Source organism: Apodemus sylvaticus, chromosome 7, assembly GCF_947179515.1.
Source record: "Apodemus sylvaticus chromosome 7, mApoSyl1.1, whole genome shotgun sequence".
Taxonomy (NCBI): Eukaryota; Metazoa; Chordata; class Mammalia; order Rodentia; family Muridae; genus Apodemus; species Apodemus sylvaticus.
The window spans coordinates 68312045-69435796 of NC_067478.1; the positions used below are offsets into that span (position 1 = coordinate 68312045).

Below are 1123752 nucleotides of genomic sequence, written 5' to 3' on the forward strand. Positions count from 1 at the left end.
TAATACCAACACTGGGGATGGAGAGGCAGGTGGATCCCCTGGGGTCACTGTCCAGCTAGCCTCACCTACTTGGTAAGCGCTGGGCTATAATACAAGGTGGATTGGTACCAGAGAAGCAACACTTGAAGTTTTCTCTAAAATACACACACACACACACACACACACACACACACACACACACACGAACATGTGTACACATATACATCAAAACAAAACAAAACAAAGAGACCTAGAGACATGCAGACCTTAGAAATGTGTAAAGAGTGGACAAGCACTGAGTCCCAGGGAGGGTGGGGATGAGGAAGAGCCAGTGGAGCTTCGCACATGCGCATGACGGAGAGGGCTGCGCCCCGAGGGAAGCCTTGATCCTTGTAGCGCTGACCTTGAGCAAGTTTTCTGTTGCAACAGTGACCCCTGTTCTCCGCTGGAGAGAACTGAGGCACAAGAAAGCAAACGTTTGGATTCTAACCCAGAAGTAACTTTCTGCGCATTGACTGCATGGCCTCATTTCCAGTCTCGGGGACGGGAAAAGGATGACATCACTTGCTGGGGTGGGTGGTCGGAAGCAGGTAGGCATGTGAAGGCAGGACGGCAGATCAAGTGGCTATTTGTACATGTGTGGAGTGTTGATGTTCTGCCAGCACCTTAGGGGGACAGGTCCAATGGACTTGGTGTTCCAGCATAGAGAGGGAGCTGGTTTTCATTAAAAAGAAAGAAACATCTGTTAAAATATGATTGGCCGAGTTTCCTGGCCAAGCTGTTCAAGAAAAGCCAGCTGTGGTAACAAACAGGAAGGCCATGACCTTGACGGGAGAGCCTCTCAGTGCTGCCTGCTCGCTTCAGTCCTTCAGGGAACCTCACTCCAGAGCGGTGTACATGGGACCATCGTAGGGATAGGCTCCACAAGTGGTGTCAACATGAACCAACATCAAAACCCTTAGAGAAAGGGTAGGCTGGGTTTGGAGATGACGGGAAAGCGAGACATGTGATAACGCCTACTTAGGGCATCTCAGGAGCACCTGTCTGATTGCCCTCCACTGACAGCATGGGGAAACGTGAACTGAATACAGAAATAACTTCTTCAGGGTTCTTTCCTGGGAGAGTCCCAGACTAGGACTCAGAGCTGCTGAGCTCACGTTCAGGACCCCAGCATAGCATCCCGCGGGGCGGTTCCTTAGATGGGAGGTTCAGTCCACCTGGATTCAGGTATAAAGATGAAGGTCTTCAAAGTAGCAGTGGTACACTGGAATTCATCTACAAATACATCCCAGTGTCTGTGTGAGAACATAATGGACTGGAGCAACACATAAGAAATCCTGAAGGGACGAGCTGGAGATGGCTGGACAGCCTGACATTCGGACAGCCCGGATGCTGTGAATACCGGGAAGGATCAGGCAGCAATGGTGGGAGTTGAGCTGGGGAAGGAGACACAGGGAGTGGCTGGAGGGGAGCTGTGAACCACACAGGGTCAGAAGGTCTTACAGGCTGCTGCAGCACCTCCTGGGGACCCCGGGAAAGTGGAGAACCTACTTCCTGCCAGTATTGTCTGTACTAATTCTGGGCCTTAAAGGCAATAGCACCTTCCTGACCAGATAATCATCTGCTAATTTGGATGTACCTGTATAATTGAAAATATACTCTTGGGGTTGGGAGCGGAGCTCAGTTGGCAGAAGGCTTGTCTAGTACACACAAAGGTCTGGGTTTGATTCCTCAGGCGCCACATAAGACTACATACAGGGGCTGTGTGTGCCGGTGATCCCAGCATCCTGAACATGGAGGCAAAAGAACCGGAAGTGGACATGGAGGCAAAAACTTGAACCGGAAGTTCAAGGTCGTCCATCCCCGGCTACATGGTGATTTTTGAGGCCCGCCTATTTCAAAACAAAAATACCCCAAACTTGTCATTTTTCATTTCTGAAAATTTTCCAGGTGAGCATCATTCTCCTGCCTCTGCAGCTCCCAGAGTAAACTAATCAGTGTAACAGTGGGGATGCTGAGGACAAGGGAAATAATTCGACGAACCGAAAGCCCAGCACCTTGGGAACTGCCGGGTTCCCAGTAGCACGTGTGCCTGCGCCTCGTGAATATGAATGGCAATCCGCAATGTCCAAACCATTTAGTGAGGCCAGCAAGATGCCTCAGAGAGTCAGCGTGCCTGCCATGGAAGCCGAGCTGAGCTGAGTTTGATCCATGCAACTCACCAGTGGAAGAGACAGCTAACTGACTGCCGCAGCTCACAGCTATAACTCTTCTGACCTCCACAAACATGCTCTATGGCTTGACCTGACTATACAAACAAACATACCACACACACACACACACACACACACACACACAATAATAATAATAATAATAATAATAATAGTAATAATTTCAAGCTAGCTTGGGGGTGATGGTGCATATGAGATCTCCATAGACTAAGGCTTGAGTATTGGGAGTTTGAGATCAGCCAATGCTACAGGGCAAGACTGTCTCAGAAAATAATACTACCATCACCACCATCACCATCACCACCATCAACATCATCACCACCACCACCACCATCATCACCACCACCACCACCACCACCACCACCATCATCATCACCACCATCACCACCACCACCACCACTATCATCACAACTATCACCACCAGCAGTAGCAACAGCAGCACCAACAACAAAACAAGCCCCAGAACCTTCACCCCAGTTACTAAACCTTGGACAGATTAGTAATCTACATGGGGTCTTTTTCTTTTTTAAATCTGGTATAAAGTCACTCCAATACCTGGGTCTTTTCTTTTTTCACACGGTGTTGGGATGATTTAATGAGAAAGCATGGAAAGTTTTTTATCAACATCCCTGGCAAACAATCACTACTCAGTTGAGCTCTAAATCCCCCAAATGGCCCAGGGATAAGCCAACACTGGGATCTAGGCCAGGGATCTTTTGCACCAAACCGGCTTTGGGTGGTAACAGAAATTAAGCCAGTGAGATGGAAATGGAGCCCATTTTAATGGAGGGCTGACTTCAGTCCACACACTACCACGCAGCAAAGCATGCCCCAAGGATGCCAGAAGACTGTGGGAGCTTGTTACCAACCCCCAAGAATAAGAACGAGGGATGTGGGGTCAGACTGGCTGGCATGGGGTCCTGCAGCCTTGGCCACCTGCAGGGTTCTCGCCTAGCATGCATCTTCTGCAGGGCTTTTCAAACTCTAGATCTTGGGACTGGGAAGATGACTCAGGGGTTAAGAGCACTTGTTGCTCTTCTAGAGGCCCCAAGTTCGGTCCCCAGTACCCACACTGAGAAGTTCACACCTGTAACTCTAACTTCATTGGATCTGATGCCCAGTCTGGCTTCCATGGGCATACACATGGCATACACTCACATGGGCATATACATATAAATTAAAAATAAGAATAAATCTTTAGAGACACACCTGGAATCTCTTCTCTGGGAGCTAGAAATGTTTATTTCTAGCAAGTTCTCAGGTGATATCAAACACTGTTGATTGGAGATGCTGTGGACACAGCAGAAACTATCTAAACTGTCTATTCAGTGAGACTCCTAGCAATGACAGACATCCCAGGCTGCCAAAAGCCTCCAGGAGAGTCCAGAACTGCCCTGTGGAACAGTGCGAGCTAGATGGAGGGAACATATGCCCGTTGGGTTCCATCATGAAAGGGTGTGGCCTGTGACCTCAGATACAGGACTTCCAGTGGGAGCACACACCCGTTGGGTTCCATCATGAAAGGGTGTGGTCTGTGACCTCAGACACAGGACTTCCAGTGGGTGTTTCATTATTTATTCACTAGACAGGGAACAGACACTCAGTCCTAGAAGACACCATGCTATTGACTGAAGGATTTACCATTGAGCAAAATGCCTTTGAGGTCTTAAGAGGAGTCCTTGCATGTCCTGCCAAGGACAGTTCAGTCATTGTAAGAAAAAACCGGTCCCAACACTGCTAGATCTTTCCAGAGAGCCTCTGTCCCGCAGCACATCAGAGCCACCACACTTAACACATGCCAAGCACTGACAAAATAGTGGCCATGCTGGGAGCAACAGCTCCCAGCTAGAAGACAATCCTAAATCCACGGCACACCAGACAGTTTGTACACCTTACAAATACATAAATTAAGAGGTCTACATGGATACAAAAGCTGTCTAAGGGAACTGGACTCCATTCTCTGTCATGCTAGCTATTTGTGAGGATCTCGAAAACAAAGATGGTTTTCAATGGAGTTGGTATTAAAAATAGAAGGTATTATATACAGGCTCTGCCTCTCTCGTGTCCACCGTGGAAGCCCCTGGTGTTGTCAGGGCCTCTGGGCAGCCTCAGCACCCCCACAGGCAACCCATCTGCGGTCTGCATCTTCCGAGACAGCAGGGGACTCGCCCCTGGGCTTTTCTCCTGAGTCCCCATCTCAGCTTGGCGACGTCTGCGAACCCAGGGGCTGCCCGAGGGGGTGATGCTGCTGTCAGAAGAATAATCCATGCACTTCCGGAAGATCTCAGGGCTGGTGCTGAAGTTCAGTCTGCCTTCTTCAGCCAGTGGGGATTTTCTGGAGACACCCTTGCGCTGCGCCAAGGGGCTGCTCCACGGGCTTGAGCATGGGGAGGCGTTTGGGCTCAGAAAAATATTCTGGTGGCCAGAAGGGCTGAGCTTGTTGCCGGCCACATGCCGTCTGCCAGCCATAGGAGAGGTGGGATTGCTCTCAGGGTCGGAGGAACTGTTGGCGGAAGACTCGTCCCCCATGTACTGAAGCTCCTCCACTCTCTTGTTTAGTGATCTGCTTAGGTGGGTACCTGCTGAGGGCTCATCGTCATGGTTCTTATCTTTGAGGGGTTTCTTTTTGGGCGGCTTCATCCCAATCAGGACGGCCTTCATGTTCTCTTTGCCCTGAGATTCCGTGATCATGAACTCGTGGGCTTTAATGGCCGCGTCCACCTCCTCGAACTCCACGATGGCACACTCTTGGGTCCCCACCTGGCTGTAGCGGCTGCTGATCCTCCGGATGTCAGGGGGCAGCTCTCTCCCGGGTTTTAGGATCCGCACCGATGAGATGACTCCAAAAGTCCCAAAGAGCTTGAGCAGATGCTCCATGACCTTCTCCTGCACCCTTCCGTTCTTCTGGGGCGTGGCCAGGGCCCACAGCTTAGGGGACAGGTGTAGATCGTACACCAGCAGCATCTTGCTGGGGAGGTTCTCAATGGGGAACAGTGGCACAGGGGTGGTCCTCCTAACCTTCCGGTGGTCCTCATTCAACTCCAGGGTGACTGAATACTTCAAAGCGTGTGCTGTGGTCCTCCAGTCCCGTGTGAGGTGTTTCACCTGAGGAATACAAAGCAGGTCTGAATGGCACCTCCTCTCCTTGTCCACAGTCGGACATGCTATATCCTCTCTCCCTCCCTCCCTCCCTCCCTCCCTCCCTCCCTCCCTCTCTCCCTCCCTCCCTCCCTCCCTCGCCTCTTCAGCACCGATGACTAAGCTCATAACTGATGTGGAGACACTCAGATACCAGACAGAGAATGAAATGAAAAATTTCTCCAACCACTTCTTCAGTGCTTTCTTTCCTTAAAGTTCTTTAAAATAAACTTTATTATAAAAATTGCAAAAAGAATTATGACCTGAAATTAGCCAGACCCCAAGTCTATGTATCTCAATGAACAGCTAGAGTAGCCATTCTGAAGCTGTGGAGCTTCACACTGGATTTTACAGCTTCAATATCAAATGCGTTTTATGCAGCTACCCATCCCCCAAACCGAAAACATCCACAACAGAGTTAGTACTGGGAAGATTTTGGATTGTCTCTCTAATGCATGACCATCACCTGCACCTCAGTCCTTCTTGTTTTCTTTTCTACACATTATCCTGCACGCACACGTTCATTTGTTTACATATATACATATGCTATTGGCTAGATTCTGCATATGAGAGAAAACTTTTTTTGCTTTCTGAGATTGTGTGACTTTACTGAATATTATGCATTCTAAGTCTATCCATTTTTCCTGCAGATTTTGTGATTACCTTTTCCTGTAGAGCTGAGTAGCAGCCATATATACATATGGTATATAGGATATATTATATATTTCACATATATCATACATATATGATCTTTCATCATCTGTTCATCTGTTGATAGACAGCCTGGGTGGATTCCAAGTCTTTACTAGAGAGACTAAACCAACGACAGGGACAATGGCCCTGGCTTCTCTTCAGATGGTAAATATCTTTTGCCTCTTTTTTTTTTTTTTGTACATCTTGACAGTACTGGATATTTATTTAGGGCATCATGCACAGAAGGCAAACACTCTACAAAGGAGCTGCAGTCCCAAACTGCCAAAGTTCACAGGTCAGATTCTGTAGTCCTAAAACAGTGGTTCTCAATCTTCCTAATGCTATATGACCCTTTAATACAGTTCCTCGTGTTGTAGTGACCCCCAACCATAAAATTATTTCATTGCTACTTCATAACTGCAATTTTGCTACAGTTATGAATTTTAGTGCTGATACGTAGGATGTCTGATAAGTGATTCCCCAAAGGGGTCATGACTCACAGGTGGAGAATCGCTGCTCTAAAACTAGGCTGTTACATACATAGACCCAAGCATCAGCTCCATCCCCAGGAAGACTTGGGGGATTATTTAGTCCCTCAGTACCCAGCCTCGTCTGAGTGCTAGAAATATTAAAAATGTCTACTTCATAGCAGTGCCACAAGATGAAGTGAGGGTTTGGGGAGGGGGCGCAGTTGGAAAGGTGCTTGTCCCACATGCACGAGGACCCCAGTTCAGCCCCCATAATCCATGTGAAAAAGCCAGGCAGGATGGCATGTGCCTGTAATCCCAGCAATGGGGAAGCAGAGAGAGACTTTCTGGCAGCCAGCCTTGCCTGCTTGCCTAGTTCCAATCCAGGGAGGGACCCTATCTCAAACAAAAAAACAAACAAACAAAAAAACAAACAAACAAAAAAACACAAGACAGTTGGCTTCTGAGAAATGCTTAAGATTGATTTCCGGCCACTACACAAGTGTGTGTGTGTATGTGTGTGTATTGCATATGCAAAAAACAGAATATTCAATAACATTGTGCTATCACACAGTGAATCTGGGGCAATCCCGAGGACAGAACATAGAATACCAGGCAAGCAGTCTTCCATGAGCAACCAACCCAGTCCCGATTTTTGTTTGTTGTTTTTGGTTGTGTTCATTTTGTTTTGAGACAGGCTTTTGCTCTATAGTCCAGCTTAACTCAAACTCATGACCCCTTCAGTCTAGGCCTCCAAATGCAGAGACTGTAGGCAGTCACCACTGAACGTGCTGCTACTAAAAAAAGGAGTTGGAGGGTCTCACATTCTCCAAAACTGTGATTCACAGTAAAGATGACCCTTCCAAAGACCCTCCGTTTCTCTGTAACTTCCCCCAAGAGTAACAGGCACAGACACCACATGAAGAGGGGTTGGAGAGATGGATCTGCGGTTAAGAGCACTGACTGTTCTTCAGAGGTCCTGAGTTCAATCCCCAACAACTCCATGGTGGCTCACAACCATCTGCAATGGGTCTGATGCCCTCTTTTGGTGTGTCTGAAGATAACAACAGTGTATCCATATGCATAAAATAAATATTTTTTTTTAAATCCCCTCCCATGATGGAAACTATGCATACCAACATTGCAGTCTACAAAAAGCTATATTTATTTCATAAAACAGCAATTTTGCGGAGGCCCACTTCCAGTGAAGGACGTGCCAGGGACATGAGTCATCCCAAGAACTACTACATGTGGTGGGGGTGGGTAACCTGAGCCTGTGAGAGGAAATCACCCAGAGTCCTCTAAGACTCGGCCTTTGAGGATGATCTGCAGAGGAGTCAGGAACTCCCAGTGTCCCGGGGCCTCAAACAGAAAAGGCACAGAAAGCAAGAGAGAAGGCTTGCTATCCGGGCAAGGTAGGCACACATCCAAACAGAGTCCTGACACATGGGTGGGAGCGTGTGCACTGTCCATTCTAGCCGTGACCTCTCATTCTTAGCATGAAGAAACCCAAGGACACCTACACAGGGTGATAGGACTGATCACTATACCACAGAGAAGCAGGTCTGCCCAGATGGATTTCTAGCAAACAGTGAGCCAATTAGGAGTCCAGAAGGGGTTGAGATGAATTTTGGTCACTGCAAGGTTATAGGAAAGCCATGGCCTGGCACGATGGAGCCATTCATGAAAACAGCTCAGAAAGGAGCACGTAGGAGATGCTGGAGTTAGAGCAGGAAGCCTGTGCTGCCTAACTGGGAAGCGTGAGGACCAGAGAAGGGCTGTAGAGGACTGGAGAACACACAGAGACAAGAGCCAGGTCCCCTGCAGGGGATCTGACATCCTCCTCTGGACTCTGAGGGAACTGCATGCGCATGGTACATATGCATACACTAACACACACCTAAACTAAAATAAATTTAAGAAAATAAACAAGGAGGTTTGGCCTTGTGCAACCTCTAGAACTTTATAAGATTGTCAGGAACTCTTTGGGGTGATTAACCATCATTGTCAACGTGACTGGATTGAGACTCCCTACAGAAACCCACATCTGGGTGTGTTTGCGAGGAGGATGTTCCCAGGAAGGCTCAGCTGTAGAGGGAAGATGAGTTCTAGTGTGAGCAGCACCATCTCATGGCTGGGGTCTCTGAGAGAACGGGAAAGGAAGAGCAAGCTGTGCAGCAGCACACACCCCTCTCAGCTTCCTGACTGCGGGCACCATCTCCCTGTGTTGGCTCCTTCCTCTGATCGGTGGCTCCTTGCTATTGGCAGGAAACCTTCAGGAAGGAAGAGAGTCTCTGCTCTGGCTTTGTGGGTGTGGATTTGGGAATGTCCACCTCAGAGCTGTTTTTGAAGAGACTGCTCCTGAATGTATCTGTAGGATACACCCAGCTAAGAAAGGAGAGAAAACCAGAGTGGTCCTTAAAACCCTTGGGGAGCACAAAAAGAGGGGTGCAAAGGGTCTCACTGGCTTTTTTATTTAAGGATTCCCCAAGCCTGGAAATGTTTTTCATGTTAGAGCTTGTTTTCTGGACATGAACTATTCTTCCCCTTGTGTACCTTGCAGGCTCCTATTTATATTCTAAGCCCATAGCCCAATGCTAACACTCTCGACTCTCTAGAAAGGTCCGTTGCTCAGGTCAGCTCGTCCCCAAATATCTTTACATCTTCCACCAGCTCATCTGTGGTGACCCTGGGGCATCTCGCGGCTCTTTTATCTTTTGTTGAGCTGCAAATGTTTCAAGGAAAGACAGACTGCCATATTCCTTTTGCGTCTCATGTATTTAACACAGCACTCATCAAATATAAAGAATAATGTGTTTGGCAAATGAGAGTCCAGGCAGAGAAAATCTCCAAGGTGCAGAAGCTTTGCTCCAATGCTTTCTGATAAAGTGCACAGACACCTTGGCATGGACCACTCCCTCCATGGGCCCTTACATAAGCTGTTACACAACAGGCTGCATGGTGCGTCTAGTAATCCTCGCCTTGCCCGGGAGATAGAGCTATGATTCCAAGTCAAATAGTCAGTCCTTTGAGGGCAAGGACTTTAGGATCCAAGTTCTGCATCTGTCTACAGCAGGGACAGGCAGTCTCCTGCTTGGCTGCCATGACCCCTTAGCATCTATCACTCCAGTACACAGAGTACTCGTTGGCATTACACAGAGCAGAGCGTGCTGGAGTCCAAGGAGAAAGCTCCTCTCAGTGAGCCCTGTATGTTCTCTTAGCAGGCAGAAAGCTTGAGCGAGCATCGTCACAGGATACTTGGGAGACCAACAGGCGTCTCCCAAGGCCTCCAGGACACCCCCCCCCCCCCAACTTGGTGTAGCACCATCGGGGCATCCATGTGCCTGGCAAGAGGGCCCAAACTTCACTGAGAACAAGTCACAGCATTTCTTAATACCACCAGTTGATACTGGTCCTAGCACTCAAGACCCTTTGCAGAGGGAACAAGTATATTCTCAAGAATGTGCTCATATCCCGTCCACACATGTGTGCATACACGATTTTCTGTGTGCATGTGTGATCATATGTATGCATATGTTTGGCATGGAACCAAGATTGCTTTTTCTTGTGGGTTCTGGGGATCAAAGTTGGTCCTCATGCTTCCTTGGGAAACACGTTAGTGACTGAGCTAGCTCTCTTGCTCCACTAAACCCCCACTCCTGATACTTTTTTTTGTGGTTTTTTTTTTTCCAGGCTTCATATTTAATTGAAAATTTGCTAGGGAGGCAACCTATGGTAGGGGGTGAGGTTACAAACCAGAAGACCACAAAAGTTTAACACCACAGGGTCCACACCCCAGAGGTGCCCCAGGCGGCCTCTGAGAAGCCAGCCTCACCTTCTTGAAGGACGTAAGCAGCTTGACGCTCACGTAGCCCAGCTTGTTCCTCCGCACGTGCTTGAGCAGGAAGGCATCCTTCTCCAGGTTCTCATCAGAAAAGTAGAACTCAATCTGATCCACCAGCTTCCTGATGAGCTCCTCATCAGGTGGCTTCCACTCGGGCTCTGGATCCTCACGATCATTCTCACCCCCACTTGTCGTAGTGCTACTGCAGCCAGAGGGAGACAACGAGTTAGTTGTGGGTTGAACTGTCACCCTGAGGCCCTCAGAGCCCAGAACATGGCCTTATCTAGTCAGTCACTATGGATGTCAATGTAAGCCCATCATAGAGTAGGATGACCCCCGATCCCATGCAGATGAGGTCCTCATCAAAGCCAGGAACACGGACACACAGAGACACAGACAAGGGAATGGCTACTCGGGACATAGGTGGAGATTAAGGTGTCACAAGAAAAACCAAGGAGACAAACTGCCAGATCCTTTCCCAGGGTCATGCTAGGGAACAGGCCCTGCCCCATCTATCTCTTCCTTCTCCTCCCATTCCTAAATGTACATATTCTCCAGGCATCTATCCTTGAGTGTACATGGGATCTTATCCAAACTGGACCCCTCATCTCAGACTTACAGGACAATACATCTCTGTTGTTATACACCATCTACTGTGCACATGGTTGTCATAGCAACCCTTGGAAATTAAACTGGTCATATCTGAATCGGCTTTCTCAAAGGTGGTTGGCCATGTGACCAATGGCTCAATTGGTAAAGTGTTTGCCACACAAATATGGGAACCTGAGTTCAGATCGTTAGTTCATGGCTAAAAAGCCAACAGGTGGCAGTTCCTGTCTAACCAGAAAAACCAAGGAGACAAGGGGTTCTCTGCTAACCCCAACGTTGGGGACGCAGAGACCAACAATGGCTGTGGTTGCTGGCCAGCAAAGCTAGCCAATCCAGTGAGTCTCAACTCCAAAGAGAGGCTCTACCTCAAGAAGTAAGGCAGAGAGTGACCGGGGAAGATGCCGGTGTTGACCTCTGACTGCCACATACATGAACCTGCACATGTATACATGCAAACACACCTGCTCAAAAGTAAACTTACAAAAAGGGAGTTAAAAATAGTTACACTAGCCGGGCAGTGATGGTGCATGCCTTTAATCGCAGCACTTGGGAGGCAGAGGCAGGAGGATATCTGAGTTAGAGACCAACCTGGTCTACAGAGGGAGTTCCAGGACAGCCAGGGCTACACAGAGAAACCCTGTCTTGGAAAAAAAAAGTTACACTACCTGCTGAGATTTTGTGTCACTCAGATGCTAGTGAGACATACTTGCTCTGAAATAACATACATGGATGACATACATGGATGACATATACGGATGGCTCCTGTCTGCCCGCCCCTCCTTCCCATCTCCAGTTGTGATTTTTAGAAGACAGTCAAGCTCTCAGGGCCTGTTCTGGTGCCCTGATCTTTCCACGGCCAGTTGTGCCAGAGATATCCCACACTTGTTAAAAAGAAAATCTTGATCTGTTTTCTGATCCAGGAAAAAGTCTTTCCCTTCGTGATTATGTAGTCACAGCCACTGCGGGGTCCAGTTGAAATGAGAGCCAATGTACTCAAGGGCAGATGCTTGGGGAGTGTGAGCATTCAGAAATGGGAGGGGAAAGAAGAGACAGACCGGGAAGATAGGTGGGGATGAACCCAGAGAGCGCGAGTCACCTGTGCGCACAGGGGAGGGGTTATGGAGAAGGTGGGTGGCAGTGTTCAAGTCTGCACTCATGTTCGTCTCTGGAGGGGCATTGCACAGGGGATGCCGTGCTGTACCCCATCTTCCGAGGCCCATGGGAGGTGGGAGATGGGGTGAGATGCAGAGAAGAGACAGACACAGCTGGCCTTAGGAAAGCCCGGGGCTTCAGGCTAGGTCCTGTGAACCAGAGGCTTTCACTGCCTTCTCTCCACTCACTTCGTTTCTGGGTTTATCTTCGATTGGTAATCAGCCACTCCAGTGTGGGAAGAGAACTTCCTGGTCTGCCCTGTCTCTGTAAGTAAGTTCTATCATTTGTCAATGTACTAGAGTCCATCGAAAACTCGCCACTGGCCCCATCACATCCGCGTCCTATCCTCTGCTAACTGGTGTCTTTGCGGGGCAGGCTCAGAATCCCTGGGCATTTGTCCTCATTTTCTGATGTAGTGTCTGTGCATCCCCTTATAAAATGAGGGCCTTAGGTTACTTCCATCCCATGGCCCCTTCTTCCAGTGTTAACACTCTTAATTTACTGTTGGTTTCTACCAGCCCTCTGTCTGTTTGGGGATTTGCAGACAAAGTCTCATGTAGTTCAGGCTAGCCTTGAGCTCACTATGTAACCGAGGAGGACCTCGAGCTCCTGATCCTTTGGCTTCCACCTCCCATGGGATGGGGGTACAAGTGTGCATCGTGCTGGGGACCAAGCCCAGGGCTTCGTGTGTTCCAGATAAGAGCTCCAGCAGGAGAGGCTCATCCCTGATCCGTTGGCTTTTCAGAGTACCCTTAAGATGTCTTTTTCCTTTGCTGGAATCGTTTCAATCACTGCTCATTACATGGGCTGTATCACCCCACCTTGCTGTCCGTCTTCTGTTGCCCAGTCCTCCATAGATGATTGGAAGAACTAGTCCATTTTGCCAAAGCTATCACCACACTCTGCTGTGAATAACATCTAGAGATATACATGAATGTGGACAGTCAATCTGTTTTATTGCCGTGGCTGTGTAGACACATTCCCTGCAGGACAAAGTTATTTGCTAAGATACTATTTGTTTAAGTGCTGGGTGGGGATCAGATCTTGGGTCTTGGGCATACCAGGCAAGCACTCTGCCACAGGGCCATGCACCCACCCCTTTTGAGGCAGTTTTGTTTCTCACTTTTGTTTTTGAAGCAAGTCATACGATATAGCACAGTCTAGCCTTGATATCACTGTGTAGTTCAGGCTGGCCTTAGACTCTCCAGATCTCAGTGTCCCTACCTTACACATGGTGTGATTACAGATATTACACGTGGTGCAATTACAGATACAGATGAACCACCATGTTCGGCTAAGACCACTTATTTTATGAATGTGTTCTAATTGTTTAGTGACCATCGAATTTGATCTGTGCATATTCTTTCTGGGTGTCCTCTTCTGTGTGACCTCTCTCTTTGTCTTTGGTTTCCATGCTGGGGGTGTCACTAAGACCATTAAACATTCAGTGGATGCTTACTGAGTACCTAAAAAATTGCTTTTGATCCTCCAAGCTTTCTTTGCATGTGCCTGTGCATGTGGTGTATGTTGATACGCATGTGAGTACGCATGCATGTGCTGGGTTGATAGGTGGGCCACCGTGTCTGTGGGTGTTGGGGGGATCTTTATGCTGTATAGCAGGTGCATTGCCCACTGAGATATCTTCCCAGCCCCAGGCTGTTCCTTTTTGAGAGCACCCTGTGCTCATTGCGTGGATGTAGTAGCTCTCAGTGTACTGACTGCAGCGCTGACTTTTAAGACACCACTGCCACCGCTGTGTCCTGTGTTGCCTGTTCTAATGCTTTTGCTTTGCTTCAAGTGACTAATAAACGGTTCATTTTTTGTTTAAAATTTTGATAAGCTTATTTTAGAATCATTTTAGAGTTACAGAAAAGTTATTAAAATAGCACAGAAAGTTCCACATGCCTTACCCCAGGCTTATTCATTATTAATGCCTCCTATTATCACAGTACACTTCTTAAGGAGATGACGATTACGCAGTATCATTAGCTGAAGCACACAGTTTGTTTAGACTCCTTTCATTTCCCCCTAAAGGATCTCACCCAGGATACCACATCCCATGCTGTGTATCTCCCAAGGCTCCTCTCGGCGGTAACTTTCTCCAGATGTCCTCAACTTTGATGACCTTGACTGTTGAAATGCACTAGTTAGGTATGCTGTGGAAAGTCCTGCCATTAAGGTTCCTCTGATGCCTCCACCATGAGTATTTTAAGGCGTGGGATCTGGGGAGGAGGACGGCAGAGGTAAACTCCCATCCTCCGTAGATCGTATCAGGATGCAGTTAGCAACTGTTGCAGTGTGCTGACCGGGGTTCTCCACTGCGGAATCACTCCTTCCCCTTAGAAGATCTCAGGATCCTTTGCCCACTCTTCAGGAGAGGAGTTAAGTTCCATACTATTCAGCTGGGAGAAGGTGGGGCTAGTACTTTGCTTAGGGGGTCACGCGGACTTCCCGGCAGCTCTCTACCCACAAAACACTGGTTTTCTTCCTCATTGGCTCTTGACACTTGATGGGGGCGGGCTCAACTCAGGGCAAACAGAACCATCCGGCTGAGCCTTCCACCCAAAGCAGAGAGGCTTTTCCCTACAGTTCCCCCTTAGCCTCCCTAGAATTCTGCGGCACTTTCAACTCCTTCAGAAAACAGCCTTGCTTCCTCTCTCCCCCTTGGAGGTTCCTATCCTGTTGCCTGAGTCTCTTTGCTGGTAGGCAGAGGCTGGAAAACGGGTCTAAAGGGGAAATGTAAATTCAGTTACCTTTCGGATATCGCATCTCTTTTGATTCCCGTGTTTTCACGTCTTTCCCACCCCGAGCCTGGCTATGCTTGTATCTTCTCACCGCCTACCTCCTCCTGTGCTGTATTTTGGGCTCCAGCCTCCTCCACACAACTGCCACATTACATATTGTGAAAAAGCCATTATAATACATAGCTGTTGTACTTTAACAATATTACTACCGATGGCAGCAGGGTTTCCAATGCCCGCCAAGCAAAACCTACAGTGCTTAGCTCCATATTCAGATGCACTTAGAATCTGGCTGCCTCCATCTTGCAAACTGGTTTCTGTTTACTTCCTCCAATACCCATTGCTCCAAGCAAAAAAGAAAGACCCCATGGACGAACGTGCCTACCTCATACCTTTGCATATGCTACTCCTGATCCCTTGAACAGCGTGTCCCCCTCTTGGCCATGTATCTCAAAAGTGATTCTCCGGAAGGAAATCACCTCTCTTCTCTAATGCTTGTCTATACTGCATCATAGCTCTTCATGTACACATCTCTTAGCTCCCTGAATCCCAAGTTGAATGTAGAATTCATACTGGCTTCTCAGATTCTAGTACTAGTTAAGAGGTTTGCACATAGTAGAGTTTTAAAAAAATGTGTATAATGTAAAGCAAATAGGTTTTGTAATGGTAAATCCAAAGAGACACTTTGCTGCTTTTTTGTCTAGGTTTTGCTTTGTTCTGAGACAGGGTCACTGTGTAGCTGAGGCTGGCCTAGACCTCCATTTATGGATCAGTCTGGCCTTGAACTCAGAAATCTACCTCCCTCTGCTTCCAGAGTGCTGAAGGAAAGGCAGCCTCACTGTAGCCAGCTGTCAGAGACTCTTCTGGAAAGGAAGGACAGTCTCTGGGATTAATAAATACATATTAATTCCTCCTGAAGAGGACCCGAGGTGTGGATGAAGCTCAGTCGGTTGGATGCTCACCCAGCACAGAGGAGACCTGAGCATGGTCTCAGCACCTCACGGTGGTGCCACGTCCCTGTAGCTCCAGCTCTTGAAAAGCGAAGTGGGGGGCAGGAATCAGGAACTTCGTCCTTAGATCCCTAGAAATTTCAGACCAGCCCAGGCTCTGCCCGTCTCAAAAACCCAACCAACCAACCAACCAAACAAACAACCCAGAAAGTTTTAAGTTTTATTCTTAAATATGGCTGCTCCCATAAAACATTGTAAACTGAGAAGGTCTTTGCTCTGCCTGTAATTTGGTAATCTGTTTGAAATTGATTCAAAGGGCAGAAATTGGATCAAAACAGATGACTGGCCTCCGGGAGCAACCCTATAATAGTTATCACTTTCATAAGGAAATTGGAGGGAAAAACATGAGTAAAATCTCCAGACATGTTTTTCTTGTAAGACCTTGAACTAATCTGGGTGTTGACTCAGCAGTTAGTCAAAAGACACTGTGAAAAAGGAAACGGCCAAACGAGCGTGGGCTCCTCCCCAGGACTTTCAGGCCAGGAGAATTTGTGTATTCATGGTGTATGGGTGGAAATGAGCTACTAGAGAGTCACAAGGCCACGAGGACAATGACACTGGTGAGCAATAACAAGGAGGGCTTTGAACATAAAGAAGAAGCATCACGTGTGAAAAACACGTCAGTTCAGGATTCTCTGTGTAGTGTCAATGAGAGAATGAATCAGAATTAATTCAACAGAGAGCAACCAACGCGATGAAAATTGTGTAAACATCAGAAGATTCTGGGCTGAGGAAGCAGCTCCGTGGTTGAGCACTTGCCTGGCATGCATAAGGCCCTGGGTTCGATCCCCAGCACTGCAAAGGGACAAAAGCAAGAGACAGTGGCTGGGGTGGAGGAGACGGCTCAGGGGTTACGGGCATCGGTGCTCATGCAGGGAGCTGAAGTTCGTTCGGTTCCCAGCAGCCACACTGGGGAGCTTCAGGTCGCACCTGCACACACACACGAGTCACACACGCATTATAAAAAAATAAATCTCTTATTTTTCAAAGATACTGGCTCCTCACTGAAATATTGCTGAAAACATCTGGATGTGCTCTCCACGTTGGAAAGGGTGGCAAAGGAGTCATCAGGTGTTAGACGTCACTGGTGAGGGTGCTGTGTGTGGCACACAGGTGGCCCGCCAGTTCTCATATATTCCTTTTTTTATTGATTATTTGGGAATCTCACATCATGTGACCCGATCGCATTCACCTTTCAGTCTTCCCATCCCCCCCATCCTATGTGACACCCCCCACCCCCAAAAGAAGAAGAAAGCAGGGAAAGTCTGTTTTGTGTTTTCCATGTACTCATTGGAGCCTGGTCAAATTCCTAGTGGCCATTGCCCCCAAGGGAGGATGAGTCTTTTCCTGTCTGAACTCACACTAGAAGCCACCAACTGAGGAGAGCTGTGCGGTGGGCAGAAGGGGCAGGGACGGCTCTCCTGCACCCACAGACATCAACAGGGCTTCAGGTCAAGGTCCAGATCATGGACATCCTCACGGGCTTTGGTGGTAACACGGGCCACGGGCATCAGCATGGTCTCAGGACCACCGACCCACTAATGGCCCCCGGCAGCGGCTGCATGCACCACAGGACTCAGCGTGGCCTCTTGTGGCATCTCAGACCGTGGGGATGCTTCGAGCTGGAGTGCGCCATCAGGGCTCATGTATTCTTGTAGACATTGTGAGGAATCAAGATTCTCGGTGTAAAAAAAAATTAAAGAAGTGAACACCAAAAATCTGTAATGTTGAGATTGAATTATTATACAGATTTATCTGAAAAAGCAGTCCTGTGCCTGGAAAGACCTAGAAAGTGATGGTGCCGGGGTAGAAACAAGTACTTTTTATTTTCGGTCTTGGTTTCTAAATGCTGTCTGACTAGTGCTTCAAAAGACCATGGATTCCTGTGGAAATGGCTAAATTCCATGACTGGAGTAGGAAAAGTACAAATTATGAAGTTTCCAAAAATGAGGTTGTGCTCAAAACCAAGTAGACATGTTCCCGAAGGGTTCGCTGACGGCAGCGTGAAGGGGCGTTCCCAGCCACGTGACAGAATCTCAAGCATCAAAAATAACTGTAACTAATTATAACAAAACTAGGTAAAAATCCACGAGGAAAAGTTCAAGTTTGAGGAAAGGCCCTCATTTCTAAGGTGAGATAATTAAATATTTCTTCTTTCTCCATTGGGAGGAACCTTTGGTTAATCCAGATGATAAGGCAAAGCTCTATTCCAAAGGAGAGTGGTTGAAGAGGTGGCCCAATGGTTAGGATCAACTAGTCCCTAACTACCTGTTAATTCCAGGTCTGTGTATCTGGCGCCCTCTTCTGGCCGTAATAGGTACTGCCTGTACGTGGTGCACAGACAAGCAAACAAAACACCACGGAAGATGTGAAACAAGATTTTAAATTAAAAACAAATATTTCTTATTAAAGGAAAAAGGCCTGTGATTTGATGTCCTTGGTGCTTAATTTCACCAATGTTTAGGGAAGAGTGTGTACCAATTCTTCTCAGACTCATCCCAGAAAGTTGGATAGAATGAAGTATTTTCAAATTCATTTCACAAGTGTTACTCCATTATTAAAACCAGATAGGAGCATTACAAAGAAGGAAGATACAGTACAATACCCCCGAAGAGCACAGATGCAAGCAGATTGCAACAACACCCTAAAAAATGATTGTCCAGCCTTTAGAGAGTCTGCCTACAGTCCCAGCTACTCGGAGGCTCAGGTGAGGGAACCGCATACAGCAAAGAGCTCATCAGCCTGAGCCACATGCTGGGACTCCATCCCCTAAAACCGAGACGATAAGCAAACCCCAAAGGACTGGGCCTGCAGACACAGCCCCGCAGCCCACAGCACGAACTGCTCCTGCAGGAGACCAGTGTTCAGTTCCCAGCACCCACGTCCGGCAGCTCACAGCCACCTGGAACTGCACCGTAACTCCATCCAGGGGCATCCGGCGCCTTCTGTTGGCATCCAAGGAAACTTGCATGCCTGTGTATATATATAAAATTAATATACATTTAAAATTTTATTTAAAGTAAACAAAAGTATCACCCAGCATAATCAAATAGGACTTATCCCTGGAGGACACAGCATATGCAAATCAAACACTGTGGTATATCAAATTAATAAATGAGGGACAGGAAGACTGCAAAGACAGGGCTGTATGATGGATAAACACCTTTAGCCAATGATGTCTCCTGAGGTGGGGTAATGTAGTGCCACGGAGCAGCCTATGGAATACTCTTGCCAAACCGTTTAATCCAAATTCAATTAACTGCTTTACCCCTAACTTCCGCATCTACAGGAAGACTTCAGCACAAAGAAATAAGTTAATGGAACTATGAGAACTGATATAAACATGAAACATTTGAAAAAATAAATTTCTAGTCTTACATTCTTAAAATAGTAAAAATGTTAGAAAGAAAGCAGTTAAGAATGTTCCAGATCTAGCCGGGCGGTGGTGGCACACACCTGTAATCCCAGCACTCTGGGAGGCAGAGGCAGGTGGATTTCTGAGTTCAAGGCCAGCCTGGTCTACAGAGTGAGTTCCAGGACAGTCAGGGCTACACAGAGAAACCCTATCTCCAAAAAACCAAAAAAAAAAAAAAAAAAAAAAAAAAAAGAATGTTCTAGATCAAGGCTTTTTAAACTTTTCCCCTAGCAACTCTTTTTACTACGAGTTTTTATATGGCCTCAGATATAAAGGTATAAAAACTAAATATTTATTGATAATGAATAATAAATTTACTTTAATATAATTTTGGCAATAATTTTTAAATTTTATTTTATGCACATGGGTATTTTGCCTGAGTGTATATCTGTGCTGCATCTTCAGGCAGAACCAGAGGATGCCCTGGAACCGGAGTTACAGATGGTTGTGAGCTCTGTGTGGGTGCTGGGAATCAAGCCCAAGGCCTGGAAGAGCAGCTGGTGCTGTTAACTGCTGAGCCGCCTCTCCAACTTCCCAATTTTATCATTTATTAAAGACAAAACACTAGGTGCCCTGACTGCTGCTGTGAGGAGTGAAGCCGGGCTGTTGTGGAGCTGCAGCATGGAGGACATCTCCTGCATTCTTCCGGGATGACTAACAGTCTGATGAAGAGTTTTTCACTGCCAATGCTGGCAACACGGCCTTGAATGAATATATAACGCAAAGTGTCAGAAAAACGTCTAGAGCCATTTCAGAACTGACTGGAAGTTCTGTGTCAGTGTCAAGCCAAAACTCATTTAACAATATTTTTGTGAAGCTCAAGTCAGGAGCCGAGAGAGTGAATTTTAAAACCATTCAATGAATCAATCGGGACCTGGAGAGATGGCTTACAGGTTAAGAGTGTTTGCTCTTCTTCCAGAGGACCCAAGTTACAGTCTCAGCACCCATTCTGGGCAGCTCATAACCACCGGCAACCCCAGTACCAGGGGACTGGACACCTATCTCTGGTCTCAGTGGGCACTGGTACTCATGTAATCCACATACATAAATAAAATTAAAAAATAAAATCTTAAAATTAAACAATAAAAAATAAATTAATTTTACATACACCAAGGAATGACTAACCAGGAAAATGTTGAGAGTCCATGTCTTCCATAATTAAACCATTATGTTTCTATGAGCGCAGAAACCTTTTCATACACAGCAAAAAACATGGAGATCAATATCATTCTACCTCGAATCTGAGTTGAGGTGTTTCGGGCCGCATTTGCTGGCACGGGGTGGGGTGGCAGTGTGCACCTGACAGAGTGTGCCCACTGTGCCCAGAGCCAAGCCTGCTGTGAAGTCACAGCCTGGGTGAGCACTGCCCGAAACCCCTCACATTCGCTATACACTTAATCTCTGTTCATTGTTTGTTCAGAAGCTTTTTATTGTTGTTAAATTGTTCTGAACATTGCCTCATTTGGGGAGCGATGCCCTCTTCTGGTCTCCATGGGCACCTGCACGCTCACCCCGCCCCCATGGGGGTCTGGCTCAGCTGCTGTCTTTACAAGGTCATCATTTAAAGATGCTGGACTCTCTATTAAAAGATTTTCCTGAAACAGCACAATAGGCAAACTCTGCCCGACCCAACCGCCTGCTGGTCTGAGGATAAGAGACAGCTGTAGAAGACGACTGTGGGACTTTGAACATGGAACTTGGCTGTTGAGACAATCTGGGAGGTACTATTAGAGAGTTAGTGCTATCTTCTGAGCTGGCAAAGGTAGTGTTAACAGTTTCCTAGGAAACATCCTTATTAAGTGTTACAAGATGAAGCATTTTGGGCATGACTGAACACAACACACCTTCACATGGTTTGGGTGAAGCCATACATATATCCATCTATTAAGTACAACAAAACAACAGTAACTGTTCACTTATTCTTGTCCCCAGGGTATAAGCCAGGGATTGGACTGGGTGCTGTGAATGTGGAAAGGGCTAACATAAAGCCCTTGCCTTCCAGGGTCTCACTGCCTCACCGGTGCAGGCGGGGCATGCTGCTTTTCACACTGTAAAGTGAGCATACTCATCCCACGCGTGTCTACACGATGCCCGTCCATTCTGGAGTTGCGCGGGAGCTGCAGGCACAGCGCTCAGGGACCTTCGAGGGAGGTGTAACTGTGGACTTAGGACTGTGAGAGTGTTAGCCCTAAGCTGCACCGGGTACCAAAGCAACACAGAGGCCAGGACAACCTAGCTCACTCAGGGAGGGGCACGGGCAATGTGGGGCAGATGAAGTTTGCAAGGCTGACCGGAAACATGGGAGGGCAGAGGGACGAAGACACCCCCCCTCCCCGCTGCCATGCTCGGCGGACAGTGCCCCGGGAGCATGAAAGGAGACAGAAGGCAGCCACGGGCTGAGGGCATGAGGTAGGTGGGTGCTAAATCTGAAACAGATTTAGGAACTGGAGTTCCTTCTTCAGGCGCTAGGAGCTGAGAACATTCATCCAGGGTAACTGCTGCCTCACCAGGCTGGGCCCAAAGAGGGGACAGCATTATCCTCTCCTCAGTCAGCTCTCCTTAGGCCCTAGGGGTCTGCCCATGAGGCTCTGGCAGCTCCGCTAACCTGAAGAGTCCCTGGGATTTTCAGGGGCCAACTCTGCTAGTGGGCACCATAAACTGCTCCAGGCTGAAGGCTGCCTGCATGATCCTTGAGCTGCTGCAGCTGAGAGGGACAAAGGGTGGCCCTGGAGTGACCTGTGAGGGACCAGGCAGAGGGCTCTGGGGAGCTGTGTCTCCCAGGACTCCGTGGAGAATCTTTCTTGGACCAAGGACTACATGGGGCCTACACCTTGGCTATTTAGGAGGGAGCCGCTTTTGGCTGTAAGTCAGGGGCAGACAAAGCCTCAAGGTAAGCACGCCGCAGGTATTTTGCATGGCCTCCGGAGTGAACCTGGCTCTGCAGCTGTCTGTAGCTGCTCATCATTTTTGTGCTTGGCAGAGAGAGAGCTGTTTGTACATACGATGGCAGAACGTCGACTGGGTCACCATTCCCTGAGCTGTGAGACTGGCCTTTTCCCCTACAACAGCTGCCTCTGCTGGTCTGGCCTAAAATGGTGGGTTCCAGACCCTTTTAACCAAGGTCTGGTCTCTTTTAACTGGGGATGGGACAGCCCCTTGGCTGTGGCCCAGTATGCGCCCATGCTGGAATTGAGCTTTCGGAGATAGAGAGGTACTTCTGCAAAATCCTCATAGTTGAGAGCCTGCGCGCAGCTTCTCAAAGGAGGGCTCTTACCAAAGGCCTCTTAGCAGCCCCTAGAATCTGCTAGTGCCATTGCCGTGTCTTTTTTCCATATGGGATCGCTTTTTTTTTTTTAACAACAATAAGGAAACTGTGGTTGTGAAGGGCCTAAACATTAGTGATGGGTGTCTGGCTGAGAGGAAAGCTCACTGCCCAGGGGCAAGGTTACACTGGTGCTATACACACTATAAAGCACCCATCCGTGAGCAGTGACAGAAGGTTCAGAAGGCAGGCAAGCAGGGTGTGTGTGTGTGTGTGTGTATGTGTGTGTGTGTGAGCCCGCGCACGCATGTGCGTGCGTGTGTGCGTGCGTGTGTGTGTGCGTGTGTGTGTGTGTGTGTGTGTGTGTGTGTGAAGCAGCAAGGCCCTAGGCCATCTAAGCTGAGGGCAGGGGAGCTCTCTCCACCAGGAAATTATCCCTTCCTGGATGCCCCCATCTGCGTGTGTCAACTGTGCCTGGCCTGTGCCCCCCAGAAGCCAAGTGAAGCCACTGGAATGATGAACAGAGCAGGTGATGATGGTGATGGAGGCTCTTTAGGATCCCTGGCATCCGGAAGAGGAGGCCCAGCCTCACCGGGGAACTCCAGGCTGGGTCAAGTGTCTGGTGGGGTGCGTCCACCAAAGGGGGCGTCTCCTTCAGAAGTAGGGATGGCAAGGATGGCTCATGCTAATCTCCCTTTTTGGATCGCAGAGCAACCCTCCGCCCCAGGTCCAGGTCCTGCAGATCCCCGCCCCCATCCTTGGAAGCCTTGTCAATCAAGAATCAAAACCTGAGGGCTGGGACACAGACTGTCCCCCAAAGCGGGTTCTGACTCAGACTGCAGCCTCCGTGGCGGGGTTGAGTCAACCCCTCTGCCCTGGTGAGTTGTCGCGCACGGGAGCCCGGGGTACCCCTCGCCAGGCCCGAGCAGCCGAGCCTACCTGTGCCCGCGGCTCGGCTCCTCCTCGCTGGCGCTACCCCAGCCGGGACTGAGGTACCGGGCTGGGTCCCCCGCTGCCCGAACCGAGGTCCCCTCGTCGTCCTCCTCCAGATCCTCCACGTCCTCGGCCTCCTGGATGGCGACACGGATCTGCACCGTGGTCTCGGGCCCGGGCAGAGTCTGTTCGCCGAGCTGGGCCATGGCTGGCAGGGTCCCCGTGCGGCGAAGCGAGGCCAGCCGGCGGCAGCCCGCGATAGCGACGATCGCGCGTGGGCGGCGCGCGGCGGAGACTCGCCCCCGGGGAGGGACGGGGGTCGCGATCCGCCCCACGCCGCACGGCGGGCACCGCCCTGAGCACTGGCGCAGGGAAGACTCCCCCGCGCTCCACAGGCCTGCCCCGGGGTAAAACCCAGACCAGCCCTCCCTGCGTCCCTGTCTAGTGGCGCCCCAGCCCCACAGCTCCCTCCTCCCCACCCCGCGCAGAGATGCCGCTCAGCTGGCTTCTGACTTTGGGCTGGACTAGCAGAGACAGGCACAAGTCAACAGCTCCCAGCCTTGTCTCCCTGACAAACCCGCCAAGGTGAGAGAAAAGACAAGCTCTACCGTTAGTTCCTCTGGCATTGCCAGCTTAAGGTTAGAGTGAGTCTTAGCAGGTCAAGAGCTTGGCTCCTGCGTGTTCTGTCTCCAAAACAACACCAAATATACTCCGCACCTGTTCTAATAGCAAATTGTCAGGCCCGGTACAAACCGCCTGAATCAGGATCTGCATCTTAAGGAGCACTCAATGATGCTAGGGCATTCTAAGCTTCAAAACCGCTGCTGTTTTGAGGTAGTGTTGAGACAGCACTCAGGTATTTATTGAGTGAATGAAGTGACTATTTAAATGCCAGGATGCTCTAAAGCCCAGCTACACTTTCACACTTAGCTTTAAGATGAGTTCCACCTCAGCTGCCTTAAAGTCCAGAGACCAGGGACACAGTAAGGCTTGAATTTGCATCCATAAAGCACTTCATCGAAGGCCTTCGACATAATATATCACATGAGCTACATCAGAGCACCAAAGGACAGACCACGTTTGTTTGCTTTGCTGTAAGAACCCAAGGTAGGAGACACTCAGGAAACCTGGTCTTTGGGAAAGTAGCAGCTGGGTAAAAGGACTCCATTCATAGTGCCCCAGTATCTGGGCTGGGGCCAGGAGAGACTTAACCCTGAAAGGACGCCCCCCCCCTTCAAGACTAGTAATGGAGCCCAGAGTATCAGGCACACGGGGCAATTGTTCTATCTTTGGACTATACCCTCAATCCCACAGACCCCCTTTTGCAGTTTTGAGTAAATCTGTGTTCCATTGTCAGATCTATTTTACTTATTTTTATTTATCATTTTGTATTATATTATATGGCATTTTAGATAGATAGATAGATAGATAGATAGATAGATAGATAGATAGATAGATATATGAGTCTCACTGCGTAGGCCTGGTTGGCCTGGGACTTGCTATGTAATCCAGGCTGGCTTCAGATTGAATTCATAGAGATCTGCCCAACTCTGTCAGGAGTAGAGATTAAAGACCTGTGACCCCCACATCCATGCCCCTTCCCAACATTACCCTCATGTTAGATTTCTTTTGATAGAAGCACTGGCTGCTTTTCCAGAGGACCTGGGTTCGCTTCCCAGCACCCACATGGTGGCTCCCAACCATCTATAACTACAGTTCCAGGGAATCTGGCGCCCCCTTCTGGCCTCCATGGGTACCAGGCACATTCATGGTGTATAGATATAACTAACATACATGCAGGCAAAACACCATACATATAAAACAACACTTAGAAGTATTTTTCCAAAGCCAGATGTACATTCTTCCAGGACAGCGGAGATTGGAGAACCCACACACACACCTGGCATGAGGTCAGGAGGGAGAGCCATTTGCAGTGACCTCTCTGATAACTGCCTTTCCTGGGTGTCACAAGGCAAGACCCATGATCTCCAAGACCACCCAGTGTGGCAAGACATGAGGGCTGATCATCCGTACACACATCAGTGGTGCACATTCCTACCAGATCCTACATTCATGAGAAGTGTATAATTATTTTATGTGCATGTTTGCAAATGCTGTAAAAGTACCCTGGAGCTGAGGATGACCCCAGAGGTAGAGAGATGCTAGGTTCAGTTCCGGGTACCGGAAGCAGAACTAAAACCAAACATCTCATGGAGACCTTTATAAAAGTGTGGCTACCGTGCGTAGACATCCTCGGTAGCATGTGAATATGGTCCACAAAACTATTTAGTTAGAATTTTTTTAGTGAAATCGAATTTAGGGGCTGGAAAGGTGGCTTGGGGGTTAAGAGCTCTTGCTCCTATTGCAAAGGATCTGAGTTCAGTTCCCAGCTCCCACTTCCGGTGCCTCACAGCTGCCTGCGACTCCAGTTCCAGGGCATCTGACCTCCTCCTGGACCCAAAAGCACTCCACACACATGCACACACCCACAAGTAGATACACATGCATGCACATAAATCAAAATAAAATATTTTTTGTTAAAAAATAATGAATTTAAATGTCCTGCAAATAGGTCTCCCTATGTTCTTCCTGGTGTTATTTATTTATGACTTCCCATAAGGAGTTTTGGATCTGGAAATGTCAGACATCATTCCGCCCTGAGCTCCTGTATTAGTTCCTTTTCTTGTTGTTGTGACAACATACAAATGCAACCCAAGACAGGAAAGGTTCACTTTGGCACACAGTTATGGGGTGTACTAGGGGGTCATCATGGAGGAGAAGACATGACAACAGGGGGTTTGAGAAGTGGGTCACATGGCACCCACAGTCAGGAAGCAGAGAGAGGTGACCACTGGTGCTTGGCCTGCTTTCTTGCTTTTTCTTCAGTCTGGTACCTCAGCAGATGAGATGGTGCTGTCTGTATTTGGGGAGGGTCCCCATCCTCAGTATAATCGCTGGAAAGGCTCCTGGGGACAGACACAAGGTGGCTCTCAGTCCTATCACATTATAACAAGTATTCACCACTCCAGCTCCTCTGGGCAGGGAGCAGGTGCACTACAGAGAATAAATCTCTGAGGCTGAGGACAGCTCTAAGAGAGCTTGATCTGCAAGCATGAGGATTTGAGCTTGCCTTCCATTACCTAAGTAAAGATCCAGGCGTGACTGCCCACTGGAGTGACAGTGTTGTAGGGTTTTTGGTTGGTTGGTTGGTCGGTTGGGGCTTTGTTTTGCTTTGCTTTGTTTTTGTTTTTGTTTTTGTTTTACACAGAAACAGTATGGGGAAGTGTTTTCGTTTTGATCTCAGGCGTGGGGTACGGGACTGCTTCAGATTGTCCACGACAGTCATGATTTGCCTCGTGCTCTAGCAGGGTGCTGTGACTTTGTCAGCTGTAGATTTCTGCAACTGTGTGACATTTGGAATTCTGGGGACTTTTCAGAGGTTATATAAACGCTAGGGCCCCAAGAGGCAGGGTGGGTTGTTGTTGGTTGGTTGGTTGATTGGTTTTGGTTGTTGTTGGTCACGGTTTGTTAAGTAGTTGTGCTCAGAATAGAAACGAGAAGAAATTATGTATCCTGGTGGCAAAGATCAAACTTGCCCCAAGGAACTTGAAGTCCCTAATCAACAGGAATCGGCCTCTTCCAGACCCCTGACTTTATTAGGGGTCTTTTTCCTGTTCCCTCTATCCTTTTTCTCTTTTACCAAGTGTTAGGTTGAAAAGGTAGAAGAAAGAATCCACAAAGGACAAAGACCAGCTACAGCCCAACTGTGACCTAGAGTGGTGCTTCTCAACCTGGGGGTCATGACCCCTTTGAAGGGGTCAAAATACCTTTTTACAAGGCTCAAATATCAGACATCCTTCATATCAGATATTTATGATTCATAACAGTAGCAAAATTACAGTTATGAGGTAACAACAAAACACTTTTTATGGTTGGGTGTCACCACAACATGAGGAACTGAATTAAAGGGCTGCAGTATTAGGAAGGTTGAGGACCACTGAGTTAGAGAATAGTGGGAAGAGAAGGGAGAATTGGAGCTGCTGACCACCACCCTAGCTCCAGATTAGTGAGGGACTCTGCCTCAGGGAACTATGGCAGAAAGTGAAACAGCAGGATACCTATGCTCACACCAGCACACACACAAACACACACACACATCACACACATATACACACATTCACACATAGGTATACACACATACACACACACAGGTACATCACACACACAGGTACATCACACACATATACACACATTTACACAAACAGGTATACACACATTCACACACAGGTACATCAAACACATACACACACAGAGGTAAATCACTCACACACATTCACACACAGGTACATCACATACATACATACACATATAGGTACATCACACACATACACACACAGGTACATCACATACATACACACACAAGTACATCACACACATACACACACATATTCACACACTGGTACATCACATACATACACACACACAGGTACAACACACACATATACCACACACACACACACACACACACACACACCACATTCAAACAGCACACACACACAAGTACATCTCTCACACACACAGGTACATTACACACAGGTACATCTCACACACACACACAGGTACACCACACCACACACACACACACACATTCACACACAGGTACATCAACACACATACACACACACATTCACACACAGGTACATCAACACACATACACTATAACCTTTCAGTCAGGTTTCAATCCAGGTGTGTTAAAGATAGGGCATCTTCTTGAGTTATCAACTTTGCTTGGATATTTGTAAGAAGAGTCATAAGTGAGCATTAAAACACCCTGAAGTGCCTTTGGAATTTTATGCAGACCTTAAGGCAACTTCACACCATGGTCTCATATTTAGTATCTGGCTCATCATGACATCTGGGGACAGGGAGACAAGAACCCTCATCTTCATGAGGGTGTCAGCTCAGTCAAATGAGGAACAGTGAGTCCCAGTGAGACTCTCAGAGGGCACCCTCTGCACCCCTGTGTGCGCTCTGGGAAGCCCTGTCTGCACCCCTGTGTGCACTCTGGGAAGCCCTGTCTGCACCCCTGTGTGCACTCTGGGAAGCCCTGTCTGCACCCCTGTGTGCGCACTGGGAAGCCCTGTCTGCACCCCTGTGTGCGCACTGGGAAGCCCTGTCTGCACCCCTGTGTGCGCTCTGGGAAGCCCTGTCTGCACCCCTGTGTGCGCACTGGGAAGCCCTGTCTGCACCCCTGTGTGCGCTCTGGGAAGCCCTGTCTGCACCCCTGTGTGCGCACTGGGAAGCCCTGTCTGCACCCCTGTGTGCGCACTGGGAAGCCCTGTCTGCACCCCTGTGTGCGCACTGGGAAGCCCTGTCTGCACCCCTGTGTGCGCACTGGGAAGCCCTGTCTGCACCCCTGTGTGCGCACTGGGAAGCCCTGTCTGCACCCCTGTGTGCGCACTGGGAAGCCCTGTCTGCACCCCTGTGTGCGCACTGGGAAGCCCTGTCTGCACCCCTGTGTGGGCACTTGGAAGCCCTGTCTGCACCCCTGTGTGCGCACTGGAAAGCCCTGTCTGCACCCCTGTGTGTGCACTGGGAAGCCCTGTCTGCACCCCTGTGTGCGCTCCGGGAAGCCCTGTCTGCACCCCTGTGTGTGCACTGGGAAGCCCTGTCTGCACCCCTGTGTGCGCACTGGAAAGCCCTGTCTGCACCCCTGTGTGTGCACTGGGAAGCCCTGTCTGCACCCCTGTGTGCGCTCCGGGAAGCCCTGTCTGCACCCCTGTGTGTGCACTGGGAAGCCCTGTCTGCACCCCTGTGTGCGCTCCGGGAAGCCCTGTCTGCACCCCTGTGTGTGCACTGGGAAGCCCTGTCTGCACCCCTGTGTGCGCTCCGGGAAGCCCTGTCTTCATCCCTGTGTGTGCACTGGGAAGCCCTGTCTGCACCCCTGTGTGTGCACTGGGAAGCCCTGTTTCTGAAATGCTTGCAGCTTCAATTTAGCAGTTCAGACCCAAACAGACCATCACTGGTAAATGAACGGGGAGGTTCAACCCTCTTCGTGCTTCCAGCTCCTTCCTCCCCAGAACAGAAGAGGTGGCCAGGCACCCCTCCCCAAGCTTGTCTTCAGTGCCCCTGCAAAGTGTGGCACACCACTGAGATATGAGCAAAGTCTCTTAAAACAGAGTTGGGACTTCAGCCTGCAGCTGCTGTCTTCCCTTTCTCCGGCATCTTAGGAGCTTGGGTTTGTTTAACTTTTGCTTTGTTTTTACTTTTTTATGCATACACACCTCATGTTTTGCTTTTTGTTTTTGTTTGTTTTTATTTTTTATTTTATTTTTTCTCTCATACATCAGAACTGCAGTTCTCCCTCTCTCCACTCTTTTCACCTCCCTTCTCCCCCAGATCCACTCCTCCTCATTTTCCCAGAGAGCAGGTCTCTCCCAAGAATATCAGCCAAACTTGGTATAACAAGTTACATTAAGATTAGGCACAGACCTTCATATCAAAGCTGGATGAGGCAACGAAGTAGGAGGAAAAGGGTCCCGAGTGCAGGCAAAAGAGTCAGAGACAGCTCCTGCTCCCACAAGAACACCAAGCTACGACCATAACATATATGCAGAGAACATAGCTCAGACTCAGAAGGTTCCAAGTTTGTCCCTTCCGTCTCTGTGAGTTCCTATGATTCCTACTTAGTTGATTCTGTTCTTGTGGTGTCCTTGACCCTTCTGGGTCCTATAATCTTCCCTTCCCCTCTTCTTCAGGGTTCCCCTGACTCCACCTACTGTTTGGCTGTGGGTCGCTGCATCTGCCCCCATCAGTTGCTGGGTGACGCCTCTCTAGTGATAACTGGCCTAGGCACTAATCTGTGAGAACGGCAGAATACTATTAGGAATATTTTGATTGATTTTTCCTCGGTGTGTTTGGTTCTATCCTGGGTCTCTGGGTCTTGGGTTCTATCCTGCCTCTGGTTCCTGGACATCCAGGTCGTGTCAGGCATGGGAATCCTCTTGTGGAGTGGGCCTCAAGTTGGACGAGTCATTGGTTGGCCACTATCCCAAGTTCTGAGCCACCATCACCCAGCACATCTTGCAGGCAGGACAGGCTGTAGGTTGAAGGTTTTGTGGAGTTAATGTTCCAGAATCGCTGCTGGAGTTTTACCTGGTTATAGAAGATGGCCGGTTCAGGCTCCATATCCCCTATTACTGGGAGACCTCACTAGAGTCACTCTCACAGATTCCAGGGAGTTTCTGCTGCACTAGGTTTCTATATTACTACCCCCCATTCCTTCAAGTACTCCCTCCATCCCTCCCCAACCTCCATGCCAGATCCCAGCTCATCCTATCCTCACACTCCCCAGTCTGCTTGCAAAATCTATTCTGTTTCCTTTTCGCAGGGAGGTTCACGTGTTCCCCCTTGAGCCCTCCTTGTTACTTAGCCTTTCTGGGTCTGTGGATTGTAGCATGATTATCCTTTACTTTACAGCTAATGTCCACACACATCTGAGTATGTACTGTTTGTCTTTCTGGGTCTGGGTTACCTCACTCAGGATGATCTTTTCTAATTTTATCCATTTGCCTGCAAATCTCATGGTGCCATTATCTTTAACAGCTGGGTAATAGTCATGGTGTAGATGTGCCATATTTTTTTTTATTTGTTCTTTGGTTGAGGGGCATTTAGGTTGTTTCCAGTTTCTAGCTATTATGAATAAAGCTACTATGAACATAGTTCAGCAAGTGTCCATGGCAGGACAGAGTGTCCTTTGGGTATATGCCCAATAGTGGTTAGCTGGGTCTTGAGGTAGATCGATTCCCAATTTTTTAAGGAACTACCATATTGATTTCCATAATATCTGTACAAGTTTGCACTTCCACCATCAATGGAGGAGTGTTTCTCTTAGGGACTTGTTTTAATAACAAACTCAGAGTGGAAAATAGCCTTTTCATTAGCTCCTTGGGTGACACAGAAGGGGCAAGGAAGGTACCATGATAGATTGAGGTTAGGTTGAAGCCAAACTAAGCCCTGCAAAGGCTTTCCCAGTACATGAAAGTCCATTGGCTTTCAATCAGAAGTACTTTAATGGTATCTGACAGTACTGTAAGCTAAGGACAAAGGAATAAGATGTGTATGCAGCAAAACTGGTACGGATAGGTGTTAAAGAGAACTCACCCAGAGGTCTGAGTGTGTTTTTATGACTTGATTTATCATTTGTTTAGGCACATGTCAGATACAAGACCCCGGACCACACTCAGTTTTGCAAAACGATCAAGGCATAATGAGTGAGTGCCAGGTGACGGGGACGGCCAGGAAGGGAAGAGTACAGTGATAAGAATGCACGACTACCGTACAGGCCATGACAGAGGGCCAGTGAAGGGTTTGCAAGAATGCCTCGAGAATTTATAGAGCCCACCTCCAGCAGGAAGACAGGGCAACAGATGACCCACAATTGTTCCTGTCTGAAAGAATTACAGGGATAGAAATGGAGAGGAGCCTGAGGAAAAGAAGGTCCCGCTACAGGTCTAAAGTGGGATCCAGCACAAGGGGACGTCCCAAGGCCTGACACTATTACTGAGGCTATGGAGTGCTAGCAAGAAGGGACCTAGCATGACAGCACTCCAGAAGACCCAACAAGCAGCTGAAAGAATCAGAAACAGATATTTGTACCCAACCAACGGACAGAAGCAGCTGACCCTTGCTGTTGAATTAGGAAAGGCTGAAAGAAGTTCAGGGTGACCCTGTAGGAGGACCAGCAGTCTCGATTAATCTGGACCCCCCAGGATCTCTCAGACACTGGACCACCAAACAGGCAGCATGCACCAGCTGACATGAGGCCCCCAACACACATACAGCAGAGGACTGACTGCTAGATCTGTGTTCATTCAGAGATGATGCACCTAACCCTCAAGAGACTGGAGGCCCCAGGGAGTTTAGAGGTCAGGTGGGGTCGGGGGTGGGGACATCCACGTGGAGACAGGGGGTGGGGAGGAGGTATGGGATGGGGAACAGTCGGAGGGTGGATGGGGGTGGGGGGCAATAAAATATGGAGTGTAAATTAATTAATTAAAAATTCCTTGAAATGCGGCTTTACTGTTATTTGTGTGCATGGGTCCATGTTCATATGGACACGTGTGCACATGTGTGTATAGAGGCTTCAGATTACCTTGGGTGTTGTTCCCCAGGAGCTGTTCATCTTGTTCTATATTTGTTTGCTATTTGTTAGTTTGTTCTGAGGCAGAAGCTCTCTCATTGGCCTAGGGCTTACCAATAGAACTGGCTAGCTAGGAGCCCCCAGGATCCCACCTGTCCCTGCCTCTGCAGTGTTCAGATTACAAGCACGAGACACCACAGCTGAGCTTCATCACACAGGGGAACTGAACACAGCTTCTCATGCCTGTGCAGTGAGCACTTTACCAGTGGAGCTCCCTGCGGGTCCCTGAAGCTTACACTCATGAACCACAGTGTATTATGACATGGCATCAAAGGGGGCTGGACTCAGGATTCCTAGAGCCATCACCTCTCTGACCAACAGTGTTCTTGCCTATGAAGTGGCCGAATAATCTTTATCCAGTGGAGTCAGCCACACAGATTAAAATTAGATCATCTGTGGAAAATGTCTAGCCTACAACCCAACCCAGGTAGATGCTTAGTATGTGGCAGTAGGTGTGGCTTTCGAAATATAGCTATACCAAGAAGATCTCCTCCGGAATGGGGCAGAGGATGGGGCACAAAACCTCCTATTGATTCATCTGCAACTCCCTCCTCCATAAATTAAGACATTACCTCTCTGCTTTGTTCTGTTTTGGGTTAAACCTCAAACTCTTATAAGCTGAGTCAACCTTTCAGAGCCAACCAAATCCCACATTCACTGGCAAAATGGATTTCTCTGGGCCAGCACCCAGCACCTTCCTGTAGTTTACTCCCAACCCCAATAAGAACTAAGATACTTATACAGAGGTGTGGGGTTTCTTTTATTTGCTTTAGAATATATTTTATTTACTCAATTTCATGTATGTATACAATGTATCTCGATCACACCCAAATCTCCTGCTCTATTCCTCCCAGTACCTCCAACATGCACCCTCCCCTCCTTTATGCTCTCTCTCTCTCTCTTTCTCTCTCTCTCTCTCTCTCTCTCTCTCTCTCACACACACACACACACACACACACACACACACACACACACACACACACACATTGAGTCCAGTTAGTGCTGCCTGCTGGAATGTTGACTGACTCTGTTGGTTTGACCTTTGTGTGGGTGTTGTGAAGGTAACCATAGCTGCCAGGGTTCATGACTGTAATGGTATGGCGTGTCCGGAAGACAGCACTCCACAGCCCTCTTCCCCAGTCTCTGGCGCTGGTATCCTTTTTACTCCCTCTAAGGTATTCCCTGAGCCCTGAGGGGGTTGATGCAGATATCTCATTAGGGCTGGGCCTTCAAAGCAGTCCTAATGTAAACTGTCAATCAGTGTCTAGACTCCTTTATTTGATTATGTCCTGCTCCAGTTTTAGATGGATACATACATAACCAACTAATTAGTAATTCTATTCCTTCAACTGCTTTGTATCTTGGTATAACCTGACTAAGTTCTGGTCAGTAAAATGTAAATTTTTTGCAACCCCTAGATAAAAATGTGGATAAGTTTCCCAAAATATTTCCCCCACCTATTGGCTAGAGCAGCCATGTCAGGCCCAGAGATGGAAGCCCCTTGAACTAAAAGGAAGCTCTGGACATGATCATGTGTCATAATCAGAACTATGATGAAATTCATACCCTGCTTAATCCGCTGTATTTTGAGGTATCTTTCTTACAACAGTTTAGATTAACCAACACCTAGCATTAATTCTAATACTAAGATATTCTATTAATACTAAAGTTGAGTGATATAGCAGGGAAGCGCACAGTTTGGACCCCAGGTTATAATAGCTGCTCGACAAATTAGATATTGGTTTTCCGATTTCTAGAATCAGAATTTAAGAAATTTTACAATGTAACTACTTATTGTATGTCCAAAGTATGGAAAGTATGTGATAAGAATAATGCATATTCCATCCAGAGACTGCCCCACCTGGGGATCCATGCTATCTACAGACACCAAATCCAGACACTATTGCTGATGCCAAGAAGTGCTTAACGACAGGAGCCTGGTATAGCTGTCCCCTGAGAGGCTCTGCCAGAGCCTGATCAATACAGATGTGGATGCTCACAGCCAAACATAGGACTGAGGATGGGGACCCCAATGGAGGAGTTAGAGAAAGGACTGAAGGAGCTGAAGGGGTTTGCAACCCCATAGGAAGAACATTATCAACCAACCAGCCCCACAAAAAGCTCCCAGGGACTAAACCATCAACCAAACTGTACAAATGGAGGGACCCATGGCTCTAGCTACATATGTAACAGAAGACTGTCTTATCTGGCATCAGCGGGAGGGGAGGCCCTTGATCCTATGGAGGCTTGATGCTCCAGCGTAAGGGAAAGGTATGGCAGTGAGGCAGGAGTGGGTGGTTGGGTGGGGGAGCACCTTCATAGAAACAGGGGGAAGGGGATATGGAATAGGGGAGTTGCAGAGAGGAAACCAGGAAGGGAGATAACATTTAAAATATAAATAAACAAGATAACCAATAAAAAATCCAAAAATAAGAATAATGCAAAATCCCAAAAGGAATAATTTGGTTCTTCTGCTGGGACAGGCAGCTGTGTGCTCATGGGGGAGTAGAGTTTTTATTTCCCCATCTAACTCTTCTATGATAATTGTATTATCAGTGCAATCAATAGACGCCCAGTCCCTGTTGCAAATGGCAGAGATAGCTAAGGCATCTGGAAGGCCTTTGGTCACTGTCAGCCATTCTTTTAAGTTTGGGGAATCTTCCCAAAAAGTAAACATTGTCCTAAGTTTGGGTCTCATCATTTAAAAAATAACACTTTGGGTCCAGTGAGATGGCTTGGTGGGTAAAGTTGTTGCTGCCAAGCCTGGTGACAACCTGGCCGGGTTTCCCAGAACCTATCAGTTGGAAGGAGAGAACTGACCCTGCAAATTGAGCTCTGACCTGCATATGTGCTATGTCACATGTATATCCTCCTCTGCTGAATGCAAAAATAAAAATACAATATTGCTACTAGAACATGGGCATCCTTGGTATATATGCTATGGTTTGCATATAAAATATCCCCTCCCAATATGATCAAGTATTTAAACACTTATCCCCAGCTGTTTGCACTGTTTGGGGAGATTGTGGGATATTTTCGAGGTGAAACCTGACTTGAGGAAGGGGGTTTCTGGAGGTGATGGCATCAAGGGTCGTAGGAAGCCCCGCTGTGTCTTGACCATCTTGTCCGTGGCTGTCCTGGCATTCACCGATTCATGTGTGCATCCTTGCCTTGTCAGCAAGACAGACTATATCTCTTCCAACCATGAACCAAAATAAGTTCTTTCTCATCGGGTGGTGCTGTTGGGTATTTGTTCCCAAAGCACCAAGAAAAGCAACAAGTGCCGCGTATAACCGTGCTGCTTTAGTACATACGTCAGAGTACACATTCAGACTTGGCCTGTGTTTTTTTGTATTGCCAAGGACTGGCCGATCAAGCCAATGGGGAGTGTGACATACTAGAAGCAAATGGAATCTGTAGGGTTAGGTGTGAACACCTAGGCAAAGGTGTTCACGTTTCCACCAGGGAAAGCCTGAAGAGGGTGTGGAACCTGGACGACAAACACCAAGAGGAACAACTGCCCATCACAGTCAGAAAGGAGATCCTGTCTCCAGTCTCTGGCCCACCAAGGCCTAGGAAAACACACAATAGCCAATGTGCCGCTTTGGTCCGGATGAGCGTGGTTAGGTCAAGGATTCTTGGCTTTGAAGGGACATTAGAATCATCTGGAGGTTAAAATACTTTGCATTTGCTCACTTAAACTCTCGGGGTGAGCTACAGGCATCAAGCATCTAGCTGATTCTACAGGCAAAGTAGGGATGTCTGAGCCAGGGCTTTTCTGCTTAATTTTTCTCCACACCAGGGTTTAGCTTTTGATCCTCCAGACTTCAAGATGCAACTATCCAGAATTAATCCAAGCACAGGGTCTTCATAAAGTTTACTGAGACACTGGGAAATTCCAGAATGGAGTTTCTCATGGATTATGTCACTTTTGAAAAAAATTACAGGAGCAAATAAAATCCAAACCCCAGGCTGATGAGATGGGTCAGCGGGTAAAGGTACTTGCTTCCGAGCCCTGGGACCCCTGTGGTAGATAAAGAGGACCAACACCCATGAGTTATACTCTGACTTCTACAGACCTGCTATTTGTATACACAGACACAGACACACAGAGAATCTTAAAAATGTATTAAATAAATAAAAACTTTTTAAAGTAATCTGGTACAGTAGAAATAACCCCAAATTTCAAGTCCCAATAGAAGTCCAAACCATGAGCTCTGCTAAGGTCTACGTGAATCTGGCATCTCCAGGAACTGGTAAGCAGATTCTGCAAACTGTACAGGAGATGCTGACTATTCATCCCAGCGCTGAGGGAGCCAGGCACTACAAGCCTGAGCCACTAACAAAGCCTCCGTTGTCAGAAAGGGTGAATGACTGGGGCTCACTCAGATCAGTGTCTGACATGGGCTTGTTTGCCTGAGGGCCCAGACCTAGCACTTGTTGTTTACAACCAGCGGTTCTAGATCTGAATCCCACTGCAACCTGAGGAGACTACATCAACATGAGAAGTGTTGGTTCTCTGTAACCTTTACAAACGTATGCAGCAGAAAGCACACGACTTTGGAACTCCAGTGACTGAGCTCACACACGGAGGTGCCCTCTCATCTCATGCACAGAGCAATGTTACACAGCTTTGGATTCTCCTGGGCGCCTCATTAGCTGTGGTACCTGTGAATACAACAATGCCCAATGAAATATCAGAGATGCTCAGTGGACAGGTTGCTTTCCAGCGGAGAGGGAGGGCCCAGTAGAGGACGTAACCAAGAGGTGATTAGTTAAACTTGAGTGTTTATAAAGGGGATGGCCTCGCATCCCTGGGCAGTGCTTAGGATCTTGGATGATATTCTAGTTTCATTCCTGATGCTGTGACAAATACCCTGACCAAAAGCAACCCAGGAGATGAAAGAGTTTATCTCAGTTAGCAATGCCAGGTTGCAGCCTATCACTGAGGGAATTCAAGGCAGGAACTCAAGGCAAAAATTGAAAGCGAGCATGCTTACTATTCCACAAGAATCACCTCTGACTAAGGAACTCACTTCACAGTCAAAGAAGTACATCGGGACTGATGGAGGATCCTTTCTTGCTGGCTGGCAGGCAGGTAGGCTTCTGTTCAAGTAGTGTGTGTGTGTGTGTGTGTGTGTGTGTGTGTGTGTCCCAGAACTTAAGACATGGTGCCTCCCACGCTGGGCTGGATTGTTCCTACATAAGTTAATGAACAAGACCCCCTCACCCCCACATAGTGTTGTCTACAGGCCAATCTGACCTAGGCAATTCTTCAATTGAAATTCTTTTTGTTGACATTTCTAGGTTGTGTCAAGTTGGTGGTCAAAGTTAATTGGAATGGATTATAACATTACCAAGTGAGAAGGGTCGGTGGGAAGGCAGGAAAACCTGTAAATGTCAGACTCAAAAGTGTAAGCACCTCCTCACTTCCCTCTGCCTCACTTGATGACTGGTCTCTGAGAGGATGAGGGGAAGTTCAGGTTGAGAAGGAGAGTGGAGTAGGTCTGAACAGGTTAACTCAAGGTCAAGTGAGACCTGCAGAAAACCTGGGCTGCTGATTTGGCAATAGACTTAAGGAAGTGTTAGTTACTTTGTTGTAAACAATTCAGCTAGTAACTGATCTAGGCTAGCATTTTGAAGAACCAAGAGCCTCCCTTTACCTCAGGGTCTTTTCTCTGTTTTCTTTTTCCTGTCTCCAGGGAAGGTCTATCCGGGATAGGACCCAGTCACGTAGGCCTGACTTTGTGAAGGGAAGGAATTCTTATTTCTGCTTTCCACGAGCAAGGCTGTGAGCATCATGAGGTATCCATGAAAGCAAGAATATGTACACAAGCACTTCTTCACTGTGGAGGGATGTCCCAAAGCATGATGGGATTTATTTGATCTTTCTGAATATTAGTGCAGTGGTTTTGTGTCCTGTCCCCACCAGGTAGGAGACTGAGGTACTGAAAGGACTCTGAAGCGTTGCAAGGGAGAGGGCAGGAATGACCATTAAATGGCCCCCTTTAATCCCTGCAGCTGTCCTAGTGAGATCCTGTCAGGAAACTGAAGCTCAGCGAATTCCAGTGCCACCTGGTGTTAGTTTTTGTCTGTGACAAAGCATCTAAACAGCACAACAGTAAGAGAGGAACATTTATTTGGGTTGTGGTTTTTAAGGATCCGGTCCATCATGGCAGGAGGGTGAGGCAGAGCTGGGCAGCCCGCCTCAGCAGCCAGGGATTGGAGTGGGAGTGAGCACTCAAACAAGTGAGAGAATGAGAATGTTTACACTATTGGGTCTTCTCCTCCCTCCTCTTCCGTCCTCCTCCTCTTCTCCTCCTTCCTTCTCCCCCTCCCCTCCTCCTCTTCCACCTCCATCCTCCTCTTCTTCCTCCTTCTTCCTCCTCTCCCTCCTTCCCCTCCTCCTCTCCCTCTTCCCCCTCTTCCCCCTCCATTCTGTTTGGCTCTCTAAACTACTGGATGGTGCCACCCTCACTCAGTCATCCAGGACACATCTTCCCTATTTTAACTCTCTCTGGAAATGTCCTCACAGACACACCCCGATGAGTGCTTTACTAATGTAAGCCAGTGGTCCTCAACCTGCCTAACACTATGACCCTTTAATACATTTCCTCATGCTGTGGTGACCCCCTGACCATAAAATTATTTCCATTGCTACTTTATAACTGTAATTCTGCTACTGATACAAATCATAATGTAAATAACTGATATGCAGGATATCTGATGTGCGACCCCTGCTAATCCAACCCCAGAGGGGTCAGGACACACAGGTTGCGAAGCACTGATCTAAACTCTTCTCCATCCAATCAGCATGACCCACCACTCTTGTAAAGTTTGTGTGGCTAGAATTGGCACAGCATAGGTTTATAATCATGTCAGCCAGCATTCAGCCATCACCTGTCCAATGACACAGTGGGCCATTCTTCTGCAGAAACCATGACACAAAGGCCTGAAAGATCTCTGGAGTGGGGACATTATCCAGTCCACCTGAAGGAGGCAATCATGCCTGCTACGCTCGTTGAAAAGGACTGGAAATAATTGTTTCCTCCCTAATTTCCTTCACTGCTGCTGTCATGTGCATTATTTTGAGACCAGCAGTGGGCGTGCCTTCTGGAGCCATTCTGAATGCAACGGTCCGAAGCAGAAGGGGCAGCACGCGCTCTCATGCTTCACACTGTCATCTGTTTTATACAGCCCAGATGTTGCAGCCGACAGTCTCAGCTGCAGACTGAGAGCGCTGTGTTCCTCCTTGTCTTTGGCTTGATTGTTCTTTGCCCTTGGCGGGAGGAAGGGAGGGAGCAGCCTGAAGAGTGGTCAGACTCCATTTTGTAAGCCCTGGCCACATTGCTAAGGAAAACTTACAGTGTGTTTTTATTCAGTAAGGAAAACATGTTGTGTTCTGCATTCTTGCATAACCATGAAACATCTGGTGTAACTTAGCTTAAAATTTCCTTCCAGTGTCACATTTGGGCTAAATGATGCAGAGACATTTTCACCCTGACCTTAAGAGGCAACAGTGTCACGAGTCATTATCACATGGGTTTGGTCACATACTGGCTAGGGAGGGGACTCACCCAGGGCAGCAATCCTCACCTCTCTATGTCACAGTACACCACCCCTTATAAATGGTCAGGGGCCAGGAAATGGAATTTAGGTATTTTAAGGCACGAGGCTAACACTTCTGAGGGCTTGGCAAGGCTCTTCTCAAAGTTGAACATGATCCAGGAGTCTTCTTTAAACCAAAATCCTGGCCCTGGAAAGATGGCTCAGTCAGCAAAGTGCTTGTCCTGCAAATATGAGGACCTGAGTTTGATCCCCAGCACTAAAATGAAGTCTGGTTGTTGAGGCAAATGCCTGTAATAGCAATATTGGGGAAACCGAGTCAGGCAAGGTCCCTGCTCAGTCAGCCTAGCTGAATCAGCAAGCTCCAGGCAAAACTGAGAGACTGTCTCACAAAACAGGAAAGATACCTGAGTTTAATGTCTGTCTGTCTGTCTGTCTGTCTCTCTCATTCTCTCCCTTCCCCCTCTCAGCTTCAGTTTCAGTAAGTCTGAGAACACCTTGATGAATCTGCTTTTCTAACAAGATCCAAGGTGATGTAACTGGTCTGGGAACCATGCTTGCAGAATCACTTTAAACTATTCAACTAAATCAAGGAATCAGACTGGCAAAACTTTCCCTCCTCATAATGCGCAGTCCCATGCTTGCTTTGTTAAATGGGTATTCCCTTTGGAAATCTGTTATCCCAAATGGGAATTACACTGACCCCACTTAATCATTGCAGATGGGGGCACATTTTGTTTGTAGGAAACAGAAGTCAGTAAGTATCAGCACCCTCTAATAAATTTCAATTGGAGGATTTGAGGTCAATCCCCAGAACCTATGAAAACAAGCCAGGTATCGGACTGGAGAGAGGGCTCTGTTTTTAAAGGTTCCAATTGTTCTACCAGGGCTCTGAGTGTTTCCCAGTAGGGAAATGGATGTGGTTTGGTTTCCACTGTCCTGTAACTCCAACTCTCAAGGGCCTGGCACCCTCTTCTGGTCTCCCTAGGCACTGCAGGCATGTGCACAATTCACCCCCACCACACATATACATAATTAAGAATAAAAGTAAGTCTTAACATGCAAGGTGTGATGATGTGTGTTTGTAGTGCCAGTGCCGTAGAGACAGGAACAGATGGACTGATTCATAGGTATCACCACCTGCCAGTCTAGTCTGCTTGGCAAGTTCCAGGCCAATGAGAGACCAGACTCAAACAGAAAAAGGTGGATGACACCTGAGAAACAACACGGGAGGTTGTTTTGTAGCCTTTATGGTAATGTGCACATATGTATATCTGTGTACATGCACACACAGGCACACACACACACACACAAAAGCCAAGGCTACAGAGTTACCTGTACAGTATATCAACTATACTTTATACCCCTTTCTGTTGCTACCATACAACATATCAGCTGACAAACACTCTGAGATTTGTACTCTAAATACTAACCATCTCTTTCACACCTATTTTCCTGAAATAATGTCTTCCACCCATAAGGCCCATCCTTCCATATTGCCTTCCCCATAGAGGCTGCATCTCAAGGGACATCATCCTTCCAGTGGGTAGAAGTACAGGCACCTGGCCCAAGATGAATTCATCTGTGGCCCTTGTAAGTTTGGAGTGATAAACCCACAGCTTTAATTAGGCAGCTATTGGGAATGTATACATGCAGCTGGAGAGCTTGTGAGCATCTGAGGGCAGCACCGGGAGAGCAGGCTACTGCAGACTGCAGACTGCAGCTTCCGGTGATTGCGATCAGTATGACACAGGCTCGGCAACAATGTAGCAAACAAATGGCTTACCACACCCACAAAGGCCTCTCAGATCTTCAGTACAAAGCAAGATAGGGAAGAGCCACAGGTATGAATCACTGTAGCTCTGCTCCGTTATTCTTCTGGTCTTGAGCTAATTAGAGTGTGTTTCTTTTCCTTGTAATTATGTCCCAGAGTAACAGGTGACCATTTATATAATGTTGTTTGTTCTTATTCCTCTGGGTGGTTTACTTCCTTTGTTAATAAGAAAAATATGACGAAAATTGCAGGAATGATCTGTAGCCAAAAAAAAAAAAAAATCAAAACAAACATTGACTGGAGAATCTCCTGGATTCCCTGCCCCTGGCACTTCTATTTCTGATACCCAGCTTCAGAAACTGGGAGGTTGGGTTTTGTTTACTTCCTTCAGTTTGGTACAAAATCCAGGAGACAGATGCTTTCAGAATTGGAAGATGTGTCAAAGCACAAGTCTTTTCCTGTGGCAGGCTAAGATGTTTCCAAGAGCAAAGACCAAGGCAGAATGAAAGACGTGGAGCATGGCTTTCCCTGTTGATTTATGAACCCGAAGCCTGGAACCGATGAGTCATGAGCAAATGGTTTTGGGAGGGGCTGCTGTGGAGCGGCCCTCACTGTCCTCAGACCCTGCTACAACACTACACAGCCCTACGGAAGTTTATCATTTGTAGTAATCCGCACGGTGCTGAACAGCTGCTTACCACCTCTTTGTGACCCTCTGGGGTCACATGGTGCTTCTTTGGTCCCAAGCTGGATTGCAGCTCATGACAGGAGTATTACGAATAAACCTGATGGGTCCTGTTTAACCTTTTCAGGGTCACCATGCCAGGACTGCAACTCTTTCTACTGGCAATTAAATTTTAATTAGAAAATGGTGAAAATTCATTTCTATACTTTCAATATGCTGGAAGATCTTTGAGGGTAAGGAGTGATTTTTTTTAAAAACCAGGTTTCTGTTTTATTCTCAGTTTATTGAATGAATGAAAAGTGTCCGTGAAGGGTTTGAGGGCATGGGCCTGCGAGATGAGTAGTTGGAAATAACTTCCTAAGACATCCAGTTCGGGGAATCTGAAATCATGATCTGGAAGCCTGGAATGGTGTTGGAGATAAAGTAGTGATGTAATTTAGGCTTTCTGAAAGTTTACATGTCCTAAAAGGAAGTTTGTCAAGAAGGAGAAAATTACTGGCATTTTTTAATAAAAGAAGAAACTTAAGCCAGAGACGCTAATCAAGCAGATCTTAGACAGCTGCTACCCACCAGGGGCAGTGACTTGGATCTAAAATTGTAGAACATGGAGAGAATCGGGAACATTTTTTTTTTCTTGAAGAGATTCCAAAACCCATGAGAGAAAACATTCAAGCTAAAAATGTCTTATCAAGTTGGATTGAAATTAGCATCTGCAATTGACTTAATTAAAATATTCTTATTTATTTTATTTGGGTGTATGGAAACACGCCTGTTTTCTGTATGTTCAGATGCTGGTGGGGGCCAGAAGTGAGAGTTTCAGGCATTTCTTTTCTTTTTTTTGGATTTTGGTTTTTTTGAGATAGGGTTTCTCTATATAGCCCTGGCTGTCCTGGAACTCACTCTGTAGACCAGGCTGGCCTCGGACTCAGAAATCTGCCTGCCTCTGCCTCCCAGAGTGCTGGGATTACGTGTGCCACCACCGCCCGGCTGTTTCAGGCATTTCTTAGCCGTTGGACTTGGGTCCAAGGAACAGAACCTGGGGCCTCTGCAAGAGCAGTAAGAGTTTTTATCTACTGAGTCATCTTTCCAAGCCCTTCCCTAATAGACCCAATTTTATAATTTTGCAATTATAATCTACTATTGCATCATTGAAGTAAAACTCCATATACACTCAAAATTATTAACCAAACCTTTCATAGTAGAAGAATAGGAAGGTGAGGGCTACTACGTGGAAAGAGGAAAGTAGTAATTGAATATGCTTGGTCTAGGGAGTGGCACTATTAAAAGGTGTTGCCTTGTTGGAGTAGGTGTGTTACTGTAGCGGTGGGCTTGGCGACTGTCTTAGTTAGGGTTTCCATTGCTGTGAAGAGGCACTATGACCAAAGCATCTCTTAAAAAGGACAACATTTAATTGGGGCTGGCTTACAGGTTCAGAGGTTCAGTCCATTATCATGAAGGTGGAAGCATGGCAGCATCCAGGCAGACTTTGGGCTAGAGGACCTGAAAGTTCTATATCCTGATCCAAAGGCAGAGAGATTCTCTTCTAGGGGGCTAGGAGGAGGGTCTCCAAGCCCACCCCCACAGTGACACACTTTTTCCAACAAGGCCACACCTCCTAACAATGCCACTCCCTGGGCCAAGCATATTCAAACCACCACATTAAGCTAGAGAACATGACCTGGAGGAAACAAGGGCATGTAGAAGATACCTGATAGTAACCTGAAGCAGTTAAATATTTTCTTAAAATTTTAGTTATTACTTTTTTGTATATATACATGCACACATATGCCATAGTGTGAGTGTGGAGTTCAGAGGACAGCTTGAGGGAGTTGGTTCTCTCCATCTTCCTTGTGGGTCCTGGGGATTGATCTCAGGTCACCAGACTTGGTGGCAAATGTCTTTAATGGCCGAGCCATCTAACTGTACATAAAATTTCTTTAAGTTGATGATCTGGGGAGGGGATTCTTATGTTGTCTGTCACTAAACAGCTGTGTAAGTGTTGGAAACCACTTCACCGCATCTTCTGAACGACAAAATGAAGCATTCGGATGGGATGGTTTTCCAAGTTCCTTCCAGTTCTAACCGGGTTCTTCCAGGGGAGCTGGGAAATGAATGGACATATACACAAAAGGAATGAGTCTGTGACTGACCGGGCTTCCTTCAGAAAGCACCAGGAAGATCTAAGATGTCTAGAGCTTTAAAGACACTGAACGCCCTATCATTAACAGGTATTAGCTGAACACCTGCTAAAACGTGTCAAGGAAACACAGTGGTCAGTGACTAGTTGCTCCTTCCCATAGGGAGCTGACAGGGTCAGTAGGGTTTGATCCAATAACTCTAGAGAAATCTACTAAACAGGACTTAGGAGTTTCCAGCGTCATTACTGAACTGTTTATGAAGAAGAGTGGCCTTGAGTTTGAGAGCAAGAGGAAGGCCAGTGTATTAGTCAGGGTTCTATAAGGAACAGACTGATACTCAATATACACTAAAAGGTGATTTATTAGCTTGGGATGTGGTCTGGGTAGTTCAACAGCGGTCATCTCACACCAGAGAGGCTGAGGCTCTGCTAGGTGCTCAGTCTGAAAGGCTAGATGCCTATGCAGTTCCAATCTGGCATGTAAGGCCAAGAGCATTCTGACCATGTTAGAAGCCCAAAGAAACTTACTCTGATACTGGATAAGAAATGTAATAAGACAGATGAATTCACCTGGAACAAAGGCAAGCAGGCAGAAAGCAATGTCTCATTTTTCCATCTCCGTTCACATGGGCTGCCATCAGAAGGTGCCACCATGTTGAGGGTGGGCTCTCATTGCTTCAAAGGATTTGATCAAGGACATTTCTCCAAGGAGTTTCTAATGGTAACCAATTTAGTTGATTACAGATCTAGTCAAACTGACAGACAGATCAGCCATCACAACTGGCTTGCTGAGAGCACTGACGTCAGAGATTATATCAGACAGATAACAAGCATGGACTACTTCCCACATTCTCATGCAGGTCCATACTGCTGACTTGGCTGTCCAGTTCTCCCCCCATGCTTCAGCTCAGCACCACATCTGTGTCCCTGTGAGCTTCCAGGTTTTTAGCATTCAAAACATCGCCTGAAAATGGGTTAGTGAAGAGAGGGCAGGATGAACACAGGCTTCAGAAGCAAAATATATGGGCCAAGGGTTGACTGTGATTACAACCAATGCTTAACATGCTAAGTACTGTGCATCAGACATTACTCCAAGTAACTAACACCCTACAGCTCTCAAAAAGGCTACGGCAGAGATGTAATGAGATCTTTACATTACAGATGAGAAGCCTGGGCACAGGAAGGTAAGGAAACTTAGTCATTGGCAGAACCTTAACGGAAGCCCCAGAGTTGGCCACCAAGTCCATTCTGGTAACCACCATGATTTCATACCTTAGCTAACACCCACACACCTACCCCAACACATAAAGATAAATCTTTTTAATAACATAATATGTAAATCAGGGATCAGGAGAAACTGTATTTGAGTTTATTGCTTTAAAAAAAGGACAGGACTTTATTGATGGTGCCAGAAATGGAAAAGGAATAACTCTGGTTACTTCCTGGAACAGGTCGACAGTCTCAAAAGAAAGGAATATAGAGGAATGAAAATCTTAGAAGGTCAACATTACATGTATGAGCTCTTCAGGTCAGTGGTATTAAACAGAATAGGTGTGGCAGGGAAAGAACAAAAATCATGCAAAGATGTGTGAGTTGTGCTCATAATTTTGATCCAAAAATTATATGTTTGCATTCCAAACGTTAATAGGATATAACTAAGAAAAGGGTCTTAGGCATTCACCCAGATGTGAGAAGCATGTCAGTATTACAGAAAGAATATTGTTCTGGTGATTGGAGCTATAATAAGAATTCCAAGCTGGGCAGTGGTGGCACACACCTTTAAGCAGAGCACTTGGGAGGCAGAGGCAGGCAGATTTCTGAGTTCGAGGCCAGCCTGGTCTACAGAGTGAGTTCCAGGACAGCCAGGGCTACACAGAGAAACTCTGTCTTGAAAAACAAAAACAAAACAAAACAAACAAAACAAAACAAAAGAATTCCAGGCCCTCGAAGAAGTTAACTTTTGGGTTTGGCCTAGTTGAGAAGGTTGCCTTCAGCCCTGTCATTCTATACATGTTTCACAATTAAAAGCCAAAATGTCATTTACAGACCACCTGATGTCTTGGCAAACTTTTCTCAGATTTAGAACTAAACATTTCTTCTGCACGGTCACGGAGCCACTGCTTAATCCACATAATGGTAATAGGGCGGAAGCTTGATTTTCCCAAAGAGGGCTTGGAAGTCTTTAAGAGAGCAAGTAGTGGTAATCGGATGCAAGGTGATCAGTGTTTATGGGGGTAGAGAGGTAAGCAGTGAGGAGAGACCGGGAAGTTTAGCTCGCCAGGAACATTAACTTGAAATCAGCTAGTGTCCGTCAAAAGAAGCTTAAGTAAGGGAAGGGATTATTAGCAATAGTACCGTCACAGCTTTCTTCCTCAGTATTTTTTTTGACAGGTGGACAGTCTCGGAGCTGTCAGTAGAGTCTCCTCCTATGCTAGGCGCACCCGGTCCCTCTGCCCGCAGGGGCCTCAGGAAAGCTGGCTTCCCCTTCACTGTCTCCAGGTCGGGCTGTATCGTTCTTTGCTTCGGCTCAGTGGAAGTGCCAAACTAAACGTGAAGGTTCTGGGCATTTTCCTTCAGCTCGTCCCTGCGATTTTTCCAGGAAAACAGGCAGCAGCAGGCAGAGGGAATTAAACTTCCCGCGGGCAGTGTTGAGGCGGGTCCTAAAGAGGAAAGGACCGGAAGTCACGGTTGCCATAGCCACCAATGTGTCCACCCTCTTCCTCCTCTTATCTTCCTCCGGATCCTCCCGCTGTTTTCAAGCGCCCTGAAAAAAAAAAAAATCCAGAACAAGGAAGTGCTGACGCACCAGGCCGCACAGATTCTCCCTAAGGCTAGCCACCCAGACAGCCCACAGATCTGGGGCGAGGACCAGACCGGAAATGGTGGTTTCTATGGTAACCCCTGAGCGGGTTGCCTGGGAGATGACCCCTTTTGGTCTCTTTGAATCTTAGCTGTAGCATTACCTCGAAGGAGGATCGAACATCCTGGACTGTCTCTTGCCATGATTCCCGGGAAATACCGCTCCGTTTCTGGCCGGGCTGCAAACAACGTGAGTTGGGCCTTCTTGATATTTCTTCCTTTCCAGTAGACTTGTCCTCTCCGACTGGCGTCTTTGTCCTAGGTGATGGGCTGCATTACTGGGACTGGGACTACTTAAGCTATTGTCTCATTGAGGCTAGGGTTTCCTGGGCTAGTCCAAAACACTCAGAGATTTTGAATATTGTATGATGGGTGTTTAAAATCTTGCCCGGGGTCTGAGCTCCCCAGAAGGTGGAGCTGGTTTGCTAGGCAAACGCTGGGATTCCTTTAGTTATCCCCCCTCCCCCCTTTCTTTTTCTCTTGAGAAAGGAACCTGTTCATAGACACTCCCACCTCTTTTATTCAAACACTGACATCCTGACTGGCGAGAGAAATGTCAGGGCTCCAAAGCCTGAGATACAAGGTGGGTGAAATCCGTGCCTCCGCCGACATTTTGAAAAACAAATCAATGAAAGCATTTGATTTTTAAACTTGATTTTACAAATTTTCAGAAAATGATCATTTACCAGAAAAGCAAAGAAAGAAGGAATATTTGACTGTGTTCCAATTTTTATAATGTCTTTATACTATGGTGTGTGTGTATGTGTGTGTGTGTGCATTAAGAATACATTTTATAATTTAACTTTTACGTTTCAGGTGAACTGTGGACTTCATCTGGTTATTCAAACGTCGTCACTTTCTGACAAAAACAAAGTAAGATTTAAGCAGATTTGCATTTAAGTTGAAAATAAATGGTCATATATTCTACACAAATAGTTGCATGTTTTATAAATAGATTCTGACATGGGGGCTGAGTGTATCTATTTTGGTCTTCAATATAAAGCTGACTTTATTTTCTGTCTACTTTCATAAAGCCAAATCATCTCTCTTGTATCAATTTAGGTCATTCCATTACAAGAGTCCCCTCCCCTTACATTTCAACATTTCTGGTGAAGGTATTTCCTAAAAGTGGTTGTATGGCATAACTTAATTGAGAAATGCTTTTATTTCTTAGACATGGGTAAAAGGATGGTGTCATTCTATTGGTGGCATCTCTGGAAGGATAAAATGGGACACTTTAGGAGGATTTCACTTTGTGACTCATTTCAAAACAAAAGAAAAACTAGCTTAGCAGTGGAAATGTTGTTACAGTGTTTTCATTACGTGTTAGAATGAGTGTTAGATTCTTATTTATTTATTTGTGTGTGTGTGTGTGTGTGTCTGTTTGTATGTGTCTCTGTCTCTGTGGAGGCCAGAGAAAGGTGTCAGATCCCCTGGAGCTGGTGTTACAGGCAGTTGTAACACCTGTCATGGGTACTAGGGACCCAATTCAGGTCCCATGGAAGAGCAGCAGTGGCCCTAACCACTGAACCCTCTTTCTACAGCCAGACCATTTACTTGTAATATCTTGGTAATGTCTGAAGTCTCTGGCTTTTTCATTTAGTTTTTGAGATACTTCTTTTTCTTTCTTTCCTGCCTTACCTCAGCATTCACACAGGCCCACTCCCCTCCCTGAGCTATCCGTACATATTATACACTTCTTCCTTTAAATAACGTGCACTTTCTTAACTGTTACAGTTCAGTTGTTCACTAAAACATTGTGAAGTGGACATCACGAGAGGGACTCTGTGGTATAAACACCAGAGTTTACAGACAGCAGCAGGAAGAGACTAAATTGGGGCCATAGGAGGTTTGAACGTAAGGGGCCACTAATTCAAAGGCTGCAGCTGATTAGTTACGTTTGGATGTGAAAATAGCCAACACTTCCTTGTGTGACTCCCTGGCCTCATCATTTGATCATCTCCAGTAGCAGCTGAATTAATGGAAAATGTATTTATTAGAATCAGGCATAATGGACTGCATGTAAAACTTTGCTACCTACCTTTGCCAGGTGGGTCCTTTTCCATCGTCAAGTGTTTTTAGGAATGCTGTGTTTTCAGCATCCTTTTTCTACACTCCTCTCTTGTGTGTAGACATGTATTCATGATGATATAGTGTAAATGCTGCTGTGATAGGGTGGGTGAGTGAGTGAGAAGCCCTGTAAGTCTTTAAAAAAGGATTTTTAAGATTTTAATGGATAATCATAAGAGGTCATTCTGGTTTGAGCTTTTCAGTTCTGCCATGAAAAATTATTAAAAAGAGTTAAAATTCTTAAATATGCAATTTGATTACTTTAGAATTTGATATGTGAAGGATTTTTAAAAATCAAGAGTTCCATGTAGCTTTTATTGTTTGCATTTCTTTTTTATTGAGCACATAATTCTTTCAGTCATTGCATTTGTGGCAATTATATTTGTGGAGAGTTTGGATGTGTTTTAATCTGATCTTGTGTAACTGACTTTAATTGTATGTTTGGAAAAATTACACCTCCCATGCAAATTCCAATATAGCCAATTTTAAAGCTTACACCTCAGTGGCATTAAGTACATTCACAGCATTGTGAGACCATCTCCTCAATTCAGATCTAGAACATTCATCATTCCACATATACTTCCATCTTCATTAAGCACTTGCTCCCTGTTCTTCACTTATCTTAAACCCTTGGAAACTGTAAATATGCTTTCTGTCTATGAATTTTTCAACTGTGGGTAGTTCATATAAATGGGATCATATATGTGGCCTTTTTTTTTAAAAAAAAAGAAAGCACAGTTTATCTGTTATTCTTATAATAAAGTTTATTTCTGACTGCTAATTTCTTCCTATCAATATATATTCTTAAATACTGTTTTTCAGGTTGAATTCAAGCTTAATAGAGAAACACCATCATTTCCTGGTAGACTGTTACAGCATGACCTGGAGAGAAACTACTCAAGTAGGCAAGGTACTGTCAATTAACAGAGAGCAGATTCAGTTTCTTTGAACAGTATCATTTAATATTGTTGTATGACTAAAACCCAAGATAACTGAACTACAAAATGAAATATTCAATTGGTTATAAACTTGGTTTGATATTGTTTAAATCAGAATTGGCAGTATAGATCGATACACATAGACAGACAGACTGACAGTCAGACACACCATGGTGGATTGCTTCCAATGCATAAACAAACAAACAACACCTCCCCCCATTTTAGTTTGAAAGTAGGTGGAGAGGAATGTTCTGATCATATATTAGAGATAAAAAATAATGGCTAATTAGTAAGATAGAGGCTATAGGAAGACAAATATTTTGAAAATAAGAAAGCAGTGGAGAGTCAGGAGTAGAAAGAATCTGTCATCTTCCCACACTGTCACATGGTCACAGAGACACAGGCATTGAATCGCATCATTGATGTGACTTATTTGTGAGTTTGTTAAAAACTCAGATTCCTAGTGTGTCCTTCTCTTCCCCATTGTGATGTTGTAGGCTTGGTGGTCTTTGTGGGCATGCATTCACAGTGCCACAGTTGCTTCTGACAGGTGTGGTGGTGATGTAATGTATGGACTGCCCTTGGGCAGTTGCTAGGTAATATGATTTAGTTGGACTTCTGAAAGATGTTTTTACAATAAAAGTGAAGTCTCCTTCAGAACATTCGACTCCTATTGAACTCGTTACTTGTGTGTGCTAGTTTGGATCAGTTCTGAGTCCTTGGATATAGCTCCACCTCCTCAACCTTCTAGGGGCACCTGCTTCCCTCTGCCCCACCCCCCCTCAACCCCCACCTCCCGAATGCTTTCTGGCCCTGTAGATTTGCTTGCTGTGTCTAGATGTCTATACAAGAAGATTGGTCAGCAGAGGTCTCTTGATTGCCCATTTCATTACTGTATGAACCAAAGGCAGTATTGAATAGTTTGAATATTGATTAGTAAGTGGGTTTGGCTTGGTTTGGTTTGGTTTTGTGGTTTTTTTGTGTAGTATCTCTGGGCCTTTCTCTTGGACCCATATAACCTTGCCTGTCTTTTCTCTTTCCTACATCCTCAACTCTAGACTGTCAATTCCTGGAATTGACATCTGCGTAACTCTAGTTCTGTGGTGCAGGAAATGCCTGTCTCCCTCTTCACTTGACTCTGAGTGCATTCCTATAGTGTGTGCTGTGCTGTCTGCACTGTCTGCAGGGAGCTGAGATTCCAGCCTGCACATTCTCAGCTAGAGGTTAGTTTGTCTTCCTTGAGAGTTACTTTTATACTTTTACATAATAGAACCTTAATTTTCCCCTCAGCTATGAATGAAACTTACTTTCTCACTGTTTTTCTAGGGAGTAAAAGGGATTGGTATTAATTTATATTTGTATGATAAGTGATAACAGCATTAGTAGATATTTGCTGATGAGGGAAAGTGTGGATGTATTGATATAGTGAACCCTAGAGGCAAAGTTTTATATATAAAATCCATGGCCCATAAAATACAAAATAAAAATAAATTTTGGCAGAAAAAACTGAATTGGCTTTTATTTAAAAGATTCCATTCAAAATTATTCTGTGTGACAAGACATTCCTTTGATATGTCTTAAGTGTGGACTTGATCTAAGTGTGGACTTGATCATTCCCAGCACTCTCCTTCCAAGGCAGTGTTTCCCAAAGAAAGCCAGACACATTGTAGCTATTAGCTTGACTTCTGCACTCAATTTTCTATAACCCAGAGCATACATACTCAGGAAAAATTTTAGGTCTACATATTTTAAATCTTGTCAGACAAAGTTTGGCCTCTGTGTGATCAACTATGCCTGCATATCTAGTCCTCCCAAGCCCGTGTCAGACCACACATAACCTACCAGCACGGGATGACCAGTGGTACTCAGTCAAAATCAAGGAACTTGATGTTTCAAGACTAGCTGCTCTGAGCCCTGATCTGTGGTTTCCTTCAGGCCTGTTAGGGGTCACTGAGCATTAGCGTGTCTCCAGGGTTTTGTAAGAGCTGGCTACTCCAGCAATGCTACCAAATCTCATTAAGTCCTTTAAGTTATCATGTAAATCTGTGCATGGCAGGAGGAGGCAATGTGCTATGCTGTCCCCGCAGCTTGTCTGTCTCTCACACTCTCACACAACCATCCACAAGCTCTCTAGCTTCAGCTGTAGACCATTTTGCCTCTGGGCACTTTGAGGTACTACTTCTACTAAAATGCAGGAGTTTCCGATTTTCTTTTCTTAATAGAAATAAAACACAAAATAGATTTTGAATTAAGCTCCCACAAACTGGAAAAGCGGTTCATCCACTGATGGCCTCCTGCATCTAAATTCTGGTGGGATGTAAAATAAGACCCAGCTCTCAGGAGCTTCCAGATCTGGTGGGGATGTTAGGGCAAGCATGATGGAAGACTGGCACCAACACGTCTGTGAAAGCCCTGCCTCCGGGCCCCCTCCATGTGAGGGATTACACCCTCCGGGCCCCCTCCATGTGAGGGCTTACACCCACAAAGACACATGGATGCTCAAACATTCCCGGGTCCCCACCACACGTTTTTATGTGTTGATTTTAAGGTCATTTTTACCTAATCATTTTTGTCTTTTGCCATTTATGGTCTAATGTATCAATGGTAAACTTATCAGCTGAAAATAGTAACAAATTTGTATGTCTGAGGAACTGAAGCATGTAAGATAGAATTCTTTTATTCACAAAGGGTAAATGAAGTTTATTCTTTGATATCTGCCTCTGCATTCCAAATCATGGACAGTTTTGATCTGTTGGTAAATCTTGGATTGACTTCAAATTTTAATAGTAATTCAAAGAACCTAATGAAATGTTCATCTGACAAAAGGAGATTCTTTATTCCCCCAAGTTTTCTTTCATCATCTTCCACTGACCTTGGGCGCTCATCTTTATGCTGGAGCTAATCCCTGGGCTGTTTTCGGCTTTGGACTCCAAATCAGCCTGCTGGTTCCTGTGGCCTGGGGAGCCTGCCTGCGAGTGTTCCTATCGTGATGTTTATTGGTGAACACTGTGTTAGTTCTAGAAGCTTACCTCCTGGGACAGCATGATTAGCTGTCTGGATATTTCACATTACCTCAGAGAGTGGGACAAGAGTGAGCACTGATTGTTTTCTGGGCAGAATGAAATGCCCTGGCCTGTGGACCCGAAGAGGCCAGCTGATACTGACACGACCGATTCACAGTTCCAAACTGTGTGTGACTTGACTCTAGGCTCTTGCTATATCCTTAGTGACCTCCTGAAGGCCTGTTAGCTCCTAGGCATGTTCTTCCTCTTGCTGGGTAGTTGAAGCAGCAGAATGCTGTGGCCTCCTCACATTTTAGCGTCCCATCTACACCCCCATCACCAACTTCTTTATCACTTGCTGCTTTCTGTGGACTCTGTATCCAAAGAAAAGTAATGGTAAATATACTCTGGGGTTCACATTTTTGGAACTTTTCATCATTGCTTCCAGACCACTCTATTCCACCATTCTAGTTCTTTAGAATGTGTTCTTTAGTATCTACCTCTTCTTAAACTCATCTGTGCTGTTCTTTATTAGCCAGTAACTAGACACACTTAAGCACAAATATACTGTTCTTTTTAAAAGAGTAGTTATAAGTATTCATAAAATTTGCATGTGAATGTTTGCCTGCATGCGTGTCTGTGCCACAGTCATGCAGAGGCCGGAAGACGGAGTTGGGTCCTCCAGAACTGGAGTCACAGGGGTGTAAGCTGCCTAGCTGGTTACTGGCGATCAAGCCTCGGCCCTCTGTTAGGAGCAGCCAGTGCTCTTAACCACTGAGCTGTCTGTGCAGCACTGACTGTCCTTTTACTCTGTGTTTCGCACATTGTTCCAGCCTATGCATTTCATATGAGTTTTTGTTTAAGATGAAAAACTTCTTATTATCAGAAGCCAACAACAGCCCATGGACTTTGTGGGGTATCACATTCTCTCTGTATCCAAACTGGTGTCCTAGCCTTATTGACACCCACTTTGGAGTCTTTGCAGCCTCCTCTAGTAATAGTAGCTGCCTACATGGACGAAAACGATGATGTGACGTTTACATCTGCTATCCCAAACTGCTTTCTGTGTATATCCTATAGCAAAGTCATGTATTATGTAGCTTTGTGATAAACTCTTTGATATTTTGAAGGAGATGGAAGAGTAATAAGTCCTTCGCCTCGTAATAAGTCATCATGCATCTCATCCACAACTAACGTGACAGAACTCTGTGGGCTGGACATGAGAACTGCCACAACCTCCTTGTCAGCATTTGGAGACTCTTCCATTCAGACACCTTCAAAGCCCAGAATCCGGCAGGGCTGTCATAGTGCTGGCCCCAATGTATCTGGTAATGAGGGACTATCATATAGCATACCATGTAGTTGGCATGTAGTGTCAGTAGTCAGAATTGTAAAGGGATAAGGACAGCGCTAGAGTACTTCTGGATCTTTCTGCTGACCTGTAAGGCAAGGGAAAGCTATTTGGCACCCACAGAGCACAGATCTTAGTGTTGAGAAGAAGACACCCACCCCACAGTAGTAATCAGCTTCCAGTACAGAAGCTGTGGAACTATCTAGAAAAGATTTTTGTAGGCTCCAAAGACCTCTAAACAGTGGCTCTAGTTTCACAGCTGCTAAGATTTGTCTTAATTAAGTGGTCTGTGTGTCCTTCTCAACAGGTGATCACATTAATCTGGTGAGCTCATCAATGCCATCGTTTCCTATTCTCCAGCGTTCTTCTGAAGAGAAAACTCTTTACTCAGACAGGCTGACCCTAGAAAGGTGAGGACGTTTTCTTTTCTCCTTTTCACAATATCCACCTCTCCTGTGTGCTTCTCTCAGATGCCATCACTCCAAGGGTGAATTTCTGTTGCTCCCTCCCCCCAGACACAGTCTCTCACCCTCACACGCCCCCTTCTCTGCTTTGTTTCCCACCTTAACATCCGTGAACATGTTAAATACTGACTTATGTTTATTGTCTGTGACCTCCTAGAATATGTTTTGTAAATGTTAATTTTTGTTCAAGTATGTATCTTAGGTACCTAGAACAGAGCCCAGAATAAAGTATGCTCTTGGTAAGGTGATGGATAAGGGGGTAAATACCTAAGTTTTAATGCCCCTCTTTATAACCAGGAAGAGATCTGTAATGGTTCATTGGGCAGAGGATCAGACAGAACATCTCTGCTGTGGACAGTTGACTATAGCAGTCAGTGTGCAGCTCATGCGGGATTGGCCCTCCTGCATGTACAGGGAAAGGCTCTGTCCTGTAGGCAGAGCTCTAGTTGAGAACAGTATCTCTCATGACAGCTTTAGAAAGTAGGTAGGTTTTGAGATTCCCATCCTAAGTACTGCCTTATGTTTTAATGTTTGAAGGATTATGTAGGAACTCCCCCTTCCTCAAATATAGGCAAGAATAGTAACCCAGCCTTGTGTTGTTTGACAATAGATGCCATAGCTGTCATGTGTTGTAGTCAAGAAAGTTGGGTGAGCAGTGAAGAACCACCTTGGGAAATACTGCTTGACAGCCAGTGGTAACAGTAGTGATTTCTGCAGTTAGTGTATGGATTTCTGGTCAGGGACTGAGTGTTCAAGAGAAGATTCTAACTCTAAGAAGAAATTCTTGGCCCTTACCTAAATGTAGGCCTGAAATACAGGAAGGAAGTCCATTGGGTCCAAGAAGGAAACAGAAGTCAATAAATCATGGTCCTGTACAGGTGTCCGTAATGGGCAGGGGCTCATGTCCCAAGGCTCTTACAGGTGGAGCAGGGCCCTCTTGGAGGTTGTTATGCCATTGCTTACTTTATTTCAAGGCATAGCAGTTTGTGGAAAGAAGGTAGGAAGTGCTTTTCCCATGTGAGTGACAACTGACTCCAGGATTGGAGTTACAGCTTTCACTGCAAGAGACAGAAAGACCAAGCAGGGAAGGCACGATTCAAGTTTTGTTAAGAGCAAAGGTACAAATTTCCACTAGCATATTTGTAATCATTTTAAGTTATAGTTTACACAACAAATGCCATCTATGAGAGTATAAAAGCATGAGGTGATTTCTGAATACGAGCCACACTATTTTTAGCTTTGTGGCTCGTATTCAGAAATCATATCATTACCCAATGGTTTTTACTTTTCTCTTAAACCAACTTCTCCAAGGCCTCTCTCTCTGCCCACCCCATCTCTCTCTGAGATAGGATTTCATTCTGTATCAATTGTTGGTTCATAACTTAGTATGCAGATTACAGTTGCCTCAATCTCAGATATGCACCAGCCTCTGCTTCCCACGTGTTGGGATTAAAACCATGTACTGCTATGCACAGCTTTAAGGGTCTGTTTTTAAAACATCATATCCGTATGCCCATTAATACTCCCTTATCTGTCCCTGCTAACCATTCTTTATTTTTTCATTGCATATAAAAATTCTGATCACTTCCATATTCTGCCTGCGTTCATAGCCTTCTGATTTATTTTCTTCAAAACTTCTACCCATGTGATTTTCACTGGTTATGTTTCTGATGACTTGTGCTAATATTGTTGGTGCACAGACAGAGCTGTATTTTCCTTGAAGAGCCTTTGGATCTACATGCAGAATCCCACAGGGCCATTGTATGGTCTGGGTAGAGCCTCCCTGGCCATGTTATTATGGGTAGAGTTCTCCATGGGCATGTGCTGATTTTCTTCACAATGGAAGCAGTCCTGCTCTCTGTATAGAAGAGGCTCACTGTTAAATACAATTAGACATACTCAGAATTGTCTCCATCCCATCTTGTAGAAGAATGAACGCTCTGTAGGGTTAAAGCTAGTTTTGGACAGTCAAACCCAGCATCCAGCTTTCTGTGGAGAGGTCTGACTGACCTTACCTCTCTTCCAGACAAAAGCTGACTGTGTGCCCCATCATCGACGGGGAGGAGCACCTGCGCTTGCTCAACTTCCAGCACAATTTTATAACTCGGATCCAAAATATTTCTAATCTACAGAGATTAATATTCTTGGACTTATATGATAACCAGATTGAAGAAATTAGTGGACTTTCCACTCTGAAATCCCTCCGTGTCCTCCTGTTAGGGAAAAACAGGTATTTGTAAAGCAGTTTCTCTGCATATATGGGTATATGCCTGTGTTGTATGTGTTGGGGGGGTATGTGTATATGGTATGTGTATATATATGTACACTGTACATGTGTATGCATGTGTTCATGTATATGTGCTTGTGTGTGTACATATATGCATGTATATGCACATGTCTGTGCTGGTGCTCACAGTGCACACAGAGGCTAGAGGAGGGCCTTTGGTGTCCTGCTCTGTCACTCTCTGCCCTGTTCTCTTGAGGCAAGTCTCTCACTGATTTATAGCTTGTGTTTTGGGTATTGGAAGGCACTAGACTGGCCATCATGTGAGCACCCAGGACATTCCTTTTCCATCTCTGCAGAGCTGGGATCTTGGTGGACATTGCTGCACCCTGCTTTTGATGTGGGTGTTGGCATTGTAGAGTCAGTTCCGTGTGCTTGTGTAGTCAGTACTCCTAGCTGCTAAGCTACGGAGCAGTTCTTGCCTGCAGCCTAATAGAATCCATCTAGTGTTCAGATGGTAAGTCACAGCAGAGTAACACCGTGGGCATTATTAGAAGAAAGTTTAGCGGAAGTCAGTGGTAGCATTGACCTGGCATGCGTGAGAGCCTGGGTTTGAGTTCTAGCACTGAAATCCCGCCATGATCTGTTCTATGGGGCTCCATCCATCTGGCAGGCCTGCTGGCACTGCTCTAGTGCTGTGTCTTAACTAAAAGGGAGTGGGAGATCCCAGGTTTGACTGTATGACTTCCCAGGGTATATTTTAAGCATGTGTGCTCACTCAAGGCTTGTATGATTCACCTGTCTTTCTTGCTAGTGTTTGCCTGAGGGAGGCAGTCATTCCTTTGTAATTGTCACATCAGCCCTTGACTCCTTTTCAGAGTATGTCACTCTCTGTGACACTGTATGTTTTTATTTAATGACTTGAGTTTCTGATTATTTGTACACGTGTATATGTTTTCTTAAGTGTATGTCTCTGCACCTCCTACATGCCTGGTGCCTGTGGAGGCCAGAAGAAGGCATTAGATCCCCTGGAGCTGGACTTGCAGGCCATTGTGAGTTGCTTTATGTGGTATTGGGAACCAAACTCAGGTCCCCTGCAAAAGCAGCAAGTGCTCTTAAAGTGGAGCCACCCCTCCAACCCTCAGAATGTTTTAGCGTCACATCTTGTCTGTGCACTGCCCTGGATCCTTGTCTAGAGCTTGGCAGACAGGAGCTACTTGATTCCTGACTCATGACCTTAAGAGTACTCAAGACTTTTCATTCAGTTTTACCAAACAGCTTTTCAGTACCTTAGAAGAAGGATTAGTAGAGTCTAATAGTTAGCAACACCATTGTCCTTTGCCCTTTGCAAGGTTTGCAGCTGACACCCTGATGAGAAGAGCAGTTCAAAAGAGAAGAGCCTAACACATTTATTTAAGTTTATGTGACTTAGTGGTCTTCAGATAAGAAGGGCCAAAGAAGTAGGTTAAAGTTCATTGGCCATCTTAGGTTTGATGGGTAGTGGGCAACTGTAGAGGGATGTGATTGGACAGAGGACTGTGGTCCATGTGGGGACCTGGACAGCCCAGCCAGGCTTGTTTGTCCATGCTCTTCCTGTGACTGTTCATTCCTGTTGTTTTCTGTTTATAGGCAGGACTCATCTGAACTGAGGTTCTTATGATATATCACAGAGGATGTAGGTCAGAGAGTCTTTTTATGGTCTTAGGGTAAAATGGTAGGAAGAGGTCAGTATGAACCTCCTGCATCTACAGTTTTCTGACTTTACTTTAGTCCAGATTATAGAATATTTGAAGTTCTGTGATTGAAGATGTTGTGTTCTTGGCTCTGCATCCTCAAGGTCATGCCCCAGAATTTTAGGATCGTATTTTTCCTGATGGTTCTCTGAAGATTCTATCAGTGTAATTTATTAGTTCAAATGCTGTGTTAGTAATTCCACAGTTAGTAAATTACAGAGTTTGAGGGATTGGAGAGACAGCTCAATGATTAAGAGCTTGTACTGTCCTGGCAGAAGACCTAACCAAGTTCATGTCCCAGTACCCACCCACATCAGGCCTGCCCTCCAGCAGCTCCAGCCCAGGGGATCTCATGCCCTCTTCTGGCCTCTGTGAGCACTGCACATACTTGCCCTTCACACACATAAACACATAATTAAATGTACAAAGGAAAAGTTTCACATAGTTGGAGAGAATTTGGGAAATTAATAAACAATGGACTATCAACATTTGAAATGACATCAGAAATAAGTCCTATCATCTTAGAGATGTGGAAATGGAGCAGTAGAATGGACCTGGCATGGTCAGCTGTGTGTAAATACAGTCACACAGCAGGAGGATATTTCTAGGCAGCTTCCTGAGCAACACGAGGAGGGAGGTCACTGGCTTCCAGCCTTAAGGCTTGCCTTTCTGGGTGCTCCCTGCTGGCTCCTCCTCCTCTTTCTGGTTCTGAGTTATTAGTGTCCAGCTCATATTTATTCTTCAGTATCACTGCCTGAAGATCTCCCTTTTCATCTGTAGATCAAAATATTTTCTAGAGACATCTGTGACCCCACCTCTTAATTTAAACACTATCTGGATGCTAGGTCTGGTCGCACTTAGTGAGAATCATCTCACTCTTTCCACCTGTTTTCACTTCTCAGCTTCTCAGAAACAATGTGTTCATCTTGACCCAGAAGACAGCATTGTTTTGGCTTTATTGAAGTTTTTTTTGGTTTCCAGCACTGAGAAACCTAGTGCCCTCTTCTGTGTCCTTATTTTGCTGCAATAGGAACAATCTAATAGAGATTCCTCCTCTTTCTTCTCTTCCTCCTCTTGGTCTTTTGCTTGCTTGTTCTGGAAAACTATACTTTAATTTTCACAGAAGGAGGTGCTATTAAACAGTTGTTGAACTGCTAGGAAATGTAAATTAAAGTGAAATGTTGTCACAAGAAAACTTGCTACACCCTCCAAATCAGGTGTCCCTCAAGGATCCACAACATATACCTCTGATTCCAAAAATAGCTGCCCGTGCTCCTGGCTGGAACCATGTTGACAGAAGTCCTATAGAGAGCTCTGGTGCACTCTGGTGAGCTCTGGAGAGCAGAAGGGACCTGACTGAGCATCTCCAGCTGTGTGTTGTGGATGACTTTCTGCCCCGTTAGTCAGAACAGATTTCTCTAGCTTCTTTTGAAAATTCCCCAGGCCATGGAACCAGAGCATAGGAGCGTCTAGGTTCAGATGACCAGTGGAGCTTCTTCAGTGCCATTGCCTTTATGTCCTTTCCCAAGAGCCTCCAGCCACACTTTGCTCTGATAACAGCACATAGGTTCCATTGAGACCCTAGATCAGAGAGCTCTGGTTAACTACCCATGGGTTCCACTGGGCCTCTATATCAGAGTGTTCTGGGTGAAGACAATTTTTTTTATCCCTGAAGATAATTTTCAAAAATGTTAAATGCATTATACTGGGGCTGGAGATGCTCGCCAACAAGCATGAGGACATGAAGTTTCCACTTTAAAATGCCAGGCACCCCAGTGATAGGGAGTGGAGACAGGCAGATTATGGGGCTTGCTGCCTAGGTGGTATACTCAAAATGGTGAACTTCAGGTTTGGAGAAACATCCTATCTCAAAAAGAAAAGCAAAACCAAACAACAATAAAAAAGAGGGAAGTGATTAGAGCAAGATATCCTCACATCCGCCTCAGACTTTCATACATAGCTCCACACACACAAGTGTCTACCTCACCCCCACACACCACATGCACATACATATCACATATACATATACACACATACACCACAATGCTCATACATATGCACACACATATACCTCCCTTCCCACCCCCCCACATACACCATATTTCTGGATAAGTAGCTTAACCAGTGTTAAATGCATAACTCAATATGAGAACCATCTGGAGGACAAAACTAGTTCAAAGGAAAATAGGAAGAGCTGATCGTTAATGTTTTAGTAAGCTCTACAGCTAAGTCTGATTCACAGAAGAGTTTGAACCACTGTTTTAGGGCAGATGACAGAATGGATTGTGAATTCTCTAACAATGAGGTCAGATCGCTTTTGGGGAGCATGGCTCTGCCTAAGCTATGTAGTTGGGCTTCTGCAACTTCCTCCAAGCGTTCTAGGTATATCAGGAGCAAAACAAATAAACAACAAACAAAACAAAAACAAAGTGAAAAGAGAAATCATCTATTAACCAGATATCTAGATGCTAGCCAGGATGGTCTGAAGTACCTGGCCTTAGGTAAAGGTGTTTGAGTCCACAAGGATGCTCATGGTTTGATGGGTAGTGTGGCATACCCTGCCTTTAGTGACGGTCGTGAGTTTACCGGGATGCACGTAGTTTGAGTGAAGGAGAACTGGTAGTTTAAATTGTTTTCCAGGAAAAAAACAGACTCTGAGGTTTTAGGCGAGACAAGGAGGGGGGTTGTGCAGAGTGTGGTATGCCTGAAGGGGGAAAGAGCTAAAGCCATGCTGCAGTGGTGCGGGGTGGGAAAGGAAGACTATTCTTATCAGTAAGTTAGATTGAGTTGGGTGGCGATGAGTTCTTCTTTTCTGGCAATGATGCCAGCTGGCTGAGGTCTGAAAAGGTTAGGCATTCATGAGGTTTAGGTGTACACTGTGCTAGCATGGTGGCTTGCCTTCTGGAAGCACTGAAGAGGTAGACACTGTTCTTTGAGACAACGAATAGTGATGACAGGAATAGGTAATGATAGACACTGGTGGTAACAGTGAAGTTTTCTGTCATTTCCTGCTCCCTGCTGAGTAGTTATGGTGTGAACCTGTAGGACCCATAGGAACCATGAGAATAAGAAGTCTTTTCATGCCAAGAGTGTGCTTGTGGGCGGCAAGGCAGGCAGAGTAGCCATAGAGGGCAGAAATGAGAAGAACATGGGTAGACCTAGCCACCAGGGGAGTTTTAATTTTAGCAATGAAATTTAAATTCTTTTATTTATTTATTTATTTTTTTATTTTAAAGCATCATCTTGCTCTGTTGCCCCAAGATCTCTCTGAATTCCCAAACTTCTGGGCTCAAGTGATCATCTTGCTTTACCTTTCAGACAGTTGGGACTGTAGGCATGTGCCACTGTGCCTGGCACTGCCCCTACTCCCCAACACACACCTTGACCTAAGGTTAGAAGTAGAATTGCTTTTCTCTAAAGTAAGACATTTATGCACCTGTTACCCCTCTATGTGTGCAGTGGGAAGAATTTAAATATTAAAATGAGTGTACCTTTCTGCCTCAGCAGGCTGTGATTTATACATATGAAGTGTCTGTGTTTCTTTTTAATTCTTCTTATTTTGATTTTCAGAATCAAGAAAATCTCAAATCTGGAGAATCTAAAAAATTTAGATGTCTTGGACCTTCATGGAAATCAGGTACTGTACAGCTTTTTTCCTCCCTCCCACTTTCTCTTCCTCTCTTTCTTCTTCTCTCCCCTTCTCCATCCTTACATTTCTCTCTCCCTCTCTTCTCCCTTAAAAGTCTCCAGCACATTCTGTGTTACAAATATTTCAAGAATCATGCTAACATTGAATTGTAAGTGTTACTTTACAGATTCATTGATTGTCTAAGGTCTTTAACCTTTTGGTGTAGGATTTCCTAGTTTCTTAGAAGTAAATCACAGATGAGACCCTGGGATCTGTTTAGTTATGACAATTTGTACTTAGGCAAAACTCAAGAGCCATTCTGATCTTACTGACCTCTTTCTGCTTCAGAGTTTTTCCTTCTTCCTGCCCCTTGCTTCTTCATCAGGGGTTACCTGTGTCCTGGATTTCATGACCATCATGCCCTTGTAGATTTGTAAAATTGGTTTCATCACACTAAGGAAGTATTATTTTTTTTATCTTGTAGCATATTTATTAGTCAGGGTTCTCTACAGGAAACTCATATAATGCATATGTGCTGGCTAGTTTTGTGTCAACTGGATACAAGCTAAAGTTATTTGAAAGGAAGGAACCCCCAATTGATAAATATCAAGCTTTAAGGCTTTTTTTTTTGTTAGTGACTGATAGGAAAGGGTGGTGCTGTCCCTGGGCTGGTGGTTCTGAGTTCTATAAGAAGGCAGGATGAACAAGCCATGAGAAGCAGGCCAGTAGGCAGCATTTTTCCATGGCTTCTGCTTCACTCCTTACCTCTAAGTTCTTGCCCTGTTTGAGTCCCTGTCCTGGCTTCCTTCAATGATGGACTACAATATGGAAATGTAAGCCAAATAAATGCTTCCCTCCCCAAGGTTGCTTTGGTCAAGGTGTTTCATCATAGCAATAGAAACCTTAAGACTGTGTGTGTGTGTGTGTGTGTGTGTGTGTGTGTGTGTGTGCATGTGTGTTATTAAATTGTTTCATTCAGTTCAACAATGACTGTCTCCTACTGGAGAGATCAAAAATCTCCTATTTGCTCAGTCCACAGTGCTGGGTGTTTCAGTAGTTCCAGTCTGGTGCAATGGCCTGGAGGATTCTGGGAGAGCTGCTAGTCTTAGGTTTACAGTGATAGCCCAGAGAAGTTGGCTATCATTGTGTGCCTTATAACTTCACTGTGCTCTGAAAGCTTGATTCTAAGACTTCACATTTGTACACAGTGGTTTCCCAAAGTTCTGAAGTCACAAGGAGGGAATTTGAAATGAGAATCTGAGTCTTCTTTCAAAATATCTGATGTCAACTAGCAGAGCTTTGGTATATTTCAGAGAGAAGAGGGACAGTCATTGTGACATTAAGGGTCCTAAAACATCAAGAGATGGACCTTTTGGTACAAACAGCAAAGTAGCACTGGGGCCCTATCTTTACCGTAAAGATAGGCACGTGCTCCCAAACCTGACAACCTGAGTTCTGTCCCTGGAACCCACATGATGGAAGGAGAGAGCCAACTCTCACAGGTCATTCTCTGCCCCACACTCATGCTGGACATGTGCGTGCCTCCCCCTAAATAAAATGAATGAATGTATTAAAAAGAAGAAAACTTAAGCATAAGTTAAGTGAAGGTTCTTAGTCTTTAGAATTCAATCTCATTAGCATAGTGGGAACCTTCCTGGAGTAAGTGCTCTGACACCAGTGGGAGTGGAAGAGTGGTGTCACCAGTGGACAGAGGCCAGGACAGCTCCCGAGAGGCTTCCATGCCAGGGCCAGTCTGTGTACTCACTTTATATCTGAAACAATGGGTGGGGGCAAGCCAGCGAGGCTCTACAGGAGCCTGTGGGGCAGCTAGCAGGTTATTAAGGGCAGCAGCCTATGGTCTAGGTGCTTCTCTAGGTTCTGTTCCAGGTAGCCAGTGGTGCCATGCTTGGCAAAGGCTGTTACAGGCAGTGTTTCAAGCAAAACACTAAATAAATCAATGTCTAACATGGGTCTCTTCCAGCTTATTTTACTGCATTAGAAATTAAAGTCAGTGAACATAATGTTAAGCACAGCTGTCCTATGGACATGAGTGTCTAGAGGAATGATGGCTCTGGTCAGGAAATGGATTGGAGAGTGGAAAGAGAAGAGGAGGTGATATCTTAGCATGCTTTCTGTTGCTGTGGTAAATACCGTGACCAAAGTCCTCTTTGGGAGGGACGGGCTTATTTCAAGTTAACGTCGTGGCCCATCATCAGTGGAAATGAGACAAGAACTTGGGGGCAGAAACTGAAGCAGAGGCTATGGAGGAGTGCTGCTTACTGGCTCCCCCTCCTGTACAGCCCAACCTGCTTTCCTATAGCAATCAGGACTGACTGCTCAGTGGTGGCACCACACACAGTGGGTGGGGCGCTCCCACACAAATCAATCAAGAACATGTCCCACAGACTTCCCTACAGGCCAGTGTGATGGACGCACTTCCTCAGTTGATATTTCCTCCTGAATAACTCTGATTTGTATCAAGGTAATAGAAAACTGACTGGCAGACAGGAAACTTTTCTCTGGAGATATTACAGTTGGCACACTAGTTGTAATCTCATGATGGGGACATGTTATTGCTAGCTATGTAAGGCGACCGATTGAATAAATATTTCAAAAGTAGAAACATCAAGCCCTAGCCTCCTGTATGAGAGTAGTGGTGAATACTCAGGAATCTGGGAGACTGGCTTTAGCTTCTAGTCCAGATTTTGAGCTGTCTCACCGGATTTTGTTTTTCTAGAGATGCTTCAAAAAGATACAAATGTGCTTCTAAAAAATCTGCTCTTTCAGTAATAGCTTTGTCAGGGAGAACACACCCTTCCTGTGGTTGTCAGACACTGCCTTTTCCTTATGCACACATGGGAAAGTTGTCTTTATCCAAACTCCAGAGCATATAGCTCTCCTGTGTGCAGCAGCCCTGTGCTCTCCTCTCAGTGTGGCTTACAGTTAGGCCGTCGTTCAGTGTGCCCACCATCACTGTCGGTCTGTGCGGTAGATTGTTCTATTTCTGCCTTTTCTCTGTATTTTGAGCCTTTAAAGTTTGCATTTTCATTACTGAGTTCCCTTTATATAGTCTTTATTGCAATTTTTGTCCATATATTTAAATTACCTCATATATTTAGTGTAAACTACTTGTTTGTACATGTCTACTTGTACAGTCCTGCCATTCATAAGTCTTTGTAACCTTGCTATTTCTTTTTAAAATTTTATATAACTTTATTTCACTTTAAATCAATTAGATGAATAAATTAGAACAAATTTTAAACATGACCACAGATTACCTTCATATATTATCAATTTATAATACATCCATACATATGCCTCTTCCTGAGTCTAGAAAGAATCCAAATGAGATTGCAGAGCCTAGCTTACATCATGGAAACTATATTATAAATCTAAAAAGAGATTCTATTAGCAAACATGCTTTAAAGTATTAGATTTAAAAAATAGCAAATTGTTAAAGCAATATAAAGGAGTAGATTAATATCCACTGATGGTAGATTCTATTCTTTTAAGAAAAGATCTGTGTGCCTTGTGCATATGTGTTTGTGTGTATGTGTTTTTGTGTATGTGTGTGCATTTGAAGAGGATATTGGATCCCTTGGAGCTGGAGTTACATTAAGCCTTCATGTAGGTGCTGGGAACGGAATGCTGGTCCTCTGCAATATCAGCAAACTCTCAACCCCAAGGGTCTCTCTTGTCCCTGAAGTATCCCTTTAATAGAAAGCATTGTGAGTGCCCCACTGTTTCCTGAGGGTGTCCTGGGAAGAGGGTGATGAGTTTCCCTCCCCCATCCTGTGTTGAAGACATTCACCCTCTGTGCCCTGTTGGCTGAGAAATCACAGTGGGGCCTACCATCCTGCTGTGCTCTCTCTGCTCCCTGCTGTGGCCCTCTGCTGCTGTGCTTGCGTGGCTTCTTCCACAAGCTAAGTTCTTTTCTTTTGCAGGCCAGTGCCCACCATTGCACCCTGGCTGAGCGGTGTCTCCTGTCCTAAGTACTCCTGTTTGTTCTGGGAGGAAAGAGTCCACCTTTCCTCCCACAGGGTCCCTGAGTTCCTTCAGTTTTTCCATTCGGACTCTTGCCTCTCTCAAGTCCTGGCAACCTCATGTCAGCCCTGTTCTTTGCTTGTGCCCTGACAAGCTTGATTTGTCTCAAAGCATTGTGGACCTGTGGCTTAGGGTCAGAGTTGTTGCTAGGACAGGAAGTGTATAGGCGTGGGACCCAACAGCCTGAAAACAGCTCCGAAGGGCCTCGTTATTGGAGGAAACTTGCTTGATATGTTTATCATGATTAAATTATCAGCTAGGAGCCTTAGCTAATAGTCACAAGTTGAATGACTTCATGAGATTTGCCGCATGAGACACTTAAATAGACTTTAAGTATCTCCATATAAATTTGCATTAAATCTGGTGACTTGAATATTTTATTTTTGGAGTTTTGAAACATATATATGCTAATCATGCTCCTTTTTTTTTCTTTTTAAAAACAGATTACCAAAATTGAAAATGTTAATCATTTGTGTGATTTGAGAGTTTTAAACCTCGCCAGGAACCTCTTGAGTCATGTTGACAATCTCAACGGTCTGGATTCACTAACAGAGCTTAACCTTCGGCACAACCAGATCACCTTTGTGGTGAGTACCCAGTGGGCTCCAGACGAGTTCTGCTGCTCTGCAGAGGAAGTGATGCAAATGCTCAGTGTCTTATGTGGTGGGAGGGTTACCTCTGTTACAGACCATAGATCTGTCACGGGATAACCAGGATTTTTTGGTCCAGGAAGACACAGGCCTGGTGGAAAATGACAAACTAACATGACCATAGAGGCGGTTTGAAATCTGAATGTATTTTCGGGTATCTCCCAAAGTCCAGTCAAGTTAACATCTCAAATTAGCATCATGTACATCTGTAAAAGGCTAGCTAGGCTTTCTCGGGTAATACAAGGTGTTTACCCAAAGTCCAGGGCCCATGTGGCTAAACTGCTTCTTCATCTTGGTCTTGATGTCGTGCTGGCCCGGGAGTTGAAGAAGGATGATTCTCGTGTCTAGCCTCTTGGCGAAAATGGCGACATTGTAGAGCTTGGGAAGCTGTCTGGCTCACACTGTCTTTTTTTTTTTTTAATATTTTTATTTTCTATATTTGTTTACATTCCAAATGATTTCCCCTTTCCTGGATCGCCCCTCCCCATATGTCCCATAAACCTTTTCTCCATCCCTTCTCCAATCACCTCCTTCCCTTTTCTCTGTCCTAGAGTACTTCTGTCTAGTCTGTCAGTTGCATTCTTCTCTGTTCCATGCCTGGGGCTATCGTAGGCCCTTTGAGGTCCCTGGTGATCAGTTCCTTAAGTCCCTAGCCTCAGCCCGGGCCTGCCCTAGGCCCTGGGCGATTAGCTGGATCCGCTCCAGCCTCTAGCCTTTAGCTTGATGAATTAACTAACTCATTCCTCCTCTGAGTCTCTAAGTAGAGAGAATCTACTGCCTCTCTGAGTAAAAACTATCTATTGCCTCTCTACTCTCTCCCTCAGACTCAATTGAGTCTTCCTGAGTATTAAGTATAAACTGTATCCTGAATCACACCTGATAAGCTAAGAAAGGTTGTTTTTCTCAAGGGCTCCCTGTGTGAGGCCTGCAACACAAAAGGCCAGTTCCTCATAAACTTACCTTGCTATTCAGGTAGGCCTGAGATAGCCTGTCTGTAAGCAAAATCAAGAGTTAAAGGCAGGGTGTGAGGGCGGTGGAGGCAGCAGCAACAGCAGTAGCGGCTCATCCAGAGGAAAGGCCATCAGCAGTGGAACCAAAGTGACAGGGTCCAGGCAGGCCCTGTGCCCACGACCACTGGCCATCGCTGGCCAACTGGGCTTCAAGCAGCGGTGGATTTACGGCGCCTTTCACCGCACAGAAGTCACTTCAGAACTCTGCCTCCCTCCAGTCAGTTACAAGAGACTCGCCTCCATCTTGGTTCTCCGACTCCAAGGAGATCAGACAGACTGAGGTACGCAAACATAACCCGAGGCCAATATCTCGGGGATCTAAGCCCGATGGGCGTTGGCCTGCACACAGGCCCTGGGCTGTTCAGGGGTGGGGGGGTGGGGAGGACATCGGTGTGCAAACCCGGCCAGGAGGTTGTTTGCCCGGCCCAGCACGCAAGCTGCCATTTTGCCTACGGGATGCCAGAGAGTTCTAGCAGGCAAAGCCAGCTAACAGGTATAGCTCGAGGCTAACATAGCAGGGGTCTAGGCCCTGACAGGCCCTGGACTGCCCCCAAGACCTGGGCTGCTCGGTGAGCCATCTGTGTGTCAACCCGGTCAGGAGGTTGTTAGCCCAGCAGACTCTCTCCCTGCACTTTCAGGGAGCTCGCGCACACCCACCATCCTGGCCACCTGACAGACCCAATTAACAGTCATAGCCCGAAGGGAACTTTCCTCAAACCTTGGCCTGCCAGGCTTTTGCCTAGACTCAGGGCCTGAGTAGTTAGGCTAGCCTTGTGTGCACCAACCCGGTTGGGAGTTCGGCTGCCCAGCAGAGTGATCATCACTCGGAAAAGGTCCCGCAGAATACACCCTCAGCACTCTCTGAAGGAGCAAACGGGCACCATCTGGTTCACAGACACAATCTGGGGCAAAGCACACTAGGGCTGCAAGGGCACCCAAGAGGAGGACAGCACATCAGCAATCTGCAACAGGGGAAACCCAGCCATCCAGTGTTGCAGAAATAGCCCTAGAGCCTCTTAGGAGGCTCAAACACTAGCCAGAGACAAGACCAGCTAACTCCAGAGAACAAGATGGCGAAGGGCAAATGCAGGAATGCTACTAACAGAAATCTAGGCAATATGGCAGCGTCTGAACCAAACTCTCCAACATCAGCAAGTCCTGGATATGCCAACACACCAGAGAAACAAGATTTGGATTTAAAATCACTGGTCATGATGCTGCTAGAAGAACACAAAAAGGACATAAATGAATCTCTTAAAGAAATACAGGGGAACATGAATAAGCTAGAAACCTGTATAATGGAAACACAAAAATCACTTAAAGAAATGCAGGAGAATAAGGCTCAAGAGATAGAAGCCAATAAAGAAGAAACGCAAAAAAATAAAAAAAAATAAAAAAAAATAAAAAAAAAACTTGAAGAAATGCAGGAGAACTTGAGTCAACAGGCAGAAGTCATGAAAGAGGAAACACAAAAATCTCTTAAAGAATTACAGGAAAACACAAACAAATAAATGATGGAACTGGATCAAAAAACAGAAGTAGAAACAACTAAGAAATCACAAAGGGAGACAACTTTGGAGATAGAAAACCTTGAGAAGAAATCAGGGGCCATAGATGCAAATATAAACAACAGAATACAAGAGATGGAAGAAAGAATCTCCATCTTCGGCAGATGCCGAAGATACCATAGAAACCATGGACTCAACAGTCAAAGAAAATGCAAAATGCAAAAAGCTTGTATCCCAGAACATCCAGGAAATCCAGGATACAATGAGAAGACCAAACCTAAGGATTATAGGTATAAATGAGAGTGAAGATTTGCAACTGAAAGGGCCAGCAAATATCTTTAACAAAATTATGGAAGAAAACTTTCCCAACTTAAAGAGAGAGATGCCTATGAATATACAAGAAGCCTACAGACTGGACAAACAGACTGGACCTGAGCAGAAATACCTCCCATCACATGATAATCAAAACCCCAAATGCACTAAACAAAGAAAGAATATTAAAGGCAGTAAGAGAAAAAGGCCAAGTAACATATAAAGGAAGACCTATCAGAATCACACCAGACTTCTCACCAGAGACCATGAAAGCTAGAAGATCCTGGGCAGATCTCATGCAGACTCTAAGAGAACACAAATGTCAGCCAAGACTGCTATACCCAGCAAAACTCTCATTCACCATAGATGGAGAAACCAAGATATTCCATGACAGAACCAAATTTACACAATATCTTTCCACAAACCCAGCTCTGCAAAGAATAATAGGAGGAAAACTGCAATACAAGGAGGGAAACTATACCCTAGAAAAAGCAAGATAGTTACCTTCCTTCATCAAACCCAAAAGAAGATAACCACTCAAATATAAAAATAACATCAAAATGACAGGAAGTAATAATCACTATTCCTTAATACCTTTTAATGTCAATGGACTCAATTTTCCAATAAAAAGACATAGACTAACAGACTGGATAAGAAAACAGGACCCTACATTTTGCTGTATACAGGAGACACACCTCAGTGTCAAAGACAAAAACTACCTTAGAGTAAAAGACTGGAAGACAATTTTACAAGCCAGTGGTCTCGGGAAATGAGCAGGAGTAGCCATTCTAATATCAGATAAAATTGCCTTTCAACCTAAAGTAATCAAAAGAGACACTGAAGGACACTTCTTGCTGGTCAAAGGAAAAAATCCACCAAGAAGAACTTTCAATTCTGAACATCTATGCACCAAATGCAAGGGCACCCTCATTCGTAAAAGAAACTTTACTAAAGCTCAAAGCACACATTGCACCTAACACAATAATTGTGGGTGACTTCAACACTCCACTCTCCTCAATGGACCGATCAGGAAAACAGAAACTAAACAGGGACACAGTAAAACTAATTGAAGCGTTGGACCAATTGGATTTGACTGATATTTATAGAACCTTTCACCCTAAAGCAAAAGAATATACCTTTTTCTCAGCACCTCATGGTACCTTCTCCAAAATCGACCATATAATTGGTCACAAGACAGACCTCAACAAATATAAGAAGATCGAACTAATCCTATGCCTCCTATCAGATCATTATGGTGTAAGAGTGGTTTTCAATAGCAACAAAAACAACAGAAAGCCCACATACACATGGAGGCTGACCAGTACTCTACTCAATGACACCTTGGCCAAAGAAGAAATAAAGAAAGAAATCAGAGACTTTTTAGAATTTGATGAAAATGAAGGCACAACATACCCAAATCTTTGGGACACAATGAAAGGAAAACTCATAGCCCTGAGTGCCTCCAAAAAGAAAATGGAGAGAGCATACACTAGCAGCTTAATGACACGCCTGAAAGCCCTGGAACAAAAAGAAGCCAATGCACCCAGGAGGAGTAGAAGACAGGAAATCATCAAACTCAGGGCTGAAATCAATCAAGTGGAAACAAAGAGAACCATAAAAGAATCAACGAGTCCAGGAACTGGTTCTTTGTGAAAATCAACAAGATAGATAAACCCTTAGCCAGACTGACCAAAGGGCACAGAGAAAGTATCCAAATTAACAAAATTAGAAATGAAAAGGGGGATATAACAACAGAAACTGAGGAAATTCAAAAAATCATCATATCCTACTACAAAAGCCTATACTCAACACATCTGGAGAATTTGGAGGAAATGGACAGATACCAAATACCAAAATTAAATCAGGACCAAATAGATCATCTAAACAGTCCCATAACCCCTAAAGAAATAGAAGGGGTTATAGAAAGTCTTCCAACCAAAAAAAGCACAGGACCAGATGGTTTCAGTGCAGAATTCTACCAGTCCTTCAAAGAAGACCTAATACCAATACTCTTCAAACTATTCCACAAAATAGAAACAGAAGGAACACTACCCAATTCCTTCTACAAAGCCACAATTACGCTGATACCAAAACCACACAAAGATCCAACAAAGAAAGAGAACTTCAGACCAATTTCCCTTATGAACATCGATGCAAAAATACTCAATAAAATTCTTGCCAACTGAATCCAAGAACACATAAAAATGATCATCCACCATGATCAAGTAGGCTTTATCCCAGGGATGCAGGGTTGGTTCAATATACAGAAATCCATCAATGCAATCCACTACATAAACAAACTCAAAGAATAAAACCACGTGGTCATTTTATTGGATGCTGAAAAAAATTTGACAAAATTCAGCACCCTTTCATGCTTAAAGTCTTGGAAAGAACAGGAATTCAAGGCCCATACCTAAACATAGTAAAAGCAATATACAGCAAACCGGTAGCCAGGATCAAACTAAATGGAGAGAAACTTGAAGCAATCCCACTAAAATCAGGGACTAGACAGGGCTGCCCCCTTTCTCCTTATCTTTTCAATATTGTACTTGAGTTACTAACTTGGGCAATTCGACAACATAAGGAGGTCAAAGGGATACAAATTGGAAAGGAAAAAGTCAAACTATCATTATTTGCAGACGACATGATCGTCTACCTAAGTGACCCAAAGAACTCCACTAGAGAGCTCCTACAGCTGATAAACAACTTCAGCAAAGTGGCAGGTTATAAAATCAACTCAAGCAAATCAGTAGCCTTCCTATACTCAAAGGATAAGCAGGCTGAGAAAGAAATTAGGGAAATGACCCCCTTCACAATAGCCACAAACAGTAAAAAGTACCTTGGGGTGACTCTTACCAAACATGTGAAAGATCTGTATGACAAGAACTTCAAGATTCTGAAGAAGGAAATGGAAGAAGACCTCAAAAAATGGGAAAACCTCTCATGCTCATGGATCGGCAGGATTAATATAGTTAAAATGGCCATTTCTGCCAAAAGCAATATACAGATTCAACACAATACGCATCAAAATCCCAACTCAATTCTTCACAGAGTTAGAAAGAGCAATTCTCAAATTCATCTGGAATAACAAAAAACCCAGGATAGCTAAAACTATTCTCAACAAAAAAAGAAATTCTGGGGGAATAAGTATCCCTGACCTCAAGCAATACTACCGAGAAATAGTGTTAAAAACTGCATGGTATTGGTACAGTAACAGGCAGGCGGATCAGTGGAACAGGATTGAAGATCCAGAAATGAACCCACACACCTATGGCCACTTGATCCTCGACAAAGGGGCTGAAAACATCCAATGGAAAAAAGATAGCCTTTTCAACAAATGGCGCTGGTTCAACTGGAGGTCAGCATGCAGAAGAATGGGAATTGATCCATCCTTGTCTACTTGTACTAAGCTCAACTCCAAATGGATCAAGGACCTACACATAAAGCCAGACACTCTGAAACTAATACAAAAGAAACTGGGGAAGACCCTTGAGGACATCGGTACAGGGGGAAAGTTTCTGAACAGATCACCAATAGTGTATGCTCTAAGATCAAGAATTGACAAATAGGACCTCATAAAATTACAAAGTTTCTGTAAGGCAAAGGACACTATCAAAAGGACAAATCGGCAACCAACAAATTGGGAAAAGATCTTCACCAACCCTACATCAGATAGAGGGCTAATATCCAATATATATAAGGAACTCAAGAAGTTAGACCCCAGAAAACCAAATAACCCTATTAAAAATGGTGTACAGAGTTAAACAAAGAACTTTCACCTGAAGAACTTCAGATGTCGGAGAAGCATCTTAAAAAATGCTCAACTTCATTAGTCATTAGGGAAATGCAAATCAAAACAACCCTGAGATTTCACCTTACACCAGTCAGAATGGCTAAGATTAAAAATTCAGGAGACAGCAGGTATTGTCGAGGATGTGGAGAAAGAGGAACACTCCTCTACTGCTGGTGGGGTTGCAAATTGGTACAACCACTCTGGAAATCAGTCTGGCGGTTCCTCCGAAAACTGGGCACCTCACTTCCAGAAGATCCTGCTATACTACTCTTGGGCATATACCCAGAGGATTCCCCAGCATGTAATAAGGATACATGCTCCGCTATGTTCATAGCAGCCCTATTTATAATAGCCAGAAGCTGGAAAGAACCCAGGTATTCCTCAACAGAAGAGTGGATGCAAAAAATGTGGTATATATACACAATGGAGTACTATTCAACCATTAGAAACAATGATTTCATGAAATCCTTAGGCAAATGGATGGAGCTGGAGAACATCATCCTAAGTGAGATAACCCAGTCTCCAAAGATGAATCATGGTATGCACTCACTAATAAGTGGATATTAGCCTGGAAAACTGGAATACCCACAACATAATCCACACATCAAATGAGGTACAAGAAGAATGGAGGAGTGGCCCCTTGTTCTGGAAAGACTCAGTGAAGCAGTATAGGGCAAAACCAGAACAGGGAAGTGGGAAGGGGTGGCTGGGAGAACAGGGGGAGGGAAGGGGTCTTATGGGACTTTCGGGAGTGGGGAAATCATTTGAAATGTAAATAAAAATATATCGAATAAAAAAAAAGCATTAGAGGCAGAACTGGATTAACTTGTGGGGGAAGGTAGTAGCTATGGGACTAGGTATCAACTCAAATGTAAATTCTTTCTACCTTGCCCAATAGTCATCTGTATGGCAGGGACCTCATAAGATTTTTCAGATGTAAATATCCTTAGTCTGGCCTATTTGGAATACACCTGCCATGAAAGGCAGTTACTAGAAAACCAAAAAAGGAACTTGTGGCTGGAATTTCTGGAATGCCTTTTCTACCATAACATAAATGGTTGGAGCAAAGCAAACCAGAATTTTTTCCTATAAGCTGGATTTTTACATATCTATATTTGTTTGGTTATACCATGTCCCGCCTATAAGGAAATAGGAGAGTTTAGGAAATTGCCAAGTGAGAATTTCAGTTTCTAAATATATAGGGAGGTCCGTTTATTCCCAGGAGACATTTTTTTCTTTCGCCTCTGTCTGTAAAATATCATGTTTATAGACTTCACTGGGCCACTGCGGCATACCTCTAAGTGAAGGAGCTGGTGTGCAGTCATTGGATCCTCATCCCTTTGTCCTGGGCACTGAATTAGAAAGGATGACAAAGGCTGTTGAAGGACAGCTGAAGGATTGCTCTTCCCATGAGAGGCCCAGAGTGTAGATGGAGAGGTCCACAGGAACGTCTTTTGGCAGTTCTAAGGAGGCCTCTTGATGTTAAGGGAAGCGTGCCCACGACTGCACAGGCCGGTTCTGGTCTCAGCTACTCCACCTTTAGCCAGTTGTGTGACCCTGGGTGAAACACTGGCACTCTCTGGATCTCAGTTCAGATTTATCTAAAATGAAGTAGCTGGACTTGTCATTTGTATCTTTTATGCTTGCTGACTCTAAAGAAGTAGGTAGAGACACATTAGTGTGTGAACAGAATGGGTAGAGATATATTGTCAGGACTTAAGCAGTATGGGCCTATGAATCTTGACCCCTTTGAAGGTCAAATGACCTTTCAACATGGGTGGCCTATGACATCAGAAAATGCAAATATTTATATTACCATTCATAAAGTAGCAAAATTGCACTTATGAAGTAACAACAAATAATTTTATATTTGGGGATCACTACAACATGAGGAACTGTACTAAAGGATCTCAGCATTAGGAAGGCTGAGAACCACTGGATTTGACTGCTGTGCTGTGTTGGCTGAGTTATAACAGTGGGTCTTGAATCATGTGACACTCTCCTTCTCACTCCATGATAGGAGCCTGGCCTCCTTTGCTATGGCTTCAGGAACTGGGTTCGGTTCCCAGTACCCACAGGTACCTTTCCCTTCTTGTACCCTGTAGAAGGACTTGATGCTTTTGCTGGAAGCAGGCAACTAAATAGTATTCTAATGCAGAAGTTTTAATATATTGATACAAAGGTAGAAGGTACTAAAATCACATCTCCAGCTTTATGCTATGATACCAGCCAAGTGGACTTGTGGCATTGTCATCATTTGAAAACTTTCCATTGTTTCAACACTGTAGAAAACTGATGTCATTCACGCACTTTTAAAGGCACATCCTACAGAAGCCCTTCCTGAGTAGACTTCAGTGTGGTCTCTGGAGTGCAGATGTGAGGAACAGATGGTGTCTCCTCCCCAGCTTCAGTATACAGATTGGTTTCACTTTCCTTTTCCCAGAAAGCCTAGACAGCTAGCACCAGTGTCTTCTGGGAGAGAGGAGACTTTCAGGATCTTTTCCCAAACATGGATCTATTGCAGTTTCTGAGTTGTATCAGGTCCTCTCCATATTGGATGAAATTTTGAAGCTGTCAAGTCCTCCCATGTTGGAGAAAATGGTGGAGTGGGGCTGTTTGGTTTTAGAGCTTTCAGACTGGACTATGTTGTTGTGCTGCTGAGTCTTTGCAAGCTGCTCAGTCAGGATGTTGTCTGTCCTCAGGATATGGGCTGGGAGCATCCAAAGAGCTTGGTCAGATGGGGGCAGAAATCTGTTGACTTCGCATGTTCCTGCTTGGGTTTTGGCTTTCCCTGGGGAAGCCATGCTGCTCCTCCAGGGACTCACCAAGTTGCCAGGTGGATGTTGTCTCTGTGGAGCCGAGACAGCAGCAGCATCTTCTAGAAAGGAGATTGTATCCATTTATGAAACTTAAAAAGACAACAGTATCATGCATATATCCTCCATAATGACAAATACAGTGCATGTAACACAGGAAACTGAATATACATTTCGGAGTGAGTTAGGGTGTAGTTCAGCTCCAAGTCAATTCTAAAGAGTCCTCTACATTTTAGGTAGGTAAAGGGCTCCCTTTACCTTATTTGTTTCTTGACAGTGGATCTTCCTGGATAATTCTGGCTGGTCTGGAGCTCACATGGATATGCCTGCCTGTGCCTGCTGAGGACTAGGATTGCACGTGTAAGCTTCCGTGCCCTGGCATGCAACCTTTGCTTTCAAAATCCAAAAGACTTTAAAAACTGAGGATACATTTTTGTTTTTTCTTCATCTTTTCTTGTCCTTAGGGTCAGTTATCCTACTTCCTCTTTCTTTGAGAGGGTGTGAGATTTGGGGTAAGTCAGGGTCTCATGGAGCCCATGCTGGCCTTAAATTCTCTCTGTAGCCAAGGATTGACCTCCTAATGTTCCAACTTCTACATCCCAGGAGCTGAGGTTACAGGTGTTTTTTTTGTTTGTTTGTTTTAATATTTGATGGCTATTGATCTTAAAGTTTTCTATTATTATTAATTTTAGGCGTGAGTATACATACTTGAGGAGGTCAGAGGCATTGCATCTCTGATGTAGGAATTATAGGTGGTTGTGAGCTGTTTGACACTGGTGCTTGGAACTGAACCATGTCCTCTGAAAGTACAGTACATGCTCTTAGCAACTCAGCCACCTCTCCAACTCTGTCTGGTAACCAAACAAATGCTCTGCCTGTGATCGACCCTCGGGCCTTCAGCTGGTAACTTTAAAATAAAAGCTCGGGTTGGGTAATGGCTTGGTGTTTGAGCCCTTCTTTAATGATAAAGTGTGTGTGTGTGTGTGTGTGTATCTGTCTGTCTCCCTCTCAGTTGGTCATTAGATTGTGTAATTTGTGTTGAATACACTGGTCATTCCTTCAGGACGAGTAGAAGGGAAACCGCTAGCTTACTAGGTAATTGTTGAAATACAGATTTTACTTCATGCTGAGCGTGATGGTACATGCCTTTAATCTCAGCACTTGGGAGGCAAAGGAAGGTAGATCTCTGTGAGTCTGAGGTCTACCTGGTCTACAAAGTAAGTCTGAGGTAGCCAGGGTTATTACACAGAGAAACAGTCTCAAAAAACTGATTTTTTCTTTTTTTTTTTTTTACTTTGTGAGGTAGAAAGACTTCGCTTTATTCTGCTGTGGCCATTACTAATCATCTTCCCATCCCAGTCTACAACAGTATACGCTGTAGAGAGCAGGTCTGGAGCTCCTGTTGAGACCCCTTCAGGCAGCTGCTCTGTATGTTTATGTGCTGATGGGCAGGAAGTGGGAGGGGCTGCGCAGGGTTAGTGTGGGTTCAGGAATTGCTGTTAAGCAGACAGATGCTGAATTACACACCCACCTGATGTGCTTCATCATGCAGCCCAGGCCTGACCTTTGCATTTCTGCATGTCCAGACTGAGTGTGACTGCCAGGCTGCTCCCCACCCCACCCCATTGGAGTGGAACTGTCTGGTGCAGCACCCACTTGTGGTTCCCACCGCAGTTCCTCTGATCAGGGCCATCCAGGGAGCTCCATCAGCTTCCTGACTTCATCCAAAATGTCCATCTGTCCGAGGCAACTCTTCTGCTTTCTCAATTTCTGAGAAATTACTCTCATTGAAACTATATTTTTATTCAGCCCTGGGAAGGAAATATTTTACCTATGAACAGAAACCTCTCGTTCTCAGTGTCAGGATTTGTTTGTTTGGCAGTCTTTTCTTGGAAAGTGGGTCAGTGTCAAACTAAGTATCTTTTTTGTTTCCATAGTGTTGTCCCCTTTTACAAATTAAAGCTTGGGTGTGGTGCCCAGGCTTGTACTCCCAACTGTCAGGAGGCTGAAGAGCAGGTTTACCATGAGGTTAAGTCCAGCCTAGGCTATATGGTAGGGTCCAGCTCAGCGTGAGACTCTGCTTCAAGAAAAAAAAATCATGAAATACCCTCATAACTGGAAATAACCTCAGCCTTGGTAGCTCTCAGGCAGCTTAACAAATGAAACCCTTTGGAGCACAGCCCAGGCCTCTGATTTCCTGCTGTGTGCTGCTCCACCTTCACAGAGGTAGCCTGTGATCTGAGTCTCTACACACACACACACACACACACGTCACAGTTCCACCACCAAGCCACCACCCAGCTCCATTTAGTACATTTTTTTTATTTGTAAAGAACACACAAGAATAGGTTTTATGCTTTTACATGCTTGCCTTCTGAATTCTGCTTTTAGTGACACCATGCCTTGAGATTCATCCACCTTAATTCCTCTAGCTCTAGTTTGCTAATTTTGAGAGCTATATAGTATTCCATCTTGTGGTTATGATTCCACCCTGGGCAATCATATTATTTATAATTTTTCATTATTTCACGTGGCACAAATAACATTCCATGCTTTGTGCATGTGAAGACAGCATTTTAGAAGGATTTGTTACAGTCTGTAATGACTAATCACTACTGAAGCATGGCTGCTCCACACGTGCCCACATAGTCCCATTACAGAGAAGGAAACCAGTGCAAGGAAGCATGCTTGCCTCTTCCAAGAACCACCACATTCTCTCCTCATCTGTTCTTTTCTGTCTCATTGAAAACATTGCTCTGAATTTATTGCTCTGAATTTATCGTGGACTCCTCAGCCATTGAATGGATTTCTTGACCAATGAGAAATTGGTTATTTGCTTCTGTTGCCTTCTTTTATATATATATAATATTATTTTCCATGGAAGAGGAGGCAGGAAGATTATCTGAGACAGGGGATCAGAGAGTTTGCTATGAGACTGTATCTTCTAGTAATGTCAGAGGTTACACCCATAAAGTCTTGTCAATATGACTGCTCAAGCATGAGCTAAACAATAGACATAACAGAGCAGACATGGAAAACACCATGAGTCCTCAACCCTAGCCAAAGAACTAGAGGCAACCAGGGAATGCTGGGATTGAGAGAAACAGTCTTCTCCAGAGACGTACATACCAATTAGCTATCTGTGGAAGGCAATACAGAAACCATCAGATGTAAAACTATTATATCAGTTGTCTTGAAATTCCACAGATAGCTGGCATGTCTTTTGTTATTAAATTTTATTAAGAAATTGATTCAATGCTGTTGGTAATATGAAAAATCATCATTGATTTTGGTTCATTGATGTGATCTATAACAACCTTGCTCTGAGCACTTATTCTATTAGTATGTCTGTAAATTATCTAAATAGGTGTTCTATTTAGACTGTCTTTTTTTTCATGGTTATTGTAAAAAACATTAATAAATCCAAGCTCAGGGTTTCTTCCCACTTTTGATCAGTTATGTTCCTGGATGAAAGGCACACACAGCCTTTATATTTTAATAAGCCTTAAGCAGCATAATAGCTGGGCAACTGCCTACCCTCCATGCTGTTAGCATCTGCTTTCCTATTGATAACTCTGAGTTACTACTTACTAATTTCTATGTTCCATCTTGCCTGATTTTGACCCAATTGGGTAGTTCTCTTGGCCACATTCTCCTGATTCAGAGACTGATGGCTCTCCTTCTCCCTCCCACTTGTTGTTGTTCTTCCATGGTGGTCTCTTCTCTCCTCTCTCTCTCCTGCATCTTCTGGGTCCCATGGCTGCTTCTTTTCCTCTTCCTTCCTCGCAGTCTCAAGCCCAGGAAATCTAAACCCCACCTATGTCTCTTCCCCCCAACTATCAGCTGCCGGCATCTTTATTTACCAATCAGAATTAACTGGGTTAATTAACTGAGGGTCCCTCAGGCTCTGTGCAGACTCCAGATTTTGGAGGCCAGTGCCTAGCATTGTGATATAAAGTAAAAGACAAAACTTCAACCAGTGGTGGCTGTTGTTTTTTTTCCTAAACGAATAATAACAGTTTCCTACTAAACATTATATATTTATTGTATGTTAGCATGCTTGTCTCCCACCAAAATTTATATTGAGACCTTGTTACCAGTGTGAAAGGTTTGCGAGGCAGGGAGTGTGTAGTGAGTAGGGAAGTGGAATTAATTCCTTCATAGGATGAGCCTACTGTCCTGTCATGTGAGGATATGTAGAAGGGGCCATCAAGTGAAGGCCCCTCACTAGACACTGAGTTTGATGGTTCTGTCTTCCACTGAGCTAGAAAAGCCTTTAGCATGAGGCTGAAGCAAAAGAGCAGGTGGATTCTTGGATCATTCCCGATTTTAAAGAGAATGTACTACATATAGTGATCATTGGAGGCTGACCTTTTATGGGGCTCTGTGCAGGAAGAATTCTGCATCAAGCAGTAGGGCTGTTTTGAAGTGTGTAATGATCTTCATGTTTGTTGGAATAGAACTCATTCCAAGGATGCACACATTCAGGCTACATTTGTTAGCTGGCATTTATCAATCCTAAGAAACTGTGTGTGGTACATGCATTCGAGTGTGTAGGTGCAGTGCCTGTCTGTGTGCACACAGGGCAGAACAGGACTTGGAGCATCTCTCACTGAGCACCCGTCAGCCTTGAAGGAGATATAAAGGGCACAACCATGCCAGCTTTTATGTGGTGGGCTCCAGAGTCAGGTCCTCATGCTCACAGCACAAGCACTCAATAGCGCTCTAGCCTAAGAAGTTGTCTTCTATTTTTAATTTTCTTTGAGTTTGTATTATGAATGATAATTGAATTTTGTTCAAATATTTCTTATATAGGTCATATTAGATGTCATCCTTTATCTATGGAGCATGCAAACTAAGATCCGTAGGCCATTCTAGCATCTTGCTCACATATAGGCTGTAGTTTGTGCACAGTTCTGAAGACTTTTGCTGATGTTGTTGGTAATAGCTATGACTACACTACATGACATGACCCACAATTTCTTTCCCTCTTATGTTTCTGGTACTGATGCTGTGATGCTCTGCCTGCTGCAGGCAGATTGTAGAGGGCCCGCACTTGCATATCCTTTGATTTCCCAGTTTGTTTCTATACTTAGAAATCTCCAGATGGTTTTCCCCAGCCATTTAGTGGAAGTTAATTGGGAAATTGGCTGGGTGGGTTTGACTTTGACTGGGCAAAGTCTTGGCCATTTTGCTAATTTTCCTATAACATAAGAACACTTGGCTTAGTAGTTTTCATTTCGGTCATTCTGTCTATATTCGTGCCACCATTGTTACTACCAATAATGTTTACTTGAGATTTCCTTTTTTCCTGTTGAATATTGTTTATCTTAATAGTACTTTCAAATAACCAGCCTTTTGGTTTTGTGGAACCTCTTTGTAGCCTTAAAAAAACATAATTTTGTTGATTTTTTCCCCTCATCTCTCTTGTTCTTTGTTATTTTCTTGTGCTAGACACTTGATATTTTGGTTTTTAGTATTTTTTTTTTTTGTAATTTCAGCATTTATAGATATAGCTTCTTTCTAAGAGCCACCTTTGTTTTCTGACTACAGATCTTGAATTTTGTAGTCTTTGTCACCATCATTGTTAGCAGGAGGAACAGGATCTTTTCAGACAGGGTCTTCCTGTCTTGCCCAGGCAGGCCTAAAACCCACAGTCTTCATGCCTGTAGGCTAAGGCCAAGGCCTACATCTATCTGTTGTTAGAGGCTGACCTTGTATGCAACTCCATGCAGGAAGAATCCTTCAAGCAATACAACTGTTTCAAAGTGTTCTATGATTTTTATGTTTGCTGGAGTAGAACTAAATTCCAAGGATGCTTGCACACATGCATGCACAGGTATACATGTATACACTATGCATGAACACACATGTTTACACTATAAATTTTTTAATTAAAAATGAAATAGATGAAATAGAGTCTTTTCTCCCCAGTGCTGGGGATGAACCCATGAAGCTCAACATGCTAAGCAAGTTCTCTACCTCCAGCCCCTTGAATCTTTCTTATCATCATCATTTAAATCAAAGTATTTTCTAAGCTCTATAGTTTGAACTGCATGTGGTTTGAGGGGAATATATATATATATATATGTATATGTATATCTATATCTATATGTATTTCATTCGAGGAGTATGGAGATAGGGGTGAGCATGCAAAGGCTAGAGAGAATACTGTGTGTCTTTCCCTGTCACTTTCCATCCTGGGTTTTGAGATAGGATCTCTCACTGAACTTGAAGCCCATGGCTTCAGCTAGGCAGACTTGAGAGAGAACTTCCAGGACCTGTTTGTCTCTACTTCGCATTGCTGGGTTACAGGTGGACATGGAATATCTAACTCCTACATGGATGCCAGAGATTGCTTTTGTAGCAAGTGGATTACCACTGCAACCTCTTCCCAAGTCCCTGGAGTGTATTTTTAGTTTTTGAAATATGTGATTACCTTATTCATTTTATCATAGCTGTCTTTTCTGATTTAAGTGCTTGTGTCCAGTGAATATGGCTCGGTTTTATGAAATTTGTTATATTGCCTAGCATGTCACTAGTATTTGTCTAATACATGGTCAATATTCTGAAGTTATGGTCTAGACAGTATAACTCTGAAACTGATATTTCTTCCTGGAAAATTGTCCCTTTCATTGTATGTGCTAGTGCTCTTGACTACTTCCAGCTTTGCTGGGCAATATTGTAGGAGCATGTACTATGTGTATTCATGGGTCTTCAAACCAAATATACACAGTAAGTAACCTACACTCTCCAACTTAAATACACATTCTCAGGCTGTATTTGTTTTTAAGGAGCTGTGCATTCTTTATGACTCCTCCCCTCTGTGCTGAGAGCTCAGCTTTCCTTCTGCGATGGCTCTTCCAAGAGCACAGGAGCTTACTGTAATGACCAGGACACTTTAGGCAAGCCCATACCGAGCAACAGTATCCAAAGGGACAGGCTAGCTTTCTGCATAAATGAAACATACCCTGTCTTCAGAAGGGACAGGGCGAGACCAGTGAGAACCTAAGCTCAGTGGGATAGATGGGCTCGCAGGAATGAGCGTATGTCCACCGACTCCAATAATGAAGCACATACTGTAGCAAAAGGAGTACAACTATGTGGTTGTGGAGCTGTGGTCTGTGCTTCCACGGAGCCAGGCTCAGAGAGGCTGCCTGTGCCCTGTCGGACAGTGTGGAGGGAAGGAGGAGAAACTGAGCAACCTCTGAAATGGATGAAAGATGTTTCAAAGTAAGAAGCTGTGCCAATAATTCATATCTTTCTTTCTTTCTTTCTTTCTTTCTTTCTTTCTTTCTTTCTTTCTTTCTTTCTTTCTTTCTTTCTTTCTTTCTTTCTTTCTTTCTTTCTTTCTTTCCTTATTTTTTTTATTTGATTCTTGTTTTGTGAGGCTGGGGAGGGGAAGTTGTGTCCCAGCATGACTGTGGAGGTCAGAGAGCAATTCGGCAAGAGTCAGATCTCTTCTGACGTCACACTGTAACCCAGCATTGTGGGCAGAGACAAGCAGATCTTGCAAGTTCTCTGTTACGTCTGTCCAGCCCCAGCATTAGGCTTTAAGTTCAGTGGGCACTCAGGCCATCAGGCTTGGAGGAGCACCCCTACCCAACTCTGCTTTATTTCTTACATACTATAGATACCCAGAAAGAGTGCTCACTGTTTGGGGGCTGTTGCTGTGGACAGGAAGGAGCTTCTAAAGCATCCTCCATCCTCCATGTTCCCACACTGCTGAGGACTTTCCTTTAGACTTGGTTGAGTTATAATCTCGGTGCGATAAAAATATATCATCTTAGCTGTATAATTCAACGTGTTTTTATTTTGTTGTACCTACCAGCCAGATCAAAGTGTCTGAAATGTTCATATTATTCTAGAAAGTTCTCCTGTACCTCTTTTTCTAGTCAGTCCTGTCTGTACCCCAGAGGTACTCTAATATCTGTCTCTGGATAATTTTGTCTACACTGGAACTTTATATAAAGAGCGTACAACCACATACCATGCCATAGCAGGCCATGCATGTCATGCATGCTTAAAAATGTAGTCTTAGGTGGTTTTGTCATTGGATTGACATCATAGACTGTATGTAAGCCTGGGTGGTGTGGCCTGAACACAGAAATTATACCTTGTGTGCAGCCATTTGTTGTAAGGCCATTGTGTAGCACATGAGTAGATAAACAGATTCTTCCTTGCATTTCTGACAGTCACCAATATGTGTTTATCATAGTTTTTTTTTAAACTTCTGTGTTGGATTTTACTGGAGAAAAGTCATCATAGCATTTGCTTGCTTGTTTTCCAATCTTCTGTTTGTTTTGTTTTTGTTTGTTTGTTTTGGCTTGCACAAAGTTGCTATGGATAGTGTTCATATTTCTATTTATCTATTTTAGTGGACCTAAAGCCCTATTTCTCCTAGGTAGAAACAAAGGAATGTGAATGTCTGAATGTATCAGAAACTGTCTGAATTTATTAGAAATGCTAAATTTATCAGAAACATTTGGCACCAAGCATCTGTGCCACTTCTGAGCAAATTCACTTCTGTAATTCTTGTTTTAGATTTGCATTTACTTGATGAGTTAGAGGCACGGAGTCTTTCAAACATCTTATCCATCATCTGTGATGGACAAATCTAGACAATTGATGTTATAAGCTATCTGACAGTCTAGATTCTTCTCTCTCTCTCTCTCTCTCTCTCTCTCTCTCTCTCTCTCTCTCTCTCTCTCTCTCTCTCCCCTCTCTCCTATCTCTCCTCTCTTTTTTCTCCCTCCTCTTTCAGTGTGTCTCCTGTGGCTATGTCTGTCTCTCTGTCTTTGTCTGTTTGTCTCTCTGTCCCAGTGTCTGTCTGGATGTTTACAGAGTGCATTTTCCATGGCTTGTTCTTTTCATTTTTTAAAAATAACTTTTGTTGTGTGGGGCCTTTGAGTTTGATAGTATTATCTGGAACTTGCCCTCTCTGCCATCCATGTCTGAGGATGCTTCTTCCCATTGCAGAGTCATGACTGTGTTACCCAGTGTTCCTTCTAGAAGGTTCACAGCTTTATCTCTTTTTCAGGACTATCAGCTACCTTTAATTAACTTTTTTGTGTGCTATAAGATAGTAGGCGAGAGTTCGTTTTATCCACATATGGCTGTCTGTTTTCTTGGCTATGTTTTATTGGAAAAACCAACTCCCCCATGAAAATGAACTGTCATGTTTATCAGAATAAGTGCTAATTAACATGAGCTTCTCTGGAGTCACCCTTCTCTTCCACTCGCTGGTCTGCCACTGTGCTCAAAGCATTTTCCCATAGACTCGTGCTTTGTGATATTGTGACATTTGCAGCATATTTTCTTGTATAACTTTCCTTTTAGTACATAAGAATGTTGTATAAAGAACATGGTAAGTAATCCACAAGCACTCCTTCCGTTGCCACTAAAACTTCTCTGGGATAGACTACCCCATCACAGGTTCGCCATCTTTATTTTTTCCAGGTGCTATGCAGGTGTGAAAATAATTGTAATTTTTATTAACACACCTATGGGAACATTCTGTATCAGCATTTTCATGAAGAAATTTTCTTTCTACTAAAGTCCTCAGAATATAGTGCAGGGTCTTATCACATTGTATATATCTTCATCTCCCTCTGTAACTTCTGTCATTGCAATTCTCCCTGGTGCATCTCCGCATTCTTATTGCTTCCATAGTTATACTTTGAAATTAACTCTTTAAAAAGCAAACTCTTATTTAATCTGATTTTCAGCCCTAACTATTGAGTTCTCAGCAATTGCCCTTTTGTCTTCTAGAGCGTGTGCATCACACTTGCCATAAACTTCCTAGTTCCTTTACTCCTGGTGCAGTGTTTTCCTTCTGTCTCCTGTAAGCTTCAAGTGTAGACATCTGTTATATGTATGAAAATCAGATTAGAAAAGCAGGATACAGCTAGATTGATTGATATCAATTGCCATAAAAAGGGGAGGAAACTGGAAAAGCAGCTAAGAATATTAATGCCTCTCAGAAATAAGAGCAGATACTGGCTGGGCTCTTTGGCATTTAGATAGATATATGTTTAGAATGGTGTATAGATGGCTTAGTGGTTACAGCCCTTGGATAACATATGTGCGTCTATTGCAAAGTGAAGGCTATAGCAGGTAATTTGTAATTAATTTAGTCTTTTAATGAAAAGGAATACTGTTTTCTCCTTTTCCTGTTCTCAAGCATGCTCGATAAATCCATTTATAACTTTTAAATTGAAATAATTTCTGCTAAGTATATTGTATCCTGACCTTTTTTACATAACAGAAACACGAATAAAGATGGTTTTCTTCCAGTTCTCTTTGTCTTGTTTGCTGCCTTGCCACACCCTGTGTCTCCACCTAGCTTCCTCCTTATTCTTCTGTAGAAAAAGTAACCAAGAATAGCCTGAGTAATAGGCATTCCATACAGGCAGATTGCTGGGTCATGAGTAATGGATGTTCTACATAGGCAGATTGCTGAGTCATGAGTAATGGATGTTCTCTATAGGCAGATTGCTGAGTCATGAGTAATGAATGTTCTCTATAGGCAGATTGCTGAGTCATTCAGTTCTGTTACAAAGTTAGGGAATATGGAGAACACTGTTGAGCAGAGGAGACAGGTTCTTCATCTGCAAAGTCATTATTTTTTAGAAAAATAAGGATTTCTAATCCTCTCATTAGTCATGTAGAGTTCATAATTTCATTCACCTCCATTTTTAACAGTATTATATTTTAAAACTATGTTAAATGCCTTAAATCATACTTCAGAAGTCTGTTGAATATGATTTCCAATAGTTTTTTTTTTTTTAAACCAGCACAGTTCTGATTTTATTTCTCAAATTGTCTTAGAATTGATTGTTAAACAAGAATACATGCACTTGAAGGAAATTTCTACACAGAATCCTGGGCGAGCAGAGAGGAGAAAAATAGCATCACACTTCCTGCATGTATGTGTATTTTCCTGGGTGCTCTTGGATAAAACCACCTGGAATCCCTACTTTTTCCTACAGCTCATTTTCTCCTCTCATCTATCTTCTTTCTCCTCGAGGCTCATCCTCTTGCCTTCTTTTACAGCCCAGATCAATAACGTGACATTGTCCACATTCTTGCTAGATTGCTACCTAGGAGAAAGTGGTTTCTTCTTCTGTAATACAATTTGCAAACTTTAAGCACAGTTAGAAGAATTTTAAGAATTAGAAAGAATAAGAGCTTTAATATAATATAATATAAATATACTGCTTGTCCAAATTGTACAAATTATACAAATGTACTGTTTGGTCAAATGAAGATCTTTCATGGTCAAGGAGGGTGTTTGACATTCGGTTCCTCCTCCAGGAAGAATCAAGTGACAGGAGGAGGGTGTCTGTGTTTTGAAGTGAGTGAGCATGAAAAATCTCTGAACAAGTAAAAACACACACAGTGACTTCTCCAGAAATTCTCCATTATCTTTAAATATTCCATTGATTTTCATTAGAATCACAATTTATACATTTTAATTTCAGGCTACAGAGGAATTGAAATCAACTCATAAAATTTTATGTAGATTTGCTTTGAGAAAGTCTGATTAGGTAATTCAGGCTGGCCTTGAAATTTCCAACCTCCATCTTTCATGAGTACTTTGGTTACAGCTATGTTACCATGCCCAGAAAACGCTCTTTAAAAAAGTTTTCATTTATTATATTAGAATGTTGTACAGTATCTTTTTACCTATTTATTTCTATCTATCAGCTCCCCCCACCCCAGATTTCCCCATATTTCCTCACTACACAACTTTACAGATCCTCAAAGCAAATCAAAATAGTAACAAAAGAATAAAATAAAACAAACAAAGCAAAACAACAACACCACCATGAGGCCATATTTGTGACTACTCCTGAGTGTGGGACCTGCCTTAGATTATAGGTGCTATATGTCAGTCCATTGAAGAAAACTAACTTTCCCTCATTCAACCCAATAGGTTTTAAGTACAATAAATTTAAGGTGATGAGCAGATTAATAATATGGTCTGTAAATATTTCTGTAGGTGTCAATATTTTCTTTTCATGCTTATGCATATAATATTCTAGCTGTGCCATAATAGTTCTCCGCATGTGAAATAGTTACCTCCGGAAGGGATGTGCTAAGACTGTTGAGTCCTTGATGATAAAATTAACATGTTGTCTTTTGCTTAAAGAGAAAAGGTTTGAGCATCCCTATAGAATTTCAACCCCATTTCTCCTTCCTCTTTCATTCCAAAATGCTTAAATCTTAGCTCGGTGCCAACAGATGTATGGATGAGTCCTGCCACCAGAATAACTTACTGACAAAGCACAGTTTAACGCACACTGTCTCAATGGAGTCTTGATCTGGGTTCTGAAGGTGAAGGCAGGATATTTATTGAGAGCCACCTGGAGGAATCCAATACCAAATGTCAGCCGTGAAATCATATACATTACAAGTAACGTCATAGCAACTGAGCCAGTTGTATTTATATATCTAGGAATATACATATGTAACAGCAGGTAAAGAAAAAGAAGCTATGCGTTTGAGAAGGATCCACGAGAAGGCTTGGAGGGAGGAAAGGGAAGGAGAAATGTTGTAATAACATTTAAGTTTCAAAACTTAAAAAATTCTTTAAACAACAACAAAAGCAGCTTATAAGATCTTAAAAAGAAAATTAAGATGTTTAAAAAGAGATTTATTTAAAAGAAACTCAGGCTTTAAGGGCTGGAGAGACAGCTCTTTGGTTATGAGCACTGGCTGCTCTGCTAGAAGCTCAGGTGAGTTTTCAGCACCCAGCTGGATATACAATGCTTTTTTCTGACCTTTAGGGGCACGAGGCATGCACCTGATCTGTGGACATATAGGAAGGCAAACACTTAGACACAGAGTGAGAGACTGCAGGAACTCCCAGGAGCTGTATGGCTGCCTCCAGTCCCCAGTAGGGTGCCAGCAGTGCTTGTGCTCAGGTAGATCCTGGAGGAGTCAGAGAGTGGAGAGATAAGAAAGCAGCAGCCATTTCCTGTGGTAAACAAGGTCCTGTGAATTAAGGTCCTCCTTAATTGTGGGAAACTCAGAGAGGTGGCTTAAGAGATGATTCTAGAAGTTTGCCAACTTATACAGCCCATGGGGAGTGGAGGGGGGGTTGGTCTGCTGTCCTGTTTTCTACAATTTACTTCTAACATGGAAAGAAGTAGAAATCACTGCCACACCTTTATGGATCAGGGTTTGCAGAGAGGCGAATGACGGTTACTGCAGAAGGAAGACCTGTGCTGGACATGAAGTGGTTTCACATGGGGTGGCAGAGCATTTGAAGTCTGAGATGCCCTGCCTCAGCCTCTGTGGCTATGTGGTCATCCTGACAGCCCACCCTCCACCCTGACAGCCCTCCCTCCACCCTGACAGCCCTCCCTCCACCCTGACAGCCCTCCCTCCACCCTGACAGCCCTCCCTCCACCCTGACAGCCCTCCCTCCACCCTGACAGCCCTCCCTCCACCCTGACAGCCCTCCCTCCACCCTGACAGACCACCCTCCACCCTGACAGCCCTCCCTGCACCCTGACAGCCCTCCCTCCACCCTGACAGCCCTCCCTCCACCCTGACAGCCCACCCTCCACCCTGACAGCCCACCCTCCACCCTGACAGCCCTCCCTCCACCCTGACAGCCCTCCCTCCACCCTGACAGCCCTCTCTCCACCCTGACAGCCCACCCTCCACCCTGACAGCCCTCCCTCCACCCTGACAGCCCTCCCTCCACCCTGACAGCCCACTCTCCACCCTGACAGCCCACCCTCCACCCTGACAGCTTACCCTTCAATATGCCAGACCACCCTTGCACTGCACCTGAAGCAGTCTCATATGCTGTATTCTCTATACTAAGTCAGATTACTATACTTCCTTAGCAGAGGCTATTCCTCTACTATGTCAGGTTTTTTTGGGAAGGTTTTTGTTGTTGTTTTTGTTTTTTGGGTTTGTTGTTGTTTTGCCTAATGAAATTGAGCATATTTATTTTGTAATTTTTTTTTTTAGTCATCTGAGCCTAAATCTTTTGGTATTGGCTAAGAGCAACTTTTAAAAATACTGCAGGGATGTTTTTAGCACATGTTTAAGTATATGGTCTAAACTTTCAGTCTGTGTCTAGATTAGGAGCTGACCTTACAGTGCCCTTCACGTTATGATCTGCATTTAGTTTGGCAGTGGTTGTCCCTGTATTTTGTCTTTATAACTGAGTGATCTATTTCCAACAGTTTGAGAATAATGAGGAAAATGGCTTTGAAATTTGCACCACTGTTTGGAAAGCTTTTGAATGTGTCCTTTTGAAAAGTGACTTTGAACAAGCCCAGATCACACTGCCTGTGCTACAGTAAATGCTGAAGTAGCATCCTGGCATCCTTCCCAAAAGCACGCCGAAGGAAGCTAGCCGCAGTGATCCCTGCTTCCTCCACGGCTGGCTTTGTACCTTGCTGGTGCAGCCTGCTCTGCGGATGTGCTGACACCCTCCCACTCGCCTGCTCTGCAGCAGCAAAGAATGGATCTCCGAGTCCGGTGGAGATGAAGGGTGCAGAGAGGTTGCAGGAGGGGGAGAGGCATGAATATCTTCCAGCAGCTGAACAGGAGGCATTTTAATACGATATTTTTTTCTTTCAACTGATAAAAATTTGCTTTCTGTTGTTTTCTAGAGAGATGTGGATAATTTGCCCTGCCTCCAACGCCTCTTCCTCAGCTTCAACAATATAACTAGGTAGGTGGCAACTCCCAACTCATTAATAGATAACTTGTCTGTGTGGGTTCTAATGCTCTGAGACTGTCAGTTCTGGGGAGAGTTTTACTGCCATGAGATATTTTACATTTGAAAATGGGGGACCGCCCATGACAAAGTTCTTTGTTGGGAAAAGGAAGCTCTTGTGTTTTCTGCCTCTGTTGCTAAAGATGATACAGTTAGCAAAGTAGGCCTTTCTTTAGTTCTGCCGGTGGGCTGCATGGAGCTGTCAGTGTGGATTTGCTGTCCTTTGTCTGACAGCCACTGCCTTAGACAGTTGAATTAGTTTCTTTCATAAATTATCATGGTGATTTGTACCGCCACTGAGCAGTTTTGATAAAGCAGGCTATATTTGTCACTGAGCTGCATGGGAATTAGGCCGTGCCTGCCTTCCAAGTGAGTCTCTGCTTGGAATGAATGCTGCTGAGAAGGTCATGAGAATACACAAATGCACTCATTCTGCTTGCTGTCCTTCTATCATGATGTGTTAGTGTGGAGCCTGGAGAACTAAAGCAGAGGCAGAGGCTGGCTGGCCCTCAGTGCAGAACGAGCTCCTTCCCTACTCCCTTCCTTTCTCCTTCCTCCTGCCTCTGTTTGAACTTGACTTCCCCTCTGCTCTTTAGTCTCTCTTCAAGGCTGATCTCTGGACTTGCATTTGTGCAAGGATAACTATTAAGTTTAAAAGCACATCTCTTCCTGGATCCCAGGGCTATGCTGTAGAGGACCAGAAACCATGGGGTTCTGGGCATCTTTCTCATCACATCCTTTCTTTCTCTGGCTCATACCTGAGTTTAGCCCCATCTTTCTATTCTCTATCTCTTAAAAAAAAAACAAACAAAAAACAGTTACCTCAAGATGGTGAGCATTTTAGAGAGACGGGATTTCAGAAGAAATGCCTTTCAATCCTCCTCTTTTCTCCTCCATAGAGAAGCATGAAAGTTTCTGAAGGACTTTCTGTGTTCTCTCAGCCTGAATCGTGCTTTTCTAACTGCCCTGCTGCTACGTGTGTGCTTGTGTGTGTGTGTGTGTGTGTGTGTGTATTTCTTTTGTTAGCATTGTCTTTCTTTAGGAGATTTCTACCTAATGACTGACAAAGCTCTAGAGAGAATACTCACTGTATGAGCTGCTGCAAACCCTTTGACTTCCCTGTCCAAGGTGAACTTGCTCCTCCTTGTTTGTGTGGGCGACTGAACAGATAATATGTTTGTTTATATAGACTGTGCTACCCTCAGGCCCCGGGACACAAGCTCTATGAACTTCTAAACTTCAGCTCGTACGGAGTTTGGTTTGGTTGCTTATATACTGGAGAGCTTTCTTTCAAAGTCTGGAAGGGAGGTTCACCCAACTTGCAAAATATGATTGGTGGGATTTTTTTCCTTGAAAACAAACAAACAAAGGAAACACAATTTCCTAAGAAACTGATGAATAAGTGAGGTAACATTTCAAGGCTCTTGTCCACTCCCCTGCCTCCACCCTTAACTGCTTTGTGTCTGTGTATTTCTCCACAGACTGAGCTTTAGAGTCTTTAGTGTTTCCGCCTGATATGTTTTGGGGGCAAAATGAATCTGTTGCTCTGTATTGATATCTGTGACCCAGAAGTTTTGTATCATGAGTGCGTTGGGTTTGGGGAAGGAAAATACTCTTGAGAGCAAGCCTTGAAAACATTCATGTGGCCTTTACTCAAGACAGAAGTATGTCTACTGTGCTACTTCGGTGACAACTCGGCACCTTCTGCACTTACTCGTCTTCTGCTGAACAGAGCTGCCAGATTCTGTAGTCCTGTATTCCTGGGTAGCAGAGGTCACAGAGGGAAGCAACAAAGGGTCCTCTTTGTGGAGATGCAAACTGCATCTGGTAAATGAAGAGAGGGGAACATTTAGAGGGGAACATCTATTGACCCTTTCTCTTATAAGACTTCTTAGGTTTTTACCAAGTTGTTGGAATCTTAATGGTCCATCAGCATCAACTCTTAAATGCCTGTGGAAATATAGAAACTTCCAAAATGAGATTTCATTATGGAATTCAGAGAGCTCCAACATGGGAGAAGTAGGTCCTTATGTTTAATGGTAGGTTACTTGTGAGCATCGACTAGACCTGTATCGTGTGCTTGCCTGAAGATAGCAGAACAGCCTTGACCTATGTCAGTAAGCATTTAGGTTACTGTTAGAGAATGACCCACATATCCCCTGTCACTTCTGTCAGTAGACTGTGCTTCTGCTGAGTCCCTCAGAGCATTCGTGGTTTCACAGGGAAGGCACAGGAGAAGCTAGCACATTGTAGTGCATATGTTAGACTTAGTTATATGGGACAACAGGAGAGCACAGAGATAAATGCTCACCCGCTGCAGATCGGGAAGTGGTACTAGGCTGAGCTGTGGGTGATGAACAGGCTCAGGAAAGAGGAGGGTCTACTTGACTCACTGGACTCAGGGCTCAAGCTTCCGATCCACACTGTAGGACCCTCCCTTCCTCATCCTACACAAACTCCACCCCCTCACCTAGCCCATAAAGTGTTAGGGGCATCTGCCAAAGTACACTGCTCAGGATCACCCTGCGAGAAACAGCCTGTGATAGATCAGGAGGATTGCTGTATGTACGAACTCTCTAGCTGGGCTCATTTGGTCTCCCAGCCCTCCTAAGCTGCTGTTGCTTTTCCTTGTTGTTTCTTTTTCCTTGTTGTTCCTCATTCTCTTAGTTACTTGTCTAGGACTGTGACACAGTGCCATGATCAATATAAATGACTTCACAGTTCCAGAAGGTTGGAGTCCATGATGGCAGAGGGAAGAAACAGCTGAGAGCTCACATCTTGGGCCATGACAAACTAGACAGAGAGTGAGCACTACTTTGAATCACACAAATCTTTTGAAACCTCAAAGCCTGCTCCCAGTGCCACCCCTCCTCCAGAAATGCAGCACCCCTGATCCTTCTCACAGGATTCTACGTACTGGGGACCAGTATTCAAACATATAAGCCTTGGGGCTGGAGAGATGGCTCAGTAGTTAGAGTACAGGTTGTACTTCCAGAGGCCTCGAGCTCAGTGCCCAGTAACCACATGGTGGCTCACAAGCATCTGTAATGGGATCTGATGCCCTCCTGTCATGCAGGCACACATGCAAATTGATCACTCATATACATACACATAAATAAATTAAATATCTTTTAAAAATGAAAGGAAAAAAACAGAATTCACCTTCCACACAAGCCTTTGGAGGCCTTGTTCATTCAAACCACCAAGTACCATGTGTCTCTTTACTAGTAAGCTTTCCTTCTCTTTGGTTTGTTTGCTTTTGAGACACAGTCTGTAGCCCAGGCTAGGAAATTAAGGCTATAAGGTAGACTTATGTGGTGGTTTGAATGACAATGGATCTTATAGGCTCATGTTTGTATGCCTAGGGAGTGGCATTAGGAGGTGTGGCCTTGGAGTGTGTGTGTGTGTGTGTGGCCTTGTTGGAGGAAGTGTGTCATTTGGGGTGGGCCTTGGGGATTCAGAAGCTCAAGCCAGGCTCAGTGGCTCTCTCACTCTCTTCCTCCTGCCTACCAATCTGCCAGTGTAAAAGTCTCAGCTACCTCTCCAGTACTATGTCTGCCTGCTTTCTGCCATGCTTCCTGCATGACAATAATGGACTAAACTTCTGAGTATAAGCAACCTACATTAGGTTAAACTAAATGCTTTCTTTTATTTATAAAAGTTGCCATGGTCATTGTATTAGTCAGGGTTCTCTAGAGTCACAGAATGTATGGGTAGTCTCTATATAGTTAGACTACATAGTTAGAATTTGTTGATTTACAGTCTGTAGTCCAGCTTCCCAACAATGGTCAGCAGCAGCTGTGAATGGAAGACCAAGGATCTAGCAGTTGCTTAGTCCCACAAGGCAAGCAGGTAAGGAAGAGTGAGTGAGTCTTCTTTCTTCCAATGTCCTTATGTAGGTCTCCAGCAGAGGGTGTGGCCCAGATTAAAGGCATGTGCCACTGAGCCTTTAATCCCAGATGACCTTGAATTTGGAGATCTCCTTGTTTTAAACTTCTGGAATTCATAGCCACTATGCTTCAAGATTTCCACGCCAAGATCCAGGTCAGAAACTTGTATCTCTGAGCCTTCAGATTAGGATCATAGGTGAGACTTCCAATTCTGGATTGTAGTTCATTCCAGATATAGTCAAGCTGACAACCAGAAATAGTCACTACAGTCATGGTGTCTCTTCATAGCAAGAGAAAAATGACTAAGACAACTTATTTGCTTGACATAAGCTTATTTAAAAATGTCTGTGGGTGCAGATGGTAAGTTCAGGAGGGAGGGAGCATATCTGACTTGTAGTTGGGCTTTCTTTAGGATATACACATACAGTAATGAAACTTGCCTCCTGGGCCTGGAGGAGCCCCACTGGCTTTGGCCATCAGAACATATCGAGAACCCATCCTCCTCTCTTTCCATGTTTAACCTGAGCTCAGTTCCCAGGAATCTTCTGTGGCTAAGATGATAACTCTTACAATGGAATGCTGTTTTTAAAATGTATATATTAGTAGTGTGAATGTGGTGGTTTGAAAAGGTATGGACCAATAGACTCGAGTGTGAATGTTTAGCCCATAGGTATGGCACTAGTAGGAGGTATGGCCTTGTTGGAGTAGGTATGGATTTGTTGGAGGAAGTGTGTCACTGTAGGCGCAGACTTTGAAATTTCTATGCTCAAGCTAGGCCTAGTGTAGCATTTACTTCTGCTGCCTGCTGATCTGGATGTAGAACTCTCAGCTCCTTCTCTACCTGCTTGCCTTTTGTTGCCATGTTTCCTGCCATGACAATAATAGGCTAATCTTCTGAACTGTAAGCCAGCCCCAATTAAATAATTTCTGTTATAAGAGATGCTGTGGTCATAGCGTCTTTTCACAGGGGGAAAAAAAACCCCTAACTAAGGCAGCGGTTGATATCAAGAGTCAGGTATTGCTGTGATAGGCCTGGTCAATTTTTTTTTAATCTGAGGAATGTAGACTTTGGGATTTAGGATTAGGAAAGTAGTTGGACACTAAGTGGGGCTTAGTGGGCCATCCTAGTAGAGCATGAAAGACAGTGGTGCTGAGGGTGATTAGAACCGTGGGGGCTAAACTCTGAGACTGGTGCAAGAGGCTCAGAGGAGAAGAATATTAATATGTAGCTTAGAGATCAATCTTGTGATATTTTAGTGAAAAACGTGGCTGTTTTCTTCCCTTATTGGAAGAAAACTCTGCCTGAGGTTAAAGTAAAGAGTTTTGGATCAATTGCCTTAGCAGAGGAAATTTCAAAACAGCCTAGTATCGACTCTGTTATGTGGTTATTAGTGATCACTCTTATGCAGATCTACCATGAAATGAAGCAAACTGAGCAAGGAAAAATACAAAATGCACAGCTTGAGGAGAAAAGGAGTACTGGGAAGTGGAATGGAGCTAAGTCCTTTATTCATAGAGATAAAAAAATGAAAGAAAATCCTGATGTTATGGAATAAAAGGAGTGGTGATCTCAGGGCAATGTCCTGCCCAGCCACCATTCCCGATTTGTGAAAAGGAATGAAAGAAAAGCTTAGGCCTAGGCATGGTGGCGCATGCGTTAAAACCCAGCATTTGGAGGCAGATGCAGCTGATCTCTAAGTTCCAGGCCAGCCTGGCCTACAGAGCAAGCTCTAGGACAACCAAGCTTAGATAATGAAGGAAACCAAAGAGCTGGTGAAGATGTAGTTGAACAAGGGAGGCGTGTTCCAGCCCCAGCAAGAAGTAGAACTTGGCAGGTTCAGCCATAAGATTTTGGCTTTAAAGTCAAGGATAGAAGAAAGCAGTTATGGAATTTTTCTCCACAACTAAGAACAGCCATTGAGGCCAGGCACATGGCAAGAATATCCCTGGATGGAGGCTTAGAGCAGCCATTGCATGAAGCTGTAAGGGTGAAACCTAGATTGCCTTAGAGATCCCAAGATGTTGGAGATGCCAGAGCTGTGAGATTCCTGCTAAGAAGAGCAACTCACAGGGAGTGGAACCACCCTAAGAGACAGAGCTATGTTGCTGTCCACAAAGATGAAAGGAGTTGGAGAACTGCAGAATGCTTTGACATCACAGATAGAGATGTAGTTTGGAGTTTGTACAACTACTTTTCAGTCTTGCTTTGGTCCAGTATTTCCTTACTATGCTTCTTTCCTACCTTTTGGAACTGTAGTGTATATCTGTACCATCATATGTTGGAAGTATGTGATCTGCTTTTTCATTTTAATTTTACAGGGGGTTACAGTTAATAGATTGCATGAATCTCAGAGTAGACTTTGAATTTTGGACTTTTAAACATTGTTGAGACCTTTACAGACTATAGGGACTTTTGAAGTTGGACTAAATGCATTTTACATTATGTTATGGCTGCAAGCTTATGTTGTCCAGAGAGTGGAATGTGGTTGTTTGAATAGGAATGGTCCCCATAGACTCTTGTGTTTGAATGTTTGGCCTGTAGAGAGTGACATTATTAGGAGGTGTGGCCTTCTGGAAGAACTGTGCCACCATTAGGGTGGGCTTTGAGGTCTCATGCTCAAGCTAGGCCTACTGTGGCATTCCTGTTGCTGCCTGATGCTCTGGATGCAGAGCTCTCAGCCCCTTCTTCAGCACCATGTCTACCTGCACAATGTCATGTAGCTTGCTATGATGATAGATAATGACTAAACCTCCAAACTGTAAGCCAACCCCAATTAAGTGTTTTCCTATAAGAGTTGCTGTGGCGATGGTATCTCTTCACAGCAATGGAAACCTTAAGCCAGTGAGGCGATCCGAGTTGTTTCACAGCCAATCTCCACGGCTCTTACATCTTACAGACCTGGAGCTCGATACTTACTAAACAGTCTCTACGCACCTATCCTCTGCCACTGCAGCCTCTGTTCTACTCTGGCTCTGAGCGTGATTGCTGAGGGAGGGCCCTCAAAGGAATGAAACCCTACACTGTTTGTGCTTTTATGTGCACCCTGTTTTACTTAGCATACTCAAGGTCACCTATGCTGCTACATGTCAGAATTTCCTTCCTATGTTGAATACTCATGTTCTCTTTAGTATAGAAAAGGGAGATTTCAGAACAGGCTGGGCCTACCTTCCCATTCTAATTTTGTTCCCACAGTGCCCAACATTTTGTCCCACCAAGGCACCTTAAGACATCCTATACCTCTGCTTGGTCTTTGTGTCTATTCACATTGGCAATCAATTACCTTTCCATATCCTTTCCCTATCAGAATAACTCAGGATAATCTTGCACCCCTCAGATTAAATGACACTAAGAGTTTGCATGCTAAATGCAGCATTTGAAGTACCTTTTTGTGGATTCCAATTCCACAGGTCCCCTGCTCCCCAGCCACAATTCTGTACTTTTAAATTCAGTTCAAGAGTTTATAGGTAAAGCAAGAATTATACCTGACTTGAAAATATCACTGGTCTATATTTTGAAATCTCAGTTCAGAACATATCCAAGGATGCTACAACCAGCTTAGTTCTTCAGGACTAGGAAAATAAGACCAAAGAGAAAATACTAGAGTCCATCTTACACTGTAAGGGAAATATTGTTTCTTAAGATTTTCTGCTTTTGTTCCCTTGGAGGGCAGAAGAGGGTATCAGATCCCTCTAGAAGTGAAGTTGCAAGGAGTTGTGAGCCACCTAATATGGGTACTGGGAACTGCACTTGGGTCGTGTCCAAGAGCATTTAGAGCTCTTATCGCCTGAGCTATCTCTTTAACCCCACTTTATAAAAACAACCCTGCTGTTCTCAGCACTTTTCTAAGTACACATTTTTAATCTATCTATCTATCTATCTATCTATCTATCTATCTATCTATCTATCTATCTATCTATCTATCATTGGACTGGGGCATGTGCTACAGCAACCATGTAGAAGTCAAAGGATAACTTGCTGGGTTGGTTTTCTCCTCCCACCATGTGGTCTTGGGTATTGAATTCAGGTTACCAGGCTGAGCCATCTCCCAGACACTGAAACTTTTAGTCTAGTGTTCGATTTTGTTTTTTGAGGAAGTAGAGCTGTTAGAAAGAGTCTAATGTGGCAGGAGAGACAGCTGAACAGTTAAGAGCACTAGATGTTCTTACAGAAGACTCTAGTTCGATTCCCAGAACTCACATGGCAGTTCACAACCATCTGTAACTTCAATTCCAGGGGATCCAGCACCCTCTTCTAATATCTATAGGCCAGGCATATATGTAGTATACACACATATGTGCAGACAAAGTACCCATAAACACAAAATAAAAATACATTTTTAAAGGGGAAATATTCTAATGGCTTCTGCTAGAAATTATAACCATTAGTGATCTCTCTTGTTCCCCTATTTCTCCTTGTGGTGTGTGTGTGTGTGTGTGTGTGTGTGTGTGTGTGTGTGTGTGTGTGCTTGCATGTGTATGTGTATGTGTGTGTGTTGCTGGGGATGGATGGAGCTCAGCACCCATACATGCCAGGTAAGTACAAGATTCCTTCTGTTATGGAAACTAACATCACTGTCATTCTTCTAGAACTGGATAGTGTAACATTGTCTGGAAATGTTTCTGTAGATAAATAGGCACTAAAGCCAACTTCTTTGTGTGTCTTCTGCATCTTTTTGTATTTTGTATGATAATAAGTTGGGTGAGGTTCTCTTTGAACTATTGACAGAATGTACTCACCCTGTGTCTTCTAATTCGCTAAATTGGGTGTGGAGGTGACTGCAAAGGAAAGCATCTATATGATGGGAGCAGAGAATAGAGGTTCATTCTCTGAGTTATCGGGGAGCCCTGGAAACCAAGCTATCCCAGTTGCAGCGGTTGTGTTTGAATAGGCTCTCGAGACCTGATAGTGTGGCTTCTGTACGGCAGCTTCCTCCTGCTCTGTGAGTCTTCTTTTTCTAGTCTCAACAGCTATCAGAAATGGTTTTCTCTGAGGACAGTGTTTATAAGCCTTGCAGTTTACTGAAGGGTCAGAGTTTACAAAGCAGGTGCAGAAAGAAATGAAGGAGAAAGGAAAGAAGGACAGGTGAATGTGCAGGTCAGTGGAGAGTCTAGGGACCTCTCCCAGGCTTGCTTATTTCCTTACACGGTTGCTAAAGGAGCGAGGTACCACTAATGTACAGCATTATTCTTTTTTTCTATTATAATATGCCTTATTTTATTATCTTTTACTTCTATAGTTATTTAAAATATTAATTCTGCTGGTACAAAAGTATATAAAAACGCTGCCTGGGTTGTAGTGTGGCATTCGGATGCCAGGCGTGGCACTGAGCGTACTGTCCAGCGTCTCTGGAGAAAACTGTTGAGGTTAATCACTCCACAGCTGTGTTGTCAGTCCATCCATCGCCTTTCTTCAGTGGATATCATTAGTCAATTGGACATTTTCTGGGACTTCTCAACCAGCTTATACATAAACATATATGCTTTTGAAGTCACAGTGAATTTTCTAACTCCTTTTATTGTAGATATAAAGGTTCATTTTCACAAGTTCAAATAAATTGAGCTGCTTTCTCCAAAGACGTCTTCTTAAAACTAAAATTAAATGAAGGTCCTGATTGCTGGCTGTTTATACACCTTGCATCAGGCTGAATTCACACTTAGCCTGAGAGGCTAATAGCTATATATGGCAATGAATTAGCATAAATGTATATTGTTTACTTAGAAAGAAGGTCTTGCTATGTAGCACAGGCTAATCTTTAACTTTCTGTAGAACTGAACTGTTAAATTTTGGAATTACGGGTGTGTACCATTATGCCTGTGTGCATTAACAATTTTAATATAATATTTTATTAATTCCTTGAGAATTTCATTGATGCAAATAGGGCATTATCACAATTACCCCAACTCATCTCAGATTCACTTCCAAACCTATCTCAAATTTCCTGTCATTTTTTTTTTAATAACCCACTGAGTGCAGTCTGTGCTGCCCATATACTGACAGATTTGGGGCCATCCACTTGAGAGGGTCAACAGGACAGGGTTCTAGATACCAACCATTGGTCAATCCTAAAGAAAACTGACTCTCCTTCTCTATGGAAACCCAACTGCTCATAGCTTCTTAGTAAGGGATAGGTTAGTGGTCCACAACCTTCCTAATGCTACGACACTTTAATACAGTTCCTCATGTTGTGGTGACCCCTCCAACCATAAAATTATTTTGTTGCCTCTTCATAACTGTAATTTTGCTACTGTTATGAATTGTAATATAAATGTCTATTTTCTCATGGTCTTAAGTGACCACTGTGAAGGCGTTGTTAGACCCCCAAAGGGGTGCAGCCCACAGGTTGAGAACTGTTGGAATAGGGGAGTATAAGCCACGCCTCCCTCCAACCTAGATTACTGACTAAGCTTGCTCCTGTGCAGGTCTTGTGCTACAACATACTGCTGTGAATTTGTGAATGGTGAAGCATTGTTTGCTTGCAGTCTTCCGTGACCTCTGGTTCTGACACTCTTTCTACGTCTCCTTCTACCTCTCCTTCCATGATGATCTCTAAGCTTGGTGTGTGTGTGTGTGTGTGTGTGTGTGTCTGTCTGTCTGTGACATAGGTGTCCCATTTGTGTCTGAGCACCCATAGACACGTATCCTCTGCACTTTGACCTGTTATGAGTTCTGTGTTAACCTCTGTGTGCTGATCAGAGAGCTTAGCTGCTGAGGTCTGAGAGCTGCACCGTCTACGGGTAGAGATCTGAATTTAGAGGGCAGATTGATACAATGTTCATTTAACAACATATTAGTAGTGAGTTCACATTTAAGGCCATGAGCTCTCCAACCTTTGGTTCTTGCCAGAGTTATAGTACCAGGCATACCCCCTCCCCCATAGAATGGACCTTAAATCCATAGGGAATGTGGTTGGTCACCCTCATACCACTGGGCCCTTGCAGCCACAGGCGTGCCCTGTCGGGGTTGTCATTGTACCTCACAGGGTTCACATCTGGGTAAGACTGTTGACGGCTTTCTCCTCCACAGTCTACCCATCACATTTCCACTATGAATGCCAGCCATTAGGGAGGAAGGTTTTTGGCCAATTTTATTTTTATTTTCATTTTCATTTTTATTTTTTTTGTGTCCTTTGATCAAAGTGTATGGTGTCTTATCTAGCAATAGGGTCTTATCTAGTTATGGTGTGCAACCAAGAGAAGTTTACAATAGCTTGTATTGTTTTGGGGGGTCTCTCAGATACCCTTGACCAACAGCTTGAAGGAAGGTATCTCATACCTGGCACTGTATTTTTTTTCCTACTCCAGACATATGTTCAGCCATGTTCATAGCTGCCCTATTTACAGTAGCTAGGACATGGAAACAGCCTAGGTGTCTGTCATCTGATAAATGGCTAATAAAAATGTGGTACTTATATACAATGGAATTTTATTCAACTATAAAGACAAATAAAATAATAAAATTGACAGGTAAATGGATGGAACTGGAGAAAATTATACTAAGTGAGGTGACTCAGACCTAGAAAGACAAAGGTTGCACGTGTGGGCCCAACACTGCATCTTTAGATTTGCTTGTTTATCTTGGAGGACTCAGAGAATGTGTTAAACTAAAAAGGGACCATTGGCGGGTGTGGGGAGGATAATCTTGAGGGACCCCGTTAGGAGAGCACAGCTGATGTGAAGGTGAGGAGGGAGGGGAGGAAGAATAACTAACACCAAGGTATTTGTAAAAGAGAGCCGTATGGAAGTGTGTGTGTGTGTGTGTGTGTGTGTGTGTGTGTGTGTGTGAGAGAGAGAGAGAGAGAGAGAGAGAGAGAGAGATCTTAATTTTCTTACCTTGCTCAGGGGATAGTGTTCTTCCCAGAAGCTGTGGGTTGAATTGATATTTTAAAAAAGCAATTATGAATCAAAGACCCTCTGAGATTTAGTTAATGCAAAGGTTCTATAATTTGCATAAAAGTTTTTGTTGAGTATTCTTAAAAGGAAGGCCCTTAAGCCTTAAAATTATTTGTGATTAAGTATTGGGTAGTTTTGTCTTAGTTCAGAAACAAATGAGTATGACTAATTGAGACCAATATGTACTTATGATTTCCTTTTTAGTTTTTCTAACAAACAGAAATAAATTAGAAGTATATTCTAAAACAAATTTAAGGTATAAATCGATTGAATTCGCAATAAAATGACAAACTCAAGAAACCTGCTAGAAGCATTCCAAGCGGTCCCCTTCTCTATGGTGTTTGTGTAGATGCTTTGTGGAAACACAGCCAAAGGCAAGATGAAGTGCTTAGTCTTCAAATGAAACCCTAGCTACAGCGAGGTGGCCACCTGATACAAGCAGACAAGGGCAAAGCAGTGAAGAGACTGAACACGTTCGTCAGCTAATTTGAGCAGACATTTCTGTCTACAATCAATTATGCCCAGACCCAAATGTGTCCTTCCAATTACAGAATTTTTACCTCTGATCCACTGGAGGGAATGTGTTTTCTTTTGCAATCTAAACTCAAACCTAAATGGAAAGAATTATTTTCATTCTTTAGGGATACAACACCAAATGAAGAAATGGTTTACTCTTCCTTCTTCTCCATCCAGTTTCCTAGCATACAGGGCACCCAGTCAGTTCATGGTACTCTAGCATGCCATGCCTGAAGGGGCTTAAAAAGAGAGGATTGGGGGCTTAGAGAAATGTGGCACAGCGGTGTGGGGGAAGGGGAAGAGGGTCCTCAGGTAGGCCCTTGTCCAGGCACCTCTTCCCCCTGAGGGACCATACACACACAGGCATGGTATAGAATAGAGTTTATTCAGGGTAGAGGTTGGAAGTTAGTGGTATAGTGGAGTAGAGAAAGGCAGAGAGAGAGAGAGAGAGAGAGAGAGAGAGAGAGAGAGAGAGAGTATTGGAGGCCGGCCATGACCATGTGGAAAGAGGGGGGAGGGGAGGAGAGCCCAAGGGGCAGAGAGGTGAGAGTGGGATGGAAGAGAGTGAAGAAAGAGACAGAGAGAGGAGGGACAAGTAGCCCCTTTTATAATGGGCCAGATCTATGGGGCGGGGCATACCTGGCTATTGCCAGGTAGGTGTGGGGTGGAGCTTAGACAGAATACCAACAATGCCTGACACCAATCAGCTGATAGTTATCACTCACTTTAATGAATGAATGAATAAAGCCAAGTTTAATCTGATCTTTCTCAATATTCATAAATAACTTTTTAAAAACTGTGTTTAAGAGTTTTGCCTGCACATGCTAAGTGTTTTACATGTGTTTCTCGTGCCCATAGAAGCCAGATAAGGCTACTGGGTCTGCTGGATTCTCCTGCTTCTCATAGGTCTTTTAAAGGCCTCGTTCAGCGAATTCTGCCATGTAGCAGCCTCAGGAGTCAGTCCTTCAATGCTTCTTGTGACCACAGCCTGGGATGGAAATCTGGTCATATGTAAATAGGATGAAGAAGCTAAGTTAGGGTTGTGTTAGAGTTAGTTTACTTTGTTGTTCACAGCTGTCTCAGGATCTTCCAGCCCAAGAATCTCCTCAATGGTTTAATCTGCCAAATGCAAAGATCGAACATTTTGAACATTTGAACATTTGAAAAGATTTAAATTTCTTTCTTGGAGAAAACAGGCACCCTCCTTGTGATAGTTCCCAGGTCGTCTGTTGCAAAGGGAAGTGAACACCTCTTAGTCTAAAGGTCTGGCCTGATCTGTGCACTGTGAAGAGTTCTAGCTCCCTGCTGCCAGCGTCCAGGCTCTCTTTGGGACTGTTTTCTCCCTCGTAATATGTGTTTTATATTTTTTATTGCTGATTTTCTGCTCTGGCAATTTTTAAGAATTGTTTTTGGTCATTCCACAATGCCAAGACATTGGCGAGAGTATGGGTTATGTTGCCTTACTTAGAAGTCTTGAGCTCCTGTTTGATAACCTTCTGGAGAATCAGCATTGATTTAGCTGAGACTAAAATTTTGAATGTTTAGGGTTGTTTTTTAATGTAAGAGGGCAGGTCTAGAGTAATACTTACTCTAGAACTAGATGATGCATTTTAAAATATGTATTCGTGCTATTTTTATATTAAACACAGAGTTTTTGGATTTATGGGAGAGGCAGTTTACCTACATCATTTCCCTTGTTCTGTTTTGGCCCTGTGAGGCTATTTTGACAAAGGCATATGCCACCTACATATATAGGAGCTGTTCATATATCAGTACCTTCTCTCCAGAGAAGAAAAAGAAACAGTGGAGAGGGGAGAGGAGAGAGGAGAGAAAGGCCAACCAGCCTCATCTTCCTAACATAAATACATTCTGGGATGAACAGGCTGCAGTCTCTTCGCCTGTTAGCCTTTGGAATGTAAGCGAATGACTCCAGATCTTATTTCTGTTTGGAATGTAAACACATAGCTCTGGGAAATAAATTTCTAGATTATTCTCAAGGTCTCTGTTTAATCACCCTTTAAAGCCTCTACCATAAAGAAACTTGAAATAGTCACCATCTTTGATTACCTTGTACTTGAGGCCTGGCTTTGAGGGCTGTGGTGCCCCAGTGCACAGTCTGGATATTCAGTGAACTGTCTTCACTGTCTAGAGTGCTATTGTCTCCTAGTCCCGGTGGCCTGGAGAAACTCTTCATCCCATGGCCCCTCAATAGCCACATTCTGCTAGGGTTCATGGCACCATCTCTATGTGTATGTCCTGATGCTCAGGCAGATACTCAGAGACACTCTACACGTTTCTGGGTCTCCTCTGTATGCTGACTCTTCTTGGTTACCCACACCCCATATCCTGGGACTCCCAGCAGACTCAGAATCTGCTCTGAGTTTCATCTTGCAAGTGAGTCTTCTGTTTTCTCTTTGGATCCTCTGCCAAGTGCATCCTGTGGTCTGGAAAGTGTCTCTAAGCAGAAGCCAAGGTGAACGTGACGTTCCTGTGATTTCTCTCTCTCAAAAGGGCACAGCCTTTATATAGTGTCTTATTTAACACTTGGATTCTATATTTTTCTCCTGCTTCACAGCAGTTTATATTGTAATAAAACGTCTGATATCATTGTGGCTAAAACTGCAATTCTGTCTCACATTTTCAGACTTCTGATTGGACATCATCTCTACCATTTGCTCGTCTAAACCCTCAGGCCAACTGAAAGACTGACCTTTCTGTCTAAACCTTTCCTAGTAATTGAGATGTACGATCAGAGAAGGACTAAAACTATATATACTCTAGATTTTTAAACTCCCCCAAGTGTCGTGTAGAGTTCAGAAGGCGCCATACCTGTATCTTCATTACTTTATCTCCCTGTGTGTGTCTCTGTGTGATCTATGTGTGTGTGTGTGTGTGTGTGTGTATCGGGTATATATATAGGCTATAACAGAGCATCAGATCCTTAAGAGCGAGAATTACAGGCATTTGTGGGAAATGTGGTTTGTTACCTGGGTGCTGGGATTAGAACTTCAATCTCCATAATTATGCAGCAAACACTCCTCCCTACCATTGCATCTCTCTAATTCCCCAGCACCAGGAGATACATATTTTCAAATTTTGTTTACACCATTGCTGACAGGAGTTGGAAGGTGACAGCTATTTTTCTCGGGGGCGGGCAAAGCTAGAGCTCTGGTACCAGTGGTTCAGAAAAGCAAAGAGAGAGGAGAGTTCTTCTGTGTGCAGTGGCCTCTCCAGTACTTCCGGTCAGATATATCGATCATGTTTGCCTCTTTGGGGAGGTTTTCTTGAAAGAAGGTGTGCTGGTCATCTTCCCATTGCTATGACAGAGCAGCAGAGACATCTGAGGAGGGCAGGTTTAGTTGACTCATGGGTTCTGGAGTTCGTGATCTTTTGCCCAGTTGCTGATAGGTTGCAGTAGCTCAGTTTATCACGCCAGAAGTGCCTTGTGGAAGGATTCTCACAAGTTCCTGGCAGCTTGGAAGTAGAGGGGAAGGTACAGAGACTTGAGCTGGGCACAGAATATGCACTTGGAGGACACATTCCAAGGACTGCTTCCTCCAAGCAGACCCTACCTAAAACATCTACCACTCCTCCAGGATCCTATTGAGCTGTGAACTCAGGCTTGAGATCAGAACCCTTGTGACCCAGTCACCTCCCAAAGGCCTCTGGATGCCATTGCCTCAGGGACCAGATCTTAACACACCAACTTTCTTCATGGTGTCAAATATCTAAACTCTAAAACAGGCTCTGCTTGCAGGGAAGGGGTTGCTAGACAGGCTGGTTCTTCACTCTTTCATATTTGATTTAGTGTTAAAGATGGTTCTACTGTAGTACTGAAACCTGGCCAGTCTGGGAAGGAAAATACTTATCCAGTCTTTCAGAGCACTTGACTTGGTTAAAAGAAGGAAGAGCACCATTTTCTTCTTTAAAAACCCTTCCATGCTGGTCTGTCTTACAGGGACTCACCTTTAATTCCAGCATTGGAGAAGCAGAGGAAGGCGGATCTCATTGAGTTTGGGCTAGCTTTGTCTACATAGTGAATTCCAGGTTAGCAAGGACTGGGTAGAGAGACTGTCTCAAAACACAAAACAAACACACAATAAAAGGATCTCTCTCTTGCATGCAAATAATGAAGGCGAAGAAACTTCTGGATTCTTGCACTGAAGGAAAATATAACAGCTTTCTTTATCCTGAGTATGTGAAAAGCTGTCAGTGACCTAATTATAAACTCCAGATATCTGAACGGACAGTTCAAAACTTTCAGCTAGTCTTTGGGCACACTGTTTTGGTGTTTGAAAGATACTTTTTATTTTATAAAATTATGTGTATCAATGGTGTTGACTTGAGGTTTAAACATATGCTGTTGTAAAACTTCAGTTGTCAAACTCGCACACCTGGGAAGAGGGACTCTCAATTGAGGTGTTACCTCTGTCAGGTTGGCACAAGTGTGTGTCTGTGGGGCATTTTCTTAATTCCTAATTGATGTAAGAAGGGTGAACCCACTGAGCACTGTGCCATCCCTGGGCAGGTGATTCTGAGCTGTATAGGAAAGCCAGCTGAGTGAGCCAGTAGGCTGTGTGCCTCTGCGTCAGCCCCTTCTTCTAGGTTCCCGCCTTGAGTCCTGCTCTGACTTCTCTGGAGTGTGAGCCAAACAAACCCTTTCCTCCACCTATTGCTTTCAGTGGTGATGGAAAGGCAATTTCACAGCAATGGAAATCAAAGTGGGACATTTGCATATCTTGTGGAATGACCAGACCAATTTGCACTTTCCAAACATATGATACATTGTTATTAAACATAATCACTATGCAATACACAGATCTCTCTCTTGAACAAGATCTCTGCACTCACCACTCCAGTGACTGGTTCTGCTCCAACTCCTTTTAACTTCCTTTCTGTTCAGGGCTTCTGTAAGGTCAGCTTCCACATGTGAGTGAGATCAGATAGATTTGTCCCTCTGTCTCTGGCTTGTTTCTCTCAGTCCAGTGTCATCCAGATTTATCCCTGTTACAAAGGACAAGATCTCCTGAGGTAGACTAGAATTGTACTGCATATACATATTTCACATCTTCCTTAGTGTGTGTGTGTGTGTGCACATGCAAGCATGTAGGTGCTTATGCACATTCATGTAAAAGTGCACTTGTGTACACATACATGTGTACAGCACAGAGCACCCTCAGATGTTGCTCACCAGGCAGTGTCAGCTGTACCATATTTCTCTATTCATTCAGCTGTCAATAGATTCTGAAGTGGGCCCCATATTGAAACTGTTGTGAGAAGTGTGCCCATGAGCGTGGTGACTGTTGGTAGTAGTAGTGTGCCCATGAGTGTAGGACGCAGCATGTCTCTTCATATGCCACTTCATTTCCTTTGGATAGAGAATGGGATTTCCAGGTCATATAGTAGCTGTTTTTAATTTTTAAGGTGTTCCATATTGTTTTCCATATTGGCTACCCTGACTTAAATTCCCGCCAACAGTAGCCAACAGTAGACAAAGGTTCCCTTTCCCCCTGTACTCCTTTTCGTCATGGTGACCACAATACCTGACAGGAACAAATTAAAGAAGGAGAGAGTCATTTAGGTATGGGACTTCTGAGGGTGTGGGGCCCCTGTGGTAAAGAATGCATGTTCCCAGGCATTGATGTGTATACAGAGGTGGGGGCGGGGAGGGGACTCTTCACATCTTAGTAGAAGTCCTAGCCTTCAGAAGCCTCCTGAAATAGCACCAGTGGATGAGGAACAGGTATTCAGAACACTGTGGGCACACTTGAGATCAAACCACAACAGCCATGTCCTCCCCAACACCCACCCTGTGTGTTTTGAGAGTAGCCATTCTAACAAACAGGATGAGGTGGTGTCTCACTGGCTTCAGTTGGCTTAATTTCATTAAGATTTTTGTATGTGTCTGTTGACTAGTTACATACATGCTTTTGAGATATGTCTATTCAGGTCCTTTTTTCATAAAACTTCTCACATAACACCTTAAAAATAAATTGGCAGTGTCTGTTGTAGACCTTCACATCAGTGACTCCTTTTTGACTTTGAGCCCGATCCTGTGGGAAGTGCTGAATGAGTGTGTTAGCAGCAGTGGTTTGTGCTGTGACCTGGAGCCTACTGGGGAACTTGCTGGTTTACACATTAGGGTGCTGGCTTCTGTCTTCCTAAGTGAGCACAGGGGGCTTGAATATGCTTCCAGTTCTTCATAGAGGGCAAGTCCAGAAAACCTTAAGGACACAGAGGGAAGTTCACCTTTGCCCAGGACTATGGCTGGGTGTGTCCTCTGCCGAGTCCTTTCCCAGCTCAGTACAGTCTTTTCCCTGCCTCTTTCGTTAAAGAACCTGTTTTCATCCCAGCCAGTTGTTGATAGACATTCGTACACATTTCTTTGTGTAAACCGCCCAAGATGACATTATTGAGAGTGGCAGAATTGAACGTAGGCTTTGTCTCCTATGACTGTGTGATCAGTCACAAGAGAGCACACCAAACCCCAAGTGTCAGGCAGGAGTGCTGCAGGGTGTAGGAAATCCTGCTCCCCAGCACCATGTGGACCAGTAGGCCCCTTCTCAGCTCCGTCGGGGAGTTTCTGAGGAGCAGAATGTTCAAAGTCTGAACCATCAGCATTCCCGTGACTGGGAAGCTTGTTAGAAGTTCAGGCTACCCAGCCACATAGCAGACCTCCTGGATCCCCGCTGCTGTTCCTGGAGACCTGATGACTCCAGTGCACAGTTGAGAAGCAGAGGGTTTCCGTGAAGGGTGTCCTTGACTAGGTTAGGTACCAGTCGGAAGCAATCACCCTGGCCTAAGGGCACAAAACACTCAGTCCTAGAACTGAGCGGGTGGCATCAGCTCATGGAAGGGTTTACTGCAGGGAAGAAGTCTGTTAACAGGGAAAGGGAGCTGGGTAGAAAGATAACAGAAGATATTCTGTGAGCACATAGCTTTATTTTGTGTTCATATTAATGACAGATGGCAGAACCTTCTATTCTCTAGTACTCTGAATTCAACTCCAGTCTCTCTCTCCTTCCCTCCCTCCCTCCCGTTTCGTGTGCGTGTGCGTGTGTGTGTGTGTGTGTGTGTGTGTGTGTTGTGCACAGGCACATGCACACACATTCTGGCACACCCCATGTCCCCTCCTGTGCTCTACCTCCACCCTTTTTTACCTCATAAAGCCATCTGTCTGCATGACCTAAATAGGAAAGGCTCCTGCTTCCTCCTCAGGTGGAGAATCCTGTTCTCTAACGATGGTTAGCACGCTAAGAATGGACACCCAGATATCCCTGCTCAGGTGTCACTTCCCTTCACTGTGTTCTTGGGAGAGTGGGAGGAGCCTGTTTGCCTCACCCACTGCGTTCCATCCTGTTGCTAAGGCACTTTTACAGCTGTGAACTAGCTGTTCAAATATGTGTATGTTGACTCAAGTGAGCCAGCATTTACTCCTCAGGAGTCAGAGCTCTCTTTACAGATATATGTGCAGATACAGATTATATAATGCACATACATGCAAATATGCACATAGGCATCTAGGAACAGAACAAAGGTCACAATTGTTTAATAATAATTGTTATAAATTGATAGCCAAGTAACAGTCTGTGGATTTCTGTGGCCTGAGCTGGCTCCTGCTTTCCTGTGACAGCTTGTTTGCTATGGAAGGCTGATGACTGGACTCTGCCCTCACCAGCTTATTTTACTTTGAGTCAGATGCCCCACCTCCTTTCACCCAGCTGTCAGTCACTGACTGCCATTGTCCATCATCGTGTTCAGGATTCAAGTTAATTCTAACCTGCCCTTCCTCCTCCTTTCTCCTTCTGTTTTTAACTAATTGGTCTATAAAAAATAGAGTTTCTTGTGGCTTTTATTTCTTCAAAGACCAGTTGATACAAGAAAACAGGACATGAGCTTAGTCCCTTAATTTACTCTTTGATTATTTTATATTTTTGTTTTACTCATATTTTCAAGCCTGCTTATATTTCTTAAAATGCATTATAGACATCTTTTAAATTTTTATTTTATTTCTCCCTCTCTTTCTCTGTGCATGTGTGTACATGTGTGTGCATGTATGCATGCCTACATATATGTGTCTATAGAGTCTATAAGAGGGAATAGAATCCCCTGGAGCTGGAATTATAGACAGTTGTGAACCTTCCAGTGTAGGTGCTCGGAAGTGGGCTGCTGTCTTCTGTGAGAGCAGCAAATGTTCTAAATGCTTGAGCCAACTCTCCAGCCTATATCCCGGGGTTTAAGACTGAGAGTTTTGATTGTCCAATTATTTGAAGACTCAGGCAGTCAGACTATGCCACCTGTTTTTACAGGTCCTGGGATCACTTAATTTCTTTGCAAGATTGAGCTCTATTGTGGCTGTGGGTATTTGTAGCTGTCCCTTACTGTTTAATCTTTGGGAATTCTTTGGGGTCCTAATCCATTGCCTGAGCCCTATAGGCATAAGCAGATGTAGATGTCTTTTTTTTTTTTTAAGTCTCTTGGAATATTTTAGAGCTATTTGGTGCAGATTCACACTTCAAATTATGGTTTAAAAATACTCAGGTAAAACTTTGGCTCCCTTCTTCCTGGTTCTAAGTGTTGTGATGGGCAGTATCCCTGGGCTCCCTTCCTCCTGGTGCTAAGTGTTGTGATGGGCAGTATCCTTGGGCTCCCTTCCTCCTGGTGCTAAGTGTTGTGATGGGCAGTATCCCTGGGCTCCCTTCCTCCTGGTGCTAAGTGTTGTGATGGGCAGTATCCCTGGGGAGCAGCTGGGAATAGCCATCACTATTCCGTCCTTGTTGGAGGACCTGCCGAGCTAGATTTTCTTAGTTGATCGGTTCCAGGGATCTGTCCACTGCCCAAAGCATGGAAGATCCTGAAGAGTAAAGCTCAGGGTCTCTGGGGTCCGCAAATACTCCATGAGGGAAGGCCCTTTCCACGCATCACATCTCTGGATGTTTGCCTTTGTTTTTGTCTCCTCGGAGTTCCTACCTCTCCTCCTCTCATCTTTTGTCCTTCTTTCTTTCGTCCTTCTCCCCTCCCCTCTTCTTGTCTCCCTTCCCTATATCTCTCCTCCCCTCCCTCCCCTCCCTCCCCTCTATCCCCTCCCCATATCTCACCTCCTTCCCCTCCCCTCCTTTCCCTACATCTCCCCTCCTTTCCCTCCCTCCCTCTGTCTCCCCTCCCCCTCCCCTCCCTCCCCTCTCTTCCCTTTTTTATATCTCCCCTCCTCTCCTTCACCTCCCCCTCCCCTTTCTCTTCCCTCCCGTCCTCTCCCTTTTCTTCCCCCCCCTCTTCTCTTTCTTCTTCCCTGATTTGTTTGAGCAGAACAATTCAATTGAGATTTTTCAAATACATTTTGTTCACCTCTTAAGTTCATTAATACAAATTCCTGTAATGCTTTTTTCTTTATGTTTTACACTTTACCAATTATACATATTTTATGGGCCTTTCTAGTAATTTAATGTTTGTCATATGAATGACTGTGTGCCTCTGAGTATGAGTATGTGTGAGAATATGTGTGTGAATGTGAATGTGTGAGAGAGGGTGTAAGTGTGTATGTGAGTGTTGGGGGTATGGAGCTACTGGAACTGGCATTGAGGTATCTGCCTAAAGGTACAGCTGCTTCCCTCCTGGAGGCTTCCTTGTGTTTGATTGCAGATGTGGATCAGGCAGCTCCCCAGGCCTTGCACATCCGTGAAGTGGGGCATAGTGATCACAGTCACTGGGAACGCAGCTTCCCACTGTACACACAGGCACATTGTACACTTTGTTGAAGATAGCATTTAGTTTTGTGTGTGACATCTATTCTTTCCGCTGATAACCATTAGACCAACTCCAATGGAATAATTGAGAAGACTCATGCTAAGTGTAATTGAAATTTTTTTGTTAGCTAACATTTTATACATCCGTAGTTTTGATGATAACGTTACTTTAAAATTATACACAACAATAAGAAGCAAATTCTGGGCTCAGCAGTCTTGCTGCAGATAGTAAATAAGAGTACAAATAGGACCCACCTGGCATAAGATGAAGGCATTCCACTCTGATTCTGGGTACACTGTTTGCATTTTTTCAGTATATCTATCTGATTAGTAATATATACCAATATTCTAAGAAGAGGATAAGGAAATCCGTTTATCATTTTCATTATCAGGAAGTTCTTTGGAATACTTAGACTTTGCCCTGTCATTTCATCCAGGCCTACAACTATGTGTTTCTTATAAAATAATCTCAATTTTTCTAAATCAGTTTTTTAAGAAAAAATGTATATGCAATAAAATATAGTCATTTCAAGCATAGTCTCATAAATTTTGATGGTGTTTGTCCCCTGTAACCACAAGTGCAATGAGTCTGAGAAGAGCCTAGAAATTATTCAGTACTCTCTCTATCACATCCAAATGATCACAAGTCCCTGCCCTTTTCACGGTGCAGCCATCTGTAGACCTTCTGCTCTCTATTCCGGAAAGACTACCAGAGGTTTTAATGATCTGTTTGGACCTCACATCCTTCGCCTCCTCCTGTGAGCTAATTTACGAGGAGCTCTCTACTCTGTCCTTTTTCCTTCCTACACAAGTTTACTACATGGTGATTTTTCTGAACTACAGTTCTGCTCACATTACCACTACCACTCCCCTCCACTCCCCACTCTCCACTCTCAGCCGTCTGTCCTCCCTCAGGCATCCTCCCACACTTCATGTTTAAAATCCCCTGATGGTTCCTCTCCCGTTCCTCAGCTCAGTTGCTGGCAGAGGGGCATTGAGGCAGAGTGTTGGCTGTTTACTAAAATCTACTTATACTTCAAGCCATCATTAGATTTAAATTTGTCAACCCCCATTTTGTCCTATTTTAAATGCCTTCCTGTAATGCTTTCCCTACATGTCGCAAATGTTTTGACATACATTCAGATCCTGAAATCATCGTGTAGATCACTAGAGATCAACTCTGAGGTGACATAACATCAGGATGGTTTTATTTGAATTGTCTGACTATGGCAATAAGGGGGAGGGAGCCTATTGTACTTGTCACGTAGTTGTTTTTCATAGTGCACTTTTCTGTGTCCTATCTTCATAGAGAGGTGTGGTTTCAACATAAATCCTGAAAAAGCATTCTTCAGCATGAGGATTAGTTGAGTCTTGCTGAGCTCTGGTGTAAATGAATTCAGAGATTTTTAGGAGTATTACTGTGATTATTCCCATCTTTTTTTTTTAAAGCTCAAAATAGCAGTGTGTAGTTTTCTAGATATCAAAACATGATTTCTAATCTCACATGTAAGGGCTAATACCTAGAATCTGGTACAGTCCTGAAGGGCAAGGCTTGAAGATTCACACTAGGCTGTTAAGGACTGTGTTGTACAGTTAAGCAGAGTTGACTGTGGACCTGTGATTTCATTAACCACACAGTTTACTGTCTGTAAGAGTCCTCTGCCTTTATTCACAGTGCTTGATGAGGGAGAAAGGGATGCTCTTGACAATGGGGCATAGTGACCACACAGGAGGTTTCCATGTCACTTAGAACCTAATTATTATAATCTAGGTGCTGGAGTCGATGCAAGGAGGCCTTTGTAGATAGAAAGTCCAATTAAGCGGAGGACTGTTTTTTCGTGACATGTTCTCATGAAGGGAGGTTTGAATAGGACAGGCAGATCCCTGATGGCCCACAGGGTCCCTGCACATTCACAAGTGGAATTGGTGCTGGGAGTGAGATGTAGGAGAATAGCTTACAGCTGACAGAGGCAGCCCTACCTTAGGCTGGGGCTTCAGTGTGTCTGTGGGGAGTGTGGACTCACATAGCTGGAGTCTAGTAGTTGAAGACAGTTTTTTACATATGACCCGATTAGGTACAGTGTCACATTTCCATGGGAAGGAAGACTACATAGTCTCGTCAGAGACACGTGCCATTCACAGAGTGAACTGTGACGTGTTTAGAGGCATTACAAAGCTGCATTCCTGAAACTCACCCTGAAGTCTCAGCGTTCGAGGCAGTGGGGCAGTGGTGAAGAGTACACACATTTATCAGTGGAACTAAGTACAGATCTGGAAATATATAACCCGATGGACTTCAACAAAGAAAGCAGACAGTTCTCAGTGTGGGGAGATGTGGATTTGGGCCTTTCATTAAATGAACTCAAAATGACTTGTAAGCCTAAATGTAAAACTCTCAAAACTGTAAATTGTAGAAAAAAAATCCAGATAGCCTTCAAGAACCAAATCAGGATAAAAAAAAGAAAACCACAGAAATTACTAAGTTATGTATTGTTAAAATTAAAGCCTCCTGCTCTGTGAAGGGCACTGTGAAGAATGAGGAAGAGCCAGGGAGACGGCTCTGCAGTAAAGGCATGCAGGGCACGCCTGGGTGTCTGAGCTGATCTTGGGGACCACAGGTGGAAAGGGACAACTGGCTCCCACAGTTTTCCTCTGGCCTTCATGCATGTGCCTTAGCATGTACACACCCATATATATATACTACATAAGTTAATACATACTTTTGAAGAAACATAATAAATACTTTCAAGGCATACATCTGGTAAAGGACAGATAACCATAATATATTTGAAAAAATAAAACTTGGAAAGCTCAACAATAAGAAAAAAGAGAATCTACTTAAAATGAGCAAAGGCTCTGAAAACACCAGGAAGATACAGTAAGGGCGAATGTGCTTTCTAGAGATGCTCTAATCACTTGTCACTGGGGAACTACAGAATAAAAGATGGCATTAGCAGTTAGCATCCAGGAACACCAATGACTACCAAATGCTGCAGGGTACTGGATAAGTTTCTCACACAGCCGAATAGCCATCTGTGTGTGTGACCCAGCAGCTGCATTCTCAATAAGCATCCAGCTGAGGCTGAAACGTGCACACAGACAGCTGTGGACAAGGACTCACAACAGCTTCTCTCACCAACCTCCATAGCTGAGTGGAGAAAGTGACACACTCAGGCAGTGCAATATTGCTCAGCTGTGAAAAGAAATGCCCTGTGACGCCATGAGAAGACATGGACGGATGCGTGTTAAATGTATATTGCCAAATCAAAGAAGTCCATCCGTAAGACTATATCATAGAACATGATTCAGGCCATCCAACATTTTGGAAATTGCAGAACTCAAGAGTAAAATGATTGGAACTAGCCAGGAATTTGGGGGACGGGTAAAGCACAGGAGAGTTTCAGAAGACCATGAAATTATTCTGTATAGTACTTTAGTAGTAAACATATAACCACTATGTGTTTAATGTTAGAGGTCAGGACAGGGAACCTCAAGGTATAAAACATTTTAAAAATTATCAAGGGACGTGGAAATCTCAGGAAGGGATGCAGGTTCTGACTCTCCAAAGTTCTGACGGTACTGTAAGTATATGAGGTAATCCCAGGAACGGAGGGCCACGGAGGCCTACAGAACATTGGGAATGGGGACTAGATACCGAAGTGCAGCCATCTGATCAAGAAAATAATTTTGTGGGTGCAGTTTAAAGAATTTAGTCACGCGCGCATGCGTGCACGCGCGCGCACACACACACACACACACACACATGCTGGAAAAGAAAATTCCAATAAATGGGGAGTGGGTGGTATGCGCCAGGCCCCTCCCTGTTGGAGTGAGGTGGTGGGTATGTCATGCATACACTCAGGGCAGTGTGCACACACATTCCCTCTCTAGCTGAGGAGCCTGAAAGAAGCAGTGCCGCAAGGGTAAGAAAGTACACTTTCCTCCCAGGCCTTTGCTGGTGACCCTGTTCCTAGAATAAGAACTGCTGTGTTGAGGAAGGTATGAGTTCAGAGACTATTACAGTGCCAGAAGCTCCTCATCGTGGGAGCACTAACTGTAGATGCCCGTGTACATTCACGGGTGTATTTAACTAACTGTAGAGAGACACTGGGAGGAATGGAGTGCATGGGGTCTCTGTATAACTCACTTCTTCTGTAGCTCTAAGTTATTCTTTAAAGGGTCTATTGAACGTGCTATGCACAGAGGCACATGCCTGCAGGCCTAGCATGAGTGGCCGAGGATCATTGTCTACTGAGTCGACCTAGTAAGTAAGTTCCGTGACAGAGTTACATAGCAGGACACTGTCTCAACACAACAAACCAAAGCAAAATCTTATTCAAAACACTGGAACTATTACTTGAAAGGTCTCAGAATACTGTGGTGGCATCTCTTCTGCAGCTTTGAAAGTGTTTCCTGCCTTGCCGAGTCAACCTCCCTCTCGGACATCACCTTTGATGGCAATCCAATAGCTCAGGAGTCATGGTACAAACACACGGTCCTTCAGAATATGATGCAGCTGCGCCAGCTAGACATGAAGAGAATCACGGTGAGTGCCCTTCTGTGCATCCACCTGCTCCCCTGAGTGTGCTCCCACAGATCCTCCCTGCTCCCCTGAGTGTGCTCCCACAGACCCTCCCTGCTCCCTGAGTGTGCTCCCACAGACCCTCCCTGCTCCCTGAGTGTGCTCCCACAGACCCTCCCTGCTCCCCTGAGTGTGCTCCCACAGATCCTCCCTGCTCCCCTGAGTGTGCTCCCACAGACCCTCCCTGCTCCCCTGAGTGCCTCCCACAGACCCTCCCTGCTCCCTGAGTGTGCTCTCACAGACCCACCCTGCTCCCCTGAGTGTGCTCTCACAGACCCACCCTGCTCCCTGAGTGTGCTCCCACAGACCCTCCCTGCTCCCTGAGTGTGCTCTCACAGACCCACCCTGCTCCCTGAGTGTGCTCCCACAGACCCTCCCTGCTCCCTGAGTATGCTCCCACAGACCCTCCCTGCTCCCTGAATGTGCTTCCACAGACCCTCCCTGCTCCCTGAGTGTGCTCCCACAGACCCTGCTCCCTGAGTGTGCTCCCACAGACCCTCCCTGCTCCCTGAGTGTGCTCCCACAGACCCTCCCTGCTCCGAGTGTGCTCCCACAGACCCACCCTGCTCTCTGAGTGTGCTCCCACAGACCCTCCCTGCTCCCTGAGTGTGCTCCCACAGACCCTGCTCCCTGAGTGTGCTCCCACAGACCCTCCCTGCTCCCTGAGTGTGCTCCCACAGACCCTCCCTGCTCCCTGAGTGTGCTCCCACAGACCCTCCCTGCTCCCTGAGTGTGCCTTCCTCAGACCTTCTTGCTCCCCAGAGTGTGGCCTTGTGTACCTTGCTGCTTCCTTGTGCATGGTTCAGGAAATTGGGGGTTCCAGTTGCATGAGTACTTGTTAATTTTACCTAATTAGGAAACTATGGGTTATTGTGATTGTAAGCTTTATAATTTTAAGTACAGGGTTGTTTTTTCAAACTATCACCCACATCCAGTTTCATCAAATAAAGCTTTAAATTTTCTAGGCTTAGGTTTAAATCAAACTCCATACTTTTTTAAATCTTGTTCAGTATTTAGCTAGTAATTTATTTTGAAAGGACAAAACAGAGCTTCCCAAGTGAGAACACCCAGGTTTGCTGTGTTGTTTTGTGGTTGCTGTTATTGCTACTTATGAAGATGTGATTGCCTAATGCAGCCTTTTCTATTCGTTCTGTCTCTGGTTTGTATTTTTATAGTGAGACATGTTGATGTGGCCTCTGCTGTGAGAGAATCTGCTTATCATTCTCCAGTGCATAGAGTGTATCAGCATGGCACTGGCTCTAAGAAATTCTGTAGTAATGAGACCTGCCTGCCTCTTTCATGACATTTCACATTTATTGGAGTATTTGCTTTCTCAGAAAATATGCCAGGATGATCTCAGTGTGGTCATCTCTGTCCTTGAGAATGTTAGTAGGCCTCCGCTTGCTCCCCTCTGTGGAGAGCTGTGTGACTTCGTGTGTTTTCTGCAGCAGTTACTCGATTGCCCCATGACGTGCTCGTTGAATGTCAGCTTCCCACACAATGGAGATGTGTGTCATTTCCACTGATGTTCAGTGACACTGTGGGCATCCTGAGTAGTGACAAATAGCTAAAATGTAGGTGAATTCATGAGAACCATGGGTCCCCGTGCTCGGCTAACAGGACGGAGACAGTTCTTTGTCCTCCCTGCTTACTCAGACAGCTGCTGTCAACAGTGATTTGTATTTGAGGGGCTCCTCTTTCCCTTCTCTCCATGTTTTTTTAAATTGAGCATCCTTGATACTTCTGATTACCCTTCTTGCTGAAAATGATGCAGAAAAGATATGTTGTACATCAGACCCGTCTGTCTTAGCAATATACAGTGTTAGAGAAAGAATCATCCCCTTCCCTTTCTGATGCAAGCAGGCACTCTCCAGAGGCCCCTCCCCTTCTTTCTCTGTGGCAGAGTGCTGCAGGTGGAATTGGATTTACTAAGCTCCAATAACGAATTTTTTTTAATTTATGGAAAATTTTCTAAATTTCATATGTAATAAAAGAGAATGCATATCTTGTTACAAAAGGGAAGAATATAAACTCCTCAGATGTGACAGCTGGAGATTGCCTGAGGGAGCTGGAGCCTGGGTCACTAGGAGGCAGCGTCAGTAAACTGAGCATCGTTCCTTTCAGGCAAAATGCATTCTCTTTTTGAAACATTTTCAGTTGATATGATACCTGTCTATATTTGTGCAATATAGTTACAGTGTGTGCCTATAACACAGCAGTCAAAGCAGTCTGGTTATTAGTATCATTAGATTATTATAAATTAATAGATACTAATAGTATTATTAATATCCATCCCTCTCAGAGGTAGGTACTGACCATATCTTGGTATTTGAGCAAAGCATTTGACCAGGTTTCATTTTGAGCTAAGCTGGGTGCCTGGGTGCTCCGTTCACACATACCACAGAACACAGAGGAGCTGACTGATGCCAGCCTCTGAGAAGTCTCCACTGCTCAACCAGGGGATTTCCCCATAGCCCATTGTATTGACCATTAGTGTCTAGATAAGAGAATATTGATGCTGCCCTCATAAAGTATGTGGGGATAGAAACTGGAGAAGTTAGAGTGATGCTCTATGGGGTGATCAATCAGGATCAAGAAGAAGCTTAATTGTATGAGATGGGATTTGTAAACAGCACCCTGTAGCAAATCCACCCAAGGCTGTTTTTATATGGCTGTCAAGCTAAGCAGAGTATGTCATAGTTTTAAAATGTTATTTAAGATAAAATAAAGCAAAGAAATATTTGAGTACAAAATCATATGTGACTCACAAAGAATAAATATGGTGTGTGTGTATGTGTGTGTGTGTGTGTGTGTGTGTGTGTGTACATTTTAGCTGTTCTCTGCCCACTCTTTACTTGCCTTCCCTGTTTGTTCCTCATATGGGGTATTATGGAAATCTAGTACAGCTGAGGCTTTTTAAAAAAATTAATTACTTTATTTATTTACATTTCAAATGTCCCCCTTCCTGGTCTCCCCTCTATGAACCCCAACCCCCTCCCCCTTCCCTTTACCTCTAAGAGGGTGCTCACCCACCCACTCCCACCTCACCCTCGTAGCATCCCCCTCCTCTGGGACATCAAGCCTCCACAGGACCAAGTGCATCTCATCCTACCAGATAAGACAGTCCTCTGCTACATATGTATCAGGAGCCAGTGACTGTGTGTGTACACATGTGTGTGCAGGTAGAGGCCAGAGGTTGCTGTCAGGAGTCTTCCACAATCACTCTCTGCTTTATTTTCTGAGGCAGGGTTTCTCACTTGAACCCAGAGCTCGGTGATTTGGCTAGTCTGGATGCCCTGCCCATCATTAGATTGCAGCATGCTGGAACTGTGTGGTGGCCACCATACCTACCCAGCATTCACACAGTTGCTGCTGTTCTGACATCTCGGTCTTCACTCTTACATGCCAAGCACTGCCCACTGAGTGCTCTGCCAGCCTCTAAGCTGCAGTTGGGTTTTAGGCAGGTAGCAGCCATCTGTCGCCATTCTCGGGCCCCTGACTTGTACAGAGATGGTAGAAGGAAGACATTGGAGTGGGTGTAACAGCTCTCATCCCTGATCAAAAGAACAGAGCAGACACATTCTGAGGAGGAAGAAAAACAGACTATTACACTGAAAATTTGGGGAGGGAGGCCTTGGTTCACAGCACCCGTATCCAGAGGCAGTAACTGTAAGTGCAGTTTCAGGGGCTCCAAGGACACCCACAGGTAGAGAGGGCAGACACTCACATAAACAATACATACATACATACATACATACATACATACATACATACTAAAAGTAAAAACTTTTTTAAAAAATAGAATTTTCTTTTCTAAGGCAACACTTTGAGAAGGCAGATATAATCACAATTCTGGAAGCAAAATATATGTGTCAGACTGTTCACCTTAAGCTCACATTTAGTTTATTTAATGTAAACTTTGATCTCAAAAAAAAGACATTCCAAAGTCTGATGTTACTAATGCTGCTGAAAGTGGGGCTCCCCTTTCGTGGTGTGTAGAAGAGGCTTTCTTTAGGCTTCTGAAGTCACATGTAGTCATGTAAGTTTCTTTGGCTACTGAAATATATCATTGATGTGTGTCATCCCCAGGAAGAGACATTTAGAAGCCAAGTGTTAATGATTCTTTTTGCTGTTTCCCATGCTCTGGTCATTATGTAGACATGAACTGAACATAAGATACTCTCAAACATTTCCTCTTCTGCATGGTTAAAAATAAACATCTTTAAAACTGTTTTTATTTTGTACACATTTGTATATATACATATGCACATGTGTGTGTGTGTGTATGTGTGTGTATGTGTGTGTGTGTGAGTGCATGTACAGGCACACCAAACTAAAGTCAGAAAAAAAGTCTAAGTCTCTTAGTTCAGATAAATCCTTTCTTTGCTATATAAAGGATGGACGTGGCTTTCATCCAGAGTCTGACCTGATCTCTCGGAGAAGCCAGAAGTAGTCCCCTCTTTTCGTTTCCTTCCTGCCAACAGATTCATGGCCCATCTTCACAATTAGAGATTCAGTTTTTTTATTTGTAAAGTTAGCTATTTGGTAATTATGTATGCTAAAATATAATAATCAAATGTAAATGTATGTGTGTGTGTGTGTGTGTGTGTGTGTATGTGTGTGTGTATACCATACATGCATACATATCCTTAAAACCTTCAGTGCTTAAATGGATTTGGTGTAAATCCAGTTTTCCAGGGTTTAGAATTCCTTTTAAAGTCTTACTCCTTTAGTAGACGCCCATTCTCTCCGACAGTCAGATGAGATCATCTCTGAAGCATGTGCCCTACGTGATCCAGGCACTTCTACAGCCTTTGTGTCTAGCCCTTGCAGTAACTGAAGTTTCTAGTTTGTGTCTTCTAGATGAGGCCGCTGGGGTGTCGTGTCTTCTGCTGCCTCAGCATCTGCCCAGTCCGTGGCCATGGTCTTAGCAGTGGCCCAGTGCAGGTTGGGGGTGGGGTTTAAGGTTAACTGGAAAGGCAGGTGAGCAGCCACCTCAGCAGAGAGCTGTGAGCATCCCTTGTGCTCCATGGCTCTAAATGCTACACAATCCATAAAATCACAGGCACAATATTGTTTTACTTTCCTAGAAAGATAGGAAATAGTTTTCATTTAGACCACCTCTAACAGAGAACAGTTGTCAACACTCAGCAGTGTTAGTGAATAAACTAACAGTTGGCTAAAAATCTGGCCTAATTACTAAACCAGCTATTTTGTGAGGCTAGGAGGTAAAGTTCTGAATTTTTTGTTAATTTCTTCTTTTTACTTATACGGTTTAAAAAAAAAAAGCACTTAAAATTACCAAAAATCACATTGAATTTCCACTCCCTTTAAAACAACTTGGTCATATGACAAAAACCGCTAAGTTCTAAGCTCTTTTTGGTCTCTCTAAAATTAGAAAAGCAAACTAAAATAAGCCTTTATTTAAGCAGCAACAACATTATAAGTTACATTTCCAGGAGGCATCTCAGGCCGCTTTGTCGGTGATTGTGTGTTACACTGAGCCAGTGCCTTTCAGAGCTCTCCTTCCCCATTTCTTCAGATTTCTTTTTTCCCCTCCCTTCTCTTCCTCCCTTCCTTTCCCCTTCTCCTTTCTTTTTTTTTCTTTTTTTTATTATTATTATTCGATATAATTTATTTACATTTCAAATGATTTCCCCTTTTCTAGCCCCCCCACTCCCCGAAAGTCCCGCAAACCCCCTTCTCTTCCCCTGTCCTCCCACCCACCCCTTCCCACTTCCCCGTTCTGGTTTTGCTGAATACTGTTTCACTGAGTCTTTCCAGAACCAGGGGCCACTCCTCCTTTCTTCTTGTACCTCATTTGATGTGTGGATTATGTTTTGGGTATTCCAGTTTTCTAGGTTAATATCCACTTATTAGTGAGTGCATACCATGATTCACCTTTTGAGTCTGGGTTACCTCACTTAGTATGATATTCTCTAGCTCCATCCATTTGCCTAAGAATTTCATGAATTCATTGTTTCTAATGGCTGAATAGTACTCCATTGTGTAGATATACCACATTTTTTGCATCCACTCTTCTGTTGAGGGATACCTGGGTTCTTTCCAGCATCTGGCAATTACAAATAGGGCTGCTATGAACATAGTAGAACATGTATCCTTATTACATGGTGGGGAGTCTTCTGGGTATATGCCCAGGAGTGGTAACCCCCTTCTCCTTTCTTTCTGCTGGGAGTTCATCTGTGTCACTCTATGCTGTTTCTATTCTCTGGCTCTGTACTAAGACTTGAAGTCAGGTGTGGTGATGCCTCCTGCACTACTATTTTTGGGTTTTGTTTTGTTTTGTTTGTTTGTTTGTTGTTTGTTTTTGTACAAACTGAACTTTAAGATTTTTTTTTTATTTCTGTGAAGAATGTCCCTGGAATTTTGACTGGGATTGCGTTAGATCTGTAGATTGCTTTGGATGGGTGGCCATTCTCAGGATATTCTTTCTAATCCATGAGCATTAGCGAGGGGAGGTCTTCCTACCTCCTAGCACCTTCCTCTGTTTCTTTTGAGGGGAGTATAAATACAATTGTTTCCCTGGCTTCGTCTTCATTATTTTTGGCAATGGTATATAGACAGGCTACTCACTTTGTATATTAATTTTTTTATCCTGGTACTTTGGTAAAAGTATTTATTAGTTCCCCTCTGGAATCCTTAGAATCTCCGGAAGTATAGGACCGTACCACCTGCAAATACAGACGCTCTGGCTTCTCTCTTTCCTGTATGTATCTGTATGATTTGCCTCTCTTGTCTAACTGCTCTTGCTTAGACTTCTAGTACTATATTGACTAAGTGTGGAGAAAGTAGACACCCACGCCTTGTTCCCGGGTTCAGTAGGATGCTTGTAGGCACTTCTCCAAATTTTATAATTCTGGCTACAGGCTAGTTGTGTATGGTCTATATCATGTTGAGATGCGGTCTTTCCATTCTAACTTTCTTTAAGACTCTTATCATCAAGGAATGTTGAATTTTTCTTTAAAGGCTTTTCTGATGACTAAGGATTTTGAACATTTCTTTAGGTGCTTCTCAACCATTCCAGTTTCCTCAGTTGAGAACTCTTTGTTTAGGTCTGTACCCCATTTTTAATATGGTTATTTGATTGTCTGGAGTCTAATTTCTTAAGTTCTTTGTATATGTTGGATATTAACCCTCTGTTAGATGTAAGATTGGTAAAGATCTTTTCCCAATCTGTTGGTTGCTATTTTGTCCTATTGACAGTGTCCTTTGCCTTACAGAAGCTTTGTAATTTTATGAGGTCCCATTTGTCAATTCTTGATCTTAGAGTGTAAGCCATTAGTGTTCTGTTCAGGAACTTTTCCCCTGTGCCCATGTGTTCAAGGATCTTCCCCACTTTCTCTTCTATTAGTGTCAGTGTATCTGGTTTTATGTGGAGGTCCTTGATCCACTTGGACTTGAGCTTTGTACAAGTAGATAAGAATGTATCAATTTGTGATATGTATTTTTCTACATGCTGACTGCCAGTTGAACCAGCACCACTTGTTAAAAATGCTTTCGTTTTCCCACTGGGTCGTTTTAGCGCCTTTGTCAAAGATCAAGTGACCATAGGTGTGTGGGTTCATTTCTGGGTCTTCAATTCTATTTCATTGATCTTCCTGCCTGTCTCTGTACCAATATCATGCAGCTTTTATCATGATTGTTCTGTAGTACAGCTTGAGGTCAGGGATGGTGATTCCCCCAGAAGTTCTTTTATTGTTGAGAATAGTTTTCACTATCTTGGGGTTTGATTTTTTTTTTGTTATTCCAAATAAATTTGCAAATTGTTCTTTCTAACTCTATGAAGAATTGATTTGGAATTTTAATGGGGATTGCATTGAATCTGCATTGCTTTTGGCAAGATGGCCATTTCTACTATATTAAGCCTGACAATCCATGAGCACATGGGAGATCTTCCCATCTTCTGAGATCTTCTTTGATTTCTTTCTTCAGAGACTTTGAAGTTAGTCATCAGGGAAATGCAAAACAAAACAACCCTGAGATTCCACCTCATACCAGTCAGAATGGCTAAGATAAAAAACTCAGGTGACAGCAGATGCTGGCAAAGATGTGGAGAAAGAGGAACACTCCTCTATTGTTGGTGGGATTGCAAACTGATACAACCCCCCTAGAAATCAGCCTGGTGGTTCCTCAGAAAATTTGATACAGTATTACCTGAGGACCCAGCTATAATACTCCTGGGCATATACCCAAAAGATGCTCCAACATATAACAAGGACTCATGCTCCACTATGTTCATAGCAGCCTTATTTATAATAGCCGGAAGCTGGAAAGAACCAAGATGTCCTTCAACAGAGGAATGGATACAGAAAAAGTGGTTCATTTACACAATGGAGTACTACTCAGCTATTAAAAACAAAGACTTCATGTAATTCTTAGGTAAATGGATGGAACTAGAAGATATCATCCTGAGTGAGGTCACCCAATCACAAAAGATACACATGGTATGCACTCCCTGATAAGTGGATATTAGCCCAAACGCTCAGAATACCCAAGATATAATTCACAGATCACATGAAGCTCAAGAAGAAGGAAGACCAAAATGTGGGTGCTTTGGTCCTTCTTAGAAGGGGTAATAAAATACCCATGGGAGGAGATACTGAGACAAAGTGTGGATACTGCATTATTCTTCCAATAATACCAAACTAGCTTGTGCCACGTTGGAAAAGCCAACCTGTAACACTTTCATGGCAGGACATAGGAACTGGGCTTCATGGCCTTGGCAGACAAGGGGGATCCCTAGTAACAGAGAGCCACCCACCCTGTCTGGTTGCAATGTGCCTGAAACTTGGGATGGTCAGGACCCTAGGTTCTTGGTCCAGGCGGCCAACTGGCCCTGGAGAGAAGGAGGCATGTTCTTCCCTGTGAGCCCCAAAGAGAAGACATCATGGGCAGGGTTCTTCCAGGGGAATCTTCACCCTGGCTGCTGATTTCAATCCACCTTGGAGCATTTGAAAGCCAGAAGCTTGTTACCTGCCTTGTGACCCAGCAATGCTGTTGCTAAATGCTTACCCACAGGAGTGGGTACTTGTATTCACAAGGCCGGCACCAGAATTGTCATTGCTTTCATAACAAGCCAAACCTGGAAACTGCCCAAGCCTGTCACCAGTAAAAGGAAAGGCATAAATTATAGTATATCCATACAATGGAATTGCTAGTGAAAATGCAGTTTACATATACAACCATGTGCTAGAGCTAGAACTCATTTGGAAGAGTGCCAGCCTAACTTTTTAGCACAAGGTCTTGTGTTCAGTCCCTAACAGGGCATGAACTGGGCATGGTGGCATAGACCTGTAATCCTAGCCTGTGGGAGATGGAGGCAGGAAGATCAGAAGTTCAAGGTCATCCTCAGCTACTTAGCAATTTCCAAGCCAACATAGGCTACAGTAGATCTCAAAAAATCAAGACCCGAGGCAGAGACTGAAGGAAAGGCCATTCAGAGACTGCCCCACCTGGGGATCCATCCCATATACAGCCACCAAACGCAGACACTATTATGGATGCCAGGAAGTGCATGCTGATAGGAACCTGATATAGCTGTATCCTGAGAGACTCTACCAGAGTCTGACATATACAGAGGTGGATGCTCACAGCCAACTGTTGAACTGATCATGGGGTCCCCAGTGGAGGAGTTAGAAAATGGACTGAAGGAGATGAAAGCGTTTGCAACCACATAGGAAGAACAACAATGTCAACCAACCAGGGTCTAAACCACCAACCAAGGAGTACATATGGAGGGACCTATGGCTCCAGCTATATATGTAGCAGAGGATGGCCTTATTGGGCATCAATGGGAGAAGAGGCCCTTGGTCTTCAAGAAGCAGGAGGAGGGGGGATGGGATAGGAGGTTTCTTGGGGGGAATTGGGAAAGGGGATAATATTTGAAATGTAAATAAATAAAATATACAATAAAAATTCTGAATAAAAGCTTTTTCTGTACCTATCAAATTGAATGATCCATCTTTTTTATCTATCAGTTCATTTTTATAGTATATAGTATTTATTGATTTTTATATATCGAGCCATCCCTGCATATCTGAAATAAAGCCATCTTGACTGTTGTAAATAATCTTTATGATATGCCCTGGATTCTTTTCACAAGAACCCCTTCCCCCCACCCACACCCATCCCCACACGCGCACACACACACACACATCTTTATTAAAGTATAATTGACAAATATCTGACTCCCCTTTCTTTCTCTTACTGTTTTCTTTCTTGTATTAATTAGCTGATTTAGTTCATCTACACAATAGGTGTAGACTTAGAAATACACAATTCTTTTTAGAATTAAAAAGTGAGAAGAAAGTATAAAGAAAATATCAGCGTTCCTTCCTGGGACTCTTTCCTGTCAGTCACTGCAATGTGGTTAACTCCTCAGGATACTTTCTCTAAAAAACATTTTTTTTTTCTAGGAAGAAGAAAGACGTGTGGCATCTGTTGTGGCCAAAAAAGAGGAGGAGAAGAAGAGGGAGAGCCACAAGCAGTCCTTGCTGAAGGTATATCCTTCAGTGAGGCCTCCACTTGCACAGGAGGACACCCCGACGCTGGCCAGCACACAGGAACATGGCTTTCAAAACTCAGTTTGTGTTTTGTAAGCAAGCACTCCTGGAAACTCTCATGGGTTACTTCGGTGACTAGACCTGCACTTAGGAAGGACAGGGGTGCTCCAAAATACAAGATGTACAAGATGGGCATTGTAGAAGAAAGGGTGTGGCGGCACTATAAAGGGAAGTAGAGTGTTTCCCATGCCAGTGTGGCGTTTGTGCAGGGCCCGGCATTGGCATGCTACTTTGGATAGCTCCGTGACTGGCAGCCATCTTTACTGATATGCTTTTTTGAGCATTGCTCTGAGGTTTTAATGGCAGCTATTAAAACCTAGTGTTTCTCCATTAGCTCCTTTGATACAGAATTGGGGAGAACCTTGAGGAATTCAGAAATGAAAAATTTATTTTTAAGTGATCTAGGTGATCAATCGTACATGATATCAACTTCCCTGAGTAGTGATTTCTCATAAAATACTTCATGTTGTCATCACAGAGTTTGAAAAGGCGGGTTAGAATGGCTAGCTTTTAGCAGTGGCACACAGGGCTGTGTGAGCTGCGGTCCTGAGCAGTGCTCCCTGTCTTATGTAGGTGCTTTAAAGTGACATAAAAAACTCAGTGACCAGAAAGGACATAGTTATGTGTATGAACTTTATTTAGTTCCCCACAGGTGACGATGTTCTGTGGTAGGGATCCAGGCTACACAAGGACATGCTGTAGACTATTCTGCATTATGAAAATGATTCTTAAATTAACATCAAAACCTGTCCCCAACACCTTGCATATCAAGACAACAGATTAGAAAGTAACTAGAGTTACTGTGCCAACTGCACGTGAATCTCGTCCTTTCTGTTCTCTCTGACCCCAGCTCCTCCCCAGCTCTTGGTGGTGCTCCCTGATTCTGTTGTCAGTGTGCCTAAGCCCTCTCCTGACACGGAGGCCTCCTTACTCATTGCCTAAGAGGATTTTAACTTTCTTATGTTAAACTACTCCTAAGAGTTTATCAAAAATACATTTTAATATTTTGTTTATAAAAATATAGCTGCAGTAATAGTTCTAAACATTTATAGGAGCATGTTTTGCCCTTGCCAGGACACACTGTGAGCAAACCTTCCCAAATTGCTTGTGTTGGGGACACGGCCTTCTGCGTCACACTGCTGCTGCTGTCCAACTGCTGTGTAAATGAGTTAGTGGTCATTTGAGAGTGAAGATGAGGCCTGCTTGAACCCTCTGGTGCCCTAGACCCAGAGCATGGCAAGGAAGAATGAACCCGAAAGTCTTGTTGATGATTTACTAGACGTCTGCCAACCTGCCCATGAGAACAGAGCACACATGGGGGACAGGCACAGGATCAGCTTGACTTTCTGTGCAACTAAAACTTTATCCCAGTATTACCACCCCAATCCTCTAATTCAGCTGCTTCTTACTATCATATATACCATGGATTTTAGTGAACATTTAAAAGAGTATTTGGAAAGGTTTTAGTGGCAACTTTAGAGAACAGCAGTTTGTTTGAAGTCTTGGAATTCTGATTGATTATGAACTTTAGCTTTTTGGTTTTTTGATAAGAGAAGTGTTGGCATTAGCAGGCCCTGATTTAGCCATTGCTGAGAGCTGAAGCGACATGAGAACAGAGCTTTATCACTTCTAAGGCTGCATCCCTGCAGATGCAAGTACTAATCCTGGAGATGCCGGAAGCTGGGTGGGAGGGAGCCATGACACACAAACCTGTGTCTGCAGCCGCATCCTCACATCTTCCTGTTTCTCCTGTCTCCTTTGAGATGATCACTGTGACATACACCGATGAGGTCCTGCCTGGACAGTGACAGTAGACTCAGCCGGCAGAACATGAACTTCACTCCTCAGATATTTTCCACTTCTACATATACTCGACAACTGGCAGCCACCTAAGTGAAGATAGGCATGAATATGACAGAGCTCACTTGGGCACCCTTTGGTCTCGCAGAGGCATAATCCAGATCCTTTCTTGCTCCCTGGGCATCTTAAGCACACATATGGCTCTCTGCCCAACCAGGGATGCCCATCTGATGGCAGAATAGACTCCTGACTTAATGTACCCTTTTCTTTATCCAGACCCCGATAAAATTAACTGCTCACTTAGTCAACCTAGTGAGAGACTGCTATTAATAACCTAAGGAAAGGAAGCCCCACTTGGTGTGGGCACAAGAAAGTATGTGCATGTTCAGAGACCACCTTGTTATACCTTTGGAAACATATCCAGTGGTGGAAACATATTCTATGACTTTTTCTGTCTCTCTCTCTATCTTTCTGCTATCTCTCTCTCATTATGATTTTTTCCTGCCAGCTAGGAAGCCAAATGCATACAGCCTGTGGTCTTACCACTAGGTAGAAATAACTGCATTGTTTAGATTGGGAGTTGGGTTGGCATAGCCATCAACAAATGACTGAAATAGAATTTTATATGGTAAGCTTTTTTTTAAATTCTAGATTTGGGTAATAGTGTTGTATAGCAGGATCTCAATTGCTCTGTGCAAAAACATTATGTACAAAATGTCAGTCATTTCAGAAACACATGCATAGTGTTTGCAGTACTCTAAACTGCATAGACTGTTGAAATAACAAACTGCAAAACAATGAACTTGGGCCCCAGATATTCTAAACCTAGAAATAGAATTTTGAAAAGGTTAGTTCTATTAAACAAGCCATCACTTGCAGTTTCTATCCGGTATCACATATACTTGCTAAATTCATGGATAAACAAATGCAGAACAACTGGAAACGCTTGCTTTCCTCTATACAGGTTCAGAGGGAGTGGGAGAAGAGTCCCCTATCCCCCTTCCCCTGGCTCCAGAGCGAACTCCTGGAGAGGGGTTAGTGGCTCACTGGGTAGATGTCTTTCAATGGCAGATTTTGAATGAAAGAGAAAAAAATCTATTTTCAGCATTCTGATCTAACTGAGATGACATTTAAAAAATATTAACTTTTGAGACCAGCAAGACACCTTAGTAAGTACAGGTTTTTGCTACCAACCTGTTTTTGTACAATCTGACAACCTGAGTTCAGTCCCAAGAACTCACATGCTGGAAGGTAAGAATTGATTCCTGCAAATTGTCTTCTGACCTCTACACATGTGATTTGTGATTCACCACACACACACACACACACACACACACACGCACACGCACACGCACACGCACACGCACATGCACATGCATGGGCACACACCATAGACACATATATACACACAATCATACCACATATACACACATGTACATGCATATGCACATACACCATGTATATGCACACTACAAAATGTAAGGAAAATAAGGACTTCAGAGACGGCTCATCAGTTAATAATACTAGCTACCCCCACATAGGACACTGGTTCAATTCCTAGCATCCACATGGCAGTTCACAACTACCTGTAACACTACTTCCTGGGGATCTGACATCCTCTTCTGGCCTCCATGAACACTGCATCCATGCAGTTCAGACATGCATGCAGGCAAGACATTTATAAACATAAAATAAATAAATATTTTTTTAAAAAATAAAATGAAAATAAAGTATTACCCTTTACTAGTGGTGATAGGCCCCCTTCACCTGTCACTATAAGCTGGATAGATGTAGACTAGAGCTGTGTTAGGGGAGCACAGCTTCTTCAGCTTCAGTCTCCTTTTCTCAGCAGGGTTTCCACGAGACATTTGAGTTTCAAGACCCCAGGTCTGTGGCTCTCAGAGTGTAAGCAGTGCTGGAGCCCATTAGAGGGGCAGACTCCCGAGCCCTCCAAGTACTGGCTCAGAGTGGGGCCAGGTTCAGTGTCTGTAAAACCCTCCAGGTTAGCTCAGACACCCTGAGCTTGAGAGCCCCTACCTAAAACCTCCATTGCTTTAACTAACTCTTCTTTCCTGTTCTTCTAGAACGATAGTAGTTTTCAAGAAAAAGATTTTACTCAACAGAACTTCTTCTGGTAGCCTAGATGATATTGCTTTCACCCTGAAGTGTCATGAGGGCTGGAGAGATGGCTCAGCAGCTAGAAGCACTTGTAGCTCCTGCAGAGGACCTGAGTTTTGTCCCTAGCAACCATGTTTCATGGTTCACAGCCATTTGTAACTCCAGTCCTGGAATCTGATGCTCTCTTCTGGCCTTCCTGGGCACCTACACATGTGTGTAAATAAAAATATTTTTAAAAATTTCAAATATTTCAAATATTTTCATAAATATTTTCAAAACCAAGTTATACTATGAACTATGAAACACTAATCAGTCCCTACCCGTCCCCCCTCCTTAATTATTGAGTAAAGATGAAAGTATTTTTTCTTGCTTTGTTTAAAGGCATATGACTTTGTCAAGTCAGAGTTTCAGTTAGTGAAATAATATGTAGCCCACTGTTCAGAACAAGAAGTATTCATCGTATAGGTAATTTTCTGTGCAGGCTGACATTGTTATTAAGAAATTTGATTACAGGGTGAGCACAGGCACATAGGATTGCTTTAGAAGTTGTGTTGGTTGTTTACCTGCAAGGTACTACCCTCTCAGAAAGCACCAGAAGCTGGTGATTTTCTCTTCTAAATATGCACTATATAACCATCGTTCCATTAATTTCTCATAGGAGAAGAAAAGGTTAACAATTAACAATGTCGCTCGAAAATGGGACTTGCAGCAACGGGTAGCAAATATTGCCAGCACTCAGGACAGAAAGGACTCCGAGTCGCCTCCTCAAGATTCCTGTCAGATCGATGGAGGCAACAGCTCCGCATTTCCAGAGGAAGGAGGGTACGAGATGGCACTCTCTCACACTGCTGGTATTTCTGGAGTTGAATTTAAAATGGAGATGGGAGACTATGTCACACATAATTGATTTTGAGAAATAATTTTTAAAGACAGTCAAAGCTGGAATTAGGAAGAGAAAACTTGAAAATATACATTTGGCTGTAACATTTCTCTAATGAAAAAGCCCTCCAGTGGTTTGTTAGTTTTTAATAGGGGGGAAGTTTAGATGAATAAATGCAGCCTGTGAGCCTCTGTCGACTCACATGGGCTTCTAGATGCCCTGGGCCACGGGAGCGTCTGAGAGCTCCCAGCCTCCGTGCACCTCCCTTCCCAGCTTTTTCCGTCTTAGGCTTTTGGGTGAGTTTGTTGTCTGATGCATCTGTTATCCTGTGCCCAGAGTGGCCGCTTCTACGTGCACCTTTAAAGGCTTCTGACAGCCAGACCTGGTGCCAAAGTCCCAACTATTTGGGAGGCTGATGCCAGAGGATGGCAAGTTCAAGACAGTTCTGAGCTACAGAGTAATGTCAAGGCTATCCCGGGCAACTCACTGATTCTTCATCTCAGAATTAAAGACAAAGAAAGTGACCACTGGGATGTGGTCAGTGGGAAAGCGCCTGCCTGGCATACACAAGGCAGTTCCAGTCCAGTGCTGAAAATGCTACCTCATAGCTGCCTTAGCCCCAAGGAAGCGTCAAGGCAATATCAACAAGGGCGACCTTGGAAGAGTCAGATTCAGACACAGGAACACATTGCCACAGTTTTGGGGACTGTGTCCCTGGTTGCTGGCAGCCTGCCCCAGGAGTGTGAGTGTCAGCTTTAGGACCAGCAGCAGGTCACAGCTGGAAGAACGTAAACAGGGGAGTGAGGCTGCCAGCCCGTGCCAGTGCTGCTGAAGTTCAGCAGACCATTCCCTGTTCTTCATTGAGTACTCCTATGGTTGTGGTCATCTTCAGACATCAGAGCTTGGAGAATATGTGTGTGACTGATCTTCCCAGTGTGCATGCTGCTTTGTAGAAGGCCAGAGTTCACAATCCAGCTCCTCTTCTACATGTTCCTCTCTCTTTAGGGATCTGGTTAGTCTGTGATCTATGCTCTGCATTGAAGGATCAGTAACATTTGCATCCGTTCTGCAGGCATAAAGCTTGTTGGCAGATAGCATTTAAATCTTGAAAACTGCTTAGCGAAGCTGATGTGTCTGGGGGACATAGGTTTTTTTTTTTTTTACTTTAGAGTTAAGCTATGTAATGTGACAGCCTTCTGCTCTCCATGTCACTTAGAGGGAGGAGCCCCAGCATCCAATTTAGAAACTCTTTTCATCACACCTCAGAATCAGTTCAAACCTTGCCACATGGTGGTGGTTCATATCTGAGCCATACCTTCTTACACGAACGGTTGTAATCTGGAATTTCATATTGTACCCTATTTTAAAAGCTAAAAGAAATGCAGCTATAGTGTAGTCAAAAGTTCCCCTTCTGTCTCTTGCATAGAGCCGCACTTCCTGAAGTCTGCTGTCTCCCTGACTAATCAAGGCTTGCCATGACCTTTGCACTTCATTGTTTCATCGAGTCCTTAGTAGACAGACTTTCCTGATTCTTTATCCTGTCCTTGGATCCTCTTCTGTTTCTCACGCTTCCTTTCTGTCCTTGCAGCCTCTTAGGGAAGTATCCTTCAGCTCTCGCTCTGGGGTTTTCTTCTCCTCCATAGTCCAGCTCAAGAAACTTGTTCATGCTGGGGACTTTAAACCCCGTTAGAGACAAGGTCACCAAAATGTATAACTTTTCCTTTATGGCTTGCCCATTTAGATGTTGCATAAAAAAGATATTATAAAAAATTAACTCCCATTATAAAGGTTTAAAGTTTGGTCTTTATCAGTCTTTGTTACATCAGTTTGTTACAAACATGATTTGCATGTTTGAGATGAGGGCTAGTTTGTTATTCCCTTCTATGGGAACAACCACTTACTCTATTGTTAAATTCAAAATACTCTTTCCTTTTCCCATTGAGATCTATCTAGATGTTTTGTTTGTTTGTTTGTTTTTAACCATGGGAGGAGTGAGAGTTTCTTTCTTCCATACTCAGTGCTAGGGATCGACCCTGCTCTCAGCGAGAACTTTTCTACAGGGCTCAGCCCCAAGTTTGGTCTTCAGCACTTGAGTCAATCCCCTGTATCATCTCACTTCTGTTTCCATCCTGTTCATCCTTCGGAGGGCTCTCTCAGCAGAGGGGCCGCCATCTTTATTTTGTCCCACTGCAGTCAAGGCTGCTGTCTGCTCCTCCTTCAGCATTGGACAGTCTCCACTTTCCAGGCTCCTAGAGCTGCTGGGCTCCCTGTTGCCAACTGTCCTTCCATCTCGAGCTTGTGTGGCTTTCTATGTTTTCAGTCACTTTACATTCCTGGATGGCACCTTGGAGGGAAGAGATTTAGACACATGTACTCATTCCTGTCTGGTATTTCGCCTACGAGTACAAGGTAAATCATTTAAATGTTAGAGATTATATTCCTACATTCTTTATAAAACTTTAAAATACACTAACACTTGCCTGTGGGGAGTGATGTAAGCCATTTTTCCTAAAGGTGGAAAACAAGTAGAGAGCCATGGTCTTTTCCCTAGTGCTTCAATGTGTGTTTAAATACTACAAGTGGTTTCCCACTTAAACCATCATTGATAATTCTTAGGATTTCAAAATGCTAAAAGGAAGGTAGGTCATTCTTGTGTTCCAGTGTCCATGACCTATGGGCATCTAACTAAATGCCTAGGAACATGCCGGTTTCATGTGCATGAAAACTTTATGGGTATATAAAGAAAAGGATTTCTTTAACAATTTGCTATATCCTCTTAATAATTTTACTGTTCTCTGACATTGGGATAGCTCAGTGGTAAAGGACACACTGCAGAGGTCTTTCACCCATCAGAAATGGCAAAATACTAGGTGTGATGTTTCCTTTGCTTACATTGGATGCATGCTGTGAAGCTAGTTAGTTTTTGGTCATTTCCTGTCTATGAACACTGGCCTTTTAGCTAATGCTACTATAATAAAATATAAGGCATAAAATGAATTTCCACATTCATGAATGTTGTAATAGAAAATTCATAAAATGAGTTATTATAGGGATCAGCACCACTTACTTGGTAGGAAAAGAATCTTCAGAAAGACTTCAAGTATTCCTGTTTCTTGCCTGGTATAAGACTAAAGACAAAAAGAAAGTGTATGCAGGCCTCTGGAATAGTGTCTTTTTGGTCAGTGTGTTCATTAGAGTGTGGTCTGCAGACGGCCTGGCTCTTAAGAATTTGACGCTTTACCATATCAAGTCAACCCCCATCTTTCCTTAGGTTCCTCCAGTAATTGGAGAGACAGAGGAGGTTTCCTTGTTGTCTTCAAGTGAGCTGTTTAATAATATTTGGACTTGAAATTAACCACCAAAGAGCTTGAAGCTAATTCCCATTCTATTGCCTGCCATCCCTTATTTTGAGTTGGGGAACCTAAGTAGTGAGGTGCTTGGTTCTATGCAACATCAAGGTTGATTTCTACAGAAGAAGCCCTGCCTTTCTCAGAGTATAGGTCAGACTGAATGAGGGTAGGAGTCCGACTGGACCCAGTATCCAGTCACCTCCTAGAAGCTGAACTCATACCTAATTCTTCCTTCCCTCACTTCTTATGGTCAATTAACCAGTAAGTCCCACTTTTATCTTCTCTTAAATACCTGGTAATATGTTATTATTCGCTGATAATAATCTCCAAATGTACTGAGCTAAATACAGGCACAGTTTTATGCCTTCATTATTTCTAATCTTCACAAACCTCTGAAAACAGGTTTCTGGGATCACCATTTATAGACAAGGAAACTCAAACTCAGAAATCCTGAAGCTTCTTGGGAGAGTGGCAGGTCTGGAGGCTTAGCCAAGGGCTGTCAGTTTCTTGATGATGCCACCTCTCCTGCATGTTATCACGTCTTTCTTTCATGACCTCCAGTGAGCTGATGACATTGCACTGGTCTTCTTGTTACTCTCCCTGCATCCAGCCTCTTCCTCCCCAATCCTCCACAAAGTACATGTGCTGATAGGTCTAACGTGGGTCCTTGAAGACAGAGGGTGCATGCCCTGCTCGCTCTCTCTCTCTCTCTCTCTCTCTCTCTCTCTCTCTCTCTCTCTCTCTCTCTCTCTTCCCTCCCTCCCTCCCTCTCTCCCTCCCTCTCCCTCTCCCTCTCTCCTCTCCCTCTTCCCCCTCCCCTCCCTCTACCCCTCCCTCCTTCTCTCCCTCCTTCTCTGAATCCAGGCCCTCAGACATGACAATGTTCTAATTCTGAGCTAAATCCAAAGTTTAAAACTGTTTCTGTGACATCTTACTTCTCAGCTTTGCCCCACATCTGTCTGTCTGTGTATGGTGCAGAGTCTGGACAAACTGAAAAGAATGCTCACCATAGTTACACATGCTCAGGCTTCTGTCCTTCCCGTCTTCCTCTTGCCCCTTGCCTGCTCCTGGTTAAAAACAAAAACAAACAAACAAACAAAAACAAAAAACAAAAAAACAACTGCCCACTACTGAAGGGTCAGTTGAAAGGCTGCTGCTTTCTGAGGCCCAGCCTCTCCCTCTAAAGGAATTTGTCATTCTTCTGTTTCCATGGCATAAGCCTGGAATACTCATTCTGTGACAATAAGTACCTTATATTTAATGTATATGCTTATCTTCTTTTCCTTCCTCTATCCAGACTGGAAAATCTTTGAAGGCAGGTGTTTTTTGCTTTCTTTTTATATCTCCAATATCTAGCATAAGACCTCACACACATAATAAGCTCTCTGCAAAATCTTACTGTTTACCTGCACTTATCAGGTTGCTTGCCTGATAGGATTATAGCAGCTATATTTGCAGAACTATAGCTCTACAATTTGGCTTTACAATCAATAGTCTTGATATATCTTTATATACATATATACATATATGTATATATGCAATATATGTGTATATGTATACATATATATGTATATATCACATACATGTGTCTTGATATACATATATGTGTGTGCACTCTGCTTGTCCAGTGGCCTGTGTGCCCATATTGTACCTATGGTCAGAGCATCCTTTAAGGATTTAGTAGATACCCTTGAAAGTCTTCTCAGTTTTGAATTCAAGAATTATTTATTGAGTTGAACATTGCTAGATGTTGACTCTGCTGTGGTACAGGCAGCAGGATTGACACTCGCCAGGAGCTGTGTTGTGCCTCTGTCAGTGCTGTTACTGTAAGTGTGTACTAGCATTGTCCTGTCAGTGCTGTTACTGTGAGTGTGTACTATCACTCTCCTGTCAGTGCTGTTACTGTGAGTGTGTACTAGCACTCTCCTGTCAGTGCTGTTACTGTGAGTGTGTACTAGTACTCTCCTGTCAGTGCTGTTACTGTGAGTGTGTACTAGCACTCTCCTGTCAGTGCTGTTACTATGAGTGTGTACTAGCACTCTCCCTCCTTCCAGTGCAGCAAATGCTGAACCAGGCTGTCTTCTGCCCATCACAGCAGGAACTGTGCTGCCTCTCCCCCACCTCATTGTGTTGTCCAAAGCACAGTGGGTAGAGAGAGTTCTTTTCTTAGTCTATGCTGTTGTCAGCTTTTACCTTTTAAGACCTAAGGCTGTCCACACCTCATGGGTGTTTTGATTATTACCCATCTACTGATAATAAGGATAACATAAAATAATCATGTGTACTTTCTTAATTGCACATTCACTTTGAATACACACATGGCATTAGCTAACTTGTTAATGGATAGACAGATGGTTAGCAATTCACTGATACCTATGAAATAAATCTAATAAACAAGTGGGATAATAGTTTCTCAGACTTACTGTCCAACATCAGTATTTAAAATTGTTGAGGATCCTTTTTAATCACTTAATATGTTGTGAAAAGCCCATGAATGAACCCAAGGGTCTCCAGATGCAAAAATATATGGCCTTTAGCTTCATGAACTCACTAGGTAGAGGATGAAACAAAATTGCCAGCATATAATTGTAATTGGTCTGAGATGTGAAGCACTGGACAATGCGCAGGTCCCAGCGAGCTGTACACAGAGCAGTGAGGGCAGAGAACAAACCCCAGGGGAAGCAACCATATATTACACCAGTGTACAGAGCGAAGGTTTTGAGTTGGATCAAGGGGCTTTGCTAATTCTCTGCCGTTCAGGTTGGCTCTTACAGACAGCATGGCTCCTGCTTTGGAAATAGCAGAAGTGGCCTATCCATAGAGTATCCAGTATGGTACTGTGTGTAGCATAATTGGTTTTTATCACGCTTGTTTCAATTTAGGGGGAAGACATGGTATATTTTTATTGATTACAACTGAATAATGCACTTACAGTTTTTAAGGCATTAGACTATTCAAAAAGAGAGTCAGCATTTCACACTCAACTTGGTAACTAAGATAGAAACTAGTTTAAAGTAATATATTTTGTAAACATTTATATTGTCTTTTTTAAATAATATTTTATAACTCTTATGGAAACATTATAAAATATATTTTTCTATCTATATAGCTTTATAAATTGGGAAGCTATATTGTAATAAAAATATCTTGATAGCATATTTAAGGTATGTAAAATTATTATCTTACTAATATGATGAAAAACTTGGACTTGGAGATGGGTTTCTATGAATAGTTTTTCTATTTTCAGTTATAATCATGATTGGATGTTAACATTAATCTTTTAGATAATCCAGGAAATTAGTGTAAAAATACATGTGACATGAAGGCAACAGGGAATCTGTGGGGAGGTGGGGGAGCAGGAAGCAGCAGGGAGGGGTGAGGGGAAGAGAGTAGGAAGCAGCAGGGAGGGGTGAGGGGAAGAGAGCAGGAAGCAGCAGGGAGGGGTGAGGGGAAGTGAGCAGGAAGCAGCAGGGAGGGGTGAGGGGAGGAGAGCAGGAAGCAGCAGGGAGGGGTGAGGGGAGGTGAGCAGGAAGCAGCAGGGATGGGTGAGGGGAGGAGAGCAGGAAGCAGCAGGGAGGGGTGAGGGGAGGTGAGCAGGAAGCAGCAGGGAGGGGTGAGGGGAGGAGAGCAGGAAGCAGCAGGGAGGGGTGAGGGGAGGTGAGCAGGAAGCAGCAGGGAGGGGTGAGGGGAGGAGAGCAGGAAGCAGCAGGGAGGGGGAGGTGAGGTGAGTAGGAAGCAGCAGGGAGGGGGGAGGGGAGGAGAGCAGGAAGCAGCAGGGAGGGGTGAGGGAAGGAGAGCAGGAAGCAGCAGGGAGGGGGGAGGGGAGGAGAGCAGGAAGCAGCAGGGAGGGGGGAGGGGAGGAGAGCAGGAAGAGGCTCAACATCAGGGGAGAAGAAAACACCACAGTGAACCTGTTACTTTACAATTTGACTTTTAAAAATCTAATTAATGTAGGATGCTGTGGGTTTAACTGGAAAAGGAGAGGAACAAGTATAAACTGTAAAGCCCTTTCCGACATGCCGTTCTAGCCTATAACTTCCTTTATGTGCCTGAGATGTTACTTACAGAATGACTTTTGCAGGTCTCTAGATGCAGGGCTCAGCAGTGCGTTACAAGGCTTGTCTGTCACAGACACACACTTGGTGGAGATAGATGGAGAAACCCTTTCGCTGTACGGCTCAGGGGCGCTGGAATGCCTGGATCGTAACTGGAGTGTTCAAACAGCCGGCATGGTCACCACGGTCTCATTCACGTTCATCGAGTTTGATGAAATTGTCCAAGTTCTTCCCAAACTGAAGATGAAGTTCCCAAATTCTCTGGTAAGCACTTTCCTTTGGAAGTGTATGTGGATTGTTCTTCAGCACAGCTGTGTTCAGGCCAGGCCTGCTTCAGCTTCGCTTTCTGTAGTTTCTTTTGTGTTGATTTTCTGGCACTGGAATTTAAATTAGTTCCACAAATGGCCTTGCGGGTTTGTATTAATATTAGAAATTATATCTCTAAAGACAGTCCTTCTTTCAGTAGAAAAGACCAATGGAATTTTATGCATATTACCTATCTCAATTTTACAAAGAAAGCCACACAGCCCTATAGCATGCACTCAGCATTGACACCGGTGTGGCTGGCATGAGTGGAGTCATTGTGTGATCTGACAGCGGTCCTCCAGCAGCACGGTCTGCTTACTTCAGTCTGCTGACTCCACAGCGGCCTCCCTGACTGTGGGTGTTGCACTAGTTACCAATCAACATTGGGAAACTGCTTTTACAACTTGTTTCCTCTTGAACTTTTCCTGCAGTGTGTCTCTCTACTTACCCTTTTCCTGTAGATGGTTTTCCTTCTTTGTCATCCCTAAAGAAGATAAGTTGTATTAGAAGCAGGTGTTTAGAAAGAATATCCAAATTTGCTAATAGACCATTTGCTTTAGCGGTTCTGTTTGAGTGTTTTGATTCTTCTTGGCCAACTTAAGTAACCAGCATGGTTTTCAGAAGGATGCAGTGTTGGCAATGCTAGTTCTCAGCATCTGGGTGAGTCCTGTACTTAGAAGTTTCTGGAATGTCCCATTATGCATTAATGTTAATGTAAAATGTATAGAATCTGCAAAGTTTACAAGAGTCTGAATTATTAGATAACATTAAGGAATCCCAGTTGCTGATGGAAGAGGATGTCCTTCTCAGAAGTAATCACCTAAAACTTAAGTCTTGGGTAGATGCCATCAATGACTGATGGACTGGGTACATTGAACTTCAATGAGCCTAGAGCAGTCCATTAATTTAATGTGAATGAAAACATATTTCCTAAGCCTAAAGCTTACAGGGTTCCACAGGAAATGACCTGTGAAGTGTTAATGTTAGTATTTAAGGTGGTTAAACTCAGAGCGGAGACCTTGTCTGTGGTTTATTATTGCAGCACCTTAAATTCAGGGAGACAAACCTTGTAATGCTGCAGCAGTTCAACGCCCTCGCACAGCTTCGTCGGGTTGACCAGTTGACAATCGATCCTCAGGGAAACCCAGTGGTCAACTTTACACTCTGGAAATACTACGTGCTGTTTAGGCTCAGCCACTTCAGCATGCAGAAAATAAACGGAACAGAGGTAAGAAAATGCAAAGCAGACTACAGAATAAGCTCCCATGTGACAGAGCCCCTGACAGTCCGCATGGTGGGAATATAGCTGTGATAGAACTTTCCAGAAATACCTTTTCTTAAGAATAAAATTTCAACATTCACAGTATTAAAAAGGAAAAACACATACCCATATCCCCCAACATGAACATGCACACACACACCCCACACATATACACATCACACACACATACCACACACACACACACATACCACACACACACCGCATACACATGCCCACATGTACAGGATCTGAAGCAGTGAACATCTCTTTTCCTGGTGAATCATAGCTACTTTTCCTGTTGTTTATAAATGTTCAGAGAAGAGAAACTTTGAAAGAAAATGACACTTTAAAAAGAAAAAGGAAAAAATCTGACTTGTGCAGGTAAGGCAGCCTTTTTTGTTTCAATGTGCTCTTCAGACTGTGGCGTAGAAGAGAGGATGGGGAAGCCAAGCCAAGCGTCCACTCATAAAGATGGGGTGAAATACAGTGGAGAGAGAAAGCCTAAGCACACATCCAGTAACTGCTGATCATGGTGCCGTGGCATGATGTGGAGTCACTCAGGTCCCAGCTGAGTAACTGGAAAATTATTCATGGAAAGCCAGTTTTAGAGGGATTTTTTTCTGAATTTGTCATAAGCCTAATCTTCTAGCTACACAAAGACTGTGTTCTCTTTAAATAATGACTTGAGGAAAAAAGGAAAACTATGCTTCTATCACTGTTGAAGCTAAATAATCTTTAAACTGTTGTTAGTCTCACTTTGGTGCCTCTTGAAGTTCAGAAGACTTCGCTATGATAAAATGACTGGTAGTCAGTTTTGCTGGTATAGTATTTCTTTACAGCTAGGACACGACAGCCACTTCCAGCCTCGACCTACAAAAATCCAGCATGTTCTTGGCAGCATGGAGATCCGTGGGTCAGTGTCAGAAGCAACCATGCTACGTCTCAACCAAAGAAGGCCCAGAGCCATATTGCCAGCCTTCTATTAAGATGCCAGGGAAGTCTGGAGCCTTGAGACGACCGAAAGTTGCCCCTACATCTCCCCAGCTAGTTCTCAGGAGTCTGCATTCAGTCTCAGCTTGTAGCTCTGGTAGGACCCGGTAATTAGTGGGAGGTTTTTTACAGTTAATCTGGACTAGAAACACAAAGGTTTTGGGGCCTGCAAGTGAAGGATTCTTCCTCATTAATGGCATGACTGGTTGTGTTGGTTGGCTGTAAATAGTGGATTGCCCAGATGTGGGATTGTGTTCCTCCAGAACTGCTGAAAGAATATTGTAATTGTACAGGGAATTAATCAGAAGCAATTAGCATTTTAGTTTAACTTTTAGAAAATGCCAGCACTGGGGATATTTGACATTTTATTAAAATACCTGAAAGATATGACTTCTCACATAGTGTTGTCATTTCATACCATATATGCTACAGTGATATTTCCCTTTCTGTGGCAGAGCAGTGTTAGAGGGAGAATTGACTTGATGAGCACCACGGAGATGGAGCAGTGGCCTGCACTGGCCACTAGGTGACTGTGTTGGACCAGACAACTTAGCTGTCAGCTAAAGGGAGGCTTCACTATGAGGGTCCAGGATAAGGAACTGGTCTACACTGGTTGATGTACATATGATGTGACTGAATTATATGTGAACTATGAGGGTTTTTTCCTCAGAAGCCACTTCTGTAATGTGTTATCACAAATACACGTACCTGCTCTTCCAACACAGGAGAGGCTGAGACAGGAGGTTGACTGTGAGACCCTGTCTCTTGGTGACAAGAGCCATGGGGCAGTGCAGAGAGAGCTCAGTCTGAAACATGCCTACTGTGCAAGTCTGAGAACCTAGGTAGATCTCCCAAAGCCAGGTAAAAGCTAGGTCTACAGCACACATCTGGACCCCACAGCTGGGTGAGTCACTGAAAGATAGGTCCCAGGGGCTTGCTGGCCAGTTTGTCTACCTGCACCTATAAGATCCAAACTGAATGAAAGCCTGCCTCCTAGCCAGCAGATTGAGAGTGCCTCAGGAAACACAACATCAAACTCTTTTGACCTCTATGGGTACATGCATTGTTGAGTAGGTCTACACAAGCACACAAATACATACATGCACATAAACCTACATCACACACATACACTCTCTCCAATTAAATAGATGAATGTGAAAGCTTCTCTGTTTTTAGAAACCCAAGACCTACTTAAACAAAGGTAAGGCTGTCTCACTTTCTCTTCTGCTGATAGTGGAGCAAGTAACCAGTATAGCAGTTCTCTTGTGCATATAAAACAGTTAGCAGCATCCTTGGCTCTGTGCCTTGGATGTCAGTAGGACCCTTAACCAGTCCAGATGTTGTCAAATATTCCTGAGTGGACAATGTGGATCCTGGTTCGTGAATTGAATTATATTGAGTACATAAACTAACTGTATTGGAAATTCTGGTCACCTTATTTTTATATTACTTTAAAAAAATCAATTTCTTTAATGTCATGATAATAGAACTAAAAAAATAAAACCATACTTTTTTCAAAAGTTTATTGAGCACTTATAACTATAAAATGTACTAGAAGGGGTTATAAGTAGTGGTGCACACCTTTAATCCCAGCACTCAAGGGGCAGACCTGGGTGGATGTTTGTGAGTGCTAAGTCAGGTTGGTTTACATAGAGAGTTCCAGGCCTGCTAAGGCTACAAGTGAGACCCTGTTTCAAAAAAACCAAAACAGAAAAAGTGCCAGAAGTGATACATTATCAAATTCTAATGTTATTTTATCCCCCATTTTATATTAAACATACCCAGATATGAATCCTATGAATATATGACTATGAGTCCTGTACTTAGCTATTTGTTTGTTTGTTTGGTTGGGACAGGGTCACACTGTGTATGACAAGGCTGCACTTGAGCTAACATACTCCTAGATCAGCCTCCCAAGTACTAGGTTAACAGATATGTGTCACCACACCTGACTCTTTCAGTACTTTCCTGATTAACACAGAGATGAGTCTTCAGAGTAATACTGGGGACACATCATTCTTTATAGGGAAACAGTTGCCATGGATTTAGAAAGCACAGGAGTATCTTTGCTAGTCTACTAAGCATACCATCTCTCAAGGAAGGGGCAAAATCATCCAACAGCACCTTATAAAGATGAAATCTACTTCATTGACATTTCCTTCTAAGTCATACTAATTTAAGACTCTTTAGTATTCCTTTTAAAAAATAATCTTTACAGGAATGGGGAGATGGCTCAACTGTTTAAATGCTGGCTAAGCAAGAAATAATATTGGAATTTGGATCCCCAGAATCCACATAAATACCCACCTGTAATCTCAATCTTAGAAGGAAGAGTTGGGATCGCTGGAGTAAGATGGCCAGTGGGACTATATGTACCAGTGAACTCTGGGTTTGACCCAGACCCTGCTTCAGAATGTGATGTGGAAGGATTATTGAGGAAGGAATATTGACATCAGCTTTGGGCCTTCACAGGTGCCCCCGTGGCCCCCCCACATATCTGTAAATACATGCACATGCATGGGTACCATACACATATACACATACTTGCAAACATAAATACATGCATGCATTCATGAATACCACACACACATACACACACACAACCACAACCACACATGCATGCATGCATACCATAACACACACGAAACCATATGTACACATTCTCCTGCAATTATTCTTACACACATCTTGCATATCACACACACATGCAAACACATATGCACATGCATGCATACCACACACATGTACTTGCATCACACACACACATATTCACATGCAAACAAAAAGAAGAACCATCCTTTAAGAACTTAAGGTGCCTCAAACACAGTCCTCAGGACACGTGACTTCTAAATCAGAGCTGTCTCATCCGCCCTAGTCAGCTTCTAGGAGTCATATTTGAGCATCTCCTCTGTAATTAGGCTCAAGGGAAAATGAAGTTCCCGTGAAGACTTCCATAGCCCAGGGAAATGTACTTTCCTGTGCTAAAAGAAAATATGTAATCTAGACATTTCTTTGAAACTGTGTTTGCTGTATTGAGCGAAGAAGCAATGCCATCTTGACCCTTCTCTGTTCTTTCTTCTCAGGTGACACAAAATGACATGATAATGGCGGAAAGGCTCTTTGGAATCCTAGCACATGTAGCATCCTCCGAGCTGCCTCAGTACCGCATGATTTCAATTCTGGGTGATGCCAGGTAACCCTGAATTTTTTATAGGTTACCTTTGCACTAGAATTAGCTCTTGGGGCTGGAGAGATGGCTCAGCGGGTAAGAGCACCGACTGTTCTCCAAAGGTCATGAGTTCAGATCCCAGCATCCACATGGTGGCTCACAACCATCTGTAAAGAGATCTGACACCCTATTCTGGTGTCTGAAGACAGCTACAGTGTACTTATATATAATAAATAAATAAATATTAAAAAAAAAGAATTAGCTCTTAACTGTGCCACTTCTGTAACCTGCAGAAAACGTACTCCAGGCTAATCTTGTGGCTAGCCCTGTTCAAACTTAGAAGGAATAAATGTGTCTAAGACAAAGTCAGTGTTCTCCTTTGGTTATAGTCTAATAGCTAAAGATGCAGATAAACCACTGAATTCTTGCCTGTCATGTGCAGCAGGAGGGGGAGAGGTGGGGACTAGTTGCATTTGAAAATACTGGAAAAGACTTCCTACTTATTTATTTGGGATTGAATAGGGGGCTTTTAGGTGTAGAATATGGAGAAAGAGATTTATTTTTAAAAACAAAAACAGTGGATAGGTTCTGAATTCAAGTCTTACTCCAATGCCTTTTATTGATCAATGTAAATACTATCTACAACTCACAGAACTGTTCTGAGGTATAAACATCCTGAGGGTAAAGTGCTTGCTAAACAAACATAAGGACCTGAGTTTGGATCCCCAGCACCCATGCAGAAGCTGGGCATGGCAGTGCATGTCTAACCTCAGAGCTGAGGGACAGAAACAGGCAAATCCCAGGAGCTCAGTGGCCAACCTGACCATCTAAAATGACAACCTTCAGGTAGGGTCTGTCTCAGATAAAACAAGGTGAAGAAGCAACTGAGGAAGATATCCAGATGTCAACCTTTGGCCTACACACACATATACAGCACACACACACACACACACACACAATCACACACACACAATACCCATAATCACACACTCATGTATACACACACCTACACACACATATACACCACACATATACACACACATATACACACAGTCCAACACTTAATACACAAGCACAAAAATACTTTTGTGGAGCACATAAGATATTGAAGAGCTATTGAATTAAGAAGTGATAGCTTAGACAAATCAGTAAAAATTATGTTCTTCTGAATTGGTGTATAATATTTAGAAGATTTAATAACTTGAAAATAAAAGGCCCTCATAAATCAGAACAAATAAATTAAAATAAAGAATATGAAAGATTTTTAATAATTTATCAAACAGATATATTTCAAACTCTGTTCCCAGAATCTGACTCCCAATGTCAGATTGGGAAAATGTATCCAAGCATGTCTGGGATATTTGTAGATGTGAACACACCTTAAACTCAAAGAAAGCCTCTGTATTAAAGACCATAGTCACTCAGATTATTTTCTTCAATGAACATTCTACAGGCGCAAAATGACGAGCTGCCATGGGTAAGGATCTGGGCATGCAGCTCCACAGAAACAACAGAAGCAGGCAGTTAGCATCATGGCTGGCCAGGGAGTCACAGCGCTGGTGAGGCACTGTCACTAATGAGCTGAGATAGCCAAAAACTTATCTTGGTGCAGCTGGAAAAATAACAGAAACCCAGATAATGAAGTTGCCAGAACATAAAATATAGGAAACTTTAACTTTTAAAAAGTAAAAGAAGAGCCCATCTGTCCCCATTCAGAGCTATAGCCATACAAATAATGACCTTGCTGTGTGTGGAGAGCCACAGTGTGACAGCAAGTCACATAGCAAGTGGGTCCTACACGCTGTCACCCATGATGGCTGATGATATGGCAATGCCTAACACATTTGCTGTAGACAATGCCTTTTGACTTGGCCATTTTACTGAGTAAAATGTCTTTCTAGAAATGATTTCATATGAACATAAATGTGTTCAAGTATTTCTGTCATGGCCTGTGTTTATAAAAGCAGTGAATGCCCACTTGTGGAACAAGAGCAGCTACTTGTAGCTGTAAAGATGAATCGCAATTCCTGTATAAAACAGTGGGTGTGTCCTTTTGTTTATTGTTGATTGGATACAACACAGTCACCTGGGAAGATCAACCCTCAGTTGAAGAGTGGCCTGGATCAGATTAGCGAGAGATTATCTTGATTGATGATTAATGTGGGAGGGCCCTGCCCACTCTTAAGTGGTGCCATGTTCGGGTCAGTGGGCCTTGGCTACATAAGAAAGCTAGTTGAGCTAGAGAAAAAGCCAGGCAGCAGTGTTCTTCCATGGTTTCTGGTTCCAGGTTCCTAGCTTGAGTTTGTATGCAAACTTTCCTCAGACTGTGACCTGGATGTGTAAGCCAGTTAAACCCTTCCCTCCCTGCAGTGGCTTCCAGTGAGTTTCTGTCACAGCACAGAAATGTAACTAATGCATGTTGTGATGTTCCAGAAAGGGCCAGAACAGTTGTGTGCAGACTCCAGGTGGTGAGAACAGGGTATACAGTTCAAAAACACCCTGGAGTTTTAAATATTCATTTTTTGTTTTGGGGGGTTACCTATAAATGTTGAAAAAGAAAAAGGGCCAATACTGTGACAAAGTATATAGATCTTTTAAATTGCATACGTGCATGTACTTCTTGGATTCTCTTGTTTTTGTTCTGTATATTGTACTTTTTTTTTTAAAAAAAAAATCATTGTTAAAAAGTACTTTGAAAGTACTTCTTCCTGAGGTCTAGGTTAGAAGCTCTGAGGCTGCAGTATCTCCATGGTATGTGTTGAACTTCCAATGTGCTTCAGCTCTTTTGAATTGAGGAAGAAATTCAAGCTGAAGTCCTCACTATGGGAGTGCATTTAAGAGTGAGAGCTCTGTATGCTACAACCTCTGGGGTCTGACCAACAGCACTGAGTGGAAATGATGTGTGTGTCTTTAGTGTATTTACCAGAAGATGAGAAAGAAAGTAATGAAAAAGGCGTCCCCTCGAGAACCTGAAAAATCCCCAAGTTAAAGCAAAAGCAAGTGGAAGGACTCAGAAAGACAGCCAAACATTAAAAAGCAAACAATCAAACAAAAATGGGAAGAAGAGGCTGACAAAGCCATAACTGACTTCCCAGGGTAGGCCTGCTCAACTTCAGCATGGTGGAAGTAATGAGAATATACCATAAGGAACAGAGGTACTGCATCAGGCCAAGTAGGTCTGTAGTAGAGGCTAGACCAGGGTGTTTGTCTTCATGCTGCGCAGCCCCTCCTAAAAAACCTATTATTGTCTCTGCCCCCTGGCCATCTCATTAGTATTAAAAAACTCTTCATACCTGGAGTTCCAAAGGTGTGTGTGTCTGTCTGTGTGTGTGTGTGTGTGTGTGTGTGTGTGTGTGTGTGTCTGTGTGTATGTGTTTTCTTCAATATTATTGTTTTTTAAAAGATAGGTTTTTGTTATATGTGTATGACTGTTCTGCCTGCATGTATTTCTGTGCACCACATGTATGCAGTGTCCTCAGAGGACAGGAAAGGGTTTGGGGCCTCTGGAACTGCAGTTACAGCTAGCTGTTACAAGCCAGTAGGTGCTGAGCTTCAGACCTGAGTCCTCTGCAAAAGCAGCTAGTGTTCTTATTCACTGAGCATCACCTGTGGCACCCAGTTCCAGAGCTGTAGTAGCATTATTTTTTAATTGGAGAAGGAATGGAGACACAAAAACTGAAGAGAAAGAAAAAGAGGGGGAAAAGAAGATAGAAGAGGAGGAAGAAGGGAGGAAGTGGAGCCATTGCTAAGGTTGACCAAAGGCTGTCTACAAAGCGAATGTCAACAGACTGTAAAGAACCAAAACCACATGGCCCGTGGTTTCTCTTCAGAGTGCAATGAAGCTTTAGCCAAGTTACAAAAGGATAGCTAGAAAATGCCTATGTATTTGAAAGAAAAGAGACAGATTTCTGGATAACCCATAAAGTCAAAGGAATGTCCTAATGAAATGATCCAAGTACTTGTGCTGAAATATAATGAAAATACTACATTGGCAGACTTATCAGATAGATCAGTAACACAGTGCTAAATGGGAACATGTTAGTCTTCAACTGGACACATTAGAAAGAGTAAGGGCTGATAATTAATGATTTAAATATTTATTTCAGAAAAATAAAGAACAGCAAAATAATCTATAAGAAGTTAAATAAAAAATATTGTTTAATGTAAAATGGAGCTTTCTATTTTAAAAGTCTAATAAAACTTATAGAAGAGGCCAGAGAAACAGCTCAATGATTAAGAGTACATTCTGATCTTGCTGAGGACTGGAGGTCAATTCCGGGCACCCTGTGGGCAGGTCACAACCTTATGTGGTTCCAGCTCCAGGGGATCCAATGCTCCCTGCTGGCCTCTTCTGACCCCTGCACATTTAAAAGTTCAAAACATGATGTTAAATGTGTGTGGACATTGCTTTTTTAATTTTTAAAAATCAGTAAGAAGGGGGGCATAAAAACAAACACAAGACTACAATGAGTCACCATTTTCTTTACAAAACTGGGAAAGGGACTGGCAAGGAAAATTGTGATCTGTATCATAACTGACTTCCATTCTGTCATTGGAATTATAATTATCTTGAAATATGCTCAACCCAAGCACTAGATATTTTTATAGAATTATGAGCTGTAAGACTATCTCATTACACTTTTCAGAATTTATACTTCTCCAATTTTCTAAAAATCCTTAAAATACTTTTAAGTTAGAAAAATAAAAAAGTTTCAAAAATTTCTGCTCCCAGTTTTTAGTTCTCAATAATGTCCTGTTATGAATTTTCAGAGACACTCTGAGTAGTGAAACTAGAAAGGGGCCCTGGGTTAGACCGTGGGATTCTGAGCTTATAGGGCTGTGATGCACCAGGACCCCCAAGTGTGCCATTTGGATTGCAAGATGCCTGTAGGCTCCCCTTAGCCCTGCCAGCACCCATGTGGATTCTCACTGCTCTGTTTGCTTTTGCTAAAGGTAACACCACACCCGATTCGATGGTCTAGCTAGGAATGTAACAGGTGAATAAAAGAACTAAGAGCTATGTGTGTGGTTACTCAGGCAAACTAACAGTATTTTGTAGCTCTACAGACTGTGTAAAGGTGGCCAACAGCTCTTTGATTGCTTATGCTTCGATTCAGGTTTTTAATTATTTCACGTTAAGATAGAGTTTGTTTATCTTTGTAGAAATGCTTGAGATGTGTTAGTGTTGATGATTGGCAGTCACAGATCAAGAGAATGTAGATGGAGCTAACACTGTCAGAAGTTCTAGAGTTCTAGTTCTCAGGAGGCAGAGACCAGATGATAGAGAGTTTGAGGACAGCCTGGGCTACAACAGTGAGACTGTGTCTCAAAACAAAGAATGTGCATCAGATACCTTAATTAGTGAAAACACTGGGGTACTAAGCTGAGCTCAAATAGTAACTATTCAAACTCAGAAATCTGGATTCAACAAAGGCTTTGCTGCCTTTGAAGTCTGCAAGAGTTGCACGTGACCTTTTTATTCCTATAAATAACTCTGAGTCCTTTAATATGTTCTGCAGGAAAAAGCAATTCCGATACCTACTGGAAAGCAAAGGTAAAAAGCCTGGCATCCTCTGTGAGGAGACGAGTGACAGCAAGAGGTTCCTGGGGGAGAACACGAACCGCGCCACCCTGAACTACACCACCCGAGAATTCTACCACGAGAAGCTGGAGGTACGTGGGTCTTGGGTGTGCTGCTTCCTGCAGTCCACACGCACGGGGCTGGACGTCATGTCCTTTGTCCTCCTTACACACAGCCCCGAGAACACCAGCAGGGAACAGGAGGCCATCAAGCTGGCTCCAGTGTTTCCATCTCAGCACAAAAGCATCTTCCAAAGGAAGCGGTGCCAAAAATCCAGCCCAAAATAGGCCACACAGGCCTGATCTGTGTAAATTAAGAAAAGGGGAGAGAGGCTTCCGTGGCTGATTGTCCATCTGTACCCGAGCAGCAGAGGACTCAGCGGAGTCTCCACTCCAGAGCTCTTGGCTTGGCCTATGGGGTTTTCGCCTATGCATTTCACTCTTTGCCATGAATTTCCTCATGCTTCTGCATGGCTGCTTCGTTCTCAGCGGAGCTGCTTAGGCAGGGGACCAAGCATGCGCTTCTTCTGTGAGGTTCACTGAGGGGATACAGCATTGCCGTGCCCAGAGCCACAGGGCAAAACGTGTGCAGTGCCTGCCCTTCTGGCACTCACCAGATAGCTGAAGAAGTGCTGTGTCACCTAAACAGAGAGAGGGTACTGCTGCAGCAGACTCGTGCAGTGACAGAACACAAAGTGGCGAGAAAGAGCAGACACATTTATTGTTGCATCTAATGACATGTCCGGTGCCTGTATGAGAGCTAAATCATGGTAGCTCTTCAGACAAGTTAGATATAGTTGTAAACATAGGGAGGGAAGGGAGGGAGGAAGAGAGGGAAGAAAAGAGGGAGGGAAGGAAGGAGGGAGCGAGGGAGGGAAGGAGGGAGGGAGATTGATTCCCAGATGTATATAGCAGGTGGCTTTCCTGTGTTCGTCTGGCAGCTCCAGACTCTGTTTTAAGGAATGGCTGCAGAGCCAGTGCACCTAGCAGCAGCTGTGGCGCCATAGGAACGCAGTGGGGCGAGCTCAGCACTTCCTGCAATTGGAACGTAATTGGATTTTCTGTTTGCCTTTCCCTCCACCCTGCTCTCAATCCGAAGCATCTTTGGAATCCATAGAAGCCTGTGGGTTACAGCTTGAAAACTGTTTGACAGCTCATCTCACGATGTTTCTGCAGCATCCTAAAGGATGCTTAGCTTCTGCTTTAAGTTAGTGTGGGAGGTCTGGGGTGCTCAGTGGAGCACTTGCCGAGTGCACCGGGCTCAGGGTTCATTCCAGGTGTCACTCAGGCACAGATGCAGTCAGTTTCTATAGTTGAACAGAGTCGAAAGTAAAAATGTTCAGATGTTCAGAGCTTAGAGGAAGCTGTCAGATGAGATGAGCAGACTGAGCGGCCTGCGGGCCGAGAGCACAGAGCCACTGATGAGGGCTTCCTGGGTATGCCACAGACGGGAAAGTGAAAGCCAAGCTGGCAGGACTACGGGCCCTCTTCCTGAGGATAGTTGGTCCTGAGAGAGACAGACAGACAGACACACACACACACACACACACACACACACAGAGAGAGAGAGAGAGAGAGAGAGAGAGAGAGAGAGAGAGAGAGAGAGAGAGAGAGAGAGAGAACACATACTTAAAAAGTCTAATGTACAAATTCTCATGAAAGAGTTAGAAAATATAAAATTGCTGCATGCAAACAGGAACAATTTCACGGAGATGCTACGAAGTCAATGACCTTGAAAAATAGGTTCTTCTGAGTTTTAAGTTTTATTTTGTAAGGATTATTTAAAAAGTAAACTCTTGTTTTAAGGTAGGCAATGCAACATTGACTCTAAAAATCCACCAAATTGCTAGATAAAGAAGAGCCAGACCAGATACTTAGACATATTGATTCCATAATCCTTTAAAACAAGTTAGAGCTGGAGAAACCACACAGTAGTAAGGAGCATGTGCTGCACTTGCAGAGGGCCTGAGTCCCATTCCTAGCTAAACAAACACTTTTAGGTCCAGCTGCAGGGGATCTGGTCCCCTCCTCTGGTGTCTGTGGGCATTGCATTCACATATACAAACACACACACACACACACACACACACACACACACACACACACATACACACACACACACACACAGAGAGAGAGAGAGAGAGAGAGAGAGAGAATCAAAAATAAAAGTGAAATAAAATATCAGGCAGAATATAGAAGACCATTAAATAAATAGGATATCATTTACTGTAATGATAAACAATAAACTGATATACTATGGGAATGGATAAGAAAAAATTTCTAAGCCAGAAGTGGGAAACACCTCAGTCAGCAAAGTGCTTGCCTCACAAGCAGGAACGCTTGAGCCTGGATTACCAAACCAGTGTAGAAAGCCTGGTGTGGCGGTGCACACCTGTAACCCTAGCACTGAGGAGACAGAGACGCAGGGAGTTTCCCGGAGCTTATTGGCCAGCTGGTCTTACTGAGTCAATGAGCTCCAAATTCAGTAAGAGGAAAACACATGGCATTGACCTTTTGGTTCAGCATGCATGCAAACACTCAAATGATGCCCTTAATTGGGAATATTGAATGTTTGTTGTGGTCACTGAAGAAGAACTGAAAAAATATATATTCATAGAAAAAGCATTCTCTGCTATTTTTTTAAGTTTTATTTATTTAATGTATATCTGCATGCACACCTGCATACCAGAAGAGGACATCATATCCCATTACAGATGGTTGTCAGCCATCATGTCGTTGCTGGGAATTGAACTTAGGACCTCTGGAAAAGCAGTTAGTGCACTTAACCACTGAGCCATCTCTCCAGCCTGCATTCTCTGGTATTAAATGTTAAATCTTCATATGGCAATTCTAGCTGAAGTTTGTGCAGCGTTATTTAATCCTAAACATTATTGAATAGCACTAGCACCTTAAGTATATAAGAGTAAAGGTGCTTGGCCAGATACCAAGTAACTATGATAAGGGCATGTGTCCTCATTAGGTGTCTGTTGCTGTGCTAAAACACTGGGCCAAAAGCAACTTGGAGAGGAGAGGGTTTATTTCATCTTACAGATGTAGTTCTTCATCCAGGGACATTAGGGCAGGAACTGAACAGAAGCTGTGGAAGTGTGTGTGCTCCTTATTGGCTTGCTCCCCTACTTTCCTATGCCACTCAGGACCCCAGCCTAGGGGTGACACCATCTACCTGAGCTGGGTCCTCCCACTGCAACCATTAGTCAGGAAAATGACCTACAGACTTGCCTACAGACCAGGCTAAGTGAGTCGTCTTCTCAGTTGAGTTTCTTGTTCCCACAGGAACTAACCAGAATAATGTTGCAGTTAAGACAAGACAGGGATAGTCAGACTGTGGACAGCAGAGCAGAGCACACTGCACATACTTGGGAGACTTAGGCAGACAGCAGCCATTACAAACTGATGGGGACAGTCTGCCCCATAAGTAATGCATAGAACCCATCCATACTGTACGGCAAAAATTAACTCCAGATCAAGCATAAAAATTAAAACTCTGGAGTTCTTTTTTTTAATTAATAAAAAGAGAGAGAGACCTTTCAGCCTTAGTTAGGTAGATGTAACTTTTGAACATTCCAAGTAACCAACTATACAGGAAGATTATTTTATAAATTTGACAGTCAAGGTCATTTTTAATAAAAATACCTTCAGCAAATTCAAACAAAGTCTGGATTAACGTGGCTTAATCGATAAAAACACAATGAGGAAGTAACCCGAGGAGATGTGGGCTCCTACTCTGAGATGGCTCAAAGGCAAAGGAAGAAATCTGAAGCCACGTGACACTTTGGGACAAACACCAAGCTAGTTGTCGGGAGACTTGGCCTTGAGCCCCATCACTACTTATTACCTGGGAGACCTTGCCCAAGTCCCTTAATCACTGTCTCTTGACTAACGGCCCAGCATTCCTCCTCCTCCACCCTGAGCCCACATCTTGAAAATCACTTAGAGCCGTGCAGCCCGAGGGCTCAGCCTCTCCTGTGCACGGGAGCCTGGGGAAATTAATGGAGGCGAGCTGCTCACAAATCAGGCTAAACAGTCCCTTTCATTCCGCGTCTTGTTGCTTGAGGCTCTCCCATCCATCCATTCTCCTGCCTCATCTAAAAGAGATTTAAGGGACTTTAAAGAATCTAGGTCTCCTCTTAGACAAGGAGGGAAGCTGGAAGCTCAGGAATTGTCCAGGGCCATATAGTGAGTTTCTGACAGCCACCTGGAGAACCGGGATGCCCTGGGTACCCTGCCCAGGTTCTCCTGCTGGTCCCCATGCTTGCTGAAGATGGCACGGGGCCTGCTACAGGGACTGTCCTCTCTAGACACTGGCTGGCTGCTGACTAACGTGTCACTCAACAATGATATCAGTGTCATTAATTAATTTGATTCATCTTAGAAATGTTGTGTTTTGAGTTTGAGGTTTAAATAGATCTTTCCCTCGGTTTCTTGTCAGCATTTAACCTTCTTGCCTTGATCGACACAAGTTACCTAGGATACGGTTCTCGTCATCACATGGATTGCACTGTTTCCCTCTAATAACATAAGTAGGTGTATGTGTGTGTGTGTGTGTGTGTATGAGAGAGAGAGAGAGAGAGAAGAGAGAGAGAGAGAGAGAGAGAGAGAGAGAGAGAGAGAGAGAGAGAGAGAGAGAGAGAGAGAGAGAGAGAGTTGGGAATCAAACCAAACCCAGGGTCTTCAAGCATACTAAGCTAAAAACCTCTACCCCTGAGCTATACCCCCAACCTCAAAAGAATAGCTTTTTTAGAACCCCCGATGAACCTGGAGCTGAATACCCAACTGTCCTCTGGCTCTGAACTCACCATGCTGTGTTTAGAAGCAGCTTTCTCACCTTCAGACTGCCAGACCCAGAAGCTAAGTAACAATGCTGTTCTTTCTATGGTGGCAGCCTGGTGTGGATCCAAGACTTGTGATATTTCTTCTTCCTCTTTGGCACTTCTCTCAAACTTTGCCCAAATAGTCTACACTATAGTGTGATGTTCTGTAGTTCTCTATACAGAGAGTAAACTCAAAGTGTGAGTATAAAAGATTATGCAGATAGTAGTTAACCCCAGACTAAATAGAATGTCCAGCACCAGCAAGCACACCTACACTTTCACCTCTGGAAAGACTCGTACTCTACGGAGGCAGAGGACTGGAAAACAGTGAGGCCTATTTGCTGCCTCTCTCAGGAACTGCTGGGAAAGAATCCCCGCCCTGAAGGAACAGGACAGAGAGCACAGGAGGATGCAGAACAGATTAGCTCACACTTCTCTGGTTCTGTTAATTGTTGTTTTGGCTATTGGATTACTTATGGTTTAATGTCAATATTTCCTTTCTTAACAGGAAATAAAGGACAAGAAGAAGTTCTGCAGGTTGTATGTGGAAGACCTGGTGAAGGAAGCCACAGCCATCAACATGAAGAACGAGGCTCTGCAGAAGCTGTGGCCACAGATGTTCATCGAGCTCGTCAGGGACGCCGTCATAGAGATCCGCAGCAAGGACTCCTACATGAAGCTCTGCCTGCAGCAGATCGCGGACCAGAAATAGGGTGGCTCCTACTTCAGACTTGGGCAGTTGGAGCTTTTGTAAAGTTTGGCAAGATGCAGGTTAGACAGGATGAGACACCACCACTGCCGCAGTCTAGAAAGAGTGGCATGAAAGCCTCGCCCCCTGCGCTGTGGAGAAAGGAGGGAGGCAGGAGAGAGGCGGACGCTTTCTCGTGCATGCTGACCACACAACCTTGGGAAACCAAGCAGCGACTGGAGGCGGCCTGGCTGCTGGGTCAGAAATGCTTCTTCGGCTCCCGCTCTGACTGGTATGCCTGCCCCAGTCCCAAGCACGCTGTGTGCTGATGGGCCAGCATGAGATGCCGCTACCAACCTCCAGCTGAGACTTTTCTCTTTTTTTTGCCTTTTTATTTTATGTCATGATTTCGAAGCCAAGCATATGTTCTTTTTTTATGAGTGAAGAATAAATACATTAGTTTAAAAAAAAGTCCAGTTTGTTGTGTGGTTATGTTCTTCTCCTGTTGGTGGGATCCATGGTATGCCCATGAGGAGAGGCTTTTCAGGCACCTCAGTGTACCACAGGGAGTCACTGTGGGGTGAAAATGTGAAGACAGTTGAGCACAGCAAGAGGATGCTTGGTTTTAAGGACTCTGGAGAGAATGTCAGATGCAGGCATGTATGTAATGTGCCTCCTTGAACGGTGTTTCCCCAATTGTTGACTTCTGTAGGTTTGTTTAATAGGCACACATGTGCACTCATCCTTCAGAAATATTAAGGATGGAAGACTCTAGTTTTTAAAGTTCAATTTGAAAATCAAAGATGTAAATAAAACAATGAGGGGGTTTGGTTGGTCCATTCTGATCAGAAGTGGATGGTAACAACCTTGGGAAGCTAATCTTACAGGTAAATAAGTGAACTCTAATGTGCTCAGATTCCGCCACATGTGGGAGAATGAGAAAAGGAGATATAAGGCCACAAAGCCAGGCAGAGAGGCCCAGGAGGAAGCTGAGTGCTGCTATTGCAGTACTAAGAAAGATCCACCTCCCTGTCACCCTCTCCGACCCAGGTGCTCCACTTGGTAGGTTAATATGGTGTTTCTGAACATAGACTTTTACATCACTATGCTGGGTTAGCATCTCGGCATCTGAGTTTCTGCCTGACTAGCTTGGGACCCACCTGAACCTTAATTTCTTCATTGTGTTACAGACCCATTAAGGGAAAGTTATTTCCTTCTGGTCAAAAAAAAAATGGAATCTACTTTTGACCTGTATGGAGATGTAGGACTCCAACTGGGCTGGTCAGTAACCTGGCTAAGTGACCACCAGGCAAGACGATGGAGTCACCTTAAGACATGTTAAACAGATGGGAGGAATAATTATTCCTTTGATGGGAATTACTCAGAAAGGTGACACATTCCCTTTTCTTCCATCAAACATAGTCTCTTCCACCCCGGGCTTTCTCTCACATGTATCCTTCAGGCTCCACCCTCCAAGCTCATTGTGCTTCTTAGAGATCTGAGGTGAGAACAATTACCGCAGGATGATAGGACCTCCAGGTGACCAGAGCACTCTGTCAGGAGTGAGTGGAAATCCTTCTCTTTCCCCTTGGGATTTCCCAGGACTATCAGCCCAGTGTAGGCTCCCATGTGCCAAAGGATCACTCTTTTCTTTGTGCAATCTCAAGCAGAAACTGAGCTCATGGTTACCCCAAAGTAAGAACATCAATTCTCCATGCATTGTCTCATTTAGGGTTTTATTGGTGTGAAGAGACTCCATGACCATGGCGACTCTATAAAGACAAGCATTTAACTGGGGCTGGCTTACAGTTTCAGAAGTTCAGTCCATTGTTGTCACTGTGGGAAACATGGTACCATGGAAAGCAGACATGGTGCTGGAGAAGGAGCTGAGAGTTCTACATCTTGATCTAAAGGTAGCAGGAGGCGGTGCCACACTGGGTGTAGCTTGACCTCAAAGTCCACCCCTACAGTGACACACTTCCTCCAACAAGGCCACACCTCCTAGCAGTGCCATTCCTTACGGGTCAAGCATTCAAACACATGAGTCTATGGGGATCATTCCTATTCAGACCACTGCATGCACCCATCCGTGTTCAGCTCCAGCAGTCAGGCCCACACACTTAGTGTGATATCGAATCTAAAGTTACTTAACTGCTACTGAGTCAAGGATAGAGCTGATATCAGCTCCCCACCCATGGTGCTTCACTCCACTGAATGCCTGGTGTGTGGATCAACACAACCCTGCTAAGTTCTTGATAAAGCCAGCCACTACTCTGAAATGCGCATTCTCCTGCTGAGTGATAATGACTACAACAACCAAGATTCATTGAGCAGTGTCTTACATTGCTCAGGGCTCATTGCAGGTGGCCTCTTCTTTAGACTAACAATCTAATATATGCACTCTAGTTACACCTATCTGAGTATTGAGTAAACCCCCACTTTAGTTCTCCTATCTCTGGGACTGTTCAGTAAGACAATCTGGGGTTGGAGTTGAAGAAGAAGAGGGAAAATCAGGATGAAAAAGAGGAGAGAGAGAGGCCTGGCTAGTTAGCAAAACAAATACAAGATGAAATAGAGGGAGGACTGTTCAGGAAAATATTAATTTTAAACCTTAAAGAACAAAGGTTAGTTTTCCTAGCTTGCTTTTCTGGGTCAGATGGCAGGGTGGGTACTGTTGCCAAGAAATTCTGAGCCAAGTTGGAAACTTGATCACAACCACTGTGGTCAAGCTGTATTGATGGAATATTTGTTATCTTTGATCCCGACCTTCTGCTTATATTTATGTCTTCCTGGTTCGCGGTATGTGCCCTTTCTTGCAAACTACCTCAAATCCTTTCCAATGTGTATTAAAAGCTCTAGAGAATAAATGAGTCCCAGAGAATAAGTCTTCTCCTTGGGGAGCAGATTCATTTCTTTACGAGACAATGAAATGGAGTTCCTTATTATGGTTCCTCTAAACTTTAGCAATAAGAGAACTGACTCCTTCTTGGTGTTTATCTTGAAATATTTCACCATGCAGAAATGCGCACTGAATAGTATCTCAAATAAATACCCGGCTCACCACCAAGCATAACACATCTTAATATTTTCCACATTTGCCTCAGGTTCTTAAAATAACACATTACAAATAGAGAAGGAGCCCCTGAGCCCCCTCCTCCCCTCCCTAAAGGTAACCACTATATTGGATTTCATGCTGATTATCCATTCCCATGCCCCTACTATTTCTGTTATGCATAAATGCATAGAGAGTTTATTTAATTGAGTTTTGTATTTTCCAAATTTGTATAAATTACATGCAGTCCCTCCCCCTATATTTTCTTTTCAGTTTTTCTGGGGATCATCCTTGTTGATGATGGCAGTTGTTTCCTGTTTGATACTGTTTGTGACTTCTCTGTAGGCTGGGTACTGTGAGAGGACATTAAGAGTTTCCTGTCAAACATACCTGACATCCACACTTGAACATACATACACACAACCAGACATCCACACGTGAGCATACATATCTACAACCTGGCATACACAAACAAACTCCCAAACACACCCTGACATACATACATGAACACACATAATATACTGTATGTTAAAAATATGTTTAAGAACATATGATGCACAGCATGCATAGGACCTGCTGGCCTGAAGCATGTGTAGCCATATTCACTATTGTCACATTGGTTTAGAAAGAGATGTCTACCAGAGTTTTCCACAAGCAGACAATGTTCAGTTGTTCCACACCATCACTGACAGCATGTTGTATGTTCGGATGTGTATGCCATGTTGTGTGTGTGGTGTGTTCATGTGTATATGCCAGATTGTGTGGGTGCCAGTTTGTATGTGTAAGTGTGTTTGTGTATGTATGCCAGATTTTGTGTGTGTGTTTGTGTGTATATATATACCAGGTTAGGTGTGTATGTATTTGTGTGTGTGCCAGGTTATATGTGTTCATGTGTATATGCCAGAGTGTGTGTGTGTTTGTTTGTGTATGCCAGGTTGTATATATTTATGTTCATGTGTGTATGTGAGGTTGTGTGTGTATGTTTATGTATGTGTTCATGAGTGTTTGCCAGGTTGTGTGCCAATTGTGTGTGTGTCAGTTGTGTGTGTGCCAGTTGTATGTGTTCCAGTTGTGTGTGTATTATATACTAAGTTAGTGACTTGTGCAGAGGAAAGATTACTCAAGGAATTTGTATTAAGATGGTGTTTACATACAGCTGTGCTGGTTAGATTTTTGCTAACTTGAAGTGCATTAGAGTTTCCTGGGCAAGAGGGAATGTCAATTGAGAAATTGCTTCCTTGAGTTAGCCTGTGGGCATGTCTGTAAAGCTTTTTCTTGATTGATGTTTGATGTGTGAGGGCCTGGGCCCCTGTAGCTGTTGCCACCCTGGCCAGGTTGTCCTGGGTGGTACAAGAAGGCCGCTGAGCATGCCATGAGGAGCAAGTCAGTACACAGTGGTCTGCAATGGCTCCAGCTTGAGTTTCTGCCCTGACTTCCCTCTGTGACTGGCTCATCAGAATGTGTAAGCCAAACACCCCCACCCACACACACCCCCAAGCTACCCTCGGTCTTAGTGTTTATCACAGTGTTAGGAAGCCAACTAGTACACAGCAGAGCGGGACAAGTATACAACTTGATGCAATTTGGAAACATAGTTAACGTCCTGCTTCCTTCCGTTCTTTCCCATCAATTCCTGCGCTCCTGTGTAAGCCACTACTACTGTAATTCTCACTTGGAGTGGAACCGCACAGGAATACAGGACTCTCCCCAACGCTGCTCTTTGAGAATCAACTGTATTGTGTTATGTATTGCTAGCCCATTGATTTGTGTTAGTGCAAACAGCGCAAGTTGATCATCCATTCTGCTGGGCTGTTTCCAGACTGGTTCCCAGCAGGTAGACATCTTTCAGGAATACTTTTCTACACACACCCTCTCCTCACAAAATAGTTGCAAGTGTAATTTTAGTAGGAATGGCCATGCATTTCTCATTGTGGATAGACAATCCTACCCAGCCTCCAGCGAAATCAATGGGCAGGGGCTCCGAGAGCCATGTGCTTTAGCTCTGTTTGCTGTGAGCTTTAAAAACAATGTGGGCGGTGATTGTGTGAATGTTCCGAACAGTCCATAGCTGCTTTAGTTGCATTTTCGCGGTGTGTGGGTGTGACGTGGAGTTCTGTTGGACACATGTTTGTGTGCTTTGTGGTCATCTTTAAATCTTCTGTAAAATGTTCAGGACTGGGACGCTCCTTTTCTATAAAGCCTTGAACTGTCTTTGGTATTGTTTTACATGAGTCCTCTGTGGATTCGAGATGTAGCAACAGTGTATGCATTTCTGTGCTGCGGGATTTTTATGATCTCTCTAAAAATGTTCTTCCTATCTCACATTTGCAGAGCATACCTCCCCTTCAGTGGTTCTCAACCTGTGCATCACAACCCCTCTGGCAGGCCTCTATCTCCAAATATGCATTTTGATCTATGACAGTAGCGAAATTACAGTTGTGAAATAGCAAAGAAATAATCTTATGGTGGGGAGTCATCTCAGCATCTTGAACTGTATTAAGGGTCACAGAGTTAGGAAGGTTGGTTCTCCTTCCTGCACCATTGTGCTGGATAGTTGTGCTGGTTACATGTAGGACTATGGCTCTTCCTGGATCGATTGGGTTTTTGTTGTTTTGAGATAAAGTAATCCAGGCTGAATTCAAAGCTCAATGCTGCTGCTCAAGCTGGCCTCAAACTGGTGACACTCCTGCCTCAGCCTCCCTAGTGCTGGGGATACGAGTAAGCACCTACCACACTCATCTTGTAAATGGTGTAAGGCCCGTGTCAAGTTTCATTTTGTCTCCGCTGTGGAAGCCCTCTTGTTCCAATACAGACTGTTCTGAAGGGTTTCCTTCCCCACATTCAACTGTCTTGCCTTTTAAAAAGAAAGAGCCAAGCAAACCAGTGACCTAGATATTCTCCTATAGACTTCTTTTTTATTACTATTATGACCTTTTTTTAATTTTTTACACAAATCCTGCATCATTTGGATTACTGCATCTCTAAATAATTCTTGAAAACAAGAAGTATAATACTTTGAACTCATTTTTAATCTTTAAAAAATTGCTTTAGCTGATCTGTCTCTCATATTTCCATATAATTTTAGAAAGTCTTTGCCAATAGATTTTTTAAAAGACTTGGACTCTATCCAGTCTACCATGAACTGGAGAGGCTCTTAAACCATGACTATTATCTTGCTCTGTGATATGTTTTTTCTGCATTTAAATACTTTCCAGTTCTAAGTTTTAAGACTGCATTTTACTCTGAGGCAAATTTATTCCTTAGCATTGCTGTGGTTGGAATCTTTCATTGTCTTGCAATTGTGTTGTCTCACTCTAGAGAGTGAGTTCCAGGACAGCTAGGGCTATACAGAGAAAGCCTGCCTCAAAAAAAAGTGTCTAAAAGCAGGAGCTACAGTAAATATATCTCTAAGAGTTGATGATGTGTGATGGAGAGATGGCTCAACTGGTAAAGTGTTTGCTATGCAAGCACAAAGATCTGAGTTTGACCCTCAGCACACAAATAAAGCCATGGCTCCAGGGTGATCTCAGGTGCAGGAGGCAGAAACAGGAAGGTCCCTGGGACTCACTGGCTGCACAGTCTAGAAGAATTGATGATTTCTAGATTCAATGAGAGACTCTATCTAAAAATTACTATGTGGAGATCAATTGAGATTCCTTACATTGACCTCTGACCCCTAAACAAATGTATACACAAATACATGCACATACACATCATTTACACATGAACACACACACACAGACACAAGTTGATTAACTTAACTGAATAATAGTAAATTTTATCTATTAAAAGTCTATTATATTCCCATAGCCAAGGACATAGTTGTTTTATCTATAATTGATTCTTCTAATTCTAAACATCTATATTTGGAAATTTGTCTCCTAGATAAAATTCATAATCTTTAAATCAATACTCATGGAGTTTTCTCAAATATTGGTGGAAATGCACAAAGTGGCTTAAAAGCATGAGTCACCCGGATATACATGTTCCCATTAGAAATCAACTTGTTGTACTGCCTTCTTGTTTGAGTTTCCATGATATAAACAAGTGAATTTTTCATTTGTTATTTGATGCTATACTTACTGCATCTTATAATTTTTCCTGGTGATTCTGCTGCTTAAAATGCCCCCACAGAGTTACTATTCCTAATTCTCTAGTGTCTCTAAATTCAAGAAAGTTGTGGCGTGCATCTTAGAAAAGATGCATATATTTATTAGATAAACTTTGCTTGGATCTGAAATCACTGTGCTGTCTACATGAGCTCAGTGTTAATGAATTAGCAGCGTCCATTTGAAAAGATGTCTTTAAGCAGAAACACACTTTAAAACAAAAGAATGTAGTACTGACTCATGTTTCCTGGGTGGCTAGCAGATGCAAATATGGTTTCTTATATGGTGTCACACAATAAAATCCTTCCATTTTACACATTAAAAAAAAAAAAACCAAAGGAATGCTTTGCTTGACTGACCCAAAACAACCCCTCCCCAAAAAAACCAAACAAAAAACCACACAGGACTCTAACTTTATTTTTCTCATAAGGACAAATACTTGGTACTGACTAATTTCAAGTTTCATGTTCACAACAACTTTATAGAAAACAACTATCTTAAAATCTTAAATGATACAAGTTTGCTATTTTGAATTTGTATCCCAGAGCCATAGCCATATTATTTCTTAGGACTTTTCACACCAATATATATATATATACACACATACATACACACACACAAACACACACATACACATATATACTCACATACACAAAAATACACATACATACACACACATACACAAACACACACACATACATACACATACACACATATACAAACATACACACATGTGTGTATATATATAGTGCACAAATATGTATTTGTACAAATAGTGACACTGTTACGTACCTCTTTTCTATATAATTCTCATTTTTTCCTCCTTGTCTTATTGCATAGGCTAGAATTGCCAACTCCAAGTCTAAAGAAACTATTGTTTAATGTCAGTCATGGATACTGAAGTAGAGAGAGAAGCTCACCAAGATGCTAAGCCTTCATTTTCCAAAAGATCAGAGGGGTTCAGCCATTTTGGAAAAGACTGACACCCAGCTGGCTCACCTAGTTACTTTATTCAGACATCACACAAGGTTAATTGGGGCTGTGAAAGGTTCCAGCTACCACAGTTCTCTCCCCTTTCTGCCTGTAAGAGCAGATAACCCACAGGATTCTCAGTCCCTTCTGACCGTGGCTAGCCATAATCAAAAGTAGGAACTCCAGGTTTGCCAGGGGTGTCTTTGGACCAAGGCTGATGCAGCTCTTATGCCCTCAGTTAATCCCGATTGGTAAATAAAGATTCCAGCAGCCAATAGCTGGGGAGGAGAGACGGGCAGGATTTAGGATTCCTGGACCTGAAGGAAGGAGGAAGTAGAGATGCCATGCCTGAGGACTGTGCTGGGCATAAAGGCAGAGCAGCCATGTAAAGGGGCTGGGAGAATGCAGCCCAGAGGGCTGCTCAATTGTGTCAGAAGTGGACAAGATGGAATATAGAAATTAGTAGTAACTTGGAATTATTGGTGGGAAGTAGATTCTAGCAACATGGAGGCTTGGAAGTTGCTCATCTATTGCACTGTATAAGTCATAATAAATACAAAGACTGTGTATATGTGTATGTGTGTGTGTGTATTTGTGTGTATGTGTGCTTGAATATATGTGTATGTGTATGTATGTGTATGTGTGTATGTGTGTATGTGTGTATGCGTGTATGTGTATTTTTGTGTATGTGTGTGTATGTGTATTTTTGTGTATGTCTGTATGTATGTGTATGTGTGTATATGTGAATGTGTACGTATGTGTGTGTGTATGTGTGTGTGTGTGTGTATGTATGTGTGTGCCTTTCATTCAGGAACATAAACCATTTAGGCAGGAAGCAACCCCACCATGGGATCTATTAAATATTAATCCTACATACTTCTACTGAAATGATCACACAGCTCCTCTTTAGTCTTCTGATGAGGACTATACTCACCGACTTCAAATTTCAAGCCCACCTTGCATTCCTAGAATATGTATGGATTATTCCTTCAAGCATTGCTTGATTTTATTGGTTGATACTTATTTTCGTCTGTCTCCATGTGTATTAAAAGTATTGGTCTATAAAGCTTTTTTGTCCCTATATTCCATCCTATTCCAATTTTTAAAGAAACTTAGCAGAGCCGCATGCTTTAAAATATGTCCTTCACTTTCTAGTAATTTCTTCTTTGACCCAGAGGCTGTATAGGCATACTGTTCAGTTTCCAAGTTTTTGATCCCATCAGGTGGATACTATGCCTTCTGTTCCTACATGTTGATACATGTATGTGGTGTCATTGACGTCTAACCTGAAATTTGCCTGGGGAGATCCATCCATTTCTGAAGGAGGACCACAACATCTGCCAGTGTCAACTAGGCCAAAATTCTAAAACATCTGTTCCAATGTATCATCTTGATACTTTTACTTGTCTACATGGCTGATCAATTATTTAATACCTTGAAGCTAGAGTTGTGTTTCTACTAGAGTGTTTTCTTTGAGATGGGGTCTCACTCTGTAGTCTGGCTTCCCTAAAGCTTATGTTGCTTCTCCTGCCTCTGCCCATTGACTGATGGAATTATAGGCATATATTACCATAGCCAGCCTCTGTGTTTCTTTTTAAAGGTATATCATTTATATGTATTTGTCTATCAAATCCATTAACTAACCTTTTTAAAAGGTGAATTTAGTTCACCTATCTCTACTAATTGCCGAATTCACTTAGGTTAAATTAGCACCTAATGTATGGTTTACTCGTCCTCCCTATTGCATGTTGCATGTTCCTCTTTCGACTGCTTAGTTTATGATGACAAAATTGTTTTTGTTTGTTTGTTGTGATGCTGCCAGTCAAACACAGGACCTCACACAGACTAGCAAGTGGTCTACCTCCAGCCCCAAGAATACTCTTTAGCCACACAGTTCACCCTCTATAGATTTAGTAGCTGGACAATGTGGTTCTATTTTAGGAACAATTTCCCAGGAATTTACCACACAATCTATTGCCTTTTGATCAATTAACATTAATTTCTAGTGCCCATCGTGTTTATTCTTCTGGAATAAACTTGTCCTTTAAAAACCTTGGGACAGTTTCCCTCCATCCATCTCACCTCCTTTGGGTCTGGTGCAGTGCTTTGGGCACAGCGTGTCCCCACAACAGTTCATGTGTCGAGGGGTTGGCATTTCATCCTGGAAACTTTCAGACCCCCTTTGTATTTTCTAATCCTAGTGACCAAGCTTTCTTTCATGTATTCTGAAGCCAAGACAAATTGGAGGCCTGGAGTCCATTGAGTATACAGGAAGCCACAGTGGTTCACTTCCTTCCTTGTCAAGCTAGATTATCAAGTTAAGGGTGGGCACGGGCAAACTCCCTCCCTTCTTTGATAAGAGTCACCCTTTTCTGTCCTCACATTATTCTGTGCTAGCTACCTTGGGGTACTGGTACCAAATAAAAGATCTGTACAGGAGCATCCTCAATACCATGTCTTCTTCATCCTGACAGAACAGACAGCCTCCCCCAGTTTCCTGAGCCACCACTGGCTCCACCCGATCTGCCATTTCAGCCTCTGAATGTTAGTATCCAGAGCCCAGGTGATCTATCTTTCATACCTGAGGCACTCTGGCATAAAGCCTCATTCCTCCAAATTAATTGCGTTGGAATCACTTAGGACCTTGCTTCCTCCAGGTCCACAAAGAACAGATTAGCAATGTTTTCCCCTTTTCCTTATCCAATATCCTCCTTCCCTCCCTATCCATTCAACTCCTCCCCCTCAAAAAAAACCAATAACAAAACAAAAACAAAACAAAAATCAAAATTAAAACCAAAAAACCCCAGTAAGACTAAAGTTTCAAAAAAAAAAAAAAAAAAAAGAGCAGCACCCCCCACCACCAACAAAAAATAACACGGGGTTTGTTTTGGGTTCGCTAACTACTCCTGGGCATGGGCCTGTCTCAGAGTGGGTTAATATACCTAGTGACACTCCACTGGAGAAACTGAAGTGCAAATAGCCTTTGAAAGAGTTCGGGTTCGGCTTGAACCTGTGCAGACCCTGTGTATCCTGACACAGTCTCTGTGAGTCCATATGTGTGTCAGTCCTGTGGCATCTGGGGGACTCTGTCATCCACCACCTCCAGTTCTTACAATTTTCCTGCTGACTCTCTCACATAAATCCCTGAGCCTTGGTGCCATGTGTGTTGGTGGGTGGCGGGTGGCGGGTGGCGGGATAAAGACATCCCATTTAGGGCTTTCTCTTCTTTATGCCCAGTCAAAGCCATAGAATGTCTCCTGTCTCCAGATAGCAAACCTTACCATCCCCACATCTCCCAAGTTGTAGCCCTTTTCTTCACCTAGCATGGTAAAAAGTCAGACACCGGGTAACCTCCTTCTGGTCAATTGTTTAATCACATTATCAACACAGAGAAAATAGAGGCCGGGGAGCTAGGGAGATGCTCAGCTGATGAAGTTCTTGCTGCACAATCATGAGCACCTGAGTTCAGATCCTAGCCCAGCATCCATGGAAAGGTCAGATGTGGTAGTGGTGGATGCCTGAGATCCCAGCACTAGGACGGAGACAGGAGGCTTTTTGCCATTTCTTTTTGCCTTTTAATGTTGATTCACTCATCACTACTTTTTCATCCAGTCTATTCAAATCAGTGAGTTACAGGCTCAGTGAGAGACTGTGTCTCAAAAATTAGGATGGGGAGCATTTGAGGAAGACCCAGTCAACCTCTGGCTTCCATGTACACATGCATTTGTATGTACACACACACACACACACACACACACACACACACACACACACACACAAAGAAAATTCCAACCAGTGTTTTTGTTTCTGTAAAATAGAGTGGGAATAGAATCCATTACACATATACATATACAGTAAAACAAACAAGCAAGAAAATACAAACCAGTGGCTTTTTTCCCTGTAAAACAGAGTGGGAATAGAACCCATTCATTAACATCAACATTCTTGCTTGTAAACAGAGCTGACATTCAACCAGTCACAAGGACCTAAAGACCTCATTTTCAGTTTACATCACAAACTTGGCATCAACTAGAGAGAAAAAAAAAACAAACCAACGTTCTTCAGCCCAGTTTCTCTGGAGAAGATGGTCACTAAATTTGTCCCCCTCTACATGCCACACAGTTCTAATCTGAACTCCACATAGCCTGCCTGCCATACAACCACAAACACCTGCCCATAGGTACACGTGAGAGTGTCTGGGTCCCAGGGATGTTTTGCAATACCGAACGACAACTGATAGAGGAATTCCAACTTTTGTTTGTTTGTTTTGTTTTGTTTTGTTGAGACAGGGTTTCTCTGTGTAGCCCTGGCTGTCCTGGAACTCACTCTGTAGACCAGGCTGGCTTGGAACTCAGAAATCTGCCTGCCTCTGCCTCCCAAGTGCTGGGATTAAAGGCATGTGCTGCCATTGCCTGGCGAATTCCAACTTTCTATCCAGCAAAATATTCATCATCTCGTTTATGGCTAGCTCATACGTTGTAGATAGCAATTTGGCTTGGACTTGTCTTCTTCTGTGGAATGACATATCAGTGCTTCAGCCACGTGAGTCTCTGCCTTTAGTAGTAGAGTTTCACATGGTAGAATGGTGCCATTTGTTCTGGAAAAAGTAAATGTATTTACCAAAGTTGTTTTTTGTCTAAAAATAATGTAGCACTTAGAGGAGTTCCACAGTATGTAAGAAGTGAAGAGCTAGCAGGCCAGCCTGGTCTACAGAGTGAGTTCCAGTACAGCCAGGGCTACACAGAGAAACCCTGTCTCGAAAAAACAAAAAGAAGTGAAGAGCAGAGGTAAAATGGGCACCAACTAAGGAAAACCCAGTTTAAAAAGACCTATCTTTTAATGTGCATGAGGACTTTGCTTGCACATCTGTCTGTGCATCATCTGCACAGCTGGAGCCTGTGGAAGCCAGGAGATGGCAACAGATCCTCTGGAACCGGAGTCCTGGATGGTCGTGAGGTATGGGTGCTGAGAGCTAATCCCGGGTCCTCATACACTTAACTGCTGAGCCCTACCTCCTGCCCCTCCCTGAAGTCCAAACTTACATAGACTCACTAACCTACAATTGTGCTTGCAGATCACACAGTGGTCCCACATGGGTAAAACCATCTGTTCACAGATTCTCCCTGGAGTGTTGCTTTTTATGCTGTGTGTTCCCTGGACTCAGCTCACTAGTTTATTTCTTTTTGCCTTTTAATGTTGATTCACTCATCACTACTTTTTCAACAAGCCATCTTTTACAGATTTATTTTTATTTGTATTTATGTGTGTCTGCATGTGTGTATACAACCCTAGTGCAGTGTCCACAGAGGCCCTAAAGAGGGTGTCAGATCTCCGAGAGCTGGAGACACCTACAGGCACACAATATGGCTGCTGGGAACCACCCTTCACCACTGAGCCTTCACCACTGAGCCATCTCTCTAACCATTTTTTGCGAGTTGGAGATAATCGCAACAGAAGTAAAAGCTTTGAAAAAAGTTCACTCGGCAGAGATCTACTGGGTCTTTAATTCACGGCAGACGTGACACTGTGACTGTGCGGTTCCCAGAGTGGTGACCACTGCCAACACGGAATACACATGGTGAAGAGGAAAGTTCTACTTTCTCTGGAGACTCGGTTGTGTCATGTGATGTTTCTAGTCACCTGTTCTTGTGGCCTGAGTTTCCTTGGGATGTCTCTCTCCTTTGTTGTTCTGTCTCCTGCAGTTAGTGTAAAATGTCAGTTGACTGCTAAAGTCTTTCCTCAGTCTTTGTAGACAAACCCATTTCATAGACAGTCCCCATTCTCAGCATCTGTGTTATTTAGTTTCTGTTGCCGTAATAAAATATCATGAGCGTAAGCAACTTGGGGAGGAAAAGGCTTATTTCACTTTACAGTTTTAGCACAGCCCTTCAGTGAGGAACGCAGGGCAGGAACGTGAAGCAGGGGCATGGAGGACACTGCTCACTGGCTTTCTCCTCACAGCTTGATCAGGCTGCTTTCTTATACCCGAGGACCCCTCCCCAGGGATACCACCACCCACATGAGCTGCCCCTCACCCGACACATATGGTGGGATGTCTCCACTACATTGATCATTGACCAGGAAATGCATTCAGAGACTTACATATGGGTCAATCCGATGGGAACATCTTTCTCAAGGAGATTCCCCCTTCTCAGATGAATCTAGCTTGTGTCAAGTTGACAAAAACGAAACGAAACCAGGGCAGCAGCTTTGCATCCTGCTCTTCCAGTCCCTCTGTGCTGCTGGCCTGTGCCGCTCCCAGATGCCCAGCCCAGCCCTTTAGAAGTTAGCATCAAAGAATATTCGGAGCAATCCCATGGTGGCGCTTCCTAACAGCCGACTGTTACATCTTATCAAAGTCACCATGTGTGCACAACAAAGAGAGCAGAAAAGGAAAAATATGTACTCTTGATACTAGATAAGAAGACCTCACGGGTACTGCAGTGGCCAAACATGGAAATCATTAGGCATGATGAGCGTGCTGCAAGGCAGAAGAGTATAAAAATACAAAGCATGTGTACCAAATGTTGCTGGAAATGCCTCTCTCTCTTCCTCTCTCCCTCTTTCCCTCTCTCCTCTCAAATGGAAACGTGACCCTCCTCATACACAAAATCTCCTTGGCATTGTTGATGGGTGTTGTGTGAGGTGGTACATATGTGTGCTGTATGAATGTACGTGTATGTGCAAATGCATGTGTCTGTATGTGTTTATGCCCGTGTGTGTGTGACCAGAGGATTACACTGGTTGCCTTTCTCCATCACTCCCTTTATTTCATGAGACAGGATCTCACTGAGCCTGAGGCTCACCATTTCAGCTAGGATGGCAAGCACCTTGGGTCTGCCTGTCTCTGCTCCCCAGTGATTCGGTCACAGGCATACATGACTGGTCCTGGCTTTTTATGTAAGTACTGGGAATTTGAACTCAGGTCCTCATGTTTCTATAGTCAGTACACTTACCCACTTAGGCTTATCCAGCCTGAACTTTTGACTTCTTAACGGTCTTACAAGGACATTTTGGTTGCTCATCACAAGTCTGCATCAGCTCTGCCCATCTCGTTCAACATGACTAGGTACCTGTCCTGAGAACTTCTGTTGGTGATGGTGACGGCTTTAATGGAGCTATGCATGACACAAGCAGCACTTGGTTCAGGATTGGCAAGGTACTTTCCTAAAGGTTGGCAAAGACCAATTTGTTACCCTGGGAAACATTTCTTGAAGACTGACCCGGGAATACCTTCCTCGGAGTATTGCTCTTAGATGAGCTATGTGAAGTCTTTAAATTTTAGCTGTCTGTCTCCATACCAGCCTGGGAACAGGCTCCTGGAGGACTCTTCTGCCTATCACATTTTGAGACCAGCATTTTGACCAACTGTATCATTAGATCAAGTGCCTCTGAGTTAGTCCCTGAAATCAGACAAGGAGGCCCTGCAACACGACCCACCTACACTATCGATGTTACTTGATCAGATGCCAAATGATATAAGCCTATATTAAGATGAAGAAATGGTTTTGCAAAAAGAAGAAAAATCCAAAGAAAGCTTTTCTAAAAAGCTTTAAAGAAGTCACTTTACACATCCTCAGATGTCAAGCGTTCATACGTGTCTTCCCACACTGAAATGAGGCAGCAGACTTGGGTAGCCACTCTTCTAATGGGGTTCTTCACCTGTTTGTTGACCTGGCTGTTGGTGTAGGGTACAAAGTGTTAGTGCCAGGAGACGCTACCCACTGTATGAAAAGTGGGGATTTATGATATAGAATCTTTCTTGTGTTATTTTGATATAGGACCATGGGGCCCAGGCTGGCCTCAAACTCACTGTGGCTCACTGTGTAGCTAGCATTGAACTTGTGCTCCTCCTGCCTCCACATCCTAAGTGCTGGAATTACAGATGCTCACTGCCACACCTGGTTTTGCGCCATGCTGGGGGAACCCAGGGCTTCCTGTGTGCTAGGCAAGCACTCTCCCTGCTCAGCCCCATCCTCAGCACCGTATAGCATCAAACACAGTGAAACCATGATTTATCTGAGAAGTTGTTTTCCAAAGCAGATGGCTCTGCAGCCTTGGCAGGATTCCCCTGGGTCTCCTTTCATCTGCATCCTCCCAGGCCCACTGATTGAAGTAAAAGAAACCAGGACCCCTCAGAGACAGATGAGCCCTTGTGTTCAGAGAGTCAGAATGAGTCTGGAATAGCCTGTTGTTACCAGAAAGTAAGGATTTTATTTAAAAACTTGTTAGAGACAGTAGCCGAGGACCAAAGGACCTGACTTATAGGTCTTTTTGGGTGATGTTGGGACTGTTTGAGCACACAGCATTCATGATTTTTGAGGCAACTTGAAATAAGATAGGGCTATGAAGGAGCAACGGTTTCATAATTATATCCCTAAAGAAAAATTAAAGTTAGTCTAAAATATACAAATTTCTATAAAATTAAACCTTTTAAGCTTTACTTTTTTTCATTTCTGTGGTATGTGTATGTGGTGTGTATGAGTGTGCATGTTTATGCATGTGTGTGTGTATGTGTGTGTGTATGTGTGTGTGTGTGTGTGTGTGTGTGTGAGAGAGAGAGAGAGAGAGAGAGAGAGAGAGAGAGAGAGAGAAACATGCGTGCCCATGCTAATGGGAACTGTCTTTGAAAATCAGCAAATGCTCTTAACTGCTGAGCCATCTCTCTAGCCATGGTGGTATTTTTTTTTTAAAAAGGGTATTCAATTCTGATATATTTCTTGATATGAATTATTAAATGGGCATCAAGTTTTATACATTTTTATACAGGTATTTTGTTACTCCACTAAATTACTATTCAGTATTTAGTATTATTACTGACAACATAAATATGTGTACACATTTGTTTCTGAAGGGAAAGTAGAATGAAGGAACAAACAAGTCAATAATCCTGGAGAGCAATGAGCTTTGTCAGAGAGAGGGAGGAACGCTTTGCCTAGTCCTGGGAGTGATGAATAAAAATCCAGGCAAGCAAACATTCCAGTATTTAATCTAGATCCATGATTGCACACAATCATCAAGTAGAAGACTCCACTGACTGAAATACCAAATGCCACAAAGGAGGTGACTTAGAAACAACCCCTTATCTTCCACATCCTGAGGTCTGGAAGGCCAGAGTCAAGATGCCAACAGACTGGCTGTCAGGTGAGGGCTCATTATTCATAAAAGGCAACTTCTTGCTATACCTTCACGGGTGGAAGGGACAGACACAATCCCAGAGGTCTCTTCTACTCAAGCACTGACACCACTCATGGGGTAGTCATGGCCAGTCTCTCCACCTTCCAGCACTATGGTTTTGGAGATCAGAATTTTAGCATGTGGATCGGGGACACACAGTTGGCTCATAGTGAAGGTTTCGAAAGGAGATGAATTGACTAATACACCAGAGAGGAAGAACACAGGACCCTTTCCCACTGCTTTGTCTCACAGGAAATGAAAGCACCAACCAATCCTTTTTATTTCAGTAATAAACTATCAACTCCCAATTCTTTAGAAAGGTAGCAGACCCAGTCTGCATAGCATGCTGGTAAGACAGCAGGTTTTGTAACTTTGGCAAGGTAAGATTTTAAAGGATCATCATTTCTTAAAATGACATCAGGTTGTAAAGAACAGCAACAACAACAATAATGTTGGCAAAACCAGGGTGAAAGTGTCGCCTTAAAAATGGTACTGTGGTCATTCCCAGTGTCGGAAGCTGCCCCACGCCCTGCCCCCACACCCCTGATGCTGAATGCTGTGTCCAGACTGAAAGTGGACCAGCACAGCTGGTGGGGCTGAGTACTTGTTCTTTAGGGTCTGGTAACATTAATCCACCCCTGGGAAGATATACAAATATGCAACTGAAACCTTAGGAAGATATTAAAATACATACACCAATATCCCCTAGGAAGGCGTGAAATGAGCAGATGAATTATCAAAGAAATGAATAAGTCTATTGTTTGTGGCCTTAGGTTGGGCTTCAGTTAGGAGTAATGAGAATTGTGCATTAGTGCAGGTTTGAAGAGCTCAAAAAACAGGAAGCCATAGTGAATTTATAATTGTATGTTTAATGATTAAGAGATTTTAATCAAATCAACATCGTCTTAAACTATCAAGAGAACTTGTTCAAAGTTTTTGTTGCCTATTACATGTTTACAAAACAAATTTGTGGGGGGGGGAGATTCAGAGCAAATCTCAGATACCATATGTTCCAAGATTATATGTCTGAATGATAATGCTTTTAAAAACATAATAGCCGGGCGGTGGTGGCGCACGCCTATAATCCCAGCACTCTGGGAGGCAGAGGCAGGCGGATTTCTGAGTTCGAGGCCAGCCTGGTCTACAGAGTGAGTTCCAGGACAGCCAGGGCTACACAGAGAAACCCTGTCTCGAAAAAACCAAATCCAAAAAACAAAAGCAAAAACCAAAAAAACAAAAATAAAAACACATAATAACCAGCATGCAATGCATCATAGCATAACATGAAAATGCCATTTGATGTCATTACGCACTCATATTTTCTTGAGTCTTAAAAAACAAAAACAAGCCAGGCAGTGGTGGTGCATGCCTTGAATCCCAACACTCAGGAGACAGGAAATGACAGATCTCTGAGTTCGAGGTCAGTTTACTCTATAAATTAAGTTTCAAGATAGACAAGGCTACACGGAGAACCCCTGTCTTGGAAAGTCAAACAGAAATGGGCGTGTGCGCACACACACACACACACACACACACACACACACACACACTAGAACAAACAAACAAAACCAAAACCCTGCAATACCACAATACTTTGGTACTTTGAATCCAAAGTCAAACAGATTCTCTATTGGGGGCTTAGGGGAGAAACCATTCCCATGTATTTATGTGTTGGAGTGCTTGGCCCACTGGTGGCCTGTTTGGGAGTCTGTATAACTTTTAGGAGGCAAAGCCATGCTGGAGGCAGTGAGTCACTGGGGGTGGGCCTTGAATTCTCACAGAACACTTGCTGTTCTCTCTGTTTCCTGGAGAAATGGTTCAGCCTGTAACTCCAGCTCCAAGGGAACTCCAATGCCCACTTTGGGTTGCTTTAGGCAACTTTGCACATAAGTGTGCATACACACACACACTCACACACACACACACACACATGAAAAAAATAAATCTTAAAAAAGTAGGTTCTTAAAAAAAATAAAAAACAAATGTTTTCTGACAACACTGCAGAAATGAATTCCAAAAGCACAGGCAGGAGAGACAACAGTGCAGGAGTCTTTAGCATCCCTGGGACTCCTCTGATGAACTGGTTGGCTTTTGCTTGGAGCTCTCTTTGCAAGGATTTTATAGAAATCGCCTGTGAAAACAGGCTCCTTGTCCTTCAACTGTGACACAAGCCCACCCACAAGCAGGCTCCTCTAGTTCCACACAGGCATTACTCCCGTGGGGCTTAGGGAGGCGCCAGGACAAGCCCTGAGAAGTGGAGGTGATGAGGTCCTTAGCCTTTGAGCCAGAGGCATGAGCTACTCTGCACCTGTGGCCATTACACTGCTCTCCACAGCTCTTATGTCCTTTTAAAATCACATTTATTGATTTGTGGACGGTGCATGTTTGCCACGACATGCATGTGTGGAGGTCAGAGGCAACCTGTGTAGTGGGCTTTCTCCACCGATCATGCATACACAAGGGGATTGAACTTGGGTCATCAGGCTTGACAGCAAGTTCCTTTACCCCACTGAACCATCTCGTCAGCCTTCCTGACACTAGCTTAAAAGTATATACCCCACGGGACTGAGTGCCATAAGTTCACAATTAGATGGTTTTTAAGTTGAAAAGCGTTTTGTTAAACTATTAAAATGAATAAGCCAGAAGTACCTTAAGCCCAGCTTTATGGGTGCAGATGAACCAGTCCTTAGATGGGGAAAATTCAGACAGCTTTACCAGGAATGAAGAAAATTTGAAATATATCAAGGTGAATGTTTAACTCGAGATGAAGAGAAATAATTTAAGAAGAAATAGTAACAAGCAAAAAAAAAAAACCCGATAATGTAGCTTTGTGATAATAACAGAAATCAATATTGGAATTAGGCAAACCTAAAAAGTGTTTAGTATTTTGTATGTATATATGTATGTTTACACATATGTGCATGCTCATGTGTGTGCAGGTGAAAGTTCAACCTTGAATGTAGTTCCTGAGGTGTCAACTACCTTGATTTGTGTGTGTTTGGTGTCTGTGTGTGCAGGTACCTGCCCCCACATGGATGTATCCATGTGTACACACACGTGTTCACATGTGGAGATCAGAAGTCAAGTGTTTTCCTCTATCACTCTATATCTTATTTTGAGGGGACAGGGTCTTTCTGAACCTTTCTGAACAGCTGGCTGGCCTGTAATCCCCTGGGTCTGTCCTGCCTCTCTCTGCCCTGCCAGTGCTGGGATTACGGGCTCGTGATGCCTTGCCCGGCTTTTATGCCAGTTTGGGGGATTGAACTCGGGTCCTCAGACTTGCACAGCAAACATTCTCCTTACTGAGCCATCTTCCCAGTCTGCAGCCTCATATTTTGAATGTTTGATTCTCAGCTGATATCACCATGTTGGGAAGTTCTGAAAACTTTAGGGAGTGCTCACTGCAGGGGGCATGTCCAGGAGGGTTCTCTTTGTACACTTCCTACCTTGTTCTCAGTTTCCTGGCTTGCCACGGTGTTTGAAGTCTCCAGCACACCCTCTGGCCACTAGGAACCAAGCTGTTCTGCCAGCTCTTCTCACTGTGATGCCCTGAAACTGGGAGCCAAGACCAGTCTGTCTTTAGGTTGTCTCTGTCAGGGAGCAGGATCTCAGAGACACAAAAGTACTGAATACAGACATCATAATTCTCAGTGTTTCTGCACCAGCTCACAGCAGCTCAAACTCTACAAAGTCAAAGCTGATAGACCTGAAAAGAGAAATAAACACATGTTAGCATCTCTCAGTAATTGATAACACAAGTAGAAATTCAGTAAAAGCATAGACACTTGACCAAAACAATAAAGCCTATAAATCAAGCCATTTACAGATCCATACTTGTAGATTCCACCCAATACATGATACACATTCTCTTCAAGTGAATATGAATGTCACAAACATAATTCTAGGATATGAAACAAGCCACCAGGAATTAGAAATAATTCAGTTCTTTCAAAAGACATTCTCTAACTACAATGGAATTAAGTTTATATATTTTTTTAAGATTAAGATACTTGGAAAACAGCCAAGTATTTGGAAACTAACACACAAGAAATCAAAAAAGTATTTGAGCCAGATGAGTATAAAAACATACCATCTCAAATATGAAAATATGCTGATAAAATAATATTTGGGCCACGGAGATAACTGAACAAGTAAAGCCACTGTCACGGTGCCCGGTGCCTTTGCTCATTTCCTACAATCCACGTGTGGGAGGAGAAACTCAAGTTGTCCTCTGACCTCCATAGGTACACAGGTGCCTTCTCCACATACAAATTCACAAACTAAAGTAAATATAAAAATTTAATATTTGAAGGAAATATACAGAAGATTCTCTCCCTTAAGAAAGGAACAGCAGGAGGCATAGCCTTCTAATCCCAGCACTAGGGAGGCAGAGCAGGAGGATCCTGGGTTGGGGTTCACCCTGGACTCCAGAGTGAGAGTGAGCCCTGTCTCAAAGCAACAATAACCACACCCCCAGGAAGGAAAGCAGAGAAGGAGGGGAGAAGGAAGGAGTGCAAAATAAACTTCAATTTAATGAAATGCCAGGGCTCTGTGGTTAAGAGCACTTGTTGCTCTTCCAGAGGACCTGAGTTCAATTCCCAGCACCCACATGGTGGCTCTCAACCAGCCTTTATGTCACTTGCAAGGAATATGAGCCCCTCTTCTGTTTTCCTCAGGTACATATGTGCTGCGCACGCACACACACACACACACACACACACACACACACACACACAAAACACATAATTTTTTAATTAATGAAAATTCAAATACTCATTTTTAAAGAAATCAACAAGCCTCATAATCTGAAGTCTTATGGAAACGAGCTAACTAAGATTTAAAAAAACTTAATTAAGATTTTTAAAAAGAAGAATGGATCTGCCTCACTGGTTAAAGTGCTTACCAGAGAGTTTGGATCCCTAGCACCCACAGAAGTGCCTCATGGGTGTGATAGTCCACCTACAACTCCAGCCTGGGGAAGGCAGATGCAGGGGATCCCGAGAGTAAATGGCTCGTGAGACCAGCCATGCCAGCCAGCTCCGGGTCTAACTGAGAGATCCTGGCTCATCGACGAAAGTAAAAAGCCAGGGGCACTGATTCTCAATGTCAGCCTCCGGCTCTGGCCTTCACATACATGCCAACCCCACCTACCTATCCACACACGTGCCCACACACATGCAAACATACACATATACACATACATTCACTTATACCACACACACATGCACATGCATGCACACATGAAAACCAGAACATACAACCATGTCAAGAAATAAGAAAAGACATGAATTGAGTTTCTACAGACATTGGCAGGATCCAAAAGGAACGAGTGAGCAAGTCTACACACACAGACCTGAGAGCTTAGATGAAACAAACTAATGAGCTGAAACACACAAAGTTCAAGAGACAGAATGACGTAACAATCTGTTTAGTGAAAGAAGCAATCTTTTACTTAAAACCCTTCCCACAAAGAAAGACTCCAGGTTCAATTGGCATCCTTAGTAAGTTGTATCAAACACTTAAGGAATAAAGAATGTTAATGCCACACACATTCTTCCAGAAAATTTAAGCACACAGACAAACTTCCCAACTCCCTTTTAGTCCAACATGACCCCAATATGAAATTCAAGGCCATTATGAAAAAGAAAATTCCACAGGGCTAGAGAGATGGCTTGGTAGTTCAGACCATGTGCTGCTCAAAAAGATGATCTGAGTTTTAATCCTAGCACCTATATGGCAGCTCACAACTGCCTGTAATCCCATCTCTAGAGAATGTGACACCCTCTTCTGGCTTCTGTGGTCACCCTACACATGTCACACACACACACACACACACACACACACACACACACACACACACAAACCTTTTTTAAAGAAGAAATTTCCTTTTCCAGCCCCAGTCCCACATGAACACAGATATAAGAATTCTTAATAGTATTTTAGTGAATAGAACCTAACACAAAAAGATAAGGCAGCATGGCTACATGCCTTTCATGTATGTAATGTTGACATAACGTTCAAAAACTCAAACTAGTGCCATTCGCCATATTAAGGACAAATGGAAAAGCCAGACTCTCCTCTGATTAGATACAGAGGCATAGTCTCTGCTCCCACACAAGACATCAGGATGTCTGGAAGGGCCAATCCACACAGCCTTGGGAAGGACAAAGAGCAGGAATTATCCCCTCACTGACTTCACTGCTTCCGGGCTTGTACATCCAGGCTGGCTCCAGTGGGTGGGCATGGTGAGCAGGTATCTTAACTACTAGGTAGGACAGCCCCACCCCGCCACCAGACTCTCACCTTAGGTTACTGGTTTCACTAGAGCCAAGATAGTAGGGTGTCTGAAGGTCACAGGGGCGCCTTCATTATCAAAGCTCTCTTCCCTCATTGTCCCTACTAACCTCTCCTCACCTCCACATTCCTCAGTGATGGCTAAAAGCCTTTTTATGCAGGACTATACTCTGTCAGGTAAATTGTTACTACCTCAAGTCAATCATCAGTGTCTATGCATGGCCTCCTGGGTGGATCACAACCCAAGTCTTGGGTTTTGTTTGCTAACCAGTCTAACTTGTGCCAACAGCTCCCGCTCTTACTATCAGATCACCCATCTATTTTCACAGAATAACCTCCTTACTTTGGTATCCCTCCAGGGTTCCCTACCCAAAGCTCATTGTTAACATGGTTTCATCACCATGGAGAAGGAGCTTACTGGCAAGATGTGGAAGAGATATTACAAACTTTGGGAACGGGCCTGGCAAGAAAAGGGAAGAGCAAATTCCCGTAGGTTGTCCTCTGAACCACACATTCATGCCGCACGCGCACACACACAAGCAAGCAGGCACACACAATTTTACAGATTACAACCTTAGAAACGCTGAGTTTTTAATTTGTTGTTGTTGTTGAGATTTTCAAAGAGGAATGTGTACTTGTGCATCCGTGTGTGGGTTTGTGCCCATGAACAGTTTCTGCAGAGGCCAGAAGAGGGTAGAAGATCTCTTGAAGGGAGAGACCCAGGCAGCTCTGAGCTGCCTGAGTGGGTGCTGAGAAGCAAATTCCTGCCCAGTTCAAAAGAAGTCCAACCTCTTTACCGTCAGTCATAACTGGAGTCGTCTCTCCAGCCCCTCTGCATGTTATTTTGGGGATAATATGAATCTTAAATCAAAAAAGGGACCAAAAGGCACAGTTGACTCACTGCTTCCACAATCTCAGGCCCAAGTGGTCCTCCTGACTCCTCCTAACCTTCCTTCTGGTCTCACAGCCCCTCAGTACCGCCAACTCCAACTATCACGTGGAACCGGTTATCCATTCCAGATCTTATCCATGGGCTCTGAAAACGGGTTTTGATTTTGCTTTTTCTAGCTGTGAACTGTGTGTCTTTCCTACATTCAAGCCAGCAGCTCACTAATTCAGTGTACCTTGCCTGAGCCACAACTCTGGCCACCAAGGCCCACTGTCAAGGCTCCGCCTCCAACCTTCTAGTCCCGCCCCCATGAAGGGAGGCTGCAGACTGTCCTGTCAGAGTGAAGTGTTTAAAGATAAACCCACAGACTCCAGGAGCCGTGGGTGCCCACTGGAGCAGTCAGTGGGCAGTGGCTCAGATCAGTCCATACTTTTCTTCCTTTGAGGAAAGGTTGTGGGCAGAAGTCTCCAATTAAATCCCAAATCTGGTGAAGGATATGCGGCAGGAAGTTAAGGTGGTAGCACTGTAGCTTCCTAGCCTGCCCATCAGGAAGCAAGCTGCCGCTTTTTATGAGGGAGTCTGGGAAGCAGAGCCATCAGTCATGTCAACACAAATAGACCCCATAAAATCCAAAATGAAAGTCACTCTGACAGTTTGCATAAAAAACAGAGGAGGTAAGACCAGCTAATCTCCCAGGGTCTATCACTCTCTCATGTCTTGTGATTTTACGACTTCAGTCCACAATGTAAAACATGAGCAGAGCACAGAACACTTCCTCTGAAATTTAGCACAGGGTGCTGGAGCAGGGGCAGGCGCTTCCAAAGGAGATTTGAAAGGTAAGACGCCCAGGTGCATTCTGGTCCACAGAGCAGAGCATGCTTGTAAAATGCCTCAGTGCCTGTGTGCTTTCCAGCTGGCTGCGGGTGTATCCAGACAGGAGGAGAGCCGACCGATAAGAATCTCTCTCATAAACGTAACCACAGTTTGTCATGTTTGCAGAAGGCCTCAAGAAAATGGAGCCAGGATCCAGGAGAAGTTTCCCACACCTGCTCTCCACATCTAGGCTCTACCATACTATGGTACCATACTGCAAGGGAAGTAATTTTAACTTTATATGTGGGTCGGAGGGCCTATCATCTATATAGGTGTGTGTGTGGGGTGCACATGCATGCATGCATGCATGCATGCATGCACACACACTCATGCACATGCTCAAGTAAGCCAGAGATCCATCACAGATGTTATTACACATTGTTTTTTTGAGGCAGGGTCTCTCTTACTGACCGGGAGCTCACCAAGTAGGTAGGCTGGCTGGCTAGCAATCCCCCGGGCCAATGTCTCCACCTCCCTGCACTGGGATTATAACACAGGCCACACCCAACTATTTACAAGTGTTCTGGGGGTCTAACTCAGGTCCTCATGCATGCACAGCAAGCACTTTGTGGACTGAGATATCACCACAACCTTGACTAATTTTAACATCACTTCTCTGTTTTCTGTTGCTTTGGAATACCATGTTTCCATGGCAATGGTGGGGGGGATTCATTTTCCTCTTGCTACCAGAGAAGGAGGTTCTAAGAGTAGCCTGCAGATCCTATAGCCATACAGAAAAGTTGCTTGTTCCTGGGAGGCAGACACACCCAAGTCCAGATAGACAAGCTACGTCACGGAGAAACGACGGGCTGTAGAAAAATGGGCTGGAAAAGCCACAGGCAAGAAATGCGGTTTGGGAAAGGATTGTCTTAAATTTGGCACACAATCTGGAACCGTTGCTCTGGGAATCAGAAGTACTGGGGACAGGAAGAGCCAAGAAGATGGGCGAGACAGCTCTGAGAAAATGAGCGCATGGGGGGGAGACAGGAGAGGGCTAGCTGCAGGGAGGTGGCCCATTCCCCGCAGGCTTGCTTCTCCTGGCCTGTCTTCTCTCCCGTGAAGCTTCCCAGGGCTGACGGGCTGATGGAGGCAGCATTTGCTCAGTTTGCTACTGAGCCATCCATTCTTTTACCTACTTTGCTGTCCACTCATTCAGAGAATATTATTCCATGCCTCCTTAGCACCCAGCTCACCCAGATGACTCCTCGCTACCGGAGTCCACAGTCTAGATTGGAGATCAGGCTGATAAATAAATAGGCAGATTGTACTGGGGGAAGGGGCATTGAGAACATTCTTGAGGGGCCTCAAGGGTGCTGAGGGTTATTTGACAGTGAAGAGGGTATGGGGACCGAGGCAAGGGACACTATGTTTAGAGGCAGCTAATGTAAGATCCAGAGACCCAGACGAGCCTGTGGTGTTACAGGTTTCCAATTGGGTTTGGTAACTCAGCTAGTGACTTGCTTCATGGTCAACCTTGCTCCGGTGTTTACCAAGCAGTCCCTGTGACAGCATCACGTGCACATGTGACCACTTGAGATTTGTTTGTTTGTTTGTTTGGAGTGACTATGTCTAACTCATCTAGTTTCACCTAGATGGCTAAATCAGGGGTTAAAGCACTTGCTATGAAGCCAGATGACCTGAGTTTGGTCCCGAAGACCCACATAATGGAAGTAGAGGACCAACTTTCCAGCTTGTGCTCGGACCTCTACTCTTATGCTGTGGAATGCACATGTTCCCCTTCCCAGCTAAATACATGTAAGACATGTTTAAAAGAATGTATTCTGTAGTAATAAAACAGCAGGCAAGAGACAAGAAGCTGTGGCCTTTTAAGACTTGCATTCTGGTGGGAGGTGCATCATGAAAGGGTAAATAAGTGTTCTCCGTGGTAAGCTGGATGGTGCTAAGAGCTGAGAGAGGAACAGAGGACCTCAGGGGCAGAAGGCATGGCCAGGCGATCAGTTTTGGGTGGTGTAAACAGGAACGGGGCACATATGTAAAGGTGTGAAGGAAGTGGAGGAGTCCTGGGGGCATCTGAGGGACAACTGTTTCTGGCAGAGGGAAAAGTAGGGCAAGGGGCAGGTGACAAAGAGCAGGTCTGGAGAGGGTGAGACCTGACATGGAGCCTGTGGGTTCTCAGTGGGGTGGCACAGTGGCTCTCTGGAAAGAAAGAAGTATCCACAAGGGACCAGAACACTAGGGGCCTTGAAGGCCATCACAAGGAGTTTGGCTTCCTGCTCTGTTCTTTTATCTCCACTGATGAGGTAAAACACTCTGATCAAAGCAACATAGAGAAGACTGGATTTATTTGCCTTACAAGTCTAGGTCTACCAATGAGGAAAGTCAGGGCAGGAACTCAAGCAGGAACTGAAATGGAAAGCCTGGGGTGGGGTGTGGGTGGGGCACAGTGGGGAGCTCTGCTTGCTGCCTGGCCTGGTGCAGGCTCTTGATTGGCTAGCTTCCTTATATAGCCCATGACCACCTGTCCCAGGAATGGCACCAGTCACAGTGGACTGGGCCCTCCCACAACAATAGACATCAAGATAATCTGCCCTTAGATTTGCCTACCAGGCCCTTCTGAGGCCTTCTCAGGTGTCTCTAGGCTATGTTAAATTGATGAGTGCTGACTGAGGCACCGTGCAGAACAAGAAGTCTGAGCAGAGAAGGACAGCATCGTGCCTTTACCTTAACACCGTCAGAAGTACTGTGCCCTTGTCCACAGGGACAAGGCAAAACAAGTAGGAGCATCTGGAACAAAGTCAATGACCCAGGTGACAGATACTGGGAAACAGGGCATGGGTACAAGAGAGGCATGGAGTATAGAGAATTAGCCAGATGTCAGCATAATCAGAAAGTTAAGCCAACAGGATTCATCATAACGTAAATGTGGGGTGTCAGAAGAGTCACCCCGGGAGACTGGGTTGGAGCCTGGGGTCTTGGAGGGATGAGTAGGTTGGAGAGGAAAACCAGGCTGATTTGTTAGCTGAAGGCAGAGATAGGGGAGTGTGTAAAGAAGGGAAGTTCCACAGAGGGCAGAAATGGAAGAGTGTGCCTGGTGCCACAGGCCGGAGGAGATGTGCATACCAAGGTCCTAGGAATTTAAAATGATCAGGAACTCATAGGCATGGTCCCACCGTGTGCCAACCACACTTAGTGACCTGTGATCTCTCTCTCTCTCTCTCTCTGTGTGTGTGTGTGTGTGTGTGTATTTCAGACAGAGCTTCACTACATAGCCCAAACCAGCCTTGAAATCACAACCATCCTATTTCTGAACTCTCAATTTCTGGGATCACGGATGTGTGCCATCCTTCTCGATATGGAAAACTTTCTTCTGACCAGTTTCTTCATTGCTTTCTTTTTTCCAACTCTTTACAGACCCGTGATGACCTGTGCCCATCTCCTGTACTGGCTTCACAGCCTATTATGAATGTAACCGCCACTCCATGAGTCTCTTGGCAACTGGTGGAAGTACCTTGTCTTCTGTATGGTATGTATGTGTTCATTTCTATAGGACTTTTTTTCTCTTCCTAAAAATATCCCATTATCTCATGCCTTTCTGCAGGGTGGGATGGAATGGAAAATTATTTCAACATCTAGCTTAGAAATCTGCTCAGTGAAGCCAGAGCTTACCTACTGTAGCTGGAGCACCAGCGCCATGTGCCCACTGCTGGATACCCTTGCCAGCGTGCTCAACCCAGACACTTCCTGTTTAATAAAGCAAAGCAGGAAAGAGGGGCCTTCCACCCACTCTTCTTAGAAATTCCCTCTGCACAGCCCAGCTACTTTCCATTCCAGTAGATGGCACGGGATTGAGTTCACAGGCACAGAGAGTGAACATCTGTTTCTGTGGGTCTTCATGATGTCATCTGTTCTGAAACACCCTGGTCCCACACAGAGACAGAGTCTAAATTGGGAGAGAGGAAAAAAAGAGTCCCAGAAGGGGAATTCCCACCAGGATGGTGTTCTGGATTTAAAAGGAACTCCCAAATATGGCTTTTATGAATGGGCCAATTGATTAAAGGAGACACAATCTCCCCTCATTGATTCCCTGAGCTCTGTCCTTTGAAGAGAATGGGGCGGGGGGAAGGATGAAAGTCAAAACCAGACAAAGCCATTATCAGATGGAACAATGTTGAGAATTAGGATTTCTATAGGGCCGATATAGATGAGTCTCACTCACACACACACACACACACACACACACACACACACACACACACACACACATTCAAGATTGACATTAGGATAGTTTCATTCATACATCTGTATAATCAAAACAACTGTTCAAAGAGAAATTGACTTGGATCCAGGACCTTGGACCCCTGCCTCTTCTACTGCTGTGCACCATACGGGCTCTAATGTCACTCTATTGTCACAGTATTGTGACAGAATAGCCATCAGAAGCAGCTTAAGGGAGGAAGGCTTTCCTTAGGTTCACAGCTTGAGGGTATGGTGCATCATAGAGGAGAAGCTATGGTAGGGGTTATGGTGCTTGGAACATGCAGCAGAGTGTCGTTTGACAGATCAGGAAGCATAAAAAGGACCAAAAGCAGGGAGGGTTGCGCTATAGCCACACTCAAGGCTCAACTGCAGGGGCCAAACATTCCATAGCCTTCCAGAACAGCAGTGCCAGCTCGGAAACAAGTGTTCAAACACAAGAGCCCATGGCGAGCATTTCATATCCGACCCTATCGCAATGCAACTTGAATTTCCAACCATCACTCACACGCCACCCCTTTCTCACCTGAGCAGCACACCCTGGAGAGGATCTCACCCCTTCCCCTGGAGAACCATGTAAGTGGATCTCCTTGAAGTAGCACTCAGAGTAGAAAGACAGCCCCTCCCTCTCTGAGTCATTCAAGGGCACACTCCGCTGATTCTTCTGTGTCCTTATTTCAGTGTCCAACTCGGTCCACACTTGCGTGCTATGTGACTGGCTGGCTTTGATCTTTTAGAAGCAAGCCAAACCCTCGCTCAGGCTGGATCCGAGTCAATTTTTCTTAAAATAGTCGCTCAAATATCCAGTGATATATGTGTGGAACCAAAGCTCTAACTTAGAGCTCTAGCATCTATTTTTTTCTTTTTTACTTTAATATTTTAATATTTTGTTAATCCTTTGAGAATTTCACGTATGCATACAACATGGGGTTTTCCCATTTTTTACTTATTCACTTTATATCTCTGCTGCAGCTTCTCCTCCCTTCTCTCCACCCAGTTCCACCCTCACAAATCTTTTATTCCATTACTTCTACCCCTTCTCCTCAGAGAAGAGGAAGCCCCCTATGGGTATCAACCCACTCTGGGATATCAAGTTGAAGCAGGACACTGGGCATCCTCTCCCACTGAGTCCAGAACAGACAGTCCAGCTAGGGAAGGGGGATCCAGTGGCAGGCAACAGAGTCAGAGACAACCCCTGCTCCAGTTGTTAGGAGATCCACATGAAGACCAAGCTGTACATCTGCCACACATGTGTCGGGGGCCTAGGTCCAGCCCCTGTATTCTCTTTGGCTGGTGGTTCAGTCTCTGTGAGCCCCCGTGGGCACAGGTTTGTGACTATTTAGGTCTTTTTTTTTATGTCATTGACTCCTTTTTTATGTCATCGACTCCTCCAGCTTCTTTGATCCTATCCCCTACTCTTCCACAAGACTCCCCTGGCTCCACCTGATGTTTATCTGTGGTTCTCTGCATCTGCCTTCATCCACTGCTGGATGAAGCCTCTCAGGAGATAGTTCTGCTGGACTCCTGTATGCAAGCATAGCAGACATCATTATCATTATTAATGACACTATCATTAATAGTGTCACCGGTTGGCTCTCTCTCATGGATCTCAAGTTGGGTCAGTCAGTGGTTTACTGTTCCCTCAAACTTTGCTCCATCCTTTTCCCTGCACATCTCGTAGGCAGGACAAACTTTGGGTTGTAGGTTTTGTGGGTGGGTTGATGTACCCCTCCTAACACTGGAAGTTCCACTGGGCTACAGGAGGTGGCCATTTAAGTCTCCATAGCTCCAGCTTCTAGGAGTCTCAGCTAGGGTCACTCCCAGATACTCCCTCCCATCATCCCAGGTCTCAGAAATTCCCCCTACCGACTTTTGCTCTCTCTCCGTGCCCTCCACTGCCCCTCTCCCCACTCCTGATCCTCATCCCCACTCCCTTCCTCACCACCTCTCTTCCCAATTCTCTCCCTCCACCCACCTCGGATGTCTATTTTACTTCCCCTTCTGTATGTGATTCATGTTTCCCCCTTGGGTCCTCCTTTTTACTTAGTTTCTTTGGGTCAGTGGATTATAGCATGGTTATCCTGTACTTTATGGCTTATGTCCAATTATAAGTAAATATATAACATATGTGCCTTTCTGGGTCTGAGTTACCTCACTCAGGATGATTATTTTCTAGTTCCATCCATTTTGCGTGCATATTTCATGATGACTTTGTTTTTAATAGCTGAGTAGTATTCCATCATGTAGATGTACCACGTTATTTTTTATCCATGTTTTTGGTTGAGGAACATCTAGGTTATTATAAATAAAGCTGCTATGAACATAGTTGAGCAAAAGTCCTTGTGGCATGGTAGAACATCTTTTGGATATATGCTCAGAAGTAGAATAGTTGGGTTTTAAGGTAGACTATTTCCAATTTTCTGAGAAACCTCCAACTTAATTTCCAGAGTGGTTGGACAAGTTTGCACTCCCACCCGCGAGGGGGAGAGTTCCCCCAGCTCCACGTTCCCACTAACGCGTGCTTTGATCTTAGCCATTCTGGAAGGTGGAAGGCGGAATCTCAGCGTCATTTTGATTTGCACTGCCCTGATGACTGAGGGCGTCAACATTTGTGTGTGTGTGTGTGTGTGTGTGTGTGTGTTTCTCAGCCATTCAGGATTCCTCTGTTGAGAATTTTCTGTGCACACAGCATGCTTTGATCATATTCACCCCACTCCCATAGCTTTAATTTCTTCAAAGCCTACTTTTAATGATGGTTCTTTTTTAATTAATTAATTAATTTTAAACTCCATATTTTATTGTCCCCCACCCCCATCCACCTCCAACTGATTTACATCCTATACCTCCTCCCCAGAGCCCTGACTCCATGAGGATGTCCCCAGACCCCGCCCCACCAGACCAGGTCTAAACTCCCTGGGGTCTCCAGTCTCTTGAGGGTTAGGTTCTTGACAAAACCTAGACCTGGTAGTCCTCTGCTGTATATGTGTTGGGGGCCTCATATCAGCTGGTGTATGCTGCCTGGTTGGTGGTCCAGTATCTGAGATATCTCAGGCGTCCAGGTTAATTGAGACTGCTGGTCCTCCTACAGGGTCACCCTCCTCAGCTTCTTCCAGCTTTCCCCTAATTCAACCACAGGGGTCAGCAGCTGCTATCCATTGGTTGGGTGCAAATATCTGCATCTGACTCTTTCAGCTGCTTGTTTGGTCTTTTGGAGGGTAGTAATGACAGGTCCCTTTTTGTGAGCGCTCCAAAGTCTCAGTAATAGTGTCAAGTATTGGGACCTCCTCCTGAGCTGGATCCCACTTTGGGCCTGTCTCTGGACCTTCCTTTCCTTATGTTCCTCTCCATTCCCATTCCTGAAGTTCTTTTAGACAAAAACAATTATGGGTTAGAGTTTTGAATGTGGAAGGACAACCCCATCCCTCACTTGATGTCCTGTCTTTCTGCTGGAGGCAAGCTCTACAAGTTCCCTCTCCCCAATGTATGGCATTTCATCTAAGATCTTTCTCTTTGAGTTCTGAGAGTCTCTCACCTCCCAGGTCTCTGGTACATTCTGAAGGGTCCCCCCAACCTCCTTCCTCCCGAGGTTGCATGTTCCATTCTCCCTGCTGGCCCTCATGGATTTCAGTCCATTTCCCCCACCCAATACCCCGACCACGTTCCCCTCTCCACCCTCCCCCATCCTCTTTCCCCCCCAGATCCCCCCCTTGTGGTTGCTTTCTTTTCCCTCCCAAGTGGACTGAGGCATCCTCACTAGGGCCCTTCAGCTTGTTGACCTTTTTGAGATCTGTGGACTGTATCTTGGGTATTCGGCACCTTCCCCCCCACACACACTTTTGGCTAACATCCACTTATTAGTGAGTACATACCATGCATGTACTTTGGGGTCTGAGTTACCTCATTCAGGATGATATTTTCTAGTTCCATCCATTTGCCTGCAAAACTCAGGATGTCCTCATTCTTAATAGCTGAGTAGTATTGCAATGCAAAAGACATAGCCAATAAGACAAATCTGCAACCTACAGATTGGGAAAAAAATCTTCACTAACTCCATGTCCTATAGAAGGCTAATATCCAAAATATATAAAGAACTTAAGAAGTTAACCACCAAAAAACCAAACAACCCAATCAAAAATGGGGTATAGAACTAAACTGAGAATTCACAACAGAGGAATCTCAAAGGGCTGAGAAACACCTAAAGAAATGTTCTCAAAAGGTGAATCATGGTATGCACTCACTAATAAGTGGATATTAACCTAGAAAACTGGAATACCCAAAACATAATCCACACATCAAATGAGGTACAAGAAGAAAGGAGGAGTGGTCCCTGGTTCTGGAAAGACTCAGTGAAGCAGTATTCGGCAAAACCAGAACGGGGAAGTGGGAAGGGGTGGGTGGGAGGACAGGGGAAGAGAAGGGGGCTTTTGGACTTTCGGGGAGTGGGGGGCTAGAAAAGGGGAAATCATTTGAAATGTAAATAAATTATATCGAATAAAAAAATGAATGGTAAAAAAAAAAGAAATGTTCAAAGTCCTTAGTGATCAGAGAAATGCAAATCAAAAGGACTCTGAGATTCCACCTTACACCAATCAGAATGGCTAAGATTAAAACCTCAGGTGATAGCACATGCTGGAGAGGATGTGGAGAAAGAGAAACACTCCTCCGTTGCTGGTGGGATTGCAAACTGGTACAACAACCACTCTGGAAATCAATCTGGAGGTTCCTCAGAAAATTGGAAATAGATCTACCTGAAGACCCAGCAATCCCACCTTGGGATTATACCCAAAAGATGCCCCACCATACCACAGAGGCACATGTTCCACTATGTTCATAGCAGCCTTGTTTGTGATAGCCAGAATCTGGAAACAACCCAGATATCCCAAGACAAAATAATGGATACAGAAAATATGGTTCATTTGCACAACGGAATACTACTTAATGATGGCTCTTCAATGCTTTAACCTCCCTTGTAGCCCACCACCCACCAGAGGTAGTGGGAAAGAGTGGATATGGAGAAAGAGACCTGCTAAGGAAGGTTCTTTGGCACAAATTCCATCTGTGTTGTCAGAAAACCAGCAGTTTAGTTCACAAGTCAGGAGTGGCAATCCACTTGCAAACACTTCACTTATACACCAGTGGCCCAGGTCAATAGTGTTGGGATAGCAGCAGCAGTGGCTTGACCTAGCAGGAGCAGCCAGGCCTCAGCCAAATTGGCAGGAATCAGAAGGAGGGACTAGGACCATCAGGAACACCAGGAGCAGTTCTTGGCTGTGCCTCTCTCAACAAAGCAAAGATCAGAGAAGATTAGAGACCAAGAAACATTTAGCTGTGCAAGCAAGCCCAGCCCAGCCTCCTTCAATGTCTGTTGAGTTCTGTTTACACTCCCTCCAAACATCATGTGCCCTTCACGGGTCTTGCCTCAGCACCTGAGCCTGTCCCAGCTGGCATCACTCTGCCAACTTGAGTCCCTAGAAGCAGCAAGAAGCAGAGACGCACACCACTACAAGTATTTTTGGTGCATTTCTCTCTACAGAGTTCTGACAATTAGAGCTCCACTACACAATGTAAGGTTGACAAATACATGTGTGTCCTTAGCGCAGAATCCTTCAGAGCATGTCCTTTCATGTGCTTGCTTTAGCAAAACATCCTTTCAGGTGTGTCTGCTCAGGAAAACACTCTCTCCTTCACACGTTTGCCCCAGCAAAACATCATCCAAAAAAACTGACTTTCCAAAGAGCCCTCAAGTTTCCACTTCACACTCCTTTCCATAACTCCTCCCAGATCCACCCTGGTGATCATCACCCCCTCTGAAATTCATGTTTTCTTCTTTCTTAAAAGATAACACATTGAGTCCAATTTGTACTGCCCATATACTCCTGGGTGTGGGGTCATCCACTGGAGCAGGGTCAACCTACCAGCGGGAAAACTGACTCTCCTCTCCCAGAAGCTATCAATTGCCAGTAGCCCTTCATCTGGGCTGGGGTGGAGGTTTATAAGACCCTCCCTCTCCAAAGCCCTAATATCTCAAAGGGATCTTCAATGGGGATTCTTCCTAATACCTAATGGGATACATCTGTATCAATATTTGGAGGTAGTATTTTATCTTAAAACTTCAGAAAGCAAAGGGTTTGTTCATATTTGTACTGTAGCTTGTGAATGAGAACTGTCTAGTGTCATTGTATGCAGAGTGTACTTTTAATCCTATACATCCGAGGAAAAGAGAGCTCACACACTGCCTGAGGCTGCTGTTCTTAGGAGGGCCCCTTGCCTGGCATGTGGGAACTTGACCCATAAACTGGATCTAAACCTTTCCTTCAATAATAAAGACTTCTTCCAGCACCTACAGGGTTTTTACGTATGCAGTGGTTCACTCCGAACACCTCCTTTCCTTCTGAGAGTCTATGATCAGTGTCCACTAGGCAGAAAATGCTTCTGTGAGCAGCCCCTAGTCTAAAGCTGGCACTAAGTCTTCACTGAACTTCAAATAGACGATATTTCACATTCATAGATGGATCTTGCAAGAGGTGTTCAGGATGCCCATCCTGATTCCACAAGCAAAGGACTTTGAGGAGCTTGCCTATGGTTACCACTGATTTCTCTGTGTGGGCCCTTACCTTTTGGTGAGTTTGCTTTCTATCCTTTGACTGTTTATGTGTGTGTGTGTGTGTGTGTGTGTATTCATGTTTGTTTGGATACATATGTATTTGGGTTCTAATACACATGAGTTCATCTTCATGTAGTAGCAAGAAGTAAAAGCTTGAATTTTGTTTCTCAGGGACTGTCCACCTTGGGACACACATGCACATGCACCCACACACATGCATGCACACTTAGTACGGTAAGGTTTATTATTGGACTGGAACTTGCCAATTACCACTGGCTGGCCAGTGAGAGCAGGGATCTGCCTGTCTCACATAATTTTTTAAATGTAAAAGAAATCACATCAATCCTTTTCAAAACTTAGAGTGGAATCCTAATGTCTAAGGTGAGCTTACGTTGTCTCCCCATCATTGACCCCTTCCTGGTCCTTCATTCTCTCATTCTCCTGGCCCCTTACTGGTTTTTGGTCTGCTAACTTTATCTCACTTTATGGCTTTTCATGTTTCCTGGATCTGCTCTCCACAGAGCTGTCCTAAGACCTTCTCCACGAGATACAGATCTCTGCCCACACACTTGTTACAACCAAGTATAATGGTAGTTAGTACATTTAGGCTTTCATTATCTCTAAGATAATTGAATCAAAATGCTCCATCAAGGACGGAGTCTAGGAAGCCAACAGAGAAAGGTATTGTTACCAAGCCTGAAGCCCTGAGTTCAGCCCCCAGGACTCACACAGGAGGAGGAGAGCATCAACTCCTATATGCTTTCTTCTGACTTTCACATGTCTGGTGCTGTGGCAAGTTCATGCTACACACTTGCAAACATGATAAACAAATGCATGTAATAAAAATTTCTAAAAATTGAGTCTGCCATTGAATTGGTTACTTGTCTTGTTGCTGAGGCAGAATAGCTAATTGAAGGAAGGGCTGACTTTGATACACAGTTTGAAGGTGCAGTCCTCCATGGTGAGGAAGGCGTGGAGGCAGGAGCATGAAGAGGCTGGTTGCATGGTATGCTGGATCCAGAAGTGGATGGACGTGAATGGCTGTGCTCGGATTTCTCTCTTCTCATTCCGTCTGGGACCCCAGCCCATGCAATGGTGCCACTGACAGCTGAAGCGAGTCCTCTTTCCCTAGTTAAGCATCCCTTACAGACATGCCAAGGGATCTGTTTCCATGCTGATCCTAAATCCCATCAAGCTGACTATCATAATCTTGTTCATCAAATGTATTTCTGGTTCCTGAAAGAGGGTTCAGTATGTAGAGACTTAAGAGCTGCTTGCTGACTAAGAAACAAGAACACACTGGGTATTTATTTCATACCAGATACTGGAGAAAGAGAACTGTCTTTCTGAATCCCCACTGAATGTGGTAGTAAGTGTTTGGCTGCTGTTTAATCTCATTTTATAGATGAGGAAACTTACCATCGTAAAAGTATATACAGCCACCAAGAGAATGAATCGGACCTTGATCCCAGATGGTCTCAGTCCCAAACTCCTTTCCCGGCCACTGAATTATACAACCGCAGTAGCATCAGCCTGCCAGCTGGGGTCCACCAGAATAAGTTTAGGATACTTTGTTCAGGCATTTCTCCTGTGAAGGAGCTGGAAGAATACAATAAGTATTCTTAACTCAGTAGTTAAGAATACTTATTGTACACTTAGGAGGCAGAGGCAGGCAGATTTCTGAGTTCGAGACCAGCCTAGTCTACAGAGTGAGTTCCAGGACAGCCAGGACTACACAGAGAAACCCTGTCTCGAAAAAACCAAAAAAAAAAAAAAAAAAAAAAAAAAGATACAGAAAAAGAATACTTATTGCTCTTCCAGAGGACCCAGGTTTGATTCCTGAACCCACATGGCTGCTCATAACCACCACTTCCACAGATACAAGGCACGCATGTGGTGAACAGACTAGCCAAATCTTAAATAAAATAACTTTTTTATTTTTTATTTTTAAGAAGTTGCATGTGACTGCCATAAAAGCTTCTTACACTGTCTCTAAGTGTTGAGAAGGCCATGACTGCCCAGAGAGGAACTGTGAGCACACTCTCCTCTCCAGTGTTCCCAGATGCAGTGTTCCCTGTGAAGGGTATGACGCATAGACTTTGAAGGAGGGGCAGGAAAGAGCAGGCCTAAGATAGGAAAGGGAATGAAATGGTCACCTCTGGTAGCCTAGGTGTGTGTGTGTGTCTGTGTGTGTGTGTCTGTGTGTGTGTGTGTTCATGTATGTATGTGTGCATGTCTCTGTGTGTCTGGATGTATGTGTGTGTGTGTTCATGTATGTATGTGTACATGTATCTGTGTGTCTGCATGTATGTGTGTGTGTTCTGTGTATATGTGTGAATGTCTCCCTGTGTGTGCATGTGTATGTGCATGTGTCCATGTCTGTGTGCGTGTTTGTGCATGTATGTGTGTGCATGTTTATGTGCATGTGTGTACATGTGTGTGTTCATGTGTGTATGCCTTTGTCTGTGCCTATGTATATGTGTGCATGTATGTGTGTGCATCTATAAGGCCAGTGTCAAGTGCCTTCCACAATGACCCTCCACTTTTCCTGTTATTTTATGTGTAAGAGTGTTTTGCCTGCAGGTATGTCTGCATACTGTATACATGCAGTGCCCAAGAAGAGCAGATGAGAGCATGATGCCCTCTGGAATTGTGAGCTGCCATGTTGGATACTGGGAATTGAACCCATGTCTTCTGGAAGAACAGCATCTCTACACACACACACACACACACACACACAGAGAGAGAGAGAGAGAGAGAGAGAGAGAGAGAGAGAGAGAGAGAGAGAGAGAACTTGCTTATTTATTTATTTATTATTTTGGAGATTACTGTTATTTTTATTCAAGTTGAAATCCTGATTAATAGAAATGGTGCAAAGTAAAGTTTTTCCAGCATTGTAACTTTACTACATTATTGATAAACTTTTATACTGATTGGCTGTAGAAGTAAACCATAACATTAGATTGAAGGCAGTTACAGCATGTGTAAAACAAGCAGAGCCTGCACACAGTCCTTAGCAAAGAGCTACTCTGGTTAGGTGGGGCCTGACCATACTGCACACGGGCGCCATTGCTTGGAAGGACACATTCGGAATGGTGTCATTCATTAAAAAAAAAAAAAAAGAAGAAGAATGTTTCTCACTGGCTGACAATGGCCAGAAGGAGCTTTCTGTCATCTTCACTTGTGCTTGGGGCTTCTGATGCATCTGGTGGACACTGGGTTTTATCTGAACAAGGCAATGAAGGGGTTTGGGACAGACAAGCAGGCTATTGTGGGTGTTGTGTCCAATTGTTTCAGTGATCAGAGGCAGCAGTTTTTATGACCATGTATGGCAAGGTCTCTGTGTGACCACAGTTCTGGCCAGGGTGGAGTTGTCTGTGCTGGCGCCTCTCATGGAATAGTAGAATCACTCAGCAGAGAAGGTAGGGCAGCTGAGAGCACACCACATAGTGGTCTTTAAATCACTTCCAACAAATCCAGAAAACTCAGGGCTCACACTGCTTAAAAAGTCCCAATTGGCTGCTGTGGACTAAGCCTCCACAGCAGCTTTTAGATGAGTGTTGGGTGTCTTCCTGAGTCATTGGTAGTATCTACTCAGGTTCTCGTCATAGTTTCCCAGGTATGTGGGCATGGGTAGACACTTAAAATGCCCTGAGGTATCTGACCTGCTGTCCCTCTTAAGGTCTCATCTGAATTCTGATGGATAATATTTGACAGATTCTCAACCTTTCTGATTCGTTCCTATGCACACACTCTATCAATACAGGTCCCCAAGTTTCTGCTCTCTGCATCGCTGCCCCTAAACTTCAGGCATGAGCAGGGCGAGGACTACTCCTTCCATCGTTCCACTCAGTTGACTCGGGATCTTTCATGAACTGCTGCCTCCGACTGCTGAAACAATAGCACACAGCATCCACAACCGCCTGTGTGTCTATCCCAGCATACTTTGTTGCTTCATGGAGAATTTCTGTATCTTTCATAGCATTGGAGTTGGTGACTGGCCACATTGTCCCTTGGGTGAGCTGTGCCATTGCAGTGGGCTGTCTAGGGTAAGTAGGATAAGCAGTCCTGAGAAGGTATCTGTCCTTCAGGAAAGCCGCCTGTCCTGGGGCCTGGCCTGGTCCACAAGGCCTTGGATAGCCATAAAAGCCAGCTCTACCACCAGGTGGGGCACCAAATCCTTGTTCTCCAGGATAGGATAGAGCGCCCCCTGGCTGTGAGGTTTGCCTAGAACTAGAAAACATCCAAGTGCAGCCTAGTTTCTAGCACGGGGTAATTGCCACTGGATTGCTGGTGGGATATGGCTACTGACTGGGATGGAGAAAATGACTTCTGACCTGTAGGGGGCTATCCTGGGAAAGGTGAGTGGCCTGCTGGGGACATCGCCTGGGTATGATTCTGAACCTGAAAGTAGCATCACCTCTACCTTAATTTTTGAGACAGGGTCTTCCCCTGCACCTGGACCTTGCCTGACTTTTTATTTTTTTACAATGCTGTACAGCAAGCACTTTATCTACCTACCGATAAAGGAGATAAAACCATGCTCCAGCCCAGAAGCTGGTTCTTCTAATGTCTCCTATCTAGGCTGTGATGTTGGGTCAACTCCACATGCTTTTTCTACTGTCTTTATTCTTAAACTTTACTTCTCTCTTGCTGCCTAGAAGAGAAGGCATCCGTTAGCCTGCTCTAGAAGTCACCTGAAGACACTTCCTCAAGCTAAAGCACCAGAGAGTGAATACTACAAGAAGGCTTTCTCCCAATGGGAAACTGGAGTTAGTGGATAATCCCTCCCTCAACAGCCAATGCTGAGGTATGTCCCACAGTGTGCTAGAGGGTCCTCAGGTGCCCATGCCACTAACTCCTCCTTAACATGCCCTTTGTCAACCATCCTTCAACAGATCAGCACTTTCCTCCAGAGCCAAATTGCTACCATCTTCAAGAGTTCTGCTATGCCTACTGGCAAAAGATCACAGCTGGCACAGCTGGACTGCTAACTGTTCACCTTCCCTCACTGAAGGTGGGCAGGCAGGGGATCATGGAACCCTTACTTGAGTATTCAGCCACCCTCAGCAACCAGTTACCTGAAAATCTGCCCTGTTGCTTATGGCTTCAAGGGAGGAGTGGGAGGGACTAGATGAGTGGTTCTCAACCTTCCTAATGCTGTGTCTCTTTAATACAGTTCCTCATGTTGTGGTGCCCCCCATGCCATAAAGTTATTTTTATTGCCACTTCATAATTGTAATTTTACTATTATGAATCATAATGTAAATATCTGATATGCAGGATATCTGATATGTGATCCCAGTGAAGGGTTATTTGGCCTTCAAAGAGGTCAAGACCCACAGGTTGAGAACTACTAGACTAGAGAATACAGGTGGGGAAGGACAAGGGGACAGGGTTCCATCTATGTAGGCATAAGGAAGCTGTCATCACAGCTGGATGCCACAGACCTTCCAGCGCCATAACAGTCTCACACACTGCTCTGTAAGTCCAGTGTACTCTTGGGTTCCCCTGGGGAACTTTGGTGAACTGTAACTTAGTTTGTCATCAGGACCTTAGGAGGAGGGGCAGATGTTGTTTATGTCTCTCCCAGGGAAGGAATTTTAATAATAATTTCTGGGGCTGGAGAGATGGCTCAGCAGTTAAGAGCACTGACTGCTCTTCCAGAGGTCCTGAGTTCAATACCCAGCAACCACATAGCGCCTCACAACCATCTGTAATGGGATCCGATGTACTCTTCTGGTGTGTGTCTGAAGACAGCAACAGTGTACTCATATAAATAAAAATAAAAAATACTAATTTCCTTCTGTGTTTCACCTCCTTACTGTCTTAGGCCCTTATGAACTGAATGCTCCAAAGTAGAATGACTGATGAGAATTCCTGACTGAGGTGAGCTAGAACATAGTAGGTCTGGATGGAAATAACTATTGCTTTCCTCCTTAAATCCACAGATTGCCCACCTCTGTGTTTCCTAACATCCTTATGTCTTAGGCAAATTTTTTTCTGGGGCTGTGGCAGGGGTATACCAACAGACCTCTATCGCCCACCAACCCACAGACTATAACTCATCCAAGAGCATCTGAGATCCATTACAGACACTCCCCCTGCTTTTTTGTAACCCACCTATTTGATGTTCCCACTAATGTAGTTTTCCACGACATTTTTCATGACGTTTTTTTATGATGTTCTTTGTCCTGTTCTTGTAAATACTCCATTATTTGGCCACCACATTGGACCATGGCACTAGAATAATTTGATTTAGTTTCTCAGTCACTATCACTCATATTTGGCTTCAGAATTTACCCCACCTTGTTCCCTTTGAGGTGAGAGTTGTGTTCTATACAGACACCCACGTGAACTTTATCTACGGAAGGTCTTATCTCATGATTTGACCCAGACAGACACCCTCCTTTATCTGCCCTACCAGTTGACCTGGATATACCCAGCAGTCATAAGGGAAGAGGAAGCCAGATTCCTTCTAGACACAGCTTAGATTATATCTCAGAATACTTCAAGGTACAACCTTTTCCAGCACCTTATCTAGTGCTTTAGTCTCTCTGCTGTCAGCACGCGCATGTGTAAGATGTATGTGTGTGTGTGTGAATATGAAAATGAGGCTCATCTGGGCATGAGAAGCACCTGGCCACCAGACCATAAGGATTCCAGGTGAGTTTCTGTTCACCAGGAAGGTCTGTGCAAGGACTAGGTCAGTTCTTCCCAAAACACCTAGCAGGGAGCCTAGCTCTGAATGGAAAGAAGTTCAACCAGAATTAAGTTCCTTTTTGCTCTGTTGACATCTATCAAGTTTTAAATGATCTCAGATAATTTTTTAAGTGTAGTTGGGCTCGTTTTTCATAGTCAAATGCAGCTCGAGCCGTGCTAGGCACATGGTTCAGCCGTTTCCCAGGGATCTTTGCTTCTCTTCTCACAGGCATGGATTAGAAATAAACACCAGTAGTGACTCCAGAGGAGTTGGCCGTCTGCAGAGGCTGGAATGTCTTGACCACAACCACTGATCTGTTGCTGTACACTGCTGTTCCGCCATGATGTCAGCCCCAGGTGGTCATGCTTCTTCTCAAGTTCCTGAAGAACCCTCTGAACTCTCAGGGAAGTTCCTAGAGGCAAAATAGCCTCAAATTGGAGCTCCAGAGTCACCAGAAATATAGGTTCACTCCCCAATCCCAGAACACACCCTTTATCCTTGCAGAACACTGTTTACCCACACCCAGACCCTGGAAGTGCAGAAACATGTGAGCTACCTAATAAGGCTTCCAAGGGCAGAGGAGCACACGTTCTTTCATCCATGCCCTCTTTCCCCTAGGCTCCTTCCTTTGCAGTCCTTTAATGGTAGATCCACATAGTAAGACCTACAGCCAATGGTGGTGCACTATGTGCCCCTTCTGAGCCCCACAATACTTCCTTAAAGAAACATACACCTGGAAATGGAGTTTCACAAATGATTCCTGGATACTTTCCAGAGGAACCTTCCATGTACAAATACCTTTTTATTTTCCAACACAGCAACAAATCTTTTCTGCCTTTCTTTAGCACGGGGACCAGGTTTAATGAGCATTCAGGTGACAGTTTTCTGGGTTTGGGAGTGGGCAAACAGAAAAGATCAGCACATGTCATTTCTATGGGCACTACAAATGTACAGAAGAGATCCTGGAGTTTTCTTCCAAATGATGGAGTTTTCAGCTATGGAGGTGGGGAAAATCTTCATGGAAGAGAACAGAGAAAGAAAGAGATAGATAAAGGCATTGGGGTCTTAAAAGTGAGGTGATCACAAACAATTTGTTCCACAAATTGCAACTCGTTCAAGAGTGACAGGGAGCTATGGTTGGTAGTGAGCCTGGGAGATCATCTGTAGACCAGGATTGCATTGAATAAATAGGGCATGCGGTTGTGCTAGCATCAGAGTTAGTCTACTGAGTGGACTGCTGGTCATTTCTGCTGTTTGTGAAGCCCTGAACTGATTTGTGACAGTAGGATCTGGGGGTCAGGTGGTACCTGGACAGAACTCAGGGCACACCACCTTTGGGAGCCCCTCACTGAGAGCCCATTGTGAACTGAACCTTCTGGAACTTGTCTTTTGTGACTAGCCAAGGTCTACCTCATTTTGCTTACCTTCATCTTTCCATGGGGATGATGGAGGGATGGAGAGGGCAAACCAGAGATGTGTATATGCTAACCAAATGTCCGAGAGGACTTAGACATTTAATACAGTCATCAAAATAATAAATTGTATCAGTGGTTGAACTAAAGTTACAGTTCTGTGGTAAACATGGTGTTTTCTTATTCGTGTGATATTAAACTAACCATGATCCATATAATCTCTCCTTGTAATCTTACTTAAAAACCAAAAACCATGGGGATCCATATAGCTCAAGCTAGCCTCAAACTCTCTATATAACCGAGGACAACCTCATACTTCTGATCCTCCGGCCTCTGTGCTAGGATCACAGGTGTGCACCACCATGGCTAGCCACAGAACCCAAGACTTTGTACACAGTAAGCAAGTCAACTGAGCTGCATGCCTAGCTCCTTAACTTCCTACCCAGGCCTTTCATTCTATGTTTTCTGGGACCTACATCCATGTGTACAATAAAGCAAATAAAAACGTTATCTCTTACTCCCCAAAAGCCTTTTCAACAGATAACCAGAAGGATGAACATAGATGGGGTGCTTTTGAGATCACCCTCCCCTTTGACTCTCTAACCCTGGGTGACCTGAGTTCTCCCAGGGTTAGAGAACCCCACCCAACCCCACCCCTTCCTGGTTTAAACCAAAATGAAAAGCCAACCCTGGTTTAATCTGAGTCACGGTGGTTTATTCAGGTTTAGGTGAACAAGGCCATTCTGCTTGCCAGAGATCTCTAAGAACCAAGCCAAGTTGGTTAAAAAACAGTTTAAATTGGTTCCAAGGGAATCAAACCCAACCTCCCAAGATCCAGCTTGAGAAAACTAGCCTAAATGGGAAAAATGGTTCCAGAGGGAGACAGATCTGATTCAGTTTACACTGACTGAGACCAGATAAACCTGTATCCGTCCTGCTCTGTGTGTTAGACCAGGAGAGGGAGGACTGTAGTTCTGAAAGGAAGTTGGGCGTTGCTCCCATGGCCACCTAATGTTGAGGTAGAGGGTGTGAAGTGACTCTCAACAAAGCAAACAGACTCTAAATGAAACTAGTTTAAGATCACATATATCATAGCAGACTGCTTTAAACCCCCTCAGATCGGCTCTGATTTCAAAAGCTCTACCCTGGCTGATTAGAAGCAGCTTTGACCATTTTTAAACCAGCTTGATCTAGCAGCATTGCCAGATGGTTTCACAAATACTCCAAGTATGTATTTACTATTGAGGAACGATATGGCTAGATTACTATTGTTATTCTATGTTATACCTTTTGTGGCTCTGAAGATAGAACTTGGAACTTCAAAAAATGCTAACCACACACTCTGAGGCTTCCCTGCATCTTGTCATCTGCATTCTCCTCTCATAGATTATTAAAATACAAAGTTATCTATAGAGTTGTATTTGCAGGTATTAGTCTCTGAGCTTCCTGAGGAGACCAAACCCCATGAATGTCAATTTCCTTGTTTAAAACGATGTGATATTGGCACATTTGCATGTACATCCCTATGTAACCTCTAAGTTAGCACTAGATTCTTAATCATACCTAATTAATATCAATTATGCAGATAGCTGTTGTGATCTGTTGTTTAGTGAGGGCAGACATCCTGTACATTATCAGCATAGATATAATGTTTTAGGAAATATTTGATTTATTTTTAATTGTATGTGTTTGTGTGGGATGTGTGGGAATCTATGTGTGTGTGTGCAGGTGCCCTTGGAGGCCAGAATGGGCATCATGGGATCCCTTAGGGCTAGTGTTGCAGGTGGTTGTGAGCCCTGATGTGGGTTCTGGGAACTGAACAATGGTTCTCAGAAGCACTATGGGCTTTTAAGGGTTGAACCATTTTCCAGCCCCAGATACAACTTTCAACCTGTCGTTGGTTAAATCCATAGAGTGGAATTTGTGGATATAGAATTGTCTCTCATTGTTCCTCTCTCTAACGACCCTATATATTTTTAATTCAAAGAAGGATATTAGGACTGAGGCTGGGGAGATGGCTCAGCAGGTAGAATCACTTGCTGCCAGGATGGACACCTGAGTTTGATCCTTGAGAAACATATGAGGAAAGATGAGAAGTGACTCTTGAAATTGTCCTCTGATCTCTACAAGTGCACTATGACACCACCACCCCCAACAATCAATCAATGTAATTGAATTTTTTCACAAGTAGGTGTGGTGAAACATATCAATAATTCCAGCATCAAGAAGCTGAGGGGGAAGTGCACACATCCAGATCACTGCAGGCTACACACTGGGACCCTGTTTGATGCTTATTTGAAGGCTCCTTAGTGATTTACAGTTTGTTACATCCACCTGACTTAGAACTCCCTTTTGCCTTTAAAGCACTTATCCCTTAAATTATTTTTTATACTTTTTACTACCCCAAGTTTTAATCACACTGGGAGTGATCTGTTTGCCTAAAACCACTTTTTCCCCCTTAATTATCTAGAGAGGAACTTCCTCCAGTGGAAGAAAACTCTGTGTCCATGGGCCGGCCTTTGCATGGAGATATTTTTGGGAAAGGTTTTCTTTTCATGGGAACAGCACAGTTGAATGACTTCATCCAAAGTAATTCATGAGATGCCAAACCCTCAGGAGGGTACATTTCAGAGAAGAAATCCCTGAAGATCCAAAAGGACACTGAGTCCCTTTGCAGAGTCACTCTGTAAATAAATCGGCCACTGCTCAGCAACTCTTCCATAATCTCAGTGAGAATGAAGTTCTGATAAAAACCCTTTCTTTTTTAGAAGAGTTTCTAAACTAAATCATCCACTGCAGGGACCACCATTGTTTATATGGAGTCACAGACTCCTTGGCTGACGGATAAGGGTCAAAATGAATTCAGACTCATGCTGACCACCTAGGAACCACAATTAGTAATGATAATTATTTATCTAAGAAGCTAGAGACTAGTCAGGTTAAAGTATAACCCAACTCAGATTAACAACCAAAATGGAAAGATAATTCATATGAACCACATTTTAAACATACATCTTTCCCAGACAGAAAGAAAATATTGGACTTTGTGTTTCAAAACCGGATACCCACCAGCCCTCATACCACATCTAATCTGATCAAACTTGTTTAAACAATTCTCTGCAAATACAATTTTTCCTCAGTTGTTTAAACTAGTTGCAGTTGAATTAAAATGGGAGCTCCCCTTTAATGGTCCCACAGTGACCTTCAGGGAGGTTAGGTCTTGGCCAGACTGAATAAAATGCCTGCCTCTTATTCTGCCCACCAAAGCCCCATTTCTCTGGGGGCAGAGTTGCTTCTGACCTAGCTGGGAGAGTCCATTTTGACATATGAAGATGTGCCACATCCTCTTGGAAGAATGAGTATTCTGCTATTAGATAGGGAGGGCAGTAAATGTTAATTAAGATGTCAGGTGGTTATTGATATTCTGTATTTTTTCTGATTTCCTGTCTATTTTCACTGTTATTGAAAATACGTAATACTTATGGATTTGTTATTTATTCATTCAGTTCTATTGATTGCTGTGACAGTTTTTATCAGAAACTTAATACCATCTAAAGTCACTTGGGAAGAGGAAACCTTCAGATGAGAGTGACCTGTGGTCATATCTGTGAGAAGTTGTCTTGATAAATGATTGTTATGGGAAGGCCAGCCCACTGTGGGAGGTGCCATCCCTAGATAATTTCCCTAGGAATGAAGACAGAAGACTATTCTAGGTGGAGGGAAAGTGAGAACCTTCAGGTCACCACATCTTGCCTAAAAGAAATGCTAAAAGAGCATTTCCACAGTAAAGGGAAATGAGATGTCAATATGTAACATTAATAATAGGGAAGGAGGAACAGTTGATACGGTAAACATTTAGGCAAATCTAAGTTCTTTAAAATATATGTGACAGGGGAAAGGAAGATGGAAGTCATGGTCGTAGGCCATGTGATCAAGGAAATGATGTCCAGTGTTGGCCATTTTGTATTGTTTAGAAGCAATTCATAGCAGCAATCTATATTGAAGAAGGATTATGCAGGAGCATACATTCACTATGGGTGGGAGCTGTTTTAGAATCTGGCCACCAGCTTTGACAGTCAGAAGACAGATGTTAAAAAGCAAGATACAATTACCTACTTCTTATAAAACTCACCTTACTTAAAACACGACCAGAGAATGATATAGCCCAAGGTGGTTCATGATTATCCTGCCTTTGTACAGTGCTAGGATTATAAGCATGCTCTACCCTGGCTAAGGGATTTACTTTAAATACCATTGCGCATGAGCGTGAGCAGGTGTGTGTGCACATGTGGGTGCATGTGTGTGTGTATATGCATGTATGTGTGTGCATGTGTGTGTGTGTTTGCACATGCATGCCGTGGTGTGTGTACATGTGTAGGTTAGAGGACACTTTCAGGAGGGAGTTCTCATCTTCCACAGCATTGAGGCAGGGATTTTCTGCTGAGTATTCCTATCCTGAGAGCTCCTGACAGATGTTTTCCACGTCCGCCTTCCCTTTCCCTGCTTCCTGGGATTACAGACGCTTGCCTCAGCGTCCACCTTTTTACACAGGCTCCAGGGCTCTGACTCACCATCAGGCTTGTGTGGGCCAGCTTTGACCAACTTGAGCAACCTCCCTGAGCTTGGATATGTGATTGTTGATGGATAATATTTTTCTTCCAGCACTGGACACAGAATTCTGAATTGACAGATCTTTCTTTCAACACAGTAAAAGTGTTATTCTAATTCCTTTCTGCTTCTATGCTTTGCTGAAAAAAAATAGTCTCTCAAGTTATGGCTTCCCTGTATGAGGTGAGTCATTCTGTTATTTTCAGACATACTTTGTTTTGGCTTACTTCAGTTTGATTCCTGATGTGCCGATTCCTTTGATTGTTTTAAATTCGCTGAGCATCTTCAACTTTTTTGTTTTTGTTTTTGTTTTTTAATGAACTGTGGGAAATTACTCTACCATGGTGGCTTATATTTTTTTTCAACATTCAACACCATTCCTCCCACTTTGTCTCCAGCAGTATAATAACATAAACATTAGATCCCTTGGTTATTCCCACAGGTATCCCGGGCTCTTTTATTTTTCTCTAATTATTCAGATTAGATTATTTCTATATTTTTTATTGATACAGCTTTAATTGATATAACTTTAACTTCATTTCTACTCAATGAATTGTGCATGTTTGTGTGTGTCTGTGTTTATGTGTGTTTGTGTGTGTTCATGTGTGTGTTTTTGTGTCCTTGTGTTTGTGTGTTTGTGTGTGTTCATATGTATGTCAGTGTATGAGTGCATATACGAGCTGTGTTCATGTGTGTGTTTGTGTTTACATGTGTTCATGTGTATGTGTTTATGTATGATCATGTGTTTGTGTGTGCATGTATGCGTTATGTTCATGTGTGTGTTTGTATATTCATGTATATATGTTCATATGTGTGTGTGTTCATGTTTGTATATGACTCATGTGTGTGTCCATGTGGAGGCCAGAGGTCAATGTCAGGCATCTTTCTCCATCACTTTCTCACTTTGCTATTTGAGACTGGGTCTCTTACTGCATCCCGAGCTCACCAGTTCTGCCACACTGGCTGGACCCTGAGCCCAAGGACTTGGTGCTGAGATCACAGGCACACAGCTGCACCTAGCTGTTTGGTTGTTTATCATTTAAAATGTTTTTCATTCAATATACTTTGACCAAAGCGTCCACCCTCCCTACCCAAATTAATGCTCTCTCTCTCTCTCTCTCTCTCTCTCTCTCTCTCTCTCTCTCTCAAGTAAAACAAACTCCCAAAGTAAAAACTCAAACAAAAACAATAAGGCCAAAGATACTTAAACAAAGCAAAACAACATAAAAATCACACTCAGAAAACCTTTGGGTTGATCAAGATTCCTGAGCACGTGCCCTGCCCTAGGGTGTGGTTGATCACAAAAGGACTCTACTTCTGTCACTTCACTGGAAGAAACTGATTTCCCTCTCCTAGCAGGTGTCAAATGCAAATGGCTTCTTGGTTAGGGGTGGGACTTTATGCTACCGTTTCTCTGTGCTGGGACATCGTCCAGTTTGACCTTGAGCAGGTCTTGTGCTGACCCAGCTTCTTCTGATGTGCTGGGACCACAGAGTAAGGGTTTCATTAACTGAAGAGCCTCCACTCTCTCAAGGGAATTTTTCATCTAGTGTGACTTTTAATTGTAAGCTTTCCATTTGGTTTGTCATTAAATCTTCCATTTTGTTGTTGCCTTTAATTAAAATGTTGTTTCTGGAATATTCCACTTTACTTCATGCAACATGGCTGTTCTCACTGCCTTCAAGTGTTTTGACTGATAATCCTAACATTTATATGTGGTTTTAGGGGTTGGGCATCTCCTCGTTTTCTATTTTCTTATCAGGACTTTAATGGTTTTTATATGCTGAATAGCCTTGGATTTTATTGTGACAGTTTATTTAACTGTCACAACTGTTTATTTCATTTCTCTCTCTATGTGTACTGTATGTGTGTATGTGTTTCTGTGGGTGTGGGTGTATACATGTGTGTTGATGTGTAATGTATGTGTGTGTTTCTGTGGGTGTGGGTATATACAAGTATGTTGATGTATAATGTATGTATGTGTGTTTCTGTCAGTGTGGGTGTATACATGTGTGTTGATGTATAATGTATATGTGTGTGTTCTGTGGGTGTGGGTATATACATGTGTGTTGATGTGTAATGTAAGTGTGTGGGTGTTTCTGTGGGTATGGGTGTATACAAGTATGTTGATGTATAATGTATGTGTGTGTTTCTGTGGGTATAGGTGTATACATGTATATTGATGTATAATGTATGTGTGTGTGTTCTGTGTGTGCGGCTGTATACACATGTGTGTTGATGTGTAATGTATGTGTGTGTGTTTCTGTGAGTGTGGGTATATACAAGTATGTTGATGTATAATGTATGTGTATGTTTCTGTGGGTGTGGGTGTACACATGTATGTTGATATACAATGTATGTGTGTGTGTTTCTGTGGGTGTGAGTGTATACATGTGTGTTGATCTTCATTTATGGCAAACAAGAACTGAGAGGCAGACAAGAAGAGGCTGGGATGAGATATTTCAGGCACAGACATGCTTTCAGGGACTTATTTCCTCTAACAAAGCCCTATCTCCTAATACTCCATTCAGTATGAATTCTTCAATGGCTTAACCTGTCAGGGACTTTAGAACCCTCATGATCTAGTTACCTCTCAATAATTAGGTAAACTGACTGTGGGCTAAGCCTTTGAGAATGCTTCACACACAAGCAAAAGCGCAAAAAGAAGAAGGAGGGCAGTGCTGGTCCAGGGGAACTTTGAGTTCCAGTTAACCTGCCTGATCTGATTCATTATCATGAAGGGCCACCTATGCATTCTTCCAGGTTTTCTAATTGCATTGATTATCCTTCCTTACTCTATCTTTTCTGGATTGGGATCCCCTTTTGCTCTTTTGATTTCTGTTTTGTCTTTCAACCAGTGTCTCACTGTGTTGCCTAGGCTAACCTCCAAATCCTAGACTTGCCTCAGCTTCCTAAGTAGGCAGGACCACAGGCAAATACTGTTACACCTGCCAAGTATATATATATATGTGTGTGTGTGTGTGTGTGTGTGTGTGTGTGTGTATGTATATATACATATACATATATATATACTTAATTTACTTTCTTTTTCTTCTATAAAAACCCTTATGCGGTAGTCACAGCTGGAGCCTGGGTCCTCTGAACAGAGACTCTGGTGTGGGTTTACAGATGATATCAGTGAATTCCTGTTAAGGAGACTTGGAGAACACAGTCTCTTTCCAGGGGCTGTAGGTCTTAGAGATGGCATCAAAGGCAGACTTGGTAAAGTTGCTCAGGGTGGCAGTGCAGCCACTGGCTGATGTATAGCTGTCATCCACACCAGACATCATCAATAGCTTCTTGGGTACAGGAGCAGAGTCAGTGTCTTCAACACAGAGCCATAGTAGCCTGTCATCTTGCACAGACTTACAGGACTTTCCAGTCTTGTCCCCCTCTCCCCAGCCTCTCTGCACAAGGATGACAGAAAGCTTGGCCGAGATGACAGCCCCTGGAATGGTGTGCCTACCTCCTGGAGTGCTTACCATCAACACCAGCATGAGCATTGTAGTCTCCAGTAGTGACAAAAGCCTTAAACTCAGACCTCCAGCCAGGCCGAGCTATTTCTACTCTGGCAGGATCTTGAGAACCTTATCCTTTAGGGATTTTTCCAGAAAAAATCCAGTAGTCTCAGATTCCTTCGTGGGCCAGGAGAACAGGTAGATCTCCAGGGACTTGGTCTTCATGACCTTAACTGGGCATCTCCGCTTGCTGATGGGATCCACTCCTTGCTTTAGCTTTACCTTTACCTTTATGAGACCTGCAGCTCCTTATGCTTTTTAAGCTGTGGTGAATCAGCTCACAGCTCAGTGAGTACAGGTACTTGCTGCCGAGCCTGATGACCTGAGTTTTATCCCTGAGATGCACATGATAGAAGGAGCGAATTGACTCTGGAAAATTGTTCTCTGTCCACTTCAGACATGTCCATGAACATTCATGCAAGTATGAAATAAATAATAAAGTAAATACACATGATAAATAAATTAAGAGAAATAGTCAATCAGTATGTGGGAAATGATCTTAGTTTATCTAAAAGATATTTATTATCCTCTAGAGTTTCCCTTAAAAAATTTTAGTAACACCAATTAATAGCTCTTTCTTATAGCCTGAAATGACTGAGTACTCCATTTAGAATGGAAAAATCACATACCGATTTTCTACTCACAATGTTACTGGATGTAAGCCCTGGCTGTTCATCACTCAAAAGGCAACAGCTGGGAGCATATCAACCTCTCTGACAACCAGCATCCTGAGATGGAGAAGTCGATCTCTCTGGACTTAGTTACATAATAATATGTGTTCATATATGTGCGGTATATGTTCATGTATGGGAAGTATATGTGGGTGTATGTGTACAGGTGTGCATGCTCATGTGTGTATTCAGAAACCGAAGGAAGAGGCCAAGTATTGGCCCTACCACTCTCTGCCTTGTCTCTTTTTTGCATTGTTTCTAACTGAACCTGGACCAAGCCCCAGTGGTCCTCCTGTCTGTCTTCACAGTGTTTGTATTAGAAAAGTGCACATGGCCACATGTAGTTTAGTACATGGATGCTGGGGCTTTGAACTCCTCTTGTAGCCATCACTCTTACCCACTGAGCCATCTCCCCAATGCCTAACAGGGCTTCTATAATGAGGGAAAAGAGATACAGTAAGACTTCATGTTGAATATTTGTTTTTATTGCCCTGTGCATGCGCCTCCTTTTCATTCATTTTGTGGAAACATCTTAATCCAGCATCCTCTTGGGGCTAGTTCCTGTATATTTAGCAGCCATGATACTTTTCTTCAAGTTAAGCCCCACAGCAGTGTGTATGCTTTGTGTTAGCTAATGCATGGGATTAGCAAATAGGGAAGAGAATTGCCCTTGTTGACAATACAAGAAGGTCACCAGGTGTTCTGGGGCCTGGGAGTCAAAAGAGAGATTACCCAGCAGGTTGCCTCTTCATAATGCCATTACAGCTGCTCTTTGGCATTGAGAACTCTGAACAGGGGGAAGGGACAGACCTTGCAGGAGTGGCTCTCACAAAGGTGCTGACACTGTCACAAGGATGCTTCTACCCGAAAATATGTGAGCTTTGGGGATAAGCGGCTCTCCAGCTCTGCCTACGTAGCATCCCAGCACGCTACAGCATATTCAGTTTGGGTACCGTCTACCTGGAGTCAGCATCAGACCCCAACGGTAGGGCTTGGTTTCATGAGACTGTCTCCAGTTCAGATCCCAATCACAAGTCTGAATAGCTGTAGACCAGGCTTTCCATAAATATCCTACCAGGGTTCAGCAGTTTTCCAGGGTGGCTTACAGAACTCAGGGAAACATTGTATTTAAGCTTTTTATCTCATTAGATAGGGTATATATAACAGCCAGAGAGAGATCAAAGAGAAATAGAGGCTTCTGTCCCAGGGAAATAGGGATGTGCTATCTTCCTGGCATGCAAATTCATTTACCAGTGTAGAAGCTCATCAAATCTCATCGTTCAATGCCCTCTCTGACCTTCCTCTCCACATCTTTCCACCCATTCCTGGAAGTTTGCAGGAAGGCAAAAAGCTTCAGCCTTCAGATCACTTGTTTTGTTAGTGATCAGTCTCAACTCTAGGCTATCTAGGGCCCCTCTCTGAAATTCCGTTAGTCTAAAGAATGGCTACTAAAAAATGGGAACCATCCTACAAAGTGACCAACAGATACCCACCCTGCCTCTTGGGGCCCTAGCATTTACGAACCCTTTGAAAAGTTCCCAGAGTTCCAAACATCACACAATCACAGAAATGATCCACAGCTGGCAAAACCATGCATCTGTATGAGGCAAATCATAGCCAGCTGCTGCGGACAGTCCAAAGCCACCCTTCATCCCTGCACCTGGGGTTGAGATGAAAGAACATTTTTAGAATATTTCTGTGTTTTTTAAAGAAATCAAAATTCTAGAATTCTCAAAAATGTCACAACAGAGAGCACTTGGAGAAGTCAACCGACATCAATCACTAGGGTACACACATGAACACACACACACACATACACACACATACACACACATATGCACACACATACACACACACACACACACACACACGCACATGCGTGCGCGCGCGCGCAAACACACACACACACACACACACACACATAAATCAAAGCAGAGTTGCCTATCTGTGCTGATATTACACATGGGCAAGATGAAACCAAACTGTTCACCTGCTCTCTCAGGAACTGGAGAGATAACAACTTGGTTTCCCACATAGACTGGTTTCAATTGGCCTGTTAATAGTTTCTTTGTACCTTAATATCGCATGACGAAAGAGTAGCATGCGGTAACTTTATATTTGACAGTTAGCTATGTGTGCTGTTTATTGTTCTATCGCCCTGATGCCATGGTCTGAGGACAGTGACTTTGAAATAAGCAAGTTGTTGCTCTCTTCCTGCCCTTTCCTGGCTGTAGCCAGCTGTGCTTTTCCATTCACTAGAACATGATCTAGTGGGAGGAATAGAGTATGCCCTGATTTTAGCACTGAAGAAAACCAACGCATAAAACCCCAACTGCAATTCACCAAGTTACAGTTTTGTGCTCTGGCTTTGATCTAGAACCCGAGTCTATGAAATGATGAGTGGCTTTAGAACCGGGTGGAGAAAATAGGAACAGGACAGTGGCATGGCAGATGTGGACGAGGTCACGTGCAGAGCATGGATCCCCTGCACGTTGCCAGAGGCCCCAGGTTTGTGTTTTTAGTATTGATTCCTCCTATATATGCCTGTGCAGTTTCCCAGAAGCCTCTACTCCTCAGAGTTGGGTGAGATTCCCTAAGCTCTCCCTTTGGATCATAGTCTGTGGTGCATTCAAAGGCAGCAGTGGTATTTAGGTATCACAGCTGAGGTTGCTTTTGGAACAATCAGATTGCCAGGTTTTATTTACAAAAGTTATTGTAACAACTGCAGCAAGAGTCATAGCATTCAGTAATAAATTCCAGTCTCAGTGGTTTAATACAATAAATGATCCAACAGGGGCTTATGGTTCTGGGATAATCCCAGGCCTCTGAGACTCAGGCTAGACTAGGCACCCACCATCCTGACCCCTCTGTGAATGAAGATCATGATTTATATCTTAATCTCATTGAATATTGATCGTCTTTTTTAATTAAAAAAAAAGAGAGAGAAACCACATTCTCTTCCCAAAGCACATCACATGACCAACTCTAAGTTCAAGTAGACAGAGAGGTTAAAAACCTCCCTTGTTACCAAGATGAATGGGACCCTCAGTATGGTGACCTTACCCAAACTGCAATAGTTATTATTACCACTTGAGTGTTGGGAAAAACAAAACCAAAACCAAATAATAAGAACAACAAAAAACCCTCAGACTCTATAAAGTCACTTTTCCAAAAGGTCACAAAGTGAGTAGAGCAGGGATCACAGGTACATGCATGTTTTCTTAGCCCTTGCACACACATGCATCTTCCCTGACTTTGGGACCCCTTCTTCACAAGCTCTCCTGCAAAGACAGTTTTTATTAGCTTCAAGGGAACTTCAGATGCTGACAAGGACAAAGTTTGACCTCCCAGTTAAAGTTAATCTCGTGAAAATGCATTTCTCTCCTCCTCTTGCAACAACCTGCAGGAAGGAAGGAAGACTGGAGGGAGGCTGGGAGGGAAACAGGCCAGCACCCTTTGACCCGCCCACAATATCAGATTACAGACTATTGGGTGATGTGGTTTTTCTCCACTCTGTGGTATTTTCCATCCACAAGACAAGGTCAGGAAACATTTGTATCTTAATCCCCATACTTATTATTGCTTGAGTTTGTTCTCTGCTTGGTCTCAGACCCTTTCTTCATTCCTAAGAGATGAAGTCTTGTGACAACCATGAATGGCAACCTAACTAGCACATCAAGGATGCATTGGAGCTCCTCAGCAGGGATGTCGAAAGCATGAGAGTCTGTTCCCACATCACCCTGGAGTCAAGTTAGCAGTGAGTTAGACTTAAGCCTCTTTTCAGAAGAGAGTTCTGGGGCTCAGCGAAGTTAGGTGTCTGCTCAATGTCAGATGGTTAGAGCCCAGAATAACCCCAGCTATTATTACTCTTCCTACCCCCAATAACTATTTTTATCGATTCCACTTGGCAGCCTTGCATCTATCCTCCTTCTACCCCTAGAACTGCCAGACAACGCAGGACTCTCTATCTTGTCTAATGGCATCCACAATCCAGGAAATGTTTTATTACTTGTGGCAAGTAAGAGCACTGAGGTTATTTGCTCCCAGTGTGGGAATTTGTTGGAGAGCTTGTACATACAGGAAGGGACATGTCAGGGCAAGCGCTATCCTGAGCATGCTCAATATAAACGTGCTCATCGCTGTTCAAAGAGGGAGGCTGTTGGATAGATCCTTCAGGTTGTAAGAGCATGTGTTCAGAAAGAAGAGCTGGTAGACATACATGCTCCTGGGCAGAGAATGTAGAGTTAAGAAGCAAAATTTACACTAGGTAGTCAGTCAGAAGGAATGAGTCACAGTGATCTGGTGACCTTGGCTGCTTCCCATGCAGGTGTGTTAACAGTCTCTTAAAGGGACAGTAGCTTCCTCCCATGGAAGTCTAACAGTGTGCCAGGAAAGATGGCCACAGTGCTTGGTAGCTAACAGCTTGCTGACCAGCACAGATGGGACAGCTCTCATTCATTGTGAAGGGGGCACAGGGTGAGGTGGTACCCATGTAGCTTAGCTGCTGGGCTCCCAGTTTTTAGCATTCTGTCTAAACTCCAACCCACATTACCTCTTGCTTTCTTGCCTCTCTCTCTCTTGCCTCTTGCCTTCTTGCTTCCTCTCTCTCTCCCTTCCCTTCCCCCCTCTCTCCATGTGGTCATGGCTGTCCTCTACTTCTCTACTTTCTCTCTCTCTGCCTTTTTATGCCTCTGCTACCCTCTTAACTCCCCTCCCTGTGCCCTGAATAAACTCTATTCTAAGCTACACTGCCATGGTCATGTAGCTGGTCCCTCGGGGGAAGGGAGGCCTTAGCATGGGCCCATCGAGGCACCTCCTTCCCCTATACCTCACCACACCCCCATAGTACATATCTTATACCTCTTTTTATAAACACATCACAGGTTTAAGGAAAATTGTTTCTTGGACCTCCTAACTTGTCATGAACACCTAGAAACCTGGGGAACAAAGCTAAGTTCTGGAAAGAGACACAAGGAGAGGCAGAAACTGTGGGTACATGCTACTCAACTGGGTCTCAGGACAAACCTGTGTGTGTGTGTGTGTGTGTGGTCTAGTGGTGCTTTTATTTTACTCTCAGAGAAGAAAAGCAAATTGATTAGGTGAAATATCCCCTTTACATAGGGCTGAAATACCCAGGTTTAGCTGGGTGGTGGTACATTCTTTTAATCCCAGTACTCCGTGGCAGAGGCAGACAGATCTTTGAGTTTGAGGCCAATTTGATCTACAGAAAGATTTTCAGGAGAGCCAGGGCTGCATGGAGAAAACCTGCCTAGAAAACACACACACACACACACACACACACACACACACACACACGAAGAAAGGGAGGTTTAATGTGTATGGTATTTGAGATTTGAGAATTAGAAAGCTAAATGAGAAGCCATGAATTTGAGGCTAGCCTGGACTACACACAGAATAGGAGAGGGGAAAATCCTCCCAACACTAGGATTCCGTGAGTTTAAGGAGGAAGAGATGGACATAGCAGGATGCTGGCCCTGGATGCGATCCTGTGGTTTTGGACTGGCACAGAATTCAGGGGGAGCTGTTCAGGGTCAGGAGCTCTGTGAATCTCCCCAAATCAGTAGGCACGGGAGCTTGGCCCATGACCAAGACATAAGCTGTGGGGGGCTTTGTCCTGCAGCCCTGCTATGCCATTGTGGCTCTATGGCAATCATCCACATTGTGGTGAATGAAAGAAGTGATTTCAAATGCAGCTTGAAATGTTTTTTGAAAAAAGAGAAGCCACATACTTCTCTGTGTATGTCACGTTTCCCCAGATGAGTCCACAGTGAGCCATGTCATTTCCCTCTCACATTTTCCAAGCCAATGGTAGATCTGAGAGTTGGAAGAGGCTTCAGAGGATGCGTGAGCGGCGTCTCTTTCTTCTGACAGGTGTAGTTCTGCTTTCCCCTTTGGACCGATGAGGCAGCTACAGCTGTAGAGTACGTGATTTTCTAGAATGGACAGCCAAGACTAATGCTGACATAGGTTTTGGGACTCAGCTGCTCCTTATACACAATGGCCTCCCTATTTCATGGTCAAAGCTGTAGGCAGGAAACATTAAAGGGGAAAAAGGAGCAGAGAGGCCAGGCCTGGGGACATAGTTTGTCAACGGCCTGCATGAAGACCATTGCAACTGCCATGCAAAAAGCCAGTTGTGGTGACCCACACATCAAATCTCAGTGCTGGAGGCAGAGACAGATAGGCCCCTGAGGTTGCTAGCCAGGCATTCCAGGATGATTGGTGAGCCCCACGTCTCAATGAGACACTCTGTCTCAGAAACCAAGATGAAGAGATGGTTCAGCAGTTCAGAGCTCTGGTTGCCCTTCTAGAGGATTTGGGTTTGATCCTCAGGATTCACAGAGTGCCTCACATCTGTGTACCACTCCAACCCCAGAGGATCTAATCCTCTCTTCTAGCCTCTGTGGGTGCCGGGCACACACGTGTTGCACAGACTGACATACGTGCAGGCAAAAGACTCATAAATAAAATAAAAACATTTCAAAACCAAGATGGGTGGTTCCTGAGGAATAGCCTCAAGGTTAACCCCAGTCTCTACATGCATGATCACACATGTGCAAGGACATATATGTAAACATAAACACATACCTGCACACACAAAATTTATACCAAGGCAGTCAAGTCTGGTGAGGAGTCACCATTGGCACCCAGTAATAGGCAGTCTTTGGATGAAGGTGGGTGAGGCAGGTGAAGCAATCAGCTCAGGCTCCACGTGCCTTCCTGGGCTGTGGCACCTTGGTTTCCTACATAGGCTGTGTAGGAAAGCCTTGCTTGCTGGCTTTGCTGTGTCTCACAGGCTATACTAAATGTCACCTTCAACCAGACAGCCAGTTTGCTAAGAGGAAAAATTGCCAACGAGGCCAAGCGATAGTTATTTCCAGCGATAGAAGTTGATTAGCTTCAAACCCAGCAACTGCTTCCTGGAGGAGCTCTCAGCCACTGACAGTCTGTGGGGTTCGCAGTACTGACCGCAGCGGGTACAAGAGACATTGTGTGCAATGTGTGAAGGACAAGCCCTTATTAGGAGAGTCTCCCAGGAAGCAGAGAGGGCAAACAGCATTCCTTTATAGTGATGGATGTCTTTTAGTTTTCTTTGAATATTTTCATTACAAGAGAATTGTGAAATTATTTTTTGCATTACTGTGAATATATGTGTGTGTGTGTGTGGGTGTGTGTCTTAAAAAAAAAAAACGAAACCCCCACTGGGATTCCTTTTATTTGTGGGGAAATGACACAACTTTCAAAAATGCTCATGAACACCCCTGATGGGGAATGGGCCAGCATAGACCAACTTTCTCCATCATTTAAAACCGTATACATTTCTATTGGTTGATTGACAGCTACCACTTCAAGCTGTTCCCACTTCTTCACTGGGACACTCCCTAATTCATCATCCAGGGCAGCAGGGTCTCCCCTGCCCTAGTCTTTAGCTTCTATTGCTTTCAATACAACAAGGCCTTTGTGGTTATCTGGTGTTTATCCACCTGGCAAGTACTTCCCAGTCATCCCAGCTAACCCCCTGCCTCACATCACTCATTTTTCTCTCTTGGCACTCTGAGCCCTTCACAGGTGGCTTCCTTTCTAGGACAGACCTTTCCCTTCTCTCCTCTCTTGCTTGGGTCACTTGGCTCATCCTGTTCCATCCTGATTCCTTTCAGGGTCACTTCTCTTAGTGAGAGGCAACATCATACGGAAGGCTGCCTTCTGGCTGAAATAGCGGAAAAGAGAAATAATCCGAATGCTTGGAATTCCAAAAGTTGTGCTGTACCAGGTAAGGCCACTTCACTATCTCTGCTGACAGGATGTGGGCAAGAGAGAGGAAGAGAGAGAGATGGAAATAGAATGGGCAGAGCAAGATAACTTGAGGTGTGCCTGAAGTCTCTGGGACACTTCATGGGAATCTCCGACAGTCCCCCTGACAGTCCATCTAAATACCTTCACCCCTGTGACCTCAGAAACTGTGGCTGCAGACAAATTAGTCTCTGGACTATCATGTAGTCTTGTTACTGGCCAAGTTGCAGCCAGCCATAGGAAAGGACACAGACTCAGTGTGTAGGTGACTGGTCCAGACCCCTGGAAGAGGAAGGGAAAGGAGCAAGTTAAGGAGACAAGCAGGAATGTTTATCCCGAAATACTTAGATCCATTTTACAAGTGGTTTATTTTTAATGGCACCTTTTTATTTATATTAGGGCAGGACACATGATAACATAGAGTGCTTGTGGAAGGCAGAGGACCACCTGCTGGATGGAGTCAGTTCTCACCCCCCACTATGTGGGTATTGGGGATCAAACTCAGGTCACTGGGCTTGGTAGCACACATCTTCACCTAATGAACCATCTTGTTGGCCCCCAAGAAACAGTTTAAAATAAAACATTTACTAGCACTTGAAAAGACTTTATTGTTGTTCTTTTTATTGTTTCTGACAAGATAACAGACCAAAGTAACTTTGGAAAGGAAGGGTTTATTTTGGCTCACCGTGCCAATGTTCTGTTTCCTCTCTCCTTTGTTTTAGTCCAGAGCCCCAGCTACGGGAATGTGGCTCTATGGCCATCATCCAGGCTGGGCTTCCCTACTGAATAGAACCCCTCCCTCTCACACACATAATAGTGTGTCTCCTAGGCGACTCTAAATCCTGTCAAGTTGACAGGATCAACCTTCCTTAGCACCATCTCCCCTTGTCACTATTTGCTGACTGCAAGCCTGCTTTGACTTAACAGTGTATACAAATTTCCAAGCAAGAAGATGAAGAGAACTTTATAAGAACCATGATGGATTCTCGTGACTCAACAGAAGGTTGAAATGAGGGGTTTGGATCCATGTCTTTTGTTTCCACCTTCACATGCTAGCAGCTAACAGTATTTTCCCTCCCTGCTGGGACACAGCCCCTGAAGTACCACACGTGTGTATTCAGAGCTTGGAAGTCTGGCTTCGAGAAACTGTCAACTGGTTAAAGGACCGACAGCCAAATGACTCTGGGCTACCCTGGTCTCCCCTCTGTTCAGGGCTCCTCAGTGAGGAGAGGAGTCGGAATCCCTTACTGCTTTCCTTTCCCAGGGACACACTGAGCCCTGCCTCCTGCTCCGGATTCTGAGACCCCAGCACAGCACTCTTCACATTTTCAGGAGCCCTCTCTCACCCCAATGTGATCACTGTCCCATCAACCTGAGGGTGCATGAGCAAACACGGTGCTGTGTACTCTCTGAAGAGGGCAGGTTCAAGGAGATGGCATCCCCCACGGGGTAACTACATTCTTTTCCATCCCATCCTGAGAAACATGATTTGCATAATTACATTGGCAAATTGTTTTGGGGAAACAGGTATATTCAGGGGCTCTCCGCCATCTGCAGAGATGACACATTTCAGAAGGATCATGTTTTTTTCTGCTATTTTAGGGGTCACCTCTGGGGCCAACGGGCCAATTGGTTGTAGCCACACAGTAGAGGCTTTAATGGAACACTGAAAGGGGCCTTTAACCAGAGAGTTTCAACCAAGAGCATGGGCTGGTTTTGGAGGTGGTAAGAATCATATCTCCTCAGCTATGTGAAGGTGGTATGTTATATATACATGACACTGGCACTTCAGGCACTGGCACTATGGCTAAGTGACTGCAGCTAGCCTGTAACTATAATCAGAAGCACCTGCCCTTCTTTATCCTATCTTTGGGTGAGAGCTAGTAGCTTATTTCATACATGGGACAAATTCTTCCCTATCTGACTCATACATACATACATACATAAACATATATGTACAAATATATACATACATACATGCACATATAAACGCACACATACAAATATATGAACATACATACAAACATACATACACACATTCATGCATATATAAATATACATACAAACATATAAACATACATATGTACTATATACATGAGTTAATGACAAGATGTGTAACAGGATTGACAGTAAACAGTGGGACATGGTTCCCCTTTAGCATAAATAAAATACTCTAAGTAATTCATCTTATAATGACTCGAGTTTGTTTTAAAGATTTAGTTTTATTTATGTGTATGTGTATGCCTGTGTGAGCAATTGCCGTGTGTGTGCAGAGCTCACAGAGGCCAGAAGAGGGCGTCATATCCCCTGGAGCTGGAGTTCCAGGTGGTTGTGATCTGCCCAGTGTGGGTGCTGGGAAATGAGCTCTGGCCTCTGGAAGAGCGGCAAGGCCTCTTAACTGCTGAGCCATCTCTCCAGCAGTAGCTTTAAGTGCAGCATTCTTCAAAAGTAAAACATGAAAGAAGCCCATGTCCTTTCCTTGTGCTCTGTCCCTGCCTTGTCCTGTTACTAAATACACTTTGTCCTTTAAGGATTGTTGATTTCTGGTGGTGCTGGGGACAGAGCCAGGGCCTCATTCATGCCGGGCAGGCGCTGTGCCCTCCCCTATACTCCAAGCCCTGTTTGTACTCTTTGTTTTGAGATAGGATCTCCCTAAATTACCCAGGTTGGATTTGACCTTTCAATCCTCCTACATTTGTCTTCTGGTACCTGGGATTATAGGCCTGTACTACTAGGCTCAACTATGTTGTCTGAAACACAGTTCCTGTAGCTCAGGCTAGCTGCAAACTGGATATGAAGCTAAGGATAACCTGGACCCCCCTCCTCCTGCCTCTTCCACCGCAGGGTTGGGATTGCAGGTGTGAGATCATCACCTGGCTGTTGGTTCCAAATGGATGAAATGAGTTAGTTTGCAAGATCTCTTTGATTCACTGGATCCGAGACACTCAGGAGTCTTCTAATCTGTGTGGTCAAAAGTTGTTTGTTTGAACCAGATGGACTCAGTCAGCCCCAGATGGATCCAGGTGCCAGGTGCTCGAAATCGGCTCTCCCTCATTGGCCTCAGTCCTGTGTTTCCCAGTTCCCTTTGTTATTGTTTTAATAGCGGGACATCTTTCCTGTCCCTCTTTTTTTTTCTGCTCCCACAAAGCACACCACACCCACCCCTGATGTGGCCTGGCCCTGAAGTAGGATGCTTCCACCACCCACATTAGCAGGAGGGCACACCCGCCCTTTCCAACACCCCCTGCAGGCAGGCTTTTGGGACAGCCACAAACAGGCTCATTCACATCAAGGGAGAGCGACTCCTGTGCCTAGAGGCCTCTTCAATGGTTTAAGGTCAACCTGCCCTCTCTGGGGAAAAAAAAAGAAAGTGTGTGTGTGTGTGTGTGTGTGTGTGTGTGTAGGGGGGCATTTTTCTATTCTTTCTTGCTTCTCTCAGCTTTAGACACTTGGGTTGAATTTAAACACTTTAGCATCTTATTGGAACTCAAGAACCTGGGAGTGCGACCAGCTCTAAGGCTTGATGGCTTAGTAGGCAAATGCACTTGCTTGCCGCCACGCCCGAGAACTTTAGATCAGGCAGGCATGCTGAGCTGTCCAGGTTCTTAGGAAGTTTTTCTCTTAGGGATGCCCTCTAATCTTGGAAGCCAGAAAGGAAAGCTTCGCTGTAAACCAGCCTCAACCCCGTGGTTGCAACTGGAATGACTGTTTCTCAATATCCAAGGATGTCCTTGTCTGTCTGGTGCAGCAGTCCTTCAAAAGCTCCCACCAACTGCTGGCTAAGATGAAGGCAGCCTCTGACCTTCAGACTCTGGTCTCCACTGCTTCTCCTTTGCCCTCCCATTGGCAGTCCGGACCCCTCTAAGTTCCATGATCACCACTCTCCTGCTCTCTAGCTTCTGTCCAAATAGTCTTCCCTTCTGCCATCTCTCCTGGTGGATGTCCCTTCTCCAGGTTCCCAGGGGTCCCTCTTCCCCTGGGGTGGTGGGGTGGGCCAGGGCCCGCTCTCCCCGAGGCGGCCGCCAGGGGGCGGCAGGGGCGGCTGGAGGTGACAGCGGGAGGCCGCGCGGGAGGGCAGGGCGCGCGGACCGCGCTCTCGGCCCGCAGACTCCGCGCCTGAGCCGTGCGCTGGGCACTCGCTGGCCGCCCGCGCACCCGACACACCGGGGCGCAGCGGGAGCCCGTGCGGGGCGGGCGGCCGTCCATGCGGCGGCGCTCGGGAAGCACGCGGGGCTGAAGAGTCGGCCACTCCGGACTAGCCCAGGTGAGCAGATGGCGCAGCCCGGCCCGCCGCGGTCCGGAGCCCGGGGCAGCCCCGCAGACTGGCGCGCGTGGGTACGTCGGGGCCCGCGGCAGCTCGGGACGTCGTACTTGCTTCTTCCTTTTCTCTTTCCTCTTCTGCTTCCTCTTTCATTCACACTTGCCCTTCCCCTTCTCTTTCCCTTCCTCTTCTATTTCCACTTTCCTTTCTTCTTCCCCTTTCCTCTTCCTCTTCTCTTTCCTTTCCCCTCCCGTCTTCTTTCTTTTCTTTTCCTCTTTCCTGGAGGCATGCTCTGCCTGCATTCTCCATCCCTAACCCTCAACTCTAGGGCCTGACCACCTGGGGTTGGGGGAAGCAGCCACTGGCCTTCCTGAGATATGCTCTGCTCAGAGTTGCACCTACAGCCACTTGTACCCCTGACCCCAGCCCTGCTCCCTTTCGCTTAGCCTGGGATTGCTGGTAGAGTGTCAGCACCTCTGGAGCTCCAGCCGGGGGGCCTCCATCATTCTGGCTTCTTGAAAGCCTCTGATCCCAGGTCACCGGTAGATAATCATTGCAACCCAGTGTCAGTGCTAGCCTAACTCTACCTGTTGTTGCTTCTGTACCCCAGGAGTAGCTCATATTCCTGTAGCTGTGACTGTGATTGAACAGTTAACTTTTGATCACTTTGCTTACCTTGAAGTGGAAGAGATCTGGAAGTGAAGTTTCATTTTTCTTAGAAATAGCTTCAGCTGTGTCTTGGGAAGAGGATTTTGAGGTACCCACCACTTAGCAGGCGGAATTATGGGTCTAGTGAGATCTTAAGCAGTCCTGAAGCTTTCTGTGCTGTTAAAAGTACATCCCTTGCCAGATAGTGGCACACCCTTTTGTAGGCAGTAGGTGACTTAAAGCCTTGGATCTGGGGCCCTGAAGCCTCTTAGACGCTGGAGTAAGTGAAATAGCCAGAAGTCAAGGAATTTCCATGTCCAGTTTCCTTTGCATCCAAGACATCTAGGCATCAGCTAAGATTTCCCACCTTTCAGAGCCACTGTGTTATCTTTGACATCACTGATGTCTCTGACCTGATAGAGACTGAAGTGATCAGTTGCCGGCCCTGAGAGAATCTTAACTGGGTCTCTGTGTACAAAGGTGCAAACAGTTTTCAAATGTGATTTAGATGTAGCCCTACTCAATTCCTATAGATTTTTGTTGGCACCATAGTTGAATTCCTTTGAAAAGCACAGTTCTGCCCTGGAAATTAATGTTAGGAAGCAGATGAGAGTCCCGGGACTTTCCTATAAACCTCCGCAGGGCTGGAGCAGGGAATTCCCGAAGGTCCAGCCTGCAAAATGAGTTTGGGTGGTGAGAACGTGTGGAGCTCCTACTGACACAAGTGATTGCATCGGCCCCACGGAGGGAATGATGGGCTCATGTGATCTCCATGCCCAGCCCAGGGTGGGGTACCGGACTGGCCTGACCCACACTGTTCTGAGCTATGAAGTCTCTCCAGCCAGGTGTAAAGTAAGGAAAAACCCACACTGTTTTGGATGACAATCAGGGCTTGAAGTTTTTGTTTTTGCCTAGCGATCTTGTCTGTTACCCACAGAGTCTGAGCCTGGTCTTTCCTTCTCTATAGGAAGTCTCTCCAGGACTTCCCTTTTATCCCCATTGGCTGTTGGCGTCTGTGTTCAAGCCCCCTCCACCCAGCACCCATATCCTGTTCCCTATGTGCAGGGCACATTTATCACAATGTCCCTTCCACATTCCTTCATGATATCTCAAATGATTTTCCTGCGCCCACCTTAAACCATGTCCAAATTACAGTAACAGTCTCCCTCCTGACTCGCAGCCATGGGTGGCTCTCTTCATTTTAATCCATCTTCTTCCATGCTGACAGATTAATATTCCTGAAATTCTGACTTCACCACATCATTCCCCGCAAGAAATCACAATGGCTCTCCAGTATTCACTTCCATTTAATTTGTCTTCAGCAAATATTTCTGAGCATCTGTTGTGTGCCAGGGACTATTACTGTGTGCTGGGGGCTTATAAGGAGGAGGACTGACTGGATCGCTGCCCTCCAGGGGCTGTGAGGAGAGTAGCTAATAAATGACCACCCAGGGAGAAAGAAGAGAAGAAGCCAAACAATGGGGGGGAGGGGGAAGGAGGGAGGGAAGGGAGAGAGAGAGAGAGAGAGAGAGAGAGAGAGAGAGAGAGAGAGAGAGATCCATCCATCCATGTACAGACATGAGGGAGAAATGGATTCTTATGCACATAATAGCTTTGAAGACCTCAGCTGCATGCAGGCTGCCTTTTGAACCAGGAATTGTACTTTAATGACAGATGCAGAGTCTATTGCAAATAGCACGTTCTCATCATTCCCCCCACCCCCCATCTCTGAAGCAAGGCTTCAACAGATAGCCCAGGCTGGCCTTGAGCTGTCCATCCTCCTGCCTTGGGTACTGGAGTACTGAGATTGAGGGTGTTTATTACCATGCCTGGTTTAGTGATCTTATCTCTCTGTCTCTGTCTCTCTGTCTCTCTGTCTCTGTCCCTCTCTCTCTCTGTACACAAATGTGCATGTGCCACATGGGTACAGAGGCCATAGGCTGCCCATCTGAGACTCAGGGATATGCCTGTGTTTGCCCAAGAACTATGCCTGGCTTTTTTTTTTTCCTAGCAGAGGCCTTCACTCAGCCCTTAAGGAGCGAGTAGTGGGGAACTGTAATTGTGAGCTTAGAAGAGCCCTCTATAGCCCCCCACACTTTTTTCTTTAAGGGGCCTTTGAACGAAGTTTTTGAAAGCAAAATACTCCCTTCTCGCCCTACCTGAAAGCACCTGAACCCAGCCTTCTGCCCACAGTCTTGACAAGTGTTAAGAAGATCAGAAAACCTTGGCTTGAAAATCCCAAACTGCTGGGGGTGTGACTTGAGCTGGAAGGTTACACATAGGCCTGGCCAGGCTAGCCACAGACACCCTGTGGCTGATAGGTTCTTTAATAGCTCTCTATATTTGCCCTTCTCCCACCCCCAACTTCACAAGTAACAATGGCTGAAGGCTGGTGGGGGGGTGTTGAGGCCTCGTAGGCAAAGTCTTGGCACATAGTAGGTGCTCAGTATCGCTTCCCATCTCTCCTGTCTACTGACTGATCAGTGCTTGACAGAAGAGGTACTCACTAAACAGTCCCGAAGAAACCTGTATACCATCTCAGCCCCGTCAGGTGCTGAGCCCTGCACCCCAGCCCAGCTGCTGAACACACAGCTGCCCTATGAGATCCAGCCAGCCAGCATCCTATCTTCTTCCAGCGTTGTGTCCAGCGTCCCGGGTCCTCTAAAGAGCACAAGCTGGGGGAGGCAGTAGGTTTGCGCCCCTGGTGATTACTCCGCTAGGGAGTGGCCACTTTTAATTTCTTTCTTTCTTTCCCTAATCTTTCAGCAACGCTGATGGCGTGGTGCTAGGTCCCTGGGAGCCTTAAGGACACCTTAGGTGGAAGCCAGGCACATTTCTCCCTCTTTTTTGGGTGTGGTCCATGGAGTCCTGAGCCAGGCTTGAGCCTCTGTCTCTTGTCCCCAGAAGGGTGACACTGGACAGCTCACAAGCACCCTCCCTGGCCCCCTTGGCAGACTGCCCGAGGCCTGGCCAGCAGGGAAGACAGAGGTAATGAGTGATTAATGGGTGCCTCATCTAATCTCCTGCCAGGGGAAATGAAGGACCAGTCATGGGCCAGGAGCTGGTCTTGACCTGCTCCAGGTGGGCTTGGAATGTGCCCAGCTCAGGATGGGGATTAAGGCTTGAAAGACACGAGGAAATGAGATGTTAACCCTTTAGGCCAAGGCTCTTTGAGTCCCAGCAGGGAAATGGCAGGGGAATTATCTGCAGGCATCTGACGAAAGCTGGGCATTGCTTTTGATTTATTGCAGCAGGGATGCAGCCACACGTCTGACTACTGTGGGCATGGGCATGGCCTGGACTTTATGATCATTTTCTTTGGGGTGAAATCATGAGAGAGGTGATCAATTTCTGCTGGGGTGAAATCATGAGAGAGGTGATCAATTTCTGCTGCCTGGGGCTGCGTGGCTTGCTGGGAAGCAGCTACCTGCTAGCCACCTTGGAAAGCTGCTGATGCTATCAGCAAGTGGCAAATTTACAGTTATTGAACATGCTTTTTCTCCTGAAATAGTTCCGCCAACAGCCTGTCCTTTCCAGGAAGATAAACAAAGAAGGCATTTGCCCCCTGGGCTACAGACCGGCTCTCCCCAATGGAGTCCTGTCCACTCTGACACCAGCAGCCTGTATATGGAGAACAGAAGGTGACAGCTCTCCAGAGGCAGCTGCCTGAGTCCCAGCCTAGGTTCCAGCACGCCATAGGTTTCAAATGAGGTCCTTAACCATTGTGCTATAATTTTCCCACCTGTAAAATGATACCATAGGGGAGATCCATGACTTTGTAAAATGCTTCACACAGCCCCAAGCACACACCAGGGCTGCTTCTCTCCACACTATCTTTTTATCCTTGCCTATCCCTGTGAGTCTCAGACCATCCGGACAGAAGCCTCCCCTCCTGGGGGCTCCAAGGCTCACTTCTGTGAAGTGACTTAACTCTTTGATTGATATGGCTTGTTTGACCCCTGACCCCGCATGCTTTAAATTCTGGTTCCACCCCCTGCTGCTGGCCCCATGACCCCCTACTGCCCTTTTGATTAGACCTCCAGCCCCTTGCCCCCTGACTCCATGCTAACTGGACAGAATGCTGGTGGGCAGGACAGTGATGTCAGCCGGAACCTCTGGTGGCATAGGTCAGTTCTGCTCCTCCCTGTTCACTGTTAGGTTTGCTGTGACACAGCATTCCCGGGCCAAGTGGCTAGGAAAGACCGCAAAATCAGGAGTTCTGGAGACCATCAGGCCAGGATGCAAACCCAAGCTCCGCCCCTATCCTGGCTTCCCTGAACTCCTGTCACCTCATCCTGGATGTGGACTGATAAGTTGCAGTTACCTAATGTCTGATAGGAGGGCCAATCCCGCCAGTGGGGGGAGGACTCCTGGGAGCCATGAGGAGCTTGTTGCTAGTTACCGAGTGAGTGCCAGGTAGCGCCATGATGCACATATTTTGTTCTTACTCTTTCCCTTCCTTCTTTCTTGGTGGGACTAGGGATTGACCCTAGGGCCTGACCAGACATTCCAGGCAAACACTCTATTACTTAGCTACATCCCCAGCCCTGTAGGGCAAGGTCTGAAGTCCCATTTCTGGGGTGTACCGACAATGCAGCCTTCACCGCCGTGGAAAGTCTGGAATAGATTCCTCTATCTACCCCTGCTTCATGTACGATGCTTTCTTTAGTCAGGTCCAGGCCTTTACCCTGCTTCAAGCACAGAGGCTTTCTGGCTACCTGAGGGCGAGGGCGCTACTGTGCATAGAGCCCCACATCAGGTGCTGGATCTACCTGCGTGAATTCAGGTCCTCTAAGAACAGCCACCCTGTTCCATAGCTTAGACAGCAGAGACTCGTGTAGCAAGTGTACAGAAGGGTGACCTTTGAGTTCTACCTGACAGATACTCTGAGACTAGACAGACTGGTATAGACAACCAGAAAGTAAAACTCCATCCCTCATCTGCACATAGTATGCCAGCTACGTCTAATGGTCTGTTTGTTCCTTTCTATATGCTTATATATGTTTTATGTATGTATGTATGTATGTATGTATGTATGTATGGTATATGTGTGTGTACATGTTCATGTGTGTGCATGTGTGTGTGTGTGTGTGTGTGTGTAGGCCAGAATATGATGATAGATGTCTTCCCCATGTAGACTTCTACCTTGTTTTTTGAGGCAAAAATGCCCTTCTTTGCTTTTTGTTGCTTTGTTAAACACCATGACCCAGAGCAACTTGGGGAGGAAAGGGTTGATTCGGCCTCCACAGCCTCATGGAAAACATTCTCTCATTGAAGGAAGTCAGGGTAGGGACTCGGGGCAGGAACCTAAGGCAGGAACCAAAGTGGAAGCCATGGAGGGATGCTCCTTACTGGATCATTGCTTTCTTACCCTTGCCAGGACTACCTGCGGGGGGTTGGCACTGCTTATTGTGGGCCGAGTCCTCACACACACACAAAAATTAATAAAATGCCCTACATACTTGTCTACAGGCTGATGTGATGGAGGCAAAGTCTCAGCTGAAATCCCCTCTTCCCGGGTGACCCTTATGCCAAGCTGATGAAAAGCAAAACTAAAGTCATAAAACAAAAGACACACAAAAAGAAACTAACCAAGACACAGCGTCTCTCCCTCAGCCTGGGAGTTCACCGACTCAGTGATGCTGGCCAGCAGTTCCCGGCATCCTCTGCATCAGTGTCCCCAGCGCTGACATTACTGAGGCGGGCCATCATGCCAGGCTTTTTATGCCTGTGCTGGGGACAAGCTCAGCTCCTCCTGCTTGTTCAGCAAGCACTTCATTGACCGCGCCATCTTGCAGCCCCAGAACAAGCTCACGTGATAACTGAGTTGATGAGCATTTGTCATTTTGGCTAACATGGGTCTGTGCAAATACTTCTTTTTCTTTTCTTTTCTTTTTTTTTTTTTTTTTGAGCAATGAATTTGGTGATGACTTTAAGTATGAGATGAAAAGCAGATTTTAGGGATTTCATGAGAATATTTTTTCTATATTTTCTTTTTGACAATATCATACAATGTGTTATAATTCTATTTACTTCCAATGCCCTCTGGAATTCCCCTTTATTTTCCTTCTGAATTATTTCCCATCAATTTTCCCAGTCTGTATAACATTAGAGAAAGTGGCACTGACTTCCAGATATCATTGCATGCCAGGAGCTCCCGAGGAATGAGTTGCATCTTGTAAGTACCTACTAGATCCATGGTGGAAAGTTGCAGGGCCCAGTCCTGTACAGATATCCAGGCTTCTGTGTGTTGAGCCTTGCAGCAGCCATGTCATATATAGATGGCAGGCTTTGATGACAATTCCATATCTTCAGATTCTTAGATTTGAACTAACATGAAAAAAAGATTACCAAGTTGACTGAGAAACATTTAGAAATTGTATTGAGGCAGGATCTTTTCTTTGGAAGGTTGCTAAATAATCGCTATTCATGTCTCTCTACATTTCCTTTTCTTCTCTTTTCTGCTTACCTGTTTCAGAAGAATACATTTTTTGTACCACATCACTGCACACTCTTGTCCTTATTTTATACTTGGGATTGTCCTTTAACAAGTGTTGACTAAAGGCAAGAACATAGGTGCAAAGGTGTATTTGCATGATTATTTTCCTGACTAAGGCCTGATTATATTCTTACGTTAAAGTCTATCAACCTTTCCTGCAGTCTTGATACCCTCACTGATCTCTACACATGGGCAGGCTGGCTCTTCAGATTTTCCTAAATGTATCCTCCCTTCATTTTTCTCAAATCTAGTAGTTCTTCTATCTTTCTTGTTCTTCTGCTTTGGAATATTTCTGCAACTCTAATTTCCTCCATTATGTTTTGCCCACAGCAATTTTTGGTAACCACCACTGTAATCTTTTTGTTGTTGTTGTTTTGTTTAATATATTTATTTATTTATTCTTTTTTATTCGATATATTCTTTATTTACATTTCAAATGATTTCCCCTTTCCTGGATCACCCCTCCCCGAAAATCCCATAAGCCCTCTTCCCTCCCCCTGTTCCCCAATCAACCCCGTCCCGCTTCCCTGTCCTGGTACTCCCCTACACTGCTGCGCTGAACCTTTCCAGGACCATGAGCCTCTCCTTCCTTCTTCTTGGGCATCATTTGATATGTGAATTATTTCTTGGGTATTCGGAGCTTCTGGGCTAATATCCGCTTATCAGTGAGTGCATACCATGTGTGTTCTTTTGTGATTGGGTCACCTCACTCAGAATGACATTCTCCAGTCCCAACCACTTGCCTAAGAATTTCATGAATTCATTGTTTTTAATGGCTGAGTAGTATTCCATAGTGTAAATAAGTCTTTCCTGATCACAGAGTTTCTCTTGTGATCAGGAAAGTCTTCCCTGTTTGGGATTATATGTAGTCTTTATCTCACATGAGTGTGCTCTTTGTATCACAGGCCAGTCTTCCCTTGTCACTTTTCTAACCCATCCTAACAGCCCCTTTTAAGACTCAAGCAGTGACTTGAAGGCAGTGTATTTCTTCCCTGTCCTGGTATTCCCCTACACTACTGCACTGAACCTTTCCAGGACCAGGGGCCTCTCCTTCCTTCTTCTTGGGCATCATTTGATATGTGAATTGTTTCTTGGGTATTCCGAGCTTCTGGGCTAATATCCGCTTATCAGTGAGTGCATACCATGTGTGTTCTTTTGTGATTGGGTCACCTCACTTAGGATGACATTCTCCAGTTCCACCCACTTGCCTAAGAATTTCATGAATTCATTGTTTTTAATAGCTAAGTAGTATTCCATAGTGTAAATATACCACATTTTCTGTATCCATTCTTCCGTTGAGGGCCATCTGGGTTCATTCCAGCTTCTGGCTATTATAAGTAGGCTGCTATGAACATTTGAAACAATTATAAAGAAGAGTCATTTCTTTTTTATTTCCATGTGTGTGCTTGTGTGTGAGTGTGTGCATGTGTATGTGGTGCCAATAGAGGCCAGAGACAGGCTTAGATCCCCTGGAGCTGGAGTTACAGACAGTTGTGAGCTGCCTGATGTGTGTATTGGGAACTGAACTCAGGTCCTCTGAAAGAGCAGCAAGTACTTTTTAATGCTGAGCTACCCTTCCAGGCTCATTTTAAAACTCTCTTCTTCCCATTTCTTAAGGATGGTGACAATCTCCATTCCCTTCCCTGCTCTGTTAGGAGCTAGAATGTTTTTGGTTCTTCCTCAATCTCAAAAATTAGCACATTAGTAAAGGCATCCAATTTGCTGCTGCTCTTTCTATTTCCAATCTCATGTTCTGCTTTGGAGTCAGATGCAGGCCGCCTGGTCACCTGGTCATACTGACCCTTGGTATTCAACAACCTGTAGAGAGCGAGCTCCCAGAGGAGGCCCACGTGAGCACCAGGAGCAGAGGAGGACTCAGCAGTGACATACTCCTTTCTTTCTTAATTATTCTGTTCCTTCCTTAGGCCCAGATCAGAGGAATTCAATACCCTTGGTTTAGCAAGCCGGGAAGACCCACGGTAGGGTGGAGACTTTCTGAATTCCACAGAAAGAAATCATGCCCGTGTTCACAGAGGCTCCTTGAAGGACGGTGTTGGCAACTTCTTAGATCATGCTCACACATGTTACTGACTCCATGTGGGTCGTGCTGTGTAGCCATCCATTCATGCTTCTAACCCCCTCCCAGTCCCTACTGTGTGTGCACCAGGGACCAACACCATGCGCTGTAAAAACGTGTGGATCCAGATCAGGCTGCTGCTTGGGTGGCTTTGGACGGCATCAGTTGAGCATCAGTTTCCTTTCTTGTACAGTGGGCCAGTAATCTCTATACATAAGAAAGCATAGTAGAGTTAGCCTAGTGTTTGCTCAGACATTGCATTTGTTAACTTCCTGTTACTGTAACAAAGCACCCGAGGCAACCAGCATAAGGAATAAGGGCTTGTCTGGGCACGAGGCTTCGGAGGTCTTATGGTTGCTTGGTTACCTTGTTTTTTATTTGTGGCACCAAAGTACATCATGGCAGGAACATACAGTAGAGGAAGATGTATACCTCATGGTACCCCAAAACCAGAGAGAGATGAGGGGGAAAGATTCCAATATGCTTCCAAGGTTAGGTCCCATGTGACCTTTCTTCTTCCATTAGGTTCTAATTTGTAAATGTGCTGCTACACCCTCCCCCTATAGCATTACCAACTGGGGATTAAGACTTAAACACGGGGCTGGAGAAATGCCTGGTGTTTAAGAACATGTGCTATTTCTTCAGTAGATCCAAGTTTGCTCTCAGCACCCACATAGTGACTCCCAACTGCCCCTAACTCCAGGTCTTCTTGGGAATCCTACAACTTTGGCATCCCTAGGCACCTGTGTTTATGTACATATTGCCACACATACATAAAATAATAAAAACAAATCTTTTAAAAGAAAAAATACATGTGCCTTTGAGGGGCACATTCAAATTAAAGTAGACATGAAGGGGCTACCATGTTCTATCTTAAAGGTATATAGGTTGTAAAAAGTGTGTGTGTGTGTGTGTTTAGGTCTTATAGTCTTATAGAAAGATGTTATTTCAGCCTAACAGCATGGTGGTTCTTACAGCCATAGGCAGAGGTAGGTAATAGGAAAATCGTTATAATAACCATAGTAAACAGCCCAGCAGAGCCAGATAAAAGGCACTGGACTGAGTGGTGGGACTTTACTGAGGCAAGACACAGTAGGAAACGGAGGGGAAGAGAGAGGGTTAAAGGAAGCAGAAGCCGTTTATACTTTATGAGAATGCTACATACTTGATTAGCTTTCAGGATCCAGATTCTCAAAAGTGAGACTTCCCATGCCCTCAGAAAGAACACAGTGTACATGACACTGCTTCCACGCCCCATGCAGCTGCTTCTAGTCCACGGGATCTCTTAGCATCGCCTCCTCTCAGAGTGCCGCAATGGTTCCTTTGCTCTGTCAGAAGCCATGAGGTTATGTTGTCCTCCTTATCTTGCCGTGTTCTTAGCCTGGCTTGAACGTCTGACAGTGTGACAGATGGTGTCAGGCGGAGTTGGGCAGTGTGTTCCTTACAGGGGTTAGAGGGTTGACAACTGAACTTTGTGGGACATGGGTCTCTGGTGCACCTAATTAGTGCTGCCTTCTGAGCACGAGTGAAGCCACAGGCTCCACAAGGGAAAGGTCATAGGTGCAATCCAATAAAACTTTATTTAGGAGCTGGAGAGGTGGCTCAGTGCTGTGAGCCCTTGTGGCTCTGGTGAGGGATTGATGTTTGGTTCCCAGTGTCCGCATTGGATGCTTCACAACTGCCTGGGACTACAGTTGCAGGGGATCTGACCTCTTCTGACCTCTTTGGGGATATCTGTATATAAACTTGCACATACTCTTAAATAAAAATAAAATCTCACTAAAACCTTGTATGAATACGCTGATGATCCCAGCATCCATTTCACATCATAGCACATTCTCTGTCTCTCTCTGTCTCTCTCTCTCTGTCTTGTCTTTCTCTTACTCTGTCTCTGTCTGTCTGTCTCTCACTGACTCTCTCTGTCTCTCTGTCTCTGTTTGTTTTTGTCTCTCTCTCTCTTTGTTGTTTAACCATTTGAAAATGATTTTCCTCTCCCCCTCCCAAAATGGCAGTCAGTCAGGCTTGACCCATGACTTCTAGTCTAATTTACCACACTATTGAAAACCTTTTCAATGCCAGGAAGAATGACTGTGAACATTGTGTGAGTAATTTGTATTGTTGCTGTGACAAAATACTTGACAAGCAGTTTCAGAGAGGAATGGTTTACCCAGCTTATAGTTCAAGAGGATGATTCCAGCATGGCCAGGAAGACATGGCAGTAAGTAACGAAGAAGTGACAGCAGGGGCAGGAAGCCGGATGGTCTCTGCACCCACAGTTAGGAAGCAGAGCCAGCCTGTAAGACCCCAGGGCCCGCCCACAGTAGCCTACTTCCTCTCAAAGGTTCCACACTGTCCCCAAACAGCACTACCAGCTGGGAACCAAGTTCAGATATACAAATGTGCAGACATCCCTCAATTAAACCACAGCAGTGCCCCAGAGAGTCCACAAAAATCATAGGTGTTCTGTGCCCCTAAGAGTTTAGTTCAAGTCATAAGTTTTAGCAAAAAAAAAAAAAAAAAAAAAAAAAGAAAAGAAAAGAAAAGAAAGAAAGGTTATTTGTGATCTAGGATTGTACCGACTTAACACAGTTGCCATAATACAACTTGTTATACTTTGAATAGTTATTGTGGTGAATAAAAAAAAAATTATAGACTTTCAAAATTCTTAGCATCAATGACTTTAGTAATATACTATACCTTCTCAAGATTCAGCCAACTGCAGATTGAATGTGTGTGTGTGTGTGTGTGTGTGTGTGTATTGAAAAAAATATGTTTGCTTGTTTTTCAAGATGGTTTCTCTGGGTAGCTCTGGCTGTCCTGGAACTCACTCTGTAGATCAGACTGGCTTCAAACTCAGACGTCATCCTGCTTCTGCCTCCCACGTGCTGGAATTAAAGGCATGCTCCACCATTATCTGACTCAGATTGAAAATAGTTTTAACATTTTATATCAGTGTCGAGTGTGGTCAGACCTTCATTCTTGTCTTTATCTACTAGAGATATACGCTACACTGTCCATTTACCTAACATGTGCAGTGCATGAGGCGGCATAAGTAATCCAGGGATGGTTTCAGATGTCCAGGCAGGAGGATGGGCATAGCTCGTGCAGTACCATGCGGTTTACATAAGGTAGCCTCTTGCATAGCATTTGCAGTGTGTGAGATAGCATCAGTAACCCCAGGAGTAATTTAAGGCATATGGGAGGCGATACATAGGTTATATACAAATACCATGACATTTTGTATGAGGGACTTGAACATTCATGGATACTGTTGGTGGTGGGGATGATGATGCACCAGTCTAAGCATATTGATGGATAAATACATTATATCCTGTTTTAGTTCCTGATTAGAAAGGGTTCTTTTAGTCCTGGTGGTGGTGGCACACGCCTGTAATCCCAGCACTCTGGGAGGCAGAGGCAGGCGGATTTCTGAGTTCGAGGCCAGCCTGGTCTACAGAGTGAGTTCCAGGACAGCCAGGGCTACACAGAGAAACCCTGTCTCCAAAAACCCAAATCCAAAAAACCAAAAAAAAAAAAAAAGAAAGAAAAAAGAAAAAAAAGGGTTCTTTTTTCACATTGGTCTCTTGTTGTATTTGATCCTGGAGTCCCGTAGTTCTGACTCCTCACATCCTGATGGCCCGTGGTATGGAATTTGACTTGATTCTGGCTGAATCCACCAGAGAAGGGCACGGAAGGCACTCCCAAGCTTGTATTTGGCACATGGTGAATGCAGGATAAACTTGTTCCCTCTTCTCTCAACTCCACTCAAAAGTCCTGTGTTTTTGGTCAGCTCCAAAACCATGCTGCGCCTCTTTGAGCTTGTTTCTCTGGGTCTTTCCACACGCAATAAAGTCACTAACCTTTTTAAATGGAAACAAAAACAGAGACTGTTGGAAAGCTGAGTTCCCCGCCCGGTCACCAGCTCTCCCTTATTGGACAAAACACAGCTCTGTGCAGACTGCTGCTTGGAGCCAGAGGAGAGGCCCCAGGTCCGGGGAACAAGGCTCCAGCTGGGTGCAGACTGGACTCTCCAGTCAGGAGGGGCTGCCTGGCCTGCTGGCTGCTCCCATCTCCGCAGCTCCTGGGTGTATCTTGCTTTCAGAGACTCCTATGGGCAGAAAAGTGGGATTCTCTCCAGAGGAGAGACCACCAGCCCTGTAGGTGACTGAGGCTGTGGTTCTTGGCTCCCGAACCTGCCTTCTCTGTATGTGTTGGATGGAGACCCGACTTGAGCAAGCGTGTGTTTGTGTTGTTTAGGGGGCGATGGCACATAGCCACGTGTGCTTTCTGGCCTGGGCGCTGGGAGGATGCGAAGGGAGGCAGCTGCTGTCCTTCACCAGTGAGGGTTTTCTCATTGTTTTGTTGGGCAGGGGGCTGGTGTTCTTGGGTGGAGAGCTCTTTGGTGTATAGACAAGTGTCTTGGACTTGTGGCCCTGATGTTTGAGTCCTCTTTTGGCATTGGCTTGCTGTTTGACTGCCAGAGTCGTTGCCCATTGTTGTGTTACCAATTCTTCACTCCTGAACGAACACTGATTGACTAGATCATTTCTAAGGGACGTTTCTCAACTGAGACAGGCTCGGATATTTGGCCTTCATCCTTACCCAGCAGCGATACAATATTTCTTCCCTTCCTGGGGAGTGGTCGATCATGAGTTCCCTTACTACCCACAGAAACAGAGACACGCGTCCCCTCTTTTCTGCTGCAGCTCGTGGCCTCAGTGGGGGCCATATGAGGAACTATGCACCCGCTTTACCTCATCCTTTCCCCTCCCAGCAGAGGGATGCATGTGGGGATCTGATGGAGACCGGGAACCGTCACCATCCTGGCCAGAAGTACTGGTGATTTCCCCTTCCGCAGCAGAGACCAAATGGGGACTTAGGATTTTGTCTCTGGCTGAGCATGGTGAGGGAAAAGCCCCTCCCGGACGTAAGCATGTCAAAAGAAGACAGTTATATGGAGGCTTTAAACAAGATCTTTGTTCATAGCACAATGGCTATGATGTGCAGGGTTAGCACAGAATCAGTCACGAGAACCAGGAAGGTCTTCTGCTGAATGAAAAAGGACAATAGGTCGAGGCCAACACTAAGCTGACAAAGATGTTAGAGATACCCTGTGAAGGTTCAGAAGCTGCCGTCATGAAAGGGCCTCGATAATAATTATCTATATGCTTGAGAGAAGTGAAAAAGGTCCTAGCAAAGAGAAGAAGAAAAAGACTCTATTGTCCATCAACTATCTTTCAATCCATCTGCCTACCAAACATCTATCTACCATCTATTATCTGTCTGTCTATCATCCATTTTATTCATTACACATAAATCAACCATCTGTCCACCAATATCTATCTATCTATCTATCTATCTATCTATCTATCTATCTATCATCTATTTTATTCATCACACATAAATCAATCTATCATCCGCCCACCAATATCTATCTATCTATCTATCTATCCATCCATCCATCATCTGCCTATTTATTTATCATATATTATCTACCTTTCTAGCTGTCAATTATGTATATGTCAGTCTTCTCTCTATCTATGTAATGCTGGGATTGAATCTAGGACCTTAAACATGATAAGTAATGTTCTACCACTAAGCCCTGGAAATTTGATTTCTAAATATTAAAATTATTATAAGTTAACATGTTGTAATCATGCCTAATTCTTGGGTAGAAAAGGGAGTACTTAGATGGAGCTAATTCTCCTTCATCTCAGATGCTTGTCACTTTCTGTAGAAAGGACATCTGAAAAGTACTCGGCGAGTGTGAACTATTTACTCTGCTGTCGTTAACTGCTCACTAAACTATGCAATAGATCAAACAGGGGCACTCTGCACCCTTCCACCGTCTGTCTCTTCCTTTTGCCTCCACTCTGCTCTCTTTAACCACCATCTGCACTCCACTTCCATGGGTTGAGCGATTCTAGAATCCACAAATACACGAAAACATGGGCATTGAAAACATGGGTACGCCTTCTTGTGTCTGGCTTATTTCACTCAGCTTCTCAAGTTCTATCTACGTTGTCCCAAATGATCTGGTTCCTTTCCTTTTTAAAGGCTGAGTAGTATTCCACTTAGCATTTCTTTATCCATCCATTGACTGAGGGCATTTGCATTCATTTCCACACCATGGTTATTGGGAAGAAGGAGGCAAGTAACCGGAGGGTTCATGCATCTCTTCACTAAACAGATTAAGTACTTAAGAATAAATACAAGAAGAGGAATTGCTGCACCAAGCTTTCTTTGCAGCTTTGATTGTTGCTCTAACTCCCACTCTGACTCTCAGCAACTACTGCCACCTTGAGTCTGTTTGATAACCGCTATCCTGACATGCACAAGATGGAAACTCATTCCTGCTTTAAAGTTTTGTTTCTCGGTGATGGTGGATGTTCAGCGTCTCTCCGTGCTTCCTTGAGCGCCACCTATCAGGGTCCTTTGTTTACTTTGCCACCCTTTGTTGTTGCTATTGAGTTGAGTTGAGTCCTTTTTGTATTTTGGATATTAGTCCTATCTGAGAATCACAGTTTGTAAACATCCTCTCCCAGTTATAGGCTGTCTTTTCACACCTCTCCTTTTCCTTTTGCTTGCAAATGCTTCTGTGTTTGCTGTAATCTTATTCGTGTTTTTGTTTTGTTGCCTGTGTTTTGGGGATCACATTTTAAAAGCTCGTTACTCATATCAGCACTATGCAGTATCTTACCGATTTTTTAAAAATAGATTCTAGTCTCATGTCTAAGTTTTTAATCCTGTGTGGAATTTTTAGAAGGGAAACACATAATAACTGAAATTAGGTCTCACTGGATGGACTGCATAGGAGTGTAGAGGCAGGAGGATGGAAACAAATGGAAGCTGTAATGAGTTACCCAACCTGAGTCACAGAGTGCAGCAGGCCTGGCTGGAAGCCAGGTGTCTGTAGGACTCTAACAAAAGGTCTGATGTCTGCGCTTGTACAGTCCCAGGGGAGAAGAGAGTAGACAGGGCTGGAGGCTTCCGGATGGAATCATTCCCCCAAAAAGTTTTCAGATGTAGCATAAGATACAACCTTAATTCAAAGGAGTCTAGCATTAAGACCCATAACAGTCAATTGTTGATTTGGGGGATAATCTCTAGCCCAGGCTAGCCTCTGATTTGCTGCTTCCTAAATGCTGAGGTTACAGAGTCAGATTACAGGGTCATGGTCAAACTTCTGAAAATGATTTTGAAGAGGAATAAAAAGGAGGAGCTGGAGGGGTGGGGAAGAAATGGTGTGATTGGAGAGAGAAAGATGCATAGGTCACAGTGACGGATGTGCCTGTTCATCTGCAGTTGGTGCGTGTGTGTGCATGTGCATGTATGTGTGCATGTGTGTGTATGTTCACATGTGCCTGGTTTCAAATGTTTGCAAGTGGTTGATGTGTGTGTGTGTGTGTGTGTGTGTGCGTGTGTAGTCAGGAGTCAGTGCTGAATGCCTTCCTCTATTGTCCCACTTTCCTTGCTCAGCTGGGTTTCTCAGCATACCTGGAACACACAGATTCAGCCAGTCTAGCTAGTCAGCTTCCTCTGGGGACTCCCTGGCCTCCCATCCCAAATGATGGGATTACAGGGTATGCCTGGCCTCTGTTCATGGGGGTTTCTGGGGGCCGGATTTTCATCTGCATACTTGTGTAGCAACTGCTTTACCCCTGAGTCAGCATTGAGCTCCCACTTGGTCTCTGAGAAAGGTGTGTGGGGAAGTTGGAGAACCACTGACTGCAGTTGATTGGCTGGCGAGTTAGATGGGGCTGGGCAGAAATGGCATGGAGGAGGGGTTATGGGAGAGAGAATGCAAAGGAAAGACTGAGTTGGCAAAAGATTGAGCCCAGCACACAGGGAATGGGGCTCACAAAAAACTGGGTGAGCACTGAGCACCGTTCTCTGGAGACATGGTGATGCTCCAACTGGTGTACAGGGCTGGATGTGCAGCTGCTGACCAGCCTCTCATTGTGCGGAAGTGGCCATCAACAGGAGGAAACTGGAAGCTGATGGGTGCACAGGTTGTGAGGTGTGGGGCTCCCAGGAGCTCGGTGTGACACCCAGTTGCAGAGATCAGGACGAGAGAACACTGGTCAGAGTTTGTGGCACATGTGCTATTGCTAGCAATTTTCCAGAGTCTGCTAGAGTGAGCCAGTAAAGGGAGACAGATGTGAATGGAGTCACCCAGTGCTGATGGGGATCAAGCAAGGGGTCTGTTAACAGCCTTCTTTTTCCTAAGCTCAATTTCCCTTCATTGTTTTGCTGGAGCTCAGTTTCCTTCGAAGCCACCTTAGTTTATGTGCTGGACATCTCTTTGGTGTTGGCTTAATCTTTTAATCACCACACCTGATTTCAGCTTGACCTAATGCTCGCTTGTCACGAATCCTGTCAAGGACATAAGTCTAACGTGCTCCATTTCTGCTTCTCTCTGAAGGGCCAGTCAGAGCTCCTAGCACACAGGGTGCAGCTGTGGTTGCTACAAATCATTGACCAGATTTCTGTTGCTTAGAAAAAAAAAGATGTAACACAAACCTGGTGGCACAGGCCTCAGGAGCAGAGCAGGAAAAGGCAGATTCGTTCCCTGACACTCAGAAGTACCAAGGGCAGAAAGCGGGCCCAACTCATTTATGGCTCACGCTCACAAGCAAGCGTTCAGGGAACTGGGGAAAGAGCCTAGACTCAAGGCCAAAGCTGGCAGGTAGCGAGCTGGGCAGAGCGCAGCTGGCACCTCCCCTGCTGGAGGCCAGCTGCAGCCTGGGTGCCGTGCAGCAGAGAAGGTTGGCCATCAGGTCCTCGGGGAATGTACGGTTGATGCTGAGTGCCAGGAGGCCTCAGACATTTATTTAACATTAAATTATGAGACAGTTAGTGCTTTTCTATTTACATTTTTCTATAGGTTTTTGGCTTTTCTTAATGTGCATGTTTTTTTTTTTTTAAAATGGGCTTAGGAACTGATACCCAGGAACATGCATAATTTTATATACATACAGGTTTTTATTTTCTTAATAGAAAAACCATGTTATCCATAACTCAGCTCTGAACGAGCATGTCACTTGCTCTCTAGGAATTTGTTCTTGTACTGTTAACACATACATGAACCCTGTGTGTGTGTGTGGTGTATGTGTGTGTGTGTGTGTGTGTGTGTGTGTGTGTGTGTGTGTGTGAGGGAGAGAGAGAGAGAGAGAGAATATGAATGAGTTTGGGAATTAATGTGTATGTGTGTTGATGGACATAGACGCTCTGCAGAATGACAAAGGACCATTGTAGGTGATGGGACATAGATCCTAATGAAGAAAAGGCAGGCTAAGACCCTAAGTCAGAAGAAGGGAAAGATGGTCTGAGCTGACATTCTCCTTGTCCCGTGGCTACCTCACTTTTGGCCAGATTGTCTAAGAAGCACACATAGGTGTTAGGAGTGGTATAGTCTACTGTTGAAGGCTAAGGGCAGCCCATAAGAAAAGCTGCAGGTCCCATGCAGAGCCGGACTGGAGCTGTCTGCTCTTTTCCTTTGATAGCCACAAGCCAGGCAGGCAGAAGATTCTGGGAGAAGTTGTAACTGAGTTGGGGGAATGACTGGAGTCAGCCTCTAGGTGTCTGGATCCTAGGAAAGGACACCTAGGACCCATCAAGGACTGTTTCCTGGGCGTCCAGGGCTTTAGGTGTCCTCATCTCCAAAACACTCAGAAACAAGTAGCGGTTGGTTGTTGTGGAAGACCACCGCTATTGTTCAGATCCCCCGCTGGGCAGCCAGCCTTGAAGAGAAGACCCTCCCAGTGAGGTAGAGTGCTAGACTTGGATGTCACCCAAGGGGGTACCTGCTGTGCACACGCACTGTGCGAAGCACCAGCTCAGAAACATGGTAACAGCACCCAAATTGGAGTTCCTTATATGAGACTTAAGACTAAAAAAATGTCACTAAGCTGATGGCCTTCTGTGGTCAGTCAGACACTGAAGCCAATGGAGAAAGTCCCTCCCCTTCGAACCAATGTGTCTGAAGCTGAGAAAGGCAATGTCCCAGAGTCCGGCACACATAGCTCATGGATTTGAAACATCGTGCTTGCCTGATATTTCGACCTCTGAATATTTTCCCTAGTTACCTGGGAGACGCTTTTTCCTTTTAGGGTTGAAAACAAACATAAATCCACAGCAGTGTTAATGACCTTGAAGGTGATGCTGTTTGTGCCGTCACCAACTTTCTCCAGGTGAGGGAGGAGATGCAAGGGTGTTCTCCCTTAATGTAGAAGGCTGGTGGTGATGTGTTTGCTTACAAGTAGCCAGGGAGTTTGAATAGATCTCCACATTTTTTCCTAACTCACATTCTGTGTGTTTCCTCGTTGCTCAGGGTGAGCTAGTCAGTCTGCAGTATGGGGGTTCCATGGGAAGAAATGAGTTTTGTGGCTGAGTGACAAGAGGAAAAAAGGGCTGGGCCCTATGACGCGACCCATGGTGAGAGGAAAGACCATCAGCCAAGGACAGATTGGCCGGGGAACATTCCTCTGACTAGCCTCTGGAGAAGAAGCTGGAAATGTGACAAGGTCAGGGGTGGGGTGGGGAGAGGCAAGGTCAGCCTCAGTGGATGCCCCGTGGCCTGGGGCTGGATTTCCTGAAAGGGCTGTATGAATTCAGCCTGGAGAAGGTGGAGAGGCCAGATCCTCCACAGAGGCAGCATATGTCTGTATCTGCAGCAGTTAGTCCATCTGCCTGCTCCCAGGTCTCTCTTTGGACATTTGCTGAACATGCATGGTAGCATCTCCAGAGAAATGAGAATCCTGCTTTCTGCCACGGAAAGTTCTGGCTGGGGAGATGGCAAGAACCAAGAGTTGAGTTCAGTTCTTCAGCACTCACTTAAAACGACAGGGGAGGGATCTGTAATCCCAGCACTGGAGAGGTCTCCACAGGTGGATTCCTGGGGCTTGCTGGCCAGCCAATGTCATCAAATTGGTCAGCTTCAAAGCTCAGTGGAAGGCCTTGTCTCAAAAAATGAGGTGAAGGGCTGGACAGGTGGCTTGGCTGTTAAACACTAGACGTACAAGCGGAAGATGAGTGTTTAGGTTCATAGAAACCCGTGTGAAACGACGGGGTATCTGCTTGTGATTCCAGCCTTTGGAGGCGGAGCTGGGTTCTCCGGAGCAAGCTGGCTAGCAAGACCAGTCATATTGGAAAGCTCGAGTTCGATTGAGAGACCCTGCCCCAGCGAAAAAGGGGGACACTGATCAAGGATGATTCTACTGATCAACCTCAGGCCTTCAGTGCCCATGCACAGAGATGTGCAGAAGCAGAAGGAGGAGGAAGAAGAGGAAGAACAACAACATACACACATGAAACATGGAAAAAGGAATACAAATAAGGCCACTAAGCAATTAAGGAAGACATTTGATACAGACCTCTGGTCTCAACATGTGTGCGAACCCCACCAAGAGAAGAACATCGTATTTACCATTCAGCCACTCATCCGGTCAGCCAGCTTTTTATTGCACCTGCCCCCTCCCAGGCAGTGTGCCTGGATGCCTGATGTTTAGAAAGGTAATTCGTCTCTTTAGAGACCTTCCTATCAATCTAGGAACAGGTATGCAGATGCTGTCTGATACATATTCAAAGACAAGAGTTCCTTCTCTTAAGGTTCAAGGCCATGCCTCTCCCTCTCAGCTGGCATGTTTGCACATTATCTTATTAATTAACAGTCGATACTAACTGTTGCTAGCATGCCCAGCCTTTTGACATTGCAGTAGAACATTGTTGTCTACAAAGTTCACTGTTGAGCACCATGCAAACCTAGTTATAGTCAATCAATCAATCAATCAATCAATATTAATAAAAGAGTTCTTATAATGTTTTAAAGAAATGTATAGTTGAGAGTTAGCCTGCATTTGTAACTGTGCTTGGCTGCCTAGAAGGTTCTCTATCCCTTCCTCAGCCTGCTCAGGATAGCCTGTTTACTTTAAGAAGGGCTCCCTTGAAGAAATAAAGCCTCATTTTCTGCCTCTTGCTTTCGGCCTTTATTTCTGTCAGCTTTCTCCCTTCTCCGGTCAAAGCTTCCTCCCACCCATAGTGGTTTCCTGGTTGGGATATGGAGATACCCATGTCACCTTACTGGACAGTGGCTCTAGACCTTGGTCTTTAGTCTCTGGCTTGCCACAGGCACAGCTGGACCCTCAGTCCTCAGCTCTCTGCCATTCTCCCAATTCTCTCTACAGGACAGGGTTTATCCATTCCAAACACATTAAATCCCCTGAGGACTCTGGAAGCCTTCATCCATTATCAGCCCTTTTCCTCGGTCCTCGTCCCTTATCCAGATGTTGCTTTCCCAGTTTGTTTGTGGGTTGGATAGCATGCTGTGTCCAGTCTCAGGCTCTTAGTGAAAGATGGTTTTCAACCTTCTTCAGCTTCCCTATTTAGACACATGGTTGGCTGGGACATGGCCAGGCTCCTTCTAAAATCCTTGACCCTGGTTCTTTGCTCGTGAGTCACTTCCTGTCCCAGGGGACTAGTGCCCTTTGTTTGCTTGGGTGTTTGCTTTACATTGTGTGTGTTCCAGGCATTTGCGTGGGAGGAGGTCCGAGGGGTGGAGAACAGGGACCTGGAGTTAGGCCCTTCTGGTGTTGACCTGAGGGCTGAGCAGACCCACCTTTTTAGAACCAGAGGAGTCAAGGAGGAGCTTTGTTCATAGCATAAGGACAAAGGGCAGGAAAACTACTCAGAGTAGGGGGTAGTGTGGTTGTATCATAGCTCGGGGCACATTGGATCTTTAGGGGTCAAAGAAACTATATTCTGCTCTGGCTCGGATCTCCCAAGATGCTCTTCTTGTCCCTTCTGTCTCAAGCCCTGTGGCCTCCCAGGGTGTGGGGACTGTGACTGAACCAAATTGTGTGTCTTGCTCAGCCTTCTTAGCGTCTTACTGGATCAGTGAGAAGGTGAGATCTCCAGTCTCTCAGGAGCATCCACTCTTACAGAAACTGCATTGTTAGACATTATGCTCAATGTCCAAGCTATAAATCATGAGCAAACCTCCGAAGGAGCCTCAGTCCAGCTCCATGGAGCCCTTGTTTACTCAATGGCTCACACACGGTTGCCAGAAGTATCTTCGGGGAACCTCCTTTTCCCAGGCTCCCCTCCTCCAGAGCTAACAATAGCTCTTTCTTGTCCAGCTCATCAGAATCGGCCCCACACTGCTTTACAGGGTCTTAGATAACAGGCTTTACTGGGCTCCTCATGTTTTATTCCACACAACCATAGTTTTAATCTTCTGCTGTGTCTGGCCTTTCCACAAGGGGACTTTGAACTTGCTTGCCTTTAAGCCACAGTGAGGCATACTCTCCCTATATGTGATAGATGCTGGTATTTCTCCTCTAATTAACTCATTTTCCTGTTAATAAATGCTGGTCATGACCCACAACGTTAATTTCATGATGTCCATATGGCTCGTGGGGACACAGTTAGACAGGCAGAGCTGGTTGAATAGATGACACCTATTGGGGTTGTCTGGAAGCCAGTGTGAACCCCAAGGAAATGGCAGAGCTCGTAATTCTCCCACAGGAAGCTCCCAAACTGGATGTAGGGATGGCCAATCAAATCTGATGAAGAGCTGGGCATAGCGGATTCCAGAACTTTGAAGTCTGAGGCAGGAGGATCAGAAGTTCAAGGTCAACCTGTATCATCACTTAGTAAGACTATCTCAAAACTCAAAATCCAAATACAAAAAAAAAAAAAACTAAAAAATTAATCAAAAGACACACTGAAGTAGTGTCTTCCTTTTTTTTTTAAATTTGAAGTTAATTTTATTTTAGCATTATTCAAAATGTAATTGGGCATCCAACTCCAATGTGTTTGGCTACTTATCTATTTTTATCTATCAATGTGTTATGCGGCTACATAGAAATATTCTCCTACTACAAGTCTTGAAGGGGTGAAGCACAAATGGAAGAAGCCATGTTTTAAATGGATGCAAATGGATGCTTTCCTTCTGATGGCTAAATACCTTAGAGCATGAGTCACGTGGAGGGAGAACAGGGTGGGGCCTGGATGTTTGCGTTGCATGCATGAGACTCTGGGTTCAGTCCTAGCACTGCACAGACTGGGCATGGTGAGGGGCATTATAAAGTCATGAGTCCACTAGAGTCCTCTTTACAGGTCCTTTACATAGCACCTGCCCTCTTTTGCATGCTCCGTCCCTTATGTTTATCACGTATTATAGATGGATTGAAGGTTTCCAGTCCTTGTCCTTGTGAGTTAATCTCTATGCCTCCCCATCTTCTGCCATAACGCTGTGGAGGGGACCCAAACACATTTCTTGGTGAGTAAGTATTTATTAGTCAGTGGTTATTAGGAGCTTGGCAAAGCTTGCTCTGCTTACCAAGTTCACTGCTTTGACTTGGTGCGTACCTGTCCTGTACTCACCCGCGGAAGGTCTTGCTGGGATTTGGAGAGGTTTTTAACTGATCTGGTTTGCTGGCCTTCTTCCTGGTAGATCACAGTGTAACTTCTGGCTGAAGGTCAAGACTGGAAGGGCCTTTGATACTTTGAGTAATTGCATGAGCTGCCGATGGGTAATTAGGAGTGATTACAGTTAAGAGGCTTTCTTTCCTGAACCTCAGGAGGGGTTGGTGCTAACTTAAAATCTGGGTTCCTTCTCCCTGTGATAGGCATGCTCAATTCTAATGACTGTCTTTTTTTCTTTTTTTAAATCTTTGTAACTTATCTCCTTGCCCCTGAAGTCCTGGGAAGAACGTGGAGAGCAGTAGTCTTTGAAAACTCCATCTTGCTGTGAGAGAGGGTCCCCCTGCACCTTGTATTCTTGCTTCATGCATCTGACTTTCCTATAAAGAGCAGTGGGAAGAGCAGGGTTTGGCCATCTCTCTTCCCTCAAGTTTCATTCTGTTCAATCCGAGGCTCCCAACCTGGCCTTTCTGATGCTATTTATACTTTGTGTCCAGACTGCTGGCTTGCTTGCCAGTATTTAGAAATTCTATTTGGTTAGGACCCCAGAATAAAGTGGTGTTTGTAGGTGAGGGGTTCTACCAACTTAATTTTATGGTGATGACATACTCTAAGTGTCACTTGGCTTCTTGCCTGAACATCACCAGAGCCACCCTTTAGTCAGTCAACATCTCTCTGCATCAGCCACTGGCCAAGCATATGAAACATGTCTCCTCATTTAATCCCCATGACCACCTGTGACGACAGCCTTTGCTTCTACTCGTGTACACCAAGATCATTTCAAGCTTACTAAGTAGCTGTGGACAGTCTTGAAGCCTGCACCTTGTCTCTACCTCCCGAGTGCTAAGATTATAGGATTCTAGCCCTGCTTATCATGGTGATGGGGTGGTGCCTAGGGCTTTGTGTGTGTTCTCTTGCAGCAGATCCTACTTACATTCCCAGCCAACTGACCCCTGTGGTTAGCTGTCACAAATCCCTGTAACCCGGTAAAATCAAAACTCTAGAGGCTTGTAATTTATCAGTCAGATTCATATTAGTAAATTCTCAACTCACAAAATGCCCACACAAAGAACCCAAAAACTCAATTGATATAAACCAAGCTGTACACCTAGATGGGGCAGATGCACCCTACTTATTTAATCATCTATCTAAGAAATCCCCAATACTTATGGCTCCCAGGACTGTGTGGTTCTGGCTCCTCTTCCTCTCCTATAGGTTCCGTCTTGTCTCCTCCTCTTTGTCCCCCTCCTCTGTCTCTCCGTCTCTCCACTTCTCTGTCTCTCTGTCTCTCTGTCCTCGTCTCTAAAGCTCTCAGCCAGCCTTCCTTTGCCACTGCCCAGTCACAAGCTCTAGCCTTTATCTTGTGCCTGCCCTCACCTGAGGTGTTTCCGGCAGTTTGTGCTTGCTCATGTCTGTGCTGGGGGTTGAGTCCAGGGCCCTCTGCATGGTAAACAAGAATGCTAGATCTGGGCTAGATTCTCAGCCCTAGGCAATCTTTTAAAGCAGTTTTATCGACATATAACGTATTTCATCACCAATGTAATGGTTTTTAGTCTATTTACAGTGTTGGATAATTACTATATTAGTTTTAGTAGACCCCAGGAACGAATGGTATACTTTCCCACAAGCTCCTCCCTCCTCCCCTCCCCCAGCACCCGCAGCTCCTCATCTACTCTCTGCATCCATGTCATTTTCTATTCTGAACACAACTTATAAATGGAGTTGTGTAATGCGTGTTCTTTTGCATCTGGGTTCTCTCATTTAGTGTGCGCTTCTCCAGGTTCGTCTGTGCCACAGCCCGTGTCAGTAGTTCCATGCTTTGAACTGTTAGGCGGCACTTTTACCATACTATACAGGTAGGAAACCATCATCCAGACATGCTGAATGACTTTCTCTGGTCAGGTAGCCAGTCAGAGGCCCCTGGATTTCCAGTGGGGTTGTGACAAAATATAGAAGCAGCTTAAGGGAAAAGAGGTCTATTGTCATGGTTTGAGAGGATGTGGTTTATCATGAAAGAGGGAGGGCATGATAGTGAGAGCAAGGGGTTCTTGGTCACATGGGTGTCTTTGTTGGGGGTTCTCTTGCTGTGAAGAGACACCATGATCACAGCAACTCTAATAAAGGATAGCATTTCATTGGGGCTAGTTAACTGTTTCTGAGGTTTAGTCCATTATCATCATAGCAGGGAGAATGGCAGCGTGCAGGCAGACATGGTGCTGGAGAAGGAGCTGAGAGCTCTACATCTTGATCTACTACAAAAAGGTAGTAGGCCTAGGTTGAGCACATGAGATCTCAAAGCCCGCCCCTAGAGTGACACATTTCCTCCAACAAGCCCACACCTTCTCCAACAAGGCCACCACCCCCCCCCTCAATAGCACTACTCCTTATGGGCCCAAGCATTCAAACAGAAGTCTGTGCAGCCATACCTATTTATACCACTACACATGGTACTCACAACCAGAACATGGATATAGTTCATGGTCATTTGGCTCTCTCTGTTTCCTTTTGCCCTGAGTCTGGGATTCTAGATCTTGGGTGGTGCCACCCACATTCCCAATGGTACTTCCTTTCTCAGTTAAACCTCTCTGGAAATGATTCCACAGACACAGTCAAAAGTGTGTCTTCTAGGAGATTCTAAATACCCTCAAATTTCCAACAAAGATTAGCTGTCACAGTCAGGGACTGTACTGAGAATCCTGGAAGGCTGTCCCCTCCTGTTCATCACCTTCCAGCTGGGGAATCCTGATCACCATAACTGGGAAATGGCACTTTTTTCTTTTAATAGCGTGTGTGTGTGTGTGTGTGTGTGTGTGTGTGTATTTATGTGTGTTTGCTAAGGCATATATAATGACTTCAGGAGACATCTTGTGGGAGTTCGTTTTCTCATTCCACCAAGTGGGACCTGGGGACCAAAGACAGACTGGCATGTTTGGTGGCCGGTGGCTTTACCTGCCGAGCCATGCTTCGGCCTTCTCTTATTTGTTTAATTCCAGTTTCTTCATCTGATTGGTCTCTAGAATTTTTCTAAGCAAGTGATACTAAAAATTGACCACGTTCGTTTCTATAGGAGTTAGACACCACTTGAACCAGCAGGAAACTGGCGACACCTCTGAGGAGCCCGTGCCTTAGCCTGGACCCGCAGCATCATGGTTTCCCATCTCACAAGCTGTTTCAGGTGAGCAGACAACCTCTTAAAAACAAAAGCAGTCATGGGGCGCGGCTCTGTGGTGTGCACTTGCCTAGCGTGGCCAGACACTGGGTTCAGTCTGTACCATAGCAAACAAGCATGTCCCCTTGGCTCAAAATGGAGTTTCATGTTCATGTTTTACTATATGGCTCCTTGAAGTACTTGGCCCTTTGGCTGTGTGTGTCAGTAGTGTTCCTTACAGTCGTGCAGGCGTGCAGGTCTCTGCAGTTCAGAATGTCCTTCCTATTTACATATCGTATGTATATTACATATTTTATGTAATAGAATTACCTAAGGAACTTGAAAAGTATTGTGGTCTGCTGTGACTATAGGTAACCTTGGTTATGAGCCCATAGAGTTTGACGTAACTTATCTGGTATCATTAATATCCTGGTTTCTTCTGCTCAAAACCTCCATGTCTTTCCACTTTAATTTAAAAACCTGATTGTTAGGTTAAGTGTGTGTGTGTGTGTGTGTGTGTGTGTGTGGTGAGCTGAGTAAGTACTGCATTTTCATTTTCTACTTGATAGAATCAGTTCTCAGAGATAGTAAGCTATGGACATGGGCTTGCAGTATCTGTGGACTCAGAATAAGAGCTCCAGCCATTGAAAATGTAACCCGTGTTATTGGGACTGTTTTAAGACAAGAAGCAGATAGGGAACTGGGGCTGTAGCTCCATTGCTCAATTGGTGAGTGTTTGGCTTGGACTCTCAGCATCGAATCATCTGGGCTGCACTGCATGTGGTGATAATCCCAGCACGCAGGAAATAGCGGCAGGAGAGTCAGAATCTGATTGTATGACTAGTTCAGGGCCAGCCTGATCTAATCAACTGATGATTTTGTAAACATTATTTAATCTTTGTCACTGAGTTGGCTCAGTAGGTAAAAACATTTGCTTTGTAAACCTGATGTAAGGTTGGTCAGAGAACTGACACCTGAAAGTTGTGCTCTGAACTTCAAATCATACACACACTCACACACACACACACCACATAATAATAGTAATATATAAAGTAGACAACAGGATTTTATTTATAAAAATGAACTCTGTAGGTATAGATTTGTAACATTTATACATTATCAGATCAATAAATCTATTGTTATAAATATCGATGTTTGAAGTCTGGATTTCCGGATAATTCTTGCATGTCTTTCTTACACTGAGTTTCTTCAGTGTTTGTTTTAGCTGTGTTGTCTTAGGAGCATCCTGCACATCCCAAGTAAGGTCTTGCAGTTGATAGTTCTGTGATGAGGTCGCTCTGAGGTCTTGGGGTGCTCTTTACATAAACTGATTGCCAATCTGGATAGAGAGAAGGAAGGAGGAGCGTGCTATCCAAAAAGTCACACCCTGAGAGTGTCTTAGCCTTGCTTCCTCTCTAACCATGCATTAGCTTCAAACACTGGCAACTCGTGCTCCACATGCTAACGGTCTGTAATGTGTTATGATGTCAGCACATGCGCTCACCCAGCTAGGCTGCAGTGTTTGCCAAGCAGATGCTTCAGGGCCCATGCCCAGTATTTAATTGAGTGTAGTGTATGCATGTGCTTTAGTGTGTTGTTGCTTGTAAAATTTTACATGAGCAAGTCATGTGCAGGCTAGAAATCCAAAATCCCGCAGGAACTACAAAACTTTGCATCAATGACACGGTCACAGGTATGTCACATGCCAGCAAGAGAGGTCAGGAAAGTGTTATTCTCAACCTGCATAATATCCAGATGTCAACAGAGCAGCCTAAATTAACATAACACTTGTGGCTTTAAGGCTTATCACTTAAAAATGAAATTTGTTTTGAAACAGGGTCTTGTATATCCTAGGTTGGCCTTAAACTCTTTGTGAAACCAAGGATGACCTTTTCCTAATTCCACCTACCAAGAGCTGGAATTGTATGTGTGTACCACTAAGAAGGTTGAGTGCTGGGGGTTGAACCCATGGCTTGATGTGTGTGAGGCAAACATTCTATCAGCTGAACTATCTTCCTTAAATCATATGCTATCTCTGAACATACAGTATGCGACAGACTGATGGGAAGTCCCAAAGTTCTGCTGTAGAATCGCACATAAGTGAGAGATCAAGGCAAGTCAGTCGGTCTCGAGGCACTAGGTTAGAAAGTAGAAGATACATTCAGACCTTGACAGGATTGAGAGAACCAGTGGAGGACAAGAGGGGAGTCCCTACCCAGCGGACAGCTGTAAGTGCACTGTCATCAAAAATGCTCCCCCAAAACATGACCACCCAAGCCACATAGGCAGAGTATCTCAAGGGGAAAGCCCCGCTTGCTGTGTTTTCCTTTACATCCTGGAATCTGAATGGATGCCTCTTCTTCATTTATGGGCTGTGGTGGTCGTCGTACCCATGTGAGGGAGGCCTCACAGCAGGCTTGCCTCCTACCTCTGCACTGGGCATGGATTCTAAGAAATTGCCTACACCTCTGAACAGCCTAGTGGAGCAACTGGAAACTGCCTGGGGCCTTGCTACGTAGCTGGTGGGGCTGTGGAATCTTGGCAGGCCCTGTGTTGGGTCCTGTAGCAAAGACTGCTTTGACAGGTCTTCTTGGTAGACACTTTATCAAGGGTTCTGCTGTCAGGATGGGAGAAGAAAATGTCAGTTATGTGGGTGGGCAGGCAATTCTGCAGGAGTTTAAAACTGGGAATTCCCATCAATCCCCTGCATCGTAAGTCAGACATGAATTACCCACTGTATATCTTTAAAAGTGTGTGTGTGTGTGTGTGTGTGTGTGTGTGTGTGTGTGTGTACAGAGAGAGAGGGGGAGGGGAAGAGGAAAAGAGAGGGGGAGGGAGAGAGGAAAGGAAGGAGAGAGGGAAGGGGAGAGGAAGAGGGAGAGAGAAAGAGAGATGGGGGGAGGGAAGGGGGAGTGAGAGAGGGAGGAAAGGAGGGAGGGAGGGAGAGAGGGAGGAGAGAGGAAGAGAGAGAGGAAGGTCAGAGGACAACTTCTGAGCATCAGCTCAGACCTTGGATGTCCTCCTGCTGGGCCTTAAACCCACCAAGCCATTTCACTGGCCCAACCATTGTGTGTGTGTTTTTCTCCAGGACCATGTAAATGAATTTTATATTTTATAAATAAAACAAATAACAGCAATGCTACAGTGCTTTCTGTTGCACTTCTTTTCCAAATGCTGGGGTTGGTGTGGGGGAGGGGGTTCCGCTGAGGAGCGAGAAGCCCCTGACAGATCTGGTAGGAGAGGAACAGGCACGGTCCTGTATTTATCCAAGTGATCCACCTCATGGAGACAGACGGGGAGAGTCAAAGGAGTTTCCTACCTAGAGAGAAAGCAAGTTGCAGTTAACAAGTGCTGCACAGAGGAAAAAAAATATCAGGGGCATTCACAATTCCGACAGGCAGAGATTTCGTTTAAAAATCCTCCCCAGTCTTTGCCAAGCCACAGAACAACAGAAAGTCAACTTCATCGCCATCCACAGTGAAGGCCAGGAATGAACACAGACCCCTGCTCTGCCCAGAGCCTAGAGTAACAAAAAGAATCCTAGTCAAAGCCGGTATTGGGAGAACCGTGAAGCTTTTAACCCTGGGTGAGCTGTTTAGCGGGTTCTTAAGTCCTGGATAAGCTCAAATGCCCGTGGAAGCATCAGGACAAGTCAAATGCCTTTGGAGCAGAAGATTGGAGGAAACCAGATTAAGTGAAATTTGTCTACATCTATTCCAAGACAGAACATGTGCTAAATGACATTGGAGTGTTTGTATTTCTTAAGACTTCAACTCACATGCCCTGTGTGTGTATGTGCATTTGCATGAGCTGTGTGGTATATGTGGGTGTGCATGTCCACGGGCACCTGTTTGTATTCCCCTTTGCATTCAGGTCTACATGCATGTGTGGTGAATGTATGCAAGAACCAGAGGCCCAGTCCAGGCCTCTACTGGTCTTCCAGTCCTCCACTGAGAGACACAGCATCTCTCTGAACTTGGAGCTCACTGATTTCCTAGATTGACCTGCCAGGCAGTGAGGGATCCTCCCGTCTCCTCCCCAGTACTAGAATCACAGAGGAGATGTCTGCTGTCTCCACCCCTGGGCTTTTATGTGGGCTCTGGGAATCTGAACTCAGGTCCTCGTGCTTGCTTGGCAAGTGCTTTACCCACTGAGCCATCTTGCCAGCCCTATCTTTCTTGTAGGCACCGCCACATTAGAGCGGCAGGTGCTCTTCGCCCACTTCTCAGAGTGCCTTAGCAGAGCTGACAAACTTCACGTTTCCAATAAAAACAAAAGAGGAAACAAAACTAGGGAATGCCAAGGAGGTGGTTACATTGGCAGGAAATAGAACTGATTTGGCCATTTTTATTTTGAACGGTAGTTTTTGAAGAAATGCAGATGTAATTAGGGCCATTACAGCTAGATGGTGGATTTTATAGGTCTTACGGAGGAGAGGTCTGGATCATTTTAAGGATTTTACAGTCCATGGCCTTAGGTCAAGTGTCTGGTTTTAGTCTTTGAAAACATTAGTTTCTCCTTTCCTTGATATACACTCCAGTAAAGTATTATTACTTTAATGCCTGTCAGCCATTCCACTTAGAAATACGACCGAAAGGGATTGAGGAAACGAGAGCGGGAAGGGTGGTTGCTCTCGGAGCCTCAGAAAAGGACCCCGAGGACGGATGCGAGGGGAGGTGGCTCAGAGAACTGTTCATCTGTGTGTGAGAGTGTCCAAGATAGGGCTGGCGATCTAGGGTGCAGTCCGTCAGTGAATGCTGTGGTCTCCCGCAGGGTGAAGAACTACATGGCAATTGGAAAGGTCAGAGGTCAATCACTGTTCCTTTTGCTATAGATCAGGAAGTGAGAAAGAAGAGGAGGGGAGTAGAGAAAAAAGGAGAAATAGGAAGTGAAGGAAAATGAAGAGGAGGTACTGAGTCAAATATTTAAACTTCCTAGTGTTCCTAAGGCAGGCCAGGCTGGCCTGGAGGCGCCTGCCTATGGAGTCCAGCACTTGGGAGACAGAGGCAGGAGGATGGAGAGTTGAAACTATATAATGAGACTCTGTCTTAAAACAACTCCAAACAAACAAGACAAACCAAGAGTGAAACCAGGATTTGCATTAGCTGTCACCTATACCACTACTCAGGGGACAGTAAATACATCAGAATATGTAAGGAGTGGCCAGCCGGCCCAGCAGTGCAAAGGATAACCCACTGTAAGTGAACCTTCGAACACGGAAAGTACTGATTACCTTTTATATAAAAGAAATTAGGACAAAGTTTTATATTCCTGACCAGGATGATCAGTGACTCAATTAGGTTAAAGCAGGGAAACTGTAGGAAGGAACACACCTTCAACAGTTTACTTTAAACTTAAAACACATGTGTATCTGAGCACAGCGCACAGACTGTTTTGATGTGGGGCCAAGAGCATTTCTTTGCACATGAAGGCCTGATCGTCTTTCTTGCACAAACCACGCCCGTAAGCGTCATCTGAGGTTCCCACTTTAAAGCAGTGTGAGAGTTTAAAGACATTGAAAAGCGCTCTGAAGACAGTTATTCTAGGTTTTACAGGTTTTCTTTTCTGCCCCCAGTCATCCACAATTGTCCCATCCACACCTAATTTGCCAGCCGCTCCCTCCCCCTCGGCGGCTCGCTGTTAGTGAGTCTTTCCACAGCATCGAGCTCACTTTTGTAGAGACAACATCAAATACTCTCCGATTCATGGCTCCGTGAGCCGTTTGGGTATCCTGTGCATTTGCAGAGCTGTGCTAACCATGTAAACAGGTTTGGGAACTCGGGGCATGTGAATGCTCCTACACTGATGGGGAAAGTGTGGAGGTCTGTCCAGGAAGAGCCTACTGGAATCTCATCTGTGGGTTTCTAGTGGGAGCCATCTGAACTGCAGACACAGAGGAACTAAAATGAATTTCTGGAGGAGAGCCCTGGCAAGGCCTACCTATAAAATGACGGCAAGCGTCCAGACAGGCTTGAGTTTGCCTTATGCCTGGCACAGCCCTGTACCTGGACCCTGTCCTCATCACCCAGTGCTTGATGGTAGGATTTGCTAGAACATTCTGTACTGAGATGGAGTTGAATGGTGTCAAGGTGTGATGGCTGGGCTGCCAGCTAGCCTTTCCTTGTCTCCCCAGGTAAAGGCTTTGGCTCCTTCCTCAAGACTTAGAACCAATTGCTCTAATTTGTAGGAATCTTCTTTTCCCTGGCCTTTCTTTTACTAGCTTTGCTGTCTCTCCCTCCCACAGTGAACTATGGAATGCTTAACAAAGAACGGATGAGGAGTGTCCTATCACACAGCCTCACTTTGGCAGATTTATTGCTGCCTTTTCTCCTTTCTTTTCCCCTTCTCTATCTCTTCTTCATCTTCCTCCATTTCCTCTTCTTTGTCTTCTGTTCCTCTCCTCCACCTCCTGCCTCTTCATTCTCTCCTTATCTTTGAACACGGTGTCAAGTAGCCCAGGCTGACTTCACATATACCGTGTAGCTGAGGTGACCCTGCACTTAATGATTCTGCCTACACCATCTGAGTGCAGGTAATACAGAACTAAGCCGCTGTGCTGTACCTAGCTTAAATGGTGCTGGGGATGGCCCCAAGGCTTGGTGCCTGCTAGTCTATGTGCTACCACTGAGCCACGCCCCAGTCCCTTGTTTAGCATTTCATCTTTATTTCCTCTTTCTCTTTTTTCCCCTCCACCTCTTCATTCTGCTTCCTGTTCCTTCCCCCCCCCCCCTTAACTGCTTTGAACTGATCTTTCTGCTGACTTTAGAGAGACATCATAAGTTGGAGAGACAGAGAGGAACTCACCATAGGGCTCTGATTCTTTTTTTTTTTTTTAAGTTTTATTTATTTAGTATATGTAAGTACACCGTAGTTGTCTTCAGACACTCCAGAAGAGTGGAGTCAGATCTCCTTACGGATGGTTGTGAGCCACCATGTGGTTTCTGGGATTTGAACTCAGGACCTTCGAAAGAGCAGTCAGTGCTCTTAACCACTGAGCCATCTCTCCAGCCCAGGGCTCTGATTCTTAAGCTGTGTAGTGATAGAGCACCTTGCATTTCCAGAGAACACGAATGGCTGCAAGCACCGAGGACCTGTAAATGCTCAATAAAACCTACATGCAATTAGAAAGGTGTCTAAGTCCATGCCGTGGAATGGAAAAGGTTCCCTCCTCACAGACCACGCCGGCTTCCGCACAGTCTGTTGGCTTTGCTCTGGCTGCAGCTTGATTGCATTTCTCTGTTCCTCTCTCCCCTCCATTGTTTGGAACTGGCTTTCCCAGTTTCCCCTGCATTCGGATGGTGGAGGCAGGAAGACTGTAAACACAGGGTCATCCTCAGATTTCCCAGGCCAGGGGCACCTGATGGGAGACAAGTTCAGAGGACACAATTGTACAGTGAGCAGTCTCAACTGAGAGAAGGAAGGAGGCAGTGACAAGTCTGAGCTTCTACGTATGCTCTAGGGACTGTGTGCACCAAAGACCAGCACCCTGAGTGACACTCACATGGTGACGCTGGGTATCGAAGGGCAGAGCACTCTGCATCAGAGAGTAGGGGAAGTACACAGATGACTTTAAAAAGTTGGAATTCACATGACTGCCTACCACTGCTGCCATCATCACTGCTTTCCTCTTCCTCGTTCTCCTCTTCTTCCTCCTCCTTTTCTCCATCATTCCTATTGTCTTTTTTTTTTTTCTGACAAGGCCTCATGTAGCCCAAGATGGCCTAGAACTTTTTATGTAGGTAAGATTGGCCTTGGAAAAGAACATGGATATATTAAAACAGCAAGTGGTTAGTTTGTAGAGATGATACTGTTGTCCCCGGGCACTTACGGTGTCTGACAGTGTTGGAGCGGAGGCCGTGGCCACCCTAGGTGGGGATTGCATGTCATTGCTGAGATTTTGGCACAGGTTGATTTAATTCTAGGTCATTCCCAGTGTAGCTCTTGGGTTGAATTAACAGAAGGAGAGAAGAAATGAAGGGGGATTTCCCACCCGTTTCCCTGGTTTGGGTATTTGAGATGCTCAAATGGTGTTGAGCCCATTGAGGGGATGTGGCTTAGGCAGTGTGGAGATACAGCCCGTGCTGGGGTTGGATGGGTGGGTGTGGGGTGAGGGGATCAGAGTTGGCCAAGGCAAATACAGAAGCCTAGAGCCCTAGTTCTGTGATGTAAATCTTGTACCATTTCACAAAGCATTACTTTTTCATAGAGTGTTTGAAATCTATTCCAGCAGTGGACAAATGGCCTGCCTGCCTCTCTCTCCCCTCTCCCTTTCCCCTTCCCCCCTCGTGTGTGTGTGTGTGTGTGTGTGTGTGTGTGTGTGTGTGAAATATTAGGTAGTTTTGACTGCAAGGTGGATCACAAAGTCTTAGGAAGTATATGACTCTTCACTTCCATATTGAGGGGAGCTTCTGACTTATTTGCCAAAGGTCCTGGTAGCTTTCAATCTGTCAGAACGTTGCAAGCTGAGAGCCCTTTGCCAAAGCAAACTATCCAAGTTAAATAACCCAGGAGCCTCACACAGAAACATACATGATCCCCCATTCCCCAGCAGTCATCTGGAATGGGGTCAGGAGGAGCAGGGGTTTGCACCGGGTTGTCCTGTGTTTGGATGAAGTGTGGGCACAGAGATAGACTATCAGCTGGTGAGGTATGTGTGAGCAGGGTTGGGTAGCCCACGACAGCCTCTGCTGAGCTGGGGTGGAAGCCTTCAGCCTTTGGCAGAGCTTCCTGGCCCCTGGGGTTATATATTGCTCCGACTGCTGTTATTGCAGCCCAAAGAATAATTTCCCCTCTGGGGGAATTTATTTTATTCCATTCAGAGCAGAGCCTATTTAATAGCTAAGATTTTATCCCACAATGATTTTGTTGGGGATTCCTCTGTGTTTGAGCTTCTCCAGGGCCCAGCTAGTGAAGGGAAGAGACACCGGAGCATCTAAATGTAACTCATGCTGTATCTTTGAAATGAGACACATCAGCAAACATGTCTCTTGGAAGTCTGGTGAGATTTTGGGTGGGTGTCATATAGAAAAAAACCCTAAAAACCCTTCTTTTAAACAAAGAACATTTATAAAAGGACATTTAAGAAGTTATTTTGGATATTATAAAATTTGTTCATTCTCATGATTTTCATCTGTCTACAATTTCAGCGGTTATCTGAATGTGAGGCACCATTCATTAATTCAGTGCACTATTCATTAATTCAACACATTCATTGAGTATCAATGTATCAAGCACTTTCTGTGTCATCACTCTGCTAGGTACTGGGGATAAGACTGAGACAAAATTGTTGCCCCCCCCTCCAGTTTCATGCTACAATCTGTGTGTGTGTGTGTGTGTGTGTTTGTGTGCATGGTGTATGCATATGTGTAGAGGTTTTTACATGTATGTCAATGTATATTATGTATGTGGAGGTGTATGTGAGTGGAAGTACATGTCTGTGTATGTGAGTTGTGTCTGTGTGTCTGTGTGTCTGTGTATGTGATTTGTGTCTGTGTGTCTGTGTGTCTGTGCGTCTGTGTGTGCGTTTCTCACTGGCATGGAGCTCACTGGAGTATGCTTTGCTGGCTGGCTGGCCACTAAGTCACAGAAACCTGTGTGTCTCTGCTTCCCCAGCGCTCTGGCATTCCAAGGGAGAGCAAACTTGCCTAGCTCTCTGCTCAGGCTCTAGGGCCTGAACTCAGGGCCTGTGCTTGAGGGATAAGCACTCTTTTCTCTGTGATATCTCCCCAGCCCTGAGATACTTTCTAATGTGAGGAGAGTGATGGGTGAATGTTAACAAGAGTCATTTTGGGTGAAAAGAACTAGTCTTGGCTGGAAGATGGAGTCGTTCTGTGCAGTAACTATAAAGTCTCACAGGAGGCAAAAGAAACTCTAAGCAGAGCCCTGGGAAGCTGAGGGGACGAGGTGGAATGGACAGGCAACCTTGGAGTAAGTTCTTCTGAGACCGGAAGACATAGAATCTCTGGCTCCTGCTTGTCCCTGTGAATGCTCCAGAGCAGTCTGGAATCAGTGGTTGGGTAGAACTGCGCCCATTGGCACTGCACACACCTGGCTACTGTGTGAGCCAAGGGCTCTGAGGACTGAGCTATGGCCCTTTTATGGAGCTGCTGTTTGTCTTTGTGATGAAGCACACCAATCCAGCTTCCTTTGAAAAGAGTAAACAGTGCTGGGCTAGAATAGAAATTATGCTCACTTGCAGGCACAGGTTCAAAGTGTATGTTCCTAAACATTAGCTTCCTTGAGACAGCATGGATAGGCTTTATTATCCCCATTTTACAGACTTGGGCAACTGAGGCATGGGAAAGAATGTGATTAGCCAAGGTCCTGCAACCTGGGGACCTATGCTCCCAAGCTGAGAGGTGTGTGTTTTTTACTTCTTGGGTAAACTAAGTATAGTGGGGATAGAAGTAGAAAGTACCATCTTCTCCCAACTGTCTGGGGAGCCAATCTCCAGATGTTTCTCCTTGCACCCGAATACATGTTGGGTGGCTTTTCTGGTCCATGGCTCTGTGTGTGTGTGTGTGTGTGTGTGTGTGTGTGTATACACATACATGTATGTATATAAGTGTGTTTATATAAATGTGTGTACATATAAGGATGTCATTGCTAGGAACTGTTTGAGATAGGGATTCACACAGAGATAAAATGGCCATTTTGGCTAGGCTGGCTACCCAGAAAGTCCTTAGGCCCTCCCGCCTCTCCCTTCCTAGTACTGGAATTACAAATCCATGCCATGCAGCCTACAGAATGGAGAAATTCTGTCTTTTTTCTTTCTTTCTTTCTTTCTTTCTTTCTTTCTTTCTTTCTTTCTTCTCTTATTTATTTATTTTGCCATTTACATATCTGATGGAGAACTAATATCTAAAAATGTATAAAGAACTCAAGAAACTAGATATCAAGAAAACAGTCCAATTAAAAATGGGGTACAGATCTAAACAGTGAAATCTCAGAAGAAGTAATACAAATGGCTGAGAAACACTTAAAGACATTTTCCACATCCTTAGCCATGAGAGAAATGTAAATAAAAACTACTTTGAGGTTTCATCTTGCACCTGTTAGAATGGATAAGATCAACAGCAACAACGACAACAAAACAAAACAAATCAAAAAACCAAAAAACACAAAACCCTGACAGCTCATGCTGGCAAAGATGTGTGGAGTAAGAGGACCACTTATGCATTGCTGGTGGAAGTGTAGACTTGTATAGCCACCTTGGAAATAAGTGTGGCAGTTCTTTTGGAAACTGGGAATCAGTCTACTTCAAGATCCAACTATACCATTCTTGGGCATACACCCAAAGGACACTTTATCCTACCACAGAGACACTTGCTCACCCATGTCCATCGCTCCTCTATTCATGATAGCTAGAAACTGGACACAACTTAGATGTCTCTCAACCGAAAAATGGATAAAGAAAATGTGGTCCATTTACACGACAGAGCACTACTCAGCCATTAAAAAAAATGACATCATGAAATTTGTAGACATATGTATAGAACTAGAAAAATGCCACCCTGAGTGAGATATCCCAGACCAGAAAGACAAATTTGACATGTATTCACTTATTTGTGGAAATTAGCTGTTTGGTTAATGATAACCAAGCTGCAACCACAGAGTAGGTATACTGTAGGACTAGAGGGAACACATAGATCTCCTTAAGAAGGAGAAATAGAATAGGTAATTATGGATGGGTAGGGAGGCTGGGATGGAAGTTAGGTATGGAGTGAGAGGGAAGAGGGGGTTGATGGAGAAACAGTTAAAATTAAGGGGCATTTGAAGGGTAGTATGGAAACCTAATATAGTAGAAACTACACACACACACACACACACACACACAAGCACATGCATACATATATAAGGGTGATCTAAATGAAATCACCGAATAATCGGTACAACAGAGTCCCAACTGGCCATCTTTTCTCTTGTGAAGACATTTTGAGTACTGGAAGATATAAAGCTTCCACTACTGGGATTGTGTTAAATTTAATTGAATTGTTGGTGAAAGGGGGTTGTCTCATGAGAACCCCTCCAAACAACCCAGGCTGTTGCCAAGACTATGGGTTGCTGTCTATAGACTGACATCAAGGCCCCATTGCTGAAGACAACTCCTAACAACTCATTCATCTGGAATAGTCAGGCTGGTCCCTACCCAGAGCCTTCACCCCTACGTTCTAGCATCTTTGGTACAGGAAGGTACTCTTCATGCCTTGGCACATGAGAGCATAAGGGAGATGCAAACACCAACCTGCCCACAAACCCTTTGATCTACAGTGGTGTCCTGCCAGCAAAGTATACTAGGGCAATGGTGGCACAAAGCTTATGAGAGTAACCAACCAATATCTGATTTGACTAAAGGCCCATTTCACAAGATGGAACTCATACCTGGCACTGCTTGGGTGACCAAGAGTCTAAGACTAGGTGGCTCAAGGACCTAGGGTAAATCCAGATGCTACTGGTTTAACAAAAAAGAAGAGAAAAAACCCAGTAGTAATAAAATGACTCCCAGTGACATTCTGCTATAGTCATAAACCATTGCCTTGTTCAGCATCAGCAGAGAGGCTTCCTCCTGATGCAGAGGGGGACAAACCTAGATAGAGATACCCTCAGTCAGACAATATGCAGAGACACAGAGAGAGAGACATGGGAGGCAAGGTGGGGAGGAACTGGGAAGAGTAGATGGAGGGGAAGCTGCAATCAGGTGATCAGGATATATTATGTGAGAAAGAATATTTTAAATGCAAGGAAAAAACAGAAGACAAACCCAAGCCTGTGCCACCATGCCTCTTTTTTACTGAGGTTTTGGAGATGCAAGTGTAGTCTTCACGCTTACACCTCAAGTGCTTTCCCAGATGAGCTGACTCCAGCCGCAGGGACTGAGACCATCTCTCCTCTGACATCACTGCCTGTATTGGGTGTGTTTGCGTCTGCACCATGCTTCATGACCCTCACAGAAGTTGTGAATGTTTGTGGGTTAGAGATTTTAGCACGCCTGGGATCACCCAGATAAGACTAAGCCAAGGTAGAAGGATTTCTGAGAGTTCAAAGCTAGCCTGGACTCCCAGTGAATGCCAGCCCAGCCTGGGGTATCTAGAATAAGGCACTGTACTAGAAAACATTTCTTAAAAAAATGAAACAATCGAAATCAAAAGTTGCAATGAAGGTATGTTTGGGGTGTCCCAGTCCCACACAGTAACTTTTTTAGACAGGACAGTGTTTTGCACCCCTCAGTGATGGAGGTCTCAGAAAGGTTGGGAATTTCTGTATAATTTAGTTTAAATGCCTTTAGGGTTAAGGACTAAAAATATTCAAAAGATGCAGTGATCCAAGACTGTTTAAAATACTGGCATTGTTGATTAGAAGCCCAGACTCTGGGCACTTAACTTCTCATATATGTGTGTGTGCGCGCGCGCGCGCGCGCGCGCTGTGTGTGTGTGTGTGTGTGTGTGTGTGTGTGTGTGTCACACAAACATGTGTATGCATAGGTGAAAGCCAGAATATAGTCTTAGGTTCTATTTCTCAGGTACCGTACCCCTGTTTTTCAGACAAGGTTGTCCACAGGCTTTGGGACTCACTGGGTAGCCACGTTAGGTTGGCTACCAGAGAGCCCCGCAGGAGTCCTGTCTCTGCCTCTCCAACCCTGGGATTGTACATGCTCACCACTACACCTGGCTCTTTGTTAAAATGTGAGTTCTGGGGTGGTTATCTTTAGCTCCTTGAGCCAGCTCTCCAGCCCTGGTCCCACCCATATCTCCTCTAGTTTCCTACCTGCACATTTTCATTTTCTGTGATCTTCCCAGAAGATGAGAATATTTAATGTTTAGAGATACTAGCTTGCTCAGGATCACCCAGGTGGGACTGGCAGCATCAGGATCCATGCCTAGGTATATCATACTGCTTTTTATTGCCTCTGGGCCAGACCAAGAAAAAAAAAGCGTATCTTCCCTTTGCTTGATGACAAGTTCTAGTCAGGGGCAGTGACAGTAAGGCTTAAGGTAGTTAATCCAACCCATGAAGAGCATGTGAGATACCACCGGGCTACAGATGCTGAAGCAAGCCTGGGCCAGCACTTGAGGCCCTTCCTTCATGCTGACCACATTTCCCTGCTAACCCATACACACACTGGTTTGTGCTGTGGTCTGTGTGAAGGATTGTGACCTTCTTTCTCAGTCCTCTCCACACCCCTGAGCCAACTACTGTTGCTATTCCATTTTCACAAAGGGGGCTGGGGGTGGTGACGAAGGCTGCTAGAAGTTATCTCAGACCTACAAGCGCTGTTGAAATATACAGGTTGGGGATTTGACCTCCACACGTGCCCTCATGCCACGGCCTTCCTTGGTGTGGGACTATTTCCTTTTCCCTTTGTATTTTCTTTGAGTCTACCTCAGGACTCAGGGTGGTCTGACCTCTCCCTTCCAGCAAGGGGCTGGTGATGCCAGCTTCCCTCCAGGTACTGCCAGGACCATGCTCACGTCCATGCCTGTGGCTCTTTTTTCCCCTAGTGCCCTGGGTGCCCTCCTGCTGCTTGGTTCTCAGCTTGTCTGCCCACAGCCCTCCACTGAACACAGAAAGGTAAGTAAGTCCTGGCCACCAGAGCCAATGAGCTTCTCTGACAGAGGGGGCGGGGTCACTGTGGCCACTTCCCTTATCTCCCTTCTGCCCGGAGGCGAGAACCAGCTGATTCTGAGTGGAAGCACAGTTTCTAGAATGCTCAGCCGTCTTTGCATCTTTTCCAGGTTCCTGGATAAGAAGCCAGTGCTCTGGTCTGAGAGCAGAGCTGACCTTACAGTCTGTGTCCCTAGAGTTGAGTGGGAAGGCACCGCAAAGGCTCACAAGCAGAGGCCCTGCTCACTGTGCAAACACACCTTCAGTAGGCCCCAGGCAGGGGAAGGTTGGAGAAGCTAAAGTGGCTTGAGAGGACCCTCCCCCTTCCATATGGAGCTGTGATTCCTGATGGAAGGACTCAGTCTCTGCTGCCAGGAGGGATCTGGGAAGGAAAAAATGAAGGAAGGACCTGACTTTTTGTTATCCCAGCCTATCTTCTGTTGATGCTTCCCTGTGGCTTGGTCTTAGACCAGTGGTTCTCAACCCATGGGTTTGCAAAGCAGATATCTTACATACAAGATACCTTACATATCACATATTTACATTACAATTCATAAAAGTAGCAAAATTACAGTCATGAAGCAGCAATAAAAATAATTTTGTGTTTGGGGCTCGCCACAACATGAGCTGTATTAAAGAGTCGCAGTGTTAGGAAGATTTCGAACCACCAGTCTAGGAAGTTGACAACGGTCCTTGAATCCAGTCCCCAGAGACTGACTTTCTGGGCCCATAGGACATGAAGAACTCATTTCCCCCCCAAGCTCCGTCTGCCTCATGTACATGACACAGCTCGGAGATACCTGGTCATGGAGCAGGGCCTCTGTCAGTGCTTCTTGAGGAGTAAGACAAATGACACTCCAACAAAGGAGCTCAAGGCTCTGTCAGCTCCCTGGGTCCTGAGAGGGGAGCAGCCATTGGTGTCGATGGCTTTGAGCTGGCAGGACCTTTGCTAGGATGGGGCTTTCACAGGGGAAGTTCAGAATCAACCGTGAACTGGGAAAGGAAGGCGTGCCACAGCTTGGCCCTCCCCCCGTCAGCTGTTGGCATTCTCATCTGATTTATCTAATTTCTTTTCGATCTGGGGGTTGCGTTCTGCTTTTCTGGACCAGGTAGAAGCCTCTGTGGTGCCTTGTTCCCCACGGGCCAGTCAGCGCCATGCCAGTGCTCCTCACACACTGCTTTGACTCTAGAGTAGAGCCTGGCATGGTTAGGTGCCCAGCCCAGTACTTTGTTGAATGACTAATAAAGCGATTGCGACTTGGCCAAGGTCCAAACATCATTTTGCAAGATTGATCTGGAAATTTGCAGCTTCTCATTCTATCATCTCACCCATAGTCATAATTTCAATAGGGAGAAGGTTTGAAAAAATATTATTGTGTTTTCAATCATTAATGCTTAGTATTATAGGGCAAGCTGACTTGCCCTAAGGGTGTTCTTTTTCATTGTTTTCTTGATGTTCAGATACATAATCATAGCTAAAAATAGTTTATAAATAATTAAATTATTTTGTCATCTTCTTTTGTTTTTTAAGATACCTGAATGATAAATACATTAAATGTCAGGGTAAAAGGTTCCCAAATAAGTGTTACTGTATGTGTATGTGTATGTATGGGTCATCCGTGCCAAGGCACACATGTGGAGATCAGAGGACAGCCCATGAGTCAGCTCATCCACTGTGTGGTCCTGGGACTGAACTCAGGCCATCAGCCTTGGTACAAAGCATCATTATCTGCTGAACCATCTTGTCCCCTCCCCCCATCTATCTCAAGTATTTTCTTTTTCCTGATAACAGGAAAAGAAAGGTTTATTAGTTGCTTTAGTACATTGAATTTAAAACACAGTATCATATCTTAGTATATAGCACCTCCTCATCAAAGTATTATTAAGAACTTTGCAGTTGAAGGCTAGTTACCCCGCCTCTTGACATTTATAGATTTCTTCACTCGGGGAGAAAGACATTTCAGAGCAGTTGTTGCACATAATAAACACACGTGTCTTGGCTGCCAGGGTTCTTGCCGTCCATCCAAGAAAAGAAGGCCACGTGGGTTTCTTTGGGTGCTAGGTTGCTTTTCAATGTTTTCTTAGAGCTTTTTTTTGTGACTGTGGCTGTCATTCTGGGGATCCCCCAAAACCTGGCAGTAAAAGCAGGGCTGGCAGTAGTAGCATCCACTTAGGCAGGCAGGAGGATGACTAAGGAAATGCTCATTAACTGGACTTGCAACAGTGTGTCCATGAAGAGATGAGATCGAGGAAATGCTTATTAACTGGGCTGCAACATTGTCTACAAAGAGCTGCCCAATGCTTTAAGTCTTTCTGGGCCATGCTTTCTGTCACAATCATTTAACTGTGCATGGTGGGGGAGGCAGCCAGAGGTACTGTGTAAATGAATAGTCTAGCTGTGAGCCAGTAAAGCTTTGTTTATAAAAATAGGTGGTGAGCTGGATTTGGCTGGTGGGCCCAAGATTGCTAACCTCTGCTCTAAAGTCAGGATGGAAAGAAATTAACTGTGGGCTCAGGATGCTGTTTGTTCAGTGGGGTGCCTGAGTTGGATCCCAAGAACCCTTCCTTAAAAATCTAGGAGTGAAGGCACACCCTTGTAATCCCACCATTGGCAGACAAGGACAGGGGCATGACTGGAGCTCCCGACCAGCCACCATAGCCCACTTGGTGAACTTCAGATTAGTGAGAGACTGGGTGTCAAAAAATAAAATGGTGGATAGTAACTGAGAGCAGTGCCTGAGGTTTTTCCCTTACCTGCGCATACCACACACAGGGCACCCATGTGCACATACACAGGAACACACACACACACACACATACACATGTGCATACATACATACACACATGTATTTTAGAATTTGAAAGTGGATCTTCTTTTGAGAAGAGACAATGGAATTGGTAGAAAAATCAAAGTTTTACATTAAAATATTTACAATTGCTATTCAGTTGTTTTTATTACATAAATACATTCATAATTGAATTCTCACTGAGCTATTGTTTTGTGGTAAAATTTGCCCTTTTTGATTGTTAGCAGAGAAGAGCAGAAAGAATTATAAATCCATAAGGTCAAATTTTTAGGGACAGAGTTATTAATTTGCACATATTATAGTCAACTGTATGTATGAAAGCCAGCTACTCCAAAGCCCTCCTTTCTTGTTACTGTGCTGTGTCCAACTTTAGCATGTGGAAGCATTTCCATAGCGTAAGTTATTCCGACCAAGAGACATAATTTGTAAATGCTGTCAAGTAAACTATGCACGTCTCAGTGCTGTTCGGGTGACTGGCTACATCTCTTTAGAACTGTCCTATGTAATAATACAGGAGGGGACCTGGTGCAGAGTGTAAGTAGCTCTTTCCAGATGTTTCTATGCAGAAGGCCTCCTATTCTGGCAGAATTAACAACCCCACAAAGGACTGCTTACCCATTAATTGCTGATACTTAGCAGATGATGGTCATTTTAGAGGGAGTGTGTGTGTGTGTGTGTGTGTGTGGGTTTATTTGTCTGTATGCGCTTGTGTGTAGAGGGTGGAAGTTAATCTTGTATGTTTTTACCCTTTTTTAATTTTTTTTATTTTATTTTTTTATTTTTTATTTTTTTTGGAGACAGGGTTCTCACTGTCTGTTGCTGATTGGGCTAAGCAGTCTGGACAATGAACCCCCAGGATGCTCCTGTCTCTAACTCCCCTGCCGCAGGGTTGCAAACATGCACCACCATGCCCAGCTTTGCACAGATGCCGGCTGCATCCTCACGCTTTGTGCAGCAGGCAGTTTATAAGCTGAGCCATCTTCTCAGCCCCAGTGCGGTGTCTTTCAGCTTCTAGACGTGGAAATGCAATTCATTTTAATTGCTCAGTGATTAAGTTTATTTTTTTAATTTAAATCTCTCATTTACTGTAGAGAATGTAGAAAGTGAAGAAAGCAGGAGGAAGGAAATACAAACTCCCCGCCGCCGCCGGGGCTGCTGGCCAAAGGCAGCCGCTCTGTAGCCCGGTGTTTATAGAAACTTTCAAACAAACAGAACAGGGACACTACAGAATGGAGTGAGGGAAGTAAAATATTTGCTTTGCTAGCTGATAAGCGGGTCATGATGCAAGTAGGGACCTCAGGATAGGTCATAGGCAGCGCTGAATCCGGAGGATGTGCAGCCAAGAACTCTAAATACCCTTGCAACCATGTCCCCTGGTTGGATGCTGAGCTGAAAGCCTGTGGAAGAACAAAAAGCTTTCAGTTACAAAAGACTGCTCATATTCTCAATGCCTTGGAAAAACGAGTGTTTCTAAGAGAAAGTGTAAAAGGATATCTTTGTGATTGGAGGTAGACGAACACTTAAATAACCTAGAAATCTGAGGGGACAGCTCAGGGCAGAGCACCTGCTCAGAAGGCAGGAACTATAGAAAAAAAAAAAAAAACAACCAGAAACAGATACATAAAGTAGAAAAGGATTATACTGTGTTGAAGTTGAATACTTAAGAAAATCAAAATGCCACAAAAGGGCAAAGTATATAATTCAGGTGAAGATAGGTCATAATGTTGTGCTTAATGGGAGATTTCTGTTTGGAATATACAACGGAGCTTTGTTGATCATTAAGAAGAGTTGAACAAACCAATTTACAAATGGATAAAACAGGGAAGGCAGATGACTCAGAGGATAAAGGATTTGCTGGGCAAGCCTGATGACCCACGTGATCCTTCATCTCACAGAGGGGTTGGGCGGGGCAGAAAATAGCTGTTTGGATCTTTCAGTTGTGGAGGGGTGTCTCTGACTCTGACTCCCAAGGGGTATCCTATGACCTCCACTTGTGTGTTGTGGAGGTCACAACACACATGCACGCGTGCGCGCGCGCGTGTGCGCGCGCGCACACACACACACACACACACACACACACTAAAATATTTTTTAAATGAATGAAGTATTGAAGAGACAGCCCATATAAGAGAACACCCAAATGGTCCCTAAGTGTGTGCAAAGGTGGTTGGTGAGAATCATCTGTCCTGGATGAAGATGTATTAAGGTCTTGAGATGCCACTGCCGTGGCTGCTACAATGAACATGCTGACAGGACAAGGGTTCTGAGGACAGGACCTGTCAGAACTGCAGAACCTGAAAATGGGAACCACTTTGAAACCTTCACCATCTTTATTTTTATGTGACCTGCCTATTCACCTATTAGTTCTAGGCCCTTACCCTGGAGAAGCAAACACATGTGCACTAGAACACACAAGTAATAATGATCATAGCCATTTGGTTTATGATAACTGCAGGCTGGACACACCCTAAAAGCCCACCAGCAAAAGGATGGTCAGGAGATGTCAGTACATTAATGTGTAAGGCAAACAACCATGACAACAGAAGTGAGCTTGTTTCCCATCAGGATGAGCAGCTGGGAGTAGATGTACCCTTTCAGCAGAAACAACCCCAAATGCCTGGAAGCATTGGTGGAGTTCTTGGACTTTAGGCAATGAAAGACAGGGACACCTAACAGACTGGAAATTGACTAATCTGCCCCCAAGTCCCTATAAGAGTTCCCAGCTGACTGCCCTGGGAGAGTTTCCTGCCCTGGGTAGAGTCTAGGCAGAAGCTGTTAGACTGCGTGAGAAGACCAGAGTGGTGTGAATCTGAGGTGGAGGGTCAGAGAGGACAGGACTCCCAGAAGGAGGGCCTTAGAGCTGGGCAGGGCAACAGCCTGTGAGGAAAACATCTGAGGCTGAGGAAACAGCACCTGGAAATAATGAAAGAAAATAATGCTTAGTGTTCACTTAGAAGTAGGGATACAGGCCACTCTGGTGGCTGGGCTTTGAAAACTCAATCTAAAAGATACTGTAGAAGACCTAAAAAAAGTCTTTCTTCAGTGTTGGGGTTTAAGTCACCCAAAACTGTGCCTCAAAGGATCTAATTGGGTCTTAAAACTCAATCATATCCTAGTGTAAAGCTCAAAAGTAGAAGACTCTGTGGAACCACAGGCTAGCTCATTGGCAACTTGCTCGCCTAGCATGTCTACAGCACTGGTTAACTCCTATGCACTGAAATAAAAGAATTTAGGACTCTAAGAATGCCCAGCACTAGTTGTGGTCAAGCCCAGGCTGCCTAGCAGTGAGTTGAGCCACTACCATGCATATACAGAAGCAGATATAAGCAGAATAATCAGTCATCTGTGACCAACTTGGGGAGATGGGCATGCGCTTTAGAGTTTGACAGTAAGAATATTGGAACCCACTGCAGCGGTATTCCATATGTTCAGAAAGCTCAGCAGAGGCCTGGGAGACACAAAATACCTAAGTCAGACTTTTTGAGATGCAAACAGCAATTAGAAAGATACAGTGGGTAGGGTGACACACAGACTCAATGTTTACAGAAGAAAAATGAAGCAGATTTGAATATGGGATGAAAATTTTCTACAAAATGAAACACAGGAAAAAGAGTTTCGGACAGATGGACAGAACATCAGTAATTTCAGGCACGACCAACTTGTAGTCGGGGCACCAAAAGGAGAGAAGATGTGGGGAGACAGAAAAAAAAACGCTTGAAAGAAATAGGAAAATTTTTAAATGTATAAAGCAAAATTATGAGCCAACAATAGCATTGAATTTCAAGCGTTGGAAATGTGAAGAAATTGGTATCAATTGTAATCAAACTGCCTGTGAGGAGAATGGTAAAGAGGGAAATGTGAAGCCCCTAGAAGAGTAAGGAGGTCGTGTTATATACACAGGAGCAAGGTTAAGGGGGAGAATAGGTTCCTGTGTCTTCTCACTACACCAGCGCAGTAGCATCTTTGCAGTATTGAAAGAATAAAGCTGTGAATGCAGGATTGTATACTAAGCAAAATGAAGATGAAACAAATACACTTTAAAATATACAAATGGCACACGGTGCTCCCCTGTCAATTATTGGAGGAAGTTGGACATGGTGTACAGGTCTGTAGCTCCAGCCCTTGGGAGACTAAGAGGGAGGACTCAAGATCAGCTTGGGTTATGTTAGCAATACTCCGTCTCAAAAATAATGTTGGTAAGGAACTCCAACCATTTGGTGTGTGTGTGTGTGTGTGCAATGTGTGCCTATGAATACACGTGGCACAGTGTACATGTGAGGGTCAGAGAACAACTTTGTAATTTCTTCTTTTACGTTTACATGGGTCTGACTCAGATCACCAAGTTTGCATGGCAAACTTTACTCTGACCATCTTGCTATTCCTAAAGGAAGTTCTGTAGACAGAATGAAGATAGAAGATAAAAATTTAGGTCCACATAAAGAAATGAATAGACCAAAGATAAGAACACTTTAAATACTATAGTGCACCATGTGTGAAGCAGAATGTGTTCTGAGGAATGTGCTAGGTCATCACACCATTATGCTAATACCATAGATTGTACTTAGAAAAGCTGAGTTGGCTAGGACACCATGGGCAAGAGAGTCTCATGGGACCACTATCATATGTGTCTGTCTTTGACTAAAATATTGCTATGTATATGCATGAAGATTTTTTAAAGTGTCTCTCAAAGATTGAGTCTAAATAAGAATAACTCTTAGTTATAGGGTTTATAACATATGCTTTAAAAATGTAAAGCAACAGAATAAATCCCAGGAAAGGATACATTTAACACCATGAGGTACTTTCTGTTCTGTGTGCCAAATGGTATCGTATTTCTTGAATGTTAAATTGGGTAAGTTAAATTTGATAAGTTAGTCATAGAATTAGATACCCTAAACTTATCAAACAACAATACAGAACAGCTTATGACCCAAAAGGAAATAAAACAGAACCCTAAAAATACTTAAATCAACAGAGAAATATGCAATGTTTATGACTGAAGAAACTTCATATTGAGATAGGCAGTCTTCCCAGGTTGATCTATAACTTTGACATCATTCTAATGCAATTTTCAGCAGATGTTTTTGCTGCAGTTGACAAAATGATTTCAAAATCCCCATAGAAATGCACAGGACTTCAGATAAGCAAAACTAGTGTTTTTTTTTAATTGTAAGATTTATATATTTATCTTATCAGGTAGGGTGATCATTATAAAGATAGTATATTATTGGCATAGGGAGAGGCAAATAGATAATGGGACAGAATGGAGTATAAAAATCCATCCACATATATATGAAAAACTGAGTTTTGATTTATAGCTTTATGTAGCCAATTTAATATCATACTGGAATTATTAGATAGCCATATGCCAAAATGTGGACTTTACTCTTTTTGTATAATAGTATATGAATTAATTCAAGCTGAACAAATTAGGAGTAGAAGGAATTTCCTTTACCATAATAAAGGCCATATATTAAAAGAACAACACCACTCAATGGTGAAAGAGAGAATGGTTCTCATTTAAGAGCTAGAACAGGTAGAACCCCCCCCCCCCATTTTTGCCACTTCTCTTCAACACAGAACTGGGAGCTCTAAGAAGAGGCCTTGGGCAAGGAAAAGAAAGAGAAGGCACTCAGACTGGAAGAGAAAGAAAGTAATTTCTGAATTCACAAGTGCACCTGGCAAAACAACAAGATACCCAGTCAGCAACACGAAGATAACCTGGGTATCTACACAGTGAAAACAACTGGTCAAAACAGGACGTTGATCAAGGAGGTGAGGCCTTGAGCAGTGATGCTGCAGTGTGTGGCTGGAACTGAAGCAGACATCGATAATGCAAAGACCCATGTTCATGGACTGGAAGGCTCACTGTGCCTGTGATGTCAGGACTACCCAAAGCCATCTCTGAATCGACTGTGAATAGTATAGCTATAAAAAATGCAATGTTTTTATAGAAATAAAAATGTCACTCTAAAATTTATATGGAATTTCAAGACAATAAATATAGCCAAAGCAATCTTGAGAAAAGAACAAAGCCAGAGGTCATGTTCTTTTTTTATTTCAGACTTACATTGATCAAACCAGGACAGTACTGCATGAGCACAGACACAGCAATGGTGGACAGAACAGGAAGTCCAGAAACAGAGCTTGAGCATCTTGCACTCATGTGACTTTCCCAAGGGTGCCAAGGTCATTCAGTGGGAAATGGAGCATCTGTTTAGCAAGTGATTCTGGGAACACTGGATATCCACATACAGAAGAGTGGCGTTGAGGCAACATTCACACCATATGCAGCAACAACTCAACATGGAACAAGCACCTAAATTTAAGGCTGGAAGATACAAAAGTCTTAGAGCAACAGTTTTCAATCCTTTGAGGGTCGAAGGACCCTTTCACAGGGGTTGCATATCATATATTTACATAGCTATTCATAAGAGTGTCAAATGGACGGTTATGAAGTAGGAACAAAATAATTTTATGGCTGGGGTCACCACAAGATGAGGAACTGTGTCAAAGGGTCTTAGCATTAGGAAGGTTGAGAACCGCTGTCTTAGAAGAAAGAATAGGAGAAACTCTTCACCACAGTGGATTTGAAGTGATTTCCTAGATGTGGTATCACAGGTACAATGACAAAAGACATTTAGACAAATTGGTCAATAATGACATTAGCGAGTGTTGCAGCTGTGGGGATGGCTCATCTGTTGAGAGTGCAGGCCGTTCCAGTAGAGCCTCCAGGCTCATCGGCACACACACTGGCTCACAACTTTTCGTAACTCCAGTTCCAGGGATCTGATGCCATCCTCTGGCCTCCTTGGGCAGTGTACACATGAATACACTTCCACTTAGGCAAAATAAATATTTTTTAAAAATAAAAATTATGCCTCAAAGCCAATAGGATCTAAGGACAATCATAGATTGGGAAAATTCTTTGTGAACCATGTTTTTCTGGTAAGAGATTGATATTAAGAACACACAGGGAACTCTTACAACCCATCAACAAAACAACCAGATTCATAAATGGACCAATGACTTGAGTAGTCACCTTTTTGAAAAAATATAAAAATGGCCAATATCCTAAGGACAGGATAGTTCATGTTTGTGAGGGTTGGAAGTAAGGGAGGGAGAGATGATAGCTAAGGGGCGAGAAGATTTTTAGAATGATAGAAATTTGCATATTGTGATTGTGATGGGGGTATCATGAATAGATAGGACTGAGACAACATCAAATTGTGCAGTTTTTGGATAGTTTATTATAGGTCAATTATACCTCAATGGAACTCTTGATAAAAACTACTTATGTTGCAAGTAACAAATGAAAGAAATGACTTTAAAGGACTTTTAAAGTATTTTTTGGTGTGCATGTGTGTAGTTGTGTGTGCATGTGTGTGTAGGAGGTAGTTATGTGCATATATGTGCAGGCACCCACAGAGGCCAAAAGAAGGCTCAAGATCCCCTGGAACTGGACTTAAATTTGTGACCCCCCTGATGTGGGTGCTGGGAAGTGAACTCCCAGTGTGCTCTTAACCACTGAGCTATCTCTCTAGTTTTAACAAATGAAAGAATTTTCTAGTCTTTATATTGACTACAAGAACCTAAATACAAAGGGACCTGTAGTGTGATTCCATTTATATTTAGTTTACAAACAAATAGGTGATTGTACATGATCACAAGGTAATATAACAGGAGTCTATATGATGAGAACCTTAGGTATCAGTGGGTGTGGGAGTGGCTAGTGACTGGTAAGGGCATCGGGAACATTCCAGGGTATTAGAAATACTCTAACCCTTGGCACAGCTGGAGTCTATACAGGTTTTGGAAGGCTAAAACTCCATATATTTACAATGAACAGACCTTATGGCTTTATGCATATTAATCCTCAATTAAAAACGTCAGTGAAGGGGCCAGGGACATGTCATTGCCCCTTTGCATAAAACCTTTGTCTTGTAAGCATGAGAACTTGAGTTTGGATCTTCAGCTCCTGTTAAAAAGCTGGGCACCTGTGGCATGAGCCTGTAATTCTATCAATGATGGGATGGAAGAGGGAGATAGGTGGAGCTCTAGAAGTTTGGTCGTCCATTAGGCTAACCTAGCTGCTGAGAGAGTGTGGTGGTTAGCCTAATCATCAACTTAATACAACTGGAATCACAAAGGAAGAGTCCTTTCAGGGATTGCCTTCATCAGGTGAGCTTTGGGCATATCTGGATAGGACCGTCCTGATTGCCTTAATAGATGTGGGGAAACCCTCTGTTAAGTGTTAATAGTGGTCCAGATAAGGAGATGGGGAAGAAGGGCATCTTTGCCTCACTTGGCCTACACTCTCTTCAGTGAGTTCGTCTGTCCTCTTGGTGCCGTTGCTCATTGCTTTGATGACATTAGAACCAGCTCCGTCAGGCTCCTAACATGAACCAAAGACCAGCGGCCCTTCAGGAAGCCTCCAAGCCTCAGGCACCAGCTGAGCAGCACACTCATGGCCTCTCCATTGTAAGCCAGCACTGTTGGACTACCCCAAGGATCCCATAAACCAATCTAACAAATTCTCTTTCAGCATATACTCATTGGCTGTGTTCCTCTAGGGAACCCTGTTTAATATAGACCTGGTCTTAAAGTTAGATGATGCCTCAGAACTAGCACTCAAGGTTGCCCTTTGACTTCTGTGCACATACATACTTGTGCATGCCACCCAGTCACACACACCCCTCACGAACATGTGACTCAGTGGAGAAAAAGCAGAAAGCCAATGTGTTGAATCTAATGCCATTGATGGTATGACAATCAGCGTCTCTGGAGAGACATTGGATTGTCCTTTGGAAGTGACCAAGAAACAAGAGACACCCTTCAAAGTGCAAGGCGTGCTCTTAACAGGCAAGTATCCAGCTGCAGAGTTATACAGAGCTAGAAGTGGATCCCGAAGCAGCCACTGGGTCCTCTCCAGCTGCTCTTTGTTAAGCATTCTGTGTCTAATGTCACCAAAATGACCAGTCACTTCTGAAAAGTAAGGAAAGTCATAGTCAAGAAGGCCTCGTTAAGAGAGGGTCCAGCGCCCACTCATTCTTGTTATGCTGAACTTGTGGATTCAAGTCCGGTTGCAGGAAAAAAAAATCACGTTTGCTTCTACTAACAAAACAGCAGTGAGTGTAGAACTTGGTGTTGTGATGCTCTGTGCTGGGCAGAGGAGTCCATCTTCAGGGCTTTAGTTCAGGAATCACACGGCAGGCCTGGAAGCTGAGTCACTTCCTCACTGAGAGCAAACCGACACCTCAGGTCTCCATTTTTAATAGTTGGGATAATAACTGCTTGTTGTCCCTAGGGAGGCGGTGTAAGGTGGAGCAGAGTAGGCACAGCATTGCCTGTGTCCTGACCAGGACAGGGTCTCTGTGTTAGACACCTCTCATTGCGGTAAGATCAGAAGTCACTGACAGGCAGTGACTTCAATCCATCATGGCAAGGAAGGCACAGCAGGGCGGATGACACCAGACAGGAACCAGGACCTACCGACGCCCACCACTCTGGCCAGCTCCTAAAGGGTCCACAGCCTTTACAATAATGTCCCACACTAGAGATTCAATTTAGAACTCAATTTAGGCCTGCTGGGGGACATTTTACATTGAAATCCTAACAGCCTACCTGGCCTGCCATTGAGCCCTGTGCACTTTTCAGTCTTGTCCAAATTCATGTGAGTTAGTTTTCTATCCCTCTAATCTGTGAGCTCTTCCAGGGTCTTCCTGTGTCCCAGGAGTTCATCTTGGCCGTGCTAGTGTTAACCAAGAAGATTGGAGGGGAGACAAGTGTGCCCTGAGACTTACATTGACAATGTTTGCCCCTATCTCTGCATTATACGGGAACTGTTTTCTGTGGAAAATGTTTCAGGTCGGGAGTGCAGACATAGCAATGCCTTCTTGGTAAACTGAGGCAGGAGGACTGTTTGAGCTCAGGAGTTGGAATCCAGCCTGGGCAACATAGCTAGATCGTGTTTCAAACCAAACTAAACTAAACCAAACAGGATGGGGGGCCAGGGAGTGATTGATGTAGTCATTTTATCACTTGGCCTTGTAAGTGTGTGCTGGACAATTGGGACCCAAATTAAAATGCAGCATGTGTTAGTGAGTGCTTTTAGTTCTAGGGCTGGACAGTTCTAGAGGTAGAGCAGAGAGAGGAGGATCCCGGGAGCTTGCTGGCCAGCTAGTCTAACCTAATGAGTGAACTCCAGTTCGCAAAGAGATGCTGTCTCTAAGGAGGTGGATGGGGTCCCTGATGTGGACACCTGAGGCTGCCCCCTGGCCTCCATATCTGCACAGATACGCATGCGCTCATGCCTCCATACACACCTGGACCTCCACACATAGGAACATGCACTTAGATGTGCACATGCAGAAAAACCATGCATCATGGGAAAGCTGGAGTGGCTATAATAAAGTCAAACAAAAGTAAACTCCAAGTCAAACTGTAGGAACAGAAATAAAGAGGGACATTTATTTATTTATTGGAAGGAAAAAAATGCATGAGCCCTGCCTGCCTCCAAAGCTCAGGTCACTGATTCTGTTTGTAGAAGTGCTGAAGGCTACCAGAAAGGGGCATCGGAAAGCAAGCGGTGGCTCTTGGGTCCTCCCACGTGTATGTGGTAAAATAGTGTTCATTCCCATGATGCTCTCCGTTGGTGGTCTGTTGTGCCCAAGTTGGAAGGTAAGCACAAACTAGGCAAAGCAATTCTGGTTTGTTAGGGTAGCACACATTTTGCCTGCTTCACAGAAACACAATCCAAGAGTATAAATTCCTTCCTTTGGAAGTCTATGGTTCCACTTCTAACAGTATTTAAAAATAAATACATTATAGATGTGTTATTATTGTCTCAACAAGCTCTAATGCCCATATCTCAAATGTGATCTTGCCACGAGCAAGCCAAATGAATGTCTTGCAGAGGAGATATTTTTGTGTGTTTTGATACTAACAAAGCGATTTGGGGACCATAAATGGTTCTAAGAAAATGAGTATTTTATGGGCTTTAATTTTTTTCCTCAAAATTTCCATTCCCACCCACACTTATGCACACAAAACTCAAACCATAAAAAGGTGTTTTTTAAATAGCTTCTTAGTACTCTGCTATGTTATATTTCCAGGCCAGATTACAGTAAAAACAAAGTTTTGACTGACAGAATAACTTCTAACCTGGGTCACAAATCTCAGTCTTCAGACAGAAAAAAAAAAAAAAAAGAGTCAATACAGGCTGGGGAGCACCATTCTTGAGCGGTTTTGCTGGAGAGCACTGTCCTCGAGTTGTTTTAGTGCTCTACCTTTTTAGGCTTTGATTTTGGTGAAGGTGTAGTTTGTCAAGTGGAATCTCCACATGTCAGCTATCTTCCTCGTCTACCAAGGACGTTACTTCCCTCATCAGTGTGAAGACATAGCAAAGAGAAGCCCTGCATTATACCCGATTTTACCCCTTGTCTTTATATTATATTTAACCTACTCTTGTGTCTACCCCTCCCATTAGTTCTTTATTTGTACCAAACTGTTCTGAGAAGAACTTCGACTCCAGCAGATTGCTTGGTTGATATTCCAATTGTGCTTGGTAATTGTGGACCTTGGGCAAGGTGCCGTGCCTCAGTTTCTTCATCTGTATAGTGGGGATGGGAAGAGCATCTGTCAGATGTTTCTGAGAATTCCGTGAGTCATATAAAAGGAGGGCTCTAGAATGCCATTGGACTTGTAGTAAACGCTGTATACGTGTTAATCATTGGTTGCTCTTTTGACAAGGGTCAGCTTGATTTAGAAGCTGGGTGCCAAATGTTTTATTTACTTCCCCTCATTGTGAATACATGAACACACATGTGCAGGTACCAGGACTGGTTTTACCTGGCTTGAGACATGATCTTTTCTTCACTGCTGCATCCACCAGGCTAACTGGCCTGAAAACCACCAGGGATTCTGCTGTCTCCGCCTTCCATTCAGCCATAGGAGTGTTGTGATCACACGTGTGCCATTGCCCCTGGCTTTATGCGGGTCCTAGGAACCAAACTGGAATCTTCACACTAGCCCAGCAAGTGCTTTGGCCACTGGACCCTCTGTCTCCCCAGCAAGGCACTTCCTTCTATTGTCAGCATGGCTCCATCTGCGCATGCCTCCCAGACCTGTACTAGAGCACCTCAGCTTTGTCAGGATCTTATGCCAGACACTTGTCATGTTCTGCACTTTAGCAGCCTCCCTCCTCTCTGCCTGCTAGGTGCTGGTAAGATGCTCCTCTGTTTGTGACAACCAAGTGTCTATAGGCATTTTCCAGATGTCCCCTTGGGGAAGAAATTCATACACATATAAATTAGAATCACTAATTGAAAGCATAGTTGCTTCTGTAGACACAGTACTGTGGGATCCCAGGAAGATGCTGATGGCACCTTGTCAACTCCCTGGGATGCATGGGCTTGAAGAATCAGGTTACATGTGCCTCTTAAAGTACGTGTTTGGAAAAATGGTAATTTCTTGTTTTGTGGTGAGGTCTCCTTCATAGGAAGATGTCTTTCAAGTGTCCTCTCAGAGCCAAAAAGATGGCTCAGATGTGCTGGTCTCTAAGCCTGGTAACCTGAATTCCATCCATCCCTGAGACCTTTATGGTGGAAGGACAGAACTGACCCCCAGCAGCTTGACTTCGAAATACCCATGTTGTATAACATTTACACATGGGCACACACATGCACCCACACTTGCACACACACATACACACACACACACACACACACAGAGAGACACAGAGGAGTGATGGGAGGTAAATAAAAGGGGGTATCCTCTTTCTTGTAAAGTTTTCATCTTCTCTGAGAAAAAGAGAGAATAATAGGTGTTTCTTCCTAAGATATCGATCAGAGCTACTCTCTAAAACAAACCCCAGCATATACAGCTTGAAGAATTTACTCCTGGTCATCACTTGGGGGAGAGAATCCAGGATCCAGGGTCGCACATGTGGAGACGTGTGAGATGAGATAGCCATGAACCTTGTCCTGCCCTCTGCCCTTTGCTGAGAGTGGACCATCGGGCCTGGACTGGGGGTGTGGTGACTGTTGGATGTTGGTGTCTCTTATTCACCTTCTAGGATAGATGTTTTTCTTTCTTATTGGCAAAGAAGCATCAGTCTAAAGACATGAAGTCTTCACTGGAGTCAAAACTCTTTGCTGCTACTGTTCATGTAGAATTTCATGCGTCCATTTTCATGCAGCGTGCAGGGTACTTTGGGCATATCTCCCCATACCTCAGCACACTCCCTTGCTCACCCCACTTCTTCTCTTGGTCCCCTTTGACCTGCCGAGAGTTTGGCTTCTATTTTCACATCATCAGTACAGATAAACTTTTGTATATCACTAAGGTCTAGGACCTTCAAATTAGAGGAAACGTAGATATTTGCCTTTCTGTGACTCAATCCACCTAACATTGTATGTATTTTCCTGCAAATGACATAACTTTGTTCTTCTTTATGGCTGAAAAACTCCATAGTGTGTGTGTGTGTGTGTGTGTGTGTGCGTGTGCGTGTGCGTGTGCGTGTGTGTGTGTGTGTGTGTGTGTGTGTGTGTGTATGCATGTGCATGTGTGCATGTGCAGAGGTATGTACCACATTTTCCTCATCCATTCCTTGACTGATGGACACATAGGTTGGTTCCTTTCCTTTATTTCTATGCAATGTGTGGTCAACACACATGGGTAGTGTCTCTGTGATGTGTGGACGTTGGGTGAACACTGGGAAGTGGAGTAGCTGAGTCATATGTAGGTAGGGCCACTTTTAGCTTTGGAGTAAACCTTCTTCATCTAGAGATGTGTGCCCTCCTGTCAGCTCACCTAGCGCCCATTCCTCTGTTGCTGGAAGATGACGGTTCCCCTATGGCATGCCCCATTTTTACACTATTTAGATTTAGAGGCCATACCCCACCCTATCCCTACACCACTGTCAGTCTTCAGCCTTACAGTGACCTGCAATGTGATGGGGAGAGCCTACTCTTACCTTGTTTTCAGGACAGTAATGTCCCAGCTAAGACCTACCCATGTTCATCCTGTTTCTGCCCCATCCCCATCCAGTACCTACCATCTTCTGCCTTCCTGGTTGGGCTGACTTTGAGCTTCTGCTGCTTGACCAAGTTCTGTGAATTTTAGGGTTGCACTAAGCCTATAGGCCACAGCCAGGATTTTCTTGTTAAGTTGCTTAAAATCCAAATTTGACAAAGACTGAGTCCTTTTAATCTGGTAAATTTCTGGGGTAGTAGCACATGCCTATAATCCCAGGAGGCCAGAGGCAGGAGGCAGAAGCATGTCTAATAATGAAGCCAGGTCTGGACTACAAAGTTACACACACACACACACACACACACACACACACACACACACACAAACACACAAACACAAACACACACCATGGGGTGTGGGGGTAGGGTGGGGAGAGATGGGCATGGTTTCCTGATTGAAAAAAAAAATAGCAACCACCACCAAAAAAAAAAAATCTTCAAACTAAAAACCTATTAATTCTATAAATAGCATTATACCTTCAGTTCTATCCTACAACGCCACAAAAGCCACACATAGAGATCTTAAGACAGGGCTGGGGAGATGGCTCAGTTGAAAATGCCGGCAGTTGTAGGGACCTGAGTTGAGCCGTGCACACAGCAACAGTGAGATGCGGGGCTGAGCAGGCTCAGGAGCATACTTAGTGAAGTTAGTACACTGAGGGACTGTGTCAAAGGAAGAGAAGACAGGGTCTGAGGGACCCCACCGGAGGTGCGCACTAACTTCCACATGCATAGGTACACTAGCCCAGCACCCTGCAAAGTTTACACACATATTAATAGCTTGGGGGCAGAAAAGGGGCGACATCTAATTTAAAGGTCCTTTAATGGAATTGATTGTACTGACTGCTGTTCAGAATGCACCAGCTTTTGAGGGTCTTGTGTCTTTTTCTCTCTGACATATCAATAGTTTATGTTACAGGTTATGATTTGAACCATAAACCCACAGGTCACCTGATTCTTCCTTGACATATCTATCCTTGCTTTTCAATGGACCTACGCGGGTCCACTTTAATTTTCAACTCTGTCTTGTAACCGTTAGCTCTGGTAACCTTTGATAGCATGTAGTATAACCCTTTGTCTCTTTATGTTGTTTTATTTATATGTTTAGGTTTGTGTGTCTACTATGCATGAGTAAGGTGCCCTTGGAAGTCAGCTGAAGTTTCAGGAAGTTGTGAGCTGCCCAGCACGAATGCTGAGAACCAAACGCCAGTCCTCTGGAAGAGCCAACCACTGAGCCATCTCTGCCAGCTCTGTGTTATCATTATGGTTTTAAAAAATGAAATACCACCACCAACAATACTGAAACCTAGCATTTGTAGAAAGTGCTCAGAAAGAATGGAGGTTATAAAACACCAGAGGAAAATGAGTTGCACAGTCTCTGAGCCTGCTTCTGAGTAGCATGCAGAACACCCTGCCCTAGCCTCATTTGCCTCCTGTGCTGCTCACATGGAAGAAATATCACGTAGACACAGGGGCCCTTGGGAGCAGGGCCGGGAGCCCCTGCTGGATGTGTCGATTGGTTTGAACAATGCAAAACGCTTAGTGAGCATGCTCCGAGGGCAAGGCCTAGTGAGGGTGCTGGAACAAGGCTTTGCAGCCACTGATTGCCCTCTGGCTAGAGATTGGGATCACAGAGAAGGGTGCTGGTGGGCATGGATGTCCCTGCTTTTGTCCTCAGAGACTGCTGCTATTCTCTGTATCAGGGGAAGGAGGTAGAGGTACAAAGAAGCCTCCAAGAAGAATCTGAAAAGTCAGATAGGAATGACTCAAGGAGCTGTGTCTAAGGAATAAAAGGCACAATGAAAGGGGGCTGGCCAGATGGCTCTGACAGTCTGACAGTCTGGCTTCTGTCCTCCTGGACCCACAGAACCAGCTCCTGAAATTTGTCCCTATTCAAGTATATGCTGCAGCACCTCTGTAAATGAATAAAATAATGAATGAATAAATAAATGAATGAGTGAGTAAATGCAATAAAGAATTATGTAGAGGAAGAAAGAAATGATTCAGGGATGAGGGACCAGCAAGCACAAAGACTTGAAACAAAGAGATGGGTTTTGCGTGCCCAGGGGACAGTGGCAGCCAAGACCCTTGAGCATCATTTGCAGGATCTGGAAGTCATGTTATGTGACCTACTCTCCTGGAAGTCACCTGGGCTGCCCAGCTCTCCTTTGTCCCCAGGTGGTGGGACCACTTGATTATGGAATGCTGAGGGGGGGGGCGGGCCGGATCACCCAGTGTGGGTGTGGTTCTTAGCTTAGGAGAAATAAGAGCTGAGTCTCTCTGGGGAAGCAGGGGTTAGCAGGGATGCCGATCTCTCCAGTGTCCAAAGCTGTGTCTCACATGATGCTGGGCAAATCACTTCTGCTCCCTGGTGTTTGCTCCATATCTTGTTCACCCTGAAAGCAAGAATACAGCTGTTCCCAGAAGCAGAATCTATCATAGAACCCCCTGAAGTGGGGCACTGGTTACTGCAAAACATTGCAAGTGATACATTGAATTTCAAGGGAAAAGCGGAGGCAGGTCCAACCTGTTGCCTATAGATAACTTAGGTTGCAGCCTGACCTACAAATCCTAAGCCTACTTAAAACACTCTAAAGTTCCTAAGTAATTTCTATGATTTACTTTTGTAACTCAATTACCCTGTTCTTGAGTGTAAACTTTGTAGACAACAGTGACTTGTTGAAGTCAGATACACCTACACAGTCACACCTGTCGAGTTCCCTGAGGTTTTCACCTTTGCCTTTGAAGTTGTTGGGTGGCAGTTGTACCTGGAATCTCGTCTTAGCCTCCACTCTGGGCAACATCATTTTGCAGCACATGGGACAGACAAGACCAAACCAGGGGCGGGATGCTTTTCTCAGCAAGGAAAGCAAGTGGAGTGAGGACAAGCACCCACGCCTGGATCCCTGACTGAATCCCTTGCCGCATGCAAGGGCTGTCTGTACAGGCTGATCCCAAGCACCAACCAGGGAAGGTTGCTGGCGGTTATATTGAAATATTTGCTAATAGGCAAGGCCCTCCCTTCCTCCACCTTTTCTCTTTCACTGAAGCCTTTCTAGAAAAGAGGGCAAAAGCTGAAAGAATTAAGTGGCCTTCTCTGTGTAGCCCCAATTACCTCTTGTGTCTTTTTCACTGTGGACCTGCCTGTTAGGTGCCCCCTACCAGGGTGATCAGACCTGATTGACCTGCCCTTTGTCCTTCCCCTAGAGCTAAAGACAGCCCTGGAAAAGCAGCATGTTGGGATGGAAGGGGCCCTGGTGAACAGATGCTATAGCTTGCCAGGCACTGGACCAGTTTAGTCTCTCCAAGATGTATACATCCAACGACAGTGACTGTGGCTGTGGAATTGGAGACAGATGCTTAGCTGGCCATGGGTAGATATTAAATTGTTTTAAGCTATGCAACCTGGGTTTCTCATGCACGGCTTGCTTCAACCTTACGTCAGCTTTCACATTTGCATCTCTATAGAGAATGAAATAAAAGCAGAGTGTAGCTCGCTCATTTCTATTCATAACCTCGAGCCATGAGCTGTGGTTATTCTGGCTGTCCTTTACCCTGCACACTGCAGGCCAGATGATCCTTCCTAAACTTTCAAGGAGTTTTAGAGGGTTTTTTTCTTTTTGCCCGCTCCTTTGTCAACTCATGTTTATAAGGTCCAAGGGCTAAAAGGGTTCGATATCATTAGAGAGTTAGACTCATTGGAAGGCATCTAGACATTTGGGGCAATCATGGTTTATGCCTTTGGGCCCGATGTGATCATTAATAACACTCCCTTTCCTCTTAAAAGGAACCTAGTTTAATGGTGAATTACAGTTACCCTGTGTACGCATGTCAAGTGCTTCTGAGTTAGAAGGGGTGAGCAGACAGTTTGTCACAAGTAATTTAAAGTGAGTTAAGACCCAAGGCTGAGGGTATAGGTGTTGAGACAGGAAAGGAACTATTCAGGGCAGGGATGGACTGGAGAAGGCTAGGAGGTGTAGGGTGATGCAGAAGACGGAGATGGCTCAAACTAACGGTGAGGGCGGGAGCTTGGGGCAAGGGTGAGAGCAGGAGAGTCTTGAGCATCTCTGAAGGTTCGTCTGGGGAGCTGAGAGCCTGCTGGAGAGGTGGGAAGGGCAGACCTGAGGGATGGAAGGGCACTGGGGTACGCATACTTGATCTAGAGGCCAAAAAGGCCAATCGGGGCTACTGGCATGGAAAAGCAAAGGTTGAAAGGAAGATTCTGTGAGTGCGGGGATGACTCCGTGGTTGAATTGCCTCCTGCATGAGAACTGGAGTTCAGATCCCTCTGAGCCCAAGTGGACTCCAGGCAGGGTGGTGGCCATCTGCAATCTCAGCTTTCTAAAGACGATGGAAACTGGCTAGCTAGAGCAACTAGAATCAGTGAGCTTCAGGTCCAGTGAGATAATGTGCCTTAGTCCATACAGTGGGAAGACATTCGTGAAGACAGTATCTGTCCTCCACAGGTATATGCACCATAAGCATGTAAACCCCTCTCCTGTGTACACACACACACACACACACACACACACTTAGTCCATACAGTGGGAAGACATTTGTGAAGACAGTATCTGTCCTCCACAGGTATATGCACCATAAGCATGTAAACCCCTCTCCTGTACACACACACACACACACACACACACACACACACACCACAGCAAAGGAAAGAATAAAAGGAAGGTCACACTATCCTTGTCTTGATGGTCACTCAGCCATCTGCCAATGGGAGGCAGGATTTGGCCCATGGAGACTGCCTCTGCCTATTCTACACTCTGCGCCCACAGCCTGCCCCTCTCACATGTCCCATGCCATTAACCAGGGCAATTAAAGATTTTTACACACGACTGCACGTGACAAATGGATGTTCCGGTCTCTTGATTTCTGCTAAGCAGAAGCTTCCAGCCAAGAGTTGACATGAGCCTGCTGCTTCAGCATGGGTTGGGACGATTATTTCAACATGATTTTTGACAAGGACATAAAACTGGAAAGGACTCATTTCCAGGAGCCTGTGGTGAAGTCAGAACATGCGCAGTTCTCTGGAGGCTGTCAGGGAAAGGTTCTGTGGGGTGTTCATCTGTGCTTTGGGAGGGTGACCATCTTATATTTGGATGGGATGTTTGATCAGAACAAAAGTGCCATGAGCCCGCTTCCTGCCTCCTCCCTCCTTGCTCCCTCTCTTCCCTTCCCCTCCCTCTAGTCTCCATCTTTCTGTCCATCCTCTAGTCTCCGTCTTTCTGTCTGTCCTTTTTCTTCCTCCTCCTTCCTTTCATCTCTTTCCTGTTATCCTCCTCTCCCTCTCTTCCCCTTTCTTTCAGTTCTCTTTCCTTCTTCCCTCTTCTCCTCCCTCCCTCCTCTCTTTCTGTAGCTCTCTCTTTCCTCTGTTTTCCTTATCTTTCCCTCACCTTCTTTTCCCATGATCTTTCTCCTTTCCCTTTTTGATTCTAGGAATTTAATTTAGCTTCTGAGACAGGGCCGCACTATGCATTCCAAGCCAGCCTGGAACTCACTGAGCTGTTGCTTCTGACTGCTCAGCGCTGAGGTTACAAGTGTGCCCCAACCTGCCTAGTGCTTTATTACTTTCTAGTACGGTCAGTCCATGACAACCCTAGGGTCCCACCCTAAGCAAGATGCTGTCATTTTCTGGCTTCACAGCAGTACAGTCCTCAAGGTCAGGGCACCCTTCTTTTACAGAGAAAGAACTAAGTTTCAGAGTGGTTAAGGACAAGTTGTATGTTCTGTTGAGCCCATTTCTAGGGTGACTGCCATCAAGCAGGGGTCCCTGGGAACACTGCTGAAAGAACAGTGCAGGCTCCCTGCTCCCCAGCTCTCTGCCTCCCAGCCTGTTGGGTGTATCTGCTAAGCAGTACAGGCGCCTGCATTCTGTGCTCAGAGTTCCTGTTTGGGTGAGCTCTGGTGAAGCTTGACATCTCCAAGATTCTTGACTCTTGTTTTAAGTCTCCAACAGTAATCATTCTTAAAAGCATAGCAGGTTGAAGTTCTCCCTGGAGACAAGAGTTCCCGACACCCCCAAAATGGATCTGAAAGTTTCATTTCATGGACTGTGGTGCTGATGACTGCTGTGAATATTCAGAGCTGCTTCCCTGGGGGATGCTGGAGCTTATCCAAGCCAGCAGCTGCTGGGCGGTGGGCTCCTGGGCTTCAGTGCTCAGCAGGCTTCAGGCTGCTTAGTAGAGGCTATGATAGGATTAGAGATGCTAGTTGGAGTAGCATAATCAAACCCCAGCCACCCCTTCCTCCCAACTTGGGGTGGATACCACTCATCAGTTGATCGTGGTGTTTATTTAGCTGTGCCCTGGCTAGGGGAACCTTCCCTTTCCCTACAGCACAGCCCTCATCAACACCACCCACTAGTGTTTGGTTTTTGAGTTTGCTGAATTAGACAGACTAGGAGCACATGCCAAATCAAAGCTCTGAACTGTGTGTGGACTCATATTGCAACTTCACTGGGAAGTTCTTGGTCTTGGGTGAGGGTTAGAATCATTTAGGGGGGTGAAGCAATAGCAGCAGCAGCAGCAGCAGCAGCAGCAGTAGCAGCAGCAGCAGCAGCAGCAGTAGCAACAACAACAGGGCTACTTACCTGCAGGGCTGCTTGTAGGCACATTGGATGCCAGTGTCTGGAGGTAGAATTGTGACTAGGCAGCCTGAAGTATATCATGCATGATTCTAAGGTACAAACAGGACTGGGAACGTGGGTCAGAGACATCTACGTAGGGCACGTGCTACTAGAAGTTCAACTGCCAGCTCCTTATACTCCCCGCTGAAGATCCTGTTACTCTGCAACCTCTCCCTGCATCCTTTCCCATCAGGCGGAGCAGAAGGGAAAACAAAAGCCGTGCACTTTTGCTTCAAAGGCCTCCTGAGAGGAGGCTAGAATGGGTGGCAGCCACCAGTTTCAGAACTGTCAGAAGGAAGCCACCATCTTGGAGCAGAGCCTAAAGCACTGAATGCTAGCGGTAGCAACTGCCATTTACCCACAGCTAACCTCCTGGAGTTTTCCAAGTCTGGGAGATGAGCGGAGTCCCTTGGAGAGGAAGCATTCTTCCTGCCTGCATCCCATGCTGTTGATGTGCTGATCCACTCTCTTTCGGGGCTACTTATCATGGGAGCCACTGGTTCCCTCCCGGGCAGCGCTTAGCTTTGGACATAGCACTCAGCTCTGCCTATCTGGAATGACCTGCCATCTTTATATTTCCTCTGTTTCCCTTCCTTGTATTGTTGCTGCCTCCTGCCTGGGCAGTAGCTTTCCTCAGTAATCCTCAGTACTCCTCAGCGCACCAGCCTTCCTCGGGATGGATCCTGCCCCAGATCTGCTGTACTGGCATGATTTGCTCCATGAGTTTCAATCCCTTCATAGCAACTAAGAACAGAACATTGTTTTGTGTTCGCCAAATTGACCTTATCTCTTGACTTTTGTGTGAGTGTGTGTGTATGAGTGAGTGTATGTATGTGAGTGTGTGTGTGAATGCATATAGAATGTGTGTGTGTACATGTGAGAGTGTGTGTGTGAGTGTATATGTATGAGTGTGTGAGTACGTGTGTATGCATGTGTGTCTGAGTGTGTGTGTTTCACTGGGAACCAGACTTGGGCCTCACACACACTAGGTGAGGGTTCTATTACTGAGTTACATTCCCAGCCCACCTTCCTTATTTTTATTTCAGCATGAATATCTCTTCTAATCTCCCAGGTATTGGATCCCAGCTGTGTTGAGCCCCATTTTCTTGCCAATGGAAATGTCTGGTCCATGTCTCCTCCCACCTTCCTCTTATACCTGCTGTCTTTGTCTTGGCATTGGCCTCTGCTGCCTTCTTGTTGAGTCACCATGACAACCTTCTAGCAGCCTTTAACTCCCAGACTCATATCCCTTCTCTACATTTCTTTAAAAAATTCTGCTTATAGTATATGTTTCTACCTCTACTTGGCTACAGATATCTATTGAGTACCTCCTCTGTTCCAGACTCAATACTAAGTACAGTATGTTTATGAAGGTAGCCACATATCATCTTTATGAGTCAGTAGAACCCTTTATCCTCTTCTTTCTCCTCCTTTCATTCCTCCTCTTCCTCCACCTTATCTCTATTTTGTCTCTGAGGAAACACACTGGAGGTAGTCAGGAATATTATAAGTGGTGGTAGAATATTTCCAGTTGACTCTGAGCTCCAAGTCCTTAATTGTATACACTGTCTTCAATTGCCACATATACTTGCTTGTCCCAGTCCCGTGGCTCTAGTACACATGAAGACAAGGTCCTTGGTTAGTCCATAGGCTTTCCCAGGCCTGTCCTAGCTCACTTATACAATCTCATGTCCTTGCATCCCCCTGTGGAGGAGTCGGTTCAATGTATAGGTTCATTCTTTATCTCCTCTAACTTTTGCCTAAATCCTTGGTGACATCCAGCGGCTAGAGGCAACACAGCTCCCCACACTTAGCCTTCTTGACTCTTATATGTGGCCGGATTTCATAAGTCCTCGCAGCACAATGGCATGCGTTCTGATTCCCTTTGGTGCCCTGTAATATGAATCCACTGTCTCATTACTTTTCCAAGTATTTCAGTGTTCGTCCCTAGCTGAGCCATAAACCCTCGAGGACAGCAAGTGTGTCACCGACTTAGTTGTGTCCCACAGTTCCCAGTGTGCTTCAGATCAGAGTGGAGCATTTTGACTTCATCTCATCAGTGGCAGCTGTCTGTATGTAGGATGACGTATGTGGGGATGTGAGACCCCACCCCATCCCCCGGGGGCTGTTCTGCTAAGGTGCCCAATCCCTCAGCAGATCTCCACACAGCTGTAATCGCTCGCTAGATTAGTTTTCCATCCTTCCTGGGAATCGGTTTTTTTTTTTCATCCATTTCTGGTTTTAAAGTTTGAGAAAAATGGAGACTTGGCGGTACACCAGGGAGGTTTAGGAGAGAAATGAGCAGTGAGACCTCCCCAGCCAAACCTGGCTGCAAACCTAGCACTGACTGCACAGGAATATAAATGACTTTCCAGTGGGATGGGTGGGACCCTGGGGATGCTCAGCAGTTGCTGCCTTCACTCAGGAGCCTGGGCCAGCCCTGAGTCTCAGTCTAGTGCAGCCAGCTCGCAAATGGTCCCCTGGCCTGGGCCTGAGTCAGACTGCTTGCCATGCTGGACAATAAGAGTAGCAGTGGGCAAGAAGCCTTGCAATGATGACCTTTGAGCATGTTAGCAGGCTCGGCATTGACACTCGCTGCACTAAGACATGACACTTAGGATGTCTACATGTCTCCACTGCTTGATAGTGAACTCTAGGTCAAGGCTAGAGAATCTTGTTACTAGAAAGAAGAATTGCTGAGGTTACTGAAGCCTAGTCTGTGTGGGTTCTGGTTGGTTGTCTTTTTTTAGTAGATAATTCTAAAAAAAAATCATGCTCCCATCTCTAGTCTGCAAACCCTAGGTAGCCTTTGTCACCACATTTGGCACAGTCTGGTTGGCTACCAGAACTAAAAATTATCTGGCTATCTAAGTCATCAGTGCTGAGGTCACTGCAGAGAGCTCTAGAGTTACTTCCACATTTTGGCTCAGGGTGAATCCTTCCATAGGAGAACCTAGTGAAGTATGAGGTTCCCATGTCCCTAGTCACCTATTCTGTGCTGTGTTGGCTTGCTGGATCTGGTTCTTATTTTTTATTCCTTCTCATGGAAGCTAAGATGTGGCCCTGAGTGTGGCCATGCCTGGAGAGACCCTCACAAACTCTGCATAGGCCTGGCTTATGGTACTGTTTAAGTACCTGGCCCAGACCAGGGAACCATTTGAGGGCTGGCTGCACTGAGATTCTGACTCTTGGTGCTGGTCCAGACTCCTGAGCAAATGCATATACTTAAAGGAAGAACCGTATACCCCTCTGGGTTCTGGACCATTTCTGCAGTGTCTCCTAGGGCCTTCTGCATACAACGTTTGCTTTTTGGGATCCAATCCAGTGGCTTCTCTGGAAGCTATGGGTGATTATCATCCTGTGGAATGTTCTACTCAGAGTCTGAGTTGAAGGAACTGCCTAAGAATCAGAAACAGAGATGAGGGAATGGCCAACCAATAACCAGCTCAACTTGAGACCCATCCCTGTGGATACATGGGCAAGCACCAATTCCTGAAACTATTAATGACACTCTTTTATACCTGCAGACACCAGTCTAGCTAGCATGGCTGTCCTCTGAAAGGATCCACCCAGCAGCTGACTCAGACAGATGCAGACACCTACAGCCAAACAATGGATGGAGACTTTTATGGAAGAGTACGGGGAAGGATTGCGGCCCCTAAAGGTGATAGGAACACCACAGGAAAACCAATAGAGTCAACTAACCTGAGACCCTTGGGGCTCTTAGAGTCTGAACCACCAACCAAAGAGCATACACGGGCTGGACCTAGGCCTCCCCACACATATGTAACAGATATTCAGCTTGGTCTTCATGTGGGTCTCAAACAGCTGGACATGGACAATCCCAAAAGCTGTTGCCTGTCTGTGAGATATGTTCTTTTTACTGGGCTGCCTTGTCTGGCCTCAGTGGGAGGGGATGCACCAGCCTCGGAGAGACTTGATGTTTCAGGATGGGTGATACCCAGGAGGGGCCCCACCCTCTCAGAAGAGAAGGGAGAAGGATTGTGGGAGGGGATGAGAGGGAGCAGGAGCAGTGAGGGATGTAAAGTGAATAAATACATAAAAATAAATTAATAAAAAGAACCAGAAACAAGACACGGCCTGGAGATAAGATTCCAGGGGTGGAGCCATGCCTGTCATTTTCTATAGTATGGTCTGAGAGCCTTCCACACACTCTCTAAGAGTCCTTCCTTTAAGTCAGGAAATACTCATTAATTATATTTTTGTAGAAGGTAGAAGATTAATACTCCCTGTGGATAGACCTAACAGGACTCAGTCTAGGGAGTGCTAAGAAACAGTGGTATCTATAGTGGTGACCTGTAGATACAGCTTTTTATCACCAAAGATAAAAAGACAACTAAGCAGTACAGAATTTAGTCCAGGGCAGCCTCAGGGGTGTGGAAGAGTCCAATGGGGAAGGTAGGCAGGAAGGACATTTGCCTTGTTGATTGAGTAAACAGGTGCTGTGGTTTGGACAGGTGTTCTTCAGAGGTCCCTGTGTTAGGTCTGGGGAAATGTCTCAGGCAGTGAAAAGACTTGCTGTGCCAGCAGAAGGGTCTGAGGTCAATCTCTCAGCACCACATTTAAGGTGGGGGAGCTGTGTAAAATCTGAGTCAGCGAACCCAGTACGTTGAGAGACCCTGTCTCAAGAAATAAGGTGGAGAGTGACTGAGGAACATTTTCAACAGTCTTTGTTTTACACATGTGCACATGAGCAGTAGTGCACACGCACATGTGTGCACACACACACCAATGAAAATAGTTTTTACAAAAGGTCTATACTTTATACATTTGGTTCTGAGAGTGGCTCAGTATATTGGAAAGCAAGGAACCATTAGGAGATGAGACCCCAGCAGCCCAAAATAGTAGGCCCACCAGATCTTAGATGGACACTTCTACAACTATGAGATGAATTAAACATTTTTGTATCCAGTAAGTCAGTTACCTTGGCCATTTCATTACAGTGATGGAAATCTAATGGCAGCAGGAGTGGTAGGCAGATGGGAGTAAGTGAGGCTTTCTAACACTGCTACTTGGACCCATCCATGTAGGAGGTACAGAAGGAATTGTGCTTGTGGGTTGTAGGCAGTAGGTGGCAAGGAGGTGGAAGTAGGCTCTAGCCTAACCTTTAAAAAGTCCTAAAAAGAAAACCCCAAAAACTCACTTATTGTTTTTGTTTTTGTTTTCTTGTTTGGTTTGGTTTGGTTAAGATCAAGTGTTAAAAAGGCAGGTTGAGTCTGGACTGGGGAGACCTTTGACAGCAGGCTAGGCATGCCAGACTCTCTATCTGGATACAGGATAGCACTGAAACTCGATGTGTTGAGTGAAGGCGCTAAGGGTGGAATGTGGGGCTTGCAGAGGTGATGGGTGGAGACTGTGCCGGGGGAGCACTTCTGATGACAGAAGCAACACGGCTTGGGTCTGGAGGCGAAATCATCCTTATAATCTCGAGTGGAGGCTCAGCCTCGAATGCAGTGTCAGAAGAAGAGCTTCTGGAAGGGATCAGATCTCGAAGGCTCTGTCTTAACCCAGCCACAGATTCATATTTGAATGGCATTATTTAGAGGCGGAGGTAGGGCTCAGCAGGGGGATGGCGGCCAATGAACGAATGTCCTTCAAGGGTGTAGCTGGTTGGTGGCTTCTTGCCTTCACGCCACATTCTGGCTACCTCGCCCTTATAGCCTTAGTCTGCCATTCACTTCTGCTCAGGCCCCTCAGCAGCCACTCCTGGAGCCTCTGAAGCTGTGGGCTGAACGTTGTCTTCCTTTCAATTAATTTTCTACACATTTTGTCCCAGCAATGAAAAATGGGTGAATACAAATACTAACAATAGTCATCAATTATTGAGTACTATGAGCTGAATGCTATGTATGTATGGTATCTTTCATATTTAATAAATTCATAAGATAAACACGCATAACCAGTAACACAAGTAACAAGGCTTACTCTGCCCAATGGCCTTCATGGAGTCAGAGTCATAGGAGGCAGAAGCAGGATTTGGATCCAGGCTGTAGTAGGAGGGACTTTTCACTATGAATTCTGAGACCCAATCTAAGAGAGTTATAATCAAATTGAAGCCAAAAAGACTTGATTAGCAGGTTGTATGGTTTAAGGGGAAAGGAGACAGACAGGGATAAGCCAAGCCTCTGTGTGAGCTCTGGATATCAGATACTACCACTGGACATCAGCATTCACAAGGAGGGGCTCCTGGGGGGGTCAGGTGTGAAGACATGGAGATGAGTTCAGAAATGAGACAAGAAGGTGTCAAAAATGCTAACTAGTTGCTCTTCTTTATATTCTGAACGAGTTGTGAGTATGGACAGCAGGAATATGGGAAAGAGAAAATATGTTAATGTAGGACTGTCTGGAGGAAGTCATGAGAAGGATGGAGGAGAGGCAAGAGGAACAGTAAGGTGGCAGACACGGAGAAGTCTTGCTAGATGATCAGAATTGAGGTTAGTGTCCTGTATGAACTTGGGTGGGCTCGGTCACTCACCATGCAGTTGTGCATGAAGGTGTTTCCAGGTTTCTGCTCTGGAAAGCCTCAGAAAGGCATCTTAAAACATGCCTAGGCTGGTGTGTGTGTGTGTGTGTGTGTGTGTGTGTGAGACAGGTCAACCCACCTACCTTGTATTTCATTTTAGAGACTGGAACTCTTCTTAGCCTGGGACTTGCTAATTAAGCAAGACTGAATGGCAAGTGAGCCCCAGAGATCCGCATGGTTCCAACTCCCCAGTGCTAGGATTATCGATGAGAGCTCCCTTTTATACCCTGCTATTTTATGTGAGGGCTGAGGACTGAACTCAGATTCCTGTGCTTGTGGGGCAAGTGGATTATTGGCCCTGAGATGTGTTTTGCTGCTGATTTCCAGAAGATTCTCCACTGAGCCTGCTTCCTCCTCTGCAGAATGAATATAGTAACAACTTTCTATGCTGGGTTATTCTGGAATCAGAGCTAAAGCCTGTACAATATGCCCAGATGTCCTAACAGAGTTCCCTTTCATCTTCCTTCCCCAGATTTAGAAACCAGACCACGCTACTCCTGGCTGGGGTGTGCATTCTTTCTCTACACCATGGGAAGGCAAGGCACACGGGTGACAGATAAAAGGGTTCCTAGACTGCTCTGAAGGTTAGAGGAGAGTGGTTCTGCCAGCTGAGCTCCATATCGATGTTCTATATGCCCTGCGCCTTGTGAAGGAGGCCCACAGGAAGCAGGCTGCTTGCTGCCTCTGTGGGCTGCAGGGCTCTGTGCATCTGGAGGGTCTCACTGAGAACCTGCCTGCTCACTTCATGGGCTCCCTGGTGCTTTGGAGGTGGGACTATGCCTACAGAGTCTGTTGACTTTATATGTTCTTGGTACCCTTAAGAGGCCAGGATAAGAGTTGGGGCTGGTGCCACAAGATGGGCACCTGGAGAAGTACATATGACAAAAGACTTTGCAAGTTGTGGAGCTCATGGTGAGGCCACCCCAGGAAGGTCATCTTTCTAAAATGCCATTTTCTTCATATGGTTCTTCCCTGCTGGGCAGTTCTGTTCCTTCCTTTGGGATCAATTCATGATAAGTCTCTATGTAGGAGACATTGGAAATTCTGGCATGTCAGCTGGGGGACCCTCAGAGATCATCCACATGGCTTCCTTTCCCCTCCAGTTTGCACAGATGTTTGGGGACTATAAATAATTGCTCTCTCAGTGTTGTTTCTGATGTGGCTTTGGATGAAGAAAATAGGATGTCTCAGAAGGTTGTCCTGACCGTGTGTGTGTGTGTGTGTGTGTGTGTGTGTGTGTGTGTGTGTGTGTGTGTGTGTAAGAGGAACTTGCTAGTCTGGTACATTACATCTCTTTCTAGCTGTCCAGGTAGCCCTGGCACCCAAAGCCCAGATGAGGTTTGTTGGTTCTAGGTATAGTTCACTGAGCTTGTATCTAGTGATCCACCACCATCTCTTGGTAAGATGTCTTGTCCCTTTAAATAAAACTTCACATAAGACTCAGATATCACAGGACTCTGTCCAATATTTCATAAATCAGAACAAAGCTCTTTTGTTAAAACCTCAGTTGGCCAAAACTCTTTTGAATATCATTTCAATTCAACTTTAGTATCAAGTTTGATCCTCTAGCATAAGGATTCCCTTCCTAGAGTCACTGGGAAACCCTGTCATATGGTTGTATTAGTCACTTTGTTAAAAAGCAGCTCACAGCAACCAGCATCCACCAGGGATGCGTCAAGAAGCAAGTGGTCCACCCAAGCCCTTTGTGCTGGTGCCAAGATACATTAGCGGCAGATTCCAGGATGGAACTAGGCCTCCTTACATTTGAACTCCCACACAACAACGCTCTTACAGCCTTTTCTCTTTGGATCTTTACTGCCTGGACTTTTATGGTTTACCCTTTCCTCCTAGAGATGGTGTATTCAGTCGAGGAAGCTGCACCCGTGAAATATCAACAATGTCTGAACAATGACAGTACCAGTTGATATGGAGGGGTTGGTCAGGAGGGATTAGTGACTGCCGAGAGAGAATTAGTCTTCTGCAGGAATGGCCCCACTCCCCATTTAGCTGTCCAATACCAAGAAGACATTCCTGAAAACATACACATATAATAAATAAACGCCACAAGTTGTTCTTATATATTTATTCACATATATACATGTATAGAACAATAAAATTAATAATAATTAAGGAAAAGAGGTCATGAGTCTGAGAGGGAGCTGGGGGTTGGAAGGGGTTTGAGGGAGGAGGGGTGGGAATGTTATAAACATAGCACACATACATGATATTTTACAAATAGTAATAAAATAATAAAATAATAGAAGAACTTGCACTTGTATTACAAAGTTAAATTTTTTCCTCTAAAAATTTTAGTCAAATATTTCTAATGAACACAAGGTAGATTTTGGTAAAACATACAGGCATTGTAAAAATCCATTGTTTCATCAAAAAGTACAAAGTTGGAGCCACTGGGGGTGGGAGCAGGAAACAGAAACATTGCTACTTCACCCACCAGGACCACCACCAAAGGCCACTGTAGCTGAGATGCCCCGTGGGTGGCAAGCTCCACTGTAGCTGTGTGCAGCCCTGGAAGCAGCTGCTGCCTCCGGGCCCCACAGTGGCTTCCCACTGGAATCTCTTTATGACCAGGACCATGTGACGGTGGCTGCTTGTTTTTAATCATCCTTATTATATCCAAGTTATAGTAGGAAGTCTCATCTGGGGAATCAAATTCCAGCCAATACTTTATCTGGCATCCTGTTAAGGCTCACGAGTGCCATATAGCTTGGGCGTTAGGCCTCAACAGAGCCTTCTTTAAGCTCAAAGCTGTGACCAACATGGGGCTGAAAAGAAAGAAGAGGAAAGGAGAAGAGAAGGGGGAGACTGGGAGGAGGAACTGGAGAATGCCTTCCATGATGTGTAGAAGGCAGGACCAGTGAGTGGAGGCTTACACGATGATACCTCTACTCAGTCGGTCCTTTCAGTGTCTGTGACTCCAGCAGCTTCTCAAACAAGGGTGATGTTGAATTTGCAGGCTCAGGGCGGGATGAATACTTCGTGCTTGTTTTCTTTTTTAAAATTACTTAAGCTGTTTGAGAATTTCATACAAGAATACTGAATTTACATCATTCCACTCCTTACCCTCACCTCCTCCTTTCAAATCCATGAGCTCCTCTTTAATCACACACACACACACACACACACACACACACACACACACACACAGAGTCTACCTAGTGTGACTCAGAAGCACACGTGTTTCTGAGAGCTAACCACTTGGGGATTGGATAACCCATCAGGAAGTTCATCCCTAGAGAAAACTGATTCTCCCCCCCAACCCCCACCCTTAGTAACATTGTCTATAGTTTTCCATCTTGGGTTGGGGCCTTTTCCGCTACCCACGTCAGCATGTCAACTGGTGTTATCATTATGCAGATCGTGCTTAAGCAACTAAATTGTTGAGATTTCACGGGCCCAGCTTCCCATCATGTTTAGAAGACACTAACAGCAGGTATCTGAGTCCTCTGGATTTTACTTTCTTTGTGACTCCTCATCTGTAACTTTCCATGAGCCTTGGGTAGATGTATCAGTTCAGGTATAGGCTCCTCACAGTCAATTCTTCTCTGCATTTTACCAGTTGTAGACCTCTGTGTAGTCTCCATACTTTTTTTTAAAAAAGCTTCTTTGATAAGGAGAGCTATGTTTATCTGTGGATATGCAGATACTATATAGAGAGTAAAGTTAGAAATTGTATTGCCTTAGGAAAACAGCAGTAGTAGAGCCTCCTTTAGGGTGTTTGACTTCTAAAGCAATGTAGGAGAGTTTTTGTTAAACACACTGAACCTTAAACTCCAAGCAGCTAGAAATCCCAAGGTATCTCCTGTTTCCCCAGACTAGAGCTGCCTGGCACACAACAGAATCTGTTTGCCTGCTTACTGCCTCCAAGGGCACCTTTGGTCTCCCATGTCATTGACTCTACACTTTGGAAATAGCTGTGGTTTCTAACACAGTGATGTTTCCTCCTCGGGGACCCCAGCCCCTAGTCTAGTTTCAACAATGACTAGCTCCATCCCAAGATGTGGTTCTTGTTACTCCCTGTATAATGGACAGAGTGTTTGCATTTGTACAGGTTTTTTTTAATGGTCTGTAAGCGGTTGGCTCCGAGCAAAATTCTTGGTTCACAGCCAGGGCAACTTGAAATGTTTGAGGAAGCCTGTGTGTTCTGTAGAGTTCAGGGCTCATTTCTGCTGCACACATGGCTCATGCCAACCAGGCAGATAGAAAAGAGGTGCTTCCTTGGTGCCATCCTCCTGGCAGAGGGTGGGTTGTGCCTCAGCAAGTACTAAGGGCAGGGTTCCCTTTCCCATGGATATCTGGAGCCAACAGTCTTGGATCAAGCCAGAGACCATTAAGAGCTGTTCCTTTCCTCATTCCAGAAGCAGTGGCGGGAACTCCTAATTTGCCTGCACAGAATGCTTGAGGTGGAAATAATTTCCAGAGATTTTCTCTTTTAGGCAAGACCATACCTAAACCGTCCCAGAAAGACAACTCTGTCCTGCAGTGCACTGCTCTGAGGAGATGCGATCCTTCCAGCTAAAACTTTTTAGTGTGTGTGGTACTGGAGATCAAACCCAGGAGCTCTTGTATGCTAGGCAGGCAAGCTACTACTGAGCTAAATATTCCCAAAATGTGTTACCCTTACTAAAAAGGCCCTTCTCTTTCTGCAATGCCCCCTATATGACCTTGAGATCCTGCCTAGGGAGGTCATCTGTTTGGCTACTTCTCTGTTTGCTTACGCATTTCAATATTAGCACTTTGGGGTACTGCCCAGGGCTTTGAAGAGCTTTTCAAATGCTTCCATCTGAATGCCCATGGCATGGGCACATGTTTGCATATGTGCACACACATGGCCTGTGTGTTCTATTTAGACAGTCATCAAAAATGTGACATTCAAAATATAACATTTAAATTGTCCAAAAATCATTACTTAGATAAATATTAAAAATAATTAGCACTGGGGAAATAGTCAGCCCTTCTGTAAATATTTAGGGGGAAAACTGAGGAAATGGAGAGTTTGGGAAGCTGCACATGCTTCCTGATGGGACAGCTAGGTGCTTTGGCTCACCGACAGCACCTGAGATTGAGCGCTCCAGGCCTCGGGCAGCTCTTGGCTGCTGGAGCTGGTAAACTGGAGTCTGAATTCTGCCTGTGCTGCTCCTGGCAGCCTGGCCTTAGGGTTTTTCAGCAGCTTCTCCTCTGTAACAGGAACATCTTACCTGGCAGCGTGCAGTCATTGCACAACCACTGAGCACCAGCTTTGTGCCAGGCTTCGTTATGTCGGAGCTGGGGCCATGGTATAAAACATCCTCATGTATAGTAGGTGGGCGGAGCAGATAATAAACAGGCGAGCAAATAGCATTTCAGGCTGCGAGAAACACCGAGAGAAGAAAGAAACATGGTAGCATGATTGTGTGTGTGTGTGTGTGTGTGTGTATGTGTGACTGTTTGCAGAACTCTAGTGTGATTCTGTATGTGAGACTATGTTTATGTGTGTTATTCAGGTATGATTGTGTGTTTCCCCTTATGTATGTGTGTGTATGACTCATGTGTGTGATTTTCTCTGGTTGTGTGTTTGTGACTCTGTATGTGTGTGAGTGCATTATATTAATGTGTGTATATGAGTGCATATGTATATGAGCATGTGTATGTGACCATGTGAGGCTGTTTCATATGTGTGACTATATGTGTTTAAGTGCATAGGCTGTGTGTATGTTGCTGTATGCGTGTAGTGGGCATGTGCATGTGATTCTGTGTATGTGTGTGCCCCCTCACATGTACTCACACTGTTTTGGCTAGTTAGGCCCTCACTACTCAAGGGACCCCTATGAAGGATGATAGATTAATATCCCAGTGATAGGAAGGTCAGTTCTGAGGACTAACTGAAGTTAAGTATTTGGCACACGGTAGAAGTTTGGCATGCACTGGCTAACTCTTTCTTCAAGAATCAATGTGTGCTGTCAGCTAGATGACTGTAGGTAAAGGCACTCACCAACAAATGTCATCTAAGTTTGAGCCCTCAGACCTGTGTGGCTGAAGAAGTGAATAAACTCTCACGGGTTGTCTCTGATTTCCACACACAGACACCTGGCATGTGTGTCCACACTTCCCTACACAAAATGAATAAATAAATGTAATAAAAATGTAAATAAGTAAAAGAGCCACAGAAGTATTATTTGAACACTTGAAAAGAGATTTTTACGGATTGTTAGATGTGATCAGAAGTATCTCACAGCAATTCAACTGAATTGTGGAAATAATACAATTAGAAAAGTCTTTGACAACCCTAAGTTTATTGTGTTTCTTTCGGGGATGGCTCCACCCGGGGAGAACCACTCAGCAGTTCTATTGAATCAGGCAGGACTTTCGCTGAATATAGATTTTTAAGTTTATGATTTTTATTTCAGTGATAACTTAAAGATGCAATCCTTTGAGTGATATGAGCGAGGATTTAGTAGCTGAATATCTCCATGTGGGGGAGAAAGCACTGAAGGCATTTTAATCCCCGCAGCTGGGTCCCTGGCCCTGAAGATCTTGCCCACAGAGGTCATGGCTGCACCCTTTGCAGCTGTTTTACTCAGACACACAGTCACTCACTAGCAATATGGATGGAGTAGTATTGATGCTCCTCCACTGAGCAGCATGTAATCATTGATTAGCCTTATAGATTAGTATACAGTAATGGGCCAGTGCTTCAAAATATGTTCACTTTCTGAAAGAAAAAATAATTCAAATGATAGTCTGTCATGCAACTCAGAATAAGCTAAGAGTACCTGTGGTCATATCCACTTGTATCTTTGTAGTTTTATCATTTATCTGCTGCATTATATATTGAAACTGGGGAGATGGCTTAGTTGGTAAATACCTTCATAGCTTGCAAGCATGAAGACCTGCGTTTGGATCCTCAGAACCTATGTAAAAAGGCAAGGGTGGTGGTACAAACCTGGTGTATGAGATGGGATGAGGGGAGAGGTCGAGCTCTAGGATCTTGTGGGCCCTCTACCTGGCCTACTTGCCAAAGTTCTAGGCCAATGAGACTCTGTTTCAATGAAGATGGAATGTAAGAACTGACAGCTAAAATTAACCTCTGACCTCTACGTGCACACCATGAATTTGCATCCCACATGCAAATGCACATGTATACACAGAAATTATTCTTTATTTGAGTTTTATTTGTTTTTAGAGATGCCTTTATTTCATCTGAAACTTGTTTACAGTTGGGTCAGAGCACTAAGCTAAGAAATTGATAGCTGGTTTTGGCTAACAACTTGAGGTATGGTACACAAAAATAGAAATTATATTGGAATACAGTGATGTATGTTCAAAATACTGTGTGCACCAAAAGGAGAGACCCACTGTCCTCACATTGGGAGCTGGGTTGTTCTGCAAGGAGGGTATGAAACTTAGAATTTTGCAGATCTTAAAGAGGATCAGGCATTTGTGAGGTGAGGTAAGATTTGGGGGGGAAAGGGTTTCAAGGCAGGAGACATGGTTGTTTAAAGCTTGGTGTGGTTGAGTGATGCTTTAGGAATAGGATGTGCTGGCAGGGGAGGCTGCAGGGCTAAATGGAGGCCAATGAGTGAGGGCTTTGGGTAATTGTATTCAGTTCCAGATGCAGAGAGTGCTCAGAGAGGCCAGTCTGCATGGGGTTTGGATGCTGTGATTTGTAGGAATAATTCTTAAAGTAGAGATGGAGTTCAGATGGCTACGGGCAAATCCAAGCCAAATGGAAGTGGAACCTGACTAAGCAATAGGCTAAGAGGAATGGGAGATGCAGAATCTAGCAATATTTCTGAATAGAGCTGGCTGGGGTTTGTGTCCAGGTAGAGGAAGAGGGGAGTTTGAGACCACCCATTCACCTGGAAGACATCACCACAAAGTCCATTGCTAATGCTGCAGCATTTCCCCTGCTCAGACAAGGTGAGTAGATTACCAAGAATGGCTCTCCAACTCTTGACATAGGGAGAGAAAGGAAAGAAGTCAGCAAAGGGTAACCAGAAGTTTAGGAGAAGAACCAGGATGGTGCGTTGTCCCAAGGTCAAGGAAAGAGAAAGTTCCACACAGAGAGCATAGCTAGGGGTCAAATTCTGAGTGACCTGCTTGGGAAAACAGAACTATCACTTGGACAGTCAGTTTCCACTCTTCAGACAAATGGAACAAGAGGAATAGTAGAGGCATCATGGGTCTCCAGCCAAGTGACTGAGCAGAAGAAAGGAGGTATTTAACATTTCACAGACAGGCACACTTGGTAAAGTTGTCATCCATCCATCCATCCATCCATCTATCCATCCATACACCCATCCACTTGTCCATTTATCCTAACCGTCCATCTGTACACACACCCCTCTGTCTACCCACCCAGATATCCTCTCATCCCTCTGGCCCATCCACCCGCCCATCCATTCACTCAGTCAGCGTTTCCCTAGGGCCCACCAGATGACAGATTGTGGCTGAGATGAGAATGTGTGGAATACAAAGATAAAATAAATCATAATTTGCCCGGAGGAACTTGCGGTGTTGCTGAGAAGATAATTGCACCAGAGATAATTAGTGCCAGGCATTAAGCGCTTTGGAAAAGGATGTGCATAATGGCTCTGGAAAATGGGAGAGGACCATTTGGCATGGATGGAAAATGTCTGTTTGCAGAGAGAGGGAAGGAGAGAATGTCTTTGAGCTGAGAGGACAGTAAAGGCCAGAGAAAGAAGGAGCGTGTCTTACTTCCTGCATGTTGGTTGGAGGGAGTGATAAGAGTTGAGCTGGAAAGGAAGGCTGAGGCCAGATTGTTGTTGTTTGAGAGAGTTTTGGGTATAGCCTTGGCTGTCCTGGAACTCACTCTGTAGACCAGGCTGGCCTTGAACTCAGGGATTCATCTACTTCTGCCTCCAGAATGCTGGGATTAAAGGTATGTGCTACAACCACCTGACAAGGCAAGATTATAAAAGGAATAGACTATGAGTTAATTTGACTTTTGTCCTTTAGAACATGGGAACCCAGGGGTCACTGCTAAGCAAAAGAGTAACACAATAGGGCTGAATTTCAAGAGTAAGCTTTGGTGGCATAGCAGTTCTGAGTGTGTCGTGGGATGGATGAGGCAGGGAGTCTAGTTATGGCCCCATTTCCGTCCACTTGCCTGTCTCACTGAACAAGCATTTACTGAACACAACTCTATATTAGACGTTGACAAAGTCCAGAAAAATGCTTTCAATGACTGTGTGCACATGCACTTGCGTGTATGTGTGTGTGTGTGTGTCTGTGTACAAACGTGTGTGTGCATTTGTGTGCATGTGCATAGGGGTGGTCAGAGGTCAACATTAAGTCTTTCACCTGAGCTGGAGCCCACAGACTCCTCTAGGCAGCCTCTCTGCCTTTCTGGTGCTAGGATTTAGGCATTCACTTCTGCAACTGGTGGGATCAGGGATTCTGAACACTGACCCTCAAGCTTGCTTGGGAAGCACTTTCTGCAGCTATCTACCCAGTCACACAACATGCCATGCTTATGAGGATCTTTCTGATCTTCAGAGCCTTGTAGAAAGATATGCTGACTATTGACCCAGCTGTGGGTAACGAAATCACCCCACAGACTCTCCGGCTGAAGGCTGCCACTCCCAAACTGGCCTCTTTCCAACACTTTATTTTGTGCATTACTCGTTATTTTCACCGTCTTGGTTGGCTTAAGTTGCAAATAGGAAACTGGCACTGAGAGTATCAGGCCAAATAGGCTCTCCACCGCACCAAAGAATACGTCCAGGCCCTTTGCAGTAACATCTGCTTCTGTTTCCCAGTAAGTGCTCAGCAACATAGGGCGGGCTCGGAACCCAGGCACATGCTCTGAGTTATGATCTGGTTATAAGGGAGGACAATTTCCATGTGGCTGGCGATGAAAGCGACAGGTCAATTTCAGAAGCGAGGAGCGTTTCCTGTTATGGAGATCACATCCAAATATTTACCTCATTGCTTCGTTTGGATGGGCCCTGCCTTTGAGTTCAGCAGAAATACATGTGGGCTTCTCTTGCATTTTGAAGTGAAAGATATCTTCTTTACTGGCAGGGGAGCCCTAGGCGTATGCTGAGATCACCTCTCTTACTCTCATGATGCTTGAGGCAGATTAATAAGTGGCAAGGAATGTACGTATTCTTCCAGGAAAATCCAAAGGCTGGTGGCAGCAGAAGGCTTATCTGTCCCAGTCAAATCCAGTCAGGGCATTTGATATGTAGGGCTCTCAAAGCCACAGACATGCTAGTCACAAGTCACAAAGTGAGCAAGACAGCCTTGGGTCTACAAGACAGTATCTCCACTCATTATTCCCCTCTCTCTGTCCCTCCATCTTTCATTTTTCTAAGGTTCATTGGCTGTTCAACCTCTTTACCAAGAGTATATTTTCTAAAGTGTCCTCCCGGCATATGTTCCATGTGAGGTAGGTATGTCACACAAATGTGTCCCTGTCCTATGTCATAGACTTGGAACTGGCTTCGTGTAAAGCGGCAGGAGCAGGAATTAGGAGGCTTGGAGATGATACTGTGACGTGGCTGGAATATTTGAGGCTAAAGAAAGTACCAACAAAGGATAGCAGTTCAAAGCCTGGAGGGCGAACTCTGTTTAAAACTCCCCCTCTTTGAGTCTCGCTGGTGGCCAGTGATTCTCTCAAACCAGGGGAACTTGTTGAGGGAGCATACCCCTGGGTTCCTCCCCTAGGGGACCTCGTTTGTTAAGTCTGGTGTGAGAGTCAGGCACCTGCATTTCTCAGTGCTTTGTGAGGTGGGTTGTGCTATAAGTCATCTCAAGGAATTACCCTGGAGAGACACAGCACAGGACTAGGAGTAAAGGAACAGGGGCGTGCCGTACTACCCTCCAGTACTTGTTGGTTCAGAACATTAAGCTCAATAGCACGTATGTGGATGAGTGTGCTGCAGCTGAACTCCCTGAGGTTTTGCCTATAATGACTCTCCACTGGGAGGGCTCGGGGCTTCAGAGAGGACCAGGAGCAGGGCAGACAGAGCAGCAGTTGGCAGCACACCTAAGCTGACACCTATTGAATGGCTTGTGGATGGCTGCATGGGGTTGGAGTTCTCTTCTGTGTGGCTCGTGCGTCCCCTTTTTGCCTTCCTGTTCTTCCTCCTGGCCCCCATTCATGTCTCCTCCTTTACTTGTTTTTTTGTTGTTGTTGTTGTTTTTTTTTTGTTTTTTTTTTGTTTTTGTTTTTTTTTGTAAACACATCATTTCATCTGCTCCTGAAAGGCTTTGGTAATGTGCATTCACACAAGCAATTAACCACTCAAGAGGATTTTACTCCAAGTTGAGGAGTTTTGATATATTCTTCTATATCTTTCAATTGTTCCTCCCCTTCCCCTCCCAATTTTCCCTCCCTCCTCTCCCACCCTCTCCTTCTCCCCTCCCCTTCCCTTCTCTTTTTTTCCCTCCTCTCTCCCTCCCCTCCCCTTCCCACTCCCTTTCCTTCTGCCTCTGTCTTTGTGCATGTGTGTGTATAAGTATTGTAAATGCATGTGGAAACAGAGGTTGACGTTGGATGCCTTCCTTAATCATTTGCCATCCGGTGTGTGAGACAGGGTCTTTTACTGAACTTGATGTTCACCAATTTACTTAGGCTGCTTGACCAGTAAACTCCAGGGATCCGCCTGTCTCTGCCTTCCCAGCACTGAGATTACAGATGGGTGTTACCATACCTGGCTTTGATATGGGTGCTGGGGCTCTAACTCAGGTCCCCTTGCTTGTCTGGCAAGGGACTGATCTGTCTTCCCAACCATCCTTGAGACTTTTATATTCATTTTGTCTTCATATTAACTACATCAATATTAATGCTGACAAATATGATTTGTACCCTTTTGTTTTGTGTCGACATAGACAATTATGATGTAAAATCAAATTATCTACTTAAAAACAGACACTCAGACAGAGAGACAAAATACCATAAGTGGTGTCCTTGGTTGAAGTAATCTGACTGGAGATTCTCTACCCCTCTGAGCTGCCTTCTAGCCAAGGTCCCTGGTAAAATGGCCTAGGGGAGCTGCCAGCTAATAGGCCTTCACTCCCCTGCTCTCAGCTTTCTGAAAAACTTTTCTCTGGTTTCCAATTCCAAAGTGTCTTTTTCTAGTGTTTTCTTTAGGGCATTGTCTTGGTTATGTGGCTAAAACCAAACCTACTCTTTCTTGTCTCTTCTGAAACAAGACTTTAGAATGTAAGGGACTTTTGCTTATGACTTCTTCTCCATGAAGAACAGATGGGAGGCTTAATTTTTAGCAAGAGAATTAGAAACCAGTGAGATGGGACATGATTTCAAATCAGTGCCAAAACCAGATACACTGAAGACATTTAGCAGTGCTGAGTTAGGGCTTCCTGGTGGCGAGGAGAAATTTCCGGGCTCTTCCGTGAAGCAGGACAACCATCCATCTTGGTTTAGTCTGTGCCTCTTACTCCCCACCCCTCAATCTGCTCTGAATTTTCCCCCTTTAATCTATTTATTTTTATTTATTGAGCAAGCAATATTGTAACCATGGCTGAAATTTTTGAAATTATAAGAAAACTCCCAGACTCAGCTTTGGTAACAAGTCACATGTTTTCATTTTTCCATGTCTCCCTCCAGACTTTGTTCATAGGCAAACAGAACCTTTACATTAGTATAATCATGGTATAATTTCAAGTTTGTATTTGGCATTTTTTAACTTTATATTATATTACAAGACTGCTTATTGCATTGTATTGTTCATGATTATGGTGTTTTGTTGAATCATGAAACCCTAATTTTATTTGACCATCTTTCTATTTGGCCTTATAAGTTTATGCCTTATATAATGTGGGTATGGTAGTGTATGGTTATAATCCCAGTACCCAGCGCTCTGGAGGATCATGAGTTCATGCCCAGATGTATAGTGTTTATATAGTTCAAGGCTAGGCTATATAGTGGGACTGTCTCAAAAAAAATGGAGGAGATGGTTATGAAGCAATAAAGACTGGCTGTGATAGAACTGGTGTGTGTTTTCTTCTATTCCAGAGCTAACCTATCATCTATCCCTGCAACCTCTGATCTGTGCAGCCTCAGCATGTCTCACGTCTTGGTCCTCTGCTTACTCTGGTTTAACTATTGTTTCTACATAACTCAGCCTGGGCTTCTTCCGTGCTTATGCTTCTAACAAATAAAGACCATTCACTCTCCTTTTAGAATTTATTTATTTAATTTGCATATGTATAAGTATGTATATATATGTGTCTATATATGTGTATGTGTGTACATGTGTGTTTCTAAGCATGTGTGTATGTATGTGTATATGTGCATGTATATGTGTGTATGTGTATATGTGTTTGTATATGTATGTTTGTATACATGTGTATTTATGTGTATGTGTGTCTAGAGGACAACAGAAATTGCTTCTGTGCTTCCATTAAATGGGTTCTAGGGATTAGACTTGGGTTGTTAGGCCTGGTGGCTTGTACCTTCATCTGAGCCTCCCTTCTGGCTGTCTTTCTTGCTTCTCTGATGATGTGGTAGAATGCTAATGACTTGGGGAGAAAAGTGTTTATTTTATTATACTTCCAAATCACAGTTCATTTCTGAGGGAAGTCAAGGTCACAGCTCAAGGCCCAGAAGCAGGAACTGTGCGAAGCCTTCTTCAGAGAGAAAGGCTGCTTACTGGGTTGCCATCCCATGGCTCGCTCAGCCTGCCTTGTTGTTCATATGTGCACCACCCAGGATTACTTGGCCAGGTGTGGCGGCGTCCATAGTGGGCTAGGCCCTCCCACATCAATCATTAATCAAGAAAATATCCCACAGTTACCCCACAGTCATGCCCACAGGACCATTTGATGGAGACAGCTCCTTATTTGAGATTCCTTCTTCCCAGATATGTCCAGGTTTGTGTCAAGTTCACAGAGACAAACCAGCCCAGTGGTCCAGACCAGCCATGTCTCTTTTGGCAATCACCCAGAGCTGCTTTCTCTCCTTCACGTCTTGTGCCAGAAAGGCAGACCTGGTTCATTTCATATCTTGTTGGTTACCACATTCTGTGTATAAATCTGCCATCATTTAGATACCATTGAGAGTTCTTTACTACAAGCCACAGAAAGAGCAAATGCAAGGGACACCAGGCTGGGATGAGTCTGAGGTGTAGGTAGGATGTGGGTATCAGCTAGAACAACACAGCATAAGACGGTCTCAGAACATAGACAGATCAAGAGGCTGATACTAGAGCAGAGGACCCAAGCCCACCGGTCTCTTGGTCACTCTGCAGTAGATAGCAAATTCAGTTGATCTACCTTGGTTTCAACTAACTGTCTCCTGAGTACATTCCCATTGCCTTTTATGCAGTGTGGAGACAGATTTCTTAAAGGGCCAGAAGGAAAGGGCTGCCAGGTTACACTATGCACACATCTTCCCAAGTGTGTAGATTTATGCTCATCTCTGACTGGCATTAAGCAGCCTTCTAGATGTCTGAGCCCAAGTGATGTCAGTTACGTTATCCAGAATCATGGGGGAACTTCAGTCCCCCTCAGGATTATCACAGCTCCATTGTTGTGCATCCCAAGTTCTGTTAAACTGCTATGTGACTGACTACCAGTTTTTCCCATGTCTCCAAGCGTCACCCCTTCCTTCCACCCTTTTGCTCTTGCTCCTTAGTTACTGTTCACTAAGTCAGAGAGGTCCAGGAGTGCTGGGGACATGGCTCAGTCACTGAAGTGTTCTGCCTTGTGCATACAAGGACCTGAGTTCTAGCCCCATAATGCACAGACAAAAGCCAGGCATGATGGAGTGCATTTGTGATTCCAATGCTGTGGGGGTGGGTGGGGGTGGTGGAAATGGATTGATCCCTGGGCTAAGTAGCCATCTTAGCCAAGGCGGGATCTAGGCCAGTGAGAGATCCTGTCTCAAGAACCAAGGAAATAAGATGGATAGTATCCGAGGAACAACACTGAGGTTGACCTCTGGCCTTTACATGGATATGCATACACATGCATGCGCACACACACACACACACACACACACAGAGAGAGAGAGAGAGAGAGAGAGAGAGAGAGAGAGAGAGAGAGAGACAGATAGAGGGACAGAGACAGAGATAGACAGCTCCTATAATATAACCTCATTGTTTGTTTTTAAGGAAGAGGACCTGTGAGGGCTTGTTGTATTTTATTTAATAGATCTCTCCCTGGACTCTAGCCCTCACCCCATGTGAGACTCATATTCTCCAGAGAAGGATCTCAATGTGGTATGTGCACTTTTAACATGTCCAGTCTTTAACTCTGTTATCCTACCCAGAAACCTCCCCTATCACATCCTTGAAAACCCCCAGTGGAGTGGAGAGAGTACACTTTTGATCCTATGGTGAGATATGTTTCTTAAGTATTGTAAGACTTTGGACTTGTGCCATCCATCCTCCCAAGAAAGGGGCATCAAAGCATGCCCCCTGCCCCTGCTAGGTGGGAGCGTTCCATGTTCTGTTTAGTCACCCACCAGCCCTGATGGAGTAGCATTAAATATCTGCATTTTCAGAGCTTTACATGCTAAACCATGGGAGTGATCTGTGATGTGGGGATGGGAGCCATGGAAGGCACCCTGTGAGAGTCGGTTCTGGGCTGTGTTGAGCGGGTTCAGCACGTGAGGATGTGTTTGCCCCTCCCCTCTGTTCTTCCTGTCATGACCCTCTGGCTTTCCCCTGTCCTTCCAGAGGAGGATTGTGCCTTTTCCAGAGATGCTGACACCATTTCTGTGGGTGTCAGCACCCACGCCTGCCTTTGCACCCACATGCTGCTGTTTTCTACAATGGGAGATGGCGCCTGTTGTTTGCATATTCCTATTTCCTATTCTGATCATTTATGTCATTTTACTGAAAGTTTCCATAGGAGCCACCAGTCTCTGAGGATGGAGTCATTTAAAAGTAATCATTCCAGTTTTAGTGAGCTTCTGTTCAAATGCATATTCCATTTCTCAGATGTCTCCAGACATGGCTGGGGATTACCACAGGAACACCCTAACTATCTGTGAGCTGATAGAAATCTTGCAAACACTGTAACTTGTTTGATTTCTCCAGGGTGCTCAATTAGTTAATACAACCAAAGCAATTAGCCCTTTGGTTGGCCCAGGTTCCACACTGAATAACTGGTGGTTGTTATTCCTGTTGTTGCTAAGCACACTCTAATAGGCCTGGCTCTCCAGCTGCTTGTGATATTGATAATCCCCCGGGGCAGCTAGCTGCTGATATAAAGATGGTAGAGGTGAGCAGGTGGGTGATGGAGCCACAGTCGCTTCTGCTCTTTTCATTCCCGCCACTCTGCTTGGCACAGAAAGATTTTCCAGTTGGGCTCTTCAGGTTGGTGAAGCCAGAGAACTCTTAAGCCATATTAAGTTTAAAAAAAAAAACTGATATGAAATTGTAGCATTGTAGTGCTGATCTGGTCAAAGAGCAACTTTTTTATGCTTCAAGCTAATGCTTGAAGAGAGATAGCTGCAAACAGATTTCTTACATATCCCACTTTTCATTTTGCTTTTCAACAATTACCATGTTACGGAAACTATTTTAGCAAATGTAGATTGACCTCATTCTAAAAGGATAATTATATTCCATTATATAGAGAAGGTACCTTTCAACCACCTAGGCTTATATTTAGGATGTGTCTAGACTGGCCATAGTTAGTTCCAGTTTGTTCTTTTCATATAATGATTTGATATCAACTTTTGTATACGTGTGTGCATAATGTATATGTAATATTATGTGATAGTTTGAGTATGGCTAACATAAACTATGGAAGGTAGACTATACTATTAAAATTCAATTCAGGGGTGTGTGTCTGGACTTTCATCATGGAAACTCAAGGAATTTCAGGTTACTCCCTGTAGTAATCACACTATAAATTTGAGAATTCATGTCTGCAGAATAAGATGGAATGTAGTTTTATGTTCCCTCCCCACCATGATCTTGCCCAATTTGGCAACCGGATGCTAAATTAGGGTGGGATTAGTTGAGGGAAGTGGTCCCCTGTGTGTCTAGTGGAATGTTACAGAAAGCATATTGGTTATCTGTTAATAAGAGACTGGGAAGGGGCAGACAGCAGTATCAGAAGCATCTTCTTGTCTTTTTGTGTTTCTTCATCTCTAACCATCCTTCCACTAGAGGAACCATATACAAGGAATTACCCTGCCTTTTACTCGTTTTTCCACCAACAGTACAGGCAGGGTGGCAGTTGCATGCAGGAGGAAAACCGCCACAAGACTAGGGCATCAGAGAACTGGATTTTAGATCCATATGTGCCTCTCTCCAGCCTGAGACTATAGCATGTCACATGACCTCGGTTTCTTCCCTATGCACTGAACAGAATGACACCAACCCAGGTGGCTGGTGGGGAACTGGGGGGGGGGGGTTCTGAACACATGACCTGGATGGTGAGTGTTTGTCTCTGTCCTGCTGTGGATCTGACTTACAGGTACATCTGTCCAGCAGAGAGAACTCACGGGCAGAGTCACTGGCATACTCGGAAGTCCAGTGCTCTCTCATTACAGACTAAATGGCATAAAACCAGAGAAATGAATTCCCTCACAGTTCTTCAAACCAGATGGCACCAGATATGCGTGCTTTCCCAAAGCCCTGGGTGGAGAGCCCTCCTCTGCCTCCTCAGCATCTGGTGGCTCAGGGGTCCCTGTGGCTTTGACTACGTCTGGGTACTCTACGCTTAGGTGGTATGTTTTCTCGATGTCATGACTTCTCTGCTTCTCAGACTCCCGTCCTTGTTTCTTTGTCTTGTTCTGTTCATAAACAGGAGAAAGGCTCCTCTCTGGGTGCTCAGTGCAGTGGGCTGAGGTTGCTCATGCACTCTGGCTGAGGTCGGAACCTGGGTCCGCTTGTCAGCTGCTGTCAGTCATCACCCAGACCCGCCCCTCTCCTGTCTTGTCATTTTCTTACTTTGATCCTGTCTGTAGCTCGCTCACCCCACATCGCCAATATGCTTGCTTTGGCACTGTGAATGCAACTTCCCCAAGTCATTTGGCTGGTGCCAGCTGAGCTCTGCTAGTGACTTTAGTGTAGCAAACCCCTTACCCATATTTTGGCTGCTGCTCTTATCCCATCCTACCCTGGTTACTTCCAAAACCTTCCGGAGCCAACTTGAGCCATAAAGATCATCTCAGGCTACTGTATACTCTACTTTTGTTAAAGGAACCTCAAGTTTACAAGTCAGTAGCTTCATGGTGACTGATTGTCTGAGGTACAAACTCTGCTTAAGAGCTGAACCCTGGCTTTTAGTGGCCATGCCTATTAGGCAGGACCCCAGTCTGTTCTCACAGCCACCTCATGAGGCAGGCTTAGGGCCATCACTCATGGGTGACTTCATTTGCAATACCCTGTGGCATCCTGGGAGTCAGCTCTGTCAAGTCCGTTCCAGATAATTCTCGGATTGCCTCACCACCCAGGTTCTGAGGACGCAGAGGAAGAGCACAACCCAGTGAGAACTTTGAGCTGCCAAAGCCAAGGTCAGTAAGAGTACAAATGTCTGAAGAGGCAGGGTAAATCTGTAGGCATCTTGGCACTGCATAGAGAAGCCCCTCGCTTGTTGGACAGGGTATATATACTACAGAAAGCCATAGACTTGCTCAGCCTTTGAAAGACAGGAAGGATGTGCTAGGATGGTAGTTCTCAACCAGTGGGGGGGGGGGTCATAGGGGTCATCCAAGACCATCGGCAAACACAGGTATTTATAGTATAATTCATGACAATAACAAAATTACAATTATGAAGTAGCAATGAAATAATTTTATGTTGGGGCTCACCACTATATGAGGAACTGTGTTAAAGGGATAGAGCATTACGAAGACTGAGAACCTTCTAGGAGGATGTTCTAGGAGGATGCTTTGGAAGGGCAAAAACATCTGTCTGCTGGGAAGAGAGCAGCAAGTGGCAGGACATGTAAGTTTTGAGAACTAGTTATGTTTGAATCAAGTACGGTGACTGGGGGACTAGCCATATAATGTCTCTGAGCCTCAGTTTCTCTTTCATAAGGTGAGATTGGTAGACAGGCATAAGACTCAGATTGTGATTCGATTACATATTCAGTAGGTGCTAAGCACTCACAGTACCAGCTGGGAATCCCTGATTTCCTCTGGAGGCCTTTTCAAGCTGCCTGCTCCAGCCAGCCAGGAGTGCAGCCAGTCCCTCCTAAGAGCCTCCTCATCATGTCCTGGCCTGCTGCTGTTGGGCTTAGGCTAATTTGTATGGACTTGGGTGTTTTCCTCTTTGTCCTCAGTGCCTAGTATGGTTAGCTTGTTAGTTTGTCACAGTTTAGAACCAATGGAGAAGAAGGTCTCAGTGAGACATTGTCCGGATCAGGTTGGCCTCTGGGCATGCATGTCCAAGGATGGTTTTCTTGGTTACATTCACTGATATGGGATGAGCCAGCCCACTGTGGATGACACCATTGCCGAGTTTGGGACCCAGACTGTATAAGATTGGGGAAAGCGAGCTCACTGGTAGATGTAGGAACTCATTACTTTTTCTCCACTCTGGGGTGTGGCTGTCATGTGATTCAGTGCTTCTCCGTCCTGCTGTTTTGACTGCCCTGTAATAATGGACCTAGAATTTTATCTAAAACAAACCTTCCCTCCCCTAAGTTGCTTATCTTAGTCAGCATATTTTATCACAGAAACAGAAATGAAGCCAGAGACCACCTGACTCTGAGCCAGGTATACAGCTGGTGCTCAGATCATGTCTGTGTTGAGGCAAAAACATAGCTGTCTCCTCAATGGAAGGAAGAGATAGTTTATTCTGAAGCAAATGTAAGTGGGCATGGCCCAGGAAAACAGATCCAGGTAATCCCAAACACCATGCTCAAGCATTTGTGATGTTTTTATAGTAACTGAGAAAAAAACAAGGTAATTTTGAAAGACATTGGTGGGAACATCAGTAGATGGGTCACAACCAAGTCTCTGCTATGAGCCTACAATGTTATCTAATTTCATTCTTAGCCTCCAGGTTGGTAGAAGCGAGGAGGTCTATAGCCCCAAGGGTGTTAGAGAGGCAAGCAAGAAACTACTCGGCTACTAAGGAGACTAAAGGGGAACCCTGGCTAATTTGGAGTCTGGCACTGCAATATTCTGGCTCTCCAAAACCACAGAAGATCTGGTTGGTCACTCAGCCTTGCAGAATCTTTAACAAGTGTGCAACCTTTTTGTTTTCTTGGAACTTCAATTCCACATCTGCATAACAAAGGACTCCCTGAAGCCGCTTTTTGCACAGGGCCTAGCACAGCAGGTCTCTAGAAGGCCTAGCTCAACAAAGTGTGCTCTGCTAGAACTTGCATGCTGTGATGTTTTCCACTCCTTCTGGCATGTCTGGAAGCAGGAAAATGATCATGATTGTTTTCTAACAAGTTCTGAATGCCAAGCTTCACTGGGCACAGATAAGCTCACTTATTTCCCTATGACATAGACTTGGACTGTTCCCTTATCAAATGGCTTTGGAGGCTCAAAAGCTTCTTAGTCACTGCTTAGGAGAGGTGGTAGGGATGCAGACCCCAGCAGTGTGTCTCCCGGGCACAGCCTGCGAACTGTTCTAGCCACTGCCGACACTACAGGGAGACACAGTGCCAATTTCCCTGCAGCTAAAGGGAATCCAGGCCTTCTGGCCTAGGGGTAGGCATCAAGCCAGAAGCTGAAGAGGAGGAAGGATTCTTGAGGACATCATACCTCTTTGAGACTGCAACTGCTTCCCTCCTCGCTGGGACAGATATCTGGCTAAAGCAACTTAGTAAAGGTTTCTTTGACTCCTGATTTGAAGATGCAATCTACCATAGTGGAGAGGGTGTGAAGGAAACTGGCTACACCATATGTGTGTGTGTGTGTGTGCGCGCGCGCATGTGTGTGTGTGTGTGTGTGAAAGAGAGAGAGAGAAAGAGAGAGAGAGAGAGAGAGAGAGAGAGAGAGAGAGAGAGAGAGAGAGAGAGAGAGAGAGAGTCAGAAAGCAGAGAGGGATCAATGTTTCTATTTAGCTGGCTTTCTGTGGTTTTGTCTGTGACCCTAGGTTATGTCATAGTCTTGCCATCACTTAAGGTGGATCTTTCTATTTTATCTTAATCTAGAAAAACTCTCATAGTTAAGTCCAGATTTATTAGTCAGGGTTCTCCAGAGTCACAGAACTTATGATATGAATCTGTCTGTCTGTCTCTCTGTCTATCTATCCATCTATCAGGGATTTATTGGAATGACTTACAGCCTGTTGTTCAGCTAATCGAAGAATGGCTAGCTATAAACAGAAAGTCTAAGAATCCAGTTGCTCAGTCCCACAAGGCTGGATGTCTCAGCTGGTTTTCTGCACATGCTGGAATCCTGAAGAAGTAGGCTTTGATGCCTAGGAAGGAATGGATGTACTAGCAAGGAGAGAACAAGCAGGCCAGGAGCAAAAGCTTGCTTCTTCTATGTCCTTATATAGACTTTCAACAGAAGGTTCGGCTGTAAGGCATGGCTCATATTAGAGGTATGCCTTCTTGCCTCAAGATCAAGGCTGTATCTTCCAGCCTTATGATCTGGATCAAAGGCTTATTATGTCTTCCTGCCTCAGGATTCAGATCAAAGGTGTGAGTCTTCCACCTACAAGGTCCGGACCAGAAGTGGATCCACCCACTTCAAACCAAGCAGAAAATCTCTCACAGGTGTGTCCTCCATTTCTGGATTGTAGTTCATTCTAGATGTAGTCAAGGTGACAACCCAGATTAGCTACCACAGTGCTCAAAGCCAGGACTGCACTGTGACTCTCCTGGTCACTTAAATTTGTCTCTTATGACTGAGTCAGTATAGATTGAGACCCAGGCTGAATTATGTGTGTTCTGTTTTGATTCTTTTTGTACCCTGTGTCCACATGGGTCCCGTAGAGAAATTCGTTCTTTCTTCAGCTTCTCAGGTTCAGGGCTCTAACCAGCATTTGTCTCTATAGGTCCCACAACGGATGGCGGTGGCTGAGGGAATCCCAGAGGACAGTGGTGGTGGCTCTCCAGGTGTGTGGGGCTCCTGGGGCCCCTGGTCTGCCTGTTCGCGCAGCTGCAGTGGTGGTGTGATGGAGCAGACACGGCCCTGCCTGCCCAGCTCCTACCGCGCTCGAGGAGGCTCCCGGCCCAATGGCCCTACACTATCCATCACTGGCCACGTTGTGTCAGCCGTACGGACCTCAGTACCACTGCATCGAAGCCAGGAGGACCAACGTGCCCTGGCTGGTTCCAATGCCAGCCACCAAGGCCCCACAGTGGTGCGAGGCAGCCGACACCCACAGGCCCGAGGCCGTGATCCCTCAGAGAGAAGGTATGTGCACATCATAGTCCCTGTGTCTGTCCCTGCCTGGACAACAGCAGAGCCACTGGCTTGATTCTGCAGAGTGGGAGGAATTCTTGCCACACTCCAGCCCCTCTGTGCTTGTGTGCATATTCGTGTGTGCCTGTGGAGGCCAATGGAGACCATCAGACAGCATCTGGAGTGATTCGATTCTTCAAGCCAAAACCTACTCTTGTTTTTTCTTAAAAAAAAAAAAAAAACAAAACAAAAAAGAAAAAACCTGGTCCCTTATTGCTTGGGAATCCACTTATTTGGCTAGGCTGACCAATCAGTACTCTCCAGGATTCCATTCTTCTCCTCTTCCCTAACCACACCTAGCTTTGCTGCCCCCACTCCCACATGTGTTCTTGGAGATGGAACTTAGGACCTCCTACTTGTGAGCAATTACTTTACTGACTGAGCCTCTTCCTAGCCCCACACATGGCCTTTTAGTCATTTTGTAGCCTTTACAGAGCCAAGGCTACTCCTACCCTGCTTTTTGATTATAAAATTATTTTTCAAAATGAAGAAAATTCTCAGAAGCCATTACACTTCACACTTTAAGGAGACCCTCAAAGGAGTGGAAGGAGGAGGGCCTGGGTTAGGAAACTCAGTGTTTTGGCTAGATACGAGCTAGCACTAGCTGAAGGGAGGGAACCTCAATTGAGAAAAAAACGTTGCCTTAAAATCTGGCTATAGGGCATTTTCTTAATTAGTGATTAATTGGAAAAGGCCCTGTCCATTGTGGGTAGTGCCATTTCTGTGGTGGTGGTCCTTGGTTCTATAAGAAAGCAGGCTGAGCAAGCCATGAGGAGCAAGCCAGTAAGCAGCACTCCTCTATGGCCTCTGCATCAGCTCCTGCCTCCAGGTTCCTGCCCTGTGTGAGTTCCTGTCCTCACTGCTTTTGATGGTGAACTGTTACATGGAACTGAATGAAATAAACCATTTCCTCCCCAAGTTGCTTTGGATCAGTGTTTTAACACAGTCTTAGCAACCCTAAGACATCTGGGTTTTAAGATGACACCATTGTGCTGGGAGGACTATAAACCACTAGCCATTGACCTTGTAGATTTAAAGAGAGGACATGAAATATTTGCTTAGGAATGTGGTTTCCTAAACAGACCTAGATAATCATAATAGTCAGTGACATACCAATAAGGTGGGAATGGATGGGTTATTGGCTAATGGCTGCTGAGAGTGGGAGAATGAGTCTTTCTCAGGAGTGATCCCCATGATAGATTGTCCAATCCCAGATCAGCCCCAAGCATATGAACTATACTAAATATACCCAACAGGACACACACTCACATACATACATACATGCATACATATATACATACAAATAAATATGAACAATAATAAGGAATTGGGTGATGAATGTCACAGAGAGTTAGGAGACATAGGGCATAGGTAGAATTAGAATGGAGATGTGATGAAAATACAGTTCTCATATATGAAATCCTCAAAAAATTTAAATATAAAGGAAAGGGAGGTGTATTAAGAGCTGATTTTTGTTGCTAGTCTATGAGGCGGTTTCATGTTTAGAGTCTTAGGTGCACATCAACTGTGGTTGTAGGGCCCTGCAACAGTAAACATATTTCTAGAGAGTTTTCTGGGACTGTGGAACCTTAGGGGGTCAATGTGTCCTGCCTTTCCTCAGTACACCCCATTGCATAGTTCCCTTATCTGAGATACATATGGCCGATGTAATCTCTCTCTCTCTCTCTCTCTCTCTCTCTCTCTCTCTCTCTCTCTCTCTCTCTCTCTCTCTCTGTGTGTGTGTGTGTGTGTGTGTTATGTGTGAGCCCATGTGTGCACAGAGGCCTGAGGATGGCATCAGGTGTCTTGCTCTACAACTCTCAGCCTTGTTTCTTTGAAGCAGAGTCTCCCACTGAACCTGAGGCTAGGTTGGCACCCAGCAAGCCCCAGCAATCCTCTTGTCTCTGCTCCTCAAAAGTGCTGGGGTCACAGACATACAGAGCCATGCCCAGCATCTCATGTGAGTGTTTGAACTCAGATCCTTACCAAATGCTCTTACCCACTGAAACATCTCCCCAGCCTACCAGTGTGTTCTAGAACACAGAGTGAACTTTCCATGTTTTAGAGAGATAATTCAGGATGTATTTCATATATGGTTAACATTCCCTGCATGGTGTAGCATAGCCTCCGTGGCCAAACACAGAATTACTAATGCAAGAAGCAATGAATGCTTCTACCAAATAGGATAATAATAAAACTATAAAAATAAATAGCCGAGACTAGTGAAGATCAGGTTTCCTGCCCAGTGACCATTGTCACCAAAACCTAAAAAGACAAAAACCTGTTTTTCCAAACTCTGGATTTCAAAACCCCAGCGAGGTCATCCATAGGGTTTCTTGCACGCTCACTGCGCACCAGGTGCTGTTCTTGCTGCTTTCTGCTGACAGTGCTGAGGCCATTATGTCTTGAGACACTGAGTGCTTTTCCCAATGCTACAGAAGCCGTGGGCGGAGTCAGGATTCACATTGAGGCAGTGAGTGGTGGCTCTAAGGAGTTGAGAAAGTAGCTGATACTCTCTAGAGAACTAACAGGAGCAGGGTATTAGGTAAGCATCACTGCCCAACACAGAGAGTCACGGAGCCCCTCTGCCCTGGGACTCACTACCCAGCAACCTCCAGTTCACCTATCCCCTTCTGCCCCTTCTACCACTCCCTCCTCCCTGCACCACATCTGGCATGGAGAGGACACCACTTCCTGATACTTTCTAGAGAACTGACAGGAGCAGGGTATTAGAGAACCTACAGGAGCAGGGCATTTGAGAATTGACAGGAACAGGGCACTCAACCCTTGCCAAGTCTGCCACAGGGGAGACCCCATCGCCTGATACTTTCTGGAGAATCAGCTGTTTGCAGGGAATTGGACAGAAAGAGAATCCCAGGCGTACAGAAACACAGGCCTGCAGGATAGAGAAGATAGTGTCAGCAAGACCAGCTAACACCAGAGATAACAAGATGGCCAAAAGCAAATGCAACATCATTACCAAAAGAAACCAAGGTGACATGGCACCATCAGAACCCAGCTCTCCCACAACAGCAAATCCTGCATATTCCATCACATCAGAAAAGTAAGAATCAGACTTAAAATCACACCTCATATCGCTGATGGAGGACTTCAAGAAGGACATAAATAACTCCCTTAAAGAAATACAAGAGAACATGGGTCAACAGGTAGAAGCACAAAAATCCCTTAAAGAAAGACAAGAGAATATGGATCAAAAGGTAGAAACCCTTAAAGAGGAAATACAAAAATCTCTTAAAGAAATGTGGGAGAATATGGGTCAACAGGTTGAAGCCCTTAAAGAGGCAATACAAAAATCCCATAGGGACTTATGGGAGAGCATGGGTCAACATGCAGAAACCCTTAAAGAGGAATCACAAAAATCCCTAAAAGAAACACAGAAGAACATGGATCAACAGGTAGAAGCCCTTAAAGAGGAAACAGAAAAATCCCTTAAAGAATTTCAGGAAAAAACAAACAAACAAGTGAAGGAACTGAACAAAACTATCCAGGATCTAAACCTGGAAATAGAATCAACAAAGAAATCACAAAGTGAGACATCTCTGAAAATAGAAAACCTTGGAAAAATTCAGGAGTCATAGATGCAAGCATCAACAACAGAATACAAGAGATAGAAGAAAGAATCTTGGATGCTGAAGATTCCATAGAAATCATTGACTCAATAGTCAAAGAAAATGCAAAATCCAAAAAGCTTATAACCCAAAACATCCAGGAACTACAGGACACAATGAGAAGACCAAACATAAGGATTATAGGAATAGAAGAAAGTGAGGATTTACATCTTAAAGGCCCAATAAATATCGTCAACAAAATTATAGAAGAAAACTTCCCTAACTTAAAGAAAGAGATGTCCATGAACATACAGGGAACCTACAGAACTCCAAACAGATTGGACCAGAGCAGAAATTCCTCCCATCACACAATAATCAAAACACCAAATGCACTAAACAAAGAAAGAATATTAAAAGCAGTGAGAGAAAAAGTCAAGTAACATATAAATGCAGACCTATCATAATTATACCAGACTTCTCACCGGAGACTATGAAGGCCAGAAGAGCCTGGGCAGATATCATACAGACCCTAAGAGAACATAAATGTCAGCCCAGACTACTATACCCAGCAAAACATTCAATTACCATGGATGATGAAAACAATACATTCCATGACAAAAGCAAATTTACACAGTATCTTTCCATAACTCCAGCTCTGCAAAGGATAATGGGTGGAAAATACCAACACAAGACAGTGAACCACACTGTAGAAAAATCAATAAGGTAATCTTTCATCAAACCCAATAGAAGATAGCTACACAACCAGAATGTCACCTTTAACTAAGAAAATAACAGTAACAATTACTTTTCCTTAATATCTCTTAATATCAATGGTCTCAATTCCCCTTTAAAAAGACATAGACTAATGAACTGGATACGTAAAGAGGACCCAACGTTTTGCTGCATACAAGAAACCCACCTCAGTGACAAAGACAGGCACTATTTAAGAGTCAAAGGATGGAAAACAATTTTCCAAACAGATGGTCCCAAGAAACAAGCTGGAGTGGCCATTCTTATATCGGATAAAATTGACTTTCAACCAAAAGTTGTCAAAAGAGATAAAGAGGGACACTTCATACTGGTCAAAGGAAAAGTCTACCAAGATGAGCTCTCAATTCTGAACATCTATGCTCCAAATTCAAGGGCACCCACATTCATAAAAGAAACTTTACTAAAGCTCAAAGCACACATTGCACCCCACACAATAATAGTGGGAGACTTCAACATTTCACTGTCAAAAATGGACAAGTCATGGAACCAGAAACTAAATAGAGATACAGTGAAACTAACTGAAGTTATGGACCAACTGCATCTAACAGATATTTATAGAACATTCCACCCTAAAGCAAAATAATATACCTTCTTCTCAGCACCTCATGGTACCTTCTTCAAAATTTACCATATAATTGGTCACAAAATAGGCCTCAACAGATATAGAAATATTGAAATTATTCCATGTATCTTATCAGATTACCACAGCCTAAGGCTGGTCTTAAGCTCAAACAAAATCAAAGGAAAACACATATACACATGGACTTTGAACAATGCTCTTCTCAATGATAGCTTGGTCAAGGAAGAAATAAAGAAAGAAATTAAAGACTTTTTAGAATTCAATGAAAATGAAGACACATCATACCAAAATTTATGGGACACAATGAAAGCAGTGCTAAGAGGAAAACTCATAGATCTGTGTGCCTCCAAAAAGAGAATGGAGAGAGCTTATACTAACAGCTTGACAGTGCACTTGAAGGCTCTAAAACAAAAGGAAGCAAATACCCCCAAGAGGAGTAGACAGCAGGAAATAATCAAACTTAGAGCCAAAATCAACCAAGCAGAAACAAATAGAGCTATACAAATAATCAACAAAACAAGGAGCTGGTTTTTTGAAAAAAATCAACAAGATAGATAAACCCTTAGCCAGACTAACCAGGGGGCACAGAGACAGTATCCAAATTAATAAAATCAGAAATAAAAAGGGAGACATAACAACAGAAACTGTGGAAATTCAAAAAATCATCAGATCCTACTACAAGAGTTTATACTCAGCAAAGTTTGAAAACCTGGATGAAATGGATAACTTTCTAGATACATACCAGGTGCCAAGGTTAAAACAGGATTAGATAAACCATCTAGTCCCATAAGCCCTGAGGAAATAGAAGCAGTTGTTAATAGTCTCCCTTCAAAAAAAAGCCCAGGACCAGATGGGTTTAGCGGGGAATTCTATCAGATCTTCAAAGAAGAATTAATATTGATATGCTTCAATTTGTTCCACAAAATATAAACTCAAGGAACACTACCCAACTCATTCTATGAAGCCAGAATCATGCTTATACCTAAACCAAACAAAAACCAAACAAGGAAGGAGAACTTCAGACCAATCTCCCTCATGAACATTGATGCAAAAATACTGAACAAAATCCTGGCCAACTCTTTCCAAGAATACATCAGAACTATAATTCACCATGATCAGGTAGGCTTCATCCCAGGGATGCAGGGATGGTTCAATATACAGAAATCTGTCAGTGTAATTCACTACATAAACAAACTAAAGGAAAAAAAACTACATGGTCATTTCATTAGATGCTGAAAAGGCATTTGACAAAATTCAGCATCCCTTCATGATAAAAGTCTTGGAGAGATCGGGAATTCAAGGCCCATACCTAAACATAGTGAAAGCAATATACTGCAAACAGGTAGCCAACATCAAACTAAATGGAGAGAAACTTGAGGCAATCCCACTAAAATCGGGGACCAAACAAGGCTACCCACTCTTTCCCTATTTATTCAATATAGTACTTGAAATCCTAGCCAGAGCAATCAGGCAGCAAAAAGAGGTCAAAATTATAGAAATTGGAAAGGAAGAAGTCAAATTATCACTATTTGCAGATGATATGATAGTATACTTAAGCGACCCCAAGACTTCCACCAGAGAACTCCTAAAGCTGATAAATAACTTCAGCAAAGTGGTTGGATATAAAATTAACTCAAGCAAATCAGTAGCCTTCCTCTACTCAAAGGATAAACAAGATGAGAAAGAAATTAGGGAAATGACACCCTTTACAATCATCCCAAATAATATTTCATACCTAGGTGTGTCCCTGACGAAGCAAGTGAAAGGTCTATATGACAAGAACTTTAAGCCTCTGAAAAAAGAAATCGAAGAAAGTCTCAGAAGATGGAAAGATCTCCCATGTTCATGGATTGGCAGGATCAATATAGTAAAAATGGCCATCTTGCCAAAAGCAATCTACAGATTCAATTCAATCCCCATCAAAATTCCAAATCAATTCTTCATAGATCTAGAAAGAGCAATTCTCAAATTCATCTGGAATAACAAAAAACCCAGAATAGTAAAAACTATTCTCCACAACAAAAGATATTCTGGGAGAATCACCATCCCTGACCTCAAGCTCTACTACAGAGTGATAGTGATAAAAACTGGTATTGGTATGCAGACACACAGGAAGATCAATGGAATAGGATTGAAGACCCAGAAAAGAACCCACACACATACGGTCACTTGATATTTGACAAAGGAACTAAAAACATCCAGTGGAAAAAATACAGCATTTTTAACAAATGGTAACACCCCAAGTCATAGCTCTACAAAAGATCCATCTGACCTCATGGTCAGTTCTTTGAATACTGGGTGACACAAAGGAGTTAGCCAGACCCCAAGGTTTCCATTCAGCCATGATGGCTTGTCCTGATTGCCAACTTGACAAAATCTAGAATCTCTAAGAGACAAACTTCCAGATTAGGGTAACTGAGATGGGAAGATCCTACCTAAATGTGGGCAGCTCTGTCCCGTGGGCTGGGAGCCTGGACTTCATCAAACGGAGAACATGAGCTAAGCATCCATCTCCATCTCTCTCTGCTTCCTGACTGCAGATGCGCCATAGTCCATGGACGGCCTCAAGTCCCACGCCTTCCTCACCAGGACTGACTGTATCCTCTGGAACTGTGAGCCAAAATAAAGCCCTCCTTCCTTAAGTTGCTTTTGTCAGGAATTTTTGTCACAGTAATGAAATAAGAAATGACTACATCACTAGCCTTTCGAGTTTTCTACTGCAGTCTACCCTCTGTATCCTAGCCACTAGACCATACGTATGGAGGTAGTCATCTAAATCTATGAGGCCTGTATCCACAGACTCAAGCAACTGTTCATGTTAAATATTCCAACAGGCTGGTGAGATGCCAACTGGGTAAAGGTAATTACTGCCAAGCCCAGTGCTCTGAATTCAATCCCCAGGACCCACTTAATGGAAGGAGATTACCAACTCTTGCAAGTTGTCCTCTGAACTCCACACATGTGTTGCAGCACACATAACTGTATACATGAAGAAATAAATTCAATAATAAATAAAATAATCAGACAAAAAAAATGGTGATGGATCAACTTGAGGTCTGCATGCAGAAAAATGCAAATCGACTCATTCTTATCTCCTTGTACAAAGCTCAAGTCCAAGTGGATCAAAGATCTACACATAAAATCAGATACACTGAAGCTTATAGAGGAGCAAGTGGGGACAAACCTTGAACACATGGGCACAGGGAAAAAGTTTCTGAACAGAACACCAATGGCTTATCGCCAAATGGGACCTCATAAAACTGGAAAGCTTCTGTAAGGCAAAGGACAGAGTCAATAGGACAAAATCACAACCAACAAATTGGGAAAAGATCTTTACTAACCCTATATCTGATAATATATCCAGGGCTAATATCCAACGTATACAAAGAACTCAAGAAATTAGTCTCCAGAGAATCAAATAACCCTATTAAAAAATGGGGTACAGAGCTAAACAGGGAATTCTCAACTGAGAAAACTCAAATGGCTCTAAAGCACCTAAAGAAATGTTCAGCATCCTTAGTTATCAGGGAAATGCAAATCAAAACAACACTGAGATTCCACCTTACACCAGTCAGAATGGCTAAGATGAAAAACTCAGGGGACAGCAGATACTGGTGAGGATGTGGGAGAAAAGGAACACTTCTCCATTGTTGGTGGGATTGCAAGCTGGTAAAACCATTCTGGAAAGCAGTTTGGCGATTCCTTAGAAAATTAGACATAGTACTACCTGTGGACCAAGCTATACAGTGGTATATACCTGGGCATATACCCAGAAGATGCTCCTACATGTAATAAGGACACATGATCCACTATGTTCATAGCTGCCATATTTATAATAGCCAGAAGCTAGAAAGAACCCAGATGTCCCTCAACAGAGGAATGGATACAAAAACTGTGGTATATATACACAATGGAGTACTATTAAAAACAATGAATTCTGAAATTCTTAGGCAAATGGATGGAACTATAAAGTGTCATCCTGAGTGAGGTAACCCAGTCACAAAAGAACGCACATGGTATGCACTCACTAATAAGCAGATGCTAGTCCAAAAGCTCAAAATAAACAATTTACAATTCACCCAGCACAGGAAGCTCAAGAAGAAGGAGGTCTTAAGTGAGGGTGCTATGGTTCCTCTGAGAAAGGGAACATAATACTCACAGGGGCAATAAGGGAGGCAATGTGTGGAGCCGAGTCTAAAGTAAAGGCCACCAACAGCGACTGTTCATCTTATAAACAGTCACCAAACCCTGACACTACGACAAGAAGTGTGTACCAAAAGGAGCATGCCATGGCTGTCTCCAGAGGGGCCCTGCCAGAGCCTTACAAATACAGAGGCAGAAACTAGCAACCAACTATTGGACTGGGCTTGGGGTCCCCAATGGAGGAGCTGGAGGGTGGTCCAGAGGAGCTGAAGGGGTTTACAGCCCCATGGGAAGAACAATGACTTCAGACACCCAGACACCCCAAGACTCCCAGGGACTGAACCATCAACCAAGGGTTACACATGGCTCCAGGCAAAAATGTGGCAGAGGAAGGCTTTGTTGGGCATCAGTGGGAGGAGTGGTCTTTGGTCAGGTAAAGGCTCAATAGAGGCTCCAATGAAAGGAAACGGACGGGGGGGGGGGGCAGGGATTGGGGGAAGGTGGGAGTGTGTCAGGTAGAGGGGCATATACATGGAGGCAGGGGGTGGGAGGAGGGGTGGGAAATATTTGGGGAGGGGGCTTTTGAGAGGGGAAAATTGGGAAAGGTTTTACCATTGGCAATGTAAATGAAGAAGATACTCAATTAAAAAGAGAGACAGAGAGAGAGAGAGAGAGAGAGAGAGAGAGAGAGAGAGAGAGAGAGAGAGAGCGCAGATACACTCAGTGTCTAGGAACTGAGGCATGAGTGATAACCCAGAGATGCAGAGCTGGCCTGTAAGGCAGACTTTGAAGGTGTGTGTCAGAGTCCCAGTACAGCACCCAGGTCTTTGTAGAGTACCAGCTTTGGGGCTAGAAGGCTGGGACCAGTGACTGGGTGCCGAAAGGACTCTCTGTGTGAAATCTGCCTGGAGGTGCAGGATCTCTTATGGGCCCCAGGCCTATGCACTCATTTGAGCATTTTGAGAGCAGGATACCTTTTTCCTCCTAACTTATTGACAGAGGCCAGTTACAGCCTATTGTGAGGTTTCTACATGTTTCTATCATGCTCTTGTAATTTGACGTTTTCAGATGAAACAATCCAAATATTAGCTGGAAGGCCTGTGCTGCCGATGGATGCTGAGCTCTTCCTGGCTGATGCAATCCACATTTGCTTATATTTATCAGTCATTAGGCGCTTGCATAGTATATCTAACCCCAAGGGAAAATGTCAGTATGTTCGTCGGAGAGCTGGCTGCTCTGTTCTCTATTGTGGGTTTGAGACTTGAGGTGGAGGCTGGTGGTGTTAAGCTGCTTATAAAAACTGTTAGGTTGCTGCCCCAAGCAACTGAGAACTTAATTGGAGCCATATAATAAATAGAACTATTCAACCAAATATTTATGAAGTATCCGGTGGATCAGAAGGCTCTGGGTCAGACATAACGTGAATATAGCCTGGTCTGTGGGACTGTAAGGCTGTTACTGGTAGGCTGCAGCCATTCTTTGCAAACCTACTGGACTGTGTGTGTGTGTGTGTGTGTGTGTGGTGTGCCCACATTCATGTACATGTGTGGAGACCAGAGGTCAGTTGCTTTCTTCCTTGCTTTACTGAGAACATTTCTCTCTCTGCCCCTAGGACTTACTGGTTTGGCTAGATGCTGGCTACTGAGCCCCGGAGATCTCTTATTTCTGCCCATCCCGCCCCCTCACCCACCCTGGAGTTACAGATGCATGCTCCCTGCTGGCTCTTTTAACTCTGGGTTTTTTTAGGGAGAGTCAAATGCAGGTCCCCAAGCTTATGCTGCAACCACTTTATTCATTGAGCCATCTCCCCAGCCCAAGTCACTGTTTGTTTAGCATGAGAATCCTTTCTGCAAAATCAGTGTGAAATGGCAGCTCAGTTTGTAGCCTGGATAGAAGCTCAACAGCTCTGGAGGAGCTGCGAGGCCAGTGCTGTAGAAAACTGCATTCTAGATCCAAACAGTGCAGTGATTTTCACCCTTGCCTGGAGACTAGACTCCCGTCTCTCCTCAGCCCTCTGGAAATCCTGACATCATCTCCATATTCCAAACCTACCTTAGAATCTCTGAGACTCATCCTCAGATAGGGAGAACATTCTGGTCTAGACCAGTTTGGGAACCACTGGTCTTTGGAACATTGTATTTGTTTGGAAAAGAATATGGAAATTAAACTCATCTTGTAGAACTTTCTAGGTTTGGTGAGAACATGTCGCAATCTTAAGCAGTATGTATGTGTAGATATGTATGAGATAGATAAATAGATAGATGATAGATAGATAGATAGATAGATAGATAGATAGATAGATAGGTAGATAGATAGATAGATAGGGGGATAGCTTGTTTAAAAAGAGTTACAAGTCCCCACCCCCTTCCTTATCTATTGGGGATTCTGGTTTGTGGGTCAGTGGTATATGGATAGACCCCAGAAACTGAAAGCCACTGCTTCCAAGGGCTAGGATCATGCATGCAAATCTCATTCAGTGTAAAGCAGTATGATGATGATACAGTAGCACTCACAGTACTGGGTACCATGTTAGAGTCTGGCTCATGTACATTGCAGATTACACACCTCCAGGACTCTACAAGGCAGGTGCTGTTCCTCACATTTTACACACAGGAACATAGACACTCTGAAGGGAGTTTACTCAAAAGTACTCACATCAGAAGTAGCAGCTGTGTCTGGCACACACAGGTCTGACACAGTCTGGTGTGTGACTGATTTTCACTGCTGAGCATTTTTAAAGGGAGGCTGCTGTTACCCAGCAGGTGTTGTCAGGAGAGCTGCTTAGAGTGCAGGCAGTCTGCACCGTGTCTTGAAAAGTGGATGGAATTCCATAGTCAAGACTTCCTCTAAGTCCCTCTCCGGAGCGTTCAACTCCCTTCTTCAGGAAATCCCTTTTGGCATCTAGTCCTAGGTACCAGAGGGATTAAGAAAACCAAAAGGCACAGTCCATTTTCTGGGTCCTTACACTGTAGTGTGGAAGGTGGGTAAGCCCTCTAGATCTGGCCATGCTGGATAATGGCGGAGGCTGGGGCTGAGGGCAGGAACCGTCAGGAAGATTGCCTGCAGCAGCCAGGAGTTGGAGATACTCCTACAGTAGAAGGCAGTTGGCAGATCTGTCTGGGATCATCTTTGCTCTTCTTGTTTCCATAGCAGGACTTTCCAAAAAAATTCATAAAAACACAGGTGTCCACTCAAAGTTCCACTCTAAAGCCTCAAAGAGGCCACCCCTAATAGAGCTCTTCTACAGATGTTGGAGTTTGAAAAGTTTAAAGCCTCTGACCTTCAGTTGTCTCCATATCTCTTATGAAGGGGGCGATTGTGATGGTTAATATTGATTATCGACTTGATAGTGTCTGGAATCACACAGGGCTGGAGATGTAGCTTAGTGATGAAGTACTTGACTTCATCACACAAGCGTGTGTGTGTGTGTGTGTGTGTGTGTGTGTGTGTGGTGTAAGTTCCTTCCATTTTTTAATACACGGCATAGACTGCCTGCTCTCTAACCAGCAGTTTTGAGCACGCCTCCTGAGTACAAACATTCTCCCTTTCAAAAGACCCAGAGATGCAATAAGCCTCACAGTGAGCTCTGTCAGACCTGTGAACAGACCTTGTGAACTTGAGTCTGTGTCTGTAAGGGGTTATCTGGATTATGTTGAGTGAAATGGGAAAGCCCACCCTAATGTCATTCTCTGGGCTGAATAAAGAAACAAGGAGCTGGGTGCCAGCATTCTCCCTGTCCCTGCTTCCTGACTGTGCATGCCCTATGACCAGCCATCTCACACTCCAGCTGCCACAGTGGTCTGCCTGCAGACTGCAGACGTCACCCCCTTGCCTCCACAGTGGTGAGCATACCAGCTTACATACACATGCCTATGTCCTGCACACACACGCACATGCATGCATGTTCATGCACACACACATTTGTGTGTGATGTTAGTTAATACTTCATCACAAAGCTACATCTCTAGCCCTGTTGTATATATTTAAATGTAATTTTTTAATTGGAGGGGAAAGGGGATGGTGTTGCATAATAACAAGGTTCCTTCCAGGACCCTCCCCTCACCAGTCCATAGGTACTTATTTTCCAAAATTGTGGGGGAAGTCTGTTGTTGTGAAAGTGTATCCAGTTCGGTGGGGCGGGTCGCTGCTCTCCGGCTTGCTCTGGCAGGGTTCCGTCTCCTTCTTTCCCACCTCTGCCACCCACCCCTCCCCCTTGGCCACTGCCTTAGGAAGTGAGGAAGAACCTGGCCAAGTCCTTTATGGAATCCGCTGGCTGAGGCCGGAAGGTCAAACTGCCCCTGTCCAGTGCCTCCCCAGACGTCACTGCCCTGACTCAGCAGCCCAGGAATCTCCGCAGAAGGCATTTTTGAGCAAGCTATGGGAAGAAGGAGCATAGGGTGGGGAGCCCCGGCCCGAGGGTCTTGACTGAACCCAGTCTTGTGCTACCCAGATTCCTTCTTGGACTAGATCTCATTTCCCGTGAGTCTTCAGGTTTCCACCTGACCCACTGACCATCTCCCCATCACCTCATCTTAGTCATCTTTAAGTATATATAGCTCAGTGACATTAAATGTCTTCTTGTTGGTGTACGGCCAATCATTATCTCTGTAACTTGTTTCATCTTCCCAGGCAGACCCAACCCATTTCAAGGTAATTCCTGCTTTCTCCTTACACCAGCTGGGGCCCATGCAGGGTTACCTTTTGCCTCACCACTTGTGACTGTCTTACATAAATGGAGTCAAGACAGTATTTGTCATCTGTGATTGAATTCTTTCATTCAGCCTAACGTCTGTAAGGTTTATTCGTGCTGTCAGCATGGGTAGAGTAATACCCTGTTGCATGTATGTGCCATGTTTTGTTGATTCATTCATCCATCAATGGGCGTCTGGGTTGCTTCCAGGTTTTAATTGTTGTGAATGATGCTGCCATGAACCCGGGTCGCACAAAGGTCTCTGCAGGGCTTCGCTTTTGGTTCTCTGGGTGGATGCCCAGAAGCAAATTGGAACTAGACTGTATTTCTATTTTTCATTTTGAATTATATTTATGTATTATTACTGTGTGTCTGGATGCACAGTATCTGCCATGGTGCTTATGTGGAGGTCAAAGAACAACTCTTGGAAGTCAGTGTGCTTCCTTCCACCATGTGAGTCTTCAGGCTTGATAGCAACATCTTTAACACAATGAGCCCTCTCGGCAACCCTCCAGCTTCAGTTTTCTGAAGAACCGCCACACTGCCCTCCCCAGTGGCTGTACCAGGTTATTTCACCATAGCAGTGTGTGAGAATTTCTCTGTGTCCTGTTAGTCTGTGCATTCCTGTGGAAGGTATTCTAACAGTTGTAAAGAGGGAGGGTATGTTTCACTGTGATTGGATTTCCCCTTTTTTATTGCCCTTGCTGGCCATTTACTATCTTCTTTAGAAAATGTCTCCTCATGTCTTTGAACCTTTCATTTTATAACATCAAACCACCATGATTGATTCCCATTCTTAAAATCATTAGTGCAGGTGACATCCAGAGCCAATCCCCCATCCTCAGAGTCAAGAACACAGCCTGACAGATACATTTTAAAAAAACTTTTTATTAGTTCTTTGTGAATTTCATATTACCTAATCCGACTCATCAGCTCCTCCCCTTGTACCTGCCCTCTACCCTTGCAACCTCCCCAAAAATGGAGAAAAAAATATCCTATTGTGGAAGCTGTTGTGTGTCACAGTGTGTTCCACCGTGTACCCTTTTATCCGCACTTTTTGGCTTGTTAATATTCATTGCAGTGACTTATTAGTCTGGTTACGAGGCCTCTGACTTTTGCTTGTCTGTCAATACTGGGACCTCACTGGGACTTCTCTCAGACATTTTGCTGTTGTCCTGTTTCATGGAGATCCTGTAGTACTGGATCTGTAGGACCAGCCTCTTCATATTCTCCAGCAGTTTGCATAGATGTTGGTGTGGCCAATTCAAAGCATGGGGTCTGGGCTTGAGAGGTGTCTGAGCTAGTCATCTGGTCAGTTCTCCACCTCTCACGCTCCATGGAATACTACTCAGCTATTAAAAACAATAAATTCATGAAATTCTTAGGCAAGTGGGTGGAACTGGAGAATGAGTTAGGCGACCCAGTCACAAAAGAACACTCATGGTATACACTCACTGATAAGTGGATATTAGCCCAGAAGCTAGGAATACCCAAGAGACAATTCACATATAAAGTGATGCCCAAGAAGAAGGAAGGAGAGGTCCCTGGTCCTGGAAAGGCTCAGTGCAGCAATGTAGGGGAATACCAGGACAGGGAAACAGGAAGGGGGTGATTGGGGAATAGGGGGAGGGAAGAGGGCTTATGGGACTTTTGGGGAGGGTGATCCAGGAAAGGGGAAATCATTTGAATATAAATAAAGAATATATCAAATCAAAAAAATTATTTCCGTTTCCACAAAGATAGTGTACTGAGCATCAGCCACTTCCCTTAGGATTTGAGGTACTTTTCAAGCACTCTGGTTGCCCATGGGCCTGTTCTCACCTTGCTTTCCAGTGAGCTGCATCCCTTATGCCTGCCTCCACTGGCCAGTGGGCACCATTACACCTGTTAGCCAGCTGCAATCCGAGGAATGGGGCGCTCAGTAGTTTCTCTTCTTTCCAGCAGGCACTGCCAGGTCTCAGCTTTACCTCCTGGAGATGTGAAGAGAGGTGCTCAGACATGTACTACCATCTGTAAAAATCATAGTCTATCTCTCTCTTTCCCTCTCCTCTGTGTGTGTGTGTGTGTGTGTGTGTGTGTGTGTGTGATCCTTTGGATGGTGGGGGCATAAAGCGGATGAGGAGGATGGGTTTCCCAGAACTCCCCTGAGAAACGGAGCTCATTTCCTTTTGCAAATGCCTGCCCAGGTCAGGACGTCCTGCTCCAGGCTCTGCAGACAGACCTGAATTGCAGGGATGATTTGTGGACAGATATCAATTACTGGTACTTTATTTTTAATTTATTATTTCATAGTTTCTTGTGTGTGTGTGTGTGTGTGTGTGTGTGTCCCACTGCATGTAATTAGGATTACAGGAATGATCATGAGTAGGGGTTATTTACTTGAGCAAGGGCAACTTACCTGTGGCTACACCACTAAGGAATGTGATCCCTGCCCCCACCCCCATGTCCCCAGTGACTATTAACTATCTCCCTCTTTGGAGGAGGTGGGACCTTATGAGTCCTTTCCCATTCACAATGACATGTTGACAGGCCCAGTCTTGTGCATGTAGCCACTACTGCTGTGAGTTCATGGGTGTATTAGTCATGCCATGCAGTTATAGGCAGTTTAAAATGAGTGAAGTTCTGTGTGGAAATGGAGGCAGAGGCTGCAGCTGGCTTGAATGGGCAGCGTTGGAGTCTCTGCCTAACTCGGGCATTCGATAGCCTGTGTCCTGCCCACGTTGCCCAGATTTTCCCCGGAGAGGGTAAAAATCCAGCTTGTCATTTGGTGCTGTGCTTGAGTTGAAAATCTTATACCAATGATTTGTAGAGTTGTGGGTACCTAAAACCCTGGGAGGTTTAGGGTTCAGGCAGGATTGAAAATGACACTGAGACAGATTCCTGGGAAACAATGAGTTTGTTAAGACAGTTATTAATGTCAGGGACAGACAGAAGCCACAGCATGGCGGGCATCTCTGCAGAGAGATCTCAGGGGTATGTTTTACAGAAGGGAGTGGTTCCTAGTAAGATCCAACAGCCAGGCTCTCTGATTCCCAGAGAGGAAGCAGGGAAGGGGGTGGGGAGCAGAATGTGTCTGGCAGCAGTGCCTGCTTCCATGTTTGCTCCCTTTCCAGGTGAGAAGCCAGCAGGCACCCAGCTGGTCAGCATCTGTGAGGGGAGAGAGCCTGAAGCAGGAGCAGCAGCTGTTTTCTGACATTATGCTCTGACTGTAAGCACTGTCTTCAAGGTGGCCACGTGCCCTCCACGGCCCAGTCACATTGGCAGTGGTTTTACATACTACAGTGCCAACTGTCTCCATCACAGCAGTGCAGTAGGTCACATTGTGTGCTGTTGCCACTTATAGATGAAGAACTCAACTGTCAGAGTCAACATCTGCTTCAAGATCATGGCGGAGAGGGGTCAGGTTGAAACCCAAGTCTGCACGTGATTCCCATTCTACATTTGCCCTTCGAGAAATCCCTTGTTCAACATTAAAGGTAGCACCCATTAACTAGACAAAGGAAGCAATAGTACCGTGTCTGAGGTGAAAAGGACAATTATTTTCTAATATCTACCCTGGAGCTTTGCTCTAATAACACAGACACTGCCTTTACCAGGCACTCCAAAGCCTCCGAGGGGAGCCCAGAGAAATCCCCGGCTAACCAGCACGCGAATGTGATCCCTTAGCTATGCCAAGTCATTGCATGTTTTGATTTCACTTCTGTTGCTGTGATAAAACACCCTATCAAAAACAACTAAGGGGAGAAGGGGAGTATTTGGCTTGTGATTCCAGGTAATGCTCCATTATTTCAGGGAAGTCAAGGCAGGAACTAGAGCAGACACTCACATCATATCTATAAGTAGATAAAGAAGACGGGCAGACCATGTTTACTGTTCAGCTAGCTACCTTTTTCTTACACACTCCAGGACACAGAGATGGTGACACTCACATTGAGACAGTCCCCTACAGACATACCCACATGTTAACCTGATCTAAACAACCCTCACTGAGACACTCTTCCTAAGAGGCGAGTGTAGCTAACAGTTAAGGCTAACCACCATGGCATGTGGAGTTTCTTGCTTTCAGGTCTTTCTCTGCCTCTCAAGGCTCAGCAGAGAAGGCAGGACCGTTGCTGTTTCATGTATTTTCCTTACCTTTTATTGCATTCTTTTTCTTTGTGTACTTGCTGGGCATTGGATGCCATGCTAGACCCAGCAACAACAGACAGTGAAAGATACATGGTTCCCAAGGACCTTCATGTCTTAAGAGGGCACACCGCATGTTTGGTCGTGTGTATGAGGAGGAGGCTGTGGGGGTACACAGTGGGTCTTGTTCTTGGACAATCAAAAGTGACCACAGGAGAGGTACTATGGAATAAAGAGTTTACGTTCTTAATCGATGAGAAGAAATGGGAATGAACCAAAGAAGACTTGACATATATGGAGGATGCCAGTGGCTTGGTGATGAGGGGGACACTGACCGCTTCTGGTCCTTGAGAGGCTCACGATGGCGGAGAGAAGAGGAAGCAAAAGGACACTTGGATGACAGGGGGACCCAGGGAGGAGGAAGAGGGCAGCTCAGAATGTGGGGTGAGAGACAGGAAGATGGAGAACTGAGGAGCCAGGACGGGCTTCTGAGAGGCAGTAACTAGGAGCTGCACTTTGAAGAAGAGATTTGTCACACCCTGGACAAAGAGGACATTTCCCAAAGAGTGAACCAGAAAGACAGAGGCCCTGGGGCATGAGTGAGCACGCCACACTCCAAGGCAGTAAAGGGCGTGTAGGGACTAGAGCTCTGGCTGCAAATGAAATCCTGGCTAACCTGGGGAAGTCCTCAGCCTCCTTCTCAGAGGGGAGCTTTCTGTCCTGTGGGGACTGAACTAGGAATCCTTTGAGAAAGGCAAGCTCCTTGAATCTGGAAGGCTGACTGCTTCCCACTTTAACACAAACAGTGGACCCATGTTTGCCTTTTAAGTCACACCCTTGGGACCACAGTGACTAGCTCTTCCTCCCGCCATCTCATTCCCAGCTATCTCAGGAAAGCTCTAGTTCCTGGCGAAGAAGTCCAGGCTTGGTCGCTTAGTCCTGTAATACAGACATTTATTCCTGATGATGGTATGCCACTCACCTCAAATGTAATTGCTTAAAATAATGAAAATGCTGAATACATATGATGAAAAAGACCTGTTCAAGCCAGAAGTTCAAGATTGAGGTGCTGGCAAGACCGTGATCTCTCTACAGCTGTGGGGAGGACTTTTCCTTCCCCTTCCACCTTCCAGAGGCCGCCATAGCCCTCTGTTCAGCCCTCCGTGCAACCCTCTGTTCATAGGTCTCCTCCCTTTCATTACCCATCGGCCGGCTAGGGACCTTCTGCTCCACCCAGATAAAAAGCGTGGCTAGGCAAGGAGAAGTTCATCCGGTACTGTTCTTTGGGAGGCTGTGTTTCCCATGGAGTCAGGCAGCAGTAAGCTAAGGCAGTGGCTGGAGGAGGCAGTGTTAGGTATGTAATATGCATTATATTCAAAAATCATCGTGTTCTGTTTGAGCTCACTGAGAAGCTGGCTGTGTGGCCACCAGCCCACCAACTTCAGACCTCTTCACTGGAGGTGAGCTACCATCCCTCCCAAACTTGTGACAAGGAGGAGAGAACAAAAGACAAGGCATGTGCTCTTGGGAAGAAAGTTGTTAGAATCAGAGGATCAGGAATCTGCTGCAAGACTGTATCCTAAAAAAAACGACAGGGAAGCTTCACCCATGATACCACAGCAGTGTGGCTGCTTAAACAAGAGCTGAACAGGGCCAACACTAATTGACATCCTAACATGGATGGAGAAATCTTCTGGGACTCTAACACGCGACAAGTACAGGAGGATTAGTTTTCCCCAGGGACGAGTCCCCCAATTGGTTATCAAATACTAGTTGATCAGTCTGGAAATCATATACATATAGCAACACTAAATGAACTCAGTAGGTTGTAGTTATCTATTTATGCATATATACCTGTGTGTGTGTGTGTGTGTGTGTATGTGTGTGTGTGTGTGTATAAATACACAAAAGAAAAGCTGTGCATTTGAGATGGGTGAGGTTGGAGCCTCGTGGAAGGCATTGAAAGGAGGAGATGATGTACTTATATTTTGACTTAAAGAATTAGATTTTTTTATTTACATAGACTTTGTACTGATGTGCGTATGAACTCGCAGAGCCTGTGATAACATGCTCAGGGCCTGCATAGGCCTAAGCCAGGTGGGTCCTAGCACTGAGAGGGGAAGCCGACACAAGTCCTCCCTCCCTCATCAAGTACACAGAAGCTATCTGTACTTCATACCTACTTACAAAGGAAGGTTAGTGTTCTCCAGTAGAGGCTCCCTGGGTGTACAAACCACACCTAAACACACTTATACTTACGGGCCAACTCTATGTCCAACAGTAGATGCACATCACAAAATTAACTGAATGGTATTTTTGGAGGTTTTTTTTTTTGTCTCATAATGCTTTGTCTAGGCTTTTAATTTTTTTTAAAAAAACTTTATAGATGTCTTGCTTATATATATATAAAGTGGTGTTTTTATGGGATGTCTGTGTGTGCAATGTGTGTGTCTCTGTATTTACAAGCGTTTCTTGTACTTTTTCTTTGCCTCTATTTTTCTCCCGTATGTTTTGTCCTATTCTGGCCTGAATATTTTACCTTATTTTATTGTTAAATTATTGTTAGATACCTGTTTGTTTTCTCATGAGAGAGAGAAAGAAAGTAAGTGGATTTGGATGGGTGGGGAGGTGGAGAGGGTCTGGGAGGAGTTGGCGAAGGACAAACCATAAACAGAATATATTGTATGAAATCATATATTTCCAATAACTTTCTAAAAGAAATGAACAAAACTGTTTTGCCCTTGAAAACACCTAGAAGATAAACCACCTCCAGCACAAGTCCCCGTCATTGACCCTGTGATAGAAAAATGAGAACAGTGGGGGAGACAAGCAGCCATGTTGCTGTTTGTGTGCGGGCCAATCGCCATCTTTCCTCTTCGGCCCCAGCCCCAACAGGCCCCTTGCTAGGAGTCCAGGAAATTATCCCCCCTTAAGAAGAAACGGTTGTCGGGTCGCTAGAGTTCAGCAAGGCTCTTAATAGCAAAACATCCAGTATAAAGCATTCACTTCCAGGTGGAAGTGGCTGAGGCTGGGAGCTGGTTCAGTCAGCAACCGTCCTGTGCGGTTCTCTGGTTACATCCATGGACTGGTCAAGGAGGCTGGTGCTATCATACAGGTAGTTTAACTGGCTGTTTGACTAATGATCCTTTTCTCCAAGGTAGCCAAAGCTTCCAACCAGGAGTTGGAAAAGTCCACCAGCTTCCATCCAGGGAGTTGGGTTGCCCCTCCCCCATTGCCTTTGCCTGTTTACAGAGGAAAATGGCCATGAGAGGGTAAGAGCTTATTAGGGCTAACCGGAATAATGGTTTTAAATAGATTTTAACAGTGCTTAAGATCCACATGCTTAGTGTCCCAGAGAGGTGGCTCCCCTGTCTGTCTCCACATCATTACAGCCTCACATTCTATCCTGTTATTTCCTGGTTCTCATTGACTGTCTACCCTGTTCTTAGAAGGGTCAATGTCATTTTGTTGAGCTGTCTTGACAATCCAGAACAGTTTTGTCACAAGGTCCTTGGCTTAATCTCTATTGTTTATACTGTTTTTTAAGATTTATTTTATTTTTAAATTATGTATGTATTTGTGTGTCTATGTGTGGGAATGTGTACATGTGCACAGGTGCCTGGAGAAGCCAGAAGAGGCTATCGGATTCCTCCAGAGCTGGAGTGGAAAGTGGTTGTGAGAAGCCTGACAGGGGTACGTGCTGGGATTTGAATCTGGGTCCTCCGGAGAGGCAGGAAATGTTCCTAATGGCCAAGTCTCCTAACTGTAAAGTCTCTGCTACATAAAGTAACACTGATAGGCTGATGGACCCCTTTGAGACAGACATACTCTAATACCTCAAGATGATTAGAATTTCCAAAGTAATAGGTCAGTTTCTGTGCAAGCTGGACTATCTACCAAACTTCCGCAGCATCCCTGGGGGGATGTTTGTGGAATTAGGTGATGTTTCTCAGAAAAGCAAAGAGGGAAAGCACACATTCCCCATCCTCTCCTTAAGTGTTTTTATTACAACTTGTGGTATTAGTTAGGGATGGTTATAATAATAAAGTTAGGACAATACATGCCCAAGGCAGCTGGTGTGGCACACACAGTTCTGTATCCCAAAGTCATAGCTCAGTTCCTGGTTCTCACAAGTGCTTTGATTCTGGGTAAGTCCCCTCTCTCTGGGCCTTAATTTCCACATCGGTAAATAAAGTCCAATGGTTTTGTCATTACGGGCTTTTATGCGTTACTGTGGTAAGCTGCTGTATTTGTTTATGACAGGGTCTCATGTATCCCAGGCTGACCTCTAGCCCACTATGTAGCTGAGGATGTTCCTACACTCTGATCCTCCTGTCTTAAATTCCCACGGGCTGGGGATCAGAATCTGAGTTTATGTACGCTAGGCTGGTACTTCACTCCCAGCTGAGTTACAGGCCTAACACCAGTTAGTTTTAAATGACATTGCTTTGCTTTCCCCATCCGGTCTAATAGGAAGAGAAGGGGTCGATTCAGCTCTCCAGCCTGCAACATTAGCCTGCAGCATTTGGCAGTTTCTTTTTCTCCTCTCTAGGCACTGATGTTACAATTACTTAAAGCCACATGTTTAGACTTCTATCTCATCTCCTGGACTTTCCTTAAGTGTTGCTCCCTTCCAGTGGACTCCTGGGCGTGGGCTGGGTGGCTGGAGCCTTTTTGCATTAGAAGGACTCCCATTTCTTACCTAGTTGAAGTTCCTGGAGCTGGGAGTCATTAGGTCCCACTTCCTGTCTCAGATTCATCATTGGCTAATGGTAAGACCTAGGGGAAGTGCTTCATGTAATCTATAAAACATGGATAATTACATGTCCTCTGTCTACCACACGGGCATGTTGTGGGGGCATCAAATGAGGTAACAGCTGTAAAAGTTCCTCACAAAGTATAAGCCCTCTCAAAGCAACACAGTATAGCTATTTTAATATCATTAAGCAGAGAGTCTTTGGGAGTGGTTCTGGAACTTCTTGTATGTATGTGTTCAAGCATGCTTTATATACATAAGCCTGTACCTGTGTGTATGTGCTGTGTATTAATGTATGTGCATTTTTAAAAAAATATTATTGATGTGTATGAGAATATGTCTGAGTGTGTGTGTGTTTGGTTTTGCCAAGGCCAGAAGAGGAACCCTTGGAGTTGGAGATATAGCCACTGGACCTGGGTGCTAGGAACTGAACTTGGATCCCCTAGAAGAGCAAGTGCTCTTAACTATTGAACCACACCCCCATCTGTGTGTGTGCACTCGCATGTGCGTGCATGTGTGGTGTGTATTTGCCTTCAGAATTCATTAGCTGTCAGAAAGTGCAGACAAGCTATGCTTCCATCACAGGTTTTCTTCATTCATCCCCCCTTCCCCTCCCAGTCCTCACTGCAGTGAGCTATTATTAGTTTTTGCCTCCTCCATTGTAAGCCATTCACATTTTCTTGTTATCAGCTCTGGGCTAACATGTTGTTTTTGTCCTGGGGGCTCCTGCAGCTCAGGAATCCTTCATGTTAGGGAGGAAGATGTTCTGTTTGCTCAAACCCACGAGCAGCACTCTGGTTTCCTGGTCCTCTGTAGATACCTAGGGAGTTCTGTTACATGGTACAGGGGAGTAGGATGAGGCTGGGGGAGTATTTCCAGAAACCACATGGTAAGGAAAAGAGAAATCTAATGCCTTGTTTGTGTTTCTTTTTGGAAAAAAAAAAACTTTGGCCATGCCAGGTAGGTAAGGAGAAAGCAGGTACACATGTTTGCAAGGCCAGCTTCGTGTTTTGGTGTTGTTGTTATTGTTTTTCTTTCTCTTCCAAGTAAAGATTTGCTTCTTTCCCATCTGAGTCAGGAGTACCATGTGGTCCTTGACTTGTTTGACAAGAAGTTACCTGTGGATGCTAAGCAGATAAGCGGTTTAATGCGCTTTAGTTCTGGATGGGAAAACTTAGGCCTCACCCACAGTCTGTCGCAGGGCTGGGCTCCTCTGCATGCACATTTCTGCCTGTAGGTTAGGGAAGATTGGAGCCAGATTTTGAAGCTTGAGTTACCCTGATCTCAGCCAAACCTCCAAAGAGCGCCTCGTTCACTCCTCTTGGCATTTCGTTAAGTGTCAGAAGTATTCCATTAGTTATCAGAGCAGAGATCACATTTGCTGTGAAGAATGCTGTGTTGAACCCTGTCCAAGCCATTCAAGAAGAGAGATACAGCAGGCCGTGGAAAACGCCTGCCTGCAGTATGTATGATCCAGAGGGTGGGGATCCTGGCTTGGAATATGGAACCCTGGAGCTTCAGGGCACTCCTAATGGTAGCCTCAATTGCCTTCATTAAGGATGGAGGTGAATTTCCTATGTGAGTACCTAGTGTTTTCTTCCCTGTTACTACCTGCTGGAGCCTGTGCATGCTGTTCAATCTGTCACACTGATGAAGCTCTGGTCTCTGTGTTACTTTAGTCTCAGCCATCCACAGACACTGAGCTGAGTTAAAGATGTCCAGACTGTCTTGCTCTTGTGCAGGGCAGGGTGGGACTTGAATGCAGGAGTTCTGACCTCTGGGAAACTGCTCTTCCTGCTGCAGACTCCACAGTCATGACTGCGGGTGCCATCACCATGGGAGAAGCATGGAGAGTGGCTGCTGGACTTACCGTATTGCTCAGCCTTCTTTTGGTTCTTGGAATGAGGTGCTCACAGCCCTCTGGGAAGCTCCAGGCCTCTCAGGTCCATGCCTTCCTCGGACCCTGACAGGCTCTCCTCTGCTATTTCCATGAACAACAAGAAGCAGAACAATTCCCATAGAGGGACAATTTACTCTGCATGGGAGCCTGGATAACCCTCTTCTCCCACTGCCAGTGAGGTCAGCCCCAGCCTCTGGAGTCTCTAAATGCTTACTTACCTGGAAAAGGGTCTTCGCAGATGTGATTAAGTTAAGCCTCTTGAGATGGGGAGATGGTCCTGGATTTGCTAGGTAATCTTTGTATTTTCAATTTTAAAATTAATTTTAAGTCAGTATACAAAACAATGGGTTTCATTATGACATTTTTCATACGTATATGTCAATAGCATCTGACCATAGCAGAGCTGAGTCTATTGTAATGCAGATGTTACATTTAAGTGGTATTAGGGAACAGCAAGGGGGGGTGAGTAGGAAAGGGAAGGACAGTGGGGGAGGGGATGTAAATGCAGTCTTGAGTGTCCTTATAATGGGCAGATAGGGATATCATAAGCAAGCAGAGGACAAGGTCATGTCCTCTGTTTGCTTAAGGGCAGAATAGAACTTGAGGGTGATGCTCCTGATGGCTGAAGGGATGTGGTCACAAGCTAAGAGGACTGCTGGCAGTCACCAGGAGATAGAAGAGATTTAAAAGAAAGGATAGTTATGGGTTACAGAGTGGTAGGGATGTATTATTATAGAAAATGTATTTTTAGGATTTTGTTGCTGTGTGGACATAGTAGAGTCTATTACACAAACCAAGATGGCTATGGCAGTAGGTTATAGAATCCTACATAACTACTGTTGTGTGTCCTTTACTGAAGACACCGTGTTGCACAGGATTGCAGGCCAGAGGGGTCAAAGTCTTGGGAATACTTGGCTTTCAGTGAGCAATGCTGACTTCAAACATCATGTCCTGAGTTATGAGGGTATTCGCTGATTTTGTGGGAGTTTGCCAGAGTGACTAAGGAAGTCAACTCACCATCTGAGGTGCTGGCTTAACTTCACAGTACTCACATGTAGAACATCCCCATTGTCCTTCCTTTTCTACAGTATGAAAAGCATTCCATGCTCAGATAGACAAACGATAGTTCCTAAGTCCTAGAGTGTGAACGTGAACGTGTGTGTTTATGTTCAGGTACTTTAGTATGTCTGTAGTGGGGGCGGTACATGCAGAGGCCTGACCTCAGGTGCCATGTACTGTGTTTCACTGAGACAAGGTCTCTCATTAAGCTGGAACTTGCCAAGTGCGGCTCATCTGTCTGGCCAGCAAGCCCTTTGTCTCCACTTTCCCAACATTAGGGTTACAAACACGATGCTTTTTGGGGGTAGTGGAGGGGGTGTTATTAGTTTGCTGGTTTGTTTTTAATATGGTTCTAGGGCTCAGATCTAGGTCCATGAGCTTGTAAGACAAGCATATTACTAACTGAGCTTTATCACCAACACAGAGTCCCTGTTCTTAACTACTGAGACCCCCCCCCCCCCACTAGCAGCCTGGTCTAGGGAAAGCCCTCTGGGACCTCCTGGTTCCTCCTATGGCTTTCTTCCAACACAAATTATTTTCTCAGCGTCTTATGAGCCTTTCCTTGTAGAAGCATCTGGTCCTCATGGACCATGTGGAGGCTGTAGCAATGGGCAGACATGTCTCTTTTCTTCAATGAACATTGTAGCATGTTGTCCATCATCATCCAGTGTGACCTTGGCATTTAAAACCTGCACCAATTGCAGTTGATTTTGCTCCTTAAGAGCTTACCAATCATCCATTCAGAGGCATTCATTAATATCATAAATGATATCTGTGCACACAGCATAACCAGCTTAGCAGATTGTTTAATGTTACATAGCATCAGTTTCCTCATTTAGAAAAGTAAGACAAGCTATTTCACTATTTGTGTGATAGTTAAGTGGTGGTAACATGTATAAGACACTAGCAGCTGTTTGAAATGACAGCTATTTGAATACTGCATATATTATTTAAATTACTATGCTAAATATTTTTAGAGATCAGATAAAACTCTACGAAGAACTTGTGCATCTTTCACTTATCTCTCTTACGGTAAGAGATAGAGCCTTAAGTTTAAGGAAGCCCTTTAATGCGAAGAAACTGCTTTATTACGTGTGATTTTTTTCCATATTCCTAATGAAGAAAAAGATGGAGTGATATATGGTAATTTGACACATAGAAAGTGGTGTGAGGAGCTCAGAGGTGGCTGAGCTGGTGAAGCGCTTGCCTTGCAAGCATGGGGTTTGGGGTGCTATTGTCAGGATCTATGGAAAAACGCTAGGTGTGCTGGTGAGCACTTGTCATCAAATTGCTGGGAGGCAGAGACAGGAGGATCTCTGGGGGTTGCTGTGAGCCAGCTTAGCCTGGCAGTCCTGGGAAGAAAGAGATCCTGACTGAAAGGAACAAAGGAAGAAGAGGGGGAGGAAGAGCAGAAGGAGGAGCAGTGGGAGGAGGGGGAGGAGGGGGAGGAGGGGGAAAGGAAGAACAAGAGGAAGAGCAACAGGAGAGGGGAGGAGGAGAAAGAGGGAGAGCAAGAGGAGGAGGAAGGGGAGGGCTAAGAGGAGGAGGGGGAGGAGGAGCAAGAGGAGGAAGAGGGAGTAGGAGTATGAGGAGGAGGAACAAGAAGAGAGATAATCAAGTGATACTTGTCCTCTGACCTATACACACACACACACACACACACACACACACAGAGAGAGAGAGAGAGAGAGAGAGAGAGAGAGAGAGAGAGAGAGAGAGATACAAATCAGAAACATCCAGAAACCAAGAGAAATAGCATTACTTATGCTATGAGCCCATATCACAAAAGATGCTCAGAAATCATAATTCATGTTAGAATCATTATCACTGTTGTGTTAATGAATTCAGCAGAACTTTCAGAAAATCAATCTTAAGATTTCTTTCTCAGCCTACAGAGGGTCAGCTGCTGGGGCAAGGGGCACAGTGAGAGGCCCCAGGAGAGAGCGGTTAGGAGCCAGCATTCACTCAGCATCTGCTCTGGCCAGGCCCTTTGCCCTACAGGTAATCCCATTCAGTTCCCCTTAAACCCTTGTAGTCCCAGGAGCCGAAGGAGGCAGGGGCTCGGATTACAGCCCACATTGGCAGCAGCTTGGACTCCCAAGAGGGCTTCTCTTACTCATACTGGAGGAATGAATGCATTCTCTGTTCTTTTATGCAAAACCATTCTGCAGCTCTCAGTGCCATGTTTGGCAGTCAGCCTCTGCTGTGGTCCTCACTTGGAGGAGGTCAGAGGCTCAGTCTTCAACCTTCGGTGCAGTGCAGTATTCATGGGAGCCACCACCAGGGAGTAGCCACTGCAGCCACACCTTGAGCTCAGTACTTCCTGGGAGCGATTTCACCGAGTCTGTACAATAGCCAGATGGAGCAGGCATGCTGGATAGAAGAGCTGTGTAGGGACTTGTCCATGGCTACACAGGTGACAGAGGGCCCGGCAGGCAAAGCTGCTGATAGAACAGCTGGGCTCTTTCTACATCCCATGTAAATGCCTCTGTGCCAATCCAACCCTTACCCCCCTTACACCACCCCAGGGATGCCTTGCTTAGCACAGCATAGAAAGTGGAAACTGTCTTTGCTTGAATGTCTCTGTAGACATTTACTGGTTTATTTCTTGCTTTTGAAAATCACAAAACGTCAATCAACAGATTGGGAAAGGATCTTCACCAACCCTAAATCTGACAGAGGGATAATATCTAATATATACAGAGAACTCAAGAAGGTAGAACCTAGAGAACCAAATAACCCCATTAAAAAGTGGGGTACCGAACTAAACAAAGATTTTTCACATGAAGAACTTCGGAGGGCTGAGAAACACCTTAAGAAATGTTCGACATCATTAATCATTAGGGAAATGCAAATCAAAGCAACCCTGAGATTTTACCTCACACCAGTCAGAATGGTTAAGGTCAAAAACTCAGGAGACAGCAGGTGCTGGCGAGGATGTGGAGAAAGAGGAACACTCCTCCACTGCTGGTGGGATTGTAAGATGGTGCAACCACTTTGGAAATCAGTCTGGCGGCTCCTCAGAAAACTGGGCATGGCACTTCTGGAGGACCCTGCTATACCACTCCTGGGCATATACCCAGAGCATTCCCCAGCATGTAATAAGGACACATGCTCCACTATGTTCATAGCAGCCCTATTTGTAGTAGCCAGAAGCTGGAAACAACCCAGGTGTCCCTCAACAGAGGAATGGATACAAAAACTGTGGTATATTTACACAATGGAGTACTATTCAGCCATTAGAAACAATGAATTCATGAAATTCTTAGACAAATGGATGGAGCTGGAGAACATCATCCTAAGTGAGGTAACCCAGTCTCAAAAGATCAGTCATGGTATGCACTCACTGATAAGTGGATAATAACCTAGAAACTTGGAATACCCAAGAAATAATCCACATATTAAATGATGTCCAAAAAGAACAGAGGAGTGGCCCCTGGTTCTGGAAAGACTCAATGAGACAGTATAGGGGATACCAGAACAGGGAAGTGGGAAGGAGCTGATGGAGGAACAGGGGGAGGGAAGAGGGCTTATGGGACTTGCGGGGAATGGGGACCCAGAAAATGGGAAATCACTTGAAATGTAAATAAAGAATACATCGAATATATAAAAAAAAAGAAAAAAAAAGAAAATCACGAAGGATATCTCTTCCTGTGATCCGAGTCATTTCCCCAGGAGGAGGGCACACACCGTGCACTCTCAGGCGCCCTTGTGTAATGAGTAACATGCTTGGCTCTCAGTGCTATCTTTACTGGTGTTTGACCATCGATTGTTCTGCTGTGTGGGAACAGGTTTCCTCTAATGCTCGTTTGCTTGTCCTTGTTCCTTCTTTTTATGTCACTTTGAATAACACACCTCAGAGGGGTGTCACCCAGAGCCCAGGGTCACCTAAGTAGACAGCACCAGCAAACAGTATGTAATTTGCTCTTAGGGACATGGTTGATTTTGCATATGATTCTAAAGAAACAGAAGCTTGTAGACAATGCCTGGAGTCCAAGTCTCCTCCAGGGCTTACTCCCAGGAGGACTGGGTCTGTTCTGAAGGTTCCTGCTTCAGTTTACTTCAGAGGGTTGTAATGTGTGGGCACTACCCTATGAACTTCATCCAGGTAGCAGGCACTGGGTGGGCCAAAGATAAGGTCTTCTTAAAGCATGGCTTCCTTATGCGGGGCTGGAGAGATGCTCTGCAGTAAGGAGTGCCTGTTGCTCCTCCAGGGGACTTGAGTTCAGGTCTCAGCATCCCTCTTCAGTGGCTCACAACTGTCTGTCACTCCAGCTCCAGGGTATCCAGTGCCCTTTTCTATCCTTTACAGGCACCAACACACTTGTGCCATGCACACGTATACAGAGACAAGCCTGCATACAGGCACATAAATATAAATAAAATATTGTAATAGAGAAATAAACTGGGAGTCACTCCAAAGGCGCCTCTCATCCACCTCTGTTGCCTGGATCTTTTGGCTCCTGGCTTCTGGAAACATCCCTCGATGCATCTATAACACCTACAACAGCTTCCCTTGACCTTAAGCAACCTCAGAGCAAGCCTTTCAGTGGCCTCTCACTCTGTCTTTTATCCCTCACCTTAGCCAGTCATGGAGAGCAGAAGCAGGTCGATCAAACCTTCAGCATGGTTTTGCTACACAGTAGTCAGCCAGGAAAGCTGTGGTTTTCATCATCTGAATTTTTACTTCACTGAACGGCCGGAGTTTTGCTTCTTATCTCTTGTAGACACCAAATAATTTATTGCTGAGACCCACCCTGGCAGGCGCTGCAGTCTTCTGAACTTCTAAAAGGGCATCTGCACCCAACCCAAACCACTTGCTATGAGCCTCTTTGAACTCTGGCTGCACATGATCTCTTTCCCCCTTTGGCAGGGGATTGGAAAGAAACAGGGAGCTTCAGGGAAAATAAGGCTCTTCCAGCTCTCACCACAAACGTCTTCCTGTCCAGTTTGCTTCAGATTACAGCCTGGAATACACATGTTTTTGTTCCTTGGTTCTATTCCCTCTTACCTTTCTCCCTTTAATTCAGAGCTCTGAGAATTTTTGAGGTAGCCACTGGCTACCAGTCTAATTTTGCTAGCTCTCTTTGTTTCCCACCTGGGTACCTCGGGCTGGTTTATTGGAACTCAGAGCCTTTTGGTTTCTATGAATTAGTCTAGAGCTGTGGGCTTTACTGGCCCGTTGGTTAGAAATGCAAACATTTAAGCTCTCTGCCTCTCACGTGTGTTATTTCAGCAAATAGTTAGAGTGCTTCTGCGTCAGAATTGGGACTAGCTCGGGATTGTACACATGGATCAGCACTGGGTGAGCCTGGCCCTGCAGAAGCTAATGGTGTACAAGGAGGCAGAGTCGTGACTTAACACTGCGCAACTACAGTGCTGATGCCACAGGCAAGAAGGATGTACAGGCTGCCTAGCGAGGACGTTCATAACGGGGCAAAGCAGACCAGGAGGAGCCCATGCTAAACGCCTGCACCAGTACACAGGTGTACCAGTATTCTAAATGGAGTCAGGTTGTTGGGGACCTGGTGGATGGTACACTGCTGTTGGGGTTGAGGATACAAGAGGAACTGAAGACTGGAGAGCAGACCAAGAAGATTGAGGACTCATGGTGGATGGCGTCAGATACCTACAAACCTAGACGCTTCTGGAATTGAACTTTCTTCTCTAGCCAGAGATGAGCCACAAAAAGACTTGCTTATTTATTTATCTTATTTGCGAGTGTGTGCAACACAAGGTGTGTATGCAAATCTACCTTAGCTAAAATGTCCACGTCTTAAAAAAAATTTATGAGATAGAATCTTCAGAGTTTGGAACTCACCGGTTCAACTATACTGTCTGGCTAGCACTCTGGATTTCTGCATGGATTCTGAGGACCACACTCAGGTTACGACACTTGGAAGGCAAACATTTTATTGACTGAACCATACCCTCAGCTCCCATAAAAGTGTGGTACATAGAGGGTAATGACTATGACCAGGTCAGTCTGGGAAAAATCAAAAGTGAAAGAGGCTCCTAAACTGGGTCCACTCCAGCTTTTGGGGCTTCCAGTATGCCCATAAGTGGATATTTTACGTTCCTTCTTCTTCTTCTTTTTTTTTTTTTTTTGGTTTTTCGAGACAGGCTTTCTCTGTGTAGCCCTGGCTGTCCTGGAACTCACTCTGTAGACCAGGCTGGCCTCCAACTCAGAAATCTGCCTGCCTCTGCCTCCCAAGTGCTGGGATTAGAGGCGTGTGCCCCCACTACCCGGCCTACGTTCTTGAAGCATCTACCTGTGTAAGGACTGAGATTCTTCACTGAGTTTCTCTTTGACCTGCATCAGGACTGCTCTGCCAGGAGACATCTGCTGCTGCTCCTTAGGACACATTGATACAAATGGTTGGGTTTTATAGACTCATTGCAAAACAATTCAGAATTTTGCATATTGTGTTCATATATTGAAAGCCCGTGTGTGTGTGTGTGTGTGTGTGTGTGTGTGTGTAGGCAATGGCAGCACAAAAGAGGAGGAACTCAAGTGTGTCTGCCTGCCTCAATCCCATCCTCTTAGGCTTGGTGCCCAAAAGAAATCAATGTTCCATTTAAGATTTTTGTATTATTATTTTATATGTATGAGTGTTTTGCCTGCGTGTATGTACCATGTGCATGCAGTGCCCATGGAAGCCAGAGGGCAGCATCCGATCCCCTGGTCCTGGAGTTCCACAGGCTTGTTAGCTGCCAGGTGGCTGCTGGGACTCAAACCTGGGTCCTCAGGAAGGGCAGCCTGGGGAAGATGACTGCTCAGTCATCTCTCCAGTTGCCCAAATTCTGTTTTGGGCATGCATACATTTGCTGTGTGTGTTAGTTCATTCATTCATTCATTCACTCATTCACTCATTCATTCTCTCTCTTTCATATGAATAGGAGCTCTTTAATGTCCTGAGTTCAGTGTCTTTTGTGCCCGGTTTCCTTTCACTTTTCCATGTTTTGGAGAGCTTGTTACATTGTTACATCTATGTATGTGCACCTGGCTTGTCCTTTAATCAGCCTCCTCCAGTGTCTGAATGGGTCATGACTTAGCTGGCTCTGGATTCCTGTTGAAGGGGATATACACTATGTTTCTGGTTTACCCTCCACGGTCACAATTTGGGTAGCAACAAGACTTACTGCCATGGCCTAGCCAGCTGCCATGTTGGTAACAGACTTTCCACCGAGCTCATGTTCTCTCTGATGTACTCAGAGCTGTGGAATCAGACTGATCTCTGTTGCTTCTCAGTTCCTCTCGGCCTGACAGCTACGCAGACTCATGCTGGAAGGAAGGGCAATTCTAGGTTCTAACTCCTCTCCGTTGCCTGCAGTATAGTCGTGCTTCTGCCCTCTGCAGCCTGGAGGTTGTTTTTTCACCAACACAGCCCACACCTAAAGATTCCTTTCCCCAAGTGATAATTCTACTTTGTTTCAAGACAGGATTATACCTGGTAGCACAGGTTGTCCTGGAACTCACTATTGTAGCACAGGCTGGCCTTGAACTTCCAGTTATCCTTCTGTCACAGCCTCAAAAGTGCTGAGTTTATAGGCATATGCCACCGTGCCCAATTTGTGACAATATCTGGCTCCTTTCTGATATTGCAATCCCCAGTGCCATTCTGGAAATGAGCTCTGGGAAGGAGATGTGCTTACGGACTCCTCAGACCGCCCATCCCTTCTTCTAGAGTACCAGGGTTCTCAGGTTCTAGAGTACCAGGGTTCTCAGGTTCTAGAGTACCAGGGTTCTCAGGTTCTAGAGGACCAGGGTTCTTAGGTTCTAGAGTGCCAGGGTTCTTACGTTCTAGAGTGCCAGGGTTCTCAGGTTCTAGAGGACCAGGGTTCTCAGGTTCTAGAGGACCAGGGGTGCTGCAGGTTCAGCAGATTGCCGTGGGGTCCTTTAATTCTTATTTCTTGCACATCTCCCAGCACTGAGAAGGACAGCTGTTAGAGATAGTTCCTGCTGTCCAGTATGTGTGTGTGTGTGTGTGTGTGTGTGTTCATTCCCAAATCTTTTACTTATTTTTTGTTTGAGATATCTCTGTAGCCCAGGATGGTCTCAGATTCACTGTGTAGCTGGAGACAACTTTGAACTCCTGGCTCTTCTTCCTCCACCTCCCAAGCACTGCAATCACAGGTGTGTGCTACCACACGTAGTGTCTGCGGTACTTGGGAAAGAACCCAGGGCTTTGTGTGTGGCTAAGCTAGCTGACTGCCAACTGAGCTATGGTCCTAATCCCTAAAAACCCTCAGAATGGTTTTTGTTTTTAGATTGTATTTATCTGTTCTTTGAGGATTTCATGCACGTATATAGTGTGTTTTGATTCTCTCTACCCTCCAAGTCCTCCAGGTCCTCCAGATACCCCAGAAGTTCCCCACCCAACTTCATAGCCCGTTTGTTTTTTCTTTATAATCATTGGGTCTCATTGGAGCAGCCTGTATGAGCATGGGTGCTGGCCATTCACTAGCATAGTACCTACCAGAGGCCATGCCCCCAAAGGCTCCCTCTCAGCCTGCAGCCATCAATTGCCTTGCAGCTAGGGCTGGGGTCTCCTGAATCCCTCCTCCACCCACACTGGAGTGTTGACTGGCTTGATGTTGCACAGGTTTTGTGTAGAAAGCCCATAGCTGCTGTGAGTTCATGAGTGCTGCCATGCCCAGAAGGCACTGCTTCACCCCAGCACTGAAAGCCTTTTTAAGACATAACATTTGGTCTCACTGATGAACTAGGAATGGCTGTCTTCATTGCAAACCCCAGTTTCCTCCAGCTTCTCCTAGCTTTGAGGACCACAAGGAAGGAGGGGAGAGGAGAAAGATGCCCATGTGTCCCTCGAGCCAGGAGTAGAGGGTGACCTTCAGATGCAGCATCTCTGTGCTTGGAGGCATACAATACAATACATAGCATCACACTTCCTAAGTTGGGAATTTGGTGCCAAGACTAGGCTGCAAACCACTGGCTTGGTGAGTATGTTTGCTAGATAGAGAACCATGCAAAGTTAGAATGTGTCAGGAAAGAGGCCCTCTACCCCTGTGGGCATTATCCATTAGGGTCATGTTTTCAGCAGAATCTGGCACAGAGACTTCACCCACCCCCTTATGTCAGTCTGCTCTCTCGGGGGATATGATTCTTCTGCCCCCAAGCATCCTTTCCATATTCTCTGGGGGAAAGACTCATTTCTTTTAGCAACTTGGTATATCTATGCGCAAGGAATGTTACTTCTCTGATTGTGGAAAACCCTGGACCTCCCCCAGAAAAGCCTAGCAAGGAGACTTTGGCACATGCTCGGCAATAGGGCTCTGAGGTGACCCCTCGGTGGAGACCACACCCACCTCAGCTCTCAGGCTTCCTTTCAGAGGCTGGCAGTCACAAGGGTTGTTGCTCCCTGGGATCTTGGGTCCTTGAATGTGGTTAATGTTAGCACAGCTGAGGGGCTGGGCCTCTGGCAGGGACCTGGCCGGGCTCTAGGGGGAAAGAGAATGGAAATAAACAGGGACCGTATAAGAAACATAAACAGTCCCCCACTGCCTGTTCTACACTGCGCTGATAACAACGCGGGGGCAAGCCATCTATCTATTGCTTACAAGTGGCTGCCAGCCTTGCCTGGGTGGCTTTTATGTTTAGATGGGCGTGCACAGATTGGAATTCTAAATTCTTCATTCCTTAAAAAAAATGTATGTGTGTACATTTGCATGCTCATGTGTGTGCAGGTGTGCATGGGTGTGACCTGGGTATTATTTCTTAGTTGGCACACATCTTTCTTTCTTTTGAAGTCAGAGTTTCTCACTAGCCTGGAACTCACAAGTAGACCAGGCTAGCAGGTCAGCAAGCCCCAAGGATCTGCCTATCTCTGTCCCCACTGCTGGGGTTTCAAATTCAGCTTACCATGCCAAGGTTTTTAAATGTGGGCTCTGAGGATCCTTATGCTTGCCAAGCAAACACTTCGCTGGCCAAGCTATCTCTCCAGCCTATTTCAGCCTGTTCTCCAGCTATTCTTGTTTTGAGAACAGAGGGTGTGATTGACTCTTGTTAGACCTTCCTTTCTGTCTACCTGCTTCTTCTCTGGGTGTCTGATGCCTGGAAGTTTCTTACTCAACAAAGTACATTTTGATTCCTACTTAGAAGTAGGTGGCCTTGTCAATCAATTGATTAATTAATACTCTTTAGATAAATATAACATTTCATTTGACCTTAGAATATTTATCACTCAGCCTTTTATATCAAAGAAATGAGAGAAATGGCAATACTTAAGGAAAGGGACTTGCTTCCCTTGGGTGTCAACGACCAGAGACATTCATTTGTGCTTTACAATTTTCAGTGATTAATTATCATTTTTTAATTAAATTAATTTAATGTGTATGGGTGTTTTGCCTGCATCTATATCTCTATATAATGTGTGTACAGTATCTAGAGGTCAGATCTCCCCAGACTAGAAATACAGAAGGTTGTGAGCCACTAATGTGGATGAGGGGAATTGAACCCATGTCCTCTGCAAGAGCAGCCAGTGTGCTCTGGCCCATTAGCAGCTAGTTAGTGAAAGTGAACAGCCATTATGTGCTAGTCATTGTAGTAGACTATGGAGACACTGATAAATAAGAACTAGCCCCCAGGGAGCCTGTTATAGCCTCAGGCAGGAATATATAAGCACACATAAGAAAAGATGGCTGTACCTGGACAGCTCGTGGGGTTCACTGGGAGGCCAAAGAGGTGCATGTTTTCTGTGGAAGAGTGCTTTGGAGTTTGGATCAGGCTGAATGTTGCTGAGAACCTTGGCAGAAGCTAGGTGTGCATTTCTGGTTCTGTGCTGGAAAGGCAGCGTGAAAGGAGAAAACTATATAGACCAAGGCTGGGAAGCCTGTAGAGAAACTGTGGGCACAGCGGCACAGCTGGTCCATCCAGGGCCTCCGGGACAGAAGGTGCAGTAGGCGTCTGCTCTGGCCAAGCCAAAGAGTGCAGAGAAGAGGAGCAAGTGCAAGAGCCAGTTCACATCTGTGCCGGGGTGCTGGAGACTGACCAAGCAGTCCTCACGGAGTCGTCCCCGGACAAAGGGTAACAGCATCAACCTGGGCTTGTTGGAAATACAGAATCTCAGACCCAGGTCAGACTTAGCAGGTAGAGTGTCAGGATCTAGTGTATCAGGTGTTCCAGGTGATTTTGATGGTCACTCAGAGAGGGAAGCTGTGAAGAACTAGAAGGGCATTAGTCTATTATGCTGAGCCCAGACTGGGGTGTATTGGTTCTAGATGTGTGTGACAATGTCTAGGACTACTGCTAAAGTGTAGCCCTCCAACTGCTGCATGGGTAACACCAAAGGGCTTGTCACAATTGCAGAATCAGACCACCTTCAAACCTGACAAATCACAAGCTTACCGTGATCACACACACACACACACACACACACACACACACACACACGCTAGGAGATTTACTTGTATCCCACAGGCTAGCCTAGAGGCAGGATTGTTGATGCTCAGGACTGTGGTGTAGTCAGAATGACCAAACTGTGACATGATCTGTATAAATGGGTTTGGGTTTAGTACTGGAGCTAAAGTGAGGCAGAGATTCCCAGCATGGAGCGTGTAAATACCATCACTAATGGCTCCATCTGCCACTTGCCAGCCTGGAGGGTACTTCCAGAGAAGTCACATCCTAGTGATTCAGGAACTTAGTTCTGACCCCATTAGGAGAAACTGAGGCGCACAGATCAAGTAACTTACTCAAAGCTCCTAAGCTAGTCCTCTGGCCTCTTCTCCACCAGTGGCAGAGCTGAGGTTCAAACTCATGGTTCTTGGCTTCAGGGCTGTGTGCGTATCTTAGACCACTACTCTTGCATCTCTAAACTCTGAACTGTAGCTAACTTATTTCAGGCTTATTGCCTGTTGCATTTTCATATATTTCACCAAGGCCCTGACCAAAAGCCACACAGGAGGGGAGGGTTTATTTGGCTTACAGTTCGGGTGTCCAGGTAGGAACGATTCCTTCCAAGAACAGATAGGAAGGAGTGCATCCGTGCTGCCTGCTCGCCTGCTCTCAGCCAGTCCTTTGCACCCTTACATACTTCAGGGCCAGCATAAGGAATGGTACCACCCACAATGGGCTGGGTCTTCTTATATCAACTAACAAGGCCTGCTTACAGGTCAATTTAACCTATTTAATTCTATTCCTAGGTGACTACAGGTTACTCAAACTACCCAGCACCTTGCCCAGCTTTTAGCAATTAGCCATTATCGTGTCAAGCAGGGCTCCTAAAGTAAAGTTCCACAGCTTGGTTCTCAGAGACAAAGCTTAAGAATAAGCCAACTTATTCCTCAGGGTAGCTACTGCATGCTCTCCTGGAAGGGTTAAACGGCCACATGGGGCCCCGCAGACACATCTGTGCTTATCATCACAGCTCTGTGTAAATTCATCCCATTCTGTGGAGGCCCCCTGCAAGTGGCCAGATGGTCTCTGTCTCGGTGAGGAAGAGGCCACCATGAACCATGAGGATTGTTTGCTCTGCTGGGTCACAAGGAAAACAAATGCTGTCTCAGCCAAGTGGGGATGACTCGTGCTCGCCCAGCATCGGGAGTCAAGGACTCAGAAATCAAACGGCTCACAGTCGTGTCTGGCGTGCTTGCTCGTTCTTTGCAGTCTGTTTATCAGGATCAAATTAACATTTAATGTTTTCACATCATTGTCTTTTCAAAAGTGAGGTTGTTTCAAGAGATTTGGAGTTGTTTTAGGGTATTGGAAAGAACGACCCTTCTACCCTCCCCGCTTCTCCCACCCCACAACGAAAGGCAGGAAATACAAAGTTAGACATTTGTAAATGTGTATTACCCTTTAGGGTCTATTTTGGGGGAAGATGCTTTCCCAGCAACTTCTTTCTTTGCTGCCCACAAGTGTTGTCAAGTAGGTGTGGCTTTATCAATGTGTACTGAACAAGTGACCACAGGGCAGCCTGTCCACAGGCAAGCAGACCTTTTCATATAGTCCACAGGCTGTGGAGGGATAGTTTTGTTTGTTTCAATGCCTTTATTATCTTTTTCTTCACTAAACCCAGTCATTTCTGACCTTGAATTTTGACCTCTTTGTTGCTATTTTGTTCTATGACTGTGTTCTTCAAAGTTGTGGGTCTGTGGACCAGCAGCACTGGAATCTGCAGAGAAATTGAGGCTCTATCCCAGACCTCAGAACAAAGCGCCCTCTCTATATATACATATTTAAAGATATAGATAAAGATACAGATATGTTTGTGTGCACGTGATGTGCATGTGAGGTGTGTGTGTGTGTGTGTGTGTGTGTAGTGTTAGGAGGTAGTTTAATGAGTTTAGCCATCTCAGGAACCAGTTCCATCTTGCTGGTCGAATCAAAACTGAGTGCATGTTCACAGGGCCAGACCCCAACTCCTGTCCTGCTTCTTGGGCTGTTTCATGTCTGTCTGCTGACCACCATTAAGGGATGTGAAGAGGGAAGATGCTGCTCTCCCATTCTCTGCACTAAGGCACACAAGTCATAAATGTCTTCCTAGTTAATTGACTCTGCACAGCTCACCCAATCCTTTATTGCCTTATCATTCCAAAATTCCAGGCCAGAGTCCAGGAGGGGACTGCAAAAGAGTCAGGTCCTGAGTGCAAAAGCTGACTCAAGGTCTCTGGAACCCGGTTGCCCGGATAAGGCCCAGTCACCAATATTGACTTCCTGGCTTAACCCTTTGTGTCAAATATGATTGGTGAATGCACCAGCCCACCCCACTCCCCCTTACTTTGTGGTCCCATCCTATGAAAATGTTGGACAATCTCTCTTCAGGGATGCTGTTCAGATCCCAAACTGGCCTCCTCCCTGAGTGCTCAAAAAAGAAAGCTTTCATTTTAAGGCTTCTAGTGGTTTTGGCTTCCACCCTGATCCTACCAGAAGAGGCTAGCGCTCAGTCTCAGGCATCTTCTTTAATGATTCACTAGCTTATTTTTTCGAGATAAAAATCTCAACCGGTGCTCTCTGGGCTAGCTAGACTGGCTCGACTGGCCGGCCAGCAGGTCAGCGTTTTTCACGTGGGTTCTGGAGGGATCAACTGAGCTTCCTTATGCAGGCACAGCAAGTACTTGACCAGCTAAGCCACCTCTGCAACCCAGAACCTGCATCCCAGCAGATCTTAGGCGCCAGCCACTGTGAAACGTCCTACTCCAGTTGTCTGGGCTTCTCCAATACCTTCAACTAAAGTCTCCCTTGAGTACTACTTTAGGGCTAGATTTCATTTTTTGGTCGGCTTTCAGAACTTAAAAACATACACACTCCAAAATTCCTTCTTTTGCCTTCCTATGATGTCATTCATTTTACCTGGCCTGCCACAAGAAAGAAAAAGGCAAATTGGGTCCAACTCATATATGTATCCTAAGACGGACTTCTCAATGGCATCTGTTAAAGCCTCCACCATTAACCGAGTCCCAAGTGTTGCCAAGATTAATTGAGAAATGCCTGAAGGTAAAATAAATACTGCAGCTTAGTTTAATTCAAAACCGTATCAGCCAGGAATGGAGGTGCAATTAGTGATAAAGATGTTAATAATTAGTTGTGCTCTGTTAAGTTTTATATTCATGGTTATATAGAGTGGAGAAAGAATTTCCCCAGGAGGGAAGAAATCAATGTTTCACCTTGATTGCTATTTTAATGTGCTTATTTTAATGGGGCCATCCTGTAGAAACCCTTGGGCACATTTCCAGTTTTACATAAATGTAGAATTAATTATTATGAAAGCATATAATTTTAGAGTTGGAGCAACCTTGGCGGTCATTTAATTCAGGTTCGTCATTTCACAAATAAGTAACAACTGAATGGCTTGAGTCCTTCTACAGAGCACTAGGAGCTGGGCTTTCATACTCTCAGACCGATGACCAGGGCACCTTCTCAGGCCCCTTGTACTGTGCATTTCCTGTTGCCTCAGAATCCCCCAGACACAATTAGGTGGGTTCTTTCTCAAGTTCTTTCCCTAGCCTGCGTTCTGCTATGGCTGTTTTCGGTTGGGATCCTGGAACACATTCCTGGTTCACTGTGTTTTGTTTTTCTGTGCCATTCCTAGCTCTGTGCTTTGTCAACAGCAGTTGCATAATAAATAGACATGCCAGGGGCCCGGAGGGTGTGCGCTCTCCTTGCAGAGGACCTGAGGTTAGTTCCTAGTGCTCACACCCAGCAGCTAAAAAACCTCCTCTAACTGCGGCTCCAGAGGGTCTCATGCCCTCTTCTGCACTCTCCCACACATATAAAAATAAGCGATAATTATATAAGTAAATACTAATAATATAAATTGACAGGCTGGAGTCCTGGGCCTGTCTTTGCTTCTCCTTTGTGGCACCGGTTCTGAGGTGGAAACCAAGCCCTGTGTATATAGAGGATGTTGCAGTGAGCTACATCTCCAGCTCTGCTGCTTTTTAACCTGCTCATTAGACATGACTGTGTCTTCCCACCGGAGACATGAAGCTGACCGAGGTGAGAATATTTACATCATGAATGTGGACTATCAGACACAGCTGAGGGAGAAGAACAACACACATTATCAGGAGGAAAAGTGAATGGGACAGTAATTGTTTCTGATATTGCAACTATATCTTTATGGGTCTCAGAAACCCCTAGTCGCTTCCATGACCTGCAGAATTGCCAGGCTCCCTGGTGCAATGAGCTTGCACTGACTACAGCTTGTGATTCCAGCCTTGCTTCTAACCATCCCCATTACCTGCAGGTCATCCAGCTATTGATTTCCACCACCATTCTCCTCTGTCTCTAGGGAGCCTCCACCTTGGCTTCCATGAGGTCTCCTCTGAGCCATGGGTCCAGAGCCTTGGAGTTGGTATGTAATTCACTTGACTCTGTTGGTCTTTGTTCTGTGCTTGTCTTTAGGAGCAGGACCCGAGGTCCCATCGGCCCTGGCAAGTATGGCTATGGGAAGGCTCCCTACATCTTACCACTGCAGACGGATACCGCCCATACTCCACAGAGGCTTCGGAGACAAAGGCCTTCATCCAGGCACTCCAGGTCCCAGGAGGCATCTGCTTCTAAGCAGGGCTACAGGCCACCCACCCACCAGTTCTCCCACAGCAGACCTCTCTACCAGAGCGACAGTGGCCCTCGTTCTGGACTGACACCTTCTGAGGCCTCTATCTATCAGCTGCCCTTGACTCATGATCAAAGCTATCCTGCAACTTCAAGTCTCTTCCACAGCCCGGAACTGAGTGGCAACAATGGTGCTAGGCCCCATGGGGCAGCTCAGGCCTTTCCCCAGCATCTGCGATCTACAGCAATCTCCTGCATCGGGGCCTATCGCCAGTACAAACTGTGCAACACCAATGTGAGTACCCAGCACCTCAGATTGGACTTGGAGGCAGCTGTTTCTCTTAATTTCTGGTCAGTTGGCACCCACTACCTGGAAGATTGGGGGGCATCATGTTAACAGAGCTTTTATCTCTTTTCTTTCTTATTCCATGTATTCACCCATATGTGTGCTCTCTCTCTCTCTCTCTCTCTCTCTCTCTCTCTCTCTCTCTCTCTGTGTGTGTGTGTGTGTGTGTGTGTGTGTGTAAAGCTAATGCTTTAAAAAGAAAATATGCATAACTGCTGGAGTCGCATCAACAGTCATGTAGCAGTGATATTATCAATTAGCCATTTGGGGATAACAACTTCCAAAGTCTCAGTGGTTTATCCCAAAAGTAATTGTGTTGCTTTTGCACGTGTATACCTATTTGTATGTGTGCACAGGCATGTACAAAGCACAGGCCAAGGCCAGATGTCTTCCTCACACACTTTCTACCTTATCTGTAATTTATCTTTCTTGTTTTGTTAAATATTTATTTTTATTTTTGCATACGTGTGTGGGCCTCTGTGAGTGTATGGATATCATGTAGGATGCCGGAGCATATGGAGGCCAGAAAAGGCCATCGGATCCCTTGGAACTGGAGATTCAGGTGGTTGTGAGCTGACTGCTGTCTGTGCTGGGAGTTGAACCTGAGTCTTCTGAAGGAGCAGTCCATACTCTTAGCTGCTGGTCCATGTCTCCAGCCCCTCCTGATTTTTTTGAGGCAAGGTCTCATTGAATCTGGAGCTCACCAACTCAGCTATTCTAGCTGGCCAGCGAACTCCAAGGATCCTCCTGTTACTGTCTCCTCAGGGCTGGGATCAGGGCACACACCACCACCACACCTTTTTGTGGCAAGCACTTTACCAAATGAGGCCAAGGAAGTAGGTATTTGGGGAGGAGTCTCCTAGCAGTCTTCTTGGAGGCTCCTTGCTATGCTATAGAGCAGACACCCCAGGAGATGCACTACAGTAGGAGAACGTGGAGAGGTCAGAGAGTCCCATCTTAGGAAAGTGCCAAGACAGCTGGGACTGGTGGTGCATGTGGGGTGCTCTGGCCAGCAATTAGGTGGGAGTATTTCGGGGATTTAAGAATTTGAAAAGCAGTCATTGTGTAGATAGTCTGAATACCCACTGTAAAGATTAATTCAGAAAGTAGTTGTTGGTCCTTCCTTCTTCCCACATCTCAGTAATCTCTGCTTTCATCAGTAACTCACCTCGAGCCAGGCCTTGCATGTGCTGCTTTTCCTGCCTCCTCTGATCTTCTGCTTAACTCAGTGAATGTGTTCCCCTCTCCATTTCACAGTTGCTAAGCAAGGCTCAACAACTTAGGCAGACACCGCCGCTCCTGAGGAGTAAAGCGAGCAGTTGTTATAAACTATGACCAGGCGCTCTGCTGCTAACAGCAATGGAGGGCCGGGGAGGGTAGAAAGGAGGAGGGACTGGGAAGAGGTTAAGTTTCTAAGCTGCTACAGTTTTCATTAATAATTTAATCTGCCTTAATACTCGTCGGTGGGTAACAGGACAGCTGGTACATATTAGCTTCAATTTCCTCATTAAAAATCTATTTCCTGCTATGGAGTCCATAGAAGTGACTTAATTTGTGATCTTAATAATTCCTCCAAACGCCTGCTCTGCCTTTTAGCCTGTTCCTCCACGGTGAGATTGTAGGGATTATTCATTTCTTATAAAGCACTCATTTTTCTAAAGCCAGAACTAGCCAGCCAGCCAGCCAAATCGCAATGAATTCCGTACCGTGAAAGATGAAAGTCCCATTGTCTATTGGGCTGAGAATGAAGCTCTGTGGTAGAGCATTTGTCTAGCATGCACAGGCTCTACATTTGGTCCTCAGAAATGAAAAAGGAAAAAAGTCAAATCTACTTTATGTTGTTGTTATGAGGATCAAATGAAGTGTTGCCTAAAAATGTTTTGTGAATTGAAAAAGTCAGGAGTTACTTGCCTACGGGATCAGATGTGCCTCTTGTTTTAAATAACCACTGTTGTTCTATTAAAGTGAAATCAATTCTTTAGTAAAGTTACACATATCCTTCCACTGACAAGTACGTCCTGAAATTTTGAGATCAAAGTAAGTCATAAAGAAAATGGAAAAGACAGAGGATTCTGGGAATAAATGTGGAACCATCATCTACTTAATCTTCTTTCATCTGATTTGCATTCATGTGTATGTGTGTGTGTGTGTGTGTGAGAGAGAGAGAGAGAGAGAGAGAGAGAGAGAAAGAAAAAGAAAGAGAGAGAGAGACAGAGACAGATTGTGCTATGTGTATGAGTGCTCTCTCTCTTTCTGTATGTATGTGTGTGTATGTATGTATGTGTGTGTGTCTGTGTCTGTGTGTGAGAGAGAGGGAGGGAGAGATTGCACTATGTGTATGAGTGCTCTCTCTGTGTGTGTGTGTGTGTGTGTGTGTGTATGTGTGTGTGTGTGTGTGTGTGTGTGTGTGTGTGTGTGTACTGGAGCTGGAGTTATAGGCATTTGTGAACCATCTAAAGTAGGTACTAGAATTTGAACTTGGGTCCTCTGGAAGAACAGCAAGCAGTCTTGACATGTGAGACGTCTGTTCAGCCCCATGCGTAACGATTTATTATCTAATTACTGTTTGCAAAATAGGGATCTAGGTCTGGGTGTGGTAACCTATGTCTTTAGTCTTAGTACTTGGAAGGCAGAGGCAGGCTGATTTCCACGAGTTGGAGCCATGCCTGGTTTACATAGTGAGGGCAGCATAGAAAAAGCATGTCTCCAAAAGCCAAACTAAACCAAACCAAAATAAAACAAGACCAAGACAAACAAAACGAGATAGGAATGGTACAGAGTCATCTCTTGGGTACCTTGGCCTCTTGACTTGAATTTTTAAAGCACACACTCTATGCTGCCAATAGCAGGTAGAAGCCATAGCTTCCCTGAGAATCAGAGTAAATGCATCGAGGAGACAGAGTGCAGAGAAAATTTCGTTTGAGGTTTCTGTTTTGTTTTTGATGTGTGTTGCATAGGCCGCCCATGAGCTAGCTCACTGTGTAGGAGAGGAAGCCATTGAGCTCTGCTGAGATTTCAGGCACACACCAACACACCCAGTGCTATCGACATTAAAAGTGGGAAACAGTTAAATCTCTGTCTTAGTTTGAGTTTCATTGCTGTGAAGAGACACCATGACCAAGGCAACGCTTATACAAGGCAAACATCTAATTGAAGCTGTCTTACAGTAATCAGAAGTTCAGTCCATTATCATCATGGCAGGAAGCATGGTGGCACACAGGCAGACATGGTGCTGGCAAAGCCAGAGTTCTACATCTTCATCTGAAGGCAATTAGACGAAGACTGTCTCTTCTAGGCATCTAGGAGGAGCACCCTCACAGCGATACAGACACACTTCCTCCAACAAGGCTACACCTCCTAAGAGTGCCGCTCCCTGGGCTGAGCATATCCAGACCACCACAGTCTTCAAAACAGGACAGAATCAAATGTGCTGTGCCATAGAGGTTTCATTCTATATTTTTTCTTGTGACCTTTTACACAGTGTAGGCCACTGTCCTGGGGCACACATCCTACCTGTATTTATGGAGAATTATCATCTCCCATGGGTCCTGCTATTTTTTGCCTATCTTCTTTCTGTAAGCTCTGGGTGTTTTGTGACTTTGCACCACACTCCGTGAATACTTAAAAGCTTCTGTTTATTAGGTATCCTCCAAGGCCAGTCCTGGGTATGATGATCTCCTGGGAGGTGTCATGAGATTTAGTATATACTCATACTTTTAGCTTATTATGCTGTGAATATACAAGGAAAACCTGGAAAAGAGAAAGGCACAGGGGACCAACTCCAAAGATAGCCAAGAACCGGGTCCCAAGAGTCCTCTCCATTGGAATCTCATCATAGGTCCTCTCTTGATGAATTATTGAGAGACACATGAATTTTCTGCTAGAGACTTATTTCTCTATGCCAAGGCTTTTTCACGTGGCCATTCTGTGTCCTTACAAAATTCCAGACTCCCAAAGGAAAGCAGATGCTCTGTGGAAGCTAGGTGGTTGATGAAAACACTGGAGTCCTGGTGGCGATGCCACCATTAGACTCTCTTTGCCATTAGAGGGAGAAGAGAACTACCCTGAACCTAACTAAGTTCCTAGACTCCAGCCATGGACCAGCTCTGCAAAAAGGCTTTTCTAAGGAGAGACTCTCCACATCCTAGCCAATGATGTCATCTAGACAGCTCCATGCCCTCCCTGATCCCCAATATGAAGGGATGGAATTCAGCCCTAAATTATGCAGATCTTCCTACTCTAAGAGGAAAACACCACAAGACAGTTTATGGAAAATATTACCCAGACTAACAAGAGAATGCAGGTTAGCACTTAGATCCTCTCCAAAGATTTTTTTTTTAAAAAAGGCAGGCACTTTTTCTCTTCTGGCTGTTATCTGGGAGAAGATAAAGAAGGGGATATAATCTAGCACAAGCTGCAAACACAGGCTCCTTAACGCCATCCTTAAACTCAGGTTCAGTGTATCTTTAGCTTTGATGGATCCCCTGGTGATCTAAGATCCCTTCAGCAGTGAGTGTCTCAGTTCTGAGATGTATGCTGATGTCTCTGAGGAGGCTGGGTTAGGAACAAATGTTTTGCAGGCTTATATAAATCAGAGCCCTGTCTCATTTCTGGTCATGGCTCCTCCCTCCACGGCATAAAGCTCTAAAACAGTGACTCTCAGCCTTTCCAATGCTCTGACCTTTAATACAGTTCCTCATGTTGCCATGACCCCCAACCATAAAATTATTTTCTTTGCTACTTTATAACTGTAAATTTGCTACTGTTGTGAATGGTAGTGTAAATACTTTTGGAGATAGAGAACCACTGGCTCTAAAGAGATGCAGGGAGAGGCCTGTTTGCAGGTACCTGCCATTGTATGTGCTAGAATAAGTGGCAAAGCAGGGGGAATCCTGAGAGCACAGAGTGAGGGGCCCCTGGGTTGGAGAAGACTCTACTGAGTAGGGGGTGGTTAAGCTTGCTTATAAAAATGACCAGAAAAGACAAAGAAAGGGCTTAGCTAGGGAAGCAGGCAGGGACAGGAAAAGCAGGCAGGGACAAGGAAAAGCAGATAGGATTGTCCTAGGGAATCAGGACCCTGCTAGGTGGTTGGAATCCACCTCCCCATCCCTATCCCTACTATGAATAATTGGAAACCTTTATTCAGAATGTATCTTTTAACAGATTAGAATATAGGAACATGGTGTGCGCCTTGCTTGACCTTTTAGATGCCTGTGATTGAAACATTTTATGCAGAGTGAAAGTCAGGGCCTTGCTTCACCTTTTGGATGCATATGAATGAAAGGTTTTTATGCAGAGGGAAAGTCTCAAGGGAGCTTAAGCTACTCTGCGTGCCTATAATCCTAGCCTGACAGAGGGAGGTAGTATTGTGAGTCCAAGGCCCATTCAGGTTGCTCACTAACGATCCACAGAGATCCTGTTGTTGTTTGCTTTACTTTAAAGCAAGCAAGCTGTCTAGTTTAACTGTAGATTAGACTTGCCAGACACTGTGGGAGGGTATCCACAGAGGTGGCTTTGCAAGGGGAGCTGGACTTGGGTGTTGGGATAATTGTCCTTGACTTGGAAAGCTACTTAAGTCAGACAGCAGCATAATCTCTGCCTCTCAGGCTTAACTCTAGGTATGGAAAGGTCAAACCAGCTGCAGGCATTGCCCCTGTGCAGACAGGTGAAGAAGGTGGTCATTACTGGGCTTGGATGGAGTCAGTAAAGCTGTAGATTTTCCAAGTGCAGTGGGTTAAAGAAGCAGTGAGACCTAGAACATCTACCCTCATGCTGAGGAGCAGGTAGTCTGGGAACCTATAGGGAGAATAGGAAACCTTCCCAGAGAGCCAAGTCTTCCCCAGCAAGGAGCAAGTTCATCTTCAGAACTGAAGACAAGATACAACCCGGATGCAGAGGTATCTCTGAGTCATCAGTTGCCCTGTGCCTTGCCAGCTAGGGGAGCTCAGTCAGGTCCAAGAGCAGTGGTTCTGAATTTTCCTAATGCTGTGACTCTTTAATACAGTTCTTCATGTTGTGGTAACCCCCCCAACCATAAAATTGTTTCCTTGCTACTTCATAACTATAATTTTGCTACTGTTATTAATGATAATGTAAATGCCTGATATGCAGGAATGAAACAGACGATTGACCCCCAAAGGGGTCATGATCCACAGTTAAAAGGTAGGTTTTCTGATAGGGGAATACTATCAGAGATGGGGAAACAAACTTCTGGTGCCTCAAAAGATGAAGTTAAATAATCTTTTCTACCATCTGCTTCTAGGTCTGTATTAGTATTTGCTGGATATGTTAATCCATCAAGACGTGTAACTAAGGTGTCTGTCTTTCCCTGGTATCTTCTCTTAGGCCCACTGAACTTGCATTCTCCTTAGGGACCAGATTGATGCTGTACCCTTTGGAGGAGGTGAGCTGTAGAGTCACAGGGCTCAATGCAGGGACCATCTTATGAGTGGCAAGTGGTTTGGTTATCAAAGGGGCCTTCTCGAACTTTACATCTTGCAGGCAGTTAATTTGTTGAGGGGGAAACATGCTGGAGGCTAGAAGGTGCTTTCTGCAAGCACAGATGTCATGCATTCTGCTGCTGCAGATTTCCCGGGGTAGGGTCGGTTTTCTGGTGTGGTGTTGGTTGTTTCTGCCAGAGAGTAACTGACAGTGAAGGGAACAGCTCTTCAGGGAGGCTGAGCCTCTGCGGGCAGATGTAACTCTGCCCTGTGTCTGACTGAAAGTGAATGAGTAGAACTGAAAGGCAACCTCCTGAGTGCTGTTTGATGGAGGGATTTAGAAGTGGTCCAGGTAAGAATTTAGTGCATTTCTGAAAGTTTGACAGGCTGCAGGGAACCGTGGGGCCAATGCCTGGATGGGCTGACCACCGACCAGGCTGGTGGTCCCAGCATGTATGATTCCACTGCTGCTGCTCTCGCAGAGAAATCAGTGCTGCTGTCTGTCGGTGCTTTCAGCAACTCTCTTTCTACTCTGGAGCCTCGAAATCTCTATGGTAATTTTTCTTTTATGTACTTGCATGTATATGTGTGTATATGCATGTGCATGTACATGTGTATGTGTATATACATACACATTTATATGTATATGTCATATGTATATATGTATATGTACATACACATGCACATACACATGCATGTAAGTTATATATGAGTTGTGTGTACCTATGTGCTGTTCATTACCAACACTTTCCATCTTATACAAATATTGCACAGAGCCAAAATGAAATTGTTGAGCAGGTAAAGGTACTTACCACCAAATCTGACTATCTGAGTCTGAGCCCCAGGGTCCATGTAGACAAAAAAGGAGAACTGACTCCCTCAGGTTGGCCTCTGACCCCCACATGTCTATCCTGGCCCATGCATGTATGCGCATGTGCACACATACACACTGTGGTGGGGGGGAGATGTTTGTATGTACAGGAATGCACACACAAAATAAATAAAACATAATGTTATTTTTAAAGTGGTTCAAAACAATGGCTATTAGTTATCGCTTTAAAATCAAGTTGTACAAATACCAACACTGCGATGTTAGAAGTGAGAAGACCAAGTGATCAGGCATGTAAAAGCTCTGGTTGCCAGACTGGAGAATGTCTCAGTCTGTCAGGACCTGAGTATGATCTCCGGACAGAACCCAAACAAAAGCTTCTCTTTGTCTACTTGTATCCCCAGCCCTGGGAGGTAGATTCTTGGGGTGGGGTGGCCAACCAGGCTGCCCCAGCCCGTGGGCCACAGTAGTGTGAGACTCTCAAACAAACTTGCTGGACAGCATCTGAGAAACAAGTCCTGACCTATTGTCTGGCTCCCACACTAGTGGACCTGCACATGAACACACACCCCCAGACACACACACACACATGCACACGCACATGCACACATACAGACACAGCATGCTGATTTCTTCTTTTTTAAAAAAATCTATCATCATTAAGGATCAGTTGACTCTTCATTTCGCTAGATTAGACATTGAGTGTCTGGATAAATGCCCCACCCCCTCCCTAGATGTGTCCCCCCCACTCACCCTCTCCCCCAACCCCTACCCCTGCCCCCACTAGGAGTGTTTATGTTTCATTCTTGAGTTGGCCTGTGAGATACTGGTGTGAGTCTCCTCAGTGTAGTCAGTAGCCATGATACTCAGAGCAATGACTTCCTTTCCAGTGGGATTCTTTTATCCTTCTAGGCAGCAGCAGAGCGGGAAGAATCCACCCTTGTTAATGGAGTTCCTGATGTAGCTACTAAGAGGTTCAAGTTCCTTAGGACAGTTTGCATTGTGCATGTTTGAGTAAATGTGTGCATCATCAACTAGTTAGCAAAAAGAGTTCTTTTAAATATGTTCATATAGTTATAGACATTTATAGATAATTTAAAGAGTTGGAAGTGCAAAAATATATAAATGACCTGAGACAGGGCCTACTGGCATGTGTGTGTGTATATTGGAAGGATGTGTGGTTTTGTGGTGTGTATGTGTGTGTGAGAGAGAGAGAGAGAAAGAGGAAAAAGAGAGAGAGAGGGGGGAGAGGGAGAGGGAAAGAGAAAAAGAGAGAGAGAGGGGGGAGAGGGAGAGGGAAAGAGAGAGAGAGAGAGAGAGAGAGGTTATGGCTAGGGATGTGGCATAGTTGAAAGAGTGCTTGCCTGTCAGAAATGAGGCTGTAGGTTCAATGCCCCGGATCACAGAAAGCAGATGTGACACAGCCCGCACATCAGTGCTAGGGAAGTCAATGCAGGAAGATCAAAAGTCTAAGGTCATCCTTGGCCAAACAATGAGTTCAAATTCAGTCTGGGATACATGAGACCTTGTCTTTTTTAAAAAGAGAAAATATCCTCTGGGTGAGCGGATGGATTTAGTTACACTGACATGCTTTGGGGCTTTGACCTGTGCCCTGGAATGAGAAGAAAACTTTTCTTCTGGGAGAGCATTCTGAGCTTCTTCTCTCAGATGAAAAATGGTGCACTTGGGAATTAGGAAAAATTCAGATTAGAAATGAAGTGTAATGCCTCGACTTCAGACAAACTTTTTCAGTGACCACAGAATTATGGGAGTGGTGGAGGTGGCAGGGGATCTTTGGAAAGATGGAGCTGACCCTGTTTGGTTGGAGAAAGGAGATCATGCTTTCCCACTAGCAACTGGGAAAGCATTCTGGCCCCAGGATCTTAGCTCTTCTGACGGAGGATGAATCGTATTGCCTAGTTCTGAAGGCGCTAGAAGGAGAATGTTGGCCAAGAGTGCTAGCCTTCCTTGCAGTTGTTCACTCAGAGGCTCTGGACCTGTTGGGTTCATCTCTGCAGTGTTCAGCTAAGCAGCCATTCACTGAACAGAGCTGGAAACTGGAAACTTTGCTGTACACTGGGTTAGACCTCATCCAGGTCTCTGGAGATCAGGTGTGGGCAGCAGCAAAGGCAAAGCTCACCATTCCTTTGATAATTTACACTTTAGGCCATGAGATGCTAAGTAGACCGTGTGTGTGTGTGTGTGTGTGTGTGTGTGTGTGTGTGTGTGTGCTGACATGAAGACATATGGCGTGTGTGGAGGTCAACTTGGGACATATTTCATCAATCTTCTCCTTCACCTCCCCTCCTTTTTGAGACAAGCTCTCTCAATGACTGTTCAGCCAGTGAGCTTCACGGCTGTTCCTGTCGCTGTCCTTCTAGTGCAGGGCTCACAGGAATGTATAGTACCTTGGGTTTTCACAGGGCTCCCGGCGGCTCCCAGGGGATCTGAACTCAGGTCCCCCATTCCTCTATGGCAAGCACTTTCCTGACTGAGCCTTCTACCCAGGCTCCTAAGTAAGTCACATTGAAGTTACTGACTTGGGGGTCACAGTCTATCCCAAGTAGGCCTGCCTACCTGTCCTCATGAAGCAAACTAAGAGTCAAAATGGAGATAGAAAATAGAAAAGGGGTTGCATTCAATGTGGCCACATTGGAAAGAAGCACAGAGACCTGGCAGAACCCTTAAGCCCTTCTTCCTCTTGGGGCCCTGAAGTGAGAACAAGGTTTAAATAGACGGCTAAGGGTACTCACCTCTAAGTGGTCCAGCCAAGGTGTGGTACTGCTCCACTCTGACCTGTTGCTATCCGGGCTGCTGCTCCAACCTGTAGGGTGCTCTGATAAACTGTGGTGTCTTTCCTGGAGACTCATTCTCTGATGGGTGCCCTTTCCTTCTCCTAGCATCAGACTCCTCGAGGAAAGTCTTATTTGTTTGGGGTCCCTGTCAGATTGAGGGATGCAGTGTCTCTTTAGGATGTCTTCTGCCAGCCACCTTCTCATTAAGGCTTGAGAACATTTCTAGATTCCTCTTTTAGATCCCTTCAAGGAAGAAGTTACATGTACCCTCTGTTGCCATCTTTTGTAGCTGACCTTTTGATTGAATCCAGAGTAACTTAAAGGATTTAAAAAAAGAAGGTACATATCTGACCCAGGCAGATTCAAGGTCAACTTTCTCAGTTCTACCTTCACTGCACGTGGTGCTTCTCAGCTGGGCACAGCGTGCCTTCTCTCCTCAGGAGAGGAAAATAGTTTAATTACCAAGAGGCAAGTGTTCATCACTGATGGTGGCCTGTTGAATTAGGCACTCCAGGCTGTCAACTCCGATTAACCAGGGTGGCTAGAAATGTATCCAGAATTTCCATAATTCTCTGTGTGACTCATAGCATCCCCTAGGCACTTGTGAGACAGGGTTTTGGATAGGGCACACACTGCTTTATAAGGATTCAACTCCCAATGAAGTACATCTTCATTTCTCTGATGGAAACATCTCTCCCTCTTTTGGGTCGACTGGGCCATTTAAGGGGAGCCCGTCTCCTGGGGGGCATTCCTTGGCTGAAAACCTGCAGCCTTTGTTGATTCCATACTGAATAACCCTGTTTTCATTCCACACAACTTCCTCCCCTTCCTCCACTGCCAGTTTTCTGTCCTGAAGACTATAAGAATCTCTGCCCCCCACGGGCAAGGCTCAGTTCTTCAGGAAACCTGCCCATGGCCGACTCACCACTTAACAAAGAGATGATTACTGACAAGGTGAAGGGTGACTCAGTCTGTGACATCAGGAAACAACCAATCTAAAAATCTAACAAATGTACAGACATCTGAACCTGGAAGTATTAGCTTCGCAGGGTCTGCTAAAAATGAGGAGATTATATGCTGATAATAGGAGACAAGTGCAAACAGATGTGATCTACAAGAAAGACATAGAACAGTTCCCGGCCTGCATGCTGCTGTCCTCACTCCTTAGCTGTGGCTGCAGCGCTTCACCAGGTCTGTGAGGCTGAACTCAGACTCAGAGGTGGTCAGCACTGGTGATAGGTGTAGTGTCAGTATCTCTCTCTCTCCCCTCCCCCCTTCTCTGATGTTGGGAACTATACAGCTCCCTCTCCCTCCTTTCCTCCTCTTTCTCCTCCTCCTCCTCCTCTTCCTCCTCCTCCTCCTCCTCTTCCTCCTCTCTCTCTCTCCTTCCTTCCTTTTTTTTTTTTTTGGAAAAAATACTGTTTTTATTTTATTTGTTGAGAGCATCATACACTGTATTTCGGCCAGCATTCCCTCCCTACCCAGGATCCTCTTCAATCTCTTTTCCCCACCCACCTCCCCACTCTCAAACAACTGAGTCTGGTTTGTGGGAGCTGTCTTCTCCTGAGCCCGGGGCCTGCTGTGGAGTGTGGTTGATATACCAGGCATCCTTGGCTAGGGGCAGAGCTCCACGTACCTTCCCCTTCTCCATGCTGCAGGCTTGAACTGTGCATGTCCCAGTCGCTGTGGATTATTATGTGTATCTGCCCTTTATGTCTAGGAAGCGCTATTTTTTTCCCCTGAAGTCTTTCATCATCTCTGGCTCTTAAAATCTCTTTGACTGTCTTCCTCGCAGATCCCTGAGGCTTGATGGGAGGAATGCGATGCAGACTTCCTATTCAGGGCCGTGAAGTTCATCCTCAGGCTTATACAGCAAGCACATCCCCAGCTGCACCATCACCCCAGCCCCAAGACTCAGTGTCCAACAAATCTTTAGTGGTCCTTCCCTCTCCAAGGCAGCTCCAAGAACTGACTCAGGGATAATTTTTCTTTCTTTCTTTTCCCTTTTATGGAAAATAATTTTACATAATATATTCTAATTATGGGCTCCCTCACCTCTTCTCCATCCAGTTCCTCTCCACCTCCCTTCTCATCTGGATCCAATCTGTTTCTTTCTCTCATTAGAAGACCAATAGGCTTCTAAGGGATGATAATAGATTACAATATAGCAAAATTAATAAGATAAAACCCAAACTAATACATCCAAATTGAATAAACAAGCCAACAGAAGGAAAAGAGCCCAAGAGAAGGCACAAGAACCAGAGACCCATTTGCACTCTGTGGAATCCCATAAACCCACTGAACTGGAAGCCATCACATATCTGCAGAGGACCAGGTGCAGATCCATGCATGCCCTGTGCGTGCTGTCAGTCTCTGAGTTCACGTGAGCTTTGTTCATGTTGATTTAGAGGGCCTTGTTTTGTTCAGCCCCTCTGGCTCTTACACTCTTTCTGCCTTCTCTTCTGCAGGGTTCCTGAGCTCTGAAGGGAGGGATTTGATGAAGACATACATTTAGGGCTGAGTGTCTCAAGGTCTCTCTGCCTAATGTGTGGCTGTGGGTCTCTATATTTGTCCCCTCTGCCTTAGGAGATAGCTTCTGTGATAGTGGCTGAAGAAGGCAGTATAGTGGAGTGTAATTGTATTGCTACGTTTTTTACAAGAACTATAATATTTGGCTTTACCCTAGGTCCCTCAGCTCTCTAGTCTCAGGTTCTTGATAACCCAGTAACAAGCATGAGTTTTATCTTGCGGTGTGGGCCTTAAGTCAGTGGTTGGTTGCTCCTACAAACTATGTGCCACCATTGCCCTAGCATGTGTTTCAGGCAGGACATCAACATAGATAAAGTGTTTTGGCTGGGTTGGTGTTTACATTTCTCTTTGGTAGCATCCAGAGTACTTTCTGTATGAAAGTCACTAGAGTGTAGTGGCCCTCTATAGGCACCAGCTCAGCTCTTCCACATTCATTGAGTTGTGTGGGTGTTGTTTCAGCACCAGAGCCTTGCTGTCAGTTTGTGGAGCAGCTACAGTCTTAGTAACAGCCTGGGTTGTTTGGGGATTCCCTTTGGCCAACAACTCAATTAGATGTAACCCAATCTGTACAGTGGAAGCTTTTTTAGGTGACAAGAGATTTCCAGTCAGGGCTCTGTCTCCCTCATTATTTGGTGATTTCTGTTAAGTCTCAAAGAAGCCCTGGACAAATGGCTAACTGTGGCATCAAAGCAATCACTGGCAGCCTGACTCGCACGTAGCCAGTACCTGGTACAGGGTCTTCCTGGTGAGCACATCCCATGGCTGAGTAAGTGTCTTTGTGGTGGGATGAAGCATCCTTTGGGTAGTCACCCAAGAGTGGTAAACCTGGGTCTTGATGCAGATCCACTCTGTCGCCCCAAGGAGCCGCCCCACTGATTTCCATGGAGGCTGTACAATTTGTACTTCCCTCAGTGGCACACGTCCTCCAACAAGGCCATACTTCCTAACCCTCCCCCAAACAGTTCTGCCTACAGGAAACCAAGTATTTAAATGTATGAGCAACCCCTACACAGACCACATTGTGATCTTAGAGCAGTATGAAGCACACCGCCTTTTGGTCTGAGGTCTTCAGTTTTGACATGCGCTACCAGGTTAATGAATAGCAGCTTTTACCTAATTGTGGAGCAGCATGGCTTATGCAGGTGTGGTTATCGAAGGAGCTTTCGGCTCCTTGGTCTGGTCTGTTTCTGGGAACTACCTGCAGTGCAGTAACTGGTCTGCTGTGGTCAGTCTCAGGGCCCTGCCTCTGTGTCCTAAGGGATCTTAGGCAAGGTAAATCACTTTTCTGGCCTCCGTGTTCACATCTGTAGGTTAAAGGGCTTTAATTCAACTCCCTTCAGCTCCGTGCTTTTGGAGTAATTGATCTGGAGAGAGACAAATGGGGGTGGGTGTGAATCTTTATTGCTGCTCTAGAGTGTGGGTCTAGGATTGGTACACCAGCATCACCAGGGAGGCACTGTGACTATTATTACTAAACCCTCTTCCCACCTGCAACTAGGGCAGAATCCAAGGGTGTGTGTGTGTGTGTGTGTGTGTGTGTGTGTGTGTGTGTGTGTGTAAAAGATAGCTTAGAGGGGTTTTCTCTGTTCACATGTGGGTCCCAGGGACTGAGCTTACACTGTTGGCCTTGCTGGCACTGAGCCATCTCAGTAGCCCAAGAAGCTCATTCACTAACAAGTCCTAGTGGGTTGTTTTTTCTCCCAGATAAATTTGGGGACTTACGCATGGATGGTGACTTCTCTAATTGATCACATACTAACTGTACCTGACTCTAGAAAGGGGGCATAAAAAAGCATCTTGTCCCAAATCTCATTTGAGTGCAGTGGCCCAGGCCTGTGATTCCAGGACTTGGGAGGTGAAAGGCACAAGGATCAGGAGTTCAAGGACATCCTTGTCTACATGGTTTGAAGCTAACAGGGGCTATGTGAGACTGTCTCAAAAGTGAAACAAATCTCCTCCTTTTCCAGCTGCCATTGTTGGGAGTCCCTGTATGTCAGTCGTCAGGGTGGCCAGCAGGTGGGCTTCCAGAGCCCCAAGAGATGGGCTGACCTAGTCAGTTAGTTCCTCATAGATTGCCAGAGTTCAGCACAGCCTTCCTGTCCACCGAGTCCCCCTCCTCACCGATTTCTCCACATTCTGTTTCCGATGGAATCTTGTTCCATATGGTTTGCATCAGGCCCAGCCAGCTCCGGCTACCCTGAGGTGGGACCAGCAGCCTCCCTCCTCTCTCCCCTCCCAAGCAGGGGATGGCTTCCTTCTGCTGGGCCTCATGCCTCCCTCTCTTCTTTCATCTTCCAGAAGATCTAGTGCTTCTGATGACACACAGCAGAATTCTTTATAAACCCTTGAGGGTTTTGAACTATTAGCAGATTATTCCAGAAACTTCTATGCACAGGGCTTCGTAATGTTTAAGAGGATGGATGGACAGACAGGCAGACAGACATACACACTCACACAGAGACAGAGACAGAGGGAGAAAGAGATACATGTACATACATATAAGTACATATATACACACATATATACACACAGCAACATATACACACCACACATATATATGCATGCACACATATGTATACATGCAAACATATACACACATTCACAGACATACACATATGTACACACACCCTTTAAAAGTGTATGGCTGGATTTTGAAATGATAGATCATACTTTAGCAACAATATAATCTAGTGGTTCTGATATTTTATATTTATTTCACATCAAAAACTGCTTACAAACTAAATAGAAATAAGCCACATGGAATGTCCCCTTTTCTTTGGGTACCAGACTCCTGGATATGTACATCTCATCCTAGACCTAAGGGACAGGAATCACTTGTGAGGGCGGGGCAGAGAATGAGATCTCTGGGTGGTTTTCATGAATGGTGGAGGTTAGGAGTCCTTCTTTGGAGGGAAGACAAAATTCAGTCAAGGAAAGACTGGGAGAACAAAGGAGAGCAGAGTATTTGATAGCACCCTGCATGGATTGAAATCTGCCTGTCTGTCCATCTGTGTTAACAGTCCCCTCTTTGCCTCAGTTGTCCTGTCTGTGAAAAAAACATATCTATGGAACACATATCTATGTGATGCTTGCCCTGCTGGTGGCTGTGAGGAATGCCGTGTAGAATATATTTGAAGAGCACTCTGCCCATGCCAAGGGCGCTGGATGCGTTAGCGGTGGGCATTGTTCCATGCCAGGTGAGGCACATGCCCAAGCAGTGACTTTAAGAGGGAGGGAAGCACACTTGGATACTTAGCAGTCTGAAGCTGAAGGCTTGGCAAATAGTCTCAATAAGGTAACCCGGGACGCTATTGGTTTTTGTTTTGTGTTTTGCAAAGAAACATAAGCATTCTCACAATGGTTCTATGCTGCAGTGAGGCCTGGAGATCTGCATTAGATTATTCTTAACTTTTTCTCACACTGTGCACATATGCAGGTGTGTGTACAGGTATGCACATGTGCAGGTGTGTGTACAGGTATGCACATGTGCAGGTGTGTGTACAGGTATGCACATGGGTAGGTGGCGGCCAGAGCCAGAGTTCCATGTTTGATGTTGTCCTCCATCCCTCTCCACCTTATCTCTTTAATTTTTGAGATTATAATTTAACTGCAACATCTCTTCTCTACCTTTCCTCCCATCAAATACCTCCTCACTCTCCTCAAATCGATGACCTCTTTTTTCATTGTTATATGCATATATGCATGCATACATGTATTTGTATATGCATATATATTACTAAATATAACCCATAAAGCCCGTATAATATTACCTGTGTGTATGGTTTCAGGGCTGACTATGGCAATAGCTAACCAATTGGTGTGGATCGCCCATGGGAAGACCACCTCTCCCACGCCTGGCTTACCTCATTTGTCCTTTGTGTAGGGTTAAGACCTCAGAGGCTTTTCTCTGTCCAGCTCAGTGTGCTCTTTGGTGTCACCCTGGTTCAGCTCACAGTTGGGTGGCTATGTTGGTGAGACTTCACAGTTGTAGCTTCTGATATTGCTAGAAAACACAATCTCACAGAAGTTCCTGACCCTCTTCCGGTCTCCCTGATCCCTCTTCCACAGCATTCTCTGAGCCTTATTCATCTTACTTTAGACACACAGTCTTGCACTGAATGTGGTTCTTGCAATTTTGGCTGGCTTAACCAATCTACGAATCCCAGGAGCTTCCATTGTCTGCTTCCCCAGTGCTGGGGTTATGATGGGGATATGCTGGGATATGTATGCCATACCTACATTTTTGAATGTAGATTCCAAGGAATCAAATTTTAGATCCTCATGCTTCACCACTGAGCCATCTCCCCAGCCACTAGATTTATTTATTATTTTTATTTGCTTTAGTGTTTATTCATGCAGTACTAAGGTACCTGGGACCTCCTACAGACTAAACTAGCAACTGCCTCACTGAGCTACACCCCAGCACTAAACATTTTAATAAAGATGAACGGAAAGTTTTCAGAAACCCTGGTTCAATGGAGGAAACCTATATTTAGATGGAAATGTATACGAGGATTATGAAAACATTAACACTAACTGCATATTTCATATCTTTCTTAGGCGTGCCCAGAAAGTGGTAGAAGTATCCGGGAGGTACAGTGTGCATCCTACAACAACAAGCCATTCATGGGCCGGTTTTATGAATGGGAACCGTTTGCAGAAGGTAAGGCAGCTGGGTCCCCCTGACTCAGCTGTGTCAGTAGGAATTATTATTATTATTACTATTACTATTATTATTATCCTCCTTAGATACCTCCCACGTGCCCCCATGCCTGATTTAATGGCTGATCCGTTATAAGTAGCTCACATAGATCATGGAGAAATACTTATACTTGTATTATAGAGTAGTGTTCACTGCTGAACACACCAGTTGTTTAATCATTGTGGGAGAAACCCAAACTAAATCTATTTCATCAAAAAAGACATTTTGTTGATCATATTACTGAAAATTAAAATGTTGGGCTGCGTTCAGATTGGCTGTCTTCCTGAAAACGCGGATCCTTGCCCTTTCCCGTCTCTCCAGCCCTCGGCTCCGCTTACCTCTTGCCCAGGCAGGTGAGCAAGACCTCCATGGCTTTGCACTCAGCGTTCTCACCTGGGGCTTTGGGTCAACAGATACGTGCCTCCCACCCTGACTCCTGCAAAGACAAGTTCTCAACCTTCCTAATGCTGTGGTTCTTTAATACAGCTCCTCGTGTTGTGGTGACACCCCAAATCATAAAATTATTTTTTGTTGCTACTTCATAACTGTAATTTTGCTGTTGTTATCAATCATAATGTAAATATTTGGGGAGTAGAGGTTTACCAAGAAATACTTTGGGAGAAAGATTTGTGGCCCACGGGTTGAGAAGAGCTGCTCTAGTTTCTAATACTGATAGATATGATTGTGTTATCTAGTTTTATGTTGACTTTGCTGTTGTTTTTGTTGACAGTTATTTAAAATGAGGGAACCTCAAATAAGAAAACACTCCTACCAGACTGGCCTGTGGGCAAGCTTGTAGTGCATCTTCTTGATTGGTGATTGATGTGGGAGGGCCCAGGCCCCTGTGGATAGTGCCACCTCTGGGCAGGTGGTCTTGGTATATGTGCAAGAGCAGGCTGAGCAAGCTAAAGTAGCACTCCCCCATGGCCTCTGCACCAGTGTCTGCCTCCAGGTGCCTGCTGTGCTTGAGTTCCTGTTTTGACCTCAACACACAGTGGACCATAAGATGTCCTTTTCACCCTACTTGCTTTTGGTCATAGTGGTTTTTTTTTTTTTTTGGTTTTTGGGGACAGGGTTTCTCTGGAACTGTATAGCCCTGGCTGTCCTGGAAGCCTACTCACTCTGTAGACCAGTCTGGACTTGAACTCAGAAATCCACCTGCCTCTGCTTCCCAAGTGCTTGGATTAAAGGCATGAGCCATCACTACCTGGCTTGTTTTTCTTTTAAGAAAGGATTTCTCTGTGTAGCTATAGGTATCCTAGTATTTATTCCATAGATCACACTAGCCCCATCCTCCAAGATTCACCTGCTTCTGCCCCCTGAGTGCTGGTATGAAAGATGTGTATCACCACCATACCCAGCTAAGTCATAGTATATTGCCATAGCAATAGGAACCCCAAATAAGATAGTGACCTTGTCAGGAATCTTTCTAGTTGTAACCAGCATGTTAGTTAAGGTGAACTCAGACTAAAGAGTATGGGGTAGGTGGAGAGTGGGGTAGACCCTGTGTGCTGTGCCTGCTCTCCTCAGAAGGAGGAGATACCAGTACAAAGTCACAGCGATAGACAGGAAGTAAAGAAGTGTGGCTATAAGCCAGGAATACCAAAGGTTGCCAGGAACTGCCAGAAACCAGGAAGAAACATGGGAACACTCTTACACCACCACCCCTCCCTGACACTTTCAAGAGAGCATGACCCTGCTCACACCTGGACTGTGATTTCTGGCTACTAGATCTGTGAGTCGATGCTGTTGCCTAGAGTTTATGTGGTGTGTTACATCAGCGCTAGGAACCTCTGTCAGGAAAACTGCATAGTGATCTTTTCTGACCATATTTCCATCCCTGAACTCTGTTTTAAGGCACAGATTTCCTGGGCTAATTAAGGACATGTGTCTGACCCTGTTGTCAGGGACCCATGTCCCATGAAACAGAAGAAGTCAAGTGTGGGGTCAGCCTGACATTCAAACATTCTTCTACACAAATCAATATAGGTTTGGGGAGATAGCTTAGCCATTAACATGCTTACTATGCAAGCAAAGGGTCCTTAGTTCAATTCTCAGCACTCATGTAAAAAGTCAGGTATGGAGCATACTTCAAATTCCAGTGTTGGGAGATGAAGACAGACTCTAGGGCTCACTGGCCAGCCAGCCTAGTAAGAGATCCTGTCTCAAAAAATAAGGTGGGTGGGTGGTCCCTGAGGTTGACTCTGGTTTTATGTGTACAGCCACATATGTCTCCTATCATTAAACATACACATATATACAGGGCAAATGTGTGGGGGGTGGGGAGAGAAAGAGAGAGAGAGAGAGAGAGAGAGAGAGAGAGAGAGAGAGAGAGAGAGAGAGAGAGAAAATAGTATGTTTGTCTTCACTACAAGCCACATCCAAAATAATCTAGGATTTACCCTTACAGTGTGTTACTAAAAACTTCAGCTGTCTTTTCTAATATTTACTGACAATGGTGTTTCTCACATAGCTGCAAGGAGACAAATGATTCTGGAAGTGGCATTTATTTTGGCTTTGTCTAAATAGTTTTTCTTCTTTTCCCCCCACTAGCATTCTTTTCTTGATGTTATTCTTCTTCCTTTCAAATGACTCCCAGGCTGAGCAGTGGGAGGGAGAGGCTAGTGTTTCTGTGTGGTGTTCAGACTTCACGGCTGGATTTTGCATTGGCCTCTGGGCTGTGTTTGTATGTCTTCTGCTATTCGCTTGTGCCTGGTTAGGGAAACAGCTGCACTCATTCAGCCCAGTGCCACATGGAATAGTAAAAGCAGAATGCAGGCTCTGATAAACACATCAGTTTCACCCAATGGTTCTTCCAGGGCCTTTAATCACATTTCCTGAATATGATGACCTCGCCTCGGATCATGCCTCTAGGAATTTTTCTCACAGTCCTAGACCTTAAGCATGTAACAGGGTGGAGGGAGAACTGGGGCGCCCTGGGTCTTGTTTGGGGCTGTCAGCTCTCCTTCACTCTCATATTTGGTTTGGATAATGCATTATGTGCATATCTAGAATGGAACAGTTTAATATAAAGACTTGGATACTGGGGCAAATTATATAGTACTCCATCTAGTGTTATGTATGATAGATACACCCCAGATCCCCTATAGGTGTGGAAGCACCTGTCCTGTACACCTTGTTATCTTAGTTACTTCCCCACTGCTGTGGTAAAATACCCATATAAAAGCATCCTCCTGTGGAGAAAGGGTTTATTCTGGCTTATGGTTTCCATGGATTCCAGTCCATCATGGCGAAGAAGACTGGGAAGAAGACAGGCAAAGCATGAGAGCAGAAGCAGGAAGGTGGCTGGTCACATCGCATTTGGAAGCAGAAAGCAGAGTGAACAGGAAGTGGCACTGGGCTATAAAATATCGCAGTCTACCTCCCATCCCCCAGCCCATGACCCACTTCCTCCAGCAAGGCTCCACCTACTAAGGGCTTCACACCCTTCCAAAACAGTGCCACCAACTGGGGGCCAAGTGTTAGACAATTATATACACTTAGTGAAAGTTGTGTGAATGACACCTTATTGGTCCTGTCAATCTTAGCACCCATGACATATGAGTCAGAGTCTCTCTCTCTCTCTCTCTCTCTCTCTCTCTCTCTCTCTGTGTGTGTGTGTGTGTGTGTGTGTGTGTGTGTGTGTAAGGATGCAGGAATGGATGCATGCACCCACACACATGTATTTAGAAGTCAGAGAAGAGAACAGCAGGTGTTATCTCAGCTGCCCTCTGCCTTCATCTCCTGAAACAAAGCCTCACATTAAACTGGAAGATCACCAGCAAGCACTCAGAATCTTCCCATCTCTGCCTTGTAGCTCTGGAGGCATAGGCATATGCAGCCATTCCTGACGTTTTACATGGGTGCTAGGGATTAGAACTCAGATCCTTATGCTTGTATAGCAGGTGATGTTACCTCCGGTGTTGTCTCCCTGGTCTCAAGTCTCTATTTGTTTTAGTTTTAGGAAGTAATACACTGCTTCTCTCTGGCACATCTCATTTGTCAGCCTTCATAGCCTTGTGTTGTATGGCCGTTATTAAGTGGAGTCAGGTTAGACTCAACATTGTGATACCGTATGGCATCTGCACTGATGACCGAGGCAGCTACGAAGTGAGCAACAGGTGCATGGTATAGATTTCCATGGATCTGTTTGATGAAGAGATGAGTCATGTCCCAGGAGAATGGAGAGGGATGGTAGAAGATTTTATCATGCTGCTCAGAATGGTGTGCAAGTTACAATTCAAGAACTGCTCACTTCTAGAATTTTCCATTCAATAATCCTCCGGTTGGCCCTAGAAAGGGAAACCACACACAAGGAGAAACCACTGCACCTATTTTCATGTGAGGACACTGGGGCAGCTAACACTCAAGCGTCAAGCTTTGTTAGGTTATTGTAATAGAGATGGTAGATACCAGCGTTTATTATTCACTTATTCACTCCATGGCCCTGGGCATGAGCTCAGGGCCTCATGCACGCTAAGTACTCTATCACTGATTTATACACCCAGCCCAGAGAGCAGGGTTAAGTCATAGCCATGGTGGTGGATTTGCATTTGGGTGTCTTAGGGATTCTGTGTCCCTGAGAGCTGAGCTGAAGAGAGTAGAATTCTGAAAGGCAGAGAGAGGAGGCTGAGGCAGGAATGGAAGCCTGTCTGCTGGTAACATGAACATGTCAATGTCAACTACATTTGGTCAAGAGTGGCCAATGGATGCTGCAGTAACATCGCAGTCCTATTGACTTCACCTTAAAGTTTCTCTTGCCCAGACCACATGGTAATGAAGTATGTGTCCTACTCATTTGGAGTCCCCATCTGGTAAAAGCTGTGTCTCAGTTTAGGCTTCTGCTGAGACAGGGCAAGGGGACCCATGATTTGTGCACAGATTTTAAAGCTCCTGTCAATGGTGGTTTCCAATTTATGTGCTCACATCCCACTAGCTAAGATAAGTCACACACCAGTCTTCAAAAAGATTAGGTTGACACCTCCCCATTGTGTATGTTGAGGAAGAGAAATAGACTCTTAGTGACTAGCTCTGAGGGCCAAGACAAGCACAAAACTCCATTGAGATCCTTTCTCTTAAGTCCCAATGACTCTTATCAGGCCACTTACAAGAATGGAAGGTTTTGTCCCAGGGAGCATTACTGGTAACTCAAGTCTGTAAATGTCTACAGGGTTCCCAGGGACTCCCATCAAGTTCTTCCTATTGTCTCTGTGGTAGCAGATATCTGCTACCAGATAGCCAGGGGTGGTGATTCCCTCTCAAGCCATGCTGCTAACAATAACACATGCGGTGTTATCAAAGCATGGACCATGACAGAGGCACAGGCTAAGTGTAGCGGGTTGGCATTAAGGTTGTCCTTGATTCATAATCCTTAGGATTTATGAACCTTCAGAAATGACAGGGAGCACTTGGGGGAACAGAAGGCAATTCCTGTACCCAGCTAGGAATGTTAAAATGTCCTTATATCTGGTCTCTAAGCTTTCTCATAAGTGCTTGGGGGAATACCTAGCAAGACTGAGCCACAAGTCTGCCTTAGAGATGGGGCATCATCAAGGACGAAGCAAAGCATCATCAGAGAGCAAGAAAAAAGATGATTTGTGTTTCTTACATGTTCATTTCAAATTAGAGGCGACACCTGGCTAAGATGTTCAAGAGTAAGCTAGACAGGAGACTTTGACTTAAAGTCAAAGTCACTTAGGCCTGAAGATTCTTATTTTGAGTCATTGACCTCCAAAGATGATTAGATATGATTTCAAGAGAATTTAGAATCATGAGGTAGATTGTATATGGACCAGAAAACTAAGCTTTGTACCATAACAGGGGAGAAGAACTAACATACTGGGGCTGAGGATATAGCTTGGTAGAGGGCTTGCCCAGCACATGTGATACCCTGGGTCTGATTCTCCGCATCTCATTAACTGGGCACGGTAGTGCATACCTCCAATCAGAGCAAGTGGGACGTGGAGGTAAAAGCAACAGAAGTTTTGGGTCAGCCTTGGCCATCTCAAAAACAACTAATATAAAAATAAATTGAGAGGCCCAACCAACTTTAAGAGGCTTAAAGAAGACCAGAAAGGTGGTTCAGTAAGCGAACATAATAATGCCAGGGTATTAACAGGAGAAACACATAATTTAATATGCTAATGAAGCTTATTATTTATAATGGTCTCATTAATATACTACAATGAAAGTTATGGACTGGGTGCTTTGGCCTCTCAAAAATTCATTTATTTAAGTCCTAATCCTTATTGTGGCTCTATTTGACAATGGGACCTCTAAGGAAATAATCAAAATTAAATGATGTCCAACGGGTGGGGAAACTTGAGCAAATAGGGTTAATGTCTCCATAAGAATAGGAATATGCACCATCATTTTTCTCTTTGAAGAGATGCAAGCATGCAACACGACGGTGGGTACCTACACAGCAAGAGAAGAGGCAGGCCCAGGCAAACGAGACACACTCTGGTATTTTGATGTTAGGTTTCTGTCCTCCTGTCATTTAAGCTACCCAGTCTGTTATCTTATTCTGCAGCTTACATTGACTTAGACAATGAGGATCAAATAAAATGATTTTTTTTAAATCTGCATATATTTTGAACAGATGCTGTGTACTTGTCACAGTTTTGAGTGCTAAGTCTCCCACATAGTAACCATCTAGATAGTGTTACGATCCTCATTTTACATAGGGAAAGGAGGTTTAGAATAGGCAAAGGTTTGCCCTTGTCCAGCTAGCTAGCAAATAGTACAGTGCCCCCCCCAAACTCAAAAGCCTGCCTGTGAATCTTGATTGTGATGTGGATGGGTCAGGAGAAGTGTTCCAAAGCCCTGCGCAGTGTTGCTGGATGCGGCACGACATGGAGGAAAAATGAAAACTTCAGAAACAAAACTGGAATGGCCCAGTTGCCTTTTCTAGAATGTTCTAGAATGTTGCCCACAGTACTGTTAGTCTACAAATGGAGAAAAGTTAAGGGGCGGGGTAGCCATCTTGTAAAAGAGTCTGTGTGAGTAAGGCATGTCAGGAACATTGGCTGGTTTAAGAAGAAAGAGAGAGACTTGTGGAGAGTGGTGGTGGGCTGAGGAGATCTGTGGCCCGAGAGGATGAGAGTCACACAGAGGAGCAAGGATTCACAAGAAGCATTCCTACCAACCTGCTCGTCCTGCAGCATGTGTGCTCTAACTTCTTTGCACACCTTTAAAGAGAGCTTCCTCACCATTTATCACAGATTAATTTAGTCAAGAAAAATGAATGGAAGCAGATGTCTACCACAATGTTTGTTCAAAATGTTCTTAGTGCTTTCTTCCACAATAGATCAACTGGAGTCAAACCAAGTATCCAGCAAAGTATTCTGCAGAAACTAACTGTGCATTCACCTGGTAGAGTATGATTTAGCAATAGAAAGAATGTGCTACTGATACATATAAAAATCTGGTTGAAACCCAGAAACATGGTGAGCAGAGTCAGCCAGACACAAGAGAACACACTGTCCAATTCCATTCCTGTGATGTTATAGAAGCGGGTGGGGGACAGGTTATGATAAAAGAATGCCAGTGTTTGACCTATGCAGGTGGTGGGCTTGGCTAGAAGGGAACATGATGGAACCTTCTGGATTGATGGTGATGTTTTCTCTCATAATTGGCATGCCTATTACACAGGTGGGTGCAGCTTTCCAAACCCATCTGACAGTTCCTGTGTAACCCAAGCATTTTATTGGGTTGAGTTTTACATTGAAAAAATTATTCTTTGGCTTAACAGTAAGCTCACTGGATACTCTTCTATTGGACTGAAAGAGTGAGATTTGCATAGAGGAGTTTGTGCAATCATTTTCTAGAGGTCTATCTACAAATGCCTCCTGTCCTGGAAGTGAGGGTGCCTGCTGAGGAGGCACTGATTTCTTTCTGCAAAAGTACATTCTTATGTCTTTGTGATTCCCAGCACTCATATGGCAGCTCCTAACCATCTGTAACTCCAACAGGGGAGCCAACGCTCTTCTGGCCTGCACAGGCACAAGACACACATGTGGTGCACATGCATACATTCAAGCAAAACATCATATTCATAAAAAATTTTTAAAGAACTTAAGAGTATATTCTCTGGCTAGTGGGATGGATGGCTTTGTGAATAACAGTGCTTGCAGACAAGCCTTGTGGCATGCATTTGATCCTCAGGACCAACATGGTGGAAGGAGAGAACTGACTCCTACAGAATGTCCTTCTGACCTGAAGGATATGCATCTCAACACACACACGCACACACACACACACACACACACACACACACACACACACACATCATGTGCACATGTAAGCGCACACACTTGCACACGTACATTTACACACACTGAAATTTAGAAGTTATTCCTTTTCTTCTTCTCCCTTTGTCCTTTCACTTCTTGAAGGTTACATTATAGCCAATATAAGTGTCATAATTGTAATAACTATTCTAAGATTTCCTAGTCCTACCCTTACTTGAACTTACCTTTTTTTTTTTTATTGACCACAGAGGAACAAAAGGATTTTAGGAGGAACTGACCAAAAAATGCAGAGTGATAGTTTCAGAACAACTGTAATCATAACAAATCTGCCTTTGATTTTGCCAGGGACTTATGGTTTGCATAAGATGGCTCCATAAGCTCATATACTCGAATGCCAGCCACCAGAGAGTGGAGCTCTCTATAGAATTAGAAAGATTAGGAGGCGTGGCCTTGGAAGAAGTGTGTCACTGAGTTTTCAAAAGCCTGTCACGCCTATCTCTGACCCCTGTCTAAGGATCCAGATATAGATCTCAGCTACTACTGTAGCACCTGCCTGCCGCCATCTTCAGGATGATAATGGACTAAACATCTGCAACTGCAAACAAGATCCCACTTAAATGCTTCTATTTTAAGAGTTGCCTTGGTCACAGTGTCTCGTCACAGCCATAGAACTAGGACAGAGCTCAAAGATCACAGGTCTTTGGGATTGTAGCAAATTAAAGTGCTTTCTCTACCAACAAAGAGAAGGAAGAGGCAACTTACAGTTGGGGAAAATTATTTGCAAATTTTGCTTGAGGTCAGAGCTCATGTCGACATATATGGGGAACTCAAAGGAACCAACAACATGAAAACCATTCCTATTTAAAATAGACAGAAGCCAGCAAAGGCATTTCTCTAGGACATCCCAAAGGCCAACAGATGTAGCATAAAATGCCCAACATCACTGAATACCAGGAAATGCAGATTAGAATTTCAAGGCGACTTGCTTGCCTCACATCCATCTGGTGGCTGTTAGCTCAGAGACTGGCTACCTGCCTGACATTTACAGGACATGCTAAGGTTCTGAACTCCAGATATCAAACTTGAGTTGTGAGTGCTGTTCCCAATGAGTCATCTCCCCAGCCTCTGGGAAGGCTTTTCAATACCAATGGAAGATGATTGGAATTGTGCTCTAGCTTGGGACTGGTAGTCTTCCATCCTTCTTCCGTCTTCTCTGAGAGCCTTACTCCTTCTCAGTAGATCAGCTCTCCTTCCCCCTCCCCCACTTAGGATTATAAATGTGGAATGTTCTAGAACATGTCTGCTGCTTGCTTCCATGCTGTCCTGGCTAGCTAGAGAGGAAGGAGAGTGCAGGACGGGGCCTGTTTAGCTCAACTCTCTAAGTCTTGTTACTGGGAAGTTTAGGATAGGAAAAAGGGAAGAGGGGAAATTGTCCCTGCCCTGTGGTATTCTGGAAGGTGCAGCTGATTCTTGTAAAAGTTCTTTTTTTTTCCTGGCACCTCAACCAGTGCCATTCTGGGTAATTAGTGAAAATCAGCCTGAGGGAGTGTTTCAACATCTAATAAGCAGATTAGTTTCAATACGAATAATCCTAAGAATTTGAAATCAAGCATAGAACTTAAGCCCATTGCAAAATGTTAAACAACGAGTCCCAAACCTGTTGTTTCCTTCTCAGTGTTCTTCAAGGACTGCTGCACATAGTCCTGGGAGTGTCAGGATGGCCAGGGCTGATGTCATACTCCATAGCAGCTCCGTTCTGCAGCTGTGGAGACTCTTGAGGGTTGCAAGGTCTAGCCAAGTTGTAGAGAAAAAATGGATTCAACAAAAGGTTACAGGCATAGGGGGCGTGGCTCAATCCATAAAGTGTAAATGTGAGGACCTGAGTTCAGATTCCCAGAACCAGCATAAACCCGAGAGCTGTGGTATATGCCTCTAACCTCATCACTGCTAGATGGGAGGTAGAAACCTGAGGATCCCAGAAAGCCTGCAGGCTAACCTGGCTGCTTGGCCGTCTTACACCATTGAGAGACACTGTCTCAAACACAAGGTAGGAGGAGTCTGAGGACTGACACCCAAGCTTGTCCTCTAACCTGGACATGCCCTACCTACAGTTCTGCCTGCACGTGCACACACCAAGATAAACATTGCGTAAGCACCGCCTCCTGGGCTGAGGGTAGTCATGTGCCTCAGGGGCCACCAAGGAATCTCTCCCCTCCTTCAACTATGCTGTGACTGATTCATTTTCTTTAAAAAACAAACAAATGTGTTTGTACATGAAGGGCTGTCAAGACTTCTCCAGGAAATCCTGGGGCTCTTTCTTAATCTTTTGTGGCACCATTTTCTCACCCTCCAGAGGCCCTCAGCTTGTAGGTTGGAAGAGGGTTCTCAGAAGGAGAACCTTTTCTCGAACCTTGTGTGGATGCTGAGAAATGCCTGTCTGGCCAGCAGTAAGGGGATTTTGGAGTGAGATGGTTTACAGTGAGCATTTGACCAACAGATAGGCAGTGTGTGTTTAAATTGTAAAATCAGCTCTCCTTTACATACTTATCAAAAACATTCTCTCCCACTGACATAATCCATCCCTCAATCTGTTAAATCTCACCCATCCCCATCTCCATTTCTCAGAAATTGCTGAGAACAGTTTCATGATTCAGTGGGCCTTGCTTCCAAAGGCTTAGAGGGGGAAATCCCATGCATATCTATAGTCCAAGGCTGAAGAGTAGGAATGCTCCTTCCCCCATCTGGGTGAGGTTGGCCTCCGTGCATGCCTATCTTATCCTTATAGTTTGTCCTAGTGATTATTTACAGCCTGGCTACCCTTTGCAGCCCTTTTGAACTAAGGCCCACGTTTCCCCACTCAGATCTTTTAAAGCAGCCAACTTTTCAGCCTGGATTCTCCTTTTGTAAGGCTGTAAATATTTCTCCTTCCTTCAGCTGATTGCTGGGGTATGGTATGTGCTGTGTGTTCAGCATGCAGGCTGTTCTCTTTAGCATATAGTGCACTCTTTATAGGTGCCAGCTTTGATTGAGCATGACTGATAAGTTAGGCTCAAGGAGTATCCAGGATTGATTACAGATGTCTTGCTGAACATGGAAGGTGGGAATACTAGTACACCTGCTGCATCTTCAGTTCTGTGGCTTTTCAAGTCATGCTTACAAAGCTAAGTGTGTAGACCTCACTAAATTGAAAATTAGCTTGAAAATTTGGGATGAACCTACACTCCTTATTGGTTCCTTACTATATCCCAGAGCTGGGATTCTTTCTATTTTTGTATTTTGAGGAGACAAAGTCTTCTGTATCGCACGCAAGCTGGCCTTGAACCCTTCATGGAGCAGAGGTTCACCTTGAACTTCTGACTTCCCTGCTTCTATCTGCAGTAGTACAGTGATTGATTGTAGGTGTGCATCGGCATGCCCAGTTTGTGCAGTCCTGGGGATGGAAGCCAGAGTTTAATGTGTGCTAAGCAAGTGAGCTACATCTTCAGCTACACGGATTCGATTTTTAAGATGGTCATAATGTTAGCCACGTAGTGCCTTAGGCATCATCGTAAATGTGTATAATAAGCTTCTGATTTTTAAAATTCAGTGGAAGGGTAGCGCAAATGAATATGAACATACACCATTATACATTGCCTAATATGGGCTCACGTTTTTAAATGAAAATAAAAATTCAACAATATGGATCTGACAGCAAGAAGACTTATGAAGACTGGTCAGAGACAGGGCTCCTTTCTTAGAATTGTGTGCATGCTTGTGAGTGTGTGTTGTGTGTAAGAGAGTGTGTGTGTGTGTGTGTGTGTAAACATGCTCATTTGGGGGAGTATGCAAATGCCCGTGCATGTATATGTATGTGGAAGTCCGAGTCAAACTTACTTTTGTGAGCCTAGACCTCACATAAGTGGTCCAGGCTGGCTCTAAGCTTGGGACTGTGATCTTCCCCCAGCACTGCGATTACAAGCATGCACTACCACCATACCTGATTCTAGGGCTCACACTGAGGTCCTTATGCTTATACGACTAAATCATCTCCCTGCTCCTGCTTAGCACAATATTTCAACTTCTGAAATTTAGAGTGGGGACAGTGGATCCAAAGGAACAAAATCAAGGTAGCTGAAAATACCACACCAGCTCCAGCAAACACAATTTTTTTCTGCCCCTGGTTATACTTCCTGTCTGCATCTGCGGTTCTATCCACTGTAGCAAAATAAAATGAGCCAGCAGCCATGATTTGTATGTGGGCTTTTCTGCTTCCAAAACCAGCTGTCATCAGCCAGAGACTGGAGAGTGCTGCCATCAGATTCTGAATCATCATCATCTCTTAACTTCAAAGTCTAGACTTTGCCAACCAGCAGCTATTGGAGGTCCCTTCAACCCAAGCACTTTGTAACAGAAAATAGTCAGGTATGTGTTTCTCTGATTTTGGTAATTGTGACACACATTACCAAAAGCTACAGTTCACAACCATTCTTGTTAAATCTGAGAAACATCCTAAGATTTTCACTTTCTCCCCATTCTGTGACTGCCGCTGCTTTAGCTGGGTCACTCTTGTCCACCGGCAGTGTCCTCTGATCTCCAGTGGCCTCTCTGAAGTTGGAGTATTTTTCTGGTCCTTTGGGGACAAAGATGAGACTGAGGCTATAGTTGCCCTCCACACAAAGCAGATGTTCCACTGCATCCCGTTACCTGCATCCCGCTGCCTATGCCCCATTGCTCCGTCAGTGGGTAGGGTCTGGTTTTCAGTGTGTATTCTTTCATTTCCTCCAAGCATGGTATACCACCGCCACTGCCACCACTGTTGCTCACCATCTACCACTACTTTTGTGGACAGACATGCTTAACCATGTTTAAATGCTTCAGAAATAAAATCAGGAAGGGCTGGGATGTAGCTCAGATGTTGAGGCCTTGCCCACCACGCATAAAACCTTGGACTTTGATCCCCAGCACTGTGTATACACTGAACATAACAGCACATGCCTTTAGCCCCAAGAGTCACGGAGGTGGAGGCAGAAGCGCCTGGAAGGAGCTCCTTGTTCAATAAAGAACATAGATCCATCCCAAATTTTCAAGCTATTCCTGGGGTTAGTTGCTCATTATTACATAACCAGAATTTGAAGTTTAAGGACAAGTTCTAGGATGGAGTACAGAAGAACCTATCTCAAAAAAACAAACAAACAAACAAACAAACAACTCAAAACAACAAGAAGAACAACAACAAATGAGTTCAAATAAAATGCATATTATTTTATATTAAAGAAAACAAGAAGCCATCAAAAGCCATACTCTGAATTGTAAATTTCAAACTCAAAATGGAACAATTGTTAATGTCTCATCATTGACTAACAACCTGGAAGTCTAGAACCTGTAACTGCTGTAAGACATTAAGGAAAGTTTGGAGACTGGACGCCCCACTTTGCCCAGGGTTGGTCTGTGTCTCAGGCATCCTTCTGGTTTGCTCTTTCTTTGTGGGGACAGGCTGAGGAGAGTGTATTGTCTGGGGTGGGAGCTGACCCTGGGAAAGCATCCAGGTGCCTGTTACAGGATTAAGGAGAGCCAGGGCATGCTCGGGTAGGCAGCCCCAAGAAGGCACCCACGATTATGTCCTCATCACAATGGAAGAGCAGGAAACCAGCAGAGCCACCAGGGAGCTCACAGGTAGTCTGTGAGTTTGGTTCCTGCACGTCTTTCAGGCAGCTCATGGGCTCCTGGACCAGGCTCCTCGGGATCTTATTCTGGTGTCCATAGGCTCCTCCATTCACCCTCACACCTACACGCAGACATACACATATCCATATAAAAGTAAAATAATCCTTTAAAAATAGGTCAGATTTACACAAGACAGTGGTGCTTTGGGCTTGGGGCAAGCTGTTGATACTTTAGTAACTACTGGAAGCTATGCTTGCTCTGTTCACAGACCTGCCCATCATTTAGTGGGGGAGAGGATGGAGGAGTACATGCTTGCATTCCAGCCATCCAAATGCCCTCTCGAGGCCAAACAAGTTAGAAGGGGGAAGCAGAGGAGATGTATACGGCCCAAATTCCATCCATTGAGTTTATGCAACAGCTCATCACGTAATAGCTTTGGCCGTAGTCCAGGGCATGTGTAGGTACTGGGTTTGCGTGCTTAATAGACCTCCATCAATCAATCATGGCGCCATGTCTAACACCCCATTGCTGTTTGTTTAAGCCAGCTTTGGTGATTGTATAAATAGCTTTAGCAACCTGCTCTCCCACTCTTGGTGATAAATGGCATCTTTTAAACATTCTCCATCTGCACGTGATCCAAGGCTGTTTATGGTGTGTGTTCTCAAGGCATCGCCAAGGCAGGGGGCATCAGGCATCTCACCTGCCCTGGCTCCTGGAGCCTGTGCCCTTCTCAATCAGCTAGTGTCCTGCCTTGGGGAACCTGGCAAGGGCTACGTAGGGGGCTGCCAAGTGAAACTGTGACTCAGGGCTGGACAAGTGAATTGGAGTTCACACAGAAGGCAAAGGTACACTCTCCCCACACCCCAGAAGACAAAACACTCCTTGGCTGGTTCTTAAAGCCCTTCTTTGTTCCGAGCAAAGGCCGTGGCCTCTTGTGCTCCTGTTTCTACCTCCAGAGCTCATAGGCACGCATTACCTCTGAGGCATGCACTACCATACCTGATTTATCCCGTGCGGAGAAATGAACTGTGCTTTCGTGTATACTAGGCAAGCACTCTACTAGATCTTGGGGCAGCAGCAGGAAAAGCAGCTGGTAGAAGACCCTATCCACCCCTGGTCACATGCCCCAGCCTCCCGGAACCACAGTTTCTTACTTGGAAAATTAAGAAATGGCTTGCTCCCCTTGTGCGGTTCCGGCGAGATGCTGTGCCTAAAGATATGTAAATGTTACCCTTTCACAGTGCTGGAATACCTGTGGCATGTATGACCTCTCAGCCTCTAAGAGGGAGGCAAGCTGGCCACATGTAGACAAAGGAGAAGGGACATTCTTGACAAAGGAAATGGTATAAGTAATGTGTCCGGCAGAGAACAGGGAATACAAGGCGGGTGCGTGGGAGCAGTCCTGCCTGGGTGGTTAACATTTAGGAGGTTGAAATGGAAAGGTTAGGAGTTCAGGGCCAGCCTGGGCTACATGAGAACCCATCTTAAAAAGGAGGAGGAGAAGGAGGGGGAAGAGAAAGAAGAGAAGAAGGGAGGGGGGAGGAAAAAGGAAAGAAAAGAAAGAAAAGGAAAATGTAAAATAAAATACCTGACCTGTTCGGGAACGTCAGTGAGTATCTGGCTGGAGCAACAGTCTGAATGAGAGAAAGGCGGGTACCATTGGCCTAGATCACTGGGGCCAGGTTACAGAGAGTCTCAAATAGGAGGAAAGCTGAGGAAATTGGACTTACTTTATAGGCAGTGAGGGGCAGGAGTAAGAGGATCACAGCTGGGCTTCAGGAAAATGAATCTGGCAGTGAAATGCTGCAAAACCTTTGGGGCAGAAAGGGGCAGAGATAAGTAAAGCAATTTGGCACTTGGGCTGTAGTGCTTTCAAGTGTTCTGAAATGCGTACGCTAGGTATTCCAAATGAGCCTGTGATTCTGTTTCTCATCAGCACCAACATTCTTCTCTTTCTTTCCTGTGTTCCCTTCCTCCTTGTTACCTCTTCCCCTGCACTTCCTCCCCTCCCGTCCTTTCTTTTTCTTTTTTCTGTTTTTGCTTTTTCTGATGTTTTAAGACAGAGTCTCATGTAATCCAGGCTGGCCTCAAACTCAAGATGTAATCAAGAGCAGCCTGGAGCCAATCCTTTTGCCTCTGCTTCCCAAGTGCTAAGATGTCAGACTAGGGCAGCATGTGGTCTCACTTCCTGTCTCCTCATCCTGACCCCTTGTCCTTAAAGCTTATATACTCACTCCTGTGTGTCTTTGGGGTTTCTTTTTTTTTTTTTTTTTCTGAGACAGGGTTTCTCTGTGTAGCCCTGGCTGTCCTGGACTCACTCTGTAGACCAGGCCGGCCTTGAACTCAGAAATTCACCTGCCTCTGCCTCACAGAGTGCTGGGATTAAAGGCGTGAGCCATCACCGCCCAGCTCCTTTGGGGGTTTCTTGGTGGGTTCCTTTGTCCTTGCCTTGCCTTGCCTGGCCTGGCCTGGCCTTTCCTTTCCTTTCCTTTCCTTTCCTTTCCTTTCCTTTCCTTTCCTTTCCCCTTTTTTCCTTTCCTCCCTCTGCCCATCTCTCCTTCTTTCTTTTTTCCTTCCTTTCTTCACTCCTTCCTTTCCCTTCCCTTCCCCTTCCTTTCATCCTCCCTCCCTCTTTGTTTGTTTGTTTGTTTGTTTCTTTCTTTCTTCCTTCCTTCCTTCCTTCCTTCCTTCCTTTCTTTCTTTCTTTCTTTCTTTCTTTCTTTCTTTCTTTCTTTCTTTCTTTCTTTCTTTCTTTCTTTCTTTCTTTCTTTCTTTCTTTCTTTCTTTCTTTCTTTCAGTTGGGGGTGTGCAGCCTAACTCAGCATGGGATGAATCCCCAGAAGGTGCTTCATTAAGGTCCAACAGCTTGGGGTGTGTCCAGCGCACCAGCTGTAACTAGCTCTGTCGCTAAAGGCAGTGCAAACCTCTGAGCGTTTAGTCAACCCAGACATACAACTCAATTGACTTCCAAAACTTCCTTTATTCTATGTGGAGATGCATGTGTGTCTATGTGTACGCCAACAGTTGTTGTTCTTAGATGGCATCTTCAATCACTTTATTTTTGAAGCAGGGTCTCTTGAATCCAAAACTCACAAATTCAGCTAGACTGGCTGGCCTGCAAGGCTAGGGATCCTCCAGTTTCCAGGGATTATAGGTACCTGTCACCTTGCCTGGCTTTAACAGGAGTTCTGGGTAACCTCACTCAGTGGATCCTGGTGAAGATACTTTACTGATGGACCAGTCTCCCAGGCCCAACTTCTATAATTCTCTCTTGAATAGCAGCCCTAGTTGTAGTAGCTAGAAGCTGGAAAGAACGCAGGTGTCCCTCAATGGAGGAATGGATACAAAAAATGTGGTATATTTACACAATGGAGTACTATTCAGCCATTAGAAACAATGAATTCATGAAATTCTTAGACAAATGGATGGAGCTGGAGAACATCATACTAAGTGAGGTAACCCAGTCTCAAAAGATCAGTCATGGTATGCACTCACTGATAAGTGGATATTAACCTAGAAACTTGGAATACCCAAGAAATAATCCACATATTAAATGATGTCCAAAAAGAACGAAGGAGTGGCCCCTGGTTGTGGAAAGACTCAATGCAACAGTATAGGGGAATACCAGAACAGGGAAGTAGGAAGGAGTAGATGGAGGAACAGGGGGAGGGAAGAGGGCTTATGGGACTTGCGGGGAGCGGGGACCCAGAAAAGGGGAAATCATTTGAAATGTAAATAAAGAATACATTGAATAAAAAAAAATTAAAAAAAATAGAATGCCTATGGTTTCACAGATATGCCCCTGCTGAAGAAAATTTAAGTCTTTAGATCCTCTGTGCGTGCACGTCCCTGCAGGTTTGTCGCTGTATACTTGTTCCCTCGGGAGACTATAGCTGTAGTTTGCTGAGATAGTGATTCAGTCTCCTTCAGAGAGTAGCCCTTGGGAGCACTCAGCCTTCTTGTTCTCTGTGCAAATGCTCATTAACAACAGTGCTCGCTAACTAACTAAAAACCATTCTGTGTTGAGAAAAACTGCAGTTAAATGAGAGGTCTTTTTAAGTTGGCTTAGTTGGCGAAATTCTAAAGTATGGTTAACTTGTCACGAGTGGTACAAGGCTATGGACAGGAAACCCCTACGACTCTCCATGGAAATGTGATTCAGGAGAAAGCTGGGAGCCTCTATAAACATTTTTGTATTTGCGAATCCGGGAATTTGAGAAGGTTCCGGATGTATGCCTGAGGAATGTCAAGAGTCTGACTATAAATCCAAATTTCCAAAACAGATAAATTATTGAATGACTATACAGATTGTAAAAGCGATTTTTCATTTATTAAATATTTACTGTGTGTTCACCCTAGCGAAGTCCTTGAGTAAATATGGTTCAAATTTGATTTATAGGAAGTCAGTGCCTACAGTGGTTTGGGATATAATTTGTTGAGGGGAGTTACCTTTCCAGAACATTTAGAAAATTTTGAGATTATCTTCATGTCATTTCAAAAGTATCTGCATACATAAGTGAGGCTCATTCAGTAGTTAAAGATTGGTTTATTACCACCAGGAATTTGATTTTGAGTGATAATTCTAAAGTTGTTTGATAGCAAAGGTTCTAGTTTATCATGATTCATCATGACCACATATACTGTCCTTTTGCATGGAGCCATGTGAAATAATCATTGAAGTTTCCACTGTTTCATCTGTCGGCTTCAGGATGAAAGCCTTAGCATTCCTGCCAGTAAAATGGGGTAAATGAAACTTCCCTCTGTTGCAAGGAATTTTTCCCTGAACTGTTACTAACTTTATTTAGCTACTTGTGTTTTCTAAGACTTTAATCAGGAGCTTACTCCTGTCACCTTTCAACTGTCCAGGTGTTTACCTGTGGCTTCCTTCAACCCCTTGGATTCTTTGATTGTGTTTAAAACTGTTCTTTTAAATTCTGTGCCTAGGGTTCTCCTCCATACCTATCACTGGAGAATATTTCTATAGGACAAGTGCTCTTTGGGAGAACATATTGGTCTTCCATATATTTGTGCTCGTGATGGGTGCTGGCATGTGGATTTTGTTCATTGGTAGGGTGTCTGATATGAGGTTCTAGCCTGTCTACATTGAATGGAGGTGTGGTTTTCTTTTCCCTGTTCTCCAAACTTGGTTAATTTCAAGATCATGGAAGAAGAGGTTTTAGGTTAGTCCCTTGGAGACTCAATGTTGATTTTTGATCAGTGAGACTAGTGTGATTTAAATTTAGTGGGAGTTGACAACAGGCACAAATTTAGTTTCTGGAAAAGTCTGAAATAGGAATGATGACTCTGGGCAAGCAACTGGGCAGACTAATCAAGAAAGCATTTGAATGTAGCTGCTGGCTGGGCCTGGGCATGGAAGGGCAGCCCAGGTAAGGGACATGGCGCAGACTCACCTAGAGCTTGCATAGCTGTGACTCCTTGCTGATCCTGAGTGTGGAGAGCAAACCCTTCTTCTTTCAGTGGCTTCTTAGCAGGCATTTTGTCACAATGAGAAAAGTAATGCAACATCTAAGTGCCACTTTTCCATGTGGGCCCACATAGGCCCACAGTGAGCACTCACTTGCCTCCCACTCTCCCGAGTGGATCCACACAGGCCCACAGTGAGCACTCGCTTTCCCACTCAGCATGGATCCACACAGACCCGCAGTGTACATTCACTTGCTTTCTCACTGCCAGACTTTATAGGTGTCTTGCTCCAAGCAGGAGTATCACCAGGATACTCAGAGTTGACTGTGCAGGGTTTCTTCCAGTCCTGTTAGTCTATGTAAATCACATCCGGTTTTCAGAGCTTGTCTCAAAGCTGAACAGATCCGTGAAGGATTCTTCCTCTTCCTCCTGCTCGAGAGAGAGAGAGAGAGAGAGAGAGAGAGAGAGAGAGAGAGAGAGAGAGAGAGAGAGAGAGAGAGAGAGAGAGGGAGGCCAGGGGAAGACACCAGCTGTCCTTCTCTATCATGTTCCCTTGAAGCAGGGTTTCTCACTGAACTTAGTGCTTGCTACTTTGGCTTGACTGGCAGTTGATAAGCCCCAATGGTCCTCGTGTTTCTGCTGCACACAGCACTGAAATCACAGACATGTATATAGCCACATCCAGCTTCTGACATGGATTTTGGGGATTGAACTCATGTCCTCACACTTCTACAACAAGTGCTCTCACCCACAGAGCCATCTTCTTACTCCCAATACTTCCATTTGAAAAATGTATTTGAGTTAAAGACAAATTCATAAATATCCACTGCCTTCAAAATACAACAGGGAAAAACAGAGTATCTTCTGATAGAACGTGGACTGAGGGTGTGGTTTAGTGCCTGGGGTGCCTGCCTAGCATACATGGCATCATGAGTTTGATCCTTGGGATCTTTAAAACCAGATGTGCGGTGGCTTATGCTCATAATCCCAGCACTTGGAGAGATGAAGTGGGAGGATCAGAAGTTCAAGGTAACCCCTGGCTGCACAGAAAGTTTGAGGCTAACCTGTGAGACATGAGACTCTATCTTAGGGGAAAAAGCACAAAGCGAAAAAGGAAAGGAAAAAAGCAGGGGTGAGAAGAAAAGCAAAAGCAACGTGCAAATATAGCCTATGATGACTGAAAATACATTTACAGGAGGCGAAAGAAGAAAGTTCATTGTTTTACAGAGCACTAGGCTAGTGTTTTTAATATTTAGAAAGCAGTACTAGCATCCAAGAAAATTTGAGTATAATCTGTTTATTATCCCACAGTGTTTTTATAAAAACCTACAGATCTAGACTGTCCCTCATAGCTCTATCTGTAATAGGCATTATGGGATAATATGAATGTTCTTACATTCTTCTCTGATATGCATGAGGACATTTTTAAATTTAGATGTTTTATATCCAAAGCAGTTCCAGACAGTATCTAAAAAACAATCTGATTTCCTGTGGTAAAATAAAAAGTATATTCTTAGAAAAAGCCCTCAGGTAGAGAGCTTAACATGAGATTAAAAATGTTCAAAGTATCCTTTTATAAGACAAACATAACTTTCTGGAATATGGTCTTGTACATTTTTGAAGCAAAAATGAACCCCTGCCACCCAGGAGCTGATGACCAAATCCCTGTGGCAAATGTCAGGAGGTTGAGCATATATGTGTCAAGTGCTTATTGCTGGAATTGGGGCAGCCCTGCCCAGTGATACAAGGTGCAAGATGCTAAGTCTGAAAGGAATATGGACGCCTCCTGTGTCTTAAAAAATAATGATTTCTATGGTAGAGGCCGAACACAGTACCTGAAATCTTGTGAAAACAGTTTTTGGGAGAAATGAACTTTCTTTTTTCATATTTAGGTAAATCTGTATAATAGGTATAACATGCTCTGTAACTCCAGGTGTGCACAGCCTATGGGTGGCATTGCCACAGGGCCAAGGATAGCTTTGAATGTGACCCAAGGCAAAATCATAGGCTTACTTAAAACATGGGATTTAATGAAAACAAAAACAAAACCAACAAACAGAAAACAACAACTTTCTTTGGAACTTAGTAGTTGAAAGTTTTCCAAGTGTGAACTTGGTGGGTGTTAGCATCAAATCTCAAAGTCAGAAGTTTGGACACAACAATGTTAATAAATAAGACAATGGGGACATGCTTTTTTTTTTTTTTTTGAATGAAAATTGTTTTTTTTAATTTATTGATATATTTATTTACATTTCAAATGATTTCCCCTTTACTGGACCCCCACTCCCCGAAAGTCCCATCAGTCCCTTTCCCTCCCCGTTTTCCCACCCAACACTTCCCACTTCCCTGTTCTGATTTTGTTCTATACTGCTTCACTGAGTCTTTCCAGAACAAGGGGCCACTCCTCCGTTCTTCTTGTACCTCATTTGATGTGTGGATTATGTTTTGGGTATTCAAGTTTTCTAGGTTAATATCCACTTATTAGTGAGTGCATACCATGATTCATCTTTTGAGTCTGGGTTACCTCACTTAGTATGATGTTCTCCAGCTCCATCCATTTGCCTAAGAATTTCATGAATTCATTGTTTCTAATGGCTGAATAGTACTCCATTGTGTATATATACCACATTTTTTTGCATCCACTCTTCTGTTGAGGGATATCTGGGTTCTTTCCAACTTCTGGCAATTATAAATAGGGCTGCTATGAACATAGTAGAACATGTATCCTTATTACATGCTGTGGAATCTTTTGGGTATATGCCCAGGAGCGGTATAGCAGGATCTTCTGGAAGTGAGGTGCCCAGTTTTCGGAGGAACCGCCAGACTGATTTCCAGAGTGGTTGTACCAATTTGCAACCCCACCAGCAGTGGAGGAGTGTTCCTCTTTCTCCACATCCTCTCCAACACCTGCTGTCTCCTGAATTTTTAATCTTAGTCATTCTGACTGGTGTAAGGTGAAATCTCAGGGTTGTTTTGATTTGCATTTCCCTAATGACTAATGAAGTTGAGCATTTTTTAAGATGTTTCTCCGCCATCCGAAATTCTTCAGGTGAGAATTCTTTGTTTAACTCTGTACCCCATTTTTAATAGGGTTGTTTGGTTTTCTGGAGTCTAACTTCTTGAGTTCTTTATATATATTGGATATTAGCCCTCTATCTGATGTAGGATTGGTGAAGATCTTTTCCCAATTTGTTGGTTGCCGATCTGTCCTTTTGATGGTGTCCTTTGCCTTACAGAAACTTTGTAATTTTATGAGGTCCCATTTGTTAATTCTTGATCTTAGAGCATATGCTATTGGTGTTCTGTTCAGAAACTTTCTCCCTGTACCAATGTCCTCAAGGGTCTTCCCCAGTTTCTTTTCTATTAGCTTCAGAGTATCTGGCTTTATGTGGAGGTCCTTGATCCATTTGGATTTGAGCTTAGTACAAGGAGACAAGGATGAATCAATTCGCATTCTTCTGCATGCTGACCTCCAGTTGAACCAGCACCATTTGTTGAAAAGGCTATCTTTTTTCCATTGGATGTTTTCAGCCCCTTTGTCAAGGATCAAGTGGCCATAGGTGTGTGGGTTCATTTCTGGATCTTCAATCCTGTTCCATTGATCTGCCTGCCTGTCACTGTACCAATACCATGCAGTTTTTAACACTATTGCTCTGTAGTATTGCTTGAGGTCAGGGATACTGATTCCCCCAGAATTTCTTTTGTTGCTGAGAATAGTTTTAGCTATCCTGGGTTTTTTGTTATTCCAGATGAATTTAATAATTGCTCTTTCTAACTCTGTGAAGAATTGAGTTGGGATTTTGATGGGTATTGCATTGAATCTGTATATTGCTTTTGGCAAAATGGCCATTTTAACTATATTGATCCTGCCGATCCATGAGCATGGGAGGTTTTCCCATTTTTTGAGGTCTTCTTCCATTTCCTTCTTCAGAGTCTTGAAGTTCTTGTCATACAGATCTTTCACATGTTTGGTAAGAGTCACCCCAAGATACTTTATACTGTTTGTGGCTATTGTGAAGGGGGTCATTTCCCTAATTTCTTTCTCAGCCTGCTTATCGTTTGAGTATAGGAAGGCCACTGATTTGCTTAGAAACAGAAGGAACCCTACCCAATTCCTTTTACGAAGTCACAATTACGCTGATAGCAAAACCACACAAAGATCCAACAAAGAAAGAGAACTAAAGACCAATCTCCCTTATGAACATCGATGCAAAAATACTCAATAAAATTCTTGCCAACCGAATCCAAGAACACATCAAAACGATCATCCACCATGATCAAGTAGGCTTTATCCCAGGGATGCAGGGATGGTTCAATATAAGGAAATCCATCAATGAAATCCACTACATAAACAAACTCAAAGAAAAAAACCACATGGTCATTTCATTGGATGCTGAAAAAGCATTTGACAAAATTCAGCATCCTTTCATGCTTAAAGTCTTGGAAAGAACAGGAATTCAAGGCCCATACCTAAACATTGTTAAAGCAATATACAGCAAACCGGTAGCCAGCATCAAACTAAATGGAGAGAAACTTGAAGCAATCCCTCTAAAATCAGGGACTAGGCAGGGCTGCCCCATTTCTCCTTATCTTTTCAATATTGTACTTGAGGTACTAGCTCGGGCAATTCGACAACATAAGGAGGTCAAAGGGATACAAACTGGAAAGGAAGAAGTCAAACTATCATTATTTGCAGATGACATGATAGTCTACCTAAGTGACCCAAAAAACTCCACTAGAGAACTCCTACAGCTGATAAACAACTTCAGCAAAGTGGCAGGTTATAAAATGGGGACATTCTTATGCTGCCCTATTGGAAAGGAAGCATCCTGATCCCCAGCCTGCTTAATTCGGTAACTGTGAATCCCTGTTGTTCTGGGGATCTATGAAGAAGAAACAAATGAAAACCATTGCAGATAGGATCTTCACTGTACACAGTGGGAAACCATGATGCTTGGAAGTATCTGATGGCCTGCTGAGGTCAAAGGGCCAAGTGAAGGTATGGGTAGGGAGTCTAAACCAAGGTCCTGAATTCCTCACTATCCCACTGGCTGCCAGTCAAAAGCAACTGGAAGCCAAGGGGCAAGGGCTTCCTCAGACACAGAGCAGCGTCAGTAAGTGCACAGAGTGGATGTGGATCTGGGGCACACCCAGAGAATGATGAACACAGTAAGTGTGTAGAGAAGGTTCCCTAAGGGTACAGGGAGGCCTATTGTTCAGTGGGTTTCACCATCTTAGGGATCACAACATCATCTACACCCATGGAGAAGAATGCTTGTTTAAAGAAATCTGCTGATAACTCTGTGCTGTTTCTAGATCCAGGCTTCCCTTGTCATAATGCCAGAATCTTCCAGTGCACATGAATTGCATGAAGAAGCAACTGTAACATGCACATGCACATGCATGTATGTATATGTATGTGTGTATTATCATTCCTCTTGTGCTTGTGTTTTTTGAGACTGGGTGTCACTGGCCTAAACTCACAGATAAGGCTGGACTGGCCAGTGTGCTACCCACCAAGCTGTCTCCACCTCCTCAGCACTGGGATTATAAGCCACCCCAGTCTTCCTAGCTTTCAATGTGGGTCTAGAAGGCTCGGGTCCTCATGTTTGCTCCTGAGCCTTTTCACTGCCTGAGCCTTTTCTTCAGCTCCCAGCTCCCACTGCTGCCTTTTGAAAACAAAAGCAACTTTTCCTTTTAGGAAAATATCTAGATGTTTTCAGAAGTTTGGATTAGAGATTTAACTTTGAACTGGACCATGAGACATTTTCCAGGTGCTACCTTGCAGCTTTCTTGCTGCCACCAAGACAACAATTGTAGCTCAGTCACTACTACAGGTGTCTTCTGTGGACAAAACTCTGTCTGAAGTCACAGAGGTTATGGAAATGTGGATCTCTCTGAGACTTCCATGTTGACTCTGAGGAAAGAGATTCCAAGCATCCTTTGGGCTCTCACATATGTGCAACCTGATAGAGATGGTGGAGGCTGCATCTTTTGATTATAGAAATGATATGTAATTCAGTCATTTTCCCTTCCTCCCTCTGGGTGGATTATTCCAAGACATAGAAGTTCCTACAATTCCTAGAAATAATGGGCATGGAACACAGTTAGCTCAGAGCCAAGCTCATGCTGGAGATGGCATCAACAGTGTAGGAACTCACCTCTTCTTGTGTCTTCTTCCTCTTTCCCTACCTCACTACCCTGGTCCCTAGCACAGTAGCTCTGCTTCATGGAATTCATGACAAAAGAGATACAAGGGCCATGCCTTTAGGGGCTCTCCTTTGAGCTCCAAGATTCAAAACGACCCATTGGACAATTGTCAATTGAGTGTAGATCAATCAGAATATATCCATTTTAAGAACCTGGACCCTGCCAGGTGCATGCCTTTAATACCAGCACTTGGGATATAGAAGTCAGCAGATTTCTGAGTTTGAGGCCATCCTGGTCTACAGAGTGAGTTCCAGGATAGCCAGGGCTACACAGAGAAACCCAGTCTCAAAAAAAAAAAAAAAATGAAACAAAACAAACAAAACAAAAAACCCTGGACCCTTATTTGACAGGGAAAGCAGGTAAGTGATAAAGTGCCTAAGGATGAAGTGCTAAAGTGTGTTGTCCTCTAAAGGCCCCTTCTAGCCTTACTGGATGTCTTCTCTGCTCCAGTGTTAACACATCCACTTCTTCATTCCAGAACATTTTCCTGGCTTCTACCTGACAAGGGAGAATGATTTGATTCCTTTTTCTAGTTTTCAAGCTATATGACCCATCTCTAATGAAGAATCTATTACAAGAAAAAGATAGGAGGATGCCACTTCACCCAGCTTTCCTCGAAACAGATTTGCACCCAATCCTAGGAGACATAGTAGTTTTTTATTTCCTGTGGTAGATGGGATATGGAGTGGAGTATTAGAAGGTTTTAATGGGATTGTAGTGCCTTAGTGCCCTGTGGAGTACTGGTGATTTAGTACTCTGGGGAGGACTGGTGATTTAGTACCCTGTGGAGTAGAGTACTAGTGATTTAGTAACCTGTGGAGTACTGGTGATAGCTGGTGACAGTTCCAGGTCTACAATCCTATCCTGTTTCTAGGGTGGTATGTTTTCTCTTTCTAGCTGAGTTGCTCCTCATGAATGGCCCCATACCTTTTAAATATATTTACCTCTTTAATAGCTAGAGGGAGTTCTGTATTTGCGGCCAAGCAATAAAATATTCTGTGAGTCCCAAGAAATGCTGTCATTGGAAACATCCCAAACTTTCATGTGCATGCCGTTGGAATCCTGCCCCTCATTTGTTCTCATGAGGTCTCTCTGCAACCTCCACAGTTCTCCATAGATAGCTTGCCTTTAAAAAAAAAATGGTTAATATGCTGAAAGAGCATCTCCAGCAGTCATGTAAAGTGATGGAGGTGGGGCGGTGATGGTGAGCACTTACTCCGACACTAGGGAGGCAGAGAGAAGATAGTCCTTGGGGCTTTGGTGGCCAACCAGCCTAGTCAATTTGATGAGTTTCAAGCTAATAGTAGACCCTGCCTCAAAAGAGATGAAAAAGACACCCAAGGTCTCTAAACATGCACACATATATGTACACACACATATTAAAAATAGCCTTGTTTATAGTGATATGCAGCCCTTTGTGGCCAAGAGGAAGCCAACATTGTCATGAGGTTTATTTCCAGCTTCAGTTCCTGGAAAGGGCACAGATACACCATTCGCTACTGCTTAGTTTCAAATGTGTATAAACTACTAGTTTGGTAATGCTATATAAATTACTTAACCTTTATATTTTGCTTGTGACTCATAAACACTTAACACCATACAGAGTCACTGGTTACAGATAAATGACCTTGCAAGAGGTGATAGGTCCAAGTGTTGCTACTCCCTGCTCTACCTACACCCTTCTTAATATGTATATATTTTTATACCATCAATGGTCTGTCTCAAGAGTTCCTTTCCTAAATTTTACTTACAAACACATGCATGATAGAAAAACAAATCATGTAAAAAAGTTCCCAAGAACAATGGCATTCCTCCTCAATTCTGTCCTGTCCCCCAGAACCTTTGGGCTTTTTCTTCTTGTCATTTGTCTCAGTGTTTCTAGACAATGTGACTTCTCCATTTGCTTTCTTTGAGTGTAACTGTGGCTTTAGTACTCTCACATATACTACCCCCACCCCCAAATCCCAGCCTCCCTACCCTTTCCTTATCCTGCGTGTGCAGTGTGTATGTAGTTCCCACATAGACCAGAGGAAGACCTTGGATTTTCTTGTACCCAAGTTACAGGTGGCTGTGAGTTTCCCTATGGCTGCTGAGAATCTAACTCCAGTCCTCTGGAAGAGCAGCCTTTGGAGTACTCTTAGCCTCTGAGCCATTACTCCAACTCCAATATAGCTAAACTTTTAAAGAATCATTGTTTACATTATTATGATTATGAAAATCTCACTACAGCTTTTTTTATGTTATCACATTGCTTTTTAAATAATTTTTAAAAATTGTTTTAGTCAGGGTTCTCCAGAGAAATAGGACCAATGATGTGTGCATATGGGCAAATAGGTTTATTAGCAGGGATAGGCTCACATGATTTTGGAGACTGAGGGGGTCTCTGGATCCGCAGCATGAAAGCTGGAGACCAGGAGAGCTAATGGTGTCCTTCCAGTACATGTCGGGGAGAACCAGTGGTTCAGTCTGGAAACCTGTGGGCTGGAGAGTTGAAGAGCTGATGGGTGAACTGGAATCTGGAGGCAGGAACTCCTCCTCCAACCCAGCCATCAGCAGGCGGTCTTCATTCTGTTCCAGCCTTTAGCTGATTGGATGAGGCCTGCCAACTCTGGGTTAGGGCAGTGCAGTGGGCTCTCCTCAGCATACCCATTCTCATCTTAATGTCTTCCAGAAACAAATATTTGAGTACCCTGTGACCCTTCACATTGACCCAGAAAAATTAAACATGGTAATGCATTTTTCCAAGCGCACTCAAACATATAAAATAGCCTATCATTTGCACACTTTGTTTCTTCTTTCTGTGTATGTGCTCTGTGTGTGTGTGTGTGTGTGTGTGTGTGTGTGTGTGTGTTGTGCTTGCCAGTGTATTGTTAAGCATGAAGTCCAGAGAATAACCTTATGTTTCTCAGGCATTGTTCCTTTTTGAGGCAGGGTTTCTGGCCTGGAACTCACTGAGTAGGCTAGGCTGATTGGCTCAGGAGCTCCGGGAATTGGCCTTCCTCCATCTCCCAGGGTGAGAATTGCAAGCTTGTGCCCTTGGGACAGGCTTTTCCAGCGAGTACTGGGGTCTCCAGACTCGGCCCCTGCTTAAGCAGTCAGTAGTTTACCTATTGAGCTATCTTTCTAGCCCTCGATTTGATTTTATTTTGGTTGGATTTGATTCTGTATTTCATGTCACAGACTCTCCCCAAATGTCTGTCATCCCTTGGTGATCATCTACATTGGACAGCAAGGTAGTAGGAGCCAAATGGAAAGTGCTGCGGGCATGGGCGGAGTCCTTGGCTGGTGAGCTTCTCTTGTGGAGAACAGATTCTGAACCGTGCTGATTTGTTGGACACACACACACACACACACACACACACACACACACACATGTATGTATGTATGTATGTATGTATGTATGTATGTATGTATATGTGTATGTGTGTGTGTGTGTATGTATGTATGTATGTATGTATGTATGTCAGTAGGTAGATCCCTTTCTCCTTAGGCTGTTTACTTTCTCCAGAGGAGTAATCTCCTGCCTGGAAAGGGAAGCCAAAGGGTGGCTTCCCAAGTGCCCCTCACCCAGCTCTGTGCCTGTTTCCTGCCCTGCAGCCCCTCTTCACTTTCCCCAGACTATAAACTTATTGCATGTTAAGAGAGGGGCCTGGGGGACACACCGTGGTCTGGCTGTATAAAGTGGGCCCTGTAGCTCTGTTTTCCATTGTGAGCTTAATCCCTGTCCCTCCTGGTACCCCCTATTCTTCCAGGGGCTGAGGGGCTGGGGGCGCTGGGAGGCCAGATGCTTTGTGTGGTGTGGGCACTGAGTTTATAACTTAGACTTTATTACCGCTCTTTCACTCGCTTGTCATCAAGATTGATGATGGCGAAAACCTTTTTCTTCATAGATACCTCTTGTTTTTTTTTCTTTTTCCCCCTCCCTTTGCTTTTGTGAGCTGAAGCATCTTAACATTTCTTTAGTTGACCATTTCTTAGGGCTTTGGGGAAAGGAAGGAAACATAGTTAACCAGAAGAGGAAAACAAACTAAGCTTGCTTTGCAGGCCTAGGGAGCTGCTGCCGGGGGTCCTGGGGCCACCATGAATCCAGGGCTGGCGTATCTGGAACACATGTGCTGTCTCTGCTGTTCCTGCTTCTGGTGTTTGTTTGCCCACCATTGTGTTCCTTGGTGGACAATAACCTCTGTTTTTCTAGCCACCGTAGTTTCACCATCTGCCCTCTTCCTATAGGTATTCATCTTGTCTTTAGATCCTCTCTCTTAAGCCTAGCTTTCCTTCACGAAGCCTAAGACTGCTCAGGTTTGTGAGTTGAGCTTCTGTTTTTTCTGTCTTCTTTTCAGTTGCAAGTGACCTTTTATGGGGTCCACCTAACGGTAGTCACTCTCAAGCTCAGTATCTGTGAGTAACATGCACAGAGTCCCCACAGAAGTCAGACTTCTCTTGCATCTAACAGAGTAAGCGAGGTAAGGCCCGAGCAGGCTGGCTTGGATGGTCCCTTTTCACCGGTGCCTTCTGCTATCAGACAGCTGAGAATCCACTCAGCTTCAGTTCAGTGGGCATAGCCACCCAGGTGCCCCTCACCCACCTCTTAGTCTAAATGAGCATGAGCCTGACCCCGGCTGCTCCGTTAACTATAGAAGCCCCTGCGACTGTCCCTGTAGCATGTGTTTCTTGCCCCACCATGTCTGTATTCACACGGGGCTTTGTGATTAGTTCCTAATGTAAATGCCTGGCCTAAAATGTATAGCCTGAGTTTATCCAAGGCCCAAACAATTATCAAACATTCCTCTTAGATAGAAGACAGATTTCTTTCCCTTGGCAATGATTTCTAGCCGAGATATATTACAGGATGTTTTACATTCTCATGGTCTTGTAATAACACCACACCCAATCCAGTATTTAATGCATTGGTGGCTACTTGGAAGGTCATTATTTTCAAACATATATTCTTAGTCTGAGGCTTCTATATTTGCGACAAGTACAATCCTGCTTCCACCTTTCCAGAATTTTAAGCCACCTTGGAACTTGTATCAGGCGGAGGTGGGGACCTATTGACATGGACAAACCGGCCATCTGTGAGTCAGGGAAAATGCGAGCCTCGTAGGCAGGAAGGGATGTATGCTTTCGGGAGATAGCTTGTAGATAAACAGAACTGAGTGCTTGAGGTTTTACATTAGTCATTGAGGAAATCTTCTGGAATCATCTCTTGCCTGGATATTTAATGTCTTCCTTCCTGGTTCTGCTGTGATCCTGGGAGCCTGGTGTTATTGCTGCTTTTATAGATCAATCAACAAGATGAGACTATGATGGGTGACCAGTCAAGGGCCACATGTCTCCATGAGAATCCAAGGTTCCTAGCTCCTTTACTGTACTACAGCACTTCCTCAGCCATTTTCTGGATCAAGCAAAGCAAGACATCCGCCTTTCCCTGCTATTTCCAGGGAACGGGGAAAGAACAGGGATTCAGTCCTTGGGACTGGTGGGGAAAGAACGGGGATTCAGTCCTTGGGACTGGTGGGGAAAGAACAGGGATTCAGTCCTTGGGACTGGTGGTCAATCCTCTTTGATTTCTGCAGGCCATCCATTCCTTAGAACTGTTTCCATAGATTTAGAGCCATGGCCTCTGGCTCTGTAAATGTATTCTCTGACCCCAAGTGAATCACTTCCTTCTCTGGCTTTTTCTTCAGTGTCAGATATGCACACTGGAATTCATTCGTTCTCAGATCTGCCGGTGTAGGCAATAGTTACTTTCCTCGTGGCTGAGACCCCTGCTACCAGTCAGAGCAACTTAACAAGGGAAGGATTTATTCTGACTCAGTTCAGGGAGCTTCAGTCCATCCCAGTGGGGAGGTCACAGTGACAGGAACTTGGGGAAGCTGATCACATTAGCAGTCTTCCCTTCTCTCTTTTCTTCATACCAGGACCTAATGCTATAAGAAGGTATTGTCTACATTTAGGCATCTAGAAACTCCTTGATAGAGTGCCCTGTCTGTTTCCTAGATATCTTCTAGATCTTATCAAGTTGGAAGGATTAAAAAAAAAACATACTGACAACTCGGAGGTATAATTTAGACCTCATAAAAGTACACAGTTCAAGTATACAATTCAGTGATGCTTTTTTTAAAGTCAAGTTTGGAGTAGCCTTCACCATAGATGAGATGAGTTTTAGAACTGATATAATGATTATATTAGTCACATTTCTCATGCTCTCTTGGTTCTTTTCCTGTTCCCTACTCCAAGGTGGCAAGTAATATATATTTTCTCTTTCTCTAGAGTTACATCCTCTGGACATTTTATATAAGTACAGTCCCATAGTATATGATCTTTTGCATCTGGCTTCTTTACTTTAGTATAATGTTCATGGATGTTGTAGAGTGTGTCTACATTCATTCTTGTATTCCACTGTAGAAATATAAACATTTGTCTATACATTCATAGCTTGGATGTTGATCCATGTGATGCACTTTGCAAACAATGACAATTTGCAAACTGCTAAGACTATCCACAGGCATGTTTTTGTGACGACATGTGTTTTCATTTCTCTTAGGTAGAAACCCAAAAGTAGAATGGCTGGGTCATCTGGTAACTCTGCTTAACTTTTTGAGGAAAATTCCCAACATGTCTGTACCATTTTACATTCCCACAACAGTATATAAGGGCTTCTCTCCTCAGGGAGCTTTTAAAAATTCTCATTACTGGGCCCTACTCCCCTGGGGTCTGGAGTGGGGCCCAGGAATCTGCATCTAACAGGCCTCCAGGTGATTTAGATCCATCTGGTAGTAGACAAGTCTGAAGTCACTTGGATTGGGTCCCCTCTGAAGCCTTCTTGAAGCCAATTGTCCCTGGTCATTTGTGCCTCTAAGGCAAAACTCGGGCTTTTGTCAGGTCTGCCTCGGTATTTGCCTTGGGACCAGAAGAGCAGTTATGGCTCAAGGCTTCTCCAGGCACCGTGTGTAAATCTGTGTAGCACCTGCCCTGCATTATCCACAGAACAGGCCAGGGCTCTGCGTCCCTGGCTTCGTCCACATAAAACTTTATCGCAGGTTTTTATGTGTTATCACATTGTAAAAGTGCTGTAAAACCAAGGGGCTAGTTTTCAGTGCATCGGAAAGTATCTTGTTCCTGTAAACCATGGTCTTAGTCACTGTTACTTTGGAACAAGCTTGCCCCAAACCCTGTCATTTATTAGCTATGAGTAGGTTCTTAATAGCTCTGAGACTCTACCCCTCCCCCACATTATAGCTGATAATAGTGACATCAGGGGTCTGGTGAGGATTCAGTGAGGTGACCTATAAAATGTGATGTCAGTAGGACCTGATTCTCTCTCTTCTCACTCAGCCACTCACCATGTCCTCTTCTGCTGTCATGCGTCTTTGTCACTGGGCACGTACTGTTGGGCATGTGCCGCTGGGCACATGTCACGGCAGGTTTATACATTTTTTCTAAGGAATTGAAATTCAAATAACATTAAATTAATACATTTCTTTCGTACTTTGTCCCTCTCCCTTTCCCCCCCCTCCTTCCTTCTCTTATTTTTTCAATAGGGTCTTGCTATATGGATTGGGCTGATCTTCAACTGCTGATTTTTCTGCCTTAGAAGCTTGGAAATATAAGCATGGGCTTCTTTAAAAATATATTATAGGAGGGAGGGAGGAGAACCTGAAGTCAGGATGTCATATATGAGCAAAGAATTAAGAGGCATGTAGCCACCCTGGTGGGTATGAAGGGGAATGTCACTATCATCTGGATTGGTATTGCTTGACAGTGTGTCTTTTCATGTGTTTGTTCGTCATTGGTTTATCTTATTTGCAGAAATGTCTGTTCAAATTGTTGGCTCATTTCTAAATTGGGTCGTTGTCTTTTCATTGTTTAGTTCTAAGAGTTTTTTATGTACTTCTGTGTTGCTTACTAATAGGGATACTCTGAGGATTTTTGCCAGTGTGTGGACCTTATAATAGGTATCACTAGGCAATACTTTTTTTTTGAGACAGGGTTTCTCTGTGTAGCCCTGACTGACCTAGAACTCACTCTGTAGACTAGCTGGCCTCAAACTCACAGAGATCCATCTGCCTCTGCCTCCCAAGTACTGGAATTAAAGGATGTATGGCTACCATCTACCTGGCAATATCACCATAAGGGACTACTTTGATGGTTAATATTGTTACTTTGGCAGGATCTGGATTTATCTGGTAGACAAACTTCTGAGTATGTGTGTGTGAGGGACTTTCTAGATTGAGTTCAAGAGGAGGGAGGATGCACTTCAAATGCGATTGGTGTCAGGTTGGGCTGGAGCTCCAATCTGAATAAAAGAAAGAAGTGAGTTGAGCCCTAGCACTCATCTCTGCTTCCTAACTGCAAGTCACAATTCGAGCAGTGGTCTGATGCTCCTGCCCTCATGCCTCCCATGGCAGGATGCGCTGTACCCTCAAACTGTGAGCCAGAATAGATCCTTTCCTCTGTAAGACACTCTGGTCAGGTACGTTGTTACAGCAGCAGGAAAAGTAGTTAGCCACTTGCCATCAGGAATGCGGTCATCATTGACCTGGGATGATATTCTGAATATTTGACCCTTTCATCACTTTCAAACATCCCCTCTACTGCCTTTTCTTTTTGTTGATAATGTCCTTTGGCAATACTGATTCTCACGAGAAGCAGTCCATCTCTCTTTCGTTGTCTCTTCTTTTGAAGTCCTGGTCTCACATCTCACCGCCAAGTTCCAGGCTGTAAAGATTTAGCCCCATGTTTTCTTCCAAGAATTTTACAGTTCTAGTGCTTAAATTTATGTCTCTGATTATGTTGAGTTAGCTTTCATATGTGGCACGAGGTAAGGGCCCAAATGCACGTAGCTGTCTCAGATGTCTCAGCATCATATGTTAAGAACGTATTCTTTCCCTTTGAATATTCTTGGCACCTTTGTCCCAAAGCATTTGACCATAGACTCAATTCTGCTCTTACTGATCTATGTATAACCTTTCCATGTTCCCTCCCTGTTTCACCATTACTAACTTTTAGCTAGTTTTAACTGTGAATCTTTAGTGTTCTTTGGTCTCTGTTGACTGTTTTGCAAACCTGTTCTGCAATATTTAATAGCACAGGATTATTCCTTGACCAGGGAATCAGCTGTGAATGCGATAAAAACCACACTTGTGTGTGTTCTCTGTTCTCTCTCTGTTCTCTCTCTCTCTGTGTCTCTCTGTCTCTGTCTCTGTCTCTGTCTCTCTCTCTCTCTCTCTCTCTCTCACACACACACACACACACACACACACACTAGCTCTCTTCCTCCCTCCCTTTCTCCTTCCTTCCCCTTTCTGTTTAATATGATGAGACTTTATTTCTTCTATTGAAGGCTTTCCTGAATATTTCCTTACCAGAAATCTGGAGCTTTATGGCTGGTCAGACCCCTCAGCCTGGGCCCCTCTTAAGGAAGGTACCCAGACCTGCCTTTTCTGTATTCATTATCAACCCTGATTGTTGGTGTACCTCTTTAGGACAAGGTCTCTGAATGAGACCCCAGGAGGCTCTGCAAGTGGATTGCAGTTGAGGTCAGTTTTTTGACTGTGGTTTCTCTGCTACCCTCCATGTCATCAACAGGTAAATTGCTCAGTCCATCAGCAACCCCCTAGGGTTTCCTGTGGTAAGAAAGTGTAGAGACTCAGCCCAGAACTCTGTCCGTGCATCCAGGCAAGTGAGGATATTTCTCCTACATGGTTTTTCTCTGACTTTCTAGAAGAACATGACTATACAATCCAGAAAAGAAAACAGAGTTGACTCCAGGTCAAACTTTACCTTAGACACATATTTAGATGCCATGAACCTCCGATTCTTCCTCTGATGGTGCCTGAATGCTAACTCTGCAGGACTCAGATCAGATGAAAGGAGAGGCAAGAAAACTATGGGCCCCACATGTGGCAGAGGAACTTAGACAGGCTGAAAACCCACCTCCTTTACAGATGATGTCTCTCAATGTGCAGAACTTTTATAGTTCCAGGAATCAATGTGTTCTTTCTCCATTTCACTTGTCTTTCTGGATCCTCAAACTGAAACAAAACCTGAAATAAAGAGATTAGAGAGACAACTTTACAAGTTTTACTAGAAGCAGCGGAAGACAGACGGGCCTTATGTACTAGCAATAAGTTGAGTGGCCTGTGCCCCTGTCACATCATGTTCATGACCCCTGTTCTTTAAACCTCTCTTGACCTACAGTTTGGAAGTTCTTGCTTCTATTTTTCTCATGTGCTTTCTGTTTTTGCCCTGGACTTTCATGAGTCTCTGGTCTGAGAGAGACAGCAGGGACAAGAGGCACAGAGGAATCTAGTCAGAAGAGGAGCGATTGGAGGCATGGGGGGTTGTTTATGAGTCTGTTCTAAACATTTTGCCATGTTTTGAAGTTTTAAGCCATAGGTCATAGTCTAGTGTTTACTTTCAGAATGCTTGGTTGGGAGACACTAGCAAGCGGAAGATCTGGATGCTTTGTATTCCTGGCATATTTGTTCTGTCCTCTTCAGAGGGTGGGCGGGGAGGAAGGAAGACCTCTGGGGCCACTGCTGCCTTTGTTGTTCTGGGCAGTTCCCTTCTGCTTGGGGAAGCTTATAGGTCACGTGTAGTGCAGTAAAGGGAACGCTACTTAGAATTTCGGTGGTCATCTACAACTCCTGCTGGTTGAAGCCCCTCTTCAGGATTTCATTCATTTGCAAGGCCTTCCTTGAGAGTTCTGGAAACTAGTATTTTTCCTTTCCTTAAGCTTTCCTTACTTTTGGGGCTTTCAGAGCTGTCCAGGGATAGCAGGAATCTTAACGTAGTTGGATACCTGTTGATTCAAGTGGTCAGACTGTATTTGTTGAAGTTTTTCTCCACTTGCATACTAAACCCCTCAGCCCACAGGTAAGTGGAGTTCAGTTGTTAAATACCTACCACTTGTTTTTCTCCTCCCCCAAAAGTCTCTAAGCACACACTAGGGTTGTTCTCCCCCCACACACACACCAAGTCTCTAAGACATAGGGCAAGAGTAAAGAGTTCTGATACCATTATGCGTTCTTTTTGATTGCTTTTTCTTGTTTTAAACTCTTCATGTAATGTCTGGCAGGGAGATGGTACACAAAAGAACTCGATTAAGTACCAAATTAAGAACTTACAAGCATGATAATAAAATAAATGGATTGTGCTGGCGAGTTCTAAGTGGAGATCAAAGCACCTTTGATAAACATCTTCCCCAGGAACCAACTCCCAGCTCCTGAAATCGTGGCCCCAGGGGTCTGTTTGCTCCATCACCATCCTCCAAAGAAAGTCCATTTATTTCCCTTTTAGGACACAAGAATTTGCTGGCTGAGGTGATTCAATCCAAACAGAACATGTTTCGTGTAAAATAATCCGGGTCTTTGATTACTTGATTACTGGATGGAAAGACTCTTCTGCCCTTAGATCACTTTCCACCAACCTTAGACAATTCTTCCATTAAAGGTTGTGATTGTTTTATTTATGTATATTTGTTGTTCATCTTTAAACAGAGACAGGATGCAATATAGAGCAAAATCTCCTCTATTTGCACCAATCAGAAATAACTGATCATTCTTTCCTTCCTTGCTATTTGAAGTTATGTGCTTCTTTTTGGCACTTCTCTGCATGTTTTCCGGCCATTTGTGTCCTTTTAATAAATTGTTCCTTGTTTTTGGTTAATTAAAGGGTTGCTCTTTCCATATGCCTTTCATTTGCCTTCATCTATTGTGGCAAAAGGGAACTTTGTTCTCCCCCACATTTTACTCCCATTCTGAATTATTGAGTTTTGTAACCATGACACATCAGAATCCATTTCCTGACATCTTTCAAAATGATTGAAGTTCATCTCCTAAGTCTTCATTAATTGAGTTGGTCTAAGGGCAGAGCTGTTGCTCTAGTCTAAAACAGTCACAATTCACATGCATGTATGAGTGCTTGTACAAATGCGTGCACGTGTGTGTGTGTGTGTGTTTTGTTTATGTTTTGTTTTGAGACAGTCTTGTTTTGTAGCCCTGCCTGGCCTGAAACTCACATAGATCAGACTGGCTTCTAACTCCTGGTGATCCTCCTGTATCTGCCTCATCAGTGCTGGGATTACAGATTGAAGGCATATGTAGAGTACTCTGTCTTTATTTGGTGATGGGCAGAGCTGTTTTCTGTGTTGGTGGTGGAGGGTGGGGATGGACAGAGTAGAGCAGACATCTAAACAGAGAAGTGAAGACCCAATGATCTAAGAGGAAAGCCAGGTGTCCAACAGAATAGAGGAGCACAGGCACTAGAACAGAAGCTGAGTCAGAGGGACAGCTGGGCAACACTTTCATTGGACAATGAGGTTCTGACAGCTGTGCAGAGTGGGCCCCAGTCTGCTTGGTGCTCTTGGATGGGGTCATACCACTTGAACCATTTTCTACTCAGTCAAGATGCAGGTAGGCTGGTTTGAGAAGGGCTGGGGAAACAGGCACTGGGGATTAGAAGCCTCTGTCTCCACATCTGAGCACTGTGCATTTGCCATCCAATAGGATGGTAGCTGGACATTGAGGTGGAGTTCTCACAGACTCTAATTAGGGTGTTGAGGAAAGAAATGAGTAGTCAGCATAGGCTAAGTTTCACAAATATTTGGCAGGCAGTGTTGTCTGCTTTGGCTAAGGAGAGAATAGGAGGGAAATGATATAGTGGTCTCTAAGTTGCAAAGGGTGATGTGTAAGGTGCTAGCTTGTAAATGTGAACTGCAGATGCTGGACTGTAGGTGGATCACTATCGTTGAGACTTTTGCTTCTATGGTTTTGGATTGGAATTTGGAGAACTATGGGCTTTGTAGGAGTTGGTGTTTGGGCTTTGATGTGTTTCCCATTCTAGACTTGAATTTCTGGCTTTCCCCTCCAACCATTTACTACAGAAGTTTTCTATTTAATATTATCCATCCTAGGTACTTCCTCTTCTTTACTGATGTTCTAGGTCCTTGGGGAGGATATTTTCCTGATGTTCAATGTATGTCATAACCTGATACCATAAGTCTGGCATGATAGTTATGAGCAATGTCACCTGACCACTAAAGGCCACATATGTCCTTTAGCACTCCCAGGTCTTATGCTTCAGGTGCCACTGTGCAAGGCCCAAGAAGGCCTATACCTAAGCAGACAGATCTGATTGCTTTTCCCTGCTTCACACTTCTGTAGAGAACAGCTCATTGAGAGGGACATGTCTCCAAGGAAGAGCATTACATGCTAACATCCAAAGATGGGCATAAACCGTCCATCCTTGGCTCTTTTGTGGGTAGGGTGCCTTCTACACTATCATCTGAGCACAGACGCTGCCCTCGTGAACTTCCCTGAAACAAGCTGAAAGCCCTGTGTCATATAAAGACTAGAGCCTCTCTCCTCATGAATGGGAAGGACATTTTCTTCTTTCTGGATAAGACCTGCTGAAATGAGGGGGAAGAAGATGCCTGCCTGCTTTTCAGAGGATGAGTGTTGCCATGGCAATGATGTTCCAGAACCAAAACTGTCCTGGATAGAGGTCAAGACGTGTGTCATCAATGCTGAAGTTTGCCATCGAAAGAACAACAGCCCACTTCCAGTAGATACTGATTCCAGTGCAGCTAAAATATTTGATATTGCTTTGCGTATTTAAAAATGTTTGGCAGAACAGTGATGAGTATTATCACTAAAATTCCAGCCCCAAATCTCTGTTTTCTCATTTCTTGCCAAGCCAGAGAATCCTTTTGGGATTTTCCCTGGAATTTGAAAACATACATGTATTCCATAAAAATCTTGAAATTAGTTTTGGGGATCTAGGTGCTACTGGTTTTGGAGGTGCCTCAAGGGAGGCTCTAGCCTTATCTATGGCAGAGTGGATTCCATATAAGCGACCTTGCTCAAAAATAACCAACAGGCCCCATCTCAGGTAATTAATCTCACTAACAGACTTGGGGATTTATGCAAAGTGAGTAGAAGAGTATAAAAGCTCATTAATCATCCTGGCATCATGAGTTCACGTTGTTATGAAATAAATATGCTTACTAAGTGGATCCAGATGTTATCAGATACGTGTTTCCAATAAAGACGCTTCTCGCCTTGGCCACAGCAGTAAACACGCAGGCGTGTTTGTAACACCTCTTCAGCGCATTGTGCACGTGCCCTATCCTCTTCCCTTTAACCTCTTTCCCAGTCCTCTCAACACGGTGAGAAGCAGATGAGTGTTTTCTGATGGGAATTCTAGGGCAATCTCTAAAAAGGTGGAAGATGTTTCTCCATGTCTCAAGAGTTAAGGGGTAATGGAAAAATGGATATCACATAGTCAGTCACGTGCCAGCCTGGAACAGAACATTTTGCTCTATTCATATTTTTGCCTAACATATCAAAGTATGAATTCCAAACTAGGTCGTTACCAGTCACCAAGAAGACACGCTTGAGTCTTAGAGACTCCGTGCATTCTGTTATGTGCAGATGGACAGATGGACAGATGGAGCTGTGTGCAATTACAGCCAAAGTCCAGGTTCTTGATGTGGTTGTTACTTTCTAACAAGCACTGCCACAGGTCTCTGCTCCTCTGAGCTCACTTTCTCTGTTAATCTGAGTTTTAGGGAAGATTAGTGAGGTTGCCATGATAAACATTCAGTACCTGAGATATGCCTCAGGTGTGCTAGGTCATTCTTTGTCACTGAAAAGTCATTCTCAATTGGGAGTGAATGTTCTAGTTTTCTCTCTTTTGCTTTGAGAAAAACCATGGTCAAAGTAACTTGGGCAAAATGGGCTTATTTTATCTTAACACTTTCAAGTCACAGCTCGTAATCAAGGGAAGTCAGGGCAGAAACTCAAGGTGAGAACCTGGAAGCAGGAGATGAAGCAGAGACTGTGGAGGAATTCTGATAACTAGCTTGCTTTGTAACTGGCTTGCTCCCCATGGCCAGCTCTTGATTTCTGACTACCTGCACAGGGGTGGTTCTTCCCACAATGGGCTAGGACTTCTTCCTACATCAGTCACTAATCAACAAAATGCCCCACAGATCTGATTGAGGCAATTTCTCTTTTTTTCCACCATTTCTTATTTTATTATTCTTATTAGTATCGCTATTGTTATTATTTTATCTTTTTTATTGGTTCTTTATGAATTTAGCACCATGTAACCCCAGTTTCACTCATCTGTCCCTCCTCTCACACCTGTCCTTCACCTTACAATCTCCCCCAACAGAGAAAAAAATCTCATTGTAGAAGCTGTGGTGTGTCACAGCATGTCCCACAGTACACACTGTTGTCCACATGGCTTTGCTTGCTAATGTTCATTGTAATGATTCACTGGTCTGGTACAAGGGCTCTGGCTTCTCCTACATAATCAATATTGGAACCTCACTGGGACTTCTCTCAGATATCTTGTACTGCCCCCTGTCGTGGAGATCCTCTAGTTTTGGATCTCCAGGACTGGCCCTCATGCAGTCCAGAAGTTCATCAATGATGGAGTAGATGTTGGGGTGAGCCAATTCAAAGCCCTGGATCTGGACCTGAGAGGTAATTTGACTTGGCCAGCCCACTGGCTCCTGAGGCCAGTTCATCAACAACTGCCTCTCCTGCAACAAGGCCCAGCTCTACCCTGATACCCAGGTGAGATGCAGGATACACTTTCCCAAGTATTGTAGCTAGTGAGAGACATGGCTTGTTCTCCCATTCTCATGACCCTGGGCCCAGCTCTCCTGCTTGACATAGGGAGTGAGGGACAATGGAGGGAAGGAGGGCATCTCTCCCTCTCATCTGTGCCACTGAACAACAGACAAGAGGCAGGGCTGGCTCTCCTGCTCTTTCCCTCTCTTGGGCAGCTCACCTGCAACCCTCATGTCCAGGTCCAGCTCTACTGTTCTGCCTAGGTGAGGTGCAGGGCCTCCTGTCATGACTCCAGGGCCAACTCTCTGGCCTGCCAAAGGACAAGGATGGGAGAGGGCATCTCTCTCTTGTCCCCTCTGCCACATGAAAGACAAATTTCAGGGCCAGCTCTCCTGTGCTCAGACCCTCAGGGCTGGCTCCCCTGTGCTCCTGCCATCGGAGTCAGTTCTACTGTGCCACCTAAGTAAGGTGCAGGACCAGCTTTCCTGAGTGCTGCAGCATGAGTAGGGCGGGGACAGCTCTCCTGTTCTTAAGGCCCCATTGGAGCCAACTGTCCCATCTGACAGTGGTAATGAGGGCAAATGGGAGGTGACAAGAGGCAGGGGCAGCTCTCCTGTTCTTAAAGCCCATTGGGGACAACTCTTCCACCTGCCACTGGTAATGAGGGCAAATGGGAGGTAACAAGAGGCTGGCTTTTCCATGCCCTTGCCAACAGGGGTCAGCTCTACTGTGCTGCCCAGGCAAGGTACAGGGCCTGCTCTCCCAAGTAGGCAGCTGGTAAGGGGTTGGACCAGCTCTCCAGATCTCATGAATGGCCCTAGGATCAGCTCCAGTGCCTGCTGCAAGTTAAGTACTATCTTAAAGAAGTGGCGAGATGGCTGACTTTGTCAAGTACCTTTAAGTACTTGACTTGACTCTTTAGGTACCATGAGCACCTAAAGTTCATATCCCTAGAACCCATGTAAAAGCCAGATGCTGTGGTTTATATCTGTAACCCTGGTAAGGGGCAGAAGCAAGGAAATCCCTGGAGCTCATTGGCTAGGCAGCCTAGCTGAATTAGTGAGTTCCAGGTTCAGTGAGAGACCTTGCTTGAAAATAACATGGAAAGAAAGAGAAGAGAGCACTCAACATTGACCTCTGGCTGCCACACTTAGGCACACATATGTGCATGTGCACACACACAGAGACACACACAGACACACACACACACACAAACACGCTAACATACATGGCACCATCCAAGAATATCCCCTATTGCCCTCCCCTCAAGTGTTGCGCTGTAGTCAAAGGGCCACATTGTCTCCTTTATTCTCTGGGACTCTGTGGGGTCCTGCCTGAGAAGGTCACTCTTTGTAATTAAGAGTACATTTTTTTCTGCCTTGTGGGCTAGCTACTCAGCTTATCCTCAATGACCTGTGAGGCCATGTCATGGTCACAGCAGTGGCAGTGGTCCATTGTGTTCAGCCCCATCCAGGCCTTCAGGTGTCAGATGTAGCACTGCACTGAGCCTTTAGGGTTCTATGTGTCAGGAGTCTCAGATTCAATGATTTTTCTCAAAGGAAACACAGGATGTGGGCACCCTTTAGACCAGTGGTTCCCAACCCTCCTAATGCTGTGACCCTTTATACAGTTCCTCATGTTGTGGTGACACCACCTATAAAATTATTTCACTGCCTATTCATAACTGTAATTTTATATGTTATGAAGTGTAATGTAAAAATCTAATATGCAGGATATCTGATATGCAAGCCCCATGGTATCTCAGCCCACAGATTGAGAAGCAGGCTTTAGACGGGTAGTTATAGTCTATAAACTGCAGAGAAGAGGTACAATTGAGCAGGGGGTAGAGGTGCATGGAGGTAAAGTCAAGGGAAGCCAGACACAAGATTCCGCACATGCAGTAGAGTTGCATCGATTGCCCACCAGCGATAGGTGAGCACAAATGTGAAGCTTGCTTGGCCAGAGGAGCACCTGAACCTTGGTGTCCAGGGTTTGTCCTGAGGTCAGTTACTTGGAAATGCAGTAGTTTATATGATTGAGGTCAGATACTTGGGCTTCATTCCCTCTCAACTCCTCTGCCGAACTCCAAAGCAAAAGCAGTCCTTCACCACCGTCTTCATGGTAGGATCAGTTTATCTGGTCTACACTGGCACAGCTTATTTATAGGCTGTGAAGCAAAACCTGGCCTGAAGCAAACACCCAGAGATAGGGTGGCCCACATCCTTGAAGCACACAGAAGCCTGATCTTAGCGGGTCAGGCTGAGTGCTTGGTGCTGATCCCTCTCAAGGGTCAGTCCTTAAGACCTTGCTCTAGAACAGGGTTAGAGCACTGCAGGCCTGCTCTGTTGTCTCTTCCTTGCCACCCCCTTTTTTTATTCCTTTAAAAGAATTTATTGTTTTTCTTTTATGCAAAGGTAAGTTTTGTTCTCTCAGAATAATGCAGCCCAGTTCTCCTGCCAGTAGCCAGAAAGGTTTCCCCTTCAGTGGCCTCCTCTCAGATAAAGCCATATCCTTGATTAAACCCAAGAAAAGGACTTACAGATGAGTCACCATGAGTGAGTCTGTGATGTAGGAGCAGGTGGGTGTAAGCTCTGGTTGAGAGACACATAGGATGATGGCAGTCTGTACCCAAGTGTGACTGTGGACCTCTCAAGAGAACAAATCATGCTTAGACATTTCTTATACTGACTATCTGTGGCTTTGTGAGTTACATTGCTCAAAGGAATTAACTTAGAAAACATTTGAAGATTAAGCAAAGTTTAAATTTAGATATAATATAGAAATCTAAATAAGATCTGCACAATGACAATACCAGTTGGCATCCCAGCATGAATGGATACAACCCTATGTGGATCCATCCCTAGGAGAAGAGCCACAGGCAATTACTGCCTGCTAAGAGAGGGGGAGACAATGTTTCCGTGGATGAGCACCCTGATAGGCTATAGAACTCCAAGCAGTTATCTTTATAAGCACATACACATATTGCCAAAACTTAATGGGCTCAGAGGGGTAGATTTATACAGTGTGTGATGTGCGTGCATGTGTGTGTGTGTGTGTGTGCACACGCGCATGTGTGCGTGCATATGTGTGTGTGTATGTATGTATGTATGTATGTATGTTTGTGTATGTAAAATATAAATATACATATTTTTAAAAAGAAGAGGTCATGAATAGAGAGGAAATGGGGGCACAGAAAGTCTTGGAGGGGGCTTAGTATAGGGCGAGAATAAATACAGTACTCACATATGAAGTTCTCAAGCATGGTAACAAAATAAGTGGTTTTTTTAATTAAATAAAAATATGTGCAGTCCCAGCACTTAGGAGGTACAGGCAGGCAGATCTCTGTGAGTTGAGTTCAAGGGCAACCTGGTCTACATAGTGAATTCCAGGACAGCCAAGAGTTACACAGCAGTGAAGCCTTGTCTCAAACACACACACACACACACACACACACACACACACACACACACACACACACACATTCATAGAGAGATCTCAAAATACCAAAGTAGATGGTATATGACCTTGAAGAATGATGCCTGAGATTGTCCTCCTGTCTCTGCACATATGCATAAACACAGGCATACACACATACATATACAAGTGCACTTGAACACACACAAACATATACACACATAAGAAAAGAATTATATGACTGTTACTCTGAGATCATAAACATCCTGGCCCTAAGTAAGCAAGCTCTCTTCAGGAGCTTGTGGAGAGAACACTGTCCTGTTAGGCAATAGCCTCTAGTTGTATTGTAGTCTGACTCACATTCAGCATGAGCTGTAAACCAGAGCCTGGGGTGAACAACTTCTCTTTCTTCCCACAGTGCTGTAACTTTCCCTGTCTTTTTATCCTGCCTCAAGATAATATCCCCACCCCCTTGTTTTTTCACCATTTTACAGTGTGCAATTTGGTGATTTTCAGTGTAGTCACTGTGTTGTGTAATCATTGCCTCAAGTTAATTCTATAATTTTACAATCATGCCCAACAGAACCCTCTGTTTCCCATCCGCCTCCTCTTGCATCCTGAAGCCACTTGGCCGATTCCTTTCTCTTGAAATCTTCCTGTTGTAGGAATTTCATAGAAGTAGCATTATTCAGTACAGTGCCATTTGTGACTGACTGGCTTCCTTTATTTCACTTGTTGTCGTCTACCAACAGTCTTCCGTACCATGGCGTGCATGAGTTCTACATTTATTTTAATCGCTATATAATATTCTGTAATATACTCTATTCTGTTCGTCTGCTTATGGACAGTTGGATTCTTTCTACTTTTTAATACACACAGTGCTGCTAGGAATATTTGTGTGTGAGTTTAGCGTGGATGCATATTTCACTTTTCTTGGGCATATTCCTGGGAGTGAACTGCTGCATCCTATGTAGGTAGCTCCACATGTCTTCCCCTTTGAGGAACTGCCAAGCTGCTTCCTGTATCAGAATCCATTTCACAGGGCCCAGCCTCATGCAAAGACTCCAACTTCACCTCCTTGTTGACATTTCTTTATTCCCTTTCTTTTCTGATCTGGCAAGGCATAGCTCATTGGGATTTTGTTCTGTCTTGCACTAATGTCTCGTGATGTACAAAGTTTGTATGTTTACTATTTGCAAGTCTTTTTAGGGAAAATATTCATTTGACTCTTATGTTCATTTTAAAGGTGGGTTGTTTTTCTTTTTGTTATTGTTAAATTGTAACTATTCTTTGTTTACTCTAAATATTTATCAGATCCACTTTCTAATATTTTCTGTCAGATTTATCTGTTCTCCTTCTAGATTGTGTCCTTTGAAGCTCAAAAGTTTTAAATTTTGATTGGTGGTTTGTTATGTTTTTTTTCTTCTGTTGCCTGCATGTTTGGTTTTACACTTAAGAACCCACTGTCTTCTTCTTCAAGGTCATGATTCATACATTTTTTTCCAGTAGTTTTATAGCTAAAGCTTCTAAATCTTTTTTGGTCTCAGATCCATCTGAAATTAACACATGTATAAGCTGTGAGGTAAGGGTCCCACTTCATTCTTTTGCAGGTGACATTCAGTTGGCCTAGTACCATTTGTGGAAGAGTCTTTACCCACTACTGAATGGTCTTGAAATCATTTATATATTCTCTCTCTCTCTCTCTCTCTCTCTCTCTCTCTCTCTCTCTCTCTCTCTCTCTCTCTCTCTCTCTCTCTTTCTCTCTGTGTGTGTGTGTGTGTCTTTTGTTTCTTAACAGTTTTGTATGTGTTCAGGTCCAGGTCCTGCTGTTGTGAGAACAGGGCTAGCAAGAAGGCTCCAATGCTCCTGCCCCACTTTGCTCCCCATCCTACCACTAATATTCTGAAGTGATGCTGGTGCCCACTTGGGCAGCTCATCTTCATGTTGCAATGTTATTCATACAAGCCCTAAAAGTCTGAGTAATAACTTTAGCTCCTAGACAGGGAGCAAGCTAATGGCTACACCTCTGCCATGAAGGCGGTACTCTCTACAGGGTGCACTTTGAACCCCTGCCTCCTCTAATCCTACTACTTTGGCCTCCTACAACTCTGCCTATTTCTTTATCTATTTAGCATGATTCTATTTTATGAAACCAATACAGTCTTTATGACTCTCAGACCATGGGGTTGGGAGAGATCTGTTAGAAACTAGCTATCACTAAGTTAAAGCAAATACCGGGAACATTGTACAAGTGCCCTCACCACAATGCATCAATTATCCTTTGCCTATTGCATCAGCTCAGACTGAGTTCACTGTGAAAGCAGTGGATACTGTCCCCCCACAAAGAAAGTGGATTAAAGGAGATAAACAGATTCCTCCATGAGGGAAATATTTAGTAGGAGACAATCCAGTGCTAGAATGTCAGCTGCTTTAGACCTAGAACTTTCCAGGTCATCATGTGAGAGTGATTGACATCCTGGGGTTTGAACCCAGGGCCTGTTCATGCCCAGCTAATGTCAGCTAGTGTTCAGTCTCTAAGCTACATCCCAGGCATCACTCATCTACTCTGGGGTTTGTTCCTAGATCATGAACTCCAGATGCAGTCAGAGGCCCAGCCTTCATGTTGAACCTCCATTTCAGGAAGCAAGCTAGAGAGGAGAGGCAGTGAAGACAGCACTCAGACCTGCTGCTTCACAACAGAAATTTCCAGGGAGCCACCCCAGGACCCTTCTACCCACATTTCACTGGCCACACAGGCCTCCTCTGGCCACCACACTTAATTTCAAGGACTAAGTTATAGAAGGGGAATGCCATTGGCTCAGCCCTAAGTTCTATTTTTATGAAAGATACTGTGTTTGGGAAGACATCCAACATTCTCTGGCACACATGTATTACTGAACAGCTCCTAGAATCTGACCTATCCCAAGAAAAATTTTAAACTAATTAGAGAGGTGCTGATTTTCTTTCCAATGTAGCCCTCCATGTGACTTCTACGTCATTCTTTCACACTTGTGAACGACGACTCTAGTGTTCTGTGTTGCTGTCACACTTCCATTGTGTGCATGTGCACACTACCATTACTCTAGTAAAAGGCTTACCCACCATCCACCCAGTCACTCCAAACCAAATGCTTAGGAGCTACCTTGGCTTCTCACCTTCTTGCTTCGATCCATGGCAACCCTGACCCCTTGGCTTGGACATGTCCTGTTTCTGTCCTCTTTTCTCCTGTCTAGGATACCAGCCATTCCGTGTTCTCCACACAGCCCAGTGGGCACTTGGCATTTGCTTTAGCCCCATTCTTTCCTTCCAGATATATTTCGGAGACAACCCACAATTGTTTGCCTCCATGACTTCTGTTCAGAACTAAATTATAAACCCCTCCAGTTTATAGATTTAAGCCTGAATTTCCAGTTTCTCAAAATATAAATGTAATTGCAAGTAGGTCCTTTAAAGAAAAAGAAGGGAGATGTAAAATGAGTCTTAATATTAAGGTGGGAACTAAGCCTGGCTGGTGCTCTTATGAAGAGACTGGGGCATGCAGAGAGGATGCAGGCTCCAGGGACACATAGAGAGGAAAGATGAGCCCGAGGTGAGGTGGCCAAGGGAACAGCCGGTGCCACACCTGTGCATAGCTCCCTCCTAGAACTATAAGAAAATGAGTTTATGTTTGTAAACTACCTATGTCACCTGCTTTAGACCTGAAACTTTCCAGGTCATCACGTGAGACTAATACTACCCAACTAATAGTATTCTGTTCTGGAAGCCTTTGCAAACTAACAGTCTTCCTTGGAAGGGGTTACTTATGCCCTGTACCAACCTCTCCTGCTAGCTTTGTCTATTGGTTGATTTTCTCTCTCTGTCTCTCTATCTCTGTCTCTATCTCTGTCTCTCTCTCTCCATCCATCCCTCCCTCCCTCCCTCCCTCCATCTTCCTTCCTCTCCATCTCCCCCTCCCTCCCTCCTTCCATCCCTCTTCCTTTCCCCTTCCTCTCTTTTCCTCTTTCCCTCTCTTTCCTCTCTCTCTCCTTTCCTTCCTCTCTCCCTCTACCTCCCTCACCTTTCCCCTCCCTCCCTCCCTCTCTCTCTCCCTCCCCCACCCCCTCACAAGGCCTTTCTATGCCTGCTGTTCCTGCTTCTTGCAGTGATCTTGTGCCAGCTCCCTCGTTACCATTAAGATCCCCCACTCTCACTACCATATTTTATTTATGACCCCTACAAAAAGCAGCTTAAGGGAGAAAACGAGTTTATTTTAACTCAAAATTCCAGGTGTATAGTCCATCCCTGTGGACTTCACAGTGAAGAACTTGAAACAGACAGACATGTCACATCCACAGTCAAGAGCAGAGAGAAAGGAAGGTGCACACGCTTAGTACACACCAGCTTCCTCTACTCTCACACAGTCCAGGGCCCCAAACCCAGTAGTGGTGCCACCCATTCTCAAGCTGGGTCTTCCTACATCAGTTGAGACACTCAAGATGACAATCCTCCCACTGAGACTCTGGTTCCAGGTGGTCATATGTTGTGTCCAATTGATAGTTAAAAGGAACCACCATAATAGACTTACCTTACACTCTGTCACACTTCCAGCTTTCATACCTGGAATTATAGTTTCACTAAGGCCATTTTTTGTCTCATCCTATTCCTTATTATGTCTCCAAAGTGTTAGGACAGCACATAGCACCTGCTGGGACCTCGGAGTAGCCCTTGGAATGAAACAGTCAGTGTATGAGAATGTAAGTTGTAATATGTGGATGACTGAAGATTCTTAAAGATACCGCTTTGAGAGGAAGACCAAGGCTGCCATTGGACTTTCTTAGGGAAATTGTGGCATCTTTTACCTCCCAACTTACCATGCTTAGCTCTTCCCTAGTACAGCTAAACATCACCTCTGTGTCTCCTATAACTGATCTCTCTCCATTTCAGCAAATTGGTACAAGTTGAGTGGTTCTTATCTGCTTGTTACCATGATCCCAAATTTTTTATATTTGCTTATCTATAATGAGTTATCTTGGGAATGGGACTCAGGTCTAAACATGAAACTTGTTTGTGTTTCATTTCTACCTTCTGACAAGAGGGTATTTTTAAACCATATTTTTAATACACTTGTGTTTTGACAAGTCTGTCCCAGAGGCCAGGTACAGAATTTTCCTCTTGGATTTCAGAGTTCTGAGTTAGGGGTATCCAGGCTTTACTGACACCAACTCTGTTGGCTGTCACACTGCCACTGGTGTCATTGCTGGAATCCATGGTTTTTGTCAGGTAGGCAGAAAACAGCACAGATTGGCTGCCACCAATAAAAATAATCTTAAAATCTGTTCATTTTCTTAGCACACATGGCAAAGTATGTGGAAGCTTTCACTGGGAGTGTATGTGAGTGTGTGTGTGTGTGTGTGTGTGTATGCGTGTGTGCATACATGTGTGTATGTTATTCTGTACAAGGGCACTTTGAATGTAGATGCTCTAGAAACCCTTAGAAGTGTTTCTTGGTGACTAAGGGGTTGCTGAGCCACCACAGGTTTCTTAACACGCTGAGAATGTCTGACTGAGAAGTCAAATGGTGCTTTCTTCTTTTACACTTTTTGTTTTAGGCTGGACTGACAAGTCAGGGCTTGGGCTTGAAAAGTTTAATTTTGATCAGTTATTATAAGAAAAATTCTATGTTTAATATTTTATAAGAACAAAGTAGCTATGTTTCCAGCAAAGATAAACCACACCTATATCGTAATCTTATTTATGTTACAAGAGTTACTACCATGCGGTTACAGTGTACTACAATGTGCTATTTATTCTGAATGATAAATATACCTCCTATGAGAGTATTAAAATTTATACAATAGATTAAAATGATAGCTTTTAAGCCTATTTCCAAAAACAGATGCACCTCTTACTTTTAAAGGTGTTAGAACATAAAGGTATTTTATGCTATTTATTGAACAGGGGAGTAAGTGTACATGCTTTGGCACATGGGTGGCTGTCACAGAACAACTGTGGAATCAGTTCTCTCCCTCTGCCAAATGGGTCCCAGGGATTGAATTTAGGTCGTTGGACTTGGAAACAAATGCTTTTACCCAACAAGCCATTTACTGGTCCAATCAGCAATCCTCATATGTATATATATCCAAACCTGATCACTTAGAATTGGGCAACCTGTGAGAGCTCATTCTTAGAGACAGCTGATCTCCCTCTGTAAACCCCCATTGATCAGGCTCTTCTGACCTGTAGAATTCCTCCTATCTATACTGTCACATCAGCTGGTATTGCTTTTTTTTTTCTTGTTCAGGTATCCATATTGTTGAGAATTTGTAGGTACATTTTCCTGTCATTCTCAGGGGCTCTCCAACAGTGGGCATCCTGGGGCCTGGCTCTTAATCTCTCCACTCCCTCTTCTGGGACGGCTCCTGAGCGGAACGTTCCTGGAATGGTTCCTGGGACGGTGGTCCACTGCCCTGAAAATGTATCAATTAGGGTTGGGCACCTCATAGACAGTCTCTGCATTTTGACTGGACACTTATCTCTGTGGTAGTCTCCACCGGGCTGGGCTGGTGCACAGGATAGAAGCCAGACCTGGGAGTTAGGGATGGCACCCAAGGGTCTGGATTTCACTTTTTGATGGCATCAGGGTAAAGAAGAGATAACTACAGGAGCCAGTTAAGCCTCTAAGCTAATTCAGTTGATGCCTTGACAGGCAGAAACTGCTGTCATCACTGGACTGCCTACTTCGGATCTAGCAAGAGTGGTTCTGTAAAATTGGCCAAGAAGACTTGAGAGAAGCCTAGTACTATTGCCGCCAAATCATTTCTACCACTCTTTGTTTTGCTGTGTCAATCTCCTGTGGGTCTGTGGGTGTGACTTAGAATTGTTTTGTGTGGTTTCTCAAGCTTTACTGAGCTAAATTATCACCTCATGGACTTGTCATATTCTGTCCCAAACCAGCTACTGAGTGGGCTGAGCACTCTTTCTCACCAGTTGTCTGAATTATGCAGTAAGTATTTAGAGCTTAAACAGAGAAATGATAGCCGCGTCAAAGGATGAGGGAAGGAATGGGGACCTTTGAAATCACTTTACAGGAAGGATCAAGACTAGATGTTAGTGGTTTCTGTCATGTGAGCCCTCATTTGTGAGTAATGATCATGCCAGGAATGAGCTGGAGACTCACATTAGCTGATCTCCATATTCCTGTCCCAGATGGATAGTGTATGGGGAAGATGGGTACTTTGTGATTGCGATGCAGTTAGGGTAGCACAGTAGAGGGTGTGTGGTATGAACCAGGGCTGGCAGCACAGAGGTTCCAAATGAGCCCTTCTCATAGGCTCTGAGTTATGTGATCTTACCTCTGAAGAATTTTGATTTTCTCATTCATAAAATAGCCTAGTAGCCACTATATTTAACTGAATTACAGGGGACTATATGCCCTAATCCAAGGCTCTTATTAAACGGGTTCTTGCTCATTAAGTTTGAGTAGAGTTAGCCAAAGAGGGCTTAAATAAAGAGCTGGATGTATCTTTTGTAGCAATTGGAGTGCATGTGTCCTAGAAAATAGGTACTTCACCTGCTTGTTGAGGACACGCCCTTTCTGGGACAAGATAACCTGCTATATGGACTTTTTTTCCTATTGCTATGCAGATGACATCCTGACCTGATCTCAGCTCCTTCCCTGCTTTTTTTTTAAACAGAGGGTCTCTCTATAGCCCAGGTTAGTCTTGAACTCACGACCCTTCTTCCTGAGTCTCCCTAGTGTCAGGATTACAAGTATATACCACCTTGCCCACCAGCTAGCAAATTACTTCTCACGGGTCACATTTACTCACTTCTACTGAAATGCTTCTCTTCCTGTTTTAACCAACTTTCTGCATTTTAGGATGACTTCAGCTTATTACTGATGTCACTCATATTGTCTTGAGTATCCAAATGCCTTCTCAGAAAGGACTTTTTTATAACAAAAATCTGCAAGAACAGGGTGCACTCCTGATCACCGAATAGTCTCTCTCCACTTTGTATTAAATGCCTTTTCCTTATTTATACTTTTAGATCTTGCTTTATTCTACATTTAAATGTTCATTTACATGAAATTTGTTTTTATATGCTATTCATTGCACATATAATTGTTATGTTTTCTTTTCCTTTTTAAGGCAGGGTCTCACTGTGTATCCTTGACAGGTCTAGAATTCACTATGTAGACCAGGTCCACCTGCCTTTGCCTCCCCAGGCCTAAGCTTAAATGCTATGTTTTTCTTATGGCATTACTCTTCACTGAGTGGTTTATCTTCCCCTGCCCACTTACACTGATTTGTCATGTTGCCTTTGGCATATAGAGATCTGTTTTCAAAGAACACACTGAACACTACACTGTTCCCTGATGATTACCATCTGTGTGGAGAATCCAGCCAATTTTGAGACCCTCCTGTTGGCCCAAATTTGGATGTTCCTGAAAGAAACAGTTATAGGAGCTTAGCAGCCTTACCAGAGAAACAAGAGCAAGTCTTTGATACTTATTATGCCTTGGTTACTTAGCATGGTAGGCTCATTACTGTAACAGACAACCCTCACTTCTAAGCGAATGGAGTGATCCTTCCACCACATGGGCTTGCTGTCCCTTAGGACCTTTATGACCTCCAGTGCTTCCTATGCCCTGGGACCGTGTGTGCAGGAAGACATAAGCCTATGGAGCTTGCTTGGAGGTGTTAATGGCCAAGTCTGCAGGTGGCATATCTTGCTGTGGCCCATGTGCCATTGACTGCAGCTCAGCCAAGTCATGTGACTGCACCAATGAAGATTCTGAGAAATGCAGTCTAGCTGGGAGTTTGGGAAGGAATGGATTAGATAAGCAGCAGGTAAATGGGGCCCTTTCTTCAAATCCAGGAACCATTCATCCTCAAAGCAGAACACACTGGCTGCATTCCCACTGGCTTCTCGGCATCTAGTACACGATTACTGTGGCTAGGATAGAGACACCAAGGCAGGAAAGGGGAAGGGAAGGAAGAAGGGAAAGAGAGTGGAAATAAGAAAGGAGCACAGGAAAGAGACAAAGAGGCGGGTAGAGAAGGGAGTGAGTGAAGGAGCAGGAAGACCCAAGGAGACCATGTCAGATGTGTAGGTCAGACACGAATCTGCCTTGGTGGAATGGAATGGCAGCGTAGTCTACATGGGTGCTTTAGTGTCTCTCTAGATGCAGTGCTTCCCAACATTGGCTTGTGTTGGTAGGGAAGAGCCCATGCCAACCTTCTTGTCTTGGTTTCTGGAAGTTCTGATGGAGTCTAAAGAATTGAACACGGGGAAGGGTTTCCTCCATTCTTGTGTGGAGATAAGGCTCCTTGGAGCTGGAGGCTGCCACCACCAGTGTACAGTTGGATTTGACTGTAGTTAGGTCCAATCATCTCAGTGGAGTTCACTAAGAAGACAGTGAAATGGATCATTGGGGCTGAATCTAGACCTTTATTTTATTGTATTGTATTGTATTTTTTGTTGTTGTTTTTGCCTGCTGTAGGAGAAGGTCATATTAGAAACAGACCCAAATTATCATACTAGTCCATGTTGCAATATCAGTGTGGCCTCATAAACCATTCCCAATCCTGACATTTATATTTTTGTGCAACACAAAAGGTGTCCTGGAAATTGTCTTTCAAAGTCCCTCTGAATGTGTTGGCAGAACTCAAGATTTAAAACGCTGGTGCTGAATGATAATGTTTGGACAGATTAGATGGCCTGCGTGTTTGCTTGTACAAGAGTGGTTTGACTATAGCTGCGGATAACTTTTAGGATCGGATATTGGATTCTAAAATGGTTGAAAAGAAAGCTACCATGCCTCCACTTTCTTTTTCTCTGGAATAGACTTATGATGGAGAGATTCAAAGTGAAGGCCCCTTAAATAGTAAAGGAACATTGCTTTCTGTTCATTTCCGTGACCACTAGATAGAATAATTTTAAAGATGGTAACATGTGCCCATTGGAAAATTTGTCTCTCTTTACAAAAAGAAAGCAATGTTCCTTTACTATTTAAGGGGCCTTCACTTTGAATCTCTCCATCATAAGTCTCCAGCTGGTGGAGGTCTCACTCGCTCGCTCTCTCGCAGACCCCTCCTTGGGAGTGAGCTGGGCATTTGAACGGGAGTCAGCAACATGAGCTAGAAGTCTATGGAGCCTTCTAGGTGAATTCCCGCTCCCATAGGCTGGCCTTCGGATGAGGGTGCTGCTACCTGTCCGCATCCCAGAGCTGTCACCCAGAGCCATACCACGGCCCGGTTGAGTGAGTCAGGTTCCACTTCGTGGAACACTCCAGGATGAGATGGAGTGCGCTGATAACAGACAACCCAGATGGAAGCTCCTTGGAGGGATCGGCCATCTTCAGAGTGTTTTCTATTTTGTAGTAAGCTACGCCTGCACCCCAGACTAGTGCCCTTTCCCCTTTCACTGGAGACCCTGACAAGGAAGCTTTGTGTGACCATTTATTTCCTCCTCTAAGAGGGCCCAGCTATTCACAAGACTTTAAATAGTCTGGCTCCTACATTTGGCTTTTTGTTTATCTTTAATTTCTTGTCATATTTTTATATATGTTGTATGGATGTGTATACATGTGCATGTGTATTCCATAGTGTATTTGTATAGGGGTCAGAGGACAAGCCTTAGAGAATCAGTTCTCTCCTACCATGTGTGTCCTGGGCATCAGACAAGGGTTCACACTTGACAGCAAGCACTTTTATCTACTGGCCTGGTATTTGGCTTTTTGACACATACAGTGTACCTTAGATTAGATGCAAGATTAGGTTAATCAAGAAGCCTGTTCTGAGGGCCTTGTCCTCCTAGCCCTAGGTGTACTTGAGACCTACGCACCTCACGGAGGACACAGAATCTATATGGAGATGCCTCTTTCAGTTTTCTTTCAGTCCTCAAACCAAATACTTTGTTTCAGATGGTCTTAGGAGACCTCTGTGAAAGGGTCAGTTAACTACGCCCTCACCCCTCATCCCCACAAGGGGGTCTCGACCCACAGGTTGAGAATCGCTGTTCTAGAGTCTTCCTGCACATTCCTCTTTCAGACTTTAGTCTTGGCCTAGCCATTAAATGATAGTATAGTTTCTTTAAAATTGTTTTTCCCTCCCTGCATCATTTCAAAGCCATACCCTGAGAACAGATTTGAACTAAGTAAGTCATTAAAATATTAAAAGCAACTGTGAGCTCTAGGGCCCAGAATTGAGTAGGCATAATTGCGTTCTTGAAATTCTGGAACAGAAGACAACAGTTTTTAAGGAGGTAAGCGATTTAACCAAAACAACTTACAACCTGTGTAAACAACAAATGGGTGCATGTGAGGAACGCATAAAAGAGCTTAGGTTGTTAGTCGGTGTAATGTGGGCAGACTTCCTCTTTGAATTTTTAAAACTCCCCAAAGCAGCTTAAAACAAATAAAAGCCCCAGTCAACAACTGCAAACATTAATGGCAAAGACTATTAAAAACTAAAAGGGAAATTTAGAATGGAATGAGATGATGTGCAGGTTTTTCTTTCTGTCTTTTAATAAGGATCAGATTGATTTGGAAATGAGCTTGAAGTAGATTAAAGTGCACTCGGTAAGGCTTTCAGAGAGACAGGTAGGCCGCATTGTGTGGGTCTGGCCTGGAAGAGACTTGACAGCATTTTGGAAGAGGAGGGAAGCCCTGACCTCCTGAGACCCTTGCCTGGGACCTTCCAGCACATCTGCCTGGGAATAGGATCCCCTTGAAGAGAAGACCCACCAGGAGGGGAGGCTGAGCGACCTGCATTCAGCCTTGGCTAGAGGACTTTTGGCTATTAGGATCATCTTGAAGAAAAGGGCAAGTCAAAGGGAATTCTGTCCAGGGAACAAATGCAAATAATGTTGTAGACTAGGCCTGTTGGATCTTTGAGACCTTTTTACCTTTTTTGTTTTTATTATGTGTGTGGTGGGTTTTTGTTTGCTTGTTTTTTCGAGACAGGGTTTCTCCGTGTAGCCCTGGCTGTCCTGGGACTCACTCTCTGTGTGTGGTTTTTATGTATAGTGTTTATATTTGTACATATTCATGTATTGACAAAGTAGTGTGACTGTGTGTGTGTGAATGTGTGTGAATGTGTGTGTGAAAGAGTATGTGAATGTATGTGTTAGTGTGTATATGTGAAAGAGCATGAGTGTGTGTGTGAGTGTGTGTTTGAGTGTGTGTGTGCACGTGTATGAGTGTGTGTGAGGGTGTATGTGAAGTATGTGAGAATGTGTGTAAATGTGTAAATGTGTATGAGTGTGAGGTGTGTGTGTGTGTGTGCATATGTGTGAATGTGTATTAGTGTGTGTGTGTACACATGTGTGTGTGTGTGTGTGTGTGTGTGTGTGTGTGCCCATATAGAGGACAAAGGTTGACACTGTCTTCCTCAACCCTCTCTGCTTTATTATTTTCTTACTTTATTAATTACTAAAAAATAAAGAGCATGTATACATAACATGGGTATAAATATGTGCTGCTGTGTGTATGTGCATGCATGTGTTTTTTAATGCAGCATCACAAAGTTATATTTGGGTTCTGTGTCCAGCACTGTGTAACTCCAGGCGTGGTGGTGCATAACTAATACCAGCCTGCATAGGTAAAGGCAGGAGGGTCAAACATTCAAGACCCTTACACTGCAAGTTCCAGGCCAGCATAGGATATATAAAGCCCTGCCAAAAATGTTTATTATACATGCTTTGAAAACTACAGATAAGCAGGAAGAACATAAAAGAAATTTATAGGTCCAATCTGGACTCAAAAACTGTTATTTAAAATGAGTCTGTGTTCTTCTACTGACAGATATTAATATCTGTCTCTGTCTTTCTCTCTGTGAGTCTATGTTCTTCTAGTGATAAGAATATATTAGTATGTCTCTGTCTGCTTCTGTCTCTCTGTCTCTGACTTTCTCTGTTTCTCTGTCTGTCTCTGTCTTTTATTCTACATCTCTGTCTGCTTCTGTCTGTGTCTGTCTCCTCTTGAGTGTGTGTTGGTTATTTGTTTTTCTCTGTATGTAAAGTGGTGTCATTCCCTGCTTTTCAATCTGTCTGTCTGTCTCTTTCTGTGTGTCTCTCTCTTTCTCTCTGTCTTCTCCCCCACTGCTGTGTGTGTGTATGTGTGTGTGTGTGTGTGTGTGTGTGTGTGTGTGTGTTGGTTGGTTGGTTGTTTTCTGTGTGTGTAAAGTGGTGTCACATTCCCTGCTTTTCACTGTCTGTCTGTGTATCTCTCTCTTTCTCTGTATCTCCCCCCTGGCCCCCACTGTGTCTGTCTGTATGTGTATGTGTGTATGTGTGTGTTGGTCATTTTTCTGTGTGTGTAAAGTGGTGTCATTCCCCGCCTTGTGTCTAAGGTGTCCCCTCTTGGGAGCAACTTTACAGCAGTGCTTTTTAGCCTGATGTGCATCAGTGCCCCAACAAGGCAGCATTCTAAAACCACCATGGGATAGCAGTACCACCTATATACCATGCGTCTGTGTTTATGTTTAGATCTTTGGAGGGATGCAGCCTCCAGTGAGTGCACATTTGCCATCATTGACAGCACATGAATTCTCGCTATCTATTAAAATATCTCTAAGTTGTCTCCTTCAGCAAGTGGACAGTAACTTTGATATTCATGCCCTCATCCTGAAAATGGGGGTTTTATCCAGACCTCACATTACCTCTCCTCATGCTCCCCGCTATTCTCTTCCCTCATCCAGAAGAATGGCATTCTGGTCTCCAGCCCCCACTGGTTCATTCCTTCAGATCTGAGACCCTGGTTTTTCTTTTCACAGCTCATTCCAGCGCCACCCCACCCCCAACACCTACTGGTGTTGGCTCTGGCTTATTCCAAAGCTAAGAAATTAATTTGTTTGGAAAGAGACAAGTGTAGGGATGAGAAGGATGCAGGGGATGTGGACAACCAAAGAGTACAATAGAATACTCTTCTTTGCTGTGCAAACTTCCCAACCCATGGCAATTGGTTGACCATAGCAATAGCCACACGGGTAGGTCAACATCCTTGTAAAATTACTTAAAACATTCTGAGATTGTTCTTAGTGGTTTACTTCTGTCACTTGATTGCATAGTATGCTAACATAAATTTCGCAGATGCATGCTGTTTAAAGAGTGGACTCAACGGAAGGGGTTCCAAACAAGCCACAGGACCAGTCCTTGGAGCTCTGGCCACGTGGCTGTCTGTACAGAAGCACAGTGATCTGGACTAGTTTGTTTTCATTTTATTTTCATCTTTAGGTGTGTGTAAATGTGGGATGGGGTATGTGAACATGTGTGCAGGTGCCCACAGATTCCCTGAAGCTGAAGTTACAGGCAGTTGATAGCTTTTCAATATGGGTACTGAGAACTGAACTCAGGTCTTCTGCAAGAGCAATACACACTCTTAACCACTGAGGTTTTTCTCCATACTGAATCCTGATGAGCTTTTCAAACCTTCAGTGACTGGGGCTCAGTTGGTAAAAAGCCAAACTCAGATCGTGGTCAGAGGAAATGTTAAATAGAAATGCATTGGACTTCTGAATATGAAGGAAAAAACCCTCTAGAAATTCTAAATAGTGCCCAATGTCCAGAAGACACTATAGGTTTATGATAACATCAAAGTCAGAAATCAAGATGTTACTGGGAGTATTTCTCTCTTTCTCCTTGAGTCATGTCGGTGATTTGCATGGGAAATATTTTATGGGAAATCCTCTAACAATTTCTGCCTTAGCAATAAATGTCCTCTTCTATTAGAGCAAGAACATCTGCTTAATGAGTCTGTGTAACTGCTCTGCAGAGCTGCCAGTGGTAGGGTTTAGCCAGATAGGCATAGCCAGCAATGGATGGTGTGAGAGAAAGGTGGGGCTTGACTCCAGACTCAGTCAGTAATGTCAGCTGGGCAGAGTGATCGACTCCTCCAAGCCTCAGTTTCTCCATCCTCTTCATCCACAAAGGGAAGATAGTCATCACTATAGACCCTACAGGGTGGTTGTGGGGACTCATTAAGTGGATGCATGCTAACATCTCTGCTGCTGCTGCTGCTGCTGATGATGATGATGATGCTGCTGCTGCTGATGATGATGATGAGAGCACTGCAGGTGATGGTGGTATAGTGGTGATGATAATAGTGGCCATGGAGGTAGAGGCAATGATGGTGGAGATGGCAATAGTGGTACCCGTGGTGGTGGAGCTGATGATGGTGGTGATGTGATGGTGGTGATAGCAATGTCACTCTGGTGGTAGTGTTGCTGATGGTGGTTAATTATATTGATGGTAGTAGTAACTCTCATGATGATATTGATGATGGTAACAGTGGTAGAACAATAGTGATAATTATACTGACTGTAGTGGTGGAGATAGTGATACCTGGTAGTGGTCCTTATGCTGCTGCTGGTGATGACTCTCATAATGATACCAATGGTGAGAATGGTACCCATGGTGGTGGTGCTGACTTTGCAGACAGCAGAGGTGATTAACACTCCTAGTGATGGTGATGTCAATGATTGTGATGATGCAGTAGTGATAACTGTATTGATGATGATGATGATGATAAAGATGCTAGAGTGATTGTAAAGATGGTGACAGTGACAGTGGCGAGGATGGGGGAAAAAGCTGCAATGTGAGGAAGAAATGATTTTCTGGTTACATTGAACTTGTAGCCAAGTCACAGTGGTTGGGAAGGACTATTTAACTTTATCTGTGAAGAGCACAAACCCCACCTGGCATGGAGGCACAGTAAAAGACTAGGAGCTGTGTGGGGTTGGTAGCCATTGTGTGCAGCATTTTGTCGCCCGCTCTTACTGTGATGTCGGACCTTGATGAGCCTGAAGTGAAGCAGACCTGTGTGGGGAAAGCAGGTGCAGATCGCTTGGTCTGTTGAGGGCTGGCTTTACTTGTGAGCAGGGTGTTCAGCAAACCATTGAACTTCCTGTCAGTCCTCTCTGTGTTCCATGTCCTTCTTTTAATTGCTTATGGCAGCCTTGTCTCCTTATGACATCATCATGATCATGGAACCGCTCACTGTCCTTGCCTGGCCCTTACCGAACTCCAATGTCTTGAACTCTTCCTCCTTCTGCCGCATCCTCCAGGAAGCTGTCCCTCGCTGCCTGCCCTCCCAAGGCTAGGGTCTTGTTGATGGGGTCTCTCCGAGCCTCCCTACTTAGAGGATGGTTCACTTGTGATGCTTGGAAACTGATACTATTTATTTTATTGCACTTGCCTTATCTCTAGCAAATTTGAACTCTCTGAAGTTAAGCAGTCAGTTATGTTTATCTTTCTAAGTCCTGTCTCCTTTCTTTTATGACATCTGTTCTCTGCACACCCTCCTCAGATTCTTTACAATGTGAATATATAGGGAATATTCAGTAAATACAACTATATTTATTTTTTCTCAATAAATTCTTTCTTCTCTCTCTCTTTCTACCTCACTTCCCATATCATGTGCTGTCAAATATACAGAAATAATAAGCTGTCCTGTTTATATATTTAGTGACTGTGTTACAAAAATAAATGTGTTGTAGGATGAGGCCTGAAGTGATTCAGATTCCATCTGAGCCAAGGGACACGGTGAGGGACTCAGTCCTGTCTGTGAGTGAAAGATGACTTCTCAGCGTGAAAGATTTATTCTCATTAAATAAATGTCCCCCAGCAAGCATGGCCTCTTTACCCACAAGTTACTCTAATAAGACACTGTCCCTCCGGCCATGCTGTCTGAATGGATGCTGTCCTCCTGCCAAGCTCTGCACTGATGTAACATAATAAAACTCAGAGCCCGAGACCCTGAGACTCTGGTGGCTTCTCTGCTGTCAGCTCCGCCACTCAGCTCACCCACTTCTTCATGGCTGTTCTTCTTTTTGCTTCCATTTTCTTTTTCATTTGTTCTTCAGCTACATGATCAGGTCCTTGGTAAATGACGGGAGCTGGTGGGGCCTCCCCCTGCCTTTACCACCTGACTATACAAGCCCTTCTCATAACCCCCGAAGGACAGTGCGGCAGGGCACCTCAGTGGATGGTGCCAAGGGAGGAAGCTGCTCCGTCCTTATGAGGTCTTTGCTCTCTCCTTCCTGCCAGCGCCCATTTCAGGCCTGGTAATTCTGCTTATCAAATATGCTCATTTGTCTGCTCATTCAGTCAGCTTGCCAGTTAACAAAATACCTGTCAAGGATCCCTGTGTGCCAGATGCTATTCCAGGCCTTGGGCATCAAACTGATAGTGCCCTGTTCTCTGGGGGAGAAACACTCACCACCTTGTCTGGCTGGAACTGTTTTTAGACTTTGGGCCTTGGACCAAGTCCGCTCTCGATGGCTTGTTAAACGTGCAGAATGGCACGGTAGTCGCTGCATACCAGGATCAGGGTTCAGCAGATGAAAGCTCTATGACTTTGCAGCCCTTGCATTTTATGACTTATAAAATAGCGTTATGGCCCTCCACGGGTGTTGCATGTGATGAGCTCACCATGTTCCCTAGGGGCAATGTGGTGTCATAGATGACCAAAGCAAGGCCAAGCTTTGTGGTTCAACTTATTCAAACTTGCCTGGCCTCAGTTTCCCAAACCTGATGGCTCTGATACTCAAGGTTCAGACCCTGGGACTAGAGAGATGGCTCATACTTACTAAGTAAAGTACTTACCATGAAAATGTTAGACCCCCAACTTTGGGTCTTCAACACTCACAGAAAAAAGCTGGACATGGTAGGCATCCCTGCGATCCTAGTGCTGAAGAGGTGGAGACAGAGGATCCCTGAGCTTGCCAGCCAGCCAGTCAAGATGAATCAGTGAGCTCCAGGCTTAGTGAGAGACCCTGCCTTACAAAATAAGGCCAGGAGTCACAAAGAAAGACGGCCGGGTAACCTCTAGTCTTCAGATGCTCATGATTGCATCCATACTCACTCACACATACACATTAGGTTCTCATCTATCCATACATATACACACATGGATGTACATGTACATCCACGTATACACATGTACATAAGCCACACACATGCATGCATACAAAAAGAACCAGATTGTTTTCCTGAAGAGCTGTTGGCTTTGTGTAGTCAAAAGCTGAGCCAGGGCATCTGAGAAAATCTGAGCTCCTATTGCCACATCGCAAACGTGTCTCCATGAGAACCTTGGCCGCCAACCGGGGTACGTCCGTGGGTGCTGCGCTGAGGTCTAAAGTTAAATTTAGATAAAAATCAGTTAGGAGCTAAAAATATTCCCAGCTTTCCTGGCAGGTTGTATCCATCATCACAAGAGGACAAACAAGGGTCTGGCTGCCTGGCGACGGAGTGGGCTGCGGAGGGTGAGGTCAAGCTGTGGCTAGAATCTCACTAGCTAGAAAGCACTGAGATTTCCTGGGAGGGCTGAGGCAGACTGTGGGGGACTACAGCAAAGTGCAAGGTAGCCAGACCGCCGAGTGATGCACACTGCCTATAACTTCTAGAAGGTTCTTTCAGGGGAAGGTTCAAAATGAAACCCTAAAAATCTTCTTTGCTACTTTCTTAAGAATGCATCCTAAAGAGATGCTGTTGTCAAAAGTCACACTTTATTCAGGGTCGTGGATAGGTGAGGTATTTTTTTAATATGTTTTCATGTGTTCATGTGTTCCTGTATACAGGGAACCTATCTATGTGTCAGTGCATGCCATGGAGATGGGAAGTCAGTGTCCAGGGTTTTCCTCAGTCGTTCGTCATCTTTTCTGTTGTTGTTTCTGTAGTTGACAGAGTCTCTTGCTGAACCAGGTAGACCGACTGGTCAGTGAGCACCAGGGATCCGCCTGTCTCTGCCTCCCCAGTGCTGGGGTTTCAGGCAGGCATTGGCACGTCTGGCTTTTCACTGGCATGCTGGGGATCTGAGCTCTGTTCCTCATGCTTATGTTACAAGCATTTGACCGAACGGGCTGTTTCCCAGGCCTGAAAAGGTACACTTTAATGGAGTGGAAATGTCAAAATTGAGAAGGTGGAGCCTCCTTCTCCATGAAAGACAAAATGGTGGCCCTGGGTTTAAATCCAGTGCTGCTCAGATGACTGGTGTTTTCCTGCCCTTTTGAGCCCAGGAAGGTTCCCTGTGACACAGAGGCAAAGTTGCTTACCTGATAGGGCTATATATAATACCAGGTGTCTTTCTGCACAGGATGAATGTTCAGTGATTAACATGGCTCCTGAGGTGTTGTTAGTTCACATCCATCCTGACCGCACTACTACCCTGCTCCACCCACTCACCACTGTCTGACCAAACAAGGGGTGCTTGCAGCTGCCCTGAGCATGCCCTGTGGTCACTGAGAAGGGTTCATGGTGTGATTTCAGTCAAGCTCTCCCTATGAACCCAATGACCTTTGTGAAGTTGTCTTTTCTGAGACCCTCTTCTCAGAAACAGGTAAATCTTCAACTGTCTAAAGTCATTGTAAGAATTGCATGAAGGGACTGGGGACATGGCTCAGCAGTTAACAACTTCTGCTGTACAGAGGACCTAGGTCCCCATCCCAGCAGCCGCATGGTAGCTTACAGTCACCCATAGCTTTAGCTTGGGGAGATCTCATTCCTTTTTCTGGCTTCTGCAGGAGCCTATACTCATGTGGTACACATAAACTCATGCAGGCATAGATATGTACATAAAAATTCAATAAATATTATTTAATTACATGAGAACTGGCAGATGGCTCAGTAGGCAAAACAGAGCCAGAGATCAGAAGAGGGATCAGATCCTTTCAGATTGGGGTTCTGGTCAATTGTGAGCCATCATGTGGGTCCTGCAAGGACAAGGGATCTTAACCTCTTCAGCTCCTTAAAAAAAGTTAAAAATAATAATTACAGGAGGTAATGTAGTCAAAATACCTGGCAGCTGGTTAGTAAATCTGGGAAGTCCTACAGTGGCCTGGACAATAGAGAGAAAGACTTCAAAGTTTCTAGCAGGGAAGCTAAGCTAACCATGTGCCCTCAAGCAAAGGATGGATGAAACTACATTTTTTGCAAGAAAATGGAGATGTCCTCTTAAGTGAAGCAAGCCAATTGTAGACAGACAAATATATGTTCTCCCTCCTTTGTAGTTCCTAAATTTTGTAGATACATAAAATCATATATGTGTGTGTGTGTGTGTGTGTGTGTGTGTGTGTGTGTGTACATATTGTATATATAGAGAATGAGATAAGCTATTTCTTCCTTTGAGATATGGTCTCATGTATCCCAGGATGGCCTCGAACTCACTATGTAGCTAAAGATGACTTTGAACTTCTGATCATCCTGCGTTTACTCCTGAGTGCTGGGGCGACAGGCCCGTGCCTCCACCCTTGTTTTATGGGGTTCTAGGAATGGAACCTGGAATCTCAGTCACTTTACTCATTGAGCTATATCTGCAGATTCCTCCATAGAGTAAACGCTAATGTTGCACAGTCAAAATCCAGTTTGGGCCTGCATTTCATGGAGAGGTGTTAGGAAACATGGTTCATGACTCTGAACTTCAGTTTCTTCTGTGAAATGAGAATAATGCCAGTTTTCTAGTTTTTTAGAGGCGTACATGACATAGTTCATACATGTCAATCAGCACCCAGTGCCTGGCACACAGAAAAGGCCTCCGGCACTAAGCCATTTCCTTCCTGCTGTCTCAGGGTTTCTAATACTACCTTGAGCTGCAGTTCTATGTTGCCCTAACTTACTGTTTTATAAAACACTGTCCTTTCTCTACTGCTGCCATCACTGGCTGTTTGTTACCAAGAGTAAGAAAGTAGCTAAATTGCGCATAACTTAGACACCAATGGACAGTAGACATTGAATGACACAGACACAAGCCAATTGCTCAGGCATCCCTGGCCATGAGGAAGCCTTGGCGGCTTGTTCTCCCAAAGGGGCAGGCAGACTGAACACTTTTCCCCGTGCCTCTCTCAGTGGCCTTTGTCCAGCAAAGCTATTTGTTTCCTCTTCCAGTTTTCTGCTAAGACATTTAAACACTGCTGATTGGTTTTCCTGAAGTGGCTGTGGCTGTCTCCCCAGCCACAGGGCTACAGAAATCAGTGTGTATGGCCTGGGGTGGTGATAGAGGTCTGGCTGCATTGCCCTGGGCTTCTCCTGGCATTGGGGAACCAGTTCTGAGATCGCCAGCTGGGACAGCCAAAGAGAATTTTGATGTGGTCACATGAACACTTGATTTCCATCTGAAGACACTTGGGTCTCCTGCAGCCAAAGTCACTGGGGAGAAGTGTAGCTTTACTTTTGACTTTGCAGTTGACAAGACTGGAAATGCCTCCTCTGGCTTCAAGTTGATAGATTCATTTTTGCAAAATTATTGTCTTGAAACACACTTATTAAATGGCAAAACTTGCCAAGCGAGGCTCTACTGGCACTGGATGTGAGGAAGGCTACAGAGGCTCTCCCTCTCTGGGTGAGCACCAGGGCCTGTCTCCTCCTTAAGCGAGAAGCAGGAGAAACCTTGTAGATACTGAAGACGGATGCTCTGTTCTCTATTCAGGCTTCCTCAATCATGGCAGCCAGGATCATGGAAAGGTAGACTGGTTCGCAGGAAACACATCAGGACCCCAGTCCAGGGCTCCCTCACATTCCAATTCATACAAAGCTGGTCCTGAACTGTGACCCTTCCCTACCTTGATGCCACTGAGCTAGTTTTTGTCTCATGAGCTTTTGCTTCCCCATCTGTGCTAAGATATGACACAGTTTTATTGTCAGCATCTTCCAAGAACCTGGCGCCAATATGGAGTTAAATGTGCCAAGGTTTTATTAGGGGAAACAGATGGTTAGGAGACCAGTCAGACAGTAACACAAGCCTGTCCTCCGTCAAAGGAGGGATGGGTCAGAGGTTGGTGGGAAGTATTCTTAGTCACCAAGGAGGGTCACCAAAGTCATCTAGGAGTCTTTTAGTCAAGTAAGCTTCTAGAAGAGTCCTGGGACTCCTGGGAATAGTCTTGCTTCTGTGCCATACCGGGATCTGCCATCACCCTTGGGAACAGGCCGTGGGAAGCTCAGCTTGGTGCCAGCCCCACTGTTGTAATGGATTTGGAGCATAGCAGCTGGAGCTCTTGCCAGTTTCATGACCTATAATCTGAGGTCTGCAGAGTGTACTCATTCTCATGGGTGCCACACATAGCCACACCACAGAGTGTCTGTGAGGGCACATGATATGGTACATCATACTTTAAGGATGACACCTCTCTATGTGTGATTATGTGATTATATTTATATATGGACATTTAAGGATGTGAGGCAGAAAAGAATTAATATAGGATGGGTTCAGGAAGACCTGGATGAGGAAAGGGCCCTACTGGAGTCTTTCAAGTTTTTTCCTTAATTTAATTCTCCACAGAACCCAAGAAAGCTGACTGCTTGAGATCAGCATGTTAGAATGTAGTGTGCCTGGATATGAACCCTGGTTAAAGTCCTGTGACCTTATGATCCGAGTGCTGTCACAAAGGTAGACGTAGTTAGTGATGAGGGAAGTTTCTGTACCATGCTGAATCTTTAGTGCTTATGAAGAGGCCTGTATATAGAAGGTGTTCATGAGTTGTGCCTGTATACAGAAGGTGCTCACAAGGTATTAGCATTGCCCTTTGAGCTTGACATCCAGTCTAGCCCTTCCAGATTCCACTTGAGAATCTCCTTCATCAGGCCTCTGTAGCAGCGCTGGTTCTGTGTGGAGGGTGGAATGTTTGATTGAGAAGCACCTTCCTATGTTTTCTGCCCACAAGAACCTGGCAGAAGTAGCCACTTGGGTACGGATGCCTTCTGGACAAAGATCCAGGATGTGTTGACATAGCAGTCCAGCTTGAGTGAATGAGCTTCCTTTCTCTGTAGCTATGAGGCCTGGCTTCCAGATCAGGCATGTGTTCTGTGTGTGGGTCCAATTAGCCCAAAGTCCCCTTGTTAACTGTTCTTGCAACTGTTACTGTGTCTTGGAAGTGGAGAATGGCTTGGCGATTCCAAACAGCTGCCTCTGAGCTTCCCGCTTGTGATGTGCGGCCTCTTGGACATTAGCTTTCTCACCCTCAATGTGCACTAATTAGGCTGAGCCTTTGTGTTTCCTTGGCCAGGAGCCTTGCCATTCTGGCATTTGCAATTTTGGACAGGAAAAATGCGGATTGAAGTGGTTGGCATCTGGTACAATGCAGAAGGGCAGAGATGTCAGTGAGCATTCCCATGGCGCCGGCACGGGCATTCCTGTTTTCCCAAACGTTGGCTAGATGGGGCCGTGAGTGGTGCTGCCTGTCGCTGAGAACACAGGAAGTTTATGGCTTCCTCTTTATGTGTGCTGCTTCCCACTCAGCCAAGTCAGTATTTGTATCAAACAGCTGAATTGTGCCTCCCTGTGTGTGTGTGCTTATAATGTGTACCATGTGCACATATGTGTGTAAAGTCCAGAGTTCAAAGCTAGTGTCTTCTACTGTTCTTCTCTTCTCTTCTCTTCTCTTCTCTTCTCTTCTCTTCTCTTCTCTTCTCTTCTCTTCTCTTCTCTTCTCTTCTCTTCTCCACTCCCCTCCCCTCCCCTCCCCTCCCCTCCCCTCCCCTCCCCTCCCCTTTCCTCTTCTCTCCTCTCCTTTCCTCTCCTTTTCACCTCTTCCTTCCTTCCTTCCTTCCTTCCTTCCTTCCTTCCTTCCTTCCTTCTTTCCTTCCTTCCTTCCTTCCTTCCTTCCTTCCTTCCTTCCTTCCTCTTTCTTTGCAGGGGTGGGGTGGAATAGGAATTCTCAGTTTAGCTAAGTTGGCTGGCCAGCAAGACCCAGGTATCCTCCTCTTTCTGCCTTCGTAGCACTGGGATTACAGGTGTATTGCGGGCCTGGATATTTTGCCTGAGTTTAGAGAATGGGCCCCAGTGAGCCCAATGCCTGCTTATTAATGTCCCTGAAACAACTAGCATTTCACTTAACTCTGGGGACGGAACTCATGTCTCATGCCTCTTCAGCAAGCACTTTTCTAACTGAGCCCTCTCCCTCACCTCCTCAGACACCCAGTTTTAATGTAGCATCAAACAGATAGGAAATGTTTCTTAGCCAGTGCTTATTAGAGAAACGTTCACTTTAGTGGACAAAATGACTGAAGAAGCTTGTGGCTCTGTTTCTCTCTCCCTCACCACTGTTTCTTTTTTTATCCATAAGTAGCATGGATCCACGGAGTCTCCTATGCCAAATATGTGGATTCAGAGATGAGTAAGACTTGATCTCTGCCCTCAAGAAATACACTGCCTTCAAGTCACCGCTTGAGTCTTAAAAGGGGCTGTTAGGATGGGTTAGAAGAGTGACAAGGGAAGACTGGCCTGTGATACAAAGAGCACGCTCGTGTGGGATAAAGACTACATATAATCCCAAACAGGGAAGACTTTCCTGATCACAAGAGAAACTCTGGGATCAGGAAAGACTTATTTACACTATGGAATACTACTCAGCCATTAAAAACAATGAATTCATGAAATTCTTACGCAAGTGGTTGGGACTGGAGAATGTCATCCTGAGTGAGGCGACCCAATCACAAAAGAACACACATGGTATGCACTCACTGATAAGTGGATATTAGCCCAGAAGCTCGGAATACCCAAGAAACAATTCACATATCAAATGAAGCCCAAGAAGAAGGAAGGAGAGGCCCCTGGTCCTGGAAAGGTTCAGTGCAGCAGTGTAGGGGAATACCAGGACAGGGAAGTGGGAAGGGGTTGATTGGGGAACAGGGGGAGGGAAGAGGGCTTATGGGATTTTCGGGGAGTGGGGGTCCTGGAAAGGGGATATCATTTGAAATGTAAAAAAAGAATATATTGAATTAAAAAAAAAAAAGACTTCCTCACAGTTCCAGCCTAAACAGCAGTCCTTGGTTACTCCAGAATTCTTTCTCTAGGAAGTAAACATCTCCCTTTCCAAAAGCAAGGTCAGAGGAGAGGGCAGGGGTGAAGAGTGAGACCGCCTGTGAATCCAGCATGGCTCATTGCCCGCTACTTACTAAATATCCCTAGAAAATCAGTAACTTTCACTTTTATTGTGAGTTTTATCATCACACTTGCCATTTTTCCCATGCCCCAGTTCTTAGGGCAGCTGGTGCAGGACTGCACCTGGGATCTACAGGGAATATCCCCCAGGGACAAATGAAACCACGCTTGGTATTGCCAGGGCTACAGCCCAAGGCTGGCCCAACAGGGCAGGTGGCGCAGCATGCCACTGTCTGACAAGCACAGGACAAACAGCTGCTCCCGCACTGGCTCACGGTGTTAGGGCCTTGGCATCGTCTGAGTTTGTTATAACACAGATTGGCAGTCTTCTCTGTTCTCAGAACTGTCGCAGAAATGGGGGAGAAAAGGCACATCCTTCATGGAAGCCACCCTGACCATCTGGGACAAATTGCTAAGATGTTACGAGCTGCTTTTTGAAGCTGGGCATTCAGAAATAGAACGTGGCCGAGTGACAGGCTAGAACAGATGGGCCAGGGCTGGGCCGGATTTCAGGAAGGCCCTGCTTCCCAACCAGAATCTCTGGAGGTCAGGTCCTGGGCGGGTGAGCGCACTCTTGGCACGCAGCAGTCCTGTGTGACTTGGGCTGCACTCATCTGTGAAACACATTGGATCTGAAAAATGAGTCTTGGATCCTCGGCTGTGTTAGCATCAGAATCATCCTTTATTAATTACTTGAGACAGTACAAGTGCCATGTACTGCCTGCCTTACAGCTCACACCCCAGAGGCATGAACACACCAGCACCGGCATCTTCTTTTGGGTGGTGTCCTTTTGCTTAAACCAGAGCTGTCAGTTTGGGAAGCATTGTTTCAGAGAGGCAGGCCTGCCTACTTTGTCAAGGACTTGAACTACATTTGTACTCCTAGGAGAAATTCTGATTTTTTTTTTTTTTGGTGAAATCTTTACTTCTTAGAATCTTCACTAAAATTACGCTTTTCTGAAAGGAGAAAGTTGTACTTTCTAGGCAGAGGATATAATTCACTTGGTAAAATGTGTGCCTGACATGCACGCAGCCCTGGGTTGATCACTGCACAGAAGAAAAAGTACAAATGGCTATAACCCCAGCACATAGTCAGGATTAGAAACTAAGGGTCATCCTTGGCTACATATCAATTTTGATTATATAACTTTGAGGCTACCTTTGGATACATGAGCCTCTGTCTCATAAAGAGGGAGAGGGTCTTTCAAGACTTCCAGGATGGAGGTGGAAAAGCAGTTTAGTTGGTAAAATATGTGCACTGAGCATGTGCAATGTCCTGGGTCCCATCTCCAGTACCACATAAAGTAGGAATGATGGTACATGCCTTATGCCAGCACTCGAGTGGTGACATTAGAAGGTTCAGAAGGTCAAGGTCATCCTTAACTACATGTAGTTAGGAAGTAAGAGAGAAGATGTCTTTTTAAAAAAAAAAAAATCATAGGCATGGAGGCGAACACCTTTAGTCCCAGCACTTACCATTGGAGCCAGAGGAAGGCAGAACTCTGAGTTCAAGGCCAGCCTGGTCTACAGAGCAAGTTCCAGGAACAGTCAAGGCTACATAGAGAAACCCTGTCTCAAAACATTATCATGGGTGCGTGCGGGCACACATCCGCACATGTACACACACACACCCCTAAAAAATTCAAAGGTAACAAGCAGATTTAATATATTTTGAGGGGAATATCTGATTTAAGGCTTAGAAGAAATCATGCAGCTACTGATTGGATCGGTGATGTTTGTTGGGAGTGTGGGAAGAAGGTATGGGGGCATACTGCCCTCTACCATCTCTACCCTTACCAAGGACCTCCTAGGCCCAGAAGCCTTGATGAATGGAATATATCTCTCTTCTGGAGCCTGCCATTCTAGTGAGCAGCTGAGATCTGAGCAGCTGTGTACCATGCTGCATGTTTCTGGATCCTGGTTGGGTATCTTTTACCAAGAGGTCAGTGGTGAAGGTCCCCCACATCTGCAGGGAGCCTCCCATAGAATGCGGATGTGTAAAATACCCCCCCATCAAAGTCTGAACAGATGCTGGACAGGGTTTCCCACTTAGCCATCTTGTAGCGAAGGGGTGAGGGCCAGTTGTTGAGATAGAATGTGGGAAGTCACGTGTGAAGAGCCCAGACCTCAGAAAGCACGGTATGCAACATATCTTCATATGAAAAGGCCACTTTGATGGGTAGTTTGGGCATTGTGATCCATTGGGGGAAAACAGGAATAAAGCCATGGCTTCTGTCCCCTGCTCTTCCTCCTCTAGCCTGTGTGAAGCCTGTGCCTGCTTTCTCTCCTCTTCCAGAGACACGAGGCTTAATCAGTTAAGTTCTTTAGAACAATTGTTTTTCAACTTTCAGAGAATTAGTGTGTGCATGGGAGTAGGTATTTGTGTTCATGTGCGTGGGTGCACGTGTATGTATCTATGTGTAGAGGCCCGTGATCAACCTAACATGTTTCTCACGAGCCATCCACCTTGATCTTTGAGGCAGGGTCTCCCCATGGTATTGAGGGATGGTTGATAAGGCTAGATTAGCTGGCCAGCAAGCCTCCCCAGAACTGGGATTATAAAAGTGTTCCACCATGTTCAGCCTTCTGCATGGTGCTAGGTTCAAACACACGGGCATGCTTACACAGCAAGTGCGTACGGACTGAGCCACTGCCTCAATTCAGCTTTAAAAGCAAAGGTCAGTTTTTAATGACTTTATTCTGAGTGACAAAGGTCTTACAGAAGTGGCGTGGAAATATGTGTTAGATTACAAATGCTTTCTATTGAACGTTTATAGTATCTTGTTAGATGCAAAGATTCATTTCTATTGAAACATAAAGAAACAGCTGGGTGTTGGGGTAGACACCATTAGTTCTAGCTCTTGGGAGACAAGAGACCGGTGTATCTCTGTGAGTTTAAGGCCAGCCTGGGAATATACAATGAGACCCTGTCTCAAAACACAAAACAAGAACAAAAATTTAAATCCAAGTTATTAAGAGGCTAAAAATTCTTACTAGCAATATATAGCACATAGGATTTTCTGCTTTATCATCTTGACCTTTAAGGAAAAAAAGTAAACAATCATTATTGTGGAACTGGAGGCAAGTGATTGGCGTTGGAGCAGGTCATGAACTTTATTCCATGTTTAACACATCTGAATCTTCTTTCAAGTACCACTGGTACAAAAACAATTTATTAGACATTCTTTTAATTTTAGTGTGTGTGTGTGTGTGTGTGTGTGTGTGTGTGTGTGTGTGTGTGTGTGTGTGTAAGTGTATACAGGTACTTTGCTTTGGTGACTTGAAATAATGGGAGTAAGGGAGAGGTCTGTGGTAGTTCACTGAGGGCCTGGGCTAGGCAGAGGGAAGCTATGCAAATGGATGTGGGTAGGTGGATGCAGTGCTCAGCCACTTCCCTATTTCCAGGCCTAAGACCTCTAGCAAAGTGAAGTGGCAATTTCTCAACCAAAGAGAGTCCTGGAAGGTCGTGGAAGCTGCAGATGCCATGCAAGAGGTAGACTCAGAGGGAGTCTGCCCCAGACCGGTGGGATCAGTGGATCCCAAGTGGATTCAGAACAGAGCCAGATGATGTAACCTTGGGGGAAAGCCGCACAGGGCAGTAAGCAGGGGAGTCTAATGCAGAGGGAAGACCCTGTCTGGGGGTGAGCAGCAGTGCACCTTCCCTGGAGAAAGTGCTTGTCCAGGGAGCCAATCTTGTTTTACTGGAATCCACTGGTGATAGCTGTAAGAAGCCATTCTAAACTGAAACTGACTGCACTTGTCTAGCCTGGTGGATAGGCAGGAGGTTTCCATCAGGGCTGGGGTGAAAGAACTCTCAGCCTGCTAAGCTATTCTGCTTGGGCAGTGTTCACGGCTTGTGCCTCTACTGAGCTCTGTGTGGCTTCCAGAAGCTGGGCTCTAAGGAAAGGCCCTCAGCCAGGCTGGCAGATGAGCCTGTGTGGGTGCACACGGGGAAGGAAGGCTCTTGGCTACCCTAGAGGGTCCTGGTAGAGGGTTAAGGACCCAGGATACTTTCTGGGCTGGAGGATTAGGGAATGTTTTAGGATAGTGTGGGGCACAGGCAGAATGGCTGACTTGAAAGTCAAACAGACTCTACTCTGGACTCTCATTTCCAAATAGGTAGTTGGAACTGTAGACATTTTTCTGGATGTCTCCCTGCGCCAGCTTCTTCCCTGTATGAACTGGTACTGGTAACTTCTTTAAAGGATTATTAGAATTAAACAGGCAAAAACCCCCCTCTCTTTTAAATACCCCAGAGCAGGCATCAGAGGGTCTTCTTGACAGCACCTGCCTTCTCTATCCTGTTGTTACGCTCTCTTCTGCTCAAAAACTCCCTTTTCGTGTTTCTCCAACAACTAGATTCAAAGAATGTTTTAAATTTTTTAGTTTATTTTTATTTACTTATTTTTCTTTTATGCTTTGTGGGCATGTATATCTCTTGTGTGCCTGGTGCCTGAGGACACCAAAACCAAACCAAGCCCATGCATTAGGTCCCCAGGAGCCGGAGTAATAGATGGTTATGAGTTATGAACTGCCGTGTTGTACCAGGAACCAAACCTTGATCTTCCACTAAGAGCTGAGCCACTCTCTAGCCTGACCCCTTTTAAAAGATTTATTTTTGTTTTGAAATTTTTGTAGTTTTGTCAGCATGTAATGTATATATTGGTCAGATACAATGTGATGCTTTAGTATACACATAGTATATAGTTATCAAACCAGGATAATTAGTATATGTACCATCACAGGCATTTCCCCTATGATGACATCATTTAGTATCCTGTCTTCTGGCTAATTTAGAACACCCAATGCCTGATTGTAACTGTAGTCACCCCCTAATACTTCTATGCAGACCTTGAGCTTTGAATCTTGTAGTTTCCCTAATTAGCTTTGTGACTTAGAGCCAGATCCATAGTCTTGGCTGTTCCTGAAGTGAAGGACTCCCTCTGTGATGGTTCAGTTGCCCCTTTCTGCTGGACTCTCCTCAAGAGCACAGGAGGATTGAGAAGTGGAGTCTGCTTCTGTGTTTCATAAGAAATGCTCTCCAGCCCTGGAGTAAGCCGCCTTCAGGTACAAGGGAGTTTCAAGTCCTAGGGTACACACTTGCGTGGAGCCTAGGCACGGGCCGTGAGGTAATGCCCAGAGCATGTGGACTGTTGTAAATTAATATATGGGTCTGCTCTGTAGCAAGGTCCTTTCTGTTCTGATTTCTCCTTTTATGGTGTCTTCAGAGAAAGGCAGGGAGGCTTGGAGGCAGTGACTGGGAATGTGCAAACACAAGGGTCCAGCACTTTAGACTTTGGCTCTTGTTTCTGAGCTAGTTCTGTTGTCTCTGCTTGGCCCATCTGTGACCCAAGCTGAGGGGCTGGGAGGGAAAAGCTCCTCTAAGCAGCCCTTAGAGTGACAAAGACCTGGTGTGAGGTGATAAGGGTGAAGGGGACAAAGTGGAAAGACCTGTCCAACTCAAACCACCAGAGAGCCAGAACTGAAGGCCAGAGGTTAAGAGAAACCAGAGTCAAAGTTCCGGGGCTGAGTGAATGGTCGCATGTCAGGTGACATTGGGTTTATTTGGCTTCTGCTTCTAGGCCATAGTCTCTCACCGAGGGAAGTCAGGGTAGGAAGTCAATCAGGAACTGAGGAGGAAAACATGGAGGAATAAACGCTTAGCTGCTCACTTATTTGCTTGTTTTCTCTCAGGCTCATGCTCAGCCCAGGACTGCCTGCTTAGGGATAGGGCTGGGCCCTCCATCCATTAGCAGCCCACAGAGTCTCTTACAGACATGGCCACAGGACAGTCTCAGTCTGATCTGTGTCAAGTTGACAACAAAAACCTAAACAGCATAACCAACCAGGAAACAAAAAAAGATGGTCTGTGGGTCCTAAAGCCCTCTAGAGCAGGTCTCCCAATGGCCTGGGGATCTTGCAAAGGTCATACAGACCATGTAAAGGGCCCACAACCCCCATTTGCACCACCTCCATGGGCCTTTGAGGTAGTTTCCGATCCAAACTGAGGCAGCTTTGGTCCATGAAATGGGAACCATAGGCTGCCTCCCTCCCAGAGGTGGCATGGTGAGCATTACACGGCAAACCTCATGAGGCTTACATGTGTTCAGGCGTAAGGAGGATTGAGGTGGATCTGAATTTTTGGGCTTTGTTTCAGCCTTTGGAGCACTTTATCAACACATTTGCTTACATACTGTGTGTAGTGAGTCTATGACTGGACACCACACTTAGCTATACAGCTCCTGTGTGCCAGGTAGGTTGGATTTGCTCCTGCTGTGATGGGCCTCTTGTCCCTGCATAATAGATCAAACTGCTCAGGCTTGGAGAATGTAAATGACTTAAGGGCATGCTGAAGGCCACATGGGCAGAAGCCTGGGACTTCTGCATGGGAACTTGAGCCAGAGAGGCTAATATGCTGTCCTCCTTGTAGCTGGGAGCTTCCAGCCTGTTGGATTAAGCTCTAAGGAGTAGCTAGATAGTTACCCTTAGAGAGCCCTAGCTGTGGGGCCTCCCACTGCCCAGGCTAGCCTTAATGAGCTTCTGAAGACTTAGCATAGCTGTACCTAGGCATTCTCGTGTGATATGGGGGTAGGGATGGGGTCCTGCCTACACTGGTCTCCAGAGTACATAGGTGGGTGTGTGGGGATGGCCTCACTGGTGTGGGCTGTGTGTGTGTGTGTGTGTGTGTGTGTATGTGTGTGTGCACATAGGTGTGTATGCAGGGATGGCCTCACTGGTGTTTGATGTGTGTATATAGGTGTGTGTTGCAAGGATAGCCTCACTGGTGTATGGCATTCACTCATGTTTTGTTTCCTTCTCTCCTCCCTCCTTTTCTTTCCTTTTTTCCTGCCTTCTCCTCTGACTGTGTCCCTCTCTCCCTTCTGTCACCTGCCTTTCTTTCCCCCTCTTCCCTCTCTTCTCCTTTATCTCTTTCCCCCTCTGTCCTTCCATTTTTTTCTGTTCATTTTCACAAAGAAGAATTTTACCACATTTCTTCTAGAATGTTCTAATGTACATTCAGTATCCAGAATACAGACCGTGTAGTTAAAAACCAAGAAGCAAGTAAGAGATCACTCTGGAGTGTTACACTGATAATGCATGCATTGGTAGTAAGAAAACATGATTGCAGACATCTCACTGGTAGACGAGGGTGGGAGGGAAAGTATAAGAGCAGAAATAATTGGGGTGGGGGGTGAATTCAGGTGGAAAATGGTACATCATTTGACTTGACCAAAATGCTTTTTTAAATATATATTTGAAGGCATGCATGATCTCAGTTGTGTGAAGCATTTCCCACAAAGGCCCGAAGACCTGAATTCAGATAAAGCTGAATGAGGTATCACATGTCTGTAATCCCAATATTCCTATAGTGAGATGAGAAGCAGAGGCAGGACACACCCAGAGATGTGCAGTCCAGCTAACCCGGCCTACAGAGCTTCTAATGATAAACTGTCTCAAACAAGGTGGAAGGTGAGCTTCACACAGGAACCTATGCACACACACACACATGAACCTATACACACTATCCTTACTAGAATCTACTAAATCCTACTTTCCATTTGGATTTGAAAAATAGCATGACTGATTAGGCTTCAGATCATCCTTTGGGTAGCAGGAAGGGCTGTTGTGGGAAGCAGGAGGCCTCCTGGCACTCATGATGAGCTTTTGCTCAGCTCTGACCTGTGGTTCTCCCGATACCTGGCAACCCTGTACTGAGGAATCTGAAATGGAAGAAGCAGCAACAGAAGTCAGATTTGCTGCCTGGGGACCCTTCTCTAACCTCCCATTGGCAATAATATCTCCCCTCTGTATTTTCCCCCAAGAACCCCTGTGTGCCTCCTCCCCCAAGACAGATTGCTCTGGTGGGACCAGACTCTTCAGGGGCTGCAGAAAGGGTTCCATCTCTCATATACTCACTCCTGTTAGATGTGCTGAGAAGCTGAGCAGCCCCAGGCAGTTTCTGAAGGTACCTCCTCATTGGATAATGGTGAGCTGGCCCAGAGGAAAGCAGCTATTTGCCTCAGATGCCCCATTGTTCCTGGTGAACTCTTTGACCTACTATTTCTGTGTCTCTGTACCTCAAATATCTTCTGCTATTGTTAGTATTGAACTTCAGCAGATATTTTTAAGGCCTCCATTTCTCTGCCCTCTGCTTTCTCTGTGTGGTTCTTTATACATAAGGAGAGCCTAGATAGAGAGAAGTGACCTTTACCAAACCAGAGACCTTTGTGCCTGCTGACCTCATGGTGCCCTAACTGGGAGACCTACAACATTTCTATCTTGACAAAGCCAGTTCCCGAATGACTGCCTCACCCCATCTGCTAGTTGCCTAGTCTACCCCCACCTCAGTGGCTTAAAGCAACAGGACTGCTTTCTTCAATATTTCATGGAGCAGAAACTAATGATCAAAGTATCAGGAGGGCTGGTGACTTCTTGAAGTTCTCAGGGCAGTCTTTTCTTGCCTCCTAGTATCTGGAAGCCCCAGATATCCTCAGCTTTCTTGGGTTTCTGGATATACATTGCACCCTGTGCCTCCATCTTCTGTGGCCCCTAAGATCTTCTCTGCTTGTCTTTGTGATTGAAATCCCAACCCTTCCTTCTCTTTTAAAGATGCAAATCACTAAATACAGGGCTACCTTAAGTCCAGCGTGACATCATTTAGACCCGTAACCTCATTATGCCTACAAAGACTGAATAATGACAGTAGGCATTGTTTCTTTCATAGGCCCCAGGATTAGGATGGAGGCATATTTGAGGGTTAAGAACACCATTCAACACACCATATTGACAATCTCTTGGAAATGTTTGTGCCACCTCACCAGGCCTGCAGGCAGGGCGCTGGCTGGATTCCTGCTGCTAAGCCCTTACTTAAATTCATTTTGTGTCCTCTTTGATATCTAGTTCCTGTTATAATTCTCTCTTTAATTGTATCTTGCAATAGAGGCTAATTTAGATATAATAGCCAATTGAATGAAAGTTTCTCTGGGTTCAAGTATGGGCACTGTACTGGCTTGTTTTGTGTCAACCTGACACAAGCTGGAGTTATCATATAGAAAGGAGCCTCCCTGCAGGTAATGCCTCCATGAGATCTAGCTGTAAGGCACTTTCTCAATTAGTGATCAAGGGGGAAGGGCCCAGCCAATTATGGGTGGAGCTATCCCTGGGCTGGTAGTCCTGGGTTCTAGAAGAAAGCAAGCTGAGCAAGCCAGGGCAAGCAAGCCATGGCTTCTGCATCCATTCCAGCCTCCAAGTTCCTAGCCTGTGTGAGTTCCTATCCTGACTTCCTTTGGTGATAAACAGCAATGTGGAAGCATAAGCTGAATAAGCCCTTTCCTCCCCAATTCACTTCTTGTTCATGATGTTTTCTGCAGGAATAGAAACCCTCACTAAGATAGGCACCATGCTGAATTTCCTATAAACAAGGAAACATCCCACTATGTAGCCATAAAGTGCCCGTGCAACTCAGAAGTTAATATTGGTGCATGCCTCCAAGCTCAGCTCAAACCTCATTGGCTTTCACCCATCTTCTCAGGACTGTTCTTATAGCCAGCATGTCTGGTTTAGATGGATTCTATACCTAGCTGTGATATCCCACTCTTTTGGTCTCTTTATTGCCTTTGACCTTCATGACCTTAGAATTGAGTACAGACTATTATCCCGTGGAATGGTCTGCATATTGAACTTTCCTAAATTATCCCCATGATGGCATTCTGATTATAAATTCAGGTCAGGAACATCACAGAAGTGATGGTGGGCTCTATCTTTTAGGTTGTACAATGTTAATCTTTTTACTCTGTCTTTTGTTTATTTTAGTATAGGCAAGTGGGTTTCTTTTGTGCTCAACAGGTAATGAATGGTCAATGTCATCATTTACTTTGAGATAGCACTCAACCTGTATTTGGCCATAGAGATCCAGTTCAGCCCAGCTCCAGTGTCTTTTCTAATGTGCCTTCTTCATTCTTTCAGCCTTCTCTGAGTACTTCCTTTCTTGCTGGAGAGATCATATGTTGCGAGTTTACATTGTATTTTATCTGCCTAGAACCAGCCATTTTTCCAAAGAAACTGTCTTAGTTTGAATGTTATTGCTGTGAAGAGACACCATGACCAAGGCAACTCTTAACAAAGGAAAACATTTCATTTGTTGCTGGCTTACAGTTTCAGAGGGTTTTTTTTCGATTATCATCAATGGCAGGAAGCTTGCAGCATACAGGCTGGCATGGTGCTGAAGATCTTGATCTTAAGGCAGCCAGGAACCTGGATGTGTTTCACACTTGGCATAGCTTGAGCATTTAAGACCTCAAAGACTCTCCTCCACTGTGACACACTTCCTCTAATGAGGCCATATCTCCTCCAATAAGGTCATACTTCCTAATGGTACTACTTCCTATGACCAAACACATGAATCTATGGGGGCCAAACCTATTCAAACAACCACAGAAATCTTATTGGCTTTAGTGAAGAATGGTACTTTGAAGCCAAGTTCTGAGCAGTAGATGTGCCTATAGCTACTGGGATATTGCCGCCCCCAGGATTTGTATGATAGAGTCAATCAACACCCTCCTTTCTCTCTCCATCTCTATAATTATATCTTATCATATATATATATATATATATATATATATATATGTATATATATATATATATATATATTGACTTCTAATAGTGTAGAGCTCTTTCTAATTTTAGCTCTTTTTTTAATCTTTGTGATAGTTGTGTGCATGTGTCGACACACTGTATGCAGGCTTATATGAGCACAAATGAAGTCCTCTTGATGCCAGAATGTCTTCTTCATTTGTTTCTCCACCTTATGTTTTGAGTGAGACAGAGTCTCATTGAACATGGTGCTCACCCTTTGCACTGGATGGGTTGGCCTTTGGGTCCGTGGCATTTGCTTGTCTCTATCCTCAGCACTGTGGCTATAGACATGTGTCAGCGTGTCTGGCTTTTTACATGAGTGCTAGGCATCTCGATTCAGGGCCTCATGTTCCTGAAGCAGGCACTTTACTCGCTGAGCCATCTCCCTTGGCCCTCCTTTTATCTTTGATAAGTTCATTTATTTGCTCAGTCACCCTGAATATTCCCCACACCCTTCCCTGGATAGGAATGCTTTCTTATTGCCAGGTCTGCCTCCCATGTGAACGCAGTCTTATTCCCAATGGGCATCTGGCAGTCTCCTTGTTTGGCTCTCTAAATATAGTTAAAGGCAAAGGGCTTAACTTTCTTCAAATCTCCATTTGCAACATGCATGAATCTATCTATTCAAGGCTTTCTGAGTTATTTGACTGGCATTTTTAGTATCTCTTCATTATCCTTCCTTTAATGGGGACTGTCCTGGGTCTCCTGGACTTAAGATAGGTGCAGGGGCTACCATGGTGTTTCTAAATACCCATGTTGCCTATAGTGTAGTGGATAATCAGTAGCCATGAGCAGCTTTCAAGTTTAAACTAATTAAAATTAAACATGGACTTGGTATTTAGCTCAGTTGCTAGAGCCCTTGCCTGTATTCACAAAGCCCTGGGTTCAGTCTTTAGTGGTTTGCAGTTGTAATCCCAGCACTTGGGAGTTGGAAGTAGGCAAATCAAGACCATCTTTGGTCAACCATGAGTTAGAGGCCAGCCTGAGCTACATGAAAGCTGATCTTTAAAAGCAAATAAAATTTAGAGCTAGAAATGTAGTTCAGTAGTAGATTGCTTGCTTAGTTCATGCAAAGCCCTGGCTTCAACTCCTAATAATGGAAGTATTAATGAATTAGTTAACTTAGAGTTTATTTAGTCAGTTGTGCTAGGAGGGTCCCAGTTCTAGTCCCAGTGTCTACACACACGCACATCCACACAGTGTTGTCATAGCTTTGCACACTTACAATCTGGGGAAGTGGAGACAGGTGAATTGGCCTAGACTAATTAATAGTCCCCAGGCTAGTGTCTCAGGAAATCCCAGGGGGCAGACAATTGAGGAATGATGCCAGAAGTTGACCTCTGGTATCCATAGACATGAGTCCACCTTCCCCACATACACAAAAGGAAGTATGCTAGAGGAAGGAAAGGAAGGGTAAACTTTGTCACTCCTGCTGTACTGAGCTTTTTGCATCTTAGTTTCCTTCCTGTTGCTATGATAAAAAAAAAAAAAGCAGCCCAAAGGAGAAGGAGTGTGGTTGGCTCACAGTTCCAGGTTATGGTCATCACTAAAGAGAATCAGGGAGTCCAAAACCTGAAGCAGTGAGTCCCATTACATCCAGGTCAAGAGCACAGAGCACTGGGCTCCTGTGCCTGCTGCCACTAGGGGGTCTCTTCCTTCCATTCAGCTCAGGGCCTTGCCCATGAAATGGTGCTGCTCGAAGTCAGGGGGAGTCTTCCCACTTCTAGTCACCCAATTAAGAAAGTCCCTCCCAGACTCACCCATAGTCCAGCCTGATGTAGACACCCCCTCACTGAGGCTCTCTTCCCACATGGAAGCTGACAGCAAAAGCTAGCCACCGTTCTTGTGAAGCTCCATTTCAGGCTGTCTTTCCAGTTCCCAGGCACCCAGCTCTTGGCATATGACTTCCTCCTTGACATCTCCGTGGCCAGGTTGGACTGAAAACAGCATGGAAACCTCATGGTGCATGAAGCCTTTTTCAAACTCCACTCTATGGAAAGATCATTAAGATACATATTCTAGGGCAGCAATGTGAGAGGGCTCAGTGGTAAGAGCACTTGCTGCTTGAGCCTGCTGACTGGCATCCGATCCCTGGGTCCCACATGAGGGAAGAAGAGAACTGACTTCTTCAAGTTTCCTTTGATCATCAAATGAATGCTTCGATGTAGATACACACACACACACATACACACACACACACACACACACACACACACACACACACACCATAAATAAAATGAGGGAAAGAGGAAAGGAGGGAGGAAGGGAGGGAGGGAGGTGGGAGCACGAACATATATCCAGTATGTCTGGGTAGTTCTGAGACTCAGAGTTATGATGACTGCTGTTTCTCTGCCCCAGGACCACACCAGCAGGTCCTGGATATCTGAGCATGGGATTCCTGTGGGTTTGGGCTAGGATAGGCAGTCTTACTCTTAGAGGCCACAGGAGCTTTGTAACTATGGTGGAGAGTCAAATATTGGCCAATGTGCAGCTGATCCTGGGAAGAGGAGGTGGAGAGCAGCAGGGCCTGGAGTATGGTCCGCTTCTCCTTCTGGAGTGCAAGGTTCTGGTCCATTAATTTTAACGTAATGCAAATCGGTTTATGGAAGTGCTGACATGTTGCTCTTTTTTAAAAAAAAAAATAAGGGGGGGGAGAACCGTGGTAGCATGGTAATTAAATCTCCATCTATATTTTACTTTAGCACATTTACAGTGACTGCTTGCCCAGTGGGGTGATAGAACTCCAGCCCTATAATTATAGAAACTGCAAAGTTTAAAAGGGGTTGGGTAGTGACGCCAAAAAACAAGGCGGAGTATGGCAACTTAAGCTTCATTATTTTAAGCAAAATCCAGTTTTACCCTTGACTTTAACAAGAATGTTAAAATCACTAGGAACACCCTGGAGTCGTGCTGTCCAGTAGATGAAGTGAGGGGGTCTTGGTGTCTGCCTGTTTCTTTTTGATGCCTTTGCTTTGAAGTGCATGTTGTTGGTCTGCAGCCAGCCACCCTAGAAACTAGAGAGTCATTCCTGTTTGTCTAGAGAGATAAGCTGGGACTCCAAAGCCCTGAGTTCTGGACCTGAGGCTGCCGGGGACTGCCTGACTGTCTTCCCTTATGGGTCTCTGGCATATTGAGAGCCTAGTGTTAGAATTTCTAAAATGAATGCAAGTTTGTGTGTTTGCTTCTAAGACAGGCTTATATGTGTATCGGGCTAGCCTGAAGCTCATGGTATAGCTGAGGATGGCCTAGAACTTCTGATCTTCTTGCCTCTATCTCCCTAGTGCTGGGACATTGGGTGTGTGCTGCCGCTCCCGGTTGAAGACATCTAGGGATGAAACGCAAATCCACCAGGCACACACTCGGTCCACTGTGCCGTATCCTTGCCCCTAAAGCGACACCATCAAGTTGTTCTTTTCTGTCCTTCTGTTCTTCAAGGCAACCACTTCCAGCCCAATATAGTCACTTGAAAGAAAACTTGGAAGGTGGATTTCCTAAACTTCTGAGACACTTAGCTAGACAGAGCATCCAACAAGCCTGAAATATCCTTGGAAGTTTAGAGGCAAGGCACAGAAGAGAGCAAGGAAGCAGGAGAGATAGGGATCCAGAGTTGATGATGAGGGTGAACCACTCCCAAATATTCACATAAATGCATTGTTGTAGGCAAGGTTCGTGGCCAAGTTCCTATACTTATGCATCAAGTCTATTGCTAGTTCTTCTAAGAAACTCCGTAGTGGGGAGTGTGGTTTGATTGCCTCTAAGATGATGTGATGTGCGAAGCCACTCGGGTCCCTGTGTTCAAAGAGCACCGTCAGGCAAGCCTGTCGACACATTGTGCTTGGAATAGCTTTGCTCTGAGTGCTAGCTGGGGTACCAATGACCTCTGTTTGGAAAATGCTTTCCCAGACCAGCTGTGCTCCCAGAGGATCAGTGAGTTATTGTGGAAATGCCCTGGGGAGCAGGAGCAGTCCATTCATACTGTCAGCAGACAGCCTTGCACCCTGGTTCAGCCCTGCATGGTAAAACCATCACAGGGTGGGGGTGCTGCAGGGTTCTAGGGAGCCTCTGGCACAGCCTGACTGTTGTGGAGTAAGAGAAAGGGCCCCGAACCCTGCTAGTGAGAGGCAGGGTGCTCAGACACTAGTGTGAGCTAGCTGACTCCATTTCCCACGACAGCACACTATTTTATGGCTTTAGTATAAGCAAAGAGGAAGAAGATGGAGGAAGAGGTGAACCAGAGGAAGAAGGAGGCAGAAGAAGAGCTGGAAGAGAAGAGGAAAGAGGGAGGAGGAGTTGATAGCAGCAAAGTCCCTTCTTTGAGGAAAGTGTCTATAAGTGAAGCACATGTGTAACTGCTGCTTCTGTGGCCTGGCTTCGTCCTCTCAGCACCAACCTTGCTGTCCGCTCGTGGGTTTCACACAGTTTTCACTGTTACTGATTCTACCAGCCACCTGCTCTCATTTCCTCTCTGGACACAAAACGAAGGAATCTCTCTCTCTCTCTCTCTCTCTCTCTCTCTCTCTCTCTCTCTCTCTCTCTCTCTCTCCCTCCCTCCCTCCCTCCCTCCCTCCCTTCCTTCCTCCCTCTGTGTGTGTGTGTGTGTGCATGCATGCACACATCTGTAGTTCACACACGTGTGGAAGCCCAAGGTTAATGACAGGAGTCACCCTCTGTAGGGGTCCCTGCAGGCATGGCTGCTGTGGGAAAGCAAACCAAAGAGAACAGAATATACAAAGAACTCAAGAAGTTAGACCCCAGAAAACCAAATAACCCTATTAAAAATGGGGTACAGAGTTAAACAAAGAATTCTCACCTGAAGAACTTCGGATGGCGGAGAAAAATCTTAAAAAAATGCTCAACTTCACTAGTCATCAGGGAAATGCAAATCAAAACAACCCTGAGATTTCACCTTACACCACTCAGAATGGCTAAGATTAAAAACTCAGGAGACAGCAGATGTTGGCGAGGATGTGGAGAAAGAGGAACACTCCTCCACTGCTGGTGGGGTTGCAAATTAGTACAACCACTCTGGAAATCAGTCTGGCAGTCCCTCAGAAAACTGGGCATGTCACTTCCGAAAGATCCTGCTATACCACTCCTGGGCGTATACCCAGAGGATTCCCCAGCTTGTAATGAGGATATATGTATGTTCCACTATGTTCATAGCAGCCCTATTTATAATAGCCAGAAGCTGGAAAGAACACAGGTATCCCTCAACAGAAGAATGGATGCAAAAAAATGTGGTATATCTACACAATGGAGTACTATTCAGCCATTAGAAACAATGAATTCATGAAATTCTTAGGCAAATGGATGGAGCTGGAGAACATCATACTAAGTGAGGTAACCCAGTCTCAAAAGATGAATCATGGTATGCACTCACTAATAAGTGAATATTAGCTTGGAAAACTGGAATATGCAAAACATAATCCACACTTCAAATGAGGTATAAGAAGAATGGAGGAGTGGCCCCTTGTTCTGGAAAGACCCAGTGTAGCAGTATAAGACAAAACCAGAACAGGGAAGTGGGAAGGGATGGGTAGGAGAACAGAGGGAGGGAAGGGGGCTTATGTGACTTTCGGGGAATGGGGAACCAGAAAAGGGGAAATCATTTGAAATGTAAATAAAAAATATATCGAATAAAATTTAAAAACAAAAAAACTAAAAAAAAAAAAAAAAAAAAAAAGAAAGAAAGAAAGAAAGAAAACTGGGTGGAGCCAGACTTAGTCAGACTGGATCAAAACTTCAGAAGTCTGCTTTAATTTTCATACACATTTCAACATAGAACTTTGGTAAAAAGAAAAAGAAATAAAGAATGAAAGAAAAGAAAAGAAAAGAGAAAAAAGAAAGTCTCCCTGGGACAATTCTCATCAAAATCCCCTTATAAGGTAGTAATGGATATGTGACCTTTACAGTGAGAATGCATTCTATTGACTAACAGGCAGAGCCCAGGGCTAGGGCCTAGAGAGGAGGAATCTGTAACAATGTACTAAGCCTAGGGATGGAGTCTGTTGATCAAGGATGCAAGGCACATTTTGTTCCCTGAGAGACAAAGCCCAGGATCACAGCCTCAGGGTTCAGATGCTAATAAACAGATCACGAGGTTGTCCGACCTCGGCACTCGACTATCCTTGTCCGGGTAGTCAGGCATATTCCTTCCTCCGGGGCTTATTCTATGCTGTGCTTCCTACAATTCCGCACTGTCCTTCCATCTTCTTCAGCAAAGCAGGGTCTTTCAGTCCAACCCAGAGCCTGCCAATACGGCTAGCCTTGCTAGGCAGCTTGTTTGGAGGATGCCAGGTCTCTGCCTTCTGGGGCTGGAATTACAGCCATGCCCAGTCATCATTTACAAGGTTTCTGGGGACCCAAACTCTGTTCCTGACTCTTCTAGAACAAGACATCGAGGAAGCCTTTTCTAACCCCTGAAAACTGTTGGAACATCCCTTACCCACATGCCTCGGTGTCACCTCCCATGTGGACCTGTAGAGTGTGGGTTCTTAGGGAGACCTGCCTCAGGGACTGGAGATGGGGAGATGGCGTTAGTTCACTGACCATTTCCTGGGCAGTGCTCATTTTCTCCATGGCCTGGTTGGATTGAAAACAGCCTGAACCTTTGCCTTTGTCTCCCCCTCCCCCATCTCAGGGCCAAAGGAATGCCGAAGTCAATCACCAAATGCTGCCGACTTGTTTATTCTGATCTCCATTCAGGAGGTTCATGTCTTTCTGGCATCTGACTTTCCACCCACAGCCTGCACACCCTGGTTCTTTGGTTACACTTCTCACACTTTCGCCCCTTTTGAAGAATCATGACAAGTCTATTCTCCACACTTCATTCTTCCTCCTTTCCCCCAAGAGGCCTAGTAAATGAAGCAAGAGAAGAGGTTTCCACATGCCTTTTTGCTTGGCAGAGTTGAGGTTCGAGCAGAGTGGATGCTTTCCTGTCTTCTTCATCTGTTTAGCATCCTGTTCCAACCAGAAGCAAGTCGAATGTCCATTTGGAAAGAATGAAGCGTCCGGGCCTGCCTGCTGTCCCTCCTTCTGTTACACGCACTGCTCAGCCAGGCTGAGGTTTGATGCTTGGTCTGCAAGGTGACGTTCTGGCTGCAAACACATGGTCTCAGCTTATCCCAACACTTACTGGTTGCCAGCCATTCCTTCCGACAAAGGAGACCTGTTCTTTTTCCTTAGCAACGTGTTTATATGGAGGTGAATTACAGAATGTTTCTCACACTTACAGCCCCAAAGCTGAGTAGCAACATTACTCTGTATACTGGATCCCTTACAGTCATGGTTGAAGGGTCTGGGTCTTCAGCAGCCAGGAAAAGTGGAACATGGGGTGTGGGGCAGTGGGGACTTGCTAAGCCTTCCAGACATCCTGGGATTTGCTGGTATAGTTGAGTTCATGTCCAAGGGTGTTTATTGATATTCTATGAGGTCTGTTAGGGATCCATGGGTCTTCTCTTAAGAGCTCAGAGAGGCCAGGGAACAGACATGAACAATGATAACCCAAGGTCCTATGTGCCATGATTGATGCTTATCCGTATGAAAAATGATGACTTCCAACCAAACTTCTGAGACAGGCAACGGAAAGCTTAGCATTTAAGTTGGGCCTTTAAAAAGCTAGTTTTTATTTTATATGTACATGTACCACATGTGTGCCTGGTGCCCAAGAGGCCAGAAGAGGGCATCGGATCCCCTAGACCTAGAGTTACAAATAGTTGTAAGCTTGGGTGCTAAGAATCTAACTCAGGTCCTATGCTAGAACAGACAGTGCTTTTAAACTCTGTGCCACCTCTCCAGCCCTTAAGCTGGGTCTGAATGGAATTTTCCATTTGGACACATTTGTGGAAAGACATTTTACAAGAAAGGAACAGTGTGAGTAATGGTTCAGAAGCCCCGTAACTCTAAGTAAAGAGGCTTCTTCTGAACGGCTTATCTAGAGATTGGATAGGTAAGAAGGAGGTCCAGGAGGTGAGGTAAAATTAAGGTGGTGCCTAGGCAGCTTTCCAAGGACCTTGCATGCAATACTGCACATTTATTCAACTCCTCACAGCCCTGGGCTTCACTTAGTAATCACTGTGTCCAGTGAACCTCGTAGTGTGTGTGTATGTTTGTGTGTGTGCCTGTGTGTGTATGCATGTATATGTGTATATGCCTGTGTGTGTATGTGCACAAGTGCACAGAGCTGTATATGTGTGCTCAGAGGGCAACTTCCCATTGTTTCTTAGCTTTCACCTTGTTGAGGCTAAATCTCTCTTGGTTAATTCTGCCAATGCACTGTGTACTGTAGGCTAGCTGACCCAGGAGCTTCTGGCCGACTTTCCTGTCTCTGCCACCAGTCTCACCTTAGCGTCATTGGGAGAGCAGCTGTAAGCCATCGCGTATGGCTTCTTATGTGGGTTCCAGGGACAGAATTTAAGCCTCCAGTCTTTAGTGGAAAGTAGTTTTGCCCACTGTGCCCACTCAGCCTCTTCTCCCAGCCATCCATGTACAACACATAAGGCAGGAGCAGCGTTGCTGCACTGGAGGGGTGGCTGTTTTCATCCTGCTGGTTGAGTGAGAGGCAGAAATCAGATCCTCATGTTACTGCAGTGTCTATAGTCGGTTTAAGCTAAGGTGAAACTGATAATAAATGAGCTATGGTGACAAAAAATCAGATGTACTATTTCATTTTCTTTCCATTTCTTTTTGAGACAAGTTTTTCTGTAGTCCTTAAACTATCCATGTATAGTTTAAGTTAGGGTCCTATCATATTCCGGGCCTGCTAGAACGAATATATCCCCATTGAGTTCCTGATTCTCCTTGCCTTACCTCTTAAGTACTGGGATCACAGGACTGTAGCACCATGCTCAGTTTACTTTGTGCTGGGGATAAGACATGGGTCCTCAGGCATGCTCAACAACCACTCTACTGGTAAACGTAGCACTTTGCTTTCCAGTACTGTAGATTGTACCTAGGACCTTGTGCATGCATGGTTGGCCTAGTACTTGATCGCTTAGCGAAATTCCCAGCTCTTCATTAAAATATTTAAGCTGCGTATAAAACAGTCCATAATATAGTGTTTCTATCTCGCTTACTGGAGCAGCTCGGAGCAGATGAGAAAAAACACCCACACATCAGTTTTCGTTAAAATAGTTAAAAGGTGTTTACAGGCTAGGATCTTAAAACTGAGGCCCCTGGTGCAGAGTCACTGACAAGCTTCCTGGGGACCGGAGATTGTAGGAAGAAGGCCCGTGCAGTCATACCAGCTTAGAGGGTGTATTAGTCTCTAGAATAACAGGAACCTCTGGCTCGGTGCCAGGCTCACAAACTCTCACCTTCTTTGCGTAGAAGAAATGGGCTTGAGGAGCAAGTGAAGCTGGGTTCGGATGTTGCCTCTGCCATTTGCTGCTTGTGTGGCCTCTGACCTGTAGTTCCACACTGGGAAGTAAGGTGGGAACAGGTAAGGGGGCAGGGTCCATCATCTGTAATTAAAGAGAGGGGCTGAAATCCCCCGGTGTGGAGGAGAAAAGAAACTGAGGCCAGAAGTATCCAAGGAAATGTCTGAAAGGGGATCAAGGACACTGAGAAGCCAGGGAGCCGTAAGGGAACCCAAGGGAAAGGGTCCAGGAGCAAGGGAGGGGGACTGAGAGGGGACTGAGCTAGCTAGGTAATGGTGGAGAGTCGGCTTGGGTTTGCCATGCAGACCCTAGGGAACAGCTCTCCAAATGGTGACTCAGGAAGCATTAGGTGAACTAAGCATTCAACACAAATCTACTGGCTACTCAAAGTGTACCAGGCAAAGCTGCAGATGTCATAGAGCTTGTGTTGTGCATCTTACCACTGGCTCCTTGGGCCCTAATATCTCTTCTTCCTCTCCTGTGGTCAGATGCTTATAATCACAGAATGAATCACGTAAACAACATGTGGGCCCATGGTGTGGTCTTGAGCCTCTGCATGACTTCTCCATGTTTAAGGAATAGACTCCACAGCACCTTTACATGTCTTCAGTGCAAAATAAATCACACATCACTCCCCCAGGAAAGATGGGGGCCGTGGCTGGTGGTTGATAAGTCTTTCTATTTCCATCTCTGACTGGTTGTTCCTCCAGAGCGTTAAGCGACGTCTCCCCTTTAAGCTTCCCAGTTCTCTTGATTTGTTGTTGTTTGAGCCTGCCTTGAGCCTGTTGCCTCAGCCTACTGAGTGCTGGGATTCTGGACTTGAGACATCAAGCCAGCCTTGCATTCCTCTAGAGATTACCTGTGATCCTTTTAGGAGAGGAGGTAAAACTAAGCCCAGAAGTGATGACATTTCTCTCTTCCCCTGGATAATCCTGTTGTTTTAACATGCACACGTGTACGAAATGTTCTAAAATCAAACAAACAAACAAACAAAAAAATGTACCATTTGTTGAATGCCACCCATGAACCAGATCCTGAGTTAAATTCTCTTAGATCCATGACCTCTTTAAGGTCAGAGCCTTCTTTCTGAAGGCTTCCTTGAATTGCAGATTAAAACCTGTTCCACATAAAGTTCTGTCTGACTGCTTGTGATAGACTGATATCACAGGCTCACCGCAGGAGGTAAGTGTCAATCCCAGCCTCCTGAACTCTCCTTTGCTTGGCTTTGGTTCCCAAACCTGATCGATAACTTCATGAGAAAGTCACCAATATGTTGTAGTCTCAGACTCGGGCACCTCTTTCCTACAGCAAGATGTCATCAGCATGGTCTGCCCAGAAGCATGTTTGTTTGCACCACTGCTGGCCAGCCACCGGGTGAAAGCTGACGGCTTGCTCCTCTGTGCACAGTTCGGCATATTGACAGGTGGACCTCCCCAAAGGCCAGCTTCTCCGGAGGGCGTGGGCTGCAGCAGCCAAGAGCCATGGGGGCGGCTGCCAGGTTTAGGGAAAGTATTCAAGGCATCGGGGAGCCTGAGCAGAGCCCCCACACCCTTGCCCCTGCTCCCTCTTGCTTTCCAGCCTGCAGTTTCAATAAGGGTGGGGGCTGGATTAAGTGTCTTGGCAGACGCCAGCAACCTTTCTGGCAGAGAGAGGGGACTGCACATCAGGATCACATTCCAGATGTGGGGATGCAGATTTGGGAAGGATAAAGGAAAGAGAGTGAGAAAATTAAATGTGGCGAGAAATGGATTTTCCCTCTCTGCCGGCTGAAAATAATTGAGTTGGGTTATTTTGCAAAATAATCTGTTTTGAGGCCTGTTCCTCAACACACTACTAACTGCCTTATTGATTTGAAAAGTAAAAAAATAATTCCTGTTGGCCTGGGCTGCAATAGCTACTAAACACTTCCATCTCTGGCGAGGTTCTAAGAGGTGACTGTCTGAAGATGGTGGCTTTGGCTGACTGCGGATGTAGAAAGCACAGGCCAAGGCTCTTTGAGAAAGGGCAGCTGCGTGTCCTTCCACAGGTTTGCCCTGCCTGGACACTCTCTTTCCTACAGACTATGTATATTACACTGTCTTCCCAGCCTCCCCGTTCTGGGCTTTGAAAGGCTTAGTCAAATTCCTTGAGGCCCTTGCAGGTGCCTTGCATTATGCTGTGGAAGTCTCCCTTACCACCCTTTGCATCTGGGCCTTCATTTCCCCCTGACCTCTCTGTTCTTGGAGATTTAACAGAGTTCCTATGTCAGGGTTGCCCCTACAGTGAGACATCTTTGTTAACCAGCCATGGAATATTCAGTAATTATAACTCACTGTACTGTAAGTGGGGAGTATGGTAAGACTGGCTTTGACACCTCCTGATCAACAGAAATCCCACTAGAGGGTCGGGGAACTGGCTGAGTTGGTAAAGCACTTTTTGTGTTATATTGAGGACCTAAATATGATCTCTAGCACCCATGTGCAAAGGGAGCGCATAGTGTCAGGCACTTGTGCTAGGGGGACAGAGATGGGAAGATCCCTGGGCTCCCTGACCAGCAAGCCTATACTAATAGGTGAGCTCCATGACAGAGAAATCATACCTCAGGACAATAAAATAAAACAAACAAGCAAGGTCATTGGGCCGGAGAGATCCTCCAAAGTTAAGGTCACATACTTCTTGCTCTTCAGAGGACCAGAATTCAGTTCTCAGTACCTAATAGGGTGAGTCATAACCACCTATAACTCCAGCTTCAGGAAATCCGGCTTTCCCTTCTGGTCTCCCTGGGCACCTGTACATGTGCACATACCTTGCCACTATTAAAAAAAATACATATGTTTTTAAAAACAGTGAATGACACCTGAGGAGAGAAGTCTAAGGTGGACCTCTGGCCACTTCATGCATGTGTGCCCACAGAAGTACATCCCCTCAGTGGTAAGGCCGTCACGGCCAAAGCCAAAGGTTTCAGAGCTGGGGTTTGGGCAATGTTCTGCAGCCTCGATGTGAGCAGGGGCTACAGAGCCTCCGGAAGACAGAGGAGCCTATGGAGGGAAGTCCCCTGCCAGAGCAGGTCTTCAGCTTGACCAAACCCTCCCTGTTCTGGTAACAGCCCCCCCAAAGGACGTTTCTCCATAAGGAGGTCCAGAAGTGAGAAGGAGAGCTACAGAGTTGTCCCTAGATAGGTGATCAGAGTACACACATTGGAGGATATGTTTACTCTTTTGCACCTTTTGAGTTCTGAACTACTTTTTTTTTGGAAAATTCAAATGAGACCAATCAAAGCAAAAAATTACAATCAACAAATTGTGAAGACAGGGTTGTCAGATCTGAGAGTAAAGGTCCTTGTATTCATCTACTTTATTAAGCCCAGAGTTTCCTGTTCTCTTTTTTTCAAGACAGGGTTTCTCTGTGTAGCTCTAGCTATCCTGGAATTTACTCTGTAGACCAGGCTGGCCTCGGACTAAGAAATCCACCTGCCTCTGCCTCCCAAGTGCTAGGATTAAAGGCGTGTATCACTACTGCCTGACTCCTGGTCTTTATCTATGTATTATCTTATCCTCTTTCCTTTTTCTCCTCTTCTTGGCTCTTCCTAAAAGAAGGCTAAGGTTCACAGTGTATATGTTTGAAAATGTGTGTGTGAATGAGTATGTGCGTGAGTATGAACTTGTGGTCCCTGAGGAAGGAGAGCTGAAAAGAGAAGGTGACATCACCGTACTGTGAACCGAGCAATAGAAAGGAGTGGAGTGGGATGGAGTGGGATGGGGTGGGATGGGCTGGATAGGGTAGAGTAGGGTAGCGGTAGCATAGGGTAGGGTAGGGTAGGGTAGGGTAGAATAGAATACAATAGAATACAATAGAATACAATAGAATACAATACTGATAATGCAATAGATGGGAAAGAAAGAAAGGCAGGGAAAGGAAGGAATGACTGGAGTAGTCCCGGCTGATTGGCAGCAGTGGCACATAGTGGGTGGGTGCTATTTTAGAAAAAAGAAAAAAAAATCATAACTCAGTTTCAAAATAAAATGAGCATGTCTGAGATTTTATTTAACTAATGAGGGCCCTGAGTGGTTCAGAGAGTAGAAGCAGTAGGTGCCCTGAGGAACGGAAAGGAATTTGCTACCTCAATAAGCTGGCTCCCTGGGGAGCAGAGATGCTCAGAGTTGCCTCTCTACTGACAAAATTCATTTGCATTACTACCAGTGTCTACAGTTTATAGAGCTGTAAAAGTAGCTTAGCTAGAAACAGTGAGAGGCACAGACCTATAAACGCTGATGATCCAGAAAGGGCTTTTTAAACAATGCCTTATTATTCCCTGGGAACTATACTCATTCTCTCCACCCCCCCCCCTTTGCAGCTTTTTACAAATAGACCCCTCAGACACAGTATTCAATGCTTCCATTTTCTTCTGCACTACAGAAGATGTGAAATCTAGGCACAAGTTTATCAGACTGGTTTGATTAAACCGATGGCCAGCTTTGGCAGGTTCTCTGCATGTGGAGACCAGAGGTGAATGCCAAGCATCTTCCTCATTGCTTGCCGTCTAATATTTTGAGACAGGCTCTTACTGGGTAGCCTTACCTGGATCTCATTATGTAGCCTTGGATGGCCTGGAGATTGGTATATACCTGCCTTCCTCTGAGTGCTGGGATTAAAGGCATATGCTACCACATACAGCCTTTAGTTTCCTTTCGTTGCTGTGACAAAATACTGACCAAAAGCACTTTACAAGGGAAAAGGATTTATTGGACGTACACTCCCAGGTCATAGTCCACCACTGAGAAAAGAGAGAACAGGAGCTCCAGCTGGAGCTATGGAGGGAGGATGTTTGCTCACAGACTCACAATTACATAGCTTTTATATACATTCCAGGTCCCTTTGCCTAGGGAATGATGCCATCCATAGTGTGTTGGACCCTCTGTATCAATGCAGTCTCCCATGGACAGATTTGATGGTGGCTCATGCCTTTAAACCCAGCACTCAGGAGGCAGAGACAGGCAGATCTCTGTGAGATCTTTGTGAGTCTTTTAGTTCAGGAGCAAAGTTGCTTCCTGACTTACATCTCCTAGCTTGCTCAGCTCCCTGTTTTATACCACCTGCCCAGGGTCACTGCCCTCAGGGAGCTATGCCCTCCTCTACCAACTAGCAAGGAAGAAAATGCTCAACAGACCTGCATTCAGACAACCGGATGGAGGCATTTTCTCAATTAAGCTTCCTCTTCTGAGATAACTCTGGCTTGTGACCACTTGACAAAAAACCCAACCAGGACACCGCTAAATTTTGTGTGCATATTATTATTCAATAAGTTCTGTCATTGCGTGAGGTATGAACATGTTCATCTACATTTTAGGCACATTGCACTCACAACATGTTAAGTCCTGGGGCCCTTCCTAAGACCCACTGAGCTGTGTTCCTCTGTTGACTCTTGGCATTAGCAGTGCCCAAGTCACCTTCTTCTCCTCTCATTCCACCAGATAATCTTGTCTTTTAGATTTCCCAGACAAGAATTAGACCTAGCACCCACTGTCCCATTAACTGTAGGGAAACCCAACTAAGCCCCCTAGTGGTTTCCCCGAAGTCCCTTTCTACTTTCTTCAGGGAAAAGGACTGCTTTAGCAGAGAAATGCCCTCAAATCTCCCACCAAGAAGATTCCTTCTCAAGCTCCTCTTTGCTCCCAGCTCTCAGTGAGCTGGGGATTTAGAGCATCCAGTGGTGAGCGTTGGCTTATCACGCTTGCGAGATTCTTACCTCTTCAGAATGCAGCTCCTCCTGTCGCAGTGTCTTAACTGAACACGAACAACCTTATTTAGCATCTCACTTCACAGGCATGGTCTCCATGACGTTGCCACAGTTGCTGAACAGTAATTCTGTGCCAAACCCTCTTTTATCTTTGTGACAGCCTCCTTTTAGGGACAAGAAAAATTAAGAGATTAAAGGATTGACCTGAGAACCCCCTCTAAGTAGTGCCTAGTTTCAGTCTTGATGGCCTCTTTAATCAAAATGTTATTTTTTTTTAAAATGCCTGTAACTTACAAGCCAGTGAATTAAAACACATTCTTTATTTTTAATGCCACATGCCTAAGTTCCTGTCCTTCTGTTTTATGAGAAATGATGCGTAAGCGAGTTCTAACTTTTAGAATGTGGTAAGCTCTGTGCTGTGGCCTAATGCATGGTCAGGCTTAAAAACAAGGCATTTTAAAAGAATAGGTTTGCTTTCTTCTTTGTTGGGTGTAAAGTTCTGAGGCTTTCTCTGAACTTGGCCTTTCACAGCTTCTCATTCAGGGGGATCACAAATGGTGTTTTAGAGCCACTTATGACCCCCCCAAATAGTAAAATATCATCATAGCACATTGACATACTGAATCTGTTTCTAAAATGTGTCTGCTGGGAGCTGGAGAGATGGACTAGCAGTTAGGAGTGCTTGTTCTCTTGAAAAGAACCCAGGTTCAATTCCCAGCACCCACATGGTACCTAATAACCATCTCTAGCTCCAGCTCTATAGGATCTAAAATCCTACTTCTGACTTCTACAGGTACCATGCACATACATGCACATATATACATGTAGGCAAAACATTCATCAACCCATTAAAATAGATTTTTAAAATTTTAATGCATTAATAAAATATTTATTCATTTTGTGTGTATATATGTGTATGTTCAGTGTGTGTGTGTGTGTGTGTGTGTGTGTGTGTGTGTGTGTGTATACACATGGAGACCTCCAGATACCCATCAGGTATCATCTTCTGTCACTCTCTACTGATTCTTATGAAGGTAAGCTCTCTCCATCAACCTAGGGCTCCCATTTTCTCAATTGGGCTGGAAGTCGGCAAGCCCCACTAGTCTCTTGTCTCTGCCCCTTACTGCTGGAGTTACAGGCATGGGCAAGGTGCCTATCTTGCTCTATAGGATCTATATTATGGGCTCTAGGATCAAAATCTCGGTTTTCGTGTCTGTGCAACGAGTGCTTTTAACGACAAACCATTTCTCCATCCCCTCAATTTTATTTTTAAAAAGTGTGTGTGTATAGCCATTCGTGTTTATGTATGCTGTGTGTGTGTGTGTGTGTGTGTGTGTGTGTGTTTGTGAAGCCCGAAGTCAACCTCAAGTGCTACCCCTCATGAGTTGTTTATCTTGTTTTCTGACACAGAATCTCTAACTAGATCCTAGGGCTCACTAATTAGTTTAGGCTGGCTGGCTAGTGAACCCCAGGGATTTGTCTGTCTGCCTCCTCATAGCTGGGATTATAAATGTACAGAACTCCCTTAGCTCTCCAGAGGGCACTAGGGATCACACAGTCCTCATGCTAGCAAAGCAAACACTTCCAAGGGAGCTCTCCCCAGCCTTCTAACTACATGGTACTTCTGCAGCCCCTCTGAAGAGCAGGAGCTCTTCCTGAAACAGCTTTGGATGGTGAATCAGGACCCTTGAGTTCTTAGCCTAGGCTACGTAGGACTTAAGCCCTGGGGAAATGGCCCTTCTGTGAATACAGTCTAGGCAGATGTTCTCAAAGCCCATTCTCTTCACAAAAATCTGTGACTGTGTGGTGGGTCTCTGCCTTTTTTTTCCTGAGGGTCACAAGCAGTTCATGGAAGAGGGTGTTGCCACTGAGAGGGAGTTTTTTTTGTTTTGTTTTGTTTTGTTTTGTTTTGTTGGAGAAAGCATTATGTACACACAAATGTTACACCCTTGGTCCCTGGGAACTAAAGTCACAGTTTTACAGAATGCCGACTGCTGGTTGGCAATTAGTTGTAAAGTCACTGGAGTAACCCTTCCTTGGGATGTTTTATGAACACTGGAAGGAATTTAATTCCAAGCTAGGTCAGAGGGTAGATTGGACTATGCAGAATGCTGCCTTGTGTTTTGTCCTGAGGAACAGCTGTGCGGGAGCTAAGTGATGCATGGTCTCCCCCAGGGTGATGCAGACACATGTTTCTGTGCTTGGCGCCTCTCCCCTGATGCCCTGGCCTGTGAAGTGATTGGGCTCTCAAATGGAGGATGTAATGGGAAGTGTAATTCTCCTTGTAGAACACTAACTTTCTGTGGGTTTTGCCTTCATAGTCAGGCAATCCTATCTTAGAGGGAGGCCAGATGGATAAGAGGGAAGGGGGGGGGCTGGTGGGTACTTGTTACTTACTAAGTCTCCAAACATGAGACAGGAGCTAACCACATTTCCTGTGCCACGGAATGGATACAGTAACAGTGGGCCCTAGATACTCATCTTAATTTCCAATCCAGAAAGTGTTCTCTAGGCTAGGGAGATAGCTCAGTCTGAGGAACCTGAGTTCAATCCCTAGGTATGGTGGTACACATTTGTAGCCCTAGGACTGAGGAGGCAGAGATTGATAAACCACTGAGGTTTATTGACCAGCCAGCCTAGCCCAGCTCAGTGAGCTCCAGGTCAGTCAGAGACTGGGTCTCGAAAACAGCAAAACCAAAACCAAACAAACAAGCACCCCAACAACAAGATAGATATTCCCTAAGAAACAACAACCAAGCTGGTTCTCCATGTACGTGGATATACACGAGGACTTGTAAAGAATGTGGGCACACACACACACACAGGATAGAGGAGCAACAGAGACACAGAAAGAGGCACAGAGAGAGATACACGCACACACAAAGATGGTTCTGGGGGAAGGGTTCTTGTCTGTCACGTCAGCTGTCAGAAAAGCTTCCATTATCTCAGCAGAGCCCAGGGCGTCCCAGCAATTTCCTGGGAGTTGTGCTAGATTGCAACCTGGGAATGAGCAACGCCCAGATACACACTGAATTCTAGGAAAGAGTTCTTGTAGGAATGAGGTCAGCTTACTCACGTGAAATTAAGATGACGAGGGCAAACGCCCAATCTCTGTTTATAATGTGCAAAAACAATTCTCAGACAAGCCATTAGTCAAGCAAGAGACTACTCACAGATGGTGGTTTGGGCTGGGAATGGACGAGAAAGATGGGGCGGTGCCTCATTAGTCATCATCTGCAGATAGGCTGCAGCATCCATGAGCCACAGGCTGAGGTCAGGTGTGCTGTCGGGGCTTAATGTTGAATTGCATGTCTTGCAATACCTAGGGAAAGTCACAGAAGTGTCTGAAAGTGACAGAGAGGATCTCACCGGAACCCATATCTCTTCACACTTCCCTCCTCTCCACCCCTGGCCCCTGAAGCCAAAGCAACTCTGGACTGTTGCAACTGTGTGCCCTCCATCAGGGGATAAACATTAGCTACCGGGGCCAGCAAGATGGCTCGGTGGGTTATGGTGCTTTGCCATCCAAACCTAGCCACCTGAATCTGATCCCTGGAATCCACATATAGGTATGATAAGAAAGATGACTTCACAGACTTGACTCTGGCTACCACATGTCCACCATGCATGCATCATGGACACATACACAAAGGTGAGAAATTTAAGATGAAGGCTGTCTGCCAGGGCCCAAGCATCCCACAGAGCGTGTGTGGAGGTTAGAGGTAGTCTTTTCATCTGGGTAGGTTCGTCAGGCTTCAGATGGGGAGGAGAGAGAGCAGTGCAGGCGGGCACAAACACAAACGGCAAGGAGCACAAGGCAGGAAGTATGTTCCTCCATCTCCCTGTGTCCCTTCTCCTGGGTCTTCCGGTGCCAGCCAATGTGCCGTCCTCTGGGCAGCCTTCTCAGAGTGCCCCAGACTTGACTAGCTGTTTCTGACTCTGTGCCCTAGCAGCTTGTGCTTACCTTACTGCCTGCTTTCCACACTAAACTGTGTCTGCCGGTTCCAGTGTTGCATTTCTCTTACCCTCAGCCTTGTACAGTGTCCTCTTGCGGGGGCAGAGCTTTTGCCTGTCAGTGCCATTCCTGGTGAGAAGCATGTTTTGAGACAAATTATGTGAGTAGTAAGGATGCTGATGTGTGAGAGTAGAGAGAGAGAGAGATTGTGGTAAACCCAGGAGGAGGGATTGCATCCGGCCTGGAGAGCTTCCTTAATGAGGGGTGGAGATAATGTACTCGTTTACTAGGATGGCAGTTATGGAAATGTGTCCCCTGAACCAGCAGGGGCCCTACGACTGTGTTAGAAATGCACATTGAGGAGTGCCACACTTAAAATCTGAGACTCAGTGAAGCCCTGGCAGCAGGGGTTTAGCAGATCCTCTGGGTGACTACAATGTGCATAAATGTTTGAGAACTATTAGCCTAGTTCTGGCAAGGATGGAGTCACATCCCCACAGGGTCACACAAGGCAACCCCAGGAGTTCCCTTAATCTTTACAGGATCTTGACTTAGGTAAAGCCAGATCTTTATCCTCACTGCAGAAAAGAATTTCAGGATAAGCCAGTATGAAGTAGAATTGACATTTATTAGAAGACATTTTTAAAAGTTTTAATTTTTTATTGTCTCTCTCTCTCTCTCTCTCTCTCTCTCTCTCTGTGTGTGTGTGTGTGTGTGTGTGTGTGTGTGTTCTGTTCTGACCTTCATGCTTTTATTTTACAAGACCTAGGTTTCTTCCTATGCCCCAGTTTATGTTTACATCCAAATCCTAGCTATCTCCTCCGGCTTCTCCATATATCCAAGAAAGGAATCTGAGCCTGAGCTGATGGGACCAGTAGAAACAAACTCGTTGAAGCGGTAATACAAAAAGTATGGTCAGGCTTCATGAGTAGACAGATGTAACAGGTCAAGAGCATGTTGGCTTGAAACACTAGCAAATAACTAGTCAGGCCAGATTGTGGAGGTGCTCAGTCTTTATGCAGCTTGAGGGACCGGTGAGGGCTGTGGGGTAGAGAAGACCCCCAATTCCACAGGAAGATGCCTGACATAAGCACCACTATAGGCAAAGGAACAAGGCATTGAGCAGAAGTACACAGTGTCTGTATCGCTCTGCTTGTGGAGGACAAGGACACTAACATCAGACAGAGATGCTGGTGACACTCTGGAGGAGGAATCACTTGGGTGGGACAGCTGGAAAAGACACTGGAATGGTGGTATCCCTCACACAATGAGGGAAGAACAGAGGAGGGAGGAAACTTCAGAACTCAAGTCCAGTGCTCAGTGGGTTTGAGAAGAAACCAGGGTATCCCAAGGTGGATATAGAATAGGCATGTTGGTATCTGGGACTCATGGCAGTGTGAGCAGAATGTGGGGCTCCCTGTTGTACAGTTTCTCCTTTCTTTCTTTCTTTCTTTCTTTCTTTCTTTCTTTCTTTCTTTCTTTCTTTCTTTTCTTTTCTTTTATTTTATTTTATTTTATTTATTTTTTATTTGGTTTTTTCCAGACGGGGGTTTCTTTGTATAACCCTGGCTGTCCTGAAACTCACTCTGTAGACCAGGCTGGCCTTGAACTCAGAAATCCACCTGCCTCTGCCTCCCAGAGTGCTGGGATTACAGGCGTGCGCTACCACCGCCTGGCTATTGTACAGTTTAATTTCTGTTGCTGTGGTAAAATACCATAGCCAAGGCAACTTATAAAAGGAAGCATTTATTATGGCTTATGGTTCTGAAGAGCTGAGAGTCCTTCACGGTAGAGCAGTATGGCAGCAGGCAGGCAGGCACGGCAGCTGGAGTGGGAATCGGAGAGTTCCAGTCCTCAATTGCAAGCTCAAAGCAGAGAGAGCAAACTAAAAGTAGAGTGATGCTAAATAGTCTAAAAGCCCACCTCCAGCAACAACACGCTTCCTTCAACAAAGCTGTGCCTCTTAAACCTCCCAAAACAGCGCCACCAGCTGGAACCAAGCGTTCCAATCCTGGAGCCATGGGGGATCATTTCTCACTGCCCCAACCATCCCAGGAGATGGCAGGAGAGGGGACAGTGAAGGCTGGAGCTATGGATGACCCTCAGGGAATGTCTGCATTGGGTGAAAACATGGGAAATCAGGTGATAGCCAGGAAGCAGGAGGCCATGGTCACTGAGAGGGATGGGAGAAGGAGAGGGGACTTGATGAGGTTGTGGTACATGTGCGTGGACAACAGTGGAGGGCTGTGGCTTCAGGACAGGTGTGTATTGCCAACACTAACAGTGTATCTGTAGGAAGAGCCTTTGCTGAGAGGTTGGCAGGCTCTCCGGCCATGGGCTCAATGCAAGAGCCCACATCCTGCAGCAAGTGTGTGTGGAAATTGCTAGAGGCGGGACACAGATGTGTGCAGTCACTATTCTAGTTCATTATTTGTTCTCCCGTCAATGGGATCATCTTAAATATTAGTCATTATAAAAGCATACTTTAAAAAATGGATCTCCTATTGTGACTCACTACTTAAAAGCCCAAATTCTTTCTTTTGGGGCTAAGAAGGTAAAGTGTTTGGAGCTGGCTATTGAGATCAAAAGCTTTGGAAGGCATCTCTGCTCCGGGTTAGGTAGCTGAGGTCTGGGAAAAGGGAGGGTGGGGTGCTTACTTAGTCTCTCTCTTTGTTTTCCTTCCATTTTGGCTGATGTTTCTGGAAGGGGAGGGGAGGTAGTCTTGGTCCCCCCGAGAAGTGGGGGAGGGGATCCCAGCTGTCTTGTGGTTTATGTCTATGGCTCTCGGTGTCAGGTGTTGTCATGTCTAGCTTGGCTCTTCACCGGCCCTGCAGTGAAGAGGACAGTGTTCTTCCCACCAGATTTGTTGTATAGAAGAAGGCTCTGTTGTACTGGCTTTATTCCACATGCATGCCTTTCCCTTAGACCTTCATAAATAGAAGCAGATCATCCCAACCCATACAAAAATAGAGAGGCCCAGGAAGCCATTCAGATTTATACTGTGACTTTAACTTGGGGAAGTAATGATTTGTCAATGGGATTATGTATCATTTTGCTTTTGAGAAGTGAATGGGGCCTGGGAGAGAACTCAGCACATAAAGGCACCTGCCGCCAAAGCTGAGGCCCTGGGCGGGATCCCTGGGACCTGCGTGGTAGCAGGAGAGAACTGACTCCTGAGAGTTGTCCTTCCACATATATGGCTTAGACACATACACACACAGAGACAGACAGACAGACAGACAGACACACACACACACACACACAGTACTGAATAAAAGACTGTCAGAGGGGCAGTGGTGGCTCATGCCTTTAATCCCAGCACTTGGGAGGCAGAAGCAGGTGGATTTCTGAATTCGAGACCAGCCTGGTCTACAGAGTACCATGACATCCAGGGCTGCACAGAGAAACCCTGTCTCAGAAAAAGAATAAGAATAAGAATAAGAATAAGAATAAGAATAAGAATAAGAAGAGGAGGAGGAGGAGGAGGAGGAGGAGGAGGAGGGAGGGAGGGGAGGAGGAGGAAGAGGAGGAGGGAGGGGAGAGGGAGGAGGAGGAGGAGAAGAAGGAGGAGGAGGAGGAGGAAGAGGAGAAATGAGTAGTCCTATAATCTGTTTCAAAGGTGCCTTCAATAGCCTGAAGACCTCCCACCAGCCCGCCTTAGGAACAAAGCCATTGATATGGCTTAGGAAGACTTTATGATCTAAAGTGTAGCAGGCTGTTTCTGAGGCACTCCATCAAGGTTGAAGAACTCCAACATTCATATAAAGAAAGCTAGCATTCAAGGGTAGAACTTGCATCAGATATACCAGAACTGCAAACACAGCCCTGTTCTCCTCACCCACATGTTTGTAAATTTGTGTCGTTTTGGAGTCAAAGATGAAATGGTTATTATTGAACAGCTTGCCTTGAGAAAGGCACTCAGGCAGTGTAAGAAGCTAAGACCATAGTTCAAAGGAGTGCCAGCCCCATCAAGTGCAGGAACCTCTGGCCTTCAGGCAGACAGTCTCCTGACTCAGGAGGGTTTGTAGAGGTTTTTAGAACTGACCTATAGATGTCCTGTAGTCAGGGAAGACAAGTGGGAAGAACCTGTCTAACCCTGGGCTGTCTGTGGCTGTGGCTGTGGCTGTGGCTGTGGCTGTGGCTGTGGCTGTGGCTGAGGCTGTGGCTGTGGCTGTGGCTGTGGCTGTGGCTGGAGTTGGGGTTGTGGCTGTGGCCGTGGCCGTGGCCGTGGCCGTGACTGGGGCTGGGGCTGTGGCTGTGGCTGTGGCTGTGGCTGTGGCTGTGGCTGTGGCTGAGGCTGTGGCCGAGGCCGTGGCCGTGGCCGTGGCCGTGGCCGTGGCCGTGGCCGTGGCCTGGGCTGGGGCTGGGGCTGGGGCTGGGGCTGGGGCTGGGGCTGGGGCTGGGGCAGTCCTGTAAATACCACAGAGATAAACATTGCCACCTTAGAAAACGGAAGAGGGACAGCTGCTTTCAATCAGATAGTGACAGGTACTTGAGAGAAAATAGAAATGGATATTTGATAGATTTACAAGGAAAACAAAACTTAACTTTGTGCCTTTAATGCAGACATCTGAGTTTCCAGCAGATGGAGATGTTCCCACATGAAAGAGAAGGTTTACAGGTATCCCAGCCCCAGACTTCCTCCTCCTTAGGACTGTTCCTTAGCAGAGGCAAAGAGGACTTTGTAAAATGTCTGCTATCAGTCAGGTTTTCAATGGAGAACTTTAGGGAGACCAGGGCTTCTCAGAGAGTTGGCCTCTGAAAGGATAAAAACCTTAGCCCATTCTTTCCCTGTTTGAGGTGGATTTGGCCCCTTGTCATTTGTGTGGAGGCTGCAGACAGCAAAGCCTTCTGGCCGCCTTCTCATCTGCATGTATTTGCATCACAGTACTAGATGCTTTAGGAGTCAAGATTGCAAGCTTTCTTTTTCTTCTTAGTTTTTTACTCTACTGTCTGCAGGCCTAGGGTCAAGTTGTTTCCAGAGCCAGCCTGTATTCTGTCTGGGGGCCTTTGAAGACTTAGGCAGGGCACTTTTGCCTCAAGTTGGAGGAGCTGAAGAGCAGAGCTGGGAGAGAGCAGCTTGGGCCTACTCATTAACATTTAAAACAGCAACAACATGGCCGACCAACTGCAGAAGAAAGGGGATCTTGGGACTTTGTTGTCTGGGTGACCATAGGGTTAGGGAAACATTCACAGATCTGCTGTAGACTCCCTGGTTTGATGCTTTTTCTCTTGCTACAAAATCAAATAGCCCAACCAAGGGCTTCCATGAGCCTGGCTGCAAGCTTAAAAGGGGTCACATTTTTGTAGCTTGTTTTTTCTTCCCTGGTCTTTTTCCTAATGGTTCAATATAAAAGATCTCAGATTTTATTTTGCTTCCTTTTTCAGATGACAGAGGTAAACTCTCTCAGATTTTAGGGTAAAGATAAATTCCAGGAGGAGGATGAATGGGTGTGTATTATGCCACCTAGTGTCTGCTTCATTTTCCCAAAGCACAGAATCAGTTATACAAAGATACCACTTTTATGCTAAGCTCAATACATTGATATAATTTTGAAAAAGATGTAGGGACTGGGTAGATAGTCTTGTGTTTTATAAAACCATGGAATAATGTGATGGTGTGGGGGGAGGGAGGATCTGGGTGGGCACGTGCCTAGGTGTCTCCCTAAACAATCAGCCAGATGACGGGCCTAGTATTAAACAAAGTTTACTGGGGAAAGGGAAGGTGACATGGAAAGAGGGATAGAGGCAGAGAAAGGAGAGGAACAGAGGATAGAAAAAGAAAAGGGAAGGGGAGGGGGAGAATGTGCTAACTAGTGGTCTTATATACCTGACTTTGGCTCTGTTGCTAGGTTGCTGTTGGGTGGAATCAGAGGAATTGCCAACAGATAGCACAGTCACTAAGTATTCAACTTGTAAACATGAAGATCTGAGTTTGATTCCTGGAACCATATTTTTTTAAAAGGGAGGAGAAGGAGGAGAGAAGAAGAGAAGGAGGAGGAAGGAGAAGTAGCAGAAGCTAGGTTTGGTGACTGTGTACTTACAATCCCAGTGCTAGGGTGTGAAGACAGATGTATCTCTGGGCTCACTGATCAGCTGTCCAGCCTCCTCATCAACCCCCAGGCCAGTGAAAGACCTTGCCTGAAAAACAAAAGTGGACAATGTTAGTATTCTGTCTAAGCTCCACCCCACACTTACCTGGCAACAGCCAGGTATGCCCCACCCCATAGACCTAGCCCACTATAAAAGGGGCTACTTGCCCCTCCTCTCTCTCTCATCTGCTCTCTTTCTTAGCTCTTGCCTCTTGGCACTCTCACCTCTCTGCCCCTCTTGGGTTCTCCTCCCCTTCCCCCTTTCTCCACATGGTCATGGCCGGCCTCCACTTCTCTACTCTCTTCTCTCTTCTCTCTTCTCTCTTCTCTCTTCTCTCTTCTCTCTCCTCTCTCCTCTCTCCTCTCTCCTCTCTCCTCTCTCCTCTCTCCTCTCTCCTCTCTCCTCTCTCCTCTCTCCTCTCTCCTCTCTCCTCTCTCCTCTCTCCTCTCTCCTCTCTTCTCTTCTCTCTCTCTCTCTCTCTCTCTCTCTCTCTCTCTCTCTCTCTCTCTCTCCCCCCTTTCTCTACCTCCACTATACCATTAACTCCCATCCTCTGCCCTGAATAAACTCTATTCTATACCATGTCTGTGTGCATGTGGTCCCTCACGGGGAAGAGGTGCCTGGGCACCGGCCCACCTAGGCACCCCCTTCCCCTCATACTGCCGTGCCACACTCCCTAACCCCCCCCCCATGCCCCCTTCATTGGTGCCGAAACCCAGGAACAAAACCCATCAGACAAGACTTGTCTTAGTTAGGGTTTCTGTTGTTGTGATGAAACACCAGGAACAAAATGTAAATTGGGGAGGAAAGGGCTTATTTGGTTTACACTTCCACAGCACTGTTCATCATTGAAGGAAGTCAGGACAGGAACTAAACAGGACAGGATCCTGGAGACAGGAGCTATCCAGGCACCTTGGAGTGCACTGCTTACTGGCTTGCTCCCCAGGCTTGCTCAGCTTGCTTTCTTATAGAACTCAGGACACCAACCCAGGGATGGCACCACCTACAATGAGCTGGACCCTCCCTCTGTCAATCACTAATTAAGAAAATGCCTTACAGCTGGATCTCATGGAGGCATTTTCTCGAGTGAGGTTCCCACCTCTCTGATGATTCCAACTTGTGCCAAGTTGACACACAAAACCGTCTAGTATAGCGCCTGAGGAATGCTATCTAGTATGTGCTCTGGCCTCCACAGACATTTACCCACATATACACACACAGGTAAAGGAATCTGTCTGCTACTATAGAAGATTGCCAGCCAACTGAGAGTTCCCTGGGTAGTTCAAGGTTGGCTTCTCTGCCTCCTGCGTACAAATGAGTGGTGTCTTCAGCAATAGGATCCTGCTATCTGTTTTTGGTTGATAACCAAGAACAATAACAGTGGCTTACTGTTATCTGCACAAGACCTGCAAAGAATCAAGCTAGACACAATTCCAGCAGTGGAATAGATGCACAACGCTCCAGACATGGCTGAGGAGCTATTGGGATTTGATAGATACTAAGAGAGGGAGCAAGTCACTGTTCTGTGCTGATGTGGGCATGGGTAGGCTCCCCATGGGCACCACTAATTAGACTAAAAAGGGGGTGGGGAATAAAATCAATCGTGATGAGGACACTGGGTTGAGTTGGAGGGAGGTAATGGTGGAGGGATGTGCTCAAATGCACTTACAAATGTATACAGTTTTAAATAGTAAATAAACTATTTAAAACCGAATCTATTTTGTTAATTTTTAGTATATGCAGCAAAGACTTGGGGGTAATGCTGAGAGTCCAGGACTCTCAAGCATGTAGCTCAGATTCCCAATGAGCACACTTCATTAGAAGCATCTCTCTTGCCATCCAAGACCCCTCTTCCACATTCCTCCTGGTTCAAGCAGAGGTCACCTCTCCTCAGGCCAGGAACCCTCTAGCTACAGTCCAGCCAGGAATATCTGGACTTTCCTTTGATCTATGTTTTTTTCCTCCACTATTTAATCTCTCCAGGGAGAGGCAGACACATTTGTTTCTTGGCCATCAACTGTTAAGGGCTTTTTCAGTTTCCATGTGTGCACAGAAGACAAATCAAAACAGCACTCTGGGTGTTTCACATCCTCTGTGGAACCCAAGACTTCACATGCACTCTACCTTGCTATGCATAAACCACTCCTTGGCTTTGTCCGGCAAGAGGCAATCAATTTGAGTTTTGAATCCTCTAAGGACTTCTTAGATTTCTTCAGGCAAGTTGTTGGAGTCTATCCCCTTACCTTCCCATGATTCATTGGTTTGGCCAGCAAGCTGCAGAGACCCACCATGTACCAGCACACTGTAACAGAGTACACTCGGGTGGAGTCATGATGCGCACCTCAGGAATGGTGCCCACAGCCAGCTTCACGCTTGCCTCATTGATTTTGGGTCAGTAACGTCACCTTGATTTCCAAAGGCTGGCTGGTATTTCCATCTACCAGAACACATTCCTTTCTGGAAGGTTTTTGGCTTTAAGATCCTTATTGTATTCACCAAGCTTCAGATGGGAGAGGGGAGAGCTCTGTAGAATGGAATAGTCTGCAAGGAAATCACCTTCAATTCTTAGATCTGGCCAGTGGTATTATTTACTCCGGTGAGTATTAGATACTTTTAGTGTGCGTCTTCCTACCCCAGTTAACCTAATAGACATAATCCCTCACAGGCCTGGCCAGAGGCTAGATATTCCCTCACAGGTGTGTCTGGAGGTTTCCTGTGTGTTTCCATATCCTGTTGCTTTGGCAGTTAACACTAAGCATTGCAATGGGGCTTTCTTTTTGAAGAATTTGCCCCAGGGGTCTAACTGAAAGAGGGAACCCAGACTAGATTAGAGAGAATATGAAGATTTGGTCTGTTGGAAGGTAGGTGGACTGCATTGATAAGCTACCAATGTTTGCCTTTCACAACTCCACAGAGTTCAAATCTGGTTTTGGTTGGTCCTCAGTTCTATAGCCTCCCTCTCAGCCCCGGGCTTCTCACATGTGAAAGGTGTGGGCTTGCCATTTGTCAGAGCCTTGTCTGAGGAGCAATTTGTAATATTAAGTTACCCAATAATTTTTCTTGGATCCTGAGCCATGTGGTACAGTGGGAAGGGGAATGGTTAACCGTTGAGATTACTGCATTAAGAACTACCACACCCTTTCATCATAAACATGTTGGATACCCAGATGGAGCTCTCTTCCCTTTTCAGGGCCCTCTGAGTGTTCGATAATGATAATTATCTACATCTGTCCAAAACAAAAGCAGAACATAAATCTATGGCTGCAGAGTCAAGATAGTATGTAACTGAACTCCAGAAAAACATGATTATAAAGGTTTCCTGGTGGCTGCATACTGTATGCATGTATGTACTTGTACATGTGCATGCACATATGTGTCTGTATGTACATGTATGTGTGTGTATGTAGTGTATGTATGTTTGTGTATATATGTGTGTGGTGTATGTGTGTGTATGTATATGTGTATGTGGTGTATGTATGTGGTATATGTATGTGTATATATATGTATGTGTGTGGTGTATGTGTGTATGTATGTACATATGTGTGTGTGTGTGTGTGCACATTTCCAGCCTCACAGTTTATTTACATTTTTCATTAACATTGAGAATATATGTTGGTGGGAACATTTGCTGAAGTAAAAGATTAGTAAATAAATCCCTTGTAGTTGCTACTCTTCTGTTACTGTAATAAAATACCATGACCAAGATAACTTACAGAAGAAAGAGCTTTTTGGGCTCATGTTTCCAGAGGAAAAGTCTGTAATACTGGACAAGACATAGCAGCAGGCAGCCAGAGCAAAAGCTGAGAGATCAAGTGCATCTTTAACCACACAAAGCAGAGAGGGGGCTAGAAGTGAGTCAAGGCTATCAACTCCCAAAGCCCACCCTAGTGACGACATACTTCCTCCATCAAGGCCATACTTCCTAACCCCCCCCCCAATAGTGACCAGGTAGGGACCAGGTATTCCTTTGGGGGATATTTCTCTTTTGAATCACCACATCCTTCATTAAGATTCTATTTGCCAACTAGGCATGGTGGACCACAACTGTGATCCTGTCACTCAGCACTGGACAGATAGTGAGACTGGGGTCAGATGGGGCTACACAGGGAGATCCTGTCTCATCAAATAAATATAGGGATGACAGGATGGTTCCATGGGAAAGGGCTATTGTCAAGTCTGATGACCAGAGAGTTCAACCCCCAAATGACCTGAGCTCAATCCCCAGAAGCCACAGAGTATAGAGAGAGAACTGACTTCCGAAAGTATGCTTCTGATCTCTGCACATATGTATCCGTGTATCTCTGGCACCCAGACAAACAAATATAAATAAATAAATAAATAAATAAATAAATAAATCTAATTTAAAAGTAAACAGGTTGTATCTGTTAGTAGGTAATGGTTGAACTGCTGGAGACCCTTCAGACCACAGCAGACTCTCATAAGCAGAGAGATTGAAGTGATGTCTCTGTTCAGGTCCATTGATAAAATAAAAATTGCAGGTGGTTGTTTGCAAGACCATGAAGGGAAAGGAAGTTGAGTCATGAGCCCCTGAGCAGGGTTCCTAAGGTACCAAGCCATTGGAGTCCTGACGTACACCACAGAACTGACCTGTCTGCTCTGCCTCCCGGCATATTTCAACTCAGCCAGACTTCCATGATAATTATCAAAGAAAATAAATAAAGCAGACAACCCAGAACTGGCAGCAGCCTAACATCCTACTACCTTCTGGCTAGGGGAAACTTCATAAGAGTTAAAAGCCTGCTACTGGCTTTTGATCAGGACCCACAGTTCCATCACATGCATCTGTTTAAAACTCCTACAGGCGGGCAGCCTTTCCATCACTTTCGGGAGCATTTGGTTTCAAGACAAAAGACAGAAGTTTGTTTGTGTCCAGTGCCTGTGTTTTGACAAGCACAGTTAATACGTCCCTTAGTCAGGTCTTTGAGATAATCAGTACTCATTCTGACAGATAAGAAGGGTGCTGTTCACAGCCAGAACTTGTCTAGTGGCACAAGCTCAATTAGTGGAAGAACTCAGACTCAGACCGGAGTAAGAGCCAGGTAGAAATCACCGCACTATCCCGCCCCTGCCGGCATGGATGGATTTATGTTTGAAGCCAGAGGTTGCTGTTAGATGTCCCACTTCATCTGCTCTCTGTCTTATATTCTTGCATGTGTACCTGGCTTTCACAGGGATGCAGAAGACCACCCAGAGGTCCTTGTGTTCATTTAACAGTTTTAGTAACTGAACCCATTCTGAAGCCCCCTCCTTCCTTTCTGCCTCTCTTCTGCAGGTCTCTGGCTGGTTGTTCTTCCCGATCTAACCAGCACCTTCTAGTATCTTCTTCCATGCTTTACGTCTTTGAAGACAATGGCAGTTTGAAGAGCCTCTTGGGGCCCCAAAGGCCTTGGCTGTGGAATCAGAGTGCTGGCAGCAGCTTGTTTTGCAAAGTGGCGACAGGTCTCAGTTAGCTTGGGAGGGAGGCTACACCTCGGTTAACTCGGTGGCCACCATCCAAATTGTCCCACGGTCAAGAGCAGGCTGCTTCTCATGCCTCTTCTGCACACAGCTTTTGTTCCCCCTCTTTGTCTGTGCCTGTCTTTTCTTCTCAACTGCTGCAAAATACTGTTTCAGCCTGAGGTTTCAATTAGGTTCTGGCATGATGTGTTCATGCCACGCTTTGTGTGGCCCAAAGAGAACATCCTTCCCGGGGCTTCCTCTGAGAGGGCCTGCAGAATTTCCTTTTCATGCTGCCACAGGGACACCTCCTTTCTCATTTATCCAAAGCCTTGTTTGTCTTTGGGAAAGAGATGCTGGCCTGTGATTGTGACTGGGGGGTTGGGAGGGGTGAAGATTGACATCTTTTAAAGAAAGCCAGGCTCACTGGGGGGATTATTTCTCCCCAGCATTCATCCCAGTGAATGTGCAAACTTGAATGTTGGAAGCTGCATTTGTTTGGTAGGTAGTGGTGAAGGAAGCTTCCCCAGCCATTGTTTTTTACGCCTCCTTTTGGTTGTGCAGATTTAGATGGAACGTGTTCTGCCTATAGAGAAGGCCTCAAAACAAAACCCAAAACCCCAAAACAAGTAACTGAGGCCTGAAGTGGTCTGTGTTTCCAATCCCACTGTGGAAAGGACTGTCGTTCATGTTTGCCCTGTAGGAACAAAGGGCCAAGCCTGCAGACACAAGCCTTCATTCCCAGGCTCCCGAGATGTTTGTGGAAGACCAGCAAAGTCGTGGAAGGGCTGCTTTCAGGCATCCTTTGTGTCTGGCCCTGTGTGTGTATGAGCTGTCTGGCTTGCTGCGTATCATTTTGAAAGTCCCTGGACAACTGGGATTGTGTCTCAGTATAGAGACATGTAAATGAGTTTGTTAATTCAACTGAGCAACTGATTAAGCTGTTTGTTTGCTTGTTTTGTTTTTAACTTGTTGCTTGCCAAGGCACAACAAGGAGGCATGAAAGAAGCCCCAGAGATCTCCGTCTATGCCTTTGAAAGCCCTCCACACCTTTCTGAGCCTTTCCTGGCATACAGGACAATGGCCAGACTGGCTGAGATTTCTTTGCTTGTTTTAGACAAGGTCTCACCATGTATACCAGGCTGGCTTTAAATTCACAGTCTGCCGGCCTCTGACCCTTGCATGCTAGGATTAGAGTTCTATGCCACCACCCCAACCTAAGTATGTACATGTCTGTGGCTGTGTGTGTGAATATGTATATCTGAGTACATATCTCCTTGGAAACCAACATGTCAGATCCCTCTGGAGCTGGAGTTCTAGGTAGCTGTCGACTGCTTGACATGGGTGCTGGGAACTAAATGTTGGTCTTCTGCAAGACCAGCTTATGTTCTTAATTGTTGAGCCAACCTTCTAACCTCCCAGCTACATTCTTAAGGACTCCTCTTGCTCCGAGTCAGGGATGGTGATCAGTGAGATGGAAAGATACCAAGCTAGCTAAAAGGTAAGACATTTATAATTAGAATACCGTTCAGCTGGGGAGGCGTCTTTGTCATTAAAGCAATTGCTCTGCAGGCCTGGGGACTAGGGTTTAGAGTCCCGAGAACCATGTAGATGGCAAGTAGGTGTGGCAGCCTGCCTGTAATTCCAGCCTCTGGCATCAAAGACAGGGCATCACCAAAACAAGTTAGCTAGTAAGACTAGTCATGGTAGGAAGCTCTTGACACCTATAGTTTGTTCATAGTACTGTTGATGGCTTTGGCTTAATACCACCACACCCTAGAAGAGACAGATCTATGAATACACATGAATGCACACATGTATATATTGTATATATAAGCACCAAATACACATATAAGCACACAACTCATAAACCCATTCATCTACACTGTATATATATAAAGTGTGTAACATGCATGCACACATGTATGTACATGTATGCATATGGATTTTACTAAGTTGATCGATATCTGGAAGTGGCTTATTCCCACGGGCCTTATTTGCAGTGCTACCATTTCCTCTGCCTGAGGTTCTCTGGCTTCTGAGGCTTTTTCACAGAACATTTTGTACCAGAGTTCACTTCCTTCTTACAGCTTCTGACAGCCTTAGTCAGGCCTCCTAACGAGAACCCTCTGCCACATGGCCTTTCTGGGGTGTGTGCCTGCCATATTTTTCATATATTATCCACTCAGATGGACGTGTGTTTTCCCAAGCCATAAGAAACTCGTTAGGAGCTCCTGCTTCTGCTGAAGCTGTCAGGCTGCCTTCCTGACAGTGAGCCAAGCGGGCTTTCTACTGACAGACCCCTTCAGAGTTTTAGCTTTTATTAAATAGAACATTTTAAGATGTAACACCCCACGTCACCGAGCTTGAAGAGTTTGAACAGCATGTTTTCTTTCGCCCATAATGACATTTGTTTTTAGTCTTTTTTTTCCCTCAGCATTGGATTTTCTGTGACATGAGAGGGAAGAACACATTTCACAAGGTTGGCTGACTTGGCCAACGTTGGCTTAGCTGATTCCCATTGGACTATGTGTCCAGGAACTTGCTACAAACAAGAAGCCGTTGCTGTTTCCAGGTCTCTCTGGAACAATGTGTGGAAGGCAAGCCTTGGTACCCCCAAGACTCCAGAGAACCTTCTCCACTCTTTCTATATACACACTGATCATGCGTGGCCTGGGCTGCTGGCCTACTTCTACAGCCTGCTGGCTGCCAGCCAGGCTCCACTGGCCCTCTGCAGACATGGAGAATGTTTCTCAGGCACTGCAGTGGGTCAGGTCCCTAGCCTCTGGGCACATCTCTGTAGCATAGGCATAATCTTAGAGTTATCTGAAAGGCCACATGCCAAGGGCTTGGTCTGCTGGTGGAAGTATTGAAATGTGGTACGGACTTTAGGAAGTGGGGCCTCGTGAGAGGTCCTTTGATGGAGGGAATCATAGAGCCCCACCCTTCTCCCTCTCCCATCCTCTCCCATCCTCTCTCCTTCTCTTCCCTTCTCTCTCCCCTTTTCTGTCTCTAACCTTCTCCCTCATTCCCCCTTCCCTCTACCTTTTCCCTTTGTCTTCCCCATTCTCCCCCACCTTCTCTCCTAAACCCTCTCTCCCTACTGCTTCTCTCCATGTCCCCTTTCCCCTCGCCCACTTCTCTCCCCTCCCCCTTTTCTCCCTAGCCCCTTCTCCCCTGACCCCATTCTGTGAGTTTATTTCCAACTTGATACAAGCCAGAGTCATCTGAGAAGGAGTTATAATTGAGAAAACCCCTCCATGAGACTGGCTTGTGGGAAAGGTTGTAGTATATTTTCTTGACTAATGATTCATTTTGGAGGGCCCAGCCCACCCAGAGCAGAGCCTCCCTTGGGCTAGTGACCGTTGGTGCTGTAAGAGAGCGGGCTCTGCAACCCATGAGCAACAAGCTAGTAAGCCGGTCTTCCGTGGCTTCTGCTTGACTTCTTGCTTCCACATTCCTGCCTTGAGTTCCTTCCCTGATTTTCCTCAGTGATGGACTATTGGCCAATGTCTAAGCTAAAATCAACCCTTTCCTCCCCAAGATCTTTTGCTCGTGGTCTTTCATCACAGCGGAAGAAACCTAAGAGGATTCCTCTTCCCCTCCCTCCTCTCTCCCTCCTTGGATTTAGATGTAACCCTTTTTTCTGGTTCTTCCCTGCTATCCATCACCCTCCATTGTCCTCCATAGACCTGAGCCAGAGCAAGTTCCTTGCCTTTGAACTTTTAAAGCCATAGTCTAAATAAACCTTTGCTCCCTTGATTCTTTAATTACAGGAACACAAAGCTGACAGATGCGTTCTGCCCTGAATACTCTTCTCTCTTCTGTTTCCCTTCTCAGTAAACCCCCACCATTATAATCTCACATTTTCATGTGATTATTGGGTTGATGTCAGCGTGCTCCATGGGATTAGAGTTGCACTGGGACCTGGTGTCCTTTCCTTTTGTCCTTAGCACATACTGAAATCCTTCTGTCCTTCTGTAATTACTGGAAGGCAGGCTCTCAAAGTGAGAACTCACAAGTGCATGGGTATTGATTGTCCCACAAGGGCAGAGATTCTGAGACATACTCCAGCATGGTGTCTGTCACATAAAAGTAACCAATAAATCACAGGTGATCAAGTACCACTACTTAACATGATGCAAGGCCCGGTGTGCTTGAAGAGATGAACTTCCACTTAGAAGGATGATATGTACTAAAAGGAAGGACTACAGTAACAAAGAGCAGGCGTCTGGATTTGTGTTTGTGGGTGCACAGATTTGTCACTGTATGCATGTGGTGGTCAAAATACCACCTGGGGTGTCAACCCTAGCATTCTACCTGTTTTGAGACAGGGTCTCATTTGTAGTTTGCTGCTATGTACTTTGGGGTAGCTGACCTGAGCTTCTAGGAGTAGATTCTTGCTCTGCCTTCCATGTCAGCATAGGAACACTGAGAGTACTGGCTTGTGCTGTCATGCCCAGCCGTATGTGGGTTCTCAGGACTCAAGTCCTCATGATGGGTGGCATGTGTTTTATATTAAATTCACCTCTCAGACTCAGGCTTCTTATCTATAAAATAGGATGAGTTGTTAGGGTAATGTGGAGTTGTCCACACACAGTGCCTCCCAAGCACAAAGCACGATCCATGCTCCCTCACCCTAGGCAGCATTTTGAGTGACTCAGCAAATCTCTGCGCATTCAAGTGTAGAGGTCATTGGCCACAGTGGCTCTAGGTGACACCTCGCCTCTCGTCTTCCTAAGCTTTATTTTCCTGCTGTGCAGAATGAGGGGGTTGGGGAGTGGCTGGGTTCTTTCCAAGTGTGACTGGACATGGGTGTGCAGTAAGGAGACAGCAACATCAGAGGAGTGACTGTGGCAGAGCAAGGTTCCAGGAAGTGGTGGCTGAGCCACATCTGGAAGGTCAGTAGAAGTTGTTTTAGGCAGAAGGTAGGATGCAGGATGCCAGCCAGATAAAAGAAAGCTGTGCAAAGCCCCCAAAGCAGAGGAGGCACTTGCCACATTTAGGCCAGGATGGTTTGGGGGATGTGGCTCCCTAGGAGTGAAGGGGAAACACCCAAGCTGGAACTGCTTGCTTGAGAAGAAAGACTTAGGGATCGTACAGCTTGAACCTGATAGATGGGGAGAAGGCAGGAGCTTGGAGTGAGGGACACTGGCTAGGAGCTCATGTGTCTTCTGAGAGGGCTGACAGAGGCCTGAGCTCAGATTCCTAGGAGAAGTGAATGGTGAATGGTCTGGAGAGAATCTACAACATGTGAATGTTGCACCTGATGTCAGAGCCAAGACAAGAGGTAAAAGAGGCTTCCCGTCGACACCCACAGAAGCACATTCCATCCTTGAGAAAATCAGATTGTTCCCAAGAAATGGGCGTCAGTGATTGGCAGCCCAGCATGGCCTCCAGCTGAATGCAGGATTGAGTACAGGCAGCCAGGGGGCTAGGATGGAAGGATCAAAGAATGAGTGAGAGACACCTCGAGTGCTTGGCATGCAGGTTACCCATCCGCCTCTGAAGTTGGCCTGAAATGGATGAGGGAATGCTGGGAAACTGGGGAAAGAATAAGCATGCAGCTTTAGAAATCCAGAACAGAACCAGGCTACTCCACCACCTTTAGATCAAGGCAGGAAACAGGCTTTCTTTACCAGCTGCCCTGGCAGGCACAGAAAATCCCGTTATCCAGGTTACCCAGTGGACATGGAATAGGTATGTAACCTAACATCTGGTAGGTCTGGGGTTTCCGGCATGGCATAGTCCAGGTGGACTAGTGTGCTAACAAGGGTTAGCCTGCTGATGGATGGCTCCTTCACCTTCCTGCTGTGGGTTGTGTGTGAACCATTCAACTTGTTCAGACTTCAGTGTTCTCATTCTCCCAAGCTGGGACAACTGACACAGAATCTGACATGTACTAGTATAGGTATTAAAGTGTAAGTATTAAAAACTCCAGGGCGGGGGGAGGCAGCCCACCTGATAGAAGGCTTGCCTGGCATGTGAGCTCCAGATTTGATCTCAGTACCACATAAAACCAGACATGGTAATATATACCAATCCCAGTATTCAGAGCTAGAATCAGGAGGATCAGCAATCCAAGGTCATGATCACCTATATCTTAGCCAGACTTCTGTTCCTCTGATAGAACACAGTGGCCTAAAAACAAACCAGGGATGAAAGGACTTATTCCAGCTTACAGTTCTCAAGTCATAGGTCATTGTCTAAGGAAGTCAGAGCAGAAGCTCAGTGCAGGAACCTGGAGGCAGGAGTCGAAGCCGAGGGCACAGAGAAGCAATGCTTATTGGCTTGTTCCTCATTACTTGCTCATCCCGATTTTTTACAGCACCCAGGGCCATCAGCTAAGAGGTGGCACTGACCACAGTGGTGACCGCCTTCCAACCTTAGTCGTGAACAAAGAAAATAATCCACAGACTTGCCTACAGGCCAATCTTAGGGAGATATGTTCTCAGTTAAGATTTCCTCTTTCCAAGTATTTTTAAGTTTGTGTCAAGCTGGAACAACAAAAAAAAAAAATCACGAGTACAAGTGAGTTCTAGGACAGCCTGGGCTACATTAAATCCCATCTCAAAATGAGCAAAACAATAAAGGTGGGCTTAGGTCAGTCAGGGGATATGCACATGCTAGGGTACTCAGAATTTCCTTTTATCAGGTTCCTGTAAGGTATGGGCCATCCCTGAGAGCTCAACCAGGAATGTCCTCCTTCCAAGGCCTCTACATGACTGTAGTACTCGCTAGCTTGAGAGCCCTTTGTCTAGGATAATGCCAGCTGTGCATTCCCAGGTGTCAGCCAGTGGCCTGGGGGACCTGACAGGGCTCCTTCTTCTGCCCAGTCTCACTGGCATAGGTCTAAGGACTGGCAATGGAGCAGTATTACTGACATCTCCCAAGTCTTGTTGGAAATGTTGATTCTCGGGCCCTGGGAGAGACCTACAGAATCAGAGTCTAGGATCCAGAAGTCTGTTTGCTCACAAGATCTCCAGATGATTCTGAGGGGAGTGACAGTTTGAGACCCCCTAAGTCATCACCACCAACAGGGAGTAAATGTTTGAGGAGGAGTGGTACAGAGTGGGACCTGATGGGAATGGGGCACTGGGCCAGGGGCTCAGTTTTTAAGGTTTTTAGGGTTTTTAAGACATTTTGCCATTGAAGAGAACTCTGGAGAATTGTCATAGGGATGCTGAAGTGTAGCTCTCCACAGCTGATGGCTTCTGGTGGGTCAGGTGGGAAAGGACTCGGCTTTCTTTAAGGGGCTGGCCACTAGGAGTTTGACCGCGCTCCAGTGAGTGTATGTGTGGCAACACAAAATGCACTTCTTTCTTCTTCTTTCCTCTTCTTCTTCTTCTTCTTCTTCTTCTTCTTCTTCTTCTTCTTCTTCTTCTTCTTCTTCTTCTTCTTCTTCTTCTTCTTCTTCTTCTTCTTCTTCTTCTTCTTCTTTCCTCCTCCTCCTCCTCTTCTTCTTCTTCTTCTTTTCTTCTTCTCCTCCTCCTCCTCCTCTTCTTCTTTCTCCTCCTTCTTCTTCTTTTCCTTCTCCTCCTTCTCCTCCTCCTCCTTCTTCTCCATCTCCCTCTTCTCCTCTTCCTTCTTCTCTTCCTCCTCCTTATTCCTCTTTTTCTCTTTTTGTTCTTTTTCTTCTTTGCCCCTCTTCTTCTTCCTTAATCTCTCTTCCTCCTCTCCTTTCCTCCTCTTTCTCCCCATCCTCCTTCTTTTGGGAGGGAAGTTTGCAAGGGTTGGGGAACAGACTTGGGAGAACTGGGAAGTGAGTGTGATCAGAGTGCATAATGTGAAATTCCCAAATAATAAATAAAATATTATACAATAAAAGAAAAAGACATTCTTTGGAGGCTGAGGACATGCTTAGGCAATAAAGTGAGGGTTTGAGTTTCATCCCCAGAAGCAAGCTGGCACAGTGGCCCATGCAGTTCTCCCCAAGCTGGGGCAGCCACGACAGGCAGATCTCTAGACCTCATTGGCCTCAACCTGGCTGAATCAGTGAGCTTTGGTTTCTATAAAAGATCTATCTCAAAAATAAATAAATAAATAAATAAATAAATAAATAAATAAGGTGGAGAAGCTGAACACACATAAGAAGATAATTGATTCCCTCACATCATCCTCTGACCCATATCCCATAACACAGTATACACAGGCACACATGTACACACACACAAATAAATGAATACATGTAATAAAAAATAAAGTGGAGAGAAATTGAGGAAGACCCTGATGTTAATCCACATGTACTTGCACACATATATCTGTGCACCCTCAAGCACATGCACACATGCCTACATGCATGAACACACACACACACACACACACACACACACACACTCTTTTTTCTTGTCTGTCTGTAATCCTAAACCTATTAAGACTGTCAGTAAAACCAGACTGATTGGGGCTCCACAGGCAAATGTCTGGTGCCCAGGGTTTGTGAGTGGACACTAGGCAGTGGGTAAGTGTGATGTTTTTGCATTTAAGCTTTCATAGTGGAATGTTTTCCAAGCCGTTTCCCTCTTCTGAATAGGAGACGTTCAGAATCAGACAGTCTCGCCGCTTCGCTCTTCTGCCTTGCTCAGAATAGTTTTACAATTCCAGAGCAGAGTCGGGGCCTTAGAAGCGTTCTGCTCATCTGATTTTCCATAGCTTTGTCCTGGAAAATGCAGACTTGGCAGCAGGGGAAGCTGTTTAAAGAGTCATCATCCTAGGCAGAACTCAGAGTCCAAGGGCAAGCAGATCCTCTGTCATAAACAGGAATCGCACACAGATCCGCAGCCACTGCTGCTTCTGGGACTGACTCCAGAAACCTGCGTCCGTCACTCTGCTTCAGGCAACACGTTTTTATTTTATCTAAGCCCCACGCTCATTCATGACCCACATTACATGTGCCTAACTCATCTACATTTCTCTCCTCAGCATCAGTTGGGTCAGCATCCTGCCATGTCCAGATGTTATGGGCTGCGTTTCTAAGGCTGCTCACCCTGAACAGGGCTACCATATACTTCTCTCCCTGAGATAGCACTTGAGCCTGAGAAATGAAGGCTCAGTGCTAAATTTGGTGTGAATTTGAAAGTCTGAATGGATGCAACACTAAGCCCAGATGTTACCCATTGTCCAAGAGTAGACCCGTGTCCTTGTGTGTAGGAGTTTTCCTTCACATTCACTTGAAATTCTCTGCCCATGAGAGACACGTTGGGCTGGAAGAACAGCTTAAGCCTGCCTCCCGCTGCCTTGCTATCCTTCCCCCAGAGGTTCCTTTCTCACTGTGAAGCTCCCAGGAATCTAGAGCACCGCCCCATGGCAGGCACATCAGGCCTTCCTAAAAATTATGCTTTTACTTCCCACTTAACCCAAAATCCCTAGAAAGACTGCAGAGAACAGAGAGGAGAGGGCCTGCCATTGGTGGCCCTGACAGACAGGGATTCCTTTTTTTTTTTATTTTTTTGATTGGATATTACCTTTATTTACATTTCAAATGTTTTCCCCTTTCCAGATCTCCCCTTTGGGAATCCCTATCCCATACCCCTCCCCCTCCCTCTATAAGGGTACTCCCCCCCCATCCACTCCTGTCCTCCCGCCCTGGCATTCCCCTACTCTGGGGCATCAAACACCCTCAGACCCAAGGGCCTCTCCTCCCACTGATATCCAACAAGGCCATCCTCTGCCACATATGTGGCCAGCGACATGGGTCCCTCCATGTGTACTCTTTGGTTGGTGGTCCAGTCCCTGGGAGCTCCTGGGGGTCTGGCCTGTTGACACTGTTGCTTCCTCCATGGGGCTGCAAACCCCCTCAGCTCCTTTAGTCCCTTCTCCAACTCCTCCATTGGGGACCCCCAAGCTTAGTCCAATGGTTGGCTGCCAGCTTCCGCCTCTGTATTTGTCAGGCTCTGGCAAGGCCTCTCAGGAGACAGCCATATAAGGCTTCCATCACAAGCACTTCCCAGCATTCACAATAACGTCCAGGTTTGGTGGCTGTATAAGGGATGGATCCCAGGTGGGGCAGTCTCTGCATGACCTTTCCTTCAGTCTCTGCTCCACACTTTGTCTCCATATGTCTTCCTGTGAGTATTTTGTTCACCCTTCTAAACAGCACTGAAGAATCTGCACTTAGGTCTTCCTTCTTCTTAGGCTTCATATGGCCTGTGAATTGAATCTTGGGTATTCTGAACTTTTGGGCTAATGTCCACTTATCAGTGAGTACATACTGTGTTTGTTCCTCTATCAGATGTAGGATTGGTAAAGATCTTTTCCCAATCTGTTGGTTGTTGTTTTGTCCTGTTGACCGTGTCCTTTGCCTTACAGAAGCTTTGCAATTTTATGAGGTCTCATTTGTCAATTCTTGATCTTAGAGCATAAGCCATTGGTGTTCTGTTCAGGAAAATTTCCCCTGTGCCTAGGTATTTGAGATTTCCCCCCACTTTCTCTTCTATTAGATTCAGTGTATCTGGTTTTATGTGGAGATCCTTGATCCCGTTGGACTTGAGCTTTGTACAAGGATATAAGAATGGATTAATTTGCATTCTTCTACATGTTGACCACAGTTGAACCAGCACCATTTGGTGTAAGTGCTGTCTTTTTTTTCTACTAGATGGTTTTGGTGCCTTTGTTAAAGATCAAGTGACTGTAGGTGTGTGGATTCATTTCTGGATCTTCAATTCTATTCCATTGATCTACCTGCCTGGCACTGTACCCATACCATGCAGTTTTTATCATATTGCTCTGTAGTACAGCTTGAGGTCAGGGATGGTGATTCCCCCCAAAGTTCTTTTATTGTTGAGAATAGTTTTTGCTATACTGGTTTTTTTGTTATTCCAAATGAATTTGAAAATTGCTCTTTCTAATTCTATGAGGAATTGATTTGGAATTTTGATGAGGATTGCATTGAATATGTGGATTGTTTTCAGCAGGATGGACACTTTTACTATATTAATACTGCCAATCCACAAGTATGGGAGATCTTTCCATCTTTTGAGGTCTTCTTTGATTTTTTCCTTCAGTGACTTGAAGTTCTTGTTGTACAGCTCTTTCACTTGTTTGGTTAGAGTCACACCAAGATACTTTATATTGTTTGCATCTATTGTGAAGGATGTCTCCCTAATTTCTTTCTCAGTCTGTTTATCCTTCGAGTAGAAAAAGGCTAATGAATTATTTGAGTTGATTTTATATCAGGCCACTTTGCTAAAGTTGTTTATCAGCTGTAGGACTTCTCTAGTGGAGTTTTGGGGATCACTTAAATATACTATCATATCATCTGCAGATAGTGATATTTTGACTTCTTCCTTTCCAGTTTGTCCTCTTTTTGTTGTCTAATTGCTGTAGCTAGAACTTCAAATGTTCTATTTAATATATAGGGAGAGAGAGGGTAGCCTTGTCTAGTCCCTGATTTTAGTAGGATTGCTTCAAGTTTTTCTTCATTTAGTTTGATGTTTGTTACTGTTTTGCTGCTTATTGCTTTTACTATGTTTAGGTATGGGCCTTGAATTCCTCATCTTTCCAAGACTTTTAACATGAAGGGATGATGAATTTTGTCAAATGCTTTTTCAACATCTAATGAAATGATCATGTGTTTTTTATTCTTTGAGTTTGTTTACATAGTGGATTACATTGATGGATTTCCGTATATTGAACCACATCCCTGCATCCCTGAGATGAAGCCTACTTGATCACAGTGAATGATCATAGTGAATGATGTGTTCTTGGGTTCAATTGGCAAGAATTTTATTGAGTGTTTTTGCACCAATGTTTATAAGGGAAATTGGTCTAAAGTTCTCTTTGTTTGGTCTTTGTGTGGTTTAGATATAAGTGTAATTGTGGCTTCATAGAACGAATTGGGTTGTGTTCCTTCTGTTTCTATTGTGTGGAATAGTTTGAAGAGTATTGGTATTAGGTCTTCTTTAAAGGTCTGATAGAATTCTGCACTAAACCCATCTCATCCTTGGCTTTTTTTTTCGGGGGGGGGAGAGGGTTGGGAGATTGCTTCTATTGATTGTTGGTTGCAATTATTGATTGATGACTGCTTCTATTTCTTTAGGGGTTATGCTACTGTTTAGATGGTTTATCTGATCCTGTTTTAACTTCAGTATCTGGAATCTATCTAGAAAATTGTCCATTTCATCCAGATTTTCCAGTTGTGTTTAGTATAGGCTTTTGTAGTAGAATCTGATGATTTTTTGAATTTCCTCAGTTTCTGTTTTGATATCTCCCTTTTGATTTCTGATTTTGTAAATTTGGATACTGTTTATCTATCTTGTTGATTTTCTCAAAGAATCAACTTCTGGTTTTGTTGATTCTTTGTATAATTCTTTTTGTTTTTATTTGGTTGATTTCAGCTTTGAGTTTGATGATTTCCTGCCATCTACTCCTCTTGGGTGTATTTGCTTCTTTCTGTTCTAGAGCTTTCAGGTGTGCTGTTAAGCTGCTAGTGTATGCTCTCTCCAGTTTCTTTTTGAAGGCACTCAGAGCTATGAGTTTTCCTTTTAGCACTGTGTCCCATACATACTCTTTCATTGTGTCCCATAAGTTTTAGTATGATGTATCTTCATTTTCAATAATTCTAAAAAATCTTTAATTTCTTTCTTTATTTCTTCCTTGACCAAGTTATCATTGAGCAGAGTGTTGTTCAGCTTCCATGTGTATGTGGGCTTTCTGTTGTTTTTGTTGCTATTGAAGACCAGTCTTAATCTGTAGTGATCTGATAGGAGACACAGGATTATGTCAATCTTCTTGAATCTGTTGAGGCCTGTTTTGTAACCAGTTATATGCTCAATTTTGGAGACAGTACCATGGGGTACTGAGAAGAAGGTATATTCTTTTGATTTAGGATGAAATTTTCTATAGATATCTGTTAAATCTACTTGGCCCATAACTTCTGTTGGTTTCACTGTATCTCTGTTTAATTTGTGTTTCCACAATCTGTCAATTGATGCAAGTGGGGTGTTGAAATCTCCCATTATTATTGTGTGAGGTGCAATGTGTTCTTTGAGCTTTAGTAGAGTTTCTTTTATGAATGTGGGTTCCCTTGCATTTGGAGCATAGATATTCAGAATTGAGAGTTCTTCTTGGTAGATTTTCCTTTGATGAGTATGAAGTGTTCTTTTCTTTTTTGATGACTTTTGGTTGAAAGTTGATTTTATCCAATATTAAAATTTCTACTCCAGTTTATTTCTTGGGACCATCTACTTGGAAAATTGTTTTCCAGCCCTTTACTCTGAGGTAGTGTTTGTCTTTGACACTGAGGTAAGTGACCTGTAATGCAGCAAAATGTTGGGTCCTGTTTATGTATCCAGTCTATTAGTCTAAGTCTTTTTATTAGGGAATTGAGTCCAATAATGTTAAGAGATATTAAGGAATCGTGATAGTTGCTTCCTGATATTTTTTATTTTATTTTTATGTTTTTGTGGCTATCTTCTTTTGGGTTTGTTGAAAGAAGATTACTTTCTTGCTTTTTCTAGGGTCTAGTTTCCCTCCTTGTGTTGGTGTTTTCCATCTATTAGCCTTTGTAGGGCTGGATTTGTGGAAAAATACTGTGTAAATTTGGTCTTTTCATGGAATATCTTGATTTTCCCATCTATGATAATTGAAAGTTTTGCTGGGTATAGTAGTCTAGACTGGCATTTGTCTTCTGTTAGGGTCTATATGAGATCTGCCCAGGATCTTCTAGCTTTCATCATCTCTGGTGAGAAGTCTGGTATAATTCTGGTAGGTCTGCCTTTATATGTTACTTGACCTTTTTCCTTTACTGTTTTTAATATTCTTTTCTTGTTTAGTGTATTTGGTGTTTTGATTATTATGTGACAAGAGGAACTTCTTTTCTGATCCAGTCTATTTGGAGTTCTGTAGGCTTCTTGTATGTTCATGGGCATCTCTTTCTTTAGGTTAGAGACATTTTCTTCTATAATTTTGTTGAAGATATTTACTGGCCCTTTAAGTTGGGAATCTTCACTCTCTTCTATACCTATTATCCTTAGGTTTTGTCTTTTCATTATGTCCTAGAGTTCCTGGATGTTTTGGGTTTGGAGCTTTTTGCATTTTGCATTTTGCATTTTCCTTGACTGTTGTGTCAATGTTTTCTATGGTATCTTCTGTATCTGAGATTCTTTCTTCTTTCTCTTGTATTCCGTTGATGATGTTTACATATATGTCTCCTGATATCTTTCTTGGTTTTCTATCTCCAGGGTTGTCTCCCTTTGTGATCTCTTTGTTGTTTCTATTTCCATTTTTAGATCCTGAATGGTTTTGTTCAGTTCCTTTACCTGTTTGATTGTGTTTTTCTGTAGTTCTTTGAGGGATTTTTGTGTTTCTTCTTTAAGGGCTTCTACCTGTTTACCTGTGTTCTCTTGTATTCTTTAAGGGAGTTGTTTATGTCCTTCTTAAAGTCCTCTATCATCATCATGATGTGGGATTTTAAATCAGAGTCTTGATTTTCTGGTGTGTTGGGGTAACCAGGGCTCACTGTGGTGGGAGAACTGGGTTCTGATGATCTTGATTTCTGTTGCTTACGTTTTTATCCTTGCCTTTCGCCATCTGGTTATCTGTGGTATTTGCTGGTCTTGCTCTCTTTGAGTGTGGCTTGTTTCTGTATCTCCTGCATTTTTAAAATTCGCATAAGTGATGGACCACCCAGTATTCAAGTTCCTCATTCCTTTGCACTGGTAAATGATGCTCCATGGTATAGAAATATCAGTTTCTCTTTGTCATTTGTTAGGTGGAGCATATTTTGGTCATTTTAGCATTTATCTCTGATCAATGATGTTTCTACTGTAATCTGAATGTCCACCTCCAAAATTCATATGTTGGAATCTTATATCCACCATGATGGAAATGAGGAAATGAAACCATTCAAAAGAACTGTCATCTTGATGTGGGTTGTCACAAATAAAGCTCACGCTGAGGTGTGTCAGGGTAGTAGTGTATAGAGAGGGCTCACACTGGGGTGTGTCGGTGCAGTGGTATGGCTAAGGAGTGGTTGCACTGGGGTGTGTTGGTGTAGGGGTGTTGGGAGGGAGTGCCTTTAAAGAAGAATGCTTAATCCTTAAGAGACAGGATTAGCTTGTGCAGGAATGGAGTCCTTCTCTCAAGAGTGGCTTGTTCTAGTTTTGTTTCTGTTGCTATGATAAAGAACATAGACAAAAGCAACAAAGGAAAGGAAAGGGTTGATTTGTAATTCCATGTTACAGCACATCAGTGAGGGAAAGTTAAGTGGGGATTTAAGCAGCTGGTCACAGCCCACCTGAGGTCAAGAGTAGAGAGAAAATAAATACTTGTTCACTTGCTGTGGACTCAGCTGGCTTCCTCTATACTGTATAGTTCAGAGCTTGGCTGAGGAGCTAGTGATATTCATATTTAGGGTGAGTCTTTCTACCTGAAGTGTAACCAAGACAAACCACATATACATGCCCATAGGCCAACCTAGTCTGCATAATTCTTTATTAAAAATCTCTTCCTAGATGGTTCCAAGTTATGTCAAGTGTACAGTTGGAACTAACCTGCTTGGGGTGATCTAAGGCCTTGTGAAGTGGTGCACCTTGCTTTTCCATTTGGTTCTATCCCCTTTTCCTTCATGTATTTTGGGGTTCATTTTATTGTCTTTCTGATAAATTAACCCTTCGTACTTATAAAATGTTTCAATTTGACTAGTAGCAGTTTTCAAATCCATTTCATTTGGAATTAAGATAGACATTAAGATAGCTACTCCAAAGCTGAGTGTGGTGGTGCACACTTTCAATCCTAATACTTGGGAGGCAGAGGCATGTAGGTTTAAGGCTAGCCTAGTCTACAGAGGGAGTACAGCCAGGACTACACAGAGAAACCCTGTCTCAACAACTCCCACTCTACTGAAAAAGAGAGATGCTCACTCCAGATGTCTTTGCCAACATCCGCATTGTGTTACATGCAGGTTGATTTTTCAGGGCTCTGCAGGGCCATTCTGAAAAGTGTGGCCTCATCTCCTTAGCCCCAGGATAGAGTGTTTGTTTGCAGGTCTCCACTGTCCCCTCTTTCTGAAGCTTCCTTTGGAGGTTCTGAACTGCCAAGCTTCAATTCCCACTTAAGACTGGTGTTCTTGGGTACTTCTGTGTCTTAGATTCTGAAACTGTAACTGTTAACTCTTTTTTGAATATAACAATATAACATATAATATATATGTTTGATTTGGTGTGTGTGTGTGTGTGTGTGTTTGTGCATGTGTGTGTGTGAGAGAGAGAGAGAGACAGAGACAGAGACAGACACACACACACACACACACAGAGAGAAGAGAGAGAGAGAGAGAGAGAGAGAGAGAGAGAGAGAGAGAGAGAGAGAGAGAGAGAGCTGCAGTAGATAGTATCCCAAAGGATAGAAGTCACTGGGAAGAGGCCACAAAAAGTAAAACTCCCAAGCCCTCACCCATGTCCCCTGCCTGTCACAAACACATTTCCTATGTAACGTGTGTGCACCTGGACAGCACTGCTAGCTCATGACAGAGTTGGGAGGTAGGAGAAAGGGATGAAATAAGAAGCAAGTCATGAGACTGAGAGACAGCTCAGTGCTTAAGGGAGCTTTCTGTCCTGCAGAGGACCCAAGTGTGGTCCCCAGCACACACTCACAACTGCCTGGAGCTCCATCTCCAAAGCATCCTCTTTGCACTCTGTGGTCCCAGCACTTAGGTGAGGCGTCCACGTGATGAGTGTTGCTCAGGCTTGCCTTTCCCTACCTCTACCACTACCCCCCTTTTCCAGTGTTGGCTCTAGAACACGGTGCCCCGTGCCAGCCAGGCAAGCACTCAACCATAGTGCTGTCCCTTCAGTCCCTGGATTTCTTAAGCCAATAAAATAATTTGGTCCAGGGAACTCCCCCAAAGATGCTTCCATCTTGGTGTTCAGTATTCTGTCAGGATAGTTTTCTGCACTCACCCTTGTGTAGCCAAGCAGGAAAGCAGTCTCTGGGCTTGCATGCTACAAGGACTTGACCTTCCCTGAACCCTGTGGTCCTGGAGCCCCCCCAGTCCTTTCCTGTTAGTGGGATCCAGTGGCTCTGGAACAAAATAAAGAAATTTATTGCTATGACAGGCAGGCAGCCCCTCTATGGAAAACATGATGCATTGTGTTGTGTAGGGAAAAGCCAGTATTACGAGATCCAATAATCTGGTTTTTAGACAGAGGCATGACCCCAACTGTGCTGTCTGTGACCAAGCACAGAATTTATGTCGTCTTCAAAAGCAGGTTTTAAAATCAGTATGTGCTTGGCTTGTCTGTTTGAGATATGAAATATATTTTGCCCAATCATCTTTTTTCTTTTACAAACAACTAGATTGTTTCTTGTTATAATAGATAGCACACATTGAGCTCCTACTGTATACCAGGCTCTATGTGAAGTGATCAAAAATCTCAAGAGTCAGAGGTGGGGACATACAGTTTGCAGGTGAGTGGGTGAGGAGAAGACAAAATGTGTGTTAGTCACTTTCCTTGTAGCTGGCACAAAAATATGTGACAAAAGCAACTTAGGAAGGGAAGATTTTCTTCTTGCCTATTGCTTGCAGGTGTAGCTAATCATGTGGGAAAGAGAGTTTGGGAGCTGGTGCCATGGTGCCTCAGTCAGGAAACAGAGAGAGAGAGAGAGAGAGAGAGAGAGAGAGAGAGAGAGAGAGGCATGCTGGTGCACAGCTCTCTTTCTCCTCCCAGGGCCTCAGCCCAGGACATGACACCATCTAGGCTAGGTCTCCCTGCCTCCTTTATGTCTAGAGAAGTGTGTGCATGCATAGTCACTCATGCACAATAAATAATTAAACAAATAAATACATAGATAAACAAGTAAACAAAATTTGAGAACGTAAATATGATGCAAGCATGCAGGTCTTTTTGTTTGTTTGTATGTTGGCTTAGGAGACAGGACTTCACATGACCCAGGAAGCAAGCCTTCAAACTCACTATGTGTTCTGCTTGCTTCCTATTGCTGTAATAAAGACGATTATGCAAAGCAACTTGGGGAGGAAGAAGTTCGTAGCATCTTTCAGCTTGCACTCCATTTTGAAGGCTAATTAGGACAGGAACTTACGGCAGGACCCTGTAGGCAGGAACTGAAACAGAGACCGTGGAGAAGCACTGCTCATGGCTTGCTCTCTAGGCTCAGTCAGCTACCTTCTCTGGAGTCCCTGCTGCGGGGTGGCACTGCCCGCACTGTGCTGGGTCCTCCCTCCTCAGTCATCAGTCAGTGAAAAGCAGAGCCCCACTTTGACTTGCCACCAGGACAGTCTGATGAAGGCATCTTCTCAATTGAGGTCGCCTCCTCCCAGATGATTCTAACCATCACCATCTTTATGTAACCATAAAGATGACCTTGGCCTGTACCACTGTGCCCTGTGTATGCCATACTAGGGATCAAAGCTAGGGCTTCATGCTTTCTAGGCAAAAATTCTATCAAATGGTCACATTCCCAGCCACATCTGTAACAACAAAAAACATGGGGTGTGTAAAAGTAAACTCTTATTTGCAATGGTGAGACCCTTTAAAACTCCTTTACAGTGTTCTGTTAGTGTCAGATCTCTACCATACACCAGTAGATGAAGATACAAAGCCTTCTCTAGACTGTCCTTGTGGGAAGTCTGATAGTTTTCTTACGACTATCAGAAGTATGTGAGAACATATCTACAGAAAATAAATTAGTTAGCTGCCAGACTCTGGAGGAAGGACGAACTGAAGAGGCAGCTCACAGGCATAAGGCACCTTTTGGGCATGATGAAAATGTTTGAAAATTTGATCATGGCAATTGATAACATAACCTTATGTTATGTATACTAACCCCACTTTGATCAAAACTGTCAATTCATAACAATATGAAGTTTATCTCCATGAATAATATAGGTGAGGTCATTCAAATTTTGTCTTTGTTCTCTCTCTCTCTCTCTCTCTCTCTCTCTCTCTGTAGTAAAGGGCAATCGGAAGTGTGAACTGAACTGCCAAGCAACAGGCTACCGCTTCTACGTACGGCAAGCTGAGAGGGTCATTGATGGCACACCCTGTGATCAGAATGGCACAGCGATCTGTGTGTCAGGGCAGTGCAAGGTAAGTTCCGCTGGACTTGGGGGTCTGCAGGGTATTTAACCTATGATTGATGGTTTTCCAGAGAAGGAATGGATAGCCTGGATCTAGGAGCTCTGGGGCAGCGGGCTGAAATGGACCCGCTTGTCAGCTCCCTGCTTTTGATCTTTGAGTCACCTTGTGTCATGCTAGCTTTTCAATTGTCTATTGATTTATGTTCACATTGTGTGCTTCACAGTGGCCTTGGCACTTGACAGTCTTTTCTGTTGAGGTGTGGTGCTGCTTCCCAATCTGTGGAGTGGGGTTTGTAGAGCTGGCATAGCAGTCTCTGTTGGAAATGGGTGGCACCAGTGTACAGGTGGCATTTTAAGAAAAAGGTGTACTTTATCCTGCCTCCCCTGTGAGGCAGGCTTCCAAAGGAAAGTTATTGAGTGCCTTTTGTAGTAGGTGATGGACTTCAAACAAGAAGTTTCACATCTCTTCGGGCTTCTCGAAATCTACTCTGCAAGAACTAAGTGGCAAGTCCCAAACAAATCACAGCATGCAGCAGGTCTCACGAGGGAGGTTTATTGGGAGAGGAAATAGAGGCAGTTTCTGGGAGAGAAGAGAAGAGGTGCAGGGAGAACAAGGCTTTTATTGGGCCCATGGTGTATGTGCAAAGTGACATGTGACAGGGGTCATGGGGCATGTGCAAAGGGACAGACACAGGAGCAACACTGTCACCTCTTGGGTCACCAGAGATGTTGTGTGTTGTCACTGGGTCTCTGGAGAGCAGGCTATAAAGATATCTTATTGTTATGAAGTCACTTCTAGCTGTCCATGGATGTGCCTGATTGCCAGTATATTCCACAATTCCCCACCCACATTCAGTGGGGGATGTTCCATGGTAACAAAACCCCACTTTGTTGGTAACAAAAATGTGCCATTTAGTTAACAACGTAAATATGAGAACACCGGCCTCATAACCATGTGTGTCTCTACCTGGCCCTCTACCCTCCTTTCGTCTATAAACACTTCTCTAGAGCTAAGGTCTAATTGTAGCCACCCAAAACAGGCTTCAATGCTATCTCAGCTAATAAGTCATACGAGGCAGAGATGACTTTCATAAGAGGACCTTTAGCTATAATGTTTTTGAATGTAAATTTCTATATGTTTAATATCAGAGGTAATAAAGTATGATTTATATACCTCTAAGTACAATCTCCTCCCTCATCACCTTAAAAAATAACCCCCAAAGCAATAACAACAAACCACCCTGCGTATGTGTTTATGTGTATGGATGCAGACACGTGCCTCTGCCATAGCATGTGTGTGGAGGTCAGAGGTCAACCTCGCTGTCAGTCAGTCCTTGCCTTCTGCCTTGTTTTGAGACAGGTCTCTTATTGGTCCTGCTGCTCTTCCAGCCCTGCTGGTCCAAGCTTCCTAAGATTCTCCCATCTTACCATAGGATGCTGGAGTTACAAGCATGTCCTTCACATCTGGCTTTGTGTGGATGCTGAGGCTCCAGATTCGGGCCTTCCTGCATGCACAGCAGGTGTTTCATCTGCTGAACCATCTCTTCAGTGCCCCATCCCAAAAGGCTTAGAAACTCTTTTTTTTTAAAGAGAAACCCTTGCTGGTAGGAATTTGCTTTTCTGTAGAATTTAGTCCCAGCACCCCACTGTTACATAAATTCTTATAGTCTCAGTTTCCAGAGTTATATTAACATTAATGTGCAGAGCACACGCATCTTCCAGTGCTGTTTTGATGAGAAAATTTAAAATGAGATGCAAAAGAATATACCAAATGTATTATTGTTCATCTTAGACAGAGAATGAAAAGAAACTGAGAAAGATGGGCGCTCTCCTTAACACCAGGTGTGAATGAAATGTCTTTGGAGGAGCCAAGCCATGAAAGAATTAGGCTATGTCCCCCAAAGAGGCAGGAAGACACCCCAGTGATGGTCTCTGATCTCCATGAGCAAACATACACCACATAACATGTGCCACAGATATAACTGAGATACAGCCTCTGGAGCCAGTCTCCTTGAGTTCAAATCTTGTCTTTTTGGTTTATCATAAAGTTTTAATCATGTTCCTTAAGCTCCCTGTGCCCTTTTGTGTCCTGGGCAGGATTAGGAGGGAGGTTGTCTTGGGTAGGATTTCTAGTGTATGAGAAAACTCTAGGACCAAAGGCAGCTTGGGGAGGAAAGTGTTTATTTCAGTTTTCAGTTTGAAGTCTGTCATCCAAGGAAGCCAGGGCAGGAGTTGAAGCAGGAACTAACTCTGAGGCCATGGGCGAATGCTGCTCACTGGCTTGACTGTCAATAACGTTCTCAGCCTGCTTCTTATCCACCTCAGGGCCACCTGTCCAGGAGTGGCACTGCCTACACTGGCCCTCCCACATCACTCACTAATTAAGAAAATGGCCCACAAGCTTGTCTACAGGCCAACCTGGTGGCAGCATTTCTCAGTTACAGTAGTGTCTTCCAGAAGGGCCGTGGCTTGTGTTACGTGGATATAAAAACCAGACAGCACCGGGGGTGAGGGGCATACTTAGCCCCTAGGATGAGATGAAACGTGGCTTTGTGATACTGCCTGGCGCTCGGTGAGCATGCTGACATTTTAAGTATTATTATCATGGTTTAACACGTATATCCCTTTTCTCCACGCGAGCTTGCCATGTGCTGATAGTATACCATTTTATGGTGTGTGTGTGGCAGATTATGGATTGGTGAGATTCATATTGTCTTCCAAGGGAGTGTTTACACTATAGTGTGCAAGCCCAGAGTGAGGCCATACTGGTTCAGTAATTCTGCAGAAGGGTGGGACAGTCTGCTTCACCCGTGGACCCCATGTGATGCAGATGCAGCTGGGTTCTGGATCATATACTAGATATCAAGGTTTAAAGGGATACCACTAGCAAAGGGCCAGCCATGTAAATAGGGGCAGTGAGAGGACCTGGGGGAGGGGTGCAGTGCTCTCTTCACTGGGGAAACAGTGTCACCACTGCTGGCTCTGAGTTCAATCAGATTAGGAGAAAACTGACTCCCATAACTTGCCTTTTAACCTCCACATGAGCACCATACATGTATCCTCTCCACCTCTCACATACATGCATGCATGCATGCATAAAAAAGCTGCTGCACAGCAATGTGAAGACAATAAAATAATAACCTGGATTATTTTAGGCTGTACCTTTTTGTCTGAATAGATATTCACATACACGCACACATACACATATGTAGCCATGCATGTATGTGATATGCTTTAAGCATATTCCCCTGGTCCTTCCCCCTCTCATCCCTCCCTTACCCTTTTTACACACACACACACACACACACACACACACACACACATACACAGTCATGCATGTATATGAAGTGCTTTAAATGTTCCCCCTAAACATTATGGCTTCTGTTCATATGCCATGAGTACACCTGATATTATGTATCTATAATGTTTAGGATGCATAAATGAGAGAAGACACTAGCAATGTGGTGTTTTTCCAGAACAGACTTAATTAGCTTAATGTGATTATCTCCAGTTGTGCACGTTTTCCGGCAAGCAATCTACCTTCATTCTTCTTTACGGTTGGAAAAGATCCCATCATGCATCTAGGACGTGAGTATCTTAGCAGGAAGCAGATGCTGCTGGGACCACTTTCCTAGGCTTCCTGTTCCTCCTGGTCTGTTACTTGAAATTCTCTCACTGACGTTGCCAAAGGCACTGACTGATGACGTCATCCCTTGGAACATCAGTTTAAACAACCAGAAGTGAATTTGCTTGCCATTCTCATAATGTGTAGGTTCCTTCTGAATATTGAGTTCCAAGCCTGGAATCCTCATGACATCTCTGCCGCCATGACACACAGCTGAAAAGCTGTCCCCTGCGGACAGCACTCCCTGGGACACACTTGTCTACCTCTTCGGCCATTATCTTATGGAGCCCCTCCTGGTTATGTGAAGTAAAAAGGAAAGGCCAGGTCCCCAACCAAAGTTAGTGGGAAATGGAGTGTGATGGTATACAGCTGGAATCCCAGAGCCTCTGAGCATGAGGCAGGAAGATGGTGAGTTTGGAACTAGTCTGATCGACATAGATATACCCTCTAATGAGTGAGTCAAGCCTTACTCAAGTAGAAACCTAATGTAAGCATGCAGGATAGCAAGGGGAGACATACTCTTTCCCACCCCAAGGCCCACTGGTTCACATTTAGTGCCTAACCCAGCTCTTGATAAAGCTCATGCTTACAAGGTTGCATGAGTTCCTGAGACTAGCAGGACTGGCTGCCTACAAACTGGGCGTGAGGGACAATGGGAGTCTGTTTCTAGTCTCTCAGTGCTAGATGATACTTCCAGTTTGACAAGGAACAAAGGATCTCAGATGTTGTTTTCAAACCAGTGATTACACATAGACAGGCCTTAAAGTCAGAGCAAGGGCCACCCTGTCTTTTAAAGGTCAGAGAAGGAAAAGGTAGTCACATAGAGCCAAGCCCCCTCCCTGTCTATATCAATGGGACTAACTGGTCAGTCTTCAGAGAGATCTTGGAGATGGTTCCAGCCCTGTCCGGTCGTATCCGCCATGTGTATGCCATCACACTTGGGAAATGACCAGGGAGCCCAAACAGGAACAGCATCTACTGGCTCATCAAGTGGGTTGGACATAAACTTCGCTTTCCTTAGCTTTAAACTTTATCTTTAAAAACAGCGTTTTCAGTGTGATGTATAGATATTATTTTTGACCATACCTTAAGAAAATGAGATGAAACTTGGTCTCGAAGGTCAAGCTGGCCTTCAAAGGAACCTAGTCACACTGTAGAAAGGATTGGCAGCAAGTTGATGACTGACTATTCAGAAAGCTTCCAGGCCGGAGATTCACAAGGCCCACAAGGCCCCCCACCTTCTCTGTCAGGGATCACTGTCACCATCGTCATTGTCCTTTATAAAGTCTTTGGTCACAAAGAGCCCAGGAGTAGACTCTGCAAGGAACAGGCTACTTCAACATCCCAACAGGGCAAGCTCTGGCAAAGATCCCTCTGAAGATGGCTGTGTGCTGGGCCTTATGCTATATGCTCTGGGGTTTTTATTTTAGTGTGTGTGTGTGTGTGTGTGTGTGTGTGTGTGTGTGTGTGTGTGTGTGTGTGTATACATGCATGTAGAGTCTGAAGTTGACAAACTTATCTTCCTCAGTTGCCCTCTGTCTTAGTTTTCGAGACAGGGTCTCTTCTTTAGCCTGGAGCTCACCGATTGATAGGGTTAAACTGACTGGCTAGGAGGCTCCACCTATCCACGCATCTCTCTGCCTTCCCAGTCCTGAGACTATTAGTGCACACCTATGTCTGCCCATTCACTCCAAATTGCCTCTCTTCTCTTTTACTTACCAGCTTTAGTTCATGGATTCTGCTTACACACACACACACACACACACACACACACACACACACACACACACTTTCAGTATGCATATTGGCATTCAATTTGAGGTCAGAGGACAACTTGGAAGAATCCATTCCCTCCTCCCATGTGGGTTCTGGAGGATCGAACTTGGGTCAAAACGTTGGGCAGCAGGCACTTCTTCCCATCAAGCCATCCTACCAGCTTCACGGAGAATCTGCTTAGAATTACGCGGTCACTTGACTGAGTTGTGTAATTTGTTAGAGATGGTTGCATGACTCAGTCTTGAACTAGGATGGAAGACTTCTCATTTATTTGGATTCCAGGCTTATGAGGCCCACTGGGGACTCCCTCTGCTTGATACTCCAAGAAAATCATTCTAATGCTGCCTTGTGGTGACTGTTAAAGCTCATCATGCTTTGTTAACAGTGCCTAAGCCTAAACCAGGAGACTGTTTTACATGGTGTGTGTGTGTGTGTGTGTGTGTATGAGAGAGAGAGAGCAAGAGAGAGAGGTACATGATCATACATCTTTTGTCTTCAGTGCTTAAATTCAGTAATATATGCTCTTGAATATATGAATAAATGGACAAACTGAGAGGCTTGTGGTGATTCTCCTCTTCCGAATAGAATCAAGAACGAGATTACAGAGAGCTGTGATTTTACAGCCTTTGCTCTGTTTTGGGGACCTTTAAAAAACATGAAAGATGCGAGTGGGTCTGGACACAGCATCACATCATTAGTGCCGACTCTGCTGATCCAGTGGCCAGGCAGGTGCCTCCCCCACCCCCACTGCACCGTAGCATGCACCCCTCTTTTCTTTTTTGAGATAGGGTTTCTCTGTGTAGCCCTGGCTGTCCTGGAACTCAGAAATCCACCTGCCTCTGTACCCCGAGTGCTGGGATTAAAGGTATGCGTCACCACCGCCAGGTTGCATGCACCCCTCTTAAAACTTCATATATGTTCTGAGAAGAGAAAGAACTTTTTTTGGTCAAGAGTACAAGAGTAGCTTTCAGGGCCTGTGTGTGTGAAGTGTAGGGAGCTCTCAGGGTTCCAGCAAGTGAGGCGTTGCCTGTGGCAATCTGCCTTAAAAATGTTTAAAGCTGAAACGAAACATAAACCTGACACTTCCCTAGTTATATATTTCTTTTCTATTAGGTATTCTTTCTCCCGTTTTTAACCACTTGGACAAGTACCTAACATATTAGAATCTGTCTTGATTTCTTGATTAATATATGTTTGATTTTACTTATGCATACACAGAAAGAGAGAAAGAGAGACATTACTGGGGTCTCTTGGGTCTTATCTTCTTGAAGGAAAGAATTCAGTCTAGAGACACAGACAGTCAAAGCAGAAGCTAGTTCACTTAGCAAAGCAAACACTCTAAAGAGAATCTGGGAAACAGCCCAGTGGGTTCTGTGCTGTGAATGATAAAGGATATTTTATGAATATTTATTTGGCAGGTTGCATATTTATGACATAAGGTGACCCATTGCCCTTTTAAATCTTGGTGCTTAAGATATCCATTTTAGGGCATTTCTTCTCATGATCTTATAGAAAATTCGCTAAAGGTAAAGGAGGTGTTAGGATGGCAGTGCAAATGATATTAAGTTGAAGTCTAGTTCTTTTGAGGATACAGACCCTTCCTCAGTCCATGTGTTTGGGAGAATGCCCTGATAGCTTAGTCATTGATACTACAGGAGAAATGAGCCTGTGACTTACATGCTCTTTAGCCATTTTGAACAGGAGACCCAGGTACTGAGACACAGCTGCAGTCTTCCTCAGTTACCTCCTATGTAACTCTTGCCTGCCTAATATCACGTATTCCTAATTATCCTCAATAATTATCCATTCAACAGTTAGCAGATTGCTGCCATACACTGGGGCTAGACTCTGGCCCTAAAGCAATGGGAAAGACCAACATGGCTCTTACCACACTGAGCTTGAAGGCTAGCAGAAAAAATAGTAAAAGGCCAGTTGAGTGGCAAAAGAATATAAAGTTGGATATGTTCTTGGCAGTTACCAGGATCCTGAAAGCACGAATGACTGTGGAAAGCCACATTAAGTGGTGTGTCACAGGGAGGTGTCTGAGGAAGATGGGTCCAGGTAACGAGTGGAGACAGTACTGCTGACCTCCGGCTGTGGGATGGGAAGACCTGGCTCTCTCGAGGTACTCAGGAGCTGGCAGATGTAGAGGTATCTGGTTTGTGATTGCCCTTCTCTCTGCCCATAGTTATTCTGGTCTCTTGATGGGGCCATCCTTAGTTAAAGAAGCCTCTCCGTCTTCCTGGACATGTGCTGGCTTTAGCAATGGAAACCTCCACTAAGTCATTCCCAGTAGCTATGCAACGCTCATTTGATGCCGTTATACCTATAGGTTCTGTCCCCCAGGGGCATGACATAAAACATCAGGGGTTCAGAGACCTATGCAGGGTTGGACTAAGGGGCTAAGGGGCACTGTGAGAAACACCATGACCAAAAGCATCATAAAGGGAAATCAGGGCAGGAATCTGGAACAGCAGTGGAACAGGGGCTGTAGAGGAATACACTTACTGGCTTGCTCCTCACACTTTGCTCAGTTTGCCTCCTTATACACACACCAGGACCATCCACCCAGGGGTAGCACTGTTCAGAGTGTGCTGCGCTCTCCTACAGTAATTATTAATCAAGAAAATGCCCAACAAGTTTGCCAACAGGTCAACAGAATGGAAGCAATTTCTCAATTGAGGCTGTTCTCTTTGGAGAGGACTCTAGCTTGGGTGAGGCTGACAAACATTAGCAGCCCAGGAGAAGCAGCCTGCTTCCTTCTGGTCCCTGAACATGTTCCTGCAGAAGCAACTCACGTCATGGTAACTTGTGGGATCATACTCTTATTTTTGTGGATATAGTGTACCTAGCACAATGGTAGATGGGTGGTGGGGCCTGGCTTAGATGTCTTAGTGAAGATGTGAGCGAAACATCTGTCATCTCAACACCATCTTTAGACATTTGTTGTGGAACCTCTGGAAACACATTTAACTGTGATAACAGGACTTATTTAACTGTGATGCTCAGATATGTCATATGAACTCTTTGGCTGTTAGCAGCAACACCATAACAAATACATGTGTGTGGGGGTTCTTTTACCCATTTCCAAGCACCTGATAAAATCTCAGAAGCAACATAAGAGTGTGTGCATGTATCGGACAGGAGGGATGGCTCAGCAGTTAAGAGCATGCATTTTTCCTTCCTTCCTTCCTTCCTTCCTTCCTTCCTTCCTTCCTTCCTTCCTTCCTTCCTTCCTTCCTTCCTTCCTTCCTTCCAGAGTTCAGTGCCCAGTATACATATTGTATGAGTTATCACTGCCTGTAACTCCAGATCCAGGATCTAACCCCTTCTTCTAGTCTCTGTGTATACTTACACTCATGTCACATGTGTATATATACTACACACACACACACACACACACACACACTAGACACACACAGACACACACATACAAATACTCACATAAAATGGATCTTTTTAAAAAAGAATATGTACATGCGGATTTGCAATCAATAGCTGTTGCATTGCTCCCGAGAGTGATTGACACAGATTCCACTTCCACCACCAACAAATGAGGCCATTTTTCATATCTAATTAGATTTTAGTCTGATAAATTAGAAATGGTACCTTGAGTCAACCTTGTTTCTGTCTCACCTTGACTGATATAGTTTCTCTTCACACATGCAATACCACTCAGAGCCTGAACTTGTATAAGGTGAGTGGGCACCTGGAGTGTAAGGCATGAGGGGCATTTGCTGATTGGCAGGTCTCCTTAAGTGTGTGCCCCAAACCCCTGCCCTGCCTTGCCTTGGTCCAGCCGTCACGGACGCTCCTGATCAGGCCCCAGCGGTTTATCTTCCTCTACATGATCTGTCTCCTCGAAACCTCTGCATGGTCCTCTGTCAGCCGTTGATCATTTTTTTTCAGTAGTAGGATATTTCATACATTTGGACTTTTTTTTTTTTTTTTTTTGCACAAGTTTGAAATGTGGTCAATTCATCAGGTAGTTTTTTTTTTTAATGATTAAGGATTTTATGTCATAGGGCTTCTACATTTCGAGGTTATACAGAATTCTCAAGCTGGGCATGCTTCTGTGAGTTTCTAATTCTAGCACCGAGGAGGCTGAGGCAGGGGGATTGGGGTGAAGCCAGCAGGGGTTTGTACTGAACAGTTGGAATTCGTCCTGCATGCCTTGAGAGGTGTGGATTTTAGCTACTGTTTGAGTGTGGTCTCTCGGTTACACTTTCACTGTTGATGATCTTTGGGGCTTTGTTACTGTAGGTGCACACACGTTTTGGACTTCCTGTGCTGTTCTGTAAGAGTTTGTCTTTAATCACACACCAATATTGAACTATGTGTTTTGAAAGAGAAGTAGAACACATAGGCATTTTAAGGTTAGGAAAGACAGGCTGCCCTTTCCTGTTAGCAAGTGTGCTCTCACAGACGTCTAAGGGAATCTCTCTGTCTCTCTGTCTCTCGTCTCTGTGTCTGTTTCTGCTTCTGACTCTTTGTCTCGGTTTTTGTATTTTCATCTCTCTGTCTCTTTCTCTCTGTGTGTTTGCCTGTGTCTGTTTCTCTCCCTCTCACACCCCTGGCCTCCACCCCTCCCTCCCTCTCTATTTCTCTAACCCAGGCTGGTGTCAAATTTGTAATTCTCCTGCCTCAGCCTCCTGAGTGCCTAGAATGCAGGCAGGAGCATCAGTCTGACTGTAAGCTTTTTAAAATTTATGTTGCATTTGTACTTGATTTTGAAAAATGAATTTCCCAAGGCTTTTGGGGTAGCAATGGCAAGGATTACAACTCCAGATGGCAAAATGAGGATAGGCTAAGTCAAAGGTCAGTGGACAGTTGCGGCTAAACATACATAAATAATCCCGTGTCTACCTGGTTTTAGAACAAGCTAGATTTGGGGGATGGGTGGGAGAAACCACTGCGCCCCTGGACAGCGTGGCTCTTCGGAGTTGTTTACTGTCTTCCAGTAAGCAGACAGTATCGTCTTATGTCTTATATTATCTCATATGCGTTGCATTATTACAAAGACTTATTTGTTTTTATTTTATGTGTATGGGTGTTTTGCCTACGTATTTGTCTGTACCATGTACATGCCTGATAGCTTGGGAACCAGAAGGGAGCATCGGATCCCTGGGACCCCTTGTGAGATGCCCTGTGGGTGCTGGACACCAAACGTGGTCCCTCTGGAAGAATGACAGACACACTCGTAACTGCTGAGTCCCCTTCCCAGCCTTAGGATCATTACAGGTTTCCGCTGTATCTACCTGTCTTCTGATGATTCAGAAGTTGCTTTCTCCCCCTTACTTTCCTCATGCTTCCTGGAGAAATGTGTGCCATGGCTGTGCCAGGGCATCTCCCTTATCTCCTCACATCCTAAGAGGATGTCTGAGGAAAGGATGGTTGGCACAATGCCACAGCGAGGAAAGGAGATCAACGATGGCCGAGGGTGGTGTTCAAAATCTGAAGATGGCATGGTTTCCAGTTACAGCCTTGTTTTCTCATAGCAAGTGCACACATGCACATGCAAGCACACACAGGTACACACACACAGTTGCACACATGCACACACATACATACTCAAACACATCTCCTGTGAGAGCTGTGTTTAAACTGTACATGTGTGAAGCAGCTCGTGTGCGTGTATGCATGCATGTGTGTGCCTGTGTACATAGAGACATCTACACATGCATGTGAAGGCCAGAGGACATAGGAATTGTTCTATCCTTGGGAGTTAGTCCTCAGATGCTGTCTACCTTGGGTCTGAGACAGGATCTCTCTTAATGGCCTGCTATTCACTAAGTATCCAAGACTAGCCAAGTCACATGGATTCAGCCACCCGCCCCCACCTTACTAGAACTGGAGTCACATGCACTTGCCACCGTACCTGGCTCTTTTGAAAAGCCTGGTTTCTGAAGGCCAGACTTGGGTCTTCATGCTTACAAAGTAAGGACCTTACAAACTGAGCTCAGCCCCCAGCCCAAAGCATGCCCACCCTCAAGTGCTCCAAGTCAATTTCTAGAAGTCTAATTTAAATACTTCATGTGCTTACGATGTGTACTTTCCAAATACATTATAAAATATCACACAATGCCTACGGGGTTAGCGGTGCTTCCTGCGTTCTCATTTGTGGGGAAGTGTTTTATAAAAATAGACATTTGATTCCCCCAGCTCCAGACTGCACCTGGGATCCTGTTATGTTTTAGCAGTAGCCTGAGTCTTGCTGTGTGTTTCAGTCATTATAGATAGAACATGTCACATAACAGCTGAGACTTCTGGTGCTTAAAGACTTGCTTTACATGGTTCATGTATGATGTTGTCTAGAATTAGTTGGTACTGACATCTAGTGGTCAGAGGTGAAATTGCATGTCCTTTAGAGCAGCCCAGAAGAAAACTATCATAAATTACTGTTTTCATCAAGAAATGGCAATAGACTAAATAGAGCAAAATGAAATAAATGGAACTAGATTTCTGTGGCTAAGAACTGGCAAAACTTCTAACTGGAAGAGTGAATTCTCCTTATGAAAACACCAAGAGCCACAAACAGCACTGTGGCATGATTGTTTGTCAGGACAAGAGCTGGGACCAGCATGGTGTGGGTAGTAAATACTGAATGACTATACCAGGCAGGGGTGATGGTGGTGGTGATAGCTGCAGTCATAGTGACAGAAGTCAAGCAATGGTGTATGACTATGCCCAGGGTCATCTGTGGGGGTAGCAGTTACTGGTGGCTAGGTATGGATGTTGTCCTGGGCACCATGACTGGATTCTGGGATCAGAGAGCCTCAGGGACCACCTTATAATATAAGGAGAAATAGAGATTGTGTGAGGCTTGGACAAAGGGAACCAGTTGATGCTATGGCCCTAGAGTAGGGGAGGCTGCCAGTTGCCAAGGGGGAGGGGCAGGAGAGGGGTGGGGGAGTTGCACTTGAGCAGCCCGGGGGAGAGTGGACCACTTGTCCTGAGCAGGCACAGCTGACTTTAGTAGGGATAACTCACACTGCCCTTCCCAGGTTTAACTTCTCTGAGCCTCATTCCTCACTTCTGTAAGAAGGTTAGTAACAGTACTGTCCTAAGAAGTACAGGAAGTACCCTCTCCCGTGTGGGATGCCTTCCCTTTCCATAGCAGTATTAATACACTGTAAATGCATGGAGAATAGCCCAGGACAGAGTGGTGGGCACCAATGGCTCAAGGCTGTGGACAAATTAGATAGGCTGGTGCAGAGGTGGAGATGTCTAAATTAAGCACAGGCTTGGACAGGATCACCCCTGTGTTGTGCCCTTGGTCTAATGATGCTTGTGTTGTATTAATTTGGTCCCCAAAATTGCCTGGGAATCTTAATGTCTGGCCTCTGTCTCCACATAGAGGTTGGGATCAGCCATTGAGCTATTTAAGTCATATTGAAATATAAAGTCTGTGTGTGTGTGTGTGTGTGTGTGTGTGTGTCCTTCATTCTGCAACCTAGAACATTGGGGCAGGGATTGGGATCTGCAAAACCCAATACCCCTCTGTTCCTAAGATATTGTAAGTAAGACGTTCTGAAGAATTCAAAAGAAATATTGAAGATGCAGACCAGGAAGGTAGCAGGAGAATCCATGTGTCCTCCACAATCTGGACTTCTCTCCCGGGCTCAAGATCTACAGTACTCCTCTGCACACTGGCTCAGAGCTCCTCGGCCCCGCCATCCATCCTCAGTTCCTTACATTTATTTCCCACCTTGAAGCTGCTCTTCAGCTTCTGATCTTGACAAAGAGCCTCCTTTCCCCCTTCTCTTTTTTTCTTGAAACAAGATCTCATTATGTAGCCCAGGCTGGCCTAGAACTCCTGACCCTCTTGCTTCTGCTTCTGGAGTGTTGGATTGTAAGTGTGCACCACCATGCCTCCTTACACCTGCCATTCTCTATTGCCCCTTTACATTCACATGTCTGCCTCGCCATGGATGCCCAGAAACACCTTAGCCTTAGAAGCAAGCTTGTCCTATTCATCTTCGCTCCTCTGCTGTTCCCAGTGAGTCAGCACACAGCCTTTATATAGTAGACAGATTTTAATGACACAAGACTGCCTTGGGAAGCAGCAGGACTCACCCAGCCTCATACAACCTATTTATTTCTTACCAGGTGTACCCTGATATCCCCACAACCACCTAGCATAGGTGTGTCACCCCTGCATGTGACACATTTTGACACCATCAACTCCATTGGCAGGAGATTTTCTGTGTTTTTAGATTATCCTCCTGGTTAGTCCCAAGTGACAGGTGCAAGTGAACATCAGGGTGCCCAGGTCTATAGGCCAAAGGTTACCCAAGTCTGTAGGCCAAAGCGTGGGTCAAGGACATTGTTTTAGCTGAAGGCTCTTGAAGGATGATGTAGGAGTCAAAGCTTACCTATGAGGGCCCTGGACTCCCAGTATTTTTTATGTACATGAAACCATTAAGCACCTGATATATTTTTCCCTGCTTCATAACATGCCCACATCTTACCCTCTTAGCAATAGCATACAAAATAGCTCCACCCAGATGTCCTATGGGAACCTGAAGCCTTGGGGTGGTTAAAACAAACTTATTTCTTTCATTACCCACCATACTCCCCCAGAAGAAAATAAGCTTGCCATCAGCAATGCTTCTCTCTCCCTCGCCCTTGCCCTCGCCCTCTCCCTCTCCCTCCCCTCCCTTCCGCCCCCTTCACTGTCTGTCTTCATGAACAGCACTAGTCATTCAGGCCAGATATATGACCATCAGCCTAGATTCTTCCTTCCATCATCCCCTGGAGCACAGTGATGAGGCCCCAAGGGAACGTGTTCCCTAGCAGCTTTGTGTCCCCTCCCACTTCTTTAAGTCTTCATCACTACTGGGTAGAGAATCAAGTGGCTTTCCTGGGCCTTCCTGTCTCTGCTGTTGCTCTTTCTTATACACACTTGCCTTTGCTGTCTTCTGAAATACAAATCTAAACATGTATCTAGAAATTTCTCCATGGCCTTCAGGTGTCCTTCTTTGGGCTGGGTCATTCTGTCCCAATGAGCTTTCATCCCATTCACAGCATTGGGCTCCTAGATTTTAAGACAGGCCACCTTCCTCTGCATATCTCAGATCTTCCACGTCTGTTCCTGCTTCCCTCTAGAACAGCTGTTCTCAACCTGTGGACTGTGACCCCTTTGGGGAGTCAAACGATCCTTTCACAGATCACCTAAGACCAACAGAAAACACAGATGTTTATCAGGCGATCACAACAATAGCAAATTTACAGTTACAAGGTAGCAATGAAAATATCTTTCTAGTTGGAGGTCACCACACATGAGGAATTGTGTAAGGGTCAGAGTTAGGAGGGCTAAGAACCACTGTGCTGGAGTGCCTTGATAGGTCTAGCTGCAGGTACAGAAAATCCCACCAAGAAGACTCGAACACCAAGATTTGTGAAGCTTCAGCAGTACTGGCATCTGCTGGTCCCAGAATAGAGAAATGCAAGTTACAGTATCACAGCGATCAAGCTTGCCTTGACCTTTCCATTCCTCTGATGTTAGTGTAGGCTTCTCAAACCCACTTCCAGCAAGTTCCCAGGATGTCTGCTGTGGGTCTGGAGCATCTTGGGAAGACATATGGTCTATCTAAAGGAAGAGCTTCTTCTACCTGGAGCATTTTCTGATCAAATGGAGAAATCCTTTCTGGAACCCGACTGTCACAGAACATTCATCTTGTGCCTGTCTGTAAACCAACCACCAGCGAGGACATCTATGGCAGCCAGGACTTAGGAGATAAGGACCAAGGAACCTGTCAGCAAAGAAGAAGATCCTCACTGAGTTGCCAACAGTGGTGTCTCCTGAAGCCTTCCCTTGCCCTTGATAAGCAAACTCCCAATGCTCACTGTGATGGTTCTTATGCTTGGGCCAGGGAGTAGCACTATTAGGAGGTGTGGTCTTGTTGGAGTAAGCGTGTCACTGTGGGCATGGGCTTTAATACTCTGCTCCTAGCTTCCTGGAAGTCAGTCTTCTCTTAGAGGCCTACGGATGAAGATGTAGACCATGCCTGCCTGGACATTGCCGTGCTCCCACCTTGATGATTCTGGACTGAATTTCTGAACCTGTAAGCAAGCCCCAACTAAATGTTGTCCTTCTAAGAGTCGCCTTGGTCATGGTGTCTGCTCACAATAGTAAAACCCTAACTAAGATACTCATTAAGGAGCCCGTTTGAAAAGACTTCTTTGACCACCCTATTCTTCCCAAGAGTCATCGATACCCTGGAGCTGGTCCCATCAGGCCACCAAGGCTTTGAGATAGAGTTATCTTGAACAGCACTGTTCCTAGGACACTACCACAAGCCCACACTGCAATACTGGTTGAATAAAAAGCCACACATGGCAAACTCTGAATTGAACTATTGGAAAAGACTTCCTCCAGGCACAGAAAAGCACTGGAGTATTTTTACCAATAGGGAGTCACATTTTGCATGTGAAAGGCAGTGCTAGGGGAAGAGCCCTGAGCTCACAGTTACCCTTGGAACTCATCATGGGCTCAGGGTACTTCAATGGTCTTATTCTGCTATTTCCAGTGTATGACCACATAGTCTCATGAGCACAGGCTGACTATTCTATTCCACTGAGCCCAGTTCCAGGCAGGAAGAAGGGTTTACCGCAGTGGTTCTCAACCCGTGGGTTATATTCTCTTGGTAGGGGTGACCTTTTCACAGGGTCACCTAAGACTATCTGAAAACACAGATATTTGCATTATAATTCATAACAGTAGCAAAATTACAGTTAGGTGGTAGCAATGAAAATATTCTTATGATGAGGTCACCGCAACATGCAACATAAGGAACTGTAGTCATAGCATCAGGAAGGTTGAGAACCTCTGGTATAAACCCTGTCCCTGGTCTGTCTTTCCAAGGATCAACAACAGCTGTCTTGATCCCTCCACCCATCAGACCTGCAGCTGCATTCTGTAAGCCAGACATGGGTTTGTTTAGTTAGAACCCACAAGGCGTTGTCATGGTTCTGTTAGGGACCAAGAGAAGTTGGATGTTGTTTATATACTTAGGAACTGTCACTTCTAAAGAGTCTTTAAAGAATGATTTATTAGTTTTATTTATGTGCATGAATATTTACTAGCATATATGTCTATGTATCCCATAAATGTCTGATGCCACAATGACAGAAGAGTTTCAGATCCCCTGAAACTTGAATTATATATGGTTGTAAGCCCTCATGTGGGTGCTGGGAATTAGATTCAGGTGTTCTGGAAGAAGAATCATCTCTCAAGCCCTGTTCCAAAGAGTCTTAGGATGGTTCAACTTTGTTATTTCTTCTACTTGCTTGACACCAAATAACAGCCATTTATAAAAATGTCAAAGTCAAAGATTAGACATGGTCTTTATAAGAATGGCTTGTGTCATATGACCCACTCTTGACTCTTGCTTTGACAAACACCATGCCACAAGCAATTTAGGAGAGGAAAGGATTTACTGGGTTTTTACTTCCAAGTCACAGCCCGTCACTGAGGGAAGTCATGGCAGGAACTTGAACAAAACCATTTTAAAAAAAGCTCACTTATAGGTTAGCTCTCTTATTTAGACCTGCCTAGGGAATGGTGCCACCCACAGTGGGAATGTCCCCCCACCCCCACCTTCACCCCCATGTCAATCAAGGCATCTTTGCTTCAGATAAATCCAGAAGTTAATCCAATATAGGAAATATCTCAATTGAGACACCATTCTCAGATGATTCTAGGTTGTATCAAGCTGGCAGTTTAAGCTAAGAAGGATTTATGCCACTCTAAGAATGTAGACGACACATCTGAAAAGACTGGGGTCCATAGAGATGTCATTCACCCAAGACAAAATCAGATATTTTGGTGACACATATCATTTAGGAAGCAACCTATCCTTAACTTACAGTAGAAATTTTGCACCATTTGGGGGAGGAATGATTTTAGTGCATATTAAAAAAAATGACATCATAACAATTTATTAACTTATTTTATTTATTAACTTGGATTTATTAACTTATTTTTACAACATTACATGACAGAGTCTTCAAAAGCAGAAAACCACAGTGAACCTTGCATGCTAGATACAGTCAAATCATGGGGTGGGGGGTGTCAGTGGTGGTCCTTCTTTCTTTCTCTGGGTGAATAGTTCTAGAAACCTGAAGGAAGATTTTGCCCACCAGAGAGTCTTGCAGGGACCCTCACTCACACCTAGATGGCGCTCACACACCAAGTGGAGCTCATTCAGGGACACCTTTTAACTGCCTAAGAATCACAAATTGTCGAATAAAGGTGGTGAAAAGTTCAGTATTGGTGGCTCTCAAGTGTGGCTGGGTGAACAACGGGGATTTGGTCAAAGGAGAAGTGAAAACTGAGGACTGTCTGTAAACACATGCAGTGCCTGTGTAGACTCCATCCTTCTGCCTCCCTGCAGCCCTGCGGGCAAAGCAGGACACAGACCGGCTGATTCTCCCTGGGGGGGGGGGAGCGGGGGGGGGCCTCAGCACTAGCAAGGCACTGAGAACTCTTCCATTTGTCACACGCTTTGTCATGGTCCTCACAGAGGAGACCTGCTTGCCATATCAGGACTTCCCTATCCAGATGGTGAGGCCATAGGTACTGCTCAAAGTTCAAATTTAAATTTTCCTGTCAACGCAAATACACATCATTACCCTATAATACTATGGATATAGTTTAATGTCTGGGGTTTATTGTACATGGTTTCTATGTGACCGTTCAGTAAAGAGTGGAACAAGAGGGATCTAGGTATCAGCCTAGATCTTGTCCATACAACTTTGCAGTCTTACACAGGGTGATTAGCATCTCCGTGTTTAGAAAAACAATATGATCTACCTTATAGAGTCACAATGAAGACTGAGATAGTCTTATTGACTGCCACACTGAAACTAGTAAAGATAAATAGACCAATATTTTCAGCGTGTTCTGACATGAAAGACTCAGCAGTTAGTGCCATTAATTAATTTATTCCTTTAGAATCACTATAACTAGATTACAAAAAAAAATGCATTGGGAACACAGCAAAACACAAAATTTGACCAGAGGACCTAGGCTCAAGCTGAGACAGCACATCTGAAATAAGGTTTCATTGGGAAGATTTGGTTTGCACCCCCAAGCACAAAACTACTAGAACGTGATAAGCAGCTCTTTGGAACACCGCCCTGCCTCTGTAAGATCCACGGGGCAGCTGGTGATGTAGCCCTGTTGATAGCATGGTTCCTAACAGGCATGAAGCCCTGGATTCAATCTCAGGTGCCCCAAGAGCAGGCGATGGTTCCAGCACTTGGTAACTGGCTACAAAGACGGTCTGGAGTTTGCAATCATTCTCAGCTATATAAGGAGTTCAGGGCACTCCTGGGATACCTGAGAACCTGTCTCTTAAAATAAATAGATAGATAGATAGATAGATAGATAGATAGATAGATAGATATATCAGTAGCCAATCTTTACCTTATTCTGTGGTCGGCTTGCAACACATTTCATAAAAGCCTTTAAAGACTGAGGGAAAAAAATTACTTAAGGTCAAAAGTAGAAAGAAGCTACAGTGGGGAGAGTGGATGGGGCTCTGACAGGGACTGTTCCCCATCATGACAGTGAGAAGCCTAAGAGGAATGTGGGTATTATACTCAGATGAAATTAAATGCAGGGATGCAGGAAGGAGGGTTTGGACTCAAGACAGATAAATCCAGCAGCATGTCTGAAAACTCAGGGGGATAGTGTTCCTGTCACCACTGCAGGCCTCAAGTGCCACCAAACAGCTGGAGTGGAAGACAAGCAGAGCGGACTTGCCCTGCCAGGGCTCCGCGGGAGGCAGGGGACACTCATTCTTGTTCTCATTTCCACCCGGCAGAGCTGTGCCTGCACAGTGAAAACCAGGGCTAGCAGAACAGGCGACCTTCAGGAAGCACACTGAGCTCAGAACATTCCAGTTCACATCCAACTCCCGTGTAGAGGAGCGATTCCTTGTCCCAGAGCATCCGAGATGCAATTAGTCATTCCTGCACCAAACGTGGTGGAAGAAGTAGGAGTTAGCCCCACGTTGGAGTCTGTGAGGTAGCACATGTTCATAAGTGAGCTAAGTCGCTCATAGCCTCTATCTCTGCCTGACAGATGTAGAGATGTAATGTAGGCACGGGCGTGAGGCAGGGATGCCATTTCTTCTCTAAGTCAGTTGTGAGTCCTCACTTCCGGATATCTTCCATGCTGACTTGTGCTCTTGGACCCACACCCACCCCCCAACCCAGCCTGCTCAGTGGTCTTCCTTCCTGCTCAAAAGTCCCTTCCCTTCCACTCTCTGTTTCCATGGGTGGAATCAGAGTATGAGTCAGTGTGTCCTGTGAAACCTTACAGCACTAGGATCCCAGAGAGAAGGTGTTGGTCCGGACTCTTTTCTGCAGGTTCTTGCTGGCCAGTTGGGTCACAGCGTTTCGGAATATGCCCGTGGCTTTGGGCATCCCCTCTGTCCTTACCCCATTTCTCCCAGCCACAGTCTCTGTAACTCTAGGTATATTCACAGTGGATGGCTGGTAGTCTCCAGTCTTCCCTCCTGCCTCTCCTTCACAGACATCTCTGTTTCTGCTTTTCCATCCCTGTATCCCTGTGCCTCCACCTCTTCCACTTTCAAAAAGATGCCTTTTATACATCAAAGATGCTTTCCAATTGGATAGCATTTTGAGAGGAAGCCCTGAGCAAGATATTTAGGTTAAATTCCCTTTTAAGAAAAAATACTGGGGTGGGAGGAGGGCTGGAAAGATGACTTTGAGGTTAAGAGCACTGATAGATCTTCTAGTGAACCCAGAATCAATTACCAGCACCCACATGGCAGTCCAGGTCTAGGGGCATCTGATGCCTCATCTCCTGGCCTCTTTGTAGTACATACACATGCATGCAGGTAAAACATCCACACATAGAAAACAGTAAGATAAATTTTAAAAAGAAAGAAAGAAAAGGCACCAGAGCTTTCTCTTTCTGTCTCCCCATTCACACCCACCGAACATCCTCGCTACTCCTACTCGGTGACTGTTTTCTACAGTTTGAACTAAGTGACAGCTATGAGCTTAAAAACAGCTAAGCTGCTTTCCCATAATTGTCTGTATGTGGGTGATAGTTTTCCTTGATCCAGAGAGAGGGAAATGTGTGCAACTGAGTCAGTTGCTCTCATCAGACTCTTAATGGATACACACCTTTTAATAATTAACACTAGAGTTAGGACAGGGGCTGAGCAAGTCAGAACACTTGCTGTTCTGTGCAAGTACAAAGGCCTGAGTTCAGACCTGTAGCACTCATGGGGAAAAGCCAGGAGTGGCCAAGAATATACCAGGAATCCTCCTGTTGGGCGTGGAGGCAGGAGGATTGCTGGGCTTCTTGGCCCACTAGTATAGCTCAAGGTCTGGCGTGAAGCCCTGACTCAAGGGACTAAAGAAAACCCTAACATACCAAGGCATCCAGTGTTCTCTGTCCTCCCACATGTGCATGGGTGTGTGTCCTGAACACATGTGAACATAACACACACACACACACAAACACACACACCATGAAGGATATAGGGTGAAGAAGGTTCATTTGAACAAAGGCATCAAGTGGAAAATAGCTCAGCAGAAGTGTGTGTTTAAAACTCTTCCTTCTCCTCTAGGACAGGAGTTTGATGGGAAAAAAAAAGAAAGAGGAATATGGTTTAACGCTCAATTCGAACAAGGCAGTTAGTATGCTGATGTAACTGGATAGCTTTGAAAGCGAGGGTGGGATCATCCCTGGCCTGGGTCTGGGAGCCTGGCTGCCAAAGAGAGAGGCAACCTGGCCTCCCTCCCAGCCATGAGGCTCCAGGGCCCGAGGAGCCCAGGCCCCACGAGTGACACCTTGCTCTTCAGACACTCTAATTTATAGTTAACGCCTTTTAAGCAAATAAGAGGGAGGGAAAAAAATCTGGTTCATATTACAGCAATGGCAGTAAAGGGAAGTCTGGGAGTTCAAAGGAAAAATGTCCCAGGAAAAGCTTGGCTGTTAAAATTCATTTGGAGTGGCCAGGAAGGTGATTGGAAATTAAAATGAAAGCTTTCTCCACATAACACTCTCTCTCTCTCTCTCTCTCTCTCTCTCTCTCTCTCTCTCTCTCGCTCCCGCTCTCGCTCTCGCTCTCGCTCTCTCTCTCTTTTCTCTCTCCCCCTCCTTCCCTTCCTCCCTCCCTCTCCCTCTCCCTCCTCCTCCCACTCTCTCTGTCTCTCTCTCTCTGTCTCTGTCTCTGTCTCTCTCTCTCTCTCTCACTCTCTCTCTCATCAGCAATCAGCAGTCTCCTTCACTCAATTCATGCCAGAGAGCAACCAAAGGAATTCAAATCCATTGTTAAGACTTAGTCCATTGGAATAACTAAGTTCCCCAAAACTCACTTAAAGGGACAGAGAAGAGAGCTGTGTGTTCTCTTTCAAGCCAGACTCCTTTGGACACTTTGTGGCAAGGTGTCTTCTCTTTACCCACACAAACCTTTTCCACTCCTGTTCCCTGGGTGAGCTTGCCAGGGGAGGCTGTGTATTGGGAGGGGAGAAAGATCTGACTCCTTTTGAAGGTGTCCTTTGCTTTACAGAAACTGTAATTTTATGAGATCCCATTTGTTAATTCTTGATCTTATCGCATAAGATATTGGTGCTCTGTTCAGGAACTTTTCCCCTGTGCCTATGTCCTCAAGGATTTTCCCCAGTTTCTTTTCTATTAGTTTCAGTGTGCTTGATTTTATGTGGAGGTCCTTGATCCACTTGGAGTCGAGCTTAGTACAAGAAAATAAGAATGGATCAATTCGCATTCTCCTGCATGCTGACCTCCAGTTGAACCAGCACCATTTGTTGAAAAGGCTATCTTTTTTTCACTGGATGTTTTCAGCTCCTTTGTCGAAGATCAAGTGACAATAGGTGTGTGGATTCATTTCTGGGTCTTCGATTCTATTCCATTTGTCCACTTGCCTGTCCCTGTGCCAATACCATGCAGTTTTTAACACTATTGCTCTGTAGTATTGCTTGAGGTCTGGGATACTAATTCCCCCAGAAGTTCTTTTACTGTGGAGAATAGTTTTAGTTATCCTGGGTTTTTTGTTATTCCAGATAAATTTGAGAACTGCTTTTTTTTAACTCTGTGAAGAACTGAGTTGGGATTTTGATGGGGATTGCACTGAATCTGTAGATTGCTTTTGGCAAGATGGCCATTTTAACTATATTAATCCTGCCAATCCACGAGCATGGAAGATTTTTCCATTTTCTGAGGTCTTCTTCAATTTCCTTCTTCAGTGACCTGAAGTTCTTGTCATATAGATCTTTCATTTATTTGGTCAGAGTCACACCAAGATACTTCATATTGTTTGTGGCTATTATGAAGGGTGTCATTTCCCTAACTTCTTTCTCAGCCTGCTTATCCTTTAAGTATAGGAAGGCAACTGATTTGCTTGAGTTGATTTTATAACCTGCCACTTTGCTGAAGTTGTTTATCAGCTGTAGGAGTTCTCTGGTGGAGTTTTTTGGGTCACTTAAGTATACTATCATGTCATCTGCAAATAGTGATAATTTTACTTCTTCCTTTCCAATTTGTATCCCTTTGACCTCCTTATGTTGTCTAATTGCTCTAGCTAGAACTTCAAGTACTATATTGAAAAGATATGGAGAGAGAGGGCATCCTTGTCTAGTCCCTGATTTTAGTGGGATTGCTTCAAGTTTCTCTCCATTTAGTTTGATATTGGCTACCAGATTGCTGTATATTGCTTTAACTATGTTTAGGTAGGGGCCTTGAATTCCTGTTTTTTCCAAGACTTTTAGCCTGAAAGGATGCTGGCAACCAACAAATTGGGAAAGGATCTTCACCAACCCTACATCCGATAGAGGGCTAATAGCCAATATATACAAAGAACTCAAGAAGTTAGACCTCAGGGAAGCAAATAACCCTATTAAAAAATGGGGTACAGACCTAAACAAAGAATTTTCACCTGAAGAAATTCGGATGGCCAAGAAGCACCTTAAGAAATGCTCAACATTATTAGCCATTAGAGAAATGCAAATCAAAACAACCCTGACATTTCACCTCACACCAGTCAGAATGGCTAAGGTTAAAAACTCAGGAGACAGCAGGTGTTGGTGAGGATGTGGAGAAAGAGGAACACTCCTTCACTGCTGGTGGGATTGTAAGATGGTACAACCACTGTGGAAATCAGTCTGGCGGTTCCTAAGAAAACTGGACATGGCACTTCCGGAGGACCCTGCTATATCTCTCCTGGGCATATACCCAGAGGATTCCCCCTAGCAGCCTTATTTATAATAGCCAGAAGCTAAAAAGGACCCAGATATCCCTCAATGCAGGAATGGATACAGAAAATGTGGTATATATACACAATGGAGTACTATTCAGCAATTAAACAATGAATTCATGAATTTTTTAGGCAAATGGATGGAACTAGAAAATATCATCCTAAGCGAGGTAACGCAATCACAAAAGAATACACATGGAATGCAATCATTGATAAGTGGATATTAATTAGCCCTGAAGCTCTGAATACTGAAGATACAATTAGCATATCAAATGATTCCCATGAAGAAGGAAGAAGAGGGCCCTAATCCTGAAAAGGCTTGATCCAGTATTGTAGGGGAGTACCAGGACAGAGAAAAGGGAGGCGGGGAAAGATAGGAGAATGGATGGAGAGAAGAGAACTTATGGGACATATGGGGAGGGGGGGAACTGGGAAAGGGAAAAGCTTTTGGATTGTAAACAAAGAATATATATATATATATGTGTGTGTGTGTGTGTGTGTGTGTGTGTGTGTGTGTGTGTGTGTGTATATGAAAGAAACATCTGACTCCTGTTCCCTGGGTGAGCTTGCCAGGGGAGGCTGTGTATTGGGAGAGGAGAAAGATCTGACTCTTGTTCCCTGGGTGAGCTTGCCAGGGGAGGCTGTGTATTGGGAGAGGAGAGAAAGATCTGACTCCTGTTCCCTGGGTGAGCTTGCCAGGGGAGGCTGTGTATTGGGAGAGGAGAAAGATCTGACTCTTGTTCCCTGGGTGAGCTTGCCAGGGGAGGCTGTGTATTGGGAGAGGAGAGAAAGATCTGACTCTTGTTCCCTGGGTGAGCTTGCCAGGGGAGGCTGTGTATTGGGAGAGGAGAGAAAGATCTGACTCCTGTTCCCTGGGTGAGCTTGCCAGGGGAGTCTGTGTATTGGGAGAGGAGAAAGATCTGACTCCTGTTCCCTGGGTGAGCTTGCCAGGGGAGGCTGTGTATTGGGAGAGGAGAGAAAGATCTGACTCTTGTTCCCTGGGTGAGCTTGCCAGGGGAGGCTGTGTATTGGGAGAGGAGAAAGATCTGACTGAAGCTTGTGCTGCTGAAGAAAGGAAGGTGTTCACCAGCACCACACTGAAGCAAAGGTGCAAGTTGTATGTACTTCTGTGGGAGATAGGATTTCTAATGCTGTGACTAAACTCTGTGGATTGGAGGAAGTCAGGACAGGAACTCAAACAAGACAGGAACCTGCAGGCAGGAACAGAAGCAGAGGCCACGGAGGAGTGCTGCTTACTGACTTCCTCCCCATGACTTTCTCAGTTTGCTTTCTTATAGAACCCAAGACCACCATCCCACTGATGACACCTTGACAGTAGACATGGGCTCCCCCATCAATCACTAATGAAGAAAATACCTTACAGCTGGATCTTAGGAGACATTCAACTGAGGTTCCTTCCTTTCGGTTAACTCTAGCTGGTGTCAAGTTGACATAAGCCAGCACAGTGTCGCATTAAGGGGCTTATCATTTAGACCTAGGGGCCATGTCTTGTGTTTCAGTCATGTGTTACTTTGGAGGAGAGAACAAGGAAGTAGCACCCAGCTTTCCTTTAGGTCACTTGCTTCCTAGATGGGAGGAGCCTGTGTCTCAATGACTTCCCACCATGGCAGCTCACCTCTTCAGCTGGATCCATTTTATTAGCATTTTTTCCTTTTGTTGTGACAAAATACTGTCAAATCAACTTAAGGAAGGACAGATCTATTTCAGCTCACGGTTACAGTGGCAGGGAAAACCTGGCATGGAGAGCTTGAGACAGCTAGTCACTTGGTATCCCTTTGAGTTCTAGCCTAGGGGATAGAGCTGCCCACATTAAGTCTAGAAACTCCATCACAGACATGCCCAGAGCTTGTTTTCTGTGTTGATTCTAAATCACATTGTAGCCATTGAGCTTCAAGTCTCATCCCTAGCCCTAGGAGTTTTCCTTCAACTTCAGAAATCAAGCCGTAAGACGTTGCTATTGGCCTTGGCTGCCTTCCCCCTTCCCTGGTGTAAACATGAATTGGGGGTGTAACTCATATGGACTGTAATTTGGACAAGAGGTAAAGAACAGAAATTTGGCTGGTATAGGCCTTGAAAGAGAAGCTGGAAGTGTCAAAGGCACAGTTGGTGTCTTCACCGCACATGGCTCTAGACTGAGGCAAGCAGGCTCACAAGGCCTTGTGATTCTCCTGACAGTTGCTTCTCTCTCTTTTTTTTTAAATATATATTTTTATTTTCTATATTCTTTGTTTACAATCCAAAAGCTTTCCCCTCTCCCAGTTCCCCCCTCCCCATATGTCCCATAAGTCCTCTTCTCTTCATCCATTCTCCTATCTTTCCCCCTCCCTTTTCTCTGTCCTGGTACTCCCCTACAATGCTGGATCAAGCCTTTCCAGGATTAGGGCCCTCTTCTTCCTTCTTCATGGGAATCATTTGATATGCTAATTGTATCTTCAATATTCAGAGCTTCAAGGCTAATTAATATCCACTTATCAATGATTGCATTCCATTTGTATTCTTTTGTGATTGTGTTACCTCACTTAGGATGATATTTTCCAGTTCCATCCGTTTGCCTAAAAAATTCATGAATTCGTTGTTTTTAATTGCTGAATAGTACTCCATTGTATATATATACTACATTTTCTGTATCCATTCCTCCATTGAGGGATATCTAGGTTCTTTCCAGCTTCTGGCTATTATAAATAACTCCTCCCACACTCAGTGAGCTTGGCCCACCAGTCAGACTGCCCACCAGTCAGTCCAGTTGGACCCACCCACTGGCCTTTTAGCCTGCTCTACCTTTTGCAGACTAAGGCCTGCTGAGCTCCTTACTTAGGATCCCTGGGAGGGTGGCAATACTATTGTCTTAGGATTTCTATTCCTGCACAAACATCATGACCAAGAAGCAAGTTGGGGAGGAAAGGGTTTATTGAGCTTACACTTCCACGTTGCAGCTCATCACTAAAGGAAGTCAGGACTGGAACTCAAGCAGGTCAGGAAGCAGGAGCTGATACAGAGGCCATGGAGGGATGTTTCTTACTGGCTTGCTTCCCCTGGCTTGCTCAGCCTGCTCTCTTATAGAACCCAAGAGCACCAGCCCAAAGGTGGAACCACCCACAAGAGGCCCTCCCCACTTGATCACTAATTGAGAAAATGCCCCACAGCTGGATCTCATGGAGGCACTTCCCCAACTGAAGCTCCTTTCTCTGTGATAACTCCAGCCTGTGTCAAGTTGATGCACAAAACTAGCCAGTACAACTATTTTGTAGTTTCCTGTGGATAAGGGGAAGGCATGCTTTTATCCTCTCTGACCTCTGTTGTTTCCTTTTGGGTTACTTAAATAAATAGATTGGAAGCATCCCTATCGGCCACCCTAGGAGCCCAATGGCTGCAGCACTGTCGGCTCCTGTAATTTCCCACGGTGTGTATTCTCCACCCTCACACTGTGGCTCTCCTAGGCCTGTGAAATTTAGTCTACTTCCAGAGAGAATTTTTGCCCACAGCAAAAGGCTCCACTTGAATATATTGGTGAAATAGGCAGGCATGGTGACATAGACTTTTAATCCAGGCATGCGCTTCGGAGGCAGAGGCAGAGGGATCTCTGTGAGGTGTTAAGGCTGCAGGTCACCACCCTTGGTAAGAGAGTAAAGAAGCTAAAGGGGCAAGGTTCCCTGCAGGAAAATAAAACAAAGCAAACAAATAAACCCTTTCTTCATCACAGGCATGGAGGTGACTGAGTGGCTCAGTTGACAGTTTCATACTGTGAGCACCGCACACGCCGCTCACCCAACCCCAGAACAAGCTTATAAGGACACTGTATCACGGTCCTAATTCCTTTCACAGGTGGGAATGCCCAGTGCACAGCAACTTATCTGAGCTCTCGAACTCAGTAGAAATGTCTGGCAGAGAGGCTTCCAGGTCTGGGAGCACGACCCCAACACACCACAGCTTTGGAACAAGGATTTTGTGACATTAATACAGAAGGAGATATAGTTTGTTCATCATGTTACATAGAGGGAAATCCCTGGGATTTGGAACTCAAAAGGGTTATTTAGTTTTATTATTCTTTATTTTCATATGTTTGTAGTAATATTAGCATAGGCAGCGTGCTTCCCTTTCTAGACATCAGGGCTCTTATGCATTTGAAAAGGACTGCCTTAGGTCAGTCTGCGGCACTGAATGTAAAGGACTGCTTTAGGTCAGTCTGCAGCATTGAATGTGGAACGCCCCACACAGACCAGCAGCCCCGCTAGACACTTAATAAGTGTTCACTGACTTCTGGACATGCACTTCCTCCCCCGTAAAAGCACAGTACCCACCTCTGGGAGCTGTTATTAAACTCAAATAATGCAAGGTGCCAGAAGAACTCTGTGAGCGGCAGGAAGAACACAATGTCACTATGGCGTGACCATGCAGTCGTCCTCTCAAAACACCAGACACCCTGAAACTCTCCACGAGAGAAATAAAGATAGACGCTTATTTTGTCCACCCTTAGACGCTATTAGGGAAAAAAAACCTATGACATTTATGGTACTGAGAGGGGCTCATTCTTTGTCATTTGTGGTCATTATGACTTTGTGTTTTAAGCTTACATATGGAATCGTCTTAAACTTTTTATTATATTTATTTATTTTGGGTGTGAGCAATACATTTGTGCATGTGTGTGGGCATGTACTTAGCATTGCATGTACATGCATGGTGCATACATGTAGTGGTTAACAAACAACTTGCAGGAATTGCGTTTTCTCCTTTTTCTATGAGGGCCCCAAGGAATTGAACTTAGGCCACCAGGCCTGGTGATAAGCATATTTTACCCACCAGACCACCTTGTCAGCCCAGACTTTTCTTTTAAATAAGAATATTCTTTAAGAATATTGTTTCTCTTATTCACTTGCAAAGGAGCTTTGTATAAATAGCCAGTCAGGACTTCTTTCTGAAAACAGGAATTACATTTGAGGAAAGAGGACACACTTTACAGCAGCTTCGTGGTAAATTCCTGGCCTTGATTTTGTTAGTTTCCTTTCATCTTCCCTGGATATGGGCTGTCCACTCCCCCCTGACTGGCTGGCTGGCCACCTCCTGAACTGGTGACCGGAGGAGTCCCAGGAATGGCTCTGTCTGTCTTTTTGCTTCAAGGTATGCTGAAACCTTTGTATGGTAACCTTGCTTCACAACGGCTCTTCTCTTGCATGAAAATAGAACATTGGGACCAAGGCTTATTCTTGTTCTTTAATCTTTTTTAAGACTTTATTTTTTTTTTATTAAGTGTATGTGTTGTGGTATCAGGGAGGTGTACTGCTCATGGAGGCCAGAGGAGGGCGTCAGGTTCTCTGGAGCTGCAGTTCCAGTAGTTGTGAGCTGCTTGACCAGGGTACTGAGAATAGAACTCAGGTCCTCTGCAAAAGCAGTGTGTGGTCTAACTGCTGAGAAACCCCACCAGTCTGCTCTTTAATCTTTTAAAAATATTTTTAAATTGGAAAATTTTAAAAAGGAGCATGTATATACCCACAAAAATTTACTTGGAATCCTCATAGTTAAACTATAAACGTTGAGGTAATTACATATTCACAGACATACATGTCTATGTATATATGACAGAGTTAAGCATAATAATATGATTATTCCAGAATGATGTTTTATCTTTAAAAGCACTGGACTTTGTACATATATGATTTTAAGCTAGAGACAAGGTTAGATGATATATTATATAGAAGCATTATTAGGGAAATAAGTTTATACTTAAAGCATTTTCAAGTCTACTCATTGTTTTCCAGCCGAGTCCCCTTTGTGCCCCTGGAGTGACCAGCACTCCTTATTTAGAAGCAGGTGTCTGATTTTTCACATGTGGCCACATTTGTGCCTCTTCTATAACAAGATCCATGACCCCTTTCTTGTTGAGAGCTGTTCCTCCTTACTCTTGAACTCCGTGGCTCATAATTTTGGTGGTAATTTCCCTTTCCAAGCACATTCTGAAGGGATCCCTCGGAGTACAGCTAAGAGACTGAAATGTTAGACCAGTGGATTGAGCCTCTTCTTCTAAGAGAAGAAATAAGTCACTAACACTAACCAAGACATGTAAGAGAAACAAGGAGAGGAGAAATGTATGTTACCTGACATTTCAATCAAGTATTCTACTGGCCCTGCACAAGCCCAGAGGTAGATCAAATGGATATGTGATGAGGTACCTAAGTGTTACACCTGTCCAGTAAAGTCAGTGGTTGGTGCACAGTCTACATTCTGCAGAAGTGGATGGCGTGTGGACACATTTGCACATTCTAGAAACACTAAGGCTTATGACAACTTATAGGTCCATAAGCTGTAAGACCTGACTTCATGCCAGATGTTTGCCATCAAGCACATAGCTCTGAGGGGGCTGACTGACCCAGGACCCCAGTCCACAGAAGCTGTGCTGTCTGAGCTTTAAACATTTTTCTGGAGGTGCCAGTAGCTGTCTCTTTATCTGTCTGGTGAAAACAGTAAGTAAAACCTGTTTAAGGATAGCTCAGCACGTCTGAGGTCTAGTGCCAAGGTCAGAAGTAATCTCGCTAGTGCCTGATCAGTGTCATCCCTCAAGGTAGGACTAGACAGTGGAGATGCTCACCCAATCAGTTGAAAATATTTCTTTCATTCATTTTGGGTGCTGGAGATTGAAGCCCAGACTTTGCAAACACTCAATACATGGGGTACCCTGGTACTGGGCTATTATACTTCTAACCTTGTCCCTTACCAATGATAACTCTGTATTAATGTCCCAACACATTTTCTGTTGCATAATGAATTGCTTCAAAACCTAGCAACCTAGCAGCTAGAGAGATGGCTCAATGGGTAAAGGCACTTGCTGGGCAAGTATGAGGACCTGAGTTCAGACCCCAGAAAAATGTCTAAAATACTGAGTGTGGCCTTACATGTACCTATAACTTGAGTACTGTGAGGAAGAGGGTGGAGACAATCAGATGTCTGGGAGCCTGGTGGCCTTCAGTTTAGGACAAAGTTCAGTGTGTGTATGCGTGTGTGTGTGTGTGTGTGTGTGTGTGTGTGCACGCACATGCAACACACATAACTTAGCAACCTAAAGCAATAGTAAACATTAGCTCACAGACTCTGTGGTTCTGGAGGTGAGAGGTAGCCTAACTAAGGGCTTCTGACTGAGGGACTTTCAGGGAGTCAAGTCCATCACGTCAGCTGAATCTGAGAGAGCTCCTTCCAAGAGGGGTCCTGGCTGGTAGAGACCCTAGCCCCTCACCACTTCCTGCCTCTTTGGGGCTCTTTAGAGTGTCTTCGCTGTATGGCTTCTCCAAACAACTCATGAAAACCAACACAGCAAGCCCAGTGCATTTTATGATCTAGCCTGAGACATCATAGCTTATTATTTCCTCAACTCTGCTCAAGGTATGAGGGAGGCATAAATGGGCCCATGTTAACTTTCTGTTATATGACAAATATATACAACGATTAACCTTTAAAGAATAAAGGTTATCTGAGCTTACAGTTGAAGGAGCTCACGGTCACTTGGCCCCATTGCTTTTGTGCCTACAGTAAAGCAGCATTTCATGGTGTGTGTGTGTGTGTGTGTGTTTGTGTGTGTGTGTGTGTGTGTGTGTGTGTATAAGGGTGGGGGAGTGATGTGTCACAAACCAAAGTTGTTCCACACATGATTTAGGATGCAAAAGAGATGGGGAATAGAAGAGGCTGGGATCCAGATAACTCCTTCACGGCCATGCCCTAGTGACCACAGGACTGCCTGGTACACCTCACCTCCCAAAGGCTCTATCACTTTCCAGTAGCACCAGACTGAGGACCAAGCCTGCAGCACATGGATGTTTGAGGACACTGACCTCTCTGTATTACAATGGTGTGAATGCTCGTGGGCTCCGGGAGGCCACTCAAGAGAGGGACTGTGGCACTACCCGTGGCCCTTCAGGACTTTGAGGCCTTTAGTAGAAAGTTTTCACATCTTGCTGTGATACATGGGGGCCCTTGAGTATTTGATATGACTATCCGTCAGTGTTATTCTGTTAAAAATGCTTTCTTCTCAAGAGACGCACATAGAAAAGTCAAGGTTTGGCTGCTTTAATCACAACTTCTAGGTATGATTTTCCTTCACTGTGGTGGAGCCATAAGCACGCTGTGCGCTCTCTCCCTTCCACTGGTGTCTGCGTGGAGGAAAGCTAAACAAACAAATCAGAGCTCAGCCTCACGCAGAACTCAAGTTACCACTCTGTGTTCGCAGCCTGGCACGGGAGCCTGTTTCCTTTGTTAGCAGCTGAAGTCCACGGCCAAGACTGCCTGGCACGGACTTCTCCAGTGATCTGGGAGCTTATTTGGAACTGAAGGAACAAACTGACAGAACATCGTAAGATCACTTCTCTTTGTGTGTACACATATCTATGGTGTGTGTTTGTGTGTGTGTGTTACACTTGCACACATGCATGCACACATACTAGTGCAATGGATTACATACATGTGCAGGCCAGAGTATGGCTCAAGTGTTATTCTTCAGGTGCCATCCACATTGCTTGTTGAGACAAGATCTCTCACTGGCCTGGTGCTCACTGAGCAGGCTACGCTAGTTGTCAAGCAAACCCCAGGGATTTACCTACCTCTGCTACCTCACACTAGGATTGCAAACTCACAATACCGCTTGTTAAATATAGGTTCTAGGGATCAAACTAAGGTCCTTAAGGGCTTTACTGTCTTATCAATCTCTAAAGCCCCTAAAATCATATCTTTTGTAGAGACCTTCCAAGCTGAATTCCAGTGTACATATTCAGAAACTCTAAAGACATGATCATGGCTAGCCAACTTCTGTTTTAGTATCTTCAATAAGAAGACACATTACTTCCACCTCTTTATATTTTTCTTTCTTTTATAGGGGGTCAATGGATATTTTCAGACAGCATCTTTCTATGTAGTACAGACTGGCTTCCAGCTCAGTACATAACCCAGGCTGGACTTGAACTTGTAACCTTTATTCTCATCTCCCTTCTCAGCCACCAGCTGCTGGGTTTATAGACATGTGTTACCCCACCCAGCTACAAACAATTTCCCCTATTCAGTGGAGCCAACCTTTAGCTTTGCATAACTTCTGACCATTGATGCTTGAGATTTTCCCCCTTGGAACAAAACCAAATTTGATATTCCTTCAAGTATTTGAAACCTCCTCTCATGGGGGTCTCCTTGGCTTGCTCCAGGCTGTGCATTCCATGTTTGTTCAGGCTTCTCTTCTTAGGACACTCTCCAAATCCATTTCACATTGAGATCCATCTGAAAGTGTGTTATCCATTCATTTGCCAGGCAAGTATTTGCTGAATGCTGTCTATTGGCAAGGTGCCATGCCAGGCCAGATGTCTGCAAAGGACTGCGTGGAGCAAGCGAAACTGTCCTTCCAAACCCATTTATTTCTGTTATTACATTTCTATTGTTAAAACCAGAGATTCCATTGGCTTCCTTTCATAGCCATATCAGACTGCTGGATTATCTTTGGCTGTGATGAACTAGTATCTGTTTGTAGAAGGGAACTGTTGGCAGATCAGGGCTTCCCGAGTCGATTTGCGTGTAATTGCTTTCTTTGAACCTAAATTAAAGACTTCACATTTATCCCTATCCAAACCTTTCTTTGGTCCAGCTTGTTCCAGTCTGTTGAGCTCATCTGATATTTGCTAACTCTTCGATCTTGATTTCATCGTGTGAGTTAGCTCTCCCAGCTTCGTGTTCTCTGCACTCTTGATCAGTTTTGACTCTTTCAGTGTTTGCTCTCCGTGATGAGGAGGAGACCAACACAGGGACAGCACCTTTTGGCAGTCCCCACCCCATCTCCCCGGCTGCCTTCCTTTCCCCTTCCTTCAGCACTCTTGGAGAACAGGTTTTCTGCCAACTTCGAGTCGCCCAAATTATACTGTCATCTGGTCTGCATTTCTCCATCTTGTCCACAAGAATTTCCTGAGAGCCTTTGCCAAATGCCTTGATTAATCAATACATTCTGGGTCTCTGACATTCACAGTTGTCAATTGTCATGACCTGCTTCTTGCTCCGGAGGAAGAAAAAGGTTAGCGCTAGCTGGGAATTGTCTCCTCTGTCGGAGTCCCCTAGCCCCAAATGAGGAGATAAATAGATAAATAGATCCATTGGATGGATGGCTCATCCTCAAACTCTAGTACTTACCTCATTGTTTGTAAGTATCAAAATCAGGTATGACACCCAGTCTGCTACCTCCCGGTCAGTTTTTCCTTCTGGCTACACTGCCTCACCTTTTCACTTCATTCTCAATACCATGGATGCAACCTCAAGGTCAAGGACTTTTCTCAGAAATCTTCACCCAACAGTTTATTATACATGCAAGGTCCTGTGGGAGTTTTGTCCAGTCTATAGCAGTGCTTTTGAGTACACCCTGCCCAGCTCCCCACACAGTCCAAATGTGAGTCTGGGGTGAGCTATCTTGGAGCTTGAATCCATCTTCAACAAAAATCCTGTCAACTTGGGCTCCTCCCACAATCCTAGCTATCTGGCCATATATATTGGTACCTCTCTGACTCTGCCCTCCATTTTGGTTTGAACTTGATTGCACAACTCCACCTAGGTTCTCTCTCCTCTAGCTCAGACCTTGTTTTTCTTCATGCATATCTTCCAGTGAGTCAATCATTATAGATAAAGAGAGCAATCATGGTCCATCCTGACATCTTTATCTGTCAGAAAGATCCAGAAAGGTAGTGGTGGATGAGGAGAGAGACTTCTGGTTAGAAGGTCTGCCTTCTGGCACTGCACTGACCCTTCAGTCTACAGGGGTTACATCTCATCAGCCTGCCCAGTTTCTTCACAGGGGATACAGAGTTGGGTGGTTCCCTCTGGGACACCCACTGACTTCAGATTATACTGTCACCATTTACCACATGACATTTTCCTTCTGAAGCATAAGCTTTAATCCTCCAGATCAGAAACCACAATGCTACAATTGCCCCACTTTTGAGAGCCACACACTGTCTCTGCCCTGAGTGTTGACAAGCATTCTTAAGAAGTGCCCTCTGGGTAATGAGCTACCAACCTCCCTGCTTTTTCCAGATCTTTGGAAACTTTGACTTCAGGTAGCATAAGAGATGAAAATATCCCTTCCTTTAAACTCTCAGTCCCTACTGAGAAAAAATGAATAATCTTGTTTGTTTGTCTCTTTGAGATAGCATTTTACTCTATAGCCTAGGTGGGACTTGAACTCATCATTTTCTTGCCTTTGACTACCAAGTGCTGGGATTATAGGTGTGCTCCCTCCATACCTACCTCTGCATTTCTAATACTAGTTCATATTCCCTAATAACAAGGCAAGTACATCTAAAACAGTAAAATTTCTATTTGTGTATGACACTTAACTGACTAGTTTCTTTTCCTTGACAGGTAAATGACTGGAGATAAAAATCAGATCCCTCATTCTTGTTAGGATTTAACTGAGGAAATCTTAGCTGTTAGCCACTGAAATTTCGTTATTAGACCAGCCTGTTTCTGCTCATTTTCAAACATAACCAATCTCTTCTTGTATTCCGTTTTGAAGCAAACAAGGCCTGTATTAACTGCAGCGAGGCCTCCCACTGGAGCGTGCTGTGGTTGACGCCTCCGTGCATAATAGTGATAAACAAAGGTGCCCCTTTGAGGTCTGCTGCACAGACTGCTACTGCATCTTGGCCTGGACTCGCAGCTTGATGCTTGTGCTACAGTTAATTAGGGTGCCTGTGAGAGGCAGGCTGGGACAGACAAAAGGCAGGGTTGAAAGGCTCTTCCTGATACCTTTTGGGGGATTCAAGTCCTTTCTGCATTAGAGAGCTAGCTGAGAGATTTACGTCTTATTTTCCCCCAGCTCCTCCTGTTGGCTTCATAGTTAATGAGTCCAGATGAAAGAGAACTCATTATTTCAAATCTGGGTGACACACATTTCAATTCAAGACCTGTATTTGCTCAGGCTGTGACCCAAGTCATCCACACAGAAGTGCAACCTCCACCGTGGTTTTGTCTGCTCTCTGCCCTGTGAGGGAGGGTCAGCCTTAGGTTGTTTGGCTGAGCTCGATTTGTTGTTTTGTATTTCAAACCTTCCTGGCATCAGTTAGAGAGAAAAGAGGCCTGAACTGGCCTAGGTCAATTCATATGAGTTTTAAAGAGAACTTTTTATTATGTGTATTTGTATTTTGCCTGCATATCTGTCTGTCTACTGTGTTTTTCTGGTGTCAGCTCTCCTGGAACTGGATCCTAGGAACTGAAGTTCAGTCCTCTGCAAGACCAGCCAGTACTCTTTATTATTATATGTAAACACACTGTAGCTGCCTTTAGACATACCAGAAGAGGATGTCAGATCTCATTACGGATAGTTGTGAGCTACCATGTAGTTGCTGAGATTTGAACTCAGGACCTTCAGAAGAGCAGTCAGTGCTCTTAACCACTGAGTCATCCCTCCAATTCCCTTACTTGGGTTTTTAAATAAGAGCAAAGAGTGGGATGGGAAGACACCTCAGTGCATAAAGATTCTTGCTGTACAAGCATGAAGACCCAAATCCAATCCGAGAACCCATGTTTAAAAAGCTCAAGCTGCCGGGCAGTGGTGGCGCACGCCTGTCCCAGCACTTGGGAGGCAGAGCCAGGTGGATTTCTGAGTTCGAGGCCAGCCTGGTCTACAGAGAGAGTTCCAGGCCAGCCAGGGCTACACAGAGAAACTCTGTCTCAAAAAACAAAAAACCAAAACAAACAAAAAACCCAAAAAACAAAAACAAAAAACAAAAACAAAAAAAACTCAAGTTGTAATGGCATGTTTGTAGAGACAGGTGGATGCCTGGGGCATCCTTGCCTGCCAGGCCAACGATCCCTGAGAGGTAAAAATGAGAGGCTCTGTCACACAAAATAAGATTGAGGGGGCTTGAGAGATGGCTTGACCTGTGAAGTGCCTGCTGAACAAGCACTAAGTTCTGTTCTTTAGCAGTCATGTAGAAAGCCAGGCGCGGTGGCACTTGCCGGTGCTGGGAGGCAGAGGCAAGGAGCTCCCTAGAGTTCATTGGCCATCTCGCTTTACCCAGCTGGTGAGTTCCCGGCTCTGTGAGAGACTCTGTCTTAGAGACTGAAGTGGAAAGCAGTATTGGAAGACACCTGACGCTGACCCATGGTCTCCACATGTATGTGCACATATATGGGCATGTGAGCACACACACATGCACACTTGTGACTTGTCTGCCTCCTGTTTAGGATGGTGTGATGGTCAGGGTTCCTTTGGCTGGACCAGGTACCTGGGATGCAGGGAAGAACGCTTGCCTTATTTCCTTCAAAGGCTGAAGCATATGGCTTCTTCCTTGTCTCCGTTTCCACCTAATCAGATGTGGAAAAGAAAAGAAGGACAGAGGCTTGAGAGGCAGGCACTGACCCAGGGAAACAGGGATAGAGCTGAATATGGCCTGCCCTGTCCCTGGAAGGATGCATGCCACAGAGCCAGCTCTCAGGGGCATTCTCCCACCTTTCCTTCTGTTCCCCAGGAGGCTCCTTCTTCTTCTAGATCCTTCTCTAGTGCCTGCTGCTTCCCACCCATGGAGTCTCCGCTGCCAGCTGGCCTCTGGCCTGTGCTCTGTGCTCCAATTCGGAAGCTCTCACTTCCCACAGACCCTACAGGAAAGTCCCTGCCTCTTGACAAGGTGTGAAACCACTCAGGACAAGGCCTCTGCTTATCTCCCAGGCATCTAGCACCTCGCCAGCACCTAAACCAAGCCAAGGAGTTGATACCTCCAGGAGCCTCTGCTCTCTGCCCAGAGGCTGCCTCCACCAAAGAGATGTCTATGACCCAACCTTTATCCCCATGTACCCCTTGAGGGACTGCCCTCCCCTCTAACCCAGATCCCCCAAAGGGGGATATCCTCTCACTTGCAAGGATCTCAGATAGAAAAGTCTAGAATGCCCCAAGTATCCCGAGGCTCCCAGGGATTTCTAGGAGCTTGCTTTGTCTGACTTTGCCAGTCTGCAGCCCTGGGTATCGCCCTGGCCTCTGTCCTCATCTATAAAGCCTCCAGATTCACTGTACATAAAAGTCTGCATGGCACTGACTCAATGTTTTGAAGTTTGGGGTGATCATGAGGCATGAAAGGTGGTGGAAATATCTTTTCCTTAGCCAGTCTGTGTTCTAGATCACAGCTGAAGTCACTGTAACAGAACACAGGTTGACGGGATATACATATTTATTTACTAAACATGCTTTGATGTGCCTCAGTCTTCCTTGCACATGCTATCTTTTGGGTTTCTTCAGCTTAAAGCGCTCAGAATGCCGCCACGGTGTTATATTTTGAAGTGGCACATCCAAGAATGCCACCAGAAGTAACTTTAATAAGTATCCTTTACTGGCACATCCCCTCCTTCTTTCTAGTCCTTTCTCCTCATTGATATACCTAGCACTTAAATTTTAAAAAAGGTTATGGTCATCAGAGTATCACACTGAACAGATCTGGGAGTGAGAAGTCCAGGGTAGTGGTAGCATCTGCAGGACCCAGCCTTCTGCTGTCTTCTTCCTGTATGCATGGCTTCTGGAAGAACAACAATATCAACCAACCAGAGCTCCCAGGTCTAAACCACCAACCAAGGAGTGCACATGGAAGGACCCATGGCTCCAGCTGCATATGTAGCAGTGGATGGCCTTGTCAGGCATCAGTGGGAGAAGAGGCCCTTGGTCCTGTGAAGACTCAATGCCCCAGTTTAGGGGAATGAGAGGGTGGGGAGGCGGGAGTGGGGGGCATACCGTCATAGAAGCAGGAGGAGGGGATATGGGATAGGGATTTCTGGGGGGGGATCTTGAAAGTGATAACATTTGAAAAGTAAATAAATAAAATATCCAATAAAAAAAAAAGACCACACCATCCAAAGGAATTGCCGCAGCTCCTACCTCCATACATATTACAGTCAGTGAAATGGGTATACATTCTCATGACTCTGTGGTTAAGTGCTCTTGCAGGGAACAAAGATTTGATTCCCAGCATTCAGTTGGACAATCCACAACCTCCTGCAACTCCAACTCCAGGGATCCGACATCCTCTTCTAGCCTCCACAGGGCCCCTGCACTCAGATAAACATGCACATACAATTTAAACCTTTTAGATATTCAAAATCCAAGGGGCTGCAGGTGTGGCTCAGAGTGGAGGTGCTTGCCTACATGCACAAAGCCATGGCCTCTACCTCATCTCTATCAACACCTGAATAGGTACCCGAATTTGACACATTACTTTGCCTCTGTCCTACTTGCCAGAACTTGGCAACATCTAATGACATGAACATCTGGGAAATGTACTCTTTATTCTATTCAGGTGTGTGCCTCACCAAAACCCGTTAGTCCTATTATTATGGAGGTACAGAGAATCAATATGGGGGTGGGGTGCAGCCTGCTGACTTTATCATGATTGTAGCAATAAACACCCATCTCTCTTTTTGCCCTGCTTCATTTGACATATGATTACCCTCCTTCCAGGCCATGTGTCTAAGGACAGAGCATGAGTGTTTCTCCCATATTCCTACAGCCCACTGCCAAAGAGGAAGCAGCAAGTCAATCTTGTGAGCCACAGTAATCCACCATGACCTGTGCTGCCCAGGCCATCAAGATGTTGGAGGTCTGAGCAGTAGGCATCCTTGGGTGCCTCACACCACAAACACCACTTGGGGTTTCATTGTGTATCTCTTATATCTCAGGCTGGCCTCAAGCTCTTTGTTGGAGGATGACCTTCACCTTGAGCTTCTGACCTTCCTGCCTCTACCTCCCAAGTGCTGGGCTATGGACTTGTGCTACCAAACTGGGCTTAGGTGGTACTGGGAATTGAACCTAGGGCTCTGCGTAGGCTAAGCAAGCACTCTACCAACTGAGCCTCATCCCCAGCCCCACACATAGCTCTTCTCGTGCATACACAGTTGCTCGTTAGGTCACACCACAGATATCCCAGTTCTCAGTTGGAATTGCAAGTCACAAATGCATGGACCAGCAAGCACAGTGAAAGTGTCGTGGACGCTCCATCCTCAGTCCCCTGGACATGTGCCAGGGCTGGCAGCGATGCTGTTAGCCCATGACTTCTGACCGCCCCTTCTGACGGTGAGATGAGATTCAGCTGGGATCTATCTACTGAGTACATGAGGACATTTAGCCAGATGTGTGTTCACCTTATGCTTAGCACATCTGCATCAAATATACCTTTGGAAGACTGCCTTTGTATGGAGAGGAAGGCAGGAAACCCAGTCTCTTTATCTCCCTCTGTTTGAGCTAAATGGTGCCTGTCTTGCTCTCTGTTGTGTCGATCTTTAAGGTACAGAGTGAGACTTGACATATGGTAGACTTCCAGTCAGTGTTTGTTCAACGAAGACGTGAATCAACATTGTGTGACAAATATAATATACAAAAATACAATATACAAAAGTAATTGAAAATTGAAATGGAGAGCCACACGTATGTTAAAGCAAAGAGAAAATGTATGCTATATGTATGTTACATGTGTGCACGTGTGTTTGTAATGTATGTGGCTGTCAGGTCTAGAACCTTGTTCAAGGTCACAACCCCAATAAGAACCTGAGGCAGGACTTTGCACTCAAATGTAGAGTTCTAAAACTTTAGCTTGTAATTGAAGTTAGCAGACTGTATCTTTTTCATCTCTTTAAAACTTTGTTTAATTATTTGTGTGTGTGTGTGTGTGTGTGTGTGTGTCTAGCCTAGAACTCCTGCCACAGCCTCTCTAGCACTGATATCACTAGCTTGAGATGACACACCCAGCTAATGTTACCACTATGATTTTGAGTCATTAGACCCATCTCTACCACTCTGAGGAGTTGATTTCCCCTCTGGAGAAAGCTTGCTGAGTGTCTGTAAAAGGCTCATCAGGACAGGGGCAGGGACCCTTCCCAGCAAGGCTCAGACATGCCTGGGGACTTTCCACTTGAGGGCCTGCTTGAGGTTCCTGGTGAGAATTCCCCCAGTTGGACGGAAAAGATTCTGCAGTTCACAGTGAACAGAGCTTGACTTCTGTAATGGGCAGAGCTCCTCAGCAGACAATCGAGGATTGGGCTCCCTAAGGACTCTCCCCTCTATACCTAGATGAATGTTCCAGAAATAAACCCCTCTCTGGATGCATTTTGGACCCAGGTTCACCGACCTACGTGGAATTGCGATTCAGGTTTTTAAGAGCGGTCAGCTGTTGCAGGTGTTTCACGGCATGCTATTCTCATAAAGCTCATCTTAATTGAAGCTGTGACTGGCGACTGTATCTAAATTTAGCAAACCTCTCCTGAGGAGGAAATGAAATCTTTGCAGCAGGGGCCATGAGAGCTTTCTCATGTAACCCAGGCAGGTACCTGGGTTATGTATGCAGTTGTACGCTGGTGTAGATGCTGGAATGGGGGAGTTCTATTTAAGCAATGCATGTTCAGGATTTTTTTGTTGTTGCTTTTGTTAGAAAAATGAGCCCATGGGAGCCCAGCTGCTCTGGACAGATAGGCCTCTGGTCTTTCTTTTCCTGTAGGATACATCCTTGAGGACCTAATGGCATCTTCCCAGTGGAAAACAGGGACCACATGACTTACAAAAGTCCTCCAGGCTATCTTTTCCTCAGATTCCCTTTCTATGTGGCAGGGATGATAAAGCCTTCCTGACAGAGCAGTGGGTGAGGACTCATGTAGATGCACCCACAGGGCTCCAACCATGCAAGTACTGAGAACAGAAGTGATACCCTCCCACATCACTGGAAATCCAAACCAGTCTCTAAATCTCAGCTTATCTCCACGGTCAGCGTGGTTGTTTGCAAATGTCAGAGTGTACTAATAAAAACCTAGACAGTCTTCAACAGTGACTCAGTATGACTTATGTTAAAACACTTCATTACTTTTTACATTGTGTGTGTGTGTGTGTGTGTCCCAGGATTGCAGGATGTAACACTTGTATGTGGAGGTTGTAGGACAAACTTTCAGAGTCATTCCACTATGGGGGTCCTGTGGACTCAACTCAATCATCAGGCCTAGTGGCACCTTTATTCACTGGCCCACCTCACTGCTTCCCAGCGTGACTTAGAGTAGTCAAGGGACACAGTGACACATCGGATGCAGGAGAGTGCTGCCTGTGCAGTGCCAACCAGCACACTCACGGGCTGGAACACTTGCTCCTAAGAGTAGGAGTGCAAATGCATTGTAAACTGTAGCATGGTAAATGCATCATGGGACAGCATCAAGCATCATGGGATAGCATCAAGCATCATGGGACAGCATCAAGCATCATGGGATAGCATCAAGCATCATGGGATAGCATCAAGCATCATGGGACAGCATCAAGCATCATGGGATAGCATCTAGCATCAAGTTCTGCTCATATTCATGTGTGTTGTACTCTCCCACATCTTAGTGCAAAACACAAAGGTGTGTTTGAACCAGCAGCACAAACACTGAGTCTGTAGTATCTTGACATCACTAGATGAAAGGGACTTTTCAGCTGTGTCATAGTTATGGGGACCATTCTTCCATATTTTATTCATTGTTCAAAACATCATTATACAATGTGCACACAGAGCTTCATGGAGAAACATGCCCATGCTCATTCTTATACACACACACACACACACACACACGTGTACTTGTGGAAATACATATGCGATTTAAGTTCCCCAAGTAGCACCGTTCTCCAAGGTAAACACACAAGCAGTTTGTAGTAAAGATCCAGCCTCACAGACATCTCAGACCCCAGAGCTTTGCATGAAGGCGCAGAAAGGAAGCCAGCACTCTACCCGTGCCCCCCCTCTGGCCATGCAGACGTCTGTAAAGGTGTCACACAAGCAGCCCCATCAGACACCAGCTTCTTCTTCTTCTGTTTGGTGTAGCCTTGAAGGAGAACATAAACGGACAGCAAGTGCAGCTGTGCACATGTGTGGAAAATGGCATTGAGGCCATGTGGAAGCTGCACAGAGGAAGTGATGTGTCATGCCACAAGACACGGGGATTGAACTCATTTCCCCAAGCAAAAGGCAACTTGGGTGCCAAGAGATGAAAGCGTGGGTGAACAGGAGTTGTCTTGGGGATGTCAGCCACATTGGAGGCTGCTGCTCAGGAATGGAAAAAAGTAATTAAAGCCTCTGCTTCCTGTGCACCATGAGTGCCTTGCTATCCCCGAGCCCCTGGCTCATCCTGCATTCCCCCCTTTCTAGCCTCATTGTGTCACCTTCTCCTGGAGGTGGAGAGTCTCCTGGCTTCCCTACCATGTAGCCTAGGTCTCCTCCCAGCCTCCTCCTTGCACCTTTGGCTGAAAGCATTGCACAGCTAACTTTATAAACAAGCCTAGCTCAGACTTCATCACTGTCTGTAGAGTCCTATTTACCCTCAACAGCAGGTATCCTCTGTGGCTTTTGCCTCAGCATATGTCTTGCCACAGCTGACATCACTCTTCCAATCAGCCTGAGTCTGTGGAAGTGGCAACAAACTGCAGTACACCACCAGAAGTTTCTTTTGTACATTTCTCTCTATGGAGACCTGACAAATGGAGCTCAACTATGCAATGTAAGGTGGACCAACACATGTGTGTCGTTAGCAAAGAATCCTTCATCACATGTCCTTTCACATGCTTGCTTTAGCAAAACATCCTCTCTCCTGTGTCTGCTTCAGCGAAACGTTCCTTCATGTGTTTGCCCCCACAAAACACCATCCAATCGACTTTCCAAAGAATCCTTAAGTTCCACTTCAAAGGGCTGACAAGATGGCTCAGTCATAAATGCTTAGGACCTGTGTTCAATCTTCAGAACCTCTGTGAAATAAAGCCGGGAATGGTAGTACATGCTTGTGATCCCAGCACTAGGAAGCTAGAGCTAGGCAGATCTCTGGGGCTCCCTGGCTAGCCAGTCCAGCATACTTAGCAAATTTTAGACCAATGAGAGACCTTATCTCAAAATCACTTGAAGGCACACATGCAGCTACAGTCATACACATGCACACACACACACACACACACACACACACACACACACACACGTACACGTACACACACACACACACTTTACTGCATGATCCAGAATCTGGTCTGCCCTAGGCACTGTGCAGCAGAGCTGGCTGCTCTCAGATGATTCTAGGAACTTTAAAGTTAGGGCTGCGTAAGAAGCAGCTGCCATGATTGCTTGCTTGCTTGCTTGCTTGCTTGCTTGCTTGCTTGGTGTCTTTGCACTATTTTTCTCTTGAAGATGCTCCTCACCACTTTCCACAGCAGCCTATGATGGGATAAACTTTCTATATGAGTGGCTGAGTGGGAATAGCAGTTGCTGTCCTGCTTTGATGACACTCACGCTACAAAGCCCAGAGCCTATACCACCATGAAATCTTACTTACATCTTAGTTTCTTTCCCTGTTGTTGTGATAAAATAACCTTGCAAAAGCAGTTTAAGAAGGGGATAATTTTAGCTCACAGATTAAGGTATAATCCACTCTGGTGGGGTAATCAAGGCAGCAGGGGCTTGAAGCAGCTGGTCACATTATGTCTTCGCTTATGACAGCAACGAATGCATGCAACATGCTCAATTCGCCTTCTCCTTTTTGTACAGCCCGGGGTCCCTTGCCCAGAAAATAGTGCTGCCCACAGTTGAGATGTGACCTCCCATAGCATGAATGTTGTCAAGATAATCTCCCTCAGACATGCCCTGACATACATCTTCTAGGTGATTCTAGGTCCTGTCCAGTTGACAGTCCACACCAACCAGCATATTAGCAGCAGTTTTCTAGCTCCCAAATAATCCAGACTGGACTAGTATATTTATTTAACGAGCTTTAAGGGCACAATGACTGAGCTGCATTATGCTATTTTAATGCTCTAAGATAATCTGGCTACCCTCCCCCACCCCCAATGATACTTGCATTTTAGTACTGATATGGCTCTCTGGGCTCTAGGGGTGTGTGTGTGTGTGTGTGTGTGTGTGTGTGTGTGTGTGTGTGTGTGTTTATGGTGTCTCCTGAATTCTCTCCCATGGCAAATCCCCACTTCTTCTCTCTCCTTCCTTCCCTCCCCTGGCTTGGAGGAGGAAATCCAGTCCTATTCTCTCTCCTGCTCAGTCATTGGCTGATCAGCTTCTTTACTGACCAATCGAGGAATAATTGAGGAGCATTATACACAATAGTGAGACAGGGGATTCTCAGAATAAGGACTGCAACCACACACGGGTGGATGGGGGGGCACAAAAATCAGCATTTGAATAATATACAGATGCTATATGGTGCACAGTGGCCTTACGCCTACTGCCCCACCTCACCCTCACTCTACACTTGGGTTTGTGCTCTCATGTACTTCCTCTAATATACATTATCTAGAATCTTGCCATATATTTATGTGGGTCTCCTTTAAAGAAGGGTACAACACAGACAGAATTCTATCCCTCATATTTATTTTATAAGTGGATATGCATACACAGTATCTGTAGTGATGTATCTTCTAAATGGAAACTTGCCATTTTTCTAGACATCACAGTTTGATGGAGTCTACCCAAAGGATGAGTCCAAGTCATAGTACTTTGCCAATAGTATCACAAGTAGTGCCACATTATAAAGAGATTTAGACCTAGGGTTGCCACAGGAGAGGATTTTCAGATTTAGGCATGTCAGAAGGAACTTCAGTTGTAGGTAACGATCAAAAACGAAGTCACTGTCGCTTCAACTCATCTACTCCTGGGATAATTATGCAACCTATAACCAAAATAAGGACTGAATTTCTGATCATGGGAGGTCCTTAGCAACCCACTGAGTGACTGTGAGAGACAAGAGCCATGCAGGCCTGCGTAGGCGCTGGGCAAGGTGTTCTGAGAGCCCGTCTCTCCTGGTCTTCCCCAATGGGCCATTAGAGGAGAGGACTGTTTACCAGTTAACTGAGATGAAAGTTTCTGCTGTTGTTCTACAAGTGAACAGGGTTTTAATATTTCCTGAAACCACAGGTCTGCTTCTTGTCCAGTAACTGAAACAGCTTATAATCCTCAGTGCCAGCACGCAATGGGCCCCAGCAGTGACTAGCAGTCCTGGGGGAACAGAAACACGTGTGGGGAAATTAGGCCATGTATGTGTGCAAGATCTGGTCTGGCTCTGTAAATAACAGCTGGATCTGGATGCCTTTCCCCCCCACTTCTCTTCCTTCTCTTTTATAATTGAGCTGTTTTCATTCTCCCTGTACCTTAGAGAGATACTAGGTATTCTGTTCAGATACCTAGAAGGGGTAGATACTAGCCACCATCTATTTATCGGTGTTACTTAGCATAGCCACAGCTTGATTTTTCGTGACAAGATTCAGCCCTCCTTAATTGGCTTTTCTCTGTCCCTGACACTCATGAAATCGCTTTTATTGGAGGCTGTGGTCTCCTAATCATGGCTTCTGGATTGGGGGTTTTATGGGTAGATCAAGGGCAAGTCATTGAGAGCTAGTCATGGGAAAGAGGAGAGTTTGACCTCTGGAAACACTGGGGCATGTGTGGACACCCTGTTCAGAGGCTGAAGCAGGCAGTGAGTTTTCATTAGTTGATGCAATAAACAGACAGATCTGTGGAGGAAACAGGCCGAGCTCTTTTCTTGCATGCTGAAGGGGCTTCAGTTTCATGTTTGAAGCATACTTCAGTCTTTAGTTGACAGATTAAAAACAAAGCCAAACAGACCTGTAACTTTTTAGAAAGTTTGTGTAAAGCTTTCTCGGTCAAGACAGTGACACCTTCTCAACTCACAGTCAAAATTATCTGTAAGTTTTAAGTATTTTTTATATATAAATAAAATCAGTTATTTTCATTCTAAGTAAAATTGCTATGTTTATTTGTAATAGAAATAAGGATGTAAAATATTTATATTCTTTATGCTCAGAGAAAAATGCTGTTATCATGTTAAATGCTACATCTGTATTTTATGTTAAAATACTCACTCTGTTTTTTTTTCTTAAGATTTACTTTTATGAATGTATATGTGTGTGTGAATGCATGTACAAGCAGGTACCCATGGAGGACAGAGGAAGGCACTTGATTCCCCAGCTGGAATTATAGTGGAAAGCCACCTGATGTGTGTACTGGAAACCAAACTACAGTCCTTTGGAAGAGCAGTACCCATCCTGAGCCTGAGACATCTCCCTAGCCCGGATTCATACTATTATAGCTATGTTTATTCCCTGGCTTTTTCTTAAAGTGTCTCATTTTCTGTATCACTAACATTAATGATACAGGCTATTTAATACATCATTGTCCTGTTTTTCCATTGCCATGAAAAAACATCGTGATCAAGGAAGCTTATAAAAGAAAGTATTTAATGGCAGCTTGTGGTTTCAGAGGACGAATCCATGACCATCGTGGTGCAGAGCACAGCAGCAGGCACAGGGGGTAGGCACGCAGGCCTGGTGCTGGAGCAGTAGCTCAGAGCTTGTTTCCATCTGATCCACAAGCAGATGGCAAAGAGGGAGAGAAGGGGATATAGAGAGGGAGAGAGAGAGAAAGGGAGAGGGAGAAATAAAGGGAGAGTGAGAGGGAGGGAGGAAGGAGAGAGAGAGAGAGAGAGAGAGAGAGAGAGAGAGAGAGAGAGAGAGAGAGAGAGAACGGGCCCTTGAAATCTCAAAATCCACCCACAGTGATACACCTCCTCTGAGGTCATACCCTCTAATCCTTCCCAAACAGTTCTATCAACAGGGGACCAAACATTCAAATAAGAGTCTATGGGGGCCCAAACTACCATAATCATATATATCACAACTTGCTAAATTGTCTAATCTTTAAACTTAGGTTGTGTATCAATCATAAGATAGTGTGTAACCACGCCAGAATCTCTGTTCTATGCAGAACACATGCTCTCATGCTCCTGAGTTTTCACAAAGGCTCGTACGACCTTGATTGATAGGGAAGCAGACAGGTGGCTGTTTCTGCCTTGTGCCTTCTGGGGTCATCTCCTCGTCCTAGTGACACCAACTAGTGCTGTATGTTCTCAGGGTAGCAATGGAAGTACAGGAATACATGTCCACCATTGGTGGTGTTCACACCTAAGAAGGCATCCTTGGGAATGAATGCTTCATTGGTCAAAGTAAGATACATGATTAGCTTCAGGTCAAGAAGAAAGTATCCTGGGTTCATGAAAAGAGACCAATAGACCATAAACATCTCCAAATACTATGCTACCACAGGTTGTCTCCAATACCACTCCCCTGCCCCCTGAGTGAGGCAGGGGGTTCTTGGTGCATTTCCAACCATTGATTGGAAACTCTTAGCTACTTTTTAAGTTATTAATTGGTTGAGAGTTGACTGTTAGAGAAAGAAATGTGGGGCCTTAGTATCTCTTGCTAAGCAAGCATGCTATCACAATTCACTCACACATACACACACATAAACACACACACACACACTTGCATACACACACACACACACACACACACACACACACTCATACATGCACACAGGCATACTGCCAGCCCCTGTCCAGCTGAGTTCATTTTACATCTCATTAACCATTCCCTTTACTAGTAATGACAGAGGCTTGGAAAATGAGCATTTATCTTAAATTTTTATCTATTATTGCATGTATATTATATGCATATGAACATGGGCATGTGTATGCCATGTTACATGTGAGGAGATCATAGGACAACTTTGTAAAGTTTTCTTTCTACCTAATGAACCACCACCTTACCAGCCCATAAAATGGGATTTATTTTTAATGAAGATGTCAAAAATGGATAAGTACTGAGAAGATTGTTGGTCTTATATTACCTGTAATATAAGAAGTGAAGAACAATAAGGAATACAGAATATCTGAGTGTTGTCTTTAATAGAAGGAAAAAACCAACCCTGGTATCCAGACATACAAATGGAGGATTCAGTTCTCTGATCTGGTTATATCTCATCAAATACCTTAGTGTGTATGTGCCTGAGGATGTGTGGGTGTGTGTGGAGGCCAAGGGATAATCCCAGCTCTTGTTCTTTGGGCACTATCCACCTTGTTTTTTGAAACAAGGTCTCTCACTGGCTGGGACTTGCGGAGGAAGGTAGGCTAGCCAGGCGTCTGCCATCTGTACCTCCTCAGCACTGGTTTACAGTGTCTGTCACTGTGTGTGTTAGGAGAGGGCTTTTTTTTTTTTTTTTTTTTTTTTTTTGCTTATTTATTTAGTTGTTTTACATGGGCTCTGAGAATGGAGCTTGGGGTTATTATGAACTATTTTCTGTGCCTGCATATATTCTTAGAACTAATGTGTTTGTCCTGGAGGTCCCAGGCTAAAGGGTTTGGTACTTGGAGTGATGCTGTTGGGAGATGCTTTGCTGGAGGAGGAGGAGGTCTTAGGGCTTCAGTCCTTTCTTTCTCTCTTTGCCCCTGGCTGTAGGTGATCATCGTGTTCTCCCCTCACTCTTTACCATTACTCTTCTCACCTGAAGCCCAAATCAGTGAATCCACCCAGCCTTGGACCAGAGCCTTGAAATCAGTGAGCCCCAGTGACCGGAATTCATGATAAATTATTTATCTCAGGGATTTTGTTATAGTAACCTGAATCTGACTAACACAAGTACCATCTTCTGAAACTGCTCCCAAACTCCAAGTGGGTCAATATATATGTGAACTGTGGCTTGTACCTCATTTCAACTTTAATGTACATATGTTGGTTGGCTTCATAATGGGTAAGGGATTATTAATTGCTCATATCTGAGGCATGTTTGGATTGTGATTGGGCAGGCTGTATTCCTACAGAGTGATGTCATAGGCCTCGGCCAAGTGGATGGAGAAGTGCCGTGAGAAGTGTTTAGCCAGCTGGCACTTTGCTTAGGAAAGCAACTCGGTGTTAAGATGCTCAAAGCCTGGCCTTTAAACACAATCTGTTTTACCCTGAAGTGGAGCTATTTTGTATTAGTACATGCATTTCATATATTAAACATTTTTGTATATTATATAATGTATTTTAATCATTCTGCTTCCTGTCACTCTCCCTTATGTCTTTCCTACTCCTTCGGATCCTACTCTTCCCATCTAGCGGTGCTAACGTTTTCTCCTCTCTCTATCTCTGTCTCTCTGTCTCTGTCTGTCTCTCCCCAGTATCCACTAACTATACATACCCTCAAGGAAGAGATGGCCACAAGAGCTCTTCCTTGCTCATGATAGTATCTTGATGGCCCAACAATGTGAAGATCTTGCTTAGTGAATCATATGTTCAGGAATGCAGTGGCTATGTCATTGTTAAAGCCAACATTCCATAGTAACCTCCACCTCATCAGCTTGTACATTCCTTCAGTTATTTCTTCTTCCTGAGCCTTGGAGAGTGATATAAATGCCCTGCTTCTGGCTTAGCATTCAAACATCACTCAGTTTAATCACACTGACCGATGATGAGACTCTGCGCTTACTTACCCCTGCCCATTGAAAAAAAGAAGCTTCTCTGATTAAAGCTGACAGAAGCACTAGCCTAAGGGTGTAAATATATTTATTTAGAAGGCAATTTGATGGGCATGGCATGTCCATTTAATAAAATAGAAGCAGTAACGTCTCCATTAGTCTATGACATTGCCCAGCCATGTGCTTGTGGTCAGGGTTACAGTACCACAGGAGGATTCTTTTCTCTGGAGTGGGCCTCACATAAAATCACAAAGTGCTTGGTTGCCCCATAACAGACTTGGCCGTTACTAGGCCATAGATCCTGCTAGGGCATTATTTTTAACCTCACCTTCAACCAAGAGTCAAAGGTAACACTAACACAAAACACTGCCTCCTCTTCTTCATTCTCCTTTAAGGACATCTTATGTAACCTCTTGTTCACCCTGTGAGGGTGATGGTACTGAGTTTGAAGCCTCATTTTGCATATGAGGAAACTGAGTTTCAGAGACATGACCATTTACAATGCCTGTCAACTTGCAATGGAGTAGAACCTCATTGTAAGGTAAGACCTAGAGCTAAGATTTCTTTTGACTCATATGGATACATTAGGGTTCCTAAATGTTCTAGGTTCGTGACCACTGAAGATACCCCATGTTCTCTGAAGTGAACCTCTGCTCCAGCCTGCAGCTATGCAGAGCACTGCTCAGTAACATTTCAGGATGTCTGCATCAGTCCGTCTTCAAGCAAGCCAATTCTTACTATTTTCCCTTCAACTGTTCTCCCCAGCCAGAGCTTCCAGATGTGGAGGCTAAGGGGCCAGCCAAGGGAAGACGTGGTGTGAATAAGGATCACTATCCCCTCTGCTGTGCTCACCAGTGCTGGTGGCCTTTTCTAGATCTTATTGGCTCAACATCTGTGTGTATATTTTCTAGCCTGGTTTTATTAAGTGGCCTGATTCTCATTTGCACAGGTTGTTTACCAAGCACCCTAGGTAAAGAACTAGAAGAAACTGACTCCAGGCCAGGGTTAGCCCCAGTAGTGATCTTCCTCTCCATCCTTATGTCTCCCATTGCCACCCTTTAACTGAGACAGTTGATCAAGAAATTTTCCCAGATTTTCTTTTTTTGTAGTAGAGTTATGATTCACCATTATTGACTAATTTTGGCTCAAAATTATTGTGGTGGAGTGGTAGGAGAGGAGGTTAATGTAAATTCATCTATAAAATGCTTTAAGATCATTTTGAGAAAACTGAGCTAAGTCATGGCCTCAGCACTGTTGGGCATTGCCAGTCTTGCTGGAGAGAAGACCTAAGCGGAGTAGAATTTGGAAGCAAAGTTGTAGTCCTGAGACTTACCTCCTACCTCACCTGTGGAAGAGGAGACCACACCCAAACAACTTACCCAAGGTTCTGAGCTCTATACAAGGAGCAGAATGAGGACTTGGATTGTACTTGGTGATACAAGCAAGAGGATCTGGTTTAATTCCCACCCCAGGACCTATAGAAACAGCTCATTCTAGTTGTACATTCTTGTCATCCCAGCACTGGGATGGCAGAACCCAGGAGCTTGCTGGCCACTCAGCCTAGCCCATGTGGCAAGTTCTAGGTCAGTGAGAGCTCCTGCCTTAAAAACTTGAGTAGATTGAATCCCAAGGTTGATCTCTGACCACCACACAGTGATCCCATGCATCTTTGCATCTGTGCACATGCATGTGCATGCAGACACACACACACACACACACACACACACACACACACACACACCCACAGAGTTTCCTACATTGCTTGTCACAGAATTGTACATCGGTATTAATATGGATTTTATGTTATTCCTCAGTAGGTGGCTGTAGGTATTAGGAGCATAGACCATTCTCTCTGCTCACGCTCTGTGAACTCTTTAGCCCACTGATGGGTTTCCTTTTCAGACTATGGGAATAATTACATTGTCAAATACCATTTCATGATTTAAAATGTTCTATCGAAGCATAGCTCCCCTTTCACAGTAATTACTTGTGGCAAATATCCTTTTTTATTCAGAAAATAAATGCTGAACAAATTGAAGTCAGATCATTTTCCTTCTTTCCCACAAAAATAGTTGTGCTAGCGATGACTAGGTATAGGCACATGAGATATTTTATATGCATTATATATTTAGTCTCCAGTACCCTTAATACCTCTTCCTGAATGTTCTCTGCTTTGTTTCTGTTACCATGATAAAATACTCTGACCAAAACAAATGAAAGGAGGAAGGATTTATTTTATCTTATAATTCAAGGCTACAGTTCATCACTTCAAAGAAACAAAGACAAAAAGCTTCAAGAACCTGGTCATATCACACCCACAGTCAAGAGCAGAAAGGAAAACAAAGGTACTCATGCTACTGCGTACTCAGTGAGCCCCCTTTACTCTTACACAGTCCAAGATGCCTGTCCACCCTCCTACCTGCCTAGGGAATGGTGCCACCCACAGTGGGCTGGGTCAGTTCTGAAGACAGTCCCCCACAGGCCAATCTGATGTGCACAATCCCTCAACTGAGACTCCTTTCTCAGATGATTCTAGATTTTTCCAGTTGACCGAGCTAACCAGCATACCACATCCTAAAATCTTTTGTAGTCAGAGCTGAACTAGTGTCTATCTTCCTTTCCAATCAGCATTTTTTCATTCTGTTCTACCTCCTGGGGAGATTTTGAAGCCCTTAATTCTTTCATTAGCAAACATGACTCCCTCCCCCCCCCCTGTTGGCTAGCTTGGAAGTTCTTATTTTCCTGATGTGACTCTGGGAAAGTTAATTTGTCTAAAGTCCAGTTAAAAATAATGGGAAGAATGCCTTTACCCCACAAGGTCCTTATTGTGTGGCTGAAATTAGAAAGATACTTTCTAGAACAAGGCCTGGAAGCAAGTGTCCATTCTCCCTTGTGGTACTGCCCTGACTGTAGCTTGCGGGCATGCTCACATCTTAGTGAAACCTTTATGGTAACTTGCTGCCCATATGCCTCAATCTGTTTCTCCTTAAGTGTTGATTTTTTTCATCTCTCCCTCCCCTTCCCCCCCCCCCCATTAAGGTGAGCAGACATACTGTGGTGCATGTGTGAAAGTCAGAACTTGTGAGAATCACTTGTCTCTTCCCACCACATGGGTTCCAAGAATTAAACTCAGGTCCTTAAGTTTGGCATCAATCACCTTTATCCAGTAATCCATCTTATAGATCATGTACACACACACACACACACACACACACATACATACATGTCTTTGTTTTGTTTGTTTGTTTGTTTGTTTGTTTGTTTTTTCAAGACAGGGTTTCTCTGTGTAGCACTGGCTGTCCTGGAACTCACTCTGTAGACCAGGCTGGCCTCAAACTCAGAAATCCGCCTGCCTCTGCCTCCCAAGTGCTGGGATTAAAGGTGTGCGCCACCACAGCCTGGCTTCATACATACATGATGAAGCTTTTAAATGTCTTTTTTAGATTGACCCCTCCCTGCAATCTTTACCTGTGAATGCCTCTGTTGAGATAACTGATGTTTGATGGCAGCAGCGAGATTCTACAGTGTGAACCAATTCATTAGGAGTCCTTGTATTAAAGACCCCCCCTTGTATGAGTTAGATCGGCTATCAATGGTGTGTGAGGGTGCCATGGAACAGTGTTGATTTAAACTCTACATTTCTGAAAGCACTATTGCTATCTTCCCACCAGTTCATAGAGCTTCCAGGTCTATCTGAGAACTCTCCTCATATCTAGTTCTCTCTAGGTGTGGAAGTGACTGGCTATAGTCACACTCATGAAGTACATGGCAGCTACTTCAAAACTATATCCAGGTCCAGGGATGTACGCAGCTCAGTGGCAAGGCATTAGTCTACCACGTTTGACCCCTTTAGTGCAACTCTTAGTTCTTTGGTAAATGAATAATTAAATAAAATCTGACTGTATTTCTTCTATTTATTTTGTAATACCTTCAGGTTTCTCTTTCTTATTCTGAATTTTTATATGGTGTGTGTGTGTGTGTGTGTGTGTGTGTGTGTGTGTATGTCTGTGTGTGTGTGTCTGTGTGTGTATATGTGTATCTATGAATGTGTCTGAACAAACCTATACATGTCCCTAGCAGAGGAAGACAGGCCATTCGTGTCAGTTCACATCTTACTATGGAACTAGAAAGTCTGTTGTTTTTCCTTTACCTCTACACTCAGTGGCTTTTGCTAACAACAGCAGATAAGTGTCCAGCCCCCCAGCTCAGTGGAACCTGCACTGCGGAAGGCCAGTGCTGATCTGTTCTTGTTGACTGTATCCACAGCTTCTGGGTCTCATATGTGACTAGATTTGGTAAGTGCGTTGAGAGCTACAACATTCAAGAAATTGTCAACAGAATATCAGCGTGGTTTAGAGTAGCTCATACTTGACTGTGTCTGCAGTTGCCATAATAGCTACATAGCTAGAGTTATTGTTATATTAACAATATTAACTCTATAATATAATATTGTTATATTATAAGGTACCATTCTTATTTTGAAATAGTAAAACTGATGTGGCAGTGGTACACATCACCTGGTACTTGGGAATTAGGACTAAGAAAATTGCCTCGAATTTGAGATCAGCCTGGTCTAGATAATGAATTCCAAGACAGTCAAGGCTACATAGTGAGATCTGACTAAATTCCTCACCCCAAGAGAGAGAGGAGAGAGAGAGAGAGAGAGAGAGAGAGAGAGAGAGAGAGAGAGAGAACACAAAACAAAGCAAAAAGGAAAGTATAACAAATTAATGTATCTATGTCCTGGAGTGTTTGTTAATATTTGCCTCATGATTTTTATACCAATATGTACACAAAGTGGTTGGTAATTCTACTTTGAGGGGTTTCTTTTTTTTATTTTTTTATTTTTTTAGTGCTCACTTTGGTCTGTGTGGGAGATGTGTCTCACATCTAAGTTCTAGAGTAGCTTTAATGGTGTTGGCCTTTCCTGCCTGTGAAGCTGCATCTTCTAATTAGCTGGGTCTGGCATATTTTTAGCAGAAGAGGCTCCTTACCAACGATCTTTTATTTTTTTATAGAATCAGTCTGTTTACATTTGCTCTTCTGGACTCAGTTTAGGAATATTCTACTTATTTTGAAAACTGTCCCATCCATCTAGGTTTTCACAAGTGTTGGTCTTGATTTTAGTGAAGTAGTCTTTTATGATCCCTGCTTAGATCTTGTAGTTATTTCTTCAGAACGTGCCTTCCTTGCAGTGTTTATTCCTGCCCCCTTCCCTGATTAAGCTAGTTAGCAGATGGCTATCGCCACTCTAAAAGCTTTTAGTTCTGTTATTCTACTATTAGTGGGTTATTCCACCCCTCTAATACCTGCTGTTATTTTTATTAATTCCTTCCTGCTGTTCCTCAGTTTGTTTTTCCTAGTCTGACTTCCAAAGCCCACAGTTTTTGCCGTCTTGCTTTTACTGTTAGTATATCTAGAGTGTCCCAGTTTCTACCCTGTTACTTCTCAGTTGGCCAGGGGTTATCTTATAGGAATTCTTCCAGAAGGCTCAGGGGAGCAGTATTCTCTGAGTTCCTGAATGTTAAAGTGTATTGTCCTGGAATGTGATTAGAACTGTGTACACAAAAAAATATGGAAAGCTGTAGTGGGGAGGTAAGGCATTGTGGGAGTAGGGTTTGACAGAGACAGATCTCCAGATGAGCATTATTTTTATAGTTTTATAAAATTTTCTTCTTTATGCTTACCTACATACACCTCTGGGCAAAATTTATTTTATATATTAATATATTAATATATTAATAATTAATATTTAATACATTTAATATATATGTATATTAAAATCTTGGTGTTTATTAGGGGTTGGAGAGATGGTTCACTGATTAAGAGCACATCCTACTCTTCCAGAGGACCCAAGCTCTGTTCTTGGCACCAATATTGGGTCATAATCACCTACAACTCCAGCCTCGAGGACACAGTGCCCTCCTCTGGCCTCCATAGATACATGTGCATGTGTACATACATACACACACACACACACACACACACACACACACACACAAATTTTTTAATATTTTAAAATGTTGCTGTTAGTCTCCCGATTCTACCAGAAATGGGAAATGGGGAGCTTTTCCTCTTAGTTTTCCAGTTTGGATCAATTCCACATGAACCTGGGGTATGACGGATTTATGCAACAGTGTTTGCAGCAGAAGTCCATTTGTGTCATTTCAAACTTTGTTTTTTCAATTTAAAAAAATTAAACACACACACACATTATAGGGAATTTCGAGCATGAGAAGTATAAAAAGAAAATTAAAACCACCATTGCTGTTAAAATCCTGTCCGTTTCTTTCTAATCCTTTTTCCGTGTTTACATAGCTTCTGCCCCTTAGGGAATTAGGATTACTCTAAGCCTACAGCCTGTGTCCAGTTTTTTTCCCCATGCAAGCTCATCCTAATACCCCTAAGAAAAGGTTGTATGGACCATATGAAGTATTCTGCCATTTCCAGATTGGTGGAAATGTAGATGGCTCCATTTTTTAAATTATAATTTGTTCTATTCAGGCTGGCAGATTATAGTTTATAGACCAAACCTATTCACTGGTACTTGTTTTATCCATGGGGTTTGTACTGGGATGCAGCCATGCCCCTTTATTTCTGTATTGTTAATGGCAGGCTTACTGATACAATGACAGAGTTGAATTCTCTTACAGAATCCTGCCAAGCCTAAAATATAAACTGCTGATCTTTCAAATAAAAGTTCTCTTATAGTTATACTCTCAGCCAAAAAACAAACAAACAAACAAAAAAAAAAAAAACCCAACAACTTTCTAGATTGTTTCTGTGAACATATGTATATTTTTGTGAATATATGTATATTTTCTTGGTATTGATGCTTTAAGTACTGGCAGCTTGGCTTTTCTCACAACAATGGTGCTATCAGTGTCGGTTCCCACAGTTGATGGGACCCTGTTCTCTCTCTCTCTCTCTCTCTCTCTCTCTCTCTCTCTCTCTCTCTCTCTCTCTTCTGTGTGTGTGTGTGTGTGTGTGTGTATGTATGTATGTGTGCAGACACACTGTGTGCACATATGTATGTGGAGTCCCAGAACAACCCTGGCAGTCCTTTCTGGAATGCTACCAGTCTGATTATTTTTCAGACCCAGTCTCCAACTATCGTTGAATGCTAGGCTGGCTGACACGTGAGCCTCCAGGAACCACCTGTTCTTCCTCCCAGCATTGGGACTGGGAGTGTGTGTCAACACACCTACATGTGGTGTAGCTTTGAAGGAACACCCTGAAGTGTGCTCAGGAGGGAAGCTAATGGTGAGGCCCTGCAGCCCTCATTGGAAACCTATCGCCCTCCTCAGTCTCCGACTTCTTTTTGTCTCTTAACCTGAGAAAAGGAGGCTTACAGGAAAATGGCTGCCGTTAAGAGGAAGCAACTTCTTTTTTTTTTCTGTTCCTTTTTTTAGGCCTAGAATTAACACAGCATTTCTTCAAGACAGAAAAGCACCCCCACTTTCCCAAAGAAGCCCCTAAATCAATTCCATGCGCGAAGAGCCCAGTAACTGGCGTCATTTTGCTTATGGCGTGCATTATCCTGAATACACCGTATTTGCGTCTTTTTTATGTGTTTTCAGACACTGTGTAACGAGCTGTTAAAAAGGGTTAATCTCCGTAATGAGTAAAATTGCCCCTTGAAAAAACTGCTTCAGGCCTCAGACTTTCCAAATAAAAAGTGTGACTTGAGTTAGGTGTCTTGGCCGCAAAGTGTCCACAGAAAGGCACTTCTGAGACACGTGGGTGCTGCTGGTGTGTTGAAAGAAACAAGCTGCCAGGGTTGCTATGCAACACTTGTCTGGGAAGCTATCAGTGGGGTCTGAAGACAAGCGTGAGCACTAGGCCAGCCTGCCCTTCTCCAGACTCCCTATTCTCTGGCCAGTGTGACAGTAGCGGAAGTTTTGTGTCAGGGCCAGAGGTTTTTGACTTTGAGCTATGCCACCATCGTGGCCTCTGCTCTGAGTTTTGTACATGTCTATACATGTGTGTGTATGTATGTGTGTGTTTGTGTGTGGGGGTGCATGTGTGTGATGGATACCAGCATATGTGTACAGGAGTGTTGAGGTCAGAGGGCAGTCTCCATTGTTCCACACACCTTGTTTCTGAGACAGGGTCCCTCACTACCTGGAACTCATCAAATAGGAGATTGGCTTGCTAGGGAGCCCAAGGCATCTGCCCATCTCCACATCCCCATCGCTAGGATAGCAAGCACACAACACCTGCCCCGGCTTGTTTTTAAGTGGCTTCTGGAAGTCAAACTGAGGTCTTCATGCTTAGAAGACAAAGCACTTTGCTACTAAATTTTCACCTAGTCTACAACTTTGACACATTTATATCTTTTCCTTTGAGTTTGGACTATAATAACCTATGTTTGTACAATGCCCACCATAGTTCTTGCATGAATCCTTTATCACATGTGAGGAAACAACCAATGTCTCTATTTATGGTGGAATAGAGGCCCCACAACCTTCATGTGCTGTTGTGGGTCACACGGTGAGTGTAAATCTGCATCTGAATATGAACCCAGACTGAGTTTACTCTGGGACTCCACATTTCTTATGAATGACGACCTTTCACTTGAGATGTCCCATAGTTGCCAGCTGAGATCAGCTTCTGCCAACCGAAAGGTGGTGTCTACTTCTCACAGTGATCTGGACATTCATCTGGGTGCCTTTCACAGAGCCTATGGTGTTAGTCTAGATGCCTGTGAGAGAGGCTGTAGGTACAACACAGCCCTGAGAGGGATGCCCCAGGCAGCATCCTCACAGGGCCATAGCACTACTGCTTGGAAACTCAGCAGGATGAGAAGTCTGTGCTGTGTAGCTCTGATCCCAGGGGTCTGACAGCTAGCAGCTTTGGCCCCAATCTACTTCTGCTTTGAAAGTTGTGAAAATCATTTTTCCCCGACAAGTGCTGAGAGACACGAGGACCATGGCAGCTCTTATAAAGGAAAGCATTTAATTGGGGCTGGCTTACAGTTCAGAGGTTTAGTCCATTGTTGTCATAGCAGGAAGCATGGTGGCACACAGGCAGACATGGTGCTGGAGAGTAAGCTGAGAGTTCTACATCTGAATCCACAGGCATCTGGAAGAAAAGGAGACACGCTAGGCCTGGTTTGAGCTTCTGAGACCTCAGAGTGACACAGTTCTTCCAACAAGGCCACACCTACTCCAACAAGGCCGCACCTCCCAATAGTATCAGTCTCTATGAGCCTATGGGGCCATTTTTATTTAAGCCACCACACTGAGGGCACTTTTCTGAGGAAATTATATATACTGATAGTAGGCTTAAAAACAGACACCCAAAGCTTTGAAAATGCAGACTTTCCAGGTTAGCTCTTCTTGCCTGTGTTTGGAAACTGAGCTTGCTCAGGGTTGGCGTTATATAAACACCAATAACATGGAAAGTGGAGGCCTGGGCTCATCTCTGTCCTCATCTTTACCTCTCTGATTCACTGTCTGGGAACCTGTGCTCTGGATGCATCAAAGGTCACAAGTTGCTATTACATTCCATAGATTAAACATAACATAACAGCCCCTAGACCAGCATGGTTCTCAACCCTTTGGGGGCCACATATCATATATCCTGAATGTCAGATATTTACATTACAATTCATAACAGTAGCAAAATTACAGTTATGAAGTAGCAATGAAGTAATTTTATGGTTGGGGTCACCATAACGTGAAGAACTGCACTAAAGAATGATAGCATTAGGATGGTTGAGAAATGCTCGGGACTTTTTTATGGAGACAGGGTCTCAGGTGGCTAGGCTGGCCTCAAATTTGGTGTGTAACCTAAGATGATCCCCTTGTTTCCACCTGCCAGTGCTCAGATGCCAGTTCACCATCATGCCCAGCTCATCTGTTGCTGGGGATGGGACCTGGGTTTCATGCATGCAGGGCAAGCACTCTACCAGCATCCCTAGCCCAGGGCACTGGCTTTCAATTAAATGCTTCTAAAAGCTTTCAAGAAACCTAAGGCTGTATTATATAGTGTTTCCTCCACATGATTCCAGCTCTCTCCTTCCACCACCTCATGATGGCCCCCCAAAGAAATACCCTCTGGCTGGGTGCCATCGAGAGCTGTGGATATTTCTCTGAAGCTCTACCTCTGTCCAGGAAGAAGCATGGCCACCATAAGCTATTAGCAAATCAAAGCCTGACTAAAGACAGAGGGCTCATACATCGGGATGGGCTATTTCCGGCCCTTGACTTTGCACCAGTGCTAGTGAAATTTCACAGCTGGTTATTAGAAAAACCCAGCGTCCCGCTTAGATGCTATTTCTGTCACACGAAGCTGGAAGAATAGAATACTCTAAAGATTGGAAAACATCTTATAAACTGGCAGCTTTGGGGGGTGTATTTTTCTGTTCCAGGGCCTAGGAAGTGATTTATGGGACCTGATGAGGTGCTGGGAGACAGGACCCCTCTGGCTCCCCGACTTAATGGGCCAAGCACCTTCCCAAGTATTGATACAGCTGACTGGACTGTGGCTCTTGGCAGGGTGAGGGGAGGGAGCCCGAGGAAACATGAATGATTTATGGATTTTTCAGAAAGTAGGGAGACATGGAGTGAGAGACTGGAGGAGGTTTCCTCGAAAGGTAGAAATGGCTACTACTTCCAGTAGCAACCCAGCTTTTACTTTTCTTGCTGGAAATTTGAGGCATCTGGGTGATTTTTTAAAATGCCAAAGTGAATGTTCTCCTCCTATGACTTGTAGCGGTGGTGCCAGCCCTACCCTCAAGTACAGGGCCCTGGATCCAGGCACCCAGGTTCCTTTTTCAGGGACACCCAGGAGCCCAGAGCCCACAGCCAAAGCATGCCAGCACAGCAGTGGACTCTGAGCATGGGCTATCCCGAAATATCCTTCTCTACTCCTGCGCCACCCGCAACACTGTAAGCAGAAATAGAATCCTAACCATGTCATTTCTCTCTGTTGGAAAATGTCAAGAGGAAGAACAGAGCATTAACGTCTATGCTCAAGGCTTCTGATACCCACACATCAAAATGGTATGGATTATATAATGTCCAGGGTTAAGATGAGGGCCAGTGTCATTGTCCTTGCAGTGGATAGGAGTCTGGGAGTGGGGGCTTTGGAGGTACCTTGTCCAGTGAAGCATTAGTTGGTCATGCCAGGACTGACTTAGTGAAGAACCACAGAAGGAGGCAGAGATGGCCAGATCCCTGGGGCTCACTGGCTGGTCACTCCAAAAACAAACAAAAAATAACATACAAAAATAAAAATAAAAAATCAGTCTAGTGAGAGTTCCTGTCTCAAATAACCAAGATGGATGGCTCTGGAGGTTGGGGTCCTCTGGCTTCCATGTGCACATGCCTGCTGGTATGCACACATCTGGAATGTGAACCCTCTTGTGTGCCATAGAGGCCTGAGCCTAACGATCCCCCCCCCAGAAGTGTTTCGCTCACATGCTCCTTGTTCCCAGGATCTTACCCTGCGCCATCCTTGCAGTCTTAGTTGCTTTCTGGAGTGCCCCTCCTTAGGAGATGGATGCACACCTTACAAGCTTAAGGCGTTCTTTGGAGGAACCAAGTCAAAGTCCAGATTCTGGAGGCATTATTCCGAAGGGACAGAGTTTCTCTGCCTGGCAGCAACAGCTGCACATGAGCAGGAAGAGGTGGATTGTGGGTAATCCCCCACTTCTGCTGCTTAAGTTACAGATGCCCTGGTTCTGTGTGAAATTTAAGATATTCTTGGGTTAAGCTGAGGTAAGCCAGTTTAGGTGTGTGCAACCATACCTGGAACTAACCTGAGCTACAGCTTTTGATCCTGATGCCACTTCATGGCACAACAAAATAAGCTCTGTGTATAAAAGTTCACTTAGAGTACAACACAGCATTATTGGAATCAAATATTGTATTAATTAGAATTAGAATCAAATGCACAGACTGGAGACTCAAAGGTAACCATCAGTTCCATAGTCAAGTAGTTTTCCTTGAAGGAATCTGAATGTGGGCAGTCACCATGCTGAATTCCTTTGTATTTCTTCTGACACCCCCAGCATGTCCTTCTCAGCCAGCTGGTTTCAAGCCATATGGTGGCTGCCAGAGTTCCTGTCAGCAGAACTGCAATCCAGTTGCCAGACTAATGGGAGAGGAGAAAAGCCAAGAGTATATTCCTCAGTGTTCTTGATTAAGGCCTTTCCCAGGAGAAGGGGACAGAAACTTCACTCATCCATGCGGGCATATTGATTATAAAATAAGACTGGTTTTCTGTCCTCAGGAAGAGGGGAGAATGGAGCGGGGCTGTGACTCAAAGCATTTGCCACAGCAGTATTAACAAAAGGAGCCTGGTGTTCCCTCTCCCACTCGGCCTGGGTGTGGCTGACAGAAGCCACTCTGGGAGCATTTTCTTAAACCTTTTAGTCCTGAATGGAGTAATGACACTATGACAAGAAGAGAATACGAGAGCCTGTAATCCTTGTCAGACCATCCCAGACGAGGATTGCAAACAGCTTCTAACTCCAGACAGGGGTCTTCAGAAAGGAAAGCCGTGCTTAGGGTCTAAAGCTATCACCCACAGAGTGGACGCTTCCACAAGGAGAAGACAGTTGCACCTGTTAGAAGGTTTCACAAAATGTCTCCTTAGTAAGGAGGAGAGAAAGGGTGTTTGATTGTGTATCTGAATGTGTGTGTGTTCTTGAAAGACTATGCAGAGATAAAACATAAACACTAGGTGTGGCAACACATGCCCGTAGTGTCTGCATTGGGTCTCTGAAGACAGGATTGGAAGTTCAAGATAACCCTCAGCTCCATAACAGTGGAGCGGGCCAGCTTAGGATATTTGAGACTGTACCCCAAAACAAACAAACAGAAAGAATGTAAATGCATATTCAGATAAACTTGTATTCTAGGGCTTAAACAACCTGCTTCTTATACCAGGGAGCTTATATACAGATATCAGGCTAAATCTTGTATCACTGCCAAAATGACCTCATGGGTTACATGGGTGCTCAGTTCATGAAGCCTCTGATAAGGTTTTTAAAAATTACTCTTATGTTGACTCCCTCTGATCCTCTTCCTTCTGCTGGTCTCTTTTTCTTCCTGCTCAGTCATATGTGTGTGCATGTGCATGCGTGTGTTCCCAATAGACAAATTATGGGATCAGCCCAGATGTCTATAAGCAAATGACTATGCAAAGAGAATGAGAGACATCTACACAATGGGGGGCTTTTCAACTATAAATATAAAACATATATCACTAGGGAGATATGGAGACAGGTGGCTCAGCAGTTAACACATGTTGCTTTACGGAAGGATTTAGGATTCAGTTCCCAGCACCCACTGGATGACACAAAAACATCTATGACTAGAGCCCTGGGGACCTGGCACCCTCTTGTGACCTCCTCAGGCACTGCATGCACATAATGCACAGATGTATGTGCAGACAAAACACCTATACACTTAAAAATAAAATTTAAAAATCTCTTAAAAAATACACACCATTTGCAGAAAAATGATCCGAACTGGAGCTCATCCTATTGAGTGGAATAAGCGAGACTCAGAAGGATAAATATCATATGCTATCCTCCTGTGTGGGACCTGGGGTGGTTTTCTTTCCATTTATTGGCATGAGGTTGTCAGCCTCTGCTTGTAACCCTGGGGGTGACAGATTTCTCATAATGAGTTTTTTAATGCCACATTTAGCAAGATAAATGCTCCTGATGCTCTGTGGATCAGGGTGTCGCTCTGGGACCATCTACTTAATGGATTATAGCTGAGATTAAACGTCTGAGACATTGCTACTGGGTTTCTCAGACTGAGGAATTCCACATTGTTTTTCGTTGGGAGTTAAAATCATATTCAAAGGAATCTGAGTTCTTTGTGAAGGGAGGCCAGGTGTGAGTGAGCCGTTGATTAGGGTGTTTAACCCACCAGGGCAGCAAGAAAGTAGCTGCTGGGAATCTAATACTCAGAGCACTTGAACTGTTAAGTACTGCTTAACAAATAGAGACCCTGCTGCCGGATTAGACTACCCCGATGATGCTAAGCTTTGTAACACTTTACAAATAGAAAGAATCTAGGCACATAATCATTTATCATGCTTTCTAGGGAATGACTTGTTCTTGAGAAAGCTGATTACTTCTCCCCTCATTAAAAATGCTAATATCTTAGAGTTTGTGGCAAGCTGAGACCCACAGAACCTTCCTGCTGTGTGTTCAAGTGCCAGCGATGGATGCTGGAATATTTCTTCTTCATTTTTTTTCCTAGGTGTACTTGCAAATTAATGATGTCTGGCTAATAGTCACTGGGAAACTTTCATTGTTTTAATTTTTTAATGTCTTGACTTCTCCCTCTGTGGGGGTCTTCCCTAGATGCTCTTCTGTAAGCCACCCCCCTTCTCATGCTCCAATTCCACACTCCCCCAGTGGCTCCCAGACGCTGCAGGAGCCACTGGTCCTGTTCTCTGCGCCTCAATTCTGTTTTTCCTATAAAATCTCAGCGTTGTCACAAGGTTAGTCTTCATGTGACAAGGTCATGGTCACTGGGCCGGCCAGCTGCAGAGGATTAGTGTTGACCTGATGGTAGACTGAGTTCTTAGTGCTTAGTGATGTCCCTCCTGGGGTCCAGCCTTTCACACTCCATCTCCTGTAACCTCCAAGCACAGACTTTCAATGTCTACTCCTTGCAGTCTGTACAATACACTCCTCGTCACCAGCACCACCCTCCTCATGCTCCAGTTTCTCAGAGACCCTGAGAAAAAGCTTTTCTCCACTTGCTGTGGCCACCCAAGGAATAGCAGACTTCATGTCTGAATGCCACGTTGTTGTCCCAGCATGTTCTCACTATGTCACATAGGAAACCATGTGCTATATTGTCTAGATGTATATAGGTGTACATGTAAGTGCATGTGGGTGCACATGTGTATGCATGTGTGTCAAGACCAGAGGCTTAATTACTTTGGGTGTTGTTCTCAAAGTGTTCATCTTTCATTATGTTTTGGTTTTGTAGGCAGATTCTCTTTCTGACTTGGAGATAACCAGTTTTAGTCTAGATTGGCAGGCCAGCAAGCTCCAGGGACCTGCTTTTTCCACCTCGCCAATACTGCTACTGTGAGAACATCCCACCAGAATTGGTTTTTCATATGGTTCTAGGGATCAAATTCAGGTCCTCATTCTTGCAGGGAAAGTGCTTCACTGGCTAAGCATCACTTCAACCCTTCCAAACAGCTCAGTTGCTCTGGTGATTGGCACATTGTTTTGTAATGCTGAGGATCAAACCCAGGACCTCTCATACTAGCTACGTACTATACCACTGAGTTACACCAGCCCTTAGTGTTCCTTCTGATTGTAGTAGTAACACACACACATACACGTGTGTGCACAGATATACACACACATGTGAACATACACATACACACATATACATGCATCAAACACATATAAATGCACACACAGGTACACATACATGCACACATGCAAACGCATATATATGCACTCATGCACATGCACAGGCACACTCACAAACACACCACACACACACACACAACTTTGCTCTACCTGGAGATTTACTTGGCCCATTTGTGTGTGCATGCATGTGTGTCTGTGTGTGTGTGTGTGTGTGTGAGAGAGAGAGAGAGAGAGAGAGAGAGAGAAGAGAGAGAAGAAGGGACATAACTTGTAGGCATTGGTTCTCTCTTTCTACCATGTGGTGTGGGTATGTCTCAGGGATCAAATTCAGACTGTCAGGCTGGGCAACAAGCCCTTTACCCACTGAGCTATCTCTCTAGCCCCAGTAGTGAGTCTTATAATCCATAATTATGGGGCATTTTATTTAGTATAGATTTTGATATATAACAATGATCCACTTAATGATAGTGTAGTGTTTAGAAAGCCACTAAAGCTCGCTCGTGCCCCACCCCCACTTTCTTTCTAGAGAAGATAGAAGGCAGAAGCTGATACATAAAGCACAATCACCGCCTCACACACTGTATGTGTGGGTATTCTCACTGTACAACTCTGCAATGTGTGGTTGTGTTCCTTACAAAGGAAACAGCCAAGACACACATTTAACAACCTGTCTGTGCAAGAGCCATCTGGCTTCTGCGCGGTGGCAGCACAGGGTTGTCCAGCTCAGGTCTGTCTGCCTTTCCAGCATGGCTCCAGGTCCTTCTTACTTCTGATCTCTCCTTTCCAGTTCCCACCCCACCCCCTTCCATGCTGCTGCTTTCCAGGTCAGTCACTGTGATCTCTTGACTGTCCTCATACCCATGCCAGATAATGCCAAGGCCACTGGGAGCAAGCCCGTCAACAGGGTGAGGCTGCGTGGCTAGAACAGCCTGGTGGCCAGGCTTAACCCACACTTGACTGTTGTCTTTAGAATGGCTGGGATCAAATAACCCTGATCACCCCCGCCCCCGCCCCGTGACCCCTCAGGGCTACCTCCTGGCTCCTCTTTCTTATCTCTCCATCCTTGATTTAGTCCACATACATAATTTCTAGCACCAAAGAAGGAATGTGTCATGCAGAGAAACACACTGACCACTCTCTGTTTCAGATCTGCCAAGGAATGTAGAGCTCGTGTAAATATGAGGCTGTGAATGAGGACTTGGACAGTGATGGATGTCAAGAATAAAGTGGAGCTAATCCACAGTACTGCTCTCATAGAGCCGCACATAAAATCGTAGACCATTTGTGGGAACTGGGCCTTCATGAGAGCCCCATTGTACAGGGATCAGTGGTAAGGTCTCTGGAGTTGATAGAGTTACTGAAAGGAATGGTCAGAGCTGGGCCAGGTCTGCTTAGAGAGGCCTGACTTCTGGCAGAGCAATATTTCAGAATGCCCCTCAGCACTTTCTATGTGTCCCCGAAATTATTAGGAATAGTAACAGTACTTACAGTACTAGGGTGAAGAAATGAATGAAAATAATGCATACTCGTCCAGGTGAACTTTATGGGAGAAAACAGTTCGAAGGGCTCTGGAAGCAAGTTCAGTGAGGAAAAGAGCTGGCTTTGCCTGGGTTCAAATCAGGTATAGCCATGTACAGCCGTGTGTCCAGTGCTGTGAGGTAGAGGCAGGGCTGATGGGCCTTCCTGGCTGCCAGGCTCGTTCTAGGTTCAGCGAGAGACCAGCCTGAAGGGACTACAGCAGAGGGTAACAGCAGGACACCCAGTATCCTCTAGCACGAACATGTGTGACTGCACACCTGTGCAAACACGAGAGAGAGAGAGAGAGAGAGAGAGAGAGAGAGAGAGAGAGAGAGAGAGAGAGAGAGAGAGACAGACACACAGAGAGAATATATATCTAGAAGTCTTTATAGACCATAAGTAAAAAGGACCCTATGTGGCATGAGAAGCCAGAAAGAAGGGGCTGGTGAGATGGCTCTGCAGGTAAAAGTGTTTGCCTTCAAACTTGGCCACCTGAGTTCAATATCTAGGTCACATGTGGTGGGAGGGGGAAAACAGACTCCTGTAAGTTGTCCCCTGACATTTATATACACGCACTGTGTCACATACTGCCCAAATAAATAAATGTAATTGGAAGCTTTCTTTTTTTAAAAAAGAAGAGGGATTTTTGTTTTGTTTTATTATTATATTTATTTATTCATTCACTTTACAATATGAGCCCTTCCTCTCCTACCAGTACCCCCTCATGCACGTCCTCTCTCTATTCCCCTTAAAAGGGGGAGCTCCCCTCTGGGTGTCATGCCCTACACACACACACGTCATGGTAGGACTAGGCACATCCTCTCCCACTAAGGCTACACAGCTGTCCATTTAGGGGTTCAGGATCCACAGGCAACAGGCTTAGGGACAACCTTTGCTCCAGCTATTTGGGGGGACCCTCATGAAGACCAAGCTGCTCATCTGCTAAATATGTGCAGGGGGCAGCTCTTTGGTTGGTGGTTCAGTCTCTGGAAGCCCCCCAAGGGTCCAGGTTAGTTAGCTGACGCTGTTGGTCTTCCTGGGGAGTCACTGTCCTCTTCAGGTCCCTCAGTCTTTCTCCCAGTGTTTCTGTAAGACTCCCCAAGATCCATTTATCATTTGGTTGTGAGTCTCTGCATCTCTTTCCATTGACTGCTGAGTGGAGCCTTTCAGAGGACAGTTATGCTAGGCTCCTGTCTGCAAGCATAACAATATCATTAATAGTATCAGGGAGCCCATGGAATGGTTCTCAATTTGGGGACAGGCATTGGTTGGCCATTCCCTCCGTCTCTGGTCTATCTTTGCCCCTGCACATCTTGTAGGCAGGACACATTGGTTGGAAGTCTTTGTGGGTGGGTTGCTGTCCTTATCCTTCCACTGGGAGTCCTGCCTGCCACAGGAAGTGGCCTCTTCAGGATCCATATCCCCCACTGCTAGGACTCTCAGCTAGAGAAAACACGGCCTAGAGAAAACGGTTGTTGTAGCAATGGTACAACCTATTCCCGTTGTCTAACCTGAGCTAAGTGCAGTCCTGATGACATGTGTGTCTACTGCTTCACACCTTAGATAGGAGCAGGGACCTTGAAGGCTGGTGAGGGGAAGACAAAGATATTGAGACACTGGACACTAAAGCATCAGAAGAATCCAAGGAACCGGCATGACATTCTGAATCATCATATATGCTATTCCATGGATTTAATGCTATATAACATTATGTATGTATGTATGTATGTACGTACCTACACACACACACACACACACACACATACATACAAATCAAGACACCCTCTATGTCTGCAATGTGTAGGAAGCCAGCAGAACTGCACTAGCCTTCTTAGGACCCTGTTCAAGGACTTCTGTGCTGTGTGCTGGGGGCTGCCCCGGGGCATCTTTAGTAAGGAAGAGGGCTCAGTTTCACCTCTCTTTTCATGCTGGAGATTAAACCCAGGCCTTAATAGGCAAGTGCTCTGCTCCTGAACACTATGTTACACCCCCAGGCAAGGGTACCACCCCCTTAAAGAAATCTAGACATGTTGGCCTCAACATCTACGTTTGATTCGACATTAACTGAGGCAAATACATTGCTCACAGAGCCACCCTTCCTGTCGCTCTCAAGGGAGGAAAGCCATACTCCAAGCACACAACAGGGTTCTGTGCTGTTGTCTGTGAAGAGTGGATCCAGCCAGTGCTCATGCCAGTTCAGCAGGGACCCTGAGTAAGCCCTTGGCTAGTTATAAGCAAACTCTACAAAGCTCTACATCCTTTACCACGATGATCTGAGGGCTTGCAATCCAAAAGCAGGTCCTATCAAGGGTATAGTGCAGGGTGGACCTAGCCTGTGGTAAATCCCAAGTCTGTGTATGGTGCATGAATACATGAGGAAATGCATACACTTGTGTGTGCAGGTTAAAGACCATGAGACCATTAGTGGTAAAGATAGTCACCATTGTTGATTTTAAAAAGCACTATGGAACTTTTTTGCATGTGTGTATATGTGTATTCATGCAGATGTGTGTGTTCATGCTTGGACACGTGTGTTTATACATGGCACAAAGTGTGCATGTATGTGTGTTCGTACATATGCACATGCATGGAGGCCAGAGAACACCTTTGGCTCACACTCTTAGGGACCATCTCCACTGAGGCAAGGTCTCACATTAGCCTGACGGTTGCTTGAAGCTCATTGGCCAACAAGCCCAGGATCCTCCCATCCCTGCCTCTGCAGTGCTAGGTTACAAGCACAGACCACACACCATTCCTGGCTTTTTCACATGCATCCTGGGGACTTACCTCAGACCCTCTTGTTGACAAAGAAAGCACTTTGACAGCTAGGCCATCCCCTTAGACCAACTATGAAAGTTAAAAAGAGTCTGGACTGAGACAGGAGATCTTAAGAAATTGCAGACGAATGAAAAAACCCGTGCATTGATCTCACCAACAGCTTATGTGAATCCTCACAGGAGGAATAGAAGAGGGATAGTAGAGAACAGAACCTGCGGCTAATGCCACACATTCAAGTAGTTGATGATCTCCTTATAATGCTCGGATCACCTCTTCTGGATAGGTATTTTATTTTTGAATAGCTCAGCTGGTATTGGTGCCAACATGTTAAACTCCTTAAGCTACCACAGTATGTCTGGCAAGACCAAAAGCCACCCTTGGTACTTTCCTATTAACTATATTCTAGACTTCCTCTGGATTTCTCAGTCTCTCAAGTTTATGTGTGTCCCAGGATCAACTTTCCTGAATCATTGTGTCTCCATAGTCTGCTCAGGTCTGTAGCAGTTTTCAGATTCTTCTTTTATGGTCATGTTTTTTGAAGAATGTGGGCAGGTGTGTTGTAGACTGTCCATCAAGATGTTTTCCAGAAGTCATACTGGGATGAGAGGACCACAGAAGTAAAATACCTTCATCGTGGTTTTAGAGGTTGCATGGTACACACTAACGCTGCTGGGGATACTGACATTGATTTGTTTTAGCTATGGTCTCATCTACCCAGCACTATCTTCAAGGGTTTCAGAGGCAATAAAAGGATGCTCAGGGATGTCTTTCTGGATCTCACTGAGACTCAATGCCTATAAGGATTATGTTTGGCTTTCTCACCAAGAAAGTAAAAAAGGTTTTAGAAGGAGGGCCTCTGAGGACCTGGAAGAAGGAAAGAAAACAAGCTGAAATGCTAAATTAGATAGAGAAAAGGAACAAGATGGCGGCCAAAAGCAGGCCGCCAAATCAAACAGGGCCAAAGTTAGCGACTAAAATAGCAAATGTCAAAATGGAAAAGCCATGGTCAAGAGCTGAAGTTTAAAAATAAAAAAAAAAAAAAAGAGGGAGAGAAGTTTCCAACTTTAAAATTTTGCAAAAGTAGAGGAAATTTAAGTGGTTCAAGTTTGCATAGGAATAGAAACAGGGATGGAAAACTACATTTCCAATAGGTAAAGTGATTTTTAATGAAATGTCAAATAATACAGTTATCTGATCGTGCTGAAGGAAAGTGCTATAATTTAGAAAGCATAAACAGCCTTTTGGCAGCTGTAGGTGATTAATAGCTATTAGCTCAGGCTGGAGTAGGAGGCTAAAGGACCATCCAGAGGACCAGCACTCGGGCCTGTTTTCTTTGTATAATCAGGAGGTCCAGATGTTTGTATGGTTTTGAGAAACAAACAGCAAAAGTATTCAAAAAAAAAAAGCTTAAGAAATCTTTTACAAATACCAGGTCAGCAAAATGGCATTTTGCTTGTTTATTCTGGGGGAGAAAGTGCAAGAAAAGTGTTTGCTGAGCATGGCCTGTGCCCACAGTGTCATAATTAATGTTTTCTTTCTTCTAGGAGAAGTTGCTGTGACCTTGTCTGTTCAGGCATGGTGTCAAGGGTTGTTTTCTGCCCACAAGAAGTCATGATACAATTACTGTGAACCTATTTCTTACTTAACTCCCATTTTCAGCTCTGTGGATTTATGTCTTGGGAACCAGATCTCTGGTGTCAAATTTAATTGTTGTTGTATGTTTGCTTTCTGAGACAGGGGCTCATGTATCTCAGACTGAGCTGGAGCACCCAATGTAGCTGGGGATGGTCTTTAACATCTGATCTTCTTGCTTGCATCTTCCAGGTGCTAACGTTATAGATGTGAGCCACCAGGTCTGCATGGTGCTGAGAATTGAACTCAGGCCTTTGTGGATGCTGGGTTAGTACTGTCTCTCCTGAACTACACCATCAGCCCTGCAGACAAGTTCTTATTTCTAGTTCTCAGTGTCCCCTCTGCATGGTGACCACGTATTCTGAAATAGCATCTCTGTTGCAGTGAAATATGATTTGCTTGCTCTTTCTGAAGCTTTCAGGGGTGTCCAAAAGAGTCACCTCCCATCACCGGCTTCTGCTATGACAGGGCCTCCTGCCACCCCCTCTAGACAGTGCAGCCTGTGCTGTTCCATCTCATATTATGATGCTGGTTAACAAACCATGGGGAAAGGGTGTGTCTATATTTATATCTGTAGCTATATATCTATACCTATACCTATATATTTGTATCTAGACTTTATTTCATAAACTATGAGAGAGTAGTGAACATTGAATTATTCTCTTCAACAGAAACACATGCGAGCACACACACAGTGGGGAGAGGGGGAGAGAGAAACTCGAGGAGGCTAAGTACACAGGAACTTTTTGATATCTGTTTTAAGCAAATTCAGGGGGGAAAGAGGCCTTGGGCTCCCTCTAACTTGCTGGAGCTCCAGATCTGCAGCCATCTGGGCTTCCCATCTGGAATTTTTCTGTGGCTGCCATAGCAGACCAGAATTCCATATCCTCAGCTTTCCTGGTAGCCATAGGCCAGTAGTCATCCTTCTCTCTCTGAGTTTTAACAACCCCTGAGGCCGACTTCAGACTGCTACCCTTTCTACTTAGGGTATAAGCCATCACCCTTGGTTTTCTCTTACAGGCACTATCTCAGACCACTTCTTTTACAATACAGGGCTTTTTGGGGAATGTGCCCAAAGACTTGCACTTGGCCACATAGTTCCCTGCCAACCACAAAGCAGACAGTCTGGGCCAGAGACACTGTCTTCTCCATCTTCCTAACTGTAAAAGAAAAGCAGCGAGCAGTTGTAACTCAGCGTTAATGGTTATTCTTAGCTGCTTTATTTATTCTCACCTTGAGCTTCCTCTGCCTCACTGTGCACCTCGACTTCCACAAAGGCAAAGACTAAATCTTCAGACCCCATGCCCCTCAGACCTGGCTCCGAGTTAGCTTGGATCCTTGAGTTTGGTCTGTGCAGATGTGGTTCCCATGGAAACAGGACCAGAATCACACTTTTAAGGCCTAATTCTACAAAGCTCCGGAGTGTGGACTATAACTAGCTGAACCATTAGCCAGTTCCCCAGTTGGATATAATGATGTGTGGCACCACCGTCCCTCTGACACCTCTGCAAGTGAGGAGTAGCCAGGGCATTGCTACCAAAACCTTAACCTTAATTAACAAGTTTGTTGTTTCACAATGGCTCAGTAGGGTTACGGGGAATGATGGGGATGGAGGGAGAAGAGGGAGGCCAGTGTGTGATGGAAAGTGTTTCCTGTGAGTTAGAGGAAGAGGAAGTCACAAGGAAGAAAGAGGATTTCATGGTCCAGGGAGTGGGGAACAGATAGTCAGGTAGCAGAGGCCGCAGATAGCCTCTCGGTGTCTCCACCAGGGCTCATCTCCAGCCCTGCCTACCAGACTCTCCAAGCTGTTTTTGCTCTGAATAAAACTATACCTGTCAGCTGCCACCTGTTAACCATGAAGCCTTACCATCAGCTGTTCAGACCTGAGGGAATGTATCGCCCCCTCACATTCAGGGCAGCAGGGAGCTTCTGCCAGCTGCCAGCAGTCATAGGCCAAGAATTCTTCCCCCAGGTGCAGATAGTCACAATGACTGTGGCCGGACCCTTCCTTCCCAGCTCTGCCCTACTGCCTCTCTCAAATCTCTAGAGGACAGGGACAAGCCACATCTCTGGGGAAGGAGGTTAGGTTCACAGAGCACTGGCTCTGTGAATGGGGCTGCTGGGAACCTAAAGCAGGTCATTTAAAAGTTTGCTGGCTGCACCTTGCTGATGAAGTAAAGGGGCTAAACCAGAGCTTTTCCTTTGCTCTTCTGAGTAGAAGAATGGATGACAAATCATTAGTGTCAAATCTGTAAAACACACGTACACACACACATACACACATACACACATGTGCATACACACACACATCATGCATGTAATGGGTTTGTAAATATTGTGAATACAATTCAAGATCCTGCAATTTGTATTTGTGTGAATGAATCAGTCTATGAACAAAACTCAAAACTGTCTGTATAGGTTACTTTTCTGTTGCTGCAACAAAACACTGTAGCAAAATGCAGCTAAAATGCAGCTTAGAGGAGAAGGGTCTATTTTGGCTGACAGCCCCAGAGGGGACACAATCCATCAAGGCAGCAGGAGTGTGATCTAGCCTGGAAGTCAGGAAACACACACACACACACACATACAGAGACACACACACACACACACACACAGAGAGAGAGAGAGAGAGAGAGAGAGAGAGAGAGAGAGAGAGAGAAAGAAAACAGGAAGTAAGATGAGGTTATAAAGCTTCAAAGCCCCCCCCCCAAGCAAGTCCTCTAGCAAGTTCTATTTCCTAAATGATCTATAACCTTCCCAAACAGCACCAAATGGGGACTTATACATGAGCCTACATGGGACATTTCTAAGTCAAACTGATAAAAAGATGTCACCTTAAACAAACTTTTACATGAGTATGTATGTGTGGAATATGACCTGTGTATATAGAGTTTTGCATGTATGTGGGTGTGTGGGTGTGTTGCCCATCTCCTCAGACCTAATATAATTTTTAAATAAAAAATATGTATATAGTCATATTTGTTTTTCCTACATGCACGTCTGCTTACCACATGCATGCCTGGCACCTATGAAGGCCAGCAATGGGTGTCAGATCGCCTGAACTGGAGTTACAGATGGTTGTGAGACACTGTGAGTGCTGGCAATCAAACCCAAGTCTCCTGGAAGAGTAACCACTTCTCTCTCTCAACTAGCAAGCCATCTCTCAGCCTCCCTATAAAATTGTAAAGCTTTATTTTATGTTTTTAATTGTATGTATGTAGGAGAAGAGGATGCCAGATTCCCTGGAGCTGCGGTTCCAGGCAGTTGGGAACTGCTCAGCATGGGTCATTTTCAAGAGCAGTACACAGTCTTGAACGCTGAGCCATCTCACCAATACACACAACCACCCTGCCTATATCACATTTAAAGTTCCTAAAACTTTAAGCTCTTTGGAAAATGGTCTTCTAGAAGAAACATTTAGAGATCTTTGAGGAGTGATACGGGAGGCTATGAGGCGTTCTTTTATAGAGGGCAGCCTTCACAAGAATGAGAGATCACATCTTTAGAACGTGATAGCATCACATTGTTTCTGTATTGGGAGATAGTTCCCCATGGGTGGCTCAGACTCGTGCCCATGACTTACTGGTATGCTGGTATTATGAGCCATAGCAGCTTTTTACCTCAGCTACTCTCCAAGATTGTGTTCAGAGTGAGGCATCTTCTAGAGTGAAGAACAGGCTGGCTTATGTTTTGAGATTCACTACTTATTTGCATCTGTGTCTGTGAGTATATAGACAAGTACTTGAGAGCACAGACTCCAGAAAACTAGTGTTGAGTCCCCACCTCTATTCCTTTGAGGCAGGGTCTCTCTCTAGTGCTGAGTCCCCGCCTCTATCAGTCTCTGCCTATTCCTTTGAGGCAGGGTCTCTCTCTGAACGCAAGGCTCACATTTTCTCAGCTAGGCCAAAAGTGAACTGGGTAACCCTCCCATCTCCATCTCCACCTCTGAGCTGGGGTTGCAGGTATGCACAGGGCTCCCTGGCTTGTCACATGAATGTGGAGATCTGAACTGTAGTCCTCATGGCGACACAATAAGAACTCTTAACTCCTGCTTGACTTTCTTGTCCCAAGTCTTGGTTGCTATAAAAGCCTCACATCTCCGAGTTGTGTTCTGCTGCTGCAGGGCCAAAATGCTGCACACACAGCCTGTGCCAGGAGTGTCCAGCCCAAAACCTGTGGGCCACATGTGTCTCAAGATAGCTATAAATGCCACCCAACACAAATCACAACCTTACAGTACTATGAAAAAAAATTGTAAGCTGATTGTGTGTTTCTCACATGTGAAGTTTGTAGATGACAACATAGCATAATGGTGTCCAAAGGCCAGAAAGATGGCTCCGCCTGTAAAGTGCTTGCTATGTCAACATGAGACTCTGAGTCTGATCCCCAGGACCAACTTTAACAAGCTGGTAGCAGGTTCTTACCATCCCAGAACAGGGGAAGGAAAGGCAGTAGTATCTCTTGGCCTTGCTGGCCAGCGGTCTAGCAGACCCCTAAACTCCAGGTTCAGTGACAGACTCTGCCTCAAATATTAAAGGTGGAAGGTGATTGAGGAATACAACCAGTGTTGACCTCTGACCTCCATATGAACATGTATACACACACACACACACACACACACACACACATATACCACAAGAGGAAGTTGGGACAAAAATGATGAGAGCAACTGGGAATGCCCATGCTGCCTGTTGAGCCACATGGAGAGAAGTCCTTCGTCTCCTTTGTCTCCTTGTCTGGCCATCTCAGATCTGTCATATCTGTGAGATACTTGCCAAGTTGTCCCAGCCGGTATGCAGGATAGATTCAACCCTGGACTAAGTAATTAGTGCATGCTTGTTATACAAGGACATCTGGGCAGCAAATCCTTCAAGATTTCAAGAGAAAAAGCACCCTTGACTTTATGCAGTGCATACTGGGACTAGAACCAAACCTGGGCCTTTAGGACCCCAAAGCCTACAAGTTTTATCGGTTGCTTTTCCATGTTAGAGTGGTCGCAGCCTTTAAACATTCAGTGTGAATGAACTGAGCCCTTGAGATGGGCTGTCAATAAGGAAAGCCGTTGACCTTAGCGAGGTGTCAGGGCCGAGGCTGCTTCCCCGGGGAACATTGACCATCTGTGACTTATTTGGAGGACTCGTTTACCAAGCCACCCAACTGGCTCATTCAGATTCAGTGAAAACATTTAAATCTGGTTATTGTGGTGTTTTATTAGCTTTAAAAAGAATTTTTTCTCCAGTAATATTCTTAAAAATGAAACTAATGCAGTAGGAATCAATCTAATACACATTGGCAGAAAGTATAAGCTCTCCGGACTGGGGTGAAGGAGGGGTAATAAACAGCCCTAGGGACATGGGATGCTGTTGTGCTAGGGTAAGAGGCTTTGTATTGATTAAAAGTAAGAGGCTTTGTATTGATTAAAAGCAGAGCATTGCCCATTGATATAAAAATCACTTTGCTGGAACACCCAAAGAGGCACTTGCTAAAGGGACTCGGCATAGTGTCTAATACACTCAGCAGCCAGTAGTCATAATTAGGACTTAGGATTGGCAACCGTTTCTCCCAGTGAATGAGAGTTGCCTATGGATCCTCTCATCTCAAAGGCCTTACTGAGTGTCTATTAAAAGGATATTCACAATACTAGGCACAGAAGATACAGCAGTGGCGAGGCTGAAGTCGCTGCCCTTACTAAGGGAAGCAGAGAGTAGGCAAGTATACAACACCAAATATTGGTGAGCTCAGCAGGATGTCTAAGGAGCTGGATAGACAGACAGCTCAGTGAGTAAAAGCTAGGCAAGCCCGACTGCCTGAGTTCAACCCCTGTCTGTAATTTCAGCACTCTGACCGGGAGGTGGGAGGGGGACACAGGAGAATTTGCTGGAAGCTAGCAGGGTCAGTATACAGTACAGCAGCAGAAAACCAGACAGACCTGCCTCAGAATAAGAAAGAGAGAACTGAAAAGTTGTCCTCCCAAAACACGTGCCATGGTGCATACATGCCCCTCCCAAAATTATTTTTTTAAAAATGCATGAAGAACATCTAATAGGGTCTGGGAAGATTGCTTGGTGGGCAAAAGCAGATGTGTAAATATGAGGACCTTGGTTCAGATCCACAGCTTCCATGTAAAGTGTCAGGTGTGGCCACATAGGAACCAGTAACCCCAGTGCTGGGGGCAGGAGTCGGGGGAGTGGAGACAGGAGTATTGTGGCTTGCTGACTGCCAGGCTAGCTCCAGGTTCTATGAAAAATTGTGTTATTAAGGATATAAGTAAAAAATGATAGAGGATACCCAAGGTCTTGCTTTGCCCTCCAAATGTGTGCATCTGTGCAAGAAAGCACACTTGCATTCATACTTGTACATATACCACACCTATACACACACAGGAACACACACGTGCATGCACACACACAGGTACACACAAGTGCACGCACAATAAAAAGAAACTGAAGGATCTGTTTTAGTATGGTCAGGGTGGCCCATGCTGAGAATATGACTAAAGGGAGGGATGGAGAAAGGAGACCCAGAAACACGCTCCCCAGATCTAGGACAGCATGAAACTGAACTGAACTGAGACGGGTTTGCCTGCAGACCACCCTTTTCTCTCTTTTGGATCCGGATCTCCCTTAAACCTCAGTCCTTGCTATCCAGGACCCACAGCCAGAGGCAGAGGAGCCTCCACAGAAGGACAGCTGCTCAGAGGTCTTCTTGTGCACGTCAGGTGCTGTGAGGGCAGAAAATAGGTTCTTGTTTGAATTTAACAAGTCTTGTACATCTAGGCCCATGCACAATGGATGATGGCGGGCATGTCTTAAGCGATCTGGGGGAGAGGTTTGACCCAGGATAAAGACGGATGCATTCTGGCCCCTGATTTGGAAGGAGTCAAATGGACAAAGGTCGTTGGGAGCAGGAAAGGGCTGTGTTGTCTGTGGCCTGGTCACACATTGACCATAAGTGTGTTCTTCACGTGCATTTGGAATAGAGTGAAGGTAGGGGCTGGGGATTCTTTTTTACACACTAAGGAGATGTGGCAGTTCTCCATACCAAGGTGAGAGTTGGCAGTGAAGGTAACAGGATGAGGAGTTTTTATACCTGAATATTTTCACTGAGTTGAATACCATAAAAGATGTTTTTTTTCTCCAGAGAAGACAATTTAAACATACTTTTATAGGCTAAGGATGTTGCTCAATTAGTAGATTACATCCCTATCGTGCCTGAAGCCCTGGGTTCCATTCTCCAGTACCACATAAACCCAGAATGGTGACACATGCCAGCAATCCCAGCACTTGGGAGGGAGAAGCAGGTGGATCAGAAGTCCAAGGTCATCCTGAGCTTCACAGCAAATTCAAGGCTAGCCTGGCCTACAAGAGACCCTGTCTTTACAAAAGTTTCATTACAAATGTTTGAGCATTTGTGTGGTTCAAATTCATCAGTGGTCTCTGTGGGGAAACCAGATCCCCCAAACCTCACCCCTTGCCCCCCATTTGGCTTTGGCTTTCTGCTTTGTCTTCAGCATTGATTCTTTGAGCCTTTCAACCATATATCATTTAAGCTACTTTGATTAAATCGCTGCTCAACCTCCAGAGTGCTCTGTCTCATGACAGTTTCTTGTCAGGTTCTGTGTGATTGCAATGAAGTTCAACAAACATGTTCAGATGTCAGAGCACCTGGGCCACCTGCTGGGACCGCTGGGACTTATAGCCAGGCCTCTCACCACTGGGCCATTGTTAAGGAAGGCCGGGGATTTAATGCACACATCCACAGAGCTGGCATTGTGGGTGGGGTGTATTCCTTCAGTGTTTGTTAGGATCTTTATTGCAGGCCCTGGACAGTGACATCTGTGAATATTTCAATGTGCAATTTGCTGATTGGCACTTTCCCAGGGGTTCTAGAATGGCATCTTGTTTGATTCCAGAGTCTCCACAGAAAACCTCTGAGCCTTTAGAGGTAAAGACTAGATTTTTTTTAAAAAATTTTTTTAGTTTGGAGGTTTTAGAATTATTTTATATATCTGTCTGCCTGCCTGCCTGTCTATCTACATATCTATCCATCTATGCATCTATCTATCTATCTATCTATCTATCTATCTATCTATCTATCTATCTATGCATCTATCTATCTATGCATCTATCTATCTATGCATCTATCTATCTATCTATCTATCTATCTATGCATCTATCTATCTATGCATCTATCTATCCATCTATGCATCTATCTATCTATGCATCTATCTATCTATCTATCTATCTATGCATCTATCTATCTATGCATCTATATATCTATGCATCTATCCATCTATGCATCTATTTATCTATGCATCTATCTATCTATGCATCTATCTATCCATCTATGCATCTATCTATCCATCTATGCATCTCTCTTCATCCATCCATCTATGCATCTAACTATCTAACTATCAATCATCTGTTTTCTGTGTTTGTTAGTGCAATCATATTATTGTGTTCATAAAAGTCAGAAGACAACTTAAATGGAAATCAGTTCTCTCCTTCTACTATGTAGAAGGGACCCATTCCTGAGATAACTCAGGTCATCAGGCCTGACAGCAAGCAACTTGACCTGTTGCCAGTCCAAAGAATGGTGGTAAGGTTTTGTCACTGGCACCAAGGATGAATAAAGGGCCAGTTCTCTACCTTTCTTCATGTGTTCCTCTTTGGTGTGAAGGTTCCATCCAGTTCAGTGGATTTCTGATTCTCTCAGCAATCACGGTTTTCTCAGTCATGCCAGCGAGTTACTTTTTTTTCCTTTCGTATTCTCTGTGTGTACACGTATGTGTGCTTGTGTGCCCTGTGGACCCATCCCTGCTCTGATGCATGTGTAAAGGTCAGAGGACAACCTCAAGAGTGGGTCCTTGTCTTCCATCTTGCTTGTAGCCAGGTCTCGGTGCTGTGTCTGTGCCCATTGTGGGAAATATTAAAAATGAACCTGCCAGCTGGACAGTCATAGCACACGCCTTTAATCCCAGCACTTGGGAGGTAGAGGCAGGCGGATTTCTGAGTTCGAGGCCAGCCTGGGCCTACCAAGTGAGTTCCAAGACAGCCAGGGCTACACAGAGAAATCCTGTCTCGAAAAACAAAAACAAAAACAAAAACAAAAAAAGAAAGAAAACAAAAGAAAAAATGACAATAGTAGCCAACTCTCCACACTCCTGCTTCTCTCAACCCACGAACTCCCGCAATCCAGCTGCCAACAGCTCTCTGCGGCTAGCCCCCACAGCGTCGGGCTCTCTTGTCCCTGGTGGCTCAGTAGTCCCACATTCCAGTAACCAAGTAAAGCAAAACTCTTGAACCTTATAATTAACCAATCAGATTTATGTAGCAATAAAAATCACAATTTACAAGATGCCAATACAATAATTTTAGAGCCAATTGATAATTATAAAAGCTTTATCCCAATTATTCTAACCTTGTGATATCATAACTACCTGTGGCTAGTTCAAGCCACGCTGGTTCACATCTGCCTCCATTCTCCCTTCCTCTCTCTCTGAGAGGATCTCTGTCTACCAACTCTTCACTCTGCCTCCCTTTTCCTTATCCAATCACAGGCTTCCTCTGCACTAATGTAATTGGACAGGGAAATTCCCGAGACAGTGTCTGTCAGGTTGCCCAGCCTGTAAGCCTGTGGATGATCTCTTGACTCTCCCCCGTTCCATCACAGGATGACAGGCGGGTGCTACTGTGCCTGGCTCTCTCCCAGTGCTAGGAATTAAACTCAGTCCCTCAGAGTTGCAGGACGAGTATTGAGTCACTGGGCCTTCCAGCCTTCCCCTCAGCCCACAAATCACCTTTTTACTTTGCTTCTCCTCCAGCACATCAGCTGTGCCCACAGCTCCTCTGAGGTTTGCATGTCACAGAGGTTGAACCACTTCAGGGGCGCAGTATTTCTCTGAGACCCCTGTATTTACAGAAACAATCACTGACGGCGGTAAAACATCTAGAATGGCCGTAGTTCAAACTGTTTCCACTGCTTCTGCAGTGATTGCTTCTCTACCGCTTCAGTGTGAGCTAAAGGAAAGGTGGCAACCAAAGCCTGGGTTTTAAGTTTAAGCTAATATTTAATGTGGGATAAGGGCTGCTGGTAAATATTGATCTCTCTTCCCTCATGCTCTCCTGTGGGCTCAGTCTCTCCACTCAGAACATTAAACAGTTGTTTATTATTCCGCCAGCATTGTAAAAACAGAACCAGGATCCTTTGCCGCCTTTTTTCCTGTGTTTCTTTTAAAGAAATGAAAGAAAGCATTTAGTACTGCCACAGGACAGGGCAACTGTGAATGTGTCAAGTGACACCCGTGCAGAGAAGGCCCTGTTGGGCCCCCACGCTTTACAGGGACCTGCTTCTTTGTGTGGTGCAAATGTACAACGTTAGCTATCACATGCTGGAGAGAGCACCACTGCTGCCTAGGGTAGATGGCCAAAGTCATCACAAGAGGCATCTAGAGCAGCCCTGTTTGATCAGAACCTTCTGCCAGGCTGGCAGTCTTTGGTGTGTGCTGAATTGCTCCTGGCCACCAAGTGTTAGAATAGGAACTGAGTTCTGAATCATTTTCATCTTTAAGAACTTAAATGTAAATAGTGTGCATGGGTTTGTTCCAGCTTCATTTCCGTGGCTGTGATAAGATACCCCGCCCAGAAGCAACCGAGGCTTACAGTGCTAAGCTAAAGTCTGACTTATGGTATTTTAGGGATTTTGGTTAGAGTACTTTACCACAGCAACAGGAACTGATGGAGAAGTCGTGTGGGGCCGAAGAATCGCAACAGTTGCATAGTAGATCTCTGTCTGGGCAGTGCTGCTAGTGACCTCCCAAGATGGAAAGAGCTGTTGGCATCCATTGTCTTGCACATAGAGGTTATTTCATTCTTGTGTTGTTCCCAGCCCCAGTGCTGCTGTGCTTATAAATAGCAGGATAAAGTTTCATAAGTGTCATAGCATCATCTCAGGTGTCCCGACTTTAAGGTTAATCTAAAGTATCCTTAGAACCATTTTAAATGATGAAGGACTTGTAGGCAGAATATATAAAGAACCCAAAATCTGAATCATAAGACTAACAACTTAAATTTTTAAGGGCAAAAGGCTCAATGTGCAGCATGAAAAGAGATATGAATGGCCAATTATTGTATAAAGATGTTCAGCATCCTAAACCATCTGGAATGCTAGTAGTGCCGTAAGATGACATCCCTGGAGATATTAAGTGTTGAAAGAGATGGGAGACTAAAGAGCATCCATTGCTAGCAGCCCATGAAATTGCACAACCCATCGGAGAAATGCCCTGGCAATTCCCATTCTATGTATTTACTGAAAAGAAATCAAACCGTGCCTGTGCACACACATTGATAAAGAGAGAAAAGGGGGAATGTGGACATGGATATTAATACCAGATGTATTCTTAACTCAAAAATGGAAAGAACGCAGACAGCATTCAGTAGGTGGATGAGTAAATGAGTTGTGGCTGATTAGTAGGAAAGCTACTCTCAGCAGATACAACAGTAGGTATCATGGATCTCAAAACCATCATGTTGATTAAAAGAGGGCAGTGTAGGGCTAGGCAGATGGATCAGCAGTTGAGGGCCTGCTACTCTTTCAGAGGTCCTGGGTTTTGTTCCCAGTATTCATGTCATGTCATGTGCTCATAGCCACCTGTTCCCTAAGCTCCAAGGGTTCTATGTCCTCTTCTGGATTCCTTAGGGCACCCACACACACGGTACACACACCTACACCTACACCTACACCTACACCTATACCTACAACTACACCTACACATACACCTACACCTACATCTACACCTACACATACACATACACATACATATACACAAAAATACCATACTTATAAGCAGAAGGGGGGCAAGAGGAGGAGAAAATGGAGAAGGAGGAGGAAGAAAAGAAGGAGGAAGAGAAGGAGGAGAAAGAAGAAGCTGCCATCAAAATGCTAAAGTTGATCTGTAGGATTCAACTTGCCTGCACCTCTAAGACACATTGGTTTAGGGAACAGACTTGAAATAGATAGGAGTGGTTTTTCTGGGATGATAGCAATATCCTATATTTTGATTATGGTTGTAGAATCAAATGTATAAACATATCACATTTGTAAATGTTTGTCAAAAACTCAGCAAGCTATGCACTTAGGGGCTTGTGTCCTGTGGTGTATAAATTATCCATTTTCAAAATAAATAGGTTCAAAAAGGTCTCAAGTCCAGCAGAAAATGAACAAAGGAGCCAGTGCTTGGCCATGGGCCATCTAACATTGGAGTCAGGGACTCACACTGTGGTGTAGGAAGTAGGTGAGAGATACCAGGCTTAGCAGCCAGGGGGGGGGAAGGGAGCCAGGTATCAGGGAAAGGAATGTTAATAACTCCCAAGGCCATATTCTTGTCCTGGGCATGGCACTTGATATGAGAAATGTCAGTTTTATCATGGCCGCCTTGAAGCATAGAGAGGGTTTGACAGATGTCAGAGCAGAGATCTGTATAGAAGAATAGGCATTAAAGTGATTCTTCTGTAGGAATCCACTCGGATAATCAATAATAAACCCATGAGGATCATTTCCACTTGATCAGTAGAGGTCAACTCCATATTCCTGACCCACCTCTTAAGACCTTTGCAAACATCCTCTCTATGGGCTGGAGTCATCTTTCAGCAGGAAGAGTGCTTGCCTAGCTTACTGAAGCCCTGAGTTTGATTCCTAGCTCTGCATAAACTGGGTGTGGTAGTGCATCTCTCCAAGCAGGATATTGTCTCAGCAGGAAAGAGTGCTTGCTGTACAAACAAGAGGCCCCACGACTGAATCCTCAGCACCCATGTAAAAAGTCATGCAGAGCTGTACACATCTATAATCCCAGTGCTGCTGAGGATACAGATAGAAAGATAGCTGGAGCTTGTGGGTCACCAGACCAGCTTCAGTTCAGTGAGAGACCCTGTTTTGAGGGGATACAGAAAAAAGTGGTAGGACAAGCCACCTGATACCCTCCCCCAGCTTCTGCATGCACAGCACCCCCATGTAATGCATATATAACACACACATATACTACATATGCACTACATTTACATATAGACATAGAAAAGCTTGGTGATGCAATCAATGTATTCTATTGCAAAAAATAGAAATAACCAAAAGATAATATCCTATAACAATAATAATAAATGATTTTTATCAGTTCCAGCAAATAATGATACTTTAATTTTTAACAAGAATGGGCTCATAGCTTATATACTAGTTTTATTAAGCATCTTTTGATCATGTGGGACATGTCTACACACTAAATTAAATAAATTGCTGTTAGGTGTATAACTTCATAGATAACTATATCCAAATTTGTTTAAAAAAATCTCTGCTATTATATATTTAAACTTTTGGTGAGGTTTTATTTGTTTTTGTTTGTTTTTTTCCAGCATGTTGCTGCTATCTACTGCCCTTATGCGAGAGAATATCTGGTTTGCTCAATTTTTCAGAATTTATTTAAGGAAAGTTTTAGAAGTTCAAGTCTGGGTTAAAGGCTGTGCTATCTTTAAGGTAGCTGATGATGTTATCAGAATCTCCTTTAAATGATTTTTATCAATTTGGATACTCTGCAACCATGAGTGGATTCATCCATCCATCCGTGTCCCCTGAACTCCTAGGCACCTCAGTGTCTGTATCAAGTACTCTACAGAAACATCATCTCTTGGGGTTAGAAATCCATTTTGATACTGTCCAGCTCCAACTCCCTGGTGATCCCCTTCATGCTCTGCTACTTTGGGATAAAACATAGTTCTTTTAAAATGTTGATTTGGACACATGGAGGGGTTGACTTCTGTAGAAAACTTGGAGGAGCTAAAACAGAGTGATTCTGTGGTCCTGGCACTTTGGTTTGGAAGCTGGCTGCAACAGTGTGTTACTGTGGGATTGTGGGCAAGTGCCTGACCAAACCCTCTGGCCTGCTGAGTTCCCATCCCTAGGGTGAGGGACTGAGGGGGACACAGACTTTATGTGTATTTCAGTTATGGCATCCTGTAAGTCGCCTGCTGTTTTCTCAAAGGCCGGGCCTGTTAACTAAGTGTCAGGCCTTTGAAATACAGCTGGGTGGGAAAGGAAAAATCCCAGCAGCTAGCTTGCCGCTGGACCACAATTCTGTTCTTTGTGAAGTAATAAATCGTGTGTTGGCTCCCAGATTATGCCAGGTTGCCTCCGGTGCTGCAAGTGGCTTTTTCAGGAACAGTTCCCGTTGCCGGAAAGTGGGTGTTAATTTGTGCCTTGGCTATCTTTCAAGGCACACTCTGGCAAAACCCTGGCATGTTTTTCAAAGGCTCAGCAGATGTAATGGCTGTGAGATGTTCTCCTTGCAAGAGGACACACTCTCGACATTCAGAAAGCAGTCAGAGGTCAGGCTTTTCCAGGGTACCCACCCTGGGCCTGTGTAGGGGTTGGGACCAAGTGGGAACACTCTGGCCATCCTAGTATAGGCAACAGAGCCCAAAGCTTACACGGGTTGTATTCCATACAAAAGCATTCATGGGCCACTGACACAGTCTGTGCGGCATCCTGAAATGTTAGCAAGTGAAGGAAGGAGAGAATCGGGCAGAATGACATGTGAGCTTGGCACTTGGCGGTCTGCGGGCTCTGTGGGCACACTTCAGCAGCTCCACACCAACACTGTCATGACCGCCTGCCCGGTATTGGCAGTGAGTAGAACGATGAGCTCTCCAATAACCTCCTCAGAGCTCGGTTTAACCGTCTCCACTTTCTCAGGAGGTCACCCGGTCACTGTCCCCTTCCCTGCCCGTGCTCACTTGAAAGTGACAAAGGCTTAAAATGTCGCTCTACTTACTCTCTGGGCTCAAGAGTCTTTTGAGAGCTTCAGTGGAGTGTGTGTGTGTGTGTGTGTGTGTGTGTGTGTAGTCAGCCTCAGGTGTCATTTCTCTGGAGCTACCTACCTCACTTTTGCAGTGTTCCGACTAAGCTGGCTGACTGTGGAGCCCAGGGACCTTCCTCTCTCCCCTCCCCCAGTGCTGGGCTCATGGGTGCGCTCCATCATGCCTTCCTGTGCGCATGTGTGCTGGAGATTGAACTCGGGTCCTCGAGCTCATACAACAAGCACCTTTACCAGCTGTGCTATCTCCCCAGACCCAGACTTCAACCACTTATATTTATAAAAAGAATTCCTGCCAGAGCTATGAAGCTGTTGAAGGTCCCTAGAGGAAGACAAACATCATGTAGACAGAGGATTCTTCTGGTGGCTGTGAATGTTGGCAAATGGGAGGGTCCAGACCTTCTCTTTACTTAATTATCCAGAGACCCCAGGCAGGGAAGAACAGGAGAGGCTGCCCTGGGAAGCCTCAGAGATGCAGGAGGCTCTCGGAACGTGCGTGCATTGTTTGATTGCACAAAATAAGTCATTCCCTGGGAGCAGAAGCTGAAAGGTTTCTGTATTCTTTCCCCCATTCTTAAAACATTCAATTAGGCGATGGAAAATTTAGTTCCTCTGGCTAATTTATACAAGATGTTAGGATACCTGGGGATCCTGCATCTGTCAGCCTTAAGCCCTAAAATATGGGCTTGATTTTCATCAGGAAAGGCCGCATGATGAGCTGATACCTTTCTTGGACAAAGGAAGGCAATTTTCCAAAAGTGAAGTCTGTACCTGGGTGGGATGATCCAGATATCCTATAGCTAGTTAACCGTATTTAAGGTTTTCGTCTTCCCATGGATCATAGCTACTCTAATAGCTGTTCCTTGAAGCCGTGTGGTAGCTATGGTGGACACACCCTCATGGATCCTCACTATAGCCTAGTGATGTGATTCTCCTTCCTCCTTGTTTTAGTCAGAATTTGAGCTGTGGAAAATTAAGTTGTCGAAAACCACACATTAAATAGGTCCAAAGCCAAATGTGTCAAATGTCAGAGCTCTGTGGTATTTGAATTGCACCGTCCTGTCTTTTTTCATCCAGCAGTATTCACTGAGGTTTACTGTGGGCCAAGCACTAGTCTGGGCTCAAGAGGTTCCGTAGTGAGCAATGAAGATGCAATCCAAACGGGGGATCAGTTGGTAAAGTGCTTGCCCTGCAAGCCAAGAGTGGACTTGGAGGAACAGAACTCTCTCTCTCTCTCTCTCTCTCACTCTCTGTCTGTCTGTCTGTCTGTTGGCATGTCTGTCTAACTGTCTGTCTCCTCCCTCTTTCTCTCTGTCTGTCTGTGTGTGTGTCTGTCTGTCTGTCTGTCTCCCCCACCTCTCTCTCTCTCTCTCTCTCTCTCTCTCTCTCTCTCTCTCTCTCTCTCTCTCTCACACACACACACACACACACACACACACACTTTTAAAGCACATTTTTGTAATCCTAATACTAGAAGGAAGAGTTAATTATCTTTCCTAGGTTTGTTGGCCAGGCAAAGTGACTGACTTTCAAAAGCTAGGTAGGGCTGGAGAGGTAGCTCAGAGGTTAAGAGGTTCCGGGTTCTATTCTCAACACCCACACGGTGGCTGAGAACTATCAGTAACTCCAGTTCCAGGGTACCTAATGCCCTTCTCTGACCTCTGAGCACCAGGCGTGTACATAGTACACGTACACACATGCAGACAAAACATTCAAACACATAAAATAATTAAATAGATATTTAAGAGGTAGACAGTACCTGAGGAATGACACTTGGGTTGTTCCTTGACTTCTGCATGGACTTACACACATACTCAAATGCACACATACGTGCACACACAAATAAAAACTAAATAAATTACAAAATAAAATAATATACAAGGGTTGTACCAGACGTATGTGAAAGGGGTGTAGTAAAGAAATTGCTGACATGATCTTTCGATGGTATGGTTACAGGGAAAGTTCTTATGGGAGAGAGAGAGAGAGAGAGAGAGAGAGAGAGAGAGAGAGAGAGAGAGAGAGAAACATCCAAACACATATGGAAGAGTCCAGGGCAGAGAGGAAAAAGTAGTAGACTGACCATAGCAAACAGTGTGGCCTTGTTAAAGGAACTGTGTCACTGGGGGGGGGGGGGGGGAGGTTAGGCTTTAGGGATTCAAATGCCCCATGGTGGCTCACTCTCTACCTGCTGATCGGTCCACATGCACATCTCTCAGCTCCATCTCCAGCAGCATGCCCACCTGTGTGCCTCCATACTTCCAACCAGGATTAGAATGAACTAAACCTCTGAAATGTAAGCCATGCACAGTTAAATGCTTTCCTTTATAAGAGTTGCTGTGGTCATGGTGCATCTTCACAGCAGTAGAAACCCTAACTAAGACAGCAAGAGCTGAGAGAACAACGAGGTGAGAATAGCAGGCTTATAAGGAGGGTGAGTCGCTGGGGGAGGCAAGGGCCAAGAGACTGTTGTGGGGGCCTTGAGCACTTGTGGGGGGTAGGGGGGTATGGGGGAGCCTGGAAGTTAGCATGGACCTTGATATGCTTGATGGTTGCCATAGCAATATGCTAATTGGAATGAGTCCTTTTACTAGATGGGAATCAGCTTTACCAGTTCCTATGAGGTGCTGGATTTTACCTAACCACCAGAAATTCTCCTATAGTTCAGTTCACGCTCACTTCTGGATATTTGGACTGCTTTCTAGAGCTGGAGAAATGGAGTTTCATTTGGACCTAACAAATTGTTTCAAAAGCTACAACCTTTGATCTTTCGGAATTCATATCATGGAAATGAGAGGCAGAGAATTGGGAAGTTTAAAATAAATACTATATATTAGATGTTGGTAGAGCCCTGAGAACACTATCTTGAGATCACAGAGGATGCAGGGCCCTTTGTGCTGGGCTGCCTTGGGGATCTATCTCCTAAGTCAATGAAAATCATGATTGCAAAGGCTCTGGGTATAGAGCAGTGCCTGTCATTTAGTAACAGCAGCAAGGTTAACTTTGCCATGTAACAAGCCGGGTCAAGTCATGCAACGTAGGTAGGATTTGGAGTTTGTTCCCATATCACTGGATGCCACAGAAGGATCTTGTCTCAGTCAAATCTTCTATTGCTGTGATGAGACATTATGACCACAGCAGCTCTTATAAAGGGAAGCATGTAATTGGGGCTCGCTTCTAGATTCAGAAATTCAGTCTGTTATCTTTATAACAGGAAGCATGACAGCGAGCAGGCAGACACGGTGCTGAGGTAGCTGGAGAGTTCTACTTCTGAATCTGCAGGCAGCAGAGACAGACAGATGGACAGACAGACAGACAAACAGGCTGAGCCTGGCTCGGGCATTTGAAACCCCAAAGCCCACCTCCAGTGACACACTTCCTCCAACAAGGCTACATCCACTCCTGCACGGCCATACTTCTTAGTAGTGCGAGTTCCTGGTGACCAAGAATTCAGGTCTATGAGCCCATGGGGAGCCATTTTTATTCAAACCACCACAGCTCCTAAAGCACAACAAAATAATAATAATTCTGAACTGACAACTGGAACAGTCACTCTGGCTTCCGTGTGGGGTGCAGAGCAGCTATGAGCAAGACAGCAAAAGAAATGTCTGGAAGAACATGAACTTGAGAGAAACTCAAGGCTTTGGGGTTAATTCTTTGCAGCCAGGGAGGGTTTTTTTTTTTTTTTTAAAGTCTGTTTATTTCCCCTCTAAGTCTGAAATCCGAGCAGGGCCTCTGTAAGAGGTCAGGCACTGTAAGTGGGTGAAAGAGAGTGGAGCGGTGAGAAGAGCGCAGCGCTACAGAGGACTCATTGCCGCGGTGCTGGTGCCAAACCCGAGTGACGGGGGCCATGCTCTCCTGTGCCGCTGTGTCTGCAGCATAAGCCTTTCGTGCAGTGGCTTACGCCTCACAGTCACACTGTTTGTTGTGGTTTAGATAAGACGCTGTCCTCCCAATGGCTTCCTGTGCTGAAGGCTTGGTGCCCAGGCGATGGTCCTATTGAGAGATGATTGGATCGGAAGAACACTAACTTTATCTATTGATGAAATTGATGAGCCATTCGAGGGTGGGTGGTATCTGATTAGCAGTGTCACTGAGGGGGTCTCTCTAAAGGTTTATCTTGCCCTGGCTCCTTCCTGTCTGTGTGTTTATCTGTCTGTCTCTGTCTATTTCTCTTCCTCCCTCTTCCCTCCCACCTTTCTCCCTTCTCCCCACCCTCTTTTCCCCCTCTGGCACAGTCTCCTGCTGACATTGTGTTCTGCCTATAGTCCTGGAGTTGACCAGCCCTGGCCTGAAACTATGAGCCAAGACAGTCTTCCTCCTTTCGGTAGTTTCTCTCGGGCTCTTGGCCACAGGCACGAGAAGCTGACCTGCGCAGCGTTAATAGGCCTACTTGACATGGGGAAATGAGGCATGAAGTTAAACTTGAAGCTGGCTAAGCAGTAGGCTGGAACAACCAAGAACCAGAGTAGGAATGAGAGTTCATCAGAGCCATCTCACCAAGAGGGCAGGGCGCTGTGGAGTTTAGAGTGACAGCAATACAGTGGGGTTTGGTGGACATAAGAAAGCTTGCCCCATGATCCCAATTACTGTGATTGACAGGGGAAAGTTTAAACTTGGAGTTTGCCACCCACCAGCTGCTGTGTCCGGCAGTTCCCACAGGGTGGCGCCAGGACCTCCTTCGAAGGATGGTCTTAAGTGACTCATGGGGCACTCACACCCCTCCCCACTTTCCTTTCAGCAATAGAGTATCTCACTCCTTCCTATGCACTATCCCTGGCTTGCAAGAAAACACAGGTTTGCACAAACTTGAGGTGTTTTGCTGCCATTCTCCAGAACAGGAACAGTTTCAATGGCTAAGCCTTCCACCAGATTCAGTGCTGGGCACTGGGCATGCGCGATCGCACCAGTAAACAGGATCCTCTGTGTCATAGGGCTATCCTTTGCTTTTCTAATGGATTCCCCGAAGCTGTGGACCTGTGTACTGGAGGCTTTCCATGGAGATGTCTGGCCCCGCCTGGTGCGAGGGTTCAGGCAAAGGGGAGAGAGTATGAGCAGGGAGGGGAATTGCCTCTGCTGCCTCTGCTGCTGCGGCAGCTGCCTCCACCTCTGTCTCTGCCATTGCCGCCTCAGTTGCTCCAGGAAGCTGAGCCAGCCCCAGGCTGAGCCAACAAGAGGACAAGTAACCAGTGAGGAGCTCGGGGAGCTTCTGGTGGCATTTCAAGAGAGCAGACTTCTTCCCAAGTGGCAGCGATACAGCTCTTATGACAGAAGTTCTCAGATGACAGAGTAGTTCTCACACACCTCTATTCCTTCTAAATAGGATTCTTATATACAGTGTGAGAGTGGGTCAGGGTCTGACAGCAGGTCCTTCCCATTGGCTTGTTCTGAGAGCTTGGAGACACCTTATCTGCATGTGGGAGGGCTTCAGTGCTGCTCCTACTTGGCTGATGGCCACAGACCTATCAATGGGGGGGAGCTATCTGACAGGAGTCAGGGGCTCAGGAGCATCCCTGCACGGTCACCAGGGTTTCAAGCCTGTGTTCAATCAGGGACCAGTCTGCCTTTCACAGCCCACTGCCCAGCACCATGCACAGTGATGATGCAACTGTCCTGGCAGAAAAGAAGATGCGCTAAAGAGAAGCCTGCCCCTCCCCACTTCCTTCAACCACAAGACTAGCAAAACAATGAGAATAAGATTCTGTATGCATTATATTTAATTGAATCTATTTCATTACTTTAAAAAAATACATTTTCTTTGGCATGTATCTATTCCTATTTCAAAGTGTGGGTGAATGGTTAGACTTCAGATGTCATGGCTCTGTAATCATGGCCATGGTTTGATCATGTACCTGTTCCTCTGACTTGATAGTCCCTAGCCACATGGGCCACTGGACTGCTGAGAGGACTTGCCTATCATACTATGTGACAGAAAAGGTGATGATGCCCTGGGATGTTCTCTGTCCCTTGTCCTATTCTGAATTCATTTGCTAACTTGCCAGTCAGTTGTCTTTGGCGTCAGTGGCGGATGAGGTTTTGCACTAACCGACTGTTTCCTTGAGGTTCTTGGTAGAAATTCTTACAAATAAGGGGCATTTGTTCAGCATTCACAAATGTTTGTAGAGTGCCTACTTGTCCCAGACTTAACAAGGTGAGTGAGTCAGCTGAGATTCCTCTCTGTTGCCTGAAGGACTGATTACAGAGGTCAGCTCCAGATACCTACCTGTGCAGTCACTCAGTCTGTGGTCCTTTTCCATTTGTGGGATCACACCACCACAATCTCAGTTTGTTTGGTTGGTTTTAGTTTGCTTTGTTTTCTGAGACAAGGTCTTACCAAATAGTCCAGGCTAACCCTGAACAGTCAGTTCTCCTGCCCTCTCAAATGTTGCATTTAGTCATGCACTGTCATACCTAGCTCAGCTGGGCCTACTTGAACACTTCACATAATTTCCCCATAGCTGTGCCTGCTACAGGTCATGGCTTTATAGATCCTGAAACCCTCCTGCCTTTTAAGGAATGATGGAACCTAGAGAGAGATCCAGCTAGAATCGGATCATCAGATCTCAGACTTACTCCTTGATACTCTGTTAGGACCCTTTCCTCTATCTGAACTAGAATCCTGTGTGATCGTTGTATACTTTATGTGTGTCTCCAAACCTTTCCAATTTGTTTATTATCATTGCCTGGATTTATTTAGCCAGTCTCTCTCACAACAATATGTCTGTTGAAATAAATTCAAAACTGTCTTCTGAGGCTGAAGGGATAGCTCAGTGATTTGTAAAACATTCACTGTGCAAGCCTAGGGGCCTAAGTTTGAATCCTGCAAATCCATGTAAAATACAGACACAGTAGCATGCATCTTGTAGCATGTAATCCTGGTGCACTAAGGTGAAATAAAAGGCAGACCCAGGAGGGTTCCTAGAAGCTCAAAGGCCAGCTTGCGTGATGCAACAAATAACACAAAAGTCCCCATTTCAACCCAGGCAAGGACCAACATCAGAGGTTTTCTCTGACCTCCACAAATTCATGGGATATGCATGCCCCCCACACACATGCAAACATGACACATACCTGTCCTCTGGTTGCTTCTCAGTCGCTGTATGTGTAGAGGCTGGAACTTGAGGTTAGATACTCAGTACCCAAGTAAAAAGCCAGATATGGTTGCAAATGTCTGTAGTCCCTTCACTAAAGAGATGTCTACAGGGGACTCATTGTCTGGCCAGTCTATACAAATCAGTGCACGCTAGAGTCAGTGAGAGTTCCTGTCTCAAAAAACCAAGGTGAAAAGTGATTGAGGAAAACACCCATTATCAGCCTCTGCTCTTCACACTTATGTATGAAAACACAAACACACCCAGATGTGACATTTGTCACTGGTGTTAGGGCCCAGCCCTATAATCCAAAATTATCTCATTACCTTCATCCACAAAGACCCTTCTTACCAAATAAGGTCCCTTTCGTAGGTTCCAAGGGTTAGGGAATGGGTACATCTTAGTGACACTGAGGTGTTAGAAAGTTGTTTCAGTGGAGACGTAGGATGGCAAGGGTGATGAGAGAAGACAGGTGGAAACCCCAGCTCATGGGATGCTCCAACCAATGGAGAGCTATCTCAAGTAGAAGCCATGGGAACACAAAGGATACAGAACCAGGAGAAATTCTGTGGTTGACTTTGCTTGGTGATTGATGGGTGTGGTTCATATATAAAAGACTGCATTTTAATTAGACATGTCACTGGAAGCTGTGTGCTCTGGAACACTGAGTCTTGAGATGTGATAGCCACATGTGAGGGGCCAGTGGGTCTCCTGTACTGGGCAGGCCTGTGACCTTTAGGATTTCTGGCCTTTAGTGTGGTGTTTATTGTTCTGGCCTTAGGAAGGTTTCTGGGGACAGTCTTTTGACCTGTTGATCCCAGACCTGTTTTGTCAGGTTATCTGGGGGGAAAATGGTTCTCACACCTCTGGAAGGTACTGCTGTGCTGTGTGGCTCCCTGCCATCCCTCTGAGGAAAGATGGTATAAGGCCCCAGAAAGATGGAGAAGAGAAAACAATTGAACCAGGTGGCAGCTGAAGGCTAGATTTTCTTCTTTAACTCTCTGTCGGCCTTGAGGAGAGCCACAGGGACACACACCAGCAGGTGGCAGTTCCTGGAAGCCATGTGGAGACTGGCACAGAGACTCTGTTTCCGTTTTTTCAGAGTCTATACAGCTGTCGGGTGGTTTACTTTTTGTCTTTCTCTAGAATCTTCTCCATGGCAGAAGCTGCTGCTTTGCAACCCATGTGTGATTCCCATACCTTGGGTGGCTGACTTTCAAGGCACTGTAGGGGAAGCTAAGCTGCTGATGTAGAGAGGCTGGTGGGAGAAAGCGCAGGCTGCAGGTGACCAGCAGTGTCTGCCATGATACAGGAGAAAAGCAAGACTCTAAGACCTTGTCTCATTCACATCCCTGTAGTGACAGTTTTGTAGTTTTGAATTATTTATTGAAAAACACAGACATAAGAATATGTTTTTGTTGTAATCCCAGGTGTGGGGTATGGAGCTGCTTCAGACTGTCCACAGCTGCTGATTGTGATTTGTCTCATGCTCTAGCAGAGGTGTAAGGTTTTGACAGCTGCAGACAGTTTTTGCCATTGTGTGACTTGTGGAATTCTTGGACCTTTGCAGACAGTATATAAATGCTAGGGCCCATAGAGGCATGGTAGGTTATTGGTTGTTGTTGATGGGTTGTTGATTGTTATTGATTGATGTTGGTCAAGGTTTATTAAGTAGTTGTTGGCAAAGATATCCTGATGATGAAGATCAAACTTGCCCAAAGAAACTCAATGCCTCTAGTCATCAGGAAGTAGTCTATCAATAATGTCACCTCCTTTCCAACCCCTGACTTTCTTCAGGGATCTCTTGACTTCCTCTCTATCCTTTTATCTATCTTATCTAGTGTTACAGTGTTGAGCAGGGAAAAGAAAGAAAAACCCACAAAGTAGCAAAAGATAACCACACCCCCCTCCCTTTCGTTATATTTATTGAAGGGCTCAGCTAAGGCCAGCAGTAGCCACATTAAGCTCAGACTCTCTAATATCCAGCATACTTTCCTCATTTTGAAGGAAAACCATGGCTCCTCTGAATAGAAACATACTCATCAGTTTTATAACACAGAGTAAGAAAGGCCAACAGCTAGTTTGATGATACAAGCCTCGAATGTCAGCAACTCAAGAGTCTGAACTGGAAAGATTGTAAGTTCAGGGGTTGCCTGGGCTACAGAATGAAATCAAGGTTGGCCCATGCAACTGAGTGAAACTACATTAAAGTAAAAATTCAAAAGAGGTTTGGGAATGTAGCCAATGATAGACCACTTGCCTAGTATGAGCAAGACCCCAGGCTCAATCTCTACTGCTGTCCCCCAACAACCTAGTTATTAGTCACTTAACTTGCATTAGGTATCATTCTTTTCTTTTTCCTTTCCTTTGTGGGTTTTTGTTTTTGTTTTTGTTCTTTTTGAAAAAGTATTTCTCCATGTCTCCCTGGCTGTCCTAGAACTAACTCTGGAGACAAGGCTGGCTTTGAACTCAGATCTAGCCTGCCTCTACTTTCTGAGTGCTGGAATTAAATGTGTGCACCACCATACCCAGCTTCATTTAATTCTTATGACATCATTGAAGGATATGTGCTGTTGTTCATCTAGTTGTATAGATGGGGAACATAGGTACAGAGATGAAGTAACTCTATCAAGGACACACAGCAAGGAAATGATATTACCTACGTTTGACTCAAGACTATTGAGTGGGACAACTAACACTCCACTCGTTAGCATGCATTTTGTGTAGCAGTGGGGTGCTTTTCCTAGTAATGAGTTTCAAAGAATTGATTACTACTATTCTATTCCATGGACAGAAAGAACATTCTTACTGTTCTACTTCACAGGACCCAGGCACAGAAGTCAACAGGGGAAACCCCACTAAGTGTGGGGATCTAGTCAAGCTTTTGAGAAGTAGAGAAATTTCCCTTGACTCCTGTACAGGAGAAAACCAAGGTGCTGGACTGGGGAGATAAAGTATTTGTCTCGAAAACAGGAGGACCTGATTTGAATTCCCAGCACCTGTATAGAAAGCTGGGCATGATAGTACACCTTTGTAATCCCATTGTTCGGACGCAGAGACAAAGAGATTCACTCTGCTCACTGTCTAGACAGTTGGGAGAGGCTGGAGTGTGGCTCGGCAGTTAAGAGCACATACTGCACTTGCAAAGGACCCATTTCAGTTCCTGGTCAGGTGGCTCACAGCTGCCTGTAACGTGAGTCAATCTTTAACGCCCTCTTCTGGCTTCCTTGGGTACTGCACTTGTGTGTATAAAACCATGCACAGGCACATACATACACACAGTGTTTTTTAATCTTTTAAAGAAAAAAGGTAGATGGCACCCGGGGAATGACACCTGAGGCTGTCAGATGTACATAAAGAAAACCACGGTGTTTGGTAATACTGCTGAAAGGCTCTGACCCCTGTAGCTTCCTGTAGCATCCTTAACTCTTGAAACACTGTCCAAGTCCTTGTAGCTGTTGTACTCCATAGGGCAGGGGCAGTGTAGCTCATCCAGGGGCTTTAGCCACTGGCACCCTCCCGGAGCTGCAGAGGCAGAGTCCCGCCCATTCAGCTGCTTCTGCCCTTGGATACTTTATCCAGGGTTAAAGCTTTTGGGTGACCTGCTACTATTTCACTGTAAAAGTCTAGCTTTTCTCCCTGAAGCCTGTGACAGCACCACAATATATTGCTATCTACTCAAACAGAGTTTCAATGGTTCTGATTCATTGCCTGCTTTCCAGTGCTTCTAAAATCTCAGTTTATGGACTCAACTTCCTGGTGGCTCCCAGAGAGAAAGGAACCCAGATTCAGAGGGACGTGAGTGTCTTCAAACTCACAGGCAGCATCCAGGATCCCTGCAAAGGCCTCCTAAGCCCCTAAGTATTTCCTCTCTTAAATCACACAACACAGGCACAGACAGGGCATTCTCGAGTTCCTCCTCCTTGTTTGGAGAAGATATTAGCTCTACCCGTTAGCTGGGCAGGCATTCTTGGCGCTTAGTTGCATTGTGCTTTTTCTTCTGTTTGAGGATGTGTGGGGTGGAGGTTGTTCCTGGAAGAAATGATTTCTTCAGTGTGTGTTGGATACACGAGTTTGAATCTCTTTTGGCGTGTTTATGGGCTGGACAACAGGCCAGACACGTGAAAGGAAGCTTTATTCATCACTGTGCCAATGCCAGGGATCTTATTTGACATATTTCTAGTTAGGTGATGCAGATCCTTAACACCAGCCCGGTGATGGATCACCACTTAGCACACAATAGCTCTTCTGCCAAGCTTTGGGCTCTGTGTAAAATTAATTTTTACTTCAACCTAGAATAGGCCTCTTAGTGCCTGAGTGGGTTATGGGCATGGCACCCAGTGAGGCACAATATGCCAGGCCGTGATACCACATCAAGTAACCACATGTAAGAAATGGCTACTACTAGGAACCAAATGACCCTCAAAATGTGTTAAACTCCATCCCCAATGTGTTAGTGTGAAGATGTGCAGGATGTTTCCAAGGTTATAAAGCCTCGAGGTCTTTCCTCTTCTGCCTTCTACCTCTGTGGAAACGCAGCAACAAGATCCCAGTTCCCTAGGAGACACAGTCCCCTACCAATGCCAGGCCTGACAGCAGCCTAATCTTGGCTTTGGAAACTGTAAGAAATGAATTTTTAAGTTTGGTCATTTAGTCAGTTTCAACGTTTTTATAGAAGTATACACGGACAGAACTGTTTATTGAAATATGCAAACACTTCCTCCTATGACTATAAGAAAGAATGTTGTGGGAAGGACAGTAAAACAATACTTTTCAAATGGCAGGGGCCACAGGATGGAGATTGTGGCAATGGTGGCAAGTTTTTGTACATTCATGAAAATGATTTTTATAATCAGTGTCATACTACTTAATGCCCTTACATGTACAGCTTTTGAGTATTTGAAAGTGCCGTATAGATAGGCTCACATAAAAAGCTTGCAAACCTAATAAAATCAATCATCAACTTTTCTCTCTCTCCCTCCCTTCCCCCATCTCTCTCCTTTTCCCTTTTCCTGTTTTTCTCTCTCTCCCTCCCTAGAATCCCCCTCCAGTAACTCACATGTTTTGGACTTTCTTCAAATTTTGTAGGATTTCTTTTGAGACGGGCTAGCTTCAAACTCACTATAGCCAAGGACAGCTTTGAACGTCCGCCCCTCCTGACTCTACCTGCAGGGCACTGTCGCAGGCTGCACCACTCCACTCAGTTTATGAAATACTGGGTTGGGATCAACCCAGGCTTTGCTCATGCTAGACAAACACCCTGCCAACTGAGCTATGGTCCCAGCCCCAAGTGACTTTTTCCACTGATAAAACCATGGTTTTGTTGATTTATGCTACTGATTTTGGTGTTATAATGTAGCTTAGGGAGCTTGGGGAAAAGCAGAGAGTCATATTCTCCTGGTGTCCTAGTTATTTTTCAAATGCTGTAATAAAACACTGTGGTCAAGTATTACGTACAGAAGAAAGAGTGTATTGACTTTTGAAACCACAAAGCTTTCCCACCCCTGCCAGGGATGTGCCTTTTCCAACAAGGCCACACCTTCTAATCCTTCCCAAACAATTCCACTGAGGACCAAGTATTCAAACATATGAGAACCCTTTAAGTTTCAAAATGCTCCTTAATGGAAATTACAAAAATTGAGTATGAGAGACAGGGGATTTGGATGTTCACGGCCATCTTTCCACCTCTGTCATTGTTAGAGGCCACGAACCAGCCAGAGACGAGTGCTCTCGTTTGTGCATTGTAGTATCCTTATGATGGATGAAGCTCTGGAACTCTTCAGAGTTGTCATAAGAATATCAGGAGTTGCCTCTAGAGGGCTTTGTCAGTGACTTCCCATTCTAGACCCTAGCACAGGGATTCAATAGTTAGCAGCACATCATGGAAAGCACACAGACCTACCTAGGTCCACTACTATGATGCTGGCAGAGTCCTCCCATCTAGAGACTTCACCCTTCTCGTTTGGAAAAGAGGCATAAAATATCTTCTCTTAATGCTATTAAATACAATGATGTCCCCTGATATCTGTAAAGCAAGTCTTCCATGAGCGTTTCGTCCTTGTTCCTGATGATGTAAGCTGAGACTCCCTCAGAGGCTATCACTTCTATTTCTGGGTGTGAGATAGCCACACAGTAGCTGCTGGGATGGTGAGACATACTTCTTAAAGGAAATCATCCCATTTTTTGGCTGGATGTGGCTGAATGAGGAGCAGAGGAAAATCTTAGTACTGAATGTATCTGCTATTTATTCCTCATAGAAGGTAAGGAAGAGTCTGGACTGTGTGGCACAAACATACTTCATCCTTTAAAATATATATAATACAAGGGTTGAGATGTCTGCTTCAGGACATCCTGATTACTATGGTGGAGGCTAGAGGCTTTGCCGGACCTATGCCTGTGTCTCTTTCTTATTGGTCCTCCAACCCTCTTGCATCTGTGAAAGGTTAACCTGTCTTGAGGATCCTCTGCCATCTCCCCTCCCCACTTTCCAGGTGGGTAGCAAGTCTAGGATGACGTTGGAAATGTTACGCTCAACTTCCAGTGAATCAGGAGACCTGGGTCCCTCAGAAGCCCTGAGGAATGTCGTGCTCCTGCTCCAACTCCCAGGCTTGAGCTAAGTTGGAGTGAGCTCTGCCTTGCTGCTGAGATTCAAAGGAGCGCCTGTGAACATGCTAGCTTTCTCTTCACCGATGAACCTGCTGAGACAAGGGATACGGTCTGGAAAACATCCCCCTCTTAGGATAATACTTGACAATCCTCCGAACAGGATAGCACATTTTATGTTTGGTCACCAAGGAAGAAAAAATTTCACAGTTGCCTAAAAATTAACTCTACCATTTATTTAAAATATTCTCTGTCTATTGATCCTAAGACATATGGAATGTGGTTCTCTGTCAGCTAGAGGTGTGTTTGGTTTCTTTTTCTTTTATCCAACAGTTTTCAGCCGAAAGCTGGAGTTAGTGATTAACTTATAAGAATTGTGCTTTAAATTAGATTAAACACTCCTGATGCCAGGTGCAGAGCTGAGCTGGGCACCTTAGGAAGAACAGGAAAAACAACTCTATTATTTTTCTCAGTCTTAAACTCAGAAATTAGAAAATTACTCAATTTTGCTCTAAATACTTGTTTCAATTGGTTTCTTATATTTATAGTGACCTAAATGAAGCACACTGAAAGAAACTTTATCTTCCCGGACTTGAGCTTCTGCAAGTCTTAAAAAAAAAAACGAAGGCTATCATGCTGTAGAATTGAGAGCAGTTGGGGGCTAGAGAGATGGTTCAGCCATTAAAGACTAAGTTCACAACCAGAAATATAAGAGAAGCAACTGGGGGCGGGGATCACATCTCCTTCCCAGCCTAATGTATGACACGATGCATATAAATAATACACACAGTACATATAAAGGCCTTGACCTTTCCTTAGTGGCTTTGTTCATTGAAATTTGGTTTGGAATTATGAAGCTGGATTGTCATCTCTGGCTGCTTCCCTGAACTAAGCAGTGCTGGCCACTCTATCATCACACTGACTTTTGGTTGGTTTCTTCTGGTCACTCTTGGCTGTTCACTGTGGCTTTTCTTTTCTTCAAACACCTTCTTCGAGGGGGAAGAATAGGAAATACCCGTGGAAGATATTATTGTTAAAGGTTGGAACAGAAAAACAGCTGCTGTTGCTTTACTTAGAGCCAAGACCGGCTGGTTCCCCCCGTGGAGGTTAACAGAACTCAGGGCTGTGTCCGCTCGCTGATCTTGCTGGGCACGCTGCCAGCTCGTCATCCATGGCTAGGAGAAATAGAGAGAGGAAGTAGGTAAGGGAAAAAAGATGTCCAGGGTTTGAAATAACTTTGAAGCTAAAAAGGATGTGACCAGGCATTAAAACAACAACAGAAGCACCATCTGTTTACCCAGCAGAATTGTGCCAATATACTGATGCTTTTAAGGTAGAGTCAGTTGACATTCCAGTGACTTAAGGGACTTCATGGAAACTTCTCCTTCAAATAATCTTTTTATCCAGTGTGCCTTGGCCAGAGAAGTCTCACCTAACTTCTTTGGATCTGGGTAATGTTTCTCTTCTTTCACTAGGGTGTCCGACCTCCACTGTGTGCCACACCCCTTGCCTCCAAAGAAATTCCATGTGGGGCTCTGTCATCAAAACCTCATAGTCTAGTTAATTAATCTTAAATACATGAGAAATCTGTGCTGTAGATGGGGAAAGGGGCCCAGAGGGAAAAGTACAGGCAAAGAAAATAATTATCATGCTGGGGTCAGTGGGGTGGGCAAGCAGGGCATCCACTCAGATTTGAGGTGAGAATCAGAACCAAGAGGAAGTTGCCCTTGCCAAAGAGGGAAAGGGGCGGAGACAGGGTGGAGTTTCCAGCCACAGGCAAAGCGAGCAGGGAGGAGCTACAACCTGAGAGTAGCAATGGTGGTTGAGTGTGGTAGGAGGGGCCAGATTCCTCTGCACTACCTGTTCTGCTAAGAACATCTCTTAAAATACTTTTATAGTTCTGTGTGAATTTCATACGACTTATTTTGATCATACTCACTCTTAACTTCTCCCAGATCCTCCATGACCTTCCTACTACCCCAACTTTGTGGGTTTTTATGTAAATATTTTAATTAATTCTTGGAGAATTTCATATGATATATTCTGATCAGACCTGCCTTCAACTCCTCCCCATTACACAGTCTAGATCCATCCCCTCAGACTTCATGCTTTTTAAAACCTAATAGCCTATCAAGTTCCACTGCTGCTGCCCATGGGGTCAAATATACAGTATCAGTCACAGGGTATGGGGCCAGTTGCTGGAGCATGTTCAACCTACCAGAGACACACCTAAAGAACACTGACCTTCCCTCCCTCAGATGCCATCAACTCTCCATAGCACCCCAGAGGTAGGGGTTTTCCAATCCCCTTCCCATGCCACACTAGATTTTTGACTGCTCATGTGCAGGTCTTGTGTGGGCAGCCACAGCTATTGTAAGTGCATGAGTTCAGCTTCCTGTCATGTCTAGAAACATGGTTTGACTCTGGTTCTCCCTGACCTCTGGATCTTAGTTTTTCTGTCCCCTCTTCCACTATAGTCCCTGAGACTTAGGAGAGGGGCTCATAGATGCCCCATTTGTGACAGAGCACTCCCCTGACACTCTCTGCCATTTGACCAGTTATGAGTTTATACATTAACCACCGTCCACTGCACATAGAACCTTCTCTGGTGAGGTATGAGAATGGTGCTATGCTCTAGGTATAAAGACGGGAATTTAGAGGGCAGATTAATACTTAATCCATCGAGCAAAATTACAGTGGTAGGTTTACCCTGGAGCTGAGTGCTTCCCACTACTGGTTCTTGGCCAGATTACAGTATTAGGCATGTGCTTACTCCTGCAGTGCTATGGACCTATTAATTCGAGTCTAAAGGCTTCTTTCTTATTTATCTCAAAGTCAATAGGAAACTTTAAGGTAATAGGGGACAACCAGTTTCCACTCTTGGTTTACAGTGCCAGTCAGGGCAGAATCTCAGAGACCAGTTAAGAGTCAGTTAGAACTATCTGGGGACTTAGATGCTTGTACAGTGAAGGCAGTAGAGTTGTTTAGAAGTAGGCTTCTAACTTAATCACAGTTGATTGTGATTAAGCACTCACTGTGGAGACAGAGGCCTGGGGTTTGAATTTCTCCTTTTCCCATTAATGGCCAGCCTGTCGACCACCAGTTGAACTTCCCTGAACCTTGGTTCCTTCATCTACAAAAAAAACCTGAAAGATTAATTTGATATGTGATATAATTGGTACAGGGCAATCATGTTCCCTTAACAGTGTTTAGTGGGTTAAATTAAACCTTCAGTAAATATTATTTGTCTTTTGTCGAAAGGCAGGGAAGGGTAACTTCTCAATGAAGCTATTACTTATGACTTGCTCTGAATTACTACGTCAGATCTGTTAGTGTTCTGTGGCTGTGATAAAATGCTCAAGAGAAGCAAGTTATAAGGAGGAGATACTAGGTTTAGAGATGGTTCATTCAATAAAGTATTTACTCAACAAGAATGAAGACCTGTGTTCCTTCCCAAGAACTCACATAAAAATTCTGGAACACATAATCCCAGTGCTGGGAGGGCAGAACCCAGTGGACCCCTGGAGCTTCCTTGGCCAGCCAGCATGAATTGTAAAGTCCCAGGTAAAAGAGACACACCCTGTCCTTAAAAAAATAAGAAACAACAACAACACAGTGGAGGATGCCTGAAGAAGGCTCCTTGAGATGACCTCAGGATAGGTTGACCTCTGACCTCCAAGTATAAGTGCTTTCACCGAGCCCTTATATAGACTTTTGGGGTAGCAAACCACCACATGAATTTTTCAGTTGACTAATAAAACAGGAAAAAAACAGGGAAACAGGCTCCTAAATTCTGGTGAGCATTGTTGGTAACAGCAAGCCCTGGGCTGCATCCTTCAGCCATAGTAGTGTTGGGACTTGGTGACTGTTCGTGGAATGAATCCCCAGGTAGGGCAGTCTCTGGGTGGCCTTTCCCTCAGTCTCTGCTCCACACTTCTTCTCCTTTATTGCTCCTGTGAGTATTTTGTTCCCTTTCTCAACCAAAGCACCCTCACTTAACTCCTCCTTCTTGAGCTTCCTGTGCTGGGTGAATTGTAACTTGTTTATTTTGAGCTTTTGGGCTAACATCTGAGACAAGAAGTGCATACCAAAAGGAGCATGCCATGGTTGTCTCAGGAGGGGCCCTGCCAGAGCCTTACAGATACAGAGGCAGATGCTAGCATCCAACCATTGGTCTGGGCATGGGCTCCCCAGTGAAGGAGCTGAAGGGGTTTACAACTCCACGGGAAGAACAACGATGTCGGCCACCCATATACCCCAGGACTCCCAGGGACTAAACCATCAACCAAGGGGTACACATGGTTCCAGCCAAAAATGTAGCAGAGGAATGCCTTGTTGGGCATCAGTGGGAGGAGTGGTCCTTGGCCAGGTGAAGGCTCAATAGATGCCCCTACAAAGTGAAATCGAGGGGAGGGAGGTGGGTCAGGTGGAGGGGCATATATGTGGAGGCAGGGGGTTGGAGGAAGGGTTGGGGGTCTTTGGGGAGGGGGGAAATCAGGAAAGATTTTACCACTGGAAATGTAAATGAAGATGTTATTCAATAAATAAAATAGAAAAATGGACTCGGTACACATCCGTGCACTCCAATTTCTGTCCACTTTTCTAGCCCACTAGTAGGAACAGCGTGAAGATCTGATTCCTAGGGCATTTCTACAGTGTGTACGACATTTTTACCCCCCCAGAAAGTTTTGTAAGCTTTGTAGCCTGAAACAAGGACCCACACAATGTTAAGAAGTGAGCACACTTGTGCCATGGAGGTTTTCACCCACAACTGGAAATACAATGCCTTGTGGAACCTTTAGCACTTATCCCACAGCCTTTGCCTAGAAGAAGTGAGGCAGGAAGGCAGAAAGGCGTGATGGATGGTCCCAAGACTAGACTCTTGGCCTGAACCAGAGCTCTTGTACTGGTTAGCTTTTCCATGTCACAACCTAGAATCTTCTGGGAAGAAAATCTCAGTTGACCTATCTAAAGTTGGCCCATGGGCATATCTGGTGGGTTGTCTTGATTGATAACTGGCCCAGCCCACTGTGGGCGGTACCATTCCCTAGGCTGAGTGCTGACCTGTATCACACTGACCTCTATTTCAGCAAAAGCAGCAGAGAGCAAGCTGGCAACATGAGTGTGTCTATTTCTCTCTGCTTTTGACTGAGGATGTGATGTAACTAGCTGTTTACACTTCTACCTTAGCTTCCCCTCAGTTGTAGGCTATAAAGTGGAATTGGTTTTGCTCAGGATGTTTTGTTATGCTAGCATCAATGAAGTCAGAACAACTTTGAATGTAGTACTGTTTCATTTAGAACTTTCTCTTACAGGTTTAAGCCATTCTAACAACATAGGTGTGGGGCTATTACTTTACTCTCAAAGAAGTTTGACAGGTCTGTGAATACAAAGCTGGAAAAAAATAATCACCTCTGTTCTTTACAAATGAGAAATTTACCCATATTTAATTAAGTCAAATTAACGTTAGAAGAGGGTGATAATTGGGATCTTTGGGAGAAAAACAAGCAATCAATTAGCACACTGCTGTGAATCCACTGGAAATATTGTCTCAGCCCTGCTGGTAAGGGGTTTAAAGCCCCCACTTACAGAGAAAACTAACAGCACTGGCATAAAACAGCCTTAGTGCTTCTGAGATACCTGCCTTTCTGTAAAGAGAGATGTTTGGACTGAACGATGGTCCTCACTGGGTTTCCGAACTAGGTGTCTGCAGTTTGTATGAATGAACCCTAGATGGCGCGATTGCGCATTTTGCTGAGCTGAACAAGGAGCTAAGCTGAATTCAAATAAAATTCACTACTTAAGATTATTAAAATTTCATGAGTTTGTGGTGTGAACATTGGAAGACTCACAAGTAGGTTCACAAGTAGGAAAAAAATCAAAATTACCACTCAGAGGTTAACTAGCAATATCATGCCCGAGAGTCACCTGAGATATAACTAGCAATAATGTGCCGGGGAGTCGCCTTCTCAGTACCTTTTCCTGTATGTTCATGATGAAATGGTTCCATCCTCGAAACTGCATTGTTACTTTTCTTCGCTTGACAGCCAATAGAGTAAACCCCAGTGTCAATAAATATCGCCACATTTTGTTTATTATTCTTCTCTCAAACATTACATCCCGTTACATCCCCTCCTTCCACTCTTCCCAGTTCCCACCACCATACTTCCCCTCAGCCCCAGATCCACTCCCCTCCGTTTCCATCAGAAAAGAGCAAGCCTCACAAGGATGTCACCCAAACACTGCATAACAAGTTACAATAAGGCACAACCCCTCATCAAGACAGGAGGAGGCAACCCAGGAGGAGGAAATGGTCCGAGAGCAGCCCCGACTCCCGCTGCTCATGAGTCCACGGGAACACCGAGCTCTAAAACAGAGCATATATGCAGAGGGCCTGGCTCAAACCCATACAGGCTTTCTGGTTGTCACTCCAGTCTTTCTGAGCTCCTATGAACCCAGTTTAGTTGATTCTGTGGGCCGGTAACACATTGTTTATATAAGTAAGTGGTAGTGGAAATTAAACAGAAAGGTCAGTCAGACCGTGTGGTGTTAAATGTTTGCATTCCTTAGGTTTTTCCCTCACCCAAACGATACTGAAAACTATCCTTAGATAATTTGGACTCCTGTCATTCATAGATACAGAATTGGTATCATTTCAAAACGTGTGAATTAGTAAGTCTTCTGATATCGCCTGCTAAAGGCATTAGGACTCAAAGTGTGGACACTGGCCTCCAAGAAATGACTGCCAGCATCAATCGCTAGGGGCTGTCACCCACCTCAGTCTATTGATGTAACGATTCCAGGGACCTGTGTACACAGTGCATTTGAGAAGCCCACACTGGAAGCGCCTGTACTGCCTCTGGCCGGGCCAGGTGCTTCTCACCGCCTGCTTCCCCGGGTAAATCATTTTCTGTGCGGGTGGATGAGGTGAGCGTGGCAGCTCACGGTTTTCTGTCTCCCTGCGTACTTCTAATGTCATCTGCATGTTTCAGTCTCCATTTACTGATTGTCCATTCATAGCCTTCCCTACTTTTATTTCATATTTTTCCAAATGAATAACTTTATCTGTTGGTTGAACTGACTTGTTTATTTTGGCCCGGCATGAAAGAAAAAGAAAATAACTAAAATTTGAAAAACAAGAATGGGGTTAATATTTTTGGTACTTACCCAAAAGAGAATTTTAAGGACATTGCATTTTGGCTGCTACAAAAATCAGTTTATTTGAGATCTACCTCATGTATCATACAGTTTTCTAACTAAAGTATGTACACACACACACACACACAGAGAGAGAGAGAGAGAGAGAAGGAATGTGGAGGCAGAGACTAGGAAGGAACACTGCTTACTGGTTCACCCAGTTTGCTTCCTTATTCACCCCAGGACCATGGATAGCATGACCTCAGATGGGCTAGGCCCTTCCACACCAAGCATTAACCAAGAAAATACCTCCCACAGGCTTGCCTACAGACCAACTTCATGGGGACAAACCTCATGGGGACACTTTCTCATTTGAGATTCCCTAGTCTCTGATGACTGCAGCTGTGTCAAATTGACAAAATGCTGGCCAGCAAACATAGCATGTTCCAAGACTCCAGGGATTAGGATGTAGACATGGTGGGGGCTTTCCTCCGTCTGGGATTTTTCTGTCTTCTTTTTGATTGATAGGTAAAAATCATCTATATGTATGCTGTGCTACATTCTGCTTTGATGTATGTCATGGAGCGACTAAATCAAACTGTTGACATACTTGTTGTCTCTTTCTGGTTTTATGGTTTGCACTGGAAAATTGCTGAGAGTAGCTCTTAAGAATATAACCTAATATAGTATGCTACTGTACACTATGCAATATTATATATGGGTTCGACATATGCTGTATTACTATTTGACATAGGCTCTTATATACTACGATCACATGGATGGACAATCTGATTCACTTTGAGATCATCTTGTGTGCAGTAGAAGGTAGAGTGTCCATCTTCCATCTTTCCAATGTTGTTTTCCATCTATCCTGACTCCACTGATTGAGAGATTTCTTTACTGTGTGGGCTCATTTTGCCTTGATACATAGCATAAAAATGTGCCAATATCAATAATGATGTGCTCCCTCTAAGTGATGGGGTGGGATTTTACTTTTGGGGCATACTAAGCATTATTCAAGCACTCCCCTGTGTCTGAGTGTCAAATCTGACATTTCACTGTTGAAATTGCCTTTATGTGATCATACACTTTAAAAAAGATATATTACTGGTATGGCCCCTTTACCATGATATATATATACGCTCTTAATTTTGCATGGAAATCATTCACCCCTTTCAACCATCCTGGTTTTGGCTCTTATCCCTTTTAATCCAGATCATGGCTATAATCTTCCGAGACTTCTCCTGGCTTCCTTTCTTCATGCCTTCTGATCCCTCTCTGTATAGCAGAGTAGTCTCTGCGAAATGCAAATTTTGTCCTAGTAACTGCTGCCCCTGCCCTTTCATCTGATGCTTACTGGAAGAACGACAGAACTCTTTCATGGTGTGCCTCTTTGTCTTCCACCCAAGCTGATGCTGGTCTCTTTCTTGCTCACTTTCTATTCATCCACACCTGCTCCCTCTCTGGTCGTCATAAAAGCCATTATTGCTCCCAGGGCCAGGCAATCCCCTAATGAGGACAAGCCTCTCAGACCACCACATAGCTTCCCTTTGCAGCCCCCTTAGCATTGCGGTATCAGGCATGTTTCTTGTATTTCATTAGCATTGTCTCCTAAGCCAGTCAGCTCCACAAAGACTGGAACTGTGTCTGGTTTTCTGATCACCGTATTCCCAGGCCCCATAAAAAGAACGGACATCTTAAGAAAATGAACAAGTGAAGTATGTATCTTACTCTGTATTCTACTTTTAATTCTGTTTATGGTATATTTGATGGGTGGAAATTTAAAAAACATATATGAATACATAATTTTTAAACCTTTTTAAAAATTATGACCTTATTAGAGCCATGCATACAAGTCTTTTCCCATCTCAAGAATATAGAAATACTCACCCATCTTCTTAAGCAGTTTTCAGACTTGTTTTGTCTGAGCTTCTTAATCCATCAGAAATTTATTTTGGCATATGATGGAAATTAGATAAGAAGTTCATCTGCTTCCCAATGGTAGGCCATGTCCCCAACCTTTCCATCCTTCCCGTGCTGGTCTGAATCGGCTTGGTGATCACGGGCCAATGCTCAGACATGTTTAGTTGGGGAAAGAGCTTGTCTCTTCTTTCACTGTTGAGTTTTATTTATTGTAGATTGACACTATGCTATCATATCTGGCAGGCTCATCTTAAAAGAAAATACGTTTTTGTAAAATAATACCATGCTCTGAAATCTGAAAAAGGTTGACTAGACAAAACTATCACTTAGTAGTGATATATGATAATGCATATGAGCAGAAAATTCCTGTAGAGGGCACCTGGATGAACATCTACTTGTGTTATAACCTGCTGATGGGACCTGCTCTTTGAATTCCTGGTTCAGTAAATAAAAGGTGGGAGGCAGGTATTTGTATCTCTGCAAAGTTCCCTGAAGATTCTAATCCAGAGAACATGTTTTCTGTTTTATGGATTTTGTTTCTTAAATTCTTTTACTTATTTTATGTATACGAGTGCTCCATCTGCATGTACACCTGCGTGCCAGAAGAGGGTATCAGGTCCTATTATAAATAGTTACGAGCCACCATGTGGTTTCTGGGGGTTTGAACTCAGGACCTCTGGAAGAGCAGACAGTGCTCTTGACCACTGAGCCATCTCTCCCATAGAATACATTTTGAGACTGTACTTTCAAGCAAATTCTTGAGATAACAAATGTGGCAAATTTTGTGAATGGCTTTGCTGCCTTTTCTAAGGCATTTCTTTGGTGTGTCTCCAGAGTTAGGATGAACCGCAGCACATGAACATTGTCCTGCTGAGGTCTCTGCTCTGACTCTGTCTAATTCCTGAACCCAGCTGAGCTGAGCCACACAGTCACCCTGCCTTCTGTAAGCCCACATAGCTAGCTGTCCTGCTAACTGAAGGTGTTCATACAGCTGGGCTTCAGCCAAAACCAGAGAGACAGGGCAGGGTGGTTCCCTTTGTTACAGGTACTGAGCACTTCCCTTACAGTTAATGGAGAGAAGTTGCTAGAAATGCAACAGAACTGAGCTCTCCACTTCCCAACCCTGGGGCCAGTTAATGGCTCTTCAGTTCACACAAAGGGAGAGTTAATGACTAACACCTGCTTCTCCTCCTGCACTCCCAGTGCTTGGGGCCAGCTTCCCTGACCGATGGCACCACCCTTGTCTTTGGTGTATTTACACCAATGCAATACAATATATATGCAGTGTGTGCCTCTGTGGAGAAGGCTGTACCTTCCTTCTTCCTTCAAGTGACATTCTTTGCAATAAATAAAATAAGAGGGGAAAATATACTGTGAATTTATTCTTAGTAAGACAGAAGTACACAAACTATAATGATATGGTTGTAGGTCTATGGACTCCCTCCTCTCTTTTCTCTCATCTCCCTTCTCTTCTCTTTTCCCTCTCTCCCTCCCCCCTCTCTTTCTAACACACACACACACAACACACACACACACACACACTTCTCCTTGTCACTTAGGTGCTCCCTGACAGCGTTCTGGATGCTCTCCTGTCCCCTTCACCTTTCCTGCTTTCGAAATCTTAGCCCTGTGTACCTATCCTAATGAAACAGGATCCCTTCCTAAGCCTCCATTCCCTTCCTCAGTCCACCCTGAACAGGGATGGCAGCCCCTGCAGAGTGGGCACAAAGACACATCAGCTGTCACAGAGGGCCCACTGTGTGTTCTGTGAAGGCAAGGTGCATTCATTAGCAGTTAGCACAAAGGATGGTATAAATGTTACACCAAGAGTGAGCAGGAGGTGATGCAGGGCCAGGGTCACCGGCCTCAACTGGGCAGGAGCCTGATGCAGGGTAACTCCTGGGAAAGGGGCCACCTAGGCTTGTGAAAATGAGTGTGCATAGTAACTCATTTGACTGCTAACTCTTGCCGGTACCATCACTCCATTTTTATTTAACTTTGAATAGCAATGTATTCATGCCTGAACATTCAGCATGAAGAGAATATAGAAATGCTTGCCAATAGAAACATGAGGTGGTTTAAAATTCCACTAATGGCCACAGTGAAAAAAATGAAGTAAAGTTATATAATATCATCCTCTATGTAGCCCAACATTTACAACACACTGCAGGTTGGACTCTCCACACTTCAAGTGCTTAAGTCTCCACAGGTGACTAATAGCTATCACATAAGAAAAGCATAGATATGCTGTAATGCATCTGTTCCTCTCTTCTCTGAAGCTCTTCAGTCCCTCTCCCTCCAGTTAGTCACTGACATCTCCATGTGTGTGACCACAGATGGTTAATGCATATAGGAGCACTTAGAGGTGTATCCATGTGAGTTGGTGGGTGCTCGGTGGCACGCCTTGTCTTCATCCCTTTATAGTCAGTTTTAATGTTTCTTATCACTACATAGGAAACAACATGGCGAGGTGATGATGGTTGTTGTTGTTGTTGTTGTTTTAATTGCTGCAGAGCAGACTGTGATGTTGAACTCTCAGAAACCTGGAGGCTAAGATAGAAAGATTGAAAACTCAAGACCAGACTAGGCTGCAGAACAAAACCCTGTCTTGAAAAAAATAAATAACCAAAGAGCAGTGTTGCAAGTGTCTCATTTTGTGGATGTCACCAGTTGTCCCATGTGTCCCTCCCAGTGGACATTTAAATGGCTGCTAACACTTAGTGCATCCAAACTCTCTGACCCGAGTCGTCAGCGGCACTGAGCAGAGGAGGCTCAGGCAGTGAAGGTTGGAAAATGGCATCCTAGAAGGCTCTAACATGGAAGAAAGCTTGGGACCCAGGGGCACATGGTAATGAGGATGGCTCCTTGTGTGTAAAGATGGCTGGAGAGTGGCTATGGACCGAAGACAGAGGGAAGGAGCTGGAAGACCAGAAGAGACTGGATCACAGTTGTCATTTAAGGAGTTTAGGTACCAGCCCTACAGGAGAGTCATTAAGGAAGCAGGGGGGTGTAAATGATGGAATTATGGTGCAGATGGAAGAAGACAGCCAACCTTCCATACTGGCCAATTCTATTTCATCTATGTAGGAAGTATGAGGGAAACAGAAAAATTATCCCAGAATGCCACAATAGCAATTTACTGCAGACAGGATATACAGATAGATGTTAAAATCGGTAGAACTCTTAAGAAGAAATGGAATACTTGCTTGCCCTCAAAACATCTCCTCTACATATTTATTAATTATACTGATGCTTTTAACACATATCCAAATATCTTTTGAAATTTCCTTCCTAGGAAGTGGAGCTTTATTCCACTAGACTTAGAGACTCATTTATAATGAGTAGAATTTGGAAAAGGAAAAGAAAAATAACAGTAACTTTTACCCATGAGGTACCTGGCTGATACCACATTAGCCAAGTTAGTCAAGGTCAGCACTGTTGGCAGTGTGTCATGGCAATATTTGCACACCTGGTGGATGTAGTCAGGTGGACATGTCACTTCTGAGGTATTGTTTCCTCAAAATGGTGATTCTGATTGGGTTCTAAAACAGAAAGTGGAGACTTCTATAGGAAAAATCAGAAGCAAGTGCACAGTTAACAGTATTATTGCACAGTGTTAACATCTCAGTTTTCATAACTGCATCCCAGCTATTTAAGATCCTAACAATGGAGAGAACTAATATTGTCTCCCTGCACAACTGTTCTTCTGTCCCAGATTGAATTATGTCAGAAATATTTTTTTCGGGCCTAAAGAGGTTTTAAAAATTCAGAAGACCAGCCTGATAAGACTTGTGTCTTCCTGGCATTTTTGCTGGAGAAGAAGCTGGAAGATGACAAAGGGGTGACTTTTCACACTGAGATGGTGGAGGGATGGAAGGAAGCAGGACAGTGGGGTTCCAGAGTGGCAGCTAAACAAAATCCCTGTATGACCCAGCATTGGTTTAAATAAAGAAGGGAGAGGTTGGGGAGACTCATGCCACTGTCAGCCTCTGGAATCACACAGGTAACACCGCCATACATAGTGATGTCGTTCTTGGAGAGATGACAAGAAACAGGAGGAGGACTGGGCTTCAAGGATGCTGCTGTTCTGTTTTAGAGCTGTTGAATTCGGGTCACACCAGGGAAATAAACCTATCCACTAGACAACCCTGGGCCTGCAGGTCAGGGGGAAGTCTTGGTTGTGACTGGTTAGGGCCAGCCATGGGTGTGTAAAGCTTGCTTGAGGACCACTCTTGTGAAATGGTGAGCTGACCCAAAGAGAGCAGACTTAGAAGGGAAATGTCTAGAACACAGTTGTGTAGACACTCGGCCCAGGAGGTGTCATGGAGACCAGAGGACTTTCAGAAAAGTGGTGGCTGTGCCATTCTGGCATTCAGAAATGAGCCCTAGGAGTGCACTGTGGGTGTTAGGACCAGAACACCAGTCCTACCATCTACCCGTTGTACATGTCATATGGCCTGGGACAAGTTATTTAGCACAGTAAGGCTGTTGTCAGCGACAGATGAGTCACAGCCTGAATGTGGCTGTGATTACAGGTGCTCAGAGAATGTTGGATGATGAAAAAATAAATAAACAAGCGGGGTTCTCCAGGGAGCTGTGGAAGAGAGTGATTCAAAGAGGACACACATGTCACCCCACTGTGAAGGCTGGAATCAGAAGGTGGGGAATGACAAGCACTGGCCAGGGTTGAAGACAACCTGAACCTTTGCTCATTGCATGTAGAAAAGTCAGTGGTACAGCCACCATGCAAAACAGTGTGCCTGGTCCTCCACAACTTAAACATTGCGTGATGGTGTCTGTGGTAGCCTGGGCCAGTATGATACACCACAGGTAGCATCAGGAGGACCACAAGTCACCATCAGGTCCAGCAACTCCACTCTCAGATTAGGTCCAGACAAACTGAAAGCAAGGGTCCTGGAACATACTCATAGCCCGTAGTGTTACCATTGTCAAGAGGGCATAAGATGCCATGTATCTATACAACTGAATATTATCCAGGCTTTTAAAAATGAATTTTTGATATATGCCAAAGTATAAGTAAGTTCTGAAAACAGTATGTGAACTAAGTCAGACAGAAGGGGACAACGTGTGTCATTCCACTTCTGGGAATGGGCAGAGACATAGAGATGGGAAATAGAGTGGGGGTCACCAAGGACAATGGAGAGGAATAGGGAGTTATGCATCAGCACACAGAATTCCTGTTGAGGATGATGAGGAAGTTCTGGAAACAAACAGCCATGAGGGCTGTGCAGCATTGAGTGCTTTCAATGCTGCTCAACTGCATAGTGAATGGTGGTCAAATCTTGAGGTGGGTATCTCTCACCATGCATTCCCTTAAAAGCGCATCATGGTTAGCACTGTCAAGAAGTCACAGAATGGCTAAAACACTGCCTCCTGCACTTTGAGGCAGTGAGGCCACTGGTGACACTTCTAGGGGGGGTAGAAGTCAGAAAGCACCTTGCAGAATTGGGGAAACAACCTCATTTGGGGAAACCACTTGCCTTGAAGGCCCGGGACCTGACTTGGGACCCCCAGAACACACATCTAAAGCTGAGCGCGGTGATATAAGCTTACAGTCTCACTGGAGTGGGATGGGAGGCAGAGGTGGGCAGATACCTAGAAGCTTGAGGGCCAGCCAGCCTGGCCTGCTAGGCAGAGTTCCAGGCTAACAAGAGACTATTTGTACAAGTAAAGTTTTACTGTGACATGGCCACCTCTATCGTGTGCCATGTCACCTCACCCATATCGCCTGAGACTGCTCATTCATTATGATGGTTGTTAAGTTGTCGCCACAGCCGGGACCATATGGTCTGCAAAACTGAAACTATTTACTACCAGAGCCTCTGAAGGGAATTTCCCAACCCTTGGCTAGGAAACATCCCTGGTTGTTTAAGGAGCTGGGCTTTCTAAAATAATACCTGCACTTCTGGCAGGCTACCGAGTCAGTAATACTGCCTCTTACAAACAGGAAGCAGAGGCGACCCAGCGCAGGCACATGACAATGCATAGGAAGGAAGAGGGTGCAAAGACAAGGAATAAAATACAGCAAGCCCTGCTCATCTCTTTCTCCTTGCCACATTCCTTGGTCACTGTGGGCAAGCCTACAACCTGAAGAATGGTTGTTGAGGATGTTAGGGCAGGACCAAGGGAACCCCAGGAGTTCTTGCCAGCAGAATGTATGGGAAACAGAATGGTTTATAAGACCTGACGCTCGGGCTCAGAGTGACCACCGAAGTAGAGTTTGTGGATATGGGAACCACAGCATCCTCCTTTCTCTCGATTCTCTGAAAGAGGAATTCTGAGTGCTTTCCACCCAGGCCTCCCAGAAGTCTCACTGGTAAAATGCTGCCATGTGGCCAGTGCTAATCAGAGGCTGCAAACTGTGGTTAGGGTCATTGCTTCCTCTTTTGTGCAGCATAATGCCCATAAGCCAGAGCTTTTAAGTGTTTATTTTACTTTCTGGGGCTGAGTTCTGAGCTTACGTCAGACCAAAGACAAAGCCTAGCACTTGCAGAACTTCCGTGGCACACCTTGTGCCACGTCATGTGCCTATGTGACCTCTGAAGTATCTTCCTGACCACTCGATGACATTTTCCATTTCACAGGAGGGACCATCAAGGCTCCAGGGTGTTAACTGTAGAAGTGGGTTTTGAACCAATACTTGCCTGATCCCAGGACTGGAGCTGTTTCTACTGGGCCAGATGCCTCACTACTCTCCCTGGCCGCCAATACCCAGAATGCTTCCTGTGCCTTCACGGGCAGAATCCAATACTTGGTCGATTGCAACCCACTTTGGACCTTGTTACATGTTAATAGAGAACGACACTGATTTCTGGAGTTTTGCAGGCTTCTACAGGTCTGTGTAAGCCTCTCTACTCCCTGTGTCCCCCAGTTCCACTCTGATGGTCACTCTGAGTTTGCTAAGAGTCACCCTACTCCTTCTCGACAAATTACCACCCAAAGTTCACTTGTTCCCACTTTACAATTTATTTTCACACCCTCTACAACAATTCCTCACTAGAGTGGTTTAAGTACAACGACCCAGGAACACAGCAAGAGGGAGATATAGTGACTTCCCATTCACATCCATTCCTAAGCAGGTGACAAGCAGGTGGCACACTGGTGATTACTTCCCATGCTGCCTTTGGTGGTGGCCTCTTTGCCTATCAAATCAATGGAAAGGGAAATGCAGAAGCCATCCACCCACTTCTTGACTCGGGGCCAGTGGGAAAAATAAACTATATCCCAGGGCCGCCAACTTGTATAGGTCACCCAGCCTTTCAGACCCAAACCCAGAGGTAAGAAGGCCCCAGGTCTCCTGGCTCTCCAGTCAGCCTGCCTGCAGCTCCTGCTGCTGTGGCTCACTGCCTCCTGCCTGCCTCGGTGAAGGAGGCAGAGCCGTCCCCCTGCGTTCCAAGTGCTTACCTTGGAGCCCTTTTCATGAATGAGGCCAGATGCACACTCCACATTGATCATCTCTGCCCCTCCCCTTTTCTGCTTTCTGTTAAAGGCAGCCCCCCAGCTCCCAGCTGGCTCCTGTCCCCTCCCCCAGCCAGGAGAAGTTATTACATGAAGAGATCAGCTTACCAGTTTTCTTCAGAGCAGAGGCTGAGCTCAGAGCACGGGGTAGTACAGTGGGGGAAAGCCAGGGAACCAGCGCGGTGCCTGCGGAACTCCAGGCTGGAATCCCTGAGACACAAGTGCATCTGCTAGCGTTAGCACTTGGCAGACGGATTCTCCTCCAGGGTAGCTTTGACTCTGGGTAATAATGTTTGTCAGCTACCTGTTATTAACATTGTTCCACACTGAGACAGCAATGTTAGCAAGACCTGGGGGAGAGGTAAGCCAAATAAAATATCTTGTCAGAAGTTATATTTTTGTCAGCATTAAATTTCCCCTTCTATCTATGAAGAGGGATCGGGGAATAGGTTTTGTGGTGTAAAGAATAATGCTTTATATGACTTTATTTTAGGCTTTTCTTACAGGGAAACTTGTATTCCTCTTGAAGGAGCCTGTACTTTCTAAAATCTCGTTGCTGCGCCTGACCATGCAGTTGCCACCCTGGGGACCTGCCATGGCCTGGGTGACAGATGTCTAAGGCATGCATACTTCTGCTACTGCTTGCAGGGATCCGGGGGAATGCATGTCAGACTGCAGTCCGGTCTGGTGCTGATGCAGGACGGACACTGCCTTTGAGGCATTTCTCCTCTTGCACACAGAGAGAATCTGCATGCATGAGAGATTACCTTTCTGCCCTGGCTTCACACCCTGCTTCCCCCCCCCCCTCGCTTTGATGTGCGTGGCTCATGGGTAAACCTGCAGTTCACGAGTGTGCAGGGGGAGAGCGGTAGCCGGCGACCCGTATGCCCAGACCTGACAGGCATGTTTCAGTGTCTGTGAGGACAACTTCTTGTTGATCTGGCTCGTGTGTTTCCTGGGCATATTTCTGGACATCCCCGATACCTCCGGGAGACAGTTTTGACGCAGGCAGAGTCTGGAAGTGTTGGTCACTGAGCAGGGAGAAAGGCGCATTTAGTGTCTCCACCCTGTCCTGCAAATGAGCTGGCACCAACTTTGAATCTTCCTCCACTCCCTCACGGCTAACTGATGGAGATTTTCAGAGACAAGAATAACCCAGATGCAGCCGTTCTCCTGAACCCAGCTTCCTCCATGAAAAGCCTAGTGACTTTTAAATCTATATATCTTTTAATGGGGCCACTTCCCAGCTTTGCCTTTTGTTTGCCTTGTCAGGAGCCAAGAGAGCTCTGAAAGCTAATGTAATTGCTTTTTTCCCTAAGCATGCTTTCGTGCTTACGGGTGTGCCCCCCAGCCCACGCCCATGCTGCAAGGCTGAGATGGTCATTTGTCCTAAGCTTCTCGCCTGTTAGTTACCCAAGCCCTCTGCACTGTGGATAGTCTCTGGGGGGGAACTGAGCTCTCGAGAGGGAAGTGGAGATGCCTAATAGATTAGAAATGCTGAACGCCTGAAAGCAGACCACTGGTCTCTTCTTGAAGTTGAAGTTTGAGACTTCCCTGTTGATTTTTTTTTTTTAACTATGTGGAGTAAATGACAAATGGGCCCACCTCACTCAGCCCGGAGCACTTAAGCAGGCAAGAGGCAAGCTCATATGGAAAATATTTCTATCACCGCTGCCGACACATCTGGTCAGGGGAGACCTCCGTACTGAGAAAATCACAGCACTGTAGCAGCCCCTCCGCGGTGTGCCAATTACTCTTATTAACAGCAAGGCAGAAGGCAGCTTCGGTTACCTGCCCACAACTGGCTCCTGGGGGGGGACACTCTGGAATGCATGTCCAGGAGCCTCTCACACAGTGAAAGGGCTCTGCTTCACCCCACAGCAAAGCAGACGGGGAAGGGGAAGCGGAGCACACAGGCACACCCTTACCTTGATGGTGTAGAGATAACACTGGGCGCTCACTCAGGAAAGTGGGACCAGGCTGGCTTTGGAGGTCAAGTATGTATGCTTAATACAGCCAGTCAGAATACCCAAATAGGGGCAGTAAGATGTCTGCCCTGCCACCCCTGGCACTGGCACTACATTGCTGCACCATATAAAGATCTCCCTCCCCATGCCTTCTTTTCTTTATCCCTCCAGCATGTGTGCATGTGTGTGCCTGTATGCATACATGTAAGTATGTGGGTTTCTGTGCACTTGGCTCTGTACATGCCTTCATTACTAGGAGATGCTATAATTAGGATTCCTTTCACTTGTTGGAAGCAAAATGATGAGGAAAGACTGAGTACCCCCACTCCTTAAAAGAGAATGCTGTTTATAAAGAGCTTTGAAGAATGTGGCATTTTACAGGGGCCTCTTTTTTTTACTGCCATGTTGCTTACAAAAACAATCCCATAAACTTGCGGTGGCGTCCCTAAGTCACCACAATTTTCTTTCCTCCTGCCCACCAATGGGTTTTCTTGCAGGTTCTAATTATCTTCTCTTTAGATGTCTGGTAAAACATACAGGAGGAAAGGGGGGCAGGCGTTGTCCAACCAGGCTGCTGAGCTGGCCCTGTTCTCAGCCTGGGTCTGGGAGCCAAGCAGCAGAGCTGGGACCAGTTTACAGAGCCCAGTTGTTGTCTTGGGTGTGAAGTCTTTGCTGATAATTGGGGGCTTGAGTCGGGGAGGTACTTGTCTACTTGTCGTTGAAGGACAGAGCAACCTGGTATTAGGTCAGTGTGTTAACTGGAGTGGGGGGGGGGGTGCTGTTGTAGCCTTTGTTTCCTGGTTGCCATGGCATTGAACTTAGAGCCTTGGGGTCACTAGAAAGCCTTTAACTTTGACAAGGTCAGAACAGAAGCCATGTACACTTGCAGACATCGGTGCATCCTCTGAAAGACTACAGAATACTTGTTGAAGTCAGGCTAGTGCATTTTTAAACAGTGTTTTTATTTGTAATTCTGTGGGATGGGGTTGGCATCTGCACATGAGTGTGGTGCCCACAGCAGCCAAGAGAGGCACCAAAGCTCCTGAAGTCAGAGTTACAGATGGTTGTGTGTCACCTGACATGGTACGAGGACCTAAACTTTGGAAGGGCGGGCATCCTCTTAACTGCTGGACAACCTATCCAGCCCTGATGCAATTTTTTTAAAACATGCTTTGTTGCCATCTAGTCCCCTATTTCCAATATTGCAGATGGAACCGGGCCCGGAAAGTCTACGCCGTACCCCACTCCCAGCTGCTTTGGTGCTTTTGTGGAAAGCATGCCAAGATGCAGTCAGAGACTTTGTGGAGATAGGAGTGAGGGACAGCATTTCCTGCTCTTATCCCAGGAGACCAGTTAGACATTAGGGTTAGGGTTAGGGTTAGGGTTAGGGTTAGGGTTAGGGTTAGGGTTAGGACTATTATATGCAGAGAGGAACAGGAAGAAAGGATAACCTGAAACCCTTAAGACTCTGTACTGAGGTGAGACAGTGTCCGAGAGTGCTATTGTAACTTTGGTAAGGCAATGCAGCTGTCTAACTTAAAAAAAAATCTGCTAATGTTTGCAGACTTTCCTTTTGTGGTGATGAAGATGTTTTGGAATTAGGTGGTGGTAGGGTGGTTGCACCATTCTGTGACTACACTAAAAGTCACTTGTGATATCTCTTTCCTCCTTTCCTTCCTTCCCTCCTTCCTTCCTTCCCATTTTTCGTGCTGGAAAATAAACCTAGAACATCATGTATGGTAGGTATACTTTCACACTTTCACTCCCAAATTACATGTTTTAAAGTGTGTATGTGTGTGCATGTATGGGCATGTATGTGTATGTGTTTGATCACATGTATGTATGTGTTTGCACATGTGTGTGTGCATGCATGCAGGTAGGCATGCCTATGTGTGTATGGGCATTTGTGTATGTATGTGTGTGCATGTGTGTTTGTGTATGTGTGTATGTGTGTGCAGGTAGGTATGCTTATGTGTATATGGACACGTGTATATGTATGTGTGTGCATATGTGTGTGTGTATGCAGGTAGGCATGTCTCTGTGTGTATGAACGTTTGTGTGTGTGTGTGTGTGTGTGTGTGTGTGTGTGTAGGTCAGAGAACAATGTCACACATCTCTCTCTACTGTACTTTTGTTATTGCTTTAATTTTGATATTACATTTAATTACATGTCTCCTTCCCTTTCCTCCCTCCAAGTTCTCCGGTATACTCCTCCCCGCTCTCCTTCAAATTCATGCTCTCTTTTTTCACTAATTGTTATCAAATGCATATATGTATACATGCATATATATGTGTATAGTTTCACGATTATACAGTACATATTAACTGTATTCATCCACCTCTATCTCCCCCCAATTCCCCCTAGTGCCCTCCATCCCATCTTCTTCCAATTTGATGTCTTTTTATTTTTGGTTTTGTTACTAATAGCCCTGAGTCCAGTTAATGCTACCTGAATCCACATGGGCATGTAGCCAGCCTCTGGAGCAAGGACTACCTACGAGCAGCCATATCCCCAAAGGAGAGTGAGTCTCCCTTCCTCAGAAGCCATCAGTTTCCAGAAACCTAACAGGGATAGTGCAGGATCTCTCAGTGGACCTGGAGCCCTCTGAGGCAGCTTGCTAGGCCTTTGGGATCCTGCTGTCTCTGCCTCCCCAGTGCTGAGATTGCAGACAGGACCATACCAAGCTTTTAGCAGAGGTGCTGGGGATGTGAACCCAGGTCTTATTCTCTGCAAGGAATGCATTTTGCAGCTGAAACATCTCAATTTTAGTGTTCATCTTTACCCTTGGTTTCTCTTTTTTCCCTCCTTAGACAAAACTGTGGTTCACAGTTGGGTATCCTCCATCCAGAATTATCTATATGTGTTGTAAATGAAAGTCTGTATGCATGTGCATGCATGTCTGAGTGTATGCATGTACAGGCATGTATGAGTGCATGCCTGCCTTCAATTTGTACACAATGATAGGGTATATATATATGTGTGTGGGGGGGTGTGGATGTGTGGGTTGTGTGCACGTGCGCACACACACCCCCCCACACACACACACACCCACACCCATTGGCCTATTTCAATTTCAAAGACCTCCAAGAATACTCTGAATCTGAGCAGTAGAAGCAAACAGCCTCAATTCCTTCCAACCTTAACTCATTGCAGTAGTGAAATACTTCTGAGCTTGTGACCTGCCGAATATGTCCAGTAGATAATGTTATCCGGTTATAGTTCCTATCCATGTTTTTATCAGGAATGATTGTTGAACGTTATCAAAATTTGTTCACCTTCATTAAAATAATCATTTGCCTTTTTCCTCTGCTACCTTTACATTAGTGATTCTATATGATCAATGGATGCCCATGTTTTTATGATTGCCTGTCTACTGATGCACTTGTTAGAGGTATCAGTTTATCTAATTATTTAAGTAGCAAACCTTTGCTACTTGATATGATTTATGAATATTGCATTGTTCTCTTTTGCAAATCGGTGCCATCGGGTCCTGCCAGCCTTTAATTGTGCTAGCCCAAAGTTTTATACATTCAAAAGTCTCTCATCTTCTCACGTGCTTTGAAACAGTTTAAACACCAGAGGAATCATCACTTCACTTAAAGGATTTTTAAAGTGAGTCATAAAACCACCAAACTGTTTTGTAAAGGAATGGTCTGTTGAGAATTTAAGTGTTTAACACATGACTCTTGTTCCCATAGAAGGACTTATATGGATAGGAGAAACTTGTACTGTGGAAGCAAATTGTAAAGCAGGGGAACAGGACAGACAGCTATGGACATGGCCCAGCTAACATCACCAGGTGTCCCTAGCCGAGCATACCACTCCCAGGGGATCCAGCCACCCTGCTTTCTCTCCCTTAGAGAAAACATCGCTCAGAATTTTATGTTATCCCAGCATTAACCTTTAAAAACAATAATGGCAGCTAATAGGGGGTGGGTCGCATACACCTGTAATCCTAGCACTGGGGAGGCAGAAGCAGGAGATCTCTTTAGATTCAAGGCCTGCCTGATCTACATAGCAAGTTCCAGGACAGCTCATACTACATAATGAGACACCGTCTTAAAATAATATAATTTTTAATGGTGGTGGTGGTGGTGGTGGTGGTGGTGGTGGTGGTGGTGGTGGTAGAAGTAGAAGTAGAAGTAGAAGTAGAAGTAGAAGTAGAAGTAGAAGTAGTAGTAGTAGTAACAATATATGTATATATCTATAAAGATTATATTATTTAGTATTGTTTTGTTTTAAATTGTATTAGCATGGTCTTTTGACATTGTATTTAGCTTGATTTCTCATTTGACTTGAATGGTACACAGAACCATGGTTCCTTCATTTTAGTGCAACACAGCTTGAGTATGTAAAACTTACTGTATGTAAATATAGCATCATTCTTAGGATAAATACTTGTCTTTTTTTTTAAAAAGAAATGTTTTTTCCAATGTGCTACTGTTTAGTCTGCATGTATGTATGTGCACTGCATGTGTGCCTGGTACCTTCAAAGGACAGGAGAGGGCATCATATCCCCTGGAACTGGAATTACAGACAATTATGAGCCACCATGTGGGTGCTGAGAATCAAATCCAGGTCTAGTGTAAGTGGAACATGTGTCCTCATAAGCACCAGTGGGGATTCCTGTAGGGTGTGTCTATGGGTTGCATTGCTAGGTCACGGAGCATGCGCTTGATGAACACACGATGCACCAAGGTGGCCCGTGCAGCTGTTATGTACACACTCATGCCTACTAGAAGTGTAGGCAAGTTCTCAAGGGTGCATTGTCTTTCCAATACTTGGTATTAGGGAATGTATTAATTTTACTGATATATTAGGCATAAATAGTATCAGTGTATAATTGACATTTCTCCAGCCATCACTGTGTAATATGTCCATACATCTTCTGTAAAATGTCTTATATTTTCTGGTTTTAAATTTGATTTTTGCTATTTCAACACCAAGTCAGAGATTCATTACATAGTTTGGATATGAATGTTTTGCTCATTATCTCCTGTAATATTTTTTCCAGTAACTCATATTAAATTTTATAGTGTTTTTGGCTCAACAGAGGCCCTTAGATTTAATAAATTTAAATACGTGTTTTATGTCATTATATTGAGTCTTTCTATTTCTTAGGAAATTATTCCCAAGGATATAAAGCTAATCTCTTGCATTTCTTTCTAAAATTATTAAAGTCTTGCAGCTTTAATTAAAAAGCATTGTAATTTTATTTATTTTCAAGCTTGTATATGTTGAGCTCATTCTCTGCCCATGCTTCTGTGCTCTCCTTCTCTTTTCCTCTCTCCTGATGGTCTCCTTTGTCACCCAGACTGCTTTACACACACACACACACACACACACATGCACTCACACACACATACATACACATATATACACACATATACACAAACATACATATACACATACATATACACAAGCATATACACAAACATATACACAAATACACACATACATATATACACATACTCATACACCTACCCAAGAACTACAAATGAGAGAAAACATGCAATATTACAATATTTAATAGATTAATTCACTTAATATGGTGATCCTCAGAACTGATTTTCCTGTGTATTGTGAGTAGGATCTGTTTCCATTTGGTTCCTCAATGATAGGACTGTTTATGGCATAGTCTCCCCCCTCACCAGACTTACAACAGCGCTGGCTCTGTCCAATATCAAGTTCCCACACATATTTTCTTCTGTATCTGTCCTCTGTTGACCATCTCTCAGCCTTTACATCTATAATTAAGTTCTTAATTACTAACACCTATAGCCAAGCTCAATCTGTAGAGCCTGCCTGTCCATCTTGTCATAACTTTATATGAATATTTGCTCTTCCTAATGAAATTTAAAGTTCTATTTTTTTTCAATTTTCCTAGAAAATCCTTTGGAAGCTTTTCAGCACACTTATTTTGAGTCTGTAGATCTACATAGGAGCACTGACATCGCTGTTATGTCAAGACATTCTATCTCTGAACATAGTATAGCCTTCACATTTACTTATGTCTTTGAAGATTTTCAGGAAAATGTAACTTTTTGTTTCTAAGTACATAATTTTATTTGTAATAGCAACCATTTTGCCTTTTGTCGATACTTATATGTTGCTACTGAAAACAGCTTACCATAAAATTTTGCTTATACACTTTACTAGTTTAATAGATTTGTACTCTGTCAAGATAATGAACTTCTTTTAAGAATAGCCATTGCTATTCATACTAGGTCCCAATATGTAACCCTGGCTGGACTAGCATGTTCTACATAAAACAGCTGACCTTGAACTCATAGATACTTGCCTGCCCTTGCCTCCCAAGTGCTAGGACTAAAGGCATACTATACCACACTTGGCTTTAGGTAATGGATTTTATTTGTTATTTTGTGTCTACTGGGATAATTTTGTCTTCTGCAAATCTGCTGGTGTGAGAAACTGCTATTTAGGTTACATCTTGTAAGATCTGATGCAAGTGCTTATTTTTCAGTCTCATGTTTATAAAAATTGATGTGACCTGTGCATTATGTAATTGAAAGAATAAGTATGGAGAGCTGGCTCTTTTTTCCTAATCCCAATGTAACCTCTAACTTGATTATACTGTGGTCAGAAAATATGGTGTCTGTGATTCTGAGGTTTCGAGAGCTGTTACTTTCAGCCTTACAGGCTTTCTGTGAACATTGTGAGAGTTATTTGAGGAAAATGTCCATTTTGATGCATATTTTTATAATTGAGTACTGGAACTTTAAGAGTGTACTTTTACAGTTTTATATAGGGGTGAGTGGGCAGGAGATATGTACTTGTTTACAACAAGGTATTAAGCTGCATGTGTGTGTGAATGTGTGGGTACCAGTGCCTGTGTATGGCGAGCAGAGGCCAGCACTGGCTCTCCTTCCTCAGGGGCTATCCAGCTTGTTGTATAGGATCGGAGGCTTCCCAGTTTAGGGATGTCCTGGCCTTGCCTCTCTAGCAACGAGGGCCGCTAAACTGTCCCAGTGACAGTACACCATGAAGCTCAGCTTCTGACATGGAGCCCAAACTCAAGCTCTCCTGCCTGTGCAACAAGCATTTTATCACTTGAGCTGCCTCTCTGCTAGTCTGACAAATTGTTCATTGATTCAATAGATGCACGTATTTATGGAAACCATGGGAACATTACAATACATACAATTTGAAATGATCAGATCAAGATACCGGGTATATGCATCACCTCAAATATCTTTCCTTTATTTGTATTAGGAGTTTTCAAACCCCCTTTATTAGCTATTTGGAGCTATACAATTACTATCAAGCATAGCTATCCACCTGTGTTGCAGAACCTTTAAACTGTTCCTCCTATCCAACTGCATTCCTGTCTCCACCAACCAACCTTCCTCCGCCCCTTCCTTTCACCCTTGATAACTTGTCATAACCAGTATTCTGTCTACTTTCATGAGAACTGTTTTAAAGCTCCCACAGATAAGTGAGGGCAAGAAGCCCCTGTCTCTTCATGCCTAGCTTGTTTCCCTCAGTACAATATTCTCCAGTCCCATCCAAATTGCTGTAAAGAACAACTTAATTCCCTTTAGCTAAATAACACTGCACTGTGTAGATGTATATCCTGTATTTTCTCTGTCCATTCATCCATGTATGGATACCTAGGTTGGTGAGATCTCCCACCAGCAGCTTTACTGGCCTGGGAGGGGTGGGCCATGACTGCTGTCACTCATCCTGGGAGGGGTGGGCCATGGCTGCTGTCACTCATCCTGGGAGGGGTGGGCCATGGCTGCTGTCACTCATCCTGGGAGGGGTGGGCCATGACTGCTGTCACTCATCCTGGGAGGGGTGGGCCATGGCTGCTGTCACTCATCCTGGGAGGAGTGAGCCATGGCTGCTGTCACTCATCCTGGGAGGGGTAGGCCATGGCTGTTGTCACTCATCTTAGGAGGGGTAAGCCATGCTGCTGTCACTCATCCTGGGAGGGGTGGGCCATGGCTGTTGTCACTCATCCTAGGAGGGGTAAGCCATGCTGCTGTCACTCATCCTGGGAGGGGTGGGCCATGGCTGTTGTCACTCATCCTAGGAGGGTGGGCCATGGCTGCTGTCACTCATCCTGGGAGGGGTGGGCCATGGCTGTTGTCACTCATCCTGGGAGGGGTGGGCCATGGCTGTTGTCACTCATCCTGGGAGGGGTGGGCCATGGCTGCTGTCACTCATCCTGGGAGGGGTGGGCCATGGCTGCTGTCACTCATCCTGGGAGGGTTGGGCCATGGCTGCTGTCACTCATCCTGGGAGGGGTGGGCCATGGCTGCTGCCACTCATCAAGCCACCCTGTCCTTATGAGTGCTTATGGCCACTCATGTTCAGCAGCCTCCTGCCTCTCACTGTTCCAGTCACATCTGACTTTAGAATTTCTGCATCTCCACAGTGTTCTGTCTGGGTAGCCCTTCCACTTTGAAGCTTCTCGCCAACATAAACTCTCACATCCAGAAATGAGAACGTTTATCTGCTGACCACATCCTTTCTTGTTTTGTAGTTGTTGTTACATGTGTATCTTTTCCGCCTTTACCAGGGAATTTGGGGAAGGGAAGAGGAAGACAAACACCTTTGCTAAGTCAGCCATCTGACCCTGTAAGACGTATTTGGGTCCTTCCCTGCCCCCACCCCCACTGGATAGATCATTTTTCTGGATGTCCATTGTCTCATATAAGGTGATGATGGCAATCCTGATCTCAGTATAGGCAGGCATCAATGAGATGGTGCTGACAAAGTCTGGTAAACTACAAATGTCCATGAAACAAATGAAATGCAAAGGGTGGCCTTCAGCATCTTCCTCCAACTTTTCCTTTTGTGTAGTTGCACCAGAGAAAAGTGGCCAACAGTGGTTAAGATACCATGAAAGGCTCAGTTAAAATTTAGGATGCACTTTTCGAGAGTATCTCTTGCGAACAAACTACTGAAAGCCCTATGCTTTGAGGCTAACTGGATGCTCAGTCCATAAAGTGCCTGAGTTCAGTCCCCAAGCCCACATAAAAATGCCAGGCACGATGGCATAGGCTTGCAATCCCTGCTCTAGGAAGGTGGAGACTGACCAGAGACTCTCTGGAGACCCCTAGCCAGCTAGCCCAGGCAGCTCCAGGCCAATGAGACCCTGTGTCAAGGTGGGCGGCATTCTTGAAAACCAGGAAACCAGGGCAAGAACTCAGGGCATGAGCCTGTAGGCAAGAACTGAAGCAGAGACCACGGAGGACAACTGACTACTGACTTACCCAGCCTGCTTTCTTATACACCCAGGACTACTTGTCAGGTATGGCACTGCATACAGTGAACTGAGCCCTCCCATACCAACCATTACTCAAGGAAAGGCCCCCCAGACATGCCTACAGGCCCATCTGATGGAGACATGTTCTCCATTGAAGCTGCCTCTTCCCAGATGACCCTGGCTTGAATCAAGTTGACAGAAAGCTAACCTGCATACCCCTGCATATACATGTACATGTCTAGAATGCATATGCACACACACACACACACACACACACACACACACACACACACGCTTTTTTAAAAGTCTTATGTTAGATCCTATCATGGGCAGCTTTTCTTCTTTTCTGTTTCTTTACATTAACTATTGACACTCATACTCCATTAGCCATTTCTCCTTTTAAAAGATGTTTTGACTTAATCCTATTTGCTGATTCAGCCTATTACTTAAACTTATTTACTTTAGCTTAGAAAGTTAATGCAAATAATAGAAAGAATGCTGCAGTTTCAACACAGGCATATTTAAAAGGCAAAATGAGTATTTAATGTAAAACAGAGTGGTTTCTATTAGAATATATTGAAATCAGTACAGCCGTGCGTGCGCACACACACACACACACACACACACCATTCCTGCAATGCAAGCAACCCTGAATTATACCCAGTGATTATGTGACTATGTCTAGAGTACTGTTGTGCAAGGAAGGTTTCATACTGTGTGTTAGAAACTCCTAAGACTGGACCCCAGTTCACCCCAAAGGTTAACACTAAGATGTATGGTAGTGAGGGCAGACATGTGAGTTGGTCTAAATGTGAGGGTCAGGACCAGCCTTCGAAGAACGCAGTGTTCGAGGTGGGATTGAGGAATGCATAGGAGTTCCACAGAAAGATGCTTGGGGGAGAGATTCTGAGCCACGGGAACAATATGGACAAAGAAAGCATTGAGTTGGGGAAGGCAGGGCGTATTTAGACAATGGCAATTCTGTTCCTCTTGGCTAGAACATTAAGTCCCCACAGGAGAAGATAATGCATGTAGGCTGGAGGACACGTTGTTCACAATACAACCCCAGCATTTTAAATGAAAAGGATTGAGGGGAGCTTTTCCTGGCCAAATATATACCAATTTTTGAGAGTGTTCCATGGCAGCTTGTAAAGAGAGACTTTACATTTGTAGTACAAATATAGACATGTGTAATGTGTGGGCATCCGTCCATATAATTATGCCATTCCCTTATTCTGTTTAGATGTGTTCTTAAATCTTCTAGGTTCTCTGAGAACTCACTAAGATTAAATGATTTCCTAAATGCATTTCAACTTTAAAATTGTCTGAGCTACAAATGTAGGTTGTAAACCCTGACTGGCATTAGTGCCTAGCACAGAAGGCACTCACGGCCCGCTGGTTTGCAGGCGTCCAACCTCAGCTTGAATCACTGGTCTTCTGTGCTTCGTGCCTAGCTGAGCTGGGTAACTCCTGTAAGCATCACTTAGCATTGTTCATTATTGCATTAGCATCTGAGTTAGGGAGACTGAGGACAGTGCGCCCACGGAGTGTTGTGCAGAGCAAGTGCTCAATGGGTGGCAGCCCTCAGTGACGGGGAAAGTAATGCCTATGTCTGTTATGATCTGAATATGAAATGCCCCCTAGACACATTAAATTCCTCCTGCTGATAGTACTGTCTTGGGTTGTTCTGGAAACTTTAACACATGAAGCTAACCTGAGGGAACTAGGTCACTGGGGCAGGCCTTGGGGAGGGGGGCATATTTTGTCCCAGGCTCCTCCCAGTCTCTTTCTCCTTCATGCCTACAGTGAAGTGAAGAAACTCCTCTAATATGCTCCTACCAACATAGTGGACAGAACCTCTGAAATCATGAGATTAGGTCCTTAATCTTTTAGCATGTTTTTCACCCAACTTGGCCATAGCTGCAGGAAAATAACTAATGAATCTCAAAAGCCTAGCGTAAGGTTAGTAGGGAGGTTAGGATGTTCTATGTGTTTGGGGTGGGGAGGGATATGTCAAGCTAAATCATGGTGTAGGGCTGGGAAGATGGTGCAGTTGCTAAAGCACATACTACCCAAGTCTGAAGACCTGAGTTTGAGCCCCAGGACCCACATTTCTAAAAAGCCAGGCATGGTGGTGTGTGCTTGTAATGCCAGCACTAAGGAGGTGAAAACAAATAGGACCCTGGAGCTCTCTGGCCAGCCAACCTAGATTACTTGGTGAGAGATCCTGTCTCTAAAAACAGGTGGGAAGTACTTAAGGCAAACACGCTGACATGCACACAGAATATAAAGTCAGCCAAATGAGAGATGCTTCCAGCATTGGGAAGGGACAAACATCCCTGAGAATAAAAATAGAAACAAAGGATCCTGGAGAGGAGAATTTTATCAACAAGAACCTAGAATGTGCCTCCAAATTCTTTTGGCAAATTTGATGGACATCAGAGGATCAGAAAAAAAGACAAGGGAAAAGAAAAATGTCTTGGGTACTTTAAGAATGGGGATGTGTGGGGATAGTGTTGTTAAGGGAGAAAGAATGAAAGTGGGTTTCCTAAGGCTACAGGTTGGTCCTATCATCCCAGTGTTGAAGCACAAGCTAAGGCGCCTATATGATCTTCATAGCAAAGAGCCTCAGCTGCTACTTTGACTAAAATGCTCTCTTTGCTAGAACCAAAAGAGATATGTTGAATGCAATTCCCCTTGAGTAGATGAAGGGAAGGATTCATCGATCATCCAGTCCTGTGCTCTCAGTTTACACAGGAGGCACAGAAACCATTGAGAAGTTTTCATGGTGTGCCCAAGGCTGCTGCATGGCTTAGCCAAAGCTGAACGGGTGAGCGGTTCAAGAGCAACTGGGTCTTCGGGAGCCAACTGTACCATCAAAGACCACTGAGTGGGCAAAAGTTTAGGGGTCCTTGAGAATATGGTTTTAAATTCATGTTACTTAAGCTCATGAAGCCGGTGAGTGTGTTGAGCGTTATTTATATGGGGACCTCAGTTGCATACAGCTTGTTCCCCCAAGCATGCTTACCCTGCAGTCGTGATTAGAGCTGAACACCTGAGATAGGAAGGCAGGAGAGGGGGAGGGGAAGGTGGAACCACACCTCCTTTACACAACAAATTATTAATAAAAGCTGGGAAGCATGCTAAGCAGCTAGCGGCCTGTGCCAGCAGGACAGAGAAAGTCCTGACATCAGCCCAGCATTGCCCTGAGAGTTTAACAGAAGTAGGGACCTGAGAATTGCCTTGGCCTGGATGTAATTTGGGGTCCACCTCTAGCACTCTGCCCATTCAAAATCCAATCCAGGAGAGGACACCCGAGCACCCAGTCCCTGGTTTTCATTGGCCTTGGCATTCCTTCTTTGGCAATTCTGTACAAATCCTTGGATCTGGTTTGTCCTTAGTTGCTGCCTGGGCAGTTCCTCCTTTGACCTTCCAGTCTCCCACTGAGCCAGGAAGCACCTGGAGCTGGGAATCCATCCTTTCCCGCCCCTAGCCCCATTTCGGTCACACGGATATATGCATGTAGCACACAATTGGTCAGCTTTTATCTCCATCATTCTGGGATGCAAGCTGTGTTGTGTGACTTGGGAGTGGATACAAGCCAGAGACAGGCACAGGAGAGCTTTGCTGGCAGTCCACCGCACAAGCACAGTCTCCCCAAAAACCTTTGGTGTAATCTCCAGGGTGAAGCAGCTCATATGCAACTGTATTTCCTCAGTGCTCCATAGAACCCATTCAAAGGCAATCTGAAGTCCCGAACGCCACTGAAAACATACACACTCTGTAGAAGCACATCAGTGTTGCCAGGGGCGGGGAGTCCTCTAATTATGAAGCATTTCCATGATCGGAAGGGTTCTAAGCCGATACCTATAGCTAGGTACATGTCACAATGGCTAAGATTCATGACAGTCATTTTGGTACTTACTTATCCTGAAAAGGAAAGCACACAGAAGTAGAAAGTCCACACATGTTAATTAGTTAGTTCTAAACGACTGGGTCGTGAGTACACCCACAGCTTCTGATTCCCTAGGTTTGGAGTATGTTTGTCAGTGTCCTTAACAGATGAGGCCTTGTCCAGTCTCAAAGGGGCTACTCTGCAGCTGGGACTCCCTTCTTCCTGGTCACCGCTCTCATTGCAAATAAATTACCCAGTGGGTAGGAAGTCTTTCATTCCATTTGGCAAATACACACTGAGTTCTCAGCATGCACAGGCCCCAGAGGGGTCTTGTGACAGAGCTAAGGTTTGAGGCAGCCTTAGCTCACTGGGATTAGGAGGTGTCTATCTATCATTGGTCTCAGATGATGTGCCTGTTAGCCAATTCTTGAGTGCATTTCATTTCTCATTCTTTTTCTATATTGATGAAAATACAGTGGTTTGCATTTTTACAAAATAGGCTGTGCAGACACGCATGCTTTCAACTTAAAGAACTAGATGTATGTGCTTTTAGTGGCTCTGTGACATTTCCCCCATGAAATGTCTTCCCTCAGTGAGAGGCACTGCATGTAAGATACTCTACTGCTACCATACCCTCACTGCACATAGACTCCAAGACAAGTCCCTGTTCCCAGCATACAAGGAAGGTGATGTGGCTCACAAGATGATTAAGCATGGTATAAAAATCACTGGAATGTTTATGTTCAATATTTGGTTTTTCTGGGTTTGGGGGACTTTTTCTTTCTCTTAATGATACTGAGACTTGAACCCAGGGCTTTGCACATTCTTGGCAAATGCTCCACCCCATGCTATGCCATTGGCCCCTTATATTGGTACCTGAAGAAGCAAAGCAGTAACGTGACTTACTCTGCTGAGTACGTCAGGGTATATGTTTCCCTACAGAGAAGAGATTTCATTTAGAGCATGTGAAATAAGCAGGACTTTTTTAAGTTGAGGAGGATGGGTGTGGGGTAGGTGAACTTTCCAGACGGGAAATAGTATGTACAAATGCAAAATGTCTGCTCAAGTTCATATTTCTTATCCAAAACACAGATGTTTCAGAATATGTCAGTATGGTATAAGACTTGGCCCGGGTTTTACTCAAACCCTTGACTGTGTCTGAACAGTCACAGAAGTGTGATTTGTCAAGACTTGTATTAATGGTGTGCCATCAGTGAAGCCATGTTTCACAGCCAAATGAGTAGAAAACCAAACTTGCCATAAATAAATAACTGATCATCAGTCACTAAAAATCCACCTCAAATTGTTAAGCCTTTTGGCTTTAGAGATTTTGAATAAAAGACTGTATCTGTAGTCCCAACTGATTCCCAGCAGATTCCTGACACAGAGCTGACTTAGGCAATACACTCAGCCCAGAGGCCATGAGGGAAAATACTAGTTGACTAGCTTAAGTCTTGGCACAGCCCTGGAAATAGGTAGTAGGTTCAGCCAGCTTGAATCACAAAGTGATTTGGGGGTTGTATTTCCAGAAAAAGTGAAGGTTCGTAAGCAAAAAATACAAGTGTCTGTGTCTGGAGAGATAGCCCAGAGATTTAGAGGAGGAACTCTCAAAGAGGACCTGAATCTTCTTCTCAGCTGCCCATCTTGGGCAGCTCACAGCCATCTATAACTCCAGTCCCAGGGACTCTGACATTGTCCTGAACTTTGAGGACACCTTTACTCATATGCATAAGCACAGGCATATATGCATATACATGTAATTAAAAAATAATACCAAGAAATCTCTTAAAAAGTCACAGATACCCGCTACATTGGAGCAACAATGTAACTGCACAATATGCCTTATTGCCATGCAATCTTAGGCGCAGAACAAGTCCTAGATGCCAACTCTCCGATTCTAGAGCCCACTGTTGACCAGGCTGCTAGAATACAGCAGGGCATGGTCTACCTCACATCAGCTGGTGTTCAGTCACATGATGCTCATGATCAGAACATTGCAACATCCCTAACAAGGTGCTAATAGCACAGCAAAAAGATAAGATGTCTTAGAAACATACGAGAGTGCTGCAGGCTGAGCTCTATGGAGCTGGGGCTGAGCCTGGGAAAACTTTGGTTTCTGCTTAGGGACTAGGCTGTAAGTTTAGTTACAAACAAACATTGCAATGAATCTTCAAAGAAAAGCAGAATTTCCTGGGCCTTGAACGAACCCCTGAGACTGCAGGACATAAATTACAGGAGAATAATGTCAAGGGGGGAAACATTCTCTAATTTATTGACGAGTAAAGAAAAGAAAAGGACCCATTAGGGGTACACAGGCTAAGCAGCTCCAGAGATGCTCAGCGCACAAGTGCAGCAGTGGCAGACAGAAGTGGCTCTCTCTGACCACACAAAGGACTCGTTTCACTGCTTTTCTCGTGTGTGTGTGTGTGTGTGTGTGTGTGTGTGTGTGTGTGTGTGTGTGTGTATCCTAGAACTGGATGAGACCGAAAGACCCAAAAGAATAGCACTTTAGATGCATCTGGCCCACCGCCACCTCGATTTTTGTTTCAAGAAATCTGGGGTTAAAGAAGGAGAATCCTTCAGTATAACAGCTAACTCTTACAGAAAAGTAGCAGGCAAACCATTTCATTTGGTTTAATTTTAGAGTTCTTTCTGTCTTTCTTCTTCTTCTTTTTTTTTTTTATTTCTCTTCAAATCCAAATCATGAATTCAAGTACCCTAAGGCATGGTTATTCTGTAAGAGAGCATAATCTGGATGTGTTTTCTCTTTATGGGGATTTAATCAAATAAAAATGCAAAGTAGGTCTGAAAGAGCTGTGAGTAACAATGCTTACTTTTAGAGTATTGGCACATCTGTGTGCCCTTGTATTTCCTGAGCACGGGATTAGCCAACAAACTGCAACCCCAGTGTTCACAGGACATCCACTCTGTGGTCAGGCTAGACAGTCTCATGTGTGCTCCCCATAGTCCTCCGTGATAGAGATGAATATCACACTTTGGGGTTAGTTGGAGAAGTATAGTGTGATGGATATAGCGTGCCAAAGGGCAGGGTTAGGATTCTTCCTTGTTCCCCAGACACGCTTCTGGCTCCCAGAGCTTCTGGAATAGCTGCTGCTCTCAGATGTTCTGCCCCATCCTGGTATCTACTACTATAAGCAGATAGTGCCTCCAAAGGCCCTGACATTTTCTGTCCATTTACAAATTGTCCTCATACCCCTGGAGTATACCACAGTGACTGCTCTGTCCCTCCCAAAGCCACTCCATTTAGGTATTGCGTTGAGAGATGTGACAGCCACTCCAGACCCTGGTTTTTCTCTCTTCTGTGGCCACCACATAGCTTTCCACTCTTCAGGCGTGAATGGAATGGACTGGAATTCCAAAAGACACACCAGGAAAAAATGTTGTGCTTTTTCTTTCCCTTCCTCAAACACTGGAACGCCTTAGATATGGCATGCTGTACATTAAGAGATTTCAGAGCCTATGGTACCAGTGACCAGTTGGTCCTCTCTTGTTAGAGAGGGTAAAGTGGGCTGGGCTGTAGCTTAGTTGGTGGTATTTACCTAGTATCCGCAGAGCACTGGGTTCAATCCTGGCCTCATATACAGCCAGGTGTGGTGGCATACACCTATGATCAGCACTTGAAGAGGTAGAGACAGGAAGATGAAGAGTTCAAAGTCAATCTCAACTATAGCATTTAAGGCTAGTCTGAGATATATAGAGACTCTGAAGGGCAGGGCAGGTGCCGAGGAAGAGAGGCACACAGAGAACTGAGAGGGCTATGGGGGCAGAGATACAGGCAGATTAGGAAACTTCAAGGTAAATAAAGCTAGTCATTCAGTTTCACACAGCGATGCTACACGTTCACTCTAGGAAATGGTTCCCCACAGAGTGGCGTTGGATACATACAACCTTGGCATTGTTCATGCCGATCTTCCCTTGGCTGGGAAAGAGAACCTCTCTAGGAGGTAGTGTGTACTGACCACCACTGTGTGCTGAGCCATGCTGAAACCACCATTGACTAGAACCCGGAGTCTGTCTATTTCTGGTTCCCCCGGGATGCAGTATGGAGAGAAAGGGCCAAGCCAGAGGTGTCATCACTCAGTGGCCACCCTGGGTACCCAGGCTATTTTCTTCTGGAGACTTCTGAGAGTTAGTGTAGCTCAGAGCTAAGAGTTGTCCCATGCAGGAGCAAGAGGGATGACATACTTATCCATCCACACCTTTTCCAGCTTCAAGAAGACTCAGTTACCTCCCCACTCCACCACCTCCAACTTACTCCAAGACAGAGCCACAGATTGTCCCCGAAAACTCTTCTCAGAAAAGCCAAAATCATCTCTCTCTCTCTCTCTCTCTCTCTCTCTCTCTCTCTCTCTCTGTGTGTGTGTGTGTGTGTGTGTGTGTGTGTAATTGTGTAGTCGTATGTGTATGCTCACACACAAGTATGCAAAGAAGGCTTTTGGCTTATCTACAAATGCTGATTTGTTGACTCATTGTCTGCTTCTTCATTTTTGGCATTTAGAAGCTCAGGACCAATTTGTTGCCCCCCTGTGGTTACTAATTCACCAGGAAAGAAATCTTCGTACCCTTTTCACCGTTACTTCTCTTTCTGGCTTTCCTTGTGCCTCATTTTTCTTGCATATTTATCCTTATCCTATTTGTCTTTGAAATCCTGCAGATCCTTTGAAAACCCTTCAGATCCTTCTATTGGTATCGTATGGGTACAAATAATTACAAAAAATCCAGTTACTCAGCAAAAACAGAGGGAAGGTTGTGCCTCTGTGGAAGGGCTGGTCAGAGCGCCCATCTCACTCCTGGCTCTGCTGCTGTTTTTTTTATAAATATACGTTTAAACATCAGAGTCCCTGCTCTCTACAGTCAGGATCCTGACTGCATGAAAGGCAACAGCAGCAGCAACGACAACACAAACCCCACCAGGCTCTCGCCCAGGCAGCAGTGTGAACTGACTCACAAGGGAACTGTAAATTAAGTCACATGTGTGTGTTCTTCAGAGCGACTACAGATGCAGATTGCCTCTCTTGCCCATGATGTTATAAAATGGGAGACTCTGCATCACATGACTGATGCTATGCCAGGACCCCCAGGGCCAAAAGCTAAACAAACAAACACACAAAAATAAGGACCCACAGAAGTGGCCTCCAGAAATTTCCACAGCTGTAATCTCACATGCCCCTCCAAGCTAATGTTTAAAATATTTCCTTCCGTTCATGATTTTTATCAATTATTTTTTCACTACTTATCTTACAGTATGTGGTCATTTTCTCTAATGAAAATGCATTGTTTCACATGGGAAGGAAACGGGAACAATTTCTCTCCCTCTGAATATTTTTTATCACTGTTCCTCCCCGTCCTCGACCTCTGTCCTAAACGGTTTCCTTTCTAAACCTAGCTGCGTGGCTAGAAGCATGCAGGATAAAATGTGACCTGACACTGAAAAATTCAAGGTTTTGGTTGTTTTCTTCACTGGTCCAAAGCTCTGAAGGAATGTAGATTCCGCCCTGCGATGCTCACAGATGTGTGGCAGACCTGAACTATGGTTTTCTTTGCCATTTGGTTTTGTATTTCAGGGACAATATTACACCTGTAAGAGTTTAAAGGAGGAAAGAATTAGGAAGGGATTATTAAAAGGTAAATTCTACTCTTGTTTGTTTGTTTATTTTTATATGTGTTTATTTTGTATGTTTGTGACTGCACATGTGTGTGCCATGGCACATGTGTGCAGGTCAGAGGACAAATTACAGGGGTCAGTTCTCTCCTTCTATCTTGTGGGATTCAGGGATCAAAGTCAGGTCATCACGCTTTGAAGTGAGTGTCTTTAACCTACTGAACCGCCATCTTGCCGCCCTGTTTGTCTTTCTTCTCCATTATCCACTGTGTTGGCTGATCATCTCTTAAGTTATTTTTTATGGACGTCCTTACCAAAAATCAATTTGAGGCAACCTTATTTAATTAAGTGATACAATATGTAAGGCAGGAATCAGGTAGTAAAGAAATGGAGTAAAGAAGAAACTGTGGGTAGAACAAAAGAAAGAAGCAGATAGTGCTCGTGTAAAAATCCTGACGTTTCAGTAACTGCAGGAGATAGATGGGAGATTTTGCTCCGAGTCTCCTGGCAGTAAAAACAAAGGAACCAGTCTACTCCATTATGCCACTTGTAGCGCAGAAAATAAAGCTCGTTCATTTGAGGAGAGCTTCTGAACCATGTGGCTGCAGGAGTGGAATAGAGGGAGGGCTTGAGGCAAGATTAATTCCCTAACAATCGGTCAGTTTGCCAAATAACCTAACATCAGCCCAGTACTTGTCATGTGTCAACCACGACCCTGACCAACACAGTCACAGCACAGACACACCATGCGGCTGCTGCTTATGTCTTGAAAACAGAAGTGATGTTCTATAGAAGATGCCTGTCCTTACACTGTTGCTCTCTGGCACTGGGAACTTGACATAGTGAGGATCCACCTGGCAACAGACCAGGAAGCAGAAAGCCCAGGACTGGAACCAGGGGCTGGGTATAATAATGTTGAAAATTTCACCCCAGTAACCTCCTCTGCCCACTGGACCCAGCCTCTGAAGGGTTACACATCCTCCCAAATAGCACCACCAGCTAGGGAACAGGCATTCAAAATACAAACCTGTGGGGAATGATTCAAATTCAGCTCATAACTTCTGAGGCAAGTAAGATCATGTGACTTATCGATCCACGGCGACTTGGACTGTGAATCCAGAACTATCCAATAACCTTTTCCACCACTTCATTATTTAAGGGATATAGTTATGACTTTTCTTGTGGATGTGACAAAGTAGCTGAGGAAGGCAGTTGTGGGTGGAAGGGTTTAGTTGGCTTACAGTTTGAGGGGATACTGTCCATCATAGCTGGGAAGTCATGGTGGCTGAAATGTGAGACATCTAGTCAGGAAGTAGAGAGACAAGTGCTGCAACTCAATTTCCCTTTTTATTCAGCCTAGAACCCAACCAATGCCCACCCACAATTTGTGTGGATCTTCGTGTCTTGTCTCAATTAACCCAGTCTAGAATATCCCTCACAGAGGTTCATCTCCTTGTCGATTCTAGACCTAGTCAAGATAACACTCAAAAGTAACCATGACAGGGAGCCAGCCCCTGATGATGGAAATTGGAGCATTGGGCTTTGGGAGTCTGGGCCTAGGCCTGCCATTAAGAGGCTGTGTAGGGCTGGATACGTCCCTTCTCTTCTCAGAGCTGCACCCTTTTCAGCTGGAGAATGAGAGGGTTGATGACTTATCTTGAAGATTCATTCCAGCTGCAACAGCCTAGAGTCTCTGTGGCTCCGGGCGCTTTCCCAGACTGCACTCCAGGGTGTTCCGAGTTATTTTCGAATTAGCAGTTGTTCTGCGGTAGGACTGTGTTTCTGCATTACTTACCCTTCTCCATTGCCTCAGCCTGCTTGGGGCTAGGGAGGCCAAGCCTTAGAGGCTGAGAGAAGCCAGAACTCCCTGTGAGCCCAGGTGCTACACAGGGTGTTTCCAAGTTGCCCACAGGACGTATTTCATTGCCACTTGATGGATGTTTTATCGTCCATGGATTACCTGAGCTAGAGCCAAAGAGTAGAGAACTCCAGACGCTGGACTCAGACATGGTGCAGAATTAAAAAAAAAAAAAAAAAAAAAAAAAAAAACTCCAAGTCCAGGGACCCACGTACACTTGCGCTCCTTGCTGTGCCTCTGTGGAAGGGCTTCCCTCGGGGGAGCAGGGGTGCAGAACGCTGTGTGCTGGTTTCCTGTGCCCAAATAAACAAACCCCATCCTAGGCTTAAGGTTCCAGGTTTGTTTTTGGCACCCCTCTTGCCTTAAAGTTTCTGTATTGAATAAAACAGAAATGTTTAGCAAATCCCAAGAAATTCCTTATTTAATGGAAAAAAGAGATCCCCAGGCTTATATTTCAAAATGTGATTTCCATGTTCCCATTACAGTGAGGCAAGGTCACATCACCAAGTCCTCAGCTGTCTGGCATGGTTTGGTTTGGTTTTCTTTTTAAGCCTGTATTTATCCCCTGGAACACATTTTGAGTACTTATGGTGAACATGACTCTCCTGTAGCCCTGCAGGAGAGATGGAGATGAATATTCTTATAAAGGTTGCTGAAGAAACTGTAGACATTTCTTCCATGGTCCACAGGCACTCCTGTCTTCCATGTGTGCCAGCCTTTCTATATCACATACTATTGCACTTGTGTGCTTATGTGTGTGCCCTTATATACTACACAATATTGCACTTGTGTATGTTCATATGTGTGTGTGTGTGTGTGTGTGTGTGCATGTTCACTTATCTGCATGTGAGTGCACATGTATGTAGGGTGAGCACACATGGATAATAGTCAAGAGTCAATATTGTATCTTCCTTTATCATTCTCCACTGTATTCTTGAGACTTCCTCTGAACTCACTGGTTCAGCTGAAGTGGCTGACCAGGGAGCCCAGAATCCTCCTGGTTCTGCCCCAGCTCAGGGATTACAGATGTGTGCTGCTGAGCCTGGCTTTTTTATAATGGGTATGCTCCAGATGTGAACTCAGGTCCCCATGCTTGTTCAGCAAGCACTTTAGCAACTGAGCCATTTCCCTAGGCCCCTAATATTGCACTTTTCTGTGGTTGTCTGTCCAACTTGATGATGGTAGGACAGCCAGCTGCTGGGGTGACAACAGACGGCTTAGCTCTTTAACAAGCGTGACATCCAGGAACAACCTGGATGGTGTCTCACAGTTTCTTTCTCCAGAAACTTAGCAGAGTAGTTTTTTGTTGATTGTTAGTTTTGTTTTGTTTTCCACCCACCTCATATCTCTGCCACTCTGCCCTACTCTTCTTTTCGAGAATTTGTCTTTTATTATAGCTGTAACTTATAGTGATTGTGGAGAAAAGAGACAGAGACAAAAAGTCACTGTGGGGAGGAATTTAGACGAGTACATTGAGAACAAAAGAGCAGTCAGTACTCACAAGTGCTGGGTTAGCTCTCCAGTGCCTGCTATTAGTGTTTTAGATTGGCAAAAGGATGTTGTCAGGGCCAGAAAGATGGTTAAGCTAATAAAGGCACTTGCCAAGCCTGATGACCCAAGTTTCTTCCATGAAACTCACATGGCAGGAGGAGAGAGTGAAGTGTCCTTTGATACCCACACACACTCTCTGGCACATATGTCATCCCCCATTCAAACAAACAAACATATGAATGAATGAATGAATGAATGAATGAATGAAAACATTTGTTAAAGCCAGCATGGCTATTTGTGCACCTCTAATCTGTCCTCTGGGAGTCTTGGAGAGAGACAGTATCACTGGGACATGTTGGCTTCTAGCCTACTTCCAGGTTCAATGAGAGACCCTGTCTTAGGGGAACAAGGGAGGTCCTAATGGGACAGGACACCCAGCAGTTTCCACTGGAACTCCTTGCATGCAGAGGCACAAACCCCTTCCACACGCACACAAAAGTAATAACCTAAAAATGTATGCTCCTGCACAGGTATTTATCCTCAATCCTTGTCAGTGATGTGAATTTGCATTTGGAAGGTAAAAGCTGTTCAGCACTGTAAACAATGATCAAACCTCACTGACCTGTCAAGAGCCGTGCAGCAGTCAGAGGTATGAGGGAGGCCTTTCCCTCAGATTCTATTCTAACCACTTTCTATGCTCTCAGCTTCACATAGCTCTCACTTTTTACTTCAGACTCACCTTCAAGTCAGCCACTGTCACATGCTGACCATGCACAGACTATACAGTGAGTGCTTGGCACGAGGCTGCTTCTAGGGAAATTAAGATGCTGGCTTACCTTTGGGAAGAGGGGTAGAGGACCCTGGTAGTAAGTGTGTGCCGTGCCTGCTAACATAATTCTGGAATCCAGAGGAAACCTCAGTGTGACAGAGTAACCTGAGGGGTACTGTTTGGAGGTGCTATCAAAGGGTGGGGTAAGATGGGTATCCCCAAGAAAAACTGATGTTCAGTTTCGTTCATTCATCTGTGTGAGTGTATGTGCAGAGACATGTGTATGAAGGGTGCATGTGTATGTAAGTATTCATCACACATATGTAAGTATGTAGAGACCAAAGGGCAATTTCAGTTACTGTTCTTCAGATGTTATCCACCCTTGTTTGTAAGACAGGGTCTTTTGCCTGCCTGGAACTCACTACGTAGACTAGGTTAGATGGTTAGTGAGCCCCAGGGATCCTCCTGTTCCTATCTCCCAGCTCTGGGATTACAAGTGCACCCAGCTTTTATCATGAGGGTGTTAGGAAATTAAACCAAGGTACCCATGCTTACAAGATACACATTTCACCAACTGAGTCCTCCCCCACGCACCCACCCCCAACCTTTAGCTATGTAAAGATAAAATGAGGTGGGTGGAGAAGGGAACAGTTGCTGAAGAAAAGTCCAACAGAGAAAAAGGGAACCTGGCTGGACTGGGTTGTGCCAGGTCTGTGATGTGGCCCAGCTTAAGGTATCTCTGAAGATACAACTGGGTTACACTGGGAATTCTGCCACAGACAGATGCTAAGAGGCCTTTGATGCCACATAGAGGAAGAGGATTTCATCTCAAGGGCATGGTGCAGGTGTAACAAGTTGCATGTGGAAACGGGAAATGGAAGCAGAACTTTAAGTTCATGGTGGCATCTGTGCAAAGCATTGGGCATCAGAATTGAGTGACTCCTGAGTTCCTGGGGGTGATTGGCAGAAGGAGACTCTGAGCCTTGCAGGCAGAGGAACTGTGACTTCTATTGCTTATGAACCCACAGCCTTGCCCAGTGTCTGATACACACCGGGTGCTTGCTGTTTGCCCCACATGAAGGAGGCTGTTATGAGAATCCAGGACATTGACAATGAGAACAGAAGACAGATCCCATGAAAAAGGACATTTAGGAAGGGATACCAATAAGATTAATTGATTTTTAAAGCCAAGCTCTAGCGCCTTTTGAAGAAAAAAAAAAGCCAAGAACAAAAACCAGAGTGTGACTATTGAGAAGGCTTTCAGCCATAGGAGCGGACTGGCCAGTGGAATGTTTCTAGACCCTTCTAAACTTTAATCTCTGCTTTGTGAATTGCATAGTTTGGTTCTAGTCAATGGGTCCCTTCTTCCCCAAATGCCACCTGTGAAATAGGTTAAACACTGTACAGTTTTAATGTAAAAATATTTCCTGAAACCCACTGTATAAATTAATGACTCTCTAGGGAATTGGATAATCTAATTTCCCCTCTACAATGTGTTCATTCACGTGCGCACCACCACCATGGGGGCTGGTTATGAATCAACTGTTTCTGAAGGATTATGGCCCATAATAAATGTCAGTATGAGACCTGATTGATCTCTTGCGGCCTCATGAGTCGTGACTTCATTTAGAAATTTAATACTGATTGTGCAGCTTTGATTACCTTTGATTTTCACTGTATCCCCACCTCCTACTAGATGCCTGGAACAAGTAAGGTGCCTACTAAGCGCCCACTCTATGAAGGACTGTCCATGATTTTAAAAACACTCCTCCAAAGAATCTTAGGACCCAGAGGGAATCCCTGTGGTTCAGGGAAGCGCACACTTAACTGTAAACTTGCAAAGCTTGCGTTGGCTCCCATGTGTGCTCCAGGACCATGGCACATGGTAGACCTTCACGACACACCCATCTGCAGAGCAGCCCCGTGTGTGTCCTGGCTCGTGGTGAAGTGCAGCTCTTAGTTCAAGCCTGTGCCAGGGGAGTGGTGCATCCTTTGTGAGAAGAGGCCCCTTTCCACCCCACTGCTGTGCTCCTTTCAGGATATTTGCTAGGAAGCATCAAGGTCTAGTCCACATCAGTAAGTCGGAAGATGTGGGCTGCATGCCTTGCTGCTTTAGCCTCTTGTTGACTTCAATGAATCGCATGTTTGCTTACTGTAAATCTTCTTTTATCATACTGTACATTTTTGTAAATTGCCTTAAATACATTTTTAAATATTCTTTTTAATTCTTGGAGAATTTGGTTTTGATTATATTAATAAATCTCCCAATACCACCTTCACTGACCACCTACCCAAATTTATGCCTCTCTCTCTCTTCTCCCCTTTCTCTCTCTCCTTTCTCTCTTCTCCTCTCTCTCCTCTCTCCCTCCTCTCTCTCTCTCTCTCTCTCTCTCTCTCTCCCTCCCTCCCTCCCTCCTTCTTTCCTTCCCTCCCTCCCCCTTTTCTCTCTCTGCCTATTCAGTTCAATGTGTGTTTCCCAAATATTCTTGGGTGTGGACTTGTCTTTGGAGTTTGGTCACACCCTTAAAGAAAACAGCCGTGTCCTCTAAGCTATCAAACCTCAATAGCTGCCTGGGTGGAGGCTGGACTTGGTGCCACCTCCCCTCTCCCTGCTGAGATTTTGTCTGGCTTAGGCTTGCCCAGGTCTTCTGTGAGTTCCTGTGTGTAACTGCTCTGTTCTCTCCCCTGTACACAGCAGCAACCCTGCTCTTTCCGTCTTGTCTCCCCATCTTTCACAAGAGTCCCGAGCCTTGGAAGCAGGAGTGTGACACAGATACCCCACTCAAGACTGAACACTGCAGTCTCTTATTTTATGAGTCTTTGTGTTAGCCATTTTAGAAAATAATAATCATGGAATAAATGGACAAGGGAAATGATAACCTTCATATATCTAGAACTGTACTGAAAACCAGGCCAGGTTGTTTTTAGGCCTATTTTGTTTAATAGGCTATACTGGAAGTTCTGTAATGAGTCAAAAATGCACGCCTAAATTGCCTGTGTTCTAGAAAGAATTGTATTCTGTAATTATGTATCAAAGGCCAGAATTGACTTTGTGGCCACTTGGTGACGCTGTCTTGCTTTCATGTTTAAAATGGAACTGATTACATGGGTTCTTCCCAGAGGACTGTGGGAAATTTTTTAAAAATATTTTATTTATTTATTTTAAAATTACATGTATGAGTGTTTTGCCTGTGTGTATGTTTGCATACCACCTGTGTGCCTGGTGCTCTCAGAGGCCAGAGGTGGGTGCTAGGTCCCTGGATTTGGAGTTATTAAAGGTTGTGAGCTACTCTGGGTGTTAGGAACCAAATCCTGTTTCTGTAAACAGCAACAAGTATTCTTAGCCACCATGTAATGTCTCCAGCCCCCTGTGGAAATTGATGCATGACCCCTATCTAACTTTTACATGAGATTGCATATACAAACATTTAACAAGGTCATGAAAAAAATCAGGAAGGAGTCACTGTATGGGACTAGCCTTGGGTACAAGGCATTACAGTAGAAAGCAGAGGCTTCTGAACCCCTCAGTACACTGAGCCCTGACTCTGAGCAAGTGCCGTAATGAAAACGATTTTGCGGTCTTTCAGGAAGCTAGGCTTGTTCATTTGTATATACAGTTGCCTCTTACTCTGGGTCTGTGTCCTTTCAGTTATTTTCGTGGTGTTTGGATGTTTTGTATGAAATGATAGTAAAAGTTAGATGGTAATTATTTCTCTTTTAAAAATTTCTCAGTGCAGGACATGGTGGCACAGGAGGCAGAGGCAGTCGGATCTCTGTGAGCTCAAGCTAGACTGGTCTAGCCTGGTCTACATAGCATGTTCCAGGCAGACCAAGGCTATAGAAAGAGACCTGACTTTTTAAAAACACCCATCTTACTTAGTAACAAAGGGTAGGCAAATTCAGAGACATCTGCCTGCCTCGTTCTGAGCTGCTTCTATGCTGAACAAGACAGCTTGCCTCTGCAGCGTTTGTGGGAGGCGGGGAATGGCCATTCCCCTCATGATGGTGGAATTAAATGTGTCGTGGGAAGTTTTCAAAATGGAAAAAGGGTTTGTAAACTCTGGCACGTGAGTCATTACACCTCTTTGGTGTTATGCCATTGACTAAACTCTCTCCCTCTCCTCTTCCCCCTCCTTCCTCTTTCCCCTCCTTCCAGGGTCCCTATACTACCTATATTGATTAACTCGAGGCTTTAAGTTCTTTAGGCTGTCTTCACTCTTGGTCATTCTTGGCTTTGAAGCTTTTGTTTCTCTCAGTGATGCTTATAAATGGCCAGTTTTGGAGTTCCTTGTTTTATCTGCTCTATTGTCTGTTGTTGAAACCTCTTATTATTTGTTCTCAGTTTGATAATTGAATTGTTGAGCTCCAGCCTCTGTTTCTTTGTTGAGTGTACCACTGTTCATATATTACTTTCCTGATGTCATCTAGTTGTCAATCCATGCTCTTTCAGTGAGCTTCATTAAGTCGATTGTTTTAAACCGTCAGGCAGTTCACTAGTTGGGTGTGTCTCAGTTAGACTTACCTTTGCCATGACAAAACTCCAGGACCAAAAAGCAGCTTGGGGAAGAAAGGATTTATTTCATCCTAAAGTTTATAATCCATAATCCAGGGAAGCCAGGACAGGAACTCAAGGTGGCAGTAACCTGGAGGCAGGAGGTGATGCTGAGACTGTGGAGGAGCGCTGCTTTTGGGTCTGCCCCCTACAGCTTGCTCTTCCTGCTTTCCTAAGTGCGCGCGCACACACACACACACACACACACACACAGGACTGCCTGACAGGGGTGCTGCCAACCACAATGAGTTGGGGCCACCAACATCAATCACTAAGAAAATGCACCCAGGCTTGCCTAGGGTTCAGTCTGGTGGTGGGCATCTTGGTTGAGGTTCTGTCTTCCCAAATGATTCTAGCTTATGTCAAGTAGACATAAAAGTTGCAGAGCAGGTGCCAAAGCAGTTGCTGGTGCCTCATTGGTTCCTTTAGATGGTGTCATGGAAAGGGCTGAAGCTCAGTCCATAGGATGCCTATGCTGTTCCTAGTCCACAGCTGGGATCAGGGACCGCGGATGGACACCATGTATTTATGTCTATGGAGGAAGAATGGGTCATGGACCACATCTTCTGCCATCCTGTTACCACCCCCTTCACCAGAAATGCATTGCGGACCATTGTTCCATTCAAGGCCCTAAGTGGCTAGGTTTCTTGTTCAGGGTCTCTCTAAGCTAAAATGAAGGTGTCCACCAGGGGAGCCATCATCATTTGGAGCTTTGGGTCTCTTTGGAAGCTCACTGGTCCCTGGCAAGATTCATTTCCTTGAAGCACTATGGATTGCATTTTTTTGGGGGTGGCTAATAGCTAAGGGGTGCTCTAAGAATCCTAAATGTCACCTACCTTCCTCATCACCCAGCACCTTCTATCTTCAAACCAGAAACTGTGACAAACCCTTCTCCTGCTCAAACGTGAGAAAAGCAGGAGAAAATTCCCCCGGGGTATATGTGTGTGTATGAGTGTGTGTGTGTGTGTGTGTGTGTGTGTGTGTGTGTGTGTGTGTGTTTGCACATGCATACATGTGAGCAGGATCACATTTTGGGGATACACTGTGTGTGAAGTGTAGAGGCCAGAAAGAACCCCAGGTGGAGTTCTATCGATCTGTGTTAATTTTTAAGATAGAGTCTCTCACTGGCCTGGAATTCATCACGTGGGCTGGGGTGGCTGGAAGGCCAGAAAGCTTGAAGAATCTGCCCATCCTCACCGAGCAGCAGTAAGATTCTAAGTGGGCTGCACATACCCAGATCTTCCAATGTGGGTTTTGAGGATCAAACTCAGGTTCTTGTACTTACAAGGCAAATATTTTACTATCTGAGCTATCTGCCTCCTTCTCTGAGTTTGAAGGGTCCATGTGAGGCTCAGGTCACCAAAATAGACTATATAATGAGAACTCTACTGTACCATTCCTCATAGCCTAGTCGCAAATTAAACTCCATCTTGACCACAGCTGCTGATTACACAGGCTGTGTCTAACACCACACAGGGACTCTGAGGACCATCTTAGATGTCTGCCTTCTACAGTATTCCAGATTTCTTTCATGGAGTTGTTTATATAGCTGAAGGCCAGCTTACCAGAACCCACAAGCTCTAAACTGCACCCTTTGAACACAGGGCCTCTGGGAGATCAGAGATGAACCTTGCCTTGTTCTGCTCTCCCCCCCTTGGAGAGCTGTTAGAGCACACCTGCAGTTGGGTCCTTGTTTCTCATTTTAAAGGGATTTTTTTCCTTCCACACATTTTCAGGGCTGGCAAGATGGATCAGCAGGTAAGGATGTGTACCAGCAAGCCTAACAATCTGAGTTCGACTCCCCAGTACACACGTGGTGGTAGGAGAGAGAGCCAACTCCTGAAAGTTGTCTACTGATATACATATGCCATGATACATACACAACACCAAAAAAAGTAAACTGTATGCTTTAAAACTTTTACATGACACCACATTTCCTTTTCTCGAATGAGAAAACTGGAGCTGAGTGGTTAAGATGAGCAGAGAACAAATGCAAACGGGTGTGGAACTTTCAACTCGAGTGAAACCTCACGGCTCGAGGTGGGAACTTTCTCTAGAGTGGGTCTCCACTATCAAGAATCTTACCATTTGGGAGCTGGGCATTGTGGTGCACACCTTTGATCCCAGAACTCAGGAGGCAGGCAGATCTCTGTGAGTTCAAGGCCAGCCTGGGATACAGCCAGGGAGGGATGTAGAGAGAAACCCTGTCTCTAATACCCTCCCTTCCCCCAAAAATAATCATGCACACTGGAGCTAGAGAGGTGACTCAGTGGTTAAGAGCATTTGCTGCTCTTGCAGAGAAATAATTAAGTTCCTAGGACCCACTTGGTTCATAACCATTAGTTCCCCCAGGTCCTAGGGATCTGGTGCCCTCTTCTAAATTCTAATGTGGCCATATACATGCATGTAAACACACACACACACACACACACACACACACACACATACACACACACACACACATAATATAGTTCATTATATAATTAATAATATATATGAATTATATATGAATATAATTTTATATATTGACAACAACCAAAAACATATATATTTATATTTACACACATATATATATAATTATATATAAATTCATGCTATAAATAAGTAAAATTTTAAGAGTCATAGTCAAGTTTTTAAAAGACTCTTGTCACTGGGAAAAGCAAAACAGCATTTAGAGAGAGAAGTAGCGTCGGGTGCCTTTATCTAGGGCTGACGCTGAAGGGCAGCATGGGCTGTGGAAGGATGGATGCACGCTAGGAAATGGTATCAGGTGTCCAGAAAGGGAGAGAAAAGAGCACGAGGTAGGAAACACTGTTTGGGGAACTGGAAGAACAAACAAAGGCTTTTGTGGGGTAGGAGGGTGAATGGCAAGGTAGCTAACTGAGTGTTAACAGTGCGTTTCGGGAGGCAGCTGGGTCATGGGGAGCCTGGCAGAGAATCCAGGACTTTGCTGGAGGACTATGCGTTGGAGACGTGGGTGGTGTGGTTACCTTTGTTAGTTACAGAGTGATTGCAAGCCACACTTTGTTACGGACAGGCCGATCCTTACCTAGCATAGGCCTCTAGCCATTCTGTAGCTTGTTACTGCCTCACAGAAGTAAGTTCAGTGGGTTTTTTTTTTTTACTAATATTTAAAATATAGACTAAAAGGTGAATAGAAGGACACAGGACACAGTAAGAGCAATATCTTATTTCTTAAAACAGCTCCAGGTTGTGCATGTGTGCACACATACTTTGTTTTGTGTGGCGTAGACCATGGGAGTTTAGGAAATACGCACTGTCCAAAGGAAGTTAGCATATTTGTATAGAGGGACAAGTTCAGTAATGTGGCAAGCAGTGCTGTTGATAATCACTGGTAACTAGAAACACACTGCTCAGTGTCTGTCCTCAGGAGAGTAGATAAATAAGTTGTAAGTTATGCGTGTAATGAAGTTCAGAGTCACACTGAAAAACACAGACAAAACTAGGGCCATATGTAGAAGCATGAAGCAAAAAGAAAGAAAGAAAAACCCCAAAAGATCCATTTTAAAAATTGTTTCTGACTTATACATGTACTTTTGTATGATTTGTAGATACTTTTAAAAGTTGAAACATTACTAAATGATTTATAAATCTGTAGGGACATAGCTATGCTTGAAAATGATACTGTCACATTGAAGACAGTGGTCCTGACTGATGAGAGGGGAGGACTTAGGAGCAAGGACTTCCAGTCACAGCTATTGGGTCCTCCCAGGTCTGGGGTTGAGAACACAGATGACTGTACTATCACTCCCTACCTTTGCCTACAGACTGGACATAGTACATAAGAGTTGGGTAGAACAGTGTCATAGGGTTGCTTATGAGTCAATGTGGCCCTGATGTGGAGACTTAGAGCAGTATGGCTTTGAGGGGAATGGCAAGAGGCCATTTCCATCCACAAGCATGCATGAGATTAGGAAGGGACAATGCTGGTCAGTATGGGAGGATTTCTCAAGATAAAAAAAAATCCTTGCTACACAGGTCTCACTTTACCATTGCTTATGATTACACCCCGAAAGCCAGTCATCGATCATACATCTGGCACATACAGCTGTGGACCAGCACACCTTTAGTCTCAGTGTTGGAGAGGTACAGTTAGGTAGCCTCCTGGGCCTTCCTGACTAGATACTCTATCTGACTTGAGTTCCAGGCCAGGGAGAGACTGTTTAAAGACAAACAACTAAAACCATGTGGACAGCATCTAGGGAAAGCTACCTGAAGTCCTTTGGCACTACCCACACCTGGTGGAGGTGGATTCATGTGAACAGAGTTTCAGGAGATGTTTGGTGGCTGCTGTTTGGGAGCCTGAAACCCAGGACAACCAAGCAAGAGAACATTTGCAACTGGTCCACAAGTAAGATCTCAGACTGGGGTCAGATGTTTTCCTGAGTGGGGAGAAATAAGTGAACCCAGATATTTTTTCTAGCTAACCAATGAAAAAGTAGGTGTTTGACAGGGAGTCAAGTGAATGATGTTCTAAAGCAGTTTGCCATATAAAACACGAAAGACAAACAGTGGGCCTAATGTCTGACAGGAACAGTAAGTTATAAGGAACATTGTCTTGGGCTGGATTGTTTGTTTTGCCTCTGCACAAGGCAGGTGTCAGTGAAGGAAAGGAGCTAAGGCATTGCTTGTCACCTTGTCACCAGTCCCCCCTGCTGCTGTGTGTAGTGGCCAGGATTTGAACTGGGGTTTTGCTCCACAACTCCCAGTGTTTAATTTGTATCACTCATGTGGTGTTCTTGAGGGAGGAAGAGTGTGTTTTAGAAACTGGCATGTGGCTGTCACAGGGAGAAGCAGGCTCTCAGGGGACCCCAGATTCTAGAAAATAACATTCAGTTTCTTTTGAAAACAAAACCACTTAAAGTTCTTGAGCTGATGATTGTTGAGAGGAATGCTCTGCCCTTGAAGATCCCACACAATGGTGAGGTACCAGACAGACAGACAGACAGACAAGTGACTCGTGAAAGAATTCCAAAATGTCTTCCATTTGCTTCCTGACACCCTTGGTACTATCCAGGCATGATCTGGGGTCACACAGGCTGCTAGCCCAAGCCTCAGTGGTCACCTCCCCATGGAGGGGGTGAGGGGAGTGCCTGACAGCAAAGGTTGTAATTCATAACAGTTGTTTCCATGGAAACCATATCATCCTTTCAGAACAATGACAGAGTCAACTGTGGGCCAGAGTGGCTTTCCTGGGCAGCTCTAGTATCCAAACACAGGAACATATCTGTAGTTCAGCTTCCAGCTAAACACCTAGAATATCAAGCATTGAGGTATTAGGAGTACTCACTGATTGAGAAGGAAAAAATGACACTTAGTAGCCACACAAACCAGGAGTCAAGCTGAGTAGTATATAATCCTTCTCTGGATTCCAGCATAGCTCTAGAAGACCATTGGGAGTATCCTTATTTTAGTATTATGGGTCTTCAGCTTCATGTGATATGTTACAGCCTAAAGCAAAACAGTATGCTGTGTTAGTCTGAAGGAGTTCATACTTAAAAGTGAGAGAATGATGGACACAGAATTTGTTTCATGCACTAAGTAGCTACAGAGAGCTACTTAGTGAAGAGAAGCTTAGGAAGGAGAGAACTAGTGATGCCTTCTTAGAAGGTGACATCTCAGCTGGGTATGGAAGGAAGAGAAGGATTTACAGCTGTGTCAGGGATCAGGCAATCCCAGTGGTAGCAGCTGAGTGTACTGTGACCCAAAGAAGTTGAATTTAGAAGAAAATGATAAACTTAAGTTTGACAATCAGGGGGTATTTTTACTAAACTAAATGTATGGGCTTCCCTCTTTAACCAGGTTGAGATTAGATTACATAAAGGTGGAGGAATTATGGGAAAGACATTTTGGGCAGAAAGACCCACATAGGAGTCTATGAATTCTAATGATATTTAAATAAGCAACAGAGCTAGACCTTTGGCAGCTCTAACACACACACACACACACACACACACAATTGCACGTGTAGGTATGTGAGGAAGAAGATGCACCTTTGCCTAGGTTTATATTTTATCATTAACTGCAAATGCCTTTCAATGCAGAAGTGTCTTCATTAATTTGCTAAAAGTCTACATTGCTCTAGATTCTGCAAGTTCAATGCTCTCTGGTTAAAAATGGTTTTATCCTTTTATACCATTCTTTGGATGAGGAAACCAGGAGCCAAAGAATCTACAAAACTTGGCCATAAATTACCAAGAAGGATCTGAGTCGTTTTCATGCAAGACACGTGGGTATGGCTGAGACAGTTGCCACCACTTTTCCCCAGGACCTGATAGCATTTCCTCACCTATATTTCCATTCCACCAAAGCCTCTGGTTGTCTTGTGTTTTTTGAAATCACAACCAGAATGTCTTTGAAGTTTCTCTCCTTTCCAAGCTCGTGTCTCTTGTGACTATTCGTCCCCACCTTTATGTATTAAAGCCACATCTGTGGCACATCACTGTGTCTGTGGCGACGGGTGGAATGGGTGCTACTTCTGTTTTGCTGACTAGTTCGAGGGGAGAGTGGCCTTCCACAAACAACAGGCTGTGCCACTCTGCTGGGGGCGGCTATGTCCTCGACGCTGTGACATCATTGAGGTTTTTCCTCTCTGTGTTCTCTGAGGACAAGCATATGATCATTATCCAAAAGCTCATTTCTTACAAACATCTTACCCCGCATTCCAGAAATGGCCATCTGTTTCTCCGACACAGTAAATCCAAGTGTCTATCTTCTAGACGGTATGGTGAAAGCATTGGCTAAGAGTTCTGTACTAAATAAAGGGTGAGTAGTTGAGATTGTCTGTCGTGTCAAACTACGGCTGGCTCCATGGGGACCACTAAGATATTTAGCTATGTCTGGTTCCTGCAGATTGCTCCACTTTGGGCAATTCTTTGAATACTAAGGTCCCTCTGGTGTTAAGTTCTAGGCTGATAGTTGGATGAAGCACTTCAGATTCAATTTGGCCAAGCTGTCAGCGATCAAACTATTTACTGTTTGTTTCCCCCTCTGCTTGACGGGGTTAGAATTATGCAGGTTTCCTATGGGGGGGTGCATTGCCATGTTGAGAGGCAAGCAGAACCCCCAAATAGTAGAAAAAGTTACTGGTGCCTTGTTGGACCCTGGGGTGACCCTGGCCCTCCAGCTTTGGAATGCTATTATTTAGAAGCTGCAGCCAGGAGGTGGGGGTGGGGACTAAGGAAAGAAGCCAAGGAATATTGAAGCCACAAGCTTTAGGGAACAGGGCTGGGTGAGGCAAAGAACTCTTGCTAAACCAAAATATTTAACTAGATTTCACTTTTTGCTTTCAGCTCGAATTCTTTGCTTGAAAGTTGAGCTTTGAAGTTGTTTCTTTTCTTATTGTTCCAACAATATTGTGCTTTTAATCTTGTGTCTCTGGGTAGACCCAAAGACTATTTAGATTATTTTGAAATTGTAGCATCAAATTTCTCAGATTCCTGAGTATGCTTCCTGTCAGAGGCTGTCCTTGATGCCACCCGGACTCTTCTTTCTCTGGTAGACAGGAATGTGTAAAAACAGCCTGGCTAAAACTGATCGTGTTTGCAAGCTTCTCAAGAATTGCTAAATAGAATATACATGTTAACATGGGCACATGAGGATGTGTGTGTGTGTGTGTGTGTGTGTGTGTGTGTGTGTGTGTGAGAGAGAGAGAGAGAGAGAGAGAGAGAGAGAGACAGCTCTTTCTGTTTAATACCGAATACTTATGTTGTATCTTTTCCTGAGCAATACATGCTTCAGAGAGTTGGAGAGATGGCTCAGTATTTAAGAACACTAATTGCTTTTCCAGAGGACCTGCCTGGTTTGATTCCCAGCACCCACATGGTAGCTCACAAATATCTGTAACTCCAGTTCTGGAGATCTGATGTTCTTTTCTGGTCTCTGTGGGCACTGCATGCATGTGGTGCATAGACATGCATGCAGGTGAGACATCCCATGCACATTAAAAAGAAATGCTCTTTGAGGCAGGAGCCAATAGGACTTGTGGGTGTGTTTGAGAAAAGCCGTCATGCCCTGTGAAGAGTCTCGCTTTGCCTCGTTGGCCTTACTCATCACTGCTTGTTGGGTTTCTGATATTCTTAGAGATGGCAGATTCTTCAAGTCAATGCCAAGAACAGTATTCTCTTAATCACTTTCTCAAGTGGGAAGCATAGCTGCACTGTGGATCCTTAATGTAGTGTGCCCTGGACAGCAGATCAGGTCTGTCAAACACTGTTCATTCTCTGTCCCTTCAAGCTATGTAAATGCAGGATCCAGGAAAGCCATATTAATTTTAAAGTGCTTCAGAAAGAACCATATTATTTTATAATTCCTGGGGTGAGACTAGTGCTTGGGAGAGTGGGATTATATTGGGTAAGGTTCAAGGACAGCTTTAGGGTCAAATCCTGTCTTACCTCTGATTAAACCAACCCAACTCACAAACCACCACCTCACAAGATTTCTAAGTAAGAACAATAGAGCCTATCTTCCTCTTAGAAACTTTTTTAGAGGGGCTGGATTGATAGTTCAAGCAGTAGAGTGGATCTTGCTCTGTAGGCATGATATCAGTTCAGTCCTCAGAACTCATATTAAAAAAACAAAAACAAAAACAAATAAAAAGCCAGGTGTGGTGCATGCTTGCAATTCCAGTGCCCTGGGAAGGTAGAGTTAGGCAGATCCCTGGGGCTCACCAGTCAACTACTTGGTGACCTTTAGACCAGGGAAAGGCCCTGTGACAAAAGAAAGAAGGGTGGTCTCCAGGGAATAACACCCCAGGTTGTCCTCTGGCCTCACACATACACAAACAAATACATTCACTCATAAAATAGTATTTGTTTAGATATTGATGGAGATACCTGCCATCTACCTTAGGAATGATGTGGCTTTAAGTGCTAAGCCCATCACTACACCTTTCAGCTACTCAGAATTGTTTCATTTCTTTCCTCTCTGAATTCCTCTTATGCTGATCAATATTCACAATGAGGTCAACCTGAACACCTCAGTCAACCCTAATGATACTGGGTATGAGTGTGTCACGGGACTTCATTTTGCCTTCTTAACCATAAGTCCTTGTGACTAGTAACAGCCTTTTCGATGTCTTAAGTATCTAGCAGGGTACAAAGCTGATTGTAGTTTGTCTAGTACAAGTGTTGGTTGGTTAGTTTGTTGATGTTCAAGTAGAAACGCAGATACCTGTCCCTCGCCAAGAGTATCAGTCCTGTGAGTAGAGGGCTCCGTGCCACTGTCACCTACTGACAAGACACGGGTTGGGTTTCCATTGAGCTCTTGGGCTTTCCATGAGTTCCCAAAGCTGAGGCTCTGAATCCTGCAGATGCCTCACTGCCCTGACTTGGCCTGCACCACCTGCAAGGTCGCAGAAATGCACTACAGTGTCTCTGAGAGCGGAGAGGCCCCACTAGAGCCCAGATCCTCGCCCAGATCATGATGCAGCCTCAGTGCACTCTGTCAGGCCAGTGGTGTGTGCTCCCTCAGGGCACCTCCTTTCTGACTCCCAGTTCTCCCGTGGATTCTGCCTGACAGCCCAGAGGAATACACGTGTGTACATCCAAGGGCAAATGGTGCCTCTCCCATAGTGTGGAGAAGCCAGCTTTGTGCCTAAAGACCCAAGGGTAGCACAAAGCCCCCGTGGCTCCCCATGATGGGACACTCATTTTTATATCTGAGCCCTAGATCTGCACGCCGGGAGGCCCTGGGGCCCTCTGTCTGCCGGTAAACTCCTGTCTCCATTTCTGAAGCATCCAGGCTGAGAGTCATCCGTTCTGTTGCGTCTCCATCCGATGAAAGCCTATTAATTTCTCTCCCAAAGTGACTGATTCAAGCAACAAAACATCTTCTTAAAGACTGACATAGCAATTAAGATGTTACAGCAGTGTGGCCTTACGGAAATACCACTAATTAGTTCCAGCCCATAGTGTGGGCTGGAGAGGATTCCATGCAAGGTTGTCAGTCACACAGAGCTCCGTCCCTGAGTTGGATGTTTGCCTTCTTTCTGGAGTACCACTGGTCTCACAAGGTCCAGGAGTTTGAGGACACCTCCTCCAGGAAGCCTTCTCTGATAGTCATTCCTCGATGTACTTGCCTTCTCATTTCCATAGGGTTTTGCTTGCTCATCCCTCAGGATGTACAGGCAGTTTATGGGCAAACAGAAGGCCACGGTGCCTCTTTCCACCATCTCCTCTGCTTTATTTAGGGGGTGCACAGTGGGTGTGCAGGTGCCTGTGTGTGAGCAACACAGAGGCCAGAAGTGCACCTCAGCAGTTGTTCACTGGGAGATATCCACCTTGATTTTGTGACAGGGTCTCTTGCTTTGGTTTTAGACAGATCATCAGCCCCGGAGTCCATGAGACTGGTAAACACTGACATGGTAGAAGTGAGGTTTGAAGCCAGACCCACTGACGACAAAGCAAGAGCCATGAATCATTCTGTTCTATCAAAGGCTGTCTGTGAATTGTCTCTATTCCCTCAAGGGTTGGGGCAGAGGTAATGGAGGAGTTATGCATTTACAACCTCAGGTCATGATGAAAACATCTGGATCCTGGGAAGAGCACTGCAGGCTGCCTGCTCTTACAGCCTAGGGTCCTCTGGGGATCTTCATGCTTCTATTATAGCCTAGAGTCCTCTAGGGAGCTGTGTGTGTGTGTGTGTGTGTGTGTGTGTGTGTGTGTGTGTGTGTGCATATTTATATATGCGTGTGCATGTGTTTATGTGAGTATGCATTTGAGTGCATGTTTGTATATGTAAGTATGTGTATGCATGCATGCATTTATATGTGTATGCATGTGTATGCTTCTCTTAGAGCCTAGGATCCTTAGGGATCTTTATGCTTCCAAAACTAGGGAATGGCAAACCAAGGACCACTCCCAGGCTGCTGGCCTGGACCAGGCATGGCCATTGTGGGCCTCTTCTCATGTTAGGTACTTTATAAGTGACTGTAATTGCACCAGGCTTTGGTCTATAACTCTGAGCCTAATAAAAATACCAAACTCATTTTTAAAAGTTTCCAAGACCAAATAAATTCTGAAAAGGTTATAATCTTTGATGGTTCTGAACTTGCGAATCATAGGAATGTAGGAGAATCTAGCTCCTGTGTAGGGAGCCACAGAAATGCCACTGGTTATGGTGTTTGCATTGTCTTGTCGTGGAAGTTTGGTTACAAGATTGTAAACCTCTCCAGACAATTCCCTGACATTCTTTTTCTTTATTGTAACAAAGCAGTCATGTATGTGTGTGTAGGTGTATATATGTTTAAGTGTATATGTGAATGCATGCTTGTATATGTATGTGTGTGTACATGTGTATATGTGGTTATTCATGTATGTATATGTATACATGTGTATATATGTGAGTGCATGTATATATGTGCATGCATATGTGTATGTATGTGTTTGCATGTATATATATGCTTATGTGTACATGTGTGTATATGTATGCATGTGTATATGTGTGTATGTGTGTATGCATGTAAATATTATGTGTGAGTGTGTGTGTATATATATGTGTGTGTGAGAGAGAGAGTATGTGCATATGTGCTTATATGAGTATGTGTGCATGTGTGTATGTGTGTTTGCATATTTGTGAGTATATATCTGTGTATGTGCATAGTCTTGTATATGTACCAAACAAAGTCTAAAATAAACACTAGTTAAATTATCCCAGAGTTGTAGCCAGAATCTTATTATAGGAGATATTTAAAGTTAAGATCAAATGACATTTCCTTCCTCTCCAGGCAGCTTAAGAAAACCATGTGCAAGGTGGTTGCACTGGAGAAGCTTCCTATGGAGGAGATGGATCTCAGCCGGGGTACAAGAGCCATCCATCCACAGAGCAGAGGGGTAGAACCACAGAGGCGGGGTAGTGTAAAGTGCATGGGTCATCTGGAATAAAGGGTATCATCCGGGCATCCTCTTAGATACCAAATTCCTAACTGCAAGCATTGGAAATGGCGACCATCCCTGAAGCCATCCTGGACATGCCTGTGAAGACAGAAAGCAGATTGCTTCCCAGGGCCTGAGAGGAGGAGGAATGGGAGCGACTGCTAATGGGCTGGGGTGTCCTGGAACAGGGTAGGGATGGTAGTTATGTGTCTCTATGAATGCACTGCTGAATTACACACTTCAAAGGGTAACGTGTCCGGGTGTGGATTGTATCAAAGAGTAATCAGTAGGAAACTGTGACTCAAAGACAAGCTCTCATAAGCATGAAGCTGGTGGGTAAATAGGCAGGCTGGGATTCGAACCTAGGCTTTCCCCTATACTGTATTGCTTTTTGTCCTTTTGACACCTATGAAGGCTTAATTAACAAAAAGGTTGTCTATAAACTACTGGACAGAGAGTGCAGCTGTGCTGACTGTCTCGTGGTGAAGCAATGACACACAGGATACTGTCTCTGAGGTGCAGAGACATGGTCAGAGCCTAGCTGAGCCAGCCCTGCAGCAGGTAGACTGTGATCAGTAGAGTCAGTGGGAGAGAGGCAAATTATGAGGGGCTCAAAATACCTTACCCCAGGGGCACCGAGAGGTAGCCTGGCAGGGAGCTTCAGGGAAAGGTTCTGGGGATGTGGGAAGAGTGGGTCGGCGAGAGAACAGAGCAAAGAGAATGACCACGGCCAGTAGGCGAGTGGAGAAGAGCTGGTTTATAAGTTTGTCAACGGGATGGGAGAGAAGGGCTCAGTACAGATAAGAATTAGATGAAGGAGATACAGTCTGTGTGGACAGCTCTCATCCTCAGGAATAGGCTCTGTCCCCAGTGTCAACCTCTAGATATACTGTGCTTTCTTTCTGATACATGTAGACCTAGGATAAGGTTAACTAGTGAACTAGGTACCATAGTAAACAATAGAAATGAGTAATAAAATAGGGTTATTTTGATAATACTTGATGAAATGTTATTTAGAACTTAGGAGCTGTTCAGTTTTACAAATTTTCCACTTTAATATTTGGGATTTGGTTTGACTGGGTGTACCTAAAATTACAGATAATGGAATGCAGATGAGAGACTCTGTTAGTCCAGCCCAGGGCCACGGAAGACAGAAAGGAGGAGTTATGGGACACACAGGTTCCTCTCCTTTTAAATCAGGGTTTCCAGGCTGGAAGACAAGAAGCAGAAACCTAAGGGTGGCTGTAAGGTAGTCATGGCAGGAACTATTTGAAAAGATGACTGTGTAAGTTCAGGACTTAATGACTTTGGAGTGGTGACCCTGGAGGATGGTCAGATCCTTACCCCAGACAAGTGTAGCCTTTCCCTGTGTCTACTCAAAATCTACTGCGTTGCCAAGAATCCTCCTTGGCGTAGTCACACGGGCCACCAAGTGTATGCTTGCTGCTCTTGCTACTTAGCAGGTTTCTTTGACATCTTTCAGTTGCTCATTGCTTTATGAGCCCATGTTGTTGGACTTACTAGAGCATTCCTTTGGCCATTTGAGAATCTCAGGTCAAATGTACTTCATGCTAAGGATGACCTCAAGTGAATGGCACAGGGAACTCACAGAAGTCAGAAAGGCCATGAGTATTTGGATACCAGATACAGCATTCCACCGGCACCTGACAAACTGAGTATTGTCTGATAAATCAACCAATGAGCCGCCAGTGTGTGACTATGGCAGGACCGAACAACGTAAGGAGGCAGCCTGGTATTGATCAGGCCAGGTTCTAAGGACATTATAGGAAGGACAGAAACCTTGTTGGCCCTGAGTGCTTCAAATTTATGCTTGCCGCCTAGATATTATTTCATTCTCAGAAGGACGTCAGAGTTGAGATTAGGAGATTTAGAGTCACCCATAGTATACACAATCTAAAGACTAGGGTCTTTATGCATACCACAATGGGAGCCCCTTGGGGCTTCCACCAGATCATTCCGACAGATGCAGGGAAACTACTGGACAGCTGTCTACTGAGCAAATCCAAGAGATATAGGAAAGGTGGTTGGGCCACACTGGTGTATGATGATGTTCTTGGCTCTCAGCCAGCCAGCAAAATGGTGAAGCCTAGTGGGGAGAGATTCAGAAGGGAAAGTAGGGAATTAGACTTTGACAGTGAGGTTTGCAGGCTCTGTTGCATCCCTCAGCAGAGATACTGTAGAGCCAGTGAATACAAAAATACACGGTTCAGGGTGAGGTTAGGCCTGGAGATAGGAATGTGATATTTAATGTTGAAACACTGGATAAGATTGCCAGGTGTGGACAGAGGAGAGGAGGCCAAAGGACTGAACCCTGGGGTTCTCCAGTATTTAAAGTCCAGGAAATGGGAGAAGGAAGAAAGAAGAAAGCTAAGAAGGGAGGGAGGGGAGGAAAGGAATGCCCCAAAGGAACAAGGCAGAGAGTGAGACCCAGTGCCCTCCTTCCAAAAAGTCCTTAGAGTCTGTGTTGCTGTTGACAATATAGCACCAAGTGGCTCTCCCACAGTGACAGTTACAGTTTAAAGTTCAACAGCACTTAATCCTCCTGTATCCGCACGCAATGAGTCGTCTCCTACATGAGTAGTCATAGCCCAAGTTTACAGGGAGAGCAAGTTAGGCCAATACATGTTTCCACCTATCCCCAGCTGCATACTTGCTCTGTACAGAGACAACACAGCCTGGTTTGACCGACTCAGCAGACACGTCTCTGTCTGGTCAGAGGAGGCCAGAACCCCTGACATGCTTGCCTCAGAGCTGACTTATCTGATGTGGGTGGAGACTTCAAAGACTCTTAGCTGTCAGCTGACACCCAGGAAGTCTTGAGTAGCAGGTCATTCTTCAGAGCCTTCATGAGCTGCTGGCTGGCTCTGTGGAGAGAAGGAAACAACAAAACAGAAAAACAAGTGTGAGTTATTAATAATAATTAGCTTTATTCCATGAATCTGCACAAACCTGTCAACAACTTCCCGCAGCCCTGTCTAAACAGCGGAGTGGCTCCTCTCTGCAGATGGGGTCATTCATGGGGATGGCCTTGGCTTCATAGGGATGAGGCTGTGCTCCACCTCATTCAGCCAAGTCTCCTAGTCCTCTCACATTTCTGTGTTTGGACCTGAAGGTCAGAGGTGATGCTGTCCAGGGCCCAGGGGTCACCGAGATTAGCTACAGGCGGATTAGTTAGTTGCATGGATTTGTTTTTCTCTCTTAAGAGACCAGGAAAGGTCAGTCACTTCACATGGTCACACACAGGAGAGCGTGTAAGAATAATGACAACCAGAGCGACTGTTATTGAGTGCTTACTATATGTCAGGCAATTAGGGAGAGTAATTCCCTCTGGCACGTTTTGGGGCCCAGTAAGCAAAGCAAATTAAACACAGGCTCCCTGGCAAAACCTCCAAGACCATCATCTACAATCAAGAGGTGAGAACTGCTTGCTAACAGATTGGAATAATCCATTCCAAACACACCCAGCTGCGTCCATTTCTTTCCCGACTTACAGCACACGAGGGTATTAAAGAGGATAGAGCATTGATTGGGGTTTGCAGCGATGGCAACTCCTTTCTGGTCTCAATGGAAATGCATGGCGCAGGATAGCAGAGATCCCAGTGGAGGAGCTGTCCCTCTTTACACAGGGCATCTTCTGAGCTCCCCACCTCCCCCCCATGAGTTTTGCACTCCTTGTTCCTGTCAGTAAGGGAGAACATGTCACTTGGTAAGTTAAGTGACCTGCAGCAGGCCCACATTCTCCAGTGGAAGAGCCTGGGGCCTGCTCAGATCGATGGGAATACTTGTTTGTGATATCAGGGCTCCTGTGAGCAAGTGAACTCTCAGGCTTGAGAGTGTCCTATAGCCAAGGGGAGACCCCAGAGGTGGTTCCATCCAATGGTGTCAGATATGCAGGGCACTCCTGAAGCCAGTGGCTCACTACCCCTCGAGGGTAAACATAACTAATGTGCATGTATGTGTGCGTATGCCATAGTATGCTCATGCATTTAGTAGATTCCCAGCGCTGTATAAAATGTTCGTTACTTACATACTGAAAGGCAGTGCTCTGACACTCATTCCTGAAGGGCAGAGTGGAGAAAACACAGGCAGTGTTACACCATGAAAATCGGGTATCGAGAGAGATACCTCCAGGTGATTTGGTATGTGAGTCATCCTCCCCACAGAACTACATACATACATACATACATATGAATACATATATGTTTATACTCATAAATATGTTTGTATGTGTGTAGACAAGGAGAAAGATTGGGGTATGGAGAAGACCACATAAATAAACACTGTCCTAACCCTGTCTTAGCATGCAACTATGTGTAGACATTCTTTTAATATTTATTCATTATTTCATATGTATGAGTGTTTTGTCCACATGTATGTTTGTGTGCCATGTGTGAACCTATGTGTGGAGGCCATAAGGCAGCATGTGGATTCTATGTATCAGGAATTACAAACAGTTAGGAACCATTATGTGGATACTGAAAACTGAACCAGGGACCTCTGCAAAAGCAGCAAGTGCTCTTAACTGCTGGGCCATCTCCCAGATTTGGCATGTGGACAGTTTTAAAACCCCTTTTTTGTGTGTGTGACAGGGTCTCTCTCCATAGCTCTGGGTATCCTGGAAATCTCTATATAGACCAGGCTGGTCTCAAACTCATCGAGATATACCTGCCTGTGCCTCCCAAGAGCTGGGATTAAAGGTGTGTGCTACTTTAAAATCACTTGTAAATGTTGTAAAAAGACAGAAAGTGGGCTTACGATAGGAGCACTGGGCTTGCCTTCGGTTACGTCACGTGACTGGATGATAAGCGTCAGCTTGGGTGGATCGGGAGCCGACCTCTGCCGTGCACAGCCCTTCCAGGTTCTGACGATCACTGTGTTCATCTCTTTTCTGCAACGGGCTTGTTGAGGGTCCCACACATTTCACTGGACACGAAAACTATCATGGAAATGACATTTTGTATAAGAGATAATGCAACCTTGATCCAGATGAGCCTGCAGTTTGCACTCATCAGCCCCAGTGTGAACGATGCCAGGATCCGGCCTTGCCCTAGTGTGCTGGGGAGTCCGGTAAAGGAGGAGTTATGAATATGTGTATTTCGTGGTGATAGAGGACCTGGCATTCCCATCAAAGACATGCCAGAGGAGGCCAGAATGATGTTCCAGGTTCTGTGTGATTGCTCAGACTGTTCATATGTGTGTGACCTGGGACTTCAGAGTCTGTGTTTTTTGTTTTTTGTTTTGTTTTGTTTTGTTTTGTTTTTTGGACAGACACCCATAAAAAGGACCAGGTTCTGTACCTGTAGCTATTGTCAGAGGCATAAAGATGTGAAGCTGTTTAAACTCAGTGGTGAGCGATGGGGCTGGAATGAGAGGCCATTCAACTTGTGACTGTTATACCTTGTAAATGTGACAATTGAAAGTGTCACGTGAAAAAAAAAAAAAAGACCCACCTATGACTTATTTTCCAAGAGAAAGTCAATGCTTTCAGGTGTTTCAAAGGCTCAATCCAGGATACTCTGGAGCAAAGAGTGCTGTTGGCCTACTGTGCCTGGAGGTTGCCAAATGCTGCTGAAGGCAGAAAGGTTTGCTGTGATTCTCAGGCACATTGTGCTTCAGATAAGCATCGTATCTTGAGAGATTGTTTGGTGTACAAAGGTCCATCTCAATGGCCACATGTATAGTCAGAGTAAAGAATTTGTGGAGTGTGGCATCCAAAGCTGTCCTCTGGCTTCTACATGCACGCACCTGCACATATATGAACACACACACACACACACACACAGGAAAGGTATGAAAACATAACTGATGCTCAGTTGACTCCACTTCTTTAAGTGTCTTAATTCTCTAAATCAGCATTTCCTAAAGTCATTCTAAATCAAAAACAGAATTCTGAAACAGGAATGACAAATGCTGATTCAAGAACTGTTTTGGAAATGGCAAATTATAAACCAGCTAAGTCTCCTTGATAGCCCAGTTTTTAGTGTGCAGCTAACCTCAGGAAACTTCCTGAGAGGGGCACACAAAGCACAGCATTTCTTGAATTCATTTGCATATAATACTCTTCCTGTGCAGGACTCTCCTGGGACTTGAGGCCCTGGGAAGCTTGAAGACTGATCAGCCTTTCCTGTTACAACAGTGGTGAGCCAGATACCATTAGCTAAAGGATACATGGAGCTACTTATATAAAATGAGTCACAATTTCTCTGTTCAAATCTCTCTGCCACCTGCACTCCCCACACCTGCCCAAATAAAACCAATCTAACCACATTTTTATGTTTTCCCCTCAGCCTGCCTTGTGGACCCAGACCCCTCCACACATGAGTTCTAATGGGCTGCTCCTGCCTGTACCCAGAAACACATCTCTCCTAAACCAGTAAATCCATATGTTATAGTAGTCTTGATTGGCAGGAAGTGTATCACATTCCGGCCAAACTCCCAGATGATCCATGTGACTTCTAAACATAATTCTGAACAGAATTTTCAGACCATAGACTAGATTGTGACCACATGACCAAATAGACCATTTCTCTGTCCCCTCAATCCAGGGGTTGTCAATTCCACCTTTAACCTTAGACACCACCACCAGGTACCGGTGTTCTGTGGTTGACATGGGACATCTGTTACTCCCTGGAACGCCCTATTTCATCCTTTCCCAGATCAAGCAGCTTAACTATTTTAACTAAGTATTTCTCTCCTCTCCAAATAAGAGCTTCCCAAAAGTGTTTGAGAAAAATGACACATCTGCCTCCTTCACTGCCACTTATTTCTTCCTGTTTGCCATCCCAGAGTTCCCAAGGACACTGCACATGCCCAGTAGCCTCTGTTTGCCATCCCAGAGTTCCCAAGGACACTGCACATGCCCAGTAGCCTCTGTTTGCCATCCCAGAGTTCCCAAGAACACTGCACATGCCCAGTAGCCTCTGTTTGCCATCCCAGAGTTCCCAAGAACACTGCACATGCCCAGTGGCCACTTTTTACTATCCCAGCGTTCCCAAGGACACTGCACATGCCCAAGTGGCCTCTGTTTCCAATCCCAGAGTTCCCAAAGATGCTGCATATGTCCAGTAGCCAGTTACCGCTCTTGGAAAACCTTGGCCTTTTCTACCCCTTTATGACCTTCTTGAGAAGAAAACAGATGAATACTGAATTAGAATAATTATAGAAGATTCCCATAGCCCAGTTTGTGGGGAGATGAATATAGTACATGCATATTTTCATACTCTAAGGACAAGGAACCAGTGGGACCATTTCTTTCTCCTTATAAGGAAAGCAGAGATGAGCTAGGCTCAGGGGCAAAGGGAGAGGGACTCACAAGAATGTGGGCAAGCCCCCATCATCTCACTCCAGGTACAAGTCTAAAGCTGAGTGCTGTACTGGGCATTGTCCCCCTTCCAAGCTAGGAAAACCAGCAGAGAAGGCCTATGCCTGAAGTGGCCTGCTGATAGGAAGATGTCTCTCTACCAAAGGAGGGCCAGAGAACATGCAGAAATAGCATCTAAGGGAGGGCCAGCACTCAGGACATTTCTCAGATCATAAGGCCATACAACTACCACCTTCTATGTAAATTACACACATGGATTTGCCTTTGTAACATATGATTGGCCAGTGCTCCATAGCTTTCCACAGTCTGCCCTCTGGCCTTGTTCACTTTCTCTTTTAAATGCAAGTGTTAAAGATGGCAATGAGATTTCTGTGGTGCACCGTCTGCAGGGTTTGGTTTGGTTTGCTTTGTTTTTAATAGAAACAGGGTCAAGTGGTCAAACACCCCAAATAGACACGGTTGTATGGGAATGAAGGAATAAACACAAAATGTAGGTGGGTAGTGCGTAAATTAAGACAAAAAGGCCAAGCAAGGCCCCTCAATTCAGGTCACTTCTGTGATAGAGAACACTGTTGAGAACAGGAGAAGGGGGAAACCATGAGACCTCGAACTTGGGTTCCCAACGGTGATTATGATCTGTGGAAGGGGCCTGTGTGCCCTGGATGAGCACGGCAGTGGAACCTGGGAAAATAGAGCTAGGGAGGCCCTGACAGTCCATTAGGACTCTTGTGGAAAAGGATTCTAAATAGTTTATGTCTTGTGTGTATGTGTGTGTGCCTGTTGGTGTGTGTGAGAGTGTGCGTGTGCCTGTGAATATGTGTGTATGTCTATGTCTATATCTGTGTCTCTGTGTGTGTGTCTGTGTGTCTGTCTGTTGGTGTGTATGTGTGTGTGTGTGTGTGTGAGAGAGAGAGAGAGAGAGAGAGAGTATATGTGTGTGCCTGTGGGTATGTCTATCTGTCTGTATCTGTGTGTTATGGCTGTGTGCCTGTTGGTATATGTGTGTGTCTGTAGCTATGGCTGTGTGCCTGGGGACATGTCTGTGTCTGTCTATCTGTGTCTGTCTGTATGCCTGTTGGTGTGTGTCTGTGTATGTGTTTGTCTGTGTCTGTATGTGAATGTCTGTGTGCCTATTGATATGTGTGTCCATCTGTGTCTGTATGTTTGCCTATGTGTATATGTCTGTGTGTGTGCATGTGTGTGTGCCTGTGTACCTGTCAGTGTGTGTCTGCACATGGAGGACAGAGGTTGATATTGTCTTTCCCTAATCATTCTCTACCTATCTTTTTGAACCAAGATTCTCAGTGACCGTCAGCTCTAGGATTTGGCTAGGTTAGCTGGCTAGGCTGGCTGGCCACCGAGCTCCAGAGCTCTACCTGAATCTGTATTACACACATGCAGTGCTAAACCCGTATTTTTCACCAGTGTGGAGGATACAAAGTTAAGTTCTGCTTATGCAGCAAATACTCAGCTGGCTGGGCCACCTCCCCAGCTCTGATGCCTTGTTGGCCCCACAGATAATCAGGGAAGCAGGACAGAGGGTCAGAGTAAAAGGTGTGTTTGTAGTGTGGGAAATCCTGGGCTTAAGGTCCAAGTGCCTATAACAGGATGAACACTGGGCCTTCACAGAGCCAGTGAGCCTCTCTGAGGATCAAATGGATTACAAAGGATTAATTCTTACCCTGAATAGATGTACAGTGTAAATATAGTAGCTTCTTGAGGGACTAGAAGAAGAGAACAGGACAGGTGTCAACAGCTTCAGAAAGGAAGATGGTTCCAAGTCGAGAGCTCCAGAGAGCTTAACTTCACAGGACTTTCTTTTTAGGTCTAGAACTCTGAGGCTCATCTCAAACTGGCCTGGAGATCTGAGCTTTCCTTTGGTGAGAGGCCAGTAGCACCAGAGTAATGTTTAAAGGGAATTGTAGCTTTGTATTACATTAACAGAGATGGGTGTCCTGAGCAGTCGCTCTCCCTTGTTTGTCTGGTCAACCCATATTGTATTCTGTTCTTGGAAACGTATTTTAAGGTGGTCTGTGCTAAATTTGAACAAAACTACAGGATGGTGGCCAGGACCATTGGTTTAGGGTCCCTATCCGCTGAAATGGGTCTTTATTATTTTTCTCTGAGTGGCTTTCATTTTATTAATCCTCATGCTTAAATCTATGTTAAGAATCCTTTAAGCCGGGTGGTGGTGGTGCACGCCTGTAATCCTAGCACTTGGGAGGCAGAGGCAGGCAGATTTCTGAGTTCGAGGCCAGCCTGGTCTGCAGAGTGAGTTCCAGGACAGCCAGGGCCATACAGAGAAACCCTGTCTCAAAATAAATAAATAAATAAATAAATAAATAAATAAATAAATAAATAAATAAATAAACAAACAAATAATACATAAATAAATAAATAAATTAAAAAAAGATGGTCCTTGACTATGATCAAGGTCCGTGACATTAAAAAAAAAAAAAAAGAAAGAAACCTTTAAAAATAAAGTCTAACTCCACTTTTGGAAAAATAGAGTTCAGGAGGGAGAAAGACTGCTTACTCTGCAGCAGGTTGGGGGAGATTGGCAGAGCAGGCAACATTGTATCTGTGGTGCTTTAGAAAACAAGTGTCTACCTGCTTTGTATGACTTTCAGGGAGAGAACTTGCCTAATGGGTTGAAGTAATGAAAGGTATTTCATCCACCTGAAGGAAATTTTTCTAGAAAATAGAATTGCTTCCAGATGCAAAATGCTCACTTTGCCAGGAATGTTCTAGAAGCAGCTGCTGATCCTCACTAGGAAATACAGGTGGGATTCCTGCAGTCGGTGAGGAGTATGGACTGGGTGGTCTTAGATGCCAAGCACCCATGACTGTCCCACTTTATTCTCTACAAGGAACCTTTTCAAACTTAGAGCCATTGTGGCCAGAGCCCTTTAGTGCCTTGTCTATTTTATTTTACTCTGCCTACTGTTCATAGCAACCCAGGTTATGTCAAGGACTTGGAAAACTAGAAAGGAGTTAGCCATTAGTTTATAGTAACTGTCCATCACCTGTTATTGGCCAATCTGTAATGGCTTCTGATTATTAGACTGATTTGTTACTTAGTCACACCATGCCGTGTGCTACTGTGGCAAACGGTAGTAGCTAACGCTTTCTGTTGCCAGATCTGCCATCATGAGCTAATTTCACAGCCTTCTCTCCGTCCATTGTTTCTTGAACATTTAATAGCAATCTTCTATCTTCTAAGTGAAATCAGATGCCATCCAGAAGTAAAGTGCGGCAAGCCCATGAGACGGAAATGTGCTCATTTCTCTGAGCTCCTTTGTTTGAAGTGTCTCCACCGTCACTTAGCTTCAGCTTCTGTTTTGGGCACAATTTCTTACTGCCTGCTCCTTTCTTCTTTTCTTGCTTCCTTTCATTTCCTTTCATCTCCCTTCTCTCTAAGAATTCCACATTTTAAACCTTCCCAGAACTCAATTAACATCACTTAAAATGGGGTGGGGAGCAGCAGAGTGTCCATGCTTGTCCTCAGTGCCCAGTGGGGCCCCGGAACCAGATGTGCAGCCAAAAGGGAGGAGTGATACACAGGTGTGGTGCAAAGCTGGTCTTTAAAAATACAGATGTTATTCCCCCAGGACCCTAGGGTCCTGGAACGCAGTGCAAGGAGCCACCCTCGAGGTGAGACAGTGGTCATAAAACGGTTTGTCTGTGCCTGAGTTCCACTGAGCTGTCTCTGCAACATTTGGTGACTATTTAATCACACCAACAGCTCACGGGGCTAAATTACTAACATTTGGGGAACAAGGTTATGTAAAACAGAATTGAATTATGGCAACGGTTTCCCGGTTAGCACTGGAATTTCTTTATTTCTGTTTGTCTTTTTCCTCAAAGGAGCCATTTACCAACTCCCACCCAGCTGGCACCAGTCAATGTCCAGAGACCCCAAGCAGTCAGCACACACCTCCAAACAACAAGGGTCTCTATTGTCCATCCAGAGGTCTAGCCCAAAGCCTGGAAGCAAGCTCAATCCTGGAGGATCTAAACGCCACACATCCAGTGTAGCCCTCTGAAGAAATCTATGGTGCTTGGCTATCCCAGCTATCTATCCTATCCTAGGGCAGTCGAAAGGAGAGTTATTTAGATATAGAAACTGTGTGAACTGGTAGGCAAAGCTTAAAGACAGAGAACTGTACTGGTAAAATGAGAATATGCACACACTATTAGCAAGCAATCCTGCTTTTAGCTATACCTTTCAGGACACCCATCTGTGATCACGACACACATACACACACTTTTCCTCATGGATCTTACTTAGGAAGAAAGCAGATGCGCATGTGTGGGCATGGATAGATCTCAGAGCAACGCAAAGGGAAGAAAGCTACAAGAGATACATCAAATTCTCTCTCTCTCTCTCTCTCTCTCTCTCTCTCTCTCTCTCTCTCTCTCTCTCTCTCTCTCTCTCTCTCTCTCTCTCTCTGCAATTACATCATCTCCATTATGTAAGTGTTCAGTAAAATACAAAACATACACTTGAGAGCATAGATATATACCTCAACTTCCCAAGCTACCTCTGGGGAGCAGGCAGCACTAGAGAAGGATACTAAGGTGCAGCAATAGTGCTGAAATGTTTCCTTGAGAAGGAAAATACCTTGGGGCTGGTGAGATGGCCCAGAGGGTAACAGTACTTGCTGCCGGGGCTAATGACCTGAGTTCAGTCCTCAAGACCCACATCATAGAAGGAGAAAACCAGTTCCCAAAAGTTGTCCTCTGACCTCCACATGAACATAATGGCATTCATATGTATATGTACACACACATAAACATGGATACATAAATGTATAATAAGTAAATCATTTAGGCTAATCAAATGTAAGCATTATCTAATTAGTGGTCACTTTAATATAACTTTTTAATACTTTTTTATATCATTACATATTTTCCAAATTCAGCCAGACTAGTGTTCACATCCTGAAAACATGAAAGCAGGATTCAGCACGCAGAGCTAGCTGGTGTCCAGGGAGACAAGCTGAGTCCCCAACCTCAGAGAAGACAGAGGGGACAGAAGAATTATGTCTGAAGTGACTCGTGATTCCCCTCCAGCAGCCTGCTTTAAAGCTGCACGTGCTTCCTGTTGAATGACTGAAGTCCTGGTCACTCTGACGGCCGCACACTTTTGATCCTGCCTGATAATTAAAATAACTTAGCATTTCCACGGCCTCCAGCTCGGTACTTTAGGGGTTCCCATGTGTGCTCCCAGACAGGGTGTACATACTAGCAACACAGACACTCTCCCACTCAGGGGAGAACTTTCATAAATAATCCAGACAGAAATGGCCAAACCCAAATGTTCAAAACCCTAAATGCTCTGAACTGTGAACATTTGAAGCATCAATAGATCATAAGTAAAAATACTGTAGAAATCACTTAACTGGTAAATAGAATATAAAATAGAATATATTTTTGCTCAGATCAGAAGAGCTATGGCATGCAAACTTTATTTTAGGTCCTAGGGGTTTGTTTGTTTGATTGATTGATTGTTTGCAAAGCATTTGGAGGTACAAAACCAGAAAATTACAATAGCCCAGTAATTTTATGCACATGCATTTTCAGTGCACTATTAAACTGACATTCTGATTAGTTCAGTGCTATTCAAGCTGTGATACAGGGATTGTCTTTAAATAGATGCACTTATATACTATGACTATTATAAAAAGAATTGTGCATCTGTTGATGGCTTAGAAGGTCCTTTAGGACCGAGGAGATGGCTCCATAGATAAAGTGCTAGGTATAGAAGCATGAGGACAAGAATTCAGACTCCCAGAAGCTGTACAAAGCTGGATGTGGTGCAATGACCCAGCATACCTACGGTGAGATAGGAGGCAGAGGCTGGAGAGTCCCCCAAAGCTCACAGGCCAGCTAGCCTAGTATATTCAGCTGTAAACAAATGATCTTGCCTCCAACAAGGTAGAAAGCAAAGACCAACATCCAAGGTTATCCTCTGAGTAGCAGTGATGAGCCATGGCGTATGTGTTTTCATGCACACACCTGAGCATTCACACATGCACCAAATACACATTAAAAGATCCTTTCGATTCTGAGGGAAGCTCATGGGGCATTTGCTATGAACAAAGTACCATATAGCAAGCATATGTGTACGTGTGCTCTCTGTGGCTCACACTTCCATGTTAACTCCTGCCTCATTGTAACTGCTGATACTTTTTCTCTGTGGTTGCGCATTCAGGCAGGACAATAAGTTGTGCCACCTTCGGACACCAAGTTGCTAGATTTCTCAAACCTCCATTGTCAGATTCTCACTTGGCTATTAGCATGGCTGGAAATTAAAGTGATTTCAAACTGACCATCTCAAGAGTAAGATTCGGAAGTGTGATGTGGTTGATCTTGGAGAGGCTGCTTCAAAATCATTCCCACTTCCAAAATCTGGTATCGGTTATTCCGAAGGCTGGGTTTGATTTCTGAGTCTTCCTAATTGATGGTAGAAATCTCGCTTTATCACATGTCCCACAGATTTTAGTCTGAAGGAATTCATCAAAAGGCTATTTCTATAAACACTTTTATTGATTCATCATTTCTGAAATCATGCAGTTTATGAGTCATTCCTATTTTGAGCAAAAGCAATTACTTATAAAAGCTGCTAGATAGTTTCTGTCAGGCTTAATTAAACCTTTTTCTACTGGAGACTGTTTCAAGAGTTTGTGAGCCATTGACTGCTGATACTGGCTCACATGTTACTCACAAACTGGAGTTGCTACCAGTAAAAATAACTCAGAGGCATCAGTTCCTTGAGTCTGGAAGCCAGTTGACGCCTTTGGACAGATTCCATATGTCTCTTTACCTCATACCCGCGTGGCATTGGCCTTATGGGTTATTTATGGGTGAAAGTTGCTTTTTCTTCCTAACATCATATTTTATTTTTTTTTTGTCTTTTTTTTTTATTTGATATAATTTATTTACATTTCAAATGATTTCCCCTTTTCTAGCCCCCCCCCACTCCCCGAAAGTCCCGTAAGCCCCCTTCTCTTCCCCTGTCCTCCCTCCCACCCCTTCCCAGTTCCCCGTTCTGGTTTTGCCAAATACTGTTTCACTGAGTCTTTCCAGAACCAGGGACCACTCCTGCTTTCTTCTTGTATCTCATTTGATGTGTGGATTATGTTTTGGGTATTCCAGTTTTCTAGGTTAATAACCACTTATTAGTGAGTGCATACCATGATTCACCTTTTGAGTCTGGGTTACCTCACTTAGTATGATGTTCTCTAGCTCCATCCATTTGCCTAAGAATTTCATGAATTCATTGTTTCTAATGGCTGAATAGTACTCCATTGTGTAGATATACCACATTTTTTGTATCCACTCTTCTGTTGAGGGATACCTGGGTTCTTTCCAGCATCTGGCAATTATAAATAGGGCTGCTATGAACATAGTAGAGCATGTATCCTTATTACATGGTGGGGAATCCTCTGGGTATATGCCCAGGAGTGGTATAGCAGGATCTTCTGGAAGTGAGGTGCCCAGTTTTCGGAGGAACCGCCAGACTGCTTTCCAGAGTGGTTGTACCAATTTGCAACCCCACCAGCAGTGGAGGAGTGTTCCTCTTTCTCCGCACCCTCTCCAACACCTGCTGTCTCCTGAATTTTTAATCTTAGCCATTCTGACTGGTGTAAGATGAAATCTTAGGGTTGTTTTGATTTGCATTTCCCTAATGACTAATGAAGTGGAGCATTTTTTAAGATGCTTCTCCGCCATCCGAAGTTCTTCAGGTGAGAATTCTTTGTTTAACTCTGTACCCCATTTTTTAATAGGGTTGTTCGGTTTTCTGGAGTCTAACTTCTTGAGTTCTTTATATATATTGGATATTAGCCCTCTATCTGATGTAGGATTGGTGAAGATCTTTTCCCAATTTGTTGGTTGCCGATCTGTCCTCTTGACGGTGTCCTTTGCCTTACAGAAACTCTGTAACCTTATGAGGTCCCATTTGTCAATTCTTGCTCTTAGAGCATACGCTATTGGTGTTCTGTTCAGAAACTTTCTCCCTGTACCGATGTCCTCAAGGGTCTTCCCCAGTTTCTTTTCTATTAGCTTCAGAGTGTCTGGCTTTATGTGGAGGTCCTTGATCCATTTGGATTTGAGCTTAGTACAAGGAGACAAGGATGGATCAATTCGCATTCTTCTGCATGCTGACCTCCAGTTGAACCAGCACCATTTGTTGAAAAGGCTATCTTTTTTCCATTGGATGTTTTCAGCCTCTTTGTCGAGGATCAAGTGGCCATAGGTGTGTGGGTTCATTTCTGGATCTTCAATCCTGTTCCATTGATCCTCCTGCCTGTCACTGTACCAATACCATGCAGTTTTTAACACTATTGCTCTGTAGTATTGCTTGAGGTCAGGGATACTGATTCCCCCAGATTTTCTTTTGTTGCTGAGAATAGTTTTAGCTATCCTGGGTTTTTTGTTGTTCCAGATGAATTTGATAATTGCTCTTTCTAACTCTGTGAAGAATTGAGTTGGGATTTTGATGGGTATTGCATTGAATCTGTATAGTGCTTTAGGCAAAATGGCCATTTTAACTATATTGATTCTACCGATCCATGAGCATGGGAGGTTTTCCCATTTTTTGAGGTCTTCTTCCATTTCCTTCTTCAGAGTCTTGAAGTTCTTGCCATACAGATCTTTCGCATGTTTGGTAAGAGTCACCCCAAGATACTTTATACTGTTTGTGGCTATTGTGAAGGGGGTCATTTCCCTAATTTCTTTCTCAGCCTGCTTATCCTTTGAGTATAGGAAGGCCACTGATTTGCTTGAGTTGATTTTGTAACCTGCCACTTTGCTGAAGTTGTTTATCAGCTGTAGGAGCTCTCTAGTGGAGTTCTTTGGGTCACTTAGGTAGACGATCATGTCGTCTGCAAATAATGATAGTTTGACTTCCTCCTTTCCAATTTGTATCCCTTTGACCTCCTTATGTTGTCGAATTGCCCGAGCTAGTACCTCAAGTACAATATTGAAAAGATAAGGAGAAAGGGGGCAGCCTTGTCTGGTCCCTGATTTCAGTGGGATTGCTTCAAGTTTCTCTCCATTTAGTTTGATGCTGGCTACCGGTTTGCTGTATATTGCTTTTACTATGTTTAGGTATGGGCCTTGAATTCCTGTTCTCTCCAAGACTTTAAGCATGAAAGGATGCTGAATTTTGTCAAATGCTTTTTCAGCATCCAATGAAATGACCATATGATTTTGTTCTTTGAGTTTGTTTATGTAGTGGATTGTATTGATGGATTTCCGTATATTGAACCAACCCTGCATTCCCGGGATAAAGCCTACTTGATCATGGTGGATGATCGTTTTGATGTGTTCTTGGATTCGGTTGGCAAGAATTTTGTTGAGTATTTTTGCATCGATGTTCATAAGGGAAATTGGTCTGAAGTTCTCTTTCTTTGTTGGATCTTTGTGTGGCTTTGGTATCAGCGTAATTGTGGCTTCGTAGAAGGAATTGGGTAGTGTTCCTTCTGTTTCTATTTTGTGGAATAGTTTGAAGAGTATTGGTGTTAACTCTTCTTTGAAGGTCTGGTAGAATTCTGCACTGAAACCATCTGGTCCTGTGCTTTTTTTGGTTGGAAGACTTTCTATGACTCCTTCTATTTCTTTAGGCTTTATGGGACTGTTTAGATGGTCTAGTTGGTCCTGATTTAATTTTGGTATTTGGTATCTGTCAAGGAAATTGTCCATTTCCTCCAGATTCTCCAGTTGTGTTGAGTACAGGCTCTTGTAGTAGGATCTGATGATTTTTTGGATTTCCTCAGTTTCCGTTGTTATGTCTCCCTTTTCATTTCTAAGTTTGTTAATTTGGATACTTTCTCTGTGCCCTTTGGTCAGTCTGGCTAAGGGTTTATCTATCTTGTTGATTTTCTCAAAGAACCAGCTCCTAGTTTTGTTGATTTTTTGTATGGTTCTCTTTGTTTCTACTTGATTGATTTCGGCCCTGAGTTTGATGATTTCCTGCCTTCTACTCCTCCTGGGTGAAATAGCTTCTTTTTGTTCTAGGGCTTTCAGGTGTGTCATTAAGTTGGTAATGTATGCTCTCTCCATTTTCTTTTTGGAGGCACTCAGGGCTATGAGTTTTCCTCTTAGCACTGCTTTCATTGTGTCCCATAGATTTGGGTATGTTGTGTTTTCATTTTCATTGTGTTCTAAAAAGTCTTTAATTTCTTTCTTTATTTCTTCCTTGACCAAGGTGTCATTGAGTAGAGTATTGTTCAATCTCCACGTGTTTGTGGGTTTTCTGTTGTTTCTGTTGCTATTGAAGACCACTTTTATTCCATAGTGATCAGATAGGAGGCATGGGATTAGTTCTATCTTTTTATATTTGTTGAGGTCTGTCTTGTGACCAATTATATGGTCGATTTTGGAGAAGGTACCATGAGGTGCTGAAAAAAAGGTATATTCTTTTGTTTTAGGATAGAATGTTCTATATATATCAGTTAAATCTAATTGGTCCAAAGCTTCAATTAGTTTCATTGTGTCCTTGTTTAGTTTCTGTTTTCCTGATCGGTCCATTGAGGAAAGTGCAGTGTTGAAGTCACCAACAATTATTGTGTTAGGTGCAATGTGTGCTTTGAGTTTTAATAAAGTTTCTTTTATGAAAGAGGGTGCCCTTGCATTTGGAGCATAGATGTTCAGGATTGAGAGTTCTTCTTGTTGTATTTTTCCTTTGACCAGCAAGAAGTGTCCCTCAGAGTCTCTTTTGATGACTTTGGGTTGAAAGTCAATTTTATCTGATATTAAAATGGCTACTCCAGCTTGTTTCCTGAGACCATTTGCTTGTAAAATTGTCTTCCAGCCTTTTACTCTAAGGTAGTGTTTGTCTTTGACCCTTAGGTGTGTTTCCTGTAAGCAGCAAAATGTAGGGTCCTGTTTACGTATCCAGTCAGTTAGTCTGTGTCTTTTTATTGGGGCATTGAGTCCATTGATGTTAAGAGATATTAAGGAATAGTGATTGTTACTTCCTATCATTTTTGACGTTATTTTTTAAATTTGATTGCTTAACTTATTTGGGTTTGATGAAAGGTTACTATCTTGCTTTTTTCAGGGTGGAGTTTCCCTCCTTGTATTGGTGTTGTCCTCCTATTATCCTTTTTAGGGCTGGGTTTGTGGATAGATATTGGGTGAACTTGGTTTTGTCGTGAAATATCTTAGTTTCTCCATCTATGGTGATTGAGAGTTTTGCTGGATATAGTAGTTTTGGTTGGCATTTGTGTTCTCTTAGAGTCTGCATGAGATCTGCCCAGGACCTTCTAGCCTTCATAGTCTCAGGTGAAAAGTCTGCTGTGATTCTGATAGGTCTTCCTTTATATGTTACTTGGCCTTTTTCTCTTACTGCCTTTAGTATTCTTTCTTTGTTTAGAACATTTGGTGTTTTGATTATTATGTGACGGGAAGTATTTCTGTTCTGGTCCAGTCTGTTTGGAGTTCTGTAGGCTTCTTGTATATTCATGGGCATCTCTCTCTTTAGGTTAGGGAAGTTTTCTTCCATAATTTTATTGAAGATATTTGCTGGCCCTTTAAGTTGTAAATCTTCACTCTCATCTATGCCTATAATCCTTAGGTTTGGTCTTCTCATTGTGTCCTGGATTTCCTGGATATTTTGGGTTACAAGCTTTTTGCACTTTGCATTTTCTTTAACTGTTGAGTCCATGGTTTCTATGGAATCTTCAGCATCTGAGATTCTTTCTTCTATCTCTTGTATTCTGTTGTTGATATTTGCATCTCTGTCCCCTGATTTCTTCCCAAGGCTTTCTATCTCCAAAGTTGTCTCCCTTTGAGTTTTCTTAGTTGTTTCTACTTCTGATTTTAGATCCTGGATGGTTTTGCTTAGCTCCTTCCCTTGCATGTTTGTGTTTTCCTGTAATTCTTTAAGAGATTTTTGTGTTTCCTCTTTCATGAGCTCAGCCTGTTGACCAAAGTTCTCCTGTATTTCTTTAAGAGATTTTTGTGTTTCGTCTTTCATGACCTCAGCCTGTTGAGCAAAGTTCTCCTGTATTTCTTTAAGTGTTTTTTGCATTTCCTCCTTGTTGGCTTTTGTATTCTCCTGGATTTCTTTCAATGATTTTTGTGTTTCCCTTGCAAGGGCTTCTAACTTTTGATCCATTTTCTCCTCAATGACCTTCATGTGTTCCTGTACCAGCATCATGACCAGTGATTTTAAATCCAAATCTTGTTTTACTGGTGTGATGGGGTATCCAGGACTTGCTGGTAGAGGAGAATTTGGTTCAGATGTTGCCATATTGCCTTGATTTCTGTTAGTGACGTTTCTGCGTTTGCCTTTTGCCATCTAGCTCTCACTGGTGTTACTTGGTCTTGTCAGTGCTGGACTCACCAGTGCAAGCTGCCCCTTCCCCGTTGGCCTCTGGTGCACAGCTTACACTCTGCACTGCCTATAGACAGGGTGCTGTTTTCCAGGCTGTTCAGATCCCAAAGCAGGCACCTGAAGGCTCCCGCTGGGGCCCGCAGGATTTATCGGAGCACACCGACTTTTCCCAGCTGGCCGCCCGGAAGCCCCCACTAGCCTCTTGAGGGACCTGGAGATGTGGCGGCCACCCAGGCTGATCTGAAGCGGAGAGATTTGAGCTGGGGGCTTCTGCCTGAGGCCTTGCCCCAGATTGTGTCTGTGGACCAGGTGGAACCCGTGTGCACCCCCAGGGAGCTCCGAAGGTGAATGTTGCTGTGACCTCCCCTGTGCTCCGCTCACTCCGCTGGGCAGCCGATTTCCCCAACCGGGCTGGCGCACACTAGGTTAGCCTTGTCGCCTGGGCCCTGAGTCCAGGCAAACGCCTGGGAGGCCAAGGTCCGAGCAAAGTTCCCCTAGGGCTATGTCTGTTATTTGGGTCCGCCAGGTGACCCGGATGGCGGGCGTGCGCGTCCGCGCTCCGCGAAAGCACCGGGAGAGTCTGTTGTGCTAATAACCTCCTGGGCTGGTTGACACACAGATGGCCCACCAAGCCGCCCAGTTCTTGGGGTCAGTCCTGTGCCTTTTGGGGCCTAGACCCCCGTTTTGTTAGCCTCAGGCTACGCTTGTTAGCAGTCTCTGCCCTCCCGAGCACTCTGGCTCCTGTAGGCAAAATGGCGGCGCGTGCACCGGCCGGGGCAAAAAAAAAAACTCCTGGCTGGGTTGGCGCCCCGATGGCCACTCGAACAGCCCAGGGCCTGGGTGCAGGCCAACGCCCGTCTGGCTCAGACCCCTGCGGTGTTGGGCCTAGGATTATGTTTGTGTACCTCAGTCTGACCGATCTCTGGAGCCCGGGATCAAGATGGCGGTGAGTCTCTCCTGACTGGCGGGCAGCCGAGTTCTGAAGTGGCTTCCGTGCAGCGAAAGGCTCCGCAGAACCGCAGTTGCTTGCCGCCCGGCTGGTCAGCGAAGGTCAGTGGTCGTGGGCGCAGGGCCTAACTGGACCCTGTGTCGCCTTGGTTCCACTGCTGATGGCCCTTCAGCTGGAGCAGCCACTGCTACCGCCGCCGCCGCCGCCGCCCGTATTTTTCCCTAACATCATATTTTAAATATAATCTCTTTCTCTCAGTGTCTCTGTGTCTCTGTCTCTGTCTCTCTCTCTCTGTGTGTGTGTGTGTGTGTGTGTGTGCGCGTGCGCGCGCGCGCATGCATGTATCTCTGTCTCTGTCTCTGTCTCTCTCTGTCTCTCTGTCTCTCTCTCTCTCTCTCTCTCAATGTCCACTCTCTATTTTACTTTCATAATTTTATCAATTTTAATGGCATAAAAATACTTAAGGACACCAGAGGCACCAGAACAGCAACATTTGCAGGAAATTCTAATGAAGAGCTTCAACTGAGCCTGTTTAGCATCTGTTTTCAGATTGGTTTGTTTCATTTTATGTGTATGAGTGATTTGCCCAAATGCTTAGATGTGTACCACATGCATGCCTGGTGCCCAAGAAAGTTAGAAAGGGCATTGATCTCCTGGAATTGGAGTTACAGATGGTTGTGCATTGCCATGTGGGTGCTGGGGACCAAACCCAGGTCCTCTGCAGTAGCAACAACTGTTCTTAACCACTGGGCCATCTCTTCAGCCCCAACTTCTTTTGAAAACTCAGTTATGACCAGAAGAAAGGCTAGACCTTTAGGGACACCCTTGATCACACAATGGAGGAAAACGCTGGGAGAAGTGAGGACTCAGAGAAGGGTCAGATATGGAATTAAACTAAGAGTCAGTGAGGTTAGTGAGGCCTTCAGTGAACTCAGAAGACATGGAATGATAAAGAAATTAAGATAGAGGCGCCCAGACTGTATGAGAACAGAGAAGCAGATGTGGGCGTGTGCTCAGACAGTGCTGTGGGCCACCAGACTGTAGGAGGATAGAGAGACAGATGTGTGGGTGTGGTCGGACAGTGCCACTGTCTGGGTCATCAGAAATCTCTGAATGATCTTAAGTGGAAGAATGACAAAATGACACCTTGTCTTAAGAAGAAAATCTGGGAGCACTGAAAGGAATTACTACAAGGAAAACAAAATGGGGGAACGATAGAAGATAACTAAGAAATGTAAATAAATAAAATAATTAATTAAAAACAAACAAAATGTGGCTCCCTACACCCCCCAAAAAATAGAATGAAGTGTACATAGTGGAGCACAGAAAAAAGAAAAGGCTACCACCAGAGGATCACCAGGGGGCGCTGTTGCCAGCAACTCATTCACTGCCTATGAGGCTCTGCTGTACCCTGTACTTTACATGGATTTGAGGAAAGACTTGTTTTATCCCAAATAGATAGTTTTTTCACATTTAAAGCTGCATTTGACTTGCCCATTCCCAATTCTGCAGACCACGCCAGGAAATCCTTCCTGACTCTGCAATGGAAATTTCTATGTAATTTAAAATGTTTTGATTCTATATTCTTTGTTTACAAGAATATAGAAAATAAAAATATTTAATAAAAAATTAAATTAAAAAAATAATTATTATCAACTGGCCAAAATTATATTGGCTTATCATACTAGTTGTCTTCAAGATTTACCTACTATGTCAGGTAGAAATAAAATGTGACTTTTTTTTTTTTAAAAAAAAATGTTTTGATTCTCATTTTCTAGGGATTTCATTTACATGTTTTCCCCTAATTAAGCCCTGCGGTCTTGACTTAAACCATATGATATGATTGACAGGGGACTTTAGGGATATTTTGGAAGGCAGAAATAAGAAGAGGCTATGAAATGTTAAAGATGACTGTTCTACCCCAGGTACTTAAGAAATAAGCAGAAAATCAAGTTCTACAACAGTGAAACATTTGTGGACCAGACAGGTGTAATGAATCAGGTCCCATAGAAAGCAAGCTTTGAGCACCTTTAGAGAGAAGGACTGCCAGGGATAGCCCCACTGGACTTGGGGAAGCACAACAGAAGCCTCAGCGGATACTCCAGGAATCCAGGAGCCAAGATGGCCTTTCAGAGGGTCCCAGGGATGCAAAGTGCCAGGTCTTTCTTACACCTCTGCAAGCTGCCATTAAATGTAGGCTGCCCCGGAAACGGGGCAGGGGTTTAGCAGACCAGCTTCCTGCCATGGACGCCAGGCTCTGAGCTGGAACTTAGCTGGAACTCTCTGTCTTCAGTCCTCCAGAGGATCAAAGCACCAAACCACAGCATCCGCCATATCAGTATAGACTGTGTATGTGTGTGTGTTTGTGTGTGTGTGTGTGTACACACATATAGATATAGACATAGACATATGTACACACACACATGCACACATATGGTTGTAAATTGCAATGTGGGTGCTGGGGAACAAACCCAGGTCCTCTGCAGTAGCAACAACTGCTGTTAACCACTAGGCCATCTCTTCAGCACCATCTTTCTTTGGAAACTCAGTTATGACCAAAAGAAAAGCTAGACCGTGTGTGTGTGTGTGTGTGTGTGTGTGTGTGTGTGTACGTGTACATACATATAGATATAGATATAGATATAGACATAGACATATATGTACACACACACATGCACACATATGGTTGTAAATTGCAATGTGGGTGCTGGGAACCAAACCCAGGTCCTCTGCAGCAGCAACAACTGCTGTTAACCACTAGGCCATCTCTTCAGCTCCATCTTTCTTTGAAAACTCAGTTACGACCAGAAGAAAAGCTAGACTCTCTCTCTCTCTCTCTCTCTCTCTCTCTCTCTCTCTCTCTCTCTCTGTGTGTGTGTGTGTGTGTGTGTGTGTGTGTGTGTGTGTGTGTCTGTGTGTGTCTGTGTCTGTGTGTGTGTGTGTGTTTACATGAGTGCACACATTTATGCACCCAAACAAGACCTGAACAAGAACAAGAACAATAACATAATAACACGAGAGGGGGACATCTCATAGGACCCTGCCCCTAGATAAGAAACTATAGGCAGCGAAGGAATGCTGAGAGTAGAAGCAGCCTCCCCCAGGGATGAGTCCCCTACTTGCTAACTGGATAATAAGTATTCAGCTCTGAAATCATAGCCATACAAGCAACATTAAACAGATTCAGTGGGTTATATCTGTATATGTATATGTAATAATTAAGGAAAAGAAACCAGAAACAAGAGAGAGGGAGCATGGGGTAGGGGAGGTCATGGGAACATGGGAGGACTTGGAAGAAGGAAAGAAAGCAAGAATGTCTGTGATCATGTTTTAATTTTAAAAGAAGAAAATGTGTTTTTAATTACCTCATCTTAGTGTGCAAACACCTACATTTATATTTGAGAACAAAACATTTCAAAGTGCTATTTTGGCTGGGCATGAGACATCCAGTAAAACTGTCAGTGTTGCGTTGCTGCAGAGAGGCGACCTTAGCTCTTCATGAACGTAATCACTGTAATGAAAAGTAATCATTTCATACATGCTCAACTGTAATATATGCTTGGGGTAAGCTTGATGTCAGTGTGTAAATCCTTATTATATTACACCTATCTTCTTTTCTGTGATGCCTTGTTCAAACAGAAGTCTGGTCTGACTTTCCTGCTTCGGTCTAAACAAGCCATGGTTTGCCATCTCCAGCTAAGAATTCAACGATGGCATCATGAAGTTACCCTTTAAGTCCTTTGCAGAGATTCTGCCAGCCTTGTATACAGAGGCAGGCATGTGCCAGGATTGCCAGAGAGTAACAGAAAGCCTCCCAAGGAAGCAGAGTCCCAGTGGCTGTGGTGGGATCCAGGCAGAGTTGCTTTTTACATTGTCACAGGTTGCCAGGGAAAAGATCCTTTTTGAATGGCCAGTGGACACCTTTGATGAGTCTGTCTATTCGGCAGGGTCTTTAGAGTCAAAATCTCCTGATAGATGAATTGACAGTTCAATAGGCTAGAGCTCAGAAGGAAAGATCATCTTGGGGGAAGTAGGGAGTACCACATAGGGGTGAGAGAGAAGGAAGTCGGAAGCATCATGTAGAGATGAGAGGAAAGATGGCAGCTGTTTAAAATGCAACAGCCCAATGAGGGGAGAAACCTCCAGGACAGCATCAAGGACCAGGGCTTCTATGAGAAACCCCTAATCTCAGAGTTAGAAGTTCCTCTGTTTGAGACCAAGTATCTTGAGGCTCATTGATTCAGCCAGGCTGACTGGCCAGCGAAGCCCAAGGAACCTCCTTTCTCCACCTCCCCAGAACAGGGATTAGATAACATCATGCCCATGTTTGTTTTAGTGTTGCTGGGGATTGAACTCAGTACCCATAGCAACCCTCAGCACTTGTGGTTGCATGGCAACTCTACAAACTGAGCCATCTCCCCTGCCCACTTTCCTGTGTCTATAATTGGGAACAAATATTTTGAATGTTGGATCTGGTATTTGAGAAGCAGGAGGTGTCACCTTAGGTGACGATCTTATCACTGAGGTGGCCAATAATACTGATCTGTCCAAGTTTTCTGTGTGTTGCCCCTAGCACTCAGTTTGCTTAGGTGATCATTGAAGAAAAGGAAAATATCCACCTGGGGGGTTACAGACTGATAACTAGTCCCTGCTGCTGCTGCAGGAGAGCCACTGTCACTAAGCTGGCAGAATCTGTGTTCCTGTGAAAGGGACCTAGGTGCTTCTTCTCATCAGTGAATCACATGCCCAAAGGACGGGTTCTTGAGAGGCAAGTGTTAGCTTCTTTTCTGTGGGTTTGTGTAGCATAAACTTCCTGTCATCTTTACCTGTGACCAAGACAATGACTCTCAGCTCTTCCCCTGGCTTTCTTGGTCCCCAGGCAGCCAAGGGTCAGTGCTTCTGAAATGACTTTTTTGGAGAAAATCCAAGTTGAGCTAAGCTTAGGCTATATTTCTGTACTCTTGGCTGCAAGTAGCAGACCTTGCACTAAACAAGAAGTAAGATTAGCCCTTAGAGGGACACAGATATCATATAGCTCAGGACAGCCTCCCAGAGAACTTGCTGAAAGAAGTAAGCCTCTTATGAGGACCACCTGCTGAAGCCAGGCCAGGAATGGTACTGAGGGGTGTGGTAAATGTCTTCTGAACCTTAAAAAGAAACTCCCCTGAGTGAGACTTTTCCATGTTCTCAGTGGAGTGCACTGTGCCTGCCAGGAGCAATGGAAAGTGACTTTGGGTTCAGAATGAAGGTTTCCCCAGTTGAGCTGTGTCTTCCTTCACTCAGAGAGAGAGGAAGTGTTTCAAAAAGTTTTATTTCCTGGTTCAAGGCAAAATTTTGGTTTTAAAATACAATGGAAGGCAAGTGGGAACTACAGGCATACTGCAGAGAAAGACAGTATTTTAGAGGAGACCACACCAAGATAACCAGACAAATAGTCAATAGGCCTTTGAATATTCCAGATTCTTCCCCGGGGGAACTTTTGCAAACTGTGACCCCTTTAGTATTGTGTGACAACCCTGCGTGGTTTTTATCCCTGTAGTAAATATGAGAGCGCCTAGGATGAAAACAACTCACTTATCCAAAGTTACACAGGAGCCAAGAAGAAGCAAGCAGGTTTGAGCTGAGGTATACCAGGCCTAGCTCCACTTGAGATCAGGGCGTATATATGCACCTCCAGCAGTCCTGTTTGTCATAGTCAGGGTTTTACTGCTGTGAACAGATACCATGACCAAGGCAACTCTTTTTTTTTGTTTGTTTGTTTTTGTTTTTTTTTTTAGTGGCCCCTCGTTCTGAAAAGACTCAGTGAAGCAGTATAGAGCAAAATCAGAACAGGGAAGTGGGAAGGGTTGGGTGGGAAAACATGGGGAGGGAAGGGGACTGATGGGACTTTCGGGGAGTGGGGGTCCAGAAAAGGGGAAATCATTTGAAACGCAACTCTTATATAAGGACAACATTTAATTAGGGCTGACTTACAAGTTCAGAGCTTTAGTCTATTATCATCAAGGTGGGAACATGACGGGCAAGGTGCAAGAGGAACTGAGAGTTCACCATCTCCATCTGAAGGCTGCTAGCAGAATTCTGACTTCCAGGACGCTAGGACTAGGGTCTTAAAGCCCATATCCACAGTGACACACCTACTCCAACAAGGCCACACCTCCTCATAGTGCCACTCTCTGGGTCGAGCATATACAAACCATCACACTGTTCAAACACAGCTTCTTTCTGAGCACATCCACAGACGGTCCTGATGCTTTACATCTGTCACGGGCAACCAGGTGACACTGGGAATATGAAGAAAATTGATATACATGAAAACTGACCATCAGTCTTAGTAAAGTTTCTCGTATATCTTTGATAACTCTGTTTGATGGCTCTCAAGTTTGATAATTCTGTATCTCTGGGCTGACTAGTTTTATGTCAGCTTGACACAAACTAGAGTCTTCTGAAAGGAGGGAATCAATTAAGAAAAATACCTCCATAAGATCCAGCTATAAGGCATTCCCTTAATAAGTGATTGGTCTGTGAGGGCCCCGCCTATTGTGGGTGGGGCCATTCCTGGGCTGGTGTCCCCAGATTCTATAGGAAAGAAGGCTGAGCAAGCAAAGGGAAACAAGCCAGTAACCAGCACCCCTCCCATGGCCTCTGCATCAGCTCCTGCCTCAGATGTGAGCTCTTGAGTTCTTGTCCCAGCCTTCAGTAATGTGCTTCAATATGGAAGCACAAGACCCCAGCCCCAGCCCTGCAACTTGCTTTTTGGTCATGATGTTTCATTGCAGCAAGAGAAACCCTAACTAGGACACCATGAGAAACCCGAGAGAGAGTTGGCCCTGATGTCCCTACAATTGTAGGAAATCCTCCTCCTTGCCTCTATGAGCTGCTTGTCTTGCTAGGGCATGAGAGAGGCCTCCCTGGGAATAAGAAGTGGACCAACAGTGATGGACATATTGATGGGCCTCTAGTCATTCTGCTCATATTTACTGAGTTTGCAATGAGCAGGAGGCTGTTCTTAGCATCTGAATGAGAAGACAAATAAGGCCATTTTGTATCTAACACAGTGAGTCTAAACCGAAACAATTACCCCTAGATTTGGATGTGTGTCTGTCTTACAGCTCTTCTGGCCCTGAGTAGACTGTGACATGCCCTACTCTGTTAGTCCGACACCAACCAGCCTGGTTCTGTGGGAATGAGCAGAATCGTGAAACTGCCTCTGGCAGATAGGTTCTTTCCGTGGGAAGAAGGGTCCAGAGTTGGCTGTGGAACAGTTGAGAACCCCTGTCCCATCCGCCTGAAGCAGGGCAGTTGGCTGGTTTTGTGTCTCTGGATCCCACCTCAGGCTCAGCGGGAACTGCGACAAAGAATTTCTTGTCCAAAGGAAAGCAGCCCAGTGATAAAGATTACTGTTTCCCAAAAGACACCACGGGAAGCCCTGCACACCCAGAGCCTGTCCCGCTGCCCCTCCACCCTGCTGTCTTCTGGACCCACTCAAACACCTCCCTCTTCAATTGTCCACACAAAAGAAAGCCATCCCATCCCCTTGCACATGGTTTGGTATCTTCTCAGCCCTGATCACCCGTTGCTATTTTGTTTACCCTTTTTCCATTTTGTTCATAGGGGAGGGTTGCACATTTCTGTGTACAAATAGGCGCATATCTGTGGAAGTGTGTACATTTGTGTTTGTGTGCATGTGGAGGCCAGAGGTTGATGTTGGCAATCATCCCCATCATTCTTGTACGTCATTTCTTTGAGGCAGGGTCCCTCAGTGACATCCAGAGCTCACCAATATGGCTATAGTCCCCCAGGCCAGCTCTGGAGATCCTGTCTCTACCTCCCAAGGCCGGATTTACAGGTGGACCACTACATCCAGCCGGCCCTTAAGAGGACTTCCGGGGGTCCAAACTCTGGTCTTCACATTGCGTGGCAAGTATTTTAGCTGCTGGGTTATCTTCCCAGCCACTTTTGAGGCAGGGTCTCTTGTCGGTCTGCCTGTCCTCACACTGAGCATGTCTTTAAGGCTAGCCTCGGATCTTCCCACCTCCACTTGCAGCTTCTCTTTGTTGTCTATGTGCCCTTCCCCATCCAGATCAAAGCCATCATATCCACAGCAGCCAGTGCACCCTTCAGGCTTGCTGACTATACAGCCTCGGTACTTCCTGGTTCATTTCATCTGTGCTTTGCCCACACAGCAGGGTAGGAGCATCTGGGCTCTTGGATCCTTGAAGGCACCTTTGCACCCAAGGCCCATGTGGCCAGGTATCCTGCAAGCCCCCAGAGGGGCCTCCATGCAGCTTTCTATCTCCTGCCTCAAGTTTGAATGTCTGGATAGTTTCCACTTTCCGGGTCTCAGACGTATGTGTCTTTGAAAGTTGGCTCCGTTTCTATCACAGTCTTCCTTTTATTTAAATGTGTGCTATCTAACTGTACTCTAAAGCATCCCTCACCATAAAACAGAAACTAAACAGACCAAAAGTAAATAAATAGACAAACCCCCCTTTAATCAGTGCTCGCTGTCTTAACGGGGGTTCAGACAATCTCTGCTTAGGGTAAAGGATGAGCACATGGCGGCTTGCAGAAAGGGAAGCATGGTAAGTTGGCTTGGAGCGCCACGCTGTCTTGTCACGGCACTGCCTTTGATCTTTAATTTGATCCATTCTAGGCAGGGCTCTGTGCGCTCTGAAAACAGGCCGTGTGATTAAAAAATGTGCACTGCTTCAGCCAAAACATTTGTTTATATTTTACCCGCAATTTCAGGGTTCTTGTTTCCTGTCATGCTTTCCCTGAGAACTTTCTTTATGTAATTAAAGAGGTGCGAGTGCTCTGAACATGACTGTGCAGGGGAATGTGAAGCCAGGGTCCTTGGTCTGAAGACAGAGAGAGGCCCTGTCAAGCATGGAGTCCACAAGTCATGACTAATCGACCTCCAAGTGTGAAGTCCATAGGGCATGACTAATCGACCTCCACTGCATTGTTTGAAGATGGTCACAGAAGGCTGGGAATGTAGCTCAGTGGTATGTGCCTTACTTTGCATGCAAAGTGCTTGCAAAGGCTGTGGGAATAAAAGAAGGAAAGAAGGAGGGAGGGAGGGAGAGAGAGACAGAGAGATAGAGACAGAGACACACACACACACACACAGAGAGAGAGAGAGAGAGAGAGAGAGAGAGAGAGAGAGAGAGAGAGAGAGATAACATCAACCCATGATACCCAGAGAGGAAAGAGTCTCACAAAGACTGAGGTCTTCTAAGCAGAGCCCTAGTGTTCCTTGGGAAATTAAACTCCCGAATGTGTGTCTCCATTGCCAACAGCAATTTCTCCATAGCAACATCCCCCTTTGCCACAGAGATGCCCTATGCATTGCAGGATATTCATAAGCATCCACAGCCTCTGTCCACCAGAGGCCAATAGCATATCCTTCCTTGCTGCCAGCTGTACAATCAAACTTATCTCCAGACATTTCCAAATGTGGCCTGGGGGTGATTGAAATTCCTCCAGTTAAGAGGGCTTGGGCCACTTTAGTTTCATTAACTAGGGGAAAGGAAAGAAAAGGAAGGGAAGAGGAATGGGGAAAGGGAAGAGGAAGGAGAAGGGAGGGGGAGGGGAAAGGAAAAGGAAAGGACAGACAAACAGCCTTACCAAATACCTGTGTCTCTCTTCCTGGCCTTGCTCAGTGGCTGGTAGAGCTCATGAGATGAAGAAGGTCTCTGCCTTTTTTTGTTTCTAGGGTATCAGGAGAGGAAGCAGAGTGGAGACTGGATGTCAGCTCACATCCAGCATCGTTCTCAGCTTTAGCTGTCAGCTTGACACAAACCTAGAGTCACCTGGGAAAGGGGACTCTCAGTTGATCAGAGATCTCACTTTCATCAGATTGACCTGTGGGCATTATCTGTGAGACATTTCTCTTTACTGTTAACTATGTAGGAGGGTCCAGCTCACTGTGGGCGGTTCCATCCCTAGGCAGGTGACCTGAACTAACTGGTAAGCAGGACTCTTTCATGGTGGTTGTTTCCATTTCTACCTGCAGGCTCCTGTCTTGAGCTGCTGCAACTTCACTCCATGATGGAGGAGAACCTATAAAATGACAGACACCATTTTCTCCACAGGTTGTTTTTAGTCTTGGTGCTTATCACAGCAGCAGAAAGCAAAGAGCAGCCAGTCTGTAAGAGGAGGATCCATAAAGGGAAAGAACAGGTCTTAGGCACTGAGACTATGAGGCTTCTGGAAATTAAAAACAAAACAAAACAAAACAAAACAAAACAAAACCACGTAGCTGGGGCACCATGGTGTAGCAGTAAGCCCTCCTCCGTGCCCACAGTTCCAGTTAACTGGGATTTAGGAAATGCTTCAGAGTATCAGTTGAGGGCAGCAGCTCAGTTGGTAAAGTGCTTGCCATCTAGGAAGGAGAACCTGAGCTCAATCCCTAGCACTCGTAAAAAATCTAGGTGCAATGATGTGAGCTTGTAATCCCAGCGCAGGAGAGGAGGAGACACGTGGTTCCTCAGGGTTTGCTGGCCATCTGGCCTAGTGTAATCAGCAAGTTCCAGGCAATGGAGGGACCCTGTCTCAAACAGCAAGGTCTGAGAGATGATGTTCGAGGTTGACTGCTTGCCTTCATGCCCATGCCTGACATATACATGCTCTCTCTCTCTCTCTCTCTCTCTCTCTCTCTCTCTCTCTCTCTCTCTCTCATACACACACACACACACACACACACACACTGGACATCTTGCAACTGCCCACTCTTTTCCTCTGTGATGTATAAGATTTATCCTTAAGAGAGAAGCCAAGCAATAGGATATTCTAGGTTTCCAGTCACACCACCCAGTACCCTGAGCTACAGAGGTGTGACCACTCCACACTGTTATTTCTATCACAGGGAGATGGTGTGTTTAGCTTCTGGACTCCTGTCTCTTTTTTTTAACTTTTTATTTTTATTTTTTTTATTCAATATATTTTTTATTTACATTTCAAATGATTTCCCCTTTTCTGGTCCCCCATTCCCGAAAGCCCCATAGGCCCTCTTCCCTCCCCCTGTTCACCCATCCACCCCTTCCAACGTCCCTGTTCTGTTTTTGCCCTGTACTGCTACACTGAGTCTTTCCAGAACCAGGCCGTTCTCCATTCTTCTTGTACATCATTTGATGTGTGGATTATGTTTTGGGTATTCCAATTTTCTAGGCTAATATCCACTTATTAGTGAGTGCATACCATGATTAATCTTTTGAGACTGGGTTACCTCACTTAGTATGATGCTCTCCAGCTCCATCCATTTGTCTAAGAATTTCATGAATTCATTGTTTCTAATGGCTGACTAGTACTCCATTGTGTATATATACCACATTTTTTGCATCCATTCTTCCATTGAGAACTTTAAGACTCTGAAGAAGGAAATGGAAGAAGACCTCAGAAAATGGAAAAATCTCCCTGCTCATGGATTGGCAGGATAATATAGTTAAAATGGCCATTTTGCCAAAAGCAATATACAGATTCAACGCAATACCCATCAAAATCCCAACTCAGTTCTTCATAGAGTTAGAAAGAGCAATTCTCAAATTCATCTGGAATAACAAAAAACCCAGGATAGCTAAAACTATTCTCAACAACAAAAGAAATTCTGGGGGAATCAGTATCCCTGACCTCAAGCAATACTACAGAGCAATAGTATTAAAAGCTGCATGGTATTGGTACAGTGACAGGCAGGCAGATCAATGGAACAGGATTGAAGATCCAGAAATGAACCCACACACCTATGGCCACTTGATCCTTGACAAAGGAGCTGAAAACGTCCAGTGGAAAAAAGATAGCCTTTTCAACAAATGGTGCTGGTTCAACTGGAGGTCAACATGCAGAAGAATGCGAATTGACCCAGTCTTATCTCCTTGTACTAAACTCAACTCCAAGTGGATCTGGGACCTCTACATAAAACCAGACACACTGAAACTAATAGAAAAGAAACTGGAGAAAACCCTTGAGGACATGGGCACAGGGGAAAAGTTCCTGAACAGAACACCAATAGCTTATCAAGAATATCAAGAACTGACAAATGGGACCTCATAAAATTACAAAGTTTCTGTAAGGCAAAGGACACCATCAAAAGGACAAATTGGCAACCAACAAATTGGGAAATGATCATTACCAACCCTACATCAGATAGAGGGCTAATATCCAATATATACAAAGAACTCAAGAAGTTAGACCCCAGAAAGCCATAACCCTATTAAAATGGGGTGCAGAGCTAAACAAAGAATTTTCATCTGAAGAACTTCAGATGGCTGAGAAGCATCTTAAAAAATGTTCAACTTCATTAGTCATTAGGGAAATGCAAATCAAAACAACCCTGAGATTTCACCTTACACCAGTCAAAATGGCTAAGATTAAAAATTCAGGAGACAGCAGGTGTTGGCAAGGATGTGGAGAAAGAGGAACACTCCTCCACTGCTGGTGGGGTTGCAAATTGGTACAACCACTCTGGAAATCAGTCTGGTGGTTCCTCAGAAAACTTGGCACGTCACTTCCGGAGGATACTGCTATTCCACTCCTGGGCATATACCCAGAGGATTCCCCAGCAGGTAATAAGGATACATTCTCCACTATGTTCATAGCAGCCCTATTTATAATAACCAAAACCTGGAAAGAACCCAGGTATCCCTCATGGAAGAATGGACTCCTGTCTTATTTAACTGAAATAGCTTAGGGAAATGAACGACTTGACCTCACTCTGCCTCAGTTTTCCCATCTGCCAAAGTGAGTTAATCATCAGACCCACCTCTGAGCTGGCAAAAGAATAGAATAAGATAACCCCAGCAAGCACTGGGGGGCACTCCAGGGACAGCAGCTCACTTAGCTAACTTTTCTTGGGCACAGTCCTGCTCTGTGTTCCATGAAATGTTTTCTGAAAGTCTGCCTCCCCTTCCTGCCTCTGTTGGTATTGCCAGAGCTCTGGGTCGCCTTCTTGTAATGTCCACCTTTCTCTGCCACTCACCTGACCTTTGTCCAGGCGTTTCTAGAATCATTGACTACTCATGACCATTTCCTGAAGTTTTATGCAACCAACAGGCTAAAATCCAAATGCCATATGGTCAGAATAGAATCTGTAGGCAACTCTGTGGTCCCCCAGCATGCTGGAATCGTTAGCTGTGGTTCCCATGACCAAAGAGTGCTGACTGGCTTCCCATGCCTGGGTTCTGAATTCCTGTCTGTTTGCAAGCCACTCTCAGTGTTGGTCAAATGAAGTTCCCTGTCCACAGTTTATGTATTTTGGACCAAAATGATGCACTCCCCCAGTCCCCCCCCATTATGTTTTAAACAGCACAACATTTAGTGTTCCCAATGAGCACTAGGCATGGTTTGGAAGCATTGCCTGGACATGATTAATTTCTCTCCAGCATCTCATGTCAGACCTTGTTTATTTACAGTAACAAGACAACGTCACAAGCAACTTCCACGTGAATTTTTTTTCCTGGCAACACAGATGATGAAGGCTAGTTTGTGAGTGAGGGAAAAGTTGAAATCAAGGTTCTTCCTGCTTGTGTCTGAGTCTGTCCCTGCCACAAGCCCACAAACAACAGGCTGTGTATGAGGAAATTATCTTGTACAGTTGCTTTATTCGGGTCTCCAAAGTTTGACATCATTCTTGAAGCCTGTCCTTTTATTCAAAAGTGACGTTGGGATTGGAAAGAAAAAGAAGCATAAAAGAAGAGAGGTAAAGGACAGATAGTCTCAAGGAAACCCCTCAGCTGGCAAAGTGCCTACTGTGCAACTGTGAGGACCTGGGTTCTAATCCAACCTAAAAGCTGAGCAAGGTAGACCTATGCTGGAGGGTTGAGTTAGTGTGGAGGGCACAAAGACAAACAAATGCTTGGAGGTCGTTGGCCACTCAGCCTGGCCAAATCAGTGAGCCCCAGTACAGTGGGAGACCCTGTCCAAAATACAAGATGAGGAACAACCCAAGACAGCACCTGACAGTGACTTCCAGCACAAACACATGCGCCTACACCCGCATGAGCACATACACACACAGACATGTGCACATTAGCACATGCATGCACATATACACAGAAAAACTGCCTCAAGATCAAACTCCTAAGGGCTTCTGGGTCTTGGTTAACCTTCAGCAGGCAAATGCTCCCAGAAATATTTTCCTGGTGACTCTGAAAGTTAGGCTCTTCAAATCTTGGCCTTGGTCACTATTGTGACCACCCTCACCTTGGAGAGAGACCCCATTGAAGGTAAAGTCAGCTCTGAACACAATACACAGTGCCTCACCACAGACAGCTGTGGTGGTTTGAATGATATGGTCCCTCCCCTGTGAGTCTATATATTTGAGTGCTATTTGGGAAGGGTTAGGAGGTGTGGCCTTGCTGAAAGAAGTATGTCCCTGGGGGTGGATTTTGAGGTTCAAGACTCAGATCAGGCCATTTTAACTGTTTTCCCTCTGCCTCCTGCTTACAGTTCTTGATGTGAGCTCTCATCTCTTGCTGCTCTCATGGACTTTGCTCCACTGTTGTAGACTCTAATCCTCTAAGGATCCTAAGCCTAATTAAGCACTTTCATTTATTATCTGCCTTGATCATGGTCTTTTATCACAGTGGTAGAAAATCAACTAATACAGCAGTCTTTTTTCAAAGCTAATTTTAAATGCATTTCATTTTAACTAACATGTAGCAATTGTCACTATGTATAAAGTGTAGTGTGACATCAAAATACATGCCTTTAAGATGAAGACTATTGTCTTATCTGTCACCCCCAGTGTGCATCATTTCTGCATAATGGGAACATTTGAATCTCTATCTCTCTCTCTCTCTCCCTCTCCCCTAGCGATTTGAACATTTAAAATGCATTATGTTAACTGTAGCTAGCCTACCATGCTGCAGAACAAGTTGTCCTCCTCAGAGCTAGAGACATGGTTCAACGGTTAAAGCACATACTACTCTTGCAGAAGACCCAAGTTAATTTCCTAGCACCCACATTGGAAAGCTCATGACTGCCTGCAATTCCAGCTCCAGGGAGACCCTCTTCTAACTTCCGCAGGTATTTCACTCACATGCACAAACCCACATACAGACACATGTGCACATAATTCAAAATAAAGGATTTTTGAAAAAGAAACCTACCCAATTGCATCTCTTATCCAGTTGCATCTGTGTATATGCTTCCCATTCTTTTTCCAACCTCTCTTTCTCCCCATTTCTCCCTGTCTGGGCTCTGGTAACTACTCTTCTATTCTTTCTTCCTTTGAGATTAATTTCATTTTCTACATTTAAGTGAGCTCATGTGGCATTTGTCAGCAGTGTTACTTTTGAGAGGACAAGTTCTGACTCCTTGGCCATATAGCTTTATGGGTGGTTGTATAGACATTTTCTCCCTGTTGCCATTTCTCCATGGGTTCTGATAAGCAATGCTCTGAAACTGGTGCTGAAATGGATGTGATGTGTCTGCCAGGCTGACATAGCTGAAAGGGAAGTCAGAGAAGTGTGGAGGGCGGAAATGGGCAATAGATAGGCCTACTCCGGCCCCAGCTCCGTGGATACCTGCTCCCTCACTTGAGAAATGTCGTCCCTTGGCTCTTCCATGCAAAATTAACTTTTGTCATCTGTCAAACAAGGACCCAGAGGAAACACCTCACTGGGTTGCTAAGAGCATTAAGTAGGATATGTAAAGCACCTCACAGAACACCCAGAATGCCCAGCTCATGGAAGCTGCCCAGATGTGTGTGTGTGTGTGTGTGTGTGTGTGTGTGTGTGTGTGTGTATACATGTGTGTGGCATATGGTGTGGGTTGCATGTATGTATGTGATATAGTGTATGGTATGTGTTGCATATGTAAATGTATATGTGAGTGTTGTATGGTATATGTTACATATGTGAATGAGTGTGTGTGGATGTGTGTGTGTGTGTGTGTGTGTGTGTGTAATGTATGGTGTGGGATGTGTGTGTATGTGTGTACTGTGAAATGTTCATGCATATGGGGGCCAGAGGTCAACATCACATGTCTTCCCCAATTACTTCCTAACTTAACTTTTTGAGACAAGGTCTGTCACTGCATCAGGAACATACTGACTGGCTAAACTGAATGGCCAGCGAGCTTCAGGGACCTACCCATCTCTGCCTCTTCTGTGCTAGGATTGCAGAGACGTGTAACCAAGCCTGACCTTTTTATATGGGTTCTGGAGATCTGAACCCATATAAAGGTCTTAATGCTTGCTTGGCAGGCCCTTGACCCAATATGCCATCTCCTAAAGCCTTGGACAAGTGATATTCTTAAATCTCCATGTTATTTGAAAAGGATCCTCAGACCAGAGACCCTGATTAGAGAGGGAACTTAGGAAGAAACATTCTTACTAATAGGACAGACGGGAACAAATGGAAATGATACACTAAAACTCACTGCAGAGGTCGGAGGCAGAGAGTCAGGGAGGAGAATGTTAACTGTTGTGCCCAGGGAAGCAACAGGGGAGAAGCAAGAGCCAGCCAATGTCAGCTGGACCAGCCCCTGTGTGGGGTCTCTCATGTGGATACCCTGTCTTGCTGTACTTGAGTCACTCCATTTTTTTTCTTTTCTGACTAGCTACTCTTTAAGGGCCTCTCCACACCACTACAACTGAAAACCATCCTAATGGCTGTCTGCTGGGCCGGGCTGTGCTCGCCATTGTTTGTGCACAAAAGCCCGATCCCATTAGGATGGTCAGATACTTCCTGCCATCTCATGGCCTTGTGCTCTCAAGCATTCAATGCTATTTAAAGCCCCCTTTTAACAAAAATATGCTTTGGTCACATTTGTGTACAGCCCATTAATTAAGGCCAGATTTGAAGCTCTCTGAACTGTCATTTCTATTAGCGGGCTGCGGGAAATAGAGGACTTCATTTTTCCAAGAGATAATTTAGACTTGGGACAAAAGCCAAGAGGTCCTTGAACCCCCACGCACTTACCTTGACTTCCAGGCCTATTGTGAGAAAGCTTCTTAGATAGAAGGGGACAAAAAGACTCTTTCATGGAAGCTATCAACATTTTCTGCCAAACAGGAGATTTATTGCGTGGGAATACACACACACACACACACACACAAAATCTCTCTCTCTCTCTCTCTCTCTCTCTCTCTCTCTCTCTCTCTCTCTCTTTCTCTTTGTATGGGGCACCTTGGAAAATGAAAATCAATATGGGGAAAGTAATCATGAGAGAAGATAGTCTTGAAGATAACAGCTTGGTTTTCTGTGACATTAAAAAAATAGATCTGTTTACAAACACGCTCAACTAGAAAGCACAGGAATCGAATGTATTCTCTCTATGGGAAACCCATGGTTGCTTGATTGGAAAACATGGACTAGTTATCAAATGATTTAGTTAAAAGCAAGTTAATGGGATACCTACATCACATCCTTCCTGTGGCTCAGAGATCACCAAGGAAGAGAGGGAGAGAGGTTAAAAGAGCCAGCTGCAGGGGATGATGGTAGCGGAACTGTTTCCAGTTTTCACTATTACAGAGGCGTTGCACATACGAGTTGACAGGGGCTGTGACTACATCCACAAGACTTGTGCAGGATGGAACCAGAAAACATCCCAGCATAGACGGGGAAGGTGGCAGGGAAGCCTCACTCCTAGCTGAAGAACAATCAGCAACTGATGGCTGCTAGGAGACTGAGTCAGTTCTTCAGGGCTGCAACCTGAGAGGCTCCATGATCCAGCAGATGGTCCCACAGCCATGTATACTGTCAGCAAGACATGGACTCTGTGGGCTTAAAACAACTCAAAGCAAAACAAAAAAAAAAGGAGCTGGCATACGAAATCGGGAGACGGGGAGGAGGAGCTGGGGGGAGGGAATGGGGTCAGATGCTATCAAAACACATTCCATGCATGGGTGAAGGTATCAATCAATAAAAAGAACAGTCAAAACCACGCTATGTGAAGATTGCATAGACTTACTATATGTGTTCTTCCAAGGTTGCTATGGCTCAAGAGTGTTGTATGGGAAATACTGAATGGTCAATAATCACAGCCCTAAGACTAAGGGACTTCGTGTTTACCAAGAGTTTATACTTCGACATATTAAATGTCAGCACTTTGTGAATATGCACATCTGATTCTTGAAATAGTACCTATGAAGTAGGTACTATTATATACCCACTTTAAAGTTTTTAAGTTTTTATTTTTAATTGTTTAGGGTTTGGGGTGGGATGTATGCAAATGGGTGCAGGTGCTATAGAGGCCAGAAGAGGGCGCTGAATCCCCTGAAGCTGGAGTTGCAAACGCTTGTGAGCTACCTGTCATGGGTGCTGTGAACCACTTAGGTCCTCTGTAAGAGCAATATATATCCTTAACCACTGAACCATCTCTTTAGCCCTTATATGCCCATTTTATAGATGAGAAAATAGGGGCTTAGCCAGTTGGACCATTTTTCCAAGGTCACAGATCTGATAGCTGGGGTCAGTTCTCCCATTTCAGGGGGGTCTGTGTAATGTCAAGTTCCTGGTACTTAATGGTGCCTCATCCTGGCAGAGCAGGAAACTTTCAGACTATGGAGACAGGCCAGGACTTCATCATGATTTTGTCATGACTTCCAACAAACCAATTTACTTTTTTTCAACTTTGGTTGTTTAACTGAAATAGGAAAAAAAATAGTTACCTTGTAGGCTCTTGTAAAGATTGGATGAAATGTCAGTAGGAACGTAATCAGATTTACCCACTATGTCCCACTCCGCTGTTCATTTGATTAACAATGCCTATTACTACTACTACTACTAGTAGTAGTAGTAGTAGTAAAATGCCTATTTTTAATACAAGAATTTAAGCTCACATCTCTTCAGTCTTGAAATGAGACATTCTATGAATTGGGTAGAAGTTAAGTTGTAGCCAGAAAAATTGTACTTAATTCAGGAATTGCTACCTAATGTGTGCTCATTCTGAAAGGAAGGCAGAGTCAAATCCCACATGTCCTTTTCTCAAGAGAAGTTACAATAGGCAGTGGATCATGCCAGGCTTTAAGTATATTAAACAACTTATTGTTGAATGAAGTTATTAAACAACAAAATATAGTCTCAGGGTTGGGAGATGGCTCCGTCAGTGAAGTATTTATCACTCAAGCTTGAGGACCTGAGTTCAAGTCCCCAGCACCCATGTAAAGGTTGGATGTGGTACACATGTCTGTAATCCCAGTATGAAGGGCCAGGGATGAAGACAAATGGACCCCTCACTGACCAGCCAGTTCCAGGTTAATTAAGACCTTGTCTCAGACAATAAGGTAGAGTGATAAAGTCATCTGATGATGACCTGTGTGGCCTGTACTCACATGCACATATGCATACACACACAAACATGTGCAAATATATATACATGACAAAGAAAAGCTTTGCATAGTTGTGACTTATAGGATGTGACTGCTGTTATCATCCCATGGTTCTTTTGTCTGGTGGTGTGGTGATAGGGTGTGGTGATAGGTTGTGTGAGTGTAGTGGCAGGTTGTGGTGATGAGATGGGGTGATGGAGTATAGTAAGGGGTACAGTGAGGTGTGGTGCTGTGGTGATGGAATGTGGTGATAGGATGTGGTCACAGGGTGTGGTGATGGATATGGTGATGGGTGTGGTCACAGGGTGTGGTCACAGGGTGTGGTGACAGGTGTGGTCACAGGGTGTGGTGATGAGTGTGGTGCTGCAGTGATGGGGTGTGGTGGTGGTGTGCTGAGGGAGGACGTACATTTGTGTTGCAGGATGTCAGGTATCTCTGCCTTATTGACTTCAGACAGCATCTGACACTGGCCTGGAAGCTTACTGTTCTGGCAAGGCTGGCCAGCCCTAGAGCACTCGGGATCTGCCTGTGTCAGCCCACAGTGCTGGGGAGTTGGGGGTGGCATTGACAATGATAATCATTTAATAATGAAAAAATACAGTATATGAAATTCTCAAAGACTTAATAAAAATATCATGTTTTAAAAACCAGAGTGAGTTACTAAATGAAATAGAGCGCATCCAAAGGAACGTGAAGGCCCCATCTGTTGGAGTCACACTTGGTGGCGGGGGTGGGGGGTGAGGGAGTGGGGGGGTCTGCGTTAGACTCTTTTGTTGCAACAGAAGCGTTTAGAAAACTTTCTGTGCAGGGCTGCAGGCCGCATGTGTGCAGCTGAGAAGATACAGCTCAAAGCCTAGTGCTTCCTGCTGAGCTTCAGGGCGAGGCCTGGTGATGGTGAAGTGGGGATCCCCCTCCCCCCCTACTTTAGCCCAAGCCCTTCTGGCTCCTCCTCCCGCCCTGGGGCTGCCTAGGCAGGCGTCCTGGCATCAGGCTGGCTCCTGTCTGTTCACCACCATCTTCCCTTATCAGATCCCTCCGCTGACCTAGCCTCTTTGAGTTCGGCCTTCTCTCTCTGAAGCTGGCATTTGGGATTCAGATCAGAGCTTTTGGTTGTGACCTCAGCTGCCCTCTCCTACTAAATCTGCAGTAATACTTTCACCCTGGTAGATCTTCAGTAAATACCCGTCCTCCTTTCTATCATTTTGCTGTGTGTCCCTAGTGACCTCTCTCTGCATAGTGACGGCAGCCTTGCCAACAGCTCCAAGTGACCAGAGACATCCCTTGTGGAAAGTGAATCTTTGTCTCTTCTTCTCGCTGTGGTTGGCTCTGTACTAATGTTTGTTTACTTTGGTTCTCCAGGAGAAATGCTTCTCCCTTTGTCCTTCTGTATTGCCTGCACTACAGACTTTGAAGTACTCAAAGTCCATTCTCTAGCTGACTGGCAGTCCAAGGCAGCCACTGATTAAGTTGGGAATGGATAGAAGTTGTTTGTATCTCTTTGAATTTTCTCTGCTCACTTTCACTTGACTTTAAATAAAGCCTAATAGCTTTGACTTCCTCCCACATGTCGATGCTTTTTATAAGCAAAGAGACCCATTACTGTCAGGAAACTAACTCAGAAAATTTAGAATATACACTTATTAATTACTGCCACTAGTTAGTATGTCTTACCACCTTAACAAAGCATTTGCTGTCGAGCATGGAAGACAATGGATCATTCTCAAAACGTCTGCATTTGCAGAGTTACATACACCTGGGATGAAATGGTCCTGAAACTGCCGCAGCCTCGGGCATTAGCTGCTCCCCATCTGGAATCAGGGACCTGAGTGTATACGTAATGGCTCCGAGGAGATGATCAGCTTGTTTAAATGACAGGTGACATCAGGAAGTCTTCTGAGCTCAAGGAATGACATGCTGACAGCCACACCTTGGAAAGATAAAGCTCACATGCACATGCAGAATAGATTACCTCAAACCATGAGGCTTTGCCTTGCTGATGCGTCCACATCTGGGGGCATGATTTAAAAGCTCATAAATATGGTTAGGATTTTAAGGAAAGATCTGGAGAAAATTAAGAATGCCAAGGTTCTATCAAGGAAGGTGAAGGATCAGTATTTATCCAACTGGTTAACATGTCCCAGATATTGGTTGTCACAAGTTCGTATCCTTGGTGTGGTCACTGGGAAGCACACGCAGGCAGGTGTCATGTCTGCCTTTACCCTACCTTTTGGGTTAGAGTTACAAAAATAAAGGAAATATTCTGCCAGCAGGAGTGGTATTCATCTGGCTGCCACCTGCTTTATTGTTACGGAGCACATTGATTTGACAGATAGCCCTGTTCCTAGCCATCCTTCGAAAGATGTATAAAGGAGCCTTCATGTTGAAATTTTAGCCAAATGCCTTCCTTCTGAGAATGCATGAAGTTCAATGTCTTTATTACCTAGTGAAATAAATGTCCGTATTGAATGTGTATATGGCTAGAAGAAAGAACAAGGAGGAGTTAGCTCTAATTTCATGGCGACTATCAGAGCCTAGAAGAGTAAGTGTTCAGAGTGGGCCATAGCATCTCCCAAGAAAGCCGGTGTTTTTCCTTAAGTCGTAAATACTGACTGGAAGTTTCCATTCCCAGAAAGATAAATGAGAAAACTAGCCGAGATTTCAGTGAGAACGTTGGTACCTATGAAATTCAGCCTAGGAGGAAGGGTTTGTGTGATACCCGTCCCACCGCAGGAGTGATGGGTAGGACAGAGGTCTTCACAAGAGCTATAAAATGGGAAAGCTGTACAAGAGGCTGTTATGTTATAGTCAGTCCATGTGTGAGGGGAGGCCTTGGGCTGGGAGCTGAGCCTACGTGGAAGGGTCTTAGGGGGAACTGGAAAACAGCCCAAGAAATATTAACAAGTATGTGTGACCTTTGTGCAACCAGCAACTAGGCTTTATTCTTACTGGAGAAGGGGAATTTCCACTGTGCTAATGACTTTCCAACCAGCAGAGGAGGAGGCCAGGCTCCTGAGCCGTGAGGCCCTTACTTGTGCCTCACAGCCACCTCCCCTGTGTGATCTTTGACATAAAACCTCTGAACTTGACTACAGGTAAGAAGAATGATTCCTACCTCTCAAAATTCTTGAGACTTCAAAAGGTTGGCATGTGAGACTTTTGAGAACATGGTGGGTGCTCCAGTCAGGAACGTCACGTATATTCCTGCAGCTTCCTACCATTCAGTTTTCCAAGGGACGCTTGAATCTGTGTTTGCATCCATAGTTCATCTAAAGGCTGTGACCCAGCGTGCCTGAGTCACGGGCTCCCTCTGACTACCTCCCTTGTTCCTAAGTCTGCATGTTCTCTGTTCTCTGACTGGAGACTATTGTAGCTGGCCTCCAAGAAAAATTGCAAATTTCACACTTAAAGCCACATTTAAAAAAAACAGAATTAAATGCTAGGGAGATGTCTTTATTGCCAAAATGCCTGGCGTGAGTTCCGTTCCTTAGCACCGGCAATAAAAGCTAGGCATGGTAGAACATGGTGGTAACCCCACACAAGAGAGGCAGAGACAGGAGGATCCTTTGGAACTAGAAGGCTCTAGACAACTGCTGAGCCCCAGGTATATAGTGAGAACCTGTCTCAGCAAACAAGGCAAAGGGGCTGGAAGGAGGGTTCAGTAGTTAAGGGCACTGACTGCTCTTCTAGAGGACCTGGGCTCAATTCCCAGCACCCACATGTAGCTCATAACCATCTGTAACGCCCAATCCAGGATGCTGACACGGCGCTCTCTTCCAGCCTCTGTTAGCTACTCACGCATGGTGCACAGACAGACATGCAGGCAAACACCCAAATACATGAAATAAAAATTAATTTAAAAAAAAGCAAGACAAAGAAGGATGAATGAAGACATTCAATATCAACATCTGGGCTCCACTTGCACACCGTCACATGTGCACATGAACCTACGTACACAGACATGCACACACATACCTATAAAAAACAAAATTACAAGAAATCTTTCTGAAGGCGAAGATTGCATAATTAAATTATAATCTAAAAAAAAATAACAGAATTAATTTTAAAAAATCTCCAGAAGTCTTGTTCATCATTATCCCAGAACATTATCAAAATGTAAATCGATCCTTGTGATTACAACTGTGCTGTCACTCTGGCCGAACACCCCACCTGAGAGGCATATGTGAACAGACGTAGAATTTCAGGAAACTGCATAAGCAGACCAGCCCTCCTTCTGGTGCAGAGATGTGTGTGTGCCTGGTGTGGGATAAAGCAGCCAGATTCCCAATAAACTGGGTACTGGGGGAACCATAGAGAACCATGCGAGCACCACAGACCCAGATGCCTCTCCTTAGCTCCTTTCCCATGCCTGTTCTGAACAACCTACCTTCACATGCCTCATCTATTAAGCCTCACAAGAGGTCTGTGAATTATCCTTCAGTGCTGTCATTTTACAGGTAGCAATGTCACCCGTGGCTGTATGATATGTTGGGAATGTTTTTAGGTGAGTAGTCATGGATCTAGAGAAAGACTCTCAAAAGTACAGGCCCCAAAAGGAGACTTCTTCAGATTGTGGAATTGGAGAGGGGCTAGGACCTAAAGCCCAAACTCTTAAAGCAGGTAGATAGGTACGAGCCTAGATGGAGACTTCAATGACAGTTTGGCAGCACTGGGAACTAGAGGTATTTTAAGTCACAGCAGGTGAAGTTCAGATCAAGGTCACCACCCTCTGGCTCTCCTCCCTCCCACTTGGGCTTCTCAGTGGCTCTCCATCCACTCCTATTTGACCTCCTGCCTTTTCTCTCTAGCCTCCTGCTCCTTTCCAGCTGTGGAGAGCAGGCTTTTCTTTATTGTGTGTTTTGCATGCTGGAGAGCAAACCTTGGGCCTTACACATGCCAGGCAAGTGCTGTACCATTGAGCTATATCTCTAGCCTGAAGCCAGTCCTTCCCATATAGCCTTACATCAAGTTAACCATTGTCTGTGACCTTCCTGCCATACTTCTTGTTGGTCTCCAGATCTCAACTCCCATCGCCTACCCAACCAGTTCATCCATTCTAAAAGGAGTGTCTGCGTTGACAAGAAGTAGCAACTGTGCCCATGTAGATAAAACTGCCCTCACCTGGTCAAAGAAACAATTAAGATGGGAAGGAGATAGACCATTTGGTGGGGAGACAGTTCAACCCAAGCTGAACAAGGAGGTCACCATGGTGTCATGAGTAGGAGACTGTAGGCAGGAAGTCCTCACCCAGCCAGCTTGGAGAAGTCCCTTCACTTCCTGGGGCTTGGTTTCTTTGTCTGTAGAGAAGGGGACTCACTCTGGATCCTTCAGTACTTTTGAGGATCTGGCTTCTCAGGGGATGAGATTTCAAACATGTCCTTTCTCCACCTTTGACCCCATTATAAATAACTTCACAGCCTGAAGGAAGCTTTCCAAAGGCATTTTGTTTTCCATTTGAAGCCAAAGAGTGATCATGTTGTGTTGTCTTAGTTTTGACTGGATAGAGACTTGGTTGTCATTTAGAAGGCCGGGATGCCTCTTGAGCAAAGAAGGAAGAGTGTAAACAGAACGTGACCTGGGGGGTCAAATGATCCCAGACTTGCAGGAGCTTTGGCCTCCTTGAGTACCTCCAAGAAAGAGAAAGGAGTCTTTCAAACTGTCTATGGAGAAGCCTGTGTAAAAGCACCGTCTCTTTACATCCTGCTTACCCACCTGGAAATGCATAGAGCAAATAAACGTCAGCATAGCAGCTGATGGCAGATGCTACCAGCGGCAGGTGCCAGCTCTGTTCACTAGTGCAAGGGCAGCCTGAGCAAGTTCCAAACTCTTCTGAGAGCTGGGCCTCACTAGAGTTGGTTGCTGTGGGAATTCAACACCACGAGGGAAACACTCCGCAAAGCACTTCAGGAACATGGATGCTGTCAGTAGAGAGCAGCAGAAGTGAGTCAACCGTAGCTTGGATTTGTGGGATACTTCACAAGCGCCTACTGTAATAGTAGTTTGGTTTCTCTTCATTCTCTCAGAACCTTCATATAATAAGCAAAATGGTATGAGTAACAGCCCGTAAAAACAAGAGAACATACCCTTGGAGCCAGCGAACAACTTGCCCAAGACTTTTCACTGAGCATGTGGTACAGCTGAAAAATCCACTTTTTTGGTCCGGAAAGTTCTGGGTTATTTCATTTGCCCTTTGGCCATTCCCCAGTGACAGGAAACAACCACATGGAAAGTCACGAAGGTGGCTGACAGTTACAAGATGTGGCTTCCAGCATCCAAAAGGGATGGAGCCACTTTGGCGATTCAGCCTTCAGAGCATCGGGGAACAATCTGATTCAGGACTTAGACAACTGCCTGCAGCCCAGCTCTAGCAAATCTGGCAGGTGAACCAAACTAGTCTAGAAGCCGGATTCAGCTGTCAGCTTCTGCTCTTGTGAATAAAGTTGTATTGGGACAGCTTCCAGACTACAATAGTTCAACTGAGCCATGATAGCAGAGACCATGTGGTCTAGCTCTGTACAAAAGATTTGGTGACAGCTGAGTAGGAACACACTTTACAGACTTCTGTGTACTCAGACTCAGTAATCATCTTTGGGTACTGTTAAGCTAGGGATGGGCCCAATATTTCTTCTAAACATAAAAGCCACTGGTGAAACCTAGTCTGCTGTGCTATGGCTGCACAATGATTAACCAGAAGCTAAGAAGATATGATAAGTTATTGTGTGTATATTTTTTGAGACAAGTTCTTTTGTAGCCCAGGCTCTAGCCTAATGCTGACCATGTAGTTGATAAAAACCTTGAAGTTCTGGTCCTCCCTTCTCCATCTCCTCAGTTCTGCGATTAGACGCCTGCACCACAGTGCCCAATTTCTACAGAACTGGAATGGAGCTCAGGGCCTGAGGCATGCTAGGCAAGCACTCTCCCAACTCAGCTGTATCCCAGTTCTCAAAGTAAACTTATTAGTCTTGATTTCTTTTAAGAAGATTCTCATTCCCATGTTAAAACAGCAGCATTTTCAGTTGCAGGAGTGATTTCCAGGGAATGAGGCAGAGAGAACGTGAACATGAGTGAAGTCCGTAACAGATGAGTAGCTGAAAATGATCCTTGGGGTCCACACTAGACCTTGACTGTAATTCGTGTGACTCCATCACATGACTGCCCCATCCCTGCCACCCGGGACTTGGATCTGAAAAGCACTGACCTTCTGGCTGGTCTCTCTGGCTGTGTGCTTCAGGCCTCCTCACGCCCTCACCAGCTGGTGGCTGTTCTCAGTCCAATTAGGATTCCTTCAGCACACTACCGCTGCGCCCTCAGCCTCTGTTCTAAATCTAATCCCAGCATCAAGGCTCCCAGACATTTCTGTCTGTCCTAATGCAGGCCACTGTGTGCTTCTCAGTCTCTAGGTTCCTCCATTTTCTGAGCACAGCCTATGTCTGCCAGGCATTATTTCTAAAAGCTTCTCAGTCTGCCACTCCCAGCCTACCTAACCCAGTCCTCCACTCCCAGCCTAACCTCCAACCAGTCCACCAGTGCCCAATGCACACCCAGCCAGTCCACTATGCCCCAGCCCATCCCCAGGCAGCCTACCACTCCCCAACCCACCCATCAGCCAGTCTTTGAACTCCAAGCCTTGTGCCTTCATCAGTAGCCTTTTCTCTCTCAGCATTGCATCCAATGTTCTTGGCTGTTCCTGGAGATCACCATAAAGTGGCATCTAAAAAGCATGGAAATGCTAGATATAATAACTAATTTAGACAGATTTTTAGGAATTTTCTTGAATATCCTAAAAATAAAAATCCTGACCATTCCACTCATATTTTTTTAACATTCTATAAGAGAGTTCTAAAAGAAAAACTCATGACTCACTATCATGGTAGGATCTTATATATGGGATTGCAATGAATATCCAGTCAGCCTGAGGTAAGTCCTCCTTTCCTCTTATGTTTCCCAGAGATCATTCCTCTAAGTATTTAGCTACTATTACTTATTCCTAAACTAGTAACTTAGGTGAGTGCCATCTATAAGGCTTATAGGTTCCATCCTCGTGGACACACACACACACACACACACACATTTGCATATATAATGTACATCACAGGAGTGGCAGGGGTGCAAATCTGAGTCTCTATCCTTGCCCTCTGGTATCAGGGTCCACATTAGACTACTAGGTGCCTCTGGTTGTGATCGGATCCATGGGCCCAAGCTGCTTGTGCTCCAGAGGGCATAGAGATCCTGCCAGCGTCCAAACAGCCTCCACTTGAAGTGGGGCTCTCGGGCCAATAAACTCTTTCCCTCTTAGTTGAAAGTCTGCTTCCAGAACTCAATGCTATAGAGTGCTGGTGGTTTCTCTTTACTTCTTTATTGTAGAAATGTCCTATTCTGACACCTTGACCGCCAGGTCCACAGCCTCTGATGGACACATTCCATTCAATGCAGGATTTTCCTTGTGCCAGCAGCCCCCTTCTGAGAGCCTGAGAAATTACAACACAATTTTGCCAGATATGTAGATTTTTAAAAAGTCCAGAGGTTTCTATTTTACACGATGAATGTATAGACATATACTGACTTTTGTATATTATGCTTGTCATTGGTCATCCTATGTCCCCTTCCCCCACCCCATCTCAGCCCCTGGGAAGTTAAAACATGAAAGCTAAGTGTTTGGCATGTAGTTTGGCATGTCTTGCTTGCCTGACAGGTCTGTAAACACTGCTGTTCTTGGTTCCTACCCAACTGTACCCCACAGGAGTTACCAATGTTCTCTTCTGGTTGAATCCCTTGGTGAGGTTTTACTCTCTGGTGGAACAGTGTGGACCCTGAAATATGACAGCTATAGGCTTGATTAAAAGCAGTTTCCAAATTCAGGTTCTCGAGCTTATACGCCAAGAACTTTAATTAGCTGAGCCCATTTTGCCAGCCCCTTAGATAATAACATTTTGCATTCTGGGTAATGATTAAGCCAGATTAGAGCGGAGCAAAGAGAACATGGATGACTCAGGATGGGGCAATCCAGGTCCCTTGAGGACAACTCCCTAAGCCTCAGCCTTGCCTCCTATGAACCTGTGCCCACCGCCCTTAAAACATTCACAAGCCATATTGAAGTACATTTTTGGTGTCTTTACATGTAGACCAACGACTGGCAACTTTATTTTTAAGAGCCAGATTATAGCTATGTTAGCCTTTGTGGACCAGACTGTCTGTGTTACCTCACTGCCCTACTGTTATAACCCCCCCAACAGCCATAAACAGTAAGTAAACAGATGGGGTGTTTGTGTCTAGGTTGGTCTCTATTTACAAACACAATGCTTGGGCCTGATTTGGTCTGGAAGCTATGCTGTGGTTTGCTAACTCGGGTTAGACTCTAAGCAAGATCTGTGTCTGGTTCCTCCTGGCTGCTTTGCCCTCACATCACATTACCCTCTGTTGTGATTAGCTCTGAAAATTCGTTGAATGATCCCAAAGGTCAAGGGTATAAACACACCTTCGAGAACATTTTGATAATAATAACACCGAGAGAAGGAGCCAGCATTTCCCAGGGAGTCTGTGTGTTGCTTAACCATCTCCCTATGTTGAACACTAGGGATGATCCCAATGTTTTTATTATTGAAAATAACACTGTGATGAGCTCTATTGTCCTGAAACTGTTGGCCTCAGTTCTTATCATTTCCTTTGCATAGATTCCTAGCAGAATGCAGCCCTTGAAGCAGCAATAGATTGCTAAATTGCTTTCTCAAGAAGGTGGTATTTATCTGCATCCCTCACAGTTACATGAGAGAGAGCTTTATCATATGCAGAAGACTTCTTTCAGCAGAATGTCAGCCATAAAAGTTTTGGACTCCATATGTATTTACACAAATTAGTTCACCATAAATACAAGAAAATTGGTGCTAACTCCAAATCATTTTAATATTTTCCCACACTGTTGTAATGGCATGCTTCTAAAAGCTCAGTGTCTTACCTCTGGAGGTCACCTCGCCTGCCAGTTTAGGTTGCCCTGCTTTGCCTGTTCATGGTACACATAGAGAACATGTGCTTCCCATTAGGGAACTGGAAACCACCCCCACTATCTGAATGCCTGGTACCACCCTCCCTGCCATGATAGACAGAGCCTCCTCCCTGTAAAATTCACCACCAAATATGTCATCCAGATTGCTCATTTCCCTCAGGAAATCTCATTTAGGTTAATTTTGGCACACAAATTGAGGGTAATTCTTGAGCAATTTCTCTTTTGACGGCTTGCAACGTGCAAAATTTTCCTACAACGTGTTGCAAAAGAAATCACTGGAAAACTACTAAGAACATTTGATACTTGTCCAATCACCGTTGTAACAGTGAGATATACCTCTTTTGAAAGGCAGTACCTGGTGAACAGAGAGCACAAACTAGTGGTGGATGGATGGTAAGCAGATGTTTGCTCTGGATGTCATCAGTAGATGCTATTTGAACTGTGAGAATGAAGAAGTCATGTACGGAGTTATCTTGGGGTCCCCTGTGCCCTCCTTTTGGCTTTTTAGCCGTGTTTTTAATTTGTCTGAATGAAGAAGAAAGTATTTCTAGTTGAGGAGTGTTATAGAAGAAGGGATGGGTCCTCTAGTTACATGGTGATGAGATTTACTTAAAAATAGATGCTTTTCGGGCATAATCAAATCTATAGAAATGATGATAACAAGCCCCAGCATTCTCTGAGTTGCTGCCACATCACATCAAGGGTTCTATCTCTAGTTTCCTCATTTCCTCATTCCAAAATCCTGAAGAGGTCAATACTACAGCATCTCCAGTCACAACTCCAAAAGCACCCAAAAGCCAACTCAACTGGCATATGCAAAGAGTCAGGACTCATAAGCACAGAGCAAGGACAGGACCCATGGCTTACAGGCTCCCATGTTTATCTTAAGCATATGATGGCACTTTGCTGGGGCCTCCAAATGAGTTTGGGAATAAGCCACCAGTTCTGTACCATCTCCATTAGACATGAGTTGGTCAGCATCCTGATTCTCATGCTAGGGTTCCAGCCACTGTTCCCTGATATCTCACATTAAGTTAGAGACAAAGCAGGTCTATGCCCCTGGCTTTCTTATTCCCAGTTCAATATTCTTCCCCTCATTCCAAACTGCTTTTCCTGCTGGATGATGGTGCCAATTACACTTAACAATTGCATGCCAGTGTTCTTGAGGGGAGGTATCCTAGTTTGATTTTTCTTTCTGTGATTAAACACTGACTACAGTAAGGAGGGAAGTATTTTTATTTTTATATTATACTTCCAGGTCTCAGTCCATTGTTGAAGGAAGTCAGGGCTGGAACTCAAGGCAAGAACCTGATGCAGAAACCACAGAGGAATGTTGCCTGCTGGTGCACTCAACAGTGTTGAGCACTGGCTCAAGCTTATATCATCCAAGAGTACCTGCTCTAGGAATGGTGATGCTCACAGTGGGATAGCCCTCCAAAACCTGCTAATGATCAAGAGAATCTCTAATGTACATGTCCACAGACCATGCAAGTCCACAATTGAGGCTTGTTCTCTTGGATGACTTTAGTCTAGGTCAAATTAACAATTAAGGCTAACTAGAACAGGGAGAATCAGCTGGGGTTCTTAAAAAAGAAAAAACCAAACATTATTACTATATAATAGTATTTCACAAAACCATGGCCTCAAAATGTATATAAATAATGGCAAAATTCAAATATAGTCTACTCTTTAGCTAGTGGTATAATGTCCATGCCAGTGGTAGACACGACTTTGACAGTGCATAGTATGATATCATCATTAGAGGAATCTGGGTAGAAAGTCAACAAAACTTTCTGTACTGTTTTTACAACTTCTTGTGAGTCAAAGTATGTCAAAACAAATAAAAAGTTCTTACAATAAGAAATTAATGTAATATGAAGACAAGCTAAAATATTTATTCATTTGCTACATGTAGAGTATTATGTTCAAACAGCCAGTGTGGGAGAGATGTGTCATGTGATTGGTCCTCCACAAGACTAGGAAAAATGCACATCAGTGTCACCTCTGGGCTGAGCTCCGTCCAGGATTCTCTGGTGACATCACCTTGAACTTGTTTTCTGCCCTTGGCCACTCCTTCAGCAAAACTTCTGTCTTCTGTATGACCACTGGTGCTTTGACCTCTAATCCTTTCTCATAAAGATTTTTTTAAAATGTGATTCTTGGTTTCGAACCTTAAAACCAACATCATAGCCTTAACTAGGCACTTGGCCTCTGAAGTCTTAGCCCCCAGGAGTTTACAGCAATCTTGTGGACTGCATTTAAAATAAAATGAGAAAAAATATTGATGTCAAGAGGACCCATAATATAGCAAATACTCTGAGTATTAGTCACTATGAAACAGAAAACAGATAGGGGTGGGGAAGGAGAAGATTAAATCTTCCTTCCCCTCCTCTTGTCAGCCAGTCATAGGCTCCTGTTCATTTCGCATCTGAAAAGCACTCAGACCCCACACCCTACTTTAAACTGGGATATTAAAGTACCCTCTAGTCTTTATGTAGCCAATTTTCAGTTTCTAAACGAGATTTGATCCTATCATAGGAGAACATAAAAATTTCTGATAATTTCTAGGTGTGTCAAGTTAGCCCTGAAAATTAATCCCTCCCCTGAAGGTAAAACCTCTGTCTTATTCAACTGGGTACTTTCCAGATGACTTCCCTGGTGTAGTCCCCTAATAACATCATCAACAAAATATACATTTTCATGATTAGATCTTGTCGTGACCAATACTTCCTATCCTTTGAGTCTAAAGGTCATTTTTTTCAGTCAATCAAATACATTTTCTGTTGCCTCAGAGCTGGGAATAAAGATCTTGAATTCATGTTGTCTGCCCAGTCTTCACTTGAGAGCTATCTTTCCTGCTTCCTGAAGTGGGTGGCATTTTGTGTAACTCTATAGCAAATCCATCTCTTTAAGGGTTGAGAAGGGTCACATACTCTTTTTTTCTTTTTTCTTTTTTCTTTTTTTCTTTTTTTTTTTTTTTTTTTTTGACTTCTCTCTTGAGGAACTGCAGGCACTGAGGAGTCCAAGGTGAGCTCTGACCAAAAAAAAAAAAAAAAAAAAAAAAGGTGGAGGGAAGTACCACTGTTAGAGCTCTTGGCATCATGTGTAGCTACACCCTACACTAAAGCCAGTCTCCAACCTCTGCCGAGAAGACTGCAGTAGCAAAGTCTAGATCCATCCATATGTTGATGTGACTGAGTTGTCTAGGAAATCAGGTGAGATTCATCCAGCTGTGTTGAGTGGCTTAATGTAATGTCTAGCTCAAAAGAGCAAGGACATTTTGCCTGTTTCTTTGGTTGTCTAAAGCAGTGTGTATTTCCCAATTAAAGTCCCCTTCAGACTGAACTAAAACAGAGAGTTGGCGTGATATGGACTCCATGTTCGTTGCCTCTTGTTCATTCTCGAAATGCTTTCCATTCCCTGAATGGAAAAGAGAGTATTTCCATAAAAAACCTTCTGACCTGCCTCCTCCCTCTTTCCAACATTATTGTCTTCAAAATACATCTTAAGCATGATCCTCCATTTCTTTATACATCTGGTGTTTGTTGGGCCCATTTATTCTATTCTGTGAGTGCCACATGGCTGGAACCTCTTCTTGGTTCCATGTGTCTGTCTCTACCAGTGGTCCAGGGTGAATCCCTCCCCACCCCCACCCTCACCCCGGCCCCTGCCTCTATCCCAGAGTCCTCTCTCTGCCCAACAATTTCCACCTCCCTGTTTCTTGCCTAAGCTAATAGACCAACAGCATTTTATTAAAAGAGGATGCTTTTATACATTACACAAGAGTTTCTCTCTACACCTCTTCAAGAGTAGCCAATGTTCTTAACCAATGAGCCATCTTTCCATCCTCAGGGTTTCTATCTTGTAGAACCCCTGATCTGATGGTGATAGCATTTCTTGTTTCAACATGAGGGAGAATGAAAGGCGGCAAGGGTGTGGCTATCAGTTTTTGTTGCTTTCCTGCTAAAATGTTCAGGGGGTGACCACTTCCCTTTAAAGGGGAAGAGAGACATGGCAAACACGGCATTTTGAAAGGCAAATTGGATATGAATGAACATGTTAAGGTGATGTCCTGTTATTGTCAGAAATAATGTTTTACAGAGAAACTATTTGTGGAGAGACCAGTGATTACTGATGGACTAATGTATGCTGGGGAATATGGAAGCAATAAGGGGGAGTACAGTGCCTGCAGAAATGTCAGTCAAAGCAGAAGAGCAAAAGTAAACGCCTTCTGATCTCACCCCAGCTACAGGATCCGACCCATAGGACCCACGTGGATAGACCCATGGTTATTTAAGGCAATCAAAAGTGAGCTTTGAATGATCTGCTGGTCACTCTGTTCCTGCAACACAGCCTCATGGTTGTTATTAGATTCAAAACCCAAAACAAGCTTGTGAGTCAGCGCACATATGTCTCATGTTTTAGAATACCATTCTGATTTCATCTTCTGTAACCCCAGACCCCAGTGAATAATCCTGTAATCCCAACATTTCATCATCCAAACTATATTCTGCTTGCTTCCATCTGCCCATGGAAATGTGGCAGAATTCTCTGCTCAGACATTGAGTTCCAGTTTTGAATTCAGGGAAACTGGATCATGAGCCCTGTGGAGCCAGCTTGGGCAATGGGAGAAAGAGTTCAATCAAGATCATGCTGTTTTGTTGCAAAGCTTTACTTTTAATGAGAAATAAAATTGTCTAATAGAAACATAAATGGTTGATGGGAAATAAAAAAGAAAAAAATTGTATAGTGTGATTGGGGGTGGGAGGGATGAGGTTCAAGTTAGACAAGATTTCCACAAATGAGGTTGGCTGTATGATGACGCCTGTTAGCGGAAGCCTGCCTGCCATGCAGCCGGCGATGTTTTACACATTGCACTTGAGGAAGGACCTCCGAGAAACAAGCAAATATGCTTGTGCTCGGGTCTCCAGAACCACGGTCACTAGTGGGGACTCAGAGCCTGAGCTCTTATTTCCCAGGAGACTGGGCCAGGGAACAGCACTTTGGAAGGGTGACTTTGTCACATGGTGGTAGGATCTGCAACATAGAACAGACTTGGAGGCAAACCTCAGTTTTAAGTGAAGTACTTACTGTGGTTCCAGAGAGATTTAGGAAATTCCCAGTGTGGGGCATCCATGACCCTCCATAGTCAAGGGCGGGAACCGGGAATATAAAACCAACTTCACCATTCCAATCATATAAATGTCAAACTCTGCTTCCTTCCTACTCATTTTCTCCTGATCAACTACCTCAACCAAATGTACTATTAAATTGATCTGTCTTGTTTATTGTGTGGGACCCCCAACCTACCCCTGGAGGATACATTTCATGAGTAGCTGAAACAGAAGGCTCTTGCCCAGAGTAGGTGCTTTGTGCATATCTGTTCAACAAAGGCACAGATGAACTTTTAAAAACATATATGTATATGCATGTGGGTATATGGGCACACAACTTCCATGTGCATGTGACGACCAGCGGTTGACATGGGCTATTTTTTTCTATTTCTCTCCATATTACTCTTGAGTCTCTTACAGAACTGTTCCTCACTGGTTGGCAAGAGAGTAGGAGACCCCAGGAGCCTTCCCATGTTGGGTCTCAGGCATTTACTGCCATGCTTGGATTTTTTACGTGGGGGTTTGGCTCCAAATTCAACCTCCCCCCCCCCATGCTTGCACAGCAAGTGCTTTGTCATACTGAGCCATTTCCTCAGTCCCAGGTGCAAGGGAGGAAAGTCAGTCTGAGGCAGTAGATCTTCTGCCGACCCTTCTCAGTCCTTCCTTCTGAAACCTCCTGATCTATGCCACAGAGCCTTTTCTCTCTTTTTGCAGAGCGTTGGCTGTGACGACTTCCTGGGATCTGACAAAGTTGTGGACAAGTGTGGGGTGTGTGGAGGTGACAACACGGGCTGCCAGGTGGTGTCAGGAGTATTTAAGCATGCCCTCACCAGCCTGGGCTACCACCGAGTGCTAGAGATTCCCCAAGGAGCCACAAAAATTAACATCACCGAGATGCACAAGAGCAACAACTACTTAGGTAAGTTCACTTACGCTCTCCACACAGGCTCAAGAGACCGGCACTGCAGTTGATGAATCTGTTGCAGGGTGCTGAGGCGGAACACAGTGGTGGCCAGGCATTCCAGGACATTCAGGAAGTACCGTTAGGGTCTTTTTGCCCTGCCTGCCCTCTGGAATAAGAAAGAAATGAGAGATCCTTCCAAGAACAAAATGGTTAACATCTATATATTTAAATCAGGATTTACTCCTATCTAGAAAGATGTGGTCGTGAAATGGGCAGCAGGCTCTTGAGAGCTGGGAGGGGCTCTTTGTCAAGCAGGGAGGTCTACTCATCTTGGTTCTCTTGAGAGTTGGGGGACAGAGGCAACTGAGGATTTCTTCCAGACTCCCACTCCCTGGAGGCCTTCTCTCTGCTTCATCTGCCTGGGGCAGCAGGCCCTTGTGTATTTTCTGAACCGCAGCAGAGCCCTCAGCTGTCACCTCAGCAAGACCCACTTCCCTGCAGGCCAGAGCCTTCCGGGGCTTCTTCTGGACAGCAAGGTCATTTGAATCCCTTTGCCTGTGCAGTGTACACAATAGTGAGCATTTATCATTTTCTCCTTCAGATCAGCATGTGTACATCAGTTAAGCAGGGATTACAGGGGTGCCATTTCTGCTTTATGAAACAGGTCTTGATCTGTATTCCAGGTTGGCCTAAAAGTCATAATATAAGCCAGGCTGGTTTTCCTCCTTCATGCTGGAATCCTAGTCCTAAATCACCAAGCCTGGCTTAAGGTATCATTTCTTTAAGACACTCTATGAGCAGAAATAGCAGAAATAGACATTCTGTTTTTCGTTATTTGTTGAACAGGACTTGTTTAGAACAAATAATGTGTCAGGCAATATATTTTCGGCTTTTCCTGTATAAAATCCTGAAGCACTCTAAATAGCCTGCAGCCTATAAGCTTTTCCTAGGCTCATTTTACAAATAAAACAGACATACAGAGATCATAGAACTTGCCAAGGTCACACAGCAAGTAAGAGCTGGGAATCAAACCAAGGGTGTGTAGCTCTAGGCATGGAAGTCTCGTGTGAGATAATACCCAAAGGATTCCTCCACTGTACCATTCACTGGTCATGTGGCAGTGTGCACCAGAGTTTTTTGAAATACCATTCGTTATGTAGTGTTGTGTGTGTGTGTTTGTGTGTGTGTGTGTCTGTATACATGGCTACACATATCTGTGAAGGCCAGAGGCCAACCTCAGGAACCTCATGTTGCTTAGGTGGCAGCATCCTTGCTTTTGAGCTCCCTAGCCTGGAGCTTGGTGGGTAAGCTACACTGATTTGCTAGTAAGCCTCAAGGATCTGCCTGTCTCTGTGTCCTCAGCAATAAGCCATTGCACCCGCTTTTATATTGGGGTTCTAAGAATCAAACTCAAGTCCTGATGTTTGCACAACAGGCACTTCACTGACTGAGCCATCTCTCCGGCAATCACTTTGTAACCATCCCTTCCCTACCCATTCAAATGCAGCCCTAACCAAACTTCACTTGGCTTGATTGTCTAGAGGAGAAAGGATGGCAGATGTGTCTCTGAGACAGACCCAATTAAAGCAGAAAACTGTTACATTTTCTCTGGCACATCTAGGAGCCACCAGAGTGGCAGAAAGCCTAGTTTTCCTGCGAGCAGTTTGTGTTATTTTAAATCTCAAATAATGATCTCTGTGTTTCCGCCTTTCTCCGATGCTTTTACAAGATCACATCTCCACACACATCCTGCCTCTTACAATGGAAAATGTTCCTCGGGGGTTATTTGAAGTGTGATTGTGTTTAAACACGCTGGCAAACAATGCCAGTTTTTATTAGTTTTATGTTGTTTTTAGTAAATGTTCCCTGGCTATCAGTGGCCCCATTTTGTAATCAGTTTCAGGCTCCTTGAGTATACAATGGATATTCTGAGTGATCATTCACATGGTATCTGAATAGAAACAGCCCAGAGCCTTGCTCTTTCCATCTAGAGTATGGGACTTTGTCATAAGACTCGGCAGATATATTAAGGAAGGCCTCCGGCCTTACTTACTGGTGATTTACAAGTTTCTTCTTTCTTCCTTTTGTCTCAGAGCTTGTCAGGGTATAAAACCTATAATGGAATCCAGCTGCGGAGATGGCTCGGTGGATAAAGCAAGTATGGGGCCTGGAGTTCATGCCAAGTAGGCATGTTGTCCCAGCTCCGTAATCCAACCTTGAATCCCAGCCCTCACTCAAGAGGCAGAGACATGAGCCCTGGGGCAGGCTGACTAGACTAGCCACTCACTGAGCTCCAAGTTCCACGTCCAAGAGACCCTGCCTCCGTAAATAAGACATGAAAATCGACCGAGAGAGATGGCCAGTGTCAAACTCTATTGTCTATATGCACACAACCTAAACATGTGAACATGCATACAGATATCTACATATATGTACTCATGCATGTATGTACATGTGTGTGTATATATGAATAAATATGCAAAATCACAGAATAAAAATCTCCACTTCCCATAAGAGGAAGGAAGAGAGAGCAGAGGGAGAGCGGAAGTCAATGGGAGAGTGACTTGGGAAGTCACTGTGCCCAGAAGCCAATGTGTTCTTGAGAAAAACGCCATTCATAACAGTGTTACAACGCTCTCCACACAGAGAGGGAAGCAGAAGCAGGCTCTGAGGGAGGAGACTCCAGGAGTGAGGAGTGCAAGCTTCCAGCCGCAGCATTTAGGTCACCTGGAGCGCTCCTGATTTCCCTTCTCCTTTTAAAACTCAGGATACAGGTCACATACAGTTTGCAGTACAGTGGGTAGGATGGTCTTTTTTTATGCCAGGCTTTCTTTACCTAACTCACCTCAACTGGTCAACTCCTGATCTATGGAGCCTCTGTTCAGAGCTGTTTGCATGAGATTGCCTAAGTTCTACAACCAACCATTAGTACACAGGCTCAGCTGTGGTTTCTAAACTCCAAGGCCAGTACTTCCATTAACCATTGTCAGACAGCCAAACACTTTTCAAAGGGCCATGAATTACCTACTGCACTTGTCTCAAGAAGATTTGGTGGGCCAACAAGATGGCTCAGATAAAAGTTCCTGCCTAATGACCCAAATTGGAGCCCCCTCCCCCCCAAGATCCACAGGATGGAGAGAGACTCAGCTCCCTCTGACCTGCACACATGCCCTGTGGCATGTGTTTTACCCATGTGTATATCTGTCTTAGTCAGGGTTTCTATTCCTGCACAAACATCATGACCAAGAAGCAAGTTGGGAAGGAAAGGGTTTATTGAGCTTACACTTCCACGTTGCAGTTCATCACTAAAGGAAGTCAGGACTGGAACTCAAGCAGGTCAGGAAGCAGGAGCTGATGCAGAGGCCATGGAGGGATGTTTCTTACTGGCTTGCTTTCCCTGGCTTGCTCAGCTTGCTTTCTTATAGAATCCAAGAGCACCAGCCCAAAAATGGTACCACCCACAAGGGGCCCTCCCCACTTTATCACAAATTGAGAAAATGCCCCACAGCTGGATTTCATGGAGGCACTTCCCCAACTGAAGCTCCTTTCTTTGTGATAACTCCAGCCTGTGTCAAGTTGACACACAAAACTAGCCAGTACAATATCAGTGTACTACCTGCCTGCCTGGTGATGCCTGGTGCCCAAGGAGGCCGTAAGAGGGACAACAAATATCCTGAACAGTTGTGAGCCACTGCATGGGTGCTGTGAATCACACCCAGGTCCTCTGGAAAAACAGCCAGTGCTCTTTTTTTTTTTTCACTTTTTTTTTAATTTTCTATATTCTTTGTTTACATTCCAAAAGCTTTCCCCTTTCCCAGCCCCCCCATATGTCCCGTAAGTCCTCTTCTCTCCATCCATTCTCCTATCTTTCCCCCTCCCTTTTCTCTGTCCTGGTACTCCCCTACAATGCTGGATCAAGCCTTTCCAGGATTAGGGCCCTCTTCTTCCTTCTTCATGGGAATCATTTGATATGCTAATTGTATCTTCAGTATTCAGAGCTTCAGGGCTAATTAATATCCACTTATCAATGATTGCATTCCATGTGTATTCTTTTGTGATTGTGTTACCTCACTTAGGATATTTTCCAGTTCCAACCATTTGCCTAAAAAATTCATGAATTCATTGTTTTTAATTGCTGAATAGTACTCCATTGTGTATATATACCACATTTTCCGTATCCATTCCTCCACTGAGGTATATCTGGGTTCTTTCCAGCTTCTGGCTATTATAAATAAGGCTTCTATGAACATAGTGGAGCATGTGTCCTTATTGCATATCGGGGAATCCTCTGGGTATATGCCCAGGAGAGATATAGCAAGGTCCTCCGGAAGTGTCATGTCCAGTTTTCTTAGGAACTGCCAGACTGATTTCCATAGTGGTTGTACCATCTTACAATCCCACCAGCAGTGAAGGAGTGTTCCTCTTTCTCCACATCCTCGCCAATACCTGCTGTCTCCCGAGTTTTTAACCTTAGCCATTCTGACTGGTGTGAGGTGAAATCTCAGGGTTGTTTTGATTTGCATTTCCCTAATGACTAATGATGTTGAGCATTTCTTAAGGTGCTTCTCAGACATCCAAATTTATTCATCCAAATTCTTTGTTTAGGTCTGTACCCCATTTTTTTTATTCGATATAATTTATTCGATATAATTTATTTACATTTCAAATGATTTCCCCTTTTCTAGCCCCCCACTCCCCGAAAGTCCCATCAGTCCCCTTCCCTCCCCCTGTTTTCCCACCCAACCCTTCCCACTTCCCTGTTCTGATTTTGCTCTATACTGCTTCACTGAGTCTTTTCAGAACAAGGGGCCACTCCTCCGTTCTTCTTGTACCTCATTTGATGTGTGGATTATGTTTTGGGTATTCCAGTTTTCTAGGTTAATATCCACTTATTAGTGAGTGCATACCATGATTCACCTTTTGAGTCTGGGTTACCTCACTTAGTATGATGTTCTCTAGGTCCATCCATTTGCCTAAGAATTTCATGAATTCATTGTTTCTAACGGCTGAATAGTACTCCATTGTGTAGATATACCACATTTTTTGCATCCACTCTTCTGTCGAGGGATACCTGGGTTCTTTCCAGCATCTGGCAATTATAAATAGGGCTGCTATGAACATAGTAGAGCATGTATCCTTATTACATAGTGGGGAATCCTCTGGGTATATGCCCAGGAGTGCTGTACCCCATTTTTAATAGGGTTATATGAGGTCTAACTTCTTGAGTTCTTTGTATATATTAGATATTAGCCTTCTATCAGATGTAGGGTTGGTAAAGATCTTTTCCCAATTTGTTGGTTGCTGGTTTGTCCTTTTGACAGTGTCCTTTGCCTTACAGAAACTTTGTAATTTTATGAGATCCCATTTGTCAATTCTTGATCTTAGAGCATAAGCTGTTAGTGTTCTGTTCAGGAACTTTTCCCCTGCGCCCATGACCTCAAGGGTTTTCCCCAGTTTCTTTTCTATTAGTTTCAGTATGTCTGGTTTTATGTGAAGGTCCTTGTCTCTCCAGACCATAATTAACTTTTTAAAATTCCATTTTAAAAAATAGTTTAGACTAACTAGAGGTGCAATTTCAAAAATAGAGTAAGATAATTGAACAGCAAAATTTTTTAGATAAAATATCATTATAGAAAATACAGAGGCGGATGTTAGCAGCCATCCATTGAACTGGGTGTGGGGTCCCCAATGGAGGAGCTGGAGGGTGTTCTGGAGGATCTGAAGGGTTTTACAGCCCCATGGGAAGAACAATGATTAAGGCCACCCAGATGACCCAGGAATCACAGGAACTAAACCATCAAACAAGGGGTACAAATGGTCCCAGGCAAAAATATGGCAGAGGAATGCCTTGTTGGGCATCAGTGGAATGAGTGGTCCTTGGTCAGGCAAAGGCTCAATAGATGCCCCAACAAAGGGAAATGGGGGGAGGTGGGAGTGGGTTGGGTGGAGGGGCATATATGTGAAGGCAGGGGGTGGGAGGAGGGGTTGGGGGTCTTTGGGGATGGGGAAATCGGGAAAGGTTTTACCATTTGAAATGTAAATGAAGATGATATTCAATAAATAAAAAAAAGAAAAGAAAGAAAAAAATCATTATAGAACCACAGTGACCTCAGACTTGAAATCCTTCCGCTTCAGCCTCCAATAGAGCCTCTCAGCACTCACATGGTGGCTCACAAAGGTCTGTAAATCCAGTTCCAAGAAATTAAATGCCTAAATAGAAGGAGGAGGCATGTTTACCAACAGGCTTTAGCTGATACATCAGTAATATCACTGCATTAATCCTAACTCTGAGTTTTGCCAACAAGGCCTGGCCTGCTGGCTCCTGGCCTGCTGGCTCCTGCCTTCCCATAGCTCATGAGAGGACTGGCTCCCTGGAGTGGAGGGAGCAGGCCACCTCCAGTGAGCAACGCTGAAGAAACTGGGAGACTTATAGTGCACATATACAATGAGAAATGCCATGTGCTCTTCTCATTTCCGGTTATAAAACTGAGAACACATGGAGCCAAGAGTGGGCTCCATGATTATTAAAATCATATAGTAGCAATTGTTAGTGTCCTTCAAAGCTTGGCCTATTAGTCAGAGCTAGGTTTTAATTAGAAAGACATCGGAACTGCTGTCTGTTGTTAAGCTATGAATTCTCCTTTTGTGTGTGACTTATTCTCAGACTTGCTATTTGAAGAAGAAACACAAATCCAATGTTATTAAAATGGTTGGCCATTTGTATCACTTACTTCTCCCTTAATAAGATGTTGTAAAATTATTTTAGCTGAAATATCAAAGCTTGGCACAGTTGAATCAGTTCAGTTTACTAATGTCATTATGCAACAGTTCAGATATCAGACATAAAAGCACAGCAGGCAGAGACTGATTGTTCAGGACGTGGTCAACCTGCCAACAAGTCCAGCGTCAATGGCCTGTACCTTGGAAGGAGTTCTTGAAGATCTGCAAGATTTTAAAAACAAATACGGCTTCCTTGAAGCATGTTCTCATGAAAGTTTAAAATAATAATACCTGGGGCTGGAGAGATGCCTCCGTGGTCAAAAGCGGCTGCTCTTGTAGAGGACCCGGGTCCAGTTCCCAGCAGCCACATGGTAGCAGCAGCCAGGTAGCTCAAGCTGTCCCTGACTCCAGGCCCAGGAGACCCAGTGGCCTCTTCTGGCCACTATGGGTCTAGCTGTGCTCAGGGCACTTTTATACCTGTAGGCAAAGGCTCATGCATAAAAGATAAAAATGAATAAATTTTCTAAATAATAATGGTCAGTACCTAACATCTTAAGAACCATCATGGAACATCTGTAATTTGCAGATTTCATTAGATGAGCAACTCTCTATGTGGGAAGGCTTAGGACGTTTAAAACACTGTGACGTCTTGGGCTGCAGAGACGGTTCAGCGATTAAGAGCACACACTGCTCTTGTGGAGAAGCCGTGTTCAGTTCCCAGCTTCCATGCATAGCTCACCACTGCCTGTAAATCCAGCTCCAGGGGGACCTGTACCTACACACATGTATGTACCCCCCCACAACACATATTCAGAATTAAAAATAGTTTGAAAGTCAATCTTTACAAAAAAACAAAAGCATGTGATGTCTTATGCATAAATGACAATTAATCCCAAGGATTTTTTTTTATTGACATTCGAAAACTGTGGTGCCATACAGGCCACACACCGCAAGAAGGATTTAATTCCCTCATGGTCAGTCTTACTCTGGATGGACAGCCTTGAAGGATACAGACAACAGGCTTGTAACTTAACAGTTGCAATACTGTGTACCTTTATTTGTATCTTCCAACCACTGGATTCTTTAAAAAATTATTTCTCATATTCTTATAAATTTGTCAATTTTTAAATTGTTGAATTTTAATTTTGACAGTTTTAATATTGAGGCTCTCTCGCTGTTTTGTTTTTCGCGGTTATGAATAATAAGTATTTTCTGTCTGTCTTTGTTGAAAATCTCAGACCTTATCTTGTGTTTCAGCTCCGTATTTTGTATTTAGTCCTATGTAGCACACATTGGTTTTAGCTTTATTTAGTGAAGTCTGCTGGTCACTTTCTTGAAAGCCGGCTTCTATCACTTAGGAAGGCCTGCGCACTGCCAGCGTTATAAAAGTAACCCTCAATAAGTCACAACTTCTCTAGCTCCAGTTTTATATTTAAATATTTATTGTCTCTGGAATGAGGTGTGAGTGTGGTGTGGTGTGGGATTTAACTTTCTTTTACCAGATAAGACACCTTGCTCCCAACCATTTATCAAATTTCCCCCACTAAATTGAAATATCACCTATATCACAAGTTATATGCAAATCTGCATAGATACGCTTGTGGACCCTTAGTGAACATCCATTGATAAGGTCAAAGTTTTTTACTTTAGAGCCACAGTCTTCTCCTCCCTTAACTCCTCACCTGGTCATTTTGGTTTTGCCCTAAATATTCTTGTGTGTTTTTATGCATTTTTTCTTCTAAATGTACTTTAAAGTCAGATTTTCAAAATCTGCTTAAAAACCCACTGGAATCTTAACTGGGATTGCAGTAACTGTATGGTAAATTAATCCGAGGTAGAAAAGGGGCGTTTTCACAGCATTGAGTCTTTAGAATTGGGAACATCAAAGTGTGTCCTGGGTCAAGAGCTTTAATAAGGTTTCCTTGCATTAACACTGTCATGTCAGCCTTATCGGGTGTATCTTTAAGTATCTTACAGTTTTTGTTGACCTAATATGTGACACCTTTCTTTCCTATGGGTCACTGACCAGATGTGCAAGTTGTGTGTGGAATCTGTTTGCTTCCTACATCTGGATCAGTTGTATGTTTCGCTGGATTCTATTTTTAGCTTTTTGGAGACTTTGTTTATCTTTATGTTTATGGGAATTTTGCCTGCTTGTATGTACGCATGCCATGTGGGTTCTGAGAATTGAACACAGGTGGAAGAAAAGAACTGACTCCACACAAATTGTCCTCTGCCCTCCACACATGAGCTTTGGCGCATGTGCACATGAACATGCACACATGCATGTGTATGCATACACGCACACTATGTGCATACAGTAATGATAAATTTAAAAGAATAAGGTGTGTGAAACTATAAAACAACTAGAAGAAAACTAAGGAACCTTCCATGACCAGAGTGTGAACAGCAGCTTTTAAGGAAATAATGAAGGGCTAGAGAGATGGCTTGGTAGCTAAGAGCATAGGATGCTCTCTCTGAGGGACCAGGCTTAATTCCCAGCACCCACATGGTGACTCACAACCGTCTATAACTCCAGTTTCAGGAATCTAATACCTTCTCCAGGCCTCCATGCACACGGCAAATATATGGCACACAAAGACATATATGCACATAAAATACCCATACAGATAAAATTTATTTTAAGAAATATACCTAAGGTTCCATCATGATTATTTTCCAGCGATTCATTGTGAATTCTTAGCTCCCAACCCAAGCCCCCTCTTTTACCTTACTACAGGGGCTCTGGTTACCAGCTCTCAGCTGCTCAAAGACTCTGCCACAGAACTCTCAACTTCCAAGTCTTTTCAGAGCCTGCCTGTCTGGCACTTGGAGGCCTGCCTTTCTTACTCCATGGAAGAAGAAAGGGGAAAACAAAGAAAGTTAGATTTGTCTTTGGGTTTTCACAGGACTTTGATCACTTCCCCATACTTGTCACCTGTGGTATCCTACTGCTGTTTCCCTGTGAGGCCATGCGCTCCCTGATGACAAACAGCCCGGCTTTAGACATTCCTTCCCTCGCATCCACACAATGGAGGGACTACAGAGCTTCAGAGATAGAGGTGGCGCTGGCTCCCCAGGGTTGGAGGAAGGCATGCAGGACACTCAAGGGCCTGTGTCCACACTTCCTTAGTCCACCATCTTGGACCTCACTCGTGATATGGAGGTCATATTGTACATTTCACTGTTGGAATCTTGCATCCACCATCTCCTTCATTTAATCCTCAGTGCTCATTTCTGGTGGTGGTCTATTTCCTTTCTGCTGCTGTGATAGAACACTCTGACCATGGCTTATGGGAAGAAAGGGCTTATTTAAGTTTTCAGATTCTAGTTTAATTATTGAGGGGAGTCAGGTAAGAACTTAAGCAAGAACTTGAAGCAGAAACCATGAAAGAGCACTGCTCGCTGACTTGCTTTCTTATACAGACAAGGGCCACCTGCCCAGGGAATGGTGCCACCCACAGTGGGCTGGGCTCTCCCATACCAATTACCACTGAAGGCACTCCTCCACCGACATGCCCACAGGCTAATCTGATCTGGGTATTCCTCTTACAGGGACCTGGGGCTAGCCAATTACACTAGGCTGATTGGCCAGTATACCTGGGGGAACTTCCTGACTCCTTGTCCCAAGTGCTGGGGATTACAAACACAGACCATAATGCTCAGCTTTTTACATGGCTATTGGGGATCAAACTCCAATCTTTATACTTACAGAGGGACCACTTTGCTGACAGCTCTCTGTCCCAGCCCCAGAAAAGTGCTGTTGAAAGAGTGTTTAAGTACATGCAATGACAGTCACCAGCACTCTCCTCTCAGGCATCAGAAACAGATGCTGAATGGACTTGGTGGCCCTCCTTGTTACCTGTGACAGTTTGTGACAACCCCAGGAAATGGTCAAACCACAAGCATCTCACAGTGATGCCCTGACTCTTAGCTAGATGTTCCTCTTCTATCTGGTAGATGGGCAAAGGGATTGTGAAGGTTTTATGGGTTATTTATATTAATACAGACTCAATTTTCCACCACAAGCCTGTGTGATTGCTGTACAAAACCCAAATCTTTGCAAAACAATATCCCATGCCAGAGAGAGCTTGCCCTCCCGCTGCGACTTGGAAAGAGGCTGCCGTTTGTTTTAGTGCTCCGGGACCTAATTTTGCATTGCATACTCCCACCTGAAGTGTGACGGTGCTCCGCCCTTTGATTTAGGAGAACCCGAATGTCCCTACATCTGCTTGCTTTCTCCTTTCATAGTCCCTCTGCCGTGACTTGATACGATGGATATGATGGAACACAATGAAATCACCTTGGCCCCCATCCTGAGGCATTTGTACCTCTACTCTGAAACATTTGCTTGTTTGTCCTATGGAGAAGAGTTAAATTATGACTTGGTTTTGCCTTTAATTGTACTGTCTGTCTCAGAAATATGCAAAATGTCAACTTCTGCTTTTTGATACCTACTGGGGACCATCTCCTTGGATTAAGAAAGCAACCACTGAACTGGAACTTGGGTTTCTGTTGCTTGGCCGGTTGTTTGGTTTTAGTTTTTGATACAGAGTCTCTCTGTGTAGCCCTGGCTTGCCTAGAACTCATTATGTAGACACACCTGGTCTTGAATTCACAGAGATCCACCCACCTCTGGCTCCTAACTGTTTGGATTAAAGGCATGTGCCACTACAACCAGCCCAGTCTTGGGTTTCTTAAAGAGGTGATTTGATTCCTTAATTGTTGTAGAAAGAACATTATCCCCACCCCACCCCCATTCCTTTAGACAGCATCTTTCAGGATGTCCAGTCATACTCTAGAATACTCCTACCTGGATATAAAATAGATCCCAGTCCTTGAATCAGTACAGGATAGATAGCATCAAGTCTAAAATCCATCCATAACCAACGTGCAGATACACCTCAGCCTTCCATCTGACTCACACCCTGCCCTTCTGTGGTATGTTAATCACTGAGATAGCTGACATGTAGCAGCATGTATTAAACATGGCTGACTTCATAAAAGAGAACTTACACCTGAGGAAGACAATTCTCACATTGTCCTATTCCAGCTGCAAGCAGCTGGCTACATGTCCAAGACTGCTGCTCTCAGCTGGCCCTCCCTCACCTTCTCTGAGAGTCAGAGCTTCAGAAACAGGAGGTCTGCCCTTAGTGTCCACTTCTCTTCTCCAGGTCTTGCCTCTCCACCAGAAGTCAGGGTACTTTGCCCTTCCACCTTCAACAGAGCACTCATGGATTCTGCTCTTCTAGATCTTTAGTCGACTCAGATGATTATTTTCTTTAAAAAAAAAAAAAGATTTTATTCTGATTTTTAATTATGTGTATGTGAGGAGAGGGCATGCATGTGAGTGCAGTACCTGAAGAGGCCTGAAGAGGGCATCAGATCCCTAGGGCTCTCGTTCCAGGGGGCTGTCAGCCCACCAACATGGGTGCTGGGAACCAAACCTGGGTCCTTGGTAAGGACGGTACACACTATTGACCCCTGAGCATCCCTCCAGCCTCATTGCTTCTCTTTCTAACCAGAGTCTGCCTGTATCATCTCTTCCCCACTATTTTAGCATCTGCAGCTCTCATTGAAGTCCTACCCCATCAGCTCCCTTTATGGCCCAAGACACTCCTGTATTTGTTAAACATGGGGAACAAAAAAGTGCCTCTTTGCCCAGACTTCATGTTCCCTTCTTATTATCTAGCGTTCAGGTCAGCTGAATCAGAAACTGCTTTCCTTTAAGTAAAACACTACTGCTTATCTGATTTGATATCTGTGCAAAACAAACATTGACCTGAAGAGCATTCCAATGGCTACATATAAGCCCTTGTAAAGCACAGCATATTAAATCGAGGCCAGCAGTACCAAGTCCCTGCCTAGCAATACGTTTACAGTCTGCTTGGGACTCCTGTAATGACTGAGAAGACATTTCTCCATCCTTTTTACTCGATAAGGTACTCTGAGGTTACACTGGAAGTCTTTGAACAAGGCTTTGTGAGAGGATTGGCATCCTTACTTGGGGTTTTAGTTTGGTTTGGTTTTGGAATGCCAGAGTAGATAACTGAATCTTTTCAGGACTGTGAGTCTCTGCTGCAACCACTCTAGGAAAAAGAGTGGTGAGAAAGCGGATATGGGAGAATAGTTCACAGCCATATGGGATCTTCTCTGATTTGGGAAGTTAAGTTTGGGCCTGGTTCGCAGCTGGATGGGAGACAAGATGCGAACGGACGGGCATTGGTGAGCGCTGGGAAACTCCATCTATGAAAAGGCCACTGCTCTAGTTCCCAGCCCACCTTACAGGACGAGAGGGCTTTGGTGGAAGGAGGGGAAAGAGCATTTCCGCCTGAAGCAGCAGCATGGGCTGCAGCACAGAGGAGGAGGCGTGTGAAGGAGCGTGCTGCAGGTCTGTTTCTCACCAGATGGGCATAACAATAACCTCTGAGGTTACAGCTGTAGGAAACAACAGGCTCCAGACTACAGAAGACCTTCATCCCACATTACATTGTGTGGGTCGTCTTTGCTCAGTGTCAAGCCACTGGTGATGGGGACTAGAGCTGGGTATGACAGAATTGTGCCCAACCTCTGAAGGCAGTGTTACCCATGACAGAAGGAAAGGATAATGGGCAGTTATTAGTGCATAAAAACCAGGTCCATAACAAGAGTCTGGGGAAGGAGACGTCTGACTAGCAGACAAAGATACAGATGTATGTGTGGGTTCAGTGAATCCAAGTAATAAGTTTATCCTTCAATAAGTACTGTTTGTGGGCTTAAAGTTTTAATATGTGAACGTAGGTTAAGTATCTTACTAGAGAAGAAAGTAACACACCATGACACAAAGTAACTACTGCAGGGTAGTGACAGGCTGAGCTGCACTTGACATCTTGAGAAGGAGCAAAAGTTAAGGGGAGGTAGATAGGGCATTTCAGGATGTGGGTGGATAATATACCAGGAGATGTCTGAATTGTGTTTGGGAGCAGCCTAGCTCCTTCCTTGTCTCTGAAGCAGCACATTGGAACCTCACCCATTGCTCATTGCTTGGTGGTGTGCTCTGGGCCAGTGTCAGCGGGCATCGAGAGAGACCTTCACCCTGGGAAGGGCAGCATGGCCCCACCCTATCCTAGATCCGTGCTTTAAATGGAATCCCTCTATTTTTAAACAAGCTTGAAAGGAATCCTATGCTGGCTGTTTCTAGAATTGGTCCAAGAGTTCCAGACCAATGTTAACTGTGAAGATAAAGTTTTATTATTAGGATTTGGTCACAGAAAAAAAAGAAAGAAAGAAAATGATCTAATCAACTGGCTTCCATGGGCTCTAGGGATCAGAAGCCCAGTCTTCATGATTGCACAGCAAGCACTATAACCATCAATCCTCCTTCCCAGCCAACAGTGGTTGGTGTTGGTGTATGTCATGTCTGTGTCATGTTTGGGGGAGGGGGGAGGGGCCACCATAGGTCTGTAGCAGGGGTTTTCTTTATTCTCTGGGTACTTGATCAAGTTTGAGATAGTGTCTCTCACCGAACAGGAGCTCTTCATTCATCTATGCTAACTGTCCCTCAGGCCACCATTACAGATGCTCAAAGCTGTGCCTCTTGCTCTTGTAGGTGTGCTCAGGACCAAACTCGGGTCCTCAAGTATACACAGCAACCACTTGACTGACTGAGCTTTCTCTTAGCTCTTCTAGAACACTATTAAAGTATTTCCTTAGGGGGATTGGAGAGATGGCTCAGTAGTTGCTCTTCCAGAGGACCCAGGTTCAATCCCCAGCACCCACATGGCAACTTACAGCTGCATGTAACTCCAGTCCAGGTGATCAGATGTCCCTGTCTGTGCTCCACGGGTACCACACATGTGGTGCCCTTAGATGCATGCATCAAACACTCACACATTTTTTAAAAACAATAAATTACCTGGAGAACTTCTAGAACTTCTCTGTAGCTCTTAGTCTCTCATGTTTTCTCCATCCTCTCCTGTGTATTTGGTGACTTGGTTTTTGAGACAGAGTCTCACTGTATAAATGTGGGAAGGTTACAGAGCCTTTAGGAGATGCAGCCTTGCTGGATGTGGGCTTTCAGGATTCACCCTACTTCCTGTTCTCGTTCTCTCTTTCTCTCTCTCTCTCTCTCTCTCTCTCTCTCTCTGTGTGTGTGTGTGTGTGTGTGTGTGTGTGTGTGTGTGCTTTCTATGTCACCCACCAGCTTCCTGTTTCAGCCACCATGTCTTCTCCATGCCATGCTCTATGATGTGACACTCATCCCTCTGGTGCCATAAGCCAAAAATTTATTCTTTCTTTCTAAAGATGCTTTGGTTATGAACTTTTATCATTGCAACAAAAATATAGTTAACACATATATCATACATATCACACACAAATACATCATATATTTCACATATATACCTACATATGATATGCATTACACACATCATATGCACCACACACATACCATACACATCATATATATATATATATATATATATATATATAATATATCATACATATCACATACATACCATACACATCACACATATACACATCATACATAAAACATATGTCATACCCATCACACACAGGAACATTATTCATGTCACACATATATACATCACACACATCATTCACATCACACATATACCCATATAATCACATCACACACATATGTATACACATATCACACACATACATATAAGCATCACACACATTATATATATATATATGCACACGCACTAACCTTTGAACTAGGTACTGTTGTGAGTTTTTCTTGAGGCTTTTGTCTTGACCTATTACTTCCTTGTAATCCCAGCTCTACTTTCATGAGAGAATGAGAGAGAAAGGGGAAAGTTACACCTAAATGTTAAAATAAAAACAGATATAAGCCCATGAACCCTGAGGTCCAAGGACCATACTCACTGAGGTACCATTCCGTATCAGTGGAAATGTATGTTTTTATGGCTTTATTGTCAAATAAAGTCTGATCTAATAAAGAAAGGCAAAGAGGGCTAGAGAGACAGCTCTGCGGTTAAGAGCTCTCGCTTTTGCAGAGGACCTGGTTTGGCTCCCAGCATCTACATGGGAGTTGACAACCACACTATATCTCTAGTTCCAGGGGATTCAACACCCTTTTCAAGACTCCGCAGACACTATAAACACATAGTGCATATACATAATTCAGGAAAGTACTCAAGTACATAAAAGAAAAATAGAATATGAACTATCACTTCAAAGGCTGAGCTCGGGGGCTAGCACAGTGGCTCGGTGAGTGAAGTGCTTCTGTGCAGGTGTGAGGCCTCAGTACAGATCTCCGCACACATATGGAAAACATTCAGGAGGACACAGAAGCTTGCACACACACATACACACGCACACACACACACACACACGCATGCACGCGCATGCACATATACATATCTCAAATTAATCTTAGAAGCTAGTATCCCAGAAATTCAGTCAAGGCTTCTGTTTTAGTTACATTTGTTCTGTTCACACAGGTTCGCACATATTCTACATGGTAACAGATTCTATATTGCCTTTTAAACAGTTCCTGTGAGCACAGATTTGATTTCCCCCCCACAGTTCCCAACTGACTGTTCTCTATACAGTAAAGATTTAGCACATGATTCTAATTTACTGGCTGGTAGGAGACCTTTATAATTCAGTCTTCTGTCTGAAACCCTATCCAGAATGCTTCTCTTAACTCCCTGCTAGTTCTCATGGGTTCGTTTCTGCCTTTAAGCCTTTGTGCAAAATCAGTCACCACAGGGACCCAGACTTCACCCTAAGGATGGTTGTATCTGCATGTTCAAATGAAGTCATCCTGAGGTAAGGCTCTGAACTGCATCCTAATTGTTAAAGAGACTCCATGTTACATTTGATTCATAAAACTGAAAGGTAAAATGTTAACGTGTAAAACTGTCATTCTAGACAATAAAACCTTTTCCCCAGACCCTTATAATCAGCCTCAGCCCAGATGACAAGCTTATTAGCAGAAATAACGAAGTGGGGAGAAAAGGGAAATTAAACCCTTCGTAATTAAAAATAGCACTCTTCTGTTAAATTACCTGTTTAATTTTTTTTCTTTTTGTGCCTGCCTATAATATTTTTTAAAGGCTGCTCTGGGGATGGAATGTTAGCATCCTGGAGTGATTGCCCTGCCAGGTTTTCTTCGCTCTTCCTGTTTTATGTCATGCCGTTCATGCCGACATTTCATTCCCAATTCTGACAGTTGTCTGTAGAAGCATATACTATTCCCTCTAGACAGATGCATATACTATTCCCTCAGGACAGCAAAGGCATATTCCTGCCCCTCATCTTCTGTTCATCTTCAACTGGCAGGAGAGCATCAGGAGCTCCACATCCTGAAACTCCACCCACAACCACCCACCAAACTCCTCAGTTTCTCTCCTCCTGACTGAGTGTCAAGTGTAAAATAGACAACTTTTCTCTATCTGGATTTCAGATCTGGTGTCGACATCTTGGTAGGGAGGCTACCAGCTAGCTCCTTAAGGTGCTAGGCAGCTCTGAGATCCATCACTGAAGACATGAGGATCTGGTGGCAGGCTTCCAACTCTGTAGCTCCTACTTAGTACCCATGGGTCTTCAGCATTGCCCTTTGAACACTACAGAGCTCCTCTGCTTCACAAACCCAGCAGGGTTATGGACGGTTTAAGGTCTGTGAGATAGTGCTGGTCTCCCGTGCAGCTGATTCTCAGCACATAGTTGCTCTTACTGATGATGACGTGAGATGTGCCTCTTCTCTGCTTCTCAGAGAAGAGTGTTGTTAGACAGTAGAAGATTGACAGTCTCTTCCAAATCTAACCCTAGAAAGACTCGTTCTGAGGATTCTGAATGACATGATTGCTAGTAAGCTCAGGTAAATGCCTGGTGACTAGACACAGTGAACACAGGAAGCTTTTGCATAATCTATCCACAGTGCAGTAAAAACAAAACTGAAGTCAGGAAAGGTTAAGCTGTCCATGGGAAGCCTCTAATCAGAGAACAACAGTGTAATAGGGTGGGGTGGAACGGGACAGGTTTCCAGCTGGGATGTTTCCTGAGAGTAGCAAGTAGTCACACACGTGTTCTTGATGGAAGTGGCCAGAACCTCCCCTGGATCACTCTCCCAAATGATTACTTTAAGAGTAACAGAATACCAGGGCATTAATGTATGCAAATGAGTGTTCCAGATACCCAGCAACAAACTGATAGATAGATGAACACACCGGATGTGCACATAAAAATGATCATGAGTCTAATTTCATTGTGCTCATTAGTCTCAGCTGAATTATTGATATTGTGTATTTCCAAGACTGCAGAGATGACACATTCCAAGCCATTCTTCAAAATGCTTTATCCTGCTTGACACTTCTATTGTTGAAAGCCAAGGTGATTTCATTGAAAAGGGCTGCGTTTTATGGCAGGACAATGTTTCCTTTATATCTCTTTTTAATCACTAGATTTCAAGATTCTGCTCTGCAGTATACAGGGAGCTGAAGGTCAAGACTCGGTCATGATGAACTCAGTTCAGCCATCAAAATCTAATTCTCCAACTGGCTAACCTTCCATCTCCTCTCTGCGCTGCAGGAAGAGAGGTGGTAACCAGGAGATATCTGAGTGTAAGAATAGTTCTGATATCTCAAGACATTTTCAGGGAAGCAGCAGAAACAAGCTGGGATGTAGGGGGACACTGATTTGCTATAGATATTTGCTGGCTACATTACTCTGTAGTCTTGGCAGGAAAAAACCCTTCTCTATTCCCATTCTCATGTTTCCGTAAAAGCAGTTGGACATGCAGTGCCTAAAATTACCTTCCATGTAGCTAAACTCTTGTTTATAAGTCACCATCTTAGAGTTGTCATTCCATAAAACTTGCAATTGTGGAAGGAATAATCACTTAAGAAGGAATCATTACTAAACCAACAATGCACATAAGATCATGGTTTCTTCTGAAATGAGAAGTGAACATCTCAAATTTCCTGCTGTGATTCTGTGTGTTTAGGAATAAATTTGGAGACCAGATAAGCTCTGATACTAACTCACTACTAATTTCAGAATGTTGAAGAAGAGAGGCAAATCTGGTGTATTTGGTAAGAAAATCAGAAATACTCCCTAGTAGGTGCCACTGCTCGATGCTACTGATGTGGGGAGAATTCTCTCATCAGGAAACACTTCCGGGTGGTACAAGGAGGGCCACATCTCAGAAAATATTCCCATAGATCCCTGGCAGCAAAGCTCTACAGTAGAAGGCTAGAGAGATGGCTCAGTGGTGACCAGTGCCTATTGTACACTCCTGAGGACTGGAATTCAGGTCCCAGACCTGCAGAACAAGCCAGGTGGCATCACCCAAATGCCTGTAACTCCAGTGCTGACAGATATGATACTTTCTTCTGGCCTTCATTTATACTTAGGTGCACACACACACACACACACACACACACACACAGTTTTTGAAGACTAACTCTGTTTTTTTGTTGTTTTGTTTTATCTTGTTTACCATGAACAGCAAGAGAGATGGCTCAGTGGCCAAGAATACTTGCTGCCCTGTAAAAGTCTAGGGTTTTTGTCCCAGCCCCTCACAGTGGATCACAACCATCTTTAGCTCCAGTTCCAGGAGATCTGATGCTCCCTTCTGACCTCTCAAGGCACTGAATATGCACAGTATACATACATACACGCAGGGAAAACACTCACACATGAAACCCTGAACTGGAAGAAAAATAATGGGAGCAGCCATTGTGTGAGTGGGTCTCCATGTCAGTGTGATCATGGAGATCCCCTTGAGATGAGGCTCAACCCTGGGGTGTGAACCACATGAGAGGCAGGAGAGTGGGGGGGGAGGGGCACCAATAGCTGAGAGTGTGTCCTCGTGACGTCATGGTCAGTTCTCATCCTGGATGTTTGGGCTTCTACCCTTTCAACCTTTTCTTTTCTCATCTGTTTTACCCTAAAATGTAGATTTGGATCTGTTTAGCTTTTCATCAGTTGTCCCCAAGACCTGCAGCCTCTGCCAACTCTTAATGAAGACCTGGCGTGCTCCCTCGTGGCTTTGGGTCATGATATTTTCTCCTAGCAGTGGTTCATTAAGCTTTCCAAGAATTAAACATTTGCTTCAATTTGTTCATCGGGTTGCCTGGCAACTTCTTTTTCCCCTTCTCTCTATAGTTTAATTGAAAATTTTATTGAAACAATCATGAATTCACATGCAGTTATGAGAAATAATACTATAAGTAGTTATTTCAGTTTCTAACAGTGAAAAATGTACTCCCAATTTAAAAAAAAATCATTAAAAGGGAAATATATGGCAATTATCATAGCCCAAATGCAAACACCAAGGACACTGTTGTAACTGTAACTGCATACTGCTTTGTCAGGATGAGGCAATCACAGCATCACCATAGCACTGGACACCACCAGTATGGATCCACAGGACCACGAAGGACAAAGTATGTGCACTATTCCACAGCACCTGTGTGCTGAACCACTTTCTACCATTCCCTTATACTCTGTTTATTCCTGCACATCTTTAATGAGGTCTTTTTAACTCCTCCCAACCTGCCGGTCTTTGTAACACCATCTTTGTTTCACTTGTGTTGGCGAACTTGGGGCCTTTGGTAGTACTGTGTCCTATGGTATCCATCTCCCCCGGTGCATGGTGTTCTCCTGCAGGTCCTCTGAGATCTATTCTCTGTGAATGGGGAATGAGATTAGACGCTCTTTCAATTCAGGCTTGGTCCCGTGGGTGAGACACAGGTCCCATGGGAGGTGGCCAAGCTCGGTAATGGTCTTGAAAAAACTGTAGCTCCTCCTTACTCAACCTCAGAGCAAGTCCACCCCCAGTTCCAAGAGAGAAGCCTGCCTGACCATGAAAGGCCCCTTGTCCCAAAGAAGGCCAGCAGCCACAGATGAGTTCCAGGCATCCTCTGCCCTGACCACCACATGGAGAAGGAAGGCTCTAGACTGGCCCAGCTGCTGCCGTCCCTCCTGTTTCCCTGGACACGAGGTGAGGGAGAGGTGGGGAAGGCAGCAGCAGCAGGTAAGAAGGTCCGACCATCCTCAGCATCACGAGCTCCTGCAGCCACCCGGGCAGATGCTACTTTCCTCTCCTTGCACCAGGGAGCATAATCTGGAGCCAGAGTCAAACTCTGTGGCCTTAGACAAGTTGCTTCACCTCTTTGAGCTCTGCCTTGTCTGTACAGTACAGTGAACGATACTGACCCAGAGACTGAAATTACACGTGAGAATGTGCTCATGCTGGGGCAATTGTTTCCCTGTAAGATGTAAATATCAGAGGTATCTTCCTCATAAAATATCTGTGATCATCAAATGAGAAAAATTCAGTTGAAGCACCTTGGGCTTACCTGGGACATTGTAAATCCTTAAGAATTGTCAGTTTTATGAGTGGCGTATAAAGTTCTGAGAACATTTCAAAGCTCTGTTTGTGGAAATTACTTTCATCTAAAAGAAGAAAAAGGAAGCGCTTCTACGTGCCTGGGAGTGAGGATGACCACTGGGTACCAATCTCCCAGTTTCCCTCCACATTCATTGTAGAACATCAAGAAAGAAGTCATTAAAATGCTGGCTGGGTAAACATGAGGACCTGAACTCAGAATTCCAGCCTTCGCCTGAACTCTAGGACAGCAATGCTCTTCTGTAAAGCCCCCCAACTCCACTCCCCTGCCCCCGCAGTGCTCCTCTATAACCCTACCCCTGGGGGCAGTGCTCCTCTGTAACCCCACCCCTGACAGTGCTCCTCTGTAACCCCACCCCTGACAGTGCTCCTCTGTAACCCCACCCCTGACAGTGCTCCTCTGTAACTCCACCCCTGGGGCACCCTGGGAGTGAGGCAGAGATAGGGGAACCCCTAACACTCACTAGCCCTCCAGCCTACATGAACTGATGAGCAGTGTGTTCAGTGTGAAACCCTGGTCCAAAAATAAAGTGAAAAGCAATCATTATTGAGATCAGCCTTTGGCCTTCACATACACCAGGCACACACACACCCAAACATGTGCGTACACCTTACTCATGCACATAAAAGGAGAAACAAGATGATACTAAAGTCATCTCGTCAGCGTAACTTGAGGACAGAGAATGTCAACACAATGTAACAATAATACCATGTCCCAGGGAACGAGAACTCGCCCTTCTGCCAGCCCTGCCGTAGGACTTTGTGGTAAGCAAAGACCATCCGTAGGGAAGAGAGAAGGGAGCCAGTGTGATCTAAAGTCTGAAACTGCTTCCAGATGCGAGTAAGTCCAGCCTAAGCCTGAAATGCCAATTACATTATACAGCCTGAGAGCACTTGGCCATGGAGCAGTCCCAGGGCTTTAGGGGAGCCCAAGAAATGCACAGCCCTGGGAAAGGAAGCTGGGGAAAGAAGGGAGGCTTCGATCCATGCCCGGAGGCAGAGTGGGAGAACAAAAGATGACCAATCAGAGACTGTTAAGGTCACGTGATACAAGTCACTAACTTGGACTTGGAAACACATTGGAAGATGTATCAGAGAAGATAGCCTTAAAAAATTACACTAGAGAACTGAGAAAAAGAAATATCAGGAAGCGACAAATGACACAGAAGAGCTGTGCTGTGAACATGAGGTGACAGAGTGGCTAGGAAGGGTGGGGACAGCAGCATGAACTGAGGGACATGCACAGAATCCAAAGCTAGGAAAGAGCTGCTTGGAGGCAGCACAGGCTGAACCACAGCAATGCTACTAAAAACATGGCATTCGCCTCCGGACAGGGACATGAATACAGGTCGTGAGCACGGGTGTTTCCCCACCAACCCTCTGCCAGGGGTCCAAGAATTGGCCTCTGAACTGGATTGTGAAGGGTCAGCAAAGTTCCAAAGGTGACACAGAGAAAGTCGGAAAGACAAACCATGCGAATACTGTTACGTGTAAATGGGCACAGTGTGTGTAAGTGTTAGCCGCTGTCAAACTTGTGGAACACAGATGGACTGTGAAGGGCAGAGCTAAAGCCCTGTGAAGGGGATTATGACCCCAGGCACGGTGAGGGAGAAGAGCCGTCCAGCCAGGCTCCTGACCTCCACTGCTTTACCCCTAGGCGTATTAGTTTGGATCTGAAATGTCCCATGCAGGCTTTTGTTTTGAACACTAGGTCCTCAGCTTGTGGTTGTAGCCTATGGAACCTTTAAAATAGTGGATCTCAACCTGTGGGTCTCCACCTCTTTGGGCTGGAACAACCTAATGTAACAAAGTAACTGATATGTAACCTAATGTAACAACGTAATGTAAGTATCTGAGATATTCTGCCTATCAGATACTTACACTATGATTCATAACAGTAGCAAAATTATGGTTATGAAGAAGCAACAAAAACAATTTTATGGTTGGGGGGGTCACCACAATGTGAGGAACTGTATTAAAGGATCACAACATTAAGAAGATTGAAAACCACTGCTTTAGAAGGCAGACCTGACTCAGAGAAGGAGTTCACTAAAGGCGGGTTGGGGAAGTAATGTCCCTGGCTATGGTCCCCACCTCCTGGTCTGAACCATGTAAATACACACCACCACATATTGCCTAATATACCCCCATCATGATGGGCTGAGATTTAAAATCAACTTTCTTCCTTTGACTTGTTTCTGCCAGTTACAAAAGGACCTGAACAGATGTGTCTCCTAATGAGAAAGACACATTCAAACTTATCTAGTGCTATCCATCCTTAGGGAAGTGCAATCAAAAATACAATGAGCCACTACCTCACACCTGCTAGAAGGTTCACATCAAAAAATTAAAAAGAAGTGTGAATACCATCTGGAGAAAAAGGTGCCTCTAAGTACCCTACACAGGAACATAAATTGTTGGGAGCTGTTATGGGACACAATATGGGGATTCTTGAAAAATAAAGAACAAAAGTACTATATGACCCATATATAATATTATTATCTATTAATGCTATATGTTAATATTACATATTTATAAAATATTAGTGGTTAATTAAATATATAAATATATTTATATCAAAACATCAAGTAGATGTCTATATTCCTATATTTTCACAACATTATTTGTAATATCCAAAATGTAGAAGCAACCTAAAAGTCCATGGGTAGGTAGAGATTGTGATATGCCCATACAATTGAATGTTGTTCAACCTTAGCAAAGAAAGAAATCCTGGCATTTATGCCAACTTAAATGAGCCTAGAATGTATGATGTGTTAAGAGAAACCCAGACATAGAACAGCATATGTTACAGGGTACCACTTTGCCAGACATAGAACAGCAGATGTTACAGGGTACCACTTTGCCAGACATAGAACAGCAGATGTTACAGGGTACCACTTTGCCAGACATAGAACAGCAGATGTTACAGGGTACCACTTTGCCAGACATAGGGCTGCAGGTACTACAGGGCACAGCTAAAATAGTTAACTTAAACCAGAAAGCATAGTAGGCATGGGGGGGGCAGAGAAAGAATAAACAGAAAATTTAGTCAAAGGGTTCAAAGATTCAACTATTAAAGGTAGGTCAGCATAGTTCTTATAGTTGACAATATTATATACTTGAAATTGGCTGAAGCTAAACCTTACATTAAAGTCTAGAAGAGCAATCATTCACCAGACATTTTTGAATAAAGATAGAAGCAAAATGTCATGTAAGACATCAAATGGGCTAAGCCCAGAGAATAGTATGAGTCACAGAAGACACAATTAAATGAACTAGTCTGAATGCAGAACCCTGTGTGCACAAGAATACAGTTCATGGACAAATGTGAATTGATAACTGAGAACACAGATCAATCAACAACCAGCATTAGTTATCAACATAGAAAAAGTGAAGTTCAATCCCCATTCACACTATAATCCAAGATGAAAACTCTAAACATACCACAAGAAAATAAAGATAAGTAAGTTCCATAAAAATACCCAAGGAATGGTCCTGTGAAGGCTCAATAGATGTCCCAGCATCTATGTATGTGCACTAGTTTGCTATAGATTTTGCCTAGTACATTGAAAACATTTTAAATGTTGTAAAATACAGTTTAGAAGAAAGTAGGGTAACATTGAAAGTCCTCATGAAGTGTGTCGGTAGCATTTTCTGCCTGAGTGTGCCGACTCTGACTAGAGGAGCCAGTCGAGGACTGAGGAGAGACTTCAGTCAGTAAAGTGCTTATCACAAAGCACGAGGACCTGAGTGTGATCCTCAGCCCCCACATGAAAGCCAGCTATGTGGGTATGTGGTATACACTCCTCCCCTGAGGAGGCAGACACAGGAAGATTCCTGGGGCTCACTCCCCAGCCTGCCCAGCCTAATCAGCAAGCCCCAGATCCCAGTAAAAGCTCTGTCTCACAAATCAGTATTTGGAGGTGGGGGGTTGGAGAAATAGCTCATGCAGAAGTCCTAGGTTCAGTTCACAACTACATGATGGATCCCAGATACTTTTTGCTGACCTCCAGCTCCTGTATACATATACTCATATGTTCAAACATGTACACAGAATAAAATAACATAACAAGTGTAGAGGGGAAAAGGTGGATGAGTCCTGAAGAATGATACCAAAGGTTAGCCTCTGGCCTCTAGACAACACCTTCATGATTATGTACACACACACACACACACACACACACAGAGAGAGAGAGAGAGAGAGAGAGAGAGAGAGAGAGAGAGAGAGGCATGCATGCATATACCCACGTGCATACATAACTCACACACACATATTCTCAAAATAAGAAAAGGAAAAAGTAATCATATGAGCACACAAGGGTGTTCACTGCAACCAGTGTCCCAAAGTGAAAAACATGAAATGCAGTCTAAACAAGAAGAAGCCGGTTAGCTAGATGTTCTATTGTGAAGTGTTCCTTAGGCCTGGAAATAATGGAGTACCTCTATATCTAATGATCACTTTGAAGTGATATTGGAATGAAAGAAATTGCAAAGTCCCATCCATGTATTCTTCAAATGTTTAGGGGCTGGAGACATGGCATATTGGTTAAGAGCACTGGCTGATCTTTCAGAAGATCCAAGTTCAGGTCCCAGTATCCACAAGGCAAATCACAACCATCTATAACTCAAGCTCCAGGGGTCAGGCACCCTCTTCCAGCCTATGTAGATGCTGTGTGCATGTGGTTCACAGACATACAGGCAAAATACCCATACACATAAACCAGAAACAAGTAATTTTCAAATGCAATTGTGTATTATTGTATTTATATATATAACAAAGTCTGGGGTGGGGGGATCTTCATTGGCTGGAGGTGACTGTGTTAGAGATATGAATTGACTTTCAGGCTGAGGAAACGGAGAAATTAAAACTTCATTTTGGACACTTAATTTAAAAAAATGATCCTGATTTATTTCTGTTGTTTTAAAAGATTGAAATTGTTCTTATAAAAAACATATAGAGCATGAAAGTGCCAGGTGTGAGAGGGCTCCACAGTCTGTAAATCAGATCTGGACTGTGTCTTAGACAAGCCCCGCCGCCTCTTTCCCATCCAAGGATACTGAACTGTCTGAGAATGGCCCTGTGGCCCTGCAGGGTCAGCAGCCATTGCTCTCTGGGCTGCCCAGCAGCTGACTCAGCCACAGCCTCCCACACAGCACTGCCCTCACGCCGGAACCCCAAGCAGCACCCAGGGGAGAAGGGAGGAAGTTGGCACTGATGCCTTAGAACTTGCCGTCATATTTAAACTCTTAATTGATTTCATCATTTTCGATTTATTATTTTAATTAAATTGGATCTTTGTAAAGACAGGTTCACTTAAAGGGACCTTGGAGATCTTTCTTGGTTCAATGCTAGCATGTTACACCCGAGGAATAAGAGGTACAGGGAAGTACCATTAATAAATAGTATCCAATTTAAGACCATGAATGGGGCTCAGACTCATTAAGTTTCTTGGGTTTTATCAGAGCTAAGTGCTGTTCCTGCTATACAGAACAGTCCTGCCAGGCCTCTGCCTGCCCAGCTGCAGAAGGGTGAATACAGTCATTTATATTCCTGAGAACCAAAGTTAGCAGTTCCTTTTTAAAACCTAGTTCTTCTGACCTTGGGACTTGCACAAAGGATTTCCCTCCCTTTCATGTGGACTTCCCTGCACTTCCGGAAAGCAGCTCTTTCTTCATACTCTGGCAAGTCCCAAATCTCTCCAGCCAATTAGACACCCTCCCCCATCCTTCTTCCTTTCAGCATCCTGCTTGCCAAATGTAGCCTTATCAATAGGTACCATTTGACAGGGAGCATGCCCTTCATTTGTTTGCTTGTTTGTTTGTTTTGAGACAGAGTTTGACTATGTAATCTTAGATGTCCTGGAACTGGTATGTAGACCAGGCTGGCCTCTGCCTCCTGAGTTACTGGTGTGCCAGCACACCTAGCAGTGCCATTTTCTTACAGTTATCACCTACTGTGAGAAACACTTGGGCCAGATGAAAGGGGCACATAAGTTTATACTAAGTTATACAGTTGTGAGTTAAGCGTTTGTTTCATTATATAAAACCTGGAATACTAGGACCCAGGCCCTTGACTGTGGACAGGCAGAGGCCAGGTGGACAAAGCCTCTACTACAGTGTTTTTGAGGATCATGGTTCCATGGCAACAGACACACCTGGCTCAGACACACATGAGCAGTAATGGGGACAGTGACAAGGACAGAGTGGACTCCGATCAAAGTGCTTCTCCTGGGAAGGATGTGCAAAGTGACCTTGTATTCATAGTCAAGAAGAAAGGAGCTCTCTAAAGAACAGATATGGAGGGGAGGTGGAGGAAGCAGGGTCTAGGTCTCAAGCCTTGAAGAATGGGTAGAATTTAGAAGAGAAAAGCAGAAGTCAAAGGATTTTGAAGTAGTTGCCACCAGAAAAGCCATGGCTGGTGGGGCAAGTCTGGCTGGGAAGTCAGGGAGCCAAACAAATGGGAATCCTGGGCCCACCATAGCTAGAAACTCCTAAAACTGAATCTTCCAGTACTTGTCACAGTCCCATTTCTAGAAGTCATTTCCTGCATGAGAGGAAGAGATGCCAATGATGACCACACAGCAAAACCAAAACCCCAAAGACAGGCAACCCTGCATTCTCCAGAGACATCAGCTTGAGCTCTGTTGCAAGCACTGCTCTGCAGTGGAAGCTGGTCTTCATCTGCTCGAGGCAACTTAGATGGTGTTAATCTTACCACTCGTGGACAGTCCTCTGTCTCTTTACATTTGTAGATACTACTTGTCCTGGAGAAGTTTTCCAATGTTTTGCATGTTAACATCTCCAGCAGCTGCCCATCTATCCAGCTGGCCCACCCTTTGGCCTAGCTCTCAGAATGACTGAACTATCCTGACCCTATGTCAGGATGGTGGCCAGAGGGAAGTTAGAAACTTGTAAGCTTTTCATCCAGAAGGAGGGTTTTCAAGATATTCATTCAATAACTGCAGTGCCAGGAGTGCCTGCTGTGTACACAGAGGATCAAAGCAAGAAAACAAAGAACTGCCTGTGTGTCCAACACTCCATCTAAGACGTGTGCGTGGTCTGCCTGATAAGGGAAGGAGGTAATTAAGAACTGCAGGAATGGTGCAGGAATCCAGAGGGAAGGCAGGTGGGAGTCAGAACACTGAAACAGGGGGGCTACCTTTGTGAATACTGAGGGGCCAGTAGGCTGGGGAGGAGCTGCCAAGATGAGGGACAGCTTCCAGAGTCTCCAGCCGTTCCTAGGTGTCTATCTAAACTCGTGGTTTCAGCCTTCCTAATGCTGTGATCCTTTAATACGGTTCTTCACGTTGTGCTGACCCCAACCATAAAACGATTTCATTGTAACTTCATAAGTGTAACTTTGCTTCTGTTCTGAGCCATAATATAAATATGTGATGTGTGGGGTATCTGATATGTGGTCCTGAAGGGGTCATGAGGAGCCACGGGTTGAGAACTGCCTTGTGATGTGATAGGGAAAGGGTAGCAGGAGAGTGGCACTGGTCTGTGCCAGATAAGCCAGAGAAGACGGGTTCCAAACAAACTGTTACCTAAATGTAACCTTATCGGTAGGTACGACTCCAGAAGCTACAGTCACAGTGTGGGCTCAGCCTCGGCATGCAGCAATTATGGGCCACATTTGGCAGAGTAAGGAAGATGGAGGTGGGGGAAATTAGAATTGATGAGCTATGAAACATGAAGGAAGAACCAGGGCCCAGATCAGTGACAGGTGAGACACTAGATCAGTGACCAAGAGAAAGTGAGTATGGGAGAGAAAAAGATGTGTTCGGTTTGGGACATTGAACTAGAGATGTTTATGAAATGAGCAGGGAGAGTCTAGCAGGTGATGGAGAACACTCCCGAAGGAGCTGAACACCGAAACATAACTTGGGAGTCATCTCTCCAGTGTGGACAGTCGACACTGCCCAAGTCATAGCTCAGGGAAGGAAATAGAAGCTCCAGAAATCATCACTGTGTGTGTGCTGTGTAGGAGCAGCTGCCTTCCTACAATTTCATAGCAACTGTAGGAGAGAGGGGACCAAGGCTGAGGTCAGAGAAGGGACCAGGGTCAGAGGTTTGAGGGATAAGAGAGATTCAGGGAAGGGCAGCTTAAGTCTTAGCAACAGTGGTAAATACCAGATATGGTGCCTGGGCAAGAGGCAGATGAATCCAACCAGAGAGCATTATTGTTGACCTTGCAGGGGCAAGGCAAGGTGCAGAGGAATGTTATCCAGGGTGCATGGCAACAGAGACAAGGAGGAAGATTTAAGAGTGCCAGGTCCAAAGCAAGATACAAGTTCTCCTTTCCTTTTAAGGGGGTGGGATGGGGGTGGGGAGCTGGCTATAAGAAGGCTGGAGGTGGGATAGAATGGAATGCATGACAGAAGATAACCCCAGGAGGCAGGAGGGATCAAAGTGGAGGTCATGACCTGCTGACAGTTGGAATTCAAGTCCTGAGCCTGGTCTTCCTAGCTAACCCCAAGAATCAGGTCCTGCAGCAGCTGAGCAAGCCCCAAAGCAGCTGGTGAGAGTGGAAGCAGAGGCCGAAGGAAGATGGACCACAGGGGTCAGGTTTGTCTGAAGGACAGATTCCAGTAATCAAGCTAAAGCTCATTAAGCCACACATCAAATGCATGATTTCCCTGCTGATGCCGGAACTTCAACTTCCAACTATTTTAATTAAACCAACATGTAAACGTTGTAGATACCAAAAAAGTAGGGGCGTTATTAATTGAGGAGTCAAGACAACTGGCCCTTTATCCCTCCAGATCATTCCCTCTGAAGTTCCAAGCTCAGTGGCAGGCATTCCGACGTCTCTCCACCATGAGAGCCCTGCATTTAAACCCACTTTGTTTCGTAGCCTGTCACAGGCTTCTTTCTTATCTCTTGGGCCCTTTTGAAACAAGCAGTTATCAGATCAACAGTTAGCTTAGAGGGCTTGGGTTGCATAGGTAATTTCCACCCTGACTCCTTGGCTTCTAAGAATTCAAGCCAAAATTCCAGGCTGGCTTTTAGCAATAGATACTATGATTAGTGTCTAACCAGACGAGCTAACATTTTGCTTGGAGAAAGCATCATTTTCCCAAACAAATGTCTTTCAAATAAGAACAATTTTGGGGTGTCATTTCACAGCATGATTCTTCTCCGTGCTTAGGAATAGCCAATGAGTTGTATAAGAAACTTTCTTGGCGCCTTTAAAATCCAATTTTTTTCTGGGGTTTTATTTCTGCTGTAGAAGCTCCCGTCTTGCAGAAACATATGGCTTCTTGTTGAAGTTTTATGGTAGTCCTCCTGAGCCTCCTTCCAGTTACTATTTATGAATTTATTTATTGGTGTGTATCTGTGTGTATGTGTCTGTGTCTGTGTGTATATCTGTGTGTCTGTGTGCCTGTGTGTCTGTGTGTCTGTGCATGTATATCTCTGTGTGTATCTCTTCCTGTATATCTGTCAGTGTGTATGTATCTGTGTGTGTGTATTATCTGTTTTTCTGTGTGTATGTATGTGTCTGCTTTTGTGTCTGCAGTTGTATCTGTGTGTGTTCATGTGTGTGTTCATGTGTGTGTTCGTGTGTGTGTGTGTGTGTGTGTGTGTGTGTATACGCACATATGTGAAGGCTGGAGGTGTCTCACTCTGTCACTCTCTGCCTTATTCCTTTGAGACAAGATGTCTCACTGAACCAGGTGACCAGCAAGCAACAGTCATCCTCCTGTCCCTGTGTCCCCTCCGTGCTGAGGTTACAGGCATGTGCAGCTATGACCAGTTTTTCACATTGGTGCTATGACCCAAACTCAGGCCTCAAGCTTACACAGAAAGTGCTCTTACCCACTGAGCTCTCCCCCCAGATCCCTTCATGTCCTGTTGAGCACTAGACAGAAGCAGAGCCCAGGGCTATCGCACCTAAGGTGGCTGTCTGTGAGGGAATGTCCCCAGAGATGTACCTAGAGAGCTCAAATCCGATGTAGGTAAAGATTCTAACAATGATAATAAAGAACATTTCTTCTAGATTGCTAGTTACTAGCTTTTGCTCTAGTGTGGATCGTTGTTGACCATTTGGGGTTTTTGGTTTTTTTTTTTTTTCCTTTCTGATTTTAAGTCTAGAAGCAGAGGTGAGCATGGTGGTGCCTGCCTTTAATCCCAGGAGGATTTCTGTGAGTTCCAGGCCAGCTTGATCTACACATCAGGTCCAAGGTTGGCCAGGGCTACATAATGAGACTCTGCTGAAAGAGAAGGGGAGGGGGACAAAGAACCTACAGACTACACCCCTCCTCATTGCCTGCACCTGGATGGGCCAGGCCCAGGGTCTTTCGAGTGAGTGTCACACCTTTGGCCCAGTGCTAAATAAGAGAAATTAAGGCTTGTGATGAGAGTTTGGAGTGAGGGAAGCCCCAGAGACATTCCTAACGTGCAGCAAGAAAAATGTCCACCTCAGAGCTGAGCCAGAAACTGAAAGTTTATGTGAAGATTGCTTGCTAATGATTTTTTTCCAAGTCTGAGGGAAAAGTCAAGTCAGGAACTAGGAGATGGCATATACAGGAAGACCTCCAGTGTGGGATAAGTTTCCAGGTTTTGCCAAGTAGGTTGCTATAAATTGTGTGTGTGTGTGTGCGTGTGCGTGTGCGTGTGTGTGTGTGTGCACATGGCAACCTTTCTCCACAGATGTTTTTAGGTAACCACATAATTCTGTCAGCATCTAGACAGGGGGCTGCCCGGAACCCTGGCCTGTTTCCTCAGCACTGTGGTATCGCCTCCTGCCCTGTGGTTGTGCAGCCCCACACAACTGTGCCTGGGTGGCCCTGGAGTGCTACCATTGCAAACACTAGCACTAGCTAGAGGTTTCAAGTTCTGTGAGGTCCCGTCACCAGCCTACTTCGGACAATACAGTTCATGGGTGGCTCTGAGGCCTTGTATCAGGACAACGGAAAGAAACTTTGGGTCACATCCCCAGCTTCTGTGGCTTAGGGCTGCTGTATTTAAAACTCAGTTCCTTCACCTGAAAATAAGAATTGGAAGGCAGAGGGCTGAGGAGAAATATGTGTGTGGGTTTAGTTTGTAAACCATTAAATGCCACAGAGTGGAAAAGGAGGAGTCTGCAGGCCCTACTAATTTTGTTTTCTGGTTATTGTGAGACCTCAGTCAGAAACTATCCAAATTCAAGACTAGATGGGAGAGGAGGTTGTAGAGGTACCTGTGAGGAAAACCAGGCTAATCACACATGGGCCAAGGAAGCTGCAGCAATGGAAGTAGTACACTGAACAAGTTCCATCTTGGTGTGTTGTGAAGGAGGGAAGCAGGCCAGTCTCCAGAGAGAGGCTAGCCAGGTGCTCTGGAGCAGAGGACTCTTCTGGGGAAACTGGGAAGCTCTCTGCTGATACAGCAGAGAGTTGGGTGGGAAGAGGCTGCAATGGACGCTCTAAACACATGGATCTCAGCTCGCCTGAAGCAATAGGCTCAAATTTTAATCCAAACTGGAACCACCTTGGAAACTTTGATACCTCCAGTTGCCCAGCCTACACCACCAAATTAATTAAATCAGAATCTCTGCAGATGGGGTCCAAGTTTTCATATATAGCTATAGCTATAGCTATAACTCACTGGGCACTTGGCACAGGCAGGCCAGTCTGAGAAACAATGACCTACTTAAGGTCCAGTTGCACATCACCAAACAAAGGGTTAAGATGCTGAAGAGAAAACAAGCCCTTTCTTTAGAGCCAGAGTAGGTGACACCTAGTGATGGTGAACTCGAGCCTTACACCCATGGTCACACCAAAGTAAATGGTCCTCAAGGTCCTTCCCCTGAGGTAGGGGTACTGAGTAATTCCCTGATGTGGAGGTTTTCAAATATCTTTGGCTCCAAGGAACAAAGACATAGAAATGTCACCCCAGCCCTCACACCCACTCTGTTTACTTCTTCTCCATGATGACCTATAAGGACATTGCTTGGAAATCTTGAAACTTACTGAAAATCTTACAAACATAACTAAACCACTAAGAAAGAAAATGGAGTTTCCACAGAGATGAACCCTGTACTCAGCCACTTACTGTTGGAATCTTGATTATTTTGGTGAATTGAAGCAGCCAACCCCGAGCGGAGGGACACCAAGCTAAGTGACTGCAGACTTGAGCTGCTTGTTAGCTGGGAACAGTGGTGTCAGCTGGACTGTGACTGACCCAATGCCTTAGAAACTAGACCCAGGTCAATCTCTGCTGTTGATGCCATATGTCGATTTAGGAGCTGCCCTTTCTGGCTCACATAGTGCTGCAGAGAGAACAGTGTAAGGCTCTTTGCTTGAAAATCTCCCTGATTTCAATTCACTGGCTGAGTGTTCCCTGGGATTGAGCTACGCAATGTGCAGAGTATGTCTTCGTCCAAGCGTGCTCCTTGGTGGTAGATGTTACAAGCTTCCTTCACGGACTCCGCACCAAAGCTGTAGCTTAGATGTGAAGGGTGAAGCACAGCCTAGTGCGGAAGGAGGGAATCGGAAGCAGGGGCATGGAAGGCCGGGTCTTGGCTCTGCTCTTGGCCTGTTGGGTAAACAAGTCATCCAGTGTGCCCCTCTCCAAAGTGAGATTCTTGTCAGTCATCCTGCTGCATTTCTGTAAACACAGCACCCAGAAGGCCAAGGCACAAGGGCTGTGAAGTTAAGGCCTTCCTGAGCTATACTGTGAGCATCAGGCAATGTCTCAATACTCTGTGGAATTAATGGGACTCTCTATGCTGTCTTGCCCAGTCTATAGGACCATTGTGAGAGCCAAAGCCATAGACTCTTAAGTTCTATAAAACATTTGTGGTTACTAAAAGCAAAAAATATAACATTGGAAGGATTTAAATGTGTGTGTGTGTGTGTGTGTGTGTGTATAAATAAAATGAATGGCGAAAATTAAGTAAGATAAAAGATGTGTGGTTAAATTGATGCTTTGATTTCAGATTTTAAATAGACTCTCTGTATACCACAGTTTTAGGTTCACAGCAAAAAGAGTAGAACAGAGATTCCCCATATACATCCATTCACCACATGCCTATATTGTCTTGTGTGTGTGTGTATGTGTGTGTGTGTGTGTGTGTGTGTGAATGCATGAACATGTATGTGGGAGAGTGTAGGTGTGCATGAATGTGGGAGAATGTGAAGGTGTGAATGAATGTATATATACATGTAGAGATAAACCTTAACAGTTATTCCTCGAGTGCTGTTTGCCTTGTTTTGTAAGACAGGCTCTCTTATTGACCTGGAAATCATTAAGAAGGCTGGGCTGACTGGCCAGTGAACTCCAGCCATCCACATATCTCTGCCACCCCCACCCCACCCCGGGCACTGGGTTTACAAGGGCACATCATGTGGCCTGATTGTCTTTTCCTTTTGACATGGGTTCTAAGAGGTCACAATCAAGTCACATTCACCTCCCCACCCTCCCCACTGCTGCCTTTTTTTTCACTAGGAGAGTATTTATTTTTCATTGGCAAAAAAGTCAAATGCTACATTTTTAAAAACAAAATCTCAAGACAATTGAAAGCATCACAGGAGACAGTCTGGCAATGGCATAAAATATCCTACAAGAGTTTTGTTTTTTTAAACACACAAGTCAGTCTAAAAAGTCAGAAGTTCTGTGAGAACTAGGACATCTACAACTTGTTTAAGAATAGAAAAAAATTAAGACTGAAGATTCACAGCATCCAGCATTTTGCTTAATTTCCTGTTCATAGCACCTATTTCTCTAGATTATAGGTTGGTTATTCTAAAACCTGTGACATATGATGGCGGGCCTGCTGCTTCTGTCCCCAGAAGTCCATGCCATTATGAGAATACTCTTTTGACACAAAGAGAACATGGGAAAACTGGGGAGCAACTGAGAAACTGGGTGTAGGACTATGGCTCCCTTTCTCAGGACCGGGTACCACCAGGGCAGTGCTGCATGTCTCAGAGTGCTAGGATGGGGAGAGCTTCCTTCCCACATGATGTGTAAAAGGCAACAGCTGGCTTGACAGTCAGTTGTCTGCAAGAGTCTTTAAGATACATTTGGTTTGCAGTAGTAAACATAAAATCTAAATAAACTGTGGGAACAAACTAGGTTTGAGTGTTATAATATCTCCAGATTGTAGTATAAAAAGTTACAACGAAAAATCCAGGAGCTAAATTATAAAGGACATTTTTAAAAATTCAAATCCCAAAGGAGGAGGGAGAAGAAAGGACAGGAAAACACGTAGCAGAGAAGATAAGAACATAGCTGGCCAATCACCATCATCTGTATCTGCTGTCCAGCTCCCCAGATAAAGAGCCACATCATGAGAGCAGACTGACCAGGAAAGCCGCATAGAGGGCTACCTGTAAGAAGCCCACTCTTGATATAACAAAACAGATGGATTAAAAGTTATAGGGCAGCCAGGCATGGTGGTGCACAGCTTTAATCCCAGCACCTAGGAGGCAGTCAGGTAGATCTCTGAGAGTTCAAGTCCCTCAGCCTGGTTTGCATAGTGAGTTCCAAGCCAGGACTACATGGTTAAGACAATGTCTTGAAGAGAAAAAAAAAAAAGATAAAGCAGAATGTGCTGATGGAGAAACAGAACTCTGCACAGCATGCTTGAATACCCCGCGGAGGAACTGATGAAATAACTGGCTAAGTTGCCCTGGCCTGGCCTCTACCCAACAGCAGAGGAATACACGTTCGTTTTGAGCACCCATGAAGCAGCCAACATGATAAGCCTGAACTATACAGCAGACTTTAACAAATTTACTATAATTACAACCATATAAATAGGATTTTTCCCCAAACAATAGTATTTGAATGAAAATCAGTAGAGGAAACTGGAAGCTTCCCAAGTATGTAGAGTTGAATACTACATGGAAATGTCACAACAAACAGTCAAATAATCAACCAATTTAAAATGAAGTCAAGGGGAAAGTGAAGAAGCTCGTGATTAAGGTGCTGGCCTCCAAGCCTGATAATCTGAGTTCAAGGCCCGGGTCTGACATGATGGAAGGGAACAACCGGCTCCCACAAATTCTTCTCTGAAAGACACCTACCCCCCTAAATTGAAAATTTTAAATAATGAAGTACTGATGTAAATACAATGTAGATGACCCTTGAAAACACAAAAGAAGCCAATGACTAAAGCCACACGCATCTTTATCAGAAATGCCCATAGAATGATTAGTGTAACCTAGGAGTGGAGGAGCCAGAATAGAGAAATAGAGTATCAATGATGACTATCTGTCATCTATAAGTCTACTGTCTTATTAGTGTTCTCTGGAGAATAATGCCAGTATCTTAAAATTATGCATTAATGTTAAACATGCAGCTCTATGAATAAAAATCAATGGATTGTACACTTTATTTTATCTCATGTGTGAGTTTTGCCTGCTTGTGTGTCTACAAACTGTACACTTTAAACTGAGGGAGAGTATTATAGTGTATCAATTTTGCCCCAATGAAACAATATGGTGTTAGAGAGGTGTCTCACTTGTTCGCAGCGTTTGACACTCTCCCAGGGGACCTGAGTTGGTTCCCGGCACTCATAGGCTCACAACCACCTCTAACTGCAGGGGATCCGACTCCTCCTTTTGGCCTCCAGTAAGGCAAGAGCTGAGAGTAACCACACATACACTACGCGGCACATAGCATTCAGCTTGTATTAGTTACTTACCTTTCTTCTGCTCTGATTAAACACTGTGATCAAATGCAGCTGAGGACAAGAGAGTTTACTCTGGCACTTGGTCCAGTCGGGGTCTCTCTATCTAGAGGTGTAGGAGATGAAGCCCTGCTTCAAGAAGTATCTCACTAGAGTGGACTTTCTCAAAACCTTGCCTTCCTTTTGCGTGGTCTCTGCTTCGTGGTCTAAGATGTGATGGCTCAGCTGCCTGCTTCTGCCACCGTGCTTCCCTGGCATGCTGGGCAGACTCTCATCCCTGTAGAACCGGAAGCCAAAATAAACACTCTCCTCCTTCAGTTCTATTTGGTCACAGTATTTAATCAGAGCAACAGAGAAGTAACTAGTACAAGCTGAATGTGTGTGTGTGTGTGTGTGTGTGTGTGTGTGTGTGTGTGTGACTATATGTCTTATTCAATCCACAAAAATATTTTTTAAAAATAAAGCAAAATAATATTGGTAAGTCACAAAATACTAAGATCAGGGATTGAAGAGAGAATATCACCATGGGTTCTGCAGATTTGGTGGAGAACTTGGGGGTTAGATAATGTAAACTACTTTATGTCCACAAAGTTAGAACCTTCAATGAAATTAATTCCTAAAGCAAGACAGGCTACCAAACACATCCAAAGAGATAGATAATGTGAATAGTCCTATATATGCTTTATGTTTTTAGCTCTGAAATTTTAAATCTTCCAGCATAGACTCAGGCCATGTGGTTGCATTAAGTAACCCTACTATGTATCTATGGGAGAAAAGAAAATGATACCAATTTTCTGCTATCTCTCCCAGAAAACCAAAGATGAATGAATACTTTCCAATTCATTTTATGGTTCTGCATTACCCTGACTCCAAGTCTAGATATGACACAATAAGAGAAGAGAAAAGAGATAGAACTAATCCTTGCTCAACACAGGTATAAAAACTAGAAAGAAAAAAATCTTTAAACTATTAGATAATAGAATATATAAAATATAAAAGGCCAATATATCGCAATCCCACAAGTTTTATTCCCAGAATGCAAGGCTAGTTCAACACTGAAAATTATTTCCCAGATGAATGGCAAACTGTTGGCCTTTGGGTACCAATGTGGAAGGAAAGGCTTCTGAGCGTCTACTACATAGTAGCTGACTGCAGATAATAAAGTAGCATGTCCCAGCACAAAGAAATAAAAAAGTGTTTAAATGGATACCTTGCCCTAACTTAATAATTATACAATGTATATGTGTACTGAAACATTGTACAGCATCCCTTACCTATATAAAGTGTTTATGTGTCACCTTCAAATTTTAGTTTCTTAGAATCAAGAAGATGACTCAGAGGGAACTTACCAACAAGAATGAATATCTGTGTTCAAATCCCCAGAACCCACATGGAAGAAGGAGAGATCCAACTCTCAGAAGTTGTCCTCTAACCCTCACATATGCATTATAGTATATGCTTGTAAGTGTGTGCGTGCGCGCGCATGCACATGCACACATACACTAAATAAAGTTTTAATTTCAATATAGTCACTAGTATATTGCTTGCTTAACGTGCACAAGACCATAAGTTCAATCTCCAGCCCACAAAAGCATTAATAATAAGAGTTCAGTTACTGGAATTCACCATCTTAACAGACTGATGCAGAAAAAAAAATCTCAATAGAAAATAAGAAATTTTAAATATTCGATGTCTGGGCTGAGGGGAGGGCTCTGTAGGTAAGTGCACTTGCTGTGTGAGCTTAAAAGATTAAGTTCAAATCTTTAGCACCTATACAAAAGGCTGGGCCTGGCCATGCCCACACTTGTAACTCCAACACTATGGAAGAGGGAGGCAGGAGGACTGCTGGCAATGCTGGCTTCCAGTCTATCACCATGGTCATTGAGAGACTCTGTCTTAAGGGGATGAGACAGAGAGTAATAAATAGGTCAGGACACCTGATGTCTTCCCTTGGCCTCTTCATGCATATACATACATTACACACACACACACACACACACACACACACACACCACTCTTTCCTGGTTTCCTTTTTAAAAGAACAAAAGCAAACTATAAAAGGAAAGGAATTCCTACAGCTGTTTTTAAAAAGGCCTCCAAGACAAGCTTGGAGAGGCCCATCTAGTGCTGAGAGCAATATCCCTGGTCGGCCCGGCCCTCAGAAGGAGCAAGCCGCACACCGCTCTGGCTCACTCTATGCTGAAGTTCTGGCAGAAAGAAAAAGAAATCAAAGGCAAATGGGCTGTACAGGAACCATAGAGCATTATTGTCTGTCCAGCAATCAGAGAACGTACAGAGAGCAAATTTGGCAGTGGCCCCCATGAAGGGCTGGAAAGGATTTTACTACCTAATGGTCACTCAAGAGGACTGGGACTATACAACTGTGGATCCATATCTCTGAAAGTCGAAGTAACTGTTGAATCAACATAATGTACCGCTCGCCCTTAATGCTACAGTCAGTAAGGAGGCAACTCCAGCTGTTTCAGCCAAGGCAACTGGCAGGCTTGCTTTAATGAGATTAGGTAACGGGGTGAACAATAGCTGGAAGAGTCTTAATCCAAGAATCCATCGCTGTAATCTCTCTAGAGACTAGTCTGCTCTGCCTTCTGTGCTGCGGAAGACGGCCCATGTGGTCTCCTCGCCAAGCGCAGACTTCCCCCTTGTTCTGGGATTGTGCGTGGGCTCTGACTCTCTACCCTCCTGGATTTCTTGGTTCTTCTTGTTGTTCTTTATTTGTGCTCTTCATGTGCCCCATAGTCCCTTGTAGCTGGTTGCCAGATTGGGCACATGAGGTACTGCCATTGTTCCTTTTAGCATCTGCCACCTCTTGGGGTTCTGGGGAGAGAGAGAGAGAGAAAGAGAGAGAGAGAGAGAGAGAGAGAGAGAGAGAGAGAGAGAGAGAGAGAGAGAAGTAGAATAGATGTATTTATTTGTTAGGATCTTGTAAGACCTTGGTGTTGCCATATTTTGTAGTCTGTTCCCATTGCTGCAATAACCAGAGTGTTATCAGGGAAGAATCAATCCACTCCAGTAACCTTTGGAACCAATTTGGAGATCAAAGTAGAATTTAGATATTCAGTCTCCCACCCTGCCCCAACTCAGATAAATTTATTCCAGTTTCTGCCAAGCTGGAAAGAGGTCATTTCAGCCATCTTCATGGATAATTAGGAAATGACTGGATATCCTATATCAAAGGAATGTGCTGATGTTTCACTGGGCCTGACCACTTTAGGGCTTTGTCGATGAATTACATAGGAATCCTAGATAGAACTGTATTCGACAATATTTCAGAGTCTGTGTGGAAGTGATCTGTCCACTTACCTACACATCCCTCACCTACATGTCCCTCATCATATTTCCTTATTTCAGTGTTAAACAGAGGGTGGGCTGGAAATGAGGTAGGACTGCAGAGATGGCTCAGTGGGTAACACACTTACCACACAAGGACCTGAGTTCTGATCCCCAAACTTAACATTAAAAGGCCAGACACAGGGCTGAGGGAGATTACTCAGCAATTAAAAGCACATACTGCTCTCGCAGAGGACCTAAGTTCAGGCCTCAGCACCTGTATCGAATGGCTCCCAACCACAGGGACCTGACATCAGTGTCCTCCTCAGATGCCAGTACTACCCCCACACAGACACATTACTTTTCAAAATCAATAAAAAAATAAACCTTTTTTTAAAAAAAAGTTGGATGTGGTAATGAGCACATCTGTAGTCCCAGCATTCCAACAGAGGGGAAGTACAGACATGAGACTCCCAGGAAGCTTAAGGGCGGCCACCAGGGCAGCATACACAGTGGAGAACTCAAGAAACCCTGTTTCAGACAAGATGCGAGGCAAGGACCAGTAGCTAATCACACACACACATACACACAAACACATATACACACACACACACAATTATTTTCTAAAACCAAAACCCTCATGTTGAACCTTTTGGAGTCTTCTGAGAGAAAAACGCTTCCCTCCCTGGTTCTTATGCTGGTTCCTGCAAGGGCAGGCTGTCTGTCATAAAGCAGACTTCGCACCTCTGCCTGAGTCTCTCACACACACTTCCTCTTAGTGTTTCTCCATCATGCTTGTGATATAGCCAAGAGGCCCTAGGCAGACAGCGACACCATGCTGTATAGCCTTTCCAGCTACTGTGTCAGGAGCCAAAAACACTTCTCTCCTTTATACATCACCCAGTGCCATGGACTTGACTTCAGCAAAACAAATGGGCTATTGTAGGAGACTGTAGGTGGAGGAGACTGTAGGTGGAGGAGACTGTGGGTGGAGGAGACTGTAGGTGGAGGAGACTGTAGGTGGAGGAGACTGTAGGTGGAGGAGACTGTGGGTGGAGGAGACTGTGGGTGGAGGAGACTGTGGGTGGAGGAGACTGTAGGTGGAGGTGACTGTGGGTGGAGGTGACCGTGGGTGGAGGTGACTGTGGATGGAGGAGACTGTAGGTGGAGGTGACTGTGGGTGGAGGAGACCGTGGGTGGAGGTGACTGTGGGTGGAGGAGACTGTGGGTGGAGGAGACTGTGGGTGGAGGAGACTGTAGGTGGAGGAGACTGTGGGTGGAGGTGACTGTGGGTGGAGGTGACCGTGGGTGGAGGTGACTGTGGATGGAGGAGACTGTAGGTGGAGGAGACTGTGGTAGAGAAGACTGTAGGTGGAGGAGACTGTGGGTGGAGGTGACTGTGGGTGGAGGAGACTGTGGGTGGAGGAGACTGTAGGTGGAGGAGACTGTGGGTGGAGGAGACTGTGGATGGAGGAGACTGTGGGTGGAGGAGACTGTGGGTGGAGGAGACTGTGGGTGGAGGAGACTGTAGGTGGAGGAGACTGTGGGTGGAGGTGACTGTGGGTGGAGGTGACCGTGGGAGGAGGTGACTGTGGATGGAGGAGACTGTAGGTGGAGGAGACTGTGGTAGAGAAGACTGTAGGTGGAGGAGACTGTGGGTGGAGGTGACTGTGGGTGGAGGAGACTGTGGGTGGAGGAGACTGTAGGTGGAGGAGACTGTGGGTGGAGGAGACTGTGGGTGGAGGAGACTGTGGGTGGAGGAGACTGTGGGTGGAGGAGACTGTAGGTGGAGGAGACTGTAGGTGGAGGTGACTGTGGGTGGAGGTGACTGTGGGTGGAGGAGACTGTAGGTGGAGGAGACTGTGGTAGAGAAGACTGTAGGTGGAGGAGACTGTAGGTGGAGGAGACTGTAGGTGGAGGAGACTGTAGGTGGAGGAGACTGTGGGTGGAGGAGACTGTGGGTGGAGGAGACTGTGGGTGGAGGAGACTGTGGGTGGAGGAGACTGTGGGTGGAGGAGACTGTGGGTGGAGGAGACTGTAGGTGGAGGTGACTGTGGGTGGAGGTGACCGTGGGTGGAGGTGACTGTGGATGGAGGAGACTGTAGGTGGAGGTGACTGTGGGTGGAGGAGACTGTGGATGGAGGAGACTGTGGGTGGAGGAGACTGTAGGTGGAGGAGACTGTGGGTGGAGGAGACTGTGGGTGGAGGAGACTGTGGGTGGAGGAGACTGTGGGTGGAGGAGACTGTAGGTGGAGGAGACTGTAGGTGGAGGTGACTGTGGGTGGAGGTGACTGTGGGTGGAGGAGACTGTAGGTGGAGGAGACTGTGGTAGAGAAGACTGTAGGTGGAGGAGACTGTAGGTGGAGGAGACTGTAGGTGGAGGAGACTGTAGGTGGAGGAGACTGTGGGTGGAGGAGACTGTGGGTGGAGGAGACTGTGGGTGGAGGAGACTGTGGGTGGAGGAGACTGTGGGTGGAGGAGACTGTGGGTGGAGGAGACTGTGGGTGGAGGAGACTGTGGGTGGAGGAGACTGTGGGTGGAGGAGACTGTAGGTGGAGGAGACTGTAGGTGGAGGTGACTGTGGGTGGAGGTGACCGTGGGTGGAGGTGACTGTGGATGGAGGAGACTGTAGGTGGAGGTGACTGTGGGTGGAGGAGACTGTGGATGGAGGAGACTGTGGGTGGAGGAGACTGTGGGTGGAGGAGACTGTGGGTGGAGGAGACTGTAGGTGGAGGAGACTGTGGGTGGAGGTGACTGTGGGTGGAGGTGACCGTGGGTGGAGGTGACTGTGGATGGAGGAGACTGTAGGTGGAGGAGACTGTGGTAGAGAAGACTGTAGGTGGAGGAGACTGTGGGTGGAGGTGACTGTGGGTGGAGGAGACTGTGGGTGGAGGAGACTGTAGGTGGAGGAGACTGTGGGTGGAGGAGACTGTGGATGGAGGAGACTGTGGGTGGAGGAGACTGTGGGTGGAGGAGACTGTGGGTGGAGGAGACTGTAGGTGGAGGAGACTGTGGGTGGAGGTGACTGTGGGTGGAGGTGACCGTGGGTGGAGGTGACTGTGGATGGAGGAGACTGTAGGTGGAGGAGACTGTGGTAGAGAAGACTGTAGGTGGAGGAGACTGTGGGTGGAGGTGACTGTGGGTGGAGGAGACTGTGGGTGGAGGAGACTGTAGGTGGAGGAGACTGTGGGTGGAGGAGACTGTGGGTGGAGGAGACTGTGGGTGGAGGAGACTGTGGGTGGAGGAGACTGTAGGTGGAGGAGACTGTAGGTGGAGGTGACTGTGGGTGGAGGTGACTGTGGGTGGAGGAGACTGTAGGTGGAGGAGACTGTGGTAGAGAAGACTGTAGGTGGAGGAGACTGTAGGTGGAGGAGACTGTAGGTGGAGGAGACTGTAGGTGGAGGAGACTGTGGGTGGAGGAGACTGTGGGTGGAGGAGACTGTGGGTGGAAGAGACTGTGGGTGGAGGAGACTGTGGGTGGAGGAGACTGTGGGTGGAGGAGACTGTAGGTGGAGGAGACTGTAGGTGGAGGAGACTGTGGGTGGAGGAGACTGTGGGTGGAGGAGACTGTAGGTGGAGGAGACTGTAGGTGGAGGTGACTGTGGGTGGAGGTGACTGTGGATGGAGGAGACTGTGGATGGAGGAGACTGTGGTAGAGAAGACTGTAGGTGGAGGAGACTGTGGGTGGAGGAGACTGTGGGTGGAGGAGACTGTGGGTGGAGGAGACTGTAGGTGGAGGAGACTGTAGGTGGAGGTGACTGTGGGTGGAGGTGACTGTGGATGGAGGAGACTGTAGGTGGAGGAGACTGTGGTAGAGAAGACTGTAGGTGGAGGAGACTGTAGGTGGAGGACACTGTAGGTGGAGGAGACTGTAGATGGAGGAGACTGTAGGTGGAGGAGACTGTAGGTGGAGAAGACTGTAGGTGGAGGTGACTGTAGGTGGAGGAGACTATAGGTGGAGGCTGAGCATCCCCACCAAGCCCCAGGTAGCACTGATGCTCCAGGTCCAGGCACCAGGCCTTGGGAACCATGGTCACCGCAGCTGGGCCACCATTCAGTTGTTACTAAAGTGCGAGAACAGCCCCCAGCTGGGGGTAAGTCCATTCTGAGCTCTGACTTGCATTATCATCCCAATCTAGAAGTCAAAAGGAGGCATAGATATAAAAACAAACAAATAATGTCTATCTTCTTGACCTCAAAGAGGTAAAGTGGTTATTTATCCGTATCTTATATCTTACATGGATACTTAGGTGTTTTCTAATATGATTTTTCATTTTAATTCATATCCATTTGGTTCTGAAGACAAAATTTGTTACTGCGAAAGGATCCCTCCAGTGCACGCATGTCAGGGAGCCAAAGGTCTGGGAAGCAACTAGAGAGACCAGGAAACAAGAATAGGTGCATGCTGGGAATTCTTAGGCTTGGCCACGGGAATGTGAGGACCGACCATGCTGCTTTTCTTATTTTAATATGGCTAAGATCCCACCAAAATATTTTAAACTACACTAATGTTCTAACCTGACAAAGGGGTTGTTTTTATTATTAGTTAAGGGGATGGGCACGCTCATGTGTGGAACAGAGGACAACTTTGTGGAGTCAGTTCTTTCCTTCCAGCTTTATGTGGATTCCAAGAATAGAAGCCAAGTCTCCAGGCTTGCCCATCACGTGTCTTTTACCCCCTAAGCCATCTGGCCAATCCCTGAGGATTTATTCTGAGTTACCAAGTAGACTAGAGGTAAACTCACTGCACTCACAGTGCGCAGGCGGCTCTAATAAGCCCCCGGAGCCCTGGGAAGTTAACATTTACTTGTGAGTAAGACATCAACTCAGTGGTGCTCTTCCAGAACCTTATGTAGTATCTTTCTGGTGTAATTCTGGTTAGTGCTGGTGTGGTTATTCTCAAAACCATGCTTCCTGCCTGTGCTTTGAATAAGAACGGGCCACATAGGCTCAGATATTTGAATGCTTGGGCTGTGATACTATTTGAAGGAATTAGGAGGTGTGGCCTTGTTGGAGTTGGAATGGCCTTTTTGGATAAAGTGGGCCACTGGAGTGGGCTTTGAGGTTTCCTAGTATCTCTCTCTTCCTGCTACCTGTGGATCCAGGTGTAGAATTTCCGACCACCATGTCTGTCTGCACACCACCATGCTCCTGCCACAAGGATAATAGACTGAACCTCTGAACTGTAAGCCCGCCCAGTTAGATGCTTCCCTCTGTAAGAGCTGTCATGTCTACAGTGCCTTTCTCATATCAGCAGAGCACTAAGACACAACTTGTTGGTTCAAGAATGGATGAGCCCTTAGATTCAAACATAAGCTCCAACCATTTTTAGTGATCAATTTTTGTAATTAAAAAAAGGTACCCAAATTCCCAGCATTGAATGGCCTTTGAAAAAGTTGCTTAAAATAAATAAAGAATTAGTATAGTCATGTGTTTATATGTATACTCTAATTAACACATGTACTTGGGATAGGAGCTGTGTGTGTGTGTGTGTGTGTGTGTGTGTGTGTGTGTGTGTGTGTGTGTGTGTGTGTTGCTGTCTAATGATCTGTGCATCTGACAAGCTTGGGAACTAATGTCAGGTCACCAGCAAGTGGTTTACAGGGTCGTAAAATGGCCAGCACTTGACCTTGACCCCAAGGAGATGCTGACATCATTCAACAGGATCTGTTGGTTGAAATACTAAACAGAACAGCACTCCTGCCCTGGGAAGACACTGGCAATGAGGGGGTTGTGTCAGTGGTTAACAGGTCAAATCACACAAGGCCTGGACCACAAACCAGAGCAGTGGGCTTTATGATTTAGGCATAGAAATCTGGTGGCACAGGACAGTGGACAAGAGGAAGTAATGGTGCTGGGTGAAGAGTTGACCTTGGGCAGCATGCAGAGAGACCGATAGTGAGACTTCTGCTGTGGTCTGGATGTGAGGCCAAGGGACCCTGAATGTCTGAGGTGACTGGACAAGAAGGGAAGGAGAGGGAAACCAACATGACTGCAGGTTACAGGAGACAGTGGTAAAGAGCCTGTCCAGGGAGGAAGAAGATTGTCAGAATCTGAACCTGCATAATGGGATGATATTTTTTAAAGAAAATATCAGGAAGGGGGCTCATCAGAGGAAGATACTAGGTTTGTCACTAGAGCTGAGTTTCTATAAGGCCTATCACTGGAATAACCTTCCCAGAATTCCTTCTATGTGATGGGTATGTGTGGCAAATAGATAGTTCAGCCTGAAGAGCAGAGCTTGTCTTGAGCTGAGTCTGAGAGTAGGGGAGAAACTCGATGCCCAGGATGGGTTTCTAATAAGAAAAGACTTTTAAACTTTCTATGTGTCTGTCTTCCCACAGTGTAGCCAGGGTTGGCTCCCAGCCTGGGTCTCTTCTGGAGCCTCTCATGGCTCCCAGTGCCCAGAGTCTTCCGTCTCCATAGAGTCTTCTCTTCCAAACTTATCTATAGTGAGTCTCACACTACACCCTAGATTCCTGATCCAGCCACAACAGGCTACCGTTCCTCTGTACTGGAGAATTTTATTTCAAACCGACTCGGCCAGTGTCATTTCCCAAGAGGAAACTACAGTTGAGATTGCCCCTACTATGTTAGCCTGTGGACAAGTCTGTGATGATGGTCTACATTGGTGACTGATGTGGGAGGGCCCAGGCTGCTGTCAGCAGTGCCACTCCTAAGCTGGTAGTCCTGGGTGCGGTGAGAAAGCAGGCTGAGCAGGTCGTAAGGAACAAACCAGTGAGCAGCACTCCTCCATGGCCTCCGTATCAGCTGCGTTAAGGTTGCTATCCTATTTTAAGTTCCTGCCCTGACTTTCCTCAGTGATTGTGGGCTGTGATATGGAACTGTAGGCTGAAATAAACCTTTTCCTTCCCAAGTGGCTTTCAGTCATGGTATCTTATCACAGCAATAGAAATCCAAACTAAGTATACCCTCCAGCATACTCTGGCCACCCTGTCCCAAATACCCTTCCTGTTGTTCTGCCTGACAGTTCTCTTGCTGCAGAGCCAAGCTCAAATACCACCCCTGCCCAAGGTCCTCTGTCCTCCATGGAAATGAGACCAGCCTCTCGCTTCATGTCGTACTGGTGCCAGGTGGCTTGGGGCCTCCCACCGTCCCTGGCCTTGCCTTTTCTTTACTGTTAGCCCCACTACTTTGCTTGGCTTCTTTTCTGACTTAAGCCACAGCCCGGTTCCATCTCGTGCACTATTTGAAGTTGACCCACACACACTCTCCTAAGACATTAAGGAACTGAAGAAAATTTGGAGTCAGAATAAATCAAATGTTCTGACATCTTAAAGAATGATAATTAGCCATACTTAGCTACAATTTAGCAGTGAGATAAGAACAAAGCCATGGTGTTTCCCTTTATTTGAGCCCTTGCAACCTGTGATCAAGGAGCGCCCGAAGGACCCCAGCCTTCTTGCTCAAGACCCTCTGATTTCCAGTCCAAGTGTGACTGGTTCGTTGCAGAACACACACGTTTGAATCTGTCCAAAGATAGAACACCAAAGCAAATCTGAAAAGATGGGTTGGCAGGTCTGTGTATCTGTTTAATGAGAACCATCCTTTGGGTGTTCCATCACACTGGACGCGGTCTGTTCAGATGTATCTGACTTTTGTAACAACAGAAGTTGTACTCAGCTTTGCACATGTCAGATGATTTATTCCTGATGAAAGGAGTGGTGGTTAGCATTAGGATTCTTTTTTTTTTTTTCATTTGTGTGTTTGCTCACATACATTTTCATGTATTTGTGTGTTTGTGTGTGCATGTGTATGCATGTGTATGTGTTCACATGTTTATGTGTGTGTGCATGTGTGTGCATGTGTATGTGCATGTGTGTGTGTGCATGTGTATATGTGCACATCTGCATGTGTGTGTGCATGTGTATGTGCACATGTGCATGTATGTAGGCCAGCAACTGACAGTGGCTATCTTATTCACTCCAGTTCTTCTTTTGAAAGAGGATCTCTGACTAGACTTAGAGATCACCAGGTCAGCTTAAGTATCTGGCCGAGAAGCTTCAAGAATCTGCCTGTCTCTGTCCCTTCGGCCCAGGCCACAGTTTGGGTTACAGATATGTGCCACCAGGCCAGCTTTTGTGTAGGTTCTAAGAATCTGAGTAGAGATTAGGAATCTCTACTGCTCTTGCAGAGGATCCAGGTTTGTTTCTAAGTTTGGCAGGAGCACACGTGTATCAGACAGCTCACAAATGCCTGTAACTGAAGCTACAGGGGACTCGTCACCCCTTTTAGCCTCCCTGGGCATCTTCAAACACATAGTATACACTCACATAGATACACATGAATACATATGAATAAGACAAAAATTGAGGAAAAAAAGAAACTTGGGGTTGAAAACTAAGGTTTCTGTTGTCAACAGAGGAAACAAATATTCAGATCACATCGACCTATTTCCTGAGTGGCCCCACCTTTTTAATTTTGTTGTGGGAACAAGTGGTCTGGTCATTATCAACACTGGGCATTAAGAGTGTGGGAACGGGGGTACATGGAAAGGCTCAGTCCAGAAGCATTTGTTCTGCAAGCATGAGGATCTGGCTTTGGCCCTTAGCATTCATATAAATAAGCCAGGCATAGTGGCTCATGTTGTAATCCCATTGTTAGGGAGGCAGAGACATGGAGATCCCTGACCACCTAATTATACCTAGTCTAACTGGCAAGCTCTAGAGCAGACTCCACCTCAAAAAACAAGATAGACACACGTGGGAGGGAGCCCAGGGTGGCAGTTCAGGCCTGCAACCCCAGCCTTGGCACTGAGGCAAGAGGATCACAATTTCCAAGCCAGCCCAAGTCATATAGTGAGACTGTCTCTAAAACGGGGAGGCGGCAGAGTCAGGAGATAGAATGAAGGGCGTACGCATCAGGTCTTACATGCAGAAGCTATTTCTATAGGAATCACAGAGGTGGCCACTGCTAGGACACAGACTTTAGGCCAGAAGCACTCCCATTACCAGCTTCTAACCCTGGAATAATCCCAGTATGGAGCAGAGTGAGAACTCCCTCACAGTAACAGGCTTGAGGCTGCCTCCGAGCTCTGTCTTCACTGAGGCCACCCACCTGCCATAACCGGAGCCACCTGTACCTTTTCTGAGTGCAGGCCTGGAGCTATTCATAGGCATCCGATGTGTGGCAGCAGCTGCTCTCTCTCTGCACAGCCAGCTGGGGCTCGGCCTGGAGCAGTGCCAGAAGCCAGCCAGGCCACTTAGAACCATGGCCATCTTGCTAAAAGTCTGGTAGGTTCTTTTCAATTTGTTGGTACTGCATGATAGGAGGAGTGTGCTGGGGAAAGCCATCAATGGTAGAAAAGACTCCAGATCCCTGGGCCTTATGTCCCAGGGCAGCTGCCGTAACTTCCTCCTGTGACATATGTCAGATGCTTCCTGAATGGACTTCTGGGATTCCAAAGAATGACCTCTTCCTCCATGTTGCCATTCCCAGCCAACAAAACCTTAGCCAGAAACCTCAGTTCAGAGCTTTTGATGCTATAAGTACAATTTTAGAGAGAAGCTGACAAAAGGAGGGTGTACCAAATACTGCAGGAGTATTTCTGCTTCTGCTCTGTCCTGTGTATTTACACTGTTAAACATTTGCACTTTAATGAATATACATGTATATGTCACAATGAATTTTAAGTGATAACAAAAGGTTAAAACCAGGCACTGGGCATGGTGGCACACTGGGCATGGGGAGACAGGAGGATCTCTGTGAGTTCAAGGTGAGTCACAGCAAGTAGCGGGCCAACCAGGGCTACATAGAGGGAGCCTGCCTCAAAAATGAAGTGAGCAAAATGGGAACCAAATGTCTTCCTTCTCCCACATTAACCTATGTCTAGCTCCTGTCCCAAGAGCTGACAGATGTGCAACTGCTGTTGTAGTTTTGTGTGCATTTATATACATACATACGTATATGTGCATAAAGATCTGTAGAGTTTCATTGAAAAGTAATACTCAAACAGGTCATTTCTGTTTTAATTTTTTTAATATCACTTAAAAATCACTAGATTGGAGCATGGGTCAGTGAGCAAAATGCTCTCCACACAAGCACGATCCTCAGATGCTACACAGAAACATGGTGTGGCCCAGTCAGAATGGCTAAGATCAAAAACTCAGGAGAAAACAGGTACTGGCAAGGATGTGGAGAAAGAGGAACACTCCTCCACTGCTGGTGGGATTGCAAGCTGGTACAACCACTCTGGAAATCTGTCTGGCGGTTCCTCAGAAAACTAGGTATGATACTACAGGAGGACCCCGCTATACCATTCCTGGGCATATACCCAGAGGATTCCCTGGCATGTAATAAGGACACATGCTCCAATATGTTCATAGCAGCCCTATTCATAATAGCCAGAAGCTGAAAAGAACCCAGATGTCCCTCAATGGAGGAATGGATACAGAAAATGTGGTATATTTATGCTATGGAATACTACTCAGCTATTAAAAACAATGAATTCATGAAATTCTTAGGCAAATGGGTAGAACTAGAGAATGTCATCCTGAGTGAGGCAACCCAGTCACAAAAGAACACATATGAAATGTACTCACTGATAAACGGATATTAGCCCAGAAGCTCAGAATACCCAAGAAACAATTCACATATCAAATGATTCCCAAGAAGAAGGAAGGAAAGGCCCCTGGTCCTGGAAAGGCTCAGTGCAGCAGTGTAGGGGAATACCAAGATAGGGAAATGGGAAGGGGATGATTGTGGAACAGGGGGAGGGAAGAGGGCTTATGGGACTTTCAGGGAGGGGGATCCGGGAACGGGGATATCATTTGAAATGTAAATAAAGAATATATCCAATAAAAAAAGAAAACATGTTATTGTAATTAACTAAATGAGAATCTAATATAATTATTAGTTTGACAATCTATTAACTTGCATTACTTAATTATCCTAAACAGTATGTAATAGAAGCTATTAAAAGAACTGGGATTAAACCTTGTATTCCTAAATGAGTTGCATAGGCACAATGCCTAAGAGTAACAAAAAAAATTCAAGTTTTGTATCAATATACAAAGATTTATACCAATGAAAACCTTAAGCCTATATCAATATATAAATTCTGTACCAATGTAAGAAAATATAAAAAACAATTCTGCATCAAAATAATAATTAAAAAAGAAACCTGGTGTGGCAACATATGCCTGTACCCCAGTGTGCCTACAGTGAGATGGGGGGCAGAGACATGGAAATCTCTAGGAGCCCATGGGACAGAGAGCCTGGTGCATACAGTGGTGATGAGATCCTATGGAAACAAAGTAGAAGGTGGGACTGACAGCCCAGCCTGTTCTCTGACCTCCACAGGTACAGTATGCCACCTACAAGCACATGCATGCACACACATGCATTAACACATCATATATACTTGTGCACATTTTTAAAATGATCATGGAGTTCTTTCCTATACCCAGACTCTCCTCTCCTTCACTTAGGGGCATTGGAGCTTCCATTGTATATATATTGGCATTATAATTTACTTATGCATTCTTTTACTGATAGACATTAGGATCTTTTGTATACCTAGAGAGCAGGAATATATTGTTCAAGTATTCTTCCAGAAGTAGACCTCTGGGGCCAAAGTACACATGGGGTTTTAACAGTGAGATTGCTGTCCAATGTGGCAGAGCCAAGTTACATCCACATCAACTGCATTATGGGTACTTGCTTACTTTGTACCTGACAATATTGGTAATATAGAACTTTTTTAGTGTTGGCCCGATACAACACTTCATTTGTTTGTGGAATATGTGGACTTGGCTCTCTGTGAATGGCCTGTTTGTTATTCCTGCCCTTTTCCTTTATTTTTTCCTCTCCAGCATTCTTATGTTCAGCAAATAACTATATGGTTAGCAGAGTGCTGTGCCCTCAAGCTGTCCTGTGGGTAAACGAACATCAGGGGCTTGGCCTGTTTGTAGCTTAGTGAGAGACAAACAGATGATAGCCATGCAGGGAGGCTCTGTATGTCTTAGAGCACAGGAGGGAAGAAATGGGCTGGGCTGGACAGAAGACACTCCAGAGGAAACCAGCATTTAAGGCATGAGTAAGATTTAGAGGTTGCTGGTAGTGGGGGTGCTGGCCTTTAATCCTAGCATTCAGAGGCAGAGCAGGCAGATCTGTGTTCAAGGTTAGACTGGTCTACAGATCGGGTTCCAAGACAGCCAAGAGTATGCAAAGAAATCCTCTCTGCTCTCCTTCCCCTGCCCCCTCTCTTCTCTCTCTCTCTCTCTCTCTCTCTCTCTCTCTCTCTCTCTCTCACACACACACACACACACACACACACACACACACACACACACACACACACACACACGGGGACACTTTAGATGAAAGAAGAGCATTGTGGAAGTCAGTTGTGAATAAGATGAGCTGATTCCCAGGAGCAGACTTAGTAACATGGAAGTGTTAGTGACAATCACTTTAATTTCTTTCCATGAACTTTTGGACAGAAGCTAAAGGACACCTTGTCTGGACCTTCAGAGAAATGAGCTGTGTGAGTGTGTTTGTTTGTTTAGTTGTTTGTTTTTGTATTTGTGTGTCTTAAGAATGTTCTTTTTAATGTGTTTTCACACAAGCATCATGTGGGCGTTGCCAGAGAGGTAAGAAGAGGGAGCTAGAGTTACAGGTGGTTATGAGTCACCCAGTATGAGTGCTGGCAACAGAACCAAGTCCTCAGGAAGAAGCAAGTCCTGTTAACTGCCAAGCCACCTCTCCAAATGTGACAAATGTGCCTCTATTCTAAAGATTTACTCTTTTTTTGTTTTGTGTGAGTGGGTGTTTTGCCTGCACGAATGTCTGTGCACCATGTACAATACTGCAGTGTACCTGCAGAGGTCAGAAGAAGGCACTGCATCCCCTGGAACTGAAGATGTAGATGATTGTGAGCCACCATGTGGGTGCTGGGAATTGAACCCTGGTCCTCTGCCAGAATAGCACGTGTTCTTAACTTCTGAGCCAGCTCTCCTGCCCCCTAAGTGTTCTTCTTAGTCTAATTTTTTTTTTCAGATAGTCCATGCTAGCTTCAAATTCACCAGATGACCAAGGATGACTTTGAAATTCTGATCCTCTTCTATCTATTCCCAAGTTCAGAGATGCCAAGCGTGAGTCACCCACACCCAGTTTTATACAGTGTTAGGGGCAGAACTGAGGGCTTCTTGCCATGTAAGCCATCCAGATCCACCAACAAGCTGTCCAGATCCTCTACCTCTGAGAATGAATTTTTAAGATGCTGAATCTGTTCTTCCTTATTCCTGTCTATTCCAGTCAGGCCGGAGTGTGCAGGGGAAAATGCCTAAGTGTGGAGACTCCTCTGTCACTCCGTGAAGCTTCTGCCTATGAGGGCCTAGTCTCTGGGAAAGACAGCTATGGATATGTAAGATAGTCCATGGGTGTCACCTTTATTAAACCTGGGTGATGGATAATTGGAGTGGGTGTTATACTGTCCTATCTAATTTTGTTTATAGCTAAATTTTCCATAATGGAATTTTAAGAGATTAAATTGATTTATTCTGTAAAGATATGGAGGCACAAAGATATGGAAGCCTGCTATGTTTATGACATTTTAAATGTAGACTTCTTTTTTATCATCTGTATTAATTTCTTAGAATAACTTTGTACTTATTCTTTGACAGTTCCACACATGAATCCTGAATCTTGACGATATCCACCCCAACACTCCCCCACCACTAACTGGAGACAGTCCTCAACATGTCCCCTCCCACCTTCATGTCCCCCTCCTGTTGTGGCTAACTGATTGAATCCAGTTAGTGTTGCCTGCTAGACTGTTGGCTGTCCTTGTTGGCTTCGTCTTGTTCAGGAGACCATGGCCACTTTGAGTGCGTGAGAGCGGTGGTCAAGTCATGTCCAGAAGACAGCACTTCCCAGCACCCTCCCCATCCCCTGGCCCTGACATTCGTTCTGCCTCTTTCCCCAGGATGTGGCTGAGCCTTGGGGGTTTGATGCACATGTCTGGTTTAGGGCTAGGTGCTCAACAACCACTTACTCTCAGCACTCTGACCAGCTGTGAGCCTCTGCACAGCTATCCACTGCAGAAACAGGTTTCTCTAGCCAAGGCAGCAGTAACCTTGAATACAAACAAACTTATCAGAAGGCAGTCTAGCAACATATGTGAACATGGAGACATCTTTAAGCCCAGTGTACCACCGTCATGTACCCTTCCAGATGCCAGATGTTTCTGAAAACTCCCAATATGGACACCACCATTCACCTTCTCTTTAGTTCAATGCCTTCCTTACCCTTCTTCTCTCCCTTCCTGACTGGGATCACAAGTCCTCAAGAACTTGAGCCAGTCACTTCAGGTTCCGGAAGCAGTGTGTTGTTACTCGAGGCAGAAAGGGTTTATTTTGTCTCACAGTGTCAGGAGAGTCATGTGGCAGGATGGGGCAGCAGCTGTTTACATGTTAGCTGTAATCAGGAACCAAAAAGAAATGAACAAGAAGTGGAACTCAGCTATAAGCCCTCAAGACCCACCCCCCAGTGACCTACTTCCTCCAGTAAGGCTCCACCTACTAAAGGTTCCACAACCTTCCCAAACAGTACCACCATCTGGAGTCCAAGTGTTCAGTACATGAGTCTGTGGTGAACACCACATTCAAACCACAACTTGGAATGCCTGAAAATTGAGGCTAGCAACAGCTGCCTAGCAACACCAGGACGATTACAGCTGACTGCATCTACATAGTCTCCAGCACGGCCCACAGAGGCTAGGGAGATGGCCCAGTGATTAAGACACTTTCCATACAGGCATGAGGACCAAAGTTTAGATCTTCAGGACTCAGAGAAATTCTGGGTGAGAATGTAGAGCAGTCTGTGGAGATAGAAGCTGCAGAACAAACTAGCCACACTAGTCATATCCAAAAATATGAGACCCTGCCTCAGTGGACAGACAAGATTGAAAATGATCCAAGCTTACATACACACACACACACACACACACACACACATTTGCACATATAAACACACAGCATGTGCACATGCACGAAAATAAAGCCCAGTCAGGAAGGGGATAAAGAAGAATGAAAATGACCAGAAAGACTAGAAAGTTGTATAGCCCTCTTGGCTTTGCCATTGTTGGTAGGTACAGTCAGAATTAGAAGAAAGGCTTTGCCACTGTTGGTAAGGAGACAGTCAGAATTAATGCTATCCTTCAAGGAGAAAGACAAACAGTAAAACTGTTATAAAGATCTAGATTCATCAGTGACACTCACCTCACTGCTGAGGAATGGTGGGCAATGGGTGAGAGCAGGGACTGATCAGAGCTTACAAGTCTCCTATAAGAAAGAGGTGCCCTACCAACAAAGAACATACACAGCCTGGACCTGGGCCCCATGCACATATGTAGCAGACGTACACATGCAGGTACATACGGTCTTCGTGCAGGTCTCCCAACAACTGGCAGGGGCTGTTCCTAAATCTGTTGCCTGCCTGTGGATCCCGTTTCCCTAACTGCTCTGCCTTGTCTGGCCTCAGTTGGAGAGGATGTGCCTAGTCCTGCAATGGCTGGCTATGCAAGTGGGGGGCTGGGAGGGAAAACCAACGGAGCCTCCCTGATCTCAGAGAAGGGGAAGGGGTTTAGGGGGACTTGTGAGGGAGAACCAGGAGGGAAGGTGGGCCAGTAGTTGGGATGTAAAGTTATTTAATTAATTAATTAATTTAATTAATGGGGGGAAAAAAAGGCATCCCTTTGAGCTCCTGCTATCTGAGGCCCTGAGATAATGTTGGCCCAATGTTAACATGCCTTCTTATTTTATAAGAAAAGCCAAGACTCTCAAAATTTTTAAGTGATGTCTCCCAATTCTTAAATGTATGCTTCATTATATTAAAACCAAAACAAAAAAGCAAGCAAAAACATTACAAGAGCTGAACTGGGCCAAAACCATCACGTGGGCTGGAGTGTAGACGCCCCTCACCTCAGCGATGACACACAGCATAGATTGGTTTCTCTCTCCCACGCCCTTTTCATCCCTTGCTGGCTTTCCCCTCTGTTTTGCATCCTTTTCTCCCTCAGCCACTCCCACCCATCCTTCATTTTTCTTCCAAGTTCACGTGGAGGGGAATGGTTGAGGTGAGAGAGTGGTCAAGCCAAAGGCGGTGTGCTTTTAAACCATACGTGCCCTGGGGCTGTTAGCTGGATGACTCGGGTATTCAGATTGCTTCTTTGTGCACTAGAGAAACGGGTTCATTTGTTTCCACAGCCTTGCGAAGTCGCTCTGGCCGATCTATCATCAATGGGAACTGGGCAATCGATCGCCCTGGGAAGTACGAGGGCGGAGGCACAATGTTCACCTACAAGCGACCCAACGAGATCTCCAGCACCGCTGGGGAGTCCTTCTTGGCTGAAGGTCCTACTAATGAGATCTTGGATGTCTATGTGAGTTTGGGGGTTTGGGGGGTGCCCTCTGAGTTTGGGCTTCTATCACTTCCAAGGAATACACTTTGAATAAGTAAAACAAAGTCATTTGCGTGAAGCATGTCTGGGGGGCTCCTTCCAGTGCTTGGCATTGATCTTTGACATTTACCCCTGAATGTACGAGGCTCACAGAAACCATAAACTCTACCAGGTGCTCTATTACCCTCAGAGTTTATGGACCCCGTAAAACCAATTTTACTTGTTGAACCGAATCAGAGGCAAACAAATCCCCTGTTTCATGAGGCCTGGAGCTCCTCCAGGCTCTTTCCTCCCGATGCTAATTTGGCATGTTTTCTTTTACGGCAAAAGAAAGAAAATGCCAAGTGCAGAGCAGCACACAGGCACAACCCTGTCAACCCTGTCAAGGCAAATGGAGAAGGCACACGCCAGATGACCCCGATGAGACAGTGAAGCTTTAGTTGCACGCGCGGGCATGCACACACACACACACGCACATACACAAGGCTGTGGTTACTCTACCTGAAGCCAGAATATTCAGTTGGCCAAGAGTCGTCTTTAATGGTCTTTTTAAAAAGAAACTACTAGAGAGGCCTGAGGCACTCAGTCTATAAAGTCTTACAGGCAGGAGAACCTGAGTTCCAGCCTCAGCACCCACGTAAAAGATGGGTGTGGTGACCCTTGTCTGTCATCCCAGAACTGTGGAAGCAGAGACTGGAGGATCCCTGGGACTCATTGACTGGCCAGCCCAGTGAGAGACTTTATCTTAAACAGCATGGTGTTCTGACACCCAAGGTTGACCTCTGACCTCCACTAGAGGTCACACACATGACATCCACACATACTAAGCCACTAGAATCCAGTCTTCTGAAAAGATGCAGAACTAAAGGATGCCAAGAAACAAAAGCTTAAGATAAATACACAGATACTTACTGTACCCAAAGCCACAGTGGTCTCTAATATTGGCTTTGTCAGAGCTTTAGAAATAGTATCTCCAGCTCTAGGGTTCTGGTCTGTTCCTCTTAAGGGATAGTAGATTGGAAGTTACAAAAGAAGCCCTGTTTTAGTTAATTCAGGGTGTTTTTGTAAGTCATCCAGTTGGTTGGTTGGCTCTGGGTAAGTCTGAATGGCATCAGAGGTGAAGGCTTTGCCTGTGAAAGGCCTCCTGTGGGTGGTCCAGGAGACGTGGCCAACAATAACCCCATAAACAGCATAAGGCATTCAGTAGCAGAATCTAGTATGGCTCCTCACAGAAAAGAAGCACAGGAGAGGGCAGAAGGAGAAACAGAGTTTGTGCAGAGGGGATGACAGGGCTGGGGTAGACAGCCAGGATCTGCAGTCACACAGCAGTGCCCCTTGAGATCCCATGCTCAGCACCAGTTTCTCAGCATGGATGAGCTGGTCTTAGCTTGTGGTGTGAGGAGCCGTGTGCCTCTCACATCTGGATGAGTGATGGGAAAGAAACACATTTCACCAGTGGGAAGAAAGCAAGAGGGGGTGGCGTGAGTGGGCAATGCAGGCGTGACTCATGGGTGAGTGCAGGGCTACAGGACCTCAAGAACCAATCAGAACTCTCCCCCTCTCCTCCTGATGAAGAAATTAAAACAAGAGATTTGGAGGCTGGCTCTGGGTTGCACAGCTGGTGGGCAAGAACCACTTTACAGAGCAGAAATACCAACAAGACAGTGTCCCCTCACTTGGCTCCCAATTAAATGGTAGATTTGGATGCTGTTGCTCTAATCTACTTCTAAACAGCTGAGAGCACAGGACAAGCTGGTAGACAGGGACGATTCTGTTGGCCTTGCTCAATCATCATGGGCCTCCGTCCCAGACCTCTGCAGCCCGCAGCTTCCGGCTCGCCATCCTGCTTCCTTGTGGTCTTTATTGTTGGCTTGCTTGCTTGTTTTCACTGTTGCTCCATCAGAGAATATGACCCGGGAAAACTTACATTTTCATATGTGGTTTTGTTGTTATTGTTGTTGTTGTTGTTTGGGGGATTTTTTGTTTTATTTCATTTTTTGGATTTTGTTGTTGTTCATTTGGGTTTTTTTGTTGTTGTTGTTGTTGGTTGGTTGGGTTTTTTGTGTTATTTGGGGGTTTTTGTTGTTGTTTTGTTTTGTTTTGTTGGCCTGGTTTTGGTTTTCCACTCTATTTCATTATAGTTCTGAGGCTTCCTGTGGTGAAAATGAGTGAGACCAGGCAGCCTACAGGGAGAGGACTGAGGACTGGGGCTGACTTGAGCCAGCGAGCCTTACTGGCCTAGTCGGGAAGGACCCTTACAGTTCCAGGCTAGCCCTGCTCAGGAGATCTGGACCTTGTTTGCTGACTGTGCTCAGCCTAGCACTCAAACAGGTTCCTCTTCAGTGTAAAGGTCTTGGGAGCTTTTCGAGGTCAATGATTCAGGCCCTGGCTGAGTATGGCTGCAGCCACAGGTCTGCCCACTGCAGATCCTGTCCAATTCGGACCTTATAAAACCTTAACTTCATAAAATCTTCACCATTCACCCACTTTCCTTCTGATTCATATGCACATGAAGTCTTGAATTCTTCCAAGAGCAACGTACAAGAAGCCGCCGGAAGCAGCCTCCTCTAACGTGTGTGCCTTGGTTCATTGCTGTAACTTGCACTTGAACTACAGTCCCACTTACGTCATTGAGACGACCACAGCCATCGGGAGGGGATGTGTGCATGCAGGCTATGATAACACTGATTTTGTGTCCTCAGATGATACACCAGCAGCCCAACCCAGGAGTCCACTATGAGTACGTGATCATGGGGAACAATGCCATCAGCCCACAGGTGCCACCGCACCGGAGACCCGGTAAAGTCCCTTGTTTTGCCACCAAGCATGCTGGGTCACTTTCTCTTAAAGCTCTCTCTCTCTCTCTCTCTCTCTCTCTCTCTCTCTCTCTCTCTCTCTCTCCCCTGTGGACACATATTTCAAGTCAGTGGACTTGGTATGAGAACATGTTTCTCTGTTTCAGCCTCACTGATGAGTTATTTCATTCACTTGATGCTAATCCACAGATAGACATCCTGACCCCACATCTGAGATGATTACATTGGCTTCCTATGGCTGCTGTAGCAAATGGCCTTCCAACCAGTCGCTTAGAACAAGATGCGGGTAGCAGTCTTGGAGTTCTGAAGGTCAGCGGTCTCAAAAGGGTTTCATGAGGCCAAGACCCAAGGTGCTCCAAGCAGAATCCATTTCACTCTGGTTTTGGCTTCTAGAAACCTCAGCCTCCATGGCTTCTGACTTCTTCCTCACCCCCAAAGCCAACCTGCTGACTCCTGCCTGCCCATCTAAAACTGCTCCAAAAATAGGATCAGGACTATGTACCCAGTGAGGAAAGGACCAGGGTTCAGGTCTCCAGAATCAACTTAATTGCCAGGTGAACATGACAGCCCACCTGCAGTTCCAGGGCTCAGAAGGCTGAGGCAGAGGATCCCAGGACAGGCAGGCTGGCTACGGTGGCTGCAGCAGTGTGCTCTGGGCTTAGCTGAGAGACCCCGCCTTAGATATGGTAGAGAGAACTGAAGGAAGACTTGCTATCAACCTCTGACCTCTACATACATGGGTACATGCACTCTAACACATGTGCATTCACATACATGTGGGCACATATACACATACAGAGAAGAAAATAATAATAACACAAATTAAAACAAAACAAAATAAAAAAGTATCTGCTTTTAAGTCCTCCCAGATGGAATGTCTCTTACCAGTGCAATGAATCTCTGCCTTGCCCCTTTTTACTAAAAACAATACAGCATTTCTGCAGTTAATTTGAGCATTTGTCTACATGTGAAATACCATTGTTTTCAGTTAGTCAGTTCAAAACCAATTGAACATTACACTCTCCTGAAGTCGGCAGAGCATCCCATCTCAGTCAACCCAGAGGCTACAGACACCTGATGGGTGACCATGCACACACATGCTTGCAGCTTAAGGAAAGGCCCTGGGATCTGGTAGGGGCTAAAGCGACATGTGGATCCTGTCTCTCTGCACTGACTGCTGATGTGCTCATAGGAGCAGCCCCATGGAACCTCCCAGCTTCTGCTGGGAACAAAAGTAGAGGGTGAGATTGAGAGCTGACCCCCAATCCCACCCCAGACATGGTAAGATTCCAAGGACATTATGTGGTCCATGCTGGGTCCTTGGTGCTCAGGAAATGCAAAGCCTCAGGCCATTGGAATGTCGCTGTCTAAAAAGGCTTTCTCTGCTGTGCCCTTGCCCTGTCCACCACTAATGCTTGTGGGAACTCTGCTTTATCCTTCCTGAGAACCCAGGCTTGCACGATACTAAGGGAGGGTACCCCTCAAACCAAACAGCTTTCATTTATCTGTTAAAATGAAAATAAGAAAGAACTTCCAGGAACATAGCTACCTTTCAGACTTGGAGAGAGCCCCCATATCTCAAAAGTGGCCTGCCCCTTGCTGGGCAGTGGTGGCACACACCTGTAATCCCAGCACTCTGAGAGGCAGAGGCAGACAGATTTCTGAGTTCAAGGCCAGCCTGGTCTACAGAGTGAGTTCCAGGATAGCCAGGGCTATACAGAAAAACCCTGTCTCGAAAAAACCAAATTCAAAAAAAAAAAAAAAAAAAGTGGCCTGCCGCATCTCTCTCTCTCATGTGTGTGTCCGCATGTGCACAAAGCCAAGTCGATGCATTGTTGTTCAGCAAACAACACACCAGTCATGCTGCTGAGTTGGAGCACATGTCTGCTGCATCCTTTTTTATTCTATTTCATAGCTGTGCTATGATGTCATTTAATTTTTACGGTCAGTACACATTGAAGTCTGTTTCTTGCTATGGCATAGAATATTTTAGTAACCATATTTTTTATGCACAGCTTTAAGTAGAAGAATGAGACCATGTATAGGATAAATATCCTAAAAATGGCATAAGTGGGTCAAAGAGTATGTGCATTTAAAATTTAGAGTGCTGGTGCCAGCCTGCTCTACAAAAGCTGGCATCTGTGTGTAAGCTCACTCATACTCAAAGAAGTGGATATTAGCTTCCAGCAGAGGACCTCAGGATGTGAGCTTCCAAACTCTTCACTCTTTTCATGAGGTAGAAAAAAACTGAGGGTCTCCTGGTCCGTGTCTTCACAGGTGATATGTCCATTATGAGTGAAGCTGAGAGAGGGTTTTTATGGCTTTTGGCTATTTGTATGTATGTTGGGGAGAGGCTATCTTCCCATGGTCTTTGACAATTCCTTATGGATTTTTTTCTACAGATTTTTTTTATATGTATGAGTAGTTTGCTGTGTGCCACATGTGTTACCTGAAATCCCAGGAGGCCAGAAGTGGTTGTTGGGTTTCCTGGGACTGGAGTTATAGATGGTTGGGAGCCACCATATGGGTCTGGGAATTAAATCTGGGTGTTCTACAAGAGCAGTAAGTCCTCTCAACCAGTGAGCCACATCTCTAGCCCCTTATTATTGATTTTAATAATGTTTTAAATATGAGAGAGATGAGTATTTCCTAAACTATCACTGTTATTTCAGATGAGCTCCTACTGCATCCTGCCCAGTGGCAAAGATCTTTCCTCTTTCTTCCTTTTTCAACACAAAGTGCAAAGGCATCTCACCTCTGTGTGTGTGCTGCCTCTCCTAGGAGAACCTTTCAATGGGCAGTTGGAAACGGAAGACAGAGGCCAGGAGGACAGAGAAGAGAGGGAGAAGAACCAGGAGAAGGAAGACTCACACGTCGAGGCCCCTGAGGTATTCACATCAGAATCCACGCAGACCTTCCCAGTCAGGCATCCAGAGAGATTCCCTTCCCACCGACCAGACAACTTGGTGCCCCCAGCCCCACAACCCCCCAGGCGAAGCCGAGACCACAACTGGAAGCAGCTGGGAACAACAGAATGTTCCACCACCTGTGGGAAAGGTAAGCCTGTGTGGAAATCCCAAGCCAGGCAAGCTTGGGATCCCAAGCCAGGCAAGCCAAATAAGGGCGGGCCCAGCAGATGAGACAGCCCCTCACCAACTTGAACCACCTGAGAGATGGATTGTTCATGTGACAGACTGGATTAGAGGTTCCCAAGATAACGCCCAGAGACACCCGCCCAAACTTTGGTGCACAGATGTTTACAATGGCATTCCCAGGCCACAGGCTAGCACCCCAGGGGTCACGCGCTGGAACTGTGTAAACCAGGGCATCGAGCACACAGAAACAGCTGACAGTCACTGTCACACTAGGCCTTCATGACTCAAGATCTCAAGTGTAGGAAACACTCAGGCAGAGTGTTACCATGCCCCAAGGTTGTGTCCCAGAAGCTACTCAACAAAGACAGGCAATTAAAAAGATACAGAGTCGGGTGGTGGGGATGCATGGATCTCTGAGTTTAAGACCAGCCTGGTCTACACAGTGATTCCAGGATAGCCAAAAGAAACCATCTCTCAAAAAATCACAGCAAAACAATAACAACAAAAGAGCCAGCAGAGATCTTCTGAGTTGAGAATTCCCCATGGCTATGCTGTAGTCAATAATCAGAGAATATACACACATACTCCAGAGTCTAAAAATTGAGAAATCGGGTGTATAGATGGCTGGTGTGAATGTCATGATCTAAAAGGTTTCAGGTGAACAACACGCCTGGGGTCTTGGCGTTTCGCTGCAAGCTTTCATCTTCCTCCCTTCCCTTTTGTACTCTCCTGATAAAAATGTTAACCCCGGGTTCATTCAGCCCTAGCCCAGTCAGCCAGGACCACTAGAGAAAAGCCCCTACCCTAACAAGGTCACATCTGTCAACTGTTGCAAGAAGGGAGCCCAGTGTGTCACAGGCAGCAGGCAGCCTCTCTCCGAGGAAAAGGCAGACGGTCTAGGACTGAGGAGAAAGGTGGTGTTTCAGTGAATTTAGATAAAATGGTGTTTTGATAGGCTCAAAACAAAGCATGTCTGCAGGTTTATATCGAGGGTGACATGCATGAAGGGGTTCATATCAGGTCTACACTGTAACACAGATCCAGGGCCCTTCCCTTGGCAACTCCTAAGTCAGGAAATCCGTGTCTGGAAACCCTTGCATGACTGCTCTACCCCATGGTCTGGAAGTTGACTCTGCCTCTGTTTCAAGGTGACTAACAGTCCTCCTTGCAAGGAAACACCCATTAACTTCAGTCAATATGCTTTTTTTTAAGATTTACTTATTTTATGTGTATGAGACACTATAGCTTTCTTGAGCCACACCAGAAGAGGGCATCAGATCCCATTACAGGTGGTTGTGAGCCACTATGTGGTTGCTGGGAATTGAACTCAGACCTCTGGAAAAGCAGTTGGTGCTCTTAACTGCAGAGACATTGTTATAATATTCTTCCTATATAGGCTGAGGGCATCTGATTCTGTTGTTGCCCTGAAACAGTTGTTCTCTGAGGAGATGTTACCATAGAAACAAAAGCTGTGCCCCATTCCAAGCTTCCTAAAACCTGGAAATCCACCTGAGACATTGATTCGATAATTAGTTGAGTTTGTTTGTTTTGTTGGGTTTTTTTTTTTTCTCTTAAGAGACTTGAATCTGGGCTGGGAGATGGCTCAGTGTATAAGAACACTTGCTTTGCAAGTGAGTTCAAATCCCAAAGCCCCACTTAAACATTGGATGTGGAGCATAAGCCTCTATAATCTCAGCTCCCTGCAGAGAGATAGGAGGCAGAGACATGAACACTGCCAAATTGCCTACCCTGGTCTACACAGCAGAAAACAACAAAGAAAATCTGTCTGGAAAAAAAGAGTAGAAAACAAAGACCATCATGCCAGGTTATCCTCTGACATTTAAACATATGGGGGGAGAGAGAGAAAGAGAGAGAGAGAGAGAGAGAGAGAGAGAGAGAGAGAGAGAGAGAGAGAGAGAGAAGAGAGAGAGAGAGAGACTGAGACACTAATGGCTTTGGGGACTAGAATTTAAGTCTTTTTTAGTCTGAGTGGGATGATGGGAATGGGTGGCAGGAATTCTTTAAGCTCCAAGCTTTGATGATTCCGCAGTGATTGATTCTGCTTGGTAATTGGAGAATTAATGTATGAGCTCTTCTTGCTCCCTTTTTTCTGTGCTCAGACTGCATGAGCGAGATGTGGCCTGAGGAGCAGCTGAACTGGCTTCTATTGTAAGTCTGTAAGGGGAAATGAGATGCCTGTAGACTGTGTCTTGACAGAGCCAGACAGCTAGAGATAATGCTGTCAAAAGGCCAGAATCATCTTAATAAGATTTTATCCTAGACATTACGGAGATAAGCAGAGTATCTCAGTACTGACAAAGGAACCTGAGATCCAAATGGACTCCTTCCCAACTCTCCTGCCACTTACAAATTGGTGTGGTGCCTGGATAGCTCAGAAGAAACTGCCACTGTGTGGTTTGCAGTCCAGAATTATTCTTCCCCACCCTGTGTAGAGACCACACGACACTGATTCGTGGATATAGTGAGGTAGGGGGCTGAAGAGCTTGATCATGCAGGTGGTCCTTCAGCAGCCTGCCTCTGTTCTGTAGCAGACATGTTGGAGGAACACTGCGGAATCCACCTGCCCTCGGCCTCCCCCAGCTGCCTCCCTCTCCCTCTATGACTATCTGCGGGGACCTGACCACCACATTACTCTTCATATTCAGTCCATAATAGTCCCATTTCTGTGACAAAAAAAAACTAATAAGGAGCAAAGTAAAGGTAGGAAGGGTTTGTTGTGGCTGGCAGTGTGAGGGTCCATTGGGAGGAAGTCATGGCAACAGAAGCTCTGAGTGGCTGGTCACATTGTATCTGCAGCCAGGAAGCAGAGGCTGTGAATGCCTGCATTCCGCTCCCCTCGTCCTTTGTAAGCTATCCAGGACTCCAGGAAAAGGAGCTGCCCACAGTTAGGGTGGGCCTTCCTACCTCAGTTAATCTAGAAGTTCCCTCACACACATGCTTAGAGGCTGGTCTCATAGGTGCGTTTCCAAGGTTACAATATTAACCATCATATGTTGCAAGCCCAGGTCAGGTGTCTCTTCCACTGTGGAGCCTGCCTGACTCTGCACATTTCAAGTAAGCACTCTTCCCTAGGAACTTACAGCACTTCAGGGCACATTCCTTGGCTGGCTGGAATGTCTCAAGTTTCCTCTTGGTAGCCTCAGTGCTCAGCCTCATGGTGAGCACATGGTGTTTCTCTGTGTGAGTTCCTCAGATGTTTCCAGAATAAAGTGACACATTGTTACCACATTTTAAATGTATACAAGATGAGCTATCAGAAAAGACACTAGAGTATTGTTTATACCTTTCGTAGCCTTTACCCATGCTCTGTGAATAGCATAAAGAATATGATTTATTTTAAAAAAAAAAACATTTTGTGTATGTGCCTCCATAAGTTTATGTGAACCACATGTAGGAAGTTCCTAAAGAGTCCAGAAGGGGGCATCAGAGCTTCTAGAACTGGTGGTTGTGAACCACCATGAGGGACGGTGGGAGCTGAACCCAGATCGTATGGAAGTACTCTTCACTGCCAAGCCACCTCTCCAGTCCCAAGAACGTAAATTTGTATGTCCAAATTAAATCATGTTTTTCTAAGGCAGCCTTTACTTTTTACACTGTATACACTCACACACACACACACACACACACACACAAGAATGTGAAGTGTGAAATGTAACATCCACATGATCCATTTCAAATATGTAACCTGTACATATGCACACCCATGTGTGCACGTGTGTGCCACACTTGGCGTTTGCTGCTCTAGGTATTCGAGGCAACTGTTCCATTCTCTTCTTTACCCAGTGAACAGCACTGGCTCTGAAGCCAGAGTTTCTGGAGGGTGCCTAGAAGATAAAACATAGGCAGATACATCTCCCCTTCCTCTCCCTGTGACAGACAGCGGGAGCTGGTGGACACCCATGCTCCCTCCAGCAGGCATTTCCAGTGTTGACGCTGTGCCGCAATACTGTCATCTACAAAGTTCCTACTCCTGAGACCCACAATCAAATTCAATTTGGTTTTGGTTTTAAATAAGTTTAGAACTTTTGTCTCGAGCCGCATTCATAGCTACTTTTGGCCACATGCAGCCCTTGGGCCATAGGATGGACACCCTGGAACCCTGGGCCCCCTTAAGAGCTGTGACAGCAGATATTCAGGGCATGAGCAATGCAGTGCAGATGCACAAGGTACATGGGTAAACTGAGTCCTCAGCACAAGTGACAAGTGTGCTGGCACTATGTACTCCTCAGCTACACTACCAAGTCCCTGTCCTGGAGAGATCATCACCTGTCCCTCACAAATGCCCAGACCTCTGCCAGCCTCCCAGTTTGTCTCTCTTGGTTCCTGTATTTCTAAGTCTGGGGTTACTCAATTTTTTCTTTTCTTTCTTTCTTTTTTGTTAAAGATTGTTCTTTTTTAATTTATTTATTTTACTTATGTGAGTACACTGTCACTGTCTTCAGACAAACCAGAAAAGGTCATCGGATCACTTTATGGATGGTTGTGAGTCACCATGAGGTTTCTGGGATTGAACTCAGCACCCCTGGAAGAGCAGTTGATGTTCTTAGCCACTGAGTCATCTCTCCAGCATTCCCCCTTTCTTCTTTCAGTTTTTTTTTTCTTGACACTTCTTTAACTCTTTATAGTGTCGCACAGACCTCAACGCTGTTCCCCAATTTCTGCTTCCCTTTCCACTGTGTTGTGCTTCTGTGTTGACCAGAATGCCTTCATGTGAGCCTGGACAGCCCATCTCAGGTTCGTCCTGCTGCCTGAAGCCCAGCCAGCATCTGCCCCTACATCCTGTCCTTGCTTGTTAGCAATCAGAGGAATCATTGGAGACATTCCAAGTGACAGTACCCCCTTCTGCAGACACTAAAGCTAACCCAAAGAAATAAACCATCGCAGTCACCAGAGGCAAAAGTTATCAAGCTGATATTTTCTCAGAATCAGCGAGACAACGAGCCTCTCATTTTGTCTGTTTGGTACCTTTCCATGGAGCTGGACCATGGACCATGAGCAGTGCATGTAAGAGCAGTCAAACGGAAGGGTGGCAAGCAGTGGCCATCTGCCAGACAACCCCGAGCAGGATCCATCTTTCCAGGCACAGAGCATTCCTACGGTATCCTATATCGTTTGTGCAGTGTGTATTAGATTTCCCCTTCTGAGAGTGCCAAGCAGTTGGGGTACCTTACTTTAGCTTCTCAATCCACAAAGCTGTAAGTGGAAAAGTTAGACTCACACGGTCTAGAGGGAAAGGAATGGGCTACCTAAGAACTTTGCCTAATCCACTAATAGCTGAGTTTCAAATGTACACTGCAGGCTGTGGGCTGGGTCTTATTCATCTTTGTAACTTAGCATGGTGTGCTTAATGTCTGTTGAATTTAATTTAAAAATATCTTCTGGAGCTGGAGAGATGGCTCTGCAGTTAAGAGCACTGACTGCTCTTCCTGAGGATCTAGGTTCAATTTCCAACACCCACATGGCCGCTGACAATTCCAGTTCCAGGGGATCTGACACTCTCTCCCGGCCTCTGTGGCCACTGCACAAATATCGTGCACAGACATGCATGTAGCCAAAATACCCATACACATAAAAAAGTACATCAATCTTAAAATAAATAAAGATATATCCTATGTAAGGGATATAGGCATGTTGCTTAACCAAGTTTAATACCAAAACAGGGACTTTTTTAACTATTAATTTTATAGTCACAACTGCTTTTAACTCAGTTGACAGTTGGACTTAATTGGAACATATTAAATAATGATCTTAGGTTATAGCTACATGTCCATATTTACTGACACAGTAATTTCAACAAATGATTATTTCAGATTCAAAACGCTCTCACAAACTGTCATGTGTGTGGCTGACAGGGTCTCACAAGGCCAGCCTGAAAGACCCCTGCCCCATTTTCATGATGACTGAGGCCCTTGTGTTAAAAGTCAGGGCTGAGCGCTGGACCGTCACATACTCTCAGTCTCTTGGACAGCTATGTGTCTGTGCATCTGCTGCCATCCATTGCAAAGGGACATTTCTCCGACTAACACAGAGGGCAGCAAATGGGTATAAACATAAGTGTTTACAAGGCAGCCCGACTCTCCATCACAACAACAGTAGTAGGTTCCCCTAGAGCCTAACAGCTCCTCAGCTGTGGGTTTTTAACTGGATTTATACTACCAGGTATGGCTTCCCTGTAGGGAGCAGGTAACAACAGGGGTAGAAAATGTAAGTTATCAGAATGCACTATGTATGTGTATAAAGTGAAGAACAAATTCAATAAAAAGATTGGTTTTTTTTTTAAAGAAACTTTAAAAGAAAAAAGTTTGCCTTCGTGGTATAGTTAAAACTGTGGTGAGTTACAGTTCTTGGGGAGGGGGAAATTTAACCAGTTAGAAGCACAGATATGCATAGTTTTAAATGAATTACAATGCTCTTCCTAGGAAGAGTTGTGTGTTGGCCTGGTTTCATAATGACCTCTAGTAATACTCAAGTGTTGCCAGCGGGTGGCAGCAGAGAGAAAGGCAAAATTGAATTGAGACCTAGAAATTACCTTTAACTGGCTCTTTATAGAAAATAGTTTGTCCTTTGCCTTACAGAAACTCTGTAACCTTATGCGGTCCCATTTGTCAATTCTTGCTCCTAGAGCATACGCTATTGGTGTTCTGTTCAGAAACTTTCTCCCTGTACCGATGTCCTCAAGGGTCTTCCCCAGTTTCTTTTCTATTAGCTTCAGAGTGTCTGGCTTTATGTGGAGGTCCTTGATCCATTTGGATTTGAGCTTAGTACAGGGAGACAAGGATGGATCAATTCGCATTCTTCTGCATGCTGACCTCCAGTTGAACCAGCACCATTTGTTGAAAAGGCTATCTTTTTTCCATTGGATGTTTTCAGCCTCTTTGTCGAGGATCAAGTGGGCATAGGTGTGTGGGTTCATTTCTGGATCTTCAATCCTGTTCCATTGATCCTCCTGCCTGTCACTGTACCAATACCATGCAGTTTTTAACACTATTGCTCTGTAGTATTGCTTGAGGTCAGGGATACTGATTCCCCCAGATTTTCTTTTGTTGCTGAGAATAGTTTTAGCTATCCTGGGTTTTTTGTTGTTCCAGATGAATTTGATAATTGCTCTTTCTAACTCTGTGAAGAATTGAGTTGGGATCGGCAACCAACAAATTGGGAAAAGATCTTCACCAATCCTACATCCGATAGAGGGCTAATATCCAATATATATAAAGAACTCAAGAAGTTAGACTCCAGAAAACCGAACAACCCTATTAAAAAAATGGGGTACAGAGTTAAACAAAGAATTCTCACCTGAAGAACTTCGGATGGCGGAGAAGCATCTTAAAAAATGCTCAACTTCATTAGTCATTAGGGAAATGCAAATCAAAACAACCCTAAGATTTCATCTTACACCAGTCAGAATGGCTAAGATTAAAAATTCAGGAGACAGCAGGTGTTGGAGAGGGTGTGGAGAAAGAGGAACACTCCTCCACTGCTGGTGGGGTTGCAAATTGGTACAACCACTCTGGAAATCAGTCTGGCGGTTCCTCCGAAAACTGGGCACCTCACTTCCAGAAGATCCTGCTATACCACTCCTGGGCATATATCCAGAGGATTCCCCACCATGTAATAAGGATACATGCTCTACTATGTTCATAGCAGCCCTATTTATAATTGCCAGATACTGGAAAGAACCCAGGTATCCCTCAACAGAAGAGTGGATGCAAAAAATGTGGTATATCTACACAATGGAGTACTATTCAGCCATTAGAAACAATGAATTCATGAAATTCTTAGGCAAATGGATGGAGCTAGAGAACATCATACTAAGTGAGGTAACCCAGACTCAAAAGGTGAATCATGGTATGCACTCACTAATAAGTGGTTATTAACCTAAAAAACTGGAATACCCAAAACATAATCCACACATCAAATGAGATACAAGAAGAAAGGAGGAGTGGCCCCTGGTTCTGGAAAGACTCAGTGAAACAGTATTCGGCAAAACCAGAATGGGGAAGTGGGAAGGGATGGGAGGGAGGACAGGGGAAGAGAAGGGGGCTTATGGGACTTTCGAGGAGTGGGGGGGGCTAGAAAAGGGGAAATCATTTGAAATGTAAATAATAAATTATATCGAATAAAAAAAATTAAAAAAAAATAGTTTGTCCCGGACCTCAAGCAATACTACAGAGCAATAGTGTTAAAAACTGCATGGTACAGTGACAGGCAGGCGGATCAATGGAATAGGATTGAAGATCCAGAAATGAACCCACACACCTATGGCCACTTGATCCTCGACAAAGGAGCTGAAAACATCCAGTGGAAAAAAGATAGCCTTTTCAACAAATGGCGTTGGTTCAACTGGAGGTCAACATGCAGAAGAATGAGAATTGATCCATTCTTATTTCCATGTACTAAACTCAACTCCAAGTGGATCAATGACCTCCACATAAAACCAGACACACTGAAACTAGTAGAAAAGAAGCTGGGGAAAACCCTTGAGGACATGGGCACAGGGGAAACGTTCCTGAACAGAACACCAATAGCTTATGCTCTAAGATCAAGAATTGACAAATTGGACCTCATAAAATTACAAAGTTTCTGTAAGGCAAAAGACACTCAAAAAGACAAAACGGCAACCAACAAATTGGGAAAAGATTTTCACCAACCCTACATCTGATAGAGGGCTAATATCCAATATATATATATAACAAAGAACTCAAGAAGTTAGACCACAGGGAACTAAATAACCTTATTTAAAATGGGGTACAAATCTAAACAAAGAATTTTCATCTGAAGAAATTTGGATGGCCGAGAAACACCTTAAGAAATGCTCAACATCATTAGTCATTAGGGAAATGCAAATCAAAACAACCCTGAGATTTCACCTCACACCAGTCAGAATGGCTAAGATTAAAAATTCAGGAGACAGCAGGTATTGGCAAGGATGTGGAGAAAGAGGAACACTCCTCCACTGCTGGTGGAGTTGCAAATTGGTACAACCACTCTGGAAATCAGTCTGGCGGTTCCTCCGAAAACTGGGCACATCACTTCCAGAGGATCCTGCTATACCACTCCTGGGAATATACCCAGAGGATTCCCCAGCAGGTAATAAGGATACGTGCTCCACTATATTCATAGCAGCCCTATTTATAATAGCCAGAACCTGGAAAGAACCCAGGTATCCCCCAATGGAAGAATGGATGCAAAAAATGTGGTATATATACACAATGGAGTACTATTCAGCCATTAGAAACAATGAATTCATGAAATTCTTAGACAAATGGATGGAGCTGGAGAACATCATACTAAGTGAGGTAACCCAGTGTCAAAAGATCAATCATGGTATGCACTCACTAATAAGTGGATATTAGCCTAGAAAATTGGAATACCCAAAACATAATCCACACATCAAATGAGGTACAAGAAGAACGGAGGAGTGACCCCTGGTTCTGGAAAGACTCAGTGTAGCAATATAAGGCAAAACCAGAACAGGGAAGTGGGAAAGGGTGGGTAGGAGAATAGGGGGAAGGAAGAGGGCTTATGGGACTTTCGGGGAGTGGGGGGCCAGAAAAGGGGAAATCATTTGAAATGTAAGTAAAAAATATATCCAATAAAAAAAGAAAATAGTTTGTCCTTATTAAGGCAATGAAACTAGTCTGTGTATTGAAAACAAAAACGTGAAGCAGTTACTAGCTTTCTAGAGAAGTACTACAAGCTTAGACCTCTTTAAGTGCCGAGGTTAGTGAGGTGAACCGGATCTGACCTGTCCAGGGAAGCTCTGCCTCCTGGGAAACATGAGGAAGCAGGCAGATGTGGAAAAGACCAAACTCCAATTGGGACACAGCGGGATCATGGGAAATGTGTTACAAAGTAGGAAGGCGGCTGCTCTTCTGTAAGCCTTCAATCTCCTCTACTTCAACCCCTTGTATGTACCTGGTTAGCAGGTCAGTTCATTCCATGGTAGTCTAGTGGACAGCCCCCTTCCCTGACACATGTACACAGACACACCCAAGCCTGGCCTTTTCTCTATCTCCAGCCAGACCCTGCAGGGCATTTTCTCACTGACATCTCTAGAGAATCTTGGGAAAGTGTCTGTTTGTGCCCACTCTATGCACACCCCATTAACTAGTGAGCTCTTATGACTGTCTCTGTGTGTGCATTTGTGTGTGCAGAATGCATACATACATACATACATACATACGTTCCCAGGCTGCTCATCTTCACCACAGCCCAGCATCCCAGGGTGTGGGCCGGCCTTCAGGCATCTTCCTTGTCATTACAGGATCGCAGTACCCTATCTTCCGCTGTGTGCACAGAAACACACATGAGGAGGTTCCTGAGAGCTACTGTGACTCCAGCATGAAGCCGACCCCAGAGGAGGAGCCCTGCAACCTCTTCCCCTGCCCAGCCTTGTAAGAGGCCTCCCTGGTCACCTCTTGCCAGGTCCCTTCTGGTTGGCAGCCATAAGATCTTAGTAGCAGATATATTTGAGTTTTTAACCCCGTATAAATTTGATGTGCAAACACTGACTGGATCTGTGTGCAGGATACAGACCCCTTAGCAAGCCTGCCAGTCTTTCTAGAAGAACTGAGGAGTTGATGGTCTGAAACAAATCAGCAAGCTTAGCCAGGAAGACAGGGGAGGCCATGGGAATGAGAACCCAGCAAGGAAGCTCCCGTGTCATCTGAGTATACAGACGGTGCCAGGTCGGCATGGAGGAGTCAGGAATCGTGTCCGAAAGAGGTTGGGCAAGGCTTATTGAGTGACAAATGAGGAAGCCTCAGATGGATTAGATCCTTAAATGTCAAAGCTTTATCCTTGCAGTAAAAAAAAAAATGGAATTTTTATCTAAATATATCTAAACACGTGCTATATTGTGTTTTATTCACTAATTGCCCAGATTGGCCATAAAATGGCAGGTAGTAGAGGACACCTTGATCGAGATCTCTCAGCTCCCAAGTGGGTTAGCATTATAGGGAAAAAAACTAACTTAGGGGTGTCGTTGAGAGGTTCTGCTTCAATCACTAAATAGAAATCTTCTGTGCCTTTTCACTCTTTCTATAACCGTGTACAGAAAGAATCTGGGCAATCTAGTCAAACAGCAGTCCCAACTGGCTCTCCTATAATCACGGGGCCTCCAGACCCTGCTCCAGGAAGAGGGCTCCTCCCCTGCCCCCGCGATTATGTTAACCAATCTTCTCCTCTCTCTCTCTGTCCACCCCCCAATCCATTCCACGACCCAGCTGGGACATTGGGGAGTGGTCCGAGTGCAGCAAGACCTGCGGCCTGGGCATGCAGCACCGCCAGGTCCTGTGCCGCCAGGTGTATGCCAACCGGAGCCTGACGGTGCAACCCTACCGCTGCCAGCACCTGGAGAAACCAGAAACCACCAGCACCTGCCAGCTCAAGATCTGCAGCGAGTGGCAGATTCGGACCGACTGGACCTCGGTACAGGACCTCCTCCCTCCCTCCAATAGCCATCCTTCCCTACTAGGACCTGTGATTCATAACCCTTGGATAGGGAATGTTTGCTGGGCAGCCAGTTACCCAGCACAGCTCCTGCCAACAGCTCAGTAGAGTTCAGGCTAGTATGGGTCCCGTGGGTGAGCCTGTGGGAGTCCAGTGCCTGCAGACTTCACCTGCCCTGTGTCTCCCATGCGGTAAGAGAAGGTTAGCAACCACTATCAGAGCCAGTGCTTTCTAGTGTTATGCATCCATCCTGGAGATGGGAAGGCGGAGGCCCAGAGCAGGCCAGTATGTCATTCAAGAAGGTTCTCAGAGGAAGGCCATGGGATTTTCCCATGAGCACTTTCTCCCCTGGGAATTGCAGGCATTGCCGTGGACCCAACAACACAGGGGTCCTCCTCCCATTATCTGTTGGGGGTCAGGTGATAAAGAATGAGAACAGGACACCAAAGCCTACCACTGTATTTTAGTGCTCGGTGCCCTGTGGCGTGGGGCAGCGGACCCGAGACGTGAAGTGCGTGAGCAACATCGGGGACGTGGTGGATGACGAAGAGTGCAACATGAAGCTCCGACCAAACGACATTGAGAACTGTGACATGGGACCCTGCGCCAAGAGCTGGTTCCTCACAGAATGGAGCGAAAGGGTGAGTGTGCCCCTCCCCCACCCCCAGGCAGCGATCAGGGCGGGGATCCCCCAGCCGCTCAGGGACACACTGTAACTCAGAATCCCAAAGTCCATTCCTTCCCCAGGGAGACATAAGATTCCAATGGCAAAGCAAAGTCAGCCCTGGGGATCCAAAGAGCTCGCTGGACTCTCTTTCAAGCACGGGCAAGGATGGCTGCAGGAGAGTCGGCGATCCCAACGGAGCAAACTGGGGGAATGCATGACAACCTCCCCATGGCCGCGTAGATGGTTCCCCATGGCCGCGTAGACAGGTCCCCATGGCCGCGTAGATGGGTCCCCATGGCCGTGCGCATCTATGGACGGATCCCCTGTGGTTACTGCCCTAGTCAGTGTCCCATTGCTGTGAAGAAACACCATGACCACGGCAACTTTTATAAAAGACAGCATTTAGTTGGGGGCATGCTTACAGTTTCAGAGGTCTAGTCTCGTGGTCAGGTCTAGTCTCGTGGTCAGGGAGCAAGGCAGCACTCTGGCAGACGCAGTACTGGGGAGGCTGAGAATTCTAGATCCAGATCCAGGTCCACCGGGAGCAGGAAGAAGAGACACTGGGCCAGACTGGAGCATTTGAAACTCCAAATCCAGCTGGGCAGTGGTGGTGCACACCTTTAATCCCAGCACTTGGGAGGCAGAGGCAGGAGGATTTCTGAGTTCGAGGCCAGCCTGGTCTACAGAGTGAGTTCCAGGACGGCCAGGGCTATACAGAGAAACCCTGTCTTGAAAAACAAACAAACAAACAAACAAAAGAAACCCCAAGTCCCATCCTGGTGACACACTTCCTCCAAGAAGGCCATACCTCCTAATCCCCCGCAACTAATTATACTCCCCATGATCCAACAGTCAAATATATGAGATGTGGGGGCCTTTCCTAATCAAACTACCAAACTTACTACCATCCCCCCGCCCTGTATATATTCACAGAACCTCCTAGGCCATGTATAGCAAGAGAAGAGTTGCACACCAGTACCTGAAACCCAAAGTTCATGGGCCCTCCACAAGCCCTCCCCCCCCAGAAACGTCCACATTCCACAGACCCAGTTGTGACTGACACAAGCAGGCTCAGCAGCTATGTTAAAGATGGCAGCTGCTTTGCTCTGAGGACCACCAGCTGCCACACTATCTTTGGCAAAAGGCCAGAAACAACTCAGGTTCATAGATTCCTACAAGGACCAAGGGTCTCTGCAGCTAAGGAAGGGATGTGAAAAAAAATATCTTGCCTCTCCTCAGCATTCCAAGATCAGGAAACAGCTTCATAGCTTTTGTGCCTGAAATATAGTAGACACACATTGAGTCGTGGGCACTGTCCCTGCTCTTCAGTGTGACGTCCAGTCTCAGAAGCCTGGCCTTTCTCAGGGCTGAGCTGTTAAAGGAAACTCACAGGCAGGTGCAGCTGACCGTCACTCTGCTCATGGCTCTATGCTAGGGAAGCCAGCAGTCAGCTGACTTCATCTGTCAGAGATGGAAATGGGGTTTCTAGTGAAAGACGGATTCTGGGGATGGATAGGACGAAGGCAGGCGAACAATGAAGGTGGAGCTTACACGTGGCTGAAATGACGGGTTGTGCTTGTATCCACTGTCACTGGGGAAAAAGGAAGGGCCGAGGAGATGGCTTAGTGGGTGCTTGCTACTCAAGCATGGGGACCTGAGTTCAGATCCCAGCACCCACATAAATGCTAGGCGTGGTGGTGGCATCTGTAATACTAGTTCAGGGGAGGTAGAGGTCACTAGTCAGTCAGCCTATCTGAACCCAGGAGCTCCCGGTTCTTGACTCAAAAAAAAAAAAAGTGTAAAATCGGACACTGGTGCACACCTTTTTTTTTATTCGATATATTTTTTATTTACATTTCAATGATTTCCCCTTTTCTGGACCCCCACTCCCCGAAAGTCCCATCAGCCCCCCATCCCTCCCCCTGTTTTCCCACCCAACCCTTCCCACTTCCCTGTTCTGGTTTTGACCTATACTGCTTCACTGAGTCTTTCCAGAACAAGGGGCCACTCCTCCGTTCCTCTTGTACCTCATTTGATGTGTGGATTATGTTTTGGGTATTCCAGTTTTCTAGGTTAATACCCACTTATTAGTGAGTGCATACCATGATTCATCTTTTGAGTCTGGTTACCTCACTTAGTATAATGTTCTCCAGCTCCATCCATTTGCCTAAGAATTTCATGAATTCATTGTTTCTAATTGCTGAATAGTACTCCATTGTGTATATATACCACATTTTTTGCATCCACTCTTCTGTTGAGGGATATCTGGGTGCACACCTTTAATCCCCGCCACTCAGCAAGAAGAGGTGGTGGATCTCTGTGAATTCCGGGATACCCTGATCTATACAGTGAGTTTCAGGCTAGCCAGGCTTATGTAATAAGACCCTTCTCGCAAAATGAAAATGAATACATAATAAAAAATAAGACAGAAAGCAACTGAGGGAGGCAGCCAATGTTGAACAATCATGAGACCCTTACACAGGTGACACTCGCCAGGACAAGGCTCTGGAATCCCTTGTGTGCCTGTGTCTGCAGCCCCCAAGTGTGACTGGGGTGTTGTCTCTTCTCTGCCTACCTCAGCAGACATGACCAGTCTTCCAGGAGCACATCTAGGGAGTGGGGAGCAGCTGTGTGCATCTCAGTCCCTGCTGTGTGAGGGGCACCCCATTTCCCCCCATTTCTGCTGTCAGGCTTCCAAGGCCTGAGAAGCTCCTTTCAAATCTAAATCTGTTTTCCCCAGCCAATGGCATAATAGAGAAGTTTTCAGGTGCCATCATCCTGGTCCCCTCTCTGGGCCTGGCTTCATGGTTGACCATGGGGGATTTGAAGACCAGCTTGCCCCAGGTGCACATACCTAAGTGTAGAAGGCAGAAGATTAAATAAATCCATTCAGCAGCAAACTTGTGTAGGGAGGAATATCTGTAGAACTTGAGACAGCAAAAATAACATTTGGTTTGCTTTTTGAAGATTTGCTTTTAGTAGTAGTAGTAGTAGTAGTATCTGTGTTCATGTGCGTGGATGTCATGTGTATGTGTAAGGATGCTATGTGTAGATATATGTGTAAAGATGCTGTCTACATGCAAGAATGCACATGTGTGTGTGTGTATGTATATGGAAGCCGTGTATATGGGTGGTCACAGGTGACAGTAGAGGACATATTTCATGATTCTAGAGTTATTTGCAGCAGTAATCTATTCGGTGTGGGTACTGGAATCAAACTTGGTTTCTCTGCAAAAGCATCAGGCACTCAGTTTTTTGTTTTTTTGTTTGTTTTGGGTTTTTTTGTTTGTTTGTTTGTTTGTTTGAGACAGAGTCTCTTTATGTAGCCTAGGCTGATGTAGAACTCACTGTATGGACCAGGCTGGCTTCAAATTCACAGGGATCTGCCCGCCTCTGCCTCCCAGGAGCTAGGTTTAAAGGTGGGCACCACCACGCCCAGCTAGCAAGCACTAGTACTGCTGAGCCACCTCACCAACTGCCATGACTTTACTTTCTCTTCTTCACAAGCGATTTTAAATGGCTTGAGTTGCACAGTTGTGACCGTCAGACCACACGAGGCTAGAACAAAGGCCTCCAGCCTGGATTATCCCATCTGCTGTAACAAATGGCTTTTTAAACCCAGGGAGTTGACTCGGAATCCTCACAACGGCACAAACAGAGCTAAAGTCATGAAGGCAGTGTGTGAGCCTGGGGGAGGGGTCAGGGCTACCTCTATCTGTACAGCCTCTGACTTCAGCCTGTGCTCCAACTAACGAAAGATTAACTGGAGAACCATATATAGCTTTTATTTGATGTTAATATTTTATGCAACAAAGGAAAGAAGTAAAGACCACAGAAGGGGAGCTTGTCTGGAGGGCTCGTGTCCTACTTTAATGAGGAGGAAAAATACACAGCAGAGTAACAATGAGAGAAAGGGGTGTGGCCATCGAGGGAGGTTAGTGTGGGAGTGGCAGAGACATGAGGAGAAATGATAGGACAGAGAGGTTAGTTAACTGATCATCTCACAACCATCTCTAATGGTAAGGATTTTCTTACCACCTCTGGCTTTGGAGGGATGGATCCCTGGGGCTCATTGCACAGGCACTGTGACTAAATTGGCGAGCTTCCGGTTCAGTGAGAGCCCCACCCCCAAAAATAAGTTAGAGAGCAGTTGAGGAGGGCACACCAACATGAACTTCACCAACTTCACCTGCATGCACACACACACACACACACACAAGCATATATATATATTTACATACTGTATTTACACACACAAATTTTAAACAGTTTGACAAAGGAAGGGAGTGGGTAGAGAATACCATGTGACTTCAAAGGCTGCAGAGAGTATTTAAAGGGGCAGGGAAGGATGCTTTAGAGGAAAGAGCACTGGACTCCAGCCCTCGAGCTTCTGGTGTTTCCTGGTGAAGGGGAAAACATCCAGGAAGAGGGACCTGTGTGCTCTCAGAGCCTGTCATGTGTTCACGGGACCACAGCAACACTGACTGTCTAGAATGGGGTACAGGGCAGAATACTGGAACACACATCTTAAAGAACGGGATAATCACAACCACTTAAAATTGATGAATTGTTTGTTTCTAGAGTTTCCCACATAACTCATACAAATATGTGTCCGTGAGTAACAAACACCCTAGAAGACAAAAGTAATAGATGAGGAGACTCCCATCCTGGAGTGTGTCCTGTGTGAGAAAGGGTTGTCATCTGTGTACAGAAGGAAAAGCTGGAGGAACAGGAAGTCCTCGGCATCCTTTGGAAGTATCCCCAGAATCTGCGAGGGCTAACATGCCGCTAACGTGCCTTCCTTCTGTCTCATAGTGCTCAGCGGAGTGTGGGGCTGGAGTGAGGACACGTTCAGTGGTGTGCATGACCAACCACGTCAGCAGCCTGCCGTTGGAAGGCTGTGGGAACAACAGGCCAGCGGAGGCGACCCCGTGTGACAATGGGCCCTGCACAGGCAAGGTGGAGTGGTTCGCTGGCAGCTGGAGTCAGGTGCGTAGCCAGAGCTGGGTTTATCTGTCTGTCCCTGGAAGAGGCCGTACAGCAGAGGGGTTAGGATAGAACAGGGTCACCCTTCCTGTGTGCTCACCTAAGCACCTTGTTCAGCCAAGAAGGTTCTGTGTGCACCTACTGTGTGCTCGCTTAAGCATCTTGCTCAGCCAACAAGATTCATTGTGTACCTACTGTGTGTTCGCTTAAGCATGTGAGCTACATCAATGAACAAATCTCTGTGCCTCAGGGAATGATCGAGTAGCCTAACACACAGTAAATGCAGCAGGCGGTGGCGGTGGCACTGTGGCTGCTGCTGCTGTTTCATTGCCCTTAGCTGGATTGTTAGGACTCGACAATATCGGAAAAAATCTGGAGACGGGGCTGGGCATGGTGGCTCACAACTTTAATCCCATCACTCAGGAGGCAGAGGCAAGTGGATCTATCTGAGCTCTAGAAAAGTCTGGTCTACAGAGCGAGTTCCAGGACAGCCAAGGCTACACAGAGAAACCCTGTTGTGAAAATAAATAAATAAATAAATAAATAAATAAATAAATAAATAAATAAATAAATAAATAAATAATAAATAATAAATAACTGGAGTTGGAGGCCTGAGAGGATGGTCAATGGATAAAGCATTTGTCACACAAGCATGAGGGCCTGTGTTTAGATTCCCCGGAAGCCATATGAAAGCCAGACACGGCAGCACACGTCTGTAATTCCGGTACTTCTTGGCTGAGATGGGGGATAGAGAAGAGTCCGCGGAGGCTTGTAGGCCAGCCAGCCTGGAGTACAACAAGAGAGCGAACAGCAAGAGACCCTGCCTCATAGTAGCCTGTGAAGGTCAATGTGCAAGCTTGTTGTGCCCTCCAGACACGCAGTATGGCACATGCCTACACTCACACACATGCACACATATGCACACATGCAGCATACGCACAGATATTTGTTTCTTAGTTTGTATAGGAGTGCTCAGTTTGCATGTACACATGCATGCCAGAAGAGGACATCAGATCCCTTTGTAGAGGGTCTTAAGCCACTTTGTAGTTGGTAGGAATTGAACTCAGGACCTCTGGAAGAGAAGCCAGAATTCTTAACCACTGAGCCATCTCACCAGCTTACCACCATGTTTTAAAGCTGGAAGCGTATATTATAAAGAGCAGATAATAAAGAAAGTAAAGTAACTTACAAATCGATGAGCTGATTCTTCCTCCTTGTTCCAGCATTGAATATGGACCCCTGCTGAAAATCTAGAGAGCCATCCCAGTGACTGCTCTGCCACAACCCCTACCCCACCCACCCCCACTGCCTGCCTGGATTTGAGTTCTTGGCCCTTTTAGCTCTGGCTACCAAGGCTGGCTGATTCTCCAAGGCCTTTGGCTGAAGGTCATGATTTGCACAGTATCCAGACACTGGCTCCGTAGGAATTTTTCTAAGGAGCTTCAAAGGCAGACCTTGATGAAATTGGCCGGCTTTTCCCTGTAACTGACACAGGCCCTTTGAGAAGCAAGTTGACAGCAAAAGGCAGGAGGCAGAACGCACCACTTGTCCATCCCCAGTCACCCCACCATGTGTGTCTGTTTTAAAGACGTAATCAGCAGCTGGGCATGGTGGCACACGCCTTTAGTCCTGGCACTCTGAGGCATGGCAGTAGATCTCTGTGAGTTCAAGAACAGCCCGGTCTACAGAGTGAGTTCTAGATGAGCCAGGAATATATCATGAGAGCTTGTTTCAAAATAAAATTTTAAAAAAACAATTACTCAAAGGGAAAAATATTTCTTCAGCAAAAATGCTCTTGACCTCAGGATTTCATCATTTTTCCTTACCCAATAAAATATCACATAAATATCTCATATCTACATATGATGCTGTCTCAAAAATATATAAACAGCAACAACAACAATAATAATTAGAGTGTCTAAGGTGCACATAATACAACAGCCAGTTGCAGAGTATGGAAATGCAAGACCTGGTGCTGGAGGGATGTTTGGGACGGCTCTATAATTCAGAGCCGAGTTCAGTTCCTCGTGTACATGCAGGGGACCACAACCATCCTTAACTCCAGTTCCAGGAGATCCAATACCTTCTTCTGGTACTGTGGGTTCATACTAAATACATACAGGTAAAGCCCACATACACAATCTGTATATGTGTATACTTATGTGTATATTCATATATTCATATTCATACAGGAGTGCTTCTGTTGGTAAATTTGCCTAACAGGCATGAAGCCAAAGGGTAAATCCTCAGCACTAATAAAATCAGGCATGTTGTGCATGCCTGTAATTCCAGAACTTGGAAGGTAGAGGCAGAAAGATCTTAAGTTCAAGATCATCTTGCCAGGCAGTGGTGGCACATGCCTTTAATTCCAGTACTTGGGAGGCAGAGGCAGGCAGATTTCTGAGTTCAAGGCCAGCCTGGTCTACAGAGTGAGTTCCATGACAGCTAGGGCTATTCAGAGAAACCCTGCCTTGAAAAAAACAAAAACAAAAATCATCATCTTGGGCTATATGGTCTAGGCTACAGGATACCCTGTGTTGAAATATATACATACATTTTATAATCTCAATCATTTCAATGAATTTTTTTACATAGACTGTATGGGGAAATTTCTTTTCTTGGACTTCTACAGTTTTGATTGATAAAAATCTGTAAAATTCCTAAGATTCCGTGGACTGGGTTGGAGTATTTCAGGGCTGCTCTCATGGGTATCCCTGGTGGTCACTGATATAACCGAACCCAGCTCCAATCTCAGGGGGGGTAGGTGGGCAAGGTAATTGCATCTCCCTGAGTCTGTTTCCTTGTCTCAATCACAGAGGCTAATGCCAGCCTTCCTGGACTGCTAGGAGGTATCTTTGCTTTCCTGCCTCTATGATAAAACATTTTGACCAAAACCAAACTGGGGAGAAGAGGGTCCAATTCATTTGATGCTTTTCTAGGTCACCATCCATCACTGAAGGAGGGCAGGGCAGGCGCTCAGAGAGCTTCAGAAGGACCCTGCTCCCTGGCTCTCTTGGGCTCAGTGGCAGCTACCCTTCTTACACAGCCAAGGCCCACCTGCCTAGAGAGAGTACCGCCCACAGTGGGCTGCGTCCTCCTGCATCAATTAACACGCAAGAAAATGTCCACAGGCCAGTCTGATGGAGGCCATTCCTTAACTCCATCATCCTAGGTGTGTCAAGTTGTTAGCCCAGGCTAGCCATCACAGAAGGCTTTGTAGGAGACAGGTCATTGTGTCACCCATGGCTGGCAGTGGGAGGCACTTAGTCAAAACCAGAACTCCTCTCTCTGTGTTTACTGATTTTTTTTAACTTGGCTGCTGTGCCAGGTTCTTGCCCCTGGCCATGTGCCAAGAAGCCGCACCATGGCCCACATTCCCACAGCAGACATGGAACCGTGAACGGCATGGGAGCAGTCGTGCCAGCCGTGGGGCTGGCAGCTCAGCCGCTACAACACTGCCCCTCTGGGGAGAAATACAGTAGTGGAGTGGAAAAGACAGAGGGTACCCCAAGTGGTGTGGCTACTGTCACCCCTGCAAACATCTCTGCTTCTACCCCAGGTTGCTGTCACCCACAGACAAAAATAGACCTATCTTCGGAGTGTCACACCATGTCCTTGAGAACCCACTGAGACCCAGGCCCTGGCCTATCTTCTCTGAGCCTTGGTGCTGATGCAGTCCCACAGGCATGGCTGCAGCGGAGGTCAGGATCAATTGCTCCAGGACGCAGAGGCCCTCACACAGGCGCTGTCAATGTCTCCTCCTTCATCTGCATCCACCTTATTTTCTCAGATAGGTTCTCGCTCTACCTCTGGAGCTCACTAGTTGGCTAGACGGCTGACCAGTGACGAGCATCCAGGATCCTCCTGTCTCTGCTCCCAACACTAAAACCACACTCGCTTTTGACACGGGTGTTGAGGATCTGAACTCGCGTCTTCTCAGTTGTGTAGCGAGCATTTCCCCCACAGAGCCATCTTCTCCGACCCCTATGTTCCTTACCAACAATGGATTCTACCGGTGTCTCTGCCATCTTCAATTACTTTTTATGCACTTTGGTGTTTTGCCTGCATGTGTGACTAAGTATGTCACAACCGCTCGAACTGGAGTGACAGACAGTTGTGAGCTGCCATGTGGGTGCTAGAAATCGAACCTGGGTCCTATGGAAGGACAGCCAGTGCCCTTAACCACTGAGCCATCTCTCCAGCCCCAATTGCTATTCTTGTATCTATTCTGTGTCTTGCTCTTTTTCATATGCCTCCGTGGAGGAATTAAGGATGTCCCTCCAGGAGCATGGTTTTCGTCCCCCTTTGTATCATGTGACACCCATCTGTCTCTGCTTCTTCTCCAGTGTTCCGTTGAGTGTGGCAGTGGGACACAGCAGAGGGAGGTGATCTGTGTTAGGAAGAATGCAGACACCTTTGAAGTGCTAGACCCTTATGAGTGTTCCTTCCTGGAGAAGCCCCCGAGCCAGCAGGCCTGCCACCTCAAGCCTTGTGGAGCTAAGTGGTTTAGCACAGAATGGAGCATGGTAAGTCCCAGTGGTTCATAGAATGGCTCTGGGGAGGGTGCCCGGCCCAGCCCGTGAAGAGATGCTATATACCCTGTGGCATCTACTCTCTGAGACCCTGCTCTGTCAGGGAACCCTGAACCTTACAGATTTGGGTTTCTACACAGAATTGTTCATCTTAGGAGTGTATCTGGTGGTCTTGCTTGAAAAGACTAATTCTGGGCCCCTCCTGGCTAAGACATTTGTGTTTACCAAGCAGTATGCAGGTGTCCTCGGGCTGCATCCTGACAGACATCACTGCAAAGAATAATGGTATTTGAAAGGCCTCAAAGATACTGCCTAAAGTACTGCATTGTAAGCTGGGTGCCACCACATGTGCCTGTAACCCCAGCATTAGGGAAGTGGAGACAGGAGGATGCCTGGAATGCACTGGTCAGACAGGCTAGCTAAAATGATGCACTTCCGGTTCAGTGAGAGATTCTAGCTCAAAACATAAAGTGTCGAGCTAGGCGTGGTGGAGCAGGCCTTTGATCTCAGCACTGAGGAGGCAGAGAGAGGCAAGCAATCTCCGTGAGTTCAAGGACAGCCTGGTCTGCATAGCAAGTGCCAGGACAGCCAGAACTACATAGAAAATTACATTACACACACACACATATACATACACATACACACATACATACACATATAGAAAGATATACACATGAAGTAGAGAGAACTCAGAAAAGATATCTGCCATCAACTTCTACACGTATGTACCCACATATGTGCACACATACCCACAAACACATGCCCCCACTATACACATCTACACACATATGTAAATGCACACACTCTACAGTGCTACATTACACAGTGAACTCTGTGAGAGTTCTGTGAGATCAAGGCCAGTCTGATCTACAAAGTGAGTTCCAAGACAGCCAAGACTATTTATTACACAGAGAAATTATGTCTCAAAAACCCAAAATAATAATAATGATAATGGTGGTAAATTTAAAAATAAATTCTCTTTTAGAAATTCAGTCCCAGTTCCACCCATTGAGAGAGTCTAGAAACCAGATAGACCCACTAGCAAAGGGACTCTCTCCCATCCAGAGCGCAGCTTTGATCGACACAAGTAGGAGCCAGAGATTCTTCAATATTGAATCCTCTTCAGAATTCAAATGTCACCGTCTTACAACACCAAATCAATTAAATAGTTTGAGACTTTGCATGTCACTGACTGCTGACATCCCCAAAAGACAGACAACCACAGGACTCTGGCTCAGGCTTTGCTGAGGCTTCCTGTAGATCCAGTTAACAGTTCCCAGGAAATGGAGAAAACAGGGATGTGTTAAAATATGCTACGAGGATAGGGTCAGCAGTCAAGACAAGGAAAGGCCCACAGAGCAAATGACTCTAGGTTCCTTCTCCAAAAGAAATGTAATGGCCGGGAGCATGGCTCAGCTGGCAGAGGGCTTGCGTGGCGTGCACAAAGCCCTGGGGTCCATCCTCAGCACCACATACACGGGGCATGGCAGCTCAGGCCTGTAATCCCATCACTTGGCAGGGGGAGGCAGGAGAATCAAGTTAGAGGCTACCTACACGAGATGGGTCCCAGAAGCAGTCCCTCACAGATGGGGGAGGGGTTCATGAGGTTCCCCCCCTCAGGACCTGTCCTCAGTCAAGGGTTGCTGGGGGAGGGGCAATCACTTTCTTCAGCAATGAAGTCACTAATAAATTGCCCCCCACAATTGTTCATGCAAGCAACCCTAATTAAACTCAGCGAGTCACAAACAAACACACGAACCAGACATGAAGATGGGAGGGGGACTTGTTGAGAGGAAGGGGGTCAGTGGGAGTGGGAAGGGCTGAGTAGAGGCAGTAAGGGATGAAAATAGATAAAATACAAATGCCTGCATCCACATGGAGGACACTGTCAAAGAACAACACATTTTCAAAACAATAAGAAAACATTCAAGACCATCATCCTTAGCTACACTGGGAGCTTGAGGCTAGCCTGGGCTATATGAGACCCTGTCTCAAAAAAAATTTTATTTTACATTTTTTAATTAATTAAAATTTTTTAAAGATTTATTTATTTATTATATGTAAGTACACTGTAGCTGTCTTCAGACACTCCAGAAGAAGGCATCAAATCCCATTACAGATGCTTGTGAGCCACCATGTGGTTGCTGGGAATTGAACTCAGGACCTTCGGAAGAGCAGTCAGTGCTCTTAACCACTGAGCCTAAATTTTTTCAATTAATAAAAATTAAGTAACAGTGACATAGTTCAGCACATAAAGGCACTTAATTGCCCGAAGACCTGAGTTCCATTTCTGGGACCACATGGTGGAAGGAGGGAACCAGTTCCTACAAGCTGTTCTCTGACCTCCACACATAAGCCAAGGAACCCACAAACACACACAATACATTTAATTAAAAAGAAACAATCATGACAGACGTGGTAGCCCATACCTTTAATCCCTGCTCTCAGGAGGCAGGCTGATCTCCATGAGTTCCAGGCTAGCTTGGTCTAGAAAGTGAATTCCAGACCAAGTCAGGGCTACACAGTGAGATCCTGTCTCAAAGAAAATTTTTATTAATTTTTAAAAATTAAAAATAAACAAGCATAAGGTGATGGAAAGGAGACCTGAAGGTTTAGATTAAGAATTATAACTTAGCTGGGCATGGTGGCTCACGCCTGTAATCCCAGCACTTGGGAGGCAGAGGCAGGTGGATTTCTGAGTTCGAGGCCAGCCTGGTCTACAGAGTGAGTTCCAGGACAGCCAGGGCTACACAGAGAAACCCTGACTCAAAAAACAAAAACAAAAAAAAACCCCAAGAATTATAACTAATGTATAACTGAGATATGGATCCTAGTATTATTATTGTTGTTATTGTTATTGTTATTTTAATTTCGTGTTTATATTTATCTTATGTGTATGGGTATTTGCCTGCATATATGACTGTGTACTACCTGCATGTGGTGCCCTTGGAGCACAGAGGAGAAGGTATCAGCTCTCCTGGGGCTGGAGTTCCAGACTGTTGTGAGCCACCATGTGGGGACTTAGGAGTTGAACCCAGGCCAGGTAGTGGTGGCACACGCCTTTAATCCCAGCACTTGAGAGGCAGAGTTCGAAGCCAGCCTGGTCTACAGAGTGAGTTCAAGGACAGCCAGGGCTACACAGAGAAACCCTGTCTCAAAAACATAAAAACGGAAAAAAGGGGGGGGGGGGGGAGTTGAACCCAAGTCCTCTGGAAGGACAGCATTGCTTTTAAGCTCTGAGCCACCTCTTCAATCCCTGTTTTGTTTAAGATTTTTTTAAAATAATACTTTGTATTTATCCTTTGGTAATGCCCTACAACGCATTCTATGTCTACCCATGTCTACTTTCCTCCAACCTGACCCTGATTTTTAAAACAAACTATTTTTAAAATATGAAAAGATTCACCGTTTTTAAAAATGAGACTAGAAACAGTAGACATATAGACTTGAAGATAATAAGGCACAGCAGGGGCACATTTTCAAGGCTCCTTCTTTTTGGAGCCATAAATTATTATGGAAGGTGTGGTGGGAGACTAGAACTCACTCAAAACAGTGCAAGGAGTGGGTGTGGGAGCAGGGCAGACAGGACAAGGTGGCCAACCTGCTGGGTGTCATGTGGAAGTGTGTTCTAGTGCTCACTTTCCCTTTGGGGAGATGTTTGAATTTCCCCTGATCTTCCTCCCCGGTTCGGGGGCCTAAGAGGCTGCAGAGAAACCTGACATTTTCTCTCTTTTTACCCTACAGTGCTCCAAGAGCTGTCAGGGCGGATTCCGGGTGCGGGAAGTTCGGTGTCTCTCAGACGACATGACCCCGGGCAGCCTCTGCGACCCCCAGTTGAAACCAGAAGAGAGAGAATCTTGTAACCCTCAGGACTGTGTCCCTGAAGTTGGTGAGTTTGTGGTTCCCACCTGAAGAAAAGAGGATTGAGCCTCCTCTCGCTCTGTCAAGTTATCCAGGGTGAAAATGGCTGAACCTTGTGCACAGCCACAGCAGTGTGTGTCTGGGGTTGGGGGAGGAGAGGTAAGGGGGTCAGGGTGCTTTGATGTTATAATTTCATAGTTTAAGACTACCTCACACTGAGATGTCCTCTGAGTCTCGGAATGTGTACTACCGGTTTGGACATTGTAAACTTTAGCTTTAAGAGTTATTTAAAGACATAGACAGTTATCAAGGTTTACTTATATATTCTATTTTGTTAACCTTGTAATTTCCTTTTCTTCCCCTTTATTGCATTTTATGTTGAAAATGACATATAGTTTTTCCTTCCTTGAAAACATATCATAACTAAGTCTGGAAGACCAAACCAGAGTTGTTTTTAAAGAAAAACCATAGACCAGGGCTGGGTGTCAGAAAGCTGGCCTACCATTGACAAAGCCCTGGGTTTGATCCTAGCGCCACATAAACTAGGGATGGTGGTGAGTGCCCGTGATCCCAGCACTCCGGGGCTGAGGCAGGAGATTCAGAAGATCAAGATCAGCATCTCCCAGAACCAAGCTCAAGGCCAGCCAGGGATACATAAAACCCGTTTCAGAACAAAGCCCTCTCACATCTTATTAGTAAGAAACCTTTGACAAGCCTATGCTGGCGGCGAGATGGGCCTCAAGAATACACAACTGGATAAGGCAGCCATGCCTTGCTCCAAAATCTATACAATCAATTCCAAGGATCTAGCAATTTTAGCCATCTTTAATTACCTATGTCTGTGTGCCTGAGACAATTTTCCTTTTCAGGGTTGTGTCTTAATGCAACCTTCTCAAAAGCAATGCAAGGAACAATTGAAATTTTAAATCCAAATTTAAATCACTTCAACTGTGTGGTGTTGCCAAGACAAATAAGTAAATAGCTTGTGTGCATGACCCAGACATAGGAATCCTATCAATATTTATTTTGAAGCCTCCTGCCTACAGAGTCCTTTATACTGATTGTAGCATATTTTCCTAAGATGTGTTTCATGTATTTTCTTACCTCTCTTCTTCCTTACCCTCTCCCTTCTTCTCTATTTATGTAAGCTAGTATCTGTCACTGGCCTGTGCTTGGCTTATGTAGCCTGGCTAGCGGTAAACTTCAGAGATCTACCTGTCCCATCCTCCCAGCCCTGGGAGCACAAGCATATACTACACGCACCGTTCTTCCGTGTGGGTCCTGAGACCCACACTCAGGTCCTCACACTTACATGGTAGCACCTGAGCCTTCTTCCCAGTGCTCACGTAATGTCAGTCAAAATCCATACAGGATCTTTTAAATTGGATATATAGAATATGTATCGGATATATCAAATTGTTTATATCAAAAAAATGGCAAAGAATATCCAGGGAAACTCTGAGGCTAACAGCACTGGGGGACTTATTCTGCCACAAACAAAGGCATGCCAGCACTGGGAGAGGTAAACAGGTAAAAGCACACCATAGGACGTCCACAAATAGACCAAAGATGCTTGGTATGTGGTGGAATTGGCATAGGCGTCTGGGGAAAGGATGAGCTATTAAATGATAATGAAACAATCTGTATACACTTACATATATGGAAAAACAGCAACATTGAATCCCTGCTTCTCAATACACATGTGCTCGTGAGCATTACACACACACACTCACACACAATCACACACATACACAATCACCACCACCCTCACCGGTTCCTTGAAAACTAAGGAAATGAATGTAATCAGAAAATTTAAAATTTAAGAAAAGACTTTGAGGGGGAAACTGTTTTAATTTAGAGGAGGGAAGAATTTTTTAAATGAACCCCCCCCCAGTGGTTACAAGGGAAAATACGACAATACCAATAACATTAAAATGTCAAGTGTCTGCTTATCACGTGACATCATAAAAGAAGTGCCAAGAGGAGCTACTAGTTCAGAGGAGAGGCTAGCAACACTGCAACCTGTAAAGACGGGATCTATGGCATAGAGAACTTGGTGAGCTCACGGGCAAAAGGAGCGGCCGCCCACCCCGCCCCCACCCGCAGTAAAGGGGGCGCGAGCTGCAAACACTGATACAATGTATTCTCCTCACCCTAGGAGAGTTTAGCATTCACTACACAGACATAAATACAGCCCATAGGGAGACGATTCTGCTGATTTGGGGCTGCACTTCAGCTACAGAGTGCTGCTCTGGGATTGATCTCCAGCACAGCATAAACCACGTATGGTGGTACCCAGCACTGGAGACGGAGGCAGGAGGATTAGAACTTCTCATCCTCCATGATCAAGGCCAGCTGAGGGTACCTGTCTTCTTCCCACTGCCTGCCATCCCTCCCCCCCAAAAAAACAATAGAATTCCACTGTTCTGCCAAGAGAAATACAAATAGTTTCACATAGTTTGGAGGGCAGCCATCACATCTAATAAGGCTGTATGTGTTTTAAAACTCAGAAAGAACACTAAAAATCTGCTTAAAAGATCACTATAACAGGAAAAAATGGAAACAAATGTCTACCAATGGAAAATGCATACATTACATATATACATGGCTATCCTGGTGATATAAACAAATGCATAAGTTTTCAAAAGAGTGGCCAAGAGCTGTGTGAATTTTTACATTTTTTTAAGTTTAGGTGTCACACAGTGGTTAAAGAGAGATGGGAGATGGAGAGATAGCTCAGTGGTTAAGAGCACTAGCTGCTCCTCCAGAGGACCTGAGTTCAATTCCCAGCAACCACGTGGTGGCTCACAACCATCTGTAATGGGATCTGATGCCCTCCTCTGCATGCAGGTGTACATGCAGATAGAGCACTCATACATAAAGTTTAAATAAATCTTTTAAAAATAAACAAACATCACATACAGAAGCCAGGGGAGATGGCTCAGCAGGTAAAGTGCGTGCTGTCTGAGCAGGAGGATCTAAGTTTGGATCCGCAGCACACCCATAACAGCTGGGGGACCCTAGCCCTGGGGGAAGGGAGACCCAAGGCTCCCTGAGATTGCTGGCTAACCTGGCCAGCCAATCAGTGAGGTCCTGGCTCAGTGACCAGAAAACTAAGTGGAGGAGGAAGGATGAAGGAATACTGAGGAGCTGCATATGGCGTCCGTGGTGTCAGGGGAGGAGCCGCTTCCTTCAGTGGTGTAGCCACTCAACATCACCCATGCTCTGGTAAATTACCCCCACACCCTTGTCCATGCAAGCAGCACCAGCTAAACTTACTTTCACAAGAATTAAAAATTGACACATCATCTTCTCCTTACCTCTTTCTGGGAAGAAACCTTCATATGTGGTGTTTGTCATCCCTGTCCAATCTGTTTATCATAATCAGTATCTTTTGAGACGGGGTCTCAATGTTGTGCCCAGCTGACCTTGAACTCCCGATCTTCAAATTTCAGCCTCTCGAGTGCCGGGATTACAGGCATGCCCACTCTCCCTGGACATTCTTGAACATATATTCCCTCCTCTCTCCCTCCCTCCCTCCCTCTCTGCCCCCACACATGTGGAGGCAGAGTCATTGGCTGTCTTCCTCAACTGCTCTTCAACTTATTCCTCAGATGTCTCTTTTTCCTTTGTCATTATTTCACAAGCTCATATACATATTTAATATTCGTGGGTCATTTTTACATACCTCACTATCCTCTCAACCCCTTCCCACTTCTACTGAGCCCCAACAAGGCCCCTCCCTGACATCTCTGACATCCTGTGCTGGTCTCTGCATGTGTTTACACAGACTCATACAGACACACCTAGACCCATACATACATACATACATACATACATACATACATACATACATCATACATACACACACACACATATATATATACAAATACACATATCTACACACACACACACAGTCAGGGCCCAAGTGAAGTGCTGTAGCCCGTCCCCTTTCTCTTCGAGCTGGTCCTGGCTACCTCTTGGGCTCAGGTGTCTCTTCTGTTCTCTTCCACCGTAGATGAAAACTGCAAGGACAAGTACTACAACTGCAACGTGGTAGTCCAGGCGCGCCTCTGTGTCTACAACTACTACAAGACTGCCTGCTGTGCCTCTTGCACCCGAGTGGCCAACAGACACACCAGCTTTCTGGGGAGCCGATAACACTCCTGCCCTCCTGGGGTTACGAGCAGTGCGCCTGGTTGGTTGCTGCTCTGCCAGAGACCCCACTCTCACCTTCATAAAGCTTGCCACATGGTACCCAGGATGTTGGAACGCCATGGCTGGCCCTTTGGGCATTGCTGTGTCCTAACAACGACCTTCCTTGGGACCTGGCGCCTGCTGATGGTGCCTTCTGAAAATCAAGCATACGGCTCTCATCCCAACTCCAGACCTGCTGTTGTCCAAGGCAGCAGTTGGACCACTGACCAAACACAGCCTTCTTCCTGGTGCTACTGGCCTGTCCAAAATTAGAACCCCTTTGGAAAGTCAAGAGAGGGTGACACCCCATCCTGCAGCACCAACAAACCTTGCTGAGACATGTGTACCCCTGTTTCCTCAGCCCAGCTGTGTTGCATCCATTGCCATTCTAAAAGATAATAGGCAGTCTCCTGCCTCAGGACAGAGGTATCTATGAAAAGTGTTTTCTTGTTTACCAGGTCCACACTCTTAGACATTAGCTCACTGGAGGCTGCAGTGCCCCAGAATGGGAGGCAGGGGGTGAAGATGTGCTCCCACCTTACTGGAAAGGAGACTGAGGTTACTGAGCTGATGTTAGGGGCAAGGCTAAGTGACTACCACAGATGGCTGAGCACAGCCCTCACCCCACAGCACCTCTGGTGACCAGCCTGGGCTCTGTCCAGGACCCATAGTCTGAAGGATGCATGGGCTTCCAGTCTGACCAGGAGGCTGAGAAGTTTTTCATTCTTTGAACAGCCCAGGCTTCTGAGGACCATCCTCTGTTCCCAAGTGCTGCCTCAAATGAGTGCTTAGTTCTTTCAAGATGTCTGCACCCCTATGCCCCCTTCCCTCAGCCACAACTCCTACTGACAGGACTCTGGTGTTTGCTAAGTTCCATTCCCAACAGAATTGTCCCTCAAGACAAGGTAGCCACAGGGAGAACTGGCCAGTTGCCAGGGATTCTCTGGGCCTCTCTGGAGGTGGAGCAAACTCCCAGATCCCACAGACTGGTGTTCCAACCATCTCTCCTGGGATCTTCATGGTACCACCCAGTGGAAAGCCTAGCAGGCTATCCCAGCAACCTCATATTGCAATAGACAGGGTCTTATTTGAGCCTTGTTTCTATCTAGTGCTCTCGCATCCCTCCCCTCCACTGTGACTCAGGACTCTTTTTATCCCACAAGCCTTGACCATCAAGACTAATTTTAATGCTGCAGGTCTGGGAGAAGGAGCTAGGAAGCCCCCTGTATCTCTGCTGACACACTCTGCACAACTGTAATTCCAGAGGCCCCAGGCCTGAAGGGACTCAGTGTTTATTGAAAGGTGAACCATCTTGGGATGCCAGGGACAGGGGAGAGACAATTAAGAGAAATATTTTTTTTCTTCAAAATTGTAAACTTACAGAAATTATCTTATTTCGGATTCTGGGCATGTTTCCCTTAAAGAAAACACACACCCTTAGCACAGGGTCTCTCCGGGAGCCAGCCTGCATTGTGACCGCTCACCGCTGTGGGGATGGTATAACCTGTCTGGTCCGATGCACTCTGTCAGGATTCCAATGGCCTTGGCCTCCTGTGAGTACCCTCCCAGCGTTTGTCTCTGTCTGCTTTCGTCAGCCAGCAGCACCACCTCTCCTGTGGGGCAGGCGGGAGATACACAGCCCGGCAGAGACCGTACTCGCCATGCTAAGTGCAGGGAGAAGCCACAGTGTGAGCAGCTTCTGTCCGGTTCCCTGCCTGTCCCCCTCACTGTGCTTCTGCCTGTCCGGGGCAGTTTTCCCTCTATGCAGCCATTCTCGGATCTTGCTGGACAAGCCGGACATTTGAAGGATTACTTGGAAGGTGTTTGCGTACATGCGGGGCGGGGGCTGGGGGGAGGTAAAGCAGGCATGATCTGTGGGTGAAATGAAGGCTGGCATTAGCACCAGGGAAGGAAAGTGGTCTTAGCAATCAAAGCCACCCAATGCTGGGCAGTCACAGGGCCTAAAGAACTTCTCTGTGGAGAGTGAGCGCTCTGGTCCTTCCAACTCATAAATTCTCAGGGCTGGGCTGGGTTAGTGATAGCTTTGTCTATCCTGCATCTCAGATGTCATCTCACAGTTCTTAGGAAGGCCAATGATCCTCCTGTAGTAAGGGTAAGTCAGAGAAAATGGGTCAGGCCCTGGTCTTTAGGCAAACTCCAAACCAAACCAAACAAAACACCAACAACAAAGCTAGACAACACCTCATCTGAGTTCAGTGGATTTTTTCCAGGAAAATGAGCTGTTCCTGGGAGTTCAGTCCCCTTTAGAAGATTACAGACTTTTAGATTGGGGTCAATTAACCACTTTGTTTAGAAGGCCAACCTTGCAAAGGCCCTGGTTCCTCCTTCCATCCCCTGCACAGCCTCCCGCACACACAGTGTAGGCAGTGCGGCCTTGGGCTCCCCAGTGATTACCAGGGACAGATGCCTGTCCCTGCAGATGGTGCTCTATCTGCCACCTCCTTCTCGGGCCTCTCCACATTCCCTTCATTAGCTGTGATGTAGAACTGAAATTTATATTTCAATATTGATTTTCCTCTGGTGTGCCAGATGGCCACATCCTGAGCTCTGAATGAAAACTTAGGTAAATTAAAGCTACTGTGTAGCCTTTCTAAACAAACGCCAACAAAGCCCTAAATGAAAAGCTGTGCTGTTTCGCTTTCAGAGGGGGGGCGGGGGAGGGGGACACCTTCCTTTTGAGCCCCTATTGAGTCTCTTTCCCTTTACCTCTCAGGGCCGGCTGGGAATATGCTATCTGGCCACTAGAGGGAGCAGTTCCCCGCTCGTAGCCATGCTCAGACTAGCAAGAAGCCATGGGAGCTTGTCAGCCCAGGGTTTCTTTTTCTTTCTCCTTCCCTCCTTGCCTTTAGCATGCATCATCTATTTGTTTTCTAAGCATTTACACCCAACCTTCTATATTTTAAAAGGTGGCTTCTAAATGGATGAGAAACGGGAGATGCTGGATTAATTTGTTGTGTGGTATGGAGAAATCTAGATATTGCTAGCACCTGCCCAAGATAGCCTCTTTTTATTAATAGCTGTCTTAGCGTTGACACTATAGAGTTTTCCTATATAAATATAAGGAATGAAACAAGACAATATCACTACAGGGTGAATGATCTGTCAGCCTTTGCCAGATCCTTGCCAGATAAAACAATTTGCCCGTAGCTTAGATGTTTTAGAAGAAAAGTGGCTGATGCCCTGAGTTTAGAGAGGCAACAGCTAGGGTAAGAGGGATCTGAAAAGATGTTTTAAAAACCCCTGAAGAGAAGGCCTTTATTTCAACAGATCACTGGGAGGTGGTAAAAGCTCTACCTTTGGAATAAAAGAATAACTATACAGTTGGAAGGTGATAGAGAAGGATTTCAACTAAGTTCAGAGTGGGAGGAAACATCAGAATACAAAGGAACCCTGGACTAGCGAGTTAGCTCAGTCAGGAAAGCACTGAAGAACTGAGTTCGAGTCTCAGAACCCACATGCAAAAAGCCAGGTGTGGTGGTACTCACTTGTAATCCCAGCACTAGGGAGGCAGAGACAGGAGCATCCCTGGGGGTCACTAGCTGGCCAGCCCAGCCCACTTGGCAAGTTCCAGGCCAGTGAGAAGCCAACAGCTGTCCTCTGACCTCCACATAAACACACAGATATGCATGTGTGTGTAAGCCATTCCACAAGCCACCAAAACCACAGAGAAAACGTGGGTGACAGTCAAGCTGGTGTCTGTCGGAAGACTAATGCCCACAGGCAACATTCACGTGGGGTTTTTCAATCCTGATAAAGAGGACAGCCTGTTGGAGACAGTGTGAGGAACTTCTGAGGTGGCTTATCTGCAGAAGAGACACCCTGAGAGCCCTCTCAGGAGTCGGAGGGAAGAAAGCTCAGTGAAACGGGTTGCTCTTACTACAGAACTTTCTGCAAGCTGGAACCTTCTACGGTGCAGGGATGCTGGAGAGAGCAACTCTCCATGGAAGTGGCAGGGGCGGCAGGAAGGCAGTGGGTCAGGACGGGGGAGGGGCAAACGGAACAGCTCCCAGAGACTCATGCACAGTGTTCCTAACTGCTACCTTGTCGCATTTGAAACCCCTCAGTGCCTCTTCCTGTAAGTTGTGTGTGTTCCCTCATGTGGCAGCCACTGGCAACCTGGGCAGCGCCATCTCCATGTGACTGCTTCACAGAGAGGCAAACAGACATGGGGGCAGCTAACTGCCTCCTTGGGGTTGCAACACTCCACCCGGCAGCCCTGACTAGCCTAGCCTGGGCTATTTGTCTCCAATCTCTTTTATAGGAATGCCTAGCCTTCCTGAGGGACTCCTTGCTGACCAAGCTTCCTACCCCACACCATCCTTGATATTCCGAATCCTTGTTCTGTTGGGATATTTACGGTGCTGTGGAAAGTGGCCCCAAGAATATGGAAACTCCCAGCCTCGTCAGATGACGAGCCTCCGGCCTCAGTGAGCTCCATTCTGTTACACCAACTCCGACCTTCTGGGGCCCCCCAGCCCCCACCATCCATCCAACATAAGGATATACTTTACTATAACTTATTATTTTGTTCTCTGTAAATACAAGATGTTTATAGGAAATATGTATTCTGAACTATATCTGCAGAGTGGACTGCAACACCAGAATAGTTCTGTTATTTAGAATATATTCATTGTAAAGGGACCTAGTAGGTATTTATTTACATATGCCATCCACATTTACATAAAATTGTTTGATTGGCCAAGCCAGCTTCCTGTTACATTGCTACACCACAGTGTCTTATTCTAAGTCAATCCTTACAGTTGTTTATATAGTGATTGACCAGACATTTTGAGGGTTGAAAATCAAATATAATTAACTCTGCTTTTGACGTATTCAGGGGCTCTCCCCCCTGGTATTGTGCCTGACTAAGCCTGCCACCTTTCTGTCTTAATTATTATATTTTCTCAGATAATCCACCCTCTCCTCACACCCAAACACTTGGAGAAGGGAAGGTGACTGGTTTTTCTCGTCCCTTCTTAGTGTGGCCTGCCGTTAGCTTCATCTGCCTCACTGCTCATGTCAGAGCTGTGGATGGCTTGGGTTGAGAGGCTGGGAGAGGCTTGGGGACACACAGCAGTGTTCTCAGCTCTGATAATGACCCCAGGGTCCCTGCTGGGGACTGTGGGGGCCTGTGAACTGCAGAACTAGAACTGAGAAACCCCTGAGGACACCACCAGTTCCATGTCTCCTCTGCAGGCTTAAGTTATTATGGATGGGGGAGGCGAGCAGACAGTGAATTATATGAGCAAATGTGGGCTGATTTCCAGCACTATTTTGTGTACAACTAATTTATTTTGATTGTAAAAATAAAATAAAGTGGTTAAATGACCCACTTAGCTAACTGTGTTCTTGCTTGTCTTCATCACTGTTCTGTCACTGTGAAGAGCTTCGATGACCAAGGTAGCTCTTACACAATGGAAAGCATTAACTGAGGTCTAGCTCACAGTTTCAGAGGCTTAGTCCATTAGCATCATGGTGGGGAGCATGCCACCAGAACACTCCATGAGAGCCTCATCCTGATCTTCAAGTAGATGTGGGGAGCGGGCACAGCGGCCAGTCTAATATGGTGCCTGGACTGGTTGCCAAGTCACATGACTCAGCAACACTCCCCCACGTTCCCCTTTGAGAGTCACTTACGCACCCGGAAAAGACTCCCTTTGACATCATATCAGGCCACTCCCGGGCCATCGTCTTGATCCTATCACGAGCCTCTACGTGGCAGTCGCTGATTGGTGCAGGCTGGGATATATAACTGGGGCAAGGGGCTAGGATCGAGGGTTTCCTGGAGTTCCTGAATAAACTGCATTGAGAAGAGTATCCTGTGTCATCCCCCTTATTCGGCTGGACAGATTTGATAGCAACAAGTAGAGAGAAGGAGAGGGAGACAGGAGACAGACAGACAAACAGAGAGAGACAGACAGAGACAGAGCCTGTCATGCTCTTTTTAAACCTCAAAGCCCACCCCCAGTGACACACTTCCTTCAGCAAGGCAAACCTAAGGCAAACCTACTCCAACAGGGTCACGCCTCCTAGTCCTTCTCAAATAGGGCCACTCCCCAGTGACTCACCATCCAAATGTATGAGTCTATGGGGACCGTTCTTATTCACACCACCATATTACTCTATTCACAGCTGTGTGAAATTTTCCCAGAGAGGTGAACAGGTGGCTTCTGACCTCAGGGAGCACTAAGAAACCCGAAGAACAATTCCATTCAAGTCTTGGTGAGCCAATGAAATTAATACACCGCCAAAGAAAATGACTCTGACCCCAGCGATGGCTGTATATCAAAGAAAAGGGGAGCTCAGCACCTCCCCCTCCAGGACAGACATTAATGGGCACTGTCTTAGTCAGGGTTTCTATTCCTGCACAAACATCATGACCAAGAAGCAAGTTGGGGAGGTAAGGGTTTACTGAGCTTACACTTCCACATTGCTGTTGATCACCAAAGAAGTCAGGACTGGAACTCAAGCAGGTCAGGAAGCAGGAGCTGATGCAGAGGCCATGGAGGGATGTTCCTTACTGGCTTGCTTTCCTGGTTTGCTCAGCCTGCTTTCTCATGGAACCCAAGACTACCAGCCCAGGGATGGCACCACCCACATGGGCCCCTGCTCCCTTGGTCACTAATTGAGAAAATGCCTTACAGCTGGATCTCATGAAGGCACTTCCCCAACTGAAGCTCCTTTCTCTGTGATAACTCCAGCTTGTGTCAAGTTGACACACAAAACCAGCCAGCACAGGCACCATCTTACACAGCACTCTTATGGATAATCAAAGCTACTGAGTTCAAGAGGGTACCATCCATGTGCCCAAAGGGCAGGCATTAAACACCCCAGCCCCACACTGAGACTCAAACCTGGGCCTTGGGCCTTGTACATGTGTAGCAATCGATAGCATGAAGCTGGGTCCCTAGACCTGAAAGCCACATCATCTTACCCTCACTGCAAACCTGTGACATTGGGAAGCTGATGGAGAGCTGTTAGCACGCCAGCCTAGCGGTGACTCTAGGATTCTGCAGCCTTCCTCCAGCCTGAAGTCTGTTCCATCTCCATCTGCCAGGGCATGTTATATGGTCTCAATGTGTATCAGTTCTGGTCTCATCTGCATACCAAATCCAGCCATTCCACACAGGTTTTACAAAGCCAGGCACAGCTCTTTACCTAAGCTCAAAAGTGCCTTTCGCCTTGAGCTGCACTTGGAAAGGTACACAAGCCCCACCTCCTGAGGGAAGCAAGAGCTTGCTCTATGCTGAGGGTCAGAACCCAGCTGGGAACCAACCCCACCGCTGGTTCTAGAGAACATCTGTCACAAAGATTTACTGAGCAGGAAAGATCTCCAAAGATTATAACCAATATGAGGCTGCTCCTGGTGAGGAGGCTGTCTTCAACCGGCAGAGATTTCTGGCGCCATTAGGGACCAGCAAGAGCCTGGTGAGGTGACCTTGCACAGGCAATCAGGGATGTGAGAGGAGTCAGACTTGGTTCAAAATAAAATGTCCCAGGCCTGGAGAGAAGGTAATGGTGGAAAAATGCTTTTAGCTCACAAACATAGACCTGACCTGAGTTCAATCCCCAGGACGCTGGTTAAAAAAAAAAAAAGCCAATAAAGAAGATGGAGTAACAGAATCATAAGAGAGACCTTGTGCTGACTCAGGAGGTGAAAGATGAAGACTCAAGAGGTACGGGGTGGGGCCCAACCCCTCGAAAGCTCACAGATGACACTGTGACTGACCCTGAAAAGTGAGATGATAGCTGAATTTTCTGAAGGGCAAACAAATGGCATCTGTCACCTCACAAACCTCTTGTCTTAGAGGCTAACATAGGTGTGGCAATGTGCCATCGGGGCGTTAGAGTATCCTGAGCCCCTTAAGAACACTGTGTGCCCAGAAGTACCTGCAGGTGGGGAGACCCCAAACGAGTCGCAGAGCATCTCTGCACACCCACCTTCTGCAGAGAAAAGCCTGTCCCCAGACATCGGGGGCTCTCCATTGCCTCACAGCCAGGGCAAATGAAGCCACACAGATGTGCTTCAGTGTGGCTGTGTTTGTGGTACTGGGGCATCCGCACCTGCTACACCAGCTCTATATCGAGCCGTAGCCCAGCCCCGACGGTCTCCTCCCTGACCAGGCAACGATGGGGAGCTGCTCTCCTAACACAGTCTCTGCCTGCTGTCTGCGTCCCTTCAGCACTCAGAAGCTCCCTGGTGTCTGGCTATTTCTCTCTCCTTTTGGCAGTTAAGGGAGTCATGCTGCACCCAGACCAGGAGACTGACCTGCGACCACACAGGGCACACACACACACACACAAGACATAGAATGCAAGTCTGCCAGGTTTCAGTGCTTCTACTCAATCCCCTGGCACCTGAGGGCCAAAGAGTCACACAACTCTCTTGTGGATGTGCACTGAAGCCAGAGCCTGCTCCCTGCACATGTGGCGTTGATCATGGCAAATGCTGCTGTGGGTGACAACCTGCTGTGATATTCCCTTCCCCCCTCCCCCTTCCCCTCTCCTTCAGTGAGCCACCTCTATTCCCATGCCCCGTGTCATATGCAGAACCCAAAGTTGGTTTTCTATATCTGGGCATGGTGATCTAGCTTCAAGGCTCAGCATTTAGGTGGAGGTAGGACAGTTCAGAATTCAGTCACCCTCAGCTATATAGGTAGTTGAAGGCTTAAACCTGTCCAGTCTCAAATGAATGAATGAATGAATAGATAAATAAATAAATAAATAAATAAATAAATAAATAAATAATAAATATTATGTGTAAGGTGGAGGTTAATTCTGTTTAGAGGCTATCTAAGGGATGGGGAATGCAGTGGGGCATGAGGAATTGAGTTTATCTGAACTGAATACCAACACCCTCAACCTCTCACCCTGACCACAGCACTCCTAGCTGCCTCCTGCATCTGAGCCCAGATGCTCTTGTGATGGCCCAGGACTCCCCTGTGCTCAGCACCTGCCCTTGCCCAAGTCCCAACACCATCATTCATGCCAACACCAAACCAGGAACAGTGTGTGTGCTCAGTACTGATTTGTCATCAGGCGCCGGCCCCAGAACAGCTTGCTTCAGCAGTTGGTTTCTGACCTCCAGGCTGCAAGGAGAGTTGTTAGTGTGCTAGTTCAGGCCTGTTTTGAAGCTGTGGGGTTTGTGTTTGTTTGTTTGTTTGTTGTTTTGGCCAGCCATTTCCTTTTTAATCCTTATATGAATACTTAGTCTCACATGTTATCATGGCAAGCAAACACTTTATTATTAATTCAGCCAAGGATGCCAGTGAAACCCTCATTGGCCTCTAACAGCTGAGAGTGCCCAGAATCAGAAGCAGCTAGAGGCAGTCGTCATTCAAATAGCCTTCATCCAGGAGGGGCTTGGCAGCAGCAAAGGCCTGGGGCACAAGCAAGCCAGGCATCTGGCCAGACCTCTCCAGGACCGCGCCAGGCTCCTCCATGCATTGCCTTCACAGGTTGCTACAGCCTGGATGTGGAAACCTGTGGGATCGCTCCACTTTTTCTTAAGGTGGGCAATTAAGTGATATGAGCTTGCCTCTTAAAACTGCGTCCATGCATCCCACAAATTTGTGTATGCTGTATTTTCATTATCTTTCCATTCTAAAGTTTTTAATGTCGGGATGCTTATTCAGGCTAGGACCGCATTGTGGGAAGGCAGCAGGCAATTCTGTGTCCAGAAGGTTCCCTTGCCCTTAGACCACGCCCAGGTCACTGAGTCCTCCCCAGGCGCTCTGAATCTGCAGCCTCCCCTCTGCACCTGCTGCAGTGCCTGGGGCTTTCTGACTAGCCCATCGTCTCCAGAAGTCAGGCAATCAGTCTTCTCTGTCATCCTGTGCTGTCCCAAACTTCAGTCAGCCTAGTCAGAAGCATTCCAGGCCAGGCTGCGTTTGCCTATCTTGTTCTTTTATTCTTTTCCTAACAGAAGCCCCCTCACCAAGCTTTGCTGAAGACATCTGTGTGCTGACAGAGCCTCGTGGATGGTAGATTGTCCAGGCTTAATCTAGCAGTTTCTGAGTCTGAATTCAGTAACTCCTTCCTGCCCTTTGCTCCCTCAGTCCTAGTAAATGATCCTTCAGGTAGTTACATTTGGAATGTAGAAAAACTAAGATTTAGCCAAAAATCTACCTCTGGCCGTTTTGACAGTTCATCTCAATTCTGTGGGAATGCAAAAAATCTTTTTTAGAAAAAAAACCTATAATATGAGAGGACATGCCTAATCCTGTAGAAACTTGATGCCCCAGGGAAGGGGCAGGCTGGGGGTGGTGAGTGGGGGGAGCACCCTCTCAGAAGCAAAGGGGAGGAGAGAAGGGGTGAAGAACTCGGGGACGGGGGACAGGATTGCGATATTTGGAATGGAAGTAAAATAATTTTTAAAATACTATAATCTTTGATTTGGCTCAATAAATCCAAATCCCTTCTGTAACTGCCCGCCCACAGTTACAGCGAATAGGTTATCTGGAAGGAAAGCTGGGTATGAAATAGAATGAGCCTGCGAGAAGAAAATGAGACCAAGACAACAGCTGCTGCTCAAAGTCTCAAAGTTTAATGGAGAATTCAGAATTTAAAGTTTCAGGCAAGACCCCTCCCCCAAATTCCAGAGTGTGTTCGGGGGAACTGGTCTGACTGTTCACTGAGCATTGACTCCAATGCTCAGGCGGCTGGGCCGGTCACCTGCTTAATTCGGGGAAATTGTAGATCTGGAAGAACAACGGACTTCACCTTGGTTTGAGCGCTCCACCCTAAGTAAAGGGGATTATGGCTAACACAGGAATTCCTGCTCAAAGGCTGGGAGAGGAACTTCGCCTTGGTCAATGTCAAGTTCCTGCCAGGTGGCATGGCACCCCAATACGGCTCTCTACACCCTTCATCATTCATTCAGCTCCCATCTTCCGGCAGCGAATGACACCACACGTGAGTCAGGGTATCAGAACTGGTTAAGTTATAGTGACGTCACCTCTAAGGGAATCTTTGCACTTTGGTGGAGAAAACCAAACTGGAAACACTGGAAACTTTGCCAGGATTCATTACTAAGAGTTTAAACCTCTGCCTGAAGTTTTTACTTGGATATTGATGAAGGTTTCTATAGTTTCACATTTCGGTAAATATGCTAGAATTCAGAGAATCTGTGAAGACAAAGCTATCGGGATAATTCTGCCATCTTGTGGTTATTGTGGATATTGCATGTCAGCCCGTTAAACACTTTTGACCTAGGAGGAGGAGGGAAAGTCTCTGATGTGCACCAAAGACAAGGGCGGAGACCTCAGCCTGCATTCCTCAGCGGCACTTTCCCCTGCTGACAGGAGGGGGCGTGAGTGCTCAAACTAGCGAATTCCAAATGAAGGGAACTAACATCTTAGCCAAAACCACACATGGCCAGAACTGATCAAAATAAATCATCAACCACATTAACCGTGTGGTTCACTCCTATGTGTGGACACATTTCACAGTGACTTTTTATGATATAAAATTTCAGTCACAAGCAAAATTATAGATTATAGAGGTGAGACCCCCAATACCTATCAAGTTTAAATATTGCTGGTTCGGTGACTCTTTTCTTTTATTCTGTTTGGGCATGCTCAGGATTGAACCCGAAATCTGTGTGCACTGTGCAAGGGCCTCTATCTCCAGGATACACCCAGTCAAGCCTGACTAGAGTTCAATCCCCCGTGGTAGAAGAAGAGAACTGGTTTCTGAAAGTCGTCCTCCAACACATAAACACTTGGACAGTAATAACAATAATGAATACTTTTACATTGTTTTGTTGAAAGTTTCAGAAGCAAATCTAAACACTGTACGACAGGTTTCTAACAGGCTTGGCTGTTTTACTCAACCACAATGCCACCATCACAGCAAACTAACACTTCCTTAGTGGTGGCGGTGCTGCTGCCGTTGCTCTGAGACAGGGTTTCTCTGTGTAGCCCTGGCTGGCCTGGTCACCTGAAATCACCTGCCCCTGCCTCCTCAGTGCCAGTCCTCCACCCCAGTATCTGATCGGTGGCCCAGCAGTTAACTGGCTTACAATCCAGTTCAGCAGGTGTGGGCGGGGTGGGAGCTCTTGGATAGATTGCTGCAGGCTACAACTATGGCTGGCTTCAAATTCACAGGGATCTGCCCGCCTCTGCCTCCCAGGAGCTAGGTTTAAAGGTGGGCACCACCACGCCCAGCTAGCAAGCACTAGTACTGCTGAGCCACCTCACCAACTGTCATGACTTTACTTTCTCTTCTTCACAGCGATTTTAAATAGCTTGAGTTGCACAGTTGTGAACATCAGACCACACGAGGCTAGAACAAAAGCCTCCAGCCTGGATTATTCCATCTGCTGTAACAAATGGCTTTTTAAACCCAGGGAGATGACTCAGAATCCTCACAACGGTACAAACAGAGCTAAAGTCATGAAGACAGTGTGTGAGCCTGGGGGAGGGTTGGGACTACCTCTATCTGTACAGCCTCTGACTTCAGCCTGTGCTCGAACTAACAAAAGATTAACTGGAGAACCATATATAGCTTTTATTTGCTGTTAATATTTTATGCAACAAAGGAAAGAAGTAAAGACCACAGAAAGGGAGCTTGTCTGGAGGGCTCGTGTCCTACTTTAATGAGGAGGAAAAATACACAGCAGAGTAATAATGAGAGAAAGGGGTGTGGCCATCGAGGGAGGTTAGTGTGGGAGTGGCAGAGACATGAGGAGAAATGATAGGACAGAGAGGTTAGTTAACTGATCATCTCACAACCATCTCTAATGGTAAGGATTTTCTTACCACCTCTGGCTTTGGAGGGATGGATCCCTGGGGCTCATTGCACAGGCACTGTGACTAAATTGGCGAGCTTCCAGTTCAGTGAGAACCCCAGACCCCCAAAAATAAGTTAGAGAGCAGTTGAGGAGGGCACACCAACATGAACTTCACCAACTTCACCTGCATACACACACACACACACACACATGCATATATACATACTTACATAGTATATTTACACACACAAATTTTAAACAATTTGAATGACAAAGGGAGTGGGTAGAGAATACCATGTGACTTCAAAGGCTACAGAGAGTATTTAAAGTCAGAAATATATTTCATCTGCTGAGGAAATAGAAAAGATCAGTAAAGTAACATGCCTAATGCCTAATCTATTTAAACAGACTAATGTGTTTAAATAGATTTAATATCCACCAGCACTCCTCTGGCTTAGAGTGATTTTTGGTTTTATGATATTTTGTAACTTGCCGTCTCCTCCTTCTTACACATAATCCTTTTCAGTATCTCAGAAAACTGCCATAATTGGACTGTGGAGATAGCTCAGAGCAGAGGACTTGCCCACATGCTCAAGGTCCTGAATTCAATCCTTAGCACCACAAAATAGATCAGCATCAGGGAAGGCAAGCAAGTCCAACAACAGAGCAGTGGAACAAACTAGGTTACTTTGTGTGAGAGCTCGGTGACAGGAGGCCACATCTTGATAGAAGACCTGAGCAGAGGACTCCAGAGGAGCTGTAACCAACATCAGTGTTGGGTTTCCCCAGGTGTACTCCAGCATGCGCGCATGCACACATATACCACACGCACGTACTCACAGGCCATGGGCAGGAACATGTATTCTATGTAGGGGGTCAAAGTTTGAGTCAGATCTGGGCAGTGCAGTGTGAAAAGATAGGAAACCATTCATACCCAGGACCCTTCTGGGCCTTCTTTCTTGTGTAGAGAATTATTTTGAGTTTGTGTGTTTTCTGAAACACCTTTCTAAGGAACAGCTCTTTCATATCCCTGCAGGAGAGCCTCAGTTTAGCAGTTTTGACAAATGGGAAAATATAGCTAAGAAAGAGTATCAGGAAGGAGGACAGTATCAGAAGTCACATAGGAAATGTGTGTCATATTAGAGCTCGTCCTCTGCCCAGCTCCTCTGGGGATTTTCTATAATCCTCGCAGCTGTCATCGTGACGGTTTCCAGGCCCTCAAGAATAAGTAGATGCGGGCAGTGATGTTCTGTGCCAACTCAGCACATGTCACATGTGGCCTGTCCTCACCCCCATGTGTGCGTTCCTGCACGTCCACACATACACAGCTTTGGTAATTCTCCAACATACCCTTGAAGTCCCAGAAACATTCTCTGAAAAGCCAGCATGGAAGGCAAAGAGGTTCCTGTAGAGAAATCGCCTCACTTTCCCCCGGTGTTGGCGTGGCTGGGCCTGTTGATAGGCCCAGGCACGTGTTAACAGGCATGATGGTCAACAGGGTTAATTCCAGCACTTGGGGGCTGAGCCTCAGGCTGGACTCTATGTCCAGATCCTGTCTCAAAACAACAAAAAACAAATTCCGATTATAAAACATACTTTTATCCTGGTTTTCAAATTCTTCTGTACTCTCCCCTAACACCTCCACCTCAATCCCTGACGAAGCAATGAACTGGTTTACAATCCAGTTCAGCAGGTGTGGGTGGGGTGGGAGCTGCGGGTGGATTGCTGTAGGCTGCAACTGTTCTCAGCAGAGACCGTCCTGTGACGCTGGGCTAGCCTTATAGTTTAATGAAATTATAGCAGACTCAGCATGCCTGCCCTATGCTTGATCTGTTCCTAAGTGTTTCTTATCAGCATCACTCCAGGTAATGTGATTTCCCACCCACTCGCTCAGTCTTCAAAAAAATGAAAGCACTTTCTTTGATTCCGGATTTTAGCTGTAATATTCATGAGGAAACATTAAAAATAGCATTTTCTTCTTTTACTTCTATAATGAGAACTTCTGCCAGGATGATTCTAGAATGTTCTTCTAGTAAAGGCTGGGAAGGTAGCTCAGTGAGTAAAGTGCTTACTTTGTGAGCACAGGGACTTGAGTTCAAATCCATGGCAATCACATAAAAGCAGTGCAGAGCCATGTGTGCTTGCAATCCCAGTGTTGGGGGCAGAAGTGGGCAGATCCAGGGCACTCATTGAGCCAGCCCAGCTGTACTGGGCGCTTCTGGGAGAAACTGTCTCAGGGGAGTAAGGAGAAGCAAGACATCTCTGTCCTCTTACAGCGTATGTACACACATACATACACATATATAGACACACATACACAGACACACACATACACATATATACATACACAGACACATACACTGACACACACATACACATATATACATATGCAGACACACAGAGACACACAGAGACATATGCATACACATACACACAGAGACACATACACACATATACATACACAGACACACAAACACACACAGACACATATACATACAGACACACATACATAAACAGACACACACATACACTTATATACATACACAGACATACAGAGACACACACCACATATATATATATATATATATATATATATATATATATACAGACACACATAGACATATATACATACACAAACACATACACAGAGACACACCTACACATATATACATATACTGATACATATACATGCATATTCACATACATATGTATGCACACACACACTCACATACACACACACACTGCTCTGCTAGAGAACAGAGGAAGGAGCCCATCCTTCAGAGAGCCTGGCAGGAGGGAGAAATTGACCCAGATATGATCACCCAGTCACCTCAAGTAAGAGCAGCAATAGCCTTCCCTGCAGTGGGAGCCCAGGACAGGGCTCTCTAGGTCTGTTTAAAATGCTTGAGGGCAAAGACTTCTCCATTGACGGCCTGGGCAGCTGGGCAGGAGAAATCTGATTACTTCTAAATGTTATCTAGAATGCAGAATAAAGAGCCTTTGTTGAGAAACTGCTGGTGTCTGCCGGATAGTGTCTGCCTTTCTGAGTTCTGACCTGTCCACCGCCCGTCCTAGAAAAAGAAGCCATTGATCCAGGTAGGCCAGACCAGGAAGCCCGGCATCCTGTGACCTTAGTCTCCTGAGACCTATGAAATCAAGCTAGAAACACAGTGTCGGGTGGTCTGAAGTGGAGACACAGCAGATAATCTCACCATTTGAGGTGGGTGGGTAAGGTTCTGCGGCTCACAGGCAACGTCCACAAGTGGATGTTTTACTACAATTGTAGTGGCATTCAATGTTCTGGAAATTTCCTGTTGGTTAGGTTTGGGAAGTGAAGTTGCGGAGCCTCTAGCTCTGAAGAACTCACAGGCAACCGTATGTCTTCTAAGCGTGAGGATACCTCAGGGTGTGGCTCGGTTGGCAGGGAGCCTGCCTCGCGAGCATCAGCTTCCATTCCCAGAACCACATAGACCAGGCAGCTTGCCCTCGGGATCCCAGCACTCAGGAGGCGGGCGAGAGGATCAGAAGTTCAGAGCAGCTGTGGCTGCCTACACAAGACCCCGCCCGTCAGCAACCAAACACCGAGCTTAAGGGGCCCTTCTCTCCCACTACCAAAGATTCTGAGGGAGAGGCAGCCATTGCGGACCACTGAGGAACCCTCCAGCCCAAGGTTCAAACCCATGGTTACACAGACATTTCTAGTTAAACTGGGTCTCAAAACAAAACAACCCCCACAAATTCAAAATGTGTTTGTTGTTTGTTTGAAAAGAGTTTGTAGAGAGGAAGAGGAGGGGTGTGATGCAGGTGGGAGGGGTTTAGGAGATATATAATAATCAGAGAGAACCTTATACATGTATGAAATTGTCAAAGGACAAAATAAAAGTAAAAAAAGAAAAAAGACAAAACTCAAGGTTATCCTCAGCTGCAGAGTGAGTTTGAGTCTAGCCTCAGGTACATAATACCCAGCCAAGTAATTGACCCTGGGAGAAGATCTGTTCCAGGGACCCCATGCTGTTGACAGGACTTAGATCTTGTAATGCAGCTTCTGGAATGCAAGCCAGTCACCAGCTTCGCAGCCATCCACCATTCCAACCTGGCAGGAGCCGCCACCTCTGTCAGGCAGAATCCTGGCAGGTCAGACCTCAGGCCTGGGCCCTCGACAGACCAGGACTAGGGATTTCACAAGCCCGGGCCCTAAGGAGGTCAGTGCTGCGGCTCACACTATTCACACCCGAGGCCTCTGGGGAGTCAGAGGAAGTTGCTGACCTGTCCCCTAGAGGAATAATTGCATTAGTAAGGTGGCCTCTGGTGGCTTTGTCAGCAGTTTCAAGGCTTTGAGTTGAGTAATCCTTTGGCGTCTGCCCCAGCAGCTGGCGCCGCCCCCCACCCCAGGCTCAGCCAACCCCTGCACAGTATATCTCCCGTCATCTAACCATTGAGTCGTCCTCCTTATCACCAGCCCAGGACTCAGTCCTGAAGAACCCGGCATGCCAAGAATGTCAGGAGAACACAGATTCAGGAACAGACCTTCTGCCTTCTGATCAGATGCTAAGCTAAACTCTAACTTCGTTTCTGGGAACTTCCATCTGGACAGGAGAGAAAGTACACCTGAAATAAGCGTCAGCATCAGCATCACAGACACCACGTGGACCAGATTCGGCAGTAGGGAGCGGGCAGGTTGAGAGGACCCTGAGCGGGTCTTGAAGGATGAGCAGGGATAAAGTAGGGGAGCAGGAGGGGCACCCCTTTACCCACTCTACTTGTTTGCTCTGCCTTCAGGGCGTTCTTCAGGGCTTGAGCAGAGGCAGTCCCCCACGGGGAAGAGATCGTATCTGTCCTGTAGTCAGATTATCCTAGCACCTGCCTAGAACACACCTGGTGGGGTCATGGTCACGTGTCTGGGCTCAATTTGACACAAAGCCTCCCCGAGGCCCAGCTGGGGGCTCCCCTAGAACTTTCTCCCTTTCTCAGTCCACCTGGGAAGAAGAAAAGGACTCCCTTTGGCCTCCCCCCGGCCTCCTCCCTCTACCCACTAACCCTTTGCAGTATGTCGCCCACCACCCCCCAGAACACATCCACTGGCTTTAGAGATGAAGCGCACAGAGCTCAGCGAATAAAATGCCAGGCTAGGCGCTGGCCAGCAGTGATCCTTCAGGCCCTAGGCCCTGTCTTCATCTGGCCCCTCCTCCTGGCACAGGCTCACCCTGTGTCTCCCTGGAGATGCTGGGATGGATCTGCACTGATTTATATCCAGTTCCATCCCTGCCTGCCCCTTTACTGCTGTGCAGCCTGAGGCAACGTACCTCCTACCCTGGACCTCTCTGACTCAGTCTACCAGCTGTGAGGCTCCTAGTGGCAGCTTCTCTGTAGGGTCACTGTGAGGTGTAGAACAGTGGCGGTTTGTGTGAGAAGTCTCTGAACTCTTCCCCATCCCTGCTGAGACTCTACCTTTGACTCCTCCTTCCACACCCCTAGGTCCTACATTTCCCTCTGCACTGATTCAGCTGGAGACCCTCAGCTTAGCCTGGCCTATTCTGCCCCTGTACATAACTGTACACACCCCTCAAGTCCTTGGGCCCCACCCCCATGTCTATGCAGGTCAGTTGGGGATGAATGGGGTGAGGACAGAGACTGGTGAGAAGCTGTCACAAAGCTGTCACAGAAGCCATGAATGTCTTCAAGATTGCCCACGGAGAGGGTGGAGGACCTGGATGTGTGAAGCAGACGACATGTCTAGAGTACAAACCTTGTTCTGATGCCCTGACTTGGCTGCTAAGTGGAGCTTCAGGCCTTGTCCATGAAGAGTCCTGAGGTAGCATCGGGGACAGACAGGACATATGAGAGGCTCCTGTCCTTAGTGGATCAACCTGCAAAGTCCCTGAGCTGACTCTCCAAATCCCCAATAGTGCTTCCCTGTCATAGTGAGGGTTAACCCCACTTAGGAGGCCATGCCCCACCCTTCTGTCCTCTTAACTCCATGATCCCTCTAGATGCTCCCAGGCTCTAATGCGGGACAGAACAGTCCTCTCCCGCTCTGTGAGGCAGGGCATCCCTCCCCACACACCAACATGCTATTTCCCATCCGTTTGGGGCCTGGGGAGAGGATGGCGAGGGGCAGAGTAGCAGGGACAGGACAGGATGTTCCCTGGTGTTGCTTCAATCTTCTTCACCATTATCAGGCACTAAAATGCACTCCGGGAACCAGCTAACTTCATTTTCCCAGCTACACCCTAAGACAGGCATTGTATCTCACTGAGAGGAGAAAACTGAGGTTCAGAGAGGCTAAGGCACCCGCTCAGGGAAGCACAGCCCTTGGCAGAGCAGATGCATACATGGAGGTGAATCTGTCCTTACCCTAGTCTCTCTTCCTCTAGGAGCCCAGTACCAGGAGACCCAGACCCCTACGTCATGTTATGTCCTCCTCCATCATTGCCCCATAGGAAAATGTCCACCAGCTTCTCCTCTGCACCCAGCCTGCCCAACACCCTCTTCTGGACCTAATCACAGAGACATATGGAGATGGGAGACTTCTGTGGGCAAAGGTCCCAAGCCATGGCCCCAAGCAGTCCTTTATCAAGAGACTAGGTTGAGAACCACCAGGATAGAGGGTGGCCTTCCCAGGTCCCAACGTGAACAAGCAACTAGATGCAGAAAACTACATAGACAGGCACAGTGCTACATACATAGTCACACATGCCTCGAATACACAGTGAATGCCACAAACACATTTGAAGTCCTTGGGGAGGTGAGATGTATAACACTCCTCCCCATAAGACTTGTCATTGGATAACAGACAGCTGAGAGCATGCAGTCTCAGCCAAGTCTATGCAAAGGATGGACCGACCCCAGGCATGCTAGGCAGCCCAGGAGTCAGTGTGACAGAGGCAGGACAGACTGGCTCCCAGGGGCACCTGGGTAATGCTGCAGGTGTGGCCAGCTGATCCCCTGCGGAGACAGTAAAGATTAAGAGGATCATACACTGTGTCCAGCGCTGTGCTGGGGGAAGTCTGGAGCCAGAGCCAAGGTGGTGAGAAAGCTCCCGAGGAGGAAACGCTCCTAACTTACAAGGGAAGGAAAGTAGAGGAGAGACAGGCACAGTCAGTCGGCAGAGGTAAAGATGGCTGCATAGGCGAGGCCCAGCAACTTCTAGCTGCAGGCCACCCTTGGGACCATTCACATCCAATGAGCTCTGCAGTGGCTGCCTCCTCTGTGCCTGTGGCCGTGACAGCCTCCAAGAAGGAGTCTCCAGGGGGATGGGGCCTCGGAGAGGATCCAACAGGTATGATTTTTCTGGAGGTAAGGTCTGGGCTCTTGGGGAAGAGCATACAAGCAGCAGGTTCAGGGGGCCCTAAGCAAGCTTGAGCCCCAGCCCCAGCCCCAGCCCCAGCCCCAGCCCCAACACAGGCCCAAGCCCAGCCCCAGCCCCAGCCCTAGCCCTAGCCCAGGCCCAGCCCCAGGCCCAAGCCCCAGGCTCAGTCCAAGCCCCAGCCCCAGGCCCGGCTCCAGGGCTATGAGCAAGCTTGAGGGTCTGCTGGCAACCCCCAAGTCCTAGAAATTCAGGTGGCCAGCAGAGCAAGACCCACCACCAGAGCTGCTGAGGAAGGAGATGGGTGCTCTTGGGACACAGAGAGATCCTCGTGACATGTCTCTTGGGAGGCTGCAGCTGCCCACAGTGGAGGAATGGGGCCAGGAAAGTGGAGGTAGCATGGATGTCTGACTAGAACTAGGCCATGGAGGGAGGAGAGAGGTGGAAGCAGAGGTTAGGATACCACAGTGAGGAAGAGGCTGTTTCCAGCAGGAGTCACATGGGCAGACCTAGTTTGGGGAACATGGGGGAAAGGGTGACAAGGGAGGGAGTGGGCTGCCATCTCTCCAGCTCTGCCTCCCCGCTCAGGTGTGGGCGCCTCGCTCCAGTGCCGAGTGTGTGGGGACAGCAGCAGTGGGAAACACTATGGCATCTATGCCTGCAACGGCTGCAGTGGCTTCTTCAAGAGGAGTGTGAGACGGAGGCTCATCTACAGGTGCCACCAGCTCTGCGGGTCTGCCCGGTGTGCCTAGCACGGGTGGAGGGTGTTCAGGGAAAGCGGAAGATGAGGCCAGGGCAAAAATGTCCCAAATCAAGGCCTAGAGTCAGGTCATGACACTGGCCCCTAGGAGCTCATGTCCTCTGCAGGTGCCAGGTCGGGGCAGGAATGTGCCCAGTGGATAAGGCCCATCGAAACCAGTGCCAGGCCTGCCGGCTGAAGAAGTGCTTACAAGCAGGCATGAACCAAGATGGTGAGTGGTGTGCACAGTGAGGTGGGAAAGGCAGGGGAGAAAGTGGTGTCACTGCCAAGGAACGAGGGTGGGGGTGGGGAGTGACCTGAGTCTCCCTGCCTTCCAAGCTGTGCAGAATGAGCGCCAACCACGAAGCATGGCTCAGGTCCACCTGGATGGCATGGAAACAGGCAGCGATCCCCGACCAGAACCGGTGGTGGCCTCCCCTGCCCTGGCAGGGCCGAGTCCCCGGGCCCCCACGTCTGTGTCTGCATCCAGAGCCATGGGCCACCACTTTATGGCCAGCCTCATCACCGCCGAAACTTGTGCTAAGCTGGAGCCAGAGGATGGTAAGTGGGCGGGCGTCGGGCATGGATCCTCACACACGGCTTCCACAGAGCAGCCACTGAAGTCCAAACCTCCTCCTTCATAGCTGAAGAGAATATTGATGTCACCAGCAACGACCCCGAGTTCCCTGCGTCCCCCTGCGGTCTGGATGGCATCCATGAGACATCAGCTCGCCTGCTCTTCATGGCTGTCAAGTGGGCCAAAAACTTGCCTGTGTTTTCCAACCTGCCTTTCCGGGACCAGGTATAGCACACAGCCTGCCTGCTGGAGCTGGGCCAGGCACAGACAGTAGTCAGCTTGGGGAAACATGTACCCCTGGGCTGGCAAGGGATGGAGACTTACACTGTTTGCCTCAGGGCACTTGTGTCTCTGAGCTGGGGGTGGTTAGGGCTGTGACAGTGGAAGTGTGTAACTCTCTGAGGGAAGGATGCTAGCCAGAGATGTGCAGAGGCTGGAATGGGATGCAGAGTGGACCTGTGGCTCTCTGGGTCTGTTGATTTTCTTCTGTGAAAACTGTCTGGCCTGTAGCCATTCTTTACAAGACAGGAATCTGCATTTCCTGAACAACGAAGTGGCTGACTATGAGTTCTTTAGAGCACAGGCTCCCTACGATGTCAGGTCTGAGTGTCCCCCCAGCCTCTCCACATCTGAAAAAGTGCTCTGACCTTCTAATAGGCTGGCAGAGATCTCACAGTGGATCCAGGAGAGAGCGGCAGGCCAGAGGTGCTGAGCCCTCAGCAGGGCTATGTGTTTGGAGGGAATGTCTTGGAAGAGTCAGCCAGTCTATTGAACTCTCTCAATGTGACACTCTTGGGCTCCTCTTGAGGCTTCCCAGCATTCCTAGACTTGTCCTGAATGGTGCAGCCACAGGGCCATTCTGGATAGAATCCATGGAGCATCTGAAAACCTGGGTAGCTGAGCCAGAGCCTTTGCAGGCAGAGGTCAGGAGAAGGCTCGAGGCACCTGCGAGGGGCTTTTCTGCTCCTGGAGGAGGTGGCAGGCTGGGAGCACGGGGAGCTATGCACCTGAGCTGACACTTGAACCCTCTCTGATCACAGGTGATCTTGCTGGAAGAGGCATGGAATGAGCTTTTCCTTCTTGGAGCCATTCAGTGGTCTCTGCCCCTGGACAGCTGCCCACTGCTGGCACCACCCGAGGCCTCTGGCAGCTCTCAGGGCAGGCTAGCCTTGGCCAGTGCAGAGATGCGCTTCCTGCAGGAAACCATCTCCCGGTTCCGGGCTCTGGCAGTGGACCCCACAGAGTTTGCCTGCCTGAAGGCTCTGGTCCTCTTCAAACCAGGTACTAAGCCTTGGTCCAATCCTTCCAAAGACATGGTTGGGAATCAAAAGGGAGGAGGCAGATTTCTGGTCATCTCTGTCTGCTGGACTCCTCATAAACCCTCCTGGGTGTAGAGAGACAGTCTTCTTTCTGGAGGAGGGGAAGCAGAAAAAAGAGGTGTGCCCTGACAAAATACTTTTGGGGATGTGGGTGAGGCTGGCTTCTGAAAGGGGGCTCATTGGTGCTGCTTCTCCCCAGAGACACGAGGCCTGAAGGACCCTGAGCATGTGGAGGCTTTGCAGGACCAGTCCCAGGTGATGCTAAGCCAGCATAGCAAGGCTCACCACCCCAGCCAGCCTGTGAGGTGACAGCAATGATCCACGTGCCCACCTACCCTCCCCACTTGCCTCCTTCCTACCTGCCTTTCCCACACCATCCCTGGGCTTCCCTGCTTGGACATGATAATGGACTCAGTCAGCCATAGCTATCCAGCATCTGCCGTGGACCAGGCTCAGTGCCAGGCCCAGGAGGGCACCAAGAAACAAAGCCTACGGGGATGATCATCATGGTAGTCACGTGAAAGACAAAAATCATACTGGTCAGGCGTGGGGGGAGTGGCTTGTGTCTGAAAGGGTAGCAAATGTCAGGCTTTAAATTTTTACTTTTTATGCAGGGAGGTGGTGGCACATGCCTTTAATCCTAAGCACTCAGGAGGCAGAGGCAGGAAAATCTCTCTGACAGAGCAAGTTCCAGAACAGCCAGGCCTACATAAAGAAACCCTGTCTCCAAAAACAAACAAAAACTTACTTTTAAAGTAAGTCTCAAACACTGGTCTCAAATTCAATGCTGGGCTTACAGGTGTGCCCTATCAGCAGTTGACAGGGACCATATGTATCCATAACAGGATAGGATCTAAACAGAAGAGAAAAATATTATCTATGAAGGTAGAGAAAGCCCAGCAAATGTGTTCTTAGACAGGAGTCAGGTATGGAAGGTTCAAAAGATTCTTGCTGGTAGGAATGTGGGAGATGGAGCCAGAGAGTTACCTTGGAACCATCGGACTAGAACTCAGAATGCCTAGTCCGAGGAGAGAGGTGAGGGGAACACCTGGGAATCTGTGGGAGGAGGCGTTCGTGCTTCGACTGGACCCTATGCAGACTGGTGGGCAGCATGCACAAAAGCAGAGCAGTGACTTCCTTGTCCGGGAGATTCCGTGCCTTGGGGAGCAGCCATCGGAGCAGGGACACAGGCTGCAGTATTCGACTGTGAGACCTGGAAAGGGCATTTGGCTAGAGGGGGAAAAAAAACAGGCAAAGAAATGCACTTGGAAGCAGAGAGTTTTCAAAACTTAAAAGGAAAGTTTAGGGTTTAGAAGGAACTTGCCAAGCTCTGTGGAAAGTGTGGAAGGCACGCTGTAGAGATGTATGGAAAAGCCAGGCATAGAGGAGCATGGCTATGGCCAGCCAGTGCCAGCTGCATAGAGATGGTAGGCACAGGTGGAGGGTCCTAACTTAGTCTAGCACTAGGTCTGACGCACCAGAGAGTCTATACCACTAAGCCAGGCCTCTGGACTATTTTAGACCGCACTGTCTGCCATCTTCCTGGAGTCCAGTGGTGACATGATCATCTTTAGTCACCTCTCAGGTAGACAAGGTCTACACCATATGGTACAGGACCAGAGGGAGAACGGTGAAGGCTTGACATAGCTTCATAAGTGTGGTCATCACAGACATTCAGAAACCAGGGGTCTTCCTGGGTCAAGTTCCCTCTGGGACCAGCCACCAACCGCCCTGCCCTGTTGACTGTGTATCACATTGCAAGGCTACTGGGGAAGACTTCCTATGGAGGGGCAGGAGGAACTTGAGCAACCCAGAGTCTGCCGTGCAAGCATGAAGAGCCGAGCTTGTATCCCCAGCACCCACAGAAGAGCCAGGCATAGTGGCAGGCGTCTGTCACACCAGCACTGATCTGAGTGGAGACAGGTGGGGTCTTGGAGCCCACTGGCCTGCAGCTTAGCTGGATTGACCAGTTCCAGGTTCAGTTGAGAGACCTCGGCTCAATAAACGGGAGGAAGTGCCAGGAGTAAGAGTATTTGCTGTACAAGCATGAGGACAGGGGTTCAAATCCCCAACACCCATGAGAGACAGCTGAAAATGATGGGTATAGCAGGTTAAAGATATAAAAACCGGTGCTGGGCAGCAGAGCCAGGCAGATCCTGGGAGCACTCTGTCCAGCTAGCCTAGCTGAAATAACAAGGCTCAGGTCCAGAGAAACCTTGTCCCAAGGGAATAAAGCAGAGATGTACAGAGTGTCCAATGTTCCTCTGGCCTCTGTGTGTATATACTCCAGCACAAATATGTGTCCATATATGTGGGTACACACACACACACACACACACACACACACACACACACAAAATAAAGTGGATAGTGACTGAAGAATGGAATATGATCTCTGGCACTCTGCACAGACTCCCCAGGTCCTTTCTGCATCTTATTATGTACTTGAGGCAGGACTGAGTGTCACGGCAGTGGATTTTTCAGTCTCCAGTTCAATATACTTTAGCCCACCCTGTAGAGAGATAGATGCTGAAGCAGATTATATAACTATGTATACCCACCCTTGCATGACTTGTATGGTTGGCTCCGATATGCTGTTTTGAGACTAAGTTCTATGTAGTCCAAGCTAGGTGCTGAACTCACTATGCCACTGGGGATCCAGAACACTAGGAGAAAAACAGGCACATGCAGTCACATGGTCCATGTGCTCTAGCGATAGAGGCCAGGGTCTGGTGCCGGCTGAGCAAGAACTCTTCCAAATGAGCTATATCCTCCGTCTTTATTTTATTTTATTTTTAAAAGTCTAGTTGTGATGCATTACCTACCATTATCTCCCAGGTGGATCCATTCCCACAGTTTGTAATTAGTCTCCAGTAGACTTCACAGTACTTCTTCCTACTCCCTAGGTCAGTAAGACAGGAGAAGGGAAGGTGGAGCAGGGCAGGGTGAGGCAGGGGGATGACTGCTCACACAGGGCTCACAAGAGAAAGGAAGGTTTTAGCTGGACAAAGCCACTCACTAGCTCAGAGAGTGGGTGACTGGCTTCTCATCGTTCTCTAGGTGCCGTCAAGCCAGCGCAGCCCTTCGTGGTGTTTGTGGTGGAAGGAGGGAGAGGGGCCCCAGCCTTAGGCCTTCTCCCCAGGGTCATCTGGCTCTGATTTTTTTTTTCTTTTTGGTGCTGGGGATACCTGCTTTAGCAAATGGTTCTTACTTGAAACTAGAAACTGATTCTTTGTCTCTGGATATATCTCAGCTAATTAAAATCTCCCTTGACTTCAAATATTTTCAGTAGTACTTGCTGTTATTAAAGGTGTTTCGCAGACACATACTTGTTCATGTAAAACATGACTTAATGATAGCTCTCATGATCGATGAGCATCCAAACAGGATCGCTACCACCGTCTCACAGGCTGGGAGACAGCTGTGCAGGTGTGGAGACTGGAGATCAGACCCCTGGGACCTGCACACAAGCTGGCAGGCATGGCAGGCAGGGGGAACTGGCACAGGGGTCCCTGGGGCAAGTGAGCTAGATCTAGCCAGAATTGGTGAGCTTCTAGGTCAGCAAGGGACCCTGCCTCAGTAAATAGAGAAAAATCCAGGAAGACATTTGACCTCAACTTCCACCCAAACACATGAGCACCTGTACACACTTAGGGCACACACACACACATTACATGTATGTGCAAACAAGCCTCTCACTTTTGTTTTTTGTTTTTTTTTTAAATTTTTTTTTATTCGATATATTTTTTATTTACATTTCAAATGATTTCCCCATTTCTAGGCCCCCCCACTCCCTGAAAGTCCCGTAAGCCCCCTTCTCTCCCCCTGTCCTCCCACCCACCCCCTCTCACTTTTAATGAACAATATCGAGACCCTGTTTTCATCGTGCTTCTAACCAATGGGAGGATGGGAGAAAGTCCTCTAATGCAGGGGCCTTCCCTGCACTGAAATGCTCCTGGCTGGCCCTGGGCACCTCTGTCCACTCCCCTCCCCCACTGGCTTGCGCAGAGGCTGGCCTGACAGCGTCCTTTCTCTTGTTCAGGTTTGGGAAATTGCTCCTCCTCCTCCCGTCTTTGAGGTTCATCACGGCTGAGCGCATAGAGCTCCTCTTCTTCCGGAAGACCATAGGGAACACTCCGATGGAGAAGCTGCTGTGTGATATGTTCAAAAACTAGTGTGAGGGCCCAGTGTTCACACGCACCTGGGCAGCACGGCTAGAAGCTAAATACTTCCCTGCCTCTCTCATCCAGTAATTCCACATGCAGATATTTGGACCTAGCAGAAATTTCTCCCAAAATATGTTATTGGCATATTCATCGTTATCCTAATCTTAATACCCCTAACTCTGTTTGGACAATAGGATGCATGGATATATTGTTCTATTCATAGGAGAAACAGCTGTGGCAACAAAAACAAAATAAGAAATAAAATGAACAGTGGGTCCATGAGACATGGAGACATTCCATAGGTAGGGAGGGAGGAGGAGGGAAGAGGAGGGAGGTGGGAATGAAAAGAGAAGAAAATGAGAAAAGAAAAAATAACCCCAGAGTAGCCCAGTAGAGAGAAAGCTGTCACCTCTGGGTGGGGGTGGGGTTGGAATTGGGGAATGGCCTCCTGCCCTAGCAATACCCTTTATTTGGATTGGGATGATAAGTTCATAGTCATTAAAACTCATTGAGCACTTAAAATCCATGCACTCTGCTGTATTTTGTTTGACCTTAGTTAAAATAAAACCAGAAAACTGTGTCCCGGGCTCTCGTTTGAGGGTGTGGAAGACATGAACACAAGGTCTTTTGAGTTTTGTCTGGGTTCATTCCAAGTCAGAGTCCAGGTGCCTCAAATTCAGGCTCTAGGCAGTTTCCCACGGGATCTTCCTTCCTCCTGTAAAGCACCTCTTGAAGCAAGACAGTTGCAGGTGTGTGTGTGTGTGTGTGTGTGTGTGTGCATACACGTGCATAGGTGTGTGTAGCTCTTCATTATCATTCTGTGTGTGTGTAGAACTCTTCATTATCATTCTGTGTGTGTGTGTGTGTGTGTGTGTGTATAAAGAACTCTTCATTATCATGCTGTGTGTGTGTGTGCATGCACGTGCATATGTGTGTGTAACTCTTCATTATCATTCTGTGTCTGTCTGTGTGTGTGTGTGTAAAGAACTCTTCATTATCATTCTGTGTGTGTGCACATGCACATGCATATGTGTGTGTAACTCTTCATTATCATTCTGTGTGTGTGTGTGTGTGTGTGTAAAGAACTCTTCATTATCGTTCATTATCATCCTTAATCCCCCATGGAAACACCTGGCTCAACAAACCCTCTTTTACAAAGAGAAATCCAGGCAAGTCCATGAGACCTGGAAAATCATTATGAAGGTTACCATACTTGCTTTTAAGATGCACAAAGCCCTGGATTAGGTTCCCAGCAGCACCCATACACACAGGATTTACATCTGTCAGGCAGTGTGTACAGCAGCAGTGAGCTGGGCACTCAGGTTGTGTTGTCTAATCCCATGTCACTCCAAGGACGGTCAATTGTCGCACCTTCTGATGACACTAGGCACTCACTACTAACTGTGATGCTGCTTCCACTCTTACCCCCTCCATTCCGGGATCAGCTAGGGCATTCTGTTGCATTTCCTGTCTTCAGAGAAGAAATGTATGGTTCTGGAAGAAAAACACTGTTTGAGAAAGCTGCAAAGAGTCTAAAGATTCCCTGGCTTTAGACTTTCATTTGAATACTCTGCTGCAAAGGCAGACTCTCTGCACAGGAAATGGCGAAAGGTGGGCCAGGTTAAGAGATGAAAGAGTTTGACCTTCACACCAGAGCAGGTCAAATACTTGAGATTCTGTCTTCTAAAGGCATCAGCCTGTGGCCAGCAGGATGGCTCAGTGGTAAAACCGCAAGTCACCAAGCTGGCCTGGGTTGAGCTTTGGGACCCATGAGGTGGTAGGAGAAAACGGACTTCTACTCCTCTGACCTCCACATACTGTGACAAGTGTGTACCCATCCACACAAAAGTAAATAAATAAATAAATAAATAAATAATTGAAATGAAATGAAAAGCACCAGCCTGGCTAGTCATTGAGTTGTCTCATGACTGCATCGCTGTTACACACCCTAATTTCACACCAGGAGTTTATGCCTGTCCACAAGGCCCAAACAAGGATGCCAGATGAGAAACATGGTTGAAACAAGCCACATCTGCCCAGCTCATTTAGCTTACAATCTGGCTTTTGATAACAGTAAGAGTGCAAAGGTGGCTGGCTGAAGTTCTCTGGCAAAGAGCTCTGGGGTTTTCCAGAAGGAAATCTTGGAGAATTAACAGAAATATTTAAGTGGAGTCATCTCCCTCTGCCTGGCTTCAAAGCCAGATGCTTCTCCAAGGGCTTTCCCGTGTTACAGAAACACCAGGAAAAAAATTGTGTTTTGGTTTGGATCTTAAATGTGTCACAGAAGTGTGAGAAAGCGTGGACACCACCCAGTGTGTGGTCACTGAGGGGAGCTGGTGCAACCTTTAAGAGGCGGTCCTATTTGGAAGGAAGGTGGGCGGCACCTGCGGGCTCTGGCTCCTCCTCTAGCACTTTGTCCTCAGAACACCTGACCCCCTGCCTCTGCCCAGCGAAAGCAATGGAGACTGTCGACCATGGATGAAACTGTGAGCTAAAACCTTTCTTTCTTTTTTTTTTTTAAGAGTTATTTTATAGTGTGTCTGTGTGTCCCTCATTGGTGTAGGTGCCTACAGAGCCCAGAGGTTTTAGATCTCCTGGAGCTGGAATTCCAGGCAGTTGTGAGCTGCCCAAAATGGGTGCTAGGAACTGAATTCGGTATTTTATCACACTGATACACGGCTGCTGAGCATATGCTGATGGTAATGGCTTTCTTTTGGGTCTTTTCTGAGATACTTGTTTGGTTTGGTTTCTGTCCTCGGGGCCAGAAGTGTGCTCATCTGTAAAGCACCACAAAAGTGCCGTTGGCTTACCCAGGCCTTTCCTTTTCTTGGAAAACTTCATTTTCAGGTTCTTACAACAACATCGATGGTTCTCATCTACTCCCAGCCAGGTATTTTAATCAGGAAGGTCTGGGAAAGACTTCCAGATGACCAGAAAGATCAGAATTAGTAACTAAAACTAGAGATTCACTCTCTGCTATGGCTGCTCTGCCTGGGTGGGTGTCCTTGGACTTTGTCACCAGACTGTGGGCTGGGGACCTTTGCTGTGCCTTGCTCTGCTCCATGCAGAAGCACAAGGGTGCTGGCTGTGGGTGGCCTGAGTTTGCTTAAGAAGTAGCCACCTGAAAAAGCCTGAAGCCACACACTGTCATAGATGCCCACAAGATTGGATCGCTAAGTACGACTTCACCAAATACACTTTCACAGTTGTTCCTGGCTCAAAGAGACCGTACTGCCAGCCAACCTAGGGGAAGAATAATTAAAAGAAAAAACAACCCCACGTGTGATCTGCCTGTAAGGTCATCTCCCAAGCTCGCAGGGCTTTAGAATCAGGGCTTTTGTGGACTCTGGGCAAGTCTTTTTTTTTTTTTTTTTTTTTTTTTTTTTTTTTTTTTGAGACAGGGTTTCTTTGTATAGCCCTGGCTGTCCTTAAAACTATCATTTCTCAGTTTTATTTGGTCAGTTACAGACAATGTAAGAAACAACACTCACTCTTCTTATTCTCAAAGCAGGAAAAAGAGCCCATCTCAGAATCTTAAAGATCAAAGGTAAATTCACTTTTTTTTTCCATTTTACCTCAGTCTTGGCTTGCTCCCTGTCAGGCTTCTCCTTCAGGCTTTAAGCATCTATCCAGGACAGGACATCCTTCTCTTGGGAAGCTGACACCTATTAACTGATGATCTTAACCCTGGCAGCTAGTGAGCACTTCAACAGCAGACCCAGTTGAAAGCAGCAGAGGACAAGTCCTAGAGCCACTGTCCTGAACACGCAGAGGACACCTGGGGAAGATAATAAATGTCCTGACACTCAGGAAAGGCAAATCACTTTCCCTGATGTCACACAATAGGGCAACAGAAATGACGACATAGGACTGAATTCTTTCCATAGCTCTGGTGTTAATCTGCTATTCGGGAAAATAAAATTCGTCTCACTAAAGTCTGGTCTCCTGCAGTCATGAGACGGCCCTTTAACCAGGGAAGCATCAACTTTGCATTAATTATGCACTTACTGTCAACATCATTGACAGTTTGACACAACCCTCAGTCACTGGAGAAGAAGGAACTGCTACTGAGGAATTGCTTCCATTAGGTTCAGCTGTGCGCAGGTCTGTGCAGGCATTTTCTTGATTGCTAATTGCTGTAGGAAGGCCAGTGCATTGTGGGTGGTACAAGCCCTGGGCAGGTGAGTCTGGTCTGAATAAGGAACTGAGCAAGCCAGGAAAAGATGTCCTCCACGGACTCTGCTTCAAGGGCCTGCCTTGCATTCCTGTTTCATCTTTCCTCAGGGATCGTGTGTGAGCTGTGAGCAGAAACATACCCTTTCTTTCCTTCCTGGTGTTGCTTTGATTACAGCAAGAGAGACCAAACTAGAACAATTGTCTTCACTGCACTACCTCTGTCTACCCTTGCCTTCCTCCTGCCTTTTTGTGGTCAGTAGTAATCGTCCATGTACTTGCAGGGTGGTCGACCTGTACATCACAACTGCCTGCAACTCCAGCTCCAGGGAAGCCTACACCCTCTCTACTTCAATGATATTGAGTATTTTTTCATGTATTTATTTGCCATTTGCATTTCGCTTTGAGAAGTATCTGTTCAGATCATTTGCTGACTTTAAAACTGGGTTAGATGGCCTTTAAAACACACATTTTTCAAAATATTTTCTAGCTATTAGCCTTCTGTCAGATGGGTGGCTGGCAGATATTTTCTTCCATTCTGTATAGGGTTTTTGGTTGCTGTTGAGGGTTTCTGTTTTGTTGGTGTTTTCTGGTGTTGGCAACTGATGTGGAAGTCCTGTACCTGCCCCACAGCACGGAGCTGAATCCCCAGCCTGGAGGTGGCCACCACTCTGCTCTGTTCATTGTCAGGCGGAGCCTTTGAAGTTTATTGCAGTCAGTCAGGTTTAGCTTTAATTCCCTGTGCTCTGGAGTCCTCTCCAGGAACATCGTTGCCTGCGCCAATGTGTTGAAACATTTCCTCCATGTTTTCTCCCAGAAGTTTCAAATTTTCAGATTTGAGATTTGGGCTTTGGATACATTTTGATCGACTGCCATACAAAGTGAGGAACCTGGGTCAAGTTTCCCTCTTCAGCTTGAGGATGTCCAGTGTCCCCTGTGCCACTTTTTTTGCTTTTCTTTTTCTTTCTTTCATTCGTTCTTCCTTCCTTCCTTCCTTTCTTTCTTTCTTTCTTGATCTCTCTCTTCCTCTCCCTCCCTCCCTCCCTCTCCCTTCTCTCTCTCTCTCTCTCTCTCTCTCTCTCTCTCTCTCTCTCTCATGGCTGAGGCCGATTTCACTAAACTTGTGTGCCCAGATCTGTCTGGGATAGGATTCTGTCCTGCTGGTCCAGGTGTTTATATGTCTGTGCCAAGCCATCTTATTGATTGTGGCTCTGTAAAATGTCTTGAAATCAGGTATGTTTTTTCTCAAGATTGCTTTGGCTATTTGGAATCATTTCTGTTTCCATATGAATTTTGGGATCTGTTCATCATGACACTCTCATGGGAATGATGTTGACTCTGTAGGTCACTTTGTATACTATGTAATTTAATAACTTTAATTATGTAAATCCCTCATTTTAAGGGAGTATTTTTAAATATTTTCTTCCATTTCTTTCATCAGCTTTGCAGTTCTCACTATAGAAATATTTACTTCTTTAGCTTTGGTTATGTGACTATTGTGAATAAGAGTGATTTCATGATTGCTTTCTCAGTAAATTTATTATTTTTTTACTTTTATTTATTTTTTATTATAAATTTTATTTTCTATATTCTTTGTTTACATTTCAAATTATTTCCCCTTTCCCAGTTTCCCCCTCCCCATATGTCCCATAAACCACCTTCTCTCCACCTATTCTCCAATCACCTCTCTCCTTTTTCTCTCTCCTGATAACTCCCCTCCAATGCTAGATCAAGCCTTTCCAGGATCAGGACCCTTTCCTTACTTCTTCATGAGAGTCATTTGTTATGCTAATTGTGGTTGGGTATTCAGAGCTTCTGGGCTAATTAATATCCACTTATCAGAGATTGCATTCCATGTGTATTCTTTTGTGACTGGGTTACCTCACATAGGATGACATTTTCCAGATCCAACCATTTGCCTAAAAATTTCGTGAATTCATTGTTTTTAATTGCTGAGTAGTATTCCATTGTGTGACTATACCAAATTTTCTGTATCCATTCCTCCAGTGAGGGACATCTGGGTTCTTTCCAGCTTCTGGCTATTATAAATGAGGCTGCTATGAACATAGTGGAGCATGTGCCTTTATTGCATGCCAGGGAATCCTTTGGGTATATGCCCAGGAGAGGTATAGCAGGGTCCTCCGAAAGTGTCATGTCCAGTTTTCTGAGGAACCGCCAGACTGATTTCCAGAGTGGTTGTACCATCTTACAACCCCACCAGCAGTGGAGGAGTGTTCCTCTTTCTCCACATCCTTGCCAACACCTGCTGTCTCCTGAGTTTTTAACCTTAGCCATTCTGACTGGTGTGAGGTCAAATCTCAGGGTTGTTTTGATTTGCATTTCCCTAATGACTAATGATGTTGAGCACTTCTTAAGGTGCTTCTCGGCCATCCGAATTTCTTCAGGTGAAAATTCTTTGTTTAGATCTGTACCCCATTTTTTAATAAGGTTATTTGGTTCCCTGTGGTCTAACTTCTTGAGTTCTTTGTATATACATCAGATATTAGCCCTCTATCAGATATAGGGTTGGTGAAAATCTTTTCCCAATTTGTTGGTTGGCGTTTTGTTCTTTTGACAGTGTCCTTTGCCTTACAGAGACTTTGTAATTTTATGAGGTCCCATTTGTCAATTCTTGATCTTAGAGCATAAGCTATTGGTGTTCTCTTCAGGAATTTTTCCCCTGTGCCCATGTCCTCAAGGGTTTTTCCCAGTTTCTTTTCTATTAGTTTCAGTGTGTCTGGTTTTGTGTGGAGGTCATTGATCCACTTGGAGTTGAGTTTAGTACAAGAAGATAAGACTGGATCAATTCTCACTCTTCTGCATGCTGACCTCCAGTTGAACCAGCACCATTTGTTGAAAAGACTATCTTTTTTCCACTGGATGTTTTCTGCTCCTTTGTCGAAGATCAAGTGACCATAGGTGTGTGGATTCATTTCTGGATCTTCAATTCTATTCCATTGGTCCACTTGCCTGTCACTGTGCCAATACCATGCAGTTTTTAACACTATTACTCTGTAGTATTGCTTTAGGTCTGGGATACTGATTCCCCAAGAAGTACGTTTACTGTTGAGAATAGTTTTAGCTATCCTGGGTTTTTTGTTATTCCAGATGAATTTGAGAATTGCCTTTTCTAACTCTGTGAAGAACTGAGTTGGGATTTTGACGGGGATTGCATTGAATCTGTAGATCGCTTTTGGCAAGATGGTCATTTTAATTATATTAATCCTGCCAATCCACGAGCATGGAAGATTTTTCCATTTTCTGAGGTCTTCTTCAATTTCCTTCTTCAGAGACCTGAAGTTCTTGTCGTATAGATCTTTCACTTGTTTGGTTAGAGTCACACCAAGATACTTTATATTGTTTATGGCTATTGTGAAGGGTATCATTTCCCTAACTTCTTTCTCAGCCTGCTTATCCTTTGAGTATAGGAAGACAACTGATTTGCTTGAGTTGATTTTATAACCTGCCACTTTGCTGAAGTTGTTTATCAGCTGTAGTTCTCTGGTGGAGGTTTTCCGGTCACTTAAGTAGACTCTCATGTCATCTGCAAATAGTGATAATTTGACTTCTTCCTTTCCAATTTGTATACCTTTGACCTCCTAATTGCTCTAGCTAGAACTTCAAGTACTATATTGAAAAGATATGGAGAGAGAGGACAGCCTTGTCTATTCCCTGATTTTAGTGGGATTGCTTCAAGTTTCTCTCCATTTAGTTTGATGTTGGCTACTGGTTTGCTGTATGTTGCTTTAACTATGTTTAGGTATGGGCCTTGAATTCCTGTTCTTTCCAAGACTTTTAGCATGAAAGGATGCTGAATTTTGTCAAATGCTTTTTCAGCATCTAATGAAATGATCATATGTTTTTTTTCTTTGAGTTTGTTTATGTAGTTGATTGCATTGATGGATTTCCTATATTGAACCATCCCTGCATCCCTGGGATGAAGCCTACTTGATCATGGTGGATGATTGTTTTGATGTGTTATTGAATTCGGTTGGCAAGAATTTTATTAAGTATTTTTGCATCGATATTCATAAGGGAAATTGGCCTGAAGTTCTCTTTCTTTGTTGGATCTTTGTGGTTTTGGTATCAGCATAATTGTGGCTTCATAGAACATATGTGGATAGTGTTCCTTCTGTTTCTATTTTGTGGAATAGTTTGAAGAGTATTGGTGTTAGGTCTTCTATGAAGGTCTGATAGAATTCTGCACTGAAGCCATCTGGTCCCATGCTTTTTTTGGTTGGGAGACTTTCTATGACCCCTTTTATTTCTTTAGGGGTTATGGGACTGTTTAGATGATCTATTTGATCCTGATTTAATTTTGGTGTCTGATATCTGTCTAGGAAACTGTCCATTTCCTCCAGATTCTCCAGTTGTGTTGAGTATAGGCTTTTGTAGTAGGATCTAATGATTTTTTTAATTTCCTCAGTTTCTGTTGTTATATCTCCCTTTTCATTTCTAATTTTGTTAATCTGGATATTGTCTATGTGCCCTTTGGTTAGTCTGGCTAAGGGTTTATCTATCTTGTTGATTTTCTCAAAGAACCAGCTCCTGGTTTTGTTGATTCTTTGTATGGTTCTCTTTGTTTCTACTTGATTGATTTCAGCCCTGAGTTTGATGATTTCCTGCCTTCTACTCCTCCTGGGTGAAATAGCTTCTTTTTGTTCCAGGGCTTTCAGGTGTGTTGTTAAGCTGCTAGTGTTTGCTCTCTCCATTTTCTTTTTGGAGGCACTCAGGGCTATGAGTTTTCCTCTTAGCACTGCTTTCATTGTGTCCCATAGATTTGGGTATGTTGTGTCTTCATTTTCATTAAATTCTAAAAAGTCTTTAATTTCTTTCTTTATTTCTTCCTTGACCAAGGTATCATTGAGTAGAATATTGTTCAGTTTCCACATGTATGTGGGCTTTCTGTTGTTTTTGTTGCTATTGAAGAGCACTTTTACTCCATAGTGATCTGATAGGAGGCATGGGATTAGTTCAGTCTTTTTATATTTGTTGAGGTCTGTCTTGTGACCAATTATATGATTGATTTGGAGAAGGTGCAATGAGGTGCTGAGAAAAAGGTATATTCTTTTGCTTTAGGATAAAATGTTATATATATATATAACATATATATATATATATATATATATATAACATATATATATATATATATATATATATAACATATATATATGTTAAATCTAATTGGTCCAAAGCTTCAATTAGTTTCACTGTATCCCTGTTCAGTTTCTGTTTTCCTGATCGATCCATTGAGGAAAGTGCAGTGTTGAAGTCACCCACAATTATTGTGTTAGGTGCAATGTGTGCTTTGAGCTTTAGTAAAGTTTCTTTTATAAATGAGGGTTCCCTTTCATTTGGAGCATAGATGTTCAGGATTGAGAGTTCTTCTTGGTGTATTTTTCCTTTGACAAGCAAGAAGTGTCCCTCAGAGTCTCTTTTGATGACTTTGGGTTGAAAGTCAATTTTATCTGATATTAGAATGGCTACTCCAGCTTGTTTCCTGAGACCATTTGCTTATAAAATTGTCTTCCAGCCTTTTACTCTAAAGTAATGTTTGTCTTTGACACTGAGGTGTGTTTCCTGTATGCAGCAATATGTAGGGTTCTGTTTACGTATCCAGTCTGTTAGTCTATGCCTTTTTATTGGGGCATTAAGCCCATTGATGTTAAGAAATATTAAAGAATAGTGATTATTACTTCCTGTCATTTTTTATGTTATTTTTTAAATTTGATTGGTTATCTTCTTTTGGGTTTGATGAAAGAAGGTTACTATCTTGCTTTTTCCAGGGTGAAATTTCCCTCCTTGTATTGGTGTTTTCCACCTATTTTCCTTTGTAGGGCTGGGTTTGTGGAAAGATATTGGGTAAACTTGGTTTTGTCATGGAATATCTTAGTTTCTCCATCTATGGTGATTGAGAGTTTTGCTGGGTATAGTAGTTTTGGCTGCCATGTGTGTTCTCTTAGGGTCTTATGAGGTCTGCCCAGGATCTTCTAGCTTTCATCGTCTCTGGTGAGAACCTGGTGTGATTCTGATAGGTCTACCTTTATAAGTTACTTGCCCTTTCCCCCTTACTGCTTTTAATGTTCTTTCTTTGTTTAGTACATTTGGGGTTTTGATTATGATGTGACGGGAGGTATATCTGTTCTGGTCCAGTCTTTTTGGTATTCTGTAGGCTTCTTGTATATTCATGGGCATCTCTCTCTTTAGGTTAGGGAAGTTTTCTTCCATAATTTTATTGAAGATATTTGCTAGCCCTTTAAGTTGTAAATCTTCACTATCATCTATACCTATAATCCTTAGGTTTGGTCTTCTCATTGTGTCCTGGATTTCCTAGATGTTTGGGTTACAAGCTTTTTGCATTTTGCATTTTCTTTAACTGTTGAGTTTCTATGCATCTGAGATTCTTTCTTCTATCTCTTGTACTCTGTTGTTGATATTTGCATCTATGGCCCCTGATTTCTTCCCAAAGTTTTCTATCTCCAAAGTTGTCTCCCTTTGAGATTTCTTAGTTGTTTCTACTTCTGATTTTAGATCCTGGATGGTTTTGCTTAGCTCCTTCACTTGCTTGTTTGTGTTTTCCTGTAATTCTTTAAAAGATTTTTGTGTTTCCTCTTTCATGACCTCAGCCTGCTGACCAAAGTTCTCCTGTATTTCTTTAAGTGGATTTTGTGTTTCCTTCTTATTGGCTTCTGAATTCTCCTGAATTTCTTTCAATGATTTTTGTGTTTCCCTTGAAAGGGCTTCTAACTTTTGATCCATTTTCTCCTGAATTTCTTTAAGAGATTTATTTATGTCCTTCATGTGTTCCTGTAACAGCATCATGACCAGTGATTTTAAATCCAAATCTTGTTTTTCTGGTGTGTTGGGGTATCCAGGACATGCTGTTAATGGAGAACTGGGTTCAGATGCTGCCATATTGCCTTGATTTCTGTTAGTAACATTCCTACATTTGCCTTTTGCCATCTTGTTCTCACTGGTGTTAGTGGTCTTGTTGTCAGTGCTGGACTCACCAGTGCAAGCTGCCTCTTCCTAGCTGGTGTCCGGGTACACAGCTGACCTCCTATACTACCTGGAGACAGGGTGCTGTGGCCCAGGCTGTTCCAGATCCAGTCGCGGAGACTGGAAGGCCAGAGGCCTCAGGACTGGATTCTATGCTCTGTAGGGCTGGACTCACCAGAGCATGCTGGTTCCTCCCAGCCGGCCTCCGGGTACACAGCAGGCCTCTTGCACTTCCTGGAGACTGGCGCCTTGGCCCAGGCTGTTCCCGATCCTGAAGTGGAGACCTGAAGGCTCCCGCCAGAGGCCTCGGGACTGGATCCTACGTTCTGTAGGGCTGGACACACCAGAGCACGCTGCTTCCTCCCAGCCGGCCTCTGGTTGCACAGCTGGCCTCTTGCTGCAATTTATTATTGACATATGGAAAAGCATTATTTTGATATATTGGGTTTTTAAAAATATATGTCCTGATAGTTTACTGTAATATTTTCATTTCTGATCATCTTTTGGGGAACTTTGTGGTTTTGGGGTTTTTTAGTTTTTGGTTTTGGTTTTTTGAGACAGGGTTTCTCTGTGTAGCCCTGGCTGTCCTGGAACTTACTCTGTAGATGAGGCTGGCCTCGAACTCAGAAATTCGCCTGCCTCTGCCTCCCATGTGCTGGAATTAAAGGTGTGCACCACCACTGCCCAGGAGGACTTTGTGGTTTTTAATGTATAAAAATGTTCATCTGCAAATGGACATTTTACGTCTTTCCCATCTGCATGTCATTTTATTTCTTTTTCTTGCCTAATAGCTGTGGCCAAAATGTCTGGTACTGTGCTGAATAAGACCCGTGAAAGTAGACAGATGGCCTGTGCTGTCTTGTTCCTTAGAGACAGCACTCCATTTCTCCTCAGTTCATTATGATGTTGGCTGTGGATTTATTCTACAAAGATATTGTCACGTTGAGGTCTGATCCTCTGTACCTTATTTGTTTAGTACGCCACCCTGAGTCAGGGGTTCTCTGCATAGCTCTTGCTGTCCTAGAACTTATTTTGTAGACCAGGCTCGTCTTGAACTCAGAGATTCTGCCTCTGCATTCTGAGTGCTGGGATTAAAGGCATGTACCACTACTAACCAGTAATATCTATCTTTTTTAATCATAAAGAAATTTAACATTTTGTCAAATACTTCTTCTGCATCAACTTGATTCTTCCCTCTGTTTGCCTGTTTTATTCATTTGTATCCCTGGATTAAAATTAACTTGATAATGTGTATGATCTTTGTTTGAGACAGGGCTTCATTGTGGAGCCCAGATTGGTCTGGACCTCACTCACTCTATAGCCAAGGCCTGTGTAAAACCTTGATCTTCCTGCTTTAGCCTACAGGGCTGGGTTCCCAGGGTATACCACCCTGCTTGCCTTTTTGTTGTAGTATTGTTTTGTTGCCTTATTGAATTTCATTCTTTCTTCTTTTGTTAAGGGTTTTTTGCATCTGTGTCCACCAGGAATCTGCAGACCCGATGGAGCCAGTTTGAAAGGATTCCCTCTCTTCCAAAGCTGTGGAATAACAGTGTGAGAGCTAAAAGCTTCATCAAATTTAGCAGCAAAGCCATCCAGTTCTTGGATTTTCTTTCTTGGAAAAAGGTTATAATGTTGATTCAAACTCATCATAGGTCTGCTCAGATTCAGAATCTCTTGGTTCAGTTTTGATAGGTCATACGTGTCCAGATATTTGTTCATTTCTTATAGATTTTCCAGTTCTATGGCATATCAACTCTTCAAAACAATCCCTGGCAATCCTTTATGGGTCTGTAGTATACTTGAAATGTCTTTCACATCTCTACTCTTCTCTTTTTCTCTCTTGATTAGTTAAGCTAATTTTGTTGATTCTGTTTATCTTTTCAGCAAAATAACTCCTTGACTTAATCATCCTTGATACTGTCATTTTAGTCTATATTTTATTTCCACTTGGTTTTTTTTTTTCTTTTGAGACAGGTTTTCTCTGTGTAGCCCTGGCTGTCTTGCAATTCGATTTGTAGATCCAGTTGGCCTCGAACTCACACAGATCTGCCTGCCTCTGCCTCCTGAGTGCTGGACTTAAAGGCGTGCGCTACTACACTCAGCTCCACTCTGATCTTTATTAACTTTGTCCTATTAATTTTGGGTTTGCTTGCTTCTGTAAGTCTTTGCAATGCATCATTAGGTTGTCCAAATGCCTTTTCTCTGTTCTTTTTAAAGGTGTGAATTCACTGTTAGTCACTTTCCACTTCTACAGCTGCATGCGCTGTACCACAGATTCTGGCATGCTGTATTTCCATTCCATCTGTGTGTTTCCAGAAATTTAAACTTTTTTTCTAACTTTCTCAGTGACATATTGTTTGGTCTCCATGAGTTTGCATGTTTTCTGAAGTTTCTCTCATCCAATGGTAGTGCCATTCTATGGCAATAAAAAACACGAGCATCACACACACACAAAAAAAAAATGTTTGTGATTTGTTAGGATTTGTTCTATGGCCTTTAACATTTGGAATATCCAAAAGAATATTTTATGTACTGTGAATGCGCATTCTGCAGCCTCTCTCTAGAGTGTTCTCCATATGTCTATGAGGTCCATCGCATGTATAGTTTGACTCAGATGCTGCCTGTTTTTTCTCATCTAGATGGCCTGTAGATTAAAGTGGAGTACTGAACTTCCTATCTCTCCAGTGTTTATTTTCTAAACTTAGGGGCTCCAGCATTATGTGCATGTATTTACAATCATATACTTTAAAATTTGTATTTTGTTACATTTTTATTTGTGTGTGTGCCACAGGGAGTGTGTGGAGGTCAGAGGACAGCCTGCAGGAGTTGATTCTCTCCTTCACCACCTAGATCCTGCCTATATCCTGGGGATTGAACTCAGGTCATCAGGCTTGGCAGCAAATGACTACCTGCCAACAACTCTTGATTCCCCTGTGTCTTTCTGAGTATGATATATGTGTGTATATTGTATGTATGTGTATGTGCTGATGGTGTGTACTTGTACACATGTGATGGCCGGAGGAGGGCATCAGGTGTCATCTGTTATTCTCTGCATTGTTCTTTGAATCTTGTAAAGTACCCTTGTGTTTTTTTCCAGCCATTTTTCTTTCTCTACTTTATGAACTGATCCTTTTATTTATTTTTTTTTTTTTTGGTTTTTTTGGATTTGTTTTTTTCGAGACAGGGTTTCTCTGTATATAGCCCTGGCTGTCCTGGAACTCACTCTGTGGACCTCGAACTCAGAAATCCACCTGCCTCTGCCAAACTGATCCTTTAGTCAATATTTAGCAACCTTCTTTGTCTCTTTTGACATCTTCCTCCCTAAGTCTAGTTTCTCTGATAAAAGTACAACTACTGCTTACTTTTGGATCCCCTTTATTTGAAATATTATTTTCCAACCTTTCATTTCCAGGCTATTTCTAGTGACTTTACTGATGAGCTAAGTTTCTTTTTCTTTTCTTTCTTTCTTTTTTTTTTTATTACACAATCGAAAATAATATTTTATTTTATTTATTTTATTTTTTTTTTTTACCAATGGTAGGTTCCTGTAATTGGCAGTTAGAGTTTTCCTATGCACACCACTCCCTGCTCCCAGCAGCCCCAGGTGCTACATTTCGATGGCTTGCCAGTCTGAAGTAGCGTCTATGTGATCACGGGCTAGCTTTGCTCCAGTAGCTTTGCTTCCATTGTGCTTTTCTGACATGCAGAAGTGAAGTTGTGGCTGATGTATGTCCTAAGTTTCAAACCGTCCATTTTAACTTTTTAAGTTTCTTTGTCTTATTTATAAAAAGGAAAGAAGCAACTTTTCACCACTCTGCATCTCCAATGGCTTTGGAAAATATATAATCTCTTCCGTTAAGATTCATAATGCTGCCGGGCGGTGGTAGCTCACGCCTGTAATCCCAGCACTCTGGGAGGCAGAAACAGGCATATCTCTGAGTTCGAGGCCATCCTGGTCTACAGAGTGAGTTCTAGGACAGCCAGGGAAACCCTGTCTGGAAAAAAAACCAAATCCAAAAAACCAAAGGGAAAAAAAAGATTCATAATGCTATACTTGAGATAAAATTTCCATTTATTTTTTACTTCTGTGTATCTTACTGGCATACAACAACATTAGAAACAACATTAATGTATTAAAATTTTAAAAATCGATAATCTACTCACTATTAAAATGCTCCCAACTGTGGCTGGTATTTACCTAGATAGATAATGCTCTCCTTATGAGACTTTCCACATTTTTGACAAAGAGTAATTTTTTTAATTTTTTTTTATTTATTGAAAAGGGAAGTAAAAACACTTTATGATAAAATTAAAGATTTGCATGGAAAAATCTTTCAGATAAACACATTAAAATTGACAATTTTCATGGGAAATTAAAGAGTAAAGTGGTAGACATGTAAAACATTGCTAAATTAGTTGAAATATGGGATAGAAATACTTTATGATAGAATTGAAGATTTATGTGGAAAATATTTCTGAGAAAATTGTAGAAAAATGTAGAAAAACATTCTAGAATTGAAGATTATCATGGAAAATTATAAATACAATAATGGTAGGTATAAAAGTATTCCTAAATTGATTAAAAGTGGAATTATAAACATTTTCTGATAAACTTGAAGATTTACATGGAAAATATTTCTGATAAAATTGAAGAAATATATAGAAAAACATGTTAAAATTAAAGATTATCATGGAAATTATACAGGTAAAATGATAGGCATAAAGATAATTCTAAGTTGATTGAAGGTAGAATTATAAACATTTTCAGATAACATTGAAGATTTACATGGAAAATATTTCTGGTAAAATTCAAGAAATAAATAGACAAACATGTTAAAATTGATTATTTCATAGAAAATTTTACATAAAAAGGTAGATATAAAAACTCTAAATTGATTGAAGGTGGAATTAAAAACATTTGAGATAAAATCAAAACATTGAAAACATTTCTGATAAAATAGAGGAAGTATATAGAAAGACATTAAAATTAAAGATTATCATGAAAATGCAGATAAAATGGTAGACATAAAATATAAATTATATAAATACTAAATTAATTAAAAGGGGAATTACAAAGTTTCTGATAAAATTGAAGATTTACATGAGAAATATTTCGTTAGTCTAGGTCTTTTTATTGGAGAGTTGAGTCCATTGTTAAGAGATTTTAGGGAATAGTGATTATTGCTTCTTGTTATTTTTGATGTTATTTTTATGTTTGTGTGGGTATCTTCTTTTGGGTTTGTTGGAAGAAAATTACTTTCTTGCTTTTTCTAGGGTATGGTTTCCCTCCTTGTGTTGGCATTTTCCATCAATTATCCTTTGTAGGGCTGGATTTGTGGACAGATATTGTGTAAATTTGGTTTTATCATGGAATATCTTGGTTTCTCCATCTATGATGAGAAACAAAGATATGAGAAACCAATTAAGAGTTTTGCTTGGTATAGTTGCCTGGGCTGGCATTTGTGTTCTCTTAGGGTCTGTATGAGGATCTTCTAGCTTTCATCGTCTCTGATGAGAACCTGGTGTGATTCTGATAGGTCTGCTTTTATAAGTTACTTGCCCTTTTCCCCTTACTGCTTTCTTTGTTTAGTGAATTTGGTGTTTTGATTATTATGTGCTGGGAGGACTTTCTGTTCTGGTTCAGTCTGTTTGGAGTTCCGAAGGCTTCTTGTATGTTCATGGGCATCTCTTTCTCTAGGTTAGGGAAGTTTTCTTCTACAATTTTGTTGAAGATATTTACTGAGCCTTTAAGATGTAAATCTTTGCTCTTGTCTATACCTATAATCCTTAGGTTTGGTCTTCTCATTGTGTCCTGGAGTTCCTGGATGTTTTGGGTTACCAGCTTTATACATTTTGCATTTTCTTTGACTGCTGAGTCAATGTTTTCTATGGTATCTTCAACACCTGAAGTTCTTTCTTCTCTCTCTTATATTCTGTTGTTGATGCTTGCATCTATGACCCCTGAATTCTTTCCAAGGTTTTCTATCTCCAGAGAGGTCTCACTTTGTGGTTTCTTTATTGTTTCTACTTCCACTTTTAGATCCTGAATGGTTTTGTTCAGTTCCTTCACTTGATTGATTGTGTTTTCCTGTAATTCTTTAAGGGATTTTTGAGTTTCTTCTTTAAGGGCTTCTGCCTGTTGACACATGATCTCCTGTATTTCTTTAAGGGATTTCTGTGTTTCCTCTTTAAGGGCTTTTACCTATTGACCGATGTTCTCCTGTATTTCTTTAAGGGAGTTATTTAAGTCTTTCTTGAAGCCCATGAGATACGATTTTAAATCCAACTCTTGCTTTTCCAGTGTGTTGGGGTATCAGGGACTTGCTGTGGTGGGAGAACTGGATTCTGATGTTGCCATGTGGCCTTGGTTTCTGTTGGTAGGGTTCTTGTGCTTGCCTTTCACGGTCTAGTTATCTCTGGTGCTAGTTGATATTGTCTCTGGCTGGAGTTTGTTCCTCCTGTGGGCCTGTAAGCCTGTGTCCTTACTCCTCTGAGCTCAAAAGTGAAAGCACTGCTGGGAGATCTCTCTCTCCTGATGGGTTATGCACAGAAAGCTGTAGAGTTTCCCGGCTCCCTGGTGTAAATGGCAGTAGGAAGACTTCTGTCCCAGCTGCTCCACTGATCTTAGGCCCTGTGTGCTCCTAGCTGGTCCCCTCCAGGGAGAAGGTGGAGATCTCACCTCTGTGCTCAGAAGTGCATCTAAGTTTCCTATCCACAGCATATTTTTGATTCTTATTTTGTTTTTGAGACAGGATCTTGTATGGTCTGGTATCCACTATGTAGCCCAGGCTAGCCTTAAAGTCATGGTGATCCTTTTGCTACAGCCAGATGAGTGCTGGGATCAAAGGTGTGTATCATAACATCTGGCCTTAAAAAAAAAAAAACCTATCCGGTAAGACCATAGCTTTCAATTGAATAACTTAGTCCATTTATATTCAAGGTTATTATTGAAATGTAGGAATCTATGCCTGTCTTGATGTTTCTAGTTATTCAGAGCATTACTTTTCCTCATCTTATTCATCATTGCAGTTTGCTTGCTGTATTTGATAGTCTGATTCTTTTTTGTGTGTGTCTATTCTTCCAGTGGAACTCACTTTCACATGCTATTGTGTTTCTCTTCCCTTCATTTCTAGATGCAGTACCTCCTTAAGTCATGCACTCATGAATTTCCCCAGCTACTCCTCATCTCAGAAGATCTTCTGAAGGATAGCCTTGCTGGGTATAATAATCTTGATTGGCAGTAATTTTCTTTCAGAACATAGAGAGTGGCATTCCATTTCCTGGTATCCTATAGGATACTGCAAATCTTTGTCTCTTTGCCTTTGGGTAATTCATGGATGTTTGGTGATTTAATAGTATGCCACAGATTTGTGTCCTCTCTTCCTTTCTCCCCGCTCCCCAAATGAACTATTTAAGAAGACTTGTCTTCAAGCATAAACATTTTTCTTCTACTCAATTTTGTCTGTTGTTGAAGCTCTCAACCAAAATCTTTAGTTGATATATTATGAATCCCTTACTCCTAAATTTTTAAAAAATTTTTTCATTCATATCCTTCATTGTCATATATGATTATTTAAATGTTTGTGTTCTTTTCAATTTTACTGAGCTTAAAAACAATAATTCCATTTTCCTGGCTCTCTGGGATTTATTACTAGAGCTACGATCATTTATTGACTTGCATGTTTGTATATATGTATAGGTGCACATGTCAGTTTTGCTTGTGGAATCAGAGGACAACTTGTAGGAGTCAGTTATTTCTTTCCACCATATGGGTCCTAGAAGTTAGTTCATAAGCCTTGGCTACAAGTGCCTTTACCCACCAAGCATCTTACCAACCTATAGGCTGCCCTTTCTTTTAGTAAACCAGGCAGTCTGCCTGTTTTGAACACTGAGGAAAGTCACTGCAGTTGTTAGGACAACTGCAACCATACCACTACTGAATTCAGCACTCTTGAGTCTGGAGGCCTGGCTCTAGGTAACATGCACCAGCTACAGAAGATGCCACTCTAAGCAAAACAAGCCTTTGTGAGCTTTAGATTATCCAGATTACCTTGCAGCTATTTCCACTCAGGAACAGAGGAGGTGGCTAGTTTCAGTCACCAGGAGCTGAGGGCTCTGATTCTCTCAGAAAGCTCAGAGCTGAGATGGGAAGACATGACTAACAACTCCAGCCACTAAGTAAAACATTAGTGCAGCAAAGCTTGTGATTGGTAGAACCAGAATTGCATGCATAGCTGTGACTGTTAAAACTATAATCTGTGCACAAGCATGTCACAATCTTCTTCTTGCTTTATAAAGCAGGCTATTCTTCACTTCTTGGGCTACTCTGGGAAGCTCCTTCTACCTTATGCACTATTAGGCTCTAATAAAAGTGTCTTGTGAATGGTCTTTTGCCTACATGTGGCATGAAAAATAGACAAATACCTGGGTGGCACAGTGAGAAGGCAGGTGAAGAGTTCCAGAGTTCTAAAGGCTCTAACTAATATCCTCAGAAAATCCAGAGTTATCATATCAAGAGTTGGCTAAGAATTCCAGAGAGTAAGAAGCTATCTCTAAAAGTATGGTGGAGGTACTGCTATCACTATGGTGGACAAGCTATCACTATGGTGGACAAGCTATCACTATGAATGAAGAAGCTTAATATGGGAGCTGAGTCTACAAGGACTGCACACCCATCTCCCTAGAAGACTGGAGAGAGCTGGGAAGGGTTCAAGAGTCAAGGGTTCCAACACCATTTAAGAGCTAGAATTGCAGCTACTAGGTGTTGCTTCTCATAAGACCAGGGCAGAAGCTTCTGCCTTGAGCAGCCAAATCTTTGAAGGTTTAGAACCATAAGCTCCTAGTTGTTCTCAAGACTTAGAGAGCTAAGCGTCTGGATTTATAAGCCTAGCTTGTGACCCTCTAGAACCCAGGCCTATCACCACTAAAGGGACTGCCAAGCCATGTTCAGACAGAACACTATGCCCCCACCCCCATCCTGGAAAGTGGTCATTCCTGACACTACAGGCAACACCCGCTACTCCCATCTCCACCATACTGTGTACTCAGCAGTGCATTTGACTCAGAGGTACTTCTTGGGCAAAATTTGGATTACAAGGCAGCCAGCTGATGAGCTAGCACAATATATCTGTGGGTTCTCAAAGACAGGAACTCATACGTTTTTTGACCCCCTGGAGTCATCCAGATAAAAACAGAAGTGCTCTTCTTAGGTAGCTCCTAGCTATAGCACTGAGGGCTCACAGGAAGATGATGTAAAAATTGTTTTCAAAGCAAGGCTGCTGTGTAGACTTTAGGTTAGCTAGCTATCAATGGGTTGTGAACCACTGTAACAGCTGTGATTGTCAGCATCCACACTGGCTGTGTGAGCTGAGACTTTTCCCCCTGCGTCTCTATAGAGGGGCAGCTTTTCTTCCCTGTTGTGAGGCAGGGTCTGCAGGTGTCAGAATATTTTTGTTTTTCACTGTAACTTTGTCCCAGGCCTCTGAATCTCCCAAGGTCCTAATGTCCTTCTTTCAACTATCCCTCACCTGAAAATTCAACTATACATTTGTTGTTTGGGTTCTTTTCTTCACAGGAAGTGACTGCTAGGTGCCTCTAGTTCTCCATCTTGCTATTCCCCCTAAAGTGTCTTGACCCTTGCTTGCTCTTCTTCAGTTGAGTTTAACAGCTGTCATTTCTGCAGTTATCAGTTGGGAATTGGATCCTTTCCTTTAATTTTATTAGTATAAGAAATCAGTTGTGTTCCTTTGGGTTATGAGTCTGATTGGAAGTCAGAAAACAAACCACACATATTGCACTTCTGGAAGCTTTGTTCTTTAATGAGCCATGGAGTGATTTGTTCAGCAGGCTGCTTTTGTGTAGCTATACAGTGCATACTCTGAGTGATGCAAACTGCACTTTATACAAATGTCTTGCCCCCTTCCGGAAAAAAAAAAAAGTAAATTACAAAGTGCTGCTGATTTCATCAGGAATGTAATCAGTTATGTGAATAAGTCATTCTTATAGAATTCTTAAACAGTAAAGTGGCATATTTCACAGGATGCGTCCTTTTATAATACACAGTATTTTAAAATTTTACACTCACCATACTTATAAATTACTTTGAATCCATTAAAATAATATAATACTAATCTGTAGTCCACACCTTTCCCATAGTAAATACAAATACTTGGTTCAAGAGGTGCAACTCTTACATAACCTAAGAGGGCGGATAAATAGGCATTAAGAGTGGACGGGTAACAAGGTGACAGACCCATTGCTAGGGATTTTTGGAGATTTAAACCAGGAGATCAGTAAGATCTAATACACTGGAGATTACTCACTTAACACCTAACATGTGAGAATGTTCCAGAGAAATGTGGTCTCCTAGGGATGCAAAAAGTAAGGTCTTCTACAAATACCTAAAATTCTCACTACTAAGGCCAGCATGGTGTTGGGGCATAGTGCTGGGAAGTTTTCACAAGTGTGTGGGTACATAAAAACACACCACTCAACACAGAAGAATGCAGGGCTCACATCTATTTCTCCACCAAGAATTTTTGAAGTGAGTAAGAATGCTATCTGGACAACTTCTTTCTCCAATTACAACTTCACACACCTGAGAATCCTTCCTTTGCTCTAGCTTATTAGTTACAGTTGAAAACACAGCTCACAGGCATGACGGTGGAACAATACAGCCTTGATGTACCATCACCTCATGTCAGCACACTTCTGTGACACTGTCTTTGATTGTGAGACACAGAACAGTCTTCATACGCTATGCAAGGTATGACTGATAGGTTTCCAAAGCCTGAGGGCTGGCCCTAGTGACCTGTGCCCTGAACTCACATTCCTTTGTCTCTCCTAGCATCACTCATATCTCCATTTGTGCATATGACCCAGAATGGTCATATAATCGAAATGGCAGGAAGTACAAATATGTGCAAACTAAGCATGTCACCTCCCTGAATCCTGCCTGCATTTGCTGTAATTTGCTTCAATCTGTGATGCAAAATGTATTTGCTTCTGCTACATTTTCTATGATAACACAGCTACAGACACATATTAATGGGTAGGAAAAAATGTAGGAGTTATTGTGTTATGTAGGAGTTATATGTGTGATGTAACTAGAATGCTCTGAAATTTGGAGCACAAGTTCCACATGTGAGGCATTCTGCTGCTGCCAGAGTGTTTCTTTTGGAGCATTTTAAGACTGAAGAAAAGCAGCTAGACAGACATAACAGTGAATCCGACGTGGATCTGTATCATGAGTGATGATGCAGAGGCTCTGATAAGAACTGATGGAGCAGAACATCTGACACTACTGAGTTATGGCTTCGTCTCTATCAGACCAATAGTGCCTGCTAACACGAGAACAACAGCATTCTTTTCCTCAAAGGGGCCTATGCTTTGCCAAGACATTTTTAAGATTGTGTGGATTTTCCCCACCCCATCCTGGCGGCTTGTTAAATGATTAAAAATCCACAGATCTAGCAACTGAAAAAAAAAAGTTTTTATTTAACTTTATTCAAATTCAGGTTTTAGGTCCCTGAGAAAAATTATAAAGTCTTTAATATTGATTACCTAGTTCCTACAAAGTGACCTATGTAGGTAGTTTTTTTTTTTCTCAGCCCCAAATTTACTTTATAGAAACAATAAAAACAACAACCAAAAAAACTGAGCTGTAAAACTTTAGGTGGGAGAATATGTGTCAAGTGCTGGGTTCCAGGATATTCCTTTGAAACAAAGGAAATTGTTCTGAGCCAAGTGGAGAGCAACAGTTACCACCCAAGTAGCAGCTACTGTGCCCAAATACTAAAACAGACTGTATAGCCAGAAAGGCCCAAAGCAGCACCCCATGCTGGCTTCCTTTAGAAGTTTTCAAAATTCTTGTTGTTAATGCTCAAGGGATATAAAAGTTACTACTTACTGAATGACCATCATCATCAGGGAGATTTTCAAAGCTTCCTTCATGTGTCTCAATGCTGAACCCATACCAAGCCACAATGAGCCTGCTGTGCAAAATAATGCTACAAGTCTCATCTCTAGAGTCAGCCAATGACCACTGTAGCAGTGGCATGAGGTTCAGTGTTGTGTAGGAGGAGAGACCTTGCCTTAACAAAAGACTTCTATTCCCATAAATTTAAACCAAAAGAAGGAGGAAGAAGGAAGAAGGGAGGAAAAGGAGAAAAACAACCAAAATTCTGGTTATAGATGGTAAAGGCTTTTCTTGTAACAGTGCATGTGGTAGTTAGACAAAATGTATTTAGTGACTTTAAAAATAAACATTTCACATACTTAAGAAATGGTATCATGTTTCACTTCACATAACATTATAAATAGCAAAAACAGAGTTCTACTCCCACAATTGCTAGAACATGATGCTTCCGACATTATAACTTTATGCAAACTACCAGTGATGAAAATGATGCCCTTACTTATCCTTCACCCCAGGGGTGAATAGTGCTCACCACCTGTCTAATGGCCTCTTATCTGTAGGAAGAAACTCCATGGGAATAAAGGGAAGCACAAGGTTAAAAAGAACTAGGCATACTACACATGTGTATTTACAGTAAACTTCAGGAACAAGAATATTAACAAAAATAGCTTCAAGTAGTCCTTGATTTTTTTGTTCATCTAATACTGATGGTCTGAGAAAAAGAAGACAAAAATTAAATAGAACATATTCAAACTTTCTAAACTTCTTTTGGAGGCTTTTTCTATAACACTCATGCAAAGTTGTATGTGAGTACTCGTAGAGAAGTGATAAAATGATCACATCTATGGTGGTACTCCACCAGCAGATGAATAGGCTCGGATACAGTCTTCGGTTTAAGTCTATACAAAAAGAAACACCTGGATTAATCAGGATGATGCCTTCACATTTAGGAATTACCTAAATGTGTCTCTAACATATTACAAACAAAAACCTAGAGGAGTCTGATTTAATAAACAGGGCATACCAGTACAGTATGGCTACCAGAACTTTATCCCATGAAATATATTTGGCAGGAATTAACCAGGAGTTAAACCAGCACTGATTATAATATCAAATATCAACACGAGACAAAGCATGGTCTCCTCACAACATGACTAGATAGCTGAGACACTCTGGGCTTAATGGAAATCAGTTTTTGTTTCCAAAATAGACCATCGAGTATTTTGTAATTAAATTTAAAATTGAGGGCTTAGGCGTTTTACTTATAAATCCTTGGGGAAATTTTTATATTCTATCACAGTTCTAACTATTCCAATACAAACTCAAAAGCTTTTGCTTCCATAGTCAACAGAGGTTTGTATGTTTTCTTTAAATGCTAGAGATGAGAGCATTCCCCAGGATCACAATAGCCCCCTGGTTCAACAACTCTATGTAGGAAGGGAAAAGTAGGTGGGCAAGAAGCAACTACTGTTGGCCAAAATCCCCCAGGTCCCAGGTGGCTTTCTTTAGTGGAATCTCAAATACAGCAGCCAAGGCACAGCTGGCCCATCTCCAGCAAACTTCAAAGTGGCCACTTCTGCCAGAAGTCCAGTGATCCAGCATACAATCTGTCTGCTGAAACGAGGCAGGACCATTAGGACCGACTGTTACAAACAAGGCGACCAGAAGAGGCCCCAAAGATGAGATGTGGGGACACATCTGTCCATTAGACCATAAACTCATTATTTCCAAACATTGGTAGTTGCTGTGTGGAGCTGCAGTCTGAGTCCACAGTTTTCTTTCGGCCAGATGTGACTGTCCCCTCTGGGGTCTCTTTGGTTTTCTGAGGTGAGTTTTTCACATTCTTTAGTTTTTGTTTGCCCTTTTCAGGGTTGAAGGTTCCTCTGCTGATGAACTGAGGCCTGTCTTCTAGGGATTTGGCTTGGCCTAGTGGTCCTTCTGTTCCCTGGGCCTCACAAGCTGAGGTGGCTCGGTAAAATGGAGACTTGGAATAAATCTGAAATCGCTTTCTCGTGCCATGAGATGATGTAGTGTTTGATAGACATGAAGAAACAGAGGAGCTGACTGAGTCCAAAGAGTCTGGCTGCTTTCTTAGCTGCTTCCGCAACTTGCTTGAAGGCTCAGACTTGTCAGATGCTTTCAGGGAGTTAAGGGCTAAACTTCTCTCTAAAAACAGAAAATAATGTTGTACGTGACAGAGTCCAACTATGCAACATCATGTCATGAAAGAAGCCAGTGTTCACATGTGAAACTGAATGGGTAAGAAGTCCTGAGGGTCTAGTTAATCTATTTTGTGCAGAATCATTATTTTAAAAGCTGTCTTGGAGCTGGCCTCAAACTTAAAGAGATCTGTCTGTCTGCTGAATCTGGGATTCCACCAGACCAAACCTGAGAAAGCTTTTTTTTTTAAACATTAAAAATATATATATATATATTTTTACATGTGTGGATGCTTTGCCTATATGTATGTATGTACAACAAGAACATGCCTGATACCCTCAGAAAGGCCAGGAAAGGGCATTGGATTTCCTGGGATTGGAGTTATAGATAATTATAAACTACCATGTAGGTACTGGAAATTGAAACCAGCAACTCTGAAAGAGAATCCAGTGAGTGTTCCTAACTACTGAGCCACCCCTCTGGCCTTTAACTTGGGAATTCTTATTCCTTCTTTACAAAAAAAAAAGTATCTCTAGTCTAATATATTCATTTGTTAGATATCTCAAAAAATGGTACCTTCAGAATCCATATTCAAATTTTCCGAGCTATCAGCAGTCCCAATAGAAGCCTCAGACTCAAGGGTTTCATCATCAGAGGCACGAGGTTCCAATACAAGCATCTCAAATGTTAGTTCTTCCCTATGAGACACAATCATAAATCCATTAACATGATGGGAGAAAGAATAACAGGAAGACAATCCATAAAAGCATAGAAATTAAATAGCAAAGGCATTTCTTACTGCCCCATCATGGTGATGATGAAGAGGATTTATTATAGGCTAGGAAAGCAGTATGGATAAAAGTACAAGGTAATAACAAACCTATGAGTAATCATGGGGCTTGGGGGGGCGGGGTAGGTTGAGGCAGGTTGTTACAACTGCTGAGATATTCTGAGATGAACTCTGGACTGAGTTCGAGATTCCAAATTCCTTCATTTCTGGCTTCCTCATCCAGAAAACAAACTAGATTATCTCCAAATTTCCTTTTAGCTCTTAAACACTATTTTCAGATGAAGCTTTACTAACTAAACACCAACTTTATCTTCTACCTTGACCACATCACGGCTTTCTGGGCATAAGTAAAACACTGAGCTTTTCTGACCTGTGAAGCTTGCATTATCTCTGGCTACAGTACATTCTAATTTATCAGGATCACCCGCCTGTTTCAGTAATGTCCCTTCATATTTTGCAGTTACTTGGCTTCTAACATTATTTTCTTAACTAGCGCCCTGGTTACAGTTTGATCAATTTCAGTTAGTACCTTTAAAAAAAAACTCACTTCAAAATCCTAGTACCAAAATATCTTTGTCTCCAATGTTTTTCCTCTACACAATTAACTTCCTCCAATGAACAGATCACATAGCTTGTCAATTCCTAGAAATAAGCCAGCTCTGAATCCAGTTATTTCTCCTCTTTAAATAGCCTGAAATCAGCAGATTATCTTCTCAAGGAAAGCCTTCCCAGTAGCTGATTATTTCCAAAAAGCAGTCACATCTTTGAAACTTATGCTTATGGTTCTGTACTTTCTCTTTCCTAACAATCTCCTCTGTATCCCTCTATATCCTCAATATCATGTTCATCAGAGCTGAGGTAGGTCATCTTTTCAGACCCTGTTTAGTAACTACTGCCTCACTTTCCACAGCCGAGCCTTAGCTGCTTTGCAGTTGCCCTAAATTATAGAACCAATCCTGATACTAATGTTTCTTGATTCTTCATGAATCAAGTTCTTAGACTTAAGAGATGAGCTCTAGGGGCTCAAGGAGACCTTTAGGAATTCTTAGAGAGTAATCATTGTCAATGAGAAGTAGCATGGAGTACCTTCAGGGAGAATCACAGATACTCATATTCCTAAAGAGTAGTGTCAACCACTCCTGCCAGAGTGATGATGGGGATAACAAAATTTCTTTTCTTTTTTCTTTTTTTCACAGTTAAATCCTTTATTAAGCTGGGAAGGAAAGTTAAAGTGGTTGCTTTCTGACTCAGAAAATAGCAGGAATGATTTTACAGGTGCAATTTTTAAGAGAAAAAGGGAAGACCTGTGTTAGAATGAGCTAGGATTGGGGAACTGATGGAAGAGGACTTATGGGACTTAGGGGGAGGGGAGAACTAGGAAATGGAAAATCATTTGGAATGTAAACAAAGAATATAGAAAAAAAAAAAGAATGAGCTAAGATGTGGTAGTACATTTTGACTGGGAGTGTTAAGTGAACCAAAGGGGGCTTTTGATTGCTGGGCTTTAATACGTTTTTAGCTGGGCCTCAGCAGTCAGTCTCAGGAGGAGGAAGTAGCCAAAAAAGCGGATAGACCCTTGTTCTGGAAAGACTCAGTGAAACAGTATAGAACAAAATCAGAACAGGGAAGTGGGAAGAGTTGGGTGGGAAAACAGGGGGAGGGAAGGGGACTGATGGGACTTTTGGGGAGTGGGGGTCCAGAAAAGGGGAAATCATTTGAAATGTAAATAAATATATCAATAAATTAAAAAAAAAATAAGTGGATAGACCTTGTTGGCTAGCTTTAGGGATGTAACGTGATGCTTTTTAACCAGAGGGAATGGGGGAGAAGGGCAAGGCCTGCCAGAGCCATGGTCACCACTTTCAAGCTGACCAGGGTTCCTTCTCCTGTGTTTTCAGGCACTCTAATAAGAGCAACAGAAATAAATAAAGAAGAGCTATAGGCGTGATGTCACTTCCATGTTGGCCTCTTGTCCATTTATCAATTCTTTTGCTTATCAATAAACTTGATAGGAAGAATTGGCAGGCAAAGCACCTTTCATGTTTTTCTTAAATTGTATAATTTTATGTGTTTGCTTGCTTTTCAGAATTGGAGAAAAAAAAAAGCAGAAATTAAGATTCTGAGTGTAGGCGGAGGTACAGGTATGTATCATACATATAAAATTTATATTTTGCTATAGGCACCATGGTATTTGATAGTCATATTGCTCATGCTCTAGAAAGCCACTTTGCTTTTGTAAAATATCAAGTTATAAATACTGGCAACATCATTTAACTCAAATTCATTGCTCTCAATAATGTATAGGCTTTGGGACATTAGCCATCATTATAATTTGTAGGATAGATAAGAAATGAGATTTTTCTTAATTCTTTTTTTATAAGTAGAAAACTAGGAAAACTTAAATTTTTACTGTTACCAGTCTATGTGAGGAAAGGAAACTTTCAATAGAATGTAAATTGATGCACAGCTCCCTTCACTAAAAACATCTTAATATGGGCAAAAATATATTTAGTACCATAGTTAATTTACATTATTATAGCCCCATCTCTGAAATGAATTGGCCTCACTGCTCCCTTCTTCTGAATGAATTCTAAAAGTATTTTAATCAGTCAATCTACTTTCTTATATATGTTTTATTAACATTACTGATAACCAAATTTCTTAACTTTCTCTTTTAAATAACAACAGGCTTCTCTACCCAGTACTATAGGTGCTGCCTTGTTCTATCTAGTTGTTGGGCCCATGGTCATACTGATTTTACAGTAACATTCATTCATGAAAGTGCAACTAACACCTATTCTGGAAGAGGACTTTGTCTTACTTAGTCAAGGGACGCTTACTCTTCTTTTTGCAAACCCCAGCTTATGGAAGGTGGTCCCTGATCTGTCAGGACTATAATACCTCATCTTGGCTCTCCGTTGTCCATTGCCTGATTAATCTGGACCAAGATGGCAGACCATGTATACTGTACCTTATTCTAGTACTGCTCAGCATCAAGATTCCTACATGATGGAATTTCCTTCCCTGAGGTGAAAATTTCCACACTTACCCTTGGTAGAAACAAGTCTCTGTCAATTTCACATCCCCTGGGGCATCTGACATAGTGCTTGACACAAGAGATATTTAATGAATAAGGAAAAATAAAGGGTAGAGGGCAGGAAACATGACAACTGGTATCCTCTCTGGGAACTTACTTTTCTTTCTGTAGGTTCTCAATCTGCTCAGTCAGTACTTTTTCCTCCTGCTGCATTGCTGCTTGCTGCTGGTCTGTGATGTCAGTTTCCATGGCTGTCTCATTAGTCAAGGTCTCTTCTGGGACATCAGACATGGAAGGCAATCGGACTATAACAGGGGAGGATGGACTTGGATAGTTTCCTCGATGTATACGCCCCTTTCCCTGTAGAGAACATTCATTTTAGAAAGTAAACTAAGTCTCTTGGATTTTATGTTGATCACTTTGGATAACAAGTGTCCTTCCATCACATCATGAGAATGATAGGACTCAACAGGCATAGGATACTTAGCAAGATTTCAAAAATCCAACAAATTAGGTTAAAAGGATTATATCAAGAACACTGAAAAAAATGGACATACATTCTAGCTTTGAGGACTAAGAACCATTATGCTGGGATGAGAATCTTCTTTTAATCTAGCTGTATACTAAATAGCTTCAAGGCAATTAAAACTGAATTCTGTGACCACAGGAGCCAGATTTCAGGTGCTCAAGAGCCACAGGCAGATAATGGCCACCACACTAACATTGAAGGTACACATTATTTTCAACATTATAGGAAGTTCTGACAATGCTTAACAGCTTCAACCTTGTGAGGACAATCTCTCTGGGAAGATCAAAGAAACATGCCCTGAAACTTAAGTTTTAGAGGAAAAAAAGCCATATAAGAGATTGTTATTATAATATGCTTTCTCAAGAACTTTCTATTCTTGAAATGAGGAAGGGGGAAAAACCTATTGTTTTAACTTGGTTACCTTACTTTTAACTTTAGTTTCTGGTAGCAGCCAACTAAGTTCAACAGATTAAATTTCCTGTCAGGAACAGCTAAATCAGTATTAAAAATGAACACACACTTGTAGATACTGGATAGTGAAGGGGCAGGAAAGGCTGGCCCGGCAGTTACTGCTGATTTGCAATTTCAGAAGAGGTGGCAGAGTGTGAGCAGAGCTTTGAACACATTATAGTTGACAACTATAGTAATAGTTTAGAGCTATATCTAGCCTGTATACATGTTTATGTCATTATTAGGATGAACTCATGATTACTAATGAATTATCTATGGCTGTTTTGTTCAACAGTGGCAGGGGCAACAGGTTTTATGGCTTACAATATCTAAAATACTTACTCTATGACCCTTCAGAGAATAACACTTGTCAGCCTCTGAAGTACAGAATAAAAGGATATGAGTTGCGGCCCCACAGAACCTTCATGCCTAACACTGGGATCTCAGACATTTGGATTCTAGACAGAAAGGTGAACTGCAGTTACCACAGTTCTTACAGATGGAGTGGCCTAGCTTCAAGTCATCTAAAGTGTATGTGTGTGTGTGTGTGTGTGTGTGTGTGTGTGTGTGTGTGTTGGTAAACAAATGTTAAACTTCTAAGACTGGATTAAAATTATACAAATGCTAGTGCCTAAGGATCTGTCAGAAAAATAAAATTATTCTTTGTAGGTAAGCAATGTCATTTTCAAATCATTTTCAAATTAAAAGTAGCCAGGAATAAAAAAAAAAAAAAGATAAAACAATGCATATATGAATACTAGTAAAAACCCAAAAAACAAAATTCTTCAAAGACTGAAGCTATCAGAAAAACTTAAAAATAACCTTTTCAAGCAGGCTGGAAAACATCATTTCATTAAACAGAATGGAAGTTAGACCTGAAGAAAATCCAGGATCAAGCCAGGAGAAACAAATGCAAAAGGAAAATTTCATAAATGATGGGAAAAAGAGAAAAAAAACAGTAAAAAATGATCCATCGTATGAATGACTATGAGGCAAAGAGACAGTAGACACTGATATGAGAATGTGATATTCTCAATGGCAAGGATGAAATACCCAAGAAGAACAGTTAGAGATGCAGGAATGAAAACACAATGACAATGTATATTAAAATACATTAAGTAGATGTTTTGTATTTAAAATCTACAAATAGCTATAAAAAATCTAATAGCAATGAAGTTAGACAATGACTAGCATATTAAAGTCCTTGCACAGTATCTAGAAAAAAAGATAAAAAGTATCAATTAATGGGCATTTAAAGGGTTAATGATGTGATCTTCAGACTAAAGGAATCTAAGACCTCTAACAATGAAAAATGAGATACTATCAAGGGGGAAGCGAGAAAAAAGAACAAAGATAGCCAGAAAGGAAAAGGGAACAACATGGCAGGCAAAACAAATAAAAGCTGTACAATAAAACAGATTAAAAATATAAACAGGGGCTGGGTATGGTTTGGTGGTTAAGACCAGTAGCTGCTCTGGCAAAGGACTTGGGTTTAGTTCTAGAATCTACATGGTGGCTTACAACCATTGTAACTCCAGTTTCAGGGCACCAGACACCTTCTTCTGGCTTCCTCAGATACCAGGCATGCTTGTGGTACACAGATGTACATGCTGGTAAAATAGTTATACACAATTTTTTAAATCTTAAAAAAATCCAAATATAGTATCAACAAAATATATATAGATAGATCAAATGCTCCTGTTAAAATTGGAATACTGTCAGAAACGTGATATTTTAGGGCTATGTATAAAAATATTATTCAAAATGGGCAAAAGCAGCTGGATGTGGTGGCTCCCTTCTAATCCTAATACTTGTGAGGTTGTGAGTTTGAAGCTATCCTAGACTACATAATGAGTTCCAGGCCAGGTTTACAGATTGATATTATGTCTCAAACAAAAACAAAGTTAAAAAAAACAAAACAAAACACTGACAAGCTGTAGGGCATATACTCCTTAATCTCAGTACTCCCAACACTTGGACGGCAGAAGCAGAAGAATCTCTGATTTTGACACCAGCCTGGTCTTGTCTTCAGAGTGAGTTCCATGACAGCTAGGACTACATAGAGAGGTATTATCTCAAAAACCTAAACTTTAAAAAAGCATAAAGTGAGAAGTACCATTTATTAATAGAAGTATATTTCACAGTGACTAAAGCTGTAGTTAGCACCAAGGGATTACGTATGTATGCATAGTAAAAAGAGATCTAACAGATGCATTCTTCCACAGAAATAAAAAGGACTACATCCCAATTTATTTATTGGTTGGTTTGTTTGGAAGGTTCTGACTATGTAGCCCTGATTAGCCTGGAACTCATTATATAGACAAGGCTGGCTCAAACTTACAGAGACCTACCTGCCTCTGCCTCCTCAGTTCTGAAGAATTAAAGGCATGTACCACCATGCCTGGCATAAGTTGTTTTTATACAGATTAGTAAAACATTAACAAGGTCATTTAATGGAAGGACATTATAGGATAATTTTATGCATAAACACAGCAAAATACCTTAATGCATTACAAACTGAACTGGGAAATGAGTATTTAACATCAATAAAATCACAAGGCCCTACCCCAAGCATGGTAACTCAAGCCTGTAACACCAGTACTCATGAAGCTGGTTTGAGCTACACTGTGAAATATCTTAAAATGGCATGAAATACTTCAATGTGGATATATTAAAAACATAAAAGTTAGTTAGCATTATACCATAATAACAACTCTGAAAACTAGGAATCAAATGATAAAAATTCTATAGCAAACATCATGCTAAGATGCTGGGACATGCTAAGAGTGATCACTACCACAATATCAATCAACATTGTACTGAAGGTTCTAGGTTCTTTAGAAAAACAAAGAGGAGGTTCAAGGACCTTAAAAGGACAAGTAAACTATATTTTAAAATGATACAGCTAGGAAACCCAAAGGAATACTCAGAACAGTTATTAGAAAATGTGACTTCAGCAAAGTCACTACATGTAAGATTAAAAACACCAAAGTAAATCAGATATTTTATGTAACAGGCAACAAAAAATAAAACTTTAAAACTGATATCATATTTTAAAATGTTACATGATAATAATAAAGTTAAAGATATGATCTCAACAAAGAAAATAAAACACTTAAAAAAAGAAAATAAAACACTTAAAATAACTAATGATATATATGGAGAGATTATGTTCATGGGAGGGAAAATCAATACTGCTCAAACAATCAAATCTCTAAAAAGCAATTTACACAGTGCTATCTCCAAAAACAAACACACAAAAACCCCAGGGTTTTTGTGAAGATGACTTCATATTTTGTATGATAATATGAGCTACAAGGAGTAAAACTGAAGAAGATAGGATGACTCTTTAAACTAATTTATTAAAAAGTCGAAGTAAACAGGCCAGTGTGGTGTCTAGTGGGTAAAAGCATTTGCGATACAAGATTAGCAACTTGAGTTTGATCCCCAAAACTCACATTAGAAAGCTAGATGTAGTAGCTTTCATCTAGAAATCCAGCATACCTATAGTGAGGTAAGAGGCAGAATTGTTGGAGAGCTGGTTTGAAGTAAACAGAAACAAGACCCTGTCTCAAAACAGCTACATGGGTAGCAGAGGATGGACTGGTCTGACATCAATGAGAGGAGAGGCCCTGGGACCTGGGAAGGCTCATTTCCCCAGGGTAGGGGAATGCGAGGTCATGGAAGTGGGTATGGGTGGGTTAGTGAGCAGGGGGAGGGGGAAGGAAGAGGGGGTTTTCTGAGGGGAAATGAATAAAGGAGATAACATTTGAAATGTAAAAAAAGCAAGATTCCAGGAGAGAATGGACTCCCCAAAGTCCCGTATGCATGCTATAGCATAACAATGCCTCATATGTACGAGACACACACAACAACTTTTAAAAACTAGATTAAGTACAGGAGTAGTACAGTCAATATGATAGTCAAAATGAGGCACCTTAAAACAGACCAGACATATAGACAAAAAATGAAGCTTTGAGAAAATAAAAAGGATTGCAACCTTAGTAAGAAAAATTCTTAAAAATACATCAAGTAGCAATAAAACTACATTACTAAATTACTAATGTACTAATTACTAAAATTAACCTTTGTCCATCAAGAAGACAGTTACATTTACTTTTTTTTTTAATGAAAGTTTTTGAAAGCCAGGTCGGCTTGTGCCACCATGTGCCACCATGCCTGGCTTGAAAGACACTTTTAAAAGAGTAGAAAAACCAACCATAGAATGGAAGATGCTTGCAACAGAAATAACTGATCAAAAGATTATATGCAGGATTCAGAAAGAATTAGGAAAAAAAATTAAACCACCGAAGTATAGAAAAGCAGAAAAGCGAATTTAGCATGTTCAGAAAACAAAGTATCTGAAGACTAAATCTATTTGTACACATTAGATAAAATGAACATTAGTCCAAATTTAAGAGTGGCATGTATTTTATAATGACTAAAAGTGTATGTGGCAATGTAAGTACTGGGAGGTGGCGAAGCATTCAGAACTCCTGTGCACTGATAACTGTAGCTCATCATTTTGGAACTGTTAAAGGTATATCCCATGATTCAGAAGCTCCACCCTTAGGAATGTTTATTCCCTAACGAAAGTGCACACACATTACCTACCCCCTAACAAAGCCCTACTGCCCATAAACAGGACACTAGGTAGACTGCGGCATGTACATTCTGAACAGGACACAGCAACACGAGTAAGCTGAGCCACAACCCAGCATGCTATGGATAAGTCTTACATATAAAGCTAACATCAGATACAAAATAATCCATATTAGACAACTTCATTCATATGTGGCTCAAAAACAAAACAGCACTGTGTTCAATGCTACCAATTTTGGTGGCAAACAACAAAGAAAGCAAGAATATTTGCTACAATAGTCATTAACTGCATGGGCTGTTTTCTAGTGCCCCATTTTGATTTTGACCATCTTTTTGATAGTACCTACTGCACTTGGGAGACCCAGGAAAGAGGACTCGAGTCAAAACTGCCTGAACTATGCAGTGAAAAAAAAAAAAAAACCAGAAACAGAGAGCTCTGACCAACAGATTTGGGTTAGGCTATCCCATAATTAGTGTCTAAAACTAACAAAACCACTGTGGTCCAAATTCTTGAATGCAAAGGATCCTAATTGGAAATACCTTTTGAAAGTTTACGTAACAGTTCAATTTTTCCTTAAGATTTAAGTAGGTAACAATGAAGATGAAGAGAAAGTATACTACAGTACTAAAATGGTTATGGCCTGTGAAGAAAGTCTGCTAAAGTTCATAAAGACAAAGGACACAGGAAGGAATAGCGAGACAGAACACTCAATATTGTCAATCAATATAAACCTACAGAGTTGAAGAATGATGATGAAATATGGATTTTGACTTCTGTAGGAAGACACTTCCTTCATGAGGAGTTATGATACTCTCTGATGATTCAAAGAAAGTACATGTAGTGGGTGGTTTGTCTGTGGGTTGAATATATCAAAAGGAAGAATTATGCAAAATCCAGATAGAACTAGACATAAGTAGCTGGAAGCACAAATCTTAGAATCTTAATAGAAAATTTATCCAAAACAGGGAAGGTTAAAGAAGGTAACAGATCACTGTTGCCATTCATTGAGCCAGAAAAACAGGGAGGAACTTAATTCTCAGACTATGTCTGAGGGATCTTCTTTTGTAGAAAGGAAAGGTACTTTATCTAAGGTTTTTCCATCAGCCTTGCATGGTAGTCTAGCATAAAGTCCATGCTTTGTATGAAACTGAGGAATGAGCTATCTACTGTAGCAGGTTTTGAGACTGATTCAAAAGTTTTATCCAACACCAGTAACTTTACTTCATCCCATAATGCAAGTTAATAAAGACTTTAAATGTAGCCACTGTATGTTTGCATATATCTTCAGACTTTCTGTGTAGTAGAGTAAACCAGCCACGGTATTCCTCCCACCCTCAGCTGAGACTTGAACCTTGGGCCTAAAGTGTGATCAATGCAAGTACTCTACCACCAAGCTCTATTCCTAGACTTGGTATACTGGTTCTGAACACAGTTCCCAGGTTTCCAGTAGAGGCGTGGAAGCATTCCCAAAGGATCTACAATGTGGACACTGCTTTTATAATAGTGCTAAGATGCCATATTCCCTTTCCACTTAGTAACATTTATATTAATTAGTTAAAAGCAATAGTGGGTAAAAACAAACTGTTGACACCGCCACATGGTCAAGGTAATAGTACAAAATGGTACTACTAGTAGATTGTCCTTCATAGTCTTTAATACTATGTATTCACAGGTTAAAAAGTAGTTTAGTGCATCAGTTAAGTCATATCATTATTAACCCTTAAGGACTAGGTTCATTGTTTTTATTTGTGTATGATAAAATGACAAGTGCAGTATGCTGAGGGTTGTCCTAGTAAACAGTGTACAATCACCTGAATAACAAGCTGAACAAATTAGCTGATTTTATCTTCAAACACTGGGATATCTGACTAAGTGTAACTACTCACATGAGTATACTGCATAGATTTTGTTTGATCCTATTTAAAAGGAACTCATTGTTTCAAGTGAGGGGTTTCGGTGTTTTGGTTTTTTTGTTTGTTTGTTTGTTTTTTTTGTTTTTTTGTTTTTTGGTCAGTGATAACACTTTAAACTTTCTAAGAAACTAATAAGAGTTTTGGAAAAGTTTTGGAGAACTTGTAACTGCCCTGACAGCTTCCCACACCACATCAATGCCTTCAGTCAAAATTTAGACAGAGGATACTGAATCCTGACCCCTTTAACAAACCTCAATCTCTAGAAATATTACATTATGATTCCTAATAGCAAGATTACAGTTATAAAGCAGCACCAAAATAGTTTTATGGCTGGAGGTCAGCACAACATGAAGAACTGTAATAAAGAGTTACAGCATTAGGAAGGCTGAGAATCACTGCTTTAAATGGCACTAACAGTGTCAGGGAGACGATAGGTCTGCTCTGGCAGGAGAGTGATTTGGGGCTACCACTCATCTTCAGTTAGTTTACAAACAGAACAGTAGTGTAAAACAGTCAAACTGAACTACCATCCAGCACTCGAACAGCATGCGGAATTCTATTTACCCTACAATTCTAGATAAAAGTCTAGTCCACCCTGCAAGGAAGTTTACCCTATAACTCCCCAGTTAAAGGTACAATCTCTAAGGATATGAGAAAAATACAGGATATAAAGGCTATGGCTGAAAATTTGAATATATAAATTGTACTTCATTTCAAAGGAGACAGAAGCATTGGAAAGAAATGTAATATTGACATGTTCCTAGGTTGATATTCCATGGGAAAGGGAAGCTTTATGATAGAAATGACAGTTACTACACAGTTACTAGTTACTAGTGAATGGTATCTGTATTTATAGATCAACAAGTAGACACAGGTATTCTAAAATTAGTTTCCACATAGCTTGGTGTTTTAGCTTTCTATGTTTCCACTTCTCCTTGTAAAAACACAGTTTTTAAAAAAGGCAGCAAAACCAGAATCCTGTCTGACTAACATGTATCTAAGAGTCATATGTCTACATCTTAGAAGGTACCTCCAGAGTCAGTTATGAGCAGATACATAAGCATTATTTATGATAGATACTGAAAATCTTAACAGGTATTTCAAATAATAATAAAGGGGATTTGCTAGGAATGTAGCTCATAGAGTAGAATGAACTTGATACTTCAGTATCTTTGACCCAGCCTTTAAAGATTCAACCAAAACAGAAACTCTAAATGAGGATTATCTGACAAGGAAAAAAAGTGTATTTCAAATGAACATTGTTCACCTGCATAATACAAGAAAGGAAAGTGAAGGCCCTAAAGAAAGAGATTAAGAAAAAGGTAAGTGAAGACTGATAAAAAAGTGGGCCCTGAACAAAGTTTGAACATGTAAGGCAGACAGGCACGGGTGACTGACAGAGCAGAACAATTCCTGGATGAATGAGACACAATGATGTGAAGTGACTGTGACACATTGCAATATTAATACATACCGAGACTGAACTGCGGGTAATGCTCATAAATCTAACTGCAATTAGTACAGGTTTCTGGATTAGGAAGGACATGAAAAGGAAAGCAGAAGGTTAGATTGTACATGTCATTGTCCCATTAAAGAGAAGGCTAAATCAGTGGAATGAATGTATTCATTTTCTGCAGTACTGAGAGGAGGGGATGCACAGCTTTTCCACTTGCTGTGAAATAAAGTTTTACAGTAAAGAAGCTCTTCCTTTTCTTCCTAGGTGGGTACTAATAAATTAAACCTCTGAATACTGAGCTAACATTCTTAATACAGAAAATGTTTCTGTTTGTTCATAGTCTCAGGGATCAACCTTGTCTTAAAGACAAGCACTCTACCAACTAATGTAACACCTTAGGCCCAAATTTCCCTCTTAAGAAGTATTTTCATTTTTAATGTCTTGGGAAGAGATTTAGATCATATCCTATGATGATTTTGCTGGCTAGTTTTATGTCAGCTTGACACAAGCCAGAGTAATTTTCAAAGACAAAATCTCTATTGAGAAAAATCAGACTGGTCTGCGGGCAAGTATGTGGTACATTCTTGGGACTGATGACTACGTGAGAGGGCCCAGCTCTTATGGCTAGTATTACTCCCGTGTAGGTAGTCCTGGGCTATATAACAAAGCAGGCTAAGCATGGGGCAAGCTCCTGAAAGCAGCACTTCCCCCATAGTCTCTTCTTTAGTTTCTTCCTTTAGGTTTCTCCCCTGACCTCCTAGAAAAATGGACTAGGAAAATCTAAGCTGAAATATACCCTTCCCCCACCAATTTGTTCATGTATTTTGTGTTTGTTTGTTTGTTTTTAAATCATAGTAATTGGAATCCTAAGACAATGAACTTTATTTAATGCCTGGGAAAGGTTATGCTTATGTTTGTTTCTAGAGATCATCCACTAACCCTACCAGCAGACCTCTGTGGAACATCTGTTTTGTGCAAGAAAGCTTAAATAGGAAAGGAAGAAGCAGAGTTATTTCAGCGTCAGTCTAAATACAGATTATAATAGCATGAAAGAAGCATTTCTGGGCTCTAGAAAAATATGAGTAAGAAAATTGGGAAGCTGGTGTTTTGAGAGATATGCTGGGGATCTGAAGTATGTGCCTATTGTGATAATGTTATCTTACTGAAAGGGGAATAACAAGTAGATAAAGGTTAAACTTTAATCCACCAGTTGTTTATCAGAACCTCAGATCCTACTGATTCTTAGTTAATGGTAACTGGAGTTATCTATATAATTGCTGGTCACTAGTTTCAACTGTAAACACTAAATACAAACGTGAGTAAAGAAAAAAAAATTATCAGAACCCAACAACAAATCCTAAGTAAAATCTTTATTTGATTATAGAAGACTCTTAAATGGAATTCTGCTTCTGTATGAATCAAACGTTTTAGTTCATATTAAATCCCAAATGATTAAATTCCCTACTATCAGGAATCTTTGAAGGACCACCAAAAATGATATGGCTCAGAGTAGGAAAAGATAATGGAAGGATGTAGAGAAAAAGTTAAGATAAAGTTAAGTTTTCATGTCATGGATAGGTAAGGTAAGCAGGGAAGATTATAAGCCACCAGCTTTTTATTCAAAATATTTTAAAATTCTGCACATTAAATATACTCTGTATACATAGCTAAAATAATTTAAAGAAAGCTCAATAGATATTCATAGCACCTGTGTTCCTTCTGAGAGGTTCCTTTTGTACATAATCCATATATGTCACAAACACATACTTAAAAAAAGTCACAAGAAGCCTCCCTCTCCCACTTTTCACTGTGCTCCATAGTTTGCATCTTACCATTGATCTACGAATCAGTGATAGTCTAGTCTTTGCTTTATTTTCAGCAAATTCCAGGCTACTGATGTCTTTGAGACGAGCCTTATATTTATTCATTTGTTCTACAACTATCAGCTCCACACATCTGAAACAGGAAGAAAGAAAAAACTGTTATAAGCAGAAGTAAATCAATGAAGGGTTTTATCTCTAGACTACTTTGTAACTAAGTGTCCTAGACAATTTTGGGATGAAGGAAGCATCCTTTATTTTATGAGCTCCGAGAAAATTCTTTTTTTTTTTAAAGATTTATTTATTATTATATCTGAGTACACTGTAGCTGTCTTCAGACACACCAGAAGAGGGCGTTGGATCTCATTACAGATGGTTGTGAGCCACCATGTGGTGTCTGGGATTTGAACTCAGGACCTTTGGAAGAGCAGTCGGTGTTCTTACCCACTGGGCCATCTCTCTAGCCCTTCCGAGAAAATTCAGAATGGTAGTTGTCAACTCTGTCTGCATTTTAGAAAGCAACTAAAAATAGTTACAAATCCTAACACTCAGGCTACAATCCCAGATCAATTAATAAATCAATTAATGTATCTGGGGGATGGACTCAAGCCTTTACATTTTCCAAAAGTTCAGGGTAAACTATGGGAATACTGGACTATTACAACCAAAGGGATTAAGTGATAAGATCACTATTAGACTACATGCTTTATAGGGAGAGATAAATAGGGAGGGAGGAAGGGAAGGATGGATGGATAGATAGAGATAGAGATATAGAACTTGACAAAACAGAAATCCATTTAAAAACTATAAGCAGTCATAAATTGAAACAAGACGTAGAATAACCAAGAATCTGCTTAAATGCACTGGAACGTATGAAATCATTTACTGTGTTTGATATTTGGATATAATGGACTACATCAACTAAGGTCCTATAGAGGTGAATGGGGCTGGCCTTACGTGGTAGTCTTACTGATATCTTGTACACTTTGTAGTGGGTCAGTAGTGTCAGGGCAACGGAGAATGCAAGGTGCAAACACAATGGCCAAAGCATTAGCAGACATTCGATTAGTGTCTTCCTGTAGAGCAATCCTAAGGAATAAAGCAAAAACAACACAAGTGAAAAGAGGATATAATAGCATAATAGTGGGAAGGTATAGAGGAGAGGATAACATGCCATCAACCCTATAGTATTGCATAGATAACCAACGAAACTTAAGGAAGACACTGTAGACTTCCCTAGAGCTATCCCTTTACCGGGAAAACGGACTTTTACTACTCCCTGAAACAATCTGGACTATAAGTCAACATAAAGCATATTAAGATAAGTCTATAACCTGCTGCTTAAGCCCAACGTCATAATATGTCTGCAGATGCAGAGTTGTGTGGGTTCTTTAATTTTTAAAAAAGGATTTATGTGCTTTGATGTTATGCCTGCAGGCATGTCTGTGTGAGACTGTCAGGTCCCCTGGAACTGGAGTTATAAACAGCTGTGAACTTCTGTATGGGTACCTGGAATTGAATCCATGTTCCCTGGAAGAGCAGCCAATGCTATTAACCTCTAAACCATCTCTCTAACCCCTAGAGTAGATATTTTAAGGCATTCTCAAACACACCCCACATCTGAACAGAAAGAGAGTGTTTCCCAACCACTTCAAATATTTATACAGGGAAAGATATCTACTCCTGAAGCCTCTAGTTAGTCAATTCCTGTGTATAATTCTGAACCCAGCTCTCACAAAGTAGGTTATGTCCGGAGACAAAAACTCTTCTAGTTCAAATGTCAAAATGGTTGCTACTTGGTGCCACCAAGAGGCATGAGCTGCTATATGCATTACTCTAAAAAGTACTCAATTTAGCAGATTTCTGTTTGGAGGAATCCTAACCCCTCCTAAATACATCACAAAGTTTAGAAAGGCAGAAAGGTGTTTCATTGGAGGTGAGAGGTGTTGTTTTTTAAGCACCGGTAAAGACCAAGCTTTGTGCATGCTAGGTAAGTACTCCACTGCTAAACTACATTCCTAGGCAAGGCACTGTCTTTATAAATTCAACTTCTTCATTTAAATGGAATCCTGACCACAACCCCCAAAAGACCAGGCATACTGGTACACGCCTTTAATCCCAGCACTTGACAAGTAGAGGCTGGAAGATGGCTATAAGTTCAAGTCCAGACTGATCTAGACAGTGAGTTCCAAGACAACCAGAGATACATAGTGAGAACCTGTCTTGAATAAGTTACCTAACTAGATGAAAGATAAGGCGTTCCAGTGTATTGAGATGAGTTCGGGAGAGCTGATCAATTACAGAGTATACACCACGGATTGTCTCTTTTCTTTCCTGAAGGCCTAAGAAAAACGGTAAAAATAGCAAGTTATACTGAATATCCCTATTACATGCTGTATCTCCTTCCTGGATGGAAACTCTGTAACAGAGAAATAATGGCTTCAGCTTGGGGGGGGGGGGAGGGGGGCGGGCGGGCAGAACCATGGTTCTAAGCTTTGACTCCCTGTATTTAAATTCCCAAAATTGACTTTGTTCCCCAATAGCCCTTGGTAATAGCAAGGACACAGGTATTCTAGTATTTTAGTCATCATGTGACAGACTAGTTTCTCATTAAAATTAACCAACTGTTCTATATAATTATAAATCCTCAGGTCCTAAATAACTCTACGCAAACTTTTACCAATATACTACACAGCTAAAGCACATAGCCTATCTGGTATAAAACAGACAAGACTTAACTTGTTAACTTCCGATACAGTTCTTGTTTAGATTTACAACTGAATGAATGTTTTAACTTACCCTAAAATCTCCTACTTGATCTTTTACTGTTTTTATACCTACATCTTTCAGTTACTTATGAGAAGCAATAATGTGGCTTATTCAGAAAATTTTAGAAGAGTCTATAAAAAGTCAACATTTGAATAGGTAATAATACACTGGCAGTTGTCTATTGACTGTCACAAGTTTAATTTAGAACCCATCAAGGCTAATTTACTATAGGAGGCCTTAATAATGAATACAACACATGGCATTGCTTTATCAAGTATAGGCCTTTCCTTTAAACTCAAGAAACTTGTGCTTACCCATAGCTCGAAGGAATTCTTCATAGAGTTCAAAAGTCATGAGTGGATTGGGCAAATCACGAAGCCATTGTTTGAATACACTTGCAATGACATGTATGTTATAGTCATCTAGGTTTACACTTTCAGCATCTATTTAGAAATGAGAGTTAGGTAACAAAACAAACATGCAAAAGATTTAAACAGTACACTTCACAGAGTAAATCTACTAAAAGAAGCCTTCATATTTGTTAATTAAACAATGTATACTTGGAACAATTTCATTCTGTACTTGGAATTGCCACTTCTAACCATGAAGGAATAGTGTTGGTGTCTTTATTTCCTAAATATGTTGTGAATACCAATGTAAAAGAAAATATTTTCATGAAGGAAGAATCAAACTGCTGCAGAAGTGTCTATTTGCTTGCCTTTGATTTTTGTTCCTGTCTTGTAGATTGGACTGTGAACCACATTCTTAAGTACGAATGCTTCAGAAGTCCAAGGGAACTAAATGCAAGGCTGACTTAAGTCATTCTTAGAGTTGAGAAGGCAAGAAAATGTGATGGAAACATCTTCATCCAGTTTTGCTATTGCACAGGTCAAGAGTGAGACAAACCTGACAAATACCCCAAACAAGTGTATACAAAGTTCTTTCAGCCAGAATTTATCAAGTTTTCTCAGGCATTTCCTGTTATTTTCATAATAATTCATTTCTCACTGGTGGTGAGAAAAACCATTGGGGTTCTTAGTCACACAAAGACAACTTTTGTATCTAAGTTTGGTTTAAAAAAGAACTACTTTCTTCTAATAATGACAAAGAATAGATTTGGTTACTGAAACCCAAGGCAAGCCCTTATGTGTACTCTGGGACTAAGCTTACACTCATAACGAAGCCCTCAGTGTACATGGGCAGACAGGAAAATCTACAACAAAGAATCCCATCTGCAGTCAGAACAGTGAAGACTCACAGGCAGCACTTTAAATTATGGATTCAGAGAATACAGGATTAAATTCCAACATGATCACTGGTTGGTATTAAGTAGTTAGATGAATCCCTCTGTCAACCTTGTTCCTTATCTGTAAATGCAGATAAATGATGTCCCTGAGTTCTCAAAACTGTTTCTGAGAATCTTTGTTGCCTTGGATCAACATTCTATTAATTTCCCTGAACCTACATTTTCCTCCTCATAAGTTAAGGATATCAGGATCTAATTAGTCTGTCAAATAGATCTTTTTCAAGTACCTAACAATACCTTTTATAATTGATACTATCAATATATGTTTGATGAATTTACTAAGTACAGCCAAAGACTCAAAAATGGCAAAGAAGTACCCCCCCAAAAGTTCTGGCCCTACATTTAGAGAAGCAGTATATAATAAAACTGAAATAACTTTTTAAAAAGAATTAAAATTTGATTCAGGGCACACTCTCTTACCTGTATCTAGACCTTGTCGAAGCTCCTTGATTTTATTAGTTGACCCAGACTTTCGGTAAATACCTTCAGTATAAAGTCCATGCATTTCAATGTAGTTTATGAGCTTCTCTACCACTAAAGGAACAGCCCGATCTTCACTAGTCAAACGGGATAGCTCAACCCCGAATTGCCGAGATGACAGCTCTGGATCATACTAGATGAAAGATAAATTTTGTTTCTAAATGCATTCAAACACTATAGAGCATGCTTATTTCCCTAGTTTTAGGCTGATAACCCTAGAAGTTGGGAGGAAAGGAAATTACAGTTTATAAAAAGCACAAATTGATGAGCTAATAGTTTAAATTATCTTCTGCTGAAAATCCACACAGAAAACAAGACTAGAGGCAGTGGCAATGTGCTGCTACTTTGGCTGATGTTGAGTGTAGGAGAAGGGTGTTTGGTTTTTATGGAAAAAAAAAAAAAGAAAGCAAACTTTGAGTATTTACCATTGGAAAAATCATTGAATTTTTTAATGAATTAATGTGTCAGTAATTTCTGAAACACAAGAATATTTTGCCATTTCAAGGGTAAAACTTTATTAAAAACCTTACTTGCAGCTACTTTTTAAGCAAAGGGTCAGTCTATTCCACGATCAGTGTTAGTGCTCCTTCCCTCACTTTAGTGGTGCATCTAATATCTGTGATTAGATAGTTCAAATGTCTGCAATTCAACAGCTTATCATTGAGAAAATTTAAGTCATACACAAAAATGCCAACTTCTTGATCTCTAGGAACTGCTTATCTAAATCTTTTTCCTTCTCTTTTATCTGCCTCCTCTGGCCTATTAATCACCTTCAACCTTCACCTCCCAACCAGAGTCAAAGTCCCAAGCTTTAGTCACTCAGCCTAGCCCCACACTTCCTTCCACTTCTCACTGTGTCTCATCACCCTCTTTCAGCCTATGCTACTGCTCGTTTGAACTACTCTAACAGTATCAAGACTAGTCTCCCCATATGAATTTTCTCCCCCTTTAACATATCCTATACATGATATCTCCCTTACTATCCTCACATTTTCAGTGGCTAGCTAGTTTAGACACATGTGAAGTACATTCATTGTTGAGACTGATACTTAAGGCCTTGAATTGATTTTGATTTCTTGTCTTAATTGATACATTTGTCATTATTATCTAGGTACCAGGGAAACAAAAGTAAGAGCATTTCTCCTAAAATTAATGCTAAGATACCACATTAGCATGTGGAAATAAGTAAAATGACAGATTTACTGGGTAATTACAGAAACACAGAATATAAAACAGCAATGTCTGGGCTGGGCAGGAGCTGGGTTGGCAAAGTACTAGCCTAGCTTTCTTGCAGTCGTATGTTTGATTCCTAGCACTTGAGAGGAAGAAGCAGGAGAATCAAAAGCTCCAATTCATCCCAGGCTATACGGAATTCCAGGCCGTCTGAGATAAATGAGACCCTATTTCGTAAAAGCCAAACCCAAGCTAAAACTAACCCCCCAAAACCACCAACAAAATAGCAACTAAGGACCTGAAAAAAGACCTGATACTTAGCACTGATGTTAGGAAGCAGATGATACCCAAGAAAGCAAGAGAGGCTCAGGAAACACAGAGCCATGGAATCCGTGAGACTAAGTTGACTATTCGGTATGGCTAAACTAAGAATGAACGAAAAGCTAGGCAAAGGCTATAAAGTGTACTTGGGCTTTATTCTGACAGCTAAGAGACACTACTGGAGAATTTTAATAGACACGACAAGAATTAGTTTTCTGTTATTGTCCATATATACATTTTGCATATCATCAGTTAATTCTCAGATAATTAATTCCAAATTTAATTTAAAGGATGTTAAACCGATATCAAATAACATCTCTAATACTACTACTACTAGGTCTAAGGCAGAATACTTAGAATATTTGAAGGATGCATATTTAATGTTAGTACTTTCACTCACTCCATCAACTTGGCTAAATTTTTGCAATAAACTATTATATTCTACTTAGTTTTTAAGTATATATGGCATGGAAAGATCTAGTATGGGGCAAATAATTAAAGAAAAATGTAATAATGATTACTGAAATGATTTAAACAAAAATACACATAAAGAAAAAGTTTTCTTATTGGTATGATACCCACCTCCCCCCCCCCCCCCGAGACAGGGTTTCTCTGTATAGCCCTGGCTGTCCTGAAACTCACTCTGTAGACCAGGCTGGCCTCGAACTTAGAAATCTGCCTGCCTGCCTCCCAGAGTACTGGGATTAGAGGCGTGTGCCACCACTGCCCAGCTCTTCCTTGAGCATCAAAAAATTAATAGCTGAAAACTGAAAGAAAAACTAGAAAGTAGTTGAGGCTACTAAACAATAACTTGAAGTGCAGCCAGGTTTGAACCTAAGTAACCTGAAATAAATATGCCCCAAAACTCTAAATATTCTTAGGGCTTGCAAGAGGGCACAGGGGAAAGGCACTTGGTAAACTGAACCGGAATTGTACTAGGTAGAACTGGCACATGCAAATTGTTCTCTGACTTCCACATGTGTGTAACACTATGTGAAACAGGCCATACCCCCCACACTAAATAAATGTGTAAAAAAAAAACCCTACTCTTTAATAATTATTTTTTCTTTATTATTTTGCTAAAGCTTATCTACTTTAGTCTTTCTAGGAGCCAAAATTTTGTTTTGTAGGGGTTTCCTTTTGTTGATGTTTGTTTTCTAGGTTTTTATATTGTATAGACACAGCTTTTGATTTCTTTTTACTATTATTTCTTCTGCTCCTTTGAGTATAATTTGCTGAGCTTTTGCATTTTCCTCCATGAGATGGAAGTTTAGTCACTTCTAACTATACTTTTAATGTATGGATTTAAAGCTATAAAATTTCCTCACTATTTTCTCTTTGTTACAGGGTTATCATTAGTTAAAAAATATTTAAAGTATTTTCCATTTGATTGTAATCTGTTAGTACAGATCTACAGGGTTGAAATCTATGTTTTTATCTGTTTAAATGTCTTCTAAACATTTTCATTTTTTGCTTTCAGTACCAAATGACAAAGCCCAAGGCTTTACACACCCTAGGAAGGCATTCCATCACTGACAGGCTAACGTCTTCACTTCTGAACAGTATCACTGAGTATGATGAAAAATTTCAGTTGGTTCTCTTTTCTTGGAACACTTTAAAATACCTCACTATTATCCACTGGCTTCCATTATTTCTGTTCGGATATTAACTGTGCTTTATTTCTGTGCTTTATTACTGTGCTTTGTTGGATAATTATTTTAAGAAACTATACTTTTGTTTGGAGTACTGAACTGTTGTTTTCTTTGTATTTATCCTATTTTATGTTAAAAGTGCTTTACACTTTATGTATACTGGTTTGTAGCTCTGGCTGTCCTGGAACTTGCTATGTAAAACAGGTTGGCCTTGAGTGCAGAGAGATCTGCCTGCCTCTGCCTCCTGAGTGCTAGGTCAAAGGAGTCTGCCACCATGCCTTAGTTAAATGCTTTTAAACCCTTATATGATATGCTGCCCAGTATCTCCTTGTTTTTTTTAATTCGATATATTTTTATTTACATTTCAAATGATTTCCCCTTTTCTAGCCCCCCACTCCCCGAAAGTCCCATAAGCCCCCTTTCCTCCCCATTCTCCCGCCCACTCCTTCCCACTTCCCTGTTCTGGTTTTGCCCTATTCTGCTATACTGAGTCTTTCCAGAACAAGGAAGGGGCCACTCCTCCGTTCTTCTTGTACCTCATCTGATGTGTGGATTATGTTTTGGGTATTCCAGTTTTCTAGGTTAATATCCACTTATCAGTGAGTGCATACCATGATTGATCTTTTGAGACTGGGTTACCTCACTTAGGATGATGTTCTCCAGCTCCATCCATTTGCCTAAGAATTTCATGAATTCATTGTTTCTAATGGCTGAATAGTACTCCATTGTGTATATATACCACATTTTTTGCATCCATTCTTCTGTTGAGGGATACCTGGGTTCTTTCCAGCTTCCGGCTATTATAAATAGGGCTGCTATGAACATAGTAGAGCATGTATCCTTATTACATGCTGGTAAAACCTCTGGGTATATTCCCAGGAGTGGTATAGCAGGATCTTCTGGTAGTGACGTGCCCAGTTTTCTGAGGAAAGGCCAGACTGATTTCCAGAGTGGTTGTACCAATTTGCAACCCCACCAGCAGTGGAGGAGTGTTCCTCTTTCTCCACATCCTTGCCAACACCTGCTGTCTCCTGAATTTTTAATCTTAGCCAATCTGACTGGTATAAGGTGAAATCTCAGGGTTGTTTTGATTTGCATTCCCCTAATGACTAATGAAGTTGAGCATTTTTTAAGATGCTTCTGTTATATCTGCTTTGTTTTTTCTTTCTTTTTAGATTTCCCTGTGTGTGTGTGTGTGTGTGTGTGTGTGTGTGTGTGTGTGTGTGTGTGTGTGTGTGTAAAAAAGACTTCCCTGGGCAAGTCCCTGGCTGGGTCTGTGAACTCCGAGATTAGTGAGAGACTGTAATGAAGAGGGTGATCAAGGAAGATACCTGAAGTTGGCTCTCCATATGCATATAACCACACATAGCACCTCATCTTTCCCCTTACATTTCTATATTTTTACCATTCTTTTTACTATTCTCCCAGCCTGGATATTTTCTGTGTGTAGGCTTTTTAGTTCCCCAACCTTCCCTTCTGTGTAGGCTGCAAAATAATATGGAGTTTCAAATTTCTCTAGAATCTCCACTTGATTCTGTTAAAACCGATACTTAATATATTTTAGTTCACTGGTGAACTCTTATTATCCAGTATCTTTTTATCCAGAATCTTTTTATCCAGTATCTAAACATATCCATTAAAGTTTAAGGCTATATACCTAGTACTTCATAAGTATTGAAATCTATTTTATTATGAACTAAGTAGTCTAATTCCTTGTGTCTGGTATGATATTTGAAAAAATTGTAATAGTGCTGAGTGATGTTCTCTCTCTGGAAAGGTCCCTCCTCCTCTCTTGTGGGTGGTCACAGTGAGGAGGTACAACCATAATCAAATTAAGGACCATCTCAAAGCTAATTGGTAAATTTGTTAAGCTCAGTCTATCAATGGTTCACTTCCATTCATGGGTATATTTCTTGAGATGGCTCTCACTGAATCTGGAGAAATGATTTCTCTTTGATTACTAGTCCTAAAATTTAAAATTCTCCTTTCTCTCCTAAGCATTGAGACTCTAGAAAATCCTATTCTAACTAGCTTCTTAGCCATCTATGTTAAATAGCATGGAAGTTTAAAAAAACAAAAAAAGTCCTGAAGTAAAAATATTTAATTTAGGCTTTTTCTTCTACTGAACAAACCATGGTGGTTCAAGGCTTTACAGTATGGAACTCTTTCCCACCTTCTACAGTCCTAAGAGACTGCTAAAACTTCAACCATCTACTCTGACTTTAGTATGTAAGATCTCCTCTACAAAGAATACTGTTTGGTGGTTGTTTTCTTTGTTAGGGTTCTACTGCTGTGATAAAACACCATGACCAAAGAAACTAGGGGGAAAAGGGTTTATTTTATTTTGTCTAAATTTCCACATCACAGTCCACCATCAAAAGAAGGTATAGCAAAAACTCGAGGCAGGCTCTGAGGCAGAAGTAATGGAGGAACACTGCTTATTGGCTTGTTTCTCTCATGGCTTGCTCAGCCTGCATTCTTACAAAACTCAGGACACCACCTGCCCAGGGTTAGTTCCACCCAAGGTGAGCTGAGCCTTTCCATTATCAGTCATTAACAATTTTTTAAAAATGGGCTGACATGGTAGCTCATGCCTTTAATCCTAGCATGCCAGAGGCAGGTGGATCCTGTGAGTTCAAAGCCAGTCTGGTCTACATAGAGAGTTCTAAGACAGCTAGTGAAAGACCCTGTCTCAAAAAAAAACCAAAACCAACAAAAAGGTTGTTTCCTTGAAGATACATGTTCAGTACTTTTTAGACTTACGTACACAAATACAAAAAGGTATTCAAAAATACCAGTTCTTTTAGTATACGTTGTTGTTCATGGTTAAATGTTAATAGTGAACATTAAAGTTAACTCCTCAGAAGAACTTATGAATGCTTAACTCATAAACTTAGCAGCTTACATAAAGACAAGATAAAAGGTTTTAAGAAAATTAATTCAGTTATATACATACATCTCCACACATGTATATTGGATTGTGATATAAAACATACTTCTTAATGTGATTTGAAATCATGAAGTTTGAAAACCACTGTATTATAAAGCTACTAAAGAAGCCCTAACTACTTTCCACATGGAAAAAAAAAAACACCAAAACCCTGCAGACACACTGTGTCCTACTAAGGGGCCGCAATACCTTACCTTCTTAGAACACTTGGCCGTGGTTTTCAGACAGCACTTCTTATGGCAAGCATACTTACACACTGGAAGACAGGTTAAGCATACAGCAAATCAATGGCAAGAGCTTACCAAGTTCACAACTGTGTTTTTTGAGGCTGACTCTGCTTTAACGTAATTAAACACATTTTGTTCTATGCTAACCTCTGTTAAGGGAAATGATGTTGAAAATCTGTCTAATATTTTCAGTCAGTGTCAATGAATAAGCTTTCTCTTCTTTTTAGGGTGCCTGTCTTACTACTGCACTCATGTCTCCTACCCACACACTCAATTCTAACAGGTTATTTATCTATCTTTATAGTTTGATTCACAAATTAGTATGTATGTCCTCCCTGGTGCTCTAAAACCTGTTAAAGTCCCAGAAATCCCAATTAAGAATTATAACTATGGGCAAAGAAGGGATTATTTTCAAGAAATGCTTACTGAAATAAAATTGGAGATACATTAAAAAAAATAAAAGAGGACTTATTTATTATCCCTGAAGGATCAAAATAGAAATCTTAGAGAAAATAATATAAGCAGAGTATTAGTTATAGTAGGGAACATAAGATTAAAAAAAAGTTCAGAGCAAAAATAATTTTTAGGCTTGGGAGGCAAAGGTAATCAGATCTCTGAGAGACTGAGGCCAGCCAAGACTATATAAAGACAAAATAACAAACAAACAAACAAATAAACAAATTTCTTAGTGTGTCCAGTACCAAGGTACCCAGACAGCTGATGGGAACAAGACATTTGCATGGAGGGATGCTGAGAGCAAGGTGGCTTCTGTCATTCTGCTCTACCAGCTACTGCAAACTAACAAAATATTCTTTCTTAAACTTCTAATCTTTTATGCTTTCAAAGCTAGATCAAGTAATAGAGGCCATGCTATTATAATGGTGACATCAGTCAGTCATAAAAACAATTAATTCTACAAGAAATCAATCTAAATACACGTTGGCCGTAAAAAAGCAAATTCTCTAAATCAGTGGTTCTTAACCTGTGGGTCTCAACCCTTTGGGGCTCACATATCAGACATCCTGCATATCAGATATTTACATTACAATTCCTAACAGTAGCAAAATTACAGTTATGAAGTAGCAACAAAAACCATTCTGTTGTTGGGGGGTCACCACAACATGAAGAACTGTATTAAAGGGTCACAGCATTAGGAAGGTCGAGAATCACTGCTTAGCCTAAAACCATAGTGTTTGAATTAGGTACATTTCAGACATTTCACATTATCAACATTATTATAATTTTTAAGACCACTGATAAGAAAATGAAAGGAAGTTCTCGCTTCATTCAAATTTGAATTTAAAATCTCCACAGGATTGTTATTTAAATATTGACTCCCCTTCTAGTGGAATCATTTCGGAAAGCCTGTGGAATCCTTACACAGTGGAAACTCTCTGGTTGAAGTAGGCCACTAGAGGTGTGAGCATTTGAAGGTTACATCTTGCCTCTCATGTGGGTCAGAATCTCTGCTTTTTGGTTTACCTCTACCAAGCCCACTACACATGAAGGACTAAAAACTCTGAAGACATGAGACAAATGTTTCTTTCCTTAAGTCATTTCTATCAGGCACTGTGGTCACAGCAACACAAAATTAATACAGAAACCCCAGAGAAGTGGGGTTGTTATCTTGACTAAATTTGACAAAGTCGTGTGTGTGTGTGTGTTTTGAGAGAGGGTTTTTCCGTAAAGTCCTGGCTGTCCTAGAACTCACTCTGTAGAGTAGGCTGGCCTCCAACTCAGAAATCTGCCTGCCTCTGCCTCCCAAGTGCTGGGATTAAAGGTGTGTGCCACCACTGCCCAGGGAAATTTTAAGGTCTAGAAGTTATTTATATTTTCTGGCAAAAAAAAAATTATCTGCATTGAACTAGGTTCTAAAAGTCTGAGTGAGGCAGAACTAAAAGGATAAATAATATGGTGGAAGAAATTTCAAGAGAACATAGCATTCGGGTTGTAGTGTGTTTATTGATGGCTACATTTAGCCATATTTATAATGATAACTTGAAAATGAAATTAAATATACAGTTTGGTATGGACCACACTGTAGAACACATAGGTATGGACCTCGATTGTTATATAGTTTTTAGCACCATTAAAAAGAAGATGGTAAATTTGCACTGGAACCAGAGGAAGGGATCCTTGAAGACATTTCAGGCAGTCATGACAGCCTGCCCTGAGCAAGTTCCAGGGTGGCATAAAACTGCAACTCATTTGAAAGACTGCATTAAAACCAGGGTATAAATCATAGTGTTAAACTCACAAAGGGCTAACTAGCAAAGTGCTTTACAGAATTCAGCTGCTCAAGAACTACTATAAAGAAGTACTGCAATTATAGTTCAAGAAAGCTTAACTATTTTTCTAAATGGGTACAGAACTAGTACCATGTACATGGTACTAGTTTTTCAGACAAGTGAACACAAGAGAGAACAATGAAAGCTTTTCCCTCAAAGATGTCTAATACTTACATTTGCAAACAGAGGCTCTGTCCATTATCCATATCAAGGAAGAACAGTACTCACAGTATGTAGGGATGCTATACTGGGTGGCCTTAAAGATGTGGCCATTGTGCTCTTCCACCTGAATGAAGAAATTTCACTATTTATACTATAGGCAATGAGGTAAATGCTTCCTGAACATGGTTGGTAAATGGGAAATTCTCCAACCTCTTCTAAGACTTCACTGGGTATCTATTCCAGTTAGAGAATTATGATCCTCCAAGAAATAATGAAAATAAAAACATTCCAGGAATGTTTTACATTACTGAAAATCAATCATGACCTGAAAAGGCTTGTTTGCCTGAGTTATACCTATTGCTGTTTTGAAATTAAAGCTGAAAATACACACATTAGGTATTAACATAAATAATTTTTATGTTTTTTCTTTCTCCTAATCAACTCTTTTGCTTACCTTTAAAAAGAAAATGGTTTCATTTGAAATTATCAATACATTGATATCTTTGTTTGTTTGAGATAGGGTCTTACTATGTAGCTCTGGTTGGCCTGGAAACCCCTATGTAGACCAGGCTGACCTTGAACTCTGAGACCCACTTTTCTGTGTCTCCCAAGTGCTGGGTTGAAAGGCCACCCCCATGCCTGGTGTATCCTTGTTTTTGTTTGCACTCTTACTGTTCTTCTTGCTGCTTTCCTTCCAATGAGCTAGTTCCCTGTCTTGCTTTCACGACACATGCACAATCCTCTCTTGTTCCTCCCAATTGGGAACTTCATTCTCAAAATTCACTGTCAACTTTCATGTAGTACATATATATATTTACACATATAAAAATTTACATCTATAGGCTACATGAGATAAAACCTGTGATACTGGTATCATACCCACTTATTTTAGTTAGTATAGCAGTTCCATCCATCTGACTGCAAATGTCACAATTCCATTTTTTTTTCAATCATACAAAATGTCATGATATATATGTAGCATTTTCTTTACCATTAGTCTGTTGAACATGTAACTGGCTTCACATCTTAAAATTGTGAATCATTATAATCATGGCTGGGCAAGTATCTCTGTGGTAAGCCAGTTTTAAATCTTTTGATTATATACCCAGAACAGGCACAGCCAGATTATATGGCCCTCACAGACTCATGTGTTTTGAATACTTGACCCATAACAACTGGCACTTATTAAGAGGTGTGGCCTTGCTGGAAGAAGTGTGTCACTCTGGAGGCAGGCTTTGAAATTTCCTATACTCAAGCTATGCCCACTCTTTCTGCTGCCTGTGGATCAAAACATAGAACTCTTACCTTTTTCTCCAACACCAGGTCTGCCTGCACACCACTATTTCCTGCCATGAAGATAATAGACTAAACCTCTAAAACTATAAGTCAGCCCCACTTAAATAAGAGTTGCCATGGTTGTGTTGTCTCTTTATAGCAATAAAACCCAAACTAAGACATAGCTAGCTCCTTTTTAGGAGCTACCATACTGAATTCCATCATGCCTGTACCAGTTTACATTTTCACAAGAAGTGTATAAGGGGTCCTCCTCTTTGCACATATCCTCACTTAATGACAGCCATTCTAGATGGGTTGAAGTAGAATCTCAAAGCAGTTTTAATCTTTATTTCCCTGATGAATCAGGGTGTTGAGCATTTTTCGTGTGTTAACCTTTTTACTTCCTTTTGTTGTTGTTGTTGTTGAGAAATTTCAGTTGACTATTAATTTGCAAATATCTTGTTTGGATTTTTAATTTTTGAAATAATTTACTGAGTGATATATCAGATGTATAGTTGGCAGGTCCCCCTTGTCTTCATTTATGATATTTTCTTTTGTGTTGTATAGCTTTTTAGTTTTGTGCAACTCCATTTTAAAATTCTCTTTTTTAAAAAATGCCAATGTAATCAATTTTAATAAACTAAATAAAAATTGTTTCAATGTGTTTGAACCTTTGCTTTTATAATATTGACAGTGAAATACATTAAATGATAATCATTTATATAACTTTACAGTACCATGAACTCACAAATCATTCAGGATAAAGATTTGGTTAAATATTTTCATCATATATTTTTATGTTTATTCTTTTTTCCCTTTTAAAAAATTTATTTTTAAAAAGATTTTATTGGATCTTTTATTTATTTACATTTTAAATGTTATCCCCTTTCCTGGTTTTCCCTCCAGAAACCCCCACTCCATCCTCCCTCCCCCTGTATCTTTTCTTTTCTTTTCTTTTTTGAAAAGCGTGTTCTTTTATTAAAAAAGGAACTAAAAATGTTATATGATAAAATTGAAGATTTACATGGAAAATACTTCTGATAAAATAGAAGAGATATATAAAACACATTAAAATTGACAATTTTCATGGAAAATTGAAGAGTAAACTGGTAGACATAAAAAAACATTGCTAAATTAATTGAAAAAAGGAAGTAGAAACATTATATGATAGAATTGAAGATTTACAAGCCGGGTGGTGGTGGCTCATGCCTCTAATCCCAGCACTTTGGGAGGCAGAGGCAGGCGGATTTCTGAGTTTGAGGCCAGCCTGGTCTACAGAGTGAGTTCCAGGACAGCCAGGGCTATACAGAGAAACCCTGTCTCAAAAAACAACCCCCCTCCACAAAAAAGAACTGAAGATTTACGTGGAAAATATTTTTGATAAAACTGTAGAAAAATGTAGAAAAACATATTAAAATTTAAGATTATCATGGAAAATTTTATATAGATATAATAATGGTAGGCGTAAAAGTATTACTAAGTTGATTGAAAGTGGGATTATAAACATTTTCTGATAAAGTTGAAGATTTACATGGAAAATATTTCTGATAAAATTGAAGAAATATATAGAAAAAACATGTTAAAATTGAAGATTATCATGGAAAATTATACAGATAAAATGGTAGGCATAACCTTTGATTAATTTAGAAAGGTTTTTCATGTCTACTACTTTATCTATGGAATTTTCCATGAAATAGTCAAATTAAAAGTCTTTCCAGAACCAGTAGCCACTCCTCCATTCTTCTTGGACATCATTTAATATGTGGATTATGTCTTGGGTATTCAAAGTTTCTGAGCTAATATCCACTTATCAGTGAGTGCATACCATGATTGATCTTTTGAGACTGGGTTACCTCACTTAGGATGATGTTCTCCAGCTCCATCCATTTGTCTAAGAATTTCATGAATTCATTGTTTCTAATGGTGGAATAGTACTCCACTGTGTATATATACGACATTTTTTGTATCCATTCCTTCATTGAGGGACACCTGGGTTTTTTCCAGCTTCTGGCTACTACAAATAGGGCTGCTATGAACATAGTGGAGCATGTATCCTTATTGCATGCCGGGGAATCCTCTGGGTATATGCCTAGGTAGGAGTGGTACAGCAGGGTCCTCCGGAAGTGTCACGCCCAGTTTTCTGATGAACCACCAGACTGATTTCCAAAGTGGTTGCACCATCTTGCAATCCCACCAGCAGTGGAGGAGTGTTCCCCTTTCTCCACATCCTTGCCAACACCTGCTGTCTCCTGAGTTTTTGACCTTACCCATTCTGACTGGTGTGAGGTGAAATATGATAGTATACTTAAGTGACCCCCCCAAAAAAACTACTAGAGAATACCTACAGCTGATAAACAACTTCAGCAAAGTGGCTGACTAAAAATCAACTCATGCAAATCAGTAGCCATTATATACTCAAAGGATAAGCAGACTGAGAAAGAAATTAGGGAAATGACTGTTGGGAACCAGAGAGCTTGGCTCAACATCCCCAGCTGAGCTGTTTGCACAGGTTTCTTGAGAGCAAAACATCCCGGGGCTTAGCTTGATTCCTGCCTTCCTGCCCGGTGTGGTACAGACTTCCCAGGTGCCTGACCTATGACTATAATTGATTTTTCCTGTTCCCTTCCCTGGCCTCTAGTATATATATATCTATTGCTGGTCTCTCAGTAAAGCTTTGGCATTCTCCTTGCAGAATGACCCGTGTCTGTGGTTTTTGTTAATCCCCCAGGCCTACGCCCGATACTCGGTACCGTGGCAGCGCGGGCGCTGTTAATGACACCCTTCACAATAGCCACAAACAGCATAAAGTATCTTGGAGTGACGCTAACCAAACAAGTGAAAGACCTAGATGACAAAAACTTCAGATCTCTAAAAAAGGAAATCGAAGAAAATCTTAGAAAATGGAAAAATCTTCCATGCTTGTGGATTGGCAGGATTAATATAGTTAAAATGGCCATCTTGCCAAAGGCAATCTACAGATTCAATGCAATCCCCATCAAAATCCCAACTCAGTTCTTCATAGAGCTAGAAAGAGCAATTCTCAAATTCATCTGGAATAACAAAAAACCCAAGATAGCTAAAACTATTCTCAACAGTAAAAGAACTTCTGGGGGATTCAGTATCCCAGACCTCAAACTTTACTACAGAGTAATAGTGATAAATACTGCATGGTATTGGTACAATGTCAGGCAAGCGGGTCAATGGAATAGGATTGAAGACCCAGAAATGAACCCACACAACTATGGTCACTTGATCTTTGACAAAGGAGCTGAAAGCATCCAGTGGAAAAAAGATAGCCTTTTCAACAAATGGTGCTGGTTCAATTGGAGGTCAGCATGTAGAAGAATGCGAATTGATCCATTCTTATCTCCTTGTACTAAGCTCTTCTCCAAATCGATCAAGGACCTTCACATAAAACCTGACACACTGAAACTAATAGAAAAGAAACTGGGGAAGACCCTTGAGGACATGGGCACAGGGGGAAAGTTTCTGAATAGAACATCAATAGCTTATGCTCTAAGATCAAGAATAGACAAATGGGACCTCATAAAACTACAAAGTTTCTGTAAGACAAAGGATACTGTCAAAAGGACAAAACGTCAACCAACAGACTGGGAAAGGATCTTCACCAATCCTAAATCTGACAGAGGACTAATATCTAATATATACAAAGAACTCAAGAAGGTAGAACCAAGAGAACCAAATAACCCCATTAAAAAATGGGGTAAAGAGCTAAACAAAGAATTTTCACATGAAGAACTTTGGAGGGCTAAGAAGCACCTTAAGAAATGTTCAATATCATTAATCATTAGGGAAATGCAAGTCTTTTGTTTTTTAGTTCTAAAAAGGAAGTCAGAATGTTGAAGCAAAATGCATTTAATGTGTAGATGGTTTTTTGGTAATAAAGTCTTATTTTCACAATATTAACTCTATCAATCCATAAGTATGGGACATCTTTTTCCATGTTCGAGTATCTTTCCCCTTGATAAGGTCTTTTCTGTGTTGATATGTTTTGGGGTTTATTTTTAAAAGCTAATATGAGTAGGATTTTTTTCTTAGCAAGTTCATTACTGGTGATACAAACTATATTATGTTAATCCTTATCTTGTCACATTACATAAAGTGTTTACCACATATTGCAGGTTTTTTGGTAGAAGTTTTAAGGTTTGGTGAGTATAGGATTATGTCCAGATAATCTGACTTTTTTTTTCCAATTTGTATTCCTGTTTTTTTTTTTTCCCTTGTCTTACTGCTCTAAGATTTTGAATACTACATGGACTAAGAGTAGAGAATAACATAGGACCTTAGGATCCAGCTAAACCACTCCTGGGCATATACCAAGAAGATGCTCCAACATGTAGTAAGGGCACATGCTCCACTATGTTCATAGCAGCCTTATTTATAATAGCCAAAAACTGGCAAGAACCCTGATGTCCTTCAACAGAGGAAGGGATGCAGAAAATGTGGTATATTTACACAATGGAGTGCTACTCAGCTATTAAAATGATTAATTCATGAAATTCTTAGGCAAATGGATGGAACTAGACAACATCATCCTGAGTGATAACCCAATCACGAAAGAACACACATGGTATGCACTCACTGATAAGTGGATATTAGCCCAAAAACTAAGAATAAGCACGATACAATTCACAGACCACATGAAGCTCATGGAAAAGGAAGACCAAAATGTGGGTACTTTGGTTTTTCTGAGAAACAAAACAAAATACTCAAAGGAGCAATTATGGAGATAAAGTATAGAGCAGACACTGAAGGAAAGGCTATGCAGAGACTGTCCTACCTGGGGATTCATCCTTTGAGCAGTCACCAAACCTCGACACTATTGTAGACGACAAGATATGCTTGCTGAAAGGAGCTGATATGGCTGTCTCCTGAGAGGCCCTGCTAGAGCCTTACAAATACAGAGGCAGATGCTAGCAGCCAACCATTGGATTGAGCGTGGGGTCCCCAATGGAGGAATTAGAGAAAGGACTAAAGGAGCTGAAGGGGTTTGCAACCTCATAGGAAGAACAATAATATCAACCAACCCAACAGAGCTCTCAGGGACTAAGTCATCAACCAAGGGGAACACATGGCTCCAGCTACATTTGTAGCAGAGGAATGCCTTCACAGGCATCAATGGGAGGAGAGGTCCTTGGTCCTATGAAGGCTCGATAGAGGCCCCAGTGTAGGGAAATCGAGGGAGGGTAGCTGGGAGTGGGTTGGGTGGAGAAACACCCTCATAGAAGCAGAGAGAGGGAGGATGGGTTAGGGGTTTTCTGGGAGTGGGTAAAACCAGAAAAGGGAATAACATTTGAAATGTAAATAACAAAAATATTCAATAAAAAATAAGAGTAGAGAATAGGCATTGTTTTGTTTCTGGTTTTAGAAGACAGGGTTTTCCCTATTTAATATAGTGGTGGTGCTCAGTTTATCATATATTCCATTTATCATATGGAGGTATCTTCTGTTTCCAGTTTCTTTAAGGCTTTTCTCATGAAGAAGTGTTGAACTCTGTCAAAGACCTTTTCTGTATCTACTGATACAATATAATCTGGGTCCTTAAATGAGTTTTATTACATTTATTGATTTGCATATGTCAAACTATCCTTGTATCCACTCATGGTGCATGGTCTTCCTAAGTTCTCAAATTCTGTTAAAAGGACAAAACGTTAAAAGGACAAAACGGCAACCATCAAATTGGGAAAGGATATTCACCAACCCCACATCTGATAGAGGGCTAATATCCAATATATACAAAGAACTCAAGAAGTTAGACCCCAGGGAACCAAATAACCCTATTAAAAAATGGGGTACAGATCTTAACAAAGAATTTTCACCTGAAGAAATTCGGATGGCTGAGAGGCACCTTAAGAAGTGCTCAACATCATTAGTCATTAGGGAAATGCGGCTCAAAACAACCCTGAGATTTCACCTTACACCAGTCAGAATGGCTAAGGTCAAAAACTCAGGAGACAGCAGGTGTTGGCGAGGATGTGGAGAAAGAGGAACACTCCTCCACTGCTGATGGGGCTGTAAGATGGTACAACCACTGTGGAAATCAGTCTGGAGGTTCCTCAGAAAACTGGACATGAGACTTCCAGAGGACCCTGCTATACCTCTCCTGGGCATATACCCAAAGGATTCCCCGGCATGCAATAAAGACACATGCTCCATTATGTTCATAACAGCCTTATTTATAATAGCCAGAAGCTGGAAAGAACCCAGATGCCCCTCAAAGGAGGAATGGATACAGAAAATGTGGTATATTTACACAATGGAATACTACTCAGCAATTAGAAAGAATGAATTCACAAAATTTTTAGGCAAATGGTTTGATTTGGAAAATATCATCTTAAGTGAGGTAACCCAATCACAAAAGAATACATATGGAATGCAATCTCTGAGAAGTGGATATTAATTAGCCCAGAAGCCCTGAATACCCAAGGCACAAATTGCATAACAAATGACTCCCATGTAGAAGTATGGAGAAGGTCCTGATCCTGGAAAGGATTGATCTAGCATGGGAAGGGAATATAAGGACAGAGAAAAAGGAGGGAGGTGATTGGAGAAGGGATGGAGAGAAGAAGGTTTATGGGACATAAGGGGAGGGGGAATCCGGGAAAGGGGAAATCATTTGGAATGTAAACAAAGAATATAGAAAATAAAAATATTAAAAAAAAAGATTCTTTCTTAAATTAGCTACAAAGCAGTACCTTACAAATATGTGTGTGTGTGTGTGTGTGTGTGTGTGTGTGTGTGTGTGTGTATTTCCTGATTGCTATTCTGAGTAGGGTAATACAGAGTATCTGAGTAGTTATAGCATACATTTTCCTGATGGCTAAGGATGTTGATACTTTCAAAAATATCTACTGATAAGTTCAGTAGAACAGCTGGGATCGAAGTCTTCCCACTGATATTTGCACAAGGGAGCTGGGAAACTCCACAGCTTTCTGTGCATAATTCACCAGAAGAGAGTGATCTCCCAGCAGTGCTTTCACTTTTGAGCTCAGAGGCATAAGGACACAGGCCCACAGGAGGAACAAACTCCAGCCAGAGACAACAATATCAACTAGCACCAGAGATAACCAGACCGTGAAAGGCAAGCACAAGAACCCTACCAACAGAAACCAAGGCCATATGGCAACATCAGAACCCAGTTCTCCCACCACAGCCAAGTCCCGGATACCCCAACACACTGGAAAAGCAAGAGTTGGATTTAAACTTGTATCTTATGATGCTGATAGAGGGCTTCAAGAAAGATCTAAATAACGTCCTTAAAGAAATACAGGAGAACATTGGTCAACAGGTAAAAGCCCTTAAAGAGGAAACACAGAAATCCCTTAAAGAAATACAGGAGATCATGTGTCAACAGGCAGAAGCCCTTAAAGAAGAAACTCAAAAATCCCTTAAAGAATTACAGGAAAACACAAACAATCAAATGAAGGAACTGAACAAAACCATCCAGGATCTAAAAGTGGAAGTAGAAACAATAAAGAAATCACAAAGTGAGACCTCTCTGGAGATAGAGAACCTTGGAAAGAATTCAGGAGTCATAGATGCAAGCATCAACAACAGAATATAAGAGAGAGAAGAAAGAACTTCAGGTGTTGAAGATACCATAGAAAACATTGACTCAACAGTCAAAGAAAATGCAAAATGTATAAAGCTGGTAACCCAAAACATCCAGAAACTCTGAGACACAATGAGAAGACCAAACCGAAGGATTATAGGTATAGACAAGAGCGAGGATTTACATCTTAAAGGCTCAGTAAATATCTTCAACAAAATTGTAGAAGAAAGCTTCCCTAACCTAGAGAAAGAGATGCCCATGAACATACAAGAAGCCTTCAGAACTCCAAACAGACTGAACCAGAACAGAAAGTCCTCCCGGCACATAATATTCAACACCAAATTCACTAAACAAAGAAAGAATATTAAAAGCAGTAAGGGGAAAAGGGCAAGTAACTTATAAAGGCAGACCTATCAGAATCACACCAGGTTCTCATCAGAGATGATGAAAGCTAGAAGATCCTGGGCAGACCTCATACAGACCCTAAGAGAACACAAATGCCAGCCCAGGCAACTATACCGAGCAAAACTCTTAATTGGCTTCTCATATCTTGGTTTCTCATCATAGATGGAGAAACCAAGATATTCCATGATAAAGCCAAATTTACACAATATCTATCCACAAATCCAGCACAACAAAGGATAATTGATGGAAAATACCAACACAAGGAGGAAAACCATACCCTAGAAAAAGCAAGAAAGTAATTTTCTTCCAACAAACTCAAAAGAAGATACCCACACAAATATAAAAATAACATCAAAAATAACAAGAAGCAACAATCACTATTCCCTAAAATCTCTTAACAACAATGGACTCAACTCCCCAATAAAAAAGACATAGACTAATGAAATATTTCTCATCTAAATCTCCAATTTTATCAGAAAATGTTTGTAATTCCCCTTTTAATTAATCTAGTAATATTTTTATGTCTATCATTTTATCTGCATTATTTTTCATGATAATCTTAAATTTTAATGTCTTTCTATATACTTCCTTTATTTTATCAGAAATGTTTTCAATGTAAATCTTTGATTTTATCACAAATGTTTCTAATTCTACCTTCAATCAATTTAGAGTTTTTATATCTACCTTTTTATGTAATTTTTTCCATGAAATAGTCAATTTTAACATGTTTATCTATTTCTTGAATTTTACCAGAAATATTTTCCAGGTAAATCTTCAATGTTATCTGAAAAAGTTTATAATTCTGCCCTCAATCAACTTTAGAATTATCTTTATGCCTATCATTTTACCTGTATAATTTCCATGATAATGTTTAATTTTAACATGTTTTTCTATATATTTTTTCAATTTTATCAGAAATATATTCCATGTAAACCTTCAAGTTTATCAGAAAATGTTTATAATTCCACTTTTAGTCAACTTAGGAATATTTTTATGCCTACCACTATTATATCTATATAAAACTTTCCATGATAATCTTCAATTCTAACATGTTTTTCTACAATTTTCTCAGAAATATTTTCCACATAAATCTTCAATTCTATCATAAAATGTTTCTATTCCATATTTCAGTTAATTTAGCAATGTTTTACATGTCTACCACTTTACGCTTTCATAAAAACTGTCAATTTTAACGTGTTTATCTGAAATATTTTCCATGTAAATCTTTAATTTTATCATAAAGTGTTTTTACTTCCCTTTTCAATTAAAAAAAATCTATTGCTCATTTGACTTTCTTCTTCTGAGAACTCTATGTCCAGAACATTTTTTGACTGCGATATTTGTTTTTTTGCAACACAGAACCTTTTCAATTTCACAAGATTCTATGTGTAAAGAAGTATCAAGCCTAATGATATGATCTTTGATTCATCTGGAGTTGATCTTTATGCAGACAGAGGTAAGAATATAGTTTCATTTTTTTACATGTAGCATACCAGCTTTCTTAGCACCATCCTATTATATTAAGATTATAACTCAATAAGGAAAACCAATTTAAAAATTAGTAAATCAATGAAGTACAAATGACTAGCAGACACATGAAAATATGTTAAACATTATTAGACATGGGGGGGAATACAAACTAAAATCACAAAACGGCTACAAAACCAAAAGAATGTCTGCAACAAAAAAGATACACAGTAACGTAGGGTGGTAAAATTGTTGAGATTTGAACTCTTATCAGCATTATAGGTAGCATTTCTTACTTGGAAAACATGTTAGCAGATTCTGAAATTTTAGCTAAAGTTAAATTCATATGACCCCAAATTCTATCAAACAGTAAATAAATTGTGAAGGAAAAGGTTAGGGCTGTAAATCAGTGGTAGAATAATTAGCTAGCATGGCCAAGATCCTCAGCATAATCCCCCCCAAAGTGATATATAATTCTACTGAATACTCAATGTAGCTAACTAATGATACAACATTATAGATGAATCTCAAGAATATGCTAAGAAACCGTAAACAAAACAAGGAATTATACAATTCCATTTTCATGAGATGTTCACAAGGAGCTAAACCACAGAAAAAGTAATCATGTTAGAAACAGTTATTTACACCATTTTGATAATTCCATTTTAGAAAACTACTTTGAAAGTACATGTTCATGAGATGTCAGGTCCATTGTGATTCTAACTTTTTTAAAGGCTTATGAGTATATGCCCTATGGATCTGGTAAACTTACTACTAAATCTATCCATGGGAATAAAAAGGTCTGCTTCAACCTACTGAGCTGGAAAGTATTATGCCAATGGTGTAACTTACCAAATCAGTTTCCTTTTTCCTCCTTTTCTTTCTTTCTGTTTTAAGCACCTGGCAGGAGGTGAGAAGAAATATAAATTAAGATTACAAAGACTAACATATTCTCTTCTTTGAAAATGTTTGAAAAGCTTAAACAGATAATAAAAAGTTCTTTATTCTTGAAGAGGAACTATGCAGAGCTGAAGTAAATTTGAGAAAATATTTAAAGTTTGTTAAAATGAAGCGCTAATAAAGAAGAATGGATGAACTTTTTACAGACCGATTTCCCTTTAAATGTCATTTCTAAATAGAACACCATAATTAGACATTTTAAGCATTATTCAAATTATGGTCAACCATAAAGGTTTGCTATATACTACAAACATAAAGTGGACCCATGTAGAGCATGGAAAAACTCTGTAGACAGACGGTATCTCCTGATAACATACAACAGAACAGCTCAAACCTACCCTTTAACAAGCATCAATTTACGAAGCAGCAGTATAAATCTAGTAAGAAACATCTGCATAAAACATAAGCCTGATACCTACAAAACAAGAATTTCTAGAACCTATTTACTTAAAAATGATTTGAAATGGTTTAAATTTTTAATTCATCAGATAGAATAAGTAAAAATAAAAAAGCATAATCAACACTAAGACATTCCTGAACAAATAATAAAGTGTTATATCTGTTGTAATGAAAAGCAATATACCAATATCCTTGTTTCGACAGCTGTATCAGCTGTCTCTTTCTTTAAAACACACACACACATTTTTGTTTAGTTTTTTTTTTTTGAGTTAGAATTTCTCTATATGAAACAGGCTACCTTTATTCTATTCTCCTGTCTTTAGTCTCCAGCTTGATGGGATTAAAAGTATGTGCCACCACACACACAATTTAAAAGTATATAGAGTTTTCTAGGCTGGCCTCAAACTCATTGTGTTGCCAAGGATGAGCTTGAACTGATCATTCTGCCTCTGCTTCCAGAGTGCTGGGATAATAAAGTGTACCAGCGCATTTTATATGGTGCTAGAGCTCAGATCTGGGCTTTATGAATGTTTGTCAAGCACTTCAGCAAGAGAGCTATATTCCTAACTCTTACCCAACTACAAAATATTTGATAGCTTTAAAGCAAGATTTAATTAAAATATTAAGCAGTACAATTCCCAGCTCTTGACCAAAAAGTGAAAGTTACTGATTACTGATGTTTATATTCCCCGAAAGCACATTTTTCCTAAAAACTAATTCAAGAGAGATCTAATTTGTAGGTTCTAAAGAAAAAGCTAAGTGATATATAATTCATTTGACCTTTAGCCATTGTTTTTCAGAAGTCAATTTATATATTAATCTTCATTAAAACTAGAAGTGTAATATTGAGGGTATGCTATTATGTTTTAATTGTGAAGGACATGTTCAACGAAACAAATTCAGAGCAAATACATTGCAAAATTATTAGAACAGAATGTAGAGGATCTAAAGTAATGACAAACTGGTATGGTCTCTGTGATATTTTGCTGAAATACATTGTTTCACTCTCAGTCACAGTCTAGGCTGATGTTAAACTAGGACACTCCTAACACATCCTCTACAGTATTTTGACTACTGCATGTGTCATCATGAACAACATAATCAAAAATATATTGCAAAGATGCAGAAAAATCATAATGAAACCTATGTTGCCTAAGTAAAATACACTAATACTAATTTTTAAAAAATGTTTCCTAAACAGATTCCTTACAAAGAATTCATAATTTATTTAGTACTTCTATAAATCTAACTCATTTACCTTTGGGGCTGTGCTATCCAAAGACTTGAATTCATTCATGTATTCATCTAAAAACACCTTGAAAGTGTTAACCCAAACTCTCACTGGAGATTCATTCCAATCACGTTGCTCAAACCTCATGGTCTTTTCCAAAATCTGTTCAAATAGTGCATACAGGTCTTTATAGCGGATGCTTTTCCCATCATCCATCTAGTGAGAAGAAAAAAAAAACTGTTTTATGGAAAGTTTTATGGAAATATTCTTTAAAACTGATTCAACTTGAACTGAAGAATATAGATTACAATCTTAATATAGCTTATAATGAGCCAACTCAAACCATTATCTAGCATTTGCAAAATCCCATTAAAGTATAAAGTGTAGAAAGGATAAACCTACTAAGTATCAGTAAAAGGCCTAACAGTTGAAGCAATACAATAATTAAGTCCTAAAATATGTTCCCTTGAATCTGGCTTTACAGATTATTAAAATTAAAAACCATGTTGCACTGTATCTCCTAACATGGCTTAAGCTTACCGCCAATGCAGATGAATAAGAGCTGAAGATATTCTGCCGAAATTCTTTCAGTGCTTTTTTAAATACAACATCCACTAATGTATCCTTCTTGCTGTCTTCATTATCTAAGTCATTCATCTAGGAACCAACCACAGAAAAGATTGACATACACAATTATTCATCAAAAAGAAACAAATGCAGTGGCTGAAATGTCTCTTAAGCAATGAGTATTCAAAGCCACTGGACATTACAGGACAGTGTACTTAATCACATCTAAGTTCTCTTTAACATTTTGACCTACAGTTGACAGAACAGCTATAATTGTACAATAAGACTCACCTTCATATCAGACACTTAAGAAATCACAGAAGAGGCTAAAATCCTGTCTCCCTTTGAGTGTTCTACGATCTGAGCTTTTGGTAACAAACCCACTGCTTGAATTACTGAAGAAGTTTTACCTTATCTTACTATAACAGCATATCCTATAATAAATATTTTTTAGTCAAATTTCAGGAAGCAAATTGTACCTTTTTCAGAAGAAACTCATCCATACTTTTTAAATCATTGGCGCTTGCTATGATTTGGACAGAGTCATTTTGCCAGTGCATAGAGTCCAAGGCCACACTGCTGATTTTCACACCTCTCTTGCGCTTTGCCTTTGGAGAAGGTTCCTTATTCTCTTTGAACTCTTTTCGACAACTCCCAGGCAGTTCTGGACTCAAAGGAGGTGTTGGGTGGTATTGAGTTAACTCTACAATTCAAAATAGGGTAAGTAATAAGTAAAAAAGATATACTTAGTAAAAAAAAAATATTTAAAATCTCCATCCTTATTGTAAACACCTCAGCCCCAAAGATAAACAAGAATAAACAACAAACTAGCGATATTACTGTTCATTCACTGAATTAAGTTCATTGCACTGAATGAACTTTGTAACACTTGTTTGAAGGAATGTTCAGCTATATCTAAGTATAACCAATCAAAGAGGAGACTCTGATAATTACAATTTTTACTATAGTCTACAATCATGTAACATTGTCTATTGATAGTTAACAACTTGTTAGGGAGTCAAGTAGCTCACCTGCCTTGCTTTTGGTCTAATATTTTATTTAGTGTTTTCTTATACATAATCCTTATAACTGCCTTAATTCTTACAGGATTTGGGGAGTAAACAGGTAATATGTATTAGAGAAAAGTGCCATGTTTTGTATTTTTTTACACTAGGGAATAAAAGTCTATATAAACCATTAAAATTTAGAATAGAACTAGATTAGACTTGCAAAGTCCTATCTGAAGCCTGAGGAGAATACTGATATAAACTGACTTTCATTTTAACTTACTAAGTAATTACTTCATGTTACAAAGTCATTTTCCTTCTTAAATGAAATAACAATATTCAATAAGTTGTAATCTCAGTTTAGCATTAAAAACAAAGGCTACCTTATAAAATTTTTATTCAAACATAAATAAAAAGCCATAATCCTAATTTTTATGAAGGTCCTTATATAATGACATCTGCTAAAATACATATTTTCAAGTAATGGACCTTATCACTCTTTTTTGGAAATTATATTAGACTGTAATTACTGAAAATGATAAATTTAGAATGATCACTTTCAATTAGAAAAGATATTAAGAAAATGAACACTTGAGTAATGCAATGAGGAAAGTTGAGTTTTTCTAATCTCACTATTAGCTTAGGGTTAGATGGCCACAGAATTATTATTATTTTGATCTCTGTCAGTTGGCCAGGTAACAAGAACAAAGTCACAAGGTACAAAATGAGAGGTTAATTTCATCTCTACCATTCTTTCAAGTGCTAGTTCCTTCTCTAGGATAATTTCAAATGTGTTACTGCTACATCTTAAAAGTCAAAAGAATTGCTACCTTATGAAATGCAAGGCACTAATGTACAGTAAATATGACAGTTGATACTGTGAACTTGACAGGATCTAAAATCACTCTGGAGACAATGTCTGGGCATGACTGAGAGGGATTATTGAGATTAGGCTGAGTAGGAAGAGCACTATTAAATTAAATATAGGTAGTTACCATTCCATGAGCTAGGGTCCCAGACTGCATTATAAGGGAACTGGGCAGGTAATGTATATTACAGAGAAAAGTACCACATTATTTTTATTTGTTCACACTAGAGAATAAAATTCTATGCATACCATTACAGTTCAGTAGCAGATTAGACTTGCAAAGCCCTGAAACTATAAACCAAAATAAACTCTTCCATTTTAAAATTGTATTGGTAAAGTATTCTGCCACAGCAATGAGGAAGGTAACTAAGAAAATAAACAGCTGATGTGTTTTACAATGGCTAAGATGGGGACTCTGCACCAAGCATGGTAGCTCACGCATATAATCTCAGCATCCATGAAGCCAGGGCAGAATTGTCTCAAATTCAAGGCCAGTTTGGGTTATAGGGTAAGACTTTGTTTTAAGTAAGGAAGGGAAGGAGGGAAGGATAGAGGAGGGAGGGAGGGGAAGAAGGAAGGAAGGAAGGAAGGAAGGAAGGAAGGAAGGAAGGAAGGAAGGAAGGAAGGAAGGAAGGAAGGAAGGAAGGAAGGAAGGAAGGAAGGAAAAAGAAAAAAGAAAAGAAAGAAAAGAAGGAAAAAAGAAAAAAGAAAAGGAAGAAAAGAAGAGAAGAGAAAAGAAAAGAAAAGAGAAAAGAAAAGAGAAAAGAGAAAAGAAAAGAAGAGAAGAGAAGAGAAAAGAAGAGAAAAGAAGAGAAAAGAAGAGAAAAGAAAAGAAAAAAGTCAGGAGTGCTAAGCCAGTCACTTCACTAGCTGTAGTACTCAGGAGAGCAGGCTCTGCACCTTGCCTGTGCAACACAGTGGAGCTGGCCCTGGTGGTGAAGGCTTGGTGGGTGGGTGAGTCAGCCCTGAGGCTGTGAGGCTGGAGAGTTGTCCTAGCCCCTCATAAACTGCAGCAATTGGGAGAGTGGGCCCCACACCTTGACTGGGTGTCATAGTGGAACTGGAAATGTGGGTGTGGCTGAGCAGGCCCTGCCTCTTGATGATCACAGCATCAGGTGGCTTAGCAAGAGCAATGCTTGAGAGCTCATCCTTGCAATGTGAAAAAGGAAGAGCCAACACCCTGACCAGCTCAGCTACCACCCAGACCCAGATACTGGGCTCTTGAGTTGGCCTACCCTAAAATCTTTATCATCTACAAATGGATAGAACGTGTAAAAGGGCCAGTGGGGTTGATCTAAAGCTCCATGACACACAGCAACAACAGGGTAACCAGAAGGAATCCCACTGATGATTCAATATTGATGGTGTCACAGAAGCCAGAGACCATGAAGCAAAGAAATGATTCACTGCAATGAACATATGTAAGTGAAGATGTGTGGACAGAGGGATATAATGTAGGACACACTGTGACATACTATAGCATCCAGGATGAGATATTCTCTACGCTTTGCTTCATTCATTTGTTTACATTTTTTTTTATTTGGGGGGGGGGAAGGTTGCAAGGGCAAATGGTGGATATGAGGGGATGGAGAGATGAGTGAGACTGGGATGCATGATAGGAAACTCATGAAGAATCAATAAAAATCTTAAAAGAAAGTAAGTTCCAAGACACCCAAACAAAGGAAAGAAACCAAAAACCAAAACAAAACAATAACAAAAACCAATGTCAAGTCTGGAGTTTAAATGTCTGAACTCAAATCCAAATTGTAGGTCTTTTCATTCCAATATGTATGAATAGATAACTTCTTATACTTTGGTATTCTCACCTATATACCATGAATAATAATTGTAATAATACCAGAAAAATTGTTCTTAAAATCAATAGATTTAATATATATAACATGTTTATTATGATTTTATATAGCACTCAATAATGAGTTCGTATTATGAATTACTATAAATATTATATATTTATTAAAAAATGAATCAAGGCCAAACCTTTACAATTAAGAAAAAAAGGGTAGCCCAAGATTCATCACCACTGAAGTGGGTGTTCTGCGCTTCACTGTTCTTTGCCACATGTTCTTGGAGCATCTCATACAAGTAGAGTATGCCTTGTTTTATTAAGAAAGCCCCTACCAAAACTAGTCCTATCTTATGAAGCTATCATTCTAACTAGAATGTCATTCTGAAGAAGGCAGGCATAGTACACTTTCAGAATGAGTAACAAAAATTAAGAAGCACCACCCTCTGTCCATTTTTACCATCAGAAAATGGATGAGCAGGTGTCACATCTGAGCCAGCAAAGAGTGAGGAGACCTCTGACTGGGGAGCAGGTTTTACTCTAGTAGTCTTCTTCTCTCCTTGTTTCCCTTTGGCCCAGAATCTCATCTTCGCTCTCTGGGGTCTGTTTTTAAAACAAAACAAAGGTAAGATGGCAATCAGATGTCACTATAATACTTGTGTATCCTCTTTTAAGCTTTTCTTACTTTTTAAGCTTTATATACTTTTCATATGTAGTTATCTATTTTAACTTCGGTGTGTATGGGGGCAGGGGGGGATACACTGCTGGACACATGCCAGGCAAGACTCTACTTCGGAGCCACACTCCCAACTCATCTTGAATATAAAATACAAAACTGTAACTTTAAATCCTTTGATAAAGCAGCCTCAAAGCAGTGTAACAAAGATTCCAGCTTAAGCTTACTGATGGCAAACTGCCAACTTTTCATTTTTATATCTCACATGTAGCTTACAATAAAGATCACTTTGTTTGTAGTTTTGCACCACTTCCTATCCATTCTCTGCTTCTTGCTTGCGGTTAAAAATGTAAGACTTTTCTGATCAAGCTGCTCCCTTCTGATCAAGGTAGTCTCCACTCCCTTCCATGACACTCCCTTCCATGATGGACTCTTATCCCTTTGGAACTGTAAGCCAATATTACCTTTCCCTTCCATAAATTACCTTGATCATGGTGTCTTATCACAGCAACAGGAAAGTAACCAATGCAACATTGAGCTCCACCTCCATCCCTCTTTTGTTCTTTTATTTTGAGACAGCATCACTGGCTGACCTTGAACTCTACAGGTTCAGACACACCTTGAACTTTTGTTCATCCTACTTCATCTTCAAATAACTGGGGTTAATGGTCTGTGCCAGCAGGCTGGGAAGTTTGCTACACTATAATGCCTCTTTTTAGTGATACAATCTATTTTTTTATGAAGATCAATGAAGTACATTAAAATAATAGAGCTCACATAACCAAATACTATGTATCCTAACTTTGCACTGGGAAAAGGGGTTCACTAATTTGTACATTAATTTGTGAATGAACATAAAGATTGAATTTGAAATTTTTCAATGACTCCTAAGTAGCAAGTCTATGTCTTGTTCTGGATTTTAGTGGAAATGCTTTGAGTTTTCTCTCCATTTCATTGAATGTTGGCTATCACCTTGCCATAAATTGACCTGATTATATTTAGGTATGTCCCTTGTATCCCTGATTTTTCAAAGACTTTTATCATGAAGGGGTGTTGAATTTTGTCAAAAGCTTTTTTATAGCATCTAATAAGATGATTCTGTGGTTTCATTCTTTCAGTTTGCTCATATTCCTCTCTGGTGTAAACCCTACTTTATCATGATGGACAATTTTTTTGATGAGTTCTTGCAAGTATTTTATTGAGTACTTTTATATTTAGGTTCACAAGAGAAATTGGTCTGTAATTTTTTCTTTTTTGAAGTTTTATATGGTTTGGATATCAGGGTACCCAAATTAAAAAAAAAATGAATTTGGCAATGTTTTTTCTATTTCTATTTTGTGGAATAATTTGAGGAGTATTGATTGGTATTAGCTTTTCTTTGAAAATCTGGTAGTATTCTGGACTAAAACTGTCTGGCCCTAGGCTTTGGGGGTGGAGTGTTAGGAGACATTTAATAATGACTTCAATTTCCTTAGGGGTTATGAGTCTTTATTTAATTTGTTTATTTGATCTTGATATAACTTTGGTAAGTGGTATCTATCAAGAAAATTGTACATTTCTTTGATGTTTTGTGAAGTATAAGTTTTTGAAGTAAAAGTTAAGGATTCTTTTAATATCTTCCATTACTGGTGAGACAAAAACTTGTACAGCCATTTTGGAAATCAATATGATGTTTTCTCAGAAAATTGGCAATGGATCTACCTCAAGATCCAGCTATACCACTCCTGGGCATATAGCCAAAGGATACTCCTATCAAAAAAACACTTACTCAACTATGTTCATAGCAACTTTATTCATAATAACCCGAAACTGGAAACAATCTAGAAGTCTTTCACCTGAAGAATGGTTAAGGAAATTTGATAATTTACACAGCAGAGTATTACTCAACTAACCTGAGCTCATATGGGCTCACAGAGACTGAACTGACAATAAGGAAGCCTTCCTGGGACTGATCTAGGCCATCTGCATATATGTTACAGTGGCATAGCTTGGTCTTCTTATGGGATTCCTAACAGTAGGAGCAGGGGCTGTCTCTGACATTTCTGCCTGCTTTGGGGACCCTTTCCTCCCACTGGACCATTTCCAGCCTTAATATGAGGGAGGTGCCTAGTCTTACTGCAACTTGATGTGCCATGTTTGGTTGATATCCTTGGGAAGCCTACCCTTTTCTGAAGGGAAATGGAAGAGTAGATAGGAGTTGGAAGAGGCATAGGGGAGGATCCTGGAGGAGAGGAAGGAGGGGAAACTGCAGCTGGAGTGTAATATATGAGAGATAGGAAAAACAAGACAAAGAAGACCTACGTTCATTGTTACAAAGTACAAGTCTATTTTTATCCAATATGCTGTTTAGTCCTTGGTGGGGCTTCAGCCAACACATTTGGTTGTGTTGTTTTGAGGCAGAGTCTTACTGCGTTGTCCAGGTTGACCTCCAACTTTGAATCCCCTTTCCTCCCCCTCCTGAGTGCTAGGATTACAAGTATGTGTCACCATACCCAGCTTGAAGTGTTTTAGTAGTAGTTTGAACCTTTACATTTTTCTTTATATTGAGTAACTGGTCTTTTAAATTGGTTCTAGAATTTCCTTATCTCAACAATCTACTTTTCTTTTTGTACAACTTTCTGAGATACATTCACTTTTCTTCCTCCTCATTATTATTATTGTTGTTATTATTATTACTACTACTACTACTATTCATAGTAGTAGTAGTAGTAATAGTAGTAGTAGTATTGGTGTGTGTGTGCGCACGATGTGTGTGTGTGAGTGTGTGTGTGTGTGTACTGCCAAGTGATCTCCTCAATTACTCTCCAACTCCCTGAAATGAAGTCTCTCATTGACCTTGAAGTTTACTAATTTGGCCAACCAGGCTTAGTAGTAAGCTCAATGATATCACAAGAAAACCCACAGAAAACCTGTCTCATGCTACAACCACTGGAATTATAGGCATAACTTCATACCTAAAATTTTATGTGAGTGATAAGAGATCTAAACTCAGGTTCTCATGCTTGCTTAGTAAGCATTTTATCCAATAAGCTGTTACCCTCAGCACCATTATTTTTAATTTTCCAAAATTATTTTTATTATAAATGTTTCTTTTTCATAAACTAGTTTCAGTTATATTCATTATGTAGAATTTGCATTGTTTCTTGTATTGGCAGGTTTTGAAGTATTCTATCTTATGTATTTCCTTCATATTATCTGATAGTTTTGGCTCCTTTGATATAGTGTTCTCTCAAATATATGGTGATCACTGATGCCTAATTATGATTTCTGTTGGGTTTCAAGCATTGCTTAGAAGCTCTAGTGTACACCAGCAGAGCTTGTAAACTACAACCTTCCTTATAGGGTTACCTGACTCGGCAATTTTGCAAGGAAATCTCTCCTAATCGTTCCTCAATAGATGGACAAAGTCCCAAAGATTCTCTGAACTATCTGCTCAAAGGGCATAAAAAAATGTATTAACTGAGCAAAGAAAAAGAGCTGAAAGGTGTATTTAATGTGTAAAATTCATTTAAAAAATAAGTAAATACCAGGGACAGAATAGGTAAAATGTTTGCTACACAAACATGAAAACATTAGTCCCCAGAGCTGATGGTTATGGTATGGCAGGCTTATAATTCCAGCACTAGTAAGGGGGAGACAGGTAGATTCCTGGAGCTAGCTGCTGACTAGTCAGCCTAGCCAAACCACAAAGCCCAAGAATTCAGTAAGAGACCTATCTCACAAAACAAAACAGTGACCAGCACCTCAATGAGTTTGACCTTTGACCTCCACATACATGCACCTGCACGCAAGCACACATACCAGTACATTCATGCATTCACACTAAACACACATTTAAAAAAAAAAAAAAAAAAAAAAAAAAAAAAAGGTCCTGAACAACTGGAGTAGGGACTATCCCAAAAGCTGTTGCCTGTATGTGGGATACATCTTCAAGTTGGGCTTCCTTGTCTGGCCTCACAGAGATTTGAAGTGCCAGTGCCAAGCTGTGGGGAATACCAAGGGGGTAGGCCTACCTGCTCAGGGGAAAAAGAAAGGGACAATGGGGAAAGGACTGTGGGAGAGGGTGACCCAGACGGAGGATAGTGAGCAGGATACAAAGTGAATAAAAAAAGTAATTAATTTCAAAATGTGGTCCACACCTTAAAAATATTGACAAACTTGCCAGGTGGTGATAGTACACAATTTTAACCTGAGTGCTTGGAAAGCAAAGGGGAGGTGAATCTCTGTGAATCTTAAGTTAGCCTGCTATACAGAGGAAGTTTCAAGACAGCCAGGGCCACACAGAAATCCTGTCTTCTGTATGTGTGTGTTGGGGGTGGAGGATATTGGATATAAAATTAAGTCTAGAGATCTTCTATTTTTATTTTTTCCTGAAAATAAGTTTATTATTTTCTGCTAAGAACAGAGAGGGCCAGTTGGCTACATGTATCTTTCTTAGTTATACCTACTTGGTTAGTATTCAGGATTTTCTCATTTATTAAGACATTTACATTTTGGTTTTGTCTGTTTTGTTTCATCATTTATGGGGTTAGTCATTTGGGCAAATAAAGTGGAAATTAAATTTATATATTAATTATCTCCAAATATATGTACTTTAATCTCTTATATTATTATGTGCATATCTTCTTTGTCAATTCTGACTTGTAGTATAATCTTTTCTAGGTTTAGGTCCTTTGTAAATCCCTTTAAGTCTATAAAAAGTGGCCTAAAATTAAAAAATAAAATATTTTTTAACATACCTTGACATCTTCATTAAGGGCCCCAAATGCTTATATAATTTTTAAAAGGTATTTATTCAAAAATAAAAATTACTTGAATTCTATGTGTGTTTGGGGGCATATACACACCTATGCATACCGATAAACATCGCTATGTCTACTAATGGCCAAAAGAGGATTTTACCTCCTCTACCACTCTCTAGTTCCTTGAACCTACTAGTGACTAGCCAGCTCTAATGATATTCTGAAGTCTGTTCCCTTCACAGGAGTTAGGACTGTTTTAAAAGCCTGTCATGTATGTATGTGCACCACCAGAATGCCTAGTGTCCTTGGAGGCCAGAATAGGGCATTGGAGTCTTGAATTAAAGTTAAAAAAAAAAATCTTAGGGGTCCTGGGAACTGAACACTGGGAATCTTAGGGGTCCTCTGAAAAAGCAGTAAGTACTTGTAACTGCTAAGCCATCTCTTCAACCCCATACTTTTTTTATTGAGTGCTTAATTTAGGCCTTCACTCTTCTAGCAAACACTTGTAACTGCTGCAGCTTCACCTTAACTTCCCCACAGGCAACTTAAAGAAAACTAAATTATTTTCTGAAAGTATTTATCTTTTCTTGCTTTTTTTTGGGGGGGGGGGGGGTTGGGCCAGCTGTGGCTGGCTGTCCTGAACTCAAAAGTATTTTCCTAAAGCAATTTAGTGCAGAGTATATTATATATATTACAAGCGAAAATTGAAAATATCAATTTCATTCTACCTAATCTCTCTCATTTTACAAATTATAAATCACATAATGATTAAGAAACTTCCCCAAATCATATTGTTATCCACATAAGAAGATATAATTCAGTGTGTGTGTGTGTGTGTGTGTGTGTGTGTGTGTGTGTATCAGCATAATAATGTACTTAGCAATACTATTACTTCTTAAAAATTAAGGCTGAAGTCTTTCAGCCATGGCAACCATCTTCCAGTAATTTGCCAAAATGATAAAACACAAAGGGAAAAAGGAATGGTACCTATTATCTGTTCTCTATGCCTTTAAGGGAACATGGAGATGTTCCTTTAGCCACATACATGCAAACCTATAAAGGATGATGATGTAGAAGGGAGTGAACACTGTTAAGAAAAGAATGCCTTCCTTCTTGAAGGAATTGCCATGTAAAGTGGGATTCCTTTACAAAACAAGAACTGTATGTTTTACCCAGCATGCCACGGGCATCATTATAAACAAGCAGGATAAGGGAAGATTACTGAAAAGAGAGATGATCTAAGAACTGAGCCTATTAAGCACTCCAAGAGACAGCTCCCTTAAAAAGGTGAAGGGAAATGATCAGGAAAACAAAACAAAACTAAACAAACAAAACAAAACCCAAAATATCTGAAGCACCACTGCTCTACCAAGTGAAGTACACTGTATAAGAACAAATGGTTGGTTGCTAAAGCCCATGGCCTATAAAGTCAAGACTTAGTGTACAAAGAGAAATAAAAAGACATAGACTGTAAAGTGTTTTTCTTTACAAAACAAACTGATTAATTTAAGAATTTAATATATAAATTATTAAATAAAATCATTGAAATTATTCTATTACTCAGCTGAGATGGCTCAGCTGTTGAGAGCACTGACTGCTCTTCCAGAGGACCCAGGTTCACAGCTGTCTATAGCTCCAGTTCCAGGGGAATCTGATACCCTAACAGAAACACACATTCAGGCAAAACACTGCTGCCTATAAAATTAAATAATTTTTTTAAAAATGAAACAAAGAAACTCCTCTTACTTCTTCATAGTCCTCATACCTTATGTCCAAGTCTGAAGCCTTCTGTCTGACGGCCAACTGTGTGATCTCTCCCTGAGACATAGCCTTATGGAGCTTCGCTTGCTCGTCAACTGAAGAAAATCGTTGTGACGTCTGTAGGAATTACACATGGCAAAGATTTAAAACCAGGTAAACATAATAGCATGACTGACTTACAACTCAGTACCCATCAGTCCACAATTCCTGGCAATCCAGCAAATATCTCATCAGGAAGTCAGAAAAACAGTCAAGACCATTCACAAACTCAAAAGAATCCAAATCTGAGAAATAACACAAAACTGAGTATTATGTTCTGTACCTCTTTTTTTTTTTCTTTTTTTCTTTTTTTCTTTTTTTTTTTTTTTGGTACCTGGAAGGGATTCTTTTTATGGGCTATAGATTATTGTTATATCCAGTCAAAGTTTAAAAGAACTAGGCTACACAAAAGAAAAAAAAAACATCACCTATGTCCTAAATTATAAACAATTTATGTTACGAAACTAGCACTTCAATTTCATTTGGCAATTACTGTACCCTCCTCTAAGGACAATTCACTTCTGACAATTCTTGTTATTTATTCAAGTAATTTTCTTTTATTTCATCTGTTAAAGTATCCTTTAGTTGATATGCTTGGCTATAGCACAAAGTCAGAAAATACCCAGAGCTGTCATAGGAAGATGGCTGTGGCCAATATAGCGTACAGGAAATCCATGTCTTACGTGTAAGAACACTCAGACAAAACTGTTTTTAAGACAACTGGTAAGAAGTAGGTAGCTTATATCTGCTTCAGCTTACTGCCCCAAGATATTACTCGTTTCTGTTCTATGATTGAGAGACGGGGTGGGGAAACCCCAAGTGAAATTTTAGACTCCTTGAGCTGAACACCTGCAGATAAAAGCTCATGGCAATCAAAGTACCTTGTGGCCATGTAACAATATTGGAAAGGGGAGAGAGAAATGCGTAATAGAAGAAATCTCAAGATCTAGAAAGGATTCTCTTTCATATTTGGATTAGTACTAATCAATACAATACTTTTGAATGTGGAAACAGCCCAACACCAAGGACAGAGCTGAAATGATTAACGTAAGGTTAGTGATGATGCTGGTGCCCAAGAGCCAGGAAATCAGGTCTGTGCTGCATAGACCACCACAGTACACAAATGAACTTGCCTCAGTAGTCAAAATAATTGCCCTTCAACTGAGTACTGTTTGGGCATACAGATTTTAAAAGGCTGAAAAGAATCAAACTGTTTCTAGAACAGTTATATTTCAGATCTGGAATATTGCCAGAAAACCATAGTATACAGAAAATTAATTGGGAGGGGAAAAAAACCCTTCAACTAACCAGAAAAAAATTCACAATATAAACTATTAAATTTTAAAAAGGGAAATAAAAAGTAGATATATATGATATTTAACAAGAAGAAAATATCAAGCCATACACATTGACTGAATTGTTCAATTACAGGGATATTAAAATAGTAATTATAACTGTACTTTAACATAGATGAAAAAGGGAAATAGAAAACAAAAATTTATATAAAAAGACCCAAACTTCCAGATATACCACCTCAATATACATTTTAAAAAATAATTCTTCCTTCTGCATATTGTCTAATTACATTTCTATAAAGTTCAAGAAGACAGTGAAGGAGGAAATTGAGTAGAAGCATGAGGAAATTGTTGGTGTTACAGAAATCTTGACACTTGAAACAGATTTCATAGTTGTATACATATTTCTCAAAGAGCAAACTGTCAAATGAAGATCTGCACATGTCACTGTATGTACTAGATCTCATATATAAACAGTTAATAAATCAATTATCAAGTCAATAACAATACAATAATACATTCAATTTTAAAAGGACGAACGATGTAACACTTAATGTGATTCAAAAGAATATACTAATATCTATAAACTATGTTTCTCAAAAAATGTTAAAGTCAAATATTGATCTAACTCTAGATTTACATGGGCATTTATCTCTCGTGTGTGTGTGTGTGTGTGTGTGTGTGTGTGTGTGTGTGTGTATACACATATCCCCCCCCCCCAGGAAAAAAAAAGGTGGAGGCTTTATTTTTGGTTCAAATTCATTGAGATTGCCAATCAGCAGGCTTGCTGTTTATCCTTGTTTAGAACACAGAATATACATGTTGGCATAGCTACAGAAAAAAAACTGAAGATAACTGATTATGGGATACAGACACTCAAGATGAATCAAGATACTGAAAGTGAATCAAGATTTCAGAAAGAAAATAAAAAAAAGTGTAAGCCTTAGAGATCCTTACTTTATAAAGTGTTTAGGCAAGCATAAGAGTATGAAGACCTGAGCTCTAGCTCCAGAAGGCAAGTATTTGATGATGTGGGGGCTTGTTGTCGTGGTGGTGGTGGTAGTGGTGGTGGTGGTGAGAAGGAGGAGGAGGAAGAAGAGGAGGAGGAGGAGGAGGAGGAGGAGGAGGAGGAGGAGGAGGAGGAGGAGGAGGAGGAGGAGGAAGTCCAGGTAGGTTGGTGCATACTTATAATTCTAGCACTGGGAAGACAGAAACAGGCTGATCCCTGGTGTTTGTTAAATTGGTGAATTTCTACCCCAATGAAAGTCTCTTTCACACAAAATCTAATGTAGACAATAACTGAAGAACAACACCAAGAATTAATGGCTAATCTCCGTGTGAGTGCTTACGGGACAACTGAGACTCTGCTGTTCCTAAAGACAGCTGTGCGGTACTTGGTTAGGGTAGAGTGACTGTGCTCCTTGGCTTTAGGTACTTGGTAAGGGTATAGTGACTGCGCTCCATGGCTTTAGGAGCATCCAGGGAAGCAAGAATTTTGTGCTGGTAAATCAGAGCAGAGAAGAACTGTACTTTGGACTGAAAAAGTGATTCTTCTGATATATGAATTATAAGCCTAAGTATTTTTCTTTCTCTGCAAAAGAAGAAAGAAGAGCAAGTAGCCAAGAATGTTGCCATAAATTAAAAAAGAATTAAACAACTGCCTAGAGATTTCATCAAATAGACTATGAATCAACTGGGCCAGTGGCTGCTAATGCATCAAATCCTTTTGAGGGGCTGGGGCTACCACAAAGGCCTTTTATATGACAACCATTTCCACCAAGTCACTGTTGGTGCTGGCCCTAGAAGATGCCTGCATACACATACTCTTAATCTTTTTATTTTTCATTTTATTTTTTTAATTGCATGTGTGTGAGCGTTGCACAACATTGCAATTAGTAAATTCTAGTAATATAGAAGAAACTCAACAAGACAAAATAACCCTATATTCCCCAACAAGTAAATTGCGCAGAAGGGAAAAAAGGAATACTTAAGATATTCAACCTATAAACACCTCAAGTACTTAAATACACAGTGACATTCTCAAAACCTATCAAACAAGAATAAAAATAACAAAACCTAGTGAACAATTGCAAATAAGAGTGCATGCAAGCTAGGCAGTGGTGGCGCAAGCCTGTAATCCCAGCACTCTGGGAGGCAGAGGCAGGCGGATTTCTGAGTTTGAGGCCAGCCTGGTCTACAGAGTGGGCTCCAGGACAGTCAGAGCTATACAGAGAAACCCTGTCTCAAAAAAAAAATAAATAAATAAAAACAAAACAAAACAAAAAAAAAAAAACAAGAGCGAGAGAGTGCATGCAAACTTCAAATTACTTACAGACACACAGTGAAACATAATCTAAGTACACACATTCGCCACGAATAAAGTCAATCTAAGGAAATTGTGTAGAAGAACAAAGGATAAAACTGGCAGTGGCCTTATGATTGACAGAAAGTAAATGGCAAAAAGAAAAGGCCTACCTGAAGCATCAAACACAAAAGAGAAGCTGAGCACAGTAGCTGAAATCCCAGTTTTTGAAAGGTCAACACTGAAAAACTGCTGTGAATTTGACCAGCCTTCACTACAGAGTGAAACTTCTGCCTCAGAAAAGAAAGGAAAAGATCTGAAACTGCTAAAGCCATTGGTTCTAGAGGAAAGTAAATTTGTAAAAGAATAGGGAAATATTCTTTTTGGAGACTATATTATAAAGAAAAGGAGCTCAAAAATCCAGAACCAAAAAGTTAAAAGAGAAAGGGGAATGAAATACCGCTTGATCACCAAAACAGAACAAGCTTTCCATAAAGAAACTGTATTTTGTTACACTCAGAGAGAAGACATTCATAATTTTTTAATCTTATAAATACCAATCCAAATACACAAAATGAATAAGTTAAACCTCCCATGCTCATGGATCGGTAGAATCAATATAGTTAAAATGGCCATTTTGCCAAAAGCAATATACAGATTCAATGCAATACCCATCAAAATCCCAACTCAATTCTTCACAGAGTTAGAAAGAGCAATTATCAAATTCCTCTGGAATAATAAAAAACCCAGGATAGCTAAAACTATTCTCAGCAACAAAAGAAAGTCTGGGGGAATCAGTATCCCTGACCTCAAGCAATACTACAGAGCAATAGTGTTAAAAATTGCATGGTATTGGTACAGTGACAGGCAGGAGGATCAATGGAACAGGACTGAAGATCCAGAAATGAACCCACACACCTATGGCCACTTGATCCTCGACAAAGAGGCTGAAAACATCCAATGGAAAAAAGATAGCCTTTTCAACAAATGGTGCTGGTTCAACTGGAGGTCACCATGCAGAAGAATGCGAATTGATCCATCCTTGTCTCCTTGTACTAAGCTCAAATCCAAATGGATCAAGGACCTCCACATGAAGCCAGACACTCTGAAGCTATTAGAAAAAAAACTGGGGAAGACCCTTGAGGACATCGGTACAGGGAGAAAGTTTCTGAACAGAACACCAATAGCGTATGCTATAAGATCAAGAATTGACAAATGGGACCTCATAAAATTACAAAGTTTCTGTAAGGCAAAGGACACCATCAAGAGGACAAATCAGCAACCAACAAATTGGGAAAAGATCTTCACCAATCCTACATCAGATAGAGGGCTAATATACAATATATATAAAGAACTCAAGAAGTTAGACTCCAGAAAACCAAACAACCCTATTAAAAAATGGGAAACAGAGTTAAACAAAGAATTCTCACCTGAAGAACTTTGGATGGCGGAGAAGCATCTTAAAAAATGCTCCACTTCATTAGTCATTAGGGAAATGCAAATCAAAACAACCCTGAGATTCACCTTACACCAGTCAGAATGGCTAAGATTAAAAGTTCAGGAGACAGCAGGTGCTGGAGAGGGTGTGGAGAAAGAGGAACACTCCTCCACTGCTGGTGGGGTTGCAAATTGATACAACCACTGTGGAAATCAGTCTGGCGGTTCCTCCGAAAACTGGGCACCTCACTTCCAGAAGATCCTGCTATACCACTCCTGGGCATATACCCAGAGGATTCCCCACCATGTAATAAGGATACATGCTCTACTATGTTCATAGCAGTCCTATTTATAATTGCCAGATGCCGGAAAGAACCCAGGTATCCCTCAACAGAAGAATGGATGCAAAAAATGTGGTATATCTACACAATGGAGTACTATTCAGTCATTAGAAACAATGAATTCATGAAATTCTTAGGCAAATGGATGGAGCTGGAGAACATCATACTAAGTGAAGTAACCCTGACTCAAAAGGTGAATCATGGTATGCACTCACTAATAAGTGGATATTAACCTAGAAAACTGGAATACCCAAAACATAATCCACACATCAAATGAGGTACAAGAAGAAAGGAAGAGTGGCCCCTTGTTCTGGAAAGACTCAGTGAAGCAGTATTCGGCAAAATCAGAACGGGGAAGTGGGAAGGGGTGGGTGGAAGGACAGGGGAAGAGAAGGGGGCTTACAGGACTTTCGGGGAGTGGGGGGCTAGAAAAGGGGAAATCATTTGAAATGTAATAAAAAATATATCAAATAAAAAAATAAAAAATAAAAAAAGAAAGGCAAAATAACTAAGTAAGGAAGATGAGTTAAAAAAAAAAAACATATAACTCCTATACAAAGGTTCAATAATTAAGAAATAGAGTATCAAGTCAGAACCAAAATAAGAATCAAAACAATTTACTCATTACAACATAGAACAGGTTTGTCGGTATTACAGCAGTGGGTGCATTCTTTCTGCCACTGGTACTGTAGTTCTTAGGGTTCCCAGCTGGATGAGACTATTGATGCTGCATCTACCCCTGCAGCATGCACAGTACTTTCTAACATTATGAATGCTACCTAGCAGGGGGACATCTTGCTACTCCATGGGAGAAAGTATATATCTGATACTGTAAATCTGGTCAAGAACCCATGGCTAGGAGGCAGAGGCAAGAGGATCTCTGAGCTTAAGGCCAACCTGGTCTAGGAACATAGGAACCCTATCTACATAGTAAAAACCTGTCTCAAAAAAAAAAAAAAAAGCTGAGGTCAAAGGTAAGTGAAGACCTCACTATTGTCTTTAAGCTAAACTGGCAAGGCACTCAACTGTATTCTCAATACTTATGTTGATTTCCATAGACAAATGATATTCTCATCCTTAATCAGAGCTTCTCTTTGCAGTGAACAGCAGTGATTAAAGAGTCTCCTTGCCACTCAAGAGGCTTACAATAAATGATAGCTGACAGCTCAACCCTGAACAGGACATTTATACCATCCCCTCTAAGGTTCGTGGAACATCTAAAAAGGAGGGGAGGGCTATAAAATGCTCTCTTCAAAGCATGCCACAACTGCAAACATGACCTTAAGATAGCAGGAGTTGCCTGCACTGAGCCTGTCAACCACCAGTCTCAGATGGAAGGGGTTCATGGGGCTCAATGCCTACAAGAAGAACCGCTGGCAACTGAATGATAGGTTCTAAGAAAGGAACAGTCATTGTCTTCAGTAGTGTACAAAATAATTACAAAAGTGGGGCTACATGGTTTGTTAAAATCAGTGGGCACAAAACAAAACAAAATGGTATGAATGTAGGAAAGGAGTCTATAAGGAAGAAGGTGGAAAGGGAAATGGAAGAGGAAGAGGAAGAAGATAAATAAGTAAAGGCAGGTACTGAGAATAAACACGTATCAACTATCAAAAAACCAAATGAAATCAATAAAGTAAAATTAACCTGAAAATAACTTATAAGGTTACCAAAGAGGGAAAGAAAAACACAAAATTTTAATTGGGAAACTGATATAAAAAGCAAAAACTGTCAGAGACAAGACAAACAAACAAAAAACACTATTCCTAATATCTGAACTTCCTAAACAAGAAACACAAAATGGTAAATATAACTTCTCCAAAGACAAAACTAAGACAAGAATTTACATACAGAAAGAGTCTAGTAGGTATAATTGATCACTAATCTAAAATGATCAACTTGAAATCTTATCCTACACCTGACACCAAAGTCTGATCATTCCAAATTAAAAGATCAAATAAATCAAAAATAATAGAGAATTAGAATGGCAAAGATAATACTGCATAAAGCTATCTATACAACAGAAGTTTCAAAACATTTAGGCATAGTAATGGTGAACCACTGACTTAAAATATAAATAATAGATTTATTTTATTAGATATTTATTTTACTTTATACATATGAAAGATTTGCTTGTATGCATGACAATGGACATGCCTGTAGGAGAGACTGGATGGCTGTAAACTACCACATAGAAATAAGAGCGGGGGAGGGGCGGCGGCGGCGGCGGCGGCGGCGGCGGCGGTAGCAGTGGCTGCTCCAGCTGAAGGGCCATCAGCGGTGGAACCAAGGCGACACAGGGTCCAGTTAGGCCCTGCGCCCACGACCACTGACCTTCGCTGACCAGCCGGGCAGCAAGCAACTGCGGTTCTGCGGAGCCTTTCGCTGCACGGAAGCCACTTCAGAACTCGGCTGCCCGCCAGTCAGGAGAGTCTCACCGCCATCTTGATCCCGGGCTCCAGAGATCGGTCAGACTGAGGTACACAAACATAATCCTAGGCCCAACACCGCAGGGGTCGGAGCCAGACGGGCGTTGGCCTGCACCCAGGCCCTGGGCTGTTCGAGTGGCCATCGGGGCGCCAACCCAGCCAGGAGTTTTTTTTTTGCCCCGGCCGGTGCACGCGCCGCCATTTTGCCTACAGGAGCCAGAGTGCTCGGGAGGGCAGAGACTGCTAACAAGCGTAGCCTGAGGCTAACAAAACGGGGGTCTAGGCCCCAAAAGGCACAGGACTGACCCCAAGAACTGGGCGGCTTGGTGGGCCATCTGTGTGTCAACCAGCCCAGGAGGTTATTAGCACAACAGACTCTCCCGGTGCTTGCGCGGAGCGCGGACGCGCACGCCCGCCATCCGGGTCACCTGGCGGACCCAAATAACAGACATAGCCCTAGGGGAACTTTGCTCGGACCTTGGCCTCCCAGGCGTTTGCCTGGACTCAGGGCCCAGGCGACAAGGCTAAACTAGTGTGCGCCAGCCCGGTTGGGGAAATCGGCTGCCCAGCAGAGTGAGCGGAGCACAGGGGAGGTCACAGCAACATTCACCTTCGGAGCTCCCTGGGGGTGCACACGGGTTCCACCTGGTCCACAGACACAATCTGGGGCAAGGCCTCAGGCAGAAGCCCCCAGCTCAACTCTCTCCGCTTCAGATCAGCCTGGGTGGCCGCCACATCTCCAGGTCCCTCAAGAGGCTAGTGGGGGCTTCCGGGCGGCCAGCTGGGAGAAGTCGGTGTGCTCCAATAAATCCTGCGGGCCCCAGCGGGAGCCTTCAGGTGCCTGCTTCGGGATCTGAACAGCCTGGACAACAGCACCCTGTCTATAGGCAGTGCAGAGTGTAAGCTGTGCACCAGAGGCCAACGGGGAAGGGGCAGCTTGCACTGGTGAGTCCAGCACTGACAAGACCAAGTAACACCAGTGAGAGCTAGATGGCAAAAGGCAAACGCAGAAACGTCACTAACAGAAATCAAGGCAATATGGCAACATCTGAACCAAATTCTCCTCTACCAGCAAGTCCTGGATACCCCATCACACCAGTAAAACAAGATTTGGATTTAAAATCACTGGTCATGATGCTGGTACAGGAACACATGAAGGACATTCAGGAGAAAATGGATCAAAAGTTAGAAGCCCTTGCAAGGGAAACACAAAAATCATTGAAAGAAATCCAGGAGAATACAAAAGCCAACAAGGAGGAAATGCAAAAAACACTTAAAGAAATACAGGAGAACTTTGCTCAACAGGCTGAGGTCATGAAAGACGAAACACAAAAATCTCTTAAAGAAATACAGGAGAACTTTGGTCAACAGGCTGAGCTCATGAAAGAGGAAACACAAAAATCTCTTAAAGAATTACAGGAAAACACAAACATGCAAGGGAAGGAGCTAAGCAAAACCATCCAGGATCTAAAATCAGAAGTAGAAACAACTAAGAAAACTCAAAGGGAGACAACTTTGGAGATAGAAAGCCTTGGGAAGAAATCAGGGGACAGAGATGCAAATATCAACAACAGAATACAAGAGATAGAAGAAAGAATCTCAGATGCTGAAGATTCCATAGAAACCATGGACTCAACAGTTAAAGAAAATGCAAAGTGCAAAAAGCTTGTAACCCAAAATATCCAGGAAATCCAGGACACAATGAGAAGACCAAACCTAAGGATTATAGGCATAGATGAGAATGAAGATTTACAACTTAAAGGGCCAGCAAATATCTTCAATAAAATTATGGAAGAAAACTTCCCTAACCTAAAGAGAGAGATGCCCATGAATATACAAGAAGCCTACAGAACTCCAAACAGACTGGACCAGAACAGAAATACTTCCCGTCACATAATAATCAAAACACCAAATGTTCTAAACAAAGAAAGAATACTAAAGGCAGTAAGAGAAAAAGGCCAAGTAACATATAAAGGAAGACCTATCAGAATCACAGCAGACTTTTCACCTGAGACTATGAAGGCTAGAAGGTCCTGGGCAGATCTCATGCAGACTCTAAGAGAACACAAATGCCAACCAAAACTACTATATCCAGCAAAACTCTCAATCACCATAGATGGAGAAACTAAGATATTTCACGACAAAACCAAGTTCACCCAATATCTATCCACAAACCCAGCCCTAAAAAGGATAATAGGAGGACAACACCAATACAAGGAGGGAAACTCCACCCTGAAAAAAGCAAGATAGTAACCTTTCATCAAACCCAAAAGAAGTTAAGCAATCAAATTTAAAAAATAACGTCAAAAATGATAGGAAATAACAATCACTATTCCTTAATATCTCTTAACATCAATGGACTCAATGCCCCAATAAAAAGACACAGACTAACTGACTGGATATGTAAACAGGACCCTACATTTTGCTGCTTACAGGAAACACACCTCAGGGTCAAAGACAAACACTACCTTAGAGTAAAAGGCTGGAAGACAATTTTACAAGCAAATGGTCTCAGGAAACAAGCTGGAGTAGCCATTTTAATATCAGATAAAATTGACTTTCAACCCAAAGTCATCAAAAGAGACTCTGAGGGACACTTCTTGCTGGTCAAAGGAAAAATACAACAAGAAGAACTCTCAATCCTGAACATCTATGCTCCAAATGCAAGGGCACCCTCTTTCATAAAAGAAACTCTATTAAAACTCAAAGCACACATTACACCTAACACAATAATTGTGGGTGACTTCAACACTGCACTTTCCTCAATGGACCGATCAGGAAAACAGAAACTAAACAAGGACACAATAAAACTAATTGAAGCTTTGGACCAATTAGACTTAACTGATATATATAGAACATTCTATCCTAAAGCAAAAGAATATACCTTTTTCTCAGCACCTCATGGTACCTTCTCCAAAATCGACCATATAATTGGTCACAAGACAGACCTCAACAAATATAAAAAGATAGAACTAATCCCATGCCTCCTATCTGATCACTATGGAATAAAAGTGGTCTTCAATAGCAACAGAAACAACAGAAAACCCACATACACGTGGAAATTGAACAATACTCTACTCAATGACACCTTGGTCAAGGAAGAAATAAAGAAAGAAATTAAAGACTTTTTAGAACACAATGAAAATGAAAACACAACATACCCAAATCTATGGGACACAATGAAAGCAGTGCTAAGAGGAAAACTCATAGCCCTGAGTGCCTCCAAAAAGAAAATGGAGAGAGCATACATTACCAACTTAATGACACACCTGAAAGCCCTAGAACAAAAAGAAGCTATTTCACCCAGGAGGAGTAGAAGGCAGGAAATCATCAAACTCAGGGCCGAAATCAATCAAGTAGAAACAAAGAGAACCATACAAAAAATCAACAAAACTAGGAGCTGGTTCTTTGAGAAAATCAACAAGATAGATAAACCCTTAGCCAGACTGACCAAAGGGCACAGAGAAAGTATCCAAATTAACAAACTTAGAAATGAAAAGGGAGACATAACAACGGAAACTGAGGAAATCCAAAAAATCATCAGATCCTACTACAAGAGCCTGTACTCAACACAACTGGAGAATCTGGAGGAAATGGACAATTTCCTTGACAGATACCAAATACCAAAATTAAATCAGGACCAACTAGACCATCTAAACAGTCCCATAAAGCCTAAAGAAATAGAAGGAGTCATAGAAAGTCTTCCAACCAAAAAAAGCACAGGACCAGATGGTTTCAGTGCAGAATTCTACCAGACCTTCAAAGAAGAGTTAACACCAATACTCTTCAAACTATTCCACAAAATAGAAACAGAAGGAACACTACCCAATTCCTTCTACGAAGCCACAATTACGCTGATACCAAAGCCACACAAAGATCCAACAAAGAAAGAGAACTTCAGACCAATTTCCCTTATGAACATCGATGCAAAAATACTCAACAAAATTCTTGCCAACCGAATCCAAGAACACATCAAAACGATCATCCACCATGATCAAGTAGGCTTTATCCCGGGAATGCAGGGTTGGTTCAATATACGGAAATCCATCAATACAATCCACTACATAAACAAACTCAAAGAACAAAACCACATGGTCATTTCATTGGATGCTGAAAAAGCATTTGACAAAATTCAGCATCCTTTCATGCTTAAAGTCTTGGAGAGAACAGGAATTCAAGGCCCATACCTAAACATAGTAAAAGCAATATACAGCAAACCGGTAGCCAGCATCAAACTAAACGGAGAGAAACTTGAAGCAATCCCACTGAAATCAGGGACCAGACAAGGCTGCCCCCTTTCTCCTTATCTTTTCAATATTGTACTTGAGGTACTAGCTCGGGCAATTCGACAACATAAGGAGGTCAAAGGGATACAAATTGGAAAGGAGGAAGTCAAACTATCATTATTTGCAGACGACATGATCGTCTACCTAAGTGACCCAAAGAACTCCACTAGAGAGCTCCTACAGCTGATAAACAACTTCAGCAAAGTGGCAGGTTACAAAATCAACTCAAGCAAATCAGTGGCCTTCCTATACTCAAAGGATAAACAGGCTGAGAAAGAAATTAGGGAAATGACCCCCTTCACAATAGCCACAAACAATATAAAGTATCTTGGGGTGACTCTTACCAAACATGCGAAAGATCTGTATGGCAAGAACTTCAAGACTCTGAAGAAGGAAATGGAAGAAGACCTCAAAAAATGGGAAAACCTCCCATGCTCATGGATCGGTAGAATCAATATAGTTAAAATGGCCATTTTGCCTAAAGCACTATACAGATTCAATGCAATACCCATCAAAATCCCAACTCAATTCTTCACAGAGTTAGAAAGAGCAATTATCAAATTCATCTGGAACAACAAAAAACCCAGGATAGCTAAAACTATTCTCAGCAACAAAAGAAAATCTGGGGGAATCAGTATCCCTGACCTCAAGCAATACTACAGAGCAATAGTGTTAAAAACTGCATGGTATTGGTACAGTGACAGGCAGGAGGATCAATGGAACAGGATTGAAGATCCAGAAATGAACCCACACACCTATGGCCACTTGATCCTCGACAAAGAGGCTGAAAACATCCAATGGAAAAAAGATAGCCTTTTCAACAAATGGTGCTGGTTCAACTGGAGGTCAGCATGCAGAAGAATGCGAATTGATCCATCCTTGTCTCCTTGTACTAAGCTCAAATCCAAATGGATCAAGGACCTCCACATAAAGCCAGACACTCTGAAGCTAATAGAAAAGAAACTGGGGAAGACCCTTGAGGACATCGGTACAGGGAGAAAGTTTCTGAACAGAACACCAATAGCGTATGCTCTAAGAGCAAGAATTGACAAATGGGACCTCATAAGGTTACAGAGTTTCTGTAAGGCAAAGGACACCATCAAGAGGACAGATCGGCAACCAACAAATTGGGAAAAGATCTTCACCAATCCTACATCAGATAGAGGGCTAATATCCAATATATATAAAGAACTCAAGAAGTTAGACTCCAGAAAACCGAACAACCCTATTAAAAAATGGGGTACAGAGTTAAACAAAGAATTCTCACCTGAAGAACTTCGGATGGCGGAGAAGCATCTTAAAAAATGCTCAACTTCATTAGTCATTAGGGAAATGCAAATCAAAACAACCCTAAGATTTCATCTTACACCAGTCAGAATGGCTAAGATTAAAAATTCAGGAGACAGCAGGTGTTGGAGAGGGTGCGGAGAAAGAGGAACACTCCTCCACTGCTGGTGGGGTTGCAAATTGGTACAACCACTCTGGAAATCAGTCTGGCGGTTCCTCCGAAAACTGGGCACCTCACTTCCAGAAGATCCTGCTATACCACTCCTGGGCATATACCCAGAGGATTCCCCACCATGTAATAAGGATACATGCTCTACTATGTTCATAGCAGCCCTATTTATAATTGCCAGATGCTGGAAAGAACCCAGGTATCCCTCAACAGAAGAGTGGATACAAAAAATGTGGTATATCTACACAATGGAGTACTATTCAGCCATTAGAAACAATGAATTCATGAAATTCTTAGGCAAATGGATGGAGCTAGAGAACATCATACTAAGTGAGGTAACCCAGACTCAAAAGGTGAATCATGGTATGCACTCACTAATAAGTGGTTATTAACCTAGAAAACTGGAATACCCAAAACATAATCCACACATCAAATGAGATACAAGAAGAAAGCAGGAGTGGTCCCTGGTTCTGGAAAGACTCAGTGAAACAGTATTTGGCAAAACCAGAACGGGGAACTGGGAAGGGGTGGGAGGGAGGACAGGGGAAGAGAAGGGGGCTTACGGGACTTTCGGGGAGTGGGGGGGGGGCTAGAAAAGGGGAAATCATTTGAAATGTAAATAAATTATATCAAATAAAAAAAAAAAAAAAAAAAAAAAAAAAAGAAATAAGAGCAACCAGCTCTTAAACACTGAACCATTTCTACAGCCCCTAAATCATGGATTTAATGTAGTCAAGATGGTTCCTAAAATATGAAGGCTACAGAAAAAAAATATAAGTTAGCAGAGTTCTAGATTTCCATAACCTAGATATGACTTAAAATAACTGAGTGTTTTAAGTCCTTCCTGATTCATCTTAGCAAATAAATTTAGTAGGTAAAAGGTGAACACAAAGTGGGAACTTAAAACAAAAACTATTAAATTATATGTTCTGACAAAGAAGAAAAGCTCTGAAAACAGTATAAAGAGATGAGAGAGCAGAATGACTGACAGTTGTCTGGTGATGCGAATTAATTAGGTATTACTTATTAAAAACTGACTGAGTTAGATATGGTGATTCAGTCCTTTAAAAAATAAAAACAGAGTTATAACTGGTCTATCAGATCAGATTCACCCATGAAAGGAAAATTAAGACTCTATAGAAAACATTTAAGTGAGGATAAAATAAAGGGTTAAGCAAAGGCATATCAACTAAATGGAAGAGATAAGGAAAGAGAATCAGAGATATTAATAACAATAACTAAAAATAAAGAGCATTAAATGTGACAGAGTGCTTCTTTAAATAATAAAAGCCACAAATAAGAAGGAATAGAGGATTTACCTTACCATTCTCAGCCTGAGACAGATCAGTATACAAAACATAATGAAAATATCAAGGACGGCATAAGGAAGAGGGTGAGATCATGGGTGTATTTTGAAACTTTATACTAGGAACAGAGTACTTTTATCAACTAATCATTCGACATAAATAAAAGGAGAAACCAATGAAGTAGGAAATGGAAAAATGAGCATGATAAATAAGAAGTATCCCTCTTTGTAAAAGATGAAATAGACAGTGACTAGTGGGAAGAATTAGGTTACTGGGCCATGCCTTGGGAAGGTACACCCTTTCTCTTTTCAATTACCACAAAGGATATATTGCTTACTCATAGAACCAAGCAACAGAACCACGTGACTAGGTCTATCACTTTACTATGTTGTTACTTTAGGTATAAACACAAATTTATAAGTAAAAAATAGTCAAGTGGGTGTGGTGGCGCAGACCTTTAACACCAACATTTGGGAAGTAGAGCTTTTTTTCCTTTGTCAGAACATGTAATTTAATATAGGGATTTCTAAGAGCTCTAGGCCAGCACTGTCTACTATAGTAAGTTTCAGCCCAGCCAGGCTATAATGAGACACTATCTTAAAAACAGGGGAAGAGAGGAGTAATCAAACACAGGGATTTTTTTTTTTAAATCATAAAAAACCATGTTCCAGACTTCTATGGAAATAAATATTTAAAGTCAGATGAAACCAATAACTTTATAAACAACAAAAAGTGAAGTGTGCCAAGCTGTACTGCATTAGGAAATATGGCTTAAAAAACTAAGTTCTTTAAAGGAAAAAGAATTAACAAGGAACTATGCCATAACAACAGCACTACTTTAGGTGGTTTAAATCTGGGTAATGGCAGGAAAAAACTATGTGTAGAAATGCATGTTTCCTAAACTCATTTCACAGATAAGGAATGAAAACAATTTTACTAAATCATCATCTAGAAGATATACTGAAAAACTAAACACTAAAACAGAAAGTTATCTTTAAAAAGTAGCTTAGCAGAATATACTTTTTTTCTTCTTGAGTAAATACCAATATGGTAGACACACAATCCAAGGGAGAACAGCACACAGAGTATTTAAACTGCAGTTTAAAAAAGAAGCTTTCAAAGAATCATAAAAGTCACAGCAGTGGGAAACTATAACCCTTGCCTACCCTCTTCCTACAACATCAATGATTATTAATTAACCATCTTCAGATGTAGGGTTTATTTCAAATTCCCTTTAGGTGATTAATTTGCAATTGTTTTTAATCCTGTAAGATCAGTGACTTTAAAACTAAAAGAGCACATACATGGTCATTTCTGCTAAGAACTAATACCATACTCCCTTGTTAGGAAATACTGGTGATAACACCATTTTGCCCAGGGGGGAAAAATCCATTTTTTAGAAATTCATGCACCCAATAAACTCAAATCCACTTTTGAAAAACATGCATTTTGAGAATGCAATAAATTCGCCTTATAAACTTAAGATTCACCATCACAGTATCAGAATTAGAATATGACACATTTTCAGAATCATCAGAGAAACACATTTTAAAACCATTTCTTCCCTTCCCGCTACACCCCCACTCCAGTAAATATCTACCAGCAAAGCTTCCTCATGCAAGCACCCATCAGAAACCAGCACCACCAGCTGTTCCTAAAATAGGCTAAACAGGATAGCAAGAAAGCCAGCGGTGTCAACACACTGTGCAGGAAGGTGCTCTACAACTACGGGCATGCAGTGACTGTCAAGCAGGTGAACAGAGGCTACAACACCAGAAGGAGCTAAAGGCTCCAAGCAGAAAGCCTAACTTCCTGGCTGATCCCAGCAAGAGTTCCCAGTGTGAATAGTATTCTACCACTGAAAGGACTAAGGATTGTTACAAAAGAAACTCTCAGGAACAAAGCAGCAGTTATAAAGTGCTAAGTTCTTCCATAAACAATAAATCTATACAAACTAGATAACAGTATATTTTTCAGGAAGATTTGTTTGTTACATATAAAATTTTAACTATTATATATATATATGTGTGTGTATATATGTATTATTTACTATATATACATACTCACTATTATAACTCAAATATAGGGCACCTTCATAACAGTTACTTAATCCTACTGTTGGGAGATCTAAGCTCTACTTATACACTTTAACAGAAGAATATACAGATCGTGTCCAACTTCTGCAATTTTCAGGTCTATAACTCATTTTGTTTTATTAGGGAGCATGTCCTGCTTTTTTGTTTTGTTTTGCTTTGTTTCTTCCTCTACAGAATATCAACATTACCACTTAAAAACTGAGTCTAGCCTTCCACAAGAGATGAATACAATCAGAATATTTGAAAAATCTAGAAAAATTCTAACTGATCTAAATATAATTCAAACATAACAGTTTAAACCTCAAATATGTAATGACTCAAAGACCATCATAAGAATCTTCCACAGTAAACAGACATTAAAGATTAGAGAGCCAATTTATATAGGGGAATAAGAACTATTTCATCAACCACAAATTGTTTTAGTTGCTAATAGACTTAGTTTATTATGGTCTCTATATTGTCATTTCTTAGAACAATCATAGAATAAAGTGTGTGAGCATGCATCAGTGTGTCTTCCTCTATCAGTCTTTTTCTCACTATGTAACCTGGATAGCCTGGCCTGACAATATATAGACCAAGGTGGCCTCTACCACTAAAGTGCCAAGTGTTAGGATTAAAGGCACATGCCACAATGCTTGGCTATCTAGTTTTTTTGTTTGTTTGTTTTTTGTTTTGTTTTGTTTTGTTTTTGAGGCAGAGTCTCTCACTGAATCTGGAGCTAGACCATTTGATAAAGCTAACTAACCACTGGACCCCTAGGATTCCTCATCCTCACCTCTAAGCTCTGAAATCAAGGGCTCATGCCAGCATGTTTAGCTTTTTACATGGGCACTAGGAGTCTAAACTTAGTACCTTGAACAGCAAACACTTTACCTCCTAAGCAGCTATCTCAGCTCCAAGAATTAAACTCTTCATCCTAAGATAACTGTAAATACAATCATACATGTAATATGGTACCCTAATTTTGCTTCAGATGATAACAGTTATATTCTTAGCCAAAATGAGTACAAGTTTATTGAAACCCAAATAAAATGTTTTAATTTCTCTTTAAAACAAATTCATACTATACATAACCTATTTGGCTGGCTTGGTCCAGGATGATTTTTGCTCATTAATTACTTGTGCCTGTACTTTGCTAGAGATCAGGCTTGCATGTACATGCTTGTTTCCATTGGTGTTTTTTGAGACAGGGCTTTGCTTTCTAATCTAGCCTGGCCTTCAACTGTGTAGCTCATGTTGGTACCAAAAGTTGACAATCATCCTGCCCCAGCCTTCTAAATGTGTGATCATATCCATCTTAGCCTTTGGGAGACATGGTATCACTGTATAGTTCAAGCTGGCCTTGAACTTAAGATAGCTGTGTTCCACCATGCACTTACATTATACAAAAGTCTTGTTTCTTTTCTATTACTTACCAGAAAGGAGAAGGTAGGAACTTTAAAGCTTCCCCAGCCTTTAATTTTAAGTGAATAGTCTTTCAGTTAAAGTATGAGTTTATTTAACAGGTATCTTACTCTACATACCAGGTCAGAAAACTCTAACCAGTAAGTCAAATAAAACCCATTGCCTAGTTCTGCATATTTATTAAAATGCCATGCCCATTTTCATCTTATTATCTATGATTGCTTTTACATGGTAGTGGTCAATATTAAGTAACTTTAAGCAACTAAAATCATGATATACAAAGTCTAAAATATTTATTATCTGGACCTTTACAAAAATAAAAATTAAAAAACATGCAATTCCTACACTAGACTTTTAAAGGTAAAATAGTCAACATTTCTACATCAGTGCTAATTTAAATCATCTTAATTTTGCTTAATCTATCATTTGATATATACAATTAAAGTGCCCCTTATTTGAGTTCTATTAAATTAGACTTAGATTTTGTTGCTGTGTTCACTGAGGCTTCTCATGTACAAGCCATTATATGGAAAAAAGCTGTGAAGGTTAGCTTTAGATTAGCAAAGACTACTCCGAGCAGATGTGCTTGCTGTTTTTTCTTATTGCTGTAAAAATTACCATTTCGGAGTCACTGTGAGAGGCCTGACCCAGGCTGGATACAGGCCCTAGCTCAGAGTGAGAAGCTTGGTCAAGGGAGAGAAGGGGCTCAATAATGTCATCGTAATCATCTTCCTCTGTATCCCCCTCCCCATCGGCAAAAGTACCTCTAGTCAAGAAATCGGAGCGCGTCCGCGCCATTCGAGCTTTCTTTTTATGGGCCGGTCTGGCAACCTGCTTGACCAAATGATAAAACAAATAACACAACAACGTTTTGTTTTTGTAATTTGGGAGAAGATGCCAATGAAAGCGGGCTCATGAGTGTCTGGAAACTTCCCTCCACCCCACCATGCCCTATGCCCTGTCTATTAGCAGAAGTAACAGGGAGGAACAAAAAGAACCCATACTCATTATTGTGAACAACAGATAAGGATCCAAGTTAAGTTTACACTATTATTCTTCATAGTCATCCTTCAGTAAAAGAGGTCACACCAACAAACTGTCCTTTTTTTTTTTTTTTGCCTTAGCAACTTCTGTCTTGTAATATAATCTGTAGTTTTAGGGTACCATTCTTGACTAATACACACCTTCCTAATTATAAAAGGCTTAGCCTATAGCTTTTTTTTTGAAAAAATAAATAAATAAATGGGTAGATATGATGTTCTACCTATAAAAACGGTAAATTCCAAAATAATGTGCACCTATTTTAATTAAAAGATAAATAAGATCCAATACTTACCTCTCGTTGCCCCAGCCCTGCTAACTTAGGTTTCCAAGCTGGTTCATCTTGTTTGTGGACTTGAGGATTTCCACTGTGTACACTTTAAATAAAATAAACAGGATTGTATTTCAATTTCTAGTAGATATTCCTAAAGTATATCATGAATTATAATTTTGTTTGTTTTTGTTTTTTGAGACAGTGTCTCTACAGAGCCCTGTCTCTCCCAGAACTCACCAAGTAGTTCTAGCCTTGGGCTTAGATCTACCTGCCTCTGCCTACTGAGTGTTGTGCCCCCACACCCTGCTATAAATTATAAATTAAAAGGATAGAACAACAACAACAACAAAAGAACAACAACTACAAAAGGACAGAACAAGTCAAAGAAGTCTAGAAAATTCTATAAATAATTCCAATTCTTAGTCAATCTCAGAACCTCATTTATTATATTTATTCTGATATCATGTGCACGTGTGTATGCAGGTATGCACACATGCATATAAGTAGGCAGCTGCACATGTCTGTGCATTATCCTATGGAAGCCAGAGGACAAAACTGGGTGTCCTGCTGTGTTATTATCTGCCTATCTCCATTAGATAGGATCTCCCACTGAATCTGGGGTGTACTTTTTTCTTTGGCTAAGATGACTGGCCAGAAAACTCCAGCAATGTTCCTGTCTCCACTGGCCACCACAGAACTAGGGTTACAGATGTGTGCAGCCACAGTCAGCTTTAATGTGGATGCTGGAGATCCAAACCCAGGTCTTCATGCTTGTATAACAAGTGTTCTTAGCCACTGAACCACCTCCCAAATCCCCAGATTTATTCTTCTTATCCAATCAATAGTATAATCAAGAATCTACATGCATGATGAATGCATAGAGGGCTCTGCAATAATCACTGGATACAGTCTACTATGGTGGCATACATTTAAGAAAGGTAGTAGCAAAATTAGTTAAGAACAAAAGTCAAGGGGCTAGAGGGATGGCTCAGTGGTTAAGAGCACTGTCTGCTCTTCCAGAAGACTTAGGTTCAAATCCCAACACCCACATGGCAGCTCACAACTGTCAGTAACTTCATGATCTGACACCCTCACATAAACCTACATGCAGACAAGACACCAATGCAAAGAAAATAAAAATAATTTTTTAAAAAAAGAACCAAAGCCAATCCAATAATAAGAAAATAAAAATTCTAAATCCCTTCCATTTTTAGGATTCTTGTCTTAAACTGGTTTTTCATATAAGCATAAAATATATGATAGTAATGAAGATCTTGTTTTACTTTGGGATGTTCCTACTAGTTAGAAAAGATCACTTTTTGAACTCTTGTAAGTTTCTAACCACTATCTTATCTTTAAAACTTGAGGCTAATACTAACAATGGCAGAATAAGAACTGTTATTAAGCAAAAATTAAGTGTGCTCCAAACAATAGAGATACTATTAATATTGGGTTGTGAAAGTGTAATTTTGTCTAAAAAAAAAAAAACCAGTGACAAGACTGTTTAACCATTAAATTTCTTTTTTTTTTATAGATTAGAACATTTTCTTTTTTTTTATTCGATATATTTTTTATTTACATTTCAAATGATTTCCCCTTTTCTAGCCCCCCACTCCCCGAAAGTCCCGTAAGCCCCCTTCTCTCCCCCTGTCCTCCCACCCACCCCTTCCCACTTCCCCGTTCTGGTTTTGCCGAATACTGCTTCACTGAGTCTTTCCAGAACAAGGGGCCACTCCTCCTTTCTTCTTGTACCTCATTTGATGTGTGGATTATGTTTTGGGTATTCCAGTTTTCTAGGTTAATATCCACTTAATAGTGAGTGCATACCATGATTCACCTTTTGAGTCTGGGTTACCTCACTTAGTATGATGTTCTCTAGCTCCATCCATTTGCCTAAGAATTTCATGAATTCATTGTTTCTAATGGCTGAATAGTACTCCATTGTGTAGATATACCACATTTTTTGCATCCACTCTCCTGTTGAGGGATACCTGGGTTCTTTCCAGCATCTGGCAATTTCTTTACAGAGCAACTAATCCAAGAGAGATGGAAAATTTGTTCCAACTTCAGCAGCATTCCTGAGATAGTGAACAATGTGCAGAGTTCATCTGGACCCCGAAGCAATATCAGTCAATATCCTTAGTGTCAGTTCCAGATACCTCAACTATGTACTATTAGTGAGGTTAATATTGAACTTATTAACCTATTCTTTATGAAAATATAACTACTAATATCCAATATACTATGTTGATTTTTGTTTCAATATATCTAACACTTTTTTTATTCGAGATGGAAAACACACATGAATTTATTCTCCTTGTCTCAAAAATGTATCTTTCCAAGACAGGGAAAAGGTAAAGAGGCATTCTGCCTGCAGGAAACGGTCAGAGGTGTCTGGATTTAACTAAAGAGAGTGGGGTAAAAAACAAGTTTGCAAAGGAAAAGTGGAGGCCTGATAGCTTGCTGTTGCTTCCTTGCTTGAAGAGTGGCATCATTTATTTAGGTCTTGAGAGTCTTCCACTAACATCTGGAAATGGTTCTCCTTGGTGAACTCTTTGGAAAGTCGGGGTGGTAATTGGAGAATCTCTGACAGACACTGTGAATCCCATCACCCCTTGGAACACAGTGTGATAGGAGAACCCGTGGGAGTCTCTGCAACACCCTGGATGATGAAAATGTGAGCTGGAAGTCCAGTTTAGTCAAGAATTATAATATTACTTTATTTCTATCTCAGTTTCTTTTCTGTTGATGCGATAAAATACTCTGACAAAAGCAAATTAAGGGAGAAGGGGTTTGCTTAGCTCACAACTCCAGGTTACAGTCCATCATTGTAGGTAAGTCAAGCATCAAGGCCTTAAAGCAGATGGGCACATTTTGTCTGCAGTTGAGAGTGATGGGCCTGTGCCTGCTAGTGCTCAAATCACTTCCTCCACATTCCTGGACCCCTACATAGCAATGGTCCCACCAATAGGTGGGCCCAGAGGCCTATCTCCGAGATGATTTTTTTTTTAGATTAAGCAGAGAATCTAATTGCTTGATTGCTTATTTTTTGTTACCATATAAGTTTTTAATAAACACAAAAAAACTAAGAGATAGAACAAGGTTAAGTTTTTGATTTGTTAGATGCTATTATTATGAGAAATATTTGCTCTTAGTAAACACGTTGTACTATGTCCTTACTTGTGAAGTGGCAAGGCATCATCAAGAGAGACACAGTAACTACTGAAGTTTAAATCTAAATTGTCTCCCCAAAGATCAAATTCTTAAGATTTGTTTACTGTTTGTTGTAAACTTGAGGTAGGGGAACATTAGAACCCTTAGGAAGTGGCACCTAGAGGAATTTGGAATGTGCCCTAGTATGAGAATTTAGGGACCCTCCCCAAGTTAGTTTTATATTCTAAGGAATAATAATATTATTTTATAATATAACATTATAATAGTCTATAATAAATATAACATAAATTTCTATATAGAAATATGTCAGAATCTGATGAAAATTTGAACAGTACCTAGATTTTTGTGGCACTAATTAATTATTATGAGTTTTAAAATTCATCCTTAGACTTCAAACTCCTTAGGAGTTATGACTTAACTACTAGCATCAGACTAGTTCAAAATAGATAATAACATACAACACTAGTTGATAAGTTAATTGTTTTTCCACTAGAAATTTTTACTTAACTTTCATAAATGAAGTCTAAGGTTGTAAGGTTATCTTGAACTGGGCCATGACTCAGTGAGTGCCAGCTATATAAGCCTGGTGCTGCTTGATAAACATGCATAATATCCCAGGTTTGATCCCAAACATCAGAATTTAAAACAAACAAACAAAACAACCTAAATCAGAAAACAGCTTCTCATGACCTCTACGAAATAAAATTCTGTGGTTAATTATAAAAACTAAAAAGAATCCCCACTTACAATAGATGCATAAAGCACTTCCACTCTTGGAAACTTAAGTCAGATTTGGGCATGGTGGCGCATGCCATTAGTTGACATAGACAGGTAGATCTCTATGAGTTCAATATCAACCTGATCCACATAGCATGCTCCAGGCCAGCAAGGGCTACATGGCAAGACCCTGCCTCAAAAATATAAAAACAAAAAACCATAAAATAGAAGGTAGTTGCCAGCAACTGAAGAGAGGAAAAAGAAGAGCTGTTTAGTGAGCAAATTTCAGCACTATAAGATGAAAAAGACAAGTTGTATAACAACTTATATAACTACTACTATACTATAAACTTAAAATTTATGATACTAAGCTTTATATGTGATTACCACACAAAAAAACAAAGACATTAATGAAGACCATAAATAGGCCAACAGCTGTGAGAAAACATGCTAAGTTCTTAAAAGTCTCACAATAACCAGTTTGGATCACTACACTTTATAGACCTACAGCAACCAGAACATGCTGAATGCCTGGTACACTTAGGAGCACAAAACTACCCTTTACAAATGGTTTTTCAATTAATAATGAAGAATGCAAAAAAAAATGTGTTAACTACATCTAAGGACTCCTAGGATGTAATTATTTATACTTTACACAGAGGAGAAAAAAATCGATTAGAACAGCATTCATTTACACAGAGCAAAACAAAAAGCACTTCAACAAACTAATGTAAGAAACTCCCCACTTATATTAGCCTAGAAACTTGGAATACCCAAGACATAATCCACATATCAAATGATGTCCAAGAAGAACGGAGGAGTGGCCCCTGGTTCTGGAAAGGCTCAGTGTAGCAGTATAGGGCAATACCAGAACAGGAAAGTGGGAAGGGGTGGATGGTGGAACTGGGGGAGGGTAGAGGGCTTATGGGACTTTCAGGGACTGGGGAACCAGAAAAGGGGAAATCATTTGAAATGTAAATTTAAAAATATATCGAATTAAAAAAAAATAAAAAGAAAAAGAAACTCCCCACTTAACATAAAAATACCAATTTCACTTACAGAGGAGTAATCATATTGTCTTTTGGTGTGAAGAAAATGGCTCTTGAACTTCCCTCTCTGGAAGGGTCATCAGATCTGTGGCTGTAAGAGTGAGGTGACTTAATATGGTCTCTTGCGGTACTGCGATTATTAGAAAGTTTACAGGCAGCATCATGTTGGGTGCCCATTCTTTCTGTCTTCGATAATTCCTTGACAGTTCTAGATTGGCACGGGTTTCCTTTTCTTTCAAAGAACAGGGTGACAGGTCGGTCTTTTGGAGGCAAATGAATGGAGGGACTGTCTTTTGTGGCAAGAGCTGCATCTCTTTTAGTGACTGCTGATGGGGAACCTAGTACACCAGCTTCTCCTTTACTTGGAGTATTTTGGATATGCAGAGAACATGGCCTCTCTACTCTTTGTCTTGGCTGATAAAAGGATGGTGCTAAGACAGAGGCCTCAGTTCGTGACTGTTCAATTGTCTTGAAGGCCTTACGCTCCTTCTCTAAAATATCTGTCTGCTGACGAATCTGTTCCATCATTTCTTTTTCATTCTGCTGCTGTAACTGCTTTTGTCTTTTCTCCTTTTCAATATTCAGCTTTTCTAACTTCTTAAGCACGATACATGAAGAATCTGTATTCAAAGGAGTCACCTGATCTCCTGAAAACTGACACTTCCTGGCTTCTCTGTTAATATCTGGAGTAAGAGTTGTCTTCAAAGTGGCTTCTCTTTCTGGTAGTTTGTTTCTTTGGATATTTGTGTCTAGTTGGGAACTTGTTTTCAGAGGTTCTTGATGAGGAATATAAAAAAATGTAGGCAGACTGCTTGAAACAAAAGAGTCTCTCATCTGGGGTTTGCAAGTGATAGGTTCAGAACTACAGACAAGCTTTTCCTTTGCAGTCCCATTCTTCAAATGCTCTAAGTCAGAGGATGCTCCTTTTCCAGCTAATGTAGACCTTATCTCACTTGAGGCACTGAGGGCATTATCTTGTGATTTTGGATTGGTAAATGTATTGGGTGATGAAATTTTCAATTCTCCGTCATCTAAAATGAGGGACTCTGGTTTGCTCTTTTGGTTCTCATCACAGGTCAAAAGTTCTAAGCTCCCTTGAGAGCTCTCACTATCAGGTGTACCCTGTGGAGATTGAAGGCTTTCAGGCATCAATTCTGTAGACCATCTACGTTCCTCTGAAGGAGACACGCCACCAAGAGAACGGACTTTCAGCAACTCTAAACTAAATATAGCTTGTTCTAATTCTCTCATTCTCCGACTTTCTCTTTTGGCCCGACTTACTTTTTTCTGATGTAGATCCTCCAAGGACTTGGGCCTCTGTCTTACAATCACATCTCCCTGTAAGTCTGTACCACTTTGGCTTCTGCCTCTCTCCTGATACTTGTCTGGGGACTCCTTTGAAAAGTCCATTGAACTCTCACGACTAATTCGATTACTCTCTATCACAGATTTACATTCTTCTATGGCTTTCACTCTGTTGGCAAAGGAACGATCTTCCCACTCAGAAGGGTCTGAACCCTGAATGTCTAGAGGTCCACACTCCTTGATATGCACCAGTCCAGGCTCTAGTTTTGCTTCTCTCAGCCTTTCCTCTTTTAAAGCTTTATATCTATACAAAAATAAACAACATGGGTTATAGACAGCACTTGGTTACCAATAAAGACAATTTACTATATATTTTTAATAGAAATATTTTTTGGAGGTGGAGCTTTGCTATCATTAACTATGTTCAAAGGTGGTATTAAACTTCAGGCTCAAGTAATCTTCCTGCCTCCACCCCTTATTTAGCTAGGACTAGTATGCTGTACTCATGACTATGTTTCTGAAACTAACTTGATTATACTTGTTCAAATTATCTTCTTCTTTTCTTTATATGAATAATTCCTAACTGGATAGCCTAGACAAAAGGTTAACTATATTAAAAATCCATTAATATCATTATTTTAGTATAGTACAATAGACATCAATGTTTTTAATGTAAAAAAAAAAAGTTGACTATTTCCAAATGTATAAGATTAAACCCAATGTACAAGTTTATTCTTAGCAGTTATGACCATAAATCAGAGGTTTCCAACCTGATTTAATTCACTGAACATTATTTAACTTTTGCTAAAGCTCAGACAATACAGGTTAGAACTGGCAGAGTTTTATCACAGTCTAGTGATAAAAACATAATCAAAATATTAAAGCAGAGGTTTAAAAAAAGGAACTATGAAAACATAAGAAACAACTGCTTCATTAAAATAAGATTACCTCTGTCGTGCTCGGAATCCTCTATATATTGACTGTAACAGGATAATTTTATTCCTTTGTTCTTTGTACTTCTTCCTTTGCCTGTAGCCCTTCCATCTTGACTGTATACAGGTAGCAGCCCTGTGCCTACACCTATAGTGTTCCCTCCATCTCTGCTGGATAATGACAGCTGCAGCTCGTAACTCCAAGTACCGCTGCCTCTCTAAGTGAGCACGCCAGGACGCCTGAAGAAGGGAAGCTGCACTAGCCATTACGAAAGCATCTTTCTCTACAGCAGCATTTCTGACTTGCTTCTGATTTAGGTAATTCCTCCAGAATCGCTAAGAGAAAAGAAAAGAGAAAATGGCTGTCACATTACCATTCCTTTCATAGAAAAAGTTACAGAGGCTAAATTTCTACATCTACACATTAAGTATAAGTAGCTAACTTGGTGTTGGTTAAAAAATAATAACAACATTGTCTCTTTCTATCCTGCCACTGAGTTGTGTTAATGCTTTAGTTGGTCCAGGTTTGGTCTCACCTATAATCTGCTGCTGTGCCCATCCAAGGCACTGCTGCTGTAGCTCTAATAGAAATTATTACTTTACAGGAATTGCTGAAGATCACCTCTTCTAAGACCGAAATGCCTTAAGAGATAGGATCCACAGAATTGCCGAAACCTTAAGCAAGTGCTATGCCAATCTGTGTGGACTTGCAGCCGACTGATGAGCCTACGTGCCATGTTGATGGAGACCCTTTATGGTACTCACTGAGTCAACCCTACTAAAGTGGATGACAACAAACTGAGAGAACCTCAGGAAAGGCCTCTGCAAAAATTCATCAGTTCATCAGGATTATGGCAAAACAAACGCAAAACAAAATCCAAAGGTCAGGCTACTTATCCAAGGACACTTTAAATGTAAGATAGTAAATAAATATTTGGCTCTTTAGAAAACAAAAGTCTTTGCTTATTAAAACTGTTATTTCAAATAACCTAGTTGAACTTAATTATACAATTTAAAATTTTTAGATGTTTTCATACTCTATAAATTAGTAAGTTCTATTTTCATTCTTTTTTTACTTATTTTATTTTTGACAGGGTGTCTCTACTGTAGCTCTGACTATTCTAGAAATGTATGTAGACAGGCTAGCAGGCTGGCTTTAAACTCCAAAGGTATAACAACATGCAAGGTAATCTTGGTGTTACAAGGATTTTAAGACATAAGAAGAGAAAGTGGAGAATAGCTTTGAACACATTGGCACAGGAGACAACTTTCTCAACAAAAAAAAATTGCACAGGCAATAATATCAACAATTAATAAATTGGGACTTCATGAAAGAGGAAAAGATCTTCACCAACCCTATATCGGACAGAGGCTAATATTCAAAATACACAAAGAACTCAAGAAATTAAACATCAACAAACCAAATAAGACAATTTAGAACTGTGATACAGAGCTAAACAGAGAGTTCTCACCAGAGTAATCTCAAACGGCTGAAAAACACTTAAAGAAATGTTTAACATCCTTAACCATTAGGGAAATGCAAATCAAAACAACTCTGAAATTCCATCTTACTACACCTGTCAGAATGGCTAAGATCAAAAACACAAGCTCAGCCTGGTGACAATGTGGAAAAAGGAGAACACTCCTGCATTGTTGGTAGGACTCATACAGCCACTATAGAAATTTTCCTTAGAAAATTGACAATTGATATACCTCGAGATCCAGCTATACCACTCTTGGGCATATATCCAAAAGATGCCCAATCCTACCACAAGGATACTGGCTCAAATATGTTCATAAAGGTTATATTCATAGAAGCCAGAAACTGGAAACAAACTAGATGTCCCTCAACCAAAGTAGAAAAAAATATGTGGTATATTTACACAATGAAATATTACTCAGCTGTTAGAAAAATATAACATCATGAAATTTGCAGGCAAATGGATGGAACTAGAAAAAAAAATCATCGCAAGTGAGGTAACTCGGGGACAAAAAGACAAACATAGCATAAACACACGTATAAGTGGACATTAGCTGTGAAGTAAAGGATAATCATACTACAATCTACATAACCGGAGAGACTATGTATAAGGAGGAGTTATGGAGGAACACAAGGATGTACCTGGGAAGGGGCTATAGAAAAGAAATTTCAAGGGTGGACTGGGGGCTGGTGAGGATGGGAACAGGAGGGATCAGGTGGAGAGTTAGAAGGGGAGAACAGTGGGAGAGATGACTAGAATTGAGGAGCATTTCCGGAGTGAGGTAAAAATCCAGTACAATGGAAACTCCACAGAATATACGAGGATGACACTAGCAAAGACTCCTAGTAATGGGGACACAGGGCCTAAACCAGCCATCCTCTAGAACTAAGCAAGGTCTCAATGAGGACTGGGACAGCAACATAGCCACAAACCCTCCAAACTACAGTTTACCGTGCTTGCAGGATGTGCTGAGCCTAGAATGATCATCATTAAAGACACTTCATCTAGAAACTGATGGGAAATGATGCAGAGGACCACAGCCAAATATTAGATGAAGCCTGGGGGAGTCCCATAAAGGATGGGGCGCATGGATTGGAGGAAGCCAGAGGGATCGAGAACACCACAAAAATATGGCCTACAGAATCAACTGACCAGGACTCAAGTGTGCTGACAAATATCAGGAGCCTGTATGGGTCTGACCTAAGAGGTCTGTCTGTATATATATTATGGATGTGTAGGTCAGTGCTCTTGTAAGATTCCTAACGGTGGGAGCAGGGACAGTCTCTGACTCTTTTGTCTGCTTTTGGGACTCTTTTTCTCCTAGTGGAATGCCTTGTCCAGCCTTGATGTGAGATGAAGTACATGGTCCTATTTATAGCTTGCTATGCTATATTTGGTTGATGTCCCTAGATGGCCACTCTTATCTAAGGGTGGGAGCAGGTGGTTCTACGAGAATGAGGTGGAGGAGGGAAGAGAAATTGCAGTTGGAATGTAATATACGAGAGAAGACTATATAAAAAGGAAAAAAAAGAAGCATGATTCATTCTCATAATTAAAGTTTCATTATTATTGAAATGTTTCAAAGTAAAATGGTTCTAGTTAATAAATGAAGGTGAAAAAAAGTCACTTTCATACAGAGAATCCCTTTCTCATCCCACCTGAATAATAACAGATGCCTGTCTCAAATGGAGGAACTGCTGCCGAGAGAGCAAGGCCCTAAACCACCGTTGCAGTAGTACAATTCTGCGAAGCACTTCCTGATGAAGCAGATCTTGTAAGTGCTGCCTTTCATGTTCCTTTAGGAAGACCTATAAGAAAAAAAGACAGACAAGGAATGACGTTCAAGAAAAAAATGAAAAATTATTCCTGCCCTATTATTTCTGTGGTAAGCTTTCAGGAAGAACACATATAACGGCAGAAATGCAAACAAAGTACTGATAATGGCTCTATCACCTGAACTAAAGGAATTATTCTCAAACTGAGAAAAGGATACTTGTACATGAGAGAGAACATGGGAAAGTGAGAATAGCACCAAGTTTCTACTGTCAAATCATTATGCTACATTACTGCCTCTCATCTGGAAAAAATATTACTGTAAAAGAACAGGGTACCACTGGATAGTGTGTCACAACTTATGAAAATTTTGGATTAAGGGGAAAACTAAAAACCATAGATCTTAAAAAGTTTGTAAAGTGATCATAGCTTAGTACAAGAAGATAAGGATGGATCAATTCACATTCTACTGCATGGTGACCTCCAGTTGAACCAGCACCATTTGTTGAAAAGGCTATCTTTTTTCCACTGGATGTTTTCAGCTCCTTTGTCAAGGATCAAGTGGCCATAGGAGTGTGGGTTCATTTCTGGATCTTCAATCCTATTCCATTAATCCGCCTGCCTGTCACTGTACCAAGTGGTTTTTAACACTATTGCTCTGTAGTATTGCTTGAGGTCAGGGATACTGATTCCCCCAGAATTTCTTTTGTTGTTGAGAATAGTTTTAGCTATCCTGGGTTTTTTGTTATTCCAGATGAATTTGAGAATTGCTCTTTCTAACTCTATGAAGAACTGAGTTGGGATTTTGATGGGTATTGCATTGCATCTGCACATTGCTTTTGGCAAAATGGCCATTTTAACTATATTAATCCTGCCAATCCATGAGCATGGGAGATTTTTCCATGGATCAAGGACCTCCACATAAAGCCAGACACTCTGAAGCTAATAGAAAAGAAACTGGGGAAGACCCTTGAGGACATGGGTACAGGGGGAAAGTTCCTGAACAGAACACCAATAGCATATGCTCTAAGATCAAGGATAGACAAATGGGACCTGATAAAATTACAAAGTTTCTGTAAGGCAAAGGACACCATCAAAAGGACAAATCGACAACCAACAAATTTGGAAAAGATCTTCACCAACCCTACATAAGATAGAGGGCTAATATCCAATATATACAAAGAACTCAAGAAGTTAGACCCCAGAAAGCCAAATCACCCTATTAAAAAATGGGTTACAGAGCTAAACAAAGAATTTTCACCCAAAGAACTTCGGATGGCTGAGAAGCATCTTAAAAAATGCTCAACTTCATTAGTCATTAGGGAAATGAAAATCAAAACAACCCTGAGATTTCACCTTACACCAGTCAGAATGGCTAAGATTAAAAATTCAGGAGACAGCAGGTGTTAGCAAGGATGTGAGAAAGAGGAACACTCCTCCACTGCTGGTAGGGTTGCAAATTGGTACAACTACTCTGGAAATCAGTCTGGAAGTTCCTCAGAAAACTGGGCATGTCACTTCGGGAGGATCCTGATATACCTCTTCTGGGCATATACCCAGAATATTCTCCAGCAGGTAATAAGGATACGTGCTCCACTATGTTCATAGCAGCCCTATTTATAATAGCCAGAACCTGGAAAGAACCCAGGTATCCCTCAACGGAAGAATGGATGCAAAAAATGTGGTATATCTACACAATGGAGTACTATTCAGCCATTAGAAACAATAAATTCATGAAATTCTTAGACAAATGGATAGAGCTGCAGAACGTCATACTAAGTGAGGTAACCCAGTCTCAAAAGATCAATCATGGTATGCACTTACTAATAAGTGGATGTTAGCCTAGAAAATTGGAATACCCAAAACATAATCCACACATCAAATGAGGTACAAAAAGAACAGAGGAGTGTCCTGGTTCTGGAAAGACTCGGTGTAGCAGTATAGGGCAAAACCAGAACAGGGAAGTGGGAAGGGGTGGATGGGAAAACAGGGGGAGGGAATAGGGCTTATGTGACTTTCATGGAGTGGGGGCCCAGAAAAGGGGAAATCATTTGAAATGTAAATAAAAAATATATCGAATAAAAAAATAAAAACAGAAAGGAAAAAAGAGAAACTAAGGAACTTTTAGCAAACCAAAAAAAAAAAAAAAAAAAAAAAGTGATTATAACCTAAAGGCTGGTGCACATTAAAGGCTTCTTAGTCCCCAGAACCAAAAGCAGGTACATATAATAAATAATATAAATTAGACATATCTCTTTGAAATAGAACTACAGTTCATCTTTAGGAGCAGGCAGATATTATATAACAGGAGTTGAAGAGTAAACTACTAAGGACTGGAAATAGATGATCTTACCTGAGCAACATAAGAAGTTAAGATAATTAAAACAACACAATGATTAATCTTTACAAAGAACTGTTAGATATTATGAAGCTACAGTATGGAAGTGGGTGTCATTTTGTCTTATGTTTTGGGACAAATGGTCATTGAAGCCCAAACTGACCTTGAATTTCTATGTAGCTAAGAATGGTCATGAATAAGTGATATTCCTGGTATTTCTATCTAGTGTTTAGACTGGAGGTATGCAGTATAGTTGCCCTGACAATAAGGAGGATCAGTCAGAAGAAGTGAGGAAGATATATAAATTTAATGGGGAGACCATTGGGATTATAACTGAGCATGAGGTCAACATAAAGAAAGCAGGATATTTAAGTGATTTTAATAAATGGGTAGAATAAGTTAAATAGAATGACTAAAATAGAGTAAAAACAGCAGCTTAACATTGTCAAAGTAATACTGAAGACAGAATATAGAAAAGATACAGAAAGGAAGGTAGGTAGATAGACAGATAAAAGACATGTATACACAGACAGACATAGAAAGGAAGATGACAAGTAATGAGAGAGAGAGAGGTTGGTAGGTAAGTAGGTAGAGAGAGAGCGAGAGAGAGAAATGTAAACAAAAAATCATCAATTTCCTTGTAATAACCTTATGCAAACTATCTTTTCATAAAAGTAATAGACAAAGATAGGTATTATTATTGAAATATAAAATGATCTCAATTTTGACTAAGGCCAAATAACGACTTACCATGGTTTTTCCAACTTGATAATTTTCAGAATTAATATTTGTTTTTCTGAAGAAATCTTGAATATTAAATTTAGATGGAATAATATGTTGGGGAAGAAGAACATGAAAGTGGCTCACAAAATCCTGAAAATAAAAAGAAAATGGTATCAGACCACAAAGTACCATAGTACTACATGAGTACTATGCCCTAAACAGACTATCATTTTATTGATGGGTTTCTCAGTCTTTAAATAAAAATAAAACTTTATTTAAAGCGAGGTAATGGAGAAAAATATCAGAATACACTGTAAGAGAGCAGTGAGCCTGTTTTCTTATTCTTTTAAAAGTACAAAGTAAACTTGGAGGGATAGAAAACTGATAAGAGAGAGTAGATATGGGAATAACCAGAAATAATTATATACATGTGGGAAATTGTCAAAGAACAAAATTAATTAATAAAAAGTAGGGTGAACAAGACAAAGTGTTACTTAAAAATATTACAAATAGGAAGGACAGGAAAGATGGCTCAGTGATTAAGAACTCTGGACACTCTTCCAAGGTCTAGGTTATAGTCCAGGTGTCTACACACCTGCTAACCACAATCAGTAGCTCATTGAGGAGAATGTGACACCTGCTTCTGCCCTTCAAAGGAACTATACTCACATGGTGCATAGTTATACATGCAGGCAAAACATCCATAAACATAAAATAAAACTGAAAACATCTTTTAAAAATATAGTTTTAAAACCAGTAGAAGGAAAGATAACAAGTTTAAAACATTATGCTATCAAATGGAAACTGAATTAAAAAAGGAGGGCAGAAGTTGGTTATTCTTTTTGAGAAAGCCATCCCAAAGACCAAAGAAAAGTCATTTAGCAAGACACTGAAATCTTAGTAAGGGGGTGGTAGGAAATACAGCAGCTATTGGAACATATAATTGAGAAACAATTTTTTTTCCTTTTCACACAGCAAAAACTACTCACAGTTCCTAAAAGGTTCCAATATAAGTTTTATACACAGAGCAGATTGCTAAATAACATTCTACAGCTTCATAGTTATCTATGAAAACCAAATGAAACCTTTTATTTGACCAGATAATTCTCATTGAATTATTTCAATTACTGAAAAAACTCAGTGTGAAAAGTACAAAGTTATGGTTAAACAAACATTCAGATCAAATGAGGATAGCCAAGTAATATATTAGAATCATGACTTATGTTCAACAGAACTGCTGTCCTTCCAAAAGAGTGAGTAGTCTCTTCATGCTTTTACAACTTTGTATAAAAATAGTAAAAATAAAGAGGTGAATGAGTCCCAAAGATATCTATAGCTATAGATATATAAAGCAAGATATGAGAAACAATTTATGTGATGGGTGTGTGTGTGTGTGTGTATTATAAAAGCATATAACCTGAAAAGAATATTTGGAGCTATATCCAGATTGGCGAATTCTAACTGTTTCCAGCATCCCAGTATACCGAAGCTGTCTTAGTACCAAGGCATCACTGAATCGTAAGGGCAGCTAAAAAACAAACAAACAAAAAAACAAAGAAAAACATTAGTATATCTCCAAATTCAGATCTGTCCTAAAAGTACAGCTGAACTTTAAGTAGCCAGGAACTGACTAAGGGGTTACGATGCAGCTGAAGAATTGACAAGCTCTTCTCCTAACTTAGAGAAGATGACTTCCTACTCTAGAGTAATGAAGGAGAAATCAACTTTCTAGGCTCCTCTAGTCATAAATACAAAGGCCCAACAATACTCAGTAGAAATATAAATGTCCAAAGACCTCACAGCTCAGTTACTACAAACTAACAGCACTGATACATTTAACCAAGGGTTGTCTAGAATTTTGTGTTTCATCAAGATGTTTATCTAGTACTGTCACCAAGAAAATAACTTACCTACTTCATCTGTTACCTTGGCTTAGAACTGACAAAATTTTCCTAATAAAAGGCAAAAACTATTTCTGTAATACTTTTCTTACAACATAGGCATCAAACACAGAAAAAGAGGGGAATAAATCCTTGTAGTCCTGGGAATGTTAAACACCTTTACTACATAGGCACTCACAGGAAAGAGGCTCACCACCCCTAGGAATCTCAGAAGCTACATTTCTAAGCACTCTAAAGAGATATATTTGTAGCTTCTTATATTACTTCCAGGTCAGTCTCATAACATTTTTTTTAATAATCCTCTAAGTCAATCCCAAAGGGGACACACTAGCTATCAAGGAAAAAGAACAAATGAATAAATTATGTTGAATAATAATGGGCGCTAATTTATGCTGTAAGATATTTAATCACATTGTGAAACTCAAAATTGTATTTTATTTTTTAATGGAAAAACCTGTTTGGAGTTGTCATAAACCATTAATCCAAGAGCTTTCTGTTTATTGTAATCAGAATTAAATAAAATCAACCTTTGGTCAAGAGGTGAAGCAAACAGCCAGTTGACAGAGAGTGAACATAGGGAAAAAATAGAGTAAGAGGAAGTCAAGAGGATGGATAGAGAGATGCACAGGAAGTGGAAGGGAGGGCATTCAGTTTGAGGAGTTTTTGAGACATTGTGAAGATGGAGAACTTCCTTTTCCTTCTGTGATGTTGGCTGAGAAGGACAGATGCCTTCTGGGCTGGGCGCTTTCTCTGCCTCTCTGAGCTAGCAGGCTTTCACCCCAGCATCTGGGTTCTGAGTCTTCATTGGTAAAACTGAATAATTGAGATTTTGTTAAAAACAGCAAATATGTATGTGTTATATGTCTAAATATATGTTACATATCGTAACCTAAGACCTGATACATTTTATTAACTCAACTTTTGAACAGCAAAGTCTCCTCAATACAAGCAGGAACTTCATAGTTGTAAGCTATTAATATTCAGAAAGGATTATAAATTTAGTATTATAATTACAGTAGATCATCACATAGATGGAATAACAAAGCAACTCAACTACAGTGTGTGTGTATGCATGTGTGTGTGTGTGTGTGTGTGTGTCTGTGTATGTTTATGTGCAGATATATATATACCCTAGCACACAAGGGAAGTCAGAAGACAACTTATGAGAATCAGTCTCCTTCCAGCATGTGGGTTCTGAGAACACAAAGATTATAAGCTTGGCTGGAAAGCCTTTACTTGCTGAGCCATCTCACCAGCCTCAACACAAAACGTTTAAAACAGCAGAAATGCAGACTAATTATTAAAAATGAAGTAAAATATAGCTGATAATTACTACAAGCTGTCCGCCGATCTCCACATGTGTACTGTGGCAATGTGCACACATGTAAACAAATAAATAATCAAGAAAGATGAACTTAAAGTCTACTGTATTTAAGCTTTTTAGATACAAAACTTTTTTCCTTTAATGAACATAAAAATAGCAAACATATTTACATTATATTTGTATAAGTGCTAATTAAAGGTACTGCAATAGAAAAGGTATGGGTAAAATTCCTAAGCAAGAGAAATAGACTATATCCAACAGAGGAAATTAAGTAGCCCTTAAGAGTACATAAAATTTTCACAGGAAAATAATTATTTTTTTTCTCTTGGAATTTCAAGGGGTAGAAATACTTGCCTCTCAGATTCTACTGTATACCGAGTCAAATCCGCAAATAACTTATAGATGTATAAGTATGGAAATAAAAGACTAGCTATAGATAATATTTATGGAGTATTATTTTCTGTATAAAAGGTATGCACAGTTCCTCGCTATTCCCTTTAAGGGAATTCAGACTTTATTTTCAAGTAACTTAAATGATGTGTTGTCATGTATACAATACTTTTACCTTTTCAGCATTTGAGCGAATGCATTTTACAAAATATGGTTCTGCTTGACCAAGTGTCTCCATCAGCTTGCTTAAGGAGGCCTACAATAAAAGCAGTGTCATTAGAATGCTCTTTTACTCAAGAGTTGACAACAAGTGACTTATAAACAACTGTGTGGCAAAATATGCAAAAAACCTTCTATACATATAGATTTTATTTCTGAAAAGGAAATTGTGTCTATTCCCATTCTGGTTAAATTAAGAATTGCTGAGGATAACTAATATAGTTAAATCTTAATCTTAAAAACAGATACTCTGGCAATAGTCATTATTGCAGATACATTTTATAACACTCTAAAAAGAGAATAATTTTTCTCTGTTTTTCACATTCATTAAATAACTTTGTTCAAATGAACATTTTGGGTAATTTTGTTCCCCACTCCTAGCTCTGTTTTGAGGTAGGACCTTTATGGTTGTTCAAAGCTGACCTACCTAAAACAATCTATGCAGCTCAAGCTGACCTTAACTTTTGATGTTCCTATGTCAGCCTTCAGAGTGCTGGTAGTATAGCATATGTGACCATGCTCTACCCTGATAGTCTTCCATTCTGACCAGCTTTAAAAGTCATTCAGAAAAGAAGCATTACCTTAATGTAATGTTTGTAGAGGATGTAGTGATGCTCTCTCTTCTATAGCTGGTTTTGTATATCTGTCCCAGTTATTCTGGCTAGTGGAATATCAGTTTTTACTAAAGAATCAGAATTTTTCTTTTACTCCAAAGGTCTTTAGATTTTGTTTTCTTTTAAAATTTTTTCCTTTTTAAGATGTATTTTTAGTTGTGTGTGTGTGTCTGTGTGTGTGTGTCTGTGTCTCTGTATATGTCTATGTCTATGTACGATAGCGCAGAAAGGCCCAGAGCACCTGATCCCTAGGAGGTGGACTAAGGTTGTGAGTCACCTTATGTGGGTGCTAAGAACCCAACTCAAATCCTCTACAAGCACATTTGCACTCTTAACTTCTAAGCCATCTCTTCAGCCCCTCTTCTGTTTATAGCTTCACAGAATTCTATTTATGTTTTTTTCCTTCTATCTACTTACATTAGGTTTAACGTATTCTCCACTTCCTATTTTATTAACGAAAAACCTTTGATTCTTGGAAATACAATCTAACTCCCTTTCTCATAAAAGCAATCAATACCACAGCTTCTTAGGCATACGGGTCATATCACATCAATAATCTTATAATTCACTTTGATCTTTCAACAACAATCTGGAAAAAAAGAAACATTTTATTTGGCATGAGTAGAAAAGGTAATAAATAACCTGAAACTGGGCACTGATGCTGGGAGGTTTCTTCTTCTTATGCAAATGAAGAAGAGATTTGGTAATTCGATCCTGAAGAGTCAGTCTTGTCAGATGCTTCAAAGAATTTACCTCCAGCAAGTGCTAAAGACAAGGAGAAAACATTATATATACATATATGTGTGTATGTGTGTCTGTGTGTGTGTCTGTATGTATAATACATAAAAAAAAACATCAGATAGTTTTCATTATTTCCAATTGTGAGAAATGTTTTTCCATAAAAAGTACTTAGTCTAATAAGGACTCTGCCCCTTTTCCTTGGTGTTGATTAATCAGGTGTGAAGCCCACCATTCATCAACAGAATGAGACTCCACCTACATGAAGGATAAAAGGCAAAGCCATTTTAGAAAAGGTGTTTACTTGCTAGATCTGGGATCTGGCATACCCTTCAACTTTTACCTTGTTTGAAACAGTTCCTTTGTATTCTGCTACTACATAAGCCAGACAGACCATGAGCTTCTGGGGATTCTTCTGTCTCCACTTCCCATCTTGCTGTACAAACATTAGAAATATAGATGCATGCTACATACTATACCCACTCATATGTGGGTTCTTGGGATTTGAACTCAGGACCGCAGGTTTATGCAACAAATGCTTTCACTCATTAACTCACCTTTCAATCCTGTCATTTTAAATAGTATTTAATCCAATTTTGATTACTACAGCTTTTTAATTCATTTAATTACTAAGGCTCTTTAAGTAGCAACAGATAGCATGACATCTCAAGCTTCATGCTTTTTATTCAACATTGCTTTGACTATTGTGTGTACTTATATAACTATTTTTTCCCACTTCTGTGTAAAGTGACATTAATATTATAGGGACTGCATCCCACATATAAATCTATCAATCACAATAGGTGCTAGAGATTATCTTCATATTTTTTCTAAGCCAGGAGTAGGAAAGCTCATTTTCCATTCACTGTGTTGTATTTAATTTGTTTCATCAATATTTTACAATTTTTCTATAGACACATATTTCACTTCCATAATTAATTTTACTATTAAGTATTCTATTTTATGGTGCTATTATAAATAGAACTGCTTTTATATTTTTTTTCAGATAGTAGAGTTAGTCTATTAAAGCATGATTTTTTTTACATTGTATATGTATTCTCAAACTTTACCGAATTCAGGCATTATTTCTAATAATTATTTAAAGGATTTTTAGAGATTGCTCTAATAACATGTTACAAACTAACAGAGATTATTTCACTGCTTCCATTACAAGTTGGGTGACTTTTGTTTCTTTTTATAAAGAAGAAACTTTTGTTTCTTTTTATTGCCCAATTTCTCTGGCCCAGACTTTTGATATTATCTTATTAGAAGTGGCATAAGAAGGCATCTGTGTTGTGATGGTTTGTATATGCTTGGCCCAGGGAGTGGAACTATTAGGAGGTGTGGCCTTGATGGAGTAGGTGTGTCACTGTGGGCATAGGCACGGGCTTAAGACCTACATCCTAGCTGCCTAGAAGCCTAGATGCTTTCAAATGAAGATGTAAAACTCTCAGTTCCTCTAGCACCAAGCCTGCCTAGACGCTGCCATGCTCCTGCCTTGATGATAATGGACTGAACCTCTGAACCTGTAAGCCAGCCCCAATTAAATGTTGTCCTTGGTCATGGTGTCTGTTCACAGCAGTAAAACCCTAACTAAGAGATGTATCATAAACCTATCTTTTCCCCATCTGGTAAGAACTGTCTAGTTACAAAATACAGTCTTCAGTGTGTCATCACATAGGGACCAGATGATTTTTGGTCCCTACCATTCATTTATGTTTTCATGTTACTACTAAGCACCAATTGTATGCAGCTTGAAGAACTGCTTCTGAACTTTATGAACAGCTTGAAGAACTTTCTAACAAGGCACATGTATCATGTTCTAAATTCTCTCAGCTTTTGTCTCAAACAACTTGTCTCCATTTTGAAAGGGAGGATCATTGGGGGGGGGGGAGGTTATAGGATATACAGACAACAAGATACAGCTTTTAAATTTTTATCTTACTATTTTGATTACACTATGTCTTGCATAGGTCTCATTAGATTTATACTGTCTAATGCCTTGGCTCTAGACTGTTATTTACTTCTCTAAACCTGGGAGCTTTCCTGCCATTATTTCTTTGAAATGGTTTTTGTCCCTTTTTTTCTGTCTTCAGATACACCAATGATATGCATATTCTTCCATTTGATGGTGTCTCTTAAGTCCATTCAGTCATTTTCAGTCTTTGTCATTTCTTCTCCCTGATCTAGTCTGCTTATGACCTTAAGAAATGTTCAAAATCATGAATCATTAGGGAAATGCAAATCAAAACAACCCTGAGATTTCACCTCACACCAGTCAGAATGGCTAAGGTCAAAAACTCAGGAGACAGCAGGTGTTGGCGAGGATGTGGAGAAAGAGGAACACTCCTCCACTGCTGGTGGGATTGCAAGATGGTGCAACCACTTTGGAAATCAGTCTGGCGGTTCCTCAGAAAACTGGGTATGACAACTTCCTGAGGACCCTGTTATGCCACTCCTGGGCATATACCCAGAGGATTCTTCAGCATGCAATAAGGACACATGCTCCACTATGTTCATAGCAGCCCTATTTGTAGTAGCCAGAAGCTGGAAAGAAGCCAGGTGTCCTTCAATGGAGGAATGGATACAAAAAATGTGATATATTTACACAATGGAGTACTATTCAGCCATTAGAAACAATGAATTCATGAAATTCTTAGACAAATGGATGGAGCTGGAGAACATCATACTAAGTGAGGTTACCCAGTCTCAAAAGATCAATCATGGTATGCACTCACTGATACGTGGATATTAGCCTAGAAACTTTGAATACCCAGGATATAATCCACAAATTGAATGATGTCCAAAAAGAATGGAGGAGTGGCCCCTAGTTCTGGAAAGACTCAGTGCAAGAGTATAGGGGAATTCCAGAAAAGGGAAGTGGGAAGGGGTGGATGGAAGAACAGGGGGACGGAAGAGGGCTAATGGGACTTGTGGGGAGTGGGGACCCAGAAAAGGGGAAATCATTTGAAATGTAAATAAAAAATATATCAATAAAAAAAAATAGGTACTCAATAAGGCAATAATAAAGTTTCTTCCATAGTACTCACCTTTGGAAGAACAGGTTTTGACCTGAAATTTTTGTTTCTCCTATAAAGACAAAACATTCGTTAGAAGAAAGACACTAAAAAACCTACAGTATAAATGAGTGATAAAAGAGCCTTCTCAGTGCAACTAAACTCCTCCTTTTGAGAATGTGGGACCTCAGTACAAAACCTTATCTGACAAATAAATGGTAGATTTATTTCTACCATTTTAAGATTTTTAAGATATACCTAAATTTCATAAATAGTTAAAAACATATATTTCAACCAAACAACTTTCATTTTAGAAATTAATTTTTTTCTTTTCAATTTTCCTACTCATAAATAAAAGTGAACTTTTTTATTAAGGGCTCAGAAAAAGAGTAAATAGAGCTCAATGCTTAGAACACAGGCTGAGAGGTTATAAAGGACTGTCATGAATAATTTCCCACCTACCAAAGTAGAACTTCTCTAACCCCTGGTTTTACTATGATAGACTATAAAGTGTGGAAGGTGAGACCACTTATTTCTTAGCATTCTTGAGAGAATTAAGTGAGTTAGGACACATTTCCAGAGGACAGCAAGACTTATGCAAATTACTAATAAGCAATACTTACATAAAGATTCAGGTACAGATCTAGTTTATGACACATTAAAATAAATACTTAGAAAATGACTAAAATACATTAGTGCTATCAACTAAAATCGATTTGAATTTAATGGAACATCATGCCTAGTTTTCTTCATGTCCAAACAAGTTCCTCTATCAGGTAGTGAAAGGTATATATTAGATGACACTGCACATGCTATCATTCACAACATGCTTAAGATTTTTCGGTCCAAGTGCTAGATATGAAGAATAATAATTGTAAAAATGACAGGAAATCCTAAAAAAGCTGTTTCTTTTTGTTTCACTAGAAGAAAATAATAATAACCACTCTCTAAAATTAACACATTTAACCCTTTCTGAGTTTTACTAGTGAATAGGGAAACTGAAAAAGAAAACAAAATAATCATATATAAAATGCATTAGACTCATAGTTTTAAAAACTAAGTACATTTTACTCTTTTTCAATCAACATTATATCCATGAAAATAATACTTCATCACTCATTGTTTGTTCAATAAGGAAATTTAGTAAAATACTCCTTTTAAAAGTCTATTAATAACCAATACTGACGTGAGAATTCCATGAGCTCTTTCCAGGAGTTTGCTGCTCGCTGAATTAGCAAATATCCCATCTTTATCAAGCAAGGAAGTATTGCTAGTTGGTACTCTGCTTTGGCGAATGCCAGGTCTGACATTCCAGGCGATATCAAATGTGTCACTGGAAAAAAATTAGTATAATTTGCTTAAGTTAATTATCTCTATATTATTCTATTAATATAAAATATAGTATATTATAGAAATGGAATATTGAAAGATACTAAACAGCATAGAATAGTTTTATTACAATGACTCCTGATCAAGTGAAACCTCTCTGTCACTCAGAAAAAAATTTTAGTGGATTCAGATGCATTCATATACAAATGTACAGGTAAATGAATACATCATATAGGTGACATCATTAACATAGTATTAAATGTAAGTTGTATGTTTTGATACATAATAGACTCTATGATGACTTTCTTTTTGTCTAGAACATTCAAAAGCTACCACTGGAATTTATAATACTAATAGAACAGATTAATCTATGAAATATCTATTTCTTTCTGAAACATCTTATTCATAAACACATATGCTCCTGATATATCAACCAAATATATTAAGCTGCTGCTACAGACTGAGTGCTATTATCAGCACTAGAGGCAGAGGAATGAACAAATTACCAGTAATTATAGCACAATATTTAATGAAGGGCTTTCCAGGTAAAGATAGTATATTAAATCTCTATAGAAGCCATTAAAAAAATACAACTAATATTTCAAAGGAATTAACACTTAACAAAGAAAATGAATTGAGAACAATCTTCGCAAAATGGGTGGCATATTAATTTCCCAGGATTTGTTCTTTCTTTATGTGTACAAGGAGTAAAAGAGAAAGTCTGTAATCTGAACAACAGTATGTACAGGAGAAGAGGACTGCAATATTACACACAAACACACACACCCCTAGGGGCAATATTGAAAATAGAGGTACTCAGTCTTTTATCCAGCTTTTCCAAGAATGCAAATACCTGATGTTATATAATCCAAGTAATTAGTTGACATACATTGTGGAGAAGAATTTAGCCAAGGGAGAGGGAAACACACTGAACTTTCAAGAGCTGGCCTCCCACACCCAGCCTGATACTACTTGTCAATCTTAAACATGAATAGTTGACCAATTCAGAACAAAAAGCTTGAAGGAGGCCAGGCATGGTGTTCCCAGCACTCTAGAGGAAGGGGCATAGGGATCTCTGGAGTTAGGGGCCAGCCAACTCTACACAGTGAATTCCAGCACACCCAAAGCTACAGAGACCTTGTCTAAAAAAAACAAAATTAAAACAAAAACAAAAGCAAACAAGTTGCAAAATATCTACAAAGTTTCTGTAAGGCAAAGGACACCATCAAAAGGACAAAACAGCAACCAACAAATTGGGAAAAGTTCTTCACCAACCCTACATCCGATAGAGGGCTAATATCCAATATATACAAAGAATTCAAGAAGTTAGACCCCAAGGAACCAAATAACCCTATTAAAAAAATGGGGTACAGAGCTAAACAAAGAATTTTCGCCTGAAGAAATTCGGATGGCCAAGAAGCACCTCAAGAAATGCTCAATATCATTAGTCATTAGGGAAATGCAAATCAAAACAACCCTGAGATTTCACCTCACACCAGTCAGAATGGCTAAGGTTAAAAACTCAGGAAACAGCAGGTGTTGGCGGGGATGTGGGGAAAGAGGAACACTGCTCCACTGCTGGTGGGAGTGTAAGATGGTACAACCACTCTGGAAATCAGTCTGGCGGTTCCTCAGAAAACTGGGCATGACACTTCCGGAGGACCTGGCTATACCACTCCTGGGCATATACCCAGAGGATTCCCCTGCATATAAAAAGGACACATGTTCCACTATGTTCATTGCAGCCTTATTTATAATAGTCAGAAGCTGGAAAGAACCCAGATGTCTCTGAATGGAGGAATGGATACAGAAAATGTGGTATATTTACAGAATGGAATACTACTCAGCCATTAAAAACAATGAATTCATGAAAATTTTAAGCAAATGGTTGGAACTGGAAATTTTCATCCTAAGTGAGGTAACCCAATCACAAAAGAATACACATGGAATGCATTCACTGATAAGTGGATATTAATTAGCCCAGAAGCCCTGAATACCCAAGACACAGTTAGCATAACAAATAACTCCCATGAAGAAGTAAGGAGAGGGCTCGGTTCCTGGATAGGCTTGATCCAGCATTGTAGGGGAGTACCAAGACAGAGAAAAGGGAGGAGGGTGATTGGAGAGTGAGTGGAGAGAAGAGGGCCTATGGGATATATGGGGAGGAGGGAACCAGGAAAGGGGAACGCATTTGGAATGTAAACAAAGAATTTAGAAAATAAATTTTAAAAAAAGAAAGAAAAAATAAGCAAGCAGCAAAAGAAAAGAAAAACAAACCAAATCAAAGAACAGATGAAATGTGCAAAGGAAGACTGATCTCATATCTAGTTACCATATTATCATGTTCAAATGCTCACTGCATATCAATCAAAAAATAAAAATTAGAAATCACACTCACACACACAACATACTCAGAAAGTGTGGCCTATTCAGAGGAAAAAAACAAGTCAAAAGAAACTATCTCTGAAAAAAAATGACTTGGCAGATACACAAGTTAGGCATGAAAAACTGTCAAAGTCTAGTGTGGGGTGATTCAGGTCTATATTCCCAATACTTCAGAGTAGGAGGATCAGAAATTCAAGATCATCTCTGGTTACACAGCCAGCTCTAAGACAGACTATACAATATGATACACTGTCTCAAACAAACTAAAAAGCAAACAGAATAGAAATCCCAGGGTGGGAATAGCAAGATAGCACAGAGAATAAGGTACTTCCTGTCAAGACTAATTATATTAGTTTGATATCTGGCTCCTGCATTGGTGAAAAAGAGAAATTGATCCTCCAAGTTTTCCTCTCATTTTCAAACACATCCTATGCACATTTCCCAAATAAATAAAATTTTAAAACAAAATCTGTGAACAGGGGAGACAACTCAGTGCTTTACACACTCGGTGCATAAGTATGTGAATCTGAGAATGAACACCACAACTAATTTAAAAGCTGGATGCCATAACACATCTATAAACCCAGTACTCCTATGCTAAGACACAGGCAAAGACAGGACAATCTCCAGAAACCTGTGAGCCAGATAGCCTGATGAAATCCAGTCACCTCAAAAAATGTACAACACAGGACTGACATCCAAGGCTGTCTTCTGAGCATCACACATGTACCATGATATATTCACCCTTACCCACACAAACATGCATATAACATATTCTCATAAACATACAAAAACATAAAGCTGAGTGTGGTGGCACACACATACAATCCTAGCACCCAGAATGAGGCAGAGAAATCACAGGCTGCCAAGCTATATAGCAATATCCAAAAATATGAAATAGTTATTTATTTCATATTGCCTTGTAAACATTTAACAAACTTACTGTTGATTTTTTTCATTTAGAGTGTTCATGCCTTGAAGATCAGAAAGAGGTGTTCTTGGGTTTTTTCGGGTTATATCTAATGAAAAAATAGTAGAAAATGTAAACAAATTAGTGCACTTTCAAAATACTAAAGAAAAAAATTTCTCAAGAATAAACTAGGTTTTAAACATTTGATAAATTTCAGATACTAGGAAAGTCCTCTATCACAAGCACTTCATTAAATGAAACCAAATAGAAAATTCAACGGAAAATTCTTATTTACTTCATTTAAGCATTAACATTAGGAAATATAAAAGTAAGCAGGCAAAAAATATATATATATAAAATTCATCTACTTTGATACTCAAAACATGACTAACATGACCCCTTTGTATCACTTTTTTGGCAACAAATACACTGCTGTTATGTAGCATATACTTTAAGAGATTTATTGATCTTACAAATATAGACTGAAAACCAAAGAATATTTTTTCCTTATGATATTTAAAATATTTAATAAAGAATATTTAAAAACAAAATTTTCTTGCAGGCTCAGTAAATACAATGTCATCAATTTCATTATATATATATATGTATATATATATATATATATATGCACACATATACATATAAACATCTAAAATCATTGGAAAAAAATCCTGCATTTTTACAAAAGACCTTTATGAAAAATGACACAATCATACAGAGACTATCCTAAAGAGAATCTACAAAATTCTTTTATAGCTAATACAATCAGCAAAAATACAAGAAAGTAAATTTATATGTAGAAATCAATTCTATTTCTATACAAATGTAGTAAATGATCAAAGACCAGAATACCATTGATAAAATCAAAATATTATAAATTTAACAGAATAAGTAAAGATGTCTACAGTGAAAATTATAAAACAACACTAAAAGAAATCAATGATCAAATCAATGAAATGGTAACCATGCTCATGACTAGAAAAATAATTTTCAAGAAACTAATGCTCCTTACATTAATCTACAGGTATACATTTTTATATTATATTTGCTTCTAAGTATACAGCTGGGTATTGAAATTATAAACCATTAAAGATGTTTCCCAGCCTGTGGTATAGCATTTATTCTCTCTTTTTCTATATACATATTTTTCATTATTAATTACTTTATTTAATAATAGCCCAGATGTTACCCTCCCTCCTGGTCCCCTTTCCTGGAATTCTTCATCCCATTCCCCCTCCCATTTGCATTCTCCTCTCCCTACCCCCTCCCCAGGCATCCTCTTCCCTGGGGCCACAAGTCTCTACAGGATTAGGCACGTCCTTTCTAACTGAAACCAGACAAGGCTATATATATGCCAGGGGTCTCAGACCAGCCCATGCCAGCCCATGTATGCTCTTTGGTTCTTGGCTTAGTCTCTGGGAGCTCCCAGGGGTCTGGGTTAGTTGACACAGTTGGTCTTCCTATAGGGTTGCCTTCCCCTTCACTTCAGCGCCTTCAATCCTTCCCCTAACACTTCCATAGAGGTTATCATCCTGAATGAGGTAATCAAGACCCAAAGGGCATGGTAAATACAGATAAGTGAATATTAGCCAAAAAGTATAGAATACCCATGATAAAACCTGCAAACTGTAAGAAGTTTAACAAGAAGGAAGGCCCAAGTGAGGAAGCTTCACAATCACACTTAGAAAGGGAAACAAAATAATTACAGGAGGCAGAGGGAGGAAGGGATGTGGGTGAAGGGGAGGAAAGGGGCAGTATCCGGTATGGGGGAGAAACAAGAGAGAAGCCAAGAGGGCCAGAAGAATGAATGAAAATATGCAGCCTCTGGAGGTCAGGAGGAACATATAGAAAGACCCAGAGACCTGGGATGTGAGAGTATCCACATGGGGAGAGGACACAATGGGGATGACATAAACTGAAAATTCCAGCAGTGGAAAGAAGGAATCTGAAGAGACCTCCTCTACTACATAGACAGGGCCCCCAGTGGAGGGATGGAGTCACCAACCCACCTTCAAAATTTCTAACCCAGAATTATTCCTGTCTAAAAGAAATGCAGGGACAAAAATGGAGCAGAGACTGAAGGAAAGGCCATCCAATGACCGACCCAACTTGGGCCCATCTCATGGGCGGTCATCAAACCCTAACACTACTACTGATGCTGTGTTGTGCATGCAGACAGGAGCCTAGGATGGCTATCCTCTGAGAGTCTCAACCAGCAGCTGACTGACAGATGCAGATATTTACAGCCAAACGATGTTCTCTTATTATTATTATTTGGAAAGCATTAAGTTTTCAATTTAGGGAACTCTATCATCACTTTCCTCTACTTCTAGTTGATGATAGTATATCCTTAAAAAAAAAAAAAAAAATCTTTTTTTTTTCTTAAGTTCTCTTACAAATTTAATGGCTTAGATCCATAAATCAGCATGACTCAATTCAAGGTAAATTTTCATGGCAAGAGAGTTCTCTTTTAACAAATAAATACCAAGGTGTTTAACAAATAAATACCAAGGTGTTCGATCCCATTAGTTTGTTGAGCTAATCCTTTATTCCACTAAACTATCTCAGCACCATATTATGTTTACATGAATCCATTTCTGTACTTCTTATTTGATTCAGTTTTCCTTCCCTCCTCTGTTCCCTTCCTTCCATTCACCAACCCCCACCCCTTAGCCCCCCACCTTTTTTTTTTTTAAGCAATACCATGTATTAAATCCAGGGCTTTGGGTATGCTATATAAGAGTCCTACCATACCACTAGGCCACTCTCCACAGGAAGATAAGATTTTAAGTGTGCTACCAGGCTCATCTATACCAGTTTCCAAAAGACTGAGAATTAGGAGTTGCTTATTAGGTCATTCTAAGTCAGGGTCTCTAATTAGGTTGTACTCAAGCTGCCAAGCAAGACTGCAGTCCTCCTGGGACTAGAATGAAGGAAGAGTCACTCTCAGGTCATCCACACAAGTTGGTAAGAAAACCCATTTCCTTATTACCTATTGGTTGAAGGCTCTGTTGAAACATTGGAGCTGCTCACAACATAAACAGTGGCTTCTCTGACTAAGTTACATAAAAGCTACCAAAAAAAGGTATACCAAAGATGGGAATGGTAATCTTTCATAATAATATTAGTGACACACCTGCCAAATTCTTTTGTTACACAGACCCAATCGTGTAAAATATAGGAGAGGACTGGCTGCCTCAAAGGCATTTGTAAACTTCATTTTTCATGTATTTAGGGTTAAAAATAAATTTTGTGTACATATTAGGTGCCCTACAAGATTGTTGCGTGAACGTCTTGGTTCTAAAACTTTTTTTTAGATTTTTACCATTTTAATAGTCATATTAACTAATTCCTCACTTTCAATTCCTTTTCTACGTCTTTGTTGTATTGAAGTGGGTAATATGAAAGATCCTTACCTTGATTCTAAGTCTACTCTAAGATTTTTCATGCAAACCTGTAGAAACTGGGGGCACTTAGTTGCCAAGTTAAAAAAAAAAAAAAAAAAAAACAGGTGCAGATTAATAGCAATCTTTTTATTCATCTACTGAGATGATGACATATTTTTTCTTTTATACAATGGTAACAAAGTAGTTAACTTGGTTGTTAACATGCTTTGGATCGCCACTGTTCCCCTAAGGCCAATGCATTAGAAGTATGGCTCTGAAGGAAAGACCATCCAGAGACTACCCCACCTGGGGATCCATCCCCTACCTATACTGTCAGCTAATGCAGACACTTGTGGATGTGAAGAAGTGCATGCTGACAGGAGCCTGATATGGCTGTATCCTGAGAGACTCTGCCAGAGCCAGACATATACAAAAATAGATGCTTGAAGCCAACAGTTGAACTGATCATAGGAACCCCAATGGAAGAGTTAGAGACAGGACTGAAGGAGCTGAAGGGTTTTGCAACCCCATAGGAAGAACAACAATATCAACCAGACAGAGCTCCCAGGGCCTAAACCACCAAGGTGTTCAGATAGATCTATTTCCAATTTTCTGAGGAACCTCCAGACTGATTTCCAGAGTGGTTGCACCACATTTTTTTTTCTTTTCTTTTTTTTTTTATTCGATATAATTTTTTTATTTACATTTCAAATGATTTCCCCTTTTCTAGCCCCCCACTCCCCGGAAGTCCCATAAGCCCCTTTCTCTTCCCCTGTCCTCCCACCCACCCCTTACCACTTCCCCATTCTGGTTTTGCCAAATACTGCTTCACTGAGTCTTTCCAGAACAAGGGGCCACTCCTCCTTTCTTCTTGTACCTCATTTGATGTGTGGATTATGTTTGGGGTATTCCAGTTTTCTAGGTTAATAACCACTTATTAGTGAGTGCATACCATGATTCACCTTTTGAGTCTGGGTTACCTCACTTAGTATGATGTTCTCTAGCTCCATCCATTTGCCTAAGAATTTCATGAATTCATTGTTTCTAATGGCTGAATAGTACTCCATTGTGTAGATATACCACATTTTTTGCATCCACTCTTCTGTTGAGGGATACCTGGGTAAAGGCTTAGTGGTTAAGAGCACTTATTGCTCTTCAGGAAGACCTGAGTTCAATTTCCAGCACCCACATCAGACAGTTCACAAATGCCTATAACTCCAGATCCAAGGAATCTGACACTCTACTAGCTTCCAAAAGTACCTGTATAACACACACACACACACAGAGAGAGAGAGAGAGAGAGAGAGAGAGAGAGAGAGAGAGAGAGAGAGAGAGAGAGAACTCAAGAAGTTAGACTCCAGAGAGGCAAATAACCCTATTAAAAAATGGGGTACAGAACTAAAGAATTTTCACCTAAGGAATATTGAATGGCTGAGAAGCACCTAAAGAAATATTCAACATCCTTAGTCATCAGGGAAATGAAAATCAAAACAACCCTACGATTTCACCTCACACCAGTCAGAATGGCTAAGATCAAAAACTCGGGAGAAAACAGGTGCTGGTGAGGATGTGGAGAAAGAGGAGCACTCCTCCACTACTGGTGGGATTGCAAGCTGGTACAACTACTTTGGAAATCAGTCTGGTGGTTCCTCAGAAAACTGGGCATGATACTACCAGAGGACCCCACTATACCACTCCTGGGCATATACCCAGATGATTCCCCAGCATGCAATAAGGACACATCTTCCATTATGTTCATAGCAGCCTTATTTATAATAGCCAGAAGCTAGAAAGAACCCAGATGTCCCTCAACAGCAGAATGGATACAGAAAATGTGGTATATTTACACAAGGGAATACTACTCAGCCATTAAAAACAATGAATTCACGAAATTCTTAGGCAAATGGGTAGAACTGGAAAATATCATCCTGAGTGAGATAACCAAATCACAAAAGAACACACATGGTATGTACTCCCTGATAAGTGGATATTAGCCCAGAAACTCGGAATACCCAAGACACAATTCAAATATCAAATGATGCCCAAGAAGAAAGAAGAACAAAGTATGGACACTCTGGTCCTTCTTAGAAGGGGGAACAAAATACCCACAGAAGGAGATACAGAAACAAAGTGTGGAGCAGAGACTACCCTACCTAGTGATCCATCCCATATACAGTTACAAAATCCAGACACTATTATCAATGCCCACAAATACTTGCTGACCAGAGCTGGATATAGCTGTGACCTGCACTGCTAGGGCATGACAAATACAGAGGGGGACACTCTCAGACAGCACTGAACTCAGCTCAAGGTCCCCAATGGGGGAGCTAGAGAAAGGACCCAAGGAGCTGAAGTGGTTTGTAGCGCCATTGGAGGAACAGCAATATGAGCCACCCAGTACGCCCAGATCTCCCAGGGACAAAACCATCAACCAAAGATTACACATGGTGTTACCCACAGCTCCAGATGCATAGGCAGCAGAGGATGGCCTTGTTGGACATCAAAGGGAGGAGAGGCCCTTGGTTCCGGAAAGGCTTGATGCAGGAGTGCAGGGGAATACCAGGATGGGAAAACAGGAGAGGGTTGATTGGGGAACAGGGGGAGGGGAGATGGTTTATAGGACTTTCGGGAGTGTGGGGGGAGACCAGGAAAGGGGAAATCATTTGAAATGTAAATAAAGAATATATCTAATAAAAAAACAAACAAAAAAGGAATAAATTCTAAAGACATTTTTTAAAAATGACTTACCTTTATTCTTCCTACAAGGAAATATACATATGTATAGACATTATAATTATACATTCACTTAAACCAATGGAGTGAGAAAGAACTCAATGCATTTACTTTTAAGCACTTCCACTTAAATTGTTCTTTTACTAAGTAAAATATTATGAAGTTTCAACTAGAAAACTCTAATAAAAGTAGTAACTTAAATGTGTGGCAATTTATTAAATGCACAATGCAGACCTTGAGTAAATTTGGCCTACTATAAACAAATGACTTAATTTTCTTAAAAAAAAAAAAAACATTTTTATCACAATAGGAGTATACCCAATTATTGTAACCACACAGCAGATCAAAGAACACATTTCATGCAGACTAACAAAAAGCCAAGGAAGAAATGGAGACCAAGTGCATCTTTTATATCAATTTTAAACAATAAACAGATAGATATGTATTCTGAATGTTATTCTTTATGCTGAAATTCTGATGTGGTGAGTTCCCTTATATCAGACATGAAAGTCTGAGTCAGGGGTTAAAGTCAACTTAAATGAATCCTCTAGAGATTCCCAATTATAACATTGCTGATACAGGAATCAATCATAAACAAATACAAAATTTAGCCAGATACAAGAAAGCTTTGGGGAGTGCTGGATATCATAATCACTATGTTAATTTCTTGAGTTTCTATATATGTAAGACTTCCCAAATTGTTCTCTTATTTTACTTTAATTACATTTCACTAAAATTTTCAAAAAGCAAGAAAAAAATACTGCTTATTTTTATGCAATTAATCAGAAACTTGCAAGACAAATTAGAAAGCAATTCAGTGATGGCGACCTAGTCAACAATGTGGTGCACAGAAACGGAACAGTCAAAGTCACCCACATTAAAGAATAGACATGTCAGCTGATTTTAAGAGAAAGCAATAGAGTCTGCATAAAGGATTGCGAAAGGCATGTTCCTATAAAATCTCCATGCTACCCTCATGAATGCTCTTGATTTCCATTTCCAAATGGATGTGATAACACAGGATTAAGAGGACATGAAGCCTTACTGTACTTCTCTTCCTTGCACCTCTGCAGAATCTCTAAGCTCCTCTGGTGGACTGGGTGCTGGAGAAAGCTAAAACTATCCATACTTTTCAAAATCGCACATGGTGTTGTATCATCATGTCCTTAAGAAGCAAAACAAAATAAAAAAATGGAAAAAAGAAAATGACATATGTAAGCCCAAACCAATAAGAGAATCAAACACAATGCCAACTATCTTGATATATTTTAAAATACTAAAAATAATGTGTATGATTCTCCCCAAATAACAAATAATAAGAAAAAACAAATATTCTTTTCAAATATGCCAAACATCTAGTTTATTAATCAAAGTATTCTGAGTTAATGCCATAATAAAATTTCTAAATTAAAGTATAAAGAACATTTCAAACAAGTAGTATCAACTGGTTGTTCTTGGATAATTATTTCTTTCTGAAATATCTTTAGCATATAATTGGCAACATTGATAGAATCTGATAGAAATTATACCCAAACAATTATGAAAAAAGGTACCCTGTCTTTTACAAATCTGGCAATGAGGTATACTTGTTTTGTCAATGTCTGCCGAGTGTGTACTATGAGTAAGTAGTAGCACACCACAACCAGGGAGCCCAAGCAGCACTCTGCATTTATAAATCTGAAATATAGCGGGAGAACCCATACCTCACCACTGGAAAAGGAGATAAAGTGAATTACAAGCAGGAAAGAGAAGGCATAAGAGTAAAGACCAAAGCACTCAGATGAGTGCTAACCAAGTGAGTCATTTGAGCAGTAAGGCATGGGGGAAGGGCAATTTCAATACCATAAATATCAGCAAAAAATTGATTTAAAGTTTCCATATTTCAAATGAGATGTGTTCTTGAGTGTCATTCTCTCAGAGATTACCTTAAGAGTTAGGGATGAATGGCTACATTTAACAATTTTGCTTCTAAAAATCACAACTATATAATCTAGGAACAAATTAAGAGGCACATAATGAACTGAAGCTCCATTAGTATACTTTATTGTACAATTAGGAATGGGTCTCAATGTCATAAATTACAAACAGTTCTCAAGATAGCAATTTTAAAGCTCAATGAAAAACTAATTAAAAAAACTCTTGCAGAGTTGTTTTAAAAAAAAAAAAAAAAAAAAAAAAAAAAGCTTTATTAGCCAGGCGGTGGTGGCTGGCTTTAATCCTAGCACTTGGGAGACAGAGGCAGATGGATTTCTGAGTTCGAGGCCAGCCTGGTCTACAGAGTGAGTTCCAGGACAGCCAGGGCTACACAGAGAAACCCTGTCTTGAAAAAACCAAAACCAAACCCAAAACCAAAACCAAAAAAAAAAATAAAAACCTGCCTTAAAGATTTATTTGTTTTATGTAAGTACACTGTAGCTGTCTTCAGACATTCCAGAAGAGAGCATCAGATCTCATTACACATGGTCGTGAGCCACCATGTGGTTGCTGGGATTTGAACTCAGGACCTTCAGAAGAGCAGTCAGTGTAACCACTGCGCCATCTTTCCAGCCCAGCAGAGTTTTTTTTTTATCTCACTGAAATTACCTAACCTAAATTTCTAAATTTAAAAAATATTATCTACACTTATCAGAGAAAACACAATCTTATTAATCATCAATATATAAAAGTAGCAGTTTTTTTAATAAAGTTATGAAGGAAATCTACTTCAAAAATTTTATCAAACTGATAAAAACTAAAATGTCATGTTAAAAAACATCATTTAGCAGAGAAAATGCAATCTTAAAAGTAACTTTTTTAAATTAACCATTTAACCAAGATGAGAATCAATAATTAGAAATATTTAAATTTTTATAAAAAGAAAGTTTAATGTCACTTCATTGTCACAAGACACTTTAGTAAAAAATACTCAATTTTCATTATTATCAGTAATTTACCCCCAACAGCCAGGTATCAGACTAGCCTGCACATGGACAGTCAGGGAAAGTGAACACGTCTGAGGAGCAGAGAAAGAGGAAACTATGAACTATACTTATAATCCACTCAATCAATTGAGAATATTGTTTAGTGTTGCTACATTTTTCTGGGTTTGCTTGTTTTTTACTCTGTACTCATTTATGTCCAACTTAATCTACAATGCCCTGCTTATGTTGTGTTTATCCTTTTATCCAAGCCTCCTTAGAACAGTAGAACATTGGGTTAATTGCCTGACATTTTGATTTATAATGTAGGTGTTCTGAAAGCGATAAACCTTTCTATAAGCACTTTTTGAGCTATCGCCTATACATTGTGACATACTGTTTAGTTTTCTCATAGTAATATATAAAATAACTATATCATGAATTTATGTAGCCAATAATCATTCTCAGTCAAAACTTCCACGGCCCAAAAACAAAATGGAAGGACATAAACTAAGCAAGCAGGGATTAGTACAGAGTGCTGTTCATTCTTATCTCCAGCTCAAAGTATCTTCTACCTTTTCTTGTGATTTCTTTCTTGAACTCCTTGTTATGCGGAAGGATGTTATTTGCTTTCTACATATTAAGACTTCTTTAGTTTTCTTTCATCACTATCCTCTTTTATATCAAACACGTTTTTAAAAATTAGTTAGCAGTTGATATAAAAATTATAATTAACAGTAATTTATAACTAGTCTAAGTTAAAAAACAATTTCAATTCCTCAAAAAGTGGCCCTTTCTTTACACTCTTACTATTAAACAAGTTATATAAAGAATATGACCATACACATAGGATTAAGAGTTATAACTTCAATCAGCTCTCTTTCAAATTGGAATGCTAGAAAATGTAAAGATTATGTTTATTCTATTTTCTTGTAGTTAACTATAATGTGCTCTTTATTTCTTCCCTAATGTTTCTACTGTCCTTTAAAAACTGCATTTATGTGTATGTATGTATTTCTGGGTTCATGTGCACACTTGGGTGCAACTCTATCCAGAAGAGGACCCCTGATTTCCCCCTAGAGCTGGAGTTGCCAGTGGTTGTGAGCCATCTAACATGGATGCTGCGAACTGAACTCAGGTCATCAGAAAAAGCAACAAGTGCACTTAACTGGTGAATCACCTCTCCGTTACTATCATCTTAACCACTTCAACCACAAGAACTCCCTTTCATACTTCCTATGGGGGTGTGGTAGTTTGAATAGTCACCATGGGTTCATATGTTTGAATGCTTGGTCATTAAGGAATAGGGCTACTTGACAGGGTTTAGGAGGTGTGGCCTTATAGGAGTACATGTGACTTTGTTAGAGGAAGTATGTCACTGAGGGGAGGGGGGCTTCGCAGTTTCAAATGCTCAAGATAGGCCAACCCAGTGTTTCTCTGTCCTGCCCATCTGGACGTAGAACTCTTAGCTACCTTCCCAACATTATGTCTGCCTGCTTACTGCCATGATTCCAGCCATGACAACAATGAACTAAACCTCTGAAGCCAACCCCAATTAAAGGGTTTCCTTTGTAAGAGTTGTTGTGGTCATGGTGTCTCTTCACAGCACTAGAACATTGACTAAGTCAGTGGGAAAGTCTACAAATAATCAAGTCACTTAGGATTCCCTAGGACTATTTTTTGCTTTTGTTGTTGTGTTGTTTTGTCTTTGAGTCAGAGTCTCTCTAAATAGCCCTGGTTGTCCTGGAACTCACTATGTAGACTAAACTGGTCTGGAAGTTGAAGAGTCTGATTGACTACCCCCCAGGTGAAAAATCAGAACTGAAGTTTAAAAGCTGACTTTGAAGGTTTGTTTACTCCTAGGACTATAGAAGAACAAAGAAGCACTTGTATAATCCTACTGAAAGACATGCTTCAACTACATATAAATTAGAAGATTCTAGCTATACACATTCCAAATGGCCACATGTGCCTATGAACTTGACCTCATGCACAATAAGTGTCTCACGGCTTAAAGAAAGAGGAAGGACCCAGAAAAAAAATTATTTATAAAACTCAAAGTAAGAACTCAATAAACCGAGTTATCGGGTTAAGAAAAACAAAACAAAAACCTTAGTGAACAGATCATTCTTTAATAGGAAAGAAAAAGTACAAATACTTACAAAATTGGTCAATAGATAAGGTGACTGGGCAGGAAAATCTACCATATTACACTAACTGACCCTGTTTTTGTTTCCTAATTTGCTTTTTTATATTAGATTATGATAGAATTTGTTGAAAAAAACATAAGGATGGACAAGATGGAGAAAACATTAAAATCAAATTCTGAATCATTATATCATTATCTGCTTGCATTTTTGTTCATAAATACTACATGCCTTATACTCACTGTGATGATTTTAATGAGAGTAGCCCCTGTCTACTCATATATTTGAATAGTTGGTCTATAGCTGGTGAGACTGTTTGAGAAGAATTAGTAGGTATGACCTTCTTGGAAGAGGTGTCACTGGGGCAGTGTTTCTGAGGTTTGAAAAATTCTTGTCCCAGTTTCACTGTTTGCCTGCACCTTTCAGATCAGATATGAGAACTCAGATATTGCTCCAAGCACCATGCTTGCCTCCACCATGATGGCCATGGACTAACCCTCCAAAACTGTAAACAAGCCTCCAATTAAATGCTCCCCTTTATTACCAGCCTTGGTCATGGTGTTTCATCACACAATAGAAACCCTAACTAAGACACTCATTGTTCCTATCAATATCTACTAATGAAAATATAGCATCATATGCATACATAATACAGAAACATACATTTAATCACTTAAAGGTGTGTGTGATTTATCAGCTATGAGACAGGATTACAGAGTATGACAAGTAAACAGACCAAAATAAAAAGTATTATTATGGAAGAATACTAGCAAGAATGGCTTACCACTTTTTCTCTGAATATATCTTTTCCCAGCTTCCCTGAAAGCAACCACAGCTCTGAAAAATGCTCGGAGAACTGCCCATCGGAAAACAGCTACAGGATCAATGCCAGTCATCCCAGAAACAAAAGCATTCCTGCTACTTCTCAGAAGAGCCACAATGTCTGGACGCATATGATCTGTATTTTTTTCCCGAAAATCCTATGAAAAAAGTACCAATGTTATTTCTGAAAAATACTATTAAATTCTATTCTGAATAGTTACCTGGGCCAAGTACCTTCTAAAAAGTGCCAGCTAATTCTGAAACTATGAACTATGTGAGAAATGATGAATATTCTAATTTCATTATGGATTATTAGAAGGGGTATTCGATAAAATGGTAAAATAACTAGAAAACGTAAAAGACCTAGCCTTGAAAGAAAACAAAAACAAACATTAAAAAAAAAAAAAAAAGACAAAAAAAGCACCTCACCAAAAAAAGCAGTAAGGCCAGGGACAGAACATATTGGCAAAAGCTCCAAGTGGTAGGAAATAGGCAAATAACATACTCAAGGCCTATAAGGTAGAGCTTCTTTTTATTTTGTCTCATTCAATGATAAAAGGATTAGAAATGTAAAAGAACTGAACACCAGCCAGTTGGTATATTATAAAGATCTGACCCTGCACAATGAAAGAGTGGCTCAGAAGAATGAATTAACTTTGTTATTTTTGATGCCTATAATTTATAGTTTTCTATTATCAGCTACTTTCTGATATACTTTTGTTTATATTGTTATTGTATCAAAATGGAACTAAAATTAGACTTTGTCGATTTTGTTTTAATTTTGGCAGGATTTCTTTTGTTTTGAGACAGGGTATCACTATATAGTCCGGACTAGTCCTAGAACTCATTGTGTAGATTAGGTTGGCCTTAAATTTACACAGATATCACTACCTCTGCCTTGGGAAGTACTGGGACAAAAGGAATGTGCCACCACTCCAAGAAGCTCTTTTTGATTTCTTTATAGTTCTTTTTATTGTGTTGACTTCTGATTTTTATCATGTCCTTCTCACTCTATTGGGTTCAATGAAACACTTTTACAAATTTCTAGAAACGGAATATGATATACTTTTCATCCTAATTTCTTGTCAAGCATTTGTCTAAAATAGTTTAACTGGATTCTACAAACTTTAAAATACTGCAATCCTAACTATTCAGTCGAAAATGTGTCTTCTTAGAATGACATTAGTTTTAGTTGTGATTTTTATGGACTGATACATCAACTAATTGGAAGAGTTTTGCTTAACATTTAAATACATAGTAACTGCCTAAGTGACACTATGGCACGTAATTGGGATAATTGTTTTAAAAATGCTGCCCAATTTTTCTATTTGATATTTTGTATGTGTGCCCTGTAACACAATAGTAGGTTTGTCTACTATTTTATTTAGTTATAGCTTTTACAGTGCTAACAATTACACTTAGAGTGTTACACATACTAGATGAGCACTTTACCACTGCTGCAATCTCAACACTACAGCTAGTGTTGAGTCTCTTTCTGCTTGCTATAGTCTGAATCAAAGTTACTGGGTATAAATAACTTTTGATAAACATTTTATCTGAACACTCTTCTCATTGTGAAATATCCCTTTTTTATCTCCAGTAATAGCTCTAGCACTTGTCTAGTTCCTTTAGTGAGTATATAATTTCACCTTTCAATCAATTTTTAGTTTCAATCTACTCAATAAAATACAGAAACATCAGAGAAATAGGTGTGTATACTATATGATAAATGTCCCCATAAATTTTGGGCATATTCATACTTGGTTCCCACTTGCTGTTTCTATAGGTTCAAGAGGTGTGGTCCTACTGAAGTATGCCAATGTAGTCAAATTCTGAGTTTAAAGACTCACACCATTTCTTGTTCCAACTCTCTGCTTTGTGCTTGCAGTAATAGAAATGACCACCTCAGTTTCTCCCTTCAGCTGCCATTCCTGCTGCTTCCCTTCCATGGTGGACTCTTACCCTTCTGGAATGGTAAGCCCAAATAACCTTTTCTTCTATAAATTGCCTTGATTGCTGTGTTTTACTACCACACTAGAAAAATAACTACAACATCATCTAACAACAGGATCAAGATTTCTGCTTCGTTTTACTTTATAAGTTATACCTAAATTTTGCCTCTCACCCATGTACTCCATCTCAGATATGACAACCTCAAATAGATTCAATTACTTCCCACCATAAAATATTCATTTATAATATCTATAAAGTATATGGGGATCTCCACACTGTACCTTAAATAAGATCTTCCCCATTTCTTCTGCTACTTTTATGGTTCAATTTAATATTTCACCACAATTTAAAAGGGGAGGGAGGTAAAGAGGGAGAATTAATAAATTCTAAGAATCCAGTCTTACCCTCTCTGCTGTTCTTAAAAACACAAATCTGCTTTAATAGTTTCACAGTCCCTATAATAATTTCACCAAAAAACTACACTCCAGTAGTGAGATTGTTAATAAACACCTGTAAATGAAGCACTCAGAAGGCTGCAAAGGACTGTTACTTCACTAACAGTATGGGTTGTACAGAGACTCCTGAATTCCATTAAAAACAAAACACCTCAACTCCTTTAATGTGACCTAGAAGCCATTCAAGATTTAATCTAAAGTCTGCTCTTGGAATTTAGTAAAACATCTCACTCATCCGTAATAGTCTCATCTCCCTCACTGACCTTTTATACAGGATTTCAACATACTTAACTCCTTTCTTACTTATAGCCTATAATTCACTATCTCAACTCACCAGTGTAACTTTTACTTTAGTTCTTCTCATAAAGGTGCTTTAGAGAAGTCTTTGTAAATTTACAAATTAAAGGGTAATTACTTCATTACTTTAACTCACAGAAAAATGTATAGTACATAGCTAGAAATAAATATGATGTATGATAGGCATATGATATATATACTTATAAATCTGTCTGTATAGTTTATCACTATACAAGTGAAAATACTTAACAGGGAACTGATAATATGGTATTTAATAAATAATTATTTTAAAAGTGAATCAGTAAATAGTTAATTAATTAGGATGTTTAGCACAGCTAGACACAGTGACACATCTCAGTAATTCTAGCCTCGTAGGATGAGAAGCAGGAGAAGTAGGAGTTCAAGGACATCCTCTGCTAAACAGAAAATTTGAGACCATCTAAGCTACATGAAACTGTCTCAAAAGCAGAAAACCAAAAAAATCAATGAGTTATTGATTTTTATATCATTTCATTACTGCATTACAAGGAAACTAAGTATCATAAGTGGCAAGTTTAAGCTTCCCAAGAATCAAGAGTTAGCCATCTCATAAGTTACATAAAATACATGCAAGAGTTAATATTAATATACTTAGTAAGAATAAAAGCTCATATCTACCTAATGGTGCTCAGGGCATAAGTTTCTAAAAGATCATTATGAGTATCATTAAAGGAAAACAGATGAATTATGAGGATGAACAATGAGTTTGAGACACACAGACACTATCTGTTCTAGATATAAAAAGTTCACTAAAATTTCCTAATAGATTTATCTACAGACGGAAAAAAGCAGAAAAATTATCTAAATGGTAATATACTAAAAAATAGATCTCAATTCTAGTTTTATCCATATAAAATGTCTCCAAAGGCTACTGATTCAGAGCCTCCGGAAACTACAAGAAAGGGTAGCATGCCAGAAATAGCAATGATGCATATGGCGGAAGAGTTGGAAGTGTAGCTATGATGAGGGAAAAAATGTTTACATGCATCAAACTGTCAAATAATAAAAAATATTCTATAATTTAAAATACATACCTCTACTGTAAAGCCATATTCAATAAGAAAATTATAGCCAGGCAGTGGTGGCGCATGCCTGTAATCCCAGCACTCTGGGAGGCAGAGGCAGGTAGATTTCTGAGTTCGAGGCCAGCCTGTTCTACAGTGTGAGTTCCAGGGCTACACAGAGAAACCCTGTCTGCGGGGAGGGGGGGGAAGAAAGAAATTTACTAACCTTTACTCCATATTTTACTTTCCCAGCATAATGCTTTATGATAAAAGCAGGCTCCATCACAGCTGGAAATTCAATGTAAGAATTCTCTTCATGTTGATGTTTAAACTTGTCAAGTAATGTTTGATTTGTAGCCTGTGGAAAGCTTAATTGAACAAATTATGAGAAAGATGTAGTCTTTTATAAAGCATAATAGTAAAGGACATTATGCTGTCTAATATACTAGTTAATGAAAAGTTTTTACCTACAGTATCCAATCAGATTCTTTTCTTTTTTGGGAGGGGTAAGAGATGAGAGGGATAGGAGTGGAGCTTACTATGTAGCCTTGGCTGGCCTTCAACTTGGAATGTATACCAGGCTGGCCATGAACTTTCATGGATCCACCTATCTATATCTCCTGAGTGCTGGGATTAAAGGTAGGTGGCACCACAACTAAGTAATATCAGACAGGAAGATCTCAACTTCAAGAGCAGATCAGGCTATGTAACAAGACCCTGTCTAAGGGTAGAAAAGAGGGAGAAATGGGGAGTGGGGAGGGAGTCTTTTTTTTTAAATGTGCATAAGGATGTGACTAGTGATAAGTTTTCCATTATCTAGTGGATAGATCTACAGCCATGCATATTTGGGCAGAATTACTTAGACTTAATGGGTAATCAAAACAAAACAATAAGTGTACACTCCTTTAATTTCAGCACCTGGGAGGCAGAGGCAGTGGATCTTCCATTGCCAATGAAAAAAAGAGTGGGGGAAGAGGACAGCACATGAAATTTGGAGTGTTGGAGGTAATATGGAAAGAGTCAGAGGGGAAAGAAAGGGTAGATGTAATCATATTTCATTGCATACATATATGAAATTCTCAAGAATAAAGAAATGCGTATCAAAAGATTTAACGGAATACTACTCAGCAATTAAAAACAATGAATTCATGAAATTTTTAGGCAAATGGTTGGAACTGAAAAATATCCTAAGTGAGGTAACCCAATCACAAAAGAATACACATGTAATGCAGTCACTGATAAGTGGATATTAATTAGCCCAGAAGCTCTGAATACTCAGGGCACAATTAACATATCAAATGATTCCCAAGAAGGAAGGAAGGAGAGGGCCCTGGTCCTGGAAAGGCTTGATCCAGCATTGTAGGGGAGTATCAGGACAGAGAAATGGGAGGGGGGTGATTGGGGAATGGGCGGAGGGAAGAGGGATTATGGGACTTATGGGGAGGGGGGAACCAGGAAAGGGGAAATCATTTGGAATGTAAACAAAGAATACAGAAAATTCAAAAAAAAAAAAAAAGGACATGAAGGAAAAAAAATGGAAGGAAGGAAGGAAGGAAGGAAGGAAGGAAGGAAGGAAGGAAGGAAGGAAGGAAATCTGAAGGAGAGGAGCAGCAAAGGTACAGAGCATGCTCACAGCAGTGGGTTGCTGGGAAGGGACTTGAGTGTAAATGGATACTGGAAAGATCAAAAATTTATTAGAGCAGGTCTTTGCCCTCCATTTGGTCTTCTCTGAAAATGTCTCACAGATGAATTGCAGGATAAAATGCAGGATATAAAAACATATGAGGTATATCAGAGAAGAATTTGTGGTTTGACAGAGTGGAATTGTCAAGATTTGTGGAACTGTGAGAGGAACACATTTGGAAACACTCAGAAGTTGAGTTTGGGTGCAACATAGGTTTGTGATGCTTACTGGACATTTTTAGTGACATCAAGGAACAAATGCAGAGGAGAAAGTCAGAATGCAGAAACAAAGATGTACCATAAGCACTTAGATTGCATGAAAGCCAAGAATCACATGATGAGTATAAGTAACAAAGAGAAGAGCTAAGACCCAGCTGTTGGAACAATTAAAGGATTTGAACTCAGGACTTGGCTTGTTAGTCTTACAATGGAACACACAGCATACACTTACCATCATTTTGGATACATTGGATTTGTAAATGTCACTCTATCATTATATGTAGATAAAGGTAGGGCAGAAACATAAAAATAAATGAAGAATGGACAGCCAAAAAAAAAAAAAAAAGATTTAACATCAAATTTTCTAAGTCTGGAAAAAAGTTGTTCAAGAGTAATGCACATTAGAAACAATGAATTCATGAAATTCTTAGGCAAATGGATGGAGCTAGAGAACATCATACTAAGTGAGGTAACCCAGACTCAAAAGGTGAATCATGGTATGCACTCACTAATAAGTGGATATTAACCTAGAAAACTGGAATACCCAAAACATAATCCACACATCAAATGAGGTACAAGAAGAAAGGAGGAGTGGCCCCTGGTTCTGGAAAGACTCAGTGAAGCAGTATTCGGCAAAACCAGAACGGGGAAGTGGGAAGGAGTGGGTGGGAGGACAGGGGAAGAGAAGGGGGCTTACGGGACTTTCGGGGAGTGGGGGGCTAGAAAAGGGGAAATCATTTGAAATGTAAATAAATTATATCGAATAAAAAGAAAAAAAAGAGTAACGCACAACCTATTATACAAAAATGTATTATTTTTTTCAGACACATACAGAAAAACTGTAAATCTTTATTGAAACATTATCAGAATGCTTACCTTTACTTAGATATAAGCTGGTTGGTGGTACATGCTTGTACAGTTAACACTGAGAAGCCTAAGACTAAAGACTGCTGTGAGTCTGAGGCTACACTGGGGCTACAGCAGCCTCAGTTCCAACCTAGCCAGAGTTACACAGTCAAGCTCTATTACAAATAAAGGTGAAACACACAAAAAGCACAATGGTCAAATATAAAACTGAAAAGCACTATACTCACTTGCTTTCTTCATCCAAAAGATGGAGCAGTCCTGTTGGTTTTTTGCTAATAAGATTTATACAACAGGTATTATCAATATAATCTATGTTATGCCAACTGATACCTTCAGTTCTATATTCCTCCTGGAAAAAAAAAAAAAAACAACTCTATTAATCTTGCAGAAAATAATAGCATTTGACAAAGTTTTAAGTAGGCTGCGGCTACATGTGGTTTTATCTGAATCATCTAACCAATTATAATGATCAACATGTCTGTTTCTGTACAAGTATTATGACTCTTTTACTCTAACTTGAAATCAGGTATAGTGATATCTCATCCATCATTGTTTATAGTGAGGACCATTATGGCTATTTGGTCTTTTGCACTTCTGTGTTAATTTTAGGATCGTTTATTTCCTCAAAGAGTAAATGTTGGTGACTACAATGGCTATCTTTACAACAGTAATCCTTCTAATTCATAATCACAGAAAAATCATTACATTTGTGAGTGCTTCCAGTTCCTTTGTCCAGTATTCTCAAGACCTCGCTGTACAGGTCTTTCACTTCCTGAGTTAGGTCTATTCTAAGGTATTTTACTTTCATCTGAGATAATTAAGAATGGAATTATTTCCCAGACTTACTTTGCTGACCATTTTTCTAGGTTTTAGGAGCAATCACAGATTAACAGGAAAATGTTCTAATAGGTATAAAATTAACTATAACATCAGCTACACCCCCACAGCATGCTATTTAACTGTATCTAGTTTCTAGTTTATTTGTCTTTTAAACTATTAAGCATATTTACTTGGTTTTAGGTTTCTGGGGGGAATTGTTTGGCAGTAGTGGGTGCTGAACTTTGGAATCTCACCCATGCTAACATGGGGATAGGTAAAGGAAATTTCTTTTTTTTTCTTTTCTTCTTCTCCCTCCCCCTCCTCCTCCTCTTCTTCTTCTTTTTTTGGTTTGTTTTATTTTGTTTTTGAATACAGGTTTTCTCTGTTCAGCCTTGGCTGTCTTGAAGCTTTTTCTGTAGACCAGGCTGGCCACAAACTCACTGACCTATGCTTCGCAAGTACTGGGATTAAAGGAGTATGCCACCATCACCCGGCTTGTAATTTTATTATGGTACTAAAATATACATTAATATTTGGGAAGCTGACCTTTGCTTTATGGTCCAAAATAACTTAAGCATTACTTTTGTAAATATGTATTCTTCAGATAGGGTTCAATATGCTACATATCATTTAACGGGTCTCAATAACCAGTTAAGTGAATGGTAACTGTCTATACTGATATGCAAGGCAGAGAGCAATGGATACCCATAAAATATGAGTTAAGTTATTCAAGATAAGTTAAAATACCCCATTTACAGCTACAATTTATATTCAGCATTATATTTATATTAATTTTTGCATGCATTTTTGAAGCTATTTTATCTGGTACCTATAAATTTGGGACTCTACATTTACTTTAAAAAACTGATCTTAGCATTATGAGATATTTCCTTTTATACTGAGTAGATAAACCTTATATACCTTTTTACTTTTAGTTTTGTGTATAATATTTGAACTGCCTCTGATTAACTGTTTGTATTCATCAGTCTAATGATTGTTAACTGTTAAAGCAATCAAGTCATATAAGCTTAATGTGCTCACTGGTACCTTACTATTTCTTCTTTCACTCAGTTATCCTCTTTTCTTAACATTCTTTCTCATTTTGTTGCCCAGGTCTTCCCAAAAAGCAGGATTACAGATTAGTGTCATATGTTCCAGTCTTGGGCAGTTCTTCTATACTTTCTTTTGTTATTGTTTGGATTGCTTTGGTACAGGTATAGTGATATCTCCTTCTCATGACAAGCTGAGACCACACTGTTGTAAAAATATTTAATCTCAATCCAGAGGTTTTACCCTCCCTTTGACCATTTGGTTTCTGGGTAAAGGACACACATGACCTTTATATTTATAATGAGCCTTAATTAGCACAGTGCTAGGTAGATATTTACCCTCTATGCTATTATGTCTATTTCACAGCAAATAATTATTATATAAGTTACCAAGTTTTGTCGGGGCTGCTCTTATCTCCAATTAAACCACATGGGCATTAATTTAAGATTCTTACCCCAATGGAGGCTTCCTTTGCTCTACCTTTTTCTCTTTTTCCCTCATGGTTTTCTCCAACCCCAAGCTCAGGAACCCTAAACCCTGCATATGTCTCTTCTGACCAGCTACTGGCGCTGCCATCTTGATTTACCAATCAGGGAACTTAGGGGGCAAGGTCATATAGCATCATCACCTGGGTCTGTGTGTGATCTCTGGGAGCAACCAATATTTAGCACAGCAAAAGATCAAATGTCAACAATTTTTTTGGCTAATTAAAAAGGCTCTTTTTCTTATAATAATAAACAACATACAGTAGAACAATTATGGAAATTATTAGGTATAAGTTATATTTAAGTGTCTGGTCTGCTTGTACTTGGCAACTTAGAGAATGTATTTTACCATCTATTTTATCTTAATGAGTTTAGAGTTTTGTATCTATATCATTTATTATTTTAACCTGTATTACCATTTTAAAAACATCTGTTTACACCTAGAACATCTTTTTAAATCTTAAACAGCATAAGTTTAATTGAAACACTATAACTCTCTAGTCTTTAACCCCATCCAAGAGTTGAGAAGGTATAAATATTGAGTATGCAGGAAGCATAGGAACACAACTCTTAAAAATCTCAATAAGCAACTGACCGAGACAGATGCAGATACTTATACTCAACCAATGGACAGAAGCCAGGGACCTCTGTGGTTGACTTAGGGAAAGACTAAAAGTAATTGTGGAGGAGGGCAACCCAATAGGAAGACCAGCAGTCTCAACTAACTTGGACTCCCAAGATCTCTGAGATGCTGAGCCACCAACTAGGCAGCATATATGAGGCCCTAGGGAGTAGAGAGACCTGATGGGGCGGAGGGGGTGGGGATTTCCTCTTGGACACAGCAGAGGAGGAATGAGATGAGGAACTGTGGAAAAGCAGACTGGGAGGGGGATAACAACTGAATTGTTTAAAAAAAAAAAGATTAAAGATAATTAAAAACTAGATACTTTTGGCTTTGCAGACTACAAAAAAAATCATAGAAATTAAGGAGCTAGCTTACCATCTGAACAGTCCCCAATATTTATTATAACATTGAAGCATCTATCTTTAGCCTTTTGGCTAAACTATCTGACAGACCTTAAGTGAAGCAGGAATTATGAAGGACTAACTTACCCTGTCTTGGCAGAGCTTAGCAATCAACTATCTTTTGTGCATTTGTCCTTTTTTGGACAGCATTTTTGTCTACAGATAAAGTTAAGGCTTTTTTTTCCCCCCCAAGTGGCTAGCTTGTCCCAACTGAAGCAACACAATATGGAAGGTTATTGATGCTCATCATCTTTTTCAAAGTGGAATAGGAGTACTGTCAGGAGCAGACATGTCTCATAGTCAAAAGATCTTTTTATAATGACTTATATTAAATGTCATACTTTGTGGATATCTATCACTTTTGAAGACCATCTCTCTACATACAGCATACCTGAATTGTTACTTTTAATTCTTTACTATTTGAATAACTTTTAAGACATATTATTGTAATTAACAATTGGTTCCTAATATGAACACGAGTTTGACTGATTATTAACTTGCAGTATTTATTTTAAACAGTTTGTAATAGTAGCTACTGAAAGAAATGGAATTAGGCCTTCTATTTTTAAATGAGTTGTATAAGCATAATACCAATACAAGAGTTGAAACATATACATACTATGTTGTAACAAAATTAATCTCAAAATTTGTATTAATATACAAAGATTTATGCCATTGAAAACTTAAACCTGTATTAATATACAAAATTTTGTATCAATATAAGAAAATATAACTAATTTTGTATCAGAATATGAAGATCTCTACCTATGAAAGATTGTGGCATATTGATTTAACAATCCATCCCTATCTTTCTATTTTATTATAATATTATTAACAGACCCTAATAGGCACAGCATGAATTCAAGCTAAAACTTTGGCCTCATCCCTACAAAGTCTTAAAGTCAGCAGAAGACAAATCCAAAATCTCTTTCTACTGAGAAGTTCCTGCTATACCTTTAACCATACCAGACAGTCATGGATATGATACTGAATGGGTGTTTCCTTTAACCTCACTGAATGAGGGTTGTATAGATTTGTCACATATGTGGAACTACCCTTTCATGGGTCCTATTGACATCAAGATAGTCACATGGAGAACTGTGCCTGTTATATCTGTAGAGATAGAATGAGTACCCTGGTATCCACACAACTAGTGGCTCTAGGTGAAAACAGTAAGGTAAAAGTGTGCTGAAGAAATGGTGTCCAGGAGTGCCTAGTAACGGGAGAAGAGGGTTGGTAGCAATACTTTTATTAACATTCTGTAAGTTGACTGGGCATTTAGAAATGGTTCAAAAATAATAATTACCTAGACTAACTCCCTATCATCTCATATCATGGAATGAAGGAACCATGAATATTGCCGCCAGCGATTTCACCTACCAAGGCGGCCTCAGCGCAGCTCCACCCGGAGAACAGCAGAAAACTGCGTGACTGAAAGCAGACAACCCACCGAGAAGAAGATCTAACGAATTCTCGGCCATTTGGTGGGCAGGGTGGTTTTTCCAAAGATTATAAATATTGGCTAAATGATAGTAAAGTCAGTCTCTATGGGCAACTGTCCTCTTGACTCATTTCTCTTTCGCCCCCTTCCAGTTAACCTCAGAATTCTCTTCCAGGTATTCCGGTTCGTATGTGGCCGCTGGCGGCAACACATGAACAAAACTAAAAAAAGGTGGTGGGGGTGGGGAGGCTGGAGAGATGGCTTAGTGGTTAAGAGCACTGATTGCTCTTCCAGAGGTCCTGAGTTCAATTTCCAGCAACCACATGGTGGCTCACAACCATCCGTAATGGGATCTGATGCCCTCTTTTGTTGGGTCCGAATACAGCTACAATGTACTCATATACATAAAATAAATAAATTCTTTTAAAAAACAAAACAAGAAGGAATATAATTTCCACTAATCCAACTTAAGTTTCCCTTTTTCACCTTTGCTAGGCATCTATTACAAGAGGTTCTGAGGAGTGTCACTCTTTTACCAAAGTACATACTAAGCTCATAGTAGGTACAAAAACATCCTCATTAAACTCTGTAGTCACGGGTCCATCTACTGTCTTTAAATGTCTGCTAATGTTGGCTTTCTAAAAATGGATCATTAAGGGATTTTTACCAAAGAGAAACCTTGTATTTATCTTAATTTTTTATTTTATATACATAGTTGTTGTCTGAATATCACATGTGTCTGTGCACCATATGCCTAGTGCCTGTGTAGGTCAGAAGAGAACAGTAAGTGAATGTTGAATCCCCAGAAGCTAAAGTACAGACAGCTCTGAGCTGATTTGTGAGTGCTAGGAATTGCACCTGGGTCCTCTGGGAGAATAGTCAGTGTTCTTTTCTCTGTACCATCTCTCTGACCAACAGTGTGTAATCTTAATTCCCCATAGATTAGGAAAAATTTAAGGACTTTTTAAAAGAAAGTTTAAAGTAAATACATTGCTCTAATATAAAATTTTTCTTGGGTTGGCATGATAGTTTAATGGTTAAGTTTACTTGCTACTCTTGCAGAGAGAACTGAGGTTTAATTCCCAGCATCCAAGCTCAGCAGTTGGGAATTGCCTGTAGTAACTCAAGTTCCATGATATGACTCCCTCTTCTGGCCTCCTTAAACACCAGCATATATGTGGTACACATAAAAACAAGCAAGTACGCATACATATTCATGTCATATAAATAAGTTAAAAACTTTAAACTTATTAAAACAAAATTTTTCTTAAAACTATAGTTCCTTTATTTTTATTTGTTTGTTTGTCTATTGTTTTTGCAAGACAGAATTTCTCTACGTAGCCCTGGCTATCCTGCCATCCTGCAACTTGATCTGAACACCAGGCTGGCTCCTTTTTTAGTGGTTAAGTATGATCGCTGTTTCTCCTCAGAGATCCTCCTGCCTCTGCCTTCTGAGTGCTGAAATAAAAAGCATGTGCCACTACTACCCAGTAAAACCATACATGAAGATCATGTCTGTTAAGGAGGTCATTCTCTTGACAGTCCCCTCTACCCTATCCTCGTCACTATGCACTGTGACACTTAGCTCTAATTCTACTAACTTTCATGTTTTTCTTCCTTCCTTCCTTTTTTATTCTGTTTTGAATTGTTTTAATAAATAGAGATAATTGTGGCAGTAAAATGCTCATTTCCCATTTAAAAAAAATACTGAATTAGCAGATGGTTAAGAGTACTGAAGTTCTACTGTTCTGACCTACTCTGAGGTAGAAACATCTTTTTTTTTTTAAAGATTTGTTTATTGTTATATGTAAAAGTACACTGTAGCTATCTTCAAACACACCAGAAGAGGGTGCCAGATCTCATTACAGATGGTTGTGAGCCATCATGTGGTTGCTGGGATTTGAACTCAAGACCTTTGGAAGAGCAGTCAGTGCTCTTAAGTGCTGAGCCATCTCTCCAGCTCCGAGCTGGAAACATCTTAAACAGCCTTTCTAGGATGCTATATCTCTTTCTTGTTTATTTTATTCCTAATAGATGCCATACCATCTAAGTGCACTAAACCTGAAGTTAACAGTCCATAGGTTTCTACTTTGCAGAAAATTCTACTTTGCTCTTTCATTGGCTCAGCAACCTTTTCCCAAAATAGGGAAATGTTTTTAGAAAGAAAGCAACCTTCAAATACTGGGCACCTCTACACAGGTTTGCTCCTTACAGACCTTGGTTTTCACTTATCTGAAGGCAAACCAATACCTTAAAGTTTAGTCCTTTTAGTTTTTTGTTTGGGTTTTTATTAGGATGTGAAGTGTAGTGGAGTGAGGAAAACTATTCTCAAAGACAATGGGAATCTGACACCACCAATTTGCCATAAAAACTAAAATTTGCTAGGTACAAACTCCTCAGTAAAAGTCCAAGATTCCAAACTTTCTGTTTTCAGTGCTTACCACAATGTCTGACATATGTAACTGTCATTCAATTTCGTAATAAGTCAATGATGGTAAAAATAATTCAGAGGATATAAAGGAAAGAAATTAAACATTAAAAATGCTAAGATGAATATTTTCAAATATCAGACACCTTTCAGTTTGCCTTTTATTCCACACCATTCTGAACCAATCACCAAGACTACTTCAACTGGCCTAAGTTTGACCCAGAGAAAGAATCTCCACATTGTTCTCTGACTTCCATACACTCATCCCAGTATGCAAACAATTACAAACACACACACACACACACACACACACACACACAAGAATTTCTAAAACTTCAATTATATTGAAAACTTTAAGCATTCATCAAAGTAGTCAGCCCTAAAACCTCTTACACAACCAACCCTATAGAAAAAAAAACAAAACAAATAACAACAAAACCAACTCCAGGAAGATGGTTCAGTAAAAGGTACTTGCCACACTCTTAATGATCTGTGTCAATCCTTACAACACACATAAAAGTAGAGAAAAAGAACTGAACCCATGAATCCACGAGGTTTTCCTCTGACCTCCCTCCACCTGTGTGCCACAGCACATGCTTGAACGTACATACACATCCATAAATGTGTGTACATACATACACACACTAATAAATTTTAATTTTTAAGTTAGTACACAGAGCAATAAACTTTATTATAGCATGTATATACAAATCATTATACTTTGTAGAAACTAGCTGGTAGAAAATTCTTTTAAATTATTCAGTAGTACTTCTAATTATTTTGGGTTTTGCATTAATTTTCCATTAGTTAGTATTTCTTTAAGTTGATTGTGATAAGTCTTATTATAATTGCCTATGTCATTACTATAGAAACTGAAATTCTGGGTTATTAACTGGGTCTACAACTGATTTCAAACTAAATCTGGAGAAAAACCCTATATCTTTTAGATCCTCTTCCCTTTAATAACTGTAACAAAAACTAATTAGTCATCAATCTTGAGATTCTCATAAGAAATGCCTTGGTGGTTTTATTGGTTTATTTATTTTTACTTTTTAGATTATTTTAGGTGTATGTTTTGCCAGCATGTATTTATGTGTATATGTATGCCTGCTGCCCAGAGAAGTTAGAAGAGGGTGTTAGATCCTTTGGAACTGAAGTTACAGGTGATTGTGAGGCACCATATGGGTGCTGGGAATGAAACCCAGATCATCACCAAGAGACACAAGTGCTCTAAATTGCTGAACCACAGATCCAGCCCAGAAAACACCTTTGTATCCACACTGTGCTTTGATCTCTTCTAAGAAGTGGAGACCAAAACAGTTAAATAAACAGTAAAGATATGTGACCACACTCAATAGCAATAAAAATAACATTTTTCTTAAAATGCACACGTACACACATACTTGTAACTAAAAAATAATTCTTAATTTTAAAAATATTAACTGCAATGATAGCCATATAATTTACTAGAAATATTTTGAAATATAAGGATATGTATTAATCATTGTACTTAAAACTGAATGAACTTTTAGGAAAACTGACTTGTGACAGATGGTAAAACATGTAAAATGGCAATCAGAGCAAATTCCAAGGATGCATGAAAGAAAAAACAACCAAAAAAGGATGCATGATTCTTCCACAGATACATGTAAACAAACACAAATTAGCAGATAAATCTGGCAACTATTTTAAAAAAAATCAGTATAACATGGCTGAAAAGCTCTGCGCTGATTTGTCATTTCCTTATAGTGATATGACCACCACACTGTTTGAATCAAAATGCAGGCTAGAAAATAGTTATGAAATTGATTCAAAAGTTTAAGCAGGAAGGTAACTATATATTTAGATACTCACTTGCTCCAACTTAAAGATATGCTGATTAAAGTAGTGCTGTAAACGTTCATTAGCAAAATTAATACAGAACTGTTCAAAACTATTGTTTTCATAATCTTCAAACCCAAAAATATCAAGAACACCAATGGACAAAGTCTGTAAAACAAGAAAAATTTAATTTAAAAGTAAGTCTCAAATTTACTTACATTACAAATAATATTCTGTAACAGTTCTGGTTCTGTCTAGTATTCAAATAAAATATAGAGTAATCTGTTAATCACTGATATAAATCACCAGATAAAGCCATTGTAACAGGAAAATATACTTTGTCCTAATTTTACAAGCATCTTTGGGGGCTAGAGAGATGACTCAGTGATTAAGAAAACAAACTGCTTTTGCAAAGGATCCACGTTCTTTTTCCTACATCCACATTAAGTGACTGAAAATCATAGTGACTATAGCTTTAGGGAATCTAATACCTCTGGCCTTTGTGGGTATTAAATACACACACACACACACACACACACACACGCATGCTTGTAACTAAAAAACAATTCTTAAGTTTAGAAATATTAACTGCAATAATACCCATATAACTTACTACAAATATTTTTAAATATAAGAATATTTATTAATCATTGTACTTAAAACTGAATGGACTTTTAGGAAAACTGATATGTGACAGATGGTAAAACATGTAAAATGGCAATCAGAAGGAATTTTATTTTCCTGTTAGAGTGATTATCATATAATAACTTATATCAGTGTTTAACAGCTTTTCTCAAATTCTAAAATAACAATTAGATGTCAAAAACTGATTAAAGAGATTAGATTTTTAGGGGTAAGGGGATGAGAGAGGCATCACTGTGACTCATCAACAGCAGTATATTTGTATATTCTTAACTATCTAAGAACTCATAATTTAGGGTCTTAAGGTTAATAGGAAAATTAACTTGAAGTACATTTTCTTTCCATTGTAATTATTTCTTTAATAAGACAAATTTGAACTTTGTAATTTCTGCATTACAGTATCAAAATACACAAAGTACAGGATAAATGAGCTATTATCTTAATTTGAGAAAGCCAAGAAATCCCAAATAAACTCAAACATTCTTAATTCCTATGAGGTAACAAAAACAACAAGTATGAGAAAATCAAAAGGTTACATAAGTGAAAGATCAGCAGGATAAAAGTACTTCTGGTAATGAGAAGAAAACTATGTAATTCTTCTTAATGTGGTATCAATAACAATTAATTTTGCAATCAATACTAAATTAGCAGGTACACAAGATAGCTCAGCAGGTAAAGGCACCTGACAACTGCAGAATCCATTTCATGGAAAGGGAGAACTGACTCCCAGTTGTCCTCTGACCTCCAGACAGACACAAACAATAAATCAATCAATCAAATAATGTAAAGGAAAAAAAAAAACACTCTAGAGGCAGAGGCAAGAGGAACTTGAGTCAAAGCCAGCATGAGCATCATAAGGACACTGTGGCAAAAATAATAAATAATATTGAAAACCCTCATTAGCTATAAAAGGGAATTAATCCCACCCCCCACCCCACCCTGCCTGCAAACGCTGGTGCTAACAGACTCAGTAAGCAAACTAATAATGATGAACATAAAGGACATTTTGAAAATGTATGGAGAGAGTTTTCCTTAATTCTGGCTACTGAAAAATCTAGATACATAGAAGGAAATAATGTCCCTCACAAATAATTGTGAATAATAAGATTGAGATTAATTTTATAACTATGGAACTACTTGAAGTAAAAAAATTTAAGAATAAGGGCTGGAGAGATGGCTCAGAGGTTAAAAGCACTGACTGCCAGAATGGCTGTGATTAAAAATTCAGGAGACAGCAGGTGTTGAGAAAGAGGAACACTCCTCCACTGCTGGTGGGGTTGCAAATTGGTACAACCACTCTGGAAATCAGTCTGGCGGTTCCTCAGAAAACTGGGCACCTCACTTCCAAAAGATCCTGCTATACCACTCCTGGACATATACCCAGAGGATGCCCCAGCATGTAATAAGGATATATGTTCCACTATGTTCATAGCAGCCCTATTTATAATGCCGGAAAGAATCCAGGTATCCCTCAACAGAAGAATGGATGCAAAAAATGTGGTATATATACACAATGGAGTACTATTCAGCCATTAGAAACAATGAATTCATGAAATTCTTAGGCAAATGGATGGAGCTGGAGAACAGCATACTAAGTGAGGTAACCCAGTCTCAAAAGATCAATCATGGTATGCACTCACTAATAAGTGGATATTAGCCTGGAAAACTGGAATACCCAAAACATAATCCACACATCAAATGAGATACAAGAAGATCGGAGGAGTGGCCCCTGGTTCTGGAAAGACTCAGTGTAGCAGTATAAGGCAAAACTAGAACAGGGAAGTGGGAAGGGGTGGGTGGAAGAATAGGGGGAGGGAAGGGGGCTGATGTGACTTTCAGGGAGTGGGGGACCAGAAAAGGGGAAATCATTTGAAATGTAAATAAAAAACATATCGAATGAAATAAAAAAAAAAAAATTAAAAAAAAAAAAAGCACTGACTGCTCTTCCAGAGGCCTTAAGTGCAATTCCAGCAACCACATGGTGGCTCACAACCATCTGTAACAGTTTCTGGTGCCCTCTTCTGGTTTGTCTGAAGACAGTGACTTTGTATTTATATATATATGTGTGTGTGTGTGTGTGTGTGTGTGTGTGTGTGTGTGTGTGTGTGTGTATAAATTGTTTTTAAAATGTAAGAAAACTTTTACCTTGAGTTAGTAGAATTAAACAATTAAAAATGACATTTTAAGGAGATTAAGCAAACTGGGCAGTAATGGCTATTAAAAATTAAAATGTAGCTGGGCGGTGGTGGCGCACGCCTGTAATCCCAGCACTCTGGGAGGCAGAGGCAGGCGGATTTCTGAGTTCGAGGCCAGCCTGGTCTACAGAGTGAGTTCCAGGAGAGCCAGGGCTATATAGAGAAACTCTGTCTCGAAAAAACCAAATCCAAAAAAAACCAAAAAAAAAAAAATGTGCCTAAAATTATTAAAACTATATGTATATAATTCATCACATTAAAATAAAGTCCAGAGGTAGTGTGGTAGCATATACCTATAATTCCATCCCTCAAGAGGAAGAAATATGAGAATGGTCAAGTCATACCTAAACTGCAATATCTTGGGGCTGGAGAGATGGCTCAGTAGCTAAGAGCACTGGCTGCTCTTCCAAAGGTCCTGAGTTCAAATCCCAGCAACCACATGGTGGCTCACAACCATCCGTAATAGGAACTAACGCCCTCTTCTGGTGTGTCTGAAGACAGCGACAGTGTACTTAGATATAATAATAAATAAATCTTTAAAAAAAAAAAAACTGCAATATCTTGCCTTAAAAATTCAAACAAAAAGGCAAGGCATAATGGCACATGCCTCTACTCCTAGCACTCATGAAGCAAAAACAGGTAGATCTGTTAGTTTGAGTCTGGTCGGGCCTACATAGTGAGCTCCAGGACATCCAAGGCTATGTAGAGAGACCCTGTTCCAAAAAATAACAAAAACAAAAAACAAAAGAAAATACCCAAACAAATTTCCAATTTAAAAACAAATAAATTCTGAAAGCATAACACTAAATATTTTATAAACTTGGGCTACAAAAAGCCTTCTTACATAAGTAAATTCATAAGTGAAAGATGATAGAAATAGATGAATAAAAATTTATAGCAGTAATAAATATTTAAAAAGTAAGTGAGAAAAGAGTATGCATCAAATGAAATCTCCAAAATATTCACATTAGCTCCTAAAAAGAAAAAGTAGAAAGATAAAATAAAATACAACTGAGATAAATAAATACAGAGGAGAAACAAGATTAAGAAAAATATAACAAGTGTTTGAGTATTTGGCTTTCATTCCCAAAAAGAAGGGCAACAAATGAGACAGAAGGATAGTTTCTCCCATTAGATCATCAAAGGTACAAATCACACTAAGTATTACAAATTTTACACACACACACCTCAGACAGGGTTTTTCTGTGGAGCCCTCACTATCCTGGAACTCTGTCAATTGACCTGCTGACTGGCCTCAAAACCTAGAGATCCTCCTGCCTCTGTCTCCCAAGTGCTGGGATTAAAAGTATGGAGTTACTGTGTCCAGCTAATATTACACAATTATTAAAAATATATAATGATATAGTCCAAGAAATCTTATGTTAAAATGTATTTTTATAGAAATCTATTTCAAAAGACTTTTATATAGAAAGCAAACACGGAAACAATACAAAATCTGATTCTGTTTCTATTTCTACTTTTATAATATACAACTCTGTATATAATGTTTATAGCATGTAAATATATAGAGAACTGGTATGGAAAGACACACAAAAGGTTAACATGAATAGAAAATAAGTAACTAAGTTGATACAAGTCTACATAATTCTATCCCTTAAAAGTTCAAGTACTCACCAGTGTATTAAACAGTTTTCAGATAAAATATAATACAACAGATCTTTACCTTAGTATCTTGCTCCAAATCTTTACTATTCAGAAGTGCATGATTAATACGAAACACTATCCAGTCAAACAGAGCACTATATAAAGACTTAGCCATGGAGTTTCTCACTGTCACAGCCTACAAAACACAAAGAAAATTATGAGTGCAAAGTGGAATGGCAGGAATTTCACTAAGATACAATAACAGAGGCTAAAGAGATGGCTCCAAGGCTACACTGGCTGACTCTTCCAGAGGTTCTGAGTTCAATTCCCAGCAATCACATGGTAGCTCACAACCATCTATAATGGGATCGGATGTGTTCTTCTGTCACATACTCATGACAGTAGTACAATAGAGTACTCATATATATAAACAAATAAATCTTGAAGAAAAAGAATCCAGATATACCAAATTACCAAATTAGTCTACATTTATAGCCCTATAACTTCTACCTTATTCTTTTCTCTCAAGCCATTCCCAATGTAATGCAGTCTGGCCTACCATATTCATTTCTACCCTGTCTCCCATTATTTAAGTCATTACCCAGTCCTACTGATCTTATCAAATGACATTTTTTTCCTTTTATTAGCATGTAGTCACTGTACATGAAGCAAACATCTTTTTCTGACTGTCACAGCTTCTGAACTCATCTTCCCTTAAGTGTCTAGCACAGCCCTCAAGTAACTAAGTTGTATACCTGATTAAGTATATCAGCACCTCCCCACTGAGGTACTGCGCATCCTTCCCTCCCTGTAACAGTTAATACTGCCTACTAACCCAACTAGACTTAAGATGACTACGAAATTAGAAATTTACACCTCTATATGTGTCTACAAGGGCATTTGCAGAGATAATATTATAGGACCTCTAGTGGAATTAATAATTAATTCCACTGACAGACTTATGAGAAGTGGAAGAACTATAAAAGGTGCCTGAATGGGGAAAGTGGGTCACTGGAGTATGTCTTTGGGATTATATCTTGCCCTAGTCCTCTCTTGTGGTATGCACAGCTTCTTAGCTGCCATGAAGACCTTTTGTTCCCACCATGGGTTTGGGGAGCTTTTGTTTGTTTGGTTGGTTTTGGTTTTTGTTTTTTCAGGAAAAAAAAAAAAAAACAAAAAGAAAATTTAGTAAAAAACAAAATGGATGTAAAATAAACTTTTTTTTTTTTTTTTTGGATTTGGTTTTTTCAAGACAGGGTTTCTCCATATAGCCCTAGCTGTCCTGAAACTCACCACTGCCTGGCATAAAATAAACTTTAAAAGACTGGCCAGCAATTTGAAAAAAAAAAAAAAAAGAAAAGGAAAGAAGACAAAGTATGATGAGCACCAAATTACTGAAGAAAATTAATAAAGAAGAAATAACTGCGGGGGTAAAATACTGTTCTCATAATTCTATCATCTGTTTTCCCTGTAATAGTAAAATGAAATAGAATAATTAAGAAGGGCTGGGGATTTAGTTCTGTGGTAGAATACTTCTCTAATATATACCAGATACAGAGTTCAATGGGATGGAAGGATAAACAAAAATTAAAATCCTTGAAGAGGGACTGGAAAGACTGCTCAACATTTAAGAGCACTGGCTCCTCTACTAGAGGACCTGGATTCAGTTCCCAGTACCTACAAGGCAGCTTACGCCATAACTCTGTACTCCACAGGCACTGCACACATATGTTAGTTACAATGTACAAATAAATTATTAAGTCTTTATATCTAAGAACCTTGAGGAAAAATGAAGCTTACTATTTAAAACCACACCCAGTCTCTGCTACAGGAAGGTACTCTGCACATTACCAAAGGAGAACCATAAACACCAAGCTGGCCACAAACGCTTTGGTCTATACTCCTATCCTGCCTGCAAGATATGGTAGGTCAATGGTGGCTCAAAACTTGTGGGAATAACCAACCAATATTTGATTTAAGATCTACTCCTTAAGATGGAACCCATACCTAACCCTGCATGAGTGACCAAGAATCAGAGGCTAGAAAGTTCAGGAACCTAGGGTAAAACCAAATATACTGGTCTTAAAAAAAAAATACACTGTGACAAAATGACTCCTAATGATATTCTGCTACAGTGCCTTATTTAGCCATCATCAGCACTTCCTTTGGCAGCAGATGGAAATAAATTCGGAGACCCAGAGCCAGACACAAAGTGAGAGACCCTGGAACACACAGCCCTAAATGAAATATTCATCAAATCCCTCCCCTTAGAAGAGGAGGAAATGATGTAATAGCCAATGGGAATGAAGAAAACAAGGTCCTTTAAATCAATAGAAGCAAAGAGCACATGAACTCAAAGACTGAAGCAGCAGCCACAGGGCCTGCACTAGGTCTTCTAAGGCTTTCAGGTTTGTGTTTCTATTGAATTCAAGTATGCAAATGAGTCGGTCTCTGATTTTTTTTTTTATGCCTTCTCTTGGGCTCTTTTCCTTCTGCTGGCTTGACAATTTTTGTTTTGTTTTATTACATCTTAATATATAAGTAAATATAAAACCACACTGAATTTTAAGCTTCCAAAAGTATGGAAAATTAACAGTTTTCTCTCAAAAATACTTTAATTAATACATTTTTACCTAATGTCATCTTCACCTAAAAGAGAAAGGAAAAAAATCCCTAAATACTCTATATTCTAGAATATTCAAAATACTTTTGAGCACAAGAAAATCATACCTCTGCCAGCTTATATGGTAAAATAAGCTTTTCTCCCACTGTTACCGTCTTCCTTGTAACTAATGCTTCAAATAGCATCTCTTCTTTAACCTAAAAAGCAGAATGATATATTCAATATGTAAGATTTATGAGGGAGAATGAATTATATTGAAAAGCTAAAGAACAAACTTTAATGAAAGTCAAAAATATGCAATGAATATGAAGAAATGCAAAGAAAATACATAGGCAATCTTAATGACTAAAGTAGAATTTAAGCGTATCACTAATCATAATTACTCAACCTAATATAGAAAGAAAAACGTTAATAAATGGTTTCTTTTCAATGTATGCTTCCAAGTGAGTGTTTAACTCTAGAGAGCTTGTCTAGCATGTAAAAGATCATAGTTCTCACCAACATCACAGACATCACACACACACACACGTACATATGTATGTATGTATCTACACACATACTTTTCTAGACTTTACAATCTAAAGATAAGAAGACTAGAAGATAAGAGCACTTCTTAAACTTGAGGAATACTCCTAGTGAGTACTTATGTTCCAGAAATAAATTTTGATATGTGACTATTATATTTTGAAATAAAGATGATTCTTTGTTTTTACTCTTACCCCAGAAGTCAACAGTATCCTTTTTATTTATGACAGGGACTCACTTAGTAGCCCAGACTGGTTTCAAACTCATGGTGAAGCCAGGCAGTGGTGGTGCATGACTGTAATCCCAGCACTCTGAGAGGCAGAGGCAGGCGGATTTCTGAGTTCGAGGCCAGCCTGGTCTTCAGAGTAAGTTCCAGGATAGCCAGCCTATAAAGCCTTCTATAAAGCCCTGTCTCGAAAAAACAAAAACAAAAACAAAAACAAAAACAAAAAAAACAATCAAACTCATAGTGAACTTCAGGAAACTCAGAACCTGAGTGCTGAGGTTCCAGGCATATACCATCAACATCTGACTGAATTATTTAAAAAAATGAATAAAAAGGAGGGGGGAACCTATATACATAGCTCAGTGGTTAAAAAAAAAACACTTGTTCTTGCAGAGGACCAGATTTCAGTTCTGATTACCCGTGTAGTGGCTCACAATTATCATAATTCCAGTTCCAGAAAATTTGACATCTTCTTGTAAACTTCTTGGCCGATCAGGCACAAATGTGGTATACATACGCATATACAAGCAAAGTACTTATAATACACATGAAATAATTTTCAGTACAAAATCTTTGCTGTGTATGTGTGCAGGGTATGTGAGTAGATGTGTATATGTATTTAGGCACTGTAGAAGATAGGAATCAATGTCAGATATTTGTTTATTTCTGCCCATCAGATTTTATTTTGTTTAGCTATTTTGTTTTCTGAGACAGGATATCTCTATGTAATCCTGGCTGTCTTGGAACTATGTAGACCATGTTGACCTAGAACTCACAAGAGAGCCATCTGCCTCTTCTTCCTGAGTACTGTGATTTAAGACATAGCCTAATTCTACCTTATTTTCTCAGGCAAGGTCTCTTATGGACCCAGAGCTCACCGACTGGCTGGCTACTCTGATTAGCCAATAAGCTCAGGGTATTTGCCTTTCCTGCCATCCTCCCTCACATTTACCTTCCCAGTGCTAGGTTTATCCCAGATTCATGACAAAACCAGCTTTTACTTAAGTATGTATATCCAAACTCAGGTACTTATGCTCTTATAACAGGCACTTTACCAGCTGAGTCATTTCCCAACCCCTAATTTCTCTTTTAAAAAGCTCCCTGAACCTCTCTATTAACTAGTATCTGACAAAAACAAACAAAGAAACAAACAAACAACCGGTCAAGAGACTTGAGGCCTGAAGGAGTTGGGAGGCCCAGTGGGGTGGAGTGGAGGTGGCATCCTCTTGGAGACAGGGGAAATGGGCTGAGCAATTGTTGGGGGTCTGACTAGAAGGAGGTAATCACTAGACTGTATAAAAGATTAAAGAAAATTCAAATATATAAATATATGTATGTATTTATTTGATAGTACCAAAATAAATCGGAATCTGTGCCTAAAAAGAAAAAGAATAGACTCCTTGGTAGTTATGTCTAAGTTGAAAATGGGACCACCAGATACAATATCCAAATTTATCATAATACTAAATGGTTAACTAAAATAATATCTGAAATGCATGATTGAAATCAAATCTATGACCATCAAAATTACAGGCTTCAGATACCAATACAACAGTCTACATGTTGGTAGAAATGTATTCCAGAGTGAATCTAGCTCCAATTAAAGGTACTCCTTTTTTCCAGCCTTTTCTATCACAGTATCATTCTATTAAAGTTAATAAGCAATGACCAGTCATACATAAAGAAAAAATAAACACTACAATTAGGAATATGAAAATGAGGTATCCAATGCTCTCACTTGGCACTCTAGCATTATAATGGACACATACATACTACTACTAATAAAAAACCTTTAACCAGGCAGTGGTGGTACACGCCTGTAATCCCAGCACTCTGGGAGGAAGAGGCAGGCAGATTTCTGAGTTCGAGGCCAGCCTGGTCTACAGAGTGAGTTCCAGGACAGCAGGAGTTATACAGAGAAACCCTGTCTCGAAAAATCCAAAAAACCAAAAACAAAAAACAAAAATAAATAAATAAATAAATAAATAAATAAATAATAATAATAATTAAAAAAAAAACCTTTTTCTCTAAAAACTAACCTAAATTATGCCAAGGACAAGTAACTAGTAACTAGTCCTATTCGCAATTAATTAGTTTAGACCTCTAATGAAGGGAGATATGAACCAAGATTTGAAAGGTATTATTTGAAATTCCAAATTACACACATCAAGCTATTTCTACTGCCCCAAACCAGAAACAAGTGAGATGGTTCTTCAATTCATAAGTGGATTAACGACTGTAGTACACACACACACAATATTACCCAGAGGTAAAAGAATGGTGATTTTGAGACAAGTTCTCTTTATGTAGTCCTGGCTGTCTTGGAATTTACTATGTAGAGCAGGCTAGCATTGAACTCAGAGATCCACCTGCCTCTGTCTCCCAAGTGCTGGGATTAATGGAGTGTGTGCTCTGCTGCAACCACCACCACTACATGGCCCTAAAAGGATGTATCTTAAATACATGCTACCAAGTAAAATAAGTTATTCCAAAAATACTAATAACTCTATAATTATAATTATATTACATGTGGAAAATACAAATTAATGTGAAGAGGAGTTCTAGAGCAGTGAAAAGATTCTAAGACTATAATAGTAAATGCATGACTTCATACATTTGTCAAAATCCATTCAGCACAAATAGTGGGCCCTACTGTATACAAATTTTAAAAAATTACTTAAGGCAGAAATGGATTGCAGAAGGAGTATCGGCCATGAGAAGATACTCTAGCTATATAACAAATATATGAAACAATCTCAACAGAGGAAAGAGGAAGAAAAGATGAAGAGCGAAGCAACAGTGAAGACAAACTGTAAATACTGGCTTTTAATCTAAAATTATTTCCCACAAGGAAACTGGTGTTAATTTGATACTGTTATAAAATGAATACTGTCTGTGAGAAGTATATGGGCGATAGAGGGTGAAAAGATAGGTTTCTGCCTGTGGTAGTGAAAGTTTATAGACATGTAAGAGGAAAATTTTGAACAATAGTATGAAAAATGGATTTACAGACATGGGTATGAAATCAGTTTACTACAGATACAAATGATTGCATATGAAAATTTGTTGTAAATACACAGTTAAAATACACCCACATATTCTCTTGATCCATCAGATGAGGCACCCTAAAAGAACGCTAATCTCATGGGGGTAAATCTGGAAAGATGAAGAGTTAGCTGGAAATTATAACACACCATAACTCTGATAAGAGCCTGATGTACAAAGAAGCATGGGACCTGACCATTCAGTCCTCCTCAAGCCATTTAAGAAAATATTTGGTAGTTGCACCTCTTCTCTCTACTCACCAAAATACCCATCTTCAAATAAAATCATCTAACCAAAATTTGAAAAATATCAAATTGGAAAGAGCAACATTGGCATGTGCCCAGGACATTTTAAAATCTAGAGTGGAAATATTCATTCTAATTAAAAAGCTGAGGGATGATATGTATTAGGAGCAAGTGAAGGTACGGGAAAATACAGACCTAAGAATCCTGGCACACTCACAAGTAAAAAAAGGCAGGGATCCAACTTCTGGAAACACTATTTTAAAACAATATCAAATTCATTTTTAACTAAATAACCACACTTACAAGTAAAAGGATATATAAAACAAAAATAAGACATTACCCAGTATCTAAAATAAGTATTGAAATCGAATGACTCACTTCTAATAATTCTGAGACAATGGGCAGTACTTCAGGATTACAGATATCAATAGAGTCATCCCGATAGGTCTTCTTTTTATACGAGATATTACCCAAATGTAGTATTGCTGAGAGCAAAGAGAAAATCCTATGAAAATAGAAGCACAGATTAAAGTTTGCAATATGCATTCTCAATACTCATTTCACTCTAAAATCCCAAACAAATTCACCAGTACAAAGTACGAAGTATTTAATCTTCACAAAAGAATACTAATTTTAATTAAACTTTATTATTTAAACTGAATGTTAAATATTAAACAAATTATATATAACATGAATCCCACACACACTTCAAAAACAGTTCTAGAAACAGCTAGATACAAAAGTGTCTGCAGATCTGAACTCCATCTCTGATGTTTCCAAAGCAAGCACTTCATGCAAGGAACCATCTCTTCAGACCTATCAAAAGTTTTTACATTTCCATTCTACTTATATTACCATGCATAAAAACTTTGTGGTTTTTCTGTTTTGTTTTATTGTTTGATTTTTGAGGGTGCTGCTGCCAGGGACTGAGTTTATGTCTTGTGTGTAGAAGGCAAGCATTTTTATCATGGAATTACATTAACATATCAAGAAATTTTAAAATAAAAGCAAACATGCAAATATGAATGGAATATTATATATTACATATAGGCATGTATAACATACGCTAAAGATCACTGATATAGAAAGTAAAAAATTATAAAAACAAAGTAATTTTTAAGTTATGTCTATATACAGCTTCAAGAAGCTTCATGAAATCCTCAAATTATATGCAAATGTTTATGAACATACATACATCTTACCAAAGTATTTTAGCTTTCATCAGCTTCTCAAAGATTATATAGTGAAATAGGGAGCAGGGGGACACTCAACCCTTAATATGATTAAGGCACTAATGATGCCATTTATAACACTGTTCAAACGAACCAAAGAAAGTAGCATGACTGTTATGAAGATAGCCAACTATTTTTCTGATGGATCGGAGGCCTGCTCCACAGAAAAAAAAATGGTTGGCTAATAGCCCCAGTAGAGGAACCCACAACCATTATTTTGCTAAAGACTTTCTGTCAAACTGCCTTCTAAATATATGTTATACCCATAGATTAGTGCTGCTTTCAACTATAGTCAAAAAAGATTCTTTTTGCAGTGGGCAATCAATGCAGAGACTCATAACTGGTCACAGTGTTAAGAAGTACTACTGAGTACTACCCTAGTGGGACTTGTATAAAAATCCCACAATACTCAGAATTCACCACAAAAAACAGGGTTAAAAGCCAAAGGAGAGGAGTGTTGCAAGTTGCTGTCTTCTGAACATTACATGGTCACTGAACTTACCAATTCAGAGAATCTATGGTAACTTGTAACAGACCTGAGCAATAATCTCAGCATGGATGAGGGAAGTATTCACGAGGCTCCATCCCTAGCAGAGGAGTTATTGGAATTTGGTGGCTACTGGGGGAGAGGAAGTCATTTTTCTTTATAGATGTGCCTGGAGGTAGGATCCATCCAAGCTTATGCAAGCAATACTAATTCTATTTGTTGGGTTACAGAAGAAGGAAAAGGAAGACAAAGAAGCTAAAGATGATATAATAAAGATATATACATGTATGAAATTGTCAAAGAATAAAAAATGTTTTTAAAAGAACTAAAATGGAGATCTCTTAAAGACACATCATGTTTTGTTTACTACTGGGAAGAATAAAACTACAGTAAATGAATGAAAAATTTAAAACTCACTGTCTTCGTGTCTTGGGAAGAAATCCTACCATTTCCATGGCCAATTGTAAGCGTTCAAAATCATGCCTCAAATCTTCTCCTTCCACTGTGAAGCAATCCTGCTTGAGACAAGAGGTAGAAGAAAATATATATCAAGTTTACTTGTTAAAAACAATGTAAGCCAATCATTAAGTAGGACCCTGTGTAAATGCAAAGTAAAGCTAATAGAATATTTAAATATAATCAGACCCATTAAACCTCTAGAAAAAGTAAACATACCTATCACATATTGATAGTACCTTTTATCTTCCCTTAACAATAACCAGCACAGGATATCAAAGGGAAAAGTAAGAAAGCTAGCAGTACTTATAAAATATGTGAATACCAAGTTTGATTTTAATGGCACCAAAGAGTAATATATGTAAGGTCTTGAATTAAACACACAAAAAAATTAGAATAGTATACGGTTGAGAAGTGAAGCCTAGACTTATATAATATAAACTAGATATTATAGTAGATATATAAAGAAAATATAATAATAGCAATAATAAACACACGTGCACATAAACCATAATGATCTTCGGGGATGTGGGGAAGCATTTTGTCAAAACAGAAAATTGCTAAAAAAAATAAAATAAAATAAAAAAGTCACATGAATCAATAAAAAGTTATTCAGAGGCTGGAAACAACACTTAAGAAAACTTGCTGTTTTTCCAGAAGATGCAAGTTAGTTCCTTGTACTGACATCAGGTGTCTAACAATCACCTGGAACTCCAGCACCAACTTATCTGATGCCCTTTTCTGGCCTTCATGGACACAGGCATACATCTGGCACACATTCACATAAACAAGTACACTCACATACACATGAATAAAATAAAAAGTATTTTTTAGTTGTTATGGGATGGCAAGATAATTCAACAGGAAAAGCACTTATCATTTGAGCCTGACAAACCTGAGATCAATCCACAGAAACTCCATAAAAGTAAAAACTCATAGGGAAGGCTGAAAGAAGCTGAGAAGAAGGGCGACCCTGTAGAAGGACCAGCAGTCTCAATTAATCTAGGCCCATGAGATCCCTCAAACACTGGACCACCAAACAGGCAGCATTCACCAGCTGATATGAGGCCCCCGACATATATACCATAGAGGACTGCCTGGTCTGTGTTTATTCAGAGATGATGCACCTAACCCTCAAAAGACTGGAGATCCCCAGGGAGTTTAGAGGTCAGGTGGGGTAGTGGGTGGGGACATCCACGTGGAGATGGGGGGACGAAGGGGGAGAGTTGGGGGAGAGGTATGGGATGTGGTAAGTCGAGGGTGGATGGGGTGGGGGAGATAAAATATGGAATGTAAAAAATAAATTTTAAAAAAATGTAAAAATTGGTAATTTCAAAAGACCCACATACATGCCTGACACCCATGTGTGTACCCACATACACATCAAACATACATGAAATGATTTTTTTTTTTTTTTGGTTTTTTTGGATTTGGTTTTTTTCAAGACAGGGTTTCTGTGTATAGCCCTGGCTGTCCTGGAACTCACTCTGTTCCAGGCTAGCCTCGAACTCAGAAATCCGCCTGCCTCTGCCTCCCAAGTGCTGGGATTACAAGCATGCACCACCACCGCCCAGCTGATAATTTTTTTAAAGATAAGTTCCTTTTTATTTTTTCAAGATTTACTTATTATATGTAAGTGCACTATAGCTGTCTTCAGACACCCCAGAAGAGGGCATCAGATCTTAATATGGATGGTTGTGAGTCACCATGTGGTTCCTTGGATTTGAACTCAGCACTGTCAGAACAGTCAGTACTCTTAACTGCTGAGCCATCTCTCCATCCCGATAAATATTTCTTTTAAAAAAATAGCTTTAGGTGGCATAATGACTCTGCAGGTTAAGGGTCCCTAATGACCAGCCTGATGCTCCAAGTTTGATCACCAGGATTCACAAAGGGAAATGGGAGAACTAACTCCACAAGTTGTTCTTTGACCTCCACTCCTACACAGTGGCATGCGTACTATAGCACACACAAACATGCACCTCCACATATGTACACACAATAATAGTTTTAAATTATATTTAAAAAAAAAAGTAGCTATGGATGCCAAAGAGATAGCATGTGCCGTAATCCTAGCACTAGGTAGGTAGGAGAAGAATGAAGAATTTGAGGATAGCCTCAGCTACACAGAGAGTTTAAGGCCAGATGGAAGAAAGAATGGTTGTTGAGCACTGTATTTATATTAAATATTTTATGAGCTGGGGAGATGATACTGACATTAGGAGTGCTTGCTACTCGTAAAGAGGACTGGAGTTTGGCTCCCAGTACTCACACTAAACAGCTTACATCTGACTAACTCCAGCTCAAGGGGGTCTGATGTCTTCTGACTTTGCAGGTACAAAGAGACAAATCACATATACAGATGAACACAAAAGAAATCTCATAAAAAAATTTTAAAATGTGTGTGTATCTGTGTGTATATATGAATATGGTAGCATATGCCTATAATCCCAACACTCCAGATACAGAGGCAGGGAAATCACAAACTCTATGCCAGCCTGGACTGCAGAACATGATCCCATCTCAAAAACCATGAAATAAAACAACTAAACAAAGAATGCTTTTTTATATAAAAAAGTAGCTATGGATGCCAAAGAGATAGCATGTGCCGTAATCTCATAATTTTTTTGCATTTCAGCCCAAAAAAGTCAACAGTAATATTATACACACAATCCCTTTACATGTTCACATACCACTTTATAGAGAGGTTGTCTAAAACATTTCAAACTTCAATTTACTTTTTCTTTTTTATTAATCATTTTATTCATTTAGATTTCAAATGATACCTCCTTCCCAGTTACCCCTCTACCAATCCCCATTTCATCCTCCCTAAACCACCTTCCCTTGGTCTTCAATTTACTTTTTAATACCTATCTTCCTAGGGAATAATATATGAATTATTCAACAGACAAAAGAACTGATCTGTTTTATTAACCACAAATTGCAAGCATCAAGTCAGTGCTGAGATCAAATTGCGGAAATAAATGTGGGGAAAATAGAGGGCTGAAAATAAAAACAAACTGCCAAACAATCAGACCCTGACTACGTGGGACCTGATTCCAGTAACCACAGCAAACATTTATAGTGTCTAACTCCTAATGATCTATGCCACCTTATCACAAATAGCAAATTGGAAGATGACAGATATGTGAAGTTTACTCTTTAAAAAGATCATGAAATATGTGTCTATTAACTAACATATGGAACCCACACTCTCAGAGGGCATAGTCTCCTATAGAGACTGTCTCTTACGACAATGTCATTTTCCTGAATAAATCTTTTCTGTGTCTCTTCTGTTCTATAAATATTTTCGCTCCCATAACTTCGTGTACAATTACTGAATCAATACTGAACTGAATGACCTTGAGAATAAAGTGCTTCTTCATTTTTTAAAAATATTTACAGAGTCTATAACATACCTAAAAATCTTACTAGGTATTATGGCCTAATGATTACATCTTGAAACAAAATCTAAAATTTATAATTTGAGTTTGGAAGACTAATGTATTTTAATTTTCCATGTGGAAAGGTACACATGCGCACTCCAAAAGTTTAAGTAATTTTCATTGGCCTGCAATAAAGTCTTGTTTATTTGTGCTTTGTTATTCTTAAACAAACAATGCATGCTTTCTTATATGTGGATACTACTTTTAAGATTTAGACACATATGTTTCATTTAGAATAACCTCAGAGGTTGGGTACCTAGAAATGGACTAGGAGCAAAAGGGAATCTTCCACATTAGGAAAACAGAATATAATGGTATAATGAGTATACAAGCAAACCAGAAGAGAAGGATTAAATGGGGAGGTAAACAAGAGGCCAGGGTAAAGAAGAGACGATGGAAATAAAACAACACTGAAAGCCCTTTGAAACTTCTACAACTGTAAAAACTTCTTAAAATATATACATAAAAGAAAGGAATTTAAATGAAGAAACCATATAATAGGGGAGCCAATACCCCAACTAAATATCTTAAGCCACCAAGTAAAGCCCTTAGTGCCAGGAATGGGTTACATCTTATTGAGCTGGCAAAAGGGGTCCCATAGAATCTCCTCCCAAATATTACAGGCTATTGTCAAGGCTAATGATTATACTTCACAACCTAAAAACAAGGCCCTACTGCTGAAAACACCACTTACTTACATTGTCAAAAATGGAAAATCAAGTTGGTGCCCACTATATGCTTCAGTCCTACTGACTAGAGTTCAAAGGGGTGGAAGGTGCTACTTTACATACTACAAGTGAAGAAAATCATCAATATTACTACCCAGCTACAAACCCTGCAACCTACGATAGTGACCTGGCTGCAAGATACACTGACATAATAGTGGCACAATAGTAATGGGAATAATCAACCACTCCTTGAATGAGTGTAAGGCCTATTTCATGAGCTGGAAACCATACCTGACACTGTTGAAGTGGCTAAGAAACTGAGACTACACAGGTTCTGAGCAGAACCTGGTCACTATTGTGCTGTAACAGCAGTTCTAAAGATGTGGTTGACACCTCTTTGGGAGCTTGAATGACCCTTTCACCTCAGGATCACCATCCTGCATATCAGGTATTTATACTACAATTCATAACAGTAGCAAAATTACAGTTATGAAGTAGCAACAAAAATAATTGTGGTTTTTTTTTTTTTTTTTTTTTATTTAACCCAAGACTGGCATAACATGAGGAACTGTATTACAGGGTTAGAGCATTGGGTAACCATTGAGAACTACTGTGCTAAAAGAACACAGCAATAAAATTACTCCTAATGACACATTGCTATATTGTACACAAATCAGCCCTTATCAGATAAGCTTCTTCTTGCAGTAGATGGGAAATACAGAGGAGACCTATAATATGCAAAAATTAAGAGGCTTTGGAGTATGCAACCCTAAATGGAATGTCTTCATCAAAGCCCTCCCCTCAAGGCTCTACATGAAAGATGAAGAAATATTATAAGAAACAGAAGTGGTGGATGGCCCCAAAGAAACCGCGTTTTCAGACACAACGGGAATAATACAAATGAACTCACATAGACTGACAACATCAAATCTGAAAATGTTCACACCAGACAAAATCCCAGCATAAAGAAGTGACCACAAAATTACTCCAGGTACCAAAAAGCTATTTGGGAAATGGTAACTGCAGGGAAAGGGAGTATCAGTTTTCTCCAATGAGGTGGCACTGGGTATATCAACAATACTCCAAAGCGGGCCCATGCCCAGGAATCGTCCACCAACATAAATAGGATTCCAGTTTTCTCGGTACTTTTCAGTTTAGTTTGCTTTTGGTTTTTTATTTTTTTGTCTTCTTATGTGTTTTTTTTTTTTTTTAATTTCTTTTTCCTTTCTCTGAGAGTGAGTTGTGTGCACATCAAGCTAGGTAAGTAGGAAGGTAGAAAAGATCTAAGAGGAATTAAGAAGAGGAAAAAGAATATGATCAAGTATATCATAAAAAAATATCTTAAATAAAAGTAAACACAATTTCACTCTGTAGTTCAGGCAGGCCTGGACTCACAGCAAACTTCTTGCCTCAATCTAAAAGTACTAGGACTACAGATATGTACTATCGCACTTAGTAAACACATTTAAACAGTAAAACATATTTGAAGTTTTTTATTTAACCCAAGACTTCCATTATTCATTTTAAAGTATATCACACATTTTTGTTAATATGATGGAGAGCATAAACATGTTTATATAAATGCAACATACACGGCAGTGAGTCTTAAAACTGATGGGGTTTTTATCTGCTACAAAATGAAACAGAAACCTAACATACTGAGAAAGTGAAGTAAAAAACATGCTGAGCAGGGCAGTGCTGGCGCATGCCTGTAATCCCAGCACTCTGGGAGGCAGAAGCAGGCGGATTTCTGAGTTCGAGGCCAGCCTGGTCTACAGAGTGAGTTCCAGGACAGCCAGGGCTACAGAAAAACTATGTCTCGAAAAATCCAAATCCAAAAACAAAAACAAAAACAAAAACATGCTGAAACAGAAATCTTCCATGTTAGAAGTCATCCTCAATCAAATATTTTTTGCTCACAAGTATGATGTGGTCTCAAGAAATACCAAAATAATAATTTATTTTTTTAAACTGCCTTGATTTCCTTAACTGTTAACTATAATGACAGTTGCAGAGAAAAAAGCAAGGACAGACTTAATTTCCTAGACCAACACCATCCTTATCTTACATGAGATTTTTCTAGAAGCCAGTCTTTAAATACACCAGGATTCAAAAACAACTAGGGGAAGAACAAAAACTAAAATGTGGAAAAGGTAGCCTAAACATAGAACATTACAAAAGTATCCACTACAGTGAGTTCTCTAGTTTCATTTCTATTGCTGTAATAAAACATCCTGATATAAAGCAACTTAGAAGGAAAAAAGTATTTATTGAGCTTACAGTTCCAGGACAAAACCATCATTTTCAGGGAAGTCAAGACAGGAACTTAAAAGCATCACATCAGTCAAGAGTATGATCCTTGCATGTTTGGTTGATACTAGTAGTGTTCACCTAGTACTCTCTATCCTTATACAGGAAAGGGCCCGAAATTATGGGATGCCAGTGCCCACAATGGACTAGATCTTTCTGCATCAATTAACAATCAAGACAGCCAGGCGGTGGTGGCGTACACCTTTAATCCCAGCACCTGGGAGGCAGAGGCAGGCAGATTTCTGAGTTCCAGGACAGCCAGGACTATACAGAGAAACCCTGTCTCCAAAAAAAATAAAAATAAAAATAAATAAATAAATAAATAAATAAATAAATAAATAAATAAATAAAAAATCAAGACAATCCCTTACAAACAATGCCCAGAAGCCAATTAATTTTGATACTTCTTCAATTGAGACTCCTTTGTCAGGTGAGTCTAGGCAGTGACAAACTAAAACCAATCATTCTACTGTGTAACTAGAGCTTGATTTCAAATTTATCTCTGAGAAACAATATGAAACTAGAACTGAAAGAGCTGTACACATAAACATATATAAACATATACTTATCCCTAGTTTTTTATAAATAATATTTTGCTAAATCATGAATTGGAGTCTTGGGAAAATAAACAAACAGAAAAGACGTTAAGTAATTACAAGGCTAGCCTTTAGATTGGAATTACACAGAATAGGATTAAGTCACAATGGTAACAGATATTAACATAGTATCAAGCTGGGCATGGTGGCCTATTATCTAAACATGAGGTCAGCTGAAGGTCTGAGATTGCCTCAGACTTGCAGATTATTCTGGGCAGCAGTAAATTCAAGGCCAACAAAAATAACAAACACAAAAACACCACATAATCTAATTATTTTATTATCATCCATATTTTATAATTGGCAAAACAAAGGCCAAGAGAGCCTAAAGATATTGAAAAGCCTTACATTTGAATATACTATTAGCCACTGAAGATGGAAAATATGCATTTACTAAATATCTACCTACCAGTCATATCTCTTAGTCAGATAGACTCTCTATAATCTCAAAACATGAGGAAATAATCTTATATATAACAAAACATTACAAGTTCAACAGTTGAACAATACTAGTCATGTAAGTTCAAATAACTTGCATGGGTAAATGATGCTTAATTTATTCCCCAAACATAGTATGAAGAAAATCTAAAGGAAAGAATAAACTACAAGATACTCAGAATGATTACTTGTTTTTGAGAATTCACTTGGAAGAAAAAGAATCAGGAGCTCAGTGTGGTAACGAATACCTTTAATCCCAAAGACAAAGACAGGAGTATCTCTGTGAGTTTGAGGCCAGTAGGGTAAGTGTAAACATAAACATATATAAGTATATAGGCTGGAGAGATGGCTCAGTGGTTAAGAGCACCCACCGACTGCTCTTCTGAAGGTCCTGAGTTCAAATTCCAGGAACCACATGGTGGCTCACAACCATCCATAATAATTAAATAATTTAATAATAAATTCACAAAATTTTTAGGCAAATGGTTTGATCTGGAAAATATCATCCTAAGTGAGGTAACCCAATCACAAAAGAATACACATGGAATGCAATCTCTGATAAGTGGATATTAATTAGCCCAGAAGCCCTGAATACCCAAGGCACAAATTGCATAACAAATGACTCCCATGAAGAAGTATGGAGAGGGTCCTGATCCTGGAAAGGATTGATCTAGCATTGGAAGGGAATATAAGGACAGAGAAAAAGGAGGGAGGTGATTGGAGAAGGGATGGAGAAAAGAAGGTTTATGGGGCATATGGGGAGGGGGGATCCGGGAAAGGGGAAATCATTTGGAATGTAAACAAAGAGTATAGAAAATAAAAATATTAAAAAAAAAAAAAAAGCTGGGCATGGTGGCAAGTGTCACTAGGGAGGTGGAGACAGGTGGGTGTTGCTGGCCAGCCAATCTAGCCTACTTCCAAGTTGCAGCCCAGTGAAAGGCATGGTCTTAAACAGACAAATAAATGTGGGTAATACCTGAGAACAAAAAAATTGTTTCTAGCTTTACATGTGTACCTACACAAATAGAAAAAAATCATACACACAAGAGCATGCTTACACGCACATGAGCACACATGCACACAAACACACATACACACACACACATACACACACACACACAGAAACTATAACTACAAAATTCCTTTAAATAAAAAAGATATAATCTTATTCAAATGATGGCAGAAATTATAGAAGTGATGTTTTTCCCTAGCACTTCAGTGTTCAGTTCCCTAGCAAATTCGTCATACCTATTGTCAAATTTAATACAAACTCTGAAGACCATTTTTGGAGAATTTTTTTTCTTTGCTTGGTTTTTAGGGGTTTTTTTTTGTTTTTTGTTTTTTTTTGTTTTTTTGTTTTTTGGGGGTTTTTTTGGGTTTTGTTTGGTTTTGGTTTTTAGAAAATTTCACTATTTAGCTCAAACTGGCTTCATATTTGTTAAGTAGCAGAAGCTGATCTAAACTTGACATATTCCTGCCTCAGACTTTCTGAGTCCTAGATTATAGGCCTGTGGCTTTTGGTCTGTTTGAGACAGAGTCTTGCTATAAAATATAACCCAAAGTGCAAAGATCACATACATGCTGAAGTAACCAAAGCCCACTGTTCTCTGAAATAGAAATCAGGAATAAAAGGATTAACTAAAAAAAAAAAAAATCAACGGAAAAAATTAAATGACATTCTGAAGGTCTCACATCAGTGAGTGGAGGAGCTAGTTAGTATTCTCACATCAAATTCTTAAACATTACTTTAACTTCAGACAAATGCAGACCAATCCAAAGTTCCACAGGAAAATATGAACAAGTAATCACTCTTACTTGCAGAGTTTGCAGTGGCCTACCTGCTTTCCAAAGAGGCATGATTCAGTTGATATGATAAATGAAATATAGACCAGAAAAGAGTCTTTGAAGTAAAATAAATTATACTTTTAATATAATATATATTTTTATATATACTTATATATATATATAATATATAATATATATAATATAATAAATTATATATAAATTTATATAAATTATACATATAATTTATATAAATTTATATAAATTATATATAGATATAATAAATTTATAAATATTATATATAATATAATGTATATTTTATATATATACTTTTAATAATTCATCAATAATATATAACTGAAATATCTATTTTCAAAATGTTAAGTCTGAAACCAATACATTCTTAATTAGGAAATGGTAATGAAAGTATGCTTTGTCTGGAAAAACCTAGCACCCACACACATGCTGATGCTTCACAAGTGGCATAGGCAAACTTTGCAGTTAGTATTGTTTATAATGACATGCAATGAGAAAGCAAAGATTAAGACATGCTATGTTTATGGGAAGAATAATTTAAAACCTGATTCTTTAGTTAATAAATATAGCTAGATATATCTATGCTTTTAGCCTTTATAAGTGACTTAACTGTAGTTTGAAAAAAAGGCATTTTTGTCATCACTTTATGGTTACAAATTTGTACTTATATAAAATATAACAGTTACACATGGTCATTTTCTACCACATATACCTTTATATAACTCAGTTTAAAACCTCTGATAAGGATGGCCTTGTCAGGCATCAATGGGAGGAAAGGCCCTCCTTGGTCCTGTGAAAGCTCGATGACCAAGCGCAGGGGAATGCCAAGACGGGGAGGTGGGTGGGGGAGAACCCTCATAGAAGCAAGGGGAGGGGTAATGGGATAGGGAGTTTCGAGGAGGGGGGTAACTGGGAAAGGGGATAACATTTGAAATGTAAATAAAGAAAATATCTAATTAAATAAATAAAATCTCTGATAATTTTTCAAGATTTGTATTTGTGTATCCAAAACAAGCCACAGAATCCCTGAAACTAGAGTAACAAATATCAAACATCAGTGCTAGGAACTAAGTCATGGTCCTCTGCAGTAGCAAAAAGTGTTCTGAGACATCTTTCTAGTTCCATAAGATAATCTTTTTTAAAAATGTGCATTGGTGTTTTGTCTATATGAATGTCTGTGTGAAGGTGTCAGATCTTGATGTTACAGACAGCTGTGAACTTCTGGGTGCTGGGAATTGAACCTAGGTTCTCTGAAAAAGCAGTCAATGCCGTCAATGCTGAGCCATCTGTCCAGTACCATAAAATAAACTTGCTTATAAGGATATCAATAATTTGGTGGTGATTAAGGCAAAAGGTTGCTTGCTTGTTTGTTTGTTTGTTTGTTTGTTTTTTAGCTTTTTAAGACAGGGTTTCTTCGTGGAGTCCTAAGTGTCCTGGATCTCTGTCTGTTGACCAAGTTGGCCTCAAACTCAGAGATCCACCTGCCTTTGCCTCCCAAGTGCTAGGATTAAAGACACTTTTTCCCCCCGCAAAGCAAAATGTTTATAAGAGCTTCTCTTATACTTAAAAAAAAAAAAATCAGAGAAAAAGAATATTCATTATAAACATTCAGTTTATATGGAAAAGATGTATACCCAATACATCGGGTGTCATTCTCCCTCACTCTCCACCTCATTTATTTGCTACAGGGTCTCTCATTGAACTTGGAACTTACTATTTTCAGTTAGAATGTCTAGCCAAAGAGCTCCTTGGTTCTGTCTTTGTATACGCTCAGCTGTGGAATACAGACCTGCACCACATCCAGTTTTTGTATGGGTACTAAGAATCTGAACTCCTGTGTTCATGTTTGTACAAGAAGCATTTCCTCCAGTGAGCTATCTCCCTAGCTCTTAAAAAGTGATGTCACTTTATTTTCTAAAGGTTTATTTTTATTTGATTCATATGTGTGTATATACATGTGGATGTGGGTGTGCACCCTCAGAGGCCAGAGGGGACATTAGATCACCTTGAGTTGGAGTTACAGATAGTTGTAACAAGCCACTTGACACTGAGTCCTTAGAACTAAATTCTCATCCTTTAGAAAAACAGCAAGCACTATTAACCACTAAGCTATCTCTTTAGTCCAATAAAAATAATTCAAAGAAACAAGTATCAAACTAAGAATGAAGCTTAATGGTAAAGAGTGAAAGAGTGTAGCTAGCAGTCAAACTGCACTGAAACGAAACAATAAAAACCTAAAGGGGGGAAGGGGAATTACTGGAGTTGAACAGAGCCACTTCAGTGCTGGCCATCAGGGATGCAGTCAATTTACTGTTCATAAAAGTGAAAGTTTAATGAAGATTAAACATTAGTCTAAATATATAAAAATAGTAAACTAATCTAGCAACAAACTATTACACATAAATCAACCATTCAAAGTAATAAAAGCTAGTGATCCTCTTTCCTCGCACTGTTGATATATCAGCTCATCTTCATGCTGACTAATGAAGATGAATGCAAATGAGCAATGTGAAGTCCCTTTAACAGGAACAAAAAATATTTAGGTACTTGTACTGACCGGCTCAGAATCATAGCAATAATCATCCCAGCTCTGTCTGAGAGGTTTCTTTGTTATCTGAAAGTAAGGTACATTAGTTAGGTAGAAGTTATTAGGGTAGAATTATACTTCTGTAATGATCTCTGAGATTCATTTTGTATAGCAACATACTCTAATAAAAACTAGATAAATATTCAGATTTTGGGAGATTGTATATTATTCTATTCAACTTATAAATGTCATTGTCCAGTGACTCTGATATTTGTATTAATCACTAAGTTCCTTATCCTATAAGTACTGATATTATTGCATGTATGCTGTAGTCACTCATTACACAAAAAGTCAGAAGGACTATAAAATACTGAATCAGTAAAAATTATCTCATTTCAAAATGCTTACAACTTTGTTTAAAAGAAAATAATTACTCAGGGGCTGAATTAGTAATTCTTAAAAATATACTTAATTTTGAATACTTAAAATATTCTAGCATTCAAACATATAGTGATGTAATTTATAAGTTTTGGATCTATTAACATAAAGTTAAGGTAGTTTATATTAATATGAAGTTGTAAAGTCAAAAATTACCAGGCAGAGCATACTGTACATTTGAGGAAAAGTCCATGGTGTTACATTGATAATATTTAATAGATAATTTTTTACTCACTCAAGTGTAAATTAAATAAAAAAATACTAAGGGTACTTTTCATTGTCATAAAGAACTTTTTCCCATAAATATATTTTCCCTCAAACAAAAATGAGAGATTATTTTATTCTTTAAGTGATATAATATCGCAACAATTCCACTAATAATTGGATTTGGAATTTTAAAATGAGGAATAGAAAAATAGATGAATCTATATCCTGAAAATGTGGGAAGATCATTCCTCAATATGGAAGCTTTAATGCTGTTTAATTCTGAATTTAAAAAAAAAAATTCTCTAAATCATTTGCCTTTGAGAAATTCCTGATGCTTTGTTCTATTTTGTTTTGTTTTTACTGCAAGAAAACACAATGTAGCACAAGTTGCCCTGGAATTCATTATAGAGATCAAGCATGGTAATTCTTGCATCAGCTTCCCAAATGATAAAATTACTGGAATGAGCCATTATGCCTGGGTTCCTATAGAATGTTTAAGAGGACTGTTCATTAAATTATACAGTGATACTCTATGCCAGTATCAGAGCATGCAGACATACATGCATTAGACTGCAAAACATGCAAATCAAGTTCAAAGCAATCTCTTTGCAATTCGTTAAGCATTAATCAACAATTAAACTCAACATCCTGGGGTATGTAAAAGGTCAGTCATGACAAAAAGAATGTAACATTTTTTGATAAGAAAGTATGATAAAACAGCTTAATATTATTAAAAGAATCTCACAAAATGCACATAAAAATACATAATTTTTATCACTTATATAAAATAGATATTCCTTCTTAAGTTTGGAAGGTATACCACATAATTTTTTAGACTATCTACATAAAGGCAAAACATATCTAAACAAAAGCACTATAAAACTTTCTCAGTAATTAAAATTTAATTATGCTCTAAATTTCAAAATGTTTTTCATGAATTCTTACCTGGTTGAGAAAATGATACTCCTCAGGCTGTTTAAGGTGGAATGCTAACCTCTCTTCTTCACTTGCTCCTGCGAGGAGGTAATAGAATACATGATAGTTCCTGTTGGGAACAAAACATATAATGAACATTACTTTTCTAGAAACATTTTTTATTTTGTTTTGTCATAAAAAAGACAGTTGTCCTTCTGCTCAAACAAGGAGTACACCTTGCACAATTCATACAAATATCTTTATAGTACTAAAAAATTGGTTGTAAGACTCACATTGCAGAATGAAACACCAAGATGCAACTCTGGCAAGATTCATCCTCAGGGATGCTGAAAAGGCCTGCTGTTCTAGCTCCCTGCCTGATTCTGCCTCACCTGATGCTGTTTCCCAAGACTTGCTCCTAGAACAGCTTCAGGAACAGCTGCTAATTCCTGATGACCTCAGTTCATCCAGACTTTCAGACAGAGCCAGTCAGAACACCAGTCAAGCCCTGTACTTTTTAAGCATACACAGACTGGATAACAAATGCTAAGGCTAGCTTTCTCATGTCTAACCTATTTTTTCCAATTTTGCTACCCATCCCCACACCTTAAAAAATAATAACATTCATTGCCCCAATTCAGCAGGAAGAATCTATGGAGGACCATAATCCCGATCCCTTAGGTTTGGGTGTCTGGTTATGGTTATTTGGTAAATAGACTGATATTTTAAGGAATATTTTGGAAATGGTCATAATTTTGGGCAGTGAGAAAACTAAATAAAGAGCTTAAACTTGGGGATTTCTGTCTTTCCTTTCCTCTTCTCTATTCTTTCTTTCTTAGGTAAAGGGAAGAAATTAAAAAGAAAAAGGGGGATAGAGTAATATTATAAAACAAATAGATATAAGATGGATTACTAAATTTAGTCTTATACAAAAAATTTTATAGCCATTATCTTACATTGGTAGAAATTTCTAAATTTTGATGCAGAATTGAAGTTATATTTTCTTAAATTGATACAGAATTTATATAATGATACAGGTTTAAAGTTTTCATTGGTATAAATCTTTGTATATTGATACATATTTTAAATTAATTTTGTTACTCTTAGATAAGCATTATGCCTATGCAACTCATTCAAGAATACAAGTTTTAGACCCAGTCCTTCTAATAGCTGCTATTACAAACTATTTAGGATGATTAAGTAATGCAAGTAAAGGTCAGATAGTAAACTCATGGTAATACTAGATTCTGATTTAATTATAATAAAATGTTTTCAATATTATTCAAATAGTAAATAGCTAAAAGTAGTCACAGTTTAACAGTTTAAATATGGTATATATAGACAGATAATCTTCAAAAGCATCAGAGATCCTCAGAATATGACATCTAAAATCACCTCATTAATAGATTTTTTTGATTAGGAGACATGTCTGTTCCTGACATTACCCACTTCACACTTCAAAGAAGATACTGAGCAACATTACCTCCATGTGGAGCTGCTCCAATTGTGGTGGCAAGGTGACCACTGGGCAAGAACTGCCCTAATTCATTTGCAGACCAAAAAAAAAAGACTGTCCATGAAAGGACATATGATACAGGATCATCGACAGCTTAGCTCTGTCAAGGCAGAGTAAGCTAGTCCTTCATAATTCCTGCTTCACTTAAAGTCTGTCAGTCGGTTCTGGGCCAGAAGACTGAAGATAGATGCTCTGTTATGAGGACTATAGAGGACTGTCCGGGCAGTCAGCTTTATCTACACATTGTTTAAGTTTTGAAAACAATGTCTTTGAGTTTCCTACATATTCAGGTGATATTTAATTCATTCTTGTATCTCTGATGGGGTTGAAGACTAGTTACAGTCTCATAATCAAACTTGTTTAGTCAAAGTTGTTTAATCAAAGTTGTTTAGTATTAAGGAAGATGTTCTTTCTAGATTGGAAAGGATGGTTTTCAGATGGTAATACAACTTAAAATCAAAACATAATTCAGGTATAGCATTGTAAATGCTTTAAGTTAAGATAGATAATAGAGTACTGTATCCACACTGACAAAATTGATACATGTTCTAAGTGTATATTGCACCTTATAATTTACATAATTGTTGCAACTGTGCTCAATTTATATCTGAGATAAAAAAGCCTTTTAACTAGACAAAGTGGGGAAATGTTGTGGGTTTGGTCTAATACTGCTTGTAATACGTTAATTTGGGTCCTAAAATTGCACAAGAATCTACACATGACACTGAAGGAAGCCTGCAAAATCGGTTGGTTTTGATTAGTAAATAAAGTTGCCAGCAGCCAATGGCTGTTGTAAGATTTTCTGTCCTAAATTTACCTAGAACAGAGAAAGAATAACAATTCTGCATATCCAATAAAAACCTTCCAACTAAATTTAAAAATATAGCATTCTACCCAAGAAAGAAATAGTAGTTAATATAAATATGAAATCTGTGCATAATGCACAGTGAAGAGTCACAGTATACAAATAAATAGAGGGAGTCTGTCTGATGCTGCAAACTTGATCTAATTATACAAATAAAAAATATATACCGTTCATTATGCTCCTGATAAACAAGTCTAGATTTTTCCAGAAGATATTTTTCAACATAGGCCCTGGAAAAAAATAAAATTGGTTGATATAATAAAAATTGGTTTATGTAAATAATAAAGTTTAATATATGGTAGATTTTATTTATTTAGACAATTCAAAACTGTAAGGATCATTCTCCAGATGACAGTTGCACATCCACCATTATAATTGATATAGATGATATTAGCATTATCCATGTTAAAATCTCAAAATCCTAAGACATCAAATGGCTATTGAGTAGGATAAGCCAGTGAACATATCAAGAGTAAATATACAATGAAATCCTGTTTCAAAAACAAAAACAAAACAAAATCTTCTACTAGTAATCAGCAACACTATCACCATATGAATGTGAACCCATGTCTGATTTTACTACAAGGTTGACGTTCAACTTTACTACTTCCTAGACATCTCTTTTTCTTCCATCCTAATCTACTAGAACAAAAGTTATCAGTTCAGAGAAAGAGACAGTCATACTATGTCTCTATTTTTTCTAGTTTTCTTGCCTCTTCAAATAAAACAAGCTCTTGTTATGATGACAGTCATTTACTAAAGACAATTCCTCACTTCATAAAATTATTTCCTAGTCCTTCCACTTAGCAAATTTTTAATACTCAACATAAATACCAATGTTTTTCATAAAACCTCCAGAAACATACTTCAATCAACTTATCATTTACTATGATTAACTTATGTGAGTATCTAGTTCCCCAAAAAACAATGAAAAAGTCAAAGGCAAAAAAACATGTTTACATAGGTTTTTTTAATCTTCAATATTTAGAACAATGCCTGATACTCAAAATGCACCCCACAAATACATGCTTAATAAATAAAAATGAGTTAATAATGCTCAATCCAAATATGTTTGCTTAGTTTTTGTTCACCACAGAAAAAATGTTTAAACATTTTTATGTAATCAACAGAAGAGCCTGTATTTCCTTCAATAAAGGAAACTAGACATTTATTTCCTAATTCACAAAACTATTTTAAGCAATGAAGCTTACTATTACATTTGAGGTTAAAAAGCAATATATATGACTTTACCTACAGCCATTCTCTTCTGAAACACAACTATAAACCCAACTTTTTTTTTTGTTTGTTTGTTTTTTTGTTTTTTTGGATTTGTTTTTTCCAAGACAGGGTTTCTCTGTATAGCCCTGGCTGTCCTGGAGCTCATTCTGTAGACCAGGCTGGCCTCGAACTCAGAAATATGCCTGCCTCTGCCTCCCAGAGTGCTGGGATTACAGGTGTGCGCCACCACTGCCCAGCTAAGCCCAACTTCTTGACTATATTCTTTTTTTAAAGAAAAAGTACTAACTGAGCCTTTGTAAACTGGTAAGTCTCAAGAATCAAGAAAAGAAATGACGTTATGAAACTGCTATTGAACACCTCCCGAGGGCTTTTGTGGTTGTTGATAACATTGGTTTTAGGTTCTTCACAGATGGGAAAAACATTGTATACACAGTAGTTTTGGCCATGCTTTTTTTTTAAACAAAGAAGTACAGATATAATTCAAATAGCATAAAAAATAAACTATCATCTACCTATTAATAGAGATATAAAATCACAATAATAACCATCAAATAGAAAAATAACAATTTATATGTATGGTGTATATGCATGTGTGTGTTTGTACTGACAAATGTTCCTGAAATGCAAAATAGTTCAATATTAGAGAGAGGAAAAAAGTATCGATGTATTTCAGAAGGAAGGCATGTTTATCTGACAAAGATCCCAAATACAACTTTGATAAAATTTAATATGCAACATTAACATAAACTCTAGACAATTAAAATCAATGTTTAATTAGTTAATACAATAAAATTTCTTTAGCTTGAGTATTGACATAAAAGGCAAAAATAATATTATAGTATATTTGTAAAGGCCTAGCTTTTAAATATCCTCTACAAAGGCCCATAGGCTAAAGACTGAACCAGCAGCCTATAGTACTAGTAAGGAGGAGACAGCATCAGTGGAAGAAAATTAGATAACGTGTGCCCTTGCAGGGAATACTGGCATCTTCCTCTCCATCTCTCTATTCTTTGCTTGCTTTCTACCCACTATGTGGTTATCACTATGTGATCTATCCCACAATCCCAGCAATGATACTCTTGTTTGCCACAGAACCACGAACAACACAGCCAATCAAGCATGGACCTACACTGCTGCAAGTGTGAACCTAAATAAAATCTTTCCTCTTTTATCTCTGGTATTTTGTCATAGCAAGGAAAAGTTGGCTGTGTCAGTTACATTTTCTCATTGCTGAGGCAGAATATCTTACAGAAAAAAATTACTTTGAAAGAAATGACTTCATTTTAGCTCATGGTTCAGGAGACAACCCACCATGGCAGAATGGCTTAGTTTCAGAGGTGGGAGCTTTAGAGCAGTTTGTTAACTGTTCTGAGCAAAAGTAGAAGCAGAGAGCTGGGGCCAAGAGTAGGACTGGGATATGACCCAAAGGCCAGGCTCAAGTGAGCTACTGGTCTTTTTACAAGTATTATAATATGCTTTGAACAATCAAGACAAACAGTAAGGTACAAACAATACATCAAAGCACTAAATGTAAAACTATAATAATCAATAGATTCACCCGCATATACAATAAGCAGTAAGAAACAATAATGCAAGAGAAAAAAACACACTCAGAATAAAATACTCAAAAATAAACTCAAATAAACAAGATTTAAGTACTTCTAAAAAGTACAAAGATATCAGTCATCTCTAAAATCATCACAAAATTAAATGTTAAACAAATAAAAGTAACAGCTATAGAAGATCCTTAAGTACACAGTTAAAGAATCCAACCTGAAAAAGCTACAATACAATATGATTCCAACTCTACATTTTGGAAAAAAGTAGTATGGAGCTAGAAAAAGATCAGAAGTTACCAAGACCTGGAAGGTAACAAGGCTGAATAAGCCAAACACAAAAGATTTTTTGCACAGTAAACTATATTGTCTGTACTAAAATGAAAACTGTAAGTAGCATCTCTGCAGTTCTCAAAGACAAAAGAATATAAAACACAATGAACAAACTTTAATACAAGTTATGGATTTCACAATTAGTAAGAATGCAGCAGCTAGGCAGTGGTGGCACACTCCTGTAATCCCAGCACCCTGGGAGGTAGAGGCAAGAGGATTTCTGAATTCAAGGCCAGCCTGGTCTACAGAGTGAGTTCCAGGACAGCCAGGGCTATACAGAGAAACCCTGTCTCGAAAAAAAACAAATCCAAAAAAACAAAACAAAAAAAAAATTAAAAAATTAAAAAAAAATGCAGCAACAATACTGCTCATCACCATTAACAAACAGAGCACACCAACCCAAGATTTATAACAAGGGAAGCTAAGATGGAAATGATACATGGGAACTTTATAATTTCCAGTTCCTTCTGCTGCAAATCTAAAACTGGTCTAAAAAATACTCTATTAATTTTTTAACTTATAAAATATATCACTAGAACAATCAGATGAATCATCACAGAAAATGTAAAGATTTTTATTGTATCAAAATCAAATACCTTGATTAGGAAAATACTAATCTGGATATGTAGTAAAGTGTGATTATCTTCAGAAATAAAGGATTATTTCCTAACCTAAAAATAAATTTTAGAAAATTTATAATATAAACATAAATACATGCAACTGTTAACAGCTAAAAAGTATAATCATGTTCAGAATTATAATTAGGGGGGCTGGAGAGATGGCTCAGTGGGTAAGAGAACCAACTGCTCTTCCGAAGGTCATAAATTTAAATCCCAGCAACCACATGGTGGCTCACAACCATCCATAAAGAGATCTGATGCCCTCTTCTAGTGTCTGAAGACAGCTACAGTGTACTTACATATAATAAATAAATAAATAAATCTTAAAAAAAAAAAAAAAAAAAAAAAAACAAGAATTGTAATTATGGCTGGAGAGATGGCTCAGTGGTTAAGAGCACTGACTGCTCTTCCAAAGGTCCTGAGTTCAATTCCCAGCAACCACATGGTGGCTCACAACTATCTATAATGGGATCTGATGACCTCTTCTGGTGTGTCTGAAGACAGCTACACTATACTCATATACATATAAATAAATAAACCATTAAAAAGCTTTATTTAAAAAAATATAATTAGTCTTACAACTTTCTTACTTTGAACCCACCAAAAATGAGGAAACAAATTTTATGCAGATACCAATGTCATTTAATTCATAGCTTATGTAACTAATAATAACTAAAATACAAATATGCTCCAGGAGCTGGAAAAATAATTCAGTAATTAAGAGCAATGGCTGCTCTTTCAAAGGATCTGGGTACAATTCCTAGCTCTCACATGGTAGCTAATAACCATCTGTAACTCCAGTTCCAGGGGATCTGATGCCCTCTCTTCTGTCCTCCAAGAGCACTGAATTTACATGGTAAATACACACACTAAAAATAAAATAGATTTTAATGTATGTATGCATATATGTACCAAACATATTCATATATAATATATATTCATGTGTGTGTATGTGTGCTCTTAAAGTGGCAGTACTTACCCAAGTACAGTGCCCGTTTCTTGGTAATTTACTTGAATAAACTTGCCAAAACGACTTGAATTATTATTATGAGCTGTCTTTGCATTTCCAAAGGCCTGTAAAAAGAAATAGTCTTTATTTAAAAATAATTTTTAAACGTTCTTTAGTCTTTAGACTAAGAAAACCCAGTAAGGCATATTTGAAGTAGAATAAAAGAAAATAATGAAAAGCTAAAAATAAAATAATAATAATAAGCTTTTTCACCTTATTCTATTTCAGTAAAATAAATCTCAATTTTTTAAAACTTAATATACAGGACTGAAAAAACTAGCTAAGTTCTTGAAAGCACTTGCTGTGCAAGTGTGATGTGAATTCAGATTATAACACTCCTGTAAAAAGCTCAGTGTGGCAATGCGCAACATCTGTAACGCCAACACTGCGGGCAGAAAAGAGGAACCATTCAGCTGGTTCCAGATTTAGTGAGAGACCCTATCTCAAAGGAATGATGACAGTGACAATATAATGTGCTTGTCTTATTTCTACTTCCATGTCTACAGGTACCTCCACCCATATACGTATGTGCATATAACACATACATTCATACACACATACACAAAATTAATATAATGAAAGTACGTTTCTCTGTCAGGCCCATGCCTTTAATCCCAGCACTAGGGAGGCAGAGGCAAGTAGATCTCTCTGAGTCTGAGGCCAGCCTGGTCTACAGATCATTCCAGGACATCCAAGGCTACACAGAGAAACCCTGTCTAGAAATAAACAAACAAAAACATGTTTTTTCGGTCCCAGCAACTTCAGAGTCATGGGAGCTATAGCAATTGCCACATTTGTAAGCACCAGAAGTACCCAGGAAGCCAGGGAAATGCTGATAGCTTAAATCACTGACGGGACCAAATATGGTCAGGCATTACCAGTTAAAGAGGAACCAGAGCTTCTGCCTGTCAACTTTGGAAAACTTTGGATATTGGTAAGTGTGCAGACATGGGTAAATGCTGCCAAAAACAGTACTAGGGCTGCCCCATCACTAACATGATACTGCATAAGCAGCCTGACACTGAGAAGATCAAATGCTTACACAGAAAAGCTAAGGAGAAAATTAAGGATGTGGAGTGGGGTTTTTTTTCTGGGGGAGGGAAGGTTTGAGTATGCTGGTGGCTTGAAGCCACACAAAGAGGCTCATTAAATACTAACAAATTCTTTTAAAATAAAACAATCTCATTAATGTCAAGATTTCTTCATATTCCAAATGTTTATACTAAAGCATTTTGCAAAGCTTAAGAGGCTAAGAAAATAATTACATAAAAACTGATCATTCTAGAAATACATAAATGAAATTCCATTAAAGTACTATAATTATCTATTTAAAACAAAGCTATTCCCAGCACTTAGGAGGCAGAGGCAGGCAGATTTCTGAGGTCAAAGCCAACCTGGTCTACAGAGTGAGTTCTAGGACAGCCAGGGCTATACAGAGAAACCCTGTCTCAAAAAACACAAATAAATAAATAAATAAATAAATAAATAAATAAATAAATAAATAAATAAAACAAAGCTGTTGTACAGATGTTAACAACATAATGTTCTCTACATCATCACCCAAAGTGTATACCAGGTAAGGAATAATGACAAGCAATGTTGACACCACTAGAATAGGGCTGAGGCTCTTCCACAGCACTAGTCATCCCAATTGAACCTGTCTAGCATTTCCAGGAAAAATCTCACTCTAAGGGTTGTCTCCATCTAAACTGACTTATTGATCACTCATTGAAAACAGCCTCTCCACACCCATTATACCACGTTTGTTTCTCCAAACCAATCAGAGGCAATTGTTTAAACACTAAAAATACCTAAGGTGGTAATAATAAAGTGGGGAGTTGGAGGAACCTCATAATTACATGTATAAAATGGGCTTGAGGGGGCTGGAGAGATGGCTCAGCGGTTAAGAGCACTGACTGCTCTTCCAGAGGTCCTGAGTTCAATTCCCAGCACCCACATGGTGGCTCACAACCATCCATAAAAAGATATCTGACGCCCTTTTCTGGTGTTGGAAGACAGCTACAGTGTACTTACTTACATATAATAAATAAATAAATCTTTAAAAAAAAAAAAGAGCTTAAAAAGGTATGAAAGACAGGGCTGGATAGGTGACTTGGCAGTTAAAGGCATGAGCTGCTCTCTGAAAGACCCAGAATTCAATTCTAATGGGGCTAATATCCATTGAAAACTTCAGCTCCAGGAGATCCAATACCCTCTTTTGGCCTCTGCCAGCACTGCACACATGCAAACATGAATGCAGATAAAACACTCATATACATAAAATAATGATACAAAATTTCTTTTAAAATGTATTAAAGATTGCTATACATGTAGAAAGCCATGTGCAGCGGGCAGTGGTGGTGCTCACATGTAATCCCAGCACTCTGGGAGGCAGAGGCAGGCGGATTTCTGAGTTCAAGGCCAGGCTGGTCTACAGAGTGAGTTCCAGGACACCCAGAGCTATACAGAGAAACCCTGTCTCGAAAAAAAACAAATCCAAAAAACCAAAAAAACAAAAAAAAAAGAAAAAGAAAGCCATGCGCATGCAAGACACTTGCAAATGTCAAGGAATATATATGTATAATCAGGAAAGAGCTTAGATTTTTATTTTGAGGCTGTATGACAGTAAAAATAAAAGAAAAAAATAAAGATGATACTTAGCAGGTTAAGGGTAAAATGAGTGCTTCAATGAGCATATAGAACCTCAAAGAAAAACCTGAGAGCATTAATATGTGTGAGCATCTTTAAATGTTCCCAATCAATCATACCACAAAAAACAATGGAGAATTATATGATCCCATGTAAAAAAGAATACAGTATTTAAAATATTGGCTCACAAGTCACAAAACAACCAAACAGCAATAACAAAACTAATAATCATACCTCCTGAAGAAACTTTATTTCCAGAAGTATTACATTATATTAAATTTCAGTTTTCATCTTCTTTGTCAAGCTAAATACAAAGAGAATTTTGCCCTGCTTCTTTGTAAAAAGTTAGGCTATAATTCCAGTGACTCAAAAGAAACTTTTTGAGTTTTTTTTTTCCTTTTGATGGTACTAGTGTTAGAATCTATGGCTTGCACATAGCAAGTAGAACTCTTATCACTAAGCCACATACAATCCTAACTCCTATAAGAATCACTTCCAAAAATAAATTAGTATCATACCTGCCTTGTTTCTTTACCACTTTGAGCTTCCCTTGGCCACTAAAAATGATGTTATCTTTTCACTCTTACCAATCATTCCTTGAAGATTTAAGAAAATTATTTCTAGCTGAGTATGGTGGCATATGCCTTTAATCCCAGGACTAAGGAGGCAGAGGTATATGGATCTCTGTAAGTTCAAGGCCAGCCTGGTCTACATAGTTGCTGGACATATGACAGCTAGAGCTATGTAGAGAGACTTTGTCTTTTTTAAAAAAGGGGTTCGGGGGGAGAAAGAGAAAATTATTTCTATATACCTTACCTCAAGCACTGGTCCAGCTCCAAGAATAATCTGTTCTACTCCACTAGCAAATCCTTTCTGACTGAGGGCAGTAAGGTGGTGAATAAGAAAGTTTGTGCTTTGAGTCTTCCCAGAACCACTCTCTCCTGAAATCACAATACACTGATTCTTTTTGCGCTGAAGCATAGCATGATAAGCTACATCTGCCACAGCATATATGTGGGGTTCAAGTTTTCCCAACTGGTGGTTATCATACATTTTGACATATTTGGGGTTATAAATAGGAAGAAATTTGAATGGGTTGATAGCTATTAGAATACTGCCAACGTAAGTATAAATTTTTTCATGTTTAAAGCGATTCCGTAGGTTTTCTAAGAGAGTTTTCTCATTCAAATCAGGCAAGCTACATAAATCATCAAAGTCTTTCTGTTGAGGTTGTGGAAGAAAACCCCGCTCCATCATTCTGCGGCGCTCTTCGGTTACCCGTAGCCATGACTGGAGGCTACCATAATGAATTGACCCATCAAGGTTTTTTTCTCTCAGAAGAAAGCGGTAGTCCTCTCCACTCAAGCGATTTTCCAAAGCCATTCGAGGCCACAACATCATTCTTTGAACTGGACAGTCGGTTGGATTGAGTATCCATTCTTCTCCACCAAATTCCTTTACCTCGGCTAAAACGTAGCATTTTGTCTTGTCTAAGTGAAGTCTGTTTATAAGGGAGTCAATCACCTCAGCAGCCGTGGAGTTTTTTCTGGCAGGAATTGGACAGTAAATTGTTCCTTCTGAAATTGTCCCAGGATATATTCGCAATGTGTGCTCATTATCCTCAAAGCGTCGTCTTCCTCCATCACTTACATTCATATTGGATCTTGTCCCATCAGAAAGGACAATGTGTGTTCAGGACTGAGCAAACCATTTTCTTGGCACAAGAACTGGAACACAAAAAAATAGAAACACTGAGTGGTCACAATGAATATTGCTTTCTGTATTCAAAAATGAAAGCCTTGGGCTAGAGAGATGGCTCAATGGTTAAGAGCCTGCTCTTCCAGAGGTCCTGAGTTCAAATCCCAGCAACCACATGGTGGCTCACAACCATCTATAATGAGATCCGATGCTTTCTTCTGGTGTGTCTGATGACAGCTACAACAATATTAACTGCAGCTTTCTGAATATAAACTCACTGTATAAGAACAAGAATTAAGCCAAGTATGGTGGCACATGCTTGCAATACCAAGTAAAGGCAGTAAAATTAAAGAGTTCTAAGCTATCCTTTCGGTATCTGGTAACTTTGTGGTCATCCAGAGTTACTAAATCTTCTTTCCAAGGGGCAGGGAAAATAATAAGTATTGAAAAATAATTTCAGTGAAACCATATAACATTAAGTTTTATTATCTGAGTAGGGGTACTTTCTAAAAACATCAATATGTAAAAATATGTAGGACTATTTTGTTATTCAACAATAACCTAAAAGTAAAAGCAAATTACTATTCTGTTATATCTTTGAAGACTCTTACTAAAGACTGAATTAAGGGGACAAAATGATTACACAAAACTGATTAATCATCTTATACACAAAATCTCTTAATAATGCAGAAATAAGAAAGATGTCATCAATAAAACAAATGTTTTGGGAAACTCACTAAAACAGAAAGATGAGGGAGGGGGTAGCGGGGCGGTGGTGGCGCACGCCTTTAATCTCAGAACTTGGGAGGCAGAGGCAGGCAGATTTCTGAGTTGGAAGCCAGCCTGGTCTACAAAGTGAGTTCCAGCACAGCCAGGGCTACACAGAGAAACCCTGTCTCAAAAAAAACAAAACAAAAAAAAAAAACAAAAAGAAAAAAAGAAAAGGAAAAAGAAAAAGAAAAAGAAAGAGAAAGAGAAAAAGAAAGAGAAAGAGAAAAAGAAAAAGAAAAAGAAAAGGGAAAAGAAAAGGAAAAAGAAAAAGAAAAAGAAAAAAGAAAAAAGAAAAGAAAGATGGGAATAGAGATTACAGTTAAAAGCAAGAAAAAAAAATCAGAAACCTACTATTTAGATTATTTTCAGGGAATTCTTGGATCTCTGCTCCCTTCCTCATGGTCAAGAAAGGAGATTTAACAGGATCAACTTACAGATCATAACTTTAACTTGTTGAGCCAAGTTGACAAAATTATACAAGTAGAGACCATCACAGATTTTATTCTAACCCCTACTTTGTTCTTCAATGCCACTGGATCTACTTTTATCAACTTGACTCCACTTTTCATATCCTTACAATTTCTAAAATTCTACATACACTACTTCCAGATAAATGATTACAGCTTTTACTAGTTACCTAAAAAATTATTTCCTTTAAATGGTTTCTCTACCTCAATTTATTTCTATCTCTTCTCTACCCTTCTGCTAATATCTACAAAAAAAAAAAAAAAAAAAAAAAAAAGTTATATCCTTCCTAAGACTAGCAAAAACTTTTCAATCTTCGTTTTTTTGTTTGTTTGTTTTTTGGATTTTTGGTTTTTTGAGACAGAGTTTCTCTATATAGCCCTGGCTGTCCTCCTGTAACTCACTCTGTAGACCAGGCTGGCCTCAAACTCAGAAATCCTCCTGCCTCTACCTCCTAGAGTTGCAGGGATTACAGACATTTGCCACCACCACCCGGCCTTCAATTTTTTAAAAGTTTTTTTTTTTTTTTAATTATTTATCTTATGTATGTGGGTACACTGTAGCTGTCTTCAGACACACCAGAAGAGGACATCAGATCCTATTACATATGGTTGTGAGTCACCATGTGGTGGCTGGGAATTGAACTCAGGACCTCTGTAAGAGCAGTCAGTGCTCTTATCCACTGAGCCCTCTCTCCAGCCCTCAATATTCATTTGTAATTTAGATCCATCAAGTTAAAACAAACACACTTGGGTGAAGGGAACGGTTCCATCTATACAGTGCTTGTCTCACAAGATCAGATCCTAGAACCCACATAAAAAAAATCCAGGCATGATGGTGTGTGTTTTTAACCCTAGGAGCAGGAGCAGCAAAAAGGTATTTAAGTACCTGGAGCTTTCCAGCCAGCCTCTCTAATCAGATCAGTGAGCTCAGGTTCAGTGACAGACTATGTATGGAAAAATAAAGTAGAGAAAGACAAGGAAGACTCCTAACAACTGGACATATTCTTTGTTTTACTTATTTCATCTTTTAACACAAAAATAAGGGCTTTTTAAAAAATTCTGCTGGAAACATGATCTCATACAGCCAAATTAGCCTTGAAGTCACTATGTAAGGATACCTTGAACTCCTGATTCTCCTGCCTCTACTTCCAAAATCCTGAGCATATGTGCTATGTCTAGTATATGTGCAATTTTTAATTTCATTTTTTTTCTGTGTACGTGCTTGTGTTTGTATCTGTGTTCCCTGTTTGTGTGGGTCCTAGAGGAGTGGCCAGAAGATCTTGGATGGTGAGTCATAACAATTGCGTACTACCAGTCATGGGTAATGGAAATTAACTGGGCTCCTCAGCCAAACAGCAAGTACACTTGACCACTGAGATTTTTCTCTAGTTTCTTTCTAATGTATTCTTTTCTAAAACATAAAAAAAAAAAAATCATTTACCTTAATTTTGTGTTACCACATTCTTTGCAAAGACCTCTGATCAGAAATTACTTTTACTTTTATCCTAGATGGTCTCTAAACAGATGAATATATAAAAGATAGCTCAAATGAAACAAGTTTGGAACATTCTACAGAGATAACCATTATCTTGAGGTTGGTATTATATTGTTACATGTTTATTACCTGGGTACATTTCCATAAATTATACATACTATTGTTTCCTGTTTTTAACCTTTAAGAATGATATCACACTATACTTAATACTGTGCTAATACATTCAAGTTCGGTAAATGCCAAATCATATCACATAATTTTAGGACTGTTCATCAACATAACTATGACTATTTCCAACACTATACTAAAGCAGTGATGTTAAGTTCTTATATATATATATATATCCTCATATCTCTCTCCTAAAATTTCTTTGGGCTTTGCACAGGATACCTATTAACAATCAGATAATATTTTTTTTAAGTTGTTTGAACAACAGTTCTGAAAGCAAGAATGAAAGTTCAAATTTTCTGCCTCCACATAAAACACTAATTTTGTAAGAACTGAGTTTCTACCAGTCTAATGTATGAAAAGAGGTCTGATAAACTGGCTATTTGGATAAAGGTGCTCCCCCCCCCCCCCCCCCCCCCCGTGACCTGAGTTTGATGCCTGGAAAACTACATGATGGATGAAAGAATCAACTCATTCAAGTTGGCCACTTACTTCCACATAGATCATCTATGCACACACACAATCAAAATACGTTTTAAAGGGCTAGTTCATTTTATTTTGCATCTCTGATTATTAGTAAGTCGGGGTGACTTCTAATCCTTCCATTTGCCATTTTAACTGATCATTTATTATTTTTCCTTTTTATAGATTCTCTTTTCCTTATCAATCTGAATAAGCTTTTTGCATTCTATTTTTGATATCAATCTTCAGATGAATATGCAGAATAGATTTCATAATAGCCAGTGGCTTATATTTTAATTATATTTTCTTATTTTGTGCGTATGTGCCAAGGAACACACAAATGGAGATTATTTTATTCTGATACAGCTTTGATTTATAGATCAGTGTCATAAAAAACTGACAAAATAGCTGGGCAGAGTAGCACACACCTACAACCCCAACACTTGAGGAGCAGGAGAAAGAAAACCATTACAAGTTCAAAGCCAGTCTGGTCTAATACTGAGCCCCTATCTCAAAAACAAATTTAAAATAAAGAAGATAAAGAAAATGACATCTTAGTGACATTATCTCCCTTTCATGACTACTGTTGTTATACTTTTTAATTGCATTGTATCTTTTACTTCTAGTCTATAATGTTCATATCCACCAGATCTCATGGTGCCCATTTAAATATCTTAATTGTTTTAGGACCTATTAACTCCTTACCCATCCTTAAGAAGCCTAGTAAACCAAATATTTTCAGACTAATGTCATTCAGGTTACTTTTACTTTGTATCTTCCACAGCATTTATTACATGCCTTTCTATGTTTCAAAACCTAGCATTGTAGGTACACTTCTTAAGCAATATTTTTTTCGTACAACCTTACTACAAATCTGTTTACTTTTTCGTTTAAAACGTATCTATCAAAATCATGGCTTTAAACTAGTAAGTTTGGGGACTAAAGAAATGGATTAATGGTTAACAGCACTAGCTACTCCCCCAAGAGTAACCAGGTTTGATTCCCAGCACCCACTTGGGAGGTTCACAAGTGACTGTAACTCCAGTCCCAGGGGATCTAATGCCCTCTCCTACATCTGAGGGCACTGCATGCACATAAATGCAGATAAAACATTTATAACCTGAGTCTTTTTAAATTTGTAATAATAATCAGTATTTATTTTCCCTCCTTTGTCTTCTATAGTTATCTCAACAAGCAGATTCTGCTCAGTAATAAGGGTGAATAAACTAGCAAGTTCTAGCTGTGACCGATGGCCTTTGGCAATTGTCAGCAGTAAAGTCACATCTTATGATGAGACTATGCCCTATACCGCTCTAAGAAATTCACTGAATAACTATGACTTGATCCCTACAGATGTACCTGACAGAACTCTACTTTGGTCCATGATTTCCAGCAATGAGTTACATCTTAGCTATTTCACCTGCAGGTTCCCAACAATGCTTCACTCAGCACATTGTGCTCTACTCCCTTCTTGAATAATATACTTGTGTGCCCCCCCCCTAGTTTTATTGTTTTATTAGTCATTACCTTAGGCTTCAAAGAAAGTTTAAAAAAATCCATCTTAATGGTAAGACAGTCCTTGCAAAACTGCCTAAAAAACAGGATGTGGTGGTAGATGTCTTTAATACCAAAATTAAGGAGGCAGAGGCAAGCAAATCTCTGAGTTAGAGGCCAGTCTAGTGTATAGAGCAAGTTCCAGGACAGCCAGGGCCACTCAGAAACTGTCTTAAAAAACCATCACCAGCTGGGCAGTGGTAGTGCATGCCTCAAGGCCAGCCTGGTCTACAGAGTGAGTTCCAGGACAGCCAGGGCTACACAGAGAAACCCTGTCTTGAAAAAAACAAAATCCAAAAAAACCAAAAGCCGAAAAGAAAGGAAGGAAGGAAGGAAGGAAGGAAGGAAGGAAGGAAGGAAGGAAGGAAGGAAGGAAGGAAAGAAAGAAAGAGAGAGAGAAAGAGAGAAAGAAAGAAAAAGGAAATCAATTTTGACCAAGTTAATTTCATTCTTCCTAGACAAGCTGATCACAGAGAACCATACTCAAACTTTTGCTGCAAGTATTAGAAAGTAGTCAGGCAGTAGTGGCGCACACCTTTAATCCCAGCACTTGGGAGGCAGAGGCAGGCAAATTTCTGAGTTCAAGGCCAGCCTGGTCTACAGAGTGAGTTCCAAGACAGTCAGAGCTATACAGAGAAACCCTGTCTCGAAGGAAGGGGAGAGGGAGAGGGAGAGGGAGAGGGAGAGGGAGAGGGAGAGGGAGAGGGAGAGGGAGAGGGAGAGGGAGAGGGAGAGGGAGAGGGAGAGGGAGAGGGAGAGGGAGGAGAGGGAGAGGGAGGAGAGGGAGAGGGAGGAGAGGGGGAGGGGGAGGGGGAGGGGGGAGGGGGAGGGGGAGGGGAGGGGGAGGGGGAGGGGAGGGGGAGGGGGAGGGAGAGGGGGAGGGGGAGGGGGAGGGGGAGAGGGAGAGGGAGAGGGAGAGGGAGAGGGAGAGGGAGAGGGAGAGGGAGAGGGAGAGGGAGAGGGAGAGGGAGAGGGAGAGGGAGAAGAGAAGACTTTTAAAAGTAGACAGGAGGAGTCAAGACACCTAACCCTAACCCTAAGAAGACCTACAGACTCAACTAACCTGAGCCCATGAGGGTCCAACAGAGACTGAACCACCAATCAAAGAGCAGCAGGGGCTGGACTTAGACCCCTATACATTTGTAGCAGATGTGTAGCTTTATCTTCATGTGGGCTCCCTAATAATTAGAGTGAGGGGCTGTCTCTGACTTTGTTGCCCGCTACCACTGGATGCCCTTCACCTAGGTGGACTGCCTGGTCAGGACTCAGAAGGATAGGATGCACTTAGTAGTGCTTTGACTTTATATCCTAGGGCAGAGTGGTACCCAAGAGGAGCTTCCCCTTCTCTTAGGTGAAGGAAAAGGGGTAATAAGAGGAGGTATTTGTGAGGGTAGGACTTGGAGAAGTGAAGGGAGAGGGGTTGCAATCAGGATGTTAAAATTAATAAATTAAAAAAAAAAAAACAGTCCAGGAAGGATGGCACATGTTTTTAGTTCAAGCATTCAGGAAGCAGTGGGAGAAAGATCTCTTGAGTTTGAAGGCAGCCTGATCTACGTGGTGAGCTCCATGACAGCCAGAACTACATAGGGAGATCCTGTCTCAAAGGCAAAGAAATAAAACAAACAAAAATAAATACAAGATTGTTAAAGTAAAATGATACAGATCTAAAATTACTGACAGCCACCTATTCTGAATGTATAGAAATTTCCCTGCAGTAACAAAAAAAAAATTAAACTAACACATACAATAAGGTCTTATCAATATATCTGTGCCAATAAATGCAATTGTGTCTAAATAAATAAGCTCAGCCATTGAACTCTAAATATGCCAAAGTCCCTTTTATATCCCCTGAGCAATTTAAAGGTGGATTCCTCTTTCTAGAACTAAGGAACTATCGCATTTCAGTGTAACACTCAAAGAACATAAACATCCTTTGTAACTCAAACTCCTAATTTCCAAAAGTCTGAGTCTCAAGAGCCAAAAATACACCTGTATAAATTCTACTAATCCCTTAATTATTCTGATATCCATACTTGGGGAACCAAACAGATTCAAGTAGAGCAGATTCAAGCCTCTAAAGTCAAATTCACTATTCAAACTGAAGGATTAAGCTTATTTGGGAAATGAGAAACTTATATTATCAATTGTGCAAAAAATATGAAAACTGATTAATGTCAAAGTGAAAAAAATCAAAATTATATATAAAGGAATACATATATTAAAATTAATCAAAACAGATTTGGGGGGAAATCTTCCAGTTTTCATTTTACAGTTTCACCAAGAGTAAGTTTAATAAGCACTGCTTCATTTAAGTTCAAAAGTAATTTTCTGGGACATAAAATAAACATCTACTGGCATACATAAAACAAAAAAAAAGGTACTTTAAGATAAAGATCATATTTCAAGTCAACAGAAGAAAACAGGAGTCATTTAAACTTGATATAAGGCTGTGGGTTTGGTGGAGAACACCTACAATCCCAACACTTAGAAGGTAGAGGCAAGAAAATCAAGAGTTCCAGAGCAGCCTTGGCATATACTGAGTCTAAGGCCAGGCTGGGTTACATGAGGCCTCATCTCAATAGAAAAAGAAAGGTGTAGAGCTCTGCTATCTCATATGTAGAGATATAATAGGTCACACTACAAGTTCCCACTACCAAAGACATAGGGAGCCATAGGGTGGTCTACCCCACCATTAAACTGCAACATAAAATACAACCAACTTCTTCCAAGTTGCTCCGTTTTATCCCAGCAATGAGTAATGGAATTAATATAGAAAACTGGAACCAAAAAGTGGTATCAACTTCTGTGATAAGCTTGACTATTAGGCTCTTGCGCCTTTATGAGCTTGTCTGCAGAACGAATAAAGAATTTGAAACTGGAGGCTAAAGAAGCCTTAGAATACTATATACAGAGATTAATGTGTCTACACATGAGAGAAAGAACAAAATGCTAATAGAATTGCAAACAGTACAGATTGCTCAAAGGTTTTAGAGAGGAAAAAGGACTGTAGGAAACTGGACTAGAGACTGTTCATGTTATGTTCTGGCAAATAATCTGGGTGTATTCTGTATCTTGAAAACTTGAATGAATTCAAATGCATTTTACATTTTGAGATAGCTAGCTATGAGCCTAAGAGGTTAGGGTTAGAATTACAGACTGAATGGGAAGCTAATGTGGTCCGCTCACTTGGCTCACAGACAGCAGCACTGTTTGGAAAGACTGTGGAATCTTGAGGTGGTGGGTCACTGGTGGGTAACATTGGCTGGCTCCTCTTCTCGCCAAAACCTCTGCTTCCTGATCTTAACAAATACTAGAAGCTCTCATCACTACCGGCAGATAGAGTCTCAGCTGCCACGCCTCCTTCACCATAACAGTAAATACTACTAACTACTGAGCTATTTCTCCAGCCCCATCACAGAAATTTATTGGCAGATGTTAGTAGGTAGATTTATACATTTTCATACAATATAAACAGAAGAAATAAACCAGGCGGGGTTGGAGAGATGGCTCAGCGGGTAAGAGTACCGACTGCTATTCCAAAGGTCATGAGTTCAAATCCCAGCACCCACATGATGGCTCACAACCATCTGTAAAGAGATCTGACACTCTCTTCTGGTGTCTGAAGACAGCTACACTGTACTTACATATATTAAATAAATAAACCTTTAAAAAAAAAAAGAAAGAAACCAGGCAAATGTGTACATCTTTAAAAATTTATGAAAATATAAATGATTTGCCTACAACTATAACTATTATGGGGAATGAGCTATTAAACATTTTGAACTTATTTTAGATTCGTGACTATTGGGAAAAGATGTTCAAGACCTAATATTAGAACTGTGGAAATGATTGGGTAAAGCTCTTACCATGCAAGCCTAAGAACCTGACTTTGGACCTCTAGAACCCACATAAAACCAGACACAGCAACATATATTTGTAGTTCCAGCACTCCTATGGTGAAATGAGAGGTGGAGACAGGGAAATCCCCAAAAGCTCATGTATGCGCCAGCTAGCAGTAAACTTAGCAGTAAACAAGAAACTGTCTTAAACAAGGTAAAAGGCAAGGACCACCACCTAATGCTGCCCTTTAATTTTCACTCATTGTAGATTCTGCTCAAATAGGAACCCCTAAAAAGAAGCTTTCCCTTATTATTCTAAAATAGCCCTATAAAAAGAAATAAAACAATTTTTAATCAAAATAATCCTTTACTGTGCATTTCTCTATCTGTATCTCCCCTTCCCCTGATTTACTTACTTTTTAAAAAAGATTTATTCATTTTGTATATATGAATATACAATAGCTATCTTCAGACACACCAGAAGAGGGCACCAAATCCCACTACATTCCTGTGATATTCTGGCAGACTGTAGGTGATTTCTACCCTAGTCCTAAGAATTTGCCTGAGGCTATATTGAAAAGTAATGGACTAATGTCTTTGGTAGAAAATATTTCATAACAGTTTAATAAATAAAATAATGTTGACTCTGTTACATTATTTATCACTCACTCTTATGCAGGTCTCCAACTGAAAAGAGCAGGTGAAGCTAGGCGTGGTGGCACATGCCTTTAATCCCAGAGATCGAGACCAACCTGGTCTACAAACTGAGTCCAGGACAGCCAGTGTTGCTATTATACAGAGAAACCCTTACTCAATAAACACACACAAACACACACACACACACACACCACTGAGAGAGAGAGAGAGAGAGAGAAGACAGACCGACAGACAGACAGGGGGTGGGGGCAGAAAAGGAGAAAGGAAAGAGGAAGGAGCAGATGGGCAAAAGAAACATAACATGTACAATTTGAAGAGAAAAAGAACCTAAAAAATTTTAATGTCAGGCTGGGTGGCCAGTCTCATCTACAAAGTAAGCTCTTGAGACAGCCATGGCTATTACAGAAACCCTGTCTCAAAAGGAAAATAGGAGGGTGGTGGTAGTGGAGCCAAGATTTGTGCTAAAAAGAGATAAGGATATTAAGAAGATAGATCCAAAATGGGATAAAGGGAGTGACTTCTTAAGGCAAGATATCAGTCAGTTAAGCTTCCAATTTATGAAAAGACCTAAAGAATTTTCTGCCTCTAAAACACAACATAAAGGAAAGCTGCTGAAAATATGATTCAAGAAGGGCAGGCTCCATCCCAAGTGGGCAGCTGAATTTGGCAATGTTGTCTATGTGGTTCTGGCTTCAGAGGCATGAAGGATACACAAGGGGTTGTAGAATCTTCTTCCATGGTTAAAGAAAACCAGAGGCCAGGCACATGGCAGGGAAGACCAGGAATGAAGGCCATGAGAGAGTATCAGAGAGGCATCTCTCTGACATTAGACAAGGAGCTTATGTTGTGAATGACTGTCCTCTAAGACAAGCAATAACCATCTTGAGTAGTTCAGCTGTGCCCCTTTCAAAAGACAATCCCCAGCTGGGCTAGTTAACAGTTTACACCCAGGTATAGAGGCATGAAAGTAAGGCCTGAGACTTTTTTTCTCCTGAATATAACTGCTCCCTGACACCTGGCAATACTACACGACCTGGAGGAGGAGCACATATAGTTTAGGGAAGACTAGAATAAGGGGTTTCAGCTATGTAGCTACAGAAAAGCACTCATCCCTGCTTGGTAAGAGTCTTAGGTGTGTTTGGGAAGGAGTACTCCCTCTCCCTTCATCCAAGCTTTGTCAGGAAGCCCAACTAATTGATTGGTTCCTTTGAGGAAATTTTGATGGAAACATGTCTGGGTTTTGGGGAGAAAAACTTTGGAAGTTTAGCAACAGAACTACAGAATTTGCAATTTGTTTTGCTAGGTTTCCATCTTGTTTTAACAGAGTACTTCCCCACTATTCCCCAACTTCTCCATTTTAGATAGTACATAATCTATGTCACTGTATGTTGGAAGCATGTAAGTTGCTTTTATAATGGACTACAGTTAAGAGATTGCTCAGAAGAGATTTTGAACTTTGGACTTTGAACAGTATTGAGATAAACTGAAAAACTATGAAATTTTTTAAGAATTATTAATTATTATTTATTTAATGTATAAGTACACTGTAGTTGTCTTCAAACACATCAGACTAAGATCACATTACAGGTAGTTGTGAGCCACCATGTGGTTTGTGAGAATTGAACTCAGGACCTCTGGAAGAGCAGTCAGAGCTCTTAACTGCTGAGACATCTCCCCAGTCCCCAACTATGGAATTTTTAAAGTTGTACTAAAATGAATTCTTCATTATGTTATGGCCACAAAACTATGGAGGCCAAAAAATAAAATATGATGGTTAAAAAACATCCCTTGTAAGTCTCATGCATTTGAATATTTGGTTCCAAATTGGTAGTTGTTTAGGGAGGGTTTGGAGGTTGGGCCTTGCTGGAAGAAGTATGCCACTGGGAGTCAGGTTTGAGATTTCCCAGTATACCCTCTCTTCTTCCTGTTTGTAGATCAAGATGTAAATTCTGAGTGGCTGTTCCATCACCAAGCCTGCCTGTCTGCTGCTAAGTTTCCTGATGTATTCTTATTATCCTGGAACAATAAACCCCAAATAAACTCTTTCTTCTTTAAGTTGCCTTGGTCACAGTATTTTATCATTAACAATAGAAAAGTATCTAATACACCAGCATTACACTAAATTGAGGAAAATCAAACCCATTCCTCTAAAATCAGGAATGAGACATGGACATTCATTTTTTCCACTTTTATTTAATACAGTGCTTCAAAAGAAACAAGGTAGTTAAGGCCAGAGGAAAACATAAATGGGATATAAAGAAAGAAAGGAGAACTCAAATTATCCCTATATATAGGCAATATGATCATGTGCTTAAGAGACCCTAGAGGGATCTGGAGAAACGGCTCAGTGATGTTCCACAACTACAAGGATCTGGAGTTCTGGTCCCAGCATCCATATAACAAGCTGGGCATGGTCCTGTGCATATATCTAACACCAGCACCACTGGAGTGAGAAGGAATAGAGGACTGCTGGCTTGCTGGCTGCCAAGTTAGATGAAAAATAAGCTCCAGGTTCAGGGAACCCCTCCTCAAAGGAATAAGGTGCACAATAATAAGAGGACATTCAAAGCACCCTCTAGCCTCCATACAAACACACACAAGGGTAAACACCCATACACACTCATGCATACACCATAAAGAGACAAAGAAACAGAAGATCAAAAAGGAAAAATCCTAGAGATGATGCAGTCAGAAAATTCTCAGTTCTGATAAAACATTTTCAGCAGTAGCAAGATAAAATAAATTAATAATCAATATACAGGAAACCAACCTTTTTCATACAGCATTAATAAGCATGCTGGGGGGGAATCAAATCAGGGAACAACCCCATCCACAATAGCCTAAAAAAGAGATGAACAACTACAATGAAAAACTTTATACTGAAGACATTAGAACATAAAAAGATATCCCATGCTCATGGATCAAAATTAGTATCATGGGAAGAGAAGATGACTCAACAAGTTCACCCTTGTGACACAAGCATCTCAGAGTTGAGATCTCCAGAAGCCACATTAAAAGATAGATAAACAAGGCAACCCACGTGTAATGCCAACATATAAGCAGCAAAGACAGGGTCTTTCCAGTGCAAACTGACAATCAGACTAACCAAAACAACAAGTCCCAAGTTAAATAAGAAAATTTATCTTAATAAGACAGAGAATATAATTAAGAGACACAAGAGCCTACAAACATCTCCACACACACATGAACTTTCATACACATGCATGTAGAACTTCCAAACATATAGAAAAGACTAATATTGTAAAATAGACTTTGCTAGAACTTGAGAGATGGCTCTGGTCAAGATCACTTGCTATCATTCTGGAAAAGGATAAAAAAAATTGGATGTAACCAAAAGTGAGCTATATATTTAACACAATCACCACCAAAATGGAGGAGGGGAGGATCAGATACTTCAAAATACTTACTCCTTTTAATAAAAGTATTTTAAAACTTTCAAAAACATTACTATGTTTAATGGTATATTAATAGTGAACAATTATTATTAAAAGTATAATTAATAATTATTAATAATGAATGGTTGATAATTGTGTAATTTTAATGGTGTGTATATATAGGTATGTATGCATGTGTAGGCATGTACTGCCTGATACTTTAGGACTTCTTATTCTTTCTCTGAAGCTTCTAATCCACCTCCTTTTTGCATGTGGCTGCTTACCAATCCTCCCTGTCTACCTCAGAAAGTAATGGTTTTCTCTCCTTTTCCCCATCTCCTTCCTCTAGGCAGCTTTCTTGCCTTAGGATTTTTCTTTCAGGCTATAACAAAAATGTGTCCTCAAGCTTTTAAAAAGGGGTGGGGGATAAATACAATAAATGTCAAACTATTACAACTGTCAACGTAGGCAACAGATCAGATGGACTGAGTAAAGCTTAGCATTTGAGGTAAGACAGGGTTAGAAGAGAACTCAGGAAATGGTAATTATAGGTAGGGAAACAATATATATTACTTACACCCAGCAGCAAATTTAGAAGGACAGCAAAATAAGAGTTACTTTTTTCAAATTTTATTTTCATCCAAAAATTTATTTCAGATTAACCTTCACTTAAGTACTTCTTTTGATGTGTCTTGGGAATCAGAACTATAGTGAATATATCCATAGCTACTTATATCTTCCATAAACTGCACATTTGGAGGTCTTGTTAAAGACAGATAATACTTAATTGAGGCAGGACAGTAAAAGAGGAAAAATTACTGGGATGCATAAATGTAAAGAACCCATTCACCTTGGGATCTCGTTTGTGATTCCAGTTGCCTGAGACTCAAAAAACTTCTCAACTAATGATATGATGTTCATTTTCCTAAAGACCTCTTAAATAACGATGAATGAAACAATAAACTATGTTTGCTTGAAAACAAAATACTTGTAACCTTGAGTTTAACTGTGAGAGCACTCTTCTCTTATTCCTCAACCCAAATTCTTTAAGTAACTCATATTTAAGAAAAGTAACCTTATCTAGTTTTTATGTAATTTTAAACTTAATTTTTTTGAACTTTGCTTAATTTTTAAACCTTGTAAGTTACATCCTTAGAAACTTATAACAAACAACACAATCACACACAGACACAGCTATTATAAAGTATCTTCTCTCTCAAAGCTTATACCCATGGCTCAGGAAATGTATAATTCATTCAGGTCCCTCTCCCTAAATGCTTGTGCATTTTCAAATCTAAAGCATACACTTTCCCTTATCTCTACTTAATAAATACACTAACTTTGCTGTAGTCTATGGCATAACCAAAAACTCAGCTTTGCTTTAGTGGGATGCATAAGAGTTTGAAATGCGTTAGGCTGCAGGCTATCTACATGTCAACACTGACCATAAAATGAGCATCAAACTATTCATATTCAGCATCATTTTCCACATTCTCACACCTATCCATAAGGATATAGTACTTATTTGGGATGATATCTCTCAAGTAGAACATATGCTTCCATATCAGGATTGTCTGCATGTGGTTAGTGACTTTTCAGATATGTATACTATTAATCAGTTCAACAATTTAGAAATAAACGTTACAGACTCACATTTGCACCTTCAATATACTAACTATGAGAGTTGTTCAGTCATATGAGCTGACTGTTTAACAAACCGCTTTTGTCTATTTTGGAAGAAGTATCAACTACCATTTTTATCACGTGCTTTTCTGACCTTTCAACTGCAATTATAATGTTTTTGTTTTTACTCAGTTCTTTCACACAATCAACTTTCCAAAACTCAACAAGAAAGCATTGGGGAGGGGTGATCGGCAAAGCTAGGAAAGAAAGCAACAAAATAATTTCAGAAGTACTTTTCTGCAAAGTGAAAGATTAAATAGTAAATATTTTATACTTTGAAGAGCACAGAATCTTTCACATTAAGGTTTTTGTTCGTTTGCTGTTTTGTAGTCTTAAAAATATGAAAACTATTTTTAGCTCTAAAAAAAAGACAAAATCAGGCCACCATCAGGATTTGGCTTGTGGGCAACAGTTTTCCTATCATAATTATTATGCTAAAGAGCTCCAGCATGCTATTTTATTTATCAGAGGCATTCAGTAGTTTCTCCAAGACAGTAAGCCTAGAGGGCATGTTGAAGCCAATTATACTAATTTGGAGAGATGCTTCAAGCTACAAGGAGTTAAGAAGGCAAAATGTCTCAATCAAGAACAAATTTGACCGAGTTTGAGCCCAGCCTGGTCTAGGGCTATACAGAGAAACCCTATCTCGAAAAACAAAGAAGAAAGAAGAAAGAAGAAAGAGGAGGAGGAAGGAGCGGAAGGAGGAACAGGAAGGAGGAGGAAGAAGGAGGAGGAGGAAAGAAGAGGAAGGAGGAAGGAAGGAGGAGGAGGAAGGAGGAGGAAGGAGGAGGAGGAAGAAGGAGGAAGGAGGAGGAAGGAGGAGGAAGGAGGAAGAGGAAGGAAAAGGATGAAGGAGGAGGAGGAAGGAAGAAGGAGGAGGAAGGAGGAGGAGGAAGGAGGAGGAAGGAGGAGGAAGGAGGAGGAAGGAGGAGGAAGGAGGAGGAAGGAGGAAGAGAAAGGAGAAGGATGAAGGAGGAGGAGGAAGGAAGAAGGAGGAGGAAGGATGAGGAGGAAGAAGGAGGAGGAAGGAGGAGGACGGAGGAGGAGGAAGGAGGAGGAAGGAGAAGAAGAAGGAGAAGAAGAAGAAGAAGAAGAGGAGAGGAAGGAGGAAGGAAGGAGGAGGAAGAAGAAGGAGGAAGGAGGAGGAGGAAAGAGGAAGAGGAAGGAGAAGGATGAAGGAGGAGGAGGAAGGAAGAAGGAGGAGGGAGGAGGAGGGAGGAGGAGGAGGAAAGAGGAAGGAGGAGGAAGGAGGAAGAGGAAGGAGAAGGAGGAAGGAGGAGGAGGAAGGAAGAAGGAGGAGGAAGGAGGAGGAAGGAGGAAGAGGAAGGAGAAGGATGGAGGAGGAAGGAAGAAGGAGGAGGAAGGAGGAGGAGGAAGAAGGAGGAGGAAGGAGGAGGAAGGAGGAGGAGGAAGGAGAAGAAGGAGAAGAAGGAGAAGAAGAAAGAAGAAGAGAAGGAGAAGGAGAAGAAGAAGAAGGAGGAGGAGGAGGAGGAGGAGAAGGAGAAGGAGAAGGAGGAGAAGACGAAGGAGAAGAAGAAGAAAGAAGAAGAGGAGGAGGACGAGGACGAAGACGAGGAGGAAGAAGAAGAAGAAGAATCACTGATCACTGCCAAGGAGGAAAGCAATAAAAAGACGAGGTCAGATATACAAAAAGATCATATTACACAGTGCTTTGTAGTCTGGGGTTCCATTCTAAATGCAAAAAAGATACCAAGAAGATGGCTCAAGATGAGGCTGTCCTGTAACTCACTATGTAGACCAGGCTGACCTCAAACTCAGAAATCCACCTGCCTCTGCCTCTGAGTGCTGGAATTAAAAGTGTGCACCACCACTGCCAGGCTATAAGAAATATTTTATGTATGAGTGTCTTGCCTAAAAAAATCGTTGTTTTTTTTTTTAATGTTTTTCTCGAGACGGGGTTTCTCTGTGTAGCCCTGGCTGTCCTGGAACTCACTCTGTACACCAGGCTGGCCTCGAACTCAGAAATCCGCCTGCCTATGCATCCCAAGTGCTGGGATTAAAGGCATGCACCACCACTGCACAATGTAAATAAATCTTTTAAAAAAAAAAAAAATAACAAAAAACCAAAAAAAAAAAAAAAAAAAACAGCACTTGGGATGCCAGGCAGTGGTGGCGCACACCTTTAATCCCAGCACTTGGGAGGCAGAGGCAGGTGGATTTCTGAGTTCAAGGCCAGACCAGGACAGCCAGGGCTATACAGAGAAACCCTGTCTCAAAAAAACAAAAATAAAAAACAATTTTTAAAAATTTCCTGACAGAAATAAATACCAACAAATGTAGATATATAGAGAAAGATAAATATCCTTACAATGCAAATTTTACACAAATTGTAGACTCAATGTAATCCCAATCAGTACCTCAGTAAGACAGGACCTACAGAAACTAACTAATTCCAGCTCCTTGGGAACCTGTGGTGGGAAATTTAACATTCATATGGACTACATAGCAAGTCTAAAGGAACCCAAACAACATAACAAGACCATTTCCAACAGCAAAATAACAAAATAAATAAATAAATAAAGGTCTGGAAATCTAACTCAATGACAGTGTTGAACTAGCATTGTTCAAGGGCTCAAGGCTCAATCCCTAGCATTAAAGGAAAAAAGAAGAAGAAAAATTCAACAAACTTACTTTCTGAATATGAACAAACTTATTAAAAAGTTCATATAGAAAAAAACCAAGTGTGATGGTATAACCTCAAAATTCAAGTACTTGGAAACTAGAAACAGAAGGAGTTAAAGGCCAGCCTCCTCTAAATAGCAAGTTCAAGGCCAGCCTTGACTACATGTGACCCTGCCAATAAATAAATAAATAAACAAATGAATAAATAAATGGCTAAAGATAGCTAACATCACAGTGATGAAACAAACAAGATTAGATACTACAGTACAAAAGCCACAATAATAAAGGTAATAGAATACTTCAAAATAAGTTGTCAATGGCACAGAAAAAAAGCCCCCAAAATAGACCCACACAAATATCATTCAACCAGGTTTTGATAGACAAAAGAAAAGGTACTGAATAAAACATAAAAATGCAAACCCCTAGAGTATAAGAGCATAGGAGAATGAATCTAGGTGAATGTAAATTTAGTTTAAATTGAAATTCTTTAGATTACACCAAAAGCACAACCACGAAAAATGCATTTGGTCAAAAGAATTTCATTAAAATTAAAACTTATATTCTGCCCAATGTCACCATTAAAGAAAAAGATAAGTCTAGCCTAGGGAAATATTCTTATAAAAACACATGTATGTTAAAGGACTGACTGGCAAATATTATGGAAAAAATTAAAATTCAACAATAAGAAAACAATCTACTAATAATGTACAAACATGGGAGAGGGGATCGGAATACTCCTATAAAAGAAGACATATAGTTGGCACATAAACATACATTATTTGGGGAATGAAAAAATAAAACACTGAAGAGAGTACCATAAAACTATTAGATGGCAAAGTTCCAAAGCAACACTACCGAATACTAGTAAGAATGTGGGATGCTGGTAGAAATGAAAACGAACAAGCACTAGGCCAAAGTGACAGCTTTCTATACACCTGGACTATGGAATCCTGTCATCTCCTGTCTTTATATTTTCCCAAATACCTGAAAACTATATCTAAACAAACTTGCACAAGGATAACTATAATATCTAAAGTATCCTTCAAAAAGTAGTAGTAATATATGGAATATTCCAGTATTAAAAAGAAACTAGTCATAAAAAGACAACAGTTATGGGGGTGGGGGGGAGTGGGTATGCCTTTAATCCCAGCAGCATTCAGGAGGAAGAGGCAGGTGGATCTCTGTGAGTTCAAGAACAGTCAGGTCTACACAGAGAAACCCGTGGGACAGACAGATAGACAGACAGACAGACAGACACACACTCACACACACACACAAACACACACGCAGGATCATTAAATATATACTATTAAGTGAAAGAATACAATCTGAAATACCTATATATTATATGATCCCAATTATGTAACATGAATGAAAAGGCAAAACAATGGTGATATAGCAGGAAAGTAAACACTAGAGACTACAGTATAAAGATTAACAAACAAAAGAAGCCAGTGGGCAGAAGCCCTTTCTTGTCTGGGCTTCATCTAACAAAGTATGTGTAAAGAAAGCCCACATATAATAAGTAAGAAAGGCAGATATGGCTGGAGAGGTGGCTCAGCGGTTAAGAGCACTGACTGCTCTTCAGAAGGTCCTGAGTTTGAATCCCAGCAACCACATGGTGGCTCACAACCATCCATAGAGAGATCTGGTGCCCTCTTCTGGTGCGTCTGAAGACAGCTACAGAGTACTTAGATATAATAATAAATCTTTAGGCCAAAGCAAGCGGACCGACCAGAGCAAGGGGGACCGACCAGAGTAGAGGTCCTGAATTCAATGCCCCAGCAACCATATGATGGCTCACAACCATCAGAACAGCTACAGTGTACTCATAATAAATAAATAAATAAATAAATAAATAAATAAATCCTGGTGGTGGTGGCACACGCCTTTAGTCCCAGCACTCTATAGGCAGAGGCAGGCGGAGCTCTTGTGAGTTCAAGGCCAGCCTGGTCTACAGAGCAAGTTCCAGAACAGCCAAGGCTACACAGGAAAAAAAAAAATCTGTCTTGAAAATAAATAAATAAATCTTTAAAAAAATATATTTTCAAAAAAAGAAAGAAAGGAAGGCACATATTATGAAAATGTCCCCAAAATGGTCAAGCTCCTTGAGCCCTAAAGTCTTTTGGGGCTTTTACCCTCAACTTATTAATGTATTCCTATTCTCAGGAGTGCTTCCTCTTTGTTAATAATCTGTTATTTCTATTTCTAATTATCTGTACGTAGTACAGTCCTTTGTACCACATGAGCCTTGAATGGAGAACCCTCTGAACACAGGTCTTGAACCCAGCACAAAGCATGCTTTTCCTTTTCCATTTTTATCTCTTTTTCAGATACTGGCCCATGGTATAAGCACTTTTCTCTCAAATGCTAAGTTTTTCACTGCTTTTCTGAACTCCACACCTAAAAAGGCTAACTTTTTCTCCATTTCCCTCCTCACAGCAAATGTTATGATTTTCAACTTACCTGCCCTGTTGTTTTTCTCCCAAACTAATAAAATGTCCCTTGAACTTTCTTCAGAGTCCATTTCTGAATTTTATTGATGAAGCTAAGAATTTACAAAACGGAACTTTGCTTTCCTCAGTTACAGGAATCAAAATGATTAGTGGTTGCCAAAAGATCTGGAGAAAGTAAAAGAATGAAAAGATGAAACATGGATTTTTTACAGCAATAAAATTACTGGACAAGATATCAACACAGAAATAATATTGGAAACCAACTCAGAAGGAACAAACCAGATAAAAGGGTAAGAGAGACAACCATAACGTTGATCTGCATTAGAAACATAAAGTAGCTGGGCCCACCATTCTTGGGAGGCAGAGGCAGGCAGATTTCTGAGTTTGAGGCCAGCCTGATCTACAGAGTGAGTTCCAGGACAGCCAGGGCTATATAGAGAAACCCTATCTCGAAAAAACCAAATCTAAAAAACGAAAAAAAAAAAAAAAAAGAAAAAAGAAAAAGAAAAAAGAAACATAAAGTAATTGTTTTTACGGTGACTATACATTCTAGGTTTTGTAATATTTTTAGTTTGGAATTTTATTTTTTTTGGTTTTGGCTTTTTTCTGTTGTGTTTGTTTGTTTTTGTTTGTTTTTGTTGTTTGTTTGTTTCAAAACAAGATTTCTTGTGTAGACCTGGTTGTCCTCAAACTTATTCTGTAGACCAGGCCAGCTTCTAACTTTGAAATCCACCTGCCTCTTCTTCCCTTAAGGGTGTGCTCTATCACTCCCATCTTTACAGTGTATTCTAAATATAGGCTTCAGAATTTGAAGAGAATTTTCAACTTGTCTTATAACCATTTTTTTTTTTTGCTGTGTGATTTTTTTTATTCGATATATTTTTTATTTACATTTCAAATGATTTCCCCTTTCCTGACTTCCCACTCCCCGAAAGTCCCATAAGCCCTCTTCCCTCCCCCTATTCCCCTATCCACCCCTTCCCACTTCCCTGTTCTGGTATTGCCCTATACTGCTACACTGAGTCTTTCCATAACCAGGGGCCACTCCTCCATTCTTCTTGGACATCATTTGATGTGCGGATTATGTTTTGGGTATTCCAATTTTCTAGGCTAATATCCACGTATTAGTGTTTTATAAACATTTAAGAGTAAACAGCCTTGTCATTGTTAGCATCAAAGGTAGATCTTCATCTGCAAATATTTCTGCACCTAACAAAATTTTAAATTACTCAACAGTGACTGCCCAAACAAAACAAGTACTTGTTACTAATTCTTAGATTGCTAGTAACTCCAGAAACAACTATAAACAGGATTTCCATTGCTCAGCTAACACCAAATCTTAAAATAATAAATAAACAAACAACTAAAAAGACCCTACTGTAGTGTCTGTCACCTCAGTGGCTACAGAAATAGTGACATGGTAACACAGTACTGGGCAGCAGTCATTATTTCAAAACTATACAAGAAAAATTACCAATTTATGTTATTAATTATGCTAAAAATTACTAATATATGTCTATATGGCAAAGACATTTAAAAAACTGGGGGAGGGGCACACATCTAATCCCAGAACTTGGGAGGCAGAGGCAGGAGAATCTCTGAGTTCCAAGACAACAAAAAACAACAAAACCCTAACCATCCACGCTTGCCCCCTTTCCTTCTTAAATTCTTTCCTATTATAACTTTCTCTAGAGAAAACATATCTCCTATTCTGTTTTATTGTCTAGACTTTGCTACTGACGTTAAATATGTATGTATGTATGTGTGTGTGTGTGTGTGTGTGTGTGTGTGTGTGTGTGTGTGTGTATATATCCCTGAAATGTCTTTGTCTTTCCTCAAAACTAGTAAAGTTTGGGCTATAGCTCAACTGGTAGAGTTTTAGAGTTTTGTAAAGCATGAGCGAAGCCCTAGGTTTGATCCCAGCAATGTGTAAACTAAGACCATATCAGATTAGGCAAGGCAAGGAAAAGAGAAAAACAGAGACGGGAAAAGAAAAGAAAGGTAGACACACAGAAAAAAAAGAGAGAGAGAAAGGAGGGAGGAAGGGAGGGAGAAAGGAAGGAAGGAAAAACAGCATCTGGGAGGCTGAAACAGGACTACATCAGGTTTGAGGCCAACAAATCTGTAAGAGAAAATAAAACTATATTTGAACTTTGGAATCTCAAAAATATTAAGATTTAGGGCTGGACAGATAGCTTAGCAGTTAAGAGTGCTTACTGCTCTTGCAGAAAACCCCAGTTCAGTTCCCAGCACCAAGGTCAGGTGCCTTAACTGTCTTTAACTACAGCTTTGGAGGATCCAATACACTCTGAGCTTTCCTGGTCACCCCCACACTAAGGCACATGCCCACCCTGGCTGTCCTAGAACCTACTATGTAGGCCAGGCTGGCCTCCAACTCACATTAGATCCACCTGCCTCTGCCTCCTGAATGCTGGGATTAAAGGCCTGTACAACCACACCATCCCCATAGAAATAAAACTGTATGAAAGATAACCTATAATTCTGTAATTTTAAAAAAATATAAAGGATACTGCGTTTATATAATTAGAAAATAATATTTTGAAGATATAACTATTTCTAACTGAATCCCAAAAATGTGATTTAGAGAACTAGAGAGATGTCTCCCTGGATACATCTTGTTGAGCAAGTATTGACTACATACATAAGTTCAGATCTCCAGAGCCAAAATTAAAGCTTGCCAGGGCAATATGCATCTGAAACAACATACAAATAAGGACCCTGGTGGTAGAGACAGATCTTAAGTCAAGGTCATCCTCAACAAGACACCAAGTCAGAGACCAGCCTGAGCTATTTGAGAGGAGAGTCAGAAACAAATACCTTGCTACAGATATAACTATATAGATATAGAAGAACTACTATCTAAAACACATAAAGAATTCCTAACAATAAGTGTAATAAAGACAGAACCCTCAATGGAAAAAATTAAATAAAAAACTTGAACACATAAATTACAAAAAGAAATTCAAACAATGAGGTATAGAACTGTACCTCAGCACTCAAGAAGCTGAGGTAAGAGGATCTGGGTTCTAAGCCAATCTAGGCTTCAAAGCCAGTTTTAGATTTGTCTGATCTACACAAGACTAATCTAAAAAAATGAAAACAGGAAGAAACAAAAAAAAATACAGAAAGACAGACAAAAAGGAAAGTAAAAGGTGGAAAAGATGTCCAGTTTCAGTAATTTAATTCATGAGATACTATCAGTTGGCAAAAATTTTTAGATCTACAATATCTAGTGTTGAGGTGGATCCAGTCCAAGGAAATTTTTCATATGCTGTATTGGTAAAAGTAAAAAGTAAAACCCCTCTGTCATCATCTAAGTTTTAATTTGCTCATCCTTTATGACCTATCTTCTCTTGTGACCAAGCAATTCTGCTCACACAAATTTTTAAAAATGTCTGCAAATGTGCTATTATTAGATATAAGCATGCACACCATTCTATCATTTGTCTTATAAGAGCAAAAAATTAGATCATGCCTCTAGTCAAATGATCATCAAAACTAGAATGGCCAATTGACATATAATCTAATGGATCGATTTATCACAATGAGATCTAATAAATTATGACTATAATAATCTGTAATTAATTTTGCAATTACTATGATGAACTCAATTTCTATCACATAAAATATACAGAGTTATTCAGCTCAGCTCATATGTTTAAAAATAAGAATATACAACTACCATTTAAAATCATGAAGGATTATGTCAAGGATTTTGCTCAGTAGTAGCAAAGTATTTGACCAGAAAGCAAGCACAGGGTTTTAAGTTCATTCCTTCTCACCAAGAAAAAGAAAAAAGGAAGCGGTAAAACAAGGTTATATTTTTAAATTATGACAAAACCTTCTACAAAGGGACATATATTAACAAAGTAAAGATAGGAAAGGAATACTTTGATTTGCTGGAGTAGACAATGACATAAATACATCAAAAATGTTTAAACTGTGTATGTTTCTCATAGTCTCAAATATTCGTGTACATGTATGTGAATGGAAAAAAGTAATTGCACATGACTACTAAGATAATCTGTGAGTGTGTGCAAGTGCAAGTTTATAGAGTATATGCATGTGGACATCAAACAACAAAAAAACAAAATTTGGGCGAGTTAGTCCTACCCATCTTTTTTTCCCCAGTTTTTTGAGACAGCATTTCACTGTGTAGTCTTAGCTGTCCTAAAACTCACTCTACAGACCAGGCTGGCCTTCAACTCAGAGATTCCCCCCAGCCTCTACCTCCTGAGTTCATAAATCACCACTATCTAGCTCCTACCCATCTTTTTAAAAAATAAAAATAAAAAATAAAGAGATGCACGTATGAACTCACAAGGCTGACCTGTGTGACAGAAGACCTGAATTGGTTTAAGTCAGATGGAAGTACTGAAAGGGGAAAATGACTCCCACCCCAATAAAGAAGCTCTCTGGAATTGATACCCACTGGCAAAGGGAATGTCACTGGGTACATCAACCAACACTCCAAGGCAGGACCTATGCCCAGGAGTAGTTAGCTAACATAAAATGAATTCAACTGAGTTTCTGTGGAATTTTTGTTTCATTTTGCTTTGTTTTGATTTTTTTATTTGTTTTTGGTTTGGGGGTTGTATTGTTTTAATTGTTTTGGAGTTTTGTATTGTTGGTCTTCAATCTGTTTCTTTTGATTTCCACTCTTGGAGTATGTTTCTTGTTCTGGGTTTTTGTTTGCCTATTTGTTTTGAGAGAAAGAACATAAAACTAGGTGCTAGGGAGTTGGAAAGGATGTGAGAGTATTTTAGAAGGAAAAAAACATAAAATATATTTTCTGGCTGAGCATACATATTCTCACATGTCATACATCTTTTTTAATCTTAGCACGAGCAGGAGACACAGGCAGGTGGATCTCTATGAATTTGAGGCCAGGTTAATCTCCAGGACAGCCAGAGCTACATAAAGAGACCCTATTTCAAAAAAAATTAAATTTAAAAAAATAAAATATATGGAGAAAATTATAATTTAAAAAATTAAAATAATAAAAAAACTTTAAAAACAGATTTCTTACTGGCCTTAGGCTTGACAATTAGGCCAGTAAGGTATACTGCATGGCCAGAACACAACAAGAATTTGTATGACTCCACCTCTCCAGTGCTAGAATTACAAGTGCACACCATCATTATCTTTATGTAAGTTCTGGGACTCAAACTCAGGTTGTTTGCATGGTAAGTACTTTATAGACAGCTATCTCCCCAACAACCCCACCTCACTGTAGTTTATTAAGGTAATATAACTAAGTCTGATACTTAGTATACAATTTTGGTTTGGCTAGTTGGTTAGTTTTTTGTTTTTGTTTTGAGCCAGGGTTTCTCTGTGTAGCACTCTGTAAAACAGGTTGTCCTCGAATTCAGAGATCAGTGAGGGCTAGGATTAAAGCTGTGCACCATTACCAACCAACTTAGTATACATTTTTTAAAAACTGACACAATTATGTAATTCTTCACATTCTCCACAAATGTTGGTTACTAGAATAAAAGACAAATAGGGTTCAGTTCCTTAATTTCTTTTTTTGTTTTGGTTTTTTTTTTTGTTTTTTGTTTTTTGTTTTTTTTCCGAGACAGGGTTTCTCTGTATAGCCCTGGCTGTCCTGGAAATCACTTGGTAGACCAGGCTGGCCTCCAACTCAGAAATCCGCCTGCCTCTGCCTCTGCCTCTGCCTCCCAGAGTGCTGGGATTACAGGCGTGCGCCAGGAACGCCCGGCTAGAATAGACAATTATTAAAGCACTAAAGAACACTGTCAAGATATAACTCCCATAAGTTAGCATACTTAATTATAGGAGTAAAAAAGGTACTTTTAAAATACAAAGTCATAACAAATACCACCTTAATCCCTGTCAAACTTGGATCTCTAATAGTGGGACACCTAACATTATGTACCTCCATTCCAGCTTGTCCAACCTCTAAGCACTGCAATGTCATGCTGTCATCTACAAAGTTCATGCTTGAGAACATTTCAGTCGAGTCACCAAAAGAAAAAGAGTTTCAAAATGTATTAAGTTTACAATTTTTGGTTGGACTGAAGTCATAGCTATCCTTATACTTGTGGTCTGCAGCATAAATGATATATTCCATTACCTATAAAAGATTTTGCCAAAAAAATTAACACATTAAGAAAACCTTAAAAACATAGTCTCCAATCCAAAAATAGAGACCAGAAAAGAATAAATTATACAACTGCACCAAGAAACAATTAGGTAACTCTAGAAAACAAGCCAGTCTTCAAAATAATCTGCTCTTTTTAAGCAATTTCAGTATCTTAGGGAAAAGGACATTTCAGTATCTTATGAAAAAGAACTATTCTCAAGTATAAGAGATAAATGAAATGCAAAAGAAAAATATGAGTACTAATTTGAAATCTTAATTTAAGGGTTAACTGGAAATGAAGTATAGACTAAAAATTAATTTTTTACTGGAAATTTCAGCAAGATGGCTAAGTGGGAAAAGTCACTACCACATGCACATCAGAGAGCACAAACACAGTAAACGAGCTTCTGGAGAAGATATTGGCAATGGTAAAACTATTAGTAATGTAAAGAATATCTATTTTTTAACAAATATTTTCTGGGCCAGTGAAATGGCTCAGTAGATAAAGGTGCCTAGAACCAAGGAAGGCTTCATGAGTTCCATCCCCAGGACCCACATGGTAGAAGAAAATCAACTCCCACAAGCTTCTTCTGACTTCCACACACACATATATACATGTACAAGAATAAGTATTTTTTTAATATTTTCCAAAGCATTTTGAAGCAAATTTGTCATGATATTTGTCATTTACTTTCTAGAAGTTTAGCAGCTAGGTGGTGACAGATCTAGTAGCTGACTACAAGGCCAGCCTGGTCTATAGAATAAGTTCCAGGATGGCTACAGTTACACAGTGAAAGCATAAAGAAAAAAAAAAAAAAAAGAAACCCTGTCAACAGGAAGGGGAGGAGGAGAAGAGGAACAATAACAACACTAACAACAACAAGTAGTAGTTGTTCACCAAAATATGCACACACATAAAGACCAATCCAGTAAATCACAACACCACAATGCTATGGAAGCAAACAGTGCTAACTTTGAATATAAACTGCAAATATGTTCAACCTTCTAATTCTCTCTTTTTAACTTTTCAATGTAATTAGCTTTTATAATTAAAAAAAAAATAGAGGGACTGAATTAAAAGAAAATAAAGTTGCAAGAAAAGTATGATTGAAAAATCACTTATGAAGATGTCTACAGTCTCCTGGTGAACTTCCTTACATTAAAAGGAGAAAGAGATTATTCAGCCCACTATCAGATGATCGATAAAAGTAAGCAGATTTCAAACAAATACTTAACACACTACAAACAGCAATAGTACTAAAATCTGTCAATGATTTAAGGAATGTCGGTCATTGCCAACCGAATACATCCTGTAATGATAACCTCACCCAAAATACATTCTAATATCCATTAACCCTACATACTGAGATAACAAGAAAAGGCCCTGGCTTTACAAGGAATCTCACATCATAGAAGCCCTGGCCAGCCTGGAACAAACTGTGTGGACCAGGCTTAACATCAATCTTGCAGCAATTCTTCTGCCAAGTGCTAGGATTATGTAGCACCATGCCCAGCAACACATTTCTTCCAAATATTTTGAACTACAAAATATGGCAATTGAAAGATAGCTTATATATTACCCTAGTATTTACTTCTGTTAACAAAAATAACAAAAAAGTCACTGTAATTAGCCACTTATCCTAAAATTCTTAAACATAATCAAAGAATACAGAAGAAAACTTTTACATACACAACTCTGTAACAGTCACCTGTAATCCCAGCTGCTATGTCCCTGGAAGTTTGTAAACAGTCTTTTATTTATTTATTTATTTATTTATTTATTTATTTATTTTTATCAAGACCCCACCTCCAGCCTGGCAGTGGTGGCCCACACCTTTAATTCCAGCACTCAGGAGACACAGCAGATGGATCTCAGTGAGTTCAAGGCCAGCCGAGTCTACAGAGTGCATTCCAGGACAGCCAGGACTACATAGTGAAACCCTGTCTTGGAAAAAACAAAACAAACAAACAAACAAAAAAAAAAAAAAAAACGATTCCACTTCCAAAAACAGAAAAGCCTTAAAAACCCTGTGAGGAAAAACACTATCACCTATAGGAGATAAACATACAACCTGAATCTCTCATGTGTTCAGTAAGTGATATGACTGAAATTTGAATCCAAATCTGTTGAAAATCTAAGTTTAAGAGTCCATACTCTTAGCTAGGCGGGGTATAGGGGATCAGGGTGGCCAAACTTTAAACCCAGTGGATCTCTGAGTCACAATTCTAGGACAGCCAGGTAGCTACACAAAGAAACCCTGTCTCAAAAACAAAAAACAGAAAACAAAGCAAACAACAAAAAAAACAAAACAACAAAAAAAACCCACATATTCTATTTAATTAGACAAAATGGATTTAAAATTAACAGAAAAACCTGAGGATAAAGTATGTTTAAAAGAATATCTAGAGATTCGAAGAACTATATATACCTTATTGTTTAAAAAAGTAACACTTATTGCCAGTAGTGAAAAAGAAGCAATCTTTTCAAAATGCTATGACACAGGACTAGTCCTTTCCTTACTCTAAGGAAAATTACACTCCAGTTGCCTCCTGGATGACCCGATTCCTGGATGACAATACACAGCAACATAATTCATATTAAAACCCAAATGCCAAAGACAATTCTGAAATTACTTTGTATGTTTACTGTACCTATTCTAAGCATGTTCACCATCACAATTAATGTTACTTTTACCAAATATACTTCAATTTATCTAATCTTTTATACCACTCTACTCTGACAAATCCTTCCAAATACAAATCTTCTATACAATAATTTTAGTATAATATGATTTTCGCTGTCTATTGAATAAAAATAAAGCAACTGTGTCTTTTGAATATAAGCTTTATGTGGTCTCTATACAAAAATCAAACTCCTACCTATAATGCCTATTTAAATATACATTCAAAAGCTAGGTGTGGTAGAATACACCTGTAATCCCAGTACTCAGAAGCCAGAAGCAAGTGGACCTTGTCTCAAAAACAAACAAGCAAACAAAAATTTAATTCCAGCCTTTGGAAGGCAAGGTCAGGCAGATAGATCTCTTGAGTTCAAAGCCAGCCTGGTCTACAAACCCAGCTTCAGGAAAGCCAGAGCTACAGAGTAACCCAGTCTTGGGAAACAAACAAATAAATAAATAAACTAACAAAACAGAGAGAAAATCTATATGTTAAAGAGTTATTACATTTAAAATTAAATTCTCTATGAAATGGATTAAGATTAGAAGGCATAAGGTAGCTTGGGGAATTGTAGCAATATTCTGTTTTGAGGTACCAAGTACTGTTACATAAACAGTTACAACTGATGAAAACTCACTGAGCTGTACATTTATTATCTATGTACTTTTTGTACACAGGTAGATGATAGTCAATTTATAACAGTTAAACCTTCTCATGGTACAGAAGCAATACTGTGTCACTAACCTATGGTATTACCAGGTTTAGTTGTGTTAAAAATATTTTGAACTTACAATGCTTTATAAGAATGTTATAATTTCATGGGATATTTAAAGTATGCAAATAAATGCAGCCCTGCAATTTTAGCACTAGAAAGACTAAAACGAGAGGATTGCTATGATTTTGAGGATAGCTTGCACTATTCATTAACCTTGTCTCAAAATGAATACATACATACATACATACATACATACATACATACATACATACAAGAAAATAGGTTAGTAAGATGGGCTCATTTGCTGCCAAGCCTATTGACCTGAGTTCCAACCCCAGAAACCTACATAGTGAAAGAAAAGAACTGACTCCTTTAAGTTGTCCTTGGCCTACACAAGGCCCATGTGTGCCCGCAGGCATACATACACACAATAAATAAATAAAACCTACAACCTAAATGCCTGTTATTATATAGCATTTATACTATCCCCTTTACCAAAAAAAAGTAAAACCTAGAAAGGAAAATAGACAATTCCACAGAGAGCTGTCACAGACAAAAACGCATACACTTTAATCCAGAAGGAGTTAAAAGAAAGCTTCCTGGGAAAAGATATACCTGTACGGAATCCTGGAGGTCAGCGAGGAACTAGCCAAGCAAGGAAAAAGTTGAAAGGAAACAGAGCATGAAGACAAGGAAACTAAATTCACTAAAAATGCATTAAAGAATTCAAGGGAGGCAGCAAAGGAAGAAAAGCTCAGAAGGCTGAGGTAGGACAGGTCCATATTCTAGAATAGTCTAGGGTACATCTCAAAAACAAAGAATCACAGCATACAGGAGGCAAAGGCAAACAGATTTCTCTGACTTCAAGGCCATCCTGGTATACACAGAAAATTCTAAGACAGCCAGGATTTCACAGAAATATCCTGTCTCAAACAAACAAAGCTAAAGAGAATGTGAGTTATGGCACCCCATGCTACAGCTCAAACTCTATCCTGAAAGCAACAAGAAAGCACTGCAGACATTTCAACTGGAAGGACAATTAAATGTGCATTGGTATTGTCCATGTCAATGATGTTACTTTCAATGCCTACAATCCCATTTTATAGGAACTAGCCTGTATATTATTCTATACTTTGAACCATGATTCTACTCTATGCACACATGTACAAATATTACATAACCAATACTGAATGGCCAGGAATAGTCATTCCATCTTGCTAGTAGACATTGGGAATAGGAGGGGAAGGATTCAAATTAAAAAAATCCTAGACTGCAAAAGATTTTGCTCAAGATCTTAAGAGTAAAAAAGATAGCAAATCAGAAAGCAAGGTGTTGGCAAGGTAATGACATGGTAGTCACAAAAGGCAGAAATGGGGAATAAATGGAAGCTATAAAATAGAAGATGAAAAGATTATACAAAAACTAATAATAATGCAACAACTAAAGTAAAATCTAGGCCTTGAGTATGGCTCAGTAACAGAGTGATTAGTATGCACAAATTCTAGGTCCTATTCAGAGCACTGCCATAAGTTAAAGTGAAATGTCTTCTCCTGCTTCCAACCTAATAGGTCCTTTTCTTATATCAACTTGTTTCATTTTTCCTGGGTTCTCTATTGCATGTACATGTTTGTTTTCCAAAAGCAATCCTTAACTACTTAAGATAACCTGAGTCTCCTCCTTCAACTGAAAGAGCCTAAGAATATTTTAGAACATTTATTTTGGCAGCAGTGAAAAGAATATACAAGAAAACATGGTAAAACCAACAGCAGAAGGCAGAAAACAAGACCACTTGGAAAGCACCACTGAAGCCTAAAAGGCATTTGAGTTCATTTAAAATAAAGAGAATACAGAAGGAACAAAAAAGATGTAAAATATTTATTATGATAAAGAAGGTGCAAGACATAATGACAAACTAAATATTGGTAGTGTGACAGAATAGAGTAAAAGATGATTTTCATGGGTTCCTGAAAAGTTCATGAGAACAGACGGGTGCCATTGCCCTTCATCAAGATAAGAAATCAAAATCAACTGAGTTGCAGTTTCTGTCTGCTCTGTTCCTAGTTTTATGGGGAAGAGAGACAGAGAAGTTCTGTATTTTTGTATTGGAGTACTTAACAAAATATGATACTATGTGGTCTATTACCAAGTGGTTTACAAAGGTGTAAAGCAAAGACAAGAGTTCTAAACAGCCTCTGTAGACACAAGAATCAATATATAAAATTAATATGCTTTTGTTAGTCATGGGATGTGTTTTGTTGTTTTGAGGTTTGTTTGTTCTTTTTCTACACAGCCAGGCTGGCCTTGAATTATTGGCAATCCTCCTGACTCAGCCTCCCAAGTAATGGAATTACAGGTCTATAATACCATGCTTGACTCAAGTTGATGTATTTTTAAAATATCTAAGAAGTCTGACTGTTTTCTTTAAACTATTATATACCTAAGAAATTCAATCATTCAAATTTAAAAAATATTCTTCGTCAACCTTATTATCAAACTTTCAGCACTTCTTTGAAAATATAAAGATTGAATAAGCATCTACATAATTGCAAATGATTTAAAAAGATGGGGGCTTATATTACTAATTTCTACCATAGTTATATTTCTTTTAAAACATGTAAATGTAGCTGAACATAATGATGCACATTTGCAGTTCCAGCTACCTAAATTAGGTATCTGAAGCAAGAAAATCAGCTGAGCCCAGGAGTTCAAGACACATAATGCGTCAAGATCATCATCAAATTAAAAAACAAAGTAAAACAAAAGCAATGAATTTATACCATCTCCTCAAAAACTATATACCATTAAATTAACTAATACCACTAAAAGAAAAATTGTTTAAAAGCCATTAGCCCTCTGTGGTACCACTTATAATAATATGCTCAAGACTTTGAGACCAGACAAAGCTAAATTGAGAATTCTAGGACAACTAGGCTAAATGAGAAAACACTATCTCAAAAAATAATAATCAGACTTGAGACATAGCTCAACTGATAAAGTATCTGCCTAGCACACACTAAGTCGTGGGTTCAATTTCTAGCACTCCACTAAAAAAACACGGTAGCACATTCATGCAATCCCAGCATTCCAGAGGTAAAGTTAAGGAGTTCAAGGCCAGCCTGGGCTACACAGTGAGTTTTGAGGTCAGCCTGAGCGGCATGAGACCCTGTTACAAAATGTAATACTAGTAGGGCTGGAGAGATTGTTCAGAGGTTAAGATCTCAACCTGCTCTTGTAGAGGGCTCTACTAAGGTTCCCAGAACCTATATCCAGTTGCTCCAACTGCCTCTAACTCCAGCTCAGAAAATTTGGACATGCTCTTCTGACCTCCACAAACAATGCACTCAAATACACATAAGTACATACAGATATTCTAACAAACAAAAATAAATCTTTAAAACAGTAATACTAGCTGGGCAGTGATGGCACAAGCCTTTAATCCCAGCACTTGGGAGGCAGAGACAGGTGGATTTCTGGGTTCAAGACCAGCCTGGTCTACAGAGTGAATTCCAGGACAGCCAGGGCTACACAAGAGAAACCCTGTCTGAGGGGTAATACTAGTAATACTAGTGGTAAAAACAACACATTAGATTGTGTTTTTTTTCACTACTAATAATTTCGGATAAGAACTTAATCTAAGTAATTATGCGCTTTAAATATTGAGTTTCTGCCTGAAATTTTTCCTTCTAACTATACATCTTTGCCTCCAAAGCCATTTATTTAACATGTCACAACTAAAAATTAAAATCTTCATCATATGAATCCTCACATAAGAGATAAGACTGGCACATATCTACAATTTTGTCCTCTCTGTATCCTTTTCCATCAAATCACCAAGACCTGTCAACTACCAATATCCAAATTCAGAACCATAATCACCCTTCTAATATTTCTGACTTTAGCGTTATTCTACTTTTAATCTACTCTAAAGTGACTCTTAAAAATGCACATCTGAAATTTTGGTCCCTCACTTCAAATCGTTTAATAATTTATCTGATAAATATAATTACCATCAAAATTAGTCACACAGTTGTAACTCAAGAGAGTCCATGAGAAGTTTACTTCAGATACACCTCTTTGTATAGGTTCAATACAAAAAGAATTATCAGAATCTTTTCAAACCATGAAAATCATTTATACATATCTCTGATACATTTAGAATAACCAATTGGAGTAACTTTTAGAAAAAGAATTAAAAATAAATCCAAGTCCATTAAAATGGAATACTACCCAACCAATAAATGAGGCTCTTCCATGAATAATACTGCTGAATAATCTCTAGGACTTAGCAATATTATGTGAAAATGGAATCATTTGTGTATAGTTTGTGTGTCTTTAAAATGTAAGCAGACACAAGCTTATAAAATCTGGAAATATCACATCATACCAGGTACAAAAGCTGAAAAATAGAAAATGAATGGCTGGAGACTGGAGAAAGAGAAACTTTTTACTACACTATTCTAACCATTTTGACTTCTAAACTGTGTCTCTATTAATACCTATAATATAAATTGGTTTTTCTCCCTGTATTACACTCAGACACAAAAAAATGAAAAAAAAAACTTAAGTACTAACTATAAAAATATTATCCCCCACCCTTACATAAACATTAAAATTATACACTAATACTTAACATTACGTGTCCTTCTTGACATCTCAGGAGTATAATTTCAACAAACATTTTATATAATATTTTACTACTTCTAAGAAAGCTGTTAATAATGACTTCAATACTGAAGAACATTTATACTTGGTCCTTGGAGAAGACAGCAGCACTGGGTGGTAAATAATACTAAAAACATTAGTCTTCAAGGAGCAAGAACAGCTATAAATCCTGTTTTTCTAACAAGTTCAAAAACAGTAAATCCAAAACTCCTCTAGTTAAAAACTTATGTATCTGTATAAATCTACAAAGTTTTGATACAAATACTATATGGAGTAATTTGTCTTCATTGGTGTAATGCAACTTAATCCTTACAGAAAGCCCCAGAAGTGTGAAGATTTAGACTGGTTCTTTCGTTCTACTGAAGAGACAAGATGAGGAGCAAGCAGATTGCCCTTGTAACAGCACATACACCCTCCATCTCTGGGCTTCCACACTCTTTCCTCTTTTCCTTTCAGCATCTAGCCCTAAGGCTCCAAACATGGGTCGCAGTCTGACTCCTTAAAATCCAATGGAATGAATACACTGGACTAAGTAAATAACCCCTTTTTTCAATCAAAGATCCCCATTGGGTAGAAAACAGGTAACAAGGTTTGCTTAAGAGGTCTTCTAGAGAAACTGCACCAGGGCAGGGGAGTTATCTAGCACTCTGATGGTGATTTGAAGGGCTGACGGGAGACCTACTAGGTAAGAGCATCATGACATTGGGGGAAAACCTAGCAAACCCGACTGGAAGTAAGCTGCGTGAGGGTCCCTTTGAAAGCTCAGGTAGCGAGGATTCATAGGAGATCCAAAGATCTGGGACGTAGCAATGGATTAGGAAGCAGTAGTGGCCTTGGTTCCCGGACTAGGATCCGCTCCGACATAACGGTGTCTTGAGGCTCCAGTCAGAGTCCTAAGAGAGTCTAAAGGGGGATTCTAGCAGGAGGTGGAAGGGGGCCAGTGACAGAATCGCCGCGGCTGCTGGTGGACGGAACGGTGTCTGGTCAATGAAAGGTATAAGGGAATAGAGTCTGGGGTGGAATCCGGGCTGTACTCCGGCGTTCGCTAGGCTTTAGGGGCAGAGCTGCTGGCGGGGCGTCTCCGCTGAGGCGAGGCGGGGCGGGGCAGCCCTCCGGGAGCCAAAGAGCCGAGCGGGAGACGTGGGCCGGGCCAGGCCAGGCGGCAGGGCCGCTGGGTGCTGGGGCGGGTCTTACCTCTGGCTGCGCCGCGGTGGCCACCACAGCCCCTTCCTCTTCGGCTGAAGCCGCTTCCCCAACCCGGTTTCCAGGGTCAGGAGGAGAAAGCAGAGGCCGAGGCCGCAGTGGGTAGGATGGTTCCGCGAGGGTGGGCCTAGCCGCCTCAGGGTCCGAGAGAGCGGCGGCCGCGCATCCCCCGCCCTGTCAGAAAGACTCCGCCCGGCCTGGGCAGGCACATCCCCCGCCGCACCCCGCCCAGGGAGCACGCGTTGGAACGGCAGCCTAAACCGCGGTCTCTGCTTTTGCCCGTGGGACCGGTATCTCCGCCGCAGTCCCTCCCAGTCCTGCCAGGACTTTCCGACAGCCACCGCCAACTGCCTCCGCGTCCCCAGTCCGCTTGGGCCTGCGCGCCCCCGACCCCGCACACGCGGCCCCGCCCCGCGCGACTCTCCAGCAGCAGCCAAGCAGGCGCGCGCGCACTTACCTCCCACGCCCCCTGCTGCCAAGCCCCGGACAGCCCCGCCCGGCCCCGCCTCCGCACGTGACGCCGCTGGATCATAGTGCGTGCGCTTGCGCGGACACGCCCTCCACCCTCCGAATGGCCCCGCCTCCCCATTCCTTCTTCACTTTACGGCAGTGCTGAGAACTCCGTGTTAGAATCACTTCTGCTAGGTAGAAACGTCGTAAGGTTGGAGCGGTAAACTCTGGGTTTACGACCTTAGGTCTCACTTTCCGGCTAGTACAGAGATCCCTGAAGACTGGTTGGGTTGGTGAGGCCTGAGGAATAGGTAAGAAGCCTCCTCCCTACTTGGGTTTGTCTCAGTTTGTGGAAGAAGTGGATCGCTTTGCAGTCCACGCAGATTCTAGCGTGTCCCAGCCCCTTCCCCATTTGCGGCTGGATTCTCAGCGCCGCCCCTTTTCCACACACGCACGCCCCTCCCCCACTTGTTCCCGCCCCCGTGTCCAAGTATTTCTTTCCATTCATTCCACAGACTTTTTACTGAGTTGTTTCTATGCTGTAAAACTCAGAATATTAGAAGAAAATGAAAAAAATCCACTTTTTGAAGCGCTGTGATGTAGGAAACAAAGAATCCGCAATGGTAACACAGTAAAATAACACGGGATGATCTGAACTCAAACTGGAGGACCTTGATTGCAGAAGAAGACTTTTCCCAAATGACTTTCAGGCCTGTGGAGAACTAATGTTAAAACCCTGGTGAGCAGTAACTGGTCAGAAAGAAAATAGGAGAAATAGAGAATGGCTAGTACAAAAGCACGTGGCAGCGACCTAAAAGAGTAAAAAGCAAGAGGATTAACATATACCTAATAAAAACCGAGCAGGTAGATATCGTTTGAAACAACCAGACTATGTGGCGAGTGAGTTTAAGGCCAACCTGGAGTATATAACAAAATCTTGATCACAAGGGGGGAAAGAAACTTTAACGAGTGAAAGAAATGAAGAACCAGATGCAGGTGAAAAGGCTGTTTTTAAAGATGACCGATTGCCTGGGTTGGCTGGCCTGTTAGCTCCTGAAAGAATAAGGCAGCTAGATCTCCAAATGGGAAGCCAGGCTGAGCCAATTTAAAACAAAAACAAACAAACAAAAAAGAAGACAGGTCTGCAAAGAGAGTTTCTGCCTCAAAAAATAAAGAGTAGTTTACTCAGTGAGTAGAACAAACACTAGATTCTGGGCTCTGGGTCAGTCCTGACTTGGGGAGGTGGGGGCAAGGCGATGAATGAAAGGTGAGCCATGGAAGCTGAAGGTGAGTGACTGAAGGGTGAGGAGGGGTAGAAAAGAGAAGAACAGCAGGAGAACAGGAGCCTGTCTGTCCATTAGAATCACTGGTATGCTTTTTTATTTTTTTTAAGTAAAACTAATATTATTGACCCCTCCAATAAACTATAGCTCACTAGTTAAAGAATGTTAAGGGTAGAGTCCATCAAACTTCACAGGAGTTATGAGTGGTGGGAACAGACAAGAAGCTGAGGGAGTTGATTTCACAAACTCAGAAGTTGGAATCCTTTGACAACAAAAAATTGAAGATGAGAAGAATTGAGCAGAATATTGAAAGGATTAAATAACTGCTCTGGCAACAGAGAGAAGGGGAAGCCACTACTGTCTTTCTGGTCAAGAAAGTTCCATGTTTGTGGGAGAGGAGGGGAGGGCATGTAGGCAGGAAGTTTGCACCTAGTGCTTTGCACATGCCAGGCAGTGCTCTGCCTCTGAACTCTATGCCCAGCTTCTTTCCATTTTTGCTCTTGCTTTTGGTTTTTGCAAAAGGGACTCACTGAGTTGCCTAGTAGCCTAGCCAGACCCTGAGAGCTTTCGGATCCTCTTGAGGCATCAGCTACCACTTCTGCTTCCCATTTGCAATCCTAATCAGATCACCTCAGTTATGGGCCCTTCCTCTTCCTAGTAACCCAGTTGTATAAGCTATATGTCCAGGCTCAGAGCTTAAAAACCATCTACAGTTTATTCCCTCCCCCAAAACAGCGATGGGCCAATTATGCGATCCTACACCTAACATCAACCGCTTGCCCCAGACATGCCTGTACATTCTGCCTTGACAATTCAAAGTGTCTTGCTCACTTATTAACTTAAGAGCAAGACATAAAGATATTTAAAATGCAGCCCTCTTACAGTCACACAATACTGGGGAAAACAGGCTTTTAAATAAAGAATAATTCAGGTGACAATCAGAAGAAAGTTATATGAGGTAAAGCCCAAGAAAGTATAGCTGCTATATGTTAACTAGGGTTAATCAAACAAAACAAAACAAAAAACCTGTCTTTCTGCCTCCAGATAAGAGCGTTGTCTGAAAAGGCTAGAGTATAGTATGAAGGAAGAGTAGGGGTGGGAAAAAGATGAAAATGATAAAATGTGAATATATTATGGAGCCTTGAAATCCTGTTACAGGACTTAAACTATCTACTCTGAGCAATTTATAAATATAAATGACAACACTGTTAACCTTTTACAGTCTAGATGCCTTTGGAAGTTTGGGCTGTCAACCTGATCTCAGGAAATTCACTTAAATGTTTACAATAAAATACATAGAAGTAAGATACCAATGTTAAGTTCTTAAACATCTTAAAATATGTAGCATAGTTATAGATGTACTTCTTTGCACATTAAGTAGCATGTAGCAACAGGCCTAATTATATAATGTCAAAAGAGTAATGAATATAAATTACATTGAGATAACCTGCAACAACTTTAATATGATGTGAAAATATCAGATTTTTAGTGACAAAGACTGTTGATACTACAATGGTTGCCTACAATCATTGAATAAAACCCTAAATTTGTGCCAGGATGCATTATAAATAAAAGTACATTTTTCCCTAATCCAAGCTCTTAAAAACCTTGAATTTTAATCATGCCCAGCTCTATGGATCCCCAGTCTCAAAATTCCCCAGTGTAATGGTTTTAAGCAAAAATATGGCATAGTAGATCTGAATTTGGGAAAGATAATAGCTTGGGGTGAGGTTAGAGAAGTGGTTAATTTTCTTTTCCCTAATATCCTTTTAGGTGCAGAGAGAGAGGGAGATATGTATATATAGATATATATGTAATTGCAATTCTGGAAAATAATTCATGAAGGTAAATTGGGGCTATTGTTAGAAAATATGTATGGCAAGCTGTAACTATTGCTTCATCTGGAAGATGAGATATGTTAAAGAAAGTTATTACAGTTCTATTTGAAAAAATTAATGCAAAATAATGCCTAAGTTAGTTGTCAAAAAGAAAAGGTGGAGTTGGTGTGGTGGCAAAGGCTTTTAATTCTAGCACTTAATAGGCAAAGATAGGCAGATCTCTAAGTTCAAGACAACCAGGGATAAGTATCAAGACCCTGTCTCGGATGGTGAGGTAGAAATCAACTGACTAATTTTGAAAAAGTGAATTGACCCTTGAGGCTCAATAGGGCATTAAATGTCTGGACTTGAAATCAGGACACCTGTTTCTCATCTACAGCCATACCACCCTACACAAACCAGATCTCATCTGATTTCAGAAGTGGACAGGGTCAAACCTGGTTATTACTAAGATGGAAGAACATTTCTCTTCTTGCCAATCCTTTCAACCCCTAAAATGAGTAAAATTTATGAAACAAAAGATCTTCAAGGCCCAAATAACCATCTTCCTCAGACACCAATGAGTGTACCAACTTACTGCTCAAATTCCAGTTGGTACCCAAATTATGTGCTTATCAATATAGTTAAAACATGAATGTGGGGTTTCAGAACAACTAAAGTTCCTTACCTTCCAGAGCCAGGTTGTCTGAGAAGCCATCTTCTTTAACATAACTTGCTTGTACTGACTTTCTGTTCAATACAGAATAAAAACTCAAGCTCTGTAAAGTGTGAGGTTCCGCTATTCATCACCTTTGTTTGGTGGGGGCTGGGAACAAGACTGTCTGACATTGGAAATAACACTAAAAGCTAGTGAAGCTTTTTAAGAATTTCATTACAGAAAAATCTCTGTAAGGTCCTTTCTCTAACTTGCAATTAAATGGCTACCTCTTCCATAATTATCTGTTTTAAAGGTACTATATCATACTTTGGACACTGAGAAACCCTCAGTTGTCTCAATTATAGCTATTATCTTGAGAATCTGTATTATAGGTTCAAAGATCTTAGTCCTACCTTCTCTGGTGGCCAATGAATAAAACTCTCTCAGAGTGGTCTGATAAACTTGGTTCCTACAAAACAGAGGCTTGGGAATTCCTACCCTTAGCACCTTTTCTCCTAAGTGTTTTGTAACAACTTTTAAGTTTACATTAACAACTAAACTAACTAAATAACTCAAAATAGCTAGTCCTACTTAATATATGATTCAACGTTGGTCCAATACTGTGTACGTGGCTGGTTGGTGGGGTTGTCTGGTTTGTTGTTGTTGTTTGATTGGTCATTTGTTTTGGTGTTTTGTTTTTTTCTGGTGATGGTTGTGTTTGTTTTTAAGGCAAAGTCTCATTTGAATCCCAGCCTGGTCTTGAATTCACTATATAGCTGAAGCTGACAGTGAATTCCTGATCCTCTTGCCTATACCTCCTAAGCATTAACATTTAAAGACAAATGCTAAGGCAGAACATTTTTTATATCATTAGAGTCCATATTTCCTTATTTCAACACAAAAATATGATTTCTATTATTATTAGTTATTGACTAAGGTCCTACTATGTGCTCTGTAACTCCAGTAATTAGTTACCTCTTCACTGCCAGACTTTTAATTTTACAAAAAAATAACATTAAAAGATGTCCCAGGGGGCTGGAGAGATGGCTCAGCAGTTAAGAGCACTGACTGCTCTTCCAGAGGTTCTGAGTTCTATTCCCAGCAACCACATGGTGGCTCACAGCCATCTGTAATGGGATCCAATGCCCTCTTCTGGTTTATCTGAAGACAACAGCGACAGTATATACAGTACAGTCATATATATAAAATAAATAAATAAAATATTTTTTAAAGAAAAAGAAAAAAAGATATCCCAGGCATGGTGATGTACATCTTTGATCTCTATAAATTCAAAGTCAATCTAGTTATCTAGTGAGTCTAAGGCAACCAGGAACACATGGAGAAACTATCTCAAAAAAAAAAAAAAAAAGTTTGAGGTCATCTTAAGCCACTTTGCAAATTCAAGGCCAATCTGAGCTATAATGAGATCCTGACCCCCAACAAAGGATTTAATATAACTTTATACATACTAAGTTTATATTAAAGGCAAGGAAGAGCATGACAATCATAAATTATATTCTTGAAGTCAAAATGCTAATTGGTGAATTCCTTTCATGGGTCATAGCATATTTGTGTGTGTGTGTGTGTGTGTGTGTGTGTGTGTGTGTGTGTGTGAGAGAGAGAGAGAGAGAGAGAGAGAGAGAGAGCTTAGAATTGAATTTAGTGTCCTGTGCATGCTTTGCAAATGTTTGACTGCTATGCTATATCCCAGCCTTTTGTTTTTGTTTTGTCTTGAAACAGTTTCCTAAATTGCCTACCTACACTGACCTCAGATTTGGGATTAAAGGCATGGGCACTGTGTTTGCCTACAAATATTATCTTATTTACTTTGATGTACCTTTCTCTAGGAGAAATTCTTCAGTGTAGAATTGCTGGTCTTAAGAATGTATATACTTAACAGAAAAACCCTGTCTCGAAAAAACCAAAAAAAAAAAAAAAAAAAAAAAAAAAAAAAAAAAAAAAACAAAAGGAAAGAAAGAAAAAAAATGTATATACTTTAAAAGTTTAATAGCTACTGCTTAAACTTCCTTTCCAAAAGAATTATAATTCCTTCACCAGTGCAGTTTCCTTACACATTTTCCCTAAATTAGAGATTATCATTAGTATGTATGTTTCTCCCTATAGGGTAAACTATCACCCCAACTGGAAAAAAATTAGATGTATTTTTTGTTTTATGTATACAGGTGTTTTGCCTGCATGTCCATGTACCATGTGCATGCAGTGCCCTCAGAGGAAAGCTTAGAGTGTCAGGTCCCCTGGAACTGGGGATGTTTATAAGCTGCCTTGTGGGTACTGGGTATCAAACCCAGGTTCCCTAAAAGAGCAGTCAGTCCTCAACTGCTGAGACATCCCTCCTGGCCCTATGTTTTAACCCCATTCTATTCAATGATGGAAATGGAAAGCCTACTGGCATTTTTTTTTTATTTTAGTTTTTCTCTATTGTATCTTTATAACTTAGATCTGTTTTGTTAAGTTTTGTCTTTTCATTTTTCCTTTTTAAGAACTATTTTCTTATAAACATTGTGGATACATAGTTTGTATATATATATATAATATCTATTACTAGACATTAAAGATTTGTTTATGTTTATGCTATGTTTTTTATGTCTGTCTTACTTTTTTTCAGGTATTTCTGTCATTCTGCTTTATAGTCTTGGGTTTATGTATTTGTTTTACTTACATGGAAGGCCTCTTCTACAAGAATAAAAATTATTTAGCATTGTGTTGGTTTGAATGAGAATGGTACTCAGAGGCTCAATATTTGAATGCTTGGTCCCCTGTTGGGGAAACTGTTTGAGAAGGGTTAGGAAATGTGGCCTTGTTGGAGGAGGTATGTCACTGGGGGTGGACTTTGAGGTTTAAAAAACTCATGTCATTCCCAGTCAGCTCTCTCTCTCTCCTTGTGGTTGTATGTCAAATAGCTCTCAGCGACTGTTCAAACCATGCCTCCCTCCCTGTTGCCATGCTCTCTGACATGTTAGTCATGTAGCATGACGACATGGTGTGGAGGTCATGATTAACCCTCTTAAACCAGATCCTAAAGAAAATCTTCCATCTGTTCATTTGTCATGCCATCTCATCACAACAGTACGAAGGTGACTAAGGTGAGCAATACTTTTAGAACTTAATATTTTAACTTTAGGTTTTTGCCAGTTGAAACGTTACTTAAGTTTTTTTTTTTTGGGGGGGGGGGGGAACCTAATGAAGTAAGTCATCATGAACCTAGACTAGAGTTGAACTCATGATCCTCCTGCCTGTGCATCCTCAGTGCCTGAATCATAGGCATGTGTGACATGCTGCACTCAGCAGCTGCAGAACTTATTTTTAATCTTTTGAAGTCCAGTTTTATCTTCTTCGTCACCCTTACAGACCCATTTACATTCTCAAGCTGATTAAGAAGGGCATCTTGGGCTGGAGCGATGGCTCAGTAAAGCACCTGCCACAGAAACACAAATACTAGAGTTCAAATTCTTAACACCAATGTACAACAGCAGGCATGGTGGCGCACACTACAATTTACCTCTTGATAAAAAGTTAAGAGGATCTCTAGTTCTTGCTAGCCAGCCAGTCTAGCCAAGTCAGGGAAATCTAGGTTCAGTGAGTTCCACTCTCAAAAATAGGTAGTAAGCATTGAGGGAAACACCTAACATTGACCTCTCTGCCTTCTACCTACACACACATAAAAACACTCATATATACCACACACAAAATGGTGTCTTACTGTATAATCTTACTATCTTAAATGTAAAATTATTCTTACATTAATTTTTCCTATTCCAAGAAGCTTTTAACTATATAAAATAGCTATATAAAATTAAAATTACTAAACTGTCTAAGCTTGCTTTGAACTTTTCTCTGCAATCAAGATAGGCCTTTAATTTATCTCTTGCTCTAGCCTCTAAGCACTAGGGATTATAGGTCTGTACCACCAGGCCTGACAGGCTCATGCTGTTTTGGCCATTGATAGCTATTTCTAGTTATGAAATAGCAAATAGAAAGTGTTAGTGTTAGAATAAATCTCAAAGGATCATCTGGTCTGTATTCCTGATCCATAGCATAACAAGGACAAGCAAGATGGCTCGGTAGATAAAAGCGCTTGCCTCCAATCCTGACCGACATTAATCTTCAAAAGCCTCACTTGTGAAAAGAAGAAACCAACTCCCAAAAGTTGTCTTCCTCTGACTTGCACCTGCATGTCATGACATGCATAACCTCAAACATGCACTCAATAATAATTGTAACTGTTTTGAATGAAGGCCCAGCATGGTGGAACATGCCCAGCACTTGAGAGACAGAGACAGGCAAATCTCTGACATTGAGGCCAGCCTGGTCTACAGAGTGAGTTCCAGGACAGCAGGGGTACACAGAGAAACCTGTTTCAAAACAAAACAAGAAAATTTCCTTTGTAATAGTTTTGTGTTTCTAAGAAATTTACAGAATAGAATTCGCTATTTTACTCAGGTAAAATATCCACTTACTAAACCTTTCCATTTTGTGAGGCATTAAAAGTATATGACTCAATAAAGTCTAATCTGTGTACTTGAGAGAGTTATATAGAACTGGATGGTAACTTTTATATAACAAATCTTATACAAATCTCCAATGCTGTAGGGTTCCATTAAGAGGAAATATTTAACTAGGGGAAACAAAAGATTGGCTTCCTTTTTTTATATTTTATTTTATTTTATTTATCTGAGACAGGATTTCTCTGTGTAGCCCTACCTGTCCTGAAACTCACTTTGTAGACTAGGCTGACCTAGAACTCAAATATTCCCCTGCCTCTGCCTCCTGACTGCTGGGATTAAAAGGCATGCCACCTGTCTAGGCCTGATCTTCTAATACTTATAAACATCAAATTATTTTCAAATACTTTTTTTAAACTAGCTCCCTATCCTCTGGATGTAAAACTTTTGAGAACATAATAGATAATCTATTACAACTTATGCCTTAATCTTTACCATACTGATATTTCTTCTTTTTACACTGACATATACCCTATGATAAAAGTTGTGCGTTAGCCAGGTGGTGGTGGCACACGCCTGTAATACCAGCACTCTGGGAGGCAGAGGCAGGCGGATTTCTGAGTTCAAGGCCAGCCTGGTCTACAGAGTGAGCTCCAGGACAGCCGGGCTATACAGAGAAACCCTGTCTCGAAAAAAACCAAATCCAAAAAAAACCAAACCAAAACAACAACAAAAAAAAAGTTGTGCGTTAATAGTCTCACTTTACAGAAGAGGAAATTGTGACTTAATGAAAGTAATTTGTTTTACACAGTTGATACATAACAGAACCAAATCTGTAAATGTTTAGGTTGAAAGTTTAGAGTTCTTTTCTTGCCCTGACCAAGATGATTTGGCCTAAGCCTAGTTTAGTTATGTTTTCATTAGAAATCAGAGTGTTGAACTATCATGGTCATACTCTATAAGGTCAAATCAGTCTTTTGGTACTTGATTTTTTTTCAGTTGTGTCTATGTAGGTCTGTGTGTGTGTGTGTGTGTGTGTGTGTGTGTGTGAGAGAGAGAGAGAGAGAGAGAGAGAGAGAGAGAGAGAGAGAGAGAAAGAGAGAGAGAGAGAGCATCAGACCTCTTGGAGGTAAAGACATCTGTGAGCTGCCCAGGAGAGCAGTAAGCACTCTTAACTGCTGAATAATCTGTCCAACCCCCATTTGGGAGTTTTAAAACTCAGACAAAATACAAAACTTTTGTCCTGTTTTTAGGTGCTGGGGATCAGACACAGGGTTGTGTACATGCTAGGCAAATGTTCTCCCATTGTGCTATCCACAAAAACTATTTGAATAAAATCTGAGCAGACAGATTTCTGAGTTCGAGGCCAGCCTGGTCTACAGAGTTCCAGGACAGCCAGGGCTACAGAGAAACCCTGTCTCGAAAAACCAAAAAAAAAAAAAAAAAAAAAAAAAAAGGAGGAGGAAGAGGAAAAAGAAGAGGAGGAGGAGGAGGAGATGGTAGGTGGTAACAGACTGAACACCATGTGAATGTGAAGTCTTGTAGTCACTTACCCCGAGGTGAGGCAAACTGTCTATCCAGGTACTTACTTGTCTTACAGGCTTATTTATATCTGTAACTGGCTACCAAGCTGAGGGTTATGGAGACCTAACAGGCAGATATTTCCCAGGTTGTATATCCTGACATTCACTCCTATACTGTAGTTATTGCTGATATAAAACAGTAGTTCTCAACCTTCCTAGTGCTGCGACCTTTTAATAGAGTTCCTCATGTTGTGGAGATCCCCAACCATAAGATTATTTCTTTGCTACTTCATAACTGTAATTTTGCTACTGTTATGAACTGTAATGTAAATATCTAATATGCAAGATACCTGATATTCAACTCCCAAAGGGTTACAATCCCTCTGGTATAACCTCTGGTATAAAGGAAGCCTGTGTCCAGGAGGCCTGGCTTGACACATGTGACTAGCCATTCCCTTTATAGTAAGAGAATCTTATATCAGGTCTAAGTACTTAGTCTCTACCAATCTGCACTAACAAACTGACTACACTGTCAATTGTCGCCAACCTTAATATTGATAGGCATCTGTCATAAAGAACATACAAATTATGGTATAACATGTTTTCTTTTATGAATATCTCTTGAGAAAAAGAAAAAAGTATCATAAATCTGAAGTTATAGCTCATGCTGATAATCAACTCTTGGGAGGCTGAGACAGGATCACTGTGAGTTAGAAGCCAGCATGGGCTATATAGCAAGTTCCAGGCCATCCTGGGTTACAGTGTTAGACCCTGTCAAAACACAAATAACAAAACTATTAGATATTAATACAAAGGACACTGTTATATCTCCTGAGTAAGAATTTCATTTTTGCCTTATGGACATTGTGAATATTTAACTTAACTCTCCAATTCGCTGCCAAAATTGAGCCAAGTTTGTGGCTCACCCATAACCAATGTGCTCTATGCCTCGTTAACTTCACTCCTGAGTCCAGTTTGTCTGAACTCTAGTTATTCTTTCCTCTTCATCCCCAGCCCCACCCCCAGGTCTCTTGCTTTTGCACTGGGTGTAGAACCTAGGGCCTTGCACATGACAGGCAAATGGGCCACCACGGAGCTGCTCTCCTAGCCCTGTTGTTTTTTTTTCAATAAAAATTTAATTTGTACTTGGTAGGTCAATAAAAGAGGATTGCCGGAAATTTCAGGCCAGCCTGATCAGACACCCCAGAAGAGAGTGTCAAATCTTGTTAGCATGGTTGTGAGCCACCATGTGGTTGCTGGGATTTGAACTCAGGACTTTTGAAAGAGCAGTTGATGTTCTTAACCGCTGAGCCATCTCTCCAGCCCCCGCCCCCCCCCACACACACACACACTCACACTTTTCATTGTAAACCTCACCACTGTCACTTTCTATTATGGAAGGAAGAAGAACTTATCTTAGCTGTTTAATGCTGTAATGGAAACTATTTCATTCACCTTTAGTATAAAAATAATTTGTTGGGGTATCATTTTCATATTGAGACAAGATCTTGTGTTCATTGTTATCATTTTGAAACAGTCTCATGTAGCTCAAGCAGACCTCAGACTCACGATGTAGCTAAGATTGACCATGAACTTCTGATCCTCCGGCCCTTCCCTCCCAAATATAGGGATTACAGGCATGCACCACCATGCCTGACTATGCATATTCATTACAGTTAGAATGTTTTTACAGCTATGGATTTCTGCAAAACATCAGTTATAATTCTAACCAGTCTCTACATTTAAATATAAAATTAAAATTCTATATTGTCTCTGAAATTTTTCAATTTCATTCTAATTATTCATGTCCTGTACATAAGCTAAACTTTCTTTAGTGTGTTTTTTTGTTTGTTTGTTTCTTTTCTTTTTTTTAATCTTTTTTTTTTTTAATTTGGTTTTTTTCAAGACAGGGTTTCTCTGTATAGCCCTGGCTGTCCTGGAACTCACTCTGTAGACCAGGCTGGCCTCGAACTCAGAAATCCACCTGTCTCTGCCTCCCAGAGTGCTGGGATTATAGGTGTGTGCCACCACCACCCAGCCTTTTCTTTTTTTTTTTCTTTCTTTTTTTTTTTTTTAAACAGGGTTTTTCTTTGTAGCCCTGACTATCCTAGAACACTCTGTAGACCAAGCTGGCCTCTAACCCATCTGCTTCTGCCTCCAAGTGCTGAGATTAAAGGCAGAGCCACCACTGCCAGGCTTTAGTGTTTTATGATATTAGCACTGGTGGAAATTATTAATTAAAAACTGTAGAACTATATGTCATATTTACCCCAATCCTGTAAGAGTAGCTACTATTTATAACCCAATATCACATTCAGCTGTAAATATTGTCTTCTGACTCTCCTTCAGCTTCTGGAATTTCTGAGAATCCCTGCTCAATACAAGATGGACCCTGTGGTCTTGAGTTATATGGACAGTCTATTGCGGCAATCAGATGTCTCACTATTGGACCCTCCAAGCTGGCTCAACGACCACATTATTGGGTTTGCCTTTGAATACTTTGCCAACAGTCAGTTTCATGACTGCTCAGACCATGTCTGCTTCATCAGCCCTGAAGTCACCCAGTTCATTAAGTGTACCAGCAGCCCTGCAGAGATTGCCATGTTCCTTGAACCACTGGATCTTCCCCACAAAAGAGTGGTGTTTTTAGCCATCAATGATAATTCTAACCAGGCAGCCGGAGGTACCCACTGGAGTTTGTTGGTTTATCTCCAAGATAAAAATAGCTTCTTTCATTATGATTCCCATAGCAGGAGCAACTCAATCCATGCAAAGCAGGTAGCAGAGAAACTGAAGGCTTTCTTAGGGAGCAAAGGAGACAAACTGGTCTTTGTGGAAGAGAAAGCCCCGGCTCAACAGAACAGCTATGACTGTGGGATGTACGTGATATGTAACACCGAGGCCTTGTGTCAGAATCTCTTTAGACAAAAGACAGAATCCCCACTGCAGCTACTCACCCCGACATACATCACAAAGAAGAGGGGAGAATGGAAAGATCTAATTGCCAGACTTGCTAAAAAAACGAAGTAGCTACTGAAGAATGCTTATGATGTTTGAAGTCTGGTCTTTCTGCCTTTCTCCATGGTGACAGCCTCAGTGCCTGAGGGAAAAACACTAGCAGTTGAAAGTTTACTATCCTGCTTCTTTATTGTTCGGAAAGAATGTCATCCTCTGTGTTCTCTGAATGGGAAGTTTCACTGTAGCCCTGGGGAGAATAGTACATTCTGTGAAAATGTCTTGAACTTATGTACCAAAACCTTAAAAAAAAAAAAAAAAAAAAAAACTCACTACACAGTTTCAAGTAAGAGTCTTCTTTTCTTGTTGGTATAAAACTATTATCCCTTTTGGTCTCCCTTCCTTGTTGGCTTTATTCCAAAGAAGAAGTGACGTTCCAAAGCAAACCAATAACATATGAGGTCTAAAGACAGGCATGAAGAAAACAGCAGAAAAACCAACATCTTTATAGCCTTCGATTTATAAAAATAAGGCATTCTCTGGTGCAAAGGCCTTCCTATCTGCAAATACTTAATAAAGATGACTTTAGCTCATCTTTATCTATTTCCTGGAATACTTTTAAGAACAGGGAACTTCATTAAAATAAACGGCTGTGGGCTGGGAACATAACTTTGAGGAAGAGCACCTGCTGTGGTGTGCAGGAAGCCTTGAACTCAATTCCAATTTGCTGTAAATTAAAACAAAACAAAACCACCTGCTGGCGTGTGGCGCATCTCATGCTTCCCTCAGTGAGTGGGTGACTCAACTCTTAAGTGATAATGACTTTGCTTTTTCTTGTCAATTACATGTATTTAGTCCCTCCCTTTACCTAACATGCTTTTGGTTCTCAAGCTCACAGTTGATAACTAACCAAGATTAGCTGTTATTTCAGATATGTTTGGACTTTTGGTAGTGATAGCTTTTACACTAATCTAGTAGAATTGTTTTCAGTTATGTTGTAGTACTCTCCATACTATTAATGACCTAAAACATAGAAGCCGTTTATTTTTTAAATATAAAGAAAAAAGTCACATTCCTCAATCTGGAATGCAAATGGTATAATTTTAAAATATGGAACCAAGACTAAAAAGAAATACTGTCTCCCACAAAGCTATTGATAATTTTTTCTAGTTGTTTCAAACAATTTACACAAAAAGTTGGCACACACACACTAATTAGACCCCATAACAATTTGCAATGTAAAACCCAAAGATGTGATTCACCCACCAAAACCAACTTCAGCTACTTCTCCACCCTAAACCTGACCCTGGCCTTCATGACCCAAAATAACCTCTCCAGTCAGCAACTACAGGGGTGGTTACTCAGCTCCCTGGAGCCAGGAAGGGGAAGATGGCAAAAGTGTAAAAGCACAGACTGCATAAGCAGGCTTCAGTGTGTGGGATCTGAAACAAGTTAGAAAAGGCAAAAAAAGAAAAAAAGTGGGGGGAGGGGCATTTCAAGTTAGTCTGTTTCAAACCAAAAGACTTAATGAAAGATAGGCAGGAAAATGTTAGAATCTGGCAATGAGCCCTAGATGAAACAGAACAGGAAGAGCAAGAGTAGGAACACAGGTTCTCATAGGCCACCAGTGGAGACAAAGGCAGCAAGCAGTGTCATTTCAGTGACTGTTGACTTAGGCAGCTGACCTAGACCATCAGTCTGCCCTCTCAGGGAAGGTTCTCTTTCTGGTACTACAAAGTACGCTTGTTTGCTTAACCATCAGTCTGTCTCCCCTTTAAAAGCGAATGCATGTGAGAGCAGGCTTGTCTAATTCTCTAAGGTTTGTCCCCAAATTATTTTTTAACTACTGTTTTTATTTTAAAAAATATAAAAATATACTATCTTTCCAAATACATAACATGTTTGAAATCAAACCTCAAGTTAGCCCAGAGGGTTAAGACACTTGCCACCAAGCCTGATATGACCCCCAGGTCCCACTTAGTAGGATGAGAGAATTGGTTCCTTGTAATTTGTCCAATGTCTCCCAATGTACACCTTGGTACACTTGTAACTACTCACAATATATATAAAGTGTAAGAGAATCTTGAGTATATCATTTGAAAATGTTGACATTGTAAATAACAGATTTTGAACTGACATGTAGTATTTCACTAGATACTAGGATAGTGCTTAACCTTATACCATTAATGTAGTACTAATAATACTATACTAATAATATAAATACATTAATAATGCTTAATATATTTTTATTTCAGATATCCTAGTTTGCTGCCCCATAAATACATTTGAGTATGTCTAACCTGGGTGTCAATATGGAATTGAGAAGTTACCATTTATAAACCCAACATTAGCTGTAGTAATATATATGTATTCTCTACCTCAGGGCTACACCTTCAGCCCTATTTTTTATTTTTTGACTTTGTGGTTTTGGGTTGGATTAGGTTCTTTTTGAGAAAGAGTTTCTCTGTGTAGGCCTGAAACTCACTTTGTGAACCATTCTGTATTGCACAGTTAAATACTTTAGATACCCATAAAAATAATATGTGCACGCATTGCTATATTTTAACATACTAGATAACATTATAAAGGTTTATGCATATATAGTCATTTTTATTGTTGGAGTTTTTTCCCCCCAGGGTAAAGGAACTGAGGCAGTCTCTCATAGCCCAGGCTGGCCTACAACTTGATATGTAGTCACACCTTGAACTACTTTTGATCCTCAGACCTCCAGCTCTGGAGGAATGAGATTCCAGGCATATGCCACTACTCCTGGCTAATCTCATTTATTTTCACATTTTTCCAGGTGGGCTTATTCCTGTTTTATAATAAATAAATGCAACATCAATTGTGCTACCTCTGTCTCCTCATATCCTTTGCATCTCTTCCTCCCTTGATCCCAGAAACCGATGCTGAGTAGTCCTTGCTTGAACATTTTCTAGTGCAGTCTTGCTTTCCTTTCTGAATTGAACATGTTCTGTTAGTTCACTGCAGAAAGCAGCAATAAAAGCCATGTAACTGTTAAGCTGCAGAACCTGAAGAGTTACTGGCTTTGTTTTATACATTAGGTCATCTTTGGACCAACTCCTGATGTCGATGTACTGATCTAATGTCCTGGAAAAAGCCCTACAGTGCACTTCCTATTTTAAATGGCCTTTCCTATTCTTACATATGAAAGATGGAGAATAAAACAAGAGCAGACATCTGGATAATCTATTAAAAAATGAGAGGGGGACTTTAGGAATATGTCAAAAAATCAGTACTAAGCAAAGATAAGGCAATTCCCCACAACATAAGGAAAACTAGATCCCAAGTTCCAACGTGAGGCTGAGTTCCCACTAAGGACAATGAGGTGTTAAATGTACTTAAATGGCATCTTGTGGCTAGAGAGATGGCTCAGTGGTTGAAAGCACTGACTCTTCTTGCTCAAAGAGGACCCAGGTTTGATTCTGAGCATCCCCATACATGGTGGCTCACAGCCATTGGTAACTCCAGTTCCAAGGATCTGGCACCCTGAATTCTGCTGGCACCAGGCACACATGAGGTACACATAAATATATAAAGGCAAAATATATTTTTATGAGTAAAATAAAAATGTTCTTGAGTAAGAGACAACTGACATGTCTGTGTCAAAAGACATGAGCTGTTGTCAGTGCCCAAAACGGGTACATTTTTATGCTGGAAAACAAAATTACTCTTAAATCCCGTGGTTTGCATTAAAAGACAAGAGAAGGGCAGCTCTCATTTCTTCACATAATAGTACCTGGTAGTCCCTGTGTAGGCCAGGCCTTTTCCCCACAGGACAAGCTCAGACAAGATGTCTGATGCAGTTCTGACCCAGACTGCTCTCTCAGCCAGCCCACACTGCTCAGCACAGCACTTCACTCACACCCTCAACCCACATGTTCCTCGCCTCTGCCCTCTACCCATGTCAGAGCCGTTACTCCTGATGGCTACCCTCTCCATCTGTGGACCTTGTGCAAATAATTCCTTCTTCATACATACATCATTGGCCTTCACTGGTTTCTGGCCAACAGCTTTAAATGTGTGAACTCTTTATCTTTAAAAATCCATGAAGGCTTGTCTCACTCTAAATACTACCTCATTCCTTCCTCCTCAGAGCCTCGCACTAGCCTTTGCAGCTACTTTCCTCCCTCCAGATTCTCAACCCACTTTAATCTGGATTCTGTTCTGGCTCCTCCACAAATGACCCCCCCCCATAGTACTTCTTATTTTATTAGCAGAGTACATAGCATTAAATTCTCCTTCTCAGACCATTCTTCCTTTAACTGATGCAAGACCCAGTTTTCTCTCATCACTTTCTTACTTGGCAGTTTTCTTCTCCTCACCCTGTATTCTCAGAGTTTAGTACCACAGCCCTTTCTCACTGTACACTACCAAGACCGACGACAGATTTTAGCACATCAGACCTATACTCTTCTTTCAAGCATCAACCTGTATATCCACGTACCTGCTGCACATCTTCACATGGGAATTCCCTAGCATCCTTACATGCACCAAATCCCAAGGCTCAACTCATCTTTCCCCATCCAACCAGTTCCTCCCCATTCTCTCTAGAGTTCTCCTTGGAGCCCTCCTTGACTCTTTTTCTCACATACTCCACATCCACATACTTTCCAGTTCCGTTGATTCTACATGCAAATATCCTCTAATTCTTCTGTCTCTGTTTCTGTGTCTCTGTATGTCTGTCTGTGTCACTTCGTGTCTGCCTCCCTCTCCATTCCAAACAACCATTCTCAAACCATGTATGGTGGGCGATGAATACCTGTCATCCCAGCCTTTGGAAAGCAGAAGTAGGAAGACTATTGCAGGTTTAAGCCTGGTCTACACAGTGAATCCCAGGTCTGTAGTTCAGAGTGACTCAAAAAGACAAAAACAAAACTGAGAAAACAGCCACTCTGTGTAAGCTAGTGAATATCTTCTAAAGTATCTTCCAAGGCTCTCATGCTCCCCAGACTCCTCTCTGTCTTCTGCCAGTGTCTTCAGTAGAGAGCTGGGAAATCTGGCCTCCACTCACATCACCTCTCACCAGCCCCTCATTCTTACCTTAGATTCCCTGTCCTTATGTTCTCCAGCACACACATTCTCTCCCCCAGACCTCTCACACAGGACTCGATTTGGCTCATTGGCAGAGTGCTTATCTAATACACATAAGGCCCTAGGATAGGAAGAGGGCAGGCAGGGATAAGCACCAGCCTCTGCTGATCCTCCTCAGGTGAATCCTCTCTGATGCCCCAGACCAGTTTGCTTCCCCTGTTTATTCCCAGAAACAGAAGTCCTCTCAGTAAGTCCAAATCACATACCATTTTTGGTATTGTGTCTCTCCTATTAAACTGTAAGAGAGAAGCTACAAAATACTCCTTATAGTTTGCTAAATGGATAAGTGAGAATATAGATGTTATTTATCAAAGAAAAGAAAAAAGCAGCCCATTGTCCTTCTGTGGCACACCCACAGAAATCAAATGCTACACTAATCTATGTGACTTTGCGTGCTTGCTTAAGACCGAGTTATGGGGGGGAGGAGTCAATGAACTTAAGTAACCTGACAGAAAATAAGGAACCCACCAAACTGGCCAATCTAGCTATGGACATCTTTTCAACTGGCCTGCTGCATTCTCGGGGGTTTCACATTTTACCTAATTCCAACCCATGTGCAAGCACTGTTTTAAAGGTAACAGGGAGTTAATTATATCAATCTAATAGAGTGTCATTTTCTAAGCCATGTTTGGGCTTTTGGTTCTGATTTCAGGCTCTTAGGAATTCCAGTGATATAGCAATCCTTCAGTAACTTTCTTTTCAATTTTTCCCCTTAAAGGGCCAGAGAGATGGCTCTGTGGATAAAGGCATTTACTGCCAAGTTCAGATCCTGAATTGAAACCTTGGAGATTCACATGGTAGAAGAAAACCAACTTCTACAAGTTGTTCTCTAATTTCTACAGGTGCACATAAAAATGAAGTATATTTAAAAATACATTAGGTAAAATATTTAAGAATCAAAATTTCTCCTCGAGGAATAAAATAGTATGGTTTAGACATCCAAGAAGCACTCTAGAAGTAGGTATAATTTCTATGTGTCAATTAAAAACATACCAGCCGGGTGGTGGTGGCACACGCCTTTGATCCCAGCACTTGGGAGGCAGAGGCAGGTGGATTTCTGAGTCTGGAGAGACTGCTCAGTGTTTAAGATCACCTGTTGCTCTTCCAGACTCAACCTGCACAATTTCATCCTTCTTTTGGAAAAGAGGACACTGAGACATAGAGTTGCTCAAGCCAAGTCCATACAAGTATAAATGCAGATATAATGACTCCAAATCATGTATTCCTTTTCTGGTGATGGTGGGAGAAAGAGAGAGAGAGAGAGAGAGAGAGAGAGAGAGAGAGAGAGAGAGAGGAGAGAGAGAGAGAGTTTTAATTTGTCTAATGAAGCCCAGCCCAGGTTGGCTTTAAACTTACTCTATAACTGAGGATGACCTTGAACTCCCGATCCTGCCTTTCCCTCCAGCACTGAGATTTACAGATGTGTGACCACAAGTCCAACCAGAATTTATGTTTTTAACCAATATATGCAAATTTCTTGATTGTTAGTAATACTGGTGTTTTTCCCGTTTTATTGAGTAGAGAAAGAAAAATACTAATAGAAACAAAAACTGGATGTAGCCTCCCTAGTTTCCAAGGGTGGGGATGCACCCCTTTAATCCCAGCCTTGTCTACAAAAGGGTGTTCCAGGATAGTCAGGACTACCAAAAGAAACTCTGTCTTGAAAAATCAAAATTGGGGCTAGAGAAATGACTCTGCAGTTAAGAGTACTGACTGTTCTTCTGAAGGTCCTGTGTTCAAATCCCAACAACCACATGGTGGCTCACAACAATCTGTAACAAGATCTCATACCCTCTTCTGCAGTGTCTAAAGACAGACAGTTACGGTGTACTTACATATAACAAAATTAACTAATTAACTAATTAATTTTAAAAGGAAAGGCCAGAAAGATGACTCAGTGGTTAGAGCACCAGCTGCTCTTACATAATACTTGGGTTTGATTCCCAGCACCTACATGGCAGCTCACAACTGTCTGTAACTCCAGTTCCAATGGATCTGGTACTTCTGACCTTTGTGGGAATCACACATGTAAATGATGAATATGTATGCATGCAAGCAAAATACACACACAACAAAGAAGTATTTGAAGCATGTAAAGGTAAAGCAAAAAATATATTTTAAAAAGGATTAATCGTATGTGGACCAGGAGGATACAAGACCGAGCAATTATTACAAATAATGAAAGAAAATAAATTAGGGGTTTTCAATGGATATCTCAAAGAAATTGAACGAGGCCTAGAGCAGAAAGCCATCATGGAGATCATCGAAGAAGCTTCATCCTAGAAGCAGGGCAGAAGACAGGATGGGGAATGCGCGGGACACAGCTATTGAGGAATGTCTTACTATTATAGAGAACAGCTATCCAGTCTCTCCAATCGGACATCTTCATGCTGAATTTGGAGCTTTCTGCTATATGCTGTAGCATTCTGCTAAGTCTACCAGGCCTATCCAACCTTTTGGCATCGCAATGTGATGAAATCATTTACAGAGTTCACAGTGGGGAACTGTGCAATTGAGTTACCAAAAAAAAAAAAAAAAAAAAAAATTAAGTTGAAGAAAAAAGAGGGAGAAATTAAATGGCTCAGCAAATAAAATTGCCTGCTCTGCAAACCTGAGAACTGAGAGGGGAGACTCCATGACTGCCATGTGACCGATTCCTGGCTGCTGCACACGTGTACACACACACACACACACACAATCATGACAAGTAAATCTCCAGTTGCCAAAACCAAACCTCACAATGTCTTAAGTACATTTACAAGTTTCTTATTGAGCTGCACTGGTGGATTTCTTGGTCACAAGGGTAACATGTGGCCCAAGGACCCTGAGCTGAACACTCCTCAACCTTTCCTGCACTTTGACTCCATGGACCATTCAGAGGATGAAGGGTAAAGAGCAGCAGAAACCATGAAGCAGAAAGGCGACAGCCAAGGAACAGGAGTCAGCGGACAGGCATGGCCTGACCCAAGAAATCAGAAGCAGTCTTGGAAAGCCTTGGAAGACTGAGAACTCAGAGCTTCCCACCACGATAGGAAATGGGTCTCAGGACTTACGTGTAGGGCTGGATGCGGTGGTGCATTTCTGTCGTCCCAGCATATAGGACACTGAAACAGGAGAACTGAGAGTCTAAGACAGCCTGGCCATGTAGCAAGACTTTGTCTCAATAAACCAAAGAAAAGGAAGAGGAAGAAAGGGAAGGGGTAAGAAAGGAAGAGGGAGAGAGGGAGGGGTGGGGAGGGGTAAGAAAGGAAGAGGAAGAAAGGGAAGGGGTGGGAAGGGGTAAGAAAGGAAGAGGGAGAGAGGGAAGGGGTGGGGAGGGGTAAGAAAGGAAGAGGGAGAGAAGGAAGGGGTGGGGAGGGGTAAGAAAGGAAGAGGGAGAGAGGGAGGGGTGGGGAGGGGTGAGAAAGGAAGAGGGAGAGAGGGAGGGGTGGGGAGGGGTGAGAAAGGAAGAGGGAGAGAGGGAAGGGGTGGGGAGGGTGAGAAAGGAAGAGGGAGAGAGAGAAGGGGTGGGGAGGGGTGAGAAAGGAAGCACTGACTGTGAGTAGTAAAATATTGGAGGTCCCAGGTTAGAAACTTCATGGTCACCTCCAAATATATATATATATATATATACAAAATTTATACAAATTTTGTATATATATATATATAAATGAGTGAATCTTGGTATTATGCACATGCCTGTAATTCTTGTAATCACAACTTGGAGGCCAGCCTGGGCTACACTGTCAGTGAGTTCCAGGACAGCTTAGGCTATGGAATAAAAGCCAATTATTTATTTATTGGGACAAGGTTTCTCTCTGTAGATCTGGCTGTCCTGGAACTCACTCTGTAGACAAGGCTAGCCTTGAACTCAGAGATCTGCCTGCCTCTGCCTCCTGAATGCAGGGATTAAAGGTGTGCACCATCACCATCTAGCCTTAAGAACCTATTCAACAACAACAAAAAAAGCATTTGTTGAAGTAGAGCAGTAAAATGAACTAAATTTGTTAGCATTAGGCCTAGTCTCTGTGCCAATGTTTGGCACTTAGCTGTCAGGACACCAAGCCCTTCTGGCTTTCCTCTGCCTCCCCAGGTGCTGCCCAGTTCCCTTTGCCACATCCTCCTTTTCTGTGTGGTCTCACGGTGATTCCTGCACCAGTCAGTCCCTGCTCTATTAACATGTTCATTCCCTTGGCAAGCTCATCCAGTGTCATCCTTTTACCTATTCCTATGGCTGGCCGGGGTATGGTGCCTCACAACTGTAATACCAGCACTTGGGAGGCTGAGGCAGAGGGATTGCCTTGAGTCCCAAGACAATCTAGGCAACTCAATAGTGAGTTTCAGAATAGCTGGTTACAGGGCTGGAGAGATGACTCAGCAGTTAAGAGAACTGACTGCTCTTTCGAAGGTCCTGAGTTCAAATTCCAGCAACCACGTAGTGGCTCACAACCATCTAATGAGATCTGACTCCCTCCCTGTTCTGGAGTGTCTGAAGACAGCTACAGTGTATTCACATATAATTAATTAATTAAAAGAATAGCTGGTTACAGAGTGAAACCTTGTCTCAAAAAGAACTTGAGAAGTAAAAAAAGACAAACTTCTGTGAGATCCAGGTCAGTCAGGGTCAGTCAGTGCTACATAGTGAGACTATGACTCCTAAACAAAAACCCACAAAAGGTAACTCTAGGCTTCTCCCCTACACTCAGGCTCCCTAAGCCATCACTCATTTAACATCCCCACTTGGCTAAAAGGTGTCTCAAATTTAACATGTTCAATACTGTACTTTCTTTTAATATTTTTTTTCAGGGCAGTCAGATGACAACTCAAGGAGTGTGAGCTCTCTCCTTCCACCCAGTGGGTCCCTGTGGTTTACTCAGCTCATCAGGTTTGGCAATCTTTGCCCACTGAGCCATCTCACCTGCCTCGAACACTACATTTCCAATCTGTCTCTATAGTCTTTCAAGCCATAAATCATCAAGTCATACTTAAGTTCTGCAATACCCTAGCTCTGGTTTGACCGGCGCTCTTGCTTTCACATTCAGAATGTATGCAAGATCAGCCCATTCTGCTCATCTCCACTTTTAGTCAGATTGGCCATTCCTTTGTCAGAGTGGCCCTTGTGTAAGATGGGCTTGGGGGTAGATCAGGGAGGAAGTGAATCCTGCTTTTAGCTACTTTCTTATCTCCAGGACTTATCACATCGGCCTCTGTTCTGAAATGTTCTGATGTTCAGAACAACACTTCTGAAACCTCTTAGACCTGGAAATTCCTTAGCATCCGCAGATTTCCTGTGGCAAGGAAATGATTTTACTTTATCAGCTATTCCAAGAGTCAATAGACTTGATCAGAGTGCTAAGAAAGTGCTCACCTGCTGAGCTGGGCGTCCTAGCTCAAGGGTGTATATTCAGCAGTCTAGCACAAGACCCTGGGTTCACTCTCCAGCAACACACACACACCAGCAACAACAGTAATAAGTTTAAAAACCTGTCAATATTCTGAGGTAGAGCTTTAGATTAGTGATTTTCAACTGGAGACAGTTTTGTCCTCTCTACAAGAAACACTTGGCAATGCCGGGGGTAGTTTGGGTACATCAGCATCGGGTGGGCAGAAGCCAAGGAGATGGCAAACCATCTTAACAGGACAATGAAGAATTATCCAGTCCCACACACAAGTGCTGCTGACACTGGGAACATGACTTAGACTCTCCATTTGGCCATAGAAAAAAGGCCACTAAGTGATTGAGCTAAAGGCTTCTGTGAGACTTTTAAAACCATCAGCTTATTCATCACTCCTAAGCTGCAGTCAATCCCTTAGCTTGAAGAGGCTGGAGGAAGTCTGTCTTCACTGCAGCATCAGCTCCTCAGAGCCTTTGCAGGAACCCTGCCTCTCTGGAGAGCTCACCTCCCTTCCTTCCCAACCATCCTTTTCTGACCTTACCCCACAAGCATAAGACTCTCCTCTCATCCAAATCTCACTCAGGCTTTGAAGCCCACACACGCTGCACACCTATCTGCTGACTCAGTCTTACCCATAAGCCCCAATGTTAGCTGATGCCCCTCATTAAACTCCCTGAAGGGGATCTGCATCCTATCTCAGACTTAATCTGTCTTAGTATTGACAGCCAAGTGTGAAAGCTATGTGTCTGTATTTTTTTTGTTTGTTTTTGTTTTGTTTTGTTTTGTTTTTTTGGATTTGGTTTTTTTCAAGACAGGGTTTCTCTGTATAGCCCTGGCTGTCCTGGAGCTCACTCTGTAGACCAGGCTGGCCTCAAACTCAGAAATCTGCCTGCCTCTGCCTCTCAGAGTGCTGGGATTACAGGCGTGCGCCACCACCGCCCGGCTTCTGTTTTAAAAGTCAAATGAGATACTGAGCATGAAAGCACATTGTATAGGGCTTGGTGTGCTATTAAATGTTCAGAAAATGATAGTACCCTAGTGTCTATAGAAGCATACATTCAGGAGCTAGTAAACTGCTCACATGTGTTAGAGAGAGCAAGGCATTCTGATTAGCCTGCTTTGGAACTAGCAGCAAAGAAAAACTTCCATCAGAAATCCTACACCAATTAATACGCCTTCATGCTCCACTGAATCTAGGAGCAGTGGGTGTCACATTTTCCCAAAGCGGTGCCCAAGCCAACCTTTCTGCGTTTAGCAAGTTAATGAACAGCTTGTGAGTAACTCTTGGCCCACTCCAGCCCAATTTAGAAGGCTGCCAAGGGGATAAGATAGCAATGTGGCACAGCCTCTGCTCTGCTGGGGACCCAGCTTGTAGTGTTCCACTCTTATCCCACCCAAGTGCTTCTGTGTTCAGTCACAGGAGAGTCTGAGGACCTTAGAAAGGAGAAGTGCCCCCAGTAGGACAAGGCTTCACACCAGCCTGGCCTTTCCCCCAGGCAGAAGAGAGAGCCTTGTTGGAGATCCTGTGAGAAGCGAGTGGGGGCATCACATTCCAAGCAGCTCCAGGTTTGGCTGGGAGCCAGGTGCTGAGTGCCAAAACAAGAAGGAACACATTCCAGGGAGTCAGGGGGCCTGCTCACATGAAGAGCCCCAGTAAGCAGGGCCCCCGCTGGGTACCAGGTGCTGCTCATCTGGAGATCAGTCATGCAAGGGGAAGAACTCCAGTTTCTCTGGTTATGGATTCAGAGACTTGAATGCTCCCCCTCTCACACACCTTTGGTGGACAAAGCATATGTAACAGTCACCTGTCAAACCACCCTAAGTAGAAAGAGGGTGCTCTTGACATCTTGGTTCACACCCAACTAGAGCTAAATTTCTTTCATTCTGTGCCCAAAGAGAGGATGCTATTAACAACAAGAGTGGATGGGAGCAGGGCGCCTGGGTTCTACGTCCTTAGAAACTCTACTCCCCACCCTTGGTGCTCCACCCATGCTGTTCAGACACACCTGCTCTTCACATCAACCAGCCCACCTTCTTGGCAGCCAAACCTTTAGAAGATCTAGAGGATCCTTTGAAAGTGCTTGCCCGCGTTTCTCCAGACCGGGAGCGGCAGGCAGGAGGCGATGAGCAGGCAGAGGGTTGAGCTATTTCTATTGGGGGGAGATGGCCCCACCGCCTGCCTGAACAGTCAGTCTGTTCTTCCATTACAAACCAGAAGCCTGGGCCAGATTTCACCCAGCAAGGAGATAGATAAACTGGGAGGGACTTTTGCTGAGAGTGACGTCCTCTTGCTGCACTTTGCTGCCACCTAGTGTGATATTTATGTTCTCTCTCCCCCTTGAGTGTTCAAATGGTCTTCAGGCAAACGTCCTGGAAGAAATTTCTTTTTTTTTTTTAATAATTTTTTTATTGATTATATTCTTCATTTACATTTCAAATGCTAAAACCTTTCCCGGTTTGCCCCCTCCCCTAAAGCCCCCAACCCCTCCTCCCACTCCCTGCCTCTAGGTATATGCCCCTCCACCCAATCCACTCCCACTCGATTTCCCTATGCTGGGGCATCTATTGAGCCTTTACAGAACCAAGGACCTCTCCTCCCACTGATGCCCAACAAGGCCTTCCTCTGTTTCACTTTTGGCTGGAACCATGTGTACCCGTTGGTTGATGGTTTAGTCCCTGGGAGTCCTGGGGCGTCTGGGTGGCCGACATCATTGTTCTTCCCATGGGGCTGTATACCCCTTCAACTCCTCCATTGGGGTCCCCACACTCAGTCCAATGGTTGGCTGCTAGCATCTGCCTCTGTATCTGGAAGGCTCTGGCAGGGTCTCTCCGGAGACGACCGTAACAGACTCCTTTCTGTATGCGCTTCTTGTCGTCCATAATAGTGTTGAGGTTTGGTGACTGTTTATAGGATGAATCCCCAAGTAGGGCAGTCTCTGGGTGACCTTTCCTTCAGTCTCTGCTCCACACTTTGTCTCCATAATTGCTCCTGTGAGTATTTTTGCTCCTGAAAGTATTTCCCCTTTCTCAGAGGAACCAAAGCACCCCCCCACTTCAGTCTTCCTTCTTCTTGAGCCTTCTGTGGTCTGTGAATTTTTTATTGTTGTTGTTGTTTTTGTATTTGGCTTTTTCGAGACAGGGTTTCTCTGTGTAGCCCTGGCTGTCCTGTAACTCACTCTGTAGACCAGGCTGGCCCAGCCTCGAACTCAGAAATCCACCAGCCTCTGCCTCCCAGAGTGCTGGGATTACAGGCGTGCACCACCGCCCAGCTGGTCTGTGAATTGTAACTTGTTTATTTTGAGATTTTTCTCTTAATCATACCTTCTTCCTTTCTTCTGCATCAGAACAGCTGTGGGGAGCTCATCTGCTTGGCTACTTACGTGGCAGGTGTCCTAGGGACATGGTATTCAGTTACGAGGGCCGTGATTGCTGCATGGGCACCTAGGGTGGGGTTCTGTCTCATGATACCTTGGCTAGACTGAGATGCATCCCTCACTCCTGAGAGCTCTTTCCGCTAGGACGGGTCCCCTCAACTCAAACACTGCCACAGATACTCATCTTGTGATTTCTGCCAGTAAGATTAGTTCAACAAATACTGAGAAAGATGGGATTGTGCGCCCTGTCTGTGACGCTGCTGTTTCCAGGGATGAGAGGTGGGAGTATAGTTTGAAGAGGTTTCTTGGACTTTCCCTAGGTTCTTCAGAAGTCTGCAGCTGGTCAGCCATATTTTCCAGTTACATCCAAATGTTTATTTCTTCTAGTCACAGAAAGCACTTGACTTTAGCAACCACTAAACAACCTATCACCCCAAACTTTCAACCTTTTTGAGTACACATCTGTGGTGATTAGAGAAGGAATGGCCCCATGAATTCATGTTTGAATGCTTGGCCATAGGGACTGTTAGGGGGTGTGGCCTTACTGGAAGAAGTGCGTCACTATGGGGTGTAGGCTTTGAGGTCTTCTGTGCTCAAACCACGCCTGGTGTGGCACAGTCTCCTGCTGCTGCCTGAGGATCAAGATATGGGACTTTCAGCTCTCTAACACCATGTCTGCCTGCACACTGCCATGCTTCCATGATAATGCGCTAAACTTCTGAAACTATACGTTTTCCTTTCTGAGGGATGCTGTGGCGGTCAGAGTGTCTCTTTGTAGCAATAAAACCTACTGAGACAGTATTCCAAAATGAAATTACTACGTTATCAATTTTTAATTTAGGTAAAAAACATTCATCTTGTCACAACAGCTATGGCACTCCTCCCCTTGGTTCCGGGAAGGAGTGCAGGCCCTGAGCAAGCCACGTGTGTGTTCTCCTATCCCAGCCATAACCGCACGCCCTCCTTCCTGTCAATGCGCCATCACCTCACCAACACTTGTGACTTTGTTTGACAGCACCTCCTAACCATTGTGACAGCCTTTCCTTGGTTTTTAACTTGGATAGACATGTTGACCAGTTTTTTATTGGTTATTGGCTACTTTCTAAAAATCCTTTGCCTATTTTACTTTTTTATTTTATTTATTTATTTTGATTTTTTTTTTTTTTTTTGAGACAGGGTTTCTCTCTGTAGCCCTGGGTGTCCTGGAACTCACTCTGTAGACCAGGCCGGTCTCGAACTCAGAAATCTGCCTGCCTCTGCCTCCCAAGTGCTGGAATTAGAGGTATGTGCCACTAATGTCCAGTCTTTGCCTATTTTACAATTGGGTTATCTTGAAGTTTTTCTGGATCAAGCCACTACTACTGTTTTGTGTTTGGTTTGCCAAAGGGACTGGATTGCTGCTACTGATTTGTGTTTGGAATCACCCCCAAAGAACTGCTTCTAAACAGGTCTACATCCTGTTTCCATATTGACCTTTCTTCTCCTACCTTTGGTCAGTGGGCTAGAAGGGAGGTTGAATCATTAAGAACACTTATTTTTTTTTCCAAAGATCAGGTTTATTAAAGGCATTGAGGGCTCCTGAGAGCCCTACTGTTCGGGGGTAAGGCCTGGCATGTGCCTGGGTGAGGTTTCCACAACCCTGCTCTACTTGAAAGTGTGGCTCTCAGCTCCACCTCACCTGAAGCCTTTGGGCCCAAACATGGCAGAGTAGCAGGGATGATTGCAGTGGGGCTTGCCTTCATGCTCAGCACGACCCCAGAGGTCAGTGTCTTTCAACATGTCTCACACTTCAGGCAGGGACAATGCCAGTCCTTGCCTAGTCACATCACCTGCTCAGCGAAATACACATCCTTGTCACACCTGGGGCACTTCAGTCTGGCGGTACCTGGTCCTGCACAAGTGGCTGCAGCTAGAAGGAAATAGGTTGTAGGCTCTGGACTCTTAAGAACCCTTCTTAAAGGTTTTGAAAAATCTAAGCCTACAGTGATGGGGGGGGGGGTTAGTTTGTTGATGTTTATCAGAGATAGGGTTTCTCTGTGTAGTCCTGGCTGTCCTAGAACTCACTCTAGACACTAGGCTGTCCTGGAACTTACAGAGATCCCCCTGCCTCTGCCTTCTGAGTGGTGGGATTAAAGGTGTATGCCACCACCATGGTCGTTTGGTGTTTTGCTGTTCACTTCTCTAGCTAGCCTCTTTAAATTTAGTTTTATTTATTATTATATTATTATTGTTGTGTATGGTATGTGCATTGGCACATGAATGCCATGGTGTGTGTGTGGAGGGAGAGGACAACTCTGTGGAGTCAGACATGTGTGACAAATGATTTACCCACTGAAATGCCCAGCCCTCCAGCCGCATTTTTTAAAGTATTTTATTTACTTATTATTATTGTGTGTGTACTTGACACAGGGGTTGGAGTGAATGCATATGTGTGAAGCTCAGAGCACCTTTCTGTGGAGTTGGTTCTCTCCTTCCAGCTTTACCTGGGTCCCAGAGTTCAAATGCAAATGGCTAAGATCTGTGCAGCAAGCACATCTACCTACTGAGCCATCTCGTCAGCCCCTCAAACTCTTATTACCCCCAACCACCACACTTGGCTCGTATTCCAGAGTCATATAGATAGTCTGTTTCTTTTTTAATATTTATTTATTATTATATGTAAGTACATTGTAGATGTCTTTAGATGCATCAGAAGTGGGCGTCAGATCTCATTACAGATGGTTGTGAGCCACCATGTGGTTGCTGGGATTTGAACTCAGGACCTTTGGAAGAGCAGTCAGTGCTCTTAACTGCTGAGCCATCCCTCCAGCCCTAGTTTCTCTGTTTCTTAAACATAAAGGTTCTGAACTTCTGCAGTCACTGAGCCCTCTCATAGAAATGGCTCTTGTTTCATCTGCCATGTCAGAAGACTTTCTTGATTACCCCATCTGAAGCCACAATTCTTATAAAATTACCTCACACATAAAATGTTACATGAAGGGAAGTTACAGGAGGATGTTGACAAAGCAGTATTTCATTCTATAAGCTCATTATAAGTTCACAGCAACAGTTTCACACAGCGCACACCTGTGGCCAAGTTTACTTTTGTAAAATGAAAACTTTTATTATTTTTTTTTTTTGCAAATTCATGTATATGAATGTGGATGAGCATGGCCATGAGGTGTATGGAGGTCAGAGGACAACCTCAGGGTCAGAGTTTGCATCCCATCTTGTTTGAGACCAGGTTGCTTGGTGGGGAGTGGGGGGGCACACCCTGGCATGCATGTGAGTATGAAGGGCAAAAATTAGTATCAGATATCTTCCTTGACTCTCTATCTTTAAAAGAATTGTGTGTGTGTGTGTGTGTGTGTGTGTGTGTGTGTGGCTTACATGCATTTAAGCCAGAGCACAAGCATATGTGTGCCTGGTGCTCTTGGAGGCCAAAAGAGGGCATCAGATACCCCCAAATTAGAGTTACAGATAATTCTGTGCTGTGTGTTGTGGAGTCTTTGAACCCAACCTGGGTCCTCTGCAAAAGGAGAAAGTGGCCTTAAGCCCTGAGCCATCTGTTCAAGTCTTCCACCTTACTTTTTTAAGACATGGTTTCTGCAAACCCAGAGTTCATTGATTTGGCTGAGCTGGCTTTTCTGTGAGGTCTAGAGACTATCTCTGTTTTCCTCCATGATGGGTTACCAGATGAGTAGCCCAGCCTTTACATGTTTCCTGGGGATCTGAACTCAGGTCCTTATGTTTACAAGGTAAATACTTTCCTGAGTTGTCTCCTACCAAAATAAATAAAGTAATTTTATGTACATTGGTGTTTGGCCTACATATGTGGTTGTTCTTCTTAAAGACTTGGGTTCAGTTCCCTAACTACTGTCTAACAACTGTCTGTCACTCTAGTTCCAGGGGATCCAATCCCTCTTCTGGCCTCTGTGGGCACTGTGTACATGTGGTTCATGGAAAGACATTCAGGAAAACATAAAAAATAAAATCTCAAAAAAATTTAAGATCAAAATGGGGGCTGAGAGATGGCTCAATGAAGTGCTCGCCACACAAGCATGGCAGCTTGCGTTCGATCCTGCCACATAAAAAAGCCGGGCATGCTGAAGCGTGCTTGTAACTGAAGCCCTGGGAAGGTGGAGACAGGGTCCACTGGGGCTGACTGGGCCAGTCTCGCCCACTCTCATCTCACTACAGCCCACTGAGAAACCAAGCTGGCCTACCCAACCTCTGCTCCAGCTATGAACACTGGAGCACATGAAGGGCTCAGTCCTGCAGGATCTGAGCAACAGGAGGATATCCAAGAGGGGTCCCAGTGAGGACCCAGCATTAATGGTGTAGCAGAAGCCAGAGGCCTCAAACCAGACCAAGGACTCATTGCAATGAACATTTGCAAGTAAAGCTGCATGAACAAAAGGGTGTGCTGTGTGACACACTGCAGTTTCCATGGAGAGATTTTTTTAACTCATTAATTTTTCTTTCCTTTGGAGGGGAGGTTGTAGTTGTAGAGGGAAGATATGGAGGGATTGGGGAAATGAGTGGGATTGGGGTGCATGATGTGAAATTCACAAAGAATCTATAAGAAAGAGAGAAACCCTGCCTCAAGGTGGATGGTGCCTGAAGAACAATACTCAAAGTTGTCCTCAAACACATACTCACATACACACACACACACTCACACACTCATACACACACATACACTCACACACACTCGCATACACTCACACGCACACACTCTCACGCACACACACACACAAAGTGAGCTTCCATACCACCAGGACACTAGAAAAATCAAGGTTTTTATTTTTAAAAAACATTTTTTCAGTACCTGGGAATTAACCCATTTTTTAAAATTTCAAAGGCTAATACCACAGTGGAACAACCCACTCTTGTTGAAGCAAACCCTCAGAGAACTGGAGCAGCGTTAGCCCATGCAATTGGGACTATATACTCACAGATTATGAATGATCACAGCTGACACACAGCTCCTCTAGAGGAGCAAGATGGGGGACCAAGGGGAGGAGCAGAGAGAGGACCCTCCAGAGGCATGGTACGCCCACATCACTCAAAGCTCTGGCCTCAAGTCTACCTCCAAAATCAGCTGCCCTTCAGCCTGCCCCTTGCCCTTTCTAAACCTTGTTTGGAGAATGGGCTTTCTACAGCATGTTGGCACAGCCACTTGTGACTTGGCAACTCTTATGAACCCTGGCTCAACCTAGCAAGGCTCAGAGAATGGACCTGTCCTCTCACCTCTCAGCAGGGACCAGGGAGGGAAAGCATTGGGGTAAGAAGGATTGTTTCCATGACGATATGATAGGAAAGAATGATGGAGGATGGTTAAGACAAAAGGATGGATGTGCATTAAAGGATGGACACTGGGGGATGGGCACTGGGGGATGGGCACTGGGGGATGGGCACTGGGGGATGGGTATTTGATAGTGTGGCCCTGGAAGGAGGACCAAATGGACAAAGGGTTTCACCTGAGATATAAAGAGTTGGTACAAACAACATTCAAGGTTCAATGTTCAATCATAGGAACTAGAATTGGGTGACAACGGAGAGACCTCCAGTCTAAGACCAGGAAGTTGTCACCCACTGTCCCTCCCTCTAGTCCTGCTTGGATTTGTCCTGAATGAGACAACACAGCCCTGCAATTATTTCCACCAGGGTTTCCTCCCCCAGTTAATCTCCCAGCACAAGAGGGAGGGGAACAGAGGCTATTCCCAACACTACTCCACCCACCATCTGTGCCTTTTCTTGATACCTTTGGCTTCCTCACTAAGACCCTTCTAGAACCTTTAAAGGTTCTTAGCAGATGAGAGTCCTGAGGAGATGAACACTGATTAACTGGCTCCTACAAGTTTTGGACTCAAACAAAAATGTTAGATTTGTTTTTGTGGTTTTTGTCAGTTGAGTTTTTAGAAGAAAAGGAGATGGGGAAGATTGTCTATGGTAAAACCATCAGTATGTACTGATCTCACCACCTACCCATTTTCTCCCCATGGGAATCAGATATCTTTTCCTGGTCTCTGCATGGAACCTATCCCATCTGGGACACTTCTACCTTACTTATGATTACTGGAATCCTACAGAGTGTCCTATAGCATATGGACTACAGGTCCATGGAATGAGTGAGTGCTGCCAAGGAGGGCCCAACACAGCTGGATCCCACAGCTGGATCCCACAGCCTCATCAAGTCACCCTGACCAGTGCAGTTGGCCATGTAGGAAGTATACCAACCACTAGAGCTTAAATCAAATTCCCTGCTAATGTCTAGGACCTTGGGAATGTCTGCAACCAATGAGAATAGAACTACTACCAAATACCAAAGTACTTGTTCCCCTTGTCCTACCAAAGAGGGGGCTGTTCTGGAATGGGAGTTCTGGGACCTCCAATCTAAGTCCCACACCCTTCCTCTCCTGCAGATGGCATTTTCGCAAATTCAGCTAGACAGCTCTAGCAGGGCCAGCCCAGAACACTAAGATTGGTCTCTTGGCAAGCCCTGCCTGAGCTCTCTTCTCCACATCCCAACCTTCTCAAAGGCCCCAGTGCTTGGCTCCCTGAAGAAAGATTTTTAGAGGCCCGAGTGAGATCCCAGAATGCTGGGAGGCAGCAGAGCCCACAGAGGCGGGTTGTGCTTCTGTTATTTCTCCAACAGCCCACTCCAACTCCCCTACATGCTCTAAAGTGTGTCATGTGATAGTAAGCAGCAATCCAAGTATCAAAGCAAGTCCTTTGTCCTGGAGGTGGCTCCCCAGGGTTCTGTTGGTAGGCTAGAACCATTGCTTACAATAAAACAAGTTAGTGTGCTTTCTACCACTTCAGTGGTCGCTCAAGTTTAGTGTACAAAACAATTGACAAAAACACAAAAACAATCTAACATTTTGTTTGAGTCCAAAACTTGTAGGAGCCAGTTAATCTGTAAACAGAACTTCAGATCACTGAGGGAAGAAGTGTTGGGGGAGGGGTCTGGAGGAAGGATCTAGAATGCATTCTTCACACTCAGTCTCAGCATGGCCGCAGTATAAACCCCAGGAATCCTTGGTAGAGACAGCACCCAAAGCATCCTTGGATAAGGTGTGGGGATGAAGACCAAGTGGCTGTTACCTGCACACAAGAAAGATATTTAGATCAGAGGGAGGCCCAGAGACCCTGTTCCTCAAGAGCGGACCAGAGTGAGATCTGTGTACCCTGCACACATACCCAACCCTGCTTAGGGTCAAACTGAATCAGTGGCAGCCCAGCCCTTACCTTCTATCCCAAAGGTATTAGGAAGAGAAAGGGCCTTACCTGTCCCTTGGAAGTGGACTGCCCCAGTTCAGGGAACATAACTGCTGTTCCAGCCGGGAGATTCGGAATGCCAGATAGGACGAGGACAGGACTAGAAAGCAGATCCTAGGGAACCGGGACATAAGGGCTTGACTCTTGTCTTGTTCTTGATTTTGTTTTGATTTGAATATTTATTTATATTCATGTGTATATAAGGTGCTCACAGAGGCCAGAAGAGGGCATCAGATCACCTATACCTGGAGTTACAGGTGGTTGTGAACTGTCCCCTACGGCTGCTAGGAGACACAACTCCTGTGCAGACTTACCTGCTCGGCCATCTCTCCAGCCCATTTTGCTTTGTTGAGACAAGGTTATATGCAGTCCAGGCTGACCTCAGACAGGGAATGTAGTCAAGGATGGCCTTGAAATACTGAGCCTTCTGCTTCCACTTCCCAATTGCTGGGATTATAGCCATGTGTCATCTTGTCTCATTTATACAGTGCTGGGGATCAAACCCAGGCCTTAATGCAGGCTAGGCCAGCACTCCACAGCTAAGTTAACAACTCCAGCAATTGTTTTAATTTAGCTTAATTTTGGTTTTAAGATGGTCTGAATATACAGTCCAGGCACAAAGTGGTCCAGAGTGGCCTCAAATCCGTGATCCTCCTGCCTTAGCCTCATGATTGCATCCATGTGCATCATAGACCTGGCTAGGAGTTGGACCTTTCTCTAGAAGAAAGGGCATTGGTCTCCAGAGGCTTACTAGAAATAGCACCAGAACTATCCCTTCCCCAAAGTGAAGGGCTTAAAGAGCCCTCTGCTCATTCACTGAGCAGGCAGACCCTGGCACCATTCTTCTTAGAGCCCAAGGAGTGGCCTAAGGCTTGACTTCTCAGAAATGTCCTGACAGCAAGCAGGAATTCAAGGCCCTTCTGCAGAGTCATGCAGGAAGCCATAGCCAGGCAACTGAAACTATTACCCTCCTTGCCCTCTTACTAGCCACCTTGATTCTTTCTACCCTCCTTCCAGCGGCCATTAAGGTGATATCAATTTCTAAGGCAGCAGGCCCATTCATTCCCCTAGAGGGGCTGAGGTTGTAAACTAAACCTAGCCTGGCAGAGACAGAGGATGTGGATGCTGAAGGGTTAACTACCTAAAATCTTTGGGTGGACTGAGAAGGTCTGGACAGGAAAGTTGACTTAACACCTGTGGAAACTTCTGAGCACCGCATACTAAACCCACTGGTATCTGCCACTTGTAGACTGTAGGGGAACTGACATACAGGACTCTCCCATCCCCAAAGTCCCCCTTTTCTGCCCTATTAAACCCCCAAAGTCCCATGCCACACAGTCTCACTTCCACAGAGACTGAGGCCCTTCGGCTGCTCTGATTAAAGAAGAGCTCTGTTTTGGAGGTGCCCACCTTCCACCCTCTTCTCCCATATCACTCCACCAACTCCATCTAACATTTGGTGCCAAAACCGGGAAGGGGTGTTGGGGTCCTACATCCCAGTCCCCTCTCTGGTGACCTTCTCAATCTCCCCCTACACACTTCAGTCCTTTTCCTGAGACCCATACCACCAAGCACATGGCCGCTTGCCAAGCTTAGCAGCCACCAGTCTCAAGTTGAAACCTCGGAGTTTTTAGTCTGCCAAGTAAATGAGCTTGGTCTTTTCTCTTATCTGACTTTCTTTTTTCTCTCCCGCTCACTCCCTTTACTATCTCCCAAAATCGAGAGCAGAGGCTCTTTGCGACTATCTACTGGACTGCACCCACTACAACTCACTGGCTGATGTCTTGCGGGCACCCCAGACAAGACCTGTCCATAACTCTAGCAGTCTTTTGACTTTTTCACCTAATTCCCACAAGCAGGGGATGCTTGTGCAAATCTGGCTCATCCCTCCAGTCACATTCTGACCCTAGATGACTTTGGGAATGACTATAGAGCCTCTCCCTGTCCCTTACCCCCTTCCCCACTCTCTCTCAGGTTCAAATGAGAGACCCTGCCTCAACACATAAGTTGGGAAGCAATCAGAGATAACACCTAATGTTAACCTATGGCTTTCATGTGTACAGGCACTTACATGCACTCACATACATTTGAACATGCATATATATACATATTAAAAATAAAAATAGGCGGCGGTGGTGGCGCATGCCTGTAATCCCAGCACTCTGGGAGGCAGAGGCAGGCGGATTTCAGAGTTCGAGGCCAGCCTGGTCTACAAAATGAGTTCCAGGACAGCCAGGGCTACACAGAGAAACCCTGTCTCGATAAATAAATAAATAAATAAATAAATAAATAAATAAATAAATAAATAAATGAATGAATGAATGAATGAATGAATGAATGAATAATAAAAACAAAAATAAAGCAACTGCTCCTTTTCTCTACAGTTTAAGTGCCCTTTCTTATCATAGATAGCACTGCCTGAATTCTAAATACAGGATCTCAGAAATAAAACTGGGAACATGAGCCCTGAGGCCTTCAGAAACCACCCAAGAGCCTGAAGTTGACTTGGACCATTGCCTTGGGTCTAGGTAATAAGCACTGCACCCTCTAAACCTCGATTTCAAACACCTAACTCCCACCCAGCATAAACACCTACATCACGAAGATGACTTTGAGGAGCCGGGAATCCCACAGCCTCAATTCCTGGTCCGCGGTGGGCTCTTCCTCCAATGCATCTTTCTCACAGATGGCCTCTGCAATGGGAGAGCAGCTAGGCATCTTTCTGGGGCACAGCCAGAGCGGGGCAGCTCCCCTTCCCTCTGTGTGCTGAAGCTGTTTGGGCTCTTGGATTTTCACAAAGAAAGAAACAGCTCTCAGAAGCCTGCTGGCCACAGCTGGGCCCTTTGCATAACAGAAAAAGGGATAAGCCTCTGAAAGCAGTTGTCACAAACAAGATCCGGAACTCACCAGACCCTGGAGGCTTCATGGAGGGGAAGCAGCTGTCTGTGGAGTCTGCTGGTATGCGAGAGATACAAGAGATGTTGTCTGGGAGGGACAGGGATGGAGAGGCTGAGCATGTTTTTCTCCACTTCATCTCGGGGACAAGGACTTCCTGCAAAGAAGACAGACAGATGTGAGTAACCCTTGTCCTAAGGAGCCCACTCCAGGGTTATCAACGTTTTCCCCGGCTATTCCCAATCCAGATGCCTACTCAGGAGCAGAATACAGCAACATGTCTCTGCTAGCTACTCTCTGGCTGTAGCAACCCTCTGCCAAAAAAAAAAATCTTTTATATTAATAATTGTAAATATATTGTTCATTATTATTATTATTATTATTATTACCAAAATGACATTTGGTTGAATTTTATATCACTTAAAATAAATTTCAAACAGATATACAGTGCATCGTAACCAGATGGACCCTATTACCTTCTCTTAAGACTTCCCCTCCCACCCAGCCGATCCTTTCTGTCTTCCCAACTAGTTCCCCTCAGACTTTCATGTCTGTTGTGTTTTCATTGTTGTTTTTGATCAACAAAGGTTTAGGGTTCCTCCTAAGAGCATGGGTAACTTACCAGTAGTTACACCACCAAAGAAAATAAGACCCCCTACCCCAAAACAATATCTTTGAAGTCCACAGTGACTATGTGAGGCCTGACAACCTGGCTCACATTCAGGTCTGAGTCCAAGACAGCTTGGATGGGGTAAATTATGGCTTCTTCCAATCCAGGCTCCTAACTGTGAACCAGCCACTGACCTTGGCAGAGGTGACTTAACAGTTCCTGTCATTACAACAGGGAACATCGTCTTCTACCCCTCACATGGGGTTCTGTATACTCCATGCTTGGCTAAATGCTTAATAGTTACTGAGGAGGTGCCAAACACCTTGAGGCCACTGTCACTCCATCTCTGCACTCAAACTCAGCTCTCATTACCCCATGGGCTCAGGTCCCCACAAGGCAGAAGTCAGGGTTGTCAGTGACAGCCTTGAGGTTCCTTTTAAAATGGTTTTTGGAGGTTTGGGGGGGGGGCTCTGCTTGTATGTCCATGTAACGGCGTGTATTCAGCTAGCTTAGAAGAGGCAGGAAGAGGTGTTGGATCCCTGGGGCTGGAGTTACAGATGGTTGTAAGCCACCATGTAGATGCTGGGAATTGAACTCAGGTCCTTTGCAAAAACAGCAACTACTCTTAACCACTGAATGCTATTAACCACTGAGCCACCTCTGTAGCCCCCGGCCTTGGAGTTCCTCTCTAAGGATATGTGGCTTTGAAGGTCCTCCTTCCTCCACCAATAGAAAGAATGGATGATTGCCTCTGCATCCATTTGGTATGGGATTCAACCTGGCTAGTGTTTGAAGGACAGACTTCTGTTCAGAGAGAGCTAGTCTGCTAAGGACCTATGTGGCCTGCATGGCACGTAGTCTGGGACAGCCTCTGACACAGCGTGGCCACTGGCTCTAGACTCTGGTGCCCTGATTCTACATGGTGGACCCAAAGTTTTGAAGACCTGCTCAGTCTTTGGCCCTTGCTCCCAGCCTCTGCTCTCACCGGGGACTCGCACTCGGCGCACTCGGCTTCCTCCGGAAATTTCCTTATGCTCAGACTCTTCTTGCTGGAAGGCTGGGGAGGAAAGAGAACAGGAAGAGGCAAGATCAAACACAGGGAGGCCCCTGTAAATAAGCTACTTGGTGTCAGGCAAAGCCCAGGTCACAGCGTTTGTGCACAGTGGGTGGTTAGGAGGTATTTTGTACTACTGTAAAGGGGCAAATCCCAGGACACTAACTCATTTCCTATGCCCTGCCTCCTCCCTTCTCCTCCTTCTTCACCTTGGCCAGAGGACATACTGAGAAGCAGCCATAGGCTCCTGTCTGTTTGTACACTAAGGAGGCATCGCTGAGGACAAACGTACACATGAGCACACACAAGGACAAACCAAAAGATGCTCAGTGCTGCATCCAAACACAGCCTCTGGCACTCCGAGCCCTGGCTTTCAGTCCCCACCTTCCCACGCCCACTCCCATTCCCTGGCGCTGGAGAGACAGGCTGATCTCCCCTAACTGCCTTCTCCCAAGACCTGGGTGCAGTCTCCCAGCTCAGCGCTTGCCTCTGGGTTCCATACCTGTAGGTGAGTGCAGACCCTCCTCAGCATGTCATACACACTGTCCCGGGAAAGCAGAGACACAAAGACATACTGGGACATGAAAAGAAAACAGAAAGCACTAGGGTGAGATGAGATTTCTTAGTCCGTGGATTGGGGGGTAAACCTCAGGGTTTATGGGACCTTGAGAACCAATGAGACCTCCCACTTGGGAAAGTTTCTCCTAATTCATTGGCCTGAAACATCTGCTGGAAAGCTACCTGGCAGGGACAAGCAAGGGTCTGGGAGTAGGCCAGTATCAGGCCCTGAATGTCTGTAGCTATGATGAGGAAAGAGACAGGAGATGTTGGCCCAGTGTCACAGACCTTCTGGCTGGTGTTTGTGGTGATGGCCAGTCCGTTGGGAAGGAGCCGCGCCATCTTGTGTTTTTTGATCAACTGCACAGATACCACAGGAATGACCACCTGAAAGAGAGGGGGGGGGGTCTCTCAGGACTTACCCAGCCAGAACACAGACCCTTAGCTCTCTGCACTAGCTCTCCATAGCTAGCACTCAGTCAATACTGCTCACCCTGGTAAAGCCATATTTGTATGTGGTAGCTGGGGGCATCTAGACCTTCCACTTTCTCACTCAGGGTGCCCTTCCAACTATCCCTCCCTCTTTACCCCAGCCTTGATAATTCACTGCTTCTGATTACAAGTCCCCTGAGCAGGCTCTTAGTGACACCCCTCCTAAAAATGACATTGCCCTCTGACTCTGAAAGCATTTGAGGTAACTGACACCAGCATAATTTAGCTGTCAACTGTTCAGGCCAGATATGTCAAGATCAGGCCTGTTTCAGAAGAACTACTTCCTTGAGCATGGGATATCTTGATACTGCTCATCCAACCAGTGAGAGGCCTCACCATGTGCTGAGCACACGGAGGGACATGAATGACTTGAGGCATGCCCACAGGACAGATGACTGTCCCTTTCCTGGTCCTGGGCAGGGGCCTTCCTGGATAACAGCAGCCCTTACCACTCATTACTACCTTGATATCCTTGCCAAAGAGGCTGGCATGGAAGCAAAGCCAGTTGGGTGAGATATAGAGCCGACCGTGGAGAAGGAGGTCTCTCTGGAGGGCACAGGAACACACTGAAAAGTCACAGGAGAAAGGACAGCCATGAGTAAGGTTACCCCCAGAGAACCCACCTTTCCACCTGTCCTCAACCTCTCCTGTCCCCATCCCAAACAATCTATCCACAAGCACTCAAAGGACCCTTCTGAGAATCTGTAGTGTCCCACCTTACCCCTCCCCAGCCCACCCATGACTGCTAGATGTTTTCTCTTTCTCCATTTCCATGAGGTCTAAACAACTTCCAGTTCAGGTCTCCAGCACTGGATTTCTGTTACCTCAGGATAAGGCTTTACCCTGCCCCGAGAAGAGGGTCTAGATTGTGCAAATGTCCCTCCACGCTCAGTGAGAGGCCTGGGCAGAGGACAACACTCACTGGTGAGAGGGGAACAGAAAGATGGTAGTCTTACCTTTCATCAAGCAAACCTGTATAACTCAACTCCACATCCCAAACCACCCCAACTCCTCATGCTTTTGAAGAAAAAAGGACCAAGTACATCTAAATTGTTCCATATGTAAATTAAGCATGAAGGTGCCCCAAGCAGATGACCTGGGTGCTAGCCAGCCACGCGCTGGGAACGACTCACCTTTGAGAACCATCTCCTCCAAAGGGATATCTTTAAACAGCTTGTGGTACTGTTGGTTGTATTTGCTCAGTAGTGTCTGCAAATGTAAGACCCAGCTCTGTGAGGTCAGAGGCTAGAGATCAGATCACCACAGGGTCTTGCTCCAACCGCCAGGAGATAACACCACAGGGACACCCTGGGAACTTGGCCTGAAACCTCTGGTAAACAGGTATGAAGTTCTAAGGCTACCTCATCTCCTGTTAATGCTGAGTTCTGACAGGGAGCCAGTGACCAGAGGAGACACATTATCCCCACCAAGGCAAGGGCACGCATTCAGGTCTCCTGGGTTCCTGCTGTGACAGGCTTGTGGCCAAGGGACCAATAGTGAGTTTGGGCATCCCAGGGCACTTCCCTCAGTGAGCAGTACAAAGGCAGCCCACACACTTACCCCTTCCCGGCCATACTTCTTTATCTCTTCACCCTTTGAACCTTCTGACCAGTGTAGACTGCAAAGGAGACATTCCATTCCAGGCACAAGAAACCCTTGAATCCTGCCCAAGTATCCTCAGTGCCAATTCTGCCCTGGCTTTGAGCCAGATGATTGGAGCAGAGATTGGACTAAGTCCCTTCTCTAAGAAACACAGTAAAATGATAAGAACTGTAAGCACACTACTCCTCTCTGGGGAAGGGCACCCAAAGGCCCCCTTCTCAAGCAGATCTGAGTGCCACACCCTCAAAGGTAGGCATCAGTCTCCCAAGATGCTAAGTAGCAAAGACACTCCAATCTCTCTAGCAGAGGAGTAGGCAGAGGCACAAGCAATGTGGGTTCAGCGACCACAGTTTGGGGGTGTACATGAGGGGAGCATTAGACTCACAGCTCTAGGGCCATGATCTGGACAAATCTGCCCCCCTTGATGCCTCCTTGGGCAGCCTGAAGTTCCTCAGTGAGACATTCAGCACACTCAACTGACTTACTGAGGCTACTCATCAGGAAAGAACTCGCTGAAATAAAAAGCTTTGCCCTGGCCAGGTTGTCCCAAGGACAGGTGGTCAGGGTGGAGACTAGTAACCTGAGAAGCCTGGCCCCTGCTAGGTCCCAATGCACAGGGACAGGCTAGAGGGTGGGAGGAAGAGACCTCAGCAGTCTGTGTCCAACCTACGAGGTATGCTAAGGGATCCTGCCTGCCACTCACTCTCTCTCTCTCTCTCTCTCTCTCTCTCTCTCTCTCTCTCTCTTCCTTTGTATGTGTGCAGGTATGTATGTGTGTATGCTTGTGTGTGTGTATGTGTGGGTATGGGTGTGTGTGTGTTTAGGAAAGCTATCCTCTCTTGAGGCAGTGTCTCTCACCAGTCAGATCAGGCTAGTCTGTCTGTCCAGCAAGCCTTACAAACCCTCCTATTTTGATCTCCACAGCACCAGAATTACAAATGCACACCAACATAACCAGCCTTTTTCTTTTCACATGGATGTGGGGTTAAATTCAGGTCTTGGTGCTTAGATAGACAAGTACTTTGCTAACAGAGGCATCTTCTCAGCCTCTTAAGGTCCCCTTGGTAGCCAGGTTATATCCTGACAATTCCCACCCTTCCCAGTCTGACCTTATCTCTGATTGGGGAGGGGCCTCACCTGCTGTCTGGGGGCTCCTGGGCTTTTCCTGGTTTCTCCACGCAGGGCTCATGGCTCTTCAGAGGTGCCATCTTCCCATGCATTTGTTGGCTGCTAGAGGGAAATGTGTGCACATTAGAAAGGGACATTTGGGAGCATCTTTTCCTATTAGACGCACTGTATCCAGGGCAGCTGCTCTGCCCCCTGTCCTTTATGCACAGGGTAAAGTTTAAGATGTCATAATTTGGAGCCACCTTCAAATGCTGTGCCCATTAACCCAGGGACCAGCATTCTGAGAGGGAACTCATTTCTCCACATCCAAGCACTACTCTGGGTATCTTAGGCTTTTCCTACCTCTGCCAATCTGACAGGCAAAAATATATCATCTCCATTTGCATTTTGTCACTGATAGGTGTCTCCTACAGCACATTGCCTAGAAACCTATAAAGCTCAGTTAATGTCTGGTCCAGAAAAAAAAAGATCAGCCTATCAACCTCTTTTTAACTCTTAGGCAACCACTAGTCCAGAAAGAGCAGAACCTCCTGCCCCATCCAGGAGGAAGGACACAGACTTGTTCATGCTGAAAGCAAAAGTTTTGAAGGTGCCCAGGTAGCAACTGTAAACTATCAGGTTCTGGGAAAGGCCACTGTGCACAGGATCCTTTATCAAATGTTAGAGATGTGGAAGGTGGATTCCAGTCTGCCTACATGTGAGTGTAGCTGAGATGGGCGGGGCTGCCCCAGACTAGGACGTGGTGTGGTGGCCTCAGTCACCTTCAGACAGTTGGAGTACCTCAGCCACAACAGCCAAACTATTTCAAAAATGTCTCAACTCAGGAGGAAGGAAATGTTCTTCCCCTGGGCAGGTGGACCCCCCCCCCAGGAGCCTCCAAGGTCGTACCTCCACCCAGCAGTTCCACAGACTAGGACTCCCCCCTTTCCTGCTTTTCTATCAGTAAAGCCTGAGATTTCAGCACTGCCCCAACTGAGAGAACTCAGATGTTCTTAAGGAAGAGAAGTGGCCAAGAAGCAGGGTCAAGGCAGGGCAGTTCAAAGTCTAGAATATGTAACAAGATCCTGTGTGCTGGTCCTGCTTCGTGCAGATAGCTGGGATAAACAGCGGTTAGCTGAAGCCTGAGAATCCCGAGGCTCAGTTCCTCTCAGTTCTGTGACCAAACCAAGGCAAAGCTCTCTTTTTTGCAGGCTGGGGAGAGAGCTCAGTCTACAAAATATTTCCACACAAACGGAAAGATACGAAATCAAATGTGAGAACCCGCACTGGGTGTGGTGGCACATGCCTGTAATCCCAGCACTTTGAGAGGCAGAGGCAAGCGGATTTCTGAGTTCAAGGCCAGCCTGGTCTACAGAGTGAGTTCCAGGACAACCAGGGCTACACAGAGAAACCCTGACTTGAAAAAAAAAAAATCTGAGACCCCACCTGAAAACAGCAGGCGTGGGGCGCACACACTGTAATCCCAGGACTGGGGAAGCAGAGGCAGGCCAGGGGCTCTCTGGGCAGCCAGCCAAACCTACTAGGAAAGCTCCAGGCCAATGAAAGACTGTCTCTCAAAAGCAAAGTCAGCTCCTGAGGGACACCACCGAAGGCTGATCTTTGGCTTCCACATATGTGTGTGTGTGTGTGTGTGTGTGTGTGTATACATATGCACATGTACAACTATAATATATGTGTGTGCCCTCAAATGCAAACAAACACCTTGACTTTTAGAATTACAGACTTAATTACAGAGTTAGCCCAAGGTCTCCCAGGACCCTTGGAGTTTCCCCACTCTGAAATCCTCTAACCACAACACTGCACGTCAGGAAACTTAACCCCCACAAGGCACAGGCCCTGTCCAGGGTCACATTGTAAAGGTCCAGACAACCTCACTCATAAAATTGGCCTAGTCACATGTGATCTGGTGACCTCTGTATTCAACCTCACAGAGGGTTTGACACATACGTCACCATACACAGATATACACTGCATGCAGTATCAGGCAATGATGATCAACTCATATCTAGTTCCCAAAGATCACCCCACCCAGTGATGTCATAGGCATACTCCACCATATTTGCACAACAGCCAAATCTATTCCCGACACATTTCTCTGACTATTTCTCTATGGTGAAATGAGACATGATTATATTTACTGAATAAAGTGACAGGATATATTAGTGATTCGACCCTCGGTTCCTAAGATGAGTTTCTGGATGTGTCTGGTTTTATCACTTTCCATTTTCACAGAGATTTTTTTTCCTTAACTTTTTATTTTGATGTAGAGAATATGCTAAATATAAAGCATTTATAAATGATTGAAACCATCCATTACAGAATTCCCTAATTTCTGGGGAATGGTAGCACATACCTTTGATCCCAGCACTCAGAAGGCGAGGAAGGTGGATGGATCTCTGTGAGTTCAAGGCCAGCCTGGCCTACAGAGTAGAATTCCCTAAGAAAAGCTGCGAATGTGCTTCAGTTGGTAGGGGCCTGTAGGAGGTGTTGAATTTGAGTCAGCCTGGATTCCATAATGTAAACTCTTTCAAAGAGGAGAAAGAAGAGGAGGAGGAGAATTATATTCAAATCCTTTATCATTTTCTTAATCTTAAGCATGATGTGTGTTTTATATAAATTGATTGCATAACACAACGTTTGTTTGGCTTCTGTTGTTTCATGTGATTTCATAAGAAATTCTCAGCCATTTCCTCCTAAGACAGACTACTTGTCATGACTGCTTGTTTTTAATCTTTCTCTCTTCCTTCCTTCTTTCCTTTTCTTTCTTCCCTTCCTTTCCCTTTTCCTTTCATTTCCTTGAATCAGACTCTTGTGTTTCATTGTGTAGCCCTTGGCTGTTCTGGAATCACTATGTGGACCAGGCTGGCCTCTAACTCAGAAATCTACCTGCCTCAACCTCAAGTGCTGGGATTCAAGGTGTATACCACCACACCCACTCTGAGAGAGATTCTAAAAGGAATAAGTAGTGGCCTGAGAATCAACTTCTCTCAAGCTCTTTGAACCACCTTCAAGCTGTTCCCCTTGTGCTATGTCAAGTAGCGCGGGGATCAGCACTAGAAAAGGTATCCATCCTCTACACCCAAGCCTCCTTCTGGAAATCGGCGTGTCTTCACTTTACTAATATTTTGATATCGACAAATATGTCTTTTAATATGGGGGATGGAATGTTTTGTGCTTTTGGTTTTTGTTCTGCTTATATAATGAACAGATTTTTTACTTTAAAATGTTATTTACTCTGTTGGGGTGGGGCACATACCACTGAACCTGTGTGGACTTCAGAGGACAACTTGTAGGAGCCAGTTTTGTATCTTGTGGGTTCCAAGGACTAAACTCAGATCATTGAGTTCATTAAAGCGGGATACCAAGAAAAGTTTGCTGTGGCTTCAGAGGCGGAGCGCCCACAGCCTCTTCCAAGAAGAAACTTGATAATCAGTTGGAGGCACTAAGGAACAAAAGATTTCCAGTTATAAAGTAAAAGCAGCTTTTATATGTGATTGCTAAGATGATGACAAGCCAGTCAGCAATCCTGTAATAATGCTGTTGGCCTGGGATCCTGTCTAAGTGAGTAAACTCACACAACATCTAAAATCTCCAGCTTAGACTTCCTATTCACTAGTCATGGATTCTCCCCTACAGTGCCTGTTTAGATGAATGAAGATTTAAAAACAAAACAAAACAGGATACAGCTCAGTTGGTAGAGTCTAGTCTTAGATCCCCTGCGTAGACTACATATAACCCAGCATACCTACAATCCCAGCATTCAGGAAGTGGAAGCAGGAAGAGCAGAGGTTCAAGGTCACCCTTAGTTATCTAGAGAATTCAAGATCAGCCTAGGACCTGGCTAGTAAGACTGGTGGACCAGGAAGATGGGTCAGAGGGTAAAGGTACCTGCTGGCAAAACCAAAAACCTAAGTTCGATCACTGAGACCCACATACCGGAAGGAGCGACAGACTCTCCTTGACGTACCTTATGTACGTGAGTGCTGTCTTCAGAGACACCAGAAGGAATCATAGCCCATTACAGGTGGTTTTGAGCCATCATGTGGGTGCTGGGAACTGAATTCAGGACTTTCAGAAGAGTAGTCAGTGCTCTTAACCTCTTGACATCTCTCCAACCCCCATAAAGCTGTTTTTTTTAAAGTTGGTATTGTTTTTTGTTTTTTTTCAAGACAGGGTTGTATTGTGTAGTCTGTCCTAGATCTCACCCTGTAAACCAGGATAGCCTTGAACTCACAGAGATCCGCCTGCCTCTGCCTCCCAAGTGCTGGGACTAAAGGTGTGCACCACCACCAACATCATCATGCTGAGAACAGACTCATGGAAGTTGTCCTCTGACCTCGACATACATGCATATGCCTACATACATGCACATACACATATAAACAAATAAGAGAAATTTAAAAGATAAGGGGGAAAAGGAGGAAAGAAAGGAGATAGGGCTGGGCAGTGTAGCACAATCTGTGACCCCAGCACTGGGGAGGCAGAGGCGGGGAACCCCAGCCTGCCTGAAGCTACCATGGTCTTCCACAGCAAGTTTCAAACCAGTGACAACTACACATCAAGACTCTTGAAAGACAGAAAAGAGCCGGCAAGATGGCTCAGCAGGTTAAGGAGCCTCTAAGCCAGAGGACCTGAGTCTAATCCCTGGGAGCCACGTGGTAGGAGGAGAGAATTGATTCCCACAAATTTCCCTCTCACATCCGCACTCATGCAGTAGCACATGCATGTCCCCTCATCATACACACACATGTATGTGTGTATGTGAATGTAATAAAAGTGAATGTAATAAAAATTACATGCCATATGAAGTCTGGTCAGGCCTGTCAGGCCATGGGGTGCCTCACAGCTACTTGGACTTTGACCCAGAGGATCAGAAGGGCACATTAGGGACACGGAGCTCAGCCCTCTCCTGATTCTGCAGGCAGCTGATGTCACACCTCTGCCACTGATTTTTTCCTGAAAGCAGTTTCTCATAGCCTATAAGGGTCGTAAGTAGCCTCTACAACCTCAGTCCCACCCAGACCACTGTTTCCACTGTGGAGTTAATATTAAGGTCTAGGATCTTGAAATTTGTAATTTCTTTTTTATGTTTAAAACCTCATTTCTATCTTATGTACAGATATGTATGCCTGAGTACGGCCTGTGCGCTAGTACAGTGAATGCTCTCTGCAGCCAGAGGCCTTGGATCCCCTGGATCTACAGCCACACGCGGCTGGGAACTGTCTGATGGAGCTGGGAAACAACCCAGGACCTCTGCGAAAGCAGGACGTGCTCTTAACCACTGAGCCATCTCTCCAGTCCCAAATCTGTATTTCTTCACTCAGAACCACAACGAAAGGGCTGGAATAGGGAAATGGCAACATCTGCCAACAGTAAAGGGAGGACCAAGGGCTGGAAAACTCAAACAAGGTCCTCTCCTGAGCTGAGTCAGGTCTAAGGCAGGCAAGGAAGCCTAGGGGAGGGCGCAGCAGGGGTCAGCAGCAGGGGTCTGCAGCAGGGGTCAGCAGCAGGGATCAGCAGCAGGGGTCAACAGCAGAGGTCAGCAGCAGGGGTCTGCAGCAGGGGTCAGCAGCAGGGATCAGCAGCAGGGGTCAGCAGCAGGGGTCTGCAGCAGGGATCAGCAGCAGGGATCTGCAGCAGGGGTCAGCAGCAGGGGTCTGCAGCAGGGGTCAGCAGCAGGGGTCAGCAGCAGAGGTCAGCAGCAGGGGTCTGCAGCAGGGGTCTGCAGCAGGGGTCAGCAGCAGGGGTCAGCAGCAGGGGTCAGCAGCAGGGGTCTGCAGCAGGGGTCAGCAGCAGGGGTCTGCAGCAGGGGTCTGCAGCAGGGATCAGCAGCAGGGGTCAGCAGCAGAGGTCAGCAGCAGGGGTCAGCAGCAGGGGTCTGCAGCAGGGGTCTGCAGCAGGGGTCTGCAGCAGGGGTCTGCAGCAGGGGTTTGCAGAACTCCTGCCCACTCATTCAATCATTTCCTTCCTTAAAACTTACTGAGGTTATCGCTGCTCCTGGTTTGGGTCTACCATAGGGCAACAGGGTGGGTTGGGTAGCAGCAAAGGTAGAGGCCAAGAAATGGTGTGAGAGCCAGGCGGTGGTGGTGCGCACCTTTGATCCCAGCACACAGGCAGAGAGGCAGGTGGATTTCTGAGTTCCGGGTCAGCCTGGTCTACAGAGTGAGTTTCAGGACAGCCAGGGCTATACAAAGAAACCCTGTCTCAAAAAATACAAAACAAAAAAGAAATGATGTGAGAGGAAAGAAAGGCAAGGGAGTCAGGAGCAGGGGCCAGTCTAGCCGCCTCCACAGGCAGCATCACAGATAGGACGTGGGTCGATAGCCTCCCTGACAGACAGGCACTCCAAAACCTACATGTCTAACCTGGACAACTCATTCCCTCCCTCTGCCTATCAGAGGGTCTGATATCAGAGCCTTTCCATCAGAGTCTGTCAGAGTGGGCTCGGAACCACCGCCTCCCCATCCCCAAACTGCTTCTTTCTAAGCAACCACAAGAGGGTCGACCCCTCCACAGTTACCTCCAGCCAGAGTCTTCAACTCATCCTCCTTCCACCCCACATGGTTCCACAGCCTAACCACCACTTAATAACAATGTCTATTTCACCACTGAAGATACAGCAGGCAAGTCCAAGCTACTATGGCCCTCTCCCTACCCCCTTGGACTCTGGCAACCTGTCCCTGGCCAAGCCTGCCCAGCCACCCTCACACACTGGTCTCTCTTCTGCATTCAGTCCTCAGCAACCCAGCTCTTCCCTGCCTTCTCTGTTGAATGCCCCGCAGCTCCCACCTGTGGCCCACTTGCCTCGTCTTCCGGTTTCTCCCCACCCCCACCCCCAGCTCCCTTTGCTGTTTTTTTGAGACAGGCTCTTACTATGGAGCCCCAGAGGTCCTGCTTGGAACTTAACTCATTATGTAAACCAAGTTGGACCTGGAAGACCCCCACCTGCCTGACTCCCTGATGCTGGGATTAGAGTACGCCACTACCACGTCTAGCCCTGAAGCTCTTTCTCACAGTTGCTGCTCTACCTAAGACACTCACTTTCCTTGCCAGAGCCCCTCACAGTGGAGCTCCCTTCCCCTGTTTATCTACCTAGAGAGTTTCGGGTCCAGTTTCAATGCCTCCCCTGTGTGGAATGTGTGGACCGCTCCCATTTCCCTGACGGGCTCCCTCCCGTCTCTGTGCTCCTCCCCCTCCCCCTTTACAGTCTTCCTTCCTCAGGTGGCTCCGGGCTCGGCACCCCTCAGCACTGAGGAAGAGAGGAGAGGGAAGAAGGGAGGGAGGGAGGGAAGGAGGAAGAGAGCAAGAGAGGGAGAGAGAAGAGAGGAGAGAGGAGAGAGAGAACGGGAGGGAGGGGAAGAGAGGGACGAGGGGGGAGGAGAGAAGGGGAGGAAAAGCCAAGGAGAAAGTAGGAAGAATATGTCAGAAATAAGTGTTGCCTAGTGGGAAAGGAAGAGAAGGAATGAACAGATGGGCAGATGGACGGCAGAAGCTGGCAAGCTTATTCACACTGGATCCTTCCTTTCAGGAGCCCTGGTCTGTAGGGGAGGCAGGTAGTCCTGGCCTAGCACCAGGACTCGCTCAACCTACCCTGCTTGACCATCGAGAGGGACACAGATGGCACATAGAAGCTTAAAGAGAACTGGACAACCAGGCGTGGTGCGCATGTCCGTGATCCCACACTTGGGAAGAGGAGAGAGAATCAGGATCAGGATCCAAGGTCATCCTTGACTACACACTGAATTCCAGGCCAGCCGAGATATGAGATCCTGTCTCTGAAATAAAAGGAAAGAGAAGAGGAGACAGAATAAGGAAGAGAAGACAGGGAGGAGGGGAGAAAAAGGAGACAGACAGGCAGGAAGAGGAGGAGGAGGAGGAAAAAAGGAAGACAAAGAAGAGAAGGAAAAGAAGTATCTGGTTCCAGACCCTGAGGGGCTGAGGTGCATACTTTACATACCAAAGCGACCTGGCCTCCATGTTCTCCCAGCATCCCTCAGTCCCTACCTTGGCATACCCTGCCCCCAACCCTGAACCGTCCAGCCCAGGGGCTGTGCTGCCCTTCCCCCAGAGGCTCCTCCCTATATAATCCAGACATTTTGGTCTCTCTCCCTCTCTCTCCTTCACCTTCTCTCTCTTCTCTCTCTGTGCACATGCCCTTTCTCTTGTTCTCTTCCCCTCCCCCATCTCTCTCTCCCCATGGTAACTCCCCTGGCCTCTTGGGGCCTTGGGGCCAGTGAACTCGCCCATAAACCTGCATTTAATCTAATCTATCTTGAATTGGCTCATTTCACCAGTGGAGAAATAACCTATCAAGAAGGAAGAGGAGGAGAAAGAGAAGACAACAGGAGAAGAGGACCATCACAGGTGACAGGAAATATCTACTGTGTTCAAAACTCAGGCAAACCCTTCCGCCTCCGGGGTACTGGGCTGCACTGCTCCAGGCCCATCTGTGCCCCCAGGCAATGCTCCCCCAAGTTCACTAGCCCCTTCCATGCCTTAGACCTTCCCAACCTCAGAGCAGAGCTCTCTCCCTCCAGGTCTCCCCTGAAGCCCCTGGAAGTAGCAGTGCCTATGGCCAGTGCTGCTGAAATCTCAACCAGGCTCTGACCCCCTGAACCAACAGGGCCCTACAGCTTCCAGGGAAGTGGTCCCCTGGGTGACTTCTCCCCTAGGAAGGGACCAATGCTCTCCCAGGTTGACTTCTTGTGGACTTCTGAAATACCGGAGCTCCGTGTGGGTCCTGCCAGTCTTCTCAAAGCCAGGCCCAATGCCAATGCCACCTTTGTAGCCAGCCAAGACACTAAGCCTCTGTGGTCTCCAAGGAGAGAACTGCCAACAACACTGCTCTCCTCAGACAAAGGCCACATCACCATGCAGGCCCCAAACAGGACAAACCCAAAATATATGGAAGTAGCCACAAGGGACAGGAAGCTGGGTAGACTTTTGGCCTGGGTAGAACTTCAAAAGCCAAGGCTCAGCAAGCTGAGCTTGGGTTACAATTCTGCCATGATGTAGTTCCAAATCCTCCAGGCCTCTCCTCTCCTCCCTCATGTCTCAGCTCACCTCCCAGCTAACAGAAGAAGGAGACCTCCTGTTAGCATTAGTGTGGACTCTTCTGATTCACTTTAGAATTACCAGCAGACAAACAAAAACAACGCTGTGGTTGTACGGGTCCACAATCCCTGCCCTCTGGAGGCTAAGGCAGAGGGCAGCAAGGTCAAAGCCACCTACATATATAGTATGTTTAAGGATAGTCTGAGCTATATTTAAAATATAAAAGTGCCTGGGAAGTGAAGTGCCCAGTGAGTACAGCAATTGCCACGCAAGCCTGAGGATCTGAGTTCAAATCCGCAGGACCCAATCAGAGCTCACTGTAACTTCGGTGCTCTGAGAAGCTAGGGCAGGAGAGTCCTCCGAAGCTTGAGGACCAGCTAGCCTGGCTTACAACAGCAGCAGAGTGCAAAAAACAAAAAAACAAAAATAACAACCCCCCCCCCCCAAAAAAACCAAAATAACAACAGAAAGAGAGAGAGAGAGAGAGAAGAAGAAGAAGAAGAAGAAGGAGGAGGAGGAGGAGGAGGAGGAAGAGGAGGAGAGAGAAAAATAGAAAAGAAAGAACCTGCCTCAAACAAAGTAGAAGGACTGTGGATACTTTAAGCCGTCTTCGGACCTCCAAGGAACTGAACACACCCATACAAACATGTATAAAAGTGAAAGAAGTAAAGAAATGGAGAACGCCTGAGTCCTGTTTAAGGGTAGTTACATCAGAGTCTCTAAGAGCTGTACCATCCACTTCACTTTTCTTTCCTCCCTTCCTCCCCAATCCCACGCAGATAGAGTCTTTCTTTATCGCTCTGGCTGTCCCAGAACTCACTAAATAAATCAGACTGGCCCTGAACTCACAGAGATATAGCTACTTCTTCCTCTGGAATTCTAGAATTAAAAGTGTGCATCACCACTCGCAGATCAACACGCTTAAAAATCACACCCAGACCCCACCCCCCAGAACCCTTCCTATGCCTCTCTGGCTTTGCTCCTATCATCACAAGAAGCATCATCCTGACATCTGACAATTGACTGCCCGTGCTTCCCGTCCAGCAGAGAGGGACTACATCATCCATCCCTAGTGCACTTGAGAGACTGAAAGGCACAGCCACAGTGCTGTGTGTATATTTTGGGTCTTGATTTTTTTTTGAGACAGTCTCCTGTAGCCCATTTTGGCCTAGAAATTGCTAAGTAGCTGAGGATGACCTTGAACTTCTGATCTTCCTGCCTCCATCTCCACAGGCTAGGATTACAGGTCGATGCCACTATGCCCAGTTCATGCCCTGTTAGGGATTGAACACAAGGCCTTGTGCTACCAAGTTAGGCTGGCACTCTTCCAAATGAGTTCTAGTTCTAGCACGTGGTTGTATATGTAAACTGCATTTTCACTAGCAATTCCATTGTATGGATATACTATAATTTATGCCTTTCCTTTTACTAGTGACAGGCTTGGGCAGTTTCCAGGTTTGGCTTGTTATGAAAGCAACAAAAACTCTGGTGCCAGCCTTGTGAACACAAGTACCCACTCCTGTGGGTAAGCACTTAGCAGCAGCATTGCTGGGTCACAAGGCAGCTAACAAGCTTCTGGCTTTCAAATGCTCCAAGGTGGATTGAAATCAGCAGCCAGGGTGAAGATTCCCCTGGAAGAACCCTGCCCATGATGTCTTCTCTTTGGGGCTCACAGGGAAGAACATGCCTCCTTCTCTCCAAGGCCAGTTGGCCTGCCTGGACCAAGAACCTAGGGTCCTGACCATCCCAAGTTTCAGGTACATTGCAACCAGACAGGGTGGGTGGCTCTCTGTTACTAGGGATCCCCCTTGTCTGCCAAGGCCATGAAGCCCAGTTCCTATGTCCTGCCAAGAAAGTGTTACATGTTGGCTTTTCCCATGTGGCACAAGCTAGTTTGGTATTATTGGAAGAATAATGCAGTATTCTTTCTGGAAATCTTGTGTTTTCTCAAAGCTACAGCCCCTCCACACAACCCAAAAACTGGCTGGCAAGAGCCCCTAAGAACAAATAGGACATTTATGCAGTCACTAATATGCTAAAATGTGAGGATAAAAAAGGGTTTCTTTCTTGTGCAAAAATAATTCTGTAGTTACTATCTTTTTTTAAAGATTGATTGATTTATTAATTTTATGCATATAAGTACACTGTCACTCTCTTCAGACAAACCAGAAGAAGGAATCAGATCCCATTACAGATGGTTGTGAGTGACCCTGTGGTTGCTGGAAATTGAACTCAGGTCCTCTGGAAGAATAGTCAGTGCTCTTAACTGCTGAGTCATCTCTCCAGCCCCTTGTAATTGCTATCACGAGGCCACACCTAGACAACATCTATGGAGAAAATGGCTATGCCCTACTGCTGAATAGAAATGGGGAGCAGGACAGAGACAGGAGAATCCCACAGCTGAATTTCATACTGGTGAGTGGGGGCAGGAATAGTAAATCGGAGGTCCTCTGCCAGGTCCCAGTCCCATTGCCCCAACTCAGCAATCCTGGAAAATGGCTCCTGACAAAACTCCACTCGCCATGTCACAGGCCCTGCCCAGAGAGGGTCTGAGCCACCTAGACTAGGAATGGACTGTTTTCTTTTATTGCTTAGGGATGCTTTGAGATGAAACAGGTATGTAGCAGGTAGAGGCTCTTCATCAAGAGATTGTAGAAAGATCAGACCACAGCAGCCAAATGTGCGTGTATACTCCAGACCCAAGCAATGCCATCTGCACTTGGCCAGGAGCTTCCTGAGAGGAACGAGGAAACCCTCAGATTCCCTCTCTAATGAGTCCAAGCTGGGAAACGGGGAAAAGAGAACGGGAGCAGTGTGCAGTTGGAGTGAAGGGTGGGGTGAGCTGTACAGATGTTCCGTAGGAAGGCCTAGAACTAGGCAAGAGGTCATAGAGTACAGACCCAGGGGTCACAGGCCAGACCTCCAGTCTAGAAGAGAGCAGAGAGGATCTGCTCTCTTTGGCTGTCCATTAACTTCCAGTTCTGCTTGCAGTGACCAATGCTTGCAGCCAGACAGGAAACTTCCAGGTCAGGTTTGGCCCAAACCATGTACCTGGTTAGAAGCACAAAGGTTAGATGTCATTTAGGCTATAAATGGAGCAAGTGGTGCTGCCTGCATTCCCTGGCTAGAGAATGGGAAGTAGCTGGCTTCTGTGACCTTAGAGGGCTGGACCACCATGACAGTGTCCAACAACTAATCCTAGGCCATAGACACACTGTCATGAGTCTTGAGGGCCAGGAAGAGGAAAGGACTGAAGGGCACATTCAAGCCACATCAAGCTTGCTCAGCCCAAAGAACTAACTTCCTTTCTGGGGTGGTCTATGACAAACAGTACACAGGTCCAGCTCAGGTTGACTACCTCCTGACCCTAGGTCCAGCTCTAGTCCTATGAGGACGAAGGCAGCATCTGAGGCCCAGAGCTAAAGCTAGAGCCCCTCCCTCATATCTGGGGAACAGCAGACGATTCATACTCCAGTCTAGACAGTGGTTCTTCTTTCCTGGTATCATGTATTCATCCAAGTAGCCTCAACTTACTATGTAGCCAAGAACAACCTTGAATCTGCACGTCTGTCCTCCTACCTCTACAGTCAACCCAATATCTGTGGTGCTGGAGATAGAACCTGGAGCTTCATGGATGCTAGGCAAGTACTCTACCAACTGAGCCACTTCCCTGCCAATGGTGACCTTTCCAATATAGCACATGGCCTGGGCACTACAGAGATTCTGGCCCCATTCCTGTGGCTTTCCCTGGATACAGGGTAAGGCCACAACACCCGAAAAGACCCTAGGAGAGAGGACTGTAAAGAAACCAGAAAGGTATTCTAGAGCTGAGAGGACAACCCAGAGGCCCTCTGAGGAATGGAGTTCCCTAGAAGACATTCCCCAATCTTTCTCTTCTTTACTCAAAGACAAACAAGCTCAAAGAGTTAGCAGCTCAGGCGCAGGTGTGGGTAGGTTCAGCCACCTGGGAGGTGGACACAGGCTGAGCAAGAATTGAGTTCTAACCCTAACTGCAGTTTCTTCTCCCTGCAGGGAACTCAGAAACCTGTTTTCCTACCCAGTAGATTGTGAGAGCCGAAAGCAAGGCTGGCTCCATCGTCTGAATACGGCAGCCAAGATATTTAAATTTGCCCGTGTCTCTTACTTCCGCCCAGATCTGCCCTGCCCCCCAAGTTCTTCACTGCTTGGGTGACTGGACCACCCCTAGTGGTCCAAACCCTTTTCTCCTGTTTCCTGACCTCCACACCCAAGTCTGAGCTCTCAGTCTGCCAAAGGGATACAGCTCCTTGTGAGCTAGAGGTCACAGCAAGGTGCTCAGCCGGCCTCACTCTGGAGAAGGGGAGGGAAGAGGGGGAGAAGGGGGGGCAGGCTGATAAGCTGCTCCTCTCCTGGCTGGGCTATGCTCTGCCATCCTGCTCCTGCCCAGGACAGAATCCCCTTGTCCTTGCCCTCCAGCACCTCCCCTCCCTGAAGCTGCACCTGTGTCCAAAGACCAAAGTGACCTCCATTCTGCCTTGAAATGTCCTAGGCTATGCAGCCTCCTTATATAATCATCTCTAGGCTGAGTCTCACCACTCAGTCTCTCACATTCCAGGGACTTGCCCAGTTTCATGCATGCAGTAAGTGCTCAATAATAATCTAAGGGCTAAACAAACACTCCCAGCTGAAGGACTCCTCTGTGTGTGCAGTTTGTTCAGAAATAGAGGGCTCTTAAGGAACAGACACAATCCTGAAGTGACAGCAGTCTCTGGTTGGACCTTGAACCTCTGGAGATCCTGTCACTGCTTCAGAGCCTCTACAAAATAAAAGTACATAAAATCCTCTTGCTTATCTGAAAGGGGTCAAAGGGCAGTCCAAAGGCAGTGGGAGACCCCTACAGCCCTGCCCTCTGAACTTCTAATTTCTTACCAGCACAAAGAGAGCTGTAGCCCCATGTCCCACCAAACTCCTTGAAGGATACATAGAGGTATAGTTCCCTTCTCACAGAATTAACAACATGGGGAGCACAGCCAGGCCTCATGTGCACCCACAAACCCACAAAGCTCTATGCATGCCTTGAATATCTAGATCTCTCCTTTGGCCTATGACACAGGAAGCAAGAGCCTGCAGGAAAAGGCGTTCCGGTTTCCAGGCCGCACCAGCAGTGGGCTTCCACCTGCTGACCAGGAGAGACACGGGTCCCTCAGGCCCAGCCACGCTCAGAGGCCATCTTCACTGTCCCTTCCTCATCCACAGGAAGTTTTTGGACAGCCATTGCCATTTCTGCCCTGCACAGAGCACAAACGCCTGCAGAATGAACACAGTCACTAGGGAGACAGTCAGACAAACAGCTGAAACCCAGGAGCTCCCCTTACGGGACACACCCAGGCTTTCCTACGGAGCCTGGGCCATGTCAGGGCAGGCAGTAGGGTCTAGCCCCGCCAGCAGTGCCCACAGCTGGGGCAGCATCTGTTAAGCTGGCCCCCTCCCCCCCCAGACCTGATGACAGACCACTTTTTTGGCATGCTCCTTGGGACCTGGCCATCTCCACACAAGAAGCTGGTCATTCAGGTCTAAAAACAGACTTGCATTCAGTCAGAAACAGAACACCCCTGTACTCACAGTGGCTACTCTTCTGAAGGGAGGTGCACTGACAACCTTGGCCACACAGATTTCCCCCCACTTAGACTGCCAGGGGTGTGGCTAGTCTCCAATGACAAGTCAGCTCTGTTTATCCATGGATACCATCCTGCAGAACCCACTGCAGGATCTGAGGATGCCCATCTCAGAATCCCTGTGGCCCTGTGGATGCGCCAAGTTCTGCTCAGAGCCACAGACAACTGTGAGGACCCTGGGAGAGACAGGGTGGGCTGGAGGCAGGGAGGCAGGCCAGGAACCGCAACTTCTGCTGGGGGCTTTAAGGAAGCCACTGTTGCTTTCTGGGGCAAGAAAGTCTCCACTTAGGAGGTAAAAAGCAGAGGCCAGGAAGTTAGGTGACCTACCCTGCCCTCTGTCAGAAGGATTCCTGTCCCAGAAGGGGCTGGCAGCTTGCTCAGAGACTGCCAGCTCCCCTCCCTTCTGCCTTCTTTCTACAGATACCAATTGAAGAATGAGTGCTTGCTGTTGCACTTTGGCAAGTGCTCTGTGTTCCAGGAAAGGAAGGCAAGGTACTACCCACAACATGCCCAGGGAGGCAGACTTGAAACAAATATTTACATAAAGCAGCACATAATTATAAGTCTATAATGTATGCCCTGAGGAAAAATCACAGGAGTCAGGAGAAATTCTATCAGGGGGCGGGGCTCACCTGTGGACGGCAAGGGTGACTCTTCTAAAGCAAAAGAGGCCCTGCAGCTGATCTCCATTGGATGTTCACCATCCAATGGTGAACTGCAGATGGTGGCTGCAGAGGTGACCTCATTAGAGAGGTCAAGGGGCAGGAGGCCGGAGGTGTGGGACTGTATGAGGCACATAACAAAAGCCCTGTGAGTAGTACTGGTGAACAGTAAGGTGGTGAGTAGTGAGGCCAGAGGTGGCCAGAGCTAGATAGTACAAACCCTGTGAACCTGGGTGTAAGTCACTACCTACAAGCAGCGGGTACCCAGAGAAGGGATTTAAAAGAAAGGAAGAATACTATCAACTTTGTTTTTTTTTTAACGTAAGTCTTTTTATTAAATTATTTATGTGTATAGATGGGGGTGCATGTGTGCCTGCAGAGGTCAGAACATAACTTCAGAGAGTTGGATCTTCCCACCATATGGTTTCCAGGGACTGAATCAGCCTTGTTAAACCATCATGCTGGATCTTAACACTAAACTGTATCTTCAAAATGGTTAAGATGCTAAGTTGTACGCTATGTGGATTTTGTACATCACACTTCACTCATTCATTCTTTCATTCTGAGGCAGGGTCTCACTATGTCTCCCAGAAATCAGCTTGCCTCTGCCGCCCAAGTGCTGGGATTAAATGAATATGCTACCCAATCAACAGTTTAAAAAAGAACCCTTACAACTTGATAAAAAGACAAATAGCCCTATTAAAGAGTGGCACATATTTGAAGCAATATTTCTCAAAAAGAAGATGTCCAGGAAGCGTGTAAAAAGGCCATCAACATAGGGAAAGAGTCAAAACCACAAAGCAAGCCACTCCACCCCCACTGCAAGATGGAGGTGTGGGAGAGGAGGTGCAAGGAGGAGGTGTGGAGACACTGGGACCCTTTTCTCCCCCTGGTGGGGATGTGAAATGGGGCAAGTCCTTTGGAAAGCAACCTGGTGGCTCTTCAAACCGCTAAAGTTACCATACAACCTAACAAACATCCCAAGAAACATACAAAGGAGAGTTTAAAATGCATGTTCATTGAATGGAGAAATGGCTCAGCAGTTAAAAGCATGTCTGTTCTTCCAGAGGACCAGAGTTCAATTTGCATTATCCACATCACAGTTCATAAGCAACTGCAACTCCAGCAGATTCCTAGGGAATCTGATACCCCTAGGCCTCTGTGGGCACTTCACATGGCATACTCACACACAGACTCTCCAGCCTCCAATTAAATAATTAAAATAATGAAACAAACAAAAATGCACATTCACACAGAATACCATGGATGAATTCTCACAGCATTATTCAGAGAAGACAAAAGAATATAACGGCCCAAATGCTCATCCATAAATAAACAAAATATTTCTTTAGCTATCAAAAAAAAAAAAAAACCCAACAAACAAAAACACCGACACATGCTAATCTCAAATGAATCTTTTTTTAAAACTCACGGCACTGGTGTGGGAAGTGATGGCTGATCTCAGTGAATGCAGATGGATTCAAAAGAGGATGTCAAACCCCCTGGAGTATTATCCACATCACAGAGTTACAGTAGTTACTGAGCCATCTCTCCAGCCACTATAAAAGGAGCTTTACAATTCTGTTAATGAAAGAAGCCAATCACGGAAGACCACTTCCTCTGTGGTTACATGTGTAAGGAAAATACAAAACTGGCAGATCTATACCCAGACAAAAAGCAGACTGGTACTCCCTGGGAGGCAGGGAACAACCAGCAAATTAGTCGATAGTGATGTCTAACGATACATTTAGTTTCTTTGCAGGGCAAATATTCTGGAATTAAACAGTGGTCTTGGTTACATAACTGTATGAACATTATAAACATCACTGAATTGTACAGGCAGCAGATTGGTGTAGAGCTCATGTTCTTAGCATGTATAAGTCCCTAGTTGCATCCCTAGCACTGAATTTAAAAAGCAAACAAACATGAATTTTTTGGTGTATAAATTCTATCTCAAGAGGGGGAAGAAGAAAGAAGAGATCCAGGGCTTAAAGATTGTGTAGAAGAAAAAGAGAGAGGTAGTCCCCCCAAATTAGGTTATAAATAGTGGCCTTGGGGCGTGGGGGGAAGCTGGGAAATGTTGGCACTCTCCTTTAATCCCAGCACTCAGGAGTAAGGGATAGGGAGTCTCTGAGTCCAAGGCCAGCCTGGTCTACCGAGTGAGTTCCAGGACAGCCAGGGCTACACAGAGAAACCCTGTCTGGAAAAATAAGACAAAACAAATAGGAAGATACAAAATTCCAGGTGTTTAGGTTGCCATAAAAACAAGGAAGCGTTTCCAAAGGAGGACTGGGCGAGCATCAGGACAGACAGCGCTGAGGTTTGCTGAGGGTAAGTAATGGCACAAGTGAAGGACAGACACGTGGACGGGTAACCTCAGCAAGGACACTTTGGTGCTGTGATGGGGCTGGCTCCTCCTTCCTTCCTCCCAGATGGGTGACTGGGAGGGACAGTGAGCCTCTGACCACAACGGGGCCACCAGCCAGCTCAGCACCACAACAGCCTGGGATGCTTGCTTCTCCTCACTTCCAGTAAGAGATGGCATGGTTGCCGGGGTTGGGCAGAGCGACACACTTCTCTGGTCCTTAAAGGTTGTTGAGCGTGTTCGTTGGAGACTGGGTGCTGCCTCACTGCCT

The 1123752-nt window shown here is 43.4% G+C and overlaps 7 protein-coding genes, 1 long non-coding RNA gene and 1 pseudogene across 17 annotated transcripts; 5 read left to right on the forward strand and 4 right to left on the reverse strand.

Annotated features, from left to right (window-relative positions):
* Positions 1 to 3769: 3769 nt before the first annotated feature.
* On the reverse strand, positions 3770 to 23866 carry Larp6 (La ribonucleoprotein 6, translational regulator). The gene is made up of 3 exons (XM_052188131.1): positions 23481 to 23866; positions 10344 to 10554; positions 3770 to 5315 (listed from the first exon to the last, which is right to left on the reverse strand). Exons 1-3 carry the CDS (start codon positions 23678 to 23680, stop codon positions 4248 to 4250), a joined length of 1479 nt encoding a protein of 492 aa, XP_052044091.1. The 5' UTR covers positions 23681 to 23866; the 3' UTR covers positions 3770 to 4247.
* Positions 23867 to 47569: 23703 nt separating this feature from the next.
* On the forward strand, positions 47570 to 158673 carry Lrrc49 (leucine rich repeat containing 49). Of its 2 annotated transcripts, XM_052188132.1 has the most exons (17): positions 47570 to 47887; positions 48514 to 48570; positions 50590 to 50677; positions 54838 to 55035; positions 55366 to 55468; positions 57549 to 57752; positions 63050 to 63116; positions 67595 to 67738; positions 91880 to 91941; positions 118424 to 118571; positions 129044 to 129127; positions 133767 to 133930; positions 141420 to 141657; positions 142742 to 142927; positions 147034 to 147143; positions 152639 to 152792; positions 158040 to 158673. In XM_052188132.1, the coding sequence occupies exons 1-17, from the start codon at positions 47840 to 47842 to the stop codon at positions 158241 to 158243; spliced, it is 2259 nt and encodes a 752-aa protein (XP_052044092.1). In that variant the 5' UTR covers positions 47570 to 47839; the 3' UTR covers positions 158244 to 158673. The 2 variants fall into 2 exon arrangements, with proteins under 2 accessions (XP_052044092.1, XP_052044093.1); XM_052188133.1 differs by lacking the exon at positions 54838 to 55035 and having other exon boundaries at positions 47571 to 47887.
* A 64524-nt stretch (positions 158674 to 223197) lies between these two features.
* Positions 223198 to 817007, forward strand: Thsd4 (thrombospondin type 1 domain containing 4). The gene is made up of 18 exons (XM_052188134.1): positions 223198 to 223392; positions 250105 to 250212; positions 264684 to 264753; positions 316722 to 317083; positions 358593 to 359040; positions 376245 to 376347; positions 505906 to 506042; positions 719409 to 719613; positions 775838 to 776013; positions 778734 to 778830; positions 781629 to 781904; positions 792228 to 792357; positions 793189 to 793393; positions 793882 to 794055; positions 798897 to 799070; positions 803414 to 803593; positions 807344 to 807488; positions 811479 to 817007. The coding sequence occupies exons 2-18, from the start codon at positions 250184 to 250186 to the stop codon at positions 811619 to 811621; spliced, it is 3054 nt and encodes a 1017-aa protein (XP_052044094.1). The 5' UTR covers positions 223198 to 223392; positions 250105 to 250183; the 3' UTR covers positions 811622 to 817007.
* Positions 817008 to 831593: 14586 nt separating this feature from the next.
* Positions 831594 to 838527, forward strand: Nr2e3 (nuclear receptor subfamily 2 group E member 3). The gene is made up of 8 exons (XM_052189441.1): positions 831594 to 831690; positions 832306 to 832432; positions 832585 to 832688; positions 832796 to 833017; positions 833101 to 833258; positions 834074 to 834314; positions 834552 to 834657; positions 838395 to 838527. The coding sequence occupies exons 1-8, from the start codon at positions 831594 to 831596 to the stop codon at positions 838525 to 838527; spliced, it is 1188 nt and encodes a 395-aa protein (XP_052045401.1).
* A 20960-nt stretch (positions 838528 to 859487) lies between these two features.
* On the reverse strand, positions 859488 to 1088978 carry Myo9a (myosin IXA). Of its 7 annotated transcripts, none has more exons than XM_052188141.1 (44): positions 1063123 to 1063524; positions 1027274 to 1028184; positions 1023779 to 1023873; positions 1019219 to 1019281; positions 1016701 to 1016800; positions 1015141 to 1015197; positions 1003269 to 1003366; positions 1001511 to 1001637; positions 997199 to 997288; positions 994548 to 994664; positions 990060 to 990194; positions 981184 to 981305; positions 978414 to 978555; positions 974402 to 974597; positions 969619 to 969738; positions 962488 to 962563; positions 959017 to 959163; positions 957864 to 957903; positions 954718 to 954840; positions 953418 to 953498; positions 951045 to 951155; positions 949655 to 949777; positions 946452 to 946601; positions 943329 to 943648; positions 941086 to 942684; positions 936157 to 936238; positions 935439 to 935651; positions 916433 to 916545; positions 909710 to 909852; positions 906050 to 906273; positions 905544 to 905660; positions 905031 to 905219; positions 903266 to 903313; positions 891706 to 891817; positions 889211 to 889272; positions 882861 to 883053; positions 881449 to 881577; positions 880602 to 880707; positions 879323 to 879454; positions 878378 to 878501; positions 876564 to 876617; positions 867752 to 867954; positions 864344 to 864465; positions 859488 to 863773 (listed from the first exon to the last, which is right to left on the reverse strand). In XM_052188141.1, exons 2-44 carry the CDS (start codon positions 1028111 to 1028113, stop codon positions 863313 to 863315), a joined length of 7899 nt encoding a protein of 2632 aa, XP_052044101.1. In that variant the 5' UTR covers positions 1028114 to 1028184; positions 1063123 to 1063524; the 3' UTR covers positions 859488 to 863312. The 7 variants fall into 7 exon arrangements, with proteins under 7 accessions (XP_052044101.1, XP_052044097.1, XP_052044096.1 ...); XM_052188137.1 differs by lacking the exons at positions 876564 to 876617; positions 935439 to 935651 and adding exons at positions 1040339 to 1040408; positions 1047756 to 1047910 and having other exon boundaries at positions 1063123 to 1063523; XM_052188136.1 differs by lacking the exons at positions 876564 to 876617; positions 935439 to 935651 and adding an exon at positions 1047756 to 1047910 and having other exon boundaries at positions 1063123 to 1063523.
* LOC127688962 (uncharacterized) lies at positions 866651 to 944244 on the forward strand. Its single transcript, XR_007978796.1, has 3 exons — positions 866651 to 866698; positions 902306 to 902402; positions 943918 to 944244. It is a non-coding gene; the product is annotated as an uncharacterized LOC127688962 (long non-coding RNA).
* Positions 1062559 to 1077338, forward strand: Senp8 (SUMO peptidase family member, NEDD8 specific). Of its 3 annotated transcripts, XM_052188143.1 has the most exons (3): positions 1063754 to 1063892; positions 1064097 to 1064320; positions 1075675 to 1077338. In XM_052188143.1, exon 3 carries the CDS (start codon positions 1075711 to 1075713, stop codon positions 1076353 to 1076355), a length of 645 nt encoding a protein of 214 aa, XP_052044103.1. In that variant the 5' UTR covers positions 1063754 to 1063892; positions 1064097 to 1064320; positions 1075675 to 1075710; the 3' UTR covers positions 1076356 to 1077338. The 3 variants fall into 3 exon arrangements, with proteins under 3 accessions (XP_052044104.1, XP_052044103.1, XP_052044102.1); XM_052188144.1 differs by lacking the exons at positions 1063754 to 1063892; positions 1064097 to 1064320 and adding an exon at positions 1062559 to 1062613; XM_052188142.1 differs by lacking the exon at positions 1064097 to 1064320 and having other exon boundaries at positions 1063758 to 1063892; positions 1075675 to 1077335.
* Positions 1088979 to 1091788: 2810 nt separating the features above from the next.
* LOC127689719 (cysteine-rich protein 1-like) lies at positions 1091789 to 1092759 on the reverse strand (annotated as a pseudogene).
* Positions 1092760 to 1097412: 4653 nt separating this feature from the next.
* Positions 1097413 to 1105862, reverse strand: Gramd2a (GRAM domain containing 2A). The gene is made up of 10 exons (XM_052189442.1): positions 1105756 to 1105862; positions 1104577 to 1104634; positions 1104150 to 1104225; positions 1103479 to 1103582; positions 1102813 to 1102911; positions 1102469 to 1102540; positions 1101898 to 1101969; positions 1100315 to 1100459; positions 1100004 to 1100100; positions 1097413 to 1097521 (listed from the first exon to the last, which is right to left on the reverse strand). Exons 1-10 carry the CDS (start codon positions 1105836 to 1105838, stop codon positions 1097413 to 1097415), a joined length of 915 nt encoding a protein of 304 aa, XP_052045402.1. The 5' UTR covers positions 1105839 to 1105862.
* Positions 1105863 to 1123752: the final 17890 nt, after the last annotated feature.

Bases quoted from the DNA above. Each gene is read 5' to 3' on its own strand.
- Gramd2a (XM_052189442.1), bottom strand. From the start codon at position 1,105,838: ATGCATGGGAAGATGGCACCTCTGAAGAGCCATGAGCCCTGCGTGGAG. The intron at 1,101,970-1,102,468 runs GTATGGAACCCA...TTTCCTCCCCAG, and splicing joins GGGTCTGCACTCACCTACAG to CCTTCCAGCAAGAAGAGTCT. The intron at 1,100,101-1,100,314 runs GTGAGTTCCGGA...CTCCCATTGCAG, and splicing joins CATGAAGCCTCCAGGGTCTG to AGGCCATCTGTGAGAAAGAT.
- Nr2e3 (XM_052189441.1), top strand. From the start codon at position 831,594: ATGAGCTCTGCAGTGGCTGCCTCCTCTGTGCCTGTGGCCGTGACAGCC. The intron at 832,433-832,584 runs GTGCCACCAGCT...TGTCCTCTGCAG, and splicing joins AGACGGAGGCTCATCTACAG to GTGCCAGGTCGGGGCAGGAA. The intron at 834,658-838,394 runs GTGACAGCAATG...TCTCTTGTTCAG, and splicing joins CACCCCAGCCAGCCTGTGAG to GTTTGGGAAATTGCTCCTCC.
- Myo9a (XM_052188141.1), bottom strand. From the start codon at position 1,028,113: ATGAATGTAAGTGATGGAGGAAGACGACGCTTTGAGGATAATGAGCAC. The intron at 935,652-936,156 runs GTAAGTATTGGA...TTGGTCAAGCAG, and splicing joins CAGGGCTGGGGCAACGAGAG to GTTGCCAGACCGGCCCATAA. The intron at 903,314-905,030 runs GTAAATGAGTTA...ACCTCCTGCCAG, and splicing joins TGGATAGCACAGCCCCAAAG to GTGCTTAAAACAGAAAGAAA.
- Larp6 (XM_052188131.1), bottom strand. From the start codon at position 23,680: ATGGCCCAGCTCGGCGAACAGACTCTGCCCGGGCCCGAGACCACGGTG. The intron at 10,555-23,480 runs GTAGGCTCGGCT...CTCTGGCTGCAG, and splicing joins GAGCCGAGCCGCGGGCACAG to TAGCACTACGACAAGTGGGG. The intron at 5,316-10,343 runs GTGAGGCTGGCT...TGTATTCCTCAG, and splicing joins TGCTTACGTCCTTCAAGAAG to GTGAAACACCTCACACGGGA.
- Thsd4 (XM_052188134.1), top strand. From the start codon at position 250,184: ATGGTTTCCCATCTCACAAGCTGTTTCAG. The intron at 792,358-793,188 runs GTAAGAGGCCTC...TCCACGACCCAG, and splicing joins CTCTTCCCCTGCCCAGCCTT to CTGGGACATTGGGGAGTGGT. The intron at 803,594-807,343 runs GTAAGTCCCAGT...TTTACCCTACAG, and splicing joins TTAGCACAGAATGGAGCATG to TGCTCCAAGAGCTGTCAGGG.
- Senp8 (XM_052188144.1), top strand. From the start codon at position 1,075,711: ATGGACCCTGTGGTCTTGAGTTATATGGACAGTCTATTGCGGCAATCA.
- Lrrc49 (XM_052188132.1), top strand. From the start codon at position 47,840: ATGATTCCCGGGAAATACCGCTCCGTTTCTGGCCGGGCTGCAAACAAC. The intron at 55,036-55,365 runs GTAATGAGGGAC...CCTTCTCAACAG, and splicing joins TGCTGGCCCCAATGTATCTG to GTGATCACATTAATCTGGTG. The intron at 133,931-141,419 runs GTACGAGATGGC...TGACTTTTGCAG, and splicing joins GCATTTCCAGAGGAAGGAGG to GTCTCTAGATGCAGGGCTCA.